The 1,116,626-nt window shown below is 45.5% G+C and overlaps 75 protein-coding genes, 2 long non-coding RNA genes and 1 other non-coding gene across 151 annotated transcripts in view; 38 read left to right on the top strand and 40 right to left on the bottom strand.

The window, feature by feature from the left end:
• Positions 1 to 36,990, top strand: part of plxna3 (plexin A3) — a 100,550-nt gene extending 63,560 nt beyond the window's left edge. Inside the window, exons 10-32 of the mRNA XM_028992803.1 lie at positions 3,166 to 3,366; positions 12,444 to 12,540; positions 15,050 to 15,240; positions 15,323 to 15,471; positions 16,289 to 16,409; positions 17,516 to 17,652; positions 17,735 to 17,905; positions 19,948 to 20,041; positions 20,289 to 20,528; positions 20,778 to 20,921; positions 24,105 to 24,339; positions 25,887 to 26,029; positions 26,338 to 26,594; positions 26,693 to 26,759; positions 28,340 to 28,486; positions 32,399 to 32,558; positions 32,876 to 32,979; positions 33,536 to 33,632; positions 33,949 to 34,139; positions 34,890 to 35,059; positions 35,385 to 35,597; positions 36,464 to 36,614; positions 36,866 to 36,990. Of these exons, the coding sequence (XP_028848636.1) occupies positions 3,166 to 3,366; positions 12,444 to 12,540; positions 15,050 to 15,240; positions 15,323 to 15,471; positions 16,289 to 16,409; positions 17,516 to 17,652; positions 17,735 to 17,905; positions 19,948 to 20,041; positions 20,289 to 20,528; positions 20,778 to 20,921; positions 24,105 to 24,339; positions 25,887 to 26,029; positions 26,338 to 26,594; positions 26,693 to 26,759; positions 28,340 to 28,486; positions 32,399 to 32,558; positions 32,876 to 32,979; positions 33,536 to 33,632; positions 33,949 to 34,139; positions 34,890 to 35,059; positions 35,385 to 35,597; positions 36,464 to 36,614; positions 36,866 to 36,961 (3,576 nt within the window). The 3' untranslated portion in view covers positions 36,962 to 36,990. The remainder of the gene's footprint in view (positions 1 to 3,165; positions 3,367 to 12,443; positions 12,541 to 15,049; positions 15,241 to 15,322; positions 15,472 to 16,288; positions 16,410 to 17,515; positions 17,653 to 17,734; positions 17,906 to 19,947; positions 20,042 to 20,288; positions 20,529 to 20,777; positions 20,922 to 24,104; positions 24,340 to 25,886; positions 26,030 to 26,337; positions 26,595 to 26,692; positions 26,760 to 28,339; positions 28,487 to 32,398; positions 32,559 to 32,875; positions 32,980 to 33,535; positions 33,633 to 33,948; positions 34,140 to 34,889; positions 35,060 to 35,384; positions 35,598 to 36,463; positions 36,615 to 36,865) is intronic.
• A 22,016-nt stretch (positions 36,991 to 59,006) lies between these two features.
• pnck (pregnancy up-regulated nonubiquitous CaM kinase) lies at positions 59,007 to 79,060 on the bottom strand. 5 transcript variants are annotated; one of them, XM_028993290.1, is made up of 12 exons: positions 78,635 to 79,060; positions 67,707 to 68,801; positions 65,258 to 65,389; positions 64,602 to 64,676; positions 64,327 to 64,465; positions 63,998 to 64,121; positions 63,503 to 63,578; positions 63,317 to 63,429; positions 62,984 to 63,062; positions 61,995 to 62,082; positions 61,043 to 61,133; positions 59,007 to 59,654 (listed from the first exon to the last, which is right to left on the bottom strand). In XM_028993290.1, the coding sequence occupies exons 2-12, from the start codon at positions 67,781 to 67,783 to the stop codon at positions 59,632 to 59,634; spliced, it is 1,017 nt and encodes a 338-aa protein (XP_028849123.1). In that variant the 5' UTR covers positions 67,784 to 68,801; positions 78,635 to 79,060; the 3' UTR covers positions 59,007 to 59,631. The 5 variants fall into 5 exon arrangements, 4 of the variants coding, with proteins under 4 accessions (XP_028849123.1, XP_028849124.1, XP_028849122.1 ...); XM_028993291.1 differs by lacking the exon at positions 78,635 to 79,060 and adding an exon at positions 73,162 to 73,975 and having other exon boundaries at positions 67,707 to 68,525; XM_028993289.1 differs by lacking the exon at positions 78,635 to 79,060 and having other exon boundaries at positions 67,707 to 67,796; positions 68,377 to 69,349.
• slc6a8 (solute carrier family 6 member 8) lies at positions 73,487 to 94,073 on the top strand. Its single transcript, XM_028993287.1, has 13 exons — positions 73,487 to 74,317; positions 79,536 to 79,667; positions 80,085 to 80,349; positions 80,969 to 81,101; positions 83,725 to 83,859; positions 83,948 to 84,051; positions 84,663 to 84,787; positions 89,724 to 89,836; positions 90,295 to 90,432; positions 90,517 to 90,619; positions 90,703 to 90,803; positions 90,961 to 91,131; positions 91,486 to 94,073. Exons 1-13 carry the CDS (start codon positions 74,029 to 74,031, stop codon positions 91,624 to 91,626), a joined length of 1,950 nt encoding a protein of 649 aa, XP_028849120.1. The 5' UTR covers positions 73,487 to 74,028; the 3' UTR covers positions 91,627 to 94,073.
• Positions 94,074 to 96,272: 2,199 nt separating this feature from the next.
• Positions 96,273 to 108,950, bottom strand: bcap31 (B cell receptor associated protein 31). Its single transcript, XM_028993293.1, has 8 exons — positions 108,837 to 108,950; positions 107,862 to 107,970; positions 107,648 to 107,748; positions 107,154 to 107,298; positions 103,739 to 103,874; positions 100,719 to 100,848; positions 100,532 to 100,632; positions 96,273 to 96,535 (listed from the first exon to the last, which is right to left on the bottom strand). Exons 2-8 carry the CDS (start codon positions 107,951 to 107,953, stop codon positions 96,500 to 96,502), a joined length of 741 nt encoding a protein of 246 aa, XP_028849126.1. The 5' UTR covers positions 107,954 to 107,970; positions 108,837 to 108,950; the 3' UTR covers positions 96,273 to 96,499.
• A 2,663-nt stretch (positions 108,951 to 111,613) lies between these two features.
• On the bottom strand, positions 111,614 to 117,927 carry slc35a2 (solute carrier family 35 member 2). Its single transcript, XM_028993965.1, has 5 exons — positions 117,668 to 117,927; positions 115,809 to 115,991; positions 115,559 to 115,710; positions 114,770 to 115,470; positions 111,614 to 111,807 (listed from the first exon to the last, which is right to left on the bottom strand). The coding sequence occupies exons 1-5, from the start codon at positions 117,738 to 117,740 to the stop codon at positions 111,780 to 111,782; spliced, it is 1,137 nt and encodes a 378-aa protein (XP_028849798.1). The 5' UTR covers positions 117,741 to 117,927; the 3' UTR covers positions 111,614 to 111,779.
• A 3,566-nt stretch (positions 117,928 to 121,493) lies between these two features.
• pim2 (Pim-2 proto-oncogene, serine/threonine kinase) lies at positions 121,494 to 124,794 on the bottom strand. The gene is made up of 7 exons (XM_028993964.1): positions 124,590 to 124,794; positions 124,332 to 124,432; positions 124,179 to 124,229; positions 123,403 to 123,623; positions 123,141 to 123,310; positions 122,874 to 123,050; positions 121,494 to 122,775 (listed from the first exon to the last, which is right to left on the bottom strand). Exons 1-7 carry the CDS (start codon positions 124,651 to 124,653, stop codon positions 122,630 to 122,632), a joined length of 930 nt encoding a protein of 309 aa, XP_028849797.1. The 5' UTR covers positions 124,654 to 124,794; the 3' UTR covers positions 121,494 to 122,629.
• Positions 124,795 to 125,512: 718 nt separating this feature from the next.
• Positions 125,513 to 143,186, bottom strand: otud5a (OTU deubiquitinase 5a). The gene is made up of 9 exons (XM_028994614.1): positions 142,441 to 143,186; positions 138,634 to 138,727; positions 129,877 to 129,941; positions 129,624 to 129,780; positions 129,109 to 129,257; positions 127,616 to 127,801; positions 126,629 to 126,836; positions 126,445 to 126,561; positions 125,513 to 126,005 (listed from the first exon to the last, which is right to left on the bottom strand). The coding sequence occupies exons 1-9, from the start codon at positions 143,002 to 143,004 to the stop codon at positions 125,884 to 125,886; spliced, it is 1,662 nt and encodes a 553-aa protein (XP_028850447.1). The 5' UTR covers positions 143,005 to 143,186; the 3' UTR covers positions 125,513 to 125,883.
• A 1,414-nt stretch (positions 143,187 to 144,600) lies between these two features.
• On the bottom strand, positions 144,601 to 154,265 carry LOC114798135 (leucine-rich repeat neuronal protein 1). Its single transcript, XM_028993567.1, has 2 exons — positions 154,147 to 154,265; positions 144,601 to 148,043 (listed from the first exon to the last, which is right to left on the bottom strand). Exon 2 carries the CDS (start codon positions 147,968 to 147,970, stop codon positions 145,742 to 145,744), a length of 2,229 nt encoding a protein of 742 aa, XP_028849400.1. The 5' UTR covers positions 147,971 to 148,043; positions 154,147 to 154,265; the 3' UTR covers positions 144,601 to 145,741.
• A 7,759-nt stretch (positions 154,266 to 162,024) lies between these two features.
• On the bottom strand, positions 162,025 to 173,559 carry elk1 (ETS transcription factor ELK1). Its single transcript, XM_028994119.1, has 9 exons — positions 172,565 to 173,559; positions 167,526 to 167,734; positions 166,860 to 167,231; positions 164,723 to 164,875; positions 164,398 to 164,634; positions 164,182 to 164,317; positions 163,536 to 163,753; positions 163,046 to 163,147; positions 162,025 to 162,371 (listed from the first exon to the last, which is right to left on the bottom strand). Exons 1-9 carry the CDS (start codon positions 172,587 to 172,589, stop codon positions 162,270 to 162,272), a joined length of 1,554 nt encoding a protein of 517 aa, XP_028849952.1. The 5' UTR covers positions 172,590 to 173,559; the 3' UTR covers positions 162,025 to 162,269.
• An 800-nt stretch (positions 173,560 to 174,359) lies between these two features.
• On the bottom strand, positions 174,360 to 176,553 carry uxt (ubiquitously-expressed, prefoldin-like chaperone). Of its 2 annotated transcripts, XM_028993515.1 has the most exons (7): positions 176,149 to 176,553; positions 175,788 to 175,929; positions 175,570 to 175,651; positions 175,054 to 175,121; positions 174,875 to 174,982; positions 174,655 to 174,718; positions 174,360 to 174,556 (listed from the first exon to the last, which is right to left on the bottom strand). In XM_028993515.1, the coding sequence occupies exons 2-7, from the start codon at positions 175,850 to 175,852 to the stop codon at positions 174,494 to 174,496; spliced, it is 450 nt and encodes a 149-aa protein (XP_028849348.1). In that variant the 5' UTR covers positions 175,853 to 175,929; positions 176,149 to 176,553; the 3' UTR covers positions 174,360 to 174,493. The 2 variants fall into 2 exon arrangements, with proteins under 2 accessions (XP_028849348.1, XP_028849347.1); XM_028993514.1 differs by lacking the exon at positions 176,149 to 176,553 and having other exon boundaries at positions 175,788 to 175,976.
• Positions 176,199 to 179,424, top strand: LOC114798097 (ER membrane protein complex subunit 3). Its single transcript, XM_028993513.1, has 8 exons — positions 176,199 to 176,509; positions 176,948 to 177,005; positions 177,087 to 177,180; positions 177,803 to 177,907; positions 177,998 to 178,079; positions 178,488 to 178,567; positions 178,692 to 178,774; positions 179,023 to 179,424. Exons 1-8 carry the CDS (start codon positions 176,355 to 176,357, stop codon positions 179,149 to 179,151), a joined length of 786 nt encoding a protein of 261 aa, XP_028849346.1. The 5' UTR covers positions 176,199 to 176,354; the 3' UTR covers positions 179,152 to 179,424.
• Positions 179,420 to 189,837, bottom strand: usp11 (ubiquitin specific peptidase 11). 4 transcript variants are annotated; one of them, XM_028993509.1, is made up of 21 exons: positions 189,622 to 189,837; positions 188,419 to 188,528; positions 188,186 to 188,316; positions 187,960 to 188,077; positions 187,732 to 187,877; positions 187,518 to 187,579; positions 187,122 to 187,221; positions 186,872 to 187,045; positions 186,167 to 186,325; positions 185,863 to 186,087; positions 185,694 to 185,777; positions 185,121 to 185,215; positions 184,665 to 184,874; positions 183,811 to 183,935; positions 183,222 to 183,695; positions 182,631 to 182,719; positions 182,378 to 182,490; positions 182,024 to 182,173; positions 181,810 to 181,925; positions 181,638 to 181,726; positions 179,420 to 181,550 (listed from the first exon to the last, which is right to left on the bottom strand). In XM_028993509.1, the coding sequence occupies exons 1-21, from the start codon at positions 189,735 to 189,737 to the stop codon at positions 181,377 to 181,379; spliced, it is 3,060 nt and encodes a 1,019-aa protein (XP_028849342.1). In that variant the 5' UTR covers positions 189,738 to 189,837; the 3' UTR covers positions 179,420 to 181,376. The 4 variants fall into 4 exon arrangements, with proteins under 4 accessions (XP_028849342.1, XP_028849343.1, XP_028849345.1 ...); XM_028993510.1 differs by having other exon boundaries at positions 183,222 to 183,692; XM_028993511.1 differs by having other exon boundaries at positions 181,410 to 181,726.
• Positions 189,838 to 190,700: 863 nt separating this feature from the next.
• On the bottom strand, positions 190,701 to 220,280 carry grm6a (glutamate receptor, metabotropic 6a). Its single transcript, XM_028993961.1, has 12 exons — positions 219,989 to 220,280; positions 215,692 to 216,280; positions 208,018 to 208,234; positions 207,020 to 207,155; positions 205,292 to 205,446; positions 204,128 to 204,268; positions 203,838 to 204,038; positions 200,222 to 200,361; positions 198,513 to 199,136; positions 196,372 to 196,683; positions 194,420 to 194,655; positions 190,701 to 191,890 (listed from the first exon to the last, which is right to left on the bottom strand). The coding sequence occupies exons 2-12, from the start codon at positions 216,229 to 216,231 to the stop codon at positions 191,869 to 191,871; spliced, it is 2,724 nt and encodes a 907-aa protein (XP_028849794.1). The 5' UTR covers positions 216,232 to 216,280; positions 219,989 to 220,280; the 3' UTR covers positions 190,701 to 191,868.
• A 4,514-nt stretch (positions 220,281 to 224,794) lies between these two features.
• On the top strand, positions 224,795 to 228,302 carry abt1 (activator of basal transcription 1). Its single transcript, XM_028992713.1, has 4 exons — positions 224,795 to 224,888; positions 225,255 to 225,591; positions 226,594 to 226,769; positions 227,597 to 228,302. Exons 2-4 carry the CDS (start codon positions 225,270 to 225,272, stop codon positions 227,975 to 227,977), a joined length of 879 nt encoding a protein of 292 aa, XP_028848546.1. The 5' UTR covers positions 224,795 to 224,888; positions 225,255 to 225,269; the 3' UTR covers positions 227,978 to 228,302.
• comta (catechol-O-methyltransferase a) lies at positions 228,293 to 232,240 on the bottom strand. The gene is made up of 6 exons (XM_028992714.1): positions 231,884 to 232,240; positions 230,501 to 230,672; positions 230,152 to 230,269; positions 229,773 to 229,966; positions 229,518 to 229,649; positions 228,293 to 229,433 (listed from the first exon to the last, which is right to left on the bottom strand). The coding sequence occupies exons 2-6, from the start codon at positions 230,669 to 230,671 to the stop codon at positions 229,254 to 229,256; spliced, it is 795 nt and encodes a 264-aa protein (XP_028848547.1). The 5' UTR covers position 230,672; positions 231,884 to 232,240; the 3' UTR covers positions 228,293 to 229,253.
• A 1,894-nt stretch (positions 232,241 to 234,134) lies between these two features.
• Positions 234,135 to 257,271, top strand: cdk16 (cyclin dependent kinase 16). Of its 3 annotated transcripts, none has more exons than XM_028992709.1 (17): positions 234,135 to 234,591; positions 245,208 to 245,383; positions 248,111 to 248,275; positions 248,576 to 248,709; positions 248,927 to 249,052; positions 249,713 to 249,769; positions 249,853 to 249,967; positions 250,092 to 250,186; positions 250,394 to 250,456; positions 250,567 to 250,690; positions 251,173 to 251,293; positions 252,058 to 252,155; positions 252,243 to 252,348; positions 252,442 to 252,484; positions 252,792 to 252,882; positions 253,055 to 253,132; positions 255,926 to 257,271. In XM_028992709.1, exons 2-17 carry the CDS (start codon positions 245,266 to 245,268, stop codon positions 255,961 to 255,963), a joined length of 1,572 nt encoding a protein of 523 aa, XP_028848542.1. In that variant the 5' UTR covers positions 234,135 to 234,591; positions 245,208 to 245,265; the 3' UTR covers positions 255,964 to 257,271. The 3 variants fall into 3 exon arrangements, with proteins under 3 accessions (XP_028848542.1, XP_028848544.1, XP_028848543.1); XM_028992710.1 differs by lacking the exon at positions 234,135 to 234,591 and adding an exon at positions 235,264 to 235,671; XM_028992711.1 differs by lacking the exon at positions 248,111 to 248,275.
• A 2,240-nt stretch (positions 257,272 to 259,511) lies between these two features.
• Positions 259,512 to 262,019, top strand: tsr2 (TSR2 ribosome maturation factor). The gene is made up of 5 exons (XM_028992715.1): positions 259,512 to 259,637; positions 260,021 to 260,111; positions 260,210 to 260,301; positions 260,412 to 260,579; positions 260,663 to 262,019. The coding sequence occupies exons 1-5, from the start codon at positions 259,557 to 259,559 to the stop codon at positions 260,786 to 260,788; spliced, it is 558 nt and encodes a 185-aa protein (XP_028848548.1). The 5' UTR covers positions 259,512 to 259,556; the 3' UTR covers positions 260,789 to 262,019.
• Positions 262,020 to 262,611: 592 nt separating this feature from the next.
• On the bottom strand, positions 262,612 to 274,906 carry srpk3 (SRSF protein kinase 3). Its single transcript, XM_028993365.1, has 17 exons — positions 274,899 to 274,906; positions 271,643 to 271,761; positions 270,946 to 271,054; positions 269,545 to 269,933; positions 269,335 to 269,443; positions 269,161 to 269,248; positions 268,985 to 269,072; positions 268,750 to 268,856; positions 268,399 to 268,564; positions 267,940 to 267,965; positions 265,957 to 266,140; positions 265,300 to 265,530; positions 265,079 to 265,176; positions 264,713 to 264,820; positions 264,557 to 264,626; positions 264,359 to 264,451; positions 262,612 to 263,765 (listed from the first exon to the last, which is right to left on the bottom strand). Exons 1-17 carry the CDS (start codon positions 274,904 to 274,906, stop codon positions 263,581 to 263,583), a joined length of 2,178 nt encoding a protein of 725 aa, XP_028849198.1. The 3' UTR covers positions 262,612 to 263,580.
• On the bottom strand, positions 272,807 to 317,059 carry plxnb3 (plexin B3). Of its 3 annotated transcripts, none has more exons than XM_028993765.1 (36): positions 316,840 to 317,059; positions 300,257 to 301,421; positions 296,106 to 296,285; positions 293,850 to 293,978; positions 293,153 to 293,253; positions 292,809 to 292,941; positions 291,069 to 291,228; positions 290,532 to 290,640; positions 289,566 to 289,674; positions 288,995 to 289,120; positions 288,695 to 288,808; positions 288,462 to 288,552; positions 287,663 to 287,829; positions 286,640 to 286,791; positions 286,287 to 286,392; positions 285,894 to 286,030; positions 285,239 to 285,415; positions 284,979 to 285,138; positions 284,077 to 284,313; positions 283,018 to 283,176; positions 282,705 to 282,853; positions 282,186 to 282,286; positions 281,794 to 282,011; positions 280,448 to 280,626; positions 279,550 to 279,616; positions 279,311 to 279,457; positions 278,832 to 278,991; positions 278,643 to 278,746; positions 278,380 to 278,467; positions 277,778 to 277,944; positions 277,268 to 277,428; positions 276,869 to 277,016; positions 276,706 to 276,770; positions 276,477 to 276,552; positions 275,556 to 275,630; positions 272,807 to 275,303 (listed from the first exon to the last, which is right to left on the bottom strand). In XM_028993765.1, the coding sequence occupies exons 2-36, from the start codon at positions 301,406 to 301,408 to the stop codon at positions 275,199 to 275,201; spliced, it is 5,709 nt and encodes a 1,902-aa protein (XP_028849598.1). In that variant the 5' UTR covers positions 301,409 to 301,421; positions 316,840 to 317,059; the 3' UTR covers positions 272,807 to 275,198. The 3 variants fall into 3 exon arrangements, with proteins under 3 accessions (XP_028849598.1, XP_028849600.1, XP_028849599.1); XM_028993767.1 differs by lacking the exon at positions 316,840 to 317,059 and adding an exon at positions 310,198 to 310,308; XM_028993766.1 differs by lacking the exon at positions 316,840 to 317,059 and adding an exon at positions 307,515 to 307,643.
• A 2,174-nt stretch (positions 317,060 to 319,233) lies between these two features.
• Positions 319,234 to 333,416, bottom strand: abcd1 (ATP-binding cassette, sub-family D (ALD), member 1). Of its 2 annotated transcripts, none has more exons than XM_028993640.1 (10): positions 332,018 to 333,416; positions 329,899 to 330,111; positions 328,834 to 328,929; positions 328,207 to 328,375; positions 327,495 to 327,589; positions 323,323 to 323,468; positions 321,932 to 322,077; positions 320,835 to 320,919; positions 320,623 to 320,748; positions 319,234 to 320,263 (listed from the first exon to the last, which is right to left on the bottom strand). In XM_028993640.1, the coding sequence occupies exons 1-10, from the start codon at positions 332,933 to 332,935 to the stop codon at positions 320,002 to 320,004; spliced, it is 2,256 nt and encodes a 751-aa protein (XP_028849473.1). In that variant the 5' UTR covers positions 332,936 to 333,416; the 3' UTR covers positions 319,234 to 320,001. The 2 variants fall into 2 exon arrangements, with proteins under 2 accessions (XP_028849473.1, XP_028849472.1); XM_028993639.1 differs by having other exon boundaries at positions 328,834 to 328,976; positions 329,931 to 330,111.
• A 3,293-nt stretch (positions 333,417 to 336,709) lies between these two features.
• ccdc120a (coiled-coil domain containing 120a) lies at positions 336,710 to 364,271 on the bottom strand. 2 transcript variants are annotated; one of them, XM_028993701.1, is made up of 11 exons: positions 364,150 to 364,271; positions 343,018 to 343,175; positions 342,782 to 342,872; positions 342,566 to 342,696; positions 342,215 to 342,331; positions 342,001 to 342,127; positions 340,846 to 340,902; positions 340,555 to 340,711; positions 339,666 to 339,767; positions 338,482 to 339,567; positions 336,710 to 338,324 (listed from the first exon to the last, which is right to left on the bottom strand). In XM_028993701.1, the coding sequence occupies exons 2-11, from the start codon at positions 343,063 to 343,065 to the stop codon at positions 338,219 to 338,221; spliced, it is 2,022 nt and encodes a 673-aa protein (XP_028849534.1). In that variant the 5' UTR covers positions 343,066 to 343,175; positions 364,150 to 364,271; the 3' UTR covers positions 336,710 to 338,218. The 2 variants fall into 2 exon arrangements, with proteins under 2 accessions (XP_028849534.1, XP_028849533.1); XM_028993700.1 differs by lacking the exon at positions 364,150 to 364,271 and adding an exon at positions 351,384 to 351,514.
• A 1,998-nt stretch (positions 364,272 to 366,269) lies between these two features.
• mbd1a (methyl-CpG binding domain protein 1a) lies at positions 366,270 to 378,666 on the bottom strand. Of its 8 annotated transcripts, none has more exons than XM_028994846.1 (18): positions 377,237 to 378,666; positions 375,845 to 375,912; positions 375,465 to 375,515; positions 374,772 to 375,296; positions 374,359 to 374,469; positions 373,943 to 374,060; positions 373,379 to 373,851; positions 373,066 to 373,139; positions 372,835 to 372,872; positions 370,406 to 370,465; positions 370,070 to 370,117; positions 369,672 to 369,737; positions 368,980 to 369,141; positions 368,587 to 368,895; positions 368,428 to 368,508; positions 368,267 to 368,347; positions 367,624 to 367,764; positions 366,270 to 367,521 (listed from the first exon to the last, which is right to left on the bottom strand). In XM_028994846.1, exons 4-18 carry the CDS (start codon positions 375,095 to 375,097, stop codon positions 367,048 to 367,050), a joined length of 2,562 nt encoding a protein of 853 aa, XP_028850679.1. In that variant the 5' UTR covers positions 375,098 to 375,296; positions 375,465 to 375,515; positions 375,845 to 375,912; positions 377,237 to 378,666; the 3' UTR covers positions 366,270 to 367,047. The 8 variants fall into 8 exon arrangements, with proteins under 8 accessions (XP_028850679.1, XP_028850678.1, XP_028850682.1 ...); XM_028994845.1 differs by having other exon boundaries at positions 378,527 to 378,666; XM_028994849.1 differs by having other exon boundaries at positions 375,252 to 375,296; positions 378,527 to 378,666.
• An 11,849-nt stretch (positions 378,667 to 390,515) lies between these two features.
• tfe3a (transcription factor binding to IGHM enhancer 3a) lies at positions 390,516 to 403,652 on the top strand. The gene is made up of 11 exons (XM_028992785.1): positions 390,516 to 390,704; positions 390,925 to 391,071; positions 394,700 to 394,813; positions 395,417 to 395,654; positions 395,738 to 395,965; positions 398,748 to 398,831; positions 400,070 to 400,187; positions 400,399 to 400,455; positions 400,563 to 400,638; positions 400,718 to 400,865; positions 401,231 to 403,652. Exons 2-11 carry the CDS (start codon positions 390,929 to 390,931, stop codon positions 401,639 to 401,641), a joined length of 1,617 nt encoding a protein of 538 aa, XP_028848618.1. The 5' UTR covers positions 390,516 to 390,704; positions 390,925 to 390,928; the 3' UTR covers positions 401,642 to 403,652.
• Positions 403,653 to 405,992: 2,340 nt separating this feature from the next.
• Positions 405,993 to 409,899, bottom strand: LOC114797746 (myoD family inhibitor). The gene is made up of 6 exons (XM_028992786.1): positions 409,852 to 409,899; positions 409,652 to 409,731; positions 409,461 to 409,540; positions 408,616 to 408,862; positions 408,095 to 408,289; positions 405,993 to 407,156 (listed from the first exon to the last, which is right to left on the bottom strand). Exons 4-6 carry the CDS (start codon positions 408,857 to 408,859, stop codon positions 406,912 to 406,914), a joined length of 684 nt encoding a protein of 227 aa, XP_028848619.1. The 5' UTR covers positions 408,860 to 408,862; positions 409,461 to 409,540; positions 409,652 to 409,731; positions 409,852 to 409,899; the 3' UTR covers positions 405,993 to 406,911.
• A 2,512-nt stretch (positions 409,900 to 412,411) lies between these two features.
• fgd1 (FYVE, RhoGEF and PH domain containing 1) lies at positions 412,412 to 440,603 on the bottom strand. 2 transcript variants are annotated; one of them, XM_028994654.1, is made up of 17 exons: positions 440,462 to 440,603; positions 425,681 to 425,899; positions 425,412 to 425,595; positions 424,529 to 425,222; positions 422,746 to 422,984; positions 422,413 to 422,569; positions 420,137 to 420,275; positions 419,775 to 419,833; positions 419,496 to 419,642; positions 418,846 to 418,938; positions 418,387 to 418,466; positions 418,144 to 418,174; positions 417,943 to 418,044; positions 417,694 to 417,822; positions 417,245 to 417,403; positions 416,414 to 416,560; positions 412,412 to 416,320 (listed from the first exon to the last, which is right to left on the bottom strand). In XM_028994654.1, the coding sequence occupies exons 1-17, from the start codon at positions 440,601 to 440,603 to the stop codon at positions 416,051 to 416,053; spliced, it is 2,991 nt and encodes a 996-aa protein (XP_028850487.1). In that variant the 3' UTR covers positions 412,412 to 416,050. The 2 variants fall into 2 exon arrangements, with proteins under 2 accessions (XP_028850487.1, XP_028850488.1); XM_028994655.1 differs by lacking the exon at positions 440,462 to 440,603 and adding an exon at positions 430,859 to 431,156 and having other exon boundaries at positions 416,051 to 416,320.
• A 1,934-nt stretch (positions 440,604 to 442,537) lies between these two features.
• Positions 442,538 to 446,564, bottom strand: LOC114797879 (uncharacterized). 2 transcript variants are annotated; one of them, XM_028993122.1, is made up of 10 exons: positions 446,404 to 446,564; positions 445,577 to 445,844; positions 445,327 to 445,500; positions 444,849 to 445,006; positions 444,529 to 444,727; positions 444,354 to 444,450; positions 443,429 to 443,600; positions 443,057 to 443,188; positions 442,828 to 442,970; positions 442,538 to 442,698 (listed from the first exon to the last, which is right to left on the bottom strand). In XM_028993122.1, the coding sequence occupies exons 2-10, from the start codon at positions 445,807 to 445,809 to the stop codon at positions 442,645 to 442,647; spliced, it is 1,362 nt and encodes a 453-aa protein (XP_028848955.1). In that variant the 5' UTR covers positions 445,810 to 445,844; positions 446,404 to 446,564; the 3' UTR covers positions 442,538 to 442,644. The 2 variants fall into 2 exon arrangements, 1 of the variants encoding a protein (XP_028848955.1); XR_003751008.1 differs by lacking the exons at positions 442,538 to 442,698; positions 442,828 to 442,970 and having other exon boundaries at positions 443,085 to 443,188; positions 443,311 to 443,600; positions 445,577 to 446,564.
• mecp2 (methyl CpG binding protein 2) lies at positions 446,209 to 455,211 on the top strand. The gene is made up of 4 exons (XM_028993124.1): positions 446,209 to 446,346; positions 448,581 to 448,934; positions 450,970 to 451,582; positions 451,635 to 455,211. The coding sequence occupies exons 1-4, from the start codon at positions 446,315 to 446,317 to the stop codon at positions 452,226 to 452,228; spliced, it is 1,593 nt and encodes a 530-aa protein (XP_028848957.1). The 5' UTR covers positions 446,209 to 446,314; the 3' UTR covers positions 452,229 to 455,211.
• On the bottom strand, positions 447,598 to 458,508 carry LOC114797881 (uncharacterized). The gene is made up of 2 exons (XR_003751009.1): positions 458,294 to 458,508; positions 447,598 to 448,926 (listed from the first exon to the last, which is right to left on the bottom strand). It is a non-coding gene; the product is annotated as an uncharacterized LOC114797881 (long non-coding RNA).
• On the top strand, positions 457,905 to 466,675 carry irak1 (interleukin-1 receptor-associated kinase 1). Its single transcript, XM_028993121.1, has 14 exons — positions 457,905 to 458,375; positions 459,332 to 459,499; positions 459,803 to 459,919; positions 460,001 to 460,080; positions 460,180 to 460,371; positions 460,437 to 460,501; positions 461,338 to 461,452; positions 461,561 to 461,673; positions 462,198 to 462,405; positions 462,731 to 462,799; positions 462,895 to 463,113; positions 465,299 to 465,743; positions 465,831 to 465,938; positions 466,169 to 466,675. The coding sequence occupies exons 1-14, from the start codon at positions 458,117 to 458,119 to the stop codon at positions 466,249 to 466,251; spliced, it is 2,241 nt and encodes a 746-aa protein (XP_028848954.1). The 5' UTR covers positions 457,905 to 458,116; the 3' UTR covers positions 466,252 to 466,675.
• Positions 466,676 to 466,803: 128 nt separating this feature from the next.
• hcfc1b (host cell factor C1b) lies at positions 466,804 to 478,756 on the top strand. 4 transcript variants are annotated; one of them, XM_028994541.1, is made up of 29 exons: positions 466,826 to 466,956; positions 468,025 to 468,094; positions 468,309 to 468,503; positions 469,305 to 469,453; positions 469,550 to 469,710; positions 469,821 to 470,029; positions 470,149 to 470,233; positions 470,331 to 470,437; positions 470,538 to 470,717; positions 470,809 to 471,129; positions 471,340 to 471,491; positions 471,571 to 471,762; positions 471,846 to 472,070; positions 472,156 to 472,260; positions 472,414 to 472,645; positions 472,760 to 472,902; positions 472,988 to 473,126; positions 473,245 to 473,450; positions 473,535 to 474,681; positions 474,952 to 475,100; positions 475,194 to 475,436; positions 475,541 to 475,790; positions 475,899 to 476,234; positions 476,401 to 476,519; positions 476,805 to 476,942; positions 477,034 to 477,219; positions 477,303 to 477,600; positions 477,694 to 477,757; positions 477,847 to 478,756. In XM_028994541.1, exons 2-29 carry the CDS (start codon positions 468,067 to 468,069, stop codon positions 477,884 to 477,886), a joined length of 5,799 nt encoding a protein of 1,932 aa, XP_028850374.1. In that variant the 5' UTR covers positions 466,826 to 466,956; positions 468,025 to 468,066; the 3' UTR covers positions 477,887 to 478,756. The 4 variants fall into 4 exon arrangements, with proteins under 4 accessions (XP_028850376.1, XP_028850374.1, XP_028850375.1 ...); XM_028994543.1 differs by lacking the exon at positions 468,025 to 468,094 and having other exon boundaries at positions 466,804 to 466,956; XM_028994542.1 differs by lacking the exon at positions 466,826 to 466,956 and having other exon boundaries at positions 466,986 to 468,094; positions 472,414 to 472,633.
• Positions 478,757 to 479,739: 983 nt separating this feature from the next.
• On the top strand, positions 479,740 to 484,514 carry cdk20 (cyclin dependent kinase 20). The gene is made up of 8 exons (XM_028993315.1): positions 479,740 to 479,974; positions 480,579 to 480,692; positions 480,784 to 480,972; positions 481,248 to 481,369; positions 481,449 to 481,511; positions 481,741 to 481,864; positions 481,960 to 482,115; positions 482,355 to 484,514. The coding sequence occupies exons 1-8, from the start codon at positions 479,900 to 479,902 to the stop codon at positions 482,550 to 482,552; spliced, it is 1,041 nt and encodes a 346-aa protein (XP_028849148.1). The 5' UTR covers positions 479,740 to 479,899; the 3' UTR covers positions 482,553 to 484,514.
• On the top strand, positions 482,570 to 487,989 carry gata1b (GATA binding protein 1b). Its single transcript, XM_028993314.1, has 7 exons — positions 482,570 to 482,682; positions 484,853 to 484,948; positions 485,387 to 485,622; positions 485,731 to 486,195; positions 486,550 to 486,695; positions 486,781 to 486,906; positions 487,173 to 487,989. Exons 2-7 carry the CDS (start codon positions 484,902 to 484,904, stop codon positions 487,476 to 487,478), a joined length of 1,326 nt encoding a protein of 441 aa, XP_028849147.1. The 5' UTR covers positions 482,570 to 482,682; positions 484,853 to 484,901; the 3' UTR covers positions 487,479 to 487,989.
• Positions 487,990 to 491,419: 3,430 nt separating this feature from the next.
• hdac6 (histone deacetylase 6) lies at positions 491,420 to 501,440 on the top strand. Of its 2 annotated transcripts, none has more exons than XM_028994857.1 (28): positions 491,420 to 491,544; positions 491,945 to 492,053; positions 493,610 to 493,723; positions 494,058 to 494,143; positions 494,417 to 494,501; positions 494,592 to 494,632; positions 494,713 to 494,809; positions 495,125 to 495,222; positions 495,303 to 495,407; positions 495,537 to 495,605; positions 495,937 to 496,063; positions 496,218 to 496,283; positions 496,438 to 496,497; positions 496,602 to 496,691; positions 497,103 to 497,209; positions 497,303 to 497,370; positions 497,444 to 497,552; positions 497,631 to 497,759; positions 497,843 to 498,011; positions 498,108 to 498,310; positions 498,499 to 498,691; positions 498,781 to 498,930; positions 499,232 to 499,403; positions 499,506 to 499,870; positions 499,960 to 500,088; positions 500,179 to 500,325; positions 500,446 to 500,574; positions 500,650 to 501,440. In XM_028994857.1, exons 2-28 carry the CDS (start codon positions 491,967 to 491,969, stop codon positions 500,716 to 500,718), a joined length of 3,264 nt encoding a protein of 1,087 aa, XP_028850690.1. In that variant the 5' UTR covers positions 491,420 to 491,544; positions 491,945 to 491,966; the 3' UTR covers positions 500,719 to 501,440. The 2 variants fall into 2 exon arrangements, with proteins under 2 accessions (XP_028850690.1, XP_028850691.1); XM_028994858.1 differs by lacking the exon at positions 491,420 to 491,544 and adding an exon at positions 493,036 to 493,254 and having other exon boundaries at positions 491,966 to 492,053.
• A 1,068-nt stretch (positions 501,441 to 502,508) lies between these two features.
• lhfpl4b (LHFPL tetraspan subfamily member 4b) lies at positions 502,509 to 504,699 on the top strand. The gene is made up of 5 exons (XM_028994814.1): positions 502,509 to 502,813; positions 502,936 to 503,365; positions 503,439 to 503,666; positions 503,956 to 504,011; positions 504,097 to 504,699. Exons 2-4 carry the CDS (start codon positions 502,948 to 502,950, stop codon positions 503,979 to 503,981), a joined length of 672 nt encoding a protein of 223 aa, XP_028850647.1. The 5' UTR covers positions 502,509 to 502,813; positions 502,936 to 502,947; the 3' UTR covers positions 503,982 to 504,011; positions 504,097 to 504,699.
• Positions 504,700 to 504,808: 109 nt separating this feature from the next.
• pcsk1nl (proprotein convertase subtilisin/kexin type 1 inhibitor, like) lies at positions 504,809 to 512,430 on the bottom strand. The gene is made up of 3 exons (XM_028994813.1): positions 512,273 to 512,430; positions 506,782 to 507,323; positions 504,809 to 506,512 (listed from the first exon to the last, which is right to left on the bottom strand). The coding sequence occupies exons 1-3, from the start codon at positions 512,348 to 512,350 to the stop codon at positions 506,137 to 506,139; spliced, it is 996 nt and encodes a 331-aa protein (XP_028850646.1). The 5' UTR covers positions 512,351 to 512,430; the 3' UTR covers positions 504,809 to 506,136.
• A 1,730-nt stretch (positions 512,431 to 514,160) lies between these two features.
• On the bottom strand, positions 514,161 to 516,045 carry LOC114798688 (proteolipid protein 2-like). Of its 2 annotated transcripts, none has more exons than XM_028994593.1 (4): positions 515,167 to 516,045; positions 514,939 to 515,091; positions 514,499 to 514,597; positions 514,161 to 514,421 (listed from the first exon to the last, which is right to left on the bottom strand). In XM_028994593.1, the coding sequence occupies exons 1-4, from the start codon at positions 515,233 to 515,235 to the stop codon at positions 514,302 to 514,304; spliced, it is 441 nt and encodes a 146-aa protein (XP_028850426.1). In that variant the 5' UTR covers positions 515,236 to 516,045; the 3' UTR covers positions 514,161 to 514,301. The 2 variants fall into 2 exon arrangements, with proteins under 2 accessions (XP_028850426.1, XP_028850427.1); XM_028994594.1 differs by having other exon boundaries at positions 514,943 to 515,091; positions 515,167 to 516,041.
• Positions 516,046 to 518,738: 2,693 nt separating this feature from the next.
• sypa (synaptophysin a) lies at positions 518,739 to 525,681 on the bottom strand. Its single transcript, XM_028994701.1, has 7 exons — positions 525,388 to 525,681; positions 524,491 to 524,556; positions 522,892 to 523,016; positions 522,610 to 522,808; positions 521,143 to 521,334; positions 520,731 to 521,048; positions 518,739 to 520,400 (listed from the first exon to the last, which is right to left on the bottom strand). Exons 1-6 carry the CDS (start codon positions 525,403 to 525,405, stop codon positions 520,746 to 520,748), a joined length of 903 nt encoding a protein of 300 aa, XP_028850534.1. The 5' UTR covers positions 525,406 to 525,681; the 3' UTR covers positions 518,739 to 520,400; positions 520,731 to 520,745.
• A 2,003-nt stretch (positions 525,682 to 527,684) lies between these two features.
• cacna1fb (calcium channel, voltage-dependent, L type, alpha 1F subunit) lies at positions 527,685 to 563,113 on the bottom strand. Of its 2 annotated transcripts, none has more exons than XM_028994003.1 (47): positions 562,873 to 563,113; positions 562,068 to 562,173; positions 554,716 to 554,855; positions 551,160 to 551,302; positions 548,736 to 548,888; positions 546,989 to 547,185; positions 546,656 to 546,759; positions 546,391 to 546,542; positions 546,227 to 546,301; positions 545,910 to 545,991; positions 545,726 to 545,752; positions 545,318 to 545,478; positions 543,144 to 543,369; positions 542,506 to 542,713; positions 542,295 to 542,415; positions 541,455 to 541,530; positions 541,082 to 541,121; positions 540,473 to 540,527; positions 540,271 to 540,376; positions 540,019 to 540,148; positions 539,575 to 539,634; positions 538,743 to 538,849; positions 537,500 to 537,587; positions 537,205 to 537,312; positions 537,063 to 537,115; positions 536,792 to 536,938; positions 536,157 to 536,358; positions 535,907 to 536,065; positions 535,546 to 535,656; positions 535,366 to 535,449; positions 535,150 to 535,278; positions 534,997 to 535,062; positions 534,710 to 534,801; positions 534,177 to 534,336; positions 533,827 to 533,954; positions 533,360 to 533,456; positions 532,880 to 532,982; positions 532,119 to 532,220; positions 531,778 to 531,905; positions 531,170 to 531,301; positions 530,839 to 531,083; positions 530,420 to 530,443; positions 530,200 to 530,328; positions 529,956 to 530,116; positions 529,706 to 529,818; positions 529,016 to 529,351; positions 527,685 to 528,621 (listed from the first exon to the last, which is right to left on the bottom strand). In XM_028994003.1, the coding sequence occupies exons 1-47, from the start codon at positions 563,052 to 563,054 to the stop codon at positions 528,349 to 528,351; spliced, it is 6,021 nt and encodes a 2,006-aa protein (XP_028849836.1). In that variant the 5' UTR covers positions 563,055 to 563,113; the 3' UTR covers positions 527,685 to 528,348. The 2 variants fall into 2 exon arrangements, with proteins under 2 accessions (XP_028849836.1, XP_028849837.1); XM_028994004.1 differs by having other exon boundaries at positions 531,170 to 531,292.
• A 5,577-nt stretch (positions 563,114 to 568,690) lies between these two features.
• On the top strand, positions 568,691 to 606,676 carry magixa (MAGI family member, X-linked a). 3 transcript variants are annotated; one of them, XM_028994420.1, is made up of 18 exons: positions 568,691 to 568,905; positions 572,213 to 572,502; positions 574,010 to 574,126; positions 575,638 to 575,757; positions 577,732 to 577,905; positions 580,381 to 580,549; positions 580,883 to 580,953; positions 581,712 to 581,879; positions 582,790 to 583,321; positions 583,976 to 584,486; positions 586,274 to 586,337; positions 586,553 to 586,969; positions 596,841 to 597,041; positions 598,062 to 598,138; positions 598,262 to 598,408; positions 599,082 to 599,220; positions 600,034 to 600,137; positions 600,874 to 601,045. In XM_028994420.1, the coding sequence occupies exons 2-18, from the start codon at positions 572,223 to 572,225 to the stop codon at positions 600,940 to 600,942; spliced, it is 3,360 nt and encodes a 1,119-aa protein (XP_028850253.1). In that variant the 5' UTR covers positions 568,691 to 568,905; positions 572,213 to 572,222; the 3' UTR covers positions 600,943 to 601,045. The 3 variants fall into 3 exon arrangements, with proteins under 3 accessions (XP_028850253.1, XP_028850254.1, XP_028850252.1); XM_028994421.1 differs by having other exon boundaries at positions 600,034 to 600,121; positions 600,874 to 601,008; XM_028994419.1 differs by lacking the exon at positions 600,034 to 600,137 and having other exon boundaries at positions 568,692 to 568,905; positions 600,874 to 606,676.
• A 2,897-nt stretch (positions 606,677 to 609,573) lies between these two features.
• Positions 609,574 to 663,760, top strand: LOC114798586 (IQ motif and SEC7 domain-containing protein 2-like). 9 transcript variants are annotated; one of them, XM_028994412.1, is made up of 16 exons: positions 609,574 to 609,821; positions 610,718 to 611,913; positions 614,217 to 614,243; positions 647,825 to 648,107; positions 649,252 to 649,593; positions 650,786 to 651,900; positions 651,988 to 652,149; positions 652,854 to 652,976; positions 653,059 to 653,225; positions 653,517 to 653,656; positions 655,610 to 655,735; positions 656,242 to 656,341; positions 656,663 to 656,824; positions 657,917 to 658,117; positions 658,853 to 658,902; positions 659,844 to 663,760. In XM_028994412.1, exons 2-16 carry the CDS (start codon positions 611,495 to 611,497, stop codon positions 661,326 to 661,328), a joined length of 4,902 nt encoding a protein of 1,633 aa, XP_028850245.1. In that variant the 5' UTR covers positions 609,574 to 609,821; positions 610,718 to 611,494; the 3' UTR covers positions 661,329 to 663,760. The 9 variants fall into 9 exon arrangements, with proteins under 9 accessions (XP_028850245.1, XP_028850243.1, XP_028850244.1 ...); XM_028994410.1 differs by having other exon boundaries at positions 609,574 to 609,999; XM_028994411.1 differs by having other exon boundaries at positions 609,574 to 610,574.
• Positions 663,761 to 664,493: 733 nt separating this feature from the next.
• On the bottom strand, positions 664,494 to 678,873 carry pdzd4 (PDZ domain containing 4). 2 transcript variants are annotated; one of them, XM_028994430.1, is made up of 9 exons: positions 678,814 to 678,873; positions 676,561 to 677,605; positions 673,412 to 673,450; positions 672,868 to 673,157; positions 672,622 to 672,709; positions 672,435 to 672,533; positions 671,740 to 671,802; positions 670,335 to 670,436; positions 664,494 to 668,081 (listed from the first exon to the last, which is right to left on the bottom strand). In XM_028994430.1, the coding sequence occupies exons 2-9, from the start codon at positions 676,618 to 676,620 to the stop codon at positions 666,201 to 666,203; spliced, it is 2,622 nt and encodes an 873-aa protein (XP_028850263.1). In that variant the 5' UTR covers positions 676,621 to 677,605; positions 678,814 to 678,873; the 3' UTR covers positions 664,494 to 666,200. The 2 variants fall into 2 exon arrangements, with proteins under 2 accessions (XP_028850263.1, XP_028850262.1); XM_028994429.1 differs by lacking the exon at positions 678,814 to 678,873 and having other exon boundaries at positions 676,561 to 677,970.
• On the top strand, positions 678,324 to 687,926 carry porcnl (porcupine O-acyltransferase like). 3 transcript variants are annotated; one of them, XM_028994446.1, is made up of 13 exons: positions 678,324 to 678,347; positions 683,133 to 683,285; positions 683,603 to 683,795; positions 683,875 to 683,918; positions 684,971 to 685,152; positions 685,249 to 685,379; positions 685,686 to 685,811; positions 685,893 to 685,993; positions 686,083 to 686,159; positions 686,516 to 686,579; positions 686,679 to 686,764; positions 687,387 to 687,497; positions 687,593 to 687,926. In XM_028994446.1, the coding sequence occupies exons 2-13, from the start codon at positions 683,150 to 683,152 to the stop codon at positions 687,689 to 687,691; spliced, it is 1,350 nt and encodes a 449-aa protein (XP_028850279.1). In that variant the 5' UTR covers positions 678,324 to 678,347; positions 683,133 to 683,149; the 3' UTR covers positions 687,692 to 687,926. The 3 variants fall into 3 exon arrangements, with proteins under 3 accessions (XP_028850279.1, XP_028850277.1, XP_028850278.1); XM_028994444.1 differs by lacking the exon at positions 678,324 to 678,347 and adding an exon at positions 682,575 to 682,745; XM_028994445.1 differs by lacking the exon at positions 678,324 to 678,347 and adding an exon at positions 682,745 to 682,826.
• A 133-nt stretch (positions 687,927 to 688,059) lies between these two features.
• Positions 688,060 to 690,499, top strand: LOC114798612 (organic solute transporter subunit alpha). Its single transcript, XM_028994458.1, has 7 exons — positions 688,060 to 688,440; positions 688,522 to 688,673; positions 688,751 to 688,824; positions 688,932 to 689,087; positions 689,321 to 689,432; positions 689,528 to 689,780; positions 689,867 to 690,499. The coding sequence occupies exons 1-7, from the start codon at positions 688,374 to 688,376 to the stop codon at positions 690,286 to 690,288; spliced, it is 1,236 nt and encodes a 411-aa protein (XP_028850291.1). The 5' UTR covers positions 688,060 to 688,373; the 3' UTR covers positions 690,289 to 690,499.
• Positions 690,500 to 691,692: 1,193 nt separating this feature from the next.
• suv39h1a (SUV39H1 histone lysine methyltransferase a) lies at positions 691,693 to 694,997 on the top strand. The gene is made up of 6 exons (XM_028994448.1): positions 691,693 to 691,780; positions 691,992 to 692,137; positions 693,111 to 693,770; positions 693,848 to 693,994; positions 694,238 to 694,367; positions 694,479 to 694,997. The coding sequence occupies exons 1-6, from the start codon at positions 691,744 to 691,746 to the stop codon at positions 694,616 to 694,618; spliced, it is 1,260 nt and encodes a 419-aa protein (XP_028850281.1). The 5' UTR covers positions 691,693 to 691,743; the 3' UTR covers positions 694,619 to 694,997.
• A 4,365-nt stretch (positions 694,998 to 699,362) lies between these two features.
• gpr173 (G protein-coupled receptor 173) lies at positions 699,363 to 707,223 on the bottom strand. The gene is made up of 2 exons (XM_028994450.1): positions 705,883 to 707,223; positions 699,363 to 702,500 (listed from the first exon to the last, which is right to left on the bottom strand). The coding sequence occupies exon 2, from the start codon at positions 702,240 to 702,242 to the stop codon at positions 701,079 to 701,081; it is 1,164 nt and encodes a 387-aa protein (XP_028850283.1). The 5' UTR covers positions 702,243 to 702,500; positions 705,883 to 707,223; the 3' UTR covers positions 699,363 to 701,078.
• Positions 707,224 to 710,530: 3,307 nt separating this feature from the next.
• Positions 710,531 to 717,507, top strand: foxp3b (forkhead box P3b). Its single transcript, XM_028994447.1, has 14 exons — positions 710,531 to 710,540; positions 710,848 to 711,001; positions 711,295 to 711,359; positions 713,259 to 713,410; positions 714,683 to 714,797; positions 714,897 to 715,032; positions 715,125 to 715,229; positions 715,335 to 715,422; positions 715,510 to 715,584; positions 716,330 to 716,477; positions 716,617 to 716,693; positions 716,777 to 716,878; positions 717,035 to 717,156; positions 717,250 to 717,507. Exons 2-14 carry the CDS (start codon positions 710,973 to 710,975, stop codon positions 717,308 to 717,310), a joined length of 1,275 nt encoding a protein of 424 aa, XP_028850280.1. The 5' UTR covers positions 710,531 to 710,540; positions 710,848 to 710,972; the 3' UTR covers positions 717,311 to 717,507.
• Positions 717,508 to 727,530: 10,023 nt separating this feature from the next.
• sema3gb (sema domain, immunoglobulin domain (Ig), short basic domain, secreted, (semaphorin) 3Gb) lies at positions 727,531 to 755,545 on the top strand. 4 transcript variants are annotated; one of them, XM_028994435.1, is made up of 18 exons: positions 727,531 to 727,642; positions 737,648 to 737,775; positions 747,243 to 747,403; positions 747,503 to 747,565; positions 748,102 to 748,221; positions 748,330 to 748,423; positions 748,545 to 748,664; positions 748,762 to 748,907; positions 749,324 to 749,438; positions 749,518 to 749,587; positions 749,915 to 750,059; positions 750,227 to 750,449; positions 750,536 to 750,624; positions 751,156 to 751,197; positions 751,341 to 751,498; positions 751,588 to 751,655; positions 751,789 to 751,913; positions 752,011 to 755,545. In XM_028994435.1, exons 2-18 carry the CDS (start codon positions 737,679 to 737,681, stop codon positions 752,428 to 752,430), a joined length of 2,256 nt encoding a protein of 751 aa, XP_028850268.1. In that variant the 5' UTR covers positions 727,531 to 727,642; positions 737,648 to 737,678; the 3' UTR covers positions 752,431 to 755,545. The 4 variants fall into 4 exon arrangements, with proteins under 4 accessions (XP_028850268.1, XP_028850267.1, XP_028850265.1 ...); XM_028994434.1 differs by having other exon boundaries at positions 751,786 to 751,913; XM_028994432.1 differs by having other exon boundaries at positions 748,102 to 748,423.
• A 979-nt stretch (positions 755,546 to 756,524) lies between these two features.
• Positions 756,525 to 761,750, bottom strand: wasb (WASP actin nucleation promoting factor b). Of its 2 annotated transcripts, none has more exons than XM_028994441.1 (12): positions 761,492 to 761,750; positions 760,538 to 760,678; positions 760,351 to 760,437; positions 759,754 to 759,850; positions 759,616 to 759,645; positions 759,488 to 759,529; positions 758,518 to 758,716; positions 758,351 to 758,393; positions 758,066 to 758,219; positions 757,275 to 757,672; positions 756,770 to 756,881; positions 756,525 to 756,690 (listed from the first exon to the last, which is right to left on the bottom strand). In XM_028994441.1, the coding sequence occupies exons 1-12, from the start codon at positions 761,594 to 761,596 to the stop codon at positions 756,638 to 756,640; spliced, it is 1,461 nt and encodes a 486-aa protein (XP_028850274.1). In that variant the 5' UTR covers positions 761,597 to 761,750; the 3' UTR covers positions 756,525 to 756,637. The 2 variants fall into 2 exon arrangements, with proteins under 2 accessions (XP_028850274.1, XP_028850275.1); XM_028994442.1 differs by having other exon boundaries at positions 757,275 to 757,651.
• A 751-nt stretch (positions 761,751 to 762,501) lies between these two features.
• slc38a5b (solute carrier family 38 member 5b) lies at positions 762,502 to 773,810 on the bottom strand. The gene is made up of 16 exons (XM_028994443.1): positions 773,612 to 773,810; positions 769,596 to 769,741; positions 769,047 to 769,116; positions 768,843 to 768,958; positions 767,716 to 767,789; positions 767,439 to 767,531; positions 766,870 to 766,951; positions 765,909 to 765,991; positions 765,763 to 765,821; positions 765,559 to 765,672; positions 765,179 to 765,258; positions 764,873 to 764,973; positions 764,624 to 764,748; positions 764,397 to 764,541; positions 764,209 to 764,312; positions 762,502 to 764,021 (listed from the first exon to the last, which is right to left on the bottom strand). The coding sequence occupies exons 2-16, from the start codon at positions 769,655 to 769,657 to the stop codon at positions 763,917 to 763,919; spliced, it is 1,413 nt and encodes a 470-aa protein (XP_028850276.1). The 5' UTR covers positions 769,658 to 769,741; positions 773,612 to 773,810; the 3' UTR covers positions 762,502 to 763,916.
• A 1,311-nt stretch (positions 773,811 to 775,121) lies between these two features.
• ccdc22 (CCC complex scaffolding subunit CCDC22) lies at positions 775,122 to 785,410 on the top strand. The gene is made up of 16 exons (XM_028994437.1): positions 775,122 to 775,592; positions 775,896 to 776,073; positions 777,081 to 777,213; positions 777,337 to 777,443; positions 777,584 to 777,668; positions 778,003 to 778,172; positions 779,800 to 780,012; positions 781,079 to 781,270; positions 781,390 to 781,509; positions 781,641 to 781,757; positions 782,248 to 782,349; positions 782,482 to 782,589; positions 782,683 to 782,778; positions 783,322 to 783,381; positions 783,523 to 783,597; positions 784,212 to 785,410. Exons 1-16 carry the CDS (start codon positions 775,543 to 775,545, stop codon positions 784,323 to 784,325), a joined length of 1,920 nt encoding a protein of 639 aa, XP_028850270.1. The 5' UTR covers positions 775,122 to 775,542; the 3' UTR covers positions 784,326 to 785,410.
• Positions 785,411 to 788,240: 2,830 nt separating this feature from the next.
• Positions 788,241 to 794,748, top strand: nt5dc2 (5'-nucleotidase domain containing 2). Its single transcript, XM_028994438.1, has 14 exons — positions 788,241 to 788,654; positions 789,020 to 789,204; positions 789,289 to 789,363; positions 789,453 to 789,508; positions 789,664 to 789,757; positions 790,081 to 790,209; positions 790,645 to 790,705; positions 791,133 to 791,235; positions 791,587 to 791,688; positions 791,781 to 791,862; positions 792,788 to 792,874; positions 793,072 to 793,212; positions 793,320 to 793,384; positions 793,467 to 794,748. The coding sequence occupies exons 1-14, from the start codon at positions 788,333 to 788,335 to the stop codon at positions 793,726 to 793,728; spliced, it is 1,764 nt and encodes a 587-aa protein (XP_028850271.1). The 5' UTR covers positions 788,241 to 788,332; the 3' UTR covers positions 793,729 to 794,748.
• Positions 794,749 to 795,761: 1,013 nt separating this feature from the next.
• trnah-gug (transfer RNA histidin (anticodon GUG)) lies at positions 795,762 to 795,833 on the top strand. Its single transcript has one exon. It is a non-coding gene; the product is annotated as a tRNA-His (tRNA).
• Positions 795,834 to 796,398: 565 nt separating this feature from the next.
• Positions 796,399 to 798,551, top strand: fitm2 (fat storage inducing transmembrane protein 2). Its single transcript, XM_028994454.1, has 2 exons — positions 796,399 to 796,696; positions 797,294 to 798,551. The coding sequence occupies exons 1-2, from the start codon at positions 796,524 to 796,526 to the stop codon at positions 797,892 to 797,894; spliced, it is 774 nt and encodes a 257-aa protein (XP_028850287.1). The 5' UTR covers positions 796,399 to 796,523; the 3' UTR covers positions 797,895 to 798,551.
• On the bottom strand, positions 798,552 to 808,248 carry gdap1l1 (ganglioside induced differentiation associated protein 1-like 1). Its single transcript, XM_028994451.1, has 6 exons — positions 807,942 to 808,248; positions 805,476 to 805,668; positions 803,129 to 803,302; positions 801,750 to 801,844; positions 801,530 to 801,644; positions 798,552 to 800,888 (listed from the first exon to the last, which is right to left on the bottom strand). Exons 1-6 carry the CDS (start codon positions 808,119 to 808,121, stop codon positions 800,545 to 800,547), a joined length of 1,101 nt encoding a protein of 366 aa, XP_028850284.1. The 5' UTR covers positions 808,122 to 808,248; the 3' UTR covers positions 798,552 to 800,544.
• Positions 808,249 to 813,447: 5,199 nt separating this feature from the next.
• jph2 (junctophilin 2) lies at positions 813,448 to 830,604 on the top strand. Its single transcript, XM_028994436.1, has 6 exons — positions 813,448 to 814,194; positions 816,361 to 817,177; positions 822,573 to 822,691; positions 825,937 to 826,841; positions 828,619 to 828,715; positions 828,881 to 830,604. The coding sequence occupies exons 1-5, from the start codon at positions 813,816 to 813,818 to the stop codon at positions 828,697 to 828,699; spliced, it is 2,301 nt and encodes a 766-aa protein (XP_028850269.1). The 5' UTR covers positions 813,448 to 813,815; the 3' UTR covers positions 828,700 to 828,715; positions 828,881 to 830,604.
• A 1,535-nt stretch (positions 830,605 to 832,139) lies between these two features.
• Positions 832,140 to 835,651, bottom strand: praf2 (PRA1 domain family, member 2). The gene is made up of 3 exons (XM_028994457.1): positions 835,432 to 835,651; positions 834,711 to 834,928; positions 832,140 to 833,150 (listed from the first exon to the last, which is right to left on the bottom strand). Exons 1-3 carry the CDS (start codon positions 835,605 to 835,607, stop codon positions 833,011 to 833,013), a joined length of 534 nt encoding a protein of 177 aa, XP_028850290.1. The 5' UTR covers positions 835,608 to 835,651; the 3' UTR covers positions 832,140 to 833,010.
• Positions 835,652 to 835,929: 278 nt separating this feature from the next.
• LOC114798610 (translocase of inner mitochondrial membrane 17 homolog B (yeast)) lies at positions 835,930 to 838,804 on the bottom strand. Its single transcript, XM_028994456.1, is given in 6 exon segments — positions 835,930 to 836,882; positions 836,973 to 837,083; positions 837,517 to 837,645; positions 837,720 to 837,863; positions 837,866 to 837,975; positions 838,749 to 838,804. Coding segments are annotated over 6 exon segments (576 nt in total). The 5' UTR covers positions 838,775 to 838,804; the 3' UTR covers positions 835,930 to 836,826.
• A 782-nt stretch (positions 838,805 to 839,586) lies between these two features.
• mkrn4 (makorin, ring finger protein, 4) lies at positions 839,587 to 842,349 on the bottom strand. The gene is made up of 8 exons (XM_028994449.1): positions 842,219 to 842,349; positions 841,662 to 841,781; positions 841,309 to 841,568; positions 841,141 to 841,232; positions 840,819 to 841,054; positions 840,627 to 840,734; positions 840,415 to 840,532; positions 839,587 to 840,331 (listed from the first exon to the last, which is right to left on the bottom strand). Exons 1-8 carry the CDS (start codon positions 842,287 to 842,289, stop codon positions 840,164 to 840,166), a joined length of 1,173 nt encoding a protein of 390 aa, XP_028850282.1. The 5' UTR covers positions 842,290 to 842,349; the 3' UTR covers positions 839,587 to 840,163.
• A 1,096-nt stretch (positions 842,350 to 843,445) lies between these two features.
• On the top strand, positions 843,446 to 846,095 carry pqbp1 (polyglutamine binding protein 1). The gene is made up of 7 exons (XM_028994455.1): positions 843,446 to 843,524; positions 844,472 to 844,569; positions 844,879 to 844,990; positions 845,079 to 845,179; positions 845,266 to 845,442; positions 845,517 to 845,580; positions 845,667 to 846,095. The coding sequence occupies exons 2-7, from the start codon at positions 844,503 to 844,505 to the stop codon at positions 845,818 to 845,820; spliced, it is 675 nt and encodes a 224-aa protein (XP_028850288.1). The 5' UTR covers positions 843,446 to 843,524; positions 844,472 to 844,502; the 3' UTR covers positions 845,821 to 846,095.
• A 163-nt stretch (positions 846,096 to 846,258) lies between these two features.
• On the bottom strand, positions 846,259 to 855,136 carry gpkow (G patch domain and KOW motifs). 2 transcript variants are annotated; one of them, XM_028994439.1, is made up of 13 exons: positions 855,022 to 855,136; positions 854,685 to 854,917; positions 853,715 to 853,922; positions 853,259 to 853,428; positions 853,034 to 853,173; positions 850,726 to 850,832; positions 849,943 to 850,147; positions 849,695 to 849,827; positions 847,955 to 848,138; positions 847,386 to 847,527; positions 847,067 to 847,136; positions 846,775 to 846,860; positions 846,259 to 846,520 (listed from the first exon to the last, which is right to left on the bottom strand). In XM_028994439.1, the coding sequence occupies exons 3-13, from the start codon at positions 853,903 to 853,905 to the stop codon at positions 846,401 to 846,403; spliced, it is 1,548 nt and encodes a 515-aa protein (XP_028850272.1). In that variant the 5' UTR covers positions 853,906 to 853,922; positions 854,685 to 854,917; positions 855,022 to 855,136; the 3' UTR covers positions 846,259 to 846,400. The 2 variants fall into 2 exon arrangements, with proteins under 2 accessions (XP_028850272.1, XP_028850273.1); XM_028994440.1 differs by having other exon boundaries at positions 847,386 to 847,509; positions 855,022 to 855,128.
• A 250-nt stretch (positions 855,137 to 855,386) lies between these two features.
• magixb (MAGI family member, X-linked b) lies at positions 855,387 to 907,371 on the top strand. 7 transcript variants are annotated; one of them, XM_028994427.1, is made up of 18 exons: positions 855,387 to 855,858; positions 871,156 to 871,445; positions 873,270 to 873,386; positions 880,303 to 880,422; positions 882,217 to 882,390; positions 883,870 to 884,047; positions 884,146 to 884,219; positions 884,832 to 884,993; positions 886,722 to 887,229; positions 887,357 to 887,981; positions 888,086 to 888,149; positions 888,256 to 888,648; positions 898,592 to 898,792; positions 899,405 to 899,472; positions 899,721 to 899,867; positions 900,770 to 900,908; positions 901,057 to 901,144; positions 903,671 to 907,371. In XM_028994427.1, exons 1-18 carry the CDS (start codon positions 855,776 to 855,778, stop codon positions 903,675 to 903,677), a joined length of 3,438 nt encoding a protein of 1,145 aa, XP_028850260.1. In that variant the 5' UTR covers positions 855,387 to 855,775; the 3' UTR covers positions 903,678 to 907,371. The 7 variants fall into 7 exon arrangements, with proteins under 7 accessions (XP_028850260.1, XP_028850259.1, XP_028850256.1 ...); XM_028994426.1 differs by having other exon boundaries at positions 901,057 to 901,160; XM_028994423.1 differs by lacking the exon at positions 903,671 to 907,371 and having other exon boundaries at positions 899,724 to 899,867; positions 901,057 to 903,335.
• Positions 907,372 to 908,046: 675 nt separating this feature from the next.
• iqsec2b (IQ motif and Sec7 domain ArfGEF 2b) lies at positions 908,047 to 956,729 on the top strand. 5 transcript variants are annotated; one of them, XM_028995015.1, is made up of 14 exons: positions 908,047 to 909,880; positions 941,185 to 941,428; positions 942,415 to 942,744; positions 944,206 to 945,266; positions 945,354 to 945,512; positions 945,875 to 945,997; positions 946,069 to 946,235; positions 946,430 to 946,569; positions 947,242 to 947,367; positions 947,539 to 947,638; positions 948,000 to 948,161; positions 951,787 to 951,990; positions 952,668 to 952,717; positions 953,113 to 956,729. In XM_028995015.1, exons 1-14 carry the CDS (start codon positions 909,456 to 909,458, stop codon positions 954,487 to 954,489), a joined length of 4,668 nt encoding a protein of 1,555 aa, XP_028850848.1. In that variant the 5' UTR covers positions 908,047 to 909,455; the 3' UTR covers positions 954,490 to 956,729. The 5 variants fall into 5 exon arrangements, with proteins under 5 accessions (XP_028850848.1, XP_028850849.1, XP_028850851.1 ...); XM_028995016.1 differs by having other exon boundaries at positions 953,099 to 954,475; XM_028995017.1 differs by lacking the exon at positions 908,047 to 909,880 and adding an exon at positions 934,898 to 935,163.
• A 1,199-nt stretch (positions 956,730 to 957,928) lies between these two features.
• wdr13 (WD repeat domain 13) lies at positions 957,929 to 963,371 on the top strand. The gene is made up of 10 exons (XM_028993857.1): positions 957,929 to 958,038; positions 958,601 to 958,695; positions 958,783 to 959,014; positions 959,864 to 959,973; positions 960,421 to 960,551; positions 960,782 to 961,089; positions 961,181 to 961,361; positions 961,759 to 961,900; positions 962,578 to 962,696; positions 962,783 to 963,371. The coding sequence occupies exons 2-10, from the start codon at positions 958,655 to 958,657 to the stop codon at positions 962,965 to 962,967; spliced, it is 1,449 nt and encodes a 482-aa protein (XP_028849690.1). The 5' UTR covers positions 957,929 to 958,038; positions 958,601 to 958,654; the 3' UTR covers positions 962,968 to 963,371.
• Positions 963,372 to 963,557: 186 nt separating this feature from the next.
• On the top strand, positions 963,558 to 968,099 carry suv39h1b (SUV39H1 histone lysine methyltransferase b). Of its 2 annotated transcripts, none has more exons than XM_028994137.1 (6): positions 963,558 to 963,648; positions 964,676 to 964,845; positions 964,931 to 965,584; positions 966,785 to 966,931; positions 967,498 to 967,627; positions 967,725 to 968,099. In XM_028994137.1, exons 1-6 carry the CDS (start codon positions 963,630 to 963,632, stop codon positions 967,856 to 967,858), a joined length of 1,254 nt encoding a protein of 417 aa, XP_028849970.1. In that variant the 5' UTR covers positions 963,558 to 963,629; the 3' UTR covers positions 967,859 to 968,099. The 2 variants fall into 2 exon arrangements, with proteins under 2 accessions (XP_028849970.1, XP_028849969.1); XM_028994136.1 differs by lacking the exon at positions 963,558 to 963,648 and adding an exon at positions 964,158 to 964,480.
• Positions 968,100 to 970,476: 2,377 nt separating this feature from the next.
• ppp1r3f (protein phosphatase 1, regulatory subunit 3F) lies at positions 970,477 to 982,789 on the bottom strand. Of its 3 annotated transcripts, XM_028994837.1 has the most exons (5): positions 981,883 to 982,789; positions 976,264 to 976,304; positions 976,079 to 976,167; positions 975,248 to 975,274; positions 972,712 to 972,847 (listed from the first exon to the last, which is right to left on the bottom strand). In XM_028994837.1, exons 1-4 carry the CDS (start codon positions 982,644 to 982,646, stop codon positions 975,248 to 975,250), a joined length of 921 nt encoding a protein of 306 aa, XP_028850670.1. In that variant the 5' UTR covers positions 982,647 to 982,789; the 3' UTR covers positions 972,712 to 972,847. The 3 variants fall into 3 exon arrangements, with proteins under 3 accessions (XP_028850667.1, XP_028850668.1, XP_028850670.1); XM_028994834.1 differs by lacking the exon at positions 975,248 to 975,274 and having other exon boundaries at positions 970,477 to 972,847; positions 981,883 to 982,756; XM_028994835.1 differs by lacking the exons at positions 976,079 to 976,167; positions 976,264 to 976,304; positions 981,883 to 982,789 and having other exon boundaries at positions 970,477 to 972,847; positions 975,248 to 976,069.
• A 1,872-nt stretch (positions 982,790 to 984,661) lies between these two features.
• Positions 984,662 to 992,724, top strand: foxp3a (forkhead box P3a). Of its 6 annotated transcripts, none has more exons than XM_028993934.1 (14): positions 984,662 to 984,815; positions 985,823 to 985,888; positions 988,701 to 988,810; positions 988,919 to 988,984; positions 989,109 to 989,202; positions 990,078 to 990,246; positions 990,348 to 990,446; positions 990,516 to 990,603; positions 990,690 to 990,764; positions 990,848 to 990,989; positions 991,667 to 991,743; positions 991,832 to 991,933; positions 992,023 to 992,144; positions 992,232 to 992,724. In XM_028993934.1, exons 2-14 carry the CDS (start codon positions 985,828 to 985,830, stop codon positions 992,320 to 992,322), a joined length of 1,296 nt encoding a protein of 431 aa, XP_028849767.1. In that variant the 5' UTR covers positions 984,662 to 984,815; positions 985,823 to 985,827; the 3' UTR covers positions 992,323 to 992,724. The 6 variants fall into 6 exon arrangements, with proteins under 6 accessions (XP_028849767.1, XP_028849770.1, XP_028849769.1 ...); XM_028993937.1 differs by having other exon boundaries at positions 984,663 to 984,815; positions 985,828 to 985,962; XM_028993936.1 differs by having other exon boundaries at positions 984,663 to 984,815; positions 985,823 to 985,962.
• Positions 992,725 to 992,957: 233 nt separating this feature from the next.
• On the top strand, positions 992,958 to 997,335 carry tspy (testis specific protein Y-linked). The gene is made up of 7 exons (XM_028993825.1): positions 992,958 to 993,979; positions 994,492 to 994,569; positions 994,653 to 994,764; positions 994,847 to 995,001; positions 995,174 to 995,250; positions 995,651 to 995,802; positions 995,880 to 997,335. The coding sequence occupies exons 1-7, from the start codon at positions 993,299 to 993,301 to the stop codon at positions 996,017 to 996,019; spliced, it is 1,395 nt and encodes a 464-aa protein (XP_028849658.1). The 5' UTR covers positions 992,958 to 993,298; the 3' UTR covers positions 996,020 to 997,335.
• Positions 997,336 to 1,005,088: 7,753 nt separating this feature from the next.
• LOC114797967 (semaphorin-3F-like) lies at positions 1,005,089 to 1,021,353 on the top strand. Its single transcript, XM_028993306.1, has 18 exons — positions 1,005,089 to 1,005,367; positions 1,009,332 to 1,009,467; positions 1,014,024 to 1,014,184; positions 1,014,280 to 1,014,342; positions 1,014,443 to 1,014,562; positions 1,014,832 to 1,014,925; positions 1,015,020 to 1,015,139; positions 1,015,231 to 1,015,376; positions 1,017,408 to 1,017,522; positions 1,017,602 to 1,017,671; positions 1,017,759 to 1,017,903; positions 1,017,991 to 1,018,213; positions 1,018,734 to 1,018,822; positions 1,018,915 to 1,018,956; positions 1,019,073 to 1,019,230; positions 1,019,325 to 1,019,392; positions 1,019,715 to 1,019,842; positions 1,020,054 to 1,021,353. The coding sequence occupies exons 2-18, from the start codon at positions 1,009,359 to 1,009,361 to the stop codon at positions 1,020,465 to 1,020,467; spliced, it is 2,265 nt and encodes a 754-aa protein (XP_028849139.1). The 5' UTR covers positions 1,005,089 to 1,005,367; positions 1,009,332 to 1,009,358; the 3' UTR covers positions 1,020,468 to 1,021,353.
• Positions 1,021,354 to 1,022,067: 714 nt separating this feature from the next.
• On the bottom strand, positions 1,022,068 to 1,027,793 carry LOC114798168 (wiskott-Aldrich syndrome protein-like). Of its 2 annotated transcripts, XM_028993632.1 has the most exons (11): positions 1,027,548 to 1,027,793; positions 1,026,324 to 1,026,464; positions 1,026,144 to 1,026,230; positions 1,025,922 to 1,026,018; positions 1,025,370 to 1,025,399; positions 1,025,248 to 1,025,280; positions 1,024,976 to 1,025,168; positions 1,024,202 to 1,024,380; positions 1,023,483 to 1,024,132; positions 1,023,286 to 1,023,394; positions 1,022,068 to 1,023,142 (listed from the first exon to the last, which is right to left on the bottom strand). In XM_028993632.1, exons 1-11 carry the CDS (start codon positions 1,027,656 to 1,027,658, stop codon positions 1,023,084 to 1,023,086), a joined length of 1,689 nt encoding a protein of 562 aa, XP_028849465.1. In that variant the 5' UTR covers positions 1,027,659 to 1,027,793; the 3' UTR covers positions 1,022,068 to 1,023,083. The 2 variants fall into 2 exon arrangements, with proteins under 2 accessions (XP_028849465.1, XP_028849466.1); XM_028993633.1 differs by lacking the exon at positions 1,025,370 to 1,025,399.
• Positions 1,027,794 to 1,028,714: 921 nt separating this feature from the next.
• Positions 1,028,715 to 1,039,985, bottom strand: LOC114798879 (sodium-coupled neutral amino acid transporter 3-like). 2 transcript variants are annotated; one of them, XM_028994938.1, is made up of 16 exons: positions 1,039,853 to 1,039,985; positions 1,034,622 to 1,034,734; positions 1,034,462 to 1,034,543; positions 1,033,946 to 1,034,061; positions 1,033,116 to 1,033,189; positions 1,032,609 to 1,032,701; positions 1,032,160 to 1,032,241; positions 1,031,986 to 1,032,068; positions 1,031,618 to 1,031,676; positions 1,031,325 to 1,031,546; positions 1,031,163 to 1,031,242; positions 1,030,979 to 1,031,079; positions 1,030,599 to 1,030,723; positions 1,030,347 to 1,030,491; positions 1,030,160 to 1,030,263; positions 1,028,715 to 1,030,069 (listed from the first exon to the last, which is right to left on the bottom strand). In XM_028994938.1, exons 2-16 carry the CDS (start codon positions 1,034,693 to 1,034,695, stop codon positions 1,029,965 to 1,029,967), a joined length of 1,545 nt encoding a protein of 514 aa, XP_028850771.1. In that variant the 5' UTR covers positions 1,034,696 to 1,034,734; positions 1,039,853 to 1,039,985; the 3' UTR covers positions 1,028,715 to 1,029,964. The 2 variants fall into 2 exon arrangements, with proteins under 2 accessions (XP_028850771.1, XP_028850770.1); XM_028994937.1 differs by lacking the exon at positions 1,039,853 to 1,039,985 and adding an exon at positions 1,038,094 to 1,038,508.
• A 288-nt stretch (positions 1,039,986 to 1,040,273) lies between these two features.
• Positions 1,040,274 to 1,044,027, bottom strand: apex2 (APEX nuclease (apurinic/apyrimidinic endonuclease) 2). Its single transcript, XM_028994936.1, has 6 exons — positions 1,043,513 to 1,044,027; positions 1,043,159 to 1,043,242; positions 1,042,505 to 1,042,685; positions 1,042,196 to 1,042,339; positions 1,042,042 to 1,042,111; positions 1,040,274 to 1,041,586 (listed from the first exon to the last, which is right to left on the bottom strand). The coding sequence occupies exons 1-6, from the start codon at positions 1,043,625 to 1,043,627 to the stop codon at positions 1,040,570 to 1,040,572; spliced, it is 1,611 nt and encodes a 536-aa protein (XP_028850769.1). The 5' UTR covers positions 1,043,628 to 1,044,027; the 3' UTR covers positions 1,040,274 to 1,040,569.
• A 387-nt stretch (positions 1,044,028 to 1,044,414) lies between these two features.
• On the top strand, positions 1,044,415 to 1,061,316 carry LOC114798877 (protein bicaudal D homolog 2). Its single transcript, XM_028994934.1, has 10 exons — positions 1,044,415 to 1,044,666; positions 1,046,565 to 1,046,879; positions 1,049,154 to 1,049,366; positions 1,049,764 to 1,049,916; positions 1,051,609 to 1,052,094; positions 1,053,723 to 1,054,580; positions 1,054,661 to 1,054,840; positions 1,056,438 to 1,056,589; positions 1,058,540 to 1,058,879; positions 1,060,187 to 1,061,316. Exons 2-10 carry the CDS (start codon positions 1,046,622 to 1,046,624, stop codon positions 1,060,190 to 1,060,192), a joined length of 2,646 nt encoding a protein of 881 aa, XP_028850767.1. The 5' UTR covers positions 1,044,415 to 1,044,666; positions 1,046,565 to 1,046,621; the 3' UTR covers positions 1,060,193 to 1,061,316.
• Positions 1,061,317 to 1,064,447: 3,131 nt separating this feature from the next.
• On the top strand, positions 1,064,448 to 1,067,065 carry LOC114798888 (actin-associated protein FAM107A). 2 transcript variants are annotated; one of them, XM_028994970.1, is made up of 5 exons: positions 1,064,448 to 1,064,516; positions 1,064,961 to 1,065,204; positions 1,065,281 to 1,065,401; positions 1,066,112 to 1,066,253; positions 1,066,593 to 1,067,065. In XM_028994970.1, exons 2-5 carry the CDS (start codon positions 1,064,970 to 1,064,972, stop codon positions 1,066,710 to 1,066,712), a joined length of 618 nt encoding a protein of 205 aa, XP_028850803.1. In that variant the 5' UTR covers positions 1,064,448 to 1,064,516; positions 1,064,961 to 1,064,969; the 3' UTR covers positions 1,066,713 to 1,067,065. The 2 variants fall into 2 exon arrangements, with proteins under 2 accessions (XP_028850803.1, XP_028850804.1); XM_028994971.1 differs by having other exon boundaries at positions 1,064,499 to 1,064,512.
• A 116-nt stretch (positions 1,067,066 to 1,067,181) lies between these two features.
• On the top strand, positions 1,067,182 to 1,071,735 carry renbp (renin binding protein). 2 transcript variants are annotated; one of them, XM_028993558.1, is made up of 11 exons: positions 1,067,182 to 1,067,505; positions 1,067,832 to 1,067,949; positions 1,068,080 to 1,068,155; positions 1,068,231 to 1,068,306; positions 1,068,661 to 1,068,839; positions 1,069,245 to 1,069,469; positions 1,069,567 to 1,069,648; positions 1,070,579 to 1,070,754; positions 1,070,836 to 1,070,967; positions 1,071,048 to 1,071,135; positions 1,071,228 to 1,071,735. In XM_028993558.1, the coding sequence occupies exons 2-11, from the start codon at positions 1,067,837 to 1,067,839 to the stop codon at positions 1,071,296 to 1,071,298; spliced, it is 1,218 nt and encodes a 405-aa protein (XP_028849391.1). In that variant the 5' UTR covers positions 1,067,182 to 1,067,505; positions 1,067,832 to 1,067,836; the 3' UTR covers positions 1,071,299 to 1,071,735. The 2 variants fall into 2 exon arrangements, with proteins under 2 accessions (XP_028849391.1, XP_028849392.1); XM_028993559.1 differs by lacking the exon at positions 1,067,182 to 1,067,505 and having other exon boundaries at positions 1,067,831 to 1,067,949; positions 1,068,033 to 1,068,155.
• Positions 1,071,736 to 1,072,289: 554 nt separating this feature from the next.
• On the bottom strand, positions 1,072,290 to 1,090,053 carry kdm5c (lysine demethylase 5C). 2 transcript variants are annotated; one of them, XM_028992486.1, is made up of 29 exons: positions 1,089,466 to 1,090,052; positions 1,087,905 to 1,088,052; positions 1,087,696 to 1,087,773; positions 1,087,460 to 1,087,582; positions 1,086,998 to 1,087,168; positions 1,086,752 to 1,086,886; positions 1,085,322 to 1,085,378; positions 1,084,339 to 1,084,459; positions 1,084,013 to 1,084,263; positions 1,083,475 to 1,083,633; positions 1,083,208 to 1,083,327; positions 1,082,943 to 1,083,101; positions 1,082,675 to 1,082,856; positions 1,082,366 to 1,082,528; positions 1,082,090 to 1,082,209; positions 1,081,801 to 1,081,995; positions 1,081,520 to 1,081,701; positions 1,079,925 to 1,080,049; positions 1,079,677 to 1,079,824; positions 1,079,482 to 1,079,566; positions 1,078,532 to 1,078,914; positions 1,077,122 to 1,077,260; positions 1,076,865 to 1,077,044; positions 1,076,487 to 1,076,597; positions 1,075,106 to 1,075,870; positions 1,074,948 to 1,074,999; positions 1,073,219 to 1,073,418; positions 1,072,827 to 1,072,991; positions 1,072,290 to 1,072,749 (listed from the first exon to the last, which is right to left on the bottom strand). In XM_028992486.1, coding segments are annotated over exons 1-29 (4,728 nt in total). In that variant the 5' UTR covers positions 1,089,468 to 1,090,052; the 3' UTR covers positions 1,072,290 to 1,072,740. The 2 variants fall into 2 exon arrangements, with proteins under 2 accessions (XP_028848319.1, XP_028848320.1); XM_028992487.1 differs by lacking the exon at positions 1,085,322 to 1,085,378 and having other exon boundaries at positions 1,089,466 to 1,090,053.
• Positions 1,090,054 to 1,091,486: 1,433 nt separating this feature from the next.
• LOC114797605 (uncharacterized) lies at positions 1,091,487 to 1,092,790 on the top strand. Its single transcript, XR_003750956.1, has 4 exons — positions 1,091,487 to 1,091,612; positions 1,091,833 to 1,091,864; positions 1,091,963 to 1,092,032; positions 1,092,401 to 1,092,790. It is a non-coding gene; the product is annotated as an uncharacterized LOC114797605 (long non-coding RNA).
• Positions 1,092,791 to 1,092,824: 34 nt separating this feature from the next.
• On the bottom strand, positions 1,092,825 to 1,099,398 carry LOC114797603 (protein-serine O-palmitoleoyltransferase porcupine-like). 3 transcript variants are annotated; one of them, XR_003750954.1, is made up of 15 exons: positions 1,099,191 to 1,099,398; positions 1,098,861 to 1,099,002; positions 1,097,905 to 1,098,097; positions 1,097,778 to 1,097,821; positions 1,096,454 to 1,096,635; positions 1,096,253 to 1,096,380; positions 1,096,143 to 1,096,160; positions 1,096,035 to 1,096,047; positions 1,095,654 to 1,095,957; positions 1,094,960 to 1,095,036; positions 1,094,735 to 1,094,798; positions 1,094,574 to 1,094,659; positions 1,094,373 to 1,094,483; positions 1,093,657 to 1,093,860; positions 1,092,825 to 1,093,620 (listed from the first exon to the last, which is right to left on the bottom strand). XR_003750954.1 is itself a non-coding variant. In XM_028992489.1 (15 exons), exons 2-15 carry the CDS (start codon positions 1,098,994 to 1,098,996, stop codon positions 1,093,759 to 1,093,761), a joined length of 1,383 nt encoding a protein of 460 aa, XP_028848322.1. In that variant the 5' UTR covers positions 1,098,997 to 1,099,002; positions 1,099,191 to 1,099,398; the 3' UTR covers positions 1,092,825 to 1,093,758. The 3 variants fall into 3 exon arrangements, 2 of the variants coding, with proteins under 2 accessions (XP_028848322.1, XP_028848321.1); XM_028992489.1 differs by having other exon boundaries at positions 1,092,825 to 1,093,860; positions 1,095,654 to 1,095,754; positions 1,095,832 to 1,095,957; positions 1,096,035 to 1,096,049; XM_028992488.1 differs by having other exon boundaries at positions 1,092,825 to 1,093,860.
• A 1,211-nt stretch (positions 1,099,399 to 1,100,609) lies between these two features.
• LOC114797604 (zinc finger protein 467-like) lies at positions 1,100,610 to 1,102,983 on the bottom strand. Of its 2 annotated transcripts, none has more exons than XM_028992490.1 (2): positions 1,102,828 to 1,102,983; positions 1,100,610 to 1,102,551 (listed from the first exon to the last, which is right to left on the bottom strand). In XM_028992490.1, exons 1-2 carry the CDS (start codon positions 1,102,832 to 1,102,834, stop codon positions 1,101,917 to 1,101,919), a joined length of 642 nt encoding a protein of 213 aa, XP_028848323.1. In that variant the 5' UTR covers positions 1,102,835 to 1,102,983; the 3' UTR covers positions 1,100,610 to 1,101,916. The 2 variants fall into 2 exon arrangements, with proteins under 2 accessions (XP_028848323.1, XP_028848324.1); XM_028992491.1 differs by having other exon boundaries at positions 1,100,610 to 1,102,548.
• Between the last annotated feature and the right edge of the window lie 13,643 nt (positions 1,102,984 to 1,116,626).

Raw genomic sequence — 1,116,626 nt, 5'->3', positions numbered from 1 at the left:
AACGAAACAACGTTTCTCCAGAACCTGGTGCTACATGCAACGTTTAAACAACGTTACAGGCCGACATAAACTACAAAAAAAACGTGAAAAGACCCTGAGTGTTCAGGTGTCTGGTGGCCTGTGGGATGAAGCTGTTGCCGAGTCTGGCAGTGACTCGGCAACAGTCTACCTTATCCCAGATGGTAGGAGGCTGAAGAGTGCGTGTGGAGTCCTTCACAAAGCTGGCAGCTTTCCCAATGCAGCGGGTTTGGTAAATGTCCGTTATCACCTAAGCTCGTATGGTTGTCGCACCTCGATTTGTACACTGATCAAATACCACATATAGTGTGCAGCCACAATGCTGAACATAAATGTGTATGTATGCTGAACGTGCATGTGGCGTGTCTGTAGATGAGGGCGTCTGTGCATGAGTGAGCTTGTAATTGTTTGCACGAGTGTGCATTTGTGTGTGAGGGCATACTTGCAGGCCCGAATAAAAGCGCGTGGTTCTCGGGACTCCCCACCGGCGCCCGCTTGTTAATGTTTCAACAGAGAGAAGTGCTCAGCTCTGTGATAACTGGGATCTGCACAATAAGGTTAATGGCAGCACTGTCAACAGGCTGTAAACTGCCAAAGCTTTCTTAATGGGCTGCTAATCAGCGTCAGAAGAAGGCCCTGCTGGGGGCCGCGCCCACAGCTGCCCTGGGGAATATTCGGTTACACTCTTCCCCTCCTTCCTTCACCGGGAAAAATGCGGGCCAAAAAATGGCGAGACGCCGCGGATCTGTTATCCGGAGCTCTCCGCCAATTAGGTTGGCTATGTAAACACGGACGACCCCTCATACCCAGCCTCTGTGCCCGGCCCCGCCCACCGGTGACCTTTACTCCTCGTCCACCACAGCGCTCACCTCGAACCCGTTTGATTCGTAATTAACTACTGATTAAAGCTCGTTAATGACGGCGGGCAGACGAAATTAAGTGAATCGTGGTGGGGGAGGCGTCTTGAGGGTGCCATTGTATTAAATTTTCTCAGGAATGCAGACGGCCGGAATTGATTGGAGTTTCAACCCTCTTCTTGTGCGGGGGGGGGGGGGTACTGGCGGCTTCCGGCTTTTTTCGGTGGCCCTGATGCATTGTGTAGCGCGAGACAATGGGAGCTGTCAGTTAAAGTGTGATGGCGGCTGTTCCGTTTCCCATGAACACTTGCCAGAGCCGGCGCGAGCGCTTTGCCTGTGCTGACCAGTCTGTGTTTCGCGTGCTACATAAATACACGCCACACATATGTGCACTTTCTGATCTGCAAAAAATTTCACTGCAAACAAACGCTGGCACGCGTCAATGCCGAAAATCTAATTTTATGAGTCAGTAAGTTTGCATGGCCAACGTTGTCCCTGAATAGTAGTGGAGCTCCCTGTTTCTTGACAAAATTGAAGTTGTGAATTTGTGAATGCTTATGTTTGAATGGGATAAAGAAAGAAAAAAAAATTGAATGAATTAGAAAATTAGAATTTCCTTTTTAGTCATTTGTGTTCATTCTGTTCAAAATGTATAGACTCTTATTGTATATGTCTTTTACGCACCTTCTGTGCTTCTAATTAGAAATCACTCTTGACCTGCAGTGTCAAATTATGGCACAAACAATTGTGACCATCAATTTGTATCAGCTTCCAGTAGAGAGGTGACTTGGGGGTCATTATGAACAAAGTCATTGATTCGAATGGGGCAAAAATAAATTACATCCTGCTCCATCACAGACATCCCCAAGTTCTGCTGCATTTGACAAGGTACCTGCTCAGTGTCCACCATCAGACGTTGTTCCATCTTCAGTACGACGGAGTAATCATCGTCTGGGGAGCCGTTACACGATGGCTTATTCAAACGCCGCTCGCATGACGCCGACTTTTCAGCTCCGTATTTCACACAGGCTGTCAGTTTAATGTGCTCTTTGTGGGGAAATGAGCAACCTGAGAAACAGCAGAGCTGCCTGGAGCGCCGACTGCGTCTCGGCGATGTAATGAGATCATCCGGCGGTACACACCCCGGGTCTTCTTCACTTTTAAAACAGCATTTACACTGACCTCCATTAAGACCCCAGCCGACGCACAAGTGTTTTGTTCAGAACTCTCAGCTTCCACCGGGGTCCCATTCATCAAAGGCCTGGATTATTAGCGACAGCACTCTGGCCCCGGCTGCTCGCTCCGGAGCCGTGGCTGTAGTTTAATGGTGCGGCCCGGGCTGAGTCGCGCTGGCCAGACCCTCCTCCGTAACCACCTGTGCCCCCGCCAGGAGTAAATCTGCCGCCCGGCTCCCCCAAATAAGAAAAATGAGATTTATCGACACGGCCGCTCTCAAACCTGCCCAGATCGGCCGCCGGCCAGGAGATTTATTTGCAGGAGTTGCATCATTGTTAAAAAACGTGGCACTCGGTGTCCGCTGACAGAAGGGTGCGCTGTCGCCGCTCTGATTTACAACCCCTGCACCGGCAAATTGCTTTTACGACCAGCTTGATTATTGTTCAATGCTTAAATAGATAACCGATCATACTAAATATCCCATAATGCACAGCTGGGGCCTAAAGAAGCAACAGCCCATGGCTCCCCTTCATCATGGCTGCCTTTGTCCTCTCCCGGTTGCTTTATTTCCCATGCTGTCGATAGAATTGCCAATGATAAATGAGTGGATCCGTTTCAGGATGGGGGAGATGCAATCACTGCACTAACATGCGCAGACGTGCAAGACTAAGGAAGATATTAATTTCCCGCTTCATCAATGTGATTTGCACCCGAACCCGTGGCTCGTGAAGATGGGAGATGGGTCCAGCAGCTGTGTAATGGGGATTTTTAACCTCCACTCGCATTTTTTTGGTTCCCGTCATTTTTTTTATTAATTTTTTTTTCGGTGGGGGGGTGCATTTCTCCTCTATTGCATCTGGCTGTCTAGGAACCCAATTGCACGCTGTTGCATGTTTATAAGGGTTGGTGGAGAAAACAACTTTTCTTTTTTTTTTAAATGGGCATTAGTCATGGCTTCAGTTCAAAAAACCGGAATCGATCGTCTTTAGTCACAGAGTGGAAAAAAACTGAAAAGAATTACGACGGCGGTTAAGCACTTTTGTCAACCAAAATAATTGATAATAAAGATAATGGATGTAATTTTTGCTTTTGTTCTTCCTCCAATTCTTATTAGGGCTGCCCACAGATCCTGCCCACGAGCAACATCCTGGTGCCGGCCGGCATCATCCAGCCAATCACACTGCGCGCCCGCAACCTTCCTCAGCCACAGTCAGGCCAGAAGAACTACGAATGTGTGTTCAGCATCCAGGGCAAGGTGCAGCGCATCCCGGCCGTCCGCTTCAACAGCTCCTGCATCCAGTGCCAGAACACCTCTGTAAGTAAACCAGCACTCTGGGTGATTATAGCCTCCATGGCGCCCCACTGCCAAACAGGACGTGTGGTGACCTCAAAAATCCATCACCATGCTCTCTACAGGCAATAGAGGGATATTTATCTGGAGGTGTTTATGAGGAGGCACTGCTTGCAGTCCAAATATTCAACATTTTCAAATATAGGTAGTGTTAGTGTGTAGCACATTCTAATAATAACTAGTAATAACTAACTTGTAATAACTAGAACCAACTTCATGATGGTCCATCAAGTCGGCTGCTGTTAGCATGTTTGGGATCGGGTGACATTTGTCACAAGTATTGTTGTCACGCTGACTGGACATGGCAAGGAATATGGGTTTAATCACCAAACAATGACCCGACGGCGAACGGACACAAACAGGGCAGCTTTATACAATCATACACAGGTGAACACGACCAGGAAACATTACACATGACCAAGTAGCCCCTGCCGGACCGGATCAGGACAATTGTAAATACAGAGTAACCATTTTATGTTCATTTTATCCACTTTTTAAAATGCTATTCCATTTGTAATGCCGCTTGTTCCCATTGTTTATATATTTCACTGAATGCACTTTAAAGATGGACCTCACTACTGGCTTCAGCTAATTGATTTTATATCTTGTATGTTAATTTTATGGCAGTGCTATGTTGTAGCTATTGGGATTCTGTAGCTATAAAAACCTTTCACAAACCGAAGGCCCTAGTTAGAGCAGGAAGTCGAGGTTAAAAAAAAATCAGCTAAGGGAGATTTTAGTTTTAGATTTCTTAAATAAATGAGTTATGCCGACAGGCATTTGTAAGTAGTGGGTGCAGGCGAGGGTATGTTAATGGTTCCCTCTCTATCTCAGTGACAAACCGTCATGCAGACAAATCAGGTTTAAATAAATACAGTACTTTAGAGGTTTTAGGACACGAGCCGAGCGGTTTCTAAATATGTAAATGTTTAAGTAATGATCTTATCCATGGGCGTTTTTCTTTTTTAAATACTTTGCCCTGGTCGTCTAGGCTATTTCTGGAGGGAAAAGGCATGCTTTCCCGCCTCAGTGAAAAATTCTGTGTTCAGAAGGAAATTTTTCCTTTTTTGGGAATGGGGAGCTGTGTGTGGAATATTGTTCTGAAGGGAAGAGAATGTCTGGAAGGACCGACAAGGTGACCATACACTCTATTTAAAAAAAAACAGGCCCTTCATCCAGGAAATCAGTGACGGCGGCATCACTTCGCAACGTTAAAAGTGTTGTTTTCACCGTCCGGGTGAAAAATGTGGCGCGTCAGGCAGCTGACGCCAGCCACCCCTCCCCGCCTCCCCCTCCGCGCACCCACAGAACGTCTCTCTCCTCACCTCCATGTCTCGCACTTTCTCCTTTCACCTCCCTCGCTCTGTCATGGTGGCATGACACAGACGGCCGCCTTCTGTGACCCATCTGGTTGTCACAGTAACCCCGGGGAGCCTTGTAAAATAATTAGCCGGGGCGCTGGATGCGGCACTTAATTTGGTCCGACAATGTGACCCCGTGAAAGGGAATGCGATCCGGCGGGAGGGGGGATGGTGTGTGTGCTCTCTGACCTCTTTGACTTTGCAAAGGTCAAAGGGCAGCTCGCCAGCCTATGTCGTGAGGATCACATCCCACCGCGGCCAGTGATCCACCCTCGGAATGGGATTGATTGTCGTCCTTTGCACAGATGACACCTCTGGCCATGCAGGTAGCGTCCGGAATGTTCCGGGGGAAGCACCTCATCACGGAGAGTCTCCACGCCCCACCCCGTCTGCGCTCGCTCACTTCCCTTCTCTCTCTCATCACTCTTCCTGTCCCTGACCCCCGCCCCCCGAGCCCAGCGTCTGCTCTGCTATGCATTTAAATCGAAATTCAAACGTGTGTTTTGCGGCGCCCATTAATTTTCATTCAGAAGAGGGGCTCTTGAACAGAGACTTCTTTTCTGTTTTTTTGTTTTTTTGGGGCATGAAGGCTGAATGTACGATGAAGATTCGTATCTGCACCACGTAGCCGTACAGGTATATTAACCTTCTGCAGCTGGATGGATCCCACGGCTAACAAATGTAAAACAAATCTGCGCGTGGATAAATATTTAGCTTTCGCTTGATCTCGCCAGGGCCGTGGGCAATGTTAAGAGCCCTCGGCTCGCTTGGAAATGATCAATCTTACGGCCAGCGGATTCCCAGCGTACGAATGCTCCCCCCCTCCCCCCCTTCCAATAGCTATCTCTCCGTCTCTTTATCTTTCGCTCCTCTGCGATTGGAGGGGGGGGGGCACTCAGATTAATTGATATACTGATTACCTGTGACACAGCGAGAGGGGGGGGCGGAGTCTCATCTCCCTGCAGGCAGCGAGTCTCTGCCGAATAGTAATCTGGCCTCGGCAGCCCCTGTGGGGGGGCGGGGTGTAAACACACACACCCACAGACACACACACACACACACACACACGCGCGCGCGCTTTCTCAGGCAAGGCAACCACCATCAATCAATACGGCCATCAGGACAAGCAGCTCGCCTTCATTCCCACGGAGCTGCAGCCAGGTGACTTTGAGGCCACAGGGTCCATGCTAATGAAATTGTGAGCGTCCCGAGATGGGCGAGGCCGAATCAATCAATTTCGCCCCGCGTTTGCTCAGGACTACACGAGAACTTTTATGAATCGCTCATCACCTCGACCCCGGAGCGAAGGAGCACATCAGGCATCCGAGCGGTTGTTTTTTTACGATGGGCTGTGTGGAAACGGCGTACCTCTTTACTACGGTAACAAAGTCGACATTACTTGACCTCCACTACATTCCAAAGTCAAATATCTACATCGACATAGTCGAAATCTGACAAAGCACAGTTCCTGACTTTCTGGGGTATACATGAGTGGAATATAGAAATATATGTAGGTCTCCCCATTACAGTGAATCTGAAATTTCAGGTCATTTCTATGCAGAAAACCGTACTTGTACAACATCGTAAATAAAAACTATTTTGTGAGCCAGTGTTCTACCAGATTATGCAGGAATCCTGTTCCGAAAATATTGGTAATCCAATAATAAATCGGACTGCTTGTTTGCTATTGGAAGTTTAAACATCGTCTTTGTTTGTCTTAACTCATCCACCACTTTTTATTACCCACGAACCCTTGTGGTTTCACCTCTTCCTTGACGTCACGACCTCGTGCGTGTGTGACCGTGAGGGGATCTTTAGCTCAAAGCGAATCTCTCAGGCCTGACTTATCGCATTACGGAAAAGTTAAACTGCTCTTATCCCGATGCAGATCTCCTCCTCCAGGGACGGCTCCCACCCCTCGCTTGGGACAAGGGGGCACCCAAATCGAATTATGCGCCTTAATATCTCAGCTGTTTCCAGCCCGAGCAGCTGGCTTTTCACCACTTCACAATGTCTGCATTGTGCTCCAGATTCCAGCTCCGGTATACCTACCCTTGAAGGAAGCCAAGAACGGGGAAGAATAAAAAAAAAAATAAGTCCCTTGGCTCTCAGATTTGGGGCATAGACAGCCAGGTTTAGTCATTAATGTGACCTAATGGTCATTGATAAGTCAGAGGCTATCAGTGTTTGGCCTTTTGGACAGACGAGAGTCTGAAAAATCCCCCCTCCAAACGATTTTATCGTGACGAAATGGATAAGATGCTAATGCTATCAGTCAGGGGCTTGAAACAGTGTCCGGAGATTAGACGACTACTTCTAGTCATCCATACGAAGGCACCCAGATCTATAAATCAAAGCTGGCACCGCAAAAAAAAAAAAAAAAAGTGATTTGTTTGCGTGTCAAGAGCAGCGGATGTGATTTAAAAAAAAAAAAAGAGGAACGCAGGCCCTTCCTGTTTCTTGCCTTTTTTTGTCTCTTTCCTCTTGATTTGCGCCGCAGGCATCAGCAATACGCCACCACGGTGGCATAAATCAGGCCGACACGTCTGTTGCCCCACACGCTCGTCCGTAGCCTCCTGGAGAAATGACAAATGCAGTGGCCACAGTTCAAACTCAATAATTACTTGCTTTTTTGTTCTATGTTGCTCGCTATACGCAGCAGATAACATTGAAACCACCTTCTTAATATTGTGTTGGACGTCCTCAGGTAACCACGGGGCAGTGGTGGCCTAGCGGTTAAGGAAGCGGCCCCGTAATCAGCAGGTTGCCGGTTCGAATCCCGGTCCGCCAAGGTGCCACTGAGGTGCCACTGAGCAAAGCACCGTCCCCACACACTGCTCCCCGGGTGCCTGTCATGGCTGCCCACTGCTCACTCAGGGTGATGGGTTAAATGCAGAGGACAAATTTCACTGTGTGCACCGTGTGCTGTGCTGCTGTGTATCACATGTGACAATCACTTAACTTAACATAGCACCTCTGACGGAGTCCCGTGGCACCTGGCACCAAGATGTTAGTACGAGATCCTTTAAAGGTGCTTTCACACCCACAGGCTTTAGTGCCTTTGAATCGAACTCAACTCTTGGTGCGGTTCGTTTAGTCCGGCGTGAACGCGGTAATCGTGCATCAAAGCGACCGTCCCGAGACCCACAAAAAGAGGTGGTCTCCACTCGAATCAGACCGCAAACTCTGCTGCAGTTCCAAAACAGGACCGTGATTTGAGAACAGCGAATTTTGGTGTCATGCCGGTGGCAGTAGCCTAGTGGGTAACACACTCGCCTATGAACCAGAAGACCCAGGTTCAAATCCCACTTACTACCATCGTGTCCCTGAGCAAGACCCTCAACCCTAAATTGCTCCAGGGGGGGACTGTCCCCGTAACTACTGATTGAGAGCGGGAACAAGGTGCAGAAATCAGAGATTTGTCGTCTACTTTTCGTTTGTTGATGCATCTGACCAATCAGCAGGGAGAAAGTTCTCGCGTGATTTGAAGCGCATCTCGATTCGCTCGGATTTCACCCAGTGTGAAAGAAAACCGAACCAAGAGGAAATCGATACGACACCCCCAACATGTTTTTGACGTTCCTCAAAACTCTCCGAACCGTTTTGGCAGCGTGATGTTTGCGAGTGTCCTGTCGGAAAGGCCACCTTCTGCCGTGGCCCAATGCGAATGCTCACGTGCCCCGTTGTAGAACACCTTTTCTTTCCTTTTTCCAACACAGCAGCTTCAACAGCTTGACTGCTCACATGCCGCCTTTTGCCGTGTTCCAAGGCGAGGAGATAATAGGCGGCGTTCACCTGTCGGCAGGTTTAACGTCGCCGATCGCTGTGTGCTGCTTTGTGGACCTGAAGGCCGAATGAAAATACAGATTTTTAGCCTTTTTAACTTTGCGTTCCTTTTTCCCTGTTAAAAACGTCCCCCGGAAAGAATCCGTGAGCAAATGCGTTGCTAAGTGCCTCTGACCCCTTGGTGGCAGGCGCCGGCGGTGTTACCCAGGAAACGGGCAACACGGCACAATGGCCAAGTTCTGAACTAGCCTCTCCACAGAAAGGGCCCTCACAAAGGACATCATTACAGCTCTCGCAGGGTAGCGGAGCCTTTTTGAATAAAAAAAAAAAAAACACTTAAACTTTATTTTCCGCGGCCCTTTTTTTTTTTTTTTTACGGACCAGCTTGCCCTCATTATTCTATTACTTTTTATCGAGCTGCTCGATCAGACGTTGAATTTGTCGGCCGCGGCAAAGTGCACCACGCCACACTGTGCAAACGAGCGGACGGCCCCGCGTGTGCCCGGCCCGGCCGCTTTCTTCATCAAAATCCTCCCGCTTTTCAGCCAGAGGCCAGAGAATTTGCTGCTCATCTCGATCGCTTCTTGCTCAAAAGCTCATATAGTTACACATTTTGTAACTATACGAGTTACGAATTTGAACCCTTTAGTCCCAGCAAGGAAAATCCTTTTTCAAAAGTTGCACAATTCTGTATTAAAAAGTAATAACCACGACCAGCAACCCTCGGCAGCGCATCCCATAGCGCTCCAGTCATGGCTGGCCACACCAGAGCAGCTGGGCGCTATTCAGATAAATTGATCGGCGAACAGGGCGATCGATCAGCCGTGCGACTTTCAGGCTGATTTGTTGCTTCTCATCGTATTCCGGCGTAATGGGAGCCTCAGCTGGGCCGGGCGCCCTTAATTAAGGCCTGAACCCCGTAAGTGATCTTCCAGAGATTTCCACGGCGTGAGATCAGCGCCCGCTCTCTCTCAAGGGGAAAGAATGCCGCGCCTCGCCTCGGACGGGTCCCTCTTACCTCATTTCTCCGACGACACACAAGTCCCGGTGCCCTGCACTGCCCTTTTCTGACAGTTCCCGAGCTCCGAATGTGCAGCGAGGACGTTCTGTTCTTCTGCATCTTTGCATTTTTCCACAAGGGCCACGTATTTATGCTGAGTCCAGTCTGGTCCTGCGGGTTAATTAAACGTACGGGAAAAAAAAACCTCGGTCATTACGTCCGATTGATTTCCAGTCGGTCTCCTGCAGGAGGCCAAATTCTGAGTGCACTCATTTTTTCCCCGTCCCCCTTTTAAAGGGCCCTTAATAAAAATGTGCGATTGTAAGTAACGCCGGACCCGAACATTCTCATCAGGTGAATAGGCGGTAGATCGATTAATTTCTCTTTCTCCCTCGGCTCCGCTCGAGTCCTTGGCTGCTAACCGCATTGGGTAAACAGCGGCGCTGTATCAAGTGTCGCCGTAAGAAGATTATGGCGGGAATCAATTATTAAGAGTATATTCATGAGCCCAACTTTTCTCTGATCTATTTCCGACGCGCCGCCTAAACCCGGGCCCGTGTTTCTTAAACACCGGGGGAAGAATTAAAGAGTGCCGCGGCAGCACCGACGCCATTGCGGCGGCTGGCGGTTCGAGTCCGTGGGGCGTAGTTAGAGGGTTTTTTAGATGGATTGGGATTCAGAAGGTGAGATTTACCTCACTTGTTGTTTTTTTTTTTATTTTATTTTATTTTATTTCGTGTCAATGCAAGCGATGCTGCTGACAGAACCAGGGCAGCCCGACTCGGATCCGGTGGAAACAGAGACCCGAGGAAAATCAATTCACGACCGGCGCAGATAAGCCGCATTGTACGGCCCCGGCACAAAAGCTCCCACCCATTTACACGCGGCCGCTAATCTCCCAGAAGCTGCCTGCCTGCCCGCCTTGAAAGGAGGCAATAGGCTAGAAAATACATTACATTACCTCCTCAAATACGCAGCGCGCCTCTCCGCCGCCTTTCATCTGCTCATGCAGAGGAGCATGGCAACAATCGGCCCGGCCTCTTTTACATTCTTCTCGCCAGATCATTTTTATTTAAAGAAATTTTTTTTTTTTTTAAATGGTGGGAATAATACGCCATTTGTACACACGTCCCAAAGCGTTGCATTTGCACCAAGTCCAGGAGCCATTAAGGAAGGCTTTTCTGTAAAGGATAGCGCGCTCACGTTTCCTGGCCACGTCCTTTCATGTGTAAACCGCGTTTTGCCCGGTCGTCTGCCGCCGGCTCGATGCGTTTTTGGAGGGGCGACTGTCAAGCGTAACCCGTAGTCAAGCATCTGATATCATTCTCCTTTCACAGGCCACTTAAGTCTTTTTTTCTCGTCCATTTAACTTGACTGAGGCGGCTTCGGCCCCTTTAACTCCCACCTGTAACCTGTCCTGTTCACTCGGCTGCCTCTACTGTGAATACGAGAGCGAATCTCAGGCCTCTGCTGGAATTGCTTGGTCTGGTCGTTCTTTTGCTGGAATAGATATTATTACTGTCAAAAGATATGTGTGTGTGTGTGTGTGTGTGTATGTGTGTGTATATATGTATATATATATACACACACACATACAATAAGAGACTGATTAATCGTGATTAATCAAAGGTAAATACTGTAGTATTTGCTTTGAAGACGAGGCGAACGGAGGACAGAATTGCACAATTCACCGGCGAGCGGAATCATTCTGCAGAGAGCAGTGAGGATGTAAACTGGTGTACTTGAGCAGACCGAATAAATCATATTCAGACGTCGTTTTTAAGTACAGTGTATTATTTCCAAGATTGCAGTTCATTTGAGAGAGTAAACGCCTCCTCTGTGTATAGTGATACTTCATATTGTGCACTCGTGGTGCCGCCATCATTACCTGCTGCGTCCCGGATGATAAACTGCTCCTGGCTGCACATTTAAACCAGAATAAGGAAGCTCCGGCACGTTTCTCTTGTGACCATGTTTAATTCAGGTTGGCACCTCGGGGCCCTTTAGCATAGTCTTTGCCACCCGTACGTAACCCCAATTACAGTCATCTAATTCGCCCGCTCGGCATCTATAAAGACACGAGGCCCGTTCGGGCCCACTGTGGTGCAGCAGCCGATCCTCCAATCAGGGACACTGGGCCGGAGGAGGAGGAGTCTGGGCATCTGAGCTACACCTATCATCCGGTATGGAGGGTGCTTTTTAATGACCAAGTCTGCTGCAAGGGCCCCACTCTTTTCTTCTTCTTTCCTTTCTCATGCTGGCGAGGGCTAGTCTCCTCTCGTCTCGCCGTCTCCCCCCGACATCTTCTGGACACACTTAAGCGCCTTGGCTGCCAATCGATGTGGCTGATCAGCGATATTCTCTCAGGATTGCGCGAGCTAAGTGCTCTGAGTGTTGCTGCTAATTAAAACGAGGGCGGCTCAATAAAAAAAAAGAGAGGAAGACCTATCGCCGCCTTTCAACAGACGTGTCACAATCCCCATATTTACTCGAAAGTGTGAACCGCCAGAGCCAGCTGCCCATCCTCAGGAGCACGTTGCTCACATGGGTTTTTGGTGGCTTTTGGGAGAACCTCATAAAAATGGCAAATGGTAAATGATAAAATGGCAAACAATTTCATATATATACACACACACGCACACACACACACACACACACACACACACACACACACACACCCCCCGTGCATGCTGATATTAGTTTGTGACGCATCGTGCTGACGGGCCATTTTGTTTTATGCAGATGCACTTAGTCACGATGATGAAGGGAGCGCTGATGCAGCGGAATCTGAACCGCTGTGATTAGTGGCGGTCTGCTGCGGCCATGTGCCACTTTGTTTATGTTGAGATCGGCTCTATGGAAACGGACACGTGTGTGTTGTGTTTCCCCCTCAGTACTGGTACGACGGCAACGAGATGGGGGAGCTGCCCGTCGACTTCGCCATCGTCTGGGACGGAGACTTTCCCATCGACAAACCAGCATCCATGAAAGGTAAATACAACCGAATGATCAATACCATGACTTATTTATTTGTTTGATTGGTTTATTATTTGGTGTAATTAATTATGTATTTTTTGGATTATTGTTTGCTGAATAATATAAAATTTCCTATTTATATTCTATATTATATAATATATAATCTTTTCGTTTCTCTCGTGTGTGTATGTATATATATAAATATATATACTTTCTTTTTAAAAATTGAATATTTAAATGTAATTTCCTTAACTGGTTCGATTTGCCATTAATTTGATTTATTTTTAACTTTTTCTTTAAACATTTTAAGTAATAATAATTTCTACCAGATTTTTTCCCATGATGCATAGATAAATCTCTTTTTAAGATTTAGTTTGTAGCCCTAAAGGTAGAGGTGAAGCCCTCTAGTGGCACCGGTGACCATCGCCAGGCAACAGGACCCAGCCGACACCCACAGTTAATCTCATGCATTGCGGGGACCCTGCTATGCAGATGTGGGCTGAATGGCGATGTAAAGACGCCATGTCTGAGGCGAGAATGTGTTAAAACCGGGTCGTGACAAGATGTTCCTTTATGCAGCTTTCCCGCATGCTGCTGTTTCCCCGGACCATTGCACCCACGTGGAGGTTTAATTGATGGGTGTTTTGTGTCGGGTTTGAAGTTGTGGGCAGGGAGCCCTTCCCTCCGTCAGACAACTTTCTTCCAGACTCTGGGAGGCTGCCTGCACCTTTTTGCCGCATTCCAGCAGCGAGCGAAAGTAGGACGACGGAGGAGGAGGAAGCGCGTTGTCAATATTTAGTGCAGAGGAGGACTTCATCTCTGTGTTTCTGCAGCAGCTTGCAGAGAGAGACAGAGAGAGAGAGAGAGAGAGAGCGAGAGCGTTGCGTCCCTCTCTTCTCGCGCCGCAGATGTAATCGCCCTTGTAAGTGATTGGCTTTGTGTGCAGATTAGCCAGGAGTGGTGCGGCCGGCGCGCTCCGCCCGAGCGGGTCAATACGCCGCCGCCCCGCCACCTGCGACATCAAAGCCGGCTTATCCGCACGCCCCGCAGCCCAGGGGTGAGGCTGCGCCGGAATGTGCGACCGGGAGCTCATCATTAATACAGAGTGGAGTCTGGCGCGCCCCCCTCCCTCCCACCGTATCCCAGCGGCGCAGGTGTAACTCTGCACCGATTTCCTGGCGGCCCGGAGACTGTCAACCTCTCCTGGCTGCTTCCTGTCCGCTTTACCTGCACCACGCCGCGATGATGAGTAACGAATAAAGCAGAGCTGGTCGAGGGTCGGTAACTGCAGTCAGTTTGATCCATTATACTGTATTGTATAGTGGGGCAGTGTTGGCCTAGCGGTTAAGGAAGCGGCCCCGTAATCAGAAGGTTGCCGGTTCGAATCCCGACCCGCCAAGGTGCCACTGAGCAAAGCACCGTCCCCACACACTGCTCCCCGGGCGCCTGTCATGGCCGCCCACTGCTTACTAAGGGAGAGGACACATTTTACTGTGTGCACCGTGTGCTGTGCTGCTGTGTATCACAATGACAGTCACTTCAGACTTGAGCGAAGCAATCCCGCATGAGTCCAGATTGTGCATGTGGCGCATGTTCTTGGCATAAAAAACCTAGACATTGATAAGAATGGCCATTTTATCAGCTGACCGTTGGTAGATCCGTATCTGTTTGTAGGATGAAGGAAGAGCTGCACGTCAGTCGGTGTTAAAGTGCAACGCTCTTCGATATGTAGAAATAAATCGGAATAAACCTACAGCTGGGACAGGAGGGACTGACTACTCAGCTTGCATTTCTCTTTTTTTCTTTAGGTACCATTTTACATTCTGGCTTTGAGAATGATTTCTTTTTTTTCTGTTGACCACGTTGATAAAGCCAGTGTGTCTGAAAATTAAGCAACAACACGCTCAAGGTCGTGTTGTGACGCTGCCACTGACGCCGCAGACAGATAAATTATAAAGCCATTTAATGATTTGATCTGGGTTATGATGAAAAGAGTTTTATCATTCCACCATCTGGTGATGGCCAATAAAGCGCCATTGTTGTCTAGTTTCAAGCGAGCAGTATTCCACGAGCACACCGCCCTGTAAGTTAGGAAGCTAAATCTATTATGATTTTCTCAATGGTTTGCACTGAATTAACAAATAGTAGTATTTTTAAATAATGGAGAAATAGTAGTATTCCTTGTACTCTAATAATTTGATTGTCAGATCAATGTTCTTTTTAATAAAATGTCCATGAAGCTCATCAAATGATTACCATCACCTCTGTTGTATGAAATGTTTTGTTAAACTCGCTTTCTTTAAATGGTAAGTCAATTTTGTGATTTAATGCATATGATAAAACATGTTTTTATTCTTATTAGATTGCAGGTTCATTTTTTTAAACATTCTATTTCAGTTTACATGCAATTTCACTACCCGTTTTTTTTATCATTTATACACACACACACACACACACGTAACGCCTGGTCTGAATGATCAGTGATGTATAAATAAACCTTTTCCCCCCTCCCTGCCCTCTCCAGCGCTCCTGTATAAGTGCGAGGCGCAGAGGGACAGCTGTGGCCTGTGTCTGAAGGCCGATAACAGTTTGAAGTGCGGTTGGTGTCTGGCCGAGAAGAAGTGCCTCCTGAAGCAGCACTGCCAGAGTCCCGAGCACGACTGGATGCACCAGGGCCGCCGCAACATCCGCTGCAGCCACCCGCGCATCACCAAGGTGCCGTACCAACACGCCTCACATGAAACCGCCTTTTATTACCGCTGGCGTCCAGCTCTCTCACCCCCGTGTGTGGTAACAGGTCCAGCCCCTGACTGGGCCCAAGGAAGGCGGCACCCGGGTCACCATCGAGGGGGAAAACCTGGGCCTGCAGGTGCGGGAGATCACCCAAGTCCACGTGGCAGGGGTCCGCTGCAACCCGGTGGCCGCGGAGTACGTCAGCGCGGAGAGGTGGGTTCTTATATCCGCTGGTGTGCACCGGTGCTCACTGGGATCCAACCGAGTCGAGAAAAACACGCACTTTCACAATATTTGTTTTGCTTTTTCAGACTACTGGTGCATTATGAACAAATATGAACAAATTATGAAAAGCGTGGAATCTATGATGTTTCCATGGACACAGTGAATAAAAAGAACTGTCAAAACAGACACAGTGAAAATGCAATTATTTGACTTTGGATTTTCAGCTCTTGTAAAACACTGGTAGGAAAAGATGATCAAATATTTATTATCCAATGTGTATTAGCCAGAATATGAAACTAAACCACTTCTGGAGGCTGATTAAAATGCTAGTTACAAAAGATCATTCCTAGACTGCATGGTCTGATTTTTGGCACAATACAGCATTACCATTGTATACATTAAAAACATTATAAACATGTGTAATATGCTACAGTGGATTATGGGAATTTGATTGTGGAAAAACATGAATTTAATCTTCGGTAATGAATTCCATAGTAGTTCCTGCATTAATATGTTGTAGTTAGTGAATAATAAAGAGGGCGTTGCGGCTCAAAGTGGGTAAGATCTGCGTTGGAGACGGCGTGCGGATCAAAGCGCAGTTGAGTCAGCTGTTTCACGAGTTTCTCTTCGGCTCCTCAAGAGGGAGTCGGAAAAAATCACAGAAGCTCACATGAGGTTTGACATCGTGAAGGAGCTTCTACAACCCCCCCCCTTCACACACACACACACACACACACACACACTCTTACACTCCTGTTAGTCAGCAGGATTTCTGGACATTGTGTATGTGTGTGTTATCTCTCAGGATTGTGTGTGACATGGAGAAGTCGCTGTTGCCCAACCCTCCTGGTGGTGCGGTGGAGTTGTGCATCGGGGAATGCAGCCCGGAGTACCGCGCCTTCTCTTTCCAGACCTACTCCTTTGTGGTGAGTCGACCGCCCCTCTCTCTTCCTGAAAGGGGGGAGGTGGTGGTGAAAATATGGTGAAAATTACACCAAAAATCCCTTTTAATCACATAGACCAAACACTAAACTCCGGAAAAGAAAGCATATTCTTGTTATTTCATATTATTTCACTGGCAGTCATTACATGTCCATTATTAGTTTATCATTATCCATGTGTAATTTTGATCAATTTCAGCAAATAAATTATCTAAGTTTAAAGGTTTATTTCCGTATAAAACACAGATATTGAGAAATAAGCATTTTATCCAAAGCTGAATGTCCTTATTTTATATGTGTAGATTATTAAATAAGTGTAAAACAGTGAAAAACAATGTAAACCACAGTGTTATAACCACAGTGCTGCGCCTTTTGAGTCTAGACTCATCCAGGAATATATAATTCTGTGTGTTTGTGGATGAAAACGCTCCTTGTGACCCCTTCATAAAACTGAGATCGGGCTGCTTTGTTGTTGGTCTGGGTTTCTGTGTGGCCAGACAGGCGGCTGTGGACCCCGGGCGTGTGGAGAACAGTTCCCTCGTGCCTATCGGGTTGAGTCCCGAGGGTCCGTCCGAAACTGAGCCGCACAGAGAAGGGGAAAAACGGGAGTGTTGCGTCAGTCCCTTATTCCTAGACCAGGAACACGGCGTGGAACACACACACACACACACACACACACATAGATAAATGGATGATCCTGACTACATCTCACGAGCGCATAATCAATAGCAGCCAGGCCGCCTCGTTCCAGGAGAGCCGCAACCGCCGCACGGAAAATGAATCCACGCGCTCAGGGCAATTAAGAAGGTACACAGCTAATTACAGCAAAAGGACAGTACCGCCAGTCTGACAAGCGCGCATTAAATTAAACAAGAGAAGGAGGGCGAGAGAGAGGGGGAAAAAAAATCACGGGTCCCTCCGGTAACAGCAGGAACAATTCAATACAGTCATACCACAGAGGGGAGTCCCACAATTAATATGACAATGGAGGGGGTGGGCGGGGCGGACGGGGCTAATGTAAAGGCCTTAATTAGCCTGCATCGAGGAGGAAGTGCCACCAGCCAGGATCATTCGTCTCTTTGTGTCCCCAGACCCCAACCTTTAACAAGGTCCAGCCGGAGAAAGGCCCCCTGTCAGGAGGCACCAAGCTAACCATCTACGGGAAGAACCTGGACGCCGGGAGCGCCGTGACTGTGTCCCTGGCCCAGGAGGACTGTCCGTTCGTCAAGTGAGTGGACGTCATGCGGTCACGTTTTATTACCTTTTTAAGTCACATGAGGTCAACATACACGACTGCTATGACGTTGCAGGAGAACCACACGAGAGATCGTGTGCGTGACACCACCTTCGGTGTCGGGCTCGGTGCCGTCAGCGATCAAGCTGTTCATCGACAAAGCAGAGATCGTCAGTCCCGACACACGCTACATTTACACTGAAGACCCGACCGTCTCCACCATCGAGCCCAACTGGAGTATTGTGAAGTGAGTGCCAAGGAGTTTCCTGGGTTTTTATTTTGCATTAAGTCATTATGACATCAGCAATAAAATTTCCCTCCTAACAGGCCATACCATATATCACCCTTTAAATATGCCTGTTAGTGATATAATAGTGATATATAATATAATATAGCTGCAAGGTCAGATGAGAACATGAAGGAATTGTCATATTAAAAACAATGGCATTACTTCGATAGTTCACAAAAACTAGCTATGTCCTTACTTTAAAGGTCCCTTATCATGACAATTTCACTTTAGCATTAATACAAGTTCCAATAGCCTGTCTATGGTCTTGCAGTAAGCTATACACACCAAAATGGCACGTCCTGGGAAACGTCCTGTGACTGGCTAAAAGTGGCTGTAATTTTGAAATTAAAAAAATTATAATTTATGTCAGGGGACCTGAAATTTTTTACCTTTTTGTGTATAATATTTGGATAACAAGACCAAATTAAATCAATTTATTTATATAGCACAATTCAAAGACTCTTGTTTGACTCAAATCAGAGTGGCCTATGAATGGCTTAATGCTAACAAGCAATCTTAGTTGGTAAACTGAACATATCTGATTATAGAGGAATGAATTTGACTCAAGGATAACCCCTGCTGGATTTTTAACATGGGACTTGCAGAAAAATAACCTCTGTCTTACTCTAATTGCGATTAAGGACATTTTTGGCCATCCACTGTTTGACTTTGGTGAAGCGTTTATTTCATTGGTATCAAAGGCTGCTGATAGGCCAAAACTCTGGTGTCAGCAGCTACCAGATTATCATTAAAAACCCCAATGTATGACACTTTCAGTGCTATAGAACGGAAAATTTCTTGACCACCATTCAGGCCATTAAATCTTAAAGGTGCATCAAAATAACCTTTTCAAGTATTTTGGACAAAAGGGGTAGTTGAGCAATTGGCCTAAAACCTGTCAAGTCGTCTTTATTGAGATTTTGTTTTTTGGGTTTTTAACTACTGCATGTTTAAAATAATCTGATGTATTGTCTGTGGTCAAAGATGCATTTGGCTTTTACTAGGCATGATGGAACAATATTAGAAGGGCAGAAAGTGGCCTTTAAACCATTAATAATTTCTACCAGAGGGCAAAGGGACACAGGATCAAAGTGGTCTAGCACTGCATTACCAACATCACATATTGGAAGACCTACTGTCACGACTGTGGATTAACGGGGGAAGGAAGCGCAGAAGCAGGACATGCTGGGAACGGGTTTTATTAATAAACAAACACTAAACACAAAAAACAAATTAACTTAATTAAAGAACATAAACTTGCCCGCAGGCGTGTGACGATTGCCAGAACTCAAAATACACGTGAACCATACACAAGTCAAGTTCGTGTAGAGAGTCCACGAAAATGTCGTCCCATTCGAAGGGGTGTCTTAATTTTAGTTTTAGTCTAGTCTTTGAGTCAAGATGTCATTTTAGTCTAGTCAAGTTTCACTCAAGCATTGCTGCAAGTCTGAGCATTTTAGACAGTTATCCACGACTAGTCAAAATTAAAACAAGGTTAACTTATTATTATGTTATTGTTACCTTTTAGACTCAAGAATACTCTGGTTTGTTCCATGTTTTTCGAATATGTTCTGTTTTCTTTTCTAGATCATTGTAAAGAAAGTATGCCCAAAGATCGCTTCATCATTTTCTGATAACCCATCAGAAGTATCATGAAATCAATTTAATGCTGCGATTGTGTATTGCGGAAGTGACGTCACCTGTGCGACCGGAATAGAAATACAAGAAACAGAAAATACAGCATTTTTTTGGTTCGTCAACAATATTACATGGTTATCGTCACATGAGCAGCATTTACTCTTCGTCTTGTCTTCATCACATCAAAAATGTTTACCGATGAAGACATTTCGTCATAAATTTAATTGACGAAAACAATACTACTGTACAGGTCATTTAGGGGAGGAGATTAGAGTCTGACAAAATTGGGGTGGGGATTAAAATATGCCCAAAAAGAACACCCTTCCCCCGACTCATCTTTGAACTTTCTGTGCTTGTTTCAGCGGCAGCACCATCCTCACCGTCACCGGCACCAACCTGCTCACCATCCAGGAGCCCAAAGTCCGAGCCAAATACGGAGGGGTGGAGATCATAAATGTGCGTACATCCTGCCTGCTGCATGTTTCTTTTTTAAACAAATATCAAACACCAGCACCTCGGTTCTCTAAAACTTTGTTCTAAAATACTCGTGTAGATCATCTCCGGTAATTTAATGTTGTAGATCTGGCCTTGCAGATGCGAGTAGTGAATGTGAGGAGGTCTGGAGGAGTTCCTCTCTGTAATCAGCACATTAATAATGAACCCTCCAAAGAATAACAGAGCAACGGGCGATTTTACACCACAGGTCTGCACCGTGGTGAACGACTCTACTATGACCTGTCTGGCACCTGGCATCATCTACACCAAGCGCCAGGCCCCGGCGTCTGGACTTCACCCAGACGAGTTCGGCTTCGTTCTGGATCACGTGACCTCTGTGCTCATTCTCAACGGGACTCCTTTCACGTACTACCCCAACCCCACCTTCGACCCACTCGGCAGCACCGGGATTCTGGAGGTCAAGCCGGGTTCCCCTATTATCCTGAAGGTGAGAACCGACTGCATTGAAAGTAGACAAATGTTTAGTAGGGTGGTAGTAGCCTAGTGGGTAACACACTCGCCTATGAACCAGAAGACCCAGGTTCAAATCCCACTTACTACCTAAATTGACACTTAACCCTAAGTTGCTCCAGAGAGGGACTGTCCCTGTAACTACTGATAAGGGCGTCATATTAATGCTGTCAATGTAAATGTTTAGAGTTTGACTAAGAGTTTGTTTCATCTTGTCTGCAAACAGGGAAAGAACCTCATCCCCACCGCTCCCGGTAACGCCCGTCTGAATTACAGCGTGATGATTGGAGACACGCCCTGCCTGCTAACGGTCTCAGAGTCCCAGCTGCTGTGTGATTCGCCGGAGTTGACCGGAGAGCAGCGGGTCATGGTAAGGTTTTTTAAATAAGAAAAAGATCAAGCATCACTCATACAAAGCTCTTAAAATCCCAGAAAGGGATTTTTTAATCATGTACACAAATTAAGAACCTCTGCTGGAGTGCACATAAAAGTTAGTTTGATCTAAGATCATTATCATTGATAATCATCATCATACAAGTCTACTTGAGAATCACACGTTTTACGTGCAGAAATCTGATTAGCGACAAGGTTTAATGTCTGCGCCTAACAATATTAACAAAATAGATTTTACACTGGGACTTGAATTTAAGGCAAACAGGGTTTATTTTCATTTCCATACAAGACTAAATACAGCCTGCTTTATAGATTAGATATTTGAAGGGACGTGTACATGGTATAGATATTAATAAAGTGTGTTACCATTATAACCATCATTATATAGTGGTTTGCCATATCTAGTCTAAGACATTTCAAATGAATATATATTAGATTTGGCTTAAAACATAACATTTAAATTGGATTCATTAATAAACTAATTGAAGATCGAAGATTATTTTGATGTTTAGTGTCACAGCGGCGAACTGACGGGGAAGGGAAGCGCAGAGACGGGACATTCTAGAATCAAGAAGTTATTATTAAACACAAACAAAACCAGTGCGGCGGCTGAAAACAGGGAAATAAAGGGGAGAACATAAACGAGCCCGCAGGCGTGTGGCGATTGCCAGAACTCAAAACGCACTTTAACAGGAACAGGTCAAGTTCACACACAGGGTCCACGAAAATGTCGCTGTAGCCATCACCTGAAGCCAATCCTGACATTTACGGTCATTCCAAAGTAAAAAAAATAACACTAAATTACCTGAATATGGTGGCACTTTTGCATGAGAGGTACACATGTGAAAAGCATACAAAAATGCATACAAAAAGCATTCCTAACATCGTATTCATTTCAGAATATTCCAGGTAATAGAATAGCTTTCCCATGATGCCAGGCTAGAATTGCACACAGGCCAAAATAATATATCTGAATGCATCTGACTCGGTCGCCTCCGCAGTAAAGCCGAGCTGCACGGCCGTTTCCTTACTTGAATGCTAATCCGCGACACGTAAAAGGTCAAACGAGAGCGCTTCATCATTCACTAAGTACTTATTACGATTACGGAGACCCGCTGATACGCATGCTTCTCGCCGTAATCTAACTATCTGTTGACTCTGCAGCCTGAACAATTATCATGAGCGGCAGGCAAGGCATCTCACACGGGGCCGTTTAGCACTAGGCGGCGAACGTTTTCCACTTCGGTGCCCTTAACATCATCCTGAGGGGTGCGGTGGTGGCTCTTTGCCGTGTAAAACGATGCCGCAGCACATTTTTGTCATTTAGAGTAGTGAAAATAATTATTTGCTATCCCTACTTTTTTTCCCACTGGAAACAAATCGAGGCTGGCTGAAGGTTAGTACCAGCCTCTTTTCCTGGGGAAAGTGGCGTCCTCGCGATCGGACCTCTGGCAGCTGGCGTGCCTGGACTCGGGCCTCTGCCAGGTTTGTTGACGCCGATGTTCAAACTGGATTTAATGCGATCAATATGGGCTGCTGCGGAGAAGGAAGCGGGGGGCAGGAATCAAAGTGGAGATTAGAGGGGAGTGAGGTGCAGGTGCGGGGCTATTTGTGAAGTGGAGTTATCTCCCGGGGCCCGGGGCCGGAGACACACTGGGAGTAGCGCTAATGACCTGACACCTATCGACAACACACCGGGAACGCTTTTTGTTCCTCTCAATCGCACCGCCTCAATAATTTATGCAGCTACGCGGGGGCAGAGCCATGTTGGAAAGGTGAATCTCGTTAGTAATGCCGGCGGGACGCCGCACTTAATTGCTCTGAAAATAGGTAAGAGTGGGAATATTTTAAATATTTATTTACATACAAATATGATATTTTTAAGACCCGGGGTGTGCTGTTCGTCACATCCTACTAACCAACCTGGATGAAATTTTCTTGTGTGGTTCCGAACTCCAAGCGTGGCAACGTTCCTGGATACCCTGGAGTATGGCCAGCGCTCATGTTTTTCCTCCAGCCTGGCCTTAATTAGGCTCAGGTGATTGTTAATAGGCTTAATAAAGGTTAGAGACGGAGAAAATATTATCGCTAATGATTCTCCAGCCGAGGCCGGAAAACTGGATGTGATTAGGTTGACCAATTCGATTTTTTTCCCTTGCCTGCATATATAACGGCAGAACACAGATAGGGTCTAATGACAACACCTTGTTCGAAAAGAATACCGAATGCATTTCCGTAGCTTTAATCAGTAATCTAATCACTATTGTACATAGTGATGTATTTAGAATATATATAATACACTGCTCAAAAAAACAACACAACATAACTGTGAAATCAAACTGTCCACTTAAAAAGCAATACTGATTGACAATCAGTTTTCACATGCTGTTGTGCAAATGGAATAGACAACAGGTGGAAATTATAGGCAATTAACAATAAAGGCGCGGTCCTGCAGGTGGTGCCCACAGACCACTTCTCACTTCCAGTGCTCTCTGGCTGATGTTTTGGTCACTTCTGAATGCTGGTGGAGCTTTCACTCTGGTGGTAGCATGAGACGGAGTCTACAACACTCACAAGTGGCTCAGGTAGTGCAGCTCATCCAGGATGGAACATCAATGAGAGCTGTGGCAAGGAGGTTTGCTGTCTCTGTCAGCGTAGTGTCCAGAGCATGGCGGCGCTACCAGGAGACAGTCCAGTACATCAGGAGACCACATGAACCACAGGTTGGCGTTGCGCTTACAGCCCAACACCGTGCAGCACATTTGCCAGAGGCCACCAAGATTGGCAAATACGCCACTGGCGCCCTGTGCTCTTCACAGATGAAAGCAGGTTTACCCTGAGCACATGTGACAGACGTGACAGTCTGCAGACGCCATGGAGAACGTTCAGCTGCCTGCAACATCCTCCAGAATGACCAGTTTGGCAGTGGGTCATCATGTCTCGCTCCATCCACCAATGCCATGTTGCACCACAAACTGTTCAGGACACTTTACTCCATCTTTGACTTCAAAACATGCTGTGTTTGACAATCAACAGTTCACTTAACAAAGATGAACTTTGTTTTAGGTTAATGATTCACAAGCAGTGAAATAGTACTATATATATATATATATATATATATGGATGTATTAAGTAAGTGTGTGTGTTTGTGTGCGCATAGATACTGGTTGGAGGTCTGGAATACTCCCCTGGCACACTCCACATCTACTCAGACAGCACCCTGACTCTCCCGGCGATCATTGGCATCGGGGCCGGCGGAGGGGTGCTACTCATCGCCATCATCGCCGTGCTGATCGCATACAAACGCAAGACCCGCGATGCCGACCGCACGCTCAAGCGCCTGCAGCTCCAGATGGACAACCTGGAGTCCAGGGTGGCACTGGAGTGTAAGGAAGGTAATACGCACCAGTCCATTCACCAAGTACCCGGGGATGGTCCCATTGTTTTTGATGGACTTCTTTCCAGGGTTTCCCAGTGCATGATTTGTAAAGACGTTTTTATATGGGAGGAGCCCATAGCGAATTGTCACATCTCACTATTGTGCTTCAGATAACTACCAAACATTCATACTACAAAAAAAAAAACTAAAGTGATTGTAACATGTGATACACAGCAGCACAGCACACGGTGCACACAGTGAAATTTGTCCTCTGCATTTATCCCATCACCCTGAGTGAACAGTGGGCCGCCATGACAAGAGCCCGGGGAGCAGTGTGTGGGGACGGTGCTTTGCTCAGTGGCACCTTGGCGGATCCCAACTGGCAACCTTATGATTACGGGGCCACTTCCTTAACCGCTAGGCCACCACTGCCCCAGCAACTAGCAAACATGCTTAATGCTTAATGCATAGCACTCCAGTTTGGAAATATTAAATCTGTGTGTGTGTGTGTGTATATATACATATATATGCACCTGTTGTTTGTTGCCTGAGCTATTTCTACATGCCTTGTGGTAGTAGCCTAGTGGGTAAAACACTCGCCTATGAACCAGAAGACCCGGGTTCGAATCCCACTTACTACCACTGTGTCCCTGAGCAAGACACTTAACCCTGAGTTGCTCCAGGGGGACTGTCCCTGTAAATACTGATTGTAAGTCGCTCTGGATAAGGGCGTCTGATAAATGCTGTAAATGTAAATGTAAATGTATGCCTTGTGCTCCTTTCTCCATGATGCTTGTGAATGTTTAACCAGTCACACTTGTTGGCTTAACACAAATGGCAAATGTTACTTGTGTTGTCCTTAAGATGTCTTGCTGATATATAAATACACCCGCCATCAGATGAGCTTATCTTATATCAGCTAATTTAGGGGTCTAATTGCCCTGCTGCACAAACAAAATCAATGCGAGCCTTGTATCCATTACATCAATTCCAGCGCTATTATTTACCCGGCAAGTGTTCATTAGCGTCTGTTAAATGCGACTAAATGCAGCAGTCGTGCTGAAACCACCGCCACCTGCACCGGCAGCGCTGCTCCTTTTTTCCGGCCCATTCTTCCCTTTCACCTCGGTGACATCCATTCTGCTCTCTGTCCCCTATCCGCCGCGCCATCTCCCGTGTGCGCCATTCAGCGGCACGTTAAGCGCTTTTTGTCGCCGAGCCGTGCCTCAGGACTGCGGAGGCGGCAGTTGAAGAAGGCCTTTGTTAACGTCTGAATTGGGTCATCTTCGCTTCAGGTGTTGTGTTCATGCGCTTTTGACGGCGCGCTCCCTCGCCCGCCATGAATACGCCGCCGCGTGCGCCGTCTGCAGGAAGCTGTTTAAAAATTGCCGGGATGCTAACAAAGATAGATGTTGCCATAATTGCCACACAGCTGCTCCATAGAGCCATTCTCTGCTTTTATTTTTACCTTAGCCATCAGTAAAATGCGTATTAATGGGTTTTTTTTCCGTATCTTTAACTGGTGTCGCTGTGAGTGTCTGATGAATATTTATCTCTTGAAAGCGTTCGCCGAGCTGCAGACGGACATCCAGGAGCTGACCAATGACATGGACGGGGTGAAGATCCCATTCCTAGAGTACCGCACCTACACCATGAGGGTCATGTTCCCGGGCATCGAGGACCACCCCGTTCTGAAGGAACTGGATGTAAGAGGGCATAGACCCATGCGAAGTGTTGTCTGGTGTTGCATGTCACACGCGTAATGAGCAGGGTGCCGTAATATGGGGCTCCTCAGGAGCTCTGCCGCTTCTGGGTGTGTGGTGAGCTTCTGAGCGGCCTTTCTTCTGTATACTCCACATTTTAATTAAAACCCGAGGCAGAAGGAAATCTGGAGCCCCACAAGGCCTCAGCGGACTAGTTATCTGGAGACACTCTGGGCCCCAAAAAAAATAGAAACGTTTTGGAAAATTGTCAGCCGGAATGGAGATGTTTACACCCCTGTTTGCGTCCGTAGTCTCCAGCCAACGTGGAGAAGGCTTTGCGTCTCTTCAGCCAGCTGCTGCACAACAAGATGTTCCTGCTGACCTTCATCCACACGCTCGAAGCCCAGAGGTCCTTCTCCATGCGCGACCGCGGCAACGTGGCCTCCCTCCTGATGGCGGCGCTGCAGGGCCGCATGGAGTACGCCACCGTGGTGCTGAAGCAGCTGCTGGCCGACCTGATCGAGAAGAACCTGGAGAACCGCAACCACCCCAAGCTGCTGCTCAGGAGGTAAGGAGACCCTCTGGTCTCAGATTCTGTCCTGATTTCCTCCAGGCGCCATGGTTTGATGATATAACTAACGGTGCGTCTCCTTTTCGTTTGAACAGGACAGAGTCTGTGGCGGAGAAGATGCTCACCAACTGGTTCACGTTCCTCCTCCATCGCTTCCTCAAGGTTTGTGGAAATTAATTTAACCTTTTCTGCAAATTAACTTAAATAGCAGAGAGATTATGAATTACTGTTTAAATTAGTTTGTCATCTTTTAAAAACCGGAGGCTGGTATTTGTAATCTGTCATCTGCTTATGAAAGGGGACTTAATTTCATTAATAGCGTTTATGAAATATCGGCAGCAACGACTCAGGAATTTATTGCGATGAAATAGCTAACTAACACAATGTGTAATTTTATGGCATTTAGAAAGGCAGGAATTTATTTTTTTTATTATTTCAATTTTTCAGGGCTGTTGATTCATTGCCCCTAGGCTGCAAACCATTCGTTCTCAGCCTACGCCAGACGCTGATAGCTGCTCAGGAACGTCACGGATTTTAATCCAGTCCCTGAAATTAACCTTCAGGGTTACTCATAGCATGCTGTCCAAAAAAATCCACATCCTAGCAGGTGCTTTAGTTAAAAAAAAGCACCTGCCCGTAAGCCTCAGTGCCGCGCTGGGTCGAGGGTGGAGACGGCCATTCAAATCAGGCCTATCGTGCATTGCAGACCCTTGGAATGTGACTCGGGACGGCAGCCAGACATGTTTTAAGTTGCCTCATGTGCAGATGTTGAAGTGTTTCCGGACGCGATCACCCATGAAAATGCTCCCCGCTCCTGGATAACCCTGCTGGATAAGGGCTTGTCTGGGCACGTTATATAATTTTGTCAATAGATTTTAACAATTAATTGCAATTTTTTGCAAGTAAGTAGTTGTCTTTAGTACCCAAAACAGTCACACCGTGTGCATTTAAATATTTTCATCTGGTCTCGCCTGATTTCCACCCTCTGCGCAGCCCGATGAAAGGCACTTCTAAATGCAGCCGTATTTTGGCCGTATCCCCGTCACTGTCCATCCAGGTAGGGGTGGTATCTGTGTTGCACATCACAGATCAGACTCCGCACAGGAACAAAAACGGAATGCAGGAATGATAATAGCAAAGATTCGATTATATTATTTCTTCTGAATACCGTGCATACGTTGTCATTGTCTGCACAAGGCTTACGCTTCTGAGCTGTCTGTCAAAGTGTAGCTCGTGGTGAAGGATGCATCTTTTGTGCTGTACTCTCCTTCTACTCCACCCCACTTCCCCCTCTGTAGGATTCTGTGTGTCTCGCTGTAATTAATAATGTCAAGTTGATTGTGCCTAAGAGCTAAATGATAGTGTTCCCCCCCAGTATCACTGTTTGGGCACCAAAAGCTTCGTAAGTGGGTAATTGGTGACTGCTCCGGTCCTCGCCGATGCCATTTTGAAAAGGAACGCGATTTGCCCGCCCGTCCCTGCGCTCGCCACCCCCTCCCGTCTTGCCCTCCCCCTGCCGCTCGTTCCCCCTCCTCCCCTCCCTCTTTGTCTTTCAGCAGTGTTTTCATGCTCTGAACCCTACAGCAGCGCGTGCTATTATGGTTGAGGTGGCCGCGTTATGTCGAAATATTTTACGTGAGATACGTGGCGTGCTTCATTGTTCATTGATGCCATGAATGAGGGATGGAGGAAAAAAAAATCTCCTGTTTTTCTTGCCCCCTTCTTTTCCTCCCATCTCTCAGGAGTGTGCTGGGGAGCCGCTGTTCATGCTGTATTGTGCCATAAAGCAGCAGATGGAGAAGGGTCCCATAGACGCCATCACTGGAGAGGCGCGGTACTCCCTGAGCGAGGACAAGCTCATCCGGCAGCAGATCGACTACAAACAGCTGGTGGGTCCTTCTCTGTCTCTCTCACACACACACACACACTCACACAGACACAAGATGTGACAGTCCTCATGAACTCAGTGGATAATATGGCGCAGTCACTGGTCGCTTCGTTAGGAACACGTACTCTTTGGTTCATCAGGACATGAAGGGCTCTAGACGGTGTCCCAGCGGTTACCATGCGTTTTCTAGCTCTTCAGCAATGGTCCATTTCTGACACTCATCTCGGCTGCTGTGATTAATAAACTCATACCAACACGCCCCAGAGCCACTTTTGGTTTATAAATGACTTTTAAAATGACAGTAGTTGACCAAAGTGCTGGTACAAGTCAATATTTAACACACAAAAATGTACAAAAATGACAGCGCTGCTGCAACACAATAATTAAACTGAATTACAGGCCTTCAAACCTTCTCCACCTTATCCCTTTTACAAAAATAGAAAAATCCTCAATTGAATTCTTATGTTTTTCCATCTTCAGGTCTCAAGGTTTTTTTTAACTGAGGGTTTTAACTGCAATTGGAATGTAGATAAATGTGAATGCTTTGTATCATCTGATCCCATGTGGCACTAATTCAACCCTAGTTTTGAGCCGTGGTCTCATACCTACAGTGGTCCTTTGTTTATGTGTTTTGTTCTGATCCTGTGTTGCATCACGGCCCCAGAGGAACGGTGTTTCATTTTTTTTTTTTTACTAAACTATATACATATGTTAGAAAGGACAATAAAAACCTACTATTTTTGGAGAATTAGTTGGCACCCGATAAACTGTGTGCAGCAGTTGTTCACCTTTAACATGTGTCTCTAATGTGGGTGCCTAATAAATTGGCTGTCATTTTCTGTATTTTACCGGATATTTATTACTCAACCAGTCCAGTGCTCATGTTCATAGAGCTTTAATCAATTTCATAGCTTCATGGAGCAACTTGAGATTAGGCCATACATGGGGCCATTTTTCACAAATTACAAAACAAGTGGGAACAGGCTCCCCTACTGGCTGTCGCCTAGCAACAGATTTGAAGGAGGCGGGGCATGGGCCAAGGTGGGAGGGGCTGCTGATTAGCACCAGAATTTGTAACTAGCCCACTCAGCAGTCCATCATAGACTGACCTGCTGTGGGCATGTAACGACTCTGACAAGTCGGGGGGATTTATCGCCTGATCATAAAACTCCACCCCCACACTTCAGCCCCACCGGAGCACCAGAGTGCCAGTGCCAGGAAACGCAGCTTTTAAACAATTCATGATTTACTTTCCCGGCTAACGGCACCCGCCTGCCGCGCAAAAGCGTCTGCCGACTTCCAAACCCCACAAGACCCCGACGCTTTGGCCGCACCCAAAAATGACCTCATGTGATATGTAAAATTAATAACCAGTGAGGGACCTGCACTATGGCACAGCAGGAAGCTGCAGTACCATTAACCCTACCCCCTCTCACCATCATGGAGTAGCATCATCTACCATGTATAGCCACATGAATGCACCATTCTGTGTGCTCCTGCCCCACTCAGTCAGGAAGGGTGAAGAAAGGGACTGATGTCATGTTGTCTGAAGCGTCCTGGAAAGACTTGGCCTTCGGGGGGTGTTTCTGGAGGCCAGCTTTACAGCAGGCTGGGAAGCCAGGGTCCACGGCTGTCTGTTCTTGTATGGTACTACACGCATGGGGTTTCCCTGTGGAGAGCGTTGCTGAGGTTCATGCTCCTGCATGCATGAAGAGTGTGAAGATGACCATGTGTGTGTGTTTGGCACAACCCTCTAAAACGTCCCACAGGCCTTCTGACATTATGACGTCACTCCTCAACCAATCAGTGCAACTCCTGTTGTGTAGATGGAGGCGTCATCAACAAATGATTCTGATCAAATATTTTCACCTGCTGCAACCAGATAATTTATTATAATTATTCTAGCAATAGATTCAAGAAAGGTTTATTGTCAATACAGCAAAATACACAGTATACATTGTCTTGAAATGCTTATCACACAGACCCACCAATGTACATTTATAAAAATATTAAAAGATTGCACAGTGATTGTCATTGTGAAACACTGCAGTACAGTCCTATGCATTTAACCCATCACCTTACTGAGCAGTGGGCAGCCATGAAAGGTCGCCCGGGGAGCAATGTGGGGGATCCGCTTCCTTACCCACTAGTAGTGCTGTGTGATTCATGACTCACCCAGATTAATCAACCGGATCCATGAAATAACTCAAGAGTCACGAATCTGAGGTCTCAATTAAACTGAATCCTTTATGTGTAAATCACATAAATACATCTTGTAATAATTAAAACATAAAAAAACATAAATGTTTCATAACTTACAGGTTCTTTGCACCATCTGAATCTGAATTGCTCACAGACAGGTTAGCGCTGAGTCAGTGGATCCGACGGTTCCTCTGGCCGGAAACGTGACAGAATCGGAATCACTCAGAGATCCGGCAGTTCCTCTGGCCGTAAATACTGACTCAAGTGACTCATGCACAAAGATCAGTTTACTGAGTGACTCCGTGGGAGCCGGATCCTATAAAGGATCTGACTATTACAGCTCTACCCACTAGGCCACCATTGTCCCAGTGGGCAATATGAATTAAGCTAGACTAATACCTATTAAAATCTAAAAAATCTCTTAACACTAAACATCGTGCAATGGTTTATGGAAATTGTATTCATATAGTGCTTTTTTTAAATATCTGGTTGACAGACATTTATTTCAAACATTTGTTATTTATTTATTTATTTATTTATTTATAGTTATTTACATGAGACAGACCCGAGGAGTAGATCTTTTTATTGTACTCACACCCTGGAGGTGTTCTCTACTCGTCCCAGAAAAGGGTGTTTAGAGTGGTGATTAAGAGCCTAATCCGCACCCCTAGGGAGTTCCACCAATCAGCAGCCTTGCTAGCGCCGGACACCCTAAATTTAAGCAATCCGCACTTGCCGGTGAATTCCGTAATTTGCTGTGTAATTGAGTTTTAATCACAAACCCTTCACTTGTTAAATATTTTCTGGGCCTGGCCGTGGGGCGGAAATTGGCTTTGCTAATGATCAGCGAGTGGCCAGCGTGCAGATGCCGTGGCGCTCTCCGGTGCCAGATGCGCATTGATTTAATCACCTGATTAACGCACCCCACACACTCACCAAAAAAACGGCCCCCGTGAATTTATACGCCTGGCCGGCATCGTGCAGAAACGATCAAAGGGCCCCGACGGTGTAAACCTCACCGACCACTTCACGGTATTCGTGGCTCGTCTTGGCAGGCAGTAGGTCAAGTTTCTGTAGAGTTACCGTCATCGTCTTCCCAGACCTCTGTCTTCAAGTGCCACTCGAGTGCTGCTTGAGACTCGAGCTTCATTAGCGCATCGTCTATGCATCTTATTCACCGGGAACTCTTGGCATGTGTTTCGTTTTGGATTTGGTTTTAAAAAGACGGTGTTTTGGTTTCGCACCCCGTGGAAAACCTGGTTTCCGGTGTCGCTGTTTTGTTTAAGGCAAAATAAATGCCTCGTTTTGTTGTCCAATCAATGGCCCCTGTCATCTTTGTATTGATCCCGCCTCGTTCCACGTTCTGACTGATGGGCATAGGGAGATGAAGTCTTCACCCCTGACAAACGCAGTTAGTGTTTACGTGGGGGGGCTGATCAATCAGCTGCTGCCTGAAATAGCGGGCGAGATTGATTGGCGCGAGACGGGCGGGCTCGAGTGAAAGGCGAAGGGAATCCGTCTCCGAGTCTGTCACGAACGCCTCGAGACTCCGACTCGCTTCGGTCTAGACTGGCGAGACGCTGGGTGAGATTCGACCTTCCATTCACTGCATTCTGCTCTCATGTATCGCGAAGATGCTGTGTTTACCAGCTATTGATTTGCTGTGTGTTTGTGTGTGTGTGTGTGTGTGTGTGTGTGTGTGTGTCCTCAGACCCTAATGTGCATCCCTCCTGAGGGCGAAGCTGGCACCGAGATTCCAGTGAAGGTGATTAACTGTGACACCATCACCCAGGTCAAGGACAAGCTCCTGGACGCCGTCTACAAGGGCATCCCCTATTCCCAGCGACCACAGGCTGAAGACATGGACCTGGGTAAGGGTGGGGGACTGGGGTGGGGACGCCTCAGCTAATGCTCTCGCTTACTTTCTGCTAATGACTCACTTTATGGCCCAGCGCTTTGATTCATATCTCGAAGTAAATAGTCTTTGTCTTAATGGCCGCCTCAGCGCTCAGCCTCTGTACTCCGACTAAGGCAGACTGACAGGTTTTCATTAGCTCTGCATTAAAGCACCACTTTGCATAATACACTGAGAACTATCATCATGGACCGTATGGCTGGTAAATACGCTTATTGCACAACAAAGCAGCGTTTTTGCCGAGATGAACCTGACCGGCTCACTGTGTCGCAGAGTGGAGGCAGGGGAGGCTCACCCGCATCATCCTGCAGGACGAGGACGTCACGACTAAGATAGAGAGTGACTGGAAGAGACTGAACACCCTGGCGCACTACCAGGTGAGCAGCCCACACACAACATTGTTTATATTATCAAACATATCGTAACAAAATGAATCACGATTGATCATGATTGCTTGATCGATTGTGTTTTCTATAATGAATATTTTAAACTATTTCAGAAAAGAGGGGGGAGGGGGGTGTTTAGATTGTCTCTGGCTCATCCTTGACATAAGTCAGACCCACACAGAAAGAAACAAAATGCAGATACACCAGTTGCATTCATTTGTTTTAATGAGTTAAAATATTTAGAAATGATTTGTAAATTTAAATTTGCAACGTGTACATTTTGACAGCCCTATTTGCAAAATTGTTTGTACTGCATGAACATGAATATCTATCCAACATGATAGCTGACACTGCCTAATTATTAATTATCACCCATATCCTTGTATACCATATTGAGGTCGGTGCCACCTGCCATGTTTTATTAGAAGAATTCAGGCGTCTTGTTGTAATTTCCAGGCCACACGGCTCGGCTGTAGGTTAAACGGAGGTCAGAAATGAAATTCTACCCCGTGTGTTTTATTTTCTGCTCTTCACGCCTCGCGACCAGGTGATGGACGGCTCCCTGGTGGCTCTGGTTCAGAAGCAGGTGTCTGCGTACAACATCGCCAACTCCTTCACCTTCACGCGCTCCCTCAGCCGCTACGGTGAGCCCTACGGACTTTACATCGCCCCCCACGAGAAAATGGATGTTCATTTTCTCCATTTGCATTCGCTTCATGAGCTTAACCGATGATTTGCTGCTCGTTTATCTCGCTGTTAATTACCAGTTTAGAGTAATCGTTGGTGAGCTGTTATTAATTGATGTTGAGATAGATGGCATGATAGGAGATCAAGGTTTATTGCTACTGCAAAGACGGTGGCATATTAATTATGGCAGCAATTAAATAGTAATAATATTGTTAATATTGATGGGCCAGAGCTGTTAATGGTAATAAAGTGTGCGTTCCTCTTCACATGCAGAGAGTCTCCTGAGGACCTCTAGCAGTCCAGACAGCCTGCGCTCCAGGGCGCCCATGATCACGCCCGACCAGGAGACGGGCACTAAGCTGTGGCACCTGGTAAAGAACCACGAGCACGCCGACCAACGCGAGGGCGACCGCGGCAGCAAGATGGTGTCGGAAATTTACCTCACACGTCTACTGGCCACTAAGGTTTGTGTGGCTTCTCACGTCCACTTGAAACTGTGCTGCAGCCATGGTGTCCCGGGGCAACATGCTCAACCCTGTGCGGGTCCAGGATAACTAATTTTTCATTGTGACACATGTCAAAGGCAAACAACGAAATGTCACCTTGCTGAAGGGCACCTCAGCAGTACCTTGCAGCATCTTCTATGGTGGTAGTAGCCTAGTAGAAGTATGAAACAGATGACCACAAAGTTACAGGTTCAAACCCCAGTTACTACCATTGTTACTTACCCTACATTGACACTTAACCCTGAGTGTTTCCAGGGGGACTGTCCCTGTAACTACTGACTGTAAGGTGCTCTGAAAGTGTAAATGTAAATCCGGGATCCGGGCCTGCGAATGCGTCCTTCTTCATCGTCAAGTCTTGCCCTCATCTCAGTTCACCTGCCTTGCCATGCCAAATGGCCGTGACACTTATTTGAAACACTTATTGCAAGCGGTTCAGATTCTTGTATATGGACCAATATGGCAAGATCTAACTAGCATCTGAATGGCAGCTCAGTTTTAGTCACTAGAATTCAGTGAAGGCACTGGAGGCAAGGTGAGGTAACACACGTGTATTTGAGCTTGGGCTGACTTGCATTCTGAATGCTGTGTAAATGTGGCCCAAAATTCTGCTAGTGGTGAAGAGCTTTTGAATAGTCACTGAATATGAAACTAAAATATGCAGATTGGTATAATGGTGTGTGTGTGTGTGTGTGTGTGACGTCATTGCAGGGTACGTTACAGAAGTTTGTGGATGACCTGTTCGAGACCGTCTTCAGCACTGCGCACCGGGGCAGCGCGCTCCCATTGGCCATAAAGTACATGTTCGATTTCCTGGATGAGCAGGCGGACCGGAGGCAAATTAGTGACCCAGATGTGCGACATACCTGGAAGAGTAACTGGTGAGTGTTTGTGTGTGTGTGTGTGTGTGTGTGTGTGTGTGCTTCCGTGATTACTTATCCCCAAATTTGGATGACGCAGAGCCGGTTTCTTTAATAATACAGCATAATGAACTGTCACTGCGTAAAGCACTCTGAGGCAACGCACAATAGGGCCGTATTAAAGGACCTTGAAGAGCTTAATCCACAATAATTGAAGAGTTTGTGGGAAAGCTTAGTAGCATCTTAAAGACCATTTTAAGTGCTGTTAAGAGAGTGGATTAAAGTGGTGGCTTCCCCTGCTCCATTGGTAATAAAACATTTTTCTCTCGTTGCCACTTTCTCACAGCCTGCCCCTCCGTTTCTGGGTGAACGTGATCAAGAACCCCCAGTTTGTCTTTGACATCCACAAGAACAGCATCACTGATGCCTGTCTGTCCGTGGTGGCCCAGACGTTCATGGACTCCTGTTCCACCTCAGAGCACCGGCTGGGAAAAGACTCACCCTCCAACAAGCTGCTCTATGCTAAAGACATCCCCAACTACAAGAGCTGGGTGGAGAGGTGGGTTGTTTTTTCCATCAGCAAGGAGCAGAGGTCCAATCTTGTTCACAATGTTCATAACCAGTCCTTTCCAGTTCCTACTCTACTGTCCAACCAAGTCAACTTCACAGAAAATGTGATAAATTGTTGTAGAGTTGACTGCTGCTTCTAATACAGATGAAAATTCAATGCCAGTGAAAATAATGCCTGTTTTCAATCTGGCATTGAGCACATAATCTTTTAGATTAAAGTCAAAGGTGTCCTCAAGATTTACATGAATAGATTAAACAAGAATGGTGTTTGTCGAGTTGTAAGTCTTGACCCGAGCCAGGTTGAGCTTGCTGACACTGAAGTGATTGTCACAGACTGCAGCACAGCACATGGTGACACAACGAAATGTGTCCTCTGCTTTTAACCATCACCCTTGGTGAGCAGTGGGCAGCCATGACAGGTGCCCGGGGAGTAGTGTGTGAGCAGTGTGTTGCTCAGTGGCACCTTGGCGGATCTGGATTCGAACCGGCAACCTTCTGATTATGGGGCCGCTTCCTTAACCGCCAGGCCACCATTTATGCTTGTGCGGTAAATGAGCAAACAGGAACTTCCGTTCTATAGTACCTTTTACTTTCCATATAATTCACTGCTTGTGTTTTTTTTTTTTTTTTTTTTTTCAGTGATTAAGTGTTTTGCATGTTTTGCATGTTGTGAATTTTTTTATGAAATGTTAATTTGATTTGTGTACGGAAGTGTTGCACCAAAACAGTAGTCATTTGGCTACAGGAGGTTTTTCGGTCAACATTAATGTCTGTTTTAGGCTCGGGTGCAGACTTCAGGTGTTTATAATGACATGCATGTTGAATCCAGTGTAAAATGTGCTAATTGTGTGATAGGTATTACCGAGACATAAGCAAGATGCCCAGCATCAGTGACCAAGACATGGACGCTTATCTGGTGGAGCAGTCCCGTCTCCACGGGAACGAGTTCAACACGCTCAGCGCCCTCAACGAACTCTATTTCTACATCAACAAGTACAAAGAGGAGGTAAGGCCGTCGATAAAACTGAGCGGCAATTTGATTACGCATGATCTGCTGCTTCCCAACCCTGACAGGACCACCTGGCACCAGGGGCAGGTTCATCCTGTCGATAACGGCATTCATACGTGGCTGGGCCGGGTCTGTCAGGCGCGTTGGGAAGAGCTCACTTTGGATGATTGAACGAATGCCTGCCCGTGTCCGGCCATCAGCTAATGGAGTCGCTCTCCCCTTCTCCCCTTCTCCCTTCCACTGGACAGATCTTGACGGCGCTGGACAGGGATGGTTACTGCCGCAAACACAAACTGCGACAAAAACTGGAACAAGCCATTAACCTGATGTCAGGCAGCAGCTGAGAGCAGCAGATGGACTTTGCGGTCGGGCGGTAGGGGAAGGTGGGGTCCTCTGGGACGGGTGGGGTCGCCATAGATCGGGGTGGGAGGGGGTGTATTGATCATTTGACCCGTGTTGGATACGTCCACAGCTTGTGCTAACATTGAGAAGGGAGGATCGGACACTGGACAATCAACACCAAGAACCACAGCACAGCACAACGCCCTTCGTATCTGGACCTGAACCTGTGCCCACAAAACAAACTAAACAATAACAACGAAAAATCCTCGAACCATTACACCCCCGCCTGCCAGTGAGACTTTCATTCTGTCCTTCTGTCTTTCTCATTCTGTCTGTCTGTCTGTCTTTCTTTCTTTCACACTGGCCTTTTCAACGAGACTCTTTGAAGCAACTGCCTAACCTGTACGGAATTGGGACTACTGTGGATACTATGTGATACATTCCATGAAAAAGGCATATGTGACGTTGCCTTGGAAACTGTGCTGAATTGCCAAGCTAGTGCCATGGAAAAGGATGACTTTTTTTTTTTTTTTTTTTTAAGAAAGGAAATAATGGCCGCGATGACAACAGATCTTAGTAACCTAGATTGGGGAGGGGGCCGGGGCTTCTGGACCGGGGTATTTATTGATGAGGAGTAATGGCGGTCTGGGATCGGTGAACGGGGATGAAAGAGAGGCCCTCGGGACCCAGGTAGAGAGTGACGGGCGAGTGACAGAAGGTCAGATCCCGGGGTCAGCGGCGGTCTGATGGACAGCACTGCACTGAAGGGACGTCGGGTCCGGATTGGAGAGGGAACACCAGCTGGCACCTCTCTGTCTCTCAAAATGCCATAGACCTAACAAAGCGCCTTTTTCATTTTCTTTTTTTTGTTGTTCTTGAATTTTGGGGCCAAATGTAACTGGGCTTTTTCAGGGTGGAAAGGCTCAGGGTCTTTCAAAGCTTGCCTTTAAAAAAAAAAAAAAAAACAAAACTGGCTGGACATAAACCCCTGTCCTGAATTGTGGATGCTCAACACCCTCTCAAAGGACCGTTTCACCCAAGTTGCATCCAAGTCTCTGAAGTTTCTCCACTGTGCATCTGCGACGGGGCCGGACTGCCTCTACTGTTGTGGGAAAGGATGCCATGTCGTTAATGTACTAGATCCACGAAGAGCAATAAGTCACTTCTACAGCAAGCCATGAGTGAAATGTCAACGCTTGTTTCCAAAAACTGTCACCGTTTTCCCATCTGGTAACATCCTGAGTTCTACATAAGAGCTTTTTATTAGCTCTGCAGTATATATTGCATCGTTCTAAGCCATATGTATGCATTTAGCAAATTCCTTGTTAATGGGAAGATGGTGTCCCCTCTACTGATGGTGGAGAGCTTTTGACACTCTGGCTGTCTTGTGTAGACCCTTGTGAAGACGTTTCCGTTCTCTTCTTCAGGGCCCTTCGACACGTGTTGACTATCATTGGTTCTTTATCAATCATAGGTCTTATTCTTACTTTTGTGGGGGGGCAGGAATTGCCACGTCAAGCACAATTGTGGAGCACTGCTCTGCGTCGTGGTTTTAAAATTGTGTTTCGAAGGAAAGTCTGTACTGAGCCATAATCAGCATCTGCGATATTATTCTATCGTCCCTTCCCCCACAATGGTCACCTCGACCCTCATCACATTTGATAATAAAAACTGTCAATAGGCGATTTTTTTATTTTTTTTTTTTCCTTTTAATTTGTGTCCCTGTGGGTCTATGCACACTGACCCCTGGCTGTGGTGAGGGTTCACCGCTCTTCTCCACGACAGTAGCGTCCACTCAGCCGCGAGTCCGAGGCACAGAGCTTTATCTTCAGCCGCTATTCTCTATTGTTTTCGTACCTGCCGGATGTAACATTGTAATAAGTAAATGGAGATATTTTTCTTTTTTTTTTATATATTTCACCTTTCATTGCTTTGTGGTTCTGAGTTCTGCCCTTTGTTTTTCCAATGAAGTATTTATTGTGTCTAATTTATTGTGTATTTATTTTCACGAAATGAGAATGTACACGCATTCATGTACAGTGTAGGTGACTGTGCATATCCTCTTCAAACACTGTTCTCTGGTTAAAGATAATCACTCAGCTATAATAATTTTTTTTTTTTAATTTACGATATATATTCAAAAAGGTTAAACCACCAAACCCCTGAGGTGGACCAAAGCAACGGTGAAGCTCACTGAGGATGCATACAGACCAAAGAAGATATGGATGGAACGATTTATGGGGGGAGTGTTAATCGAGGGATTTAGGCCTGAGCAGGTACCGTACCCGTCACTCAGGGCCCTCACCCGATGGCCCTGAATGAAAGGCATGAGACAGGCTGATCTTTTTCCTCTGGACTCTCATTATGGCCACAACACTGGTGAATATCAAGTACTGTAGAGCAGGTCTGTGAAAATGGCCTCAACGGCAACATTCGTTCCTTGGCGTTCCAGCTAGGTAACAAGACTTAAACCATCTCCGATGGGACCGATTCACCGCATGCCTGGTAGGAGCCGGTCACTTGGCACACGGGAACGGAACATTTTTCAGTCGTTTTCTTCACGACAGCATCACAAGGAAGAGGCCTGGATCAGTTTTCTGATGGGTTCTCCAGACAGCCGCGTCTGTTGAGACGCTTGGAAGGATTTGGAGCTCATTAACATTTTAAAAAGCTGCAGGACGGTAATTGGGGAGGAGAACCCTTCTCCAGCATTCTATTTGTTCTTTTCATTTGGAGTGGTGGGCTAGAACTGGGCCAGAGGACGGGGAATCTGGGTCTTGTGCGGATCACTTTCTGCCCGGTCAGCACTGTAGGTGGCTTGCAAATGTCAGAAACACTCTCGGCAGAGGTACTCTGTGGAATTAAAAGTAATCATAAATCTAGCTAATATCTGTGGGTTTGCGCTTGACTAAGCAGTTCACCGTTCAGACTGCTTCACGTGAGGCTCGTATGGGGTCTACATGAGTGATTTATTTGGATTCAGATAATCGTCCCACTCAAGAACGTCCAGCTTCAACGATTCTGGTTATGTGTAGCAGAACTCAGAGCCACCGCAGGCGCTATGATCTGTTATTGTATTGTGGTGAACCGCATAATAATAATAATAATAATAATAATACTCATAATTTAACAAAAAAATGCACCTGCAGAGTGTGAGGAGGATTATGAGTGAGTGCAGATTTGTGGTGTTTCACAGTAGATGCCGTAGAGGATAATGTCTGTTTTTAGATCCATTACTGCATTTCAGTCAGTGTTCTTGTAAAGCATTTTGTCTCTGATCAATTCTAAATAATTTCTAATTTATTTTTTTTATTTTATTTTTTGTGTCGAATTATCCAAAATGTTTTAATCAATTTAAACGTAACAAGACTTGTTTACAGTTTCAAAGATATATGGAGTTTATTAACTTTGTGTCTGGAAAGGAAGTAGCTTTGAGACTGAATGATTGACTGGTGGTTGGGTGACTGCTCTGCCTAGTCCTTAATTCTATATAAATATATAAATATATTTTGTATAATTATTGGTTTCAAATGTTTCTTTTTAAATTATTATTATTTTTTATTTGTAAGCCTCATATGTTCACTGAGTTTGAAGGAGTTGTTGGAGTGAGCTTTGAAACGCTGGCTGTGATGAAGTGTTTTGTACATATTTGCACTTTTTTCTTTTCTTTTTCTTTAATTTTTTACTTGGTCTGAAAGGATTTTTGAGAAAGCTTGGATTCTAAATTAATGTTAAAATGACAAGCATGGTGTTTTTATTTCCATTTTGTTTTGCTAAATAAAGATATGTGGACGATGCTGTACATTCCTGATGGTTTCCTTTGTATATTATCTCTGCAAGGCTTATTTTCGCTGAGGAGCTCGATGTTCACATTCAAATAAAAGTGAGTGTTTTAGCTAAATATACAGAAATATAGTCAAGGATTGCCCTGCAATGTTCATACTTGCAATTGGTGAATTAGTAGGGCGCTACCAATGGTGCTGGTGCTGGGGCTTATTGGTGTATAATTATTTGTCAAAAATGGAATGATGATTCTAAAATAGTGTCCTATATGTTGATATTTCTGATGATACAGTTAATGCATTTACAAAGTTAGGTTAGATAAGGACCATTGGACAATCTTCTGGATTAAATTATCTCTGAAAGGTTCTTTCTTGCTCTTGAACGCCCCTGGGTTCAGCGCTGCAGTTTTTCCAGCTAATTTTCCCAAACAGCGGCGCGTTGTTATCGCTGTGGATCTTCCCACAGTCTAAATCGCAGCAATCCCTTCCACAACAGCCTGGAGCAATTCATCCCACATCTGAGGATTGGATGGAGGACAGGCATTTGTTCTCCAAGAGCATTTAAGACCGATTCCTCGCAGCCTTGGTCAGGGCTGAGCACCCTGGGACTGAGACACTCGCTGTTTAAAATATGTTCATTTCTTTTGTCTTTGTTCCACATTCTGGTTTAGAAGGAAGATGGAAGGTGTTTGGGAGTTGGGACTGATGGTATATTTTTAGTCCATTAATTAGGACAGCTAGATCAAAGATGAGAAACCATCGGGGGGAACGAGTCAGGAGGACTAGACCTGAGAAAGCATCATTACAAAGGTGCAGGGAAATGTTCAGGAAAACACCAAACAGAATGAATGAATATGAATGTCAGGCCGCTGCTGCAGGTTTGAACAACTTTAATTTAAGACCATTATGAATGAAAAGTAAGACCAGTACCTCCACACTGGCAGAGTGGGAAGTGTTTAGCAATTCATTCCCAGCACTTCTACTTTGGTGTCGTTTTATTACATTTACATTTACAGCATTAATCAGACGCTCTTATCCAGAGCGACTTACAATCAGTAGTTACAGGAACAGTCCCCCCCTGGAGACACTTAGAGTTAAGTGGCTTGCTCAGGGACACAATGGTAGTAAGTGGGATTTAAACCTGGATCTTATGGTTCATAGGCCACCCTATTGAAGTTCCATTTATTACCACGTAAAAAAATAACTATAACACAGATAATATGTTGTCATGAGAACATTTTGTGCTGCCAAAACATCCCAAAAAAAGAAAAAAGAAGTGCAATTGAATAGTTTGAAACACACACTCTCTTTCAAATGTTTAGGGTCATTTAGACATTTGACGAAAAACAAGTAAAATCTAACTGATCAAAAATCCTGTCCATACAATGTTGTAATGACTCTGGCAGCTGGAAATGGCTGTCAATGAACAGGAATATCGGAATAAACGTAGAGACCCATTTTCAGCAACAATTAGCTTTTCACTCCAATGGAATGCAGTGTTCTCTAATACACGCCTGTCACTTTAAAAGCTTTATTGATTATTAGAGTCCTCAGGTGTGTAATGTTGGTGTGTAAATATTAATGTCACCCAGAACACAATCTGGCAACAAAAAAAAGGTTTTGAAGGTTGACAGCTCTCATGCAAAATACTTCCTCTTTCTGGTTGATGTGCAAACATTATTAAAGATCATGTTTCTTTCAGATTATCCTGAAGATGCCTTTGACCTGACATTAGCAAACAAGCTCCCCAAATGAAGCGCATAGCCAGTTTTGAGCATCAACCCAAAGCTCTCAACCCACTAGCACCTTTAAAGGCCTTTATTGGTGCACTTTTAAAAGTTGTGATTTTTAGATACTGAGTGTAACACAGAAAGTCAACTGGAATTCGGTTGGTTTGAAGCTTTCATCCTACTCACATCCCTTTGAGTCGCTTCCAATTCCTTCAGTAAGAAAATATCAAAGCATTGTTTTTCCCTTTCTCACAGGCCTGTGTGTGTGTGTGTGTGTGTGTGTGTGTGTGTGTGTGAGTAGGCTTTGAATCTTCATCTCTCGGGCCAAATTGGCACCCCGTTCTAAAGCAGAAGTCCTTCTTTATTTGTAGAGCCACTTCCGGCCATACTTCAAGACCGACTATCTGACCCCCTTCCTCAGTCCCGACTCTTCCCGCTCTTTTCTCACTTTACTTGCCATTCTGTTTTCCCTGAGCCGCCATAAATATTGATGCACGTAAGGTGGATAAACAGAGGGAGCGGAAGAGCTTCTCCCCCAGACAAAAGGAGCGGATTACAGAGGGGAAAAAGGAGGGAAACGGGCGGCAAAAGGCAGGCGGCCTCTGGGGGCGTGGTGTGCGCGAGCCTATAAATAAGTAATGCATGCTGGGGGGGGGGCTCATTAGCTGAGCACTCTCAATCCAGCGGGGAGCAGCGAGCGTGTGGCAGCGAAGTGTAAAATAACTGCACGCAAACACACACACTGGCGCTGACGGTACGAAGCCTTTTCACCTGAAGTGCACAGACAGACTTGGCATTGAAGTAAAGACAGATCTGGGCTTGGAGGAGAGAACCGGTGGGGGGAAAATGATGCTCTGAGCCACTCCATGTACCACGTGTTCGATTCGGCTGTCTGTTTGCAATCTGGCACGCAATTCTTCGGTTTATTATTACCACCGTTCACCTTTTCACCTTCGCGTCACAGTATCAGTGTCATATCAGCGTTGCACTGCACCAATATTGACTCAGACAATACAAATAACCAATATTTAGTATTAGGTTTTGGATCGTGGATGAGGCATTTCTGTACTGGGAATTTTGACACAATACGACATTATGCATGTCTACATCAAAAAGAGATAAGAGGCATTCCCCTTGGACAGTCCAATGTTCTGGATTAAATTATCTTGCTAACGGCCTGTTCCGGTCTGGCCCACTGCAAGTCGCAGCCACAATTTTAGTCACAATTTCGGCTAGTTTACATGCTTTTGGTGGGAGGAAACCAGAGAACACTGTGGAAACCCATACGGTCATGGGGAGAGTATACAAAGTCCATACACACACAGACTTGAACCACCCACCACGGAGGTCTGGTTTTATTCCTTCCAGGCTTTCGAAGGGTAAGTTGCTCCACTATTCACTACTGGTGCTGGATTTTGTGTTGTGATATCTGATGTCTGATGGACCAATGGCCACACTTCTTACTGATGTTCTCTAGAAATTTATTTCTTCACTTTTACAAACACTGTGAAAACTAAAATACAAAAACGATTTATAGTCCATTTCTCTTTTTCAAAGTGTCCAAATGTAGGCTGTTAACATTTTGTGCACCGATTGTGCAGCGATTATGCAAAGTCTCTAATTAACACTTCATTCATGTAAAGGACAACTTCAAGCTAGTAGCATTACATCTGACGAAATAAACATTATTACCATGTGCACCTTTGGACCACATGCAAAAAGATGCTTAATCGTCAACCAAACACTGAGCATGTGACCATTACACAGCATGCATCACAGTTCAATCGCTGTTCACACGTGTACTTTACAGCCTTATCAGTGTTCTCATCATGAAACTCTTTTAAAGTTCTCACATTTTTATTATTGAGCTCATTGAGCTGAAAATACACAAAGAAGAGTTACTGTCCCAAAAACAATTTTATTTCAAATTCAGCCATTGAAGTCTGGAAATACGCCCTTTTTTCAGAGTGCCTTACAACCAGTAGTTACAGGGACAGTCCCCCCCTGGAGCAACTTAAGGTTAAGTGTCTTGCTCAGGGACACAATGGTAGTAAGTGGGATTTTTTTAAATAAATACTAAAGAGAGTGTGGTCTTAAGTGGTCTTTCACTCCAAATATTGTCTAGGTGAATGCTTTCCTAGTACCTTGAGGGATGGTGGTACAAGTGGAGCGAGGTTCAGAGCGAGACGTGATGAGAGATCAGAGGTCGGAGGGTGCTGACCCTTCCTTGCCTTTGTAGGCTGGCATCAAGGTTTTGAATCTGACGCGGGCAGCTACAGGAAGCCAGTGTTCCGCAGGCCTGGACTGGTGTGAGAGAATTTGGAAATGTTGAAAACCAGTCATGCTGCGGCGTTCTGGATCAACTGCCGAGACTGAGTAGAGCTAAGAGGCAGACCAGCCAAGAGGGAGTTACGGTAGTCCAGAACGGTTGTAAGAACGGTTACAGCAAAAGTTAACCTGTCCCATAGTGCTAATCTGTCATTTACAGCACCAATCTTCTTACCCGCAAACCATATATACAACAGTCAAGCTTTTATTTTATAAAATGTTTCTATCAAATCGATTACAACTACTGTGTCAGGATTGCCTGCAGCTGGCCTCCACACCTGACTTTAATCCTGACGCCCCATAAATGCCGGAAGTTTCCGCCCGTTCGGGGTCGCTGGCATTTTCGTGAACTCTATGCACGAACTTGACCTTGTTTAGTGTTATGTGTTTTGAGTTCTGGCAATCGCCACACGCCTACGGGTTTGTTTATGTTCTTTATTTAAGTTTAAATCGTTTTCGGCCACCGCGCCAGTCTTTATTTGTATTTCTTTGTTTGTTAATAAAAACCCCTTCCCAGTATGTCAGACCTCTGCGCTTCCTTCCCCCGTAAGTCCGTAGTCGTGACATACTGACTGAGATGTGCAGCATCCAGATAAGTCATTGGGTTCCTTTTTTTTTTTTTTTTTTTTTTTTTTTTTTTTTTTATTAAATATGTTTATTAAATGAGCTAGTGGTTTGACTGAATTTAAACCACAGACAAACAATATAATGAACAGATGCAGCCATTAATTAACACTGCAAAATAATTAAAGTAACTGAGGCGACCTAAAAACAATCATAATTTGTCTTTTTTTTTTTTTTTTTCTTGAGCTGGAACCAGTCTCTTACTATAATAACCTTTTATGTTCCGTCATTTTTCAAGGGCGTGTTTGAAAAATGCCCTGTGTAGGTTCCGTCTGCTCCACTTAACCAGGGCCTGGGTCTCAGGCCATTCATGGCTGTCAGGATAAATGGCGTCCGGGCCTCTTCATGCATCTTCCTGTCGCTGCAGGTCTAATTTAATCCCAATCCGCAGGTGTCCGACGCCGCTTTGTAACCACTCTGGGAAATGAAACGTTCCCGTCGTATTGTTACCCACCCGCGTCCAGCAGCCCCCGGGTCACTGTCTGAATCAGCCATTTAAAATATTTTGCATTTCATTGATCTTGCAGCGTTTCACTTTCCCGCCCGCGCCGCCTGTATTCCTGCTCCATTGATTTTTTTTTTTTTGATTAATGAGGGGACTGGACCTTACCCACGGCATACTAAAGCCCAGAGAGGAGCCGCGTTCAATCGAAGTGGGGAAAAGACACGTTAACAGCTTTCCATGCTCATATTACAATTAGAGAAGAGGCTGCATCCAATTAGTTAATTACATTTTTTAAGGACAAATGTAATAGGGGCGAGATGAGAGAGGAAAATTCAATAGTGCATTTAAACCAGCCCCAAGGATGCTGTTGAAGTGGGCTCGCAGAATCTGGCCCATTGAAAACCGAAGACGACGGAATTAAACCTTAATGCGAGCTGCTCCGTCTCAGCTTTTCAACCGTCTTTTTTTTAACGGCGTCCTTCAAAATCAACAGAGCTTCATTACAGGAGGAACTGAATGGAGGCTGTTTGTGGGTTGTGGGGTTTTTTTTTTTTATTGTTGCTGGGCAGGGTTTTGGCAAAACCGCTCAAAAATATATTTCTAAAAGCGTTAAAAAAAACACACAGTTAATCAAAATACACAGCAATGCAAGTACAGTATTATTCTATGCTAAATGCTACATTTTCAAATTCATTTAGGCTCATTTATGATATTTATGATAAGTAACAAGTATTCACCTGTTTGAAATCTTAAACTGTTGGAATTTTGAATGGGGATTTAATATGTTTAGTATAAAAATACTGCAATTTTAAAAGTCAGTGGGTGATAAAATTTAGCGCTGAAATTAGTAGTATTATATGTCGCTCTGCAGTATGATGGTTTTCTTGAATTGGCACTACTCTATTTTGTGAGACTCTCACATAATGCTTAATCACTTTTTTCCAAATTAGCACAATTCTTTATCGGCATATGTGAATTAGTGAAAATCATCAGTAATTGGTGAAATCAGTTGGCTTTGTGCAACAGAATCTGGCTGTTGCGTTCCCTCTTTGGAACTTTCCACCTCGGGATGACGGCAATCGGCGTTAACAGATTACAGCCGAAAAGCCTGGTTCTGCGATGCAACCACATATTTCCAAAAAGAGTTCCACTTCCAAACTGCCTCGACCTCCAAATATTGGCAGGCAGGAGCATCTTTGGGGTGTGCTCTTTAATGCTGGATGAGGTTGAGAGAGCAGGCATTGTGCTCAGGGAGCTTTCGGGCCTCTTATCGGCCTGAAAGTTCTGCCGCGCTCCAGCCAGCCAAGCCTATCTGCAAAAGAATGGCATGAAAAATCTTTCCCCTCCCTTGGCTCAAGCCAAGTATCAATGGAAATACAGGTGTTGCTCAAGGTCTAAGACTTCCCGTGAAGATCAACTGGGCTTTAGAAGAGAGGAAATCACGTTCTCAGCAGCGGCACACAAACGTTTACGAGTGGGCCAGGTTATATGAAGCTAAATATAATATAATTTTACCTCCGGCAGAAACTTTAGAAGGCAGACGGAGAGGGGCGGAATGATATGACTGAACTGTTCTACAAGGCTGCATATAAAGGATGGGCTAGAGTTCTGCACAATGCTGTAAGGACACTCTTGCAATTATAATTCTAACTCTTCATTTCACTTCTTGTTGTCACATACACACTGGGCCCTATTTTCAGACTGCCGCTAAGTGCAGTGATTTCCGCTGATCATGCGGATTGTTTGCTATAGTTAAGCCAAAGACGTCTTCAGGATTAAAATGAATAAACAGATGAAACAAGAAAGAAACACAATCTTGAAAGATGTTTGTGCATGTGATGTTTTAATCAGTCGGAATGAGGAAGTAGCATGTGTTCATCGTTGGCCTAGTCCCATTTTAAACATTAGTGTTGGGTGACATAAATAATTACACACTGACAAAAAAAAAAGTAGTTCGTTTCTCTTCTTCAAGACACAAGATCCTATTTAGTTACATAAATCCTGAAAGCAACTAGCAAACAAGCCCCATGCTCAGCGCGTAGCACTGTGCCAGTTTGAGAGTAGTGGCCAATGTGTAAAATGATCGCTGAGCCACTCTCATTTCACGCATAGAGGATCAGGAGATCCTTGCAGGATTTCCTTCTCCTTTGTACAGAACGTTCAGCATGATAAACTGCATCAAAAACTGCCGGTTTCTCGGTGCACATTTATTTACACCATCTCCCCTCTCTTATTGACAGCGCTCACCAGTGCCGTGCAGAAGGGAATTCTGAGACGTGACAGACGGAAAAATATTCCGACCTGCAGCCCTTTTGTTACTGACAGATGACGTTCGCATGGGGCTTCTCTTATGTCATGCACTGTAAAAACGTCTGATTCATGTTTCATATATTACAGTTGTTTGAAACAATTGCACGCAACCACAAAATAATTATTTTTTCTGCCTAAACAGGCCCGCTTGCATGATCTTTGACCGTCTTTGTGTTGCGCAGACATTATTTTGTACAATTGGGTCTCAGTTATGAATTATTTTGTCATTTCGATATTTGAATGCTCTAATAAACTCAGCAGCAAAAAACATTCATTTGCTAAAGAGATTGTTGTCATTTATCAATGAATGTGTTTTTTGTGTGGCACAGAGAAAAAAATCATGAACTCATCACACCTGTTTAACGTCCCCTGCAGTAAATGTCCTTTCAGTCAAGTTAAGTTGTGAGCCTGTGAGTCCAAATACAAGAGACAGTGTTTTTCCCGTTTTTCTGAGATATTATCAAGCAACCCTATTTATTCAGTCTTATTTGGATATGATGTCTGTTGGATGCACACATTGTTGTTTTTTTGTGTAAATAGGTTGTTTAGACACAATTTCACCCACTCATTCACTCTCCAAAACCACTTAATACATATCAAGTTGGCGGTGCTGGATCCCCTCCCGGCCGGGTAACTGGGACCACCACACACCATTCACTCACAGGCAATTTAGTCAACAATCCACCTAGTGCACATGCATTTTGGTGGCAGGAGGAAAGTGGAGAACTTGGAGGAAACCCGGCAGGGGGAGAACATTTTAAACACCACACACACAAGGTCGGAGCCTGTATTCGAACCCGTGACCTCGGAGGTGTGAGGCAGCTAGCGTGTCTACATTATTTCTCATTATTTCACCGTGTACATAATGCCCTGGACTGATGCGCTGCATGAGACAGACGTCCTGGAACAAGCGTCGCCGCGGTGAAATGAAGGATGAGTTAATCTGCCACGGTGGATGTAACCGCCATCCCCGAAAACAGCCCTGCTGGACCCAGAGGCGAAGGTGCGTCAGTGGAGCTTCATTACCGACTCCTCCGGCAGCCAGAGTTGAAGGTAACTCTGTTAATTAACCCAGCAGGTTCAACCTCGGCAAGGCCAGGACCTGGATTTGAGTGCCAACAAGATGTTTGGAGTCACCTTTAAGATTAGCCCACGCCCGCCTCGGAGTCAGGAGTGAGTTAATCGGCCGCTCCCTTTGATGTCCCCTCCTTTTCGTTTGCAAACTCTTGGTAATAATTGAAACCATCAAAGGCTTCCCCCTCGTCTAATCCCTGGCTATGGCAAATCCCCTGTTCCTCCCTCTCCCTCGCTCGCTCTCTCTTATGAAACCTCCCAGAAAATAAATAAAAAAAAGTCAGAATTAGGGGTCTTAAATTAATGTGCTTAGCGTTTCCATCAAGACATGACAGATCTTTGCAAATTATCCCTTTGAATAGGTCACGGTTTCACAGTTCTTCCCAGCTGCAGCTCTTCCCTTGCTTATTTCTTCCCCCTTTTCACATGTGCTGGCTTTTCATTTGTCACTCGCACACTGATTTGGGCGCACAATTCTTTTTTTTTTTACCCTGCTCTCTCTCTCTCTGAAAGCATTAACACTCTCTCCATTTGTCTGAGTAAAGAGGTTTCAGAAACTCCTTTATTACCCTTCCCATTTTTGTATGATTTGTGCCGGATTGAAATGTGAAAGGGAAATATGAAAATGCCATCTCGGCTTTTCTCTTTACGGCGCAGGAACTCGCATCAAAGCGCCTTCACACTGGGAAAGAGCCTCGGCAATCACCCCAACCTGCTGGAGACTGCTCCCAAGCCTGATTATTATTATTATTAGTCCAATGACTATTGCTTGAAATGATTTCCGAGATCTGCTCGTCTGAAATGTGAGCAATTTAGATTAAGAGAATTTTCATTTTTCTGTTCTTTGCACACATGATACACAACGACACGTTTACTGAAGTCATTTCATGCAGTTATTGCAATATCATATACTATATTTATGTTTTTCTTCATTACATCAATTGCCATGGCTGCTTAGACCACTGAAAAATAAATGCAGCCAAAGTACAGCCTACACGCAGCCATTCAGTGATCCAAGAACTGCATACCTTAGCTATAAACCGCTTATATTAATTATGTAAATTATGTGGAATAAGAACTGATGTAATGTGTAGATTCTTTTTAGTACCCATCAGCAAGCACACTGCAAGCCATAATAATAGTGATTGTGATAGAGCAAGAGCGTTTCAGTAAAGGCAAGATGTAATAAAAGCATGTATGGCATTGGGAAAAAGTCTTAGATGATAAAAACATGACTTGACCACAGAGATAAATTGCTTTTCCATTTTAAAATCACCATCCATGATTACATCCAGCTTTGGTACCAAGGTCTTAATGTAGGATTCTAACGAATCAAGGTCCAATTTAGGGCAATTAGTAGTTTCATTAAACTTAATTAAAACCTTTGTTTTGCTTTTGTTGAAATGTAAAAAAGTTCAAAGTCGTTCAAATAATGGTTTTAAAAAGCTGGTGTGTGTTCATTTTAGAGGCAAGTGGATTTGTGTATCAACAGCACAAAAATTTAATGAAATGTAACATTTTCTTTAAATTGTTCCCAGTGGAAGGGTGTATAAAGAAAATGGCAAAGGGCCAAGTACAGCGCCCTGGGGGACCTCATAACAAACAGGTGCCCAGGAGGATGTACAGTCACCACTTCTGTCAGATAGGTAGGAATTAAACCACTCTAGCGCAGTGCCTATAATACGCACACAGTGCTTCAGTCGGGAAAATAAATATATTACTCTCAACTGTATCAAATACTGCTCTAAAATAATGAACTGAGCCCAAACCAGCCAGCCAAAACCACATTCAAAACCACCCAATCTGGGAACCCTGCTAAATGACAATATTTCACACAGGCAAGAATAGAGATAAGCTGTCACCACCCAAAAATTAGCCAAATATTTACCTCAGTGCATAATATGAGCCATGACACATATTACCATGCTGCTATGATATTATCCGCCTCCTTTTTCCCATCTTTTAGCAAAATATGCAGGTTCATTGCTGTAAATTGTTGTTAGTGGAGTCAGTGACACTCTGATATAATTCAAACAGACTGCTAGAAAATGAGCCTTTGCCGAAATGAAAAGGATATGTGAGCCTCTGGTTTAATGGCTCTCTGATTATTTTCCTTCCCACCCCCCTGATGTCATCGCGGCCCCCCCAACATCTATCTCCTCCCTGCAGACCTGAGTTGTGCTCAGGCACACACTCTCTGCGCTCTATGAAATTGCATTTTCTAATCCGTCATTCTGAAACCATTCCTACAAACCGCTACCAATTAGGATCAAATCTGAGGAATTTATCATCATTCCCAGCTTGAATGTTCGCGCCACTGAGTGACGATGCGCATTATTCATGAGCTGTAATCCCGTCCCTCAGTCAGAATGCATTTTATCACTGGTATCTATCTCAGACAGGGTGACGGTGCCACTGCGTAACCAGAGGTGTCATTACCAGTCTCGAAACACCTAGACTCACCAGGCGTTTTATTAAAAACACCTTCCCCCATAACAATAGCATGCTGACTTTTTATTAGGTACATTAACCTCATAACTATTCTTTTAAACGTGTGCAATTATAGACTGTAACTCATTTGCCGAGGAACAGTTATGTGTACCCAATTTTGTGGGGAAGCATGTAATATTCTCAACACAGTAGGGGCCCTAAAGTGGTTCCAGGACGTTAGCACTGTGCCTGTCACCTGTAATTCTTACTAATTTTAATATTTGTACTCTCCTTGTGTTTGAAGGACAACGAAATGTGTCCTCTGCATTTAACCCATCAGAACCCAGAGGAACCTTGCACCGACACAGGGGGAGAGCAGGCAAACAAGGTCAAACAAGGTCAGAGACGGGATTGAAACTCACAACCTTGGAGGTGTCAGGCCACATCACTAACCGCCGTGCTGGAGTCTGTCATGTGAGCACCGTGGAAACCAGGCAACGCGACTCCCATGAATTGGCAAGATGGCCACTGCTCAGTCATTGATTGCCCTGAACAGCAAACCGACCTTCATCACCCAACCATTGTCTACGATCAAAGTTAGACTGATCTGCATTTCAATCCAATCCTTCTCCCTCATCTCGTCCTGTCCCGCTTTCGATCCAGCCCTAAATGCGAACGTCAGCGTCCATGGGGTGCTGCAGCTAAAGCCGGCTCTCGTTCATATAATAAACCGGTGGAAACTTGCCTGCCTTCTTGCGTTCAGCCGCATCACATCTGATTAATTTGTTCTACGTTTTTGATAGGTTTTTGGCCCTACTTTTTTGTTCATGTGAAAGGGTCACCATCCGTGTCCTGATGCTTCACTTACTAGACATGATTCTTAAATGGGTGGGAGCACCTGGCAAAACCTCCTGCCAGACGTTACCCCCAATTGCAGTGGGCAGTGGTGGTCTAGCGGTTAAGGAAGCGGCCCCGTAATCAGAAGGTTGCCGGTTCGAATCCCGATCCGCCAAGGTGCCACTGAGGTGCCACTGAGCAAAGCACCGTCCCCACACACTGCTCCCCGGGCGCCTGTCATGGCTGCCCACTGCTCACTCAGGGTGATGGGTTAAATGCAGAGGACAAATTTCACTGTGTGCACCGTGTGCTGTGCTGCTGTGTATCACATGTGACAATCACTTCACATATATAATTGCTGTTCCCTCCACAAAAACACTGTAGACTGTCCACACAACAGAGACTCAGAAACTAATCATCACCGGAGAACAAGCGCGCCTCGACAACACAATACCCCCCCCCCCCACACCACCCCCATCCCCAATTCTCCATCTTCTGACTCAATGTCAACCCTCCACCCAAGTCCCAAAAAAACGATTTTTACACCACCCTAGGATTTCCATAATCGCTTTATCCTCGCGATGTGATCTGCCGCACACACAAAGAGGAAGACATTACCCCCAATTTGAACCTCCACAGATTTGCCAAACACAGGGGGCTGTGTGGCGCTGATAAGAACGGGGAGGTTTGGCAGAGCTGAAACTGTGGGGTACAGAGGAGCAACAAAATGGCAGGCGGAGCTACCCGGCTACCGATTAGCCTGCAGGTTTGTGAGAATCTACTGGATCAGGACAAAGGAAAGGGCAAAGTATCAATCATTTCCTTTGTGAGAGGGAGTGTGTGTCACTCACAGGCACATATTTTCATATTTGTATTATAGCAGGGCTCCTGCTAAAGCCTAACATCTACATTGTCCTTCTCAATGCACATGCAAAAATATGATAAAAAGCATGTCAGGACTACACAAAATAAATAATAATTATTGATATACTAAAGAATTGTGACTATGGAGGGGGGTGGTAGTAGCCTAGTGGGTAACACACTCGCCTATGAACCAAACCACAGAGTCCCAGGTTCAAAACCCACTTACTACCATTGTGTCCCTGAGCAAGACCCTTAACCCTGAGTGTCTCCAGGGGGGGACCATCCCTGCAACCACTGACTGTACATCGCTCTGGATACGGCCGTATGATAAATTCACTAATGTAAATTATATTACCCTCATGATTGTATCGAATGCTGTGGTTCGTTTTAGCAGTTTGGTTTAGCCGGTGCATGACACACATGCATAAGCAGGATTTCTGAGTGATTTTAGGGGTTTACGTTAACAAAGTTGTCAGTTCCGCTGTGCAAGGACCATTCTGCATTTTATTTTATTATAGATGATTCACTGTTTGTGTTTTTTTTGTAATATCTCAATCCACTGTACCTCAATTTTCCTCTGGTTTTATGGTTTGGTCAAAACCTAATGATGCATGATAATTACTTCTGAAACCAGGCCAAATGAGTACTTCAATAATTAAGGAATTTGAAAGGCAAATAAGGATACTTTTTCGTGAATATGGTGCTAATATATTATCCTGTATCATTACAGTGCTGGTAAACATGGGGATGGGATGGGGTCTGCCGGGGTGCACGCAGGGACGGACGGGGATGGTGCTTCTCTCTAATTGGTGATGAAAACAAGTGCACAAGACAAAGTTAGTCTGCTAATTAGCCCTTGCTGCAAGGATGGGGGGGTAACTACCCACTCAGCTCTTTCTTGTTCATTTGTGCTTATTAACAACAACGCCGAAGACACAGAGTGTGTGTTTGATGTGACATTCGCAAATGTGCCCCCCATCACGCTTTTTTTTTTTATCGCAAAACCTCCCACCCACTGTTAAATAAGGGCACTGCGTTCTTTGAAGGATGCTGCGTTAGATGGGTGCCATTAAAATGGGATTAGCGCGAGGAGCGTTCTCCAGAGCGGAAGAGGCGAACATGTCATCATTCAGCCTCGGCAACTGTTATTTGACGGCCCAAATCCATCTGTCGGATCAGATTGCAGGGTCATTATGATTTCCGCTCAAGAGATATTGGAACACTGTCTTCTAGCTTAAATCTGATTTTTCAATTTAAATCGAAGGTCACTTTCCGATGTGGAAAAGGCCCCATTCTCACATAATTTTACACAGACGAACCTCTGGCAGATTTAACAATTAATTGCGATTAATCATGAATGATCACGATTGATTCATTTGGTGCAAAATGTGCGATTAGTTGTCATTAGTTGCATCGATTGACAGGCCAAGTAAGAAAACACGGGAAGCTTGGGCTCTCTCCGAAATGGAGGGCGGATGGTATAATACATGCTCTGTGAACATGACCGGGTCGTGACCTGGTGTGTGGTGTGACGTCTACACGTCTCCTTGCTCTCTCACATGACTCGCCATAATGGTCCATTTAGTCAAAAGTCAGATCTGATCCTTCAGCTGAGTGAAGAAAGGGGCGCTCTCCACGTTCAGGGGGCAACCCCCCTCTCCCCTTTGATGAATAGCTGAGCAAGATCTCAAGATCCTCTGACGTGCCAGCAGGCGCATTCCGGGCTTCGTCTGCAAGACAACTCCAGGCAGACGGCAGGGTGAGCTTCCCCGCCGTTCCTGGCCTTTAATGGATTTCTCTCCGCTCCCGTTCTGTCATGTCCTGAACATCTGGCCGTGTTGGTGGTGGGCAGTGGAGCGATGGAGGTGCTCTCGCCCGCTGGAGGGCGGCGTGCCGTCTATTTTTTTTATATATCTTTTAAGGTATATAGAAGTTGCATCTTAATTAAAATGAGTTGCAGCAGATGGGAAGCAGATTGCGTGGTGGAAATGGGCCAGGTTTGCTGTAAACACAGCTCTGTTCGGGATGGATCGAGCGCTAACTGCCGTTCAGTCACGTGCCGCAGCCCATGCCAACACTTCGTTTTACAGGTTTTGCAGACTCCTCATTCTTGGTCAGGCTGTAGGAGCCTGTGGTCTTGTGTCTGGCAAGCCGCTTATTGCCAGTTTTTTTTTCCCCAAAAACAGTAGGAGGAACCGACAGTTCTTCTGGTCTGCCACCCATCTTTGCAGACAACTGGAAAAAAGCAGAGTGCAGACGTTTTAAAAATAGTCCTGCTTTCATGTGCAAGCAGCACTGATTTGGGTTTTGGTTGCAGCCCAGTTCCATCATGCGCCGTGATATTTTCTGCAGAATGCGGTTCCTCAGCTCAGAAGTGTATCTGTGTTTCATCCACGTCTACATCAGATTAAATGTGCTTTAAAAAAAGTGCTTCGAAAACACAAAAGCTACCCAAAAGTTTTATTAGTTGATGCAGTGGAACAGCACCTATGCTGGTCTGACGGGGGGTTGGCGGTAAATCCCAGTAAAATGTCACCCGGCCAGCATCTTGAATGCGACACCCAAAATGTAATTCGTGCAGATCAGGTCATACATCATTTTATCTGAGACCTGTCAGGCCACGTTTCCATCGTTCCCATGTCACACATAAAAAAAAAACTCACCATGAGAAATGGTGTCTCACATATGGAGACCCCTTTTTATTGGGCTGCTGAACAAGGGCTCAACCAATCAAGCGTTTGACTTACAAAGCTCTGCCGTGGAGGGTACCAACAACACGGTTAAGTGCCCTTTGCGTGACTTCTGAAATATTTTAATGTATAATTGCTTTAGGTGTTTCACCAAATTGCTTCTGCATGAATGCTTGACACTGAAGATTTCTGGTGGGGGATTCAGGAGCTCCTTCACCAGTGATTTCCATGACTGAGAAATTTAATTTTCCCTGAAAAAGATCACTGAGTTTAAAGAATCGTAATAGTTTTTTTTTGTAATATTGTATGTATTTTACTGTATTCTTTTTATGTTTATCTGTGTGTCCTTTTATACCTGTACAGCACTTTGGTGCAGTGGTACTGCTGGAAGTGCTCGAGAAATAAAGTTGACTTGATTTGACTATATGCTCAGCATGCAAATAATTCATTTTAAGGACATTGGTATAATATGCTGAGTTGAGTCCATAGTGAACACTGAAAGCAAATGAATGATTGGGTTATTGGAAAACAGTAGGGCATGGATAAAAGACAATTTTGAGATAATGGCTGTACCCCACAGCATGGCTAAGTCCAATTTGGAGGGGAAAAACGAGAATATTTGACACTTCTATTAATCTGCCCAGAAGGGATTGTCCTGCAATTGTCAGGAAAGTCACAAAGAGGCCTGTGGCAACTGGAGAGGAGTTACAGTCATCCATGTCTGAAATGCGTTAAGTCATAAATTTGGGATTTATAATACAGTCACAGGCTGTAGAAAACCTCTCAAGTGGAGGGGTAAAAAAAGAACAGAAAAAAGCTCTAGGCTAGAGAGGCGAGATCAGAGGTAGCAATCTCAGCCATAAAAGGCCAGTCTCTGAGTTATTTTTTTAAGGATGTCTGCTAATTAAAGCATTTAGACCTAAGTAACTGAACTGTATAATGTCTTCTGCATTTATTAGTAAAGTAATGTGGGACATTTATGCATGGGCCATTGGTGGACAATGACACCCCTGGCATTAATGTGCAATTAAAATGCATCTAGAACACACAAGGACAGGACAAGGGTCACAAGCCCATGGAAGAAAAGTGCTTGAAGCCTCTCAATAGACCCATGACTTCACATTTCTGCATGTTGCCGACCTGCAGTGGTCAAATCGATGACGGTTGGACCTGAAATGGCTGAGCTGAAAGAGTGATCTGACTGCGGTCAGGATCAAGAACAGGTTAAAAAAGAAAAAAAAAACTCCCTTTATCCAACATGGTATCCTTTGGCTCATCAAAAGTAGAACTGAGATTCCTTACTGGCCATTTCAAAGCAGTGAGAACAGAGGTTAATAATGACCATTTTCTGCTAATACATTTCACTTTGTGTAAGTGAAGGGCACTTTGAGAGTATCTCACTTGCTTTGAAGGACCTGCCACATTTCAGTACTTAACAATACATTTTAGTACAGTATTGTATCATGTAGTGATGTCTAAAACTGGATGTGCCAGCAGCAAGTAAAAATATATCGTTTGGTAAAGACGGTATAACACATAAATAATATTGTGTTTCATTGTAACCTATAACAAATACTTTTGAATTTGAGGAATGCCAATCAACCACCAACACTTTATTAACTGTTTGAGTAACGTAACAAGGGGCAGTGGTGGCCTAGCGGTTAAGGAAGCGGCCCCGTAATCAGAAGGTTGCCGGTTCGAATCCCGATCCGCCAAGGTGCCACTGAGGTGCCACTGAGCAAAGCACTGTCCCCACACACTGTCCCCACACACATGCTCAGCCTGTCATAGCTGCCCACTGCTCAGTCAGGGTGATGGGTTAAATGCAGAGGCAAATTTCACTGTGTGCACCGTGTGCTGTTCTGCTGTGTATCACATGTGACAATCACTTTACTTTACGTGATGAACACATTCATGGTGTCGGCCTCCAAATTCTGCTGAAGCATCTGTGGGATGTGCTGATCCATGAAGGCACCAGCTCGCAATTTACAGGACTTGATTGCAGATACCACAAGACACTTTTTGGTGCCTGGTCGAGTTCAAGCCCCACTATTGATGGAATAATTGTAACTACACGATAAAGGCAGGTGGTTGGACATTTATTCACTGTGACCAGTGCATGGTGCTACTTTTCATAATAGTAGTTCACATTATAATATATAAATGCAATTACTCTTTAACTTTTGTATTTTTTTTTATTCAATGTATTAAATGGACCCTGTTATGTTTCATTGTTCTCATAAAAGTAATCAAATTAAAGAGGAATTGAACTAGGCTGTCACTTAAATTAACAGCGCACGTCTTTGTAATTGTATGAAAGTCAACTTTCCCTTTTTGCTGTAGAGCAGAATTTTCTTTTCTTTTCTTTCCAGAGAATGGTGCCACCATGCTTGCACATTAACATCCCCGCATGCAGGCGAGGTGAATGGAGTCGGATGAACCTCCAAGTGAGGTGAACTGCTACTGGTCTCCAGGCAACCAAATGCAGAATTAATCACATGACCGCAGATGGAGTAACAGTCTCAGTCTCAGGTCCAGTCACAAATATGATTTGTGTTTGATCGTTATTTATTATGAATATTAGTATTAACTGGTGAATTGGGATGCTTTTAAATGTTTCTTTGTCATTCTAAACTCATGCATATTTGGAGAATGTGTGATCTATGCTTTTAGATAAAAAATGGTGGGCTCGGATGCAGCTACAGCTGATTCGCTGATTCAGTGATGCAGGCAAATCTTAAAAACTACAGCAATCAGCAGCTGAGGGAATGAACACCTTTTTCTGTGACTGCTCAAATTAAAAATTAAACCCATTCGACAAAATGTGAGTACAAAGTCACAGCTACAGAGGGTGTTAACTAAAACAGGGATCAGCTTACTAAGCAAAGCATAGCAAGCTTTGCATTCGTATGCTGAGGTGTGAGAATGGCTGTACAGTTTGAAAGTGTATTATTACGCCCCCTTCTGGCGGACGTAAGTCTTATAACAATGCGTTTGTGTTGATGCAACCAAGAATAGCAACAACAGAACCTTTTAGTAATTTTAGATGCTTAATTTATGACAGAAAAAAGGATCTTAGTTTGATGCTTGCAATCTTAAAGGCATGTGCATGCAACTCACAGTACATCCCATACAGGACTTGTTTTCAAATACATTATAATTTATGGGGGTTTTGAAATCAACAAACAAGCACAAAAAAATCTTTACCATTGCTTACAGTCAGATTAAATGTGTTTAAATAAGCCATAAAAACATATGCACAATGGAGTCAGTTAATAAAAGTGCTGATTTACACTAAACACAGCTGGCTGACGTTCCACTACAGAAGCCATGCATATTTTATTTAATTGCTCTTTAGAACAATATTTTCCTTTGCAAATAACCTAGTTAATAACATGCTCCTAAGACGACACCACGATGTGGTGCCATGTGAGAATACAGTTACACAACTGCAAGAAAGCAAAAACACACCGTCGACCTCCAGACTGGCAAACGCTGACTGGGAAACATGCATTAGTTGTACTGTGTGTCCTTGTTGGAGGTTCGGTGACCAGCTGTTCACTCAAGGGGTGATGGCTGAGCTGTGGATGAGGAGAGGTCACAGGGGTTAAAGTTGTGTCTAGTAGTGGTGGCCTACTGTAGATCTTCCATTTTTAATTTTATAATTAAAGCTCATCAGGTCACACAAATGATCGGACTGATCAAATATTACAGTGGGGCAAAAAAGTATTTAGTCAGCCACCAATTGTGCAAGTTCTACCACTTAAAAAGATGAGAGAGGCCTGTAATTTTCATCATAGGTATACCTCAACTATGAAAAAAAAATCCAGAAAATCACATCCTCTGATTTTTAAAGAATTTATTTGCAAATTATGGTGGAAAATTAGTATTTGGTCACTAACAAACAAGCAAGATTTCTGACTCTCACAGAACTATAACTTGTTCTGTAAAAGGCTCCTCTGTCCTGCACTCATTACCTGTAAAGGCACCTGTTTGAACTCATTATCAGTATAAAAGACACCCATCCACAACCTCACAGTCACACTCCAAATTCCACTATGGTCAAGACCGAAGAGCGGTGTAAGGACACCAGAAACTAAATTGTAGACCTGCACGAGTCTGGGAAGACTGAATCTGCAATAGGTAAGCAGCTTGGTGTGAAGAAATCAACCGTGGGAGCAATTATTAGAAAATGGAAGACATACAAGACCAGTGTTAATCTCCCTCGATCTGGGGCTCCACGCAAGATCTCACCCCGTGGGGTCAAAATAATTACAAGAACGGTGAATAAAAATCCCAGAACCACACGGGGGGACCTAGTGAATGACCTGCTGGGACCAAAGTAACAAAGGCCACCATCAGTAACACACTACGCCGCCAGGGACTCAAATCCTGCAGTGCCAGACGTGTTCCCCTGCTTAAGCCAGTACATGTCCGGGCCCATGTACATGTCCGGACCTCCGTCATTGCCAACAAAGGGTATATAACAAAGTATTGAGATGAACTTTTGTTAGTGACCAAATACTAATTTTCCACCATAAATTGCAAATAAATTCTTTAAAAATCAGATGTGATTTTATGGATTTTTTTTTTCATTCTGTCTCTCATAGTTGAGGTATGACTAAATACTTTTTTGCCCCACTGTACATCATAGCAATGTATTCAAAATATTACAGAATATTTTTTAATTTTTATTTTTAATGCAATTGTATAAGATCGTGCTGGAAACCAACCATGGATGGATGGATTGAATATGGAACCAGATTCCAGCAGCGCTGTTCTGCTGAATTCTAGGCAGAGCTACATGCAGCCAGAAGACCATAAACAGCATGGATGCGAACGCACACCTTACTCCTGTCAGTACGGGGTGTCTGCCCTGTCTCCAGATGGTAACTCGGCACTGGAGGCAACGCCGCCGGCTGTTCATGCATGTTTTTGTTTCTCCATGCGTGTGCTGCTGGCTACTCACCGCTCTCGGCTGCGCCGTCTTTCCTTTCTTCTTCCGTTTCATGGGCCTTCTTCCTGAGGTGACGCACAACTATTGTTGCATTGAACGCCCTCTGAAACACAACATCCATCCATTCTTTCGTACAGTGTGAAATACATTGAGCGAACAAAGCTGGTTCCATATTATTAAATAGAAAAGTGTTGCAATAAAGATACATGCAATATGCAACGTGTTCCAAACAGATCTACATGGTAAATTAGAGCTCTGGAATATATGGCTCGTATGATGGAATGCACGTGGCATGACCTAAAAGCCCTTGGGAGAGATAATATGAATCATCATTTATGAACGGTGTATATCATGCTCCTGTAAACGTAGCGGTGATGGTGTTTTAACAGGCCATTAGATGTATCATAAACTTGATGAGAAATAATGAGAGATTCAGGTTGCAACCAGTGGCGTCACTTGTGTTCCCTGGCATGAAAGGGCATCAGCTCAGGGGGGAGGACCAGCTCCTGAACCCCTGGATACATGATGCTACACGAAGCCCTCGGAATCAGTCAGAGGATGCACAGCACCCTTCTGTTACCCCGATGAGAAGCCCTTTAGTTAACGACTGTGGACGTTGCCCAAGCCATCTTTTTCCACCAATGGATCTCAGCCAATCGTGTTCGTTTCCTGGCCAGAGGAGCACAGATGGGGCCACTTGTCTGAGCAGGCTCTGGGTTCTTCAACCCAGTGTGATACCTGCCCGGTATCTTCTGTTTACCTGGTTTTCACAGATACAGGGCGGAGACCACGGTGTCACCCTCCCGTGGGGCCATTATTCCTGTTTTAAATACGAATTAGAAGGCAAGGCAGCGGGCCTGGCCATGGTGGCGAGGACGAGCGGCGGGGCTGCTGCCCGTGACAGATGCTTGGAAAAGGAGGCTCTTCACACATTTGGCTCAGCCTTTGTGAACAGCGATCTCACCTTCCAATGCCTCCTGGCAAAGTTCTTCTGAATCTGTTCGCTGACGGATTCATGAATGTTCTTCTCTAACGCGGCGCCTCCCGATATCCTAGTGCAACAGAGAGCTGCATATCAATGCGTCGCTGAAGGGAATGTTGCAGAATATTCAGATTCCGAACTCTCGCCAGCATGTCATGAAGTGCACGCTGTGGGCCATATTTTCCTGGCGCTACAAAGGGTGAGGGGAATGGTGGCTAATGTCGCAGCATTCACGCCCTCTGCATTTCTGGATTTATTTCTGACAGAAGATACATTTTACTGAGTCCATAGTGCTGACTGACAGCCTTCACGCATGCTGCTTCCTAATTCGATTCTCCTCTCCGAACCCTAATGCCCCTCAGGTCCAAGCCCAGTAGCAAACCAAACTGATTATCATCACTTTAATTCAAGCATTTGGACATTAGGATTTGACATTAGAAAACGTTTCCCACGATCTATGCTTTATATAGCACCAGGAAAATAGGGCCCTGCAGGTCTTCTGTGTTAGTGCATCTAACTAGGACATCTCATTAGGTGCAATTTCATTTCAAATATGCCCAATACAAACCAATCAATAAAATAAAATAAATAAGTTTGGCACTTCTTCAACCAATGAAAAACCTCAATGGAAGCACTTTGGAGTTTACTGGTCAGTCAGCCAGAGACATTCAGAAACCAGAAAGGCATGGTGCAGATGGAGGAGGCTGACATCTGAGGATAAGTCAAAGAAACAACTTCCTGTGTGAAATCACAGGCTGGAACCTTGCTGAATTCCTTCATATGTTGCCGCTTACCATTAATATAGCTTGAAAAGAACACATGCATTGCCTCCCGTTAGAAACAACGATGGCTAGTGTGTTTGCTGCAACAAAAGGTTCTCAGAATGAAAAAAACAATTCGTTGTGCTTCATTTTTTGATATAATTGTTGTCTGGCTCCACAACATTTTCCACGCGCAGTGTTTAAGCTTACCATGGATGCTGTAATGCCTGCTCACATGTGTACCTCTTCTCGGGGTCCTTCTGCAGTAAGTGTGCTATGAAGTCCTTGGCTGAAAATGAAGAGACATAGTGTAATGGGGTGGGCAAAGCACATCTCCCGACGTATGTATTTACAGAGCCGTGCTGATAATGAGACCTTCTGGGGTCCTATTTAGCATCCAGATGCCAATTTCCTCCGTGGGTAAGTGCTTTTAATAGGATTTGTTGTCAAAAATGATGTGCCCTTGTTGTTGCTCGTCTCCCAGGATACTTTTTGAAAGGAACATGCCATGCTCTTGTGTTGTAATGGATTTCCTGGAGGTACCTGAGTCAGATATTTCATCCCAGTAAGGTGAGTCGAACTCGTATTCGGCTTTTATGATTTGCTTGTAGAGCTGTGTGTCGTTCTCATCATAAAATGGCGGGTATCCACACAGCCTGGAGCAATCGCATGCAGAGAAAGATCAGCAGCGTTGCCTTTGCAGAACGGCCAGTAAAGAGCAGCACTTACAGTATAAAGGAGATGATGCCGAGGGCCCAGAGGTCCACCTCTTTGCCATATGTTTTCTGCTGCAAGAGCTCTGGCGCTGTAAGGAAATTCAATTTCTGCCATTATTCGTTTCTTTCTGGAACCCTCTACAGGGCCTGCATCACCTATAGAGACATGTATATTATCAGTGGCTCTTTTCTTTTACATTTAGTAGTACAATCATTTTTGTAAAATTAGTTGCACATTGTATTTATGTGAATTGTATAGTTTGCTGAACGATATCCGCACACCACCTGTCAATCAGCATACTTCTCACCTGAGAAACCTTATCTGAACAACTGTGGCCTTAATTGTGTAAGTTCTGTTTGACAAAAATGTCATTCTCCCTTCCTGCTGTAAAGAAGTATAGTGTTGAAATGAGTTTAGAGATTTTTATCTTTTTCCATACTCTGCATATAATACTAATTGACCATGTATGTGAATGATCATTTGCATACATTTCCAGACCTGGCTTACCCACGTAAGCAGGGGTCCCACAGGCGGTTGACAGCACTCCTTGGTCCTCCATCTTGGACAGGCCGAAGTCACTGATTACAATCTTGGAATCTTCTAATGGTGTGTCATAGAGCAGGTTCTCAGGCTAGTCACAGAATACAGTGTAAATGTCAGGGACTCAATGGTAGTAAGTGGGGTTTGGGTTCTTCTGGTTCATAGACGAGGATCTTACCCACTAGGCTACTTTCACCCTCCACAAAAGCAATGGTGTGGTGTTTAAACCGTAGACAACAGTGTGGCCAGAGATGATGATAATAACAGCCAGACAGGTCAAGACAGGTGTGTTATACCTTGAGATCCCTGTGGACAATGCCCAGCTGGTGCAGGTACTTCACAGCTTCCAGCACCTGACGGATGACTCGGCTGGCATCTCGCTCTGTGTAGCTCCCTCGCTCCAGGATCCTGTCTAGCAGCTCCCCGCCTGTTAACCTGGAAGCAGGCAGTGGTGCTCCTCAGCTTGTGGGACATTTATGGACTTTGCAGTGTAGAGAGGAGAAACTCTGGAAGATTGTGGCATTTGGCGAGGAATGAAAGCTTAAACCCAGAAAAAAACGAACATACTCACAGAGTCATCACCAGATACAGCTTCGATGGAGTCTCAAAAGTGTCCAATAGGGAAACTATATTCTCATGGTTAATTCTGAAAGGAGAAGAAAAAATAGTAATCTAAAAAATATATTACTATATATTACTATATTAATAGTAAGATTAATAGTTTTTTATTATTTTGCATACATTGCACACCAGCACCCTCAAAAATAGAAAAGCTAAACACTCATCTCTCTATCTTATTATATGTTCCTCAATCCACATACCACTTGGTCACATTCCTTACATTCCATTATTGTTTATTGCACATTATTTACATTGTGTTGTCTTGTATATAATATGTATATTGTATTATATTATATTGTTCATGTTATGCTGTATATTTTGCTGATTGAAAGACAGCAAATTGCTTGTGTGTATTAGCAGTGAACATTGTGTCCATTTTATTGTATTTATGTTTGTTTATGTCTGTTTTAATTTTAATATTCTGTGAGAATGCAGACATATTGCTCAGATGAAAAACTTTAAAGACACTGGAGAGTTCTACAGATTGAACAAACTGGATATTAAATGATTGCCGGGCATATGTGTTGTTTTTGTTAAATAAATGGGTGAAATGAAATATGAAATGTGAAACCTTGTTTGAAGTGGGGCGTGTATAAAGACCCTCACCTGCGCAGCACTGCGATCTCGTTCTCCAGCATGGACTCCTTGCCCTTTAGCGCCCTCTTTCGGATGCACTTGACCGCCACCAGCCTGCGGGAGCGAATGTGCTGCGCCACCCTGACCTCTGAGAAGGAGCCTCTGGGACAGGGGGGTGACACGCAGCTTCATGAGCGAGGACGCGACTTGTCCCCAATGCAAAATATATGTCCAACTTAGTAAAAGGTGGTTTCTAAATATTCTGGTAATAAGATGACAAATAAATGCAAAATTTGCATCTTTAGTTACTATAGAAATAAAGTAAAAAATATTATTATTATAGAACATTTAATGGTGTGTTTTATTACCATATTATTACAATACAATAATTGTGCAATTATCTTTGTATTATAGAATGATTTATGATAGTTATTGTTCTTGTGATTATGGAATGATGTGTTTTTTTTTTACTTTGTAATCGTAAGACTAAAATATCTGCAAGTGACTTTACCAGCTTGAGAACCCAGACTCTACACTGATACTTGGCGAGACAGCCCATCCACAGGAAATCCCTTAGTTTTGTTGATGCGAGTAAAACTTCCTAAATGTCTTTATTTAATGCCTGTGAAAAAGTCTCAGGCGCCACTTTAGAATTTTTTCTCTTCTTCACACCGGGTCTGGTGATCGTCAAACACACAGAGGAACACCATGAACCTCCTGCTGTCATCAAGACTGAAAGGTCGCATCGCTCGGGCTTTGCAGTTATTGGCATGAGCCGTGCGAGAGACAGATGAGCGAGTCCAGGCCAGGACTGCGCACCCACTGCACCCATGTGCTTCGGTGACGGAAAGCGCGGTTATTTCTGTGTGCTTATTGAGGAAGGAGGAAAAGATTACTCATCTGAACCTACAACTTCTTTCCATCCCCAAGTCTGTGCGCCATTAGGACGCTGTTCAGAGACCCGTAATAACGTTCCAGGCACAAGGCGTTTCCATGTTTCTGTGGAACAAACTGACTTGTGGCCCTTTTCAAGAAGGCATCCAATAAATGTCACAACTGACGTGTACAAAAGAACCATGCAAAAGTGTGTAAAAATGTTTTCTATCTTTCTTACAGCAAACCTGAAATGGTTCAGAAAGGGACTGTATATAAGTGCAGAAATTATTACATTTGAATCTGGTGGTACATATTTATGGCCTCCTGTAAGATAAACTCTGCAGGGAGCGCAGAGAACATCAGGAAGATAACAGAGCTGCTTTTTTATTTAAATTTTCATTTTAAAAGAAAAATAACAAGTAAAAAATACAATAAACTGAACGGCTTGCATCTTAGATTAACAGCTTCCACCACATCAGTCTATATTTATTGCACATTTCTTGTAATCTCAGAAAGACGGCTGTATTTATCTCTCTTATATACTCCTAGCATGGGCAACGGTCCTTGATAAAGACATAACACGGTCGGGTGTGAAGAGGCTGTGCTGTTTAAATGCCTCAGCACCTTGAATAGACTGCTGTTTGGTTGACTCCAAATATATAGCTCTGAGATTTTAAAAACCTTTGCTTTTCTTTGATTCTCTCAAAGTCTGCCACTCTGGGAACATACAAGTATGTTGTGCCACACGTTCGAAGTAAGCACCATGAACAGATTTCCCTGGACAACTGTCATTAGAAACAGTCCAAATAAACTTTTCTTATATTAGGAAGATAATTGGAAAAAAAGCACCAGATTCTGTACATTTCGAGTTCGGCATGTACTTTACCAGAAATCTGCCGTTTACCTGCCGAAGCAGTCTGCATGATGCACATGTACATCAGGTTTATTGAGTTGCTCAGGGGTCCTGGAATATTATTATTTTTATGTGACGTTTAAATCATCCAGAGTGAGGAAGTAACGTGTGACAGCTCCCAATCATGAGGCTCCTCCCTTTTTAAACTCTGTTTGTAATAACATCATGAAAGATGACAGAAATAATTACACATCAGCAGAAAAGGGTAGTCAGTTTCTCTTCCCCAATATACAGATGATTACCAAGTGGTTTATTCTTGTTTTTTACGTATTTAATAATCCTGAGGACGAGTGCCATGTTTGGCGCATAGTGCTGTGTTTAGGGCCAGTATGAAAATAGTGCCCTTAAGAGTTTTTTATTTAATCATTCAAGGATAATATATACGAAAAACAATTATAATAAGGCTTACTGAGCCAGTGCAGGGCTGAATTTCAAAAGTTTTAAAGTATTATAATCATGTACCAAAACCCGGCTGCTTTCAGAAGCAGTTGACATTGAGCAGATTTGAAAGATTCCACAGACTCTCTGAATAACTGCTGAATAGTTTCTATTCAGTCAGAAATATTCATCCACATGCCTCATGTTTTCTGACTCAGACGGTTGCTCTTGTGAAGCACAGTGACCTTGCAGGCAATCTACGTAAGGCAAGGCCTTCAAAACTGAAAAGAGAGGGTTAAATGTGACGCTTACTCTCCCAGCTTCTCCTTCAGCTCGTACGCGGCTGAGATGTCTTCTGCTTTCTTCCTTGGGTCCCTCATAAGAGGCATTTTTTCTGCTTGGCTGCAAAAAAGGAAAGAAATGGTGCAGACACAGCAGTCACGTCATAACAGAGTATCTGATGAATGAATCTGCAGCTTTTTTGCTTTACTAATAAAGGTTTATTAATAGTACAATTAGAAAATACATATTGCAACCTATTTAACTATTGTTTCCACTGAAGAACCATCATGCACATCCCATTAAACTCTTATAATTGTCTCATAAAACATGCAAATTGATCGTGCCGCAGAACATCACAATAGCCTTCACAAGAGCCCTGTTATTAATTAATTCTGAAAGAATACAGTTATGTATATTGCTTATGTTCATTCATATCAAGATATTACATCATTGATTTGATTTCTCTTAACAAAACACCACCCTAACCCTAACTTTACAAGGCTGAGAACCAGCTGTTATGGCACAGAACCAAGAAAGATCACGATCTAAATCGACTGTTTTGACTGTTCCTTCCGAGACGTTCTATAGCTGATCACTGAGATGAATCCCTAATAGTGCAAGAATCACACCGTGACATGGATGGGTGGATGAACCGCGGCTAAAAGCCGGAGCTGGCGTGCAGAAAGGAGACGGGTGTTACCTGTTGAGCGCAGCTGTAGAAGTGAATTCGCTGGCAGATGAATGTCTCTCTGCGGTCCACGTCACCTCTCCCTCCCCTGAGTCCGCTCTCTTTCACTGGAAATCACATTGAGAGGCGCGACCTTGCCCACCCACACACGTTCACCAAAGCTGACGGTAGAAGAGACGAGTGGTGACCGCGAGGCGTTATTGGTTGGGAGGAGGAAACAGAGGCGGCAGGCATGGGAACGCTTCCCATATCCACGCCTTTGGTCAGCGCTGGCGCTTTAGTACCGATGTGTTTGCATTAATATCTCTGGAGATGGTGGTGGGAGCACCAGAAGACCGGCAAGGTGTTTACACTAAGAAGCCCGTCTCCTGCAGAGCATCCGAGGTTCAGTCCTGGGAACCGCGCAAACTCCATGTAAGGGCAGAGGGCAGATCACCCTACCGACACAAAGAATTCGAACCCAGCACTTAAAGCTCAGTGTAATGTAGTTCATTACTTTAGTTTTAGTAGCCATCCTGCAACATATATAAATCTCAAATCAATGGGGAGACTCATACAGAGACTCATATTTGTTTAAAAGCATGCTAATTACATGCTTGGTTTAAGTACTTATTTGTCCGTTAGCACTAAGAATCTGTGTAAATTTGAATTATATGGAAAATTGTGGCTAGAATTATAGTGAGGACATGTAGAGATGGTGTTTGGAGTTTAGGAGAAGAGTTGCTCTTGAAAACATGAGTCTTCAAGAGATTCTTGACGACAGAAAGAAATGCAGCTGCCCATTGAAGAGTTACTGATGAGAACGTCTTGGACCAGAGTTGTCCATGGAGGACAGCCAGGGGTCATCACAGAGTATGAGCTTTTATAATTGAGTTCTGGTAGATGGATGCAGATGCAGAACTTCAGACGAGCATGAATGACTCTACATCTACAAGGGGTGGTAGTGGCCTAGTGGGTAACACACTCGCCTATGAACCAGGTTCAAATCCCACTTACTACTATTGTGTCCCTGAACAAGACACATAACCCTAAGTTGCTCCAGGGGGGGACTGTCCCTGTAACTACTGATGGTAAGTTGCTCTGGATAAGGGCGTCTGATAAATGCCGTAAATGTAAAATTTACAGCATTTATTGGACGCCCTTATCAGACATCATCGATTTGCTTTGTCTTAACAAAACACCACCCTGTGGTGGCCTAGTGTGGGGCCAGTGGTGCCGGTTCAAATCGCCAAGCTGCTACTGAGGTTCCACTGACTGCTCCCCGGCACACTGCTCCCCGGGCGCCTGTCATGGCTGCCCACTGCTCACCAAGGGTGATGGTTAAAAGCAGAGGACACATTTTGTTGTGTCACATCTTTCACAATTACTTCATTTACATTTACAGCATTAATCAGACGCCCTTATCCAGAGCGACTTACAATCAGTAGTTACAGGGACAGTCCCCCCCTGGAGCAACTTAGGGTTAAGTGTCTTGCTCAGGGACACAATGGTAGTAAGTGGGATTTGAACCTGGGTCTCCTGGTTCACAGGCGAGTGTCTTACCCACTAGGCTACTATCACTTTATCAAGAGCGGCTTAAAATCAGTAGTTACTGGGACAGTTTGGCTGATGTTAGAGATGAAGAGGCTTTTTATGTTGTTATTGTGATGAATATCATGATCGGAAGGGACGATCAAGACCTCAGTCAACAATCAGAGATACGTGCCAACATCATAAGACACGGCAGGCAGTCCAAGATTCCTTTGATTCCAAATCAATCAGGCAAAAATACGTTTTCAACCATTGCAACTGTTTTTGTCTTTTTTCTTTTCAATCAAATCAGGCACCAGAAAGCCAGCAAAATCCTGCAGGAACTGAGTGCATTAAAATGAAAAATGAATAACACCAAATGCAATAATAGTACAATAAGTGGGAACTACGATATAGTGATAATTATGATATTATACTACACAACACAACCGTCCTGTTGCGTGCTGAAACCGAAATTTCAATATTATTTCAACACACTGTATATTGTGCATACTGTTGTGCTAACAGTAAAACTCGCTTGAAAGCCTTTTGGTCACTAGAGAGCAGCATTGCATCACTTTCATCGACTTCATCGTGAAGCCACATGCCTCAGATTCCATTTTTCAGTTTAATCTGTCATTTTTACCATTTAAAGCTCTGAGTTCTCGTGTACTCTGCATCCCATGAACTTAAACAGCCTCCTGGAAGAGACGACAATGACACTGTAGGGCTTTTTTTCTTATCCCCTTCCTTCAATAACATGGGGCAATACATCATGCAGCAAATATTACTGAATGTATGAATTGTTCATTAAAATGTCTGAAGGGACATGTTTTTTTTTGTCGGCACAAGCCCCACATTGCAAATAATTCTCAGGAGCAATTCTCCCCGTTCGCTGAGAGCGGTCCAAGCAGAACTCCCAGCGATGCACCCCAAAGGTCTCCCTGCATCAGATTCCCACCAGGAAAATGGCACCTCCGAGGGCCACTTGTCATTTGAAGCCTGTCTACATCTGCCGAGGGTGAATCCCCGGAGCTGGGGCAGCTGTCAGCGCCATCACGGGCCCATTAGAGGTATGTACTATGGACGGGGGGCTTTGCCAAGAAGGGTCTTCAGTCCGGCAGGGTTGGAGTGATATACACGTCTGTTAACAAAGGCGGCTTCCGTTTCACCAACTTCTGACCGCCACGTCCAGCTCGAAATCGCACCTTAGAAACCACAGGAGACGCTCATGCCATGAATGGGTGCTGCTCGTACTACTCCGTGCCAGTCCGTATCCTTGACATACTAAACTTTGTGGCACAAGTAGGTGTTGGGAAGGGTTTTCAAAACCGGCACAGCACCCGGAGCCAAGGAAGCATGTACTCTATTCTGTAATTAGACCGTGATCAAATGACAGTGGTGGGCATATCATTGTCCCGTAAAAATAGACGGGGAGATTCATCATTATGGGCCGAGAAGTGGCTTCCTTGTTTATACGCTGGTTAACTAGTTGTTGTATCAGCACTGAGCCTTGATCAACACCCGAAAAGTATGCAACTTTCATGATAGGTCAGCGTACGAGAAATATTTAAGTTAATCTTGACAGGCGGGCACCACCAAAAAGTAGTAAAATGGTGTGTTTAGTTCCATCAAACAGGACTTATGTGCAGGACTTAAGGCCACAAATCAATGATCAGTTCACATGGGGTGAGTTTGGCCACATACAGGACATGCAATCACTCTGTCATCTGTCAACATTAATTGTCCAGAGGCTGCAGGGTGCTGTGACCCTATACAGCAGCTATTTCTAAAGTGCCGTTAAAAAGGCCGCAACCTTTCGGTGGCAGCTGCTCTTAAGTCACGGGGTCTATTCTAAACTAAACTTAGAGCAAAGGAAACGTGTAAGTGCAACCGTAGCAGGGAAGAGCTGCCAAGATACCCCACAATCCGAAAAAGACATCTACACTCCTCATGCATATCATTTTCAACACATGGGCCGCCTTTAACATTAAGCGGCAGATCATTTTTAAAAAGTGTATTAGAGAAGGTTCAAGAAAAAAAGGTGACATGTTTGGTGACACGGTGTACGCATGTGACAGGCATGGCCGATGTTGCATGAGCACATAGCCGCACTCCGGTGTTTTCCTGTGAGATTCATCCGAGTGTCGTTTTTCCCGTGACCGTCGAGTGCTGATATCGTTCTTCCATTCGCCAGTCCCTCCATTCCTTCAGTTTAACATAAGTTCATTCATAACCTCACAGTCAATTTCTTTTGACATTTCTTTAACAAGTTTCCCAAGGTTCCAACCAATGACAATAAAAATGTTAATTATATATCATATCATTATCATTATGTCATGGTACAGGGCACTGGCCAGGAGAAGCACAGTGATTGTTTCACTGAAACCTGTGACATGTGAAGAAGATCCTGTACCATGCAAGAATATTGTATTTATTTTTTTTAAAAATGCAAATGACGTTAAGATATGCCGGTAAATAATGTTGCTCATAACCCTGCTGCTAATGCGGTCTCTGTATTATAATCAGCCAACACTTATTCTGATGACTCAGCTGATGGATGGAATCCAATCATTCACAATATTCAGTCATTTTATTCACTCAATCATTCAAATGATTCATTTATCATTCTGATCACTTGGCATTTCCTTCCCTATGGCTGGTAAGAAAATCACTGCAATGTGAAGTTGTATTTCTACTTCATTCATCACGACCAAGCACATAAATCTAGAATACTGCTTGTCTGCATTCTTATGTGTTGAATCAGAGCTGGGCCACGATGCAAATAAAGGAAAAAGGAATGGCCTTCTGGACACAACAATGAGGCTGAGGTCCAATCCATAGATGCCACCTACACGACTTGACGCACAGGATCTGCTTCTGACAGTTTACAACAACAACAATTATTTCTTATATATCCCAAAATCACATACAGTATGCCTCAATGGGCTTTGACAGGCCCTACAGTTAAAGTGAAAGTGAAGGGATTGTCACATGTGATACACAGCAGCACAGCACACGGTGCACACAGTGAAATTTGTCCTCTGCATTTATCCCATCACACTTAGTGAGCAGTGGGCAGCCATGACAGGCGCCCGGGGAGCAGTGTGTGGGGACGGTGCTTTGCATTTACAGCATTTATCAGCTTTGCTTTGCTTGGCGGATCGGGATTCGAACCGGCAACCTTCTGATTACGGGGCCGCTTCATTAACCGCTAGGCCACCACTGTTGACACACACCCCCACCACCAAAAAAAACTCTAGGAGAGAAAAAAAGAAAGGAACAAACCTTGGGAAGGAGTGATACAGAGGAGGGACCCCCTTCCAGGGTAGAGTACCAGGGTTTAGTTCCAGATATCACAGAATGCCTTCAGTTTATAGACTTTTTAGTGTCAAAAGGGGGACCTGCTTTATATTAGGAATGTATTGTTAATGTCATGGGTGATCGTTCGATGTGAACGAACACCGAACGTACAAGAACAGAAGGCAGCGCGACGTTTTTGAAACGAGACTACAACGCCTCGCTTAAAACCGGCGGGCGTGGCAACCCGACGCAGGGGGGGCGGAGTCTCAGTGACGTAGGCGCGTCCCCTCCAGCAGCGTAAAAAAACGCGGCGCGGCGCAGAGGCGCGCAGAGAGCGGCAGCGGCATCAGCGTCAGCGTCGGTCGGTGCGCACCTTTCTGCGGGGACAGCGGAGCGCGGACGGACGGACGGTCGCGTCCGGAGATGTGACATCCTCGCCTCGGCTCTCGGCTCTCGCGTCTGGCGCTTTTTATTCCGCCCCCGTCCGCCTTTCTCGCCCCTCGTCTCGACTGCAGTCTTCTCTGTGAGAAATACGTTCCCATGCGATTCTTCAGACTCACATTTAAGTGCTTCGTCGATTGTTTTTGAGGGCGCTTTTTAAAATAGCTGGTGGTTTTTTTCTTTTTAAAAGCGTGGTTCTGAGGTTTTTTTGTTTTTTTCGTTGTTCGTTTCGAACCCGTTTATTTTCTACGTGATTTAAAAAAAATTCCAATAAATAAAAACAGCTGCCAATTTCGCAGACGAATTTGACGTTGCAAAGCAACCATCAGTCGCTGAAGGACCAGGCCTTGTTCTGTAAAAAAAAAAAAAAAAAGGAAGATTAAAAGGACATTTTGGTGTCACATCACTGGAATGGAGAAGTCCTCCCTCAACGCCGACTGCTGCGCGCTGAACGCGGTGCCCGTGGAGGAGAGGAAGGGCCACCTCATCCCCAACGGAAACGGCCACCAGGCCGGGAACGGGAGCCTGATGGTGGGCAGCGCCGGGGCCGGGGGCGCGCCCGGGGCCGCGGGCAAGGGGGGCTACCCGGAGAGGGAGACCTGGACCCGGCAGATGGACTTCATCATGTCCTGCGTGGGCTTCGCCGTGGGCCTGGGGAACGTCTGGCGGTTCCCGTACCTCTGCTACAAGAACGGCGGCGGTGAGTGTCGCCGGGCTCCATTCATCCGTCCGGCGAGGGGGCGGGGCCATGGCTGGTCACGATCGCGTATACAGACCGTATAATAACCAACACACCATGGAACAGACAAATAAAATTCAAAAATTACTTTATTCCTCCTCTGAAATCGTTCGGAGTACATTACCTGTTAATTAAATTATGAGACTTTATGACGACATTATTCGCCCAGAATGACCTTTGTCGTCACCGGGTGCCGCTTGTCTTTGATCAGGCTCCTGGGAAAACGGTGGCCGGTCACGGCGTGAACAAATGCCGTCTCCACAGTGGCATCCTAAATAATTAAAGCAGAACTGCCTAGGCTCTTTTGATCACAAAGAACCAGTCGCAGGTCCCGGAACAGCCGTCTCCTGCCTGCTATTGTAGTTACACAATAAGGGCTGCTCTCCTTTTCAAGCGCCGCCCGGCACTTTCTGATCACGTACAGGCTGGAAATAGGCCGGCACACACAGTAACGGAGAAGGCAATATTTACAGAGGGTGCATTCCTCAACAGGGCAAACGAATTTCCACGCGAATCCCCACCAGTCCCACCCGGCTGGGGATTCATGGCCTGTCCCGGCTGGGGATTCGTAGCTCAGTCCCATCCGGTTGGCCTGACCCGGTTTGGGATTCGTAGCTCAGTCCCATCCGGTTGGCCTGACCCGGTTTGGGATTCGTAGCTCAGTCCCATCCAGCCGGCCCGACCCGGCCCGGGCATTCGTGACCCAGTCCCATCCAGCCGGCCTGACCCGGCTGAGATTGGTGGCCCAGTCCCATCCGGCCGGCCCGGGCATTCGTGGCCCAGTCCCATCCAGCCGGCCCGACCCGGCCCGGGCATTCGTGACCCAGTCCCATCCAGCCGGCCTGACCCTGGCTGAGATTCATGGCCCAGTCCCATCCAATCAGCCTGACCCATTTGGGGATTCGTAGCTCAGTCCCATCCAGCCGGCCTGACCCGGCTGAGATTGGTGGCCCAGTCCCATCCGGCCGGCCTGGGGATTCGTGGCTCAGTGAGCGTGAATGAATGACTCGGTGAGTGATCGAGTCTTAGCCGGCCAGTTAGGCAACAGGAAAAGTCCATAAGTCACAGTCCTGCGGCCTGAAAGCAGCGGGACGGTCCCGGCGAGGCGGGATATCGAACGGGTTATGTTTTCCCGGAGGAGTATCCCATCAGGCACCTGTGTTTATTGAAGCCGATAAGTCCACGTTCCTCCCTGCAGCAGAAGCCCTCGCGCTGCGCCAGGTCAGTCGATGTTGTCATAGCGATGGGGATTCAGTTTCCATCTTCTGGATGGGAGCGCCGCTTTCCCATCCAAGTTTGCGTGGCTTCGCCCGGGGCGCTTGTGAAGGGTGATATGTATTTGGGGGAAAAGGACACGGGCACCAGCTGGTGGGAAAGGCGCCGCCCTGCCACGGGGAGAAAGGCGAGATGTTTGATGGGGTTGTTTCTCAGCGATTCGGGGCTCAGGGGGTGACGCGGAGACCTTCGCTCCTCGCCGCTCGCGCTGCCAGACGCAGTGTGTGTCCTATTCAGACTGTGTACATTCCATGGCCTGCACCGAGAGACGCTGCCAAGTCAAATCAAGCCGCCCGAGTCGAAAAGGTCTTCATCGTCCTGAATGGAGTCATGAGGTTGGGACGCGTCTTAGTCTGGAACCCTCGCCGGATTTGAATAACAAGCCTGGTTGGGCATGTGCCACGTCCTACAATGGTATGGGTGGTAGTAGCCACACTCGCCTATGAACCAGAAGACCCAGGTTCAAACCCCACTTACTACCATCGTGTCCCTGAGCAGGACACTTAACCCTGAGTGTCTCCAGGGGGGGACTGTCCCTGTAACTACTGATTGTAAGTCGCTCTGGATAAGGCCGTCTGATAAATGCAGTAAATGGAAAGTGGAGATGACGCAATTCCATTTTTTGGCGTTGTGATGGTTAATAATGAATGCTCGCTGCTGTCCCATAAATAATTTTTTGAGAACACTTCCCTGTTCGCGCTACACTTGGATGTCACGTTGGCCAGGTGAAGGCCCGAGTGGGGAGGGGGCGATGGAAGGATCGCATTTATTTTGCATCTATTGGACGCGGCGCAGTTTCATGTGTAGCCGGAGGTGTTTTTTTTTTTCCTCCCGCCACACTTGGACATTCGTTGTAGTTTTATGGCCGTCGGAGTTCTTATCTCTGCGCTTTACGGCCCGTGGCAGTAGTACACCGAGGGTTATCGACGTTATGGCCGTTAAAAAAAAAAAAAAAGAGGTATGTCACCGGAGCTTGATGGCTATGCAGTTCTCGGAACATGCCGGGTTTTAGGAGCAGAAAGTTAAACTATGTATGGCATGTGGCATTAATACTATTATTTCCATTATTTCGTGGGGTTCCAAAAGCCATAAAACGACCATCTGGCGGTGCGTGAACTGGTCATCGTTAATCCCGTTTGATCCGACGTGGCATCATCCCTCCCTGCAAGTTTCGGCGCCGGTCGCCAGGCCGCGGTCGCCGGCTGCCGCAGTGGCGTCGTCGTGGTCACGCGCCCGTGGATCGGCGGCCGGTAGCGCAGAGCGCCGCCAGCGGGCAGATTTACGAGCTCTGCAGTGAGCCCTCTGACTGTCCTTGCTCGAGCCGGCGCTGCCGCGTCCTCGCCGGAGTTAAAGAGCCATGTCATTCTCCCATAATGCCTTCTGGGATTAACGCCCAGAACCAGAGTCGAAAAAGCGAAAGCCGAGTACTTCCAACACGACCCGCTCCCGCGCCGCCATTTAGGGCCGTACTAAGGCCTTACAGCTGGTAACTGACTAATAACCAGTGGTTTATGGTGAGGTGTTGCATCATGGGTAGCCTCTTGCCCTTTGGCGGTTGGCGTTTCAGGCGACGGCGGCGTGGACGCGGCTCACGCCGGCCCTGAGCGACGTCATCTGGCCGGGCCCACGTGCGCAGCCGATTAAGCAGAGCGCCTGTTAATCTTTTAATCCCCCGCTTCGGACCGGGCGCCGGGCTGGGCGTGGTACTACGCGAGGCCAGAACGGCTGCAGCGTGTATTCTCCCTCGTACGCCGAGGTCAGGGCCCTTCCATCGGACTTCCTGTCGATTAACGGGAGGGGACGAATGACCCCGCAGACCTTGAGTCACCCCGGCCACGGCTCCCAGGAAGGCGCGGCGGTCCCGCCATTTGGCGGTGGCTCGGAAAAGTGTGTCAGCGGCCGAGTCGCTAATCTCATCGCAGGGACCAAACACACCAAGTTAACCAGGGAGCGGATAATTGGGTTGCGGTTATCCTGCCGTAAGTAGGTTGAAATTAGCGAATGTGCGTGGGGGCCGCTGCCGTTTTTAACCGGACGACAATAGTGGGCTGATGAATATTTCAGATTTTTCAGTGACGAAATCGACCCGTTTCCGTGCAGCCTTCACGGTAACGTGCCGACCAATCACAGAGGTCGGGAGATATTGGCAGGTGCTGATTAAGGGGCCATATACGCGTGTGTGTGTGTGTGTGTGTGTGTGTGTGTGTGTGTGTGTTGTGAGCGTGTGAGGGCGCATGGGGGATGAGAAGGGGGTGGGGGAAGGTATTTATAGCACTATCGCCTCTACAGAAATTCTCATTTCAGATGTCTCCTGGCTTATTTTCTTCTCTTGCGCGGTCCCTTTATAGCGAGGCTGATGCACCTGCCCTGTCCCGGCTCAGCTGTGCAGTGGAGAAAATGTCATTCATATTTTATCATGACATATATCATGCCATGACATATTCATACAGTCGTTTTGTGTGTGTGTTTTATATATATATATATATATATATATATATAATAGAGAGAGAGAGAAATATAATTAGTAATTTTTGCGCGTAATGTGTTGTGAACTGTCTGTGAATTATTGAGGTCTATAATTATTCATCATTATATCCATCACTGCCTACACCCCTGACCTGATTAGTGCAGATGGGATGAATGGGATGAATGGAATTTCACAGTATATATCGTGTGGGGTTTTTAAATGAAACTGTAGCACGTTAACATTGAATATGTAAATAAGGTAACAGGATATTTTATAGATTTTTGTCGTATCTCTTGCTTCGGGGGTATTTTCTTCACCTATTAGGCAAACAATTTGCCCTTGAAATTCTCTGCTGTGTATTTTTTTAATAACGTTACGATTAATACAGCTATTGTGTAAACGAGGAAATAAGCACAGAATATAATGGGTTAAATCTGCATCAGAGCCTCCTTAGCTGCTTTTCTCCATGTAATGGAGGTGTGTGTGTGTGTGTGTGTGTGTGTGTGTGTGTGTGTGTGTGTGTGTGTGTGACTCACCCGCGTGGCATCGCCACGTCCCATTTCCGCCTCGAGTCACCGAGCTGGCGGTCCCATTCTAGCGCATCATCCGTCTCCATAGTGCGCTCTTTGTGTGCAAATCAGCTTCCATTTCCTTCGCCCCCTCTCTCCGAACCCACGTCTGCATACCTCGACGCGGCCCAAGCGGCGGGACGAACGTGTTCGCGTCACACGCCTGCCGCAAAATGGTGACAGGGAGCCTCCGACTGTGGCTGGCATTGTACGCAGTTCATCAGAAGGCGTCTCGCTGTCAGACGTCACCCTCGTCACGTTCCTCTGGATGAACAGACTCGGGATCTCGTTTAACCCTCATTTTCATATCTGCATATATTCTGCATATTTCTGCAGAAGTGCATGACTGACCGGCCGGGACATTGCCTCTCGTCCAGGACCGGTCTGGGCAGCCTGCAGAGCCGGCATTACATAACGGGTGCCACTTCGCGTAACGTTTTACCCACTCGCTCTCCCGGTGGGGGTTGGGGGGGGGGTGACTGGCAGCATTGGTGATGGGGGGAGGGCTGTTGGTGCGGTGACATCATCTGGACCTTCACTGAGCGTGTTTCAATGGGAAATCTGCACGACGGCTGCTGCCTGCTCATCCCCCCTCCCCCGCCGCCGTATGCTGCTGACGCCGTCAGTCCGAAGCTCCGTGGCGCTCGTGCAGCGCGTGGGACGGCGTCACGCCGCTGTTGTCCGGGAGACATGGCGAACGAGGCCCTCGCTCCTCGTTCTGAAACGAGAATTCCTTCACCGCACGTGTTCTAAGCATCAGAACGGCACGGCGCTTTCCCTCACGCCGACCGCCTGCGGCTAGAACATGACATGACGGATCAGCCAAAAAGGTCTCACCGTGTGTCCCCCTCTCCCCTCTCTCCATTAGGAGTGTTCCTCATTCCTTACGTGCTGTTTATATTCCTGGGCGGTATTCCCATCTTCTTCCTGGAGATCGCGCTCGGGCAGTTCATGAAGGCAGGGAGCATCAACGTCTGGAATATCGCGCCACTTTTCAAAGGTAACGTTCTGCCTCTGTACAGATAACGACATTTAAAGAAAAGCCCCTCTCCGTTACCCTCGCGTAACTACGCCATGTGGGGTTCATGCTGAATTATTAACTGGGAATAAGGCGACAAACAAGGCCCTACTCACAGTGGGAGGCATTCCTTTAACCGTATATAATATGACCATATAAGGGCGGTAGTAGCCTAGTGGGTAACACACTCGCCTATGAACCAGAAGACCCAGGTTCAAATCCCACTTACTACCATTGTGTCCCTGAGCAAGACACTTGACACTTAGTGTCTCCAGGGGGGGACTGTCCCTGTAACTACTGATGGATAAGGGCGTCTGATGAATGGCATACATGACCATGTACAATGGCACACATATCAGCTTCATTAGTACAATGAAATAAATACGCTTTTATTTACAGGATTGGGATTTGCCTCAATGGTGATTGTGTTCTTCTGCAACACATACTACATCATGGTCCTGGCCTGGGGCTTCTACTACTTGATAAAGTCGTTCAACTCCACCCTGCCCTGGTCCAGCTGTGATAACCCGTGGAACACGGAGCACTGCATTGAGATCTTCCGCCACGACGAATGCCAGAACGGCACCATTGGCAACGCCACCTTTGGCAACCTGACGTGCGAAGAGTTAGCCGACGGCCGTTCTCCCATCATCGAATTTTGGGAGTGAGTGTTTTTTGGGGTTTTTTTTAAATACGAAATAAGCATCTTCCCACTTGATTTTCCTCGATCGGCCTGCATCCTCCGCTCTGTGCCACAGTTTTGCATTTGCTCACTTTGCCAGCTGGTTGTACCGAGGAATGCAACTCTCAGCATTATGAAGAGCAAAACATTTGTTCTCCGGCTCCCTTAGGACTAGTTTAGAGATAGACCGCGGTGTGAAGGTCACATATGCATCAGCAGTTGACTTGTAGCAGCCAAAATAGATAGCAGCGACATCTTCACAGATAAAAATGAATGCGCTATTTAAAAACACATTCAGCATAGCTATAGTAGCAAATTGTAAATCAGAGAATATTTAAACCTGTAAATAAACAAAGCCTTAGTAAAAACTCTGCTACAAAAGGCAGCATTGTTTTCTGTCAATTACTTTTAAATATTTTATTGTTCTGCCCTTATTATGTTGCCTTTGCGTAGGTTATTGTTCAAACAGAACGTTGGTGCTTTATATATGATTGAAAATGAAATGAATGGTTTTGGCTGCTACTCTCATATACATTATAAATGCACTGCGGTTATTATGCGATACATGTGAGGGTTTTGTCCCGTTTTTTGTTTTTTTCAGGAACAAGGTGTTGAACATCTCTGAGGGACTGGACCAACCGGGTGCCTTCAACTGGGAGCTGATGCTGTGCCTCCTGGCCGTGTGGGTGATGGTGTACTTCTGTGTGTGGAAGGGGGTCAAGTCGACAGGCAAGGTAATCCCCATCACCGGGGGAATTAGGCGAAGGAAAGCTGATGGCCACCCCCCACCCCACCCTCTTAGGTACGAGCACAGGTGAAAACCCGGGTCCAGCCAACTGGTCGCCAGCCAGGGCCTGAGACGCCACCACTGTGGCTCTGCCAGCCTTACGTAACATAATAATAAAGCTCGCACTCGGGATGAGCAATCGTGCCGTCTACATCTACATCTTCAGAGGTCAGACCAACAAGTGCAACGCTGGCGAAAAATAAAAGATTTCATAACACGTACTGCTTTATATAACTCGTGTCAGTATGACTCACGTTTTCACCAGCTTATAGGAATTGAAATAAAAAGGCTTAGAGACTGTGAAAAGGGAGATTGTCCAGAATCATTAGAACCCCCTGAGATTTAAAAAAGGACCGGACAGACTATCTTCGGCTATTTGAGATGACTGATGACTCTCCATCTTGTGACAGCCTGGACGTGTCACCCTGCATGTCTCTTTTTCTCCTTATTTGTCACTTGCGAGTGAATAAAGCACACAGTGTGGTTTTTTTTTTTTCCCTCCTCCCTCCCTCTAACCTTGATTCGCATATCTCCACCCCCCTCCCCCTGCTACAGTAGTGCAACGTTGAGGCAGAAGGTCGCCATGGCAACGTCATTCGTGTGGGGGGTGTGGGGGCGTGGTTGTAAAATATCATGGAGTGCCCTGTCAGAGTGCTCGGCTGTGATTGGCTCGCCGGCCCAGATAGTCTGCAGTGAGACGTGACCGGGCCCTCGTGCTGATGGCCGACAGCCATGTTGTGCGCTGTAGAGGCGGGATCACATGAGCCACGAGAAAATGAGTCCAGCTGCCTCTCGCCTGCTCATTCAGCTCCTCTGTCACCGGGGCTGTAAATGACGGCATTATTTTCCCAATGCTCTTATTCATACCAGCGTGGAATAAGCAGCCCAGCTGCCCTTAAGGACAGCCTTGTTCACCAAAGACAGTAGGGTTTTCTGCAAATGCAGCAAACTGGACTTCACAGCATGTCGTCTTTGCAAAAAAACCTAATCAAACATAATAAAAAAAAAAAATCACATGACTCCCACTTCCGACTAATACTGTTTATGCCAAAATACTGTATTCTTTGTTTTACTGATAATAGTGGTACTCAAAGTAATGCTCCTGCTCACCAGCCGTCAGATAACTGTCCCTGCGTACTTCACGTTAGACATTTTCACAGAAGGAACCGACTGCAACTGTAACGTGCTACCAAATGAGCCCCCTCCGCGAGGCCCAGCCTCATTCTATCCCTACATGTAGAATGTGGAGCTAAGACGGAGCTAATCTCATTTCCATTGATTCATTGTTCCGACTCCCCAGTGTCTGTCCGGCTCAGACAGTGTCTGTCCGCTCAGGGAATGTTCGGGCCGCCGCAGTGCTGCATTGCCTCCCCACGATAGGACAGAGGACAATTGCTTGCGTTCAGCGTCCTTTAAAGTAGCTGTGGTCTCTGGTGAACCCCCCGACCTTGACTGTAGGGGCAAGTGAAGTCCATGAATAGTAATGATATGGGACAGTTTTCCCACAAAAAGGGCTTGGCACAGGCTGTGTGTCCCACTTTGGACATGTATCAACATCACGTGGACAGCGATACTCTGGCAGGTCGCAGCGGAGGCCTGACTCCAGGCCAGAAGGAGTCTTCTGCAACATGCCCCGTAACTTTCTTACGGGCACTGTGCACGCAGCAAACGCTGTTTGAATTGTCCGAGAGATTAGATAAGGCCGCGCGTGACCTCATTACTGTCGGGGAGAGTCAAGCATACGGTGAAATATTCAACCTCACTCATATGGCCGCCATTCAGCGTGTGTAAGCAGGTGTGTTGCAGTGTGCGGTACAAACAGCGAGAAAAAAATGTCAGCGCACAAGCAAAAAATTGATTGTGCTTTATTGTCCCACAGGTTTGTCTCTGAGCTCCTATTAGCAACAAAAATAGCTTCAAATAGCATTAGCACTAGCTTTAGCTGTACCTAAGCAACGTTTGCGCAATTGAGACATAAGTCCACAACGACAAGAACATAAAATTAGTTTAAGGGTAGCTGGGTCATGCCTGTTGTTCTTGCTTTTTTGTGTTAGCCTATTTCATTAGCATGAAATAGGCTATTCTTAAGCTGGGATTGTAATTGTCCTGATACAATTGTCCTACAACATAATGTGTTATGTCCAAGTAAACTTTTGAAAAAAACAACTCGAGATGGTTAAAGTTGCTGGTCCATCTTAAACATCTACACTAGATTTAACTGGTCATTCTGCTAGTTGGTTTTAGCTAGTTTTAGCTGGCATGACCAACTCAACAGTGAAAACACAACTTAAGAAGGCCAGAAGCTGGTTTAACTAGCTCAACAACCAGCTTACCGGTATGACCAATAAACCACAAAAACACAATATACATTGATCAATATGGTCAAACTAGTTGGTCAAATTAGTCTACAGGGTGTTCAGCTGGTTAACATGGTTGCTTAAGTTGCTTTTCTAGGTTCTGTGGTTTGAATCTGGAAGTTAATTAAGTTCCGTTCTTGTGTGTTAAATGTTTTGTATTTGCAATTAAAGTTCCAGATAATCCAGATAAATATCACATTTTTCTTCTTTCAGATTGTCTATTTTACTGCCACGTTCCCGTATGTTGTCCTGATTATCCTGCTGGTGAGAGGCGTGACTCTACCTGGTGCCTACGACGGAATCTTGTACTACATTAAGCCTGATTGGTCGAAGCTCGCGGAACCTCAGGTAACAGTGCTACAGTACATCAGCCCCGTCGTTATTGTCTGGTGGAAACGATGAAAGTGTGTAATGCCCCCGCCTTTCGTGTTTCCAGGTGTGGATTGATGCAGGCACGCAGATTTTCTTCTCTTACGCAATTGGCCTGGGAGCCCTCACTGCACTGGGCAGCTACAACAGATTCAACAACGACTGCTATAAGTGAGTCCAGGAGGTCACCTTCATCACACCAATGGTCTTAAGTCATTTACATTTACAGCATTTATCAGACGCCCTTATCCAGAGCGACTTACAATCAGTAGTTACAGGGACAGTCCCCCCCTGGAGACACTTAGAGTTAAGTGTCTTGCTCAGGGACACAATGGTAGTAAGTGGGGTTTGAACCTGGGACTTCTGGTTCATAGGCGAGTGTGTTACCCACTAGGCTACTACCACCAAAGTCTGTTAGAAATAGTCAATGTCAAAGTGAACTTTATTTTCAACTCCGCTATATACATCTATACAGGGAGATGATACAAGATGACATGGCTCCAGTTTTACAGTTACAAAAAAGGCACAAAGAATATACATTTACAGACACCCTTATCCAATGTACAATCAGTAGTTACAGGGACATCCCCCTGGAGACACTCAGCGTTAAGTGTCTTGCTCAGGGACACAATGGTAGCGTCAATTGACAAGTGGGTTTTGAACCTGTGATTTGTCTACTACCACCTTTATTTACACCTATATAAATAAATCTACAACAATGCGCAATTTACTGTTCACCATGACCTCCATCTCATTGCTGGCATCTGCGTTGCTTTGCCCAGGGACGCATTTGTGCTGGCTCTTATCAACAGCGGCACCAGCTTCTTCGCCGGCTTTGTCGTGTTCTCCATCCTGGGCTTCATGGCCTCCGAGCAGGGAGTGGACATTTCCAAAGTGGCGGAATCAGGTAATGTGCGGCACGTCCGCTTGCAGCATTTACGCTGTCTGAAACTGCAGTGTCCTACAAACAGTGCAATTCTAAATGAATTGTGATCAGCTTTTGAGACACCAGAATGGGGTTTTTTTGTGTGTGTGTGCATTATGAATAATAATTACGTCTAAGCTTGTGTGTGTGAAATTATGGTAAATTACTGTACACGAATATGAGTATGAAAAAAGCACCAGGTCAGACGTTATGGTATAGAATGTATAGGTTTTGTTCTTGTGTGTGTGTGTGTGTGTGTGTGTGTGTGAGAGTAAATTGGGCATATTATTTAATTTAATTATGTGCATTAACTTAAAAAAAACAGGGTTTCTGTTATTTTGAATTGCCATAATTGGTTACATGACGTGTATGTGTGTATGTATATATGTATGTATGTGTGTGTGTGTGTGTGTGTGTGTGTGTGCGTGCACATGTCTGTCTTGTGTCAGTATAAATGTGTGTGTTTATGTGTGTGCTTGCTTGCTAGATTTTACGTAGATCTGTTCAGAGTGGACTGAGAAGGAGAAGGCAGATTGTTTTAGTGACACATCACAGCTAATTATTATAAAGCAGACTATAAAAATGAGGGTGTTGGGGTATGGCATGGAACTTAAAACTGCATGTATTCCATAGTGCCAACGCATGCTAGCACTGATTACGGCAAGCAAGTTCACACACAGCAATGTGACAGAGACGAGAATGAACATTTTGGAATCGACATTAGTAGCCTTTGTCTGTTTTCTTTACTTGATGACGAGGCCTTTATGTGTGATACAAATCCTTTTGCCATTTGTATGGGATTTTGTCTTTCACAAGTGATATGACCAAATGGGAAGGAAGAAAGGAAGCAATGTTTCACTGAAAAATGGCAGTTATACTGTAATTGATTTTCTCAAGTAATTAGAAAAGAGGTCGCAGTAAATTCTGGCCATGACTGATGGAATTGTCTTTAAAAATATTGAAAATATTGTCTGTTGGAGTAATTCTAGTTTTGCGTGGTGACACGAACCATTTGCAATTGGAAGATCACACATAACCACCATTTTTTGTACAGCCTCAGTTGACCGACGCGTAAATGGCATGTTTTCATATAATGTGCTTTGTAAAGTTTGGTTGTAATGAGTCTTCTTGCCAAGTGCCCATGTAGCCGCAGCCATGACGTCTCTACACCTTTAAAGTTTAATCCTGCACCAAACATCAACACTAAAAACTCTCCATCCCATTTTTGTGCTTGTAGGGCTGGGCAATATTTTGCAATGAGCACATTTCCAACATGTGTATGCATTTCCTAACATAAAATTAACAAGTAGATGCAACATTTAGGTTCATCAGAAAAATCTTGGTCATATCGCCCAGCCCTATTTTGTCATATTTGAAAGCATTATAGTGTGTGACTCAGGTGACATTAGCTGTATTTTGCCATCCTCCGCATGCCAAAGAGTTTCATTCCCATGTAATAATGTGGAACATTAATAAGGCCTTGGTGTCCAGTACGTAATGATCAGGGTATAAGTCCCGCAAGGTTCTACCAAGGACCTCAGTATATAGTTTTCACGTTGCTACGACTGAGTTTAAAGGAGCCCCCCAAAAGTTATGAGTTCTGCAGAACATAACAGACTCATCATAAGCCCAACTTTTGACGTCCTTGGCATGCCAAAGAGTTTAATTTCCATGTGTCCTATTGGAACAGTAATACGTTCTTGGTCTCACGTATATAAGGATAAGGTTCTACCAAGGACCTCAGTACTGACCTTAAAGGAACTCTCAAAAGTTCTGCAGAACGTAACAGACTCATCATAATCCCAACTGCATGAGACTGCATTTAACGGAAACTTCTGCCCTCCCCAGAGCGATTAAACCTTAATTTAGCGAAGGCTCAGGAACCGTATGAGGAACTCAGAGGTTTAATTGTAATTCAGCACCTTTTGAGGCTTGAGACATGATGGATGTGGCATCCTTGAGAAAATGACATTGATACGGCCTGAAAAAGTTCACCCGCGGTGGTCTCTGAAACCTAATCAGCTGATATGCATCTGAACTCAATGTGAAGGTGACCGTTGTGTCGAGATCACACCGTGAAATTTTGCCCATTTGCACTTCAGAGATCATTGGTGTCTTTTGGTCGCTGACATTTTCCGTTTCTGCACACAAAGTCTACTGCTGGTCACCTCGGTGGTATAGTTTCGCCTTACAGCAGCAGACTAAATCTAAACCACCGGGCTTGTTGATGCAAAGCGAAGCACAGCATGTACTGAAAACAGAGATTGGCAAGAGCGTGACCTTTGGGGACGCTGAGTTTTCCTCAGGCACGTCTCAAAGCGTGTTACTGTAACAACTGACATCTGATTGACATCAGAACGCTGTACGCAGACCTCAGTAGGCAGAGAGGCGAAGTGTGCATGTCCCTCAATCATCTCAGGTCATCTCAGTCCTCACATACACAGATGTCATTAAAATGTTGTGAATGGTGCACTGTAGGGATGAAGTAGTGATTTTGTTTTATGTTGTGTGTACGCGTGTATGTGTGTGTGTGTGTGTTTGTGTGTGTGTGTGTATTAGACAGAGAGAGAGAGCAGTCGTGGTAGTTTGATTGTGTTGTCTGTGTTTGTGCAGTAAATGTGAGTTTGAGCACTCTGCGTTCACGTGATGATAGATATTAGGAGCGAGTTATGCTGTCACGCATTATCCAGGATATTTGTGTTATGACATGCATTTTTTTAGTTAAAGTTTGTCTAATTATTTTTTACTTTTAAAATCCCGTTTTAATGAGGCTTTTGCAAAACCCTCAAAGACCCCCTTGATCAATATGACCTTTTTTTGACAGACTTTTCTATATCTGTGATTCAAAGCTATCTTCATAATATATCTATATTTTTTAATTTATTTAAATATTAATTTAAGGATTATTTAACCAGGAATTTTGCCTCTTGAGATGTGCACATCTCGATTTCAAGAGGGGTCCTGGAGCTGACTGCTGCCGCAGGTAAACTTCTGATATCTAATGAAAGCATTTACACCCAGATACAGCCAGTGCAGGAGTCAAGTTACAGCATTTTCCCATCCCGCAGAACAGGGCAGAGCAGGAAATCACCCAACCAAAAATGAGCCGTCACAGGTCCTGACGTCCCAAATCTAACCATACTAAACCCCCACACAGATTTCGAAAGAGTTAGTCATTCTGTTGCTGGGAAGACCAAAAAAACTGCGTTAATTTCTTTCATTCTTTTTGTATGATTTCTGTATGAGCCTACACTGGGTAATATAAGCATTTACGTTTTATCACTTGCCATATATGGTGTCATCAAGTAAAGAGAATCGTATTTTACACAATTAAAAATGGATTTATATCTTGTGGCTATAAATGACACTCATGCACACATAAAATATGTTGCAATATTAACAACTGTAGGAGGTACGCCCCTCGACCCACTTTCATCAGCGCCTGCCGTAGAACTAACATTAACGTGAATTGAGTGTGGGAGTGCTGAGCCGTGTGGGGAACATGCACGTGCCAGCGACTAAGTGGCTTTTGCTAAAAAGAACAATGTCGTTCTGCAGACATACACATCACTCAGCAACTCAAATAACATAGCAATTATATGCAGTAGATAAAAAAAAAATTGAACATTTAATAATGAAACCTGTTTAAAAAAAGATATATTAAAATGATTAACATTTTTAAAATGCCCTACAAATGAAAACTTTTAAAATTAAATAAATAATTAATGACAAAATATATGTACAGTCTTCAAAAATTCAGTTGGGTAGGACAAACACAAAAAAGCCAAAACCCTTTATGTTTGGTGAGATTATAAGAGAGTGGCTCTTTTACTGGGTGTGGGTACATCGTATTCAGTCCAGCATCTGCTGTAAAATCCAAAATGTTATCTGCTTTGCAAATTAAGTGTAGCTGTGGATGACAGTGAAAATCATATTCATGTTGATGCTAATATGTCCCCTATTTCAGTCTAAAACTGCGGTCACTTTTAATTAGTTGTTAAACTCACATGCACTAATATGTCAATAACAAATCGTGTTAAAAAAAAAATTTATCTATATTCGGGCTGATTCATTTACAGCTGTATTGCCTAAGAAAAATGATAATATAATGATAACATGTAACGATACAGCCGTGATAAAGCTGTTTTACACATACATTTCTAAAAGTAATATGAACACATTGCTTAATGTACTGGATAAGAATGCATTACTGAATACAATTTAGCAATATATTCAGTATTCAATTATCACTATTATATTATTTCTGAAGCATTTTACCCAACCCTGTACATTTACTATTAGGAACTGGTGCGTTGTTATGGTTACATTATTTATAATGCCATGTTCTATTTAACGGAAAGTTTATGGCTGAAGACTATATATATAAGGCTAAGCCAGAAATAAATCTGTGCTTTTGGTGTTGTCTAGGCTGCTGATGAGTAAATTCAGCTTTTAACCAAATCGTCTGGTAGGAAACGTACCTCTAACCAGGCGCTCCCACCCCAGTTTATTAAAGCCACAGACCTCAAGATGCAATTCAACAGTGAAGTGCCAAAGACTCTAACAACTAACCTGCTTGGCCCTTGTGTGGATGAGAGCACCCCCTTTCACCAAATCTGTCCAAAAGCAAATGTTAAAACACTGAACCGACCTCACCACACACACAATCCCCTCACAATCCACCTCTCTCAGGTGCCTCTTTCCTTTCTTCCTTCCTTCCTACTTTCCTTCCTTTACTCATTCTTTCCTTCTTTCTTTCTTTCTTTCTTTCTTTCTTTCTTTCTTTCTTTCATTCCTTCTCACACTGTGCAGTCTCTGAGTGTGTGTGTGTGTGTGGGTGTGTGTGCGGCAGTCAGTGTATGGAGGTCTAACATCAACCTGTAGCGTTGAGTCTCTTACCCCTCCCTTTGCCCCGCAGGCCCTGGCTTGGCGTTCATCGCGTACCCGAAGGCGGTATCTCTAATGCCCGTGGCTCCGGTGTGGGCAGCGCTCTTCTTCTTCATGCTGCTGCTGCTGGGACTTGACAGTCAGGTCAGTTCCCTCTGGACATTTAAAACCGTGTGCTCATGCTTTTTTATTCTTTTCATTTTAACATATGTTTATCAGCGAAAAAGCCAGACAACATTTCAACCTTGAACTTTGGATGTGCCGTAGCAAGCAATGAAAAAACTATCCATAAAATTGGACTAGAATTGTTAGATATAAGAAACACACTAAGACAATTATACATTGAACTATCTGTATCTGTCCATTTCTCACATTATATAATCTTACCTCTGGACATTGCCAAAATTCCCTGATTCCCACAACTTTCTCAGTATCCTATAATTCTTTCCCCCTTAGTGGCTAAATATGAGTGACAGCAGCAGCTATACGATTCCTCCACTGAGACCTGAAAACGTCAATCGTGTCATTTTTTTTAGTTGTGTTTCAGTTCATAGCAGGTCAGGCTAATATCAGCCGACTGTGTTTCTCCTTTTTTACTGCAGTTTGTTGGAGTTGAAGGTTTCGTGACAGGGATCCTCGATCTCTTCCCTGGAAAGTATTACATGCGCTACCAGCGTGAAATCGCCGTAGCGATCAGCTGTTTACTGTGTTTCATAATAGATCTGTCCATGGTTACGCAGGTTAGTCCTAAATCAGAAAATTGGCCCGTATGGATGAATGTTTGGCTGTTCAGACTGTTTACTTTTCCCTCCATGTGTTTGCAGGGAGGAATGTACGTCTTCCAACTTTTTGACTATTACTCAGCCAGTGGAATGACCCTGTTGTGGCAGGCATTCTGGGAATGCGTAGTTGTCGCCTGGGTCTATGGTAAGTTTTCGTTCAACTCCCACCACTACTCACGATTTCTGAGATTGCACAAGTACCCAACACATGATGAACCTGTGTTGTAGGTGCTGACAGGTTTATGGATGACATTGCTCGTATGATCGGTTACCGGCCTTTCCCTTGGATGAAGTGGTGCTGGTCGTTTATTACTCCATGTGTTTGCATGGTAAGCGAATTTGCTATTCTTCAGGACCCCCCTAAACACGTTCGGCTGAATATTTATCGATTTTTAACAAACAAATATATACATTCACACTTCTAATTACAGAGGGAGTTCCCTCTGTAAAAAGAAATGGTCATTTTTGTTTCTTTCTTCCCCTCAGGGTATCTTCCTGTTTCATCTTTTGAACTACAAGCCTCTTACCTACAACAATGTGTACGTGTACCCGTGGTGGGGTGAAGTGATTGGCTGGTGTCTGGCTCTTTCCTCGATGCTCTGCATCCCCATCAGCCTGGTGTACAGGCTCTCTGGAGCAAAAGGAACATTCAAAGAGGTTTGTACCGACAAGTCTGTTTTTTACATTTTTGAAACAAAAAATTAGTCAGTGAGCATTGATCAGACGCCCTTATCCAGAGCGACTTACAATCAGTAGTTACAGGGACAGTCCCCCCCCTGGAGCAATTTAGGGTTATGTGTCTTGCTCAAGGACACAATGGTAGTAAGTGGAATTTGAACCTGGGTCTTCTGGTTCATAGGCAAGTGTCTTACCCACTAGGCTACTACCACCCAATACAATATAATGTATTGTAGAAAGTTGTTGTTCTTGGGTGTGCTTTACACACCCAATGTCAACCAGAATCTAATCTTTGATTAGCTAAACACGTATCTTTTTATGTGTGTTTTTCAGCGTTGGAAAAATCTGACCAAACCAGTATGGGGTTCCCATCACCTTGAGTACATGGCTCCCGATGCTGAATTCAAAAGCCTGGCCTCACTTTCTCCAGGCTCTGAGGAGAACAAGGTCATCATCTTTGAGAGTGTGATGTAGGCAAATGTAGCGTGGTCTCCGAAAACAAGGTGGTAGAAATCTAGGTCTCGCCGCAGAGATGTTCATTTCGGCTGCAGTTATCATTGTAGTAGGGTCTCAGTAAGTACCACACTGCCTTGTTTTCGGAGGCCGGAAATAAAATGGGTGGAGCACTCCATCACCCGCGGCCGGGCAGAATTCCCATAGATCATCCCTCACCATCTGATGTGGGCATCCTTACAATGAAACACTGTTCCGAGACATATCTTGTGTGAAGGGGTATGCAGAATCATGCAAACAATGTACATCGATAGCAGACATTATTATTATTATTTATTTTGGGGGCTTTTTTAACCTCAACGATTCAAGGGGAAAATCAGTTTCCCCCACAGCATTGTCACACAGCCAGAAAGTATCACTTTACAATTTGACGCTCATCATTCATTCGTTTGGCCATGTCAAGCGTAATAAATCATTCCCGTTTTACAAGCGTCAGCAGTTCATGAGGTATGATCTCAAATTCTCAAACCAAAAAAAAGATAAACATACCGCGCATGTTTGACTTAACCTGAAAAACCTGAGAATCTACCAAGTGGGGCATTTTTGGGGGACGTAACATTGGTATCCCTGACCACAATGAAATGGTTGCCAAACCTGTCAAAAGTGGAAAGACTGAAGACCTCAATGTTCAGTTGGAGACATGTCAAGTGCCAAATAGCCGTAAGTTTTCCTTCTTGCTCTGTCTGAGCAGGGCACACTTTTAGTTGCCATGAAAATATACACAGCCCTTTAATATTTTCCAACTAGAAAATGTCCAGAGAGCTTCTAATCCACCTCAACTTTCGAGTTCTAAGGCAGCATCAGGCCGTTTACAAAAAGGGGTTGACATTTAGTTGCCAAACTTTGCCTTTTTTTTTTTATTACTTGTCTTAAATCAGAGCCCATTGTGAAGGTGGATATTTTAATAAAAAGGCCAGATCTTTGAACGCACTGGTCATGAGATTATCTGTGGGAATTCTGCCGTACACTCTTAACATCATATGAACAAAAAAAACAACAACAACATTGTAACATAATAAATATAATTAGAATGTAAAATAGACTAAATACCGAATGGCTGCAAACTACATTTGCACATTGTTGTAATGTAATCTGGCTAGCACTTTTTAATCGTGTTAGAACGACAACTTCTTTTTACATCTTGTGAAATAAATCAGAGATTTATTTTGTGATGGCTTTTATTTTGCTTATACGTATAAAGAAATACATACAAGATATCTTTGTGTGCTATATGTTAAGAGTTCGATGCAGTATGTAATTTTGATAAAGGAGAATTGTACTACTGAAGTGCTGCAATGCAGCATCGGAAGGGAGCTGACAAGGGATAGCACATTGAATGGATTTTAATTTCATTATCAAGTGCTACCATGTTCATTCGGTGTGTTTTCACCTTATGCTTATTTCCCTGACCACCCAGAGCCTCATTACATTTTCATAAGGGGTTCCTATTTACTCATAATTATGGGGTCCTGGAACAGATATGTTATTTATATTTTTTTATTCACGCTCAAAAAGGGAATTCCAAGTTATAAGCTCCAGAAAAAGGACGCTCACCTTACATAAGTACCAAAGGGCAGAGGGCAAAAGATCTCTGCAGCTGAAGGAGCCTTTAGTGAAGCTGCTAATGTGATTGTGAAAGAAAAAGTGAAGCCAAAAGGATCCCAAATGGGCGTCCGAAGCAGAACTTATGTATTTTATCTGGATACACAGTCCACTTGGCCTGGGTGGTTCAGTGAGTAAAAATGTAAAAAAAAAAAAAAAAAAAATGAAATCTTGCAAAAAAAAAAAAAAAAACTTCATGTATTGTGTCATTTTTGTGCTCTGCCAAAAGTTTTTTTTTTCTTGACTGTATCTTCTCTTCAAAGGAAATAACTACAGTGATTAAATTAACACATTTTGAATGAATCTGAACGGTGCATGATTCCAGAAATGTTTTTCAGGATGTCACATTAATTAGGATGTAAACTGTATATTGGTCAGCTGGTTGCATAATATGGAAAATTTTATGAGTTCAAAGAATACTGTAATATTTTTTATTTATTGTGTATGAGCTGTAGGTAGGCATTTCTCGCCCTTTCTTATTCAGCTTTGGAGAGGGATACTTCACACTAGCACTGTTGGTACTTCATTTTTAAACTTTTCCTCGATGTGCTTTGCATCACACTGTGAGATGTTATCTATAGTCTTCCGTCCACCTGATGTAGTAGTTCAGCAGTCAGTGTTCTGTAAATATAAGTGTTCTGAGTTCCATCAGTCTTGCAGTGTCCCTCACAATGGATGAAGGGCTTCAAGCTCGATGCCACTGTGATTCTGTGCTAAAAAGAATATACAAATAAAAAAAAAAAATCCACTTGCCTGAATCAAAGTAACAAAAATGGCAATAAAAGTGACCCTGGAAAAAAAAAGAAGGATGAACTGTGTGGCCGTGTCGTTTCTCCCGCTGCCATATTAAGGCCGAGCTGCGGCATGCCAGGTTCGCTATGTTTAGCCAATGCCCCGGGAGCGTCTATTTCTGTCGGCAGTCTAGATCGGCCCGGATCCTATACAGTATATCTTGACAGCAGCTGACCCGTGCGCCCTCCTCGACTCGCCTCGGACTGGAGCCGAGCGCGGGCAACCCAAGAACACGGGCCTGACTGACAGGAGGGCCTGCTGCGCATAAACCATATTGTCAGCGGGGCGGGGTAGGCTTTCGGCCCATTTCAGTTCCTCTGTGAAGTAACGAGCTCCGAGTACGCACTGCTCTCAACGCGAAACCATCATCGGGTCTTCTTCGTCAGCGTACGTGGGATTGGTTTCAAACGAACAGCGGTTCTCCGGCTATGCCTCGTCATTACGTGACACGCTGAAGATTAAAGTACGACCAAGGCAAACATTCGCCATGCTACGGCGAATAATGCCAATAGGCAATATTAAAGTTCCCCGTTACTTGGGTCGCTGAGTAACAGGCCCAAGGGACGGTGGACGTAGGGCGCTGGACACACACACGCCGCTCATTCACAGCTAGGGCCAACTCAGTCACCACTTCACCTTGTGTGCATGGCTTTGGGCGGCGGGAGGAGACTGGAGAGCCTGGAGGAAACCCACGCCATCATAGGGAGAACGTGCAAACCGGAGCAGTCTGTGCATGAAGACATGTTTTATTGCGAGTGTCAAAATGTCACTTGCGCTGTAACGTTTCCCACCCCTGGTGGCAGCCAGTTGGGGGGGGTGTATTAAACACTTCAGTGGCCAGCGTGCTCCACGGTGACTTTTTACATTTGTCCCTTCTGGGCTACTGTAGAAACCTGGTGAACCCCCCCCCCCCCCCCCCCCCCCCGGCCACCGCTAGAAATAAACGAAACACGAACACACTTCGCTTCGCGCGTAACATGCTGCTTTCAAGACGGCCGCCGGCAGAAAAATGAAGACGTCTGGAGCGTTTGTGATTTGCACCTTCTTTTTTTATTTTATTTTATTTTATTTTAACGTTCATGAAACTGTGCGCTTCCAGCATGAGCGGCACAACCGCATGCAGGAAAGAACGCACCGGCTATATCGACAGAAACAACAAGCCGACAAAAATCATTTAGTCTAGAGAGGCAATTACATTGACGCTTCCCCCCCCCATTAAACAAACGGTACCAACCATCAAATTAGAGACACGGTTTATTACATTTCTCGTTTTTATTGGTCTTTGTGAGAAGAAGTGCTAGTGTAAATATTTCCTCCTCCACCCCCCCCGTAATCTCTCACATAATCTGCATGAGGTTACCCCGGGACAGACGCCAGCTGCGGGGCTCGTGGTGACGGTGTCGCGGCCGCCTCGCCTCACCTGTCCGCGGGCAGCGTGACAGGTGACGGGCCCGGCGGCTCGCTGGCTGGCGATCAAACGCGCCGAGCGTCAGAAAACGCCTGTGGCAAGCAACCACACAAGCTCTAATTAAAAAATAATAATTAAAAAAAAATAAACTGATGAACGGCGTGTGGGTTCTTCGGAAAAAGGAAGGAGAAAAAAAAAAAAAAAAAAAAAAAAAAAGCTGATTTCACGGTGCCGGGATCCAAGGGCATTTAGCGCCACAACGTCTCGGCCTGGCTGGCTGGTTCGAAACGTGACCTTTGCCTGCTATTTCTGGAGCGTGCCGAGCGGCCGACTACAGCGCGGTGATCCGCGGTGCCGCCGCCGCCACCGTCGTGAGGTCCTGCGGCGTTACCGCACGACGGGGGTCCGAAGCGGCACAGTCCGCGGGTTTCAATAAGGCATCATAACAAGCAAATCTCTTCGGCGGAAAAAAAAAAAAAAAAAAAGAACAAACATAATTATGGATAAACTTTTCAACCCAACCATGTACCTTGGTCTCTACAGACACACCCCAGGACGAATATATTAAAAAGTACAATGTTCCCATGCATCTTAAAATTAACACTTTTGTAATTTGTAGTTAAACACAACAGAAAAAGCCTCACAGCACTGTGTGTGTGTATGTATGTATGTGTGTGTGTGATAAGCTCAGCGCTGCAGTACTTTTTTGGGAGTCTCAGCCCAGAACTGTATTTTATCCCCACCATGTGTTTATTAAGAGAACATACCATTCCAAAAAAAAAAAAAAAAAAAAAAAAAAAAAAAAAAAAAAACACAACAAACACGCGACGTCTTCCAGAATCCTGCGTGGAGTAAACATCCGTTTCTTTTACTGCCGTCGAGAAAGAAGAAGAAGAGAAAGCAGGCAGCAGGACAGAAGCGGCTGACAGAAATGACAGACAGGTGACAGAGTCCGGCAGGTAAAGCGGTCGTCTGCGGCAGCATCCCAAAACCTCCCGTTAACACCGGTGTCGAGCAGCGTGGGAGGCCGGATCAGTTTGACTTTTTGTCTTGGGAGTCACTCTTCGCCTTTAAAAGAAAAATACATCAAAATAAAGGTTAGATTTAACAGATGAAACTATTCACTTCGAACGGGGTGATGTCGTGCACTGCACTGTGGGTGTGTTGCTTGTTGCCAAGCGACAGACCCACAAATCCAAAAGCGTGAAGGAAGTGCCAGCCAATCAAACCCTCTAATGAATTTTTTGGTCAATTAGTCGGGTTAATAGGTTATGTTGTTGTGAGCATGAATATTAAATATTGAAAATGTCTCGCAGCACTTAATGCCTTCGTTTTGACAGCCATGATGAATTATGTCCAGCGGGGGGGTTTTGTGGGCTGTTTAAGACCTCGTGAGGAGCTTTTTTCAGACGGGACCCAGGAAAGCGGGACACCTTTACAGGCATTTCGCCCGGGCGCACCGCTGATTTATATACGCTGGGGATATGAGAACGGCTTGTCTGACACATGTACAGTATGTGCACATGCTCATGCTCACAGAATCATAAAACGTCTCAAGGCGGAACTCGTATATCAGGTGCATTGGGTTCAAGGAAAAGTGAGGGGGACGAATTCATACACACACACACACACACACACACACACACACACACACACCTAACGCCACACATGACCCCGACAATCAAATAAAATCCAGCTGGAATACATGAAATGTAATGTTGTGATGGGCAAGGACTTCATATTTTTATTCATAATTTGCCATGTGTGCCCACCCACTGCCCATGCCATTGTATTTATAGCCGCGATTCAGAATGAACTGATGGTATAAGAGCTCTTGGAAAGATTTCAGACGGTAAGTTCATCTGAAGGAACTCACACTGCGGAGGTGAATTTCCAGATGTCAGGAGGCGGGGTGAGGCATTTTTGCAGATAATAATATATATAATATATAGAATTAAGAACGCGTCGCATATAGTAATCATCATAATATTCCTCATATACCATTTATGACTGGGTTGACGTTTTAGAAGTTCATCTCGGAGTTCTAGAACACCATTTACAATCGGTTATAAATATGCTGCTAGTGCTACGTGTGGAAAAGCACATCAACCTCTTGACTTTTGGAAGTGTTCAGAGTTCTGATTAAATTAACGTCAGCTCTTCAGAAGATGGGTGTAACGGTGAATGATTAATTCCTTACTCACTGACTATTGTTAGGAAACGCTATGTGCTGGAACCCACACCTCTATAGACGCCGGCAGGAGAACATGACCCACATACTCATGTCACGGTATCCACCCTTTCCAGCGTAACACTCCAAACCAACAGGACACGCAGAAACGCTGTACTGGTCTTGATCTCGGAACAGTAACATGTGACTGAGATGTGATTTAGTGCCTTATCAGGCTTTGCTATTTGTTGTTTGGGAACGATGTACGCCCCGAGTTCGACGCATTGTTCCAGATCAGAGGCTTGACTTGGTCTCAGTGCAAAGTCTCAGTTTGGAACAAGGTTTCATTTGAGGTTTCGAAATGTTCATAAATTGGTACATTAATGAATGAAGAATTATCCTTAAATATTCATCCCTATCTAAAAAAATCCCTTTGTGAGATTATTTAACATTAATACGAGTTCCACTATCCCATCTATGGTCCTGCTGTTACCATTATCTGCACCAAACATTGTGGTTGGTGAATGTTGTTGATGACATTTCCACGAATGGCCACTCTATAGGCCACTCTCCTCCTCGTCCCGCCTCTCTCCTACTCATTAGCATTTAAAGCTACAGACACCGCAATGGCACGTTCTGGTTAAATCTCTTTGTGGGACTGGATCAAAGTGGCTGTTTGCACCAAATTCAAGGCTGAATTTCAGAAATAGACGTCAGTGGTCATAAAAAAAAAAAAAAAAAAAAAAAAAAAAGGGATGTCATGTCAGGGGACCTTTAAAGCAGAAGTGTAGCAGACGAACTTGCTCGATCAAGTTAAGTCGATCTGTTAATTTTATGGTAATCATCAAGGTAATAATCTCATTAATGTTGAATAGAAAAAAATCATCCAACCCAAAAGACCAACAACTAATCTGATTCTACTGGTTTTGCTAGACCAAGTTACACCAAACATCAAATAGAGAAAATAAACATTGATGGCAAATCATAAACCAAGTTAGATTGAAGCCATTGTACAATGCAGAGTTCATGCGTCCATTCAGCTCGTATGGTGTCTGAGGGGCAACATAGTCAAACGGTGACATTAAGCACTGCGGGGAAAACACCGCTGTGCAATTTTGCAAAATTCATATTTAGATCACTTACGCCTTATTATGCAAATTTTAAAGGCATTTGCTGGTCTACAGCTTCACCATTAGAGATCCGCCGCGAACAACAACCCGCATGGGGATTTATCCACCAAACGCAAGCCTGTGTGTGATGTACCTCAAATCATATGAAACGCAGGCGGGTGCACATCACACGCTAAGCTGTGGTCTTCGCTCAAAACGCAGCCAGACTCTACCGTTGAGGGGATTAAGCTTCTAAATCTGAATGTGTTTCTGCGCATTTTGTCATGTTGCCATATCCATTCGAGGCATGTGACACCAGCAGGTTTTCCCAGAATGCAATGCATGAACACGCCTTCTTCCATTTTTTTTTTTTATATTGTGTCTCCATTCTTTCAAACCACACTTGACCTTTTTCAAAGCCAGAGCCCCCAACCTCCAGGTCCTACCAGTAGCCCTGTATGCTGAAAACCAGAGAAACTGCAGCTATATTGACTGATGCCCACTTTATAAAGGGGTACTGATGGAAGAGAAAACAAAGCCATGACAAATTGCCCTAAAGAGAATCTTAAACAAAAAGCTAATCTAAAAGCTACCAGACAGCTCAGACAATGAAGAAGGCATTTGCATTTTCAGAAATCCATTAAAGAGGAGGTGTGGATGGGGGCGTGGTTGCATTGGATGCGCGTACGGAGTACACGCACCGCAGGGCTTCAGCCTACCTGAGGCAGAGATTGCCCTTCCAAACAGCGAAATGCGTCTTAGGTCAGACAAGACTTCCACATTCATAGCAAGACAGACTCTGTCACGACCTCTGCATTATGACAATTGTTGCTCACCATTTTAAGTCACAGAAAAACACATTGCAGACATACCTTGATGTGATGGAGCGAAGGCCTGTGCAGTGACTGGCTCGGTAAAAACTATGCAACATTATCCTTGATTAAAATAAATGTATTCAGCGTGCACACAACAGTCTGGACCGAATGGAATCTTTCACATTGGGGGGGAACAATGTAGGCGTTTATTCAGTTGGAATACCCAGATGGGCTCTCCATTTGTTGGTTTCCACACGGATTACATTTACAGCATTTATCAGACGCCCTTATCCAGAGCGACTTACAATCAGTAGTTACAGGGACAGTCCCCCCCTGGAGCAACTTAGGGTTAAGTGTCTTGCTCAGGGACACAATGGTAGTAAGTGGGATTCGAACCCGGGTCTTCTGGTTCATAGCAGAGTGTGTTACCCACTAGGCTACTACCAGCCTACACGGATGAAACGGGTGATGATTTGTGCAGACTTGTGTAGCCAAATATCCCAGAAAGCATATTAAGACACAAAACTTTATTATCTTAATAATCACGTTGTGTCCCTCAAAAAGGTGGTGGCGTCCCCTAGCTGTGGTAGAAACTGTGAGAGGATGGGAAACTGGTACAGATTAATCATGTCAGCTTTTTTGGTGCGGGGGCTGCTGTTGTCGCCGCTTGTACAATTTATTACACTTTACCTTAGAGCACACAATTGTTTGGTACTTTACTGTTCAGATAAGATAACGGTAAAACTGCGAGGAAGGTTCTTGAGACGGGCTGTGACGTCAACAAGACCACAACTGTCACCAAGGGAGATGTGGGTCCTCCATCCTCTGGAGTCTGGACTTCAAACCTGAACTTTGCCGATTCAAACTCCTTAGACCTGGAGTCTATCCTTTTTGCACTTTTTGAACAGGTGAGGAGCGGGTAAGGAAAATATGATGGGCGTGTGTTTCAAGCATGAGTTACGGAACTGACCTGCAGCTGAGCGTGCTCCTCCAGCAGCCGGTCGTACTCCATGGTCAGGTTCTCAGCCTGCTTCTTCATGGCCTTCACGTCACTCTCTGACTTATGCAGAACTGCACGCGCACACACACACACAGTGTCAAATTTAGGGTAAGGTTTATCCCCTCATTCACCAACATTCTGGGGTCTTCAATGGTACCTTTTTTGGTTGCTTCAAGCTCATCCTTCCACTTTTTGACTTCCTCTTTAAGTGCTTTGTTCTCCTCTTGCAGCCCTTTGGTTGGTTTGCTCCCCACTTCTGGGATTTCGATGCCGGCATCCCTCAATTTCTGGCAAAAACAGTGTCAAAGTGCGTTTTGAATCCCATCACCATTCACATTTATACAACAACGCTTGCTGACAAACTAATATCGAAATTGTGGAGTTGCACCTGAAGGTATGGAGGTACGTGACCCCATATTGTACCTGGTGAATGGCCCAAAGTGTGCACTGGTGACTAAGCGACAGCAGATTTCCACAGCTTAAATGCTTGGGTAAGCAGGCCGCCATCTGTGTTTCAACGCAGGCTTTAGGTAAGCCACCACTGTGGCCTATGACCTAAACCTAAACCAGATAAAACCGGAACCTGTCTAGATCAAGCCAGTCACCCCTTTCCCCAGGAGAGAGGACAAAGTCTTATCCTTGGATCGCAGTGTCGACTCCTCCACAAAGATCAGGACTGCACATTCAGGACCAGGGCTGTTAATGCTGCCGTTTTAAACTCCCACTCAAGCGCTCTCAGGAAATTCCGGAATTGGCAGAAGCTACGTCAAGTGTCCAGCCATGCAAGGCTGGGCGACCACTTCTGGCTTATACTCAACATACCCTGAATTATTCTTTTCATAAAGCATGCAGTCCATCGCAAAGTTTTAGTCACAACTCGTCTCGCTCCAATTATTCGGAAATTCTGATTTACTTTAACTTTACTTTAAGTTTTTTAACACTTAAAAAGCTTACAATATGGATTCATAGGATTCTGAGTAGTTTGGGTGGTTCGTGTGTGTTAAAAGATGAGGTTTTCTTTTCCCATCAGACGACATGGAGAGGGCCCTGTCGCCAGAACAGTTTAAATAGGTGGGGGGGGTTCGTACTTCTGTGAAAAATTAACATTTAAAAAAAACAGTAATTGACTGGAGCCCATTTCCGATTGCTTCAGGATGATGTGACCTCAGATCAGAGTCTTAAAGAGTTCGGAGGGGCAACTCTGTGCAATGAATCAATCAACTTCAGATGAGATAAACAGACTCATTCACAGTATGCTATTTTGTCCTTTCTCTATTTAGCCTCAGATGTAGCAATTAAAAAAAGCCAAATATTGGATTCATACAATGAATTATGAACATATATACAAGTTGAGTCATAATAAATGAAAATAATTAAATGGAAGGAAATGTTTGTTTGAAATGTTTGTGAAACAAATATTAAAAATCTTGAAACTAAACCATATGGACCAACTCTGACCTAAGAATTAACTAGAAAAAATGAAGCAATAAAATGGCTCATTCTGCTATGGAGTAATAATCTGAACTACAATCATTTATGGGTAATTATAACCACAGGCAACACAGAGAAAACAGGGATAGAATTTACACCCATTACTCCTAAAATGTCATATAGAGTACGAGAAGGCATTCAATGCAACACTGGAGGTAAACAGCAGTGGGCATTCTTCACTGGTCAAGATCCATGTAATATGAAGTGTCAATATTTGAATTTAGTTCATTAGTAAATTAACAGACCAGGATTGGTACGTAATAACGAGGGTGCATCTGTTCCACCCCTACGCATTCACCGGATATGGATTTCCTCACACATCCGAGCTTCGGTGGTCGATTGCCAAGATGGATGATTCATCATTCTGACAATATCTGTTGGGGCAAGCCTGCATCCCAGACAGCGCTGAGGATCAATAGTCACATGACCGGCCTGTTCAGGCAATAAACACTGGTTCATAGGAGTGTCTTACCCACTATGCCACTACCACGCCCAGGAACAGTCATATGTTCTTGCTGAAAGCTTATTAACTACAAGTTACAAAAGAGGAAATCAGCAGCATGTGAGTTCCACTGACTTGTGGGAAATTCCTGTACCCTGACATTCGCCGCCCTGGTCCTGAGAGCGGAATTATGACCAGAACAGATATACATCTCTCAGCCGCTCGTCCAACTCAAACACCCACGTCTGGCAGCCGGCTGCAACAAACTATGGGCTAAACATTGCTATATTGTTAATGCTACACTGAAAGAATGTAAGATATTCCTCTTTTGTAACCAGTACTGCTCGCCTGGTCCCTCCATCTCTGAAGGTAAAAGGAAAACATTAATCCCCTCGGTGGTGGAATGAACTTCCCCTCGAGGTCAGAACAGCTCAGTCACTGAGCACCTTCAAACGACAGCTCAAGACCTTCCTCTTTAAAGAATATTTAGATTAAATTGTAATTTTCTTGTTGTCGAACTTTGTGTACAGAATCTACAACAGAGTGAATTAAATAGATGTATTCATAGTTGGGGTCCTAGTGAACCGGAATTGATCTCTTCATCGATGGTAACTTGAAAGCACGTTGAACCTCGTACCCATAGAACATGGAGTACATTTAAAAAAAATAAATAAATAAAATTAAATAAGGACATCAGGACACATGCTGCCAGATCACCAACCAACATGGCCTTTATGTTCATGTCAAGTTAGCACATGCTCGTTCAAAGAAATCACAGCTATCTCCATTACATGGGTTAAAATTATGGCACATGAATGACCTTTCACTTCCCCACACAGGGTATTTTTAACCAAACATGGACTGCAGGGTAACACAAGGCATCTTTAGGGGTCGAATTAAAATTCTAAGCTCGGGGCGCGTACGTTTTATATATGTCAAAGACAATAACATCAGTGTCATGAAAGGGTACAATGAACAAATGCGGAATATCACTTCGCCCCCTAGTGGCAGGACAGAGGCCCACCAGTCTAAAGTGAATGACTCAAATCAACCAAGCCTTGCTTAGTCAACACAAGCATCAGCTCTGAAGCGTGTGAGCCCATTTCAGGGCATGTGCTGCAGACAAATTTATTTTTAACCAAATTGGGTAAACGTTTCCATCGAAGCACCAGACAAGCCCTCAATTCAGGACTTGTTTTCCTCAGAGTATTCACATTCTGTGACCTGTCCCCGCCTTCGCTCACCTCCTGCAGCTTCTCGTTCTCTTCCATATACTTCTTGGCCGCGTCGTTGGCTCCCTCCGCTTGCTTTTTGAAGGCCTCGTTGGACGCCATGAGTGTGGCCTGCTGTGACAGCAGAGTGGCCAGACGTCGCAGCAATCTGTATGGCGGATAGGAGTCAATACAGTAAAAACAGAGGCAAGGATATCACACACACACAACCAGATAAGGGGCGGGGCAATAATAATAATAATAAAAGAACTTTTCTTTAAGGAGGCTTACTTTTGAAAACATCATCACATTTTCAAGCACAAGACAGCGATATGTGCCTTAATTATGATTGAAGATCAGAATACGAGGCTTGATTCAGATAATAGAAGATGAGAGATAAGACTATCCTTTATTAGTCTCAAAAGTGGGCAATTTCCAGTGGCAGCATTACAAAATAAGAGAAGCATAAATTAAACAGCATAAAGACTAAAGTATAATATAAAAAAATTCAGTATACCAATAAATAATCTGGAAAAACCTGTGATGAGTGTTTTCAAAAACAAATCTATATATGTAAAATATGTATGTGGATAACACAGTGGAGATATATATACACACACACACAGTACAGGCTAAAAGTTTGGACACACCTTCTCATTCAATGTGTTTTCTTTATTTTCATGACCATTTACGTTGGTAGATTCTCACTGAAGGCATCAAAACTATGAATGAACACATGTGGAGCTACGTCACCGGACCTGAAAAAGTCACCGGACCTGAACCCAGTCGAGATGGTTTGGGGTGAGCTGGACCGCAGAGTGAAGGCAAAGGGGCCAACAAGTGCTAAACACCTCTGGGAACTCCTTCAAGACTGTTGGAGAACCATTTCAGGTGACGACCTCTTGAAGCTCATCGAGAGAATGCCAAGAGTGTGCAAAGCAGTAATCAGAGCAAAGGGCGGCTATTTTGAAGAAGCAAGAATATAAAACATTTTTTCAGTTATTTCAACTTTTTTGTTAAGTACATAACTCCACATGTGTTCATTCATAGTTTTGATGCCTTCGGTGAGAATCTGAGAATCTAGTCATTAAAATAAAGAAAACACATTGAATGAGGTGTGTCCAAACTTTTGGCCTGTACTGAATGTGTGTGTGTGTGTGTGTGTGTGTGTATATATATATATATATATATATATATCACACACACACACACACACACACACATACATACACACACACACACTAATATTGCACATAAGAAAACACTATGGTGTATTGGATGTGTGTGTTTGTTAGTCTATGTATGTCTGGTCAGCTGCAGGCACTTAGTTGTAGAGTTTGACAATAGTTGGAAGGAAAGACAAAGTAAGTCAGCAACAAAAATTCCTCTAGTGAAAAGAATACGAATGCATGTTAGCGTGTTACAGCCAGTTCATCTCTGTAGAAGGCTGTACATATTATTTATATTCGGCAGATGATATAAAGGCAGCGGCCAGTCCGGTCCACTGCCACTTTGGGATTTCATTACAGGAACAACATTCCGACTTCATCTTACTTCTAGGAAGCAAAAACTATGACCTTTGCGCTCGCAACTGGAGCATGGCAAAAAAAATAAGCACAGCGGTTCCGCCGCAAGGCCCCCTCAGCTAAAACACACATTTCATTGTTCTTTTTTTCAAAGCGGCTGCCAACTTAGCCTAGAATTAGACATGGGGATTAATCAGTCTCAAAATAACCAATAATGCTGGTATTTGCCAGTTCCAGTGGGGTTTAAATAATAATTTAATACAGCACTTGCTTACTTGTATTTTTTCCAGTCTGAGATATTTTGGGTATGTTTATGCTTCATCGTTAAAAAAACCTCTCCGGCGGTTACACGGCAAAGACTGTGATGGGCACGATAATATTTAGGTCACAACTGTACTGTAGAACCTTCCCTGAAGAATTTGTACACAGCTTTGCGTATCAGAGCAACCCTTGTGCCGGTGTTTCAGAGACTGAAATAGTTTTTAGGTTGTGTACAGAAGGCAGGAGGGTGCAGTCCAGCGCGCTTTTGCTTTACTACGCGGACGCAGGGGAGGCCACATGACGAATTGTCACTCTCACGTTGCAGCGTGGGTAACCAGACATTCCCATATATTCTCACAAACCAGGCTCTCCGACCACCGGTGTCGAGTGGCGCACCATTCGTCACCAAAACCCGTGACCGCTTGGGTCACCTCTGCGGCATCCGAACGCATGGGAGAGCACTGCTGGTGGCAAGGGCAGTTCGGTAACGTACATGCGACGGCATGACATCTACCGGGGCTAAATATAATTTCTGTCACCAGCTGCTGCGGTCACATGCTCTCTGCTGCAGCTGTCCAAATGATAACCAGCCAAAGCTAGGAAGTAGTAGTGCAAACAGATGTAGTAGCCCTTCCCTGGCGCTATAAATAGGTCGCCATTCAGGGGAATACGAGCGGGTCCCTGTATGGAAGAGATATGCAGACAGGACGCAAAGTCAAGGAGACGGGGAAATATGCCGCGGGACGCGGCCTGACCGGACACAGCGTGCAGACTTTGCTCCTCAGGTGAGATTTGTGAATGGAAAAATGACTCGTATTCAAATGAGCGTTCTTTCCATGGCCGCTACCGCCATCGTGCCACAAACCATGGAGGAAACGATGCAAATTAAAACTGGCCGATATGGTATTGTCCTCCGCATTACTGTGGTCTGCATTTTTAACTCCTGTATAGGAAATAGGGTTGTGCAGATAATATATTAATTATATTATTAATATATTAATTATAGTATATTAAAGACAAGGTTCTACACATTTTTATAAAACAATTTCTATGATTGTTCAGTTACGCTAAGGCAAATTTTCATAATCATACGTTCTCTGAAATTTCCGTGCAAATTTGGGGAAGAAAGTAAACACAAACTAAGTTTATGACAACCCTAAACTGCTTAACTTAATCAGTGTTTCTTCCTCAAAGTTTGTGCAGCCAATCAGATTGCAATGATTTTTCCATAACTTTACATGTTTCTTTCATATTCCACAACTTTTCTGAACTGGAAAATTCTCTTTTTCAAATTCCATGAATTTTCTAGGTAAAACTGAGTGACATGAATGATGTGATTCAGCACAGTTATAATCCATTTTTAAATTTGCCCTGCTGACTGAGTGTCTTGTGACCTCACAACCCTGCATGGCACATTCTCTAATATTAAGCAACGCCAAGTGGGGTGAGAAGATGTCAGTGTGACTAGCTGTGGGTCAGGGTGTGGATTGGGTGCAACAGCCGCAACTGTTTTGGCAAGTAGAAAGTTCGCACTGTGCTCTCTAGAGTGATCCCTGCCTCTGGTGGCTCACTCCTGAAAACACCCGGTATCAAGGTTCGACATGAACACCGATCCAGGTGCCCATGGGTGGAGTTGTGGTGAGGGCTGAGCATGAACTCACAGACACAGGAGCAGAGCGAAGCCTGCAATGTACTCATTCCTCTGGGCCCTAAAGAGTTTCATGTGGATGTGCTCGATGGCAACTGGGTTGTTTGACAGGTCCACCTTGTCTGTCACACTGTACTTCCGTGCTTCTCTGAGGGCATCTGTAGAGATCACACACAAAAAATAAAATAAATAAATAATCAAGAATTATTTTATTAAAACAAATTAGGATTTTATGATGAGAGTCCTGGTAAGCACCATGTAAAACATGTCCAGAAGAACAGAAAGGAATTCATTTAAACTACACAGAGTTGGTGGTTAAAGTCACTTGCAATGCAAACCTGAGGGTCTGCGGCTTAGTGATTTCACCCAGTAATGACTGATAACCCCTTCCTCTGATTTCCAAATAAATGCGGGCTATGCCTCAGCACAGACAGGATTAGCAAATTTCACAGATTTCAAAAGAACATTTCTGGCTACATGAAGAAAAGTGGCATCAATACCACTCACCAATTAGCAGAAACACTAAAATACCGATGACGACCATGAAAAAGGTGTTTCCATACGTCGCAATGGCCTGGACAAGGCGAGATTTGAAGAAATTGCTCCATCTGTGAAAAGCAAACATTTAAATGCCCTGGTGAATATTAAAACTTAAACATATACTTATGCATATGAGAGCAAATTAGTGTACACAGACACTGCTGCAATTTTTCAGGCTCACCGTTTTGGGGATATGAAAGGCACACAGAGCAGAAGCACGGCAAACACTTCCGCATACAGGAAAGTAGCCACGGCCGTCCACTGCAGACTCATGGCCACCAGGGACGATCCTGTAATAAAAAAAAACGTTGTTTCAAACCCAGCGCCGCCTCACTCACTTGAAGTCTTTTCTTATCAGTGCCGTTCAGTGGGAGGGGATGTGCCGAAGTGCAACAGCACCATCTCACGTCATCACAGAGCAAATGTCCTTGCATTGCGACATCAAACCAGGGAGACCAGAGTTCATTTAAAGCTCTTAATCAATATATACGATCATGGTGAAACGCTGAATGTAGCCTGCGGAGAAGTCGTGTAGGCAAGCCACAAATACCATGAAAACCTCACACTGATTTCAAAGGCCTATATTTGTTTAAAAAAAAAAAAAGATTCATTACTTTAAGCACGATAAATGAACGTGTGAAAGTGTTGCAAGTGCATCCCAACTTTAGAAGTAATGCGCATGCGCAGTCTGACCCTTCCAAGCGGGGCTTGTTAAGTTATTTATCAACGCTTGAAGGCGTTAAGCTAACACTAGGCTAGGATTTACAACTTGATGTGTCGTTTTTAAGAGTTTTGAAGGAATGTAGGCAGGTTGGTCGGCGGTCAAGGCAACAGGCCAGATAGGTGGCCCAAATTTTAGGTACCACATTTGCCAAAAACAGTTGACATAATCGGCGTTTTGACGAATCTTCTGCCGGAATTTAAAGATATTTCGACTCGCCCCGATTTCATCCCAACAAAAAACAAAAAAGGCAATCGCCTGTCAGCGACCGTCTGCTTGACTAGAAGCGGCTAAGCTAGCTGGCTAGGCTAATGACATGAACACGCCTACCCCGTCAGCTCGTCCGCTTTGGTTACCTAAGCAGTTGAAAAGCTTGAAACGACCCGTTTTGGGCGAAAAAAAAATGCTAATATATATACACATATATATACTCACCGCGTTCCTAGAAAAGGAGAGAGTAGTGGTAAACTGGCGGGTCGGAGGACCTCCTGTTGGATGCGATTCTGTGGGCGAACTGGACCACTTCCGGTTTGCGAGCGGAGCGCCAACTCATCCGGCAGAAGAAGAACCCAGCGCCGGCAAAGTTTTTAAAGAGAAACGCGCGTCGAGAATAACGCCGTGGAAAGAAGGGGAATTTACTTGAGCCCTTCACAAAATGATTTTTGAAAAAACAATTTTCAGGATTTCAACCCCTTAAGTGCTAGTTTAAACATTTGTATTATTGATTATCTATTTTTAAATGATCCTATTTAAAAACGAGTTATTTCCATATAATGAGTAGTAAGGGGATTATGCAGTGGTGGAAATTAGAGACTTGGACGTGTCAAAGATGTACAATTTTGATTGCATGGGTGTATTTTGTGCAGTCAAGTAATGCCAAAATATGCCATAAAATAATATTTTTTTCATGAACCACTTAGTGAACTTGAGCCCTTTTGATGATCAAATATTCATTACTTTTCAGGATTTTTTTTAATGTTACCTCTCTTGTCCCAGGTCAATAAACCAAATTTGAACGCCTCAGACATAGTTATAAAAGATCTTTTGTGTGTAAAAGGTTAGCTGTTTAAATGTAGATCACTAAAAGAGATATGGGTAACTCAAAGAAATGTATCATGTTACGTGTGTAACCCAGTTCTAATACATACATATAATACAATAATAAATAAAATATATATACAGTACAGGCCAAAAGTTTGGACACACCTTCTCATTTAATGTGTTTTCTTTATTTTCATTACCAATTACGTTGGTAGATTCTCACTGAAGGCATCAGAACTATGAATGAACACGTGTGGAGTTATGTACTTAACAAAAATTGGTGAAATAAGTGAAAACGTGTTTTATATTCTAGTTTCTTCAAAATAGCCGCCCTTTACTCTGATTACTGGTTTGCACACTCTTGCCATTCTCTCGATGAGCTTCAAGAGGTTGTAAGAATGGACATCACGGGAGCCTGCTTTTGCCTTGCATAACAGATGTCTGCAGGGGGAGGTGTGACATTCCTGTGTCGACGGTTGTGGGTGAAGATTCGACACCCCGGTTTTTACATGCCTTTTGTCCAACGTCAACGTGTGAAGTATCAGCCGTCAGGACCGCCCACCCTCTTTGTCTTCCCCAAATGGGAGGCACCGGGGGCGTGACATCAGAAACAACAGGTTCTGATTGGTCAGTGACAACTTCCTGTAGGCCAGTGACAACTTCCTGTAGGCCAGGGGTATAAAAGTCTGCTCACATGTGGAAAAAGGACCTCTGAGCTTCTTGCTCAGGGGGGTTTCCCTTGGAAGCCGGAAGGCTTCTGAGACTTTATCTCCCCCTCTCTTTCTCTTCTCCCTCTTTACTCTTTCTTCTCATTTTTATTTTCTCTGTAACCTTGGTACCTTTTTACATTCAATATTCACATGTAACTACAATAATTATGTACCGGTGTTAATAAATTAGAAACTGTTCATTTTTAACCTCTATTGTGCCATGCCTCTTTCTGCCAGGTAACATCAAATTGGAGTGGTTGAATACAGTGCTTTGTGTGGAGGGAGAAAGAGTTTTTTCTACACACTCTATTCTCTTCTCAAACACCACATGGTCTTCATTGTTTTTACAAGGTCATCATCTGAAACGGTTTCCCAACAGTCTTGAAGGAGTTCCCAGCACTTATTGGCCCCTTTGCCTTCACTCTGCGGTCCAGCTCACCCCAAACCATCTGGATTGGGTTCAGGTCCAGTGACTGTGGAGGCCATAACTCCACATATGTTCATTCATAATTTTGATGCCTTCAGTGAGAATCTACCAATGTAAATGGCCATGAAAATAAAGAAAACACATTGAATGAGAAGATGTGTCCAAACTTTTGGCCTGTACTGTATAAAGGTGGAAATAACAGCTAAATTATTCAATGTCCTGAAAAAAAGGGCCATTTGGATTTAAATGCATTTAACTTAAATAAACAAGAGCCTGACTGCATAACCTCCACATTTAACTCATCGCCTTGGTGAGCCCAGGGAGCAGTGTGGGATTCAAACTGGCAACCTTCCGTCCGTTTCCTTACCCGTTAGGCCAACCAAATGTGTGTAATGATTAACGCATGTTATGTATGTTTGGCTGTTAATGTTACTTGTTTTAAGCTGAGTTTAGCATTTTGTAGGTTCTACAGAGTTCAGACCATCAGAGAAAAAGTATTGATGACGGAGAGGCTACAGGAACCTGAAAGCAAAACCTGATCCACCAACATCGCAGGTGGTTCTAGATTTTTCTGATTCAGATCCATTAACTGCAACTACAAGAACACTTTCTTGTGGAGCTCTGAAGATGAAGCTACACTTATGCCACTTTTCAGCACAGGGCCTATACCACATACCCCTACGCGTCGTCCACAGTTAAAACGCGCCTGAAGAAGTTTCCAGAAGACTATCCAGAGAGGGGGACACGCCATGTTAAACACTAGTTGGGAACAGCGTCGCTCTCCTCATTCATCTGCCTCCTGACTGAGATGACTGAGAAAACTGAGATTACCATTACCAGGGCCTGTAGCGCCCCCTGGACACTGAATGCAGGAACTGCATGCTGTTTCAGGTCAATTTTTATAGAAAATGTGAAACACGAGAAGTGAGGGCATTTCAGGTTTAATAAAGAAATTACACATTTATACAGACAGACGAAAACAGACATATTGAAGGCTTGTTACAACTGAAAATTACTGAAATGCTCTATAAAAACATTACTGAGGTCGATTGAAATGATGCACATTTATTTGCAAAAAAAAAAATGTAAACATCATATCACATATGAAACGTTCAGCACACACAAGCAAGACTTACAACGAACAGAACACTTCATCCACATCTTGGGTCAGAGGCACATTTTTGTCATGTTGGGATAACTTTAGCTTCCTTTTTCTTTTCCGGGAGCCCTATAAAATCAGGAGAATAGAGGGGGGAAAAAATGGCAAACATATCATTCAGTGTTATTGTTCATTTATCCTTGTTCTGTTAAAGATGGTTGTTTTTCTGGTTTTCTTCTCTTATGAAAATAACAATAACTATACTGCAAAATGAAAGTCAATATTCCCAGCCTTAAATTGTATTAATATATAAATATTATTAATATTATTAATAGTATAAATAGTATTGCCAATTTGCACCTGCACATATTCACTCTAGTTCTATACTCGCGTGTCATTCTAGAGGGCAGCATTTTCTACTTAGCTTTTAATCATTAGATGACTTCACACTTCAATATTAAGTTTACAAGAGCTTAAATAATATTAAATCCAGTTTTAAATGCAGTATCCTGAATAAAATAGTAATAAGCTTCATTCAAACCTCAGCAAAACAATCACTGGTTTTCCCACCAAATGCCAGACAAAATCAGATAATTTGCATTGTATGTCAAATGTATTTTATTAACTTATCTTCCCATTGATATTTTTTACATCTGATTTCATTGCGTAAAACATGAAAAGAATGGAATAAAGTGGTTTGCAATATCATAACATAACGAATGACAGCTGTCTTATGCCATTTTACGGCTGACAGGATGCCAGGTTCAGCAAATAAACCTCAAAGCTGAGGGGTCGTACAATCCGGCTGCAAAAGGACATATACGTAAAAAATAAGCTTTGAAATGGCCTTCGAACCAGAAAAAAATAAGACATTTGTGATATCATGACACATGGCACATTACAAATATTATGTTCTTGAACTGTCTTGGCATCAAGATAGCGTGAGTTATTTAGCCCTGAGCCGCTTGACAGATTTGTTTTAGTGTTAAAATAAAACAGCTCATAACGTTTGACCTACGAAGATAATTCCATGGCTTAAAAACCCTACAGCACAATTCATAAAAACGATTTCACCCAATGGCTACAATGTATACTTATATATTTCTAGATATTTTGCTTACTCTGTACAAAACAATATATTTGTCTTCACTGAAATCATGAAACATTCACTCTTGGCGAGAGTTCCTTTGAAACCAAACCAAAAATGAGAAAAAAAAACCCAAATCTTAATTCCCACAAACACGTAAACAAACGCTGAAGCAGAATTTCTTAGAAATAATCTTTTGATTCTTATGTACAATCATCAGAAAGGTCTGTACAGTTGTCCAACGGAGAAGAGAAAAGGCACAGATTATGCGGTTTATGCAGTCGAGGGCCTTGCGGAAGCGGATCCGAACCCCCCTCTGTCTGCCGTAAGGTTATTGTGTCTGTCGGACCTCTACCACAGTGCAGTTATCACTGTATTATGGCCTTTAAATCAAGGTGAAACCCAAGGTTTTTAGGAGGGATTACAGTATCACAAGGATTTCTTGTATTAACCTATAACACTGACCAGGATACAAACATGTTCATGAAATATAACATTATATAATTCATAGTCTTCTGATTCTGATACTGTGACAATGTATGTTTCTGTGCATTCATTTGACACATTGTTATATAGTTTTTATAGATATTTAAAGCAACTATGTGCTCATTTTACTTCAACGCAATGAGATATACATATGATAAACCCTTAAAAAGTCAAATATATATTTATTATTAGAAGTAATTGCATTACTTCTACTGCATGCTGCTCAATGGTGTGGGACATAACAGTGAGCAGAAAATTAAAAGCACATTACCACATTAAAAACTACCATTTATATTAGGGGTTGCTTTAGCTTAAGGGAACTTGACATGGGTTCCCAACCCTCTATAAAATCTGCTGAAGAGTGTCTGATCTGGTACATAAATCTCAAATGTAGACCGATTCAAAACCAGCCAGGGTTTCCCCACCCTTACAAGTTCTGAAATAAATCAGTGGAGCGATTTCTGAGCATGTATGGTAATATTAACAATACGTAACTGACAGACAGACTATTTTGGGGCTTCCGCACTCCTACAGCTACATGCCACTGCTTTTATTATCCAGCAGACATATTTACATACATATGATAATTACTCCTTCATATATGTAGATATTTTCTCAGTGGGATATGTACAGTGGGCGTATAAATGCTTATATACACACACTTCTCCATATATATATATATGTATACATATATGTATGTGTGTGTGTGTGTGTGTATATATATATATATAAAAATATGTGGCCAAATCAAATAATTTTACATGAGTTAACACAAATAATTAAAAAATTTATGTCAGATGACATTCACTTTCATTTTGTGATATACATAGAAAAAAAAAAAAGATAATTCTATGATTTAAATATGTTCAAGCTACTGTAAACGGATGCATATGTAAGTAAATATACTCCAAAACTCCTCCTGTACCCATGAGTGCCAGGCAGAGCCTAAAAGGGCCACACGTCCCCAGCGCCCACTCATGATAAGGCAGTCCTCCGATCTGAAATTAATTACGTTTTAAGGCAAACGGGCAGGTTTGTGGAGGAGACAGAGCCAACGCTGAAGAGACAAATTGCATCTTGTGACATTTCGCGGGTCGCCCTGTCCACTGGGTCATGCAGAAAGGCTTTATTCAATTTCGCCCCGATGAAGAGAATGCAATTCTAGTAACGTGATGTTTGAAGAAGGGGGGTAAATATATATTTTGTGCTTTTCTAAAAACATAAAGCCACATACATTGTAAAGCCACTGAAATGTCTGACCAGCAGGCCTTTATGTGGCCTGAGTGAGTTGGGGGGTAGGGGCTTCCATAAGAGCATTCCAGACATAACCATAAATATATTAATGATAATTTAATAATTAAAAGAAAGAAAAAAAAATATTGTGCATGTGACCTTTCTTCATTAGGATCAAAGTTATCAAAGTTTGAAAAAGAGAAAAGGGAAAGGCGGGTAGAGTTATTAGAGGGGGAAGGGACAGAGAGAAGAAGACCGCAGGTGGCTCATTTCACCATGACTGACTTGGGAAGGAACGCCTCCATCTCGGAGTCTCCTCCGTGGCTCCTACTGTGGCTGTCGGAGGAGAGAGGAGCAGCGGGAGCCGAGGCCGGTTTGGGCAGGCTGTACATATAGACGGCTCCAATGACCATACCAGCACCCACAGTGAAGACGAGGTCCACATGGAAACCGAAGAGGTAGACAGAGGTGACAGTGGAGACAATGATGGAAAAGGAGGTGGCGAAACCCTTCAGAATGTTGTCTGCGTACTTCACCACGACCGCCACCAGCAAGCCCCCAAAGGCCTGGTTGAAAATCACACCCCACACCATGGGCGTGTACCCAAACAGGAAGCCCTTCTCGCTGATGGCAGGACCATCGTTCCACCACAAGCCCAAAAGGCCCAGCAATGTTCCAAATATTCCGAGCTGGACGTTTCTCATCCACACGGAGGCGGAGCTGCCTTTCAGGATCTTCTCAAAGTAGACCCCGGCAAAGCCAGAGGACAGACAGGACACCACCACGGCCACCAGTCCTTTGGCATAGTTCTGGTTGGAGTCGGTGGCCGTGGCCTCCTTCTGCCTGCCGCCTTCCTGCTGCACCTGGACGATGGCGACGCCCGCGAACAGCAGGAGCAGAGACACCCACTGGACCCTCGACAGGCTCTTGCGCAGCATGAGCACAGAGAACAGGGCCGTGGTCAGGATTTTAAGCTGATAGGTCACCTGCAGGGTGGAAAGGTGAGGAGCAGCTGAGACGAATTCAGCAGGAGGTCCGGCCGGAATAATATTTAGTCAGTTTCACTGGACTCACCTGGAAAGTGGCTGCTGGCAGATTTGAGATGGCCACGTACTGAAGGTTGTTCTGCAAGGTGTAGATCAGGGATGGGACGGCGAGCTTCAGCGTGTCCGAATGCTGAACAACTATGGAGTTGTAAAGCAAAGTCAGAAAATCCCTGAGGTTCCCTAAAAGAGGGGGGAAATGACAAAAAGAGTATTGATACAACCTCAGCCAAGCAAGCATGTCAAATATGAAGGTGTTTGTCAGAAATTCGGGGGGACACCTCTTTTTTGGACAAATATGATGATCAGACAGGTAAGGACTTTGAGAACCTCGGCCATGACCACCGCAGACGTGGTGAAGAAGCGATCGCCAGGCAGCGTGCGCACGTAGCGGATGCTCAGGATAAGCGAGGCATTCTGGATCACCAGGATAGCCAGGCTTGTGTATTTCAGCTTCATGTTTACTACAAAAATATAGAGATCGCAGAATTAGTGGTTTTACACAAGTCCTGCTTCAGTACGGACACGTCTACAGTGATATGATGCCCAAAATCACAGACATATGTACAATGCAATCATGATGTATTTTTTTTCCTCAGAAATTTTAAATAAAATCATTAAAAAATTAAACAGCAGAATTTCATCATGAATTCTGCATAGAAATCACAAGTACATACAGTACAGACCAAAGGTTTGGACACACTTTCTCATTTAATGTGTTTTCTTTATTTTCATGACCATTTACACATGGCCTCCACAGTCACCGGACCTGAACCCAATCCAGATGGTTTGGGGTGAGCTGGACCAACAAGTGCTAAACACCTCTGGGAACTCCTTCAAGACTGTTGGAGAACCATTTCAGGTGACGACCTCTTGAAGCTTATCGAGAGAATGCCAAGAGTGTGCAAAGCAGTAATCAGAGCAAAGAAACTAGAATATAAAACATGTTTTCAGTTATTTCACCTTTTTTTTGTTAAGTACATAACTCCACACGTGTTCATTCATAGTTTTGATGCCTTTTTGTCCCACCCCACGGTGTTTAGACAAGCACTTTCATGAATACGATTTCCAGGTTACTCAATGCTTCTACAAACAGTGGGCAAGCAGAGTACACACCCAACACAAACACCATGCTGCTTTATAAAGACCCGCATTCATACCCGTGACGTCAGCAGGTCCGCTCGAGGGACCATCTGGGACCCGGATTTCATTTATACACAAATCTTTACTGACGCCATGACAGAAAACAAATGACTATGGTGATCCAGCCACACCTTCACAAAGGTGACTTTTATACTTCCTGCACTTCACCAGTTGACGTCTGAGCGTGTCGAGTTGGCATATGTGGCCACACTGGGTGAACCGGAAACCTCCCCAATAAAACCTGCAGCACAGGTTCAAATGCCTCAGCTAGACTAAAAACTGCATTAATTACAACACATTCATTACATCGATGTCACCTGCTTGTCCTTATGTACACTTGCTGATCATTTCTAATACAGTCTAGTACTCACCGACGTTTCGTATAGTATGGCCTCACTTGACCACTGGTCCAATTCTGATTGTCAGACTTGTTCGCGCCTTTTTAATCTGGAACCAGCCTGTCCTCACATGCAACCGTGGCAAAAATACGCCGCTGTTCAAAAGTTTAGGGTCGTTCGGAAATATCCTCCGTCAACATCGAATTGATCAAACTCCTGGTCAGGCATTGTTCATGTTGTACACGACTCGCCAAGCTGCAAACGGCTGCGAAACATCTACATCAGGCCAATTATCTGCAACACTCAGGCTTGACTTCCAATAGAATTGTGCTGTTTCCACTAACATGACGTCTGATTATTAGAAAAACCTTTTTTTCCCCTTAATACAGCAACACAACTGGCCCAATTCAGACGAGTTGGGTTTCAGGTGCAAACAGCAAAAAGTGGGTTCAAACGTTACTCCGTCGTCGGTGACTGTGCCTTTATAACACACCAATCATTCCTCTCCAAAATTAAACTTTTGAAAGGCGGTGTGTGCGCGATTGCAGAACCAAAGGCAGCTCGGGAAGACGCTGGAGAAGATACGGTATTAATATCCAATACTGCCCCGGTCCGGAATCGAGAGGAAGCTCGGACAGGCGCCAGGCGCCACGTCTTACCTTCGCGTTGTCTACAGCGAGCCTCCTGCTCGTCGGGAACTCCGGAGCCGGACCCGTGGTCGCTCCCTGCCATGTTGGCACTCGACGGTGCCGCCGGCAGAACAGTGAACAGGCGGCGGAGGCGGCAGGCTCCCGTCCCGGGCTTATCTACCTGTCGCCAGCGGAGAGCCCCGACGCATTTAACCGCAGCTAAAGCATCGAAGCGGCAGCGGCTCGTCTCGGCTCGGCTCGGCTCGGCGCACTCTCGCCCAGCGAAACAAAACTACTCAGCCATTTCCTCATGGACCGTCCAGCCACCACTCACTCCCCTACGTGTACCGTTCTTCCGCCTCGTCTTCTTCTGCTGCCACGCTGTCGGCGGGTCGGACGCACAGCGGCGCGGCAGCGCCCCTACTGGCCAGTAGGACAATCGCAATGTCTTAAAATAAGAACTAAATCCTCGCTTTACCCGTAAGTGCTCTATTATATTACATACTTAAGACTTGATGGTCAGACAGATGGTAGATTTTCAAAGGTAGAATACAAATTCCATTGTATCGTTTAAATAATGTAATAGTTTTTAATAATTGATGCATATTTTATAATGTTTTGTAATCATGCTTAGTCAACACATCAATACTAGTTTTAGAATAAGGCGCCAAAACATTTCAAAGCTGTTTAATCCCTTTTAACAATTTAAGCGATATCTGATCCCAGTTTGAATATTGTTGTGTTTTCTTCTTTTTTTTAATACAGTAGTCTATAGTAGGTTACTGTATAGGTACAATAGAGGTACAGGTAGGTGCAATACAGTAGGTACAATACAGTATACCTACAGCTCCTATTGACGCAATGTGACAAATTAATTACCCTCAATTTCGAAAACATTACTGCATTACGACTGCTCATTGCATAAGCTAGCTCATTAATATTGCATTTAACAAAATAATTCAGTGTAAGCCGATACAAGAAAAGTACAATTACACGTCTGAAACGCGTATTTAATTACACCGCTTCAGGACGGCGATTCCACTGAAATCTCGACGCCACGAATATAACACATTCTACGTTTTTTCAGCCATTTGTCTCGGCGCTTGTGCAGCCACGAGAGGGCGCGCGTGCGCAACAGTGGATTAATATTATAATATAATTATAATATTATAAAGGCAATAACTCTTTATATGTACCTCCACAAGACTTTTGTCCTCACCAACTTTTTTTTTTAATCTCATTTATGTTAAACTGTATGTGGACAGCAAATAATTTTTTATTATTAATTTATTGTTTTCCGTACACATGGCATTTAAGTAATTAAGTAAGCTTTGTCAAGTTTATTTAAAATTTTCATTACACTGACAGCAATTAGTAAATATGAATAAGTTTTGGTGGATATATGGTTTCACAGGTACAAGCCCGTCTCAGCAGAAGGAAAGTCCTTGCTGATTTGTGAGGCAAATCAGTTTCAGTGATGTTTTTTGTCCAGTTGTCCAGTAGATAACTCTCAATAGCAGCGGTGACATACATACATATCATGCATTTGTATACATATGTACATATTATATACGTGTACATTTATATGTAACCCCCCCCTATCAAACATTGATCAAATGTTAATTTACATAAAACATTTATTGCAGAATTCCCTTGTGTAGAGAAAGAGATTCTGTCATCCTGTTGTTCTCTGAGCAGAAATTCAATATCGTTCTCCATCTGTAGACTTTTGCTTGTAGGAGATCAGTCGTTGGTTTACGGTTGGGAGTACATCTCTACATAAAGTACAGACCAAAAGTTTCATTCAATGTGTTTTCTTTTTTTTCATGACCATTTACATTGGTAGATTCTCACTGAAGGCATTAAAAACTAGAATATAAAACATGTTTTCAGTAATTTCAACTTTTGTGTTAAGTACATAACTCCACATGTGTTCATTCGTAGTTTTGATGCCTTCAGTGAGAATCTACCAACGTAAATGGTCATGAAAATAAAGAAAACACATTGAATGAGAAGTTGTGTCCAAACTTTTGGCCTGTACTGTATCTTCATGAACATTTTTGCCACATTTTTGCCATAAAAATTTTTAACACTGTACTACTGAGTAAAACGTTTGCACAGTAATGGTACATACTTTCTTGGCAGGGCGCATTATCCTGTTAAAAGAGGGCGCTGCCCTCAGTGGTAACATCCACAAGAATCCCAGCAGAATGTTGTCCACGTCATCATCATCATGTGACGCAGACACTGACCAGTCCACCTACTGCCGTTGCTCTGTGGTCCATTTGTGATGCCTTTTGGCAGGGTCACCATGGGCACCCTGACTGTTCTGATACTTTTCCATCTGAACCAGCATTGACTTTTTTTTTTAACAGTTTGAGCTAAAGAAGCTCTTTTTTGGATCAGCCTGCACTGCCCACCCTTATCACCAGGCAACTGGCCCACTGCAGACCAGGAACATCTCACAATTGTCCAGCTGTCCTGTGATCAACAACATTTATTTCTAATATTGGCCAAACTCCACTACAAAATTCTGGGAGAGAGAAAGAGAAGAAAGGGAGAAACCTTGTGATGTAGTGAGACAAATCCCACTTCTGACATGCTATGTTTTACAGGGCAGTGGTGGCCTAGCGGTTAAGGAAGCGGCCCCGTAATCAGAAGGTTGCCGGTTCGAATCCCGATCCGCCAAGGTGCCACTGAGGTGCCACTGAGCAAAGCGCCGTCCCCACACACTGCTCCCCGGCTGCCTGTCATGGCTGCCCACTGCTCATCAAGGGTGATGGGTTAAATGCAGAGGACAAATATCACTGTGTGCACTGTGTGCTGTGTATCACATGTGACAATTGCTTCACTTTCACTTTTTAAAGGGAGGACACCCTTCCAAAGTCCAAAGTGCAGTTTAGAGCATCTGTCCATGTTTGGAGGTAGGACAGAGTAGGTTTTAGTCCAGCGGCATGGTGCTGATGCTACTGGTCCACTTGAAGATCCCTGAGGCTGTAGCCGTTACGCCGTTGGCGGCTGTGGTGACCATCTGGTACATTTTATGCTGGGGTCGTCTCGCCAGAGGCTCGTTGCCAGGAACCAGGATCCAGAGCAACTCAGGGAGGAACAGATTAAACTTGGGTGACTGGGACTGAGTGTGCAACAATGGACTATCTAGGACAGCCTGGGTGAGATGAGATGAGTATTTGTGAGTTTTAACCGTTATGGAACGCTTGGCTAAAAAGATGAGTCTGTAGCCTGGACGTGACGGTGTATCTGGGCTGCGAACATTAGCAGGAAGGCCGTTCCAAGGCAGGAAAGCTGAGATTTTGTTCATGCTCAGTACCAGTAGGAGCCGGAGTCTCGTGTAGGGCAGCACTCTGTTTAACAAGTCACTCAGGTAATCAGGGACCAGTCTATGTTGAGCTTTATATGTTGAGTTTATATGTTTATAGTCTAGCCAATGCAGTGAGGACAGAATCCATGTGACGTGTTCTCTCGCCGCAACATTTTGGACTCGCTGGGAGTTTACTGAGAGATGATGCCGGGCTTCCGATAGTCGACATTGCAAATGCATATAGCAGTTTTTCTGCACTGAGCCTGGTGAGGGTTCATAATTCAGCATTTATCAATATCACTCTGACTCTTACTCTACATCCACAAACTTCCAAAGCAGAATACCCGCCCAGTGGCAGGAGGCAAGATGACGAAGGACAATCAACAGTCCCTGGAACTGGGCGGTGCTTTATACGGTTTCAAAAAAAATGCATTCCTGGCTTAAATGTCTTACCTGGGATGGAACTTTGTGTGACTGGTGTGAACAATTTTATTTTGCCGAAGGCTTGGTGCCTCCAAAAACGAAACCAAAAGGTTGTTTTTGTGGTTTACAAAAATGGTTTATTTGAAAGTGTGCTTTATGTCCAGTGTATAGTTTCACATGAAGACAATCCATCCATGCGCTCAAAAAGTAAAATGATAAAGTAATGTGAGGTTTCACAGGTTAAGCAATACACAAGTATTTACAACAAAACAGTACAAACCCTCGCCAAAAGGCGAAGATTTAAATAAAATGTAACAACTGGAAAGTAGTAAAGTTGTACCCTGTATTCGTGTGAAAGCACTGAGTGTGAGAAAAAAAAAAACTTTTAAAATGCAAATATTAATGAAGGCTTGTGCTTCGAAGAATACCAATAGGACCCAAGATGTAGGATTTTCATATTGCCCCAACAAGGTACATTTGGTCCAACTTTCAATAAAAAAAAAAAAAAAACTTCAATCTTGAGGCAAATATGAGGTTTTTAAAAAAAAAAAGAAAAATACACAAAGCATATTCTGCAAAGGCCGCCACCGAAACTATGTGCAAAACAGTAACGTTGACTGGCAGCAGCCCAACACGTCCTGGTTATTGCGGCATTGCCACACCCAAACTGAAAACGATTTGGGATATGTCGAGTCGCTCCATAGTGCTTTGGTTGTATTGTAATCAGGGGGGAGAAACAGGATCCCTGTTCTTTGTTCCTCTAAAAATGAGGTAAGCGTTGAAATGAAAAAGGTTTAAGGAAAAGGAAAACCCTGTAAAACCAGGTCTCAACGTGGCAACACTTGTGATTGGAGTAACAACCACATGCCACAGTCTCTCTCTGAATGTCATAAAAACAAAACTGGAGATTCCCCCAAAACTTCAACATGCCTTGTACACTCAATAAATACCTACATTTAGCTGAGGAAAAATAAATAAAATATGGCAATAAATAGATGCTGTCGACCCCTAAAGTGATCAGTCAGCAGATCATGCAGATTTTTCAGCGTCTTAACAGATTGTAGTATTACCGACTGCAGTGTGTAGAAACGGAAAACTAGACTCCACTGAATAAACCAGGGCTCAAAAATTGATCAACAACCGGAACCCTGTGATTCCTTACAAACTGCATACATAAAAATATATATATAATTTTTAAAAAGTGTACACTAGGCATGTTAAATTGTGTTGCACCCCAATCGGACGAGAATTTAAAGGCTAGGGGTGATATTGGGATTCTCCTGCAAGTCTCCAATATCATCGGTGCCTTCCATCCACGGATGAGAGAGAATGTCCTCCAAACTCGGACGGTCCTCTGGTCTATAGGCAAGGCACCACAGGATCAGTGACTGGCATTCTATAAGGCAGAGAGGAAAACTTTGTTAATAATTGTGACACCGGTATGGACGCAATGACCACCAATCGGTACAAATTCACAGAAGACTGGGAACGGACCTTTGGAGATGCGTTTGGTGAACGCAGGCTTGGCCCGAATAATCTGCTCATCCGTTTCGAAGGGAATGTCACCGCAGACCATGTCAAACAGCAGCACTCCAAGGGACCACACGGTCAGCGGGAGGGCGTGGTAGGTCTTGTGAAGAATCCACTCTGGAGGGCTGTACACTCGAGTACCTGCAAAGGTTACGGCGAGCGAACAGACATCAGCACAAAACCCCTCGTGACCCTGTTTAGTCCACATGTCTGCTGAAACATCCGACCCACCTTCAAAATCTGTGTAGGAGCAGTCTTTCAGCAGAGCACCCGACCCAAAGTCAATGATCTTGATGTCTCCGGTGCTGGTATCCACGAGGATGTTTTCGTCTTTGACATCCCTGTGCACAATATTATGCGCGTTGCAGAACTGCAGGGCCTCGACAACTTGTTTTAGGAACCTGGGGAAAGATTTTGGACCTCGTTTAGCACAAAGGCTCGAAAGGCCCTCAAACATAAGCGACATGAACAGAGAGCCAGAATCGATCCATACCTCCGTGCGATCGGCTCGTCCAGCGCCCCTCGCTCTGTTATGAAGTCGAAGAGGTCTTGACAGGCCAGTGGCCTCTCGAATACAATGATGAAGCCCTGGCCTGGCGCTTCGAACCAGTCCAGCATCCGCACGACCCTGCTGTGACCCCTCGCCAAACTCTGGTCACCTCCCAGACGAAGCAGCAGGGCTATCTCCATGGGAACGAGATTGGGTTCTCCAGGCTGTGGGGGACAAACAGCGAGGTCTCGGTCACAATCTGACACCACGTGCGCCACATCTTCACGGGCAAAAACAAAAGCCACCGTCCAAACGGAAGCCAATTTGCCCAGATTCATAATTTCCATCGGCCAGATAAGGAGGGGGGGATCCCAGCAAGCGTGGGAAAGTTCCAGGCTCGCCGCGGTGCGACGTCACACGCGTGGCGGTTTGTTTTGCTCGATGCCGCTTCCCACCGCCAGGGGGCGCGCGAGTGTCGCGTTAAAACAAACAAAACAAAACAAAAAAAAACACGCAGCAACGTCCCATTGTTGTCAACAACACGCACAAACTACACAATTAGCACACAGACGCAGCTCGTCCTGCGTGACTACGACGCTCTTGCGCCACGGTTCGTGTGAACGTTCCACAGCCGGCTTTACAACACGGGCGCGGTGAATTTAACGCGGCCGCCCGAAACGTCCTCGTGGTCGCCGTTCCCCACGGAGCCGCGCCGGCTCGCGAACTTTCATTTTAGACCGATTAGGACAAAAAATACAAATAAAAAAAAATCTCCTTACCAGTCGCGCCCACTGCAAAACTCGGTCGCGCGTTATCTGCTTAATCGCCACCTAAAAAAAAGAAGAAAAGGAACAGGACCGCGCCGTTAGCCGCCGGAGTCTTTTGTTACGCGCGGCCGGTCGGAGGAGGGCTTCCAGCCCGCGGCGCCTCACCTGCGTCCCGTCCGAGACGCGCTGGCCGGCGAACACGGAGCCGAAGCCGCCGCTGCCCAGCAGGTCGCCGCAGCGGTAGAGTCTCTCAAACGCCTCTGGACCTTCGAACAAAAAAAATAATAATAATTTAAAAATCACTTCAGTGCAAGCGAACAGGATAAAGGCGGAGGCGGGGAAATGGGAGCCGGGTCCCCTCGCCACGTGTGGCCGGCCGACCGGCGAGCACGCAGCGGGGGGGGGAGACCGTTCAACTCTTACCGTTCTTAATCTTCATGTCGTCCGTTTGCTCAATTTTTATTTCACCAAAGCGTTTGTCCAACATTTTCGGAAACAAACTTTTGAATTGGCTCGAAGCGGTGCTACGGCAGGTCCTAACAACTCTTCACCGAGTCCATGCCAGGCCCGCCACGTTCCGCTTATCGTTTTATTTCCTTCACGCAATGAATAATCCAGAAGAACACCGGCGTGCTGATCTGGCGCTGGGCGCGAGTTTGCCGTCTATAAGTTGACGTCCGCGACTGCCCGCCCACCGCGGCCCGGCCGACCAATCGCGGCGCGGGACGCCGCAATGTTTTGAACCGCGGCGGCCAATCGGAGCGCGGCGCGATTTGAAGGCCGCTGCATATTCATGAGCACGGCGTTCGGTGGTTTTTCCGCGAATTTGAGCGCGCTGGCTGCCTTCCGGTAAAGTTTGGCGCGCTTGATCGTAAAGGGGCGGGGCCCTGGATTTCCAACGTCACGCCCACCTGCCGTTTTTTTTTTAAACGAAAAATGGAATGAAAACATTCATTACGTAAAGCATCTGTAACCGTAGTTTGTGAATTACGGTTAATAACTTTAACAAAGAACTATGGAAGCAAAAGAGTGCCATTTATACTCGTTTGTGTTCTTTTCAATTTACACCCGTAAAAAGAAAATTTGTATTCGCAAAATACCCCTTTCAAAGCGCGAACCTCTACCTTGTTTCTTAGAACCCACGCAGATGCCCAGATTAGAATTTTAGCTTTACTCTTTTTTTTTTTCTCTCCTCATTGCTGGCACCCCAGAATCATTGTAATAGAATAATCTTTCCCATTCTACGCTCCTTTTCTGAGTAATCAACAAGAACTGCAATATAGCTCCTTACATGTGTAAAGACACTACAATCGTGTTAACACATAGACAAAAACAGAACATTTTTGTTCAGAAAGTTCTTTTATTCCAAAAAAACATTTTTTTTTTCATCCCAAACAATAAAATAAAACAAGCTTATATTAATTAAGAGGATAATGTATTTCATTATGGCATTTTTTTAATAATTACTTTTTTTATCATGTTTAATTTAAACATGCACCTAAAGTCCAATGAGGGTGGTAATGATACCAGATAGGAAGAGATTGGCGAAGTCTGACAATTAATGGTCTTTATTATCGGTGGAGAAGGAGTGATAATGGAGGGAATGGGAAGGAGAAAGGAGAAGGCTGGATTCCTGACGGTGAAGAGAACGTGTTTCGGACCACCCTCCCATCCTGGTCTCTCTCAGGGAATGCGGCATGTGCTTCAAAATCCCTCATCAACTGCTGTCCGGAGAGGGCTCTCTATGCATCACGTTTTTCTTCATGCTGTCGAGGTACTCTTGTTGTGAAACGGCCAGGACGGAGGCCAAGATCTCGTCATCCTCCCAGTCTGTCAGGCCTGCAGGGAGGAGGCAGGGAAATCTTAGCTTGCAGTCGTTTCGAAACTTTAAGTCTCTAGGATCAGCATTTTTTGGGCACGCAATTCTCTGTTACATTTTATTTGTGACTGGCTAAAATTGGGCCACATAAGGGAAGCAGACCCCCAAAACCCACCTCTCTGCTGATTTTATCAAAAAGCAACCTTATCATAAAAACCACGACTTCCTTCATTAATACAGTGCATATTTTCTCACTCATTTCCTAATCTCTAAACTTCCTTTACCATCTAACAGTACTTGCATTACAATATATATATGTGTAAATAAATAATAAGAGTTTCAGGTCCCCTGGAGCTGTGACGCCGTGTCAGCTGGTTGACAGCTGAGTTTGACCACCACCACCCCAAAACAATGGCTTAAACACTCACACTTTACAGAGCAATTAGACAGACATCTTACCAAAGGCAGTAGGTGACATTTCTTGCATGATGGCGCGATATCCCAGTGCAGGGTAAAGAGACACCAAAGACGAGGAGGTGGGCCTGTCCGGGCCGGCACAGCCCTGGTTGCTGGGACCTACGGTGCAAGAGCACACGTCTGAGAACCATGAAACCAAGCACCTCGTCTCAGCTCTGTAACACACCTGGGGCGCAAGGCGAGGGGGGCTTGGACATGGTGAGGGCAGCTCCCGCCGGGGAGGGGGGCTTGGCAGCGGTGTCCGGATGTGGAGGGTCCGCGTTCTCCGGGGACGGGGCGGAGCTGCGCTGTCGGGGGGAGCGAGCGCTCCACTCCTCCAGGCCACTGGAGGCGGCGGCGGTGGCCGAGCTGCAGGTCGCGCTGGCCTTTCGCGGCTGTGGGACACGGAGAGGAGACAGGAATGAGGACATCCACAATCCCATCTGATTATAGATTCGAATCTCAGACTAAACCGCACTCCTCCATTAATTTCACTCCTGAAAGGATCGTCTGGTGAAAAATCGAATAGGGTGGTAGTAGCCTAGTGGGTAAAACAAAAAGTTCAAACCCCCACTTACTACCATTGTGTCCCTGTCTACCATTTTGACTGTCCCCGTAACTACTGATTGTAAGTCGCTCTGGAAAAGGGTGTAAATGATGAATGTCATAAATGTAAAGTGGTGAGATCATTGTTCTGATCAACGTCTCAGGGATATCAGATCATGCTAAAAATAGACCAGAGGAGAAGATGTTTCAATGAAAGGGTTGGGAAAAAAACATTATGAAGCTTTCTCTATTTAGCAGTGCGATTAAGTGAAAAATTGGAGACGCGGAGCTTAAATTTCACTCTGTTGGGCATCTGGGCTTGTTACTCCATGGCCTTGCTACAAATGGCTTTTTCAGATTTACACCCATACGCTGATGTGAAGGGTGTTTCAAACATGCAAATATTTTAGTCTTTGCAATGCTGAAATTAGAGCAAGGTACGGCATTTTCTGATGTTTCTTGCACATGTTAAATGCACCAATGTACAACTGTGCAACAACAACAAAAAAAAAGGTTTTATTAAATTGTATATAACAGTTCCATAAACTACTGAGTTGGCTGAGTGACCAAATGCGAACCACAGACTGGTAGACTACACGTTTATTTGGTTCCCATGAGAAGAAATCACCTGCCGCGCCCGTTTCTCCTGGTCCCGGAGCCACTGCAGGTACGACTCCCGGGCCACCTGCTCCTCGATGGCTTCGTTGGTGGCTTCCCAGTCGGTTGCTCTCTTCTTGTCCTCCAACATCTGCTGCTCGATCCACGACTCTTCTGATGTTTTGATGGCGTTCTTCATAAGCGACTGGTCTGCATACTAGATTTTGACACATACGAAAGCAGACGTCACACGGGTCATGACAATTTTAATACAGTTTCACTCCTGTCAGATTAGTGCGCTGTCCAACACACTCTACTCACATGCTGCTTTAGACATTAAATAAACGTACACCCCCCCCCCCTTCCCATCCCTGTATTCTGGTGGAAAATTGCATATGGACACCATCCTCTGAACAGCGTGTTCTCTCAGTGGCTTATACATGCCTGAATAGAACGGCCGGTGCGTGCCGAACTGTCCCCACTTCAGAAGCACGCAGCAGTTCGGACTTGTGACAGTCCTCCCCTGCTCAGGCTGATAAAGAGTCACGGCACGTTCCTTCCAAACCTCAACCGCGCGTTATCACTGGAGACCGCTTAAGGACATGTTCTTTCCTTACTGGCCGCTCCTGGAAACACAGCCTGATAAGATGTTCACCATTTCTATTTCACACGACACGATGGGATCTTGGCAGAAAGAGTTCAGAGGACATTGTGGATGTTGTCCCACGTGCTGACCGATCATTAGGCATCTGCCACATAAACAAGACAGTGTGCTGCTAATAGGCTCCTCTGTGGAGGCAGGGACGTGTGGAATGTTTCTCCTCTCTGATTGGTGCCTGCTGACCCTTTGATGTGTGTGTGTGTGTGTGTGTGTGTGTGTGTGTGTGTTCTGAAAGTGGCCCACACTTTTTTTTTTTTATTGGAGGAGGGACTGAGGGCACTGTCACCCTGTTCCTACTTTTCCACTCGACAAACAACGGCCCGTCTGACCCAGCCAGGTCTGCAGCACTCAGATTGAGAGTCCGGCACGTCTCCACTCAGAACGATACTGAGGCGCAGAGATTTCTGCAAATGCAGCGGCGTGGCTTGCTGGTTGGGTGGGAACATTCAAGTTCAATGAAAGTATTTTGCTCATATACTATTTACGCAATGATCTGACCCAAGCACAGAACTGGCAGCATGCACATGGATGACCCCTTAATTTCAGATTTAATGATGCACTAATTAAAAATCTGGTCTGAGAAGCATGATCATTGTTGTTTTTATTTCTCTTATCTGCAAGATCTAAGTCCACCGCTTTGCTCTGGGTCACTAGCCAGCTGACAAAGGGGAACGTCCAAAAGTACAAACAGGCATCAGTTACTGCCGTGTGCTTTAGATCAATCCCATTGACGCGGTCAGCTGGGTCAACAGTGGAAATTTGTTTACATTTACTGAAACTCTAAGCATTTACTTCATTATCCAGACAATCGATAACAATAATTAAACGCAGCATGGAGATATTTGACGGGCCTGGGTACCCACCCCTGGTTTGAAGGCGGGAAGTCCGAGCCCGACTCCTATAGTGGCTTTGTTTGGGTTCACAACGGAGTTGTAGTGAATGTTCCGATGGTAGCTAACTCTGATTGGCTCGTCGTTGTTCTGATGAATGCCGTGAAATGTGTTGATTGGTTCTGGAGGGGGAGAAAACAGACAAGCGGAGGAAATTGCATTGCATTTCTTTTTATATCTTGATTAAGATGAACTTTGTTTGAAAAACTATTTTCTATTTAATGGTGTCAAAATATGCCCATTTCCAGCAAATAATGGCTACGTCAAATCATACGGGATTCTGTTCATACAGATTTGGCAAAACATTAAAAAAAAAAAAAAAAAAAGGCATTCATTTCAGTCAATGGTCATTTCAGCCAAGCCATGCTTTTTCGTATAAACCATTATAGATGAAGCCCTACAGCGTCCACAGTTTCAGGAAAATCTGATGTGGTCCAAGCAAGTACTGGAATGGGAAAGTGGGTCATATTGAACACTGAATCCCACACCTGTGCCATACTGGTAAACTTCCACCGGCCGATTGTACATCTCGGCCATTGCCTGCATCTCAATGTGGTTCCCGTGGCAGTTGTTTTTCCGCTTCCTATTAATGTATGTGGTGAAGTCTTCGGTCACATAATTCGAGAAGTAGTCTGCGTTTTTCATCTGAAATGAGGCCACAGCATTTTTATTGAAGGTTTTTTTGCTGATGGGTGGGTGTTCAAGTTTGTTATATTTGGCCTGAAATGGCGGGCCACTTACCAAGTAATCCATGCAGTGCTTACGGACAACTTCATGCATGTCTTGGTCTCCATATACCTGGTCAGCTGTTAAAAGCAAGAACAGCAGACATTTACAAATGGCAAATAATTGCAAAATAGTCCTTCGGCTGAATTTTTGTCAACTTTGCATTGGTAAAGTTGACAAAATGGTAAAGAAATGCACTCTATTGTTTGTTTGTTTATTTATTTTTAATTAAACATGAGATCTCTGTTTGCACGTGCGTCAATAATTGAGGATGACAGTGCATTGTACGAAATATTACTTTGGCGCCAATTACACTAATTGCACTCTGCGCGAGCAGCCCCCACTGGCACCGAACCCATTTTTGGCGGGCTGCGTCGGCGCATGCAAACCACTGGTGTGCCACAAATGAGTCAGGCGACATCAAAGCGGCAGATGTAAACAAAGCTTACTACCCGACCCCTGCAAGCCGGAGGATGCAAATGAGCCACGTCGCAGGCCGATTCCAACAAGTCACATGACCCCTGCCCGCTACGATTCTGAGAATCTTAGTCAATTTCCTCTTTCGCAGTATCAACCTGACAGGAAGGAGGAAGCGCTGCAAGACCCATTTACCAACAGCGTTACATAAATAGTATGATTGGCTGCTGCTTTTTAAAATAAAGGTTAAATGCACAAATTCGTGTGTAAGAAGGACACCTGTTGTTGAATTATTTGCACCTTCGCAAGGCTTCATGGCTGATGCGCCCCCCCCCCCCCCCCCCCCCCCCCCTCCGAAACTTCCATTAAAATTAAATGACAAGATCGCTGATCTCCGCCAACACAAACCCAGCCAGAGTTCCCGTGCAGTGACCGTCCTGTTCTCGCCGTTAATTTGGGTCACATTTTCTGGCTTGGGCTGGGCTGCCACTCCAAATCAGCCACATGCTTGGACACAGCTTTTATGAGCCCGAGTGAAACGGGGTGCGTGGCGCGCACCCCAACCGACGCTGGAACATCTGGAGGGGGCAGGGACCCGCGGGGCTCTCCCCGTATTGAAAGCCGTGGCGAGCGAGAGGCCACCGAGCTGGAACTTTTGACTAGTTTCATGTCACCATATGCGTGTGGAGCGGTGTAATTTCCGCCCCCCTTTCCTTGTTTTCATGCAGCGATGTGGAGGTGAACCTGAGATCGTCTCGTCACGGCACCGATTAGGTGTGTGGCAGTCACGGGGGCTCCCCCTCACACTAATCTGTGCTAAAAGTGACTCATCTGCAGTAAAATCCCACTCGTCACCTTGGTCCCATCTAGGGCACACACCAAGGCCTTAACCGGGAATAAAGACCACTCCAACTGGAGAAAGGAACCATGTGGGCTTCAGTGCAGCTGTTGGAAGATACGTCCGTCGGGCATCTGGACCCAGCCTCACAGGGCCATTTCTGTACGTATGGCTGCACCGCGTATTGCAAATAGCGGTTTCACGATCACTTTAGAGGTGGAACCCCGCGACCTTTCAGCCATGGAGGTCTGTGATGTGAAACGGCCCTCCTGGACTGAGAAAGAGGAAGTGAGAGATGGGCTACTCAGAAAAGGCCACTGTGGTGATAGGCTTCATGAGAAATGCGAAGCAGCGCGCCGAGATGAAACCGCGAGCGCGGCATCGGTGTGGGACCGAGATAGCGCGGCGCTCATACGCAGAGAAGACTCTCTTCTGAGAAAACATCCACATGGTTTTTATGCATAGCCGTGCAACCAAAAAAAAAAAAGGAGGAGGTGTTTAGTGGAGACTGGTCCTGTGCTTCTGGCCGAAGCTGATAAAGCAGAAGAAAGGCCTGCTCTCATGTCATGGGTCGGGGAGGGGGTCCGCCATCACGCAGCAGGTTTGGGGAAGGGTGGGGGTTTCTGCTCGTAAAGACCCGGGCAATTTCATTCACATTTTCTAAATTGGCAGGTAATAAAATAATATATATACACAAACATTTTCTATTTATATATGTTTTTAGCGTGTGGTTTCTGATTCACTGCCACCTTGGAACTCCTAATCAGTCACAACATACTTACGACTTAATCAACAGATCGTCTTCACGTATCATTTCCAAAGAATGCACAGTCAGCTGACAACTTCTCCTCCCTGCATGACCCGCAAAACACGGATCGACTCTCCAACATTAACTTGAACACCTAAATGGACACGCTCAGTTCACTGCAGATCATTTTTATTTTTCAATTTTATTAATTAAATGTATTAATTTGGTGTATGGGATGTAGGTGATAATTGTTGGAAATATCAAAATATATATCAACGTGCTAGAGGACCTTCCTGTGACGTACAGTACCATTTGACCGGATGCCACTACATTTATCTTCCAAACACACAAACAATAATAAAAAAAAAAAAACGAAATCAATGCCCTTCTTCCACCAACAAGCCCTTCATACCACTCATATCAAAATCCAATCCATGTTCAATAGCACATACCGTGCTTAACCCCTGCTTACATACACAGTGTATGGAAAAAAAGCAAAACATTTTCATATTTTAGGCTCTTCAAAGCAAAAAAAAATTTCACCTTAAATTGAGGGGACAGAGTTCTGTGTTGAGAAGCTGTCATGAAGGTAAAGAGAATCTTGTTATTGCGGCTTGTTCATAGTGACTTCACGCTTTTGAAAGCAACTTGAATTTTGTAATCAAATTCTCTATCAATGAGTCTGCTGAAGGGAGCATGGATGCAAGTCGCACATTCATTCTTTACTTTACTTGGCAGATGCTTTTATCCATAGTGAAAATGCTAGGGAATTGTTAGTGCTAGATGAATATGAAAAAAAAAATATATATATATTTGTCTCACACACACATTTTATACGTGAAACATGCCAAATAAAGAGGAGATTTTCTGTAGCAGCGCTTGTGTGATGCAACGCATCAGCCTCTGCCATTTAGAGGGGAAAGGTACAGGCCGATCGGTTTCCAGAGCCCTCTCTCATAAAAAAAAAAAAAAAAAAAGTGAAGTGATTGTCACATGTGATACACAGCAGCACAGCACACAGTGCACACAGTGAAATGTGTCCTCTGCATTTAACCCATCACCCTGAGTGAGCAGTGGGCAGCCATGGGGACGGTGCTTTGCTCAGTGGCCCCTCAGTGGCACCTTGGCGGCTCGGGATTACGCCTCCTTAACCGCTAGGCCACCCACTGCCCCAAAAAGGAATGAAAGAAAATAAACCCCGAAGTCACATCACCGTCAGCAGCTATGGAAGGTTCGGAAACAAACACTATTGTGCAAGGCTAGGTTCACAGAACAGGTCAGGAGGGTCATGTCACGTCTCTGACGCGCTGAAGCACATTTCTTCCGTCTTCACGTCTGTCTTGCAAATTCCGTGTTTTTGTTCAAGACCTGAAAATGTTTGCGGATCCTGTGACGAAAGAAGAAGCCCCTTGCGAGGTTCCAGCTTTGATACGTCCCAAACCCACCAGCACAGGAAGTGGTTAGGGCTCCGAAACTCTGGACAGACTGAAAAAATTTCACGTCTGGACAGGACAGTAACCTCAGAATGTTTTGGGTAAAAGGTCTTCACGTGGACTCTCCGCGCTGGTGCAACGCGGCGCAGACGCCGTTTCTCAACTACGGCAGTCGCCGGACGGAGCCCGGTCTGCTCCCGTATCTGGACCAAAGGCCGCCGCCGATCACGCCGGGACCACTCTACCCCCGTCATGTGACGATTTCAAAAGCCAGTGGGGTAAAAAATGACAGCATCATCAGGCCTTTGTCCCACTGATACAGTAATTTAGCATCGGACACGGTCACATATAATTCGTCACAAAGGTATTTGGGCCAGAAGGCAGAGGCACGTCCTGTCCGGATCTGGGACTTGTCACTTGCCGTAGCCGCACGGCAACGCTGATCAATACGATGACCGGTGTTTCTGGAATGCGCGTTCCAGATTCCAGCATGGCCTCAAACTCCGTTCCCTCCAAGGAGAAAAGGCACCTGATTGTCGATTCTATCGGGACGGACCGATGCGCAACTGATGCTGAACCCGGTGTGTGTCGAGAGCGACGGAAGGATTTAGAAGAATGTAGCCCGATCGTGACGTGGCGATAACGTGTGCATTATCAGGATATCTTCCAAACAAACAGAGCCTCGTATCGCCTCAGCTTCCATTCCTGAAGAGGGCTTCCTGTAACCGATGGTGAACTGACAATGGGAATAAGTCACAAGGGAAAATGTGTGTATTTGAAACGTGTTTTCTTCAAGGCACAAAGGCCTCGTCATCCCCACCGTCGGCCATTTCTACGCAGTAGCCGGTCTTATTTTGTCTTCTGGCTCCTACAGAGGCCACATCTTAACGCGAGCCACGTTGGCGAGCCGTTTCTGCCATTCGCGATTTATCCCGTAAGGGTCACACCGGGCCCACAAAACTCGGAAAGGTGATCACTCGGGCTGACGGGCAATGAAAACTACGCCAATCAAGATTCCAGAATGAACTTTCAGCATTCCAGGCATTCGAGAGAACAGGTACCCACACTACCGGGGCGCGTGTGTGTGTGTGTGTGTGTTCTCACACAGGTCGGACTGGCTTCTAAGTTTTGTTGCTCAGAGCAAAGAATCCGGCCCTCAATGGGACTGTAATTGAAATATCATACCTGCGTGGCACAACAAGTCACCCGGAAATTTGTCCAGAATTTTATTTTATTTTTTATCTGATTAATTTTAACAAATTTGGAGGGCACAAGTATCAAAGTTGCAGTTTTGTCTTCATTTTGTGTGTGTGTGTGTGTGTGTGTTCATAAAGGGACATCAAACAACAGCCGTTATAACGAATTTATGACACTCAGAAATATTCCCAAACCCCTGCCCCCCCCCAAAAAAAGAACACAAACAGGAAGTGCCTGGCGTCCCCTCACACTTGAAAGACGGGCCAAACCAGCCGGTAGGGCCGACGTACCTGACTTTCCACGCCAGGACGGTTTCTAGACTGGTGCTGAGGGTATTTCCTCGTGAAAACACCAGCTGTTTATTCGCGCTCATTTATTTATATTCGGGAAGTTCTGGTGCGTCAGTCATCGGCGGAAAATGGATACGAGTAACCGAGTGAACTGCATTTAGGCACAAAATATGTTCACAACCCCTCAGATCCTAAAGGATGTTACTCGGACAGCAGCGGGCCTCATGAAGCTGCAAACACAGACGATATTTAGATGAATGCATAAGAAATGCGTAATAAGCGGCATTATTAGGAGACTGTTTGGAATTAACTGTTGTGCATTTAATCAACGTTAGCCAACATGACATAAGTTAAAATGACAGAGCAATAAAATATATAAAAGCCCCTGAGTGTCTCTAGGGGAACCGTCCCTGTAACTACTGATTGTAAAACTAATCTATCATCCTCAACCAGAGCAGAATGCCAACCTATACAGATGTATATATTTTAAGCAGCTTTTAAAAACCTTCATCTCACTTGGAAATGGTGGCTGGTTCAGAGATGTGGTGCTGCCACCGAGAAAGCCCTGTTGCCATACTTCTTCAGCCTGGACCTTGGAACATGGCTGGATGACCTGAAGTTTTTTAGAATATCTAAAATATCAGCCCAATATGGTGGTGCATCTCCTTTAAAAATGTATAAAGCATCAATAAAAGCTTAAAATCAATTGTAAAACTGACAGGAAGCCAGAATTGGATTAATATGGTCGTGCCTCTTAGTTAGAAGGTGAGCAGCTGGATTTTGGACAACTTGATAGCGATTGATGTAGACGGGAGCTTGCAAGGAGTTGCTGTAGGAGATAAAGGCGTGGGCATCACGCTTTCAGTCCAGCGGTGGTATGTGGGCCTTCACCACGGGAAAAATAGCCTCAGTTGAAAGAAGCTCGTCTTAAAGGTGAAAAGACTGGTCTGGGAAAATGTGCCAGAATAAATATCTCTCATCATCATTTTGTTCCGAGAACATCTCATATTCCTTTCACCATATCGAATTCTCGGCCACGAATAGCAGGCAAATTGCATGACCTTGTTTTTTTTTTTAATAACTCTTTAAAAGCTGAATAGAGTTGGTCTTGCAAAAAAATCCAAAAATATTCTAATTTGGAGAATGCATTTCGACCCCACCCACCCACCCCCCTTGCCATTAGTGCAAATACTTTTCACAGGTCACCGTCTACAGCTGACTCTAGGTGACTTGACCTGGAATGTCAGGTCACCCCAATCCAGGCAGCATGTATGTGTATGTGTGTGTGTGTGTCCACTGGACTTTATGCCCCACTGCTGAGAAATCCAGATCGGGGGGGTTAGAAGCGCTCGCAGCTAGGGCAGGGCTTCAACACTTGACTCCTCTAACCGCATGTCGAACACAGGTGATGTTCAAATTCCTCCGGTGACCCACAAACACACCCCACAGAGGCCGGTGAACGCGCACACACACACGCACACACACACACACACACAACCACGTCCAAACAAAAATACCAGGCCAAAGGGACCCAGGTATTGCCGGCTCCGGTTCCGCCTGGATCCAGGTTTCCGGGTCATTTTACGCTGAATGCAGGTATCGCCCATCCGAGTCTCATGAGGATCTCATGTGAAAGCAGGAGAACCAGGCCAATTACATAACTGGAGAATAATCGTGCAAACGCATTTCTGTCCCCTCCTCACACGCCATACAAACCACATGGGCCCCGAAGCCCCAGAAACTCCAGATCAAGTCATATCTGTACGAACAGGGAAAAAAATAAGTCCTTTTTACTGCTCTGCAGGTGTGAGGCTGAGAGTGAGTGTGTGCGTGTGCGTGTGTAAGTGTTTAACTGTTTAAAGTGAGACTTTCAGTATTATGGGGACCCCAGAGAAGACCACAATGTGTCAGAGAACCGTGAACGCGCTGACTGACAGCGGTCGCCAGGTTCATGGCACGCGGCCAGCAGTTTCTCTCCAAAACGAGAGCACAGAATAAATCTTTGTCTGCATTTCGCTTAACCTTTGGGGATTGTTCCATGCACGAAATGTATTGAGATTTAAGAGAACAGGTGAAAATGTGGGGAAGTTACAGACACGTTCATGTGCTTTGCACACATGGCACGTGCGTCTGAGCATGTTGATGACTTATGAAGCTTTATGGGTCAAATGCACCGGGTACGAGAGAGGAGGAGTCAGTCACAGCAGGTGAACGGGGCGTGATGGGAACGGCTGCGTGGTCGACACACACATTCAGAATCAGAATGTCCCTGTCTGCAGACGCTCCGGAGGGAATTTGCCATTCTGGACCACGGCTCAGTCAGGAGTGCCACCTTTAAAATGTTTAAAAGTGCTGCTGGTGCACGGACAGCATGTGCTGGAGTTCATCCTAGAAATAATGTTGTTAAAAAGAAATTCTTGGTTCACGTTGTATAATCTTTAAGGTCCATGCTTATCATTTAACTGTCACTTGTCAAAAAAAACACCACTTGTCAAAACCCCCTTTAACAGGAAGAGGGCGCCTCCTAGCCGCCGCATGGGGTTACTACAACTAAACCAATAACACATTTACATAGACTTACACACAACATGCAAAATAATAATAACACATATAAATAATAATAACACACATTCACCAGCCACTTTATTAGGCACCCCTGTCCAACTGTTCGTTGATGCAAATTACTGATCAGCCAATCATGTGGTGGCAACTCGATGCATTTAGCATGTTGACATGGTCAAGACGAACTGCTGCAGTTCAAACCGAGCTTCTGAATGGGGAAGAAAGGTGATTTAACGTGGCATGGCTGTTGGTGCCAGACGGGCTGGTCTGAGTATTTCAGAAGCTGCTGATCTTCTGGGATTGTCATGCACAACCACCTCTAGGGTTTACAGAGAGTGGTCCGAAAAAGGCAAAACGTGCAGTGAACATGCAGTTCTGTGGACAAAAATGGCCAGAGTGGTTCGAGCTGATAGAAAGGCAACAGTAACTCAAATAACCACTCGTTACAACCAAGGTATGCAGAAGAGCATCTCTGAATGCACAACACGTCAAACCTTGAGGTAGATGGGCTACAGCAGCAGAAGACCAGACCGGGTGCCATTCCAATATGAGTATTGTTGTTGACCATGTCCATCCCTTTATGACCACAGTGCACCCAACTTCTGATGGCTACTTCCAGCAGGATAATGCACCACGTCATAAAGCTTGAATCATCTAAAGACTGGTTTCTTGAACATGACAATGAGTTCACTGTACTCAAATGGCCTCCACAGCCACCAGATCTCAATCTAATAGAGCACCTTTGGGATGTGGTGGAACGGGAGATTCGCATCATGGATGTGCAGCCGACAAATCGGCAGCAACTGCGTGACGCTGTCATGACAATATGGATCAATATCTCGGAGGAATGTTTCCAGTACCTTGTTGAATCTATGCCACGAAGGATTAAGGCAGTTCTGAAGGCAAAAGGGGGTCCAACCCGGTACTAGCAAGGTGTGCCTAATAAAGTGGCCGGTGTGTGTGTGTGAGTATATATTTATATATAAACATTGTAAGATAAAAGCAGAGTTACAGTTAGTACAGTCTTATTAGACAATAATTCAAACAGGACGTAAAGGTGTAATTCTCTATAATCCATAAAAATGCTATTTCAGAAATTTTTAAACAGAGATGTTTCATGAATACACACCTTTTAGGTACCGTGGAGTGGATTATTAGTGCAAAGTATAATAATTATTATTGAAACCTACATCTTTTGCATTGAAAATGTAAACACAAGCACACTACATGGGAGAGAAAAAAAAAAAAAAAACGCTACGATTTATCCGAAAAAGAGAGTGCACATACCCACGGCTCTGAAGAGGCACGCACCGTCTTCCTTCATCTTTTTGATGACAAATCCTTTCTTTTCTGTAAGTGCTTTTTCAAACCATTGCTCTTGCTGTGAAGGAAAGTGCAAATGTTTACCATCTCATTTTGGTATTGGGACCGTTATTGAATATTAGAAAGAGGCTGGCCATTTTCACTGCCACTCCCTTCCAACCACTGAATCATAATCGCCGTCGTTTTAAAGTGTGTATGGCTGCAATGGTTAGAAACATCAGGATGAAAGAACAAAAGAACCAAAATGCCATGTTTATATAAATGCATGTAAAAGGTCCCATGACATTTAAATTTTTTTTTGCTTTTAATAGTTGTCCCCTAATACTGTCTCTTTTTTCAAAATTCAGCCTTGGTGCAGTGGTAACACACTCACCTATGAACCAGAAGACTCAGGTTCAAATCCCACCTACTACCATCGTGTCCCTGAGCAAGACACTTAACCCTGAGCGTCTCCAAGGGGGGACTGTCCCTGTAACTACTGATTGTAAGTCACTCTGGAAAAGGGCGTCTGGTAAACGCGGTAAATGTAAATTACAGCCACTTTGATCCAGTCCCACAATGAGAGTTCCCCAGGATGCAGCGGTTTCGGTGTCTGTAGATTTAAATGCTAAGGAGGAGGAGAGAGGTGGGACAAGGAGGAGAGTGGCCTATGGAAGTAAGCAGGCATTCCCGAAAATGACGTCATCAATAACATTCACCAACCACAATGTTTTTCCAGAAAAAATTAAATTAACCCATGGAACAAAAAAAATATACAGGGAGTGCAGAATTATTAGGCAAATGAGTATTTTATCCACATCATCCTCTTCATGCATGTTGTCTTACTCCAAGCTGTATAGGCTCGAAAGCCTACTACCAATTAAGCATATTAGGTGATGTGCATCTCAGTAATAAGAAGGGAGAAGGGGTGTGGTCTAATGATGGTAGTAGTGGTGGTCTAGTGGTCTAGTGGTGGTAGTAGCCTAGTGGGTAAAACACTGGCCTATGAACCAGAAGACCCGGGTTCGAATCCCACTTACTACCATTGTGTCCCTGAGCAAGACACTTAACCCTAAGTTGCTCCAGGGAGACTGTCCCTGTAACTACTGATTGTAAGTCGCTCTGGATAAGGGCGTCTGATAAATGCTGTAAATGTAAATGTAATGACATCAACACCCTATATCAGGTGTGCATAATTATTAGGCAACTTCCTTTCCTTTGGCAAAATGGGTCAAAGCTTGACAGGCTCAGAAAAGTCAAAAATAGTGAGATATCTTGCAGAGGGATGCAGCACTCTTAAAATCGCAAAGCTTCTGAAGCGTGATCATCGAACAATCAAGCGTTTCATTCAAAATTGTCAACAGGGTCGCAAGAAGCATGTGGAAAAACCAAGGCGCAAAATAACTGCCCATGAACTGAGAAAAGTCAAGCGTGCAGCTGCCAAGATGCCAGTTGCCACCAGTTTGGCCATATTTCAGAGCTGCAACATCACTGGAGTGCCCAAAAGCACAAGGTGTTCAATACTCAGAGACATGGCCAAGGTAAGAAAGGCTGAAAGACGACCACCACTGAACAAGACACACAAGCTGAAACGTCAAGACTGGGCCAAGAAATATCTCAAGACTGATTTTTCTAAGGTTTTATGGACTGTTGAAATGAGAGTGAGTCTTGATGGGCCAGATGGATGGGCCCGTGGCTGGATTGGTAAAGGGCAGAGAGCTCCAGTCCGACTCAGACGCCAGCAAGGTGGAGGTGGGCTGGTATCATCAAAGATGAGCTTGTGGGGCCTTTTCGGGTTGAGGATGGAGTCAAGCTCAACTCCCAGTCCTACTGCCAGTTTCTGGAAGACACCTTCTTCAAGCAGTGGTACAGGAAGAAGTCTGCATCCTTCAAGAAAAACATGATTTTCATGCAGGACAATGCTCCATCACACGCGTCCAAGTACTCCACAGCGTGGCTGGCAAGAAAGGGTATAAAAGAAGAAAAACTAATGACATGGCCTCCTTGTTCACCTGATCTGAACCCCATTGAGAACCTGTGGTCCATCATCAATGTGAGATTTACAAGGAGGGAAAACAGTACACCTCTCTGAACAGTGTCTGGGAGGCTGTGGTTGCTGCTGCACGCAATGTTGATGGTGAACAGATCAAAACACTGACAGAATCCATGGATGGCAGGCTTTTGAGTGTCCTTGCAAAGAAAGGTGGCTATATTGGTCGCTGATCAAAAATACAACTTAATAATTCTGCACTCCCTGTACATACATTTCTGCTCGTTTTTTACATCCATTGACTGAGCAACTGCAATGCTTCGCACGTTTGGAAGCCATGACGGTTGGTGGAGATAATGTTTTAGGGGAGGGGTGGGGAAAAAGCATGAGAAACGGGAGGTAACCTTTTCCCTAATGATGACATGAGGGGACAAATTCAATATCCGACCATCTGACCTGCCGTTCTCTGAACGGTGAAGCAGAATGACCAAAGCACTCTTTACAGCCATCACCATTTCCAGCCACTGCAGGACCATAGACAGGCCAGGGGAACCCGTATTAATGTTAAATAATCTCACAAAGAGACATTTTCATGTCATGGGACCTTTAATGGAACTTGTGGAATGCTGCGAGATGTCGGAGGACGTTGCATTAACGGCACAGGCTGGACCAGTTACTGATTATTCTGAAGATTATTCAGGCCACACAGAATACCGGTTAAGGAAGCGGCCCCGTAATCAGAAGGTTGCCGGTTCGAATCCTGATCCGCCAAGGTGCCACTGAGTAAAGCACCGTCCCCACACACTGCTCCCCGGGCGCCTGTCATGGCTGCCCACTTCTCTCTCAGGGTGATGGTTAAATGCAGAGGACAAATTTCACTGTGTGCACCGTGTGCTGTGTATCACAAGTGACAATCACTTGACTTTAACTTTTACAGCACAGTAACGTGTGAAATGAAGGCAGCATATGCAGTTGTACTGTACTGGGTCAAAATAAAAGACCCACTCGCCTAGGAAGCCGGATGTAGGCTCCGCCTCCACCTGGTCAAACCGAAATGCCTAAGAAAGCTGTCATTAGGAACCAGGCATCTGCAGACACATGAAAAAAACTAATTCTTCCCATCTCTGGGAGCAGTCGTTCGCACTCGTTTTAATGGCCGGTAATTCGCATACTGCAATAAACAGCGGTCTTGTTCCGTCCAAATGAATATTCAGCCGCGGCTCTACAGTTTCCAGCGTTTACACAAACCCAGAGGACATTTTAATGCTCAAATCCAGAGCCTGGACGCTGTGCAGCCCGCACTGGATCCGCAGAGATTCTCTCTCGGTGCGAAGCTAGGGCCGCTGGGAACGCCGCCTTCCAACTAGAGCGCCATCGGCGCGTCGTTCACGGCCCGAGCGCATTTACCGGAATCAGACGAGTTAGAAACAGGGGTGGTAGTAACACCTGTGAACCAGAAGACCCAGGTTCAAATCCCGCTTACTACCATTGTGTCCCTGAGCAAGACACTTAACCCTGAGTGTCTCCAGGGGGGACTGTCCCTGTAACTACTGGTTGTTCTGGATAAGGGCGTCTGGTAAATGCTGCAAATGTAGAAACCGGCACTTCGGCGGGCGATGAGGACCACGCCGGGCCTTGTGTCTCCAGATGACACAAGGCAAAAGGATTCAGCGGTAAACGTGAGGGGTCGTCAGAAGTGCCGCAGAAATCTGGCTATTTAGTGGAATCTAAGAACTGGGTGAGTTGGGGGGTGACCCCGGCGGGTGACCCCGGCGGGTGAAATGACAGGTATGGCACCGCACCTGCTCCACTGTCGCGGGGTCCACGGACTGCAGCCTGGCCGCGTTTTCGTATTCGTCCTCGCTGTTGTAGCCGGCGCCTTCCTCGGGGTCGGGGCTGGGTCCCCCGCCGCCTCCGCCGGACCCCGCCGTGGCGCAGCCGCCAGCCACCCCGCCGCCGGAGCAGGTCGCCTGCCGGCGCCTCTTGCTGTGGCCGGGCCCCGAGCAGCAGCCCCCGAGGCCCCCGCCGCAGCCCACGCCGGCCGGCAGCTCGCCGCGACCCCCGCCGACCCCGCAGGCCATCCCGCCGACCCCGCTGCCGTCCGCCGGACTGCCGGGAGAGCCGGCGCCCACGGGAGGCGTGGAGGCCTGCTGCGGCCGGGAGATGGATTCATTCCGCCGGTCTTCCCTGGACGGAGGTGGGGCCGCCTGGTAGGACCAGGGTGGAGGGGAAGCCCTGGGCCTCGGGCCGGACCGACCTCCGTGCGAGTGCTGATGCGCGTCCGCGCCGGCCCGGCGGTCGGCCTCGTCGGGGTGGTCCGCGATCCCGACAGCCGAGCTCGGCTTCTTCTTCGGGAGGATCGTCATGGTTGTATTCCGGGCGGGTTACGGAACGCGCGTCTCGGGGGCTTCGGCGGGGCGAGTTGAAAGCGCCGCCGCGGTCCGGGCTGCGGGTTCCGGCGCAGGGGGAACAAAAACAAACCGCCCCGCTCGTTCCGCCCTCCGAGCTTCCCCGTTTCCACAGAACATCAACACGGGGCGCTGACGGCGCGCTGGCGGCGCGCTGACGTCACTTCCGCCCCGGGCCCCGCCCAGCGACCCCCTCCGCGGCGCTGATTATTTATCAAATGAATGAAAATTCGGCCACGCACATTTAAACAGAAACTGGCGCTTCGGGAGCTTCACTCCGTGGACCGCAGAACACAAGCCGAGCAGATAAATCAAGATCAGCGAAAAATGTACAACGGTACCGCGCAGAAGTCTGACACAGTCGCGGTAAAAAAAGTTCCGGCTTTCGCAGAGTTTGCCGCGTCAGTGCTTTAAGATCTTTTTGCCAGTTGTTTCCGTGGCGTACTGAAGTATAATTACGAGCATTTTCAAAGGCTTTTATTGAAAATTACATCACGTTTAGAGTCAACATTTGCAGTGTTGGCCATTTTTTTCCGGGCCTGACCACAAGTTCTCAGTTGGATGAAGGACCGGGGAGTTTCCTGGCCATGGACCCAAAATTTCTATGTTTTTTTAGTTCTCACTTTGGCCTCATGGCGCGGCGCTCCATCATGCTGGAAAAGGCATTGTTCTTCACCAAACTGTTCTTGGACGTTGCTGTCGGAGAAGGTTTTGGCTCCAATCTTTATTCACGGCTGGGTTTTGGGTTTTTGATGGTGGCACTCACCTTTTCTTCTCCAGACAATCATTTTTTCCAGATGCACCAAACAATCGGAAAGGCGCTTCATCAGAGAAAAAGACTTCACCCCGGTCCTCAGCAGTCCGATCCCTGTACTTTTTGCAGAATATCAGTCTGTCCTTGATGGTTTTTCTTGGAGAGAAGTGGCTTCTTTGCTGCCCTTCTTGACACCAGGCCGTCCTCCAAAATGTCTTCACCTCACGGTGGGTGCAAATGCCCTCACACCTACGTTCTGGCATTCCTGAGCGAGCTCTGCACCGGTGGCACCCCGATCCCGCAGCTGAATCATCTTTAGGAGACGGTCCTGGCGCTTGCTGGACTTTCTTAGGCAACCTGAAGCCTTCTTCACAACACTTGAACGTCTCTCCTTGAAGTTTTTGATTATACGATAAATGGTTGATTGGTGTCTTCCTCTTGTAAGTCTTTTTCTTTGATATATATGATTCTATGATAGTGGGGCAGTGGTGGTCTAGCGGTTAAAGGAAGCTGTGTGCACCATGTGCTGTGCTGCTGTGTATCACAAGTGACAATCATTTCACTTCACTATATGTAATATAGAACATTTTTGTCTATGCGTGATTGTTCATTAGGACATCCCTACTAAAATGTAATGTTCTGGACTAAAGAAATGTGTAGTTTCTTGCCTGTGTTTAAGTATTTCAGGTGATATGCAATGAAAATATCTCTTTCTGTATCCTTTACTTTTAATTAGCTTTTTTCATTTATCATCTCCATGTGACATTTATTGGCTTTGAATGGGAAAAAAATACAGCAGAAATGTTTAACATGTTTATTTAGATCTAAAAGCATGGCTTACACCATTAGCCATGAACTATTTGACACACACCAGAAAAGTGTATAGATTATATTTCAGTTGAGTAAAATATTACAATACGTTTCTTAAGAAAAATACCCTGCTATTCTTCACAGTCACCACTAGAGGGCACAGATGCACCACCCTGTGTCCAGTACACCGAAAATACAAAAATAACCTAAAGTGTCGTAAATAATGAAGCAATGACTACCAACAACAAAGAAACAGAACATGTAAAGCAATGCAATTCATGTCAAATTCCAATTGTTAAATCAGTTCATCCACAATAAACCATTTTAAGCCTAAATGGCGTTTTGAGCCATTTTAAAATGAAAAATTCCAGTTATTTTCCCAATGTTTTTACTGCATGTTTTTGGTGCTGTTTATTGACAGGGATATAAATAATCTCATCCACTTAATGTTGTAAATAATAAGAACAAATAATAAATAACATAAATAATCATAACTCAGTAAAAAATAAATACACTTACATTCAGGTGCGGCTTTATAAATATAAAATAACATTATTGAACTGGCAGAATATGAAATGAATAAAGTGATTGGCTGATCAGGACTTTTCCACTCGTTAGTTTTGCTTAACTTCATTTTACACTGTGTCAATGGTGTGAAATGTATGGACATTAAGTACCCAGGAGTGAATGAGTATAAAATATTGCTTGCAAGCTCACAGCTATATCTAGTAAAAGTTTGGAGAGATAACAGAAATCATGCAGAAACAATGATAGAAAGAAAATCATGCACATTATTGATTTGGAACCGTCATTAAACCGTTAAGTGTAGTGACATGGCTGTATATTTAAGAATACTGTAAAATACACTCATTTTTTTAAATGAATATTATAATTATATGTAATTAATTCATAATATATGTTTGATGTTACAGTGTTGGTCAAAAATACAAATTTCTGTACTGTACAAGTGTGTGTGGTTTGGCTGAAATCCTTCCCCGGGGATGAAATGTCACGTGTGCTTGATATTCGCAGTCTAAAAATACATCAGTATTTTTTACTATGACATCTTGGAAATTATTATACTGTATAGTTCAATACAATACAACACGCACAATGTCTTTTCCCAGACCCCTACCACATGTAGGTTTTGGAAGTGTCTATCTGAGAGTTGTGGGGGTCGAGGGAGCCCTCTTTTTCTTTCTCGTTCTCATGTTCCCAGAGGTTGATGAGGGGCGGGTAGAGCTCATTCAGCGGAATAGAGGTGCCGTGCTGCATGTACTTCTTCAGCGAGTGGTGGCACGATTTCTGCTTCATGCGCCGGCCCATGTAGAAGACAAGCAAGGCCATGATGCATATAGCAAACATGGAGCCCATCACTGCTGCCAAGGCCACGTTGGTGGGCTGGGCAACCATCTCCACAGCGACGCTGGCCTCTTTGGTGGTAACGTTGAGGCAGGAGGGCTGCGTCTGCAGCTCGGTGGCCACCATGGTCAGACACACTCGGTACTCGGTGGAGGGCAGCAGATGTGTGAGGTTGTACTCCTGGACGTCAGCAGAAACTTTAGTCGTGTAGCTAATCTGCGGATTGTCGATCTTCATGGTTGCGCTGAGCCACTTTGGCTGAGCCACCTCCTGGCTGTGGTGGGACAGCGATGGGTAGAGCTTCCATTCAAGAACAACACTCTGGGAATGGATGATTTTCGCCAGGACAACCAGCACCGCTGTGGCATTCACCGAATCGTGATAATTCCCCTGCCTGTCCTCACGTTCACCGCTGTGCACGAACACCGAGACACTTTGAGTGTCTGCACCTTCTGTGTTCCAGGCTACGCACGTGTAGAGTCCAGCGTCTTCCGGCTGGACGTGAAGGATCTCCAGAGCCCCCTGGTCCTGCAGCTTGTGCTTCTTGCTGCTATTGCCATCCGTCATGCCTGCCAAAGTCACCTCAGAGGTCACCTTGTCTCCAATGGGTGTCACCCAGTAGAACTGAGGTGCGGGGTCAGCCATGGCCCAGCACTCCAAGGTCAGGGGTTGTCCAGCTGTGACGTTAAGCTGTGGAGGGAAGGTATGGTGAGATATGTGGGGCAGGCAGGTGTTGCTATAAACGTTCCAACTGGTCCAGACAACTTCCTGAAGTGAACGTCCAATGAGGTGGGGCGGAGAGGCACAGAGGGTGATTTGGGACTCAAGCAGCTTGAGGGTGGACTGGTTGCCCAGGACTGGTCCCCAGTTGGAGAGGCAGTCGCATCTGAGGGGGTTGCTGTGGAGGCTGACTTCGTCCAGACTTGGGAAGGAGGATAAAATCTCACGTGGCAGGAGGCTAATGTCGTTGTTATGGATCAATAAAGTGCGAAGCCCGCCCACGTCTAGGAAAGCGGCACGGTCAATGTAGGACAAACGGGGGTTGTTGTAAAGTTCTAGCCTGGCCATTTGGGGAAGATTTGAAAAGGCTCCCCTCTCCACAGCAATTAGGTCTTCCATGTTGTTCAGGCTCAGCTCAGCCAAGTGTGGGAAGTCGTGGAAATCGCCCTCCTGCACACGCGCGATGGGATTCTTGTTGAGATCTAGGAATTTGAGATTGGGGAGAACGCGTAGTGCGTCTTTTGGCACGGCGGTCAGCTTGTTGTCAAAGAAGGACAGGCTCTCAAGGTACTCTAATCCCTGAAACGCTCCTGGGGGAACTTCCCCAAGGCCCATCCCAGCAAGCACCAGGCTGTGGAGTTTAGAAAGAGGGTGGAAGTTCATATCCTGCAAACCCAGAATTGGGTTCTCTCCGATCATCAGGATCTCCAAATTAGGTAGCGATTCAAACCAGTGCTTGTCAATGGCCACCAGTTTGTTGGAATTGAGGTGAAGCCGCAACAGATTGCCTAAGCCTGAGAAAGCTTTGGGCCCAATAGAAGATATCTGGTTGTGATTAACGTAAAGCTCCTCCAAGCTGACTAGGTCCTTCATGCTAAAATCTGGAAGCTCCTTCAAAAGGTTCTCCTCAAGGTAGAGTGTGACGAGCTGAGTCAAGTTGTTGAGCCCAATATCTTGGATCTGCATGAAGTGATTTTGGGAGAGGTCAAGCTCCGTCAGATTGACCAGGTTCTGGAGCTCCAGCGTGACCGACGAGATGTTGTTGCTCTGCAGGAGCAGGACCTGGGTGTCGCCGGAAATGTTCCATGGGACGCCGCTCAGATGCAGCTCGTTGCAGTCCACGGTCTTGGCCTGGTGGTACACGGACTGCGGCGTGTACCACGGCCGGGTCTCGCACACGCACTGCGCCGGGCAGAAGGCGCTCACGAGGGAGCGGTGACACACCGCCAGCAAGAGCGAGGCTGAGAGCAGCGCGGCAGAGACTCCTGCTCCCTCCATGGCGTCCTTCACACGCAGTGCCTTCTAGCAAGGACTCGAGCAAGGTGACCTCAGCCAAGGAGATGAGATGATGCTGCAAAACAGGAGAACACATTCACACCCTTAGAAAGAAAACGCACATTTAATATGAATAAAATAAAGTCATAAAAGGACCCTGGTTGTATATATTGCTCTCTACTGCATTCTGCTGCCATGTGCTGTGCGGCTTGAGAGACGCCGACAGCCTTGTACCCAGAATCCCTTGCACGTGTGATCCAGATAGCCGCTTAGACCCAGAATTTTCTAGCAAATATCGCTTTACATTTAACCTTTAGTTTCCCAAACCCTTCACACCCTTGAATCTATTTTGCATTGTGTCCTCTCAAATGCAAATGCCCCTGTCAACGGGAACATGAAAGGAAGAAGACATGAAAGGGGACGGGCGCGAAGCTGCCTGTCTCGATACACCCCTGAATTTTAAGTAAACCTGTAGGACCCGTGTTCGCTTCTGCTGTTCTGAAGCGTTGCGGTTCTCCAGAGGGCCGTGACTACAAAGCCGGGAAAAGCGCGGTGACAGCTCATGCAGTGGAAGCGATGCCGTGCCATAAATCAATGTGGGCCAAGCAGACTGAGTACTTCCCACAGTTCGCCAATACAGGGGACGGGCGGAACCGCGCCTGTTTCAGACAGACGTACAGTACATTTGTTTTAATGTGAGGCCTCCTGTAACCGTGGGATCAAAAATCCTATCATTACCAGAAACACGGTAGCATTTCCGTGCAAGTAATGGAAGCAAATAAAGCAAATAAAGCCCATTGATGCTTTCCTGCAAAAAATAAAAAAATTAAAAAATGTATATTTCTTCCGAAGCTGTGCCATTCTGGCCCACAGCTATTGCAATTCTGGGCTAATGAGTAGAACGTGACGACTACGATGTGAAGTGAGAGTGGGAGGACAGTGGGAGGCTGGATGCGGTTGAAAACTGCGGTGAATCTAGTCGCGCTTCAAAGAGCCCGGCGCTCTTTAAGGGAAACCTTGCGTTGCATTTGGTTTTGGCCTTAAAGGATTCATGAGTTTGACTAACTGCATATGGAAACAGGCAGATTAAAACATGACACAGATTTAATTTTATCATCAAATTGTATTTGAAATGCTCTAGTCCCTCATGCTATTCAGTTTTGTCCTTCACAGTCGTTGAACGAAAGGTTTCCCTGAAAGAGCGCCGGGCTTTCAAACGGTACCGTAAACCTGCCGAAGCCTGAGCGCTGGGTTTTTAAGCGCGGCTAGATTCACCGCAGTCAGCTACAAGGCGCTGCTGGTGTCTAACCTCTAAACAGCAAAAAAAAAAAAAAAAAAAAGAAATAAAATAAAATGTGGTGGTCAAATAAGCCCAGTCCAGCATTACATGGACTATGAATATGTTTCGGGCTCAATCTCAATTTTACTGTAAAATTCTCTCACATTCTTAGGAGACGTTACGATGAAGTGATTGTCACATGTGATACACAGCAGCACAGCACACGGTGCACACAGTGAAATTTGTCCTCTGCATTTAACCCATCACCCTGAGTGAGCAGTGGGCAGCCATGACAGGCGCCCGGGGAGCAGTGTGTGGGGACGGTGCTTTGCTCAGTGGCACCTCAGTGGCACCTTGGCGGATCGGGATTCGAACCGGCAACCTTCCGATTACGGGGCCGCTTCCTTAACCGCTAGGCCACCACTGCCCCACTGATGACCATGTAGAAGCTCCTGGAGTGTAAGCAACAAATCCCTCTTCATCTTACAGATAACTTGAGCGAAGCTCGTATGATGCAACAGCGTGCAAAAGGTTTTTTTTTTTTTTTTTTTTAAAACCCCACTTCCGAGAGCAGGACGCCGGAAAAGGGCGTCCAGGTACGGCGTGTATACGATGCATGACTGGCGAGCGCCCATTAATGCATATCTGCTCGTTAAGAAAAAGGTCCCTGGCGAGGGTGGCGGGGGGATTGCGGTCGCTTCCACCCCCGAAGGCTTTTAATCTGTGCGGCTTGTGGGGAGGCGCGCACGACCCCCTCGTGTGCGATGCTGGTTAAACGGCGACGGCGACGCGGACCGAGGCGGGAATAATCCGTGCAGGCGGGGGGAGAGGAGCCAGAGCCCCACGCCCCCGTCCGCCCTGGATGTGTGACAGCTCCCATCACGCCTGTCTGGTCGCATTAGAGCGCCGGGCCGCACTCGGGACGTGACCCCCGCGGACCCTCCTTGCGCGGCAGGAAACGGGGCCACCTTGCCCGGTGCCATGGCAACGTGACAGGAAGTCGCTGCCCTGCAGGCAGCTCTTGCTGATGCGAGTGTGTTCTGGGACTGTGAGCATCACTCACTTAGCAAGAGGTCCACCCATTGAAAAAAAAAAAAAATATTACACATTTATTGTGCGATATGACCACCAAATTACGGTTACGCTGATATAAATGTACTGTAAATGTATTTTATAGCACATTTTAATCGCCATTCGTGACAATGAGCCGATCCTTAACATTTTAATGTCGTCATTGCCAATTGGCAGCATCCACAGTATCTCTAACGAAAAACAAATGAGCAAGTTGGGTTCCGAGGGCCCATCGCAGCCCATTCTTCCTGACCAGCCATCATTTTATGACAAATAATATATTCCTAATATGAACAAATAAAACCGCAAGGCAGCATGTTAGGGGGGGGGTTTCGAAATTCTAATTCAAACTCGTTACAAAAAAAGTCGTCGTTTCAGGTCTAGACCACGAATGTAAGACATTTTCTCTCGTGTACCTGTGCCAAAAAGGTAATATAACTATAAAAAAAATTGCATTGACAGTTCAATATTCTCAGACAGAGACCCCCCCGTGCTTCTTCTCTCAAAAAAGAAAAAGAAGCCGCTTGTCCCAGTAAACCAGGCAAAGTGCTTTGCTGAGCTCACATTTTAATTTTAGGGAGATTATCCAGCCAGATGTTCACACAGGCGAGGCGAAGCTCCGTCCACTCGCTCTATACCTTTAAGCTGTTAGGGACCGTGGGTGCAAGAAGGCTGTGTAAAGAAGTGCATGTCCACATTTGACCTCGGCGTGATGGACACGCTTACTGCAATTAAGCCATTTTGCCCTCTGAACCCCCCCCCTAGTCGGGGGGATTTTTTTATGACGAGACCTCCTCGCCTGATCCCCCTTTTCCCGAAACATGTTCTCTTCCCACCGTCTCTGCTTCACTACAATTTTCACTCTTCACATTTGCAAATGTATTGGAGACGATGAAAAATTCATGGCTGACTTATTAATTATTGAGAGAGCTGCAGGCAGGTCTTTAATTTTCATCCCTGCCTCTTTTTTTTTTTTTTGTTGTTCCCCGTATCGAGCACAGGCAGCTGTTAATTGGTGCGAACGAGAGGAGCTTTATTTGGGGGGGGGGGGCGGTTGGGGGTCATCAACGCCTTTTGACCTTCCGCCGACATCATAATTTGCGCAGCGTTTACGCCTCTGCTGCCGCCAAAATGAGTACGGCGCACATTCGACGCGGCGAATCCAGATCTGAGGTCACGGGGGCCGCTGCCACGCGACCACTCAGCTGCTTTTAGGGGCGCAGGGCTCAGAAGCCTCTTAACAGGAAAAAGGCCGGCGTAGGCATTTTTTTCCGCAAAAACACTTAAAATTCAGCCCCGCACTCCTTTCACTCCGCACCGTAAATGCAAAGCGAATCGCCCTGAGCCATTTACCGGCTCTCCAGACTTTAAAGGTAAAAAAAAAAAAAGAACGCGAGAATTCACCAAAAACGAATGCGTAGGTTTTACCAAAACGACGAACGCTCAGATTAAAGATCTGAAAATGTTCCCCTCAAAAATGCATCCATCGACATAACATGTCCAAAGGCAGGACATATCTGACTCCAAGCCGCAGGAGTCCTTCCACTCCGTCTTTTAGATGCCACGTTGCACGGTATTCTGTCACGAAGTGACATTGCGAATCATGTGGTGCCTGTTCCCACTTTGCCTGCCCGCCGAGACTCGTGAAAGCCGACGTCCACGCCGGGCCCGCCGGAGGAGACACATATAAAAATATACGGCCCCTTCACCCCCCGGCTTGACCTCAATTATCTCTCCTCCAAATGTACCAATACTTTCTGCTGCGGCCGTGTAATATCGCATTACACCATGTAAGGGCTTGTGGAGCATCGAGAAAAGAAACTAAAGGTCATACGGGGAGCGGGGTGTAAGGTGGTTATTACAACATTAGCCGTGTAAGTGACATCATAATACAGCATAATAATCTCCAGAATGTACACTCATAAAAAATTTAATAGATTTAGGGGTATATTGGTTTGTATGATTTAAGGTAGTTATTTGTACCTTTAGTGTGTGTATGTATGTATCTATGTATCTATCTAGCTATTTCTATCTATATATATATTATATATATAATACTATTATATTATATATACATTATATTATTATATATAAATCTGTTACAGTTACTGTTTTACAGCCAAAAAATTCAGAATCACAGACTCTCAAATGGACTCACACTACAGAAATGTCCAATTTTTGATGTCCAAGTACCTTCATTTGTACAGTCAGCACCTCTGAGTATCTTAAGTATCTTTATGCATACCAGGAGTTTTGCAATGATTTCGGACGCACTAGTTTGTGGCTTTTGGCCCCGAAACGGACGAGCCGCCCTCTCAATCGCTGTGTGTCGTGCAGTGGGGAAAAAGGGAGATCACTTTGGAGGAAGTTTGGACTGTGAAGGGTACATCGACGCGCCGGCGATGAGATGGACAGTGGACAGAAATTAAAGGCCCCGCTCAAGGACAACCTTCACAGCTCTTTCATGTTCACTTGTTCAGGGCGATAAAAGCCCCAGCACTCCCTCCCACAACCTTTGTTCAACCTTTTTTTTTTTTTTTTTTAAAAGAAATGAATGCAAAAAAGGCCGCGACCCAGGCCAACTTTTCAGTGTCATTGTGCAAAGCACCGGCCCTCCCACCCGACAAATATGTACACTTGTGGCAGCGCAGGTCATCTGGCTAGTGAACGTGCGTCCCATCGGCAAGCGTCACTAACGTCAGCCCCTTGGACAAAATCACGCCGACGGGCGTCGCGGTGATCCGCTCTGCCCCGTCACGAAGAGACATTCGCTGGATTTTTTTTTTTTTTTATATAATAATTCTCGGCCTGGAGTGCTCTTGGGCAGCATTAGCTGCATGACGATGGGTCATGACGTCCACCCACTTCAGAAGCCTAAACTCCCTCTTTTCAGTCACGACCAAGACCGACAAAAAGTGTGTGTGTGTATAATTCTAAAATTCTCTGACATTGGACGTTGTTTAGGGTGCTAGTAGCCTAGAGGGTAACACACTCGCCTATGAACCAGAACACCCAGGTTCAAATCCCACTACCATTGTGTCCCTGAGCAAGACACTTAACCCTAAGTTGCTCCAGGGGGGGACTGTCCCTGTAACTACTGACTGTAAGTCGCTCTGGATAAGTGCGTAAACGTAAATGTTTGTAGAACATGAGCAGCGGTGGATGTACATTTTTGAGGCTTTGATAGACGTTCTAGGCCAGGGTGGGGACGGAGGTGGCGGTTTGCTCTTTGATGACAGCCTCCGCGGAGTTTGGTGACGGTACCTGGCCATGTTCCTGCTGCTGTGGGTAAAAGGTGCAGATTCCACGATAATCCAGTATTATAACACCCAGGGTGGGTGGGTTAAAGAGGTTTTTTTTTTAAATATATATAAATAAGTTTGAGTCAGCTGTGAATATAACCTATCAGAGGAGCCATCCTTTTCATCCTGGAGGATTTAGATATGTCTCCATCCAGGGGGGGGGGGTCCCACTGATCCTTCGCCCTCAGGTCAGTGCCATGTCCACCACGTCGCGTGGATTAATCCTGAGGTCAACAGCAACACAACGCAAGGAAGAACTCCCCACAAACCACAGCAGAAATCGCTTTAAACGGACATCACTTAACCGCGATCAGTGATCGCCTTTGTCTCGAGAAAGCATGATCGGGCCGTTTTATTATTGTCCATAAAAACGCGACCAAATGGCGAGAACCGGCGGAGTGCACCGGCGTGGGAGCGGAGGAAAACGCGCGGCGTGTATTTTCATCCGAGGTAATGGTAAAGTGGCGACGGCTCCAGCGCCGGCGTGGGTTTCACGGTAATCGAGCGGGTAAAAGTGACGCCCTTACCTCGAGTCTACAGATCGCGTGTCGCCAGCCCTGTCATCTCCTCCGTGGCATGTGCACCCGCGGCGCGCAGATGTGCCCGGGCCGCGGTGGACGGATGCCCGCTGCCGTGCGTTTCCGTCCGTCCGTATTTGAAGCGGACCTGCGCGCCCCCCCCCTCCGCCGCTCCTCGGGCCAATCGGGTGGCCGGGTTTCGACCCCCGACCAATCGGATGCCACGGTGGGCGGGGCCACCGATGCGATGATGTAATGCTCCAGTTTCGCGGCTGGAACGCTCGCCGCCCCTGCTGCAGTGTGGGAATTAAGTTCGGTGTCATCAGCGGGGTCATTACTGCTTCCAGTAAGATGATGATGATGCCTGGACACTCGACGCTCATAGAAATGTAAATAAAGCACGCATAGGCTCACGTTTCATTACAACAGTAAGCGTGTGACAAAAGTCGATACTGCAATTTACTTCCCTTGGTGATGGATGGTGACACACTAGTATCCAGTATCAATTTATCAAATTTTAAAAAGACCCTTTAAGCCTGTGGTTAAGTTTTTAATGCAGTGATTTGCGATACAAGACTTATTTTCTTCTTCAGTTCTACACATATCACAATCACAACATTAATAACTGTCATCCAACATATCAGGCATCACATTATCAACAGGTCCAGATGATCATTGACTGTGATTTCCACACTCTAATAATAACATTTTCTATAAAAAAACAGTCTCGCTGTTCTCCTCAGTTATTCAGTGACCATCGCATTAAGCAAGATCAGATCATAAATGTCTGAGAATCACGATAATTATTGCTTCAGTTTTCACTTAACACAAATATTGGAGGGTGCAGAATTAAAAACCATCTAATGCAGAATTTAAAAACACATCATACTTAGGCATATTTACTTACATAATTAGTTGGACATATAGGAATAAAATATACCACATCTAACATGCAAAAAGTGATCGTGTGAATCAAGAATCAATACTATAATGGATTTATGGCTATTGACTGTTTAAAAACACAATAATTCTGAGGATTGTTATTAACTGTGTGACTATCGGTTTTGTAGCAGTTGTTGTGTGACACCAGTGGGCCCATTTCTCCACCCTGCCACACTGGAGGAAAAAAACAATCACATCCCTTGAAATCCGGGATTAGGACGGATTAGTCAAGCAAATATTAATTCCCCCCAGATGGGTACATGGTACTTTATTGTGGCCGCTGGTTCTCTGGTCACCCCCCCCCCCCCTTCCCTTTGGGACAGTCACATTGCAAAGTGACACTGAAACGCTGGTGTGATTTCTCTCCATTATCCAAGATTTCTCCGCTCAAGTGACAGTAGATATAGAGTCAGGAGCGGTAAATGGTACAAACACTGAACAGATGGACAGATGAAAACCCGACACGACTATAGAAGCTGTAATAAGGCATCAGTGGTATAGTTGTGCTGTACGTGCTGCCTGCCTCGTTGCGGAATCCATTGATTGTTGCATTAGGGCTTCTTGCTGAGTCATTGGGGGGAAGCATAGCGCTGATGTGTCCTCCCCTTTTACTGTCAGACAGATGAGCCTCTTCCCTTACGGCACATCAAACAATAAATAAAAGAACAGTACCCTTTAGATTTCCATTCACTGCATTAATCAGATGCCTTTATACAGAGTGAATTACAGTCAGTAGTACTAAGTGGGGTTTGAACCTGAGACTTTGTGGTCTTCTGCTTCATAGGTGAGTGTCTTACTCACTAGGCTACTACCACCCTGATGATGATGGTGTAAATATAGGGTGGGTAGTAAATGTAGGGTGGTAGTAGCCTAGTGGGTAACACACTCGCCTATGAACCAGAAGACCCGGGTTCGAATCCCACTTACTACCATTGTGTCCCTGAGCAAGACACTTAACCCTAAAATTGCTCCAGGGGGGACTGTCCCTGTAACTACTGATTGTAAGTCGCTCTGGATAAGGGCGTCTGATAAATAATGTAAATGTAAATGTAAATGTAAATATGCAATATTTTTTAACAAAACCACATACAGAGAGTCCAAATGGCAGAGGAGACGGTGGGGCTGGGCATGCCTTGCTTAGTAAAACATGACTGTTCATTATAATTCTGCAGGCCCACTTGCTGATGGCATTAGGATTGCAGAATAACTCCATACAGGCAGGGCAGGCCATTACTGTATACAGTGTGTGGACCTATTCAAGTCAAAGTCAACTTTACTGTCATCTCACCACATACAAGCACAGAGAGAGACAAGATTGTGAAGCTTCTGGGATTCACAGTGTGCTAAAGACAATGTGCCAATGGAAATAACACTCAACACAAAAACATGACAAGGACATTGTGCACCAACTCATAATACAGTGCAGGTCAAAACTAGACAAACCAGGCAAACAAGTAGCAGCAATAAGATAATATCAGTTTTTGTCTGAAAGTTGAGTCACAGCAACTGGACTTTCTTTCTTGAAGGTAGAGATGTTTCATTCTGCATCCACAGAACTTTGTCAATCTCTGAGGATGAAGAATCTTCTGTGGATGCAGAATGAAACGTCCCAAGAAAGAAAGTCCAGTTGCCATGACTCAACTTTCAGACAAATTCACCTGGATGACTGAGAATCTTAACAGAGATATCAGTGTATGAATATATATGTATTTAGTATATACAGTATATCATATGTATTTAGTATATACAGTATATCATATAGCATATGATATACTGTGATAATAATTATAGTAGTAAAGACATTATATTATCATCATACTATCAAAACAATAATTAAATATGCCTGTGTTAGACACAGCTTTGTGTTTATGGTATATTATGGGATTAACAAATTGTGGGAATATCCATGGATAGTGTAACCGCTAGGCCACCACTGAAGGGAGTTGCAGCTTTGTTGTCATTCCTGCCAAAAACAAAAATAAATACAAAAGAAACCCCACTTTGATTGAAGCATAACGGGTTAAACACCACAACAACAACATTTATTTCTTATTTAGCCCAAAATCACATACAGTATGACTCAATGGGCTTTGACAGGCCCTACAGTTGACACCCCCCACACTTGACCCTTCTGCACACAAGGAAAAACTCCACACAAAAAAACTCTAGGAGAAAAAAAGAAAGGAAGAAACCTTGGGAAGGAGTGATACAGAGAGGGACCCCCTTCCAGGGTAGAGTGAGCCTGCAAATGGTGTCAGTGCAGGGTTGGATATGATATAATGATAAGTCCTACGGTTGTAGGGTTGGAGAAGTCCAGGATGTATTCAGTGTCATGGTCTAGATTACGTGTCCATAATGATGTTACTGGTCCATTTGAAGATCCCTGAAGCTGTAGTTGTAACGGTGGTGGTGGCTGTGGTGACCCTCTGGTTTGTTTCATGTTTTGTCCTTGTAAAGCAGTTGTCAGGAACCAGGATTTATTTGCTGGTCTGATCACTGGGGTCTGCCAGTAGTCTGGGCGCTTGATTCCGTGTCTCGGAGAAAAACAAACAGAAGCAGCGGCAGACGGTTGCACTGTACGACCGATACTGAAATATGTGGTTATGGGAATATCACCACCCTGTTGTAAATTCTTGCTAAGAGTTGTCAGATGATGACCAGAAAAAGAAAAGTCAAACGGCCTCTTCACCCAACAGCACATTACCAGCATTGAAGAAGACAAAAAAAAAAAATCAAACATCAGGCCGTGCGGAGCGTAAGATTTCGGCTGATCTAATGCCACTCACGTCACTGCTTAAGTTACGACTCTCTGGCTGACATCATCCTGAGCTCCACGCCCTGGGGTCTTCGGGAGATCTGGCGGCCGGTCCCTGTCATGGAGCGCTTTAATTAACAGCACGCACCCTGGGGTGCACACCTCCCCGGAACATTGACGCCGGTGGGCGTTTTTTGGGGGGGGGTTTCGGTATGCATTTGATTCTCTGCTGTTGCCTCCACACGACCGTCGGTGCAGCGGGAGCGGCACCCACCCACACGTATTTTGCCACCACTGATGTAAAGGGTGTGTATATTTACCAGTTGGAGGTCGTAGCTTCGGGCTGTAATTGTGCACAATGCGCCCCGTGTGGGATTTCGAGGAATTCGCGCATATTTTGTGCAAATTGGACCAATGTTTCCCCCGTGGGCTTCACCAAACGAAAGATGTTACTACGCATGCGCGGATGCACACAACTGGGGATAAAGGGAGTTGTAGTTTCCTTGTAATTTCCGCCAAAAACAAATACAAAAACCACCCCCAACTTTGATTGAATTGTCCTAGCGCATAACGGGTTAAAAACCACGCAAACGACTCGTAAATTATTAAATATATCATACAGTTGTTTGATACTGACCGTGTACCATGTTTTTGCACTTCGTGTAGCCCGAGTTGTCGATGTCGCACACGTGCACTTTATGCGAGTATTTAACTCTGTTTAAATGTTACATGTAGCACCAGGTTCCGTCGAAACGTCGTTTCGTTTCACTGTGTGTGACGTCTAACGTGTATGTAGCGGAAACGACAATAAAGCTCAACTTGAACGGGTTAGTGTATATTGCGCACACAACAGAAACTATATCAGACTTTTAAGGCCCAGCAATCTCCCATAATTCCAGGAGGGATTGATTATAGAGACGCATAATGAACATTCACACACAAATCCACCTGAAAAAGAAAACGTGAAAATTCATGATTTTTAAATTACATTTTTATATTAGTTCCACATTTTTTTAGAAAACAAGATTAATATCTATTCCACATACACAAAGTAGAATGTGTAGATTAAAAATAGTTTTTTCTCTCTTTCCAGTAAATATAACATTTTTGGACAGTTGAAACAACAAGAACAATAAAGTTAAAGCGTGACTCCTCCCCCTCTCTAAATAAAAGCCCGGTCACACTGTGGATGCGGGCATGGGGGGGGGAGAGACGCTACTCAAAAAAGATACCTGTACCCACCCCAGGCCAAGAAATATCAGACAGTGTCACATAATAAAACACATAACAACACATTGTCCCCAACACACTGCAGAACACCAGGCCATGACATGAAAATTCCCACAATATGTAATTACAGTGGAAAAACAAAAACAAGAAATTCAGTTGCATTAAGAACTATCAGATCAAAGTTTCAACAGTTTCCGAGCCACTAAACTTTCACAACTTGTTTACAAGAATAAACATTTTAGCCTAATAAAGCAACTCGGATGGCTATAAAATTGTTTTCTATAATGATCTGAACTGAACGATGTTGCTGTTTTTAGGGCTAAAACTCTTAAATGGCTTTTTTTAATGTCTCAACTCAGCCCTCATTTGCATATAAATATGTACACTGTAAAGCAGGAAAATCCTGGTTAGCTTTAAAAACATTTCAGGTATAAAAAGCGTGCAGACCACTGCAATGACGTAGCTTATTATTTTTGACCATCTAGTTTCACAGCGAGGACACAAATCCAAATATAGTCTGTATATAATAATTTTTTTTTTTATTAGAAATACAGACCGATTCAATGCTTCAACATGTGAATTTTAAGGCTTTGTCGTCTCCCCCCACCCCCAGTTTATATATGTATATCTATATTTTTGTAACAGTCTTTGCAATAGAATTATTGTTTCTGGTTGGGTGGAGGGGATGGCATTAGTCTGCTGATGTACAACATGACTGCTTCAGAGGGGTTTTCACTACTGCACACAAAGCAAAAGCGATGCAGACCTCAACACCCAATTTCACATCACACTGTCTGGAAAGCACACACAAAGAGCTTCTAATGAACATCCGTCCCGACATGCCTAACTAATGATTTACCAAATGCTTCAATACAATAGGGGCTTTATTTGAAATCAGATTATGGCAGAAATTCTAAAATTTGAATGATCAGGCATAGCACTGTTTGAATATTTTCCCCCAGTTGTGATTGTTATGTGGTTTGGATAGTCAAACACTACAATCCACGTTATACACAGGCACAAGGTGTGGCAACAGCAACGCGCCAGAGTTCATAACCTAAACGAATTAAGTAAAAAGTGAGCATGCAGCTCCTCAATTTAACTCTTTAAACTGAAATGTCCAAAATCTTCAGCAATCCTTAAATATTCTCCAGCTACTATGAAAATACCAATCAATAATAAATTAGGATTTAGAAAAAAAAAAAAAAAGTTTAACCTTTTGCATATAAAATGCTGCAGCATTCCACAGTTCAATTAGTTATGCACTTAAAATGTAATTAATCATTTATATGCAAATAAAGTGCTTTTATATGCAAAAAGGTTCAGTTGTCGCATACAGTCAGGGAAATTTGGCATTAGGTGACTATCTTATAATGATGCATCTGGACAACAGTCAGCAAGCTGGATGAGAAGGAACTCTGGAGAGATTAATGATTCGTCTGATTCGCTGCTCACGGGGACAGCAACTGCAGCTGGTGAGCACTTCCCGGCCGCCTTTGATACCAAAGCTGCCTGGAGGCTTACCAAGACAAATGCAACACAAGAAAGACCTGGTCCACTATAAAGCTATGTCTCTCTCTCTCTCGCTTAAATCACAAGAAAAAAAAAAAAAAAAAAAAAAAAAAAAAAAAAAAAAAAAGTCAGAATAGTCTGTGTGTGTATTTTATATGTATTACACACAATATTCAGAACACATGGTTATCATATATATCTTGTGATGAAAGAGAGAGAGAGAGAGAGAGATCGGCCTGTATGTGTTTCAGTAAAGTAATCCATGTAATTTACAATTACTCAGATATTATTTATCAGCCCATCACGTCATTAGAATTAAATGAAAACGCTCAAGCTCTCAAAGTCCTACGTTCTTGAGAGTGCTCAAAAAGCAACTGAAAAAAATCCTCACAGCACGCCTCCACCATATTCAGAAAGACTGTTTGGTGCGATGCTGGATTCCCACATTTTCAGAAAAAAAAAAAAAAAAAAAAAAAAAAAAAAAAAAGACAAAACAGAGATAAACAGTTCAGAAATACAACATTTAGCATTTCACTGTTACACCGTGAAGATGACGGTTCATCACATTTTAAAATACTCCCAATGAATTGTAGAAAGCCAAGATGCTTCATGCTAACAGCTGCTCGAGAGGCTGACACTGAAACAAGCTTGATCAAAAAAAAAAAAAAAAAAAAGTCACACAAAACGTTAACATTCAGTAACTGTCAGCCTCGTCCCGAGCTCAGATCCACTGTCCGCTGGAGAACCGCGAATCCTTACGTTGGTGGATGATTAAGAGTCTTGTAGCCCTTCCGTGAACAAAAGCGAACACTGCAGCGCTGAAAGTTGTATACAAAAGCAGCTTTGTCTTTGGTCTCCTTTGACACTTCTCATATAAAAATCATACAATTCGAAAGGGTTTACATGACACTGCATGACACCCGCTTCTGTCCTAGAGGCTGCCATTTGAAAAACGTTTCATGACATCAGACGAACGCAGGCAAGCAGACGTTCGAAAACCCGGAATGGCTAAAGGTGGGGAAAAAGAACATTTAAAAAGAGCCATTAAATGAAGGAATGTGTCCACATTAGCTCTCCCGTTAAAACACATACAGGATTAAAATGAACGTTAAGCGCAATATCAAACTGTGGAATCCAGAAGGAAACAAAAATGGCCTCGTAATTCCATTGGAAAAATAGATGCTTCTCTCGGTGGAAAAAAATATAGCAACGACTCTTCTCCCGCCTCCCCCACCCAAATTTAACTAAGTGCGTTTCCAACAAAACTTGGCGACCACCACCAAGTTAAAAAGTGTTTCAACTCAACAAGCCTGAAAGCTCCACAGTGACAGTGCATTGTGTTCCGTAAATTGTATTAAATTTTTTTCTGTCATTTTTCAATCTGAAGAGAAAAGGAATAGCAAAAAAAAAAAAAAAAAAACATAAAATAAATAAAGTAAAAAGTGACGAAGTGTTCTAAAGTGGAACTGAAAGCCATTTCTCGGCTCTGGACCAGAGACCATGCTGGAGCTGAACCTGCATCCAGAGGTGTGCCGTCACAGGACTGGGGCCCAGGTCACCACCAGCACATGGCTGGGTATGGAGTGTGCCGTCCGTCCGTCCGTCCGTCCGTCCGTCCGTCCGTCCATCAGTTCATCCGGCCACACTGGGCCAGACCCGTGGAGCCTCTACAGGCAGAGGAAGGGATGTCTTCTCAGGGTTTCTGCGGGCCGGGTGACAAAACGACGGGAGTGGAGAGGCCATCCACGCTCAAGGAGGCGGGGATGTGGATCTGACTGCTTCCGTTCGCGGGAAACTGAAACAGCACAATAAAAATTCATTAGTGGAGAAGAAAGTAACTGATGCACGGCTCTTTCAAAACGGTTTAAACTCTTTGAATTGGTTGAAGCCTACTATGGCTTGGAATGATTGTATATCTGATCTCTTGAATGATTTTTAAAAGACAAGAATTTGCTGTATGAGACTTTTTGTGATTTTCTAAAAATCCACACAGAGCCAGAATTATATAAAGGCTCAAATACACAAATTAGCCTTAACTCTTATTTTGGATGAAAGCACCATGCACAAGTTTCTGGTATTATACAAGGTTGACTGTTCCCCCCACGCCAATCGCAGGGTCACTTAAACCACCCCCCAACCCTGCTGAGGTGTCCTCTTTTTCACAAGCTCAGTCTATAGTACCTACCCTTTCCGTTTTGAGTCGCTTGCAAATTAGTTTTCTGAAATTTGTTTTGCACTTGTCGGCCACCATAGAAAATCACGTCTGATCTGGCGCGCGCTTCACTCTACTGCGGTTCCATTTCAGACCAGCAGAGGGAGACCCGCGACTGCTACAGCAGCGCTCTACCGCTGCCAGCGAGCGCCGCAGTTACAGGCACTCCGGCAGTAGCATCGAGTGTCGGGGAAGGCGTGAGCGGGGACAGATGGTGCAGTGCAGGGTGCCGAGGCTGCAGTCGGGACAGGAAGTACCTGGAAGGAGAGCTTGGCCGGGCTCCGAGGAGCGATGGGACTGAGCGTACTCCAGAAGTGGATGGTGGATGGGAGTGGACTGGGAGTCAGTAACACTGGAGTCTGAAATACAGAGCATCACAGGACAAAGACTTTCAAACTGCACCTGCAAATCATATTTTAAATATTATAACCCAATGAAATAATTTTCTTTTTTAGCTGGTTGCATAATTAAATCAACAGATCAACAAATATAGTGAAATGATTTTCTCCTTTGTCTTGATGTGATCAATTCAAATAAATTAACCATATAACTAAAACATTCTTCTAACCAAATTCCCCATTAACACTTTATTTAAACATTTACTAACAAATCTGACCGACACTTAATTATGCTGCATAAGAGTCTAGGGGCACTTCAGATACACACTCTTCCCACGACCATGTCCCCACGGGGCCAAACGGATGAGTTTTTTTCTGTGGCAGTGCTCACAGAGAGCATGTCGCTCACCAGTGCATGGGAGGTGATGACTGTAGGTGTCAGCGTGTTGGTGGCACTTCCAGGGGCCAGCAGACTATTGACGGCCGCGTTGACCTTATCCAGGGAAAGACCGGGGGGTAACGTGGTAGGGGATGTGGGCAGTTCCAGTCCTCTGGGTTTCTTGGCTTTGGAAGGTTGCACCTCCTGGCCAGCTGTTACTGGCACAGCAGCGGAGGGCACCGCATTCTCTGTTGAAGGACCAAAAAAAAAAAAAACAACATAATAAATGAGAGACTCACGTTATATCTACATTTGCGGCATTTATCAGACGTCCTTATCAAGAGCAACTTTAAAGTCAGTAGAGACAGGGACAGTCCCCCCCTTGTTCATAGGAGAGTGTTACCCACTAGGCTACTATCACCACATTATCCAGTCCCTGCTCTGTTTTGTCTAAAGATGCAACAAATTTGCTAATTCTATTAAAATAAATAAATAAATAAATTTCTGCTGATAAATGACATTTGTGTATTCAATTTGATGACATCTTGAAGGCATTGTTAGACAAATGAATACATACATAAATTACACTATATTAAAGATAATAGTGAATTCTGCATTTTCAATGAAATATTAAATGGCATGTTAATATGTAAAACCAGACATCTTTGCGACTGACCCAGTAGCACCGGCTTATCTTTCGCCGCTCCCTCTGCTTCCCTCCCAGGCTGCTCTGCAGACTCGATCCCTGTTAGCGGAGCATCTATTGGAGTCAGGGCCTCAGTCACCCCTGGCACAGGCATGGACTCCACAGGCTGTGAGAGGATGCAAGAACAATTCAAACGAGGACAAGGCAGTTCGACGAAGCGCCGCTAGATTTTTATCTAGTTCTTACCTCCTCCTGTGCCCTTTCAAGGCTAACAATTTCCAGAATGTTCTCCTCAGAAGGCAGAACTGGATCTTTACTAGACCCTGTGGCTGGAGGCTTGATGACCAAAAAGACAGAGTGGCCGGGAGGCTGGGTCACCATACATTCAGCAGAGCCACCAGAGGACACCGGAATGACCGGGTCTCTGGTCAGGAAAATCTGAGGGGGCTCAGCTAAACTCTGGGATTTAAGAGCTTGAGGGTCCTGCGAGGGAGAACACAAGCAGTTCAGTGGCAACGCGTACATTTCATAGCTGCTACGATCGCCAGGGAGTGTAAACTGGAGAACTCACGGCGGGTCCAGGCGCTGCAGCTGATGGCGTCTGGGGACTGAGGGCAGGCGTGGCACAGGGAGAGGGCTGTGTGACAATCACCTGCAGGCTGCTCTCCAGGCTGGTCTGAGCAGGCACCGAGCTCTGCTGAGCCTCTGGGGCGCACAGGCGTAGCTGCAACAACACACACACATGAAAGTGAAATGATTGTCATTGTGATACACAGCAGCCCAGCACACGGTGCGCACAGTGACATTTGTCCGCTGCGTTTTACCATCACCCTGAGTGAGCAGTGGGCAGCCATGACAGGTGCCCAGGGAGCAGCGTATGGGGACGGTGTTTTGCTCAGTGGCAGATCGGGATTCGAACCAGCAAACTTCTGATTACTGGGCCGCTTCCTTAACCGCTAGGCCACCACCGCCCCAACACATGAAATGCGCCTGCCCTGGGTTTACAGTCAACTTTATTAAAATGTTTTAGAGTGAAGTCTTAATTTGCCCCAATTTAAATAACCTTGTGCTAAATGTAGCTAAATATGAGCAATTTTGTAATTATGCAATTTTGTGATCATTTTAATAGTCAAAGACTTGTTGACTATCAAAATAGTTGTTAGTTAAAGCCCTAATATAAATTAGTACTTGGTGGTGGTTTATTGTGGTTTATTTTTGTACTGTCAAAATTACCTGGTTAATAACTATGGCTAATTTAAATATTAGACGTGTAAAGAATAAACGTAGTTAACAAAACTATGCTTTGTTTGCGGTGTGCTCATACAATTGTGTCAACTCTCGAATACCGCGCTGAGAGCGAACAATTGCAGTTTCTTTCTTAAAGGACAATAAATCTGACTGACTGGCCAACATGTTTGGAAGAATAAATGGGTTTGAGCGGGTGCATTTATCTGCCGCAAGCAGAAACTCAAAAGAAAGGAGACACAATTCAGTTCAGTGGTGCTTGACATCATCGGCAGCGGTGGCCTAACGGACCCGTTATCAGAAGAGTTGCCGGTTTGAATCCCAAACTGCCAAGGGTGCCACTGAGCAAGGTACCGTCCCCACAAACTACTCCCCGGGGCGCCGGTCATGAGTGATGGTCAAAAGCAGAGGACACCTTATGATACGTCACCTTGTGCTGTGCTGCAGTGTTAAACAATGACAATCACTTCACTTTTACTTCACCCCATTTAGGATGTACATTAATTCAGTTAATTCTTTGAGTTTTTCAATCCAATTATAGCCCTAATTTGAACCTTTAACAGACAAGAAATCCTTAGTTTAGGAGATAACCCTTGTACAGAGCTTCTGGAAAGTTTTCACTTGTTCCGCATTTAGGGCCCTAGGACTTCCACAATGCAGAAAACACGGACGGAATCCAACAAATAAAGTGGGATCCACTATAAAAAGGCGGGATTTTCAAACAAATCAGCCGATTCAAAACGTGATCTTATTATCATGGTTCCATTTCATTTTTCTTTGTATTCCAGGTCTCCCCAATGTTCATTTATTTGCAGCATTTTTATGTTGAGGTCAAACGTGAAGCACTTTTATTTTAAACAAGAATGTGTAATAATGTGAATTGCACATATCATTTACATGTACATGTCAACCCCCCCCCACTGCACACACTCCACGTTTTGAAATGACAGTTTGGTGAATAAATATAACAGAAAACATGGAATTCAGAAGAATTAAAATGGAAAAAATACAAGGGATTTTTGTGTTGTGTTGTAGCCCTATTCCAAAAAGGATACATATATATTTTTTTGCAGAATTCTACACAGAGTGGAGGTTGAGGTTTTAGCAAATTTATATATAAAAAAAAAAACAAACATAAGCATTCACAGCCACAAAGCACAAAATTCAGATCAGGTGCATCCAGTTTGCTCTGATAGTCCTTGAGATGTTTCCACAAAATGTGGAAAAAGTGATGCACTGTGAATACTTTATGAATGCACTGTACGCGCCAAATGCACAGTTCAAGGAATAGTTCTACCAATCGTCCATGTCTGTTAGCAGGAGGTTATGTTGTCGTGCATGAAGAAGTCAGCTTTTCCCTCTTGAAAAGGAACACAGACCTTTCTGCTTGCCGCTGGCTCACCAAATGAAAGCCTGATGGCTACTGTGATCGTCACGAGACCAGAAATGTGCAGTCTGCTTACCTCACACAGGGGTCTGTCTGCACTGGGTCCTTTGGAGATGCAGTCGAGGGACAGCGAGAGCTCGGACTTGATGGGCTTGTTGCTGGTGGCCTTGGAGGGCGTCTGCAGTGACTGGATGGTGAAGGTGGAGTAGAGGCCCGATTTCATGTAGTCGTTGCGCGAGCTCCGCTGCACTGAGCTGGGGGAGGAGCGCTGCACCTGCAGGGTTTTGGACAGACTGGCCGTGCTGGGAGCTTTCGACTGCAGGGAGGTGTCGGCGCCTTCCTTCCCCCGTGGCGCCTCCTCCGTTCCACGGACCCCGTCGGTTGGGTTGTCAGGGTACGTAACAAACTTGTAGACAAACTTCTGTCCACTCACCTTCTTGATAATGTTCTGTGGAAGTAATAAAGCAATAGGACAATTATAATATACTGACTTTTGTATCATTCCTCCGTAGATTCATTATCCATATGCTGTATACGGTATCAAAGTAATCGACTGATGTAAAAGTTGAACCTGTGTGTTAATGGCAAACCAAGGGAGGGAAAGTGCACCGATGCATTATTATGGGATGTTACATGAGCATATTGGAACATATTGAGAACTGCATAACTAATATCAATATTATAATGGAAACAGTGTTGTTTCATTGTTCCCACCCCTGGTCTAATTGAGGAGGAGTCTCACCTTGTCATAGTAGTAGCGCAGGGCTCTGCTCAGCTTGTCGTAGTTCATGTTTGTCTTGTTTTTGCGAAGACCCCACAGTCTGGCCACCTCCTCTGCGTCCAACAGCTTGAATTCACCGTCGTTGGAAGTCCAGGAGATTAAGTGCCTGTGGCTGTGATCGTCCAGGAGGTGAAGCAGGAACTGCCACAGGGTGATGGACGGGTCCATGGCTGCGAGAAGGGCACACATCACATTTACCGATGGCACGTTATTCGCAGGGGCCAATCACGGTGATGAATTACGACGAGAGGCAGCTCAATTTGGAGCTAATCACAAGCAGTCTTCTGCACGACATGAACAATGAAGCATTCATACAAGGTTTATAGATCCACACAATCACAACATGAGCAGGTTATGCAAACTGAGACTCTTATTAACAGACAAATGAGGTCACTAAAACACAACTGAAGACGGCAGAGCGATATACAGTACAGGACACACCTTCTCATTCTATTTGTTTTCTTTGTTTTCATGACCATTTACGTTGGTAGATTCTCACTGAAGGCATCAAAACTATGAATGAACACATGTGGAGTTATGTACTTAACAAAAAAAAAGGTGAAATAACTGAAAACATGTTTTATATTCTAGTTTCTTTGCTCTGATTATAGGGTGGTTGTAGCCTAGTGGGTAACACACTCGCCTATGAACCAGAAGACCCGGGTTCGAATCCCACTTACTACCATTGTGTCCCTGAGCAAGACACTTAACTCTAAGTTGCTCCAGGGGGACTGTCCCTGTAAATACTGATTGTAAGTCGCTCTGGATAAGGGCGTCTGATAAATGCTGTAAATGTAAATGTAAATGTAAATGATTACTGCTTTGCACACTTTTGGCATTCTCTCGATGAGCTTCAAGAGGTCGTCACCTGAAATGCTTCTCAAACAGTCTTGAAAGGAGTTCCCAGAGGTGTTTAGCACTTGTTGGCCCCTTTACCTTCATTCTGCGGTCCAGCTCACCCCAAACCATCTGGATTGGGTTCAGGTCCGGTGACTGTGGAGACCAGGTCTCCACTTTTTGTTAAGTACATAACTCCACATGTGTTCATTCAAAGTTTTGATGCCTTCAGTGAGAATCTACCAACGTAAATGGTCATGAAAATAAAGAAAACACATTGAATGAGAAGGTGTGTCCAAAAGCTGGTTTTCATAAATGTCTTGACTTGTCAGTTTTTTGTCACATTTCAACTTACCAGGAACCTTCCCGCCAACCTCAGTCAGACCTTTGCATATGCCAACAACTACACAAGAACAGGCTAGCCTAAACTGTAGGTGCCGTCCTTCACACCTTGGCCTGCTAAATTTAGATTCCCACTACCCCCCGCCTCTGTTTGCCCACCACATATTGACTTTCTGTAGCAAAAATTTGCATACGCTGTTCTGACAGTTAAACAATGTTAAGGGTTCTACTCCCCCCACATTAATGTTAATATTGTAGTTTCGATTCCAAAAGTACATACATTAACAATTCAATTTTATTAGCCATTCATCTGACATTCTTTTCAAGTGACCAGATTAACGAAAATGTACAAATGAATAGTCCATGTTTGTAATTAAACAGCAACTTTTTGGTTTGTTTCATTTGACAGGAGGCCCTGACAAGCCATGACTAATGAGGTGGAGTGCAATTAATTGTTTTGCTGCCACTTTCCTCTTTCATTAACACAATCGATGGGCTTAAGAATTGCCATAACATACCGTAAATTCGTAATTTTTTTTTTTTTTTAACAAAAATGCAGCTAATTTCTGGACTAGCTTCCTGCCGCCAACACATTTAACCTTGTCATATCAGACCAATAAAATTACCAAACAGATCACAGTGGACCGATGAAACTGTTTTGGCAAACTCGCTTACACTTAATTCTTCAGACCAGCCATTTTGTGCTCCATGCACAGAGATGGAAAAAACAGAAAGAAATGCATATAAAAGCAATCATTTTGGCTCTTGAAGGAAATAGAGAGGACAATGGTGATAGTGATCAATGAATTTTGCTTTTTACCTTCATACTGTTCAATTCTGATACCGAAGAAGACAACTTACTGTTATGGTGAAAAGTACTTTTCTTAAAAAAGCGTTTGCAGTATGTGTGTAGTTGTGGATATTACCAGCATGTATTTAAAAGTTTTTTTTACAAATCTTTCTCCTAACAATTTATGTACAATTTCTTAAAAAAAAAAAAAAAAAAAAAAAAAAAAAAAGTAGGCACGGCCTATATACAGGTTTGCTCTATAGTCCGGAATTTAGGGTAGATGGATTAAAAACCTAAATGGACCAACATGTGCATGAATGCTTATTGCTGGATAACTGAACAACGGCTAATCGCTGCTTTCTAGCTACACCGCGAGTTGCAATTTAGGTGCATCCTAAAAAAAAAAAAAAAGTCTGCAACTTTCAAAGTCTGTAATTTAGTTCTCTTTATACACTCCCTCCCCACTTTTCAATATCAGAGTATGTTTCTTCAGCAGCCCCCCCCCCCAAATCCTTTTGTACTCAACAGGCAATTATCATATCCAAATTGTAAGCTTGCGTTCTTAAATATATCCCAGATCCACGGCTGGTTATGGGTGTGTGTTTCATCCTGGTGATCGGCACATGGATTTTTCAGATCCAAAAGACTTTTCCTTGCCTTCAAGAGCCTGTACACCTTGACAAAGTTAGTTAAAAGTGCAATGAGTATAATCTAGAGATGATTTTGTCAACTGCAGAATTCAATCGTCATGATGTCGTGGACTGCATTTCTGCAGAAAACTGAGGTGTTCACGTCTGTTATCAGAATCCCACACATCATAAACAGGTTTGGATCATGCAGTAACATGCAACATGAATAAAATAATGTCTCAGCACAGACACTACCTAAATGCATCCACTGCAACCTACTGATAATACAACTAGGGATGCACCTATCCAAGAAGAGCATGGATGTCAAATAATCAGACTCCAATGACTGGTGTGTCGCAACACCGCGCCAATATATGCAACCGATTTATTCAGTTCAATTGCACGAGTTTTTGTAAATACACGTAACACAGCATGGAGGGCTCGATCAATGTAGTCAGTATGGATGCATTTCAGCCCTGTTACACCAACCATGCTTCACAGCTACTTGCAATATCTGTAGGATGTTTGGAGGGGCAGCAGTGGAAAGTAAAACACGGCCAACTTAATAAAGTGGACAGTTCCGAGAATTGTATGAATATATATGAGGGTAATTGGGGTTTACGTCCAGTAAACACTAATATTCATATATAAGACATTTATCAAACGCCCTTATCGGGGCGACTTACAATCAGTAGTTACAGGGACAGTCCCCCCCTGGAGACATTCAGGGCTCAGCGCCTTGCTCAAGTAAGTGGGATTTGAACCTGTGTCATGTTACCGAGTGTCTTACCCACTGGGCCACTACCGCCCTTACATCGGATCGGTACTTAGCTGTGTAGCCAGCTAGCCACTGTGGTTTCCATGAAACATTTGCCACAGAAAAAGTGCTCATTCCAGCGAATTCCTCATGATTTTCCAAGCAAGCCCTCACTATAGCTCACCATCACCTCCTGAGGCACACAACGGTACTACACGGCTGATGCTGGTCGGCTAGTACACTGTTAACGTCTTTGCCAATATCAAAATGGTTATTTATTCTAAAATCGCTTGATAAAATAGGACATTTACAGTCTTGACCAAATGAGACAAAATAAAGGCTCTTCTTGTTGGCTTTAAAGAATACCCAGTGTTCAGTACTCGCTACCAGAGAGGGAGAGTGAGGCAGCCTGGCGGACAATTTCACTGCAGGAGACAAAGCGAAACGAACGTGCTTTACAAGTTAAAGGATGGACGCGTTGAGAATGCAAATGAACCCAATTACCTCACCTCTAATTTTTTTTTAATTACATAACTAATAAAAAATAGCTAGGAAAAAAACCTTAACGCAGCAGCTACAAGGAGTGGAGTGGAAAAAAAATGAAAAACAAACTTTCAATTATCATCTGGACAGAATACAAAAATTTAACAATACTCACGCTGTTCTTGACACATAGCACACATTCGGACAAAACGAATGGGACTGTTTACTGCACAATCCACCCAAAACTTTATTTTCTCTTAAGATTTTAATGGGAAAGTAAACTAACTGCATAAAAACGCACAAGACCACAGAACATAGATATAATTCTGTGTACTGTATTGATAGTGCATTAGTACAGATTTATTTCCCAAACGCATGTGTAGATGAGCCCATCTGCTTTCAGGTGGAGTTGGGGTGGAAAACAAAAAAAAACAAAAAAAGACCACAAAGTTGACGAATGGCCGTGTCTGCACCAACGCATTGTTTGGCCTGGAAGACAGTTTTGCCATAAATCGTAACAGCCAGTGGAACACAAGCGAAGATGTGAGGCTGATGGATGGTGTGAATCTGCCCGACGTGGCCGGACCTTTACAGCCTGAGAGAAAGAAAGGGTGAAAGGGACCCTGATCCTCAATAGCCAATTATCTCCGATGACATGGGACCGAGATGATTTATTACACCAACAAAAAAAGGTTGCACAGGGATGGTTTTCATTTGCATAGCGCGTAGCTATTTATAAGAACTTTCCTTTCTGGCAAACTGCGAGTAAAATCCACTACACTAACCTTGTGATACACTACCAGGCCAAATTCCCAAACATGGCTAAACTGAAAAGGAGCCTGGTGAATTCCTGCAGCAGGCTTCCAACAGGTAGTTATGGAGACAGGAGCCCCGCAAGCAATAAAACATGGTGCTGGCAGTCGGGACACCTTGACATGTCCCAGTCACCTTTCTCCCACGGGCTCGCGGGAACTTGCATCCATGCAATAATAATAATAATGATAATTAATAATATCCATTAAAATACCCGTTCGCTGGTTCAACTAGCAGGGGGCCAATGGCGAAAATTAAAAAAAAAAAAAAAATTAAAAAGCCGATCAGAGAGATCGCTGCACTTGTGGCAAAATCGAGACGAAAAATTAATAAATAAAACACAACTTACCACTTATAAGAGGGTTCGAGTCCATGCTTGTGTTCTCGTATCAAACTGCGTCCATCGATCTTGCGGTCGCGGGTGTCAAAAGTGGCCAAAGGGCGGCGGGCGAAAGCGGGAGATGCGTCTCTGTCGTACAATTATGTAACAGCGCTGCGAAAACACACGCATCTCCTCCTCCATGTTAGACGCTAGCTCCGCCGTCGGCCGCCAGCAGCTAGCGCGTCCGCCGCCGAGGCGTTCAAAGTGCGCGGTCCGTCGGGCCGAGCGGCGCGCCGGCTCCGCCGGAGACTTTCCCAGCGACGCCCGGGGCTCTGCGCCGCGCCCCGACAGCCGGACGGGCCGCGTGTGCCCGGCGAAGCAGTTAGTTCGCTCGCCGTATCAAGTTGGCAGGGGCTGGAAATGCGCTCTGCTAGCTAAGCCCGTCGCAACATGGCAACGTTGCCAGGTGTCGCCACGATTACCCGTCTTCGCGGGGTGGGGAAAAAAAAAAGAAACGTTCGAGGCTGCGTTCAAGGTACAAGGTCGCGGCGACCACTAAAAAACGTAATAGGTCCACGTATGGTGCGAACGAGCACGTTTCAGTCAGTTAAATACATCGGGCCCGCTTCACGCCTCATACTACTCCCAAGCTCCTGACGTTATTTGCTATATATTTTTAATCTGATTCGTTTTAATCTAACTTCAGTCACAAATAGCTACCGTTCATATCTGCCCGCAATAATGTCTGTTAAAAATCCCTATTTGCCGCGAAAGCCGCCAACCTGGCAACCCTGCACCACGGCGCTCAGACGAAAGTCTCGAGTTGAGTGAAACTCCTCGTTCTCTTCTCGTTTTCCTCCATCGTCCTCCGTTCACAAGTTCCGCGGGGTCGGGCGCGTACGCGCCCGACACGAAAGCTCCCGTCGGGATCCTCGCACCGTCTCGTTTTCCCCGCTCGCCTCCAGCGCGCTTCCTGCTCGCAGACTCGACTTTTCTGCGCCAGGCGGCCAGCGCGGCGCGAATCTCGTGGAAACGTCATTCTGCTAATGACGTACATGATTCCGGGAAAACAACACACGTTTATGTCTCTTTCACACTATAGCCACCTTCCACGACATTCGTGTGAAAATAGGTAAATTAATATATAGCCAATATATATATATATATATATATATATATATTTCTCCATGTGCCCTCTTAACATTTAATGATCTGCGCATTGTTATTGTTCATAGTCATAATTCTTGAAGGAAAGTTTGTGGGCGTTCTCCAGGGGAACAATGATAATATGTTAATTGTGGGCTTTTTTTTTCTTCTTCTGTTTTTACGAGCGTCGTTTGTTAATTGTGAATCTGGCATGTTGGCTAATAAGCCCTGGTGCAGCTAAATTAGTTTTGCATGCACCGTGAAGAGAAATGTTTCTATTTCAGAAACGATCCTTCCGCCGCAATTCAACATCCAGTTTCCATGGCGACCGCTACATCAGTCAGAAGCGCTGTTGAAGGGGGGGGGGGTAACAATATTTTTGTGCTTCAGGTCCATTCTAAGGGGGCAGAATTGAAACGTAATGGCATGAAACGGACGTGTACGTGATCATTGCTTTAAACTAGAATACAAAAGAAAATCTCGTTTTTTGATTCATGCACTTGCGTGAGTGTATGTGTGTGTGTGTGTAACCCATGATTCATTTGGCTCTGCATTATGAGTTATTACACTCACAGGTGGTGATGAAATATGTGCATGACTGTGGTGATGCACACAGAGCGAATATTTTGCCACTTTGAAAGGCATTGCCTTTATTTTAAAAGTGTCTCTTCATGTGTCCATTTTCAATATAAGATTTTATTTCATTCTACTGCAGCAAACAGTAAAACCTGTTTACAAGAAAAAAAAAATCAATCAATACAGTTACACAAAAGGTTACAAACAAGGCGTGGAGAGAAGAAGTGAGACGATCTATAGCGCATCTCTTCTCCTCGATTCAGGGAGATCGTCGAGGCCTTGCAGTTCTCGCAGGCCCTGGAAATAATTTGCACTTCCATAAGATCCCTTTCCTACAATGATTTACACAAAAGAGACAAAAACACATACACACACACACACACACACACACTAACCTCCAGCACCATGCGAATGTTGGCCTTGATTTTTGCAGAATCTTTGGTGAGAGTTTCTGTATAACTGTCAGGAAAAGAAGCAACAACACCCAGGCAATCATTTTCGGGAATGCAAGTCAGCATTAGGTGCAAGATGATAAGATGTTACACTAATTAAGAAAATATGTTATGATTTTTTTTTTTTTTTAATGAAAATATGAAAGGGCCGTGCGTTACTTACGCCGTCAGCTGGTGAGTCTTCTTCTCGATAAATCTCAGGGCTTCTGAATGCGTGAACTCAACAAAAAATCCGTACCCCACAGCCACACATATTCGGGACGCATCAGGCCTGAAAACGCGAAGGCGAGGTTTGACGTTTCCACAACAGCACGGAATAGCCATTTCGGGCACATGACTTACACGTGGGCCTGGACATAAAAGTTGCAGCCGAGGTCGACCTCCGTCTTAAGCTCCTGGCTGCTGGATTCCTGCAACAGCGAATTCCTCCACCATCACCAAAAGGCCGTTAAAAACAATACACCTTCTGACGTAGCACTCCAAATTGGCACTTTATTGCACACGTTGGACTGACTTCCTTTCTTTTTTCCCCTAGAGTTTGTTTTTGTGGAGTTTTTCCTTGTGTGCAGATGGGTCAAGTGTAGGGCCTGTCAAAGCTCATTGAGACATACTGTATGTGACTTTGGGATAAATAAGAAATAATTGTTGTTGTTTAAAACGTCCCACATGCTTGTGCTTTGGTTTATTTTCAGTGTGTATAGTATAATATTTATTGGGTTCGCATTATGGGGGGGGGGGGGGGGGGGGGGGGGTGTATCTGTGTGGAAAAACAGTATTTCAAGACACTGTGGACTGTGTATACTGTTGTACTGGCAACGAATCCCTGGACAGGAGATTAAAATGCGAGAGAAGACCCACCTGAAGACTCTGGATCACGTTCTTTAGCTGGAGATACTGGGCGATCTTCTCATAAACAGCATCTCTCTGCTCCAGCACCCTCCTGTAAAACGTGAAAGGGGGAGAGAACAAACACACACACACACACACACACACACACACACACACACACACACACGAAAAGTAACGTAGCAGAACAATATCCCCGCTGGCTGCGTCGCGAAGTCGCGCCGACTTACCGCAGGTCGCGTTTCAGCACGTCGTCGACGAACGTCTCGTACTGCAGGACCTTGTCGGCACTCATCTCCCGAGGACGGCGACAGCGACTGCGACGGCGACAAGGTTCCGCCACGGCGGTCTCTCCCGACAGAGGCAGGACGCCTTTTGGCGACAATAACACACACACACACACACACACACACGCACATGGACACATATGCGCGGAAGCGGAAGTATCGTCAGTATTTCAAAGTACGGCAGAACTGTACTGATTCGTGGTTCTACATAAGGTGAACGCAAACATAAAAAAAAAACATAAAACAAGAAAACAATTACAACTATATCGGTTAATTTAAAACAACAATAATAATTCCTTCCTACAGCAGAGTGTATTCCGGTCCAGCAGATGGCGCTATTGCACCGGACGCAGAGCAAGAAGTCGGCAAAGTTCGGGTCTGTAGTAGTAGTTGCGGGTGTAGTTCTGTAGCGGGCTTGAACGGGTGCTCATGCGACAACCCCGCACTTGCGTCCGGAGTTAAAGGCGCCCCGTTTCGTCGCAGCGGACGCCGCTCTTGGCCCCGCGCAAAATGGCCGGACCGGAGCTGCTCTTGGACTCCAGCATTCGAGTGTGGGTCGTCCTGCCGATCGTCTTCGTCACGTTCTTCGTCGGCGTCGTTCGCCATTATGTCACGCAGCTCATGCACAACGACAAGAAGGTGGATCTCCAGCAGGTGTCGGACAGGTGAGGCTAACGTTAGTAGGATCGTTTCGTCCTGCTGATCGAAACGTCCTACCAAAAGCAACTGCGCATGCGCACGCCATAAAAAAACCCATGCTTCTATCGCACGTTTTTAGTTGGAGTAGTTAAAGGAAAAGACGGCGAGTGCAGCACCAAATACGTGTGTTTCTGCGCTATCAGAACATACCTGTGTTTTTTTGGACAATAAAGTGTCATAATCATTATTCAAACTGTTTCTGAGCTACCACAACATACTACTTGTGGTTTATGGACAGTATATTAGTATAATTATTGTGTAAACAAGTTGCACATCGCATTTGTACAGCTAGCAGGAACAGTCGCTATAAAAAAATATGCTGCGGTAGGAAATTCTGACAAGGCAGGACAATCCGACAGAACACCTGTTCTGTGGGAGTTCTAAACATGTCTCCCCCGTTTCAGCCAAGCGTTAATGCGGAGCCGAGTGCTGAGAGAGAATGGGAAGTACTTACCCAAACAGGTGAGCTGTTCTCAACTGTTCTGTCCCGGATGGTTTATTAACGATGCTTTACTGTTAAAGCCCAACGCCGTTCTCTTCCAGTCCTTCGCCATGAGGAAGCACTACTTCAACAATGCAGAAACTGGGTTCTTCAAGAAAGTCAAGAGAAAGGTGGTGCCTAAAAACCCCATGACCGGTGAGTTTACGAATCTGTCCAGTGTGCCCGGCGACAATCCCCACAAGAATGTCAAATTTGAGACCTTCAGGCACTGACAGATGGTGCACAAACCTGCCCTTCCACGTTATCTAACAGTTCCTGCATCCCAGCATAAGCAGCTGCACAGACTCTTACAGCTGATTTCCGGGCGTGGCATGTTATAAAGTGAAGTGATGCACAGCACACGGTGAGCACAGTGAAATGTGTCCTCTGCATTTAACCCATCACCCTTGGTGAGCAATGGGCAGCCATGACAGGCAACCGGGGAGCAGTGTGTGGGGACGGTGCTTTGCTCAGTGGCACCTTGGCAAATTGGGATTCGAACTGGCAACCTTCTGATTATTAGGCCGCTTCCTTAAGGCCACCACTGCCCCCACTGTTAGCGTTTTTATGGAAGGATTTCCACAGGTGATGTTTGGATGCGACGCCTCTGAATGATTCCAAGGTCTGCGAATAAATGTAACAGAAAAAAAAAATTGTCTAAATATGCCAATTTGTTTCTTTTCTTTTGGCCATGAAATGCATTTGCGACTGTTGCTTTGTTTATTGATTTACTATGAGAACCTCACATCCACACTTTTTTTTTTTTTTTTTTTAAAAGACCCCAGCATGTTGATGGATATGATGAAAGGAAATCTGACCAATGTGCTCCCCATGATTGTGATTGGTGGATGGATAAACTGGGCGTTTTCTGGCTTCGTCATTAGTAAGTGAGAACCTGCCGTCCAGGGGAGTTGGGTTGCTTCTGATCACGTGCATTCATTTTCTTTGTGTGTCTGTATTTTCTCTCGGACAGCCAAGGTTCCCTTCCCACTGACACTGAGGTTTAAGCCCATGCTCCAGAGAGGAATTGAGCTGGTCTCCCTCGATGCATCTTGGTAGAGTCCTCGCATTTTTGTAGCCGCGCTACAATACCAGCGCCACTTGGGCTTTGAATACATTTATATTTGTATCTGTGTTGGCATTTAGTTATCAAGGAAAATAACCTCTTGCTTTGGCCCAAAGCTATTTCTGTGCTCTCTAATCAGCCTCTGGTGTGGGGTGGCAGTTTGCTAATTAAGGGAACTGACTCATGAGACTTCCTGTCTGGGGTTTTGGAAGCTTTAATTAGTGGCTGACATGAAGGTATCCAGGGAAAAAAAAAAAAGAAACCGCAAAGGTCATTTTTGGAAGAGAATGGCCTCTGTTTGTTAGTCAGATGTAACTTACACCACATAACAAATATAATTTTTTTTTTTTAATATGCAGTGATGGTCAGGGACGTCTTGTCTTGTTTGTGCATGCAGGGTGAGCTCAGCTTCGTGGTATTTTCTAAATGTGTTTGGCCTACGCAGCATGTACAGTCTCATACTTGGACAGGACAATGGTGAGTTGATGTTGTTAAATTAACTACATATATAATATAAATTGGTTGCCAAGGCACACAAGGCCTATTGCTGTATGGATTAGTTTAAGGAGGTGAATGTTTGGTTCATTTGTTCTTGTTAAAGCTGCTGATCAGTCAAGAATCATGCAGGACCAGATGACAGGAGCCGCCATGGCTATGCCCCCGGATCCCAATAAAGCTTTTAAGGTATGAAATAATAGAGATTTTATTCCTGACCAGGGGTTCCCTGTATTTTCATTCTAACCTGCAACATGTATTATTAGGTTGTTTCTAATACAGCTCGAGATTAGAGCTGTCCTCACTACAACAAACACAATGGTCGTGTCAGCGTCTTAAGATCAAAAGTTTAGAACTTGAAGTTCTATATCATTTTACTTTTGGTGTAAATATTAACTTGTGGAAATGTATTTATTATTTTATTATTTTTTTTAAAGAGTGAATGGGAAGCCTTGGAGGTGGTCGAGCATAAGTGGGCTCTAGAGAACGTCGAGGAGGACTTGATGTCACGAGACCTGAACTTCAGAGGCATTTTCAGCCGAGAGCTGAAACGCACCATGTTCTGATGTGGATCCGTGCTGTTTTGTTTTTTCCTACTGTGATGTCCTGCTGCAGCAGGAAAACACTGGATGCCTTATAAGGATTTCTTGTGCCAAGGTCTTGCTAAATTATTTTTTTCTAAATTCTGTGCCAAAAAAAAAAAATTCACTCTTCTTGGTAATTTTATTGATTTTTTTTTTTTTTTTTAAACAAGATGCCTGTAAAAAGTCTGTAGACATTCAACACACATGTGTTTTCTCAGGAAGAATCTTACAAATAAATAAGATGCTGGAGTAGCATTTGGAATAGTATTTTATTTATTTACAGATATTTGTACAGCACAAGGAATAAAGGCGTCCCTTGTCAGAATAAAGAAAAACGTATTAATGCGCATGAGATGGTCCGTGTCCTGTGTTCGCGGTGTGAACCGAAAGTGCATGAAAGATAATCACACCCGTATTAAACAGAAGTGGTTGTGTCCATCAGTGCCATCACTGAAACTGGAGAGAAAATAAAGACCAACTCTGCTTCTAAACACCCTCCTACACATCAGGAGAAATTCAAATAATAAATTAGCTGAAAATTTTATTCAAAATAAAGACCTTCTGAAACATTTACACCTGAGTCATATTTTATAGATAATCCCTAATACCCTAATACCTTTTAAAACATTTGAATAGATTTGTCAGTAGCTACTGCAGAAGAACATACTGGCAAAATAAAAATATGAGATGGTATGTGGATAAATTATAATTCCAGCATAAAAGTGAATCAGTCAGACGCTAGTCTGGTCCCTGTCTATACTGATGGAAGACAAACCAGACAAGACAAGAAGAATCTGTTTGGGGGGGGGGGGGGGGGGGGGGGGGGGGGGGTGTGTGTGTGAACTAAATATGCATTATAAAATAGACATGTTGCATCTTCAGTGGTATAAAACTCCTGAACTGTAGGAGTGTGAAGTCAGTTCACACCCCACCTTTCATATGAAAACCACACCTCGAATGAAATCAGTTTCTCTCAGTGTTAAAAGTACGGCTCTATCAGCTCATTGATTATTTCAGTTTGTAAATAACCCCCTAGTCTTTTTATTGAATGATTGGGTATTTTTAACCAGAATCGTGCACTGAAGCAAAGCCTCAAACCAAACCAATTTCTTTACTACAGAAAGCAAGGGGGAAAAATATAGTAAATAAATCCCAAATTACTTAAATGTTAAAATGTTTCAGGGTCAAAATATAAAATCCTGCAATTTTATTTATCAAAAAAGTCTTTACATCAATATATGTCTTCTATTAAGAAATAAAATGAAAAAAAAAGAAAAATCACCCTTCCCCTGCATTTGATCCAGATGATCAAAGATAATACATTTATTACAATACAAAAATACTGTACAGATGCACTTTAAAATCAATAAGAGCTCTATTCAGAAAGCACTTGGCTGAAATATTTTCATTGCTCAGTATTATATATAAATTGCACAATATTTAAGAAAAAAAGAATGTGTATGTTTAAATTATGCTGTGTATGACTCCCCTTAAAAGAGTTAAAAATACAAATTTTGTTCCAAAATATTGATCTGTGTCCTGCAAAAGAGATTCTATGAAACTGTACAGCGCAACGAAACAATGGAAGATCTCTGAAAACCTCCTTAAGGACGATAGAGACATGCTTATGAATTCTGAACTTGGACCTGCCAGCCCTGTAAATCAGCTAAAACAAAACAAAAGAAAAACAAACTACATTTAAACTGCCTACCACTGGTCCAACTGTACACGTACAAACCTATCAAAACTAGCCAATGAGATTGCATATTTTCAGCAGGAAATGGGCCTTCTGTAGAAGAACAGTTCAACTCTTAAAGCTGCATGAATCTTGTCATCAATATAATTATATTTCACATATTAAATGGATTTGGCTGGAATTCACTGTTAAGTATGAACCATTGATATGAAGGTGTGAATAGAGGAACTCTGAAACTCTGCATTGTTACAAAAAAAAAAAAAAAAAAGATCATTTTAAGCTGAACTTTAACCCCAGACTGTCCAAACATTTACCACAGACAAAGCTGCACCCTGTTACCCTGCATAAGGCATCTTTTTCCTTCTCCTCTGGATACAATCAACACCTGCCTGAGGTTCTAGCCTTCTGCCTCAAATTTAATGCATAAAAAAAGAGGTAGGGAGTTAAAGTTAGAAAAAAAAACAAAAAAACTCCTGAAAGCAACCTAACGGTGAGCCTGGTGGCGGCAGCTTCAGTCGGTTTCCATGCTGACGCATGAGGCCGCGCCCGCCAAGCCCTCATGGTTGGAGGAAATGACGTCGTCAGCAGGCTGGCCAGAAGTCAAGCAGCTGTTTGTGGGGTTTGGGAGGGTGGGATGGCGAATTTTGTCTTGGCGGTGGTAGAAGAGGAGGTAGGCAGCATTGGTCTGGCAGCAGACAAATAGCCACAATGGGCACAAAACGGGAAAGCAGCACTAGTGTAACATCAAATGTGTCCGGAATTCTGAACTTACCACTATTTGTTCCTCTTTTGCATCGGTCACCTTGCTGTCATCAAAGTAATACCACTGGCCATTGTCTTTGTTCCGGGCATAACTTGTATCTGCAGGAGACAGGCCACAAATGAATGAACAAATCCATCTATTACTGAAGAAAGATTAGAAACCAATCATTATAAAATCTTACAGTGTCCATCTCTCAGACCCCCGTAGTGGTTGGACACAGCGATCAGGTCATATCGACTCGGTGGCTCGCCATTCACACCAGTCTTCTTCAGGAGGTAGTCGGAGAAGTCCAGGTTCCTGCGACACCAAAAATAATAATAAAACAAAGCGAAAAGTAAGCCCCTGTCCACGTGTGTTCATTTTATGAAGCAGAAGAGGAAAGGGCAGCAGCACACCGTAGAGGAAAGTCCACAATAGTGTCCAACTTCTCTCTAGAGTATTTGGTGTAGGAAAAGCGCTTGAGGTGGATAATGAGAACCTCCGGCAGGGACCACAGGTCCAGCTTCTTGGTGGCAAGCTGATGCTTCTTACACACAGGGCAGTACCTGTCAAAGGCAGGATTAAATAAATACAATTTACAGTTTCCCATGAATCTACATTGAGTCGATTACAATTATTGAGAAGAGTATTCTACAATATTGAAAATGGGATGCAAAATGCACACTCAGCACAGCCTGTCTCAGTCCTAATGTTTGCATTATAGGTTGAATCAGAGACAGAACGTTAATGCTTTAGTTGAAGTTCATTACCACGGGTTCTCTTCCTCCAATGTCTCCACGGTAGTGAAGAGCTCAATGCACTCCTGTAACTGCACTGTGGTTTGCTGATAGACGACCTCCATGCTGTGGTCTTTCACATATTTCTGTGAAACATGAAATATCAAACACATGAAATCCTAGACAGAAGGACTAAAGAATCAGAATCACTGGAACGTACATAATAAAATGTACAAGATCATAGGTTTGTACAACGATGCGCACAAACGTCTGTGTGTGTGTTTACCTCAGCTTCATTCTCATTATAATATTTCTTCTTCATGTCAGGATCCCAGTCGATGGCCACGTAGGACTGAGCTGGTTGACTGGAACTGACTGGAATCAGAAAAGATCACGTCATGTCAGATGTCTTCATTTTTTTGGAAATGCTATTGCTATAATCTCCACTATTGCAGTGATCAGGCACATTTCCCATTTGGGAATTAATTTAGATTAAACATGCATGTGTGGAATAAACTTAGCCACTGGGGATGCAGGTGACTGCATTTCTTGGTGCCGGTCCCCAGCCCGGGGCACACGGGGGAGTGTGAGTAACACACTCGCCTATGAACCTGAAGACCCAGGTTCAAATCCCACTTACTACCATTGTGTCCCTGAGCAAGACACTAAACCCTAAGTTGCTCCAGGGGGGGACTGTCCCTGTAAATACCAATTGTAAGTCGCTCTGGATAAGGGCGTCTGATAAATGGCGTAAATGTAAATGTAACAGCAGAAGAGGGACGAAGATGCGACATGTATGGAATCCCATTGCAGTACACATGTCTACAACAGGGGGCAGCAGTTCACTGATAGCAATCATGAAACCTCGGAAACTCACAGCAGAAAGATAAGGCGTTCCCATCCTCCCCCATCCCTCGCTCCGTGGTGCCGTTGGCGTTCACTGCCTGGATGGTGAAGAGAGTTTTCCGTCGCTTCAGCGGGCAACACTTCCTCGCTGCCGGGCGCTTGCATGGCTTTGCACGGACGGGCATCTCAAGCTGCTCATCGTCCTCCTCTTGCTGCGTGCTCTGATCTCCTTCCTCCTTCGTCTCGGAGGCCCGCTGGCCGTCTGCCGTCTCTTCGTCGGCAGGATCCTGTGTGTTTGCGTCGCCGCTGCTGCAGACCGACTGGCCCTCCTCCGAGCTGCTGCACCTCTCGGGGTCGGGGTCGCTGCCAGCCTCCTCCTCGGCCCTCTCCTCCGCATCGCTGGCGTCTTGCTGCCCGTTGTTCTGTACCTGGTCACATCTGCTGCCTTCATGCCTGCTGTTCTCATCGCTCTTGGAGGGCCCGGACGTTTCACACTCCTCCTCTGCTTAAAGGGACAAAGTGCCATGCATTTTATCAGCTACTCGTCCAGAACTGAAAACTCCCCCTCCACTCTTTAATTTACACCATTTTTTAATCTCTGCTTCCACACAAATAGTTACCTTCGCTCACACCATTTGTTTGTGTCCTATACAGCTCTTCCTCTTCCTCCTCATCCTCCCCACCTTCAGCTACTTCGTCCTCCTCCTCCATTTCATCTGAAGGGTCTAGCGGTCGGACGTAACGCCTGCAGAGAGAACAGAGCACTTCAATAAGCTTTTTCCACTCCTGCTGCTCCACGTGTAAGAAGAAGCAACAAATCTGTGAGATGAAATCACACACACACACACACACACACACACTTGCTAATGTAGGAGTCATAAAGCTCTCTTATATGCCACTGATTGTTTTATTTCTGTGGCATGGGGGTCCAGCAGAAAAAACTACTTTGGGAAGCACCACATTGGTCAAGTTGCTCACATGTAGGTGAGTGAGCAGGTATCTGTTTAAATTTGTTCACAATCAGGAGAGAGTGGATAAAGCAGCCCCAAAAGTGGGGTCAATGGAGTTTGTATCCTTTTCATATTGTAACGGTGATAGTGGCCTAGTGGGTAACACACTCGCCCATGAACCAGAAGATCCAGGTTCAAACCCCACTTACTACCATTGTGTCCATGAGAAGGACACTTAACCCTGAGTGTCTCCAGGGGGGGGGCTGTCCCTGTAACTACTGATTGTAAGGCACTCTGTATAAGGGCGTCTGGTAAATGCTGTAAATGTATGTACGAGGACGGAGGGATAAGAGGCAAAAGTAATGCGGTGATACTCTACTCTAATTTGCATTTTCCCTTTACTCTCCTGCACATCAGATGTTTGCATGGTGCCAGATTATTAAATCTAACTACTTGGGAATACTGTGTAAAGCATAGGGGCAGGGCCATAACTATCAAAGCAAGAAAAGAAAATCCACACTCACGCCAGCCGCTGCAGGAAGAGGTCGTAGAGACCGTCACGGGTGCACTGCTCGCGCCGCACAGACATGAGCAGCGGGTGCCCGAACAGCGAGGTGCCGTAGCTGCTTGTGCTACTCGGGCCGTAGTCCCTGTAGTGGCCGTGCTCTCGCATGTAGACCGCCAGCACCACCTCCTCTCCATCCTCCTCCACCGAGACACAACTCAGCTCATAGCTGGAAGGCAACACAATGAGTAATGCACCATTACACATAATTACACACAACTGAAAAAAAGATTAACTTTTGCACATAGGGGTCACTGAAGGCTGTGCTGATTTACAGAACATGCAAATAATTAATCTACCCATAGTTTGACATCATTTTCTTGCCACTGAGTGCTAAAAGTTAAGAAGAGATTACAGAAAGGTTGGAACGAAGGGATTAACAGTGTTTGGTCAACTGACCAAACGGGAACCTTACACAAATATATCATCCCGGTCCAGAATGCTGCTCAGGAACTCATCTGTGTGGTAAATTTTGTAGAAGCGATGATTGAACACATCTGCCACCATCATCTAAAAGGTGAAAAAATATATACATTTATGGGTGGTAGTAGCATAACGGGTAAGACACTCACCTGTGGACCAGAAGACCCAGGTTCAAAACCCCTGGGCAACACTCTTAACCCCGAGTGTCTCCAGGGGGACTCTCCCTGTCACTACTGATTGTAAATCATTTTAAACTTAGCAGCGGGAAGGCTATAATAAGTGTGAAACGCTGCCATCTAGTGGATGTATTGCTCAACAACAACGCCTTTGTAAAAATAGAAAATTCGGAAATGAAAAGTATCATTGAAATGTACTTCCCTATTTTCAAAAATAAAGGGAGCACAAACCAGAAAAGAACTTAGAGGATCAGCTACTAAGCCCCCCGGTCAACTGTTTTGGGGGCTAAAAGTTGGACCTACTCAATTTTATACAAACAGTCCCAATGTTATGGCTGATGGTTGTATACCAGTAATGTTTAGTAAATCTGGTCAGGGCTACAGCTCACCTGATCAGCAGATACACCTGTAGCAAGTGAGAGTGCGACGCACAAGTCAAAAACCCGTCCAGCTTTGGGGACCACCAGCCGATGCTAGAAGAAAGAAGAAACACATACATTAACACTGACGGATAAAAAATTTGCAGTTTCAGAAACAGACTGTACCTGCTGATTATACCTGGATTGGTTTGGCCACAGGGTCCAAAGAGACAAAGAAGACCTCCATCACTCTCTCCTTACTGACCGGCAAGGGCACACTCAGGTAGCAAAAGGGGTCAAAGGTCACAGAAACCTTACGGCACTCAGGGCAAACCAGGGTAGACTTGAACAACCCATGGAAGGTATCAACTATCACCGAGTCATTCCGCCGTCGATGGTTACGCCACGCCTCCTCCGCTACTTCCTAGGAAACAACGGCTCATCAAGCATTCTTAAACTAGAGCAGAATTATGGTCAAAGTTCAGGAGGACCGGCCCGGGTACCTGGTCTGGCCTGCCTTCAGCATCCCTCAGCTCGATGTATTCTTTGTTCTTCACCCGGTTGAGGTCCTCATGAAGGCCATCCAGCAGGAATGAGAGGAGCTCCTGAGAGTCGTGCTGCTGGTACCCCAGGAACTGGGAGGCGAAGTGGCCTACCTTAGTCTGTTCAACAATAGTAAAACAACTAATCAGCTTGTTTTAGATCTCATATATTATATATATGTGTATGTGTGTGTGTGAGAGAGAGAGATCACACACAAACACAGTGCAGGCCAAAAGTTTGGACTCACCATCTCATTCAATGTGTTTTCATTTTCATGACCATTTATGTTGGTAGATTCTCACTGAAGGCATCAAAACTATGAATGAACACATGTGGAGTTATGTACTTAACAAAAAGTGGAGACCTGACCTCCACAGTCACCGGACCTGAACCCAATCCAGATGACAATAAGTGCTAAACACCTCTGGGAACTCCTTCAAGAGTGTGCAAAGCAGTAATCAGAGCAAAGTAAGTAGAATATAAAACATGTTTCAGTTTTAACTCAGCACATAACTCCACATTTTCATTCATAATTTTGATTCATTCAGTGAGAATCTACCAAATTAAAGAAAATAAAGAAAATAAAGAACACACACATTGAATGAGAAAGTGTGTCCAAACTTTTGGCGTGTACTGTAAATAGCTCAAAACGTGCAAAGATGTACCTTGAAGACCCGGGGAACCACAGAGAAATGCCTTCCTGACCACATCTGTTTTATAACATCAGCGTAGGCCTCAGCTATCTCCCCCTTCATGCCCAATGGGTTGGAGAAGTTGAGCTCCTCCAGGTAGGCATTTTGAAGAAAGTACTCGGTCAGGGGAGGCGTGTTACTAAGACACTGTTGACAAGACGAGCAAACATGGAACCGTTTTCGATGTGGCAGCACACAAAGTTAATAAAACGAAGCCACCAACCTGCAGCGCCGAGTTCATGAAGCACGTGTTGCCAAGGTTGGTGAGGCCACACACTCCCGGCTGACCTCTGTAGGACTCCTGCTCTTCCATGGAGTTCCTCCTGAATGCACAAGTCAAGATTGAGAAACGAAGACAGTACAGACAAAACCGAAACCACGCGTTCTTTAAATTCATCAGTATCTGGACTGCGCTGGTAGAGAGAGGTGTGACGTCTTGCTACCGATAACAACTTGGTGAGAGGGCGCCAAGATGGATGCAATTTTCAGTGCTGTGAAAGTCAACCCTGCAGCCAGTAAATTTTAACGATGAAAACCTAGTTTTGCTGGATATGTAATGAAAACCTTTTAATGTTTGCCTCTTCTTTGCGTTCAACCAAATCAATGAAGTCCAACTTACATGATCTGGGGTCTGGAACTGGGCCAAGTACCATCCGCATTCCTCATCTCCATGATCACCGTCTGCAATTCCAGCAGAGCAGAGCATGTTACAGCTCATCCATTCTGCATCACACGCAACGACAGGACAAAGCGCCGCAGACAGGTGTGTCTGGGCTACAATGGGGTTTGGGTGCGGGCGAGCGGGTGAGCTCGCAGCAGCGGCGGCGGCTCACCATGCCGGAGCTGAGGCAGGAGTCCAGGACGGACGCATGGACGTTCCGCAACCGCTCGCAGCTGGTGTCTGAGCTCTTCATCCACAGCCTCGTCTCCGCGTTGTCGGGCACCTCAAACTCCGCCCTCATCCTTTTCTGGATGGTCTCTGCGTTGCCAGGTATTACAGGGATGTTTGCAACTCTTTTAGAAAAACATCAATTATCTTGCATTTGATGAAACATGCTTACGTATTGTGTCAACGCGGCTGAACTGCACCGTTACAGCATTGTCCATGTTGCTATGAAGACAGAGGAAAACTTCCACAGGGTAGACCTCCACTTTCAGTGTGCTTGGAAGATCTACAACCTGTTCAACCCATTCAATTAGACACCACATTTCTGAAAATATGAATCAAGCAATCTGGCAATGAAAGCTGAGACGTTGGGATGACTCAGATGTGATAAGGATCGCTACCTTTCGTTCCAGTGCAGGCTGATCGCCCACCTGTCCGTACCAGGACAGCAGCTTGTGCCACGCCTCTGCAGGGATCAACGTAAAGTCCTCATTCTCCACGAGACAGTCCTTCAGGTGACAGGACTCCAGCTCTGTGGAAATTGTTCAGGCGTTAACATCAGTCACTGAAACCCTGCGTCTGAGAAGCTCATTGCAAACTACTTAAATGTTCGGAATCTACGTCAAATCCTCACCGTCGAAGAGCTCAGAGTTGTCAATAGGACCAGGGAATAAGGAGGAGTTCTGATCTCCACTTTTAACATACTCGCTCCACTGCTCAAACCACCGCTGTTCCAGCAAATACCTACACAGAATATACAAATATATATAAAATATACACACACACACACACAAATATACAAGTTTCATATATATATACATACTGGAATTAAAACCAATACGTGATTTTTTAAAGAGATCCTTTTTTGTAATGTCCTACTCTGAATTGTTAAAGATTATAATTGACTCGAGTGTCACCAACCCATCTAGCGTCTTCGGACAGCGGGAGGAGAGCACGGGGATCAGTAGTTATCAGGGACAGTCCCCCTGGAGCAACTTAGGGTTAAGTGTCTTGCTCAGGGACACAATGGTATTAAGTGGGGTTTGAACCTGTGACTCTGTAGTCTTCTGGTTCATAGGCAAGTGTGTTACCCACTAGGCTACTACCATCCCGCCACCGTGCGGCCCAGTTAACGCGGCGACACGAAGCAAAAAAACACGTCTAAACCTCGATTATTTATTTAAGACCGTAGCACTTAACATGATGACGTCACCTGACTGACATAAGCTAAATCTAATGAACATAAGTTCTTGCAAGTCCGCATTCTCTGCTTTCTGGTGCACGAAACGAAAGTTAACCCCTTTGGGAAAGTGAAAGTCTGAAGCTGTCCCGGGCGGGCTTCAACTAGACACGCAAAGGAATCGGAAAAAAAAAAAAAAAAAGTCATTTAAACTCGAAAAAAATAAGCGCCCGGATACTCTCCGAGCCCACTACCTTTCCCAGCGCCATGCATCGTGGTGTCGGGACGGAGTTAGCTTTAGCTAGCTCAACCAGTCATGCTAGCCAATGACAGCCGTGAAAAATGCCAGAGACCCGACGCTTTTATTCAGTCGTGAAATGCCGGACAAAGGCGCTGGACATAAAAACGCAGCCAGGAAAGGGCGACGTTCGCCGGACAGTAAATTTGAAGCCACTCAACGTCAACAGCCCCTTCCAGTTAGCCGCCGGCTAGCGGCAGCCCGGGACCGTCCCGGCCGAAGACGGGACCCGACGGCCGGTCGTTTCCTGCCGCCTCGCAACGCCAGCGGCGGCTCACACCCCGACGGCGGACGCGGCTCGGCGGCGCTCCTCACGCCGCCCCGTGTGGGTGTCAGTCGGGGGGACGGCGAGCACCTACCAGCTCTCGCCGGCCCGGAGCTCGTAGTTCTGCAGAAGGGCCTCGATCTGTCGCCGCTGGGTCTCCAGCCCCGGGGGTTCTGCGGCCTGAGGTGTCGCGATAGCAGCCATTATCATTCATAAAGGTGAATAAAAGCGCACAGACGCCTGCGACCGCATAGGACCACCGGAGTACTCAGTGTGTCTCGGAAGTAGGAAGTGGCCGCACGGTGATGACTTCCCGTTGTCGGGAAGTGGGCGTGTCTGTTTGTTTCCGCACGTGGGTGTGCCCTCAGGTGACACCGACCCGATCGTCACGTGATCCCGACGTACGCTTTTTGAAGTAAGACCCCAGCAACCCATGCATATTATTTATGCATTCGAAAGGTTTGCCAGCAAGCCTTGTGCGCAAAAATGCGCAATTTCAAATTCTTTCAAATGCTGAATCTCCCTTTCTAACCGGGAGGTGGCGACATTTAGTCAAACACGATGAAGTGTGGCGCATATTTACCTTTTTTTTACGTACCGCGTTGAACGTAGGACTTCATAATAAATTTAAAAAATGTGATAAATGTGATTGGCTAAGTAAATGCCACCTTTTATAGGCTTTATTGAATTTTACTGTGAGTAAACTAATTGCTGTTAATTTTTCTTAACTATCTAAAACGACATGATATATGTGATATATGTTATTTGTGAATAAAATGTGACATTTGACAGTGTATGGCGAGTAGTGTTTAATGGCCTCATGCAATGCACCAATGCTATTAATTAATTTACAAGAGGAAAATAAAAAAGGGGGTAAAATACAATAACATTAATGCCTCTATGGCCAAATGATTATGAGAAGGGGATTAAATGTCCTTGTAGTTTATTTCACATGCGAACCATGCCAGTATCCCATCATAATCATATAATTTTAATATGTATGCTGTGTGTATAATTCAAGGAAAAGGACAAGTTTTTGCTCACCTTCACTTTACTAAATAAAAGCCTAATTTTCTAAATGGGATACTATTGTTTGGCTTTATCTGGACATAGTATCTGAAATATTTTTAGGCAGCAAAAACTGCTTGTGCAAAACTTTTCTTCCCCCAGTCATTTTCTTGATAAACTAGTATTTTACCAGCAGTAACACTGTCAATACGTTTTGCCCATTAAGGGAGGACTGTCTGCAGAAACTTTGCTGTTCACTCAGCATTCTTTCCTATGGACGATTCTCTGGAAATTGTCCGAAATGGTTTATGTGACCGTGCGTGGTCATTTACTTTTAGATTTCAGGATGTTGTGCAAGAACATTGTTTTGAGCAGATCAGTGATGCTGTAAGGTTCTTTACTTCATGGTACGGTAACCATGGAGATACACATGTGCCTTATAAAATATTTACACCAGAATTTAAATGATAATATAGTGCAATAATCTTCATGCATTATTCCTCATGTAGAGGTCAGGGTCTTGGTCACACACACACATACACACACACACACACACACACACACACAAACACACACACTCAGCCAACCCAGTCTCATTCTTTACACGGTATAATCAATATTTACAGTTGTATGAGAACCAAAATTTTTCTTCCATGTATATTATCCGACATGACAATAATATGGACATGCACAGTTAACCCTTCCTTTAGAAGTGCCGAAGTTTCAGATAATTTCATCAAAAAGCAAACTTTGAAAATAAGCTATTGCATGGTGGTCATCAATAAATCTCACAATATTGCCTACATTTACTATCATCTATCCATAAATAACTGAATATAACACTTTTCTGTGAACTGCCCATGGCCATACCATGGCCTAGAAAATAGTAATAAAATTCTTTTATAAAAATGTCCATAGAAAGCAAACTCCAACAACAGCAGAACAATATTTCACAAATAACTTAATGTCCAACAGAATTCATGCATCAATATTTCCTCTGTGGTTCCGGTTCAGAAATTCCACCAAATGGCTTACATGACAGTTAAAAGACATACAAAACAGCACATGCTGACTTCAGTGTATCTTGCACATATGAATCAAATAAATAAAGGATTTTCTTCTGATCCAGTCTTCAAAATTACAGTAGTTTTCAGTCTTCAGATACAAGATGATGCTCTACATAAAGGGACATTCAATCCAGACAGATAATTGTGTCATGTGATAATCCAATCAACTTTTAGAGAAGTTTTAAAAAGTTTCAGTCAGGTAGACGCTGTTGTGCTGAATCTGTTTCGGTATCGTAGCATTTCATCCAGTTGAGGCTTCATGGTCCTCAGACTTCAGGACTGACCTTTCTGCAATGAAGCAGACAAAGCTCATCATCAAAACGTCATATGCACACTCAATCATAAACCAACAATGTAAAAGAGTCCAGATTACTGTGGTAAAAAGTCTCAACATCTCATGTTTTAGATGTGGTTAATGGAAATTATTAGGGCTGGCAATCGATTAAAATGCTGAAATAATTTTTGCAGAAAATTAACTGTGATTAGTTTTTTTTTTTAGAGACTTGCTGTATTTAAAATTAAAGAGGTTCAGGCCATGGCAGTACTTTCCATTCACTTTGTGCCACCAAACAGAATTGTGGGTTTGCTGCTTTGAGTTGCTTGTTGCGTTGCTTCAATTAACAAGCATTAAACAAGCTCCATCCAACAAAATACATTTATGCAATTTTCCTGAACACGAGCAAGAAAACAAGGACTGGTTGCCACTTGTGTGCTTTGTGCATGGGAGATATGCCCACCCTCCAACGTTGATGCATAAGCATTAAGTAACATAGCTGTGTTAATGGCGTAAAAAAGCATTAAATATTTAAAAATATTTAACATTTTTGACAGCCCTAAAATCGATACATATAGTTATTACTTTTGAAATAATATTGTTCTAAGACAGCTAACATTTCTTTAAAAGCATAATGGGACTACGACTCTGCAGAATAGGTAGTACTGCAGAATTTTATTTTTGAACAAGGTTCCCAGTTTCTGCTGAAGAAACGCTTCTCAACATCATATTTATGCCACACACTTCACTGGAGGGATGCTGCCTCTTGAGCCATCGCCAGAGTTTGTGCCACACATAGCACTTTTTAACCATAACCGTCTTATAATAAATCATTTTCTTGTTCAAAGAGCACTTTTTGAGCTCATACAAAAAAAATCATAAGCCACATCCGCCATGATTCAAATACTGAACAGCAATATATATGAAGCGAAGTGAAAGTGAAGTGATTGTCATTGTGAAACGCTGCAGCACAGCACACGTTGATAGGGCGGTAGTAGCCTAGTGGGTAACACACTCGCCCTAGAACCAGAATACCCAGGATTAAATCCCACTTACTACCATTGTGTCCCTGAGCAAGACACTTAACCCTGAGTGTCTCCAGGGAGACTGTCCCTGTAACTACTGATTGTAAGTCGCTCTGGATAAGGGGGTCTGGTAAATGCTGTAAATGTAAATGTAATGTTACACAATGAAATGTGTCCTCTGTATTTAACCCATCACCCTTGGTGAGCATTGGGCACCCTTGGTGAGCACCTTGGCGAAGTTGTAACCTTCTGATAACAGGGTGGCCATATGGTTGAAAAAAAGTCTTTCAGAAACAATGTGCAGCAGAATCTACACCCATTTCTGAAAAGTGAGCTTAACCCCCACATTTCTGGCTTTGTGGCAGTTTTTGTGTGATTTCCATCCAACAGGAAACTGTGTGATTAGTAAAAGATGACATTGGGTGGGCGACATTGCCTTTATAAGAGCTCAAGTGGATTAAGCATCACATTGCAGTACAGTTAATGTACACATGGCCACTGGCTGAAATATAAAAAAGGCAAATTTGAAGTTGGCTGCACGTAATAGCCAGTTTTCAATATCCGGTCGAATCGTGGATTAGATCCATAATCTCAACAGGACATTTATAGTCAGTTATTACTGAGTTCTGAAGAAACTGCGACATTCTTAGCCAAAGACAATGGCAAGTATTTTAATTTCCTCGCAATAAACAGAGCCATTCATGACTCATATCATGATGGAGGCACTAAATTACTGCTTTCTTCAGAGAAGCAGATGGAAAGTGAGAAGTGCAAGATCATTTAGGCATAATTGTCAAATCATGTGATGAATGGCCACGAACCTAAAATGTATAATAAACGAAGTCTTTATTATTAGTATGTGTGCAAATAGTGGACCACAAATTACACGGGAGCCAGAATGGGCCTTGATTACATTGCCTGAGGGGTGCAACGGACCCGTTCAAAAATGAATGGTTAAAAAAAAGAAAAATGATACATTTTCTCATATTGAAACCAAAAAAGTGCCCACAGTAGGGGGAACAATGTTAATTTTTAAACAGTTATCAATCTGAAGGTTTCATATAACATTTTTTTGAAGTTTGGCATCATTTTGCTGCTGAATCACTGTTTTCCAGCTTCACCTCCAGGTAAATTCCATTGCGTTTTATTGCTCATTCATTTTTTTATTGAACTAGTGTACACACCGAAACATTTCTCACAAGCCTAGCAATATTTTGCCGCAAAGGCTCAATAATGGCATGTTAATGAGATGCGGAGGGAAGAAAACAGGGCTTTATAGATTGAGAGCAATAGGCATATACTCTCTGCAGTCATGTCTTAAGTAAACAATATTTTTAAATTTTTAATTTTTATTTAATGTGACTATAGTTTGCACCTTAAAGGTGCAATGATCTTTGCAGCAAAGACAATTCAAGCTCTATCCAGTAGGGGGCAGAATTTCAGCTCATATATTGGTAGATACATTACATACATATAAATTCAACATTTCTGTCTACTAGAAGCCTCAAAAGTACGCACTGTGGTCTCTCCGGCTCGATTTTGGTCTCTCCGTTCTGCTTGTCGTTGGATTTCTGGGAAAGCCTTGTAGACATGGTGGCAGCCTGCGCCACGGCTTTGAAGCTGCGCTTGCGCTTCTGCACATTCTGCTCCGGGTGGAAGATGATGACGTACACTTTGGGAATGTAGAGCATCCCCAGCGACACATAGGCACTCAGGCTCATGGACACAGTCAGGGTGGTCGTCTGGATGTACATCTGAGGAGCAGAGGGGGACAGATTTGAAGAGTACACTGTGGTGCATACATCGAAATGTGTCCTCAGCTTTTAGGACACATTGCTCAAGGGGACCTCGGGATTTGAACCTGCAACCTTCCGATTACGGATACGCTTCCTTACCCGCTGTATTAATTATCACTGGGCCCCCAGCTATACACACTGCCTCAGACTTTCTCTGTTCTTCTTGGTCTCTGCCTGGGATTAAAGACTTAGTCCCTCTGCACAACTAAAATCAATATTCTGGAAAACTCTGCTGTCCAGTCATCTTTGATCCTCTGCTCCATGACTGTTGAGAAACTCTTGCCACCGGAGCACCGAAGAACCGTCTCTGTCCCCTAAATGTGAGTTTTAATAGACGTTCCCCTGATTCCCAGGAGCAGGTAGATCGGGGTGGTTAATGAGTGCTGGCGCTCGGTGAGGCCACCTGGGTGACAGCCACTAATGCCCTAATTCCCATCTCCCACCGCGGCAGCACTCAGCTTTATTAACATGGTGACGGCCCGCTCCTACAATTAAAACCCCGAGACCACACAGTTTTGTCTCTGTGTCACGGTGTGTCTTCGGCCGATAAAGGGGAGAATGAAGCAGTTATTGTGTCTCATCCCCGTCTATGTCCCTCTCATTGCCATATCAAAGGCGGCCTCAAAAGAAGGGGAGAAAAAACTGTTTGTCATGAAACTTCAGCTTGTTATCAGCAGCTTGGCAGGTTGTTTCTTACCTCAGCGCTTGGATTAACAACGTTCATTTTACATTAATTTCTACTTAAGTGCACAGCTATTTATGAAACTACGGCATTTTGCTTCACCTATAAAAGGAATTTAATCCTTTGGAAAAATGTTTTTGAAAGCTGCAATTGTCATTTTCTGCATTTTTAGATGATGGCACTTATGGCAGTGTGTGTATGTGCAATATGCAATTTTGGAAACACTAGTAATGGTCTGAAGTTGAATAATATCATTTGCTCCAGTCTCCTTGCCTTTGCCAGTGTGAGTACATTTACATTTACATTATGCCTTTTTTCATCACCTGACCACAAGCAGCCAGTGTAATAAAAATGCCTGAAAGTAAATCTTCCACTCGACTGCGGCTGCCGGAGCTCATCACAGGACAATGGCCGAGTTCTAGGTTGGGCCAAGACTTCTGGCCCATGAGATTAGCATATTACACACACACACACACACACACAAACACATATTAATGATGGATTACTGGATTTCTCGATATTACATACATCATATGAAACAATTTGAATAGCAAGTGCTGTTTTCATAACATACTATTTTATTATACAGTAACAGCTGAACTGGTTAAAATCAATGGTTAAAAATGTGACGCATCCCTAAATGACTAATATTACCCATTATATTCATATGCTGTATTAATTACCATCAAAGAACATTTTAATTTACATGCTGGCCATTGCTATGGATAATAAAAGTATACACAGATCTCATCATCTATCTGTGCAAATGAACGTGAAGTGATTGTCATTTTGATACACTGCAAGCACAGCACGTGGTGACACAATGAAATGTGTCGTCTGAATTTAACACCACTCACTGGACGTGTCCCCACACAGCGATGCTGTGCTGTCACCTCAGTGGCACCTTGGCGACCACTGGCAACCTTCCACTATGGCCACTGCTGCCCCTAAATCCACCTTCTGAGAAAATTTCACAGTGAATATATTTGTACCTTCTCTGTAGACTGCGCCGTGCCAAAGAAGATTGGCACAAACGCCAGCCAGATGATGCACGTGGTGTACATGGTGAAGCCAATAGGCTTGGCCTCGTTGAAGGTCTCGGGGACGCCGCGGCTCTTGACGGCGTACACCGTGCAGGTGACCATTAGCACGATGCTGTAGCTCAGGCAGCAGATGAGGGACAGGTCGGACATGTCGCACTTCAGGATGCCTCGCGCCAGCTCGGGGTTGGGCGGCCGCAGCTCCTCGTAGTCGATGATGGTGTGCGGCGGCACCACGCCGAACCAGACAAAAACGCCCACCACCTGCGAGAGAAGACAGAGAGAAATGCAGACAAAGGCGCGTCTGGTGCGGCAGACTTCGCAGCCGGAATCTGTCGCAGTGATCGCTTTCGTCCGGATAAAGCCATCAAATGCCGAGGCAAAGCGTGCGAACGGATACACAATACCTCACTTTATCTTGCCGAAAGACAAGACAGTTGCAATTAACGTATCGCCTAACGGCTCAGCGGTGCTCGTTAGTTAATGTCAAAAGTTTGCGGCAAGTTGCAGGGGCTTCAGGGTGTAGACGGGAGGAGAAAAGAGGTGTGCCAAGGAGCAGACAGATGTTGCTGTCAGGCCGCTCGGCGGGCGTCTCTAGCTGCTCGCCGAGGCTCTTTGACACATCTGTGATCGCGGGCTGGAGGAAAAAAAAAAAACGTCAATCCCCGCGCCTGCTAATCTCCCCTCCCACTCGGCTCTCTATTTTCAGTGACTCATCTACATTATGCTGCAGCTAAGCTGAAACTGGGAACGCTTTAATAACATTGTCTTCTCGCGGGAAACGGAACAAACCGCCGACCTGTAACACATCTAATGCAGGAAATAGTCCCCCGAACGCCGAACTGACAGATTTCTCATTCAAAACCAAAAGTTCTACACCTGCGGCTGCACAAAAGAAGAGGGTTCTGGGAACTGGGGCAGCTGGACGTGACCAGCACTCACCTTGATGAGGTCAATGCCGATCGTTGGCATATGTTATACATTCATAACCCAGATGGTGGAGCTGTATGTATGCTGTTTGAGGTATCTCAGATTTATTTGTGAAAAAAAACGAAAAAAAAATGAAATTATTGCCTTTGAACAGGTCCACAATGAGCAGATATGTAGGAAAGTTTGCAGAGGATGTGATATTTCCATAAATCCTTCAGTTTATTATGTTCATTAATCCGTTTTTATATTGCAGCCAGTGGCCATGTGTACGTTAACTGTAATATGGTGTAATATTCTTAACACAGGAACATATTTCACACTGTAAAAATATAAGCATGTTCTGACCATTTGGACAGTCTACCAGTGTCAATACATTATTTATCTTAAGAGTGACCCATTGAGAAAAGTATTTATTTCTTCCTTTGCTTATTTTACAGTCTAGTATATATTACGTAGCTGCTCTTACATTGACTAATTACAGTGGTCATTAGAGCTACTCAGGGGTACGGATCTTGCTCAGTGACACGGCGCAGAAACGGGACGTCTGGGCAAATGGGATTTATCACATACAAAAAAGGAAAAACGGCACGAGGGCCAAAACTGGGGAAACAACCATGGATCAAACAGGCGTGTGGCAATTGCCAGGAGCTGAAAACAGACATAAAGTAAGTTTCAGGCTCCACTTCAATGTCGTAGCCATGGACTGCCGGCTGCATTCCGGCCGAATTTTATGGGAGTCCCAATCCATTAAGCCCAATTGCTGCCAGGTGCAATGGTTCGGGACTCCCTAATCAAACTCAGGAATAAAAAAGTACCAAGCTTTGAGATTGAATCTGTGACTTTGCAGGTTTCTAAATAGCTTATGATACCTCTAATGGTAAAACTAGCTTAATTTAAACTGATTAGTGATAACTATTGAGTTAACATTATTGACTGTTGGGCAATAGGCTCATTTCTAAAGCAGATGCCCCTTTACATGTATATGTACGTATGTATATTTGTGCTGTTTCAGTATGTACGCTAATTCGACAATTATAAGGGGACAGGAGGGGGTATGTCTGTAAAAATTTGTCAAAATAAAGTTCATGGTACCTGAAAGGCAAAATGAGAGGCACTTTATGTTCTGTAATTCATCTGTCTTTGGAAGGTGAACATCCCCATACCTGTACGGAGATGAGTGTGAAGGTGATGGCCAGCTGCGAGGTGGGGCTGATGAACCGGGGCGGCGTGACGGATTTCTTGCCCTGTTCGAAGATGCGGTAGATGCGGTTGGTCTTGGTGAGCATTGCGGAGTAGGTGATGGACATGCCCAGGCCCAGCAGCAGCCGGCGGAAGGCGCACACCACCGCGCCAGGCTCCGCAATCATCAGGAAGGTGATGAGGTAGATGAGGAAGATGCCGGTCAGAAGCACGTAGCTGAGCTCTCTGCCAGAAGCGCGAACGATGGGCGTGTCGTTGAAGCGGACAAAGGTGAGGACCACCGAGGAGGTTGCCAAGATGCCCAGGATGGCCAGAAAGACAGGGATGATGGCCCACGGTGAGTGCCACTCCAGCTTGATGATGGGCGTGGGCCGGCAGCCGGTGCGGTTGGGTGTGGGCCGCATGTTGAAGGGGCAGAGCTCGCAGTTGAACTCGTCCAGCTGGTAGTGGTAGCCGTCGCAGAGTTCACAGTGCCAGCAGCACGGCACGCCCTTCACCATCTTCTTCCTCTCGCCCGGGTTGCAGGGGAAACTGCAGACGGAGTCCGGGACCTGCTTATTCCCGCCGGACCACTGCATTTCCTCCAGCTGACACACACATACACACGGAGAATGGGGGCAAGATGAAGTTATGAACACAGAAGCACAAACATGGGAAACCCGGGAGACCCCTCTGAGTATATTCTACTCCGTCGGCTGTGAAATATTCATCTTGACCTGTAATTGCACTCACAAAATTTACTGGGTCTTTCAGATTCTCAAAACTTTGGTAAACTTGAGTAGTAAATTTAAAAAGCATTTAATCTAGACAGTACATGGACTGAAGCAGTGAAAATATGTCTACTGCATTTGATTAACCACAGGTAACTAGAAGTCTAAGCTTTCAGTACATTTTCTATATTTATTACACACAGAAACACATACACACACATACATAAATATTTATAATGAATAAGGAGAGAACGTCCATTAAAGGTTCTTTTGCTGTCGGTGGTAAACAACAGCCTTTTTTCAGGCACAAAGCACCGTTTCTATATTTGGAGCTGCCACCATCAAAGCAGACTGTTCTAAATCCAATATCATTTGGTCATTTGACATGCTGGAAATGAATCCAAATTAGGAGGCTGTCAACTGTAAACTGCTCAGCATTTTGCAACCGTGCACATGTAAGAGTGAGTGAGGTGATTTATTGGGACGGTATTTTATTCTATGTTTTCCTAAACGCATTGTAGTTTTTAGTGGATGAACTCTCTAAATGGGGATGCAGGGCTGGTGAACAGGGGCGCATTATAATACTCTCAAACTGTCTGTTTTTTATCAAGATGTTCAAACAAAGTGAGTGGTGAACTGTTAACTTGTGATAGAATGGTCATCATTAAGAATCCTTGATGTATTGCACTGCAATCTGGAACCCCACTGGATGTTTTCCAGTGCACTCCAAATAAAATTTTATTGTGCCTTCACTACTGAAGGCCCTTCAGTAATAATTTGTCCAGCATATGACAATAAAGCATGAAACAGCATCCACTCTACACCTTCATTAGTCAGGCAGCTCTACTCTATTATAGAGTAGCTTCACGTGTGGTGCCGAAACACTGCGGTGCATAAATGGAAAAAAGACCTGCGACAAGCAGGCAACACTGGCCATTCATAATCATGAGAATCATATTTACATTGAGTCGCAGGTTGTTGGTCCACTGGCCAATGACTTTGTATCCTGGATTGGTGATGTTTGTCACCTGGTACTGGAAGATGTCATAGCGCCCTGGGGCATCTCCGTTCTCATTGAACAGAACTCCGGTACCGGCACTGCCTGTTCCAACAAGAGACAAATCTCATTTTTAAAACAAGATAAGACACTATGACAACTGTGTAATATAAAAGTTCAATGAACAAAAATAAAAATAATTATAAAAATAATTGATAATTTTATAAAAAAATCAAACAGTGAGTTGTAAAAATGTACAGATGTGTACAGAGTGGGTAGATATAGACATATTGCAGAAGAAGTGTGTTTGTTGTAGGGCCTGACAGCGGTTGGCAGGAAAGACCTTCTCAATCTCTCCGTCCCACATCGTGGGTGACGCAGCCTGCCACTGAAAGAGATGCTCAGTGCTGTCAGGGTCTCCTGCATGGGGTGGGAGATGTTGTCCAGCAGGGATGATAGCTTAGCCACCATTCTCCTGTCACTCACCACCTTCACTGGGTCCAGAGGGCATCCTAGAACAGAGCTGGCCCTCCGGCTCAAGAGTGGACCCTTCACCCCAAAAGACCTGAGCCTCCACAGCAGGAACCGCCTGCTCTGCCCTTTCCTATAAAGGGCATCAGAGTTGTGAACACCAAGGTACCTGTAACTCTCCACAGCCTCAGTGTCCATACCCTGGATGTTTAGTTGTTGTAGTGGAGGATGTTTGTGAAGTCTGCAACCAGCTCCTGACTCCAACTCCTTGTCATCCCCATTTATGATGAGGCCAACTATTGCCTCATCAGAGAACTTCTGCAGGAAGCAGTTGGTGAAGTTGTAGGTGAAGTCTGCAGTGTAGATGGTGAAGAGGAACGGCTCCAGAGCCGTTCCCTGTGGGGGACGGTTTAATGCTTCAGATGTGGTTGAAATGATGTGGACAATCCTGGGGGCAACATTTTGAGGAGCCGGACAGTCTGTGGGTAAAAGCTGTTCCTGAACCTGGCAGATCTGGCTCTGATGCTGCAGTATTGTCTTCTGGTGTGAAGACAAGTTCATGTGAGGGGTCCTGCACAATGCTGCAGGCCTTGCGGATGCTGCGCTTGTGAAAGGACGGCTTTTATTTCTGGGGGAGTCCAGGGTTTGTTGTTGGAGAAGCAATGCGTAGTCCTGGTGGGTACGGTTTTATCCACACAGAAATTAATGTAGTCCGTAGTGCAAGTGACAAGGCTGCCACACAGTAGGCTCAAAACTGACCATCTCTGTACTTTGCGGGTGACTGGTGGCTCCCTGCGCACTAAGGGCTAATACACAGGGACACGGTGCACCAGGTTGTGATCTGAAGGAGGGGTGAAAGGAGGGGGAAGGAGGGGTGATGAACAGTATGCCTCTCTTGCGTTGGCATACAGTGAGTCCAATGCTGCCCACTGATCACCAAGGGTGATGGTTAAATGTACATTTCGTTGAAATATATCAGAAATATATACCAACTTGGCTTAAATCAGGAGTCTCAAACTCGCGGCCCATGGGATGATATTTCGTGGCCCGCAGAACGATATAAAAGTTTAATGTTAATGCGGCCTGTGATTTTTATATGATTTAAAAAAATGTTTTATTCAGTGAATGCTAAGAATGTCTTTTGAGTTGCCGATTGTAACATAAATTTTCCTGGAAATAACCAGTATTGGATTCTGCATCATACTGTTTCCATCAGTTGAATGGATTTATTTGTTTGAAAGTTGATCGGCACTATCCATGCAGATGATTTGTTTTCATGATGAATCTGCAAATTAACAATCAGATTAATAACCAAGACCGATGTTCTGTTGACAATGTCACAGAGAGGAGTGGACCTCTGATAGGGCCGCTTAGCTATTCCTCCAACCTGAAGCCTACCCACCATGGTTATACAGTCAACAGAATAACAGTGTTGGCTAGGACATACTACTGAATTGAAAAAAAAAATCCGCTAAATAACAGCTACATAACTGTAACCCATAATTTATACATAATTGTGTCTCACTGTCCCAGCAGATAACGAACAGTACATTAGCAGACGCCTTTTGTTGCAGTTGCAATACCCGTACTTTCTACCATAAGTGAATAAAAGACATACTGTAAATATCAAGTTAAAAAACTAGTAATGACATTTGAGAAGTTTAGATTTAGATTTTTTGGATAATTTTTTTGGTGGAATTCGGCCCGACCTCACCCATACTCTGTCTCCTGCGGCCCCCAGCTAATTTGAGTTTGAGAGCCCTTGCCACAATACAATTGTCTTTACACCCATCTCTTCACTAAACAATGTCATTCAAGGATAATTAAAATTCCAACCAATGGAGCCTTGCCGAGCCCTAGAGACCTGGAGACCCATCTCCACACACAGTTATCCCATTTTATTCCGTCATGCTCGTTGTCTATGTGCATTAACTCTTCAATTCCACCAGCTGTTTCGTATGAATGAACCGGCCATGCGTGCCTTAAAAACGTTAATATTACATACGCCGCCATCTATTTTTAGCATCTATCCAAGCATGCCAGCAAGAGGAAACCTAACACCCAAAGCTTATTTATTTACAGGTGCTCAGCTGACGCTTGGGACTTGACGATGACTGGCAGAGTACGAATATTTCATTCGATTTCGAAAGATTTGTGTAAATCTTTTTTTGCCCCTGCTGTAATGTGCATTGCTTGTTCAGCTGGTCTCTTCAAGCGCTGCCATCACACTGATGTTCTGTCAGACAGACATGCTGGCACAGAGGGGAAGCCTTAATGGGAATTCTGTCCGTAGAAAGCTTCTTAACCACTAAGGAATCTTGGAAGAATACATAATGTAATTTCTTAAATGAGAAACCTCAGTAAGATCCCCAGCAAATGGGATGGAGCCGGAGAGAGTGATAAAGAAGTGGGGAGGGAAAGCTTCTCTGGAAATTAGAATGGATTACGGAGATCGTTTCTGAGTGCCAGGACTCGGCACATTAACGGAGGGCTTTTTCACACTCCAACCCCGAACGTCAGCACTCACAACGGGGCATGGCCCCCCTAAGAAAGAGCTCATCTTATCACTCAGATTCGTCTAAAACTCATCTGGGGGGGGCTGTGGCTACGCACGATCATTTACAGACTCGTCAGCTTTTATTACCACAGCAGTTCCACATCATCCATGACTTATGATGGTGTCATTTGCACCCATTTGAAAGGCGCAACTTTTGTAGTTAGTTTACTCTAGATACTTTTAAGAAAAGACATCCTGTCATGCCTGAGCCAGGTGGGTGTAGCAGTCAGGTGGATGCGGTGCCTGGCCACGCCCTTATGCGCTGGCACTCGCGGCCTGTGACAGCCTCTTTTTCCGCATGTGCCTCAAATAGACAGTCTTTTTTCTACCATTGCAAGTAATTGCATCCATGTCTTCAGGCCACACACATATGGGCCAATGTAGTATTTGCAATTCTCCTAATCTGCATGTCTTTGCAATGGAAGCCAGAACAGTGAAGAAGAGCAGGACATGCAGATTCCATACAGAGAGCACTCAGGTCTGCTAATTAAAACACACAAAAATGCTAAATGCTATTCCCGAACATTCTTTCTAAGAAGTAAAAAAAACTTGCCATTGAAGTTAACAGAACGTATGTAGCTCAGCAGCAAGCGTCCTTCCACGGGGTCCATCTTGTCACAGACGCCCGTGGACCCTGGGCAGAGGTCCTGGTGCATGTTGTGCAGCGCATGAGCCATGGCGTAGACAGCGTCGATCACAAACTGCACCTTCCCCTCTTGCTCATAGGTGGAGTCCCGGCTTACCCTCTCATTACCTGCGACAGATGAAGAAAAAAATGGCTAAATAACCACTGGAAAAATTTATAAAAAAACACAAAATACCACTTCATACCAAGTTCCTCACCTGTGCACTTTTTCTTCTCGCTGTCAATTTTGATACCCGGACGGGTCAATTTGCACCGGAAATCATCCTCCCAGAATTCTGCAAACCATATGTTCCTGCGGTTGTTCTCTAGAGATCTAGAGGTGAAGTACTGGTCAAACCCTGGACCACAGGAACAAAGTATTACTTTCGTGACACATTTAACAATAATAAAACAAATAGAATTGATATATCCAGGTCAACCGAGTTCACATACTGGAATCCCATACAATCAAATGACATTAATGCATGTCTTTCCCAAAGCTACTTATGTACTGAGATGGGCATGGAGGATGGAACGTTCCCCACCCCACACCTTCCCCCCATTTACAGAACATTTACATTTACTTTTACGTTCATTAAATTTTTCAGCACTCCCATCCACTAATTACAGATTCTGTTCCCAGGAGCGATAGTCAGCCGAGTGTGCAGTTCAGAAACACAATGGCAGAAGCAGGATGTGGGAGAGTGGTTGTTCATTGTTGCGAATGTTGTGGGTGTGCACCTCCCTAGTACACTTCAAGCAGACAGCAGTGCAATGACCTTCTTTCTTTTTTCCATGTGGTCTAATCAATCTGCATACCGTTTCGTGGCCACCATCTAAAATCTGTTCAGAAACCTCTCACCTCAAGCAGAGCAGCAATAAAGTGGAAATTACGTTGGACTAAAGACAAATTGGCATAATTTACATTCGTACTGTGTACATTGTTGAAATTTGCGCCAGTACTTCATTACTCCCAGGGTAACCTTTATCTGGACGTCAGGATGCGGCATTGCTCTGTGCTCACAATTGGGGACGGCAAATTGACAACATTAGTTTTTTTTTTTTTACATAAGTCAATGGATCAGTGGATTGTATGAATGAAAAAAAATTTAATTACAATGGGGATTATCTTTTTACCCCAAATTGCTATCCTGGATTTTTAAAGGCTAGCAGACAGCCCAGTGAACTATTTTCACCGTAATTGTGGCTTACATCAACTAGGTATGGTTCACTGACCCTTTGGCCTATGCTAACAGGGCCACGGTTTCACAAAGCCAGCCGATTCACAAATACTTGTGATTTCAAATTATTTAGAGGGCATTAATCCCTATTCCATGAATACATTTCCCTCAATGGCTGAGAGAATCTGAACCGTTTGGCACCTTCAATGGAGGCTCTCTTCGGGAGGATGGTGACAGCCCCCTCTGCCATGTCTTCTTGGTCTAGGATAGGTGTGATCTTGGCTCCCCAGCTGTCAGAGCCCACAAACAAGAACTGTCCTGTTAGGTTGGCCCTCTTTGCCGCCTCCAGGACGCGCCTGTGCACGACAGACAAAAATTATGGAATTATGTGTGGAGCAGCACAAGATGATAAGAGAAAAACGCAAATTGATAAAGCTATTACAACATTATTTGAATCTGTATTGTGCAACACAGGAATGGAATCATGTTCCTCAGAGCATGTAAGGTAGTGAGACCATGTTTGCTACCACCAGCTAATTATGGGGTTCACTCTATACCATCAATAGTATTTAAATATTTATGGACAGCCTGTGAACCAATCATTGAGCTCAACACCAAACAAATCAGAGGCTGTGAAAATTTCACATCGATTTATTTTCAGCCAGTAGCAGAATTTTTGATGTGGACGTCATACAACACGTTTTAGATACTTGTGCCCCAGAAAGGCAATGGGTCATATTTGTGTCAGTGGAGCATTGCTAATTTTATTTATCTAAAGATATCCGTTGAGTTGTTTTGTGTGCGTGGGAGGCAGTGCTCTGTGAAAAGCATTAAATCCATATCTCACGAAAGCACTAAATTCAATCAAACCGCCTTCAGAAAAAAAACCTCCAGTGATCTTTAATTCCCATTTCTTGTGAAACTGCCAGGTTTAATGTGAGCCCTGTAAACCTAAAAGTTAGCAGCAGGCACAGAAAAGAATAAATACAGCAGAATAATAAATATTCTGCAGCACAAAGTCAACATGGGAATCCCTAGACACATATAAAACTGTGCACCCCACAAAGCCTGGGTCCTTTAGAAACTTCACTCTACATAAAATTAGTGTCACAGGTGGTGACTGTGTCACCATAAACAAAAAAAGCACCTTGACATGTCCCCTTGATTCTGTTTGAGAAACGGAACCCAAACTGTTTAGAAAGTGCTGCTGATCTTTTACGAGGATCCCTTGCTTTAGATGCAATAACTATGTTACACGATACAGAAATCCATACTGTTCCATTTGTATAGCCACGAATGGAATTCATTTTCACTCAGTCATAATAGGCCAGTTACCATGGAAAATTATCAGAAAATACGGTAGAAATTGCTGGGGTCTGGACCGTCTTATCCTTGAAAAAGGCGACAAGTCAGTTATATGCAGATTCTGCCCCTACAGTAAATTTCCTGTCATTGCCAATAGCCAGTCAACCACCGCTAAATGTCAAATTAATGCATCAAAATGTCACGTTAAATTCATCAGCTTCACGCTCAAAGATGAAATGCATGTGGAACGAAGTGTCCCACACGTGTGTTCCATATGAGTGAAAGTGATGTCACTGTCATTGTGAAACACTGCAGCACAGCACACGTTGACACAACGAAATGTGTCCTCTGCTCTTAACCATCACCCTTGGTGAGCAGTGGGCAGCCATGACAGGTGCCCGGGGAGCAGTGTGTGGGGACGGTGCTTTCCTGAGTGGCACCTCAGTGGCACATTGGTGGCTCGGGATTCGAACCGGCAGCCTTCCGATCAAGGGTCCAATTCCTTGCCACCACTGCCCCTATGCAGGCGTTCACCACCAGAAGTGCAGATTCACCAAGGCATGAATGAATGAACTACAGACGTCTGGAATGTCATACAGACAGACTGCGAGGCAGTTCACTTACTTGATGTCATCTTCACTTGCGAAGATAATAACCCCTCGGGCGTTGGAGGTCTCCATTAATCTCTTAATGATCTTGTCAAACTCCCCTGGTTTGGGGTCCCTGGGGATCTTCAGGGACTGGGCGACGCACAAACCCCCTTTGGGGAGAAAAAAACAAATACTGAAGCTGAAGTATGACTTAGCCTTCAGCAATTCATTGACCTTTGAAGGAAACCTGTAACACTGTTGCATGGTTATTTAGAGGTATTTGCTGCTGACACAGTCAACCTCTTGAAATATTTACGCAGAACACACTTTGGACTCCCAAATGTGTTCTGAAAAGTGAGTTATTAAATACAGTCAACACACATTCAAATATTAATCACAAGATTTGCAGCGAAAATGGCAGCGGTAAACAGCTGCAGAGAGAAGTATTAATCTCAACACAAGATCTACAAATATGGACTTAGAAGGCTCAGATGGAGCCGAAAGTGGGTTGAGTGTATATAGCCAAAAACAAATTTCTAACTGTGAAGAGGTAGAAGGCCACTTAATATTACAAGGAAAGTAAAATTACCGCCTTGCAGATGATGCCACTGTTTCAGGGAACCATCTCCCTACACAGTAGATAATCATCAAACCAGGTTCCAGCGAGTCAATTCTGTCATATTTGAGGAATTTCCCTTGAGTATAATACTTACATTTTACGGCATTTATCAGACGGCCATCCAGTCCCACTTACAGTCAGTAGTTACAGGGACAGTGTCCCTGGAGGCACTCAGGGTTAAGTGTCTTGCTCAGGGACTCAATGGTAGTAAGTGGGATTTGAACCTGTGAGTCCTCGGGTTCATAGGTGAGCATGTTACTAGGCTACTATCACCCATATATAGCAAATGTAGCAAAAGATTTCTCAAAAAAACATAATGCCACCAGTAACATAATGTCACCATCCTGAAGGCATTAAAAATGGATGAAATGAAGACACCATAATCAGTTGCAGGAAGGACATGTTGACTGTACCTGCCTCTCGAGAGATCTGGATGAAGGCGTCCACTCCGCTCTCCCCATAGTTCCCCTCAGACGCCAGTGTGGACACGTAGTTCCAACCCATGGCCTTAACAATGTCCACCATGGCCTGCGCCTGGTAGGAGTCTGGTGGAACCACACGGGAGAAGAAGTCGTAGCGGTTGTTGTCGCTCAACTCTGGAGAAGTGGATGCATAGCTGATCTGAGGGATCTGAACAGGAGATAAGTGGAAACATGTATTATTGTGTGTTATGTGGTCCATGGTTCTTCTAATTTTTCCTTCTCCATTTAACCATGGAGCTCCAACACTGGCCTAAAGTCACCATTAGTCCAATCCCTGACTAGATAGGTCTGGGACCAACCACTGATCTTTTGAATTGTTATTGTATTTTGTAACATACTCATTGAAATATTCTCGTTTTAATTAAACACTGTACATGTGGGTTTATTTGATTATCATTTATGAATCACAAGACTGTGCACAAGACTGTCTCCAAGGTTGGCATTTGTGAAAAAAGGGAATTATTTTAGAAAAAAAGATTTCGTTATAAAAATAGATTTTTTTTAAGAACCTGGCCACCTGTTCAAGTTCAGTGAGAATGAAATGGGATGCGCTGCTTTAATTATTTTGACCAGTGATGGTACCCTGGCTGTAGCTCCATGGCGCCCTGCCTTCTCATCTCAGCTTTACACGTAACTCACAAAGTCCGGGTGCCAGCCTGTGGCTAGAAAAAATGCAAATGAAGGAAAAGCCAGAAATGAGGAAGAAAGGAGTTAATCTGGAGTGGATAAGAGGGGTTTTGGACAAATTAAGTTAAGCACAGGGGGAGCCCGACAGAGATCTGGTCCCGTGGAGATTTCTCACTTCTTTTGCTGACACTGTGGTACATTAACACTGCCAAGTTTAACATATGTAGACAAGGGTTCACAATGCAAACACTGGGTTCCTACAGCCTATGTTACCATTTCAGTGGTGCTTTAAACAATGCATTCATGATTAAATACAGGAGTGAAAGGAGGAAAAGTGAAAGTGATGTGATTGTCATACACAGCACCGGGTGCACACAACGAAATGTGTTCTCTGCTTGTTGTCACCAACACCCTTGGTGAGCAGTGGGCGGCCATGAAAGGCGCCCAGGGAGCACCTTGGCGGATTGGGATTCGAACTGGCAACCTTCTGACTACAGGGCTGCTTCATTAACCTCTAGGCCACCACTGCCCCTTTACATAGAGTAGTGTACAGAGTTTTTAGGCAGTTTTTTAATCTTCCCAGAAGTAGAAGAACTGGGGGTTGGTCTCTCCCAACTCTATACACTAATAAATTATCTCCTACAAGCAAATGTTCAATTTAAAGCCCTGTTTTAGTATTGTGATAAGCTGTATTGTGTGAGACATTTTTATTCAAAGTGTTATTCATCTTATTAACTAGAAATACCGGGCACATTATTTTGACCCCCCCAAACAAAATGCATGTACATTTACAGCATTTATCAGCATTAGAGTGACGTACATCAGTGTGTTGTTGTCCATATCTAACATGCATATCTAGACTTCAATCAACAATAAACTGTTCAACATAAACTGTCCTTTAAGTTACACACCAATGTAATCGCGGCGTACACTGTGTGGTGAACTAGCAGCCAGTATTCTGTCCCACTATTGACACACATTAAGCACATATTAGTAATGCCTTGCACTACTAGGTCATTTGGTCTGTGGTACAGAAAGCTGATCCAAATCCAACCTTTAATCACTGTAATGGTCCGTGCCCGGTCTAACCTAGATGATTTGCAGCCTGATCTTGTGCCCGTCTACCTGTCTGCCTCCATTACGATATGCCCGTCTACAGACTGGATCTGGGGATTGGTGACATTGAGTTTTATCAATATATAACATTTTATCTGTATGTCTACTCAATTATTCATATACATGTTATATTGAGCATAGACAGAGCTTTTCATTACATTATTTTCTTAAACCAAAGGTGAAGATGAGTTTAAAAAGAAGCGTAGTTCAAAGCGTCAACGAAAACCCAGCATTTGTTCCCTGAAGCTTATATTATGAAAATTAACTAGACTTAGGAACAAATTAGAGACTCTAAATACATTTTGAAGTATTCCCTTGATTAAAGCCAGGGAATTTCCCCTAGAGCTCTATCAATATCTGCAGAGTTGGTGCAGAAAAAAAGTTATTTAATCATCAGATTGTGTGTTGGGACAGACCAGCCATTTCAATGTTCACTACCTTAATAATTTTCTTTTTTGTTCATCACAAAATTATTGAATTTCTGGTCTAAAAATAGGGCATACCTGAGGTGAGCTGGTGGATTGATTTTTCTCTTTGTTCTTTTTTAAAAGAGAAAACTATGAAACCGAACATGTCACTTTTACTGCATTTTAAATTGTGAACCCATCCAGTTCCAAAATTAGCGATGGAGTTGAAAGGCTCTAAGTAAGACATCATCACATCCAGTCCGTCGTCCTGGTTCCTGAGAATGAAACATGAAAAGGCTTCTTGCCAGTAAGCTGTAGCTGGGAGTAGAGACGCAAATATTTCATTCATTTCCGATAAGCTACATCAGGGAGGACAGTCTGTGCTATGACAGGATCTGTGAACTACCATTTTGATGTTAAAGTTGTTGCTGTGTGCTGATTAGTCCTGCATGTCACAGATGCTAATGTGACATCTTTCTTTCAATCAAGAAAAACAAAGCAGTCCAAGCACAATCATACTAAATGAAATAGTGACCCCTTTATGTCTTCTGGCTGTTTTCTTTACCTACTTCTAATGATAATGAGGCTGGATGTGTCACCTTAAATTAGGTTTTTCAATTGATGCAAGATGGAATCAGAAGGAGAAGAAATAATCTTGCCTCATTTTATTTAACTTACCAGAGGCAGAGCAGAACAATTTAGTGGAGTGCTGAAAGTGCTGAAAACCCTGACAAACACTCAACATAACGGTGGGTAGCAAAACACCAACTGAACACCTGAAAGTGAAAGTGAAGTGATTGTCATTGTAAAACACTGCAGCACAGCACATGGTGACACAATGAAATGAGTCCTCTGCTTTTAACCATCACCCTTGGTGAGCAGTGGGGAGCCATGACAGGCTCCTGGGTAGCAGTGTGTGGGGACGGTGCTTTGCTCAGTGGCACCTCAGTGGCGCCTTGGCGGATCGTGATTCGAACCGGCAACCTTCTGATTACAGGGCCGCTTCCTTCGGTCCCACACACTGGCCCACGCACCTGCACCCAGCTCAACAACAAAATCACAGCAACAAAACTTAGTGTTACTCAACTCTACATGCGTCAACCATCCACAACAACATCATAAAAAATACTTTGCCATGTGTTCTAGGTATGCTGGCCCGACACAAGATTATTATATTTTATTATTGATTATTATATTTTTATGTTTTAAAAAGCAAATACACATACTTGAAAAATACAGTCATCATCTGCTTATCACATCACATGTTACATGATGTTGTCCTTGTTTAGTGTACAGAAAGTTTTATAATATTCTTTTATAGACTCTATAGGTATTTAAGTTTTACTTTCACAAGTGCAATGTGAAATGTACAATATTTAAATATATACAGGGTGGGCCATTTATATGGATACATCTTAATAAAATGGGAATGGTTGTGACATTGAACACATTTTATAAGTGGTCAGAAACTTGTAAATAACTCATGAAAGAATAAAGTTACGTTAAAACCAATTGCACACCATTGTTTTTCTTGTGAAATTACCAATTATTTGATTTTCACATGACCCTCTTCCTATTGAAAAAACAAACGTTGGATCCAAGATGACCGACTACAAAATGGCCACTATGGTCACCACCCATCTTGAAAAGTTTGCCCCCTCACATATACTAATGTTAATATCACCAACCATTCCCATTTTATTAAGGTGTATCCATATAAATGGCCCACCCTGTATAATATATTTTAATTATTAACAAAGTACTTTATTGGTTAGCAATAAAGTACTAACTTCTAACATGCTAACTTATTTTAATAACTCTGTATCACAATACATATACTCAATTTCATCACATTGTCTTTTCTAAAGTAATTTTGTTCAGAATTTAATCCTACCCAGGTATTTGCCAAAAACCAATTTCTCCCATACACAGCATCATGCTTTTTGCTAACGTTTTTGTTAAAAAATTCATGGTATATTTTAACGCTTAGCTCTGGAGTGGAAATTGAAATAAACAGTTCCCTCTAATTCATGCATGTTCTCAATCGGGGGAGGCAATTGAAGGATTTATATACGCTTGAGCCCCTGACAGCCATGAAATTTTAATTATTCAACCAAATGCACTAAAAACGAGAGTGGTTCTAAGTCACCGGTGTTACATTTCATGCACTGAAGGCCTTTAAATGACAAGTTCATTGTGCTTATGCTCTTTTTGTTAAGTGCACAACCACATTATCATGTATTCCATCATGCATATCAGCCATTCTGCCCATAAATTGTAAATTGTAAATGAATGCTCCTTAATACTTGTTCTTCCAGATGTTCTTTTAAAACCAGGGCCAGACATGTGTCTAGAGAAGGGTGTCCACTCGTCTGAATTTCTCGGTCTCTCCCTCCGCCTTCTTTTTGTCACACTAAATTTAGCCGGCGGTCTGAGCTGCTGCCACGGGCTTATTGTCCCGGAAGGCTTCCCTAATTCTCCCACTAACAGCTGCCTGATGTGTTATCTGGCTCCTCAGTTCGTGTTAAATGGCTTATTGTGAAGAAAGTGTCATTAAGCCGTGCGGTGTGTGACAGCCAGACGGCCCCCTTCACCCTATCTCCACCACGTGAAGAAAACACACACACACACACACACACACACACACACACGCACTACCAGGAAGTAATTCATTACAGTGTGTCAATAATTCACCTCAGAGAAGTCAGATTGTTGTTATCTGTCTCAGTCCCGTTCTGCCCAGTGTGGCGAATGGATTTGCCCTGATGTTTTGAGGGCGTTACCGAAAACAGCCAGGTTTATGCATGCATCGGAACAGTTCAAATGCATGGACGCAACTGGCCAAATCAGACCAGACCGACGCTGGCGTGGTCCAGGGTGGAGCCAGATGACAGAATGCAGAATGAAAAACAGCTCCCTTGAACTGCTGCGTCTGTTCATTAAAAAAACATGCAACGTGCTCCAGAGCCCATCTCCAGTCCTCCAGAAAGGGCTCAGATGTGGTCCTCTGCAATTATGCAACTGCCAGGACGCCCGGGTGCCGTCTTCTGCTGCGAGAGGGTGGAAATGTCAGGAGCTGCTAGAGGTTTTTAGCAGCCGGTAAACCCACTGTAATCAAAATAAGTGCGAGTGACAGTGGCAGCGCGTGCGCAGCACCACTGCCCGTCTTTACCCTGCTCTCTGATAGATTACACAGCGAAAGTGCACCCGGGGTCCCGTACGTGTCCCGCGCCCTGCTGCAGTCGCATCAAACAACTCTGCAAATTAAGGGAAGACTAACTGGTGTCTTACGAGGACAGAGAACCTCCCCTCACGTCAGGGATAATGCAGGGTTATTACCTGATGATATGCAAAGCCCAAGCTATTTTGCAGCCCTAGTCACACTCAGCACACCCTATCCTCTCATTGAAAAAAACCCAAAAACAATGAATACATTTGCAATTTCCACAGACAATAGCTTCTAGGCAGTTATCTTAACACTTTTCTTTACTTAATTTATACAAACCCAATGAGCACAGAACATGAGACATGAAGAAAAGCCTTCTGTAATGTCATTTTAGGCCATATTATTAGTTAAGGATGAATAACGAACTTCTTGTATAAATAATGATATTTGTTCTGGTTTAAAAGACTGGAAGAACCATTTCAATTTAAAAAAATGTCATGTAAAAAGAAAAAAAAAACATCAAATGACAGTGAACACAATGCCCAGGTTGGAATCATCTCCTGCGTGTACGTGTGCTTCAATACCTTTTTTTTTTATCACACAAATGCAAAAAGGCTCTTCTAATGAAGATGCAGGGCTCTTTCCCCCCTGCTTTTATCCATTGTCTGCTTTATACAGTGTTAGCTGAATTTAATTAGAGCCTTGTCTTCCGACAGCTGTCCTCAAGCGTAGTGCTCTTTGTTTCAAATCTATTTTCACGTGTGGCTCCTCGAAAGGGCAAGTTCATCCTTTAAACAAAGGCGATTTGACACATTTCCATGAATAAATTTGGCCTTCATATTACATAGAGAAATACACGGAGTGGGACAGTTCACAAGGATTTCTTGTACTTTCTACGGTTATGTGTTATTTTGTGGAAATGTTACAGGTTTTACTCCGCTGCCTCATCATTGAGGAAGCAGAACCCCTCTATTAATTTCAGCCGAGTCAAACTGTCATCTGATTCAAATGGCGCACCTTGACGCTCAATGCGAACAACTCTTGTAATTTGAATGTACGCCTGTTTGCTCACTCTGTCTGCAAAAATAAGAAGTGAGTCGTATGGGGTGTTCCTATTAGAAATCATGGTTAATCATTCAGTCAAGTCTCCAAAAATCAATTTTCCTCTCTTTGCCTACAAAGAACTGAAAAAAAAAATGAAACAGGCATGCTTAGCATTGCTGCTCCCTTTTGCAATTTTTGTTCCGGACATAAGACCCATGTAGGATGAGATTTTGTTCCCGCGGAAGTCCAAGAAAATGCGGCAAAAGCTCAGTAAGCTTACAGCAGAGTGGCAAATCTGCCAATTGGTCATGGAGATTTCTAAATTTCCTCTTCAGAGTGTCCAATAAACGTCAGGCTCCGCTCATCGGGCAGCTTGCACCACACTGCCACTCACATTTTGGAGAGCCAAGTGAGGCCGTAAGGGAACGAGTGAGAGTGAAGTAACCAAATGAACACAGCCGCCCTCAGCAATGCAACATGGGCTGTAATTAAAAAAAAAATGAAATCTTCATTGTGCATAACCTGCTTGTACGCCAACAAAAAAAAAAAACAATCAAACTGGGGCCTTGTCATCTAGCAGACATTTTTTTTTTGTTTTCCTGAGGCTTCGCATGCATGATTGCGAGCTTTATTCTCGGTTCCAATTCATCCAAATCCAATAAGAACATCAGAACTCGCCAAGCAATTTGAATCACATACCCCTCATGCATATTTATATTTTATCTTTTATCAAATATGTGAGCGCGTTGTTAAAATGCATGGACTAAATCACATTTTAAGAGCGGTTCAGAAGCTCTCATTAACACCTGCTAGCATTGTACACACATGAATGGGAGTGCAACATGGCCAGCGAAACAACAGCCCTCCAACTGCTGAACAAACAAGCCTCACACTGATAAACGATACATTTACAACACAACTGCCTATTTCAATCACGGATTTTCGGAGCAAAGTTAAATAAATCTCATCATGGGGTGGCTCATCCAATATTGCAAAGCTGCTTTATTGGCAAAACCAGCTAAAGACAAATGTAGAACCAATGACATGGGCCCTATGGACACTCGAAGTAAAGCAGCGGTTCAAAACGAGATTAGTCATACCCACTAAATCCTCGTGGTCAATTAAATCCAGCCGTTGCCCAAAGGAGTCCTAACACAAGTTGCAATAATGGTGATCATTTTAAAGGAGAGTGTAAGGGCAAACACTGGTATGGTCAGCACGACCCTCGGCCAGAGGCAAACTCACCTCAAAGAGACGCAGGACGTTGGCCACCATGATGGACACGGAGCTGCCCGACGCCCCGATCACACCAACCACGCGTTCAGGCTTCCTAATGATGGGCGGCTCGCCGTTGGAACAGCGTATGTCTGAGGTGTCCTTCTGTATGAGGGCCTGGACGAAGGTGAGGGACTGTTCCAGAGCGTAGGTGTCCCTCGAGCATGTGTCGAGGATGCGGGCCCCCAGTGTGATGTTAGGCAGCAGATCTGGGTCGCTGTTAATCTGGTCAAGGGCATACAGCATGGCCTCCAAACGGTGGATGCCCTTCTCCTTCTTGATCTCACCGCACGGCACCCCAGCCGGGCCCTTGGCGTGGACAGGAAAGAGCCCCCCGAGTGTGATGTCACCTTCAATCTTGATGGAGCGCGGGTGCATGCCCTGATGGGACCACGCTGTAGGGCTCACGCCCACCAGGAACACCAACAGAAGGTGCAGCCACCTCCTCCCAAGTGCCCAGACCACATCATACTGACGATGCAGTAAAGACGGGGGCAGCTGTGGTGTCATGATGCTAGGAACTGAGGATCAGGAAGTGCTCACCCTCTACCCGAGGTACCTGTCACCAACATCAAGATTATAATAAGTAAATTAGATTTCACAGCAATTTGTAGCATTTTCCTTATACAATGCAATTTCTTTCATAAAGGTACAGAAGAGCTGGGAGATAATCATTTATGGCATCCTTAGCCAAGTAAATCCATCCCTGAAAGGAGCACATGAATCAGTAAGCTTGTATTTAATACATTTTTTAGACTGTGTGACAGTGTTACTGTACTTTTTCCTGAGTGAGATCATAGTCCTTGTCGCATGAGGCCAATTTGTAACAATCAAATGCAACGGAATCCATTCATTTATTTCTCACTGCATAATACAGTAGACCAGTGTCTTTAACACTGAGCTGCTAGGCAGCGACATAACATCCACTGTGGGTCTTGTTCTTATAAAAAGAGAGAGAGTGAGAGAGAGAGAGAGAGAGAGAGAGAGAGAGTTTCAGCCTCAATGCACCAGAGCAAGTGGACTAAAGCAATTTTCTGTGATGGCAATGGTGCAACCAGCTGTGGGCTTAATGTTTTATGTAGTGCAGAGTAGATCTATGGGTAAGCTTTCGAATGGGAATAGACATTTATTATGAGCCAGAGCTGAAGTGTGTGCAGTTGTTTGTAATATGAATTTGAAGAACAGTCAGGGAAATAATGATTTAACCCCTGCTGATTTTGTAAGGTTGTCCACTAACAAATAAATGATCAGTCTATCATTTCAATGGTAGAATTATTTGAATAAATTGAAAATCCAAAATAAAATTTTATCTCTGGGTAAATTCCACAAATTATGTATGACAAAGTGAAGTGATTGTCATTGTGATACACAGCAGCACAGCATACGGTGCACACAGTGAAATGTGTCCTCTGCATTTAACCCATCACCCTTAACGAGCAGTGGGCAGCCATGACAGGCGCCCGGGGAGCAGTGTGCGGGGACGGCGCCTTGCTCAGTGGCACCTTGGCGGATCGGGATTCGAAACGGCAACCTTCTGATTACGGGGCCACTTCCTTAACATTTTATTAGAAATTATACATCATACATCATTGCTGCACAAAGGGAAGGGCACCCAACCATCCATCTGCTGTTCACTGCTTACACTGTGGTACTGGTATAAACTTTGTGTACATCCAGATCATCATAATACCAAAACCAAACTTTGTTAAACTCCGTTACAGTGTGAAAATCTTCACATTCACGTTTTTACCCAGGCTGCTGAATCTTACTGACTCTCATAAATATTATGTATCCTAAAACTGTACCAAATGTTCCAGGCTAATTGCTTCAAAACCACAACCATGCCTCCACATCTTAGATGAATGTCGAACATGCATAACAACAGCGGTGACATGGTTGTAGATGTTAAACCAAGGAGACACCAACTCCCTGGTGAACACTCATACAACATGGCTTAAATCAGATAACATAATGGATCTTACTTAATAATGAATAGAGGCACTTTGTTGTTTCTCCAACCACAGCTTGTGAATGGAATGCATACTGCAATAGATCCATTTATTTTTATTAACGAGTAGTAGAACTATATTTTTTTTGCCATTTACTTCCCAGTTCATAGTTTGGACCAAACAGGTGTGGTGTAGCCTGTTTAAAACAGTGCCTTTACAAATAAGATTGGAGACCCCAACAGTGTCTGTTGCATCTGACCTGATGGTATTTGGAGTATTTTGATTTTAGGTCTGTTGTGTGAAGGGAATAAAATTGGAATGGTGGATATATTATGCAGCAAGTGAGCTCTTGCAGACGATGTGGAGACAAGAGATGTAAAAGGCCCAAGACCAAGACAACTAGGGTGAGGATTCTCCAAAAAAAGCATTTACAGGTGGCTCAGGAAGGGTTTGACCAACATGATGAAAAGTTCAAGGTGTTGAGTTGGTCTCCAAATTCCCCAGATCTCAATCTGGGAATTTTTCGTGCAGCAGCTCTCCATGTTCAACCTTTATCCATTTCCTCCTTCTGCCTTCCTCGGTTGAGCTTCTGAATCTCTGTCTTCATTTTATCCCGTCTCTCCAGCTTATTCCTCCATTCTCCAAATCTCCAGAGATTCAGTTCTTTCAGTTTTTTTTGTCTGCTTTGAGTGTCCATGCTTCAGGTCATCACGTTGCTTTATTTCAGGTACACACCAGGCATTCATGGTGCAGCCTGTCTCCTACCTTTCCCATCCACGCCAGTGCACAGTTAATAAAGCATATGTTCAGCTCTGTCATGTTCCTTTGTGCCTTCTGAATTCCTTGCCTGAAAATATCCTGATTTTAACATCGTGGCCTGTCCTTGTAACTGTCCGTATCACTTCTGCAGTCTCTGCATCTTGTTTAGGTCCTACCTCAGCGTGGTAAATCATTCGCTCTTTGTAATTCTGTTTGGATAATTGCGCCTGACAACTGAATACATTTTAGAAATCGGTTTTAGAAACATGGCATCTATTGAGACGCACGAGGACATAACGGCGCTCCCGTACCTGGGAAGCCGTGCTTGTGACCCTGATACAAATATAGATAAATGCATATGGGCAGGTGATGTGTTTGCCCAGATGCACCATGTCGCATAAACACACATATTTATTGCATGAATGCAGAAAATGCAGAAGCCCTCAAAATGTGCCAGGAAGTATTATTTTATTACATGGTCTTATCTTCAAAGTAAATAGCTGAATTTCATAGATATAGCTAAAGCTTCTTAAAAGTCACGTTTAATGGACAAAAGAAAATTTCTTGGCACCATTCTGCATGCCTCATTCGTGGTTTGGTCTGGCATATCGGGGAACAAGCAGAATAGTGCTTATGCTGGTCGGTTACGCAAAAAATCTGAAGACGTGTGGGACAACTTGGACAAGGAGAAAAATGAGCAAGAAAAGCAGCCAATGCAGCCACTTTTTATTTTAATAGAAGAACAAGTCGCTATTCCGCCGAGGCTTAAAAGAGCAAAACTGCTTCTGTTTTCTCATGTTTATTCAAATCATGTTAATAACTTGGTTACACGCCAAGAAAGAATTATCTTAACAACAGCTGAGACACAGTAGAACAGACAGACAGGTCGAAATATGTCAAATGAATGAGAACAGTAGCTGTGCCATAAGACCGTGTGAGAAACGACCCCAATAATGCCGACCCGTCGGGAGCGGGCATTATTATACTGGACAGGGTGAGAAAGAAGGGTGACCCCGAAGTGCCCCACACAGCCTCACCCCAAGTGCTACGTCCTAATGAAAAAAAGGGGCAGGTTAATGCCAGGGGTCAGTGCTCCTTTATCTCCAGACCTGATGGAAGTGATTACTTCACAAGGGCACCTGACCCCCTGCAGCAGGTCGCCCAGAAAGAACCTCCATCAGTCAAGGCGCAATAAAAAAAAGGGCAATCTGGAGGCGCGCCTGATGTATTAAATCTTTGTTAATGTACAGGCATTGAGAGGAATTCTCCAGGCGGGTCTCCAGACCGTCTGCATGACATTTTAAAACTCTATTTCCACACCGCAAATCATATTTCACTCAGTGAGGAGTATCTGGAGATGAGCAATAAGCACCATGGGGGAAAAATGATGTCCCATCACGGGGAAGGTAAGAAAAGTAAAACAGAACTGAATGTTAACCTCTTCATTCCTTATTATTTAACGCCTACGTTGATTTCCTGTGAAATAGTAAGCACCTTTATTTGGGATTTATTTTATATCTCGTGCCAGTCGCTGAATAAGTTCGAGATCGTTTTCTTACCTGAAATGTCCATTTTCTTGTAGAACTTGGTTTGTTGCGATCAGTCAAAACATCCAGAAAACTAACCAAACACCCGTCAAAGCTGCGATTACAGTCAAATTTAAAGTGACCACTGAAAAAAATTGAATAAAAACAGCTGTTCCCGAACTAGAGCCTCATTGTGAAACATGTTGAATTTGTATCAGCCGCAGCCGGTTGAGAGACATTTCTGACGAGTTTGCCGCCATCTCCCACCGGCTCTAATGTAACATGTTGCGCGAAATTCGGACGTTCGAAGCTTCAAATCGCTATAAAGCGCCCCCCCCCCTCTCTCTCTCTCTCTCTCTCTCACACACTCTCTCTCGCTCTGCTCCTCTCTCTCTCTCTCTCTCACTCTCTCGCTCTGCTCCTCTCTCTCTCTCTGCTCCTCTCTCTCTCTCTCTCTCTCTCTCTCTCACACTCTCTCTCGCTCTGCTCCTCTCTCTCTCTCTCTCTCTCTCACTCTCTCGCTCTGCTCCTCTCGCTCACTCTCTCTCGCTCTGCTCCTCTCTCTCTCGCTCTGCTCCTCTCGCTCACTCTCTCTCGCTCTGCTCCTCTCTCTCACTCTCTCGCTCTGCTCCTCTCTCTCTCTCTCTCTCTCACTGTCGCTCTGCTCCTCTCGCTCATTCTTTCTCTCACTCTCTCGCTCTCTTTCTCTCTCTCTCTCACTCGCTCTCTCTCACTCTGGTCCTCTCCTCTCTCTAACTCTCTTACTCTCTTACTCTGCTCCTCTCTCGATCTCTCTCTCTCTCACTCTGTTCCTCCCCTCTCTCTCTCACTCTCTCTCTCTTGCTCTGCTCTTCTCCTCCCTCTCTCGATATCTCTCTCTCTTGCTCTGCTCTTCTCCTCCCTCTCTCGAGCTCTCTTGCTCTCTCTCACTCTGCCCCCCCCCCCCTCTCTGTCTAATCTCCATCATTTGAGGAAAGCTCGTGCACGAACGCGCGCGTTACAGACAGACAAACAGGTTAAAAACAACAGCGCTTTATTCATTTATCGTTTATCCCACATTCCCTGCGTGGAAACCTGCGCCGCTGAGTGCAGCAGAAAGCTGTGCATTTTAAGACCTTTTAAACTTAGAACACAGAATAGAACTCAGGCTTTTTTTTAAGCGAATTGGGCCAGAGGATCTCCGTCTTTAATGGTCGTGGTCCAGCAGAAGGAGGTCTTGGTCCTATGAAGCACGGCGCTGTGGTTATTTATGCATGAAACAGCCGAGGCCATCGTGTGCGCAGCCGCTTGGCATGGAGTCTTGAACGTTCACCACACTCTTCCTGCTCCAGAAGAATTATCGAGAGATTCGATTTGAACAAAAAAAAAAACACATTCCTGCAAAGTGAAATTTACCGTGCGCCAGAGATGACCTGGATTACTTCTAGGTTTGGATTTGACCTACGACCCGCACCTCCGTGACTTCACTTCATAGCTTTTGCTCCCACAGACGTGTGCTGCAGATTGCAGGTGGAGGGATGTAAATCGTTGTTTCACGGCCGAGAAAGAAAAAAAAAACACAGTGGAGTTGGAGTGGCTCACGTGAAAGTGATTGTCATTTGTGATGCTCGGCGGCACAGCACACTGTGCACACACTGAAATGTGTCCTCTGCATTTAACCCATCACCCTGAGGGAGCAGTGGGCGGCCATGACAGGCGCCCGGGGAGCAGTGTGTTCTCAGTGGCACCTCAGTGGCACCTTGGCGGATCAGGATTCGAACCGGCAACCTTCTGATTACGGGGCCGCTTCCTTAACCGCTAGGCCGGTCAAGTGGTTAAGGAAGCAGCCCCGTAATCAGAAGGTTGATTTCCAGGCTGTTACTGTGCAGCGATTTAAAAGCCTTAATGAACGCCGTCAGCGCATGAACTCATCACTGTCGGTACGAGTTTGATATCCGTCAGCTCAGGGCCGAACCGCGTAAACTTAAACTGGCGACCTTGAAACACAACACGCCGCCGTATAGATTTCCTTTCAAGAACGAACCCCTTTTACGCTGGAAACGCTGTTTTGACCTGTATTGCCGTTTAACTTAACACACACCATTTTAGGTAATATGATTCGGCTCCCAGGCGGCTCCTTTTCCTGCCGAAAGTGATATTTGGACATAGGGTGGGACATAGTGGTATAGGGTGGTAGTAGCCTAGTGGGTAACACACTCACCTATGAACCAGAAGACCCGGGTTCAAATCCCATTGTGTCCCTGAGCAAGACAATTAACCCTGAGTGTCTCCAGGGGGGGACTGTCCCTGTTACTACTGATTGTAAGTCGCTCTGGATAAGGGCGTCTGATAAATGCTGTAAATGTAAATGGACAGATCGAATGGACCATAAATGGGAAGGTACCCCCACCCCCCCCCCCCCCCCCCCGCGTTTGAAACACTTCTCCTCGTTTTGGCGGCTCTGACCGAAACCGAGCCGGAGCGGGGAGCGAAGCCGTCCCTGTGGCTGCAGGCTGCACGTAATCTCCGGAAGCGGGGCCCTCATTTCACGCCCCTCTTGCTTCTTTTTGATGTTTGGTGGCGTTTTTTTCCCCTCCCTCCCGGGGCAAAAATCACCCGCAGCCAACGCGGGCCGGATTCAGGCAGCCTCCGGGATCCCGACAAAACGAGGGTAATCGTGCTGCGCCACGTCCCGCCAGAGCCCCGCTCGGGCCCCGATCACGGGCCTCCCAACAACGCGCCTTCGTCTCCCGCCGCTCATTTGCACATCAAGCCCATCAATATTTCAGAGGTGTAAATAAATCATTAGCGCCAGCGGCCCCCCCGGGCACCTTCGCGCTCCTTCCTCGGAGACGGGAGCGAGAGAAGGAGACGCTCTTCCCCGTCCCACCTCGTCTCCGCCTGGTGGAGGGCAGCTGGGGCGTGCCGGTGACTCTAACCAGCGTTGTCACTCCGGTCTAGACAGATGGCTCGGCGCGCTCCCCACCCTCCTCTGTTAGAGGAGCGCTTTGATGTTTGCAGAAGCGTGGTCAGAGGTTTTCTGCCCCCGAAGAGCCCGGCCCTGCGGGACCTGCCCACGCGTCCGCTTGTCCAGGTCCCGTCTCGGCCACAGTCTGTCCCACGGCACCAGTTACATGTCACCCCAGCAAATTTACATACCGATGTCAAAAAAGCCAGTCCAACAACCTGGCACGGACATTTTCTGGGAAGGGCGCCGCAGAAATGCTCCTCGGCCCCTTTCGCCCTTCCCTTCCGGGGGCTTTCGCCACTTTTGCCGCTTGTCGCACTTGATTCCGCAACGGGGGGGGGTCCCAAAGCTGCTGCATATGCGTGGAGATTTTGTGGACAGTGCCCTGTCAGACGCATGTCTCGGGCTGTCACTCACCGGGCGAATCAAGCGGACGTTCACAAAATCGCTCTGCGAGGCATTTTCGGATGTGTCACACAGTCCTTCCACACTCATTTCACTCGCCGGGACCGATGCGAACCCCGAAGATGACTCGCCACACAGACATTAATCTTTGTCACCGGCCTTTTCTGAGGCATCAAACCCTGGTTTGCCTGTTGAAACACTGCAAAGCGGAACACGTAGCGTATCGTTGCACGTTTATATTTGCTGGGATATTATTCTGAGAGATTGCAAAAGTTACGCAGTGAAAATATTAACCTCACACTCCAGTGTTCAGTCTCTTCCAATGCAAATTTCCGGCACCCACGGAGCGTGCGACTGTGGCGTTTGGGGTTATATTTAAACAGATAGGCCGGGCTGCAGAGAGCACTTAGTAAGCCAGAGTCATCGCTGTTCAATAATGCACCAACACACATGTGACGGGCACACTGCCATGCATATTAAAACAGCAACGCAGCCCCTACAGGGAAGAGCTGTACCCCCGAGGAGGGTAGCGGGATGGAGGGGGATGCTCGGTCTTCCTCACCAAGTACGTTTTTTTTTTTTTTATACATCCTCGCCCTCTGGTGTTGCTGTGGTTTACAAATGTCTTTTCCGCACTGAAGGACACAGTCAGTGGAGGGTTTGGGACGTGGGGTGATCTTCCTGTTGTGAGTTAAGCGCTGTGGATTTATTGACAGTTCATGTATAAGTTTGTCTTGGCGCGCCCCCCAAAGGTCCTCATCAGGCCCAACACTAGCTGAGTCAAGTGGTCTGTGCGGCTGTATGCTTGAACAGGGTCTGAAATCTTCTGCCCAAAATTATTGTTATTCTCCACTTCGTGCACTTTCTGTACCTTCATTCACTACCTTCAACTTATTTCACAATTTATGTGGCACCAGATGCAAGAAAAGAAAAATCCTGGCGATTTTAATTATTTTACCTCTAAATGTAATTTTTAAGGCAGAAATATCACAAGGTAAATAAAAAGCCGCATTAAGCAGGGTTGGACAATCGCGAGTGTGTAAATTCATTCTCTAGGGTTTTGTCGCCCCTCCGCGTTAAACTGGGATAACAACAAAAGTGAATTCTACATTATTTTAAGTGTTTTATTGCGAGAAATGCAATTTGTGCGCGTACAAAAATGGAAAAAATAAATATTTGTTGAATACACACATCGTGGGTCATTGTTCAGTGTGTATTTCCTGCAAAAATAGTTACTGTACGTTTAACAGTTTCTGCATCGGCGCAGTGTTTTGGCCGTGTTCGAGATATTTTGTAACACATTTTTTTATTATGTTTTAATGTATAGGTCAACTGACCATTTACACTGGTAAAGGTGCTGAGTTAAACGAGTAAGTTGGTCTACAGAGACGTAGTTACATTTTACAACATGTAATACCAAGAACTGCGAATTATTTTTACGCAGCAACGTATGCACCCGAACACGCCCCGGTTTGTTCCGCGCATGCGCAGTGTATCGGAAAAGAGACACGTGTAGAGGGAACTGTTCCAGAAATATTGTTAGGATGTATGCGTAGTTCATGTGTAAGGGTACGTTTAAAGGTGAGTAGAATTTCCTTTTGGGTTCTTAAAAGTGTAAAGTCGCTTAGTGGAATGCGGCAACAAAAAAGACCATTATAAAAAAGTCTTACGGTCTTACGCGTAGCAAAATTAGCATCAGTAGCTAAGGAGTTTGAATTTTAAATACTTGGCTGCAATATTTTTCATTACGTTAGCCCCAAGCCAAAAGATCGCCTGGATGATCTCACGATGCTTATTATTTGACTTCGCATTCAGTAGCAATGCTTTTGTTTTTACCTGTTACTTTAGCTATTCTTGAAAGTGTGCGTGAAATAGAAATAGTAAGAGGCGTATCATGATATATGGAATAGTAATAATATCAAGATATTTATGTTCCCTTTCGGCCAGTGAGCACCGTCGACAATGGCGAGCGTGGCGGAAGGTGAGCTAGACACCACGGTGGATACAAGCAGAGAGGATCTCTGCATGGAGACGGAAGACGATGAAGATGATGACGGTGAGGCTGCAGCAGACTGTGGTGAGGGGAATCACGACGAAGATGGTGGCACTGCTGCCTCTGCTGGAAGCGGTGAAGACGATGACCAAGACAAGATGAAGAAAAGTAAAAAGGCCGTGCCTGGAATAGTGTATTTGGGACACATTCCTCCCAGACTGCGGCCTAAACACGTCAGGAACATGTTGAGCGTATATGGAGAAATTGGAAGAGTCTTCCTGCAGCCTGAAAGTAAGAAATGGATAACAATCCTAAACTGCAAATATGCCGACAGACATGCATTATATTACACTGATTGGGGCTGGGCGATATGGCTGTATCACGATATCAATGTTTCATATCAGTCAATATCGATAATTATTGATATATTTATGACCTTTTTTAAGTAAGGACCAGGAGAAAAATCTATTACTTTTTAACATTTCTATTTCAAACTTAACCTTCCCCTGATCATAATCCCCACAGATAAGACAGAAATGCCAACAACCATGGAAAACTCCAATAATTAAAATGTAAGCAAAGAATCCCGATCCACCAAGGTGCCACTGAGATGCCACTGAGCAAAGTACCTGCCATGGCTGCCCACTGCTCATTAAGGGTTATGGGTTAAAAGCAGAGGACACATTTTGTTGTGTCACTGTGTGCTGCAGTGCTTCAGTCTGGGGAAGTGAAGCTTTGGTAGCCTGAGTGGGTAAAGCTACAGGAGCTGGAGCCACTTTGAGAAGCCCTAAGTAGCTCTCCGCTGCCACTTGGAGAAGCTCCGGTGGATTAGCTCTCTGTAGGCTCGTTCTCTTGCTCAGCACTGTCCATCAAACCACACAAGGAGGTTAAGCAAGTCTTTAAGCACACATACGAACACGTACACGAGCATAGCAGAGTGCAAACAAGCAGTCACTTAACTGGAATAAGATACGCATGGACTTGCTATCGGTAGCCTAGCAGCCCAGCTAATTAGCTAGATGCTACCAGCCGGGCTGCTCTGCTACCGATAGCCGCTCTCACCACATCACATGGCGTCATCACTGCGTGTCCGGGGCTGCACGTGGTTAAAACTTGGGCAACAGGCTCGATAGGGGGCGTGACTGAGGCAGACCAGACCTGACACCGACGAAAAACGTTTTACTGAACAGATTTTCTATTGATATCGATCACGCGTCTATCGCGATACATATCGTTATCGTTTTATCGCCCAGCCTTATACTGATCAGGAATTTGCTTCTCTGTTTAACCCAGACCGGTCAGTCCGGAGGAAGAAGAAGAAAGCAGGCAGCAACGCCAACAACTTCACCGAAGGCTGGGTGGAGTTCAGAGACAAGAGCATGGCGAAGAGGGTCGCAGCCAGTCTGCACAACACACCTATGGCCACTCACAAGAGGAGCCGCTTCAGTAGTGACCTCTGGTCTATTAAGGTAGCAAATTAAGTATCCGACCTCTACAACTAATACAAAATGCAGCAACACGACTGATCTCCCAAATTCTCCCACACCGCCCCTCTGCTACGTTCCCTCCACTGGCTCCCAGTAGCTGCACGCATCAGATTCAAAATACTGATGCTGGCCTACAAAGCCAAACATGGAGTAAATTTACAGCATTTATCAGACGCCCTTATCCAGAGCGACTTACAATTAGTAGTTATAGGGACAGTCCCCCTGGAGCAACTTAGGGTTAAGTGTCTTGCTCAGGGACACAATGGTAGTAAGGGGGATTTGAACCTGGGTCTTCTGGTTCATAGGCGAGTGTGTTATCCATTAGGCTACTACCACCACACCATCCTACCTCACAGCCCTTATTACACCTCGCACTGCACCTCATATACTCCGAGCCTCCAGTACTGCTCTCCTGGTCCCACCATCGCAGAAGGTATGAGGAAAACACTCATTTAGACTCTTTGTCTTGGCCCCTCGGTGGTGGAATGAACTTCCCCTCAGCTCAGTCACTGAGCATTTTCAAACGGCAGCTCAAGACCTTCCTCTTTAGAGAATATTTAGATTTACTTGTTACATTCTTATTGTCTTACTTATGTATAGAAAGTACAACAGAGTGAATAAAAAGATTGTATTCATAGTTGGGGGTCCTAGTGAACCAGAATTGATCACTTCGTTGATGGTAGCATGGAAGAACGTTGTACGTCGCTCTGAAGAAGGGCGTCTGCCAAATGCCTTAAATGTAAATGTAAGTAGGGCTTGTATGAAAGCGCATCAAAACACTAACAGTCTTTTTATTACCCCATTCCCAGTATCTGCACAGGTTCCAGTGGTGCCACCTCAGCGAGCGCCTGGCATATGAACAGACAGTCTACCACCAGCGTCTCAGGACTGAGATCTCCCAGGCCAAGAGGGAGACCAACTTTTACCTGGCCAGCGTGGAGAAGAGCCAAAACCTGGAGAAACTCCGCAAGAAGAAGGAGAAAAGAGGAGAGGCAGTGGAGGAGAAGACGTGGGACTTCAAGCAGCGTCGCAGCGAGGAGGAGATTCAACTCAGCCGTCTTGCCAAAAAGTCAATGTCCAAGAAGACCCTCCAGAAAGCCCAAGAAAAGGCCAAAACAATCCAGGAGAAGGCTCAGTCCAACGTGTCCCTGCTGGCTAAGATCTTCAACAGTAGAAACTCACAGGACTGATGGACTAAGAAAGACATCAGGATTCCTTCTTGAACTCAGAATACTGTTGTGGGTCTGTTGTTTGTATATGTTCACATTTGTGGGCTGTTTTGCATACTTTTTGCAACTAAATGAGTGCATATTGTGGTTCTAGTTTAAATTAAATCTGTCTGAACAGGAATTTTACTGGGGCTGTGCTAATGTTTTGGACAAATAAAAAGAATATGACATAGGAAGAGATATTTTAAGAACCATCCTACATCCTCTTTCGTCTCATATTTTTTTTTAGTAGGTCGTAGGAACTGCGCTTTGTGATGCAATAAACATCCTGTGAAGTGATCATTAATTTTGCTTATGCAGTGCTTTTCAGGAAAATCAGACACACGTACAGAAATAAATGGAGGTACAGACAACAATACATAAACTGAACAATACAATAAGCAGGTAGCAAGTGAAAGAATAATGAATTATTGGTGGGAAAACCAGATCTGCTTCTGGAGAAGTGACAGTGTTTGGAGTGAGGGATGAGGACTTGGCCAGCGGGTGGGTAGTAAGCAAGTGCTTATATCTTGTCTTGAAGTGTCAGCTGAGGTGGTGGTGGAAGTAGAGAGGCTGATGAACTGCTGTTCCTACATTTTGGAGTAGACTGTCGAGTGCTGTGCTTTGGTCCAGAGGTATCAGGAAGGTGAGGGTCCCCGAGTTGCAACAAGTCGATCATTTCGGGCCCTGACCATGCAGTTTGTGTTCTGATACAGTACTGTACTGAGGACTGATTTGTTGCAGGCGGGGACAATACTGGGTGTAGAACATGGATTTTAGGTTATTTGATAGGATAGAAAGTGGGGAAATATGGCAGATTTTACTCGGATTAGTGATACAGTGATTAGTACACACTGTTAAATCCAATACTACAGTACTGCATCTTAAATCGTTTGGTTTCTGCAACTCAAATAAACCTTATAGCTACAACCAACTATTGAAGTACTGTGGTCTTTTGCATATATTTTTTACTGTTGATGGTTTTCCTTTTTCATAATAGATTTGGCACATTCTTATAACATTTACAGAAGTGTACACCATGGTTACTTGAAAATCAAGAAACATTTTTTTTATGCTCACAAAAAAAAGTCCTAATTCAGCAGCACTGGGCTCAGTTGAGTTCTGCTGTTTCATTAGCAAATACCCTAGAGGTCTAATGGGATTAGGCACATAACACCGAGTGGCCAAGGCGAGCTGTATCTTTTACAGATTCACTTTCCCATCTTAATTCAGAAAGCATCTTTTTCCCGGTGACCTTTCAGCCCATGAAGACTGATTTCTCCAGGCCGTCCTCCACCTTTGTGTACTCAAGGTGAGATTTGTAGTACGTGCTCTTGTAGCGGGGGTTATTTCGAACGTATGCCAGGTACTCTGGGGTCCCGGGGCAGATGACATTGTCTGCCAGGAGCACAGAACCTTTCCTTAGCAGTCCACAATCCTGAAATGTCAATTGGAAGAACTTGTTAAAGGTGAAAATGCATGTAAGTTTCTTGGAATAATTTCAATTTAAAGCCTGGAGTACCTCAAGAAGCTTTGTGTCAAGAACGTATCTGTCTTTCCAGTGGTCCAAGAAAACAAAATCAAAAGTTACATTGCCAAAAAGCTCTTTCATTTTTGGGATGAGGTCTCCTGAAGCTCCCTCGATCAGTTTAACCTGTTTCGGGACATAGAGTTCCTCTCAGTTTATGCCAAATTCCGTTCTGCATGCTTTATTATGAATTGGAAGGCAAGGATCGCTTTATTTTGTCTGGCTCAGTCTCCAGCCTTAATACGTTACCTTATCCTGGAGTCCAGCAAATTCTATCACCTGCCGAGCCACCTTGGCATACTTGGGGTTGAACTCTACAGTCACGAAGGTGGCACCAGGGGGCAGTAGACGGGCGATGCGGACTGTGGAGTACCCACAGTATGTGCCCAGCTCCAGGGCACAGCTTGGGCTGACCTCACTCAGCACAGAGTCCAAAATGGAGCCTGCACAGACACGTCTGTTGTGGGTAGAGCTCTCAAGCAGACCTTTCATCCACAATGGCTAATTACCATTTCAAAAGCCCATTAGGGCATTTCAGCTCTCCTTCATTAGCGCTAATAGTAGGCAATTGTGTGATAGTTGTGTGTTAAAACCGAGCAAAACTGAGTCGGAAAACCAGTTTATTCACCTTTCTCATCTCCTACATTCATGGCCCATTCACTGTGTCTGCAGTAGTGATCAATGGCGGAGATGACGCTCTGAGGGTCTCCTCTCCTGGCGTTCTTCTGCACTGCCTTCAGCAGACGCTGTGTCAGAGACGGGCATAAAAACAGTGCCTTCATCAAATGCTTTGAAAATGAACTTATGTTGTTTTTAAAAACTGAGATGAACGTGGAAAACGCACACGAAATGCATGTTTTTTTTAATCACTCAAGCTACAAAGTGCAAAACTGAACCTGATGATCAATGATCTCTAAGCATGATGGAGAATGTTACAAAAATGCCGTTGGGAGAGGCATACACCGTGTTGTACTGACCTCTGCTCGTGTGGATCCAGTGAGATGGTCTCGAACCCGTTCGGTGATCCTATCATGCCAGAGCAGCGCCCACCAGGCATTATTTTGCACAGCTCTAGGGATGATCCATGAGAAAACCACATAGAGAGCGACAGCTCCCACCAAGCATGCTGTCAGGAAGCAGAACTCCATGCTGGTGGAAAAGACCAAAAACAATGGCAATGTTCTCCTACAAAATCATTTAAAACTGAACAGTCGTTCGGGATCCAGTGGTTCAGTCCATGAACTCTACCACAGTTTATAAATGCCCCCCCGGAAAAAGTCAATATCAGCGAGTTAACAGCTTTTGGACTTTTGCCGGGGCATGGGCTTAGTATGTATTCATGTCTTGCATGGCTCAGTATAGGTAACTTTTTATGGCCAGTGAGTTTTACTGTGTTTTACTGTGTTCACCAATTCATGCTGTGTAGAATATTCCATGAGAAAAGTAGGCTAAAGGATACAAAATAGGAACGTTCCTTCAGGTGTGAACAGGTTTAGACAGTAGGTGAACAAATAGTCAGTGAACTGGCTAAACTTTCAAAACTTTTACTATCACCTATATATATTTTAGCATCGATGTAATGTGAATAAACCAGGTTAAAGCAGGTCTGCTTGATTTATTTACATTACGTCAATGCTAAAATATATAGGTGTGACAGATTAGTACATTTTTTTAAAGTTTAGCCAGTGTTCGCTTTTTACAGTGTGGGTAGAGTAGGACCTCAGTATCCAATGGTTTGAGGAAGGACCTCACGTGAACTGGATCGCTGCTTCCTCAGCAAGAAGTGGCCACATGTCTTATTGCCCCAGACCACAGAGCTGCGAAAAACATCTAATTATGGGCTAATTTGCTCTTATCTGCAAATGATAGCGCTTGGCAAGCCCCCTGACCGGATGCTGCCACTCGCCACCCGTAGCTGTATCAGCACTATCAGCACAGAGCGGCAGAACAAGATGACGGGACAGGTTCGGTTAAGATGCCATCAAGTGATCACGCCAGCGAGCGAGAGAGACGTGTCCCAAAGAGTGAATCAAGTAGGCCCATCGTTCTCCCTGTCTGCCTGGGACCGTGAGGGAGACGGTGATGCAAGCCCTGAAGAATCTGGGCGTGGTACAAGTTTCAAAATGAGGCCATTAAATATCCTCAAAGTGAACAACCAACAAGAGTGCCAACAAGAAATATTTCTGATGTAGGTTGAACATGAGAGCTCCATTTCGAATTTGGATTGCATTAGGTGTGCGGTCCAGCAAGCACGGAGCGGTTACACAAAAACGCAAACAAGTGAGTAGCACAAAAAAGACAGGAATCCTGCAAGACAAAGAGCTGCCACCCCAAACACAACATTGAGAAAGGTGCCTTACTTCCTGCTGAGGCTGTCTCTCTCCACGCTCACAGGCGAGTGTCTCTCTGTCCCCGTGTTCCTTTGTTCCTGTCTCAGCACACAAGAGCATGTTCCCGTCACCTCGCCTCCCTCGCGCTGCGTCTATCTCTGCGTGTCTCCCAGTAAGTAACGTGGGCTTCACTTACAGGTCAACCCGGAGTGACAGGCTCATCTACACACCCACACACACATGCGCACACATGCGGTGTGAATTAGTGGCTCGGACACAGAAGCAGGAGCCTGCACATGAATATACACACACACACACACACACACTCAGAAAAGGAGAAGGCCAACCAGGCTGGGTTTTAATCCCCCTTTAGCCAATCATGAAGTAATCCCTGTCGTTCTTCTCTCTCTCTCTCTTTCCTCTCACTCCATCTCTGCCCCTCCCCCTTCCCCTCGGCCTGCCACATAGACGTATAAAGGCAACAAAAGGAACGCTGCGCATTCAGAGGCTCTTATGGTGCTCCAGGTCATCATCTGCATTTTAAAAATAAAAACAAAAGAACATTTTGAAGATATATATAAATTCTTTCATGCTTTTTTTTATGCCACTTGTCAATGACAAAATGACAAGTCACAGCAGTATTTGCATTATTTTACTTTTACTGTGCACATTTATTATTCATTTCACTTCTTTAGCGCTGTCTGTCTCATTGTTGTTACATGTTATTCTTGCACTGCCTGTGCTCCTTTGCACGTTATGTAGCCCAGTTTGTCTGTTAAACTTTGTTTAAATGTTACCTGTATCACCGTTGTTTCGTTTCGCTATGTACCGTCTAACACGTATATAGCTGAAATGCCAATAAAGCTTAACTTCAACTCCAAGCTTTTCATGTAGCTCCATATTTTGTAATAGATCATGAATTTACATTTACGGCATTTACCCTTATCCAGAGCGACTTACAACCAGTAGTTACAGGGACAGTCCCCCCCTGGAGACACTCTGGGTCAAGTGTCTTGCTCAGGGACACAATGATAGTAAGTGGGGTTTGAACTGGTGACTTTGTGCTCTTCTGGTTCATAAGCATCAGGTTCATCACATCAGATTATTACCACCCTGTTAGACTAGGCTATCCACTGTAGGGGTGTGTATTTTACAGAGAAAGCCAAAGGCTGCGAGATGTGCAACCTCTAAAGACCTCCAACCAGAACCAGAAGACCACAAAGTCACAGGTTCAGACCTCACTTACTGCCATTGTGTCCCTGGAAAAGGGTGTCTGCTAAATGCCATAAATGTGAATGTGCCATTGCTCTTTACAGCCTGCCAACAGTGATCTGCGTCACACATTCACATGAAGATTTCATAATACAACACAAAGAAGACACAAGTCAGCAATTATATTCAAATACAAATTACAAATAGCCACAGGAACATAAACAGATATGCAGATTTTTCATGTATTATATTCATAAATTATACTTTCTGCTGCTTTCTGTTTTAAGCTGGGAGGGATCTTTTGTCCTGAGTCCATAACAAATAATTAAGTGTCAGTGCATGATGATTTTGTGTAACAAGTTCACCATGTTTTGTTCACCCAGACTTTTCTATTACATAATGTTATGTTAATAGATTACACACATTTGTATTAATCAAATGATTAAACACGCCATAAAGGATGTAAATAATCATTTGCAATCACATTCACAATTTTCCAAGTGGAATTATGCTATATTAACTGTCAGGCAGAAGAAATCCAAATGGAAATTGAAAACTAAGCGTGACACTAACTGTTGCTGTGGGGATACTCATACACTCTTGGGGCCTGTATTCTAGGAGTTTACTGCTGGGGATTCGCAGGCATGCCACAGCCATGACTCATTCTGGGTCTCCACTGCCCTGCCAGTGATGCACGGCCTGGGGTTCTCCAGGTCATGTGTGTGCCATGAGAGGACAATCCACAGCTACTTCTGTGTGATGTCAGAAATGCACAGTGAACACTTGTGGAAAGCTCAAAGAGTGCTTGAAGGCCTTCTTTTGTACAAACTGCTTTTACAACTCTCTAATTACTATACGACTTACTCCCTAATTACTACAAAGATTAAAATGTAACTTATACATGAAATATGTTTGAGGTTAAGTACACAGGCATGGGCACGTTTAGGTTAAATAAATCAACAAATCAAACGCTTCGGGATACCTGCTCAAAATCACTCCCCCCCGCACGCTGGGCTCATTGGTACGGTCTGAGCTGGCTGAATGGAATTTGGGTCAGTCCACTGCTCGACTGTTTTCGTTTAGGAGGGGGGGTCGTGCGCTCTTTAAATCCGTTTAAATTCACAGCTACTGCGATCGACCAGCACTCACGAATGCGTTTGGGTGGAACAACCTTCTCAGGGTTTCGTCGTTGCTCTGAAACGGCCGTTTCAGAGGGGCTTTAGTAAATGCGTGGCGGACCGATCTCCACCTCTCCGATCAGCCCAAGTGGAGCGACTCCTGAGTCTATTCGCAGCTGCTCGGCTGACCCCCTCCGCTCCGGATTTGGCAGAGAAAAGAACAGCTGCTGTAACGTTTTAACAATTTCGGGAGAAGGCGACCGGGACATGGTGTCAGGCGGAGGGGAATCGGTGCATTATCGCAGCCAGTAGGAACATGGCCGAGGACTACTGGGAGAACACGACGGCGGCTTTGGCATAATATTAGTAAAGGTTACAAGGACACGCGGGATCCCCTCGTCCAGTCGGGTAAGCGAGTGCCCGCACAATACCACTGTCCAGTGGGTTACATCTATTTTGATTCCTGCATGTGCTTTTCCCGTCCACGGAGCATTCAGGCGCGGTTTAAACTGATGAGAGGACACCCATCCGAACGCGGCATTGTTTGTAGTTGTCGGTAGATCTGGTTAGTTCGCTGGGTCCATTGATGCAGGGTTGCCAGTTTCGTGGTATTCGCGCCGAATTAGGCTGTTTTAGAAAACGAGATTGCAGGCGAGGGACAAACACGACCGTGTGGGAATTAAATTTATATTTCTATAATATCCATTGAAATTATATGTGGTTATCTGTCGCACAAACACATACAGCACCGAAAGAGTATCTAAGAGTGTCATTACTGTTGTTATATTATATATTTTCCACTAATGTGTAATTACGTGGTAGTAATTAAAAGCTTTTAGTAATCGAGTACCCTTTACATGTTCACAGTCCACACTTTAAAAGCTTCGAACATTTTTTTTATTATTTACTTTAACTGTCTTTACTGTGTCGTCTTGTGGCTTACACGGCCAGTAGATTTTTGGGATGTTTTCCACGTTTTGTGGGACGCTATTTATTTAATTAGGAAGTGCGTTTAGTTTTTTTGCAAGACCTGGCATCCCCGCACGGACGTCGGCAGGATGCAGCCTGCAGCCGAAGTGAACCCGCTCGGCGCAGGAATCTCCACAGACCCCTCCGACCTCTGCTGTCAGGAGATAAGCGCCCGGGTTCGGGCCCGGGAGGAGGAATGTTCTGCCCCGAGCTGCCCTCCTCCTCTGCGGGGATTAGGAGAGGGATTCCCCGCGCCGCATTCCGGTGCACAAGAACAATTAGCCCGCAGCTAGCCGGGCGGCTAAACTCGGCCGTAAAACCCTGTAAACCAGCTAACCAGTTAGCCTGATTAACTTTTAATTTAGCATCATGGAACTTGACAAGAATTTCTAGAAATCGTCTAAGTATTTAAATAGCTTAAACATATTTTATTTTTATTATCATTTTTACAGGATTATAAGCAAAAAAGGGTTATATCCAAACAAATACAACAGCATTAACACAGGACTTGGTAGGCAGGTGAGTAGTAACACAGTAATGAAAGTTAATATGAGATTTTGGTAAATTCATAATCTTGTTTATTGAGCTTTTAAACTGGTGTAATTTAAAATTAATGATATCTTGGCTATCAGAGTCCGAATCAGAAATGTCCAGTGAAAAAGACAGATAAGATAAATGCAATTTAAGGTGCAGTCAACTCTGTGTTGGGTATTTTGTTAAGACGGGAAATAAGAAAGACATAAATAACAAACAAATAAAATAGTAGTAAACATAATATGTAGGAATTTCCCCGGAAAAACATGAAGTATAAAAAAATCTGGATTGAACTGGATTTTTACAGTCTATTGCACATTACTTCACATAGTGAGGTGGTATTGCACATTTTATGGCGATATAGCACATATATGATAACAGTCTGTTCGCTGAAACAGTTCCTCTGGATCTCTTTGCCTTGTAGGCAAACTGAAACTGGTCCAGGTCTGCTGGCAGGCAGACGATGATATGACTCCACACCAGTTTCTCAAAGCCCTTCATGATGACAGGTGTGAGTGCCACTGGGCGTAGTCATTCAGACTGTCCATGCTGGATTGTTTTGGCAGTGGACCAATGGTGGCAGACTTGAGACAGGATGGGACAGTGGCCGGTGATAGGGACTGGATGAAAATCCTGGTGAAAATTCCTTTCAGCACTTGTCCAGCCACACCATCGGGTCCTGCAGCCTTCCTCAGCTGCCACCCAACCCCACACTCCTCCATCGTGATAGTGTGGCTGTTGTGGATGGGCGGTTGTGGTGTAGCTGCTGTTGGTGTCGCCTCAAAGCGGCCAAAGAATATATTCCGCCGCCTGTCAGATGCTCTGGCTCCCCAGAGCAGTATTCCTGGCTTTCAGCAGGCTCTGGACCTCCCTCGTCATCCAGGGCTTCCTGTTGGGATAAGTCCTAAATGCTTGGGAGCGTTGGTTTGTGCGCCGCCTCGGCTCCCCCTCCTCTGTTTCCCAGGCTGACTCGACGCAGAGCTCTTGAATGTCAGGAAAGAGTGGGCAATTTGCGGAAGGCCCAGGTGAAGTGGATAAGTGGGCAGCGAGCATTCCACCGTCTCCTCTAGATAAAGATTTAGTGCGGCTTGTTAGTTGCTTTGGAGTCGATTGCTCAATAAAAATCACCGGGTTTCACTAGGTTTGTTAGTCCACGGCCTGTTGCTTGAAGAGTGCTTCACTGAATGGGGTTTTCCCAAATCTTACAAGGTTCCAAAAGCCAGATTGATGACCCCCCCCAACACAGTCACATCTTTCATTTATGATCGATTTATGAGCCACTCTGAATTGCAAATGTCCTCAGTGTGCTGAGAGACAATCGTTCGTCTGACAATCGTTCGCACTGATTCCATCTAGTGCACTGCCTTTTGTATAATCGTGAATTACGGCCATGGGTGGCTTAAATGGGCTGCGCGGCTCTAGAAAATTAACCTCGTGCTCATGAGATGATGAATTTGGGGGTTGGAGCATGAGCAGATGGATTTTTTTTTTTTATTTAATGTCTCACTGGGCCAGCATATTCATAAATTGGCAGAGATGGATTTTTGTTAAACTTTCAGCTTGTTTGCAGACAATAGAGGTCACTAAACTGAAGAATTTTTAAAAGAATTTAAGAAAGGGCCGGGATGCCACCATCAACTATAATCACTAATAACAGTGGTGGCCTAGCAGGTAAGGGATCAGATCCAAAAGGGTTGCAGGTAGGGCTGCAACTAATGATTATTTTATTAATCGATTAATTGGTCCATTATTTTTTGGATTAATCGTAGAATTGGATAAAAAAAAACAAGAAAAGCATTCATTTCCAACCCTTTATTCAAAAACAGAACCAAAATCTTTAGAAAGTGCACAAACATGTTGCTCCTTGAGCTGTTATTATAATAATAAAATAAAATAAAAATTGACTAACACAAAAAACATACACATGTATGCTTTACATCTGCCAAATATAGACTTTTATTTTTTTAAATAAAGTGCCAAGCTGCCAGAACGATAAATAATTTATAAAAAAAAAAGAACAATACAAATCAGAAAATTTAACAGGATTTGTTTGAATGTCAGAACTTGTTCTCTACACTACACTGCAGATGCACACACTCACAAACTCTCACACTGACACACACACACACACACACACTGCAAAAAATGCTTTTCTAACTTAGTAGTTTTGTCCTGATTTCAGTCCAAATCTCTAAAAAATCTTAAATCAAGATACATTTACTAGACACATGAAATAGCATAAGAAATTGTCTTGGTTTCTTAAAAAAACATCTCAAAATTAAGTGATTGTTTGTTTAAAACAAGCAAAATTATCTGCCAATGGGGTAAGAAAACTAATCTTAATGAGAGATAATCTCAAACAGAAGTTTTAAGCATCACTTAATTTTCTCATGCCATTTTTCTTATCTAGTAATCTTGATTTAAGATTTTTTAGATATTTGGACTGGAAACGAGACAATTACTAGGTAAGAAAAGCTTTTTTTGCAGTGTAGCTATACATGACAACAGATTGAAAAATGAATGGTCCAAAAAAGGCTAGTGAATAAAAACACGTCTTTAGTCTTTTAATGCAAAGTAACTATAGCACCCCTGCTTTACTACTGTTATTAACGCGCTAACGCTAACTTGTCATGCTTGTCAAGCTGGATGACGGGTAAACATTTACATTTACAGCATTTATCAGACGCCCTTATCCAGTGCGACTTACAATCAGTAGTTACAGGGACAGTCCCCCTGGAGCAACTTAGGGTTAAGTGTCTTGCTCAGGGACACAATAGGCGAGTCGTCCACGCGGAGACGCAGAGAACAGTCCGAACGCTATTTCATCCCCCCTCCACACCTGTAGGTGGCGCTGTAAGTCCCCGTCTAGTTCTCCTCCGTGGCGAGTTAAACACCAGCACCAGGGACATTAAGTTCCTCACTTTAAAATGGAACAAAAGTAGGATTCTGTAGCGACTTACCCTGCTGCTGAACCCCCTTTGTCACGACTACGGACTTACGGGGGAAGGAAGCGCAGAGGTCTGACATACTGGGAAGGGGGTTTTATTAGAACAAACAATAAAGAAATACAAATAAACAGCGGCGCGGTGGCCGAAAACAATTTAACTACAATCAAAAAACACAAACTAACCCGTAGGCGTGTGGCGATTGCCAGAACTCAAAACACATGAAACAAAACTAGGTCAAGTTCGTGCAGCGAGTTCACGAAAATGCCAGCGACCCCGAACGGGCGGAAACTTCCGGCATTTATGGGGCGTCAGGATTGGGTTCCGGTGTGGAGCCCAGCTGCAGGCAATCCTGACAGAGCCCCCCCTCCAAGGGCTACGTCCTCGGAGCCCCAACAGTACCATCAGTGGAGGCGGCGGGGCGGACGGCGGCAACCACAGGGCTCCTGCCCTGCTGTATCCTCCCCTTGGAGGACCCGGTCCCTCGGGCTGGCTCCCCGGCGTGGTCAGGCGTGGCGGCCCCGGTCCCTCGGGCTGGCTCCCCGGCGGGGTCAGGCGTGGCGGCCCCGGTCCCTCGGGCTGGCTCCCCGGCGGGGTCCGGCGTGGCGGCCCCGGTCCCTCGGGCTGGCTCCCCGGCGGGGTCAGGCGTGGCGGCCCCGGTCCCTCGGGCTGGCTCCCCGGCGGGGTCAGGCGTGGCGGCCCCGGTCCCTCGGGCTGGCTCCCCGGCGGGGTCAGGCGTGGCGGCCCCGGTGCCTCGGGCTGGCTCCCCGGCGTGGTCAGGCGTGGCGGCCCCGGACCCTCGGCCTGGCTCCCCGGCGTGGTCCCGCTTGGCGGCCCCGGACCCTCGGCCTGGCTCCCCGGCGTGGTCCCGCTTGGCGGCCCCGGACCCTCGGCCTGGCTCCCCGGCGTGGTCCCGCTTGGCGGCCCCGGACCCTCGGCCTGGCTCCCCGGCGTGGTCCCGCATGGCGGCCCCGGAACCTCGGCCTGGCTCCCCGGCGTGGTCCCGCATGGCGGCCCCGGACCCTCGGCCTGGCTCCCCGGCGTGGTCCCGCATGGCGGCCCCGGACTCCCGTACCTGCACACAATAATCAGGGCCGATCCATCTGGGTACATGTGGGCCCTGTCTCCACACGTCCCCTCTGACACTTCTTGTGTCACCCCCTGCACCGCGCAGGGAGATTGTCCCAGAGCCTCCGGCGACACCCCAGGCTGGTGCCTTCTGGGACTATGCAGCCCCTCTCGCTGCACGGCCCTGGTGCCAAGGGGGGGGCATTGCCAGACCATCCGGCTAGCCCCTTCTGCGTCCGTTGGGACAAGCAGGCCCTCTTCCTGCCTGTCCCAGCTGGGTCCTCATGCCTACCCGGGGGCTCTATGGCGCTCCACCCCTCTGGAGGCAGACGCAGGCCCATGCCTGGCCCGCCCTCCTCACTGGCTACCGGAGGACCCAGCTCCATCGCTTCCCCACCTCCCCTCCCCTCAGGAGGAGTCCCCAACCCGAACTGCACCCCCCCAAAAAATTCTTTGGGGGAGCACCCCCCCCCGGCTGGACTTAGGGGTACCTTGGGGCTTGTCCACCTCGCCTTGGACCAGCACATTCGGGTCAGGAACCTCCTCCCTGGGGTTCGGCTCCGCGGCTGGGTCGCCATCTGGTGGACACAAAGAGGGGAAGTGGGGGCGACATACGGACACATATGTCACACAGACACACACAGACAGAGACAGACAGAAGAGAGGGTCGTCTGGCTCCCTCTCTGGGCTCTCCAGGACCTCCTCAGGGGGCACAGCCAGGATCTCGGGAGGTGCGACCTTCTCGTCGCCCGCCAGTGCTTGGTCTTCTTGCCCCGGATCCTGACTGGCGCTGGACGTGGTGGAGGGGCAGAGTTCGATCCCTGGCTCAGGCTCTGGCCGATCAAACTCCGCCCTCAGTCTCTGCTGGAAGTCCCGAAAACTGCTGTCTGTCTCTCCCTGTTGCCAGAGGGCTGCGCTCCAGCCCCATGCTGACCCAAGCAGACACGAGAGGATGGTGGTGGTCTTATCAGTGTCTGCTGCCCCACTGAAGGGTCCCGGGACAATTGGGCTGTCCCACATGGGGCTGGGCACGTTGCTGGAGATGGTGGTAGGTGTGTGGTGTGGAGGGGGGTGGACGTCTTCTCCAGCAGGTGTGGACGCTGGTGCTGCGCTGCCTTTTCGCTGGGGAACGTCCGGGCAGAGGGAAGGCGGGTCGGCGACTGGAGCAGGAATGGAGGATTCCCTGCGAGGCAGTCCCGGCAGCGCAGTTGCTGGCTGGCGACATCCCGTCGCCCTCTTCCACCAGCTTTCCTCACACTGCTGGGAGGGACGTGGGTCTCCACGGACCTCGTGACGATCCTGGTCGTCGTCCGTGTCAACCTCGTACCCCCGGAAGTCACATGGGTCATCACGGACGCCGCGATGATCTCGGACGCGCACGCTGGGCGGAGCCATCCCGGCACCGACCGCCCACCGAAAATCCACGTCATCATCGCTTTCGTCATCCGTGTCCTCCCACCGGTGACTCCGAGGGTCGTCCACCCTGCGGACATCCTGGACCCATGGCGCGATAAGCTCCCATGGGCAGTACTCTGGCCATTCGGGCTGGAGGCTGCCCACCTCCTCGCTGGAGGAACGCCGTCGTTGTTGTTGCCGCTTCTCACCCCCCTGGAAGTGACGTGGGTCCCCACGGACCTTGCGACGATCGCAGACTGGCGCGATGGGCGGAGCCCAACTCTCGTCTCCCGTGCTCTCGTCGTCATCCGCGTCGTCCCAGTCCACGGGGAGCCTTGCCAGCAGAGCGCAGAGTTCTTGGCTCGACATGCCGAAGATCGTGGGGGTCGCATCTTCTGCGCTCGCTGCCCACGTCACTTCCTCGCTGCTGCCGACGCCAACGTCCTCGCTCCGCCTCCTCACCCGCCGACGTTGTCGCTTCCGGGTTTCGCGGAGTTTCCCGGGGGTGACGTCATCACGCGGCGCCGCGTACCACGGCTTCTCGGGGAGAAAACGCTCCACCAGAACGGGCGGCGCGTCTCTCCCCTGCCGTCCGCGTTCGCCGCGCCGCGCTGCGTCCTTCGCGGCGTTTCTTCTCCTCCGCTTTCCACCTCTGCGCTTTTGGGTGGGTCGCTGGCATTCTGTCACGACTACGGACTTACGAGGGAAGGAAGCGCAGAGGTCTGACATACTGGGAAGGGGGTTTTATTATACAACAAATAAACAAACTCAAAGAAATACAAAGAAACAATGGCGCGATGGCCAAAAACAGTTTAACATAAATCAAGAACTGAAACAAACCCGTAGGCGTGTGGCGATTGCCAGAACTCAAAACACATAAAACTAAACAAGGTCAAGTTCGTGCATAGAGTTCACGAAAATGCCAGCGACCCCGAACGGGCGGAAACTTCCGGCATTTATGGGGCGTCAGGATTGGGTTCCGGTGTGGAGCCCAGCTGCAGGCAATCCTGACACCCTTCTTCCTCCTCAAACACTCCAACATGCGTTTCAGGTGCTGGATCATTGCCGTGGTGCTCCCGTGCCGTGCCATGACGCTTTTGCATATTTTCGCGCAGATTTCTCTTCCTCCGCCATGTATCTGTCCTCTACCTCCGCTCGTTTTTTTTTTTTTTTGCTCCGCGCTGTCTATGAGGCGCCAAACTCTGCTAGCATCTGTGCGTGAGAAAGACCGAGTGTGTTCACTCCGCGCTCAAATAAAGTTTTTTTTTTTTTAATAATCAAACGTCTCCGCGTCGCGCGACATAACGAATGGATTAGGAAATTCGTTGCCAACTCTTTTCGTATTCGATTTTTATCGATTCAATCGATTCGTTGTTGCAGCCCTAGTTGCAGGTTTGACTCCCAAACCGCCAAGGTGCCACTGAGCAAAGCACCGTCCCCACACGCTGCTCCCCCGGCGCCTGTCATGGCTGCCCACTGCTCACCAAGGGTGATGGTTAAATGCAGAGGACACGTTTCGTTGTGTCACCGTGTGCTGTGCTGCAGTGTTTCACAATGACAATCACTTCACTTTCATTAAAACGGGTAATGGTGAATGCATGCTAAGTCCCCTTTGGCCTTCTGTTCATTCAGGGCATTTATTTTTACCACAGGAAACTGGCCTGTCAGTGTGTGTGTGCTGGTGTTTAAAGCTGTCTGATCTTAAAAGTCAGAAGCATGCCAACTGCACAAACTAAACCAAGATTCATAAAGCGAGCGCGAGCAGCGCTTTTCTAAAAAGCCAAGCAGATTAATCGTGTCTGCCCCCTCCGAGACGGGATTAAACTTTTTTCTTCTTCTTCTTCATGCTGTGTTCGCTCACTTGCTGCGTCTTAATAAATTCAGCATCGCTTTGATGATAAAACTTCCTTAATCGGGGAATTCTTCAGCAGGCATTATTGTGTGCCTCGCAGAGCGGTGGAGTATCATGTGACTCAGTAGGCCACGCTCGGTTCGTGGTGTTTTCGCGAGATTATGCAACTTGTCCCTTTTTGTTTTAACATGGCGCTGGTAAGAAGGTCATTTCTGTGCTTCTCTGCGCGTTCCCCGTCTAGCTGTGTACTGCGAGTCCATTCAGAATGCGGTGGCACCTCGGGTGTAGGGTTCCCCGCTCGCTGGCTTCGGGGTGGGGGTTGTGGAGGCGACATGCCACTCACTATCATTTGTGAGGCCTGTGTGTGGACTGTTCACATTAGCAGCAACTTGAAATGCTTCCCTTCTTAATCATTTTATAAACATATATAAATATTAGTCAGCTCCATGGTATATGGCACTAGATTAAAATGAACATTAAGTTAAAAAAAAAAAATCTCTTATATACAAAGGAATACATATAAGCATAAACATATATTATTTTATAAAACCAATAAAACATTACAGATTTTTGCCATTTCTGTCAAATGATCATCCAAACAAATGCACAGTTTGCAAGCATTTGCTTTTGTCAACTCCTGTGTCAATGTAGTGAACAATCCGGCTTTGGTGTCCATAGTGCTAACATTCAACATTTGTTATAATGTAGGTAACATCTGTATGTCTCTTCATATAAAAATAGTAATATTAATATATGCAGCCAATGAATGGGTGATGGGTGGTAGTGGCCTATTGGGTAACATGCTCGCCTATGAACCAGAAGACCCAGGTTCAAATCCCACTTACTACCATTGTGTCCCTGAGCAAGACACTTAACCCTAAGTTGCTCCAGGGGGGGACTGTCCCTGTAATTACTGATTGTAAGTCGCTCTGGATAAGGGAGTCTGATAAATGCTGTAAATGTAAATGAATACAATACATATAGTGTCCATTGAGGCAAAGTAAGCAGCTGGCAGGAGCTGTTTACCTGTACGCTGCTGTCAGAACATCTGCTCACGTCACAGATCTCATCAGCCACGAAAAAATAGGACCAAAAGTCCAGCGCCTGAGAGCGTAGATTCGGACCCGAAGGTTGTTGCTCATCTTTCTGCCAAACGCGAGTGATTTAGATGCAAGTTTTAAAAAAATAAGAGCCTTCTGGCAGTTTGGCACATTTTTTTAGCTGCTCCAATATTTCTAGCAGATGCTCTAGATGAGTTTCTCTCTCTTTTTTTTTTTACCTCCTTTTTATTGGATTATTATCTCTTCGTTCTAGAAAAAGCAGCCCATGCTTAAAAGCTACATGCATCATGATGCATAGCTCAGATATTCCCATGATTTCACAGCAGTCTGAAGGAAGGGAAACTACATGGTGGTTGATGAGCAATATTTATCTTTACTTATTAGTAAAACAATGACCATCTGATTGGCCTGTCTGTCACTACATTGTTCATTTCAGTCCGGTGTTTGAGGACACATTGAATATATACGTTTCTTTATACTGGAGTATAGCACTGTAAATGCAATTTAAATCCATTTGTGCAATTTATTTATTTAAGCTTGCTGTATCATACACTCTCCAGAGCAACATTCCACGCTTCTGCTCACTAATCATGTAAAACGGTTGAATATTGTGACATCTGAGTGAATGTGAAATGAGATTACATGCTGTTCGGAGATTGCTCCGGGGAGCATCAGCTTCGCCGTGGACTTCAGGGTTATTTGGTTTCACGAGCGGAAAGAGCATCTCCGTTTACTTGGTTATAAATGAACCTGGATTCAGCTAACGAAGGGGAGCATTTGGGTCAGCCATTTGGCCCATAATGCAACCTATATTCATGCAGTTTAATAGCTATAAGTTACAATAATACAACTTACATTAATGCAACAAATGGGTGACCCATATCAGTTTATAATGTTATTTTAAATTGTAGTTTTGTTTATTGCACTTTGAGAGGTGTTTCCCCAGCAGATTACAGATAGCACTTTATTTATTCAGAACACCATGGTTTTAAACCAACATGGCATCCTGTGAGCGGCTGGAAAGTGGAATCCCCCTTGGCGCGGTGGTGTGTTTTTACTGTGAAAGCCATCGCACACGCTGCTCGGACGGCCATGCCAGCATGGATGTTGAAGCGCATTATATAGGCTATACTGTGTATGTGACATCATTTTAGGCTGTGAATGATGGGTAATGGTGAATTGTGTGCGTGTCCCCGACAGAGATTGTACAGTGGCTGCCCTTCCACCCTCCACATCTCGGCCCCCCCTGCCCCCACTGATGGACCGCGTGAGGAAGATCAAGCGGCAGCTGTCGCTGACGCTGCGGGGGGGAAACGGCGGTGACAAGACCCTGAGCGAGACCATCAGCTCTCAGGAGACGGCGCACAGCGACTCCGGTACGAAACCAAACCCGCTAACGACCGCTCCTGTTTACCGGGCATCTGGTAACTTCCACCCGCCCAAATCTAACCCGGGGACAGTTGACTCTCGGCCAGCGAACTAACCAGGCGGTGGTGGCTGTGGTTCCATTAACTAACAAAAGCTCGGCCATTTGCCCTGCAGGCGGATGGCATCTCATGTTCGCTGAGCATCTTTCCGTCTCTGGCCTGAATAGAAAATGACATCGATTTTACTAATGCTTTCCCCCACCCCAAGGGTTATTCTGCCTTGTGCAACAGTTTTTGTGGTGCATGGGGACAGTTCGAACAGGTCTGCTTGATTTCCAGAAATTGGTTGGGACATTCACAAGTATCGGGCCATGAATATCTGCACCAGGTCACCGGTGTCATGCACAGCAGCCGGGTTGGTCACTGCATTAGGTCAGGCTGTTATGATTTCCTGTTTGTTTGTGTGTTTTAGTGTAATACACACACACGCCCTTATCCAGAGTGACTTACAATCAGTAGTTACAGGGACAGTCCCCCCCTGGAGACACTCAGGGTTAAGTGTCTTGCTGAGGAACACAATGGTAGTAAGTGGCACTGGGCTACTACCACCCATATACAACCATATATTACACAAAAGGCTCTTTGCCTCGGTTGCACACTGTATATTATAACTGCATAATAACAATTGTCAATTATTATAATTATTATTAGTTGATGGGCTCTGCTTTGTGTATTTAGCACACAGTGTTGGAGAGCAGGTCAGTCTCCTGTTATGTAGATGTGAGATTGAGTAACAATAAAAAAATACGGTGTTGCCTGCAAGCTGACAGGTTCTGATTGGCGCAGCCTCGAGTGGCGGAACGAAGCGGCAGCGAAGATGAAACGCTGCGGAGGCCCATAATTTCTCAGCAGAAGCTTTAATTATGCATATCCCTCTGTCAGATGACTGTTATTTCTCCTTTTAAACAGTTTGGCTGGAACGCCTTGTCGGCTCTTTGAGTATTCGGTTGCTGCTGAGGGTGTGTAATATATGTGATAAAAAATAATCTCTTTAGCTTCATCATCCTTTGCCTCATTAAGCTTTTCTTCACCCCTGAATGATTTTGGGAGGATTCTGGATTTTTGTGTTGTGGAGGTTACTCGTTCTGGTGTAGACCCTTTCTCATGGATTTTGCTGGGTGCCGCATACCCCTATTACCACACACACACACACACACACACACACACACACACAAACATTTTGGAGGGCTCCGGCAGAGGGACTGCTGGAGAGAGTGTTCTTGGGCGGCTGCTCTGACCAGCTTGCTGTCTTTCTTTTGCATGGCTCCTCCAGCATGGCCCCGTCCTCCCTCTCTAATACTACCTGCCTGCTTTCTTGCATCACTTTGTCATCCTTTATCTCCCGTCAACAGCTCCTAATGGAGCGGCTGGATTCTATTTAGCACGATCTACTCGCAGCAAAAGTGCCGAAACCTTTATCATTCTCTGTACTTCAACTGGGGTCACCTTGGGTTTATGTTTATTCCAAATAAAATTTGATGATAATTAAGGGACACATCTAAAAGGATTGAACTTCATTAAACTTACACCCTGCTTGCACTTGGTTTTCCACCTTGGTCGATCAGTGGTATATACACAGATATGGAATATCCTCACTGCATTTATGTCAGTTATGGGGTACAGCAGTGCTGTGAGCACATCGCTATTTAACTGAAGGTAAATTTCCAAGTGATTTTATTTTCACTAATATGCATGATTAGTGCTCCACTTAATAAACTAGAATGGAATGCAATAGATATAGAAGTAGTGATATAATTTATCACATACAGTGGAGGCCAACATTTTGGACACACCTTCTCATTCAATGAGTTTTCTTTATTTTCATGACCATTTACGTCGGTAGATTCTCACTGAAGGCATCAAAACTATGAATGAACACATGTGGAGTTCAAACTTTTGGCCTGTACTGTATATACAAGCAATAGTGCAAATGAACACATCTACACAATATTTGTGTCCTCTGCATTTAACCATCACCCTTAGTGAGCAGTGGGCAGCCATGACAGGTGTGTGGGGACGGTACTTTGCTCGAGGGGACCTCAGTGGCACCTTGGCAGGTCGGGATTTCAACCCTGTAACCGTTCAGTTACGACCCTGCTTGCTTACCCGCTAGGTTAACGCTGCCCCAAAAAATAATTTAACCAGGTGTAAACAGGGTGTAAATATTACATTTCAACACAAACTAAAAGCATAGGCGCCTGCATGTAATCTATTTATCGATTCCGAGCAAGAAATGTGATTGCTTGGCAGTTGTGACGCGATGAATCAACTGCTGTAGATGTGGTCTAATTGCATAGGTGACTTACTGACCATAATAATGAGAGACGAGCGATGATATTGATCCATTTCACAACAACTCGGTCCCTCAGCTGCTCTCATTGAGATGTGGATTACTGACATGGAAGATGTTGCCCATAAATTAACTCCCTTTCTGTTCCAGACAATTAACATTTGAAATGCATGACTAGTTCTGCCTTTCCCAGTTGTTTTCCTTCCTGTTTCTTTACCTGTCTTCTAATTTCTCTTGTTAATTTGAGCACTGGAACCCTTTATGATCATCCTAACCTAAATCCACTTGTTCCTTCTCTCCTCTTGCCCCCGTTGTACTTTTTTTTTTTTTTTTTTCCTCCTCTTCTCTTGCCCTCCGTGTGTCTCCCCATTCCATCTCTCTCGCAGAGGCCATGCCGGGGCGGGGCAGTGGTGGTCTGCGGGGCTCGGTGAGGGCGTCGGGAGGCTCCTTCAGCATGCACTCCCTGCTGCAGTCGTACAGCTCCGCGCTGCGACGGCCGCGCAGCCTGGGCCGCAGCCTCAGCTCCTATCTCAACCACACCACACGCCTGGGTACAGCAATGCCGCAGAGAACGGGGCACCGTATCTGTGTGTGTGTGTGTGTGTGTCGGAAGTGTGCATGTTAAGGGTGCTTGGACCAAATGTTATTTTTGGGTGGATGCTCTTGAGACCCTCCTCCATTATTGTGAAGGATTGGAGTTGAGGGGTCAACGTGGGCCACTTACAGACCTTAACACTTTTATACCTGGAGGGCCAGAGACATTGTGGCACCACGAAGCACTTTCCTTTTGTCATCTGCCTGGTAACTAACTGTGTGTGCGTGTGTGTGTGTGTGTGTGTGTGCGTGTGCAGAGATAGTTCATGAAGATGTGAAAATGGGCTCGGATGGAGAGAGCGACCAGGCCTCCGCAACGTCTTCAGATGAAGTGCACAGTCCTGTTAGGGTCCGGCTGAGGAACAACCCTGGCCGAAAAATCTCCACTGAGGTGAAGCCTGCTTTTTTATGGGGTTGTTATAAATGCTGAAATCATTACTGTATAAATCTTGTTTAATGTGTCAGCTTTTTTTTTTTTTTTTTATAGTTTTATCTGCGCTGGTCTGAATAGGATTAAGCCGATTTCGAAAATGAAAGTGAAAAGTAATGTCTGATGTTATTGAGTGGTGATGAGGCTGATGGAGGTTCTGCCTGTGATGTAATGACAGGACATTAACAAGCGCCTGTCCCTGCCGGCCGATATCCGGCTACCAGACGGCTACCTGGAGAAGTTCAGCCTCAACAGCCCGCTGTTCGACAAGCCCCTGAGCCGCCGGCTGAGACGAGTGTCCCTGGTAACGTTGTGCCCTCCCCCGTGTTGTGCGCCCCACTCGTGACCGTACCCAACGTGCTCAACTTGAACAGCAAAAAATGCCCATCCCGACTCTTTCTGCACCCTGCCCCCCCTTCACTGTACCCACTGTCTGTCTGTGTCCCGCTTCCTGTCTTATGCTCCACCCCCTGACCGTGCCTGCGTCTGTCTGTCTGTCCCCCCTGCACCCAGTCAGCCTGTGCTCGCTGTCACATTTTTCACTGGTCCTCGCCTTGCTTCTCCATCATCCCACTTATATGCGTCGCTGAAGGTTGTCCATTCCCCTGTCCCTGTCACCAGCTTAGAGCTTTGCAGGGAAGATGAGACGTGCTTTCAGTATCACCTTTTTTGTTTTTTTTTAGCAGAAAGGCGTTTTTACTGCATCAGTCACATGAATATCTTGGGTACAACTCTGCTGAATTCATAGCTGAGAAAACTGTGCCTCTTTCCAAATTCAGACGGGATATTTTAGACCTTTCCTCCTGCGCATATTACATAACCATCTGTGTTGTGAAGAGCAGAAGATGCTACTTTCAAATATGTAAAGCTGCAAAACCAGTCCCCTGGGTTCTGGGTAAAATGTTTGTATCAGTGCACCCTGGTTGTGATGTATTTCTGTTTGCTCTCGTGTTTTATTTTTCAGTCTGAAATTGGCTTTGGGAAGCTGGAAACTTACGTGAAGCTCGACAAGCTTGGAGAGGTGAGGACTTACTCTCAGCCCTCCATGGGTTTTGGGTTTATGAGTACATGAGTGCCAAAATGTGTGTTCATGCTCCACCCCAGGGCACCTACGCCACTGTGTACAAGGGCCGCAGCAAGCTGACCGACAACCTGGTGGCCCTGAAGGAGATTCGGCTGGAGCACGAGGAAGGCGCACCCTGCACCGCCATCAGAGAGGGTGAGCGTCCCGGGCGACCCGCTGCGGCAAAAATACACACGTCTCTGCCTCCCGCCGACAGCCACGGGTCACCGGCGTTCTCAGAGTACCGCGACTTAATTTTTCCTTTTCCCCCCGCACACAGTGTCTTTGCTGAAGGACCTCAAGCACGCCAACATTGTGACCCTCCACGACATTATCCACACGCAGAAATCCCTGACGCTGGTGTTCGAGTACCTGGTGAGTCAGCCGTGCACCTGGCGCTGACGCTCGCCGTTTCCTTCGCACACGCACGATCTCTCCCGCTCCGGCTGTTAGCGCCCTGTTCGGCCATCGGGTTTCATAAGAAGCATATGTCTAATCCTAGCTGGCATTTTCGCTGCGAGCCGCAGGTGTCCCCTGTCCGCGCCTTGCGAACTTTTACATCTCCCCCGCCTGCTTTTACAGGACAAAGATTTGAAGCAGTACCTGGATGACTGTGGGAACTGCATCCACATGCACAACGTCAAGGTGATTTACTCCTGCACGTGCATTACAGCCCACTCCTGTCACCAGTGCTTTAACCCCTTTTGGGATGCTTGACCCAGTGCTGTGTGTGTGTGTGTGTGTGTGTTTTTCAGCTCTTCCTGTTTCAGTTGCTACGTGGGCTCTGCTACTGCCACAGGCGTAAAGTTCTTCACCGAGACCTCAAACCGCAGAACCTGCTCATCAACGATCGCGGGGAGCTGAAGCTGGCAGACTTCGGTCAGTGCTTCTTGCATCGTCTTTCTCTAGAATGTGTATGAGAAGGAGAGAGTGGAAGAAGTCAGAAAGATTTTTGGCTCAATCCATTTTTGGATGTAATTGGCTAAATATAGGTTGTATGGAGATCTGTATCATTTTTTTGAGAGTCTCCTTTTATTTATATATACACACACACACACACACACACACACACACACACATTGACTTTGACTCATTTGCACACCTTCACCCTACCTGTTACACATATTTTATGTTTTTTGTTAAAGACATAAAAGTGTAATATTTGGGTATGTTTGCAATATTTGCATATTGGTTCATTGTATACTTGCAACATTTGCAATACTGTGGTCTGTAGCAGTCGCTAAAAGCATTTCACTGCATATCATACCGTGTATGACTATGTATGTGACAAATAAAATTTGAATTTTAATTTGATTTGATGTGACTGTTATCATCTTCATTTTTTCCCCCCTCTGCTCCAGGCCTGGCTCGGGCCAAGTCCATTCCCACCAAGACCTACTCCAACGAAGTAGTGACTCTGTGGTACCGCCCCCCAGACATCCTTCTTGGGAGCACAGACTACTCAACCCAGATAGACATGTGGTGAGACACCACAGCTCTGATTGGTCCTCTGTAGACGCTGCATTGTAGTTCAACAGAATAAATTGATATGTGCTCTATCTTGCATATTTTTAAGTTTCCTGTGTCTAGTCACTCATTACTTAACATTTCTCTAACATCTATCTCCAATATTTAATACAATTCTCAAATAAGTTTGTACAGGGTGATATGTCCACATTTCACTGTGTGCATTGAGTGCTGTGATATGTTGTGACAATTAATCATTTTCACTTGCATATGTCAAAGTAAACTTTGTCATCTTGGCTATATACAGTCGAGTATATAGAAAGAGGAGCCGACAGCGGTCCAGTTACAGTAGAAACAAGTAAACAAATTGGACTGAGTTGGCACATTTACTTTGGATAGGCATATATAATAATAATACATATCAATATATCTGTACTTTAAACTATAAGTGGGATAAATATATGTAAACCTATAACTTTAACATGGACAGAATTCCTGAGCATGAGGTTGTCGTCCATAAAGCACCATGTTCATCACCGAGACAGTGATGTGTAAAGTGCAGGGTGCAATAACAGTCCGTACTTGTGTGCCTGTGACATGGGAACTCATGGTGCACACCGGATAATGGGGCTCCCTCAAAGCCACCATGTAATTTGAACCCCTCCATCAAACATCCAAATATTGTGTAGTCTGATCCTGGATTCAGACTCTCAGACAGTAAGCACCTTTTGTGTGGTGGTTGCAATGAATGTGTTCTGACGGCTTTGTTTGCTGCTCAGGGGGGTGGGCTGCATTTTCTACGAGATGTCCACGGGCCGGCCCTTGTTCCCAGGCTCCACGGTGGAGGAGGAGCTGCACTTTATCTTCAAACTGCTGGGTATGGCACCTTCTTCTTCCTTCAGATCCCCACTGTCCCTGGTGGAGTCATGGTTCTAAGTGAGGTCTTTTTTTCTCACTTTAAAAGGTACACCCACAGAGGAGTCCTGGCCTGGAATCACCTCCAACGAGGAGTTCATATCCTATAATTACCCAAGATACCGCGCTGACTGTCTGCACAACCACACTCCCAGGTACCGCGTAACCTCCTCAACATACTCAGCTGTGTTTTGGCGGGGTTTTAGCTTCCCGTCCAACTGAGGTTTTGTATGTGTGTGTTTCTAAAGGCTGGATAATGAAGGTGTGGAACTTCTGGCCAAGCTGCTGCAGGTACAGCTGCCCTTCTGTGTTATTATTGCAGCACTAAATTATATTGCCGTTTGCGCCCTGTGATACCAGACCAGTCGTGTACTTTGCTTTGTGTGCTGATGGTATGATATTGTTATATAATATCTAGTGTGCTGTCCAGTTACAGTGGGAGCGATTCCAAATCACGTCCACATTTTCCACAGCATTTTGGAACCATAAAACATTTTGCAACCAAAGAAAAAACATTGTTTGGTTGCACATTTTATAATGAACAGTTCATCAGCTAGCCTGCCACGGGACTGACTCAGGATTTTAATCTTGTTTTCAGTTTGAGGGGAAAAAACGTATTGCTGCAGAAGAGGCCATGAGACACCCGTACTTCCACAGCCTGGGAGAGAGAGTGCTCACACTGCCTGACAGTGGGTGTCCACACACACACACACACACAATTCACTCACTCATGACATGAATAGTTTTTTATGGTTTCTAGTTTACAGTGTGTCACGTTGTTCTTATAAGGGCTGTCAGAACAGTTTTCAAATGAGCCAAACATTTGATGTTTTTTTTTTTTTTTATATTCCTTTCGATCAGCTACATCAATATTTGCACTTCAAGACATTCAGCTGGAGAAAGAACCAGGAATGCGAACAAACTCCCTCTCAGACTCAGGTGAGGCTCTTTAATCGTCTGTAATTTTCATTTATCTGCACCAGGGGTCTGGGTTTTGAATCAGAGCTGAAGGTTCCAGAACCAGAAAGTAAAAAGCCAGCCCACTCAACTCACTTCTGCACTGGTTGGATAAAGCCAAATCCTGGTGTGGCGTATAACTTTCTGATTCTGAAACAATAAATCACAGATTATTATACAAAAAAAAATAAATAATTGTTTTTAATAATCATCTATATAAATATATATTTCTGCACATGTTCTTTTGAACTGGATTCATTAAGACCAGCAACAAACTGCAGGTTCCTTCAGTCCTGTCTCTGTCCATAGGGGTGTACGGTGTCATGACTTCATGAATTATCTTCCTTCACCGCCTGCAGCCCAGCACTGCTATATTATGTTTCCCTCCTCCTCCTCCTCCTCTTCGTTTACTCTGCTCAGTTTCATTTTAGTTACTGGTGTAATCATATATTATACCAATGCTGGAGTATCACAGTATTGTCATTTTTATAGTAGTATGGCGCAGTGTGACATTGCGACCATGGAGAGGCTGCATGTGCTGTTGAGATTCCACCGTACTCTGCTGTGGCGGTGACTATAGATGATAAACATCTACAGGAGAAACGGCAGATTGTGGGAATGCTTTGCGCTAGTAAACATGCCACTTCATGCCACACTGACGGCACCAACCAGATATTGAGTGTGTAAGTCTATGAACCAGAAGAATCCCACTTACTTCCATTGTGTCCCTGAGCAAGACAATGAAACCTGGGTGTCTCCAGAGGGACTGTCCCTGACGCTATTGTAAGTCGCTCTGGATAAGGGTGTCTGATAAATGGCGTAAATGTAGACGGTAGCCGAGAGGGGAGTTTGCGTGTACATGTCATCAGCCGTGAGGCATTGGGTCTGTCAGGTGCTGTTTCCCCCACAGCGTTAAACTATTACGCTGTTTCAGGGGGTCAAGCAAGGTGGCGAATTGGCTTCTGCTCCCATAATCCTCTTGAGGAGGAGGTGTCAGCCACGGACTCCGCGAGGCCGGCGTGCCCGGGCCTGCTTTCCGCTGTGCTCCCGCGATGTGCCGTTGCTAAGATGTGAAATAATCCACCCACCACAGGGTTAATCTGGCCCACAAACACAATCGATAAAGCAGCCGTGGCGGCGCCGCTCATTAGCGACGGATTACTTCACACGGCTCACGGAGTCACAGTTTTCTTCTTTTTTTTTTTTTTTTTTAAAACTTTGCTTAATAATTTATTTGGCAAATGTGTGGTGTGTTTACCTGGAAGAGGGAGCAGAGATTGTGTGTGTGTGTGTGTGTGTGTGTGTGTGTGTCCTGCGTGGGCTGAGAGTGACGGGCCGTGAGTCACAGTGTAACGAAATGCCCATCAGATCCAGCTCACCCGCTCGGCAGGGCGCCTCTCCGCTTCCCACTGGTGGTGGACAGTCACTTGGTCCGAGCCGCTTCACCTCATACATGCATGCATGAATAAACTTCTTATAATGGCCTGGTCTCTAATGGTAGCCAAACCAGGACGAGTGGGCTTCAGGGGACACGAGTGACAGACCCTTCTCTAGTGACGTTTCGTGGCAGAGTAATGGATGTAGCACATCTGGAGTGTAATGAAACATATATGTTCTGAATTTACCCAACAAACAAGAAGTGTGTGCTTGCTAGTTATCTGCATATTGAAAAGTGGGAACTAACTACTCAACCAGTGTGTAATTAATTCTGACACTCAGGAGATTAATTTTAATGTTTTTATCTCACGACTGGATTACTGTAACTCCCTTCTAGCTGGTCTACCTGTACAACTCATACAAAATGCAGCAGCACGACTGATCTTCAACCTTCCCAAGTTCTCCCACACCGCCCCTCTGCTACGTTCCCTCCACTGGCTCCCAGTAGCTGCACGCATCAGGTTCAAAATACTGATGCTGGCCTACAAAGCCAAACATGGAGTAGCACCATCCTACCTCACAGCCCTTATTACACCTCACACTGCACCTCGTATACTCCGAGCCTCCAGTACTGCTCGCCTGGTCCCTCCATCTCTGAAAGTAAAAGGAAGACGCTCATCTAGACTCTTCTCCATCTTGGCCCCTCGGTGGTGGAATGAACTTCCCCTCGAGGTCAGAACAGCTCAGTCACTGAGCACCTTCAAACAGCAGCTCAAGAGCTTCTTCTTTAGAGAATATTTAGATTAACTTGTAACCTTCATATTCTCCGACTTACGTATATGTACTCTACGCTCCTAATTGCCCCGGTATGTTTGAGTACATCTCTGGACCACGCCCACTACCACACCAGGGATTTGATTGGCCAACGGGTGACTAGGATATGCCGTTCGCATTTACATTATATTTGCAAATGACTGGACATGTCTTTCCTGATATTCACAACCGTGTGGGAACACTGACATTCAAGCTCACCTCTTCCTTCCGAGCAGGAAGTCATGAGAGGGGGGTGCCGGTGACCAGTGTGCTAATGTCACCGCGCAGAATAATGCATGAGTGAGTCACCTGAACCTCACACTGCGCCGCGCGCTAGCAGATTATCATGGGTGGCGTGTTCCTGCTAGTAATGAATGCTAATGTGACCTTTGGCCAGAGGGAGTCTGAGGAGCAGCCATTTTTTCACCGTTTTTCTTGAGGCAGAAGAGTGTGTGTGTGTGTGTGTGTGTGTGTGCCATCTGTACTGACCACTCTCTTCCTTGTGCTGCTGCAGATGAGGATGGTGATGATGATGAAGATGGTAACTGCTCGTTTCTTTCTCTCTCTCTCTCTCTCTCTCTCCAGTGAACAGTATATCTCGGCGGCAGAGCCTGCTCTTCTGAGCGAGGAGGGGGACAGAAGGGACAGGAGGATGGGCCGATGAAGGGATACTAATCTGTCCTCGTACCTTTCTAATGTTTTTAATTTTGCTCAATGTGTTCTTGGTCCTGTGGCATTTGATTATGGGGGCGGGGTCACTAGCTGTTTACATTTTTTTTTTTTTTTTTACGGTTATTATTCCCCCCCCCCTTCAGAGGTTTAAAATTTGTATGCACTTCACGTCCAGACTGAGGTTTATCGCTGCGCCAGAGCTGCACTGCTCTCCAGGAAACCTTTCTTATCTGGCACATGTTGCAATGGAAAAAAGCCGAACAAACATTTTTAATGACTTGAATTATTTTGTAATTTCTTGTATGTACATTTTTTTTATTTGAACTGGTTTCATGAAGGAAGGCAAAAGCTTGTGGATTTGTTAAGTCTTTCCATTTTAAGGTGAAAAGGTGAGGGGGCCTGACCGTTTTTAAGTCTTCCACGGTCCTCTCACCAGCCCAGTTCCTCCACCCATGGTCCCTCATTTCTTATTTCACTACAACTTTTACAGTTCAGGTCGGTTTCTGGCTTCATCGATCTGTCCTTACGTCTCACATTTTAAACAGTTTACAGTGAGGCTTGTGGCACCACCACTGCAGTATTTGTGGGTGAAGATCCCGAACAGTGCGCATCATGGCCAGGGCTGCAGTAGGCCAAGAATCTTCCCTGAAAAGTCTCAAATGCATTGGGGATTCCGTTCTAAATAGCCATGTTATAACACTGAGGAGGCCGGGTCCACCACCAGCTCCCACATAAACTGCCGTTCACCATGCGCCAGTGTATAGTGGACGCTGTTCTGCTGAATCACTTCTTCCTTTAGGTGAGCGAGGGCTCGTTTCTTGTGCATTCTAGTTGTCCTTTCCCCCCATCCTTATTAGTTAGGTGATTTGTGACCCCCTTCGTCCGGTCATCGTACATGTGAATTTAGAATTTTTTTTGTTGTATGTGTGAGAGAGAGAGAGGATGGAGGGAAATGCAGAGCCGCATGGAGCTGCTGTGTTGTGGGTGCCTGTGGTACTTTTTAAAATTTTGCGCAGAACAAAACAGAGGACAGTGCAATGAGAAGAACCTCATATCACATGTAATTTTTAAAATATTAAGATCTTTTTTTTTTTTTTTTGGTTGTTCTATCATTGATATTGTGTTCATATTTTTTTAAGGAAGAAAAAAAACTTTGAGTCTTAGAAATCCAAATGGGTGTAGATATTTGGTTTTTGCCGGTCTGATTCATCAATGGTGAAAGTTGCTCTCAAGGATTATTTTTTTTTTTTTTTTTTTTTTTTTTTTTACATGAAAGAAAACAAATTTAATTTAGAGCCATCAGCTCTGATGCAATAAGTTTTGCTACGCAATAACGAGTCAGTTGCTAATAATTATTACCAGGGCTGCCTAATACGGCGCTTTGCAACCCTTCAATTCAATAATCATTATGCAGACAAGAAACGTTGCTAGCAACACAAAGACTTAAGTCTACATGACTTTAAAAAAAAAAAAAATCCCTGGTCTCCCCTGTGAATTTTTTTTTTTACATTACTTGGAAATGGTGCAATGTGAATTTGGTGAAATATGCCCCCTAATGGCTGAATTGTGTCGCGAGTGTGGAAATAATTCCATTCATTCTATTCCGCCTGTCCAGCGAGGTGATGTCCTCCACCTCAAGCAGGGTCACTTTTGGTGTCCTGTTGCTTTTTGAACAGAATGGTCACTTCACTTTTTTTTTTTTTTCTTTTTTTTTTGGACAGTAGCCTCTCCCACCGTATTGATTTGGAAATGGTGCATTTGAGGCCCTAATTCTGAAAGATCACCATTGCTAAGCAACTGCGAGGAGATAAAATATCCTTTCCGAATTTAGAAATTCCCTACTGTGATCATGTGACCATTTTTATTGGGTAGAATTATTTTTAAGGAAATAATTTTTTAAAGTTTTTAACTGTAATTTTTTTTAATATAGAAACAATAGGAACATAATCCCACAATTTTTAGTACAGACAAAATTTTGGTTTTGTATAACAAAGCACTGTATTTCAAGTGGCAGCGTGTGGTTTGTACCAAACACAGTCAGTATTTGCAGGTTCTCAGTTTACATATCTAATCTAAAAGAATCTGGACGTGTGATGTAATGGTCATTTTGTCGCACATAATTTTATTTAGATTTTTTTGGTGTCTAGCTGCAGTAGCATGGCTCTCTGTGAGGAAACGTGGCGTGCATGAACTGGTGTGTACATATGTACAGTGCAAAAATACTACACCCATACAGCAAGCAATACCTGCCGAAAATGCACATTTTGCTCCAGGAAATAGAACGGACGCCCCTCAAGTTCATGCCACCGGTTGTCTCTTCTTTGCAGCTTGGTGTCATGGTGCCCATGTCATGACCACTTTTATAATTGGTTATGAACAACAATAGCGCTTTTATGGATCTCATTTTTTTTCAGAAATGCTTCTGCATTTTGTTCAGTAATAATTGGAAGCTAGTGTTTTCTATTTGCAATAAATCATTTTCACCAAAGCAAGCTGGTGAGGGGTGTTTGCAGAAGTAATAACACACAACGTGGCCGACTTTTTTTTTTTTTTTTTTCTTTCACCGTCATGCAAAAAGCCACCATGCAGATGCACATGCTGTACAAAATACTGACATTAATGAAGCTGCAATGTTTTATTTTGTGGTTGGCATGGATCAGAAGAAAATGTGAAATTGAATTTCAGGCAATACAATCATTGTCCAAAATCTCCAGGTTGTTGTGTCTTCTTTTATGTCCTTGTCATGAGTGAGCAGAGATAAATCTTTCAGTAATGTACCATGTTCTCTATTTCTATACTTCTCACTGGTAATTTTACTGATTTCACACTACCACACTACATTAATAGTTTAACTAAATTTCAACAGTGGTGGGCTAGCGCGTAAGGAAGCGGCCCCATAATCAGATGGTTGTGGGTTCAAATCCCCAAAAACACCAAGGTACCACTGAGGTGCCACTGAGCAAAGCACCGTCCCCACACACTACTCCCCGGCCGCCTGTCATGGCTGCCCACTGCTCACCAAGTGTGATGGTTAAAAGCAGAAGACACATTTCACTGTGTCACCATGTGCTGTGCTGCAGTGTTTCACAAAGACAATCACTTCACTTTTAACTGAAGAGTGAACAATGTGATTTACTGTCTATTTAATAAAATCTATTTCAAGATTCTAAATAAACAATTTAATTCATGAATTTACACTAAGTTCATATAAAGAAAGTGTGGATTTTTTTTTTTTTTTTTTTTACATTCTGGTTAAAATATTAATGTCAGGTTATCACTATTAAAAACGTATCCAAATCTGTGTGTAATATATATATATATATATGGATTGAGGGGACATGATTAATTTATTTAGTAAGATACCCCAATTCGAAGTGTACTTCATATAGCATGGCATTAACAATATATATGCAGAGTGCATTAATGTGTATTTGTAAAATTCAATTAAACGTGAATATGTATTCGTTCAGCGAAAACGCCACAATCTTCCCGTTTTCCTGGTGCAGTAACAGCGCTCGATTAGTCACGTCTGTTCCCTTCCAAAATGGCGGCGCTCAGTGCAGCAGCACGTGAGGTCTTTACCGAGGGAGTAAAGGCAGTTCTGGAGGCTTGGCCGGTATTACAGGCACGTATATGAATAAATATATGTTGTACGCAGCTCACGCGATTCAATTGCACAGATTGTGTCGTTTATTGCTTATTTGCAAAGCATTTCCAGGAATATGTTAGTTAGCAGCGTTGGCTACATGCTAACAGTCGATCCAATTTGCATAATATATCAGACGCCTTTATCCAGAGCAACTTACAATCAGTAGTTACAGGGACAGTCCCCCCCTGGAGCAACTTAGGGTTAAGTGTCTTGCTCAGGAACACAATGGTAGTAAGTGGGACTTGAACCTGGGTCTTCTGGTTCATAGGCGAGTGTGTTACCCACTAGGCTACTACCACCGATCCCCTGTGTGAAAAACAAACTGCAGCTGACTGAATTTAGGCCGCGTACCTGTTTAGATCGCGGTGGATAATGGCTTCGGCGGAGTGTACAGCCAGCAGAAAGCGGACTGGATGGTGGATGCGGTTCAGCAGTATTTCAGCGACAACGGTGGGTTGTGACGAATCTGCGGCTGACATTTCACGACACAGCCCGCGTTGGCGCCGCTTTTATAAACCCGGTTTTATCGCGAATTCTCCTCTTTTCAGATCACCTGCAGCAATATGAAGTGGAGGACTTTGTCTCAGAGTTGATGAATAATGAGTTTGATACGGTGGTGGATGATGGTAGTTTGCCCGAGGTGGGTTTTTTGGTGCTTTTTAAAAAAAAATAAATTCTGTCTTAATTCTGACGTTGCAGCGCTATCATATATATAATATTTGTATATTGTGACACACTTTTTCTGTACAGGTGGCACAACAGGTTTGTCAGATATTCAAAAAATGCCAAGAAGGGCTACTGGAGGAGGTCAAAGGTCAGGTGAGCCATCTGCAGAAGAAAAGGGGCTCAGTGAGGGCGAAGGCCACACCTGCACCGAGCCCAGCAGTGGAAGCGGACAGTGAAGAGGAAGGTGCTGAGGTACGGCGCGCCGGGTTTTATGCATCGCTCAGACCTGGCCCGTTTTTTTATCACTGCGTCTTTATTTACTGAACTCTTCTCAGTCCATGGAATGTGATGGAGCAGCAGAAGGACCCTTTACGAGCCAAGCACCAAGGGAGCAGAACCCCCACACTGCTCCTTCAGAGGAGGCCGAGGACGGCTGGACAGTGGTGCGCCGGAGGAAGTGATGAATGGTGACTGCGTAGCCCTGCTCCCGGGGGTCATCATGTCTGTTTTGCTGTGTGTGTGTGTGTGTGTGTGTGTGTGTGTGTGTGTGTTAGGCTGTGCTCAAGAGAACATCGCTGATCTGCGGATCCTCCGGAAGAATCCCATTGGTCCGTGTCTTCAACAGACTGTTTACGTATTTATCATACTTTCCCCTGTGGAGAAAGTATTATATTTTTAAACATAAAAAATAATGTTCGATAAAGGAATTCTGTATGGAACGTGTGCTACCATTTATTGGTTCATAAAGCGAATCTCAATACTGTTATATCCTGGCAACAGTGTAAGTCTCTGGAAAATGTAATGTATTCACTTTTATTTGTTTTCTAATATTTAAGATGGGTATTCTGATAATATGGGACGTCATTTAATTTCAATGTTTTTGCAGACATTTGAAACACAGTTACTCTTGTGATGTAAATTTGAAATTCAAGGCAAATTATTCTAATAACCCAGACATTCAAAGTTTGTTTTATAAATGTGATGTTGAATAGTGCATCAGGCTTAATTAAACTATTCATACAATGCGCCACATTTTAATTCTTAGTACTTGCTATCATACGTTAAACTTTCACAGTTTTGACACCCATTATGCATTGAAATATTTGGTGCAATAGTTTTGTCTGAATGCCTGTAGAGTTCCAGAATTTCATTGTGGAACTTGCATCACATGGCAAGTTTTCAAACTGCTTGTATAGATTTCGTAAAAACTTTATATTGAACTACGCAGTAGTAAGGCACGCGTCACACGTAGTTCTGACCACTAGTTACGGGAATAAAATTACTGATCCTTTCATTCAGGTCGGTTAATAACTATCCTTTCCATATGATTCGCTGCTTGCAAATTTGTTTAGTCAATTGTTTAAAGATTTTTGCGTGTTGTAAATAAATGTATTAAATGTTAGTTTGCGAGGTGATTGTGAACCCATATACAATATATTATAAACGTCTGGGGTTAACTCGTTCCATGGCAGGCGGTGAAGCGAAGTGTTTTTTTATTGCATGGGGCCAGTTCACGTCCACACCAACCCCGTACAACAGCGCAGCTCTCATTACAAACATTACAAATTTGTGTTGGCACCTGAAACATCCCATTTATATCCAGCAGTTACTGTTTTCTACTATATGTAGTACATCTTTCTTAGAATGTACCCGTTTTTAACTTATTATTAAATAATTACCTCCTGCTCACCATCACCCAGTTTTTCACCATCACTCAGATCTGTGAAAAGTACATGTATAACTGTATAATATTTACTATTGAGTTATTATTACTATTAAAATAATTGTGTCTTGTGTGTTGAGAAGCTCTAAAATAGATTACATTAAATTAATGCCTAGAGCGAAAGAAACTAATTATCTGATGTGTGATACTGCATGTTTTTTTCCATGTGGTGGCCAATGAATTCAACTCTATTTAACCTGCTGGCCCAGGTTTCAAACAAATTCATCTCATAACTAATTATGTAACAGTGTTGCTTTCTAAATAATTCCTCAGAAGAAGAGGGGCAATGGTGGCATTTACATTTATGTACAACATGCAACATTGACGAAACAAATTTACAAGCAGCGAATCATAAGGAAAGGATGGTGGCGTAGCCGTTTCGAATCCTGAGGCGCCAAGGTTCCACTGAGGTGCCACTGAGCAAAGCGCCGTCCCCACACCCTGCTCCCCGGGCACCTGTCATGGCTGCCCACTGCTCACTCAGGGTGATGGTTAAAAGCAGAGGACACATTTTGTCGCATCACCGTGTGCTGTGCTGCAGTGTTTCACAATTACAATCACTTCACTTTAAATGTTTATTCTCTGTTCTTCAGTCATTTTTCATACATAATCATTTATGTTCACAAAACAAGCATTCTACACACAGTTGGGGAACAGATTTTTTTTTTTTTTTAAATATGGCAATTCAAGGCACTATTTCAACATATAAATTTGACCAGCAGACATACAGTATTCAGACAAACAGACTAGACACATTTTATTCCAAACATTTACAGAAACCAAAGCTCCATAACATTAACAATAATACTTTAAAAAGGGGACTGAGGTCTTAGCCGTGGCTAACAATGTGCTCAGGAAAAGAGGCTACAGTCCTCACAGCAACAGATGTTCTGACAGATGTTCACCCGCAAGCATAAAAGCCAGAGGATCAATTGCAACAAACGTCCAGAGCTGATGCACGTCAGCTAAAGATGAAGGCCTCCACCTCCAGCACCCCCTTGTGACAGTTGTTGACCAGGTCACAGGAGAGGTCAACGTTAGGTTAATGCTTGTTACTAGCTGATCCTTGCCATGCACTGAATGGTAACAGTAAACTATGCCACAAAGTTGGAAATCCACTGCGGTCGGCATGGTACGGTTATTGTGGTCTAATGGTCCGTACCTTAAAGAGTATTTTATCAAACAATACTAGAAAAATGTATTCCAAATGACTTCATTAGTCAGCAAACGGTCACTAATGTAATCTGTCAGTAATAATCAGAAGAAACGTGTTCACAGATCATCTCTGATCGTATTTAAATCCCAGTAATACTTGGCAGAAATTTAAATGTCAACCTCTAGGTGGCAGTATCTGCTTCTTTTTCTCTGATTGTTGGTTATATTGCTTTCGCACAGAACGTTCCTGCTCTTTGTTGCAATTGACCCTGACTGGCCAGTCAGTGATCCGGTGACCGGGCGTACGCCAGGGAGGCGGTGTGATTAAGGGTCAGTGCGGTGAAGGCGGGGTGCCTCCCGAGGGTGCATGTCGCTTTACGAGTTCAGCCAGGGGTGCTGAAGACACTGGGCGGCCGTGGCCCTCTTCTCCGGCACGAGCTCCAGCATGGTGATGAGGAAGTCACTGAACTGGGCCGCCTGCTCCAGGGGCCACTCGTACTTCTCCAGCAAGACCTCGAACAGGCCCCAGGGCTTCAGGCTGCCGATGTGCCGTAGCTCCCCTGCAGAACAGCAGCCACAGCCAGGTAATTATGACCCGTACCTGAAGTAGACATCCACACACGGCTCCCGCTGGCGGCTCCTTACAGAAAGATAGCTGGGGAGGAAACCAGCCCCCTCAAAACTACTAAATATTCGATACGTTTTAGCTGAAAACAAACTCTGGACAATATGAGCGACTTTCCCCATGAACTGCGCAGTGTCTGGTGTTTAAAAGAGAACGTTTTATTTCCTCTCCTTCCGGTGACTGTGAGGTTCAACTGATTAAAATGATGGGACTAGCCCAGGACTGCCCAGGGCTTTGCCAGGCATCATTCGATACAGAAGCAGGTGACCCGGGCCAGACCGGACTTGCTCTCAGCAGCTTTTGAAACCGGAGATCGCGCGTCTCGCAGCTCTGGACGGTTTGGTAACGTTGTGGATTCAGGCTCTCAGAAGAAACCGAATAATGCCTTCTGAAGCTATTTTTGTCCCATCTTGTAAGGTCTTATTGGGACAACAAGCAGGGTCTGACTGACAGGAGATTAGATTTATGCGCCACACTATGTAAACAGGCTCAATTTCATTAGGCTTCAAAGTTCATTTTGTGTCTTACCTCTGCGATTGAAATATTCACGCGAGTATCTCCCAGAAAGGGCAAAATGTGGTGGAATGGGTCCCAGCAGTTCAATTATGTGAGCTATATGATCTGCCAGAAGAAAGATGGAGGCAATATTCAGACAAAGACAAAATAAAAACCCTAAATACCCAGAATTTTTCTGGCCCTGAGGCAACAAACAGAGACGGATCCCACCTTCATCTCGACTGTAGTCCTCTCCCGAATGCGGCTCGAACAGGTAGTCCCCGGTGGCCAACTCGAACGCCTGTCGAGAAACCGGCAGGGCCGCACGGCACACGTCAACAACAAGCGCGTGGTGCACTGTGGGGCGTGAAGCGTTAATGTCCTCACCATGCACGCCGTGCTCCAGATGTCAGCGGGGGGCCCGTACCCGGCCCCTATCAGGACCTCCAGGGACCGGTACTGACGCGTCTGAATGTCCTCGGTGAAGTGCTTGTGCTGAAAGATGAATGAAGAGGAGGGGCTCCTTTCTTAACAAGGCATCCACAAGGAGTTCATTAAAGTTATTATTTTTTTATGCTGGCAATAAACACACTAATATGGTCTGTCTGATTGTACAGTTCACCCATTTATTCATTAATGACACTTTACCAGCACAAACAGGTACAATATTTTTCTTACACTTATATTGGGGGAAGTTATGCATTTCTCAGGTGACTGTGAAGTACATTGATTATTTCATATACAGACACTCACCACCCAGCATGCATTTCCCAAGTCTGCGATCTTGATGCGGATTTTATCTGCATTCTGTGGTTCTAGAGGGTTCACCAGGAAGTCTACGGCACCGTACACTGATAAACAAAAAATATACAGTATTTTACAGAAGTAAAAAAAAAAACTAATAACCTATTTGGAGCTTCTGCAGAATGTGTTTTATATTGTACAATAAAAAAAGAAAGGTCAACGATACTAACCGCTACCGGGGGAGAAGAGAGAGCGCTGGCTGTCTCTGCCAGTGGAGCATCCGGACAGGGTGGAGAGCGCCGATTCGGAGGTAGCCGACAAGACGGAGCCGGACAGGCCCGACAGGCCGGATCCAGGGCTGGAGAAGCGCACGGGGCCTTGGCCATTACTGCCCTCCTCCGTCCACAGGGGACCCATCTCTGGGATGTCCTTAAAGGGGTGGCAGTTTCCGTCCCCATTTACTAAAAAAAAAAAAACACGATGGTCTAGAAGAAATAAAAACTGCACATACAAACATACAACTTCACATACAAACTTGTCACAAAGTGTAACTTTCAGAATGATGCCCAATTACCCGTCCATTGGTCCTGGATCAGCAGACACGATAACGGACAGTCACAGACACTGACTGGGGTCACCGTTACAAAATTGACATGGATGAGCTGTACACTAAAATATTAAATTATTGTGGAGACTTAAATGGTGTACAGAGATGATGCAAAGGCCAAAAGCATCCGTGCAACACGCGTACCGGAGCAAACAATTAAAGAAGAAGAGTCACAGAGCACAAGCGCATCCCATAATCGCTGTCAAACTGCACCAGGTTCCCGCTGCAGGCGACGCTCGTGACAGACAGCTAATAAGCGGCGGCCTAATTACGTTCTCACCGTGTGGGAGCTTCTCCCCTCCGTCGTCCCCCTGCAGCCTCCAGAGGGCCCTGGGGTCCTGAGGGGAGAGGCCGTCCAGCTCCTCCATGTGCTGGAGGTCCTGCAGCCGCTCCTCCAGCAGCCGCTGCTGCCGCTTGGCTTTCCTCTTCAGCTTCTTCCTCTTGTTTTTGGAGACCTTTCCTGCCTGAAGCAGCAAAAAAAAAAAATTAAATAAAAAAATATTCATTCACTCTGGTAACCAACCATAACCATTACTGACGGGTTAATGTGGGTTACCTTAGAAAAGCAAGCCTAAAACTGTTAATATGTTTTCATATGATTAATCAATAATAATTACACGAATGATACAGAGAGAAATAATGTCTCACTGGTATAAATCATAATGCAGTCTGATGTCGCAAAAAGCGATAAACACAGAGCTAAAATGTCATAAAAGAGTAGACTCAGCGTTAAGCGACGCCCCCAGGAGCTCAGCACGTTGACCTTCAGAAGGACAACGCTGACTAACGGAGTACGTCGGAAAAGCGCAGCTTTGCTAATAAAGGTCGGCGCACGAGACCGGTACGCGGAGCAAAGTATGAAGAAGGTTGCATGGTGACGAGCGGACACGACGTGGTCACTGGCATGCTGACGCGGCCGACATGTAACACCGGCTCTCCATTCAATTCGGCGTGGCTATTTCTGGAGAGGTGGGGGCGCGGCTGGGGCTCTGCCGGCTGACCTCGTACGAAGGAGTCGGCCTGATGGCGCTGGCCCCCTGAACTCACGTGGGGGAGTGAAAACGTGCATACGCCGGCCCGGCAGCAGGGTAATGGGCGTGGCAGGTTCATGTTTCCAGATGAGCCCGTGAACACTGCTGGTATCTGAATGCTCTGTGGTGCCTGTCTAACAGCAGAGAGGAATTCTGGGCGGAAACACCCCAGAAAGGAGAATTCAGTTTCCTGTTCGGGGATTAAGCATCGTTTTAGATGTTCACTGAACATCATTAATTAACTCAATATGACAGGAATTATTAAATCTGGAAATAAAAACATTATTAATTAAATAAATGTGTTTATTTGGTCATATTTGGCGCATCGTAAATAACTTATATACCGGTCAGTCTGATCAATCAAAGTAAGTATTAGCCTATGTGGCCCACGAAAAACCTCCAACTTCACCACATATACATTCTATATTGAGAGAGCGAAGGACAACCTTCCAGGAAGCCCATACCCAGCAGAACAGAGATCTCAGTAGATAACCGCTCCTGTTTGGGACAGTAAAAGGAAACACGGACTGGGCTGAGCAGGTATGGGTGAGGTCGTAGTTGGTTGTGCTCCAGAATCAGAACATGCGATGAAAAAAAGACTGCGACGCAAGCATGATGTGCAAAAAACACAAGCTGCATGCACCAACCACCCCACCGCAGCAAATGCTGCAGCTACAAGTGCCGTGAATATATCACCGCCTCCACCGATTCAGGAAAACGACGCCAAAGTGGCTTCATATCTTCACACAAGACTTCCTTTGGGCTCTGGATTTCACTGAAGAGCAAGTTAATCTGTAAACCGGCGTTACTCACATTGGATCATCAACTCTGATCCAATCGCCGGATGATTAACCAGGCGAATAGGGAAAATGCACACACACACACACACACACACACACACACACACACACACACACACACACACACACACACACACACACACACACACACACACACACACAGAGAAATAGAAAAGAAAAGAAAACCACAGTGACAGAATTTAAAGTTGAATAACCCTGCAATCGCTCCTCTGGAGAACACGACAGGAATTGTGACAAAAGCACCAGTAAGAGAGAGACAGAGTGCGATGCCGATCTATACAATAACAGTGCTTGTGGTGCATGTAGCCAAATGTACTTCATGCGTCATGCAGACTATTACGGGACGGGGGGGGGGGGCGGGCAGCTTCACCCTTGACCCCACCGGTCTCCACAGCACAGCTCTCAACGTACCTGTTTCTCCTGTGGGGCGGTGCTTACTGCCATCAGAACAGAAGGGAAAGAGACGGAGGGAGGGGGAGGAGGCGACGGAAAACCACAAATGGTCACAAAAAAGAAACAAGAAAACAAGAGAACAGGACAAAAGTTAGGGACGGAGAGAATGAGGATGGCAAGAAATTACATCAGAGAGACAGGCACAGAGCATGCAGATCAATCTCCGGGCACGACGGGCAGAGCAGTGCCGCTCCCTCGGTGATGGGACCAGACAGCTTGAGCCAAAAAGAAAAGCATTTCACTGATCAGAGCAGAACGAGAACTAGCCGCCCAGCTCTTTTGTCTTTGGCACATTATGAAATAGAAGACAAAAAAAAAAGAAGTGCTGTATGTGCAACCCTGGCATCTTATAGGTCAAGATATGAATTGGAAGAGATGCTGCTTCTCTACGTGCGGCGCAACTGCAGCGAGACTTGCCAGAGGAGCCGGAGGGGGGCGGAGCCCCTGCCTGCTGCCACAGAGTGGCCTCTGCCGCCAGGCGCCGTACGTACAGCTCGTCCACGTCCAGCAGGATGTTCTCCGGTTTTATGTCCGTGTGGATGACCTTGCACTTTGCGTGCAGGTAATCCAGGCCCTGGAGAACCTGGCAGAACGATGAGAGAAGGTGGAGTTAGGGAGCTAGAGACCACGTACAGATTTAAAACATTCGCCACGTGGCATTCTGCTGTTAACAGGCTCTCTCACTTTATAAACCACACAGAGGGGTCATCTATATTATATAATACATGGCTGACTAGGTGATGATCTGGCACGGACTGGCGTACGGACCTGTCGCAAAATGCTCTTTACGCAGACTAGAGGCAGGCCCATGTAGTTGGATTTAATAATCCACTTCAGTAGCTGATGGCCAAGGACCTCCAGCACCATGCAAACATCTGATGTGCAGCAGTCAAGGAAAGAACTCCAAAAAAATAAAAATAAAAAAATAAATAATTGGAGCATATAAATGAAGTGTAAATAATAGGATCACAATACAATGTTCTCTCATTAAGGACAAGGATACGAACTCCATTGACACCAGAGATCTTGAAGTCGTCGATGAGCTGTACTACTCTCTGCCTCTTTGGGTCTGTTGGGTCACTGTCTCGCACCTAGGGTAAATGGACCTTTCATATATACATATATACATATATTCATATATACATAAGTTATATCGTAAACCATAATTGCTGTACTGACGCATTTTAGTAGTTTTATCTCATCTAGGGCTGTCTCTGTGTAGTGCTGGGCGCTCTTCACCACCTTTAGAGCAACAAAGCGCTTCCTCCTGAATGAACAACAGGAGAAATTCAGGCCGGCGGTCCTGACTGAGAGCCGGAAGGAAGCTTTTCACAAAATTAGAAAAGAACCCACTGAAGGTCCCAGCAGAGCCACACTGTGGAGAAGTGACCCCATCCGAGCTTCCTCACAACATGGTATCGACCATTGAACAAGTCTCCGATTTTCACCGGGTAGTATCCGCCTAAGACACGAAAAAAACACTTTTATAGCCAAAGACTCAGCATGCTTCAATCCAACAATCTAACCGTCCATTAGCAGATCGCTCGCGACGATTCAGATCACCTCGACAGTAGTCAGATGGGTTCTCCTGCTCTTCATCATCAGACCCCAGCAGTTCAGCGGGTGGGGGGGTGAAGTCCGGAGGCGGAGGGCTGAGAGCCTGTGGTGGGGATGTCTGGGCAGGCAGGGCCGGTGGAGTGTGGGGCGTGGCAGAGAAAACCGATGGTAAACCCACAGAGGGGGCTATGGGGGTGGAGGGTGTTGGCGGGGACGAGGCAGGGTCCGTTACGGGGACGGGGATGGCCGTGGAGTGGGGGAGTGGGCCCGGGCGCTGGAGATCCGGTGGGCTCTGGGACAGGGTGAGCGGTGGAGATGGGGACGTCCTTGGGGGGGTGACAGGTCTCTGAATCGTCAGGATGTGACACACCTCATCTGATTTGGCAATCTGAGGCCTAAAAACAATTGCAATGTTTGAGAAATTGAGTCAAGTGGAAAAAAGGCATAATAACAGCAATATGAAAGTGAAAGCGATTGTCATTGTGAATCACGGCACATGGTGACACAACAAAACGTGTCCTCTGCATTTAACCATCACCTTGGTGAGCAGTGTGTGGGGTACTCAGTTGCACTGGATTTGAACTCAAAACCCCTTGATTATCTTCCTTACCTGTTAGGCCACCACTGCCCCCCTTTTTTATAGAGATGATTTTAACAGTCCTAGTGAACCAAATGAGTGATTTCAATGATTGAATTGATACTTTAAAGCACTTATGTAAGTCGCTCTGGATAAGAGCGTCTGCCGAATGCTGCAAATGAAAAAAATCTGCAGAATACTGACAAATACACAAACCTAGACTTACTTGAATAAAGCCTGGCATGGACTGTTTTCTGCACTATGGATAACATTGCACCGCTCCTTTACAACCTAACTTTATTGTAAATGCCAAACATTGGATCCTTTTGTGTGTGTGTGTGTGTGTGTGTGGATGCCTAACGGACAAATAAATATCCCTCGGGATAATAATCTATCTACCTATACTTCACACTGGTTAATGACCGGTTCCGTCGAGCCTCGAACAAGTGACACAGAGTTTGGTGTGACGATCGATGATCGGGGGCCACCAGCAAGATTCGTGAGCGCAGGAATCATTTTACACAATTGGATCAATTCAGCCCATGAATCGTGATTGCATGGACCGTGCAAGATCAAGGTTCACATCGTGCCCGGGTCAAGCATCTACAGGGATTTTAGGGCACCATGTGCATTGTTAGGCGTGTGCCGGGGTTATATTAAAATAGGCACAGAGGGGGTGGGGGGGTGGCAGGGCCATGAGTCAATGTGCTTATCCGGAGAAGTGAGTCCCCTCGGCCACCCCGAGTATTTTTAGCACCGAATCACAGACAGCAAGCGGGCAACAAAATGTGGACCGGGCTCTGGCCGCGGGGAAACGGGGAACAACTCACCCAATGTCCAGGCTGGGGACGTCCTCGCCGGAGCCCTTGCGGTTTTTCTTGTTCTTCCTCTTGTGCTTCTTGCCCGGCGTGCTGTGCGGATTTCTGTCACCGCTTGAGACTGTCATGGTTCCAACGACAAGTGACAAAACGTTAGCGATGCTAGCGGAAGGCAACGCACGTAACTGTCCGTAGCTTTTCGTCCTCGTCAGTGATTCGGCTCTTTCGGCTCGGTTCACGAGAAAAGATCGGTATTCCTATCCAAACCATCCAAGCTAGTCTTGTTGCAACTCACGTTGTATTCCAATCAGCTTGCCACGTCGGGCCGCAGCAGCAACACGCAATTCAAAAACGACAAAATCACGCAAGCGACACGTCGGCCGAAAAGAATCGGTTCCGATCCGTTCGTTCGTGATATAAACTACAACACACGAGCGAGCGCAGCCGCCGAAAACAGCCGCGTCCGAAATACGTCGGAACCAACGACGGAAAAAAAACCCAACCTTTCACGTTAAAGCAAAGATGGAAAGTGTCCAGCTGCCCTGACCAAAGTGCCTAGCGAACAAGCAGTTCTGTTCATATACAAACACGCACGCACACAGCTATATATACAAAAACAGAACGTAACACGTTCCCGCCAGACCGGACGTTCGCGTCGCAACCACGTTTAAAAAAAACAAAACAAAAGTGCGCGTTTAAAAACTCTCACCGTTCGTCGATATCATCGGTGCAGCTGTCACCGCGCACGGCGCTGCGCTACTGGCCGCGCATGCGCGCTGAGGACGTGCCCGTCCGGCCGCGGCCGGCCGGTTTTCACTCCGGTCCGCGCTTCGAATGCGTCGTAGCGTCCGGGCGACGTGTTATGACATGCTGGGGTCATCATGGCGCTCTGAACCCATAAAACTCTAATTTGCCATTGGGTGGGTGGTAGTAGCCTAGTGGGTAACACAGTCGCCTATGAACCAGAAGACCCAGGTTCAAACCCCACTTACTACCATTGTGTCCCTGAGCAAGACACCTAACCCTGAGTGTCTCCAGGGGGGGACTGTCCCTGTAACTACTGATTGTAAGTCGCTCTGGATAAGGGCGTCTGGCAAATGTAAATGACATTAAAGTCTTTTTTTTGTTTGGAAAATTCAAACAGTTTTTAATTAACATGCCTGATATGCGTGTGAAGGTTAGTAACCCAAAGCAAAGTGTGGCACCTATTGCACATTCCTTGTATTCAGTACTCATAATGATTGTGATTTTGGGCTAAATAAGAAATTAATGTTGGTGAACAGCTAGGTCGCAGGTTCTTTCTTATCATGGATTTTTTTGCCAGTATAGAAATTGTGACTGGTGTGACTGGTAATTAAGCCAGTTACATGGTTTCCCTGTCTTTTTTTTCCCAAGCACATTCCACACAAGTAATCTCTGAAGGGCAGCATGGCCATTAGCGACGTGGCCTCACAGCTCCCCAGGGTTGTGAATTTGAATCCAGGCTTGGATCTTATGTGTGTGAAGTTTGCCTGCTCTCCCCATGGGGTGGTAGTGGCCTAGTGGGTAACACACTTGCCGATGAACCAGAAGACCTGGGTTCAAATCCCACTTAGTACCATTGTGTCCCTGCGCAAGACAGTAGTTACAGGGGACTGTCCCCTGTAACTACTGATTGTAAGTTGCTCTGGATAAGGGCGTCTGATAAATGCTGTAAATGTAAATGGAGCGGGTTTCATCTCTCCATCCAAAATCATGTACACCAGGTGGATTGGTGACTCTGAATTGATCGTAGGTGTGTGGGCTGGCACCCCAACCCTATGTGACTCCCCACCCTGGGACCCTGAGTAGGATTGTCTCCACGTAGCGACACAAGGGATTAAACAAGGCAGAACACAGTTAAAATTATAACTTTATTCCCCCCCATACAAATTTTCCATTTCATTAAATTGCAACATTATGGCTCCCATGATCTCTTCTATGGAGAAAGTAGTTCTAGCAGTTTTGGAAAAGAAAAAAAAAATCAACATTCTCTCTTGACAATATTTACAGGCACATATACACACTTGTTAGCAAACTATACACAATGCAAATACAAAAGATTAAACCATGAAAATGGTCTAGACCTGCCCATGTTACACTCTATAAAAACCACCACATATTTCACTCATCTCCATTGTAAACAAATTTGTGTAAAATTAGGGAAACTGTTGCCTTATTTCCCCTTTTGACACAGTGATTCTTAACTTTCCTGTGGTTGACTCTCCCATTGCAAAGTTACAAGCCTGGTGACCCGCCGCGTCAAGAGCACAGTCGGCTGATGCCGAACACACGGACCCCTGCGGAAACCATATTCTCTCCATGCATGACGCCCCCCTGCACACATCCATAACAGAAGCAGTGTATGACAGCGTAGCGTATCATGCACCCAGTCGCTGAAGCTTAACAAAGAAGCATGCATTGTCTAGACTACGCTCAAAATTTAACACTGAATACAAAATCAAAACAAAAAAAAAAAAATTATATTATATATATATATATATATATAAACCTGTCAAAGCAATGTAAGCACATACGAGCAGTTCATGTATGTGCTGCAGCTTGTATTGTTCATGGGCACAGATATAGAGCAACTGTGCGAAAACACGCAGAAGAGACCACATACACGTTAGACAGAAGTTAACATTACAACCCCCCCCCCAAAAAAAAGGCAGTATTAAATGTGCCGCCTGTAGACTTTGTGTTAAAATGAAGTCAACAACATGTCAACAACATGTTATACGTTTCCATTGGCTTACAGCTTTACACGCATGGGCCAGTCACCTGCCGGATCACTCAAGCCAGTATTTCAACAAGTATATTTTACGCACATACACACACACACACACACACACACACATATATATATATATATTTATTATATATATAAATGATGGGATTGCCAAAATGTAAACACAAAGTGCTACAGATCTTTACAAAAGAAAAGTAATGGAATCAACAAAACTACACTTTTTACAATCAGGTTATAAGTACTAGACCACCCTAAAGCACTAGTAGCATCTTCTTCTAGAACGCCTAGAGCTCTGTTCTGAGGCAAGTGCCTGTATGACCGCTGAAGAAGCTGATGAGCATCAGCGCTCATCAGGCCTCCTCTTCAAACCCCACCCCTCCCCTCTATTTGGCAAATGTCAAGTCTGAATATTAATTTTTTCGAATCGGTAGCTGTTTAAAAAGGTTATTAAAAGGCACGTTGTGGTTACGTATAAATAGGATCTATTTACAGTAAATACGTTCACATCAATTCAGTGTCTGTCCACCTTGCTGGGCCCCTGACCACCCCTGACCCTCAGTCTGAACTTCCTATGCTGTGACATGTATTGCTTGGCATTTGTGCTTCGCCGTTCTACAAGAGAAACTGATGTCCTGATTGAAATTTACACTGCGATTCATCTTAATGTCAATGATTGTAAAAAGGCTCAGAAAGAGCAAGTATCTTCCTTCGGTTACGCTCTTCAGCAAAGCAAAAACATTGTGCTTTTCAGTAATGAAATGAGACATCTACACATTCATACACACTTTCACGGCGTGTGGTCTACACACAACACTAGCATTTTGGCACTTATGCTCAATAGCCATAAATGGTTGATTTAGAGACAGATTTCATATAACAGATTGAAAAATGATTATCTCCAAGGTGGAAGACCATTTTTTTTGTTAAACCCATTCAAAAGCTAAACTTCCAGTAGTAGGTAATTACCATAAAAATGCAAATGTGATCTCTGCTCTAAATGTAAAAAAATCCAAATACTTTATGGTGTGTAAATTTAAGTACTTTTGTAATAATTTGAAATGAGTCTGGCACAATGGTATTACACAATCTGGAGAAAAAAAAATCTTCCAGCATTTAATTACAAATAAATATCCTCATACCACTGCTACCGATTTAGCAAATATCTTACTTAACTCACGATAGCAAAAACACTGACCCAAGCATGCCTAAACACACACACACACACACACACACACACACACACACCACCACAAGTATTTATACTTTTTTTTCTACACCAAATTCCCTTGCCATGTTGTGAATGTTTCCCCGGAATATGTCCCGTTCCCTTTTTCCTTGGGTCTCCAGTTTGCTGCGTCTGGGCAGGCAGTGACTACTATCCGGGGTTTGGTTTGACTGCCAGTTTGCACCTGTTGATTGAAGTTTGCAGGTTGGAGCAGTTCATAGGTCAGATCCCGTTGAGGATCTGACAGTTCTGTGAAACCAGTGACTGGGGTCACAGATCGGTGACCTTGTTCTCCACCAGGGCGGCGACCTGCTGGAGGCGATAAGCTAGCTGCATCTTCTGGCCCGTGGGGTCTTCTTCCAATGACATGATGACCTGGGTAAAATGATCAATAATTCATAAAATCACATCCCCTCTATAAAGACAATTTAGGACAAGAAAGAGAACAAAACAAATGAGATACTTCAATTGTAAAGTCCTAAACTGGCGCTGTGTAAACAAGGTTGTCCATCCCTGGTGTCATGTATGACTGGCTGTGTGTCCTACAGACACGCTTTTTTTTTGACACGCTCTATTTATGAGGACATCACATGGGAGCTGAGCATGCGAGCAAAGTGGTTCACTGACCTGGTCGTAGTACTTGTTTATGTATTTATACAGTTCATGCAGGGCCACCAGGCTGTTCATCTCTGAAGCAAAACTCTGAAAGCAGGCAACAAGAAGGCAACAGCTCAGAACAGTTCCCACAGCCCCATACACTCTTGACAATACTGTACAACAGCACTAAAAAAAAATCCCCAAAAAAAAAAAAAACCTCAGGAACAGGAATACGGTCATCTGTGGTTATATTTTTCAAATAGCTACACATGAAATACATTGCAACACTTGTAAAGCAAATTGTGTCAATTTTGCAATAATTTAGAGTTACACTATATTTTAAAAGGTCTCTGTTACAATGTATGAACACTGTGCAACACATCGTGCCCAAAATGCCTACCTTGTGTATTAAAAGTTAGGGTTATTAGGGCTGTTAATTCATTCTTAAGGGTCCCCTATTAAGAAGCCACTGAGCGAAGTACCGTCCCTACACACTGCTCCCTGGACGCCTGTCATGGCTGCCCGCTGCTCACCAAGGGTGATGGTTAAATACAGAGGACACATTTTGTTGTGTCACCGTGTGCTGTGCTGCAGTGTTTCACTTTCACTCCTATAATTAACCTCTTCTCCATCTTAATTTGAGCGCCTTTCTCTCGCCTTGTTTCTATTACATTACAGTATTGGTTGCGTGTTGATGCGTAACAATGTAGAGAGGTCAAAGTTCAACCTTTCAAACAGAGTCTGCAGAGGCTGGCCAGATCTGCTGGGGGCTGTGCAAGACACTCTTCAGACACACATCCCATAGAAAACAATGCTCGGTCTGTGAAGGTCTTAAGTGCATTCAGTTGACAGAAATCCATTGTAGCAATGGAAAGCTTTAATCAGTGCGGACCTTCTATGAACTATTCATCATCAGGAATTGTAAAAATTGCTTGATCTTTTGACACTTACTCCTGAGAGCTCAGTGAGAGTAGAGTTCATCTCCTGGTAGCAGCCGGACACGGCATTGTGAATGTCACTGTAATACCTGCAGGGACACACCAATTCTAGCATGCATCATTTATGGTCCAAACACATCAAATGCAATGCAATTTGATTAAGTACTCAATATGACAATGGAGAAACTAAACGAAAACTCCCGCTTGTAAAAAAGCAACTCAAGGGAGTTCTCTCCACTCACCGTTCCACCAGCTCCTTGTAGCGAGGAATTTCCCTGGCATAAAGCAGCTTATTCACAGGCGAGTCCTTCGGAAAAAGGGGATGCAAACACTCTCTTCACTTTACGTTTTCCCTTTGGATGTAGGGCATCAGCAAAAACAGAGAAGGTCCGCCGGACTGCCTACCCGTCCCACTTTGTGCTCGGAGGTGGTGCAGGAGTCTATGAAGGTCTGAGCGATGACTGAGAGGACGGCGTCCACGCTGTCGGTCACCTGTATGTCGAACACAAACTGTGGGTTCTTCAGGATGTTCACCCAGAACCTCAGCGGGAGACTGTGGAGGAGGACAAAGTAGCATAATTACAGCTTTAAATAAAACCAGAGCAATTATTCAGGCCCACAACCTGCTACTTAGCACTGAAACCTGCCTGACTTTTTACAGCCCGAATCAACTCAAAAACAACCAAACTGAGCCTAATCACAAGAATGGACCAACTCTGAATTTGTATTTGTTAATAAAAAAATATTCATACATTCTAATATCATCATTACCGGTGTTGTAATTACAGGGCAATCACCACCAACCTGTTCGTCTTCCAGATATGTACAGTCTCTGGGTCGTCGATGCCATGTTTCTCTGCCATGTCATCCAGGAAGTCAAAGAAGAACCTGACAGCGATGGGTGGAGGGCGCTTAGTGCTCAGGATGGCCACAAACACGTCGTCCACAAATTTTTGCAGGGTGCCCTGTGGGAAGACTTTGGTTCAGCTGACTGACTGGGTCCAGTTTGATATCAATCATTTGACATTACAGTGATTACATTGTTTAAATAATGCAAATATTATATTGCGAATCATTGGTAGGATTAAAACCCCATTTTTTAATGCTTGTCTTGTTTAAAGCGATAATTTTAAACAACATTGTTAAGCAGATTTTTATTTGAACTTTTATTTTAATGGAGGTCGTAGTGAACTCGACGATGAACCTGTGGGGTTTCCTAAAAACAGCATTGTAATGGTTGTTATATACATAATGGTTGTAATATATATAAATTGATCATTCACGTAACGAGAAAGTATTTATAGGGTCTCATGCCTTCATGGAGAGCAGACGGGTTAGGTAGATCTCAGGGATGGCCTTGGCCCTCTCCCGTTCCCTCATGCTGCTCTTCCTGTGTTTGGGGATCTCCGGATCCTCGCTGGACTTCACCAGGTGCCAAAGCCGCAGGCCTTCCTCCTCCTCAACTTCCAACATGGGCGTCTCTACACAACAGACACAAAAAGAGTCGAATCGGCAGTCCTGGAACCTTTTGCATGTAACAATCCTACGAACACACAAGAACTGCAAGAGCATCGAAATTACCTTCCCTTATCCCAAGGTGCATCATACTAGAAGTGCCAAGACCTCCCAAAAAAATGCATTAACAAGTTCTAAGTGCTACTTTTTAGCATGTCTACATTCTCAGTGATTACTGCTGAAAAGCATCATAGCTTCATTAACATAAAGCTGACTGGACTTCAACTCTGTTTTGCACTGCGGTTGACCATTCAGAGAAAAAATAAACGACTCTCGGCCATTTTTTTTTTTATGCTCTCGCGGCTTTTGAGGAGAATGTAAGATAAGCAGCTGCAGCGCGTCTTTGTTGAAATTTAAGCTCCTGTCATATTTATTATTATTCCATAGAAGCGACAGCTTACTTTCTCCAGTCTGGAAGACCTGATTAACCCCACTGACAACAGACCCCTGACAGCGAGGGATAAGTGCCACCGTGGCTCCGTCTGGAACCTGCAGATGAAGGAAGGAGAAAACACTTTTTCCACTCAAAGTTTTGGTTGGTACCAAAGTACGAAAAGCCTCTATAATTAGATTACAAACCCACAAATCACCACAAGAGTTTATGCAAATGAGTTCAGGATTTCAGGAAAACGTTCTCGAGTCATTAGTCCCTACTGTGGGCTACCTTATAGTGCTGCAAAGTGTTGATCTTCTTCCAGCGGCCCTGAACAACGGCTGTGACGTCATCGTCAGACAGGGTCAGGTGACCGGCTTGGCCTGATCTCCATTCTGTGAAATGATGAAGCATTACCCAGTTCATTATGCCACAATTTCACGTTTAGTGATGGATATTCCTGCGGGCGCCGAGCAGTACCCAGGTCCAGTGAGTTCGCCGAGGGTCTCTGAGAGAATGGGGCTCCTTTGTAGATCTGGTCCAGGATCTTGTCCTTGACCTGGGTGATGGTGTCAGTGTCCAGGACCTTCACCGGGAAGGGCTGCACCTCCACGCCGCTCTTCACCAGCACGTTCAGCGTCTGATGGCAGACAAAGGGAATTATTTCACCGATCCTGAGAGCTGATACATGAAATGCCACCACTGTTTTCTTGCTGGATTAAATGTACGTGACTGGTGGAGTTATTTCTGTGCTTAAGAGCCCCTGTGGCTTATCGCTTCTTTCTCCACACATACGTTAATTAAAAATTCATATCTTAGAGCAAGTTTTGTAGCGAGGCAGGATTTAACCTCTCCTACAGCAAAAACACTATTCAATGACTTTCCTTCCCTCCCTTGTTGCAGAAATCCAATGACATTTAAGTATGTGAGCGTGGAAAGCGGAGGGCATGCGCCTGCACCATGGAGCAGTAGTCGATGTCCTCCCTCAGCAGGTGGCTGTCATTCAACGTGCGCTTGGCCTTCCCCGTCACTGCGTCCACCGGCCCCTTGTCCACTTGGTATTTAATGGCCCTGTACAGCATGTAGAGAGGCTCACCTGCCACCTCCTGAACACACAAAGAAACACATTTATCATACTAACCTGTTATTCTTCCATCCCAAATGGCAGTTTCTCGAGGTGCAAAAGTCATACACAGACCTTGAGGAAGGAATAGAGGCAGATGGACATCCAGTTGGTCAGCATCTTCTCCACGACCGTCTCAGTCCTTAATCAAACACAGTGAAAAGAGTCATGCGTTGCAAGAGCACAGTGGTTGGCAAAACTTGGACGTCAAGAGTCTTGAAACTACACATCTAATAGTTAAGTAGCTCAGTGACAAAGTCGGCTTGGTGCAGTGGTAGCCTAGCGGTTAAAGAAGCGTAATCAGAAGGTTGCCGGTTCGAATCCCGGTCTGCCAAGGGTGATGGTTAAATGCAGAGAAGCAATTTCCTTAGAGATTAATAAAGTATATGATAAATAAATAAAATAATAAATGATATGATGATCTTTCTCACGAGAACACATTAGAAGTGCTTAAAAGAAGCGACTGGCTGCTGAATTGTGATATAACACACTGCATTTATCACAGTGGCACAGATTCATCCTTTCCAGCTATTTTTTGTGTGTGGATATAACTGGTGTCCAATCCCTCTTGGATATGTCTTGTTCAAAACTAATCGTTTAAGCCTTTGTGGCTAAATATTGTGTGGCTACAGGCAATAAAATCTACATTTACATTTACAGCATTTACCAGACGCCCTTATCCAGAGCGACTTACAATCAGTAGTTACAGGGACAGTCCCCCCCTGGAGCAACTTAGGGTTAAGTATCTTGCTCAGGGACACAATGGTAGTAAGTGGGATTTGAACCTGAGTCTTCTGGTTCACAGGCGAGTGTGTTACCCACTAGGTTACTACCACCCTACCACCATAGTACTGGACAACATTTGAGGCAATACTGCGATGCTACCAACGTGGAAATGACTGATACTAAATATCCATGATGCATCAATGCACGCTGTACACATTTCTCAAAAACAACATGACACAGGTCTCACCTGCGCAGCATAAGTTTGGGGTTTTTGGCAACGTACTGCTGCACCAGATCCCCCAGCAGGGTCTTCATGACATCTGTGAAGTACTCCAGTTTGTCGTGCAGGGCCATGGTGAGCAGAGATGCCACGTAGCCACGGTCCCGCTGGGAGAAGCTCTGCTGGGCCTCCAGGGTGTGGATGAACTACAGCGGGGAGGAACATGACAGTCATGTGCGTCGCCACGGTAATTACTAAGCTCTGATTTCCCACTGAGCAATCTTAACGGGGTTACAGAAGTGACAAAACGCACACCAACAGAGAGCAAATGAGACAAAGACATGTCCCTATGTGTATTTTGTAGTTCCGACTGCTGGAGCCATGAGGGAAATACAGAGATCAGCCACAACATTATGACCATTGAGAGGTGAAGCAGATAACACTAACACTGCAAATGAAGGCAGCAAATGAACATGTTGTACTTGAAGAATGAGATTTGACAAGGACCAAATTATGATGGCTAGACAGCTGGGTGATGGCGTAGCCAAAACTACTGTTTATTTGGGGTGTTCCAGGTCTGCAGTGGTTAAAAATAAAAAATAAAAACCATTCAATCAGAGACGAGTCGCCATGTAACTTATCCAACACAAGTTCAAATTACTGAAAGGTTTACGCTGGTTCGGACAGAAAGGTGTCACAACACAAGAGTTTAACAAAATTTTCCTATTGGGGTGTGTAGCTGGAGACCATTCAATGATCCGTGTCCAAAATGTCCCTGCAATGAGCATCAGAAGAAGTGGTTTTCATCCATCCAATTTAGAAACCATGGAAACCAGGACATGAACATAAGACCTGCAAGACCACAGGAAGAGCTTGCAACGTTTCCTTTTAGAAATCCCATACTGGTACTCGAACCCTGGTCTCCTTGCTATGAACCAACTAAAAATAAAAAAAAAGAAGAAAAAAAAGCTGTTCCTTAAAAGAAGCAAAACCCCCCCTAGAAGTTTCTGAATAATTTCGGGATAAATATTTAATGGATATAAAATATTTAAGCTGCAGCCTCTCTCTTATTCTGTTTCGTCATCAGCTACGTTCATATGGGTGATGAAATCGAACAGAGTTTTCCTTAATACCACAGACCCCATCCAAACCTTCTGTGCGGCTGCATTGATAATACAGCCAGCATCCGCCTTTGATTTGTATATCTCGCTGTCCTTTCAGACCAGTCCTCGAAAGGAAAATATGTCTTGGCAAGAAACAGGACATATTAAGGCGTGAAGTTCCTCTCAATAATGCAGCTCGGAGAGCTCATTAAGCCGCAGGGTAGCGGCGGGATGGCGCGCACGCAAACCCCCGGTGATTCGCCGGCTCACCCGAATGAGGAACAGGCGGTTATTGAGCAGGTTGTTGAGCTGGCCCAGGCCTTGCACCACCGTCTGTCGCCGTGAATCAGGCAGGTCCAGGTTCTGGCTCAACGGCGCCCCCCTCTGGCCGGGGAAGAAGATTCGCTCTGCGTACGTGCGGTAGTCCAGAAGCGGGATGCCGGGCCCGCCCACGTCACTGCTAAGGTCCATCATCTCAGTCATCAGGTCTGGGGAACAGGGACAAGGAAGATGGAAAAAATTAATTAACCATCATTTGTCTTCATGGTGTCTTCTTGCCAAATTCTGGTCTATTCTAATGAAACTGCTGCAGGAAAAAGAATCCGCCGTTTTGATGGCAAACTTGTCCTTTGTGTCCCATGAGACATCTTTTTTGCCCATACCTGTGAACTCCTTCCTGCACTGATCTCCAACGTTGATCTCCAGGGTCTCCAGCTGGACCAGAACCTTCTTGTAGTCGCGTAGGGCCTGTTTGCTCTTCCTCCTGCAGATGACACACTTCTGATTCGTATGTGCGGTGACAGCAACGATCATTAGGATCATTTCCAGCGTTAGTGTTTTTTCATTACACTTTGCTTCTGTGAGGCGCTGGTTCACTGTTCTATAAAAGCATCAATTTCCATCCCCAAGGTATTTTTGGTTTCATACCTCACCGGAAAGCATTGCTTTAAATGAGATTTAGCATATTAGTATATTAGGTGTGTTAACACCGGATTTCTGCGTAAAAACCTGCCTGTGTCAGCTTGAGTATAAATATAATGGCGCTAATTAAGAAAAAAAAAAATCGAATGAGACTAATGAGACCCAAAGATCTCCGGGCACGCATGTGCATATCAGTGTAATAACAGCTCGTGCCCCAGAGGCCACCAGAAAGCAAATCCTAAAACCCAAACGGCCCTTACCTGTACATGAGGATGATGACCAGCACCACCAGCACCACCACCGCTGCTCCAGCGGCCAGTCCCACCTGAGCGGCCAGCGGCACTGAGGACAGGATGTCGCTGTCATACTGCACTGGGCCAAGGTCAAACTCCAGCTTTCCCATCATCACCTGGCACAATGCAAGAAAAACGCCCCAAAAAAACAGTCACAAATGCCTTCCCTGTGTTTTACGTTTGTTTAATGTTTGCTGGGATGCCATTTCAACTAATTGCTGCTATGTGAGTGCAATACTGAGCATGCGTGGGCAGTACGGGTGGCGGTCGCCGGGCTCACCAGAAGGCTGGGCATCTCCAGCTCGTCCGTACTGAGCGGCTGCTCCTCTGGAGGCTCGCAGTAGAGGTGCGTGCTGTCCAGGGTCTTCACCTCGCACTTTTTATTGCCCAGCCGCGCCACCACTTCCTCTCGGGTCATGGCCAACGTCAGCCCCTTCCCCTTAACACACGATCCAGTCCACCCTCAGTTCATCTTTGCAACGCAGATAGACCTCTAACTGGCCAAACTTGTCCGGTTTGTTTCTTTATATTATTTAATAGATTTTTAACGAACAAAAGCATACATTCACACATAGACAATTATAACTGCAGAACTATATACATACAGCGAGTGATCTGTTCTGCTACCTAAAAAAAAAAAAAAAAAAAAAAGTGGCCTAATGGGCCTCAAATATTCAACCCATTTTCTCCAGAACAATGTAAACCTTTCTACCATCAGATTAACATGTGCTGTAACCTTCTCCATTTTATACGTCTATTACAGTATCGATCCATGTACTTAAAGAGGAGCTCTCCTCCTTCTTTGTAAATGTTTTTTTTTTTTAACCAGCTACCAATAAAATATTCATTAAGTGAAAGTGAAGTGATTGTCATTGTGAAACAATGCAACACAGCACACGGTGACACAATGAAATGTGTCCTCTGCTTTTAGCCATCACCCTTGGTCAGCAGTGGGCAGCCATGACAGGCGCCTGGGGAGCAGCGGGTCGGGACGGTGCTTTGCTCAGTGCCACCTCAGTGGCCCCTTGGCGGACCGGGATTCGAACCAGCAACCTTCTGATTACGGGGCAGCTTCCTTAACTGCTAGGCCACCACTGCCCCATTAGTTAGATACTTATCTTGTTTCAACCATTCCTGATCAATATTTCCAAAAAATATTATCTTATTATCTAATGCAAAAATGTTTTGTAACACATTGTGAACTTCTTCCAAATAATCTTCGACAGCAGGACAATCCCAGAAAAAATATGGTAATGGTTTGCATTTTGGTTTCCACAATTTCTCCAACAAACGGTTGGGCTGTTAATGAAGGTTTTCCAGTCACCGGGTTGTTTCTTACCTCCACAGCGATCACCCCTCCGGGTTTGAAGCGGTATGGCTGGTCCGGAGAGTCACTGTTCAACTTGTACAGCTGGGGGTCCGGGTGGTAGGTGAACGACTTTCCCTTAATGCTCTCAAAGTCTACCCGCACGTTGTCCAGCTCGAACCACACATCTAGGACCTTGGAGTCGGGTGGCACTTGTGGCGTCAGGCAGGTCATCTTATCATATGTGATGTTGGTGCAGAGCTCCTGTCTCTGAAGCCGGGGAAATAAATGTAAAAAGATCTTTTAAAATCAGTTTTTAAGAATAATTTGCCACGTTGACTTAAATTTTAAATGAATGAATTGACACATTTCACATGACCTGCATTAGTAATCAAAAGTATTTTTCCATGTTTTTCAGTTCTTAAATGTTTTAATGTTTAGTGATATGGACCATATCACACCGTTACATTAATCTATGATAAACTGTGATTTTCCAAGACCTGCTGTCTCAATCTAAATACCCTGGGTCTGAGGTAAGTGAAAGTGATTGTTCTTGTCCTCTGAGCAGTGAGCAGCCACAAAAGGCGCCTGGGGAGCAGCGTGTGGGGACGGTACCTCACTCAAGGGGACCTAACTGGCACCGTGGCCATTCAGGATTCAGTTAGGCCACCACTACCCACCGCTGGTTATATTTCTAGGTACCGCTTCCTAACGGAGTGTTTGCACTTCGGGAATCTATTAACACCACTTTAATATAGCGTCGTCTGAGCAAACACATGAAGATGAGGAGTTTAGGTGGGTGTACATAAATCTAGTAATTCAAGTGCAACTGAACACACAAGATCTTGAAGGAGGGCATTTCAGGAAATGTCTGAGTGACCTACTGGTCTATTACACAGGATTACTGAGCGGAATGGCCAAAATCTTCTACACACCTTAGTTACGCTTTGATTGAAGATAACGTGAGGATTTTTGACCAGCTGGTGACGCTTCCGCCTGACAAGGTAGTTGCCCACCGGCTCCACCCACATTGACATCATTGGCCGCTGTACCACGTCTAGATTCTTCCCACTTACAGAGATCGCGCGGCCACCTCTGCAAAGTTGAAAAAATAAAAGTTCTTCTGGGTCTAATTGAACATACATTCAGTGACAGATTAATTGGGGCTTCAACTGGCCACTTCAACAACTCTCACCCATAGAAGCTCTCAGCAGGGGTGGCATCAGTAATGACAGGGTCCTCTAAATAGCGGAAGGCCACGCTACCCACAGTCCTCTCTGCCTTCCCAAACAGCACTTTGACAGTCAGTTCAGCGGTCTGGTTAATTGGACTGGTGCGGCAGACTAGCTGTGTATCGTTCGCTTCATCAACTCTGCAGAGAATCAGAGAAAAGATGATAATGCCGCATTCATGCAGTTTTCCATGGGGATTAAAACCTTTAAGATCTACCTATTAAACTGCAGCATTCACTCCACCAAATCACACAAGTCTGGGAATTTTAATCTCCAGAAAAGAAAAGGTCAACTGTGTAAGACTTAGTCATATAGAGGAGTTTTATTAAACTGTCATATGAAAAAAAAACATATAATAAGACTCAAGGGGAAAGGCTTTGTTTTTTGCTAAAGACTAAATACGATTAAAATACAGTCATTAGTCTAATAGGAGGTCAAATTTCCCCCTTAAAGGGGCAGTCTTGTCAAAATTGAAATCCATCACCCATGGCTTGTTTTGTAACGTAGCTTTGCCGCCCCGTTAAAATCTCCAGGTCTTCTCAGATTTCATTTTCTTTCCATCCTCTAAAAAAGGATGAATTGTTTTTATTGTATGTGCCGGCGGTAGACCATTCTCACATGTAGCAGGGCTGGAGCCCCACGTAGGCCTTCAGGTCACGTTTCAGTCCGGTCAGCAGCTGGGAACCCTGCACCGTGAGCAGTGTTCCTCCTGAAACCGGCCCTTTATCGGGCACAATGCCGATGAGCTGCGGGTCCTGTGGAGACACACACAGGCACAATTCTGATTAAACTTTTATGCGTGGTAACAACATGCTTTCCAGATGTCACGGGGCTTCCGGCGCATGCCGTATTCAGTTATGCGGTAATCACTGCGTATGGAAAAACAGATGACATGGGAATACTGTGAAGCGAAAGGAAAAAATAGTGGCACACGGTGCTGGAGGAGGTGATATTAATGAGCCGGCATCTTTTCATGTCTGGTTTTAGTAAATGGAAATGAGGGGCTCTTACTTGATAGGTGAATGAGTGGAGGGACTGGCCTCGTTCGGCGTCTAGGACGGTGACGCTTACAGGCCCTTGGTTTGGATGCTCGCTGGGCTGAAGCTCACACACAATCCTGCAGGACACCCAAACACACACGAGAACTACTTGAGTACTAAATAACTCAAGAGTTAAGAGTAAGAACTAAATAAGGAATCGCATCGTTTCATATGAGTAAAAAGTGGCATAAAAATTGGTAACAGTGATGCTAAAGCTTTCTACTACTGTTAATATTGACATGTTCTAAAAAATAATGCAGCACAGCAGCTGTACGGTGTGGACATGATTTGCATGATGCACCAAGCGAGTGAGCGTGTTTTAACCTGGTGGAGATGATGTACTCCTCTGGCAGCGGGAGGCAGCTGACCCCTGCCACGCTCACTCCAGTTCTGACGTCCTCAAAGCGCTGGCCCAGGTTGGAGCCCCACACTGTGACCCTGATGCCCCCCTCCAGTGGGCCACTGTCCGGGTCAATCTGTACAAGGAGCAGAAGAACCTCAGACACGAATGGAGCCAGCTTTGTGAAGGACTCCACACACCCCTCACACACCCCTCCTACCATCCCGAAAAAAGGTACAGAAGCATTCAGGCCCTCACTGCCAGACTGTACAACAGCTTCATCCCACAGGCCATCAGACACCTGAACACTCAGGGTCTTACACTCTGAACTGAAAAAAAAAACTCTACCTCTTATGTTCAGAACACATCTCTATGAAATTTCTATTACAGCAGTATTTGCACATTTCTTACTCAGCACCTTCATTACTCATTTGACTGGTTTTAAGCGCTGTTTGTCTTCTTTGTTGTCTACATGTTTTGATTGACTTAAATACTATTCTTGCACTGCCTGAGTCCCATGTTTTTGCAACTTGAGTCCTAAGACCATCAGTACGTAACGTTGTTTAAATGTTACGCGTAGCACCAGGTTCTAAGGAAACGTTTGTTTCACTATGTACTGTCTATCATGCATGTGGCTGAAATGAAAATAAAGCTCAACTTGAACTTGAGTAATAAGACCGTCAGTACGTAACGTTGTTTAAAATATTACATGTCGCACCAGGTTCTAAGGGAACGTTGATTCGTTTCACTATGTACTGTCTATCATGTATAATGAAGCTAAACTTGAACTTGAGGACAAGACCATCAGTAGGTAACGTTGTTTAAATGTTGTATGTAGCACCAGGTTCTAAGGAAACGTTGTTTTGTTTCACTATAAACTGTCTAACATGTACATAGCAGAAATGACAATAAAGCTCAACTTGAACTTGAGTACTAAGACCTCTAGAGTTGTTCAGTGTTCAGTCTTCCCCCAGCCTTACTCAGGAGCCTGTTGAGGCAGACGTTACCTTGGTGATGAGAGGAGGAGGACATCTTTCTTCCTGTCCAGCCGCACAGGCGTCACTGTAGACACAGCTGGGTCTTTCTCCACCACACCACACACACCGGTACTCCTCGGACACGGCACGACACTGGCTACAGTCAGACTGGCCCACAGAGCAGTCGTAGAGTTTTACTGTGAACACAGGGACATGTGAACGTTCAAACATGGTGCTCTTGCACAATTCACGACAATTCACAAAACATGACAATTCATGCTAATGAATGAACCCCATGAATACCTAAATCCGGCGCTGACAGACATATATTTATATACAACAGATATAGCACACGATGGTCAATATCCCAGTACAGTATTCAGGGTTCTTACAAATTTTTTACAAAAGAAGACTTATCAGTTACTCTAAGGCAAATTTTCATGACCATATGTTCTCTGCAAATCTGAAATAGAAAATATAGCAATATATTGTTAAACTAAATTTATGACTACCCTGAAAATCATTTAAAAGGATGCATAGGTGCTGGATTATGGAAGCAACGCTCACAGCACCACGTGATGTGGTTCACTACACGGATTCTGTAGACCTGTGCTAGATGTAAACGTGGAAAAACACTTCTCGCGCAGTCTTACAGGAACGATGTACTTCATTATACATTCAAATGTCATAACTTCATATGCTTATTTTGTATTCCAAAACTTTTAAAGACCTGGAAAATTCTCTTTTCAAACTCCATGAATTTTTTTGGGTTCTTAATGACAGTAGGAACCCTGAGTACTGTACAGAAATGGCAAGCGATCGTTCTTACAGTGGAGGTGTGGTGCCGAGTCGATTCGCTGTTGACCTCTGAGCAGAAACACAGGGGCGGAGTATTCAAGCTTCTTCGCCGAGTACTGGAACTAAACACACACAGACAGACCATTGTCCACAGCTACTAAGGAGCTGGATCTTTCAGAGGACCAACGTTTTCTGCCACTCGGCACCTAAATGGCATCACACAAAATCTGTAGTTTTGTTTTTATATATTATTAAAATGATTACCTGCTGGGCGGAGCATTTAAAGGTGTGCGTCTTCAGCTCCGACTTAACCAGAGTGGCCGGCAGCATCAGGCTCTTCCCCTCAATATACACCACACAGGTGTAATCCTCTTCATCCTGCAAGAGACGTCATGGCTCTTTTATAACGCAAATGAACCGCTGAAGGCGAGCGGCGGCTCTCTAATGTCCTCTATAAATGCGCGCCCATGAAGTTTGTAATATGCAGACGCGTGGAGATTGAAGTGATCGGATGCAAAGGAGTTGGCCGCTCATGGGGTCGGGGGTCCGTTTCGCATCTGTTACCTCAAACATGTCCAGGTTTCGCCCCTCCAGGAACAGCTCCTTGTCAAAGCCCACAGGGACCAGAGGACTGCCCTGCAGGCCCCACACACAAGGACACGAGTCCACGCCGTGTGGAGTCATTGCATCCTACGCACACGGAAACAGAGGCAGAGGTTTTATACACGCTTTGGCCTTTGAAACGAAACGGTTTAATGCCCCCACCTTTTAACTGGTGCATGAGGTAGGATTAAGCATTAACCCCTTAGACTAAACGGTGGGGCTGTCCAAGTGGAGATCTCTCCTTTCAACGTGCAATTTAGTAGCAGAGTGAGCTTAATCCGTCACTGTGAAATCACTCTGGAATATCTGCCCCCCCACCTTTTTTTTTAAATTTTTTTTATAAGAAACATGCGTTTGACCCAGATCCTGTAGCTTTAAAGCTCCTGTGAAGTGCTAGCACACAGACGTTTCAGAAGAGACCCTCCGAAAAGACTGACAGGCCAATAAAGCTTTGTGAGGGATAGTGGCGCGGAAAGAGGCAGGAGATAAACGGTTTGGTGACGGAGGGAGTGTGGGAGGGAAGGAGGCTTACCCCTGCGTTGTATATGATGGGCTGGCGGGGACAGTGCTTGCTGTGAGTGCACAGCTCGTCCAGAGCGCACCAGTGGCACGGCCACCTGCTGCCAACGCAGGCCATGCACCTACACAAACACGCCGCACAGGACACGTACGCATATTACACATAAAATATAGAGATAAAAAAGTAATCAACGATCTCCTACAAGCAAAAGTCTACAGCTGGAGAACAATATTGTATTGCCGCTCAGAGAACAATAGGAGAACCGAGTCTGTTTCTCTACATTATGATTGGCATAGTGGGGTGTTAATAAAAAGAACAAAATTGCTTGCGGCTTAGATAAACAGTGGTTTTGTTTCCACTGGTTTGTATTGGTGTAAATCTAAAAAAAATATATTATTCATTTAATAAATTAAAATAATAATGTAAATATAGAAAATAATAATAATTTCTGAAAAGTGAAACCACACGGGTCAAGAGCTGCTTATCCCCATGCGTGTCAACATCACATATCGTAACTTCCTCTACAATAGATTCCCTATTATTACTTCCCTATTATTGTTCTACTATATAGGAGACATGACTGCAGTTAATGTTATAGAATTTACTGAAGACACTGTACTTGGCTCTGAATGTGACAAAAAATAAGTAAAAGTGAAACCACTACAGGTCTTGCAGTAGAATTTTTTAGCACCGTCCACCTTCAGGTGCTTCAGTTTCTGTCACCTGCATTTTAATTCAGTTTACAAATTTGCAAAGTTATCATGAGATTGTGTGTTTCCACTTCAGCATGAATTTACAGGCTGGGCTGGAAGTGAAAATCGGCCTTGGTTCTAAATTTGCCTACACAGTGGAGCGATTTTGGCTTCATCGCCATAGAACACATTTTTACAGCCAGTGACACAACGTTTTAACCTGATGTTCAGTATGAATCCCCATTCTCCCTCTGTTCATGCGAAGTTACACATGGTGCAGACTTACGGTGAGGTGCGGTTGAGGAGGCCCACCGCTCTGCAGTCATAAAAAGTCATGTTGGTGTGGGAGATCGTCACCGACCCGAACATCAGCGACACGCGGAGGGACATGTGATCTGCGGGGAGGAGACGATCACTGATGAACTGCGTCTGAATTGACATTTTACCGTCCCGTCCCATTCTGTCTCCATTTCCTTTCTGGGTGTTGCATTTGGGTGACATTTTTCCTTCGTTATGTTTAATCTTTAACTGTTTCAACATACAAATGCTATCGGACGTTACACTGACAGCAGATGCTCTGACATTTCTCCATTGTGAGCGTGACCAGATAAGATCCTTGCAGGATAACAAGTCTTTAAATACTATTAAACCATTTACAAATGCCAACAAAGTACCAGCTACACATCTGAACCTTCAATCTTTCTCACTTTTTCTATTCATTTTAACATCTTTCAAGTTGCTGTGAACATTTATATAATATAATATATATTTTTTGTGCCTTGAATCCGCTCTGGTAATGCGGCCCAGCGGGAGCAGCACTCACCGCTGCCCTCCGGGTTCGAGGGGAGGAGCTCCGGCGCGGGAGACTGGCAGCTGATCCTGCTCGCCGTGACAACCGCAGGCCGCGGGGGCAGCTCCCCGAACGAGCAGGAGAGCGACTCGTTTCCCGACAGGGCAGGCAGCTGGGCGACTGTGAACGACACCTAGGGAGGCCGAGGAGGGAGGTTAGACGAATAAAAATGCCGAACAAGCTGTTATAGCACAGCCAGCTAGGGCCAGCTCCAGAGAGCATCCCATACGTGCATCAAATAGCCATAAAAATCGACCCGGGTGGATGTAGCAGCCTGTTGGGTAACACACTGCCCTATGAACCAGAAGACCCAGGTTCAAATCCCACTTACTACCATCGTGTCCCTGAGCAGGACACCTAACCCTGAGTTGCTCCAGGGGGGGGGGACTGTCCCTGTAACTACTGATTGTAGTCGCTCTGGATAAGGGCGTCTGGTAAATGCTGTAAATGTAAATGTGTAGTGTGGTCAGGGTCGGCCCTGCTTGAATTGGCTACTAAAAAACTGAGAAAAAAAAAAAAAGAGGCAAAGAAGACCTCTGCAGAGAGCCTTGTGTTTGGGAGGAGAGAGTAGTGCTCTGAGAGTCAGAAGCGCTCTTCATTTTGACATCATAATGAGCGGATTTGTCAGCAGCGGCGCTGGATGAGAGGGGAGATAGGCACGGCGGGTCGTTTTTAAGGTCCGCGGGACTTGTGCCATGTAACGCCGGGCAGCGCCGAGCTCGGGTGGTGTTGGTTTGCCGTGGGTGACGGGGACAGGGCCTATCCAGACACGAGCGCCGCATCTCATCATAAACCCAACGTCAAAGAGCCACAGTGGGGAAAAAGTTAAAGAGCAAGAGAGCTAGAAGATAATAAAGGAGAGACAGAGGGAGGGAAAAGTGATAAAGGGAGAGAGAAAGAAAAAGAAATTGTTTACAAATACGATGCAGTCATTTATTCATAAGGCGACGACCTTCCTTCATGAAAGGGGGTAATTTAGTCCAAATGAGACTCCGTGTTCCGACAGTGGTGAGGCGGTTCCGCACGGCGGCAGCTTTTCCATAAAAACATCAGAAGACTCCGGCGCCCATTTGCATATGATTGAGGGGCAATTTAACAGAAGCCCTGCGCGCTCAAGATGGATCGCTCGCGACGGGAAGACAAAACGATTACTGCCGACATATTTATTCCTGCGATCATTATGAAAATGGCTGAGCCTCCGAGCGTTCACTCGCTCACATCACACCGTGGGGCTGCTGGGTAAACGCTTGGGGGGGCAGTCGGGGTACCATCTGAGCATAATGGGCAATGCATCATGTAAAATATTGTTATTGAAACACTCTGCTTTCCTCGTCTGCGGCCGTTGGTGCATCATGAATATTGTGATCAAGTATAAACGCTTAATTCAATTCTCAGGCCATTAGCGCTACGCTCGGTCCAGGTCTGCAACTCTACTAATGAGCTGTCAGTTAATGAGTAATTAATACTAATTTATCCTTTATTTTTCCTACGGCAGTTTTTTTATTGGCCCATAAAGAGAACAATGCCTTTAATAAGACTGATTTCACGGTTTAATCTAGATGCTGATTACTGTTGGACATATGGAGATAAATGATTAATAAACCATACGTGACTCCGATATGGCAACCCTGTAAAGCGGCTATGAAGCGGCTAGGATTTTGCTGGTGCTGCTGGCCCGATGGCACGCGATGTGTCGACGTGTGACGCGCTCACCTCGGTCTGGTTATCCCGGCTCTGGCTGGCCGGCACCAGGCTCTGGACGGAGACGCACCGCTGCCCGCGGTCGTAGCTCCACAGCCAGTGGTGGGGCTGCCTGTGACGCGAACACTCCATCTTCCGCGTGCATCTGGCCGAAGGGCAGAGGGCGGGAACGTGCCGTTAGACCGGAGGTGGAAAAAGAACGCCGGAAGGAGAGCGAGAACGTCGAGGACACTGTCTAGAATTGAAGCGGCAGGAGGGTAACCGGGTTCCTGCGGCTTCTAAACGACTGCTGCGGTGCGGCTTGACCCCGCTGAGTGAACGAATGGGGGGTTAATAAGTGAAGTAATCGGCGTTACCTGCCCTCCAGCACACACCAGCCGCAGTAGGGGTCGTGGACTTGCAGGCAGGAGTGGCAGTCGGCGCGTCTCTCGCACTCGGCCACCGGCAGCCTGGAGACCTGCAAGGGCAGCAGGAGGCTCACAACGCCGCGACAAAACCACGATGGCGCGAGGGCACCGTATATTTTAAAAAATGTAAATGTGTACGATTGGCCTGTTGTACTGAACAAGGGCCGCGTTCTCCAAAGTGATGTCACATGGGGAGCGTTCAAACTACCGTCAGAAATATCACGTGGCGTTTATCCCTGCACGGACGCAGACATCTCCTGGCCACGCCCACTGCCAGGACAAACATGCCGATTATCAGCAATTTAGTTCTAGCCATGTGGTGTGACTGGTGAAGTAATGAACACGGCTGTCAGGAACGTGGACGCAGAGGAAGAAGGACGCTGAACGCAAGACTCACAAAGACGGGGACTTCATAATAAATAAACGCACGTGAAACTGGCTAAAAGGCGGACGACCGAACAAGGACGGGACAGCGCTAGGACACATTTAAAGACGTGACAACAGGCGCACACCATCAGGAACACAAGACAATGCACACATGAAATCCTGGTCCGGAGTACCAGGAAATTTCCGGATTGTGACAACGACAGTTGCTGTTATTGTGTGTGTGTGAGTGTGTGTGTGTGTGTGCGCATGTAGGAATTACTTTTCTCTCTGTCAGGACATAGAGACTCTGGCCTGTTGGGTCCAGCAGCAGGTCAGTGCTGACGGGGCTCTTCTCATCCACCAGCACAGAGTCATACAGGGCGCCGGAGCCGTCCGTCTGGACGAACACCTGCATGCAGACATTAAACCCACAGCCGTGGAACAAAATGACATTAGAAATACTACAGCATCAGTGTACCTCTCATTTCTATCTGTATCCGAAACTGGAATGATCGGGAGATGAAGGTAAGAAATTAGTAATCTAATTTCCAAACTGTAACTACACCAGCCCTCTAAACTCATTTACATTTTAACACAAAAAAAGGATAAATTTCATCTATTTCCTTGCTGGAAGCAGTAAAATGGCATCTCTTTCACTGAAGTTTCATGTGTTCCTATCTAGGCGAGAACATTTGATGAACACGCGTGCCCACACACCCACACCCAAGCGAGATCTCGCAGGATCGGTGTGCCTTCAGCATTCTGGGTAAAAGCGGCTCGCTTTACCACCTCCCGTAATAAGACTTGCCCTGGGAGGTTGTTGTAAACAAGACGCCCATCCCGAAGCCCCCCGTCTAAATATTTCATGCCATGCGCAGGGAGGGGCTGGGATGGAAGCCATCCATGCCAGCCGACCCACAATGCACTGCGTCGGACTGCCCCTATGGGACTGATAATCCGAGCGGTGTGCGGAATTTGTCCCTCTGCATCCCCACCAGCTCCCACCACATGTGATAATGGCCCGAGGGCGAGATTAACCAAATTCAAGGCAGGAAGGAGAAGAAGGAAGAAAAAAAAAAAAAAAAACACAGAGCCAACAACAGCCACCGGCGAGTGTGTGCGGTCGAAACAACATTTTTCTGCATTAACAGCAATCGCCGAGGCCATGTAGCGTACGCCTATCGCCACTGGAGCAAATTTTTATTTATCGGCTGTTATGAGCGTGCCAGCAGCGAGCCGGCCCTCGGTGGGTGTCGCGAAATGTGCCGTGCAAAAGCATGGGGCCTTATCGTGGTTTTTTTTCCCCCCACTTCAAAGCACCGATAGAATGCTAAAAACCCCCCTTTTTACCTTTTCTCCCCGCCCCTTCAGCTCTGGCAAGCAGCTTAAGGCACACACGCTCTTGTCCACTCCAGCATTCCTTAAAAAGGAGCTTCTAACCTCGCCTGCCGGGGATCGGCACGAGATTCTTCAGGGGACAAGTAGGAGAGTCGAATTAATTGAACTCACTTCGCGTGACTTCGCGCAGAGGGCTCACCCGGGCGTACGCGCAGTCCGCGTTCTCCCCGCCCCGCCCCGCCCATGATAAATAGGCTTCTGTGAGCATCTGACACAGTGTCGGATTCAACAGAAAACAATGTGTCGAGTGCTGGCAAGTGACAAGGTCGTCCCGGCGTGGAACAGAACATCTTTATTAAGATAAGCGGCAGAGGCAGAAAGAGACGCCTACGCAGACCCTACAGTTTCAATAAATGAGCAAGAGCATTTCTTGGACAAACCGTAACAAACCCTGCACCGACACCAAATTGCAGGCTCACTCTACCCTGAAGTGAAGTGAAGTGATTGTCACATGTGATACACAGCAGCACAGCACACGGTGCACACAGTGAAATTTGTCCTCTGCATTTAACCCATCACCCCGAGTGAGCAGTGGGCAGCCATGACAGGCGCCCGGGGAGCAGTGTGCGGGGACGGTGCTCAGTGGCACCTCAGTGGCACCTTGGCGGAACGGGATTCGAACCGGCAACCTTCTGATTACGGGGCCGCTTCCTTAACCGCTAGGCCACCACTGCCCCAGCAGTGGTCGGCCGTCCCTCTCTGTATCACTCCTTTTCTCTCTGTCTGAAGGTATTACTGCACACATTTATTCCAGTATAATGGTATATAAGCGTGAAAGCATTACTGCATCGTAACGGTAAAGAATAAAACCTCAAGGGTTTTATAGCAACTCGATCACAACTTAACAGACATTAGTCATTACTGACTGACGCAAAATAAGGAACTCAAGAAACCTTAGATTTAGGTCCGGAACCGCTGATGGTGCTGTTGCTAAGCAACATCAGCAGTCAGGTGTGCAGCAGATGCTTTCATTTAACACCGTGGGTAAAAACACATGAAATAAAGCGATATCAGCACTACTCAGCCTATTTTAACGGCAAGTTGGGTGTAACTATGGTGTAAATTGTGTTTTCTTTTTTTTTTTGTGGCAGTGTCAAACGTCCTTTGGAATGACATTAAACTTGACTGAAAGTGGCACCTTGTGCAGCTGTCCAGTCTTGTCCCCGAGCAGCGCGATGGTGTGTCCGGCCTCGGTGGTGGCGGCAACCGCTGACAGCAGGGTGGCCCTGGTGAGGACCGGTGTCGCCTCCAGGGGGACGGCGCTGGCAATGGGGCTGGGGGTGTGTTCCCCTCCGCAGGGGTAGTCCGTCACAGACGTCTGCACAGAGGAGGGGAGGGGGGGGTGAAAATGAGACCACAAGAGGCTGCGATTTACATCCAGTTCAGCCAGTCGGTGTCTGGCCTTTATTCCAAAAATAAATAATAAAATCAACACTTTCACATTCAGGGCGCCTCGGGCCGCGGGCGGGACGGCGGGCAGTAACCCGCGGCAGTCAGCAGGGGGAGATGGATGGGCCCAGAGCCTCTGATCCAGCTGTGGTGCTGCACACAGCGGCGAAGCTCCGCAACACAGAGGAATAGCACTCATTTACAGCTGCACAGACGTGCACGCGGGGCGCCTCGGTGCATTATGGGTCTGTTGATGTTGTTGACACAGGTGCCTATTCGTGGCAAAGTCTCACTCTGAATTAAGCCGGGTAACATGTGGTTGCGCATGTAGCATTAGTCGTGAATATTCAGACACAAAACTGGATGGGCGCATTGGTCTCATTGGCCGATACACTTTTACTTTTTATTTTCTCCAACGCCGCCGGCCACCCCGAGCATGGAGCGCAGCAGACAATAAAACCTGAACGATGAGAGAGGAGCGCGAAGGAATCCCAGGCTGACCGATTCGGCGCTATTCTGGGCCGTCACCTGTCACCAGAAGTGGACACACACACACAGCCCTACTGACAGCAACAGGCTGGCGTGGGAGTGTGTGCTGGAGCCTGGCAGCGAAGGGGAGGATTTATGAAGGAAGCTCCAGGATGATGACTGGCGCATAGACCTGATCGGATAAATCGTCTTTGGCCTAAACTGCGATTACTCAACAACTCAGAAATCAAACAATTTAGAACATTATAACACACAATAACGAGTCATTGCTCCTCATCTTCTAATATGAGGAACAACCTCTCTCCAAATCTTCTAAAGTCTCCCATAGGGTTTTTGGTGGTCCAGCAAGACCTTCTAGCCCAGCTTCAGTTTTGGCTCAGAAGTCCCCTCATGGCCTAATAACGGATGTAGAAGGGTTGTGAGCCGTGTCAAAGGTCTGCGACCTGGACCACACCCAACAGGCCTGAGCAAAGTCTAGGATTTCAAGTTCTTTTCAGGTCACAGTTGTTGGACTTTGGCTTCGTTTTCGGGTGTGATATTTTTGATATAGCCCTTCACTTGTTTTCATTTTCCGGACCCGTACCGCTTCGCCAACCTCCTACTCCTTTCTATGTCATCTGTAGCAAGTGTTGGAAAAACTAAAAACTCGAATGTTGAAGTCGTAATTCCAAATAATGTCATCTAAAAATGAATAACGTGCGTTAACTTTAAAATTGTTATTTCAGTGATTTCGACCACAAAGTAGGTTTAAAATCAGTGTCAGGTGAGGGTCAAACTTTAATTTCCTTTTAGTTTGGGATTTGGATTAGGATTTCGGAGTAGCGTGGGGGATAGACTGGGTTCGTTTTCACTTCTTTGGCTTTAGTTTCTGGACCATATAAGACAGCACTCCCGTGTGGATAAAAATGTTTCATCACAGGATAAAGGCCGTCATCTGTTTGATTCGCAGTGACCCTTCACTCTAAAACCTCCAAGCCGGCCTTAATTAGGCTCAGGCGGCCCTCCTAATGATGAACGTAGCAGGTTGGTTGGAGTAAAATCTTCCTGGCTGGGGTCCTGCTGCTCCGAGCATGCCAACAAAATGCCTTCATTTGTCACACGTCTGTGCATCAGCCCCTCTGGGCCTGAACCAGCACGCCGCCGCCGCCGCCGCCGCCACCGCCACCGCTTGAGCAACCCTGTTTTTTAAGTGCAGGGGTCTGGCGCAATGGCCGGTGGGTCAGTGTGTTCACCGGGTGGGGGGGGGATGTGGGTCAGCGGCGCAGCTTCGCCAGATGCCGCAGTGCTAAGCTGGATTTGCTCACCCTGTACTGACTACGCCACGCGACCCAAGAGAAGCAATCAGCGACAAATATTGCCCGGCCCCTCCCCTCCCTTTTCACTTTTTTCCCCCCATTCTTTTATTTATGATTCGCTCTCGCATGAGCAGTCTGACACACAACATGCTCACAAAATTAAACGAAAACGGTTTCGTTTCCATTTTTTTCTTTTCGGATGCCCCACCGGGACCATTACCCAGAAATGCAGAGGTCCCGGGATGACATAAGGGCCTGCAGTGAGAGTTGGGCCCCCTTTCAAAGGCCCGGCTAACCTCCCCTTCCCCACCCTGCGGCAGATTAGAGTCAACGCGGGCAGCTGGAAGTTAATCTGTGTCAGCACCGAGGCAGCTGCCACTCAGGGACTTACACGCCGTGACACGGGACCTTTCAGCAGGCGACCCCCCGGCCCCCGATCCGACGCGTTCCCACATGGCTCGCATTCAGAGCCACTCGGCAGGGTTCTCCTCTTGTGTTACTGTATACATTGTCCATTTAGCCAGAATTAAAGGGGCGGCTGGTGGACGGGCATGTTCATCCGGCGGGTGGGGCGGCTTTATCCCATCTGGCAACCGGGAGTACAAATACATTCTGCAATCCTCGGCACCGCGGCTCTGGCTCTGGCTCTGCTGTCACCAGAGGAGCCAGAGGAAGAGTGCGAGTTGGATTGAAGGAGTGATAGACTGAGGCACCGGCACGTTTGAGACTTATGAGGATGCAGGGGGCCTGTCTGGCTGGCTGGCTGAACGGAAGAAGCCTTTCACAATGCTTTACTGCCCATTACATCCAACCTTATCTCGTCCAGGAGTTTATGAGACCCATTAAAGGAAATGAAAAAAGAGAAAACATCCCAATAGTGTCGGTCAATATATTGATAAAGTGTAATATTGCAACGGCAACAATTCCAATGTTCCAGTAAAATGTCACATTCAGTTCCTTGCATTTACCATTAGTTTGGGTGTTTGAATAATTGATCATTCAACGGATCCTTTGCTCCATAAAAATGATTCAAATGATGCTGTTTGTCATGTTCAGAGCCATCTGGCACCCTTTTTTGCACAGAAGTCTTTCAGTATCATGCATGTTGTGAAAAAGAGATGAAGGTGGTAAAATGCTGAGTAGAGAAATGCTCAGTATATTAACCAGAATCATGCTGATTACTTCTCGCTCTTTGAAATTGCCGCGTGGAGCGATTGGTCTGGAGTGGGATGAAATTTTAGTGGACTGCGGAGCGGAACGGCCTACTGCGAATCTGATGGGAACAGTGGGCGGGGCCAACAGCCTCGTGAGCATGAAGAGAGAAATTCTCTCCACTCGTCCCAACATCACCCAAATCTAAACACATCTGCTTGTCTACATGACGATTGTCACGTCCGTGAGCTGACGTGGGAAGGAAGCGCAGAGGCGGGACATACTGGGAATGGGATTTTATTAATAATAGCACAACAAAGGAAAACTGCGCGAGGGCCAAAAACAGGGAGGACAAAAGGGAAGAACATAAACCGACCCGTGTGGCGATAGCCAGAACTGAAAACAACACTTCTCATACTTTGCACGGTCCGCATAAAATGGGCTGCTCAACAGCGCCTTATAACCGCCCTGCAGATTGGTGCCAATGGTGACAATGCACCCAATGGTGACAGTGCTAGATAAAGGGTTACAGAAGGCCGCACTCACGGCCCACGTTTCATTGACAATGTTCCTTTATATGTAGAAATTCTACGTCGAAGCTAAAACACGTTTTACGCGGCGCTACCATCACGGTTACACAGCGTCACAATGATTTCTTGTCCAAAATTCGGTCCGTTTCCATCTGGTCACCCTGCATGTGGCTGTACCTGGTCCTATTTTCAGCATGGTTTCCTTCGAAGATTCAAGCCAAGCTACTGTTCTCCCACTACGCTATGATGTTTCTTTTACGCGTTTTTTTAATACTATAATATATTGAGTGATTATAAAGCCACTTGGTTCCAAACGTCGAAACCGCACTCTTAAAATCTGTATAAAAATCCCAGGTCTGGTGGATTTTTTTATGAATAATATACAGGTACGTGCACATTCATTTGAGAGTAAAGAGCCGGGAGGCGGTAATTACCGGAGGCAGGCGCAGGCACTTGGAGGACACCTCGTACTCGATGTAGGCCTCCTCCTGGCTGGTGGCGCCGCGGCCCTCCTGGGTGTAGCAGAGCAGCTGCGCCCGCTGCAGGGCCTCGTCCAACTGGCCCATGCCGTACACGCACAGCGCCGAGTCTGCTGTGGGCGTCGACGCGGACGTCTGGCCCGCCGCCATGGCGATGAAGAGGGCGGGCGCGCCGCGGTGGCTGCCCAGCGTGGCGGCCTGCGCCAGGTTGTAGCTCTGGCCACAAGTCAGGGGCACCTCCACGTAGGAGTAGAAGCTGGGGTCCCCCTCCACGCAGAGCCGAGAGACGTAGGTACGGTACTCCTTCTTGCCCCAGACGTCGCGGCGGTAGAACAGGAAGTACACGTGCCGTTTGTGGTGCAGCGCCGTGATGAAGTGGTTGTTGTACTCGGAGTAGCTGCCCACTACCAGCTTGCCCAGCTCCTCGTGGGAGAAGGCCGGGGCGGAGTGGTGCGGACTGGGAGCCAGGCGGCGGGTGGTGATGGGCGGGATGCCCCCGGGCCCTTTGCTGGTGTAGCCACGGCCCACCAGCATCAGCCTGGTGCCCTTCTGCTCCACCAGCACCCCGACTGTGGAAACGCGGGGGTCGTTAGCCGCCACGTACTGAGTGTCCACGGGGTTGCTGGTCTGGTAGAGAACCTCCGACACATTTCCCAGACTCCTCTTCTCGCAGATGCCCTGCAGGACGGTGCCACACACGATCAGGCTGCGCTGCTGGCCAGCGCCCTCCTCCAGCAGGAGGATCTTGTTGGTGTTGTCGGTCTCGCGGGCCAGGGTGCAGTCCTTTGGGTCGATGGGCGGCAGACAGTCGGGGTTGTCCAGCTTGGGTCCCGTCCTGCCCTGGGACAGAAGCTGGAGGTCCGGGGACAGGTGGTACAACACGTTCACCGCGCCCACATACAGCTGACCAGAACGGGCGTCCAGGAGGAGGTGGTTGAGCGGGGTTCCATCCAGAGAGATGGAGGCGGGGCCTGCTGGGACCACAGGGCCGGCACGTGGGACAGCGAGGGCAGAGGACTGGGTGGCTGCCGTGGACAACAGCGGGAGAATCGTGAGCGGCCACCAGGAGATGGCGAGGAGGATCAGCAGGGGAGCAAAAGCTGGCATGGCACCCCCTTACCTGCGAGAAATAGAGAGTTTTGGAGGACAGAGAGAGCGAGAAAACGAAACAAGGAAAAAAAAAATAAAGTTAGGAGGAGAACACAAACACATCAGAGCCAATGCCCACTGCAGCACTCACAAAAGCCTGCCTCTTCTTCAAACACAAGCCTTTGTTCATCAAAGCCCAGCCACCACCACAAAGCCAGAGGAGAGGCTCGACCAGCAGGTTCGGCCCGCCTGAAGGGGAGGCACGTGTTCAAAAAAAAAAAAAAAAAAAAGAGAGGAAGCTCTAAAGAGAAAGAAGCCCAGAAGGCTCCTCCTAAAAAAACCACACACACACACACACACACACACACACACACACACACACACACAAGAACTGATAACAGCTGTAACGATCTGATCTGCGGCATCAACAGGCCTCCGTCCAATCACCTGTCTGCCTGGTTGACAGGAAGTCTGAGTCACGGTAGCGACTTATTACTCGAGACCCCTTCGTCCGGAAAAGCCCTGCCGGCGGCGGAGTTAATAATAAAGTGAAGTGATTGTCACTTGTGATACACAGCAGCACACCACGCGGTGCACACGGTGAAATGTTTGCTCAGTGGCACCTTGGCACCTTGTGTTCTGAGGCCAATGGCTGCTCCACAATATTCCTTTACATTTACAGCATTTACCAGACTCTCTTATCCAGAGCGACTTACAATCAGTAGTTACAGGGACAGTCCCCCCCTGGAGATACTTAAAGAGTTAAGTGTCTTGCTCAGGGACACGATGGGATTTGTAAGTGGGATTTGAACCTGGGTCTTCTGGTTGATATGCGAGTGTGTTACTCACTAGGCTACTAACACACTATCCACTTCCAAAACCGCTAGGCCAGGTAAAGGACGCGTTGTACTGTACCGGGCTAAATTATTGACTAGGCCCTCGCGACGACCACTGTATACCAACGTATGAGGAGATGAAGGGAAGTGAAAGTGTCATTGTGATACACAGCAGCACAGCACACGGTGCACACAGTGAAATGTGTCCTCTGCATTTAACCATCACCCTGAGTGAGCAGTGGGCGGCCATGACAGGCACCCGGGGAGCAGTGTGTGGGGACGGTGCTTTGCTCAGTGGCACGGGACAGCTTCCTTTAACCACTAGGCCACCACTGGCCCTAAAGGGAGTGAAAATGAGGGGTACACCTGTTACCGCGGCGTGCATCTCACGTTTTTTTTTTTTTTTTTTAACCAAATCCACTCAGCATCGTTTGGTCTTCAACCAGAAAGGGATATCAGAAGACACGGCAGAGAAGGGAGCTTCATCTTTAATTTATACCACACCAGTGGAGATGTCTTTGGGGCCTCGCTGTACGAGGCGCGGGGCGAAGCGAACGCGAACTGCGCCGCGTGATCAGTATGCATAACATTTTGCCGCGTCTCCCGAGACCGGCATCACCAGCCTTCAAAGGGGTTACGCCGCAGAGGACAGTTTGACACGCCGGTCGAGGCGGAATTTATTTTATTTTTTTCCTTCCTCCCCCTCTCCCTCCCCCCCCACTTCTTTCCAATTAGGGCTCCGCTGTCAAGAGGGTTCACACGTCGCCGGCCTTACCGGGAGTGAAGGGCGGCGCCGGCTCCCCTTCACGTGACATTCATCTCCCGGAGTCCGGTGGCCGAGTGATGGGAGTTCAAAGACGCGCTCGTGGCTACAAAGGAGCGGCGGAGAGCGGCACGGCCGGCCAATTCGGCAAGATGTACGTTACGTGTGACAACAAACGGGGGTGCCGGCCGCTCGAGGTTTGGGGTTTAATTGGGGTTTATTCTGATCAGGCCGACCGGTCTCAGGTGCCTGTTCGGTCCCGCTCCACTTAACAAGTCAGAAGAGTGCGGCTACGCCATTCTGCCAAATCATCGCACCATGTACATATCTACCCAACGCCGGGACCTCTTAAAGACGTAGGACTTTGCACAATATGTTGATATGAGGATTAATCATTAAAGTGAAAGTAACTGTCATTGTGAGACACTGCAGCACGGCGCACGGTGACACCACGAAACGTGTCCTCTGCTTTTAGGCCTCACCCTTGGTGAGCAGTGGGCAGCCATGACAGGCGCCCGGGGAGCAGTGTGTGGGGACGCTAGACCTTCACTGCCCTGGGATAAATGTTAATAATTGTTTGATTAGGTTGCTGCAACCGTAAGTGGCACCCTTGTACACTGACTTGTACCACGTAACCGATTGTTTATCTCAATATTTGAATAAGTATTTGACTTATTCTGTATGTTTTTTGCATCCTGACCCCAGTACAGTAATATGCACCATCCGGGGCAGTGGTGGTAGCCTAGCGGTTAAGGAAGCGGCCCCGTAATCAGAAGGTTGCCGGTTTGAATCCCGTTTTGCCAAGATGCCACTGAGGTGCCACTGAGCAAAGCACCGTCCCCACACACTGCTCCCCGGGCGCCTGTCATGGCTGCCCACTGCTCACCAAGGGTGATGGGTTAAATGCAGAGGACACGTTTTGTTGTGTCACCGTGTGCTGCGCTGCTGTGTATCACAATGACAAAATCACTTTACTGAGTACTCATAGCAACATTTGACAATTTTGCAGCATTACTCGTCACACACTCTCCATTACTGCTTCTCACCAGTTGGGACTCACCTCACGAGGTGGTTGGCAGCCACCTTGCGGCACACATACCAGTCACTCACACACTCACACCCATGCCCAACATAGTTGCCAATCCACCAAGTGCATTTGTGTGGTGGGAGGAAACCGGGGAAGCCTGCAGATCCCTGCCCGACACAGGGAGAGCACGCAAATCTGTTCTGATCTCTGTTGCAGCCCCAATTTCTGCCTCAGCAGAGTAATGTACCACGTAGTGAAGCAGAATTAGTGTGTAAATCAGCGGTGAAATACATTTTGTGGAAATGCCAACGGTTCTTCTTTCACTGGCGAAGCGCCTGCGCTCCGTGGCGCCGGATTTCTCCTTCTTTTCTCATCGTCTCCACGCCTCCCCGCCGCTCCCCGGCCAAAACTGCACGCAGCGATGCAGGATCTCGCCGACTCGCGGCTCGGCTCCACGGCGCTGTCAAAATTCCTGCCATTACCCCCCCCCCCCGAAACAGCCGCCGTGGCAATTACCGTGTGTGCACACACCCGAACTTCAATTTACACACACACACTCCATGCTGAGCAATGCAGCGGAGCGCTCTTATACCCCCCCCCACACACACACACACACCTGCGCACGCACTCACGCTTACCAGACAAGAACACACTTCAACCCGCATTAACGCGCCGTCTCGCTCTCTCTCTGTATCTGTCTGTCTGAACACACACACACACACACACACACACACACACAGTCTCTCTCAAACCCATCAGAAAAAAGGGGCTGAAGGCCGTCACACAAAGAACGAGACGTGACACCAGCCGGTGGAGGGAGACGCGGGACCGCACCCATCCCGCCCGTGCCGCTGTCAGGACTCGCCGTTCGTCTGGACCGCGCCGGGCGCGTACGAGAGCGCCAAGCCCTCCTTCCTGTATAGAAAAAAAGCCCGGCTCCCCCCCGCCCGCCGCGGCAGGCCTCTGCCTGGGCGTGGGCCTGGCGAAGGGGCCGAGGGCCGGGCGCGGCGGCCGCTTCGCCCATGGGTGCATTAGCGCCGGGCCCCCACAAAGCAGCGGGTATGAAGCCGAGGGCAGAGCCGTTCCGGGGACAAAGACAGAGCGAGAGACTGGTACAGTACGAGAGCGAGCGAGCGACCGGCTGGGATTTACGAGTCTCTTTGAAGCCGAGTGTGAGGGTGTCAGCATGCGCGCGCGTGTGTGTGTGTGTGTGTGTGTGTGTGTGTGTGTGTGCGCGCGCCTGGGGTTTGCAGTGGTTTAATCACCACCTCTACGTGCTTGGGGTGGATGGGGGACTAATTTCCATACGCAACACTGAGCGGAGGGTGGGGGTGGGGGTGGGGGTGGGGGGGGGGGGGGGTGGGGGGGGGGGGGCAGGTGGATCCGCTGGCGAACGTGGAGACGGGAGGAGAGGGGGAACGGAGGGGAGGGGGGTTTTTACTTCTTCTTCTTCTTCTTCTTCTTCTTCTTTCTTTTTCTCCAAATCAAAAAACAAGAGGGGCGTGCGAGTGTTTGAAGAACTAAGCAGAGGAAGAGGGTGCAATAAAAAATGCGCAGATTAGCAAAGTAACGTCTTGAATATTTTAACAGTTCATTGTACCAGCGGTTCGATTCCCAACGCTGCCGGGCTCGTATTCATATGCTTCTTTTTTTTCCACATTTCAATTTTTCCGGCTAATAGTTAAAAAAAAAAAGAGTTGGGTGGGACGCCGCAGGGAAGGGAAGGGGGGTGCCTGTCTTAATTTTTTATTATTCTTTTAACCCCCCCCCCCCCACTCCCTCCATGCCCAAAACCCCTCTTTACGCCCCCGACGCGGACCGGATATCTGATATCGTCAGAGGAGGGTGACAAGCAAGTCTTGCAATGAGTGAGGAGTAAATCCCCCCCCCCCCCATGATGAAATATTCATTTCTTGCAAGTGTTCAGTTAAGCCACGCAACCAATTACGAGCTCTCACTCCAATTATCTCAGCGCGGCACAAACAAATATGATGACATCTTGTTTTGATGATAATGAACCGTAATAGCCTCGGAGGGATTCGTGGAGGCGTCCAAATGGCACCTTCCACACAAGGCCGGGCCGTGGGGGGGGTCCAGGGACAGGGCGGGGGTTTTAAGTACAGTTAAACCGACCCATCGCGATTAACAACTTCACACTCCTGCACGCGTCCTTCTGCAGCTTGGACCAGATATGAAGAAGGACGGCGTATAATTACCGTGACAACGCGGCGACGACAGCCGAGGGCCCAGAAACCAGCCAGCCGCTGGAAATAGAAACGGGTTTGATTTATTGGCGCGTTATAGGGAGTCGCTCTTGTTTTCCGCTCTTTAAAGAAGACCGGTGGCGGACTTGTCTTCGTCCGCGCTGTTTTACAGGCGAAGTGAGACACGGAACAGCTGGATTTCGGTCTGCCGTGTCTCGAAGTTGTTAATGAGCTCGAACGGCGCGTTTTGCAACGCGAGCGGGGAGAGGGGGTGAGGAGCAGGAGTGAAGGCACGCCTGGCGTGGGGCGGCCCACCGGGCCGCAAACAATGAGGAAGGAGGAAGAAAAGGAGCCTCGACGCGGGCGGCAAATTACACCTCCATGCGCCGAGCGCAAGGTGAACATAACCAGCACCCCGGGGAGGGGCTGGTGGAGGCGGGGCGGGCGGTGGCGGGGGTCTGCGTGGGGGGAGGAAGACAATGGAGCGCGGACGAACGGAAGGAGGGGGGGGGGGGGGGGGGGAGAAAACAAACGGCGAGGAACGGAGAGGATGTTCAAATTCCACTCCGGCAGTTCAGTGCTGCTCTCCGGCACAGAGAGGAAGAGAGAGAGAGAGAGAGAGAGAGAGAGAGGCACGCTGTCACGTCGCCAGAGCAACGGAGACGAGCCGGGACAATTAACAGGAAAGATGATTATCAGAGGGACGTGGAACAACAACAGGCGCGCAGACTTGGGCCCAGCGCTTGGGCTTCGTTGGCTACGAACTTTCAAGCGTAATTTAAAAAAAAAAAACAATAAAAAAAGACAGTTCTACATAAATAACATGATTGTGCCAAGGCAGTCAGAGAATTTTCCGGTCTAACCCTGTCAGCAAGAATGCCAGGAGAACACACACACACACACACACACACACATATATATAATGTTATTGATCTAACAGTAAACCTAATCTTGTAAAGAATGAGAGCTTTCAAAAAAAAAAAGTGTCCAGAACTCGTCCATTGTCTTCTCCGAAATTCTGTCACTTATTTGTGAGTCTCTCTAAATACCGAAACTCTGATCATTCCGCTTTCACGCTCTCTTATTCATTCTACGGTTATTGTCATTATTATAATGGACCCAAGGGGGGGTGAAATAAAATGCATGAAATCTTGAGGAGCTGCCGGCACCCGGCAGCAAGTGTCACGGTACGGAACAACAACAACAAAAAAAAGAACTTGAACGTGTCATACATAATCCGTTACGCCGTAATAACAGCCGCTCGGTGTTTAGAACGAGGCCGGGGTCGACTTACTTGACTCATTCCCCGGGAGTCCGGTCCCAACGCGCGGAAACCGGCGAGCTTCAGCAGCAGCACCGGAGCGGCTCCGCCATCCCGCAACGCCACATTGTTTCGCAGCTGCTGGCGGAAGGCGGAGCTCTCTGACTCTCTCTCCCTCTCTCTCCCTCTCTCTCCCCCTCCCGCTCTCTTTCTCTCTCTTTTTTTTTCTACGTCGGGTTTGAATGAAGTGGCGTTTTAAAGGGCGTGGTCCGGCTTGCTTAATATGTAATCGGGGTGCGTTCGGGAGGTTCTAGACTCGCCACAGCTGGGGGAGCAGATGGGGATCGGGGGGGGGGCGCCCATGGATATTGTTCAAGTTGAACAATACTCTTACGTTGAATAAATCTTTTTTTTTTTTTTTTTTTTTTTTTTTACAAATTCCAGCCTCCGTTCTAGAGTGGGTGGCAGAGGCTTCTCGACAGGCCACTGAAATGATTACGGGGCTCCATTGTGCTCTGAGGCCGGGAGGGAGGGACCCCCGAAAAACAGGCATAGTGATGAACGGGCTCGCCGAGGAGACCGGGGAGCTCAGCTGGGACTGTTTGCCGACGCGGTGAACAGCCCTCATCAAGGCCCTCATAAAATATGAATCCATCACACAAAGGGGCCGACATGGGGGGAGAGGGGTCAGACTGACCAGGAGAGGAGAGACACCGAGGGGAAGGGGCCGCGACTCTGGCAGGCACTGAAAGTAATGAACGGGGGGGATGGGACGGGTGAAGGGTGACAAACAGTAATTGGGGGAAATCTGTGTGACGGTGGGAGGAAACCATTATTGGCAGGTGAAGAAGAAAAATGGAGGGCGCCCCCCCCGACCCCCCGCCCCTCTGAAATAATTAAATGGACGGAGACAAAAGCTAAAACGCCAACAGAGGCGGCATTGTTGGATGCAACAACTTCCACGACGTTCTGTCCGACCAGCTCTATATTTACGGCGAGGGGAGAAGAACAGCGAAAGTCCCTTCGAGAAGCTGCCATTCGGGGCTCCGGACGAATAAGCCGAGGACTGTGCCCTGACAAGAACAATGAACGCTTGTTGTAAAGATGCGGCCAGACCCCGCCCCTTTCCAATACGCCGCTGTACAGCGAGGACACGCGCTCCGGTAGCTAACACACACACACACACACACACACACACATCTCGAATGGATTCATGATGCAGGCCATGCACATCTACAGAAATAACCCCATCTGTTGCATCCTTGCGATCATTTTAGAGTGAACATGATAACAGTGATAGTGCTGAATTTATATTTATATATATATATATATACATATACACTAATGCATGCATAAAAAGCTGGGTACGCAGTTAGCATGTGCATAAATATGCACAAATATGTTTCTGATTAGACGGCAAAAACGTTTCAGGTTTTATTGAAACGCTTGTTATTGTTCTGGCCGCTTGCCGTGTTGTAATGTGGATATAGGAACATAATTCCATAACTTAGTTCGAAGAGACTCTCGCAAAACAGGTTTAAAAATAGGCATCTGGCAAAAACAAAGTTGCCTGGGACTTGACGATTCTTGAAAGAGGACATGAAAAGGAAATAAAGAAATGGGCCGGCGCATCCACATGGTTCGTCCCTGCCCCTGTAAAATACGAAATTGCGGTTCGGCTGATTAATTCTCACGGCGTCATTAGAAGCACTAACCACAGCACGGTCCATGTCATCCCATTCGCGATGGCATGAGCTCATTCGTGCCCCTCCGGAGTGCGTGTTGGCGTGTCGGGGTACGTGCTCGCGTAATTGCGTGCGAGTGCGCGCGCCACCCGTGAGGTCGGGCCAAACTGAGGGATCGATTGTTGCCCGCCGCGTTTCCAGGCCTGCCGGTGGCCGCCCTCCCCGCTCTCGTGACTGGCAGCGGCCGGAGAAAAAAAAACTCCCGGCGCATTCTTCGGGGGCCGTCGCGCCGCTCGTCTCCGTCCGCGGCCGTCCCCCTCGGACACAGTGCGTCCCAGTCATGCGGGCCGGTTAAAATGCGCAGGCCGCATGCCTATTAAAATATCAAAGCTGCGCTCAATGAAGATGGCCCTGTGTGTGTTAACGGAAGCGGCGTGACCTCCCCTGTGTTCTGGACGGCTCACATGGCGCGCTGAATGGTGCCACTGTGGCCGGAGGTGACCTCTGACCCCTCGGCGTAGCGGAGTTTCCTTTTTACACGACGAGCCAAATATGCGGCCGCCGCTGAATACCAACTCGCCGGGCGATCCGGCGGGGGCCGCCTCTATTTACTGACCCCGCCCGGTCACGGGACGGAAAACACAAGACTGCGAAGAGCCACAAGACAGCTCGCCCCGCCCTGCTCGCGGAGACCCCACACACACACACACACACACACACACACACACAGTGTATTCACTCCAGCCATCAGGTGATCATTAACAACCGAATACGGTTCCTTTCTCTATACCGTCGAATACGTTTCCCCAAATAAGCAAACGATCTTTTTTATAGCTTCGCAAGCAACGGCGTACTCAGTTCTGGCTTTCATATACGGTATAAAAACGAAATAACAGCAAGGAAACTGCCGAGTTAACGATGCGCGAAGCCCGTGTACCATGAAAGGCCCGTTTTACCTTAACCCCCTCACGCAAAAGTGCATATTTCCTCTGGGTAATAGTGGTCAATTACCTCTGACTTAAATTACCTACCTGGGTCACCCATAAACACCCCGTAAAAAGGCTGAGCGGCGCAGTTTCACCACGACGACCGTTACCGCAGTCCACGCCGGAGGGCCGGAGAGCGAGTAGCCCCGTGACACCATTTCCACCGAACGCGTCGCGGGGGCGCGCGAAAGCGATCCCGGGCGCCCTGAGGCCGGGGGGGGGGTTGTTCTCATGACAATGGGCCGGTGCGGGTGTCCAGTGTCACACTGCCGGAACAGGTTATACCGCCGCGACAACGACGCACGGGAAAAAGCGAGAGGAGGGGGAAATAACTCCGCAGAACACCGGCAGGCAACAAAGAGCCTCAATCAATCAGCAGAAATGGAGTTTTCTGGAAGAGGGGTTTGGTAGCAGCCTAGCGGGTAACACACTCGCATATGAACCAGAAGACCCAGGTTCAAACCCCACTTACTACCATCATGTCCCTGAGCAGGACACTTAACCCTGAGTGTCTCCAGGGGAGGGACTGTCCCCGTAACTACTGACTGTAAGTCGCTCTGGATACGGCCGTCTGGTAAATGGTGTAAATGAACGCGTAGCCGCGGTGACTCGGTTGCCGTTGACGTCCCAGATGTGGCTGCATCACCATTTCGACTAGTCCCCATAATCTATGCTTTCCGCGTAATCTGCCGAAGACTCGCCCGCGTCTCGGCCCCCAGCCTGGCCTCGGATTTCACCGCCGGGAGTCCGAGATTATTCCGGCAGTCATTAGGCCCTTCTTTAAAAAACAAAGGGCGCCGCGGCGGGTTAAATATATAAGAGCGGGCCTCGAACCGCGGAGAGTGAAACAGATGCCGCCGCTCCTCAGACAGCTGCGCGGCGAGGCCACCAATTAAACTGCCACCCCTGCCGCCGACACACGTTATTACGCGCTCTATAATCTGCGCCGCGCGCCGGCCGGGAGGGCGGGAGAGGAGAGGAAGTCGGCAGGAAGGACAGAGAGAAAGGGAGGAAGGAGAAAGAGAGAAAGAGGGCAGGGGGCAAACAGAGGCAGAGGAAACACTGAGAGCAAAGAGAGTGACGGTGGACGTGCAATAATAGACCGGCGAGAGAGAGAGAGAGAGAGAGAGAGAGAGAGAGGGGGGGGGGACGAGGGACGGAGTGAGAGGCAGGAAAGAAATGCATAGAATCATGGAGAAGAGTAGGGAAGAGAAGGACGGAAAACGAGGGACATTTTGGGCCATGTTTTACCGGTGCGATAAAAGGCACAGCACATGGGGCACGTTCACTAACGTCACATCAAGTACCACGCTTGCCGGATTATAAGACAAAGGCCGTTTATTTCAAGACTAATTACGACAGTCACTACAAAATGTCACATTTCACACCGTCTGACGGGAAATTGCGTTTGTGGTGGCCTAGCGGGACTCCTCCCTCCTCCATGTCCCTCTGGTCTTTCAACTCCTGTAGACGATCAACTTCCCACATGCCATGTCTTATTTATTATACAGTGCCAGGAACTTATGGCAAAAAATTCCGACTGGTAAATGAACAAAGCGGCATAATAAACCCCCGCCTCCCGCGGTAGCCATTTTGCTCCATCATCAGGCCCTCACGCATGGCCACCGGGTCCACTGCGCCCTGACCCCACAGGTCCAAACTCTTTAGCACAACACAATTAACCATGAAGCCGACAGATGGGTTTTTTTTATTATCATTATTTTAAATATAGAACTCTTAATGGTTGACGGGCATTTATAGTGCACCTTTTATTGCAGATCATTCTAGCCAAAGTAACACTTTTCTTCTTGTTTTTTGCCATTGTATGTTTTGCCATATTCTGTATCTTTTAATTTGGCTTTTTGATCAGTCTGCTCTTCCGACGAAAGGAAGGAGGAGGGGGTAAAAGCCGGGAAGAGAGAGGAGAGAGGGTGGCCGAAAAGAAACCGACCGAATGAGAGGGCGAAGAGAGAGAGAGAAGCAATTCTGAGCGGGGGGTGGGGGGGTGGGGGGTGGGGGGTGGTGGGGGGGTGCCAGGGAGCCGCCGCCAGCGAGCGTGGGCCGCGGCGCTCTCCCGCAGCGGAGCCGGCTCACATAAACACCCTCCGCTGGGCCGCAGAGACACGCCCCCTTATTAGCCATGAGAAGTAAATCGGCGGATCAGACCGTTGTTTGCGTTCTCCTGGGGGGCGGAGGGGGCCACCGACGCGCGAGTAGAGGGGGACGTGCCACGAAGGGGAAGGGAGCAGAGGAACTAAACGCTACGAATTACACGTTCGAAAAATTCAAGCGCACCGACGGACAACTGTTTCTGGGGGGAGAGGGAGGGCAGAGACACGGCGAAACGTCGCGACCGTCACAGGCCCAGGAATAGAACGGAATGACTTTTCCAGCCATTTCCTCTCCGAGAAACGCCCGCCCGCCCGGCCGAGAGGGAACGCTAAGTTCCGCGCTTTCATCCGCCTTATAAACAGCGGCCGAGGACGCGAGGCGGGGAGACAGACTGGTGAGGGCCGAGATAAGGGGGCCGCTCTTCAGAACAGGGGGGATGAAGGGGTCAGTGTTGCGCGGAGGCCGGGCTTTGTTCAACAGCCTGATGCGGCGGACGGAGGGACACGCCAAATAACCCAGACGAAACTAGCAACTAACAACTAGCCTTTTCTCACAAATTTACATTTACGGCATTTACCAGACGCCCGTATCCAGAGCGACTTACAATCAGTAGTTACGGGGACAGTCCCCCCCCCTGGAGACACTCGGGGTTAAGTGTCCTGCTCAGGGACGCGATGGTAGTAAGTGGGATTTGAACCCGGGTCTTCTGGTTCACAGGCGAGTGTGTTACCGCACCAGGCCGCTACCGCCCCTTGCAAGAACTGTGCAGGTTTCCGGGCTTCAATCCAAAACACTGGCGAGAAGATATTGCTTTTTGGGCCAATTTATCTTTTACCGATTTGCCTCCTTCTTAGTTCAGCCGTAATTCTCCATAATGAGGGAAAGTGGGCTACACCTCAGCAAATCGGGTTACGCCGCCGACAATATTGAGAAAAACGAGCGCCGCGGCGCGTCTATTACGGGCGCCGGCGACGGGGACATTAATATCCTGTCCCCGACTCTACCTGGTCCCGGCGGAGAGCGAGCGCTCCACGGGGGATTAAAGGGCAGGAGGAGGTGCCGGGAAGGCCGAAGACCACCTGATCTAGACGCTGCAACATACACAACACGTATATGGTTTGTTGTTCGGGGCGTGTGTATTTATTTCAGCGGGCGGGGGGCATGCATCTGGGCGCGCCGGGGGGCTAAGCACCTCGTTTTCCCCTAAATGCGCTCTAGATGATTCAAGGGTAAATCCTTAAACTGTGTGGTATCTCTGATCCACAGATGGGAAAGGGATTTTCGGGTGGGGGTTCCACTGGTCACTCAAGATGGATTCTTATCACACTGGGCGGAGTTGGGAAAGAAAGGGATCTCACCGAATGTTTATTAATGTCTTTTTTTTTTTTTTTTTTTTTTTATTATGGTGCATGGACGGCCCGTGTCCCTTTGTAGGAGAGTTCATTAATTCTAGCTGGTATGTAGATTCGGCGGTTGTTTGGAGAAGATGCAGCACGCAGTGGAACTCCACGGGGAGAACGTATGATCTATCAGAAATATGACATGCATTTTTAATGACACCTTGAGCGCATTCAAGAAGTTCCTCTTTTGCGCGGTGCGCAATCTGACAAGCAGCAGGGGGGGGGGGGGGGGGCGATGGTTGGCTTGATCAAGGGCTCTTCACGCGCACGCACACATAAAAACACACACACACACACACACACACACACACACACTCACCACACTTGACAGAATACGTGTCTGAGCCAGGAGCTCCTAATCTGTCTGTGCATGGCCAGGATCCCCGTCCTAATCCCCTGGGATCCGCCTTGGGGTAGGCGGCCGGACGCCCCCACCCCCTCTCTCCGCACGGAGACACCCCCCCCCCCCCCCGCTCCCGGGAGGAGCCAGGCCACACCCACACCTTCATGCGCGCTGCACGCGGAGAACTGACAATGGCACCGGGGACTGGCAGGCTGCGCTTTGATCAGCCGTATAAACACACTCCACTTGATCCACTCAAACGCCACCAAAGAGCTCGTTTTGACAATTTATATGCAAAACTGCAAAAAAAACTAAACTGCGGAGTCTGTGGAGGGAAAAAAAAAAATTCGACGTGTTTTCATGCACTGGTCACAGTTCATAAAAATTTAAAACACTTTTTTTTTTTTTCTTCTTTATCAAGCAACTTGTTCGGACAGAAAGTGACCAAACGTGTGACAAGGACAGATTCCAGCCGAACGATGAGAAATCAAACAGATGGTGAGGCAGATTGTGTTGTGTGCAAGCAACACATTTAATCGCTTACTGTACTTGATGCACCAGATAATAATAATAATTCCAAAGCCCCTTAAATGCTCAACGTGTAGCTTTCGGAACGGGGACGGGGGTCCATGGGTATGCAGACATCGCACTCGCATGGCGCTTTTCAAAGTTCGCTTGGACACTGCGAGCCAGAAGATCACCATAAAAAAAAAAAAAAAAAAAAAAAAAGTACAAAAGACAAAGGACGAAACGTAAAACGGCAACCCCCCCCACCCCATTCCGGATTAATCCGGCTTCGGAGCAGGTGTAGGCGCACAAGCTTTCCAAGGCCCAGCCCCAACCCCCCCCACCGGCGCAGCGCGTCTCTCGGCGTCCCCTTCCCCCACCGTAGCGTGCGCACACAGGCGTCAACCGGACAGACCTGTGCGGCCGCCCCGCACTTCCTCCGGCCATTCGCGTTCTCCAATGGCAGAGGAGGAATTATTTGCCTGAGCGTTGCGATGGTGCAGCGGCCACGAGGGACATGAGTGCATGTGCCGTCACGCGAGGTCACCAGAGGCGTGTTGCAAAAGCCGCTAATTACTTTAAAACTTTAAAGCGCAGATGGAGGCCTGGCGAGAGAGCGAACCAAGGCGGGTCAAAGGGGAGTCCATTCCATTCATCAGACTATTTGTCGGTCACAGTGGTTTACATTACATTTACATTTACGGCATTTACCAGAGGCCCTTATCCAGACTTACAATCAGTAGTTACAGGGACAGTCCCCCCATGGAGACACTCGGGGTTAAGCGCCTTGCGCGGGGTTTGAACCTGGGTCTTCTGGTTCATAGTGTGTTACCCACCAGGCTACTACCACCACTAGTGGTCCGTAACGTAACGGCTGTGGTTGAAAACGAACCTGCAGACGCCTCTTTTCATGCGTGCAAATGACTGCTGCTCCAGGCCGCAATTTTGTCATCCTCAACCACCACGATCCCGCTTTAATCCAGACTGAGCTGTGGGCGCAGTCTGTCCGCACAATTTTTAAACAGCGCTTTTTCTTATTTTCATTATGTGTGTGCCGGAGTGAAAGTAAATGTGACGCGACTCCCGCCGTGGGCCACCACAAGCCAATTGTAAATTACTAAAATAAAACACATTCGCAATTGAAAATTTGTCCTCAAATGAGCCATGAGTTTGTCACAAAACACCACATAAATCACTGAAGTGGTAAATGTTTTCCATTCTTGTGTGATTTTCAGACATATAAAAATACTGGCTCAAAGTATAAGCAACTGAGTCATAAAGAAACATTAATTAACATAAACTTTCCATTTGGTCCATGTCATTGGTCTATGACATGGCACTAGACTTTTTAAATGCTTTGCGAGGCTAATGAACACTTTTGCAACATCCACCAACAATCAGTTAGTTTCGGTGCATGATATACTGGGGTGGCACAACTGCCATGGGAATGGGCGTACTGAAAGAAAAGTTATTTCCATCAACCGGAGCAAAGTCTGCCACGATCCGGACGTTTTCCGGCACTCCGGACCAGGATTTCATGTTGTGTCTCTGATTGCCCCGATTGCTGTCAAGATTTCACTGTCAGTATAAATGTGCCCTGGTTGTGTCCTCCTGCCGCCATTATCTTTCACGCCTAGTTTCCATGTTTTTGTATTCAACTCCCATTGGAAATGTGTTTTTACGTAGAATTATTGCACATTTAAAAAGCAACTGGCTACTGAAAATGTGCATCGTTGTTATCTCAATATACAAGATAAATGGTGGTGGGCGTGGCTTTACCCAATGCCTGTACAGCAAAAACAGACGTCATTTTCCACAATTTTGTATAGTGATTTATGATTCAATTACACAATTAGCACGACTGATATGACAATCGTACTGGTGGCAGCTGCGATATATCGTATCGTATCGTCACTCACACAGACAAGTAGCCTGACCCCAGTGTGACCCCTGAAACGGTCTGTCCAGGTCTGTTATTGGCCTCCTCCACCCCCCCGGACCAGTGCGCTCCGCTCGGCTCCTCGCCTCCAGACTCCCCGCCCCGGCCCGTCTTTGAAGCCGCCTAATTATTTCCACCAGAACTACGGCGGGGCGGTGAATGGGCGAATTAGCGGCCGTAAAAACACGCGGCGCGGCGGGGAATGCGGGGCATTTCGTCCCGAAGAGGGAGCGAAATCACCGGCGTAACTTCCCACGGAGCGGGGTTTTTTTTTTTAAATAAAATTAAAAAAAAAAAAAGTTTTTCTCCCTCCGGTCGTCGCACGAACGGCGAGCGTTCCGGTTCGAACGCGGGAGAAGCGGCGGTGATGCTGGGGGGGGACCCACCTCCGCAGCGACGGTCCCCGGTGAGCTGCTCGCACCGCGGCGCTGGCATGAGACCCGAGCTCCAGGCGACGCAACACGTGGGCCGAGGCGTTCCGTCGCGCCGTCCGCGGCTCGGAACACTCCGCACGGGACTCTCTCACGCGAGGCGCCGGGAGGGAGCGGCTTTTATGCGGGGAGCCCTGCAGCGGCACCAGTCGGTCGGATCCGAGGGTTCCGGCGGTCTCGGGGGTCCACCTACTGGGAGGGTTTTCCAGTTGTCCGTAAGCCACGCCCCCTGTACCAAATAGTCAAAGCGCAACGGGGGCCGTGGTACCCGCGGGTTTTCGGGGCTCTTCACTTATATACAGAGTTGGATCGTAACATGGATGAATATTAAAAAAAAATTCACTCTTATTTGTCCATAGGTGACTGTATGTGCGCCCCACCCTGCGTGTGTCCCTGGGACGGTCTCCGCCAGCCGCCACCCTGAGTAACATAATAGAAAGTGAGTGAAAAATAGGACTTATTATTGGTTATCATTCACTGTCAGCACTGCAGCCAATCAGTAAGGATTATTAAATAATATCTTAATAAAGAATGTTAAAAAATCACAACAATTACATTTGCGGCATTTAAAAAAATTACGTGATAATTGTGATACACAGCAGCACAGCCCACGGTGACATGTGTCCTCTGCTTTTAACCATCACCCTTGGTGAGTAGTGGGCAGCCATGACAGGCGCCCGGGGAGCAGTGTGTGGGGACGGTGCTTTTCTCAGTGGCACCTCGGGATTCGAACCGGCAACCTTCTGATTACTGGGCCGCTTCCTTACCCACCAACATTTATCAGACAACCTCATCCAGAGTGACTTCAGTAGTTACAGGGAGAGTCCCTCTGGAGACACTCAGGGTTAAGTGTCCTGCTTAGGGACACAATGGTGGTAGGTGGGGTTTTGAACCTGGGTCTTCTGTTTCATAGGAGTGTGTTATTCACCTGGCTACTACCACACTGCCACTATCACAATGAGGATATAAAGAATAATAACTACAGCAGCTGTGAATTTTTGCAGTGATCTCTGAGACTCCTGGCACCCCACCTGAGGAGGTTCCACCTTCAGACCGAGAGCCCAGGTAATAGTGCATGGTTTGCAATGCTGCAATAGGAGCATTTTTTGGCAGGAGTTCCCCCAGTGCCTGGATTAGGGAACATTGCGGTGCTTCATTTAAAACAGAAATACTGATTGTAGGTTGCTCTGGGTAAGGGCGTCTGGTAAAAGATGTAAATGTAAATGTACCAGGTGTCTTGCGGAGACGTGGCGAGCTGAACAAAAAAAAAAAAAAAGGTGTTTGTGGCATTGCACCAATTTCCAAGAAGTCAACAAGACAAACCACAAAAAAAAAACAACACCGGAAAACATTTAACTTTTCTTTTTTTATTTTGGTTACATTGTTGAATATGAAAAGGACCGTACTGACGAAAATTGTACAGAATGATTTGCTTTAAGCACTTGATTATGAAAATATATATGTTTTAATATATATAATTGCGCACACATCTATACCACATGATCTACACCGCAACAAGCCATATATAGTTGTGCAAATTCCTTTTCCCTCCCATCAATATATTTGATACATCTGCATGATCAAACGGCATACTTTCCATATAACTAATGATGCTTATACAAAATTACTGTGCAAAGAAGGGTTCACATTCTGAAACGTTTCAGAAGAATTTCCATGGATTTCCAGAAGGCTTGCACTGGCCAGAAATGTCTGCTTTCACCAGAATTACATTTTTATGCCATTTCAGGTGACTCCAGCTACCACACGGGCTTCACGTCGATCCTGACAGCAAATCAAGTGTCGGTTTTGCCCCTTGAATAACGGAAAAAAAGGTGGAAATTCGTCCAAATTAGTCATGCACATCCTGAGAGGCGCTATAATCATCTGGATTAAATACTGCATATCACCGACAGATTCAATATCGTCCGATTAATTATTGCTAACGGTTATTAACAGTTACTTGCAATGTTGTTCTTCACTTCCTCTTTAATGTTTTGCTCTCCTGGAGATTGAATTTGACTTCATGAAATATAAAATCCGGGCGTGTTGTCCAGCTCTGAGCTGAGGCAACAAAAACCCCCAAAAACATTCACACTCAGCGTCTCGCAAGTAAACTTCCGATTATCCGAGACGACAGGATGTGGCGTCGTCGTTGGCACTGTTTACATGTGAGTTATTACACAGAACTGCACGGCACGGCACACTAAACAAAAAAAAAAACAAAAAAAAGGGGCAGCGGTGGCCTAGCGGTTAAGGAAGTGGCCCCGTAATCAGAAGGTTGCCGGTTCGAATCCCGATCCGCCAAGGTGCCACTGAGCAAAGCCCCGTCCCCACACACTGCTCCCCGGGCACCTGTCATGGCTGCCCACTGCTCACTCAGGGTGATGGGTTAAATGCAGAGGACAAATTTCACTGTGCTGTGCTGCTGTGTATCAAAAGTGACAATCATTCCACATTCGCTTCACTTCACCAACAGTGACGTGGCCGTCGGACGGTGGACCGTTTCCTCCAGAATTAAAGACGTGAGCGCTCTGTTCGGCACTGTGGCGAAGGGGGCGGGGAGGGAGGGAGGGAGGAGGGAGGGATGTGCTCTCAGTGACGGATCAGGAAACGTCGGCGCGGATCCACGCGTCCAGGAAACGCTTCTTTGGCAGCCTGACGGTGTAATCAGCAGCGCGAGGGGGCGCGGGGTACAGTACGAGAGTCGATAATCTACGCAGCTTCCCTCCCTCGAGGCCGCTGCCGCCGCCGCGTTTGTACCAGAGATTTCGGGGGGTTCGGCGGAGGATTGGGATAACAGGCAGGAGACGGCTTTCGCGGGGGCTTTCATCATCCACGGCACCTGGCGGAGCTGGCAGCTGTCACGGCGCCCGCCTCTCCCTCTCGCCCCCACCCGCCACCTTCCACGCGGGCTGGGGAATAAACTCTCAGTGACATTCGCATGGAGGCAACACCCGTCTGCCCCGTTCTTTAACACGTTAACCCCCAACAAGACTCATTTTCACTGTTTTCTCTCTCTCTCTCTCTCACACACACACACACACACACACACACACACACACCTGGCCTGACATGCAAGTCTGTCACGTCCCATTCATTTTAAAAGGCACCTCGCTCTCACGCCACCGGCTCGCCCCTCTGCGCCGCCCCGCCCTCCCTCTCCAGCTCCTGAGACCCCTCCCCCGTCCTGGACGGGCTGCTGTCCTCCCCCAGGATGCGGCAGAGCTCGGCCAGGCGCTGCTGCATCTTGGGGATCCCGGAGAGCTGCGTCTCCAGCCGCAGCTTCTCGTCCTGCAGGGAGAGGCGGGTGGAGGCGTCGAGCTTCTCGAAGCGCCAGCCGCCCTCGCCGTCGAACTGTAGCAGATGAGAGTGGTACTTCCTGGATGGGGGAGAACAGTGGAGTTGGAGATCAGATGCGCGTACAGTGCCCCCATATGGCTGTTCACAGTCCTCATTTTAGGGGCTAAAAGCCATATGGCTGGAAGTGACATTTTGCCAATCAAAAATTGTAATTTTATTTATTCTGTGTATTGATTTTGTATAAATAGTGAACAATATTTTATATTTTTCTTCTGTTAATTTTTTAATAACACTAAAATTTCTGTAATAGTTTATTCATATCCTGTTGCCAGTAAAAGGAGCCAGTCCAGAGCTGTCATTCAATATCTCTAACTCAATTCGGTCCAAAATGTCACTTGGTTCAAAATTTGAATGAACAAAATGAAATGAAATGCTCACCAGAGGGATGGTCGATGGGTGATGGAGAGCAGGGCAATCCCAGAATCCTTTGCAGCTTCAAATATTTTGCCCTCCACGTCAATACTGACTGCACTGGTGCACTCATCGAGCAGAGCATACTTAGGCCTGCACACATCCAGGGACCAAAGTGTCATGACAACACCGCAGCTAAACAGAAACTATCCCTGTAGGCGTCTGCAAATACCACATACTTCTGGTAAAACATCCTGGCCATGCCCATGCGCTGCTTCTCGCCACCTGACAACACGTCCTTCCAGTCGCTTTCGGCCTCCCAGCCTGCACAAGTACAAACACAAACTAAACCGAGTGGAAACACTTCCATAAAAATGTAATGGTCATTTATTAAATCATTTTAATGTAAAACATCCTCTTTTTGGGGACATTCGTCGTGTCATCCTACACGCCTATTCGCACTAGTGCAGGGGTTTCAAACTCTCTGGATATTCCGCAAGATCACTTTATATAGATCTATTACACAGTGCTGCAGTTGCCTTGCCAAACATAGTCTTTACGCTGCAGCTGAAGCTGTTCGGCTTGAAGCAGCTTGAAAGTCACGTGAACTCAGGGCGTAGGGCGCTCAACTTGTCAAGAAAGACACAAAGCATTATGGGACCTGTAGGTTCAGTGTTATCAGAGCATCATGGTAGTGGGTAACACACTTGCCCCTGAAGTAAAAGACCCAGGTTCAAATCCCACCTACTACCATTGAGTCCCTGAGCAAGACACTTAACCCTGAGTGTCTCCAGGGGGGGACTGTCCCTGTCACTACTGATTGTAAGTCGCTCTGGATAAGGGCGTCTGATAAATGCTGTAAATGTAATGCATCATATCGCTGGGCCATAATAATAGATATATATAAATACCCGCGGGTCACGAGCTTGACACATGCGCGCTAGTGCATTGGTTTCCCACCTGCTTGTGTTACAGGAAGTACCGCTAGCACCTTGGGCAATTTAGCAACCACCCACACGCTGCTGTGATCTCTTTATCATAAGCTCGAGTCTGGTCACCCTAGGTGGGGAGGCCTGGCTTGTCTTGGACACAAGGCAAAAACCTTGGGAACCACTGCTCTATAACACATGGGTCACGCCCAGTAATGTCATTTTACAAATATAAAACATACAAACAACAAAAGGAGGAAGTAACTACTAGGGGTGTGTGAAAAGAAGGTTTCAAATCTTATTCTAATTTATCTCAAATTCTAAGAAGCACACATGTGTGCAACTGATTTTCATAAATGCCCGGTCAGAGAAACCGATCCGGACCATGGCTTCATGCTCCCTCTCACCTCCCTCTCTCTCCAGGATGTAGCGCAGGCTGACGATCCTGAGGATGTCCTCCAGCTGGTGATCGGTGAAGCCCTTCTCCCTCATTTCCTGGACAGTGTCAGGATAGATGACCTGGTCTCGCAGCGACCCAACAGACATGTAAGGCCTGACAAGAGAGCAGGAGAGCAGGGCATCAAAAGGTGATTTAATTAATAAAATAAGTATAAAAAAATGTTTTTTTTATGTATGGCACATGTATGGTTTTATTAGGAGCCCTGTATAAGTAGTGGATTTTATTTATATTAAACACCGAAGGACAAGATGTAATTAAACACCACAACCATATATAAAATCATCAATTTAAAATCACTGCACAATGAGCCTGATTGTACAAAATGTTTGTACTACAGTTAATACACTGGCAAGGAGGAAAGATGAGAAAAAAATGGTGTCAATGTGAATTTATTGTCAATTGTATGGTTTGCACAAGACAAAAAAAACCTCACTTCCTGACTATTTTAAATGTGCACAGAAGTGGGTGTAAAAAAAACATTTATCTCTGTGTTTTTCTATAGCATCTACAGTACAGGCCAAAAGTTTGGACACACCTTGTGTTTTCTTTATTTTCATGACCATTTACGTTGGTAGATTCTCACTGAAGGCATCAAAACTATGAATGAACACATGTGGAGTTATGTACTTAACAAAAAGGGGAGACCTGGCCTCCACAGTCACCGGACCTGAACCCAGTCCAGATGGTTTGGGGTGAGCTGGACCAACAAGTGCTAAACACCTCTGGGAACTCCTTCAAGACTGTTAAGAAAACCACTTCAGGTGACGACCTCTTGAAGCTCATCGAGAGAATGCCAAGAGTGTGCAAAGCAGTAAACAGAGCAAAGAAACTAGAATAAAAAACATGTTTTCAGTTATTTCACCTTTTTTTTTGTTAAGTACATAACTCCACATGTGGTCATTCATAGTTTTGATGCCTTCAGTGAGAATCTACCAACGTAAATGGTCATGAAAATAAAGAAAACACATTGAATGAGAAGGTGTGTCCAAACATTTGGCCTGTACTGTATGTCAGCTCATGGCATCAGTAACACCATCCTTTAAAGAGTATTAAATACAGACATGCTAATTACTACCCGCAGCTACTTTCAGGCTTTTGTAGGCACTTGGGTAGATTGCATATCCACTCACATTTAAAGCATGCAGTCCTTGGCAACATTAGTTGATCAGTTTGAACATTTGTATTCATGGTGATACCACTTGGTTTTTGCTTTGATCCTCCAGCAACATGGGTGACTTATTACTTACACCCCTGTGGACATGAACCGCAAAGCAGCCCTGTCACGCCACGGCCTCTGTACTGAATAAAATGAATCCAGGCTCTGTTCCGAAGCCCTACCTCTGGGGGATGTAGAACATGTGCTGTGGGGACGGTTTGTACAGGACGCCGCTGTAGACGGGCCACAGGCCGCTGAGGATACGGAACAGAGAGCTCTTGCCACAGCCGTTGGGCCCGGTGATCAGCAGATGCATTCCCTCGTCCACCTACCAGAGAGAGCCGAGAACAAACAGTGGGTTTAGCCTGTCAACACGAAGCCGGATGTTACAAACGAAGCACAGGTGGGAAAAGTGGAGTAACAGGCTTTGCCGTTTTACATCTGACCAGGTACAGCTTGAAAGTGTATTCTGAACTTTCACCCTTTGAGCACATGAATCCATTATGAAAAGTGAAAGTGAAGTGACTGTCATTGTGATGCACCGAAATGTGTCCTCTGCTTTTAACCCATTTAACCCTGGTGAGCAGTCGGCAGCCATGACAGGCGGTGCTTTGCTCAGCGGCACCTCAGTGACCTCAGGATTCGAACCGGCAACCTTCTGATTACGGGCCGCTTCCTGAACTGCTAGGCAAACTGCCTCTTACCTCTTCCCCTAAAAGCAACATCTCTTCTTAACACATTAAAGGAATGTTACTTTATTAGTCCTACAAGTGTGAAATTTACAAGATAAGAACAGCAAAAAACAACAGCACAGACACTATGTCGACTGTATAAAATAAAAGATCACTGTACAAATAAGCAAGTTATAATATAAGAAAATAATATAATTATTAGTGGTGGGTCGTTATCAGCGTTAACGTGCTGCGTTAACGTGAGACTCTTATCGGGCCATAAAAAATATCGACGTTAATCTATTCACAAAGTTGGGTTGGGAGCTGGGTCTATACTACTCAAGCTATTGTGCTGGAGTTCAATGGTTACACTAGATTTATAAGTATATTTCTTCTTTCTTGTGTCTTATTTTCTTATTTTCTAAAGACTTTTATTTTGTTTTTGAGACCCGGTTCAGGTCTCTTGGACACATGGCGTGAGTTGTAAGAGGTGCGTGGGGTTTGTGTGCAAAAAGTTATTTCTTTCATTTTAATTTATGTACATATTACGAATATTTTGCATGTGTGTTATTTTGTGAATATTTTTTTATGTTCTCTATTGTAGAGAGAGGTGCAGAAAGACGCGATGTGTGACGTGATGTTCTGACACGACCTTGCTTTCTGTACAGGAATGCATTATTGTAAATTGTGAATGCTTTATGTTAATGTTCAGTTCTCTTGGACACATGGCGTGAGTTGTGAGAGTAGAGAGAGGTGCAGAAAGATGCGATGTGTGACGCGATGTTCTGACGCGACCTTGCTTTTTGTACAGAATACACTTTGCACAGAAAATCTCTTGGGTGTCAGCTCATCATTTGTGGTTCAAGAAACGAAAACAAAAAGTTACACAACGCAGTAGAAGAACCGCTACACTATGATGACTTTCACCTTGATATTTTAGCGCGGATGTATACCTAGCCGAATTGCACTGTAGAGGGCAAGAACGAGTCTTCGAACTGTGAAATTACCACATCAAACGTGACGTGGTAACATGGATGCAGCTATTTAACTGAATAAACAGTTGGTAAACACAAGTACATCTTATTGAACATAATTTTGGAAACAGGAGATGAGCCCCTGGTCTAATGCGCCACCTGGCTTGAGAAACCCGTTCTCAAAGACTTACTTTTAGTCATTATTTGGGTAGCACACATATTCTGAATGCCTTCGGCAGAATTCAAATGAGCCATTTTAATCTAGATTAATTTTGCTTACTCTAGATTAATTTTTCTTACTCTAGATTAATTCCAAGATTACAGTGAGATTAATCTAGATTAAGAAAATTAATCTATGCCCACCTCTACTAATAATATATAATATATTATATACATTAATATACAGCGGGGCAGTGGTTGGCCTAGCAGGTAAGGAAACTGACCCGCTCCCCACTGCTCACCAAGGGTGATGGTTAAAAGAAGAGGACACATTTTTTTGTGTGCACCGTGAGCTGTGCTGCACTGTATCACTTCACTTTCACTTAATATATTAGGATTTCCGAACAAGACAAGAGCAATTTTACACTTAAAACAGGACTTTTCTAAGATACAGACCCTCATCGTGTAACAGAAGGAACCTTTACATTTGGACCATTTGGAAAAGTTCCAAAAGCTTCAGTGGCTGATTTGTGTGCTTGTCGGATACTGCCCCTCATTTTCTCAAGACATCAACAAACACAACATAGTGTGGAGAATCTCAGCCAAGAGAAAATCTTGAAACATGTACAGACAACCCCCAAAATCCCTGGACATGGATAGGCTGCCAATAGGATTCATGCAGCGATGGGCAAAGCAGGCCCATTTTTGGCCCGTGGCTCTGGCTGGGGAGCTGGTTGGGGAGGCGAGCTGCCAGGTCCCTTTCCTTTTTTTTCCCCCTCGTTTACTTTTCGTCAGGGTTACGAGGCTGCTCAGTGACACGCTATGGGAGCAGAGCTAAAACAGCATTGTGTCATCGCCCCGTCACATGACACCGCAGAGGGTCTGGGGACTGGAATTAGAGCGCTGATCTGCTTAGCGCCTGCATCGGCTCTACAGACCAGCACGCCACCACCAGGCCCCCTTGACCACAGGGTCCAGTGGGTAAAGGCCCACAAATAATCACCACATTGTTTCTGTTCTGCCAGGGGGTCATGCCACAGCACCCATGACCCACTTCTCAGAATCTACTGAGAGGCATGAATTCATCACGATGGGATCCAGAACAGAGGAGACTTCCAGAGAGAAAAATATCTCCAAGGCACATGAAAGGAAACCAACTTTGCAAAATGATTCTAACTTGATCTGGTTCTAACATATGCAATAACATAAAAGTACTACTGATTCAATTCTGTTTATGCTCTTTATCTGTGGGAACAGATATTATTAATTAATTAATGTATATTAACAGAAGAGACTCACACAATGGGCACTTAAACAAAATTCTCGGGATTATAAACCAAAATGTAGTTACCATAGTGTGTGCACTGAAAAAAAAAACCCCAGTTCCACAGGATTCATTTGATTTAGGCTAATTCCTTTGCATTATTTCAAGCCATACATATTAAGTTAATTCAGCATAATTCAACAGGAACTGACTCCGAAGGGGGCATTCCGGTTCCGCAATTTGGACCGGAATTTAGTATTGTCTGTGTTCCAAATTATCCTGATCATGTGCAGCTGTTTCGCGTGTATACATGTTTTTTACCACGTCCGTGTCGGGTCCTTAACGTGTATGTCCTGTATTAGTGCTTGTTCCATGTATTAAATGTATTATAAACCCTGTTTAAGTCGAACGAATGAGCCTCCATCCACCATGCCACCACAACATTCTAACATGATCAAATCATTTGTTACTTTAAAAAAAAATCAAGCAGAATTTATTTCATAGGTATGGTTTGAAATAGCACAAACGAATTAGGACAGCCTAAATCAAACGAATCATGTGGAACTGAATTTTTTTTTTTACAGTGTGCATTTGAGTGCCAAAACTCCTTAGAATCAGTTACAGGTGCATTAAATCCCCTTTCTTCACACACGAATCACTTCTAAAGCAAATGGCAATAAAATCTAGGCCAACTCATGAATACCGTACGCTTTTATTAGCACCCAGACGCCCACACTAATTTTACTGTGCGCACTTATGGCTGGTACAGTTACTTACATTACTTGAATATGGTTCATGCACAATCATGCATGTATTTTGTGCATTTCAAATTTCAAAATAATAATTACAATTTTGCAAATCTCACACTTGTGTGATTAAAAAATGATTATTTTGTCTCAATTAGGATTCATAAATATTTAGCAATGACCTTGTGTTTTTTTCCTTGTTCTGCAATATCTTAACTACAGTCATCCATCTGAGTATAATTTCAGACTGGCTGGGCATTTTGGCTTGTTATTTTCAAATAATTTTTCAGTTCTGTTCAATTTAAGTTTAGTGTCATATCTACACGGTACCAAGCACAATGAAATTCCTACTTGAGTACCATCTCTACAGACAAGACATATAAGACCTCAAACAGGACACAGAGGACACAATACCGCAACAACAGCAAAATAAACTTTCAACAGCCTATAAAACATGCAGTGGTGGGATGATAATGGATTCATGAAATTACAAAACTAACAAGAATATTATTATCTACTATCAAGACAGTGCAACTTTACCTTCATGTTGAGACAGGACACCACCACATCCCCAGTGGGAGTGATGATCGGCAGGTTCTCGCACCTGATGCCCTGATCGACGTCAATCACTTCACCTGCACACACAGTAGGACAGAACACATGTCAATCAAATGCTTTTTTTTTTCCAAAAGAAAAGCACGCCTAAGCTGGTGTGTAGTAGCCATGGTAAATTAAGTAATTGTCCTGTACAGTTTGTTTGGGCATTTCTGACCACAGAGCTGGCCAACTGGACATTTATGGGCCATAGAATTTAATAGAAACACACCACGAACATGCCAGTAAGTCAGCAGTATCACATCTGTGTTTGGTCTGGTCAGCATGTCGTCAGAACATTACCATATGAAACTGGTAATTATGCACTATTACACTGTATGGAATACATTAATACATCTAATATATATATATATATATATATAAAAAAAAAAAAAAAAAAGAAGTGTTAGGATGTTATATTTACGGCATTTATACACACATGCCCTTATAAAGAGCGACTTACAATCAGTAGTTAAAGGGACAGTCCCCCTTGAGCAACTCAAGGTTGAGTGTATTGCTCAGGGACATCATAGGTGAGTGTGTTAACTACAGGGCTACAACCACCCTAATAAAGTTTCTAATAAAGTGGCAGGTAAGTTTACAAATGCAAAACTATGCAGTTAAACAGACCCCACGGCTAAATACGTGACCACTCTACCTCTGATTTCCAACGGCCCCTCCACCCTCATGCCATGCTGCACCATCTGCATGTCCCCAGGTTCTCCCATCTGTGCAATTGCAGAGCGGCGATACACCCCGGCCTGCACGTCCTCAAACACAATGAACATCTCGTACACACGGGCCGTGTAGCCTGCAAGCTCCGTCACCTGCAAAGGGACCGTAGCATGAGCTCTACAAATCTGCTGCAGAAAACCAAGATGATAGCTGAAATTCTACATTGCTTGATGCATGTCCTATATCATGGAAATGTAAATTCATAAAGAAAGTTAGCTAATATGTACCAGGTTACAATGTTCCAACCACGTAAACCCATGATAATTGAAGGTAAAATTCTGGGCCATTTATATCTTGCAAACAGAGAACATTATTTGTCAACATCTGCCATAATGCTTAGATCACACCTAAAATATATGCAAATTAGGTGGCATCTATTTAGTTTTAAAAGCACTAACTGGTGCTTTTATTCATCTCTCTAACAAATGCAAATGATGAATTTGTTGCATAACATGCAACAAAAAAGGTCTGTAGCCCACATTTATGAATGGGACACGCTTCATAACCATGTTGGTTGTATTATATAACACAACACATCAATGGCGCTTGCCTCTTTGTAGGAGCTCATAATCCGTTCCACAGCGTCGGCCGCAGCATTCAGAAGGTTCCGGGCCGTGGTGAAGGCCTGGGTGCGCTCGCTCACCAGCTCCTCCTCTTTCATCACCATGGCAGCCTGTTTGACATCCTCAGAATCTACCAAAAAGCACATCCGAAATTTAACGCTCAGCTACGGCCGCGCTGGTAGGACAACAACAAAAAAAAAAAAAAGGAAAGAAAATGGGTTTAGCCTACATTCTGCATAGCTGCAGGGACTATCGGAGCTGTGGGGAACGCATGTTGAGAATTTGGCACCCGACAAATGCAGAACGGGCAGAGCTGCCAAGCGCCAGTCTGAAAACTGGTCTCCACACAGAAAGCCGGGCACGGCACCCATATTAATGGAGGGCGCAGCATCTCGCTGATCATTTGCATACCGTTTTCTCCACTCAAACAAACATTTCAACGGCTAGTGTATGTGATCAGCATGGCAAACGATGGGACTTTGGTCAAAATTCTAAAGGTTCAAAGGACACAAAACCTAATAAGCCAATCAGGATTGTGCTTTGGTAAACTTGACCTAAAATCACGAAGTGCACTAGGCCTGGGTGACGGATAAACGCACCCAACAGAACCTGAGTGCACTGCATTACGTATCATTTAGAATAATTCATTACAATAGTTTTTTAAAGAAGTCCCGTCAACTCTCAACTTTCAAATGGATGAAATTGGTAATTACGTTATTACTATGTGCCGAAGTGGATAATAATGTGATATACAAGATAAACATTCACATGCAGGGTGGTCTGGGCTTTTTTAGCCACCTTATCGGCCATGAGCAAGGTTCACCCCCAGGTGGCTGTGACCTGCTGTGAAGGCAGAGTTTACCTCCTGCTGCGCACAGACAGACCTTAGACTTACTACAGCGGCATGATAAGTGATAAGTACCATGTGTGAAATCGCGTTTATTACACGGCCATTATCGCTGGTCTTGATATGTGAGGAGATCTGTCGGACCGTGCGGGACTTTGACATGACGTTATCCATCAGGTCAGGGACGTGAGCAAGGAGGAGAGACGAGAAAGAGGGGAGGCGGGAGGGAGGCGGTACCGCGCTCTGAGTATCCCGTGGCAGTTATGATTGGCACGGCCACCATGACCAGGCCCGAGGCGCTCCACAGGTACTTCATGAGGAACTGCTCCAGCATGACGTACCACAGCCGCTTAAACAGGATGAGGTTGATCTGGGAGGCGAGAGACTGGTAGCTGCGCTGCAGCTGGGACATCTCCACCTGCGGCAGAACAGAACTGGAGTTCAAATGGTTCGAAATACGCCAGGACCGCTGTTTCCTAAGGAACGTTCCCCGAAGTCAAGACACAAGCGTGCAATTATTTTGAGCACTAAAATAAACCCGGGAACAGTTTGCACTTCAGAGTGACATTTTTTTTGGTTTTAATTGTAATTAATTCTGCCCTCTGTGTCACTCTTATTTTCGTGCATGTAGAAGAACCCAGGCCGCCGCTGCCTCAGATGTTTTTGCATCTCTTTCGCGGTCCCCTGAGGCCTGAAGGTGAGAATGAGCACGTCGGCTGAGGTGCACCTCCAGCAGCTCGGCCAACAGCGGGACAGAGAGGGGGCATTCGCAAATAAAGACATCCGAGCTGTTCTGGCTGTTCAGGCGCCATTTTCTCTGAACCGCAATGACCCGACCCCCCCGTGGCATGCTGGTGTGGTGTAAGTCACATGCAAAGCTGTTCCCACTAAAAATATTACTTCACTGATGCAGCCGTTTCATAAAGAGCAAGTGTCAAGAGCAAGAGCAAGGGTGGTAGTAGCCTAGTGGGTAACACACTCGCCTATGAACCAGAAGACCCGGGTTCAAATCCCACTTACTACCATCGTGTCCCTGAGCAAGACACTTAACCCTAAGTTGCTCCAGGGGGGGACTGTCCCTGTAACTACTGATTGTAAGTCGCTCTGGATAAGGGCGTCTAATAAATGCTGTAAATGTAAATGTGTCACGCCAGTCACTGTAACGCGCTCAGGCACAATCAACAATGAATTCGTTTGATTACTACAGTTACAGTCGGGGGTTCAAAGGTGCAACCTGAAATCAAATCGCTTGCACACGGTCAAGAGAAGTAATCTCGGAATTCCGCGTCCTTTGTTCCACGGCGCGCCAAAGGATAACCGAGTTTCTCGGGATATCTCCCCCCCCACCGCCCGACTGGCCATTCAACACACACTCACGGCCCTTTGTACTACTCACGTGTGCCGCAATACTTTTCAGATTTTCTCTCAGTTTTAGTTTCGGTGGTATTCAAGTTACTTCCTTATTTGATGACTGCCAGAAAAAAACCTCTAAAACCTCTAAATGAGCTGAAATGAATCCTTAGTCTATGGGGAAAAAAATTACACCAATAAAGTCACCTTTGTTCCCACACATAAAACATTATAAAGTAAGTCAGCTCTAAAAAATCTTTATTCATATCTTATTAGAAGGGGAGGTGTGGAATGTTGCTTTTGTGTTTCATTTTTGTTAGGAACTTTTCCATGGTATTTTTAATTTTTTTTAATGATCCAATCTAGTTGTAGTAGTTAATTCAGTATATACAGTACAGGCCAAAAGTTTGGACACACCTTCTCATTCAATGTGCTTTCTATATTTTCATGACCATTTACATTGGTAGATTCTCACTGAAGGCATCAAAACTATGAATGAACATTTGTGGAGTTATGTACTGGCCTCCACAGTCACCGGACCTGAATCCAGTCGAGATGGTTTGGGGTGAGCTGGAGCGAATAGTGAAGGCAACGGGGCCAACAAGTGCTAAACACCTCTGGGAACTCCTTCAAGACTGTTGGAGAACCATTTCAGGTGACGACCTCTTGAAGCTCATCGAGAGAATGCCAAGAGTGTACAAAGCAGTAATCAGAGCAAAGAAACTAGAATATAAAACATGTTTTCACTTATTTCACCTTTTTTTGTTAAGTACATAACTCCACATGTGTTCATTCATAGTTTTGATGCCTTCAGTGAGAATCTACCAACGTATATGGTCATGAAAATAAAGAAAACACATTGAATGAGAAGGCGTGTCCAAACTTTTGGCATGTACTGTATATATATATATATAATAAGAATGAACTACAATTGTATATTAAATCTGTAAGATTGAGTCACAACACCCGTTTACCTTGTGCCCCCCATAGAAGGCAATCTCCTCAGAGTTGGCGATGATGCGGGAGTGCATATACCGCAGGTCCCCCTTCCTCCGGGCCTCCTCTGCCACCAGCTTGCCAAAGCGAGGCGAGAAGGCCCGCAAGATCTTGGCCGTCAGCGCCACCACGATGCCAGCGATGGCCGAGGGCCAGGTAGTGTTGGCCCCTTTGGACTCGGCGGTTTTGATGAGAGTGTAACAGGTCATCACGACGTCCAGGATGGGCTTGGTGAGGTTGGAGTAGAGATGGGAGACCGAGGCCGCGAACATCACCACGTCCTCGGTCAGGGACTGGTCTGGGTTGGCCAGCCGGCCGTCCATGTTGCTGACCCGGTAGTACGTCTGGTTACTGAAGTACAGCTGGTAGGCGTGGCTGACTAGCCTGGTGCGGAAGGCGAGGGTCAGCTTGCCCTCCAGGTAGCGGATGGCGCTGTTTACAAAGGTGGCCGGGATGGCGATCAGGAGCCACTTGGTCAGCTCCCACACGAATGCCTGCGGGTCTTTCTTCACGATCGTCTTCACGATCTGCCCATCCAGCTTGGCCACGTAGATGGAGAGGAAGGTACGAGAGACGAGGGCCACGGAGTGGAACCCCAGCAGGCCCAGCTCCCTGCACAGGAGCCTGGGGAAGAGGATGCGCAGGAGGTGCAGCAGCCGCTCGAGGAACTCGCGGTTCACGGCGGGGGAGCTGCTCTTCTTCCTCGCTTTCTCCAGCAGCTGCGCCCCGTCCGGGTCTGGGGAGGCGGGCGAGCCCCCGGGCCTTCTCCCGCCGCGGGCAAACCGGGGGATAACATACGGGCAGAGCTTTCTCACTCCGTAGGCAGCGACAACGAGGAGGGCCACTTTTCGCGCGGCCGAGGGCTTCTTCAGTTGGGAACAAAGTTTGGAATACATGACTTGTAGATGTCACCAGAAACTAAAAAAAATTAAAACTACCTGCCGCGTAAACGCAGGATAACAAGCATCCTGTTCTACAAGAAAAAAATGCTGTCCACTCCTCAAAAAGTGAATGGAAATAATAATAATAATTAAAAAAAAGTTTAAGTTTAACTAGTTAGTGAGTCTTGACTAGTCTAGTTAGTTAACCTGCAGAAAGTAACTTGAACTTGGAACAGGTAACCTGTCACCTACTGTCGCGTTTGTTGACGCACTTGTAACTGTACCAAAAAAAAAAGAAAGAGAGGCCGACCGAGACCGCATGACCCCCGCGACGCGACCCGGAGACGGGAGTCGCTTGTCGCTCCCGCGTCCGCCCAGGTGACCGGCCCGGCCCTCCGGCGGCCCGCGGTGCCGCAAGTAACCGACCTCGGTTACTTTGTCGCGCCGCTGCTTCTCTCCCAGGACGCGGCTCGCTTCTGCCCGGCGAGGGAAGCCCCTGACGGGGAAGGGGAAAAAAAAGTTCCTGCTGCCCCGCGATTGGCTGCGAGTGTGAGCTTTTTGATTGGACCAAACGGACGGGGCGCTGTGATTGGACGAAGACGGGGCCAATACCGTTCCAGGACGTAACCAACATATTGCCAGTAAATAAAGTTTATTTACGTCTTAATAAGGGAGTTCAAAAGGACACGAGCTCAGGAAAATTCTTCTGAATTAACATCTTCTGATACCTTGAAGGAATATTCACATGCTTTTAGACCGATTTCTGCACCTGTTTGAGCACACAAGGGAAAGCCGTTTAGAGGATTTTTTAAGACCCAGAAACCGCCCCCCCCAGTCGCGAAGTCGGGGTGTGTTGCGCGCAGAAGCCGACGTTAAAGCTCCAGGCTCCGCTTCGGTCCGATCCTCCGTACAGGCAGGGAGTTGATCACATGGTCCAACGGCGAATAGACCGAAGGTAACAGCACGACTGTGATATTTCAATTTACTTACATTTATCAGGCGCCCTTATCCAGAGCGACTTACAATCAGTAGTTACAGGGACAGTCCCCCCCGGAGACACTCAGGGTTAAGTGTCTTGCTCAGGGACACGATGGTAGTAAGTGGGGTTTGAACCTGGGTCTTCTGGGTCATAGGTGAGTGTGTTACCCACTAGTGCGTTACTACTAGGCTACTACCACCCTACCACCACACTACCAACCTATTTGTTTGATTTATTTATAGAACTGCGAGTTTCAGAGAGTTAAATGGGGCGCATGGCAGGAAGTTGGGGAGGATCAGGGGCAGACTGGAGATTTTTGGTGGTTTTAATGGTCATAACAGCAACAAAAAAACAGCCTTATATTATGGGATTCATAATCCTCTGCAGGTAAGGACAGCAGTGTGGGTGCCGCACGTTCAAATCCCGCTTACTACCATTGTGTCCCTGAACCGTGGGTTGCTTCAGAAGGACTGTCCCTGTAACTACTGACTGGGGGGATGTACACTACCAGTTAAAAGTTTGCACAGAATGTTTGGACTACTCTGTGGCAGTTATGGAGACATAAGATGGGGGGTCATTTTGAAGAATCTAATGCAAGAAACATGTAGAAAGTGAAGTGAAAGTGTCTGTCATTGTGATACACTGCAGCACAGCGCACGGTGACACTGTGAAATGTGTTATCTGTTTTTAACCATCATCCTTGGTGAGAAGTGGGTGGCCATGATGGGGACCTCAGTGGCACATCTGGACTTTTCCGAGCAACATCTCGGCTTACTAGTCCCCTTTCTTACCTGCTGTGCTGTTCTCTATTGTCATCATCAAAAGCCACTTGATGAGATGCATGCTCATGCTCATCAAACCGTCCCCGATGTCCAACTTAAGGTGGTGGAGAGAAGACACGAGTGTTTAATGCTGCCATCACAGCAAAAGCTCCCTGATTTGGAGAGACACAACATTTTGGCAATTTTTTGTTTATTACATAAGCTCGGGTGTGTTATTTCATTGTCCGATGTCTTCGGTTTTGTTCTACAAAGTTACTATAATGTTCTATAATTAAAACATTTAGACTAAAAAAGTAGCCAGCATTCTTATCACGGACCTGAGCAGAAGGTCAGCTCTTCTGCTTGACACACAGTACAGGCCAAAAGTTTGGACACACCTTCTCATTCAATGTGTTTTCTTTATTTTCATGACCATTTACGTTGGTAGATTCTCACCGAAGGCATCAAAACTATGAATGAACACATGTGGAGTTATGTACTTAACAAAAAAAAGGTGAAATAAGTGAAAACATGTTTTATATTCTAGTTTCTTTGCTCTGATTACTGCTTTGCACACTCTTGGCATTCTCTCGATGAGCTTCAAGAGGTCGTCTTGAAGGAGTTCCCAGAGGTGTTTAGCACTTGTTGGCCTCTTTGCCTTCACTCTGCGGTCCAGCTCACCCCAAACCATCTGGATTGGGTTCAGGTCCGGTGACTGTGTAGGTCAGGTCTCCACTTTTTGTTAAGTACATAACTCCACATGTGTTCATTCATAGTTTTGATGCCTTCAGTGAGAATCTACCAATGTAAATACTGTACATAGATAACATCCATGATGGACCTCCATTGATGAAGATTACTGCACTTAAGAAAACTTCTTTGCACATATTTTACTTGTTTACTATAACAAATCATGCTTTTTAATAACATTTAAAAATATTTTAAGATAAAATTACTAACTCATAAGTCATATATAGTTTTTCCTTTTGCCGCAGGAACACATATTGGTATATTGTGCATTTCTATCCACTTTTTAATTTACTTCAATTCCTTTCCTTTATTTCCCCTTTAAAATACCACAGAGACATAGAGTTTGACCAGACACTTTAATAAAAATGGGATTTACTACTCATAAAATGTTGATTTCCACGTTGTGTAAAATGCAGACAAAAAGCCAACAGTATTTGTACCTTTTGCACGGGGAGCAATAAAAAGAAAAAAGTTTTCTGTCTTAGAAACGGGCGGGGAAGCCACGCCCGCTGCTGGGGGGGCGAGCATCAGCTACATACTTTGGCAAATTGTGGAGATTTTAAATCCCTGATGTCACAGTCTGTAATTGTACATTAATGAGCAAAATCTGGTACCAATCAGCACACACAACAAATCATGTCATCTTTTTGAGTTTTATATCAATCAACATTTGCAATGAAAACCAGAGTGGCACAGAAACTGAACATGGCAACACAAAAGAACATTCCAAGCGAAGCAGGGTAAAACGGGGTAAATAATTCGCTTCCTTTTGTTGAAGCCCCTAAGAGGCGATCAGTGCAATTCAAAACGGGAAGAACGAAGCAAATCCGCCTGCGAACCTTCCCATGCACACAAGCGTTTGTTTCCGAAATGGCGAAAAAGCACAACCCAAGCAGCTTGAGAGTTAGTCCTGAGACAAGCGCGGCAGCATTTGGTGACGGGGGGTCACAGCTCTTGACCCCACGAAACACAGGCGACCTCTCGGCCGACCTTTTGATTGAGTGAACCTCCGACTACATGGACTGTCTCCACTACAGACGTGGCTGCGCTAGAGGGCTGACAGGGTCCTGGTGACACAAAAATGGCACCAGGCGATGACACAACAGGCCTACCTGTATGTTACGTACAACAGTAGAAAGAAAACGACACACGTCAGATCATATTTACAGTGGATTTGCCAGCAATCCATACATACATGTTTTTTTTTTTTGTTTTTTTGCTACCTTTCAGATTTACCCAGAAAAGGAAATAAAATCCAGTCCCTCCCCAACAGATGATTAAAAACGTACAGTACAGATGTTTTTTTTTTTTTTTTTTAGGTTTGTACAATCTGGATATTCCTCCTTTTGTAACATCTGAACTCCACAACATGATAAAGCTGGTAGGCACAAGCTGACGGTCGGCATCACGGCTTTTAGTACAATGTTCACATTTTAAATAAAAACACTGAGTTGCGTGGCATACAAAAAAATTGTCATGATAATAATGTACAGGTAATTACACAATAAGGCCGTTGCCATGAACAGAACACAGAAACAAAAAGCACTGCTTTCCACTCAAAAGCAGCCAAACCGCGCCCTGACACCATGTCTTTCGCTCAACATCTCCCTCCCTCTCTTCCATTCTCTCTCTCATCTGTCCACTGCATGGCCAGGGACAACGACGCCCCCTGCTGACGGCTAACAGCAAGGGCCATCTTAATAAACCATGATTCTTCTGATTAGATGTTCTCGGGGTTTGCTGGCCACACAAAAAAAAATAATACTTATGTAAATTATTTCCTGCAATATCTAGCACTAAAATCCGATCGTTTATCTACAGAGAGTACAGAGATGTGATTGGAAGAACACTTGCTCGTGTAATGCTGAATGACTCTGCTTTGGAAATATGAACCTCTGAGTCTGAGCCCTGATTCGATAGTGACTTTTTTCAGTTAGAAAAATTATAATATAGAATTATAATTATAATATAGAAATAAATGTTTAACTGGTGCAAGTTCAAATACCAGTGCCCTGACTGAAAAAGCTCAGAATGGTTGGACTGGGCCGTAGCCCTGAACTATTGCATATTTACATAAACAAGGGAGAATTGCTCAGATTATGAAGCATCCGAAGCAAGCCTATTGGTGCAAATGCACCACAATGATGCAAAATCTCATTTTTGAAGATGATATTTCCTCACACTACAGTTGTTACAGCTTAATAGTAATTTGTATAAATATGTGTTATTTATTTCATTTTTGGTAGGTCATATAAATTCAAATATTTCAATAAAAGAATAATACTGTAAACTTCATTTTTAATACATGTAGGCTATCTTATAGTCAGTTAGAAAACGATTTAAGATTAAATTTGTAATAAAATAGGCATAGTATCACTGGCCTGAATAAAACCAGGTGTAATTAGCAGGGTTTTTTTCACGTTTTGCATATCAATAACACTTTTGCACTGGAAATCTGGGAAGAGTGTGAAAGTTTGCAGACATGTCACAGCAGTTTGCTACATTTTACAGCAAAGTCACTGCAGCAGTGTGGTTTTGTAAAACAACCGCCATCCTACAGACAACCCAAAGCAATGCTGAGCTCTCTGGCGTGTAAGAATGTTTTAAAAACGAAACCCGCCTTTCTGAACTGAAACGTGTCGATACGCGATTTCAGTATTTGTGCATTTTGACATTGTGGAGCATCTGCGTTTCCGGTCCATTCGGGTCCAGCCAATAAACAAGCAGGTGGAGCACCAGGGCAGGTTTCAGTTGTCTCTTCAGTTGGGTCTGTAGGTCAGTGGTGGTCAGTTATGCTGGTGGGGGGCATCAGACCAGAGTGCCTGGCGTGGGACGGTCAGTGTTGGACTCCTTGAGTGTGAGCTCCTGCATTTTTGAAGAAAACGATTCTTGGTAGAGAGACAACTCCACCGACCTGGAAGAACAAAAACAAAAGGCGTTAAAATGGTCATGAGTCTGGCATTGTCATCACAGAAGTGACATCTGGCCTGGTGGTGAGATGCCGGTTTAGGTACGGCTGGTGACCAGTGAGGGGGCTTCTGGTTAACAGAACAGAAGTGGAGGACCCTCACCTGCCATGAAGGGGGTGGCCATGGAAGGTGGCAGACTGGGGCAGGTTAGAGCTCTGGCATTGGGAAAAGGGTGCCTCGCCCTGATAGGACTGAGGCTGGTGGGTGAGGGGCAGGTGGGACTGAGAGCTGCGGAGTGACGCCGTGGTGCGACGGCGCTGGGGCGCCCCCTCATGGCCATTTCCGTTGGCGGCTGCGTGACCCAGCGTGTTCCGCAGGTACCAGTCCCTGAGGCCCTCCAGCGCCAGGGCCTTGTGCAAACTGCGAGTAGCATCCTCTGGGGTGGATGCAGAGGAGTCTGGGGGGAACTGCTGACCCCTAGGAGCTGTCTGCAGACCCTGAGGCTCTGATTGGTTAGGGTACAGCGCAGTTGTAGAGGAGCCGGCAGAGTTGGGGGTCTCAGAGTAAGCTTTCAGGAGAATGGACTCTTGCTGGTGCTGCTGTAGGGGGACGAAAGGTCCACAGGATTTAGTTCGGGTGACTTTAACCCGCCGGGGATCCCCTGGTTTGCCCCTCAGCATCAGGGGACTGTAGGCTGGTGGCTCCATGCTGAAGTGCAAAGACTTGCCAGGAGGCAGAGGAGGAGCAAAGCCATTGTAGTGTGGAGGAGGTCCAGCCAATAGGTCTGGCCACACCCTAGCTTTCCCATTACCATGGGTCTGCTGTCTCTGCTGCTGCTGGAGCTGCATCTTCTGCTGTTTTCCCCACACGTAGTCCAACAAGATGTCGTTGTACCCGCTGCCACGGCACCCTCCTCTGGCCCTGCTGTGGTCAGAGGGGTCGCTGAGCTGTCGGTCGGGGCTGCCCTGCTGCACCTGCCTCAGCCGGCCATCCGTCAGCGCCTCAGAGCTCTTGTAAGGCCCGCCCCTCACCGGCATGCCGTTTCTCTGAGACCCGTCGTCTGTGGAGGCGGTCCGGTCGAGGAGCGCCTCTGAGCTGTTGCTACGGCGTGTCTGCGAGCCGTACGAGCAGCTGCCCTGCTCATAGGACACCGGGGACAAGCCCTCCTGAGACTGTAGAGGCACCACCTGCGGTGCTTCTAGATTGTCAGACCAATGCTTGGTCGTTGCTCCACTTGAAACATCTGACCTAAATGGGCATAAAAAAAGCACAGATGGAAACCAAACACATTTAAGGAACAACTCCGTGCAAACTAGTTCTAGCACCAGCACTTCACAATCAATCACCTGATGTGGCCATTTGCTTGGGCGGTGCGGGACAGCAGTGGGGTTGCAGGAACACTCCTGCCCTCCAGGTTTGACACACTTCTTGGGAGAGAGCGATTTGGACTGCGACACAGAAAAAGCGCAATGCATCTGCATTATTCACAGATTTGGGTCGATAATTACCATCATATGCTGTTTATGAGAATACTATACATGTTCAAACCCCCCTGGAGCAACTCAGGGTTGTTCAAAGGTTGATCATCTGGTTTATCTAGCAAGCATATGAGCTACTAACACCAAAAGACTGCATAAAATATGGTCTGTTATGATGGGGCACGTTGGATGTCTTATGTGGCCAATGTCCAATCAATTCCATGTAATGTAACGTGTAATAATGTTAATGCAATTAAATGTTAATGTAGTGTGTAATAATGTTAATGCAGTTATAAGGATCCCTTGATAAGTTATTTGCAGGGCCACAATCAGCAGCTCCACCTACTGGTCCCCTCTAATGTGACCATGAAATGTGACCGTACTGGTCCCCTCTAACAAAATTATTGTCTACCTAGTTAACATACATTTTGTTGAGAATCTCAGTGCAAAATGACACCGAAAGTATTGAGTGTATAAATGAAAATGCTTTTCAGTAGTGGAAAGTTTCTTTATTGTGAATCCTTTTTATGATCAAGTGTAGGTAATAAGGGGCCAAGTGGATAATAAGATGTTGGATTTCTGGCTATCAATCATAACCCTGAACATAAAATGAACAATGATTCACTTAATGTGTAATGAATATAGCAAATATGAAGGTTTAGCTTCTTATAGCTACAAAATAAAATGACCTCATTTTCTAGACAGACTATATATATAAATATACTGTATGTAGGTGTATGTTTAATTGTCCATTTACCTTGCAGAACTGGCCACAGAGTTGCGACGGGTCCTCATCTCATAGTAAATCTCAACTGGGGACAGTTTTCGACAGAACCTGCTGTCAGGGCTGCCCGGGGCCAGCCGGGGCCGAGACGGGGACAAACAGTCAGGGGACACACCAGAGAAGACCTCATCTGTGAGAGAAAGATGGTAAAAATCAGAGCGGAACACAAAATCAGACTCCGTATGCATGCGATGGAGGTGCATTCGTACTCATTGGTGCGAGTGTAACGGGGCATGCTGGGTACCCTCTGTCGCTGTGACTCACCGTTGTCCTGGCCCGTAGAATCGGATGTGGAGCTGCTCTCTGACTTCACTGCGTTATCTGCCCAGACACAGACAACAGCAAACAATTAAGCGATACATTCAAAGGGACATTCATTCATGTGGGCAGTAGTGGCCTGGCGGTTAAGGAAGCGGCCCCGTAATCAGAAGATTGCCGGTTTGAATCCCGATCTGCCAAGGTGCCACTGAGCAAAGCACCGTCCCCACACACTGCTCCCCAGTCGCCTGTCATGGCTGCCCACTGCTCACCAAGGGTGATGGGTTAAATGCAGAGGACAAATTTCACTGTGTGCACCGTGTGCTGTGCTGCTGTGTATCACAATGACAATCCTTTCACTTTATCATCCAAACAAAAGAATAATACTGGGAACAAGGAGATGAACTTTACACTGTTGTATGACAGACATTTAACGTAATGATGCACTGGAAAATATTACTGAACAACCAACAACTTTGCTTTATTGTTACTCTGCTGTTTAACGTTGAATAAAAACCTACAGCTCAATATCTGCCTTTGTGAAATGTAAACATGATTACCCGGCTAAAAGCATACATCCTGTGGCATTGAGTCTAACCTTGGGCCAGAATTAGCCTGGTGCATACGATTACACTGGCTTTACATTTGATTTTTGGGATTTGGTTTGATTCATTCATAAAATTGGCAAACTTTCAGGTGGCAATTCATCAAAATTAAGGACAAAAATGCAACTGACTAGGGTGCATGAGTCCGAAAGAATACATATATCGCTAAAAGTGTTGTGCTAGCTCTGTGGTGCTTTGTACTCTTCACTGCACTGACCCATGACACTTCCTTTCTAATGTTCACACAATGTTCCCGCTTATCCAAGGTGAACCGTTTCCAGGGTGTGTAAAGGAAATGGTGTTTCCGAAGCGGACATATAAAAGTCTTCGATCCAACCACAGGTTCCCACGACCGAGTCTATCAGCCCACAATACAACCCTGTGCATTATTTATTTAAGCCTTTGGCTTGTCACCTAATTCATGTATGTGATAACACGTGATAACACTGGTAATACGCCAGTCCAATCCCTGCCAACCAATCAGAAGGCCAGGAATATTCCAGCTACACTCCGTTGGAGCTGCTAGAGCTGAAGGACCGATTTCAGGCTCTGGTACCTGTGTGGCATCCGCGGTGAACGGTCCTCTTGCCGTGTGACGACGGCTGCTGCTCTGAGTCCGTATGTCTGCGCAGGGCTCCACTGAAGAGGGTCTTCTTGGACTTCCGCTGTGTCACCTCCTCATCCTGTCACACAGACACATGGCCGCTGGGTCACAATGCAGATCCAATGGGAGAACACTGTAAATACGACGGTGGCAAGAAATGACCCACCTCTCCTTTCACGGTCTGTTTGGAACCATTTCGGGTGGCGGCAACACGGCGGCGCACATAGGGCGGCCTCTCTCCTGTCTCGAGAGGGAACTGTGAGGGAATTTCTCCTGTCAGTTCCTGTGAAGGAAGTAGAAAGGGACATATGACAATACGTCAGACTCGTGATAACGATCATTCCAAACGTTAAATCAGCGCGGGCTGCGGATCTCTGGCAGCGTCCGGCAGCTGCATTAGACAGTAGCAGCAGGACCGGTGGTGGTGTCTGAGGGAGGTTCTTTGTGTGTGTGTGTTTCTGCGAGGTCAAGACCTGGATTGTGTGAGTGTGTGTGTGTGTGTGTGCGCAGTACTGACCGCTTCCTGCAGACAGACGCGCCGCAGCTCAGCCAGACGAGTATTCAGCAGGGCCTGAAGGCTCCGCCTCCTCTCCTGCAGCTCTGACATCCGCTCTGCGCGCTGCTTATTGTCCTGGCATCCCTGCAGGTCTGTAAACGCACAAACACAGACGTGCAGGATCGGTAACACGCACAGAAATACACAAGTTCAGAAACATTCAGAAAATGTTCTCACCAGGTCCAGTGATCAGGTGACCTTTGACCTCCATGTCATGTGTTGCCTGTGTGGCCTTGCTGCTCTTACTGTCTCCTGACTGGGTTTTCAGCTTGTCCAAAAAAAAAAAAAGAAAGAAGTGCAATAATGGTTAGTACTCTCCATAATTTTGTTATGTCCTTATAAAAAAATGGCCTGGTTTCTGAAGAGGTTGTTAGAACGTCCGGGGCAGATCTAAAGTTAGACGTGACTCTCACCTTCTGCCTGTAATCATAAGTGCCGCAGTGGTTTGGGCTCGTGGCCATTCAGCGCGGTTCTCTGACCAAGGCCCTGCATGCAGCGGCGCACCGACTCCACGCACCTGAGGGGGGCGCCGCTGTGCTTATGCTCAGCAATGGGCTTGTGAGTCAGTGGCCTAGAAAACAAACACAAATTTTTTAATTAATTAAGTACACTGAAACAAGTAATTCAACCTCAGAATGTACTGCGGCATGGTTGCCATGGCAACAACAGGCATTTTGCTCTAGGCACTTATCCTACATGTTTTAAAATAAACGACTATTGAGAATCGATTACGGCTAAAATGTGCATGAGATATCTGCGTGTATCTTTCGGACAGCACGTCTGTGACCTTTGTGTGTTAGAAGTAGTTTTGACTCTGGCTGTTTGACCTGGGACAGGGCTACTTTTAACTCCCCCTGACTCTCCCTGCACTCGGGTACAAGTTCACAGAGAGCATGGAACAGGAAAGCCAGAGAGGGAGGAAATGGGATGTGGACAGGGAAGTGAGAGAGGTAAAAGGGTTCCAGGCATGATACAGAGAGAGAAAATCAGCACTAAAACTTGCCAGGGCAGGGCATGTTTGGGTTGATAACATATGTACAGTATATACAGTAACGGTAAAAGGGCCACTAGAAATGCTAGGGCCACTAGAACCAGTCTTTGGTGAACAAATTAGAGGTTGTGGATCTTGTGGACTGCAGAAGCAACATTGTCAGACTAGACCTATGCATTATAATAGACATATAAGATGCATAATGTGTGTTTATGTGTGTTAAAATTAATATTCACTTTGCTGCATGAAAATATACCGGGATTTAATTCCAAAAATAGCTGTAAAGGATACAGAGTATCTGTGCATCTGAAATAATGGAATGTAATCATATTGCACTTACAGTGCATGTTCTTACGTTATTCTTCAAAAAGCTGTCAGTCAGATTTGTTTTAAGCATTTCAAATGTGTAATACAATTGTAATTACATTTTGAAAGTTTGTTCTTTGTCTGAGAGTTGATCTATATTGTATATTCATTTACAATGATGGATACTACTAAAGGAGTCAAAAGAAGGACATGTTATCTACATGCCTCGCTGCCCTTTGCACTTCATGTAGCCCGGTTTGTCTGTGTCGAACTTTGTGTCGGTCTGTAACGTCGTTTAAATGTTGCATGTAGCACCAGGTTGCGGTGAAACGTTGTTTCGTTTCACAATGTACTGTCTATCATGCATGTAGCTGAAACGACAATAACGCTCAACTTGAACTTGAGCTACTTCCTGAAAAACATCTACAGCTGAGACGTTCGCAAATAACACATGTTATTCCAGCCTTGTCACGCAACGACTCCCCTCCTCCAGTCCCCCATTTTTCACAGAGAAGCCGACGCTGACAAATCCCTCATAACCACTTCCGCTCCACCCCCACCCCCCAAACAAACAAACAGAGCAACATAATAATATGCATCTCTGGGAATGCAGCGACGCAGCAAACTGCCGCGGCGCAAACACACCCGGCATCATCTGGAATATTACACGATGATGCGGAGCGAGAGGGGGGATCAACGGCTCAGAGGTCAAGAGGGGACAAACGAAGTGCAGGAGACCCGACAGGCGCAACACAGACATGCCGGCAGAGCAAACGATGTCAGTGGGCCGCGGCTCACAACGACAGGCCTCTCGCTTATCAACTGACGTGGCTCGCGTTACAGTAAAAAAAAAAAAAGTCCAGTTCGGGCTCAGCCGCGTCACCCTGCTCCGCCCCGCTGATAATAGGAATAAATAAACGGCCCCGGGTCCCCCACGTGTCGGCCGAGCTGTTGGGAGAAGTGGAGCAAATGGCCGGACAAATGGCCCCCTGTCCCCGGGAGACTTGCAGGCATTCCGGCACCTTCCCTCCGTCATGTTGGAGCCTGCATCACACGTCTCTCACACACCCCCACCCCCAACAACTGCTCCTGTACAGCTAACGGGCCTTTAATGCCAGCGCCGCGGTTCAGACGCAACAAACAGGAGATTAAGCATCGTCCCTGTGCTGACAGTAACAGTACACCAACAACACTAATATTCATGATGGTAATAGTGGTAGTGATAACAGTATTCACTGTAGTAACCGTAGAAATAGTAGTAAAATAGCGGAAACAGCTGGACAAATCAAACAAACGGTTTTGTCTGGAGTTAAGACAAATGTTTAGTACGAGTAGCAAGAGAAAAAGCATTCACAAAAATATTAATGGTAATAGGGGTGTTAGTAGCCTAGTGGGTAACACCCCAGAAGACCCAGGTTCAAATCCCACTTACTACCATTGTGTCCTTGAGCAAGACACTTAAACCTGAGTGTCTCCAGGGGGGGACTGTCCCTGTAACTACTGATTGTAACTCGCTCTGGATAAGGGCGTCTGATAAATGCTGTGAATGTAAAACTATTAATAGTAATAATACAAATTAATACATAAACTATTAGCAGTAGTAATAGAAATAGTAAATCAACATTAGTAGTGGTAATATAGTAATTGTTGTATTAGTACTATTAGTAATAGTAATTGCATATATAATTAATAGTAACAGTACTTATGGTTTTAATGGTTAATGGTATAAGTAATAGTATGGTAATGGTAGCTATACATAGAATAGTAATAATAGAATGGGTAGTAACATTAAGTAGTAGTAATAGTAGTCGTTTTTCTCGCCTTTGTTCTTATCATATCTGAATAGTTCCTGTTTGCAGAAACAATAATCCTCCGGCTCCTTGATCACAGCCTGCCCGATCCCACAGGATCTGACAGACACGTATTCCGTACCGCTGTAATTAATTCTCCAGTAAGGAGGAAGTGTGGACACAGCTGCCGCCCTGCACGGCTCCGCCAATCAGAAACAAGAGGTTCCATGTGTTGCCGCGTGACACCGCGCCAAAGGGAAGGTCAGGCTTTTACTCACCGGTCCCGACGCTGGCGGCAAAAATGGATGAAAATATAAATGTATTGAATACATATTGAATGTCAGGCCTCCCCGGAAACTAAACAAGCACAAAGCGACCTGTCAAGACCAGCCTCGTACCGACTTTCGGTCAGCACGGTAAACCCAGCTGGCTGACAAAGGTTATAGGTCAAAGCCAATTAGCACAGATTACGTTGGTAAAACATCACGGTCATTTTGGGATCTGTGTTGATATGGTTTTGCAGAGTGACGGAACGTTTAAGAGACACAGAGGGAACGCCGTAATTAATAATTGAAAGTTCTTCCGAGTTCCCCTGAGTGACTCCAGGAAAATGTCACTTCTCTTGTCTTAACTTGAAGAGCGCTGAACAAGAGGCAGCGTCAGAAAGAAAGGGGAGCCGTGCACAATTCACCAAACGAAGGTCAGCGGTCACCAAATGTCTCTTCCGGCGCCAGATTCCGACCGATTTCTGGCACCTTCGCGCGAGCCCCCTTTCAACCTGACGCCGGCATTATATTTCATTCGACAGAATTCATTAACACGACTGGATTTGTTGGTTACAGCGTATCATGCAAAAGCTAAGATCCAGAAGGCCCTCAAAAAAAGGACACAATAACAGTGAAAAGATAAGAGAAGAAAGGCCTTGGGGTTCACAGACGTTCACTTCTCACCGTCCCGATGGTGCAGATGGTGCACCGCATAACACTTCACAAAATTCTACATAAACCCGTCAGTCTCGGCTGACCTCAAAAAGGCACAGTGGTTTTGTTCTTCTATTTACCCATGATAGGGCAGCTAGGTCCGTTGTGATATTTTAAATGACAATAAATAATTGCAGTAAGGGATTTAAAAGTCTTTTTTTTTTTTTTATCAGACTTCAGGGAGGCGATATCAATACGCAGACGACTCTTGGAACTCCTGGAAGAGACGGGATCGATTTCTCGGTTGGATCTGTGGCTGCGGTTCTGCATAAGGGGTTGGGTGTCGGATCCGCAGGTGGCTTTGTTGAATCAGCACTACACTGGCAAATATTATGTAACTGTTACGAAAATGATTATAACTTTTCTTTTAATAGAGACAAACAGAAATGACTAACAATCATGCACAAAATAATCAGGCGATAACGAAACAAGTCGTGTCTAGATGACCAGAATATCTGGGATCATGGGTCACTGAAGGTGAAAGCTACCTTGGTAGGAGCCCAACAGAATCTGCCCTTTTGCCCTCTCGGCATCCTCCCTCGCTGGGCTGGGCGGAGGGCACACTTCCCCTGACTGGCAGGGACAACAGCTCCAGCTGAGAGGGGCTCGGGAAGCAGGCAGACAGCAGATGGCCTGAACATATGCAACACCTCCTTTCCTCACTACTATTACCGCAGTTACTGTAAAACGCTGGGCCACGTTCGAGAAGAACTATTTCATCCAACCAGGACAGATTCTCTTCTGAAAATGAAATGGACTTCAGGCTTTTTAGGCTGTTCCATGAGCGCCATGTTTTAAATCCACATGAAGTCATGACTGTGGAGGTGCTGTTGTCAGGTTCTGATACAAGAACCAAGGCGAGGAAGGAGATCGTGCTGAAAGTTGCAAAACCAGATTTTCTAAATCATTTCACCCATTTCATCCGTTTTGGTTGCCATTCATCAGATTATTGTCATCACTGATAATTTGCACTGGCATCTGGCCTGAAAAAAGGAAGAACGTGCTGTGGCCTCAGCACGGAGGGAGAAGCTAACCGCACCACCAGCACTGCACAAGCACATGAGCACGCATGGCAAGTACACAAGTACGGGTGACAGGAGAGGCCGCCTGCTGGCCCCTCGCAGACTGACAGCCAAGACTCTGCAGAGCACCTCCGCCCAGAAGTACATAAAGGTCCTCTTACGTGGATTTTAAAAAATGTTTATATCGGTCTTACTGGACCGCTAATACGCGCTTCTCCCCGAGCGGCAACGTCCCACGTGTGTCCAGGTGAGAGTCTGATCCTTGCACTTCCACGCAATTTCCACGGTGTCATAGTGGTTATGGAATCGGCCCCGTAATCAGAATGTTGCCGTTTCGAATCCCGACCCGCCAAGGTGCCACTGAGGTCCCCTTCATCGAGGTACCGTCCCCACACGCTGCTCCCCGGGCGCCTGTCTTGGTGCCCACTGCTCACCAAGGGTGAGGGTTAAATGCAGAGGACACATTTTGTTGTGTCACCGGGTGCTGTGCTTCAGTGTTTCACGATGACAATCACTTCACTTTCACTTATATCTTTACCAAATTCAGTTTTGGTGCAGAATGACAGCAACTTGGATCCAGTCCCACAATGAGATTTCCCCAGCGACGTAGGTGTCGGTGACTGTAGCTTTAAATGCTAATGAGGAGGAGAGCGGCCAATAGAAGCTGAGCGGGCATTCGTCAAAATGACGTCATCAACACCATCCACCAACCACAGACAGGAAGTCTTGTCAGCGACTATCCCGAAAAAAATAAAATGAACCGCTGGTTCTTTGGAGTCTGGTGTGACAGAACCAAAAAAATACAGTTGTGCTCATTTTTACATCCAATCGCCGAGCAACTGCAATGCTTCACACGTTCCAGATCCGACCGTCTTAATGTTAAATAATCTCACAAAGTGACGTTTTCATCATAGGGGACCTCTACAGCAAATGTCAGTGATTGTTTTTTGAACTGTAACGTAAATGTAATTTCATCATTTCTTGCAAGTTTTGAAAAGGCAACGTTCATATCCATATTTTTTTTTAACTAGAGGAGGGTCCCGAACGTCTGGCCTGAAGATTTTTATCTTTGTGAAAACACGCACAACCTGCAGAAGCAGTCATGCGTCAGGTGCTGATCGGGGATGGAAAACTTCAGCGACTACCTGCACATCTGGTGGGCACATGCGCCCACAAAGCGAGCTAGACACACACACACACACACACACACACTGAACCTCCATGGCTAACAAACGGGCAAAAAGCCTCTGAAGTCCATTTTTAAGCCTTACAGGCCTAGACGACATGCATGAGAAGGACTGAGACGAGAACAAGATGTCTGTTCAGGCACCGTTGGTTGCATTGAGATGTGGGTTGATGAACTTTTTTTGTCACAACTGAAGGTCCTGAGTACCGAAGATGATCATACAGCAGGAAATGAAGATGGCATGGTGCAGGAAATGAAATGAAACCACAGGAAATATGGATGTAGAGAGAATGGACTCATCAGAGAGATGAGTAAGTGCCAGACAGAAGTTCGTTTAAACGTGAGCGCAGCGGCCGAGCATCTGAACCACATGGATGCAAATTCCGGGCGGTTTGAAGGATTCGGGTGGGTAGGAGGGGAAGCCACAGAAATCTGCTCCTCTGATCACCGGCATGTATGCAAACACCGGAATCAAGAGGACAATGAGACGCGGCGGCCGCCGCTCGAACGCGACGCCCACGTGCGGTCCCTTCCATATGCAGCTCGTGCGCGTCAGCCCGGTTCCGAACGCCCCGGAGTCGCGGAGAAGTCTTCCTCCACCGGCGGAGGGGAGCGTCCTCCACCGTCACGCCCAGCCGAGACCCGCAGCCTCAAATTACGGAGGCGGCGCGCGTGCTGGGGCCTTGAAAATAATATATAATACTGACCTGAATGTTTTCACCACTCCCTACTTATTCGCAAGTTCTCTACTATGTAGGGTGGAGGGTAACACACTCACCCATGAACCAGAAGACCACAAAGCCACAGGTTCAAACCCCACTTACTACCATTGTGTCCCTGAGCAAGGCACAGTCTCCAGGAGGACTCTCCACGTATCTATTGTAAGTCACTCTGGATAATTCCCGGCCAATGCAGCTCCACTGTTGGGGCAGTGGGGGCCTAGCGGTTAAGGAAGCGGCCCCGTAATCAGAAGGTTGCCGGTTCGAATCCCGATCCGCCAAGGAGCCACTGAGGTGCCACTGAGCAAAGCACCGTCCCCACACACTGCTCCCCGGGCGCCTGTCATGGCCGCCCACTGCTCACCAAGGGTGATGGTTAAAAGCAGAGGACACATTTCACTGTGTGCACCGTGCGCTGTGCTGCTGTGTATCACAATGACAGTCCCTTCACTCACATAAAGGCGTCTGATAAATTCCATTAATGCAAACGTAAATGTACACTGCCTTATCGGGGACAATCTGCGAGACCACGCACAAAGCCATGATCGGTTCGTTCATTGTGCAGCCAGCCATGTTTGGAGCTTTACATTCGAGAATGAAACTTGCCCACAGGTACACTAAACCGAAACAGAGCGCGGTGGCCAGCGCCAGGGTCACTGGTTCAAACGGATTCTGATGTGATTTCCACACGGCCGACACATCTGTCTGTTCGTACGAAAACGCTCCCCCGCCGCCCCATGCTGTCGCTGCACCCCAGGTGGTCCCAGGCATCCATGCAGAGGTGGCATTACGCAACCTTTGAGTGCCGTTCATTACTCCGTTGTTACCGGTGCGTACGGGTTGCGGGTTTTTGGCAGCGTCTGGCGCGGCCGGCTGACTGGAAGGAGCGTCCTGCTCGAATTTCTCCCGGTGCGGAAAGCCATTATCGGGCCTCGCCCGGCGATGTTGTGTCCATTAACGCCCCCGGTCCCTCCCGGAGCGAGAACAGCGCTGCTCAGTGTGATACTCAGGTGGTTCCTAAGTAGCACTCCCAACACTTTAGTAATCCTGCCAGGCCCCCCCGCCCACCCCAATCCCAACCACCCCAGCAACCGGACAATCGACTCTGCCAACAGCACAGCCTGTACAGATCACGCATAGAGCCGTAAACAGCGAATTAAGTCAAAAGGAAGCATGCAGACCTACGGGACGTCCATCTATCCAAACTTACGCTGAGCAACTTAATGACCCCGCCATTGGAACGTGGGCTCCACCAGGCCTCTGAAGGTGGCATCTGGGGCCAAGCCGTCGGTAAGAGATCCTGTAAGGTCTCCCAGATGCTCGACCGGACTTGGAGGCCGTAAATACCGTTTCCGTGAGCGCTGACATCGCTACTTGGCCATCAACGGCGGCCAGGAAGGAGAAACATCAGGTTCCTGCAACATGTCCTGGTTCCATGTCTGTCACTGCCACTTAAACCCACAAATGAACTGAGCTTTATAACACGGGGCCACGCAGGTCTGACGAAGCCCTCGGGGTACATTAGAAGCCCAGAGAGCTGGAATGGAGGAGGTCATGGAGAGGAACCTGACGCAGATGTCACCATCGGCACGTCACCCCGTGATTCTGAGCTTTAAAAAATAAAAACATTGTTCGCGTTGTAAATACGCGAGTCACGTGACACGAACCCCGACATCCTTTAAGGTTCCGCGGCAGATTAGAAATCCCCGTAAAATGGCGAGTCGGTTAAAAAGCGACGAGAACTACGAGAGTAAGTTGTCGGTAATTTGAGGAGGTTTCCCGTACCTCGGCGCAACATCTCCCGGTTAAAACGCGTTCTTCCTCCCATCGCGGCCGGAGAGCAGGAGAGCAGGAGAACCGGGTCCAGGTGGGCTGAAGACCGGCGGTTGGAGGAACTCGGCGCACCGAGAGGGACGAGACCAAGTCACGGAGAACAGGGGTGGAGGACGAGAGAGAGAGAGAGAGAGAGAGCGCAGGGGTGGAGGAAGAGAGAGAGAGAGAGAGAGACGGGGTGAGAGAGAGATTGAGAGAGAGAGCAGGGGTGAAGGAAGAGAGAGAGAGAGCAGGGGTGGAGGAAGAGAGAGAGAGAGAGAGAGAGCAGGGGTAAAGGAAGAGAGAGAGCAGGGGTGGAGGGAGAGAGAGAGAGAGAGAGAGAGAGAGAGAGAGAGAGCGTGCAGGGTGGAGGAAGAGAGAGAGAGAGAGAGATGGGGTGAGAGAGAGATTGAGAGAGAGAGGGGTGGAGGAAGAGAGAGAGAGCAGGGGTGAAGGAAGAGAGAGAGAGAGAGAGAGAGCAGGGGTAAAGGAAGAGAGAGAGCAGGGGTTGGAGTGAAAGAGAAATAGAGCATGGGGTTGAAGGAAGAGAGAGAGAGGGAGAGCAGAGGTAAAGGAAGAGAGAGAGAGAGCAGGGGTGGAGGAAGAGAGAGAGCAGGGGTGAAGGAAGAGAGAGAGCAGGGGTGAAGGAAGAGAGAGAGAGAGAAAGAGAGAGAGAGCAGGGGTGGAAGAAGAGAGAGAGCAGGGGTGGACGAAGAGAAAGAGAGCAGGGGTGAAGGAAGTGTTAGAGAGAGAGAAAAGGGGTGGAGGAAGAGAGAGAGAGAGAGTAGGGGTGGAAGAAGAGGAAGAGAGACCCTCCCATCCTCTCCTCTCCATCAGAATAAAACTCACACTGCATTTAGTTTTAAGAGGGTTGTTGTTATCTCGAGTATGGGAACTTTTAGATGTACAGTGCTGTGTTTTAGGCAGTGAAACTAATTTAAAAACATATCATCTTCCTGACAGAAATTAGCGACTGCCTGAACGCGCAAAACACACAGTGATTAAAAAGTGAAAGTGGCCATTATTTCATGCTGATAAGTAGAGAGGTTGAGTAGCCTGCAGATGGAGAAGAATGTTGAGTTGCCGCTCAGAGAGTAGCAGGAGAACAGAGTCTCTTGCTCTGCACACGTCGTGTCATTGGTTCATGGCAATTCGGAAATTCTGCAGTAAATGCTTTAGCAAATCAATGTTTGGCATGGGGGGAGGGGTCGCTGTGTTAACAGAATTGCTTGCATCTTAGATAAACGGGGGTTTTGTTTTAACCGGTTTGTATTCTACACTGTTGATGCAACTTATTAACTTAATCCTAAAATGGCAATAAGATGAGTACCAAGTTAGAACAACTCAAAGCAAACATTTTACGTTTTTTCGACAGATTTGTTGGGCTTATATGCAACGATAGAACGGGGCTAATTGATGGATCATTTAAAAGGGTTCCTTTTATCCACAACATTTGATTTAAATAAGTCTTTCTTTCAATTCTGAGACCAGTCTACTATTCCTCGCCAGTACCAGCGCTTCATTTGCAAGCCAATGCCTGGTGCTTTGCTTTAAGTTGTAAAAGTTCCATTCAGATGTATAGAGCAGCACCCAGAGGTTTAAACATTCCAGAGGTTCCTGGTATCTCCAGTTCGACCGTATGCAAACAATGCGGCAAAAAGACGCGGGGTCAAATATAGACGGAGCGCGTTCAAAAGTACCTTTTACGTTCACACACTGCAATCTTCCAAAGATAAACCGTACCTCAATAAAACAATAATCAGTGTTTCAATGCCAGGAAAAGATGACAAAGCAAATAAAAAAAAGGAGCTGCTGTTGGTCCCGCTGCGATCGTTTGGCAAGGGTCCGTGATAAAGGCTCTGCAATTAGCACACTAAAGGATTACTGCCGCCTGTGTGTGTTGGTGTGTGTGTGTGTCTCTGTCCTGCAACACAATCCTCTCTGTGAACAGGGTGGTGTGGCCTAATCCTGCTAGAATATTACATTTTAGAGCGCGTCACTGTATAACACAAAAGTTCATAATAAGAATTATAATGTACGCACCATTTCAATGCAATTGGACTATTCGTATTATATGAGCAGTTGTTGGTTTGTATTACTGTTATATTGTGATTGCATCATGTCCTCGTATGAATGGAGTTAAACAGACGTAACGTGTTATTCTGAGCGTGTGTATGTGATGGATCATGACTGTGAATGCTGAGTCGAGCACTGAGTGGAAACAGGCAGCAACAGAAGTACAAACGCAGCGGGCCCGGCGGAACGATACCAGCGGCTGTAACACGGTCATCTGGCATCTGCATCAGACCAGAGCAGCATGGACACTGAATGGGGGGGGTGTCAAACACTTACGTGGCCATCAGCTCAGATATTAACACAGTCAGATATGTTGTCACATGATACGTCGTCCTCTGCATGGGTCTGAACAGGTCAGCAGCATATTAATGATGTCATCAGTTAGCTTTCGGAGATTGTTGAATATGTAATTTAGGTAGTAAAATCATACTGACACCAACACACAGCATTCAAATGAAGTGTTGGGTGGTAGTAGCGTAGTGGGTTTCAAACCTCACTTACTACCATTGTGTCCCTGAGCAAGACACTTAACCCTGAGTGTCTCCAGGGGGGGGGACTGTCCCTGTAACTACTGATTGTAAGTCTGGATAAGGGCGTCTGAAAAATGCTGTAAATGAAGTGCATTCATTTTGATACTTCCCATGTGTGCGAGAGTATAGAAATCACAATATGAAACTGTACTGAATTATCATTTTCAGCCAATTAAAAAAAAGAGAAGAAGTCTTATCCAGCTGTTGAGTAGCAGTGTCACGAACACACTGTACAATGCACTTTATTTTCACTTGTATATAAGATTTAGGGTTTTTTTTTTTTGCCTATTTATTCATAAAAAGTAGATATAGTTATTTATAAATCACAAACAAATCCACAACTTGTACAATAACACCACATCCTTGCACATCTTGGAATATTATTATTTGAGAATCGGGTTCGAATTTCCGTTAAAACAACAACACGCATTAGATAGACAGGAAAAACCCTGAGAAAGCAGACGCGACTGCGGGAGCAAATGGAGCTGTTTGCGACGCTCCCATCTGTGCAACAGATCCGTCTCCTCCTGCCACAGGTGTTTACGATTAGCTGTGGTCTGTAATGCTGCTTTATGGGAGTGAAATTCTCCCAACGCTTGTCCCTCAGACCACAACAGAGAGACGTTCGGCTGTCCTGGGGTGTTAGACGGCTGCTTCTCAAATCATAGGGGAGGGTCCCATCACGACCCTGTTGTTGTGTTGCACAAAAATCAATCTGTCCATTATCATCGGTTAACATGCGCATTAAAATCCATTTGCTGTCCTCTATTTATTTCTCTTCATTTATGTAATGTGCTGAATTAGTTTGGACCTGTTTGTGTGTTAATATGCCGGGCCCTGGAACAGAGAAGAACTCTGAGGGAGCTGTGAGAAGGGAGGAAATCAAAGAGGTTTAGATGTGTGGTTCAAAGAACACGAAACAAGAAAAGAAAGTTTTGGACAAACTAAAAAGTGGTTGCATAGTTGCACGGGTTAAACTAATGATTGATAACATGTTCCATTTTGCTCATTGCGAGTGTTAACGGATGCCAGATTCACTAGTTCACCAATCGTAGCGCTGGAATTAAAAATGAGAAATATTTTTATGAATATAATTTGGTCTGTAGAGAATGGAGGGCAGAGTGTCGTATAGACAGGAAGGGGGTTTAAACAGAACAAGGCTGTGTTAGATCTGTCAATCAGGCCTACAGACTCCTCCCCCTTTTAAACGCTCAGAAATTGCTGTCAGAAATACGGCAATTGAACACCAGCAGAGGACTAGATGCTGAGAACCAGGCCTTTTATCTTTAATCCCAGGATGCAAGTTCATCCAAAAGGTATCCATCTCCTGAAATAATTGTTGTCTCAGAACTGGGAGCTAAGGGGTGCACGAACCACATTTATTACAAGCAAAATTAAAATTGAAGTGATTACGTGCTGCCTTTCCAAAGTGGCCAGAATCCTTCAGTGTCCTTCCCCCAAACACCTTTTGCATTTATGCACAGGGAAGCCCTTCTTTTTATGCGAGCTTGCAGAAGGATCCCCTTGAGGGCCTCCTTGAGTCTTCTTACGGACGGAGAAACACACGCCTCCCTTCAGGGCTCTGCAGATTTTCCCAACTCAAAGACAATAGCAGCCGAGGAGCCAAGAAGAAGAAAACTTCTGAACGCCGGGGTGGGGCTGAGGGTGATCTCTGAGCAGCAGCTGATCTTGACGTTTTTTTGACGCTGCTGCTTTTGTTCGGTGCCAGTTGGCCTGGTCCCGCTCAGATTCGGCACCGCTCCTGCCCCTGACGGTAATCTACAGCTTGCTCAAACTCGCCGCCAGCGAGCTGGCCACCCTTCGCTAACCTACGTTACTCCTTCGTCTTCAGGTTCCCTCTGTCTCTCCTGTCTCTGGGGTTTTAACTCCATCCAACACCAAGATCACAAACGTTCATAAATATTTAGACAACAATGAAGGAACCTGATGCAAGAGCTGGCAACGTTATTTGTGGACTGACCACTTACGGGAAGCCAAGACCTTGCACCTCCTTTTCACGCCCTCACAGTGCAGACCAGGAACACCGACTGAGTCAGCCGTCCGACCTCAATTTCCTCCGTCAAACAAAAAAAAAACAGGAGCGGGGGCTCTCACGGGGGACGACCAAGAGACACATCCCTGAAACCGACTTCCTCGGAAGTTCAGAGAGCAAAGTTCAAAGAACAGAGAACTGAAGCGTTCTGCACTGCTCCATCAGCCTTCGATCGAGCAGTACAGCGTTGTAGTTACGTGTAATTACGGCCCAGTACGACGCAACGCCATGACGTATCTTCAGCTGCGTCCGTTCAGTGGCATTTACAAATATCATGGGACGCTTCCGTTAATTATGGCAACCCTGGCCGTATTGTAATCTCAAATGGCAACCACACAGTCGCACAGAATCGCTCTTAATTTAGACGCTGCGCGAAAGGCATTGTGTTGCTTTCCTACCGCAGGAAAACGTGTTCCAGTACAAAACATGCTAGATGTTCCTTACATCTCACAATAGGGCTTTAAGGAAACAGGAGGGGGGGGGTGTTGCACAATATGGCTCTCCGGTAACAATGGTGTCGCCCAGGCCAACTGCGGTTCCTCTGGTGTTCTTGGGACAGAAGACATTTCACAGAGGCATGCAACCTTGGACACAAACAGGAATGGTGTCTTTGAATGGACGTCTACTTCTCAGAGCTTCAGAATTCCTTAATAAGACTGAATTGGGAAGGTAGAGGAGGAATTAAAAATCCCCAAGAATGCCTAAGACTGGCGAGGCCTCACCGTCCACTGCTGATAGACATACAGTCGCGTGCTAGTTAGCTGTGGATAGGAGGGAATCGACGTTTACGTGCATCCATTTCTTACAATGCAGGAAATGACGTAGTGTGAAATCCACAGAATTTAATAGAAAATCAAATTCGTCCAACAAAATAATCTAAGGGGGATGTAATTATTAATTAATTAATTAATTAATTAAGCATAGGTGTCAGGATTGCTTCTTTTTTTCACAGTGTCAGTGTGAAGAAATGAATATGCATCAGCACTTTGCAAAGACAAATAAATAGCTTTAAAATAAACATATAACTCCCAATGATGTAGTTATTAAGGCTTATCGGTGTTCTGTGTCATATAAGGAAGTGTGGTGATCAAGATAACTTACTATAACAAATAACTCAAAATTTCAACAAATTTAATATCGCTTTTCATCTCCGAAGCTGTTATCCAAGACTACATATACCTGAAATGGAAAGGCCAACAAATACATTTTAATTAAAAGTTGCTTAATTTTAATATATCAAATGACTCAAATAATAAAAGAAAAAGAATAATACAAATTACGATGGCTTGCTGAATTCGACACGTTCAGCGCACGAGAGAAGAAACGGAGACTGAATACATTACTATGCAATCTCCAGGCTGCATATTCAGATGATTTTTTAATGTGCCGCCCCCTCGGAAGGCTTCGCGCTCCGGCTGTCTGCTGTTTTAACCGATCCGGGCCTGCTGGGAGTCTGCGCCGGCCTGTGAGCGGAAACTTCAAACAGTTTCGCCTCGTCCGCCAGCAGTCGCTTTGATATCCAGCGCGAGGAGCTGGTGTTGCTGAGCAGAAAACCCAAACCCAGGCCATACTACTGCAACAGCAGCTCTGCCAGTCCTGCTCGCCGCCCAGTCTCCAGGAGTAAAAAAAAAAAATCCCATTTAATATTCGGTTTCATCATCAGAGGGCACAGCGGCATAAATCTGGGGCTTTCAAAACTGTAGCTATCTAACCAGTTCCTTTGGCCCTTTAATCTTTCCACACATTCGTATTAATAACCAATTCTGTACGGGTTTACACTGTATTACAGTCACAACTTTAAATGATGATAATCGGGGTTTGATGAACTGGGATGTGACTCTTGTTACGCTACTGACGCCCTGTGCCGGGATTGTCGAGCTTTGATGGAGAGCGCAGTGGCCAGGCCGAGTCAGGCTTTAATCATGGGGTGTGTGTGCGCGAGTGTGTTACTGCAGCGAGGATGAACAGCTGCAGACGGAGGGATGGGGGTTGTGTGACTGCCCTCACTAACTAACCAAAACACTGGATCTCTGGATCCCAGGCCTGTCAGGACCTGCTTCTCTCACAGCCCCGCTCGAGCGGCGGCGGCCAGGCTCCGGGAAAACGGCCCCCAAGATCGTCAGCGGTGATTGGGGGGAGGGGGGGGGGGGATCAGAGGCAAAGGGGCTGGGTGCGGGTGGGGTCGGTCCAGGCGAGGAGGAGCTCGCAGGACACAGCTGGCTATGTTCCTGAGTGAGGCGAGGGAGCACCTGGCTTCTGAAGGTCTCACGTGCCTGTCTGGCCCAGCTCGCTATGTGCTTCTGCCTATTAGCGCACACATTCCCGGCATAGCACCCTCCGCACTCTAACAAGCCCCGTGGTATCAGCTGGCGCTGCTTTTTCGGTCCTACAAGGTCCCCATAAGCATTTGGATAAAATAAATGTGTCCCTGTCCTTTTTTTTGGAAGAGTGATTTTCAACCAGGAACTGTTTTACTGACACTACAGTATGAAAGTATATAAAGTATGAACTGCAGCCCTTTCACCAATTTGTATTTAACTTCATTTTAAAACGTAGAATGTCAGTATTAGATTTTAATTAGCATATTGTCAAACCTGGTGGACTCAACGACACAGTGCTAAGTGCCATGCACTGTACTGCCTGCATTGCACATGACCTTGATACAGTAGCATGCCCTTCATTGTGAACTTTCTGACACTATGTACACTTTACTCAATATTCATATAATAATACAATAATCATTATTTAGCGGTGCATTACATAATTTTGCAGTAAAATGTAGAAACACTATGCTGCAATATTTTCCCATTTTAAACTGCACTTTGCTCATAAATAATGTTGCTGTTCTCCGCTTTTACTCAAGAGGCTAACCGCATTCTGTTGGCCGACCACACGATGACTATGAAATTTTAATCTAATCTAAACCACATCCTAATCCTAATCTAAATCCCCCGGTCCTTCTCAATGTGTAAGGGGACTAATGATAACAAAACTGGGAAGGTAAAAAAAGACAAGAGCGCCCTCACTGGCAGTGGCCCTGAACTGGCAGTGCAGAAAATATTCGATGTTATATCAAATATGAATTACCTTTCGGACAAATACTAATTAAATTAGTTTAATCTACTGTAATGTGTTTAAGGTAAAGAGTGACATAAAAGTAGTTCAAAGAAAAGATTCTGGTGTTTGAGAGGAAAAAAAACCCTCTCGTGTTTAAAAAAAAAGACCTTTAATAAGTCGCGGCGCTATAATGAAGCTGTCAGTTTTGGTGAGGCATTACGCCACATCCAAATATAGGACCGAGGTGTTAATTTCACATGTGCGTTTTCTGGGCGGATGGTGTAAATTGTTAGATTTTTTTTTTATCATTTGCCATGCCACTCCCGCACATTATACTAATTTCTGAACATCAAAAGCCGTAAAAAAAAATAAAAGTGTTTATTCCAGTGAAAGTTCAAATCCAGGTCAGTTCTTCAAGGTCTCAGCCTCACCCCCCCACTCAAGCAAATGGATGGACAGATGAAAGGAACCTCGTGGGGCACACAAAGGGGATGCTATAAAAACGTCTCAAAAACCCCAGCACCATCCACGAAGATTTAAAAAAATCTTCGGCAGAAACGTGTGTTATCTCTCTCTCTCTGTGTGTCTCCATGTGCTCTCACTCGCTATCTGCCAAGCAGCTCGTCCTTGATACTGCACCAAAGCGTTCTTACGGTACCCCAGTCACGCCCGCTGTCTCACACCGACCACTTCCACTGGCCCCCCCATCAACGCGCCAGTTGAAGAACAAGAACCGAATGACCGCCCCCACCTCACCAAGGTGTGGCTTGTGATTACATTTTCTTTAAGGCCCTATGGTCTCTCGCTCACCCTCTCTCTCTCTCTCTCTGGAGATGTTTTCTTCACAACTTGACCTACATTTTTCTGCCTGAGCGAAGCACGCTGATCTGTCACAGTTTCGATTCTCCACGGCGCCACGACACTCAATGAGCTAAACTGTACTAGAGGAGGGGGGGGGGGGATTATATAAATAACCAAAGAAGACAGTCGACGGCGGAGGCAACCACTGCATGGCAACAATGTGGAAAATCCCCTACTAAAAATAGTGGCATATCGCAGGCTGGCAGCTCTGACAGTGCAGCCAATAACCTTTCACCCCCGGGGCGCTGTCGGGTGGGGGGTGGAGGGGTTTGGCAGGGTGGGGTTGGACCGTCGGTGTGCATTTGGGTGAGTGACTCGGGTCCAGATGATCGCTACAGTGATGGACATAGCATGCACTGCGGATGCTGTGAGCTGCGAGCCGCCATGCGTCGTGGGGAGGAGCGCTGCGGCAACTTCGTGATCTCCGACGGGGGGGAAAGAAAAGGAGAAAAAAAAGTCCGTCCTCGGACGGGGAGGGGTCTAAGACTTTCTCTGTGCAGAAACACCTTCTACCATTGGTCACACGTCAGACTCGGTTGTGTCACCCTGATCTCGCCGATTTGCTTCGCCAGCTTGACTTCTTTTCAAGTTCGTCGGCTGCTTCATTCACAGCCCTGTACAGCGCGGGGAGCGGTTATTCAGATGGACCTGAACAGCCTTAAATAATGAACTTTGTGTGTGTGTGTGTGTGTGTGTGTGTATATATGATTTATATCATTTCAACTCATCATTCATGTGTGCTGAAATATTTAAATATCACCAATACAAACACGTTTAACAGAAGCGGTTTACTAAAAGCCACAGGCCTTTAGAAGTAATTACATTCAAGCACATCAATGCATTTAATAGCATTATGGAATTTATAACGATTATGCACTCTCTTAGCCACAACTCCATGGTAGAACTCCATGACGAATGAGAAATAAAAACATAATTTTTTGGTCTGAATTCGGGTCAAGCAATTAAAGCATGACCAGTGTGTAACCCCTGACCTTTTCCTTCCACAGGGGAACATCTATGCAGGCATTCATGCTCTCTAGCATGTGGGAAAAGCCACTGTAAGACATTAATCTGCTTAAATATGCCCTATCCCCTTTAAATCAGCGCATATTGTAACCACTGCTGACAAATCAACCAAAGAGAATAATGTAGCGGGACCTTCAGAAAGAAATAATTATTTCACACGCTGCCATTTAATTACATTATAGGATGAGCTTATTAAAATGTATAGACAATACAATTCCATGATCGCACCAATCTGTTACACTGACATTCTCTGTTAAACCGGTTTCAGTTCTTCTACAGCAAATGTGTATTTATTGGTCTTTTGAAGGCATGGCAAGTATTTGAACTATCCCTTTTCATATCCTTCATGTGGTTTTGCTTGGATCTCTCTTCTCAGTCCGAGCTTTGATATTTCAAAGTCACATTATTGGAGCTCTACCATAGGTTACAAATAGGTGCAAACTGTACCCACAATGGCAATTTCAGGACTGGGACTTTTTAAAAATTGGTTAGTTTATTTGCACAGAAGGAGCTGATATGTGTGTCTGGGTCTACAGTCAGCTCGTTGTCGCTCCCTTTCACTGACTGATGACCCAGCCCTGTCACACACAGCCCTGTCTCACACCCAAAGCGTCGTCCTCGCCACCCCGCCCTTCCCGCTCCTCCTCCCCTTTCAGCCCAGCAACAGCAGAAGTGCCTCAGCATCACTATCAGCATGCGCCCTCGCCGCTCAACTCTCTAGGGTCCCGTGCCGCTCTGCATAAGCTCCCCCGGCCCGCGAGGCTCCAGCGGGCAACGGCAGCGGCCGCGTTGTGAGCGCAGCAACCCACATTCTCTCCGGCGCTTCCTGTCCCACTTGGTGAAAGAGACGGAGACACAGAGGGCGAACGATGGGCGAAGGGACAGAAGACGTTCACCAAGCCTCCAGTGGATACAGTGTGCACTGCCCTGAATGTCTAATTAGAAGCCAGGAGTAAAGGCTGCCCTAAATATGCTCAGAGCAGCGTGCCGCGCCGCTTTCCACACCCGCCTCCCATTAGTTCCATTCTCATGTCAAAGCGCCTAATAGATCAAAACACCTCTTCTGGCTTTGTCCCTCCCGCTCCGTCGTCTTACATTCACCTCACATCAGGACCGGGCAAGAAGTTAAATACGGTTACACCGATACGTCCATTAGTCATCCAGTGGAATACTGGGATCGTGCTGATAGATGTACAATATATGTGCCACATCCGCTGCATGCTTCACATACAGTGTTATTACGTAATTTGTTGCAAATGCTTTATTAATATTATCATACTAGGAGAAAAGGCAGTTCTCCTACCAGAGGTGATGCCTTTTTTGATTTTTTCCTATACACGGAGGTAAATACTTTCTATGGAACCACAGCCAAAATGGTGCAAAGTCTTGTATCTCTATGAATGAATTTCAATCAAAATGGCCATTACAATTTATGCCATCAAATTAACATAATACACAATTTCATATATTGCCTTCTTGTGGCCTATTCATTACCGGGGAAGCCGAATGAAGTGAATCCACAGACACATTTGATGTCTTATTTCATTTTAATCCAGCGATGGCTAAAATAAGCATGGGTTCGTACTTGTTCATGAAACTGCAGGTCCAATCTGCCTGGAGCCATGTCGGCTTCAGTGAGCCTGGCTGTGCCATTATGGGTTGACCGATTGCGTGGTGATCCAGACTTTCTGGTGACCAAGTTTGTATCTGAATCATAAGATAGTCTGCAGATACCATAATAGTGAGTGAAAAAAAAATTACAACGTCAGCTCTACCAGAACATCTGTAAGTAGAGGCTGGTGGGTAGAGAAGACCCCGCCTACATTTTTAAGATGCTCTTTTTTTAGTGCTTTACCCAACCCTACATGGCCGTATGCTCTGGCCACCACGAGGAGTGAGAAAGAAGCAGGCCGTGGGGCGGATTAGTGGAGAGGTCTCCTCTGTAATGTAGGTTAGGCGATTTGCTTCTGGAGAACCTTTTCACTCCGGAATAGGCTGACCCAATTCACGCACGGAGCTCTGAAGGAACCGCTCGCCGTAATCCCGTGATTACAACGCGCGTTATGATCTATGGAGAGGATAATGGTATGGTTTTTTTCTTCTTAATCCAAGCTCTCCCCAGAGTCGGTATGAGCCTTAATGTATTAGTCTTTCTGTTGATATGATTGCCTTAGAGTGAGATAATAGTTATTGGATAGAAGCATCAGGGAGTCGTGGGAGAGATGAGTAGGGGTCAGGTCAAACTGAAGGACAAAAACAAAATATATAAAATCAAGGTTCCAGGATAAATGCAATATGTTTGAGCACAATGAATCACATCGATATAGCAGTTTTTCACTCTGTAGATAATTAAACTCTATATATAATATAGTCTTACGCTTATTACAAAATATCATAAATAATTAGCTCTGGAGACTACTGTTAAAGGACAATGCGTGATTTTGAAACAATATCATCTTAATTTAGCATTTTGTAGACAGAATTTACATTCCACGCAAACTTATATAACACTAATCTCCAACATCACATTTAGTTTAATTGATGGCCATAATTGCACAGCCCCGGGCGTTGTATATTCTGAATGGTCTTTTTTTTGTCATTACCAGCAACTGCAACACCCGTAGCACACATGTCAGCCCCGCGATGTAAGCGCAGGCCCATCAGTAGCGGAATTAAACGAAGCGTTTCAGTCGACCGCCAGCCCCTTCATTACGCATGCGCAGTGCGTTCCTGCAGAATAAAAACAGGGCTCCGCACGCCCCGTTCCTGGGTCGTGGCCCACGTGGCCTCGTCACATCGCGTACAAACACACACACACACACACACACACACACACACATTAAACTCCCCTAGTTTCACCTGGATTCGAGCTTTATAGTCGTCATAAATAACGTGTTCACATTCATGGCGCGCAGCCGACTCGCCGAACCAGAAGTTGTGTGTTGACGTTAGAATGAAGAAATAACGAGAGAAGAACCGCTCGTTTTCCCGGGATCCACCTCGACAGGAGGAACCCCGCACGACCCCCAGCGAGCAGCCGCCTTGTTTTCCGCCGGTCGTACAAAAGGCGGGTCCCCGCTGCGTAACGCGTCGGCGACCGAGGAGGAACGGGAGGGAGAAGAAGGGGCTACCGTACCGCCGTCCGGATCTCCTGGTCACGGTCCCCGCACCAAATCCACGCGAGGACCCTCCTCAGCATCCTTCTCCCCTCCGCCGCCGGAGACCTGTCACACGCACACACACACACTCACACACTCGGCTCACACTGAAACACACGCTCCCGCTCATCCCCGCCCCGAACCGCACGTCGCCGCCGCGCGTAAACCAATCCGGCGCTCCACGTCGTGCGTGGATTCTAATTCAACCGACTCAATAAACACGCAGTTAAATACGTGATTAAAAACGCAAAATGCCAACAACGCGTGGCGATTTGCGCGTTGTGCGTCCATGCGAGCAGAGGCTGGGGCGCATCGCCGCACAGTTGTTGCCGACGTGGGAGAGGGTTTCGGGGTTCAGATGCTGGGGTGGAGCGCGAAACCCGCAACACTTTGATGCTTTTTCGGGCTCCTCTGGATCTCGCATCCAGCTGGAAGCAGATACTTCATCACACCCTGCATCACACATCTGCAATTATGCCCATCTTCAGTAGCAATTATATATATACATATATAATATACACACACACATACAGTACATGCCAAACGTTTGGACACACCTTCTCATTCAATGTCTAGTTTCTTTGCTCTGATTACTGCTTTGCACACTCTTGGCATTCTCTCGATGAGCTTCGTCACCTGAAATGCTTTTCTAACAGTCTTGAAGGAGTTCCCAGAGGTGTTTAGCACTTGTTGGTCCAGCTCACCCCAAACCATCTGGATTGGGTTCATGTACGGTGACTGTGGAGGCCAGGTCTCCACTTTTTGTTAAGTACATAACTCCACATGTGTTCATTCATAGTTTTGATGCCTCAGTGAGAATCTACCAACGTAAATGGTCATGAAAATAAAGAAAACACATTGAATGAGGTGTGTCCAAACGTTTGGCCTGTACTGTGTGTATATGTGTGTGTGTGTGTGTGTGTGTGTGTGTGTGTGTGTGTGTGTGTGTGTGTGTGTGTGTGTGTGTATATATATATATATATATATATATATATATATATTCATATACACATTTACATTTTACAGCATTTATCAGACGCCCTTATCCAGAGCAACTTACAATCAGTAGTTACAGGGACAGTCTCCCTGGGTCTCCTCCTTAGGGTTAAGTGTCTTGCTCAGGGACACAATGGTAGTAAGTGGGATTCGAACCCGGGTCTTCTGGTTCATAGGCGAGTGTGTTACCCACTAGGCTACTACCACCCTAACACAACTAACACACACACAAACACACACTTACAAATGTCTAAAGTTCATTGCATGTTGCAGTTTGGGAGGCATAGTGCGTATTCCAGGGCCTCCAGCATGCGTGGGATGATATAAAGGTGCTGCTTAAAACCCCCCATCCAGTCCAGTTCCTCCTCGTAATTAAGGAAACAAAGCGGCCCTTTCAAGGCCAGGCCTGCCTCGCTCCCTCTCCAGCCTGCATCTTCTGCATCTGTGCACTGAATGGGTTGAAATGCACTGCAGGTGTCCCTGGGAAGTGGCGGTCGAAACTGACCACTTTCTTCCATTGCACGCCCTGTGCTGCGCACGAAAGCTATAGTAAGTCCATAGAACCACCTCAACAAATATTACATTTATCATAAAGCATTATAGTCTTCAGAATAGAGCATTGTGAACAACGTGAAAACATTTTCCATGTTGCCTTGGTTTTCTTCAACTTTCTTTATAGTTGAGGTGAAAAAATTATATAGACGGTAAATAAAAGGACTATTTTCATTATGTGAAATGATAGATCATGTGGATGGTGAGAGTGTGCAGGATGAGCTAATAGTCTGGTGAAGAGCTTCTCTGGCACGGGTGGCGCATGTGCAGGTTGTCGTTAGTGACTAAAATCAGCAAATCTGTCTTTTAATTAGTCATCTAATTAAGGGTTTGAAAAAGCCACACAGCTCTTTTTCAGAAACTTGCCTTGGCCCCCGACTTGCTGTGCGTAGTGCCCTCTCCTGGATGAAACAGGAAATACAGCCATAGCTGCTGAGTAAGACACACACACACACAAATAAATAAATAAATATTCCATAAGATACAGGAAAAAGGAGGTGTATTTATGTGAACAAAAATAATTCCATTATCCATTTACAAATATTTCTTTATATTAAAAAAAAAAAAAAAACCTCTACCCATGACAAAATATAACCGTCAACTTGGTCCCCCCCAAAAAAACAGTTGAAGAATTTAATTCATGACCCAGTTCTTTCAGATAAAATTTTTACCAACATGTTTAAATTCTAGACTACAATGGCATAAATAAAACATGGCACCAGTGGTTCCACACCAGGGAATTCTAAATCCAGTGTTGTAGTTATACATTTCATATCCCATGTCAACAGGTATTTAGAAATAATACAATCAAATGAAACCTTTTCACGAAAATCGTAAGGTCTGAGTAAAAGATCCTTGCGACCTTTGAATGGAGTATGATGCAACTGTGCAAATACTTGTCAATGTTCAATTGTAAGATCAACTCCCAGCTAAACAGTCTCAGCGACTGTGGTCAAGCAGGCCGACAATTTAACAAACCGCTTATGATGCGATTAAAAGAAAAAACAACATTAATGTGCATCTTGGCAAAATCCTATGAATCTGACAGTTGGTCATATTAGAACCAAAAATAATATATATCTAAAAAAAAAAACATCACTGGTCTGGATACCACGGAGAGGTAGTTGGACTGCCAGAGTGAATCTGCAAAGCAGGTCACACCGGAGCCGTAGATGGAGCACCTGCCGGGGGGACGGGACATGGAACGTGGGATTCCAGAACTCACTGGATCCAGTCGAGCACCGTAAAAAAAACGAACGCTAAATCCAGTTTCCAGCCGCAGACACAGACGGGGGTCCCGGAGACCCGCGCTCGCTCGGCGTCCACCATCACGCGTCCGGTAAGGAATCGCGGCACTTGTCGCAGCGCTCCTGTGACGCGGGCACCAGCAGCTGACAGGCGGCGGCGCGGACGCACAGCACCGGCTCTCGGTCGGGCCGCGGCGCGAGGCCCGGGTGTCCCTGGCACACGGCCAGACGCTCCAAGTCCAGGAGCAGCGCCACCACCTGGCTGACGGAGGAGAGGCGCGAGGGGCGCCCTTCGTACAGTGGGTGGGTGAGCAGCAGCGGCTGGTTCTGCACACTGATCTGGTAGAGGAAGCCCAGCTCGATCTGCAGCGTGGTGTCGGCCATGGTGGAGCGTTTGGAGCACTGCAGGAGCTGCAGCATGGGGCCGCGGGACATCACGCCCACCCAGTGGACCGGCAGCACCGTCCGCCGCAGAGACTCCAGCAGCTGCAGCAGATCTGCCTCCGAACCCTGTATGTCCTGAGTGCCCTCGGCCAGGCTGAAGATCTGGGTGATCTGATTCCAGAGACGGAAAGAGAGTTCCGGCCGTTTATTTATTTATTTGGTGAGAGACGGATGAACAGAACGATAGAAAGACAGGAGGTTGGAGATACTCACAACAGGCGTCACTTCATCTACTTCTGTAACGTCATCCTCGGCAGGCGCGCCCACATCCACCCTCACCACCACCACATCATCACTGAGCTGAGGAATCCCATTGCTGGACAACTCACCCGTGCCATCCACAGCAAGAGGCTCCTGAAAATAGACACAGACGTTTCCCCATGAGACACAAGTGAAACACGGCTGCCCACTGATCACCAAGGGTGATGGTTAAAAGCAGAGGACACATTTCGTTGTGCTGTGCTGCAGTGTTTCAGTAAGTAAGCGGGCATGTCCGTGAAGTCAATAAGAGCACAAAGTTTCTGAAATTAGACCATATTTTTGTTCAAAAGGCCTTGTTCTAAGACATTAAGCCATAAGCAAAACAGACATAAAGACATCAATAGTGGGTGGTAGTAGCCTAGTGTGTAACACACTCGCCTATGAACCAGAAGACCCGGGTTCGAATCCCGCTTACTACCATTGTGTCCCTGAGCAAGACATTTAACCCTGAGTTGCTCCAGGGGGAGACTGTCCCTGTAAATACTGATTGTAAGGCGCTCTGGATAAGGGCGTCTGATAAATGCCATAGATGTACATGCAAAATGTCCTTCAGTATTTAGTCCTGCACACTGGCGAAGAGAGAAAGGAGACTCACTCCTGTCTGGTCCCGCGAGTTGAGACTGGACTGGAAACTGGCCACCATCTCCACGTCTCCATTTGGTGCTGTGAAGCAGCCCTACAGGAAAAAGAAGATATGCCAGAAACTGAAGGCAGATCAAGGATGATTCCTCTTTTCAGGTGAAACATTCTCATTACCTGAATGGAGAGTTCGTAAGGTTCTACGTTCTCAAAGACGAATGTGTCGTCACCATTGTCTTGGTCACTGAAGTCAGAAGTCTGATGGGGAAAAAAAGCCCACAATGTATATAGAAGTAGAACTGAATAATTCTTAATTGTGTGACTATCTTAACCTACCAGCGCTGCCTCAAAAGCCCCTTCCAAGTCATCACCATCCTCATCTTTCTTCAAGCTGTAATTCCGCGTTTTCCCATGATTGTAACCGTAGCTCTTTTTTACATTCAAATCTTCCTCCTTCACTTTGTCACCATCGTCACCACCCTCTTCGTCCGTGAAGTCGCCCTCCCAGATGGGTCTCCTGCGTTTCCTCTTGGACCGGGGCCTTGAGGGCTTGAGCCGGCTGGCCTTCCTCCGCCTGCCGGGACCGACCCAGCCGGTTGAGGGCATGCCTTTCCGACGGCCCTTCTGATGAGGAAGCAAGTGCCACTGGGAAAAAAGCGCACGCCAATCAGAAACCAACGTATGTTTCCCGGTCAGATGGTTTAAGTTAGTGCCGGTAGGTTCCCTCACCATAGCCTGATTCTGACACTGGCGCATTCGGCACTTCTGCCTTTTCTTGTTAGAGCCTCCAAATTTGGGCTTGTCCATGCAAAAGTCACATTTTCCACAGTCTTTCCGTAGGCAGGCAGCACACCTCAGACAAGCGCGGCGGTGCCGGCGGTTCCTGCTTTGCTGGTGCACAGGAGAAACACAAAAATATACATGGTATTAAAATGAACTGCACCTCCAGGCATCATACATTAAAATAATAGAAGATAAAAGTATTGCATTTTAAAGTAAGTTTATACAGAACACTGAATGTTCAACACCGTTAACAGCTTTAACAGAGGCAGTGGTGGCCTAGCGGGTAAGGAAACGGATCCGTAAAAAACGGGCTGAACTCCCGAACTGCCAAGGTGCCACTGAGGTCCCCTTGATCAAGGTACCGTCCCCACACACTGGTCCCCGGGCGCCTGTCATGGCTGCCACACACTCGGGGTTAAGTGTGTTGCACAGGACCACACAATGGTGGTAAGTGAGGTTTGAACCTGTGACTTTGTGGTCTGCTGCTTCATAGGCCGTGTGATACCCAATGTTACCAAATGTCCTAAAAACGTGTATGAAAAAGCGATGGCAACAAATCTTGTCCTGTGAAATATTCCGTTCCATAGTTGCAGCAAACTTTCGCTTATCTATTGACAGACAGGATGCATTGAACTTACTTCATCATCATCAATATCATCTTCATCTTTAAAACAATCGCCGGTGTCACTGTCGTGAGCATCTTGCTGTTAAAGAATAAGCATGAAAACGTGAATCATGAGGAGATCGGGACTCATGAAGAATCATGAAGACAGCGAATGTGCAGCGAAGGTGCTCTTGTTTCAAGTACAAGTACAAGCCCAAGCTTCTGCCAATATACAGCAGACAATTCCGTGAACAATATATTATCGTTTAATACTGTGGTAGTACTGGCAAGATTTTAAATTCACATTCACCGCCCTGTCCTTTGCCCTTTTCTACATCCGTCGCATATTTATTCAAACAAGATGAAACAAATTGCACTGGCTGGGAGCCAATGCAATGATCTTTATTATATTTAGAAAAAAATTATAAATACCAAGGAGGGCCGCTTCTTTTGCATCGTCCAGTATTTTCTTTTCCTTCTCTGGGGGACAAATACAACAACAAAGATGTAGTACTGTTAACTTTGAGACTTATAATATTAACATTGAGACTTATAATAATATTATAATATACCACCATAATATTGACAATATGAAACAATTAGTAGTAAAACACATCAAGTCTTAGAGTCTTAGAGATCCAGACCCAAGTCACGAAAAGCTTGATAAATGTCAGATGAATTCAGTGACAGATGAATCGGGACAGAGGGTACGCAGGACTGGAGACACATGGTATAATTCCGAGAATGTTGTGTCCACGTTCGACTTACCTGCTGGGTCATACCATCTACTTCTGACGTCCGCCCAAGGACCCATCGACCCTGGCCCACCTGGGTTAACCAGCGTTGGACAAATATTACACAGTTAGCTCAGGCAGGAAGAGCAACTTACAGCACAGGTCAGGGCAGTTAGTGGGATGTGAAGAAAACATTCTTCAGAGTGCTCAGCATGCACGCAGACGTCAATTCCATGCTCGTCAGAAGAAACAAAGATTTGAAAATCCATGGACAAGCCATTTTAAAGGCACCTAGGACCAGTTTCATCAGCAGGTACCTGGCGAACCAGGCAGGGGCACTTCCCCCGATCTGAAGAGGGGTTCAGGAGGCCCTGCTGGCAGCCATCACAGGAGCCACAGTCCTCCGTGAGCCTGCAGGCATTCCACTGCCCACATGGCAGCCACTAGAGGTGCGCAGAAGCCAGTCAGCAACCATCTCATCCCCTTCTGGCCTTCTGGTTCAATCAAATGGATGGCCAGTGGCCTTCACCTCATCTCACATAGCTCAGTCGCCCAATCAGTGCAGGCAGCTCAGCAACAGAAACTCAAAGTAAAACGTATCTCCCGAACAGAGATGTATTGAACCAGCAACTTCTGTCATAAAAATAAATATTATTGGCCATTTCGAAATCTTCAGAGATTCATTGAAAAAAAAAAAAACAAAGTGAATTGCGGTAACATTTTTAATGGGAATAAATGCACTAACAGAACGCAACTAGGGCTGCAACAACGAATCGATAAAAATCGATTACTAAAAGAGTTGGCAACAAATTTCCTAATCGATTTGTTGTGTCGCGCAATATGCAAAAGCGACATGGCACGGCACGGGAGCACCACGGCAATGATCCAGCACCTGAAACGCGTGTTTGATAAGGAGGAAGGGAGTTCAGCAGCAGGGGAAGTCACTACAGAATCCTACTTTAGTTCCGTTTTGAAGTGAGGAACGTAATGTCCCTGGTGCTGGTGTTTACTCGTCATCCAGCTTGACAAGCATGACAAGTTAGCGTTAGCGTGTTAATAACAGTAGTAAAGCAGGGGTGCAATAGTTACTTTGCATTAAAAGACTAAAGACATGTTTTTATTCACTAGTCTTTTTTGGACCATTCATTTTTCAATCTGTTGTCATGTATAGCTACACTGCAAAAAAGCTTTTCTTACCTAGAGATTTTGTCTCGTTTCCAGTCCAAATATCTAAAAAATCTTAAATCAAGGTTACTAGACAAGACAAATTCCATGAGAAAATTAAGTGATGCTTAAAACTTCTGTTTGAGATTATATCTCATTAAGATTAGTTTTCTTACCCCATTGGCAGATAATTTTGCTTGTTTTAAGCAATCACTTAATTTTTAGATGTTTTTTCAGAAAACAAGACAATTTCTTCTGCTATTTCATGTGTCTAGTGAATGTATCTTGATTTAAGAATTTTTAGATATTTGGACTGAAAACAGGAAAAGTTTAGAAAAGCATTTTTTGCAGTGTATAGTCTGTGCTTTGTCCCATATAGGTTATTATTGACAAATATATTAGTGTGTGTTGTACTTTTTAATTTAATTTTAAAGTTATTTTATAGCACTTGGTCATCTTAAGATGTGTTTAAATGTGGTGTATAAATGAACCTTGCACTTACTACATTGATGGTAATAATTTAATGAATAAGCTTCAAGTGAGCTTGAGAGAGAGAGATAGAGTGTGTGTGTGTGTGTGTGTGTGTGTGTGTATGTGTGAGAGTTTGTGAGTGTGTGCGTCTGCGAGTGTGTGCACCTGCAGTGTAGTGTAGAGAACAAGTTCTGACATTCAAACAAATCCTGTTAAATTTTCTGATTTGTATTGTTCTTTTTTTTTATAAATGATTTATTGTTCTGGCAGCTCAGGTGGCACTTTATTTAAAAAAAAAAAAAGTCTATATTTGGCAGATGTAAAGCATACATGTGTATGTTTTTTGTGTTAGTCAATTTTTATTTTATTTTATTATTATTATAACAGCTCAAGGAGCAACATGTTTGTTCTGTTCTTGAATAAATGGTTGGAAATGAATGCTTTTCTGTTTTTTTTTTTTTTTAATCCGATTCTATGATTAATCAAAAAAGAATCGACCGATTAATCGATTATTAAAATAATCGTTAGCTGCAGCCCTAAACGCAACGCATTAAATATTGGCAAAAAAATAATAAAATACAGCTAGAAAATTACATCTAAATTTATGAAACAGCGCCCATTTTACCATTTTTACAGAGGTAATTTAGAAATCACATAGTGTGCAGGGACAAATACGTTATTACGTGTAAATTAGTTCCGGCAGGCCTCTGGAAGCAATAAAAGTGGCAGCATGCAGAATGTGGACATCAGTGGACAGTCGAGAAAAGCATGCAGAGGAACAGAGAGGGGAAAGCGCATCAGGCTCTCACACGTCACCGGTGGCCTTACCTTCCTGAACACTATTCGTTGCTTTGGCTTCTTATCAGCTGAAAATGATCAAATTAATCATATTAGAAAATGATCTATTCCTAGACTGACACACAAATGTGATTTTGAAACCCAGAAAGGTGCACATTATTAACATTTTTTAATCATGAGATTCAACACAAATGAGTCTGAAATATTGCATTTTAAAAGCTGGCTCATTTTCTGAAAACATTAAGGATTATGATGACATACGTCTGCATGAGGGACATAGGGTCTCCTCTCCAGCTTCAATGCCAGGAATATCGGACCCACATTTAGCACATCCACTTTGAAAAACAAGGAAAAAAAACATGATTTAATTAAACTCTTGAAGAAAACAGCTCTACTAAACCACGGGCTACTTCTGAATTCACATTCTACAATCTTTTAACCATTAAAATAATCTCCAAAAGAATATAAAGCTGCAGTGGACAGAGAAGTCAGCTATAACAAGATATCCATGAATCAGAAACCTTAAACATCTCCTTTGGAAGGTTCATGTTCTGTCTGTTTACCCAGAACTTACCCAACATGGCGGCGCGGTTGACAGTCCGTACTACGAGCCATGCTACACTCGATGCGGCCCTGATGCAAGAGGAGGTTTTTCACAGCCACGGAGCCATTGGGAAGCGAGGATCCATTTCTCATGGTGATGTCAGGACGACGTGTCGGCGCGAGCAGCTGGATGGATGTGAAGGTGGGACTGGGCGTTTGTGGTGGGACACGTCCCAGGAGGTTGGGGAGGGGACCATCAGCACTCTGCCGTGCAGGGCTCAGGCCGAGAGGAGACGCCTTGGTGGGATGAAGGGGGTTCCTGAACGTCTGGGATGGCCGAGGGGGGCTAGAACCCCGTCTTTGGGGGGTTTGGGTGCTACTGTGGGGGGTTTCACAGAAATCACCGGGGGCAGAGTTCCAGGATGGCATAGAGGTTACAGAACCAATCCTTTCTGATGGGTCACTTGGGTCTACAAGAGCGCCACCATCTGGACACTCAATATCCTTACACCAACATGGACAGAAAAATCATAAAAATGTGAAGACCTTGACCTTTACCTTGACGTTCAAATAGAAAACAGAGAAATTCTCTTACCTTCATTGCATCGCTTTCATCCAAGAAAAGCCCAGATGCATAGTGGAACTTCCTGAGGTCCGTGTGCTTATTGGATTTTACAAGCTTAAGCTTACTTCTGAAAACATGTCCTCTTGGACTAGGGAAATACAGAAGGGAGCCTACATCAAATTTGCTTTACAATTATGAAGTTAAAACTACAAAGACATCATTTTCTAGGTCATTTTCTCATCATTCGTATAAATTGTTGTAAGGCAATTTATACAACTAGCTAGCTAGAAACTACAACTTGTTAGAAACACATCTTCTATATTTCCAATCTCCTGCTTGGAAACATATTATGATATGTGATGGTCAAATGTTCCATAATGGGTGAACTATCTATAAATCCGAACTGCATCAGACAACGCTGCAATACACAGACTTTCGGCTGTTACCTCATATAGTGGACATCGTGAACACCGCTCCACCTGATCACCTCTTTTCTTTTCCAGCCAGCTCCCAGTACAGGCCAGTCCAACCAAGCATGTCTACGTCGACTAATGTTCCTAAACACGTTCAAGAAGAGAGTTACGTACTCTATACACACACATGTGCAATGTGACGTAAAAAGCAGTTGGAACGCGACAATAACTCAAACATAAGAGCAACTAAAAATAAGTAAGATCAACGATTACAGATCAACCTCCTAATCAGGGATTTTTGGAACTCACTTAAAAAATAAATAGAAAAGAAAGGCTGAAAATTCAGCGCAGCTCCCAGTGCAAACTTCCTTTCTGTAGTCCCACTTAAAATATATATATTTTTGTAAATTGCAACATTACCAAAAGGTAATGAAAGAACCACATACAAGCCATAATCTCCCTCCTCTTCATCCAGGGGCTCCAGCCAGTCTGCAGGGAGCGGATTCAGGGGACCCCCAGGGGCCAGATTAAGCGGGGACCCTTTCTCCATGCTGCCATTTTCTGAGGGGGGCTCAATCTTCAGTACTGCCACTGACTTCTTTGTGTACTTCCGTTTGGGCTGCACTTGTGGTTCAATCAGCCCTTCCGATTTATCTCCTGCAGCTATAGCCGCTTTATCCTCTTTACGTTCCCTAAGGATGTACCGTCCGTTCGGTTCTCCTTTTCCTGGCCTACTCTCTGAAACGCTGTCCCCTGCCGACTGCTCGGCCATTTAAAAAACTACCTACAGTTCAGCTGTAGTGTAGACTAGAAATGTTACTGAGTACTGTGTATCTTCATTAATTATAAAATAAAAACTCATGACATTTAACTAAAGCATTATTAGTCCCTGTCAAGACAATGCTTGTTATGGTGAAATGACACACCGTGACATGTCCATTTCTTCAGAGTTGAAACAGTACATGTAAGAGCTGTTGAGGAAAAGCACAAATTAAACAGTATGTAAGGCAGAGGAGAGGATGCAAAAGAAATAAAGAAAGTGTATATACTTCATTTAAGTTAAATCTATACAAGTATGTGTTCTGATACCGATATAAGCATTACATATTACTTTGACTTAATAGAGTTTAACATCTTACTCATTGCCCAAGCAGATCTTTTCAGTGACAAGGCATCACCTGGAACACTCTCTGTAATAAAAAGAACAGAACTATTTCCTCTATTACACATTTATTACATCCCAACACAAATCTGTACACTCAGGTTTCATTTAAAATACACAAGACTGAATAACTACTGCACAGGCCCGAACAAAAAGACTAATTAAAGGGCACCTAAACATTGGACACATACAATTTACAATCAGATCCTTTTGTACAAAATTTAGCAAATTGTACAGAATCACTTGATATTTAATTCAACAAAATGACTAATATGATAAATATCAAATATATAATATTTCAATTCAACCAGTTATTGTAATTCAATAATTCACATATGGAAGTGATCAAATATTCACTTTTTGTCAGTCATGTGGTTCTGTTTTGAGACGATGTTTTGGACATATTTTACCAGCAGAAAAGTAAACTGTAAAAGAGAGAACAAAGGTTAATTAAACTTACACTTAGCTTAGAAGCCTTCACTTGCATAAATTTATTTCGATTACATTTCAAATTTAATTATGATGATAACAATTTAAGTCAAAACATGTCAGCGCCTTATTATGACTGTTTGGTTTATTAGTAGAAATCATCTAATCCTACCAATTTTATGAAAAACATCATTATTAGGGGTGTGTACTGGCAAGGATTTCACGATACGATACGTATCACAATACATGGTTCACTATACGATTATATGAGAATATATTATGATACTGTACAGAATTGTACAATCTGGGTGGATCACATTACATGAATAATTCAGCCAAAACAACATAACTCAGAACTGAATTTAAACTGTATTGTCTTTGCATTTCAACACACTGAAATAGCGGACACCAAAAACATTAGGTTAAAATGGACAAGAAGATATTTAAATGCCCAGTCAGTTATCTAAGGCTGGTGTGGTGCTTGTAAAAGCCAGCACCATATTTTTGTGCACAAAAATATCGGCATTTGATGTCCCTGTATCACCACGCAAAATATTGCGATATATTGCTGCATTGATATCGTCCAACACGATCCAGCAAGGTTAGCCATTTCAGCATCTGTTCATTTCACTTAATGCCGAGTTAAAGACAAAGTGATGAACTATCAGCACAGCACCCAGTGAAATGTGTGCTCCTAGGCCGCCACGAAAGGCGCTTCGTGATCTGAACCCGCAATCTTTTTGATCATGAGTCCGCTTCCTGGTTAGTCAGGTTAAAAGTATTAACTACCTCATATTGAGAACGGGGTGTAATTTTTTTATGGAGACAAACCGGTCAAACAAATAAAATGCTGATGCGGGACCGGCTGCTGAGCTAGCTGACAAGTTAGCGCTAAACTAGTCTGCACTAACTAGTTACGTCTAATGTTTCTATTAAGATTCGACCAAAATGTGTGGTTAAAAAAAAGCATGCCAATTATATATTAGTTATATGATACAAATGATAATAATTACAATATATACTGTATGTCCGTATCTTATAAACCCATTATTGGACTTTGTTGAAACACCAACCATGACTGGGAGAGTGTGACAGGTCAAAGGTCAATCTTCTTCCAACCAAATCGAATCTAACTGGTCAGACAACGACACATTTAAACATTTTCTTTTAAATAACTCTACGTGACTGTGCTGGATAAATCCGATTCTTGTCCACGCGTTCAAACTTCGTGTACTTCGAATGAAATGCTAGCCGCGCGATATCGGAGTCGAAACGTCTTTCTGCTACGTCACGCGAACGCAATAAATTGTTAAGACGTACTCCCCAGTGCAGCGACATAAACTCCGGTTTCTGGAGGAGAAACGTGCCCGCTCCCCCGGGGAAGGTGGCGTCGCCGCGCAATGACGCGCTACGGCCGAGAAACGAACGAGGGGAGGGTCGACCGCCGACCGCCGTCCTCCATTTTGGCTCTTCGGTTCCTGAGAGCCGACGGCGGACCTGCGGCACCGCGACCCTAAACGGCGGGCCACTCGGTTCACTGATCCTATTGAAAAAAGCTCCTTTATCCCCCCAATCCTCCCAACAGCAACAATTAAATAGGGTGACATTTTTATATCTAGAGATGTGCTGGAAGAACTGGGGCTTGGTTTCTACCAACTCTGTAATCCAACAAATCAGGATCACAAAACTTTATTAATCCCGAAGGAACTGGTCTCAATTATAAAATACGTCAATCACTTGGCATATAAAATGTGCAGAACGCAAAAAAAAATCTATATTGTATGGATGATGCAGAAAGCAGAAAAAAAACTTCGAAATAACATGGTACTGTTTCACCGTAATAACGTGTAATAACGCGGTTTCACAGAAACATTTGCTACGTGTTATACTTAGCCAGTTAATAATCGCCGTGACGTCATCGTGGCCACTCCCACCAACACTCGGTAGCCATGCTGGCCTATCACGTTCAGCGTTCGTTACCGGTAGCTAATTTGTCCTTTATTAGTTGTAATCTATCCCAAATGACATGTCTGTCTTAAATTAGTGTGCATTACTGCAATGTGATGCAGATATTAAAACCACGCGCAAGACCACGTTGCTTTCTAAATATTGCAATGTTTATTACACTTTGCTTGTGCAATAAATGTGCTTTTAAATTTTGAGCAAACCGTGCAACAGTGCAATAATAGTAATTACTGTCTTTACTTCTTGTTCCGTGTAGTAACTGCATGAAACTATACTGACTAAAGTAGGTGGCAGTAAAGTGGTCAAATGTGGCGCCTGCGGTGCCCGCGTCATGGTGTCCTGCAGAGCCCGCAGCTCCAAAGCCGCCGCACGTCGGCGCGTCACGCCACACGCGTGGATTAAAAATAATAATAATAAAAAAAACGCGTAAACACGCGTCCGTCCGAACGATCCTCCGCCGCAGCCCCTGCTCGCCCGACGTGGCCGGCGTAGCGACGCGAGGGAGGGCAGGAAAGGGAGGACGACGTTCGGGTGGCGCGACGCGGGCCCCCGCCGCCGCTCTCCGCCCGACTTCCGCCGGTGGCGATCGGCGAACCGCGTTCCGTCCGCGACGCGTTTCCGTCCCGCGAGGGGCGAGTAACTCACCGCAGGAAGCCGCGGTCCTCTCCCGCGCCTCCCGCCGCGGCGCCCTCTCCATCCCCGGCCGCGCATGTGCTGCGCTGTCGCGCCGTGGGAAGTCGGAGCGGAACAGTCGCCGCCGACCTCGACGTAGCTACGGAGCGAATTTCGGCCTGGGCGGAGCTTCCGTGGGTTTCGCTTTACGGCGCAAGTCCGCTTTACATACAATGAAACAACAGAGCAAGGATCCGAATCGTGTTTATTGGCCACGTTCAGGGAATGTAGGGTGTCTGGTGTGGTCAAGCACAACAGTATAAAACAACAACAATATACTAAATATTAATAGATAGAGTTAAAAGTTAGAGGAAAAGTCATATGCGGGAAAAAAAAGAACTATAATTAGTTATAGAAGAAGTTATACTGCTGATACCCAAAGTACAGAAGGTCACAGCTGGGAGCAGATCCTTCTCCTATAGAGCTCCGTAGCTGTGGAACATTTACATAAAGTAAAGTGATAAAGTGAAGTGATTGCAGCACAGCACACGGTGCACACAGTGAAATCAGTCCTCTGCATTTAACCGTCACCCTTGGTGAGCAGTGGGCAGCCATGACAGGCGCCCGGGGAGCGGTGTGTGGGGACGGTGCTTTGCTCATTGGATTGGGATTCGAACCGGCAACCTTCTGATTACGGGCCCGCTTCCTTAACCGCTAGGCCACCACTGACGAGACAATCAGTAGTGACAGGGACAGTCCCCCTCTGGAGCAACTCAGGGACACTTAATGGTGGTAAGTGGGGTTCGAACCTGGGTCTTCTGGTTCATAGGCGAGTGTGTTACCCACTAGGCTACGACCACACCTACCAGAGGAACCTCTCAAACCTGAAAACACATCTGTTCACTATGGTCTTCTGTTAAAATCCCAGACACAGTGTCAATTATTATGTCCACTTTAATACACAGTCACCTAGGCAAGCACAGACAGTGTTCAGTTCAGGCTGGTTTGTTAGGCGGTCCTAGTTAGGGTACCGGGCCACTATAACACAAAAACACCACTATAACCACGTTTCGGCACCAGTTGCACAATGCCCCGTCTGCCGCTGCTTGTTTGTTCTCTCTGAGTCACTGAATCAAGCGCCCAGACCACCTCCAGAGTCCAATGAAGAGACCACCAGAGAGATCCTGGTTCCTGGCAATGAGCTTCTGACAAGACAACCCACAGCCACCACCACCGTAACGGCTAAAGAATCAGGGATCTTCAAATGGACCATTGTTATAGCCTTATAATGGACATGCACGACAGACAATGACACTGGACTAAAACCTACTCTGCACTGTCCAGTACCTCCAAACATGGACAGATGCACTGGGACACTGGGGTCCTAGCGGTTAAGGAAGCGGCCCCGTAATCAGAACGTTGCCTGTTCGAATCCCGGTCCACCAATGTGTCACTGAGGTGCCACTGAGCAAAGCGCCGTCCCCACACACTGATCCCTGGGCAACTGTCATGGCTGTCCACTGTTCACCAAGGGTGATGGTTAAAAGCAGAGGACACATTTCGTTGTGTCACAGTGTGCTGTGCTGCAGTGTATCGCAATGACAATCAGTTCACTTTCAGATGCTCTATACTGCACTTTGTAATTTTCCACCATTGCTCAGGGACACAATGGTAATAAGTGGGGTTTGAACCTGTGGTCTTCTGGTTCAGAGGCAATCGCTTGACTACTGCATCCCTAGTACACAAGATAAATATCAAACAGAACTGGCCCAATGAATCATATAGAGATTCTGCCAGCATCCGACTGACAGAGACACTGGCCCTGTGGTGGCTTCCATTGATGCCAGTCTCACACACACACACACACACACACACACACACACACTAACTCAGCTACCTTTGACCAGCAGTGTCTCCAGCAGCATCTAGCAAATCAATGTTTTTTCTTTGAATTTCACCACAGCCATGTGGTTGCACAGTGAAAACAACTTCAAGGACATTTTAAGAACTTGCTTCAATTTAACTTACAATTTCAGAAATAAAACTTTATTTTTTGGATTTGGCATAAATTTAGTCATTTCATTTTATGACATTTAGCAGAAAGTTACTACTAGTCATAAAAGTCATCAAATTACATTTACATTCACATTTACAGCATTTATCAGACGCCCTTATCCAGAGCGACTTACAATCAGTAGTTACAGGGACAGTCCCCCCCTGGAGCAACTTAGGGTTAAGTGTCTTGCTCAGGGACACAATGGTAGTAAGCGGGACTTGAACCTGGGTCTTTTGGTTCATAGGCGAGTGTGTTACTAGTGCTTTCTGAAGGTTTCAGGTGCTTTTTAAAAATATGACTTTGTGAGATTATTTAACATTAATACAAGTTCCCCTAGCCTGCCTATGGTCCTGCAGTGGCAATGGCGAAAGGTGTAAAGTGTGCTTTGGTCATTCCATGCTGCAGATATCCACCACGGAATGATAACCTGTAGCTGCTGCTGATGCGTCCAAGTGGTACCATGGATAGATTAAAAAGAAGGGGGCCCAAAACTGATCCCTGAGGGAACCCACAGGTGACAGGTTGAATCTGTGATTAAACATTGAGACGAACTCAGATCTGTCCATAAGGTGTAACCAATACAGTGCAGTGCCATCTTAAATTTTATTGGCATGCAGGCGTCCTTGAAGATGATCTGAAACCAATGTTTCTAGACTCTTTGCAACGAAGTGAGGATTGGAAATGGGCCTGTAGTTTGCCAGGTTTTGGGAGTCCAGGTTTAGGGTTAGGGTTAAGGAGGGTTAAGGAGGGCACATGACCAAACTGGAGGAACTGATTAATGATGACAGCAATAAGAGGACAGAGGAAGGTCATATTTGCCTTGACCAGGGCTGTTGGGAACGGGTCAAGAGGACACATAGAGGGTTTCATGGCCCTAACAACAGCCTGAACCTCCTTCACACAGACCTGAAGGGAGGGGTTTCCTAACAGACCATTGGCACCAGTGGTCAGTATAGTAAGGGCAATAAGGGGAGTAGTAAGTGATGATTGATTGTTTGGATCTTATTTTGAAAGAAAGAGATTAATTTATGGCAGAGATCATAGCTGGAGAAAAAAAGTGTTTTGGAGTTACACAGGTTATTGGAGATTGCATAATGTTTGTGGGTTCCCCTGGTAGGCAAGCTTGTGCACTAGTAGACCCTAGGATAAAAGGCGTCTCTTCTCTGCTGTGATCAGGGAAGTGCTCTCGCTCCCGGAAGTCCAGCACAGAGAGAATGAGGAGGAGCTTCTTCCCACAGGCTATCCAAGCTCTCAACAACAACACTACATAGAACTCCAATACACTCCAGCACTTTCACTTTCAATCACTCTGGGCTCTTTGCACAAAATCACTTTGCATAAAACCTCTGCTCTTTTTACTCTTTGCACAAAATCTCTGCTCTTTTTTTTTTTCTTTATAAAGACTTTCACTCATTTGCACATTATAAAAATAATGTATAAAAATGTAATGTATAAAATTGTGTTTGCAATATTTGCATATTGGTTTTTATTGAATACTTGCAACATTTGCAATAGCGTGGTCTGTAGCAGTCGCTAAAAGCATTTCACTGCATATCATAGCGTGCAGTACTATGTGCGTGACAAATTACATTTGAATTTGAATTTGAATTCAGCGCCCAACCAGCTGTCTTTAGTTTCCTTAGCTCTGGTGTATACCATGGAGGTGAGCTTTGACAGGAGTGCACTGCATTGTTGCTGATTGGAATGGAGACAGGAATGTGGTCCTGAAAGATGTTGTGGGTTAATGGTGTTTAAATTAAAAAAATAAAAAATTGCCTCTTTGGCTTCACGAGACTGCTTTGGAAGGGAAACGGCATAAAAATGGTTTTGTGTTCTGACACACCCAGGTCATACACAGAGACATTGTACGGATAGAGAGTTTGCTGATTGGTGGAAACATCAACGTGAATTTTGAAATCCCCCAGTATGAGTAGATTAGATCAGGTGGTACAAAATGGGAAAAGGAGGGAAAGGAGGGACCCTATTTAGGGGGCCTGTAAATAAAAAGTACTGTCATTAAGTGTAGCGATTTGGAGGAAAAAGCCAAACACTCACAGGAGAGACTCAGAGGACAAATCATCCTTAAAAATGACGGCTAGGCCACCGCCATGACCTGAGCTCTGTGCTTGCTGTAGATATCTATAACCAGGCGGACAGGCCTTGTTAAGGGCAGAGAAACTAATTGGCGGATGCCCAAGGGAACTGATATCCAAATCCTTGTCCTGGACACGTTCCTGAATAAAAGGTGCTTTATTATATACTATATTATAAAGTCAGACTTATAATTATATGCTGCCATATGACGCTTACCCCGATGGCCAAGGGGTTATGTCCGGTGTGTGACACCTCGCACAATTTTAAAGGTGTGGTAGTAGCCTAACATACTCTCCTAGGAACCAGGAGACCCAGGTTCAAATCCCACTTACTACCATTGTGTCCCTGAGCAAGACACTTAACCCTGAGTGTCTCCAGGGGGGGACTGTCCCTGTAACGCCGCATTGTAAGTCGCTCTGGATAAGGGCATCTGACAAATGCAGTAAATGTAAAATGTAAATGCTGAAAAGGCCTGAGAAGAGCAAAATCCACTCCACATTCTACTTCCTGCATCTGAGGAGCCACTGTAGTGCTATCAGGACTACAAATCCCAAAAGCCAGTGTTCTGATGATGTAATTGCCTCGCATCGGGGCAACCAGACGACCAGATGACCAGCACGGAGAACCGTGTCCGATGGAGGATGAACTTTCTCCCGGAGCTTCTGTGGACATACATAAATCTAAATCTAAATTATTAACCACCCACACACATACACACAAATACATGCATATTGCTCTGATTACTCAGGGCAACAATGTGCAAAAACATGGTTTTCTGTCATATAATGTAATAAGATAGAATAAGATGCAAATACGCAATAACATTTTTATTGCAAAAATCATCAACTCACCAAAATCACATACATTACAATCTTATTCTGGTGTCCACTCTTCTTCACTATCAGGCTCGTCAAGCTCACCTTCCTCAGTTAAATGCTTTTAATTTAATTGGAGGGTTATTAGTGTAAAATCCTAACCATCCTCCTCTTCTTCTTCTACACTTACACCAGGCTTCTTTTTGCAGTACGTATTGAGCTTTTCGCGTGGCTACTAGACCGCCCTGTTAACTTGCATGCATGGGTCGGCCAGACTGCCGGTCTCTATCTCCTGGACATATGTAACAAGTGTGCATTGTTGTAATGAAGGCTCTAGGTGTTGGTGGCATTTCCTTAATTAACTGAGCATGGAATTCCGTCTAGGTTTTGTTGAGTAGCTGTGTGTGGCATCACTTTCAGTCAACTGCAGAATTCTGTACACTTCCTATACAGACTTCATTGTCTCTAATTTCTGACCAGATTTAACCAATGTCCTTATATCCATTATAATAACATTATTACAATGTTGGTATTTACAGAGAGGAGTGTGTTTTTGGTGAGTAAACCCTGGATTAACGTCTCATCTTGGGACTTTCCAGGCACTGGGCAGAATTGAGATCAGTGTAAGCCTCTGTCTGGGCTTTACGGGAGTGGGTGGGTGTTCTACAGACCTGGTATTAAACAATGCATTTTTATCACTGCTGCATTTGCCGGTTTGAGCCTCCTGGGTTTGATTTCCAGCCCACTTTTGTTTGATGGAAGTGTTCTGATTTAAAATACACTGGTTACCTTTCATTTGAAAGAAGCGAAAGCGCATAAAAAACATTTGAACTTTTTGCTGGTTGCCTGATAACATAGCTGTCACTCAGGGACACTCAGGGACACAACAGAGGAGAGACTGTAAGAGACATAGTAAATTAATAAACTTACGGGACATATTTTATTTTTATTTAGTTAAGTGATTGTTATTGTGATACACTGCAGCACAGCACACGGTGATACAACGAAACATGTCCTCTATATTTAACAATCACCCTTGGTGAGCAGTGGGCAGCCATGACAGGCGCCCGGGGAGCAGTGTGTGGGGACGGTGCTTTCCTCAGTGGCACCTTGGCAGCTCGGGAATTGAACCGGCAACGTTCTGATTACGGGGCCGCTTCCTTACCTGCGAGATTTGGCACTGTTTCAACTTTTTTTCCCTGGTCAGTAGACAGCAGCTGTCTACTGTAAAAAGAATTTTGGAGGTATCAACTCTGCTCCGATCGAATGGAAATTCAAATTTTATTTGTCACGTACAGAGGACAGCTCTGCAAGGTATATTAAGCATGTGACTAAGAAGAAGAACACCAGCTCTTCACTGAAAACAAGTGAGACGGTCAAGGTTATATTCACTACCCTGCCCACTACCACTACCAGCAGAAATTAACCCTCCCACCAGGAGTACCCCAGAGCCAGGATCATCTCTGACAAAAGACGATGTAGAAAGGATGGTGTTCCAGACCTATGCAGCCGAGGGTCTCACTGATCCCAGGATGAGCTTCCAAGACATTTGGACTTCCAGGACTTCCATGACCTTTGCTACTACTCCTTTCTTCCAACAGGAACTAGAAAGTTCAAAAGTATCCCACTGGACGTCTATGTAGATTCTGCCACTTACCACTGAAGCAGCCCTAACAGCCTCCATATACATACTGGTTTTGCTGGATTTGCAGGAAAAGTGCATTTACTGTCCTGCAAAAATCTACTCTTTGTACCATGTAGATGCAGAGATGACCTAGGAGCAGTTTCAAAAGTTTCCCTTTTATGAGAAAGAAGAAAGAAAAAAGTTGCACATTACCTGCTTCTTCAGCTAGAGTGTTATTCGTGTAATTCCATGTAACAATGTAAGTTTAAATGTAAGTGTAACTCATCATAATTTCAGACCTCATCATGACATATTTAAAAAAAAAAACGTTCATGCTGATTTAGTCATTTGAGTAACCCATGGAAATAAATAGATGTATACATATACACTTGGTTTGGTTCCTACCTTGATGAGCGGTGCTAGGTCCTCTCCTTTTCTCCCTCTACACGAGATCACTTGGTGAGGTCAATTCCTCACATGGATTATCCTACCACTGCTATGCTGATGACACACAACTCCTCTTCTCCTTTCCTCCCTCTGATCTACATGCTGCTTCCAAAATCTCTGCATGTCTAACCGACATCTCGTCTTGGATGGCAGCCCATCACCTCCAACTCAATCCCACCAAAACTGAATTCATTCCGGCAAATTCTTCACCACATCAGGATCTTGCTATTTACCTAGACAACTCACATCTCTCTCCTTCTACAACAGCAGGCAACCTTGGAGTAACAATAGACAACCAACTCTCCTTCTCGACCCACATCAGCAATCTTTCCTGTAGATTCCTTCTGTACAATATCAGACGAATCCGCCCTTATCTGTCAACACAGACCACCCAACTACTGGTTCAGTCCTTAGTAATCTCAAGACTGGACTACTGCAACTCCCTCCTAGCTGGTCTACCTCTATATACCATCCGACCTCTACAACTCATACAAAATGCAGCAGCACGACTGATCTTCAACCTTCCCAAGTTCTCCCACACCGCCCCTCTGCTACATTCCCTCCACTGGCTCCCAGTAGCTGCACGCATCAGGTTCAAAATACTGATGCTGGCCTACAAAGCCAAACATGTAGTAGCACCATCCTACCTCACAGCCCTTATTACACCTCGCACTGCACCTCGTATTCTCCGAGCCTCCAGTACTGCTCGCCTGGTCCCTCCATCTCTGAAGGTAAAAGGAAGAGACTAATCTAGACTCTTCTCCGTCTTGGCCCCTCGGTGGTGGAATGAACTTCCCCTCGAGGTCAGAACAGCTCAGTCACTGAGCACTTTCAAATGACAGCTCAAGACCTTCCTCTTTAGAGAACATTTAGATTAACTTGTAACTTTCTTATTGTCGAACTTGTGTACAGAATCTATAACAGAGTGAATAAAAAGATTGTATTCATAGTTGGGGGTCCTAGTGAACCGGAATTGATCTCTTCATCGATGGTAACTTGAATGCACGTTATAAGTCGCTCTGGATAAGGGCGTCTGCCAAATGCTGTAAATGTAAATGTAATGAATTGGTGCTTATTGTTTTAAATATATCTATGTCCCTGTAACTACTGATTGTAAGTCGCTCTGGATAAGGGCATCTGAAAAATGCTGTAAATGTAAATAAAGTTTTCTATTAAACGTTGCTTTTATACTTAATATTTCATTATGCAGTTTAAAATGAGTTTAAACAGGTGTGTCATAAGACTGTAATATGTCGGTTCTGTGAATTTGAAATGTAACAATTGTTCTGGGAAATAATAATTAAACACACTTTGACAAACAATTGAAAAAAAAAATAGAATAACTAATTATAATAACCAAATAATTACTTATGATTGATTATTAATTTGGAGTAGGTTTTTACATTAAATACAACTGATTCAAAGCTAATGTTAAATTTACAATATTTGCAAATAATTGTAAAACCCTACAATTTAAGATATTACTGTTATAGCACACATTTGATAGTCATATTGGGAATGAGACCCTTGCCCTCTGAGAAACTGCTAGAGCAAAAAGCTCAAATCCTATTGGCTGCCTTTTGTCTTTTGCATCCTATTGGCTGGTTGTCTATGACTATCCGCGACCGACCCCCGTGGCCACCACTCAAATAGGCCACCATAAAAATGTAATCTAAGTATTTGGAAATCAGGAACACATGGGCAAGTAATTAGGTCTAAGACAAGAAAACAGACAAGGATATGACTCCACCTCGGACCTGGAAATTTGGAATCTGTCTGTCTGCACTTGTTGTTTGTTGCTTTCTTGTAACGTTCTGTCCCACCAGGTGGCGCCATCTATCTGCTGTGGCTCTGCTTTTATAATCATCCCCATGTGCTACTAAGTATTCAAATTTACTGCTAAATGAACTCTCCTAATTTAGTACTTTGCTTCTTCCATTCTTGTGTACATGACCATACATCCGCTGTTTCCATATAGTTTGGCCCTCATTAGAATGTGGTTCCACACACAGGCACACACACAGAAACATAAAACATTAAGAATTATAGACTGACATATTTTATTGTAAAAACTGTTGCCGGAACCATAATGAACTTAACCAGATAAACATATATTGGGCGTTTGACATTTTTTATCTATCTTCCATCTGTGTTAATTTTGCACTCCAGTATCAACCATCCTCCAGCCCGGGGATCACCACAATGTAAACTAATAGAAACTTTAGTGCTTAGATTTTATTTGTAAATTAATTGTGACATAATGAACTTGGATTGACAATATTATGAATGAAATTAGTTTTTTTTAGGAAGCAGCCCACCTCCCTCCCCTTTTGACATAGACATAGGGCCTTCGGGGATGGACTCAGTCCAATGCTGTTCACTCTGCTGACCCACAACTGTGCAGCGATGCACAGCTCCAACCAAATCATGAAGTTCAATGACAATGACTCCAACCACTTAACTAAATAAAAAATTAAAAATGTCCCAACTGTCACACTGCAAATCACCTTCAACATTGCACACTGCGCTTTATGTACACTCTGTATATAGGATTTAGTTTTTTGCCTATTTATTTATAGACCTATGTACATTCTCACGTATTTATTTATACTCAGTAGATATAGTTATTTATAAACAGTACAAACAAATTCCACAACTTGCACAATAACACTTACACACATCCTTGCACATTGTTGTTGTTTTTTGTTGTTGGTGTTTTTTTTTCTACTGGAATCAAATTCCTTGTATGTGCTTGCACTTACTTGGCCAATAAATACGATTCTGATTCTGATGACCGTGCTGGGTCTCATCAGCAAGAACGATGGGTCAGCGTACAGAGAGGAGGTGCAACGACTGATGGACTGGTGTAAGGTCAACAATCTATTTAAACCAAAATGGCCAAAACGATACAAATGATTGTTAACTTCAGGAGCCAATGGAGGGACCACTCTCCATTGACCATCAACGGATCTTGTGTGTCAAAAACACAAAGCTCCTCTGTGTTTATCTAGAACCTCTCCTGGAAGAAAGCCCAGCAGAGTCTCTACTTCCTGCAGAGGCTGAGAAAAGCCCATCTCCACCCATCCTCACCATCTTCTAGAGAAGGACCATTGAAAGAATTCTGACCAGCTGCATCACTGTCTAGTTTGAGAGTTACAGCGGATAGTGAGGACTGCTGAGAAGATCAGTGGAGTCCCTCTTCCCTCCATAACGGACATGTACCAAACACGCTGCATCTGGAAAGCCACCAGCATTGAGAAGGACTCTACACACCCCTCACATGCACTCTTCACCCTCCTACCATCCGGAAAAAGTTAGTGAAGCATTCGGGCCCTCAGCTTCATCCCACAACAGGCCATCAGACACCTGAACACTCAGGGACTTTCCACTCTGGACTAACACCCTCACACACACACACATATTGAGTAATATTATCTGTCTGTAATATTATCTATTAATGCAACGTTCCATTTCGCACAGCAGCATTTGCATTATTTTACTTTGCACATTTATTATTCATTTCACTAGTTTACTGCTGTCTGTTTCATTGTTGTCTACTTGTTTTTTGTTAAATGTGTCCCATGTTTGCACTTCATGTATCCCAGCTTGTCTGTGCCACACACATTATTTCAGTGTGTAACTTTGTTTAAACCATGTTGCACCAGGTTCCGGAGAAACGTTGTTTCGTTTCACTATGTACTGTCTAGCATGTACGTAGCTAAAATGACAATAAAGCTCAACTTGAACTTCACCTGAACTACACCCCGTACCACCCCGTTTACTTTGTGAGCTGGTTATTAGATGCCGGTCCAGCCAGTCAGAGGATCTCCTGCTGCCCCCCTCCCTCTGCGGCCCTTTACTCCCTGCTTCCTGCTGCTTCCTGTGGTGCAACAGAGATGAAAAACTGCTCCATGGTGGTCTTGGGCCAAGACCGGGTAAATGGGAAGGGCTGAGCCAGGAAGGCCACCAGTCTTGGTGCGGACAACCATACCAATGTGGCGACCCCTAACAGGAAAAGCCGAGAGGAGACAACAGCTACTTAACTGCATTTGAATTGAATGAAAACCTTTTTTTTTGTATCGTACTTTTCTTAGTAGAAATTTAAAAGGAGATGATGGCTGATGGAGTTGATGAAGGTACCACGCTGAATAATTACTATAGGGGAATAAAGAAAATTATCCATACAGAACTTTATATTACGATTCAAGATTCAAGATTCAAGATTGGTTTATTGTCAGTACAGCAATATACATAGTACACCATGTATTGAAATAAAGTTTCACACAGACCCCCCCATAGTGCAATTCATAAAAGAATATAAATACATATGTGTGTGTGTGTGTGTGTGTGTACAGTACAGGCCAAAAGTTTGGACACACCTTCTCATTCAATGTGTTTTCTTTATTTTCATGACCATTTACGTTGGTAGATTCTCACTGAAGGCATCAAAACTATGAATGAACACATGTGGAGTTATGTACTTAACAAAAAGTGGAGACGTAAATGGTCTTGAAAATAAAGAAAACACATTGAATGAGAAGGTGTGTCCAAACATTTGGCCTGTAATGTATGTACACACTAAACTAAACTACACTAACTAAAAAACTAAAGCTTAAATACTGCAATACCTTAACACAAGAAATAAAATGTAACGCAAATAGCATTACACATATATATATACACACACACACACACACACATACACACACACATACATACATACATACAATAAGCAATAAAGAGCATATTTTCATGTGTGCCAACAGGGAATATGTTTACGTACAACCCTGCCTACAACACTATCTTCTGTTATGTAGAAATCATACTGGACGATTGTATGAACGGTGTTTGACAGAGACTGATGTCACGCCGGTTTTTCGCGCGACGCTGACGAAACGTCGGGCAACGAGCGGCGGCACCTGATTGGTCGAGGGGGAGCCGGTCTGATTGGCCCCGCGCCTGTCTGTCCGATCTCGGCTGATCCGGGGCCCGCGGGTTTCCCCCTCTCCCTTCCCTTTTAACCGCGGTGGGGCCGCCCGGGCCGCCGCGGCTCTCGGTCCGCTCCCACTCGCCCGACGGATTCGTGCGGAGCGGACGCCAGCGTCCGGCGGCGGCCTTCCTGAGGAGAACCCGGCTCGGCCGCACGTTGCCCGCCTAGCAAAGCGCGTCAAGGAGGTTCTCCGCCTTCCCGTTACCAACTCGTTAGCCTGTTAGCTTAGCTTAACTGATTGGATTAACTTTTTTTTTTTTTTTTTTAAAGAAGGTAGCGAACTGTCAGACAGCCACGCAGCCGTCAGGTTTTATTAATCCCGGCCGCGTAGCAATTTAGGCGCGAACGGCCGCTCCCTTTTACCTTCTTTTTTTTTTTTTTTTTTTTGGGGTGTGGGGGGTGTAGAGACATGTCCGCCCTCCCTGTCGCCGAGGTGAAGCGCGGGGGAGCAGCAGAGGGGAAAGCGGAGCCCGTCGCCTCGCCTGGACGCGACGCGCCGCAGACCGTCTACTTGATCCTCGAACCCGCGTCCGACACGGTCAGCCTGATCAGGTAAAAAAAAAAAAAAAAAAAAAACTCGCGCGTTGGCAGTAAAGTGCGTCGCGACGTGGGAGTAAAATCCCGCTGGCTGATCCGCCGCGGCTGGACGAGTTCGTGCGTGTTCGTAAATTGCACGTTGCTGTGTGTTTACATGCACGCCGGGACTGCTGGACTACATTTCACATTTGCTATCGTCAAGCTGAATGCCAGAAACAGTGTTAATTAGTGTTAATTAATGCCAAAAGTAGTGTTAATTAAGAATCATCCTACAAAATGTTTATGTCTGCCATGTTACTATGTTATTACATATGGATATTGATCATAAAATTGCCTTTACTGGTAGATGTGAACCATGACATTTTATGAAAGCGGTTCGAGGGCCAAGTGTAGAACAGGTTGTGAAAAAAACAAGGAGTTGACAACAACAGGGACCCGGCCCTCGGACCCGCTGTGTAGGTCACCCCTCCGAAGCTTGTCCCCGTCTGCGTTTACGGTGCGCAATGCACAGGCCTGGTGACACGACGGAGAAATAAAGGTACACACAGGGTACAATATTAAACCTCCAGGGACAAAACTGTTCCTTTCAGTTTGTGACACCATGTTGTACATGATTTGGGAGAGTACATATTTGTACCCGTGAACCTGCACCACATGGAAATGATCCCAATTAGTCCAACGTCCCAACAAAAATGCTTGTAAATTGCAAGATTTCGGATGCACAATAGTGACAGAATGGCAAGTGGATCTGACCAATTTTTCAAAAAGAGGCTGATGTTCATGTTTGTAAAAGTAACTTTTTTCACAGCAACACAACAAAGGACAAAAGTAATGTACAGGGTGGGCCATTTATATGGATACACCTTAATAAAATGGGAATGGTTGGTGACATTGAACACATTTTATAAGTGGTCGGAAACTTATAAATAACTCATGAACCAATAAAGTTACGTTAAAACCAATTGTTTTTCTTGTGAAATTACCAATAAATTTGTCACATGACCCTCTTCCTATTGAAAAAACAAAAGTTTTATCCAAGATGGCCGACTTCAAAATGGCCACTATGGTCACCACCCATCTTGAAAGGTTTGCCCCCTCACATATACTAATGTGCCACAAACAGGACGTTAAAATCGCCAATCATTCCCATTTTATTAAGGTGTATCAGACATAGCAGCGTGTAGCTCAGTGGACTCTGTGCCTGTGAGTTGAAGGTTGCCGGTTCGAGCCCAGCCTCCCCACGTCTGTGGCTCCTTACCACTGCATCATAGTTAAATGTAAATATAACTTTAAATTACACTCATGACAGGTACACAAATGGTACAGATGACTATGATAAAAAAAAGTACCTGTGAGGACAGGTCCATTATTCTTCAGAAGGGTACTGAACCAGCGACAAGCATCTGGGTACCCATATAGGTACACAGTGGTACTTAAATTTCTCTGTGTGTAGTAGTTTAAAAAAAATATTACTTTACTCTTATAAACTAAGCTGTCTAATTTATTTAAATTTTACTAAAATACCAGGTGTGATAGACTTTTTAATTGGTCCTGTGTTGTTTTGCCGCAGTCTTGCATGCTACATAAGGCGTTGCGTAGCGAACTGCGGGCTGGAATGTCATTACCAAAGCAGATTTAGCACATGCAGTGTTTTTAAGGCTGTAAAAAGCCGTCTTTTTACTGCTCCCGTCCCTGGACCTTGTTGTTTGGGAGGACGTGACTCAGCAAATCCTTCGCCAGCGGGCTTTTCCCCCCTTCCCGCCCACGTCTGACTTCTCACCACACCAGCTATTTGGCCAATTATTCTGCTATGCACTGTGTGCGCCGGTTGTTGTTTGTGCTGTTCAAGCAGAACAAAGTGAATCACATTTGGATTATACAATATATTTACATTTGCTGGTGCTTTGAAATGAAAAAAAATAAAAAGATTCATGGTTTTAATTGTGAACCCCCTCCTCAGCGTAGCTTGTTTTTGTGGTTCTTTGGATGGTTTTTGGCCTAATTTCAGATGCTGCACACAAAGGTGATGTTCGGGTCGCCACAAGCCCGCATTCAGAATGCGTCGTGCGGTATTTCATAACCTGTGTGGAGTTTCCGCGCATGTTGATGTCGGTCGTTGCTACGCTGTGGGGCAGAATAGGAGACACCCGTCTCCCGTACCAGGCGTGTCCACTCAAAAAAGGCTGCCGCTAAAAACTACAACAACTCGAGTAAAGTGGAACTGTAGATATGCCAACATTCTAGAATGGCCAGAAGTTTATTATTTGCAATATATTCGTTTAGATTTGAAGGAAAATTATTATTATTGTTAATTTCCAGGTTTTAAATTATTTAATTGTATAGAAAATCTGTCTGACAGTTGTGCGAGGGACGTAGGTCAGAGTGCAACACTCTTTGGCCGTGGCGACACGGAATCTCAGCAGACCCACAGATCTGAGGAAATTGTTTTTATTTATTTATTTTCCGTAAATGGTTGAAATTTTATGAAGACGTCTCGTGTCCATTAGTCCATTGCGCAAGGACCGGTCCAAGATTCGGGACATGCAATAAAATTTTATTTCCCCCTAAACAAGTTCAAGTTCAAGTGAGCTTTGTTGTCACTTCAGCTGCGTACAGGTTAGACGGGTTAACGTTACAAATTTTGCTTTTGGGGGGTAATACAATCTGGGTCTTAGTTATTGCTTGTAAGTTTATTTTGACCCCTGACCTTTATGAGGCTGTAATTACACACTATGAGCAACATGAAGGTGTGACGAGGGCGGCGCTCTGTCGCCCTCTTGCGTTCGCCGCCACGCTGCTGCTCAGTTTATTTCTGCTTCTCAGGATGGGACCCACTTTCTGTGGGACTCGGACCTGCCCTGTCATGCCTTTTCTGATTATTTTTCCCGGCAGCCGGCCAAGAAAGCTCTGTGTTGGTTAAAAAAAAAGGCAAAACATGACGATCCCCAGTAAAAAATTAAAATGTAGTGCTAATAACGAACTAATACAATATGGTTTTAATTTCATTTTAAAAATCCTTGCGGTACAGAATGCAAAACCTCGCCCTCCTCCCCCTGTACACTTGCTGTCAGGTCCTTAGCACCCTGCTTCTTTTCGGGGTACGTATTTATCAGACGCCCTTATCCAGAGCGACTTACAACCAGTAGTTACAGGGACAGTCCCCCCCTGGAGACACTCTGGGTTAAGTGTCTTGCTCGGGGACACAATGGTAGTAAGTGGGGTTTGAACCTGGGTCTTCAGGTTCATAGGCGAGTGTGTTACCCACTAGGCTCCTACCACCAGGTATTGTGGTCCTGGGTCGCGGCCCCTGCGTCTCCCGGGCACGCATAACAAGTGTACGTTGTCGTAACGACGGCTCCGGGTGTTGGTGAACCGGGCTTGGAATTCCGTTTCGGCTTTCGGAAGCTTGTGGGAAGAAGTCTGTGGAACGCACCGTTAGGCCGAGCGGACCACACAGCAGCACCGTGTTTTGTCATCTGTGCTGTGGGTTTACTATATTTATATTGTTTAAATAATAAGTGTGTGTGTGTGTGTGTGTGTGTGTGTGTGTGTGTGTGTGTGTGTGTGTGTGTGCATGTGCACCACAGTGCCCGGCTGCCTGAAAGCGCTCAGTGTTTGTGTTCTGCTATTGCCGTGTCCCCAGAGTGGAGCCCGTCCTGCCGGAGTCCGGCATCGTCGCCGACATCGAAGTGGAGGGCGTCCTCGCGTCCTCGCCCGACGTCTTCTACCAGCTGAAGAGCCAGCCCATCGCGGTCAGGTAGGTCCGTTCCTGACCACGCCGCTGCACCGTCCCCTAAATCCCCACCAGCCACACAAACAAGCAGCATGTTGGGTAGCTGTGTGTGGCACCACGTTCAGGCAACCTCGTAATTCCGTACGCAAATTTCACCTTTATAGCCATTACAATAACATCATCATAATGCTGGTATTCACAGAGAGGAGTGTGTTTTTTTTGGCGAGTAAACCATGTAAACCCTGGATGAACGTCTCATCTCGGGGACTTTCCAGGCACTGGCCAGAGTTGAGATTCAGTGCGGGCCTCCGTCTGGGCAGACCTGGTATTAAACGATGGCGTTTTCATCGGGTTCGACTTCCTGTTCTGTTTACGTTCTGTCACACTGTGGGACTTTCCGGTGACTCAGCAGAAGCGGCGTCCGCAAAGAGGAAACGGCTCTCTGTTGTTTGATGGAAGTGTTCTGATTTAAAACGCATCGTTTTTTAAAAAAAAAAAAAAACATGTTAATAAAATTTTTTTTATTAATAATAATGAATGCATTAATTAATTCGAACTTTTTGCAGGTTGTCTGTTAACGTAGCGGCTTTTGTTTGTTGACTCTTCCCCCCCCCCCCCCCCCCACAGCTCCTCACAGGCCTCCGCAGACCCCACTCCGCCGCTCAGCGCGGTCATGACGTCGCGGGTGCTGATGAGGCAGGAGCTGATGCGGCAGCAGGCCCACGACCAGGAGCGCCGCGAGACCCAGCAGCAGGCCTCCGCCGCACAGCTCCGCCCCGCCGACCCCTCGCTCGCCATCTCGGTCTCCCCGGCCTTCGCCGCGCCCAGGTCCACCCCGGCGCAGGTGCCAGTGGAAGTGCTGAAGGTACCTTTTAAAGAGGTCTGGTCACATTGGCAGCATTTGAAGGCATTTCCATTTATTCCCTCTTTGTACGATTAACGTTACAGGTGCAGACCCACCTTGAAAATCCCACAAAGTACCACATCCAGGAGGCCCAGAAGAAGCAGGTGAAACAGTACCTTTCACACACCCGGGGCAACAATGCAGCCAGTCAGATGCTCGGGACCTCCCCCTCACCCCACCGCTCCGGCTCAGCCCCGGAGATGAGCAACGCCACCGGCAGCACCCCCAGCAGCCCACTGGCAGACCTCAGCCTTAGCCCCAAGAAAGAGGAGGTGAAGATCCTGTTCTTTATGTTGACACTGCGCACACACACACACACACACACACACACACACACACACACACACACACACACAGTAAACTTCAGCCATTAGCAAAGGTCATGCCGTGTTCCAACATTTTTACTGCATGCTAAGGTCCTCCAAACACAGCATTTTAGATCTACATTGATACTGTTAAAAAATATTCAATTAAAACATATAATAATTATGATCTCATTAAAATAGGTTGTTTAAGACAAATTACCAGTCTGTTGTGTTGTCATAAATAAATAGAACTACACATATATAAAAGTAAAGTGAAGTGATTGTCACTTGTGAAACACAGCAGCACAGCACACAGTGCACACAGTGAAATGTGTCCTCTGCATTTAACCCATCGCCCTGAGTGAGCAGTGGGCAGCCATGACAGGCGCCTCAGTAGCACTTTGGCGGATCGGGATTCGAAGCAGCAACCCTCTGATTACGGGGCCACTTCCTTAACCGCTAGGCCCCCACTGCCCCATTACTTCTCTCATTTATTTCTTATATAAAAATCACATACAGTATGTCTCAATGGGCTCAATTTACCTCATTTAGTGCTCATAAAGCACTGACTGAGTAAAATATGAGATTTTATGTTGTTAATTCTGTGCAAAACCTAGGGTTATGGTTTAGATCAGCAGGATCTATTTCAAGGATCGCCACTGGTCAGGATCTATTACATCAAACAGTTCCTGCTTTACCTACAAGCCTTAAAAAGGCACTATACTTACACTGCTCTTCCTGTTAATAATCAATGTGATTAGAACATTTTGTTTACATAAAGGGAACTATTTGGCTTATTCTGCACTAAATTATGGTCTGTCTAAAAAAAGAAAAATGCAGTGATATTTATTTTCTCTGGGTTCAGTGTGTCTTGCTCAGGGACACAGTGTCAGTAAGTGGGGTTTGAACCTGCGACTTTGTGGCCATGTGTGAGCCACCGGGTGGCTGCTATCTCTCCCAGCTCTCCCAGCTCAGCTTTATCTTCATAAGCTGACCATCTGACGATAAGCGGAACGTTTGGATGAGCGATTTTTGCAGGGTGGCCTCGCTGCTTTTTGCTGAGTAATATGGCGCTGCTGGTGTCATCTGAATGCAATTTTCTTCTGGTTAGAATGCATCCGGAACTGACCTATCCGCGAAGTTCAAGTATTTCTCGATTCAGCAGATGCACATTCCTGCACTAATGAAGTGTCGTTACTGAATAATGGGGAGGAGCTGTCTGTGGTGCTGATCCGTGAAGGTTTCGTGGGGTTAAAGGGATCTTAGCAGTTTTGTGCCCTTGCATGACTGGAACAGTGGGCGCAGCGTTGGGAACTTCTGCTTTTTACTCCCATGGTTTTGGCTTTTTTCTCTACTTCAGGAAACAAATGAATAAAATAATTGGCATCGTTTGCATTCGTTTGCTTTTGGCATCTGTCCACGGAAGACCAGGGGAAAAATGCGGCCCGTGCAGTTCATTAGTTTGAAAATCCCCTGCGGTACCTCGCAAAAAAAAAAAAAAAGTCACTTTTGAAGCGATTAGTTTGGGCAAAGCGCGAGCGGTGCCTTTTGAAGCGGAGTTGGCTCCCGCTCCGGCCACGGCAGCACACTTTTGTTGCGTCGGTGTGAAAGTTCGCGTTCGTGCAGCCGTGCGTCTGGTGCCACACTGTGCGAGCAAATACCACACCGGCCGCCCAATTACCTCCGCACGCTTCGCGCCCTCCGGCTCCTCATCGCCGGCGAGGCCGTGCGGCTCCGCCCCTCTGGAAACCGAGCGGGAGGAGTAATACGTACGGGCTGTCCAGTGGCTCTTTTCCGTTAAGACGGGCAGGGGCGAGGCTGCCGGCGGTGACGGTGACGCTGAAAACTGCTTGACTGCGCCGATACAAAATGCGAAGAATGCAGAGGGTCCCAAAATCTCCAGAATCTGTCGGACTTGTGCTTCAAATCGCATGCTCGTGTCTCCGTAGGACGCAGGGCTGACATTTCTGACGTCCGCGTGTAGACATCGGGGACATGTAGGATCCCTGGGCTTTCGCCGGCGGAAGACCAGTCACATAAAATGCATCATTTTTGGCCAAAAAGAAAAGACGGGTCAAAAAGTCGGCTGTGAACGAGTCACGAGAAATAAATGATTCTATTTGGAGAGCGAAAATGGTTCGTCTAAAGCTGCAAGCAATATTGCTAAGTTAACAAGAAAAAAAAAAAACGTGGTCAAATATTGACAAAAATGTTCTCGCTTGTAGGAGGTACTGAATTCGTTTCTTTCACAGTAAATACACGGTAACTGGGTCTTTTTCACGGATGTTTTTACAGACATGGTGCCGTAAAGGAGAACTTATTTTGTGCTCCTCTGTTTAATTCGGGTTTTTTTTTTTTTTAAACGAATCGCATCTTAAAAGCAGAAACGTTGGCTGTTCGCACGTCAGCCGCCTGGTTCCTGGTGTTCCTGTGCAGTTTACGTTCTTCAGCTGTAGGCATCAGCAGTGTTTCTGTTCAAATCGAATTCAATCACTGTTAATATCACTTTTTAATAATAATCATTTGAGCGTTCTGCAGTCTTCCTCAGTCTGTTAGGAAGATATGAAAAAAAAAAAATACCCTCGCAGCAGCCCAACACTGTACCGACACTTTCATTACAAATGCCACTCCGGTCTGTAGGACTGCTGTAGGTTGTCTGCTTCTCACATTCATCTCATGGCGTCCTACGGTGGTGGCACTTTGCCGAGAGGTTTAAACCTTTTTCGCGCTTTTTAACCCCCGGATTCAGATGGAGGACGTGATGGAGGACCTCATCAGCCTGGAGTCCAGCTTGAACGACGACTTCATGGCCTCGCTGCAGCAGCCCAGCACGGTACGTTGCCGTGCCGCTTCACCTCAGATTCCAGCTCCAGATCTTTGGTTTCTGTAGAATTTGTCGAGCTCTTTTGGCCGGGTTGTGCAAGGCCTTATCTCTCTTTTTTCCCTTTTCTTTTGTTAATACAAAAGCCGTTCCCCGTCGTTCCTACCAAAACCGCACTCGTGGCTGATAATAACCGGCCACGCCACCGGCGGCCCTGGCCGCCTGCGAGCGACTGGCGTAAAAAAATCTGCCGCGCGTGCCCGGGCGGCGGCGGGTCGGCTGCCGGGCTACCGGAATCCGGCAGGCTCCAGTGGGAGTAAACATCCACTTCTGACACATGGCTCACAAGTGGACGCGCCTGGGCGGAGTCGGCGCGGCAGAGGAGCGTGGGCGGGGCCAGGCCGAGCAATGCAGCCGATAGCCAACTGTGGAGGGATTTTTTTTCTCTTTTTTTTTTTTTTTTTTTCTTTCTTTCCTCCTCCTCTTTCCCAAAAGACATTTCCCCATTTGTCAACTGCCTCTTTTAAAGCGCCACGCCGAGAGAAAGAGGAAGCGCGCCGCAGTGTGCGTCGGGAGAAGATGATTTTGCTTTTACTGCAAGAGGAGAAAAAGAAACAAAGTGACAGTGAGGTAAGGGACGGCGCGTCCTGGACGTCTCGAGTGCCCTCTCGGCGGAGGAGTCCGGGGACCTGATCTGTGTGCAGTGGGGTTGTTTTTTTAATTTTTAGTATTTTTTTTTTGCACGCTCGGCGTAAAACCTCCTCTTGAATCGCCGCTTTCGAGCTCGTTCAGAGGAAGCGCGCTCCCGAACGCCGCTGCTCGGCACTTTTTGACAGTTTCCTGCTGAACCAGAACCGGCGTTCCTGGATGCGAGGTGACTAATCGTTGGCTGGGTGTTACTCAACGGCTCTGCTGACTGAAGTAGATTTCCAACCGCACACGACCATTCCTTTCGCAGTTTTCCGGCGAGCCTTAGCTGCGGCGATAAGTGTTTTTTTTTTTTTTTTTTTCACGTATCAGTTTCATTTCACTTTTTTCATATCTGCCGTTCTTCTGGTTTTAGATGTTTTATTGTGTTATATGCAGATTAAATACATTCAACTTTAGCCATTTTTCCCCCAAATGAAGCCGGTCAGAGTGTCTACGTTCAACAGCACGTTGCCTGGAAGGACTCTTATCTTAAGGCAGTTTTGCTGGTAAAACGTGTGGGAGGAGCCTCCTTCTGAAAGCTCTTGATTGGTTGCCCTCAGCTGCCGGTCTCAGGAAACCTCCTCGATGTGTACAGCAGCCCAGGCATGGCAGCGCCGGCCGTCACAGTCAGCAATTCCTGCCCTGCTGACCTGCACGACGTCAAGAGGGAGCTGACCGGTGAGAGCCGCTCATCATTCGGCGCTTTCTCTTCTCCTTTCTGCACTCCTCTGTCCTCTACCTCTCCAGCCCTGCACCTCTCATTTCCACAAAAACGCGTTCAACTTCCCATTTCTAACTTCGACTAGTAACCGCGTCGCTGCTTCTGTAAAGTCAGACCTGGCGGAGGTGTGGCACAAATAAAAAAAAGTGGAAATTCTGTTTTTTGCAGACGTCGAGGCCAAAGCCTGGATGAAGGAGCGACAGAAGAAGGACAACCATAACCTCAGTCAGTCTTTTTCTGTTTTTTTTTTTGTTTTTTCAGTGCTTATTTGTGAGCAGCACTTCCTTGCCTAGTAAAGTACGACAGAATGCCATGTCCTCTTTATTCTGCAGTTGAGCGAAGGAGAAGGTTTAACATCAACGACCGCATCAAGGAGCTGGGCGCGCTCGTCCCGAAGTCCAGTGACCCGTGAGTGTTCTGACAATGAGCTGGAAGCCGAGACTCGGGAGTATTTCCCTTCACTGCATGGGGTTTTGCTTTAAACCAGTGAGATGCGCTGGAACAAGGGCACCATCCTGAAGGCCTCGGTGGACTACATCCGCAAGCTGCAGAGGGAGCAGCTGCGGGCCAGGGAGATGGAGACGCGGCAGAAGAAGCTGGAGCACACCAACCGCAGCCTGCAGCTACGCATCCAGGTCAAGTCTAAAATCCGCCGTCTGTGTATCTTGTATCACAGCTTCAAAATTTAAGGCAAGCGGCTACGAAGCATTTTTATGGTCTCTCAATGTAAGTCTGACAGCATTTACTTATCCAGAGCAACTTACAATCAGTAGTTACAGGGACAGTCCCTCCTGGAGACACTCAGGGTTAAGTGTCTTGCTCAGGGACACGATGGTAGTAAGCGGGATTTGAACCCGGGTCTTCTGGTTCATAGGCTACTACCACCCTAGTCTTCACAAGTACATGGGTCAAGAACATAAAAATGCTTTGCAATCGGTTGCCTTTTGGGGAAATTCTGGAGGTTTGACCGCCCTGACCTTGTTCTTGGCTCCATCTGTAGGAGTTGGAGATGCAGGCCCATCTCCATGGCATCACCCCTTCAGCGGTGCCTGCTGTCCCAGGCGCTGATCTTCTCCTAAGCCAGCAGCAGGAGCCCAGCGCAGGAGAGCCGCTCTCCAAAAGCCTCCTAACCCTCGAGGGGCCAGGACTGGGGCAGACCACCTTCCTGACCCAGCCGACCCCCGCGCCCACCAACGGCACCATCTCCAACCCGCTGGACCACCTGGACTCTTTGACCTTCACTGAGCTGGACAACCCTTTCAGCCCGGTCCTCATGCCAGATATGGACATGGACCTGGGGGACATGCTCTCCCCCGTGGGCGCCGCCGACCCCCTGCTCTCCTCCGTCTCCCCTGGTGCCTCAAAGACCAGCAGCCGGAGGAGCAGCTTCAGCATGGAGGAGGACTCGTGACGCCGTGATGCCAGGGGAGGGGCCTCAGCCTCCGACGCTGCCTGATAGAGCGGTGCGATATTTTACAAGTCGGGTCGCGTGTTCCGCCCCTCTCTGTATTACCGCTGTAGCCAATCAGATCCGTTCCGCAAACCACTCCATGTACACATTCACTCACGCATAGAGCTACAGCACTGGATAGCATTCACACACACACACACACACACACACACACACACACACATATATATATATTACATAGACACATATGTAGAAAACAGAAAATTATTATAACCATTTTTTGTTTTTAATGCTCAGAACTGTAGTACTCTTGCTTTCCGCAGATTTGCTTTCCTGGCGCCTTCTTCCGTGTTTTGCACGATGCCTCCCGTCGCTAATGCAAGACACACATTTTTATTGACACAATGACGCAGACCCGCGTTGCCCCGCGCGTGCCCTCAGGAAGTCGCCCCGATCGGGAGCGACGAGTGCGCCTTGGCCTCCTCCTCCTCATCTGCTGGGAATTCGAGGTTTCCTTCCTGTGGATGTGTGTGGGGTCGATGGCGTGAACGCCAGAGCGGCGAAGCCAGTTTACAGGGATCATGTGACCATCAAACAGCTGCTACTCGTGTTATGTTATGGACCGCGGTGACCCCGGTTACTGAGTTGATGTTAACGATGAAATCGTAAATCTCATTTGTTCTCTTCCGATGCCTCTCTGAAACACAGCGTGATTTAAGAAGCAGGTTTTATTTTTTTTGGGGTTTTTTTTAGTGAGAATTTCACCTGACATTCCGGACGGGATGGCCGCGCTGCTCCTCCTGTCGTGTGAGAGATGTTTTGTTTTTTTTTTTAATACGAAATAACATCACAATGATAAGCAGACAAACATTTGGAGTGAGGATGAAGGGAAACATACAACTTGCTGTTACCTGATTTTTTTTATGGCACTTGTTTTTACATCATTCCGCACATATATGCAATGCCTGTTGGTGGTGTTACGTGCGTCCGTCGTCGTGTACGTATTACAAACCGTTGTCTACTGAAATATACATGTTGTACAAATACTTTTGTAGTGTGAGCTGTACACTTCACTACATAATACAGTCAAACGTAATTAGTCTAGGGCTCACATTTATATTATGTGACCACTAACTTTGTGTAAAAGGGGTTATGGGAGGAGTCATTTAAAAGTATTTCGATTATAGAATAAAAGTATAAATGCAGGCCATTTCACCTGAATCCATAATAGTATCATAACGTGGAAGTTCTGCAAAGATTAATTTATGATTGGGTCACATATTGGACGTTGCTCATTTGTGATTGCCTTTATGTTAAGGCGCGCTTTTGCGTACGAAAGCGGCACGAGTTCCTTGAACGATCTTCAACCAACAGAACAAAAAACGCGGCTCTGCAATTATTTATGATTTGGGGTGATGTGTGGTCCCAGGTGCCAGATCCCTGGAGATCTGAACGAGTGTTGTCCTTACATTAAAGACACCATTAAAAAGAATACATATCTATATATTTTATTGAGAACTGTGAACATTGATGCAACATTGTTTCCACCTTTTGTAAAGTGTAACTGCATTTGTCCTTTGTAGTCATTTCAGATTAATGATCCTTTTATTTTTCAAATACTTGTATGCATTGTGCAATTGTGTATATCACACAGAAAAGACAGTTTTACACAAGCTCACGACAACTTTAACAGAACGGGGAAATCTTTGTTAACGTTTCTTTTCGATGATTTGCATTTGATATGAATTTTGTAATCAGACACAGTACATGTCGACTCTATGAGAGGAAAGGGAATTTATCACATCTCTGTTTTTTTTCACATAGGGCTCTTAAGTGGTTGCTGTTATGTTCTATTAGCACCACAGACAACAGATATTTTTAATTCCTGTTTCATTTGTTTCTTTTTTTATTTCTTTTAATGTAAAGAAATTATTTTTTATGATTCAAAATCAGTGTCCTTGAATTTATACTAATGCTAAAATAATAAAATCTATTCAGGGGTGAACTTTAATTGATTTAAATAAGAGATTATATTTGACATTTTCACATAGAAGTACATGAAATGCGGGCTTTCCGCCACCAGGGGGCGACTGTACCCTGCCAGATATAGCCTGCCCTGTATTCGTGCGTTAAATATCTGAATAAAACGCAATGCATACTACGAAAAATACATTTATTCCAATAGCATTCAGGATTTCAAGGTCAAATTCACTGGTTTATTTGGACATAAAAACAGACGAAGACGTGAACAGGTTTTTGCGTCTCGCCGTATAAAAGCTCATGTTTTAAACGTGCCTGCCATGATATTGGATTGCTGGGAGTGGCATTAAAATTCAGAGGGATCATTGGTTTTTGATGAACCCCTTTCACCTTCCTAAGCCGCTGTTAGATTTGGGCGTGGCTCGGTGTTAGTTTAACCCTCCGCTCGGTGGGCCTCTGAATGGGTGTGTGCTGTTTGGACAGACCTGGATTCGTGATTGGCTCGTGATTAATGCGTGTTTTTTAATTGTGATTGTAAGATACCATATAATATATATTGCTATCAAACTAGTTAATTTCCCAAATTTCCCGTGTGCCCGGCGCCGCGGCCGACTTCGTGAGGTGTTATTTATAAGAAGTGCTGTGCCGGAGCGCGGTCTGGCCCTGGCCCGGTGGCCGATGTCAGGAATGTGCACACCGGTCAGGGGCTTTTTTTTTTGGTCGAGGGTTCAGGGCTGGGAGTCCAGCCTCTGGAACCATGTGGCGATGGGGAATGGCCACGCTGAGCATGGAACGGTCCCAACGCTGTAAAAGCTGCTTCCTGCCTTTTCGGGACGGGGGGTTTGGGCCGGCGCTTTGATGTGCGGCGGGCAGAGGTCCTGGGCCGGCGCGGGGCTGGACGCGCAGAGGCTGGCCTGTCAGCCAGCACTGTCATTTCAGTCACTTCCTTCACTTCCTGTTGACGCCACTTGGCACGCCGCTTCAATAAACAATTCCTTCCTGGCCACGTTGTACCCGACCCACAGCGTGGAAGAAAACCCACAGCCTCCTATACAGGGGTCACTACGAAATTACAGCTGAAGGCTGATCTTCCTTCAAAAATCCAATTCCAGCCCGATCCACCGAAGTTCAGCACCAAAGAACATCAGTAGTCCTGACGGCTTCGGACCAGAGCAGCGTGTGGGTGGACGCTTGTCACACCACTTCCTGGAAGTTCACTTGTATCAGGCCTTATGGAGCAGCTCAGGTCTCTGCTCTCTTTACACGGCCCGCTTTGGACCTGGGGGACGGAGGGATACGTCACTGGCAGCTCCGTTATCTTCAAGCTCGGCGTGTGAAGCGGGCGTCCAAGTCCAGTCCATCCCCACGGTGAATAACCAGGGCAATATGTTGTCCAGACGACGCAACGTGGGCTGTTTTCTGATACTGCTGGGTACATAACTCCACATGTTCATTCATAGTTTTGATGCCTTCAGTGAGAATCAACCAACTTAAATGGTCATGAAAATAAAAAAAACACATTGAATGAGAAGGTGTCCAAACTTTTGGCCTGTGCTGTATAGCAACAGTGGGACACAGTGTGTGGCTGTAGACTAGTGGGTGACACAAATTCCCAGGTTCGAACCCCACTTACTACCATCATGTCCCTCAGCAAGACACTTAACCCTGAGTGTCTCCGGGGGGGGGGGGACTGTCCCTGTAACTACTGATTGTAAGTCGCTCTGGATAAGGGCGTCTGGTAAATGCTGTAAATGTGCAATTCTGCGAAGTCCAATGACCCAGGGCAGAGTGGCCAGATACCCAATAACCCGATAACAAATGCCCCAATTCACCAAAGAAAAGACCCAAAATATGATATTTACCTTTTTAACATTAATTACCACGTCTAGACCACTGCAGCATGTGTCACGGGGGGACCGGGGGGGCATTTACAGACATGACGGCAGGAAAGGAGTCCCAGCAGGAGCAGACATGCAGGGCCTAATGCAGCATGAGTGCTGAGAGGCAGAGCAGCGGCAGGGAGGGGGGACAGCGCGTGGCGTGTTAAAGGGGGCAGAATAGAACACATTTTCCCCCTTATGTCGTCACGGGGGGGATTTTTTTTAATTCTGGAAAAACGCCGACACGACTTCCTCTCTGCACCAAACATTGTGGATGGTGTCGATGACGTCATTTCCGCGAATTACTTCTATAGGCCGCTCCCCTTATCGTCCCGCCTCTCTCCGCCTCATTAGCATTTAAAGCTCCAGACCCCGAATCGGCGCGTCCTGGGAAATTGTGGGACTGGATCATTGTGGCCTTAATTCTGCACCAAGGCTGAATTTTGGAAAGAGACTTCAGATAAAGTATGAGGAGACCAATAAGAACGATATAAAAGCCAAAAACAGTAATAATGCAGTAAATGCGGGGACCACCAACCCAAAGCCGCTCAACGACATCATATTTACAGAGAAGATGCGCTTCTTTCTACAGAAATGGGCCACATAAACTGTCCCAAGTGACAAAGTGGCTCCTTCCGGCATCACATCTACACTGAAAAACGCTGTCGCTTGTTTAATGTGTAGTTACGAAAATATTCATTCGTTCTTTTAAACTACGATGTCTAATTTATGCTTAAATAGTAAATAGTATTTTCATTTGACTATAATCTACTGGCAGCAAGTTTGGTTTATTGCAGCAATGCCAAAAAAATTGGATGTGACAGATTACGTAGTTTTTTTTTTTTAAATTTTGCCAGTGATTTCTTTTTTCAGTGTAATTCATCTGACCTCTGCCTTCCCCCAGTTCCCACAGTTTGACCTTCATTCGTGGTGTCTTGGTTTACTGGTGTCGTCTGACAGAAACGACTTTCTGTTTAAAAAAAAAAAATCCCAGATTTAAAACATCTTTACGTTCTCTGCGCCTTTGAATCCGTATCCTTGGGATTAGTTTGAAATTAGCTGAATACATGCTGAACTGATCTCAGACCAGCGCTCAGACCCAAACTATTTCAAAACGGCTCCATTTGGGAGGGAAATAGACTAATTTGGCAACACTGAATGATTCACTTGCCCATACCAGTATAATGATAGCAGTAATAGTTTAAAAAAAAAAACAATGATTGAATGCTATTGTTTGAAATTAATACCTGGAATTGATTTTGAAAACATAATATTTTTGTGTACAATAAATATGAAACAACCGCGTGAACACATTCTCAATACAATACGCATTACGAATCTTATCTTTTACCACACAATACCGTACAAAAGCACATAAATGGCGCTCCTGTCTTGCACTTTCACACTTTTTCAGGCAGTGAAGCATATGGAGCAACACTCCAAGCAGATCTCCAGACAGTCGGAAGACTGACAGCAGTCCTCCATTATCCCACAATCCACCAGGGCGTCGCAGGCCTCCTCGCCGCAGGCCACGCCCTCCCCGCAGCAGCACAGCGCCTCGCAGGCCGGCCCACAGGCCAGACACTGGGCGAGCACGGAGCACAGCGACAGAACCTCGCAGAACAGGCAGGCCAGCACGCAGTGGACACAGCAGTCTGGAACGCGAAGCACAATAAGAACCATGAGGCTTCTGGGAAACGCCGGGCCCAGTCACTGCACGGAACTACCGTGACAATTATTACCAGGGCAGATTCCAAATTACTGGTCCCTTGTAGGTAATAACGGCCATTAATTCATCGTAGCATTCATATTCCAGAGGTTCTGCTTTCGTACGGTAGCTCATTGGCACCGGGCGGCTTTTCTCCAACTGTGACGAGCGCGCCCTGGACGCGAGGCGTGAGATAAAATGTGTGCGGAATGTCAGATAACGCCTGGAGCCCCCTGCAGCACCGAGATATTACAATATGTGGTAGTGGCCGAGTGGGTAACACAGGAGACTACCATCGTGTCCCTGAGCAAGACACTTAACCCTGAGTGTCTCCGGGGGGGGACTGTCCCTGTAATTACTAATTGTAAGGCACTCTGGATAAGTGCGTCTGATAAATGCTGTAAATGTAAATGCAATATATACAGTTCGTGAACCACGGTCATCAATATTGACAGGTTCAGTTATTGATGGTTATTAATAGACATTACTGATTGATAAAGTGATTCCTTTTCTTAATTGAAATGTGACCTCTGCATTTAGCCCACCTCCATTTTGTGAGCAGCGGGCAGCCATGACTGCGCTGCCTGGGCAGCAGTGTGTGGGGGGGGGGCGGCAGCACCTCAGCGGCCCCTTCCGATTACGGGTCCGCCTCATTACCCGCTGCCCCGATACACAGTAATTATTACAATTATTACAAGTCCTGGCCTGGACACTGAGTGTGCAGAGTTTAAGTGCTCTCCTGGTGTTGCCGCGGGTTTCCGCCGGGTTCTCCGATTTCCTCCCGCTGTCCGAAATTATTTGCGCGAGGTGGATTGGCAACTCTGGATTGTCCGTAGGCGAGTGAGTGTGTGAGTGAGTGAAGGGTGTGTGTGGGGCCACCCTCACCGTCACCGGCCACCTTCTGTATCTGGTCGGCGTTGGCTTGGAAGCTCTGCTGGTTCTTGCCGGCGGAGGGCGGGCGCTTCTTGTCCTGGTGTCCGCGCCCCTTGCACGGTGATGCCCGACCCCCAGAAGCAGCTGGAGGGGTGCAGATGGGTGGGGCGACCTGCTGCTTCGCCGCAGGGTTTTCCGGAGGATTCTCTGAAAAGAGCAATTAAACAGTTAATTACTTAATTCACTGGACGGGTCCCGCACCTCACTGTCCATTAGTGAGCATGAGACAAAATGACTGAATGTCGGTTCCGAAGCATTATCCTTATTAATATTATTCTGGTATTAAAACATCAGTTTTGGAGAAATTATTGTACCCCCTTATTTCATCCCACGAAGGTCGGCAGTTCAAAAAGTTCCCATAAGCTGGTCCTGAGCAGTACAGGTTGGAAGCAGGACGGAGGACGTGTGTCCTCCCCAGATTCCCGCTTCATGCACCCTTCATCACAAACAGTCCTGAGAAAATGTGAGGTTACCTCTCTCCAGCTTCTGACAAAGTGTTGGAACGTGGTCGGGCAGCAGGAGGGTGTCTTCGTTGGAGCATGTCTCGTCCGTGATGGACTCGCTGCTGCTCCCGTGATCCGCTTCTGCTGGACCAGGGGATGGACTGGACTTGGACGCCTGCTTCAGGTTGTTCTGATGCACGTCTGGACCCTCCGCTGGGTCCTGCCCAGCATCACGTCCGTCCATCGTGGCTTCTGTCTCCTCTTGAGACACCATGCACTGACAGAACAATGCGGGGAAACAGAAATCAGACCTTGGACTGGCGGGGAAATAAATTCTGTATTATTTAGGGTGGCAGTAGCCAAGTGGGTAACACACTGGCCTATGAACCAGAAGACCCAGGTTCAAATCCCACTTACTACCATTGTGTCCCTGAGCAAGACACTTAACCCTGAGTGTCTCCACGGGGGGACTGTCCCTGTAACTCCTTGGTCGCTGTGGATAAGGGCATCTAATAAATGCTGTAAATGTACATATTTAATAAGGCTTAATCTCACAATTAAAGAAGTGCTTTGTAAAACATAGTAATTTTTCATTTGTAAGCTGCCCCCTGTATTCCTTTTCACATCTTTATTCTTTCATTTTGGTCTTTTAGGACACCCATGACAACTTCTTTTTTACAGACACAGACACACCCCGCCGGCATCAGCAACACTTACAGGCTTCTATTAATAAAACGGCGCCTTCCATTCCTGGGGAAATGATAGCGAGAAATCTAACCAGCACGCAGGCATTTTTTTTACGTTTGTTAAGTGGACTTTTCCCACGTCCACTTTTCTGTCGTGTTGCCAGATCAGAACCGTTTCTCCCCGCTTACCTGGACGGAGTTCTGGTCCAGTCCGCGGCCGCGGAGGAGTAAAGTAATGCGGGGAGAGTGAGTAGCTCCGCCGAGTCCAGCTGCGGTGGTGGAGGGAGAGAGAGAGAGAGAGAGAGAGACCGACGCACTCTCCCTTACTGTAAAATTGTAAAATTCGTGTTGCCAGATCAGACCTTTTTCTCCCCGCTTACCTGGACGGAGTTCTGGTCCAGTCCGCGGCCGCGGAGGAGTAAAGTAATGCGGGGAGAGTGAGTAGCTCCGCCGAGTCCAGCTGCGGTGGTGGAGAGAGAGCGAGAGGGGGGAGAGAGAGAGCGAGAGACCGACGCACTCTCCCTTACTGTAAAATTGTAAAATTCGTGTTGCCAGATCAGACCTTTTTCTCCCCGCTTACCTGGACGGAGTTCTGGTCCAGTCCGCGGCCGCGGAGGAGTAAAGTAATGCGGGGAGAGTGAGTAGCTCCGCCGAGTCCAGCTGCGGTGGTGGAGAGAGGGGGGGGGGGGGGGACCGACGCTCTCTCCCTGCTGTCTCGTACCGGACATGATTATTACTGTGGTATTTACACCTTATTATCACCGTCCCGCTGTTGTTATTTTAGCACCTAACGTTCGCGTTGGTAGAAATTTGCGGGGAAAGCCTATTTGTGATTTTGTGGATACGCGAAGGAACCTTCTGCGTTGAGTAAAGAAACATTTTGTCTGTGTATTTTTTCCTCTACGTTTGTTGCCTCAGGGCGACATTGTGCAGTTAGACCACTTTTGTTTGGCCTGTAACATGCTCATGGATGGAAATGTGCTGGGATGCATAATTATCATAATAATATTTTATCATAATAGCATTTTCCCAGGAAATGGATGGAAGAACATCCAGCTCGTTCCTTCCTTTTGTGAGGAAAGTCAGCTTGATGAGCCTGGTGGTGAAGAAGAATGGTCGTAATAAATGTGTTTGTTGTGGTACACTTTTTTGCAATAAAACCTTTTCTGATGATTTTTTCTAATAACTGCGTATTTGAACTGTACATTTTAAAAATTATTCGGCTTGCATGACTGCAGTGGCGCTTCTACGCCTGTAGGGGACATTTTTTAACAAGGGTCGCATTTACAAAATTACTTTTTTTTACATGGACCGTTTCAGAAAGACTCAATTTTGGACATAAAAACTGTTTATGTGAGAGCTTTTTTGAAAGCCTTCGACATTAAATTAACCTTATTTACACTTTATAAATCGAGATTGGTGTCATATGTCTAAAAAAAAACTAGCTTCACCGTTACACCTTTATACAAAAACATTAAATAATGCAGCATCTACGAATCCATCATCCAAACTTTATAAACACTGTATGAAATTATAGTGTAATGGTATAGTGCTTTTCACAGGTGTAATTGTGTGTACAGGGGAACTGTATGGGGTGTTCGAGGGATTTGGGGGTCGGTCCTACAGCAATATTACCCCAGAAAGAGAGGCAAGCAGGGCAGTGTCCCAGATATATATACTACAAACCCAACCCCCCTAAAACAACATTAATTTTGACCTTAATTTCCCCACAATAAAATTAAAGTCAACACAAACTAAGGGGAAACTAAAAATTTCCCCTCAATTCTATAAATTTAATCCTCAAAAAAAATCCTTACATTGTGCCTTAATTCTGACAGTTTAAGAGCATTTTTTAAGCAAGGAACCCTAACCCTAATTATTTTTTCATTTAAGATTTATTTATAAAGTTTAAAAAAAAAAAAAAGATTTGCATTAACAAAGTTAATAATACAGAAGAGCCCCCATTCCCAATCCCACCCACAAACAAGTCAAAAGAGGGAAACGTCAATATGAAGAAATATACCAAAGTGGAAAATAGCAGGACAGGAGGGAGGAGAAAAAATGAAGTAAAAAAGGGGGATGTGTGCTGCTAAAGTGAAGAAAATAAAAATGCTGTGCTAACACAGGGCATAGGTTGCTCAGAGGTTCAACATGGACTAAGGAACTAATTTCCCAAATTCTGGAAAAAAGTAACAGTCTCACAAACAGAATGTGCAATGCTTTATAAAAGATAAGATAAGATGATCCTTTATTAGTCCCACAAGTGGGAAATTTACAATTTAGTAAATTTTGTAAAAAAAAAAAAAAAAGCTCCCATTCAGAGTGAAAAAGGGAACACAAACAACACACTGTCGCTCCAAGTCAATCATGCGTCTGTGACATCAATCACTTTGGAAGCAATATCAGGACTGACAGCAATATCACTGACTGACAATCAGTTTCACATGCTGTTGTGCAAATGGGACAGACAAAAGGGGGGAATTATAGGCAATTAGCAAGACGTCCCCAATAAAGGCGTGGTCCTGCAGGTGGTGCCCACAGACCACTTCTCACTTCCTGTGCTTTCTGGCTGATGTTTTGGTCACTTCTGAATGCTGGCGGTGCTTTCACTCTATTGGTAGCATGAGACGGAGTCTACAACACTCACAAGTGGCTCAGGTAGTGCAGCTCATCCAGGATGGAACATAAATGCGAGCTGTGGCAAGGAGGTTTGCTGTGTCTGTCAGCGTAGTGTCCAGAGCATGGAGTATTTTTGCATCTTATTCATGTGGACATTTTTTATGTTTAACCCTTGATTTACATTTACAGCATTAATCAGACGCCCTAATCTAGAGCGACTTCCAATCAGAAGTTACCTCTGACTTTGGAATTCTGGTTCATAGGCCAGAGTGTTACCCACTAGGCTCCAACCTCCCATATTTATGATTTTTATGATTTGCTGCATATCAGGAAGAGCAGATTGTGAGTAGTGTATTGGAGTAAAATGTAATTGTGGTGTAGTAGCGTTAAAAATCCTCCCAAAATGGAAATACAGAGACTGCTTGTGAACAGATACTGAAGCATGTTGCAGCGTTGTATGCCTGTGTTACGCGCATCGATGATACGAATTCACCGTCGGTCCAAACACATCTTGACACCAATGTTCTTTTATTATTTTTTTAATTCATAAACATTTTCATGATCTTGCACAGATTTTTCATTGGGAGTTCAACATACAATGGTACCCAGTGGCCTGCCACTAATATAATTAATAGTAATAACAATAATAATACTAATAATAATAACAATTTCCATAACAGTAATATTCATTACAATAAAACTATACAAAAACAAAAGAAAACTTGTGCCATTTAGTGTTTGGTAACTCAAGACTTCAGGGTCAAGATTCAAGATTTTCTTAATTTACCCAAACTGCAAATCTTCACTTTGCATTTTCTTTTTTTTTGCCAAATTGCATTTCACGTAGCAGAAAATGTTTCACAGTCGTGCTTTACCCCCACTTGCGGTGTCTGGCAAGATGGAAGCGGGAGTCGGTCGTGCCCCATCACTCATGTTGACAGCGTATGAATGACTACGATGATCATGTCAGCACTAGGTCAGAGGCACTTGCTCCTTTTCCGGAGCCTAGCGTGCGGTGGGAGGGAAGGTGAAGGCACAAATCGACTGAGGTCTCACCGGCAGACGTAGGATAGCGCTCGAGTCTGGTCATGTTTGCACGATCTCACAAAGTCATATGGTTTCATATGGTTCTATCTGCTATGCGCGTGCCACGTACACGGGATCCAGGCCGTTGTGGCTGAACATGTGTTGACCACTCAGGGATTTCTCGACGTGATGCAAGCTGCTGAGATGGGTTCATGAGGTCCCAGACTAAGGCCTGCCGTTGTCCACCGGTGATGTTCGACTACAGGTAAGCAACATGTGCATATTTGGATAAACACCAGCCACATTAAGGGGAGAATACTTCACACCTTCGATCCTGCCAGACCTCCCCGAGGACAGGAAATACTAAGACACCATAACTCATGTTGGCCAGTCCTGTCACAGAGCTGAAAATGTAAACAATTAACAATTTGTTCCTTTTACAGTTGAAAATGTACATCGTGAAGTTGCCTGTAAATGCTAAATGTCTTGCAGGTTAAATCATGTATTGTGTCTTCACAGCAAGCAATTCAAAATTGAATTAACAGATGAAAAACATTTTATGTGGGGAAAATGTCACGATCAGTATCAAAGTGGATACTTCCTCAAACGCTACTTGTCTGTTCAGACGCCCCTGGCCTAGACCATTAAAAAAATGTAAAAAAAGTACCTCAAAAGAACCTACAACACCGCAGACAGAGTTCACAGGGGTTTAGAAATAAGGTCTCGAAACCTCTTTCATTCGTGTAGCAGGAACTAAATAAGAGCTTAATAAAACATGGATCTTTCCCCCCACATAACGGTGCCATGCTTGCTTAAAAAGACATACACTTCTTCCCCCTGGCCGTCCAAAAACCCTAAATAAACGCAGTAAATTAGAATTCCGGGTTTTAATCCATGGCCAAATTATCATTTGAAATAAAAAAATAACAATAAATACAAGGTTTAAAAAAAAACGTAAAAAATACACAGAGGATAACAAAAATTGATGAAGAAAAGGACCGAACGAACGACTCAATCATACAATGTGCCCGCAGAATACTTTGGCAAAAGCGGAGGCGAAGTAAAACGCTGATAACTGTAAGCATGTTAACGTACTGTAAGGCGTGATACAACAATGGCAATGCAGATTTAAAAAAAAAAAAAAAAAAAAAAAGATTTAGGGCAGATAAATACGGCTGAGCGGTTACTGACATGGGTGCAAACGCTCTGGTAGTAGACTGGTTGGAGTATTTATGTTCCTTCTCGGCACATAAAATTAAAAAAAAACTTGAATTTTGAGTCCCTTTCTCTTTTCGATCTGTAATACAAATGGACTGTTGACAATAAAGACGGAGCAATCGGTACAAAAACGAAACAAAAGTTTGAGTCGGTGTGCCGTTATTTGTGTCTTTCAAACGGCAAAATAAGAATAGAAATGGATTCAGACGTGAAATAGGCCACTGAACACCGACCTTGCACGGTGGATTAAACAAAGGAACTAAAGCTATTCCCGTCAGAAGTTCCACCAAATTCAACTGCACACAACAGATAACACCAAGCTCGTCAACAGCACTCGACCCACACAACTGGGCTTTGAAGAGCATAAATAATATGTACAAATAAAACGGCCCCTTTCCCTCTTTTAAAATTTCATCCAAACGCTTCCTGTGTGAATTTCCCCATATATACTCTCTATGTTTATCAAAACACTTAATAAGGCATTACCATTGATGTTATCATGATAAAAAATTTGCCCGATTTCAGACACATCTTAAAATCACCTCCCTTGCTACAAATTCTCAGCCAATATCTACAATTCTTTTTTTTTATTAAACCGTTACAAAAAAAAAATTGTCTTCTCATCGCTGGCCACCTGTCATGCAGATATTCACAAAGTGACACCGGAATGCGTGTCACCCAAGCACCGCCTCGTCTGTATTCCGGACACCTTGCGTCTCCTTGCCAACGGACAACAGAGGACCTATCGGTTGCGTTAGGAGGGTGCATTACAGTCCCTCTCCACAAGAGGGCAGAGGGGCTGCTGGGAAAACAATAAAAAAAATCCTGTCCCTCTACAGTACTGTTGAGCTTTAGCACCAGCGAGCTCGAGTCGAAAGCGACTCTTGACAGGCACTACAGATTTACGCTAATAAGATCACTTGAAGTGGTTCAAATCGCCTGATTGGTCATTAAGCTCTTTTTACAGCACGAAGGGGAGCCATTCTGACCCGAGCTCCGAGTAAGTGAACCCCTTTAGATCCTCTTTAAATGTGCCAGCATAAGAAACCCCTCAAACCTGCAATTTATCAAAGAGCATGGCTCAGACGGACAATATATATCGTATTTGCGTTTATAGAGGACATACTCGTGTCGAAAATCCTTCCACATCAGCCCGTCACCGTGGTCTCACTAACTGCAGTTAGTTACGCATCTGTATCTGTCGCATCTCCAAACTGTACGCATGCCAGGACTTTCACACGCTAGAATCTGGCACCTTACCGCAAAAAGACCACCGTGGGCCTTCTGCGAGCAAATCACAAGTGACAGCACCCCCCCGCGTCAGCCAGAGGCCGCTGATTTATCAACAGTGGGAACGGGCGTGGCCGTCTCCCGAACGACTGCCAGATGTGTGTGCACGCGCAAGTTAAGTGCCATTTGAAGAAGAGCGTGGTAAACGGCCTCTGCGCCACTACTTCATGGGTTACTTTTATGTTTCTATATTTATAAATGATTCATGAACCTTAATGAACCGGCTATTTGAACCGCGAAATTAGTTCAAATTCCTAATTAACACGACAACACAGGTTGACTGGAGGAGTGGGTGCCACGCAACTCAATAGCCTAATAATTGTTAGCCAGAGAACGGGGTCGTTACTCAGGAAGACGTACGATATACGGCGTCTTGCAACATCTTCTCGTGGGTGAGCACACTTTGGCAGGTTCTTGCAAAAACACACTGATCACTTACAGGATGAGCAATAGACGGAGCGATGTACCTGTAGATATTGCATGCAACTGACAACCAACACTTAGTACAGGTGTGTGTATGTTGTGTGTGTGCGTGTGTGTTTGTGTCTGTGTACTACCGACTGTTCATGTAAAGCTCGCATTTCTACAATTTGTGTGTAAAAAAAAAAACAAAAAAAAAAAACGAATCATGTGCTTTCTGCCAACGGGGCCAGCTCCTCCCCCTCTTCCTCTAGGGCCTCAGATATAGGGCCGTGGACCTGCAGCTCCTCCCCCCTCCCGGCTCGTGATAGGACCTCCATCCAGCGGCGCTGGAGCTCCTCCCCGTCGGCGCTGAAGAAAACGGTCAGATGACTCTGGCTTATTTTGAAGGCGTTCCGGCGCTCCAGGCGATCACATGGTTCAGGGAGCGAGACTTCGAACCCGATGAGGGGGATGCTGCGCTGGGCTTTCACGTCCTGTTCGCACAAACGAGGAGGAAGACGAATGAGCCGCCATCATATAACGCGTGGATGTGGAGCTGCTGTGAGTGCTCAGGGGGGATGTCACACCTGTGGGGCTCCGTAAATGTAGAGAACCAGGGGTTCGTTCTCGGGAATAACGAACCAGGCCTTCTGCCACCCACGGCCTCCACCCTTCTCCATGTGGTGCAGGAAGCTGCACAGGACGCTGTTCTCTGCTGCAACTGAGGCCTGTTTCTGTGGAAGGCATCACAACCGGCCTCCAAAATTAGTTGTACATTTACATTTACTACATTTACCAGATGCCCTTATCCAGAGCAACTTACAATTAGTATTTACAGGGACAGTCCCCCCCTGGAGCAATTTAGGGTTAAGTGTCTTGCTCAGGGACACAATGGTAGTAAGTGGGATTTGAACCTGGGTCTTCTGGTTCATAGCGAGTGTGTTACCCACTAGACAACCACCCAATAGACGGATGCTAAGAAGAAGGTGTGTTGAAATTAATCTCATAATCGACGCAGTGCGGAACATAATCAATTTTATCATAAGTATGTTGCTTGATGGTTTTCTAGTCCAAACATAAAGCTGGTAGTAACTGCAGCTGCTTTCTGCTGCGTTCGATTGGCATTTCACTGCCAATCGCTTGTTGCTCATCGCTTTGATTTGCGCCAAAGGGCAGAAAAATGGTCTGTCTTTAGTCCATGGTCAGCTGACGCCAGAAAAGCGCCTGGTTCAGACTTCTGTGCTCATCTCACTGACGTATTTGAAAACACACCGTAAATACACATGATAAAGTAACGTAGAAAAATGAATGGGACGCATCGTGATGGAATCAGTGGCATGATAAACGTAATCCAACCATTGGCCAGTGAAGGTTCACACCTCTACTAAGAAGGATGTACTCTCTGGTTGACAACTCACCTCCAGGATGGAGCGTCGCCTCTGAGTGCTGCTGCTCAAACTTGCGGGGGACGGCGGGACGCCAACTAATGTCGTGTAGCAGTCTATACACACGCGGTTGGCTCGGTTGTTGTCGTACAACAGACGGGCTCGGAACTCGGAACACTTTCCACATACAACCTGAAATGTGTGTGTCTGTATTACAAGTTGACCAAAAAAGTGGCTTCGCATTGCATAAAGTTAAGTTCAAAAGTTTACAAGACCAAAATAGATGCGCATATTTAAAAAAAAAAAAAAAAAACAAACAAAAAAAAACAAATATATATATATATATATATATAAAATTTATTTATTTCCCCCCCCCCCCCCACAGGAAATCCGCTGAACTGGCAACGCTGGGCAGACTAGGCGAACAGTGGCGGGATTCAGGGGAACGAGCTCAGACAAGGATCACAAAAGCTCAGACATACATGCCCACAGGCTTTGCAGTGGTGGCGTCTCTTGGTGATGGAGTTGAAGGGCTCCTGACACTTCATGCACAGAGTGACCTCCTTTTCCCGGATGGGGGTCGGGGCGCGCTTCCCGAGCTCTGTGCAGTTCTGAGCAGAGAGAGAGAGAGAGAGAGAGAGAGAGAGAGAGAGAGAGAGACGGCCCTTTCACTTTGACAAACGGAGGATGGCGGCTTTTAATGGTTCGGTGGGGATTTGTGCCAGTCTTACTGGAGAGTTAGGGGGAGTGTAGTCCTCGTCGCGGCACGACCAGTTCACCATCCGGAACGTCTCCAAAGTTTGCTCATGCCTCTGGATGGTGGCCTGAATCGCCTGGGCAAGATGGAGGTAGATGTGAAAATGTGAAATGAGGCCTGAAACCAACTTAAGAGCGTCTGAGAAGCGGAATGTAATGCAGCGAGGAAATAGTACCTGAATCCAGTCTTTCTTTTCTTCCTCAGTCCTAGACAAAGAGACAAAAGGCCCTGGGGTCTTAATCCACTCAGACACTGTTTGTCCATCTTATATACACAGTGGGCCAGAGACCCATGAATGGCCTATTGTCTACTGTAACATGGAGCCCATTCTATATTTCTAACAATCGCGCTGAGTCCGTTACACAAACGCTCCTATTGACTTACGGCTCGTCCCGCAGAGACAGTGTTTTATTGTTACCTGGCCTGCAGCTCCAGCGAACGCTGCTTTCCTGACACCAGGAACGTCCGTGGCATGTTCATACTGCTGGTCTCCTTCAGCTGTGAAAAGCCATTGACAAGACACTTTCAGAAAGATATGAGGCGTCAGAAGCTGCTCCGATTTGGCCCGGCTGAATTCATTTCGAATGAACATATTCTGAGTAAAAGTTATGTGCAGCCGCAACTCAGTTTATCTACGTCCAATTGAGATTTCTATCATGACTTTGTTTAAATAATCTGATTGGGTTTGAGATTGTATATTTGGACATAGGTTATAAATGGTTAATAGTAGTTCATTACTGCTGTATTAACATACACTCTAGTTCCCGAATTCTTCAACACAACATGACTATTTGCTATTTCAAGCATAGAGAAAGACGGTCAACTGATTAGGGAGATAAACTGTAATTGCTCCGAATTGTTATCATGGGACACTAACCTCCATGCCGTCTACATCTATTCGGGCTCTCACTCCAAACTTCTGTCCAATCAGGCGCAGTTTTGGGACGCAATAGAGTAACCTGTCATTGAACTAAAGAAAAAAAAACATAGATGCATGTCATGGTAAAATATGAATGTGATATTATGGGTATAAATAAAAAACAAGACCGTCTACTAGTGCATCTAATTTGAATGTAATGGGAATTAATTTTTTTTGTAATTTAGATCAAAAAGTATTCCTTTATTCCTTCAGTCCCAACCAGCTAGGTAGCTAATATGCTAGGTAGTATAATGCTGGTGGGGTGGTGGTAGCTTAAGGAAGGGGCTCCGGTTCAAATCCCGGTCCCCACACACTGCTCCCCGGGCGCCTGTCATGGCTTCCCACTGCTCACCAAGGGTGATGGTTAAAAGCAGAGAAAAACATTTCATTGTGTCACCGTGTGCTGTGCTGCAGTGTTTCACAATGACAATCGCTTTACTTTTATTTTTAATACCTATTATTAGCTTATTAGCTAATACTATAATTTGACCAAACCCTTCCCCCCCCCCACAATATTCTCATTTTTGAGATTCACTAGTATACATCGGGCATGTAAAACGGCCATCTTTATTGTAGGTACAAGAAAACAGCCACATCTGTATACGCACAAGTATGAGGTATCGGTCCTGTGAAGTTCCATTTTTGGCGGACAGTTTGAGGATGTGTCCCTCCTTAATGAGCTCATTAGTCGGGTTAACGATATCCTCTTCGCCCCCAAGCAACTCGTACACTTTCAGCAGCTTTCGCATCCGTTCCTGCCAAACACACACAGAACACAGACACCCTGCCGGCTTACGCTCCGGTCTCACAGTCAACTGGACTTTAATATTCTAAATAGCAGCGTCCTCGCCCCGCCGGGGTGTCGGAGCGTGGTCCGAGAGACTCACCATCTTCCTGATCGCGGCGTTGGAGTGCTCGGCGGCAGTGGCGATCAGCTCCAGCGACTCTGCGGAGAGACACACCCGGTCAACATCCGACACACGGCGGCCGGCCATTAATTCTCATTAATCCCGACCTTGCGGGTTGAGACGAGGTTAAAAAGAGCACGTGTGCTTGCAGTGAGTTTAAAAACACACACAAATCGGCGCCGGCGACCGGCGTGATAACTTCCCCCCGCCAAATACTGACCACAGCGTGAGTGGTAGTCGCCTGCTGGTCAGCGAACTGGGCAGTCGACCAAAAAAACCCCGCTACTGCTACCACTGTGAGAAAGATATCCCCTTTAGCCGCTCGTGTTCGGAACCCTTACTCTGAGCGTCTTTGAAGTCGTCGGCGTCCTCGGGGAGCCGATGCAGATAGTCCTTGAGCAGCAGCTCGTAGCGAGGGATCCGCTGCACCGGCTCCAGCATGTGGTGCTGCAGGGTGAGGTTCCCGCACCGCTCCTCTCTCTGGAAACACAGCGACACGGTCAGAGACCCACGCCCCTGAACACACGGACCCCCACAGCTGGACGATATTCGCCCAGCAGTCACTGGCTGATCCGCTCCCAGACTGATGATGGATGACAAGTGCACAAGCAAAAATCAAGAGTGCCACCATATAGTACTGTGCGGTATAAACAGCATGCCAACAGGAGGGATTTTGATGTTTGACCGGCCTAGTGCAGAAATATTCCCCATCACATGCGCAAAACCAGGCCTAGTCGCAGCACGACGCCTTGTTTTTCAAAAATAAATAAATAAATAAATAAATAGATAATACAGCCGCTTTTTTTCCCGTTTAAAGGCACTCAATGAGTTTTTGACGGTATGCAATGTTTCAAAATAAAAGCTCCAAATGGAAAGACAGGGAATGATTTAAAATACATTAATATAGTGCCTTTCAGCTTGGGGTCCAACTGCACGTGCAAATCCATGTACATTGTGCACTTTCACACTTGTGAAAGCCATAAACAATAGGGTTAGGCTTTTTGGGGTTTGGCTTTTATTTTGAAACGTTGTGCGTTTAATGAGTAATGGAAAATCCAGCGAGGTTCTATGAACGTCCATCAAATAAAGAAGTCACTGCTTTACTGAGGTCAAGACATTTATGTTAAATGCTATCATATTTTTTCTAGAATTGCAGATTTGCACAATAAATATTGTGCACGGCTAGTTTGAAATGTATAAAAAGTGTATTATACAACTTGCCGCTGCAGTGCCTTTGCTATGGACACATGTTACCCTTTCAAAAACAGTTCCATTTAAATTCACAGATCAAATTATATACCGCGAGGTTCCATTTATAACACAATATGAATTTTGTGCCATATATAGCTCAGCCCCACCAGCACATATAGCCTTCACATAAACATCTGCGAAAGGAGAGGAGGTAAGAATCTCCTGGACTCCTGCATGAGGCGAACGCAGAGCAATGTCAACTGTTTATACGAGACCCCCACCTCGAAACGCCTGCTTCTGCATTATCACAGACCACAGGTCCCACTGCTCCCCAGCCTTATAAGGGGAAGCCCCAGCGAGGCTGGTCTCTGTGGGCGCACGGCACTCCAGGCTCTCCGAAGCGGAGCCCTGTGATCTCGGCCATACAAGCGCCAGCCATGTTACTATTCTGCTCACCAAGGTGAGTTGGGACGTTTGAAGTGGCGCGGCCGCCCGGGCTGCATTGGTATTCCCAGAACGCGGCGCTCATCCAACTGCTCCTCAGCACACATCAGATCTGACGAGTGCTCTCATGATTCTCCCACAAAGTGTTTGTATTGCTACGAAATGCTGCTCTCCAGTGACGCTGACGGGGATCCATCGCTAATTTCTACGCTTGTTTGCATTCCAAATAGTAAAGATTCCTAAATCAACAGCAACATCCGGTAAACGGAGCGGAGTTCATGGAAGATGCCTCACATTACATTTGGGGGTTTTTTTATGGCTAATGTCAAATAATTGAAAAAACAAACTGATATTTCAAGCGTAACAAAGATAATTCTGTTGCAAGATTATTTAAATGATTTTTTTTATTTTTCTTCATCTTTCATCGGTCATCTTCGCAGACAATACTGTTGTGTGAAAGGGCTTGTGGGACGTACCTTTGATCATTTAACTTTGCCTTATATGATCATTTATTTACACCCGTTGGTTTCAACCCACTATAATAATAAAAAATAAAAAAGGAATTCTGCTAGAACTCATTTCTGACTGGCATGGAAAGAAAAATAGACATACAGGTCATCTTACAGTAAGAGTTAATAAAATGTTTAAGATATGACGCCTGTCTGGTAGGAACTACATTTCTTTTGAGAATTCTCTGGTGGGTGGGGGGTGTATAACTGATCCGGTGGGTGGTTGTTTTGGGCGGATGTGCGCGAGGTTCCTTCTAAAAAAGAAACACTAAATAAACCAAATCCCAAGCAAAGCTGTGAAAATGCTGAATGGAATGTGGGGTGGGAGTGTTATTGAAACGAACCGCTGCTACGCCAAATATTAAAAAAAAAAAAAAAAAAAAAGCCCAATTCTTCTCTTTCATTTTCTTTGGTGGGAAGGAGAACGCTGACGAACTCAAAGCTCACGGGCCGCGTTCACACAATCGCCTCACCTGGATGTCATGGATGATTGCTTTAAACTGCGAGGAGCGCTCCATCCACGTATTCACCAGCTCCATGGCCCGGTCAAAATTTTTGACGTACTCGCCATACATCTTGAGGAAGGGAGCTAGTTTCTGCAGGATGTCCCCAATGCGTGGATTCAGTTCCCTGAAGGAAACAAAGCAAAGGTCAAGGTCTTAAAAACATTCTGGGAATTCTTCCCACAGGCACCGAACGGCCCTTGATCATCAACATCATTTTTACAGATTTGTTGCTCGCATGTCAACCAAACTGCCAATCCAACGTTTCCGGTTAGGCTGTACCGTGATCAAAATTCCCCTCACCACTCCTCCATGCGTTTCTCCAGGGCGGGGAGCAAGAACTGCTGGTGGAAGCAGTATATGGAGCAGATGTTGGAGAAGATGCCCATGACCACGTCACAAGGGAAAGAGCTCCGTGCTCGGGCTTCCTCCATCAGCTGAGCGCAGAACACCTGGTCCAGGAGGTGCAGTCGGGCCACGTACGCCTTCTCCGTGTGCAGCAGCTCGTTGGCGATGTTGAACACCCGCTGCTGGACCGAGAGCTGCAAACACGGGATCAATTCAGAATACCCACATGAAATCATGAGCCCAATAAGGCTGTGGATGATCATGATTATGCCAGCATGTAACTGTTGTAGCACAGGGTTCCGGAGAAAACTCGTATTTGTCTCACAATGTACCGTCTAACATGTATGAAAACTCTCACATTTGCTTATTAAAAATGGTGGAATTTGCTTGCATTTCTAGATGATAAAACAAAAACACAGGGCAGTCACGATCTGGACATTTCCCGGTACTCTGGGCCAGGATTTCACGTTTGCCTTGTCTTGTGTTCCTGAGTTCCTGATTGTGTGCACCTGTTGTTGCCTTGCTGTGTCCCGTCCTTGTTCTGTCATTCATCTTTTATGCTTGTTTCATGTCACTTGTGTCACTTCATGTCACATTCCCTGCCGTATTTATTAAATTCTGTGTTTGTGAGTCATGTATTTGTGTCCGTTTCTTCCAGCCACGTCCCGCTGACAGGAAGTTAAAAGTAGTTTTGATAAGTACTGAAATAGAACAGGAAAAATTGAGCACTTAACACAACATCCACGATGAACTGCAGTTGTCAGTAATAATAAAGTAACAACGTAAATCTGCACGTGGGCAGTGGTTGACTTCGCGGGTAATGAAACGGACCCATAATCAGAAGGTTGCCGATTCGAGTCCCGAACCGCCAAGGTGCCACTGAGGCGCCTGTCATGGCTGCTCACTGCTCACCAAGGGTGATGGTTAAAAGCAGAGGACACATTTTGTTGTGTCACCGTTTGCTGTGCTGCAGTGTTTCACAATGATAATTACTTCACTTTCATCCATCATATAAACAATCCCATTTTCTCCTTCTCCCTCATAGACAAGATGTGGCAAAAAAAATTCTGTTTAAAAGTTTTATCTGCAAGCTTTTTAAAAGTAAATTCACTATTTCCTCAGCATCTCAGTAATGCCATTAAAGGGAGAGAATTTGCAACATGATGATAATCTTTACATAAAAAACACTCAACCTTGTTTTTCATAAGCTAAGCATTACCGTGGTGTGAATCCTTTTTGAGAGGTAAGAGTCTAAAGATTTGAGTCATCGATCAACATAAAAACACCTTGATCTTACCTCACAAACATATGGAAACAGCCGGGCAACCAGGATTTCTATGGATACACCTTAATAAAATGGGAATGGTTGGTGATATTAAAGTCCTGTTTGTGGCACATTAGTATATGTGAGGGGGGAAACGTTTCAAGATGGGTGGTGACCATGGTGGCCATTTTTAAGCGATCTTGGATCTAACTTTTGTTTTTTCAATAGGAAGAGGGTCATGTGACATCAAATTTATTGGTAATTTCACAAGAAAAACAATGGTGTGCTTTATTCTTTCATGAGTTATTTACAAGTTTCTGACAACTTATAAAATGTGTTCAATGTCACCAACCATTCCCATTTTATTAAGGTGTATCCATATAAATGGCCCACCCTGTATATATATGATGTCTTCTGTTTGGTGCTTTAACTTATCAAGTGGTACTTTTTGGAAGAATAGAAAAAAATGCAAACCTCAGCAGAGTCTTGTCTTTCGGTTTTAGGGAGGGCAAGAACCATGGGGTTAAGCTCACTCTCGTCTCCACTTCCCTCCTCCAGGTCACTGTCCCCCTCAGAATCCCGCGCCCCGCCTCCCGAGGCTCCGCCCTCTCCTCCCGTGCCCTCGGCGTAGCCGCAGGAGGACGATGAGGAGAGGCGAGGTAGAGTCTGGGCGGGGCTACAAGGGCAGATCTCCCTCTCGTGTCCAACCCTGTCCTCATCTCCAGCGAAGCACAGCTCCTCACTGTGAGAGGGGGAGCTGATGCTGTCAATGCCGCTGTCCCTATTGGCCAATTTGCCATCCGTCTGCGGATGGGGGAGGGACAGACGGTCCGAAGGAATATCCGACTGGCCGGCCGTCAGGTCCCTCATCTCCATGGCTTCCAGGAGTCTGTCTGAAGCGCTGTACCCTGACTCCATGGAGAGACGCTTCTCAGAACAGGGAGCTCCCATGTCACTTTCCTCCTCCGCTTCTTCCGCATCCTCCTCTTTGTTCTCTCGCTCTACCGACGGTTCTGGCACCTCTGGGGGCTCCTCCACCGCTGGGCTGCAAGGCTCCTCGGGCTCTGAGGGTGGAGGTGTGGTCACCCCGCTAGCCGACTGTGGTTCAGGGGTCCTTGGGGTACACAAAGCCCCACCCGTGATATCTGGTACCACAATGATCTGCTCCCTGTGGACAAAAAAACCCCCAAAATACTCTTTATTTCTATAATCTGATGTCAGCCGTATTTACCACAATAATAAAGAGTAATAAACAGATGGCAGTTATGAACTGTGCATGGCGCTGTTTGAAGTTTTTTTATAATGGTATTGATTTTTGATCGTGGAAACAGATGGGAGACGCTGGTCAGATCCTCACCTTTCAAACTTCTCAATGAGCGAGAGAACACATGTTGGAGACGAGCTTCCCTCGGCGCGGGGGACGGCGGGACGCGGCGACCGCGGGTCAGCTGGCAGGGGCCGGGAGGGCGGTGGAGGGAGGGGCTTGTCTGGAGGACGAGGTCGCCTTGCGCTCTGTTGTAAATGAGGGGGCTTCGGGGGCACTTAAAAAAAAAACAAACAAAAAAAATGCCATTTCAATATAATTACGTAACATACATGTACCAAAGGACAGGACACTGTACCCACCTTGGGGCTTTGGACCGGGCAAGGGCGGACGAGTTTTAGGTGGAAGAGGGGGCGTGTCTTGCGGTCCGGTCGCGCTGGTGCCATTGCAGTGCTGGGACCCGATAGGACCCGGGTCCGAACACAGGCGCTGGGGAGTCTCATGGGCCCCAAGGCAAGGACCGCAGCCAGGCTCCAGGGACAGACTCTTGGTGAGGAGCCGAGGACTGGAGGAGGAGGGGCCTGCGAATCAGAGAAAAATCAGAGCTGAGCTCGCTTCAGGGACAAGGGACAGCGGTGGGACGAGTGTTGAAAGAAACGTGAACCACAACTCCTGAAGTGATGCCCCCATCTCTTTAAAAGGGCACAGACGGGTCAGCTAGTGGACAGACCAGGCACGTCAATGTAGCGCCATCTTTCTAAAAAAAAAAAAAAGAAAAAGAAAAGGCATGTCTGTCCCCTGCACCGCCCTAATTGGTTCCATATGATGACACTCGTACCCACTTGTGAAGGCAGGGGGATGAAATGACTTCCACATGTTCAGCTGAAATTGCTTTAAGGGAGGCCAAATCTAGCAACGAGTTATCCTGGTCCCTGCCTCACCTTTGCCACGTCTCAATGTTTCTTGACTTGATGAGTGGAATTTGTCAGTGTCTGACAGCCAGACATGACTCCTGGTACTGAAAGTGGAAAGGCCTTGGATGACTTTTGCCCGTCCCGTCCCCCACCGCAGCTCATGCACATTTTTGTGAAACCTGGAAAAATATGTTGCTCCATAATGCACATAGCTGTATATATTTTATATACTGTACACGTGGTAGACTACTTAATTACAAAGCCACACTGTGATTGGGCGAGAGCCATCCAGCAAGGCTTGACATCCAAAAGGGTGGAAAATATATACGTTCCACTACATACAACGCGATTCACTCTATATGTTGAGAACAGGAATCTGCAACCAGACTGTTGACAGAATGATGTTGCTTAGCAACAATACCAACGCCTGGAGCATAAGACAATAAAATAAAATGTCACACTGGGAAATAAGAAGGTTAATAATAAGCAAGGCACTCTCCGTTGTGTATTTATTTATTTATGCTTACGCACAGCGAATAGGGGAAAAAAAAAAAAAGTCAGGTCTAAAGATCCTATTAGGACTCGGTTCAATCAACTAATTGTGCCAGAATGAATTATGCCCCCTGGTCCTAGATTAGATAAAATTACATTTACACGACGCACTTAATCCTAAACCGCTGTGCCTCAGGTTTGTTTCAGACACTCCAATAAGATAAAAAAACACACATGCACAAAAAGCTTTACTTTTTTTTTGTACATATATATTTTTTTGCTGCCATTTACCTCTGTTTTTGCTGCTATTACTTCTGTTTCTACGCACTGTCTGCCATAACAAATGCAATTTCCCACTTGTGGAACTAATAAAGGTTGATCTTATTTTATCTTATCTGACTCTTACAAAGGTAATTCCCTTGACACATAAATAATAAACCCATAAATATTGTTGTTTAATGTGTAATATGCGCAGCCCAACAACATGCATAGAAATTTACTACATATTCTGCATTATGAAAGCGTTCCTGCATTTTCGGTCGGGGGGTCGTTTTATGACCGTCGGTAGATTTATAGACAGACGGTATTTTAATGGCAGAAATGCTCGTCCAGCGCCTGGGATGTTCCGTCTGGGCTGCAATTACACACTCCACGATACTCTCCTCTCGTTTCTGTGAACGTCGCTCATGACTGAAGGACATTTTCATGCTCCACTTCCCATCGATGCTGCGGACAGAGTCCTTCTTTCCCACACGACATATATAGCGCTCGCCACTGGAAGACACGGCGGACAAAGCCACTACTGTCCTCCTCATGCTGACCATCTCTGTGCAGCTTCATAACCTGCGCAGCCGTTATTGCCGTTTTGCACGTTTCTTTCATGCTGAAATGCTGCACAGGGCAGAAAACCACGTGCATGGAGGGAAATAACAGCAAGTTCGAATGGTGACTCCACGATGCGTGCATGTGCTGGTACGGAGGCTGTGCAGCGGTGCAGATTTACCGGGCCGGCCTTCAGCATCGCATTCGACGAGATTCTACCATACAGGTCCTACAAAAAAAAAACCCCACACACGCAGCGGTGCGTACTCAAAGTTGCACGAATGTCAGATTCGGACGCCCTACCTGCAGCCTCGGCACTGAGAATATGGCCGTATAAGCAGCCGGCGGGAACCCCATCTGCCGGGATAAGCTCCGCTTTGCTTACACTGTGAGGCAACGTAAACTGCGGCAGCGCCAGAGCCAAATTCCGGGACGGTGCTTCCGCTGGATTTATTAGAATGTGCTGGAACCGACCTGCGAAATCCCATCACAGCGGCATATACCTTCACCGCCGCTGGCGGCGGGGCAGTGGTGGCCTAGCGGTTAAGGAAGCGGCCCCGTAATCAGAAGGTTGCCACTGAGCAAAGCACCGTCCCCACACACTGCTCCCCGGGCGCCTGTCATGGCCGCCCACTGCTCACCAAGGGTGATGGGTTAAATGCAGAGGACAAATTTCACCGTGTGCACCGTGTGCTGTGCTGCTGTGTAACACATGTGACAATCACTTCACTTCACTTGTAGGGGTATCCCTCGCGGGCACGGAACCAGAGTTAAATTTCTCAGGGTTAGGACCACTCCACTCATGGCCGAGTGCAGAACAGAATGTTTCAGGACCTGGCTGCAGTGGGCTATGACGTAAGGTTAAAGGTCAATCCCACTTCGCCCAACCTATAATAAATCGATGCAATCTCAGCCGCCGTAACTTCGTTAAGTTCGTTGCCTAAAGAGTCGTGTTAACCCGGAACTCCGTTACACCAAATGCAATTAACAAAGGAGCCGAGGCCAAATAAAGACAGGATTCTACGCCGGAATACGAGGAACCAGAAGGTTCCTCGAACGTCTATGCTGCCTGTCCACGGGTTTTTATGCATGAGCTACTGCAGGTTGCTAAGTAGCCAAGCCAGACGGCGTTGGAACGGAAACGGTGCAGGACGGAGCGTGACGGGTCCTCTTCGGTAAAAAATAAAATAAAGTGAAGTGATTGTCACATGTGATACACAGCAGCACAGCACACGGTGCACACAGTGAAATTTGTCCTCTGCATTTATCCCATCACCCTTGGTGAGCAGTGGGCAGCCATGACCGGCGCCCGGGGAGCAGTGTGTGGGGACGGTCCTTTTGCTCAGTGGCACCTCAGTGGCACCTTTGTGGATCGGGATTCGAACCGGCAACCTTCTGATTACGGGGCCGCTTCCTTAACCGCTAGGCCACCACTGCCCCACGGTGGCAGCATGGCAGTGCCTAGAATGATTTCCGCCGACCCGACGGCACTCAGAAAAGGACGAGGACTCCGGGGGGGGGGGGGGGGGGGGGGGGGGGGGGCACGGCCCGGGAGATGTCGACGTGTCGGCGAAACTCGGCAAGCCGCGCGGCTCACGTGGCCAAACAATCTTGAGCTGCCAATCTCGGCCGGATCAATACGCCATTAAAACAAAAAAACTAACAAAAAAAAAAAAACACAACTTCACTCGCTGTCCATTACAAACCAGAAGGCATTAAAAATGCATGCCGTCTCGAGTCGATAAACCACAAGGACAGGCCCGGGCATCGAGGCCGAGTTCTCGCTTCGCCCAGACTAACCTGGCAACGTGCGTCCGGTGTGTCAAAGTGAAGTGATTGTCACATGCGATACACAGAAGCACAGCACACGGTGCACACAGTGAAATTTGTCCTCTGCATTTAACCCATCACCCTTGGTGAGCAGTGGGCGGCCATGATAGGCGCCCGGGGGGCAGTGTGTGGGGACGGTGCTTTGCTCAGTGGCACCTTGGCGGATCGGGAGTGTGGTGTATGTGTGTGTGTGTGTGTGTGTATGTGTGTGTGTGTGTGTGTGTGCGTCGTAACTCGCCACGGAAAAGCACCGCAGCACGTCCTATTTTTACCCCCGTCACCGGCTTGTACTGACGGGCCGGCATGCCAACCTGTGACAGATATTTTGTGATCAGCTCGCCACAAAGCAGTTTCCGAGACGTGGTGCTTTTTAGAGACTATTATAGATTTAAAGAAGTAAAGTGAAGCGATTGTCACTTGTGATACACAGCGGCACAGCACACGGTGCACACTGTGAAATGTGTCCTCTGCATTTAACCCATCACCCTTGGTGAGCAGAGGGCAGCCATGACAGGCGCCCGGTGCCTTGCTCAGTGGCGCCTTGGCGGATGGGGATTCGAACCGGCAACCTTCTGACTACGTGGCCGCTTCCTTAACCCGCTAGGCCACCGCTGCCCCTGCATCGGTCAGGCCGGTATGATCCACAGCGCAACAACTTTACGAAGGTCGAACACGGCCATTCGACTACAGCACGTCCTTCAGAGCCAAACGTCAAATACTCCACACTCACAGAAAGAAGCCGTAGGCACGGCACGGTGCAAAAGTTCCCGCCAAGCGCGATTATTTAGTGCCCCCCCCCCTCCCAATTCACTCGATCTCCACCAAACGAATCGACGCCGCGGGCCGGCAACTGCGATTAAACCAACAAGGCAGACACGGCAAATGGGAGGTCATGATTACAAGCGACGGCTTTTAACGCACCAGGGAGCTGGTGCCGCTCGCTCACACACACACAGGAGAGCGAGCGAGGGGGGGGGGCACAGAGACACAGAATTTTTTTTTTTTTTTTTTTACACGAATTGCAACGTTTTACGGTGCCGCAGGAGCCACGGGCCGCGACGACGCCAGCACCGCCGTCCCCTGGACTGGCTGCGTGCATGGCCTGTGTGGCGGCCTGGTCGCATGCGACGCTGCTGCATCCCGGCACAGGAGGATGAGGGGTGACAGGCCGGCGCCCATCGTCATGGTGAGGTGCTCCATTCAGCATCACACACACACACACACACACCGCTGCCATCGAGGACAAATGCCGGAATGCTTCTTCCAGCCTTTTGACAGATTGGCCTATTTGATGCACAAACCTGCAGAGTCAGTGGGGGGGTGGAGGTGGGGTTCCAAATCACATTCTCATAACGCACCGCGGTACATATTTCTCAATGAGACGCAGATGCGAGGGACGTCGTTTTCACCCGCCGAATGCGATGCAACGGCGGCTCCGAGTCACACGGACACCATTTTAACGGAGAAGAGGGCGCATCTTACCCCGCAGCACGCTGCTTTTATCCATGTACATCGCGCAGCAAAACACGAAGCCGGTCATTAAAAAGACGGGACGGGAGGCGCGGTCCCCCCCCACCCCGGTCTCTCCAGCGACGAAACGGGAGAAGAAGCGCGGAGCGGCGGCGGCGGCGGCTGCTGCTGCTGCTGCCGGGGGAGCCGGTGCGAGGGGCGTCAGAAATGTGGGTCGGACGAGCAAGCCGTGAGCATCCTCGCTGGGTCGCGAAATTACGACGTACGACCCGTTCTCCCACGCAAAAACACGCGGGATCGACAAAGACGGTCCATGGCGGAAAAATGTCAAAAAAAAAAAAAAAAAAATCCTCCCCCAGCAGCGCGGTCTGGAGACGCAGACGCTCGGCAGCCCGGTCTGCGCTGGACGGGTGGTGGTGGGGAAGGGGGCGGGGCGACGTACGACGTGACCCCGCCCCTCCCCCTTTTCCCCTCCGCGCGCATCCCGTCTCCGTTTCAGTTGCCCTGACAACGACGGGAGCAGCGGGTCCGATTCCGCTTTCAGCATAAGTACACGAATATGATGCCAGAATACTTAGAATAATTTAGTTTTAAATGCATTCAGCTCATGTAACAATTTAACAAATTATTATTATATATTTTTTTACTTTTAAAGAAAATAAGGAGTCACCAGCTTCTTTATTATTAAAAAAAAAATGTCAACCAGGTCGTCCCATATTTTGGGCCTGATTTCTTCTTCCCACACAGCTGCTCCCCAAGCGCCTGTCATGGCTGCCCACTGCTCACCAAGGGTGATGGTTAAATGCAGAGGACAAATTTTCCTGTGTGCACCGTGTGCTGTGCTGCTGTGTATCACAAGGGACAATCACTTCACTTTAATCACTTTAAACATCCATCGTCTTGTATTCTGACTGTGACTCTGCTATCAGGTTTAATTAGCCATTAATCAGAAAGTGATGTGACCTCTAACAAGGGTGCGTTCTGCACTACACGTGCAAAAGTATATATTAATGACAGTCATTATAATAATATCAATGTTGATATTTTATTCATGATTATGCCGAAATTAAAAATAAATTATTATCTGTCATAAGAAAAATGATCACATTTTTTTGCACATGTTTCACATATGCAATTCTAACATGCAATTTTATATATACAGTAAAAGTATTCTGAAGTATCCTGAATTCAGACATTGCAACTTCTGGCCAAGTATTTTTCCCAGCCCTGCTAATGGACATAATAATAATGTCATTTCACTCAAGCTTATATTAGATCTTATTTTACGCATATTATTATTATAATCCATGTTATAACTGACTGCATAATGTATAGACATCTGACCAGATGGTTCTTCAAATGCACATTAACTGCAGTCTGCTACAGCATTAATGCTTTGCACAAGTGTCACTTAATATACAAAAAAAAAAAAACTAAATATCCTCCTGGGTGTAAAATTTCTCTTTCTGTATAGCGTCAAGTCGGCTTTGTAATCTCCTAGTGAGAGTAAATGTGGATTATGGAGTGCTGACGCTCGTGTTTTGCCCTTGCTCGCCTCTCACCAGATCCCTCTGGTTTCGTCACCCCTGCTGGGGGTGTGGAGCCACTCCTCTCCCTGGGCCTGGCGCAGGTTGTCTGCTTTAAATGGAGAGATTTACCCCCCTGATTTCCCCAGAGAGAGGGCCATCTGCCCACTGTCACCAGTCCCATTATTACGGCTGACACCCTGGCACGCATGCTCAGTGAAAGGAGCAGCGTCATGGAGACACAAGCACACATTTAGTCTACTGAGTACAGCTGAAAACCAATCGTTTCATTACGGGTAAATACGTGCACTTGAAACGTGTAGTAATAAATTATTTAGATCATTGATGCCTTGATGTGTTACATTATAATAATGCAGCATGAAGGTTAACTTAATTTAACCAATACATCACAAATCTAGCAAATCCATCAGTCATTATGGGTTCATTCTTGAGAATAAGGCTTGGTGAAGGCACCAACGAATAAGATTCTCAATCACTGAATGAAAATTTTTTTTTTTTTTTGCTTTTAAGTCAGTCTTAGTATCCCCTAATACTGTATCTGAAGTGTCTTTCCAATATTAAGCCTCTGTGCAAAATTATAGCCACTTTCAGCAATTCACACAAGGAGATTTCCCCAGGATGCGCCGTTTCGGTGTCTGTAGGTTTGAATGCACATGAGAAAGAGAGAGGCGGGATCAGGAGAAGAGCGGCCAATAAAATTGAGCAAGCATTCATGGAAATGACGTCAACACCACTCACCATAAACAACGTTTAGTGCAGACAACTCGTGCCGGCATGTTTCCAGAAAAAAAAAAATTTAATTAATCCACTGGTTGTGAAAGTGAAGTGCACAGCACCCAGTGGACACACCGCAATGTGTCCTCTGTATTTAACCATCACCCTTGGTGAGCAGTGGGCAGCCATGACAGGCGCCTGGGGAGCAGTGTGTGGGGACGGTGCTTTGCTCAGTGCCACCTTGGCGGTTCAAGATTCAAACAGTCAACCTTTGGTCCATTTCCTTACCCACTAGGTCACCACTTGGACCATAGAGAGTCTGGGGGAACTCGTGTTAATGTTAAATAATCTCATGAGGTGAAATTTTTATATTAGGGGACCTTTAAAAATTTACTTGGGGAAAATAAAATCGATTTAGGCACATTTACAAATTGTTCAGTGGCTATGTTGTAATGAGTGACGAACAATTATCGGCAGATATACCCACCCCACTTGTGAGAGTACAGTAAAGAAAACACAGCTACATTAACATGTTAAATATTTAACAGGAATTTGACAGGCCTAGTAAATTCCTATATGCATGGAAGTGGACCGTTTTCATACAGAGCTTGGACCATTGAAACGGTGCAACATTACGGTGCTCACGGTACGGTGCATTTAACTCTGAAAACACAGTAAACAGTTGTGTATTACATTAGCTACTAAAACTATATTATAACTAGGGCTGCACAGTAGACACATCACATGAGGCACAATGTCAAGTAATGCAAATTAATCCCTTTTGTCACCCTGCTATTTTAGGTCAAGCATCACGCTTTACTAATATTATGATCTGATAGATCGTTAACATTAGTCAGGACCCACGTACTAATCCCCTTTAAACTAATTGCTTTTTGTTAAAAGCTTAAGGGTAAAAGTACTTTTTTATACTTATATATGATATCTGGAAAATTACCAACTCAATTAAAAATGAGGAATTATCTTCAGATGCATCTTTTCCTGTATTTTCTATATTGCAGTATTATGCAGCCCTAATTGTAACATCTGCCATTTAAAGCTGAGTTTAAGTAACCATGCAAACGTGAGAGCGGAAACTGGTAATAATTTGGGCGAAAGCACAGCCATTGAAGTCAAGTGGTGAAGGCAGAGCTGTTTACACAGAGCGTGATGATAAGCATCAAAGGCCCGATGCCGTGGTCACAATGGAGGGGGGCTTAATGTGAGCTTCCTGAGCTTTTACCGCCACAGATAGCTGAGCCTAATCTGAATGGCCGGCTTGCTTTTCCGCCGCACAAAAACACAAGAACTTTCAGACTAATCCACGGAGGAGAAGTCGGGGCAAAGAGGATTGAGGAAAGACGCTGAACACTGTGAAATGGATAGTGCGCTCTGAATACGGTCATGTAAAAATACGTGTTTATTGCGATTTTGAAGCTGCGTTGTGTCACGATGACCGGTCAGACTCGGCTGTCAGGGTTCTGAATATGAACGTGGCCGCGGTAACCGGAAAGGAAGTCCGCGAGCGGAGAACGCCGCTGCTCTATTTCGGCGCTGTGGCCTGCGTGCGCTCTGGAATGCCGAAGCTTTGTTCGCCGGTTCAGGCCTGGAATGCCAGATCGCTGATCTTTGACTTGGAATTCTTCGGAGACCATATGCACCCCAGACCGTGAAGGTTACAGGAGGTACGCTGACGAAACGCCGCCAGAACCCCCCCCCACTTGTGCACGAAAACAAACAAACAAATAAACACGACACAACACTTTCAGTCTTATTGTGCAACAATGACAACAGTTATAAGATGTGGAAATGAGCACAATGTCCATTTTATACTCATATTTTGTTTCCAGGTCATTGCAATGACGATAACAGTAATGTATTGTTCACAAAATAAAAATAGCCCATATAAATTTCAACAAATGCAATCTGTCCTTTCAGTCACACATTCATCTTCATGTGATCTTATTCAGATCACGTCTATTTAAAGCACGCTCACATAAGGTTGTACCTGCTTACGGCGTCTGTGGGGCCGAGCGAGACGCAGTGCAAATCTTTGCGAGAATAATGTTGAAGACGCCAGCAACGTCTGCATCATGGAGCAAACGTGCTCTCTATGCAACGAGCTGATATTTATGGTGCAGACACCATAGTGGGTTCGCTTTTTGTTTTTAGACTCAGTCAAGTCGTCTTCAAATTGTTAATGGGACGCCCACAGCGGTGAGTTCTGAGTAATAATACGAACGCTACAAATTGAAGCGCCGTTTAAGAAATCACATGCTGTCTTTTTCCTGCCGGCTCTTATTGCATTTTCTCCAGTGGAAACGCAGGGCCTGCGGAGGTCACTGTGGGGTTTTTTTTTTTCCACCCATGGTCTGCCTCTCATTTCATTAACCAACTCTCAAAAACATCTCATACGATTAAAATAAAAAGAAAGTCAGATCCCTGGAGCGGGTCGTCCTCCACAACCCTTCCAGTAATGAAGGCCCGGTTGGATCGTCTCTCCTGAAGCTTGCTCTCCTGTGTCCCGTCAAGTGATTAAGGCTTCTGCTCGCTCGCTCGCTCCCTCTCTCTCTCTCTCCCTCTCTCTCTCTCCTGCCACGTTGTCTGTGGTTCCCAATGGCATGGCATTCCCGCACGCTGACACAGTGACACACTCTTCTCCGTGCAGCTGCTGCAGTTCTTCTGCTCGTACTGTAGCTTGGATTACTTTGACCCACAATGCCTGCCAACATGATTACACACACACACACACACACACACACAAAACACAACACACAAAGCAAGATAGGAGGACAAACGGAGGCTGGCCCGGCTCCAGAGCTGTGCTAGACACAGGGCCGCTTTTCGCACAGCTTCTTCTCGCGGTGGAGGGGCGCTGACTGTGACCGAATTAGCTGTTGCGTTTTAATGCGCGGCGTGTGAAGCAGAGAGCGTGCCGCCTTCTCCGTTCTCTCGGCACCGTCACATTACTGCGCCGGCAAGTGCAGCCGTTAATAAATTCACAGGAAGACGTCTGACGCGCACCGCGTTGCTACAGTCCATAACGTTAGGACCATCTGCCTGGCACTGAGCAGGTCCTGCCATTGCTGCTGTTGAGCCATGGATTCCACCTAACGCTAACGCTGCTATCTGGCGCCAGCGGTCGAACCTTTAAGTCTAATAAGTTCCCATGCTCGCTTGGATCGACATCATTGTTGGATTGAAATTGCATTATTATGGGAATTAGGTCTGCCTGAAGGTAGGGGGTACCAATCAAACTAACACCAGAACACCAGAAAAGCAAGAGGGCCAGGCGGAATTTCCGGATGCTCCATGGTCCTCTTTTGGTGGTGGACCCGTGTCACCATGGGCACCTTGACTGGTCTGAAGCCCTGTACCCAACAAACTGTGATGCATCTGAACCAGCATGAGGTTTTTCAACGCCACAGTGTGGCCACCCAAGATCCTGTTGCCAGATCTCCCGTTTTCCTTCACTGGACCACCCTTGGTACCACTGCACACCAGAAACTTCCCACAAGAGGTGCAGTTCTGTGGAGGGTATTTGGTCCTCAATCATTCCTTCCTGCTTCCAGCACCAACTTCAAGGATATTTCCCACCCACATAATGTTCTGCCTGATTTGTGCATAGATGGGTCCTGGGGAGTGGGGAGAGGTCGAGCTGTTTGTCCCCTGACAAACGGGCCCGTTGGGCAGCTATTTTTACCGGCATGTGGAGTGACTCGAGCTGTTGTCACCCCCACCTCTCTGATAACGGCATTCCCCTCACAATTTCTTTACTTGAGCACGCTCTGTTGTGAATTTGGCAGCACACTGCACTGAAAAAATATGTATATTTACAGTAGAGGCCAAAAGTTTGGACACACCTTCCCATTCAATGTGTTTTCTTTATTTTCATGACCATTTACGTTGGTAGATTCTCACTGAAGGCATCAAAACTATGAATGAACACATGTGGAGTTATGTACTTAACAAAAAAAGGTGAAATAACTGAAAACATGTTTTATATTCTAGTTTCTTTGCTCTGATTACTGCTTTGCACACTCTTGGCATTCTCTCGATGGGCTTCAATAGGTCGTCACCTGAAATGGTTCTCCAACAGTCTTGAAGGAGTTCCTAGAGGTGTTTAGCACTTGTTGGTCCCTTTGCCTTCACTCTGCGGTCCAGCTCACCCCAAACCATCTCGACTGGGTTCAGGTCCGGTGACTTTTGTTAAGTACGTAGCTCCACACGTGTTCATTCATAGTTTTGATGCCTTCAGTGAGAATCTACCAACGTAATGAGACACGTTGAATGACAAGGCGTGTCCAAACTTTTGGCCTGTACTGTGTGTGTGTGTATATATATATATTTCTCAAGGATTTGACACCAAAAAGTCAAATATTGTGCATATAATGCCCAGTAAGTTAAACACATATTTTAATCAATATGACTAGCACCTCAGCTAACGATTAGATTCCAAGATGTTGTCCTAGTCTGCAGTGACGAACAGCATTAGCACCATCACACACACACACACACACACACACACACACACACACACACACAATATGATGTGCGAAAGCAGATATGCACACACACCAACAGAGTGGAAACAACTGCTTCTGTGAAATCGAATCTATCCTCCAGATGTTTTATGGGAGTGCGGGGGCGTTAAAAAGCGGTTTAAAGGGTACGTCCTCCGAATTCAAGGCAGAGGTCTGGCTCCATTGTTCAGCTTGCATCTTACCAAAGTTGGGACTTGAAGGCATTTTTTTTTTTTTTTTTTTTAAATGACAGCGAAAATTACAGATAGCCAAGTGGATAAACAACAATGGCGCCGCAGTCTGTTTACTAGCGTGGTCCTATCGAGCCGGGGCCGTCATTACCGGCGCGAGAGGACCTGACTCAGCCGGCCAGCTGCCGCATCTGTTACTCAGCAGAGCTCAGGCCGCCGGGGCCGGCGTGGAGACCTCGGCCCCGGCTTGCGGCGGCCCGAGCGGCGCCGCGCGTGGGGGGGGGGTGTAAATCAGGTGGTTTCCCTCTGAGCACATCCGTCATGGCGTATTTACACGAGGGGTGTAAAGGTCGCCGGGTATACTTCCAAGGCGGCGCGGCGCGTCTGCTCGCATCCAAACAGTTGTTGCTTCTCGTGTATACAAACACCGCCAGACACCGTCTCTGTCGTTCCTGACCTGAATATAAACAGCCAGCGGTGCATTGTGGGTACTACCCTCTACCGGGTTCTGTCTGATGCTCTGGCATGGGACCTGCGCGCTTTTAAAATAACTGGAATCATTGTGAAGGCCTTCCATTATGATTATTGTCATTAATGATTATTATTAACTAGATTATTAACTTCAGCTTGTCGAGTGAGACAGAGAGAGAGACATGATGATTACATTTACATTTTTTACATTTACAGCATTTATCAGACTCCCTTATCCAGATCAACTTACAGTCAGTAGTTACAGGGACAGTCCCCCCCTGGAGACACTCAGGGTTAAGTGTCTTGCTCAGGGACACAATGGCAGTAAGTGGGATTCGAACCCGGGTCTTCTGGTTCATAGGCGAGTGTGTTACCCACTAGGCTACTACCACCCTAGTGATTAATTTCCCCAAGACGATACGTGGTTGTAGCCTAGTGGGTAAAACACTCGCCTATGAACCAGAAGACCCGGGTTCTGACCCCACTTACTACCATCGTGTCCCTGAGCAAGACACTTAACCCTGAGTGTCTCCAGGGGGGGGGGGACTGTCCCTGTAACTACTGATTGTAAATCACTCTGGATTAAGGCGTCTGGTAAATGCTGTAAATGTAAAAACGATACGATAAACACGCGCTCCTCAAACCAAACCGGACTTGTATTGCCGCTGCGGATCCCGGCAACGCGCGCTTGCGTACAGCCGCTGTTTGAAATCTGCTGAAAGTGGCACAAGTCCCGCTTCCAGAAACAAACGCGTTGAGTGACCCCATAACGGCTGTTGGGGGGTTAAGCGGGCCTGGACATTAGCTATAAGCTGCGAGACATAAAGAACGCAGCCGATCCATTACCATAAACCCGCCGGTATTTATTTAGGGCAGGCCGCAATTCTCACAACTTTGACAGAGATGATGGGGGGGACATCAGCACCCATCTGTCATCTAAGAGCCTCTGGGTCTTCAGCAAATCAGGATTAAAACCAAAAATTTTTGTATGTAAAATGTTACAATACAGGATTAAATCGCCCGATTTACTGGTAGCTTTAAGGACCGATCCAAAAGAAAAAGATGAACCCTTCCCATCACGGCAACTGGGGGGAGACGTAATCCTCTTGTCTGTAATGGTCGCACAGACGGTCAACGTGACAGCCATTTACCAAACTCGCGTCACGCAGCGACTTATCAAGTGGACACAGGAGGCGCTTGGTGCAAACCACTGCCTTCCAGGCCTCAGAATCCATTCGCCACGGAGACCCCAGGGGCGGGAGACGGTGAGACGTCCGGTATCAGGATTGATCAGCTTGCCAAGACACGCTGTGACGTGAAAGGCGGTCCGTATTGCACGCCCTCTGTTGCGGCGTTTGGTGGACCCTCTCCGCGCCGCGTGTCTCGGTGCGAGTGGGAAGAGGGGACGGTGCCGCAGTTGCGCCGCAAATGCAAATTCCTAATTGGATTTCACAGCAGGGTGCTTGGGCAAATAGAGGAGAAACTGACAGACACACACGAGGGAATACACATGGCGGCACACACTCGGGGAGCCGGAGCCGGCCGGAACAATGGCGCAGGCTTATCACCCAGCGTCCAGACCCACCACAATCCCGGAGGTTCTATAGATCAGGCCATCCTGGTCGAGGCGTGGCTCCTGGACAGCTGGAGGGACGTTAAAGCACACGTCTGACCTTCACACGTTAATTACCAAATCAAGTTAACGGGGTCAGCGGTGGCCTAGCGGTTAAGGAAGTGGCCACGTAATCAGAAGGTGCCACTGAGCAAAGCACAGTCCCCACAGACCGTGCCCCCCGGGCGCCTGTCATTTACATTTACAGCATTTATCAGACGCCCTTATCCAGAGCGACTTATAACCAGTAGTTACAGGGACAGTCCCCCCCTGGAGTAGTAAGTGGGATTTGAACCCGGGTCTTCTGGTTCATCGGCGAGTGTGTTACCCCACTAGGCTACTACTGTCATGGCCGCCCACTGCTCACCAAGGGTGATGGGCTGAATACAGAGGACAAATGTCACTGTGTGCACCGTGTGCTGTGCATCACAATGACAATCACTTCACTTTCTCACATTGAGCGCTGTTGACATCCCGCCAGGATCACGTCCTGCTGGTCCCACTCGACGCCGGAAACGAGCGCGTCACGGGACTCGGTCAGAAGAGAGAAGCGCACTCACCCGTTCTCCGCAGGACGGGCTGGGGGCTCGGCAGGCCCCGGCTCATGTGGTAGGAGAAGCGCATGGCTTTGAACTGGCTGGAGAAGGACGCCGGCGTCTCGGCGAAGCTGATCAGCGCGCTCTTCGGTCGGTTCAGCTGCATGCTGGACCGCGGGCGTCCGCCGCGGGTTAGACCCCCGCGCTCGGTCCGCCGCCCGGTGCTCGGCCAAGATGTCCGTCCCGGCAGCAGCAGCCCACGCCGGCGGGAAGGCGAGCCAAGTCCCTCCGCGCGGCAGGACGCGCCATCAAAGACGGATGGGGGTCGGCGTGTCAACCGTCGAGAACGAACCCGCGTCCCCACTCAGCGTCGCGGCGCGTTTTCGTCACAAAGTAGCCGACTTGCCGCTTTGAAGCGCCGACTGGCCGAATCCATTCATCTAAAACATGACCGATCGGGCGATATGTTTATATACATAAAGTTAGAAAATTCTCAAGTGAAAAAAAAAAAAAAACTTTTTTCCCGGCTGTTTTAACACATCTTCAAACGTCCCTTCCTCCCCTCCCAAAATCTGCCCACTCAGCTCCTTTTATCCCGGACTCGGTGCGGCCCTGGAAAACACTTCCACTCTTCAATGAACAACGTTTCTTTCTCCCCCGATATAATCCGGCGCGGTGTCGTCTCTGAAGCGGATTAAAAAAAAATCCACGATCGTGGGTGGATGGGCGGTCGACCGCGGTCCCGTAATCCAGCCGGCCGCGGCTCCGCTCTTTGTGTGCAACTTTTCCCGACGACGCCGTCCGGTCCCGAAGTCTTTTCGACTCAGCCCCCGTCTCCTCCTCCTACTTCTTCATCATCATCATCACCTCCTCCTCCTCTTCTCGCGTCTTTTCTCCTCGCGCTCCCGTGTACGTTATTCGGTCGGACCCCCCTCCTCCTCCGCCTCTTCCTCCTCCTCTTCCTCCCTCTTCTTCCCAAAGTCTGGTTCTCATTTTGTTTTTCGCCCCCCTCCCCTCTCCTTTCCCCCAACGGCCCGGGCTTGAAATACGATGCTGGAAAACGCCGAACGGATTCCGATTTCCTTTCCCGAAGAAGAAAAGAAAAAAAAAAAAAAAACGAAAAACAGCTCCTTATTCGAAAGGAGAATATTGGACTGAGATGGGGGGGGCGCAGATATAAGATTTTATATTTTAAAAATCTGAGGAAGCAGCAATGAGGAATTCGCGTGGGTTGCGAAGGTCAGACGCTCGTCCCTTTTGACCCAGATTTCTGCTCCACCAGCCCGAATAAGAAACAACTGAGAATTCAATCTAAATCATATTTATAGGAGGCTACTGCTGAGAACGCCATTCAAATAAATCCATAAAATGCTATTCATTTTAATGAGCCCATATATGGGAATAGCCTTGGGGCAGGAACAGATTCATGTCGCATTGTCTGCGTGGGGACGTGTTCCTGTGCATGTTTGTGCTGAAGGCGGCACAGCACAGCACACAGTGAAATTTGTCCTCTGCATTTAACCATCACCCTTAGCGGCCCATGACAGGCGCCCGGGGAGCAGTGTGTGGGGACGGTGCTTTGCTCAGTGGCACCTCGGCGGATCGGGATTCGAACCCGCAACCTTCTGATTACGGGGCCGCTAGGCCGCTCACTGCCCCTATCAGGTTGAGTCACTGGGTCCGACGCAGCTGCGGGTTCTGCGACGGTCACGACGGGGAGCAGCCTGGATGTCGCAGTCACCAGGGCCAAAATAAAATGGACATGGCAGACAAGTGAAGAAAGTGATGACGGATATACCTGTTGACCGCAGTAATTCTGCGGTGCGGCCAAATGGTGGCAGCACTGGCAAAGAAATCTGAAAATGTACAGCATTTGCCAGACGCCCTTATCTAGAGCGACGTACAATCAGCAGTTACAGGGACAGTCCCCCCTGGAGGCAGTTAGGGTTAAGTGTGTTGCTCAGGGACACAATGGTAATAAGTGGGATTTGAACCTGGGTCTTCTGGTTCATAGGCGAGTGTTTTACCACTAGGCCACTACCACTCTGCCAGCCAGGCTTGGCTCTCAACGCAAATGATGACTGCCATTTACTGGCTTCCTTAAAATAGTGGATTTATTTAAATTCCTCTCACACATAAAAGATAAAAACCACACAAATGCAGACACAATTAAAATATAAAAAACTGTTCTCTTCCGGTCATCTTTGTTATCCATCAACGCAAGTAGACGTGGACTTCCGGCTACGCAGGCTATATCTGGGCTGTTGAATGCAATGAACAACCAGTTACCATTTCAGACAATCAGTAAGATAATTGTACAATTATATTTAATAAAATGCCACAAAATAGGAACAAGGCTATGTGGAATTATCTGGTTACTACTTCTCTACCTGGTTGTCTTCCACTAGTATGCTGTAGACCAGGGCTGAGGAAGGCTTGAGGCGAGAACTTGAGGAACGACACGGTCTTCTCTTTGCACTCTCTGAAAAGATGTTAGGTTCTTGGGGCTGAAAAATGCTCTCATGGAGCAAAACTAAAACGGCAAAAAAAAATAAAATAAATAAGAATAAATGCCAGAAATAAGAAAAGGGGGGGGGGGAAAGCACAGTGACATCATACCCTCGTTTGAGTCAAGAGGAGGTGGCTTCACCAACAGCGCTGAAGTTGTGCCTTCAAGACAAGCGTGTGTCCGATTTCTCATGCCTCTTGGTCCAGTATTCCTCAAGACATCTACTGCTCCAGACAGGTACTCTGAATGAAAATGAAATTGGAAAACCAGTGGTGTTCCCTTAGTCAGAGGGTTTCCGGTTTGAATCCCGCGCCGCAACGGTGCCACCGTCCCCACACGCCCGTCATGGCTGCCCACTGCTCACCAAGGGTGACGGTTAAAAGCAGAGGGCACGTTTCGTCGTGTCACCATGTGCTGTGCTGCAGTGTTTCACAAAGACAAAATCACTTCACTTTCACTATTGGCCCTATTGGCCGACACACCTGCTTTCTGCAAGGCCTGCTGAAGGTTTGAGTGGGTCTCCTTCAGCTGGTTCAAGATCTCCAGGCTTTCCAGGTTCACATTCCGGTAACGCATGGCAAAGAAGACCAGAACAAGCACCCCAACCAGCAGCATCGCTTTCCTTAGGATGCCAACCAACCGGGAGATTCGCTCCTGTCCAGAAACAACTCGCAACACTAAAAAGGAACTAAAACGCCTTGGTTGAGAGCTATGCATTATATGGCGTGACCTTTCTATCTTCCTTCCGTTTTATTTATTCCTGCGCTTAACATATATTTTTTTTCTTCTGATATTCCATTATGTGCAAATCTGTAAAGGGAGTCCATCTTGGTCGGGTCTTAGAATACGGTTTCTAATTAAAAATATGACTTAAAATGTATTGCACGTATTAAATCCATAAATAGATCACCATATATTGCCTAAATAAATACATTTGGTTATATCTGGGGAAATGATAAACATCACGCAAGTTACAAGCGATTTTAAAGTAAGCGCTGACATAGTATTAAAAGATCATGTAGAGGTCACTAGCCGTGTTCTGTATTAGCTGCATGAATTTAAAGGCGAAACCAAATTTTGACGTTACGTTAGAACAGGGGTCACCAACCCCGGTCCTGGAAGGCGCTTGTCCTAAACACACTCGATCCAACCACTGAGTGGTCGAGTTGAACGAGGTGTGGTGGAACATGGAAAGCCTTCATCTGTGCAGGACTGGTGGCCTCCAGGACCAGGGTTGGCGACCCCTGCTTTAAAATGTGACCTGTAAATTCAGTTTTGTGAAATATACAGTCTATTTATTTTAAAAAACGCCTGACAATTTCATTGTGATTCCATTAGTCATATTTTCCATTTTTTCCCCCCCAAATTGTTTCACACCCCCAGAAGTCTGCATTCTCTGGCGCTCACCATCTCTCGATATCCAGGGTTGTCATTTTCCAGCATCGCCCTGCAAATCATCCTCTCCAAGTAAACGTTCAGAGCCACCAGTCCGAAGAGGAAAAATCTGCAGGATCAACACCGCATCAAAAGAAAGGAGGAGCTTGCGAGGACACGTACCAAGTGGATCGGGACGGTGAATCACCTGGCCCTCGAGGTGCGTCGTGCAGATGTGAGAAAGAACGCTGCGCAAAAGGCCAGGCTGTTGTACAACGCGCAAGTCAGCGTATGAGACTCGGACATGATGAAGCTCTGCAGGAAAGCCACCCGGTTAAATATTTCAGCAAACGCAATCTGCTGCTCCTTTACAGAGTGGCTCATCTCAGCAAAAACATCCCTCATTCCTGGGAAAAAAAAAAAAAAAAAAAAAAAAAAAAAAAAAAACAGCACAGAATGGAAACGGTCGGATAAAGGAAAGAAAAAAAATTATATATGCGAAACTGAAAATGCGGGGAAATACTTTACCTTGAGTGGAGGTCAGCAGTGTATGCTTGAGCTCCTCTCCGTTCTGAAGAATGGCCTCCTGGGACTTCAGGGTGGCACTCTGGGCCTCAGCGAGGTCCTCCGCCATGCGCTGGGTGGAGGCCAACTGCTCGGCCACCCCGGCAGAGCTTTCGGTCAGCCTAATGCAGACAACAGTACAGCCCCCCCATGCCACCTCTTAACGGCGACTCATTCGAGAAAAACCAAGGTGGCGATCAGCCTGGACGATTACTTAAAACGCTCAGCTCTGTGATGTCACCCAGACCTTGGTCGAGCATTTACATTTACTGGACGCCCTTATCCAAAGCGACTTACAAATCAGTAGTTACAGGGACAGTCCCCCCCCTGGAGACACTCGGGGTTAAGTGTCTTGCTCAAGGACACAATGGTAGTAAGTGGGGTTTGAACCTGGGTCTTCTGGTTCATAGGCGAGTGTGTTACCCACTAGGCCAAGGGGTACCTGTGCATGGCGCTCTCCGCACGGTGCTGCCAGCGCTCGCCCTGCAGGTAGTGGCAGATGCTGTGGGCGTGGGTGAAGAACTCGGTGTAGGCGTTGAAGGCCACCGGGTCCATGGTCCGGGTGCAGGCTCGGACCTCGGCGCCTTCCGGACAGCGCGGGTAAGGGCGGTCGGACCTAGGGGAAGCGCAACGTGGCGCGTTAAGCGCGCACAATCCACGCGGGGCGTGGGCGCGGCGGCGGCGGGGAATACCTTTCGAGGTGGCAGTGGGTGAAGGCCAGGGCGATCTGGCCCTGCGTCTCCTCGGTGAGCTCCTGGCACCTCGCCTGCGTCTGCTCCAGGGCCCGCGACCAGCAGGCGCCGTAGCGCGGCTGGGCGGCGAGGTCCCGGACCCGCTGCAGCTGGCGCAGCCCTCTCTCCTCCAGACCCGGGTCCGACTCCAGGGAGCCGCTGAGCAGAAGGAGGCAGACGCAGCTTCTCCACATCGCTGCCGGAAGACGGCTGAAGAAACTGGCGTCCGCTGCGTGCGCGATGGCAGTTTTTAAAGGTGCCCACTCATTAGCATAAGCATTCCTGCATTTGCCGCGAATTAAGGCCAGACAGGCATCATGCAACTAAGCATTGACTGAGAAATTACAATAATTAACTAACGAAAATATAAAGGTCAATATTTAATACATTTTGAATCATTTTATCACAGTAATGTATGAAACAAATCGACTTGTCACATAATGCGCAAGGGGGTGGGTTTCCACTCTTGACACATGGCCTCAGAATAAACTTTACCGACACCACCGCGCCTCTCGCGCAGCCCGACCTGCGCCGAAACGAGGCCGGTCCGCGCATGCGCAGACGCGCGCCCGTCGAACTCCCGCGTCTCGCGAGACCGGCCGCTCCGCGGCGATGGTTGTGCGGAGGGAGCGGGAGCGAGCGAGGGCTGCCCACAAAGATGTTGCGTGATCCTTCGGAGGATTATTTATTTAAATAAAAATGGCCGCCGCGGAGAGCGGAGAGGAGAGACTGTAAGTGTGGATTCGCGCGCGCGCGCGCATATGTGTTTGGTGTAAACATGTACGTACCCGCCGTTTCGGCGGCCGCCGTGCGATTAAAGGGGACGCGCGGTTTTGAATTCGTAGCTGCGCACTCGCCGCTCCGACGCTGTGGGGCTGTCGCGTTTTAGCCAGTTAGCACGTTAGCGCGACGTTAGCTAGCGAAGGCGTTGGGAGTACGTCACGTTGTATTCCCCCCCCCCGCTCTCCCGGCTCACGCACGGCCGCGGCGGCGCTCCGCGCTGCAGTTACCCCCTTAGCCTGCCTGCTAGTGGGAGGAGGAGGCGTGTTTGGTTGTCATGTTTTTTTTTTTTCCTGACGTTTCGCGAAACTCTCCTCGCCCAGCACCACTTCGCTGCCTGGCGTCCTGTCACGCCGCTCGGGACGAGCGAACGCGTGGATTGTTTTTTTTTTTTTTTTTTTTTTTTAATTCTTTGCGTTACCGCGCCGGCGCCTTTTGCAGCCGACCGTTCCTTGCGAGACGTCGCAGCGTTTTTCTTTTTGCGGCCAACTTTGTGCTTTAAAGCGACGTGCACAAGTTGCTAGCCGGCGCGCTAGCTGCGGCGGACGCATTAGCCAGCCGAAACCGCTCGTCATTTGCCTCCGGACGAGACGATCCGGCTAATTTAGCAGCTAAACGCGTGGTAGGGCCAGCAGGTGCACATTTCAACTTAAACGCGGTCGCCCGGTGCGTTAAAATCAGTTTTGGCACGACGGGAAGTTTGCGGAAAGGATCGTGTGGGTTTTTTTTTGTTTGTTTGGTTTTTTTTGCCGCCTGGACCAGTGACCTGGTGCATGTTGGCTAAATGACTGATGTGTAACTGGCTAATGGCTGTTTCATATTCCAAAGCTATATTTAATAAGAACGGGCCAGCTCCAGCTTAGCTAACTTGCCCTCTGGCAAGTCCGTATTGCCTCCTTGATCTAATTTAATTGCCTTATGCGTTTAGGTGGATTGGGATAGCCTCCTCTTTAGCAGAGTAGGTTTAATTGCCACTGATAATTGGCAATTGTGACTAGTTGAGTGACGTTAATGACATGCGTGTTTTTCCTGAATTAAAACTGCATGTGACCATTTAATATTTCAATGTTTTAAATAAAACTGAATGTGAGAAACTGTCCTGTTCATGCATAGTGTTTGTTAAAAAAAAATTATGGCTATATTTGAAACAGAAAATCTTCATAAGCTTTGATTGCTAAGTACTAATGCATTAAATTAATTAGTCACCTGACGTATGCATTTAATATACATTTGATTACACACATACATTCACATATCTATGCTACACAACAGTGTAAATTGGTCCGTGCATTTGGTTGGTGATATTTCTGTTTTTTTTTTCATTTACAAAATAAATTGCAACGTGTGGCCAACATGTCATGTGTATTAAAGCTTCATGTAACTTTTTTTGCAACATGCATACAGAAATGAAATACGATTCCCTTAAAGGATCAATGTGTGCATCGATGCAGCATTTTATCGATATGTGGGATATAGCAAACGCATGACTACTTTCAAAACACGATGTAGTATAGATATGCAACTTCTAGCAAGGAAGGGGAGAAAATGGGGTTTAGCTGCTTCCGCTAGGCGGAAGTATTACTAAGAAGAAGGTTAGACAGGAAGTGCCCTGTCACTAGAAACATGCTGCATTATAGAATAAACTGATACCGATTTGTTCCATGAACTCATCAGCGTTTTGTGGTGTTAAATTAGCCAGAATTATGATGAAACCGCAGACCTAAAATGGGGTTACGTTGAGGGCGAATTTCTATATTCTATCCGTGGATTTAATATTCCTCTTGTAACACACACCAGTTCATCAAAGTACTACCCAGTACAGAAGTTTCACAAATGTTTGAGTTATTAACAAGGGCCTTAAGGCGGCCTTAGGGCCTTAATATACTTGCTGTTACTCCGCAAAGCCATGAGTAAATCTGCTGCTGCACGTGGCCGTTGTTCATGGATATTTGCATGTATGTGCTTTGTTTACCTGGAGGGCTAACAGTTCTACACGGTGGATGACCTGTTCTGGGCCGACACGTTCCAACCTGGTAGGTCGTAGTTGGGTTTTTATCAGTATTTCATCGTGTGGACGCGTGCTACCAAAACCCAGAGAATGCGAGCTGTCCATGTTTTCGCTTCCTTGGTTGTCCACCGGCACGTGGGAAGGTTTCTGACTGCCTGTTCTTGGTTTGTCTCTCAGTGAGGAGAAGAGTGAGGACCAGGAGGGATCAAAGGAGAAGACACAGAAGCAGAAGAAAGGCCGAAGGGAACGTCAGGATGTGGAGAAGGCAGAATCCACTACGTCCGGACCCCCTCTCTCTCCGCTGCAAGGGGAAACATCGGCAGGTCCAGCCAAACCCGAGCCCTCGGACCCCACATCTAGGGAGAGTCCAGAGGAGGCGGAGTCTTCTGTTTCAGCCAAACAGCGGCGCTCTATCATCCGGGACCGTGGCCCACTGTACGATGACCCCTCACTGCCGCCAGGCTGGACACGCAAGCTGAAGCAGCGGAAATCTGGGCGCTCCGCTGGAAAGTTTGATGTCTACCTTATCAAGTGAGTAGAAAAAAAATATGTAAAAATTACACTGAATATGAATCATGCAACACAGAGCATTTCATTAAAATCTGCATTTTTATTTATTTATTTAAAATTAAATTAAAATTGGGCATTTTACAGTAAAATAAAAAAAATTAAATAAAGACCATTTAAAGTTTCATTTTGATCCCAGTTTAACTTAATATAATAAATTGACGATCCAAATAGTCCTCAAGGATTGCAAGCAGCCATTTTGTTGTTATTATGAAGTCGTCACTTGCTTGCTGTCATGCAGAGATTGGTGTTCGCAGAAAATCTTAATCATTGCACCAATCATTGTAAATGTGTTCTGTGTTCAGTTTTTTGACTACGGACCGTATAGACCATGCCCTGGGTCTGTGAATTAAACCAATTTAATTCAGCTATAGCGATAGACATTTCTAAATATACATTCTCTCACTCGATATATATATAACTGCTCCACAGAATTCCCACCGAAACCCTGGTTAGGTATTAATTTATGTATGTGTTGTATTCGACAACATTTCTTTGAATTTCTCTGAGTATTTTTTTAAGAATAGGACCATGCTTGCAATTTTGACTATAGAGATTCTAGTGATTCATATGTTTCTAACTGTAAAACCATATCGTTTGAGGAGATGCAATCTGTTTCTTTCATAAAACCGTATGGCCACAGATGAACTGTAACCCTCAAGCTGCTTTTGAGACCTCAGTGTTCTTGCTGATGTTACAGCTCGGCTCAAGTCTCTTCCCAGGGTTTTTTTTTTTTTTTTTCTTTATCTACACTGTAATTGATAAACATTATAAAAGTACATTTTCAAGGTGAAGTATCTCCTGGTCTGTTGTACACATTTAATCTGTATGAATTTCCCCTCAGGCTTTATTTTATCCAATTCCTCACATAGAAACACAAGATGTTCCAACCATAACTACAGACTCCTACAATTAATTATCACCATTGGGCCATAGGAATAATGGTCATGCATTTGTCTGTTATCTGATTTCTGGTTCTTTTGTGTTAATCTTTTTTTTTTTTTTAGAATCCCCCTTGAAATTTGCATTGGCGGATTGTCATGAAAGACGTTCTGTTGGTTGCTCTAAGACTTTTAAATATGTCATCAGGGAAATATTTACACTTGTTACATTACATTTACAGACGCCCTTGTTCAGAGTGACTTACAATCAGTAGTTACAGGGACAGCCCCCCCCCCCCCCCCCCCCCGGAGCAACATAGGGTTAAGTGTCTTGCTCAGGGACACAATGGTAGTAAGTTTTGAACTTGGGTCTCCTGGTTCAGAGGCGAGTGTGCTACCCACTAGGCTACTACCACCCAGTTTGAGTCTGCAGTGACGTTCTGAAACTGAAATATTGGTTCAGAATTCGGCAGTGGCATTGTGGCTACAAGCCTCACTCAGGCCAGAAAGGTTTTGGTCCAACCCACACAATGCTTGCAGCAGATGATCTTCATTATTAGGCCAAAAAGCTAAAGGCTAATTAAGGTGCAAAGTGAAAGCTTCCTAGCAGGTGGCTTGAGAAACCCTGCTGTAAAGAGTAGAATTGAATGTAAAATTTTCACCATTCTTTAAACTTGTCCCTATGACAGACTTTTGATGACTCAAACAGGGCGTCGTCTACTTACACAACCGCTTCTAGCAAAATCAAAATCGAATCTATCGCACGATCTTGCACGCGGCATGTGTGTCTGTCCTGACAGGATGTGTGTGTGTGTGTGTGTGTGTGTGTGTTTTAGTTGCATCAGTGATCAACATCTCCACAGCAACCTGAAACTGTTCTCTACCCGGTTTAGAAATCCACGTGCGTGTTTTTCCATTCTGCCCCCAGTACTGGTTTCTTAAACAAGGACTAATTTCATGTGGTGTGATTCTGCTAATTCTCTAGTCCTGCGTGATGTGTGTGTGTTTTTTTTTTTTTTTTTTTTTAAATAGCTCATTCATTAATGTGCACCGTAAGCAAAGCTGAGCACGCAGAGTAATGCAGGAACCTTCGTGACTTTGTCCTCTTTCTTTTCCAGCCCGGAGGGGAAGGCCTTTCGCTCCAAAGTGGAATTAATGGCGTACTTCCAAAAGGTTGGTGATACAACCACAGACCCCAATGACTTTGACTTCACAGTTACGGGCCGGGGGAGCCCGTCCCGGCGCGAGAAGAGGCCCCCAAAGAAGCCCAAGGTGGCGAAACCGTCTGGAAGAGGACGGGGCCGCCCCAAAGGAAGCGGCAAGGTGCGACAGACCACAGAGGGCGTGGCAGTCAAACGTGTAGTAGAAAAGAGCCCTGGGAAACTTTTAGTGAAGATGCCCTATGGAGCCCCAAAATCTGAGGTGGGGGCTCCGTCAGGGCTTGTCCCGGTTGTCAAAGCTCGTCCAGGACGGAAAAGAAAGTCGGAGGTGGAGCCACAGAGCGCTCCGAAAAAACGGGGCCGGAAGCCGGCAATGGCGTCTTCAAGCGGGACGAGCTCGGGCGTGTCGTACGCAGCTGCTGCCATTCTCTCTGCGGAGGCCAAGAAGAAAGCTCTGAAGGAGTCTTCCACAAAGCCCGTGCAGGAGAGGGCCCTGCCCATCAAAAAACGCAAGACACGAGAGACCATCGAGGGGACCGAGAGCCCCGTCGGCACATCGGCGGACACGGGAGCGGCAACGGGAACTGGTTCTGGCTCTGGCTCCAGTTCGGGGGTGGGCTCAGCAAAAAAAAACTAGCACTTCAGCGAGCGGGACGTCCGGAGAGGAGATGGAGCATGGACAGCAGCGGTCATCGAAGGGCCAGGGCCGGAAGCACAAGGAAAGCAGCAGCCACGATCCCGGAACCGGTAGCAGCGGGAGCGGCGGCGGCCACAGCACGGGCCACAGCACGGGCCACAGCACGGGCCACAAAATGAAGGAGCGAGGCCAGCCGCCCAAACACCTCCATCACCACCACCACCACCACCAACATCACCTGCACTCGACAGAGATGGAGCCTGGCTCGTTCTCGCCCCAGGCTCACCAACTGTCGCTCGGCCACTCCGTGCAAGGGGCACCTCCAGCTTTACCAGAGAACGAGCCTCAGGACCTGAGCACCGCCCGGCCCAGACAGGAAGTGGTAGCGTGTCGAGAGGATACCAGAACCGACAGCTGCCCCGGTAGGGATGTGGCACCTACCAAGACTCAAGTGACGGCAGCCGACCTCCGAGGGGAGGGTAAGGAGCTCAAAGACATTGTGCCGCCTTCAGCAGTGCCCAGACCGAGCCGGGAGGAAACGGTCGAATCCAGGACACCCGTGAGTGAGAGAGTGAGCTGACTGACTGAGCAGCCCTATGTCTGGAAGGAATGGATGGCTGACGAATGAAGGGACTTCTCCTTTTTCCAAAAACCCCCCTCCCCCCCGAAAAACAAAAAAAAATACATACACACACACACTCACTCAAATGTATACATACTTAAAGAAAAAAGGCAGCTGTTGCGTCATGTTCTCTCTGTGGGTCGGGCAGTTTAACATGTAACGAACCCATATTGCTTCCTGATGTGAGATTCCAACTTTTTTTTTTTTTTTAATTTAAATATTTTATTATGTTTTCTATATACAGTACCACCATCCAGCACTTTTACCTGCTAAACTGTCTTCAAAGCTTCAAGGTAATGGAAAGTCTTTAACTCTGTGGGTATTGAGGCAAGCCATGTTTTTACTTTTTTTTTTTTTTTTTTTTAACCTCCCCTTCTCTCCTTTCGAGAAGACGGACTCTTAGCTAGTACTTGTGCTTTCTTCAAGTACAGAATAATAGGAAATCAGCGGCCACGCGTTTTTGCTTGTATTCCTCCACGTATGGATATAAGACTTTGTCGTTCCCGCACCTTCAAGCTTTGAATTAAAAGACGTGGTTCAGCGGCAGACAGATAAGAACTTCCTGCCAAGGTGGTTTTTAGTTGGATATCAATGTGTATTTGGGATGGTGTGTTGATGAACTCTTGAGCATCACGTGCAAACCTTATTTTCCTTTCCCAATGACGGATTGGTTTTTAAATTACACTTGGCCTGAACCCGCATGACAGCTGGCAGGAATAGTAACTAAATTGGCCAGATTCAATTTCTGTGAACGCCATTCAACCTTTTTTCTTGCGGTGTGAGATTCAGGTTGAGATTTAACATTTCTGATTAAAAATAAAAATACACATGTAAGTGTTTACTATTTCAAGACAGGAAAAGACCAGGGTACTTACTATTTCACGTCACATGTAGAAAGCACAAATACGCAAGGATAGGAACGTTTTCAAGCACAGTCGGAGGACCCAGGCTGTGGATCTCATTCACGCCTGACTGAATAGGCAAAGACCTTCAAAAATTATATATATATGCATGATCCCAACCCTTACCCTCTGTGCACTAGCTAACTGTCCAATAACTTTGTTTTCTTTTGTGCTTAATTACAATATAAAAAAAAAAAAGAAAAAGGTACAAATCAATAAGTGGCATTATCACATAATGCCGCTGTAAAAAAAAAAAAAAAAAAAATTAGATGACAAAACACATCTATACAAAGCATTTTAGCTGTATTTAGTTGTTAGCTTGTGTGCACTGGCACTAGTTACAGTACCCTGAGAAGAAGAGGAAGAGGAGGAGAAGCAGATGTTTGAATGCGTGTGGTCTCCAGTCTCTCCAGTACGACACCACGTCCATATTAACAGTGACATTGTGGACTAGAGTAGAAAATAGGGGTTTTTCTTAGTTTTTTCCCTGATCGTTAACCTTTTACCTAACATGACGGCTGTTTGTTTTTAGCTTTCGACTAATATAGAACATTAGTGCCCTTTTAAAAAGATTTTTGCTAACCTGAAATCAGCATCTATGTCAGGGCTAAATTAAAGATGTTTTTGCTGATTTCACTTATACGTTCAACATTTACATGGTTTGCTTTCTTCCATTGGAGAAGAAAGAAAAACGTTAAAGGAAGTTCTTCTTTGTCATGGGTGTTTGTACTGTATTTAAAAACATGGGAACCCAAACGACTGTGCACTTAAGTATGCTATGATTTTGTTTTTCCAATGAAAGCACCTTATTTTAAGAATGTCTGATTAATATTATGTAATGGAGTTGCGTACAAAATTATATATATATATATATATATCAAAAAAATACTGAGGCCCTCTCCCGTTAAAAGCAGACAAAATCTGTGGGTTTGTCTGTTATGGCGTTGTTGAAATTTCTGTTTCATGTCCGGAGGTTCGTAACTTTCGTATAAATGTAAGTCGTGTTTGCATGGTCATTCTCCGCATTTCACCGTTCAACTGCAGTAGCCAGAGGCTGAGACCAGTTTAGTGTGTGATCTATTATTTTTACCTTTAGCCTGAAACCACTGGTAGCATATATTGTATGGTGCACCAGAAGAAAATGCATGTACGAGGTTAATACACCATACTGGATCCCGCCATCTGCTCTTGTGTCATAGTCAGCAGCCTTTTCATTTTGGGACTGTTTTCGTTTGTTTTAAGCACACTCGGACACTTTTAAATGAAAGATTTTTTTGTATTCGGTACTCTTTATGTTGAGGTCAGCTTTAAAATTGCTGTTCTGAACAGCAAAAGACCCAAACTGTTGCAATGAAGAAACACGAAGTGTGAAGTTTAGCAGATGTGGGTTCACTTTGGCCAAATCCTAACAAAAAAAATATACAATAAAAATGACCTAATTTTTTAAGTATACAATAAATGAGCAGAACACTGGATCTTTGGGGCTTTAATTTTGATTGTGATGTTTTCAGCAGTTGGAGGGTTCCACTGCAGAGGTCTGCTTATTCATAATTTTTCAAACCTGTTGCTAAGGATTCAGAATAGACACGTGTTTTTTTTTCTCCTCTCTTCTCCCCACTGGAAGCCAAGAATCGTTGGAAATGAACAGTGTTTGTGGCTGTTTTTCTCCCCTAGTTCCTCCTCCTGTTCCTCGACTCTGACAGCTGGGCCGGGGATTGTAGAAAATTGAGCAATCATGCTCAGAAAAGGGCTATGCAACTTTTTCAAAATTAATAGCGTCAAGGTGGAGGTAACCAATCGCCACTGAAAATCGGGGAGGAAAAAAAAAAAGTCTCATCAGAACAGATACATATACACGCCGGGAGGACTTCAACGTCTCTTCGGGTTCAGACTGAATCGGGAGGTGGAGACCGGGGGGAGTAGCTGTAAAAACAGTACATCCTGAAAGACCAGCGTAATTACATTCTGTGCACCATGGGCGAAGTAGCGGGATTTTAAAAGGCCATCCAGACATAACTGCAGGGATTTTGCCTGTTTGGGGGGGGGGGGGGGGGGGGGTCTTCATCAAGCACTGTTGACTTTAGTTAGCTGGTGAAGCTGCGTCCGTTTTAAGTTCATGGGCAGCCTGGCTGTAAAAGGTTTTAGAGATCGACTTAGGTGTTAGTGGCCTTTGCTTAAAATATATTATTCATCCCAATAAACGAACACAAAGTCTACAGTGGACTGATGGATCATTTTTTAAAAAACGGGATCTTGCATTGCCAACAAATCAAATAATTATTATTATTATTTGTCGTTAACAAGTTGTGTGAATCTCTGTGAAATAATATGCTTTTTCATGTGGAACGTCTCTACAACCGAGGCCCTTCCTCCTAAAATGGGGTCCTAGACGAGAACCGCACTTACGAAACTGTGCCTCTGACCATAGAATATACTATGGAATGTTGTTTTCCCCTTCAGCCAAAATACATGCTATATACTGTATGTGCACATGTATCAATACGCATGAGTGCCATTAGAGGATAGGACATTGCTTGCCCTATAACGTTCTACTTCATTCAATAAAAAATACACACACACAAGCCCCCTGTTCAAAACCTGCGATACCTTGTGTCACCATCACTGACTGGATCTTAGCCTGTTAGATGTAGGAATTTCAATTCTTCTGTTTCAGAGTAAATGTGAGCATGTGTGCTGGGTTGTGTGTACACGATGAAAGCCTCAAAAACTCAACTGTCACAGTAAATGTTAAACAGGCCATTTGTGTTATTTCCACCAGATTTGTTGATATGTAATTTATTTTATCCAGCTTGTTTCGTTTCAGTTGAACAGTGTCTTGACACAGATCGGACTTTCACTATTCAGCTGAATACATTGGTGTGTATGTAATCATCTAAACACATCACTTGCATTTTCAATGGCCTGAATTCAGTCAATTTTTCCACATCAAAATGTAAGGAATTGCCAGTCCAGGGTGAAATTGAACTTATCTGAAGCCACTGGTTCCAGACCTACATTGTTGGGAAGTAAATGGTGGATTTAACATTGTCTTGTGCCTTGAAGTTGAAGTAATAGAATTTATCTTTATACTGTAGTTGTATTTTTATTCTCAGTCATGTGTTTGCCTCTTGTTGGTATTCAGTGCTTTGGGTGTATTAGGGATTTTTTAGGAACCGACCATATGTTTACCTATTATTATTTTCATGATAACATTATTGAGAAGAAATGTGTTTGGAAAATAACTGTCACAAAAAGGATTTTGACCTTTACTTGTTAATCCCATATAGGTTGTACATTATATCTATGTGTGGGTATGGTGAGACATATTCTCCTTTTCTGTAGAATGACAGATAATTTGTAAGACGCTTGCCTCACATAGTATCTTCCAATTATAACCATAAATTGCAATTTATGAAATAAATAAATATTCCAGCCATGGCCATTTTGACAATGAGTTTCAGATCTGCACTTTATAAAGTATGTTGCCTGGCAGGACACCCATTACCCTTTTGTATGTGTTTTTTACCTTTGTCCAAAGTTGTTGTTTTATTTTCTTATTTTTAATTTAGTGTTGAATAAAAGGGATGAGAAGTATTATATATAAAATATCTATCTATCTATATCATATATATATATAAATATATCAACAAAATTATTTTAACTAAACAATCCTGCAGTCTAGGTGTCAGTGGTTATTTACCATTTGCCAAGATAAGTCCTTGCCTTCCTCAAAGTGAAAAAAAGGAGAAAAAAAGTATAGTTTGTGTCTACTTTTATAGATCTGTGTTACTGTATTATTTGTTTGACGTATGTAACGGAAACGAAAATAGTAAACAACATTTACCTGCTTCTTGTCTAAACTTGCATTTCATTCTCCTGGATAAAAGGAGGATTTAGCTTTGCGTCTGCGAACATGTTTGGGTTGCTGTGATATTAATGTGCGCCCCTGTCCCCGTCCTGAGTCTTATAGACTCTTAATAGTTTTGAAAATAACCCCAAAACTGAAGTGCCATATAAGACACTGCTTACTAGAAGTCCTTCATTCATAGAAATAATTAAATAATTAATTCTCATTTCTAATGGTCATTAGCAAGTCATAGTCTTGAATATGTTATGAAATGAAATACGTTAAATTCTTAATGGAATTGTCTGTATTACTGGTGTGTGTGTGTGTGTATGTGTGTGTGTGTGTGTATATATATATATATATATACACACACACACACACATTATTTATGTTTACTGTTGGTATTGGTTTTTTTTTATCTTTTTATTGTTAACAAAAAAAAAGAGATGAAAAAAACATGAACCATGGTTGCATATGATTTGACAAACATAAATTTGTCCATTTAAGTATGTAATAGTTACTGTTTGTGGAATATTTTTCCCTTTGCGCTTAATTGTGTAGTTTCGGGTCTCGTAGACTATTGCCTGTAGTTAGTAATTCATTATTAAGAAATGCATAATAGTACTGAACGTCATACAAAAATCCTCGTGCTTTATGACGTCATATTTTACAGGGTGGCTTCGTTCAAACGCGACGGTGAGCCTGAAAGTCCTTTTCTGGAGGCAGGCATGCGGGCACCACAGGGTTAAAGCGCGGCTCTCGACGTTTCGGGGTCAGCAGGTTAACAAGAGTTCATGTTTCGGTCCAGCAGGGTGCAGTGTGCGCTAAGCAGATCCTTCGCCCCGCGAACCGCGCTGATCCGAGTGTATCGGATCACTTGCCTTCAAACTGCTCACCAAAATGGCTCTTTGTTAAAGGGACAATCGCGCATTTTATTTCAATAGCTTAAATGTTATTATAACACATTTTTTTTAAATTATACATATTATACCCCTCAGTCTTTTTCATCGGTACCAGTTTTTAATGGATCTCGGCGATTGAACCGAGAAACTAAAACTCCGCCTTTAGTAAATAAACGAGTGAGTCGTTCGCTTGAAATGAGCCGGTACGCGCGCGTTCGTTCGCCGACAACGTGTGCGGACACTTCGCAAGCCGACACGGGCCAGTCGGGCGCTGGTGACGGGGCCGCGGTACCCGCCTCGGTCCGGTCCGGTACGGCCGAGTATGCCAACTGGGAGGCCCGCTGCCGCTGGAAAATGTCGAGCGCGGGCTACCTGTACGACCTGCCCCCGGTCGTGGTGAGCGACTTCTGCCGAGTTATGGACACGCTGTCGCACTCCGACTGGACGAGATTCGGTAAGGACGTCGTCGGCGCGGTCGCTTGAACGGCGCCCGTGTCTTCGGGGGTTTAGCTGGCCCGCTTCGGCTAGCGAAGAAACTAGCCGCAGCTTCGGGGCTAGAAGGGTGCTTCTGGTTCGCTGCTTGCCGAATAAAGTCAAGGGTGACGCAACTAGGGAATAAATAGGGAAGTATGTGTTTTTTTTTTTTTTTTTTTTTAAGAAAAGTGACCTTTAGAAGAAGTAGTGAAGTGATTGTCACATGTGATACACAGCAGCACAGCACACGGTGCACACAGTGAAATTTGTCCTCTGCATTTATCCCATCACCCTGAGTGAGTAGTGGGCGGCCATGACAGGCGCCCGGGGAGCAGTGTGTGGGGACGATGCTTTGCTCAGTGGCACCTTGGCTGATCGGGATTCGAACCGGCAACCTTCTGATTACGGGGCCGCTTCCTTAACCGCTAGGCCACCACCGTCCCAACCTTTTCCTTGTGCCGTTTGTGGTTCCACGGCGCTTCTCGCATAGCGAACTTGCGGGATTTAAAACCTCGACATGCCGTCGGTTTTAAGGAGACAAATCGCATCTGTGCGCCTCCCGGCCGCCCTCGGAGCTGGTCCGCTGAAGAAAATGTCGTTTTCAGCCCCCGCAGGGGGGGAATTTACCAGACTGGGGAGCCCGTTTTCAGATCGGACTGTATTTGCAAGTCACATTCAGCGCGCACAGTTTCCCCTTTTTTCCCCTCCAACCTGCCCGCAACCACATCAGCCTGCTAGTTCAGTAAAGATTTTCCAGACTGTGACAATGCAAAAAATAATATTATTATTTATGTATTTATTTCTGTTTTTATATGGGGGGGCAGTAATGAATGCCAACCGAAGTCATTAATCAGTAAACCAATTTTTAAAAAGGCATATTGATCGAATTAGTTTTGCAATGGAATGTGACTGACCGGCGTTGTCCCACTTTTCCAGCCTCGCGCGTGGCGCTGGATCAGACGGAGCTCCGGCAGATCCAGAACTGCGAGGGCAGGACGGACCGGCTCATGAACAGCTGGGGCAACCGCAACGGCACAGTGTCCGAGCTCCTGCGCGTCCTGGAAGAGCTGAGCTTGTTTCGGGCTCGGGACATCGTTCTGAATTGTGAGCAGTGCCTGGGATGTCCCCAGAACCCATGTTCAGATGTTCACACTTTAAAATGGAAAGTCCAGCTGTTTCCTCTTAACATTGTGACACATGCGGGGTTGTTGCGTACTGAAATGGACTGATCAGTATGCAGAAAGTGGTGATGAGTTTTTGTTTCTGCTGAAAGTCGCGGGTCTTCCGGTCCTCTTACTCATAACCTTGTCGCTTCCTTCCAAGGATTCATCATTCAAGTTTTACTGGAACAGTTAATCGTCGTCTTGTTGCTCACCTCACGTCGTTTTTTTTTTTTCCTGCTTTCAGGGAAACCTAATGCACAGCCCGACCGTAACCCAAAGCCGTCTTCATTAATGCCAACATGCCTTTCCTCACTGTTCACTGATCCCACCAAAGAAGTCACAAAGCCTCCCACAGTTCCAGGTCAGACTGACTTAACAGTGTGACTTGAGGTGCCAAAAAATGCTCCAGGGTGTGTTGTGATCAAACCTTTACTTCTTGTAGAAACCAAGCCCCTGCCTGAACCTGAACCTCCACCTTTGGGTATGGAGTCCAAAGAAAGAGTCATGTCTACAGTGGAGGAGGTACAGTGCTCAATGTAGCAGATCCTGCAACACATACCTTCTGGAACAATGAGCTTTGTTCATTTGGTTACTAATTTATACCCGTTCCCATATTTGTAGTGTCTATCACAGCCACAGAGCTTGTTATCTATGGATTCTCCTTCAATCCGTGCCATGTGCTGGTCATTTGAGGAAATCCAGAGGGGGACGGAGAACTTCTCAGAGGCTCGCCGGATTGGAGAGGGAGGATTTGGCCTTGTGTACCGAGCCACTATGAGGAACACTGACTTTGCTGTAAAGAAGTTAAAAGAGGTGAGTGAGAGAGAAGCTGTGTTAAGAACAATTCCGATGCACGTTTAATTGTCCTCTTGTTCTAGGATTCACAACTTGATTGGACAATTCTGAAGCAAAGTTTTAAGACTGAGGTGGAAAATCTCTCAATGTAAGATGGCCTTTCTAATTTAATTCTAGCTCATGTCTGATCCAGTATTGCTTTGCTTTGTTTTTTTTCCCACTCTTTAAAGCATCTAGTCATTTTACACAATCTCTCTTATATTCATAAAAAAATAAGTTTGCTTGGTCCTCTGTTACATCTGGCTTCTTTTTTATTTTTGTGTATGCTGGGGAATTTGCTGCTTTCCTTTTTCCTTCTCCCATCCCCTCTTCTTTTGGAACATTCAAGTGTTTCAGTTACATGAATCATGTCGCACACTCTCACTCTCCTTGTGACTAGGCCACATATCAGGCCACAAAAAGATACGACCACGATAAGAGCTGGTCTTACAAAAAAATAAATAAAGTGTTGTCTGGATAATATTGTGGATCTTCATCTCATCACATGGCGAACATATTATTTAAAAAAAAAAAAAGAATTTGAAAGTAATTCAGATGATTTTTTGGAACATTGATTTGCTTTCACTCTTGCTCACCTTTGCAACATACTGAAAACCGTACCTGGGTGACCTTTTAGACGGCCCCGCAGCCTTAATTTTATATACCTCTTTGCCAATACAGAGCCCTTTTGTGGAAATCCCTTGTGCATGATGTTGCACACCACATCAATATCCTGACCTAGAAATTCGAGTTGGTTACGGACCTCCCCTGTACTTTCAGCAGTTCTCTTATGTGGTCAGTGTTTTCTATCTTCTGCTGCTCTTTTTCTTTCGTTGGGGTCCTTAAAAATGGTTTTCCAACTCTTGCTGCACCACGTTTAAAGATAACATGTTCGCAGTGTTCTTGTTTAAGCTCATCTTACTTTCTATTCACTCGTGTGTTTAGATACAGGCATCCCAACATTATGGACTTTGTAGGCTACAGCATTGGAGGGGGCACACACTGCCTGCTGTACGTTCTTATGCCCAACGGCTCCCTGGAGGACCGACTTCACTGTCCGGTACAGATTCTTTTGATTTTTAATGATGGAATTATTAAATTACCAATGGTGCTTAATAAGAAGTAGCCAATAATTGACCTTCAACTGGCTTTATTTCACTCTTCTTAGGCCAGGACTGCCCTCTCCTGGCAGCAGCGCATCAGTATTCTGAAGGGATCTGCTAAAGGCATCCAATTTCTGCACTCCTGTTCTCCTAAGGTCATCCATGGTGATGTTAAAAGGTGGGTCTTTACCAGGCCACCAGATTGGGTTTTTGCTGTATTTTTTTCAGCTCCCGTCCTATGTGTACCACATGGCAGAAGTCTTTACTTATCTAAATTGTTCCTGATGTTTATTGAAAGGCTATTGAAAGCATTCCGGTGGTCCACATAGAGCTGAATTGAGAACCATTTATTTAAAAAGCATTTTACATTTACAGCATTTATCAGACGCGCTTATCCAGAGCACTTTACAATAAGTAGTTACAGGGACAGTCCCCCCCGGACACGATGGTAGTAAGTGGGGTTTGAACTGTGTCTTCTGGTTCATAGGCGAGTGTGTTACCCACTAGGCTACTAGCACCGTAGAAGCTAACCTGAAAACAAGTTAGCCCATGTAAGATGGGTTTGTCATATTTATCTACATTTTTGGACTTTTTGTGTTTTTTTTTCTGTATAATCAGTAAGAGGAAGTGATCTGGTTCAAAAACAGTGCCTACAAATAAACATATGGATAAGTGAATCTAACTTTCATATCCTTCTCGCAGCTCAAACATCCTTCTCGGAGAGCACCTGGAGCCTAAACTCAGTGACTTTGGGTTGGCACGATTATGCCAGACTCCAAGCAGAGCCACTGGAAAGACCACCACTGTGGCTCAAACGATGACAGTTCGGGGGACTCTGGCGTACCTACCTGATGAGTATTTGAAGGATGGCCAACTAGGGGTAGTGACTGATGTCTTCAGCTTTGGAGTGGTGAGTTCCCACTGAAGCTTCGGCACGTTGGCAGATGCAAATAATTTAAAAGGTCATTTGTTTTTTTTTTTTTTGTTTTTTTTTTTTATTTAACCCTTCAGCTCAAACAAGTATTGACTGTGTTCATTTAATTATGTGGGTAATAAATTTAATGATTTGAGTATTTCATTTACATTACATCGTAGCATATGTGAAGATTTACCTTTGAAAATTATATTACAATATTTTGTTCAAATGTTTTACATGAAGTCCTGAGACTTTTCGTAGTAGTAATTTGTGCTTTCATGTGATAGTGCTTAAAATTATTTACTTGCTTTCTTTTTAGGTCATGTTGGAAGTGCTGACCGGACGTAAAGCTTTAGAAATGTCTAGCGCTTCTAAAGCAGTATACCTGGTGAGTGATGAGTATGCCGCTAAACACAGTGTCAATGTATTTCGTTATGTCCAGAGGCAACATGGTCGTGTTGGTGATTAATCTATTCTTCACAGAAAGATCTCGTATCGGAGATTGGGGATGAACAAACTGAGAGTAATGCAAAAGAGACTCGTGAGCAGACACTGGACAAGGCAGCAAAACACATTTGCAAGAAGCACCTGGACCCTAAACTGGGTTTGAGTGTCCCTGTTCCGGTTGGACCTGTGGAAATCTCCAAATTAGCTTGCATGTGCTTAGATCGCCGGAGAAAGCGGAGGCCACAGATGACTGAGGTAGGATTTATAATGTATATACTTCCTTTAGATCATATGATCTTTTTCTGGTTGTTTTGAAATGGATGTACAGTGAGTACAGATAATTATTAAATTATTCACTGTTATATTACAGCCATTTTGAGTTCATTTTATTTCCTCATTAATGTACACACAGCGCCCCATATTGATAGAAAAACATAGAATTGTTGAATTTTTTGCAGATTTATCAGATGGTCCTAAGTATTCAGACCCTTTGCCGTGACACTCGTATATTTAACTCAGGTGCTGTCCATTTTTGAGATGGTTCTACACCTTCATTTGAGTCCAGCTGTGTTTGGACTTGACACCTGGACACCTGTCTATATAAGACCTTACATCTCACAATGCATGTCACAGCAAATGAGGATCATGAAGTCAAAGAAACTGCCTGAAGAGCTCAGAGACAGAATTGTGGCAAGGCACAGATCTGGCCAAGGTTGCAAAAAGATTTTTGCTGTGCTTATGGTTCCTAAGAGCACAGTGGACTCCATAATCCTTAGAACCTTAGGCCCTTTAACCATCCCTGCAGCCCTCCACCAGTCAGGGTTTATGGCAGTGTGGCCCGATGGAAGCCTCACCTCAGTGCAAGACACATAAAAGCCTGCATTGAGTTTGCTAAGAAACGGCCAAAGGACTCCAACATGGTGATAAATAAGATTCCCAGGTCTTTTGGCCTTAATTCTAAGCGGAATGTGTGGAGAAAACCAGGCACCACCGAAGCCAGAATTAAGGAAGACTGGCATCTGAAGACGGCCCTTAAAACCTGTGGATATCCCAAGTGGGCCTTTAACAAGGCAGGATCTTCCTTCAAGAAAAGGACCAACCTGAATCCCAGGGCCAACGGAAGAACCTGGTCCTTCGATATTCAAACCTGCCAACACTCTTGAGACAGAGACTCGTCCATCCCAAAGACCGGACACCAAAACAGAAGAAGAGCAATGTAGTGTATGCTGTCCAGTGCGGTGAAGAGTGCGCCGAGCTGTACATCGGGGAAACCAAACAGCTACTACACAGGAGGATGGCCCAGCACAGAAGGAGCAACACCTCAGGGCCAGAATCAGCTGTGTACCTTCACCTCAAGGACAAAGGACACTCATTTTTGGATGAGAATGTTCAGATATTGGACAGAGAAGATAGGTGGTTTGAGAGAGGAGCGAAGGAAGCTTTGCATGTGCAAATCAACAAACCCTCACTCAACCTATCTCCAACCTATTTCGCTGCCCTTCCTTCCATTCCCAGAAAAATCAGGCCCAATTCACACCAGGCTTTTTTTGCAGCTGCAGGGATTGGACGACTGGTTGCAATCAAGGGAAAGATGAATGCGGCTAAGTACAGGGACTTCCTGGATAAAAACCTTCTCCAGAGTGCTCAGGACCTTAGACTGGGCCGAAAGGTTTACCTTCCAACAAGACAAGGACCCTACGCATTTACATTTACAGCATTTATCAGACGCCCTTATCCAGAGCCACTTACAATCAGTATTTACATGGACAGGGTTAAGTGTCTTGCTAGGGGACACAATGGTAGTAGGTGGGGTTTGAACCTGGGTCTTCTGGTTCATAGTGTGTTACCCAGTAGGCTACTACCACCCTAAGCACACAACTAAAATAATGGAGTGGCTTCACAAGAAGCCACTGTGACTGTTGGCCCAGCCAGAGCCCCGAGGAAAACCCAATAGAGCATCTCTGGAGAGACCTAAATATTGATGGACAGACATTTTACCATCCAACCTGCCAGATCTGGAGAGGATCTGCAAGGAATGGCAGAGGAGCCCCAAAGCCAGGTGTGGAAAAACTCGTTGCATCTTTCCCAAAAAGACTCATGGCTGTATTAGATCAAACGGGTGCTTCTACTAAATACTGAGCAAAGGGTCTGTATACTTATGACCATAGGATATTTCAGTTTTTCTTTGTTGATAAATCTGCGAAAATGTCAACAATTTTGTGTCTGTCAATATGGGGTTCTGTGTATACATTAATTAATGAGGGAAAGAAAAATAATTTTAGCAAACGATTGCAATATCAGTCAATTTAAGCGGGTCTGAATAATTTTCTGTACATTTAGGAGAGTATTTCTAATTTCCTACTAAGAAATGATTTGAATACGTTTAGCATCTCAAAAACACTGTTCTTGTACATTTAATTTAATCATTTTCAATTATCAGGTGTTTAAACAACTTGAAGAAGTTTCTTCAAGTCAGAAGACATCATGCTGTATTCATGCTACAGTCAATGTGTCTTCAGACCTGCCTGATCCTTCACCCCCCAAAACTCTTTTCTCTTCGGATGAAATGGGGTCTCTTGGACGTGAATTCTCCAAACTGGGTCCTCAGGAGGACACATACTATTGCCTTCAGATTCCACAAATCTCCTCTTTAAGGTCATCAGCATCACAGTCTTCAGAGCTCCCAAAGTCAGAGAAGATCGTTGGAACTTGGGACACCCCTGTGTCTTCTCGCATCCCCTGTGAATCGGACGAGAGTCAGGGCTACTCTCAGTATAGCTTTCACAGCGGTTCTGGGGGTAATTCTGAGACGCAGTGGAGTAGAAATGAGAATGCGGGTTCCTATGGCTCCACGGCTGCTGCTTCATTGCAGCCCACTTCAGCAGGTACGGGGGGGGGGGGCAACATTTATTTTTTACTACATTTATGTTTCCCAGTTGCTGATCCTATTTTTTTTGTTTTTATATGATCAGGTATACCCAGTCAGAAAGTTGTGGTCAATCCAGTCAAGCAGCGCCTTGTTCAGAAAATCAAACTTTATGAAGCAGGCTTCATTGCTAGTTCGGACCTGCTTTCATCAGGTATAGTGACTTTTTTTTTTTATATTGTTCTGTTCCTACAGCACACTTTCAGAGGTACCAGGGTCATTTTAGCTTGGTGAACTCCACTCCAGCTCTTTAATTCTAGTTTAATGTAAAGGGGGCTGGCCGAAGCGTTACTCTAATTCATTCGAAAGTATTGCTGTTGACTCAACATACCGTTTGAATTTTTAATACCATAATTTTGTCAGATAAATGTTTTGATGTTGCAGGTGGGAGCATGAGTAATCCGAGCCAGGAGCCAGTGGAAAGTGATGAGCTTGCCGGTTCACCCCTTCAAACCAAAAGCACCTAAAGCAGGACAAAAGCGGAGTGGATTTGTGGAATTGTTTACAGTGTGTAAAATCTGAAAACAGCATTTTATCATTAATATGTATAATTATTATTATCTTTTTTTTTCTTCCAGGAAACCGATTGACTCTTAATTTATGTTTTTTTTTCCTCTGTCTAGTATCTACTCATCTTTTTTTTGACTAAATGTATTAAACACTTAGTTATCATTGTCGTGACTTTGTTTTTTTTAAAGCAGGTCATTGGTGCACTGAACTGTTAATAATTGACTGTGTAGCTTTGCCTTTATATAATTATTACAACAAGATCGAATCAATACACGAAACCTGAAATATATAATTTATTGTTATAAAATTGACAATTGTGTATTTTTTTAAATGCGATTCAGAAAATAAAATGTATATATGCTGTTTAAGAGAACGTGAAAAGATTGTTAATAGTTTGGTTTTTTTTTTAAGGGGGGGGGGGCTCCGCGTTTTGTACTCGAGTGGAAATTGTCACCGACCGCGCCATCCCTACCGGGGACTTGGAGGAAGGAGCCGTGGCATTTAATTACCAAGGGGGGTTTGTCAAGAAGATGGCGGCTTCCTGGGCGGCATGAAAAGATGTAGCGCTAGCGGCGTCTGCAGTTACAGGAATATTCAGGGTTGCGTTGTGCAATTGTGTCCCATCCGAGAGACTATTTTAATATTGTAACAGGCCGAAACGAGTAAGTATGCCTCGCAGTGGAGGACAGGGGTCTACAGATTTTGGTAGATGCACGGCTAACAGCGAATCCGCCATTTTTAGGCAAGCTAAGCTAGCAAGCAAGTTCTTTATGGGTTTGTGCAAAGGTAGTCTTGTGTCTTTTCACATAAAGCAATTAATAAACACATAATCCACATGAATGAATTTCTTTATTATCATTTTGCAATTCAACATTTTAGCCTCTCGTTTGCTAACAAGTTAGCATTTCCTCTTGAAACAGCCAGCAGACGCTGTCCGGTCGGCTAAGTGAATTTCTTTTTTTAAAGCCGCGCCGTTCTCAGTCGTCCCGAATGACGCCCGGTCCGACTTTGAATGGAAGCTGGCAGCGCGAATGCATGTGCATTTGTTTATGTGTTGACGACTATTAACTAGCGGCCCGGTTTACGTTACGTAGCTGGGCGGTTTTTTCGTGGGAAGGTGGGGGCGAGAGGGGTGGGTGGATCGGCTCGGTTTTTGTTCGTCAAGATGGCGACACCCAGACAAGAGAGGCATGAAAATCCACCCAAGTAACAACAGAAAGTCCGTGGACTTTCGTTAAATATAAACAGTGCTTTTCTTTTTGTCCATGGTACTCTATACTATATGTAATATTTGTAATATACACATTGCGCCCCCCCCCCAAAAAAAAATGGTTTTATTTTGATTTAAAAGGACTACTGCCGCCCATTTGTGCAGCTTCAGTTCACTTAGCTTAGCCTAGCCTGCTAGCCGCGCCGCCCGTAGCTTCGCGCTGTCGCCTCCGGCCGGTTTGTTGTTAGCAAAGCTACAAGATGGCGGCACCCATGCACCCGCGCCGCTCCGCTCCGGCGAGCATCTAACCGAACGGCCGCGCCGCCCCGCGTCTTTCGCCTCGAAATGCGCCGAAGCCCCGCGGCCTTGTAGGCGGACACGTCGCCCTCCTCGTTCATTTCGCTCCCCTGCCGAATTTCGGCTCGCCGGCGTTCGAGTTTGTTGCAAAGCGTCCGTGGTGCTAAAATGGCGGCTTCCGTGGGTTTCTTGCTAGCTTAGCTGATGCGCCTTCTTTCGCTAGCCTGCAGTGAGTAAAGGACAGATCTGCGTTATTTACGCCTGGATGTCCAGGGATTCCGTTAATCACATAAGTAAGTAGCTGGCTCGGCTCGTTTACACGTTTTTATAGTGACGCGCACCCTAAATTTGTGTGCGTTTTAGCTGCGCGCCTGCAGCTAACTGACATGCTCTGGCTAGCGGCTTAGCCTTTAGCAAGTGTGCTGTGGTAACGTTTGGCGTTCGTTTTGAGTTGCAACTTCTCACAGTTCTCTCGGCCGGACCTTTTCTTCCTTCTCGCCGATAAAGAAATGTCTTCTGGTACCTTGGCACCCGGGGCCACCGGGCCCTTTCTGCAGCCCAGATGGAAGCGGGTTTTGGGCTGGTCCGGCCCGGTCCCCCGGCCCCGACACGGTCACCGAGCCGTGGCAATAAAGGAATTAATGGTGGTCTTTGGCGGTGGAAACGAAGGGATCGTCGACGAACTGCACGTCTACAATACAGGTAAGACATGGCAACATAACCGTTCTGAACCGTTCGTAAGGAATGTCATATAAGTTTGCTGAGCTAGTTCCATTGCAACCCCGTTAGCCTGCTAATTGCAGCTAATGTTTTAGGTACCAGCTAGGTTGATGTTTTGCTAGCCACCTCACGTTTGCCTCTTAAATTTTAAGTGCTTAACTTTTGTGCAGGGCATGTGCGCTCATTTCATGCGAGTCTCTCGAATTTGTGAAAATGAACCGCTAATCCTAGGAAGCCGCATTGGCTTAAATCGTCGGGAATCGAACAGGGTTTTGATGGTAATTCCATTCAAACCATTAGGTAGCCACCATGACTCTACGCGGGGCATAATTCATTCATTCGTGAGTTTAATGTTGTAACGCTGCGCTTGGCAGCCCAATCTTGGCATTGGTCTGATCATTGGCGCGTTCTCGACTTCGATTGCGCCCGTAGTGTTATCCTGACCGGTGCCGTGAACGTTTAAAGTTACTCGCCACCAGGACTCGCCTAACTGCCTGCCGAGTGGAGGGAAAAATACTAAGAGAAATGGCGGGTTAATAGAAGGGCGCTGACGTCACCTCAGCAACTAAAAGCCACGCCCCTGACCCGTCCCACGCCGGGCTTTGTTGTGCTTTGCGACATGCAGTCCTGAAGTAGTGCAAGCAATAACGTTTTGTGCTTCTGAGTTGTGCAAATCCTCTAGGTTTAGTAATGTTATTCAGAATTGTGTTAATTTAAATCATTTGATCTACACGTTTGCTTCGTTTCATAGTTACTTATGTTTAATGATCTGTTTTGGTCTAGCCACAAACCAGTGGTTCATCCCGGCTGTGCGTGGAGATATCCCCCCCGGTTGTGCAGCCTATGGCTTCGTGTGTGAAGGCACTCGACTACTAGTCTTTGGTGGAATGGTGGAATATGGGAAATACAGCAATGATCTTTATGAGCTTCAGGTAAGTTTGAAAAACTGTGGCTCCGGTTTAATTTGTTAATGGAATCTAAATTCACTTATTGTGTTTGTCAATTTTTTCCCTTTTTGGCTACCTCAGGCCAGCAGGTGGGAGTGGAAGCGGCTTAAGCCTAAAGCTCCTAAAAATGGTCCTCCTCCTTGTCCCAGACTTGGCCACAGTTTTTCTCTGGTCGGAAATAAGTGTTATTTGTTTGGAGGGCTTGCAAATGACAGCGAGGACCCAAAAAATAACATTCCCAGGTACAGAAATACATGCATATATTCATCCTCATTTTGTACTGCCTTACTTTGGCCTAGGCAGATGTGATTCAATGTTTATTTTCTTCTCCCCTCTCCCATTCTTTTCCTAGATATCTAAATGACCTGTACACGCTTGAGCTGCGCACTGGCTCAAGTGTTGTTGGCTGGGACATACCCATTACCTATGGGGTGCTGCCGCCTCCCCGCGAAAGCCACACTGCTGTCGTTTACACAGAGAAGACCACAAAAAAATCTCGCCTTGTAATCTATGGTGGCATGAGTGGCTGCCGGTTAGGGGATCTGTGGACTTTAGATATTGGTTTGTGCCTTTTTTTTTTTTTTTTTTTTTTTTTGTATTGTGTACATGTTAGACTCCTTTTTGTTTGCACATTGAAATCTGTGACTGAAGGTTGCTTAGTTCATGCTTTTCCTACTCAGACACACTAACATGGAACAAGCCTGCTGTCAGCGGCACTGCCCCCCTTCCCCGCAGTCTACACTCAGCTACCACCATTAGTAACAAGTGAGCGAAGCTTTGCATTTATTTGCTCGAGAAGTATTTAGATTTGATCACTGTGCAGTGAGATCACTGAAGACCTCCCCCCCCATCTCCTCAATAGGATGTATGTGTTTGGTGGATGGGTGCCCCTGGTAATGGACGACGTGAAAGTGGCAACACACGAGAAGGAATGGAAGTGCACAAACACATTGGCCTGCTTAAATCTAGGTATTAATTTTTGTCTGAACTTCCCCTGCTTAGAAATTCTTTGAGTCAGTAAATTCTACTTGGAAGTCTGTGTATGTTAAATGTTTTGTGCTTTTATCAGATTCTTTGGCATGGGAATCCATTCTGATGGACACATTGGAGGACAACATCCCAAGGGCCAGGGCTGGACATTGTTCTGTTTCTATCAATTCAAGGCTCTATGTATGGAGCGGCAGAGATGGTTATCGCAAAGCATGGAACAACCAGGTCTGCTGCAAAGACCTCTGGTACCTGGAGACCGGTGAGTTTCCAAATGGCAGCTCTAGTGCTGTTGGCAACACGTGGTTTTATTTTTGGCGCACGTAAGCTAAAACTGTTTGTTTGTTAAACAGAGAGACCTGCGGCTCCATCCCGAGTTCAGCTCGTTCGTGCCAACACCAACTCCCTGGAAGTGAGCTGGGGTGTCGTTACCACGGCAGACACTTACCTGCTGCAGCTGCAGAAGTATGACATACCGGCAGCTACTGCTGCCACGTCCCCAGCCCCCACACCGTCGCTGCCTGCAAGCTCACCCAAGAGCCCAGTGGCAGCCACTGCTGCCCCCACTTCTACGAGTATGCCCTTATCTGGCATCACGCTGAGTCAGCAGATACCCTCACCCACCACATCCATGCCCACTAGCCCACTGGCTGCCGCCTCTCCCCGTGGACCAGGTATGGATGCTTTTGCATGCATTTTAACCAGTGCCACTAAACTGGATGTGTAAAACTTTCCTTATAATAACTTTTTTAATATGCAAAATCCATCATTCCTTTCTTATTAAGTTCTTACAATGTCTGATTTTATCAAACGTGTAATTAATTGTGTTGGCTTTTTAAAAAATTATTATTATTTAATTTTTGAGAAATTAATTTATTTTTCAGCTATTGTGAAAGTTGCTGCACCACACTCAACCACTGGAACTTCCATTGTCACTGTGCGTCAAGCCAGCCCTGGGGGAAAGTCCCCAGTCACTGTTGCATCACTTCCTGCTGGGGTCCGTATGGTAGTTCCTGCGCAGAGCACCCAAGGGACTGTAAGTTAACGTGTTTTGTAACGTCCAATTTCCCTTTTGAAACAAATAATTGGTCCTAACTCTGCCTTTCTATTTAAAGGCAATTGGCGGCAGCACACAGATGAGCGGCATGGCCGCTCTGGCTGCAGCTGCGGCCGCAACTCAGAAGATCCCACCCTCTGCGACTACTCTGCTTAATGTACCAGCAGGAGCTACCATGGTCAAGACCATGGCTGTCACTTCAGGATCCACCAGCCTGCCTGCAACTGTTAAAGTTGCATCACCAGTCATGGTCAGTGATTAAGGCACCGAACCGAAACCTTGTTTCTCAGCCTGGAATTTTGGAAATAATCCCCACTTGTTCACGTCTGTCAGGTGAGCAATCCAGCTACCCGCATGCTGAAGACTGCTGCTGCACAGGTTGGCACCTCTGCCATTTCTTCTCCCAACACACCTACACGGCCCATCATTACTGTGCACAAGTCTGGGACGGTGACTGTGGCGCAACAGGCTCAGGTTGTCACCACAGTGGTGGGTGGAGTCACCAAGACAATCACTCTGGTGAAAAGCCCGCTTACGATGGGAGGCAGTGGCACTCTGGTAGGATGTGTGGCACATTTTTTAATCTGCTTTCATTTCTGTTTATGATAAGTGATCATAATAAAAATTCCCCCCAATGATTTAGCTCTCCAGTCTTGGGAAGGTTATGTCTGTTGTTCAGACAAAGCCAGTACAAGCTTCTGCTGCAACAGGCCAAGCCAGTTCCAGTCCAGTCACACAGATTATTCAGGTCAGCCATACTCTTTTATATTATGGCAATTTCTGGAAATGTGCGATTGCTATATGCAACAAACTGTCTTGTTTGAGCATGCTTTTTAATTTTTTTTTTTTTTTTTTTGAAGATTAAGGTGATTTTAAGCACTTTGTATTTCCTACATTGTAGACAAAAGGCCCTCTCCCTGCTGGTACCATCCTTAAACTTGTGACATCTGCGGATGGCAAGCCCACAACAATTATCACAACTACGCAGGCTGGAGGCGCAGGCAACAAGCCCACAATTCTAAACATTAGCAGCGTGTCTCCCACCACGCCGACCAAGCCTGGCACCACAATCATAAAAACAATCCCCATGTCGGCCATCATCACTCAACCTGGAACAACAGGTCAGCATGGAGGTGGATTATTTTTCATTATTTGTTTTTAAATCTGATGCACAATGGACAGTCTGCATTGACCCATAATATCATTTTAGATTGTAAAGTTATGTTATTATATTGTAAAATTAATAGGTGTTACCAGCACAACTGGAATGAAGTCTCCAATTACCATAATCACCACCAAGATGGTGACCCCTGGTACTGGAACACCTGGCAAAATAATCACTGCAGTGCCCAAACTATCTGCTGGAGCCGGACAGCAGGGTGTAACCCAGGTGCTGGACTGTTCTGTTTTTAGATCATGTCTGATCATTTTCCATTATTTTTTGCAGTTAATTTTGTAAAATTTTGTTCATATAGGTGGTTCTGAAAGGAGCACCTGGACAGCCAGGTACCATTTTGCGAACGCTGCCCATGGGTGGTGTTCGCCTTGTTAGTCCAGGCACTGTGTCAGCAGTTAACCCAACCGTTACTACACTGGTTGTCAAAGGAACCACAGGTGTGTGTGTGTGTGTGTGTGTGTTTTTTTTCTTAATTAATTTATTAGATTTTTCATTTACGAAAAACACTACATATAAGCAACGCATCGACCAGATATTGTAATTTTGTCTCATTAGGTGTAACAACTTTGGGAACTGTGACTGGCACCGTGTCGACGAGCCTTGCGGGAGGAAGTGTACCCACTGCTAATGCCACCCTGGCAACGCCCATCACTACTCTGGGCACCATTGCAACTCTGTCCAGTCAAGTGATCAGTCCATCCTCTATAACTGTGTCCGCAGCACAGCCTAACTTGACCACAGCCTCCACTATGTCTTTGCAGGTATGAGTGACTATAATTTTTTTTTTTTTTAATTTAAAGCGTTTTATACCTGTTAAAATTAAATATTCAAACATTATTTTGTAGCCCACTCAGGTGACTCTAATCACCACACCCAGTGGGGTGGAGGCCCAGCCTGTGCAGGACCTGCCTGTTTCCATTCTGGCTTCACCCACTTCAGAACAACCTGCGGGGTCTGATGGAGGCGATTCCTCAGCTAATATTACTCTGGTTTGCTCCAACCCGCCCTGTGAGACTCATGATACTGGCACCACAAACACCACCACCACAGCATCAGCAAATATGGGAATGGAGCGTGTGTGTTCCAACCCACCCTGTGAGACACACGAGACCGGCACGACCAACACCACAACCACTTCATCCTCAAATATTGGTGTGCAGCGTGTCTGCTCTAATCCCCCCTGCGAGACTCATGAGACTGGCACGACCAACACCACCACAACTGCGTCAGCCAACATAGGCCAGGTACAGCAAGTATGCACCAACCCGCCCTCAGAGACGCACGAAACTGGCACAACCAACACTGCCACGACTGCCAGTTGCAACATGGGCTCCACGCAGATGGGCACAGTCCCCAGCAACTCAGAATCTCAGACGCCGGCGGCTTCCTCGCCTTCCTCCTCCGACCCGGTCTCTCCCTCTGCTGATGCTGGCGGCAGTACCAGCCCAGGAGTCCTACGACCCGAGAACCTGCGCACGGGTACAACATACACCTCCACCACTGCCAGATCCAACATGGGCTCGGACCAGACAGGCACTGTTCAAAGCTGCGACAAGAGCAAGTTGTCCAGCGGCGTCTCATCCACTGTGATTCCGATTTGCTCCAACCCTCCCTGCGAAACCCATGAGACGGGCACCACCAACACACCAACTCAGGCCACGTCAAGCATGGGCGTAACACAATCTGGGGCGGTGCAGCCAGTCTGCTCGAACCCCCCATGTGAGACCCATGAAACTGGAACCACCAATACTTCTACTCAGGCCTCCTCCAGCATGGGCACATCGCAGACGGGGGCAGTGCAGCAAGTGTGCTCGAACCCCCCGTGTGAGACGCACGAAACTGGAACCACCAACACACCTTCCACGGTTACCTCCAACCTCACAGGAGCTGTGCAAAGGGTGTGCTCCAACCCGCCCTGTGAGACCCATGAAACGGGAACCACCAACACAGCGACCACAGCCACCAGCAGCTTAGACACCGGAGACGGCGCAGGTAAGTTTGGGCACTGGATCAGAACCATGGCCCTAGTGGATTTTGTAATTCATTGCATGTAAAGTGATCATTACAAACAATTCTAAAAACAAATTATGATTAGTGTATTCACAATACAGAAACAGCCAACTTCTGAGAAGCTTCATTGTTTATATAGTCAGTTCAGAGTTGAGGCTGCGTTACATTTTTGGGGAATTAAATAATAAAAATGATATGCTCTAGTAGTCGTCTTCTCTCTTAAAAGAATGACGGATTCTTTTACGATCGCAGTTCAGCAGAGTGGAGATGCAACGCAGGGTGATGTTGGTTCCGCTGAGGTCGCTTCCTCCTCCGCTGTCGACTCCACCACCATCACTACACAGAGCAGGGCCATCACCATGGTGACCCAGGCAACACCCACACCAGGACCAGCAGTACCTGTAAGTCAAGTGAATATTGAACATCGGTGTGTGTTTTCACTGCTGATTTTATTATTCATGTTGCGATCAATCTCTTCTCAATCATCCTTGCAGGAAATTTCCTCCATTGCGGCTCCATCCTCTCAGGAGGCTGAGATGAGCCAAGAGCCAGAGGCCATGGACCAGTCCACGTCTGAGGCCGTGGCATCCTCAGAGGAGCCTATGCAGACAGAACTCAGCGAGGCGACCGCAGTGAGGGTGGTATCCCTGGATGAGAGCGCTGCTGCCGAAGCTAGCACCTTGCTAGAGGTTCATGTCGCGGTTGAGCCGCAGCCCGGACAAGGAGAGCAATCTGAGGTACTGACTTGTGGCGACGTAGCACCTTTTGGTAATAATACGATAATGGAGGTTCGTGTTCTTATAAAAATATCTGAGCCTTAAGGTTTACTCTGGTTTTGCAGATGGATCAAGGAGCAGAAGAGCCGGAAGCTGTCGGCATCGCTCCCCAGGGCACCGAGGCCCTTGCATTACCTCAGGAGCTGATGTCAGAGAGTCAGCCCACCACCACATTGATGGTTACCGGGCTAACCCCAGAAGAGCTGGCAGTGACCGCAGCAGCAGAAGCGGCCGCTCAGGCCGCCGCCACGGAGGAAGCCCAAGCATTGGCCATTCAGGCAGTGTTGCAGGCTGCCGCCCAGCAAGCTGTTCTCAGTGAGTATTTAAATTGGCAATTTGTATATTTAAGATGGTTTTCCTTTTTCTGTTCAATCTGGCAAACTCTTAATAAAAACTATATTTAAAATGCGTGTTTTTCCACAGGTGAAGGAGACTCTGCTCGTGACTGCCATCAGCCCACCACCATACCCATAGTCCTGACTCAGCAGGAGTTGGCAGCCCTGGTTCAACAGCAGCAGCAACTCCAGGAGGCTCAGGCTCAGGCCCAGGCGAATGCAGCAGCAGCAGCAGCCGCCGCGGCCGTCGCCGAAGCGGCAGCAGCCTTGCAGCTGAGTGCCGCACGGCCATCCGCTTTGCCCACCGAGGGCCTGGCTCCTGCTGACAGCCTGAATGATCCGGCTTCTGAGAGCAATGGTCATGAAATGGCAGCAGCGGTCACCGCGTCTGTGGCCAGACTCCTCCCTTGTACTTCTGCAGAGAGTAAGTAGCTTGTGGAAAAGTAGTCTATTAAGCTTGCATTTACCTTGCACCCTAATTATTATTATTATTATTATTATTTTTATTTTATTTATTTTATTTGTTTGTTTGTTTGTTTATTTTTGAATGATTTGACTATAATCAGTCATTTTAAAAATTGCTTTTGCAGCCCTCGCCCCTTCAAGTACTCTGGCGCCATCACTGCCTATGGTTGTCACCAGCCCTGCCAAAATGCAGGCTGCTACCACTCTGACTGAAGTGGCCAACGGGATAGAATCTTCTGCTGGGGTTAGTAAGACTCAGGCATATATTGCTTGTTTATTCTCTGCTGGTTCTTTTACGTTTACATTTACAGCATTTATCAGATGCCCTTATCCAGATCGACTTAAAATCTGTAGTTACAAGGACAGTCCCCCCTGGAGACAGTTAGGGTTAAGTGTGTTGCTCAGGGACACAATGGAAGTATGTGGCATTTGAACTTGGGTCTTCTGGTTCATAGGGGAGTGTGTTACCCACTAGGCTGCTACCACCACAGTTCTGGTTCTGATGTATGCTGTTGTTTTTTTGCCACAGAAACAGGGAACTCCACCCCCAGTCGTTAAAGCCCCAGTGAAAAAGGAAAACCAGTGGTTTGATGTTGGCATCGTGAAGGTGACTAACATGGTCGTTACACATTACTATGTGCCAGCAGATGATTCAGCAGTTACTGACGTAAGTGTGAAAAGGCTCTTGTTTTATGTATGACATATGTATGTCTCCTGTGGGGTCAGCTGAAATTCACACGAGCTTGTTGTGTGCTCAGGATGACTCTGGGAACACTCCAGACTACAGCCAAATGAAGAAGATGGAACTGCAGCCTGGCACAGCTTACAAGTTCCGTGTGGCTGGCATCAATGCCTGTGGCCGTGGCACATTCTCTGAGGTCTCTGCCTTTAAGACCTGCCTCCCAGGCTTCCCTGGAGCTCCATGTGCTATTAAGATCAGCAAGGTGAAATAAAACAAAGTCTCTTTTGCCTTTGACCCATTTGTGTTTGCTGTGGTCTAATTATTATTTGTGTGTCTGCCTGTCAGAGCCCTGATGGTGCACATCTGACATGGGAACCTCCCTCGGTGACCTCTGGGAAGATCATTGAGTATTCCGTGTACCTGGCTATTCAAAGTTCCCAGACCACCGAGGCCAAAGCATCTACACCAGCCCAGCTGGCCTTCATGCGTGTTTACTGTGGGCCCAACCCCTCCTGTCTGGTGCAGTCCTCCAGCCTTTCCAACGCCCATATTGACTACACGACCAAGCCAGCCATCATTTTCCGCATTGCTGCACGTAACGAGAAGGGCTACGGCCCAGCCACACAGGTCCGGTGGCTCCAAGGTATGGACACGGCGAACTGATTTCATAATAATTCAAGCTTTTCTTCATGTGTTATTCATACTAAGTTCTAAATTGCATTTTACCTCTCTTCAGAAACCAGCAAAGATGGCTCTGCAGCTAAACCTGTACTGAAGCGACCAGTTGCCTCACCTGATATGTAAGTGGAATTATTACCCCTCCCACTGTCTGACGGGTGCACATTGTCCAGTTATGTAAACATCCTATTGTTTTTGTGTTGTATTGTAGGAAAGGCACTGGTTCAAAGAAGGCCAGATCAGACCAGTGAGATCTACAACTCTCCACCACCAGGATCGGAGCTGAACTCCTCCCCCTCTTACTGAACCACACACTGGCCTCAAAACAAACCAGCCCCCATCCACCACAACATTTAACCACAGCAGAATAACTCAATAACAGGGAGCACCTTTTGGAAACTGGCCCCGTCCTGAGACGTTGTGGTGCCATGGACGCCTTATCCTAAACTATATTTTTAAAGTCATGTTGTTAATGTTACTTAAGTACAGCAGTTAAAAGCACATACTTTTGCTTATTTTCCTGACAGTTTGTGATGAATTTCAAACAGTGTTCTGTAGTAGTTAAAATGTATAACTAGTATGTCGTTTTCTCTTTCCATATTCTTTATTTTTTAGCTTACTTCAATACAAGCAATAGAGAAAATATCTCTTTGTCTTTTTTTTTTTTTTTTCCCTGCCTATGTATGTAAATTTCTTTGGGGTGCTAGGTGGTGATGGATCAGTAATGGTGGAGAGAGCACAGATCAGAGCTTCAGCTGGGAAACTCATCATAACGGAAAACAAACAGCACTTGCGGATGTTACCAATTCAGAGGGAAAAGACTCGTTTCATTTTAAAATTTGTAATTATACATTAAACCAGAGTCCTGTAGCCCTGTTATTTCATCACTGTGTGCCCATGCATTGCTGAACGGACTCATTAAGGACTGAACAAGGTCATACTACAGACAGAAGGACTTCAATCCGTGTAGATGGGGGAGATTCCAGACTTTTGCATCACATCAAAAATCTTGTAAAAGGAAAAACCAAAATTCCAAAACACTTAGCAAGTGATGGTGTGAAAGTTCTGTGTGGTTTATTTTTGTATTATTTTTTTCTCCTTTTTAAAAAAAAAAAAAAAAAGACTTTCCTTACTGTGTATGTGTGTTTTTCAGAGCTCAGTTTTTAAAAACTCAATCTTCTTTTGTTCTTGTTACCAATTCATTCCCATAGTTTCCGTGTTGTCAGAGAGCCACAGTATTTTTACGTCCCTATTGCAGAGAGGATTTCAAAGTTTTTGGGATGGAAGTTCAAAGGACCTTTTGTACATGTACTGAAAATATAATACAACAGATGATTCATTGAAAGGAATGGCATTTGCTTATGTTTTTGTTTTATTTTTGGACATTAAAGGTGTCTGTTGCAGCAAAATGTTAATTTCTCATCATGTTAATATTTTATGTTCTCTCATTCACATTTGCAAGTCTGGAAGTTCAATGTTTGTTCTGATTTCCCCAAGGCTTGTTTTAAGTTGCTAGAATTCGTTTTTTTCCTGAATGAGAATCCATTCTCCTACACTCAAATGTTTTGTGGTGTGACCAAGGAAGGTTAAGTTCTTTTTTTCTTTAATGTATCTGAGGAACAATTTTGTTTCTTATGGCATTTGGAAAAGTGATGGTAGGATGGAATAGCAAGACTTGGAGCTCAGTTGTAAATTAGTTCTTTCACGTAGCAAGAAGTTTAAAAAAAAAAAAAGAGGGGAAACAAAGGAAAACTTTGCCTTTTTATATAATTAACTGTAACAAAAATGTTTTTACATGTTGGTCATTATTGATTGCTTTTTGTGTCTTGACAGATAAAAAAATATTGTAATCTGTGTTGTGTCTGATTTCTCTCATCAGTAATTTTCACATTCATGTTAATTCATATTAATTTAAAACTACAGAAACCCCAAGACTGCTGTGCACCAGGTATCAGAAAGGACCCAGCGGCGACGTGATCAATGTGTCGGGGCCTCCAGAAATCCTGGGATGTGATTGGACGCACTAAATTGAATGACAGTCGCGACGTCCAATCGCCTCCGAGCTTCCGTCACGGCTCAGCCGCGGTTTAAAAGCTCCCCTTCCGCCATCAGCCTGGTGTCCATGGAAACATCCAGGGCTTTTCTACTTCCCGTTGATACTGCTGTACTGTGGTCGGTTTTATTTATGCTTAATAAAACCCCTTTAGTGTTAGCAGATGATATGCCATAGGTTGTTAGCATTAATTTAATTTGACCGCTAATCCATGGACCAGTACAGCCTTCTGGGTCGGATAGGAGAAGGCGCTCATGGAATTGTTTTCAAGGCTAAACACATCGAGGTAAATTGAGGATTTTAAAATAAGATGAGTAGATTTGCGCAGCCATCCGTTTGCATAATCTGTACTGTCTTGGCATGCATAGCTCACAAATACTTACAGAACGTACAAGTAAAACAGATAGTACATCCAGAAAGTGAAAATGGGTTATTTGGGAATGCAGGTGTTCTATCATTTTATCCTACTTATCGAAACGTCCTACCAAAGGCAACTGCGCATGCGTACGCCCATAAACGCATGCTGCCATTGCACGGCTTTCAAAGGTTAGTTGGAATAAGTACAGCACCAAATACTTGTGTTTCTGAGCTATTTTGGACAATAAAGTGTCATAATTAATATTCAAACAGGTAAAATGCTTGTGGTAGGATAACCTGATGGGTGTTTCTGAGCTATCACAATATACTACTTGTGGTTTATGGACAGTATAGTAGTATAATTATTATATAAACGAGTTGCACATCGCATACAGCTGGTACAGCTAGCAGGAACAGTCGCTATAAAATATGCTGTGTTAGGGAAATTCTGACAAGGTAGGACAATCCGACAGAACACCTGTTTCAGAACGCTGTGTCATTTTGAACTCTGTGCCTGTTATTAACTCTGTAAGACTGGAGAAACTGTGGCACTGAAAAAGGTCGCCCTGCGAAAGCTGGAGGATGGCATTCCCAACCAAGCTTTGAGAGAAATTAAGGCTCTTCAAGAAATTGAGGACAACCAGTATGTGAGTCCCCGAGTCATTGGACAAGGATCCAGATTCCTGGAATGGTTGAGTGTGCCCTGAATGTTTGTCTCTTGTTCCCACCCTTCTTCAGGTGGTGAAGCTGAAAGATGTCTTCCCTCATGGCACAGGCTTCGTCCTCGTCTTTGAATACATGCTGTCCGATTTGTCTGAGGTTATTCGTAATTCCCAGAGGCCCCTTACTGAAGCTCAGGTCAAAGGTTACATGATGATGTTGCTGAAAGGGGTTGCCTTTTGCCATGAAAACTCCATCATGCACCGGGTGAGAGGATCTTATTGCAATGTAAACGTGTGTGGTGGTAAATTTAGGAAGTAGGCTATGTGAGAGCAGCGGCCCTTTCAATCATAATTCGATTTCTTGTTCTGGGTATCCAAAATACTTACACATCATCACAAAGCAAAGGGTGGGTAGCTTGATGTGTCAACAATGTGTCACTGCCCCATCCATTATATCAAATAGGCCAGTGGCATTTTTTATCGTGGTGTAATAATGTAATGCTTTTTTTTCATGTCCAAAATGCACATTTGACATTTTAGGATCTGAAACCAGCCAATCTGTTGATCAGTTCCAGTGGCCATCTGAAGATTGCTGACTTTGGCTTGGCCAGGCTTTTTTCAAATGAAGGAGAACGGCTGTACAGTCACCAAGTGGCCACACGGTAGGCAAACTTCAAGATTCTTCAGGAAATTAACCATCGCATGCTACTGACTCTTCGCACAATCATCCTCTACTTGCAGGTGGTACCGGGCACCAGAGCTACTTTATGGGGCGAGAAAATATGATGAGGGTGTGGATCTCTGGTATGATTTCCATTATTTGAAAATGGGTGGCATAACAGTAATGGTGGTCTGTTGGCATTTAATATATATTATAAAAATTATACACATGAGTATAATTTTTAATTGTTCCCATCCCTCTGATACCTGGAATTGTAGTCTCTGTGGAGATGTTCATTTTTAAGACCTGTGCTGCAGGTGGCAGCAATGTACACCTTAAAGGTGAATGTTGAAGTGGTTACACCTATTTCAGGGCGGTTGGCTGCATTTTCGGGGAACTCCTGAACAATTCTCCACTGTTCCCTGGGGAGAATGACATAGAGCAGCTCTGCTGTGTGCTCCGGGTTCTTGGGACACCCAATGAACGAATATGGCCCGTGAGTTCATTACACCCATAACAATGAGAAAAACAAAGCAAGTGGTTGTTGAAGCATGAAAAAAAAATCATGGTATTTAATTTTAATATGTGCAGGAGATAGCCGAGCTGCCTGATTACAACAAAATTACTTTTAAAGACAATCCCCCAATCCCACTGGAGGAGATTGTTCCAGACACCTCAGCTCAGGCAGTGGACCTGCTCAAGAGGTTCTTGGTCTATCCTTCAAAACACAGAATCAGTGCAAGACAGGTGACTGTGGAGATTTTATTTGTTCACCGTAGGATGTTTTCATTTGAAAATAAGGCAATTGTGATCACTTTATGTTCTTTGTAAGATTTACAAATTAATAATATAATTTATACACACATATAAAATGAAATACATTTTATTGGCTACGACATTTGTTAGTAGGTTGAAAAGGTTAAACTAACTGAAAATGTTTTTGTGCATATCATTTCATTGCTTAATCTATTACGTTTCATCTCCAGGCTTTGCTTCATCCATACTTCTTCACCGATCCCCTGCCTGCCCACCACTCAGAACTGCCCATTCCACATCGTAGCGGAAAGCATTGTCGTCAGCGGCTCCAGCCTCCGTGCGAATTCTCAGTAGACAAACCACTACAGGAGAGCTTAGTGGACCCTGCACTCATCCAACCTCATGCTTGGGGATGTGAATTGAAATAAAATCTAAGTTTCATCCTGAATTCATTTTTCTTTCAGCTCAGATCTGCACCTAATAATCAGAAAATACGATGCTCAGTCATACACATAAACATGCGCAGTGAAACTCTAAAGACTGCAATGTGAAAGTGAGGTGATTGTCAATGTGAAACACTGCAGCACAGCACACGGTGACACAATAAAATGTGTCCTCTGCTTTTAACCATCACCCTCGGTGAGCAGTGGGCAGCCATGACAGGCGCCCGGGGCCACCACTGCCAATATAAAAATGTACCGCATATCTGAATATAACATGACATACAGTATTGACAGTACAATATGACATTCATAAACTCTCTCTCCCTATAAATATATATATATATATATACACACACACATAAACACACACACAAAACCACATGCACACACACACATGCACACACGCACACGCATAATTAAAACCATAAATCAAAACGGTCAAACTCCTTAAATCCCTGCTTTATTTTTCCTTGTTCCGCTGCTGAATATTCAGCTCGAGACAGACATGTCAACTAGTTGTTCCCTGAACAGATACCAGGACTGGATTTCTGCCAAAGCCTGACACGCACAAAGAAGTTTGCAAGGGAGGAAAAGAAGTCAGTGATGAAGAGGGAAGCTTTTTTTTTTAGGGAGGCTCTGAACAGATAAGGTTCTTCAAAAAAGGGCCTCTTCTGTCCAACTGCCACACTACATTATGCTAGACACTGAGCAAGACACAAAAATATTTTTTTACATGCTATTTCATTGTATAACAGGTGAAAAAAAGTATATTTTATTTATAATAGTGTTGGTAAATTACAATTACCCCTATTCATTTATGGGTCATTCTTTTTGACTAATTTTACCTTGTAGAACAAAACTGAAGACTCAGAACCATTAAATAACACATGTGAGGTTATGTGGTACGATGAAAAAAATATATAATCAAAGAAAAATCTTTCATGTTTTAGGGCTCTTTAAAGTGAGGAAGTGTTGTGAAGACAGCATTCCACACACCTGGCTTCACCTGTTACCAGTAAAGTATTTCCAAATTCCAGAAAGAGTTACATGCCTATAGTGTGTAATGTGCATATCATTCATAAGGATCTGAAAAAATGCCTACTTCACTGATACTACTTTGTGAACACGTCAAGGTAATCCCTGTTGAAACTGCTTCTGCCTCGGGACCGCCATGATAAGACATTATCAGGGCTGAGCAGCTACTTCCCAACCGAACGCTGGCTCCTTTGCTCAGTTTCGCACACCTTCACCCAGCAGTTCCAGCAGAAGCCTTCGTATCCTGCACGACTGCATTCACATTTACGCCGTCTTTCACTTCCTCCATTTGGAGCGCCTGTTACCCAACCATTACTGCTCTGTTCAAAAGCTATAAAGGAAACACGCAACTGTTATCTGTTTATATGCAAAAAGCTGCCAGATTTGGCTCGCCTGGATACTATTAATACTCCTAAATTGTTCTGCCATCATCAGATAAGGTCTACCTACCCATTTATAAACTCATACTATCTAGCACTGAGCCTGAAAAGTGCACATTGATGGACAACATGGGTCTGTAATGACACAATACTCGACCAATCGTAACAGGACCAATAATCTTACCCATTTACCTGGGAATGTGGCATTTGCTTCACTCTCATGTCCCCCAAAATATGTAGGCACTTAGCCGCATTTTAAAATAAAAGTGAGTGAATGTCCAGCCACTCCCACTTCTTCTTAATTTCCCTATAAAAATGAATGAACAAAGGGAGAGAAGGAACGGTGCGCTTTGCCTAACAAATCTCTCCCACGGTCTGCTGCCAGTGTTCTCCCATGGTTAGGCCATATCTCTGGGCGTGAGTGCGACGCTTGCCACCATTTGCATCAGAACTGTCCATTTAAACCGTTGGGCTGAGCTGCGTTGCATCGAAAGCTCTCCTTTGCATCTTTCATTGGCTTTGTTCCACCTGCACCCACTTCACACTACTGTACAAGGTTGCTTGGGTTCATGGGAGGGTTAATGTCCTCAGTATCCTTCCAGTCTGAGCAATTTAGAAAACCAAATTATTGATGGCGCGCATATCACTGCTAACGTTTGAGCTGTGGTTTTGTCCCAGAGAACACAGTTAGGTGAAAGATTACGATCAGCCCCCCCCGGGGTAGATGCGTTGCAGGCCGTGGAATAGTAGTTGTGGAGATGCGGTTTACTTCCTGGCACACAACAACTGGTACAGGGGGCGTGTCTGTGAGAGTTGCCTACTGAAGTTCACCCTGTGCCCTCCTTCTCTTCCCCTCTTTTCTAAACTCAGCCAGTGCTGACCGCACATATGAGCTCCTCGTCGGGCCGCAAGGATTCACATGCATCCTACGAAAGTGCTTCAGAGACGGCAGGATTGCACTCCAAGGTAAGGGATGGAATTGGCTCATTTTTACTTCTATAGCAACACTGAATCTGAATGCTCCTCAATAATCATATGCATCTTAAATAACCACATGCACAGTTATCATTGTTGTTGCTATGTTATCCATTACATGCACATTTCATGCAAAAGGGAACCCTGTCCATTATTCTGGAACTTACTTGTGTCTTACATGCAAATGGCAAGCCCTGTAGTTTTTTTTTATAGTTTTCCTCTCCGATCAGCTTACATACCCGACAGGAGCTGGATTGTTGCCGGTTCAGTATGCAAATATCAGTACAACAGTAAATCTCAGACCGTGAAAAAGAACATTGTTGGGTCTCACAATATTTGGGAATTTTGTGACGAGCGCAACCTTACACCACTCGCTGAGTCTGGATTGATCGGTTAGCCGTCACCATTTCTATTCCGCCCCTTTTACAGTGAACGTTTTCTTACCACCGCAATGGAAGCCTCCCCTGAACAGTCACGTTGGGTGTCAACGGCGTCCATTATATCACCCGAAGCCATGCCAGCCTTCTCCTCCGAGTCCGGCTTTCTGTCCCAGGCTGAAGGGGACTCATCGTTCCCGAGTTCTGAGGCCGAATTTACATCGCTGCCATCTCTGTTCTGCAGCTCTGGTAACGGTCGAACCGTACCATCATACAGACAGAGTCCAGGTGAGTGAAATCATGGACCAAAAGCTCAGTGGGCAGAAAACCTGCATTAAAGTGCAGTTAAAAAGGGGGGTAAATGTGTGTCATAAACACGGGTGTCACGTTCCCCAGTGCGTCAAGTGTATACCACGTCTCCATTTCTGAACAACGTCTCCTGGCTGGACAGTCCTGGAGGACTCCCGCCGACCTCTGCGTACCCTTCATGCTCCTCCTCCTGGCAATGCAGTGCTTTCTCCAAAACCCCTCTTCACCTTCACACCCCGCCGTCCTTCTCGCACACCCCTCCACTGCCACCCCTCAAGTCTCCGAGAGGCGAGCCCCTCACCCCAGTCCAAGACTTCAAGGAGAACCTGAGGGTCCCGGAGGGTGTGAAGAGTGCGCAGGGGAGGGCCGCCAGCCTCGTCAGCCTGAGCTCCCCTGTGGCGGAGGTGTGTGCTCATTCTCCTCAATCCCATGCCCATTCGCTGGCTCAGTACAGCTCCTTCATCGGGTGCCCGCAGGAGTTCAGCGGCATGGAGTATTACCCCGCCACCTCCTTCTCACCCAAAGTCCACAAGATCCCAGTGACTCCACCAGGTAAGCTGGGCATAAAAATGACTAGAACTGGACCTATATCTGTGTGTGTATGGTATGGTTCCATTGCGCTTACACTACCAGTCAAAAGTCTGGATGCACCTACTCATTTATGGGTCTTGGATTATTTACATTATGGAAGAAATATGGTGACACAGGAGGTTATGTAATTGTAATAAACATCTGAGTCTCTTCCAGCCCTATAACCGCCAAAGAGTAGGTGCATCCAAACTAGCTGCTACTGTATTTCATGCTTAAACTCATTTACTCATATGTCTCTATATAACCATGGGCAATTACAGTTACTTCACTCTTCAGTGGGGACCTGTGATTCAAACTGAATGTGTGTTGTCACAGATACGCGTGAGTGTGTGAACTGCGGGGCCACCGCCACTCCGCTCTGGCGCCGAGATGGGACTGGACACTACCTCTGCAATGCCTGTGGGCTCTACCACAAAATGAACGGGCACAACCGACCCCTCATCCGGCCCAAGAAAAGGCTGGTAAAGGCACCAGTGATGACTGTGGAATGAGCAAACTCATGGTCACTATGCGAATGTTTGAAACGTCAGATCTTTATGTTGTAAGGTCATCAGCAAGAGGGCCGGCACTCAGTGTGCCAACTGCAGCACCAGCACCACTACGCTCTGGAGACGCAACGCCCATGGGGAGCCAGTGTGCAATGCATGTGGGCTTTACTTCAAACTGCACAACGTAAGGGCGCATACCTAATACAAGGTGTAATCAGAAGGTTGCCGGTTCGAATCCCGAGCCACCGAGGTGCCACTGAGCAAAGCACCGTCCCCACACGCTGCTCCCCGGGCGCCTGTCATGGCTGCCCACTGCTCACCAAGGGTGACGGTTAAAAGCAGAGGACACATTTCATTGTGTCACCGTGTGCTGTGTTGTGCATCACAATGACAATCACTTCCCTTTCACTTGCATGAACCCCTAATCACGTTTCCTTTCCCACTCTCCAGGTCAACAGACCTCTCACCATGAAGAAGGAAGGGATCCAGACGCGCAACCGAAAAGTGTCTGGCAAGAGCAGGAAAGGCAAGCGAAGCTCCCTGCCCGAGCCAGAGCTGTTCTCCAGCATCTCCAGGGGGTGCTTTTCCTCTGAACTGCACCCAGACTCTCAGCCGCCAGGGCCCGGAGCCCTGCTCTCTTACAATGCCCACATCATCCCCTCTCCTCCATCCCTTCATCCGCCTGCGGCCTTGCCCTTCTCCTATCACTCAAATTCCGCCATGTTGCCCTCAATAGTGGGAGAATCCAGACTGTGACGCGGTCAAATTTCATTTATTACACTGTGAATGTATGGAATGTTTTTTTATAACAGATAATAAATAACTGCTCTCTACTTAGCATTTTTATGGAAAACTTGTATCCTTCCTTTACTCTAATTTGATTCATAGTTCACTAGATTTTCTGTAAAAATATATATTTTTATCTACATATTGTATGTAGATATGTTGATTGGTGTGTTATGTATTTTTCTTTGGCGGCTTATCTTAATTTTAGTTTTAGTCTAGTCTTTGATTCAAGATGTTATTTTAGTTTTTATAAGTCTTAGTCACATCCAGACTCATTTTAGTCTAGTCAAGTTTCACTCGACTAAAAATCTGAGCTGTTCAGTCTAACATTTTGGTCAGAATTATCCATGAATAATTAAGTCAACAAAATTTCTTTAATGAAAATTGTGTTTTAGTCTGTTTTTTGCAATGCAATTCTATTTAACCCAGTCAATATAGTACTTAGTAGAACAGACAAAAATATTTTTTTAGTCAAACCATTTACAGCATTTCATTTCATTTATCAGACGCCCTTATCCAGAGCGACTTACAATCAGTAGTTACAGGGACAGTCCCCCTGGAGCAATTTAGGGTTAAGTGTCTTACTCAGGGACACAATGGTAGTAAGTGGGATTCGAACCCGGGTCTTCTGGTTCATAGGCGAGTGTGTTACCCACTAGGCTACTACCACCCTACCAACCCATTTCATAATTAAAACAAAGTTATCTTATTATCATATTATTGTTACCATAAAGATGCAAGAATACACTACATCCATTCCAGACATGGAAGACCCTCAGATCTGTTCCATGTTTTTTCACATTCTTTTCTACCTCATTGTAAAGAAAGTGAGTCCAAGTGTTGCCTCATCATTTTCTCCCAGCCATCTGCTCACCCACCACAAGTATCCTAAAATCTAAAATGCGACCAGATGGGAGACATGGGAAATATTACATTAAAAATAATAACACGATTAAAGATGGAAGAGGAAAATATGGAAATAACGCCTCATCTCATTTTTGTCAATGTATAGTTTTTATTTTGTAAACCACATTTATTGGTTTATTCATTTTATGGTTTATTCAGATTTTATTAACCAACAATATTACATGATATATTTCGTTATAGGTATCGTCACATGACCAACATTTACGTTGCATCTTGTGTTGTCATAAAGGTTAATTGACGAAGATATTTAGTTGACAAAAGCAACACTACTGTGTTATCTGTGTTTGTCTTTTTTTTTTTATCTCGTTATGAATATACCACTCAATAAATACATTTTTAAAGAACTGGACTTCTGCCATATATATTGCTCATCCACAAATAATAAACCAGAAGGCTTATCAGTGTTGAGTGATGTGGTGCCTACTGTGTTAGTGGTGGGTGAGTAGTGAACAACACACAGCTCTAGTGTCTCTTGAATGGCAGGTATGCAAATCCAGGGCTTCTCCTTTGTGTAGCTGAATGAGAGGCGTCATTCATGTAGAATTTTACACAACTTATCAGGGCAGTTTTGGTTAAGGGAGTAGTTAAAGAAATAAAGCTCAGTATGGCTAAAACACAAGTGCAAAGTCTTCAGTTGCAAATGAGAACGTTTGTAATGGTAAATTATTTGATTTCCAGTCTTGACTGTCTTAGAACTACATAAATATATTTTAAAAATAAATCAGTATTCCGCTCATGCTGAATAGAATCCAATACTGAATGTCAGCTGAATGCAAAGGTGAGCACAAGGACCAAAACATATATTGTTTGATTCATAGTTCACTGTATTGTGCCTCTGCATTAGTTGCCATTTATGAGTGAAAAAATTACTGACTACCACCAAGGTGTAATTATTAATGTGACACAATAAGTGCCATTATTCAGGAGTAAGCATGACCTATAAGGATTGTAAACTTTTTACAATGGGTGCCCTTCCCATAAAAAATGGTCCTACATAGGCGATACACATGGCTAAAGGACCCAGCAAATGTCCTTTAAGTGGGATGCACTGACATGTTTGGTATTTTTATGGTGAGGAAAACAAGTACGTGCCGGTCCTAAGGATCATTTGTGATCCAGTGCTGTATGGGTTACCCTGCATGCTCTGTGAATGAGCCAAAGTGTCCAACTGGGAGTTTTGGTTAATTGTCTGTTCCCTAGACAATGACAGAGGCCTTTTCTGATCAGGACAGTGGCCCAAAAAAGGGTCCCAGACCCAAATAATTTAAAGGACCATGCCATGTTGCAGTATAAACATTTGAATCCAGAGGAACCAAGAACTATTCACTCTAGGTTCGAATGAGTAGCTTTGGCTGAACAAAGAGTTTCATTAAACCTTATTAAAATGAATTCAGATATTATCTAGAAGAATGCACCTTTTATGATGGTTCAGGGATAAGTAATCCTACACACTGACTGATCGTCTGGGCTGGGCTGCTGCTGAATGGGGGTTGCATGATTGAAGAAATATCTTCATAATTCCAACAGTGTTTCTCTCTCTACCCCCTCCCCCTGCCTCCATCTGTTTCAGTCTTTCACTGTTGACCACATAGCTCTACTCCACACGCCTTAGCTGGAGCCCCATTGTGCAACGCAGGAGGCTTATGGTTTTCCGGACTTTCAGAAAAAAAGTGCAAAAGGAAAGGGGAGATGCACAGAAGGAGGTTGGTGGTGATGTTCTGACCCTGCGTGTTCGCATCTGAGAGTGGCACGTTGGTCATGTTCATATTTTTTTTCACTTCCTTCATTCTGAGTATGCCCAGTTTATCTAATGGAGTGGGCCGCCCTGTGCGGGGGAAATGGCGAAGAATGACATGGGGAGATTAGCAACCACAGGACAGGTCCAGCTAACACAGGCCCATCCGTTAGTGTTCATGACCTCTGTTTCTCCATGCAAAGCGCACACACACACCCACACACACACACAAACACCAAAAATACACACACATTTTTCTGTCACAGTCTGACTGCTACCTCTTTCCAACTGTGGGCACACAGTTACTTGTCAAGTGCTGAAATTAATGTACACTACACTCTTTCAGGAAATTCATCCACAAACACGCAAGAGGCATCTTCTGGGTGGCTTCATGACACCATGCAACTTAATGACTCCTGTGTCCAATACCTACCTAGTGTCTGAGCTGAAACAAACAGTAGTCTGCAATTTTTGTCTTAAGGGATGGACTAAAGACTAAAGTGCTATCTGCCTCTATTATAAAAACCCTAGTAACTGTTTAAATTTTACACGCAGCACCAGATTCTGGAGAAACGTTGCTTAATTTCACTGTGTACTGTCTAACATGCATGTAGACGAAATGACAATGAAGTTAAAACTTGAGCTTGTACTTGAACCTTAACACATGATTAATTAACATGATTAACCTCTTCTACTATTCACCTCATCTTGTGTTACGTCCTGCATATGCATCTGCATTAGAGTAGTTGCTTTTTAGAGGAGTTGCTTTTATTCTTTTTAATATTATCCAAAGCTTACGGACTACAGGAATATCATAAGAGCCAATCATGAAGGGGAAGCAAGGAGGATGTATGTAGTGCTGGCAGTTTCTCATGAGAGGAGTCTTCTGCGAATTGCCGTTCGTTCCACCAGCAGGGATTATGCATAATAAACGTAGTGTTTGTCAAACGTAAGCAGGAGCATAAAGAAACGGAAGGAAACCAGTTTATATAATTAAAAGCGTTTGAAAAATCCGGAACATTAACGAGTGTCAATCAAAGTTGCATCACTCTTGCGTTGCAAGCACATGGCCAGAAAACGTAAAACAACAATAATTAGAAAGGTATCCAATGTAAAACAATACTGGGCCGTGACAGGGAACAGGGAACGACCATTCTGAATAAAATATATAAAAATGTAAAAGCGCGCGTTCCTTGCACTGTCGCGCCACTGCATGGCCGAACGCAGCCGTGACGTCATCACGGCGCGCCGGCGATTACGCGCCAGATCAACAATCGGCCGCTGCTGAAGTTCGCGCACGATCCTCACCGATTCTCGTGTTTGTCTCTTGCGTGTGTGGTCAAAACGATATTTTGTCCCAGTCAGGTTTTTGAGGTAACTACGACGGTTCTAACATTTTGTCGTTGATGCGGCGTGTTATGTTGTGACCATATTACATATTATCGAATCGAAATCAGGCCTAGAAACATGTAAATAATATCATTAGAATTAAAAAGTTCAGAGATGAAAATGTCTATGTTGCCGAAATCGACAATTATAAAACAGCTTAGTTTAGCTATAAGAATAATAGAAAGATGAAGCCTTTTGCCTGTATTCAGAATAGGTGCACCATTGAAATGACGTCATTGTGTCTTGCAAATACTGAGCATTCGATTACAGAAACAAATGCCCTGCAGTTCAAACTCTGTTTTCACGTTATTCTGTTGCTTCTGTTGGAATTTTCTCCTCTGAAGTGACCCAAAGTGTTCAAATCTGAGGTTTGGTTTGACTGCAGGCATCGTAGGGTGGGTGTGGTCATGGATCCTGTTGCAGCAGATCTTTCAGGGCCCACGGTGTCCAGAGGCTCTGCTTCTACACCAGTTTCTCCTGAGGATGCAGCTAAAGTAAGCAGTCTCTTTTGTGCAAAATAAAATACGTCAGTTAAAGATTGGCATGATTAAAGGCTTTCTTTCTGCATTCCATGGAGGTTTTGGTTCAATAAAATACATTGGGAGACACCAGACTGTATGTAATTTTTTTTTTTTTTCATGATAAGACTATTAGGTGTATTTGAATGGCCAAAGGAGTGACGTGAAAGTGATTATTTGTCATATGTGACCACACATGTGACACAGCACCCAGTGCACACAGTGAAACGCACAGTGTCCTCTGCGCTTAACCATCATCTGAGGGAGGAGTGTGTGGGGACCTTGGCGGCTTGGAATATGAACCTCTTCCTTGGAATATGAGTCCTCTTCCTTACCCACTAGTCCACCACTGACCCAAACATACAGGTTGTTGCAAAATAAGAGTCAGAGTTGTATTCATAGTAGTCATTAAAATCGTCACCGTCACAAAATGGTCCATACACAGAAGAAAACATGCATTTAGAGACAGAAGAAGAACACAAAGTCACAGGTTCAAACCCCACTTACTACCATTCTCTGAGCAAGACACATAACCCTGAGTGACTCCAGGGGGGACTGTCCCTGTCAGTACTGGTTGTAAGGTGGATAAGTGCCGTAAATGATCATTTAAAGCGTTCACTGATTGTGTTCATGAACTAGTCTCAAGGATTGTGAGTAGTTCCATTTTATGCACTGGGCAGAATTTCCATATAAGCTGAGTCATTTGCGTCTTCTACACTGAAAAACAGTCAAATGTCCTATATGTGTAAAATCCTAACACAACTGACAATTCTGTAATCAATGAGAGGAAATATGACGTCTTAAAGCTAAATAAGTAACTGTTGAAGCTACCACTACTGCCTAGTTGTAGGAGGAGTAGTAGGAATCACAAGTATGACATGATGATCACGAAGGATTAATTTTCCGCAGAATTTTTTTGTTTCTTTTTTGTTTTTTTTTTTATGTGCTGTGCTCTCAGGAAAAGAATTCGGGAGGGTGTTGCTTCAGTCACATGTTGTTTTTAGGGCCAGTCTTTTCAAATGAAAGAGGCTGACTTGTCAGCACAAACCAAACAATCGGGGACGGTTCGAGTCATCGTCAGTGGTCAAGAAGGTGACTGGTTGACACGTTGGATTTCAGATTACTCTCTATAATCTTGCTCTGCTTTAGTGTTTAGCGTATCGCTGACAACAATCAGGTATGTTGATTACAGAGTTCTGGAATCATTAATCTTGTTAGACATTTATTTAATGTTTTGAAATGACATTTCTGATTGAAAACCATATTTAAATACATCAAAATGTATTTAAATATGGTTTTCAATCAGAAATGGCCTAAACTGTTAATGTACTGTTGATCATACATAAGGTAATCATTGCCTTGTTTACTGGAATTTGCCCACTGGCCTTGTTCTGTGTTCTGCAACATGGTTCAGCCTTTCATTAAAGATTATAGGTGCGAACATGATAACCGTCCAATTACTGTTTAACAATGTGTCTGTTTTATAGCCTTTCTGTGTCACATTCTGGCTTGATTCTTGCATTTTTTTGTAGAAGGAAAGCAAAAAGAGGAACCAAAAAAGGTCTAGCCTTCAAGAGGCTCGCAGAAAAGGGAGAATGGACAGAAGTAGAGGTGAAGAAGACCTGGCCAGGCAGATGAAGAGCATGGTAAGTGCTTGCCTTCTAGCTGCTGTTATTACAGTTATGACATTAATTATGACAAAATGTAACACAAGCAATTGGGAGGTAGTAGCCTAGTGGGTAAAATACTCGCCTATGAACCTGAAGACCCAGGTTTTGTGCAAGACACTTAACCCTAAGTTGCTCCAGGGGGGGACTGTCCCTGTAACTACTGATTGTAAGTCACTCTGGATAAGGGAGTCTGATAAATGCTGTAAATGTAAATTGACAACACTGTGAATTCATTGGACATATTCTTGTGTTATTTAATAGAAAAAAGTTGTTTTTATTATTTAGATGAATGTATGTGCCTTGTCTGCAGGAATTAGAATGTAGGCCCCAGGCTGGTCCAACAGGACTTGTCTTCTCTGACATTTTCACTAAATATCACTGCCTCTGGGATTCAAGGTAAAGATCGGATATGCTCTTTCAAACCACATGACCTCTGGTCCCTGTGCACTTTATCTAACCTCCATAACCATCATGGTATTTGAAACTCTTCATCTACCCTGAACACCATGTCTCCATGAAGTTAGCATCATGTCGTATAAGCCTGATGACCGAACATGAGGTCTTTAGATTTAAGATCATACAATGCAGATTTAATGCAGTCAGTCATCTCAGCACTTTTAATGGTCCCTGTTGCCAGCAGCCACTGACCTCTGCCCTGCATCATTTCAGGCACCCAGAATGCCCTGAGAGAGTCTCCACAGTTATGAACATGGCCGAGAAGCAAGGACTGTTGGCTCGTTGTGTGAGTGTTGAGGTAAGAAACATGTTCTGCTGCTTCACATAAATATTCTCTGCCTCTCTTTATCTGAGCACAGACCGATGTGTGTCCTGCTGTCATTTTCAGCCAAGAGTTGCCTCAGAGGAAGAGCTGCTGCTTGTGCACACGTGAGTTGTAGAAGATTTACAGCTCACACTCAGTTGATGAGTTTTTGTTGGCATAAGTCACCTATTTGTTCATCTTCCAGGAAGGAATATGTTGATCTAATGACGTCCTCACAAAAAATGACAGAGGAAGAGTTGAAATCTCTCTCTGAGTCATACGACTCCATCTACATACATCCAGTGAGCAGAACATCTTTAAAATGGAATGCTGTTAAAATGTTTGTTCAAATTAATTTGTTCATTACATTTTCTATTGTTATTGGAATATTTCCTGAAACGAATGAAAAATGAATTCAGAATACAGAAATACAATTAGCAAAAACATGATGACAAACAGAGCATTAATAATTACTTATTACTCATAAGTAATAACAATGATGATAAGATGAGTAACAATAACAGTAATGACCATAGTAATTAAACATAGGATTTTTTTTTTTACTTTCTCAAGTAAAGCCCTGCATGCAGTGTGAATTGTAATGTAATTGTCCACAGGATTCTTTTCCCAGCGCCTGTATGGCGGTTGGCTCTGTCCTGCAGCTAGTTGATAAAATCATGGCTTCGGAGTTGCAAAATGGATTCTGCGTTTCCAGGTGAGTCTCACGGTTCGGTCAGTGTTGCGCCTGCATCTCAGCCATAGCTGGCTCCATATTTTGCATTTTACCCCATGCAGACCTCCTGGCCACCACGCACACGTGGATAAAATGAACGGCTACTGCATGTTCAACAACTTGGCTATTGCGGCGCGCTATGCGCAGAAACGTCATATCGTGGAGCGGTAGGGCCCACCTCGTTTTCTCTCGTTTATCTAGTTTTCCAATAATGTGTGTTTATTGATGTGAAAAATGTTCATTTTGAAAGAATAATATTTTGCAAATGCTTTTATTCCTTCTACTGTGGGCTGTAGGGTTCTGATCGTGGACTGGGATGTGCATCATGGTCAGGGAATCCAGAAAATATTTTTTGAGGATCCCAGGTATAGAAATGCAGAATGTGACCCTAAAACATTAGTATTGAGAGTTACCTATAAACGGTCATGTGGTCATTGGTTTTTCTGCCCTCTGTAACTATAAATGCATTATGGCGTTTAGTGTACTGTTCTGTATTCTAGTATTTTAAAGGATGTAGTTATTTGCATCCACTATTGTGAATTCATTAGAGGTTTTCTGAATGTTAAATGTAGGTAGTAGCTCTGTTATATATTACATACTTTCCTGTTCTTTAAATAGGTTGTTATTGAACAATGGGGTATTGTTTTTTTGGGGGGGGGGGCTACATTCTCATTGTCTCCATTCCTCTGCTTCTAGCGTGCTGTACTTTTCAGTGCACAGATATCAGGGTGGCACGTTCTGGCCTCACCTGAAAGAGTCTGACAGCAGTGCAGTCGGTACAGGACCTGGAGCGGGGTACAACATCAACCTGCCGTGGAACCAGGTGCTGCTTCTCTCTTGCTGCGTCTCACTTCTACTATTGGTTTAGACATGGTTCACCGTGAACTGAGTCTGACTGTTCTTTTATGGTTTCTAGCAAGTCTCCTAGCAAGGCTTTTTCATGTTCCTGCATTAAAGGATTTCCCTTTTCTTTGTAGACTGGGATGAAAGATGGAGACTATCTGGCTGCCTTCCAGCAGCTGCTTATACCCGTGGCCTATGAGGTACGTTGCCTCCCGCTTCCTTTTTTGGGACGGGTGTCAGTCCGAGTGAGCGGAGCTCTGGTGATAAGATGCCGCTCTTATCACGGATGAGACTGTTTGACACCACCACTGAACTGCCTGAAGATGCTCAGGGGCTCCTGTTGTGTTTCTCTAGTTCCAGCCTCAGCTGGTGTTAGTGGCTGCTGGATTTGACTCAGTGATTGGCGACCCCAAGGTGAGGGCCATCATCTATTCCATGAAATAAGCAACTCGTGTCTAGTGCAGTCACATTGTGGTCACTTATTCAGCAGTTGTAAAAGCTGTGTGTGTTGATTTCAGGGAGAGATGTCTGCTAGCCCTCAGTGTTTCGCTGTGCTGACTCACATGCTGAAGGGTCTTGCTCAAGGAAGACTTGTGATGGCTCTTGAGGTATTAAAACATTTTTGCCTATTAAACTGTTCAAAAGAATTATCATTACTTATTACATTGTACTAGAACTAATTATTGGCATGATGGGGCAGTGGTGGTCTAGTGGGTAAGGAAACGGACCTGTGGTCAGAAGGTTGTGGGTTCGAATCCCAAACCGCTAAGGTGCCACTGAGCAAAGCACCGACCCCACACACTGCTCCCCGGGCGCCTGTCATGGTTGCCCACTGCTCACCAAGGGTCATGGGTTAAATACAGAGGACTCGTTTCGTTGTGTCACCATGTGCTGTGCTGCAGTGTTTTACAATGACAATCACTTCACTTTCACTTTGGTTATTATTTAGCAAGATATTCAGAACTTTTTTTCATACTCACCTTTGTATGATCATTACACATGTTTTATTTGTGCGATAGGGGGGGTATAACTTGGACTCGACCGCAAAGGGAGCGTGTGCCTGCTTGAAGTCGCTGCTCGGGGATTCTTGTCCACCTCTACATTTTGATGTGGCTCCATGTGAAAGGTGAGGCATCTGATTTAGAAAGTAAGATTATAATATAATAATATTAAAGTAAATATTAATAATTTACACCAATTCGATAAACGTTTATTGCAGTGCCCTGCAGTCCATCTCAGATGCCATCTCTGCGCTTTACCCTTACTGGAGTTGCCTGCACACTTTGGGTCAGTGCTATACTGCCGTGTCAATTTTCTGTTCAGAGTGCAGACTTCTCTTAGCGGTGTGTTGTGTGTGCAGAAGGAGGCCGTCTCTCCACGGCAGAGGAGCTCAGTGAGGGTGTTGGCAGTGAGAGAACAGGCCTGGTATATGACCAGAGGATGATGGCTCACCACAACATGTGGAACAGGTAGGACCCTACAGCAGATATCAGTAATTAATGGGTCTTGTCGGTGTCTGCGTCAGCAACCGTGTATTATCATCACAGTCATCATCCAGAACAACCACAAAGGATCTTTCGGATCTTTTCTCGACACGAAGATCTAGGACTGGTGGCCCGCTGTCACCGGATTCCGTCGCGCCTGGCCACCGAGGAGGAGCTGACTCTGTGTCATGGGTATGGCCGGATCGGTTTGCTCCAAATTGCAGGCGCATTTTTCAACATTAGAAAGTGGAAAACCTTGTTTTACACGCGCACAGCTCAGAGCATGTTGCCAAAATGAAGACGACGGAAACCATGAAGCCCAGAGACCTTCACAGGCTGGGAGACGAGTACAACTCCGTTTACGTGAGCAACGAGAGCTACCACTGCGCACTGCTCGCTGCCGGCTCCTGCTTCAACGCCGCTCAGGCTGTACTCAGCGGAGAGGTAGGACGCGCACATCCACGCACTTTCCTCATTAGACTGCAGCAGTAGCCAGAATGATTTCGGTTGTGTGTGCGTCTCTCACGTCATGCTGGGCAGGTGAGAAACGCAGTCGCCATCGTTCGGCCCCCGGGTCACCACGCGGAAAAGGACATTGCCTGCGGCTTCTGCTTGTTCAACACAGTGGCTCTGACAGCCAGGTACGCCCAGAAACTCTCCCACGGGCCTCTCCGGGTGCTCATCCTGGACTGGGACGTCCACCACGGCAATGGCACGCAACACATATTTGAAGAAGATGACAGGTAGCCGTGCTGTTTTATAGATAGATAGGGCCACTTAAAATGTTGGCAAAAGCAAGAAATTCTTCTAAATCATTAATACATGGCTCTGTTTTTTAACTACAATTTTCATGTTGTCCCTGCTTTAGCAAAGGGAGAGACTGCATATAATAGAGACTGAAATGAAATTTGTCCGTGTCCCCATTTATCAGTGTCCTGTACATCTCCCTTCATCGCCACGAAAACGGCACATTCTTCCCCTTTTCTGAGGATGGCAACTTTGATAAAGTCGGGGAGGGGAAGGGCAGAGGCTTCAATGTCAATATCGCATGGAACGGAGAAAAGATGGGCGATTCAGAGTACCTGGCAGCCTTTCATCATGTGGTGATGCCTATTGCAAGAGAGGTACTGATTGATTGATTGGTTGGATGTGTTGCTTTGTTGTTAATCCACTTGTGTAGGTAGGCAGGTGACTATTTTTCCCAATTCCTCAGTTTGCTCCACAATTGGTGCTGGTGTCTGCTGGGTTTGATGCTGCACGTGGAGATCCTCTGGGAGGATATCAGGTGACCCCTGAAGGCTACGCCCACCTCACACATCATCTCATGACTTTGGCTGGTGGCAGGATGCTGATTATACTGGAGGTCAGTGCTGTAATGTCATCACAATAAATTAAATAAACTTAAATAAAATTGTACATTTATTTACGGCAAAATTGGGGTTCGTATGGTCAGTAATGTCTTAAATAAATAGTATTATATTGATATGTTTTTGAAGCATTGATGAATTGAAATGAGCCATAAAACATGTGTTTTAGAATTTTCATAATTTATAAAATGTGAAGAACATGTATATATTTAGGCCCTTTATTTTTGTCTTGTTTTTGCCATTTTCATAGCTCCCAAGTATTAATTTCTCCCTGTTGCTTCCCTCCTCTCTCCACAGGGTGGCTATAACCTGACCTCCATCTCAGAGTCCATGTCCATGTGCACCAGCATGCTCCTGGGAGACCCCCCTCCATTACTGTCTCTGAAGCCACAGCACCCCAACGCTGCTGTCTCAATCAACAATGTCCTGCGTGCACACGCCCCCTACTGGAGATCCCTGAGAATACAGAGTCAGTTCCCCTCTCGGAGTACTGCTGTGTAACTTGTACAGTGAGCTGTACACTTAAATTAATCATTATATAATCTATTGTTTCCATGTTGTCTTTCAATAGTTCCCGAGTCCCTCCGACGGTCTTTACCTTCCCCCAAAGGGAAAGACAAGAGGATGTCCGTCGGCAAAAGCAATAAATCCCCAAGGAAAGCAGCTCCACCTCAGAGTTCTGGGCATGCAGCAAATGCCACTGCTGCTCCTCCTTCTGAATCACCCACAAGTGGTCATGAGACCCCAGGGATTGATGACCTCACAATGGACCTCAGCTCACTGGACCTGGACACGTCATCCTCCACCAACAGCACAACATCGTCTGTTCCTGTGGCAGGAGCCCGGCGCAAGGTGAAGTCCAGCCCTCTGAGGAGCGCCACAGGTGAGGCCTCAGAACAGGGAGGAGAAAAGCCCCAAGACAGAAGTGAAACTCAGGTCAGCAGCATGCAACCAAATTAGCTCCAATGCTTCTGAAATCTGAAGTTTCATTCAGGAAATGTACGTTTGCCTTCTTGTCTTTAAAGTCAGCTGCTGAAACTGGCCCAGGGGGCTCTGCTGGGGGTGGACAGGAGAGGTCTGAACCGGAGGGTGCATCTGGTGGATCTGACAAGACAGTTTACCAACTCATCTGTGAAGTCCAGGACATGGAAGGGGTATGGAAATCTGAAATACCCTTCCAGACATAACTGTCATTTAAGATACTATAATGATGTTTTATTCTCTACAACTCTCTATGTTTTTAGGGCTCAATGCACATTGTTGACCCATTGTCCTGGTGCCCTCACCTGGAGACGGTAAAGCCCATTCCCTCTGGTGGCATAGACGTCTTCCAGCCTTGTGAGGACTGTGGCTCCGATGCAGAGAACTGGATCTGCCTCGGCTGTTATAAGGTATTGGTGGATTTTTTTTTTTCCTCTTCGGGGGAGCTTGTTGGGACACGATGACTAATTGCTTTCTCCACTCCGCTTCCATTTCCACTTCTGCTTCATTGGCCGATGGCGGGACACCAGGTGTTCTGTGGTCGCTATGTCAACCAGCACATGGTGACCCATGGTTCGGTGTCAGGTCACCCCATGGTACTGAGTTTCGCTGACCTGTCTGTCTGGTGCTACCGCTGTGAGGCGTACGTCCACAACCAGGTAGGCTGAGGGGTGCTATATATTCTACTCTGGGTATTACTGAGGAAAACACAAGAATCTCCTTCGTTTGTTCAGGTGCTGTATGAAGCGAAGAATGCTGCACACCTTTCTAAGTTCGGGGAGGAGGTCCCCACTTCCAAATAAGTGAGCGAGAGGTCGTATGAACAAGGGAGCGATTGAGCAAATGGCTGAACGGCTGCATGAGAAGCTGACTGAATGTGTGATTGTGCATTTGGCCAAATAAATGACTTATCGTGTGGTGAAGGAGTGGGGTGTAGGAGAGGGACAGAAGATGCTGAAGATGACTAAAGGACCCACACACAGCTGGAAAAGGGGAAAAGGCACAAACCAAAATCAACATCAAGTCATGCCTTTCGTTGTCTTACTACGCTGGTTGGTCTTATAAAGGTTAGGGGGCTCATCTGAAGTATGCTGTAATCTGAAATGCTTAATATTATTTTAAAAATAATTTTACTCTGTCATTTTATTTTAAAGACCTAATGATGCACTATGTGATGCCAGTGTGTTCCACAGTTGCCTGCCCAGCATGGTGCTGCAGGGATCACCAGTGAGACATTTACTGCATGCAGTTAAATTGTTAAAAGATGCTCATTACTGGTATTATTGTCAAAAGTTATTTCAGGACTAGCATAAAGGCAGACGGTAGACTGTATTTACCCACAAATAAGCAATGCATAGTGCAATACTCTTTTGTTTTCAGAATGATTCCCCTAAATACTTTTTATATTTTGTATAATTTAACAATATTCCTTCATGTTGGACCTTTTGCACAAATTCAGTGCCAATTTGTACCTCTTTTAACTTATATGTTAATTGTTAAAAATAAAAAACTATTTGGTTTTGAATTGTGCTTTTGTATTGACTCTGGGTGTTAGGAAATACAAGACATTTGCATACATCACTTATATAGTACATACACTTATCAGTCATAACATTATAACCAGTCACACTGAGGATGTCCCGTCCTCTCCTTTGTCACCAAAGCAGCACTGACCTGAAGCACAGACTGCATTCCATCATGCTTGGTGGGCATGGGTCAGCATTGGCAATGTGACGCACTGATGCCTGTCCATCAGCATTAACTCAGCCAACGTGGGCTGGTCTGTGCTCCCCACATGCATGAATGAGCCTTCGCCAACCATGATTCCAAAATCTTTCCATGACCTGCTTCCGGTGCAGAAACATCCCACAATGGCTGCATTTGTGAAGATGATGTGACCCAGCCATCTAGTCAAAGGCACTCAGATCCTTGCCATTTACTTTCTTCCAACACGTCCACTTCCAGGACAAAATATTCACTCAGTGGCTAATAAATGCCACCCACATGCAAGTGCCACTGCAATGACGAGTGGTAGTATCCTAGTGGGTAACACACTTGCCTACCAACCAGAAGACCCAGGTTCAAATCCCACTTACTACCATTGTGTCCCTGAGCAAGACACTTAACCCTGAGTGTCTCCAGGGGGGACTGTCCCTGTAACTACTGATTGTAAGTCGCTCTGGATAAGGGCAATAAACGTCGTAAATGTAAATGAATGTCGCCTGTAGTCACTATGTTATGACTAATCATCGTAAGACGTACATGGAGTCGGGTGTGTTGTAATCAACATGATTAGAATATACACAGTAATTCGATTTGCCATCGAAACAGATGCATTATTTATTTATTTGGTTAATTTTTTTATTTTTTTTTTTCACAATGTTGAGGGGCAGCTTCCTGTTCCATCATCCATCCACCATTTCTGCTTTCTCAGTGGCAGGCAGCATCGTCCCCTCATACTGAATTTAAGGAGCCCTCCCCTCTCCTGTCCTCTCCTCTCTGGACAGAATTTTCCTGGCCGTTCTGCGTCACTCTGCGCCACTGCAGCAGTGTGTGTGGCTTTGAGAGTGTGTGTGTGTGTGTGTGTGTGTGTGTGTGTGAACAGAAACCCTCCCCCTTGCTTGGCAGGCACTCCACCTCCCTCCCTCCTTCCCTCCCCACCTCCATTCTCCCCCGTCTCCTGCGCTCCTTCCTTACGTGACGGTGGAGGATTGTTCCGGCGTGGATGGTGTGGGCCTGCGGGTTGATTCGGAGCTCCCTGCCGCCGCGCTTCTTCCCTCCCTCAGCCGGCCAGACGCCTATTTCTGCACCGATCATGCAGCACCGGAGGCCCGGGGTCTGATGTGATTTTTTTGCCCCTGCTGGAGGAGATACAGCAGTGCAGCTCCAGGAAGAGAGGTGACCAGATCCCGCTGTGATCTGCCATTTGTTGTCTTTTGGGGACAGTTTTTTTTTTTTGCAGTGTGTGTGCGCGTGTGTGTTTCTTGTTTAGTGACCTCTAACCTCTGCCTGCTCTGCAGCGTCCCGCCGCCATGCATGTTCACACCTCTGACGTGGCCCGCCTCTACCAGACAGAGTTCATCCGCAGCGCCCGCGCGGTGGGCGTGCTGTGGGCCATCTGCACCCTCTGCTTCGGCATCATCGAGGTGGTCATCCTCATCCAGCCGTCCTGGGTGGGCACGCGGGAGCTGCACTACCAGGCGGGCACCCCGCCCCCGCAGGCCGGCACGCTGGGCCTGTTCGAGGTGTGCGTGGAGACCGACTGGCCAGTGCCCGAGTGCCGGGGCTCGCTGGACACCCTCACCCCCCTGCCGGCCTTCCAGTCCCCGGCCGTGCTGGTGTGCCTGTCCCTCACCGCCGTCTGGGCCAGCGTGGGATGCCTCTGCCTCTTCCGCTTCTGCAACGCCGCCACCGTCTACAAGATCTGTGCCTGGCTGCAGCTGACCGCTGGTGAGGGCCTTTCCTTCTCCTGATTATGCATCTGAAGGCCTTGTTAATCTCAGACCCTCTGGCATCTCTGTAGGCTTCTGCCTGGCCCTGGCCTGCCTGCTGTTCCCCGACTCGTGGGACTGTGCGGAGATGCGCGCCCTGTGCGGGGACAGAGTTGGCAGCTTCTCGCCAGGAAACTGCTCTGTTCACTGGGCCTTCGTGCTGGCCATGCTGGGCGTGCTGGACGCGGCCATCTTGGCCACGTTAGCGTTTGTGCTGGGGAATCGCCAGGATGCCCTGCTGCCTGATGATGCCAAGGATGGTGAGATTCCAGCCTTGTGAAGAGAAAGTGAACGTGATTGTTTTGTCGTTGTTAATACACAGCAAGCATAGCACACAATGAAATGGTTTCTGCATTTAACCATCACCCCGTAGTGGGCAGCTAAGAAAGGCGCCCGGGGAGCAGTGTGTGGGAGCAGAGGAACTGGTTACGGCCACCACTGCCCTTTAATGGAAGTCGTCACTCTTGGGAAATGCAGAAAGTTCTTATTTAGCTGCTGGAAATGACAACCCACCATTTAAATGTAATAATTCTTTTTTTTCCCCTTCAGTGACGGGGTTGTTGCTGTCACCTTAGTCGTGAATTGTTCTGTAACTGATCTGAGAGGTGAGGCTGTCACAGCTATTCACTTATGGTGATTATTGGCATCATTGTGGTTATTTTTCCGTTTGTCCTGCCTTCCCTCTCTCAGATGGTGGAGCCCTGATTTCATTAACAGGAAAAGACAACACCGTGAAGAGGAACGTCCACACTCCTCCCCCCCAGCCGTTACATCACCTCCCAGCCAGCAGAGCTTACATAATTTCTCTTCCTAGAAACGGTCACCTGGCTACGGTGTCCCGGCCTTTTCTCCCTGTGATGGAGGAAAATGTGTGCAACGGGAAACACCAGATTACTTTATCACCTACCGTTTTCTTAACAATGTGCATTTCTTATCTGTAATTCCATTCCCGAATGCCTCATATGTTACGATCTTTCATTGTCCTCTCGTATTCTGAATGATCGTTTGAATGTAGTGTTCATTTTTAAAAAAATTTCATGTTTTAGTTAGAATTGTGGGGTCAAAACTAGATTATATGTGACTATATGACTTTAACATTCCTAGATATTCCTACAACCCCTAAAATACAAGAGTGTGAAATATATTTTTGCAGAAGGTCAGTGTTGACATTGAATTTATTGTGACTCCTGTTTGAAATGTGTTTTTTTTTTTTGTACAAGAATTAAAATAGAAAAATTTTAAAAGCAACAACATGGATTAATTCACAAGAAAAATTAAATGACCAAAATGGCATAATGTGAACGTCCCGTATTATGTTTATATATACCACAAATCAGTATATATACCACACACAGAGCTTCAGAAAATTGCCACGCATCGGGTGAAGACTTCTGCGGGGTTATAAGGTGTTATAAAGCTTATTTTTATTAATTCTGCATTTTTTGTTACAACCAATTAATTATTTTTAAACCTGAATATATTTGTTAGAAGACTGTTTATTTAACAAATAGAAGTTGCTCAGAAATGGATCCACATGGAAAGACCAGTGGACCTGGAAGGCCAACCGGGGAGTCTCGACTCCAGCGGATGATGAGCTGGAAAGAAGGGGCATGGACAGCCTGGATCGTTCATGGTATGCACATTTGCAATCCGTTGTAAGGGTTTATCATTCATGGTCTACGCACCCACTCGCCTTGGTATTAATATGGGATCATTTTGGTATGGAAAGTAGAAGTAGCAGGTCAGGGCGGAAGCTACATCCATGGCGGAATGGTGTGCAAGGCAGGAGCAGGAGAACTCAGCAGCCAGACAAGAGAATGGGTCAAGAGGGCTTTCACTGCCACGGTAGAAACGTCTGAGAATAGCTTTCTGACATTAAAGATTTATTTGCCATGGCCATTTTCAATCGATGGAGTCCGGTCTGCTGTAATCCCTGTGCCTATGTGCAACTCTCCTACTGCACAATTTTAAATACGTTTCTGATCTTGTCCTGTTATTACACTTGAAAGGTGCCATTTTTCTTTTTTTTTTGTAATGTCTGTACTGTGAATAATAAATAGTTTGACGGCCTGATGTCTCTGGTTGGGTATATACTGTATATATGTAAGGCTTTTCATTCACTGTGTCTCCGTGAGGAAATGGGAAATGGATGACTGGTCTGGAACCAGGCCTGCTGTCGCAATTGATGGGTGCCCTGAGGCCCTGGCGGCTGGGCGGGGGTGGCTGTGTTCTGTTCTGATGGAAGTGTTGCTTGCGGTGGAGGAGTGTGTCCCATGAAAAAAACGCTCATATGCATAATTCACATATACGTTTAGAATGAAGAAAAATACTGAACATCAGACCATCTGAAGCGATCATACATTTTGGAAATGGTACATTTTATGTTCACAAAGGGATCGAGCACAGAGTTATTAGTTAGAAAGTGAACAAAAGGACAAACATAATTCTGTCCAAACAGCAACCAGAGACCATGACCAGAAACACTGACAGCAACCAATTGTAGATCTCTTTGAAGCTGTTCCCTCGCTCCACCATCAACTGTGCATTCAAACAGATAAACCATCTTTTATACATTGTATATTAGTGTAGATGTGTAGTACATAATATAATCATATTAGTGTTGCACTTTCCTTGTGGAAACTTCAACGGCTATGGATAAATGCTGACAAAATATATAAGCATGATGGCTGGCATATATATATAATCTCTCTTTTATCGAAAGTGTGTCTTCTACTCAGGCAGGTACTGTAGGATGTGCTGGGCGAGCAGGCTGGGGTCGTACGGAAGGGCCCTCCTCTTGCGCTGCTTCGCGGCCTGCACCTCGGTGTCGATGCGCTTCATCCTCTGGAGCCCGGCGTGGCCCGCGGGCCTGTGGCTCTGAGTGGCCCCGTCTTCGTCGTCGCCCAGTCTCTTCACCCGCAGCAAGGAGGCCTCGAAGTTGGAGTTGGGGGCCGGGGCCGAGTCCAGGGATCGGCGGGACCGTCTCAGCGGCACGCCACCACGGGCCCCGTTTGCCGCCTCCGACACGTCCCTCTTTGCCCTTCGGCCTGGGGGGCCTGCAGGGTTGCTGGTGGTCAGACCAGACAGGACCTTCTCCACAAGGTATCTGAGTAGACATATACAACACAAGCCTCTGTTATTGAATCTGTTGTGCAGGTTTTTATCCTGAATGCTGAAGAAGAGCGACTTTTAAATACAGCCCTGAAGGCTCATTGGTATTCAGTGAAAGTTCTGGTGTCAAATGTAATAAAATTCAAATGCCAGATAATTTGGTTACACTGATGCCTCAAAAACATTTCATCAAACATCATCATCAAACACAATATAATTGTCTAATGACTGGCTTTATTAATGGGTTGTCTTGTGTCCTCCCACCTGAGGACCTCCTGGTCTTTGTCCTGCTCCCTCTCAGGGACCCGGTTGGCTGCTGCTTGCAGGAGTCTTTCTTGCTTGTAGCGGTTCAGCAGCGCCTGGGTCAGCTGTGGGTCCAGAGCTCCCTGCCATTGGACCTGAGGCTTGGCCACGCTCACGGCTGGCTCTGTCTCATCGTAGTCTGGTGGGTAGGGTCCCTGGAAGTCTTGGGCCTCCTCGTCCTCTTCCACGTCCTCCTGTGTTCTTCCCTGGCCTTTGGCTTCCGCCTCGCTGATGAGTCTCAGTATGTTTGCCAAGTAGGACGCCTGCTGGTCGCGCCTCTGATCGTTCTCCATCAGCTGCTGCAGAGCTTGACCCAGACCCTGGCCTCTCCAGGCCTCCGGTTGGTAGTACAGGTCATTGGCGCGACCTTTTATTTCAGCAGCTGGTGAGTAGGACATCATCTGGGCCTCGTAAGGGAGCGAATCGCGAAGCTCCCTTTGTAGGCGGACAACTCCTCCTGTGGCATCCAGGTTCCGTAAACCACCACGACTAGCAGACAGAGGCTGAGAGGTAAGGACAGAGAAAAACAAGAATATATATACTGGTATCAGCTCACAACATGGCATCAAAAGAGATATTTCTTTCAAATTCAAATGATGAAATGGTGAAGAGAACGTTCCCCTCACCTACCAGAAGGAATTTGGGATCCATGAAAAAGACCCCCCCCCCCTTGTTATGAACTGAGTTGTTAATTTTACATCATATTGGATGATAGGGACACCATCAACCTGAAACCAATTTCCTTGTGTTTGTTAAAATTCCACATAAACATCAGTAAATAGATGCCTTTTAATACGGTAAAATGCAAACCCGTCTTCTCCATGCAGCAGCATGATCTATGAACATGAAATGTTGTGAATCACATAGGAACCATCGAGAGCATCCTGTCCAGCTGCATCACTGTGTGGTTTGGAGCCTGCAATGCGTCCTGTCAAAAAACTCTCCAACGCACAGTAAGAGCAGCTGAGAGAATCATCGGTGTCCCTCTCCCCTCCCTCCAAGACATCTACAGCACACGCCTCACCAAGAAAGCCCTCGGCATAGCAGCTGATCCCACCCACCCAATGCAAACCTTCTTCAGCCTGCTGCCATCAGGGAGGAGACTGCGGAGTCTCCAGGCCAGGACCAGCAGACTGAAGGACAGCTTCACCCATCAGGCGGTCAGGAAACTCAACTCCCTCCCGGCTCTGCCCCCACTCCCCTCACTCCCCTCTTCAGCTCCACAAACTTTCTGAACTCTAACTCACACAAAACTGACCATGCACCAGTCACTCTGTGCAGCTCTGGTCTGCCATCTACCTCACTTTCACTTCGTCACTTTAAACTAAAAACTCTGTTGCACTATTGGTTTTTGCACTCTCCTGATGTTGCACTCTCCACCATGTGCCCTTATTTGTACATGGTGTTTTTAAAATTGTATATTGTGCCTTTCTTTTTAAATTGTATTTATACTCTGTATTCGTTACTGTTACTGTTTTTGTATTTAATGTTATTCTTATGGGTCAGAGAGTAACGTAATTTCAATTCTCTGCATGTCCTGTACATGTGGCAGAATTGACAATAAAGTTGACTTGACTTGACTTGATCAGTCATTTTGGCCTTTAGCAAATATCCAGATTGAATTGCTTGTTTATAGTGGGTCTAACGTGACAAATTTCACCGTGAGCCTGGATGCCAATTTTCCACCCACATACCATCTGGTTTCCCCACAGGAGAAAACCTCACTCATCCCCCCCCCCACCCCGCTGCGCATTTAAAGAATAAGGCGGTCAGCAAGCTGCATGTGCGCCTCCTCTCGAGGTGAAAAATTGCTTATTGCAGAGCTCCTGTATGGACGGGGCTGTGTGACTGATGAAATGTCAGATCGGCGCTAATGACGCCGGCGCCGCGGTAGGAGAGGAGCTGTGGGCTTCATCTCCGCCAATCCCCTCAGGGGGGGAGAGGCAGGGCACTAATCTTCATCATCTACGTTTTAGTTCAGCTCCTTGTCATTTTAATCAAGGCCTGGTTTAATAATCATATTTTTTTGCAGCTGCTTTCCTCTTTCCTCTCTCCATTTTCTCTACTTCCTTGATGAGTCATATGTGTGTGTGTGTGTGTGTGTGTGTGTATGTGTGTGTGTGTGGAGCAAGACTGTTATTATTCACACTCACACACATACACACACATCTCTGGCTGCCCACGACTCTCATGCTCTGGAGCCCTGGAGAGCCACAGGCTATTGGATCCCAAGAAATGCGCAATTAACACCAGGCCTGCAACACCTCGGTGGGGACATGACGTCTTTATCGCCGCCGCTCTGAGTCAGCGCACCATGCATCTCCCAACCACAAAAACCAGGTTGCAGATAATGGAGGAATTAAGCTACGTGTGAAGTGTGAGAGATTAAATGGATTGACCTTGGTAGGAATATTTCAGAAATGCAAATGATGACACATTAAAGGACAAACCTGAACAAACGAGTAAAGAAACTGAAAAACATAAATAGAAATGAGAATATCTCAAGAAATTAGAATATCATGAGTTTTTGTAAAATTAACCTTATTGCAACTGCAGCTGAAAGCTTGCAGGTTTACCTTTTTAAATAAAATTATAAAACACTGCATAAAAACAAACTTTCTCTTCATTCAAAAGCTCTAGCTCTGGAGCCTGATTGAGCCCAGTGTTTTAACAACTCATTTAGTCATTTTAGCCATTTCAGTCATTTTAATAATGCAATTCTGTTTAACCCAGTCAATATAGTACAAGTACCGACAAAAAAAAATATTTTAGTCAAACCCATTTCATAATTGAAACAAGGTGTTCTTATTATTATATTGTTTTTACCTTATAGACTCAAGAAGACACTTGTTTGAGGACTCATTCTGTTTTCTTTTCCACTTCACTGTGAGGGAAGTGCATCCAAAGATGTCTTCGTCATTTGCTCACCCAGTAGTAGTATCGAATTAATGCCGCGATTGCGTGTTGCTAAAGTGATGTCATCGGTGTTCGTATGGTAGATAAAGGAACCGGAAACCATGATATAACAACATGATAAAACGAGAAGAAATAATGTCCCATCCTGCTATTGTCAATGAAAATAATTTTAATCTTGAAAACCCCATTTTCATTTGTCAACAAAATTACAGAACACCATTAACATCTCATCTCATCACGTCAAAAAGGTTAGTTGACAAAACCCCTCGGAATGAGAGTTCAGAGCCAAGATGGCCGCCTGAGGTGTGAGGTCTGAGGAGAAGGTTGAATGCTGTGCCCTGCTCATTAGAAAGTGACTCGGGGTGACAGTGACAGACTGTGGCGCTTTTACAGCCCATCATAAAACCACTTTAACCGGTCTGCATTGTGCTCGATGCTCCGCAACCTTTATTTATCCGGGGTCTTTAATGGCTGCCGTTCAAATGCGAGGCATGATTTTGATGTTCAGCCAAAATGTCTTTTTGCAGTGAAATTAGTTTGGGTCGCCTGCAACATTGGGTCCCAATGATAGATTCTGACTGAAATAAGTTTATTTTAAAATAGTCGATATTTCAAATATTTCACACAGGCTTCCAGGTATCAGCTCTCTGCTTTGTTAATAATGAATCAAGTCGTGACGTCCTTAGCGAAGCACAATTTTGGGGACGCGTGAGTCAGAAGGCTGGTGAGTCACCATGGTGCATTATGACGTCCGGGCCGCTCCATATTGTGTCAGTGTGTGTTGGTGTGTGGGTTTCAAACTATCACCATTGGTGGGTGTCACATGGGACGAGGTAGACTTGTCCCTCTGAAATCCATCTGTCCATGAAGCTGTCACAGCAGAACTGTGTTCTCCATGGTTTCTTGGTGTATCAAATGTGAAAAAAAAACCATCGTACAGGCCTTACTGTGCATCCCATTTAATTGAATGGATAACATGAAACAGTAATATGTCCATTTTGTATTGTTGAGCTACGTCGTATAAATGCATTTGTTGAAAAAATACAGTGGAATAAAAGAAATCAAATGAAAATGGATTGTAAAATGGATGCACATAAAATGCTCAGTACAAAAATTTGAAAGGTAGTTGAAAAATTAAAAATGTCAAATATCTACCTAAACTTTTAATAAGGTCAGGGTGTGTATTGATTGTAAAATCCGGACAATTTGTGTATTGTGAATCTTTTTAGAATATTTATACTTTGTGTACCATGACTATAAACTATTTTTAGCATATATTATGTGGCATATATGAAGGTTTACCTTTTAAATTAAATCACAGAGAAAAACGTTTGTTGTGCTTGGTATGTTGACTTAATGTGCAGAAGAAGGTGTGTGTGTGTGTGTGTGTGTGTATGCATGGGTTTACTGAGTGGAAAGCGATTGCATCTGCACCCACTGAAGCCTGTTGCCATGACAGCGCACCTCTTCTACTTCAAGCAGTGTGTTCTCTGGCTAATTAGATTGCACAGACTCCTCTATTGATTCCATTTAACCTTCCATTTCTGTGCCTTCCTGTTTCACAAACTCATCTGTGGCTTCAATGTCACTGGACACACTGTCCATGGTGCTGAACCCACAAGCCTTGGCATAACCAACAAGTCTGTCATTGCTTTAAACATTTTGCACATTTTTAAAAGTAAAACGTGCAATCCGTTGGTTTCTTTATATGATGTGCATTGCGCATTGAGCTTTTATGTGTGCCTGGTACACACTGTGCACTGGTGCACACCAGATCTGGCGGCAGGATTTGCCGTCATTAAAACCGAATTCATTAAACAGAGGACAGCGGGCAGCCTGGAGCACGACTGAGAGGCAATAAAGGAACATAAACAGAGAGATTGATTGTGGGCATCGGCGTACGATGGCCACGGTGCCCCGTTCAACGAAGAACATCTCAAAAACCGTGAACGTGAGCAAGACAAACAGCAAACAATTTGCATCTTTGATTGTTTTCTAGGTTGGTCCTTTCCAGCTTTGGACGGTTTTCAGACCCCTTTTGAATAAAGCAACCAGGCAGTTGTTCACCCACATCCTCAGCGTTCGCCATTTCAGACCACTGACATGTGAGTTTCGGCGCCGAGTTTCCTCCAGAAATGGCTTACTGAATTGAATTAGAGCCCAGCCCTGGCTTCTCGCATCCTCGGCTGTTGCCTGGCAATGGCACCGAATGTCCGCGACTGTTTATCTATCTGTCCTTTCCCTGCCCTGCTCTCTCGCTCCCTCCCTTCAATTTCCGAACGGGGACATTCGGTGTCACAGCTTCTGGGCGTGTGTGTAATTCTTACAGGTTGCTGACTGTACTGATGCTGATCCTATGTCTGCTCTATCTGCCATTTTAGGGTGATCCATTATACTTGAAAAACCATAACTAAGAAAATGCTGTAGAATTGATAGGCACTGGTGCCCTTGCTCGCCCACAAGGACCATTGCACGCCGCCCCAGTCCCCTGCAGAAGAACAGCGGGCGTTGAGTGCGAGTGTGCGAGAGCCCCTACCTTGGCGTGCAGCGCCTGGGACTGCAGAAGCACCAGCGGGAGCACGAGGAGGAAGGTGCTGGTTAGAGGGCCCGACATCCTGGAGGAGAGAATGAGGCTGCCCCTTCGCAGAGAGAAACGCTGCCACTGAGCGGAGGCTGGCTGACGGAGGCACGCTCGGCAGGGCGGGGACCGGAGGAGGGAGGAGTCTCGCTCGCCCGCTCGAGGGGGGGAGGGATAGGAGCTTTCACTAAAACGACAGGCCGCACAAGGGAGGAGGAGGAGAGGCCAGAAGTGATTTCATCCTTTGGAAGCAGCACTGTGCCAAGCCGCCTGCTAATGGTGCACGGGAATATGATGCATGTGCATCTGCTGGAATAATCTGATGATTATGATGAATTTAACATCTGGATCAGCATGAATACTGCCAGCATTAATTCATTAATATCATCTGTATGTCTCTGTATATAATCAGACCTAAAGCGACACTTTCAGATCCACGGTGAACCATTCTCACTACGTCATAAGGTCGCTGCTGCATTTCACCAGCAGAGGGCGCAGCTTCTGCAGCGCTGAGCAAGTTCCTCCCTGATGATGCTCATTAATTCCAAATTTCCATAATTCTGCATTTCAGATGATTGAGAGCTGAAGGGAATAAAAAAGGAATACTACGGTCGCATTCGAATCAAAAAAGGAATTCTTGTAAGATGAAATTGAATGAACAATAAAATCCTGACATGACATTTTCAAGGGAGGTTGCACATATTTACATTTACAGCATTTACCGGACACCCCTTATCCAGAGCGACTTACAATCAGTGGTGACAGGGACAGTCCCCCCCTGGAGACACTCAGGGTTAAGTGTCTTGCTCAGGGACACAATGGTAGTAAGTGGGGTTTGAACCTGGGTCTTCATTGTTCACAGGCTACTACCACCCAACATGCAAGCATTTGTGGCACTCTGCCTCCAGTCCATGTTTGATGTGCCAGGCCATATTTTCCTGCCGCTAGTACATGTTCAGTAAAGTCCAACTAGTCTCACTTCTTCACCCCTCAGATCCCTAGAAAGCGTTGATACACGTTGGTGTTGATAGCATGGCGATGCTTCCATGGTGCAAAGAGCTAAAATAACGGATAGAGGAGTACATGTACTTTGGTAATGCCAGATCACAGAGAGAGATAGGGAACAGGAAGCTCAAATTGTGGTTAAAATTCGTGGAAGTCCACGACAAATGCACACCGGAAACGTCTGTGGTGAAGAAAATAATCAGAAGGGGAACAATGTTACATTCATGCACAGTACGTGCATGAATGTTATCTAAAATATCACGTCACGTGTTTCCACGCAGACCAGGCCTTCATTAGAGAGATAAGAAGTTTGATAAGGAGTTTTTTTGTTAAAACTTGACACACCAAAAATGCAGATCTGCTACAGTAGAAGCCTGTTGGGTAGGACCACAGAGTCACAGGTTTTTGGGACAGTGGTGGCCTAGCTGGTAAAGAAGTGGTCCCGTAATCAGAAGGTTGCCGGTTCGAATCCCGAAACTGAGGTGCCACTGAGCAAAGCACTGTCCCCACACACTGCTCCCCGGGCGCCTGTCATGGCTGCCCACTGCTCACTGAGGGTGATGGGTTAAATGCAGAGGACACATTTTGTTGTGTCACCATGTGCTGTGCTGCAGTGTTTCACATTGACAATCACCTCACTTTCACTTCAAACCCCACTTACTACCATCGTGTCCTTGAGCAAGACACTTAACCCCGAGTGTCTCCAGGGGGGACTGTCCCTGTAACTACTGACTGTAAGTCGCTCTGGATAAGGGCGTCTGGTAAATGCCGTAAACGTAAATGGTCAATCTGGATACACAACAGCTGCATGTGGGATCAACAGAGATGGAGACATGTAATGTCCAATGACAATAAACCAAAATTTTAATATTAAATCAAAATGTATAATACACAATTAAAACAGGTAAAGCTGACTTTTGTTAACACTGCTGTTATAAAACATATTATCATACAGTTTGCATTACAAGATTCTTTTTGTATATTAAAATATGATCACTTGTCCAAAATTTGCCTGTGGCTGCTCCTGTTTTTTGTCCCCTATGAGTGTGAACGCCAGGACGGCATCACAACCGAGCAGAACTCCGGACACGACGCCCAAGATCTGCAATAAAGCAGGACAGGGCGCACTGAGACTACCGTCCACGCCAACCAAACCTACTTAAAACGGCAGACACTCACCCCTCCTGCGACGAACTCAGAACGCGTTCTGGCGTACGAGAGGCAGATGCTCGATGTGATGAGGAAAAGTGGGCAGCCAATGGCGGCTCTGAAGAAGTCCTGGCAGAAAGAGAGACACAAGCCCTGAGCACGCTGCACTTTCCGTCGCGTTCCGGCGTGCTCCCACTGAGCTTGGCCCGTAACGCCGCCTCCACTGGTTCCCCCGTCCGAAGGTTCGAATGGAAGTGCTGATGATGTCTGCAGGTCGGCGTGGGTGGGGGCTCTTAACCAACCTGCAAACTCACTACTTTACATTCTATCTCTGTTCATTTCCAGAAATCTAGAATGTACTTTTGCAGACGTGCCAAGCTTCGTGCCGGACGATTACGGATCACAGTTTCAACTATTAAATGACCGCTATTTTAGGACAGATTGATGGATGGACGGGCTGTCTGACTTACACACCAGTACCAGTTTACTGTCCCATACGTGGCATACAGTTCCTTCACGAAGACAACGAACATGATGATGAGCAGCACCAGCTCAGCAATGGGGACGGTGATGTAGCATCCTCCTGACACGGCTTGGCACACGACTGCGATGAAGATGGTCAGCTGCGAGCAGGAGAGAGAAAATCGTTTAATTTTTTAACGAAAATGTGACATAAAAATGCCCCACGATCGATTTACCATTTCCGCCACCATCACCAGCCCTTTGCGTGTGAGCAGGAACGCGGGGAACCCTTCACAACCCGGCATGGTCCACGCCGACTATGCACCAAAAACCAAACGCCTCTGATGGTGTTGCAGTAATAACTCGGCTTCCTCCTTCTCATCTTCCTCCTGATTCGTCCACTTGCTTCCGCGAATAAACACTTTTCATGATGAGACATGATGAGACATTGAGACATTTTTGACGTCCTTCTAATTGGGGCTAAAACGAGTAGTCGAGCATTCGAGAAAAAAAATATTCGAGGTAAAATCCTTTGCCTCGAGGCTTTGTTTGGTTAGTCCCCAAAGTGCATCGATTCTGTAGACTGCGGCGCAGCGACGGTTTCATTCTTTTACACCGACTGAAGCTTTAAAAAGTGGAGGTGTCGGTGGAACGAAAGCTTCCTTGCATGAACCGCACTTCTCCAAGCGGACTCGGAGCTTCTACGAGGAATCGATTTTTTTTAAAACTTTTTTTTTAAACTTTTTTCACGACCGATAAAATGGCAAAACGTGCGTGTCTTCACGTTGCATTAAAACGGAGACACGCGGCTGCCAGAAATATTACGTCTCCTGGATTCTACCACATATTGATGCCCGCAAATTGCAAAAAATATCCCGAAAACTAGAGCAGCCAAACAAGCGCACACACGACAGAATAAGAGAGAGCGAGAGAGAGAGAGATCCCGACTCCCCAGACAAGCGGCATTCTGATTGGCTCATTTTGCGAAGCGAACCAATCAGATTTCAGTGTGGGCGGGCTTTGAGTGTCTGACAACTGCTGTTATCAGTACAGGGGAGCATAATGGGCCTGAGCCTGAATTTCACAAGTCGAAATTGAGCAAGCTGAACAATATTAGTTAAACGTTTATTGCTTATTGGCATTGGAAATTATACTCTGAAATTATTTACAGCATTTACATTATTTTACATATGGTAGTAGCCTAGAGGGTAACACACTCAGCTATGAACCAGAAGACCCAGGTTCAAATCCCACTTACTACCATTGGGTCCCTGAGCAAGACACTCAACCCTAAATTGCTCGAGGGGGGGACTGTCCCTGTAAATACTGATTGTAAGTCGCTCTGGATAAGGCCGTCTGATAAATGCTCTAAATGTAAATGTATTTTTTATGTACGTTATTTTTTGTAGAGGCAAAATATTCAGAAATATTGTTTTTCTTTTGGTATTGAAGCAGTGTTTGGAATTGAAAGTCTGATGAAATGTCAAAATCTGTTGAAGTTGGATTATTCGTAATAATTGAATAGTTTATTTATAGTTTCTTTTTACTATTTTGTACCTTTGTACTCATATGGGTTTAGCAGGGGGTATTGAACTTTTTCTTTTTTCATTAAAATTAAACTAAGTACAAAAAGGCCAACCTATGTGTGTGAAGTTGTCTTTTTTCCCCCTAAACCTTCATGTATATCATAAATGTTTCACAGAAAGGTTGGTTAAATGGGCTTAGTTCTGGAGCCGATAAGACAAAGGTTTTAATCCTTGATCTAATGAAAGTGTTGAGTTTGAATAAAACATTTTTTTGAGGAACAACAGCAAATTGCTGGCTCATTTAAGACGCCTTTTAGGTTGCATAACACACTGTTGATATAGTTGTTAAGCCACCAGCTTTCTGAAGGACTCTACACACCCCTCACATGCACTCTTCGCCCTCCTGCCATCCAGAAAAAGGTACAGAAGCATTCGGACCCTCGCTGCCAGGCTCGGCAACAGCTTCATCCCACAACAGGCCATCAGACACCTGAACACTCAGTTCGAAGTGAAAAGCACGCTCTACCTCTTCAGAACATTTCTCTACTACATTTCTATTACAGCAGTATTTGCTTATTGATAGTCTGCACCTTCACAATGTGTTTCACTGCTTTCTAGTGCTGCCTGTCTGGTCATTCTGCTATTCTTGCTTTACCATTACATTACATACATTTACATTTGCAGCATTTATCAGACTCCCTTATCCAGATCAACTTACAGTCAGTAGTTACAGGGACAGTCCACCCCTGGAGACACTCAGGGTTAAGTGTCTTGCTCAGGGACACGATGGTAGTAAGAGGGATTTGAACCTGGGTCTTCTGGTTCATAGGCGAGTGTTTTACCCTCTAGGCCACTACCACTCTGCTTGTCTCGCGCCGCCTGTGTCCTGTTTGCACTTTATGCAGCCTGGCCTGTCTGTCGCACATGTGCGTTTATGTAACGTTGTTTAAAGGTTACAAGTAGCACCAGACTCCGGAGAAACGATGTTCTGTGTCTAACACGTATGCGCCTGAAATGACAATAAAGTTGAACTTGTACTTGTTTAAAAACACAAATGTGTGATTTATGTGAGTACTTGAGTACTCGATGAAAAAAAATCGACAGAGTTCTACAAAATATTTGGTAATTGCAGCCCAACTTCTAACCACATTTCTTTGCTTTGTTTTATTCTGATATTGATCTGATTATCCAACTTGCTGGTAAACTTCAGCAGAGCTTCAGCTGTGGACAGCAGCTCACCATGTTCATTCAGGATCCATTTCTCATCATTGATCTCAGGGGGTTCTCAATGGAGGTCACACAGTACTTTAAATGCATAAATACTGGGTCTGCAGATGGAGATGTGGCCCTGAAAGAACACGTTGTAAGAACTGACCCTTCCACTTTCTGCTTCCAAATGGTCCATGAAACAACTTTGCCAGGTCAGAGCACAGTAACCCTATACATCTCGACCATGTTTGGCTCCACATCAAGCTGTGAGGCAGCTTTCTCCGCAATGAACATAAAGAAAACTAACCTCCACCTGTGGCCCTGACTCCACTTGAGCCCAGGTTTAAAATCCTGGCAGGACATGCTGGGCAGAACTATGTAAGGGGACAATAAGCATTGTCAAACTCTTCTTGGTGTGTACCGACAGTCAGATAACATGCAATGTTGATACAAGTAATAGGCAACTTAAAAAAGTTTGAGGCCAAAATTTAGATTTACATTTGAGGTTATACATCTGTATAATATGAAATGAAAAAAATACATATATTTAATTTCTTCATGAAAATTACCATAAAAGCATTTGTTATTTTGGAGACAAATACTCTACAAAGACAAGTTTATTTGTGATATTTTATTGAAGTTGAAACAAGAAAGGACAAAAATCCAAAATGAACATCCCCCTGGCAATTAATAGTCCATAGTGCGCCATTTCTGAGCCACAACTGACACCGAAACCGGTTCCACGGTTTCCAAGCATGGACATTCACTTTGAGCACCCGCCACAGAGGTCTGGGTTCTGTGTGGGCCACTCCAGGATCTTGGTTTCGGTATCCTTGAGGAACTGCAGAACTAATTTGACTTTCAAGTGTGCCGCTCTTTGAGTAAAGGGGTTCTTCTGGGACGATGGCCCTGAAGGCCACCACAATGAAGAGCCCTCACAACTGTGTTCCTTGAAACGGTGACTCCAGAAGAGCCCAGGCCAGCAACATCTTAGCAGATGTTACTTATTACTTATTACTGCGATGACCCTGAATTAATTCCAGACATCATCAAATAAATGAAGCCAACACGGCTGATGTTTAAACAGGATCATTTATACTTTATTGAATTTCCTTTGTGGATTCCACACAGCAAGAATACAACGGAACTCTGGATAGTTCTCGGTGAGTCTGTTTTTCTGTACAGCCGTCACGACCATGGTCAACATCACCTTTTAACGCTAAGAATATATCATACACAAGAAATACAGCACAACCCAAAGGCATGTAGAGTACCACAAGACATACCAAACACCACTAACAACAGAGTAGTTGAATAGCATATTTATAAGGGATATGAGTGGGAAGGAGCTTGGAGCGAGAGAGACAGCGGGAGAGAGAGAAGAAAGGAAGACGTAGCTAAATTCAAAGGAATTTAATCGGCCTGTTTATTAAATCATGCTGTTTGTGGGCGTCGCTGACGACCGCCTGATCTGATAGCTGCATGTAGGTCCACAGCTTGAGCTCATGGGACATTAGCAGAAATGCTGAGAGATGAATTTACTCCCATGATTGTCTGAAGGCTACTTTGGTAACCTGCGTTTTGGATTTTAACTTGGTTTCAGTCATTGTGCAACATCAGTTGTTGCGCAATGCTCACAAAATGCATCTAAAAGAATGCAATAGGCAGTAAGAAGGTCTGAACCGAGCAATGCCTCCCATCATCTCAACACCATCTCCACGCAGAGGAGGAACGGAGCTCCGCTCACAGTACACACGACATCAGGAACACTCACACCACACCAACGTCGGGATCGGAACACGCGTGAAAGCAACATCCACCGTACGCAACAATACTAACAAGCCGAAGATGAGTTCCCCCTCCTGATCAGGTGCTTCTCGACCCAACATGATTCAGTCAGCAAGGTACAGACCATGCTGAAGGGGGGGTTCTGGGTAAATGGGGAGGACAGGAGGGGCTCAGGGAGCTCTCTGGCTGTGGGTGGATGTCCAGCATGTCCCCTCCCTGTCAGACAAGGATTTTTGGGGACTGAATGGAGAAACACTGCATCTTTACACGTTTCCCTCTTTCTCTCATCCCATACTCTTTGATTTTGGCGCTCCATCCCACCATAGTGAAATCAAATACAGAACAAAGCCAAAACTAGAAAAAAAACAGCAAAAAACAAGAAAAGAAAATGAAATGAACAGAAAAGAAAAAGCACAAAATTTGATAGAACTTCAGAAATTCTTCTATAAACTCTGGCGGGCGTAAAATTCTTGAACTCGTTCTGTTGGGCTGAATGACACTGACGCTGTCAACTAAGCTACAGAGGAATCATCCTATACACACCGTTAAGAAATCTGTATATACTATTTGTTCATAATGCTATTTATACAACACAGACAAGTACATTCTCTCGAGATGTAGTATTACTTTTGTCAACATTATCAATTTAAAATTTATATATAGTAATGTGAACATTTTTTTTATTAATATTTTTGTTATTCAAGTTTGTAGTCGTTTATTCCATTCTAAATCTCTTTTTTTTTGTATACACCACGATAATGAACAGCACATTTAATCCCCATTTCTCATCCCCCCAGCCCACAGTCTAAGATTATTTACCCCTTCCCACCCCTTCCCCCCTCTTGTTGTCCACAGACAGATGCACAAACAGACAAACAGGGTAGAGTGTGGCATTGTGGGTAGGGTTCAGGCACCACACTCCCGTAATCACATGATCACTCCTCTTTCTGCAGAAGCACGGAAATAAAAACAAAATATTAATAATGCATTAATGCAATTTTCTTTCAGCTCAGCGGTGGCTGTAGGTTTCATGTAGAACTGAGACGCATCTTCACTTTGGAAATGTCAAAAGGACACATGCTAAATACGGCAATGAAAAAATGATCAAAGCGTTGCATTTTTAAATGATATAGATTGTAAAAAAAGGGTATGTCAACACAGAAAAACTGGATGAAAATTGTCTCAATGCATACATTCTTTTTTTTTACATTTTCTTTAAATGAATATTTTTTAAATTGGTGACTGAAGAAAAAAAACGTTCTTTTGTTGTGACTCACCATCCCCCTCGTTGCTCACATCTGGTTGGAGAAGGAGGTGGGCGCCCCCTGCTGGTTGTAGCCTCCCTGTCCGTACTCTCCACCCTGGTTGTATCCCCCCTGCTGACTGTAGTCGGGCTGGTAGCCGCCCTGGCCGCCGGCGTACGGGTCCTGCTGGCCGTAGCTCTGCTGACCGTAGCCCTGCTGGCCGAAGGTGTCGGGAGCCGGCTGCTTCTCCTGGGGTGGTGGGGCGCGCATGAACGGGGCGACGATGCCCGTCTCCTTGAACACAAACCACAGGTTTCCGCCCCAAAGGATCAGGTTGAGGAATCCAAAAACCTGGATGAGACAGCAAGAGGGCAACAAGAGTCAGTCCATTTTGTTCCGTCCCCACCCAGAATCCTCTGCTACGTACAGATCAAGTTCCACTCACAACGGACGTGTTGAGGCCGGACATTTTGGGGTCATGAACTTCGTTGCAGCGGCTGCCCTCCACATCACAGGCTGGGATCTCTTGCACCACCTTGTCGGGGTCTGTGGCCAGCTTGACATCAGACAGGCCCTTGGCCCAGGCCGCCGAGCTCACCAGCCACATGAAGGTGAACACACACGTCACGCCAAAGTCCTGCCAGTCACAGCAGTCACCAGCCATTACTGACAATCAGTGATCACTGATACCCTCTGTAGGCATCGCTGAACATTTCAATAATCCACCATCAAAAGCATAATGTAAATAGCACAAATGCAGGATATTGTACATTTCAAATCTGACTAAAAATTTCAGACTAAAATTCCTGTTAAAAGGAGCAGATGACCGGTGGAAACACCAGCGCTCTCTCCCCGCGGTCACTTTCAACCGGCTGCTGGTGCTGAGTTGGGTCCGGGCTGAATCGATTTTGATCAATCGGTGGCTGTTTCAGAGGGGACGGCAGCCACCGCCTGCTCTCAGCAGGCCCAGAGCCCCGCCCTCATGTTAATCAGAGGAGAGAGTAATAGGAACTTTATATGACGTGACGGAAACGCAACGTAACTGCAGGTCACGTGATGATAACTGTAACGAAATATATCACTTAATATTGTTGATAAATAAAAATGAGAGTAAAAATAAAACTATACTAAATGTCGTTGGTGAAAATGAGACGAGATGCAATTCCACTTTAATCACTGCTAAATATCACAGCACGTGAGGCGTGTCTGCCAACGCAGAGTCATTGGAGAGTCCGTATGTTTTTTAACGTAAATACACTGAAGAATTGCTTGTGTAATTATTTGTTGCGCATGATTATTTCCTAGTTCGGAACATATTTTCTCAGTGCGTCACAGTGCGCCGCAAACTAGCGCATGCAGTGTTGCCAGACGACTGACTGTTTGCTTAGTCAAAAACCCACTCAATAAGTATTACTGCCACTACATAAACTCCAAACTACCCAATCTGGCAACATGGGTCAAAAACCCACTCAATAAGTATTACTGCCACTACATAAACTCCAAACTACCCAATCTGGCAACATGGGTCAAAAACCCACTCAATAAGTATTACTGCCACTACATAAACTCCAAACTACCCAATCTGGCAACATGGGTCAAAAACCCACTCAATAAGTATTACTGCCACTACATAAACTCCAAACTACCCAATCTGGCAACATGGGTCAAAAACCCACTCAATAAGTATTACTGCCACTACATAAACTCCAAACTACCCAATCTGGCAACATGGGTCAAAAAAACACTCCAATTAAACGTTTAATTAAATTTAATTTAATTTAATTAAAACGTCCCATTACTTTTAGTCCCATGTTTTAGTCCCATGTTTTAGTTGATGTAAACGCGTTACAGTATTTGTTGTATTAAATTTGTATTTATTTCCAAAAACATCCGTGTCTGGACGTCAACTCACAATCAGTGGGCCTTTGTGGTTCTCTCTGTACTTCTCAAGGGCAAAGACGTAAACGCTGAGCGCTGCCATGGAGTAAAGGAATGCAAAGACGCCGATGGTGACGAAGAACTCGGCTGAGGAGGAGTAGTCGCCCACGAGGAAGAGGCGCTCCGTCTTCTCCCCTTTGCAGGTGGGGGCATCGTAGTACACCTGATGGAGCCTGGTGGGGACAAAGACAGGAAGGCGTGATGTGTTACATGCACCTCGGGCCGAATTATCGAGCGGCGTGGCGCAGCGACTGACCTGAAGGGGTATTCGAAATCCACGTCTATTTTCAGGTCACTCTGGGAGCGGTTTTTGCACTCTACACTCATCCTGAATGAGCCGGAGTATGAGCCACATGTCGAAAACGCAAAAATGGCAAACACCTAAAATGAGAAAGCGCACACACACACACACACACACAAATTTTTTCAGAAAGCACATCATCTAACTTTGACAAGGTAAGCAGATAAAAGTCTGGAAATGATTTATGTGCGAGTCCGGCAATAGTGCATAACACTCCAAAAAGATAAACCTCTTCTCGCGGGGAACATAAACGCAAATTTTTGACCAGCGAGATTGAGTCACTCATGGAGATTATTCCCCGTCCACGGCCTAGAAAGGATTGGACGGAGAAGCCAGCTATTAAATTTCACAGAGATGGTCGGCCATCTGTCGCCCTGTTCAGTTGGAGTTGGGTCAGAAATGGCCTTGCATGACACGAAAACCGGCGATTTCCCACACGGAGAGCCAGAGCTTCGTTAATTTGAAGGGTGTTATTTAAAAAAAAATGTATTATTAAAATAAAAAAAGACGAATCTGTGCGTGGGCAAGTTTATGTGTCTGCACAGAGACTTATAATAAACAGGTTCCCTGAGGAATGAAGAAGAACAGTGTAATGAATTCTATCTATTACTCAGCCATTCATTTCACGTCGCGTTGCCTTGTGCAGCAAAACTATAATTCCCAAGGTCTTCGTTCGAGCGCCATTTCTGAAATAAAACCGAATTCTTGTTGGCCCAGCAGGAGGAATGCGCCCCGCTGCCGTCCCCGCCAGGCGCTCTGTGCGCGACTCCGGCCGTCGCCACCAGGGGGCGCCCTTTCCCGACAGAATGTACCCACATCGCCGCTGCACCGTGGCGCTGGGGGTCCGAAAAACCATTCATTTGTAAAGCCTGACTTGCTGAGCGCCAGCTTACCAAACCCTCGCGTGTCACAAAACTGGACAATTCTGGGTGACATTAATAGCAATATGGCCGCTTCATTGATTGTGAGAAGTCGCGATAATGAATAATGCGGATAGTCTGCCAGTCACCACAAACAAAATGTGTTTTACTGTGTTATTATGTAATACAGAGGGTCTTAAAAATCACATTTCAATCTGAATCGTCTTTAATTGGCAACTGTTAATTATTGTCTATCTATTCTGTTAATCACAGGTTTAATGGTTTAGACTGAGATTCGTTCATTCATAGATAGATAGATAGACAGACAGACAGACAGAAAGACAGAGAGATAGATAGATAGACAGACAGATAGACTCATAGATAGATAGATATATAGATAGATAGATAGACAGATAGACAGACAGAAAGACAGAGATATAGATATAGATAGATAGATAGATAGATAGATATAGATAGATAGACAGACAGACAGAAAGACAGAGATAGATAGATAGATAGATAGATAGATAGACAGACAGACAGATATACTGATAGATAGATAGATAGATAGATAGATAGATAGATAGATAGATAGATAGATAGATAGATAGATAGATTCGTTATTGATCCCGAGGGAAATCTGCACACTGGCTTTGATGATGAATGATGTTTGCACAGCAGAAATTCTACTCACCCATTCTAGGACTTTAATAAAGCCCAGGGGCACTTTGAGGACCCTGAACTGCCCAGTGGCCACCAACTGTCAAGACATAAATCAGAAAAAGAAAAGAAAAGGATCAATACACCGGGCGGTACAACATGAAGCACTGTAAACGAATGAAGGCCACGTTCTGCGTAAAATGCAGATAAAATTCAGAAGTGCAGTGGAGCGACAGTGACGGTGACATAAATCACACACACACGCCTGTAAATGCACACGAGTCACGTGTTCTGCAGACCTGGGTTTTCATTCGTAGTAAAACTGGTTGTGAAAATGGAATTTTTAATTGTGCCGCCCGTCAGAATATGGAGGTCGTGACGTAGCAAGGTGCGGTTTAACGCGACACAGTGTCCCAGAAGGGTCCGAGTCTCATCACAAATATGACGAGGACAAAGCGACAGGAGACCCGAGCAACGACGTTTAATTTTTATTCCATAAATCCGAAATGTAAAAAAAAAAAAACACCAAAAAACCGAGAAACGCACGGAAAAAAAACCCCACATCGAATCCACAGACTTGAAGGTCCTCACCTTCATTCGTGCATTTATGTCATGTCGGGGGTTTAAGTGACATTTTCTGTGTCGCCGCTGCCATTTTACGGCGGCGGCATCGTCGTCCCCGTCCGAGAATTCTTATGAAAACGAGTAAAAACGGATAAAAACGAGCCAGTCCGTCGTCGCTCTCGCACCCAGCTCGTCGGAATATTTATTGTGAATATTTCGCGTTTTGCGACGCGCGCCGCGGCTTTTCGCGTTGCGCGTCGGCGCCGCGGGAGCGCGCATCCCGGACCAGCATCCTCGTCCTGGACCAGCATCTCCAGCGGACCTTCTCCGCCCGCTCCGCCGCGTTTCATGCGACATTTCCCCGTACCTGGTTCGCAATATCCATCCTGGCCGCCTGGTCGTGGGGATGAGGAGTCGGAGTCCGGGGGGAGAGGGAAGAGCCTGCGGATGGTGGTGGTGGGGGGGGAGGCCGCGTCACCGGAACAGCCTCCTGCGTCACGATCTGGTGCGCGAAGGGCCGTCAGCATCACCACCATCATCCACCATCCACCAACACGCAGCCCAGGGCCCGACGGAAGACAACCATGGTGGAGCTACAGCGCGTCTTAACGCCGGACCATTTTCACACCCTGTAACACATCTAATAACGTGCTTTGGAACGGACTGTTCTGAACACGTCTCAAAACGTCGGGGGGGTATTTTGTTGGCGCTGTGCGAGACCTGCGCAAATATCACGGAGCTGAGCGGCAGGGCCTCGTTTTCGAGGTTGCCAGATCGGCTATGTTTCAATATTGATTTCATGGGAAAGATGTCCAGATTAGGAAGCCAATTCGTATTGAAGCATGTTAAGTGGTCTCGGCGGTGAAATGCCCCTCAGCTCGCTTTGGCAGTTTTGTGTTTGCGTTTGTGCACTTTTCGACTATTGCGGAGTAAAAAATGCCGCACACCTGGCAACACCGCTGTGCAACGTTTCATGTGTGGCACGTCAACTCCAGCAGCTTTAAGAAGGAGATTACACACCACCACACCACCAGTTCGTATTGGAACTCTGCTTCAGCCGATGCCCGAAGTCCTTTCCACCTAGAACCCAGCCACCTGTGGGTGAAGCGCTCCGTCTGTCGATACGCTCATTAACGGTCTCCCCCTCCACTGTACAGAATATACACACACCATGACAACACACCCTCACACCGTTCACATCTTCAGACATGTGTGGGTGTAAAAAAAGATCTCATTACTTCTGCACCTTCGAGCTATACGATGAAGTGGAGGCCTTCTTCAAGAATTTAGGACATCTGGGAGAGGCAGGAGACACCTGGCCAGGCCGCTGAGATGCTGTATAAGAGCATGACTCTAAAGGGCAGGTTACCGCTTAAGGTGCTCGAATATCCTTGGCTGAGCACGGCGATCAAACGCTGAAATGGGAACGTAAACACAAAGGAACCGTACAAAGGCAAGTCCAAACTAAATATAGTCAGTGGAGGAAATACTGTTGACATAAAATGATGCAGGGAATAAAGAACAATTTTCATGGTGATTGTATCTTAATGTTCACTTTAGGGCCACTGTTCCGGTAACTGGGACACAGCATAAGAATTCAGAAATTTTCAGGTCAGTTCCTTGCCAGAAAATGAATCTCTTGTCCCAGACGTTTAGCACCGCGCTGCCACCCTGCCCCCCACGTGAGATGGGCTTCTCCACGGCGCTCGCCCAGCTCCGGTGATCCCGATCCCCACTTCGATTTGCTATTCTACTTTTGTGGAAGTGAACCAGCGCCTCACACACAAACACACAGCGACCCCCTCGACCTTTCGCGAGAATGTGAGGTCACCTTGACCTTGACCACCACCAAAAAGTGTAATCTTCGGTGCAATAAAATGCAATGTGCTTTAATATTTAATAAATGTAAGAAACGGCAACACACAGGAAGCAGAAGATGGAATGTTCGATATTTGTGTTTTAATTTACAAACATAGCAAATAAGTAAAACTTTTAAACCAGCGCCTCTCACCGTCTCTCTCTTATCAACAGTGCATTTTTAAAATATGCTGTACACAGGGGTGTATAAAGTTACCGTCTCGTTGAAAAATGTGCTACAAAAATGACTGGCCTGGTTCTGCGCAGCGGGCGCTGAGCCCGCTGTACCCTGCGTACGAACAGCGTACAGGAGTAGCCATCAACCACGGACAATACACACACGATGCTTACACTGAAAACAGGACCTGGGGCTCAGCATCGCATTTCTCATCAACGATACAACGCTGTGCGTTATATGATGTTCATGTATAGCGGGGTGTATTATTCACCGAGAGTCAAAAGGTTCGGACGCACCCACTCATTAATGGGTCTCGCATTTTTTACATTATAGAACAAAACTGAAGACACTGGACACGTGAGGTTAACTCCAGGTTAACGTGTAATTAACTCCAAAAATAAGCGAACAAGGTAAAACATTAGACTCCCGAAATCAGGGACGGCAGCATTTCACACCCGGGTCTTCTTTCCACCACCTTGAGTTGGACAACGGGGACGGTTTCCAACTGTCCTGAAGGTTTTATGCTGAACACTTTCTTATCATTCACTCGTGTTAATGAGCATCTCATCAAGCAACTTTTGAGAATGATGATAGTGAACAAAGCCGGCATGAAGGTAAAAAGACTACAGAAAAAATAAAAAATAATAGTAATACTAATGTATCTTGCACTGGATTCTTCAAAATGGCTCCATCCTTGTCTCCATAACCGCCACAGATTAGATGCGTCCAAACCTTTGACTGGTAGTGCACACTGATATAAATCCTCTGTTTGGAAGGAGGGGGTCTGAGGACAGAAAATATAAATACTGAACATGATTCACGTACAACATGGCGCTTGTTTGCCAGCTCTCCACATTTTACTGCAAATGTGCTTGAGGAAAATATACAGATATATGGACGCAGTGGCCATGCATTGGGAACGCGGCGCTTCCCGTCCCGCGCCGGGCTTCTGCCTCGCTGCAGTCCACTTCTCTTCTCATCTGGCTCACGTGTCACTTGTGATTTACATCACTCTCGTCCGTAGCACTGGAATAGCGTGCTGCTGGGCTCCAGCTACTTAGCTGACCTGAATTTAAACATGTATTTTTACACAAAAATCTCAGACGATGCAAAATCCTATTTCTGACAGGTCTGGATTCGATCTTCAATCATTTTAATTCCTGTGCACTTCTTCGCATTCCTTCCCTTGCTGTGACCTTCTTGCTTCCAAACAAGGAGAGCCTGTGGCCTTCTGATTGGCCAGCACGTCTCCTGCGCACCCTCCCTCATCTACTGATTGGTCCTGTCTGCTGCTCAGAATGAAGTCACACAGGTCATCTCATCAGCCAGCTCCTCCTCGTCCCGGCTCCTGATTGGCTCCTCGTCGCTGTAGAAGGGTCCCATGTCGGCATGGTTGAGGTAGCCACCCGAGCCACCACTGCCCCCGCTGCCTCGGTTCAAGAGGTCACTGGCGGCGCTCTCCATCTCGTCAATGGTCATGTGACAGGCGTCAGCAATTTCCCGCTTGGCGAAGGCCACAAATTTGGGGTCCTTGGCGTAGAGACCCAAACCTTCAGAGATCAGGACCTGAGGAAGAAAAGTAAAACCACTCCGATGAACCAGAAGAAACCGCGATTTATTTAATCAGTGGTGTATGGTATTAAGAACTATGAATGTGATTCTGTTCCAGAAAACATACGGAAATAGAGGGAAAAGTATCACCTCAGTGGTGAGCATAGCAAAAGGAGGATTATAAATCAATAAAAAAAGCAGCTGATTAGAAATTAATTTAGAAACTGAACTAAATTAAAATAATTTTAATTTGGCATGTTACATACTCGTGCCACATTTTTACAGACATAAAAAAAAATGAACTTGTCATTTGAATGTTTTCTGCACATGAATTTTAGAATATTGTGATAAAAAAATACCGTAAGATGTTTATTCGTTTTGGCCAAAAATGCCAGGATCTCCCTCTTACCGCCTCCACCAGGCTGTCCGCGCTGCCCCTCTTCTCGCTGTAATGGGGGCTGAGCTGGGTGGGCACTCGCAGTGTGGTGTACGCCCGGTACGGCTGCGGGGCTCCGCCCCCCGAGGGGCCGGCGTACCACCCGGCGGGTCGACCAGGCTCGGCCGCGTTGCCAGCTGTGGCCTTCTTGTCTCCCCAGACGCCCCCGACGCCCGCGCCTTCCTCCTCCACGAGGATGAGGGGAGCGTACAGCAGCCGGCCGCGGCGAGGGCCAGAGTTGGCCCACGATGCTGACGAGCCCGTCGAGGAACGACTGCTGCTGCGCCGGGAGTCATAACTACCATAGACCTGCAGATGGAGACACGTTCCTAGTACCCGACACCCTGTATCTACAATCCATCATCAGCTAATGACATAGTTTTCCATTTACATTTACAGCATTTATTAGACGCCCTTATCCAGAGCGACTTACAATCAGTAGTTACAGGGACAGTCCCCCCCTGGAGCAACTTAGGGTTAAGTGTCTTGCTCAGGGACACAGTGGTAGTAAGTGGGATTTGAACCTGGGTCTTCTGGTTCATAGGCGAGTGTGTTACCCACTAGGCTACTAACACACTATCATTAGGCTACTAATGATGGTATAATTATGGCAATAATTAGACCATCACAAATTACATAAGACACTTGGCTTAAAGGCATTACTTGTGAGCGGGCTCGGCAGGGCGGGGAGTTCTGGTGGTATGTGCCAGGAATGGGGAGGTCATCACTGCTGCCCTGTCGTCTCAGACACTGGATGTTAAAGGACGGTTTGCGTCCTGAGAAATTAGAGAAGAATCAGTGAAATGTGAATCACCCGACATTGTCCTATATTATATTGCATGACTTTTACGCAAACTGTCATAATAACTTTTAATAATGAATGGACAGATTAATATTAGGCCGCTTTTCATACCAGTGGGCGTGGCAGGGAGAAGCCGTCTCCTGGCGGTCCTTCGCCCGTCTCCGTAACCATTGCTAAAATTGTTACCGTAAACAGGGTGGCCAGGACTGTGAGGGTCGTATGCATGCTGCCGATGCCCGGGGTACCGGGGGGTGTCCTCTGTATACCCACGCCTGGCAGGGAACAGTCACTCTGTCACCTCTGGTCACATTAGCTTCCTCGTTTTTACCGCGTAAAGTGCCCTTCGCCTTGATACCTGTGGGAAACCATGCTCTGGCTGTCCTCGTCCCTACTGTAGTATTCTTGCTCGTCTGGGTATCCCTCCTCTCCTCCATCCATCATTCTGTCCTGCCGCCGGGAGGCGTATCCGTCTCTGGAGTTCCTTCTGAATGGATGAGGGTGAATAATAGATACGGGTAAACGCGTGGTGTAAATATACAAGAGCGCGCAGTAAATCTAATGTGCCAGCTACTCACCTTGAATGTCTGTAATATGAAGCCCTGGTTGAAAAAAGAAGAAAAAATGGGATTTTATGTGTGTTTGTGTGTGTGTGTGTGTGTGTGTGTGTGTATACGTACACAAACACTAATGGAGCCGGGGGTTGGTATTATAACCAATTATGGATGATAATTCGGGCGCCTGGCCCACACTATGAACGTCTGAACCTCATCTTGTCATAACTGATTATCTGATTGTGTTTTCCTCTGTTTGTAAGCCGGTCTTGTGTCTTTCGACATTATGTGGTCATTTGTCTACCACTGTCTCCACAAGGACTGTGATAAAATACAATTTAAGGGCAATTGCTCCTTCCGCCTCTGACTCACAGTGCCATGACACATTTTCAAGAAGATCTGCATTTCCATTCTGTAGCGTGACACGGTTGTAAAAAACTAACCTCTTGGAGGCGTGGTCTATCACCCCATTTTTCTGGTGGTAATGCTGAGGCCTCGCGTCATTGCTCCTCAGCTCCTCCTGTTCCGTCATTCCACTGCCATTGGGGGTTTTGGCCAGGGCACTTCTGTGGGAGAGCCCCCCGTTTGAAATGGCCTCTCCCGGGAGGGACACAGTGGGGGTCTGAGTCACCGAGGCCCTCCGGTCCATGGCAGAGGACTCTGTGTGCCCTGCGTAGCCATTCTCATTCTGAGATGCAGACACACACACTGGGTCAACACATTCAAGGTTCATGTGGCACATACAAGTGTTCTACAGGCAAACAAGACAGAGACCTTATAGCGGGCGTCATCCTCTTCGGCCTCTTCCTCTATCCCTTCCTCGTCTTTGTCCTCCAGGTCGGCATTCAAGGCCAGTCTCATCTCTGGCCCCAGGTCCTGCAGGGTTCGCAGCCCCGCCTGACACAGATGCGCACGGAGAAGAACAGGGGGGCCACAGTATATATGCTGTCCAGCACGAAGCTTTCCACACATCACCAACGGGAATTTTCAACACTGATTCCTTACTAAGCCGTTACATCGACAACTCGACCCATCCTGATTTTTGCAGTAGGGGGCAGACTTGAGTCTTTCAGGAGGTCAAATTATATCACGTGATCTGTTAGGCTGCAGGACCAGTTTCCAAAAAACAGATATTAAGTAAATAATTGAAAGGAAGAGAGCTAAAGAGGTGCTCTACACTTCAGAAGAGCATCATATTTCAGATGAGACACCATGTCACCAGCAGGCACCAAAGTGAACATATAAATCAACCATGTGACTACACAGGGCGTGGATGTACATCTCTTACTGAGCTGACAATAAGCCCTCTGGTACATGGGTACTGGCCAAGCTGGACACATTCCACAGTGTCAGCACAGAGACGGCAGGTCTTAGACATGTACCTGTAGAGCAGAGGGGTTTTGGGGGTCCGGATCTCCCAGACCCCCCTTCTCTTTCCTCTTGCGGAATTTTCTGAAGTAATCTTGGATGAGGAACGTGGCGTAGAATTTCCCCACCGTCACCTCCTCCTCTGACAGACATCGAAAGCACAAAAAAAAAATATCACTCAACATGTCTAAGTGTATCTTGAATAAATATTTTGTCCTCAGTAGTAAAGTGGATTAAACTAGTATATGATGCTGAAGTAAAGAGCCACCTGATAAAAAGCAATGTGTGTTGGATTATCTGATATCTTTTAGCGCCCACAGTAAGTAGAGGAAGAGGGAAGTTCCCCTGCCCTCACCTGCAGGAGGTGGGATGACCTCATCCAGGATTTTGGGCTTCATGCGTTTCCAGATCTTCTTAATGATGATCCTAAGGTCCTCATTCTCCTGGTCTGGGTTCCCTGGGTGAAAAGAATCACGTACAGTTACAGAACGTACAGAAGAACTGAGCCAAAGAACATGAGTAAATAAATGATGCACAAACCCTACAAACTATGATTATAGCGCCACTAATCCAACACATAAATAATTATGACAAGAATTTAAGTCCAAATATGAAAATCCCTCAAAACATTTCTTTAAATATCTGCAGTTGAGAAGCTTTATTTCCATCCAAAAAAACATGCTATGTATAGGAATGTAAGGTGTATTTACTTAATATCTGTTTTTTGGAAACTAAGCGATATACATTTTTCTCTTAAAACCCTAACCCTAAATAACACAAGGAAAATCAAGCTCGACAGGAAAGATAGGGCGAATATTTTGGAATGTAACAATCTTGAAATAGATGTTTGGAAAGGTTAATAAATTAAAAAAAAGATTTTCTGTTCTTCTCTTTTTTGCTTGTGCCTTTAAATAAAGAAGCTTTATGCATTTATTACATTTCACCTGTTGTAAATAAGAACAAAAAAGGGAACATGGGGATAAAAAGGATCATTCTTGCTCAGCATTTATTTGTATGCAAAAATTTGCATGGCGAGAGCTACGTTCTCAGACAGCAGGAATGAGGTGCATTAGAATGTATGATGCATACGCAACCCTGGGCTGTGTGTGAACTGACCGTCCGTTTTGATCTTCAGGGCTGTTCTGACCAGGGCAAAGAGGGTGGCATTGAAGGTCACTGTGCCATCACTGTTCAGCGGCATGTTCATGGCAACCAGACGCTGTGGGAGATGACCAGGTGAACAAAGACATCATAATACGAAATCAATGTGTATATTTGTGAATGCAACTGCATGGGAAGTTCATCCACCTTTCTCAGCAAATATGTTTTTTTTTACATTAACCATTAGTCTACTAGGAAGGCATAAAAAATAAACATATGTGTGTGCATGTGGGACCTAGATTAGGGGTCTACAGAGTGTTTTTTAATTCTTCTTCTTCCTGCATATAATTCTAATAATGAGGGACACATACAGGCCAGATGACAGCACATGCTTTTTTTCACTTTTAGTTTGACAGGTGAGGTCCCGGGGCGCAGGAACACATGAAGCATGTGGAATGCGTCGAAGGCGCTGGGCCATATTTGACAGGACTGTACCTTACACGCCACGCGGTGAGGACAAAGCTTGCCGAAGCCGAGCGGAGGCTGTATCCTGCGTAGCAGAGCCACCACGTCCAAATGCTTAATGCGGCCCCTGAAAAACAGAGAGGGCAAATAAATAAATAAATAAATAAATAAATAAATAAATAAATAAATAAATGCACCACACGGTCACATGGTCAGAATGTCACTGATACATTGATCTCTTCTCTACACAAAACGAGGCAGAAGTTAGGTCTATTTTGGTTTTGGTTAGCATAAATATACGAACTGAATATGTTTCTACAGCTGTTTGATGGATAAGCAAAGAAAAAGGTTTTCATTTGTATTATTTTTTGATCCATTGCTTAAAACCTAGCACTCAGAAAAGTCCCATGAACACAACAATTGATGGATAAGGAAATCCTTTTTCTATATGTCTTACAAGGTGAATTGAAGAGAACCTGAGAAAAGCAGAAACATACTTGGCCTCAGGATCATACTCTGACCAGATTCTCTTAAACTCATCGAGATGATGTGGGCCAAGGATGGACCAATCACGGGTCAGGTAATCAAAATTGTCCATGATGACAGCCACAAACAGATTGATAATCTGGAAGAAAGAAAGTGCAAACTGTGAAATTGATGAAGTACATAAAACCAGAACGCTACAGTCTCATTTGCCTTTCCTGTGTATATAAAGGGATCGGCTCCCAGATTCATTCATCAGGAAAATGAGCTGTCTTGGCACTAAGAGCTTAACATTAATGGTGCAAAATTTATCTTGTAAAAAAAAAAAAACAGTAGCAGTGTAATAAAGAATCTTGGTTCTCACCAGGAAGGCACAGAGCATGAAGAAGCTGATGAAATAAATGATGGCGAAGTTGCTGCCACAGGTGAATTCCTCTCCGGGCTCATAGTCTGATTCCGGGTCACAACGCTTCCCTGGAAGACTGGACAGCATGATCTCCTGCCAGGCCTCTCCTGTGGCACATCTGCAGGAACAAAAACACATGCGCTGTTAAACCTCCTCACCCCAATCACTAATCACCCAACCAACCAACCAACCAACCATTCATGTACCCAACCAAAGAATCTAACCATCTACAATCCACCAAAGATCCATCCACACATTAATCAGTCTAAGCAAGCAAGCAACCAGCCATTCATCCACCTAAACAAACTATATACACCTGCAACCAACCCAGCATCCAACCAAGCAAACCAACTGCTCATCCACCCAACCAAACTATCCAACCAACAGGCAACCATCCGTACATTCATCCACCCAACCGCCCTGTCATCCATCATACAACAATCAATCCATTCATAAGACCTTTCATCCTGGTATTTCTTTCCTTTTCCCACCTAAACAGAAGAAGTACTGCCTGTGGAAAAGTCTGGAAGTTGTTGTTCCGGTTGATCTGTGTGTGGTCCTGCATGGCGATTTTCCCAAAGGTCTAAAGAATCCATCGAAACAAGGTATCAGAAACAAAACAAAAAACCTGCCTAAAAAACAAGACATTTACCCCCACATATTCATCAAAAAGTGTATTTTAGTACAGTTACAGTAATATACGTCAAATGGAACAGAAAACTGGATGAACTCAAATAATTTTACATCTAATTTCCCGTCACGGTAGCAGGCACCATACCTGCATCCCAATGACCGCGTAAATGAAGAAAATCATGGCGATGAGGAGGGCTACGTACGGCAGGGCCTGAGGGACAAACAGAGGCAGCGGTGATTCATTCTGAGACCTGATTGTGTTTAAACAAACCGTCCAAGAGCACAATGTTCAAATGACCTGAAGTGACTTGATGAAAGTCCAGAGCAGGGTGCGGATGCCCTCCCCCTTGCTGAGGAGTTTGACTAGTCGCATGACGCGGAACAAACGGAAGAAAGTGATGGAGACGCGGGAGCTGTCTTCAGAGCTCTGAGGTAAAACATTACAGAAGGTACATTAGATCGAGACAAATAAAAAAAAAGAGATGATGTCCAAATTAAGAAGAGCAAGACTCACACTGAACTCGGTGACAACAATGTCCACCACACTGCCAACCACAATCAGAGCATCAAACGAGTTCCAGGCATCGACAAAGTAGTTCTGCAGTCAAAGAGAGACGCCAGCATCACACCATCATCCACAGAAGAGACAACAACGAAGCTGGAATTATTAAGAAAATCCAGCAGTCTGAGTTACCCGGAGTCTGAGAGCCATCAGCTTCAGCATCATCTCCACAGTGAAGAGCCCAGTGAAGACCATGTTGAGGATGTCCATGATGTAGCTGAATGTCTTAGACTGTTCATAGTGCTGAAAATCATGGTTCAAGTATTGATCATATGTCTAATTCTGGGTTTTTTTTTTTTTTAATCCATCCGGATTCATCTGGAGTTATATTAAGGTATATAAGGTTTACCTATATTTTCTAGACTTTATTAACATAATATTAAAAGTTATTTTTGTGGCATGTGATTATATTAAAAACATGTTAAATAAAACTGATAATACAGTCAGATTAAATATGTAGGATCTACACTGCAGATTTTCCAGCAAGGGTTACCTGCACTGCCAGAGTGACGGTGTTCAGCAGGATCAGCACAAACATGATATACTCGAACGCGGTGGAGTTGATGATGGCCCAGAACTTGTACTGCACCGGGTTCTTTGGGATGTAGAGCTTGAGTGGCTGGGCCTTCAGCGCATACTCCACACACTGCCTCTGTTCAGAGAAAAGAAAGGAGAGCGAAAGATAGGAGATGATATTAACATCAGACGTATTTATCAAGCGGCGACGAGAAGTCATTCCCAACCTGGTTCTTGTCCAGCTCGCAGTTCTTATATTCCTGTTCTCCCTGCTCACGGAAGGTGATGATGACAAAACCCACAAAGATGTTCATCATGAAGAAAGCGATGATGATGATGTAGACGATGAAGAAGATGGAGATCTCCACACGGTAGTTGTAGACTGGCCCATGGTTTTCTGAATTGGCATCAATGGCTTTGTAAAGAAGCCTGAATGACATAAAGGGTGGTCACGGTTTAGGGTCAATGCACGCAAAGGTCCCAAAATGCTTTGAAAACATAAAATGTGTACAAATGTTGGTCGTGTAGTCTGAAAAATATGAACCAAAAAAAATTAAACCAATGTCTTTATGACATAATTGTCCCAATTGGCCTAAAAAAATCATATTTCCAGCTTTGAATTCAAATTTTCAAGTCGAGTTGATAATTGTCCAAAAGTGGACCAAACATGATTGGTTCCTTGTTGTAACTTAGCATTGTGACTCCAGGGTTGGAAAAAAGGCTAATGGAAGTGTGATGAAATTATGTCTTTCACCCAGCATGCATTTGAAATCAGTCTAAAGAAGGTTATAGTTATAGATCTTGGTGTAAGATGTCTACAGACATGGCGGCACGTGCATGATGCGTGTGAGGAAGAACTCACGCTGGCCACCCCTCAAACGTGGACACGGTGAACAGAGCCATCATGCCCATGAGCACGTTATCGAAATTGAAGTCGCTGTTGATCCAGATTCTCTCCCTCACCATGGGGTGACTCACGTCTCCATCTTTATAGATGACAAACGTCCCCCTGTGTTCAATAAAAGCAGCAAGTAGGAGATACTCAGGACATCCACACACTTTGCAACAGGTTTGGATGAAATACCCCAGCCTCAAAATGACATGAAAAATGTCAGAAAGCCTCTGGCACCTACTTGCACTGCTCCGGCGTATGTTTAGCCTCATCTGTGCAGCGGTAAAATTTTCCCTGTGAGTGGAAAAAAAAAAAGAAGAGTTGTGCCTCGTGCAGTTTCGCGTGCAGATGGGCGTGAGGTGAAGCGGGCTGCAGGAGCTTACTTTAAAAAGCTGCACGCCAATGCAGGCGAACATGAACTGCAACAGCGTGGTGACGATCATGATGTTCCCGATGGTCCTGATGGCCACGAACACACACTGCACCACGTGCTGTGAACAGGAACAGATGCATCGTCAGGAGGAACTGCAGTGTTTCAATGTTTTTTTTTTGTTTTTTTTTTACAGAATCCCACCGCAATGTGTGTTAAAACCACCTCTGTTAAACTCTGTAGAATTCACAGAAATTTTACAGAATTCCATGGACATCTGCTCATGAATAAGACACACGCAGACAGACCTTAAGTCCCTTGGCTCTGTTGATGGCTCGGAGAGGCCTCAGCACTCGCAGAACGCGAAGAATCTTCACCACAGAGATTGTGCTTGAGCTGCGAGAGACAATCGAATGCTTTAAATTAAAAGGACGCACTTAATGTCAGCATATTGCTCGTGCGTGTACGTGCGTTTCAGAACTATCCATCAGAGTGTGTGCTCTACAAAGACAAAGGAGAAGAAGAAATGTAATGCGCATCTGCACAGGGCTATTAAAGTAAATCTTGATTAAATGAACAGATGAGTGTATATTTATCCTGCCAATGGCAGCAGCTCACAAACCATTAATGTATCAACTGTCGTTTGGAATAGATTAATTTAGTTTATTTTCTTAAGAATTTATAGGTATTAAACTTATTAAACAAAAAACTTAAATGGCAAAACAATAACAAGCATTTGGTACCAAAAATACTTGTGACTTTTTAAAATAATAATAATAAAAAAAAAAACTGAAAGAAATGTGTTTTTTTATTTTATTTTAATCAACTAAGTCAGATGACAGGTCACCTTTTGCTTTTGCTCTCCTGTAGTTGGCCAAAATGTCACTTACACCCATATCCTTTGATTGGGAAGAACGTCGGACAGACTGCAGTACAAAAGTTTGTCCTTTAGATGTCACTAAATATGCCTGACTGTTTTTCTCAGAGCCAGTCCAGCTTTCTCTCTCTCAGCTTGCTGGAATCATTCCCGCTTCTAAATATATATTCATTTTAATTGATTGACTTGCTGTATGTCAGTATTCTTTGCAGTGTATGTTCAAATAAAATTGCCCTGATTATAAACCAGAATATTTCTTTATCTTGCTATTCAACACTGTATATTCTGTGTATTTCTGTAAGAGTGACAGACTGCTTTCTAATTTGTAAGCACTATTCTTGCGAAATTCCCACAATTCCCACATTCGTCCTTTAAAGGTATCTGCTCGATTTGGCATCACTTTTGCTGCAAAGAAACATGCACAACTTGTCCTGGCTCAGATTCATTTCACATGGCTAGGACCAGTGCCTGAATCACACACACTGTTCGCTCAGACACACCCATGAACACATGCAGCCCTGTGGGCTGCTGTAACCTCTAGTCTTCTTTTTGGACAATGCACGTCACAGACAATTAATATGTGATGTGTTACAGGTAACTAATCCATGGCATTCAGTATTATATGCAATAGAAAGCATGCAGATATGTTGTATGTGGCAGTTTGAACGACTCACTGAAGGAAGAAGGACACCAGAGACACACTGACAACCAACAAATCCAGGAGGTTTGATATGTTCCTGCAGAAGGACCCCTTGTGCAGGAATGCCCCGTGAACGGTCATCTACAAGGAGAAGAGGGAATCTGATTCCACTGCTATGCAAAGCACAAGGTGTCTGATGAACACTATTTCTATTGCCTGCAAGAACAAAACTGAAGGCCTATCTATGAGACACCATGCATGAGGTTATAAAGTAAACAACACACTGTAATTAAGAAACTTTTAGATTTTAGGCTCTTCAAAGCAGTAAAAACAGCAAACAGTCCCACTGAGGCCTAGTGTCTGGCAGTGTCTGCCACTGTCCTTTGGGGAAAAAAGTTTCTTGGTGTTCAGAAATGACAACTGCTTCTCAATGTTCTTGGGGAATTAACCAAGAATCTAATGAAGGTTAAATAAAAACATGCATTTAAAATCATTTTGACTGCAAGGAAGTGGCTCCATAATGTCACACCCTTTTTTTAAGTCTAATTTACAAAATGTTCATAATGGAGAAAATATTTACATTTTGTATAAATTTGTAAAATTTGTATTTTATTTGTATTTTTAGCGTTTACTGCTCATGGCTAACTTTTTAGGAGATTGTGATTTGTAGATCAGAGAGAAAACTGACATTCAAAGTGTTTAAATTAGAGATCATGCACATTGATTACAAGTGCTGTATTTTTGAACACAGTTACATATTGGCTGCATTAGCATGACATCTGTCAACCCCACAGTTCCACATCCTACCTTGCACCAGGTGATCGATGGATATAAGCTTCAGCATTTTGTTTAAATCAGTGTGGTACCTTGAGGAGGATCTCCACGGTGAATATTGACGTGAAGGCATAGTCAGCGTAGCCCAGGAGCTGCCGAGGGAGAGAGAGAGAGGAGTTTACTTCCCTAATAATCACCCACCGCTGCCTGAGACATGCAGCCAGCTGTCCGATTGCATGCTTCCCATCAGCAGTTCCTCAGCTGCCATTAACTGGCATATCCAGCAAGACAAATGTGCAATCAGGACTGTTAATGCTCTGGGCCGACCAGCGTTAGACCGCCGATTACACTAAATACCGCCCAGAGGGGCCTAGAAAGAGTCCTGGGGAGTGGTCTGTAACTCATGGTCCTATTACACTTACTTTAATTAAGGACATCGGTCCATTCCCTAGCCCTTAAATAGTCAAGAAGCCTATCATTTCCACACTGTTATTCATCCACATCTGTGAAAGAATATAGAGAGGAATGAGTAATACGTTGTTTCTGAAGGAGTGTGCCCTGATGGGGTCCTCCGCGGCCAAGGAGACACTGCTGAAGATGATGAAGACCAGGATGAGGTTAGTGAAGATGTGATGGTGGATTAGGGTGTGGCAGGCAACTCTGATCCTGCAGAATGGACAGCAAGAGAACGAAAAAAAGTGCAGTTCAGCACCAATGACAATTTATTATTTCTTTAAGCAAGTGGGCTTCATCTCACATTAATCTAACAATTCAGGTTTTGAACTCACGGGTTGGTGTTGCTCAGGCAAAAGAAGGCGCTGCCTTCAGGGATGGGAACCACCTTCTCCTTGGGTGGAGTAAAGTCTGTAACCTTCAGCTGTGTGCCCCCTTCGTCTAAAATGTGGAAGGTGGTGGTTTAAAATGAGCTGAAAAACTCACAAATTCATCAATCCATCCTGTGTATGCCCTACGATTTGGGTCTAATTTTACCTATTTCATCCCCTTCTGGCTCCTCCTCGTCCTCATACTCATCCTCCACCTCCACCTAAACACATGACATGATCATTTTTTGCACATCCTGTACATTAATCTTTATCTTGCTGTATAATGTGTAATTGGCCTAAACCTTTGTTTTTCGTTTATTAAATTCACACATTTTTCCACACATTTTCACAAGCTTTCATTCATTCTGGCAACATTCAACATCTAGGCATTTGTAGGCTTTGATAGATATGTTTTTATGGGTCATTTTAAAACTCCATTTGTGCCTTTGTTATTCCTTTGAAATTTGAACATATGTGCATGTTACATAAGTTTATACACACACGCTTTACTCCTATCAACATTTATAGCCACTGCAGGACCATAGACCGGCTAGGGGAACTTGTATTAAGTCTTGTATAAACTTATGTAACACTTGTATAAATTTTCATGTCAGGGGATCTTTAAAGATGGGAAAAGTTTTGAGAGTGCTATCTTATTTTGTATTCCAAAAACCTACCTTTTAAATAGGGGTGTGTAGACTTTTTTTTTCCACAGTACATTTTTTAAATGTATAATTTTTTTTTAATTATCTTAATATTAAACAGATGGAATTACCTTCACTTCTTCACTCACATCTCCTTCACCCTCCTTCTTCCTGTGTGGAAGTGAGAAATGAACACAAATTTTGGATTCATTTGTGGATTCAACTTTTACTCTCTTCTGAATGAGAAGAAGCTAAAAAGACATTATGGCACCACACAACAACACACAGAATTCCAATAAACTGTTGGGTGTTTTGGTCTGTACTTGCATATGTGCTACTGAGTATCTGCATGAAGGAAAACAGAAATGCAGAAGAAACACCCTGCAGACTCTCTCCAGACAGTCGCCTGGTCATCCAGAGAGAGGAAACCAGGAATATGACGTACTTCAATCATGGCTGGTGTTAAACAATATCTGATTCATTACTGCATAATAGACCACTTACTCCGCCTTTTTATCATCCCCGTCCCCTCCAGCTAAGTTGTCCACTGCGATAGCCAGGAAGACATTGAGAAGGATGTCTTTCATATTGGGTTAAGACCAACACAACTACTACTAGTGACCCAAAAACATATTGCATCTATACTGTTAAAAGAATGAATGAGAGACTTCCTGACCAGCTGCATCACTTTCTGGTTTGGGATCTGCACCGTGTCGAACTGCAAGACCCTAAAGCAGATAGTGAGGACAGCTGAGAAGATCATTAGAGTCTCTCTTCCACCATAACAGACATACAACACGCACTGCATCAGGAAAGCGACCAGCATTGTGAAGGACTCTACTACCCTTCACATGCACTCTTCACCCTCTTACTATCCGGAAAAAGGTACTGAAGTATTCTGGCCCTCACTGCCAGACTGTGCAAAAGCTTCATCCTACAGGTCAACAGACACCTGAACATTCTGGACTGACACACACACTACCTCTGACACACACACTATATTGAGTAATATTATCTGTCTGTAACATTATCTATTCCATTTTGCACAGCAGTATTTGCAATATTTTACTTTATTGGCACATTTATTATTCATTTTAGTAGTTTAGCACTGTCTGTCTCATTGTTGTCTACATGTTTTTGTTAGATATTACTCTATTCTCTTTATTTCAGTGTGTAACTTTGTTTAATTGTTCCAATGTTACATGTAGCACCAGATTTCAGAGAAATGTTGTTTCGTTTCACTATGTACTGTCTATCATGCATGTAGCTGAAATGACAGTAAAGCTGAAGTCTGGAGAGGGTTGAGGACCAACGTTCAAAGAACATAAAAAAAGTGAAGGATACAGTTACCGCAGATGAAGAGGATCACAAAATATAAACAGACAATCATCCCGGGAAAGACAGGTCCTCCATAGGCCATGATGCCATCGTACATCACTACGTTCCAGTCCTCACCGGTTAGAATCTGTGCAGAGAGAATGCAAGGAACTGTGAAAAACAAGCGCAAGAAGTTCAATTCATTAGGTTTAAAAAAAAAAAAAGCCCGCTGCACCACCTGAAAGCACGTGAGCAGGGCCTGCGGGAAGGCATCAAAGGTGCTCCGCTTGGTCTGTGCCTCGTCGAAGTTGAACTTCCCGCCGAACAGCTGCATGCCCAGCAGGGCAAAGATGATGAGGAATAGGAAGAGCAGGAGAAGCAGCGAAGCAATAGACTTCATGGAGTTGAGCAGCGAGGCCACCAGGTTGGACAGGGCGGTCCAGTGCCTGGAGACATATGGACGGCAGAATGGGGGCTAATTAATGATGGGTCTAATTATGCAACTAGGCTTTACCTTTGTGGTATAATGACTTTGCATGATGGAGTTTAACTGCGCAAAAAAAATAAATGTTGAGCTTAACCAATTTAAAATGTACTTAAATTATGTCAATAAAATCACAAAAAACAGACACACAAACTTTTTTCCAGAAAAATTTACATTGAACAGTTCCAGTGGGTAAATTAGATTTAATTACAAGATTAAGTGGTCCCAGCATTAGTGTTGTGCAAATTGAATTTTCCCAGTAATCTTGGTTCTATAGGTCACAATATATCGTAAAAAGATACAGTGGAGTATTCACAATAATTGACAATAAACATTGCAATTCATCAAAATAAGAAAGAAGAAAAATATTGCGACTAAGTGTTCAGATGTACCGGGTTACTTTGAAGATTCTGAGCAGGCGGACACAGCGCAGAACGGAGATGCCCAGCGGAGGCATGATCTCCATCTCCACCAGGATGGTCTCCACGATGCCGCCGCACACCACAAAGCAGTCGAAGCGGTTGAAGAACGCCACGAAGTAGGCCTGCAGACCCAGGCTGTACATCTTCAGCAGCATCTCCACGGTGAAAAGGGACAGGAGAACCTTGTTGGCGATGTCTGAGGGTAATGAGGGAGGCAGACAGACGGAGGAAATCGAGTGAGGGAGGAAATAGACAAGCAGAGAGTTCAGCTCAGGCTGCCAGTTGCACTGAAACGGCCGGACCAGAACCAATTACGCAGAACCAGCTGACACTTGACTGGTGTAATTGGCATATATTTAGAGCAATGCTCCTCGGTCCAGCTTCTGGAGAACATAGAGTTTGCCACTTCAATTCATCAGTTATGAAAATCCATCTTATTTAATATGGAAAACATGCAGGATAATCACCTATGTCTGCAGATGCACCACAAAAAAGTGATCAACAGAGAAGATTGGCCATTGGCCTGTCTACATTCTCTCAGCAGACAGGAAAAACTGATTATAGTGATCTTAAATGCACGGCTGTAATGATCTAAAAATTGCTTGTGCCATGAGTTCTCAATTTTGGATGCAGATGAATTTATAACCATATTTTGCCACAGTTCTTGCATTTATGAGATTCATTGCTAAATTGAATCACGTGTGGTGAAGCAGCTTTTAGTGATATGAGAAAATGAGAACTGCATCCAGAAGCGTACATGTGTAGGGGCCGTGATTTGCCCTAAGCATCATTACAGATCTCCGTTCTAGAGTCAGGGGCAGATGGTTTACAGAAGTGGCACCCCTGTATGGTAAAAGTAGAAATGTAAAGAATGTTTATAACATACTAGTAATTCAAGCAGAATATGTAGATTTTTTTTATTTACTAAAAAATGAACCTTCAACTTCAGATTTGACTGAATTAATAAAGATACTTTCAGTGTTTTGTGAATCATTATTTCATTGATTGTAGATATTATTTTCGAATCACTTGAGGTACTGGGCTTTCGTGAGATATAAGTTATAATCAACCTTATTTCTCCAGTTTTAATGGGAATTGTTGTGGCCTAAATAGCCTGATTTTCAAATCTTTTAAAAAAATGTGCAATGCATTTTGAATTCCTGTTTTTCTGTGAAAAATGCAGGAGAACATGAAAATAGTCATTTTCATGATAGAAAATCATTTTAATAATAAAATGGCCAAATTTGTGTGTTTTTATGTTACTTCTGCGAGACTTGGGAACCTTTCCGAGAACCTTTATGTTACTTTAAATTTCTGGGAACCTCACACATATTGATAGTGGCTCCCTGATGCCCGCAAATTGCATAAAATATCTAAGAAAATATTGCATCATGCGCTCACACAAGGGAATGAGAGGGAGAGCAAGTGAACGTGTGAATTTGCTTACATTTTCATTGGAAAATTGTAGAGGCAAAATATTCAGAATCATAGATTTTTTGGTATTGAAACAGTGTTTGAAATTCAAAATCAAACGAAACGGTGGGTCGGGGGAGTGCAATTATGTTTCTATCTAGATAGAGTCCCTGAATAGAAAGTTTGGCATACAGCTGGAAAATGGAGCCATGGAAGGCAGTAAAAATCCTGGATTCATACGTTAATAACCTGTTTATTATCTCTGGCGTCTTCGGTTTCAGTCTGGCAAAGTGACTGCCGCAGCCCCACTCCGTGCAGTACTGGAGGTCAAATTTTGACCAGAAATGGTGGTAGTGAATGCAGCCGTTGTCTGCTATGATAAGTTTAACTCGTGGGAGAGTTAAGCTAAGAGTATTTATTACATTGTGAAAGGTAGTGGTGATTAAACCTAAATTAACTGTTTAGGTTGAAGGGTTGGAATTAGAATGTTTTTCATTATTTGGATGATTATATTCTAGATCATTCTACATTTACAGCATTTATCAGACACCCTTATCCAGAGCGACTTACAATCAGTATTACAGGGACAGTCTCCCTGGAGCAATTTAGGGTTAAGTGTCTTGCTCAGGGACACAATGGTAGTAAGTGGGATTCGAACCCGGGTCTTCTGGTTCATAGGCGAGTGTGTTACCCACTAGGCTACTACCACCCTAGGACATTCTAGGACTCACCCTGGACTTGTGTGAGCCAGTCAGGCTGGTTGTAATGCTCCGATGCGCTCAGCGTTGTGTTCAGGAAGACCAGGAGCAGAACCAACCAGTAAAAAGTTACAGACTTCACAGCAGTCCGACAGTTCCTCCGACAGGCACGGTTCCAGCGCCGGAGAACCCGACTGAACACACACACACACACAAACACACACACACACACACACACACACACACACACACACACAAGCAGTCATAGACCTGTGACCTGACCACACACAGCAAGTAAGAGCAGAGCGGGTAGGATGCTATAAACTTTGTGCATTAATTAATGTGAACCTCAGGACACGGTCACAGACGCATTTCATCACATTACACGTTTCGGCGCAGGCAGCGCAAGCCTCCCTGTGGGGAACCACGGGCGAAACTCACCAGAGTTTGATTTTCATCACACGTGCACTGGCGGGTGGCAGCGGCAGCAGAGGCGAAAAGAAAGAGGGAAGACAAAGCAGACAGCGGCGGCAAGATCAGCCAGACAACGCGACACATTGAAGCAACAGAAACCGGCGGTGCGGGACAGGAGCATGGGGGAGTGCAACATGGGGCAGTGCATTACCAGCAGGCAGCACAGCAGTCTGTGTGCTCGTCTTCTATGTTCTCTGTGTTTTCCGACGCTGTTTCGCTGGCAGGAAGGCTCGCTGAGGACGAGAGGAAGGAAGGGAGGGAACATTTGAGACGTGCGCTGGCACAGTTTTGCGAGAAGCAATCGGTTTGAAACAGGGTCAGGCCATCATCAGTCAGACTGAGAGAGAGGCCCAGATGTGATGTTACAAATTAGACAAAAACCATGACGACCGCAGGGAGGAGGCTATATTTGGCACCATGACTGTTTTTTTATAAAGGGGGGAGGGGGTGGAGTCATTGGCATGCTACCATGCGTTTCGTTGGAGTGGCTGAACCAGCCAAACTTGCCCCTCTTCTTGTCGGAGAGGTCACGCAGGGTCGGGCCTGCAAGGAGGGGAAGCACAGAGGCGGTCAGGGTCCCCAACGAAGTTCACATCACGGAAAACGTGATAATGGGTGGAGCTTGTGCTCACGTCTGTTGCCGTCCTCATCCTCCTCGTCGATGTCCTCGGCCTGCGTGATCCAGTCCATGTAGCCGCACAGGTCCTCCTCCATCTGCTGCTTCTCGCGCAGCTTCTGGAAGTCTCCACGAGCCTTGGCCTTCTCTCGCTCTTTGGAGAATTCTCTGCACAGGCGCCCATCACGCGCCGTTAGCCAGCCAGTCAAGCGCATGTGCTCACGCATCCACACACGCTCGCGCACGCCTCATGTTCTCAAGTGAAACGGTACGCTACTTACCCGCTCAACACACCCAACACGAGGTTGAGCACAAAGAACGATCCGAAGATGACGAGGCTCACAAAGTACACCCACGGCAACTCGAATCCTATGGCATCGTTCATCTGCTCAGAAAGACCAATGCATGTACAGATCTTTCATTTCATTACCCCCCCTCATTGCAAACTAAAGGCCACAGTACTACATCAGATGTGGCTAATGTTACATCAAGCCTGTGAAATAATTACAATATGGCCCATTGAGAGAGCAACACTGTAATCATGAAGGAAGATGATCAATAAATGTGACTAGATTCACGACGATCACCACGTAGGAGCCTTCAGCACAGTTTACCCAGTATAACACATCAGTCCAGCCCTCCATGGTGATGCACTGGAACACGGTTAACATGGCGAAGAAGAAGTTGTCAAAGTTTGTGATTCCTCCGTTGGGGCCCTCCCACCTGCCCCTGCATTCCGACCCATTCACGAGGCACTGGCGGCCATGACCTGCAAACGCGCACGGCAGGGGGTCGTCATCCGCATACATTTCTAGAGACAGTCAGGGAAGGAAGGGGGAACAAAAGAGCATAAATTATTCTCTTATTCACTGGACTTGTTGACTTCTTGTGTACCTTCATGGTGCCATGGAGTATTTGGTAATGTGTCTGTATGTGTCGATTTTGATGAGTATTATAGTATTATCTGACCTCTAAGTTAGAAAGAGCGGAATGTATATATTCGCTGAGCACTTGTTTGTTCTTCAAATAAAACTTATGACAAAAAATCTTCGTCAACAAAACTTTGTGACGTGATGTAGACGAGACGTCAATGCTGGAAATATATAATGTAATATTGTTGATTAATAAAAACAAGACTAAATATGATTTACGTGATAAAAATGATATTAAAATGTCTCTTAATTTTTTATTGACAAAACGAGACGTTATTTCCTCTTGTTTAATTGTGTTATTATATCGCGGTTTCTGGTTCCTGTATCTCCCATCTGGTAGATGACGTCCATTCAGCAATACACAATCACAGCATTAATTAGATTTCAGGATACTTCTGATAGGTGAGCAGATGGCTGGGAGAAAAATTACAATTTTTGGACTCACTTTCTTTACAATGAAGTGGAAAAGAAAATGTAGCTTTTGTTTTTGTATTATATTGACTGGGCTACATAGAATTACATTACTAAAAAAAGAGACTAAAATACAAATTTCTTTGACTAAAATTATACTGAAATACCATCAGTTCTAGTTGACTAAAACTAGGCCAAAATATTTGTGGATAAGTTTGACTAAAATAGGACTTTTAGTTGACTGACGTTTGACTAGACTAAAATGAGTCTGGATGTGACTAAGACTAATAAAGACTATGACAGCTTGACTCAAAGACTAGACAAATTTGACGTTGCAATTTACTTTTTGGTCATCAGTCACACCTTAAAAATATTTGTGTCTCCACCGACCGTCATGGCTTCCAAACATGCAAAGCATTGCAGTTGCTTGGTGATTGGATTTAAAAATGAGAACAAATGTATTTCCACGGACACGATTTCTGGAAAAACACAGACTTCCAGTCTGCATCAAACATTGTGTTTGGTGAATGGTGTTGATGATGTAATTTCCGAAGTCGTCCCGTCTCTCTACTTCTCATTAGCATTTAAAGCTACAGACAATGAAATGGCACACCCAGGGCAAATGTCACTGTGGGACTGGATCAAAGTGGATGTAATTCTGCACCAAGGCTGAATTTCGGAAAGAGACTTCAGATACAGTATTAGGGGACGCTAAGACATATATAAAAGCTAAACATTTTTTTGGGGGGACCTTTAAATACACAGCAGCATAATTAAAAATGGTTTGTCTGCATATGTTCAGGCTGAGCCAGATGAGAAGACCTATATTAAAGGATAAAATTATGTCAGGGGATCTTTAAGAAGGGATATAAGGTCTATGCTGGGTCGAGCAGTGTGTGCCTGACTGCTTAATCTCAATTAAAGAAGTTTGCAGCACTTTTTACTTCTTCAAGTTTCTGACTTAGACTAAATTTGCAGTCTTAATTCTCCACAACAACAGGAAAATGTGGACAGACACCTGATGTGATAAAGAAGCAGGTCTTGTGCATCCTGCCGATGAAGAGCTCCAGGCCAATGATGGCATAGATGATTATGACAAACAAGACCAGCAGCGAGATGTGCAGGAGGGGGACCATGGCCTTCATGATGGAGTTCAGCACAATCTGCAAACCTGGAAATAAACATTGGGAAATGTTAGAAATTCTCCTGTCCCATAGATTTTTTGAGCATGGCTTCCCCATTTTTCTTCATCCCATATAAAAGTGGGCACTTGGGGAAATTGGCATGGCAACACATACAGTACAAAACAGATACTGTACGGGGAAAATTATATTATCCCTCCCCCTTCATTCTGGGACAGCCACACCAACATTTTTATTTAGTGTAACAAGATGCAACCCCCAGGGCCCAGTGATGTGTCAGGCACAAAATATTTCCTAAGGCCTTATTTATGACTCAAACTGAGTCACGTCAAACCCCCCCCCCCCCCCCCCCCCCAAAGTCAACCAATGGTCCATGAGGACACAAGCTGTCATACTTAAAGATACATACCACATGCACACCACCTCGGGCCGATGACCCCAGTTAAGGTCATCCTGTAATATTTGAACAAATCAAACTTCACCCAAGCACCCATTTCACTGTTCTATTACTGCCGACACCACTCTACTTTATGCGCATTACATTCAACAAGTGATGGATTTGAGACCAAGTCTGATATGGGGTGGTGGTTGCCTAGCGGGTAAGGAAGCGGATCCGTAAACAGAAGGTTGCCGTTTCAAATCTCGGTGTCGCCAGGGTGCCACTGAGGTGCCACTGAGCAAAGCACTGTCCCCACACCCTGCTCCCCGGGTGCCTGTCGTGGCTGCCCACTGCTCACTCAGGGTGATGGTTAAAAGCAGAGGACACATTTTGTTGTGTCACTGTGTGCTGTGCTGCAGTGTTTCACAATGACAATCATTTTCACTTTCATATAATTTTGAGTGCATCTTGTTACCATTTCCTGAATTGTGGTATAAACCTGGCTTTCCCTTATTATTATTATTTCCCAATATTATTAGAATGTGGCCACCGTTGGAGGGATGGAACATGATCCAGAAGACCAGGTTCAAATCCCTAATCCCTGTGTTCCTAAGCAAGACACTTAACCCTGAGTTGCTTTGGGGGAGCTGTCCCTGAAACAACAGATTGTAAGTCGCTCTGATAAATGCAAATAATAAAACATCAAACAAACAAACAAACAAACCCATGCCTCCACCCTTCTTACACCTCCACATTCTCCTGGTTTCTCTGGTGGCGTTTCAAGTTATACAAATCACTGAAGGGCAGTGCTAGAGATAACAGTGCAAATATAAGACCAATAATCACAGGACATTGGGGATAAACAAATAACAGTTAATGGACAATGGAGACCAGAAAAATAAATAAAATTATACAAAACAACGTTAAGAGAAAGTGAAGTGATTGTGAAACACTGCAGCACAGCACACGGTGACACAACGAAATGTGTCCTCTGCTTTTAACCATCACCCTGAGTGAGCAGTGGGCAGCCATGACAGGCGCCCAGGGAGCAGTGTGTGGGGACGGTGCTTTGCTCAGTGGCACCTTGGCGGTTCGGGATTCAAACCCTCAACCTTCTGATAACGGCTCCGCTTCCTTACCCGCTAGTCCACCACTGCCCCACATTAGGCACATTAGTTATATGCATACATCACAAGACAGGGGTTCATTAGATGAAGCACACGACAGGGCAGCTTCATAGAGGTGAAAACAACCAGGAAACATAATAACACTAGACAAACAGTCCAAATCCCATATCCAGAGTAGCCCCTTCTGGACCAGATCCTGACAGTGGACTAAATTGTGCTTTTGGTACACAGACTATGCAACTGAACAACGTATAGCATATGAATACACAGTGTATGAAAGTAATAATTGTAATATAAATATGAAGGTACTACCAAGGTGGTAGTAGCCTAGTGGGTAACACACTCGCCGATGAACCAGAAGACCCAGGTTCAAATCCCACTTACTACCATCGTGTCCCTGAGCAAGACACTTAACCCTAAGTTGCTCCAGGGGGGACTGTCCCTGTAACTACTGATTGTAAGTCACTCTGGATAAGGGCGTCTGGTAATTGCTGTAAATGTATACTCTAGTAAATGAATAGCGACAAACAATTGTGTGAAGTCAAATAGGATATTTCAAAACTACCCACAAAATTTCTATAGCTCTCTATAGATGCTGATTATTAACATAGATTAATTAGCTACATGCCACTAATTTAGCTAGCAGCAAACATACCTTTTCAGACCCTCGCTTTAAAGGTTTTTTCAGCTTAAATGGGATAAAGCAATGAACGATTACAAAATTACACAAACACATGCATGTTTGCCCAGAAGCACACAAACACATGTCCAGACAGCAGGCCGCGGGCACTCACTTGGCACTCCTGAGACCAGCCGCAGGGGCCGGAGGACCCTGAAGGCCCGCAGCGCTTTCACGTCCAGGCCTCCTGGTTTGCCTGGCATATGGTGAGCCTCTCCAGGCTTATGGGTCGCTGTCTCCAGAACCACACTGAACAACCTGCGGGGGCATAAACAGAGCAGGTCCTGACGAGGTGCACCTCCAAACAAATGGTCCCAATGATCATCACATATATACCCTTTTTAGAACATTCCTTTAAAAATCCATGATTAATTATTAGGGCTGACAATCAATAAAAATTTTTTTAACTAATGCCATTGTGATTAATCATGATTACTTTTTAAAGCTAAGTCTTGTTATAATGCATATTATGGGAAAGAGGGTGAAATTGGTAGTGACGGGGGAAATGAACAGGCGTTCTACAACAGACAGTAAATAAAAGGGAAATAAAATTTCATGCTATGCAATGAGTCCAGTTGGAAAACAAATTCAGCTCAATCTCGGTGATCAGTTTTGGGTATTTTTTCATGATAGATAAAATGGCAGAAATTAGAATATTTTGTGTGTGTCTTTATATTACTTTACATTACATTATGAAGACACGTGGTTGCCAGATATCCCAAGGGTCCCAGAGGTTCTGTGAATCTCACACATTTTGAATTTGAGCAAATTTTTGAGCTTAAATTTTTTACTTACAAAATCTGACGGAAACGGTGGATTGGGGAAGTGCAATAATGTTCCATTTTTCCTATCTAGTAAAGGGGGGCCTGCAGAAAACGTTTGGGAACCACTTTTTACAAAATGGCTGAAAATGTTAGGTTTAGGTTTCAGTCTGGCAATATTAAGAAAAAAACGTTCAATATGGGAAAGTAGTTTTTTATAATGCACAGCCCTAGTTTATTTAAATTTTGCCCCCCCCCCCCCACAAAAAAAAATGGTACAGTCTCTGCACATCTGTCATCGCAATTCCACATTTGATCAGCTAGAATGGTCACATTGGTGGAGAGTCTTGGAAGAATTCGGATTCGGAGAACTGTTTCTATCTTGGATAAAACATTATATGCTTATCCTTCCTCTGCAGTTCTGACATATTCTCACATTATTATAATCTCTCTCTCCCAATAGGCTAAATAATTTGATTGATATAAAAAATAACAACAATAATAGAATTATTAATGAAGCACCCCACATTGGTGGTGGTGGGGTTTAGTGAAATGTCACTCTTACCTGTCTTAAAAACTTGAGAGCCCCCCCCCGTTAATTATCCTTTACCTGCTAAATGGTGGTAATTTTTTGTTGTGTTTTTTTGTATTTCTTTTAATCCTTTTAAATTTACAATTGGTTTATTTAAATAAAAGTATTTAAATACTCAGTTTTTGTGAGTATATCTAAATTAGCAGTGGAATTTACTGCAATGCAAGGGGGCGTCACCAAAAATCTTGCCTAAAGCTCCAAATTTTTGAATAATATAATAGCCTTGTTTTAATTATGAAATGGGTTTGACTAAAAGAAAAAGCTGCTTTTGTCTGTTCTTCTAGGTGTTTGTACTAAATTGAATTATCCATGACAGTTTTAGTCTAGTTTTAGTCAACGAAAACTGATGACATTTTAGACTAAAATGTTTAGTCATGGATCATTCTGACTAAAGTAATACTAAAACGCTCAGATGTTGCTTGACATAAACAAAAACGTAGACTAAACAAAACTAAAGTGAGTATGGACGTGACTTAGACTAATAATAACCAAAATGACAGCTTGACACAAAGACTAGACTAAAACTAAAATTAAACAGGCAGCCAAAAACAACTATAGCTGTATGATTTCTGGAATCGAACACCTGCAGAGTAAGAAAGCTATGCTGGCATTCGTCTTCCCTGGAACCTTGCCTGTGATATACCAGTTGTATTTTTTACGAGTGCGTTTGTGACCTTAAAGTCTATGTACCTTCATGTGAATCACTGTAATTTGTCTGCAACTCATGTAAATGTATTTTAAGTTTATTGGCAAGTTAAACTGTATTTCTTTTTCATTGTATTCGGCAATCTTGTCTGGGACTTGGGTCTAACCGCATACACCATTCCATTCACCACAACCTGTGAGCCAGCCAAGGGCTCTTTGTAGTTTTCTACAGGATGCATTGTATATTTTATTGCCCTTCTGTGTAAGCACATAAGTGTGTGGGTGTGTTTACATATGTATATATGCATAATCTATATGCGTGTAAAATCATATACACATGATGTATCTTTTTTTTGTGTGTGTTTATCTTTGTCTCTTATCTGTCCCTTCTTTAATTTAATTCAGGCAATAATAATGAATCAGGTTTCAGGTTCAGAGGCACAGGTACGGATGCGGTGAGAGCAGAGTTCGTGGAGAGAATAGCAGGACAGCGCTGGCTTTTGGAGGGCTCTGGGTATGTAGCAGCTGTAGGAGAGCGGGGCAGGGGCATCCAAGAGAAGGAAACAGTTTGTGAGCTCTGTTGGACGCAGGAGAGGTGCGTAAAGAAGCAGCGCTGGGCACTTCGTTTACCGTGGAGCAGGCATAGGAGAAAATGGCAGGCTGGAGAATTGTCGGGTCAAAAACGGTCTGTACCAGAAGACATTTACTACAATCATTAGTGACAGGGACATTACCCCTGGGACTGCTCAGGGACACAAGGGTAGTACGTGGGATTTGAACCTAGGTTTTCTGGTTCATAGGCGAGTGTGTTACCCACTAGGCTACTACCACCCCTACAGTCATAAAGACAGTCATGAAATAAATGCTTTCAACAAAGAGACAAGGCTACAATGAGTTCACAGCGTCCAAGACGGCCACCGTGTTTTAATGTCTTGGTTTGACCTGGGTCCCGTCTCTTTCCGGATTTGTTGCGTGGGGTGTGCATGTGCGCCTCCTGTGGGCCTGCAGCTGGGGTGGCATCGGTGACATAATGTGATGCATGTTTATCTCAGAAATCCCTAATACAAATATTGTTATACAATTAGGGTCATTTATTTTAACATGTTAGATATTCATTATCTAATTGGGATTATTAATGCATTGACCTTGACAACCGTAATAATAACTGATTATTCAGTTTCTGGTCTGAAGTGAAGATACCTACAACAGGGTCAAACACATCCAATCAAAGCCTGCAGTGTGTCAGGGCGACCCACAGCTGGAGTGGGGTATTAATGAAGTCGCTTTGTACCGTCCGCACACTGTGTTGGATTATAAAGCCTCTTGCTAATACATACACTGCACAGATTCCACACTTATCAGCCTCCACAGAGCTGCGGTATAAGCCAGAGAGAGCCTTGTGCGTAAAATTGTGAGAAGGGAGCCAAGTCTCTCTAGGTCAGATTAAGGGACAAACAGGGACAGAGCATGCAGAGAGAGAGAGAGAGAGATCAGTCCAGATAATCCAGGAGAAAGCGTGCAAGGGGGAGAGATTGAGGATGGGAGGAGAGCATGATGAGGAGGGATGAGCTGCGATGGAGGGATGACGGAGCGAATCCAGTTTGACAGGAATGAGGACCGGGGATTACTCAATTATCAGATAAGGAAAGGAAAGGAAAGGCGAGAGAACGCACCCCACAATGACGATGACAAAATCCAGCAGGTTCCAGCCATTGCGGATGTAGGAGCTGGGGTGCATGACAAGTCCGTATGCCAGAATCTTCAGGAAGGTCTCGATGGTGAAAATAATAAGAAAAACATATTCCACTTGTTCCTGTGAATATAAACAGGAAGATTTTTACTATACATCAGGCACACAATGTAGCGGCTTGTGTAACCAGCCTCTATATTTTCCAAATTTCAATACGTTTTGTGTAAAATTCCACATTCTAAAAATGTGTGATGTGTTTCATAATTATTTCAGTATGATTAACAATGCATATCACTTATGCAACAATATTAAATTCATATATCCATGTCAGTTTAAACAGTTACTGCCATTTGTGCAATTTTGAAAAATACCATCATTATTAACATTATTAAATTGGTTATTAAGATTACTACTAATAATCTGTATTGATTAATTGGTATATCAGGAATACACTCATGGTGGAAACTTTTTCAGACCATTGTGATGTGTAAGGTGGGCATTCCAAACAAGTTATCATTCCTTATAACATGGTGAATCGAAAGATTATTGCCTTATGAATTCTCCCTTACGTCCATTAATAACAAGATACTAGAGGATCTTACTGTAAGGTACGGACCGACACGAACACTGAAAATCCATCATTGCGTAACTAACAGCTCTAATTTACACACCCAGGCATGTAAACACGCTCCATCGCTGTGCACGACACACCGTTTACTGTAGATGCTGCAGTCTTGAGCCAACTCTGATTCTAAAATGGGTAAGGGGAATTTGTGAGCATTTCAAAGGATTACCAATCTGTCATCATCCCTCAGTCCATAGCCCTGTCTGGCCAGATTGGCACACAAGAAAGTCAAACACACACACACACACACACACACTGAGGTAAACAGCACAATGTGACCACTGGCCTGAAGAGACCATCTGCATTTCACGAAGACAGAATTGTGGTGATGGGGGTGGAGGCACACAAAGCATGTGGCTGGAGAAAAACCCAGAATATCCACCCACAGCAGATCAGTGTAACATGCAAATGTATTTTTCCCAACAGTAATGTAAAAGAATTGGAAAACTGTAAAACACAAAAATATTAATGATTAAGAAGTGAAAGTGACAATAAACGTAGAAATGTGCTGGAATTACTGTAAACTAATGAAGGATCTCCAAGAAGCAGAGGTCTACAGAGGTCCAACAAATACAATGGAATCTGCGGTGAAACCCCGGCACACTAGGTCACCCTGGCCCGTTTACTAGTAACCACGCCCCACCTGTCCACTTTCACGCCACACATGCGCCACTAGGCAGCGCCTGTCATTCACAGCAGCATTTACCAGATGCCCTTATCCAGAGCGACTTACAATCAGTAGTTACAGGGACACTCCCCCCCCTGGAGACACTCAGGGTTAAGTGTCTTGCTCAGGGACACGATGGTAGTAAGTGGGGTTTGAACCTGGGTCTTCTGGTTCATAGGCGAGTGTGTTACCCACTAGGCTACTGTTACGTCCTGGTATTTTGGGGGCGTTTCTGTTCTGTGTTTGTGTTGTGTTTGCAGGTGCCTGGTGATTACAAATTGAGCCCGTAATTCGTTTCGTATGTATTTCTTCTTTATTTATATGTTTATTTGTTAATAAAATACTTAAAATTCTCTGTTTCGTCTTAGTAGGTTTATGTTTTTGTCCTTTCTTTTGTTCTGGGCCGGAGCCCCTATGCCGGCTCGTAACACTACTACCACCCTTAAAGGGCCCTTCGCCTCTGTGCTTGTTGTGTTTAAAAATTCGCGTTTGGCCGCTGCAGCCCACTACACGTGTTTCCGGTTGAGGCGGGACTTTCGCACACACCGACGCAACCTTAACACGCAGTCAACTATGCCGAGGATGCTCGCTGGAACACCGATGTCCAGAAAAACAAGAGTCCGACACAAGTTTAGGGCTGAACGATACACAAAATTTTTTTTTTTATGAATCGGAAGAACAACTTACTTTTGTGAGAACATATGCAACACATGTAAATTTGTGACAACCACTTAGAGTCAAAAACATTATTGGGAGCCAACATTACGGCTCCAGTTCATTATGCAAGTGGGCACTTTTTTTTTGTACTCCAGGTCAAAGGTACTTCCCAACGTTTATTTGATACGTTTTTCTATGTTGAGGTCAAATGTAAAGCACTTTAATTTTACAAATGGAAGAATGTGTAATATTGTAAAATAGTTATTTGCATTAAATGTGCACTGATCAGTCTCAAAATGAAAAACATTTTACAAAAAAGCGCTGATCAGTCTCAAAATGAAAAACATTTGACATTCAAGGCATTTATCAGATGCCCTTAGCCTTACAATCAGTAGTTGCAGGGACAGTCCCCCTGGAGACACTCGGTGGTAATTGCCTGGCTCAGGGATGGTTGTAGGTGGAGTTATGAACCTGGGTCTTCTGGTTGATGGGCACAGATGCGGATTTGGGGGTTTTATTCACTTCCGGTATTTCAACCTTCAACCTGACCGGTTGAATGACTCTTTATGTTCAGACGTGGAACGATATAGAGGTCACACTTTCCTTACTGTTCTGTTCAAGAGTGGAAGTAAAACATAAATCATGACAAGCCGCCCAGTCCCAGTGTGGCGTATAACTGAACTACAGTAAATTACACGAAAGCAGGCTGATAGCTCCGCCCCACATAACACCTTGTTTTAAAGGTGTATTTCACATCTGTTACAAACCGCAGCAAAATGACCCCAAAGAGAACAGAGCTTCCATGACACTTCAGATAAACACACCAAAATAACATGTGCAATGTTCTTTTTATACATGTAACATGTACCAAAAACTGGCACAAAAAAAAAAATAAAACAAGGTACCATCATACCCCTAATGAACAATCTGGTCATCCACATGATCTAAAATAGAATATTTACATTTACATTTAGAGCATTTATCAGACGCCCTTATCCAGAGCGACTTACAGTCAGTAGTGACAGGGACAGTCCCCTTGGAGCAATTTAGGGTTAAGTGTCTTGCTCAAGGACACAATGGTAGTAAGTGGCATTTGAACCTGGGTCTTCTGGTTCATAGGCAAGTGTGTTACCCACTAGGCCACTACCACCCTGAATATTCATGGTCCATGATCCAGTTGCGATGTTCTCACGGCGGGTACTTGGTGGACAGACGTCAGCTTGTTCACTCTCACTGCTCAAGGTGAGGGTTCTGAGGTTGGGATCAGGCCAGATGGGCTAGCGTCTCCCTTACATGCATCATGGGTCCATTAACCCCATCACTGGCTCGACAGTTGTGCCTCCTCGGACCACTTTTGGTAGGCATCAGCTACGGCATGCTGGGAACATATCTCAGGACCTTCTGTTTTATGACCCTGTCACCTAGTATCACAATCACGTCCAATTACATTCACTATTCATAACCACCAAACCCAGAGAGTGGTGGGCTGGAGCCCATCCCGGGATGAGGCATGGTGTGTGGACTTACCCAGGGTGGGGTACCAGACACACACACACACACACACACACCATTCACTCACAACAATTAAGAGTCAACTCTAAATTTAGAGTCTAGTGTGCATTGCTATATTAAATTCTTCTGTTCGATCAAATTTTAAATAAATAACTAAAATGGAAATGATCTCATATCAGTGTGTGAATCAGGAACGTATGCACCCCAACATCATAATAACCTACAATGCAGTCTGTGATGAGGGGAGACGAGACGAGACGGACTGATAGACGCCTCCATCGCAGGCAAATGCTCCACGTACAGAGGGGCAGGGAAAAGAGAGATGTGAGTCGGACGGATAGAGAGAAAGACAGGGAAGGGGGAGGGATGGAAAAGCTGCTTAACCGGACCCAGAGCATTTAAAACGGTCAAACAGGCCAAGCCGTGCAATCGCTCTCCGTTGCCTCTCCCTTTCTCTATTTTTAACACCTCTTGTTCGATCCGTCCCACACCGTGCCACCCCCCCCCCTCTGCCCGCAGCGACCGTGGCGATCAGCGTGCTCCGCACGGCCGTTTAACCTGCTGACCAGATCTCGGGAGGAGATCGGGCCCGGCGTGGCGGCACTGATGGCAGCGCACGTTTCTGGTTATTTCTGGCTGCGATGCTCAGATATATTAACCGTACATCAGCATCGGCCGACTTCTGCTTTGTTGACTCGCGTCAGCCTATAGGCAAATAAGAGGGCATTCACAGATGGCGGCAGCTGATGTTCATCTTTCGGTTTCGCAGGCTGAATCTTGTTAATAGACTTAATCAGTTGGTCTTTTTTGGGATAAACGTCCATCCAAAGCAGAATTGTGAAAACGATCGCTCAAACAAAAACCATTTGATTACTGAAACAAAGAATCAACGATCCTAATAATTCAGAATCACTTATTTGCATGATTGCTCTGTTTTAAGCAACCTGGGGTGGTTTTTGGAGGGGTACGTACACCGAAACATTATTTTAAAATCTTGTAATTAGATTTCTTGTTGATGTAAAAGTCTAGCAACAAGTCTAGCAATAAAATGTGATATTGGTTATTAGATTGGGCGTCAGAAACATTAACACTTGCAGATGAAATAATATATGTATAAGCAAAGTAGACATTCATTCTTAAAATGCAGTTTATACTTTTGCTATTCAGTATATTCACTATACTAATCAGTAATGCATCTGATGGCAATGCAACTGATGGCGCCATAAATAAAATTTGGACTATCGGTTAATAACTAATTTGGTGGTGGATTATACCGCCTCAAACAGAAAAATAAAACAAATTCTGTTGGTTCCTGAGGCTTCACATGAGGAACAGTGCTGGTTAAAATAGCACGATCAGACCAATCACCGCTTCCTCCAAATAATTAGCCCTGACCACCGCCACAAGGGGTTACCCTGGGGCCAAACAGACATTTAACTTGATGCACTGTGGCTAATCCCGGGATGATCTTTGACCCGGCCAGAGGATTCAGCCCCACCACCCAGAGTGGACCCAAAACCAGGAATCAGGATCAGGGCCTTTCTATCCTCTGCAATTCCTGACTTTCACAGTGTCCAGTGACTGAAGGTTAGCCCCTGGCACAGTAAAACACTGAATCCGGGGAACAGAACAAAGTATTGTTTCGCAAATACGAGCACATCATAATTACATTTTACATTTACGGCATTTATCAGGGCACGTACAATCAGTAGTGACAGGGACAGGTCACAATGGTAGTACTACCACCTAGTAGTAAATCCTAAACACTTGTCTTCTTGTGTAATTGACAGTTTAAAAGAGCTATTTTCAAACTCCAAGTTCAATATTCAAATTCCAATGCGCTGTGGCCGTAAACTATTATTTAGTCAACCTCAAATCCGGCTGTTTTATTACAATATATTTACATCATTTGAAATTCGGACTCTTTTAGGACATACAACACTGCTGAACACATGAGGCAGTGGGGAATTCGCTGCTCGACCCTTCTGCTCTGCTCAAACGTGCCATTTAATTCCCAGAGAGTCACGTGACGGGACTTAGGCAGCCCTACTGTATACAGCCAGTGGTTTAAGCTCCTCCCCCTCGCGTGTGTGCAAGCGGGAGTAAAATATTACAGCGAGCGTATGACTGGGTATTTTAAAGAGAATCCTTGGGCATAATTTATACCTTCCACACTGAAGGGAGCACGACAGTATAGACCGTTTATGACAGGTGGGTTTTGGAGGCTGTTTGGAAAAAAAGGTGCCCAATTAGGAAGAAAGATGATTTGCTATGAAAATTATATTTAATTTAATTTAATTCTTGAATTTTGTTATATTGTCTGTTATCAAATATCATGGTCATATAAAATCCCTAAAAGTAAATAAACAAATACAATTTAACAGATAAAATTATTATTTATTTATTTCTGATAGTAAAACTAATTTGAAAAATCCTCTTTGAGGCAAAAGAACAGCTTTCATGCTGCATCAGTGGTGGTCTGTTTGTGGGAGAAGTAAATTAGCAGTGCAGCTACTACTGAACAAAGTGCCACGCCCGACGATCCCGGTAATCACCGTCGGAATGGAAGCAGCCAGACGGAGACCCCAACCAGTGCACTGTGGCAGTCAGTCCCAGGACGAGGTCACAGTCAATGAAAAATTTCAGTCTCTGAGTACATAAATCATATCAAAATCAAATGCAATGCATTGGTGGTTCGGTGGCAGAATTCTCGCCCGGGTTCCATTCTCAGCCAACGCAAGCAAAACATTTTTGGGGCAGTGGTGGCCTAGCGGGTAAGGGAAGAGGCTTCGTAATTAGAAGGTTGCCGGTACAAAGGTGCCACTGAGTAAAGCACCGTCCCCACACACTGCTCCCCGGGCGCCTGGCATGGCTGCCCACTGCTCACCATGGGTGACGGTTAAAAGCAGAGGACACATTTCCTTGTGTCCACCGTGTGCTGTGCTGTGTATCACAATGACATATATAATGAAAAACACAGATTTATTGAATATCTAAGCAAAAAGACTAAATGCTGGTGTGTCCATGTGCTGTGACTTTAAAAAAAACCTAAACGCGGTTATTGTGGTTGTACAGAAAGGAACATTAGAAGCCTGACGGCCGCGGCTTTTTTGTTCCGCCGACAGGCTCTGTGGCACCTGAGACCCCCTCGCCGGTCGCTCGGCTAGCGCTGCGGCACGTTCGCGGTTACGAAACAACTCAGCCACGCCGGGGCAGGGAGCTCCCTCTCCAGCGAGGCACGGATGCGGCCGCAGCTGGTAAAAAAAGACAGCGGATGGAGGGAAGCGAAAGTTCAGTCAGCACCACAGACAGGTCCGGGTCGTGTCCATATGGAATTGTTGTGCTGCAACGTGCATCGATGCGTCGCGATGCCGACATCACTACGTCACAAAACAACTGCACCCGTTACAGGATGATTATTGTCCTGATTATTATTTTTTTTTATTTTACAGCAATTTCTTCTCTGTGCCGTCCTGTCCCGGGGCAGCTGTGGCCTAGCGGTTAAGGAAGCGGCCCCGTAATCAGAAGGTTGCCGGTTCGAATCCCGATCCGCCAAGGTGCCACTGAGGGACCACTGAGCAAAGCATCGTCCCCACACACTGCTCCCCGGGCGCCTGTCATGGCCGCCCACTGCTCACTCAGGGTGATGGTTAAAAGCAGATAATAATAATATAAATGCCTAAAACTTTGAAAGGCTTCAACAGTCAAAACAGGACGAAATCTGATGCCAACACGGTCTTTCTCTCCCTTCTTGTAAACCAGCAGGTTCAACAGGTGAAATTTCAGAGGCCTTCCAAATGCATTATGGGATTGCAACCTTCAAATACAACTACAACAATGTGTTTTATCATCACACACGAAAACATCTACTCACCAGGTCGTGGTTGGTGGCGTTTGAATCGTCTTCAGGAAAGGGCTTGGAAACACCCAGTGCCACACAGTTTGCAAAAATGGCCAAAAGAATAAATATATCAAACGGCCTGAATGAGGAGGGTCAAGGAGTGACACGCATTACCTGAGTGACAAGTCACAACACTAAGATACGATTACTTAGAGTGAATGACAAAATTACATTATATATATTTACAGTACAGGCAATATATATATACAAAAGTTTGGACACACCTTCTCATTCAATGTGTTTTCTTTATTTTCATGACCATTTACGTTGGTAGATTCTCACTGAAGGCATCAAAACTATGAATGAACACATGTGGAGTTATGTACTTAACAAAAAGTGGAGACCTGACCTCCACAGTCACCGGACCTGAACCCAATCGAGATGACAACAAGTGCTAAACACCTCTGGGAACTCCTTCAAGACTGTTGGAAAACCATTTCAGGTGACGACCTCTTGAAGCTCATTGAGAGAATGCTTTGATGCCTTCAGTGAGAATCTACCATGTAAATGGTCATGAAAATAAAGAAAACACGTTGAATGAGAAGGTGTGTCCAAACTTTTGGCCTGTACTGTATATCCTCTCACTATCAATAATATTTCATCATTATTTTTTTTTAAATAATTGAGATATCCGTGCTGTATTTTTATTCAATTTCAATATTTTGAGCAGCCGAACTGTCCCTGTAACTACTGATTGTAACACTAGTCAACAGAATTGCCACCAGGTGAGGTATTAATATGGGAACGTGCTGGGTGTCTCTCGCTGGAGAAAGGATACTTCCACTCCACGATGGAGAGGGCGGCCCTGCGGATGGGGTTGTTGAGCTTGAGGCAGTAAAGCGCCCGCGGCGCCCGCTGCACCTGGTTGCTGCCCTGCACCTGCTTCTTGGCGTGCTGGCTCTTCTTCCTCTGCGTGCCCGTGGAGCTGGTGGTGGAGTTGAGGGTGTCGGTGCGGGCCATCCTCCTCCTGCCGCGCACCTCGTCGTCCCCGCCCTGCCACTCGTCCTCGCCCTCCTCCGCCTCTCCCCCTCCCTCCTCCTCCTCCTCCTCTTCCTCCCCTCCTCCGCCCTCTTCAGCCTCGTTGGAGTACCCATCGCGACCGTTGCCTAATCAGGGGAAACATGGCGAGAGTTTGTGAATAAAACCATTACATACATTTTATTATAGGCAGTTATGGCCACCGCATACACGGCAATGTAGAAGAGTAAAGCGGCGCCGCCCGAGACGGGTCGAAGGTGCGAGGACCCGGGCCGTTTTGGTACAGTAGGTGAAAAGGGCCATATTGTGGAGGACAGCTGTGACCTACTTCTCCCTGCCAGCGGTGAGATTCTAGGCCAGGGCTTTATGTGCTAGTACCTGTGGACCCACGCCGAGCGTGGCAGGCTGGCGGAGCGAGGTGGGTGGACGTGCGTATGGGTCGAGGCGCCAAACGCTTATTTTAGCCGTTTAATTATCGAATCGGCTCAGCCGCACTGGGGAAACTCTACCAGGCGCAGATAACGCTGTTCCGTGAAGAAGCCTTCTACTTCCAGAGGCATTAAACCGAGCAGCAGGAGGAAGTTCGGAGGGTTTCTTATCGGGTCGTTTTAAATGGAAATTAACGACTAATCTTGCGTGTTAAGAAAGATATTTGCAGAGGGGAAGATGATTGGATGGGCGATATAATCCACCGGGTTGAATGAAAAGACCGCTTGAAGAGAATCCTGAACGTCGCCCAGTCTGGCCTGACGTCATGGCACGTTATTACAAAACTTATTAAGGCTTATTAAGGTGTGTTGTCATGTTATAACTGGTCCTAGGCAAAACAACGCAATGACCTCGCACATTCTACGAATCTCCCACATTTTGGTAAAAATGTCCTTTTTTAAAAATTATTTGAAAATAAATGTGTTAATTTCAACTTGTTCTCAGAAGTGAAACACAGATATTAAAAGCACGAGGATTTGTGGTCTCATCATACGAAACAGTTGCCGTGGTGACCCACTGTGGTTATTAAAATTATTATTAATGCCTGATGTATCGCCGCGCAACGTCACAGCCACCAGGACCAAGTTTTACTTGTGCCAACTTGTGAAGAAAACGATGTCATTTCTATTCCATTTAATAACGTAATAATAACGAGCAGGGCCGCTTTAATTAGTGCCGAGTCCGAATGGAGAGTTTAAAATTGAGCTTTTATAACAAGCGTCTTACTTTTTCGACTCTCCTCATACATGTTGTCGCCTTCACCTCATCGTCGCGCTGCACATCCCCGCGTTTAATCCCCCCGGGTCGCTTTCTAATTGTCTTTCATCGGAACCCAAAAAAAAAAAAAAACCCCAAAGAATAAAAAACAAAAACAAAAAAAAACGGCGATGAATTAAAAAATAAATAAATAAATAAAAAGTTCCATTCGCTCGGCGGTAAAGTCGCGCCGCGTCGCTCCGCTCCCCGTCGCTCCCGCATTTAAACCCGTCGGTCCGGGATTAAAGGGGCAAAAAAACCCGAGTCGTTTAAAGGCGAGGGCGGCCGCAGGAAAAATTTATTAAAGGGGAGGGACGGGCACGACGTCGGCGGAGACGCGGGCCGCGGATTGGCTGCGGGGCGCACGGCGACATCTGGCCCCGGGCTTCACGTTTTTACAAATGGCGCGCAGCGGCGGGAGCGGGGGACAGGGGGACAGACGTGCATCCTCTCCTGGATGCACGGATGCAAAAAAAAAATACTACTACTAATAATAAAAAAAATGAAATGTATATATTTTGCAATATTTGGAAATGGTCATATTAAAGTGCACGAGTGCTGTCCCCCTGCCATGCAAGGGACGGGGAGTAAGACTGCATATTAAATCGGTGTAATCCCCGCAGGATTTTCTGCTCTGGCCGCTTTCAAGTCGATGCGGTCTAAATGTGTTTCTGCTTTTTTTTTTATTTCCCCCTTTCTCTAATGTAAATTCAAAACACGACGTGGCGATTAATATTCACCTCCAGTATCGTTTATGTGAAAATTCAATACGAGCTCATCAGATGAACTTGTAGCCCGTAAGCCACTTGATCGTAATGGCATTTGGAGACAAAATTGATTGCAGCGAGTCCACTTGCGAGCTATTACCACGATTTAAATGTATTTTTAAAAAGAGTCTGTCGCCCCCTGCTGGTAATTGCTGGTGGCGCGGCGATCATATGAGATTACCTCATGTTTACTGCCGTCTTTGTTTCGCTGCATCGATTTTCGGCGCACACATGATCATTAAAGTCCCCCTTTCTTACACTTATCTTCACAGCAATTCCGTGCATTTTAATACAGTTAATTAATCCAGTTGTCTGCAATGTCGAGTCTTTCTGTTTTTGTCCATCGATCTTCACATTAAGCACTGGTGGGACATCCCTGCCTGGTTGACCATGCTACTGTTGTGTTCTGATGCACATGTGGACATGTGGACATTCTGTAATGTCTTGTCCGTGTCAGCTTGTTAATATTTTTTAAACCCCCCCCATCATCTCATCTTCGATTTCTCCACCGGCTGCATTGTGGGAACCACACAGAGGAGGAGGCACAGTTGCTGCAAAGGTAAAGACGGATTATTACTCTGGCGCTGGTATTAAATTGCTGTCTGATTGTCTGTTTTTAATCTCTGCATGTTTTAGATGTGCACTTTTAATCTCTTATGTCCCCTTTAGTCGTTTGCACAATTGGGAACTTGCAGTTACATCATTTGGGAGCCATTAAACAAAAGTCTAATTTGTACCTCAGTCACTCGTTGTAATGTGTGCATTATTATTTTTATTTCTGTTATGCATTTTTTTTAGCTGGGAGCATGGCAGTTGAAGATGCGGCTTCACACCTCCAAGGTTGTGAATCCTGAGCGGAGTTTGCATGCTCTCCCAGTGTCGTGCGGGTTCCCTCCGGGTTCTCCGGTTTCCTCCTGCCTTCTAAAGGCGTGTACACTAGTTGATTATGTGAGTGTGTGGGTGAAAGGTGTGTGTCTGGCCTGCAGTATGCTGGTGCCTCGACCCTGGGTGAGATCCCGTCCTGCACCCAGTGTCCCATGTCCCTGAGTAACAGGACTAAGTGGTTATTTAAGGATATTGTGTGTGCATATGTGTGTGTGAGTGAGACTTATTGAATTATGTGTGTTTAACTAAACACTGGGGACGCATCCAAGCCCGAGTAAATGGGGAGGGTTGTGTCAGGAAGCGCATCCTTTGCCAAATCCATTGTGTGGACAACCATCCGCTCTTGAACCTCCAATTAAGGTTTAAGTGACCAAATACAGAGTCAATTTTAATGGTAAATTTTAAACGGGGCAGTGGTGGCCTAGTGGTTAAGGAAGCGGCCCCGTAATCAGAAGGTTGCTGGTTCGAATCCCGATCAGCCAAGGTACCACTGAGGTGCCACTGAGCAAAGCACCGTCCCCACACACTGCTCCCTGGGCGCCTGTCATGGCTCATTCTGGGTGATGGGTTAAATGCAGAGGACAAATTTCACTGTGTGCTGTGCTGCTGTGTATCACGTGTGACAATCACTTCACTTTTTTTTTAGAGTACTGTCTCCTGAGGGCAGGGACCTCCAGTGGAATACTGAAAAGTGCTTCATTGTGGCGTTGTTGTCCTCTGATTGGTTGATACAGTAAAGCCTGCACTCTAGTCACTTTCCAGGGAGCTGAAAGAAAAGTGAAGTGATCGTCATTGTGCTACACAGCAAGCACAGCACACGGTGACACAACAAGATGTGTCCTCTGTATTTAACCATCGCCCTGAGCAGTGGGCAGCCATGACCGGCGCCCCGGGGAGCAGTGTGCGGGGATGGTGCTTTGGTCAGTGGCACATCAGTGGCACCTTGGTGGATCGGGATAAGAAACCGGCAACCTGCCGATTACGGGTTCGTTTCCTGACCTGCTAGGCCACCACTGCCCCTGCATTAGTGATTCCAGATCACATGTCATCCCAATTAAAGTCTTATCCAAGCAGATTAACACATAGCCTTTCAGTCATCCCCTAGTTAGTTAACTAAATCTCAGGTGTAAAGCTGCACCTTTACGGCACGGTAATTAGTAAAACAATTGCAATTACAACTACCTGGGCCGCTGTCTGTAGCTGTATGGGGTACAATTTGTCTTTTGTTAATATCTGCCCTACCAAGTCAGCAAATCTGCAAGCACTAAAGTTTCTAATTTTTGTAACAAACTGAACCAAGCTTCTTACAGGAAGAGCTCTGACCCGAGATCAGCTTAGCCTGTTTAATATTTTAAAGTACTGATCCTAGATCAGTGCATACACTTTGCATTTTATGGGGAATAAATATACAGTTCAGGCCAAAAGTTTGGACACACCTTCTCATTCAATGTGTTTTCTTTCTTTCCATGACAATTGGCATTGGTAGATGTGGAGGGAAATAACTGAAAACATGTTTCAGCCGCCCTTTGCTCTGTTTACTGCTTTGCACACTCTTGGCATTCTCCCGATGAGCTTCAAGAGGTCGTCACCTGAAATGGTTTTCCAACAGAAGTTTTTAGCACTTGTTGGCCCTTTTGCCTTCACTCTGCGGTCCAACTCACACAAACCATCTGGATTGGGGTTCAGGTCCGGTGACTGTGGAGGCCAGGTCTCCACTTTTTAAGTACATAACTCCACATGTGTTCATTTATAGTTCTGATGCCTTCAGTGAGAATCTACCAACGTAAATGGTCATGAAAATAAAGAAAACACACTGAATGAGAAGGTGTGTCCGAACTTTTGGCCTGTACTGTATTTATATTTGGACCATCCAAAACACATAATATAATTAAAATGTGAAAGTGGCAGTAAATATCTAGAAATGTGCTTCAAGAACTGTGGGTTGGTCTCTCCCAACTGTGTAAACTAGTTTATATTGGTGCCTAAGACTTCTGCACAGTATACGAGAGAGAGAGTGAAGCCCCCACTGATGATGTAACCACTGGCTGCATACGGTTCGTCATTCACATTTAACCAGAAACACGAATCCAGAGGTAAACTTGCAGTCGCGCTTCTTAACCCCGCCCCGCATCCCGTATCCAGGATACCGCTCCCCTGTTTCCTTGACGACGTGACTGCAGTACGGCGGAGGGACGCTAGTCGTCGTCCCCCCACGGCCGCGAGGGGGGAGTTGCGCGTCTTCACATCACAGATGGTCTTGGCGCACGCGTCACGGGGAATCGTAAACAGTGTGTGTGTGTGTGTGTGTGTGTGTGTGTGTGCTGAGGTCAGCTAAACGGAGAGCATCCGAGCCTCGGAGTGTTGGTGCAGTGGACACGCGCGCTCCCGGTGAAACATGCAGCGCACAATCACAGTGAAAATTAATAATAACATCGGCAACTACTGTATTTTATGTTTTTTTTTTATTTGATAAAAAAAAAAAAAAAAAAACGATCACGACGCGCGCGTCCGCGGCGCATAACTCACAGCTTACGACCCTGCCGCGCGTCCCCGTGACGCGTCGGGACGCGACTTTTTCCGCGTAACTCGTTAATAATTCACCGCGCGTCGCCCCCTCCGCCCCGGACGGAGGCGTGGAGGTAAAAAAAAAAAAAAAAAAAAAAAAGTCACCCAACGTTCACGCCGCTCCCCGGGCCGCGTCGCAGGAGCCAATCCTCCGCCTCTCCGCCTTTTCCACTACGCGCCCTCCCCTCCCCGGGCACCCCCCGCCCTCCGTCCTGCTCTCGGCACCGCGATGCGAATCCGAGCAGCCCGGAGGCATGGCCACCGCGCCGGACCGCGTTGCGCGCAGTGAGAGCCCCACGGCAGAGACCCCGAGCGTCCCCGCAGTCGCCCGTCGCCAGCCGACACCGACGGGGGTGTCGCGAATGATGAAGGTAGGCTGGCTGCTGGTCACCTCTCCTCCATTGTGGTCCCGGATCGTGCGAGCCGCGGTAGTGGGGCGACGTAATGCTCTGTTGACGGATGCCATTGTGTCACGGTGCGTTTGCGCCGCACGCCAACGAGCCAGCGTCACTAGCGTTGTTATTAACGTTATTATGAGCGCTGTGCTCCGTTATTAACACTACTACTATTTAAAAAAAAAATAAAATGCTGTCGTGCACACTCCGATCTTCCGATCCGCTGTCAGTTCACATCAGGTTACACTGCATCTGAACGAGAACCTTCATATTCCATATAAAACCTCGTATATCGTCCGTATTCTACATATCACGCATGGCACAACAATAAAGACAGGTAAAGATAACGAAATCGAGGAATTGATTAATAATAAAATGTATATATATATTTTTTTTTACATTAAAAGCGGTGAACATATTCACCCCCCCCCCCTTCTTAACGTTGTAATGAAGCTTCCCATCAGCACAAGAGTGGCTGGAAAAGATTTGTATTTCCCTTGGTACAGGCACATGCAAGTCAGTGTGTGTTTGTGTGTGTGTGTGTGTGTGTGTGTGTGTGTGTGGTTTCGATCGGAGGACACGGAGAGGAGGGATGGGGGGGGGGGCTTCCAGCCACTCGTTTGGCATAAGTTGTACATAACGTTTAAGCTGCAAGCGACGTTTGGGCTTACAGGAGCAACATGTGCGCCATATAAATAATTACTACTGCAGTAATTATCCCCCCCCCACGTAGCAGCATGGTCCTGAGAGTGCTGTCATTTCACTAAGTCTTTAATCCAATTTTCCACGTTTTTTTTTTTTTTAAAGGCTCTCCTCCTCCCAGGGCTGTGCACGTTTAGCAGTTTGGCTGCGGCACTGGCGCAGGAACCCAAACCGTGCGGCCCTGGCAGCGCGAAAAACTGGGTGACACGCATCCTTTCATCCTTCGCCGCGGCTCTTTATGGCGCTTAATGAGGGGGGCTGTCAGGGAGGGGCCGGGGTCGTCCACAGTCAGCGTCACCCGACCGATGCGGCCGGTCGCGGCCCGGTTACTGCACAAGGAACCCGGAGTCTCGCCGTGCTGCATTCCCCCCCACCCCACCCCCGCGCCCCATCTCCCTCTCCGCTGTCTCTCTCTCTGATCCTCTCCGCTGCTCCAGATCCCGTCTGAAGTCCTGCGCCAGTGTGTTACAGACCCAGATCTGCCACGCCGACGGGCCGATGAGGGCGCGTGGCCCGACAAAGACACAGTACGGAATACGCTGCTGAGCGTCTGCGATGGGTTACGTTCCACTGACCGGGAGGGGTGATTCATGGGGCTCTGAGCCCAAAACTTCCACGTAAACGCAGCATTGCCGTCACAGTGGTGGCGGTGGCCTAGCCGGTAAGGAAGCGGCCCCCGTAATCAGCCGAGGTGCCACTGACCAAAAAGTACTGTCCCCACACACTGCTCACCAAGGGTGATGGGTAAATGCAGAGGACACATTTCGTTGTGTCACTGCGTGCTGCGCTGCAGTGTCTCGCAATGCCAATCACTTCCCTCTCACTTTTCACTAATAACCCGATAACTGGCTGTTATACGTTTATTCCTAAGAAGGAACCCCAGCTCATGTGGTCTCAGGGGGGGGGGGGACTCCTCCGTCCCAGATTCAAGCAGGTTTAACCTTCACTGTGGGGACCAGAAGACGCAGGGAGACAAACTTCCCCACCTGGCTCCTGCGTTCGGCCCGCCTCCGAAGAGCCGGAATATTCCGCATGTTCGGCGTGAGAAATTGCACGTGGCGAAGCGGTTGATCTTCCGCTTGGCCCCTATCGAGCACCTGCAGAACGCAGTAAATCATCTTCTTTCTTTTCTTTTCTTTTTTTTTGGCTGGTCAACATTCAGCTTTAAGTGGAGTTTAGTGGGCAGGAGCGTAGCTGTTGCAGAGACGAGACGCTTGTGGCGAGAAAACCGTGGCTCGTATATCCACGTTTCGCGTTAATTGCGTAGATTCTCGGATGCGCTGTTCGTGGCTCTTTATCGGCCCCTGGTCAGACGTCACATTGTGTTAAAGTCCCCCGGAGGTGAAAACAAATCTACTCCCGGAGAATTCCCATGATGCCCCATCAAAACCAGAGGCGCACCATCAATCATCGGAGTCATCTGTCGTTTAATAGACGCCATCGGAGCGATTTGTGTTTCCCTTCCACGATCCTCCCTCCACTTCCGGCGCGAACGCCGCCCCTGTTGACCGCGGCCGCTTATCTCGCTGACTTCGCCCAGGGTCGACCTTTGAACCCTTTACTTTCTCCAGCAAGCGGGAGGGGACCGCGGCTCACGTCGCCGCTCAAACACCTCCATCCATTTTTAATGAGAACCTCTCACTCCTGCTGTGTTGAGACCTGCTGGTTTTCTCATGCGCTTTAAACGAGTTGCGAGTACATTTTTTGTAAAACGTGGCTTTTCGTCGCCCTTCGGGGGATTAAAGGAGCGCAACACTCTTGAGACAAGGCGAAAACGAAGACAATGTTTTTTCATCGCTCAAAATGGAATCCCCAAGAGGCCGCAGAGCAGTACATGTGAACGCCAATTAACTTCGGGTTAAATAAAACCACAATATGTTGCCATCTTGTATCACAATTATAACATTTTCCTCTGAGAAACTAATCCTAAATCTAATAACGCGATCTCAAGTTTCACTTGCATCCGTTAAATGTACATTTAGAGCCCTTATTTTAAAAGATCTATTGATCAGATGTACGGTTTCAGGATTTACCGAAGTGAACAGATGCCAAGAAGAAACTACTGTGTGCTGGTCATCCATATTTCGGAGTGGAGAAGCTAAATTCCCTCGTGGGTTTTTCGTTGTAGTTATTTCCCAAACACGAATAATGGTTATTAAATCCGCTCTTGTCACACGCCCGTAGCTCAAGGTGTGTTGCCAGACATGTGACTGTTTTTAGCCCGTAACTGACACAAAACTACCTGAGAGAGGTATTCCTCTGCCGTGAGGACTTAACGTCAGAATTGGGTTCCTCAGTAGCCATTCTGGACTAGGTATTTTGTCCTGAAATATTCTGCCTCCATTTCCCTTTATTTTCTCCAGTCGTAATCTTGTTCACAGAGCCACAAATCTATTGATGACTTCTGACTTATCAGAGACATTTGGAAATGATCAAAAAATGTACGAAAAATTGTAAATGATCACATCATCCATAATGTTTAATTATTCACATTTATTAGCTATCTTTTATTAGCTATGGAGTAGTCCTAACTGAGTTTGTTAGCTGTTATGTGTCTCTAATGGAACCCTTCCTTTCCCAGCGCTGTCACGATGTCTAAAGCCACAGTGAAGAAGCTGCACTGGCGCTCCAAAGTGCAGGAGAGCTTTGTCCCCCTGGGCGGAGCCTCGGGGGAGCTGGGCATCGCCATTGGAGGCGGCGCCGACTATGGAGAGTTCCCGTTTGTCACGGCGGCCCCTGGGGGCGGAGCCACAGTGGGCGACATCATCCTCGAGATCGGCGGCACCCCTGTGCTGGGGATGACCCTGGGGGACGTGCGAGGGGTGCTCAACTCGTGCCCTCATCCCATTCGCATCAAAACCGTCTTGCCAGGTACCTTTGCCGGGCCGTAGTCGGAGTAAAACACGGCCCCTCACACAGATAGTGGCCATTAGAGGACAGTGAGTGACTATGACGTAGAGGGCCACAGTAGGCTATTAAGCACCATTAATGAAACTGCCGCACGCTTGTGTTAGCGAGATAATGGACTTCTACCTGCCGGCTAAGCGCCGAGCCCCCTGAGCATTACAGCCATTGTCTGGCCAGATCGTGGTTGAAAGGTGGACCCTGTTCCAGAGGCCGCGCCTCGGCCCGTGCCGGAGTGGGCGCGAAGGGCCACACTCTATCACTTTGGCCCTGAGCAGGAAATCTCTGTCAGGTTCCGGCCTGATCTGAAGGTGACATGCAGGGATATATCCACGCAGCCGCCCCCAGCGCCCTGAACCGGCTTGTCCCTCGCTCATCGTGCATTTATAAAGCAGGAATGGGAGGACGCTTGCATTTTGAGTCTCTAACCTCCTGGGTTTCGTCCTTTTCTCTCTGAAGGTAAACAGTGTCACTATGACGGAAGGAACAGCCAAGCCTTTAAAGGGACGATCAATACTATGAATCGCACGATTGACAGACACTTCCTGCTACAGTCTTATTGCTGACTGACCGTGGAGAGGGGCTTTGCTGTTGCAGCTCGAGCCTTGGTGCTCCTGTGTCAGTGCTCCTGCAGCGGCACAGCAAATGTCCATAATGTCTGGCCTCCCCCTGCAGATGTTACTGCTGATATGTCAGACACACGGGTTGCACTTTATGATGGCGTCTAAAATTGTAACTGGATGAATGTGTTTGGCTTGATACACTTTTGGAGACCATGCATCTCTCTATCAATATTTAATATTAAGACAGAAAATAGAAGCCTGGTCTGAAGGCTTTTATGGCTTTTTGTGATGGCTGTGACCAAGATGCCATTAAAGCGATGTCACAAGAGGCGGTGGGTAACAAAGGTGTTTTCACGGCAAAGAATATATATTAGGTACAGCAATGTACTGGTCTTTTCTAAAATATATATGCCATAGTTCAAAATGATACGTTACTTTATATATCTGTACATCACACATACATGTGCACTTTATATGGAAAATTCTGTTCCATTATCATGTTACGTTAGTTGTGCATCTAAAAACAGAAAAAAAGTGCCAACCAAGTATTGATCAGGGATGCCAACTAAGTCGTGACAAAGTTGCTAAGTTAGCAACATTGGTATTGATTTGTCATAGGAAGGTACTTTCCATAACATGGAGATTTCTTGTATTGCAAAGGCTTTTTAGCCTTGATTATAGGCAATATTCTAATAATTTGAAATTTCTGCTACCAGACAAAATCACAAACCAATACGTGACCAATATAGCCAACAAACCACAGAAGAAAAATTTATATTTTTAAAAATAAATGAATATATTGTAACATCATGTACAACCATTTAACTTGTGCCCCCCAAAGTAGCTTTTGAGACGGTTGCACTATTATTTTCTTTTAATGAAACACGTGTTCTGGCTTGATTTTGTCACAGGCTCCACCCTCTGCAAGGACCTGAGGTTGTACCTCAGCAAGTGCTTCACCCCAGGCTCCACAGACAGCCAGCTGCAGCAGGTCATCCGCGAGAACCTCTACCTGCGCGCCGTCCCATGTAAGTGTGGACGCGGCGCCGTCTCGCCTCGAACGTGCACGCTCGCACACTCGCGGATACTTGCACGGTTGCATTCGAAAGCAAGTCTTCCTCCAAAAGTACAAGTGAATGGCACTTGAAGTGTTGCCACGGCAACTGTAATCAAACGTCATACAGGCTTATTCAGAGCGGCGGGCTGCTGGTTTTTATTTGCCGGTGCAACAAACCACAACTGTACTCAGCTGTGCAGCGAATACACATCTACAGCCCACATCACAAGGACAACGGTCACATCTCTCTCTTTAATAAATGAAAAATCCTTGACAGATCTCAGTACGTTGTGTGTACTTCAATGCCCTTTTAATATATTTTTTCTCATTTTTTTTCTTTTGTTTTCATTTCCTTCCTATGAATGTTTCATTTGAAATTTCAAACCCTGGATGTTGTTGCTCCTTCCTCAGCCTGTGAGTTCTCAGTCGTGTCTCTCAGCTTGGCTCTGGCTCCATAGACCTGCTCCCATTCTCTCCCCACGCTGCTTCTGCACCAGTCACTGCCCACATCTCGCTCAGCGCAGGGGTTACAGTGGGAATGTGGAAGTGGTGGAGCGCTCTTATGCAAACAAAATGTTCAAATGTGTGTTTCCCTCTTTAAAAATGAGGAAAAACAATCTTTTATAATATTACAGTAGAATGGAGTTACAGCATGAAGAACAAATCTTGATGGGATGGGATAAAAACAGCATTGTGAGACCTGCTCATGAAGAACAAGGCTTATTGTGTTGCCAGATGGCATTAAAATGGTCATATGGCAATAATGCATTTCCCAGTCCATCACAACTGGTGGAACTGCAGTATTTTCCACTCGATTCCTTCCCAGTCTAACCCCTGTTGAAGCCTTTTTATTATGATTACTTTTCATTTCTAAAGTCCAGCGCTTTGCTAGATGCCTCTGTGAATGCATATATCTAGATTTATTGTCCTTTTATAGTCTGTATGGTTGCAACAAAAGCAACACGATAATGAATCTTTGATTTATTTTAGCCATTGTTTTGTGGGAATCTCTTACTAAAATCCATTTTTTTAAAGTTCTACATCAACTAGCGAGGGATTCTAAAATGTTATAATGTACAACCCCCTGTGTCTGTAAGTGTGTTTTCAGTGGTGTGGGAAGCTTGATTTCATTTGAACCATGGGGTGAATGGGGTTTCCTGAGGTCCCGCAGACTCTCATTGTCCCCATTTCTAAAGTTCTTATGAAACATAGCGGATTTGTAATTGTGCCCCCTCTGCAGTGAATAGGCCGTGGAGACGAGTACCTGGCCACTCACACTCATATCTTTTTATTAGCTGTTAAACACGTGCTGATTCCAGACTCAACAAGCTCATGTACATGATTCATATGAAATGTAAAAAGTGTATACTGAAATAATTAATTTTAATTTATTTTTTTTAATATCAAGGCATAATCATTTGAAAAATCTTGATGTGTGTTCAGAGGTAGCCCTTTTAATTGGGGGACATTCTGTTTGTCCAGGTACTACTAGGCAGCCGCGGGATGGTGAGATCTCAGGGGTGGACTACAACTTTGTCTCCATTGAGGAGTTCTTCTCTTTGGAGGAGTCAGGAGCCCTGCTGGAGAGCGGCAAGTTTAAGGGTGAGAACTTGTGCACTCTGACACTGATATGCACGAGCATTTATAGGTCTCTCTATTTTTATATTAACTGGATCCACGCTTCAGGTTATGTAGTAAAACCGAAAATTCCTCAAATAAGCAAAATGTGTAGTTTTTTTAGCCTCTTCAGCAGAGCGACCTGCTGTGATGGCAGCATTTCACAGTCTTGGCACCTCTTAGGAATGATTTTCTAGCCATTCTGGGAGTGTTCTTGCTTGTTGCTGCTTCTCGTTTACTCATGTTAATGAGCGTCTCATGAAGCTGCTTATCATGACATGATGACGGTAATATGCAAAGCAGTCATGAAGGTGAAGAGGGGGCGACCCTTCAGAATCCGATTCTTCAAACACTGTTTTGTAAAACTTAAAATGTTTCCTTAATAAGATTCTTTAAAAATGCCTGCATCATAGCACATTTTTTGGGACCCTGATGCAAAGTGAAAAGCTCAAATGACATTATGGGTGTGGCCAAGACCATGTTTTTACTCTAACTTGAAAGGCTAAAGCTCAAAATTGCTGTAATAAGGTCGTACCTCATAAACCCCATTTGTTCTTTTGGCCAAGGAAACTGACCAAATCGTCTATGATGTGGAAATGGGAGAGCCACCTAAACATATACAGGATGCGTGTAATGTGAACACTGCAACTACATTTGGAGGACATACAGTGTATAAACACAATTTAGATCATTTAGATCACATGGTCTCCACAGCCTCCATTGAGATGTTGTGTCTAAACTTGTATTCTGACAGTCAGTTTTGAAATCTGGGAGCTGAGTAAATAAGACCCATACACAGCCAGACCACAAAGACGTAGTCCAGCACCAATACAGATTACATTTACGTTTAGATTTAAGGCATTTGGCAGACGCCCTTATCCAGAGCGACAACGTGCTTTCAAGTTACCATCGATGAAGTGATCAGTTCCGGTTCACTAGGACCCCCAGCTATGAATACAATCTTATTATTCACTCTGTTGTAGATTCTGTACACAAGTTAGACAATAAGAAAGTTACAAGTGGCCATGACGGAGAAGAGTCTAGTAGAATGTCTTCCTTTTACCTTCAGCGATAGGGGGACCAGTCGAGCAGATGTATTCAGATGCATGTATCGTCCCTTGTAAGTTGTACTTGAGCCACTTGCTACACTGGACCTGTCAGGCAACTCGTGTGACCTCACCCAGGGTGGTAGTAGCCTAGTGGGTAACACACTCGCCTATGAACCAGAAGACCCGGGTTCGAATCCCACTTACTACCATTGTGTCCCTGAGCAAGACACCTAACCCTGAGTTGCTCTGGGGAGACTGTCCCTGTAACTACTGATTGTAAGTCGCTCTGGATAAGGGCGTCTGATAAATGCTGTAAATGTAAATGTAAATGTCCCCAAAACACGAGAGGTGGCTTGGCTCACAGCCAGCCTGCACAAACACAGTCCACGACCCAGTCAAAGCAAAAGGCGTCCGGCCAGCTCCAGTCACCAAAATGAACCCTCAAATGGAAAATATAGATACAACCGTCCTCGCTGTTCCCTCACTCGTGTGGTTTTTAAAGGTGGAGAACTTCTGTGGACCTGCAGAGAGACACTTTATTTATCACCAGAAAGTGATTTGTTATCATGGTGGTACCTACTTATTCACACTGTACTGAATTACACTCAGCCATTACTAATGCCTCCAGTCATTCTAATGCGGCTGCTCCACTTTGGTGCTTACTTTTAGCAGCATTTTTTATAAAAAAAAACAACAGTGAGCTGAGAACCGGCACAAGTGTAATAAACTGGATCAGCTCGTTCGGTGGTGGGGTAATCCCACTTACTACCATTGTGTCCCTGAGCAAGACACTCCAGTGTCTCCAGTGTCTCCAGGAGGACTGTCCCTGTAACTACTGATTGTACGTTGCTCTGAATAACAGTGCCTGATAAATGGCAGACATGGTAATGTGATTGTTCATGCCCTCCAGGAAACTACTATGGAACACCCAGACCCGTGCACATAGGTCCCGACAGCCCCCCCATCACGTACCAAGAGCACCGCAACCTGCTGAGAAACTTCCGGACTCGCAGCAAGTCTCTGAGCAACCTGGAGAAGGCCGTGGAAGAAGGGGAGAACAGCGAAGAGGATTCTGGCCTGTCAGGTACTGTCCTCTTTGTAACACGATGGGCCTAGTGTTCAAGACAAAGGTGACGAATCCTGGAGAGCGAGCAAGTCAGCACTGGCCGTTGCCGTGTCAGGACGCAGAGTTGGATCCGGGGTATTGGCCAGTCCAGCTTTGTGTCACGCTGCAGAGAGCGTAGTGCAGCTATTGATTTTTTTTTTTTTTGCCTGGCTTTGGATTCACATAGGAAGGAGTAGCTTGGTCCGTTGTGGTCAAATCCACTGGGTGATCAGCAGAGTTCCGAGCTTGCGAGGTGTCAGCAGATGTTTAAATCCAGCGAAGGGAGAACTGCACACTGCCGCATGTTACAGTAGGTAAGAAATAAAGAGCTGGATAATTAGTTAGCTGCGATTAATGCTAACAGGCAAGCCAGTCCATCGTGTGTAATAATTGACAGAAGCCGAGAAAGCAGGGTTAAGACTGTACATTTAGCTGAATTACTTTCAGGCCCCAAATTTAGAAGTGCAATATAAGACGTAGCTTCCTCATTCTGGACATCTTCAATCTGTTCCCATCAATACGTCAGAAGAGCTCATGTGGAGCTCATACAATTTCGCCCGATACCTTCTCCAAAAATGTGCACAAGATTCAGAAATTATTTTCTAAGTATTTAACTGGCTACTTAAGAACCTGGTTCCTTGATACACAATAAAAGTTCCTCTCAAAATGTCAAATTAAGCGTCACCTCTTCGTCCAGTCCGCTCGGTGTCTTGTGTCATGCATGAAGGTCTTTGTCAACTCTGTTATAGTCATCTTGGGACAGTGTCTGCTAACAAATTCTATTATTCTGATTGGTGAACTAGTCAATGGGACGTTATATGTTGCATCATACCCAACCACTAAACCTGTGGCCCCTGTCTCTCATAAGAAACTGGCAAATGTTTGCCAAAGGTACAAATATTCACCTGGAAATTTAGAGCATGTGTTTTTGTGCTTCCTGTGGACTCCTGAAGCACCACGGTGAGAAGTGCCTTACATAAATCCGGTTCCGGAGCCAAAGCAGCCTGTGCTCCCTCTTGTGGTGGAATGAGGGCATTGTGACCTATGGGCGGCGCGGAAGACTTGCAATTCATCAAGCGTCTCACATTATGCTGTCATGTTGAAATTCTGTCAGCAAAGTGACAGAAGCTGCCAGGGGCTTGTCAGAAGTGACGGCGCAGCATTGACAACAGGCGTTTTTGTGCCAGCGTCGGTTCGGTGAACATCTAATAAGCTTCGGCTCTGTGCTGTGTGGTCCTGTCTACCTGGGAGGAGAGGCGTTATTGAGAGCACCCTGAAAACATAGAGTATGTTCTAATTCGTATGACGTGATGTCTCTGATTAATTCACAAACAATGGCAGTGGTGGCCTAGCGGTTAAGGAAGCGTACCCGTAATCAGAAGGTTGCCGGTTAAAATCCCGAACTGCCAAGGTGCCGCTGAGCAAAGCACCGTCCCCACACACTGCCCCCCGGGGCGCCTGTCACGGCTGCCCACTGCTCACCAAGGGTGATGGGTTAAATGATGATAGTCACTGTGCATGAGGTGGCAGACTGTAGTGAGGGCTGTCCAAGGAGTAAATAAAATCCTTTTCCAGACTAATTAAAAAACATCTGAATTTAGATGGATCACGTTCCTAGTGAGGATCCAGATAAGACCTATATCTTCTCATCCAGGCCTTTAACCTGCAATTTTGCAAGTGACTGAATGGGCAAACCCATTTGCTATAACAATATGTCCGGCATTATTATTCTTTCACTGAGGGCTTGTTCGTATAATTTATGTTCCATGTTCCAGACGTTGGTGGTGTGCCACGTACTTTCTGTGTCATTACTATGTTAGTGTGTAAGTCTGGAACGATGCCTGTACATGGTTCATTTCCCAGGTTCACAGCGGAAGTGCATTTCAGCTGCAGAAGTTCAGCGGTTGGGTCTGCATCGCCATTCATGTGCCACATATGCATGCATGACCTTCGTCTGTATGACATTTAGTTTTAAGTCGTTCAGAAACCTGCCATTTTCTTTGTCCTTTGCCTTTAGACCTAAGTGGTAGGAAGAAGCTAATTTCAGTGGTCAGCAGGTCTTTAAAGGCCTACTACCGTGTTTCGCCAGCTACCACCCACAGCCATGTTTGAAATGGGCATGTATTTCATCTGGTCTGCGAATAATTACATTTATTTTCAAGCACATTCAAGTGCTAGACTTTTTTACTGAAATTAGTTGTCAGTATAAATTAGTATTATAATGAATTTTAATGGGCAGCGAATTATAATGAATTATAATGAATTTCAGTAGGCGGTTAACAGGCCAGCTGTGTGCTGTGGGATTATTTTCTTATAGTGTGCAGAAAAAAGGGTGCAGAAACATCGCATTATGTTAATTTTTTAACTGAGCTAGTATGCATAGCCGCAGAGTGGCTTGAACATGCTTATAAAAACTTGTTTATTTATAGCGCTGCATTAATTCCCCGCTTCTAGCCGGTTCCGCGGGGGCCAGCAGCGCCCCGACCACCGTCCTCTCCCCCAGCCAGTCCTGGGACCTGATCGGCAGGGATGGAGGTGCTCCTGAGAATGGGGTCAGAGGGGGAGCACTGCCCGAAAACTGGGAGATGGCCTTCAGCGACTCAGGAGAACCATACTACATAGAGTAGGACATCTGCGCCTTTGCACCTTCACATAAACATGGGGCTGATCTCCAGTATCAAAATACCTCTGGTTGTGGTTGTTGCATGTACCATTATATCTTAAATAACCTTAATAACATGGAAATACACATGTGCCCTCCAAGGTTTTTAGGGTTTGTAATTGGTTACCAACTGGAGAAGAAGCATATCCTGAGTTTTCAGAACATTCAGAACCCATTTTGGATTTTCGTTGGCTACCCCTTGTTCTCGATTGATGTCATGTTATTGCTTTATGGTAGGGGGAGATGACTGTGCATTCTTTTAAGTGTACTTACTGTGTACCTTACTGCTTACAGTCATAACTCAAAGACAACCAGCTGGCTGGACCCCCGATCTCAGAGCAAGGAGGCCGTCAGCAAAGCAGAGTGTAGGTTTGGCCTCTCTCCATCTCTCCCTGGCCTGTTTGTGCCGTTTGAGTGTGTGTCCCTGCGTAAGCTCTCCACTTATCTCTCCCCTCTCCAGATATCAGCCTCTCCTCCCATCTTCCTGAAGGATTAATGAAAACCTCTCTCTGCCAATTTTGTTCTCTCCCCCTCGTCCCCATCCTGTCCTCATCCCTGCATCTTCCTCTGTCTCTCTCTCGTACTTGTGTTATTTTATGCCTCTCAGACTTCAATCACAGGAAAGTCTTCAGCAAACTCACATTTTTGAATGGGTGTGAATATGAAAATAAAATATTGGCAATGAAAATCCAGCTGTTGGTGTTGTTGCTAAGCAACATCCTACTGTCAGCAATGCTAGTTGCTTAATTGCGAGGCCACTCAGCCAATTACAATGCACTCCTTTAAAATACCATATAATGTGGTCACCAATGTGTCACTTTATATTTTAGGTTGTTTTATAATTGGCCCAATGGGATTTTAGTGGTTATTATTCTCTCTCTCTTTCTTGTCCTGGTTTCTTATCCAGTCATTCACAAATTAAGGCTTTGATCGAAGTCATTCAGTAGCATCGCATTCACAGCAGAGGGCGCTGTAGAGTAGACAGCAGTTGCATGAGTGTCACATGGGCTTGGGAGGGCACTCCATGCGACCCGCTCCGTGATGGAAATGCAAATGGACAGTGCTGACCGGCTTCCACCCTGGAGACATTTAAAAAGATTTGTTCTTGTCCCCTGTGTGCTAGTGCCTGCGTTCACGGACCAGCCATCTGAACTCAAGGGCTTTTCCATCCACACCCGTCTGTCCAAGGGCCCTCGGGGCTTCGGCTTCAACATCGTGGGGGGCAGCCGACCTCGGGAGTTCCTGCAGGTGTACAGCGTCACCCCCGGAGGACCCCCAGCTCTTATCACAGGTAAGACGGGTAATTTGTTTTTATTCCTTTACCTTTAAAAGAGCAATTCATGCCTAAAACGAATGAACCCCCTACCGCTTTCCCAATCTGCACAGGAGCTTTTAATTAATAATAGTACATCCTCTGAGGCTTGTCTGGTTGTGGCAGCAGTGCTGAGATCAGGGCTTCCAAACCTGCTGGAAGCATGAAAAATGCATGGCGCTTTATAAAAAAGGTGTATATTAAGCGATATACTGATGTGAGACTGCTAATTAGACCAACACTACGGCAGCACAAAAATTTGGTGATCTGATCGAAATAGGAGGTTGACACGGGACGAGAAGTGGATTCGACCAGGAGGGCTCACTTTCGCCTCTGGCCCCCATATCCTCTTATCTCTCCCTTCATCCCTCTGTCTCTCCCTCTTTTACTGTGGGATTATGGCTGGGCGATTGGGAGGTTTCTCATGGTCTGAAGCTCCTGATCTGCTGCTAATCCTGATGAGGCTGTACGCTTTAATCCCGCCAACCCTGACTCACTGTGGTCCGGCCTCACGTGTGGCGGCGGCGCACGCATGTAAAAACACAGCACGTCCGCTATGTGCAACCTGAACAAACATTTGCTCAAACGTTGTAAATCGGAATAAAAAAAAAATATTGAAACAATTTTTTTTTTCGAGTGTACGGCCCAAAAATGTCAAAAAAACGAAATGTCCCATAAACAGTTTTGCAGAGTGAGGGCCACCCGGACAGCTCATTTCACTAATGCACTCACACATGTAGACACATGCCAATATGTACCGGCATATTGTACATAAATTACTGGCAGGACAAAGCCGCTGTCAGGGCCACTAAATCATTAGATGACGCTGGCGCCGCGTCTGCCGCAGATGTTGAGGTGACTCATCGCTTTTCTCGCGCCCCTGTCGCAGCGGACATCCTGGTCTACATCAACGACGCCTGCGTCCTGGGCCGCTCGCACAAGGAAGTGGTGGAGATGCTCAAGTCCGTGCCCATGGGCCACAGCGTGGACGTGGTGGTGCGCAGGGGGTATCCCATGCTGTACAACCCTGACGGCTGCCCCAAGCAGCCCCATCAGATTACCGCGCCCCCGGACTCCGGCGGCGCCCACGTCCCCGGAGCCGCGCAGCCCCAGACGTCCGCCGAGCATCAGCAGCAGCAAATGGGCCTTTCCAACCTAAACAGAAGTGTGTCCCAACACAACGGAATCTATACAAGAATGCAGAGCAGCTCCTCAGCTCTGGACGCCAATGGCAACGCCGCCGGCTTCGCCTCAAACCCACCCTCGTATCCGATCGCCAACGGGAACCCTCTCGGGGGACCCTCGGGGTCGGTGTGCCCACCGCCCCCTCAGCGTGCAGGGGCCGCCGCGCCCTCACGTCCACACCGCATGTCCTCCAGTCACAGCGACACTGAGGTGGCCTCGTCTGATGGAGCCAAAAGGTATACAGATCGTGTTTAATGCTCCTTCAGTTCAAGACCTCTTGACCTTTCCTTCAGCTCATCTTGAAACTCCCACTGGGTTCAGTGTACTAAAATTCATAGCTTTTTTTCAAAAGCAATACCTAATTAAAATATTAAAATATTTTGAATTATTAGACCTCTATAATGTTCTATTTCAGAGCTAGAACTGCTCTCTAGAGCAATTTAAAACCAGTACTTACCGGGACAGTCCCCCTGGAGCAACTTAGGGACACAGATGTGTCAGGGACACAACGAACCTGTGACTTTTTGGTCTTCTGGTTTATAGTCGTATGTGTTACCTACTAGGCTACTACCACACCAGAGTAGGTAAAACCTGTGACCTTTGACCTTTTTTGCCCAATCCAAGTGTCCAAGTGGAAGTGTGCACCAAATTTAAATATTATATTGTGTTCACAAGAATGAGTGAACAAAGAACGCAGTGACTTTGGTCTTTGACCACCAAAAATCTGTTGGTTTCATCTTGAAAATTTGATTAAATTGACTCAAGGTGACAACAAAAAAACGTAAAGTTTGGACTTTTTTATCATTTTTTTCTTGTGTTCCCACTCTCCCTGCTGTAACACATGAACTAGCTGTTACAGGTTCAGTGGATGTAACGTCCTCTTGTTCCAGGGTTTCTCTGGTCCGCAACTACAACAACAACTCCCTGCCGGCCCCCAGGCTGCTGCACCAGAGCTCCAAGTCTTCGGAGAGTGACCTGTCCTCCGCCACGCTGCCCATCTGCAAGCTCCCCCTACCGCAGCCAGAGGTTGGTGCCGCTGCCACCCCGGGTGCGCCCAGCTCCCACCGGCCGCTGATGCCCCAGACCTCCCTCATGGTGACCCCACCAACAGAGGTACCACCCTGCGGCTTCAACGGCTGCCCGGCAAACAACCACCCTCGCACCAGCCCTGGCAGCCTGGCATCTCCTGGGGCGCCGGGAGGAGGTGGGGAGCTGGTGCCAGTGGCCCTGGGTCAGAGTGAGACGGGGGCTGTGGGGTTCAGCGTGACTGCTGGAGGGCAGGGGGGGCAGCTGGCAGTGGTAAAAAGAGTGTGCGACCACCGGCAGTGCCCATCTCTGCAGCCAGGGGACGCCATTATCAAGGTCAACGGTGCAGATGTCCAGAGTTTGAGCTTTGCACAGGTACACATTTACATTTACATTTATGGCATTTACCAGGCGCCCTTATCCAGAGTGACTTACAATCAGTAGTGACAGGGACAGTCCCCCCCTGGAGCAATTTAGGGTTACGTGTCTTGCTCAGGGACACAATGGTAGTAAGTGGGATTTGAACCTGGGTCTTCCGGTTCATAGGCGAGTGTGGTACTACCACCCATACAGACTCACCACACACAGACTCACCCACACACACACATATAAACACTGCAACTGCTTCACAATAATATATTTATATAACAATTATTTATATAACAATTAGATAGACAGAGTGGATGTAGCCAAGGATTACAGCTTTAATCAGGCCTTAGAAGTTTGACCCGAGTCCGACAAGTACAGCTTTTTAAAAGCCCGAACCCGACATAATTGTGGAGGAGGATGCCGGCCAACATGACTGTACCAACATGCTTTGCGTGCGTTACAGGGCGTTTGGTCAAAGTTTGTTCCACACCTCAGAGTTTGCTTTCAAAAATGTCATCAGCTAGCCTCTGTTTTACCGCCTCAGCATCCATAATTGCACTAATCGAACTACATCACCTGACTGCTCATTACCCGCACAAGCCTGAGTAAAATGTTTAAACCCTGAAAAAGTACAATACAGCTATAAAACACATTACATGCAGCAGTAAATGTACTGGCCTTTCAGCAACAGCAAAGAACCTATGTTAACCAGATTGTTATTTAATCATTTACAAGTCAATATTGACGATATGGACCTTTGTGCTGGTGCACCTAAGAAAGCAACAGGTGCACCAGTGCAAAAAGTTAGTCTAGAGCCCTGATAAAGACACGGATTTCTACAAAATCACAGAAATCAGAAGATGTATCCTAGTTGGTAACTCACTCGCCTATAAACCAGGTGACCAAAAATGCCCAGTTTCAAACCCTACTCACCAGCATTGTGTCCCTGATCAAGACACTTAACCCTGAGTGTCTCCAGGGGGGACTGTCCCTGAAACCACTGATAGTAAGTCACTCTGGATAAGGGCGTCTGATAAATGCTGTGAATGTAAAATGTGGAATAAACGACCAGGCATTTGAATTGAAACTTTCACGTCCGACACATTTCTTGGAAGACAGCTGTTGCCTGAATGATATTATCAGATATTAACATCCATAAATAAATATGAGATATTGGCACTCAAAACTTTACTTCATGCACAGCCTTACACTACACCTCTCATGCATTATAGCGCAACCAATGAAAACCGTATATGCCAGCAGTTGGTGAATAAATGAAAGACCCAACACATTATTATTAGAGCCAGTACATTTCATTTAATTCTAATGGCAATTATTATTTTACTTTCATACTAGTGCTTCTAATAATAAAGTGTGCGTTCCATGTGTCCATGGAAGTAGAGTCAGCTTCCATCAAACATCTGTATTTCAGTTTTAACACAGATGCGCACCCAGAGAACACCAAGACGAGTGCAGGCAAGCAAATAACAACCTGGCCACTCACAGTAGACACAGGTCCTAAACAAACAGTGCAGTGGGAACACGCTGAACTTCGGACAGTGAAAGACTGTTTCTTACGACTGAATTACAACTGAACACTTGTTATTTTAACAACCAACTGATGTTCGGTTCATCATTTGATTATAAAGTCTGGCAAATCCCTACATTTCAAATGCAACTGAATTTATGTAAATAAGTTTATGTAAGTGGGTAAATATATTTGAAAAGTAAATCAACATCCACTGTTAATAGTAAGGAGGATGTCATTTTCATTTTTGTTCATTTTCACACAGGTTCAGAGGGTCCTGCAGGAGCATATTGTTCAAGGAGAGGTGGTTCTACTGGTTTACAGAGGAGGCAAGTAGATCTATGATTTCACTCCAGTTCTTTGGTTGAGCAGTATTCACGTCGAAATGTGATATCAGAATTGCTGGTGTCTTCCTCTTGTAAGTCGCTTTGGATAAAAGCGTCTGCTAAGTAAAGTAAAGTAAAGATATCACAATACAATATTGGTGCAACTAAAGCCATATTGTATTTTGAACCACACTTCGTACCACTGTCTCTGTTTTTAGGGCCGTTGGTTTCCCCAAACTTCTACAAGAGGATGCCCATTCCCCCCAACAACTCCCTCTCCCCCCCTTCAGAAATGCCCTTGCCCTCTTCAGACACCACAGTGCCCATCCAAAATGCCCTGACACCCCCCTCGGCCTCCGCAGAGGGCCACTCCCTGGTGCAGAGCACCAGCTTTCTGGACTCTATCCCCATCACCCTCACCCTGGAGCCAAGGGACTGGCTGGGGGTGGAGGATGGCACTGGCGGAGCGGCAGCAAAGCCTTCGGACTCGTCCTCTACCCTGGGAGCGGTGGCCAAAGGGCAGCCACAGGCAAGGGGAGCCCCTCAATCCAAGCCTCTGGAGGTGGAGCTCCGGAGGAGGCCTGGTGAAGGCTTTGGTTTTGTCATTTCTTCTCAGGACGTGGCGAATGGCGGGGGTGAGTACATCACCAAATGTTAGAATTATCTCCATATTGGAACTCTAAACCAAGCAAGGCCATATAGAATTATCATTGTAGAGGGTTGTGTTATGGCCCATTTCACGTCTCGTGTAGTCAAACCCTCGTGACCAAATCGCAAATAAGAAAATCATGGATCTACACACCGGTCTGCGCTCTTTGAAGGTCTTGTGGTCTGAATGTAGCCTTAGTTATGTAAAGTCTTCACTGGAATGGCCTGTATTTGCAACTATTGTCAGCTGTTTCATTTGAAGTACTTGCCAAATATTTTATTTCTTAGAATTTCTTAAATGTGAGACTTTTACCAGTGGCCTTTTTTGTGCGAACTTATTGCTTCCAATACAACAAAAACAATCCGACCTGCTTCCTTTAGATTCCTTTAAATATATTTGAAGAATGTTATCAAGGATTGCCACTTACCGCTCACTGAATATTTAACTTTCTCTAGCTTTAAAATGAGCCATCTATTGGCAGTGGCCTAGTACGTCAGTCGCTTATGAACCAGAAGTCCACAATGCCACAGGTTCAAACCCCACTTACCAAAATAAAAATGCCATAAATACAAACGCAAGGTGGTGTCCCATCTGTAAAGAATGCTTTGGGGTATGCTGAATATAATATTTTATTCTACTACAAATGCACTAGAGTAGTTCTTCCAAAGACTGGCTATTAATGGACAGAAGAAAAACATATAGGTTAAATTACAGGGAGAGGCATTATCACAACCGTCTGGCATGGCGAGGCAGGTGTACGCAAATGACGAGATGAGATGACAAGGAAGAAGGACGCATTCGCACGACGTCACCAATCGGGGTTTAATTGGTGAAGAACAGGACAGGGGAGACATCCGATAACCTGGTGAACGACGGGGAACAGAAACTAACAGGACAGCTTTATACATTAGACACAGGTGAGAACGAGTAGGAAACAGGACTAACGGGAAACTCCGGTCCGGATCCCAGACCAGAGCAACCCCTTCCGGACCGGATCATGACAGACATGACCTTTGTCGAAGCTCTCTGAAATGTTTGGGTAAATTTGTGATAATCGTGATTTAAAGTAATGAACCCTAACTAGTACCCTACACTGTAAAAGTGTGAATCATTATGAAGTATGTTAAGAGCAGCATCCCACCAGTCATAATCTAAACCTAGTCCCAGTTCCGACTCTAAAGCCGTCTTGGAGTTGGAAATTGTGGAATGATCAAAGTATCAAACGACCAATTCTACCAGTTTAGGGAACAAAGCGCTAAGCATTGTAAAATATTTCTATATGTTTACCCAGGGTGGTAGTAGCCTAGTGGGTAACACCCAGGTTCCCAGGTTCAAACCCCACTTACTACCATTGTGTCCCCGAGCAAGACACTTAATCCTGATGGTCTCCAGGGGGACTGTCCCTGTAACTACTGGTTCTAAGTCGCTCTGGATAAGGGCGTCTGATAAATGCCTTAAAAGTTAAAATTTCCACACATGAAGTTCACCACACATTTAACGTGGTTATTCAATAACATGGTAAATACCATTATCATGAAAATCTGAAAGAACATTATGATATTTCTTTCAGTTGTATCGCCCAGCATTGCTGAACTTCCAGAAAAATACTGGTACACACCCTTATGCCTTTTATCACACACACAGGCAATTTAGCAGATATCCGTGTTTGCTGTGAGTCCGGAAAACTTGCGCTGGGGTGTAAAATGCGTACACGGGCTCATGCTCGGTGCTGGGTTATAAACGTGTAAATATGCACGGTGCTTACTGATCTGAGAAATTTGCCCTAGGTGGGAACTTTTGCTTCATAGTTCTGCAAATGGTGCATGTACCTGTGTGTGTGTGTGTGAGTGTGCAAGTTACCTCTGCCCCGGTTAAAGGTTAAAATGGACGTTTCTGTCATGTTGTGCCCCGTCCAAACTGTCTCACCTCATCTGTCACCTTGCATTTAATTACGAGAAACTTCTCTCTCCGCTCCCGACCACCACCCAGCAGCTATATTAGAACATAATTTAATAATATATATGCACATGAAAATTTTAAATGAAAGGAGCCAGGCATGTCCAAATGTATTCTACGATTTTTGTATTAAGAAGCAAACATTTTGACAAAAATGCTCCGTACAGTACAATGTATACAATGTTGCATGATCACTTTAGTGCTAAGACAGTGTCATGCATTTGCCGTTTTTATTATTCTGTAAAATGAGCATTAATGATAACCATATTTTTATCATATTTTTACTATTACTAGTTATACCTTTTATTACTATTGCTAGTTTTACCGTGTATAAAATTCAATCAGAAATGCATAAAAATGCATGGTGGAACATTTGTTTTTGTTATCGTCAATAATTGAAAACAACGTAAAACTGCCAGGTCAGCCATATAATCAGGCACAGAAGGGTTGAAATATTATTTTGCTGGAGTGAGGGTGCAGCATTTAATAGTGCAGTTTGGGACATAATGACATAAAACTCAAGTATCAAGAATTGAGAAATAAAAACATATGGCAGCCAAACTGGTTCAAAAATGTTTACTTATCATTTTAACTATAATACATATATATGATTTTATGTCTACTTCATTGCACTACTATTAGAACCAAGCAACAATTGAATCCATGTGGTAATTTGTTCAGTTGTTGTTGTTTTTTTGTTTTTATATATATATATTTTTGATAATTTATACATGAATAAAAAAATGACAATGAGCCAAATTCACTTAGTGCTCTGGCAGTCAAATGTACCTGCTGTGTGCAAAATGGATATTCAGCCTGGAGATCCAATACAGGATTATTGTAGAGCAGTTTTGTTCTTTTTTGTCAATTATCCGGGTGGAACAACAGGCGTGTTAGTGGGCAGGAAGTGTGTGAATGACGTCTCTCGCCGCGGATTCGGCGTGGGATTAAAACGCTCTTTCATATTCTGTCACTCACGTTGTGAGAATTTTTTTTCTCCCCCCGACTGCACCTCCCTCCCTCCCTTTCTCTCTCTCTCTCTCTCTCTCTCTCTCTCTCTCTGCCCTCCTTACTTGCAACTCTTCAGCGACCAAGTCGCCACGGCTCTGGCAGTTGGGGGGGAAACGTTTTTATTTTTAGTGTGGAGCTCTTTGGCGTCCAGGTTGAGGGGATTAAGAGTCAGATTTGTATTAGGATTGGGATTTTCAGAGCTCAGTCCCACTTTTTCCGAGAAAATGCTGGAGCGGCTACAATCTGCGCTGAAAACGGTGAAGGACTCCAAACGTAATTACCTGAATCTTTTTACATTCATTCTGTCCTCGTCCTCGTCCGGGGACTCCGGAGTCGATGTCTCGTGTGTTCTGTGTACTTGCCCCCCAGTTTTCCCTGCACGCTTGCACGCGGAGCTGTGTCAGTCCCTGCGTGGTACGGTGGTGTGTGTTTGCAGCACGTCCCCTGGCCTTCTGGACCTGGTAGGGAGAGGCGCTGGTGATAGTTAGCGCGGGGCCAGGCTTGGGCTGCAGTGATGAATGCCCCAATTCTTTTCCCCCTGGTTTGGCAGCAGATGCACTGTTCGTATCAGAAGCCCCTGTTGACTGATCGCCCGGCCTTTATGAAAAAAGAAAACCCCCGCAAGTCCCACAGAGTCGGCTAGTTCTGGTATTTTCAGAAAAAAGTGCTGCATTTAACTGTAAAGTGCGGTGTGTTCGGTTAAATTCTGTCCGTGTGATGTTGTGCAGTCACCTGAAAAACATGCGATGGAATGCAATAATGCATAAACGGCATGTCAAGTACGTCTCCCCCCAGTTCTGCAAATGAACATGAGTCCATTGCGTGGACCAGCAGTGTATTAGACGTATTTTTTTCTACAAAGCACTGTGGTGGATGAGACTTTGACTTTGTCTGCATTTCGTGGTCACTCTCTACCGTCCAGTCGGCAGGTTTTTTTTTTTTTTTGGGTTTGTTTTTTCGTCCGGTGATTTTGGTCTCCCTGCGCAGCCCGTGTTGCGTCTGTTTTTTGTCCCCTCGGTGCCTCTGATTGGTCTGGCTTGGAGTGCCCGCGCAGGCAGGCAGGAAGATCTCATGTGGCAGCCGTCTGCAGCACTGGAGCGTGTGTGTGTGTGTGTGTGTGTGTCTGTGTCACGCGCCGCATGCACCTCTTTTTGTCTTTGTGACACGGTGACAGTGTGTGGAAGTCCCGCCATCAGCATTCTGCGCTTTGCTGTCCTGTCCAACTGCAGAGCCGTCGCTCAGAACTTCAACACTTCACAAAAATGCAAACCAATTTTAGATGCAAGTTCTCAAGAGGAATAAAATGCCAAACGAGGGAATGTGTAGCAAGCAGAGTTCTGGTGGCTGTTGGGTCCCGGCACCTTGCTGCTAGATTTATTGTAGTACTGTATTTAAGTAGAAATCATCCCCGGTTTTGTCATGGTCGGTGTGAGAAAATGATTGAGTTTAACACGTAGTACGTATTTGTACGTGTATGTTTGCTTATATTTTCTGTTGAAATCATTCTTTCTGGTTCTGATTGTAGACAAGTGCCTTGGGCTGCGGTATATTGAGTATATTTGTGGATTGCTGAATCACTTTTATCTCGATTGGTGGAATACCTCATCTGTATGTTCTTTGGAGCATGCAAAAGCAGCATCCACGTGTGCGCTGGCAAATAAATTAACAGAAAAATTTGTTCTCGCCAGAAATTGCAAACGCAAAATGTCTCCTTAACCCGCTTGTTACCAGGGAAAACTGAGAAACTCCCAATTAATGTTTAACTGGAATCCATTGTCTGAGTTGGATTGGGATTTGGGCGTGTTCAGAAGCAAACCCTTCGGGGCAAACATGACCAGAAGAAAAGGACATTAGAGCGGTATGGAAATGCCTTCATCTGATGTTGACAGGATTGTTCAAGTACCGCTGAGTAAGAGCTAATGAATAATTTGTGGTCTTCGTTTCGTCCGCTCAGAACGCGCTACGTTTTCTCTTAGACCGAGGTGTAACAGGAACTGACGGGCACCTCAAATCCCTTTAGAACTGTTTCAGAGGCTTAAACATTACATAAGCGCATGTATGGGCACATTTGAACGCTGGGATATATTTCCCGCTAATACAGAATGTTATGGTCTGCATGCGACATTTTTTTCTAATGATCTACGTTAATCTGAGAAGCAAATCTGCAGAAACAACTGTGTGAGTCAGTACTGTCATGTTTCATTTTTATGTTTGCACGTGATATCATTCTGCAATAACAACTTCTTATTTTGGATTCATTGAAATTTAAAAGTGATCATTTTATTTTCCTGCTGTCTTGAGCTGTGGAATAATCTCTCCCTTCATGTACACTCTGCCCCCACTATTCAGTGTTATACGTCTAGGCTGAAACAAGTTTATTTATTTGTTATATTATATAATATTTACCTATTATATAAACATAATAAAGTTATTGTTTTGATCTTTTTATTTTATATCCTCTTATTGTTATGCATATATAGATTTTTAATGACCCTCAGGTATATAGAAATAACGGTGCACACTACACAGCATCGTTCGGACTGTTGCATCATTATGCATCATACAGCTTCACCAGCAAACAGCTGGCTTGACTTTAACTTATGCTCACAAGCTCCCCTTTTGCAGTATTTATTTGTGGTTGTTGGCATAACTCATGGATTCACTCTGTACTTGGTGACTGTTCTCTCTCTGCTCCAGTTACGTGTTTCCAACAGGGCATTGGGCCATAAAATGCAAAAAAAAAAAAAAAAACACCACAACGATGGCCTTGAAAGACTAAAATGTTGATCTAATAACGTTAAGTCCATTTTTATAAATGGGTGCCTGCTTCTGACACGCTTAGCACAGACTAAGCAATATATAGAACTTTTAGCACTAATATAATAGCAGCGTGTTCGTATTCCAAGTTGGCTGGCACACGCTGTTCTGCTGTAGGACAGTGGGCAGCTATCAGTATCAGTGTATATTCGCCTCACTTCACTTCTTTCCTCTTCTCTTTCTCTCTGCCCCGCTCCCTTGGCGGAACAGCTGTGGCTCCTCACCCAGCCCTGTTAGGGTTTTATCTCCTGCCTCGCCGTGGCGAGGGAACGTGACCGAGTTCATCCTCACAACCCCCGGCTCGGTTTACGCGCCCTGCCACTATATAAACAGCCGTCCACGAAATTCATAACGGATGCCTTCTTTCTTTATATGAAACGTTTCACATTTTGTGTATCCTGATAATTGGCAGAACTTGACAGTGTCCGCAGCCCACAGAGACCCTGCCATGCTGTTTGCACGGCACAGCGAACACACACTCACCTGCGCTCTGCTCTGCTCTACTCTACTCTACTCTACTCTACTCTACTCTACTCTCTGTAAACACACACACATGTACAGAGCCTGATGCAATACCCACTAATAAAAATGCATAAATGCATGAGTCTGAGCTCTCTTGTGGTCTGCGTTTACACACGAGTACAACACACATTAGATTATAATATAACCTTATCCACCAAATGTTATAGTCTCATCATCTCAAAAAACAGGACAGTTGATTTTTTTCAATCGTCCAGCGGCAGAAGAATTTTTATTGTATCGATTCTTTATTTTTCTAATGCTTTAATATTTTGGAGAAAATTAGTGTGTGAATGGTTTTAAAGGGAGATTCCAATGATGATGTCAGACCAGCAGTGATGTCGGATGTGAGCTGTAGGCCAGGTTTCTGTGAAAAACAATCAGGCATTTTCCCCCCAAAATAGTCCTGGCTCAATTACATGTTATTCATAATTTTGGTGTTTTGTGGCATATATGATCAATAATGAAAATGAACCTTATGCTGTACACTCACACACAGACACACACACACACACACACAGAGACTGCAAGGGAAAAAAACGCTGTTCAGGTGTCTGGTGCTGGAATTCAGGTGGGCTGTGCACCTGCACTTCGAGTCTAAGTGCAACTGTCTCCAAAAAAAAAACAGGTGAAAATTCCTCTTAACGTATAGGGAGACAACGCTATCAATGTTTTGAACGTGTGTGTGTGTGTGTGTGTGTCTGGTAGACTGAACGCTAATGGAAGTGAGGATATTGACTGAACTCGCTGCATTACACTGAGAGCAACAGTCCCTTTATTGGACCAGAGTGGAAACAGAAACAGGAGTGAAATGCGTGCACAATAGCAGCCATTGTTTAAACAGCTACTGTGTGGCAAACGCGGTCACCCGCCTCTGCACTGACCGCCTGGTGCTATCTGAGGTTTTCTCCAGTGGCCCTCAAGAAAGCCAAAGCTCCTGATGTGGAGCCACCAGATCCACAATTTTGTCTGCGCTGAGGTTGTGAGGTTGACAAAATGATATATGTTAACATCAATTTTATAAAATCCCAATAGGATCATCAAAACAAAACATATTTTTGGTTCACATTTAAATTCGTTAAGCATAATTTAGTAAAGTAAAGTGATTGTGAAACACTGCAGCACAGCACACGGTGACACAATGAAATGTGTCCTCTGCTTTTAACCATCACCTTGAGTGAGCAGTGAGCAGCCATGACTGGTGCAAAGGGAGCAGTGTGTGGGGACGGTGGCTTTGCTCAGTGGCACCTTGGCAGACTGGGATTCAAACCGGCAACCTTCTGATTACGGGGCCGCTTCCTTAACCGTTAGGCCACAACTTTTGCTGAAGCACCCTTCGGGTCAGCTAGCGTTCAAGGCTAGGCAAGGCTAGACCTGGATAAATCATCCCCGAATGTTTTCTTGCTGCCACTTAACGAATAAAACACAATGTCTGAGAAACGTAAAAGTACATATAGCCTACAGTGGCCTGTCAATGTGGCCTACAGTGTAAAATGAGGAGAGTAAGAGCAAAAGCCTATAACTGCTGCTCATTCTTTGCAAATAAAAGTTTGAAATCAGCCACTTTATTCTTTTAATTAGTGTATGCAGGTGGGAGTTGGGGTTTGGGGGGCCTTTCTTGGACACAGGCAGGGGTGAGCCACTGTTCTGGAGGGACACTGTTCTTCTGAAAGATGAGGTTAAGGTTAAACCATTAAGTTTTTACCAGTTGGTTTTAGAAAATAAAAATCTAAAAATTTATGATTTCTGTGGAATAAAAAAAAGTGTCCAGAGAAGATGCCTTGCATGGATGTCATTTAGGCTAATTTTTAGATGTTATATATAAAGACCATTTTATTCTCACCACTCCCAGTGTGCCCGTAATTCCAGTCTCGTCACTTGCGTCCCACAAATCTCACTCTGTCTCCAGGGCCCCGAAATGTATCGCGTAGCGGCGTTTACGGGGACCCCCTCATGAAAATGTTGCCGCCTTTTGTTCACTTATTTCATCTGGCTCTCTGAGTTCATTTGAGCGTCGCTGGAGCAGAAAATCTCTCGGTGATGTGGATATTTTCCCTCTCTTGCTCTCTGTTAACATTGTCGTGGCTGGGAAATCCGAGGATCAGGTGGAGCGGTCGGGTAGATTTGCACGTGCTGATATGTGGCACCGTGCTGAGAGGAAAATCTAATCCACTTAGGGTGGAAATGCATTCATATTTGGCAGGAGATTTGGGGAAAATCACACACACACACAACCAGAGCAAAAACACTTGATTCTTGAGTGATTTGATGTTGAGGAACGCAAATTCCCTGTGCGGCAACAATCTGGCTCTGCTGGTCGTTTAAGTTGTTGTTCCGTAACCGTAAGACGCTCCGCGCTTAAATCCTGCCCTTCGGACGTTCAGCAGATGCCACGTTTCAGGCGATAACGCCAACAAGGAGCCGAAAATCCCCTTTATTCCAACCCAGGGCTTCGGAGGAGCATGCCGCATCCGAGCGTGACTGCTTAATTTCTGCTGTCAGACGTTCGCCCTCGTGCTGAATTATTTAGTCGCCCATCAATAATTACTGAGACTTGTCGTTGTCTGTATCTGGAATTAGAGTGAAGTGGCCATGTTGGACCCACGTGCAGTGAAACTGTGAAGAAATGAAAAAGTGCCAGGCAGGAGATGTCTGCGTTTCAAGAACTTCAGGGCAGTGAGTGGCCTAGCGGTTAAGGAATCAGAAAAGGTGATAAAGTGAAGTGATTGTCACATGTGATACACAGCAGCACAGCACACGGTGCACACAGTGAAATTTGTCCTCTGCATTTAACCCATCACCCTGAGTGAGCAGCGGGCAGCCATGACAGGCGCCCGGGGAGCAGTGTGTGGGGACAGTGTTTTGCTCAGTTACACCTCAGTGGCACCTTGGCGGCTCGGGATTTGAACCGGCAACCTTCTGATTACAGGGCCGCTTCCTTAACTGCTAGGCCACCACTGCCCCACAGGTTGCCGGTTCGAATCCTGTTCCGCCGAGGTGCCACTGACCAAAAAGCACCGTCCCCACACACTGATCCCCCGGGCGCCCGTCATGGCTGTTCACTGCTCACCAAGGGTGATGGTTAAAAACAGAGGACACATTTCATTGTGTTACCGTGTGCTGTGCTGCGCTGCAGTATCTCACATTGACAATCACTTTTTTCACCCTCCCGAAATGAAATGTAGACGATAGATACACTACTGGTAAGTTATCTGTATTTTGGAGAGGACGAACTGACTACTCATTCAGCCCTTTTATTTGGTGCGTGACTACTTCTGACACCCAGAAGAGGATGTTTTTATAAAGAAGGTTTAAAAATGTGGGGGGACCCCCCTCCTGTCATTATGTCACATGCCTAGGTGTAGCGCAGCGTCCATCTCCTCCCTTTCTCTGTATCCTTTGTTTCCTTGCTGTGAAGCTGCTAATACCCCTTGTACACAGGGTACGAACATGACCACGCCCACTACCATGCACCACCACCACCACCATGCAGACTATCTACATTTTTACGTGCCCTAACGTGCTACTATGTCTGACTGTGTCTCGTCCTGCAGCCTCGACCCTGCTGTCTCACCGCTTCGTGACGGTGCGGAGGGGCAGCCCGGCGGCCCGCAGTGGCCAGATTCAACCGGGGGATGAGCTGGAGGCGGTGGAGGGGCGCTCAGTTGTTCACCTGCCCCACCGTGACCTGGCCCAGATCCTGCGCCGAGCCGGCAACACCCTGCGCCTAACCATCGTCCCCCGTGCCAACAACCGTGAGTTCGCACACATGTTCACACCAACGCGCCAGCTCACTACCTGCTCGCTGCAATTTGCACAACTTAAAGTGTGGCAGTAGCCTTGTGGGTGACAGACAAAGCAGAAGTTTCAGGTTCAAACACTTCATGCTCCCAGTACAACTACTGATTTGAGATCACTTTAATAATCTAAATGCAACATCAAAGAGATGTTTTCACACTCCACCTGTATTTGCCGTTATGGATGACTGGAGTCATGATGGAGTCTGACCACCAGAGGGCAGTCCAGGCCAGAACGCATAAGAACTTTTACGGTTTTCACATGTACTGTTCTAATCAGGACAAGGAAGTATGACCTGAAAACATCTGGTATTTCACCTTCCTAAATTCTCTCATGGCTATGCCCCCTCCGCTGGCTCCCAGTGGCAAAATACTGATGTTGGCCTACAAAGCCACCATCTTATCTTACAGCCCTTATTACACCTTGCACTCTCCGAGCCTCCAATACTGCTCGCCTGGTCCCGCCAACGCTGAAGGTACGAGGAAGATGCTCGTCTAGACTCTTCTCTGTCTCTGCCCCTCGGTGGTGGAATGAACTTCCCCTCGAGGTCATTTTCAAGCGGCAGCTTAACACCTTCCTCTTTAGACAATACTTAGACTAACTCATAAACTCTTTCTTGTCATCTGACTTACGTAAGAAAAAAGTGGGGACTGTATTCATAGTTGTGGTCCTAGTGAACCAGAACTGATTTCTTCACTGATGGTAAGCTGAAGGCACGTTGATGCAAATGATGCAAATATCATGTAATGCTTTTTAAAAATCATAAATGATAAATGATAAATCATAATTTGTATAATATGCATTTATGCTGAAAGCCAGAGACATTTCGGAGAACTGAGAAATATTACGACAGGTGATTTCTGCAATACAGTATTAAACAAGATTACGATGGACAGCCTAATCATTTTTCATCTATGGAATTTTGTGATAGAAGCTCTGTCTCAAATGTAGGTTCATCTCTGCAATTTGCTTCCCAGACGCATCCAACGTTTCCGAGTATGCAGAGTTTGACTCTGAACACAGGTCAAGAAAGGGTCACAGAGCTAGGCCAAAGGTAATCCATCCCAAACATGTCTTTGTGTGTCCTGTCCTGTTCCTGCATGCATGTTCTTGCACGTTGGCATCCCTTGGCACGCTCTTTATTCTTTCACCGCCTCTTCCTCTCTCCATCTCATAGCAAGACTCCAGGTTCTACAGTGTGGATCTGGAGCGGGGTCCCACAGGCTTTGGCTTCAGCCTGCGTGGGGGCAGTGAGTACAACATGGGCCTCTATGTGCTGGGGCTGATGGAGGGCGGTCCGGCCTCCCGCAGCCAGAAGATACAGGTCAGTGTCCAGACACACTCACATGTAACAGTTCCAGACAATGCGGATGTGACTCAATGGGCTCACTTTCGTTCCGGGGTTCAGGGAGTTCACAGCAAAACAAAACCAACCTGTAGATTAAAGAATCATGAATGCTGTAACCATAGTAACCAATGCTTTCACTGAAGGGAGAGATTAAACGAATTTCAAGCTCTTAGTGGCTTGTCTGTACATTTGGCCAAATGCAAAGCACAAGTAATAAATGAAGCTTGTTAACTTTAATCATTTTCAAGTTTAAAACATAAAAAGGGAACTTAAGTCAAAGTGAATTGAAGTCTATGAAAGGAAAGTTCTGTCTCACAATCAGGCTATGAAGTTTTATTAACAGACAATACAAAACATAAATAAATAATTACATGTTAAAGAAATATGTATTTAGTCTGTATGAAATCCAGAAATTAAACAGGTATCAAATCTTGAGAGGGACCTATACACATTGAATGAACTTTCGGTGCCGATACAACACTTTAAATCTGTTTGCATTTGTCCCTTAGGGCAGACTGCTATAGTACAACAATTGACAGCCACTTGTAAGGCACAGCAACTGTGCCCATCAGCTCTCTGTGTTTCAGAATTGTTCTGTGCAGTATGTGTAGTTTGTGGGAGTCACTGACACACATACCTGGGTTAGCAGGTGAGTGACCAGCTGGTTGAAATCAATGGAGACACCACTGCAGGAATGACCCATAGCCAGGCAGTGGAGCAGATCCGGAAGGGGGGCAGTCGAATCCATCTGGTCCTCAAGAAAGGCAATGGCTATGTCCCAGACTATGGTGAGCATGAAAAAAGAGATGTCAAGAGAGAGATGTGGGGGGAATGGGTTTTTCCTCTCAAGCTCTTGCCAACTTTCATCCACCAGATGTCATGGAGTTATTATGGGAAAACAATAAACGCTTATATAAGCTCTTATCCAAATGAATGAGTGGAGAGTCAGAATATATATAATTCCATGTACTAAAACACCAGCCAACTGTAATAAATAAAACGGGTTTAAAGGCCCTTTATAAAGGTTATACCTCTTCTATGCATGCACAACTTGTACTTGCACAATTGGTTTAATACACTAATTGTCAAACTCTTCAAAATGAGTACCAGCTCAGAAATGTGTTGGCTCTACAACTATTGTTACAACTATCATTAAAATACACAGGAGGCCATTTTATTGCCAATATATTTATAGCTATTATTTTTTATTGACTGTCATCCACCATCAATAATGGAGTCAAACGCACAGCAGGTGAGGATTTTGAGAATAATATCTACACTAGAGTATCACTAGAGGGAGCCAGAGTATCACCAGTCTACAATAGTTCGAGAACCAAGGGTTTTAATATGTTCCCGGCTGAGATAAAACATATAAACACAAAAAGATTTCTGTTCAGCTTCTGATTCTGCTCTCTTATAATTTCTGGTGTTACATGATTTGGGTTTTTTGCTTTTATTCTGGTTGACTACCACTTTCTCTTTCTCTGTTTCCTCCTTTTTATCTATCATTTTCTTGCTATTTTTTGTTCGCTTTTCTATCTTGCACTTTCTGCATTGTCCTTTTTTCTTTTTCCCTTCTTCTCTCTTTCCTGCTCTCTCAGTGGAGCTGTCCAGCTTATCTCTCTGTATGACCAACTCCAAGCTAGGCGAGCCTTGCTTCTACGTCATTGGCCGGACAGAGAACTCGCGGTTGGTAGCCATTCCTGTTAGTTTTTCCATTTTCTTTATTTTCTTTATTTGCTTTTTTTGTCTCTTCACTACTCCTTGCACCCCCCGTCGCCTTTAATGGTGAATTGTCTGTGATTCATAAAGTCCCTGTGGGGGTGGGTGCCATTTTGCAGGGCCTCCGGGCCCCATGGAGTTCAAGGACTACAGTGAGTCAGATGCTAGAATACTCTAATGGGAGAGGATGAAAGGGAGGGATGGAAATGCATTAATAGAAGGTATAGAGAAGCGTGGTGACTTTTAAAAGTAAGGGTTACCATCTCTTTTCATTTTTAATGGATATTTCAAAGTAGTGAAGCGGTAGTTCATAACGCATTGTGACCTCACACATTAATGTAAATATTCTATTTGCTTTTTGTTAAGTGAAGTGAAGTGATTGTCACTTGTGATACACAGCAGCACAGCACACGGTGCACACAGTGAAATTTGTCCTCTGCATTTAACCCATCACCCTGAGTGAGCAGTGGGCAGCCATGACAGGCGCCCGGGGAGCAGTGTGTGGGGACGGTGCTTTGCTCAGTGGCACCTCAGTGGCACCTTGGCGGATCGGGATTCGAACCGGCAACCTTCTGATTATGGGGCCGTTTCCTTAACCGCTAGGCCCCCACTGCCCCTTTCATCTATTAAATTAAGAGCACTAAACATCTTTTAAACATATATAATTAATATGATTTTAAAAGGAATTCACCCTCCCCTCTTTCTCTCTCTTTTTGTAGACCATGAGGTTGGAGCAGCCTCCCCCTCCTCCGCACCACTTGCTGAGGAGCCGGGTGTGGCTGCAGTAGAACACTGGCGCTCTCTGCCAAGGCTGAGTGGAAAGGTGGATAAAGGAGGTGGGGCCAGGAAGGGCAGGGGGAGTAAGGGAGACAGTCTGGGGGCAAGGAGGAGCAGGACAGGAGGTGGTGGAGCTCCTGGTGCCGTGCTGAGCTGGAGTGAGGAGACCCGCAGTGGAACCGCAAGGAGGGGGTCGGTGATGCAAAGCTCACCCAGACGAGAACGGAAGAGTCCGCTGGAACACCGGAGAGAGGTGGACAGGAAGAGAGAAAAGGATAGGGCGGGGAGGAGGGAAAGGAGCTGGAGTCAGGGGGAGAGAACCGGGAAAGAACGGCGGGACGGACGAAGGAGAGATGGGTTTCTTACAGATGAGGAGACGATGAAGCCGGAGGAGAGGGAGGAGCTGCAGGCAGAGTGGGAGGACCAGGGTAAGAGCAAGAAAAGAAACAACGTCCCACATGTAGCAGCCCGAGACTCGACCCCTTTCTCCTTCCTCATGCCACTGGAGGCCAACGGATCAGACTCTGAGTCTCTGGCCAGCTTTTCCGAGATCAGTGTTTCGGCCGCCAGCATTTCGGGGATCTCCTCATCTGAGGCTCCATCTGGGGCTGAATGGGGCCACCATGGACGTGGGAGGCGGCACCAGGGTTCCCCCACACCCGGATTCTGGCTCAAACCCAGTCAACAGAAGCTCTCTCAGGTCCTGGGTGGGACTTGAGGGACTTGTTCATTAGCTAAATTCACTCCTTCCATGTGTCTCCACTTTCTTCTCTCACCTGTCACATACTCAACTTTTGACATCCATAGTCCCCCCTTCCTCTATTGCACAAATATGGAGGACCCTGCCAAAACTCCACAGGTACAATGAACACTTTCCACAAATGTCCCATGATTTTCAAATAATATGAATGGCATCACAAATTAAACCTGATTTGGAAACATGGAGACCATGCTCTACAAATACCAAATGTAACTTTTACACAAATGAAATGCATTTTGCAAAGACAAAACCCATTTTGCAAATACAAAGCCTGTTAGTTCCACACTAACAGGCTGTGCTCCAAGACAGCGGGTGGCGCCAGAGGCAATCAGCATTCTGTTCAGCCATCGAATTTTCTGTGGAAGCTCAAGTGCACAAGGAGATGAGCTGGCCACAGGAAAAATATTTTTTTTATCTTTATAGGTGTGGACTTGACTTTAAAATTAACTTGAGCATAAATACTTACTTGTGGAGTGGTATAGTTGAACAGTGAACTTTAATTGTGAAAGTGAAGTGATTGTCATTGTGAAGCACAGTAAGCACAGCACACGGTGGCTGCTTTTAACCATCACCCTTGGTGAGCAGTGGGCAGCCATGAAAGGGGACAGGAACCTTCATCGATGGGACCTCAGTGGCACCTCGGCGGCTCGGGATTCGAACCTGCAACCTTCTGAATACGAGTCCGTTCCCTGACCTGCTAGGCCACCACCACCGTTTATTGTAACTGATAAGGTGCAGTCCCAGAGAAGGAGAGGTATCTATAAATATACAGAAAATTAAGTGATTGTCATTGTAAAACACTGCAGCACAGCACACGGTGACACAACAAAATGAGTCCTCTGCTTTTAACCATCACCCTTGGTGAGCACTGGGCAGCCATGACAGGCGCCCGTGGAGCAGTGTGTGGGGATGGTGTCCGATTACGAGTTCACTTCCTTACCCTCTAGGCGCAATATTGAAGTGTAACATGAAAGCAATATTTAAGCATATTCTGAATAATAATTAGGTGAACCATGTAAACTGCACAAGGTGATTTTTTAAAATCCAGCATGTGAATTTTTAATGTTAGAGAGCTAAGTGAAAACAATATGTAATATGAAAATGTGTTTTTACATTATAGATAGAAATGGTTGCTAGCTAATGAGTGCACTAAAATATTATGTAGTACAACTGACTCTGTTTAACATTCGTGGGATTTCAGCAGACACTGTCCGCAAGAAAACGTTGCATGCAGCGTTTATTTGACGCCGTTCGAAAGCTGGTGCTGAACGCCTGTGTGGTCAGTGATCAGTCCAGGCTCACCTGACACCATGAATGCCAGAAAAAAGCCCAGTTCAGAATGCTGACTCCCTCTGGAGCTCAGCCTAATTGTGTGGAACTCTGTACATTTGTGCACGAATCAAAGACGGAATGTGTTGTATAATATTGCAAAATAGTGGTCTTTTGTATTTGCAAAACTCATTGCATTTGTGTAAAAGCTACATTTTGTATTTATGCAGCATTGTCTTCATATTTCCGAATCAAGTTTCATTTGTGGATTCCACTCATTTTATTTGCAAAACATGGGACATTTGTGGAAGGCGCTCGTTGTATTTGTGGCGTTTCGGCAGGGTCCTAGCACCACACAAAACCACACCTTCCAGTGCTGCCCAAATTCCCTTCCCCTCCTCAGCCAATCACCATTCCCATCGTATACACCCTACTTCATTTCCAGTAGCCTCCACATCCGTAGTTGAGGCATCCTCAGTACAAAAGGATCAGATTGATATTATGCAAAATCAAAACGGTGGCACAGAACTCTGCAAACATCCAAAGTGTCCGGAATGTAGTGTTAGTGCCCTCTAGAGGACGATGAAGTGTGAAGATGGATTTATCCCTCTCTTTGTTTTGGTTCTGAATTAATTCCTTTGTAGACTAGCAACTAGGTGAATGAGTTTGTATCTATTTGTTCATAGCATGAATCAGGTATTTACTGCTTACCTAATGGCTTTAATTTCTTATTTGGTTCATTTCTTCTTTCTTATGATGAGTTAAACAGAGAGGAAGTATTTGAGAAGGAGTAGCTGCTTGCCTTGCTTTGGATTGTAACCTTCCCCCCACCCATGTGATCTGTGGTCTTGGTGTGGAAACTGGACAGCTGAAGGTGAAAGTACTGTTAAATAAGCTAGCGAGCAGACTCTAACCTCTCCTGGTGCCTTTTGCTTCTTTAGCGGTGTTTACCAAAAAAAAAAAAACGAAATAAAAAAAAAAACAACACATTAAAAAAAGCGAGAGTTGCAACACAAGATACTTCTGCCATTTAAACCTACAAGGCTATCCGCAAGACTCATAGTTTGAGCAGCTTCCACCACCGCAAATTCAACATCGTCATGAAATTGAATGAAACGTCATTACAAGTGCCTCATGCGATATTCCTTTACACAAGACAGCACACGCGCATACAAACACACATCACCAAATCAATGTTTTTTCCCCCACACCACGCCCATGCATGCCATTTGCAGTCATACACATTTTAGCAGAAACCCCGTTGCCAGTGTAATGCTATCAAGTGCTCCATTCTCCAACCGAACCTCTGTCTTTTGGCTGTCAGTAGAACTCTTCAGTATTTAAGTGGAAGAAAACAAATTCAGGGGACTACAAGGGCATTTTGATACTGGTATTCTATGCATTTTGTAGGACTCACTGGTTAAATTTGCGGTAGTGTTTTTGTACCAAGGCATAGCTTGGTATTGTCGTGTACAGCTGAAAACACGGGCAGACAGAATCAGAGTTTTGTAAAATGCTTAAAAAAAAATCAAAAAGATGAGACAAGTGAAAGACTTGAGGTCTGTGGATATCAGACGTACTGTACCTGCTTATGCATTAAAATGTTTACCTCGTCCCTCTGAGCAATAAGAAGCCATTTTCTCTCCTGTTTTGGACAGTATGCACCATGTAGCTTCATAGAAGCAGTCGACAGTATTGAGGCTAATACAAAATCTCACGGTACAGTAAAAAAAAAAATGCATAAGAATTTGGAATTTTTATGTTCACTTTGTAGATGGAGTCTTTAAGAAGCTTGTGAATAAATGTCAAATTTGTATCTGAGAACAATGAACAACATACTTGTGATGTTGAACAGCATGTTGGTTGAGTGATGTGAATGTCTGGGAGAGGTTTTCAAAGTTCTCTATTATAAAGCCAAGCATCTATTGTAGCATTTTGCCCTTGAATATATATTATGGCTGTTAAAATTTTTATTGTACATAGCGAGAAATCCCAGAGAATTTAGGCTTTACACCAGCACTACATAATAGAGAAATAACCAAACTACAAATATATATATATAAAAGATATAAATATCTATATATACATACATATATGTAGCACAACAATAACAAAAATAAATAAATATATCTAAATGTTTATCCTGATCAATATGTGTCAGGCTCAAATCAGACACTGTAATAAAATTCTGAGGCCATACATAAAAAAATTGAGGGGAATCATTAAATGCTACCACAGCAGCTGAAAGTGCTAAAGGCTACAAGAATGTTTGGGGGTAAAATGGGATGAAAAGCCCAAATCAGTGGCATCAATTTATGTCCATGAATTGTGTTCATCCACATACTAATGCCATTCTCTTGACTTAGCAAAACCCCTTAGATATTAGCTAATTGATCTAGCTAGCGTTAACAACCTCACTTCAGTTCCATCTTTCAGTTAAACTTCCAGTAGTTACGCATTAAAATACGTTCTTGTAACTGTAAAATGTCATTATCACATGTGCATGTTAACATGCCTCTTTACACATTAAAATGTGATGACCTTCCATAGTCCACATATCCAGAAATGTCTTTTTTTGTAGCCTTTTAGCGTCACTTTTAGCTGCTAAAAAGTAGTTAAACAAGACTTTTCCCCTCGGAAGCTCTGGCCTCAGTCGTCACTGTAAATGTTCTCCTTAAATCCAGCTCTCGACGATTACGCCCTTCGCACCTTTCACCGGATAATGAGTTTTTTTTTTTTTTTACCCGGGGAGGCTCCCCTTGTGTGTGGTACAGTAGGTCACAGCTTAGCCTTCCACATTTCGCCCCCCCCCCCCCAATCATTCCCTGCCGTGCTGACGGTCTTCTGTCTTACCACTTGGCACAGCGAAGCGACAGCTTGTACTTCAGGGTGTCGACCCTCGCCACCCCATTGCTGTTGGCCTAAAGAGGGGTCCCGTGAGTTCTGTAGTCAATCTTGCGAGAAGCATGCTCGCCGAAACGCTCCCGAACAAGTGATTGCCAATCAAGCCTTTCTTTTGTATCATTCGATCGGCCCTTTATCATTGTTCTCACAGATCCCTGTCTGTGACGTTGTCTTGTGAATGGAGCCATATCGAGCCGACCATTGTAATGAAATGCAATGTTTTTTGATACTATTTCATCAGAGGTCGTTTCGCTGTGCTGCGCTGCAGCCCAATGATGTCACTGATGTACAGTCTACAGCCGAATTCGCGCCGCAGGCATGTGGCCGTGAATAGCCATCCTTGTTATTTGGCCTTGTAAGGAGTCAGCCATTGTACAGAACAGTAACTGATGTATTTCTTAAATATGAAAACAGTGGTGCCAAGACATGTGAAAGCAGCGCTTTCCTACAGACTAGAGGGGGGTGGCAGAAGAGAGCTCTTTTTGGGAAGAGGAGGCAGAGGACGCATGATCTTTTCTTTTCGGTTTTGTTTCTTTTATCTTTTCTTTCTTTTCTTTTTTTTTTAGCTGGCAGGTCTGGGATCCTGTCCATTGGACTTTAAAACCCAGGAAGGTCGCCATGGTTCTCAGCCGCGGTCGTTGTAGATTGCAGACTGTGGCCGACTGTGGCCCTCATGATACAGATGTACAGGTTTTTATCATTGCTCTTGTTATGTATATTGTTCCGTTTTTGAATGCATCAACAGGGAGTTTTGAACAATGAATTATAAATAATGACATGCAGTTACTGAAATAAAAGATGAAGTGATTGAACGTCCTGCTTAAATGTTTCATTCGTTTATCTCTCGAGTGTCTGTATTCTAAAGCAATCGCCAGAAAGTTCAAATGGATTCTTTATCATCTATTAGTGATCTTAAACCTGCAGCACTGTTGGGAGATCATTCTCTCACCCTTGCTGAAGAGGAGAAGGAGAGTTTTTAATGCCGTTGAACGCGTCTCTCATCTCCGCAGGTTCTTCGTTTTAAGCGCAACACACATACTGGTATGTTACACCTACACAAGCTGTATAAAGTTTCCCTCCCACACGCACACACAGCGCTGCAGCGCACAAACACACACTCGCCCTGCTCACGCTGTTCTCCGAGCACCGAGATGCATGCAGCAAAACTGGGCAAATAGGCGTGATCCTACCACAGACCTTTACACACGAACCTACCCGCACAATACGGCAACTCTCACACCAGGGATTTTACAACTACCTTACAGCAACCTAGTCCGGCGTAAAAAAAGATTCAGTAGATTCAATATTGCCTTTATTGCACCCTGTCGCCCCGGAACACACTCACCGCTCACACGGAGCTATTATCATACACCCAAACACATTTGTTCCAATGTCAATCATACTTGTGGAGCACTTTGTGAGGCCTGTGTCGGTGGGCTCCTCTGCGGAGCGCCAGAGACGTCTCCCTCAACGTCCTGCTGCTAACTGGTCGGGCTAATTACACTTCATCTGACGCGTGGGTAATAGTGGAAAGGGGTGTGACGCGGGTGGACGTGCTGGGATCACAGCGAGTGACTTGCCCATTTTACACCCCGTGGGTGACTGCAGTCACTGTTCCACCTGCGTAAATGGTGGTATTTAAGAAAATGTATTCAGAAAGATAATGTGTCACAATAATAATTACATTACTCTATCATTAGTCATTATACACCACAAGCCTTCTGTTCAGTTATCTTATTCTAAGCATCTCAAATCACTACATACATTTTTTTATTTTTCAGCAAGTGAAAATATTCAGGCCACCAGAAAAATAACTGAAAAATAACCTCAGCTCTTCACCATGTGACTGGATAGGAAAGTCTTTCGAGTTTTTATAGTTCCATTTTATACCATGACATGTAATTGCTTTTTTTCAATCTATAATGCACTGCTTGAGCATTTGTAGGCAGGCGCACTGACAAAATGACCTTCTTTGACCGTGGTTATAGGCCAGATGAAGAACCAACCCAAGTCTGTCTGGCATCTGCCATCATCAGCCTTGCAGAGGGAATGTGTCATTGTAAGTGTGTGTCATTATGCCCTCCAAATGATGGCCTCAGTGGCAGTCTGACCCATCACCTTGTGCACAAAACGATGTCACGCAATCAAATGCCCCGATTCCTCTCATGATTCCGTGCTCCAGCCTAGCGGGTAACGCACTCACCTGTGAACCTGAAGTCACAGGTTCCAACCCCACTTACTACCATTGTGTCCCTGAGCAAGACACCTGTGAGTGTCACTGTAGTCGTCACTGATTGTAAGGCTCTCTGGATAAGGCCGTCTGATAAATGCTGATCTTACATTCTGATCTTATTTACCCCTTAAAAGGTGGATGGGCATCTGCATGGGCATTGTTGAAGAAGCATGCTAACCTCAGTGATTATACAAGCCTTTCTCTAAAAATTTGGCCTTTAGGGTGGTGCAGTGGCCACTCATACTTTTAGCCACTGAACATTTTCTAAAACCTTTTAGTGCAATTTTAAGCTTCTTCCTACCTTGGACCGCAAATTGTCATGTAACAACAATGTAATACATGTATCCAAAAGTATTACAGATGCATTATGTAGCATCTAGACGTGAAGCATTGAAGAGTCTCGGGAGAAAACATAAACGTGGGAATGTGTGAGCGCTTCACACAGGAGCAGTGCAGTGAGCAACAACTCTTGTTATGTAACTGCACTACCTTCCATGCATGGCCTGGGGGAACCGAACAATGCACACGCAGTGTGATTATAGCCTGGAACACTTAACCCCTGAAACGATGACTTTCAAGGCACAGCCCGCGTGCACGGCCCCTCGTTATTTCACGATGAACATCTACTTCTCCTGCAGCTTGCTCTGTCCTCAGGCCCGACTGTGACTGAGAGACAGCTGTGGAACGGCGTCTGTGTGTGATCGAGTGGGCAGAGTAGAAATTGTGTAGGAGGAACACAGGAAGATGAGATGGGAGTGGATCAAAAAGTCTTGATGAAATAAATAAATAAATGACAAGAGTAGCAACACAATGGGCAGCGGCGTATTCGCATTTTGCACATCATTTAGCTTTTCTTTCACTTTGCTTCCCATCTTCAACTCAAAAACGTGTCATACGTACAAAATGTTGTACAGAGCTGTACTTGATGAGACTGTGGTGTTCCATATCAATATGTTACATAACACACATCACAACAAGATATATGCAAGACCACTGCCAGTGTAAAACATAAGCATCATAGGTCATATGTAGGAAGGCCTAATATGCTCTAGAAATGGTGGGTAGTTTCAACCCATTATTATTCTACAAAACGATACGTAGAATAATACTAACTTGCACACGTAAATTTGCTGACAATACGAAGGTATGTATGAAGGAATGTAATGTAAGCAATTGGATGAACCCAACTATCAAGCCATGGTTGGAATCTAACCTGGAAAATAGCTTTCTGTGTGTCCAAAGGGTTAAAGCAAGCCGGTTAAAATCCTTAATTAAAGCTCTGCGTACCTCATTGGGGAAGTAAACCAATGTATTTTGTATCATTATCTACAGAATCATTTTTATTATGATGGCAAACGTGACAAATTCCCACTGCCTACGCTGGCATGGCACCTCAGCATCTCTTCAGCTGACAGCAGAATCCCCCTCTTTGCTGTCTGCACAATCAATGAAACGCGCATTTTTCCTCCACCCGCCTAGAGAGAGTCGGTGGGGGGGAGACTGCGTTCATTACGGCTCTGCGCTTGGAGCTTCTCTCCCGGTGCGACGCACGTAAACTGGTTCCAAAATGGCCGCCGCAGGAGCCGCAGTTTCACCCGCGCTCGCCGCTCCGGGCTCTCTCCGGCGTCAGAGGTCCGTGCGCGTACCCCGACTCACGCGGCCAAACTGAGCCGCAACGCTGCCCTTCCTCCCGACGGAGGAGCGCCGCGACGCCCGGGGCAGAGGTAGGGGGGTCCGGAGCGCGGCTGGCCGGCCTGCGGTGCGCCGGAATGGCGGAGCGGGGCGGCAGGTGCGGCGGAGCCGCGGCGACACCGTGGGGAGGGAGCCAAACTCGGCACCACTGATCTAGAGACCTCTCGCCGCGAGTGCATCCTCAGCAAACCTCGTTCACAAGAAAAAGGGGTAAATATGGACAAATTTACGATTTATTGATTCCATGCGCTTTGGTGTAATAGCCCCAAAACAATTACGCACTGGATTTGAACAAAAAATAAAATAAAATAAGAGCAAGTAACTGACAATAAAGCAAAAAAAAAAAAACACAACGTGGAGCTGCGGGAAGTGTTTTTTCATTGATCGATGGCCATTTGTCTCATCGTGCGTAAGGTGCGCCTGGACCGAGGCTCCGCTGGCCGCTGCATCGTGCGCGTTTCCCCGCAAGCAGGACCGCGCTGAGCTGGATCAACGTCCGCCGAGAACGGGGAATAAACGCGACCCCGCGCCAACTGTTGATGCGTGGCGTCGTGTGGGGAGCCGCGTCTCGAATATGATAATAAGGCTACGGCCACGCGATCGATACGAGTTTCCTCGGGTCCTCGCTCTTTCCCGTCCCCGCAGCAAAAGCGAGCGTCGCGAACGCAGCCTTTTTTCCCTCTTTACGCACGGAACGCGCGCTGCTACGTCCGCCCCGACCCCCGCTCCGCGCCGTCTGTAGGTGAGGCAGAAGAGAAGCGGAACCTTCACGGAGCCGAGGAACCGTGAGCGCATCTGGAATTCGGGGGGATAGGTGCGATTTCACCGCGGGGGGGGGGTTGAGGAGGCATGCAGAGGATCAGTGAGAAAATTCGGGAAATCAGACCGCCGCTCAGTCCCGTTCGTTGCGTTTTTTTTTTTTTTGTAGGTAAGGGGTCATGTGGCGATCGGGATGAAGGAAGCTGGAACGGAAAGCCCCGGAGAGATGGGTAGTTGGGTAACGGAGACCCTCGGACATGCGCACACTACCCGAGCGGCGCGTCTGCTGTTGCGGAGGATCTCATTATTTCACCTCTGCCTGCTGGTAGTCGCCGTTTGAGGAATGGCGCACTGGCCGCTGGAGCGCGTCCCGAAGCCCCTTTTCCGAGAAGTGACCCGCGAGCACCCGATAGCCAGAAGAACACTCCTGCTCTGGGGACATTTGACATTTATGTCCACGTGGAGAAGCGCTTCGCAAGCAGATGCGGCAGAAGATGGACGTGCTCCTCTGTGACTTGTTTGGCTGGCTTTTTTCTTTTTAAATGCGTGATGTGTTTTTGCGACCATGCACTTTCTGGAATAACACACTTCCTTGCATGCCGCTTTTGGTCTTAAAGGGAAAAAAATGTTGCATTTCAAGGTCATCATCTTCTCATCAGAGCTACCACTCGTTTGGGATCTCATGCATATGAACCTGAAATGATCGATATTTGAGCAAACTTTCAGCCTGTGTGACAGAGGGCCTTGTTTTTTGAGTGGGAACTATTGTCAGGTGTCATCAGAACGTCTGGATTTTAGTGAAGAACGTCATTACCTTCTCTTTCCAAACCCCAACTTCTCCTAACCTCTCCCCCCCACTAGAAGCACGTGGGGGGGAGGGCTCCTAACTCGGGTGACTGTGTAGTTCTTTCTGAAAAAAAAAAGAGCAGGAACCAGGTACTCCATCATGGATGCAGGCCAAGGAAGTCCAGAGAGCCCCAACCGGGCTGTTGAGTACCTTCTTGAACTGAACAACATCATCGAGAGCCAGCAGAAGCTCCTGGAGACACAGAGACGTCGCATCGAGGAGCTGGAGGTCCAGCTGGACCGCCTGAGCAAGGAGAACAAAGACCTCCGGCTCGACAGGCAGCCTGAAGGCCCCGGTCCGACCCACGCTTGCCCGCCTCCCCCTCTACCCGTCCAGACCCACAACAGCAGCACCAGCCCAGTGCCACCACCACCCCCACCGCCGGTGCCACCGCGGGATCGCCGGACCCACACCAGGCTCAGTCGAGGCCTTTCCACTGGGTCCAACCCTGTGGACAAGGAGAAGCTGGAGAGGACAGACAGCTCCGGCACCAACCCAACAACCATTCTGAAAAGACAGTGAGTACGCCTCTGGGCTCTGAACTTCTTATTAGATGTTCTGTGGTGGACATCTGGATGATTTGGTCTGAGTGGATTGTTCTTAAAAAAAACCGACTTTCGTTAGACCTATGAATGTGTTTTTTAATATTCGAGAGGGAGGATGCATCTGGGCCTGGAATGTGAAGTCTTGGTGTTCACTGTAGCTGTAGGACCTTCAGAACGGCACCCACGTGGCCTTCCCTCCACAAGGTGGTATTGTGTAATATCTCCAACCTCCATTACGCAACATCTGTTAGCTCCTGAATTTATTTATCCCAGGAGAATTTTCGGCGTACTCTAAATCCGTGTGTAGGGCATGAAGATGTATGGTCCTGATGCAACTCCAGGCAAGCGGGCTGTAATTGCGCGCGGGAGGCACTCGCAGAGACACACGGGAGCACTCGAAGCGGCGTAGATCGCGACATCGGACTCCCTCGCCCTGGACGCGCGTCGCCTACGTGGCCTATCGACCTGGACGAGGAGAACATGGGAGGAAGGTCTCTCTTCAGGCGAGCGTCGGGGCCATTTTGTGCAGGAGATTTAGCGAGATTCGCACGTAGGATGGCGTTCGCATTGTGTAGGAGCGGGAGCTGTGATTAATATGCAGCGGGGAGCAAGATTGTGCTCTGATGTGTGTGGGAGAGTGACATGGAGATGAGGCAGAGATAAAGACCCCGCTAGTTAAACGCCCTACCGGCGCACTCCTCGCTCCCTCTCGTCGGGAACCAGCTCAAATTGCCCCTTGTTTGCACAGATAAATGAAGCGCTTTCTCCTCCGTCTCGTGGGAGACGTGTCTTTCTGTGGCGCTAGCGCGCCGCGTCCGAGCTGCTTCTCCACCGCTTGACTCACGTGCTTTTCCCACGTCCCACCAGCCGATTGGCCTTTTCTTTTTCTTTTGCCGGGTTTCTGGACACTATGGGACAGGGTGTCACAGTCTATGTCACAGTTAGCCGTCTCAGCAGCAGGACCTCGTTCCCGGTTTTGAGCATCTGCCGTGCAGCCGACCGAGGTCCATCAACTCTGGGTCCATCAGCATAAGAGGGACGTAGCCTCCGTCCCTTCCGTGGCGTCTTTCTTTCTTCCTTCCACTCGTTCCAGCGCGTGTCATACCCCCACTCTCTTCTCCTCCCACCCTCTGCGCTACACAGATGGCACACCACTATGCGTTCCTTGTTTTTTTTTTGAGTCACGGGGGTCATTTACACCCCCTCTTTGCGCTCTCGCTCCGCAGCTCACCGTCCTCCTCCTCCCACGTCCTTTGATGACTATTATTCTTAGAAGTCCTCCGCGTTTTTTGGAACGCAGATACCTCAAAAACCATCCTCCAGCATGCCAGTCCTCCTCTCGACACGCATGCCATGCAGAGCGCGCTTCACATGCTTCATTATGGCGCTGCGTGTAAATACAGCGTCAGGACCAGCGCCTCATCATCTCACCACTTTGCCTTGAGGCGGAAAGACAGATTATTCCACAGAATAATAATTAGCGTGACCTGGGTTTAATTACACTCGTCCTCTGTAGGTGGCAATTACTGCCCCTGGAATGTGATCCAGTGAGCAGCACACTCACTCTGTCAAACGTGACCGATGGAGTTATGGTTTAATAGTTTAATTGAGCATAAATCAAGGGACACAGACATATCCCTTCATTCTGGAGCCAGTTGTAATACCAAGCTGTATCACTTCTACTTATTTAACTACAATTGACCCTATTTCTCAAAGAATTTTTTTTTTTTAAATGAATTAAAAAAAAAGTTAAACCTGCAACTCTTCAGCCCCAAACAAGTACTGACTGTATGTTTTTTGGGGAGAATATTCTAGCAATGTGTAATTATGAATATCATCAGCGTAAAGGAATAATGTTTCACTTTACATGCAATGAATAGCGGACATGAAGTTATAACTTTTACATTTGAGTTTTTTTTTTTTTTAACTATGTTCTAGTTTCTTAATCTGCACCAGTTTGGACGAACGAAAGATTGCTATTAATTAGAGTGCATAATTTCATAATAAACCCTCATCTTTAGCTGAGAGTCATACGCTCGTCTTCATCAAATCAAGTTGTTCACTTTGATTTAATGGTCCTTTAGTCTTCTTGGCACAAAACAAATTTGGTGGTGATGAACCATTCCCTGCTTTATGTATGTATGTACTTTATATGTGTAGGAATTCATTGTTCACGGTTATAACCGCTTTCTCTGTCTCTCTCTTTCTCTCTCCCTGTTTCTCTCTTTCTCTCTCTGTCCGGTCTTCTGTAAATGTCCTTCCTGTTCAATCCATAGGCCAGATGGAGTCTCCAACAAAGACAGGTCTGTACTCTCTCTTGTTTCCTGCTTTAAAAACCCTGTTACCCACCCCCAACCCCCAGTTCACGCAGTGGCGGACTTCTTCATTCGATCATGATTTAGAGGGAACTCTAGTGGTCTGAGCAATCAGTGGAGTTATTCATGGTGACTGGAAAGGGATGGGGTCAAAATGTGGGTCAAGAAAGACGCATCGTGTCCCTCATGATTGATTAAGGACAATCGATCGTGCCTTCGGTGAAATATGAAAGGAGAGCAGAGTGGCGTGGGCTCCTAATTTGTTCATGTTGTCATATTGCTAATTATGCATTGAGGAGTCTTAAGGAGATGGTTGTGATTCTGATCGGGGTAGGTGGGTGTTTAAAGAACATAATTAAAAGCATTAGTCAGGCGCGTCTAATCTGGCGGAAGTGGAATGTGGAATTTGGGGTATCTGTTTGCCTTCCTGGCTCCTTATTATTTGTAAAACGTTCCTCAGAAAAGGCCTGTCATGTTTTTTTTTTGTCTTGTGTCTTTTTGTTGGTTCCTGATAAAAATGAATGAAGGGAACAATAAATGATGTGTTGTCATGGTAACAGCTTAAATGGAGTGTATTTGGGAAAAAAAAGGCTTATGTAACAGGTTGGTGCTGCACATTGTCTTTGGCACTTCATACATACATCTATGCAGCTGTCATTGTGGCTCTGATAGATTGTTTTGTTGATCCCATGGCACAGCGAGGGGGATGAAGGACAAGGCCACTGGAGTAGTTAAGGACAAGGACGTAACATTTGTCTTTAAAAAGGCAACCAATGGTTTTATACCACTGGACAACTTTGGACGTTACCTTTCTTCTATTGGTGCATCGCTGTATTTTATCATGAAATTCAACTGTCCACTTGCATTATCATGTGATATGGATCATTATTTCGGCTTGCAGTTGGAATGTAAAGAAATGGACATAACATTCATACCTTCCTCTATCGTTCCAACAGCAAGTCGATCCAGACTCAGCCAACACATCATATTAAGAATCCATTGATGATCCTGTGTTTCAATATATTTTTGCTACAGTAGGAGTTTGATAATTTTGTAAAATATTATATCCTGGCATGCTATTATGATGTACCCAAAGCAAGGGGGTGGTATAAGGGTGGTAGTAGCCTAGTGGGTAACACGCTCACCTATGAACCAGAAAAACCAGGTTCAAACCCAACTTACCCTGGGCAAGACACTTAACCCTGAGTGTCTCCAGGGGGACTGTCCCTTGTAACTACTGATTGTAAGTCGCTCTGGATAAGGGCGTCTGATAAATGCCATAAATGTAAATGTAAATATAATGTAAATGTAATGTAATGTAGCCTTCTGCTAAGGCTAACTGTGACAAATCAGCATCATTATAAGAGAAGCATTGGCGCAGGAGGTGTTGTGTTCCGTCGCCAAGGCATCATTGAAATGTGCAAAGAAATGAAAGGTAGACTTAGAAAACTCAAAGACGAGTGGACAGAGATACAAATACTATTTTCTTCAAGACCTTTGACTTTATCTAGAAATTAGATTTGAAGTTTGGGATCCATGCAGGCAACAGCCCATTGGCCATTATTTCACTGATACGTTGAAGCACACATGGGACCAGTTGTGGTGCGGCACGGAAAATCTCTCCTCTCCATCCCTGCCATAGTGTCTTTCTTTCCTGCTGGGAGCAGTTTGCCGAGAGGCTGTGCAGTCCAAGCTAAAACAGCTACACACGACCAGCGTTGCTTCAATCCCCAGCTACGTGTGAATGAATGAAGATTCATATGGAGCCTTAGGTGACAATTCCAGCTGTGCAATCACATCACGGTTGTAACGATATAATACCAAGAGCTGGTGAATTTGGCTTAAATAAATGTTCAGTTTCATCTTCAGCCATGTGATGCCGCTGCTTGTGAATTTGGAGTGTCGCTGTTAACAAGCTGTCCATGCGCCCGTCTCACGTCTGGCTCCGTGCACCGGCTCTCTGCGGCTGTACTAAATTAGGAATCGCAGTGATAGGATGAGTACTGTGATAAATGACTTCCCCAGAGTTGACTTGGCCGCCATAAGGACCCTGGGGCATTCAGAATGTGTGTGTGTGTGTGGTGTGTGTATGCATGTGTTTGTGTATGAGAGAAACGTACAAATAGAAAGAAAAACACGCCCGGTAGAACTTTCCTGTGTATGGCTCTCCTTTTTTTTTTTTTTTTTTTTTTCTGAAACACCATGCTCTAACATGAAATGTTACGAGTTGCCAAAGCATCTGCACCCTCCACTTTCTGCCGTTGCCCTTAACAACCGAGTCAGTGTCTCCTTATTCCTGCAGTTGCGTGCAACAAACCTTTCTACGCTGTTTTAAAGCTGATTGTTTTGCCTTGAAAGTTCATTTAGTCCAATTGGGGTCAGATTACACTACATATGCTGAGCAATTTATGAAATGAACATATTATGACAGTGTGAAGCAGAAGAGCCCAGGCTGCTTTAATGTGATACGGGTGAGTCTGTGTTGGTGTTAAATAATCGTAGGTGAAATTGGCAGCATGGCAGAAAGATTGTGACATTTTTTCCCCCTCGGCATCATTTGACATCTCGTCTCACCAAACAAAGCCCGTCGGGACCTTTAATGTAATCACATTGACAAGGCTCGGTTGTGCTGCGCGGCCGCGGCCTGGGCGCGATGTCACATCGGCTGGATTATACCCGACCCTGGCCGTGCCACCCAAGCGCTTGGCTGTGTCAGATTCGGTTCATCAGACCAACTTGGTTGACGGGCTTGAAGTATTAGGAGCTGTGACTGGCTGAAGAGGGCCGATGGCTGGAGACAGCAAAACGTGCTTCTACCGAGTCAGTGATGGGGGAGCGGGGTTTACTCAGTTTGGTTATTGCACCGCTGATGTTGAAGGTGGTGGTGGTGGGGGGGTGTATTGATTGTAGAATAATTAAGCGCCTGGTGCAACAAAGTGCCCATTTCTTGCCTATAACCCGAGGTGCGGACAGAAATAGGCCCGAACACTCACGCTATAACCCTCTTGTGTGCTTCACCACAAGAATGGTTGCTGTGGGAACGCGGTGAGTTATCACAAGTGCTTACGCATGTGAAGAACACTGTGGGCGAGAGAGAGACAGAGAGAGAGAGAGAGAGAGTGCTGAGGCAAAAATGAGAGGAAGACAGGAGAGGAGGAAATGGAGAAAGAGCGAGGGGGTCAGATGGGGGTGATTAAAATGGATGATTAGATGGAGAAGCGTGGTGTTGGGGGAAATGGGGAAGAGTGGCGCGAGTGGAAGTGATGTGTGAAATGTGGTGCAGCTGCCAGGCTGCAGAGCATTCTGGGTAAGAAGCGGCATTACAGGCAATTTAATTGACTGCGCTGATGATCTCATCCTAGAGTCTTGGGATGAGTTTCCAGACCTCTCCCTGTGTTCATCCTCTTCTGTGGCAACCCTTTGAGGATTGGCAGTTCATAAAACACAAGAAATGAGTACCACGGTCTTGTCCGGATTCAGGTAATGTGGTATGGGGCCCTGGTCACATGGTCACAGCCAGATGATCAATGTGACTTACTATAGTGGCATGTCATGGGACGCAACTATGGTTTCAGGGGGAGGAAGGAGCCTCTTTACTCACCTGCACCTCTCCATTTCTGTAAATAGGTCACGTATCCTTGAGGAGAGTGGCCTTCACTGCTACACAGGTGAAAGGCAGTGCATTTGCCCCTATCATCATAAACTATATAGGTTACAGGCCAGACTTTTGGGCCCAGACTCAGATTTTAATAACAAAAATAAAACATTATAAATACTTAAAACACATCTAACTGACTCGTTCTCATATAGTGTTTTATTTTTTGGGTGATGAGAAAAAAAATATTTGTGATTTTATATTGAAAGCGTAAGCTGATGAGGTGTGGTTGGATTAATAGCCCTCATTAATCACAGTATTAGATGCATAACTGGGACATATGAAAAAACATTTTCAAAATAGTTCCACTGCTATGACGTGAAAATATAATACCAACACTGAAATATGTCAGCTATCAGAAAAGGATGTAATTTTGATCCTAAAAATGCCAAAAACCTTTGGTATAACCGAACCAGTAGCTTCCAGAAGTTTTGTTTACCCATTTATATCAGGTTTGGGACTCTTTACAAATATCATACCGACAAACGCAAAAACACAACACTTCTTCTCATATCTCTCCTCTTTTATTATTGCATTTTCCCATTACTGTTCATTTTTACTGTGTCTCCATATGTATTCTGTCTGTCTCTGGTCATGTTATTCACTCCTCTTGCTCTCTTTCTGTTTGCCTGCATTCGTCGCCCTTTTATCGTGTTTCTTTTTCAGCCATTCTAGGTTATCACCACCCATGTTTCTCATTGTTTCACCCTAACTTTCTATCTTTACCTATAATCTCTCTCTCTCTTTGCTCTCTTGTCCTCTCCCCTTAACAGAGCGTCTGTGTGTCTTTGTCGTGGCTTGTTCAGTAACATGCAATAGCTGAAGTGGCTGTTTTGGTGACAAGGAGAAACTGCTTCCAGTTTCACGGGCTATGGTTTGTGTCCTTGTTTAAAAAATGTACTTCAAAATTAGGAACATTAGCATTTAGGTTGTATGTTCTATAAAATCATGTGATCTCTTTCCTCAATTAATCCTTAATTTTGTAACAATTGAAACTTAAAAATTTACATGAACCCCAACTCAATTGTAGAGGTCACTATTGCATGGTGCATTCAAATGTGACTGAGGAATCTGAAATATCCAGCGGCTGGCAGGAGGAGGATACAGTCTTGTTTTTCTGAAGTATTGTGGAGGATGAATTAACACACATACAAATTTTAATGTCATGTTGGTATATAAAAATTGTTTTCAATGGATGGTGGAAGTATAGAAAGATATGCAGTATAAAATGCAGTATAATTAACAGCTAATAACAGTATACATGTTATATTAAAGGACAAAAACATTTACAATCTGTTTTGAATCCCATTAAATAATTTTCTTCTTATACAGGCAAGGGCAATTATGTAAGGGGATAGTATTATTACCTTCAGGTATATCAGCAAAAAAAAAAGTGTGAATGCAAGTCAGATATAAAATGCACAGTAATGAAAAATATATTTGTAGAGCTGATTAACTGAATCTCCTAACTTTAAAGCCACCTGCATAAACCAACCACCCGAACCACAAAAAGTATGCAAAGAGGAAACATATTTGATACAGCCTTATTTAATTTGTGAATAATTGACCAAATGACCAATTTAATTCAATTATTCATCCTCCATAGAAGGTAATTCACAGACCAGGTGCCGTTGATTTTTTGGGGTAAACTACCTAATTGGGTAATAAATACATTGTCCCTCTCAATCGCATTTCCATTTGTATCTCATTTTAGGATTAATGAGATACAAAAAATATATTACACTTTACTGCCGATGTCGGTTTGAAAAAATTACTTTTAAGCGCTTAACCATGAAATTCGTTGAATGAGGGGGGAAAAAATACTAAAATTATAAATGAATAAGGACTGCTATTGACGAAACCTAATTAAAATTACTTCCATCTGTGTTCCAGCAATAACGTTCACTTATCTAACTTTGTGTCCAACCTGCATAAAGTTAGAGAAGTGACCGACTTGTTTAGAGCTTGTCATTATGACCATTATAGCATCTTTTTAGCAACTCTGGTACCATCAAAAAAAAAGGACTTTCCCACAAGTACAGATGAAGGCAGCAAACATCCCAGTGAATGAAATTCACTACATCGGCATTTTTTTTACCTGTAGGCTAATGCTAATTTGTGTAGCCTCGGCGAGTTAAGGCGTGTGCGGTACCTGATGGAGCGATGTGGGGTGGTTGGCGGGGTCTGCTTGCTGCTGGGCTTTGGAGGAGCTGTCAGTGTTGTTGGCATTTTCGCTCCTGCATCTTCTCGCTCTCTCTCTCGCTCTCTCCCGCTCTCTGGCCTGCTCTGCGCCTTGCCTGCGTTAACACAACTGCTAATGCTAACGCTAACGTGTTTGTACTGTACGTGTGGCTGTCTTTGTTGTCTGTTTCTTTTTGTTTTTCTTGACTTTATTTTTTCTCTTTCTCTCTCACTCTCTTTGTGTCTATTCCTATCTCTCTCTCCCCCTTTCTCTCTTTTTCTCTCTGTCAGGTTACCACCTAATTCAACCTGTACTACTACTACTCGTTCCAATCCTACTACCACCACAACTACTTCTACTGCTACTACTTCTGCTACTTCTAGTACCTCTCTCCACACCAGTATGACCGCTAACAGCCACTCGACTCACCATCAGTACTGCTGCCCAACGCGGCTCCTCCTGCCCAAGCCGCCATGCGCCCTCCCCCCCGCCAGGCCCTCGGAGCAGGCAAGGTAAGGGCCTGAGTCCAGACCCCCACCCCCCCCGCATCCTTCCCTTTCCCTGAAACTGTCACTCTCACCCACCCCTCCTTCCACCATGAGAATTCTCCAGCTGGACACAAAATCCCCAGAGCCCCTGTTCATGCTTGTTACCCAGAGTGCAGCGGGAGCAGCACCATTCCTCTTCCATGCCATGTTGATCCACCTGCCTTATCACCTGCAGAGTTGCTGGAGGATGTGCTGTTTGCAAACAGCCCGGCCAAGGCAGCAATTAGCTGCCGTTTGTGATTGGCAAGTGGATCAGAACGTCGCTCTCATGCCGTGCATGGTTAATGTCACTCTGCAGTGGTGCATGTGAACACAGGCTGCATTTAGGATAATTACAACGTTGCCATCAAGTAAGCTACAACCTTAGCCTACCCCAGTTCAAAAGGTTAACAAGATATGATCGTATGCAGCTATTCAGGTGTGTGTTTAGGAATATTGCCTTTTATTTTGCATGCTTGATATAATTTAGATATAATTTATTTCCAAAATACTCTCAGGATTTACATGAATAAATTGATAAAATGTGAAAGCAACACAGTCTTGATGTTTGTGCATATGATGTATTGACAGGCATGATTCAGAATGAGGAAGTAGTGTGACTGAGAGCTTTCAATCATCAGGCTCCTCCCACAAATGTAGAATTGTCTCTATAAATGGCCTGCTTATTTTTGCAAGATCTAATCTGTTTTAATTTTGCAATCTTTTAATCTTTTGCTAATCAAATTAACAAAACACCACTAATTTGTAATCTTAAAGTAAACCTAAAGATTTCATTTCAGAAATGAAGGTTGTTTAATACAACATTCTGCATGCAGTCTAGCTAATGCGAAGTGTAGCTGTTTAAGGCTTTTATAGAAAATGACTGGTTTCAAGCCCAGATGGAGCTTCTTTAACACCTGCCATCTTCTAGAAATGTGCTGCACTCTGTGCTCTACAAAGCATAATCATGGACTTTATTTCCCCCTTGCCTTTCTACCTTTAAGGCTTTGGTGTGCAGAAAGGCAGAGGTTGAGCCCATAACCCAAGGGTGCTACATTACTTCTGCCTCTTGAATCCCAAGAGTACAAATTATGCCTAGCGCATCTAAATAACACTCCCCAAGTTGTCTGTGCCAGTGACACATCCTCACGCCCATTCCCATGCAGCTCTTCACACTCCCTCAGCATAGATCTTCTCCTCTCTCGCGCCCTCACACATACGTACACATCCCACGTTGCGAGTGAGTAATACCTACTGTGTCTCGCTCCGCAGTCCTAACTCTGATCGCGCCCTGTCCGTGCATGAGCTGCATGTTCTGCATTCGATCCAAAGCTCTCCTGTTTTCTCCTGTCCCTCCATCTATCACTTTTTGTGTGCTTTTTATTTATATGTTGCCCTCAGGGCAAAAACACATCTTTAGTCCTCTGAAAACCGAGTTTACAGACTTTTAAAGAAGGTCATTGCTATTAGATTCTGAAATTCTTGACACTGGGAGGTTACTTTTTCCTCTGTAGCCTCTGTATCCTGTCGAACATTAATCGTCAAGCTAAACCTTAACCTAAATCTAGATTGTGCTGACACCTAGTGGTCAAATTGCGAAATCATAATATTATAATGTTTCCATCTATTTATGCATTGCCTGTAGTATAAGGCCGTGAATCGACCACAGGTCACAGTTAACTAGTAAACCTACTTTATTAATGAAGTGACAATGTCAAGTCATGAGGTGAGCTCCGCTGATCCATGTCTGTCATCCATGACAAAAAAAAAAAAAAAAGACAACCCACCTCTGTCTCTCTCTACCCATTCCCTATATTTCTCATAGAGAAGAGGAAGACGACGACATCGTCCATCAGTTCTGTTGTCCTGCCTCTGAATGCAGTAGCCCATCTTCTAGGTAACCAGATCAGTTGGTCCTTCTCCCCTCCCGACAACCATGACATCCATCTGCCCACTGTCCTCTACCGAACTGTCACGTGTCTGTGGAACAGATGCTAATGGAGGAGGCCCAGTAACAACCTGTTGGCTGCGGGGCGCTAAAATGTAGACCTGCTAGACTCCGAGCTCCACGAGGCGTCCGCTCTGTGCGCCCTCCATACTGGCCTGGATTTTTGCTAGCATGCCACCTGCAACTGCGTCCCGCCCTGCGATAAAGGATCATCCACGCCAACCTGTGTAGTGACCAGGGGGGGTTAAAAAAAGAAAATATACCCTGGAATCAAAGACTGTGTTTCGTTGGGGAAAGGAGAAGAAGAAAGGGGAAAAAAAAAAAGGCCCCTAATGCCCGCCTCCTTTCACCCTCGGCCTGCTTTTTGTTACTCTTCAGCTCTTTGGTTCTCCTCTGTCTGTATTCGCGTCTGCTCCTCCCCTGTGAATACGTGCCGCTGCGTTTCACATTTCTCTTGCGTTCAGTGTTAAAGTAGGAACGTGGTTTGGGCTTCGCCAGTTCCTCTTTTTCCCCACAGAAAGGAAAGCACAGAATGTCATCGCAGGGGAGAACCAGGCCGTATATTTCCCTCCACTCACGTGCAGAATGTTACAGTTTTGGATATTGAAGGTATTGCTGAATGAAAGAATAAAATTATCGAGAAAGGCGTAAAAAAAAGAAAAGAAGGGAAATTACTAAACGTCACACTTTATGCAATATTCCTGAAAAACAATGGCGAACCGTGTCATTGACGTGAGGTGAGGTGGAGATAAGATTTGGGAATTTGCTGGGTTGATGCTGCTTAAAGTGTCGTTCACGTGGGTCTGTGTTAGGGCCGAACATCTCTCTGGTTCTCTCTAAAGCCATACTTTAAAACCAGCATCCTCCTGCGCTACCTCTTTACTCTTTGTCTGTCTTGTCTCTCTCCTCTTGTCCTCTGTATAGCGAAGGACATTGTAAATGAAAAAAAAAAAAAGGTCACCACTAGAAAAACCCACTTGAACCATTTGAAAATGCAGTCTTTCTAAACGTGTCATTATATTATGAGATGAGGCAGATTAGACTGAGCCCTGTCTTTGAAACAACGCATTTTAACAAACAGGAACCTCAGAGAAGCACATGAGTAGTCAGGTCACATGTTAAGAGTAACTATAGAGACATCACAATTATGTCACATCAACATCCCACTAGTGAGAGTACGTTTGAAATTACGTACATGAGTTTATCATAATATTTTGTGAATATTTCCTTTGACCTCATGAGTTTTGAAATTTGAAATGTTCATGCCTTCAATCTGACTGATTCATGCTGGTAATCTCATACAGATCTAAAAGATCTGCATTGACTCAGGTCTTATCTGTCCAGTACATTACAACGTTATCATATTCTCTTGTTGTTTTCTTGCCAAAAAAAACAATACCATAGCATTGATTATGTCATTTGCCTGTGGAACACAGCTCAGAGCAGTGTTGCCAGATTGGGCAGGTTTATGCACAATTGGCCAATTCGACTTTGAAAATAAGAATGTTTTGTCTAGGCTAATAAGAATTGGGTCTTAAATCAGTTCACAGTTTAGATTTTTTTTTTTTACATATTCACCTAATTTGGCAAACCACATACAGTTTGTTCATTATAAACCACCAGAAGGTTTGGGGACATGTATGGCAACATGATGTTTCACTACAGCCACCTGAAATTGAAAAAACATTTTGAAGTGCTGATGAATTTGAAATTTACACTCAAAAGAAGGATTTTTATGTGTGATGTGACAAATTATGATGCCATAAACTACACCAATCTAAACTCACTGTTATTAATGTATTTGTTTATTTATTTAGTTCTGTAGTTATTTGAGTAGAGCGGGATCCTTTGCAGGCCAACTGTCTTGTCAGATTGCATTAGAAACATTCAAGCCTGACACATCGCATGACAGGTCACAGTGTGAAGACAACGCCTACAGCGCATGGGGCTGTATACACACTGCACTGCTGACGCACAAGGGGCAAAATTGGGTTTTCTTGGCAGTTGCATGTCAATTTGATGTCAGTTTTAAGGCTTTTTTGGCGGCCCAAAGGTCCTGATATGCAGATTTTCAGCGCAATGTTTGCAACTTACAAACATTGGACAAGAGTTCTTACTGAAATCTCAGGCTTGAATAATAATAAGAATTGTTGTATTTGTGGACTGAATGGATGAACGTCTTTTTTTTTTTTTGTTAATGTCAAAATGGCTCTCGTCAGAATAAGCTTTGCAGACAGATTGGCCGTATGGTTTTGTCACGACTGTCATTACCATATCAGCGTGAGGTGCCGCAGTGTTTAATGTCCCGTGGAGGCCAGAGGGAGAGGCCATTTAGAGAATGACCCCACACACACACCCTCAATGGCAGGTCAATTTTTTTTATACTGCATATAGTAATTGCTGTAAGACATGGGTGTTCATAACTGGACAAATAACTTAGTTATGAATAAAAATATACGATACATGAATGCATGGGGCCTTGGATGGGGCCACGGTGGTAAGCAGCTATTGCAATTTTTAAAAGATGCAACATTAGGGTGAATTTAAGAATAATGATGTCTGCTGCACATCGCAGCTTGTGTAAATTTTACACTGTTGCATGACTCTGTGCTCATTGTTATTTTGAATATTCTGCAGAAGTGACTGGTCACTTTGCGTTTGTTCCGTTCTGCTCTCCCATTCTGTTGGATGTCATGGAAATAAAGCAAAACAGTTCTTTACATAACATCCGCCTCCCCACCACTGGTTAGAATCGCTTCGAAAAGATGAAGGCACACAGGCTCCGCCCAGAGCCAGCCAGCCAGCCAGCCAGCCAGCCTGGCATCTGCTCAGTGATATTTGTCCCAGACTTCCAGATGCGCACTTGTCTCTGTGACGAGTGGGAATGGGGCTGCCTGGCTGTCTCCCTGGAAACCTGCTCCAAATCCTGTACGATCCGGACAGGAATACTGTCATAAGGAAGAAAAAAAAATGAAAAGCTGGCACCAAACACTTGAGTCAGATTGGAGAGCCTGGCGGATGCAGCGGATTGGTCGGGCCTGACATATGTAAATTCTCCAGTGCATCAGAGACTGCAGGGGGTTGGGTTGGGGGGAGCATACATGTGATGAGTCACTAAAAGGGAAGGGGTAAAAATATGTAATTGATAAAAAAATAATAAACACCGCTCTATACTATTTTTGCTTTCCCTCCCCTCCCTCAGCCGTCCTGTAAATATTCCGCCATTCATCATCCTGCTAATTTTGCTTTGGTGGTGGGTTGTCTGCTACATAGAAATCAATGATCCTGGATATAATATAAAATATATAATATAATAAAAATAATTTTATATATAATATAAGAATTTACTGTAATATTCAAAAATGTTGATGGTGATGATGATGATGATGATGATTGAATAAAAGCTATGATTCAGATAAAAATGACTTTTTCTTGTTGGTAATAGTGTGTTTTGACTTGATTTGTGTGTGTGTGTGTGTGTGAGACAGCGGGCTGGTGCTCAAAGGCTGGTGGCTTCTCTGAAAGACAAGGTCAAGGAAGAGATAATTTGATTAAAGTCTTAGTGAAAGAGAGTGAGCGAGGATGGGGAGGAGGCGGGGGGACTGGGATCAGAGGCGTATGGAGCGATGGAACATGGAGCCGCGAGCGAGAAGCCCCCGTCCTGCACTGCCAGGCCTACGGTAGACTCACCTTTACCTCATCCATCACATGGAGTTTCCTTTGACCTTTACGACACAACAATAATGTATCATAAATACACTTTTTAGTAGATTTACTACAATCTGTTCATCAGGACATATTTAATAACTAAAGAAGAATCCAAAACGGATCTTCTTCTGACATACCAGCAATATTCTAGGATAATTATTTTTCAGTTCATCACATTTTTATTTGTAGGCATTATTGGCATTAGCACTGATTTTAATGTGCAATCGTTGCTGACCCCTCTCGGCACAGGGACATGGGTCTATCCTGGTGAAGGCTTATGTACGGTTTCTCTGCATGCATGTGCCGAATCAGCACTGCTGAACGGGGACAGCCTCTGCATTACTGTTGTACAGTGCAAGTGGCAAATGTTTTGTGTGTGGACTACATTTGTGGGGCAGGAAGCTGAGCCGGAATCAGAAGGTTGCCGGTTCGAATCCCGAACCGCCAAGGTGCCACTGAGCAAAGTACCGTCCCCACGCACTGCTCCCCGGGCGCCTTTGTGGCTGCCTACTGCTCACCAAGGGTCACAATGACAGTCACTTCACTTTCATTCTACACGGCTACAAGTCTTTTAAGGGAAGCAGAATTTTGGAGTCCCCCCACACTAGACTGACATCAGCAGCTATGACTGTACTACAGTGCATGTGTCCGGATTTGTGGTCCCTCTTTTGCTTTTGCTCTGCTGGGATGTGCTCTGCCTTGCTCTAATTTCCATTAGATCCAAAGTAGGATAACATTTATTTGGTGCAACAGATGAAAAAACAATATTGCCTTTATGTCACCCTGGAAAATTCAGGCTTAAGTGTCTTGCACAGTGGTAGTAAGGCACACAGGGTGGTAGCCTAGTGGGTAACACACTTGCCTATGAACCAGAAGACCCACTGTCCCTGTAACTACTGTTTGTACGTGGCTCTGGATAAGGGTGTCTGCAGGGGCAGTGGTGGCCTAGCGGATAAGGAAGCGGCCCCGTAATCAGAAGGTTGCCGGTTCGAATCCCGATCCGCCAAGGTGCCACTGAGCAAAGCACCGTCCCCACACACTGCTCCCCGGGCGCCTGTCTTGGCTGCCCACTGTTCACTTAGGGTGATGGGTTAAATGCAGAGGACAAATTTCACTGTGTGCACCGTGTGCTGTGCAGCTGTGTATCACGTGTGACAATCACTTCACTTTTTTTTTTTTTTGTAAATGTAAATGTAGTAAGAGCGGTTCAAACCTGTGACTTTATGATTATCTGGTTAATTTCTGTTTGCTGATTCACTCCGCATATGTTGGCAAATTCAAGACAATCAATATGAATCCACATGTTCACACAGAAACAAACAACCAGGCTGATTTAAGAAGTGAGCAAGGAAACTTATTTTACAAGACCTATGGATTTTACACTGCCCCCTTGTGGTCTCCAAAACCTATTGGTCCAGATGAAAAAGAAATGAATGTGTTCATAATGAGCCGAAATTAGTTACTATATTGATTATTTAATTTATTAAGCATGATCTATGTAGTTCATGTAGTTCAAATCGAAAATGTTTTAAAATATTGTAAGTGGAATACTGTAAATGGAAATTTCTAGATTTTTTTATTTGTAAAGTAAATAGCAAATCTAAATAACATCCAGCCCTAATAATTGTGCCACCAAAAAATGGGGATCATGGTCTGAGATTTGGTTTAATAGAAACGGGAGGACAGACGGAGTTGGGGTGGGGTCGAGTCAGGGGGGTTATTGTGATTTTACAGCCAAAGCCAAAATCTTCCTCTTCTACCAACAATCCAATCTTAACCACATTTGACTGGTATTTTAGTGATGCTGCTTCATTCTCTTGTGTTAGTGGCATGGTGCTGCCTTCCTGGCTGTTAATGACTGTTAATGACTTCAGACAGGAAGTACAACATTCTTTGACGAGGCCTGTACAGTGTTTTCCCACATTAGTGTTGCAAAATGGTGCAGTGGGCATATGTGCATCTTCAGAATTAAGTCTGAATTAGGGGCGCCTGTCATGGCTACCCACTGCTCACCAAGGGTGACGGTTAAAAGCAGAGGACACATTTCGTTGTGTCACTGTGCGCTGTGCTGCAGTGTCTCACAATCACTTCACTTTTCACTCAGTGTGACAGTCTGTTGAGGGAGACTTGAGGGCCGCTGTTTAAAGCCCCGGCAAAGGACATGTGAGGCATCTGCCTTTTTTTAACTCATTATGTGCCGCCACGAGCGACGGCCCAGTCGCCAGGGGCATCTTCCCAGTTGCCGGTGTGTCCCTCTGAATCACTGGGAGACGGATGGAGCGGTGGGCAAGCGATGCATGAAACGGACCGTCAGGAAGTGCACACTAAACCATGTTTAAAATCCATAAACACAGATTTCAAGCACAGACGGGAGTTTATGGTCACAAGGAAGCAGGATACTGGAGTGCAGTGGCTTTTTCTTAGTAGGATCTTCATTTGCGACGCATGGGCTTAACGCAACAAGAGCTTAACGGCCTTTACTCCGGCTGCTAATAGAGCAGGACTGGCTTTTGCTCAGAATGCCGGGGAGTGGGAAGGTAACCACGTGGAGGATGGAAATGAAAACGGCCGTCAAGAATGCAACCATGTGGCTCGGGGAAGGGATGGGGGGGGGGGGTCGGAGAAAGAGAGAGTGCGAGAGAGTGAGCGAGCGAGCGCGAAAGGGAGTCAGCGAGGGATCATTCGCTATCTCGCCCCTTCAGCCTGAATGGGACTCCTCTCCGGCGGCGCCACGGTAAGGATTTTTTTTTTTTTGGGCCCGTTCCCTCGGCTGCCTCGCGCCGTGCGTTACTGTACTGCGTGCACAGTGCACCTCACAGCCGCGGGTGTGTGATTGTCTGATTCTGCCTTCCTCCTCCTTCTCACCCGTGCCCACTGAGTTCCGATGTGAAGTCGTGTGTCTCCTGCTCATGCATTTAGAACGCTCGTGCAGAATAATGCTTCGGCCGCTGTTCTGAGGGGCTATTTTTGAACGGGACAGGTGCTGGTGTTACAACCACAGATGTTCTGCTTCGTGTTGCTAGGTATTTGTTCCCCTACAGTGATTTAAGCATAAATCCATAGACCCGCTGCGCTGGCTTATTTACTTCATTTTCACAGTGGCACTGCTTAAATTAGAATTTAATGTTTATTCCAAATATACCTTACATTTTTTTACTCTGGTTTGCTCCTGTTTGCAATTGCAAATACCTTTTGTACTCCTGTCTGTGTGTAAAAATATCCAAAATCCATGGAGGGCCAGGGGGAAACGAAGTGTAAAACACCGGAGTGAAATCACTCTCAATAATTTACCAGTTTGGACGGGCGTTACAGGCTGCATCTGGCTGCTAATTTGATTGGCCGGGCATAGAAAAGGAGAATGTATGAGAAGGAAAGGAGTACTTCCCTGTCAGGTCAGAGGTCACACATGCTTGTCTTAATAGTATAACGTATTTAAAATGCAGTGTCCAGGGGTGAATCCTCATGAAGGGCCTTTTTATTTTTTTATTTTTGTATATTAAACTTTGCTAAATTAATGCATGACATAAAATGAAACAGCTCAACAATATACTCCAGCTTAATAATAAGTGTGACTAGAATGTGAAGAAGAGGTCTTGGTTGGTATAAAGGCCACTGATGGAGTGACACGTGCAACTGGCCAGTGACAAACTGCTGAAGACCATCCGCATCCAAGAGCATAAGTGAAGCACTGGCATTCATCTTTCATCTCAGAGAGGGAGGTAGGGGGGTATTTTAAGAGGGGGGGGGGGTGTTAGTGAGGGAGAACGATAGAGAGGTCAACCTTTTAAATTCTTAATAAAGAGAAAAGTCGCTCTGCACACTTGGAATTCCTCCGCCGTGCACAATGTTTTTGTGCGTGCACACACACACACACAGTGTTCAAGTGAACAGAGGAGTGCCTTCAAAATGCTACAACAATTTTGTAGCAAAAAAAAAAAAGTAAGCAGGACGTAACTAGAAGAAGATGTGCAGTTTTCTGTTGATTTCTTTAAACCCCGGGTCTTCAGTTTTTGCCCTTTGGCTGTGTGGCTACGAATTAATGCATTCGATTATATTTCAAAGGCGTCACAATTACAATCATATTTTTAGCATGCTTTTGAGAATGAGAATAGCATGAGTGTGAGAATAGCAGAACCCATAACACATTCTATATCTGTTACATTTGCATATTTTTGAAGGTAAAAAGAATAAACCAGCGGGTGAGGACAGAACTAACATCCCACCACAACAAGGAGGTTCTCCAGAATGTGGAGATGGGAGACCTCCTAGGGAAGGGCTCCTTAATTCTGGATTGGCCACAGGGGCTTCACACGTCACTCAGCGGTAGAAGAAGCGGTGGGGGTGGGGGGGGCACTCACCCCATCATCTAGGTCGGGTATGTGAATCCCAATTCCCCAGTAGAGTAACTGGGGATGCTGTGCCGTAAAAAAGGTGTGATCTGGATGAGACAGGGCTCCCTGGTGCCGGCGTATGGCCCTTTCACCTCTGGCCTCCTGATAACCCCCTTTTCAAGAGATCTCACTCATGTTGAGAGTGTACTGGTGTAAAAATGCCTGCCTTCACGCTATCCCGGTGGGTGCTGCTCATCCATGGTATAGATATAGATTGAATGAATTGTAGCTCGCAGTGGCCCGTCCGGACCCAAAATGGTGCTTTTCTTTCAGCACGCCAAAAAGACACATGGACATCAAACAAAACTCCTCCAGCTTCGTCATCCTACTAAACCATCTGGAACAAACCTACAGGATGACATACGGAAAACACTTATCGCTCTTGGCACAACATCCTCATCATCATAAGCAGCTTCATGAGGTGGTCATTAAGAGTAAAGGAGAAGAAGATGCGCCGTTTTCTGCAGATTTCTTTTTTTTCGCTCAGATATTTTTATTGACTTTAAGCAAGAGAGAGAGACAACTACAAAAAAGAAAGAAAAAAATACAATGCAGACAGTATAAAAAGATTTCACTAAGTAAATCAGTTCTGTAAGAGTTACATACAAATATCGGGTTACATTGCAGTAGAGTATTATAGTTAAAATGACAATTTAGTCATATTCCAAGAACAATAATGATAATAACGTGTGCAATTCTAAACCCAACAACCTTTCCACATAGTAATAACCCCATCCTCGTGCCAGATTGATTAATTAAAAAGAACAAGACAACAATATTGTTTCTGGAACTTGACTTGGTAATATTAATAGTCGGATTCTGAGGCTGAAGGCTCCAGGAACGGCCCCCTGACCTTGTGAAATTAATTTTTTTGGTATAACTAATTGAGTAGCGTATCTTTTCAAGGCCTAGACAGGACATAAGGTCCCTCATCCATTGAGCAGGGGTGGGAAGAGCAGCACCCTTCCATCTGAGCAGAACTGCATGTCTGGCTAAAAGGGAAGCAAAAGATAGTGTCCGGCATTTTACCGGGGTCAGACATGCATCGTCACTGATGCCAAAAAGTGCAATCAAAGGATTAGGTTGTATACGCTGTTTGAGGACAGGGTGGCAGTAGCCTAGTGGGTAAGACACTCGCCTATGAACCAGAAGACCCAGGTTCAAACCCCACTTACTACCATTGTGTCCCTGAGAAAGACACTTAACCCTAAATTGCTCCAGGGGGCGTAAATGTAAGAAAGGGTTTGAAATATCTTCCTCCAATATTTTGCAAGACTAGGACACGACCAATACATATGGATAAGCGAAGCATCATCGCTTCCACATTTATCACAGCAGGGATCCACATTTGGGTAAATACGCAATAGTTTCTTTAAATCCCTGTTTTCACTTATTTTGTTCTTTCGGCTGTGTAGCTACAAATAAATGCGTTTGAAAGGACACCTAATTTCAATTTCAAAGGTGTCACAATTACATGTTGTGACGCCCCCAGGCCCCGGTGATGCCTGATGCTGACGACCGAGGCTGGGCTAAGTCTTAATCCTAGCAGACCAGCGCTCCTGTCCATCGTAGTCTGGACACTTCTCAGCGACAGAATTCCAGACGGCGCTATTCAGCTTGACGGGCTTACCGCGTGTCGCGCCGCCAGGAATGCAACACTGTCCGTCAAGGCGCGTGGGGACGGGTCATGTGTTAACATCAACGGTGCCAGAACTCTGTGCTAGTTTCTAGCTGCTGCTCATTGGTGGTGGAGTGAGTTTGGGACTATGAGATGCAGACCTTTTTATTTGCCCCGGGAATTCACCTCAGTTTTTTATTATCATCAGAGAGTGCATGCCACCCACGCTAATGCGAAGGAAGCGCTCTGCATGGTGTACGGAGCCATTAGCCATCTGCAAAATGTAGACGCTGACGGACGAGATTTCACGTCAGTTCTCCCGAAATTGACTGGACATCGCTGGACATTGACTGGATGCGCAGACAATAAGACCATAATTCCAGCATACAGACCGCTCATTACACACGCAAAGCCAGTTCTGCAGCAAGGTGAGAACCTGGCCACCAGGAGCCGTTTCTGCTCTTCAAGGTTTGAGTGCGCTGACTGTCAATGTTTCCGGGGGGCTGCAACCAACGGCAAAAATGCCGTAAACTTGGAGGAGTACACGACATCAGTGAACAGCTACATCAGCAAACGCACTGTCTTCAAGTCCATCACCACAAGGCCCAACAAGAAGCTGTGGAGGACTGCAGAAGTATGTGAACTGCTCAAAGCTTGAGACTCCGCTTTACGAAAGGTGACACTTTCCAGGACAGCGGAGACACAGGGCTCATGTGGCCTGTGACAGTGACCGTTCAGATGCACTGAACTGTAGTTAGTGGTATGAAGCAGAAGACTCACTTACTTCAATCCCACTTACTACCATTGTGTCCCTGAGCGTCTCCGGGGGGGACTGTCCCTGTAACTAATGATTGTAAGTCGCTCTGGATAAGGGCGCCTGATAAATGCTGTAAATTTAAATGTAAATGACTTCTATTCATGATTCGACACATGGAACAACATCCAGTTGGATCGAGGCCAGCACAATTGTGCCCGTGCGAAAGTCTTCCTTCCGTATCGGAAACAGCATCTCCAGCACCATCACACTCAGGGACGTACTCAGCCCAATGTCACTCACCCTACTGACCCACGACTGTCTAGCGATGCACAGCTCCCACCACATCCTAAGTTCAACGATGACATGGGGTGGTAGTAGCCTAGTGGGTAACACACTCGCCTATGAACCAGAAGACCCGGGTTCAAATCCCGCTTACTACCATTGTGTCCCTGAACAAGACACTTAACCCTAAGTTGCTCCAGGGAGACTGTCCCTGTAACTACTGATTGTAAGTCGCTCTGGATAAGGGCGTCTGATAAATGCTGTAAATGTAAATGTAAATGTAAATGACATGACCATGGTGGGTCTCATCAGCAAGAACAATGAGTCAGTGTACAGAGAGGAGGTGCATTAATTAATGATTGTTAACTTCAGAAGAGAACGGAGGGACACCTCCCCACTGAACATCGATGGATCTTATGTGGAGATTGTCTACCTTTTCCCACCTCCTATCCTCACCACTTTCTATAGAAGGACCATTGAAAGCATTCTGACCAGTTACATCACAGTCTAGTTTGGGAACCGCATTGGACTGTAAGACCCTACAGCGGATAGTGAGGACTGCTGAGAGGATCATTCGAGTCTCTCTTCCCTCCATTACGAACATTTACAACACATGCTGCATCAGGAAAGCCACCAGCATAGTGAAGGACTCTACACACCCTTTGCATGCACTCTTCACCCTCCTACCATCTGGAAGAAGGTACTGAAGCATTCGGACCCTCGCTGCCAGACTCTGCAATAGCTTTATTCCTCAGGCCACCCTGGGACTTTCCACTCTGAGCTGAAAAACTCACTCTACCTCATATATTCAGAACATATCTCTTTTGCATTTCTATTACAGCAGTATTTTCACCTTGTTTCTGCACCTTAATTACGCATTTAACTGCTTAGCACTCTTTGTTGTGTACATGTTTTATTTGATGCTACTCTTGTTATGCTGGTCACCTGGAGCAGATTTTCACTCATCACAGAAAAGCGGCTGCTGCTGAAGTGAAAGTGAGAAAGTTCAAGGTGTATCAGCAGGCTGGGAGGAACATTTCAAACTGCAGCAGCCGATCATCGATCATCACTGCACTTGTTACAGAAATCGCACATCTTTAGTTTTGCAGTGTTCTCATTTAGAAGATGCTTCTATCCAAAGCAACGTACAGACAATCAGTAGTTACAGGTTTAGATTCTCTGGTCCAGGGATAAGTTTGCTTAGGTAGTTACACACAAATCAAATTGCTTATTCATAACATGACACCAATACACACATACACTGCATATGAGTGAAATTCTTGTGTGCAAGTTCAAAGGTCTGATGGTAGCAGTTTGAACAGTTTGTGGCTGGGGTGCTCTCCTGGCGTAGGTGTCCTGTAGGGAGGGAAGGTCACTGGTTCACTACTTGCTGCAAAGCTTGGCTGTTTCCATTAGCGAATGTCTTTTGTCAGGACGCACACAGCACACTGTGCACACTTAGTGAACAGCGGGGTGACATTAAAAGCCCCCGGGGAGCAGTGTGTGGGGAGGGTTGTTTGCCCGGTGGCACCTCAGTGGCACCTTGGCAACATTCCGGGTCCGTTTCCTTGCTCACTAAGCCACCACTGCCCATACCAGGCGGGGATGCATCCACTGATAGCAAATGGGAATTCAACGTTTGTGGTCATTTGGTTCAGTTTAATTCGGCACGTGTGAGCTGTGAGGTCACAATTAGTGAAATGTATCCATGATACATTTACTGTTTTCAATATCATGATATTATCCTCACACCACAGTGTATATAGCATGTGTGTGCTGTGGAGAGGCTCATATTGCTCCTTCCTGTGTAGAAAAGTAAAAAGGAAGTATCCAGTTATTCCCTGTCCCTGCTTTTCCTTACCATTTTTGCTGACTCAGCTTTGTTGTGAGTAATAGTGTCCCCAGGAAGGACAAATATGTTTCTCCTCTGTCAGAATCAGAATCTCGCCATGAATAATTATATGGACGTTTGGATTGGTAATTATTTCTACCATGTATTTATGGAGTAATACATTAGAAAAAATGTTACACAATTTTAAATGTTTTGGGCTGTGTAAACAAATAAAGGAATAAAGGAACACTGCTGCTGTGAGAGCCCTTGAGCATAATTATTTCACTCACATGTACTCAGTTGGAGCAATAAAAAGGGCATTTATTTCATTTAAAGTAGAAATATTTTGATACTGTTTATTGCTTGTAAAGCCTCTCAGGCAATTACTCTGTAAAATATAAAATCTATGACCTGGTGAGGTGATATTTCAGAAAATAGTGAACACTGGCTAAACTTTAAGAATTAATTTGTGTCACCCCCAATATTTTAGGATTGGCATAATGTAAATAAACAGGTTATTGCAGGTTTGATTGGTTTACGTCAATGCTAAAATATTAGGTGTGACAGGTTACTTAAATTTTACTTAAGTTTCTCTGTAATTAATGATCACCTACAAAAGTCTACAGAAGGAGAACAATATTGAAATTGTACAATAATTGTACTGTAAAGAGAACATTTTGATTTGGTGCCTAAGACTGTTGCACAGTATTGTTTATTGTGATGTGATATATATATATATATATATATATGATTGTGTGTGTGTGTGTGTGTATTGTGACACTATGAACCAGATGACCACAAAGACCCAGGTTCAAACCCCACTTACTACCACTACACACGTAACCATGAGTGTTTCCAGGGGGACTGTCCCTGTAAGTCACATGTAATGTTAATGTTTTGTGAAGTAGAAAATGAAAATAGTTCTCTGACCACATGACCAGTAAATGTGGGGATGCTGTTTGCTGATTTGGTAAAGCTCTGCCCACCTTATCCACCATTCATGTTTGAAGGAATAGATGAGCATTTGTCTCATGCATGCATGAGGAAAGGCTTGTGCAGAAATAAAGCACTCTAATGGGTTTTCTGTAATTGTAGGTATTAAAAATAAATGCCTTCTGGAACAGAAAGAAAAGAAAAAGAGATTTGATGGTAAAATTAAACTCACTGGCTGTGTCATTTTTCTGTCATGCCGACTGTGTCACTGTGAGAGACGAGTAAAGCTGTCAGTGGGGAACACTGCAGGCGAGGACATGACGAACTGCCAAGTAACCCTAGGGGGTCCATACAGTCTGGCAATTTTGCTACCAAATAAGATGGCCTAAAAACTGCATCACAATATTGTCCGCGTTTTCTCCCTTTGCAATAATGACGAGTAAAGTCGAATGTTTTTACTTGACTCCCCCCGTGGTACAAGCTTGGTTTTGGAGGTCATTTGATGCCATGTACAGGATGCAAATACAAAATTCTTCACAGCAAGTCACTTTTTAGGTTGGGAAGCTGCACCTGTGGGCACTGAACAGTTCAGGCGCTCGCTCCACGGCGGGAAGGAGGACAAGTTGAAGACAGAGAAATAGCAGGATCTGCTGTGGCATAGTGGTATAGGAAAGCAGCAGGCTGAAGAATAGAAATGGCCAGTGCCAGAAATATCACAGGCAGAGGCAGTCGGGTCGTCAGGGGGGGCAGCAGGGCGTTGAGCTTGAGACACGTGCCAATTCAACAAGTTCTCGCGCCTAGAAATTATTGACATTTTCAGCACAGAAATTCCTACAGCTTGTTTTGCAGACGAGTCTAAGCTTTCAGCTTCAAGCACGTGCAGCGTGCACGAATGCATAGCGGAGGGACTCTGAGGGCATGCACAGATCTCTCACAGTCTCCCCGGCGTCCAGCAACTTGAGAGCCCTGGATAGCTGGCAGGGGAAATGCAAGAATCAAGGTCGGGGGGGCAGTGAGGGTTGGAGTGAGGTTTGTCAAAACCAGGAACGGCTTGCAGCAACGTGAATAAATCCGGCGATGAGTTCACGGCATCCAACATGGCCACCGCGCCTTTATACACGATGCCGACCTCGGCCCTGTCCCCCCCGTGGGCAGCCGCTCTGTGGACACGGCCATGGGACAGCAGCCATGACAAAAATGGGATGCGCCGTGAATACTTTCTTTCGCGATGAAAGAGCGAATGCCGGGGGAGACGTGGAATCGCAAATTGTTGGGTGAATCTCCACCGTTCACTCGGCGAGCGCGTTCAGCGCGCACTGCAAACCTAACGGAGGTTGACTCTCGCATAACAAACACAACAAACAGGGAGGCAGGGTTGAGGAAAGCAGGAGAAAAGATCGGACGAACAATGACTGAGCACCGTCCGGCAATCAGATCGCTGATTAAATGGAATCATGTGACCCGTTTCCGCGTCCATGCTGCCACGCCGCCGAAGTCACGTGACACTTTCCAGATGCACTGTAATTGTGCCAAATTACACCACTGGGAAGCGGCCCCTTAATCACAATGTTGCCGGTTTGAATCCTGATCCGCCCTTCACGGCTGCCCACTGCTCTCCAAGGGTGATGGTTAAATACAGAGGACACATTTCGTTGTGTCATCGTGTGCTGTGCTGCGGTGTTTCACAATGACAATTACTTTCACTTTCAAATGTTAGGAATATTTTTGTATGATTCAAACGATAAATTTCAATTTTTAAAGGATCAATTAAATGCACGTCAGATTGCTAAACTCAGACACTCCACATATCCAAATAGATAAAACATAAATCTGGTTTATTTTTAAACAATTATATATATATTTACTATATGAAATTAATACAGTTTTGATGGACAACATGTAAACAGTAAACAATCAGAGTCCGATTACAAATAGTCACAGGTCAGCTAATTGCTGTTTACCTATGGGAAATGAACGTATTGTTATGATTATGATTGTCATTATTATCTTGGAGCTTTGCCTGGCTTGTAATGGTAGAATAATGAACCTCTGGTTGTAATTGGCTAATCTGAGGTGATGTTGCCACGCTGTCTGATGTGTGACAGCGTGACTCCGCTACATCAGCCACTCTGGGCCCTCCCATCTTGCACCAAATCCAGTAAGACAGTGTGAAACCCTGGTCACCAAGGCAACGCCACCCTTGACTCCGACTAGCTGCACCCCTCCCACTTCAGTTGCATGGCAACGGTCTCTAAGCAACAGCCCTCCTCCCTCGTCACTCTCCCCCTCCTGTCCCTGCCTCCATATGTGTCCAGCTCATCCTCCAGTGAAAGTTCATCATTGGAGCGACTGTAGAGTAAACAGGAAGACAGAGAGAGAGAGTGAGTGAGGGAGTGAGAGAGAGAGAGAGAAAAGATTATACAGCGTAAAAGTACTAATACCAAAAAGGTAAATCATTAAAAAAGGTAAAACGTTCATTAATGCTCATTCATTATCCACACGAGGTGAATTACTTTACTGTTTATGTTAGATGATAATGGCTGATTATGGCTCAGGAAAACAAGACATTAGAACATTACCTATCAATCAATCAATCAATCAAAAAAGGTTCACAACACAGAAATGTCCAACTTCTGAAAAGTATCTGTGTTTACACCCTCTACAGGGTTGGGCCGGATCATTTCAGGCTTTTACTTTAGGGATTGAACTGTGAAAACATAGATATTGATACCCATGGATTTACTATGGGTGGAGTAAAGAGGAAGGAAGGAGTTAATGGACAGGTGAATGAGTCATGAAGTGAAATGAATTACCGCTCTGGGCAGTTGAGTTTGAATAAAAAAACAAACGTGGGGGTTGCTTGAGAATAAATAATACATTCCTAAGAAATGGTGGGATAAACAGGGTAGTTGGGGGATGAGAACGCCTCCCTCCATTATTCATGGCCTTCATTGCCTTTCCCCTCCTCACGCCTCCTCCTAGCCTTCACCCCACCTGGGTACGAGTCACTGTGACCAGCGGCATCTTCATCCTCACCTCCAGCCTCACTCTTTTACGGCCCAGATAACGAAATCAGACGCAGGGGAAAATGACGCTTCGGCATTGGACTTTCAAACTTGAGTCACAACCTTTCAGCATCGATTCCTTTTCAAAGTATGAGAGATCAGAGAGATTTTTTTTCTTTTACAAATAAAATTAAACGAAAGGTATGAATATAGCTTAATGCCTATATATATATATATATATCTGTTTTATTATAGTGTTTCCGAAGCCTTGTCGGGGACACTGGAGAGGCCAGGCGTCACCAGAACAGCCATCTGGCCCCCCCACCGCAATATGTTGTTGTTGTCGTCGTTGTTTTGTGAACGATATTAACATCGGCAGCCGATCCGGCGTGGACGGGGACGCGATCCGAGGGGCCGTGCGGGGAGGATGAATTATGGAGGTCTGTCCCGGAGGCGCACCTTGAGGGGCGGGATCGCGGACCGCGCCTTCTGTCGCTCGGTGGCGGGGAAGGATGCTCGGCGCGCAGGGTACGGCCGCGGACTGATCCGAGACGAGATCTTTCTCTCTTTTCTCTCTTTTCTTTTATTTTTGGACGACGGGGAACTTTGAAGTTTCACGCAACGCGTGACGTCGCTCGCCGTTTTTTTTTTTTTTTTTTTTGCCGCTCCGGAGATTCAAAGCGATGCGAGCAGGAGGAAGAGGAGGAGGAGGAGGAGGAGCGGGAGGAGGTTACAGGGAAGCGGCCGCGCAGGAACCCGAGATGACGCGCGTCGACGCGGACCCGTCGAGCGCACACGCACCGGGCGTCTGGCGGCGCTCCTGCCCGGAGTAGCGGGACCCGGGCCGGCGACGATGTGGTGCATCAACTGCGCCTCGGACAAGACCCCGGCCGTCCTGCACAACAAGCTGGTGTACTGGTAAGAAGCGACGGGGCACGACTAATTACGGCGACGTTCGGGTGCCGCATTTCTCACGCTGGCGTGATTTTTTTAATTTTTATTATCTGCACCGTGCTTTACCGGAGGGAAATGACAACATTGATTATTCGTGCAAAATACCGTGTGCTGTGGTGCTGGAGGGCGCCGGGCATCTTTTTAAGAGCAGCCCGTGTTGTGGGGGGGGGGGGGGGGGGGGGGGGAGCTGAAAAGATGGAGTCACCGCGTCCTATCACCTGCCGGAGATCACAACGACCCACTCGACCCACTCGCTCTGAGCAGAGGTCCGTCCGGTTCCCAGATGCTCAGGTCTCTGGCGGGCTGACCTTTCACCTCTGAGGCATTCTAGAACGTGGTCTAGAACACACAGGAGGACAGTGGAGCTCTGTGCACACTTGTGAGCTCGCCTCGGCCCCCAGGACGCCGCGAACGGGACGCTGAAGCCATGTGACATTTCACGTCTGCCTGTGCAGCGGTGATGATGCGTCCCGCGTCAGCTGAGGATGCGTAAGCCCCTTTCAGCTTCGAATGTCTCAAGCAGGTCTGAAATATCGCCTGCATATTTCATTTTACGGCCCTTTTTGTACTTCCTCTGGCGGGTGGTCGGAGGAGGTCCCTCTCCCTCGTTGTGGTGTATTAAGTTCTGGGAGTGCATGACAGTGGTGCTCTAAGTGTGATATGAATTATAAAGCAGCGGCACACCTTCCTTTTCTTTAATGGACCCTCTTGCTTTGATGAACCGACAGCGCAGCGCCAGCTTTGTTGTTTCTACGTATTTCGGCTGAACGGACGGTTGGAGGCCGGACGGCGAACTGAACAAGATGAGAACAGTGGTGGATTGTAACGAAGCAAATGTTATTTGTTACTTACATTTGTGAAGACTTTTTACTTTTACTCTGGTACTTTTTGCTCCACTTGTTTTTCAAAATGCCGTCGTTTCTTTTTTATGTTTAAAAATGTCATCTTTGAGCTGTTAGATCAGAACATCCGGACTGCGAGGTCATTTAATATATAGATCTATTGTTATTTGAAGCGCTGATAACAAACAAACTACAAATCCCACAATGCAGTGCTTGAGCAAAAGTAAAAGGTCTCCAGAAATGTAAATACTTAAATAAAGTACAGATACAACAAAAAACTACTTAAGTGCGGTAACAAATTGCATTTACTTTTGTTACGATCCACCACAGCTCAAAAGTACGATTAAAATAGTTTGACTTTGTTTTTTGTGTTAAAACTGCATCTTATCATATCTAATCACTTTCACTTCATCTTACACACAGGTTTAACTTAAACTGATACCAGTCTATCAGTAATATTCACAATATATTGGCATATCGATGAAACCAGCGTAGCGGTAATACCAGTGATATAACAGTCTATCAGTAATATTCACAATATATTGGCATATCGATGATACCAGCGAAGCGGTAACACCAGTGATATAACAGTCTATCAGTAATATTCACAATATATTGGCATATCGATGATACCAGCGAAGCGGTAACACCAGTGATATAACAGTCTATCAGTAATATTCACAATATATTGGCATATCGATGATACCAGCGTTATACCATCCCTCAGCCCATTAGCAATTCAGGGGCAGTGGGGGCCTAGCGGTTAAGGAAGCGGCCCCATAATCAGAAGGTTTCCCGATCCGCCAAGGTGCCACTGGGGTGCCACTGACCAAAAAGCACCGTCCCCACACACTGCTCCCCATGGCTGCCCACTGCTCACCAAGGGGTGATGGGTCAAGAGCAGAGGACACATTTCACTGTGTGCACCGGGTGCTGTGGATCACAATGACAATCACTTCACTTCACTTTAGCTCCAAAAGCTCCTGCCCAGTATGATTTAGATATTATTATCAGTGTTAAATCCAAGATTGGCCCAACCCTGGGTCACATGTGCTACGGTAACGATGCTGTCTTGGGACGGGTCTAGTCCTCAGAACCCGGATACGGCAGAGAAGGAGAAGGATCCTCTGAGGGCACTTGGCTCTTCGGTGGTTCGTGCTCTGGTGTGGGCAGCAGGGCTTTGAATGCCAAGGCTGCTTGCTGAGTGGGTTTGAAAAGAAATTCCTGAGTGTTTCGCTGTCATTTCTATCAGCTCGCTTTACAGGCCAGACAATGGGGCCGATTGAGAAAAGGCCGCGACAAAGGCTTCGGCGTTTTTCCAATTTCCTGCCTGCGTCTGTAGCCTCCGGGATTGAAAACATATCTCTCTCTCTCTCTCTCTCTCTCTCTCTCTTCATGCAACCACGTATCATGAGTTACCCGGTTTTATTGGTCTGTGGTGTCAGTAATAGTTGTTTCCAGAGACCCTTCATCTTAAAAGCTCTGTCCCTGGCATTCACCTGCGCTCCTCTCCTCACCAACATCTCCTCCCTCCGCACCGCGCCGCGCCGCATGCAGCCACCCTTCATCCAGCCTCGGCCACCTGTCTGACCGTCCCTTCACTTGACCGGGACGGTCTGGTCTCTATGCGGTAAAATTGAACCTCTGGGGGGATTTTTTTGGCAGCTATGACGCTTCCAAAACGGGGCATGAGAAAACGTAGGTGATGCTGAAGCCTATTTTCTGCCAGCAGTTGCACGTGTGAGACATTAAAATAGATCATCTGACTGGTATGAGGAGTTTGTACCTTTTTTTGGGGTTTTGAAATATCCTAGTGAGAGTCCTTCGCACGTACCGTCTGACGCCTTTGCGATGTTGAAACCATACTGTCGGCACAGGCTGTGGCTCTCACACTTTCTCAAACATCCGAGACAAGCAGTAATTAAAAAGTGAGATGGTTCTTCAGAAAGTTCTGACCTTCTGAAGGTCCCTGTGTTTCATGATGTCATCCTCTTGTGAGAATTCATGTGAGAATTCTACCCTGCTGTAGCTGGTCATATCAGGGTGGTAGTAGCCTAGTGGGTAACACACTTGCCTCTGAACCAGAAGACCCAGGTTCAAATCCCACTTACTACCATTGTGTCCCTGAGCAAGACACTTAACCCTGAGTTGCTCCAGGGAGACTGTCCCTGTAATTACTGATTGTAAGTCGCTCTGGATAAAGGCATCTGATAAATGCTGTAAATGTAAATGTAAATCATATGGGGTATAAGAAGGTCATGTCCTTGCCCTTACTGGTCTTTGATGGCTTAGCTGGGTTGGCAACCAGCTGGAGGTGTTGGTATGGCCAGCAGGAATCGTGTGATTTCAGGTAATCAGCGGTGTGCACCATAATGAAAATCACCTCACTTTCTAGTGGGTGTAGCGTTCGTTTTTTATTATACAAAAGAAATAAATGAAGACAGCTGGGCCCACAGATGTGGGATCAGGTGCAGCACAAAATCCGATGAAAACAAAACAACAAAAGAAAGACGAATGATGCACAACTGGCACCTTCATCAGGGCCTAATCGTATGATGGAGGTTGTGGAGGCTGAAACGTTGAATCATTAACGATGATTTTTTTTTTTGTAACTAGCACAATTTGGAGCTAATAATGTTCCAAATTGTGACGGAACTGCATATGCGGGTAATCTGTAACAGATTATTTGGAAGTGATGGACAGGACCGGGCTGGCAGCCGCTCTCGGCCTCTCCATTGATGAAGAAACAGCCCCTCGGGGCGTCCATTTGGTCCGACTCCTCGAAGCCAGCAGCAGCAGCAGCAGCAGCAGCGGTGGTATTTGTAGTAGGGCCTGTAAGGGCTTCACCATCACATAGCTGCCACCCGCCGCGTGTTTGCTAAGCTCAGCGGGGACTTGTGGTCTCTGGGAGAAAAGGCCCGGCGTTGCATTGTGCCGGAGTAAAAAGATATTACATCGCGTCCCCCACCCCCACCGGGCGGACGCGTGGGACTCGGTTCGATCAGCGCGTGCCCACTGGTGTTAATACATCGCAGTGATTGGCCAAAGCTGTTGCCTCTTTTCAGCCTAGGGATTTGTGTGAAGAATTGATCCTCCAGTGGATGAGCAGCATACAGTTTAAGATTTTCTGGGATTTAAAAAAGGATTTCACAATATTCTAGTTAACATGAAACTAGCAAATATTTTAAATAAAGGTTAATAATAAATTAAGTTACAATTCCCTTTTATTTCACGTGTTTCATGCCCAATTTCACATCTGAATGCAAACGCTTAAGGCATATAACCAAACTTCCTATCAAAGACACAAATAAATAAATCTGATTATTCTTTAATTAGTTAAAGGATTTGAGTCACAGTTTAGTCTAAAATGACTGTGTCTACTGTATTTAGTCCAAATTTAAAACATAGATTTTCTGTGGTAGTAGAGGTTTCTGGCTGTGCCGTAAACACGCTTGAGCAATATTAAATATCCGTTTTGAAAAAGCACAATAATCCAGTTTGAATGCCCGAAGCCAAGCGTACCGTGTTGATCTTTTCCCACCGCGGTGCGGTGTGTATAGCTGATAGTTCGGTTGTGTGTGTGCGTGTGTAATAGTGAGAGATGTCTCGCTTGTGCATTAACTGGTTTATAGATTCACCCTGTGCCGCCACAGCGAAATCAATGACTTTCTTTTTTTGCTTTCTCCCTCTGATGCCCTCGCACCAGGCAACAAGATGGACATCAAGACAATTTTTGACATTTTTCATCGCGGTCACTGTTTTCGCTTCTGGTTCCGACATTTTTTTTTTTTCATGCCTGGGTAATGTATACATACCCAGATGTGATATCATGACATGATAACAAAACCAACATCAATACTGCTACTATTTAACGTGTGTAATATCTGACATGTTAATGGGCTACAAATGGCACATGGTTACATTCAACATTCTAAGAAACACGAAAGTCTTTTTTTGCACAATACATCTGCATCTGCTGCCTACCTGACTGCTAGATGAATGAATGAATCGTTCATCAAACAAAAACGAGACGGGAGAATTTCGACATGCAAGCTAAACACACTTTAACGTCTGTATTGTTTGAACAGGCCTTGGTTACTAGTACTAGCTACATAGTTAGCTAGTAGTGTGGGGGGGGGGGGGGGGGGGGTGGGGTTATGTAGAATTGGCAATATACAGTGTTGATACTGAATGTTGTTGCTGATATTCTGATATGTTATGGATATATGGCCGTGGACTTTTGTGTGTAGCATTATCAGCAGGACTGTTATGTAATCAGGTGTGTGTGAACGATGGTTAATGAGCCAGTATATTACATTTCACATTTACGGCATTTATCATTACGCCCTTATTCTTACAATCAGTAGTTACAGGGACAGTCCCCCCTGGAGACACTCATGGTTAAGTGTCTTGGGACCCAGTGGTAGTAAGTGGGATTTGAACCTGGGTCTTCTTGTTCATAGGCGAGTGTGTTACCCACAAGGCCACTACCACCCCAGTAACGAGTTAACCCGTTCTGCTGCTCCTAACAGACGGTGTTGACAGCCCAAGACTCAGACCGAGCCCGAGACACACTTTTAATTAACAGCCGTCCAATTAATCACATTGAATTATTAATTACATCAGGCGCTGACCCCACGTCCTTGTAGACGGGTCTGGACCCTTGCTGCTGTGTTTGCCGACTTCTGACCTGCTTTTCAAAAGCGGAGAAAGAGATGCACATTAATCTCTGCTCGGCCCTAATAATGAGTTTTTATTAATAAGCTATTGTTCATTAATCTGTTTAAGATGGGAACAGGAAGAAACGGCGCGAAATAAACTAGGTGCAGCGATTAGAAGTGTGTTACAGGATCATGCTGAATTGTGTGAAGTTGTCAAGGTTATTGTGCTATTTTCTTCTGCCCCATGGGTGCCATTACCGTTCATCCTTTGAGAAAGGAAAGGAGCGAATGTGTTTCAGAAGTATACGCGTCTCATTGTTTGTGAACAGGGCTTGCAAAATGTTTCTCGGTGTGGGTTTTTATTAGCCAGTTCCACTTAATCTAATGTAACGTAGGATCAGCCTTCTGCTGTTCTGAGCAGTATTATGATGTGAGCTGCAGGAAAAGAAAATTTTGATATAGATCATTTTTTATAAACTGCATTTATTAAACGTGATCAGATAGGTTGCCGCTATGAGGTCCTTTCCACCACGCTGTATCTGTTATCTGCATATTTCATCATAACATCTCACAACATAGCTGAAGCGCCGTGGTGGAGAATGACATTGTTTTCCCCCCTTGAGGGAATTATTTATAATAGCTTTTCATAAATAACATCAAAATATCAATATTGCAACAACATGAACATTATGAGTAGGATATTAGTCATGATACAAATTCTCTTCTGCAGACAACTATTTGAAATATAACATTTTTTTTTGTTACTGAGTCACTTATTCCATAGTTGCTCTTAAAACATGTGACACTATGAGATGTACACTTTCGTCCACCTACACCCATTTCAAAGTGGTGCCATCTTTATTCCTGCTCAGCGCCTTAACAATATTTCAGATGAACGAAACGCTGTTATTGCAACAGCATCATCCACAGGGCCTGTGGGAGTGTTGCCATTGTGCATCGACCGGCACATCCATCCGCGCTGCCGTGCTCTCAGCGGGTGGAGACCGTGTCACCGGACCAGTTCGCCGCTCACTGCGGGATTACGCAGCCTCACCCCGCCTGTTTGTTTATTTTTTCCAGGAAGAAGGTCCGTGGAGTTCAGTTCCCGTTTGAGCGTGTGTGATGCAGGCATCAGACGTGTCAAGCTGTGACCAGGGAACGTTTGGTAGGAGCTCAGATGGCTCCTCCACGCTGCTTTGCGGCAGCAGATTACGAGGCCCCGTTTCTGTTTTCATGTCAAGCCTCACTGGTTGCCCGGTGCCACTGTGTTGGTAGCTACCAGCCCCACGTCGTGATGGGACTTAAACGAGAAATAGCAGCGCTCAGACAGCGGCACTGTTCTCGAGCGGGAGGACCACCCGCCTGGCAGCGCCGTAGTGCGATTTCACATCGCTAATAGACAGAAAGCCGATACGCGGTGATGAAGAGGACTCGGCGGCGCGCGGAGACGTTGCTGAAAATGGGATTTTTTTTAAATAGAGGATGGTTCAGGGACACAACTGATTTGTGTGCTCAGCGATAGCCAGCCAGCGAGAAGCTGTTAGTGTGGGTGTGATTTCTGCAGTGGGTCCAGAACCCTGAGTGTGTGTGTGTGTGTGTGTGTGTGTGTGTGTGTGTGTGTGTGTGTGTGAGTGTGCGAGTATATCCGTCCCTGTGCCTTCCTGTGGCCGGACCTCTACCCCGATGTGGTTCCACAGGAAGAGGAAGTGGCCTCCCAGGGCTCAGGCGTACATGTGAGTGGCCGGACGGCTGGAGCGCTGGGCACTGTGGAGGAGGAGGAGCAGACGAGGAGCGTTTCAAGGTTCTGCCTTCAGAACTCATGGGCCCCGGCCCAGTTGTTCAGCGCAGGTTCTCGTGGGCTTTTTGTGTTTGAGTCCCTGGCAGAGGCCTGCGGGGTTGGTTGAGTGGGTGGGTGGGCGTTGTGAGGAGGTCGGCTGCTCTCCTGCGCGGTTGCTGCGCTCAGCTCCGAGGTGACTCATCCCCATGTGACTCAGAGCAGGAAAGCTGTCACTGCCCCTGGTGTCTGCCTCCGATCATGTGACCGAGTGCAACACATGGCCCTGTTTTTTCCTCCACAGCTCCCAGCAGCCCCGGCTCTTCTTCAGCATTCCCTCTGCAGTCGCCCAGATGGTGGGCTGGGGTTGGGGCGATGGGTGGATGGCTTGGCTGCGTTAGAATACTTAATTCTGCATTTGCCCTTGGCGCAACTTTTTAATACATCTGGCAACACAAACAAAAAAGGCAACCGCGTTTCTCTCTCTTTTTTCCACCCCAGTGTGGAGAGCGAGGCCCAGTGTGGAGGCACGGCCACCTTCTCTGACACCAGCAGCCAAGCTCCCTACGGAAGAAACTTGGACCGCTACGGGAAGAGTGGAATCTCCCCGGGCCCCCAGGGGCCTCCTGTGGTCCCACCAAGCCCGGCCAGCCTGGCCTGGGCCCAGCGCACTCGCCACCAGCCTGCCAGCCTGGCCCTGCGGAAGCAGGAGGAGGAGGAGAGCAAGCGGTGCAAAGCCCTGTCCGAGAGCTATGAGCTCTCTACAGACCTACAGGACAAGAAGGTGGGAATGCGTGTGCGTTTGCGTGTAAATAAGCCAAAGCCTCATCTCTAGGCTTAGAGGTAATACATAACCCATTAATAATTCATATGTTGCATAATTGTTGCATAAAACAAAACGAATTATTTATGACATTTAAGTGGTTTTCAGGGTGGATAAAATCACTTGCGTCTGCCAACACTGAGCACAAGCTCTGGGCAGCGCCATTTGAAGCACGTTTCTGTCGTGCTACAAAAGCCAATTCTCTGTTCTGCAATCAGTCAGAAATGCTAGTTTGGGATTCTGAAATTTGCACACATTTCTTTGTGCATCTACAGCCCTAGTGTTATCTGTCCACTCTGTCCTTCATCAGTCTCAGGCATCGATGAAATGAGATTGGAAGCTTGATGGACAAAAGTTGCAAGTCTGCAATTCAGAATTCAAGGTGGGGTGGTTACAATCACAGCATAATGAAATCCCGGAGGTGCCGTTTAGTTCCAACTCTTTTTTTTTAATGGCTGTGTGTTCTGAAGAATGGGACAGTACGACTCACCCACATTAACGTGACATCTTTACTACATTTTGAAATGTAATGTTTGTCGGGATCTGTCTAGTATATGTTTATGTGACAATGTGGTATTCCTGGTTAGTATAGTTGAACTGCAGCACAGGTGATGATCAGAATTGTAATTGTGTATCGCTGCATTTGTGTATGCACGCTGCATGCATATTTGTGTTTTTGTCTGTGTATGCCTGTGTGCAGTATACTAAAAAGTGGCAGTGCACAGTCCTGTTCTTTGACTCCTCCAATCAGCTAAAACCAGCTTTGTGTGTCCAGGCCGTCTGTCTGGAGCTGCTGGAAGAGGGCAGAGAGAGTGAGAGAGAGAGAGAGAGAGAGAGAGAGAGCGCACCAAGACAAACGAGCTGCCATTAGCTAATTACACACTGCATGCCAGCATACAGAGAGCAGAGGGCCTTTAGCCATAAGCCTGTCGACTTCAGTTAGCTTCTTATGAGAGTCTTTCATTAGCGCTTTTTCCCCTCTCTCTCTCTCTCTCTCTCTCTCTCTTCCAGTGTTCCTCTCCTCCATCTCTTATTCATTTCGTAATGTTGCTGAAGGATTTGATCCGGAGCTCAGTTCCGTCTGCCTTCCTTGTCCGTATCACAGGTGGAGATGCTGGAGAGGAAGTACGGCGGCTACTTCCTGAGCAGGCGCGCCGCGCGCACCATCCAGACGGCGTTCCGGCAGTACCGCATGAACAAGAACTTCGAGCGCCTGCGCAGCTCGGCGTCCGAGAGCCGCATGACCCGCCGCATCATCCTCTCCAACATGCAGGTGCAGTGCTCCTTCGACGAGCGGCCGCCCCAGGCCCCGACGCAGGCGGCGCAGGACCGGTACCCGCACCTGGCGTTGCAGGCGGGCGCCGCCGAGCAGGAGAGCAGGTCCCTGTCCGAGAGCCAGGGAGACCAGGAGGAGTACACCAGCATGGAGGACTCCTTCTCCAAACAGGTGAATGCGGTGGGGTCACAGCGCGCGCACCCCCACAGCCTGAACATGGGCACTCACTCCAGTGTAGAAGTGCTTTCATAAGTATGACTTTTCAGGTAAAAGGGGAGATTTTTTTCAGCGGGGACCAAACTCATCAGTATTTTCAACTCAAAGTAATATAAAATAGTAAACAACTGCTACCGTTTAGCTCAGCTGGTTAGAGCGTGGTGCTGACAACACCAAGGTCTCCCTGGGGCAGTGGTGGCCTAGGTCTCCAAGGTCACCAAGGTCTCTCTGGGGCAGTGGTGGCCTAGGTCTCCAAGGTCACCAAGGTCTCTCTGGGGCAGTGGTGGCCTAGCGGTTAAGGAAGCGGCCCCGTAATCAGAAGATTGCCGGTTCGAATCACGATCCGCCAAGGAGCCACTGAGGTGCCACTGAGCAAAGCACCGTCCCCACACACTGCTCCCCGGGCACCTGTCATGGCCGCCCACTGCTCACTCAGGGTGATGGGTTAAATGCAGAGGGCAAATGCAGAGGGCAAACTGTGACAATCACTTCACTTTAAGGTCGCGGGTTCGACCCCACGTACTGGCCACAATCTGCCACTGAGTGCCTGTCATGGCTGTCCACTGCTCACCAAGGGTGATGGGTAAAATGCAGAGGACAAATTTCACTGTGTGCACCAAGTGACAATCACTATTTATTTATTTAGTATCATGCTGTGCTGATTGGTTGCTGACTGGTTACAATGGAACCAGAATTTCACAACAAGCAGAATTTAATAAATAGTTATAAGAATTTTTCATTTGCAACTAAGAGATGTGGGTTTACTCTGTCACCTGTCACAATCGTCTTTTTATGCATTTTATTTATTTCCATCATTTTGTGTCAGGACCGAGTTCAGGTTGTTTTTTTTTTTGCAAGTACTATTCAGGCTGGGTTCCAGGTCTTGGGCAAAGCCCGGACTCTGGCTTTTAGCCACTACAAGATTTTATCCAGGAGCCTGGATGGTAATACCAGGATCAATAATTGTGACTTAATTTAATTAAAGATCATACCACACTTGTCCTCCCACATCTGCACCACCACTCAACCCCTAAATCATCTTGCAAATCACTTAAACTGCTGCCTGCTGGCTGTAGACCTGTGATGATTAAAAGTTGTGGCTGAATAAACTCCGACCCGAGGACTCACCCGATCTCATTTGCCGCAGGTGAAGTCCCTGGCGGACTCCATGGATGACACGCTGACGTGCCAGTCGGTCCGAGGTGACTCCCAGGAGGGCAGCGGGGACGGGGTGGGCGCAGGCGATGGGGACGATTTTGGCGAGTGTGTGTGGAGCAACAGCAGCAGCCACCCTTCGTCATCCTCGCGCCGGGGCCTGGTGGAGCGGGAGCGCGGCGGCACCGGAGGTGGCCTTAGCATGCATGAAGACAGCACCGCCACCTCCTACAGCGACGTCACGCTCTACATGGACGATGGCATGCCCTCCTCTCCCCTGTCACTGGAACGCGCCCCCAGCAGCATTGACACGGAGTACTGGGGCATGGGCAGTGCGGTGGGGGGTCGCGAGGACAGCCGAGACACAGAGGGAGGGGGCAGCAACAACAGCCGGCGCAGCACACCATGCACAGAGTGCCGAGACTACCGGCTACGGGGGCCGCACCTGCCCGTGCTGACCATCGAGCCCCCCAGCGACAGCTCGGTGGACATGAGCGACCGCTCCGACCGCGGCTCCCTGAGCAGGCATCTGGTCTACGAACAGGACGCCTCTGTGGGTGGAGCTGGGGGTGGAGGAGGGTCACCGCAGGGGACGGTGAAACACAACCCAAGCGTTCGCGCCCCTTCCAACTGCACCGCCCAGGGCCAGACCCGAAACCCGGGGCGACCCCTCCCCTCGCCTATCCCCACGCACCTCCCTCTCCACACCATCCTGCACCATCACCACCACCACCCCCATCCAATTCACCATCCGCTCCACCTGCACCACCACCACCCGTACCCGGACACCCCCGCCTCACCCACCCCGCAGCAGCCGCCCCTCACACCGCTGTCCTCCACCGCCGTCCCAGCCATGGTCCCCGGCAGCCTGGAGCAGCCCTGCTGCTCGGACGGCGACAACGACTCGCTCAACTCCACCACCAACTCCAACGAGACCATCAACTGCAGCTCGGGCTCCTCGTCGCGCGACAGCCTCCGCGAGCCACTCCCCCCGCTGGGCAAGCAGACCTACCAGAGAGAGAGCCGCCACAGCTGGGACTCGCCGGCCTTCAACAACGACGTGGTGCAGAGGAGGCAGTACCGCATCGGCCTCAACCTCTTCAACAAGTACGAGGGACGGGGGAGCACGGGGGAGCGCGCTTTCTTCTTTTCCTGACATGCCCGTTGATGTCTGTCCCTCTCGTCTCTCACCAGGAAGCCGGAAAAGGGGATCCAGTACCTGATCGAGAGGGGCTTCGTTTCCGATACCCCCGTGGGCATCGCCCGCTTCATCCTGGAGAGGAAGGGCCTGAGCCGGCAGATGATCGGGGAGTTCCTGGGCAACAGGCAGAAACAGTTCAACAAAGACGTCCTGGAGTGAGTGCATACTGATCAGTTCCCCGGGAGCAACCCAGGCTCAAGAGTGCTTCCTAGGGCTACGGTGACAGGGACAAAATCTGTAGGGGTGGGGTTCACACTTGACTTTTAGCACACGTCTGTTGCAATGTAAAAGATAAAACCAGCTTTTAAGCAAAAATTATATTCATATTTATATTTTATCCACGTTGAGGCTGATATCCCAGTTACCAGCAGTAGCGCATTAGCCGGAATTTAGGGCTTAAACTGTGGAGAATTTTGACCGCGACCTTACCTCTGAAATTAAATAGTAATAAAACCCACATGGTGATGTGATGCGAGTTTCTGCTTCACACACTCAATTGTCGCTGATAAATAATAAAAATGCTGCAATTTTACTCATGTTTAAGCAAATATGCTTATAGAAAAGGGGTTCAGACTCCATGCAATTATTTTATTGTTGCATAACACTTTAAAAAATGTTCTGGTTACTTATTGCTGTCAAGATTATCACTTGCATGTCATGTAAGGTAAATATGCTTTGTGGTGCTACACATGTACAACATTTGTAGTGAAAGCTTTAATATAATGTAATTACTAAGTTTTAAAGTGGATTTGTCTTGGTGCCGAGATTTTATGTCTTGAGCTGTCCAGCTCTGGTGTATTCCCAGGTTCCAGTTCTCGATGTTTATCCCAGTTTTCTGGTTCACTTCCCTGCTCCCTAGCTGTGTGCTGGACGAGATGGACTTCTCAGGGATGGACCTGGACGACGCTCTGAGGAAGTTTCAGGCTCAGATCAAAGTGCAGGGGGAAGCCCAGAAGGTTGAGAGGCTGATTGAGGCCTTCAGGTAAAACAAGGGCGTGGGTTGTTTTTCATATTTCTTCTTCATACTGGTCTGGTTTCATCACACTTGTATTTCTCTGTCTCAGCCAGCGATACTGTGTCTGCAACCCAGCCCTGATACGCCAGTTCCAAAACCCAGACACCATCTTTATCCTGGCTTTTGCCATCATCCTCCTCAACACAGACATGTACAGCCCTAATGTTAAACCTGAGAGGAAGATGAAGCTGGACGACTTCATCAAGAACCTTCGAGGTGCTGTGAGCTCCTTCTGTTATATTTCTTTCTTTATGTTCTTTTATGGGCATTGCTTTGGTCTTCAAATCAGATTGCATTTCATGTGAAGCTTTCAGTCAATCAAAAAGATGGGGCCCGTCAAAGAATTCAGAGATGAATAACCCTCCATCTGCATGGACAGTGATCTCTATCCCCACTCTCTTTCAGCTCCTCATGAAAAGGCCTCTATATATATATCGTGAGACATCTCTGCGTCATTTCAGGGCTGTCACCTCTTATCCTCTTTTGTCATATGTCATCTTCTCCCAGGAGTGGACAATGGTCAGGATATCCCGCGGGACATGCTAGTGGGGATCTACCAGCGCATTCAGAAATGGGAACTGCGTACCAACGACGATCACGTGTCTCAAGTGCAGGCAGTGGAGAGAGTCGTCGTCGGCAAAAAGCCCGTAAGTTATGATGGAGGGAGCCTTTATCCGTAACGGCCCATAAATTTGACAAAGCGTGGTGTAATTTGAGAATAAATTGCATTTGCAGTCTGAGTAATGGTATGCTAAAGTATCTGCACTGCCAGATGTTGCACCAGATGCACCTGCACGATTGATGGGAGCGTTTGAACTTTCAAACCCTCCACCCTCTTATGTTTTTCCATAGCCAAGGGCGTTGTGAGTGTGAGTGTGGGCTGAGTCATTTATTTACCCCGTGTCAACATGTTCAAATGAGCGAGTTGACCTTAAATTTGGCAGCATGTGGGTGATTCAGCAAGAGGAGCATCTCAGCATCTTCGCTCATCTTGGTAAAAGAGCTACGGTCAGGCCCATAAACATTGGGACTGTCACGTCCATGCGGGCATGACGCGGCGGGTGCACGGAGAGGAGGACGAAGAGTGACGAGGAATGAAGGACGCTTTCACCTGACATCACGAAACTGGGGTTTAATGGTGGAACACAACACAGGGGAGACATCCGAGACGTTGACATTAGTGAACACGGAACATAACGTTAAAGACCTGACGGCGAACAGAAACGAACAGGGCAGCTTTATACAATTAACACAGGTGAAAACGATTAGGGAACATTACACAGGACAACAATTAAACTCCGGTCCGGATCCTGGATCGTGACAGAATCCCCCCTCTTATGGCACGACCCCTGGCGGGCCAGACGAAGCAGTCCATAAAGGAGGGAGGTATACAGTCCATATACAGAGTCTGAATGGTTCGAGTGGACAGGAGGAATCGAACGGAATCGATTCGAAAAACAGAAAAGATTAGATGAACAGCTGTGAGGAATGATAAATGAATGAATGACTGGTCCAGTATTCACGATGGACGAGCGGCAGATGTCCAGCGCAGACGGATCCTGGACCGGAGTAACCCCTTTTTGGACCAGATTGTGACAGGGACATTAACACAATTCTGATCTTTTTGTCTACATACTCCACCACAATTTATTTGAAATAAAACAAACAAGATGTGCTATAACTCTAGACTTTAATTTAAGGTTATTTTCATCCAAATCAGGTGAAAGGTGTAGGAATTATAACAGTGCCACTTTTTAAGGGACAAAAAGTAATGGGGCAAATGTACAATAATAAATCAAACTTTCAATCAAACCCTTTGCAGTCTGGAACGACATCACCAGCCACTGGGTTACATCCCTGGTGATGCTCTGCCAGGGCTCTACTGCAACTGTCTTCGGTTCCTGCTGGTTCTTGGGGCATTTGTCTTCAGCAAGTGAAATGCATGCTCAATCGGATTCAGGTCAGGGGGTTGACTTGGCCACTGAATAACATTCCACTTCTTTGCCCTTAAAAACGCTTTGGTTGTATTTCCAGTATGCTCATTCGGCTCATGGTCCATCTACACTGTGAAGCGCCATCCAATGAGTTCTGAAGCATTTGGCTGCAAATTTAAGATAGAAGTCTGCAGATAAAACACATATTGTTCATTTAATTTCAAAACAAATTTGACGCCCAAAAGATAAGAATTGTGTCGATACCCCAATATTTCTGGACCCGACTCGACTCTATTTAAAGGCATCTGCAAACTATGATTTCTTTTTTGGTTGGATTTAATGTCAGGTGTGAAAAGTTTCATGGTGTGGGAAGTTTTTATTGTTGGAACAGCAACAGTAAGAGGGATAATAACTGGTAAACTGTGGAGTAACCGCAGTCATATATGTGCAGTGGTATTATAATGGAGGACTTTGGTACTGACTGTGTATATAAATCTGTTTTTTAGTATGTTATTTTCTGAATGCTTTAAAGGACATTTGGAATCTTTTATCATTATCGCTTCTGGGTTCCTTACATTTTTTAATTATAATTTGGTGGATGTTCCTTGTTTTTGTTTTGTGATGCTGTATTAGTTTGTGATGCATACCGGTTGCGATGTGTTGCAGGTACTTTCCCTGCCTCACCGCAGGCTGGTGTGCTGCTGTCAGCTCTATGAGGTGCCCGACCCCAACCGACCTCAGAGGAGCGGCGTTCATCAGAGGGAGGTCTTCCTTTTCAATGATCTGCTGGTGGTAAGTAATCCCAGCTCCACTGACCCAGTCAGGGATTCAGAAATTCACAATGATTTTATTTATGTTTTTAAAGATTCAATTTCTAACATCATAAATATCCTTGAGATGAGTATTTTCATACATCAGTAATCAATAATATATTCTGTCATATACATAGCTGTCAAAATGTGAAATTCCAAGCAAGTTTTCAGGTAGAGAAAATGAGTCACCAACAGTGTTGTGTGTGATGATGTTATATATGGTTGGGAGGTAATCGTCTATTCTGAATCATCATTCAGACCAGGGTTAATCTGCTTTACGGACCTGTGTAACTGGTCTAAATTTATAGTTATAACATCAGTCAGCCCTGGTCCTACTCTGGTATTTGGTGTAAAATTGTATCAGAATGGGAAGCATCATTAGACATAAAGAATCACGGTGCTGTTATTCAGGCGGCCTGGGTTCACCATGGCTCCCCCACGTGAATCCATGCAAATTGGATTGACGCTTGTGCCTTCCCCAACCAGGTAACCAAGATATTTCAGAAGAAGAAGACCTTGGTGACGTACAGCTTCAGACAGTCCTTTTCGCTGGTGGAGATGCAGGTTCACATGTTCCAGAACTCCTGTAAGTATTCGTCTCTCCATCTGCCTCTCCATCTGTCTCTCGTGCTTTATTTATACCCGCGCGCCCCATTCTAGATTGCAGCTCCCGTCCCCTCTTCATTTATGTGGTCATCTGAGGTGCACAGAGCGTAATGAAAATGACATGCCGCTCATTTCTGTGCCGCTTATTCACCACATGAAAGAGATGGCTGGGGAAGCGCATCTTGTGAACGCTAACGCTCACTATTCGTCACTACTGAATAAACTAACCAGCCAAGGATGAGGTTTTGTTAAAGATGCCACTTGCCATCAGGGTTCACCTCTCCGTTTGTTTGCCCCCCAGACTACCCTCATGGCGTCCGCCTGACGTCAGCCATCCCCGGGGGCGAGAGGAAGGTTCTGATCGTCTTCACAGCCCCCAGCCAGCAGGACAGGGCGCGTTTCGTCAGTGACCTGCGGGAGAGCATCGCCGAGGTGCAAGAGATGGAGAAGTACCGTGTCGAGTGTGAGTAGTAATCATAATAATAATCTTAATTTCTTGCATACTATTAAATTATGAGACTATTGCATATCTAATAAAAAAATGATTCATAATACAAAAATATCCATCTTCAGACTATAGAATACATAGTAGAGGTTTTACCCTTTTAAAATTAAATGATGCAAACATACAGTACAGGCCAAAAGTTTGGACACACCTTCTCATTCAATGTGTCTTGGTTTTCATGACCATTTACGTTGGTAGATTCTCACTGAAGGCATCAGAACTATGAATGAACACATGTGGAGTTATGTACTTAACAGAAAAAGGTGAAATAAGTGAAAACATGTTTAATATTCTAGTTTCTTTGCTCTGATTACTGCTTTGCACACTCTTGGCATTCTCTCGATGAGCTTCAAGAGGTCGTCACCTGAAATGCTTCTCCAACAGTCTAGAAGGAGTTCCCAGAGGTGTTTAGCACTTGTTGGTCCAGCTCACCCCAAACCATCTGGATTGGGTTCAGGTCCGGTGACTGTGGAGGTCAGGTCTCCACTTTTTGTTAAGTACATAACTCCACATGTGTTCATTCATAGTTTTGATGCCTTCAGTGAGAATCTACCAACGTAAATGGTCACGAAAATAAAGAAAATGAGAAGCAGTCCAATGAGAAGGTGTCCAAACTTTAGGCCTGTACTGTATGTTTGGTAAATAATGGTGGTGTGTAGTCTAGAAAAATTACTAAATGAACATAGCTAAAATGAAACCAATAAAATCAGAACAAAATTTTGAGCTGTTTTTGAATGTTTATGGTGTGTTTATGGCTGCGGGGTTTCAGTCTGACAGAGAGCAGTGCAGCCGTACCCACATACACCGCTGCACAAAACTCATATTTCATCCCCCCTCCGCTAACACCTACATTCTGAATCCCACCATTCTCTCCTATCTCTCTCTCTCTCTGGCAAAGCCACTCACTATCACTCATTCGCTCTCTTTATTTCTCTTTACTTTTCACTTATATATTTACACACAGACACAAATGCATTTACTCATCCCTTACTCTACATCTCTCTTTCTGTTTTTTGTTCCATCTTTCTATTTTCCTCTTGCCCTATACAGCGGAGCTCGAGAAGCAGAAGGGATTGATGAGGCCCGGCCTGCTGAGTGGAGACTCAGGAGGGGGAGGGGGAGTAGGTGGGATGAAGAGCGAGGCGGTGAACGGCACCCTGGGAAGGCCAAGCCTGGATGACACGTACGCCAGCACAGAGGGGCTCAAACGCACGGCACTTAGCTCCTCGCTCAGGGACCTCTCGGACGCAGGTACTGCCACAGTCACATCTCACTCAGCCCAAGGGTTTTGGAAAAGTGACCTGATAACTAACAGCCACTAGACAAGGACACACACACATTTGGCACACACACAAAAAGCGTAACCTGAACTAAATCTCTATATTTATATATTATTCAATTTTTCCTTGCTAAGATACACAAACATAAGATCAGATTACATCAACTGTGAAATAATCTTTCAAAATTACCCTTATATACTGCTGTATAAAACAAAGTAAATCGTGCTGTTTTAGCTTTACATTATATTGCACAAATAAATACTTCAATAACACAGAAGCATATCAGAGAGCCCCCTACTGGTAAATGTAATTTCAGCTGCGCCTTGGTGTGGAGCGTGGGGTTTTTTTTTTTTTTTTTGACACAACCACGCAAAAAGTACAAAGTTGTTAAATGCTAGGTAAACGATACCAAAACTTCTATTGAAATGCTGCCCTTGTTCCAACCAGATGCAACACAGCTTGATGTGTGCTTTTAAGTTGACATGTGAGGAAATCAAAATTTGATTTGACTGCGATTTTTAAATGCAATCAAACATGCTAGCAAATCACCAATACCTAGTGGAAACTCAGCCTAGCACCATTGGACAAATGCATCGGTGGGTACAGCACTACCTTATCCTGCTTTCCGGTCCTGGTCGGTATGTACTGTAAGGGTGTGTTGTAGCATTTCCTCCCTCCTGACCATGCTCTGCTTGGTTGGGCACAGGGAAACGAGGCCGCAGGAACAGCGTCGGCTCCTTGGATAGTACCATCGAAGTAAGTTCTTAGGGGTGGATACCTGGAGACGTGTTTGCGCTGTCCTGTAACACACGCCCCTGCATGTGGATTGTTCCCGTGCATGTCGACCTTCACCACGCCTGTGTTGGAATGCATGTCTGTGCTGTGAAGTGGTGGTCGCAATGTGGCTTCTACTAACTGGGTTTCACGCCAATGCTGTTGCTCATTAACAGTGTATTACATGCAAATGTATTACATGCAAATTCTGCACATTTCTTTTTACTTATGCTAATGAGCTTATAGTCCTTTTTTTGGCTTGAAACATTTTTTTAAAGTGATAAATCTAAGTCTAGGCTTGGTGGATTTGATCCAATTTAAAGATGCTCCGTGCTTAAATCATGTATGTGAACGCTTATCAGCTGTAGCCTAAACCAATGGACAAAAGATGTTTTACTGAAAAGAGAATAGATTTGCAGACCAGATACAATGAAGTGGATTGCAAACAAGCAAATGAAAGGAGCCTTTTCCTGGTTTTAGAAGTTATCAGAACAAATTTATCTAATTATCCAATTATCATTATACAAATCATTTGAGGGAATGGTACTCCAAAATGCTTATTATTATAATGAAATTTCCTTTTTTTTTTTAAATAAGGAAATAAATTAGAGTTAGCTTATATTTTATTGCATGTCTGTGCTGTTCATCTGTATTTGTCTGTGACTCCCCATTTCAATATATAATCGTACATGTGAAAAATGATTGAAAAAAGTAACATCATTAAAAAAACCTAAACGTAGGTAATTCTACACTAATTTGACTGGGTGACTGATTTCTATGTGCTATTGACCATAATAATCAACATAAGAAATCTATTATGTTTAATGATTTTTTTTTACAGTAAATACTGAAAACGCTTGGCTATATTCACATTTTCTATGATTATTGTAACAATTGTGATCTCTCCCTGTGTTTGTGATCAGGGATCCATCATTAGCAGTCCACGGCCACACCAGCGCCTCCCCATGTCTGGTGGAATGCCCAGCTGCTACGGGCTGGAAGACTACCGGCCTCACCGCCCCATCCTGAGCCCCGGTGTGGGGGTGGGGGGTGGGCCGGGGCAACAGCACAACGCAGTGGGGACTGGAGGTGGGGCGGCGGGACCCATCGGAGGCGGAGTCTCCAACAGCGGCGAGAGAGGTGGGGGAGGAGTGGGCAGCTGCTCTGGAGGGAGCAGCTCTGGCTCGTTCCTCGGGAACCTGTTTGGCAGCAAACGCGCCAAGACCCCTGGCCCCCTCATCCCACCCGGTCCGCACTACCCAGCGCCCGTCCCGCCACCAACCACCGGAGGTCCACCCCCGCTGTCCCCGTCTTCTTTCAGCCAGTCCGACCCCGGAGGACCTTCCAAACTACAGGCGCTGCACGCCCAGTATTGCCACAACAGCATCGGTCAGCCACCGCCCTACCACCACCACCACCGCTATCACGTCCAGACCGTTCCTCTTCCCAGCCAACCCTTATCTACCATGGCCTCCCACCACACCTTACAGCGCGGTTCTCTTCCCCGCCGCCCGCCAGGCCCCGCCCCCGTTCCCTCTCACGCACAGCTAACGCAGCAGCTGTCCCACCAGCCGATTGGCCAACAAGGCTGCTACATGGGCTGCACCCCACCCCTTTCCCCACTCTCCCCACATTCGCCGGTCAACCCCTTCCCACTGTATCACGTGCACCCCCCTGCCCACATGGTCCGGGTGCCCGGCCCCGGCGGCAAGCTGCCCCTCACACTGTCACATTCGCAGCCACATCCACACGCCCACTCCCACGTCCATTATCATGGCCACCTGGGCCACGTGCACAGCCCGCTGCTGCCTCACGGCGGCCACCCGACCCACTTCATCTTCGCCGCTCCCCCACAAGCCCCGCCCTCGGCTATCACCGCCCGCCATGTGCCCCAACCCCCCGTCGGCACCTATCTGCCCCAATATCCCCCGCTCTCCGCCATTCCCCCTCCCCCCCCACATTCCCCTTTACCCCCCCCCTTCGTCTCCCCATACCCCACTCACACCCCTCTCCCCACACCTTCCCCAGCACCCGGGCCAACCAATGGTGTCCAGCGAGCCCGGAGGCGGAGCCCTTATGGGTGGGGGCGGAGTCGGGGGTGGGGGCCCAGGCAGCAGTGGCACGATGGGCAGCTCCAAGTCCAAGCCTATCAACCGCATCAGCACGGTGGTGTGAGGCCGGTGCGAGGCAGGGGCCGCCACGGGGCCCGCGGGCCGATCGCGAGAGCCACTGGCGACAGCGACGGGTTTATGAGCAGAGAACGAGCCCTGCAGCCCCGCAGCGGCAGCTCTGGCAGCGCTGACAGGAAGAAGCCGACCAGGACGAAGAAGAGGAGGAGGAAGAGGAGGAAGGTGAAACATAGCTTGCTCAGGCTCTGCTACTTTCACATTCGCTTCCCACACGTGTAGCGCATCCAACGGACCTCCTGACTGCAAACTCGACCTCGCCAACCTGCACGCGCGCCAGCATGAGTCCAGCCTGTTTTATTTTAGCGCTTGGGTTCCGCGAATCTGCTCAGCACCGTCACCCAAGCTGAGAAGCATGGCTCATGTGCAAATGGAAAACAAAAAAACACCACCCTGCAACGCACCATAGCTGTTTTTGTCATTGTTCTTGTTGTGTTAGTGCCACAGACAAGCAGACAAACCGTAGTGCTGCCAAAGGAGGGGGCGGTGACTGGGGGGGCGTGGCCATACTTTACGAATCAGGGATCTTGACAGCGATAAAGAGCCAAGACCTCAAATCAAACCATTCGTTGCAGAACTATGCAGACTTCACTCAGACTCATGGCAGAAATAGCAATGCACTCTACATCCGAGCAAAAAGGAGAACGTCCTGAATGTGGCCAGCGGGCTGATCTGCAGGGGGAGTGACCTTTGTTTGTTTTGTTTGTTTTGTAATATTTGACCATTTTTTTGACCCATTAAAAAGAAATTTCGAGGACTAGTGAATTTCACATGACAATCGTTTTACCACAGGACTTGCATGAACGCCGGAAACAGCTCTGCATCCAGCAAAAACTTGTAATTAGCGGTTAGTTGCATTAGTTGTGCTTCGGGTGGTAAATATCTGAGCCAGTATTATCTCCCATGTGAATTTGTGACATCGGACTCTCTGATTTACTCACACATTCCAGCAGAAGGAAAAACTGCCACTTGAAACGGACTCCAGATATATGTGTGACTACCATTTGTGATTTTCAGTTTACTTATTTATTGTGCATATTACACTCCTCTGTCCAGTATTAGCTGAATTAACTGCAATAACCAAGCCATATTAGAACGTAAAGCTCACTTCAGGCCCCAGTGAAAATGTATTTCAATACACAAAAACAACACTTATGCATTTGATTGGACCTTTTGTGCTTGAAGTGACTACCAAGACGCCTACATAGCCTCAAGACACACAGTATTTGCTTAAACAAAATATACTGTACATACTTTTCCAAACCCCTCCACGCATCTTCTGTAAACATTCAGATGAGTGCGTCATTGTACCTAGCCTTAGTGCCTAAATGGCGACTTCTAGCCTTCATTAGGACATGTGACTTTGTACAATGCTACTGAAAAAGTGACAGACAGACTTGGGGATGCATCTGAAGGAAATGCTTTGGCCATAGTTATTATGTTGATGTACAAATACTAGCATTTTTAAAAAATCTATATTATTATTATGAAAATGAAGAAGGGATATATATATATATATATATAATAGGATTACATATATTCACATGCTTAACAGACACTGTAATTAAGAGTACTGCACTGTGTTATCAATGTGTTTTTTTTTTTTTAAACTATTACTATCCTGAAGTGTATAGCAAATAATGGCATTGATATTCTTGATGTAATTGCTATCACTAATATGGGCAATTATTAATTCAGCAAGACCACTGTACCTTTTGAACAATTACTGTTTTTTTCTAATCTTTTTTTTTTTTATTATTTATTGAAGCATAATGTGCTTTTTGTGTGGGGAAGAAGCTAAAACTGCTGTGCCGCTGCGGTGAACTGAAACCTGTTTTAGTTATTTAGTTTATGTTTTTGCAGTGGTGCACTCTTTTTATACTGTGTGCCTACGATGGGGATTAATCACATGGCTGATTATAGGGTGTCGTAAAAAGGCTCGTGGCACTCTTCAGCCTGCAGTATTAACGCACTGTTTTCACAGGGCCCTCGGTGAGCGCATTAATTGGACAGTAGGGTCACTGTCCTGAAGCCCTTTTCACCGTAGGTGCTAAGCCTGCACTCTTGGCAAAGCTTGAAATGCTAACCACACACTCAGTAACTCCTCACGCTTGTTGTATTCTAGATATATTTGAACCCCTTTAAGCCCCGCCTCCTGAACTTGTGCCGGCATTTAGTGTAATACAGCGAGCGATGGGCAAGAGGGAGCAGCAGGATGCGGTGTTAAGGAATCGAGACCTAGCAGCTTTGAAGTGTGTGTGTGTTCAGCGTCTTGCTCCTTGTGATTCCCTGTTGCATGTGTGTGTCAGCACTTACTGAATGACGCTGAATGTATATAAAACTATCTGATATAAATATTCAGCATATACTCTGGAATGGACTGTATTTCAGTATGTCTCTGTGACCTCACCAGGGTTGGGCTGATGTAATACTGTTCATAGTTAGAGGCCGGGGGGACTTGGGAGATGGAGTCGTAATTGTAAACTTGTACCAGTACTTGTGTGTCATCAGAGGAGTTATTATTTTGAAAATGACAAATATGTATTGAATTTAATATGTATATATGTATGAGGTTCCAATGAAGATTATTCTGATGAAATTAAATGTAATTATTTATTGCTCTTATAAAATATGTTCTTGCTGTTGGAAAGACATTTTTGGGGGGTTTGGTTTCTTAATTGATGTTTAAATTAACCACAGACTGATTTCTTGTTTGAAATTGTCTGCCACACAATCCTCCTGTTTAAAAAGGATTCATTACCAGTGGGGTGAGAGTAGGTACTTACTTTATGGCACTGGCAGACCTTGTGATCAGGCCCAGAGGTAGTTGGTGGTGATATAAAAGCTGAACTGTCATTTTTGGCAGCGATTTTTTTTCGGTGTCTTGGAAAAGGTAAATATATTTTTTCTCTGTTGCTGTATCATTTGTCTAATTCATATATTATCAGTCATCTCTGGCTTTATAAGCTTGCTTTACACTTACAACATGCAATGCTTTACATGCTTTACAGTTCCAGAGTGTCTGTGCACATACACCTGACTGCATTAGATGGCTCGAGGATTTATAGAACATGCAACCTTAGCTTAGATTTTACTGGCCCTTTCAAATGAAAGTGAAAGTTAAGTGATTGTCATTGTGAAACACTGCAGCACGGCGGACGCTGACACAATGAAATGTGTCCTCTGCTTTTAACCATCACTCTTGGTGAGCAGTGGGCAGCCATGACAGGCGCCGGGGAGCAGTGTGTGGGGACGGTGCTTTGCTCAGTGACACCGATTACAGGTCCATTTCCATACAAGCTAGGCCAACCACTGCCCTTCCTCATAATTATAGACCTAAAATTATGAATGACATAAAGCAAGGATACTGAATGGCACTCTTACAATAAACATACAAAATGAATTTATTATTTGCTAAACGCTTTTGGATCAAAACAGTAATAGACATCACAATGAAATAACTATTCAAAGGGATTCCCAATCGTGGCCCACTGAGGGACAACATCCTAGAGACATTTGTTTTAATTGTGCTCACACAGACATGGGTAAATTTATTACCTGAAAGCTTGACTTAAGGCAAGTGACTACGAATCTGAAGGTTTGTTAAAGTAGCACCACTGAAAACGATATTGTAGGATCTTTAGGACACCCTCTGAAGAATCCGATTGGGTACCCCTGACCTAATGTTGCTCTATTCATATAATTTAACCGTAAAGACACAAGTAAGATAAGCACAACAGGACGCACCACAGCAATAAAAACTGCCAATGACTGAGTTGGTCTCCAAGGCCCCACAAGACATGTGTTAAGGCCTACTTAATAAAACTGGGAACAGTTTTGTCTCATTTATAGTCTTTCTCTTAAATGTCTGTACAAATTTTTAACATAAATCCATGCAACAAAGTATAAAACCCGTCTTGCTCTTCCTCCCTAGGTACAATATTGAAATATCTACCATAAATCATTGGGTGCTGAAGTTCTTGTGAAATGTTTGTGCTCTGTTGACCTTTACATTGCAGCATCTCACTGGAACAACTGAAATACAACATTTAACATATTTCCTGCCACGGACGAATTTGTGCTTACAAAGCAGTACATTTACAAAAACATTGTTCTTTCCCCCCTCGTAAAGTCCTCCAGTGCTACAGATCACCCGTAATTCCTCACATCTAAATAATTTCTCTTAACAACCCCCCTATATTGTGTGAATATAAATTGGACCTCAATCTACAAACTGTGTCTGCTTATCATCTGGAAAAATCCACGATTGCTTTAGCACAACAATGCATGAACATCCCAACCTGCAAAGACTAATTTCCGCACTGAAATCTGTTTGGTTTCGTTAACAAATGAAATAATCATAAAACTCCTATCAAATGACCAGCACACAACAAATTAATTTGAGAAAGTAGGACCCCAGTGTGAGTGATGCAGGTCAGAATACAAACTTTTTGTGTTCTCAATGAACAGATTTTGTTTGGTTAACCAACTTTTTGTGCATGTAAATATCCCTCTCATGAGTGTTCATTTGAACCTGGAGTACAGAATTTTTCACGTTATTATCATAATGATTTTGAATTGCAGAATTGTCACATGGAAAAAAGGACAAAAGAAGGACAAAAGCACGATATTAAACATGCAATTCTGTGCTTTCAAGTTTTAAATATATGCGCATGAAAGGGATACTTGTCCACATACTATGTGACATTAATGTGACACCATCATTACTGGCTAATAATACAGGAGAACTCTACCAGTGAATGGGTAAGATAAAATAAACATTTTAAGGATACTGAAATTGTTTGTAATGTGCTCTGTTACAATTTTAGAACATTTAAGGATTTCATGATGCAAAAGTTACTATTATCTGTCTCATTACACGTACAACGTAGATACAGACACCTTTCGTAAAGGCCGCATCCTCTGAAGAACCCGGCCGAGTAACTGAGAATACCCTGGTCTGAAGCAGATCATCACTCACCATTTCTATTTCTCGGATGTCTTTGTTGGTGGTTTGCTATGTTAGCATATCGTTTCTGGAATGGTCCACCCCCTGCTAAACAGATTCTGTGCCGGCTTTATACTTCACACCGATCAGACGGTGGTGACCGAGAGCAGGGGGTTGTACACCTTTTTCCCGTCAGGAGAGCGACTCCCGTGGGCCAGCAGCTCCTGGATGGTGATCCAGTTGTCCAGGATTCTCCGGTTGCGCTTCTTCATGCTCTTCTTCTGGCTGAGCTCCAGGATGGAGTGATGACCTGGTGAGTCCTGCTGTGCCCCGGCGGCCTGCTCCGTTTCCCTGTCCTTGTCACGGAGGTACTCCAGCCTGCTCTGCATCATGAACTCCCTCCTGCGGCGGTACTCGCGGGCCCTCAGCAGGTGTTGCTTGCGCTCCTCCTTGCTCCAGTAGCGGCCCATCTTCATCTCGCTGACCGCGTCGTCGTCGGTGGTCGTGCCGCTGCGCTCCTCGCGGATCTTCATGGCCCTGGCCTTCAGCAGCCGGTCCCGCACCGGCCGCTTGGCCACGTAGCGCGAGCCGTCGCTGCGGATCTTCACCTTCCACTCCATGCGGGGAGAGGTCGGTGGCAGGGGCAGGGCGAGGTCCAGGCCGAGTCTGGCAGGGCTGGAGTGCGCGTCCGATGCTGCGGTGGTGCTGCTAAGGCTCATGGGACTTCCTTGGTCACTGCTGCCATCAGCTGCCTCACTGTGCCCGTCCCCAGTCCTCTCCAGTGGCCCTGCACCCTCAGAGCCGAGCTGCAGGCAGCTTTGGTAGCGCTCCAGGGGCTTGCTGCCGTGCCGACGACGAGTAAAATACGGACTGGACTCTGCGCTGTGCCCTCCCGTCCTGTCATGCACTGTTGTACTATGCGTGAGGCCCTCAGTTCCTCGCCTGGTTCCTGCATCGCGGCACAGCGATCTGAACTTCTGGCTTGAGGGCCCACCGGCCACCTGCAGCTTCCTGTAGCTGTTGGGCGAGTAGGAGCAGTTGAGGTTGGCCCGACCTCGGTCGCACCACCCTTGCCTCTCCTTGTGCCTGCTGGACAGGGGGCTTTTGGGCTGTTCTCCCTGGGCCGAGAGGGGTGGTGGGTGTTCGCAGACAAGCGGGGTGCTCCTGCTGCTGTCACCTCCGGTGTTGTAGGCACTGGTGCTGTCCTTGTCCGAACGCTCCCTCTCGGGCAGCTCGTTGATGTCGGAGAGCTCCGCGTCCACCAGTCCCCGTCCCGCCGCCTCCTCTTCCAGGAGCCAGGCCTTCAGACACTGCTCCCTGAGGTGCTGCATCTTTTGCGCGCGCAGAATGTTCCGACACTTAAACTCAAGGTGCCGCAGCTCCTCGTCCACTATCACCATCTCGTGTTGCGTCAGGCTCTCGTTGCAGTTCACGTCCAGAGGTGCGGTGCTTCCCTCCTCACCATCGCCACGCCGGTCCCCATTGCCAGCCGGGCCCGCGTTGTTATTCCTCTCATACTGACATTTGATTTCGAGGAGATGCCGGTACCTCTCGCACTCTTCCTCTGTCAGGCCTGGCATCATCATCATCACAGGGTCAAGGAGGTAGCCGCACGCTCCACTGCTCTCCAGCCCCGGCAGTGAGTCTGAGCTGAGGTGGAGGTCCCGGACGTGGAGCAGAGGGGAGCCGAACTTCCGCAGGCTGCCCGGCGTGTTTGTTGCATTGGTGTTGGTGGCGCTGGTCAGATCGTCTCCCAGCAGGTCGTGTTCAGAGGACTCTTCGTTCTTGGTGCTCTCGTCGGTGCGTCCCACCCCGCTGTCCAAGTCCTGACTGTTGCTCAGAGCAGCTGGGCTTAGCACAGGGGTCCGTCTCCCCACCTCCACATTCACAACCGGGGTTAAGCTGGGACTCATGGATCTCTGTCTCAGTCTGTAGAGGCTGGGCAGATGGGACGTGTTCCTGCTGTCCATGCACATGCCCACTGGCAGCACCAGCTCCAACTCCTCAGGCTCCAAATGATTATCAGTCTGGTGGAAAAAATGAAAAAATACAGATTTTAAATACAGATAAGATCCGAATAGTTTTCAGAATTTCTTTTAACATTTAATCAAACATTGTCTCGTTTTAAACACTAGGTGGTGTAATTGTAACAATAAATCAGAACATGCCATAGCGGAAATTCCATCATGTACTGAGTAATTTCTCACAAATTTTCCACAAATTACATGTCTGATGAAAATAGTAATGATACTTATTTTAGTTGACATGCATCTGAATAAAGACACAATTCTAGTTTGATGCACAGCCAGTGTTCCGCCATTTTTTTGTCTAATCAATTGTGATTTAATTTGACTTGTTCTCAAAAAACCATGCATAACAAAATGCATTGAACCTCTTTCTCTGCTTCAAAATCAGAAAACCCTTTTGATGTTTGGATGATCTGGAATGATTATTTCTACGCTGGACTGTAAATAAATGTACAAATCTGCTATTTCAAATACAGTGAGTATGCTGAGACTAATTCATCTTTATTCATATAATTGATCTTTCATCTTTATTTAAAAAAACAATATTACAGTTTTTTACAATCACTTTTGCACTAATAACAGAACCTTCATTTTATTTTTCAAAACTTTAGACACATAAATCACAACCAATGATCAAAATGCACATTTTCAAAACACTTAACTCTTTTCAAATGCTTGGATACAATACATATAAGCCAAAGATCATTTGTTCATTGAACTAAAATCACTGGTTCAAAATGACACAACTTAACATCAAAGTATTACTATTTCAAAATGCAAATTACACATCATATCTGAGTTTGGTGTCTATTCATTTCATTATAAAGATCCAACTATCAATTGATACAACTGCTTAAAATGATAAGTAACTGTTGCATTACTCTTGAAGCATAGCTTTTTTGAAAAATGATTAATAATAGTGTATGTTTAGATTATGACAGTTTCAGGAACTATCATTTGATACCAATTAGCACAGAATATGACCCCAGGTGGACTTTCTTTCTTTACAAGATATAGTGTCTATGGTCACATGTACCACTTTTACAGAACACATTTTCATATTCAACATTACTGTATGCAAGATTTTTACACTTTTTTACATGATTAAATGGTTTACATGGTTCGGGTCAGAAATGATATTTGCCTTAGAGAAATCCAGCAGCACATCTTGGACAATGATGACTTATTCAGCAATGTGAATGCCATAAGTTTGCCCACTTTACAGTATACAGTATTGTTTTCTGTTCTTTTTGTTTTTTTAAGTAATCTACAAATCTTATGTTGTGATTTGATTTGATCAGTAAATTCCACATTGCAGGATTTCAATAATTCTCTCTAGTCTTCAATAAAATAATGAAACCTGAATCAGATATTTTGTACACCTATATTTAATGATTGTACTAACAAATACACAATGAAGTTATGGGTATCTTGTGTATGGGTGATCTAAAGTAATGTCCCTATGGTATTTCATAGAAAGTTTGATTTTTAGAAACAATGCTTCTGCAAAAACAAGGCTTCTCTAAAGATATGAATGCAATATGCCAAGTTTTGAACACTGGACAGCCTGTGTTAAGAATAATGACTGTTTTGAGTTTTGTGTCTAGAATTTTGAAAAATTACATGAAGGTTCTGTTATTAGTGCAAAAGTGATTGTAAAAAACTGTAAAACAATAATTGTACTGTATTTAGATTTACAAATAAGCTTCCAAGATTTATATCCATCCCCTTTTATGATTTCTATTTTTGGATTAGTAGTGTTCTCCTCTGCACTGGGTGAGATGCCCCAAATTGAATACAAATGGCTGACACTGGAAAATGTTTTGTCCTCTTTTTTTTTTTTCATATATCTTCAGACCTTTGCTTCTCATCCCATCACCTGTCTCTGTCATTTCGCCACCCTTTCTCTCCAATTTTGGGTGCTAGTTAATGCTATGCATTCTCAGCTCTGTGTTTTCCACCTGGAATAGTGCTAATGGAAGTGCCACAAATCCCTGGCAGCTGTCAGCAAGGGTGAGAACGTCGGGTTTTTTTTGCCATGACTTATGCGCATGCTGCATTTCTCTTCATTCAGCAAGGCACGTCAGTCATTTGTACCAAATTTTGACAGTAGAAAAGCATTAATATGCAAATTGAGCCTCAATCGCCGTGTTTAGTGCAGCGTCTCTGTCGTCATTTCGTGGGGGTATGTGACTTTTAATTGAGTTGTTCTGCCATTCTGTCCTTTGCAGTAATGAGCAGCGAGGTGTTTACCTGAATTTCCGGCCGAGCCAGGAGCAGTGAGATGTTGGTGCTTTCCTCCTGAGTCAAAATGGCCACTGCCTCCTCCCTGTTCTGAACATCCACTCCATTAATCTATGAACAAAGACAGTGAATCAATATGACGGAATGTTAAGCACACATCTGGCTGCTGAGGTGACTTTGTTGCTAATTCACTAAGTGACAAAACAGCGGAACCAATCAGATTACAGTGCCAAGCAAATTCAGTTTTCTTGTGCATGAACAGAATGTTGTCTGGATTGTATGTCACAATAGCTGAACCATGATTGATTTTGTAGTCTGTGGACATGAATGCAATGAATGAATGTTTATTGTGTTACATCTCTAAAAACATATCACATTCCCGCCTATCCAAATGAAATGTGGAAACTGTGACCTTGCCTAAAGGCTCCCAACTGTACCAGAGACAATGTGCATGAGAGTGTTGATATGTTGCTGCATTCTGATAAGGAAAAATCATGGAAGAACAGCATTACGTGTCAGGTACTACATTGTTAACCCAGGAGCTACGCAGGTGAGAAGCCAATAAGAAAGCTTTACATTGTTAAGACAAGTATAACATTCCATTCCATTCATTTGTCAGAAACATTTTTTCCAAAATGACACCCATTCAACTTTCAGCAGATAAAGAGCATGAACAATATTACATATTTTCAATGATGATTCTTGAAGATGAAGAGATATGGAGCTGCTCCAGTGGTGACTGGTGGCTCTGGAATCCCTAGATGAGAACAGCCCGAACTGGGATTGCATTGTGTGTTTGGTTGGCAATGGTCTGGATTTAGTACAGAACTTTATCACTGTGTTCTAGTAGAGGGGTGCATGCTAGGTGAGCATCAGTGACTTGTATTCGGAAGGCCATAGGTAGTCAGTTGTGGTCTATGAACAGTGTGGTGATTGAGAACCAGCTGCAAGGGTTAAGATGCTATGTGGAGGCTCAGATAAGATGCATGTATGAAATGAAGATCAACAGATTTGTTCTTGATCTTAGATATTCAGAATCTTTGTTTATCAAAGGACCAAAGCATAAGGAATAAACGCGGCAATGTTGTGGCTGATGGGATCCAGAGGGATTAGCACAAACACGAACAGACACAACATGACATGACGTGACCCAGCAGGGATTAAATATCAAGCCATTTAAATTTGCAAAACACATTATAAGGAGCTTTAGCCTGCTGCTTTGGCATATTGCATCTGTCGATTTTTGGGTAACCATAGTTACATGAACTTGTTCCTCGACAGCAGCAAGATGCTGCTTATCTATTTTTAAACCACTCGACTTGTGTTGCTGGGTTGGGTCAAGGTTGCAAAGTATGAAGGCATAAATGAGAACCCCAGCTCAGCTGAAACAGACTGAATGAGGACATGAACACACCTGTAATATTCTGTCACCCTGTCGGATTCGTCCATCTTTAGCTGCTATGCTGTTTGGATTGACCTGTTGAGGATGAGGAAAAACAGATCAGGGCATAACGTTATGTCACAATCCTTACCTTCGTTTCACATTGTCACTTTTAACAAATACTTACAAATAAACAATGCAATAAAAAAATTCATTAGCAGAAATACTTACATTTACATTTACATTATTTATCAGACGCCCTTATCCAGAGTGACTTACTATCAGTAGTTACAGGGACAGTCCCCCCCTGGAGCAATTTAGGGTTAAGTGTTGCTAAGGGACTCAATGGTAGTAAGTGGGGTTTGAACCTGGGTCTTCTGGTTCATAGGCGAGTGTGTTACCCAGTAGGCTACTACCTTTCTACCACCCTACTGAAACAAGACATAACGTGTGTGTTTAGTACACTGGGATTGTTATTATTTCTAAAAATTGCTGTATTTCTTGTTTTTCTTGTCATAATTTTTTTTCATTCTCATGGTAGTCCCAAACATGTGGTCTGTAGTGTGTACCAATTTATTTAATTTTTGACAATAATAATATTACTGAATATTTTTTTCAGTGATATTTAGAAATAAAAAAGCTTAAGCAGTAAGAATACATCGTTTTTAAAATGAATTAAATGTATTATTATATATTAAATATATGCATAAGGTGGAAAAAATTCTCACCTCGCCAACATAAATTCCCTGGTCCTCCTCATCATCAGTGCGGTAGCACACAGTCAGGCCCAGTTTATCCTGCTGGCTGGATTTGTACAGCTCTACCTCCTGAAAGCATAGGACACAAAAGTCCATTGTCCATTTCATGCAGCTTTTTGCAAATTTTCTTGTCCACAATCCGAGTTCACCGTCAGACCTCATACTCAAGCTCCTCTTGTCTGTCCACCTCACAACGAACTTCTTCATAGTAGTCATGTGTGTCGCTGAAGCTGTGCTCCAGTGAACTGTATGAGAAGGGGAAAGGGGGAAATTTTACAACTACTTGACCAAAGAACCTGAGTACATCACAGCCTCCTTTTTGTGTTCAAATAATTTTTAAAAAAACTTAAATGGTGCCCTGATGTCGAGGTTACAAGACAGACCGTTTTAGACAGAAACTCACAGCTCACTTAGCACAAACGGCTCCCCGTGTGCAGGCCGAGGAGGAGGCGGCGGAGGCAGCGGAGAGCCGTCTCCCACGCCGGAGCCGCGGCCCAGGGTCAGCATGTTCTGGAAGCTGATGTCGGTCTGGGTGCCGTGGTCCACGCTGTCCGTGATGGCCAGCACTCGGGCGGGCGTCCCCGTGGTGCCGGCTCTTCTTCTGTGCCCTTTGTGGACCACCTGCAGGAGCACGGGGTCGTGGGAGTTGCCCTCCTGGTCCTGGGAGCGATGAGACTCCCTCTTCCCTTTGATCTGTGTTGAATCGGGAGAAAAATGTAAGAAAGCACAGAGGCAGAATATAAACAAAGAACGATGAATGAATAAATCATGAAGGGCCATGGGTAGAGTAGAGAGAGATGATTTATGGGAAAAAAAAAAACGGGCGCACATCCAGTCACAGGGAGCGGCCAAGCAGAGATGTGAACACGAGAGAGTGATGTTGAGATAGAAGTTACACGTGCATCATGCTAAGTGGACATGCACCACCTTAAAACAAAGACCTTCACCTTAATTTCTCCTTCGATCGGACGCAGTATGTTCCCCTTCTGTCAAAAGAGAACATGATGAACGCCCATTTTGTCATTTCCTGCGGGTGATGTACACGCACGGGGTCACCTTGTGTGACCCATCCACCAGTTAAACATCCACAGCTAGGACAGCCACACGGGCAAGGGTCCTCTGGGGATGGCGAGATGGAGACCAGATTATGCTGCTGCCGTGCCATCCGGAATCAATGGAGGTTAATCCTGCTGACAGGTTCCAATGACCTCCGCCCTCATCCCTGAGCTGTTTTTCATCCGTTCCCAAAACTGTTTGAACAGCGCTAACCCCATGTCAGCTTTGATTTCTGCCCAGGAGAAGCCCCCTGCCATTACTGTTAATCTGCTATGAATCCCTTTATAGCTCATTATTAGTCCAGGTACATCCGACTGGCCTGTGGAAGGTGACAGTTCCTTCGCACTGCTCCCTGAAGACCATTCTTTTAATTAGACGCATTTCATGGCTCTCTGGAGTGCATGAATATGTATTAAATTATGTTTGTAAAATGCCACCGTGCCACAGTTACGTCCGGGTGCGTTATGGATACTGAATAGCAATGTTTCCCTAATCGTACGATTCGGGGAGGCGTGTAGTCGTGCCAGGAGGCGGCAGCTTCACACCTGTCCATATCTACACCTACATTAACCTTGAGCCTGAAATGTGACCCCGTCATCAAACTGGTTTTAATTAGAGTCACTTCCCTGGGCAGCTTTCCAGCCACCGGGTCCTCCCGGTTCAAGGGTCCATTGCATGATTCATTTGGCAGACTAAAAATAATATAGATTTACGCACCGGCGGATAATTATCACATCTTTTTGAATAAATCTTCTGAAAAGCTTGTCAAAGCTGTAATTACTTTTTTTGTTTTTCTGATGCAGACACCAAATGCCAGATATCTTATCTTTTACACCGCTGATGGGATGGAGAGGACAGGAAGTCAATTTAAATCAGCCCCCTTCTCCTGTGCACTCCTCTCATTTCTGTCGTCCAACTCGAATTGAAACCGGACCACCATTCATCCTCAAGCCACTTTGAGGGCAGAGCACACGCAGGAGTGACAGCACGAGATCAGAGATTTAAAAAAAAAAAAAAGAATTCATGTCTGCACGTCACAGATTTTGGTTGCACTCAATATTTAGGCTTACGGGGGAAAATACGGCGTGTGCGTACTCACAGAAAAGAAAAACCCATCTGAATGATTAATGATTATTTAACCACAAATGCTTGTGCGAAAATAAATGTATGTGTTTGTGTGTGTGTGTGTGTGTGTGTGTGTTCATTAATGGGTATCCGTGTGTCCCCCCACTCCCTCTTTCTGCGTTAGTGTGAGAAAGCATGTAAGTCTTGCTTAATGACCCCTGTTGCCATAGCAACGGCATCCCATAGAGACAGATTTGACAGCCTGTGTGCAGAGAGGGAAGAGAACGAGCAAGACCACCAGGCACAGAGGGTGGGTGTGCAGAAGGATTAGTGAAGGGGGTCTTTTTTTGGGGGGGGGGTTCACATGCAACCGTTGTTTATGTTCATCACCATCTGACGTCAGGTCGAAAACGTCCATCCTTATTAGTTTGGACCGAGCTAGCAGGAGATGTAATGCGGTGTGCGCGGCTTTCTCCACGTCAGCGGCCGTCTCTGCAGCCACTGGAGCCTGACAGCAGCCCGAGCTCACCGTTATCTCCACGTCCAACCAGGGACAGGAGCAGGGGAGGGGCGGGGACGAGAGCCACTCAGCAGAAAATTGAGAGGTGGCACTGGACAAACGAGTGTGTCCAGACACGTTGAGTTTAAAGAGGGACCAAAGCGCTCTTTAAGTCCTTGTTGCTTTCCAGCACGTTCCAACATCAGAGGATCAGAGCTTTTCGTGTTTCATACCCCCGCATTGTACCCCTGCTTCGAAACACTGGTTAAAAGAAAGTGTCTGTCGAATTGCTTCAGGGAGCTGAGGCAAGATAAAAGTAATCTCAGGAATAAAAACCTGAAATTGGGAAGGTCAAGAGTGAGATTGTTTTTTCCCGTGGTGAGCGCACCCTGCAATAACAGGGGTTTCTCGGGGGGTAGAGGAGGGGTGGCAACAAATTGTACAGAGGAAATAATGGCTGCAACTCGGGTTGAAATTCTGGCTACTACAGCCAGCATATGTAGGGCAGTGTGTGAAATCGCAAACACATTTGCAGGAACTATTTATATCATTTTTCATAAATGTTGAAGTTTCAAAAAATACATTATATGACTCTTACTTAAACAATGGTTTATGTATGTTCTTTGTCTGTAAATTGAAAATGAATTGTAATTTGTTTTATTTTACGCTACATGGATCTCAGACCTACTGGAAACCCACCAGAACAGCAGATTTGCTAAATAAGAGTTAATATATGTGTTGCTTTGGTTGTTTATTTACATGCGCGCTTTTATCCCCCCGTATAATGAATCTTTATTATGGGAAACACAAACAAAATTCAAAAGCCATTTTGCCAGCACAAAAAACTCCAGAGAGTTCATTATGGGGATTTTTTCCTGTGAGTCTGCATAATTGAAAAGTGTTATTAAGCAGTCAATATCAATCATGCAACCTGATGGCCGTCTGTTGAGAGGGAACCCGGCTCCTCTGGGTCCTCGTACCTCGCCGGTGCTACTGATGAATACAGATTCCGGAGTGTGTTTTACAACCGCTGCCAGGTTTTATCACCTGCGTCTAGTCCTGAATACTAAACCTTTAGCGTTTATGGGCTCCTGGTGCAAATATTCATTTGTTAATTTGTTCGTTTGTAGCATTTGTAGTCGTCTGAACCTGCAGATCAGGCTTAGCCTCTTAGACTCAGCAAACAGCATCCGTTCAATGACAGTCTGCTGGCAATATTTAAATACAGCAAAAACTGACGAGGAAATCCACAGTGTGGAGCTACAGTAATCAGATATTAATGAATAATAAAGGTCCTCTCAGATTACTGATTCATTAGATGAGGATCAGTGGAATTAAGAACGTAATGCTGAATACTGCCGTGTTAAAATGTCACCCTAACGAAACGGTAAATATTTGCCATGGTTGTCACTTCCTCCTGCAGTTTCCATGTAGGTCACAAACGTCGGGTAGGAATTTGGAAGGCGCCGCGCTCACCTGGAACATGATCCGGTACTGCTCCTCCGGCCTCTTCACCACGCACATGCTGCACCCCATCCCGGCGGGCGAGGCTTGGTTCTGACGTATCCCCCCTCTCTGCCAGCCCAGATATCCCGCCGCTGAGCGCCTCCAATTAAACCGCCGCCCAATTACAGGAACCGTTCAGCTGAGATCAGAGACGCTCTTTGAAGTTGAAAGTCTCAGCTGGCTGGTTGGGGAGTCGCTCCGCAAACAGCATTGAACTCGCACGGGGTGAGAGTCGGCCGTTGTTGGCTTAGTTCCGGTTGTGGGTTTTGGGCCTTTGTGGTGTTCGCCACTGATGCAAAACTTTCAAGAGCAACTTGATGTTCCAGTTATTAAGAAATACCTTCTGCAAGCTCCGGGATGGTGGAGTGGACTTTTTTGAGGGCAGCCTATTTTGAGTCCTAACACGAATATGAAAATCTGTCACGTCAATCGAGGTCACGAGATGTCTCTCAATTACATTCTACAGTCACTACGGTAACTTGACATTACATTACAAATGTGCTTAATGTCATAATTGTACGCTATCCAAGCACTTGGTTTTAAAAAGTTCTAAAGTAATTGGACACATTTGGAGTGGAATCTTTGAAATGATTTACAAAATAGCCACTTAATGCAAGTTAAAATGTAGAATTTTGTAAAAATTTCTATGCAATTGTGTACATAGTTTTCCTTTAAACTGAATGGCAACGCATTCTTCAGAAACTGGATGTACGATCTCTTGTCACGACGCTCGGGGCCGTCCGCAGACGTGTAAACGTCGCTCATTCATCACGTCCAGGATGTTTCCCTGACGCCGCGCAGAAGCCGCTTCGCTGTGATCCTCCGTCTGTTAATGAGAACGTGGCTCCACCTGTCAGAGGAACCCAGTCGAGCATCACCCATTCATCCTCATGCTGCAGCCGCCTCGGACCCCCGACAGGTCTGGAGTCAGCGCTTCGGCAGATTTCCTCGGCGGGAGGAAGTGGGTGAGATGTGTCGAGATGGAAGGGCTGGTGGAGACGGGGAAGCCAGTCTCCTGTAATGAAAATATTGAATCCAGCAGGATAAACGGAAAGACTTGCCTATGAGGAGTTCATCTCACTGACGTGGCACGGTCTTCTCCCATGGCTTACTTAAGGCTCCTTTAATGAATCAGCTGCCGTAGACGGAAAATAAACGTGTCATTCATTAAATTGGGGATCACATCCCCAACATCCATGGAAAAACATCCTCGGGCTAAGCTGGAGACGAGCACCGTGCGGCTGCACACAAAGGCCAAGATGCCCGGCCATGGAGAAGCGTGGAGACCATCCCTGGTTCTTCAGACGCCGCAGAAGCCCCCGACCGCCGGCCACATTTAATTTTCTCTCCAGCGGGCTACAGGCTTCCCCTCCCTGTTCGATCTCTCCTCCCACTTCTTCTGCCCTCTCCTTATTTGCTGCTCACCTTCCCTCCCTCTCTCCTCTCTCTCTCTCTCTCTCTCTCGCTCTCTCCGTTACCTGAGCAACAGCTCTGCATCCCGTCTTTTGTCACCGAATAACGTGCAGTGAGTTTTTTCACAGTGTTGATATTTGCCATGAGAAACGTGTATAAATGTCTCATGTTTTCATCGTATATTATTAGATCCATGCTGCATAAAACCCATATGTTACAGCACGGTCGTTCTAGACACAGCTTGTGGGTGATTATACTTCCAGTGATGCTGTGATGACGAGGGGAGTCACCAATCACCCATGTCCTGATAAGAAGACCCAATCTCAGTGAGATGATCTCATGTGGTAAGTTACGGTTACATGTAATCATCAGCCTGGGTCAATTCCTTTATCACGCATCATGGCTGATCACGGGAGTAAAAAAGTGAGGCCACTGTAGCCGCTATATTGGTCCTTGGCAACAAAGACACTACATTGCCCTTCCAGCACTTTATCAGTTTCTCATTTTATTATCTTTTTCGTGTTATGTGAAGCATCATAATCATAATTTTGCATTTGCCCTATCTTTATACTAACGCCTGCATTTCCCTTCTTGCTCATTGCGTGTCCGAAGTGTGTGTACGTATGTGTGTGTATTCTCAGTCAATAACAGGAGGAGCAATTACTGTGACTTGGTGTCAGAGAAATGTCCCTGAATGTCACCCTTCTGTTACGCTTCTCTCACACTTGGTATCTCTCTCATACACACACACACACATCCATAAACCATCTTACACCTACACATTCAGAGTGAAATACGTCAAAATGTCACCTCCACATGTGCTGAGGGTCACGTCTCTTCTGGCTGCATGTGCAGGACACAATCTGGGCTGTGTAAAAACATGTGGACAAGGGGGGAGAAATATATATATATATATACAGATTCCCTGCATGGCTACAGCTTTCTTGTATCCTTCACTGCATTGCGTTTCGCAGACACAATTTCACTGATTAAACTTGAACCTGGATCTGTGGAGGTCTGCGTGCACAACACATTGCATCCCCTTAATCAACAGAAAAGATTATAGTTTAGGTTTTAGTATTATTGTTCTGACAATAACTCCATAATTTGTCCTGTGACATTGTGTGCCCACCTTGCACTGCGTATTCAGCTACTTTCCATTTGCTATTTCAGCTGTTTCCGCCACAATGGCATTAGCATGCATTATGGCGGAGCGAACGAGAGACGTGCAGCTGAGCTGGAATGTTAACAATGAGTTCATTACTAATTTACAGACTGGGCACAGAGCTGAGTTGCCCGTAAATAAAGCGAATCTGATGGGAAATCAGCACCTGTTCAGCATGAAACAATAAATATTCTCGCTGAGGGCGTGTGCATTATTGATTACAGTTCAGAGTTGGGCTTGCAAATCAGGCTTCGTACAGAAAGTGTTCGCCCTGCACAGGTCCTCATTCCCGCCTGGTGCCCGGTTCTGAGCGCTTCCTGGCACTCATCAGAGTTCAAGAGAAGAATACATGTTTGTACAGGTGTTGTAGGACGCCCCCCCCCCCCCCCCCCCCCCCCCCCCACAAAGGTCGTTCATGCAAAGGTCACTTGATGCGAATGTGCTGGGTGACCTGTGGGGTTTGGCGAGCCTTCAGGTTTGATCATGGTGAGGGATTTGACAAGCAATTGCGCAGGGCCTGTTATTTAGCCTGCAGGGTGTGGATGGAGACTGAGAGAAGAACCATGTGATGAGTCCGAGGATGAGAAGAATTGTTCTTTACCCGCTACGTAGCATCTCAGCGTGTTTTCTGCAGGGCTGTCAAGATAAGAAATTGTCTTAGAATCTGAGAAATTTTGTAAATTGACAGTGAATATGGGCCGTGGAACAAGTGAACAAGTTCGTCCATTAAGAAACCAAAAATAATTTCCTCCTGGGTTTATTTTTAACTCAAGATGGATTTTTTTTATACTAATATTCATACATTTGTTTAAGAGCAATACATGCCGGACTGGGAATATATTCCAGACCTAAATTAATTGCTGTATTTTCAATTTATTTATGGTGCGGGAAAAAATTGCAATACCAGATGGAACAAATTGGCATGTAAAATTAAAATAACTAGAAAACAGGCCAAAAATGTTATGCTATGTTACCAGTTCTGTTACCAGAAAGTGAAAAGGAGAGGATCTTTTCTTCATTTGCAAACATTGGTTTGCAATTGAAATGGAAAGAAATAGGAATCTGTAATCACACATTGGTTTTCATAAAGAAAACATGAATGAAGAAATGCAATACACATTAATAATGGTTAACTGTACTTTCACCATCTGACGAAACTGGACATTAGTGGAATGCAAATGAGCCGAAAGGACAATAAAGAGGCAAAATTTGACATGCTAAATGGTTCTAACTGGAGCTCATCTAGATGAGAGAACGGTAATTTCTCTTCAGTGGACAGGGGTCAGATTGAGAAGAAGATCAGGATACAGATTCGGCAGATTATAAAGAGATTTCCTCTGATGTCCAAGACGAACCATGGCCTCTGTCTTGTAGGGATTAATGAATAGGGAGGAAATATTTCAGAGACAAGAGGGATAATTATGTAATTCGCGGGATGAGCAATAGCTAGTATTCAACTAATGACGTTTAAATACATTTTAAAACATTGTAGTCCCCATATGTCAGGAACAGCCATGGTGAAACCCTCTGGGGGATGGGGACTGGCGAGAACCAGAAAGAAAAGGTTGAGTCGGAATTGGAATGAAATGCCGGGGGAGAGGATTCTGGGGGGGGAGGGGCGGAGGCAGTAAAATGAATGCGCGAGCGACGCGGCGCGCCCTCAAACCCTCAGCCGCCTATTGACCGACAATAAGAGCGCGGCGAAGAAGCCCTTCGATCCTCGGAGGGCCCTTCCTGTGTCTAAGTGCTCGGGCAAATGAAACGCATTGATTAAACGGGACTAACTTGAGACGCTCCGGAGCGGCGGCGTTTTAATTGAGTTTGAAGAATGTCGGATGCTTTCCCAACTGGGAATCAATTTATCACTCGCCGACTGTCACTGCGGGCCAGCGGCAGTGATGCATGTGGCCGTGGTGTTACATTGAAAAGGGAATCTTGTTTCTGCACAATTGTTCCAATATCTCCCTTTGCGTATTACAGTCGTATTACGGGCGTCCGTAAATGGAGCAATAAGTTCCAGGCGGCGCGCCATCTTCTCGGCCGGGTTCCCTGCAGGCCATTGTCTTCTCGGCCTATCGCACATGCAGCAGTTTCCCCGTGTGCCGCCCAAATTTGCCTCGTGCAAATTTAGGCTCGCGCAACGCTCGGGTCTGCACCGGCACCCGCGACTGGGCGGCTGCGGGCGCCACGCCGGCCCTCCGCAGCACAGACGGGCCGCATTTCAAGGCCCAATTCATCAAGTCCCTCGGCTGTTCCATGTGGGTCAGCAGAAGCAGGCAGGAGTTGTGGGGGAGGGAAGCCCGCGCTGTTCCCGCCGAGAACGCGCCGCAGGTCGAAGCCCCGGGTGTATAAAACAGGCCGCGGCGTGCAGTGTAATGAATTTAAGCCGGGCAACGACTTGACACCGAAGCACTCGGCCACGCGGTCGACAGCGACATCACGCCAGCAGCTTCGATCACTGCAGCCCCTGACAGACAGAAGGCCGGCAAACGGAATCTAGTATTCTTCCCCTCTCAGCCAGGCACGGGAATTACTGCTGGAAGGTGGAGACGACTTGTGGACAAATTATGCACCTTTAAAGTAGTGAGAGAATCCTGCAAGAATTGCCTCAGTCTTCCTTTTTCGGGCTCCTGCAGGAACATGGTACGCACATTTTCTTTCCTGTTTCCAAAATGTTGAGGTTTGTGGACTGAAGGATTGCCTGGACATTGAAATTTAAAAACCATCTTAATGCATGGTATTACCCGCTACGTAGCATCTCAGCAGGGCTGACAATATAAGAAATTGTCTTAGAATTTGAGAAAATTGACAGTGAATATGGGCCATGGAACAAGTGAACAAGTTTGTAAATTTAAAAACCAAAATAATTTCCTCCTGGGTTTATTTTTTATACTAATATTCATACATGTGTTTAAGAGCAATACATGCCAGACTGGGAATATATTCCAGATTACTAAATTAATTGCTGTAAATTAATTTGGAGTTTGAGCACTATATTGTTAGTCTCTGTGGACACATGTGTGTCCCAAGCCCGGGGAAATGGGAAGGGTTCAGTCAAGAAGTGCATCTGGAGTAAAACTTTTGACAAATTAACTGTGCGGCGACGACAAGGATAATATTTATAATATGTTATTGTCAGCTGCCCTTACACTGTAACGTACCCCTCAATCATTTCCGTCCAGAAACACTTATTAATGCACTGGAAACGCATGACCATAAAACCTAAAGGCTGTTTATTAGCACTCCTGTTAATATGGCCGGAAATGTCCGCGTGTCTAGGACGCGGGCGGAGACGGATCGGGATTTCAGATCGTCAAACTCCAAACCAGGATTTGGCTTCGACCGACCAGTCGGGAAGGAGGGGGCGAAGCCAAATCCCGGCGCGGAGCGCGGCTCGCTGGAACGCCCCTGACTTTGAGGAATGCCGCAGCGTTCGGAGCTGGGAGCACGGAACGGGCGTGGTCACGTGTTTTATTGTCCCCGGACTCTCCTGCGCCTGCGCACTCGTCCAGCTGCGGGCGCCAGGCGCGCAACATCTGGGGCACGTCGTGCGCGCCGGAACTACTTCCGGAGCCAGGTGAGCCGCGGCGCTGCTTGGTATCGGCGTCCTCCGGGACGCGCGGACCTGCAACTTTCGAGAACTTTTGGGGTTTTTTTTGTAAGGGTCTACTGGCCTTCTTGTTTGCGTTTCTGTGTTAAACTTGTGTCGGTTTTTGCCTGGGTCCGTTTCGTGGGCGACGCGACGCGGTGCGGTGTATGAAACGTGATGAGCGTGTTTTTGTCCTCATTGCAGTGCAGCTTTCCGCCATTATGCCCCGCAGTGTCCTGGGATGTTTAGGACTTGGGGGGTCTTGTGAGCTGCACGGCTTCATTTTCCCACCAATAAAAACTTTTAATGCATTGCTGTGTGTGTGTGTGTGTGTGTGTGTGTGTGTGTGTGTGTGTGTGTGTGTGTGTTTTGCAGCATCGTGAGGGCATGCCATGGCGACCTTCACCAGGTGGGAGTTCCTGCAGGAACTGCTGCTGGGCTGCGCACTGCCCACCGCCCAGCAGGGCCTGGAGCAGGTCTGGCAGCTGCTGCTGGTCTGTCTGCTTTGTCGACTGGCCTGCAGGGCAGGTAGGCAGCCCACTCTTGTTGTTTTACTCAAACGTATCAATCAGCAGCAAATCAGAGACACATTTACATTTGCTCAGGGACACAATGGTAGTAAGTGGGGTTTGAACCTGGGTCTTCTGGTTCATAGGCAAGTGTATTATCCACTAGGCTACTACCACCTACACAATGGTAGTAAGTGGGGTTTGAACCTGTAACTTGATGGTATTCTGGTTCATTGATGAGTGTGTTACCAACTGGGCCGTGACCACCCCAATTCAGTATTGCTGCTGTTTCACATAAACCTGAGATTTAATCATGTTGTGTACTGTTGCTCCCAGGCGTGCCCGTCTACATGAAGCACCTGTTCACTTCAGCCGGTGGGCTGTATGTGCTCTACCAGTTCTTTGAGTTTCACATGATGTGGGTGGTGCTGCTGGGTCTCCTCTGCTACGTTGTCCTCTTCTTGTGCGGCCACTCCAGCAGCAGGGGAACCTTCCTCTCCCTCGTCATCCTCATTTACATGCTCCTGGGGTACAACTTTGTTAACACTCTTGGTTTGGTTAGGGCTCCTGATCTGATCTTTTGGTCTGAACTTTCTCTTTGTCCACAGCGAGTTGCATATGATAGATGCTGAAACATGGCGAAAAATGAGAGGCAAGTTATTGCGCTTGGTTTTGGGAATACTGTAGCAACCCTGATTCTAGCATGCATGTTTGTATGGCTTCAAGTCGAGCTTTATTGTCAGTTTGGCTAGACAGTACACGGTGAAATGAAACAACGTGTGGTGCTACATGTAACATTTAAAGTTACATACTGACAAAAAGTGCAACTGGCTACCTAAAGTGCGAACAGGGGACACACACAGAGCAAGAGGAACATTCAAGGCAAACAAATCATATTTGACTGACGGGGATAAACCAGTGAAACGAGTAATGTAAGGTGCCAAGTAAAAATAGTTAAAACAGTGCAATAAAAAATAATGTATAGAAGAGGTTGTGTGTGTGTCTGCGCCCTGGGCCAATATGAAAAATAATTTTAGAATTTATTTAACAGTTGTAGCATGTGAAAAAAAAATTGTAGAAGGTCTTTGGCCTAATAAAAAAAAAAAGCATTTTTATTTAGTTTGAAGCATGTTCCTGGCTTAAATTCTAAATGTGTGTCCATACTCAATTTTAAACAGTATTCTGATGGGCGGTCTAATACCAAATATTTGATGATGTGCCACAATTATGCAAGTGCTTAGGGTTGGTTTGGTGTTGTTTTGTGGACTCTGTCAGTGGCACATAAAATGCACAACTGGGGCAAAAAAAAAAAAATTACAGTACAGGCCAAAAGTTTGGACACACCTTCTCATTCAACGTGTTTTCTTTATTTTCATGACCATTTACAAGAGTGTGCAAAGCAGTAATCAGAGCAAGGGGTGGTTATTTTGAAGAAACTAGAATATAAAACACATTTTCAGTTATTTCACCTTTTTTTGTTAAGTACATAACTCCACATGTGTTCGTTCATAGTTTTGATGCCTTCAGTGAGAATCTACCAACGTAAATGGTCATGAAAATAAAGAAAAGACATTGAATGAGAAGGTGTGTCCAAACTTTTGGCCTCTCTCTCTTTATTATTATTATTTTTTTTAATAATATATAAATATATATTTAATATATATATATAAAAAAAAAAACTGTAATTCTTATGACGTTATTCAGGTTCGCAGATGGTGGTGGCCATGAAGACCATCTCCCTGGCGTTTGATTTGGACCGAGGTGTTATTCCTACACTCCCCTCACCTCTGGAGTTCATGGCGTACATTTGCTTTGCTGGAAATGTAATATTTGGTCCGTGGATTAGCTTCACGAGCCAGAGGGCAGCGATGGAGGGCCGTAAAATGGTACATACCGTCACTTTCACGATGTAAGTTGGTTATTTTACATGTTGTCCCACATTGTCCTCATATATTCACATTGTCCAATGTATTATGTTGCAGAGTTTTCCCTGGCTGTTTAAGATTGCTGGAAGCTGGGTCAAGTGTCAGCTCTGCTTGGTCGTGTCCACTTGTGTTGCCCCTTACCTCTTCCCCTACTTCATACCACTCTACGGTGAAGAGCTTATGCTCAGGTCAGTAAATTATGTACCGGGCTTTCAACTCCAGCAAAATCGCTGCGGTAATGGAAGAAAATTGCTATTAAAGTAATTGATGTAATTTCAGATGGACATCATAAGAATAGCCAAGCAGCAAATGGGCTGGGTAGGGTGCATTGTAATATTCTGTGTAGTGTCAGCATGGGGGCAGAATTTTGGTAATTATTGATAGTAAATTAGAAATAATGATCGAAATAAAAGATCCATCCTATTTCTTCAGTGATATTCATCTTTCTGCCCACCTAACAAAACACGTGACCTTTTTCTGTGTTTTTCTTGCAGATGGCTCCATGCCTATGAGAACGCAGTGTCCTTCCACTACAGCAACTACTTTGTGAGCTACCTCAGTGAGTCCACCGCCACCCTGGCAGGAGCAGGCTTTACTGATCTCAAGGACAATGTCAAGTGGTGAGGCTGTGTTGGCAGTTTCTTTTAGACTGTCTGGAGGAGTATAGACTGTTCTCAGACATGTCTGTTTTTGCTTTAAAGGGACATGGCGGTCTCTCGGCCCCTCAACGTGGAATTGCCCAGGTCAATGGTGGAGGTTGTGACATCCTGGAATTTGCCCATGTCTCGCTGGTTAAATACATGTAAGCGCCTGCCCAATGTTTGTGATTCATAACTGTGTGTGTGTGTGTGTTTATGAATAATGTTTGCAGCGCTGTGAATTTCTGTTTAGATGTGTTCAAAAGTGCCGTCAGGCTGGGAACATTTCCTGCCATTTTAGTAACCTACACAGCCAGCGCATTGTTGCACGTGAGTCCGCGCTGATCTTTTAATTTCTATATCTTGTCAAATATACCGCTCACAAATTCAATTTTTACTTATTTATCAATGGATGGAGGGTTAATGCCACGGGAGTGATCCTAAGACCATTTCTGGTAAAAATTTACATTTACGGCATTTATCAGACGCCCTTATCCAGAATGACTTACAATCAGTAGTTACAGGGACAGTCCCCCCCCCTGGAGATACTCAGGGTTAAGTGTCTTGCTCAGGGACACAATGGTAGTAAGTGGGATTTGAACCTGGGTCTTTTGGTTCATAGGCGAGTGTGTTACCCACTAGGCTATATTAAATATTTTGCTATATTAAAACTGTCTGTTTATCAGGGTCTAAGCTTCCATCTTGGGGCTGTGCTACTGTCTCTGGGCTTCATCACCTACGTAGAGCACGGTACGAATGGATCCACTCTTTGCAGTCAAAGCAGGTTGTGATAAAAATGAGTGAATAGCATATTTCTCTTGCTGTTATTATGACACCCTCTCCTTCCAGTGCTGAGAAAAAGACTAGCTGCTATATTCAGTGCCTGCATCCTGTCCAAAAGCTGTCGACCTGACTGCACTCATGAGAACAAGAAGGTATTTTTTGGGGCATGCATTACCCCTCTCAAAAGAAACAAACATAAACAAATGTATGCTAATCAAATATTCATGCAATAGGAGTCATTCATATTTAATTCGGTCTTAAAAGGGGGGTATAAAAGGGGGTATTAATTACAGCATTCAGGTTCATTGGGTTCACACACGTTAAAATGGTGTGAACCCAATGAACCTGAATGCTGTAATTAAATCTGAAGGTGGTTCAATAAAGCATTAATCTCTCTCTTTTTTTTTTTTTTTTTTTTAAAACAAGTGCATACTTATGCAACCTGGTTTCTGTAAGGTTTTTCGAATCCCGTTTCGGTTTTTCGCTTCAAATCCCGATGCGCCAAGGTGCCACTGAGGTGCCACTGAGCAAAGCATCGTCCCCACACACTGCTCCCCGGGCGCCTGTCATGGCTGCCCACTGTTCACTCAGGGTGATGGGTTAAATGCAGAGGACAAATTTCACTGTGTGCATCATGTGTGGTACTACTGTGTATCACATGTGACAATCACTTCACTTAAAAAAGGGTTTGTAGTCTCACAGACGTTAACATCAGTGTTAAGTTTCTGCACTTTTATTTCCACCTTTCCACATTTACATGCTTCTGTTTGCCAGTGTTGGTGGGTGTATGGTATAAATGTGACCTTCAGTGCTCTGGCCATATTCCACCTGACATACCTGGGGTCGCTGTTTGATACTGACATGGACAACATGAGTGCAGAACAGGTACGTTGTGTATGTGTGGATAATTGAAAATTTGATTAAGTAAATATATACATACACTCTTTAAAAAACATTTTAAACATTTTTAATGTCTCCAGGGATATATGGCCAGTCACACCATTCAGAAGTGGGCCGAGTTAAACTGGGCGAGTCACTGGGTCATGTTCGGCTGCTGGGCGTTCTACTGGCTCATATAAATAATCGTTGGTTGCTGAATTTCTACCCTGAAGTCAGAGGACATTGCCAGGACTCCAAAATGCCTGTTCCAGTATGACTGAGCCAACCGACTTTGAATCTGTTTTTGTACTAGTTGTAGATGGACATACATCACCTGCATTATGTTGTGGCCTTGTATCAAAAACCGTATGTCTCTTCACCAGTGGTGAAGGGGTGCTATTTATTTTTCTATTAAACTTTACATTTGTTTTTGTCTTTCTTTGTGTTATGAATTATTTTACACTACTGTCTTTTGAGTTTCTATATGAATTTGTACATATTTATGAATTTCATTGCATTTTTAATCTATATAAAACCATCTAAATACATGTAAGCATGCAGCCATTGACGCGGAGGGAATATGAGCAGACAGTGGACTTGGTTCCGCACCCTGAGAGCCTACCTGCATGCAGTCAATCATTAATCTCCAATCAGGAAGGCGTCGTTCGCAGACAACTGCTCCTGCATTCACCGATTCTCAGTCCTCCCTTTTCCTGCTGAATTATAAAGTTACTGCCATGAAATAAGGACTTGTGTGATACACTTTCAAAGTTGTTCCTCCTGTGTAGAGCCTTCATATGTCAAATTCAACTTCGAGAAGATCTCTATAGTGTTTTTTTCTTTATAGAAATACTTGCTAATATAACCTTAAGCCCAGCGGGGATGGAAAGAAGAAGCAACTGTACCTGGATTGGCGCTGAGATCCCCCTGTCCTCAGAGTTCTTCAAAGGTACGTAATGTGTTGTCATCACGGTTCAAATGGTGAGAAGGGCATTTTGGCAGGTGCTCGTCTCATGAAGGTGTTCTCCAGTCATTCAGAATGAGCTCTGGCTGTTCCTCATCCCTGCTGGACTGGCATTAGTGCTGCTGGCCCTGTTCCTAGAGGAGCTTGGCTTCTTCCTCCGGAATCTTCCCTCCACCAGACGCAGGCGCCTGTGCTTGTGGATACTGGGAATGTACCCTGTAAAGTAGATTTTCACTGGTTCCCATCATGCCCTGCGCTATACTCCTGGATCTCATGGTGTCTTTCTGTTTATCAGGTCTTTGGGTTGACTTCCATTACCGCTCTGTATATTCCACGCTCCTCTTCGTTTTGTAATTTCATTGCGGCTTTGTGAGAGAAACCTCAATTACTTTTATAAACATTGAAATACTCCTTAATAAAATGATTTAACATACATATTCAGCATTTGGCGAGGACACATGGCATTCTCATTGTAGATATCATTCCATCACGTTATTGAAGTTCATGGGGCTCATAACAGACTTCTTCGGTGGAAAGGGCCGAATGCTGGACGTGTTGGCCGGAGAGCAGGTTTCTCCCAACCCGTTTCCCTGTTGCTGCTGCTGCTGCTTCCCCATGATCTCCATCAGCAGGTATCTCTCATGTGATGGATTATCTGTGCTTCAGCCAATTCTCAGAATCAGTAAATACAGTAAATCGGTTGCTTTAATCTGTCAGTGAACTGGCCAACATTACCAATCCGTTTGCCTTATCAGCGGTAATATTTTGCACGTGCTTATTGGTCTCAGAATCCTCAGAAAGATCTGGGTTCATGAGAAGAAAAGCTGTCATAATGTGAACATTGTAATCAGTCATCCAATATCAGGTCAAGTTTAGGCTGGATGATGGCGGCGGTTCTCCAGCTCTCAGTTGTGAGAACCATCCTGTTCTTTCTCACCCTCGTCCTGTGGACAGACAAACAGTATGACTACGGCCATGTGAGTAATGCTAATGCTCTGATCACATGAGTTCCTTAGCTGTCTTCCACACATCAATTTGCACCTCCAACCGCCTTTTTTTTTATCTTTCGCAGGTAGATTCACTTAACCCAAACATGTATGTGAACGCTATTATAGGAGTCTCCACCTTCTTCTCTTTCTATGGATACCTGCTGTTTTACAAAGCTACTAAAAGTGCCTTGCATGGATATGGTCTGAGGGCCAAGTTCATCTGCATTATTGTGGTCTTGGTCCTCTGTGGACTTCAGAGTGGCATTCTTGAGACCATGGGTGCTCTGAACGTTGTTCCCTGTTCACCACCTTTCTCAGCGCTCATGAGGTCTCAGTGTAAGTAATTGCTAACATCAGACCAGGCTTTGTCTTAATTGTCTACATATAAAGTGCTAATTTCTTTACATCTCCTTGTTTTCCAGTAATCTACCACTACTGTGTTATTGTGGAGATGTTCTGTATCAGTCTCTTTGCTCGAAACATATTCCGCAAGGTAGAGCCGACCACAGATGAAGGGTTTGGAGTTGAGGGCCTACAGCTGGAGAAGTCTGTTCAAACCGAGGAGGTTTTGCCCCTTGCGGTGCAGCTCAGCACATCATCTGAAGACCAGTGGATTGGTTGGACTGCAGGTAGTGCATCCAACCCAGGCTACAACAGTGACAGTGAGGAAAGCCTTTGTCGAATTGAACATGCACCACTGGACCGGTTCCCTTTTCCATTGACATCTAGACACACAGAGGAGACGAACGAGGGAAAGGCCTCCACAGAGGACTTGGAGCTGTCCACGGTAACCGTTACGGCTCAGATCAATTATGATAAGGGTAGCAATGCCACTGTGGTGTAGCAAGAGGACACTGAAATTTTTTTTAAGATAACGTAGTCATCAGTTCTTATATATTAATCTGATGTATCGGAGATCTGTATATTATTGTACAAACCATCACCAACCCTGCACTGACACCATTTGCAGGCTCACTCTACCCTGGAAGGGCGTCCCTCTCTGTATCCCTCCTTCCCGAGGTTTCTGCCTTTCTTTTCTTCTCTCAAGGAGTTTTTCCTTGTGTGCAGAAGGGTCAAGTGTGGGGGGTGTCAACTGTAGGGCCTGTCAAAGCCCATTGAGACGTACTGTATGTGATTTTGGGCTAAATAAGAAATAACTGTTGTTGTTCTTGTTATATTAAACTACGATGACTATGATGCCTAATAAAGTTGCACCCTGTTGGACTGTAGCTGCTCAAAAGAGAATGTGGCAAGCTAAAGAAGCAAAAAAAAAAGAGCTCTGTTTCTCATTGTGCCACAGTTGCTTGGTCTACCTCTATGATCTCCAACCATCCCAAATTCTCTCACACCGCCCCTCTGCTACGTTCCCTCCACCGGCTCCCAGTAGCTGCACACATCAGGTTCAAAATACTGATGCTGGCCTACAAAGCCAAACATGGAGTAGCACCATCCTACCTCACAGCCCTTATTACACCTCGTACTGCACCTCGTATACTCCGAGCCTCCAGTACTGCTCGCCTGGTCCCCCCATCTCTGAAGGTAAAAGGAAGACATTCATCTAGACTCTTCTCTGTGTTGGCCCCTCGGTGGTGGAATGAACCTCCCCTCGAGGTCAGAACCTTCAGACAACAGCTCAAGACCTTCCTCTTTAGAGAATATTTAGATCAACTTATAACCTTCATATTGTCTGACTTACGTATAGATAAGGTAAGATCAACCTTTATTAGTCCCACAAGTGGGAAATTGCATTTGTCACGACGGAAAGTGGATAGAAACAGAGGTAATAGCAGCAAAACAGAGAAACTACAACATAGTGAATAAAAAGATTGTATTCATAGTTACGGGTCCTAGTGAACCAGAATTGATCACTTAATCGATGGTAACATGGAAGCATGCTGTAAGTCGCTCTGGATAAGGGCGTCTGCCAAATGCCTTAAATGTTAATGTAAACGTAACCATATAATTTCACAATTTCTCCCCGATAGCTTTTAAATTGTTAAATGAGCAAGACACTTAACCCCAAGATTCTCAAGTGTCTCCAGGGGGACTGTGGCTCTGGATAAAGGCGCCTGATAAATACCGTAAGCGTAAACGTAATGTAAATGTAAATTGCAACTCGCAGTGCCGCGTTGTGAACTACTCTTCCCAACCTGCAGGCGGCGCCAGCCCTTCCTCCAGTCTCAGCGGTCCGCCGCCTCCGGCCACCAATCAGCATCTCGCACTCCGAGGCCCGGAAACAGTCCGGCCAATCAGCGTCGCGCAATCGGTCACGCCTTCCCCGCGTCGGGCGTAGCGCACCATGGCGCTGCGGGCAAAGATGGCGCAACATTTGAACGGTACGTGCAACGTCGCGAACGTGTCGATTGTCGCGACCTCCCGTGCCGGTTGCGTGCAGCGTGACGGAGGCACGAGCTCGGGGGACACCGGCGGCGGTTTTGATTCGCTAGCTGTGGGCCGCTCGTCGGGCGCGTTAACGCGCGGCTCCGCCACGCCGGAGCGCCGCTGGAGCGGTGCGCTCATGCGATTTGTTGCTTTCGGTGTTTGCAGGCTGCTCCGTCGCCTGCAAAGTGTCGTGGGGCGACCTGCAGGCGCTCTGCCGCCGGGCGAAGGTGGTCTGCAAGGAGCTGGAAGTCACCAAGAACAACTTCAACGACTACGAGGTGGAGTACATCACCAATTACAGGAAGAAGAACGTGAGTCGTTCCTCGCGAAACCACCCCATAAACGTAGTTTGTGGTCGGGTGGCATTCCTTGTACTTTTGAATGTCCTGGAACCCTCATCTCTCCCTGATCTCCTCACACATGTCCACGTTCCACGCACATTTACCAGACGTCCTCATCCAGTCAGTAGTGACGGGGGGACAGTCCCCCTGGAGACACTCAGGGCTCAGCAGTAAGTGGGGATTGAACCTGGGGCTTCGTGGTTGTCTGGTTCACTGCTACCAACCCTGCATACCTCAGAGAGACGAGATGGCGAAGCTTCTGGGATTCACAGTGTGCACCGACCCATAATATAGTGCAGGTTAAAACTAGACAAACCATGTGGACAAGTAGCAGCGATATGATAATATATCAGGGTATAAATACATTTACGATATATAGTATATGATTATAATAGTAGTAGTAGTGATACGATTTGTATGATTTATAATAATGACACGGCACAGTGTGAGGTATTAAAAGGTGAAAGTGAAGTGTTTGTCATTGTGAAACACTGCAGCACAGCACAAGGTGGCACAACGAAACGTGTCCCCATCACCCTGAGTGAGCAGTGGGCAGCCATGACAGGCGCCTGGGGAGCAGTGTGTGGGGACGGTGCTTTGCTCAGCGCAGTGCACTAAAGTGCAGGCTGCAATGCTTCAGTTAAAACTTGCAGAGTGCACAAAGTTGTTCACTTTGTGCAATTTCTAAAATAAGTGAGTCGCAGTGGAACATCCTGGGCAAGTGTCAGTGTTACCAGATCTGGCACCCAATCCAAAATATGCGAACGGAAAGATAAATAGCAACTTTTTAATTTTTGATCTTCTACAATCCACAACACTATAACTTGACATCTAAAGTAACTACATACTGACACAGTGTTAAAAAAGCTAGCTTGTGTTAGGCGTGCATGGGTGCGTCTGGGCCTGGACCGCATCTCCTCACATCTTCTCGTTGTCTTTGCAGGGAAAGGAGTTGTTCCTGGTCAAGTGGAAGGGGTATCACGACTCGGAGAACACGTGGGAGCCGCGGAAGAACCTGAAGTGCCCGAAGCTGTTGAAGCAGTTCTGGCGAGATGTGGACACGGCGCTGCAGAAGCAGAAGAAGCCACGCCACCCCGCAGAGCTGGACCACAAGACCGCCGCCTACGTCGTCCAGAAAGCCAGGCACCGTCAGAGGCTGTCGTGCTGGGAGGCCCATCTGAACAAAACGTGCCGCCAAGAGGGACGCATCTTTGTCCAGAACGAGGTGGACATGGACGGACCTCCCAGAGACTTCACCTACATCAACGATTACCGAGTCGGGGAGGGGGTGGAGCTCGGCACCACGGCCGCGGGCTGTCGGTGCGAGGACTGCTTCGCCCATCCCGTCAAAGGCTGCTGCCCGGGCTCCTCCGGCCACCGGCCGGCGTACAACGACCGGTCGCAGGTGCGAGTGCGCCCGGGCCTGCCCATCTACGAGTGCAACGCCCGCTGCGGCTGCGGGCCCGACTGCCCCAACCGGGTGGTGCAGCGGGGCATCCGGTACGACCTCTGCATCTTCAAGACCGACAATGGGCGGGGCTGGGGCGTGCGCACCCTGGAGCGCATCTGCAAGAACGCGTTCGTCATGGAGTACGTCGGAGAGGTACGTGCACTGGGGCTGTGCACTTGGGGCTCCGTAAGCCGGGTTTGGGTGCTTAACCGTCTGGTTCTGAACCCCAGATCATCACCACAGAGGAGGCTGAGAAGCGAGGCGAGGCTTACGACCGGCAGGGAGCCACGTACCTGTTTGACCTTGACTACGTGGACGATGTCTTCACGGTGGATGCCGCCCACTACGGCAACATCTCCCATTTTGTCAACCACAGCGTAAGTGAACGTGGCCCATTCGTGCGGTTTCTGTACGGCAAGGAAGGCTCTTTAACAAGATTCTCGCCTGGACACTGGCCGCTTAAATGCGGGAGCCTCCAAATTCTATGTTGTCCTCCATGTTTGCAAAACTCTAAATTATACAAAGGCAATTTGTTATGCAGCTGAATATTCCCTTTTTATTCCCTTATTTGTGTTTAAATAACGCGTGTGTGTTTATTTATGTATTTATTGGCTCTTTAGTGTAATCCAAACCTGCAAGTATATAATGTTTTCATTGACAATCTGGATGAGCGACTCCCACGGATCGCTTTCTTTGCAACTCGGAGCATCAGGGCAGGGGAGGAGCTGACCTTTGACTACAAAATGCAGAGTAAGTCTTTCCGCACCGATAAATTGCCGTAAAAACCGCATACGTTCGTTTGCTGTGTTTTCTACTCACCGGCGCCTACGATTCATCGAGATTGTTCTGAATTGTGCACAGCTGATCCGGTCGACGCAGAAAGCACAAAAATGGACATGAGCTTGGCAGCGCTGGAGACGCCTTCGAAAAAACGGATCCGCGTGGAGTGCAAATGTGGCTACGAGTCCTGTCGCAAATACCTGTTCTCCTGTGGACAGTGAGGAGGATGCCTCGGAATGATTTTTAATCTACTTTTCATCAGGATAAAGGGTTTTTGGTGTAAAAGCTATATCTGTATATAAGTATCACGACTTCCTTTTTATTGCGTTTATTTTTTTTATTTGTTTAATTAATCAGGCCGCCTACATTTTTATGTAATATTTGTGTTCCTGTTGAATGTACCTGTTGTAATGCGAGTGTATTTAGGTTATCATGTTGGATGAAGTGGATGCTGTTTGTGCTTTTTTACTTATCAAGTTTACTTTCTGACATTCGGTGTAGTAAATTTTTTTTCAAGCACTTATTTTAAGCTTTTTTTTGTAAAACTGTCAAATCTCAAAATGCTTGTAAATAAAAGTATTATATGAATTTTATATATTTTCTAGGTTGCAGCATGTCAGTTTGTTCTCCACAGTGACCCGATTCTCTCTTCCACTAGATGGCGCTGTGGTATCGGTTCATTTTATTTAGCCTCTGGCGTTAATTAATTGTTGATCCTCTCGTGTTGCAATCTGTACCCGTGTCCAGCGACACGTCGGTTTCGGCTCCACCTGACCCAGAGGGTCCCTGGGGACGGGCAAAGTGGCCGACACCCACCCCATGCACCCGCCCTGCTTCCATCCTTCTGTCCCTCAACGTCCCACAGTTCCCAGCTCTCACCCCACAGAGTCAGAGCTGCTCGCCGGCATTGGATTTATCATCTAGCGAGAGCCTCGGCCCTCGTGCCAGGTTCTTACCCATAGTCCCGGTAAAGGAGATCCACATGCATGGCCGCCAGTCCAGTTCTCGGTAGCTCTCAGCTCCACGTGCACGCTCTCCGAAGTGTCAGATGGGGTTTCTGCCCTAAATCCCGGAATTGGCTCAGACGGGAGGCGTCGTGGTCGGGCGTTCTCCAGAAGGCCAGCGCCCTGGCCGGCCCTTCCCCCCCAGCCACCGTGGGCCCGTAGCCGCGGGCTGCTCGCGTCTTGTGGCGCGTTTATTGGATTGAGTGGATTTGTAGTGGCTCAGACGTCCTGAGCTCAGGAGAGGAGAACCGGTTGAGGGAATGGAGCACCAACCCCTCGACAGGTGGCTTCCTGCTGGGTGTGACTGAGCCACCTGGAGTTCCGGTGATAAGGACGGGTTGGAATTCATATCATCATATCATCATCAATTACAAGTTATTAAAAACTCCAGTTAGATGTGAGTCTGTTGCTGGTCTGATTTATCTTTATCTTAACTGTAACAATGTCATCCTAAGAACAAAAGCTGAAACCACCACCCGCCATGGTTTAGTGTTTTATACATGTGAATTCTAGAGGATTGTGATGAATACATATTCTGTCCAGATGTGGCAGCTCTTAACCCCTCGTTTTGCTCGTGAAAGGTCAGCTTGCAGCGCTGCAGATGCCTTCACGCTCACAGCGGGCCTCCCCTAATGGCGAAGCGTCTGAGGCAGATTAAGGACAGCAGTTGGCTTAATCTTTCTAGGGCTCTGGGTGTCTGTCTCCACAAGGCAGCATGGGTGGCTGTGGGAAGGGACGGGGACGCAGGTGTGGCAGGTGGTGAGAAGGACACATGCTTAGATCCAGATTTAAATATTTGGGATAGAAAAAAAAACGTAAAGACGTTCCTTTAACATCTCAGCAAGGCATGTAAGAAGAAGCTGTACCAGTGCACACAACTTCAAGAAAGGAAAAAATTCAATATATTTTTTGTATTGCTGTCAAATGTTTGTGGGCTACCCGTGAAACAATTGAGATTGTAACGTGTTACTGTAATTTGTTACAGTCAACTAAGAAATGATTGTATAAATAGTCAAATAGACATTTATGTATTATGTTTTTTTTCTTTTAGTGAAGTAATTGTCATTGTCAACCATCACCATTGGTGTGTGGGGACGGTGCTTTTGCTCGGTGGCACCTCGGTGCTCCACCTCTGTTCGGGGATTCAAACCGGCAACCTTCTTAGTACGGGTCTGTTCCTTTACCCGCTAGGCCACCACTGAGTTATAGTCATATAGTTATTCTAATAAGAAGATACTGGATCTCTGATGCCATTAGATGAAGTGCGTTGGGAGTGTTCACTAAACAGAATGCTTGAATTAATCTGCATATTTGTAGTTGGCATGGCCTACGGCATTTACATGAAGACATTTGTCAGACGCCCTTATCCAGAGCGACTTAAAATCAGTAGTTACAGGGACAGTCCCCCTGGAGACTAGGGGTGCTAAGTGTCTTGTTCATGGACATAATGAAAGTGAAAAGTGAAAGTGAAGGGATTGTCATCGAGAAACACTGCAGCACAGCACACGGTGACACAACGAAATGCGTCCTCTCCTTTTAACCATCACCCTCGGTGAACCTTCTGATTACGGGGCCGCTTCCTTAACCGCTAGGCCACCACTTTCCACGGTAGAGGTAGTAATTAATTAATTAATTTCAATAAATCAAAACAATACAGTAATAATAGTGCAATTAAATTCAGTCAATAATTCTGACATGCTTCACATTTTGTGGCATTAGCGAACACACCCCACACACTACATCTGATACAGTGCCATGACGACAAGGTCCTTGGATGCTTAAAAATGAACAGCATATTAACAGTCAGAAAACGCAACAAAAGTAAAGTTTTATTGTCATGTTTGGGAGGGGAAAAAGCCCCCATTTAAATGTACAGATCAAGATCTTAAAGCCGACTCATTTTCCACACTCTGATGTTCTGGTGTCTGCCTCCCATCGAGCATATATGAAAAATGTGACTCCTGCGCGGTCTCTCCTCTCATATTTTTTTTTTGTCTGTCCGCCTGCCCTTATCTTCTGCTCTGAGGTGAAGCAAAGCAGGAAATCTGCCATGTGAGTTGTATCTCAGTCAGCCTTTGGAATTAAGTAGGTTGTTTATCGCTAATAATAGAAGCCCAATTAATGGGATGCATTTGAATTGTGCACAGTTTCCACAATAATGAGCAATTTCAACGCGTTTGTCCTTTAAGCCATATCTTGTTTTCATTGAAAGTTTCAAATGCAGGTTTCAGAAACATTATGAATTTAGGTTAGGGCACAAGTCTTCAGGCCCGACCTCAAAGTGAAGGTACAGTATACAAAGGTTTCATAAATACGGCATGACGAAATGAGGTTAGGCTTCTGTCTCCGAGCCCCACCTCAAGTCTGCGTGATTCACCCAGGACGCCTGAATCACACGCTCCCTCCTCCTCCCCCTCGCCAGCATGTAAGAACTGTGGGCGAAGTCATGAGTCTTTATAGGCACGAGGCCCAAAATATGATCCGCTTTGCAGACCTGGCAGATGCCTCAAACAAGGAGGGTCGGGAGATAACAGCGTTTCGCCATGCCCTACTGTATTATGTTTGACATACATGTAAGCCCGTGCATCTTTAAAGTTCTAGAAAGGGTGTGTGAGGTAAGTAGGACAGCTCACTTCTCAGAACTGTTGTCTGTGGCCGCATCTCCGATAGCCATGCAACTTGCATTATGTCAGATATGGGAGAATGTTTGTATGTGTTATTGCACGCGTTGCCCTCCACCCTCATATCCTAAAGGATTCTGTGGCCATCTATGACTTTAGCAAATCAGGTTGTTTGAATTAAACTAAAACGTAGCATTTCAAGAGATTAGCGCTGTATAAGCTGTCCTTTAACGGTGCATTTTTTTCCTCCATTTAGGATCCAGGATCCGTTGCAATGGGGCAAATGAACAATGTTAACCTGGTTACCTTGCACAGTCCTACAATTGTGATATATTCTTAAAAAAAAATGGAAATCAATTAAGTTGCGTATTCCACATTCGAAGTTGAAGGGGACAAAAAAAAATGCTCCGTTTTAGAGTTCCAGCCGCGACAGGAGTGACATTTTTCACACCGCTGAGTTTTGGGTTTTCCCACGGGCATTCGGTGCTTTGCCAGTTCAACCCTCCTTTGTACATACACACATTCATACTAACATAAACACACACATGCGTGGTAAAAATATGCTGATCGGCCGTCCCCTCCCGCCCGCCCTCCCCGCTTCGAAGTTAGTCCATTGTTCATATAATACACATTAAATAGTACAGAGGTCACAGTTAATTTACAAAAGATAATATGCCTGAAGTAACTAAAAAAAAGTCCTACCAGGCATTTCTGCTCGTTACAAAACTCCCTCCCTCCCCCCGATCCGCCCTCCCAAACACCGACCCGAGGCTTCTGTTTCTTTTTTCCAGGCCTTGATTTGTAGATGAAGACACAATACCCAGCCGTCGCTCCTCGCTTGCCCCGTGATAAGAGAAAAAGGAAAAGACAAAAAGAAAAGTCAAAAGTAATCAATCCACAAGCATCCAGGAAATCCTCAGTTCGTTCCACTGGATTTCAGTTTCAGATTCAAGTCTTCTCTCCGTTTATTTTTTTTTTTTTTTCTCTTTTGCAAAACTGAACACATGCTTGCGTCAGAATTTCGGGAAACGTATTTTAAGTTGCGTTAGATCCGTTCGGACCCTCCTCACTCGATAGATCTATTTTTTGAAACTTCAGTTCTTTAGGTTCTGTGGGGGTGACAGGTGTCCTCCATTAGGCAACAGGTACACAGTGTCGTGTTTCCCCAGTTGAGTGTGTGTGTGTGTGTGTGTGTGTGTGTGTGTGTGTGTTTTTGAGTCATTTCTGGTTGTCACACATTGAAGCATACAGTTGTCTGATCTTTCTTTCTTGCTGATGGAGTAAGGCCATAAATACAGAATACAGAGAAATATGGAAAAAAAAAAACCTGTTGCGTGCTATTTTTTTTTTGTGGGTTTGTCATAGTTATTGATCTTTTTTCATGTGTGTGGTGATGGGCGCTGAATAGAGTGGAGCGTCAAGAACATTTCTTTTCTTTTTTTTTCGAACCATAATCTGGTATACCTTACGAAGAGATATCATGTTCCACCTCCAGCTCTCCACATTCACTTAAAGATTACAATCGCTGTGTCCCAGCCTACGCGTGGAAAGCTTTGTGGTTCAAGTCAACATACTTCGCCGATCAGCAACTCGAGCTGTGTGCAAAAATATCAGCAGGCATTTTTCTACCCTCTTCCCCTCGGCTCTTCACTTCATCTAATTGAGAGATGAGAGACGAATAACCTCAGTCCGAACACCAGAAACATTCCGCAGGAGCTCAGTGGATCGTGTTTTACGTTACTCATTCAGACCTGTTCTGGGACTGGTTTTTGTTTCTCATGACCAACACACTTGTAAGGCCTCCTTATCAGGCTGGTCAGTTGTCATACCGTGAAAAAAAAAATCTAAAAATCTAACCTTCACTGCTACCTGCTCAGCATTTGCCCACGATATATATGGCTTCTGCAGAAGCTTCCACACTCAAGAGATCCTTTTACTTGAAAAGCGCGATTTGATCTGATATGCAGTCAGAAGGCCTCCATTGTCTCCCTCAGTGAAATGCACAACCGAGAGGAGCAGAAATGGATGTGTCGGCTCTAACACCAAGACAATGCTGTGCACATTCCGGTCCTGTCAATGTAATGGCCTCAAAAATGTTTGGCCCATTTTAGCGGATCTATCAGACCAGGCACAGAAACTCTGTCGTCATCATCATTATCATAATCTACTTGCAGAATAAATATCTTAAAATGTTCATTTTCTTGCAACGAGGGCTTCAAGAGGCTTTGTGCAACAGATTTCTTCATACTGTGAAGCTACTGGACATCAAACCATCACAACTAAATGAAATAATGTCAGAGAACCACGTCATTTCTCTTACTAATGCCTTTGATTCAAGCAGATGAAATCATTAGTAATGAACTCGTGTACATTAGTCCTAGAGAACCCATCTGAGACCACATAAAGGAACGAGTGACTTCAGTGGGGCCATTTTCCGAATATACATAAATTAGTCAAATCCAAATGATCTTATTGACCCTTTTGTACCAGCTAAAGCCTTTTCATCAATCTCCCTTTTTTCTTTACTTTGCAAGACTGCACACATGCAGCAAGAATGATCAATGGGGTCAGAACTGCATAAATTATGTGGAGACGTTCATCCAAAAAATGTCTGATTTTTTTTTTTATCAGGAAAAAGGGTAATTTTTTTTAAGCGTTTTTTTTTTTTTTTAACCATTAGTTGGTCACGTCTTTTTTTGTTATTCTGAATAGTCCTCTGTTCATACATTCAGCAGAGGTCTCATTGTGTGCTTCCAGAAAGACAGCACTCTCATGCTTCAAATGAAAATGCTGCTCTGCATTTGCATGAGCTTGAACCTCAAGCCGTCGTTGGTTGATCCAAAACTCCTACAAACGGCCTAGTGGTGAATGCAGGAAAAAACATTTCTCAGATCTTTTTAAAAAACGAAATTAAAAGCATCTTGCGCTGAATCAAAGGCCACAACTCAGACATTTCCTCATGCTTCAGTCTTCCGTCTCCCAAATCCTTCCCACTCTCCCACCCCTTTCCCACCCAAAAATAAATGAAGGGGGGGACAATGAACATTAATGTTCTTTTACATGACGCAATAAGGCTCGCGGGGCAATTGAGGTTTAGTCCTACAACAAGGAGGCAGGTGAGCCATCAGACCCTTCTTCAGGTCCTTGTTGAGGAGGAAGCAGATAATGGGGTTTACTCCAGCCTGGGCAAAGCTCATCCACACTGTGGTGGAAAGGTATCGGTGGGGTATAGTGCACGCCTTCACAAAGACCCGCCAGTAGCAGGCCACAATGTATGGTGACCAAAGCACCAGGAAAAACAGGGTGATCACATAGAACATCCTGCCAAGCTGTTTCTCCGCTTTGAACTCTTCCATGCCCAGCAAGCGGCGGTTCTGGTTGTGCAAGTTCTGCCGGATGCCCAGCAGGGTGGGCGGCATGGGACCACGGCCAAATCCTGCAATCCAGTTGGCTGCTGCCTGACCGGTGGCTCCGGGCCCATGGAAGGTCCAGTTCTGGCTAATGGCAGGCACCATCTGGACAGGCTTCATCTTGCGGTGCTTGTACTCAAAGAGCAGGAGCTTCATGTATACTATGTGCGTTGCCAGAATCAACACAGCCAGCATCAACATGAAGCCCAGTGTATCGTTGGCCTTGAAGTAGCGGTGCTCGAAGATGCATTGGTCCTCTTCGCGGATGAACTTGTAAGTGCCCACATCAAAGACGGGCGGGAACGCCATGGCAACCGACAGTGTCCAGACCATGCAAACCACCGCAACACAGGTCCAGAATGTCATTCGCTTGGAGTAAAAGCGGTGGTGTGCTATGGCCATGTACCGAGTGACGCTAATGCAGAACAGCATGAATGCAGCGTGGAAGCAGAAGAGAACAGCCATGAAGGCAACCACCTTGCAGCTCAGCACGCTGTAGGTCCAGGCAGAACCGTTCTTGATGGACACCAAGACGAACGGGAAGCAGACGGCTGAGCGGATGGTATCAGCCAGGCAGAGGTCCAGCAGGAAGTAATAGGGGGCCTTGTGCAAGGCCCTGTCCCGTAAGACCAGCAAGGAGACCACCAGGTTGCCGACTAGGCTAATGCAGATAATCAGCCCAAGAAGGACCAACTTGATGTAGGTAGGCACAGCAGATGACGAGCCTCCGTCCACCATGCCCTCGGTCGTGGCCACCACGGCAGCCAGGGGGTTGCCAGGCCCTTCGCTGCTCTCGTTGCCATTAGCCATACCTTCCTCTCCACTGTTACGCCCACTTCCTCTCTGGAACCGACCCCTGTTATTTCGTCTCCTCCTCCACCTTCCCGTCCGCCGCCACCTCCTCCTCCGCCTCCTCCTCCAGCTGACCTTTCGTTCGTCCTCGTGGTTGCCTCTCTTTGGATTCTCACATGGACCCAGGCAGCTTCATTCTGCATTGCCCCATTTTGCACAGAACCCCACTTATTTGGTTGCAGCTTCACTTTCTCCTCACTTTCCCAGCCACTGCACCTACAAATAAAGGAAATAATGAGCATTACTGCTTTGACAGGACTCTGGAATTGCAAGGGTAGGGCAGAATCTATAGAATGCATCTGCCAAATACCTGAGGCAAGCGAGATTCTAGACAGTGGATTATTATGGCGCGTAACTTGCAATTTTTGGGAATGTTTGATAGGCAGCTTTATTTAATACATTCTGAATGCAAATATAGAAAATCTAGAGGGACACAAAATGTTTTCAGTCGCAAACATAATCTGATATTTATCTCGGCTCTGTTTTTTTTTTTTTGACTGATTAATTTTGGACAGAAGTGTGTTATAACACATTGATTTAACTTACATAACTTGCATGTGCAATGCATTTCTCTACAATATGCATGACATGGAATAACAGTGATGCTTCTGATGCAATCTGTCAATTGTGATACACAGCAGCACAGCACACGGCGCACACAGTGAAATTTGTCCTCTGCATCATCCTTGGTGGGCAGCCATGACAGGTGCCCGGGGAGCAGGGTGTGGCATCTTCAGTGGCATCTTGGCGGATCGGGATTCGAACCGGCAACCTTCTGATTACGGGGCCGCTTCCTTAACTGCTAGGCCACCACTAAAGCATGATCATCTCTGGGATTTCATGATATTTGTGCTAAAATGATTTTAATTTAGTCTGCTGTGCTGTGCATCAGGCAACTGAAATGAACAGTACGCCCTCGATGTAGAACTGATGCACTGGGTGGGTTTATCAGTTCATCATGCCCCGTTTAACACCTTTTTGGAGGTTGAGTAAAGAACAATTTACAAAACCAATATGATGTTTACAAAAATTGTGACGCATAACATGTGAAACATTTAAACGTTCCTGAAGAAACCTGCATCCTATAGAATAACAGTTCTACCTTTTGTTACTACGTTTATTACACCATCTTACATAAATGGCCCTTACGTCTCATTCACAGACACTGAGAGTAATATAGCACACGAATTTGATTCGATACATCACCCACAAATGAAATCAATCAGTTGTCTCCTGAATGGAGGACACACGACTCCCATAAGCATCTGCTGTAGCATGCTGTGGAACATCTTCTCCGTCCCCCTCAGCACCAATCAGATCAGCTGTTTTCTCCACATGCTACATGGCATGCCAGCAACTAGTCTGTCACGGTAATTACCTCGCTTGTTGCTAGGCTACAACACCTAACATCCTTTCTGGGGGTACGACTGTGGGTATCTGTTTGCAGGAAACGGCAACGGGGGTGGGGGAGGGGGTGAAGTTTAAACGCCGTTGGTCCACTCGCTATTAAGCTCGCTGGCGTATGGCACGGCGGAGCGTGGGCCCGGCCTTGAGGTTCTGGCTACTCAGGGACGGTGGTCATCCCGTCGTCCAAGTCGTGTCCTCTTAGCCGCTACTGGCGATGTCTCGGGATTATCTAGTGATGATTAGTGCGCTTCAGAGTGCAACAGACATGAAAACGGCGAAGACCTATTGTTTCGGAGCAAGCATACTAATGTATTTCTGTCACAGTAATTACAGCAGCTTGTTGCTAAGCTACAAGACCCTGTGCTTTGTGCAATCTAGGTGTGTATTTGAAAGACTGAATGCACTAAAATTCATCAAGCATGGGGAAAATGCAATAAACTGCCGCATGTATTTATGCTTCTTTATATCCCCTGTTATTGTGAGCATTATTTCTCCACCCGGTAATGGCTATACACACCAACCTCGGGATTTACAACTAAATCATGCTTTCGTACTAGCAAAATCCTTGGTCCCCATAAATTCTTCATTTTGCACTGCTGTGGAATATTGCACTATGAATTTTTGATTGCAATAAACTGAACAAGAAGAGCAATAAATGTCGACGTGAACAACTTGTCTCGTTCGATAGTCTTTTTGTTACTGTTAAATAAAAACATCCAATAATTTCCTGAGCAGGACGTATCCCTAATTCAGTCTTGATTAATTCTTCTGAACTGATAAGATTCACGACAGGTCAAAAACTGCCTTTATTGGTGATAAAAATGCCTGCCTCCTTATTATTAATAAGCTTTCTGAACATTTGGCTTTGGTATTCAAATCAAATAAATAGATTATATGCCAAAATTATTCATGAAATACTCATTATTAGGCTACAGTCTAATAATACAGATTTTTCATATATGCAAATTATGTGATGCCACATAATTTGTTATATTATTTTTTGCTCATAATGAACTTGTTACTGTTTTTGTTTCATGTTATATATTGTATACAACACATCGTATGACTTGCATATCTTAATAAGTAAAACCTCCTCCAATATAATAACTGGGCTACCGTCAGTAGCTATTCAGTGTTATAGGATTAGTCAGTATCATTTTATATTCCTCCCCAACATGTAAACTGGTCAGGTGTGCAGAAGGTCACGAAGGTGACAGCTATTGTAATTAAAACGCCCTCCCTCCTGATTATTAATAACCTAATGAAATAATGGCCTACAGGCCAGCTGGTGCCTGTAACAGGTTTAGGGATCGGTGGTGTCATTGAAATAACAGTATTCACTTCTCTTTATAATGAAAATCAAGATGAAAATCCACATTCAGTAGCTACAGCGCTGCTTATTATTACCATTATTCTATATTCACCCCTGCACGTATGAACTGACCGGGTCAAGAATGATAAAGAATTCCATGGCCTTCCTAATTATTGATCACCTTGGTATTTCCCGGTAAATAATGGAAGAAAAGTTGATTATTGGTGGTATTCGGCATGAGCGCCTCTGACAGCGGTGTTATATTATTTATATTGATAAGCGGCCCCGGCCGGTGCTTCGGTCCTCGGGAATAATGAAGGGCGGAGCCTGGGAAACGGGAGTCTGGTTAGCAACAGCGGCGGGTCCCGCTGCTGCGGTCGCGGAATTCGCCCCTCGCGTCCGCTTATAAACAAAGACCCCGGACGCGACGCACCCACCTTCGTCTGTAAACGGACGCGTTATGGTAAAAAAAAAATGATAATAAATCATTTATCGCCGAGCGACGGTGACGCGCCGGTCCACCGCAGCCAATCACCGCGCATCTCGAGCGCAAAAGTGCAAATGACCCGTATCAACAGTGTCACTGGCGCGAGGGTTTCCTGAGGCGCACACACACACACACACACACACATTGCCCTCCCTACACACACCGTTACCCCTGCTCCCGCGGGCGCGCGCATCCCTATAATAAAAAGCCCACAATAAAGCCCGTTAGCTGGAGTTTACTGGCGTTCGCGAGGTGACGACGGCTTTCAGACGGACATCGACGCGTCGTCCTTATCGTGTCACATAACGACCCGAGGCCTAGCGGTGCACTGAAGAGGAAGAGGAGGAGGAGGAGGAAGAGGAGGATGGAGCGCTCAGAGATGATCATCATACCTGGATTCTTCTCCGTTTCTTCTCCTCCTCCTCCAGACAATGGCTCGGGCTCGGGATGCAGGCCCGACTGGGAGCTTGTTGCAGTTCAGATAAAACAAATATCATGTACATAAATACAAAAAAAACCCGGGTAAAATAGATAAAAATCCGTTTTGGCCTACGGTCGGTTAAATGACGGACAGATCATCAACAGATAATCCCAGCCGTCCTTTTATACATGAGACGGAAAGGAAAAATGCACATGAGAAAGAAAGAAAGAAAGAAAGAAAGAAAGACAGACAGAAAGAAAGATTACGGGAATTGGTCACGTCTGATGAGGAGAAGGTCCTGGTCCCAGTACATTCTGGATGGAAATATTAAAATAAAATAAAATAAAAAAAAAAAACAGCGCAAAAAAAAAAAGATCAGAATAATCCAGCAGGCGTCCAGAGATCACGCCCGTTGCGGATGTCGGGTTTTATAAAGTAAAAAGGCTCGTTTCCTCTTCTTGCGTGTGCATGTCATGTCTCCGGGTTTTCCATAAAGCCCGGCCAATGTTCAGCAGTACGTTCCCATCACGGTGTGACAGAATCAAATCAGATAAAAAAAAAAACAATAATATATATATATATATGTATATATATCGTTCTCAAAAAAAAAATTCAACAGCAAGTGTTTAAAAGCATCGGACGCCTCCGGATGTCGCTTCCAGTGGCAAGATGGAAAACGCTGCGCCGGGCTTTCTTCTCTGCGCCCGTGGGTGCGAAATCGCGCGTCCGCCGCCGCTACGGCGCGGCTGCCATGTTCGGCCACAGCGCGTCGACGCGTCGTCGGGATCGTCGCCCGCAGGGCGCATCCTCCGGGCGCACCGACGTCCAGTCCGCGGTCCGCCCCGTTCAGACCCGCGCGTCTAATCCTCCGCCGCGCCGAGGAGCGTCCGTCGGCGCGTCCAGCCGCGTCCTATCCGAAGACGCGTGCACGGTGCGTGTGTGGCGCCCTATATATTTAAAATGCATCCGCTCGCTTTGATGTCAAATAAAGCAAGGAGAGAGAGGGAGGGAGGGAGGGAGGGGGGGAGGAAGAGATGGGGAGAAAAATCAAGAGCAGGAATCTTTCACGACGGTACGTCCCGATTCGCGGTCCGCGAAGGCGCCGCGCCTCCCGGCATCCTTTTGGCGGCGGCCGGAGCGCGTCTTCTTGCGAAAGCGGAGGGGGGAAGGAGCGGTGCGAAATGGCCGTGGACTGGACGCGGCGGCTCTCGTCTCCGCGCCGAGCTCCAGTCATTCTTCGGCCAGCTTCGGAGAGCTCCGGCTGTTTCCGGCGCGGCGTGGCGGCGCGGGGCCCGCAAGCCCGACACCAGCAGCGCGAACACTGACGGGGGATAAAAATGCCGGCAACTAACCAAATCCAACCAGTAAATGTACATACATGCATATGGTGACGTTACTATTATCGTGTGGATTATTACTACGATCAGTTTTATTGATGAACATAGAATTGTGTCTGTTAAGCGACACAATGCAACATGTGATGTGATGTATTATAGAATAATACAGTAACAGCACGGTATACAAAGGCTGTGATGTTTTTTTTTCTTCAGTACAGGACAAAAGTTTGGACACACCTTCTCATTCAACGTGTTTTCTTTATTCTCATGACCATTTACATTTGTAGTGAATAAAAAGATTGTATTCATAGTTGGGGGTCCTAGTGAACCGGAACTGATCACTTCATCGATGGTAACTTCACCGAAAGCACGTTGTAAGTCGCTCTGGATAAGGGCGTCTGCCCAATGCCTGTAAATGGTAGATTCTCACTGAAGGCATCAAAACTATGAATGAACACATGTGGAGTTATGTACTTAACAAAAAAAAAAACAGGTAAAATAACTGAAAACGTGTTTTATATTCTAGTTTCTTTGCTCTGATTACTGTTTGCACACTATTGGCATTCTCTCGATGAGCTTCAAGAGGTCGTCACCTGAAATGGTTTTCCAACAGTCTTGAAGGAGTTCCCAGAGGTGTTTAGCACTTGTTGGCCCCTTTGCCTTCACTCTGCGGTCCAGCTCACCCCAAACCATCTGGACTGGGTTCAGGTCCGGTGACTGTGGAGGTCAGGTCTCCACTTTTTGTTAAGTACATAACTCCACATGTGTTCATTCATGATGCCTTCAGTGAGAATCTACCAACGTAAATGGTCATGAAAATAAAGAAAACACATTGAATGAGAAGGTGTGTCCAAACTTTTGGCCTGTACTGTACATAAAGTGTGCATGTAAAAACATAAAATGTAACTGTATAGATTGGCATTTCTTTGAAACCTTTTTTTCGTGGGGTAGAACTTGGTGTAGGATTTTGAATTTATTTCGATTTTCTAAAATCCGCCCAGGGCCAACAAAATTACGAAAACAGGTTAAAAATATATACACTACCAGTTTGGACGCACCAACTCATTTATGGTTATTGCATTATTTACATTATAGAACAATACTGAAGATACAGGACAGTGAAATAACACACGTGAGGTTATTTAATAAGAAAAAAGCTGAAGATTTGCATGTGTCCAAATCAGGGAGCTTTCACCTTAAGTCGGACAACGGGGACGGTTTCCAACAGCCCTGAAGGTTTTATGCTGTTAATGAGCATCTCATCTCATCAATGCATCTCATCAAACTTTTGGCCTGTGCCGTATATCTAATCGTGTTATTACTGGTCGTAGTGTCAGTAGCATGCTGCTTACATGCTTATGTCTTAGAGAAGGCATGTATGTGCGTATTTCTTTTTGCATGCCCGCTCGCCCGGGAGGCCCTTGGTGCATGAACATTTAGTGTACCTGTAAAGATGTGGTTAAAAGGTGTTTTGTCTCTGCATGACACAGCGCTCGGCTGCCTGCCCTCATGCCGGCGGTAACAGCTGTCCGAACCCCTGGAAGCCACGGGAACAGATGGTTTCACCTGACAAAAGGAAGCAGCCACAGATCGGAGGACACAGACAGACTGTTGTTCAGCGACGGTGATATGTTACGCACATTTGCGGGGCGTGTTGAAAAATAAACTATTTACGTACGTGGTAAAATCACATAAAAAAAAAAAGAAAGACTGTAATATCTATATATTCGTATAAAAATCCCAACATCAAGCTCTTCCCCACGCCATTGACTTCCATTAAAGTATCTGTGAGACATAGCAGTATTTTCAAAATTACACATCGACTGTATTTCAAGTCTGAATGCTGATACTACCTTTCGAATGAATTAATTCTGAAAATAGACGTGTTTTCACAACCGTCCCCTTCATCTGCATACGTTTCAGCAGAAAGATCTTAAATGTCAAATTATGCTCTTTCAGAAATTAAAATTTCAAAGTAATTGGTCACATCAAAGAGGTGTGACATGGTGTTGTCAGGGGAAGCACCTGAATGTTATAATAAACAAGATTTTTTAGCAGAAGGCTTTGGTCGCCCACTCTAAAATACAAATGGGCGCAGTTTCCATCCCCTTATCGCCCCGAAGAAATCTATACGAGAAGGAAAAGAACGAGCCTCAGCAATATGTGGTGGCTGCGTTTCTCAGTCCCAGGCCCTTTTACAGGAACGCTCCACGTTTTTCAGGCCTCCGAGGTGTTGCCCCCTAGTGGTGGGCGAGAGAATCACAGCGTGTTGAAAGTCTCTCCTGCAGCCCCTGGACAGGGTACTATCCACACACACACACACACACACACACACACACACACACACAAAAACAAATAGTATCTAGGTTCCGTTTAGCATCACCACTTCACCTGACGAACACAAAGTCGGGAGTGGATGGGGCCATTTTGCATGGAGGTGGGACCTTTGCCAATTTCAGAGGCCTGAGCACTGAGAAGAACGGATTGAAATTGAGCTAAGGCCGATTGCGTTTTACAGTGAGCCTGTTCTAGGATGTTGCCATACACGTCAGCAGCTGTACGTGATCGGCAATCTTTCTGTCTTGATTTCTTTCGGTTCACATTTGATAGTGAATTTTCCACTGCAGCATTACGCTTAATACCTTTCGTGACCAATTGTATGGTTTTCTGCAAGCGTTTGCGCTCACATGGCGATATGCGTAGCTTGTCACTGGAATGACTTACTCAGAACAAATAATACAATTCAGCTGCTGGAACACAGAAATGCTGACTCACTCTTAATTTGAATGCTTTATGAATCATGGGCAGAGTCTAAATGTGGAGGCATCACAGAACCGTTGCACATTTAGGGCAAATATTTAACAATGAAATTATTCCCTTTTTTTAATTTCAAAGAGGTGTCAGTGGCCCAGTACACCATTTGTAATGTTGTAAAGGATTATTACACACCCTAAATTTAAACAGATCCATCCAACCTATAAATGAAAAATAACCATTTTAATTTTAAACATTAATACTGTATCTTTATATACAATTATATAGTTCTCATTAAAAGGCTCTTCTGGAAATGAACATTTGTGACATAATTCATTACTGAGTTATTATTGATTCATTATGAGACCTGATTGCATGTCAGTAATGTTTATAATTTGCTCTCGATCTTTGCGGTGTCATGGAATGTTTCTGTGTCCGTGAGTGCGGTGCTGCACATTTACATAACGTGAAACCTATATATGCATATGTCATGCAGATGAGCGGCGAGTACCATCCTGAGCTGGAGGAGCAGCTTCTGGTGAGTAAAGCATCTTTTGTTTTTTTTTATGTCTGTAGTCAATAAATGCACCAGATTGTGCCATCAAATTTAACCTTCAATTATTTTCGCTCATAATAAACTTTTTTTTAGGCTTACCTACGTAACCTTACTTAATCTGGAAAATATGTGCATGTTATTCATATTTTAAGGCCTATTTTGAAATATATCTGCATGACATTTTACATTAAATAATGATATTCATCATCTGTACAATTATATGTATTAAAGGAACGTACTAAAGTCTAAGCAGACAATAAATATAATTGATTATTGGTGTCCGCTGTAGGGTTCAGTGCAGAAGCTTCACCAGCAAATCCGTCTCCACCTGACTACTCCACCTGTCCCCTTAATCTGCAGCACACGTCCAATATACATAACCAGTGTCAACACACCGACTTTGTCTCTGCAGAAATGAAAAACGAGGAGGAGGATGTCTCCAAGTAAATTTTTATTATGATTCATTTTGAGCTGGTGTGTTGAGGAGTCAAATCAACTGACATTACTAATGAGTCAATACTAATCCCTTAATCACCTTAACTAGCAAGTCAAGTAATCTGTGATTAATAACCTTTTTTATTCTTTTTTCTGCTAAATTTCGCATCACCTCCCCCTGCCGGCTTTCATCCCACGTCAGTTGGTCTTTAAAAAAAAAAAACTAATGCGCTCCATGCAGAGTTGAGAAGTTCTAAACACCCTCATCTCTCGCCTTATTTTCCTGTTTTTCTTCATGAAGTTTAAAGTCTTGCGACTGGCACACTTCAACAACCGCTCAGGAGGAAAAAGGAAAGAAGAACAAAGGTATGCGTGTGTGTATGTGTGTTTGTGTGATGTGAACTTAAAAAAAAGGCCAAATAGTGTTTAGAAATACTATCTAGCGCTTATGGGACATTACGGGACAGAAACCATCTGATTGTGTTTCGTTTTTGGAGTCATTGTTGTAATTTTTACAATTACACTTCATGCACCACTGAATTAGGTAGGTGTTGCACCTTTGTACTGATATTTGGTCATTAATGGTTATTAATGAAAGGACTGCACCAATGATTTGGATGCTGTGAGGAATGTTTAGTCAATTTTTGGTGAAAGGTGGTCAATTTAAAACATTTATCATAAAGTTACTGTTATTTGTTCGTAATTTTAATGTTGAAACGTGGCTTATTCCTGAACTAATACAAAAAAAAAATGCTCAAACATGTACTTGGTAGGTGCATTTAAGAAACACTGTCATGCAGCAGTTTTCATATTTTACCACAACACAGAGTCACATACAGCAAAGAACATCTCCATTATGAAAAACACTTTCAAAAAATGTCTTTTTTTTCTGGTTTCAATTGGTTAGGCAGAAAGTCAATATTGAACACATTTCTTTTGTCTGCCAAGACGTTGTGGGCTCACGGTTATCGCCGTATGCAGGCCAGGACTCAAGACAAGACATCGAGACAAATGATAATTCAAAGCCGCACTTGAGTAAAAATGAAAATTTAACGAAGAATTCCACTTTCTCTTCACATTCTTCTCTCTGACTCACACTTTCCTTTGGATCTTATGACCAACAAGTAGATCCAGGTCTTCTTTTTCTGCCCACACGCTGTGATTAATATCCAGAGTAGCTTACACAAAAAAAGAAATATGATGCGGCCGAATACAAGGTGTGGCGGTAAAAAATACAAAATGATGTTTAATGGAGAAAACCTCAGAGTGAAATCATCTCTGCTGCAGGAGTCATCAGATCACTGCAAGGTGACACCCGTGAGAACGGCAAATAATCTTTTCTACTTAAAAATGGATTTGTTCACACAGTGCGAAGTGATAAGCATCAACCGCAGAGTTTTTCCTCCACTTTCTCTTCTGAACAAATCCCATTTCCTCTTCCTGTTTTGTTTATTTGTTTTCTTCACTTTTCTTTCATTGTTCTGACTCCCGTTTAATCCGCCGATCTCCAGTAATCACACTCCGCTTGCCACGTAAATGTTGAAATATTGATGAGGCGTGAGCCCTTTTCTGTGCACTTCAGCAGCAAGAGCAGCAGCAGCTCTTCAGCGACATGTCGGTGATGGTTTCTCTGCTGCACCCCCGCAACCACATGCTGCACCTGTGCATGAAGACATACGTTCGACAGCTTTCTAGCACTTTCTTGCACGTTCGCATGTCAAAAAAAACAAAAACCACCACCAACAACAATGGTCTGGCCTGCTGATAATAACACCCTTTTTGCATCTAAATTAGTATGCAGGATTTGAAGTGTTTTTAATCGGTGGCTATATTTTCTTAAAAAGCTACTGAATAGAAAGAAAGAGTAGTTATCAGACATTGTGTAAGTAGAAACCTTTTCTAACTATATGCAATATATTTTTCTTTTTTGTGCAACCTATTTCTATTTTCTACCACTTGAGTACACATAAAATATTTTGTCCTACAGAGCCATTAATTAATTAATTAATTAATTAAAATACAAAATTCTATCCATTTCTTTCTTAATATCTGCCATTCACACTTGACAACGACAACGTTAAGTTATACCAAGCATTGAAATAAAACATTTTTAGTTGAATTTACATTTATATGAGAGTGCTCTAAGTTTTTCTCTCTGTACTTGTTCATCATAATGTATTGCTCTTGTCTATGTGTGATTGTGCAGGTGTAATGTGAACGATTCCCTCTGAGATTAATAAAGTCTTTTGATTTTTGCACGGCCAGGGATGCCCCGACCTGAGGGTAAGAGATTAAAACGAGGACCCCTGACCTTGGATCACCACCTGATTACCGTAGAAGATGAACTCAGAGATGGAGATCCTGAGAGGGAAGAAAGAGCCCCGCCTGACCCAGCAGGGCAGCTCTCATCCATGCAGGTAATAAAAAAAAAAACACACACATTTGGCATATGCCCTTATCCAGATCGACTTACAACGTGCTTTCATGTTACCATAAACAAAGTAATCGGTTCTGGTTCTCTAGGGCTCAAAAAAAAAAAAATACAATCCTTTTATTCACTCTGTTGTACTTTTTATTGCATAAGTCAGACTATGAGAAAGTTCCAAGTTAGTTCTTAAGTTGCCATTTGAAAATATTCAGCGACTGTGCTGTTCTGACCTCAAGGGGAAGTTCATTCCACCACAGAGAAAGAGAAGAGTGTAGATGAGTGTCTTCCTCATACCTTCAGCGGTGAAGGGACCAGGCAAGCAGTACTGGAGGGTCGGATAGTTTGAGGTGCAGTGTGACGTATAATAAGGGCTGAACAAGTATCTGGGTGGCCTGTGTTGATAGATAAGGCTGGTATTGTAGAGAAGGAATCTACATGAGCGGGAACGATTGGTGGTGTGAGTTGAGAAGGAAAGTTGGTTGTCTATAGTTACTCCAAGGTTGCATGCAGTTTCAGAAGGAGAGATCCGAGAGTTGTTCAAGTAGAGAGCAAGATCAGGATGTGGTGAAAAATCTGATGGAATGAATTAGTTCTTTTTTTGGTAGGATTGAGTTATAGATGCCAAGATGAAATGTCAGTTAGATTCTTTGGAAGTGGCATATAGGGAGGGAGAGAGAAGAAGTGAAGAAGAGTTGTGTATTGTTGGCATAGCAGTGGTAGGATAACCCATGTAAGGATATGACCTCACCAAGGGAGAAAAGAAGAGGACCGAGTACTGAGCCCTGAGGGACACCCGTGAATATTCTGTGTGAAGCAGATGTGGATCCTCCACAATATGATGAACAAAATGATATTGATACAAAAATGGTACTTTTAACACTGTTTAAACTGCACCATTACTCTAGAACATTAGCACCAGTGTTTTCATTTATTTTTACATTATCATGAATTTTCACACCTCATTAATATACATTTTTATTATCCAATTCAAAGTAAATTAATTAATGGTTGGTTACTTTACTTCAGCTACAGATTTGAATATAAAAACTGAATAATGTAAAATAAAAATATATTTCTTATCTACTTCTAAGTTTCTAAGTACAGTGTGAACAGTACATTTACATTTTTAATAATAATAATTTTAATTAAAGTTTCAGAATTAGTCCATAATAGTCTTTACAAAAGACAGATTTTTTTAGAAGACAGACACGATCTTGGAAGTTTATTCTGTTGTTGACCTCCTTTTGTGATTTGTTATTAGCAGTGTGCCAGTAAGAAGGCTGGGCAGTCGTCTGTGATAACCATCACCCTGATGCCGCAGCTTATTCAGACTAGACCTTCAGTCCTCTGTCGAACCTCTCAGGTGCCACCACAGGGTGAGAGCTTGCAAAACTGAAATGATCAGATGTCTGACAAGAGCGTGTTCTCACCAGCCATCATATTTTCATGCCTGTCTCACCTCTGCACCCATGCAGATCATCCCCAGAGGTCTGATGGCATCCTGGCCTGCGACCTTCAGCCAGTCAATCTGAGCCGAGTGAACAGTGTAGGTTCTGCGGCCCTGTCAACTGGCCAAGCAAGGAACTCTCTCAATCCCAGATACCATGGCATGTAGGTTGCTCTGCTAGGGTAATATCTATAGGTCATCAGTATCTAGAACCGTCATGCACCTTCACTGCGCAACTGTTTTCCTTTGTCTACAGGCCTCTCTGGCCGGTTGCAGACCCATCAAGTCCCCTCTATTTGAACGGACTTTGTCTCTGGCCAGGCTGTGACGAAACCTTTGCTGATTACTCCCATTTCCTGCAGTATGTGCCTTACTATAATATGCTGGGGTGGGCGGAACCACAACATTACCATTGCCCCGGTTTTACCTCCCACACAACTTTAGCAGAACCTCTTAAATTCCTTAGGCACCTTGACAATGACCACAATTACGGAGACAAAGCTTTCGCACAGTGGAAGGTGCAGCAAGACATGGTGCAGCACTTGGAGAACCAGGTATACATTTACACTTTTTTTTGGTGGGGTTTGGTGTGCATATTGGCAATTTTGCACTCATAATTTTTTATTTCAATGTATTCTCAGCTAATTCTAGAAAAAGAGAAACTCCATGCAATGCAACTTCACCTGAACCTAGCAAGCCTCATAACAACATCCAAAGTAAGTCATATAGAACATATACATAAAAACATATAAATGTTCAATTGACAAATAAGATTTCACTTGTGACGTTTTTGTTCTTTTAAGCCAAACAACTGGGACTTAAAATTACATTACAAAATGAAAATGGCAAATGTTTGCTGAAATGGCTTGAGAAGCCCTTTTTAGGTCACTGGGTGACCGTTACATCAGATTGTATTATTGGCAGTAACAATTAGTCTTGAGTTCCAATAGAATGATGCTGTGTTTTACTATTGCAAGTCTGGCACTTTAAAGGTTAATTGACTATTAGAAAACCTTTTTTCAGTGTATTTAGTTCAGCTGAAAACAGTTGCACTGGTGAAGGAAACGTCACAAAATTAACACTAGTTGCAAATGTGGATTCGACTACATCACAATTTCTAACTTCATCAATGAGTATTTCCTAATAATCTTGTAAAATGTTCTATTCACGTTCTTCATGTAAAATTAGATAATTGTTGTGTGATTGTGTTATTATAAAAAAAATCTATATATAGAGACCAGGTTCAAACATCACTTACTACCATTATGTCCTTGAGTAAGACACTTAATCCTGAGCGTCTCCATGGGGCCTGTCCCTGTAAGGGCTGTACAGAGTTTTGTGCCACGCCCCTGACCGTGAGTTCTAATTACACTTTAGTCCAACAGCTTTGTGTTAAAAATTGCAAGCAGCACAGTGAGTGATGATGGTTTTAAGGTTTGCCTCTGATGGGATTCTTGTTAGGTGGCCGGTTCTGACCTGATCGGCAGCTTGGCAGTGAGTGCAGGCCGGGCGGAGGGGACATATGGAGACCCTCTGAATGCTAGCGAGGAACCAGGAGTGCCGGTGCAGCAGAAATTATGGAACATTCCTCATGCTCATCTACTTCCAGGTACCACCCACAGCTCTGCTTAGCTTGTGTTTTGCTTTGGTCCAGAATACAGTAGAGTGTCTATGCATGGGTGTTCGACCCTGGTTCATTTTTAGTGCTTCGGTGCTGTAAATGTTTTTACTTTGATTTCTTTCCTTAGATATCATGAGTGATATTGAGCTTTATAAGCACACTGACATCAGACCTCCATATACCTACGCCAGCCTGATAAGATGGGTCAGTGTTCTTTCTGATATGGCATATAATATGTTAGTAAAGCTTACGATAATGATATTTATATTATGAGTCTCTATTTCCAGTCAATATTGGAGGCACCAGACAAACAGCAGACCCTGAACGAAATCTACAACTGGTTTACCAGAATGTTCTACTACTTCAGGCACAACAACGCGGCATGGAAGGTATGTGAAAAAAAATCCAGACCAGGACTGGGTGTTGAGTCCAACCGTGGGCCCGTTGATCTGGTTGGATGAAACAAAATCCCGGACTGGATTTTTAATTTCTGCATCCTGAAAGTTCATCTCACGCTGAATGCGAAATGTGGGGTCATCCGACAGAACGCCGTTCGCCACAATCTCAGCCTCCACAAGTGTTTCGTCCGTGTCGAGGGAGCGAAGGGCGCCGTGTGGACTGTGGATGAGGTGGAATTCCAGAGGAGGAAGAAGCAGAAGTTCAACAGGTGACGTGCCACTTTTGTTCTTTTGCGGTTGTAATGCATCAAGCTCTACTGGAGACAGATCCCTTATCTTTTTGTTGTCTTCCTCTTCTCCAGGGATTACACAGTGAGATGGCTGACACCGTACTCCAGACTTCCACACGGGCCCTGCCTCTAGGCCGCTCAGGTTCTGCCCCAGAACACACATGATGTAGCACGCTGTTTATATCTCATTTCTGATGCCATTGTTTCACGTAAGAATTCCTATGCTTTTTTTTTTTAAATAATGGGAAGGGATATGTACACTTTTGCAAAATATAAATTGTATTAAACACAGGCTGTGCAAAAAAAACAAAAAAAATCAGTGCACGCAAAGCAGACAGTTATTAGTATTAGTTTATTGTAGAATGCAGTTTAACTAAATGCAATGTGTTATATTAAAATGCACTGTATAATATACAAATATATTAGATAAAGACCTTCTGTGAACCTTTGTTTTGTGTTTTGTTCTGAAATGTCGTGGAGGCGTCCGTCCAGCAGAGGGCCACACAACATCGTGCAGAACAGCACCATGGGTGTGGTGGCCTTCATTTCTGAGAAACAATAGAGGCGATGATGATTTGGTTAAATCACTTTCAGCATGTTAATATTGTATCATTGATCATATAAGCCATAATGACATAATAAATATAAAATGTACAAATATATAAATTTTATATTTAATAAAGATTAGATTAGATTCAACTTTATTGTCATTACACATGTACAAGTACAGGGCAACGAAATGTAGTACAAAGCATTATATTTTGCAAATATGGAACCCTATGTATACAGTATACAAGCGTATTTTAAAAATCACTTTTTATCAACTCTAAGAAGATGATCATTTACATTTACGGCATTTATCAGACGCCCTTATCCAGAGCAACTTACAGTCAGTAGTTACAGGGACAGTCCCCCCTGGAGCAACTTAGGGTTAAGTGTCTTGCTCAGGGACACAGTGGTAGTAAGTGGGGTTTGAACCTGGGTCTTCTGGTTCACAGGCAAGTGTGCTACTACGTAGCCTAGCCATATAATGTAGTATGGTTCTAAAGTAAAGAAAACATAGAATTGCTCCTTCCATTATCTATGATTCTGCAGTGCCGACATTCACTTTCATTTTTAGTTTCTTTTTCTCGTTCCCCTCCATGGAAATGTTGGACTGCGTGTTAGACAATTGCCAGGGCATCACCCTGGTGCTGTTCTGTGAGAAGATAATTACAATTACTCATGCGTCACGGCTTCTTAATCCAGGCTTTTGATGGCCAGCTTTCTTTTTGCAGACTTATCTGCAGAGGCACTAAAAGGTAGAGAAAGCTTACTCTACTGGGCAGCTCGCCCGGCGCTCTCTTATTTCCATCGTCCTGCCACGGCAACCAGCACACGTTCCTCTGGATTTGTGTCTGCCCTGCGTTCCATCAGCACTTAATGTTTGCCAACACTGGAGCCACCGATATGTTCCCGGCCGACTGCGTTACCGACCTGCGTAATGCACACAACCGGTATCCGATCCACTGATGATGTAATAATGCTGTTGTCCGCTCTAAATTAAGCTGGTGACAGAATTAAATGAATTCATGGCATCATTCACGCAACAAATAAAATGCTTCCAAATAATGGAGCTATGCAGGGCTCTGTTTTTCAGCAGCAGCCTGAAGATTATTCCCACTTCCCGACTTCCCCTCAGACGCTTGCAGGTGATTATTACCTGCCGACGCCCACACCCAAACAGGTGTCTCTGCAGCATGTCCTGTGTGTTTTACGTGCAAAGAGTTTTCCTTGCGCTAATGCGCTGTCAAGATTTGGTGTCAGCCATTTTCCTCCGAGGCCTTCTGCCTAAACGCAGAACATTGCTGTGTTAAAAGTTAAAGAATTTAGTGTGAGAATGTGATCCTTGCAAAAATATGGTGTCAGCGTGAGGACACCATATTTACGTGGCTTTTTACTTTAAATAAAATTGTCCGGGGATATAAATTTGGCAGGGAGTCTGAGAAAATTCTGGAGACATTATTGAATTTTCTACACAGTGCACTATGTATATGAGGTATGTTTGTATGGCTGTCAATCAATATATTTTTTTTTTATTAGCGTAATGCCACACCGAGAGGTGAGACGCTTGACGGCATGAAGCAAACGGATACATGGCCGGAAATAAATATCTTTTGGTGAAGATAGTGGTGTTCACATGCAGGTTCACTTTTATGGAGTCCCACAGGGGCCACCTATTAGGCAACCAACACACAATGTGAAGTTGGTACCAGATGCTGAGCCCAGTGGCACTTAGGCATCGCAATCAGTCACACATTTTATAACTCATTTTTTCATTTTAAGACATTTAATAGTAAAATAAAGAAAAAACAACCATTGACGGGGACATGATCTGTTCTTGTTATTTAAAAAAAAAAAGGAAATTTAATTTTACACTCTTTACGAAGGGTTTTTTGAAGAGTTCAGTAGGGCAAGTTTTTATGGTTTAAATTTCTGCCTAAGGCTAGGATGTCTTTCATAGGTCAAACCCACACAGTAAGCAAACAAAGCGTTTAGTGAACGGTGTTAATGAATGTTAACATGCTGCATTTTCATCAGTAATCGCTGTAACTAAGGCATTTATAAAAAAAAAAAGAAAACACAATATACAATAAATAAACATTATGCAATAAATATTCTGATTTCGGAAATTGGAAAAGGACATACCCTCGCCAGCCCTTTCGTAAATTATGACCAAGAGTGTAAATCACACTTAAGCACTTTATGTCTTTATGCCTTGCTGAAATTGCTTTAAAGGCTCCTAAAGGCTGACTTGATGGATTTTGAGGAGGGGCAGGAGCTCTGCATGTCGACTAGCCTCCAGACCTCGCTTTAAGTCTGAAAAATGTCTTCTTGTCATTTGATACTGACACTCAGCAAGACATGCAAGCTCTCAAAACATAGCTGGAGGCTCTTGTGGTTCTGACAGGTCTAGGCAGAGAGCGGGGGGGGGGGGGGGGGGGGGGGGGATGCGGAGAGGAAAGTTAAAACTCTGCAAAGTGTGATTCAACATCACAGGGAAGTATCATAAATCTTCTACAGAAAGGAGCCCATAAATACTGCACTGACAAGACAGCCCAAACTGGGAGAAAGAGTCTCAGCATGCACTAAAGCCTCCCCCTGACAGTTAAAAATGTCTTCTAGGTGAACCTTTTTGAAACCTTTCCTGCTGTGGTTAAAGTTGTGGGGTTGGGAGAGGAGCACAATATTCAAAACTGGTCGATTATTGACAGGCTTTCCTGCGAAACGTTTCTGGAGACCCACTCAGCATGCATTCACTTATTCTCTGGCCCGTCCCGGGTTGTACTTCCGACAAAGTCTGAATCTGAACGCATCCCTCAGTGTTTTTGAAAAGGATTATCTGCCTTAAAGACAGGCTTAGATCACGGAGGGTCTTCACAACAGTCTGATTGCACCCACTATGGCTTCTCTATTGCACCCACTATGGCCATATAAGCCCCTTTCTTTGAACAAAGAAAACAAAACCTCGATTGATCCTTCACTTCTTTTAAACGAGGGAATCTGAGTCGCGTAGATCTGGTGCAAAAGAAAGTCTGACTGAGAGAGACCCGATTGACTCAAAATACACGAGAAACTCCCCAAAGTGCTTTTTTAATTTGTGACCAATTTTTTCTTCCTGCTGTAGATTAATTTGTTCCCTTGTGTCCGCTGACATTATGCAGAGGTTATTCCTAATTGCTGCTTTTCTCCGCTCACTTTTGCAACCAGATGAATAACTTGAGCAGAAACGCATTTGCATAAAACACAAACCCCCCTGGAGGCAAAAGCAAAAATGTGCTTTTTAGGAAACATTTGCCCGAATTTTTGCTGCAGTCCAAATACTGCATGTAAACAATGGCTCTACTTACACAAGAATCAAATGTCATGCTGAGAATTTGCTTTTGAATTCTTGATGATCTACGGACATGATTTTTATCACTAGAGGGGAACATTATTTTCCCTGGTCACAAGGAGCTTTGAGAATTAGTTTTAATTAGAATTATTATACATTTTTCCTGTCTTAGAAGTGGCACGTCCGCATTGCCATGCAGAGACCGTCCACTCATGTGCCACGCATTGTCAGGGAGCGCCTTTGAAAGAATGAAAGTGTAGCTCCCATCACGTGCACTTAAAAGGAAGCTGGTTTCCATTTCAACCTGGGGAGAGGCTCTAACCGGAGGGCATGCTGGTTCTTGATGCCGCCTGGCAGCTCTGGACTTTCCAGCAACTTTCATGTCATGCTACTTGAGAGGAATAGCTGGAGGACAGGCGGATGATGAAGGGAGCGGGTCTGCCGGCTTCTGCTTAATTGGTGCAGATATTATTCCCTTTAAATGTGACGGATATTAGACGACTTTACCTAAAAGCCACCATGCTTCCCCAAGTTAATGTTTTCTTTCATATACACACATTTGGAATTACAAACAGTGTTTGTCCATTGGTTTTGTATGTTGTCATTACGGGCACAGGCATTTTAGCCTTTTATTCTGGTCCAGGGGATTCCAATGGAGCTTAAATGAAGCGGAATGGCACTGGTGTTCATGGTGGCTCAAATGAGACGACGGTGGCAGGGAGATCATGATACCAGCAGCCTTCAATACACCATTCCACATGCATGAAAACACACATTTACATCGCAGCATAAACAACTCACACACACACACACACACACACATGCCATCAGCACACACTTAGAGATGGAAGGGAAGCAGAGGGGAGGATAAAGAGGAGAAAGACGAATCGTCGGATAATTAGCCTCATCTCCCAGGATCTGACAAAAATATGCAGGGGTGATGGATGAGCCTTATAGAAAAGACAGCGTGGGGCGACCCACCCCCCCATTCCCCATCCACCTCCCATCCCCCAGCCTCTCCCCATCCCATCATTCAGCTCAGGAGGGGCCCACTGATTTGGTTAAAAAATGCGCGCCGATGCCAAAGCCGGTGCCTCATAATGAGAAATCCCCAGTTATCAAACCGCGTGCTGGTGGCGGGTTGTGGCGTGCCGAATATTAAACAGACCCGCCCCCCCCCTCCAAAAAAAAGAAAAGAGAACGATTAAATGATTATGATGATTAACAGTAAACAACATGCCGGGTGCAATGTCCTCATTAGGATTCATATGCATCTCCACATGATTACCTGACGTCCCTCGGGCACGACGTATGGACGTGTCTGTTGACAGAAACATCCCTAAATCACTGAGACGAATCTTCAATTAGTGATCAGGCTGATCTCCGCTGAACCGACCTGTCGTTGGTGGTTGGGTGGCAAGGTGTCAAAATGAGCTGTCTGGCCACGTGAAGATAAGTGCGCTCTGGGGAATACGTGCCATTTTCCATACGGCCTGTGAGCAGGGTCGGCACACGCACCTGTGCTTCGTGGAGCTGTTGCCTAAAATGCTAAAGATTGGTAACCCATAACCGTAACCCATGAGCCTTTCTTTACATTTTACAAAGTGATTATTAATCTGGATTTCAATCAGTTGGATGATAGTGTGGCCTTTTTTGGTTACACTTATGCCCTAAAATATTTTTCATTACTACACAAATACACATCCCCGTGCCCAGTGTAACCCTAAAGGTGCAATAATATACTTTATTTTGTGACAGTGTAGAATCCTGGAAAGAAAAACGTCACAAGTGACTGTTAAGAATGCCACATCATCGAACCCCACCAAAACACAGTTCCAACGAATCCTTCAAATCCTAGTACCACATAACAAACACCATGTCCTTTATTCAGAGGATTTTGCAAGGACGCAGGTGTGTAATCTCTGCAAAGCACCAACAGCTCTGCATCCACACCTCGCACAGGACTGTTCCGTTTTGCTTGTTCTCTGAAGTCCTCTGAAACACCTGAATCTGAAGGAACTGTCCTCGGAAGGATCCTTGATGTTGGGAATATTTGTTCAGGTTGTGGGTTGATACAGAGACAGACGGATAAAGGACAAAATAAGCCTCCTATAAATGATTAAATACATGACCTACGCTTAAACTCTTATGTCAACAGCAGCAAATGAGCCGGCTTGTCCATGTTGACATAAGCTCTTGTGCATGTATACGTAATGCATTTAAAATAAAGCTGTAAAAAAATTAATTGCGTATGCATTTTATTGTCCTCAGCGCCAAACAGGGCACAAGCAAAGAATTTCCCATAAAGCCGCGGTCGAGTTAAAGCGCACATTTAAAAGTGTCAGGATGCTGCCAGACCTCCTAAAATGACTGATTTATTACGGGACAGATGTCCCTTCAATCCAGGCACCCCCTGTCATTACTTTCCCTACGCACGTCCGGGAGGAGTTTCACCTGAATTCCTGCCCGATCTTCCAGATGCCTGTTTCTCCCCCCTTTTAAACCCTGTGAGCATAAAATGAGGTATTTTGTTTTGCTTTCTTTCTGATGCAAGGCGCGGCTCCCGTCGTGAGACATTTATGAAAACAATATGTTCCTGCGCAGTCACGGCCCACGGATAATTTATACGGGACAATGGGGCATTGACCGTTGCTTCAGACTTGTCTCAAACAATTACGCCGTTTAACCGCTTCTCCCCCAGAATCAGGCGATGTCCCGGCCGTTGGAGGGGAAGGTGGTAGAAAGTGGCTGAACTCCACAGGCCTGAACCCTCCAAGCGATGACAATCCCCGGCAGAAGCAGGATTTAAAAAAAAATAAAATTCCGTGGGAATGTGGAAGAGATACAGGTGGGACTGGTCGAGTGTCGTCACCCCTTTCCTGTTTCTCATTCCGAGATGGGAAACTGTTCATTTCCCCGAGAGGAAACCGATCCCCTCACAACGGCCTGATACCGCGGTCACGTCAAGCTGCTCGGCGTTATTGCGATTCTGATCACGGTCGTTTTAACCACTGGGTGCGACAAGGTGCATAATGCAGAACACCAACCATCGGTTATTAAATATCAAGTTCTCCGGACTGTGCTCTTCGGCACAGTATGTTTGTGATGGTTTCTCACTTTTATTATTCCTTTTTTTTTGTGTGTGCGTGATGACTGTGGGTTTTCTAACGTTGTTTTCCCACAGGACACTTCCCAGTATGCTCTTCAAAACTTATGAAAACAAGAACTTTTTTTTTTTTAGGATTTTTAGTATTTTTGAGATGCACTATATTTTACATATCTATATATATAAGTTTCATTGTTGATGAAATTTCCGGTCTCCTGTATGCCTCATACTGTAACCGTTGACATGGTGGCGTTTTTATCACAGACCGAGCACCATTAGGAATGAGGCTGAAATGGTTAATAAATTTCCTTGAATCCCGGTTACTGCTGAACTTTGTGGGATTGGTCACTTCCTTTCAGAGGAAAGGTGGGAGTTTTGGGTTCGTAACGTACACAAAAAGACAGGACCAGTGACTCATATCAGTGTTCAAAGAGGAAATCCTACTCCCGCCGTGCCCTGGGTGGACTCAAACATGACACACTCTGCCAAGCAGATAATACTTCCTGCACCCAGTTCCACATTACAGCACTGCTAAAATTTACATTTAATCAGACACTGCCCATGAAAGTTGGGTCCACGAGATTCTGCCACAGTTCCACTGTAAGTATGGAAAAATAAGGGAAGTGATTATTGGACATTAGGTCAAAGGGGAGATTCACAGAAAGGTAAAACCTGAATATTTCAGTGCAGAAACTCATGCTTTTGGTCAAGCTGTCCCCTGAAGGTTCACCGTTAATCAGCACAAAGGGACGTATTTTGACAGGCGGGGGGTTTAAACTGTCTAGACGTTGGAATTGGCCTTTGTGAGAGATGTCAATCATGTCTGTTTTGCACCTTATCTATAGAACGATGAAATTACACACTAATAAAAAGGGTGGGGTGGGTGGTCAGTCCCTCCTCGCCAAGATACAGCAAGCAACCCTTCCTTGCTCTTACTCTCCCCATGCACTTATTCATTTTCAGCGATTGCTTTTATGTTTATGCTTTTACAGAGAGAAAGCACAAAAAAAATATTGAAAAATGACAATGAAAGATTTCTCTGACAATGTCATAAATGCGCTGTACCTAATAATTTTAATTTAAGGTCCAATGTGCATCATGGCAGAAATATTCCCTGGAAACTGAATCCGAGAGGAATAACTAGGTCCGTGGTTATGGATAAATTCCAGATCCAAGCTAAAGGAATTTTTTTGTCTCCAAATGCCAGGAGGATCATTTTTTTTTATTCTGCAGGATGAGGGCAACACTGGTTGGTGAGCCAGAAGACCCAGGTTCAAATCCTGCTTACTACCATCGTGTCCCTGAGCAAGACACTTAACCCTGAGTGTCTCCAGGGGGGGACTGTCCCTGTAACTACTGATTGTAAGTCGCTCTGGATAAGGGCGTCTGATAAATACCATAAATGTAAATGTAAATGTAAATGTTGATGGGGATCAAAATAATGTAAATAATATGATAAGAATAAGAACTTTTATTGGTCAACAGATATAAACCCAAACCAACAACTGTAGGAACTTTTGGAGTTAAACCATAATCCAAATCTCCACCAACGTCATCTCGACACCTAACAAGGAAAAAGTCTCGAGACGCTGAGGCCTACAGAGACACAAACTTTGATGAAATGTAGAGAAGCTGAATGACTTTTTGTACTGTACGTTGGCGAACATACGGGCCAAACAGTGCAGCTCCGTGCCAGAGGGAGGTGACCTCAGGACAAAGGCCTGAGCCGAAGGCTGGCTTGTTTTGGGAACACACTGGAGGGAGGAACGAGTTTGCCCGGAGGTGAATGCACCCTCTCTAATCCCCACCCCGGGTTGCCCTGTGTCCCCTGTTGTATTCCGCGGAGACTGGACTTTGAGGAATCCCAGGAATTCTCAGCGGCTACTTTTCCATTCCGCTGCGACGCTACGGAGCACAATGACAGCAGCACCTTCCTTAAAAGCTCACGCCGTGATCTCTGAGGCCACTGTGCCCCTTTCTTTGTCCGGTTTTCAATCAAAGAGCATGTGGTTGCGTTACAATCGGCCCCAATCCCTCTCTTAAATGAACTCATGAAAATGCTAAACCCACCTGCATGAAAACCACCATGCTCCATTATGACTTCATCAGCCGACGTCCAGCGTCTCGCTGGCTTCATTAAGTGACACTCGCGCTCGGAGCATCACACGTGTACAGGAAGCTCGCGGGAACGTCTATCCCTTTGTTAGATTTTATGGTCCTGCCTCCGTATTCGGCACAACTGTGAGACCGCTCAGCCATCTCAGTCACACAGGCATGGCATAATAGAGAGGTCGTGACCTGAAGGCTACTTTTACCATTTCAGATCCCTAAAAAAAAAAACTCTCCCCTTGAACCACAGCTTGTGGTCTCTTGTGTCCTACAGATGAGCTAGAGATCATACCTTCATTTACACCATGTTATAATATTTAGCAAGAAAGTAGCAAATGAAAAGAAAGTAGCATAGAAATACAATATTCTTATAAAAAAATGATATACAGATGTTTGCTTTTTATTGTTAGTAACACTAATAGACTATTGGTTGTTGAATACAGTACAGGCCAAAAGTTTGGACACACCTTCTCATTCACTTCTTGTTTTCTTTATTTTCATGACCATTTACGTCAGTAGATTCTCACTGAAGGCATCAAAACTATGAATGAACACATGTGGAGTTATGTACTTAACAAAAAAAGGTGAAATAACTGAGAACATGTTTTATATTCTAGTTTCTTTGCTCTGATTACTGCTTTGCACACTTTTGGCATTCTCTCGATGAGCTTCAAGAGGTCGTCACCTGAAATGGTTCTCCAACAGTCTTGAAGGAGTTCCCAGAGGTGTTTAGCACTTGTTGGCCCCTTTACCTTCATTCTGCGGTCAAGCTCACCCCAAACCATCTGGATTGGGTTGTGGAGGCCAGGTCTCCACTTTTTGTTAAGTACATAACTCCACATGTGTTCATTCATGTATGTAAATGGTCATGAAAATAAAGAAAACACATTGAATGAGAAGGTGTGTCCAAACTTTCAGGTGTGTGTTTGGTTCTCTGACATTCACTTTGCATGCTTGAAATGGTGCTGGGAGGGTCAAGAACATTTTAATTAACCTCTTACATGAACTTTCTTATAAACTATGCAGACCAGACAGTGCATGTGGTTGCATTGCACTTCTTCTCGCGTAATAAAACTGTCACAAGCCTCAGGTATCGTCCACACGGTATTTCTGGAAATATCTCAGTGCGACGACGTTTAAAAAAACGCTGAAATCCGACGCGCTCCGGCGCGGCGCTGGTTAACCGGCGGGCGGAGGAGGGAGAAGCGGGGGACCGGGGAGGCGCGGCTCGGAACCGGGGGGGGGGGACACCTGCCAGCAGCGGCTCGCCGGCGCGGACATGTGACGTTTCGCGGGAAAGAAGAGGGACTTTCGGACAAGACAGAGAGAGGCAGGCGGCGGAATACCAGCGCCGGGAATAACGCGCTAAATCACACGTGAGTCGCGCCTTTTTAAATCTTCATTTCACGTAAATATTCATATTCTCACGTTTATTACGTTTGTGTGGGTTTTTTTTTGCGCTTGCAAGGTGCCTTTATTTACCTGTCGGCGCATCGTCTCCATCTTCTCAATTAACCCGTCGGACCAACTTTAATTATCACCCCCGTCCGACCACCCCCTCCAATTCTCGTCCCTAATGTCTTTTTTTTTTTTTTTTTTGAGTCCCCCCACCCCGCCCCGGGTTTTAAGTTAAAAACACACGGCGCATTACGGCTTTTACTTTTAGCGGCGCGATGTTTTATTCATGCGCGACTTTTCCGTGTCTGGAGTGGGTTATACATTATGCATTTTAAAGCAGTCCGGCGACCTGGACTCTGTCTCTCATTGTCACACAGCCGTGTCCCTATCGATCAGAAATCGATTAATCGCTTCGGAATCAAATAGGGCACCCTGGCAGTTTTCTTGGGCTGTCGGTGGTATTTGTGAAATTATTAAAACCTTTTATGAATTTTTTTTGTGACTTCAGACGAGTCGTGGGTGGGGTGGCGGAGCCCGAACAAGAAAAAGCTCTTAGCGGCTCCCGGTCCCGATCTCGCCACGTCCTCCTCAGCGGGTTAAATATTAAAGGGGAATTTCATTAGAGCATCTTTCACACTTTACTTTTTTTTCTTAGCCTAAGGGGGAAAAAAGAAGCTTTCGTGACTCCTACAAACCGAAAATCAAGTTCTAGCAAAGTTCTAGCAATTAAAACAGCTTTTTATTCCACTACCCAGCCACCATCTCTGATGAGCAGAGCACTTAAATCGTCCTCTCTTTAGAAGAGCTTTAAATGAATTAAGATTACTGGAGACAGCATAACAGAGTAATAACAATAATAATAATTACAGTATTTCGGCAGTGAGAACTGGAACCCTAATCTGAAATGAAGAGCCCTGAAGGGATGTTGGCGTCTCCATGCAGGAGTATTAAATCACAGTCTGTATTATTCGGTAATAATACAGGCATTAAACATCTTTTTGGATGCCTGAACAAGAACAACACAAAAAAAAACGTGATTTTATTCTTTTGTTGGCATTTTAAATGGTTGTGCTGGGAATATTAATATTCTAAATTAGAATGCATACTTTGTGCATTCTTGAAAAATGTACAAACCCTCAAGCCCAGGGTGAGAAGCTCCATCAATCGCTTGACAGTGAGTCTTTAGCTGGGGTACAGCCACATTTTCCACCACACATCTATCCTTCTCCCCTCACTGTAATTATTGCTGCACATTTTTGATGCTTCCTTTGGCCATAAAACTTTTTTTTTGTACGACCCTTTTCTCATTTTAATGCTCAGTAGGTTATTTGATATAATTTCCTATATATAAAAAAACTTCAACTCAAATCTTAATCATTTTCAGCCACTTGGAATGGAGTCAATTCTGAAGTGTGTGTGTGTGTGTGTGTTTTTAGATATTCATTTAGATACTGATCTGGCTTCTGCTCATCAGCACATCCAAAACACTCTCTGCCTTACATTTGTCATCGAGGATTTGGTGTGTTCAGCCAGTTGCCAGGCTCCGCCCCTCCACAGATACAACAGGCCTCTTGAGACGGTTGTCATGACAGTCTCAGCAAGGTACCGGAGGTCAAATGGGGGCCAGTCTGGGCCCAAGGGGTCAAGAGGAGGGGGAAGTGGGCAGGAAAGTGATAATTTAGTGATACTGGTGACTATGGCAGAGTGCCACCGTTGAAACAAGTGTTCCGCTCATGCTGTGCCAGTTGCATATAAAAAGTCTTCGCATTATTATTAGTTTTTTCATTCAATTTCAGTTTTTCTAATACTGACGCAAGTCTTAGCGTTCATTACTGCATCCGGAGGCGAAAGACATTGTCACCCTGGTTAAATGGCATTAATACCTTACAAATATTGAGGATTGTAAGCCCCCTAGAATGTGTGTGCATGTCACCTAGGCTTGAAACATGAAAGCACCTGACTTAACTTTGTAATGCCCACCACCCCCCTGCTACTCTCTCTCCTAATTCTGCTGCGGCTTTTACAGGGAAAGGCACAATACAGGGGCGTCAATGACAGCGGGCAAGGGTAGCTAATCCATGCAGCTGTCAGCCCGGGGGGGGTATTAAGCCTCCATTCTGAAAATGCTTGGGCTGCTGCCAGTGGGAGACCTGGTCATATGCAGGAGGGACCGAAGGGAGACAATGAAACAGTCAAGGGGGCAGCATCTTGAAAATGAAGACATTAGAAGAAGGTGTCCCAAAATGGCACAGCTGAAATGCACACAGAGGCTGGGAAAGAAGGCCAGTTAAATGTCTGCGTCCGTAATTATTCCAACAATAATGGAAATTTGCCTTTTAAATACCGCTTAGGCCCAAGTGCAATGTATAGTGCATCTAAAAAAGAATATGAATATGGTGAATTTGGGGACTTAAAAACATTACACCAACAATGTAAGGGGTGAAAGCCCATATAGGTTTTGGGGGAAATTGAGAAATACCATATCAAATCTTAATAACAATAAATGTGCATCTGGTGCACACCCATTGATGAATTGATGCACTTTTCAGATTATTAATCCTTTTTCATGATGATAAAACATTGACATTCACTATATTACAATAGTATGTGGCATTATGTGCAATATAAAAACGTATTGCGTGCAGCATCTTCGCAACTGCCACTTGGTCACTTGTCGTTGATGTCATAACCACGTAAAACGCCGCGCCACCGTAAAGCATCCTGATGCTTGAAAACAGCTGTGGGGTATAAATAGTGCGACTCCAGCCTCTGGTAAGCGCGAAAGGAGACGGGTCTTCATTGTGTCAACGAGAAGAGCAGGTCCCCTCTGGAACAGGTGCTGGAATGCGCCGAGCCGGAGGGTGTAGAGCTCAGAGCTCCCCGTCCCCCGCCCTCCTGTGGAATGGGTTCTTAATGTGCCATCCTGCACTGTAGGCCATTATGGCGGCGGGCCTCAGCTTTGAAGGATGAAGCGCCGAGGGGTGGGGCAGGATTTCATCCAGAGCTATGGGTCCATGGGGGGGAGGGGTGTCGAACTGCATAAATGCCAAATGACGTGAGACTTCCACTTTTGTGGTGTCACTTGGGGCCAACCTGCTCTTGTTCCCTCTGCCTCTAAAACCGGGCCCTTGGATCTTGGATCCACAGCATCTTGGAACACCCCTTCATATGTCATGTTCTTTGGTATCTTTAATGTTGTGTTTCGGCACCTTTCAGATCCTGAACGTTGATCGAGGGTTTGAGGTGCCCCGCTTTTTACTGTGAATATTGACATACTATGGGCTGGCAACATTATATTCAAGAGCGCGGAAAACTGTTGTCTTCCGTTGTCCCGGCGACACAACACTGCTGTCGTCTGGAGTAGTGTCACCCGCCGTGAGGACTTCAAAGTCAAGCAGATAAGACACCGCGGCTTAACAGCCTTTGAAGGGAGCTGCTGAATCCGGTATTTAGGAGTGACGAAGCTCAACGGACAATTCCAGGGTTCTCCACATGGCTCGGATTATATATTGGTATCCCAAACCCGCCGATACCAAGGGGGAAGCCATGATTCTTCTTCTGACCACAGATAAGAAGAGCTTGTGAAGGTTCGGTGTCAGTGCGCGGTTGCGGAAATGCAACGCAGGGTACAACAAGTCCAGTTTTTTCTAGAGCGAGCTCAGTGTCAACAGGTCTCGCTCAGCTTCGATTTATCACCAATGCTGGTCTGGAGAACCTGGCTAGAGGCCGGTGACATGTCTATCCCCAAAAATGACACTGGAGAGTCGCGGCATATTCATGGAGCCGAGTAACATAAAGCAGAATAGAACTTGCGATTTACAGGCTCAAGAATCTATAGGGCTGAAGCCAGCGTGTTGGAATCGTTTTATAGGCTAGTAACGACTTGATTGAAGATTGAACGGGACCAGTGAAGGCAGATGAAAAGGTCTGCGTTTCCTTTTTACATTTTACCTTTGGGTTTCCTGTATCTCGGGCCTCGTTCCCCTTCACCCTGACCTGGTTCGAGGGTTGATTGCTGCACTAATTTGGGATGAAGACATTTATTCCTGCTTTTTTCCGAGCTGCAGTAGCCCACTTCCCATATTTGGATGCGAAAATGTCACAGTCTCCCCGTCTTTTGACAGGCAAAATGTGTCTCCGTCTGCGGTGTGAGACACAGCGTCCTCTTTCGCAGAATAAAGCGGTGTTGAGGCATGTAAGTGGTGAAGCGGGGTGGGCCAGGTGGGAGCAAGACGTGGGATTTATGGGCTAGCGTGGACTCGCGTGGGGGCTTTATTAGGGATTTGAGTGTAAATGGATTTGTCTTGTTTTGTGAATCCTCCAGCATTCGTTTGGCTGCGGTACTTTGCTCAGTGGCACCCCAGTGGCACCTTGGCAGATCGGGATTTGAACCGGCAACCTTCTGATTACGGGGCTGTACTCGGATTAGGCAGACACAGTCAGTACCAGCACTACTCTTTGACTAAAAAAACACCAGAAAATCACCAAGCAATGTCATTATGATGTTATCAACTATATTCTGCACTACATCTGCATCGCGATGCATCGATTATGAGATTAATTTCAACACCCTACCAGGAGATTAAAAACAGGGCGTGGCCCGGCTTCCCTGCTGTAGGCGGGACAAGCCTACCATAGTGTGACATAGTGTGACTAGGAGAAGTAGTGGCCTAGCGGGGGGCGGTGGTGACCTAGCGGTTAAGGAAGCGGCCCAGTAATCAGAAGGTTGCCGTTTCGAATCCCGGAACTCCCGGGGCACTGTCCCCACACACTACTCCCCGGGCGCCTGTCATGGCTGCCCACTGCTCACGAAGGGTGATGGGTTAAATGCAGAGGACAAATTTCACTGTGTGCACCGTGTGCTGTGCTGTGTATCACTTCACTTTCACTTAAAATTTTTTTTCTCCCCAGTCACTGTGACCTGGGCAAATGGATCATAAAATGGATGTATGGAGGGATTGTGGACTGAGGAGATGGTGCCGAATGGCAGGGGAGGATGCGCCTTTGCTTAAACGTTTTGTTGAGCGCTGTATAGGGAGAGGCGACCTCCGCCGACCTCCCGCCTCGCGGCCTCCTTTTGTTTCCGCTCCCCCCTGGCAGCTTCCTCTCAGAAGGTCCGTGCTAATGAGCTCTCACGTTGACAGCCCCGTCTGCAGCGGTGCCCGGGTCGGCGGGTGTGGAAAGTCCAGGGCTGACTGCTGGGCATTGTGTCCCACCTCGGGGTCTCGTCTCAGTTCAGGAACTCGCAGGGGTGCCCTTCTCTCTTCGCCTTGAGAGTGTAACATTTATTGCTAATTGAAATGCGTTCGCCAAACCTCCAGTGCAGACGTTCTGCCTGGGAGGCATGTACAAAAATGACAAAAGTTGGGAAATGCCAAATATGCATGTTTTGACTGTATTAGGCAGGGCTCTGCAGCTATTTAGCCCAATGTTTGTGTTTGGGTGTGCGTGTGTATTTTTTATTTTGTGGGATGACCATGCATTTTTGTTAGTGAATGGTCAGTTACTATCACAAGGTCACTTGGCTCCAGAACAGTCCCAGCAGGTCATGGGAGACATTCCGCTTCTGAATATAAAAAATGACTGTAAAAGGGCAACCTTGGTCCAGTCTTGGCTCTGCCTCAGATGTTGGCCATGAGAGTGTGTTCACGTAAGGTGATGAGAATGACATGATGTCATAGGACGTCTATGTAGCTCCGTTATCTCCAGCGCCAGTCTGAGATGATGGAATACAGTGTTTATGCTGATAATGATGAACACCCATTAAATGGCCCCTTGTGGTCAATTCCTTCCTGGTCCTCAGAGACCAAGTGGCCTAAGCATATGCAGTCTGTCCGACAAAACAGTGTACAATCCTTTAAATCTCAGAAACAATGAACAAAGCACATAATCGATATAGTGGTATGTACTTTTAATAAGGATTCATAATAGAGATTTGTAACTATGTCTGATAAATAAGACAGTAGAACATGATAGATTTGTATCCAGTGGGCCCTTCATGTATTTAATACATAATGCTGTAAAGCATAGTGCAATTCACCTTTGATAATGTTTAAAAAAATCCTTATACTAATATTCTAAAGTCTAGTTCAAAAACATATTTTGGAGGTCCCTCAAGATTTGTTATAATGGTCAGTTGTAATAAACCCATTAGAAAAACCCAAGAAAAAGTGAAATGTTCATGGCTCTGACCTGTAGCATTCATTATATATTAGCTCTGCACCAATCATCAGAAATTCCAGAGGAAAATCTGGGTCGTCTTACATCACATTACATCCCTCACATACCGGTTGTGTGCTGACAATTTTGCCGTGGAGCAGGTCTCCATGAGCCTTTATAAGCAATATAAACCTTGTGATCTCAAATTGCAGCTCTCTGAGCTCGGATATTACTGTGATTTGACATAAATCACCACTCTGAAGGTCAGCTGGCCAGGGAGCTGGCCTCGCTTGCGCTGTCTTTATACTCGGCGCAGCTCATATTGGGATCTAAATCACTCGGCTCATTGTTCCTGACCGCTCGAGGTCCCGTCCTGCTTGGCCGTCAAAGCTGAATGAGAACAAACAAGCTTCGGAGCTCTAAGCCAAGTCTGGGTCATTTAAACATGTGGAACACGATCCAGAATTTATCTCAATCAGCGTTATTCCTGGAATTCCTTCCCCCATGAATCAGAATAGGCCAGATTTACTCTGGCAGACCTGACGCCCTTGAAGGTGTGGTTAGATGCTAATGTTTGAAGGGAATTTAGTACAGTGTTAGAACCCTAAACCATTTCTCTAAACCCTTGTATCGTTCTCCACAGATCTTCTGTAGCTTAAGCTTTTTTTTTCTGCCTGATTTTTACGATGTCATAGGTCGCTGGTTAGTTTGATGCAGCTTCAAAATGTCAGTGAAAAGACAGCATCACCCTGAAATCGAAAAGCGTATGCTGACCGGGGGTGAAAATCCCATTCAGTTCCTCTGTGAATTGCTCCATGACATTCAGTTTCCATGTGTCGGCACCGCTCATCTGCTGCTTCCACTACGGGCACCGGGTTCACGGAAACTCATTTCCAAATGTGGAGGATTTTCAAAAGACTCAATACGGTCCAGTACAGGCACGGCGGACTGTGCCGCCTCGGCGTTTCATGCCTTGCTTTTGGCAGAAGAAACGAAAGGTGGAGAAGGTGATTTTTTTTTCTCTTTGTCCAAATTTAGAATGCATAGGCCTTATGAAAGTTTCGTTTTGAAACTAATATTTTCATTCTAACCGTTAGATCCTTTCTCAGATTCAACCCTACATGCTGTAGATTCTTCTTCCATGCAAGTTTCACACACTGAGCACAATAGCAAGTGCAAAGCCATCAAAATCATTATATTAATCATGAAAGAATAATGCACTGAACACTGATAAAAGTTCAAACCTCAGTGATGCAAACAAAAGATGTGTCATAATGATCACTTTTAAAGTTTAAAGAGGGGGTTCGGCAAATGAATTGCAATTAATTTAAATAAATTGCTATCTGCATTTTTGTCGTTATCACGCAGGCTTACAAAACATCTTCATCTTTGCCAAAATGTCCCAATGTCCCAAAAGATGAATGTAAACAGAGCAACCTGTACACGCAAAAGGCTTTCTCCGTTTGGCCTGTTGCGCTGACTCCTGTTTCCGCATTTCAGCAGTGCGGAGACTCCAGCTATTCTGAGGCCTGATCTGTTTTCATTGCTTGGACTCATTATGCTGTCCTCGGAGTGCAGGTGTGGCCTCTCTTCTTGAAATGCAAGCCGGCCATGGGACTGATAATCACAAAACCCACAGTCACTTGTGGCTCATAATTACAGGCTCGACATGTGCAGACTTCTAAACATAAGTATTCCCTACTGTACGCATCTCACACACACACCACACACACATAGAAAAGTATGTGGTGAGGGGTGTGAACTGTTTCTTGGTCTACTTTCAACACCCAGTAGGACAGCACTGGTCTATATTAAATTTGGGATTCAATACAGCAGAAAAACAGCTCATGAATCCTCAAGACATATGATTATAGTCTTTTTAAGTTGTGCTACATTGAACCCTGTTTAAACTTATAACATATTCAAGTATTATTATCAATTATTACAGTTATTACAATATAATTCTATATTACACATGCTGCATAATATGCAAACAATAGACTTTTTTTTTGATGCACCAAAAAAGTCATTGGCAATCCAGACTCCTGGGTGGTAGATGGTAGAAGGTCAGTTGGTCAGACCCATATCTGAAAATTACAAGGTGTGGTCATGCTACTCTTCACAAATGTAGTGTTCAGATTTAGCCATGATATCACTGGCCTTGCTTGAAATGCAGCTGCGTTTCAGAGACTGGGGTGGCCGCTCCATTCAGTGGCTCTTGCCGCCGTTGACTAAGGCTCTCAGATTTTAAAGCAAGACAGTGTGACAGGGATTTGCCAGGATTTGGCGGCCGCACTTAAGAACTCTTGGTTTTGGAGCACATGCTTCTCTAATCTCTTTTGGAGCATGTCACTTCTGTAGAACAAGACCAAATCTGGCCTGCCCCCACCGTCTAGCACTCTGTCACCGGTTGGGTGGGCATGAGCGCCAGCTCAGTTTAATGATCTCCAAAAGACGGAACACCAAGATATATGGAAGTGTTGTTTATTTTAATAAAATATTCACCAACACTGAACCTCGTGGTTTTAACCTGTTCACATTGGTCGTAGTCCTGTGACGGCCCCATGGCACCAGGATGTCACAGTACGCCCCCTCAAGGGCGGAGGAGGGCGGGGCTCCGGCACTGCTGTTGCTGGTGGCCCTCCCTGGTGTCGTCCGGCACAGCGGTGGCATCCACCCCTCCAGCAACCGTCACTGCACGGCCCTGCCTCCAGCAGAGCAAGAGACATGCCGGCCCGCTCCCTGCCCGTCTCTGTTGGAGACACGGGAGCTTTGTGGGACCTTCCGGCTCCGACCCTTCTGCATTCGTTGGCATGAGCAGACCCTCTTCCGGCCCGGCTGAACCCTCATGCCACTCTGTGGGCTCTGTGGCTCTCAGCTCCCCTGGAGTCGGGCCCAGGTCCCCACCTGGCACGCCCTCCTTACCGGCTACCCCTCCATATCCCCGGGGCATCACAAGCATTCTGTTATAATACCTAAATATTGCTTTGTATATTTTCAATCGTACATGATGAAAGGCACAAATATAATTAATAAAATGTACTTTGGGTCTGTGTATGGACTGACATTACTTTATACAGTACAGGCCAAAAGTTTGGACACAACTTCTCATGTGTTTTCTTTATTTTCATGACCATTTACTTTGGTAGATTCTCACTGAAGGCATCAAAACTATGAATGAACACATGTGGAGTTATGTACTTAACAAAAAGTGGAGACCTGACCTCCACAGTCACCGGACCTGAACCCAATCCAGATGGTTTGGGGTGAGCTGGACCAACAAGTGCTAAACACCTCTGGGAACTCCTTCAAGACTGTTGGGAAACCATTTCAGGTGACGACCTCTTGAAGCTCATCGAGAGAATGCCAAGAGTGTGCAAAGCAGTAATCAGAGCAAAGGGTGGCTATTTTGAAGAAACTAGACGTACATAACTCCACATGTGTTCATTCATAGTTTTGATGCCTTCAGTGAGAATCTACCAACGTAAATGGTCAAGAAAACACATTGAATGAGAAGGTGTGTCCAAACCTTTGGCCTGTACTGTACATTATAAATAAATAAATGTATACATTAATTTTCAGACATTATTTCTTTTCAAATAATGTACAAATTCATTATGTTCCAAGTGCATTGGGATGACTTTACAGCTCACTGGATGCCGTGTACTGTCTGCTTACTGGTGGTTAATATTTTTAGTTTTTAATATTTTTAAAATTTTTATTTCAATATTTCAAATACACTCTGGTGTATTTGGTGTGAGTGTATAATGGCATCAGAGAAAGAGAGAGACTTTGTTCTCAACTTATCTTCACCTCTTTTGTAGGTCTTGGAAGCTTAACTCATCCGTCATTGCCATGGAGACGACACAAGCCATCCTCCTCTTTAGTTTATGTGTCTACAGTTGTCACAGCAACCCCCCCTCAACCCCAAGAGTGCATTTGTCTTTCAAAGGTGAGGTTTCAAAGATTATTTTATTCTCCACAAGTTTGCATTGTGCTGTTGACGTACAGGAACAGAATTCTGTCGGAGCCAGAGACTTCTCTTCATGTCTAATCACTCATTTTATTAAAAGGCCACTATAAAATAAAGAAGATCCTGGAGATCCACTGTTACTCTGTATGGTTTGAGAAATATAGAATTGCAGGATTTACAGTTAATGAATTTCAACAAATGCCACCATCCCACCAGGATATCGAGCCAAAATGGCAGCGGGATGAAACACAGACAATTCTTGTGCTGGAGTTCACATGTTGGCGGTTTGGCCGGTGAGGAAAACAAGCGGTGCAGCAGAGCAGAACAGGCTGTGTGCCGCGCACGAGACAGTCGGCGTGCCACAACGCGTCCTGCTTTGTCCTCGTAAAAGGTTCCACGCAGGCCGTCTTGAGTCAACACGATTGTCTGTAAACTGGCAGTGCGGCTCTTCGCCGCGTGCCACCATTACGGCTCATTGCCTGATTTGCACCCCTGAGAGCTGACTCCACGGCAACAGCAATAAAGCATCAAGGCTGCAGCCAGCATACCTGAATGATTTAGAGCTGAGTATGTTACAGTTGTACGGTTTGTACTGTAAAGTGTCCTCAGTAGACTGAAAGGATAAATACATTTATAACTGGTTTTAACGTGTTGCATTTGAATATAAATCACACATACAAACTCGCTGCTGGCCCTCGGAGGTCTCTGAGTCCCGTCTGTGGTCCATGTGACAAAGGGAGTCCAGAGTAAAGGCCTGCAGGCGCTTTCACCTGACGGGGGGGTCAAAAGATCATTGACTGTCCCTGTATCTACTGATTGTAAGGCGCTCTGCATAAGGATGCCTGATAAATGATGTAAATATAGATGATTCGGACAAACCTGCTCTATTAAACCTATGGAGACTAGTATGGAGGCCATTATGTCGAATATTTTGGACTGCTTCTTATGAATGCTGTCATCACCACAATCAGCTTCATAACATGTTTATTAACATGAGTGAAAATAAAACAGCAACAGTAATTTTTCAGGTCTGTTGGTAAACCATCACTACTGATAAAGCTCACATTTCACTTGTGTTGGTTTTAGGAAATTTTTGGTTAGTGTATGCTCACACATACACAACCATTAATGCTTGACATTAGGCATCCCTGCCATGCAGGGAGCACAAGAGTGGCAACCAATTGTTGGTTCTTGCTTGAAAAAATTATGAAGCTGGGCGAAGAAGGGCATCAGACAATTGCGTTGGTTGGGGATTATAAAATTATTAAATGTGATCACAATCACAAGTCAGTGGGGCAGTGGTGGCCTAGAGGTTAAGTACAGGGAACCGCCAAGGTTCCACTGAGGTGCCACTGAGCAAAGCACCGTCCCCACACACTGCTCCCCGGGCTCCCAGGGCGCCTGTCATGGCTGCCCACTGCTCACTTAGGGTGATGGTTAAAAGCAGAGGACACATTTCACTGTGTGCACTGTGCGCTGTGCTGCTGTGTATCACAATGACAATCACTTCACTTTCACTTTAGCAATAACCATTTATTCTTTTCCAAATGTGTTGACTGTCTTAGTTATGTTCTAGATTGTAAAAGTTGGCAGAACAAGAAAGACCTATGATCAGGTGTGTCAAAAGATTTGACGTGTTGCAGTTCTTTTATATTAATGTAAAGACCAGGACCATGACGAGGACGAAGATCAGTTTTATGTATTATTGTCAGATTTATAACCACCAAATGTGGTGTAAGGTGGGTGGTAGTAGCCTAGTGGGTAACACACTCGCCTATGAACCAGAAGACCCAGGTTCAAATCCCACTTACTACCATTGTGTCCCTGAGCAAGACACTTAACCCTAAATTGCTCCAGGGGGACTGTCCTCTGTAACTACTGATTGTAAGTCGCTATGGATAAGGGCGTCTGATAAATGGCGTAAATGTAAATGTAAATGTGTAAAGGTGTAAACAGTAAGATGTCAGGGGCTGAATCTGTTATTTGTGAATGAGAGCATGGACTTGTCCAGGACAATGTGCATTCAGCACAGAGGAGAATGAGGACAGAGAAACAGTGGCACTGGACAGGGTAAGGCGAGGGTGACAGGGGTGACAGGAGACGTGTGGGCTGTCGGGGTTATTGTGTGCGTAGGTGACAGCGAAACAGATTCCTCTTCTGAGAAACTGGATAGGGCAGCGGTGCTGCCAGGGTATAAACAGCCCGCATGCTTGCTGTGTTTACCTCAGAACAGGGAAGCCCCCAAAGAACGCAAGGGCTTGGCTCCAACAACCTGCCCCAATATGCCGCGCAGACATGTGTGTTATGTGGCATGGGGCTTGTGTCACTGAGCTTTTAACTGCCTAGCTTGTAGAGGAGGCGATGGGGAAGAAAATCCCGACCTCAGTTTTTGGGAGCTTGAATTCAGAATGATTCATGTTGATACTTCAATTCAGGCTAATGCTGATATTCACCATCTGGGAGTACAAATCACAATACAAATTACAAATACATCATTACAAAAAAAACAAATGACATCACAGCTGTTGTACACATGTACTTTAAAATGTATTTTATACATATTCTAAATTTACTCTGAATACATTACTATTTAATGTACTTCAACACAATACTTTACTGAAAACATTTCAAATTCAAATGTTATTTGTCACATACACTGTCATACACAGCATGATATGCAGTGAAATGCTTTAGCGACTGCTATAGACCACAATATTGCAAATATTGCAAGTATACAGTGAGGTATAGTATACAGAGGAGGCCGTTTTATCGCCCATTTAGGACAATGGCATCATGGCATCAGTCACCAGATCTCAACCCAACCCCTGTAGGTAGGGTGACTTTTTTTACTACATAATAATCAGTACACAGGTTTTTCTGATTCTCTTCAGGTAATTAAATATTCTATCATGCAGGGCCGGGCTGAGCATGGAGAAGAAACATTTAGACGCCGCTCATGTGCTTGTCTCATCCTGAGCCACAGCAAAGACAGTCCTCAGCTGGGCGCTTTCCCTGTGATCAGTCACTCCTTGAGGCCAAGCGGACTATTTGCACTCACTGGAAATGGGCGCTTTTCCCAGGCTCTCTTGCTGCAGAAACGACAATGACGCTCCTCTGCAAATGTGGGAATAGAACTGTGCAGATCAATCACTATAGATTTGAAAAGAAATGTATGGGAAGTGGTTTCAGTTTCCTAAGATTCGGCAGCTTAGCATCTCATTCAGCGAGGTTAGGTGTAATTTTTCATTTGACGCTAATCTTAAGAGCAAGAGGAGTTTTATAGCTCATCAGTCAAGTTCGTCTCTCTGAGCAGTCATTTTTCTGTTCTGCGGTTGAGGGGTTAAAAAAAGATATTAAATTAATAGCGGGACTGTAACCCCAGTTGATCCGGGGGCTACAATATTCTACACATTCTGTCCATTCTGTTCAATATTCTCAGATTCTGTCCACACACGGCATTTGGAACTGGATGAAATACTGGATGAAAACCCGTTTCAGCTGGAAGAGGAGGCATTGATAATGCATTGATAATCTTTGATAATCTTTGTAAGGCTGAACAGAAGACATTGACCCTTGAGGCGTCATCCGCCCCTGTCCCAGAGACCTGGCCTATATCCAGGGCCCTTGGCTGGAAGCCAATGTTTGAGTTTGGTTATTATGACGTTGTGCAAACGTCATGTGATGTCCTGAGCACCCTTCTCTGCCTTTGAATAAGGAGCTCAGCCTGGGGCAGCCTGGTGGTGCGCCTGTACTCTTTCAGATGGTTTACAGAGCTGAAGTGACTTCCATGTGACAGACACCTGAAATATGACTGTTTGCACAGAGACCAGTACAGTTTGCATCGGAGCACTGCACCAATATCCGGAGGCGTGCTTGCCTTGCAATGTGAAGTGTGTGTTTACGCAGTCGGTGGGTCGCTGAATGCCAAGTTTCCACTGAAACGTGATTGAATGCCCCCCTGGCTTGTGTCAGTGGCTCATTACCTTACATAATGTAATTTATGTGTGGCATGGCCCTTTAAATAGGGCTGCTCAGACTCCTCGCAGCTTTGTGTCTGACCTGGAACAGCACAGCCTCAACCAACATCTGCATCACAGGAGGCGCTAATGAGCCATAATGAGCTCCTGGAGTTGGAGGAAGTCTGAAAAAGCTATTTAAAATGGGAAACGGGCCGATTAAATTCCCTGTATGAATGTCACTAACTGGTGGGGTTTACGTTTCACGTTAGCTGCATGATTTGCAAGGTTATGCATCTTTAGAAATCAGCCTCTGCAGAGCAGACGTATTGTTGGGGACTCACATGAAGTACACATATAGATCATTGTTTGAAATGTTCCTTTGTCAGTATGTTCTTTAGGCATTGTTATTTCTAAAGCTATTTTGGAATTCGATGCTTCTTATGTTTTTTTCCACTTTATTCAGTTGACTTAGCAGAATTTGCAGATAGCTTTTTTATAATATTATAACTGAATTTCAATTTTACATTTACAGCTTTATCCAGAGCGTCTTACAATCAGTAGTTACAGGGACAGTCCCCCCCTTGAGACACTTAGGGTTCAGTGTCTTGCTCAGGGACACAATGGTAGTAAGTGGGATTTGAACCTGGGTCTTGAATCCACTAAGCTACTACTACCTACCCTTTTTATTAATTTTATAAATTTTATTTTTATAAAATCTAAAGATCCTAAATTTCCACAACTTATTTCCTAATATGACATTTAATACCATGATTCCTTCTCAACCTTTGTTGGCTTCAAATTCAGAAATATCTGAATTATGTGTTCAGAGTACATGAATGATGGTATTTATAACAGCATGGGCTAGCTAGCTTCCTCATTCCTGAATGCGTAGAAAAACTGTGATTGTCGGACTGCGTTGGACAGTCTTGTCCCATGACGAAGGGCATGTATTTATGCTGCTCCTGACATGTCAGTTCTGGGTTTGTGAGTCTTAAGGGCCAGAAGGGACACAGTCTACAGCTGCATATGGTTTCCCAGTTGTGTTTTGGTTTCATTCTGAAGCTTCTCTCCAGTGCTCTTTCCAGTATAAAACTTTGTTTTCTCTATTGTACGGAACACTCACTTCAGCCAGTGCTGTTGCAAGTGGAAAATGTGACCGGTTTTGTTCTTCTAAAAGGAAAATAGGCAGAAAAGAGAAACAGAGTCATCTTACAGCAGCCCTCTGGCAGTCATTTTGGCCCTGGCACACGGTGGCACGCACTCAAACGCATACATAGTCACTGCAGTCATGGCCAGTTGGCACCCGGTCCTAGATTCCACTCTGGTAAAGGGACTCCCCGAAGCCCAGCTAACGCACCTTTCCCTGGGGCTACATCTCAGGGGAGGGGAGAAAGGGAACTTTTTCAACATTTACCTAGGACCCTGTAGGATATCTTCCAAGATACCCGCAGTCCTGGGTACATTTACAGAAACATATGCACTGCAGTTTGCTGAAAAAAGGTTTTAATGTTAACATGATTGCTGAAAGGCCCTGGGCACCCATAGGATTTCTTTTTCTGAACACCTTTTCTAATGAAACACCTTTTTTTTTTAATTAAGTGGACCATACGCATACCTGAAGTTGCTACCCAGAGGTAAATCTGTTAGAAACCGTGGCGGGCATGTGGCAACATGATTTATAATTGCTTGATAAAATGACAATCACACTTTTGTTTCTGGCAAAGAAATGTATTTTACTATTTTGGTCCAGTCCTCATGTTCCTACTGTCTCTATGTGGATTCACAGATATCAGCTCTTCTTCCAATCGAAAAAATTAACTCATGATCATAATTACAAATCAGACAGATTTATGCTGAGCCTCATAAAGCTGAGCAAATGAATAAAATTCTATTAAAATAAACAGAACATTTAAGAATAGTACAAGAGCTTAAATTCAATACAATTTTCACATTCACTGTTAAAGAAAATGTATATGCTTAATCCATCTGCAGAATCCCACTGCACTGGTGGTGACCTGAGGTGACACTTTTGGCCTACTTTTGACACTTCACCCCTTACAGATTACGTTCTTGTTCAATAAAGCCATGATCATCAGCTAAGAGGAACAAAACTTTCTTTCTGAAATACAAAATAGAGGCATTTTCTAAGAATGCAGTTGGAGGGATACTTTGAAGATGGAAAAAGACCAGCGAGTTATAATCAGTGAAGAATAATGTATGTATGTGTTACAGCAGGCCCCTGTATGTGGTCTGACCTTTCCAGGCAGCAGGTGTGTCCCCTCCAAAAAAGCCAAACCTCTGCTCCCCTCCCCTTGCTCAAAGATGGTGGATTTTCTGGATAAAGCCACTTGGAATGGGATGAGAGGACGCCTGAGAATAGCCTGGCGGCCGGCGGCCCCACGATAGGCCAGGAATCCCATGCGCCCTGCGGGGCAGCGACGGGCGGGATTGTGCGGATGGTTGGAGGATCACCCACAGCTGTCAGAGAGACAGTCAGACGGCCACACTTCGCCACCTAGTTAGAGTCACAGAAGAAAGCAAGGGGACACACACAACACTTCATGGTCCCTATCACATATTTCCAGTGTGTGGCTTCTTCCACAGAACACTCACGATACGGACACTTTTCCTCCACAGGAATCAACAGGAATTAGAACCAATTGGAACCAATGGTTATTTCATTCTAGATTTGGTTCATTTCATAGTGAGAACAGAAAATAAAGTCCCATTTCTTGTCTTAACATTAATTAAATGTAGTTGCTGAATACTATAGAGTCAACTATGGTGCTGATTTCTGAGGTTTGGGGGTCATTGTTGCCATCGTATAAAAAAAAATCGAATATAAATGCCATGTTCTGGGTCCTGTCCTTGACCTAGATGAGTCTTGCAATGTCCTCCAATTATCATCTGACAGGGATGATGAAAAAAATCAGCAAAAAAAAACTGTTGCATCTTCAGATCTGGTCCACACTGAGGCACAACAGGTGCAGTAAGTGAAACCTCAGGTTCTGGAGAACAACAGAGGGTTCCAGCTGCAGAATGCAACATACCGAGAACCATGTGGGAAAAAGTGATATTTTAGATAATTTTAGAGTTACTGAACAAACATCTAACGACTTAACATTGACTACATGGAAGCAGTTGGTGCCTTGTGTATTTTGGAAATTTTAAAAATGTGGTAAAAATGTTTCTGTATCAAATTAAATATTCAGTATGGTTCACCGTGTATGCTGTTATCCAGATGTTTATAGAAATGTGTTTTAAAAGTAAGATATTTATGCTCTCCTCATGGCCAAATGGTGGCATTGGCTGCACAATATGGCCTAAAAATATATATATTTCGATATCTTGAAATTTCCTCTAAATCACGGTATAAATGCTAAATGTGGCCCTTAATTGCTTTATGTCGTAAATTTAAATCAAAGAATAATATAGATAAGGTTTACAGGTACTGCTGCACCACGGATTTGCAGTTGTGGGGAAGTGGCTCACATTTGTTAACTTGTACAACTCCAGTAATATTTTTGCATGTCTTTATGAGATTTTTTTCAATCTGGACCTTTCCATTATACTAATTGGGATATTTTTGTGATATCCCAAGCACTGCCAGATTTCAGAACCAGGGTGACCAGATTTGGGCTTGTCGTGAGCGATGGAGTGTTGGACTGTCGCGACCAAACCCGGACAATTCTAAAAACCTGGCCTGACAATTTCTAGTTCTCAAAAATAGACATATCCATGACAAAGAGCACACATGATATATGAGAGACTGAGATAGTGAGACAAACGTAAGTCTCCCGAAAGCTAAGACAAGGAAATATGAAGAAGAGTGGCTTCATTGTGACTACAGTAGGAGGAAGAAAAAAAAGCGTTTCTCAAAACTAGTTGGTGTCTTAATATGAAAAGAACAAGTTCACATGAATTTACCTGCGTTACAAAGTCTATTAAGTAGTAATAGCAATAATAATAAAGGTACGTATCCCCACGTAATAATTGAGAAAAATCACGTTGGCTTTGACTTACCGCCGCATCATGACACACACGCACCATGACAGTTATCTAGATGTGTTGGGGAGCGGAGCTGTCGGCTTTGACGGGGAAGAGAAGTGAACCTCGAAAGTGAGGTACATGCTGTCAGTTTAACAATAACGTTAGGAGTTACACCCAACGTCCCTGATATTTACTACATCGCACATGGAACAAATCACGATACGTCGAGTATTAATCGCCCACCCTTCAATATATTATCAACAGTGGTGGCCTAGTGGTTAAGGAAGCGGCCCCGTAATCAGAAGGTTGCCGGTTTGAATCCCGATACGCCAAGGTGCCACTGAGGTGCCAGTGAGCAAAGCACCGTCCCCACACACTGCTCCCCGGGCGCCTGTCATGGCTGCCCACTGCTCACTCAGGGCGATGGGTTAAAAGCAGAGGACAAATTTCACTGTGTGCACTGGGCTGCTGTGTATCACATGTGACAATCACTTCACTTTCACTTCAACATTGTTTTTCACTTCATTTGTAGACTGAGAATCTTCCTCTGCTCGACTCTTGTAGGGAAGTGTTTGGAAGGTGTGGACATTAGCGCCACAGTTAAGATGTTCCTGAATGAGTGCAGCACAGTAACCGTGTTACCGGCGTGTGTCTCCGAGCGTAACCCTGAAGATGGGTCATTCTGCTTAGCGTTCCTCAGATCATAAGGCTAAATCAACACAGCCAGCGAAGCATTGTCTAAAAACGGTTCCAGGAACTGTACCGTGCGCGACCGTGACCTTTTCACCACTGGCACCACGGCTATTTATATGTAGGTGAGATTCTGGGGGCCACCCAGGACAGGTTAGCGTTTGGAAGGGTGCTCCACGCAATGCCTCTGAGATCAAAGTGGAGCTGCTGGTATGAGGTTAATGCGAGTAATTTATGGTTTTGCTCGAGGCTCATGCGCCACACACACGCGCTACGCTTGTGCAGTCGGAGGGCAATGATGTCCACACGTCCTCACGACGACAGATTTATGCCTAAAGTCAACCAGCGTTCCCCCTGTCCCGTACTCTTCCTTTCATGTGCTCTCTTTCGTTCCTTCATTCATGTACTCTTTAAATGTTCAAAAGCGTTTTCCAACTTGTTCATATCCAAAAACATGGTGTTTCAGGCTGAAGCGTGTTTAGTTGATGGCGCGGTGCGGATGAAAAAAAGCGACGCAGAGACAATGGGAGTGGTTTTAATTGAGCTTCGCACCCATCGGCGAGCTCTGATGAGACAGCTGAACTCATCTTTCATCTCAGCACCTGCTCTGGTCGCAGGAGACGGGTGGATGAGAGGTGGGGCTCGCGGAGGGGCGCGGAGCATGCAGGGAGGTTTAGTGCCATCTGCTGCCGGAAAGTCTTGCCCTGTCTTGCCATGTTGTGTGTCCGTTAATTCACTTTACTTCCACTTCGATTGCTTAATGCAGACGTTTTCTTGGTTCTGAAGAATTCCCTCTGTTCTACTCAGAGCTACTGGAGACCAAAACCATCCGACCGTTTGGCTTCTCTTTCAACACCAGTGACTACCGCATCCTCCACATGGACCAGGACCAGGGCCGCCTCTACCTGGGCAGCCGGGAGTATGTGGTGGCCCTCGACATGCAAAATATCAACAAGGAGCCGCTGATTGTGAGGAATTTTTGTCCCGTAATGCTGTTTCAGCACGATTTAATAACAGGAATAACAAAATGTTGTAAGGCTGAACTGAAATGAACTGTTTCACCTCAGATCCACTGGCCTGCCTCGACTCAGAGGAAAGCAGAGTGCAGAATGACAGGCAAAGGTGGTCAGGTGAGAGACACTGAGGCTTCCTTACTCATGATTGTTAATGATCTATAATATAAGAAAAATAGGACCGATTAGATATCTTGTTACTTGAAAGAGATGATTGCTGATGTGGATTTGTTATCTACAGCAGCATTGTTCAGGTTGAAATTATGAGGAAGTCATATAAAGAAGTACCACTAGATGGATTTTATACATGCAAAAAGTTAACGTAGCACACAATAACTGCAGATTTATATCACCCTCCCTGCCTGGTCTCCGAAAGCTATCTGAAATATGCTCATCTTATATATTACGTAAATTACGTAAGCTCTTCCAAAATATGTCATACCTATGGTTTAGCGTTGGACTGATGTTTCAGGAGCCATCAAAGCCTCCAGTGAAGTGGGATACAGTGGATATAAACATGTACACATTGCTGTTTAAAATTACCTGGCGTGATCCGATCTATTCCAGAATTGATGCATATTATGTACACATATTCATGCAGATATACAGTACTTTGCCATTCTGTCGTGTTTTACTAATGACCATTTTTTTAGGGAGAGTGTGCCAACTTTGTGCGGCTCATTGAACCCTGGAACCGCACCCACCTGTACACCTGTGGCACAGGGGCGTACAAGCCCATCTGCACCTTCATCAACAGGGGCTGGAGGGCTGAGGTAACACACACAGGCACACACCCTGACGCCCGCCACTCACATCCTCACATCAGCCATTTCTTTCTGCCGTTAACACCACGCCCGGCCCCTATCTTCGCCTGTCTGCAGGAGTACCTGTTCAGACTGGTCCCTGGCTACACCGACTCGGGCAAGGGGAAGTGTTCCTATGACCCACGTCAGGAGAACGCTGCCGCGCTCATTAGTAAGTCCTCCCGTTGGTCCCTCAATGTTTCGAATAGCAAATTAGCTGTTGGCAAAGCATCAGAGCTCATCCATCATGTTGTGTTCTCCTTACTCCATGCTTCCTACACTGCCGCCGTCAGATGGGAACCTGTATTCGGGGGTTCACGTTGACTTCATGGGCACAGACCCAGCCATTTTTCGCACCTTGGGAGACAGGCCAGCTGTCAGGACTGAGCAATATGACTCCAGGTGGCTTAATGGTACGTATGACGTATGGAGAGACTGGAACATTAAACTTGTTCCATCTCCTTACGGACTGACTTTTTTCACCCTCCCCACTTTTTCCACTGTGTGCAGAGCCAGTGTTTGTTCACATCCAGCCCATCCCGGATAGTGCCGAGAAGAACGATGACAAGCTTTACTTCTTCTTCAGAGAGAAAAGTCTGGATGCAGCAGGGGGTGGCAGCCCCAGTGTTCTGGCCAGGGTGGGCCGTGTTTGCCTGGTGAGGATCCTTGGTGATTTATGAAAATGTATTTATATTATTTTAGGTTCACAATGTGTCCCCATGTGACATTGTTTCTGACACTTGAAGAAATGCTACAGACATTTTCTATACATTTTCTATAATATAACACAATTTGGTGTTACAGAAAAATATCACCAGGTCTGGATTCCCAATAATTTGAGTAGTATGATTACAGGATAAAGAAATAATAATAATTAAGAAAAACAGCACAAACGAAGAGGACCTGTATATATTAAGTCTGCTATGGCTGGTGTCGCCCTCTAGTGGAAGGGTGCTGTTGTTCTCTGATGGTCAACATCTTAGTACCGAAAGGGTATTACTTCTGAAAAACTACTAAATATTAAGTCAACAATTGCTATTATTAATTCCCAAGCATTGCGCTTCGCCTACAGAATGACGATGGAGGGCAGAGGTCACTGGTGAACAAGTGGACCACCTTCCTGAAGGCTCGGCTGGTGTGCTCTGTGATTGGTGCCGATGGGGTTGAAACGTACTTTGACGAACTACGTAAGTCATCAACTTCTGGTCATATTCCTCCACCCCTTTCAACATCACCATAACACAACCAAATACCTCTCGTTTTTAGGTGATGTCTTTATCCAGCCAACTCAAGATGAACGCAGCCCAATAGTTTATGCAGTTTTCTCTACTGCTGGGTATGTCTTTCCATGTTTTGCTTCCAATTTACCTAAATACAAGCGTATAATCTAGAAATTCATCTTACAGCATTTGGCTTGTACGGAGGGTTTATAATATAGACTGCAGTATAAAACAAGGAGGATAAGAAAAAAACAGTTTTATTCTTATTTATTCTTTTATTGTGGAATTGATGTGGGAGTGTGGTCTTGGACACAGGTACAAAAGGTTGGGAACCACTGCCATAGATCACCAAAATAGGGCCCTGAGTGTAATGAGTGAATTTATTAAGTCCACTTTAATTTTAGTCTTTAGCTCGCTGAACTCATTGTCCCTCTGATCAACAGCTCAGTGTTTAAAGGCTCAGCCGTCTGTGTCTACTCCATGTCCGATATCCGAAACGTCTTCAACGGGCCCTTTTCTCACAAACATGGCCACAACTACCAGTGGACCCCATATACTGGCAAGATCCCCTACCCACGTCCTGGAACGGTGTGTTTCTTTCTTTAATGCTCCTGAAGGTCCACATCTATGTGTTTTGACAGTTATTTGTCTAAAATGCACCATTTGATGGGGCAGGTTCAAAATAATTTGGCTTGATTTCGATGTGCAGTTTTATAATTCTTATAACTTTTTTAAATCTCCACTCTCTTCCACAGTGCCCTGGAGGAACATTTACTCCTGGCCTTCGTTCCACCAAGGAGTTTTCTGATGAGGCTGTGAACTTTGTCCGTGCCCACCCTCTCATGTACCATCCAATATACCCGCTCCACAAGCGCCCCCTGGTGGTGCGTACAGGAGTGGACTACCGCTTTACCTCCATCGCTGTGGACCTGGTGGACGCCGTGGATGGGAGATATGAGGTGCTCTTCCTGGGCACAGGTGAGGTCATTCTTAACATTTCCTAAAATAAAAAGGTATTCTGCTGTGATTGAGCATTTAACTGCCATGTCCTTCACTTCCTTTAGATCGTGGGACAGTACAGAAAGTCATAGTCCTTCCTAAAGACCCCAGTAGAACAGAAGAACTCGTTCTAGAAGAGGTGGAGGTGTTCAGGGTAATGATCATCACGTAACACTGTTTGCTTCAATTCTAAAATCCAAATCAGATTCAGTAGGCTACATTAATGATAACTGCACACCTCAACACATGCATCCTGCTTGTAGTGGAGGCCTCAAAATATGTGACTCTCGGCCCCGTAATCAGAAGGTTGTCGGTTCGAATCCCGATCTGCCAAAGGTCTTACTGAGGTGCTACTGAGTAAAGTACCGTCCCCACGCACTGCTCCCCAGGCGCCTGTCATGGCTGCCCACTGCTCACTAAGGGTGATGGTTAAATGAAGAGGACATGTTTCGTTGTGTCACCGTGTGCTGTGCTGCAGTGTTTCACAATGAGAATCACTTCACTTTCACTTCACATAAAAAGGTATAAACAAAATATTGCCATTGTGCATTACATTGTTACTTTCAGGATGTAAGATCTCTGTAATGCACTACATCTACGTCATGGTTTATTGGTTTAACTGAATACTCACTGGAGTGCATTATTTGCAATGTCTAATCACATTTATTCATGTTTTTTTTACCAGACACCAGCTCCAGTGAAAACAATGAAAATATCCTCAAAAAGAGTCAGTACAAAACGATTTGAGCTACACACATACGTTATTGTACTTTTTATGTATATCACTTTTAACTTTTCCACATACAACCGGCACTGTGTCGTTTCTGAAATGTGACTGGCTGCTCTCTTATCTGCTGCCTGAATTAACAGCAACAGCTGTACGTGTCGTCTGAGAGGGGCTTGACTCAGGTGTCCCTGCACAGATGTCCAGTCTATGGGAAGGCCTGCTCAGATTGCTGCCTAGCGCGAGACCCCTACTGTGCCTGGGATGGGGAGAACTGTTCAGCTTTCACCCCAGCCACTAAGAGGTCTGTACCATGACCACAAATGTCTTTCACAGCCTTCAGATGTAAAATGACTTCAGTTAGGGTTATAACATTGGTCTTCCATGTCTTAGGAGGAGCAGAAGACAGGACATTAAACATGGAGACCCTTTAAGACAGTGTCGTGGATTTAATGCCAAAGGTTTGTGTTTATTTGAATGCATTTGTTATTCAAACCAATTCCATTGGTCCCATTGCTCATTCTTTCATTGTTTTTAGACTCTTTTTACAGTTTGTAATGTTATAATATACAAAAGAATTTGCTTCCTCAGTAGAGAAGCGACTGAAAGAGATAGTACAGTTTGGTGTCGAAGGGAGCAGCACATTCTTAGAATGTCAGCCAAGATCTCCTCAAGCCACGGTCAAATGGCTCTACCAGAAGGACGGCAGGCGAAAGGCGGTAAGAAACTTTCCGCATTTCCACCTCACTTGACCATCTGCTACTCACAGCACAACAACAATGTTTTAATTACGTTGCTGCATTGCTTGTCTGTTAGCTAAATCGAGACAAGGAGGTGCTCAAAACCGGCCAGGGGATCCTGCTGAAGTTGCTGTCGCAGTCCGATGCCGGGGTGTACCATTGCTTGGCCACAGAGAACAACTTCAAGCACACAGTGGCCCGGGTGGTCCTTCGGATCCTGGACCGTGAGATAGTGGAGGCTCTGACTGCCCCCGACAGCCCACCAGAGCAGAGCAAAGAGCAGCATCATCACGGCAACCGGCATCACCATCACAGCCACCTTCCACCTCCACCGCCGCCTCCCCAGACACGGCCGCCCAAACTGCCCCCGCAGCCTGAGGTGCGTCTCATCAACCAGTACTGCCAGTCCTACTGGCAGCAGATCGACACAGACAACCCACAGAAGAGCAAGCGCACCAGCCGGCGGCACACGGAAGAGTCACCTGATGAGCAATAACACCTCCACCCCAGCATCTCCACCCAGCTCACACCCACACGAAATGTCAGCGAGGTGTTCCTGAACATTCATTCGGTTTATTAATAAAGAGTCCAGGAGATGTATTGTGGTCAAGCTTCTGGTGCCCCAAGCACAAGAGATGGCATCACTGTAATGCCCAGGCATCACAAAAGCAATACAGCAGACTATACCAGTACTAAGATGTGAAGACTCCTTGGATGGTCAAGCACCTTTTTTGAAGTGTTAAGCATCAACGACAGTCTTTGTTTATGTCTGGGAGCAGTGTTCAGTACTCAAAAATACAGGTGAACTGGGTGAAATCTTTCCACAATTTGATTTGAGACAAGATAACATTGCATAAAGCAAAAACAAAGAGTGTGTTCAATTTATACGTAGACGTCTAAAGATTTAGACAGATGGATAACTCTCACCAACCTTGACCTCAAAATCCAAGATGGCTGCCCCCATACAGCGAGGCTACTTTTAGCATACATAGTAGTGAAAGGTGTAGAAATGTAGTGTTTATTAGCACTTCTGTCTTATCTGTTCTCGTTCAGTCCATTGTCCACACAGTGCAGTTCAAATTGTGGACATGTTTCTATAACGTTTGGATGTCCAAACCACCGCATATTGCACTGTTTAAACTGGTTTGTTAACAATCTTGTTTTTTTGCGACTTCTTCTATTCAAATGCATTCAAATGGCATGAGGTCATTCCTAGGTCAGAATAATGACTTCCAAAGCAAATGGAACCCGGCCTAAGTATTGAGGGTCATGTACACTGAAAAGGAATGAAAGAGCCCCCATTTCCAGTTTTATATTTTTTCCACTCCTTGCATTTTGAGAATTCCATTTCAAAGAGAAAGATTAATTAATTTGTGTCTTTTTACCCTGTTTTTCATCCTTTCTGGTAAAAGTGAACTCCATACTGGAGTATTTGTGATTTGTGGCCCTGTTATTCTTGAGGCCGACTGGATCCCTGGATAAGATTCAAAACGTCTTCAGACCAAACCAGTCTAGCAGAATGGATATGAATCAGTCATTCCATCCATGTTTGGTCTTTGTGACTTAATACATATTTTAACTAATTGTGACATTAATTAAAGGCTTTGATACAAAAATCAGCTCTTAAAAGTTTCACCCTTAATTACTAGTGTTTTCAGTTTCCCATGCCTGTAGATTATATATTAGCAATTGGGCCTGTTAAATCATTTTCATTTGTTGAAATGATATTTAATCGCATCAACCACATTCATCTGTAAATTGTGGACCAAAAGCTCTTTCTCATGCCATAACATATATATATAAAAAGAACATGTAAATATTATTAAGTATCACTTAATCTCTTTTTGAAACTTCTGTGTCACTGGAGACGGTGCAAAACCACATTTGATCAAAACAGTGTTTAGTGGTTTGATACATTGTTGCAATTTTATATGAACTCTGGGTTTATTTCTGCCAATCATAAAAAAATAATAAACGTAGTGGTGGAAATAACGTAAAATAATCACCAAACCGCTGCATAAGCCACATGCATAATTAGTTCTTGCATGGTGTATCCATTAATGGCAATGACATTCATTATAACATCATGTACAGGGAGTTTGTTTAAGTAAAATATTATTAATTGGTTTTACACGTGAAGTCCCCTTAACTTAAGGTCACATGAAAGTGTCCTCTTCAACCTACATTGATCTTTATTATTCACTGTGATCATGAGAACGATTGAACACTGACACTTGGCCACTTTAAAGGTAGATGTATTTATAGTAACATGTGGTGGTCTCTGGCTTATGTTTATGTACATGTAGTCTCTATGCCCCAGATGCTGTACATGTAAATAGAAGCAGTGCATGGGGCGGTTGGGGGGGTATTCCACAAATATGTTTTTTGGGGGATTTTATATGGTGTCCAGGTTTGTGGAATACTGTCCTAAAAACAGCTCTGTCTGCACAAAATCCCTCACTGTTTTCTTCCACCGCTGTCACAACAGATATTTATTTTGAGAATGTAAATATTCCTGTAAGTTGTGCACTTTGGTGGTGGGGCATGTAATAATGTGTGTTTGTGTGTGTGTGTGTTTTTAATAGCAGGACCAGAAATCATGGAGAAATGTGCTCTGTTAACAGAGGTAGACTTTCTGGATTCAGTGAATGGGTTGTTATCATGTTGATGTGAGAGGGACCTGGTTTAAGGGACATGGGTTACATTGATCTAGAGATGTCCACCTCATCCGGTTCTCGATCTGTGGAGTATTGCATTTACCAAAACCACTCGAGCAAAATAAAAAAGGGATTACAACCATCTTTGGCCTTCTTTGGTTCCTGGCTGAGCCTCAGGCAGGAGAACAGCAGTGATGAATGATGCTGTGGGGCATGTGGGCAGGTCTGGGGCTGGTGAGAAATGTGATATGCTCATGAGAAGAAAAAAAAAACTCTGCCTCCCTTTCACCCCAGTCGAGGTCCAGCCCCGCTGCTGTAAATGTTCTCAGCCGCACTCAGCTGGATTATGCAGTAAACAGCTCCTGTTGGTCTCCCTGTGTTTCTTTTTTGGGGGGGGTGGGTGTTTATTTAGTCGTTGTACTAAACTGACTAAATCTTCATTTGTTCTTTGTATTTACAGATGTGTTGTTTGCTAGTACATTTATGTGGTTGTCATAAATATTTTATTATTATTATTATTTGGTTTGGGAATTTCAATAGATATTGTTTTATAAACTTGAAGCAAGGAACAAATTTGGTATGGTTGTTTTTTTTTGTCATACTACATATTAATATGAAGAAAATATGAATTTGTCAACAGGTTTCATTTAAACAACAACTCAGCTCCTGCCTGCTGCTTTTCCCATTTGAAAAATGTAATTTATCATGTGGACGTGTTGCCACATGTTCACTTTTCCACCATTGTGGTGGAAATGTATGCTCCTGCAGGGGGAGCACTATGAAAATAAATAAATAAATAGTCACAGGACACAGAGTTCCAGTGTTCTTCTGCAATATTCAGGAGCGCTAATACATGTTGGCTCATTTTTAACAAAGTTGTGCAACAATCGCAAGAGTTTCTAGTATCTGTTCATTTACAGCATTTACCAGCCCCCGTATCCAGAGCGACTTACAATCAGTAGTTACAGGGACAGTCCCCCTGGAGCAATGGTAGTAAGTAGGATTTGAACCTGGGTCCTCTGGATTATAGGCTAGCGTGTAACCCACTTGGCTACTACCACCCATGTTCAGGACCGGCTAAATATATGTATTGTATTGTAAGTGTCATTTATAGGGGGGGTCATCAGACATTTATCAGACTCTCTTATCCAGAGCAACTTACAATCAGTATTTATAGGGACAGTCCCCCTGGAGACACTCAGGGTTAAGTGTCTTGCTCAATGGCAGTAAGTGGGGTTTGAACCTGTGACTTTGAGATTGTCCAGTTCATAGGCTACTACCACCCCAGACAAATGACACTGCACTTAAATAAATAAATAAATGTCAGGACAAAATCAACTGGGTTGCATTGTTCTGAATCATAATGTCATATTCAAGTACAATGTCAAAATGATAATAATATTAGGGTGGTAGTAGCCTAGTGGGTAACACACTTGCCTATGAACCAGAAGACCCGGGTTCAAATCCCACTTACTACCATTGTGTCCCTGAGCAAGACACTTAACCCTAAATTGCTCCAGGGGGGACTGTCCCTGTAACTACTGATTGTAAGTCGCTCTGGATAAGGGCGTCTGATAAATGCTGTAAATGTAAAACAATAAATAATTAATCGCCGAATGACTACATCCATGGTAAAGCAATGAACTGTAATCAGTGTAATCATGGATACATCATAGTCTAGCTGCAATACAGAGGTGTTGTTTAGTCTTGCTTTATTATCAGACTTTGTGTGTGTTTTGTTATTGATCAGGAAATGACTGAACTTCTGCGGTGTCTAGCAGTGCTACTCTGTGTACATTCATTGTAATGTTTCTATTACATGTCCATGTATGCGGTGTACAGGACCGATAAAATTGGCATTTGGAACAGTGAATGTGTTGATGTTCAATGGTTTTGAGAGAGCCCCAGAGAAATAACAGCAAAAAAATTCAAATTGAATTCCACTCTACTAAAAGATCTATATTTTATTGTAACTCTATCCCTTTAAGAGGGTACCGAAAATGTTTGGTGTTTTAGAATGAGCTGCAAAGTATTTGTTAAAAATCATTAGTCCCACTCATCCTCTTCTTCTTCATCATCAGAATTAGGGCTTTCAACATCTGTGAATACAAAAGTGTTGAAATGTACAATGTTTTTCATTAGCAAGACTATTCATCACAAGGAGGGAAAATCCCTGACCTGAATATTGGATGTCTTCTCTCCGTTTCTGCATCACCATCATGAGCGCTCCCACAATCCCTTCTGTTGACTGGGCTGGGCTGGGAGGGGCTAGATCTGGCTTATCTGTGACCTGCAACAATGGTACAGAGGATCAATAACAGTATCAACAAAACTGAAAAACTTTTGATCAACCTTATGTTTGCATTAATTTAGTTTGCACTAGAAAGTGAAGTGATTGTGAAACCCTGCAGCACAGCACACGATGCACACAATGAAATGTGTCCTCTTCATTTAACCATCACCCTTGGTGAGCAGTGGGCAACATTAAAAGGCGCCCGGGGAGCAACTTCCGCAGTAATTTTGCCCTTTCATGTTTCAGTGGCATGTCCAGATTGCAGCAGGACGCCATTGTACCCATAAGAAACCCAGAAGATGAATCTCCACTGAGAATCTCCACCTCTCAGCTCTCATTCATAAACTGACTCTGGGGCCCTGAGCCAAACGAAAAAAAATATGAACTCACAGACTTCAGCTTCGTTCCAAAACGGATCTGGTCTAGTAAGGCGTCTCGGCTTCCCCCTGATGGAGTAGAAGGTGCTGAAGTTGCTGGACTAGAGGGACTAGAGATGGGGCCGGGAGGCGGAGGGGGAGGAGGCGGAGGTGGAGGGACGCCATCCACAGACATGGGGGGTGGAGGTGGTGGGGCTGAGTGGCTTGGAGGTAGTGGTGGAGGAGGAGGTCCAGCTCTTCCATTTGGCGTAGGAGGTAGGTGTCCTCGGTTAGAAGATCCCTGAGTGCGAGGGGGTGGGGGTCTCGGAGGGAGGTCTTTGGAGGGAGGTAAACTCCCACGAGGTGGAGGGGGTGCTGGTGGAGTTCCACCCAGCACTTTAGGCGGATGACCTGGATGGCTTCTGGGTACTTCTACATGTGAAGAAACAACAACGCATGTCGAAAATGGAAAGATAATGGTCATTGGTCTTCATAATTTCATAATAATATCATAAACAGTAGAGTCATATATCTTGTTAAGCATTTTCATTATTTTGTGGAGTTTTAAAGTGTCACCCAGCACACAATATTTTATGACGTTTTTAAAATAATTACACATTTTTTAAACACATCCTGTAGTACAGATAACTACCAAACTATTCTTTTATGTTTTATCTTTTTACGTCTTACCTTACACTAGTGAACATGCTTAGTGTGTAGTGCTGCTACTTGGTGTCAGTTTGAAAACAGTGCCCAATGGCTGATAGACCAGGAATTTTGGGAATCCATGAAATTCAAATGCATTAGTTGTAAAACACGGCCGACCTTCTTTCTGCATTTCCATCTTAATTGCATCCAGACCGCCAGACTGCTCTATAAAATCATAAATGACTTTGGACGTCTCAGCGTCCTTGAGCTGCGCGTCACTGATCCCAGCCGAGGAGAAGAGCTTCTTCAGGTCTGGATCCAGGTTGTTGGTCTGGTTTTCAGGGGTGAGGAGACACTCGTGATTAAAAGGATCACGACAGGCATGACCTCTGATTCAGGGTCATTTTTTCCATAGGATTATGTGCAGTGCACTTAAATAAAAAGAAATCTTTAATATCCTACATCAAAGCCTTTGTTTGGATCCCATCCAACATGTGTCACATGCCTGTAAATGGAAAAAAAGGAAAGATGACTTTTTAAACGACAATGTAAAAGGAACAATATCACATATGCACAAAATAATTTTGGACTGATGCAGAGGTCTTTTCTTTTTGGGCAAATAAGCTTACATAAATCCACTGGGGGCACCAATATCAGCCTTCGTAAGTCGGGGGCCTTTCTTCTTGTTTTTCTTGCCCTTCATTTTCTGTATAATGCTGCTGGGACCAGACGGACTGACTGAAGGCAGATAGCGCGAGGCCTGTAAGTCGGGGCTGCGGACGTCGACTGCCGCCATCGGCAGACCTGGACTCATGGTTGGTCCTGGTCCTGGTGGCAGCGAGAAAACAAGAAATCCAAGAGCACTGATCAATTTATTTATGGCTCTATGTTAAACAAATTGATTGCAAATTTTATGTGCCTAATTTAAATGTTCTTACACTAAATCATAACACAATGGCATTGAAAATGATTTTCGAATTGATTTGGCGCCTCTGCTCCCTGCAGAGATACAATGGGCACTTTGTACCACTCATCACATGAGTCCGGTGAATTATGGACAGATACATGTGCTTGTCTTGTGAGTTTTCCATTTTGTAAAAGCTGGATTTGGAGGTGTTTGGAGTGCTGGTGCAGAATGCCCACTGGACTCCATTTCATGCAATGGAGTTGCAAAGCGCCAAACCACTGCAGTTATAGAGCCAACTATTTCACTTGACTGAAAATGGCGTTTTAAACAAAGAGCAAAAACCTGCACATTTTTCATCATACTGAAGTCCTGTACGTATATTATGTATAATGTCTAAAGGTCATTTGATTATGAAGTGGCAACCTTCAGCTCCAGTCCTACATAAAGAAATGTATTTATCATGAATCCTATTCTGATTGATGATAGGTAACATTTGAATTTAATTATGAAAATAATTTTCTTTAGAATGGACCTTTTTCGTGATACTCTAGACACACACCAGTGTGCTTATGCATTGCATAGTGATCTGGTATGATGAACAGCTCCCATGCTCCATGTTTTTCCACTCTGTTTTCTTAGTCAAGACAGGAAGAAATTAGCGCGTTAAACACACACGGTGGAAAGTGACTCACCGTTGGTTGGAGGCCCAGGAGGCGGTGGCGTAAGTGTCTTATCTGTAAAAGAGATGCGGTGTTCCTAAATGCAGCTCAGCCTCGTAAGTTTACTACACTAAAGCATAAAATGAATTTGCTCAGAATACCATCGCTTGTTGGAGGATGATGTATCTTTTCTAGAAAGAGGGAAATTAAAATAAATACATACATTAAAAATAAACACAGGACTGTGTTAGATGAATTGGGGTTTATGCAACGCATCCTACAGCTGCTGGGTTACTGACCTTGCCGCTGGGCCCTCTGGACGATCTTCTCACCGACTGTGCTCCAGAACGTTTCAGACTCCTGCTCACTGGCAAAATTCAGCCCCACCTGACAGTCCTAAATACAAAAATGAAAATTGAGAGCAGTTACCATAACACAAAGATGTTAAGGAGTCTCTGAAAAATGTAAATACTGCTCTGCATATTATTATATAACCAGCTTCATGAGATCATTAACATGAATGAAAAACAAGTTCTCAACTGTCTAAGATGAAACACACCAAGAGTGTATTGAAATTATGTAATCACAGAAATTATGTAATTATGTAATCACAGCAGTAAATTAGAACAAAGTTCTGTAGAATTTCATAGTTGTGAGTTTTCAGATCAGTTCAATGTATAATGTAAAATAGTCAGAAAAAGAAAGATCTGCCAATACGTAGATGGTGTGGAAACATTCGCCTGCTAGTGCACGTGTCTCTTCCCACTCATTATGACAAATAATGACCAAAATGGCAGATGGGTGTCAAATCATGCCTATTAGGACCATAGTTTGACTGTAAATAAATGGTAAGGTGGTAATGGTAAGATATAAAAATGAGGACAGGAGGTACTGACATCTGCAGGGAAAGTGTGGAAGTATGACAGTGGGGTGGCATATGTCATCTGGTCATACAGCTCCTGCTCCCATATCAGCTTCCCCTCCTGAACAAAGCACAGTGTACAGTTTACACAGAGCAGATCGTTTACGTCACTTTCAGCCCATGATGCATTTGCCATAAAGATCCAGCAAAAGCACAGAGACCTTAATGTCAAAGAGACGGATGAAGTAGGAGCGCTGAGGGTTGTCCTTCACAAAACACACCACTGCAGTGTGCTGCAGACTCCATTCAGAGGGACTGTGGGGGACTGCCATGTACAGCTGGACTACTGCAGTCGCCAGGGCCTTCAAACACATGCACACATGCACACGCACACACACACACACACACACACACACACACACACACACACATCTGTTATACACTACAAATCTCACACAGTTACATAGTGGGTGTCAAAACCAGCATGTGTGGAGCCTACACGTGGGCTTTTTTGGTTTTGGTTTGGCCTTATAAGCACTTTATTACACATATGTGACATATTTCAAATTTCAAATCTTAGCATTTAAATATTCATATATTACATGAATCTGAGTGTGCATTAGGCCCTTTATTTACTGCCTTGAGCTGCACACATGATACTTTCTCTTCCTTTCTGTTAGTTTTGCGAGCAATTGGATCATCAAGGCTGCTAAAAGAAAAACTCCATTCCCTGTCCAGTCTCTATTCCTTAATTAAGACATCTGAAATGCTGAAACAGGTCAGGAAGTGACCTCATACACTCTGCTTCCTGTCCCCTGCTTCTGCACCACATCAAATACTGCTGCTACACAACTCAACCATCTCACTGTAATGAAGCTTTGAATTTACCGTACTTTGTGTCTATAGGACATGAAGGAGACCAGGCTTAAGGAAGACCACGCATCATGCATGCGAGTAATGTGTCACCTGCTCTCATCATCTAAATTCCGCACATGGCTTCAAATTAAAGTGCAGTTTGCATCACTGAGCTGTCCATGTGACTACCTCTGCAGATATCAGAGCTCTGACCTGCGCTCGACATCTACATCACAAGCCACCGTCAGTTTCCCGGTTTGTACCCTGGCGTCTTCATACACGTCCAGATACATGCCACTTTACTTCTATGTGATACATACCACACATCGGCGCCCAAGAAGGTCCACCACTCTCTCATTTTCCTGAATGCTAAGGAGGACGCTCAGGTTGTTCTCCTGGGCTCTGGGCTTGGTTCCTCGACTCATTTCTTCTCCTGGTGAGAATGGGGGCCGTCCGGCGCCAGTTGTCGGGCCCCGAACCGTGTCCGCGGTGCCCTTGCTCGAGGACTTAAAACTCAAGTGGTGATACGTAATGCCAGCTTCCTTATTCTCTGCTGTGTGATGTGACTGCTTTGCAGTAAAAAAAAAAAAAAAAAAAAAGAACAGGAAGTTAGCAGCCACAGTTGCAGGAACTTAACCCAAGGTTTCATGTGAATTGTTTTTAAGGTGGCGTGGTACTGACAGATATTTAAGGCTGAAAAAAAGCCATTTTGTTCCCTTCTGAGCTTTTTGGCAATATAAATGAATCTTTGGTATTTTTACGAAAGAAGCGTGAACCCCAGCACAAATGTTGCCTCTAGAATTGTGTCACACTTAGGCCAATGCTCCTCCAGGGTGAGAGGACCTGTAACTAGATTACGAGCGATCCAGCAGCACAGCATGTGGCTTTGATTTGCGTTCGAGCCCTGGCCTCGCTGATCCGTGTGTTTGCATGGGTTTCCTCCCGTTGCTCCAGTTTCCGCTCTACATACGTGCAGGTCAGGTGACCTGATAATGCTGAACTGCTGCTGCTGTGTGTACACGTTCACCCTGCCACTAACTGGCCGACCCTCAATGTCTCTGCTTTGAGCCTAAAGGTAGATGGAATAGCCTCCATGTTCCCCAACACCCTGACCTGGACAGAAGAGGGCTTATAGCAGATACAAACTGCCCACAAGGTAAGTGAGGCAATATCCGCCAGGAATGTGTATGGTATTTATATATAAAAAATATAATGCACACATGTACTCACATACATAGACTGTATTTGCACCAGTATGTGAAATTGTTGGTTTAAAATATGCATTCATAATAATCATTTCAGAAACATTCTGTACAGAAGCGAAGACACGTTTTTGCAATTTGGCAATCACCTTTATTGAAAGAACATATTGTATAAAGTAACACAATATCAAAGACCAACGGCTGCCTGACTCCGCACACACAGAACAGTCGTCGATACAGAATTTGGTGTCAAAACCAAATTCAGTAGGGAATTTATTGACTAAATGGCATTCAGGGCATTTAGCAGAACCCCCTTTCCAGGCTGAATCCAGCCTCCATTACTCCTCCAAACTCCACAACCCTCTACTTAAAACTGAGTGCTTCCCTTAGCTTGCCAGTCAAAGTTATTGTATGACAAAATGTTTCCCACCATTTTTCACTGTTTGAAATCCCTGTATTTGATGATCATGTCGTGTCCTTGATTTTGCAACAACCTCATATTTCATCATATGCAATGGACCAAGTAGCCCCCCCCACCCCTTCATAAAGCTTTTTGATAAAAAAATATAATATTTAATTGTTGATATTTAATTACCTACTATACACTACCAGAGGTATCATAATAATAATATGAATAATTCAATGGGGTCATGAACATTGGCAACATATGCAAATTAATCTTTTTTTTAAAAATCAAGAGCTTCGTCATCCCAACCCATGTCCCAAGTATTTTTCACATGAAAGCATTTTAAAACATTATTTCTCCTCAGTTTTGCTTGGATATAAATAAATTAGAACTATTTCAGCGTTGGATGGATTTGAATGTCCTCTCTCAGCACTTGTTCACAGTAGAATGGCCAGTTCATATGACATCATGAAATCTGGTCTTGCGAAAGCAAACACAAACAATCAAATCTAAAGGGATTAACTGTAACTGGGGGAAAAAAAGATGACGACTACGTGAGATGTTTGCCTTTCCACAATGTGCTGAGTCCTAGGTCAATGGGAAGAACGAAACACACACACACACGCACACACACACAAAGTAAAAAAAAAATATGGTTTTGGCAGCGGAGTGGCTGGAGAGAACAACGTTTAATATTCCAAGTCCAACTCAAGGGATAAAATGGACTTTTCCAGTTTTTTTTTATTATTTCTTTCTTTTTTTTTTGCCTTTTACCATTTCGCTTTGGCTTTTCCAAGGCACACTGTGGAGACTTTGTTCCTTTGGCAATGCAACAGTCATCTTCTCTGAAAAACACATCTAAACAAACAGCTGTGACACCTGTCTTGAACGGTTGCCACAGGAATGTGGCATCGCTGAATTCCGCAAAGGCTTGCCACCACGGAGGTTCATCACTAACATACTTTTGGCTTAACAACGGCAGGAACACTGTTTTACCACAGCTCAGGAAGGTAACGCACGTTATCAGAAGGGCCCGGCCTGTCACTTGCGATTTTTCTCGAGCTCCAGCCTGCGTTGGGGCAGCTGCAGGACGTTCCACTCCACAGGCACTGGGACCCCCGGTGTGATAAGAGGGGGTTAGTGCGCCCCGCCACTTCGCTTCTCTCCAGTTATCCAGTCAAGGACGATGAAAGTCAAACTCATTGTCATGAAAATGAAGCCCAGGGCGGTAAAACAGGCAGCCTGTAAAATGAGAATTAGGTTTTAGCATCCATGTTAGTCAATTGGAGGGACAAGTCCAAAGATCCTGTTTTTGATTGGTCTAAATTACAGTGTTTGTGATCATTTGAAATAAAAAAATCTATTTCAAAAATAATCTTGCAAATAATCTGGGGTTTCTTGCAACCCCCGACCCAGTTTTAAGGCCTACCTGGATCTTTGTTTTGGACCTCAGTGGTTCTTGTTCAGTTGGAACAATGCGAATGTAAAACAGCCCAGGAAGAATGAAGATTAAACTCGGGGCCGAAGTTGCTCCTGGAGCAGTCAAGAAGCACATATCAAAATATAATCTGCATATGGTGGTCTGGTTGTGAAAAGTACCAAAACATCCATGCTTACCAATGATGCCAAAGATGTCTCGGATGTTGGGGACGAAGATAACCAGCAGGTTGACCACGAAGAGGAGACACAGGGCAATAGAAATGTGACGGACCCAGTGGAAAGGTTTGTCAGGGAACAGCAGCTGCAGCAGAGCCCTGCGGATCTATTCAACGCAAGATCTATATCAGTCAAACCATGAAGCCTGTCTACAGCCACCAACCAAAACACTTTGCAGATCCCATTACCGGGAAGAGCACCACAGGAACTGTAAGTGTGACGGCCATCAACACTGCCACTCGTACACATAGGATCAGTTTGTCCAGCGGATCCACTTTGCTGTAGGTGTGAAGAAGCTCAGCTTCCACATTACCTATGAAAGCAAACCAAACATTTTGTGTCACAAACTTGTTTTGCAAAATGGCAAGCAGCTGAAATAAATGTGACAAAGCACCACATTTTACATGAAAAGTTCAGCGTTTAATGGTTAATCTTACCATAGAAGGTGAGGTAGCCAAAGATCGCAGTGAGGAGGTACATGACAAACATGCCCAAAATGGAAACATTCGCAATAGACTGCATGCGTCTTTTGGTGGGACTGAAAATAGCCATTGAAAATGCAAAAGACACAACAAATTAGCAGGATGAATGATCTCAATCTGTCTCATGGGAAACATTTGAGTATTTCCAACAAACACCTTCCCACCAATAAGAGCAGTCATTGTTTACTTTTGAGGAAAATAGTGTGACTGACATGCAATGGAATACATACTGCACACTTGATCTGATTGGTAAAGACGTACTTGCGCAACTCTGTGTAAATTGGCAGCACCTCTGGATGACAGACAAAGGCAAAGGCCAGGATGGGAACGGTGTAGGCAGTCTAAAAAACAAACAGAGACCATGTGCAATGAGGTCAACAGCAGTGGTTAGCCATTCTCTCAGGCAGACTCACTGTACTACAGTTTTACACAAGCGACGATGCAGTAATACCATCTGAACGGACAGGACTATTAGTATATTAAATTACCTTCCACAATCATATAAATAGTCCCAATCCTTATGAGGTAGGGGGTCTATAAACAGCTCCGATCCAAGGATGGCTCTTTGAATCGGGACTTAAAATATCACATGCGAGGCTTCAGGTTTGCCGTAACGAACACCAGGAAGAGGTGGTTCTGACCTGTTGGTTGACGGTGAATGTCTTCCACTCACATTCATCGTGACTGGTGGTGTTGATGGAGGAGTTGCTGAATGTCTCAAAGGGGCAAGGGATGTTGAATTTTTTATATATTACCTAATAATGAACAGCAACGAACAAAGTTGGAGCATTAAGTTCACTCATGTAAACTGTGCAGATTGTGAACGTTTGTGATCGTAAACTCACCGAACACAAGAAGAAGACCATACAAGTAAGGGAGAAGCCACTCGTGTAACCAAGATAGCCTGAAATGTTTAAGCAGCAAGAACAGTCAGACAGACAACTTACCGTATGAAAACTGTCAAAATCCGTAGGCTGGTTTTTATACATACCAAGCTGTCTCATGAGCGCAAGTGGCAAGATGACGCAAATGCTGACGATGATAATTAGGTAGTTGCCATTGAGGAACCATTCACTGAAAGTGTAAATACATCTTACAACATGATAACAGGATAGATACATAACATATATTGATCATCCAGCATTCGTTTAATCTCAATGGGAAAGATAACAAATGTAGTTTTAATGACGACAGACAAATTAAGATTTGAAACATGTTCACTCATGTTTTTGAGGATTTTTGCATTAACAAGAACATGCTGGCTTGCTACTTAGCATTTAGCTAGTGTACACTGTCACAGCATTTTAATGTTTGCTTGCTTAGCTTTATTATAAAGCACTAAGTCTCATTTGGCCAAATATAGTTTTTATTGCCTATGCTAAATGCTAATAATGTGAATAAGAAACTAGATATTCAGTATTTATTTGAAAGGCTAAAGCCAGAGGCAAAAAAAAATACCCACATTTACCCAAGCTTTGAGCATGCACTGTGCTGAGGACTTATATTTGCCTTCCCTTCCTCTTCTCAGCTAGTTCATGAAGGGTGGCAATTGTCATGCATGGTCACAAAATGCTCCAGGACATGTTTTACACCCTTTCAAGGTGCAACGAGAGATCTACATTTGGATCAGGACTGCAGTAATTTTTTTTTACATTTGGAATGCATTTGGTTTTAATGAGCCAAATTCAAATTCACAAACTTTTCCCCCCTCATAGATATTTGACAGCATGTTAAAGCACCTTTCTGAAAAAACATTATAATACAGGATTTTGTTGATATGACCAGCCAAACTAGACAAAATCACAACGTAAGCTGGTCTTAACAGGTTCAATCAACAGTAACTTAGTTAACGTCTATGGCAGCATACACACCTCCTAGAATGACACGTGCTTCATATTGTGAAATCAGAGTCGGGCGGGAAATCACGGGGTGACGCCCCATCAGTAACTTACCCACTGATGGAATGCTTGCCAAGAAAAGCTTGAATGACCAGAGGCAACTCATACTTCACAATGAACAGGTAACTGGACATGGCTGGAAAAAGGCACAGACACGCTTATTATTTGCATTGCTTTGCTCGAAAGAAAGCTTTGAAACTGCTTTTTCCCAAGTGCATTGCAAATGAGCACCGGACTACAAATCATTTGTTTTATAGGCTGTGAGTTGCAAAACACCAGAAGCATGCTAATTATTCATGCGATTGGTACAGAAAGACAGCATGGTATTTCACTGGAATTAGTACAATTACAAAAAAGACCTCTCATTCATGAGCTTCAATGCAAAGCAGTTGGAAATTAAACAAATGCCTAATTGTGCTTTTCTCCATTACTCGGTAAAGGCACTCGGGGGTTCAGAGTCATGCTCAGGGACATGCTCGGTGGTATCGTTTAATTTTTTTTTACTTGGTGTGCAAATTGTTTGACAATTGATTTTTTTGCCCACGTAGCTGCCACACCTTGTTTGCAATATTAATACAACTATCATTCATAAATCACTCTTCAACATTTCCGCAAATAACTACCTCCTATATTGTGCATGGTTATGACAACAGCTGCCAAAAGTTTTCCTGGGTTGCCAAATGCCCTCTTGCCAAGTTGTTCATATGCACGAATACCTGAAAAAGATTGGCATCAAGGTGAGGTTATTTTTACATTGGATATTCTGGACCTCCCCGGTGTCCGATTTCTACCCACCACCCAAAATCCCACTACAGAGATCGGTGACTGAGGCTCCAGCATGGGCGACCCAGCTCTGGATTAAGCAGTTATGGATAGTGAGTGAGTGTTTAACATTCTTACCAACAACTCCGGCACTTTTGAGGAGGAGGTGAACAGAGTATGATGAGAGAACCGCAATGGAAGTCAACAAGATTCTGTAAAAGAGAAGAATTTTTCATGATATGGAGAAGGCAAACAAGATAACTGAAGTCATATGATTTCACTGCAAAGTCATGTGGGCCGACCACCACTTTTGCACTGAAGCCGACTTTTATTTGCACAGAGCCATTATAATAGTGTGGGCAATTTGTATTTTCACTCTGCAGGGGCAAAGAAATCTAGAATTTCAAGTATAAACCTTTCCCATTTGTACAGGGAAACTGTTATAACAACAAACATTAATCTTCCTGTCACTTTTCCCCCGCCAGCTCAGAGCCGGGCCTGTTTTAAGCAACTCTGTGTACGTGAGTTTGGGTTCCTCCCCTTCGGCTTCCCAACCAGACCGCCTTCCTCAAACAACCAAGGCCACGCTTCATTTATCAGCTCACAGGCGGGGCTGGTGGGTAATGAGAGGATGGCACCCCTTTTTTGACTGGACATCTGCTTGGCAGCTTATCGGATGAGACCATTTACTCCCTTGTAATTTTCTGCAAGTGGACTGAGAGGTCATGGCTGGCCCTTTTTATCAAAATTAGCCGGCTATATTTATAGCCTCTGTGCGCTGATGTGACATGAAAAGATCAAATTTAGGCAACACTGCAGCATTGATTAAGACCAGCTCAACGTGGATTGAAATAATAAAACATATGCAATCTACATACGAATACAAAAATATATGATATACAATAAATATTAGTATGTAATAAAAGTAAAATTAAAGGAATTCTGTCAGATGTTTGGTATTATATTATTATAGATATTTGTCATCATTTAATGTACATTAGAATATAGGTTCTCAGTCCCATTCCTGAAGGCTGCTCAATCCGATTTTATAGGATCAGGAACAGTAGACTGGAAGCATAGATGGATGGAATGACAAAATTCCTGGAAGGGGGATTCCTCGAGGGAAATGGGGCTGCTGGTATTTAACCCCTGTCCTGAAATAGCACTCTGCCACCAAAGTGCTACAACGCAGTGCCACGGGGGATGCATACGTGTAAGTAAATGCATAGGACTCAGAGCACACGTCTGGAAGCAGACGTACTCACAGAAAGAGGATGATGCCAGTGTTGGACATAGCGTATGACAGTCCCAGAATCCCGCTGCCCATGATGGCATTGCTGAGGTTGAAGACGGACATCCCGAAAGACGTCTTCCCTTCAAACTGAGAAGCATGAAAAACATACAGCATGATCGGAGTAACAATGAATGCTGTAAACTCAAAGGTTTTATGCAAACCAGGGGCAACTCACATCTGTAAACTGTGTTTTCTTTTTCCCATCGCTCTTGTGTGGCAAGAACTCCTCCTGTTCGGCCATAAATCTTTCAATGGGACAAAAACAGGAATCTTTTTAATAGCATGTTTAGGTTCCTGTGCAACTGTTCATAATACCATATATTTTTGCAAAAAGCCAAGAATAGTAAACACGTAGCCAAAAATGATCAAGTAAAATAAACTGGAATGTAAAGGTTCCTACAGCACCGTTATTAAACTTTCAGGAGACCGCTGCTTTCCTGCCTCCTGACACAGAAACAAATATGTGGGTTGCTATGCAATAGTGCACTGAAGTGAAATGTATAATCCGCCGACTTGATGCATTCCAGGCTGCGAACTGTACACTCAACTCACAGGGGAGCACAAATCTCTGCTTTTCGCATACACCGTAGTGTCTAAAGTTACACCTCGCCAGGCTGAGGTACAACATGCGGCAATATAATGGCAAACCATATGTTGCATGCCTAAATGTTTCACTAAAGCGACGACCCCAACTTGCAGCTTGTTGAGAAGTGAAAGAACCTACCCGTCTTCCAAAGGTGCAAATTCCCCATTGTGGCTGCCATTGGATAGCTTTTGCAGTTCCATGTTGCTCTATGCGGAGGAAGAGGGTCTCTTATTCCGAATGGTTCTTACGAAAAAAGTGGGCATTAAAGGGTTGTGAAGCGCTCTCTGTAAAAAAAGAGAATATGAGGTGGGGATTACTCAGCAGCCATCCCTTTCTCATTTATTAAATAAGCATGTGAAACTGTCCTCGTTCTCAAAAAATCAGCCCCCAACAGGTTCAGATTGGTTTTATCAGTAGAGCTCCAGTGAGAACCGTCAACATGTCAAGTCCTTTCAGGACCATATGGGAGCTTCTCACAGCCTGCAAGAGGGAATCCGCAGATTCTGCAGCAACTAAATCACTTGAGGTTTTGCACCAAAATACCGAATGAATTCAGGGCAAAGGTGTACTGGCCTTTACAGATTTATAGATTATGTTACAGCTATTTAGACACACGATTAGGATGAAGCATGGAAGCAACCACCTACTGTACCTCTTTCTGTTCCCATATTTCGATCTGGAACTCCTATACAAACAAATACTTAGCGTCTACTTGGGAGCTGGGCAGAACGCGGATATAAATATGATCGCAGGAGCCCCGCTAAAGATTCCCTTTCCATCTTACAGCTTGCTGGCTAAATTTGCAGACAAGAATTCAGGCCATGGGACACTCGTTGCTTGTTGTCTTGTTTCAAAAGGTCTCTTGTCAAAGTGAAGCTGATGCAATTGCATGAGATGCCTCTAATTAAATCTCGGTTCTCTAGAGTCATGGTGTTAAGAATAGGCCAATTACACTCTGTGACAAAGTAGAATTTGACCAGTTACCTTCACTGTACATTAAATGTATATATTTGTGTGTGTGTATGTATGCGTACATATATAATTGGCATTATATACATAATGTCAGTATGATACATATTAAAAATGTATTAAATAAGGTAATAACAGCTGTTTTTACAGTGAATTTTGCACTGTAAAAGTCCCTGTCCAGGCACTTCAGACACTTGGCGACTTTTGAATATTAGAATCCAAGCGTCTCGTGCAGGTCCAGTATTTTTCCACTGCTGTATTTTTACTCGGGCTGAATACGTGGCTCACAAGAGTTTGGAGCGGATCCAGACATTACCAGCTGCAACTGCACACCAGTTGCTGTACATCCCAGCCCCGCAGCTTTATGTGTCACACAGGGGTGGGGCTGGTGGGGGACGGGGGTATGGGGGCTGATAAGACTACTGATATATCCATTTAAAAAAAAAAGTGAAGAATTGATCTGTTGCAGATTTTCTTCCTCCAAACTCACTTGTCCTATATTGATGGCTTCAGAATGAAATAGAAATTTTGGAGACAATGCTGTGATCTCAGAACACGGACATTTTCGGTTGGAAAACCTCGTGTGAAATGACACACCCGCTCTCCAGAAGACCAGTCTTTCCCTTTTTAAAACATTGCACTCAGCACAGACGTGAAGGAGAGGTCCCATATGCCCCATTCACAACCACTGGGCCCCTGAATAACACCTCCTCTCCTCCCAGACCCATCAGCCTGGTTGCCACACCGATTTCGCCTCAGGCCTACACTTTCCCTACACACACACACACACACACACACACACACACACACACACAAAAAAAAACATGCTAAGCGCTGTCCCGTCCTGCCAGAGCTGTGCGTCGGATTCATATATCGCAAAGAGAGATCTTTTTCAGCCGCGTGTGAGCGAGAGCAGCCTGCCAATGAGATATTTGTTTAACCCTCCTAGCACTTAGTTATAACATTTAGTAAAGAGACGAGGGTAGGTGGGCGGACTGTGGCGGGAGTGGCGTGGCAGTGCTGATTTTTAACCTTTCCTCTAAATCCTATAAAAAAAAAAAACTTCAGTTTGAATTTGCCAACGGAGGTCGAAGTCAGCAGAATGTGGTAAAAAAACGGGGTAATATGAAGAGAACGAGACGCCGTTAGCTCCAGCCCCAGTGTACACTGTTCCATTTAGCCACTGGTTGATAAAATGTGCGTTGACTCGCAGTCTGGTGCCTGTTCCCACTTTTCCCACCCATGTTACAACATTCCTTTCCTCCTTCTCCGCTTTCCTCCACCACACTCCCCCCTCCACCCCAACCAATTTCTCCTCAAACTGGGCATGGATTTTCACTGTTTTCGTCGCTCCTGTATGAAACACCAACACAAATACACCAACAAAAGCATGTCCGCACTCGTGCTAAAGCCTTTCCCAAGAAACCAAGGACATTTTTTTTGGTTTGCGAGCTAATAAAGAACATAAAAAGGGGTGGACAGTACGTGTGCAAGGCCGCGTACAAATCGAATTATGACAGAACATCATCACGGCTATGAAACGCAAACAATTACACAGCAGGCCATCTGTCAACACATCCCCTGGTTCAGCAGGGACAGGCGCAATGGCAGACACAACACAAAAAGACCCCAATAAGGCCAGGATATCCGTTCTGGGTACAGGAGGAAACCCCAGGGTGCAAATCAATTGTGTGGATAATAATCCCGGCCGTGCGTTGGGCAGACCGTTATGTTCTATGGTTTTACTGTAGCGCGAGAGCTGAGAAATTAAAGTTTTCAGCACCTACAAGGAGGCAATCATGTTATGATGGACCCGTTGAACTGGACTGGATCAACATGTGACGTCCTCCACAGCCCCTTGAGGGGAGACTTGGCCTTTTAAAAACATTTTTCCCACTTATCCCCAAGCGACAGTAACAGTGAAACGTATGACCATTGGAGCAGTGGAATGAAAATTTATAAAGAGCCTCAGCTTGTTTTGTCTGTCTGTGATACTGTACTGGATCTGTGTGAATTGGCCGCACGCACACACACACACACACGGTGCAGCACTGTCCAAGTCTGCGACCGTCTGGAACGACTCTGCCATGTCCACACCAAAAAAGGAAAGCGTGCAATATAACACATCCTGACCGACTTTTTCACCCCCGATGAGTTAAAGCTCCGACGTTACATAAGTCATCTGCATTGTTTTGTTCGGGGGGACCCACAACTTAATGTATTTTCACAGCAATTTAACAAAATGTCACCAATACACTCCCACATGTGCATTGTGAGCTTGTTATTACCAACCGATATGGCAAGTCATGCTGCGACATTTTATTTCAAATTGCTTTTTTTCACAGCACTGACCCAGCGTGATTTCCGATCCAGGTTCCAGTTTGCGTGGAACATGTCAATAATGGCATATACACACTTTATTCAGCCAACCTCAAGCTATCCTTTCTGATAAATAGGCCAAAACCCATCCCGAACCAGTTTACGGTGCTGGGACACTCTCACCCCCCGTGACGTGCAGCAAAATAGAACTAATAGGATTCCATTGTTTATAGTTATTTCATTATAATATTGTTGAAAGGAACAGCACCATGCACAATCCAATTTAAGTTTCAAGATATATTTTAGCTCAGCCTTTTCTTAAGTATCATAAGTATCTCTAGAGTCTGTTTGAAACATGGATTAAAGCATATCTAATGCACAAGTAAAGTTTAGTTGTACCCATGGATCTCAGGCAAGCAATTAACCAACAAAGGAATTCATTAAACCACAGCTTTCCATGTTCATTTTGCACCAGATTACCAGTCACCCTATGTTTGTCCGAATGAAGACCATTGCTTCGGTGGCAGTCACTAATTGCATGTGGGGGTAAAAAGGACTCTTAAGACAGCAGCAGAGTGATTAATTAAAGTAAATCAATTTTTTTTTTTTGCTTTAAATGTTGAATGTAGCTTTATCTACATTTGGGTGGGTTGATGTTAGATGCCGCAATGAACACACCCACATTAAAAATCAAGCACAAACTACAAGTAATTCGTAAAAATAAAACAGCAAAACTTCACACGCGGTCATTCTGAACAGAAGGCTTCCAAACCCCAGAAAGCCTTCCTGTCAGGAGCCACAGTTTCTTTATCCTGACCCATGTGGAGAGCCAGCAGGCTGAAAGCCTGTGCCGTCGGTAGTCTCACCTTTTATTTTTTTTTAAATGCTGCACATCCAGCTTTCTCCAGGCTTGGTCTCAGTTGGCTCAGCGTGCGGCTTGAAGTGTGGATCTTTCTCTGCGTTGCCGGGATTAGAGAAGCGCCAAAGAGTGAGGGAGAGCGAGGGACAGAGGAGAGAGTAGTGGTCTGCTGAGGGAAAGAGAGAAGGGTGAGGAGGGAGAACATGTGGAGGAAGGCAGTAAAATGGAGGGCTGTCTCAAATTTCTTGTGATGTCATAACAAGCCAGGCACTCCCAGTGCCAGTAAAAACCAGGATGGAGTGTTTCTCCTGCTGCACTCATGAATGGGTGGTTTGGAGGTTTGGAATTCACTGAAGATTGCACAACATACGAGAGCCATTGTTGTTAACCCTGCCAATGAATTTCCCCCATCATTGTCCAGTCTTCCTGGAACAGACCGCTATCCACTGTGATCACCGACGTTTTCAAATGTATGGTCCATAAATCTATATCCCAATTTTTTCAAGTAATTTGTAATCCATCTTTTAATGGCATACATATCATGAGTAGTCCCATAGATCCTAATCTGTGCTTCAACACAACTTCAACTTCATTTCAGTTTGCATGATCCCCCACTCTTCACCACTGCTGAAGAAGGAGGGGCCGCCCTTTTTACAACCCCACCGATACTTGTTGTTTGGCTTTTGTTATGATAGTGTAGCTATTCGGTGTTCCTGAACTCTCTATAGCATCTATTTGCATAAAGCTCCAAAAATGTTTTGTTGTTTTGTTGCTTTGGTTTATAAATTATAATGACACATCTCAGTAAGAACACCAGTTTAGAAAATTTTACTCACAATTAAGTTCATTAAAATTTAACAAGACAACGTTTACAGTTTAAGAAATTGTGCAGAAAAAGCAACATTATATGTGTGTGTGTATATATTTGAAACTGACTGTGTTTTTTACCACCTCATGTACAATAAAAATTATCTTAATGTTTATTTTTGATATGGTACGACAATACAACGTTTTAACGTTTGTTCAGAATTCCATTTAATTGTATCTTTTTTATTATCAATTGTAAATACAGCCCAAACTACACTCAATTTTTTTAATTAAAAAAAACGTTCAGTCATTTGTGAATTGCTATCCGTTCGTACGAGGTTTCTTTTCTTTAACGAATTTATTCGGTATCCTGCGTTCTGACTCAGTTTATAATGAAGCGTACGTATGTGGACGCGGACAGTGGAATCTATTCAAAACAGCTCTCCAGTGCACATGTTCATACGTCATGGCAAGTCACGCGACCCGTTCGCGAAAGGGTGTTTGGGAAACGTAGTCGGATTCCAGTGCATTGCGTCTCTTCCGCGCCAGTGTTTTCAAACGCGGCTCTTCGTTCAGCGCTTGTAAAAACATTTTATTATATCCGCTCGAACTCGGTGAGGATCGCGCGGTCAATTATCCAGAGGGAGGAAAGTTAAACGCTTTGAGAGCCAAAACGCTCCGTTCTCTTCTGCGTGACAACGTGAACTTCAAGTCCCATAAGCCATTGCGAAAGGCTACTCCTTGCATATGATTTCCTGCCTGCTTTCAGATGCTGAATGTTTTAGATTTCGCTCGGTTGTCAAATGTCTCCGTTAAAAGGGTAGCAGTGGTTGGAAGTGCCGAACATTTCATGGGGGAAAAGGATCAAAACCGGAGCTGGGCCTTTCACATGCGCAATTTAATTTGCTCGGTTGCTCTGGCTTGTAAAAAGCGTCCTGGGTCTGCTAGCTCCGTCGCTAGCCACCCTGCACCAGCTAGCTGGCTCGAAGCTGCAATGAGCTGTTTGTTATAGTTGTTAGACATTAAAACAGCTGCATCTGAAGAGCCTTATGCTTTCTGTCAGCCGGGCTGTACGGTGGTACCCGTAGTTTGCAGAGCAATTAACAAAGGGACTGTCAGTTGCAGGCGGTGATGGAGGAAGTTGACAGAATTTTGATTCATTCGCTCAGACAAGCTGGCACGTAAGTACTTGAACTTGTTAACTCGATCAGGTGGTGTCGAAATGTTTCTTGAACCCCCGACTGCCTTGCAACTCTAGCTCAGCTGATGTGCACGCATCTGGCGGCTGTGGAATGCATTTAATGCCCATGATAATGCAGCAACCATGAAATACAAGTCTTGTGGCTTTTAATCATTCTAACCCTTCATTGCCTGCAGAATTCGTACTGAAACTGCTTGTCCAGATAAAGCAGTGTCAGCCTGATGATAACTATGACATTTTTCTCAACAGTCAATTTCACATATTCTTCATGTCTGCTTCACAGGGACGTGGGTGACGAAGTCGAGAGCATAAAGCAGTTCTCCAGCGAGCTCATAGTGGAGGCTGTGGTGCGATGTCTGCGCGCGATCGACCCAGCGCTGGGCAACGGCCTGTCCCCGTCCTTGCCCCCCGGCATGTCCGCCCGCTTCCGTCTGGGCATGAGCCTGGCACAGGCTTGTCAGGTGAGGCAGCGCATGGGCAGAGCTGAATTACCCTTTTACCATGTTAGCAGCAGTTATAGTACTGCGGCCTCCTGAACTCATGACTCTGTTAATGATTTTTCTGGCACTTGGTAAGATGTAGTGCACTAGGAGTCTTTGCAAATGTCACATCAAATATGTCATGATTATTTACTGAAGTAAACCAATTAAAAGGAAGGTGACACTTAACCCTGCGTGTCTCCAGGGTGAGATTGTAAGTCACCCTTGTTAAGGGCATCTGATAAATGCTAAACAAGTGACCTGTTGCTAGATATCTATTTTTGCTGCAAAGAAAATTAAGTATTATTATTATATAAACAAAATTGAAAATGTGAGGAATCTGTTGTGATGCTTGTTAGCTCTACGTATTCTGGATAATTTAAACTAATAAGACCATTAATAAAGCTTGAATTGTTCATCTTCAAAGTAGGATGTTTTTTTTGTTGTTGTTTTTTTTTATCTTGCTAGCTTTATGCAGTGATGCATGTACTGCATGCATTACTTCCGTATTCCATCAGCCCAGACATCCCAACCTGCCAATCCTGTAGTAAGGTGACATGCATTTTATATATTTTGGGGCATGCCATTAGGATGCTTTCAACCGTATCACAACGGGACGTTAAACAAAAGCCTCCCTGTGTCTCGCATATGTGCCCTTGTTTGCTTGCTGTAGTTTCCAGGATATTTTTTCTATTTGCGGCCATCAGGGACCCACTATCAATAAAGTGGGAGACTCCTGGAACATCCGGCAGACTTGAGATGTCTGGCAGTCGCATGTCTCCATTTGTAAATATGCAAATTTCCGACATTTTTATTGTGAAAAATACCCAAAAAGCTGATCACCGAGATCAAGCTGAATTTTATCGCTTCAAGATCGCTTAAACGCCCAGCCCTACTTCAATGCATAGCATGTTGTGATTGAGTGTTTTATTTTTACTTCAAAACTATGTAAGTTGCTGCATAAAATCCCGTCACTTTGTGTGATGCAGGATCTGGGCTATAAAGGCGAGATTGGTTACCAGACCTTCCTGTACAGCAATGAACCTGAAATCCGATCCTTGCTTATGTTCTTGGTGGAAAAACTGCCGAGGGAAAGCTCTGAGGCTTCAGATCAACCTGCAGGTATTAATTACAAAAACCTGTCCTGGCTTACACCATATTACCATTGACAAGCTGTCTGTCTTTATGTGTGTGTAATATATATTAATAAACACACTCACACTGACTATTGGATTGTGATTTCAGGGAAATCAGTGCTCCTTCAGAAAGCTATTGCGGCCCAGATCAAAGCGCAGTTGGCGCTGCCATGGCTGCCACCAAACTGTCGCCTTCCTCTCCATAGCAAGCAACAGGTAAGATGATGATGGACTGACACACACACACACTCTCTCTCTCTCTCTCTCTCTCTCTCTCTCTCTCTCTCTCTTTTACTTTCTTTCAAAAAACATGACTGTCTCCTTGTGTCTTTCTCTTGTTTTTTTTGCGATCACAGAGCCCGGGCCCTTGTCACAATTTCTACTCTCAGCCGCTGTGTGTACCTTATTCTGCCAGAGTAGCACAGAAGAAACAGTCCAAAGGTATCTACTTGGACATAACCCTTTCATGAAGGACTTGAGATTCTTTGAATTCATGAAGGACTTGACTCTAGGGAGCGTGTTCATTCTTGCCTTCAGGTTTTGACGTGTGTAATTGATGTTTAGAGTATTACTCATATGACTCCTTTTTTTGGAGATGCATCAAAATTCTCATACAGGAAATTTTTATTCCTGTAGGATCAGGTGTATTTGTCTTATTAACTGTTAACATGGGACAAAAGTCATTGGACCCCCGTTTAAACTGTAAGCAATTTCCTTTGGGATTTATGAAGTTTTCTGACGGATTTAAATGTGTGTGCTCTTGTGTCTGTATTAGAGGTGATTGAGTACTACAGGGACTTCCTGGCTCCGGTCACCACCCAGCCTTCCCAACCAATGTCAGTGCCTGCCTCCCTGCTGGAGCACCACGCCTCCGAGCTCAGTGCCACTCAGGAGTGGGAGAGTGAGTGGAATAGCCAGGGCCTTCTGTCCCGACTCACCCCCGAGGTACGTTCAGGGCCCCGCCGTCCACGTCGAGCGTCTGTACCCCTCATAGGTGTTCATTTGAATCTGTCTGCACTTGCAGATATGGTATCTTACAAAAGTGAGTACACCCCTCACATGGTTGTAAATATTTTATTATATCCTTCTTTGGGACAATACTGAAGATATGAAACTTTGATAAAATGTAAAGCAGTGTACTTCACAAGTTTATCAGCAGTTTTGCTGTCTTTTGGTTTTAGAAACCAGTTCTATGTCTTTTGAGTGAAAATGTATGTAAAACTATGGCTAATATTTCAAAGCGTACAACAGAGAGTATTTGATTAAAGGTCCCTTGACATGAAAAATGTTTTTGCTGGAGTCCAAAATTCAGCCACTTTGATCCAGTCCCACAATGAGATTTCCCCAGGACACATTGTTTTGGTGTCTGTAGCTTTAAATGCTAATGAGCAGGAAAGAGGCGGGAGATCGGCCTATGGAAGTTGAGCGGGCATTCATGGAAATTACTTTATTTATTTAGCAGATGCTTTTATCCAAAGCGACTTACAAGAGGAAGACACCAGCAAGTACATTATCAACACCATTCAGAATCAGAAAATTTTATTAATCCTGCAGGAAATTGCTTCACAACCACAAAGTTTGGCGCAGACAGTTTGTTTGTGTCTGTGTTTTTTCCAGAGAAAATCAAATGAACCCACTGGATCTTCAGGGTCTTGCATGACGGAACTAAAAAAAATATATATATATATATTTGTGCTCATTTTTACATCCAGACACAGAGCAGCTGCAATGCTTTGCACGTTTGGAAGCCATGACGGTCGGTGGAGCTACTTTTTTAGGGGAGGGGTTGGAAATTATTAGGGTGGTAGTAGCCTAGTGGGTAACACACTGTGAACCAGAAGACCCAGGTTCAAATCCCACTTACTACCATTGTGTCCCTGAGCAAGACACTTAACCCAGAGTGTCTCCAGGGTTGCTCTGGATAATGCTGTAAATGTAAAAGTAAAATGATCTGGATGTAACCTATCTCCTTATGACAACATAAGGGGACAAATTACAGGTCTGAGCTGCCGCTCTCTGAACAGCGAAGCAGAATGACCAAAGCACTCTTTACACCTTTCGCCATTTCTAGCCACTGCAGGACCATAGACAGGATAGGGGAACTCTTATTAATGTTAAATAATCTCAAAAAGTGATTTTTTTTTTTTTTTATTTCATGGGACCTTTAATGAAACATTTACTATATTTTATTTGTGTCATCTTTCAAGTATAACAACTCTGAAGGTCTACAGCACTTGAAGTAGAGATTCATAGTTCAGTCGCAGGGGTGTATTATCTACATGCATTTCTCTGCCCTTGAACCTAGACCGAGCTCATGGTGATGCAGATTCTTTATTGGAGCTCTTTTGTATTTGCTCTGCTACCCAATGTAGCTGTGAGCGCTTGCAGGAATTAACACAAGTTAATGGTAAATAGATTTCCCATCGGCGTCTACAGGTTATTTGTGTGAGTTCAGCTCTGCATCTAATGATAGCATCAGCTGATGCTCCTTGATCAACAGTCATGCAGGAGTATGTGTCTTCCATGCAGATAACCCCCTTATTTCGTCAAAAGCTTTGTTTTTCACCAACAGGAATACCGCTCCAGGAAACGGGCCCGTCTGCAGAAGCGAATTGTAGAGCAGCTCAGGGCCGCAGCCCAGAATCGGCCCGACTCCCAGGCCACCCAAAGGTCCTCCTCTGACCTTGCTGAGCTGCTGCAGTCTTTCAGTGGAGCCATGGCTGGGGGTGAAGTGCTCAGCAAAGGGACCCGCTTTACCCATACTGAGAAATTCACCTTCACCCAGGTGTGGTGTCACCTTTTCACCATTAAAAGAGTATACAACTGTGGTGGTTAAAAACAAAGTTACTACATGTCAGTTGAAATGTCTCGAAAAGGAAATCTTTAAACCAACATTAAATAGACAAATAATTAAATGTCAATTTTATTTAAAAAACTAACATTTAAAAGAAAAACACAAATGTAAAATTTTTATATTTCACTTTATTTACTTTGGGCACATCATGAATGACTTCTATCTGTTAGTCTGACCCATCAAAAGAAGTGGGCAGGAATAACCCTGATCTATCCTGATACATGTTCATGCGTGTAAACAGACTGGGAGGGATTTCACTCACTCAGTATCCATCCCCGCATGTTTCAGAGCAGGGGTGCGGCGGGCCACAGCCCATCCCGAGATATTGGCCACAGGTCGGGGCTCACCCAGGGCGGGCCACCAGCCCGCAGCTATAGGCACGGATACACACACCATTTTAGGCTACAACAATTCTGGGGGGATTTTTTTTTTTCCACAAAATCCTGGAAGAAATAATAAATTGTAATTGTAGTTAAAACCAAAGTAGTAGTGGTGGTAGGACTGGTAGTAGCCTTGTGAGCCAGAAAAAAAAAAAAAAAACGTCTTCTAACCCCACTTACTACCATTGTGTCCCTGAACATGACACCCTTAGTTGCTTTAGGAGGGCTGTCCGTGTAACTGCTGATTGTAATTCACTCTGGATTTAGGGGGTCTGATCATTGCCAGAAATGTTCTATGTAAAAAAAAAAAAAAAAACATGATTGTACCTAATCCAAAATGACTACATTCAGCTAGTGTACACAAAGCAATGTTCTTTTTGAGTCAAAGGAAAGTGGGGAAACTTCTCGAAAGGGATTATCAGATCAGAAGCTTAAAATTCAAAGAGAAAGATTGAGTTGCAAATACGACGACCAGTGGACCTTTCAGCCAGGCTATACATTAGACCGGGGGCAGAAAACGGCAATTTGACTATTAATGGTGCTGGCTGTCACTGTAAAGTCACTGTTTTGTCTTGTCTGTTTTTTTTTTGTTTTTTTTTCCTCACGTGTTGCTGCAGGAGCCAGAGAAAGCTGCCCAGCAGATGGCAGCAGCGGCGAGCTCGCTGCCCACCTCGCGTCAGTCAGAGGAAGAGCTCCAGGCCCAGCAGCAGGCGGAGCTGTCTGACGTCCAGCAGCAGCTGCAGCAGCTGTCCATCCAGATGGAAGAAGTGGGTGGAGAAATGAGGCGGCTTACAGTCTCCATTAGTCAGGTGACCATGCTTTGTTTTTATTTTGTTTTCCCCTGAAAGCCCTGAGACGTTTAGGGCGTGATGCAAAAATTGCTCTGCGGCACGTCCCAAGCAAGAACTTTAACAACTCTGTTCTGCAGATGTCAGATGAGCTGAAGCAGCGGGAGCTGAGTAATGCTGAGAAGGAGGACACTGTGAGGATAAAGAAACAGACCATCGATCTGCTGCCTGACGCTGAGAACAATCTAGTCAAGTTGCAGGTATCTGCTGTGTATGAGGAGTCTGGAGGTCTCCTGCCATCTATACGGTTTACCACCGAGCTCATATCAACTGCATGACTGTACTGTTAGTCTGTGTCCTGAATGTGTCCTGTGTGTGTGTGTTTGGACAGAACCTTGTGGAGGCCAGTGCTAAGCGGGTGGTCCACTTGGCCTCGCAGTGGGAGAAACACCGGGCTCCTTTAATCGAGGAGCATCGCAGACTGAAGGAGCTCTGCAGTAACAGAGAGGTACTTTAAACTATTCAGCCACCACCACAGCGCTAATGTATAACATAATGTGCTTTTCATTTTTTTTTAAATTAAGGTACACCCATGTCAGGGCCCTGCTGGCCCCTCAAAATCTTTCTTGTTCAGATTCTGACCCAATAGACTAACCAGTTCTGATTTAGTTGGGGGTTTAGTTGTGTGACACTTACTGGGTGGTGGGATGCTGGTGATGGAAAGCTGGAAAGTCAGGAGTTCTAGGACCATGACAACAGTGATTTAAAGAGACTCGTCCAAAAATATACAGCTGACATCTGTCCTACTGTCATGAACTGATCACTGGTGAACCGCTTGAACATACCAAATGCATAACTGACTACACAAAGGCATGTCTTGTTTTTTTTTTTTTTTTTTTATCATTTAAAACATATGGAATATACATGAATTAATGTAAAAAAATAAATGAAGGAAAACAGAGAAAAAACAAGCAGAAATAATCTGTACTTTTCTTCAGATAGAGTCTTCTAGAATGCTATCTGAAATCAAGAATCTACATGACAAAATCAGACAGTCTGCGGATGAGGCCAAAAAGAAGGAGGAGCTCTACAAACAACTAGTGAGTTTTCTTTCTTGTTATAATTATATATTGTTAATTATTTACTTATATTTGCTTATGATGCTTGTGTAATATAAAATATATATTCCCCCAATAATAAATGCTTCAGTATTTTTCTTCCCTCCAATTCAGACAACAGAATATGAACATATGCCAAAAGACGTCTCCCGGTCTGCCTACACGCTGAGAATCCTTGAGATTGTGGGCAATATTAAAAAACAGAAGGAGGAAATCACAAAGGTTTCTGCATGAACCGTCTATGCATTTTCTCTAGCAATACTGTCAACTGTTTACTTTTATTGTGCTGTTAAACCGGTCTTTGCTATTTTATAGATTTTATCAGACACTAAGGAGTTGCAGAAAGAGATTAATGGGCTTACAGGAAAACTGGACCGCACATTTGCTGTGACTGATGAGTTGGTTTTCAAGGTAACACCGCTTTATAATATGATTTGTCAGGGCCCAACATCATTACACATCAACTGAACTTTAAGTTTTCATCAGTTATATTGAACAAAGAGAAATTTTTCACCTCCCCTGCCTTATGGGCATTTAAGTGTAAATTGGTTAAATTGGTCAGTGTAAGTGTGCTACTAACTGGCAACAAAAGATCTTATTGCTTCAAGGACCGGTTTAGAAGACATCAAGTATGCATCATACACCAAAGGTTTTTTAAGAAGTTACAACACATGATTACAATGATCAAGATCCCTCCTAACTAACAAAGATTAAGCTCAGGAAGGTTACGGAGGGGCCAGTTGCAACTTTTAAATGAGCTGCCGGAATTTATGGCAGCAGCCGGCCACTCCCTGCATTTGAAAGCTTTTGGCATTTTCCCTGTGATCTGGAAGGGGAGGTGATAAAACCTCAATGGCAGGAGTTTATCAATTCAAATGGAAAATGGGAAAAATGTGCAAATATGATTCACTTACACATCAATCGTGTTCAACCAAAATTTTTGATTTTTTGCAGGACGCCAAGAAAGAGGAGTCGGTCCGTAAATCCTACAAGTATTTGGCAGCCTTGCATGAGGTAGGAGTCTATTATTCCTGACTAAAGCCCTCCTTTGTTGGGAAACAATGCATGAACTCCCATTTAAACTGAAGCCAGCAGGACCCTTGGTTTTTTCAGCCTCCCTGGGTGACTTGCTGCTGTTTGTTTTTTTTTTGGCAGAACTGCACTCAGCTCATTCAGACGATTGAGGACACAGGGACCATCATGAGGGAGGTCAGAGATCTGGAGGAGCAGGTAGGGAGGAACCTCATAAAGTTGCACCATTGGTAGGCAAGTGGGGAACTACTCAAACAATTACACAATCTGCCTTTTCTGGCACAATTGTGGCAGAAAAGTTGACCAAGTCTTTAACAAAAGAGGGAAAACTTTCTTAGACATTTTGTGATTTCTTGGTCATTATCCATCCTCCCTCTCAATTAAACAATTCTCCCAAATAGACAAAACAGGCCTGGAAAAGGGTCTCTTGGGGTTGTTTTCTGCCGTCTTGATGGAGCCATCAAACGAGGAACAATGGAAAACTCAGATTTTATTAGAAAACACATAATAAAGCAAACAAAATATGTAAATATAGGTTGATTAGCACCTTACGTGTTTTTGAACAGTAGGAAAGGCTGTAGACTCGAGGTAAACGGGTCAATGGAGGGCTTTCTTCTTTTGTTGTTCATACAAAGGGTCCCTCAGCACTTGAGTTCATTGCAATGACCTCTCCAAATTCCTATCCTGGCATGGGGGGAATCTAGGCAATTTAATCTTCTCCGTCACTGGTCACAGGAGACATCGCGCTCTCGTTTTTTTTTTCTAGCAGTGCTCTGTTCATTCTGTTCAATATGTCTACTCTTTCTTTGCAGATTGAATCAGAGAACAGCAAAAAGACAGTGACCAATCTTGAGAAGATCCTTGAAGATTACAAGGCCATCAGACAGGAAAACATGGTGCTTGCTGCCAAAATGAAGGAAGCCTGAACCGCTCAGAGCCCACCATAGTGTCTTCAGAGGTGGCGGGCCACTGGCGACGTGCTGCTCAGATGGCAACTGTGGGGGAAGGAGAGGAGAGCTCACACTATCTGCACTTCCCAGCCACTCTTCCACAGCCTCTTCACTTAGCCTCTCTGGACGAGTTGGGCCAGCAGAGGTCATGTGGGAACAACTCTCCATTTTCATGCCCAAACACGAGACAGTATTAATTCTGTATGAGGTATAAGGATGGACTATAAGTGTGGGATGCCAGGTTATAGTGAGCTTGTGTATTACACCATGATCAATATTGTTAACCAGATGCATTAAGAGCATTGATTTCTCAAATTTATTAGTTATGATCATTAAACAAATAAAATAAAGCAGAGATGGATTTTAATAAAATCCTATTTATTGTGATCAACACAGTAGTCTTAAAATTTCAATCAGGGTATGAATTTATGGGTAGCTGGAGAACTTTTAAGTTCTCGACTAACTCTGTTTTGGTTCTATGTTCATTGATTGCCTTTTATTTGGTTGGCAGTTCCTTATGCCTTACATATGAAATATACAGGATAAAGATACATTTTGACCTGATGTTATCTCTGTTCTCTATCTGATTTGTTTATGACGTTTAAAGAAATATGAATGAGAAAAAAGCGACAAGTCCCTAGGTTATTCCTCTTTTGGTCCATCCCTTACATCAGATGCTTTTCCAGCAGTGGACAATGTGCTGATCGTTAAATGAACAAAATGTCAATGCAATACCTGTATCTCACTGTTCACACAAACATTGTTGACTTTTGGAGCGGTCATGGGTTTCTGTAAATTTGCATCTCAGAAGAAAAGTGAACTTTTAATTCTGACAAAGTTTCTTTTTTTAAGTGCACTAAGCTCTAAGGCCTGTTGCCTTCCATTCCTGCCCTACGATACATTTTAAGGACATCTCCTCTATTCTTAAGTATTGACAAAAAGCACATTTGCCTTTTTACTTATGTATGCCTTTAAAAATGTTTTTTTTTTATATATCTCATTTTAAGATTAACTTCATGATTAATCTCCACTGTATGTAAAATACACATCAGAAACCTATTCATTGATTTATTAGTTTTTTTATCAATTTTCTCTCTTTGAATTGTTGTATATTTATACAGAGAAAATTCAGCAGTCGAGCAACAATGTCCTGAAAAGAGCCCAAAAAGGAGTGGGGAAATGAGGATCTATTTCATGCTCAGAAAGCTACCAAGAAAGTTCATGTTTATCGTCTCATATGAAATAATTGGTGTTGTTACAGTATTAGGAGTAATCGTCATTTTTAATGCACCAGTGTCCATGGTGACAATAGGTATCTCCTCAGGCAACTCTTCCTGTTGGCGGATGCTGGATGGCGGACCCAGGAATGCTCTGATCGTTCTGGCCATAACGAGTCAGGTGACAAAACTGAGGAAAAGTTCTACCGTACAACGTTAAAATTATCAGTATACCAAGAAAGACAGCCAGAGGCACTCGCCTCTCAGATCTTTACTTTTACAACATAAGTAATTTAGCTGGAACGATGCAGTAAAGCCCACTTACTATCAAGACAATTAAACCTGAATGTCTCCAGGGGGACTGTCCCTGTAACTACTGATTGTAAGGGTGTCTGATAAATACTGTAAGTGTGTGTGTGTGTGTATATATATATATTAGTTTGTTCACCATTCAGAGCTTTAGACGCTTATACATTTGTCTGATGCTTGTGTTTTATTATTTAATGAAAAAGGAAGAGTGTAGGTGCATCGCCTGATTTCAGTTTACCCACTGCTTGCACTCTGCCCTGTACAACAAGGCTGTCTTTAAATCCATTTGGCATCATTCAGGTCAAAGAAATTATAGGTTGAGCAGTGAGGTGATAGTTGAGGAACAGCTCAAGTTTAAAGACTTGCAACAGTGTGCAACAAGATTGAGGTTTTTTCAACTTAAAATTGCAATAAACCTTTCAATAATTAATCCACAAAATAAAACATACACAAATGTTTCTAGAATTGTCCTGTGGCGTATCTCTACTTAAAATGACATGGAACCCGGTAAGAAACATGTAGGTCTGCGCTGTGTGGAAAAGGGCGTGACGACATCATGACGAGGTGCAAAGTTGCATTTCTCCACAGTGTGTGTAGGCCTGTCCACTCTCATGCAAGCCTCCAGGATGTTGGTAGGATGATAGTGGACAGGAGTTTGGCCATCTCATGATAAGATTGTCAGACTGCTAATGATTCAATAGTTTAAAGAGTTTTTTAATCCATAATTGCTCATTGACTCATCTGCTTATCAGGTCACAGCAGGCAAACGGAAGGTTCAGTATTATTTCAAGTCTAATTTGGGGAATTAATGGCAGTTTTAAAGTTCTGTATCTATTACATTCACAGCATCTTCTCCTGAATGACTTGCAGGGACAGTCCCTGGAGACACTGAGGGTTAAGTGTCTTGCTCAGGGACACAATGGTAGTAGGTGGGGTTTGAATCTGTGGCTTTGTGGTCTGTTTGCATCCTACAACTGCCGTTGTCTTGTTTGTCCTGTTTGTTGTACAGAAAAGTTTTATAACGTTTTCTTTTATAGAGATCTGTACAGTATTTAAGTTCTGGTCTTAGTTAGTATAGTTTAGTTTATAGATTAGTTTGTATATACATGTTTAACACACTAGGCTTCTACCAAATAATTCCCCGTTTAATTGAATTCTTGTTTTGTAAAATATACAACGAATTGTTCGTTTTCAAACGGGATATACCGTGGATCTTTAATTTGGCACATCAGCTCTGCTCTTCGGGACTCTTGAGAAGGACGTGAGCTCTGGCTGGCGTCCCCCACCTCATGCCCACGGGCCGAGGACCACGTGGCGTCCATATGCTTGCGCTTAGGTCCGCGAGAAGCCACATAAATGTGACACGTGATGCAACTGTGGAGCATTCTTGTTTTTTTTTTTCTTGTGCGATATGAAGAGCTACGGCATTTGGTTGTTTTACAGGACCATCAACTGTTTAGTGGTTGCGTGCATAATGCAACCGTTCGTGAAGTATTTACTCCTGCATCCTAAACCCTTTAACTACGTATCTCAAAAGCAAAAAATATTTTAATTTGCATGTATATATGCACACTTTCTTCTTCGACATCCAGGACGATTTAAACTTGTAAAGTAGTGAGGTTTCCTTTTCGGGGTGCAGCATTCGTGTTTTGACGCACATTAGGAAATGTGATCCTCCCGTGTCCGGATTCCAGGCCAGTCCTGCGGGTCTGTCAGGTCTGAGGGAGGATCGGGGTCAATAGGCCGAAGCCCACGGCGGTCCCGCGTCTCGCAAATACTAATTATCATTTAAAAAAAAGTTTAAATAAACAAAAAAAAGTCATGTGCAAGTTTCCGAGGCTTTGCACCATGACGAGCGCAACGTGATGAAAAATTTTGAGACACAAGAAAAAATGTGCAACGCGTCAGACATCAGAAAGGAACAAGAAAAAACATCGCAAACTTAAACACGCTGAAGCTTAATTAAGCGGAAGAAGAGCAAGGCATACACTGTGTAAACACGGCTATGGTCAGATTAGACGGGGAACTCGGATCGTTTCAACGCGCCACAGCGAAATATCGGTCGAGCGCGAAACAAAGCCAAACGTGTCTCTTTTTTCCGTCTGGATGTTGACGGAATCGACCCGTCTCATCGCCGCGGGCGGACAACGTCGGTCACGTAGCTCATGCGTGCAGCTTCACGCCGTCGAATGCACGGCCAATCAGCTCGCGTCGATTTTCCGCGGTCGGCTCTGATTGGACAGGCCGGCACGTAAACACGTATCTCATTGGGTGCCCGAGACCTTTTTTCCCACCCCCCGGCCATTGGTTGGGGTCCGCGTCTTCCGATTGGCTAATGCGGCGTTGTCCCGCCCCGTCGGGTTATTTTTGTTTTTGGGTACGCGGACGAGCGCCAGAAGAAGAGCGCATGTAGGGAGACAAAGGGCCAGTTCTCCGTCTTCAGCTCTGAGTACCGACATGGCTCGCCAGAAAGTTGGGTCGATTGGCCGCGCTCTGCTGAGGCACCGCGGCGCGACGTCCACAGTCCCCGCCCTGGCATGTGGCGGCCTGGCGTCGAACGGCCCGAGTCCCGCAGCAGCGCAGAAATGCTGCAGAGGCGGCGAGACGTGCGGCTCGGAGGCCCCCAAAGCGCCCCCGCACAGGCACCACGTCGTGGGGAAGAAGAGAAGCGAGGAGTCGCTCACCGTGTCCGGCAGGGCGTACTCCTCCACCGCGCCCAAGATCAACCACAAAACTTACTTGTGGGCGAGATACAACGAGATGAAACGCCTCGTGCACGGTATTCATTATTATAATATTATGACTACCGCCATACGATACGTAAAATGCCAAGTTAAAGTTGCCAGAATTCATGAACCATGTGTAACAGTAGGTATAGATTCATTTAGATTTTTTTTTTTTACTAATCTACGAACAAATTATATGGAGCCAAATGAAGGAAATTGTAATATTGTAGTAGAGCATCCTGTTCTCAAGATTTGTAGTTGTTGAAAAATTATTATTTTATTTATTTACTTACTTTTCTCTGAATATTTAATAAATATCGTAATTAATATCATACTGTGTTCATATTTAATGTTTTTACAGGAATTTGGCTTTTTAATTTTTTTTTCATTTATTGTATCATTGACTTTCCGTCTGCAGATTTGATTCCTCCCGGCGTCTGCAATCTCCTCAATCCCTCCAACATTTATGCCAACAATGAAGTAAACCTGGCCGAGGTTGACATCTACGGCTTTGATTACGACTACACGCTGGCTCTGTACTCCAACGCTCTTGATGCAATGATCTACGACACGGCTCGCGACTTCCTCGTCAAACATTACAAGGCTCGTCAAGTTACAGTTTGGTCAACGAGACAAAGAAAAAAAGTGCAATTTGCTCTGTATTAATGTTCCTTTGGTTCTAATTAGTACCCGGAGGGAATCAGCAAGTATGAGTACATACCCAACTTCACTGCACGTGGGCTGCACTATGACATTCAAAAGGTAAAGAGAATTTTTACAAAAAAATCTTAAATGCCTTCTGCTTCTTACAGGAGAAATTAGGTGTGTGATTGTGTGAACTTGCTTTACAGGGACTTCTAATGAAAATTGACGCTTTCCATTACATTCAGCTGGGGACCGTGTACAGGTGAGATTTGAAAGGGCCTCACCGTTCCACCGTCTGCGGTTTCCATTGGACTTTTGGTGTTAATGACCTACCGACACACATAGAGAGAGTCCATTCGTCACAAATAAAACACGTAATGTCTTTTACTGCTAAATGAGCCATGTCTGACCTCATAGGGGCCTGAAGCCTGTCCCAGATGAAGAAGTCATGGAGCTTTATGGGGGAACCAATCACGTCCCACTTCACCAAGTCAGCGGTTTCTATGGGAAGGTCTGTGCTAAATGTCAGTCAGCCCGTTCAGTTTGTTTTTACAGGGGTGTAGGCTGCGTTTTACTGGGTCGCCCTGTACCCAGCGCTCAGAGTTCCCTCTGTCAGCATTCTTTTCTTTCATCACATCCTCTTCCCTGGAGATGAAATCAAGCTCCTCGTGTAATAACTTCCTTTTTCCTCCTGCACTACTGTTGTGAGAGATTAACATTCGTATCCGACAATATTTTGTGTTAATGTTGTAGATTTCGGTTTTATAAAAGGCACTTTCCGTCAGAGAAATGAAACCATTTTACATGCCCATTCGCTTTTCTGCGCCCTTGCAGGGTCCCAAAATGAAGCAGTACATGGATGTTTTTTCCATCCCGGAGATGACTCTCCTGGCAGCTGCCAACGACTACTTCATCACCAATGACATAGAGTACGACCCCGTACACCTCTACAAAGATGTGTCGGTGAGTGCAGCGCGGGCGGCTTCTCGGGACTGTCCTTCACACAAGCTAGCTTCTTCCTCGAGGTTTATGTTATTAATAAAAGCTACATTTTAATTTTTTTTTGTGCCTGAGGTTCGCTTCTGTTTTGTGTGGTTATTTTCTCCTTCTGTCACTCGAGTGCACCAGGAATAGAATGTCTCTTGTTTTTTTCTTCACTTCTGGGGACCCCATGAAGGACCAAAGTTCTTTCATCTGCCAAAGGCTTTTTTCTGTCTGTTCTCCTTTCTGCTGACGTCTTGACAAATTGTGGCAATAAAGCGGTTGGGGTCCTTCTTTCATGTTTCTGCCTGGCAGCTGAGAAGGGGAAGAGGACGCTTTTAAAATAAGTCAACTGGAAAAAAAGAAAAGTTATTAAAAAAATGTGAAATGTTGCAATATGAATGTTTGTTTTTCCAGGAGGCTATTGGAATGGTGCACATTAAGGGATACATGTACAAGTGGATAATGCAAGACCTAGGTGAGTAAAACCAGGTTACCATGGTCATTTTATAAACTTTTTATAAATTTTCACTTTTAATACCTGTACTAATGTATGCTTGCTTTCATTGGACATGATAATCGTGCTAATAAAATGGGGAACAAGCCGTTTTAATTCTGTGTTTTTTGTATTGTGAAATTCTTGTGAACGTGTGTGTGTGTGTGTGTGTATATATAATTTATTTATTTATTTTTTCTTATGCAATGTCACATTGCCAGAGAATGTTTTTCCTCTCGCTGATTATGGTTTACATAAAATGTAAACGGTTTTGTCCCTCAGACTGTAATTTTGTGACTCTGGTCCCGAGGGACACTTCAGCTTCTGGAGTTACAGCGCTGAACAAAAAAAATAAAATCAAGTGCGGTTTGTTCTTGAGTGGCTGTATCTCTGAATCAATTTCCTCCAGAGAAGTACATCCTGCGTGGTGATGAGACCTACGCGGTTCTGGACCGTCTGGCGAGCCACGGCAAGAAGCTCTTCCTGATAACCAACAGCCCCTTCAGCTTTGTGTGAGTGTCCCCTCTGCAAGTTCATGCTCCCCCACAACAAATCGGCCAAGTATTACATTTACATTTACAGCATTTACCAGGCGCCCTTATCCAGAGTGACTTACAATCAGGGTTAAGTGTCTTGCTCAGGGACACGATGGTAGTAAGTGGGATTTGAACCTGGGTCTTCTGTTTCATAGGCGAGTGTGTTACCCACTAGGCTACTACCATGAAGAGATTTGTTGTGCCAAGAAAAGTATTTTCTGCCACGTGACCATTTTTAAACCCTCAGTACTGCGTTTTCATATTGTTTCTGAGTTAGATACGATGTGCAAGAAAAATAAGCAATTTTTTTGTTTTCCTCCCCACCAGGGACAAGGGCATGAAGTACATGGTCGGGAAGGACTGGCGGGAATTCTTTGACGTTGTCATCGTTCAAGCAGATAAACCGCACTTCTTTAATGACTGTGTCAAGTGAGAGCTTTCTCTTTTACATCGCTACAATAATTTATTCATGTCACAGTTGAAACGTATTTTAATTTTACTTCTCGTGTTGTCTTTTGTAGGCCTTTTAGACGATTAGACAGTAACGGGGATCTTCAGTGGGACAAAATCAAGAGTTTAGACAAGGGACAAATCTACAAACAGGTAAAAAAAAAAAAATATTTTCGGTTTTATACTTTGTTTACTGCAACGGTGTAATTATGTGAATAATATGAACCTAAGTGAGAAGATATATAAATATAAGGCATCTTCCCCCTTTCTGCTGGGACAGTGTCACGGCTTGCCTACTAAACACTTGCCCTCCGATGATTTGAATGAAAATGGTCTGTTGGCCCCGGTTAAAGGAGACTGAGACGTAGGAGTCGCTTTCCACGTAATAAGCGGACGGTCCAGTGCGTATTGGCAGTAGCGGGGTGTAAGCCATTGATGTCGGGCTGTGTGGAGCGAATGGGGAGAGAGAGAGGGGGGCTCTTTGTCCCGGCTTTGCCCTTCGCTGCTTCGTTTAAAACTAAATGTTTTAAGTTGCGTGGTCCCAAGGTGGTCCCTGTTGGTAGGAGATAATTCCGATAAACCCCATCATCGGCTTTTTCAAACTCCAGAACTTGGCCCCCGCTGCCGCCACTTCCCCCTTCCCCCCTGCTGCGCTTCTATTGGTCAATTTGTCCAGGCAGTAGCCAGTGGAAACCTGTTGCTATGCTGCCGCTTCCGAAGTGTGTGGAGCGAGCAGCGTTGCCAGGTTTGCTCTTTAAAGTCACATCCCAGCCCACAAAAGTGGTGTCTTTTTTTTTTTTTTTCTTTTTTTTTTTTTTTTACTTATTTCTCTCAACCATGAAGTTGTTTTTCCCACACGGCTTTTGGCAAAGCTGCCGAGCAGATCAGCGCACGGTGGGTGGATGATTGCTCGCTTCGAGTTCCAAGAGCCCTGCTCTGGGCTTTTCTTTTTTCACTTTATAAAATGCGAATTAGCAATTTGTTCCTTTTCGGAGTTGTTTGTTTTATTTACCGCAATATTTTTATTGCATTTAAATATTAAAATGCTAATGACTGAGTTCCCTGTCTTTTTCTTCAGGGAAACCTGTTTGACTTTCTGAGGCTGACTGGATGGAGGGGATCCAAAGTGCTGTATTTCGGAGACCACCTTTACAGCGACTTGGCTGTAAGTCACGTCCTCAGTTTCCCAGCATGAGCGAGTTCCTCACATTGCTCACAGTCTTAGCATTTGTTCCATGTGTCTGCTTCAGTCAGCAGCAGTGGGATTTTTGCGTGTTCGATCCCGGTCTTTCCGTTTTAAAACTGCGACAGACTTTAACCTGTGCCCAGTGTGACTAATGTAGCTCCAAAATGGCCTTGCAGGATCTCATGCTTCGCCATGGCTGGAGGACTGGGGCCATTGTGCCCGAGCTGGAGGTGGAGACCAGGGTGGTGAACACCGAGCAGTACGCCCAGAGCCTCACCTGGCTCCAGGCCCTCACCGGCCTGCTGGAACGCATGCAGGTAAACCACACGTGTCGTGCCAGCATACGTTGGTGGACGGACTGTAGTCCAGGACGGGAAGTCTCATTTGACCGTTTTCTTAAAGCTTTTTCCACCTGCTCTTGCAGATGCATAAAGATCCAGAGTCCAAGAAGGTTCTGGAGGACTGGTTAAAAGAAAGGGAGGAGCTTCGGTGAGTTGTGCAACTTCACTCAAATCTTACGAGTTGCACGTGCATTGTTAAAAAAAACATTTGTCTTTGGATTCTTGCACAGGGCGGTGACAAAGAACCTGTTCAACCCCCAGTTTGGCAGCATCTTCCGTACGTGCCACAACCCTACGTACTTCTCCAGGCGCCTGTGCCGCTTCTCCGACCTTTACATGGCGTCCATCAGCTGCCTCCTCAACTACGACCTGTCGTACACCTTCTACCCCCGGCGCACGCCTCTGCAGCACGAGGCCCCGCTGTGGATGGATCAGCTCTGCACGGGCTGCATGAAGACCCCCTTCCTCGAGGAGATGGCGCACATTCGCTGATGTGGCGCAAGGTCGCTTTTTTTATTTTAACGCACAAGTACTAACTAATGGTGTTCATGAGGGTCCCCCCCCCCCCCTCTTCCTGCGGACAACTGAGGAAATCAGGACTACCCCCGTCCGTCCTTATGCTGCCACCTGCTGGAAGAACCAAGACATTACATTTCCTAGAGAACTATGGTACCCTCCCTCAGGCTAACTCTTGAAAATCTTGAAAGTTCCCTCTTATTCCTGTACGTTTTCCGTTGTGTCTGTTTTATTTTTTTTTTTGTTTTTTTTTAATATCCCTACCTCCTTTTACATTGGCGCCTTTCCCTGTGGTCCCGACACTGCCAGGTCACGCAACGAAATTGCTGCAGGTCTGCTCAGGTCAAGGGGCAGCATTTCTGCCTAATCCAGAGTCCAAGGCTTCCCGGGCTTGACCTTTCGGGTTGAATTGCCCTGATCGAGAAGAAAGCAAAAACTTTGTCCTGGTGCGGTTTCTGTCTGGCCTGTAGCACGGTGGCCGTTACGACGCCAAGCTTTTTATCAAATCAACAGAAGAAGGTGGGCGAATGAATAACGCTAACTAGATTTAACACGGCCGCAGAGACTTCGCCAGTGTACTATTTACTGTTTTTCTGTATTCAGTCTGAGAGCATTTTATTGTGTCGGTTCTCATGATAGCACTTGAAGAGCTTTAAAAATTCAATGTAAACACGTTTTTTTTTTTCTGTACGTTTGGTCACCGTGACCTTCAATTTCCATCCACTTGCGTGAAATGGTAATCTCTCTGCCTCAGCAATCATCTCATAGACATTTATGATTTAAATAAAAAAATAGATGGTCGATAATTTGTGCATTTAAAGTGTTTTTTAACTTGATCGGGAACAAACTCGAGGACAAGGGGACATCCGTGTGGGCTGGTTGGCTGCTATTTTTGCTACACTACACTTTTTCTTTTCCTTGTGTGTCCCTCTGCCTGACCGTTGTGCATTTGTTTACTGATGCTGTTACCGTGTACAATAAAACATTTAGACGTCAGCAGACGCTCTCCGTCCATTTCTTCCAACCCAAGTCTGTTTACTGCAGCCTAGTTCTTTTATCGCCATAAAAGTTTACGTTGCACAGTCGCCCATATGCTGGCCGTAACATGGCCTCCACAGTTATTGCTTGATGTATTGATTCTGTATATTCTTACTATGTTTCGATTCACTTTGTACTGTTTAACATGTACAGTACAGGTCATAAGTTTGGACACACCTTCTCATTCAATGTGTTTTCTTTATTTTCATGACCATTTACGTTGGTAGATTCTCACTGAAGGCATCAAAACTATGAATGAACACGTGGAGTTATGTACTTAACAAAAAGTGGAGACCTGGCCTCCACAGTCACCGGACCTGAACCCAATCCAGATGGTTTGGGGTGAGCTGGACCAACAAGAGCTAAACACCTCTGGGAACTCCTTCAAGACTGTTGGAGAAGCATTTCAAGTGACGACCTCTTGAAGCTCATCGAGAGAATGCCAAGAGTGTGCAAAGCAGTAATCAGAGCAAAGAAACTAGAATATAAAACATGTTTTTTGTTAAGTACATAACTCCACACATGTTCATTCATAGTTTTGATGCCTTCAGTGAGAATCTACCAACGTAAATGGTCCTGAAAATAAAGAAAACACATTGAAGGAGGAGGTGTGTCCAAACTTTTGGCCTGTACTGTATGTAGCTGAAATTGGGGGGAAACAGACATGTCCTAACTAAGCCGGTTTCATAAACTATAAATGGTTAGATTTTCTTAAAAGAAAATGAGTTGTTGGAGGAGTCGTCAATTTAAAGGCAACACAAATCCACGAAAGCATGTGAGTGAATCACGGAGCAGGAAGGCCCGAATAGACGTGCCTTCTAAAAAAAAAAAAAAAAAAATGTCTAATATCGATCAGATTCGATACTTCTCGTCTTCTCTCCCCCGCGAGTTCACGCCTGCGTTGCTGGTTCGCCAGTCTGCGTTTAGAAGCACCAGGGCCGGCCGCTGGAGGCGTGCTGCTCGCCTGGCTCGCCGTGATCGTATAGTGGTTAGTACTCTGCGTTGTGGCCGCAGCAACCCCGGTTCGAATCCGGGTCACGGCAGGATCCAGCAGCGTTGAGCTTTTTACTTTCTCACACATTTACATTTACAGCATTTATCAGTAGTTACAGGGACACTCCACCCCCGGAGCAACTTAGTGTCTTGCTGAGGGACAATGGTAGTAATTGGGATTTGAACCTGGTCTTCTGGTTTCGTAGATTAAACGCGGCGGCACGGTGTTTTTTTTCTTCTCTTTGTACGATTCCAGACCATTGTATTACTTTATTATAGTGGGCTATTCACATTGAACCTTTTATTTATCACATAGTTATAGCAGTACAACACGCAGTGAAATTCGCCCTGACTGTGCATAGTTACAGTAGTAGTTATAGATCTAAAAAATAAAATGAAACAGAAAGAATGGGGCTAGTAAAAAAGCAAGCAAGCTAAAACACAAGCAAAAAATATTTATGTTCAATGAGCACGTAAGACGCCGTTCCACCGGACCCACGCAGGAACTGGGTGGGGACGAGCACAGATGTTGCGTCTAGTGTGTTAGATTCCCCCTCCAGGGAAAACCAATAAGCAGATCCCCTGGTGAGTAGCGCATCGACCTCGGTGCCGCCCCCTGCAGGCGGACCAGCGGCACTGCAGGCGGCCGAGCGCCGTTTAAGGTGGAACGGAAAGGCTCGAATGACGAGTTCAGGCCGGCGTCGGTGGCGACTGAGGAGCCGCTTCTCCTCCTGATCGTCATGGCTGCGGCGGACGCCGTCGTCGGCGTCCTGGGCGCGTTTTGGAGGAGGCCCGACGCCCGTCGGCTCTTCCCTCTGCTCTTCCCCGCGATCTGCGTCGTCGGGTCGCTGCTGAAGGAGCTGGACCTCGTCCCGCAGTCGTACTTTTCCAGCAGCGGAAATGTGCTCAACGTGTAAGTGTCCGGTGCCGGGCGTCCGTAAACCATTTTTATATTATTATTTATTATTATTATTATTATTATATATATTTTTTAGCGAATATCTCCCTTACACCAAGAGAACGCGACCGTTTCCGGGGTTCGGCGGCTAGGACGCCGGGGACAGTTAGCCAACTTAGCCGGCAGGATTCCGAAGGTTACGCGGAAATGTGCGGAGTTGCGCGGCGGCCGACGAGCAACGCCGAGATTTATTTTAACCAACGCCGACTTTTCGCAGGAGACTTAACACTTTTTTTTCTCTCGCGTATTTTCCATTCAGGCGAAAGTTAACACCCCGGCTAATCGTGTACAGTGCGTCTTTATAGCCTTAATAGTTTTTAAAGAGGCCTAAATTGTTTTTTATGATTTATGATACTTAAGCCTCTTCTTACCCCTGATTATGTTTTTTAAACCAGTTTGTTCCAACATCTGTGGGTAAAGACCTGTTATAACCTCATCTGTTCCCATTTAAGTGTTCTTTAGTTTCTACTGATTACAATATTTCTCGTAGAAAGTCCCAGAAACTATGTTTTTAATTAAAAAAGAGACTATTTTGAATCTGTTCTGTTTCAGATTCTTTGTTAAGGTGTCCTGGGGCTGGACCATTTTCCTCTTGGCCCCATTCGTTGCTCTCTCGAACTCCATCAGCAGACCGTGGGCGTTCGTCCTACGTCGTCTCAGTTCGCTGCTGGTGGCCACGGGCATCTGGTATGTCTGCACCGAGACCTTCTTCTTCATCGAGGACCTCACCGGATGCTGCTATGAGACGGGGAACGTGCAGGTCGTCCTCGGAGAGTTTCAGACCAAGGCAGCTTGCAAGAAGGCGGGTTTCTACTGGGAGGGCTTTGACATTTCAGGACACTCGTTCATCTTGTCTTACTCTGCCCTTGTGATCGTTGAGGAGATGGCTGGAATGGTGGACCCAAGAAGCGGTCAACCAAAAGGCCTCAGAAAAGACGTTCTTTCTGTCCTGTACGTGTCATTGAACTGCATAGTGGCTCTGTGGGTGTTGATGTTTGCCAGCACATCTGTCTATTTTCATACCCCCGTTCACAAAATCCTGGGCACTGGAACTGGCTTATTCACCTGGCTTGTCACGTACCACTACTGGTACCTCATGGAAATGTCGCCCGGACTTCCCCCGAAGCCGAAGGTGTACAAACAGCGCGCTTGAGACACGCACGACCTCCGAACCCCTGAATAAGCTGCACATGCATTTATAGGTGGACCATCTTCCGTGTTGTGGAAGAAAATTTTCGACCACCGTTTCGCCCTGGGCCAAGTTGTCTACATGCTTCATGCCGAAAGCTCCTCGTGAACAGATGGGCGGTCTTAAAACGACCTGCTGTAACACAAGATCCTGTCCACACGTCGGTTCTATTGTTAACCTGTTATGTTGTTGCCTTTTAAAATAGCACTGACAGGACGCAGTTGTACATGAAGTACTGTACTCAGAATCTCTTTTCCTTTTATCGCAATTATCTCCGCCTGTTGGACCATCGATGCACGTAATTCCGTCTGATTTCGCAAGCTCTTACAACGCTAAGATTTTATGAATGTGGAGGACAACCGAGTCTAAAAATGACCCTGTGTTGCATTAGAACTGACTCACGTGATCCTTTTATTTATTGCCATATTCAGTGACTGACCAGTGTCCCATTACATATCCTTGTTTTCAGCCAAGGGCTGGGAGGAACGCTTTGTGTGAATTAAGATTTAAAACTGAAATCGGTTTTTGTCCCATAATCAGTTCGAGCCTCGTGCCAGCTTTGTATCGTCACCCTCACCCTGTTGAAAGCACGACACCAAATAAATCAAATGGAAACACTCATCTGCTGCTGTATTTTATTGTCATTGATGGCAACTGAACAAATTAAGGCTCATGAAGAAACATCTTAAAAAGCACCATAAATAAATGCATATTTATACATAGAAAAATAAAAGTTACAAAGTAAAAAATAATATATCGTGAGCTGTACTATGGCCATTAAATAAAATATATTTTGATCGTCGCTTCTTCTTCCTTTATGAGCCATTAATTTCAAACCTCGGTTCAAGCGGAAACACGTGTTCATGTTTTTCGGACACGGCTGTAAAATTCTCCCACATCTCCAGTTACAGGCCTGGTTCTTCTCAGGTTCTGCGCCTTTCCTTTCACATCTTTCTGGGAATATCCCAGGATTTACCACTGCCTTTACTCAAAGGTAAAGGTGAGCAGGAACATGAGGGGAATGGTGGGCTGCGGCGATGGCCAGGGTTGTCTGGTTTAACTACTGAGACGGATCGATTCCAGTCACGAGCAAGACGAGCGTATCGATGTGTGTGTGAGAGGAATGGCTTGAGCACAGTGAGAGATCTGTAGTATTTTATTTGAACCGATAAAGTTTTCTTTGGTTGATCACTAGTCACTAACAGCCAGGTGAAATCCAGATACGTCCTCGTGAGATTCACCGCATTAGTCTAGACCAATCGAAATTGGATTAAAAAACTTCTAGAGACTGAATTTCTGATGAGATATAAAGCTTGAGTGCTGGATTCTAATGTTAGCTTTAGCTTAATGAATCGCACTATACTCCCGATAGCATTAATGTGCAACATATGAAGCTCGGCAGTCAACACTAGAAGGTCCAGGCTGGGAAAGGCCTGGGTGAAGATGGAGAAACAGGGGTGCAAAAACATCCGAAAAATTGCAAAAACCATGCGTGACCACCGTGCCGAGGACAAAGAGAACTAAAGGGATCGAGTGAGGAGAAAGGTGCACTCTAAAGGGACCCCTCCGGTCTCCAGGAGGTAAAGCCGGGCTGCACCAGCACTCCTGCATTTTACAAGTAAGTGGCATCAAGCAATTCCTCCTCTACCAACTACGGCTTAAGTAGCAACGCCAGACTTCTTCTTATTCATATGCACCTGTGACACACAACCCCTGCACAAAGTCTTATTTGCTCTGGCCATAGCATTGCTAAAACGCAGGCCTAATGATGGCGCTACGCCGGTCACGACTAGGTTTTTGAGGAGTCATGCTAAGGGTGGAGACCTACATTCTAGCGGTGAGTGAAGATTGGAATTTGAGAACAAGTGCTGCCAACTGGGGCAGTACTCCTAGCAGATTCCATTTGTGCCCTTTGCAGGTGTTGATGTGGATTGCATGTACTTCGTCATTTTGTTTGGCAGTATTTTGGCAACAGGATAAATATACAGAGTGCCACGCTAATGATCAGCAATACAAAAAACATAAATAAACAAACAAACAAATAAATAAATAAATGCCCATCGTAAGTAAAGGAAGGCCTGGATGATCTGAACAGTGAACAGGGATTCCAGATTAAAATCTGTGGATTCAACAACATTCCTATTTCTGGTACACAAAATATTGGAAATACCACCTATATTCTCCCACAGAATAAAACTTTTTTTTATTGGGAAATCCCATTGATTTTCACTATAGGCTTACATAATGACAACATGACTTGGGCTTTATATAAAAAGTAATTAGCAGGTGAAATGTTGTTCTGATTGTTTGCTTCTTTGCTTAAGTTAATATAGCTAGGCCTCAAACATTCCTCCAGAACAAATGAGCAGCGAAATAAATACAATTAGAATTAACAAAAGGAAACTGAACAGATGAAGGCATAAATTAGAAAAACGATGTGCTGCTGTAAGAAGAATTCCCTGTCATGGAATGTTCTTAATATTTTAGTTTACCCAGATAATATTTTTATTCATATACTTCCTCATATTTTCCTGCTGTCGTAAAACAGTTACAGAAAAATGTTAAACGTCACACAAACTACAGACACTGAACACGTGGAGATGAAGGGCATTCACTACATGTATTTCTTTTTTAAAAACCAGTAGGCAAAATAACCCATTCCTCCCAGTGAACCCATTAAGAAGGAGGCCCCGAAGAAGGACGGCGGCTTCTTTTTTACCATTCGGAAAGCGTTGGGTAGAACTGCTGATAAGAGCGTGGTGTGAATGTCGCCCAGAACCTTCCGGAAAGCGTAGCGCTTCTGCACGCGCTCAAAAAACGTCTGGAGGTTGGGTCGACTGCCGTCCTCCCAGTACTTGCTGGAGAGTCCTAAGAACTTGAGCCGGTGCAATGTGGCTCCCAGACAAATGTCAGCCAGCGTGAAGTCAGGTCCACAGAGCCACAGCTCGCACTTCTGACCTGTCGCCAGACAAAACGCAGTCCTGTAAGATTCACTAGGAAAAACCCAGGTAATGAGAAGATTCTAACAACATTAGATTCTTAAATAAATGTGACAGAATATGTATAAAAGCATCCATTATTCACTGTACAGGTTAGAGGCAACCAAATTACAACAATATATAGACTTACAATCAGTAGTTACAGGGACAGTCCCCCCCTGGAGACACTCAGGGTTAAGTGTCTTGCTCAGGGACACAATGGCAGTAAGTGGGATTTGAACCCGGGTCTTCTGGTCCACAGGCGAGTGTGTTACCCACTAGGCTACTAGCACCCCTATTTCATTAACTTCTTCCCAGATGACATTTTCTCCCGCAGATTATCTCAAAACATTCTGGGTCGTGCACTTTCTCCCCAGGGGGAATGAAGCTTGCGCCGTTTTAGAGTTGGAACTGAATTAGCAGCTTGTTCAGGATTTACATTTACATTTACAGCATTTACCAGACGCCCTTATCCAGAGCGACTTACAATCAGTAGTTACAGGGACAGTCCCCCAAAAGTTGTTCATATCTACTTCATAACATTCTTTTTGTTTAAAAAAAGTTCTTCTGAGCCTGATGGTGAGTGAGCAAATGTGACTACACTCAGACAGAAACAAAAACCTTGATATTCCAGTTTCCTCTTCTCAAGTTCGGCCTCCACCTGGTCCAGCACCATGGCCAGCTCGTCAAGGATCTTCTTCAGGTACGTCACATTATCATGGTCCAAGATCTTTGCCTGAAGACACACAAGCAATCTGAGAATTGTAATTCTAATTACTGTAACGCAATTTCAACATGCTTTTCAGGTCAGGTTTAAGGCCAGGTTTTAAACAGCTCTCACCATGAGCTTCTTCTGCTTGGAAAGGTATGGCTCTGTCAGCTGTGGCTCCTCGTGGTCCAGCTTCATCAGCTCTGATGCTGCATTGGCCAAGTGTCCTATACGTGTAAGCGTTTGAATACGCACAGAGAAAAAGCAGTGCTACTTATTTACCGACCTTAAACACCTCGAATCATTAATATAACCACCAAATCACTGTTTTTATCCGCTGCAATATCTCACACCTTCAACGTTGTGGAGGTGTGTGTGTGAGGAGTTACATGCTCTTCCATCCAAAGGCATGCACGCTTGGTGAATTGGCGACCCAGAATTGTGTGTGTGTGTGTGTGTGTGTATCCACCCTGCAGTGGGCTGGCGCCCCTCCCTGGTTGAGTCCCCACCCTGTGGGCTTATAGTAGGATTATGTGGTTATGGAAAGTCAGTGAGTGTATTGGACACAACAGAGTGCCGTATTACACCATCAATCATCCATTAAATGTCGTTTCTAATGAATACCCGATATAATCTTTATTGCTTTTTTCTCTCCTCAGATGTTGCCCACAGTGACCAGTTAATTCCTTTTGTACACGAGTCACACATTAGACAAATGATAAAATCAATCATTGAGTGGCCGTGAATTAAAAGTCCCTGCGAGCAGCGTGCGCTCTCCAGCACATGACGCATCGCAGGGCTTTGCAGGAGCGGAGCGGGACTTTCCTCACCTTGTCCGACCTGCTCTGAAATACGGGCTGCAGTAACAGTGGAGGCGGTCGAGAAAAACAGGAAACAGTCAAGATGGGTTCTATTGGAGTCTACGGAGACTACGACAGTCGTTATTTTGAAGAATCTAATACAAGAAATACAAACGTGGTTCTTTTAGCACCATAGACAGCTCTGCGGTGTACATTTGCAGTCTTTTGCCAAGGCCACCTGAGGTCGCTACTCAGTGCTACTGTGCTATGGAGGGTACGTAAAATGTACATGTAGGGTCTTGTAGACCAAACCTTGTTTTTATACTAATAATCTTTCTATTTGAAGATAGCAGTGAAAGTCATTTAACTGAAATCAAGAAATCAATTAAGGGCACACACACACACACACCACTCACTCATAGATTCACACCGGAAAATTCAGAGCCGCCAATCGCCAATTCACCAAGCGTACATGCTTTTGGATGGTGGGAGTGAACTGCAGAACCTGGAGGAAACCTGTGCCGACACGGGGAGAGCATGCAAACTCCATGCTCCAAATCACATGAATTCATTTGAATTCCAAATCACAACCTTGGTCACATATCATCACGTATCATGCTACGGAATGTTCTATTTGTTCCCGTTTATTGCCTGGATCCTAAAAAGAGGATCCGAGGGGAAGTCACACGAGAAGAAGTCGGCGCCACTCACTGCGAATCTCTGCGGTGGCATACTTCGGGATCATGGAGTCTGTGGTGAGCTCCGGATGCAGAATGCAGCCATGTGTGTACACGTCCATGGGCAGACCGTCCAGCAGCTCGCGGTACTGCTGCACGCGTGCATGCAGGGGGCTGCCTTTGTCCGGAATCAGCTGTGCAATGTTGTCTAGCGAAACACAAAGAAGAAGGTAACATGGCCGTGCCCCCCCGAAACCTGGAAGGTTCGACGCCAAACGAGTTAAAAACACAACGCTTTCACTGCCAGAGCCTCCTGCAGCGGGCTGATGGCCAGGATGCTGACTCAGGCACCATGGAAGCATGCTGAACAGGCCGGTGTGATGGTCTTATTTCGGCCGCCTCGGCTGTCAAGCTACAGCTACTAGTAAGAGGTGCATTTAAAAGCATTGCACTTTGCTTTAAAGCCCGATGAACTTTTGTGCATTAACAGCTAAGCGTTTGTGTTACACAGAGACAAATATTTTTCTGTTTTTTGGGTGTTTTTTTTGTAATAAGGTGCCAATACCAAGATTTACACCACAGCGCAAAGCGTTTATAGTGCACCTCACCAGTTACACTAATAATACTGTCACAACTTGGGGTCCAAGGGGAAGAAGGCACAGAAGCAGGACATTAAGAGATTTATTAAGGGCCAAAAGGAAATGGAAAGAAAGAAAAAAAAACAGAAGGCATAAAGCCTTAATCCATAAAGGAACTGAAACAAACACAGGTTGGGTTCATGGTCCACGTCAATGTGGTTCTTATGGAGTCCTGGGATGGACCAGGAGCTCCTGCTGTGATCACCCCATGGCCCCTGGGAGCCATTCAGATTCCTTTACCCTGGTGGTCTTAGGTTCTGCTCTTTTGCACATCGACAGTAGCAGCATGTGCATATTAACTCAACTCCTAGGGGTAAGAAAAAGTGTGAGGCATATTTATGATCAGTGGTCAGGGGCAATACATGTTAATTTTTAACTTTTGAGTACTAGAGAGAGGAGAGTGGTTCAAAAACCATCCGATATGATATTTAATTCCACTGTATTGCCTCCCGCTCTGGTATGTGACGTTTTTAATCTAATACGCACTTTTAAAAAATCGAATCACACGTGTGTCTGGACAGGAGAAGAGGGTGAGAGGGGGGGGGGGAGAGAGAGAGAGAGAGAGAGAGAGAGAGAGAGAGCTGTCCAGAGACACAAACAGGTAGCAAGTTTCTGAGAGGGAATGTTATTAGTAGGGATACACTGGTTGGCAAGCTATCATTTTCACCTTAGGTCACCACAAAGTCCTAAAAACATGTGTGTGTGTGTATGTCAAGCTTCTAACCCCTTCAATGCTCACTGCTCATTACTTACACGAGTGGCTCTATGGACTGGCAAGTACAGGGGAAAGACCCATCTTATTTTCTGGCTGATTTCAAGTCAATGGCTGTTAGAAACATGCCATATATCATAATAAAAATAACAATAATAATAATTATTACTAGTGATGCTGTTATTGAACCTGTTACAGGCCATCACTGCTCATATTGCACGTACAGTTACGTACTATTAACAATCAACTCCACAAATATTCACTGCTGAATATTTTCAACACTACAGATTTCATGACTAATGAGAGGCATAAGGAGTTTCCAGATCAGTGACACTATTACAGTAAGTAATCTAAACACATTGTACACTGGGCCAGAGAGGCGTACTATTTGAAAATTGGAAGTATTGCCATTATTCTGAGTTTGTCTCAGTTATATTTAATATGGATTAATAATAAAAGATATGTAGTTGCGGTAGCTGTCTTAGTGAAGGTGAAAAGTATTTACTTGTATTAGAAATGGATTATTAATTTTTAAAATCAGTACAAAGCTACTTTCTGAGTGACTTGTACATCACTGCTGTTTATATAGAATGAGTTGATGGCCGAGTTGATGAGGCTTGCAGCAAAGCCTCAGGACACAGTGTTCCACCTCATGGGGTTTCCTTGTCCTTGTTCCACCTATAATTAGATCCTATGTTGTAATGGCCTATATCACCACAATAATATATATACCATATATATGCGCCATGGTTCCGACTGCGGGGGGGCTTGGCCAGGTGTCCATGGAGTCCATGAGTTCGTTGGGTGTTTGTCCACGTTTTCCACGGCCCTGTACTGTGTGTCTTTGTTATAAGCAAATCCCCCTTCTTGTCAAGTATGCATCCCTCCTTCCTGCCTGCACCGAACCATCATACGTCTCTGGGATTTCTGAGTGCTTCACAGCTTTGTTAGTAAAATATGAAGTCTGTCTAATCATTCGCAAAATGAGAGCATGTGCACATCTGAAATGAAATGTTAAAAATGAGCAATACCTCCTGCAAAGTTGGTTTCAATGTAATCAATGATCTGGTTGTAGTCGCTGACAATGGTGTTGCCGTGGATGAAGACAGGGACTTCCTCGCCCAGATTAAGCCTCATGAACCATGGCTCCTTGTGTTCGGTCAGAGGCAGGCTCACGTCACGCTCTTCACACAGCAAACCCTTCTCATTGATCACCAGTCGCACCTAGAAAAAACAATACAAGCAGTTATGAGTATCGCTATGGTTACAGATAGATTTCTACGGCCCTATGGACCACGTGGAGAGAAGAGAGGGACAAGGACAATGACAGCTGAGTCTACCCTCATCCAAACGCAGAATGCAGGTTATATGAGGTCAAAGCAGCATAGAGAACAAACTCTATAAGATTAACTTTATTATTATCGTGCATCAATTCTGCATGTCCTTCATCTTCAGGCAGCCTCCACGTTGTATTGCACGCCTTCAAACCCATCAACCCTGCCTCTCCTGTTACAGATCGTAACGGCCAGTTGGCTTCATTTTTAATCTTTAGCTCATCCGTCATTTGTTCCTTTGTCCTTGTTCCGACTGCTCTGGTCATATCCATCCTCAGCCAATGGAAAATATTGCGCCGATCTTCAGTCAAAGTTATTGCTTGAAAGAGGTAAAAATCTACATCACTACGTCATTGTGTATGACGGGTCAGCGCTCCAGGATTGATTCTAATCTACGCGCCAGCTGAGATGCGTTTCACATTGGTTTTCCATTAGGCAGTGCCTCGCGTCAGAATGCATGACACTTGTGTGCTGACATGTGTGACACTAACTGAGCAAGCGTGGTCACTTGCCAATAAAATGAGCTACACTTTAAGATGACAGCATGGGTCAAGGGTCTCCACCTATCTATACACGTTCAAGGGAACGTTCAGAAACCTTCAAAGGTGCCACCACATTAGAGTGCATATAACATCCACACCATAAACTGTTCATTCAGGTACACTCATCATAGGCATGAATGTCATGGTCGCTTTTGAACTTCGGTCATTTATTTTCAACAATCTAGCTGTTGATTCGATCGTAGACGCTGCTCGAGTGCAGACAGTGACACTGGGCTTCCTGCAGTTTCAAGTTCAAGGAGGGCTTGGGCTGTGGGCTTGAAGAGCATGTACACTAACAGTCAACAGACCATTTTCTGAAGAACCAGATGCAAGACACATAGTTGGTATTTGTTGCATTAAAAGAACTATGTTTAATGAATCTGTTTTTTCAGAGTTGCCTCTTTTTACCTCCATGCATGCTTACATGCCCAAAAGTTTGGACACACCTTCTCATTCAATGTGTTTTCTTTATTTTCATGACCATTTACGTTGGTAGATTCTCACTGAAGGCATCAAAACTATGAATGAACACATGTGGAGTTCTGTACTTAACAAAAAGTGGAGCCCTGGCCTCCACAGTCACCGGACCTGAACCCAATCCAGATGGTTTGGGGTGAGCTGGACCAACAGCTTATGGCCTGTACTGTACATATTTCTTGTTTTTGAAGTGGCTGTCATTGTGAAGCCGTGCAGCACAGCACACGGTGACACGGCGGAACGTGGCAGCCATGACCGCAGTGTGTGGGTACGGTACCTTGCTCGAACCCACGACCCTCTGATAACGGGTCTGTTTCCTTGCCCGCTAGGTCCACCACTGCCCCACATGCTCTTGCTAAGCGACAACTTAACATAATGCTAACACGGCCGCTCAGTTAATTCAGTAAATGCTGCCATGGGGTCGGTGCTCAGGTATACAGGTACATCGGATTCTTACCAGCTGAGACGGTTCCACCAGCTTCCGAAACCTAGACGAGCGCACGGCATCCAGGTTTCGGTGCCCACTGAAGATGCCAGCTCGTAAAACATCTCACTTCTCTGGCCGCAATTAAGTCGTGGCGAGTCAATCGGACCCAGATTGAGGGCCCGTGGAAGATAATGCTGTTCCGGAGACATCTAATCAGGCCGAGGAGTGAATAAATGGAGGTGATAAGTGTCTCGCCAGCGGATCACTGCCAGCGGGGAGGGGCCCTGCACGTGGACGCCGGCGCCGTGGGGGTCCGGCCGGGAACGCACGCCCTGCAGACCTTGCTGCTGGACACACGGGGCTCGGGTTCCGGCGCCGGGCCCCGGATTACATCACAGCCACAGACCCCAAGCGTGCAGGGGAAACGCCGGAGCCCTGGCTAAACGTCAAAACGCCACTTCATCCTCCATTCATTATTTAAGAGCAGAATAAAACGAATTAAATGTTTGATTCTGCATATCCATCTCAGTCTGGATCTATATATTTTATATATACATATACATACACATGGCAATCTATTTATTTCTTTTAGCTGCTGCAGCCCGTTCGCAACATGCCACGTGTTTTTATTAAGATACTCGACAGATATTAACGCGCACGACGTCCTCGGAATGAATAACATGCCACAAGCCCTCCATTTTCACGGTGTGTTGTTACCTTCTGGGAGCTGAAGGACTGCGTCCAGTGATATAAAACCAGCCTGTCGTGAGAGAAGGACCGGGGCTCTATCGTCGCCTCCTGGCTCTCGTCTCCGTCCGGGACTTTGCCGTCCTCGTCCACGGCAGAAATGGGCCACCAGCTACAGTTGGTGGGGGTAACATTGTTGGAAGACGCCATGACAGAAGGGCTTCGTGCGTGAGAGAGGGGAGCAGGGAGGGAGAGATGGAGAGAGAGAGAGAGGTGTGGAGAGAGAGGGAGGAAGGGAGAGAGACAGAGAGAGAGAGGGATAGGGAGGGAGAGAGAGAGTGGGAGAGCGAGGTATGGAGACGGAGAGACAGAGAGAGGTGGGGAGAGAGAGGGAGGAAGGGAGAGAGACAGAGAGAGAGAGGGATAGGGAGGGAGAGAGAGAGGGAGAGAGAGAGTGGGAGAGAGAGGGATGGAGACGGAGAGACAGAGAGAGGTGGGGAGAGAGAGAGGGAGGAAGGGAGAGAGACAGAGAGAGAGAGGGATAGGGAGGGAGAGAGAGTGGGAGAGAGAGGTATGGAGACGGAGAGACAGAGAGAGGTGGGGAGAGAGAGGGAGGAAGGGAGAGAGACAGAGGGATAGGGAGGGAGAGAGAGAGGGAGAGAGAGAGTGGGAGAGAGAGGTATGGAGACGGAGAGACAGAGAGAGGGGGAAGAGAGAGGGAGGAAGGGAGAGGGAGAGATTTCAGCAACGCGAGAACAGCATCATCGATTTTAACGTCGACGCATCAGCTGCAGTCCCGTTTTCAAAACATCCGTCCGCGGTTGAAACCCGCTTAAAGACATCCGAACATGCGCCGTGGAGCCTTGGTCCGGCGCTGCTGGGGTGAACTGGCGAAGGTCAACACAAAAAAATCAAAAACACGTATACTAGTGTAAGTAATAAACAAAAATACCAAACAAAATATTATTATAGATATACTCCAAATCAATTATTACAGGGAAAAACATCCATCACTTAAATATTTGCAAAAATGCAATTTTATAGCAAGTTAAAAGGTTGTCCTCAGCTATAAAGGTGAATTTTTGTAATACTTTAGACTTGCCACAAGAGGGCAGGACGTTGCTACTGAACAAAATATAAAACAATATACAGGGTGGGTCATTTATATGGATACACCTTAATAAAATGGGAATGGTTGGTGACCTTGAACACATTTTATAAGTGGTCAGAAACTTGTAAATAACTAATGAAAGAATAAAGTTAAACCAAGCTGACCATTGTTTGTCTTGTGAAATTGCCAATAAATCTGATGTGTCACATGACCCTCTTCCTATTGAAAAAACAAATGTTGGATCCAAAATGACCGACTTCAAAATGGCCACTATGGTCACCACCCATCTTGAAAAGTTTCCCCCCTCACATATACTAATGTGCCACAAACAGGACGTTAATATCACCAACCATTCCCATTTTATTAAGGTGTATCCATAGAAATGGCCCACCCTGTATGATAAAGTAAATAAAAATCGAATAAAAGATTGTTATTACCAGACAAAATACAGGCATTATTTAAATACATATTTTAAAAATCCCTAATTTACATATTTGCAAATTAACAATTCAGCACATTTATTTAAAAGGATGTCCTCAGCTATAAAGGTGAATTTTTGTAATACTTCAAACTCGCCACAAGAGGGCGGGCCGTCACCACTACACGAAATATAAAAATATATATAATAAATTAAATTAAAATCTAATAAATTATTGTTAATACCAGACCAAATATAGGCATTATTTAAATACATTTACATAAAAATAATCCCTCATTTACATATTTGCAAATAAACAATTCAGAACCTTTATTTAAAAGGTTGTCCTCAGCTATAAAGGTGATTTTCGTAATACTTCAGACTTGCCACAAGAGGGCTGGACGTTGCTACTACACAAAATATAAAACAAAATATAATAAAGTAAATAAAAATCTAATAAAAGATTGTTATTACCAGACCAACTATAGTCATTTTATAGTCATTATAGTCATATAGTCATTAGTAGGGCAGTGGTTGCCTAGCAGTTAAGAAAGCGGCCCCATAATCAGAAAGTTGCCGGTTCGCATCCTGAGCCGCCAAGGTGCCACTGAACAAAGCACCGTCCCCACACACTGCTCTCGGGCACCTGTCATGGCTGCCTACTGCTCACCAGGGGTGATGGTTAAAATCAGAGGACACAGTTCGTTGTGTGCACTGTGTGCTGTGCAGTGCATGACAATCACTTCACTTTCATTATTTAAATACATTTTTAAATGAAAAAAATCCTCATTTACATATTTGCAAATAAACAATTCAGCACCTTTATTTAAAAGGTTGTCCTCAGCTATAAAGGTGAAATAAGGACCTTCTGGGACTGCGACATTTCATGTGGACCATGCGACTTATGTGTTGTTTTCAGTTCTGGCAGGTTTGTTTATGTTCTCCCCCTTTGTTTCCCCTGTTTTTGGCCCTTTTTGGACGATTTGGTTTGTGTTGTTTAATAAATCAGTATGTTTACATTTACATTTACATTTACAGCATTTATCAGACGCCCTTATCCAGAGCGACTTACAATCAGTATTTACAGGGACAGTCTCCCTGGAGCAATTTAGGGTTAAGTGTCTTGCTCAGGGACACAATGGTAGTAAGTGGGATTTGAACCCGGGTCTTCTGGTTCATAGGCGAGTGTGTTACCCACTAGGCTACTACCACCCTATGTATGTCCCGCCCCGCAAAGCCCCCACTCTGCCACCAGGGACATGCCTCGATAGGGGCTGCACGTGCCCAGAAGGCACTACACTGGGGTGCAGTTAACAGTCACCGCAGGGTCAGGGACTGCCTCCCTGCATGGGGCAGGAAGTGACACTGGAAGTGCCAGCAGTAAACGGTCACCAGAGGGTGCGGGACCGTCTCCCTGCGCGATGCAGGGAGGGGAGCTGGTCACACTGCCAGCAGGGACATGCAGCAAGAGAGGCTGCACGTGCCTAGAAGGCACCACCTAGGGCTGCAGTAAGCGGTCGCCACAAGGTCTAGGACCTGCCTCCCTGCGTGGGGCAGGGAGCGACACTATGGGGCAGTGGTGGCCTAGCGGTTAAGGAAGCGTCCCCGTAATCAGAAGGTTGCCGGTTCGAATCCCGATCCGCCAAGGTGCCACTGAGGTGCCACTGAGCAAAGCACCGTCCCCACACACTGCTCCCCGGGCGCCGGTCATGGCTGCCCACTGCTCACTCAGGGTGATGGGTTAAATGCAGAGGACAAATTTCACTGTGTGCACTGTGTGCTGTGCTGCTGTGTATCACATGTGACAATCACTTCACTTTAAGACACTGGAAGTGCCAGTAGGGACGTGCAGCGGTAGGGGCTGCACGTGCCCAAAAGTCACCACCCAGAAGTGCAGTAAGCGGTCACCGCAGGGTCTGGGACCACTTCACTGCATGGGGCAGGGAGCGACGCAGGGAGCATCAGCAGGAACATGCAGCGCTAGGGGCAGCACATGCCCAGAAGGCAACACCCAGGGGTGCAGTAAACGCTCGCCGCAGGGTCCAGGACTGCCTCCCAACATGGTGCAGGGAGGGTAGCTGGTCACACTGCCAGAAGGGACGTGCAGCGATAGGGTCTGCATATGCCCAAAATACACAACCCAGGGGTGCGGTAAACGGTCGGCATAGAATCCGGGACAATGCTGCGACATTTCATGTGGACCATACGACTTGTGTTAGTTGTTTGCAGTTCTGGCAATTGCGACATTCCTGCAGGTTTGTTTTTGTTCTGCCCTTTTCCCCTGTTTTTGGCCCTCATGTCATTTTGATTTGTGTTTAAAAAATCATGTTTCCAAGTATGTCCCGCCTCTGTGCTTCTTTCCCCCGTCAGAATTTTTGTAATACTTCAGACTTGCCGCAAGAGGGTGGGACGTCGCCACTACACAAAATAAAAAGCAATATATAATCAAGTAAACTAAATCTAATTAAAAAATTGTGATCACCACATCAACTATAGCCATATTTATACATATATTTTAAATGAAAAAATCGCAAATTTTTATTTTTACAAAAAAAAAAAAGCAGGTTGTCCTCGGCTATAAAGATGAATTTTTGTAATACTTCAGACCTGCCACAAGAGGAGGGGACGTCACCACTACACGAAATAATAAAGTAAATAAAAATCTAATACAATATTGTTAATACCAGACCAGGGGAATTCTTGTAATACTCAGACTTGCCACAAGAGGGCGGGACGTCGCCTTGAGTGTCGGGGATCCCCACTTTACAGTATCTGTCGTTAAAAGTAAAAAAGCAAACACGTATTCCAGGAAGCTTTTTTGAATATTGCTTTCACAGCTACGCGAAAAAAGTGATCTCAATAATAATAGTCTAATTAATAAATTGTAAAAGGACTCCTCAATTTCGACAAAAGTCTAATATAATATTGTCATTACCACAAAAATTACAGACATACTTTAAACCAATTACCTAAAAAAAATTATAATTAACCATCACGAGTTTAAAAAAAAAACCAACAACAAGAACAACTAATTTTAAAATAGAGATAACATCTCAGCTATAAAAGTAATAGTGCGTAAAAAAAAACGAATAGTCTGGTTATTACAGACCAACTATCGGCAATTCAATCCAATTTCAATTCAATCCAATTTAAAAAGTGAAAACTGTCCACCACTTGCATATTTGCAAGTAAACAATTTAACACGTTTATTGAAAATGTCCTTATATTGATCTCGGCTAAAAAGGCAATTGCTTGTAATACTCCCCACTTGCCACAAGAGGGCGGCCGTCGCATTGAATGTAGACGATCCCCAGATTACTGTAAAAAAGTTCCGCACTCTTATGTAAAGTTTTTTGATTTTATCCTACGGGTGCTTTATGTTTTAATCGGCACATCTGATACATACTAATCAAATCCATTAGTTGACCAGCTGAAAAATGCGCTGGACAGTTAGACCGGACCTGGGAAGACTTCAAAAAAATAAGAAAAAAAGATGCTTTTTGAGGCCATAGAGGCCATTTTTTGTCCCCAGCACTCTGCAATCCTTGTCAGTGTGAATGAATATTAAAATAACCTCCATGTTCGGAAATGAGCTCGACATTAAAAAAAAACCCTCGGAACTCCTGGTTTAATTGTATTTTTAATTTCCCACGCTTTGCTGAAATTGAACCCAAACCAGGGCCACGGAGGAGGTTCGTCCGAATCCAGAACGCTCGGCGAGCTGAGACGAAATCAATAAAAGCGGGGCACGAATGAAGAATTGGTCGAATTTTTTTTAATGACACCGCTGTACCCCAGTAATAAAAGTAACGGTAATAAAGACGGGGTGGGGGGGGGGGGCAGGCCCGGTATGGGCGGCGTCCACGCCCGCGCCAGGGGAGGATTGGGGTGTATTTTTGGTCTGCGCGCCTTGTTAGGTCTGTTCGGACCGCCGGCGTCTCCAGCGGTGCCGGCCGCGCAGGGAGGCAGGGAGCCACCCCGACAGCCATGAAGGACCGCCGGCTCTCGGACGAATAACGAAACAAAACCCAAGAACCAAAAAACAAAAAAAAAAAAAAAAAAAAAGAATAGAATAGAATAAAGGAAAGGAAGTGGCGGGGAAGCCATGCAAGGCGCAGCGCGGAGCGACCTCTCCTCTCCGAAGCGCGCAGAACGCGGTCAGCGCCGCGGAACAGGAGCGAGCCGCCGAGACGCCGGGTCCCTTTTAAAGGAGAATTAAAGTCCGAATCGACGCGTCCGTCCTGCGACGACACGCGCAACAGGTCCCGGAGACTTTTCTCCTCCGCACGGCGACTCCTCCCGATGAGCGGCGGGCGGCCGCCGAGCGCCGCCGAAACCGATTCTGAGCGCCTGTGTGCCGGGGGAGGTCGGCGGGATGAGCGGCGGCCGCTTCGAGTTCGACGACGGCGGCGCGTACTGCGGGGGCTGGGAGGGCGGCAAGGCGCACGGACACGGCATCTGCACCGGCCCCAAGGGGCAGGGCGAGTACTCGGGCTCCTGGAACTACGGCTTCGAGGTGGTGGGGGTCTACACCTGGCCGAGCGGCAACACCTACGAGGGCTACTGGTCGCAGGGCAAGCGCCACGGCCTGGGCGTCGAGACCAAAGGACACTGGGTGTACAAGGGCGAGTGGACCCACGGGTTTAAGGGGCGGTACGGGACCCGCATCAGCCAGTCCAGCGGGGCGAAGTACGAAGGCACGTGGAATAACGGTTTACAGGACGGGTACGGCACGGAGACCTACGCCGATGGAGGTAACGGCGCCCTTATTTATAGGCATCTATATTTGTGCAACACATATTGCAGAGTAACTGATGGTCTGCATTGAAAGGCCGGAAGAGATCTCTTTAGACCTCCCATTGTAGGCTTATGAATAAATGCGATCAATAATCAATTTTTTGGGGTATATAGCCAAGCAGCCCAGTTATGGAATAGCTCAACGCTGATATATTTTAAGCATTAGGGTGGTGGTAGCCTAGTGGGTAACACTCTCGCCTGTGAACCAGAAGACCCAGGTTCGACCCCCACTTACTACCATTGTGTCCCTGAGCAAGACACTTAACCCTAAGTGGCTCCAGAGGGGGACTGTCCCTGTAACTACTGATTTCAAGTCGCTCTGTATAAGGGCATCTGGTAAATGCCGTAAATGTAAAATGTAAGCCTACTTTTTTGCATGTCCTGTCACCTACTTCATGCTCCACTGTCTGTTTGGCATTTGGATTCCTTGAATGAGAGAAGATGGTTTCGGTGCATGGCTGAGAAACCCGAGGGTGGGTGCAGATGGCCCTCTGCGTCGGTGCCCACTGCTGAGGGAAGTGTGCCAGAGCAAAGAACTAGAGGGACCACCGCGGTCTGTGCGGTGCTCTCATCACATTACGGGGCCTCAACTTTGCAAGGTGTGCACCTGCATGCAGAATCTTGCGTCCTGGATGGAGATCAGAGCATTCTGCTGAAGGTGGGGCAGGAAAAGCATCCATCAGATACCTGATACCCCTTTTATCTGATATCCTTTTGCTTAGTTGAAGTGGAAGTCTCAAGGTTTTTTTTTTCAGCCCATTGTTAAGATTTATGACTATTCCATCCGCAGATCTTCATTTACATTTACGGCATCTACCAGACGCCCAGAGCGACATACAATGAGTCGTTAATGGGACAGTCCCCCTGGAGACACTCGGGGTTAAGAGTCCTGCTCTGGGACACGATGGTAGTACGTGGGGTTCATAGGCGCTAGGCTGCTACCACCCTGATACTGATCATGTGCATTCATACTGGCATTGGGAATGGAGCAACGTGCACCCACGAAATATATTCAGTACTCCGAAGAAATAAACAGCCTGGGGGAGAAAGTTAACGCTGTGCTAATTCTAAGTCATGCTCCACTCTGTGGTGTTCAGGTGACAAACAGGACAATAGAACCGCTGTGCTATTGTATGCGCTGTGTGTGTGTGTGTGTGTGTGTGTGTGTGAGGAAGAGAGAGAGCGTTGACTCTTTGTTGGTGGTCTCCTCTCAGCTGCACTGAGACTGGAAGTGTGTTGAGATGAGTGTGTGTGACGGAGAGAGAGAGGGGGGGGGAGAGGCATCGCAGGGGCTGCAGGCATCTGTGATCTCTGATGCAAAGTCTTGGAGGGATTTAGAGCCACCTTCTCAGAAGACACAGCCAGTCCACTGGCACACAGGTCCAGAGATGTAAGACTGTCACTTGTGAGGACAGCAGAGGAGCTGTCCTCCCTGACATGGACTACCTTCAAGATTTTTTTTTTTTGTGTGTGAAGTGATGGTCCCATGTGATACACAGCAGCACAGCACCTGGTGCACACAGTGAAATTTGTCCTCTGCATTTAACCCATCACCCTGGTTAGCAGTGGGCAGCCATGACAGGCGCCCACATGACAGCAGTGTGTGGGGACGGTGCTTTGCGGATCGGGATTCGAACCTTCTGATTACGGGTCGCTTCCTTAACCGCTAGGCCACTCACTGCCCTGTAAAACCTGGTCATCTGAGGGAGAGAACTTAGTAAAGACTGTGATTCCATGATTCCTGGGGAAATGGCAATCTAAAGTAAAGTGAAGTGATTGTCATTGTGATACACAGCACGGCACATGGTGACACAACGAACTGTGTCCTCTGTTTTTTAACCATCACTCTGAGTGAGCAGTGGGCACCATGACAGGCGCCCGGGGAGCAGTGTGTGGGGACGGTGCTTTGCTCAGTGGCACCTTGGCGGATCGGGATTCGAACCGGCAACCTTCTGATTACGGGGCCGCTTCCTTAACCGCTAGGCCCCTAGTGCCCCAATCTGGCCATGGTTCATGTTTAAAGCAGTGTCCTGTTGAAGGGACGGTCCATCCCTGCATCCCTGCATTCCTCGTCAGCCTCCGCAGAATTAAGGGAATGACGCCAGTCTGTCTGTTTCTCTCAGGTACGTTTCAGGGCCAGTTCACCGGTGGCATGCGGCATGGATACGGCATTCGGCAGAGTGTGCCGTACGGAATGGCAGCAGTGGTTCGTTCTCCCCTCCGCACATCCCTCACGTCTCTGCGTAGCGAGCACAGCAACGGCACCCTGCTCCAGCAGGACCTCCCGGTCATCACCACCACCAATGCCATCGGCCAGGAGACCGTCCTGACACCCGGCGCGCCGGGCCCATGCCGCGGCGGCTTCGCTCTCTCACTTCACGTGGACCCCGAGGCCGCCAAGTCCAAAAAGAAGGGTCTGTTCCGGCGCGGCTCGCTTCTGGGCAAGCTGAAGAAGTCCGATTCGCGCACCTCGCTGTCCAGCAACAAGAGCAAGATCAGCTTCCTGCGCAGCGAGTCGGCGCTCAGCTCTGCCGCCAGCGACGCCAACTCCACCGTCAGCCTGGGTGACAGCGAGAGCGAGGTCGAGGGCCACGAGTTCCCGCCCGTGGAGCAGGACATCGACGCCACCACCACCGAGGTCTACATGGGCGAGTGGAAGAACGACAAGCGCTCCGGCTACGGCATCAGCGAACGCTCCAGCGGCCTAAAGTACGAGGGGGAGTGGCTGGACAACCAGCGGCACGGATACGGCTGCACCACCTTCCCCGAGGGCGGGAAGGAAGAAGGGAAGTACGTGAACAACATGCTGGTGAAGGCCGTGAAGAAGCGCATGATCCAGCTTAAAGGCACCAAGATCAAGCAGAAGGTGGAGCGCGGCGTGGAGGGGGCTCAGAGGGCTGCCGCCATCGCCAAGCAGAAGACCGAGATCGCGGCCTCCAGGTACCACCGTTCACGCTTTACAATGTCTGCGTACCACGAACAATGCTGCAAATCACAGCAGTTATAGCAATTCGTGCAAATTCACCCTGCTCGCCTCCTGGCTTCAGGTTGTGAAGATGTGTTACGAAGGATAGGACACCTCAAGGCAGTTCTGTTCTATTCTATTCACTCCTACTAACAAAATGCTGAGCAAAAAGCTGATTGTGTGTGTGTGCTTTAATGATAGCTTATAAAATTACCTAAAATGTTTCAATTGCACATACATTTTTTTTTTTCCATTTTCACCCACAATATCACTAAAAATATTTCCCAATAACGAATGAGCTCTGGAGGGAGTGAGAAGTGTGTATAGCATGCAGTATGTAAAACATCTATTTGCAGAAAAGTTTATAAAATTTATATGATACGATGTTAATATTGCGCCAAAAACGGTTTGCTCAGGCTGATCAAAAGAAAAACCCAGCCAATAAATTGGTTGCCTGCATCTCATAGTATGTCAGCAGTGGCCACCTCATTTTTATGGTGTATATAATGCCAGAACCGTCCGGTTTAATCGGTCAGGTTAAAGCATGCCGGCGGAGTGCATAATCTGGCCGTTCACAGGCCGAGTGGGAGTATTGCATAAGCACAGAGAGGCATGATGTTCGGGGCAGTCCGAAGTGCCCGGACAACAGAGGCTCTGTCGGACCCTGGCGGTATAAAGGAAGCTTTGAGACGCGTGCTTATTTAGCCGAGGCGGGGGCTTTGGAGAATGAGAACACAGGAAGGGCCTTATGTGGTCGGCCACGTTTTTATTTGGGACCAACGTTCACTGGTGTGAATTCGGGGGTTTGTCATCGCTGTCTGTAACTGGTAGGTGTCCGTCTGTCCTCCCTTTGATGCCTTTTGAGTGTCCCTGAGCTCAGCCAGGCCTCCTGTGGTTGGACATAGTCTTTGAGCTGGTGCGGAGACAGGGAGGCTCCTGTGGAACATTTTGAATTTACTGTCAAGTTTATTGTAGAAAGCAATGCCAAGGTGTCAGTTTACGCTCAAGCTGTTTTAACAATTGATAGCAGGCCTCCACACAAAAGGACAGGCGCCTTTTCAAAGAAATTAGTATATAATGTTTACTGAATAAACATCACATTAATCTGTCTTCCTCATCCTTTATTCACATGCACTGCAAAGTGCGATCATGTAGTGATGTTGCACATTTGGCACTCTACCGGACTCTCCATAAAACAGGAAAACTCCACTCTGCTCCACTCCAAGGACGCATCCTTCGCGTGTTGCGTTGCCATACAAGGATGGAAGTTTATATCCGTGCGGCAGCACCTGACATTGGCCTTGTGTTTACAGCAGGGAAAGCTGCGGTGACGAAGCGCAGGTCCTAGTTGACGGCAGATAGAAATCTAAATATTTTACCTTCGAGACGAGGCCGTGGCTCCCGGCTCTGCCGGCTGCGGACGCCATGAATAGGCATTCGGGCCATGCGGAGGGCTGCCAGACTATAGCCATTGCTTAGGTGGTCTCTGCCTTTTCTCGCTCGTGCACAACAAACACTAATGACTCAGCGGCACAGGCACGAAAGCACCAACTTTGGTGCGGATTTCCGGCAAGCCTCGTAAATTATTGGTTCAAATTTCCGGAATTTTCCTCTTCGAGTCACTTCTCATTCCCTCAGTTGCCACAAATTCGAAGGAACGGAGGGGTCATTTGGTGTATTTGCTGTCTTGTGACCCTTTGGTGGGGAAAAAAAGAGCCGATGGCCGGTTGCGTTTAGCATGTATTGTAGGATGCTCCCAGCGCAGGGACTTAAAATAGTCAGGGGTGATTGGCTGGTCGCCACTGGGTAAAAAAAGGGGGAACATCTGTGGTGGTGTCAGATAGCTTCTACGTACGGATCTATCACGGGCTTAAAAGGAGTGGGCTCGCGGGGCAGTGTATTCATGCATAACACTTAGCCTGCGCTCCAGAGTTTGTCATAACCACGCCGCTGCCGTGCTCAAGCTGTCATTCTCCATATTTATATGCATACCTACTCTGCTATTCATAGTCACAAGGGTCACAGGTCTTGAGTACCCAGTAAAGCTTTTATTTGCACTCCTTGTGTTCTCTACTGCGGTTTTAGTTCATCTCTTCCTGGGCACAGTAGAAGAGAGGTAATTGAAGCAGAATCGGATTTAATATTGTTAATAAGGCCATTGGAGTCTCTCAAGAAACAATCTAGGGTCAGTTATTTTATTGTTCAAAACAATATTGGTAATTTTTTTAGATTCATGACATTACATGAGGCGCAAAGTTGTGATGGTGAAGACAAACATGGCTAGAAGCAGTACTGCTAAAGAATTAATTGGCAAAAAAAGCATCTAATTCAGTGTAGGTGTCTGCGATATATAGAATATACGTTGGATGATCACGGCTTGACCCGCTTTGGCCCGGATATGTCTTCTTTTTGACCCCTGGAAATTGCTTCCGGACTGGTTTTTAGAATTGTCTGGGTTTTTGAGCTATAAAAAAAATCCTTCACGCCTTTCCACAAGCTAGTTGCACTAGTGCAACATGGAAAAAGATCATGGCCACAGTAGTGCCAAAGTTATGGTCCCAATTAGTATAGTGTAACAGCCCAGATTAAAAAATCTGGTAGGGTAGTATGGTATCTTTAAAAAAAAAAAGTCATGTATGTAAAGTGCAGTGAGATAGTGACAACATCATTAATGTGCATGACAATGAGGATGTGAAGACCATCAGTGCTGTCAGATATTTATGAGGGTGATGGCATGAAGAAAGGAACTTGGCCTAGCCGGTAAGGAAACGGACCCGTAATCGGAAGCTTGCCGGTTCGGATCCTGAACAGTCACTGAGTGGTCCCCACACACTGCTCCCTGGGCGCCTTTCATGGCTGCCTACTGCTCATGTAAGGGTGATCGTTAAATGCAGAGGACACATTTCGTTGTGTCACAGTGTGTCACCATGACAGTCACTTCACTTTTACTTTCTGGTTCTTTGTAGTGTTCTGGATGTCCCGGGGAACGAAGGTGGATGAAGTAATTCAGAACTTTCACATGGACCTTAAGTTGATTCCCTCTCAGCAAACACCTCTCACAGAGAGCAGATAAACCCTGAGCTGTGTTCTTTGGCTCGCAATCTCTTTTCAGGAGAGGCTGGTACAAAGCAGAACTGATTAAAATGAACCAAAAGACACTCATATGGCACAGACAGAAGGCGTTTAGTAAGCAATTGCATACATAAGTAATTGCATATTCACATGCAATTATTATGCAAGTGTCAATGCAATGTACTGTGTGTACTGAATGGAATACGCATCTTGTGACATTAATTATTTGATTCTTTCCATTGAAGCTATTGAAAAAAAAAAACAGTATAGCCTCTCAGGGTGAGTTCAACGTCATGGTGGCACCGGGTTATTGAAATCTCAGCTGCCATTTGAGCGATCTGTTTGAAGCGATTGGATCAAAAACAAAGTTGCCGCAGAGGGGAGTTGGGGGCTGTGCTGGCGGGCACCGACCCCGCGGGCTGCGGCAGGTAGTCGACAGTAAATGCCATCTGCCACAGGCCCGTCCTGCTGCTGCCCGGCAGCCTGGCAGCCCAGCCATCCACTTTCAGAAACCCTGCACAGGATGTCAGGTTTTTAGCGCTCCACTGAGCAGCCCAGTGCCCATCTCAGCATGCGGAGATTAATATTAAGTGTAATAGACTGTGTATTCACAAATGTGTGCTCTGATGAATGGAATACCTAGTCTGCTTTTTCTACCCTCTTGACTTTACTTTTAAAGTCATATGAATATGATGTAAAGTCAGAATTTGAGTATATATTTTTTTATTGACATTCATGTTCAGATACGCATTTGCAGTAAAATATGTTTCATATTATGTTTGTCAAATGTCAAATAGCTGAAAAGGAACATAATTGATTAACAAATGATCCATTGTAACATCCAACCACATTTTCAAAATTTCCTTTCGATAACATCTCTAATGGTCTTTTCAACAGCCACCATACTTGAAATATTTCTCTTGTTTCAACTGCTCTTGGTTAATAAATATGTTATGATATTTACATTTACAGCACTTGTCCAGAGCACCTTACAATCAGTAGTGACCGGGACAGTCCCCCTGGAGACTCCTCAAGTGGGGTCAACTGCAACTTTTGTGGTCTTCTGGTTACCCGCTAAGTTACTACCACCCTGTTTAAAATATATATAAAATGTAAAATTTGATGACACTGATTGAATTTTTTTAATTTGTGAAAATTGCATGTTAATTGTGGACATTTCAGAATTGTTACAGATAAATTTGGAAAAACCGATTCACGTTCCCTTTGACGTAAGTGTAACAGGTGTGTCTGCTGTGTAGGTTTTCATGTGCCTTTCAGCTGTTCAGCATAGACCCTGTAGCCTTTGCTAGCCGCTCCTTAGAGCCCAATCACAATATTAGTCCTCTGCCCGCTTTTAGTGGGGCTCGGTGGAGGGCCCCGGAAAGATTGGGTGTTGACTCGGTGTGGACAGGTGCTGGTTTAGTGTGTACACCGGGGAGTCTGACGAGTCCCTAATTGTTCCATTGAGGAGTGTCTTTCCCTACCGAGTCTTCGAGTGGAGGCAGCTATTTGCAGCTCGAGGGTAGTGTTACAGTATGTCAACTATTTACAGAGTAATCATAATCAGTCCCGGCCTTGGGGTAGATTCTCTACACACGTTCGTGATACAGAATGAGAAATGCTGAGACTCACTTATTCCGACTGTGATATCTGTATAATTTTACACTTTACTGTCGTTATTCGGCGGCGGGGTAATGTCTTGAGGTGACCGTGTGCACAGTACATTACCATTATTCATTTATCTGCGGTAGAAACAGTCTTAAATATCCTGATGGATGCGTGCTGTGTTTTCTCAAGCTAATCTGAAGCCATGCTATCCAAGCTTGTGTTTATCTGTGAGTTTATATTTAGTGCATTTCTATTTATACTGTACTTGCTGAATGCTTGTATGATGTTAGTGAGAGAGAATTAGGGCAGTAGACTGCCAGTGGGTTCCTGACGTATACTTTAATCAGATGAATTATCGATCAATTACCAGCACTTTAAACCAGAGATGTCATTAGAGAAAGCAAGTAGTTATATCATATCTCATGCTCCTGTTTATAGAATAATTATTCATTTATGTAATTGATGTTATCAGAATTTAAAGAAATAAACAGATACAAATAAGAATTAATGTTGAAATGCCCATAGAAATGATTGACAGCTCTCACACACTCTACATTCTCATTCTGATTGTGAACTAGAGATCCCAGTGATTAGTGAACACTACTAATGTGCTTTGTGTTGTATAAGACCAACCAAAAAAGTTTTGTTTACAATGAACTTTACAATGATGCTGTGTTTGACCATCTGTAGGACCACCCATGCCAGGGCAAAGGCTGATGCTGCCGAGCAGTCCTCAGTGGCCGCCAACCAGGAGTCCAGTATTGCGAGGGTGGTGGCCAAAGAGCTCTCGCCCTCTTTCTACCAACCAGGTGACGTCACAAATGCTGGTTTTGTTTATGAACAACATAAAGCTAAAATACCTGAAACATTGCGTGTCCTTAAATAGTTTTTGTTATCTACAAGACTTGTGATTTTTATTTCCATGGCACATGTAAAGTTAATGTTGTGTGTGAGAGTTCTGAAGTGGCTTTGAAATTTGTGAATGTGCGAAGACCTTCCCAAGCGGTGCTGTATATATCTGCTGCTGACTCAGACAGCGCTGTAATGTAGAGCACCCCAAGGGTAGGCACCTTTAGAAAGGCTAAAAAAGGTGCCTCCGTTGAGCAAAGTATCACATCGTCACCTAGTAAATGGTGAGACATCGTTTATTATGGTCAGTTGCGCAGCTGTTGCTCACTCATGTTAAAGCTGAGTTTATCTCAGATAAATTAATATTATGCAAATATAAACGAATGCCATGCATTTCATGTCAAAGAGGACGAGTTTTCCTATTTCTTCCACATGGTGGCGCAATGGGTATCAATGGGTATGGTGGAGGTAAGACATTGTATGATTGTATTAAACATATTATATTCTATTATTATACATTACATTATATTCTACTATTATATTCAAATGATACAAACTTATTTGAAAACCTACACAATAAACGAGACGAAACGCAATGAACAATAATGTGCAAGTATGGACTGTATGAAACAGGATGCAATAATTCAGAACAAGTGTATCTCACAAATAACGGGGAAGAAATGCTGAAGGATTTGTGTCAGGTCTGTTTTCAGCAATCGATAAGTAAAAATTGACTTTTTTGAATGATTAAAAATTCAAGCGTATTAAAAATAGTCTACACTTTTATCATCAAGAATAGTTCTCACTGGATGAAGTCCCCCATTGCGTGTGGCACAAAGCCTCAGAGACACCATGTGTAAAGTGTACATAGACCACACTGATCCCCCTCCGGTCCAACACTGTCTGCAATTTCTAATTATTCCTAAATTATCACAGTCAGCATTAACAATGAGCCAAAAACATCTTCCTAAAAGGGGGTAAGATATTACAGTGCTCAGCTTCATATTAACTTTCATAATTTTTTATTTAATAATCACTTATGGCTTCAAGATAATATGACTGGAAGTCATATTACTGCACAGCTATTTTTAAGTGTTTATTACTGTTGATTAGTAATTATAGTATAAATTCTAAATAATGCAGTGAAGACGGCTGATGCCAACAGACTGTACAAGCTTATCAAAAAAGCTGGTTCTGTCCTGGGTGTCAGACAGGAGAGCTTGGCGGGGGTGTCTGAGAGGAGAATGCTAAAAACGCTTATCAGTATCATGGAGAACCCCTCTCACCCCACGCACGCCTCCCTGACGGACCATCAGAGCACACGATGCCAAAGTCTCATCACCTCTAAATGTAGAACTGAGCACCACAGGATGCCTTTCTTACCCGTGACAATAAGACTGTACAACTCTTCCCCGTTCTGTAGGCGATCTCCTCAGGACCGGTATTAATGTCCGTTTTTTTCATGGGACTGTGCATTTACACCTGTCAGTATGCTACTGAATGTTCAATCTCAACAAGCTGCTACCTACACTGTCACTTTTCAAATCACTTGATCTAATTAATGGCACTTTACGAGACCTGTCACAGTTGCTAGTTTTTTTTGCACTATCACTACAGTTCTGTTATTATTTTCTCCTGTTGCTTTGGGCATGCTTTTAGGACAAAAAAAAAATTCTTATCTTATCTTGAAAGCGAAGTGATTGTCATTGTGAAACACTGCACAGCACATGGTGACATTTTTAAAATATAAATCTGTGAATCAGATAAAAAAACCCTAACCCTAACCCAACCCTTTATTCATAATCAGAACCAAAATCTTTAGAAAATGCACGAACATGTTGCTCCTTGAGCTGTTATAATAATAATAAAATTAAAATGGACTAACACAAAAAACATGCTATGCTATACATCTGCCAGATATATAGACCTGAGCTGTCCGAACAATAAATTATTTATTAAAAAAGAACAATACAAATTAGAAAATTTAACAGGATTTGTTTGCTACACTATACTGCAGCCACACACTCTTTTGCAGATGAACACACTCACAAACTCTCACACTGACACACACACACACACACACACACACACACTTACTCTCTCTCACTCCCTTAGTTCAGACACTTTTCATTGCAATGCAAAAATGTGAGCATGCCCACATGCTCCTGGCTCAGACTCGCTCTTTTCTTCGAGGCCATGTTGCCTGCTGCGGAAAACAGCCGCTCAGACGGTGTTGATGTGGCAGGGATGACGGGGGGAAGAAGTGAAGTGAAACACTGCAGCATTGTGAAACACTGCAGCACACGCCGACACAACGGAATGTGTCCTCTGCTTTGAACCATCACCCCTGGTGAAACACAGTGTGAAAGGGGAGCTCTGACCAGGTGCCATGCTTGGTCTGTTTTAGGGCCTGTAAAAAATAGCCAACGTAACGCGTGTTGTGTTGATCATATGCACAGACCAGGTGTCCGGCAACCAGCGTTATAAACGCCATTCAAAGTGGCACTTTTTTCATAAAAACGCGTGGTTTTAGCGAAAAAATGCATTTGGCCCATATGGCCTTGCATCTTTCTTCCACCTCCACTCATTTTTTTCATTTTTCTCATTTTTTGCTCCGCCCTGTCTATGAGGCACCGAACTGTGCAGGCATCAGTGTGCGAGAGAGACCCGCACTAAACAAAGTTTTTTTTAAATAATCAATTTACTGCGTAGCGCGACACAACAAATCGATTATGAAATTCGTTTCCGACTCTTTTAGTAATCGATTTATATCGATTTAATCGATGCGTTGTTGCAGCCGTAGTGGAGACGGTTACATTTACATTTACAGCATTTATCAGACGCCCTTATCCAGAGCGACTTACAATCAGTAGTTACAGGGAACAGTCCCCCCTGGAGCAACTTAGGGTTAAGTGTCTTGCTCAGGGACACAATGGTAATAAGTGGGATTTGAACCTGGGTCTTCTGGTTCATAGGCAAGTGTGTTACCCACTAGGCTACTACCACCCTGTTCCTTACTCGCTAGGCCACCACTGCCTCATCTGATCTATGTTACTAGATAAATAATGTTATAGTATAAATAATAAGTGTGTTTATTAGCATGAACGAAAATCAGTCAGATGAAGAAGTGGAGAAATAGCAACATAGCAATTTAGTAGTAGTGATGTGGTAAATTTGTCTTAATATTGTGATCTGTGTGCCACAGGCCCTGAGTATTTTAAGAAGCGGGCACTCCAAAACGTTGCTGAGAGCAATGAGAATGCAGATACGGTAATGCATGAGCCCATGCTGTCCGACGAACAGTCGCCCACACCATCTGAAAGCCCCCTGCCCCACGAAATGGACAGCCTGCGGCCCAGCTCTGCCCCGGCTCGCACCCGCACGCCTTCCCCAACACCCATCGAAATACCTGGCATGCGAGAGGACCCCAAGCTGCTGAGTCCTGGAAGCTGGAATGAAGATAAGACCAGGGCCGGCTCCGGGAGCCGTGGAAGCAGCAAACAGGGCAGCCGCGCAAACAGCCGGCCCACCACACCTGCTACAGCTGCCCCACCCGAAGACCGGCCTGCCAGCCGCGGACCCTCAAGAACCCCCAGCCGGCAGAGCAACAAGGCTGAACAGGGATCTGACCTGGAGATCAAGCCATTACAGAAGATGGGCTCAGAGTCCAAAGTCACTGAGGCGACTCCCGCTCCTAGTTTGGAAATCGTTGTAAAGAGCCCAACGGTCACTACTGACGAAGAAGAACCTCCTCCTCCTCCTCGCCCCGCCCGTGTAACCGCAACTGAGGCCAGACCACGGCCGGAATCTGTCCACAAGCGTGTGCCCTCTGCCTCCGAGAACAAGCCTGAGCCGAGGTCCTCTGTCGACAGGGAGGAGCGGAAGCCGTCCATTAAAGAAGAACCGAGACTTTCACCGAAACGAGAGCCAAGTCCGGCGCCCAAACCTGCGCCAAAGCCTGAGCCTAAGCCAGAGCCTAGGATCGAGCCCAAAGCCATCGCCAAACCTGCAGCCAAAGCGCCTGTCAAGGTGGAGCCCAAAGCAGAGGTGAGGCAGAGGGCTGTAGTCAAAGCCCCTAGTGGAACAGCAGCAGTCCCGGACATGGAGGAGGTAAGAGATTGTATGATTGTATTAAACATAGTATATACACCGCAAAACTGAAACGGATTAAAATAATAATAATATGCTGACTTTTTCACAATTTTATGAGAAGAGAAAAATAGATAAATAAATATCAAAAGTGTCAGGGGTGTCAAAGGTTGTTGAACATGCCACACAACATGTGTGTGTTTAGTGTACTGACATGTACACTCACTTTGCTGCTTGAAGAATGACAAATTGTGTTTTGGAGTTATACACAAAGCAATAAACTGTGTTTCAATTTTACAGTCCAAAAGGCCAAGCCACACAAGAATTGAATAGAAAATCGATGGCAACAGTTATTTAGGTTCAAATTGAGAGGAGGTCAGGTTAGAGGAACAACAAATCTATAGCCACCTATAAACCTTGGTAGAGGCATGAGTACCGATTCCGAGAGCTCGTTGGAACTATACAAACTTTTTTTATACTGTTTTTATATTAATATTATATCAAAATCTATTATCCAATTTTCCAAAATGGATAATAAATGTAAGGAAATGGCTCAATACTTTTTTTCATTGCTTTCCATGGCCTGTATAATACCTTATGTGTCCATCTGACAAGTGTGAGGGGGGCCTTGATTAAATTCAGTTTATAAAGACCACCTTTACTCTACATCTGTTTCCTCCCTTTGTCTGTGGGAATTCCTGACTTGCAGACGATGCATTAAGCCGCAGTGAAGACAGTGTAAAATTGCCTGCTGTACAGAGAACACCATTGTTCTGTAGCATCACCAGCACTGTGTTGGGTGTCACATTATCCCACTGCGGTATTTCAAAGCACTCCTGTGAGAAATAAAGTGATTTTCCCCTAAACCCTCACTGTATTTTACCAGGTAGTGTCAGCCTTTGTGCATAGCATGAAAAAAGTGATTTAATTTGTTTGTGATTTAATTAAAATTACTTAGTTGTCACCATAAAAAAGATAATTCTGTTTATGTGTAATGAATATTACAAATTAATGATTTTTTTTTATTTAAACTTTATAAGATGTACTAGTATAAACAAAATGTCCTGTCAAGCACTTTGGCAGATTTTTGTATTGTCACAACAGCAACATTTATTTCTTATATTAACCAAAGTCACATACAGTATGTCTCAATGGGCTTTGACAGACCCTACAGTTGACACTTCCACGCTTGACCCATCTTGAAAAAACTCGGTTAACAAGTCACTCGGGTAATCAGGGACCGGTTGCGCTTTGTATGATAATAAAAGAATTTTATAGTATATGTGAAATTTTACCACTTACCAATGCAGTGTGGACAGACGCGTTCAAAATTCTATTCGAAATTCTTTCGCTCGCCATTGTGGTGTGTTTCACTTTAGACTGGGTCTTTATAGTCCCGACCTCTTCACCCCACACAGTGTTTGTGTTGTTATAGGATGGGCAGTATGATTGTAGCATAGTTAAAACTGACCACAGGCGAGTCAATTGTACATGTGTTTATCATGGAACGGCTCTTTTTCATGGCACATGGCCTGTCACAGCTGACGCAGACAGATTGTGCTCCATGAAATCCGGCCTTGGCGTTAATGCCAGCGATTTTATTTATTTCCATCAGTGATGCCAAAGAAGAGGGCTTCTACCCAAAATGATGGATGCACCTCCTCACTAGGTGTTTCCTTGTGGACATGGCACGTGCATTACATGTTTTTTGCCCCATGCACAGCTATTGTTTGCAGATGAGATGACTTGAATCTCAAACTACTCCAAATTTACATTATTCTTGTTTTTTTCCTCAAAGGGGCCAAATACAATCATGATATGTATGGTCATCTTGTTGAACATTGGATTGGCCATTGTGTTTGTCCATGTCCTGTCCTGAAGACCAGAAGGCCTGGGTAAGAGAAAAGGAGCACCATATGCTATGCTAGTGCTTTCAATTATGCATGTTCGTCTATTTTAACGTTAAATATTTCAGATAAATGCACATATATTAAGAGAAAGCAATGTAGTGTTTTCCAAAAAGAAAATGATGAATGCTCTCCTATCAAACCTTTTCCCAGGACACTTCACTCCCAGAAGTGGTGGAGCATCGTGGCCTTAATAGCCACACTGAACCATGACTCTGCACAGAAGATGAGCCAGGACAGCACAGCAGAGAGGCAGCGGTAGAAAGTACCGTCTGATAAAGTCAAGGCCGAAGCTGGTTTGCCAGCGACAGAGAGAACTTCAGTTTGCCACAGTGGAACGGTTTTACCGTTTTTTTTCCTGCAAAGGAAAATGGTTTAACTCCTTTGTAAAGAACCTAAAGGGTTCATTCTTGAAATGTTGCTTCTGACTTTTCATAGACACCGCAAGGCCACTAAGATCACAGTGCAAAAACACGAGTGTCTTAGTCAATAAATGAATTCATACAGAATATTTGTGTTAGGTAGTCTAGATTAATTGCTTTATTGAAAAATTACAACAATTTTTTTTTCAGTATTTAAATAACACTGATGTGCTAATGAATCTGTTCTATTTAATGCTGATTGTGCAAATGTTGTAACATCCAGTCTTCTTTATCGCTCTGTAACAGTGCACACGCAACGAGCAAGATGTCTTAAAGTCTTTGTGATGGGGTCTGACTGAGAATACGTAAACGCTGACTTGGTTGAGCTCCTGATACAGTGTGATGAATTGCTGTGATAACTGATAACTGATTTTTATTTCACCCCCCAGTGTGCCAAAGGACTGTTCCATATTTCCTTTCAACGTTTGACTGCAAATATGAAACTTTGGTGGCCATGCTGGAATTCAGTGGCATTTATGTTTTGTTTTATCTTGCACTGTAATGATGAGACATGCATTTTCCTCGTTTTGTAGTGCATAGAAAGCATCGAAAAAGAACGTAGGGTTACTGAGATCATGGAATGTGTGTTCGCTTGGCTGGTATTTTATGGCTATTTTCTATAATTGTTTTGCTGTTTGGTTGGAAAGAAAAACTGAGCGGTCAGATTGTACTACAGGTTGTTTTACTGAATGCTTACTGTGTTTCGAGGTGAAAACATCTGTATCGGAAGAACACACAAAGAAAGGCATTTTGATCTTTATGACTATGCAAAAACATATGAAAATATATTTTTCCTGCTTTCACTGGGTTACAAGAGATGTGAAAAAAGTGACAGAAATTCAGTATCCTTTTTCCCACATTGTATGCATGTAGGCACTTTGAAACCCATTTCTCCTTTCAGTAACATGCATGCACAGAGGCATATTAGTTTTGACAGTTTGTAACTTTTTGTTTCGATTGGTAGCATTGATTAGCTGAGGTGTGCAGACAAAGGAAAGTGTATTTTGAGGAGACTGAACTCCAGGTCTTATAATGCAGTTTAGGAATTAGAAGATGCAATTGGCAACGGCAATTTTTCTTACAATAAGAGCCATTCTCACGTTTGCATGTTCATTACTTTCTGCATCCCTACCACTCGGTCTAGGCTGGTATTCATGCTGTTCAGTAACGACACGGGTCAGCCTGCATCTAAACCTGCAGAATTCATTAATATAATGGTTGATTTTGAGCCACATGTTGCAATACATTTAGCAGGTGTATTGTTGCATCATGAATGTATGCTTTTCATGTGTTCCATATCCAGAGTCGATACTTATACAATATAATCACTTCTCGGCATGCTGCAGTCCTCTACCCACATCAAAATAGACCCACAATGCAATGTTTTGGCCTGATCACTCATGTTCATGGCACTTCTGTTGCTCTTAATTAGAAATAAACTATTTTTCAAATTTGCTTGAGTGGTGTTAAATACACGTTAAACTACAAAAAGAAATTATTGCAAGATTGTGTTTTTGAATGCATGAGACACAGGAAACAAAGGCTATATCTATTTATATATAAAAAGCCACCTGTCTGCTACTCGATCAACCTGGACAAGGCAGGAATACCAGGCCTTATTTTAGCCTCAAGTGGAGAGCAGACGGTCCCTGCTGCTGGAAAGCTGATGACTCAATTAAACAGGAATTAACAGTCAATTTCAGGACAAGAGCACTTCAACTTTGCTGCAGATCTGAGGAACGTGCAAGCAAAGTCCGGTCAGGACGATGCACCTACTGGGCCGAAGGACAACCCGATGGTTCAGCCGCTCTAAACTGCCCTCTAGCTGTTGAGAATTAAAAGGACGTACTTTTACTTTATTCTGGAGCACACTTTTATTTTACTAAAACATAAAATTCTGCATCCTTCAAACCAGGAAAAGAGAGACAACTACTTTTTTCTTACTTTTTTACTTCCCCTAGGGGCAGTGGTGGCCTAGCGGTGAAGGAAGCACCTCCATAATCAGAAGGTTGCTAAATTGAATCCCAACAACTGAGGTGCCACTGAGCAAAGCACCGTCCCCACACACTGCTCCCTGGGCACCTGTCATGGTTGCCCACTGCTCACCAAGGGTGATGTTGAAAGCAGAGGACACATTTCATTGTGTCACCATGTGCTGTGCTCCAGTGTATCACTTCACTTTCACTTTTAATTGTATGGAAGCATATATTAAGTAAACTAATATTGGCAACAACAAAAAACACATGGAATATTACAAGAAATCTCTTAATGGCTGCCTCCCCAGACATCGTAGATAACCACCGCACAGCACCCGAACAAGCCTATAAGACGCACCTGCTCTCCTCAAAAATGTGTCGCAAGTGTGACTCCCAACTGCTGCTCTCAAACCTACCTTTTCCCTTTTCTCTTTCATTTTAAGATTATACTTTATCATTATAAATTCCTAATAAAATCCTTATAAAGTCCTGACACAAGTTTAACTTGACACCTCCCACTCGATCTACTCTAATGAGTAGATTGACAGCTCTCTTGGTTCTTCCTATCCAGCCATCCTTAAGCCAAACTAAGGTATCTGGGATGTTCTTCAACAGCAGGATTTGAACGTTTTTACTAGGCAATTTCATTACTAATTTTACTGGTTTTGTCTTTGTCCACAAGTTTTTTGTTAAATGTTACTCCAGTGTCCCATGCTTTTGCACTTTATGCAGCCGGTTTGTCTCTGAAATGACAAAGTTGGACTTTGAGTGCACCCCTCACATTTTTGTAAATAATATTATTGTATCTTTCATCGTGTGATGAATTGGTACAATGTAAGGTAGCCATTGTACAGCTTGAATATATTTGTTGACCCCTAAAATAAAAAACTAAACACACAGCAATTAATGTCTAAACTGCTGGTTTCCAAAGTGAGTACACCCCTAAGTAAAAATGTCCAAATTGCATATATGAAAACAAGGTGTAAAATGGAATAGAACACCAACATAGTACAATTTGAATCATGGCAACATTTTAATTTGTTAAAACAAGTAGGCTAACAACAACCATATAACAATGCAAAAAAGACAAAATAATTTCTCTATAAATTAAAAGGCAGACATTAGTGTCCTTGGCACCCGATAAAAAAGTTTGGACAGGCAGTCATTGCATTGGCTGAAAAATCATAATCCTTCATGAATTCAATGCTACGGGCGTGTGCTCACACTCACACTGAACATCTGTGTAGGACTCTGGTGAGGTTGCACAGAGCACTGGACACACACACAGTACAAAACATATAGATTCAGAAACCTTTTTTTTACTTTACTTTTACCCTGCTGGGCAAAAAAAAAACATCTGCAAACCAGCACAGATGACTTCAGATGGTATGACCAGCAATATCATGCAAAAAACATACCTTAATCTATGTATTAATCTAGTTCAAATATACCTTAAATAAAAATAAAAAAGCGGCATATAACAAAGTCTACCTGCAAATCCCAAAACACTGTTCATAATGATGATAATATAGGCAGAGTTGTTTCTGTATATGGCATGCAATTGACAGAATGTGCACTTTGTACAAAATAGAAAAAGAAACAGTCATCTATGTCTATCCCACATATTTAGCTTCATAACTCTTTACCAGGGTTGGATCAATATTGTATTTCTCAGTATCAGTTACTTCATCATTAACTTGACCCATGATGGGCAGCTTAATGCATTAAGAAAACAGGGCGTGGTCCAATGAAAATCCAATTGGATGGTGTTAGCCAGAACAAAATAAGCATTCCATTTTATCAATATTGTAAAAAAACTGATAAACCTGACCATCTGCCCAACTCCAGTCCTCTCATCTCTGCCTTAATGTGACCACAGCCTTTCCTATGACCCTGCTTCCTGTTCCAGTCCTAAGGCCTCCAGCAGCAGGCCCATAGGTGTCCTCTTGAGTCCAATACTTTCTAGTTTGTTCTCCAGCTTGTTCTTCAGGCTTCGCAGTCGCATGGAGGCATGAAGCAGGATCACTGAAAACCAATGTGGAGACCACAGTCGTTAAAAATTAAACATCCGTGACAGGAGATGGTCACCAGGTGGAGTAGAGAAGAAGACGTCTTAAAGGCCCCTTATCCCCTATAAAATTAGCTTTGGCCATTCTGCTTCATTGTTCAGAGCGCAGCAGCTCAGACGGTCGGATCTGGAATTTGTCCCCTTATGATGTCATAAGGGGAAAGGTTACCTCCCCTTATTCTTGCTTTTTCCACCAAGATAATTTCCCACCCCTTCCCTAAAAAAGGGACTCCACTGAACGTCATGGCTTCCGAAGATGTGAAAAATTGCATTTGCTCAGTGATTGGATGTAAAAATTAAGTGTATTTTTTGTTCCATTATGTGAGACTGGGTTAATTTTTTCTGGACTGAAACTTCCTTTCAGTGCCAAACATTGTGGTTAGTGAATGGTGTTTCTGTGAATGCCCCCCAACTACTACAGGCCTCTCTCCTCCTCATTAACATTTAAAGTTACAGACACAGAAATGCAGCATCCTGGGAAATCTTATTGTGGGACTGGATCAAAGTGGCTGTAAAGAGACTTTGGAAAGAGACTTCAGATACAGTATTAGGGGACACTAAGACTGATATAAAAGCAATAAAAAAATTTATTTTGGCTTTGGTTGCTATGAATAAAATGTCTATCTATTGCCCGATTAAGTTGCTATTGTACCCTCTAATTCTTGTATTAATATTGTTCCGTGTTATTGAATTGTTTTGTGAGGGTTTGCATGTCTTCACTTTTTGTTCTGAAAAAATATATTATAAAGAAATTCATTCTAAATCGTGAATCAGAATCAATCAAAATGGTCTCAACAGTATGGTATAAATGTATACAGTGTAAGACAATTGAGCATTTGTGTGATTTTAATACTTAAATTAAATTAGAAATGGTCTCAGAAATCTGCTCCTCTACTCCACCCAATGACCTACATATAAACAAAAGACAACGATGTGCTGGAGATGAAATAGCCACAAAAAATTTTTTTTGTTCCAGGAAGCAATGGTAGGATTCTATCTCATAAACAACAGTGACCACAGGATCATACATATGCAAACTTTTCACCTGCATAGAAAACCCAAATAACTACAAAAAGTATGACCTTGTAGGTGCTTATTGTGAAAAAAAAAAAGTTGTCACATGACACACAGCACCCAGTGCACACAGTGAAACGTGTCCTTTGCTTTTAACCCATCACCCTTCCCTTGTGGGCAGCCATGAAAGGCGCCCAGGGAACAATATGTGGGGACGGTACCATGATCAAGTCGCACCTTGACAGTTCGCAACCCGTTACGAGTCCGCTTCCTTACAAGCTAGACCACCGCTGCCCCAGGGCTGAAATCAGATGACGGTCCCATTTCTTACAATATTTTCACCCTGACAGGCTGGGGAAAATTGGTTTATATATTTTTTGTAAGCCTGCAAGTGTACTTCCGTCCTGTTGTAAACTGTTGCAACGTAAGTACTCCAGCACAACCAGCATATAGACCAATATAGGCCACTTTATTTTGCAAGCATGCAGGGACAGGCCACCGACCTAAAATGGGAAAGGCTATGCCAAACAGAAAGACGGCCACATCTCCGAGCACCGAGAGCAGGAGGTAGCTGGAGCCCAGGATCACAACCAGAGACAGGGACGGGTGGTTCCGCCGGAAGCGTCTGACGGTGGCCTTGTTCTCAGCTGCCCAGACGAATCCCAGGAAGAATAGTGTGACCACTGAGAACCCCAGGAAGAGCTGGAAAGGCTGCAGATAGCTGGGGAAAAAAAAACAGAGGGTTTTGATTATTGGATTGTTTTACACACTATGAACATTGCGGGAATGTTTTTTACTCATATTAATGTGTGTGTGAAAGACTACCTGAACTTAAAAGATGATTCATTGTTGTTTTATTGAACATTAATGTTACATTTTAAAGTCAAAGTGAACGTGAGACTTCCAAAGCTGTTTTACTTTACCAATTCATCAATAATTTTTTTCATGATAAGAACAACTTCATGTTGCAACTGACGCATGAGTCGAATTTTTCACCAGACCCTTGTATCCATGTATCTTGATTTAGAAAGAATCCAGCGTGCAAGCTCCAAAATAACAACTGAGCAGATTACAGTGTGCAGGCTACAGGAACTGGGTACATGGATGCCAAATTCCGATAATAAAAAAAACCTTAAGGAATCCGTTCTGTCATCACCCATGTAACACGTCAATTAGCATAAGCAGCTACATAGTTTTGCTGAAAATGCATCACGACTGGCTTACCCGACTAAAGCCAGGAGGGCCAAAAATGAAACGAAATAGTTAGACTGGTAGTAAAGCAGGTTGTTGATAATTCTGTTGTTCCATCGCTCTAAATTGCGAACGTCGGGAAAGGAGAAGCGAGCTGAGCTCAAAATAAAATCATCCAGGGTTCGTAAAGGCGGCGGCTGAACGTCCATTTTCGACGACAACCAGAAAAACTTCAACGGCCAGTGTGCACTGCGCCAGCAACGCGGAAAACTTCTACTTCCGCATTGAGTCACGTGATGCAATTGGGCCAACCGATTGGTTGAAACAACTCAGAACGATATTCTATCAGTGTATGCGCAGACAGACGTTATATTTAAACTTTTATTATCTGTGTAGTCATGAAAATTAGATCGTATAGTTTGAAAATATTTTATAGTTATTTTAAATTTTAGTAAAATAATGCTTATTTCAAACTCCATACAAAACAATGATAAGTGGCCCAGACTTATTGGACAAAGAAAATAACTAATATGCAACCATAAAATATTTTATTGATTCATTATAAACATATAACGTTTTCCATTAGAAATGAATACATAAAAACTACTAAATGGGTCAAAAATAGCTCCAAGTTGTTCCAGGCAGTGGTGACCTAGCGGGTAAGGAAATGAACCCGTAATCAGAAGGTCGCGGGTCTGCCAATGTGCCACTGAGAACCGTCCCCACACACTGCTCCCCGGGTGACTTTCATTGCGTGACTCCTCACCAAGGGTAATGGGTTAAAAGCAGAGGACACCTTTCGTTGTGTTCAATGTGTGCTGTGCTGCAGCATTTCACAATGACAATCACTTCACTTTCACCTTCCAGATTCTTCAATATGAGCAACAATGAAAAGGACAGATTTTGAATGCATGTGATCAAATACTGTAAATCGAACAGCATGTAGCATTTCAGATATGGGTTGAACTGACTTTGTATACTGATTTCAATCAGTTGACTGTATTGCCACTCATAAACCCAACATAGTCTGAACGTTTATATACCCCTATACCTTGCAACAACAACAGTGAAACATAAAGGTTCAGCATAATTTAAGTGCTTATGAGACATTTAACCTGAGATTTTGACTCAGGCTTTGTCTGTAAAATGAGGAATGAGTGTTCAGCAGTGTTCTTCACATTGTTCTTACAACAAAACTATGATATATTTAATGCTGATGTTGCCCAGATATTGCCCTAGCTTTCATTAAAAACACTGAATTGATGTCAAAAGACCCTGAGCAACAACAACGCCTACTTTCAGACTGAGGACAAGCTTCAGATCAACCAAGGTAAGGTAAATTTACCTGTAAGGAAGATCTACAAGTCTACACATTTCCTGCCTTTCTCTCAGCCTGCTGGCATCTCAGTAAACAGAAGTTATTTCTTCCTACTGTCCGCCATCTTTCACAGGAAGTTGGCTTGGATCGCCCACGAAAGGGCTGGCTGGAGTGGGAGAGAAGAGAGTGGATGTGAAAATGCAGTGGCATCATCAATTTTCTTCTTTTCCATTTGCCGTTTGGCAGTTTTACTCACGGTTCTGGAACTGCTGTGCTGTGTATCTGGTAAGCAGGATGCCGAAGCCTTCAATCAGGGCCAGCAGAATGCCGCCCATCATTGCTGAGCCCACCATGGCCAGAGGTCCACCTGGAGGAGTCATGAAGTGCATATAGCTGATAATGAAGAGGAGATTTAGGCCGAGCTCTAAAAACACGAAATCCAGATTCAAGACGCCACCCCATTGATCAGATGCCCTTATCCAGAGTGATTTACGATCAGTACCTAAAGAGACAAGCAGTGGTTGCCTATAAGGTAAGAAAGCAAACCCTTAATCATGTCAGGTTAGCCGGTTTGAATCCCGAGCCGCCAAGGTGCACCGTCCCCACACACTGCTCCACGGCCGCCTTTCATGGCTGCCCACTGCTCAACTAAGGGTGACTGTTAAAAGGGTGACTTATCACTTCACTTTCACTTCAAGTGGTTACTTGTGACTTTGTGGTCTTCTGGTTCAGAAGCGAATGTGTTACCCACTAGGCTACTACCACCCACAAGGAGAAGAAAAGGCCACCAGTGTACTCACTGCGTGCAGCCAGCACTGCTCCAGTCATTGCGCCGCTGGTGATGGAGTTCCAGGGGTCCTCCTTCCCTCGCAATCGCACTAGACCACAGTCTATTGTGGAGAAGAGCCCACCCCACACTGCAAAACTACCTGAAAGTATATCCCAGTGCCACAGTTAATACTGCCCACAAGGGTAAAAAAGGAAGAAAAAGAATCTAATTTACCTCCGATCTGTGGTGCTCTTATTCTAATGGCATTGGCGCTGCCTTTCAGCCTGTAGCGAAGACCCTGCAAGCATTCAGCAATGTGAAAGCAGAATTTACAAATCAGCTTAGGTGAAGAAAGTCTCCTTTTCTTCATTTCATGCCAACACAACTCACCACTGGGGCATTTCGAAACCCTTTGATTGACTGGAAGACCCCCCCACCAATGGCACCCATGGTGAATGCACCTCCACAGTCATCTATTATTCGCCAAGGGCTGCAAACACAGACATGCAGTAATTCATACTGGATACATGTATGTCTGAGTATCTACATATTGATTTATATAACATGCAATATATTGTACGTATTGAAAACAAAAATGTATATATAAATATTAATACACTGTAAAAGTATAACAAATGGGAGTTCAAAGGGAGGACGAAAGCTAGAGGGCTAGCTTTTTTTCTTTTTTTTAGAAAAACATCATATTTCTCATTGCACAACTTTGCTTGAGGGGTCAAACAAATGAAATAAGATTATAAGCCGCTCGTCCCTTATTGAATTTTGAGCCAATCAGAATGCGTTGCGTCATGACATAGTGGACTCGACAGGACTATAATAATATTTACAACATTAACGAATTTAGACTATTTGCAAAAGCAATTTGCACAAATTTACACATTTAGACTATTTACAAAAAATGTAAATGAACATTGGCAGTTGGCTTTCTCTTGCCCCTGCCCTAAATAGACATTATTCGCTTAATAGAAGAAATGCGACTAAATAAGTCCGTATAATTGACGTCACGATTTCTGCAAATAAGATATATATATAAGATATATTTTTAACATGAAAATAAACATTTGGATCACTGAAGATCAACGTTAGCAGTTGTATAAGGTAAAGCCTTATCGCGTAAATGTATTGTCACTCTCTCTGCGGACCCCCAAACAAGCTAAAGAAGAAAGTCGATAGTACATGGGGGGGGGGGACACGACTCCATACGCAAACCGGCACAAGAGACGCCTTCGCCGGGTATTACTTTACCAGGGTTCACGGGCATATTCTTCCATGATGCTTCGCTGCCGTCAAGCCTGTGACGCAGCCAGAGAGCGTCGAGAAGTGAGAACGACGACTTTCGAACGCGCCACTTCCGCATTGAATCACGTGACGGAACAGGGACTTGGACTGCAGGACTCTTCACACGGAATTGTGAAGAAGGAGAAGGTACTATGTTGCCCCCGGGATCATCCACATCACCTCACCTGAAGCCTTAAACCATCTCCATTAGTTTATTTGCAAACTGAACAGTATTGCACTTTTGACTGAAGTATTACAGCCTGCACCTTAACACACTGTGCTGTGTTATTACTACAATCATAGTCATATTTTTTTTAATCATATACTATATACTAAATATATCCATACACTGACATATATCGCTGCTACTTGTTCAGTGTAGTTTGATCTTGACATGCACTATATTAGAGAGCAGAATACGAGATTTATGAACATTTACAATGAAGGATCAAGCTTATAGATCCTAATCAGTTGCTGTCCACTTTAGAATAACTAGACCAGAGGCGTTGATAGCTTTTATCTTCAATAGCATTAAAGTAAACTTAAATGGGAACTCAATAATATCTGCATTAACTAACTAAAAGGTTGGATAAAAATCTATACATACACCCCAAACATTATTATAATTTTTTTTTTTCATAAATCAGATGGTAAATAAACATTAATGGGTCATTTAATCTGCATTGACAACGGTAGAAATGGATTTTAAATATTGTAGAAACCGTAAATAACTTTTGCAAGATATTTTATTTATGCATTCATTTTGCAACATTGAGTTTTATTAAAAAAAAAAAAACAACTTTAGTACATTACAAAAACACATTTTATTTTCATTGAATAACACAGTAAAAGAAATAAAAACACTAGGTCTCTTTTTATGCCAATTAACACTGCTACAAAGACAAGGTTGCCATAAGCCTGTCAATCTCCATGAGCTCCTTAAGTATGTCCATTATGCCTAAAAAGTGTAGGATTGTAGACATACATAAAAATATCAACCGCTGACCCATAAAAATTCAAATACAGCATCAGTTTGAGGGGCGCAAAAACAGAAGAACTATAAAACAGAGAGGAACCTGAGAGGGGGCAGGGGTGGAAATCCTGGCAGGTTACGGTCAAGTATAGAACTTTTTTTTTTTTTTTTTAAATATATAAATCCTTTCAGCCCTGGAGTGGCCTAGATTAAATCTTACAAATATTGAAAATCTAAATCTAACCAAAACACCCTCGTTCTCAATTGATATGGATCGCATAAGGATTCCTGCAAAGAGGGTGAACGAACAATCCGTGGCTGTAGCATAGAAACTTCGAGAAAGTTCAACTTGACGCACAGCTGCCAACTGAACTGACAAAAGACAGGTGCCGTGCATGAAAGCGCATCTTCAGAAAAGGTCGTGATGTTCCAAGTGCTGGGAAAACAGGTCGTCGTCAAAGTCATCATCGTCGTCCAGAAAGTCGTCGTCAGAATCACCCAGCAAAGTCAAGGCAATGACATAGTCTAGAATTTGAAATCCATCGTTCTCAAAATCCTCCATAGTCAGCGAGTGGTGCTATGGGTGGGAGGAGACGATACAGCTTTTCTAAAAACATTAAAAAAAAACATGGATTTGATAAAAAAAATCGAACAACTGACTGTAAAGGCCGGGCGCCTACGATGGGGCACGAAGCCAGGCGGCAGCTCATGACGATAGATGCACTCCGATTTGAAGGGGCAGCACCCATCTCTCATGAAGAAGGTGCAGTTTATTTTACTGAAGGGAAAAAAAATATATATAAAAAATGCAAACTCATTACAGACAAATTGCTGCAAGTCATACGGGCATAAATGCAAGTCGAACGTCGGACCTGCTCCTCTCTTTGAAGGAAGTGATGAGCAGCTCCTTCTGCTTGCCTTCCACCCAGTATCCATTAGGAACGTAGAAGGGCGACTTCACTCGGCACTGGGGACAAGATCTACAGAAAAGACGAGACGCGGGACCGATGACGATTCATCGGTCAAGGTCAGAGAGGGAGAGAGTAAATAAGTAAAATCCTTACTTAACAACATCCTCCTGGAAGTCTTTGGTTTTACGCCAGGCAACGATGCATTCCAGGCAAAAAGCATGGATACAGTTGGGCAAGATCCCAAAGCGGCGTTTATGGGGGCTGCTCTTCTCGTACACCTTGTCCATGCAGATGCCACACGACACGTCTTTGCTTTGCTCGTACGCTGTGGTGTTGCCTGCGCTGGCCGAGGCGGCGGCACCGCTATCGGTCTCTGGCGACCGAGCCCCCTGCGTGCAAAAACAGACATTATATTAAAAATGATCCCTTCCAGCAGACTTGAGGTAAACCAGACCCAATGGGCTTCAACACGCACCCCTTTACCCACGTCGGCTGCTCCTTGGTCTGTTGGGCTGCTGGAGCCGGAGGTCGAATCTGGCACCTGAACAGACGGGCCTTCTGCTACAACTGGCACATGCGATAAAACCACGCAGGTCAGGGGTCACGGTCAGAGTGACTGACATTTTTACATATACTCCAATACCTGGCTGTTGAGGGTGGGTCACTCCGTCTGTAACGCCGCCTTCCTCGTCCTCAGCGATGTTTGGTGCAATGCGCTCAGAGACTCGGTCAGTGTTGGTCACGTTGGTGACCACGGGCTCAGAGCCTCGCCGACCCTGCCTGCGAAACCCCAGCGTGTTGAGGGACGGCTCGGAGCCGCGCCGGCCTGGGAGAGATCCTGCCGGCGCAGAGCCGCGTCTGCCCCCTGGAGTCCCCCCGTTGGCTTGCGGGACATGGATGTACCTGGCAAAACAAAACTGCCCCGGTTCCACTACACTGAAGAATGAGAAGTACAAAAAAAAAAAAAAAAAAAAAAAAAAAAAAAACAGCACATACCTGCAGCTATCACCATACCAGCACAGGCCTTTCTGGAAATACCGGCATATCTGGGATTCGGGCCACTCGTGCAGGTAGTAACAGTTCGGACCGAAACGACAGGAACCACTTATGAAATGACTGAGGGAAGAGAGGACAACACATACACATATATATATATACATACATACACATACATACATATCATATACATAAAGAAACGCGTTATATGAATGATGCACAGTACACTGACAGCGAAATATCCCAATTAACCATCACCCCTGGTGAGCAGCCATGAAAGGCGCCTGGCACCTTCACAGTTTGGGATTTGAACCCGCGACCCTTCGATTAAGAGTCCGCTTCCCTAGCCGCTGGGCTCTGGTACATACTCCTCTTAATTGGAAAGGACTGGGGCGACCCGGGGGGGAGCGACCCGCACAGAAGAGCCCGATGGGGGGGGGCGATCCTTTTTGTGCTACGACCGGATGTAAACATTGCGGAGCACAGAGCGGAGGCAGCATAGGCAGATAAAAGGTGAAAACGCCGAAAAAGACAAGTTAAGAAGCACAGCGCGGTACCGGCACACTCGTCGGTCGGCGGCCGAACTCCGCTTATTCGGTCGCCAGGGCGGGAGTCGATGTCGGCTCATGTTCGTCCAGCGCCAACTTCCAAACGGCGGAAAAAAACTTGGCGGGTGACGTCAGACACGCGGACCAATCAGGGCGGAGCACGAGGCGCGCGTCCGCGGACGGCCACTCGGGGACTTGGGGGAAGTTTTCGCGGGACGCACGGTCGTTAACGGTTGGCAATAAAAACAAACGCGTCTTTTAAAGGCGGCTTACAGACACGCACAACACAGGGGACACGCGCTAGCAACGTACTATTGTTCACCCGTGTTTATTTTCCGTACCGACATATGACTCCACTGTGCGCGGCGACGCTTAACGAGCTGCCACTCATCCCCTTGGACTCCATTTCGTTCTTTCTTTCTTTCTTTCTTTCTTAATTTTTTTTTATTTTATTTTATTTTATTTTTTGCAACCCTCCTTCTCACTGGCGACGTGCGGGCGTCCAACACTCACCTTTATAGTATTTTAAATTGCTCGTTAAGGGGACGGACCAATCACGGCAGAGAATCGGATGCACGTGACTCAATCATGGGGAACACGCACAGGCACGTAACAGAAAGAAGCGTTTTCTGCGTTTGTTCGCAAAAAAAGCTCTTGAATTGTACACGTCACAGGTGAAAACAACTGAAAACATGTTTTATATCCCAGTTTATAGGCGCCCTTTGCTCTGATTACGGCTTTTCACATTCTCTCGATGAGCTTCAAGAGGTCGTCACCTGAAATGGTTTTCCAGCAGTCTTGAAGGAGTTCCTAGAGATGTTTAGCACTTGTTGGCCCCTTTGCGGTCCAGCTCACCCTAAACCATCTCGACTGGGTTCAGGTCCAGTGACTGTGGAGGCCGGGTCTCCACTTTTTGTTAAGTACATAATGCCACATGTGTTCATTCATTGTTTTGATGCCTTCAGTGATAATCTACCAATGTAAATGGTCATGAAAATAAAGAAAACACACCTAATGAGAAGGTGTGTCAAACTTTTGGCCTGTACTGTATATATATATATATTTTTCTTTTATGCAAGTTTTTTTACGTTAATAAACGCGATTCAAATGTAATGAAAATTGCATTTTTTTCTAGATACCAAACACCATTACTACCATCAATTTTACGCCGATCCATGCACGGTTCGATGGTGAACAGCAGAGGGCGCTGCTGACGTCATCACCGTGCGCCCGAAGGTGGCGTGTGCGCCGCAAGCGAGCAGTCGAATGTGGTCGAGCTGCGGTGTGTTCATTATAATTACTTAAACACCATAAGGTACGTCAATAGCCGACCTTCGTAAATTTGTCTTTGTGAAAACGTTAAAAACAGTAAACAAACACATTTAAATGTACGGTTGCTACTTGTGTGCAAACGTACTATTTCGTAACGCTGGCTTGTTTTCTCCGTTTGGCTAAGCTAACGTGAACCTGAGAATCATTTCTCCCCCAAATCGCTTATCGCGTTGATACAACAATGTTCTCCATCTTTAGAAGCGAATTACTTTTGTTGCCGCAAAGGACCAGATCTTCGTGCGTCTTTGGGAAATATATTTTTCCTATACTCCGCTGCTTTGCGCGAAATTGGTTGTTCCTTTTACCGGCCTTTTACGAACCATGTTGTCTTTGAATGGAAATAGAGGATTAAAATACAGATGTGTGCACACGTGCAGTTGTAACTGGCGTGTGTCTTTCTGCTGAGATTATAACATAAGAAAAAAGCTCTTTGTCCTAAAATAAAATGAAGTAAAAACTGAACAGTAGTAATAGTGCAATGTAGTCTTAAAAAGACCCCAGCAACGTAATAAAAACGAAATGACTTTGAGTAAAGTGACATTAGATGAAGTGAGAAAGTGACTGCTTTTAAATAGAGAGAGAGGTGGCAGCATGTTGTGAGGGATGAAAACCAACATTCAGTAGCACACAGACGGGTGTGGTCACACAGCCACCATTAAATCTGATCTGACCAGTTTATATGATTAAAGTGAAGTGATTTGTCATTGTGACACCACAGCACATGGTTCACACAGTGAAACGTGTCCTCTGCTTTTAACCATCACCCTTAGTGAGCAGTGGGCAGCCATGACAGGTGTGTGGGGACGGAGTTTTGTTCAGTGGCACCGTGCAGATTCAGGATTCGAACCGGCAACCTTCTGATAACCTTGTAGGCCACTGCTACGAGACGTATACCCTATACTGTGTGTCTGTGTTTTTTTTTTTTTGCAGCTTCATTTTGTCTCTTTTTCTAAACTCCACGATGCCCCTCCCTCCGGCTCTGCTGGCACGCCTGGCCAAGAGAGGGATCCTGAAACATGCTGAGCACGGTAAAACTGATTTATGTTTTTATGACTGGTGGCATCTCTGCGGGCCACAGAAAGAGGCTGAACAGGCTGATCGGGATGGTCAGCTCTGTTCTAGGATGCCCTCTGGACCCAGTGGAGGCGTTGAGCACTGAGCAGCTCCTTCGGTGGCTCAGTCAGATTGTTTGCGTAGATGTTTTTTGTTTCATTTATTTTTTCCCACTTGTCTGACCAATAAAGGATTGTCTTATCTTATTGACCTGCTTGTGTGGATGTGCATGTCACTTACTGAATTAAAAGAGTCGCAGGGTTGACTGGACTCATCTTTATTAGAAGCTGAAGAGGAGATCATTGCTGAGGACTACGATGACAACAACGTGGATTACGAGGCCACCAGAACTGAAAGCTTACCCGCCAACTGGTACAAAGTGTTTGACTCGGCTTGGTAAGATGGTGGTGTTGAATTTGTGTGATTCCCTCCCCCCCCCATACGATTACTAAGTAAATAAGTGCTCGTATGCGTATGCCTTCAGCGGCCTGCCGTACTACTGGAACGTAGAAACAGACTTGGTTTCGTGGCTCTCCCCAAATGACCCCAGCGCTGTTATAACCAAGGCGGCCAAGAAACAAAGAGGTATGGATCGTGGAGTGACCCGGAGGTGTCCTCACTTGGTCCTCGGCTGGGCCTCCCTTGATGACGTGGTTTTTGTTCCTTTACAGGGGATCCCGGCGAAGACCGAAACGACAGGCACGCTGAGAAGGCGGATAGGGAACGAGACAGGGACAGAGAGCGGGAGCGCGAGAGGGAACGGGAGCGAGAGGATGGCAGAGATAGAGAGAGGGACAGACGGATGCAACGGAGAGAAGACACTGGTCCTTACAACAAGGCAAAAAGAGGTGAAGTAGCCATGTACATCTAAATGTATTTACCATGCTTTACTTATGCATTTACATTTTTCTCCTTCCTTTAGGGAGAGACCGTAAGGCAGAGGAGATGGATCCCATGGATCCCAGTGCTTATTCAGATGCCCCACGGTAACTCTCTTATTGATTTTTTTTAAATACTGTAGCCTTTTGGATTATTTTCTGTTTTGGGTGAAGTGGCGTTTTATTTATCTCAGGGGAACATGGTCCACTGGCCTGCCCAAGCGCAACGAGGCCAAGACTGGAGCAGATACCACGGCAGCAGGACCCCTGTTCCAACAGCGACCCTACCCCAGCCCGGGCGCCGTGCTCAGGGCCAATGCCGAGCTCACGAAGCAGGACTCGGACTGAACGTGCGCCATCTATTCAATTCCTGGGTTCTCTTTGCATCGCACCTGGTTCGGAAGTGTCTTTTTCGCTGTGCATGGTAGCAGTGAATCACATCCACAGTTTTTCATTGACACCTTATTATCCTGTAATGCTTAGAAGATGCATTTGTGATTCCAGCAAAAAAAAAGTTTCATCAGCAACAGGTTTTTTTTTTTTGGCAGAACCATGTGGTTTACATCTGTAGTTTTTGGATTTGTAAATATGTTTTTACTTGTGATTAAAATGTTTTTAAAGTAGCGACTTAAGAAGTGAGATCAATACATGACCTTAATACAATTATTGCACAGTCCCCACAGACTGCTCCCTGGGCGCCTGTCATGGCTACCCACTGCTCACCAAGGGTGATGGTTCACTTCCATATCATTCAGAAAAGAACTGGACTGAACCTGACACAGTAACTGAGTTTTTAAAAAAGCTTTTATTACAAAAAATCTGATAACATCAATATATATCACAATATCTTGAACATAATGTTGGTGGTTGCACCACTGGGCAGTGGGCGCGGTGAGGGATGGGGCAGTAACCGGCTGTCTTAGTGCTCTTATCCGCCAACATAGTGGCAAATGGAGTCGTAGTCCAGTGCGAAAACCTGCTCCTCGTATCGGTCCAGTTGCACCATGGCCCGGCATCGCTCTTTATCCCGCTTTAATATCCTCCCCACCTGCAATGCGAAAACCCAGGATTAATGCAGACTGACCGGGAGAACAGGTTCTGCTATAGAAACACAACTACTTAGAAAAAAAAAAAAAAATCATTAGTTCTGGACCAAACAACAATGAAAAAAGGTGCTAAATCTGGACATGATAAAAAGACCACACCCAATCATTTTTTTTTTTGACTGCAAGTTCCAGTTACATATAAATATCAAAATATCTTGTTCCGGTCTTTAAATATTGCTTGGTTGCGCCTACATACCTGTCCTCTGTGCTGTCCCAGCACCACCATGATGTTGTCAGAATCCCCCTTTGGCACGATTGTTTCTAGCATGGTCTGTTTCACATCTGAAGAGGACAAGTAAGAGACATGAATATTTTTAATGGTGGTGTCAATAGAGACAGAAAAAGTCGCACATTATGTAAATATATAATATCTAAAACTATTACAAAAACAAATGATGGACTGTAACTCTCGGATGTACACGCTGGAGCAGTCGAATGGTCAGACGAATAAATGCAGCAGTAGATTGAGAACTCTGCAGTGTTTTTACCATCTAATAGCAGACCCTCTTCGGTGCGACACACGCAGGTATGTGGGGTCAGAACGTCCTCCACCCTCATCTGAAATAAATAAATAAATAAATTACATACATGCGTATATGTATGGCTGCAAATATTCAAATTGCACAGCTTAATGGCATGTATTACAGGCCACAAATAATCAAACTTGAAATTGTGCAGAGGGCTGACTCATACACTGATCATGCAGGAAAAAAATTTAACACAGACCCCATACTGAACTTAATAGAGGTGCAGGCGAAGGAGAAGAATGCAAAAAAAAATTTTAAATGCTGGACAGTTTTTCCAAACCTTTGAGTTGTAATATCGTCCTCCTTTGAAAACCTTGTCTATAAAGCGCACTCTGAGGTCCCTCTGTAGCCAGGAGGGGGTCAGAGGCGCAGGTCGAGATTCTTTTACTGCTGGGGGCTTCTCTCTGAATGGTGGGTAAAAACTATGTCATAAAAGACAGTGTTCACCTGAATACAACCCCATTTACAAAAAATATTATACATCAAATTATTTTAATATTGTATGTTAACATACTAAAATCAATGTTACTTTAACTTATGCAAATAAATGTGCATATGAACTGTGTTATTTCTACTGATGATGCAAGAAATGCTGGCAACTTTATAACACTCATTAAATAAAATATCTGGAGAAATCATCCAGTATTCACTTTAATGTCCATTCAAGGCAATGTGTGACTATAGAAATAAAAATATGTTTTTTTAATGGAATAAACCTCAGAACCGCTGCAGTAACTACTGAAGCTGTTCTGATATCTTTTTAATATCTAACATTTACCATATCTTGGAACAATGCTGGACAGACTGAACGAACGATGGAATGTCTGGAACACATCCTGTCTGACTCACCTTTCGGAACTGGATTCGCAATGTTTCCGCTTGCGATCGTCTCTGTCCCGGTCACGCTGCCTGTCTCTGTCCTTCCCCTTGTCATCTCGGCCGTTCTGCAGCCTCTCCTTCTCTTCTTTCCTATCCTGCTCCCGTGCTCGCTCCCGCTCTTTCTCCTTCTCCTTGTGGGCCTTGCTGAGCCGACCTGGGTAACATTAAAATCAATAAGCATTAATAAAACAATAAGAAGAAAAACATCCTTTAAAACAGTCATTTAGTTTCCTCTTTAAGACCAATCACATCTTCTAATAAGATAGTTGTGTATGTGCCATGACTCGTTTTTGTGATTACAACAAATAAAGCGGAAGAGGCCAGGGAGAGATCGGATTCTCCCGGCAGCTCCAATGTCAGTCAGAGTAAAAGAGCAGTTTGTGGTAAAAAAAAAAAAAAAAAAGAATTTGTGACCTTGGGTGGACCTGCTGTCCCTCGTAGGCAGATATGAAGTGTTCGAATATAAAAACACGATGGCCATAAAGTCTATTTGGTCTCTTTATTAACCGTTGGTGCTTGAACTTCCCCCCGAGGAGCACACCCACCACCGCGCTGCTGCATGGGGAATGCATTAAAAAAACAGTGAACGCAAAACCAATAGCCGATAATTCATTATTAACGAGAAGAGAATCTCATCTGTGGGAAACTCTGCGGTCGCGGTTTCACATCACTTGTCCACTTTTTACGTGAGGGGTCAGTGCGGATCAATAGTCTGTGATTGAGAGTGATCAGCTACATGTTATGCTGAATCATATCTATCCCGATGGGAGTCCTGCCCTCAAGGATGATCCACGCGACAGGAATGCCGCTGATTGGTTGACGTGGTAAATTGGGATTTGACTAGCACTCAATTTATGAAACTATGAAATTACTCTGATCATTAATAAGACCCCCCCCCCCTGCGCCATCTACACGTCCACCCGGCGTATCGCCCGGGACAACAACAAGCTGGGCAGCCTCCCAGAATGGAGAAGTTTCCAGGCTATCTGCGCCCCATTTTCAGCCGCGCCGCTTGTGTTCTGTCCGAATGCTGTGCGGAACATGAGGTCCATGATGGGATAAAATAAGTGTAATGGTTGGTTTAATCACTCACCTATTCATTATTGATAAAAACACCTGCATAATCCTATCTCCATAACTGTGTCAAATGTCCTTTCCACATATTGCAGCGGTGCAACCTATGATTAATAACAAAGTGGGCGAGGACCACGGAACAACAAAGTTTTCTTTTTCCACCGAATTACGTAAATGTGCAGTATTGATGTGTAATGATGATTAATGGGAAAATCAATCATATATGTGAATGCAAATACATTTATTAGAGGGGTACCCACAAGCAGAGCACTTTAAGTGAGCTTAAAAGTTACGGCGCCACTTACAGGTGGTGGGGTTAAAAAAAAAAGAGTTTGGGCCGTTCTCTGCATCTCCATGTGGATGACATAATTTCAGATAACAATCCGAAACCGAAAAAACCCAGAGAAAAGCGTTCTCGTGTGGACAAGGCCTTAGTTTAATAAGGCCTGCTGAAACAGATATAACATACTTTTTTGTTTTTGTTTGACCATTTCAAGATCAATCTGGAAAAACTGCTCTCAATAGTAATTAAAATAGTGTGGTGTAGTCTAATGAGCAGGAGAACATCTGAGTGGGGGAAAAACCTTCATTACATGGTAGCCACAGCTTTATAACTGCTCAGCTCCGGAGACTTACTGAGGTCTTTCCCATATTTGTCGTACTCCTTGCGAGGGACCAGACGTAGCGAGTGCTGGCTGATGGTCACTGTATTGCTGCCCAGAGCCAGCTTCACCACAACGCGGGCGTTGTCCGGGTCCACCCCCTCTATCTGACAGAGGCAGACGGTTGGAGAAAATGTTGGAATTGGCGAATGACTGGTTTATACGTGCAGAAAACATGCTTGACTCCAGACTGCCTGTAGTGGCAGCGTTTCAGAGCAGTACCTTCCCATAAAGGTCCTTATGGGCGCCAGCCTGCACCAGCACGCAGCCGCCCGGCCCCAGAACCAGCTGCTCCTCTTCCTTCCTCTCCTCCCCTGGTTTTGGAGGCCTTTTGGGGCCACTGGGCTCCAGATCCTTAATGGCAGAGCGGTCAGCACCCAGGCCGAGGCCTTTAGGCCTCAACTGGTGTTCAATGGGCTTTACGTCTCTGATAGAGAAAAAGAAACAAACGCAGGCTTTTCATATGCAATACTATATCTGTCAGACCTTTGGGCATTTTATTAGGCATGGATCTATATGCTACTCAATTCACCAAGGGGCACTTGTAAATAGATCTGATTTAAGTCTTACTGAAACGTACGAAATGTACAAACATGGGACTGAGCAACAGAGAGTGATTTAATAAAGTAAATTTACTAGAGAGGGCCACAAAACAGATGGGCCTTAAGCACGCAAGATAAAAAAAAAAAAAAAAAAAACACACCACTCTTACTATTATTTGATCCATCACTGTTCCTGAGACAAAAATACTCACATAATCTCATGTAAATACGTGACTGAGTGTGATATAATCCTAAAGAACAGAACGATGGCATATGTTGAATAAGAGACAAAAAAATAATAATCTTCAAAGTCATTAAATACATTCTGATCTGATGAGATGAACTGGTTGCAATCTAAACATGTCACAGCACACCGGACCCCGTAAAAAAAAAACACCCACATTCACACAGGTACTGAATCTGCTCCGAAACAAGCCAGGATCAGCGTTATCGTGGTGCTTACTGTTTAAAGGTGCGTCCGATGCCTTCGCCCGCCTTCCAGCCCATCCCCTTCAGCATGGCCATCCCGTATGCCTCCACAGGAACCTGCTCGTAGTCCGCCTCTGTGGACTGACGAGGCAGATCTCATCAGATGCGACATTAATTATATTGATACGCAGTGAGCAGTGCAACAAGGTAACTAGCGCTGCATAAATCACATTACTGATAAATCACGTAACGTGACCAGCTCAGTATTTTCTCATTTGTTACTGACCTACAGTAAAATACAAAAAGGTGGCAAACAGGATTTGTATCATCTAGATCTAGGCCTAGGGTGCAGTCATTTCAATTCTCTGCAGGCTAATTTCATTACAATTTCAATACATTTTATACAAACACACACAAATACATATGTGTGTCCACTTAATTAGTCAGCAACCATTCAAAATTTTATAACTAAGGATTCACCAATCCATCTTTCTGAATTCCGATACTGATATTGGCAGATCCAGAATTAATAATGTTTTCTTTTTCATGTAAAAGAGTCATTTTAACAATTACACAAATATATGTATGCAATGATTGGAAATGTCCGCTGGTTTTTGTTTCGCTGTCTGGCATGGCACTTCTGGACGTGCTTTATTACGTTAATCAGGTTTTACCCCCGAAAAATGTATTACATTTAAATTATTATTAAACTTTCCTGGAACATAAATTTTTGCTTGCTTACATTTAACTAGCCGTATTCCCTTTATATTCAATTTTTTTTTAGTATTTTTATAACTTTATTTCTTTAACTGTGTACAGCCCAAACAGAGTGGCTCAGGATGAATTGTACTGCAATAACTATAATGCTAGAACTCACATGTGACAAATAAAATCTTAAATCTTGACATATGACAACATGTCCCTATATTGCAACACTGTTTAATTAATGCACAATTACTACATAAATGCACCTATCACACAGAAAACACAACTATACAAGATGTTAATTAACAACGGGTGTATCATTATTTGAGGTACATTAGAGTTTTAAACATTTAATGGCCAAACGAGTCACGTACAAAGCAAAATTTCAACCAATGACCTTTCTGACTTCTGGAAAAATTTCTGCGCTGTTATAAAAGGTTGCAGTGTTGCCTTAGCAACTCGGTGCCAGGCGGTAATGGGACACGGAGACGGAAAAGGGCACGTCTCACCGCGACAGGCCGGCCAGGACAGAGCGAGGTGGGACTGCTGAACAGCCGCCTCCAGAGACCCAGGCGGAGAAGGGCGGGGCTGGCGATGTATGCTGATGCTGCACTTTTTAAGGCATCGGGGATGCTTCACCACTCTAACTTCATTAAAGACACACACCCACTGTCAGCAGAGGGGTGTCTCCGTATGCACACACGCAAACAGCATGACGGTATGCCCAGAATCTATTTTAAGACCGTGCTGCTGGTGCGTCTTCGAATGATCTTGAACTGTCCTGCTGACACAGAGTTATGCAGATTGAGGGACCACAAACGCCACATCAGTTAGCAGATCCTCACCATCATATCCCTGGTGCAAAGGGCACCTGACATAGGAACATCTGCAAGAAAACCGTACAGACTGGTAACAGAACCATCGTCTGGGCTACCCTTCCCTCGTTATTATTACTGTCCGGGCACCTTCAGAATAAAAGCATCAGTCTTTCCCCGTTCCCTGCATCTATGATCTGAAATCTCCGAAATCATTCACAGTCGAGTCATGCACATAACAGTCCTACAGATCGAGGGAAACAGTCACACGCACCAAGCAACGTTCCGTACCAGTTATGCAACGCTCATCTTGCACTACAGCTATCAATTACAGACGTTCACTAGGCCGACCACAAAGATGGCGGTGGATTCTGAACTATTGCCTCGTGCAATGTGCATTTCAGAAAAGTCTCGTTAATTCAAATCATCAGTATTTCAGAAGAATACAGCCTGAAAATGAGCTGCGGCCGGCCATATCTGCCCAAATGATCTGATGAGCATTAAATTGCTGCAACTACAGTTTCACTTAGTTAGTTGATACCAAGTCAATTATGTATCTTGCTGGGAACAAAATTTATTTTACTGAAGATGAGTACACATGTAATAAAACAGTCAGCGTATAAAGTCCAAAACCCAGGCATCAAGACAAAAACTGGGATGCCACCACCTCCCCAGGAAGACAGCGGAGCGTATGCCTCGGCAAAGAGAGTCAATGACTTGAATTTGATTAAATCGGCCATGGGCGGCCAGCGGAGTAACATGAATAGTGGCGAACTGCAGTGCTCGCGACCTTAAGTTTCCACACAAGGGCTGCAGACTTACAGATTCAGGCCGGAGGTCAACTCTGACGTGATCTCCATCCTCGTAGCCCTCGGGGACCTGGTTCTGCATCAGCAGGGGAATGGACAGGTCCAGGTCTGTTTGCGGCCCATTGTTCCACCTCTCCTGGTGTCTCTGTGATTCTACAATGGACAATGGGCCATGTTTAATTTTTTTTGGTTTAGGACAAATCATTTTTGTTTTATTGACACAAACACAGCAACGAACCTTCAATTAACTCCTGGACTGCCTGAGACTCCATGGAATCTTGCTCTTGAGCGGGCCATTCCGACCTGTCCTTCTGTTTTTCGTCTGGTTTTGAGTCATCGTTCTTGTACCACCGATTCTTATGTATTAGAGGAATGATCAGCTCCTTGGGTTTCTCCACCGGCTTGGTGCTGTAAGCGGATAAGACGGGTGAAAAAAACTAAACTACACTAAGACAAAGGCACGTTTTAAACTCCCGCCTTCATACGATTGGAATCGTTTTTCCAGAAAACAACAGCAGGAGCGGAAAGCGAAGTCGTCGCTGTGGTGCAAGGGCAGACAATACCTATTTTAGATCTCTTAATTAAGAAATAAATCAACAAATGACCATTACAAACTCATTTGTTACTTTGAGGTAATTCAAACGAGGTAATTTAGTGATTAACGTAAACGACGTGACGCATGATGGCTGTTTACCTTTTCAGTTCCCTCCCCTCGACCCCGGTTAAATAGTCCCGAGCCTCTTCCCTTTCTGTTTTGGCCCGACTCAGCGTTTTGCTGAAGCCGAACGAAACGAGTCCAGTTTTCTTCTCCGCCCTTGGCGAGCAAATCGCGTTACTCTGCTGGCCGCTGTCATCGCGCTCCAGCCCGGGATGCGACGACGCCATGTTCCCGAAACGGCTTCCTGTACAAAGAGGGGCAAAGGACTGTGGGTAATGAAGTCTAGTGAAGGAAAAACTCTACGTGAAACGGCGTAAGCGATACTACATTACCCACAATGCCTTGCGTTGGACATTTCGTGACGTAACCCGATAAGCTTGGCTAAATGTCTTAAGAAAAAGCGGTATAGGATTGGGACTTCACGCCCTGTGCCTGATTACTTTGGACAAACTCCATATATTACTTGGATACTTTGTGAAAGATTTTAACATGTTAAAAATGTGAAAGACTCTTAGATACTACACACTAAACACACAAGAACATTTCTAATAATAGAACATTTACCAAAATTACTATTTAAGCGACTTTTGTAATAAAAAAGAAAGAAAATTATATAAAAAGAGAAAATAAGACGAACCCGATTTATATTGGGGGCAACATTTTTATTTAAGGAGAAGTCCGTGAAGTTATGTGCATCTAGCCTTATGAATTGTGAAGTATTATGAATAAAATAAGTACATTAATAAAATGAATAAAATCGGCTAAAATTCCCGAAGGATATTTCTGGCTCGATGGACTTATTTTAAGCTATTTTCTTCGGGATTAATAAAGTTTTCTTATTCATCAATAATAAACGACCCACTAGAAATATTCCCGAAGTTCCATATTAAACATGTCCGTCCCCAGAGAATGAAAGTAACTTCCATCTATGATTAAAGGCTGCGTTTTTACTAAATTGGCGAGGCGTTTACACTAGGGGCGGTTCTGCTCCCTTCCTCCAGCCCACCTCCTCCTCTCCTCCTCCTCCTTGTTGCTCCTTGTCGCCGCCGCCGCCGCCGCCGCCGCTTCTCGGCTCCTCGCGGTGGCCGGGCTGCGCGCCGCGGGCGCGGAACTGAGCTTGAATCGCGTCCCGGGCGGCCCGGTGCGGACGACTCGCGGTCCCTTCAGCACCGACACGCCTTCCTTCCCCCGGCCCGGATCGATATCGCCGCCGTGCCCGGCTTCCGACGACAAGGGACACTGCGCAAAAGACACAATGACAAAAATCAAAGGTAAAACATGAAGGTAAGATTATTTATTGTGTGTGTGGTTTTTTTTTGCATTCCGCGGCCGTTTAAAGTCACCTCTATAATAATAATGCGTGCGACGTGTCGGGACGGAATAAAAGTTCTCCTTCTCACCGTCGGTCCGGCGTCTCTCTTGCTTGCTTTTTCTTTTTTTTGATTATGCATGTCACTGTCACTCTCTCCCTCCCTCTCTCTCTCTCTCTCTCCCTCACTCTCTCCATCTCTATCTCTCCCCCTCTCTCTATACTCTCTCTCTCTCCACCTCTCTCCATCTCTATCTCTATCTCTCCCCCTCTCTCTATACTCTCTCTCTCTCTCTCTCTCCACCTCTCTTTCCATCTCTCTCTCGCTGTTCTCTCTCCTTCTCTCTCTCTCTCTCCACCTCTCTTTCCATCTCTCTCTCGGTGTTCTCTCTCCTCTCTCTCTCTCTGTCTCTCTCTCCACCTCTCTCCATCTCTCTCTCTCGTCACACGTCGCGCGCGACCCTCTCGTGCGACACAGTGTCCAAACAAACCGCGCGGCGCGCGCATCTCGTACGGACTTCGCGCGAATTATCCACGCAGCGGGCGCTCGCTTAAAAGAAAAAGGAAAGAAAGAAAGAAAGAAAGAAAGAAAGAAAGAAAGAAAGAAAGAAAGAAAGAAAGAAAAAAAAAAAGAGAGAAACTGACAGAACAAAAGAAAGAGAAAGAAAGTCCTCGTCTGGTGCACATGCGGCTCCGCGCGCGTGTGTCCGGTGCGAAGACCACGTCCACGCTTCCGTCCTCGCTGTGGGTTCTGGGACCGCTGGGGTCCGGTTCTCGGCCGGGGCCAAATGTACATAGACGCGTTCAAACGGGTCCTGTCTGAGCGGCTTAACTGCTTGAAGAGAATGTGTGTGTGCCAGCGCCAATGCAGGTCAGTATTTGGCCCAAAATATTTGTGCGTGCGTGTGTGTGTGTGTGTGTGTGTGCGTGCGTGTGACTATTGGGTGGGAGATGGTGGAGGAGATAACGGGTTCACCAGTTCACTGACTTTTCCGTTCCCTTCCACTGCATGTCTTTTAAAGCAGAGTAAGTCATTATTATTCTGGAGATCTGTCGCCACGTACCGTTCGAAATATTCGAAAGTCGTGTGTACTGCGTGTTATGTGCTTTGTGAGCCCGAAACGCTTTTTGATGTTTGTTTACAGCTGGTTTGTGTGTCAGTAGATCTGAGTGTGAGGTTGTGTGTGTGTGTGTGTGTGTGTGGGCTGTTGGCAGGTGTGTTTGTGTACGGCCGCACGTGCAGGGCGTGTCCCGGGGTGTTTTTTGGACGAGGCGGATGCCCCGACGCTGTGACCCCTCCCTCCGAGCCCGGTTGGTGCTGTAGGCTCTGGGTGCAGCCAAGGTTATTGTGCCGTTATGAATCATTAATTAAGTCTGAGTGGAGGCGGGGGGGTCGGGGATGCTGCTCACCAGAACCCCCGATCTGGACGCCCCGGCCCTCTGTAACCTCGGCCACCTCCATCCTCTCGCCGGCTGCCGAGAGAGGGGTCCTCGTCTCCGGAGGAGTTCGCTAATTGTCTGGACGTATGCACCGCCCCACGCCCCTCGCCTTCATCCATATTCAGAGTGATTAGGGTGTGGCTGCTGGTGCTGTGGGGGCTGGTTTGCCCTTGACGGGGCAGGGTGAAGCAGACAGTCCTCCATCTGTGGCGTCCCCGCAGTGTCGTTGGGATATTATATTGCTTGGTGTATTTATAAGCCGAGCTCTGGCAGACCGGAGTGCATCGAACTTAACAACGTTCCGGCAGCGAGTTTACAACGAGGCCCATCATGTGGCATCACAGCGGCGCTCCGTAGCGCAGTCGGCGCGTTGCAGTTTGTTTTAGGGGGCCGAAGTATTGTCACCTGTCGTCAAATATTTAACACCCTGCCGATAGCAGCTCCACTCCGCAATCCCTCCTCATCATTCATCCCAAATGGACCTTGGCTCTCCGTCTGCCCAGAATAACGGTGAATATAAATCAATAAGGGCAGGGATAAATCAGACCCGTATCCACGGCGATGCACGCAAAATAACAAGAGTGCGCGTGCGATTGCAGCCTTGACCGGGGCTTCGGATGTCGAGAGTCGGGAAAAAAAAACAGAGGGATCAATATCAGGTGGGGAGGAGGGGAAGGAGGAGTAAGAGGTGGTGGAGTAGGGAGGGTCACCTTCATCCGTGCCCATCCCCACTGAATCAGCACTCCCACTCGGGTTACGTCTCTGTGACCGACCTCGGCATACGGGGAGCCGGAGCCAGCCGCCTTCCAGGCCAAGATTTATCACCCTCCTTTCCCCTCCATCCCTCTTTTCTCCCCTCCTCCCCTCTCACCTCCGTCTGTTCTTTTCCTCCCAGTTCTTTTCCTCGTTTTATCTGCCCATGTCTGATTCTCCGTCCTTCTCCTCAAACTGCTGTCATCTGAGCCTTCAGTGGCCCCCTTTAATTAAACTCTTTATCTTTTTTTTTTTTTTCTTAGGAAGAGCTTAACATTGATTTCATATTTCCCCTGGGGGGGAACTTATCACTCCTATCGAGGTGAATCACCATCTATCTATCTATCTATCTATCTATCTATCTATCTATCTATCTATCTATCTATCTATCTATCTATCTATCTATCTATCTATCTACACCATGTTTACAGTGGGATGTGTCGCTTTATCGAAAGTGCACATCGTGCAGCGTTTTCCCCGCGAGCGTGAAGACCTGTAGATGATTCTTTTACTGGCTGTGTGTGTGTGTGTGTGTGTGTATGTGCGTGTGTGTAGTTTTTGTGTGCACATTTTTATCCCGCAAGCATTTAATCTTTTATTTTTAAATCTGCCACGGCTGTCTGTTGTGCGTTCAGCACTCCAGTGCCCTACTTTTGAATGAAAATGAGCATCAGGGAATTTTTTCCCCCTCTTTGTGCCGTTTGTCTTTTGGCTTCTAAAAAACATTTTCACCACGCAAATTGTCTCTGATCAGGCGGCCGTACGAGGGTTATGTTCCCGCTTGTGTGTGTGCATGGCGGGACACATTTTAGGTCAGTGTTGACTTAAGAAGATGGGTTTGGCCGTCCTCCAGAACGACCCACTGCAAGCGGGGGGGTACAAGATTAGGGGCAGAATCGTCAAATGCAGGTTTTACGCCACCAAGTACTGCTGTATTGTACTCTAATTCACAGTCAGGGGGGTAATAAACACAGCATGGCGCCACGAACCTTCACACTGGTCACACTGGTCATGTGTACTGGTGTGATGTGGCCTGCCTGCGGAGTACAGAGAGCCTGGATGATCTGGGCTACTCACGGAAGAGGTTTAATCAAAGGTATGGATTTAGTTTTCCGTCTGTCCAATTAAAGAGGTTTACTCCTGCGGATCCCACCGGAGCAGATAACTTAGAGACCTACATTCGGCGAAGTGAGCTGGATCGCGATTTATATGCAGACATGTAAACATCGAAGCCAGTCGTTCCGGTCCTTCAGAGCGGACAAGTGTCCCTGAGAGCAGTTTTTAATGAACACACAACGAATGCACAATGCACGCGGTGCAATGAAGTACAAACGAGATATATAGACAAATTGTACAGTGAATTGATATGTGTACTCATGTTTTGTTGAGAGAGAATCACCAGGCGCAACTGCATGACAAAGGCCAGGGACTAAATGACACAAATGAGGCTCGGGACCTTCACTTCCTGTAAAAAGAAACAGGGCAAAGACAAGTCATTCAATGCAGTCGTACATGCCTTGAAAAATGGTGGACAGTCAGCTAATCAGGCGAGATTAGATGAGGGACTGGTGATCCCACGGGTTCAAAGGTTCATGAGGCGTGACCAGACACCCACCTGGGCGTGGGCGTGGCAAGGCATACAGAATTAAAAATAAACGTATGAACGTAGTGAGAATACAGATATTGCACAGACAGATAATTGTACTTGCCGGCACGAGGGGCGGTAGATAAATAAGGAACTGTCCCAGTGGCTGGAATTAATACTGGAGCAGCATGGTGCGTGTGTGTGTGTGCACGCAGGTGTGCCGAGACCAGTTTAGTTCTGAGGTCAGTGGTTAGTGATGATATTACATTCATGTTTTATGAGATCATAACATTATTATTATTACATTGTCTTATCTTGGATATCGAAACAGAGCGGATGCACTGGTTTCCTGCATGCATACGTTGAGAAGAACAATGACTTGAGCCAGCAGAAGCAGACAGGGTCATCTGCCGTGTGTGTAAGGTAGGCTCCAGGGGTCAGATCATAGCTGCTCTAGAACGCTACTCATGTCCAGATTGACTTTCTGGGAGTGAATCTAGGGCAGCAGTAAAGGTTCTGTCCCTGAGCCACAACGAATGAGTCACTGGACATAGAGGACATACAATACCAGTATACCACTAATTCAGCATGTCTGTATAAATAGGGCCGGGAATGTGCATTATGATAATGAAAACATACCACGTTGCAGCAATAATTTTATCCCACCAGTTGTTTCAGTGTCATTTTTCATTCTATCTGTTATGTTGTAGTATTATGTCGACTTATGGCAACATTTAATTTGGTCTTAAAATTAAACAGTTAAAAATATATTTTAGGTTGTTTTGTGATATCACAATTAGGGACAGTATTTTAATGCATCATCCAGCCCTTCTCATCACGTACATTAATACTTTTCTAGAGCACTTACACTTACACTTACACTTACACGCTCTGGTTTTGTGACTTCATTAGTCTGGTGTTCACGCTAATTATGCTCCTCTTGCGGCAATTAAACAATCCCACTTATCATATTCATAAATAACATGTCGTGCTCTCGCGTTGCAATATGTCGTGCTCTCGAGTGTGTTTTGCTCATTAGCTCTGCCGTGTGTGATTTTTCCGATGATAGATGTTGTCACTGGGTCTTTAGACAATGTCACAATGAAATTTGTGTATCGTGCGGTTCTCGTCCTTGTTTGTGTTTCTTGACGCATGCCTTTCTGTCTTAATACGCGGCTCCTGTCGAGTCGCTCGGCAGCAGAGAATGTAATTAATTGAGCTGCTGCGCTTCCCTCGCCTGCTTCAAGTCTTTGGTGATCCGCAGGCTGTCCGTGTTGAGAGTCGGCCTGTGGCTTTGTCCTTTCTCATAACCTGACTCATCACGGCTCCTTTGAATGTATAAATGAAGCCGTCGTCTCCTTTTGTAGAGTCATTTGTCGGCCTTTCGACGTTATATCATTGTTGTACTACAAGGCAGTTTCTGCCAGACCCCTGAAAAGAGACGAAAAAGACGCTTAGGCCCCAGTTCCAATGAGATGGTTTGGCTTTCTTACAGCATATGCCAGGGTCCAGTCTGGATTCTCAGAAGTCAGGGCCTGTCAGAAGTGACAGCACCCTGGCGTTGCCACTCAGCTAAGGGTCAGATTCCCTCGTCACTGGCTGTCATAACCAATCCGTAACTACACAACTTTCGGCAAAAGCTGGGGAGCAAAAAAAGCGGCGAGACTGTCAAGTGTCCCCCACGGCCCTGACTGAGCCAGACCCCCATGTGCCGCTGGATCATCGAGGGCTGACATGTTCACGCCACTCCCACGTCTCACGCCACTCCGCAATCCCCGTTAGCAGTTTTCACAAGGAGTCTTCCAAGAAACTCCAATGTCGATAAAACACGTCCAAATCTGCATAATACTGTTGACCAAGTTTGATATTTGGTTCTGAATTCAATTTAGAATTAGAAAACTTAACAGTGGTCGATATATCTGTGCATACTTTATGTGTGCAATATGGGTCAAAAGACACAAGTTAATATTTGTGTTTAGGTGTCATATTTTACACACCGGTGAAGGACACAAATGTGCCAAAAACAAACAAACAAACATTTATTTACAAAAACAAGAACAGGAAGACAGGATTCCAGATATAGAGTGCAGTTAGTCTAATGCAGGTGTAAACAAAGCATGAAAACCAGAACATAACCCCACATGATCTGCTCTAGTGCAGTGTTACAGGAGGTACCCGGACTAAACGTAAATATGAGCAAAGATTTGTTGTTAAACTGCTGTACACATTGATTAAAGCAGATTTTAGAATCATTTGGCCCATCATTTTTAATTATTAGGGCTGTCTATTAATTAAATATGGTGGTGGTAGCCTAGTGGGTAACACACTCGCCTACGAACCAGAAGACCCGGGTTCGAATCCCACTTACTACCATTGTGTCCTTGAGCAAGACACTTAACCCTAAAATTGCTCCAGGGAGACTGTCCCTGTAACTACTGATTGTAAGTCGCTCTGGATAAGGGCGTCTGATAAATGCTGTAAATGTAAATGTAAATGTAAATAATAAATCAGATAAATAAAAAAATTATAATCACACATTTTGCCATTAATTAATTGTAATTAATGCTATAATACATATTTAAAGCCATGACAGAGACAGATGTGGGAGAGAGTCTCACATGGGGAGTGAGGAGGAGATGATCTGGTCATTTTTTTAATAAGCACCCTGACAGAAAACAAAAATTAAATTAGATTAGTGCACAAATAGTTATGCAAATCGTTATTTTCCAATTCTTACATTTCCAATTAATGGCTGGTTATGTGGAAAAGAACACTGTGAACCTCTTCACTTGCCTCCTAATTTATGTGAATTTGATGTGTTTGCAGGTGAAATACAAATTCATTCAAATTAATTTTAGCTGGGATTAAATATTGATACCAATGTGCAACGTGACAGTTTCATTCACAAAATACACCAGGGCCACCATATCATCCCGAAAAAGCTCAGTAGCTCGTAGTCTGAAAGCTTGGACATCTTGTTCTGAAAAGGGAGTCTGGTCTCTCTGCCTGGGTGAAATATTGATTGAAATCTATAGCATCACTGCTACCTATAGATGTGCAGCTTTTAGCTCCTGGCATTATCTACAATGTTTATATTTATAGCAAAGCGGTCCTGTATATATTCCAGTAATAAGAAGATTGATCATGAAGAAAATACACATTTACTCTCAGACAGCTGTGAAAAATTTGGTCTGGCTGCCTTTCTCTCATTCCGTATGGAATTTCACTGGATAGGAGGAAGCAGGTGAAAGTTGATCTGGTCAGCCACGGTCAGCTCTTTTCTGACCTGAGGGTCAGCAGTTTTGAAGCAGCTTCGCGTACGCCAGATCCTCTTCAGTACATCTTAAATCCGTTGATCTTACCTGATAGCCAGCCTTTTGTTTTATGAGACGTGTACCCTGAAAGAGACAAGCGTCTCTGTCCCTGTGTCATTTCATGTCTTTATTTCGTGTCACCATGTCAATGTGTCTCTAATCACACTATGCCGCTAGCCTGATAATATCATATTGGGAGGTCACTAGTGATTCTCAGCTTCCTCATTCCAGTCAATTTCTCGGTTAATAAGTTGTAATTACCAGATCTTACGACAAGCATTTACTAAATAATAACTCCTAATTTCAGTCCATGCCTCAATAGTATATTAATGCACTTTAGTGCTGTCAATTGATTAAAATGTTAATGTAAATGTAACTTATTCATCTCAAATTTTTCCATGTGAGTGGTTCCACAATGACAATCACTTCACTGTTGTCTCCCTTTGGTGGCTGATGTTAGGGGTCGCCACAGTGGATCAACCAGTCTGGTTCTATGCCATATGCCCTTCCTGATGCCACCCACCCGATTCACTCCCTTTACGCATACGCACAATGTCACGAGACAGGGGATTTATATACATGGAGCACACGACAGGGGAAACATCACAAAACAACGACCCGATGGTGAACAGAAACAAACAGGGCAGCTTTATACAGGCAGACAGAGGTGAAAACAATCAGGAATCATAATAACACAGGACCAACATGAAACTCCGGTCCGAACCCAGGAAATGCACGGTCACATGTGTCCCCTGTGACTGGGATGCAAAGATTTCATTGAGATGAATTGCAATTCATTTTGTGAATTATGCCAGCAAATCAAATCCATTTATGCAGTTTTGCTGAACGTGATCAAGTTAACCAATCAGTTGGGGGTTAAGCAAGCAAGCAACAATCAAAGATTCTTTGCTGCTCAATTATTTTACATTTACCTTAATGGCATTTATCAGACACCCTTATCCAGAGCACCTTACAATCCGTAGTGACAGGGACATTGCCCCTGGAGACACTCAGGGTCTTAACCCTGACACAAAGGTAGTAAGCGGTGTTTGAACCTACCACTTTTCAGTCTTCTGGTTATCGCCTATTCAATCAGTTCGACCAGCTACTTTGCTCCTTGCACGGCAAACATAAATAAACATACAAAATGTAGCTGGATAAGTGGCAATAAATTGTTTTAATGCATTAAAATAATGCATCATTTAAAATGAAGCACACATTAATTTTGAGAGCCCTAGTAATGCTATGAACCTCTGATAATTAAAATAGCCCCGTGATTTATATGCATTATCAATAAAAGTGCACCATTATTTCAAGTAAACTTCAGTCAGGTGGTTGATAAAAGAAATTAATCTTAAGATTTTCTGGCTTTGTAAATATAAGACAGTCACTGAGAATAAGCCAGACTGACAGATCACTAACATGTCCCCAGACTACAGCTGAAGACAAAGAACACGGCTCCAGACGCATCTGACAGCCGGAGACAGCCGTCTCACACGAGCACCCCTTCAGCTATTTGGGTTTCTAATGAGGAATCGGACAGGATCTGAGGCGCTGCGTTGCTGTTGAGTTCAGAATCGCTCCGCGTTGATTGAATATCGCACGCAGGGACAGGCAACACAGCAATGCAGCATGGGAACCCTGCTAATCCAACCAATCAGACAGAAATCATTAGTGAAATAAGACTTGTTTGTTTTGTGCACTGGCTTCTTTTTCTCATTAAAAAAGGGCATAAATGGCGGTGCAAGCTCCTGAGTGCATCTGCATGCGTGCCCACAGTTTGGGTACAGTGGGGATGAGTGGACTGCAGACGGCTTAACAGCAGGACAGAGAGAAACAGAGAAGGAGGGGGGACGAAGAGCAGGCAGCAGATTCCGGACTTTTCTCCAACTGCATGTGAAAAGGTACAGAATCGACCAGCAATGTGCGACGCCCTTATTTATTATTGTTATTATCGTGTGTATGTGTGTGTAAGGGAGCATGTGGACATGACCGTTGGCACCTGAGCCCCGCCTCCAAGGTCAACCCGGCAGCTGGTGACCGAGCACAGGGCTGCGTGCTGCTTGGCTCAGCAGGGTCGGGGGAAAGGCTCCTCCCACCTCTCGGCCTGCCAGAGGGACGGAGGCGGGGGATAAGCGACAGATCAGCCAATCACCCGAGTGGAAACAATTAGCCGCGTCTCTCGCGTGGCCCGCGCGCTGTTTAATTAGCCTCGTTAGGCCTGGGGGGGGCGGCCTGTCCTGAGGGACCCAGGCGGCTTGCTTATGGCCCACAGGCTGGGCGTCGGCTTCTCTAACAGCCCGCCTCTGCCTCACTCCACGTCTGCAATAATGATTCCAAGTCAAAATGTCGCCGCTGTTAAATAACCAGTTAAACCAGGACTTCATTTTACGCCGCGAGTCAGAAGGACCACAGCTGGACGTCCCCGTCCCTGCAGAAAATCCTGCCCTTGTTACTGCCACTGGCAGCAGATGTAAATGCTATGACTGTGAGACGGGGTGGACGAGGTGACTGGCATACAGATCTGCACCCCACAGATCAACCGGGAGCTGCACATATGGTTCGGAATTTTGGCGGGTGAATGACAGCTACATTACGAAACTGCACTTGTCTTGTTATGTTACAATATTAGAGGTGAGAATCACACAATAACCCACAATGTGACTCTGTCTTAATGTGCTGCCTACAGGGAACAGTGATATCACCACCATTACTGGTGCTTCTGTAATCAGGATATATGTAATCAACAATATATGTATTGGAAACAATGTAAAAGTATGTACTGTATGTGTTTCACTGCCCAAATTGCCACCAGTTCCTCCCTTTAACATCGTATTAAGCATTTAAACAAAAAACAAAAAAATCAATACTGAATGCCAGTGTATTGCCAAAAATCAATACTGAATGCCAGTGTATTGACAAAAATCAATACTGAATGCCAGTGTATTGACAAAAATCAATACTGAATGCCAGTGTATTGACAAAAATCAATACTGAACGCCAGTGTATTGACAATATATGACTAATGGAAATATGACAGTATATTGCACGATCGATTTTTTTCTAATGCACATTGAAATACAATTTGTAATTTCTTTAAAAGTCTGAATAGTTCTCACGTCACCCATAAATAAACAAAAATTGTTTATCATAATACAGTTCTCACATGAATTTATGCCAGTATGCTTCACTCAATTTAAAGGTGAACAGTTGCATAGTCATGTGCAGGACAGCTTGTCAGTAACAAATTGTCAAATAATGCAGCGGAGATTCGTAAAAAACCAAAGTGACTCATAGGCTAAAATCGTATATGACCAGCAGATCCCTTTTTTAGAAAAAAATTAAATCAATACACTTTTCATATATACAGTGCATGTTGGCAATTGACTTTAATGTGAGTTGTAGATTTTTGTAATGTGAATTGAAAGTTTATTCTGGTGCTGAGCAGGACACTTAACTCAGAGTGTCTCCAGGGGGGGGGGGGGCGGCGGGGGGGGGGGGGGGGGCGGTGGTGTCCCTATAACTACTGATTGTAAGTCGCTCTGGATAAGGGCGTCTGATAAATGCCGTAAATGTAAAGGTACAGGCACCAGAATTAAGGTTAAGTGTATTGGTGGTAATGAATCGAAGATCTTGAGTTTGAGTCCCGTAACACCGCAGGGCTCCATGGGACAAATGACCCTGCACTCTGACCCCAGCCTCCTCTGGGATATGTGATGAATTGAAAATCAATGTGACACCGGTGTGACAGGCAGAAATGCAGATGAAGCCGTCCCTGTGTTTCCTTGAGGTGTGTCCTTTATCTTGTCTTCTCTCTGTCCCTTCTTTTCTTCTCAAATTGCCACGAGATCCTGACTGTTTTCTAACCCCGCTGTCTATTTTTATCACCGCTTTGCTGGCTGCTCTCCTCCGTGTCTCCTCCGTTCTCTTGCTGTTGGTGCTGTTCTGTCTCTCCTTTTGCGGTGAAGACACTTGTTGTCCGGTGGCCTGATATCCATCCCTCCTCCTCCGTCCTCCCTCCCTCCACCAGCTCTCTCTCGGTCTCTCTGCCCTCCCTCGCCATCTGTCCCCTCTTCCTTCTCGCTCCCTCTGTTTGTTCACACTCATTCGCACTCTGTCCCTTTCCCCCCATCGTCCCTCCCCGTCTCCGAGCGAGAGAGGGCCAGGCTCGAGGGCCTTGGCGGTTTTGACAGCGCTGCTCCAGTCCTGTCACCAACGGTCGCCTCTCCCTCTCAGGACCCGGCGAGGCACCTGTCCTGAGCATCAGCTGTCACTTCTTCTGGACTTCTCCCTCCCTCGCTCCTCCAGACCTCCACTTGGACTCCCAAACTTCCTTGGAGAGGCGCTCTTGAAAGTTGTCCTTACAAGTGCCACTAACACATCACTGTGTGTGTGTGTGTGTGTGTGTGTGTGAGGAATTTCGCTGAGTCACTCTGAACATTCATTAGTAACGGCCGAAGGAAGTCAGCCATTTCGATGCGTTAGCCGCTGTTCATCTTTTACCTGGGACTATTAATAGCGCCATGCCGGAGTGTTTCACGGAAGCATCGGGTCTTCAAAGTGTTGAGGCTTAATTACAAACACCGTTCAGTGCCTGTTCGTTGCATAGTCCTGTCTACTCCTGTCTGAATGTCCCCACTTTCACTGGGCTTCATACCACTCGTGCACACGTGAATTGTGTGAGTCTCTTAGTTGAGGGTGGAGAGTCAGCAAGAAACAAAGCCTCATTTATAAATAGGAAGTTATGGATTACTTGAAAATATACAGCACAGGTGAAAAGTTTGGACACCTTCTCATTCTATGTGTTTTCTTTATTTCCATGACATTTCCATGACATTTACATTTATGGCATTTGGCAGACGCCCTTATCCAGAGCGACTTACAATGTGCTTTCAAGTTACCATCGATGAAGAGATCAATTCCGGTTCACTAGGACCCCAACTATGAATACATCTATTTAATTCACTCTGTTGTAGATTCTGTACACAAAAGTTCGACAACAAGAAAATTACAATTTAATCTAAATATTCTTTAAAGAGGAAGGTCTTGAGCTGTCGTTTGAAGGTGCTCAGTGACTGAGCTGTTCTGACCTCGAGGGGAAGTTCATTCCACCACCGAGGGGCCAAGACGGAGAAGAGTCTAGATGAATGTTTTCCTTTTACCTTCAGAGATGGAGGGATCAGGCGAGCAATACTGGAGGCTCGGAGTATACGAGGTGCAGTGCGAGGTGTAATAAGGGCTGTGAGGTAGGATGGTGCTACTCCATGTTTGGCTTTGTAGGCCAGCATCAGTATTTTGAACCTGATGCGTGCAGCTACTGGGAGCCAGTGGAGGGAACGTAGCAGAGGGGTGGTATGGGAGAATTTGGGAAGGTTGAAGATCAGTCGTGCTGCTGCATTTTGTATGAGTTGTAGAGGTCGGATGGTACATAGTGGTAGACCAGCTAGAAGGGAGTTGCAGTAGTCCAGTCGTGAGATTACTAAGGACTGAACCAGTAGTTGGGTGGCCTGGGTTGACAGATAAGGGCGGATTCGTTGGTAGATTCTCACTGAAGGCATCAAAACTATGAATGAACACATGTGGAGTTATGTACTTAACAAAAAGTGGAGATCTGGCCTCCACAGTCACCAGACCTGAAACCAATCCAGATGGTTTGGGGTGAGCTGGGCCAACAAGTGCTAAACACCTCTGGGAACTCCTTTAAGACTGTTGGAAAAGCATTTCAGGTAAATGGTCAAGAAAATAAAGAAAACACATTGAATGAGAAGGTGTGTCTAAACTTTTGGCCTGTGCTGTATATCTTGCATTTTTGTTTAATTAAGTGTTATGCACCTTTGGATGGTTTGGATTAGTGCTGCACGATTAATCTAATCGCAATCGTAATCGCGATGTCAGTCTGTGCGATTACATGAACGCAAAAAGCTGCGATTTAAATGATTAGTACATGGATTGGATCGGCAACATATCTGATCCATTCTCTTAAAGTTTGCGCGCTGACTGAAGTCTCACTTCAGTCGGATGTGACGTATTTGTTCACATGACTTTCGATTCGGAGACGCCAATATGGTTAGACGCCGCATGACGCGCTGCATCGTACGTCAACGTCGCCGCCATATTGCGATAGGCTCTGCTGTGGCGTGAAGCACATACATGTCTATGGAGAGAAGTGCATAAAAATGCCTCACTCTTGTGCTGCTTGGGGCTGTATAAACCGCTGTACGCTCCAAAGCAGATCCCGGGGGATTACATTTCATAGGTAAGGCTGGACAATTGTTTTGAATATATTTGGCCATTATAAAATCCTGTTTTATAAATCTTAACCTTAGCTAAGCTAGGCTAAGCTAGCGAAGCTATGCATTCCTGTGTTCAAGTCAGCCTCCAAACAACGTTTTGGCTAAACGTAGGCATTAACTATTTAGACTGTTCTTAGCTGTTTAGTTAACTTTTCTCAAACTTTGAAGGTTTCCTAAAGAAATTCACCTCACTTTACAAATCTTAACCTTAGCTAAGCTAGCAAAGCTATGCATCCCTGAGTTCAAGTCAGCCTCCAAACAACGTTTTGGTTAAACGTAAGAACTATAATACGGGATTTTATAATGGCCAAATATAATCAAAACAGTTTTTTAGCCTTACCAGGGTTTGTCGTTCGACAGTAATGTAAAATAGTTTTTTGTGATTTATTGTATTTTGAAAGCACTGGGCATTTCAGGTTGTTATAATCCTTGATGCTTGCCTACAGGGCTGTAAATGGAACTGCGCCCTCCTACATCAACACACTACTACCTAGCTACACTCCTGCACGCTCTCTCAGATCGGCAAACGAAAGGAGACAAAAAATTCCTTCTTCACGGGGTCTCCGATTCCAATCATGTCTGTTCTCCGTTGTTGTCCCTGGCTGGTGGAACAACCTGCCCTCCTCCACACGACTAGCCGAGACTATCACCACTTTTAAGAAGAAGGTGAAAACCCTCTTATTCCAAAAATATTACAGACAAATCTAACACTTACACACGCACATGCGTACACATTGCACAAACAAATACAAAATGTATAAATACATTATAATTTATCTTAGTCTAGCACCCAACAATCTCCGAGCATGCTCTTCACTGACAAGTTTGAGCCTTATCAGGGCTCTTAGTTTGTAAACTCGATATTCTATAGAAATCGAACGAGAATTGCTGGTGTCTTCCTATTGTAAGTCGCTTTGGATAAAGTAAAGTAAAGTAAAGTAAAGTAAAGTTATAAGTAGTTTGTATATTTCACTTTGAAATTAAACATTTCACTATTCATTGATTTTCAAGCAAGTGTCCTTTATCATATCGCAATCGCATATCGCAATATTGATCTCAATAATCGCAATATGTCTTTTTCCCCAAATCGTGCAGCCCAAGTTTGGATGTAATGCGACTGTCATTGCTAATTTCATTACCAATGAAAGTTTTTAATTCAGTTTATTTTCTTGTCTATTTTTAATGAAGTAGTTTTAAATATCAAGTATGGATGATAATATTTCATTGAGAGCACAGTTTTAAGCTCTGACTTACCACCAGTGGTGTAACATACCACCACTTGGCACATAGTAGTATGGCACTAGTCTTTTACTTTTCTACACGAAACGGCAACCCTATAAGGGTTGTCAAGGGATCTTAATTAGGATATTGCGCCAGTTTGTAACACCCTCCCTGTCAAATGTGTCCAGTATACACCTAGATATTTGACATCTACTGTTAATGAGGAGAAAGGAATGTGTTTTGTAGATGTGTTTTGTGTTTGTATTGTGGGCTGGACAGGCGTATGTGTTTTGTGCAAACATGCATCATGCTGGAAATGGGCAGTAGCCGGATTGGCGGTTGGAGGTAAAGGAACAACCGGATGGAAAATATGCTGACCTCAACGTTGTGGTTTCACGTGCAAGAAGCCGAAACTCATCCAGTTTCGGGCAGCAAAATGGCCGCTGACCCAAGCAGAGCTTAATAATTATAGTAGAGTACAGCAAGATAAAAACACACCACAATGCATTATGCCATTGAAAAGAGGTAGTCTTATTCTCATGCTTAAGCAGCTTTCAAACATCAAGTTCATATAGTGTTCTCTTGCCCCCGCTGGGCCGGCATCTGCTGGGTCATCCGTCACTGAATCCATTACATGTCAGGTGGGTGATTCTCACACTTACAGCTCACAAAAGTCCCGTTGTCATAACCCATACCACTGATCAGCGCATCCATAATTCATCAATATAAAGAAGATGTAAACGGTATTATCATTTGTTCGTCAATCATTTGAAGGATTTCCATTAAATCATTCAAATGTCATTTTTAAACAAAGATTCTTAATCTAACTGAATTAAATGTTCATGGAAATAATTCATAATTCAAAATAATCTACAAATATATCAAAGCTATTGTCATCCATTCAAATAATGAAAAAAAATTAATCATTATATAATAACTGTTGTGCTGCTGTCAGGGGAACATCCTGCTATCTGCAACACTTGCTGAGCTGTGTGAGGAACCGAAGGGACAGAATGCAAGCAGGATGCAATATTTTATGTATTTATGACAATTTGTCAGCTTCAAGTTTAGATTATTATATACCTTGGCTATTTTGTCAATATTAACACAAGTGTAGAGGTGTTTCATTACAGTGCAGTCTGTTTATGTGTCAAAACATATTTAGGAGTATCTGTTTAAGCACTTTTGAAAGCAACATGATTTTATATGTGTTGATCTAAATATAAAAGTCATCATGACCTCTAATGGTATTGTTCTCAGCGGCATGGGTTTTTAGTATGACTGTAACTACTATAAGCCAGGTTTGTTCCTGTGCAGATTTTTTGCCAAGGGCTTCCACTGCATGACCTGCATGACTAAAACAAAATTGTTCATTCAGTTTTCCTGCCTGTGGGCTTCATTTCTGCACAGGGTGGGGTGTCGGTGATGGTAAATAAATAAGGAAGCGGTTTGAAATGGGAGGTATGTTTATTGCATCCGAATGCAACATATTGTGTGGGAAACATGTTATTTGTTTTCCCTCCCAAGTCATTTTTCTCTCTCTCTCTGCATGTCTCTTGCAGTGCCCTTGCAATGTCTAAGGCCGCAGTGAAGAAGCTGCATTGGCGTTCCAAGGTGCAGGATAGCTTCATCCCCTTGGTTGGGGCTTCTGGGGATTTGGGTGTGGCCATAGGGGGCGGGGCCGACTATGGGGAGTTCCCGTTCATCACGGCTACTCCTGGTGGAGGAACGACGGTTGGTGACATCATCCTGGAGATTGGTGGCACCCCAGTGCTGGGTATGACGCTGGGGGACGTTCGAGGTGTTCTCAACTCCTGCCCTCACCCCATCCGAATCAAGACAGTTTCTCCAGGTGAGCAGTAATAATACTACTAACGTTTACAATAACAATAATGTTATCATTTGTTATTATTATTCATGTATTTGTAATGCTACAAAGCAAAAAATATAATAATAATAAATAATAAATACTATAGAGCATTTACACCTAAGAATCTTAAACTTATTCATAAATGAGTATATAAAGGTGAAGGCCTAAATATAAACATGAAATATGTATAGTAGATGAAGCTCATGAAACACAAATGAAAGGTTTTACTTATTTAAATGTTGAACTGACAACTGACATTTTTCATAGTGGAATTGTTTTTTTTTTCGCTGATGAAATTTTATCTGAAAAGGAATCTTAAAAATCAGAAATCTCTGCAATCTCGACGTAAAAATCAACAAGACTGACAGACGGGCCAAGTATGTGGTTTTTATCTGTCGTTGAGTGACGTTATTTATAGTGACGGGGTGGTGCTGGGGGCGGCGGGGGTTATCGGGGCGGGCCGCAGGATGGATGTGGTTCCGCCGAGCGATATGTCACTGCAGCCGGCCATCCTGTGGGCCCCTCTGGGCTCAGATTGATGGCTGGCCGAGGCCCACTGAGCTGTATACAGGCGACTTGAAATCCTGCTGGTGGGTAATCTATTATCCCCACCCCCCCTCAGCCCCCATGCCTTACAGGTCTTACAGCGGAGCCGATAGAGATGGATCTGGACCATGGCGCGCTTTGCTGCAGGGTGTCACAACGATCCGTTGGTGTGTGTACGCTTTCGGTCGCTCAGGCGCAGCCACGTCCGATCAGATCCTTCACGGCTAAGTGGGGTTAATTGAGCTCGGCTAATTGAATGCGCGCCTTGTTTTTTCTACGTAGAGGCTTTGTTTTATGTGTGCAGGGCGGTGTGGTCCTGCCATTACTGTGTAGCTATTCCCACCAGTGTAATGGGATTGGGCTGAAACGTAGACTCTTAATGGGATTCAAGTGGATGACTGCTTTTTCAGCCATCGGAGTAGCTGAGTGTGTGTGTGTGTGTGTGTGTGTGTGTGTGTGTGAGTGTATGGACTCTCTGTGGGGTTTAACTGAGGGTGTGTGTGTCTGGTTGACGGGCATCCCGCCTGTGACGGCCAAGCGTTCTGTCATCACAACATCAAAGGGGAATGACAGGAAGGAATGGGGTCTCGACACCAAGTGCCCAGCAGTGGCAGGTTAAATTTTTAAAAATTGCTGACGTGTCACACAAAATCTCAAGCCCTTACAAGCTTTGTTTAGTTTTAAGTTTAGAGACGAATCAGCTTGTCTGCTAATTTACAGGAATTAGCATGTATTAGCCTGTAAAAAACTGCGCCCTTCTAGGTTGTGGAAATAAATACACAGGGACGAAAACGGTGTGGGTGGGTATTTAGTACATTTTCTCCAAGAAACAGAAAACTCACAAGCAGTCACTGTCATAAATATATTTAATAATTTTTTTTTTATTATTTGACATTTTTGAATTATGGTTTTGAAGAAAAAAACAGGTTGTGAGTGCCTTATTTTCAAGAATGAAAAGTGTTATCTGCAGAGCATTGATAAAAATCTGTTTTATCATGTTTTACTTTGGCTTGTTCAATATTACCAATGATCAAAATATCTTCTGTGGAAATGACAGATAATGTAAATTGCATTATTGGCCAAAGCCTGAATCAAATGATTCTCATTACCATGTAAGCAAAGAATGACTGGAATCTATTAAAATCTATGTGTTTGTGTATTAGAGTGAATATTGACGATTATATATTTTGGTATAAATCCTCTTTGATTTGAATAATTTTGTGGAAATGTGCTTCTGAAGCCTTTCTCCCTCCTTCCCAGGCTCTACACTATGTAAGGACCTGAGGCTTTATCTCAGTAAGTGCTTCACCCCGGGTTCTATGGACTGTCAGCTGCAGCAGGTCATCAGGGAGAACCTCTACCTGCGTGCCGTGCCCTGTGAGTTCCTTTCTTATTTATCTACTTTGTTTTCCGGTCTTTGCTCAATTTAAGGTCTTTGTTTCACTTTAGTCTAGTCTATTGGTGTTTCCACAGCATTTGTGTTAACAACCTGATTTTGCTTTCCTGTTATGAACTGTCTGATCATTAATGACTGTTCTAGCCACTACTCTGCACTACTCTGCAGTGGGGGCCTAGCGGTTCCGGAAGCGGCCCTATAATCAGAAGGTTGCCGGTTCGAATCCCGATCCGCCAAGGTGCCACTGGCTGCCCACTGCTCACCAAGGGCCATGGTTAAAAGCAGAGGACACATTTCGTTGTGTGCTGTGCTGCAGTGAATCACAATGATGATCACTTCAATTCACTTTCACTTCACATTTCACTTTCAACTCACTGAGTAGTTGCTGTGCAGCTGTCTGTGGTGCTTATTGCTTGGCAGATCATGAGCCATATTGGTATAAGAAGGCTTTCTATAACATTCATAGACAGACAAATTTGACTTAAAAATCTGAGCTGTGTTTATTTGTCCTGGGAATGGGCAGATTATGTTAAAGGATACAGAGATCATAATAAGACATGTTCATCAAATGACGCTTAGAACTGAAGTCTTTGATATTTTGTGAACTTTTGAAAGAATCTACTATTAATATATTATTTACATTTACAGCATTTATCAGATGCCCTTATCCGGAGTGACTTACAATCAGTATTTGCAAGGACAGTCCCCCCCCCCCGGAGCAACTTAGGGTTAAGTGTCTTGCTCACAGACACAATGGTAGTAAGTGGGATTTGAACCTGGGTCTTCTGGTTCATAGAGTGTGTTACTACTACCACCCTTACACCCTTATTATCATGAATATCAGGGGTGTTATAAATTGAATATTATGAGCACAGGTGTACTGGATTAGATCTCAGTTAAGTTGATTATCAATAATTTAGACATTGCACAATTCCATTATTGGCCCATTACTAATGATCAGAGAAACATAATTATCTGTTACAAGGAGTTACCAATAGCTGGTTATGTGAGGTTGTAAAATTAGATATTATGATATTATTCCCAGGATTTCAGCCAATGAGAAGGCCCAGTCACATCTAACTGTGTTATAAAGTACAACTCTGCCACTCCCTCAGGAAGGTGTGTGCAGAGTGTGTGTTGTGATACATATGCATAACTCCTGTACTTTCGGCTTCAACTGGAGGTGCCACCCCAGCGCTGGTGTTAATTGGCTTGTGATCAGTTCTCCAGAAAGCTGTTGCTGCCACCACGGCTCTATACTGTGTTTTCAGCGTTCCTCACCTTAAAGTGTGCAGAACAGTCTTCGCCAGCACCAGAGTACCTAAGGCAAATTCGGTGTCTGGGCGGGGAAGAGGGCTGGCAGAAGTGCTCTCAAGACATCTCCATGGTAACTGTCTTTAATGTCATTATTATGCTTATTCCAAGTGGCAGCTTCTGTCTCCGTAGTGCTTATTTTTTGCCCCTTTTCTTTTGTCTTCTTTTTCAGCAGACACCCACTGCTGTTTATTCCCCAAGACCCTTTCTTTCCCATAAATATTAGCAGCTTCATCACAAAATACATTGAACTGTTCTCCTGTAATGTCAGACTGAACAAAAAAAAGCCTGTTTGATAAAGGATGCTTTTAGCTACAGTGAATTAGCCATTAATTTCTTTTATTAGAGTCTATAAAAGTTTTATTGCTGCATGTCCACAGAATTCACAGAGAAGATCCAGTCAGACATTAATGCAATGAAAACAAATACAGATGACTCCCTGCACGTCCCGGCTGGTTCCACCTGCCAGCCTAGGGGACTCGTTGGCTTCCTATCCTCGTGGAGGCTGACCCAAGCCCCCGTCTGGCCAGACTTCCTTTCTGGCTACCTGGGGGACCAGCCCAGTCACATCCTTGCCTGCCCACCTCTCAGGGGCCCCTAATCCGCATTACACCCCCAAAAACTAGGGGGAGCACACCCTTGCACCATTCCCCCACCACTCCTCATCGTCATGTACGTCTGTGTCATCCCCCTCGACCTGGGCGCAGCTGAGGATGGTGCAGAGTCCCCCCCCCCCCCCCCCCCCCCCCCCCCCCCTTAAGGGGCAGTGGTAGTTTAAGGGGCAGTGGTGGCCTAGCGTTTAAAGAAGCAGCCCTGTACTCAGAAGATTGCCGGTTTGAGGTGACACTGAGCAAAGCACCGTCCCCACACACTGCGCCCCGGGCGCCTGTCATGGCTGCTCACTTCTTACTAAGGGTGATGGTTAAAAGCAGAGGACACACTTCTTTGTGTCACCGTGTACTGTGCTGCAGTGTTTCACAATGACAGTTACTTTTCATGCCTTAAATGGGGGGATGCAAACTTTGCACCATCCTCCCATGGCTCTTCGCTGCTGACTTCGGCTTCGTCCCGCTCCTCTTCTTGTCACAACCATGGGACGAATGTGGAAATGAGTGCAGCGGATTTATTACAACAAACACAAATCAACTAGCACGTGGGCCAAAAGGAGAACACAAAAGGGGAAAAGAACTTAAACAAACCCAGAGCGACAGGAACTGAAACAAACACAAGTAAGTCTCGAGAACCACATTAATGCTGCAGCAACGACTCATGGCTCCACCCTGTTTTTAACAGGTCCTGATGGCTCCTGCTCTACAGGAATCAGCTGAGAGGCATCAGGACCTGCTGATCAGACGCATGAGTGCCTGCTGTGAGCGTTCAGCCTCTAGGCATCACAATTGTAGAACCATCAGAATGTATAACTCCCTCATAATAATAGAACAAAAACAAGACAATAGACAGCAAAGACAGCGAGTGACTACGTGATTTTGTGAACTTCAGTTGAATTTAAGTAAGTTCCCTTAAGATCTCGTGAAATGAAGGCTATGCTAAATAAATCGATTTATTGCAGGAATGCAGGATGTCATGGTATGATTTTACATCTACACTCCCCACAGTTTAGACTTTGTGCATGAAGCGGTTAATGTTAGTCAACATTGAAAAAGCCCAATTAATTTAATTTGTGATTGCATGTCGGTCCATGTCCAAAGACAATACACAGTCTGTGTGTTAATGAAGTCCCGTAAAAATCATTCCATTAAAAATAATGAGTGCGAAATGCCGTTTTCTGGAGCATTTTAATTATCAGAGGGAATGGTAATGGGATGGAGCATTCAACCAGCATGGGCAATGGAACTCAAACTGGAATAGGGTTGCCAGTTGTTTGTATTTCCGACTCCGCCTATTAAACCTGCAAGCACCCCGCCCAGGCCCACTGTTGTTGGGGTGGGGGCTTGGAGTCTGCTAATCTCTCATTTATTCCATGAAGTAGGTCATGTGGAGCTGGATTCTGCCTGCTCCCTTCACATTTGCAGAACGAGCCGTCTTTTTAGACATCTTCTTCAAAGAGCTCATGCCAACATGCAGCGGAACACTCAAAAGCAAAGAAGTGAAAAACCACGCTTGTTAGTGCAGCGTTATACACATGCCACGTTGACGCGGATGGTGGATAGAGGCTTTTTTATGGTTGTTTTTGGTGCTCTATAGAGATATATGGTCTTGTGCAGTTTGGGCGCTTAAATGCTCAACAATTGAAGATGAGTCGGTCTCTGGCCTGCGCCGGGCTCCGGCAGTGGTCTGCCGGAGTTTGGCTGGTTGGGAGCGTCACTTGGGGGCTGCAGCGTAGTTTCCACTAAGCCGAGCAGACAAGGAGACGTGTCGGCCGGAGGCACTTCCCTCTGATCTGATCTGCATGGGGAGGAGCGGCACCGGCTCCGTGATGCATGGAGAGAGAGGGACGGGCACACACAGACACACCGCTGATTCTACATGTGCAAATATGAATGTTTTATGTATATAATGCATATCCCTAACAATATAATACATATTTACTACCTGTAGGATAAATATTTAAATCTGTAGGAGTCCTGCTTCTCAGAATAAAATGCAAGAAGTAGAAGAAGAAGTAGATTTTCCAGTAACCTCTTTCATTATTGACCCAGATCAGGATGAATTTGTCTTTGCCATGTGATTTAACGTTTTTATTAATATTATTAATGTATTGGTTTGTTGCTAATACTAAAAGTGATAGAACATGTTGAAATATTCTTTTCACATTCTATCACATTGTAGCATTCTGTTGGGGGCTGCAAAGGTCTTTTCTTCAATCTGGATGGAGATTTGGACTCTGCACACATGAAATAAATATATATTCTTTGTGACGATAAAAACTATGAAGCTATGAAAACTAAATACAAGAAAAAAAAGAACATATGCCTAACCATTACCAACAAAAGTTCATCAATCCATGTCCTCCTTGTCAGTGTGCTTCACGATGTATTGCTTGTAAACAGTTGCCTTCCACTCAGCTTAGCAGCGTCTGCATTAGTCTGTTGGGGGATAAAGGGTCATGGCCGGTGTCACACGGCCACCCCATCTAATCCCTGAAAACACTACGTAATTAACTTTTCATGGCCGCCGCATTTGCATAATTATTCGTAAAGCGTCCACTCCCTGCAGCAGCTTGAATATGTATTGACAGGTTAAGTCTTTTGGGGGGAATGAAGGTTTGCAAAGAACCATCAGCATCCAACATTCAGTGTCACTCTGGATCTAATGGGTGGTACATGGGTGTGGAGAGCTGCTTGTAACAACATCCATTACCCATAAGCCTTAGCACTGGCTTTAGGGCTACAGCCCCGCTGGTTTAATTGGTGTCTTAAACAGATAGCGTCCTTGAAAGCCATCCAAAAGTACAAAAGGGACCAGTTTCTTTTTTCCACAGTTCCATCTTTCAGGGTTTGAGCATTGTTATTATTTGATAGAAATAAATGTGTATTTTTGTGTGTAAATTTTGAGATAGATTTATACCATATTCAAAAATTTTAAGATGAGCCAGTATATAACGCTGCACTGCGTCATATTTTACAAAATAGAAGGTTCTTATTAATGTAACATAATTGGAAGTAAAAACTGATAATGATGTAAGAGAAAAGTTAATAAGGGTCAGTTTGTTTATTAAGGCTTTATTCGAATAATTTGTGGCTGGCTTGATTTCACAAAACCAGAGTCATATTGTTATTTAGCACCACGTCAGATATTTGTGTTTATTTCAGACACACACATCTGCCACATGCTGCAGGATGGCCTGACCGTGTTCGTCTGACTCCAGAAACCATAAATCTTCCACGAGTCCTTCAGTGCCATCATGTGGTTTGAGCGCCGGGCTGCGACTGTTTTATCATCTCCTGGAACCTCCTTGCAGCCCCCTCTCTCCCCTGATGATCACGTATCTCTCGCTGACCTGACTCCCTAACAAAAAAAAAAAAGAAAAGAACCCAGCATTAACAATTCAAACCGCTTAATAAAATGAAGTGCGAGCATGGCGTTTATCAATATTTCATCAAATAGACAGAAATTAATTGTCTCTTCAAGAGGGTACAAAGAAGCACTTCTGCCTGAAGCTTCTCTCAGATCTTCCTGCTCTCACAACCTTTTTAAAAAGCAGCAGCCTTTAATAACGAAGAATATAATGTATTTTAGTTAATGGAACCTCCAAAACATTATAAATAAATGACTCACGAAAATGTTTAAGAGGTTTAGTGCCCAGGTGTGTTTCTAGGCAGGTTGGAGTAGAATTGATAGTTCCTGGTCTCCCATCGGCCTGGTGAAAAATTTGCAGGTTTGTTATTTAAAAATGCATGTTTTTAATAATGTGGAAATATGGATTAGAGATCCACTCCAAAGGTCAGCTTAAGGCTTAGGTCAATAGGCTGTCACAGCATAAAAAAAAACTGGTCTGCCATTAATCATCTGTAAATCACTGCTGATTTGTCACCCATCCCAGAATATCTGCATCTCAATATTCTCCCTGCCATCTGTGGCAGAAAAATTGAGTTAAGGTGGTCACGTGACCCCACCAGTTTCATAGGAAATTTCATGTGTGGAACTAAACACTTTGCTTTGGGCAAATAGGCATGGCTCCTTTTCTTTAAGTTTTAAATGGAAGAGAGGATTCTCATAACATTAAAATTTTTTATACTTGTTTAATTATGGTAATTATACAGGCAATTGTGAATAAAATGAACTTAATGGTGTAATTATCTTTCAACAGACCCTCCCATTATGTTAAAAATCTCACCGGACGTTCTGATTGGTTTGGTGTTTCTGTCTTTCTGTTTGGACCCTGATGAGCCAATTACAGCAGAGTGACATGTAATGAACCTCATAATATATTGATGGAACTCATTTATTATCATTCATTCTTGACGAGCTTGTAATTTCACCCAATCAGACTGGGAAGGAAGTCTGCGGCGCTCCGTCTCCCAGTGATTGACGTTTATAACTGAAATACCCACGTCGTTAAAAATGATCATTAATCCCAGATATGTCCGCGCTGCACATGACCGTTCGGATGACGCGGGTGTCCTTCAGTGTCACATGTGAATCAGTCGATATCCTATCATTCTTAGGCTCCTCCTCAGGGCTGGAATTGTGGTTCTCCAGCATCCAGGGAGGGTGCAGAGAGCCGTGCGGAAGCCGTGTCTCTCCACACAGACACACACACGTGCCTTAAACTCCCGATCCCCTGTAAGCAGTGACGTCCCACTGGAATGCTTGACGTGCGACGTGCTTTAATTACTCACCCTGCCACTGGCAATGAGCTACACTTCAGCCTATCAATAATCCCACCCTGCCCACGCGATCCTAATGGCAGCCTCAGTTGGCCCACGTCTCCACCGAATCCTGCGCATCCCTCCTGAGGGTAGGGGGAAGATCGGCGCCCATGTCAGGCCACATCAGACGACTCAGTATGAGGAAGAATGTCCCTCGGTAGACACGAACGACCTTAAAACTACCGCAGGATCATGTCATCATGGCCAAAATAAATAAACTCGTTCCCTGGTTTCCCATCAATCCTTACAGGTACCACCAGACGGCCACGAGACGGGGAGATTGCAGGGGTCGACTACAACTTTGTGTCCATCGAGGAGTTCTTCTCACTAGAGGAGTCTGGGGCTCTGCTGGAGAGTGGCAAGTTCAAAGGTCAGGAGGAACCTGTTATTATTGCACTTGAACAGAGAAATACTGACCCGTCAGTCACGTCAGCCCTGAGCGTAACCACAGCAAGCACATTTCTGAGAAAAATATCAGCACTTTTGAATTAGGCACTGTGGATTGACAGACAGTTTAGATGAGAAAAGAAGCACGTAAAGTAATTTGTTTTGCAGGGGTGGACCTTAAATTGGGCTTATAACCCTGTCAGAAGTCAGTTTTTCTCTAAGGACACAACAAACAAAAAAAAGATTAAACAAAAAAAGTTTCACGTTGAGTTTCACGTTAGATCATGCAATAAAAGTACCATGGCAATGTTTCAAGCTAAGAAAATTCGGACATTCTTGCCTCACTGTACACCACACATCAAAGCTTGTTCACCGTTGAAAATGTTCATATTCTGGCCCGATGATGAATGGTTTGACTAAATCATGCCATGGTCAGACTCAGTCTGAAATCTCAACTCAAGCAATATGATCTCAAGCAATATGATGCACATAGTTGCTTATATTGAAGTTGAAGTTGAGCTTTATTGTAATTTCAGCTATATACGTGTGACACAGTACATAGTGAAACGTTGTGCTAAACCGAAATAAGGATTCTTAACATAATCCTTTAGCCGTGCCTTTGGACCGCAACACGGCTAATAACCTGACCTTTTGCTTTAGATAGAGCAAAAAGACATCTGGACATTTAAGTCCAGTCCTGTGGCCATAATATATGGACCATACTCTATACTGAGAATTATGCTTTTTCCTCACAACAAGGTGTATTCTGAGAGATTGATATTCTCATAGTGGGTTGGGAACCCATATTCCTTCCCTGCTGTCAATACAAATGTTCTGTATGGTAATGTTTCCTAGTTGGTATTTCCTGTTACATGCAGTTTATGTAAAACTGTGTGTATTAAGTCAGCAGGGACTGGAATGGAGAACATTGCGGCGCAGGGGCAAATGTGAATTTATGTGAAAAAAGATTAAGCCCATGAAGGTTAGACAGGCTCCAGTGACAGCAGCGTTATGATGCTGAATAGCTGATATTCAAAGGCACTGTCCTCCACAGCAGTTCTGTTTAATATGCATTAGCTGGAACATCAGGTGTTTAATAGAGGACCCTGGTTATGTGGCCGAGGTCTGTGTCCCAGCAGTGGGCTTTAGCTATTACTTAGATGAAATAGAGCCTTGTGGGCAAATGTAAAAAATGCGCCGCTGCAGCACGGGAGCCGTAAACGTCTTCACCTTGCCTGGCTGGTGTATTTAATTTACTCGGTGTTGCCTGAGCAATTTGTGCAATCAATAACGGTCCTGCGGAAGGATGGAGGCCGCCTTAAAAATACACGCACGCCATAATCTGTCAGCGCTGTCAGAGCTAAACAACATAGTACAAAACTGTGTGCTTTCATTCAACCGTATATTTAGAATATACTGGGTTTAGTCTCAGAGCACTACACCCTGGAGATCCTCAGTGCCGTTCTTTCACATGCTTGCGCATTACTTTGCTGAACTGTACATTTAAAAACAATTATTTAAAAATGTTTTCGGCTTATACGTTTTTTTGTAAAATACTTTTTTAGTTCGGCAAACATGCATCTTCAATTCAAAATGCATCTTCAGCCATCAGAACCCAAGGAAATCCATTGAAAAACAGAGGAAGACTCAATGATGAAGTGATTCATAAACCTATGGTTGCTGTAGGATCTCTGGTACAGAAGAACCCATGTGAAGAAGAACCGTCTTTTGGTGTCATTTCGTAGCCAGCATTTCTCATGCTCTTTACTCTCGGTAGGCAATTACTACGGCACCCCACGTCCAGTGCACATCAGTCCCGACAGCCCTCCCATCACCTATCAGGAGCACCGCAACCTGCTGAGGAACTTCCGCACTCGCAGCAAGAGCCTGAGCAACCTGGAGAAGGCGGTGGAGGATGGAGAGAACAGTGAGGAGGACTCCGGCCTACCAGGTGAGGCTTCCCGTGGGTTGGTTGGTTGGTCTGCCACAGAGACGGCAGCGGTTGGAGTGAAGCTCAAGGACAGAGGGATGGTGCTACTGTATGATGCTTCTACTACCTTTATATCCTTTGCCCAGCGTTGCTCCAGGAGAAAAGGTCTGTATAAGAGCATCACATGGATCAATCCATGGAAATGTAACTTATAGCGCTTAGATTCATGTGAAAGGATCCTCTCGGCTCTGGAGCTGTGATCACAACTGGCTGATTAATTAGGATGATTGTGTCGGCCTGCGGTAATTGCCTGTGGTATCTCCGCTGCCGTGCCTCCTCATCTCCGCCTTCGTCTGATTAAGCATATCAGCTGTAATTGGAAGTCTGTTCTACTTTTGAATTTTGATTGTCACGACTATTCGATATTATTCCAATAGTCAGTAAAAAAAAAAACAGCAACTTTTCTGTGCTTTTGACGCTAAATGGTCTGAGTACTTTAAAACCAAACTAATATGCAGTTTCATGTTGAGATGCACCCATGGTGACTAGAATTGAACTAATTGAATAGTCAAAAAGTTTTTTTTAATGTTAATGTCCAAACTACGCAGTTCAAAAAAATCTCCTGATCCACAAATTAGAACATTCTTTATGTAAATCATATTTCATTATTTTCTGTACACAATACATAAATACAGCAAAAATAAAAAAGTGATGAGATAAAGGCTTTCTTAATTGTTCTCATTAGAGACTGAATTGACTAAAACATTCTAGTTTAAAAAAAAAGTTTTCATTCGTGATTAGAATTTAGCTTGATTCATTCTGCTTTTCTGGCTGATATACTATAAAAAAAAAGAAAAAGAAAAAGCTAAATAAATTAACTACAGTGCAGTGGTTCTTGTTGACAAGCTTTTCCAAAACTAGATTATTTTATTAGTCCATTTAGTCAAAAAGACCTTGTTTCATAAGCTTGAATTCTTTTGCAGTGTGGATGGGCGCAGAAAGTGACATGACCACGTTATTGTCCCAGGGCCTCTTGCTTCTTGTTATCAGCAGTGTCACAACCTGCATTGATTAAACTGTGGCCCTTCGGCTGATCAGCAAAAATGCCTTACATACTGATTCACCCTAATAGATTAGGGCCGGTATCCGCACTCCTGACACGGGGGAGCGAGGAATGCTGAACTGGCCTCCATTTACATAATGATACTGTACTGATTTCCACTGGGCGTCTCTAAAGGTCGTGAAAACTTTCTTCAGGCCTGTGCAACTCTAAAAATTTGTCTGCGCATGTGGTGGCCCCGTAATCGGAAGGTCGCCGAATCCCGTACCACCAAGGTACCACTGAGGTGCCACTGAGCACCAAGGCTGCCCACTGCTCACCAAGGGTGATGGTTAAAAATCAGAGGACACATTTCGTTGTGTCACCGTGAGCTGTGCTTGCAATCACTTCACTTTCAGAATGTTCATTTTGGTTCTTTTATTTGTTTCCATGTGTCTCAGCGGGAATAAGCCGAGTGCCCATGCCCACCCACTCCCCCGGTCGGTCTCAGGGCTCTATCAGGGGGAGTGCCGCTGGTGGTTTGGATAACGGGGTTGTTCGGAGCAGCCCGAGGAGAGCGGCTTCTTCAGAGGCCTGGGAGATGGTCTACGACGACTCAGGGGACACGTATTACACAGAGTGAGTATTTCTAATGTATAGTAACAGACCATAGCGGTTCTGCTCCATACTGTAGCAAAGTGACTGGAAATATTGATCATTTATTTATTTTGACTCAGTCGCGACTCCAAGACAAGCAGCTGGCTTGAGCCTCGGCCTCATAGCAGAGCAAGTGCAATCATGGAAGGAGACTGTGAGTTCTGTATTTTATAGATTTTTCCCACACTTCGCTCACTGTAAGGTTACACATTTGTCTATGTATGTGTGTGTGTTTCTATGTGTGTAATCCTTTACATGGCTTTGCCCCTATCTTGTTAAGTGCTGCTGTTCACTTCTGGCCATCTCTGAATATCCCAGACATCTGTGTCAGGAAGCGTGGAGGAAAACAATGGCTGCTAATGGGATTAGTGGTGTTTTGTTGGTGATTATTGCACTAGATTATTGTATTTGGAGGCCCATCTGCTGCAGCTTTTTATGGGTAATTGGCGAGACACATTGCAGCATTTGAAACACAAGGGGGCGCTGTTGGGGAATTTTGGTGATCCCTCGATGTGGACGTTTTCCAGGAAGGATGCACTCTGGGTCCAGATAACATTGCATCCTTGTCATACTTTCTTTTCTGGTATTCCATTTCCACTTTTCCACTTGGAGGTGGCAGTAGCCTAGTGGGTCAGACACTCACCTATGAACCAGAAGACCACAGAGTCACATGCTCCTGGGTAGTGGTGGGTAGAGGGGGAGGGGCGATAAGCGTAAATGTTCCATAAACGTTCTGTTCAAGATTCCCCTCCGTTTATCTATTCAGTGTTCACCAAGAAGCCTGGTGAGTTGAGGGGGTACTCTGTCCACTCCCGCCTGTCCAAGGGTCCCAGGGGCTTCGGCTTCAACATCGTGGGGGGTAGCAGGCCCCGGGAGTTCCTGCAGGTGTACAGCATAACGCCCGGCGGACCATCCGCTCTTAAAACAGGTGAGGACTCTGGGCTCTCAGGCTGGAACGCAACGTGCACCCACCTCGCGCGCTGTCCATTTCCAGACTCTGGTAATGATTACAATATTGAACTTTGCGTGTGAATAATTTAATGAAAAAGATTATTGCATGTGGACGAAACACATTTGTCTTTGAGTTTGATGCTAACGAAGCAGAAATGATCCACGTGGGCCGTGCATGCGGGCCCCAGAGGACCCTGGAAATCAAGTTATCCAGAGTGCATAGATTACCTTTCTGACACATGATGGCAGCGCGTGCTGCCGAGCCCTACGTCACCCGCGGCTGACTAATGGACTGGAGTGGAAATTGAAAGCAACGATGCGTCACGGAGCATTTGCATACCGTCTCTGTGCGTTAATCTGATGCACTCGGCTGCCACTGAAAGCCGTCGTTCTTTCGCACGGCCCCTGCTACGTTTTTCTTAATCTCTCCCGCCCCTCCCTGTGTCGCTCGCCCACACTGGATTAGTGTGGTTTCTGGCGAGGGGAATATCCTTCCCTAATCCTAATGGCCTGCATACTATAATCCAGCTATTACGGAGCTATTACACACACACATACACAATAAGGGCGTGTCTTTAATAGATTTTTTAGCTAGTTTGATATTGCACACAGTACCCAATTAAAACTGAAGCAATTAGTTGATGTTAGATGTAAATCTACTTCTGGGAAACAGTGTGATGGTAAAGTAAACATTATTAAGTGTCATTTTATGAACGATAAGCATGAAGATCCACCCTAAATACGAATTTTCATACACCATAATTACCAATTAACTCAATGGGCTGTATTTTCCCAGTATAACGGTGCATGGAGCATGCTTGCTCATTTCAGACCACTTATGTCTTCTGGAAGTAAACAGAAAAAAATTACTTGCTTGCTACCCACTCAACCCTTTGTGTTCATGTCCAATTATTTTTGACACAAAAACGAAGGCTTTTAATGAATGGCGAGTGAATTGTGTGTGTGCGCACCGTTCGGTGTCCTGACACTCCCCCATAAGTGGGTCCCCAGTGTGTCCTCGTCCTGCAGGAACCTTAATATCATAGATAACACATTAGAATTCCCATCAGTCATCTTAGGGGAGATTCTCAAGACATATTGCGTTCTTTTCAAATTCAAAATGCATTGCCGTTCACCTTTACTGCTGGAGGGCACTGATTTGGTGTAATCCTGTAGAAAGTCCATTTCATGGTGCTTAAGAAATCCCCTGTTTCACCTATTGCGGTATGGGTACATTCCCTGTTCGTGGGGCAGTGGTGGCCTAGCAGGTAAGGAAGTGGATCTGTGATCGAAAGGTTGTGGGCTCAAGATGCCCACATGGCTGCCCACTGCTGGTTAAATGGTGACTGGTTAAATGCAGAGGACACATTTCACTGTCTGCACTGAGTGCTGTGTTGTGGTGAAGGTTAAAAAAGTGAAAGGGAAGTGATTGCACAACACACAATGAAATGTGTCCTCTGCCTTTAACCCATCACATGGTGGCAGTCGGCAGCCATGACAGGCGCCCGGGGAGCAGTGTGTGGGGACGGTGCTTTGCTCAGTGGCACCTCAGTGGCACCTTGGCGTATCAGGATTTGAACCGGCAACCTTCTGATTATGGGTCCGCTTCCTTAACCGCTAGGCCACCACTGCCATGTTATATTAATAATGTTTTTAATTATAATAATAATTAATAATAATACATTTTCGCTCCCTCGACTCACAGCGGATATCCTGGTCTACATCAACGACTTGTGCGTGTTGGGCGTGTCCCACCGAGAAGTGGTAGAGATGCTGAAGGCGGTGCCGGTGGGCCACAGTGTGGACGTTGTAGTACGGCGGGGCTACCCAATGCTCTACAATCAAGATGGCGTCCTAAAGCAGCCCCAGCCGGATCTGCCGATGGCCCCTCCCCCTCTACCCACCACTACCCAGCCCCAGTCTCTCCTGCCCCAACCACAGTCGCACCTCAGCCTGAACGGGATTGCGGCACACAGCGAGGAGCCCTACTTCGCAATGCAAGGTCGACGGGCGGGCCGATTGAGCCTAGACGCCAGTGGTGATGCACCCCAAGTGTTTATGCACCACGTCCCGCCCTCGCACCCTTCCTACGCCAACGGGGGAGGCATGGGCCGTCCACGCTCCTCCAGACGCCTCTTTCATCTCCAGGGGGTCCAGGATAATCTGGCCAGTCAGAGTGACAGTGAGGTGGTCTCTGCCATAGGGTCCCATAGGTAAAACTCTCTCTCTCTGTCTCTCTCTCTCACACACACAAACACACTGTTAAAATAAAATCTTTATTATTAATCAGCATTTGACAACACACCATATTAACTGGCCTGCCTCTGTCTCCTCCCTCAGAGCCTCTCTTATCCGCAACCATAACAACAACTCCCTCTCTGCACCTCCACCTCTGCGCCACAGCTCAGCTAAGTCGTCTGAGAGCGACCTCTCCTCCTACGCCCCCACCCTGCCCGTCTCACGCCTGCACCTCCCTCAGCCCGAGATTGGCCTGCAAACGCCACCCGCTCCCCCGTCGTCCTCCTCCATCACCTCCTCACCCGGCCGGCGGTACAGCAGCAGCAGTGGCAGCTACCATCAGGTGAGGCCTCAGCCCTCCTTGTTGACTCCGCCCCTGCCCGCCCACGGGCAGGACCCGTCCCCCTGCCGCTTCAGCTTCAACGGCAGGACGACCAGCATGAGCAGCGGGGGCGGCAGCCCGGTCGCCAGCAGCCCGTCCCCGGGCGCCCTCAGCGGGGGCAGCGGTGGGGGTCTCAGGGGCAGAGGGGAGCTCGTGCCAGTCGCCCTGCCCCAGCAGCTTGAGGCCGGAGGTGGGCTGGGCTTCAGCGTGACGGCCGGGGGACAGGGGGGCAGGAGGACGCTCGTGAAGAGGGTGTGGGACCGCCGCCAGTGCCCAGGCCTGCAGCCCGGCGACGCCATTGTTAAGATCAACGGGGCTGACGTGCAGACCCTCAGCCTCGTCCAGGTTTGTGTGTGTGTGTGTGTGTGTGTGTGTGTATGTATGAGTGTTTATGCTTGACTCCATCTTTATGTAAGAAATAACAGATAAATTCTGAGTCTGTGTTGCAGGTGCAGAGGATCTTGCAGGAACATACTCAGAGAGGTGAAGTGATCCTGCTGGTTTACAGAGGGGGTGAGCATCGCTGGTTTTATATAAAAATTACATATTCATGGGCCTGGTGTCACCGTTCCTTCTGGTTTTGTAACAAAGCGTCTCTGATTCATTCTTTTATTCTCAGCCTCCCCTCATGCCCCAATTTCACCTGCCTCAATACACCGACTCCGCCCTCCGTCGTCCCCCCAACTCATACGTGAAGACCTCACCCCACCCCCAGACGCCGTGGTTCCTCGCACCTCCATGACCCCGCCCCCTCCATCACTTGTGCGTACTTCACTGGTCCAGAGCACCAGCTTCTTGGACTCGGTGCCCGTTACTCTCACCATGGAGCCACGGGACTGGCAGAGTGCCGATGAGGCCAGACCCTCCACCCTCAGCCCACGGGTCAGGGATGTGAAGGAGAGAGAGAGGCAGAGGCAGTCACCGCTACGGGGCTTCCAGGTGGAGCTAAAGAGGAAATCTGGAGAGGGGTTCGGCTTCGTCATTGCCTCGCAGGATGTGGAGAACGGCCATGGTGAGTCTGGAACAGGATCTCGTTTCATCGTTCCTCTAGAGACCACAGTGATGATTACATTCGGTCCCACACACTGACCTCTATTTCGCTTTGCGATGACAGCAACTGTGGATATTTATAAGGGCAGCAGAGATGGCAGAAAGAACAGATTCTGGCTTTCAAATGTTTGTCATTCAGTAGGCAGAGTCTGTACTTCAGGCTTCTGTTTGGTCTGTTTGTTTCTTTTAACATTTAATTCATTTACTGGTACGGAAGAGAATGTGGTGAATATTTACAAGGCAAAGGGTGAGGGATGGAACTCTAAACACTAAAGTACCCAATCCAAAGTCCCACCCAAGTTTTGCCCCCTGGTGGCCATGTACAGCTAGGACCAGGACTTCACAATTATTCAGTAACAATACCAGCAACGATTTCATGGACATTGATTCGCTTATAAATAGTCTTGAACCCCTGCTGGTTGGCTATAGTAAAGTTTGTGTTTCAAAAGACAAAATATCTTATTTTCAATGTTGTTTTTCTTATCTGAACTGACTTTACTTTACACTAGTATTTGCACATTTTCGTTTTACACTAAATCTTTGACTATTGAAATGGGATTAAAGTTGATTGACATCCTTATCAGCCTGGCATGCATTCTTTATGTGCATGTTTTCATGGTTTTAACTGGTCCAGTGCGACTGTGAGGCTCAGCCAGAGTCGTGTTTAGGTGAAAGGCTGAATCTCCTGCAGCGCAGTAGATGCACTTGACAGCTCTGCTGGTTTGAACCATTTAACATTTTCTCTGAGAATGAGGCTGACGTGGCATTTAGCTCTGGAAAGGGGGGCATTCAAATGACAGGGCTCGTCCGTCAGACTTATTTTATTTCTGAAGTTACCATGTTCAGTATATGGCCAGTTATTATTGCATGACATGACATGGTGTTAAACTAATATAGCCAGACTCTAAGAATATAGCATAATTCTGGTGCAATAATCCATAATCTAGTCAGGCTACTACAAAATCAACATATCCTTTTGTTAGGCATGTCGGCTGTACTGGCTCGCTTAGACTTGATTGGCTGTAAATATGCATGACTTCATAGGCTCTGCTGAGTCACCGTGAGTCAGCAGCTTTTGCTGACCTCTCCTGCCTGCTCTCCTCTACCTAGGTTGCTCAGGGTCTGATTATTTTTGTACCCTTTGTTTCTGTTAATGCTATTTTTTTAACGAAGCTTGCACGTCATCAAGAGTTCTGCAAGAAACAAACAAAAGCAAAGTGCAATGTGCCACAATGTGCCTCCGATGGTTTTTCAGTGAAGTGCCTTTAGTGGCAGCATTAACGTCAGGAACTGTTGGTGTGTGTGTGTGTGTTTGCATGCCTGCCTGGAGCACATGACCCAGACAGTGACCCATCACAGTGTTTGCCTGAGTAACATATATGATCTCAGTCTGAGTAACAGGCTGCATGAACAATGGTGACATATCAAGCATTAGATGATGCCGGGACGAATGCAGGGGATGCAGTTTGCACGCAATCTTCATCGTGTTCCTGGATTGTGCTCTGCTGTGCTGTAATTAGATACGTGACAGAAAGACAAATGTTCCATACTGAGGCTTTACAGATTACATTATACTATACTTTACTGTACTACATAAGGGCTTTCATTAAATTAAAATTGTGACAGTTTAATCACACATTTTTTAAAGAATTAATCACAATTTAACATCCTGGCACTCCAGATGATAGCCATATCTTTTTTGTCATAGGCATAGCCTTAATCATTTCCTTATTTTTCTAATTAAGCCTTCCATGTATACCCTTATCCTTATTTACTCCTTTATTTAAGCCTCTGATTTCCTTCCTTTATTGTTGCATGTCTTGTGTACAAATGCACATCTTTGCTATTTTTGGTTTTGTGCGATGGCGATTATGGGCATTTTTCCATGCACTTGCCCTTCGTGTTTCATCCCTGGCTTGACAGAACAAGCAACCAAAAAAAGAGGCAGAACCGATAAGTATTCCAAGGGGTGATGGATACGTCCTCCCTGCCATCTTGGTGAGACAACGTGGGGAGAGAGGATGACTTGTTGGACCTCTCTGCTGTCCCAGTGACACTCTACATTGCATTTGTGGTATTTTCCTCCAGGTATAGCATGGTTGCTAGGGCCAACACAGTTTTCTCTACACAACACCTGGACCTGCATCTTTCCAACAGTAGCCCAAGCAGTAGCCCCAGCATCACCCCCAGTGATAGCAACACGTGGCCTGGATCCATCTTCTTCTGTTCTGTTGCCAGATGCAGCGCTGGATTCTTCTCCATGATGAGTTTAAGCATTACGAATGGGGTTTTAATTGGTTAACATTCCAATACATGTTAAACTCAAAGTTACAAAATAAAATTCCACTAGGAGTGAAATAAGTGCAAAATAATGTCAGAGGTAGCATTCAATAAAAAATAATAAGGTCGCCTAGAACACCTTCTCGGAGCTGTTGAAGAATACAAAATGAAAACTAAGGCTCTTGAATACAGAAAGAGTTTTATTTCTTGTATTACAGTAAACAGCAGAAATTGAAGCTGGCAGAACACCATGGTGTCCTTCCTGGACCAACAGAATTTAACAAACATGTTGAAAACATTTTCAGGAAACACAAAAACACTTAAAAGTGTTACCATTGCTTAAGTCAAAGGCATGTGATTTCATTTATCATTTGATCTGATCAACTGAGTGTGCAGGCAATTTTACCGCATCATGAAATGTCAATTTAGCCAATATTTTTTTGTGAATATTTAAGGAATAAAAAGCCATATATTATACAGAGAACCAGTCGGGTTTTTACAGTTGCTGTGGTTGAGTTGCTTAAACATTTATGAATTTATTGGCATCCGCCCACTCGCGATACAGAAATACAGCGGTAAGGTATCCTCTTATAACTTAATCCAAAATTGAGTATAAAGTACAAATTCCGGAATAACTTTATTACATTGAAGTACGCCCACATCTTTGATGAACAAGTGTTTTTCATTCACTTTCACGAGTCAGTCGTTGATGCTACTCACCAATACCACCATCTTTTTTTTGGTTTCAGCCATTGGTGCACATATTGTGCAACATATGTTTTTTTGCGTCAACTCATCACCCCAGCCCTAGTTACAACGTCTTTCTGTTTCTTGCCAGCTGTTTATTACATGCACATGTAATTGAAAACAATAATGTTTACATTTACATTTACATTTACAGCATTTATCAGACGCCCTTATCCAGAGCGACTTACAGTCAGTATTTTACAGGGACAGTCTCCCTGGAGCAACTTAAGGTTAAGTGTCTTGCTCAGGGACACAATGGTAGTAAGCGGGATTTGAACCCGGGTCTTCTGGTTCACAGGCGAGTGTCTTACCCACTAGGCTACTACCACCATGTTTAACATCTAATAATATGATAATTACAATTTAAACTGTAACAAAATATGATGAAAATGGAAGAGACATATTTAAATATACATTTCTACTTATATTTAGTAAAGAAATATGTCTGTGATATGTGTGTGCATGGTCACACCAGATGACTGCAGGCAGTGGGAAAAAATGATCAGTAAGTGAAAATGAGGGAACGACGTGGTCAGTAGAGCGATTATGTTGGCTGAAGCTCGGTGACAGGGCGATTTAAGGAGCTGTCGTGGGGTTTAATGTGTCAGTGCCTCTGTTAAAGGATTGTGTCGACTGAGTCTGACACTCGCTGAACCTCTGCTTTATAGCATGATGCGGGCTGGTGTAGATGTGAAGAGACGTACAGCTGCATGTTAATGAACCGAATCACTTGCGTTCGTGTACATTTACTTTTTGACACAGTTTTTTTGTGCAACTAGTTCTATTTCCTGCTGAAAGAGGAAATACCGTCTACTGCCAAGGTCACTACGTCCGTCTCCTCTTAATATCATACATCTTGATATATAAGACATAGCATGTGGAGCGTATTCAGTAAGATGTCTAAAACACGTTTGTGACTTCCACTGACATCCCCTGTGTACAAGGGGTGTAGAGAATGGATGAGAAAGGGAGGAGATGGGCACTGTGCTACACCTGGACTTATTGACAGGAGGGGGTTTAAATGAATAGAGGAAGTAGGCTGTGTGAGAGCGGTCAATCATGCCTACAGACTCCCCTCATTAAATTCTGGGTGTCAGAAACATTTACTGGGTGGGGTAGTTAGTTCCTCCTCTCCAGCATACCGATAACCAGCAGGTTTCTTGTTCCTGGCTGTTAATTTCTGTAAATTCTGTAAGTCCTTATATGGCCCAAGTGGCTACCAGGACACCCCCCAGCCAATCAAATCTGACTGTTGTAAAATATTATATTGCTATTATTTGTACTACATTAACATTTACAGCATTTATCAGACGCCCTTATCCAGAGCGACTTACAATCAGTAGTTACAGGGACAGTCTCCCTGGAGCAACTTAAGGTTAAGTGTCTTGCTCAGGGACACAATGGTAGTAAGTGGGACTTGAACCTGGGTCTTCTGGTTAACAGGCGAGTGTGTTACTACTAGGCTACTACCACCTTTTCTATCCTATTAAAGCTTACACTATTTCTACTTCAGGGGTCTTCTAAACCTCCAGTCTGCTCTCCATGTTCTCCTGTTGCCATCATTTCTCTACCACCTGTCCTGTGCCCTCTCTCATGTGCTCAGCAGAGCCCGCCCCCCCTCCCAGTTGTCTCTCAGTGCTTTCCCTGTTTTACTGCAGTGGCTGAAAGATTAAAACACTCACCCCCCCCCCCCCCCTCTCTCTCTCCCTCGCTCCTCCTCTCTCTGTCGGTGGGATGTTCGCCACACACCTCCTTCCTCCAGCCGGGCATCAGCAGCGTGCCTCTGTTGTCGCTTATGTTCTGGCGCTGGTCGCTCCGTCACGTTCCTGTTGAGTAGGCACCCGCGCGTCTGGATGTAAGCGTCCACCGGTCGGCCACTCGCCCGGATTCCAGACTCTCCGCAGAGCCATGCTGGAGAGGCTGCAGTCGGCTCTGAAAACTGTCAAGGACTCCAGACGTAATTATCGGCATTATTTCTGCCTTTTTTCTTTTTCTTTTTTTACAGCTCCTGCTTTTCTGGCTTCGGGTGTTTTTTTTGTACCACTTTACATCCATGTTTGCATGTGTGAGCGTGTGTGTACTTGCAATGTGTTGATTTGCAATGATCTCTTAAGAGCCTGTGATTAAGTTGATGATGATGCATGCTCGGCATCGTGGGTTTTATACTCTAATAATCTTCATCAGCACGCCCATGCGTGCTGATTCGATGCTTGAGTGTAAAACTGGAGGCAGGAGTGGCGAGCGTGGTGCGCCGCTGTACGTCCCTCTCCTCCTGGGGCCTGTTACCAGGGTTCCCCCGCCCGGGCAGGATCCGGCGTATGTCAGCATTTTCCCCTCCGCACAACCAATACGCTGGATGCGGGGGAATTTGCCCGCCCGTCCGCATCCATTCAGCCAAACGCTGACCAATAGCGCGCGAGCGTTTACCCCTCCATCCGCTAAAAATAAAGATTAAAGTTGTGGCGGCGTTAGTGGGTCAGGCCTGGGTGGGCCGGGCCGCCGTGGAGCGTCTTCGTTCACTGGATTTGCCAAAACGACGGCAGCTGGTTCTGTCAAGGTCCGACTGGAGCAACAGTTGGAGTGACGTTACCCGGGCGGCCGTGCTGCCTCCCCCCATTCTGCAGTTCCTACTCGACTGTTTAAATATGCGGCTCCTGTCTGGAGCTTTCCGGCAAATTTTGTGAATTGTGTTCATGTTTATTCATAATTCTTATGAAGCTGCAATATGTGTGATGCAGTGTGTGTGTTTGTGCATTTTTTTGTGAGAATTAATTGATGGTGACTCATTTGCACTATATTTCACTGCAGATCAGATACTTATCTGTATACTTATACAGAACTTTTGTATCTAAACAAGTACTTCGCTAGGGGTCAAGAACAGTGGTTTCCAACCTGTGCACGGCAGAGAATTGCTGAGGTTATCAAAATTGTACAGGGAGTGCCGAATTATTAGGCAAGTTGTATTTTTGAGGAATAATTTTATTATTGAACAACAACCATGTTCTCAATGAACCCAAAAAACGCATTAATATCAAAGCTGAATGTTTTTGGAAGTAGTTTTTAGTTTGTTTTTATTTTTAGCTATTTTAGGGGGATATCTGTGTGTGCAGGTGACTATTACTGTGCATAATTATTAGGCAACTTGACAAAAAACAAATATATACCCATTTCAATTATTTATTTTTACCAGTGAAACCAATATAACATCTCCACATTCACAAATATACATTTCTGACATTCAAAAACAAACCAGCGACCAATATAGCCACCTTTCTTTGCAAGGACACTCAAAAGCCTGCCATCCATGGATTCTGTCAGTGTTTTGATCTTTTCACCATCAACAATGCGTGCAGCAGCAACCACAGCCTCCCAGACACTGTTCAGAGAGGTGTACTGTTTTCCCTCCTTGTAAATCTCACATTTGATGATGGACCACAGGTTCTCAATGGGGTTCAGATCAGGTGAACAAGGAGGCCATGTCATTAGTTTTTCTTCTTTTATACCCTTTCTTGCCAGCCACGCTGTGGAGTACTTGGACGTGTGTGATGGAGCATTGTCCTGCATGAAAATCATGTTTTTCTTGAAGGATGCAGACTTCTTCCTGTACCACTGCTTGAAGAAGGTGTCTTCCAGAAACTGGCACTAGGACTGGGAGTTGAGCTTGACTCAATCCTCAACCCGAAAAGGCCCAAACCAGTACTCCACCTCCACCTTGCTGGCGTCTAAGTCGGACTGGAGCTCTCTGCCCTTTACCAATCCAGCCACGGGCCCATCCATCTGGCCCATCAAGACTCACTCTCATTTCATCAGTCCATAAAACCTTAGAAAAATCAGTCTTGAGATATTGGCCCAGTCTTGATGTTTCAGCTTGTGTGTCTTGTTCAGTGGTGGTCGCCTTTCAGCCTTTCTTACCTTGGCCATGTCTCTGAGTATTGCACACCTTGTGCTTTTGGGCACTCCAGTGATGTTGCAGCTCTGAAATATGCAAAACTGGTGGCAAGTGGCATCTTGGCAGCTGCACGCTTGACTTTTCTCAGTTCATGGGCAGTTATTTTGCGCCTTGGTTTTTCCACACGCTTCTTGCGACCCTGTTGACTATTTTGAATGAAACGCTTTATTGGTCTTACTCTGCTTTAAGTTTACTCTACTGTTACATTTTTACAAGCATGACAGTCATTACAGCATGACATGTGCCGCTGGACAGTGCCACGGTACAGTACCTGGAGGTACAAGAAAGTCATAATAGCTTGAAATGTGCAGCAGGACAGTGGCTCTGCATGTCATTGAGTATATTTTGAGTATTTCACATTTACTATAAATTGTAGCAGAAGATCCTTTAGTAAAGTTTAAAGTGAAGTGATTGTCACAGCAGCACAGCACACGGTGCACACAGTGAAATTTGTCCTCTATATTTAACCCAACACCCTGAGTGAGCAGTGGGCAGCCATGACAGGCGCCCGGGTGCTTTGCTCAGTGGCACCTCAGTGGCACCTTGCCAGATCGGGATCGGGATTCGAACCGGCAACCTTCTGATTACGGGGCTGCTTCCTTAACTGCTAGGCCACGCTAGGCCACCATGACTGCCGCTTCAGGGGAAAATGGTTGGGAACCACTGGTCTAGACCATTTTTCTGCTGGGCACAGCCCAAGTGTGTTCTATGGGAATAAAGAATATGTGTGTATGTTACCAGTTGTTTGTATCTATGTGTATGTTGTGTGAAATGCAGGTCTTTGTGATTCAATCTCTTTGTGCATCTGCGTGTACACGTGTGTGCGTATGAATACGCTTCCTGTACGTTTGTGTGCGTACCCTCACATTTCTGAGTGTGTTTGTGTGGGACGTTACAAGCTGACAGGTGTTATGTAGTTCGCATGCTGCAGATGAAATCCTCTCTCATAATGTCACATTGTGTAACTCTGCTCGAAAATGAGTCAGCGTCTGACCAAAGCGGCACAATTGTGGGCTTTATCTCGCTCTTGTTCTGGCACACACTCACTCACACACACACACACACACACACACACACACACACACACACACACTCACAGTGTTAAATGTTTGAGGCATGAGAGCTAAACTCAGACTTGATACTTTCTCTGTGGAGCAGCAGATGGTGGTGTACAGTGAAAATGTTCACAGTACCGCAACTCTTCGTTCTGTTATATAAATTCAGTACAGTAAAAACTGAGAGAAGAAAAAGATGATGATGATGATGAAAGGGCACGGGGGGGGGTGAACAGATGTGGGGGCAAAATGTCAGAGGAGAAGAAGTTGTTACTGATTGAGTTCCGCCAGAGGCATTAATGGGTGGGAAATGTCTTTTTACATATACACAGGCTGAGTCTTTGTTTTCGAATCTCCATGTGTCTCGAGTTAAACACACACACACACACACACACACACTCAAATACATCATCACATGGTACACTATGAACTATGTATCATGTAGTGTTCACTACAAGAAAAAATATTTTTTTTAGTTCAGGGATTCCGCTCTGCAACTGAAAATGTGAAAAATGATTTAGTGGGTTTCTTAGACAGAAAGAAAGAGAGTTTGCGTGTGTGTGTGTGTGTGTGTGTGTGTGTGTGAAACTAGGTCAGTATAGGACATGTTCTGAGCTGATGGCACAGACTAATGGAAGCACTAATATTACTTTAGTTTTGGGACTTGTGTCTGACCACAAGGACAAGGTCACTGGAGGATAAAATGCAGAATATCCATCTTTTTTTTTATCCAAATGTGATAGAAAAACGAATATGAATACAAAAATACCAAGCAGTGCAATGAAATTTTCTGAACAACACTGAAAACCACACTCACTTCACATTGTGGTAATAAATGCGCCTTATCCAAAAGCACCTTACAACCAGTACTTACAGGGACACTTCGGGTTAAGGGTCTTTCTCAGGGACACAATGTTAGTAAGTGGGGTTTGAACCTGGGACTTCATAGGCGGGTGTGTTACCCACTTGGCTGCTACCCCACATTACATTTGAACTACATACAGCATAACACTGTAACTTTAAAAATATTTGATTAAATAAAAGACTAATGACTAAACAAGGACATAATGACGCAGCAGGCATACTTATACAAACAAGCACAGATGCAAACAATCAGGTTTGGTGTTTTTTAGCTAGGTTCCATCATCTTGTTCCCATCTCACTTTCCGTTATCATCTTATTTATCTTTCAGACCATTCGAATTTATGGCCATGGATGTTAGATTAAAACAGAATGATCACAAATGCATATTGTTTTTGGTAAACTGTTAAAATGTAGTGCAACTGTCCCCACACACTGCTCCCCGGGCGCCCACTGGCTGCCCACTGCTCACTCAGGGCAATGGGTTAAATGCAGAGGACACATTTCACTTTGTGCACTGTGTGCTGTGCAGCTGTGTATCACATTGACAATGACTTCACTTTACAGAAATCATCAGCACGTGTGGCAGGAATGACTCCAGAAAGTATGAACTGGGGCTGACGTGATTTTTAACTTTCATTATTCAATATGAACATTGTGTGGATTACAATGCACAACTTGTTTTATTGCATAATTTACTAGTGCACTAGATTTGTCCAAATTTGGCCAGTTGTTTAACAAGGGAGGCTGCCTGATTGATAGCTCTCACACACCCTACTTACTCATTCTGGACGAATTAAACCCTTTCCTGTCAAATTGTCACACACCCAGCGTCCATCTCCTCCCTTTCTCCTCCATGGACATTACAAATGTGACCACACCCACCAACAACACTAACATGCAGTGTTCTGATGTGAAATATTCTAATTGTGACACTAGTGATCATGTGACAAGCACAGAACCCATTTCCACTGAGATCAGTTTGTGTTTTCTCTGTTCCTCTTGCTGTGTAGCCACCTCTCTGCTGCCTCATCGGTTCGTGACGGTGCGCAGGGGCAGCCCGGCTGCACGGAGTGGCCAGATCCGGCCGGGCGACCGCCTCGAGGCGGTGGACGGGCGCTCCGTGGTTCGCCTGCCCCATGGAGAGCTCGCCCAGATCCTGCGGCGGGCCGGCAACACGCTGCGCCTCACCATCGTGCCACGCTCCAGCGCACGTGAGTCAGCAAGTCAGCCCCGTGTCACCCCACTCCGACTCGTCACGGTCACGGCACGTTCAGGCGGCGCCATGCCCTTTTACTGGACTTTCAGCTTTCACGAGAAACGTGGAAAGGACACGGCCCCTATTTTCTCCGCATCAATACATTAATTACAGCGCCACCAGATGGAAAATTTAAAAACAAAATGCAGCATTCAGTTCGCAGTGCTGTGGTGGCACAAGACCATATGTAATATAGGGGCATACTGGAGGGCCTGAATTTAATTCCTACAGAACAGTGCCTGCGGCAGTCCTGGCCTAGCGGGTAAGGAAGCGGTTGAGGGGTTCAAATCCCAAACCGTCAAGGTGCCACTAAGGTCCCCTTGATCAAGCTACCATCCCCACACACTGCTCCCCGGGCGTCTTTCATGGCTGCCCTCTGCTCACCAAGGGTGATGGTTAAATGCATAAGACACGTTTGGTTGTGTATCACCATGTGCTGTGCTGCAGTGTTTCACAATGACAATCACTTTCAGTGAATTCGCCCCAACACACCCCCACCCACACTGAACATGATGCATGATGCATGCTGAGCACACACCCTCATCCTCATCCTCCTCCTCTTTCTCAGACGCTTCAGAGACCACTGACTATGAGCCCAATCACAGAACCAGGAAAGGTCACAGGTCACGACCCAAGGTGAGGCTAGCGACTCTTCTGCACAGGACTACTGCACCACAGACAAAGCCAGTGTGTCCTTGTGGGAGAGTCTAGAAGTTCTTATTGATTGTTACATCCATTAAGCGAGGCCTTTTGGAACCTCTGTGGGTTGTTAACCTCAAAAAAAAAAAAAGAAAAGAAAATGAGCTTCTCGATTCCCCCTGCAGGAGCACATCTCACAGATGAACCTCTCGTCCAGATGAAGGAGATTTTTCTCTCTCTCTCAGCAGGACTCCCGGTACTACAGCGTGGATCTGGAACGAGGCTCCACTGGCTTCGGCTTCAGCCTGCGGGGGGGCAGCGAGTACAACATGGGTCTGTATGTGCTGGGCCTGATGGAGGGGGGGCCAGCATCCCGGAGTCACAAGATTCAGGTGCGTTCTGTTGTGCATTTATCGCTAAGACAGTTGCAGTGATATTACACGTACAGTAAAAAAGGTGCCTCTAGTTTAGGGGTCAGCAACCTGTGGCTCTTTCATCCTTGCACTGTGGCTCCGTGTGGCTTTGGAAAAAATAAAAAATTTAAGTGTATCCATTTTTTTTATTGTAGTTCAAATTTTGAAGATTGTTGTGATGATTGGGCTCATAGTTGTAACTTAAACTTTTTTTTGTGCTTAAAATAATCCTCACAAATGCTGTATATGTGTATATGCATATGTGAGTTATGGTGACCAGATCTCCACTCGTCCTGCCGGGTTTTTAGACTTATCTGAAGTCTGAACTCCATTGGTCTCAGGAGTCGATTAGATTACAATTATTAAAGCGGCGATTTCATTTACATCAGTGAAATGAGAGTTAAGGCCTCGTCCCCGTGGGCTTACAGCACAAGTGTTTGGTCGGCTGGGTGTTCAAATGGCTTGAAATAAACGCTGCAGGCAACATTTTCTTGGCATCAATTTGTACCAAAATCCCAAAGAGCGTCAAGCGAATGCTGTATGGTGTTCAGAGGGCGTTAATTTGGAACGTCCATGCGGACGATGCTGAACTCCTACCCGGAGCGGCGCTGTACTCAGATCAGGCCACCATTGTCACTTCCGGCACTACTTTTTAACTAGAATTTTTATATTGCCGCCAAAAAATCACCAAGCAATGTCATTATAATGTGATCAGTTCTGCACTGCATCCATGCAGAATCATATGAGATTAATTCCAAAACCCCCACAGTCTGCGGGATTAAACAGTTGTCATTCTACACGCATATTTGTGCAAGCAATAAAACATTAATGTGCCATCTCTCATGTGTGTGTGTGTGTGTGTGTGTGTGTGTGTCTTACAGGTGAGTGACCAGCTGGTGGAGATCAATGGTAACAGCACTGCAGGAATGACCCACAGTCAGGCGGTGGAGCAGATCCGTGCAGCTGGTCACACCATCCACCTAGTCCTCAAGAAGGGCAATGGCTACGTTCCGGACTATGGTGAGAGTTCACAGCAAACTAACCCTAACACTACTTTTCCCCCTTTTTCTGTTGTTCCTGCTTTTAATACTTAATTAATACAATTTCCATTAACACACTGTTACCTTTCTTCCTCTTCCTGCCTCCTTCTCTTTCTATTCTCTCCCAGTGGAGCTGTCCAGCTTATCTCTCTGTATGACCAACTCCAAGCTAGGCGAGCCTTGCTTCTATGTCATCGGTCGGACCGAGAATACGCGGTTGGTAGTTGTTCCTGTTAGTTCTCCATTTTTTTGTTTCTCTACATCTCTCTCCTTGCTAACTTTAAAATGTCCAGCTGTTTGTTGCCACCTGGATCCTGTCCCCCCACACTTCAGTGTCATTGTCCAGCTATCCTCCCTTCGAAGTCCTTGTCCTGCATGTCTGTTGTCTGGGATTAAGCAACCCAACCAAAAGTCTAGACCAGGGGTCGGCAGCCTTTAACACTCAAAGAGCCATTTGGACCCGGTTTCCACAAAGGAAAGCGTCAGGAGCTTCATATTCTTTTTGACATGTAAAATGATAACATTGCATATATTATTTTTTAAGCCGATGAGGTGACAAATGTTTAATCACGCAGACAAGAGGACACCCGGTCACACATAACGGCGCTATGCTAACTCTGCACAACTTATTTTTCATCTTAAAGTCAACATATGCAAATCATTAAAGCACTAAATATTGCAAACAACTCTTTACTCAAATGAAGAGGCATCTGATTCTGAAACGCTAACTGATTTAACAGCTCTGGTAGGGGGTGGCAGGCATTTATGCTTATACGACATTTCTGATGCATATTTTGAGCAACAAAAAATAAAACATATTACATTTTAATGTTACAAGATCACAATAATCCTCAAATTTCTAACTACAATTACAAAAGCCACAGTGTAAGAAGGAAAGAGCTGCAAGTTGCCGATCCCTGGTCTAGGGATAATCGAGGTGACACCGACACCTGTAGGGTTCTTCTGATTCAACTTTGTTTTCTTTAAACTTTGTTTATTGAATTGAAATTTTTATTTTATTTATTTAAATATGATCCATGTAACTGTCCCTGTAACTACTGATTGTAAGTCGCTCTGGATAAAGGCGTCTGATAAATGCTGTAAATGTACTTTTCTACGTTGCCATTACGACAGTATCAAACATGTAAAGTCATTTAGTCTTGGCCAATGCAAATAGTAATGTGTCCAAGGTATGAGCTCTACACAACAACAGGAAGTTCTTGACTGTAAACGGGAAACAGGAGAGAAGTAAACAAAGTGTGGCAGAAGTAAATAAGGAAATGTCCATGCTTGGCTCATTAGATAATATATTAAAATAATTTATTAATTATAATTATTAATTATAATTATAACTAATCCAATGATATTCCAGGTGTGACCCTGCAATAACCTTTCCTGGTGGGAATATCTGGCACACAGCAACATTAAATATGTTTCCTGCATGGGACATCTGAGTGGGGATGAAAAATTGCCTCATAGTCATTAGATTTTCTGCAATTAAAAACATTTCAAATTTTTTCAAATTAGCTCTTAAAATAAAACAATTAACCAGTTAACATAGACAGCTCTATTTATTATGGAATCTGAAATTAATTTTCCTGCTGGAATTATTCTCACAAAGCCTGCAGAACAATACATAATATATTCAAACATTATTGTAATGCTGTAGCAGCACATTTTTTTTGCAAATACGAGGAAAGTGAGCCCATAAGTGAGAATTAATTTGCGCTATGATATGGAGGTGGTGCTATATTTGTACAATGCAGCTTTATTTTAAACATTTGCCCAAATTCTCAGCAAAAGCAATTTATTTGGTTGCTGCGACATAATGCCGTTGGAATGGGGCCAGCATCATTTGCATCTCAAACATTGAGGTTTAGCGTTTCAAAGCTATTCATAGCCTTTTATGCATGAGTCAGACTGACATTTAGGACAAATGATAAAGTTTAGTGTGTGACATGAAAATAAAGTATTAAAACGGTATATTTACATAATTTAGTTAATTTTCCAGGCACCATATTAAATGTTGCATGTGGGGCTTGTTCGTTTAAATCACATCCAGAACGTTGCTGTTGGTAGTGGGCCTGCTCCCAAAATGTCTACAGCAGAATTCACGTTGGTGTGACGCCCACTGACACACCCTGTTTACAGGAGGAGAGTGTGAGCTGGTGTGTGAGAGCTGTCAATCATTCCTACACTCCCATCATTAAAGTTAGTCTTCAGGGTGTCAGAAATAATGAACACACCGCCAAAAATGAAGACCCTTTCTTTTTTTGTCTGTGAACCTAGACACATAAACAATTTGACGTTAGCGAACGCTCCCCATGTGCTTCGTTCAAACGACAGCTCAAGACCTTCCTCTTTAAAGAATATTTAGATTAAATTGTAATTTTCTTGTCAAACTTTGTGTACAGAATCTACAACAGAGTGAATTAAATAGATGTATTCATAGTTGGGGTCCTAGTGAACCGGAATTGATCTCTTCATCGATGGTAACTTGAAAGCACGTTGTAAGTCGCTCTGGATAAGGGCGTCTGCCAAATGCCGTAAATGTAAATGTATGTAAATGTTGTTTATTGTGGTGTGAAAAAAATCCTGATAATGACTAGATATTGTGTTGCAGAGTAATCAGTGCAGAATCACATTTTAAAGTAATTTTAGTTTGTGCTGCTGTGATTCTTTGTCTCTCACCATTCTTTTCTTTCTGGTTGCTTTCCCGCCATCCTCTCTGTGTCTGTTTAGGCCGTAATCTCAGAGCAGCCTCCCCCTCTTCCTCGCCCAACTCCTCGGAGTCGCGTGTGGCTTCAGTAGACCACGCCCACAGGATGGGAGGTGGTCGGAGGGCAGTGCACCGGGGAAAGAGGTGGCAGGAGGACACCAGATCCAACTCTCTGGAGAAAGGAAGAAGAGGAGCAGGAAGGAGGACGAGCAGCACTGACTCTCAGTCGGAGTCGGACAAAGAGGGGGGTGGGCGGGGCAGGCTGCATGAAAGACCACGGTCGCATTCCGTCCAACCGGACGGGGAGAGGGGGAGGAGCCACAGCGACCACAGCCTACCCAGGAACACAGTCAGGAAACACATCCCTGACAAGGTCACATTTCAGGATGGACAGAGGGGAAAGAGCACAGTGAGACAGGGGAGGAGTAAAAGCAAAGACAAGGGGCGGAGACACAACAGCCAGGGCAAAGAACTGGGGGTTGACCATAAAGACGAAGATGACAATGATTTTTTCATGTCCAATCAGAAACTGCCCACTCCCAAACAGAACTGGGAGGAAGAGGAGGAGGAAGAGGAGGACTGGACGAGAAATAACTACTGGCAGTGGGAAAAGCAGGAGCTGGAGAGGAATTGGGTTTATGGGGGAAAAGAGTGGGAGAGGAAGACTGAAAAAGACTTATCAGGGCATCCTGTTCTTCCGATTGTGGCCAATCTTGCGTTGTTTGAGCCTGTTTTCCCTCCTCTGATGAACACCTCATTTTTACAGGGGTCCACAAGGACCCCAGAGCCCAAACCAAACCCTATCTCTTTCCTCCAAACTCCTCCAGAGTCCTAATCAGCAGTGTCTCAGGCCACATCACACTTTTGAGGCGGTCCTCCACCGTGGGGCCCCAGTCCTCCACTACAGGGCATTAGTTCTCCACCACAAGCCCCCAGCCCCATTCCTCCACTGCAGAGCCCCAGTCCTCCACCACAGTTCACCAGTTCTCCACTGCAGGGCCCTAGTCCTCCGCCGTGGGGCACCAGTTCTCGCCGTGGGGCACCAGTTCTCCACCACACCCCCCAGCCCCATTCCTCCACTGTAGGGCCCCAGTCCTCCACTGCAGGTCACCAGTCCTCCACCACAGGTCACCAGTTCTCCACCGCAGTTCACCAGTCCACCTCCACAGGGCCCTAGTCCGCCACCGCGGGGCCCCAGTCCTCCACCACAGGGCACTAGTTCTCCACCTTAAGCCCCCAGCCCCATTCCTCCACTGCAGGGCCCCAGTCCTCCACCACAGGTCACCAGTCCTCCACCACAGATCACCAGTTCTCCACTGCAGGGCACCAGTCCTCCTCCACAAGGCCCCAGTCCTCCACCACAGGGCACCAGCTCTCCACCGCATGGCCCCAGTCCTCCACCGCAGGGCCCCAGCCCCAGTCCTCCACCACAGGGCACCAGTTCTCCACCACAGGGCCCTAGTCCTCCACTTGTCAAAGTGAAGTCTGTCAAAATGAAACAAAATATGAGCCATTTATACATTAAATATAATTATCAACTGTGAAACAGAAGGAAGATTCACTATCAACAAATCGTGTTTGTGTGGTGCATTAAGGGATGTCTTGTTGTGTACTTTTTATAGCCCTGTGAAGAAGGATTATAGCAATGAGAAACATTAGGGCAGACAGTCATTTTTGTACTTTCCTGGTTTCATGGTTATTATAAAATGGTAGTGAGAGGATCCAGCATCAGTCCAACCCTACACAGGGCTTCGTTTGTCTCAGCTTCAAGGGTAAAGAATACAGTTCATCTCAGGCCCATTTGCAACATGACTTTTGCCTGAATTCTAGAGCCACGGTCTTCCTGTCTGATGCACATGAGATAGGATTGCTTTAGCATCATTCATCTTGGCTTGTGATTAATTTTAATGTAAATGTAGTAAACAACCTGGTTAGACATCAACTGCATGGTGTGGTATTTGGAGGGAGGAGAGGAATGTCCCAAAGTCTGTATACTCAGAGTATTCAGGTGTCAATAGCGAACGAAGTGGGGGAATTTGGCTCTTTCGTGGTGTTTCGTTACTGCTGGGTCCGTGGTACCGGCCACATCCCCAGTACGTGGTCTTGTGTTTTTTGAAGGGTTTCGCTGCCCACGTGTCCTCCTGTTTACGTGTGAAGATACTATACCTCTTTGAAATGAGCAATAACTGGCAAGCCATCCCTGGGGCGGAGAGGAACTGATGGAGAACGCACAGCTCACTTTTACTTTTCTATCACCATTTCCTTCTGCCTTATATGTGTCCCTTTTCTGTTGCCTGGGAAACTAAAGCTACTTCCTGTCCTTAACCTCCAGTCTGTTACTTCTTCACCCTTAACTTCATCCAGTCTTCTGGACATTTCCGCTGTCAGAGCTGGGATTGTTCTGTCTTGTTCGTCACCAGGACCCTCTGGCCTGTGACGACCAGTCGTGACTCATGCACAGAACCTAAAGGCCAACAGTGGGAGGGGCTATGGAGGCCACCGCCATAAAAGCTGCTTTTATCCAAAGGCTTTCATTATGCAATATTTTGGAATGCCCACCTAACATCTATGTTATATTATGTTCAGTAAAGCAATAATTCATTGTGGAGTACAATAGGTCAGCATATCAGGATCTGTTCTGTGGCCATAAACGATTTACGAAAGAAGAACAAGATTTAAAATGTGAGATGTAGTATCTCCCACAATTCCTCTCAGCCAATCCAAGTACCAGGTCGGCTCTAACTGTCATATAACTGTGTTATTATATTACACTGTATTATTACAATGAAAACAAAATTGTTACCACAAATGTAGATTTATACTATTTATACCAAACTAAAAAAGGCAATATATCAACAGCAGCAGAACATAGTGACTGCTGTGATATGAAGTTGCATATATGGATGTTATCTATTCTTAGCTTGTGTGTCTAAAGGACAGCGGTATTGGGCCGTTCAGAGCAATGCTTTTTCCCCATAAAGCTATTTTATTCAAATTATTATGACTATTCTTTTGCAGACAGGTTTATATTTTCAAGAAGAACCTAATGTGTGTTTTATATTCCTTGCATAAATGGTTTTAATATCAAACAGAACCTGCTGGTTTTATAAATGTAATTCATTAAAAACATGTGGTTTTTAAGTTCTGGAAATGAGTTTCTTAAATACATTTATTTTCGTACTTCATTGTTTTCCAACAAGTTGTCCTTCACAAAATGGTGTTCATCCAAAATAATAATCATTTTCTGAAGAACCTGCCAAAAACATGGGTGTCAGTCACTAGAGGTATGCCCATTATATAGACTAACGTAGAATAGTTAATATATTCCAGTGCAACGCAAGATTATATTATATATTATGTGAAGCAGAACTATTTAATGGCCCTTTGGAAGCAGTCCCAGCTGGACTGGGTTCGCACGGCTCTCTTATTTAATTCAATATTTAATATTTGAAAATGTTAAAGGAACGTATATTAAATGTTAGAGCACACGGCCGAGTTGACTTGGGGTCCCCTGTCCAGTCTGTCTGTGCTCCTACTGTAGTCCCCAATCATTATCATTACATGTTCTTGTCCATGGTTGTGTGTGTACATATATAAATATATCTATATGACATACAAATTACAGAACGTGTACAGTTTATTATGATATTAACACAAATATTGTTATGTTTATTTATTGTTATGTTTCAAATGATATAAGGTGACAATAAAGAGTAAACCTGCATCTTTTGGTTTCTGTTTTTTATTAAATAACATAATTTTTACTGGACTGTTAAATTGGTATTAAAACAGGTTGATAGATTTACTCTCGCCGAATTGCCGTTCATTTGGTTATAATGTAGAACCAGGCTGAAATGTTTGCATGTAATTATCATAATTCTTTATAATGGGTGTCCTGTGCTCGGAGAGGGAGGCTTTGTGAAGCAGACTTCCCTCGGACCTCCTTCCTTTTTTTTTAAGTCATGCATCTCTCCTTCCACGCGGTGGCAGCAGCGGGCCGAGCCCCTTTTTATTCTCTTTAACTCGGGGAGACGGGCGGGACAGTTCCACGCGAAGTTGAGTGGAGCATTGCAGCGATCTAGTGGGGTCCCAAACTAGGGAGTCACTCACAATGATTTCTTACATTTACATTTACAGCATTTACTAGACGCCCTAATCCAGAGCGATTTACAATCAGTAGTGACAGGGACAGTCCCCCCCTGGAGACACTCAGGGTTAAGTGTCTTGCTCAGGGACACAATGGTTGGATTTGAACCTGGGTCTTCTGGTCCATAGGCGAGTGTGTCACCCGCGCGGCACTTTCTGCACTTTAATTGAAATTTAGATTCGAGGCGGAGTGAGGAGGGAGGGAGGGAGGAGGAGGAGGAGGAGAGGCGGGTAGAACCCGGCGTGATGATCGCTGCGGGAAACCGATCACTCGGCGCCAAAATGGCAGCGCGGCAGCGATCGGCCGCGGCCCCGCGCTTCTGGTGACGGGACGTGGGTGTCCCCCTCCCGTCCGGGAGCGTCGTGGATTTTACAACCGGAGCAGCGCGTTCCGGTCCCGCGGGGGAAACGGGCGCCACTCGCCGTGCGCTTTGCGTCGTGGCGCACGGACCGTTTACGCACCGGGACCGCGAGTGAACGGCGTGTGACGGCGCGACCGCGGTCGGGTTCGTCGGCCGCACTCCGCTTCGTTTAGTGGGCGGCGCCGGCGCGGTTTTATCGGGGCTTTTATCGTATCGTATCGTTTTTTTTGGGGTTTTTTATTTACGCAGCGGGCATCTCCGGTGCGCAACGGGGCACCGAGAGAAGTGGCGCGAGTTTGTCGAATTGTCGGTTGTTTAAACGATTTATGAAACTGCCGTATTGCAGATTTTGGGGAGGGAACGAGATGGAGGGACGTCCGGCCGAACTCGGATCCGCAGGGGACCCCCGAGGTTCGTCAGATCGCGCTCGGCGGGCATCGCCGCAAGGCCCCTCGGAGAGCAGAACCGGAGCCCCGCTCCGCGCGTAATAAAACCCCCCAGTCTGCGATACTAACAGGAACCGCGCGGTGTACCCCCAAAAAAGGAGCTTCTGATGGCGACCAGCGCTGCTCCTCCATAACGCGCCGCCGAAGGAGCCCTGAAGTTCACCATGGGGTGAGGAGAGATTTAGGGGTGAGGTAGGTGAGTGAGTTGTTACCCCATGGACCGAAGTTCATTCTCAACTTGGAGCACTTTAACATCTTCACCTTCCACCGGAAGGAACGCAGGTTTGGGATATAATTCAGATTACCGTCACCAAAAGGCAGAAATAAAGTCCCGTCCTTCATTTCTGTTTTTTTGCTGAAGACTGACTGACTTTTCCACACCAAGCCATCTTGTCTCGATCGGACTGTAAAATGGAGGAAGAAGCCGAGTTCCATTTAGGACAGATGTTGCATGTCCAGTATATTTTTTGCAACGCGAAGTTAATGGTTGATGAAGTTCAGGAAGTGGTCCACCTTGTTCTGCTGTAAGCTGGCAACACGTGGTTTCTGTGGGTTATGTCTTTATGTCCTCATGTCTCATCTTTATTCTGTAAATTGAGAATGAAGGTCAGTCGCCCCTAGTTCTCTGGGACAGATGTTGTGATGCATCTTCATTTTGCCGCAGTTCTAATCTGAACACAGACCTGTGGCATCTGAACGTTCTACAGAATTGACACTTGAAAGAAGAACCGATCTTTAAAGACCACTATAGAGGTAAAAGGTCTCCTCCTTTTTATCCAGCTGTCCTTCTCTCCTCTCCCCCCCACTGGTCTGGTCAGGTGGGGGGGGGGTGCTGACAACCTGGAGCTAGGACCATGGAGGCCAGTCAGGATAATCCGAACCGGGCGGTGGAGTACCTCCTGGAGCTCAACAACATCATCGAGAGCCAGGCCAAGCTCCTGGAGACCCAGCGGCGCCGCATCGAGGAGCTCGAGACGCAGCTGGACCGGGTCAACAAGGAGAACCAGGACCTCCGCCTGGACCGCAGCCCCTGTTCGGAGGCGCCGGGCCCCGTGCAGAACCACAACCACGAGCAGGGCACAAAGCAGCCCTCGTCGCTGCCCCACAACAACGGCGGCACTCCCGTCTCCGCGGCCCCGCCCACAGCGGCGACCAGGCGACCCCACGCCCGCTTGACCCGCGTCCTGTCCTGTGGCTCCGCCCCGATCGAGAGGGAGAGAGGCAAGCTTGACCGCGTTGACAGTACTGGCACCAACACCACCCCGGCGCCACGGAGACAGTAAGACCCCCGTCTTATCCGACTTCCCCTCACCGTCACCTTCCCCCCATGATGGTGGTGATGCTGATTTGGGTTTTTTTTTCGGGGTGATGTTGGCTGTTACCTATGAGAGACGCCATGTTTCCCCACTGTAATGAGAGATATGTGTGCTACAGGGCATGTAGAGGTTGGGTGGGGTGATCATCTCAGAGGGAACATCAACTTCGCACTATTTTTAACCTTTTTAACCAACAGGAAGGGGGTTTAAATTGTAGTGTGTGTGTGAGACAGCTGTCAGTCATGCCTACAGGCTCCTCCCCTTTTTAAACTTTGCTCATAAAAACGTTGTTAAAGTTCATCTTCTGGGTGGGCAGGATGTTAAGTTAGTTCCTCCTGTCCCAACATATCTGCATGATGGTTTTGGTAGTGGGCGTGGTCCCAAGATGGCTACCCGGTGTACAAAATTGTACAGTGGGGCAAAAAAGTATTTAGTCAGCCACCAATTGTGCAAGATCTACCACTTAAAAAGATGAGAGAGGCCTGTAATCGTAGGTATACCTCAACTATGAGAGACAAAATGAGAAAAAAAAAACAGAAAATCACATCCTCTGATTTTTAAAGAATTCATTTGCAAATTATTGTAGAAAATTACTATTTGGTCACTAACAAAAGTTCATCTCAATACTTTGTTATATACCCTTTGTTGGCAATGATACACCGGTAAGTCTTCACAAGATTTTCACACACTGTTGCTGGTATTTTGGCCCATTCTTCCATGCAGATCTCCTCTAGAGCAGTGATGTAAAAGAGACTTTCAACTCCCTCCAAAGATTTTCTATGGGGTTGAGATCTGGAGGCCACTGGCTAGGCCACTCCAGAACCTTGAAATGCTTCTTACGAAGCCACTCCTTCGTTGCCCGGGCGGTGTGTTTGGGATCATTGTCATGCTGAAAGAACCAGCCACGTTTCATCTTCTCACGATACATGGCCCCATTCAGATGGATCAGTCGTCCGGGTCCCTTTGCAGAAAAAGACCCCCAAAGCATGATGTTTCCACCCCCATACTTCACAGTAGGTATGGATGCAACTCAGCATTGTTTCTCCTCCAAACACGACAAGTAGAGTTTTTACCAAGAAGTTCTATTTTGGTTTCATCGGACCATATTACATTCTCCCAATCCTCTTCTGGATCATCCAGATGCTCTCTAGCAAACTTCAGACGGGCCCGGACATGTACTGGCTTAAGCAGGGGAACACGTCTAGTACTGCAGAATTTGAGTCCCTGGCGGGGTAGTGTGTTAGTGATGGTAGCCTTTGTTACTTTGGTCCCAGCTCTCTGCAGGTCATTCACTAGGTCCCCCCATGTGGTTCTGGGATTTTTGATCACCGTTATTGTAATCATTTTGACCCCACAGGGTGAGATCTTGCGTGGAGCCTCAGATCGAGGGAGATTAACACTGGTCTTGTATGTCTTCCATTTTCTAATAATTGCTCCCACGGTTGATTTCTTCACACCAAGCTGCTTACCTATTGCAGATTCAGTCTTCCCAGCCTTGTGCAGGTCTACAGTTTTGTTTCTGGTGTCCTTACACAGCTCTTTGGTCTTGGCCATAGTGGAGTTTGGAGTTTGACTGTTTGAGGTTGTGGACGGATGTCTTTTATACTGAGTTCAGACAGGTGTATTTAATACAGGTAATGAGTGCAGGACAGAGGAGCCTTTTACAGAACAAGTTATAGTTCTGTGAGAGTCAGAAATCTTGCTTGTTTGTTAGTGACCAAATACTAATTTTCCGCCATAATTTCCAAATAAATTCTTTAAAAATCAGAGGATGTGATTTTTTTCTCATTTTGTCTCTCATAGGGTATACCTATGCTGAAAATGACAGGCCTCTCTCATCTTTTTAAGTGGTAGAACTTGCACAATTGGTGGCTGACTGAACACTTTTTTGCCCCACTGTATTAGGCAGTGTAGAGAATGGGGGGAATTGGCATGCAGCGTATTGGTTTATATTGTAGTGTGTGCGTGAGACAGCCGTCAGTCATGCCTACAGGCTCCTCCCCTTTTTAAACTTTGATCATAAAAACGTTGTTAAAGTTCATCTTCTGGGTGGGCGGGATGTTACGTTAGTTCCTCCTGTCCCAACATAGAGGTAACCTTCAATCTAGAAGCTTTTCTCTCTGGTTATTTCTGTAAAGGCTGAAGGCAGGCTTTAGTCTGTGACATTAGTTGCCCCATCTGTTCTAGCGCTATATAAATTGTGCTCTTCGTGAATGTGCGGCCCTGAACTCAGGGAGGATTGACGGCCTTTTTTTTTTTTTTTTTTTGTCTCAATGGCTGCTGCTTTAATGATGTCTGTACCTGCTGAATGCTCAGTGCTTAGAACTGAAGGTCGTTCATTCAGGTTCTAGACAAAACAACGATGGCGACCATTCGCATTAGAACCTACCGAAGTGCGTCTGGTGGAATGAATCGTGTAGGTGTGTGTGGCTTCATTTTCAGATCGCATGTATATTTCATCCGGCAATCTTACACAATCAGCCTCAACCTTGCGAAGAGTTGTGCAAGTGCGCTGCTGTGTTGTAGGCAGTGATCGTGTGGGAAGCGTCTCCTGGGAATGAATGTCTTTCCGTGACCCTGGATGTGTGTTTTATGGCGTCCCTATTTCAAATAAGATGGATAAAGACTGAGTGCTGCCCTCCCCTCTTCCTATGCGCGTGTGGGTGTTCCACAGAATGAGATTCATTTGATTTAGTTCAAGTGTGTGTGTGTGTGTGTGTGTGTGTGTGTGTGTGTGTGTGTGTGTGTGTGTGTGATAAAATAATAACAACCCAGCAAGCAGAATGTATCCCGTCCCTCCTGTCCTCCAGGTAATTGAGGCAGAAGTAGATTTGCTGTTTGCACGGATAAATGAAGAGTACGTCTCACTCTCAGCTTATCCTCCTCTTCTGGGTTATGTAATTAATGTGTGTTTGCTGCCTTTCTGAAAGCAGCCGTTGCTAAAACCCCCCGAGAAGCTCCCAGCCTCCCCTGTGAGACGCCACATTTGGATGCTTTCACTTGTGTGTGATGACATGATGAAAAAAAAAAACTTCCAGATTTCATTATCAAGCAGTTGTTTCAGTTGCAAATTTTGTATTTCATCATATTATAAATGCTGTGTACCCCAGGGTTCCAATGTCGGACCTTTTTCATTTTCTTCCTGGTATGATAAAATGATTGGGTACTTAAACATTTTATTGTTTATTTATATAACTGTCGTGAATGTTTTACATAACTGCTTATCTGAGATGGATAAAAATATTACAGTTTGCACAGTTAATCAAATATGTTTGCATACTATATCCATCACAAATATGTTACAGTTAAATTACACACTGAAGATCCATCCTTGTTGTTCTCAACAAGCAGACTCTTTATCAATACAAAAATGTAACACTGCAAAGAGCTCATCTTCATAACAAGACGCAAAGACAGTATTTATGCACAGACGCAGAGGTTAGAATGTAATTAGGACGACGGGGTGGGGGGGCGGGACGGGACAATTGACGATGGATGCGCAGAAGATCCGACTCAGTGCTTCAGGGATCTGGAGCACCGGCAGCCTGAGAGGGAAGTGACAAATTTTTCCTGAAAACCGAAGTGACATGTCAGCATTAGGTGAAGTCTGCAATGACTCCACAACACCGAGCAATCTTGGTTATATTTAAGAAAGGCTGATATAATACGGTTTATGCAATCAGCTCCAGCAACATTTGAATCTAAATGGCTGCCCTGGCTCTATGAAATATGGATAATGTGTGGTTACTATATTCCACATGGCCCTTTAGCCTGATTGGCATGCCGGGCACAATAGCTGCATGTTTCATCTCAAAAACATGCAGCTATTGTGTTTTCGAACACGCCTTCCTTTTGAAGACGCGTTCTGTGCTTCACTGCTGTGCCATGAATGCTTCTTCCCACATGTTCGCTTCTCACTCGCTCGTTTTTTTTTTTGCCCCCAATCCCTGAATCCTCTTATGTTCTGATTCAGTTCCCCCACCAATTTCTTTTTAACCACCTTCAAACCCCCCCCCCCCCCCCCTTTATTTACCTGCTTTACACCCCCCCCCCTCTCCGTCTCCACCACCAGCACTGATAACAGATGGCGGAACAGTGTGTGTTCCACCGTTCCACCTTTATAGAGCGGCGTGTCTCTTTACAACTACTGCCAAAGCGTCCCCTGTCCCCTCCCCTACCCCTCCAAAACCTTCCCCAGAACGTTGATGGTAACTGAGGTGGCAATAGTTGGATCTGTAGCGTGCGCCTCACCCGAATGGTCCAGCCAGAACCGCGGTGGTTGCGCTCGGCTGGGTTCCTTCTGGAAATCCGCATTCTGCACGTTCGCCTCATTTCGCCTTATATGTTTTGTTGTCATTATCTGGCCGGATGAACAAACATTTCATCTTAACTGGGTCATTCGGCAAGCCGCTTCACCGCCAGTGGTGATGCTCTTACATAATCTGGCATATACTTTCACTTCTGGTGTAAATTTACTGCATGCCAAGGTGCCAGTGAGGCCGCCTCGATCAAGGCACGGTCCCCACCCACTGCTCCCTGGGCGCCTTTCATGGCTGCCCACTGCTCTCTAAAGTGATGGGTTAAATGCGGAAGGAATTTAGTTTCGTCACCATGTGCTGTGCTGCAGTGTATCTCCGTATAGGCTTTTTTTTTTACGCCGTACAAAATGTAAAACATGCGTCTGTGTCAGGGTCAAAGCAAACAATTAATTGGTGTGAACTTTTTTTTTTTTTGGTGGCGCTATTTATAGACCAAGATACCATAATAATATTTCTAGCTGTTCTGTTGCCACTCTGAAAATTAGACATGAGAAAGGTCACTTGTTTTTCTTTAAGCAAGAGGGTGCATGAAATTGCTAATGTTTGTCCACCCCAAAATACAAATCTGATTTTATATACAGTTTTTTATAAAAATGTATTTATTTTTATTTATGTATTTTTTTTAATTCAACAGAACTTTTAATAAGACATAAAATAATAATGTAATAAATATTGTGACATAGACTACCAGACATAGTTTGGAATCACCTACTCGTTTATGGGTCTCACATTTTTTACATTATAGATCAAAACTGAAGACACTGGACTATGAAATAACACACGCAAGGTTATGTAATAAATAAACAAAAACTAGGTAAAGAATTAAAGATTTGCGTCTCTCCAAATCAGGGAGCTTTTGCTGTGATGGCAGCATTTCACACTCTTGTCTTCTCTCCTCCACCTTAAATTGGACAACTTGGACGGTTTACAACAGTCCTGAAGGTTTTATACTGAACACTTTCACACTTTTATCATTCACTCATGTTAATGAGCATCTCATGATGATAATAGTGAACAAAGCAGTCATGAAGTTAAAAAGGGGAAAAAAATGATTCTTCAAACGTGCTTCACTTACTCCTCATGCAACAATTCTTATCATTTTTCCCCCCAAAATGGCTCCATCTTAGTCTCCGGAAATGTCACAGAGTAGGGGCGTCCCCAACTTTTGACTGGCAGTGCAGTCAAATGAATTCTTATATAACATTTTGCAGAAGGTAATGGGGGAAATGACCTGACATTTGCGCGAAACACTTTATTTAGGTGGCAGAATACATTTTCAAAGTTCAAAAGTAGGAACGTCAAAATTTGTGCATTCACCACTGACATTACTTTGTAAATGTTTTCACACATTAAAATAATTTGGCACAATTAACGCAGCTGCGTGTGCCAGCAGCAATTCCCAGGTAAAGAGTAGACAGAAGCATTAGGGCCGATTCAGATGGCACATCTTTCTTTTCTAATGCAGACACTGGCTGCTGAGGCGCTCTGACGTGCACCTACGTCAGGACACCCTGATTTTCTCAGCACGCCCAGATTTGACATCAAACATTTAAACGCCCACGGTGCACACACGTGAGGCGGCTCACAGCATTTTTGGATGCATCGTCTGAATCGGCCAAATAAGTTATAATTATTAAAAATTTTAATAAAAAGTAAAAAGCAAAATAAAACCACCAGTCTATTACACACAATCAGTGAAACATATTTTCATCTATACAGACAATACAAGCCGAAGGGTTGAAGGTTTCCATTTTTTAAATGAAGTAACATGGGAAAATTGACCTGCGAGGTGAGTAGAATTCTGCAGAAGGTCTGGGGATGTAGTAGGGAATCAGAGTAATGAGTTGACAGTGCTTTCCTCCCCTGGCCAGAGGATCTTCTCTCTTCGTCTCTTCTGCCTCGTGTCCTGTTCCTACCTCACTGGGCTTCGTGGGGCTCTCACGTAACCGCCTCAGGAACGTCTTTCTACCAAATGGAAAAGGGCTTTATTTCATTTCCGTGCTCGATGGGGTAAAATCCCCCCACTCTCCTTTCACCTCCGTTTTATTTTTTCTCCTCGTCTCTCTCTGTCTGGCTCTCCGCCGTGTCCCTGTGCTGCAGATATGACTCAGAGGAGCTGAAATTACTTTTGTGTCCCTCTCGCCTTCACCCCCTCACTCTTTCCACGTCTCCACTGTCACGTTCTCGCTGTGTTTGCCATCAGCGTCCCTGTGCTGCCTGCGTTCATTTAAAAGCGGTAAATCTTCGAAATTAACAACATTAGTGAAGGTGATTGCCATTGCGAAACACACGACGAAACGTGTCCTCTGATTCTAACCCATGACAGGCGCCCGGGAGCGGTGTGTGGGGACGGTACCACCTTGGCGGTTCGGGAATCGTTTACGGGTCCACTTCATTACCCGCTAGGCCACCACTGCCCATAAGAAACTTCCAAAAAACCACAACCGTTACACTCGGCACAGTAAATAATGTAATAACATTTAACATTTGTGGTGAATTGCAGCAAGACTCAAATTTATTCACTAGCAGTTTGAAAGAAGAATTTTTTTAGCCTTGGAAAACCAACATGGACGCCTCCGGGAATGCCACAAGGAATGTAATGCATTTAAATGGATATTATTTGCATTTGAACAAAAAAAAATCTTCTTAACTCCTGATGAATGATACGAAACGTTGGAAAAAAATGATTGCAATGTTTCCATGTTGACGATCAAACTTTTGCTCTTTAGTTGAAACCAACGTTGATTTGCCTCGGTAGAATCTGTATTGTGCAGGAAAATATGGCCATACTACACGGTACTCGTGATGTCACGTCAGCTCTTTTCTGGATGTTTTAGGAAACGCCATTCTGAGCTTTATCTTGCGAACATTTGTAATGTGTAAGACATTAGCCTCACGCTAAAGGCTTCTGTTTTTGCACACTGGCGCATCAAAAGCCGGTAGCAATACTTCTTATAATGGAACTGAATTCATTAGTTGAGAAAAGTTCATAAAGCACTCATAAAGTTCATACATTGTGGATGCAAATCAATTGCTAGCATGATTGCTAGCTGTCAGCTGGTGAGGTCGCCGAAAGCCCCCCAACTTGCACGTCATTAAAGGGCAGGATTTGGCAATGTTGCGCTCATGGCTGTTAAATTCAGTATTATGAGATGAAAGAAGAACCTCTTCTTTCACCAAGATGCCGTGGGCAGGTTATGGAGATCTCAGAGTGCCACTCGCTTTCTCCAGTCGAGTGTGACATGTCTTTGTTGCGAGACAAACCGATCTAATAAAGAAGTCTGTAGCGCACTTGTGAGGAAATGCAGCGCAGCTCCGTCCACTGGTTCCGCCGCGGAGAACAGCAGGGCCTGGAGCGGAGGAGACGCTGCTTGTCTGAGCGCATTAACTACTGTGGGATGATGCATCGGGGGTGAATAGGGTTACTGTCAAGAGGAACTTGACAGTACTGCTAATGAAGACATTAGATTGGGAAGATGATGATGAAGGTGTATTAAAATGCGAGGCTATAGAAGAGGTCTAGAGCCCTGATTTCACCGTGCTATCGTGGACGTAGCTTGTTCACCAGTATAAGGTCAAGTACAGTGCAGGCCAAAAGTTTGGACACACCTTCTCATACAATGTGTTTTCTTTATTTTCATGACCTTTTACGTTGGTAGATTCTCACTGAAGGCATCAAAACTATGAATGAACACATGTGGAGTTCTGTACTTAACAAAAAGTGGAGACCTGGCCTCCACAGTCACCGGACCTGAATCCAGTCGAGATGGCAACAAGTGCTAAACACCTCTGGGAACTCCTTCAAGACTGTTGGAGAAGCATTTCAGGTGACGACCTCTTGAAGCTCATCGAGAGAATGCCAAGAGTGTGCAAAGCAGATATCAGAGCAAAGAAACTAGAATATAAAACACGTTTTCACTTATTTCACCTTTTTTTTGTTAAGTACATAACTCCACATGTGTTCATTCATAGTTTTGAAGCCTTCAGTGAGAATCTACCAACGTAAATGGTCATGAAAATAAAGAAAACACATGAGAAGGTGTGTCCAACTTTTGGCCTGTACTGTACATCTTCAGGATACCTCATTTTTTTCAGCCCCAATCTTCCAAAGCTAATGAGATTTCAGTTCCTCGATACCTATTCAAGACGTTAAACTTTTAAACTGGACCTTCTGACTTCCTGGCAATCTCTGGATGGAGCTCACACTGCATTACGTCTGTGGCCTGACATGAACATCCCAGGGTACTTAAGTGCTGACCCGAGGAGGATGGGTTCCCCTTTTCTGAGCTTTGGTTCCTCTCAGGGTTTTTTCCTTTTTCAAGGAGTTGATAGATTCTCAGAATGTGAGGCGCTGATGTACCTTGTGAAAAGCACTGTGCAAAAAATTGAAATGAAACTACCCAATCTGGCAACACTGAGTACAGGATCGTGACTCCTCCCTCCTACTCTGGTTATCCTCGGTTTCTTTAATCAAAACAAAATTGTTCACCGCACCAATAGTGAACACCACAGACAGGATCTTTATTAAAACCATATCAGCACTATGTCCACTCCCAGACTTAATAGTGCTTTTATTAAAGCATTGTTAACATTTTAACATTTACAATTACAGCATTTACCAGACACCCTTATCCCGAGCCACGTACAAACAGTAGTTACAGGGACAGTCCCCCCTGGAGACACTCAGGGTCTTGCTCAGGGACACAGTAGTAGTAAGTGGGGTTTGAACCTGGGTCTTCTGTTACCCACTAGGCCACTACCATCCTGTCAGAATGATTGTAATTTGACACTCCTGAACACATCCAGTGCACTACAGCTACAGGCAGGAACGGACCTCCGCACGGAGGCTTGCTCGCATACAGTTAGTTATATAACCTGTGCATTTTTTTTCTTTACTTTGCAATGTGCACACACAGACACACACACACATAGAAACAGTTACGATATACACTCAGTGCCCGGGTGGGAGCTCTCTGCACTGGTCCCCAGCTGAGGTTCTTTTTCTCATTACAGTTTTGGCCGCGAGTGTGTCAGCTTGTGTTCGCTAAACTGCGGGTAGAAATACGAGCATCTGGGAGGGCTGCACGGCTCATATTTTTGGAACAGCGGGAGAAATGTGAAGGCCCTCTTCGTCTATGGAGAAGGATGAATAATTGATTTGCTACAAGCCTGTCGGCCTTTCGCCATCTCTGCTTGTGGCGTCGCGGTGTCGTCTGGAACTCTGTACGTGGCGACGCCATGCTCTCTTTCTGAAGCGCTGACTCTCGGTTGTCGGCTTCTGCTGCCCCTGAAGTCATTCCAGAAGGTGGTCAAATGGTCACCGTTGTTCACTATCGAAAATCAATAATGCCTCATTCACTCCTGATTAAATAAAATAGGGATAATTACACATACTTCGGGCAAAATGTAGGTTTGTTTTCTGAAATTGCCATGATTGACCTTGAATTTTGATATTTTTTTATTTTTACTGTTATTGCTATTAAATAATTATTAATTAATAATTAAATAAGAATCATTTTCGGAAATACTTTGCATCCTTTATACACTGTATACACTGATAATTATTGTTATGAGGGAACTTATGAGGGAGACATTCCATGTGGAATATTACGGGATGCGGACTTCTCCAGTGAGCCACATCCTAGAGTGAATATTAGTGACCGGTGACCACAGCCTGTCCAGAATTATGTGCAAACATGTATGTAGCCATTTGGATTATCCGGATTCAAGAAACATGGCACACACCGGTTGCCACGGAAACTGCAAAGCTTTCCCTCTGGCTGTTCCATCAGAATGAGGCACCCTTCCACCCCCTGCTGCCACCCACATTCACTTAGAGGTGGGCCAACTGAGCGTGTGTGCGCCGCATCCACCACCCCCAACACCTCGATACCAGCTGGAAGCTGCATGGGGACGATTAGTCACTTTGTCCCTTTCCACACGTCGTTGTGTAACAAGGCCGCCAACCAACGTTCAGCAGAAATGATCCAGCAATTTAGCGAGATGCCAAGCAGCAGAAAAGGGTGTCGGTTTCCTCGAGTGGATCGATACTCTGGCCTTTCGTCCATAACCCAGAGCTGTGAATGTTTTACTCAGCCACAACGGTTGATGGCACCAGGTCTATGGTGATCAATGAGAATCATCACCAGGTTGCGCCTTCAGAAGATCTTCATATATTTACAGTAGCACACACACACAGGCAGGGTTTCAGTTTGTTCAACTTTCATTACAGTAATGCATTCATGCGTTTGTGCAGCCTGTCCTTCGCTCGGCGTGGGCAGTCTGATGAAGGTTTTGAATCCGTTCCCAGGCGCGAACATCTTGACTCCGCGCCACCGGTGCGTTCCACGCTCATCGCCGCAAACACAAAGTGAACTCCTAACCTGCCAGGCAAAGACTGGCGTCTATTTTGCGACCAGAAATTTCCCTCTGTTTCTGTGGCAACTGCAGTCGCCGTTTGTTGCGGTTCCCCGTAGCAACAAATGGTGTTATTGTCATTGTGCCGTTCAGCCCACTTAATTTCTTCTTTTTCGCTCTCGTGGCCGTGCCAACTGCTGTGGGTTGCGTCCGTCCTCCCGAGAGTCGCTTTATGTTGTGTCTCCTATGATGCAATTTCAGTTGCTTCTTAAGTTGGATTTGACCAGTGCCGGAATTTCACCCGCCGGGGATGACCGCTAGCACACGGAGCCGAGGGGACGGAAGTCCGTACCTCGCCCTAAACGTTGGCTGCAGTAGGGGAGCATGGGTGCCGGCGGGTGCAGATGTTGTGCCATAAGGCAAGCGAACGGGGAATAACAGTCATCAAGACAGGAACTGGCCTGCATGGTATATTGTGTCTGTTTTCAATTATCTCAAGAATTGGGAATATTGTGAATTTTTTTATTTTATTTCCTACATGTTACATTTCATGCAACTTGTCTAGTATCTCAAATTCTTAGAATTTTACCACAAAAAGGATTTGCAAGGCAGAATTGTCCAAAATAATCTTCTTTTATAAAGGCTATACTAGATTGGGGCCTAAGGGGCAGTGGTGGCCTAGCGGTTAAAGGAAGGGGCCCCCGTAATTATTAGGTCGCCGGTTCGAATCCCGATCCGCCAAGGTGCCACCGAGGTGCCACTGAGCAAAGCACCGTCCCCACACACTGCTCCCTGGGACCCTGTCATGGCTGCCCAATGCCATGGTGTGCACCCTGTGCTGTGCTGCTGTGTATCACAAGTGACAATCACTTCACTTTCACTTTTCAACAATTTATAAAATACTGCAAGTAGCCAGAAAGTCTTGAAAAGAGACAAAATGTCTATTTTTTTTGTTATTTAAAAAAAAATTCAGACTTGAGTAGATTCAGATTTCAGTTTTAGAATATGTTCTCACTCTATTAGTACCACTGCATGTATTTATTTATCTATCTAATTATTTATTTTACAATCAAGAAATCAAGTAAAACAGGCAAGAGGGTTCTGTTCTCGACCGCGAATGGAGCGGTATCAAAAACGGAAAGAATGTTTAGTTTGTGCTATAGATTTATAATTAGACGAGGGGAGAAGCCCTCAAAAAGATGGTCAGTGGGGCGGTATGATGCGCTCGGGGGGGGTGGGCGTGGTCAGCTCCTCGTCGGGCTCATCTCAGCGGCGTCGACCCACTGGGGGTTTCTTTTCAGCGGAATCTCATTACCGCGTGCTCCCTGTCAGCACCAGTTCTGCTTGAAGCCCGACCTCCTGAAATGGAATAAAGTTCTAATTAACCGGAGCCCCTACCTGCACCGGATGAGGGTTTTTGTTTGAAATCGCTGCGTTTCTCCTGTGTCTGCTGCTTTGGTTCCCTGTGCCATTGGGTGTCGGGTCCATTTGCACATTGCGCTTTCTGCATGCCCGTCCTGCCAGGCCAAGTGCTCATTATAGGAGAGTCTAGGCGGGGGTTAGTGGCATTGTGTGGCACCGAGACAGTGAGAAGAGAGGAGAGGAAGACAGAAGCTTCATTACAGAGAAAGAAATTCAACACTGAGGGCGTTATTAAACAAAAAGATCCATGTAGGAGGAAATAGCTGACACCATGTGGCACAGATGATGCTCAAAAGCTTTCTGAGTGTGTGTGTGTGTGTGTGTGTGTGTGTGTGTGTGTGTGTGTGAAGGAACGTCATGAGATCCAGCCAGAAAAGGAGAAGCACGAGGGAAATAAACTCAGAAATATTCACTGTTTTCTCTGACTGCCAGTGTCTGTCCAGCATATTTTGTAGTCGGGTGCAGATGCTCTGACTGACTGACTGTAACGTCCGGGTGGGACGTCGGGGACGCCTGTCAAGTTCCTGCTCGTGTCCGTTCAGAATCACAGGCGAGAGGAGTGGTGGGCTACAGAGTGGGAGGTCCGTGCAGTTAAACAACAGACGAAAATAAACCGTTTATTGCGTACGTGAGTGAGTGTGTGTACGTGCTCGGGCAGCGATGACGTGGCAGGCGGTATTGTTGTTAAGGGATTTAATATTATCTTTTACTCTTACGAACTGCGGTGCGTTTTATTAAATGAACAATTTGAATTAAAGTCGACTCTGTGCAGTGTTTTTTACGAGTTGGCCATCTGGTGTATTTATATTTCCGGTCAGTATATCACCAGAAAACCGGCGTGATTAAAATCTCAGGTTGATCGACGTATATCAGGAGGCGTGCCTCACGCTTATAGATTCTTGATATCGCAGCGTACACTGATTTTATTTCATCAGGCAAAATAAATGACTGCAGTAATGCAGTGTATCACGCCATCAGGTCTGACGTGAAATTGCATTACATTCGGAGGTGACTTGCTGCACGCTCGCGGAGAGAAGGCTGGAGAAGGACTGGAGAAGGAGGGGCGGATACGGCAGGTACGGATGAGGAGATGGCGAACAGTGACAGGAACGGGGCGGTTCGGGGGGGGGGCTCCACACCGGGAGACGGGGCACTGGACGTGGGAAGGAAAGCTTGCAGCAGAACGTGGCAGGCGTGGGACGAGACTGTGCGAATCAACTGTAGGAATCAACAAAGAGCGGGCAGCGTCCAAGATGGCCACTCATGTTTTATACTGGCCGTCGACCCCTGGCACGACCTCTAGGGCGTCCATGCAGGCCCGTCTGAGGCCCGGCGGTCATGACACTTACAGAAAGATGATAAAGATGATAAAGTAGTGCTAGTGGTTTATAGTTCATGAGGGGAGGTGCTCTCTGAATAGTGCATAATTTTTTTAATTGTAATTGTCATCCATCTGTTTAAAGAAATGTGTTTGTGCAAAACATTAATATAATTTATTTATGTATTTATTTGTGATTCACGCCTCCATATCGTGTGAGTTTAGGACAACTCCCATGGCTGCAGACAGGGGGCGCCAGGAGGGAGACGTCTTCTAAGCTATCGGCTCTTTGGCAGCATCTTGGCGGGTACTGTAGTAACGTTCCAGCTGAATGTGCCCGGCTGCGGGTAAAACGGTCCATTGGTATTCAGCCGGGCGCCCACACGAGCGCTGGAATATTGCGATGTTCAATAAGCCATAAGTGGCTCGCTCGCTCGCTCTCTCCGGATATGCAGATAAACACACTCCAGCTCGCCTTCGCTGCAGCCCAGCAGCGTTTCTGCAGAAAGCGGGAAGGCTCGGAGGAACACTGTGGGCGAGGGAGAGACAGAGGAGGGGTGGGAGAAGGAGGTAGGAGTGAGGATGAGAGACAGAGGAAGGAAAACAGGAGGTGTAGCTCTCCAACCAATCACATATGCTTTTAGGGGGAAAAAATAATGATCTGAAATTAATCCTGATCTTCCTATCAAATCTTTCTATGTTTCATTTCACTGAGTGCTAACTTGATTATGATTATTAGTATTTATTTATTCGTGCATAACACAGTGTCACTCTGTGTACTGTTGTCCATTTACGTTTTTATCATTTGACCCATTAACTAGGGACCATTAGCCACCTTTTTTTTAAATATACATAAGAGGCCTTTTGAAGGAAAATATTTCCTAAAAAGGAAGGTTTTTAACTTGTGTTTGAAGATCTTAACTTGTGTTTGAAGTGGAAGTTCAGCCAAGACAGAGAAGAGTCTAGATGAATGTTTTCCTGGTACCAGTGGAGCAGTGCTGGAGCATCGGAGCGATCGAGGTGCAGAACAAGGAGTGATGAGAGATCTGAGGTAGGAGGGTGCTGACCCTTCCTCGGCTTTGTAGGCAAACATCAGCATTTTGAATCTGACGTGGGCAGCCACAGGAAGCCAGTGGAGGGGACGTAGACATGGAGTGGTGTGGGAGAATTTGGGAAGATTGAAAACAAGTCATGCTGCAGCGTTCTGGATTATTTATTCATCCATTTGGGATTTCTGAAAATAAGCAAATCAGCAAAAACAGGAGCGTAGGAGGAAGTACCTGCCTGAGGAGCTCAAGCTTGATGAGATGTGGGCCTGTTCCACATCTCATCCATCAAAGTTTCCATTAAAGTGTCCATCAAAGTGTCCATTAATACTTAATCTATTCAGACTATTTTTGCACGAATGAAATAATTGTTTACCGCAGTCCAAAAAAATGCCGTCGAAATGTTTTTATACCATCAAAAATACTGCATTTATCTGCATTTTTATTTAATGCACAGAAAATAAACGTACTTGGTTGCAGACCATTTAAAAATGGAGTCGTGGCCTAGTGATTAACACATGAACCAGAAGACCACTTACCCAACTTACTACCATTCAGTCCCTGAGAAAGACAGTGAACTCTGAGTGTCTCCAGGGGGACTGTCCCTGCCACTACCGACTGTAAGTCGTTCTGGATACAGGCTGATCAATGGCAGAAATGTAAAAGCCAAGCAAATTATATCGGCAAACTGGAATATGAAAATATGGATGTGTCACGGGCGAGAGACGAAGGAACCAGATGCGGGTTCAGATAACACAACATAACACAACACAACATAAACGCCGATTTGTTCACACGCAAAGCGGCAACGCAGACGGGATCGAGGTCCCAAAATACAGTTTACACAGAAGCCTCCCAGGCCTAATCCAGACCACTCAGCTTCTGCATGGAACGTCACCTGGGACATGGAATGTCACCTGGGAATGCTAGCAGATGGTGAAATGAGCGCCCAACTGCCATCAGAGCAGCTCCATTACACTCTTATCTTCAAACATGCGTTCACAACCCCTACTATTCTACACTTTTTTGCATCTTCTAAACTCCTTTGTTTGAATGAACACAAACAAAATGCGTTCTTTATGAATTGCCACAAATGTGCACTCGAAGATGAACTGATTACAATTTGGTGGCCTCACTTTTCAGGCATGGCAGATCACACGCGGACTGGTCTAGACCCGGTCGTCTGAATATGGGTTGGGGGGATTCGGAGTTGGAGAATGGGGTGTATGGTTCAAACATTGGGGCAGTGGGGCGTAATCAGAAGGTTGCCGGTTCAAATCCCGATCCACCAAGGTGCCACTGAGCAAAGCACCGTCCCCACACACTGCTCCCCGGGCACCTGTCATGGCTGCCCACTGCTCACCAAGGGTGATGGTTAAATGCAGAGGAGACATTTCACTGTGTGCACCGTGTGCTGTGCTGCTGTGTATCACTCTTCATCCGTCCCTCCTCCTGTCTCCTTGCACTCAAGCTGCAGCTCTTGTTTTTTCCGACTCGCTTCCCCGTCGCCCACACGTGCAGCCTGCCCTGTTGCCAAGCAGCGGGGGCTCCACTTTCAGCCCCGCGGCCGTGCCGCCGCGTAGCTTCCCGTTTGCGATCTTTTCACAGCAGGGGTCAGAGTTCTTCTGCTCCGGCAAAAGGGCGAAAAAGTCTCGTTTGTCTTCCCCTTCACCATTCGTCCCTCCGGGAATCCGCAGAGGCGCCCACGCGCACATCGGGCCCGCCGGGAGATTACAGCTTCTCATGGAAATGTGCCTCTTTCAGGTCAGCGCCGCGCGAGGCTGAGCGACAAGGTCACGCACGTGGGAGTGTCCCATGAATCTTTTTTATTCAGACGACCTACACTTTGCACCATCCCTCATTACAGTAAATCGTCCTTTTGCATAATTTTATATATATATATATTTACAGCATTTACCAGGCGCCCTTATCCAATCAGTAGTTACAGGGACCGTCCCCCTGGAGACACTCAGGGTTAAGTGTCTTGCTCAGGGACACGATGGTAGTAAGTGGGGTTTCAATCTGGGTCTTCTGGTTCATAGGCGAGTGTGTTACCCACTAGGCCACTACCACCCTGATCAAGTTATATTTCCCCACTTGTTTTTTTTTATTCTGTGTCAGTCCGTCAATGAACCGAACATTCTGAAGTCTTTCAACACGGCTTTTCATTTTGATCAAGATCCTTGACAGAGCTGTGGGAGCGCGGTCTGAGAAATCTTTCTGATTGGCCGCAGGCTTTGTCTGGCGCATCGATATGCCGAATCATGTTTGAAAGATCTTTATTGAAAATGTTTATTAATGTGATCTGCAATTTTGTTGTAACTTTGTCCTCGATTAAACCAACGAGGTAGACGCTTCAATTAGCAGGGCTCCTAATTGCAGCGTCCCGTTTCGTTCCGTTTCGTTCTTACTGGTACGTTTTCTCGGCCCGCTTGTGTTTTGTTGTTGAGCAGATTCGCCCACACACTGACACAGCTCACCTCACCTTCCTCCTCTCTCCCCCCAAACACACCTTCCCCCTGCCCACACACTTCCTGTCCTCCGACCTTGGCCACCCCCACGGTGCCTTTTTAGCCCCGCCCACTCTTGCCGGCTGCAGCTCCTCGCCGCCTCCCCTTCGAACGGCTCGAGCAGGTTTTCTACTCCGTTCCCAGTCCGAATATTTAAAGCGGATTTCTGTGTGGGTGGGCTCTTCTGCTTCACTCCCTTCGCTCCCCCACATCGGTGTCTCTCTATTTTAGTCTTCTTGCTTCCATCGTTATTAGGCCCTCAGACCCGGAATGTGTAGGAACGCGAGCGGGATGAGGGTCGGGAGTGTGTGAGGCGAGGTGAGGAGGAGAGAGTGCTCCTTTAATTACTGCTGACTGAGACAAGGATGAGACGGGTGACAAGATGGACTGCGTGTGTGTAGGGCAGGAGAAAAACTCGATGTGTGTGACTCCCCATCTTTTTTGCACTTTAAGGAAGATGCATCTGCGAGTCGCTCGGAAATAAAATGTGCAGAGTCCTTCAATCCCGGTCAGACTCGGTTGCTGTTATGTAACCAGCTCAGCAGTTCCTCAAAAATCTTCCCTGTAGCCCAGAGCATTCGGCCATCACGGCACGGTACAGTACATCATCCCGAAGGTATACATTTATCTGGTTAAATTTGCACAGTTAATTACATATTTAAGGAAATCACTGTTATTTCTTGTTATAGATAGTAAAGATATGTAATAGACAGATAGTTGTTTCCTGATATGAGAAATTATTCTGGCGTCCACTGGGATGCCCAAAAATTGGGTAACACTAATAAAGGAATATATAAATTAGTTAAATGTATTCATTTACATTTATTATTTCATAATAATAAATGTAAAGTTATGAAATAATAAAGTTATTAAATACATTTTATTAAAAAATTCTTAGTTTTCTCTTAGTTTTCTATTTTTCACAGAAGACATTATATAAACATTTTTTATACTGAACATTAAAATGAACGTTATATTTATTGTTAACTGTTGGAGCAGTTTATTAAAAATAAAAAAAACACTTTACTCCTTTCCATTTAATCTTTATGACAGAATTAAAAGGGAATGGCTCCACTGCTGGCAGGTTATTCTAATTTAATTGGAAGCTTTATTAATCCCAGTACGGAAACAAGCACTGCTGCAGTGTAATGATAAAGTGTAAAGGCCCAATTTCAGCCCATTAACATGCCCAATTGAGAAAATGCTGTGTGGAAATGAAGCCCCCTCACTGCCAAGGCGTATTAGTAATGCGGCTCACCAGGTACTAACATCTAGTAGTGGGGTGCCTGAGTTCTTTTTCACTCCATTCAGAACCAGCATTGTGCTAGAGTGACCAGAATTGTGTCCAGACACAGTATTGTGACCAGATCCCAAAAGGTGTCTTATTTTTGGGGTATTTGTGATCAAAGCTGGCCATCCTGGAGACCCATGTAAGGGATTTGTCCAACCAGATGTGACATCGGTGACCTGGTAAGGATGTCGAATGTGTCCTTCATCTGATTTATCCTTCATGGTCCAAATTATGGCATAATTCTTTTTTCTTTTTTTTTTCTGTTGTCAGACTTGAAAACTTAGCCAAGCAAAACACTTTTTAAAATATTTTTACCCTCCTGATAAAAAAGGTAATAAAAAAGTACAATGCTCCATTGAAATGATAATGTGCTCTGGCAGAATTTTATGAATTTTAAGTTAAGTTATCCATGCCCTAGAACATCTCATTTACATCTCAACAGTGGGAGGCTGCAGCATGGTCCAAACACAGCCTCAGCATGAAATAGGTGGAGTTACCCCATCACTGATGCTAGCGTTCTGACATTGTCCCTTCTACCTTGCATGTTCTCCATGACCTCTGAAGCGCTGGCTTACCTGCTTTGGACTGTCTGCTTTAGCCACCAGACTCCCGCTGATCTCATCCAAGTCCTCTAACTTGCATATTAGAGCATCTGCATTACACCCCGATTTGTCTTCATCTACCCCAGTAATTAGGATCTGAGAGCAATGAACCTGACAGTCCTCTGAGGACAGCCATATGGCTCGACAGGCAGGACATTCCCCACCCGAGACGAAACGCAGAAAGGCCAGCTCTGCTCCATGCGTTTTTTTTTATTTGGCAGCAATGCCACATTACTGCATTTTTTCATGAATACAAACATTCTCCCAAAGAACGAAGGGATGGTGGGGGATTGTGAGGGACTTACATGTTAGACTTGATTATTATAAACTTGAGCGTGTACCATAATTTTACCCCCTGTATGATGTACGTTCAATAATTCCAAAAATCCCATAATGTATGATAATTTCTTCCCTTCATTTATTTCTGTACCACGACAAGGTAAAATCCGGGAAAACAAGGTTTTCATCTGGCTGTGCCGACATGCTTGACTGGTTTATGCGTTCTGTAGGTAAAAGTTGCATTACAATATAATATCAGTCTGTGATCATATTTTTTGAGCAATGTCAGAAAGGAAACTGCATGTGTACAAAAACTTTTCCCAAAATATGATAATTTAAGGCTGCTGGTATGATACTTTAACATTTAGGATCTGGCAACGTTGAACTGGGGACACCTGGCCTCTCCAGCTCGCCTGTTTTCTCAAGTTTCGGCTGTTTTCCGATTCACAGCCAGTGGCCGGTGCCGGGCGCATGATGCCTCTCATCTGCTTGGCTGGATCTCCTGGCTGCCGGCTCTTCTCGGCCCCACACAGCAGGCCTCTCTGCTGAAATTAGCTGCTCTGGATGTCCTTCTTCTGACAGCTGCTGGCCCTGCCGACGTGGCTGGTATTTAGATGCTAATCCGTCTCTGAGTCCGGATGCAGATGGACTGACTCAGAGGTCCCCCTCTGTACGATGCAAAGAAAAGGTCAAGCAAAGGTTGTGCAACCTTTCATCTTATGCATATCGCCACGGGCGCATTGTTATTGGGGAGAATTAAGCGTATGAAGCCACAAGCCGTGAGGTCGAGATAATCTTGCAGGGTTTCTTGGTGGTTTAACAGCAGTTCTCATGATGCAGCAGCTGGCCGGCACAATCTGGAGAACCTACAGATGTTCCAAGAACAGGAACATCTTAACAAACATGCTGTGAAAACAGCCAAAGGCGGAATCATTTTTATACAATATGCAGACTTCGCTATGGACTTACATAAACCAGCGGGGTGGTGGGAGATTTCCATTTTAATCCCATCAGAAGGGGCTCATGTTCAATTTCACAGAGGAGGGTAGCACCACGGGAATAACTGATCATTTTCACTTCATCATTTACCGTTTGGACATTTGGCATGTATGCAAAAAAAAAAAACAGACAGTTTTTTATTCTAGCTATCTGTCTCTCTCTATATGTATATATATTAGTATATGCATATAACTGCACCATTCATTTAATGCATTGTATTCAGTCTTGTGCAATCCATTCAAATTTCAAATCCAGTTTGAATTAAGACTGGGCAAAAATCTATATTGTTATACAAACTTTTTCTCACAAACGGGTTTAATACAAATGACTAGTTCACACAGCAATACAGGACTGATATTGCGAGAAGCCATTAAAGGACAAAGCACAAAAGGGGAACATTTATACATGTCATAACAGCTACACACTATCAGGAAAATTAGGAACACAAACACAGCGAAACTCTGGCCCGGATCATGGAGCCGGAGTACCCATTTCCAGATTTGTTTCAATCTTATCTGACGTTGTATGCTTGGCCCATGCGTACAGTCAGTGTGGGACTTCAGTTGACTCTTCATATAGGTTTCACTGTGCCTCCTGCCATATATCTCTCGCTGTTCTCACCCCGTTTACTCTTTTGCTTTTATTTCATCCTCATTGCCGCTTCTGCCTGTTTCCTCTGCTACTTTTGTGGCTCCTGTCTGCCTGTTGCTGCTGTCGTGACTTTCTCCTTCTCCTCTCTGTCCATCCCTGTCCCTGTTTCTTTCTCTGCCTTGTTCTCTCTTTCTCTCTCTCTGTCTTTCAGTGTCAAGCTGCACTCTTACTCAAGCTGTTCCGCACTCACCAATTCTTCTGCCACCCTCTTCTACAGTCACAGTCTGACAGTTGTTAGCCATTCCAGCCACCATCAGTTTTGCTGCCCCTCCAGGCTGCGAAAGCCCAAGCCGCCTAGCACACTGGCCACAGCCACGTCTCCGGAGAAGGCCAGGTAAGGGCCACCAGTGGCTGTCCTTCACCAGCCCCCAACCTCTGACCCCTCTCTGGCACGTCCAGGACCCCTAATCCCATCATGAGAAGTCCACATGAGCCTCTATAACCCCAAAAAGACCCTTGGGGACACTCTGTAATGGTATAGAGTGTCCAGAGCCCCCATCTCCTGACCTTCCACATGGTCCACATGTGTCTCCCCTGACCTCAGACAGGGGATGTTTTCCTGATTCCCTCCCTGTCACCCCCTCACTTCCTCTCACCATCTCTGTGTCTCTCGCCCTCTCACCCATCACCATCCCTTCCTCTTGCTGAGAACTGTGTCTGGCTGGAGGGGCTGTGGAGACGTTTTTTTTAAATGGTTCTGGTCAGAGACATGCTCGCTGCTCAGCGTGACAGAGTTGTTAAAGTGAACGAGAAGAGGACAGCAGAAATAGAGATCTTACATGGAGGAGTGGCCAATTGTCTATGAACTGGTCTCCCACTCTCTCTTCTTATTCTCCTCCTGTTGCTTTCTCTCCGTCTCTCTCTCTCTCTCTCTCGTCAGCCCGAAAGTTAAAAAGTTCCCTTCAGCCTGAGCGTGGCAGAGCCTGAAACTTTCCAGCACAAAAGGAGAGATATTTGGGACATTTAATGGTACACGCTGGAGGCACCGGCCTTGGCCGCCTTTATTTCTCACGTCATTCAGAAGCTTTTTACCCAGAGTGCACCTTGATTACGCATTCAGTATGATTGGCGGCACTTGTTCATCTGGATAATGTGACCTCTCCACATGCCTCTCATCTGTGTCTCATTCACCCGCTTACCTCCCTCAGCCAGCGGCCTGCATGCCTCCCACCCGCTGGCCTGAAAAGGCTCAAGATCCTGTGTATTTTCTCCTATTTTCCTGTGTGTGGTTTTCTCTGCTGGTTTTCGTATTGCGATGTACCCCTGACACGTTTCATCACCATGCTGGAAATGTTCTAAAACGCGTCTTTTAGGTGACTGCAGACTGCAGTTCATCTGAAATTGATGCGGTGAACTTTTAAAATTGTATCGGCCTGCCACCTGGTGGACGGACTTGGAGTTCAGACACGTGACAAATTAAAGGCAGAATTTTGAAAAAATGTCAAAATGTGCAAAAGGGCTTGAGGAGGGGGGTGTCCAGAGATTCTAAATTAGAAGGACTTTTTTTTTAATTAAAGCTTTTTTTCCACATGATATGGATTTAACAAATGGGCAAGTGCACAACAGCATCAGCCGTGGATGAGTTTGCAGTAACTTTAATTATCAGTGAACCTTTCAAACTGACAGATTAGCATTAAATGGCACATCATTCCACTGTAACTCAGGACAAATTGTTGCTGATTTTGGGCCTTCCAACATTATAATTATAAAAAATTATGCAAAAAAAACAAAGCAAGTAGGAACAATAGATAATCCAATAGCAATAATTTGTATTGCGTCAGTAAATTATTAAAATATAAGTAAAAATGTTAAAAAAAAAAAAAAAAAAGTAAAAATTATATAACATGAAGAATCTGTGAAACACCTGACTAACACATTTTATGTTAAAAATATATTAGGGCTGCCAAATGATTAAATAAAGAATAAATTAACATTAATTCATTAATTAGAATTAGAATTGCCCCAATTGCCTGCCTCAATTAGGAATGGTTTCGAAATTTAATAGCTATTGCTAAGGTGGCCCTGAAGGTCAAAACGTTTCAGAAAATAGTGACATTTAAAAAAAATACACCAAAATTTCAGATTAGGGAGAGGTTTGCGATGGGTCAGTGGTGGCCTGGTGGATAAGGAATCCGAGGTGCCACTGCCGAGGTGCCACTGAGGTCCCGTTGACCAAGGTATCGTGCACACACTCTGTTAAATACAGAGGACACATTTTGTTGTCATTGTGTGATGTGCTGAATCTTCTTCCCAATGACAATCACTTTGTTTTCACTACTGTCACTCACAACAATAATTCCTGTTAGTCCTTTGACTTCCTTGCACGGATGTTACGTGAGATATTCAGGATTTAATTAGGATAATTTATTGTGCATTTTGTGGGATTCTGTGACGAGTGTGAGAAAGCATTGACGTTGGAGAGGCTAAATGTGCACGAATGTACAATAAAATACTTATTAATTAGAGAGGTGAAATGTGGATTTGAATATTCAGAATATCATTATGGATATCGGAAATGTAATTTTCATTTTGTATATCTAAAATTAATGCTGTGAATAGTAAGTACTGAATTGTAGATATGTGCATTTCTCCTTGTAAGAATGTTACTGCAGATATGTAGAATACTGGATCATTCTGGATATCTGAAATGGGAAGCCCAATAGACGTGAATGGAAAACATGGTGTCATTTCCCCTAGGAAGTATGATGTAGCAGATATCTGTAAGAGGAATAATGTGGATATCTTAGTGGATACCTGAAATTACATTACGGATATCATCAATATATTTCTATTATAACTAATAAAAGCGTGCCATAGGCACCTCTTATTCACTTTGAATGGGGTGATGTCATCCGTCGCCAAACTGAATTGTGGGTCTGTTGCTTTACACTGCTTGCAGCAGAAACCAATTAGCCAGAACTAGCTAATCAAATCCATTAATGCAATTTTCCCAAACACGAATGCATTGGTCAGTCACTTGGGTGAGGATGGAATGCCACTCCTGTGCTCCCTGCATGGCAGGCACGCCCACCCTCAAAGGCTGACGCTACACGTGCGTGTGAGCAAACAGTAAAAAGGTTAGAACTTTACCAATGCTGTTAATTTATTTTTCACTTTAATTTGTCACACGTGTCTGTACGTCTCTGTATTGCTGCTAGACAGTGGAAATGTGACAGGTCCACGGATAAACATGTGACATTTAGTAATATACCTGCTGCCTAACTTTGCCATCGTCTGTCCTGTGTGCAGTAATCTTGCCTGCATTGTTGCTTTTTTCAGTATTTGTGTTCTGTCTGTCTCTTCATCTGTCGATGTCTGTCTTCACCTCTGGTGTGTTAGAGAAGAGGAGGACATTGACTCGGGTCACCAGTTCTGCTGCGCTCCCTCAAATTGCAGCAGCCCCTCTTCTAGGTAACTCCAGAACCAGTGGACACCGGAGGAGCCCGAGCAAATCCTTTTCTCTAGTACTTTACCGAAGCCGCTCTTCAGCGTTAGACCTTCTCTCCGCGTTCATCAACATGAGGTGAAGAAGATGGGGACCTAGTGCCATCATTCTTCTCTCTGGGTTTATCTTGGTTAATGCATGCCTGTTCCAGCCCCTCCGTCAATGTTCACACAGTAATTTGCATCGTATAAGCGATGATGTTACAGGTTTGTTAACGTCACCCAGGATGCTGAGAAGGCTTAGCTTTTATCTGTACCATTGTATTAGACGAGGTAAGAAACGTATAAATGTAATAAATTGCATACGTCTGTTAGTAAGTAGACAGTTAAGTAGACCACGTCTCCTGTTTTTGTTTGTTTTTTAAGGTGATCTACACGTCTCAGTGTGATGTGACGTATAATAAAAAATATACATTTCCAGGATATGTTGTTATTTTATTCGTTGTTCGGACACTGAGCGAATCTGAACAGATTGACACTGGAAACATGTAGAAACAACCGTTTCTTAGATCAAACGAACAATAAAACGTTCCTTTTTCAAAGAAACAAAGGTGCCTGGTTGTTAAATATTCTTGGTGAACGTCTGTTTGTAATTTCATTTTTTATTTTACTGTAAAAGACTTACTGAGCTCTTTAAATCACATAATGTAGCTATGCGTGGTAACCATATTATTCGTAAAAAGTGACTTTTCAAAAAGGTCCCAATATACTCAAACTTATTATTGTTTTATATAATGTGTATATAACTATAAGTAGGGTCGTTATTACTAATTGTAGTTACCTTTAAATTGCAGCCTCCGCCCACTTGAAAGTGTCGTTCTCGGTATTTTGCGCGTCGGGTGGTTGTACTGTCTGGAGGAGGAAGACTGCGAGGAATGCTGACCGACGGCTCGGCAGGTCATGTGCGCGTGTGTGTGATGTGATGCCTTCTCGTGTGCATACTTATCAGAGGGTGTGTCTCGCTGTGCTCAACCAGTCCGTGCGGGACTTCCATCCGTCATTACCACGGTAAGTTTTTGCATTATAGTTAGTTTTTTTTGTTGCCGTTTGGGAAGACTTCTTTATGTCTTCCAGAACCGCGAGTACATGTCAGATTTCTAATACTTCTTTCATCTCTGGACTCTAAAGTAATGGAGTAATGTAGACAAATTAAGCTGCTATAGATAGTTCACCGAATTGTAGGGTTGTAGGAGATCAGAAAATCAGTCTATTACACATAAGAATGTATAGATGAATTTTTATATAAATTTCCTTTTGATATTTTGCATGATGTGTTATAATAATATATATTGTTGTGCTATTGAATTCCAACTGTGAATGGAATCAGTACTATAACTGTACAAAAACAGACAGTTCAAGCAGGACTATTGCTCATATAATAAATCCATTGATTGATTACTGGTTTCAATATTTACATTTACAGCATTTATCAGACGTCCTTATCCAGAGCGACTTAGTAGTTACAGGGACAGTCCCCCGCTGGAGACACTCAGGGTTAAGTGTCTTGCTCGGGGACACAAAGGTAGTAAATGGGATTTGAACCTGGGTCTTCTGGTTCATAGGCGAGTGTGTTATCCACTAGGCTACTACCGCCCAACATGAAATAATTTGCACTATATGCACTATAAATGGATGCTATTTAAACACATTTCTAGACATCAGGGTGTTTGTTTACTTTAATTTTGACTTCCTTTAAGTACGTAGAATGTGATATAGAATTACCACTCAAACTTTTCCTAAACAAGTTTATCTAGTAGAGCATTAAAGTGTTTTAGTTCTGTATTCCCTATCTGTCAACCTGTCTGCATATGCATTTGATGCATGTACAGTGGGTACGGGAGGTATTCAGACCCCCTTAAATACAGCTAATACAGCCGTGAGTCTTTTTGGGATAGATGCAACAAGTTTTTCACACCTGGATTTGGGGATCCTCTGCCATTTCTCCTTGCAGGTCCTCTCCAGTTCTGGCAGGTTGGATGGTAAGGGTTAGTGGTCTCTCCAGAGATAATCAATTGGGTCAGAGCTCTGGCTGGGCCATTCGAGAACAACCATGAAGTCACTCATTCCTTATTTTAGCTGTGTGCTTAGGGTCATTGTCTTGTTGGAAGGTAAACCTTCAGCCCAGTCTGAATTCCTGAGCACTCTGGAGAAGGTTTTCGTGCAGGATATCCCTGTACTATGGTCATCCTGTCCCTGCAGCTGCAAAACATCCCCACAGCATGATGCTGCCACCACCATGCTTCACTGTCGGGACTGTATTGTACAGGTGATGAGCAGTGCTTGGTTCTCTCTACACATAGCGCTTAAAATTAAGGCCAAAATAAGGCCAGAGAAATTAATCTCGTTTATCACCATGTTGGAGTCCTTCAGTTGTTTCTTAGCAAACTCAATGCAGACTTTCATGTGTCTTGCACTAAAAAGGCTTCTGTCGGGCCACTCTGCCATAAAGCCCCGACTGGTAAAGGACTGCAGTGATGGTCGACGTGCTACAACTTAATCCCATCTCCCGACTGCATCTCTGTAACTTCTTCTTTACCTCTCTCACCAAGGCTCTTCTCCCTCAATAGCTCAGTTAGGCCAGATGGCCAGCTCTAGGAAAGGTTCTGGTCGTGCCAAACATCTTTCATTTAAGGATTATGGAGGCCACTGTACGCTGTGCCACAATTCTGTCTCTGAGCTCTTCAGGCAGTTTCTTTGACTTGCTCTGACCTGCATTGTGAGCTGTACGGTCTTATATAGACAGGTGTCCTGGTGTCAAGTCCAAACACAGCTGGACTCAAATGAAGGTGTAGAACTGTCTCAGAAGAAATGGATAGCAGCTGAGTTAAATATATGAGTGTCGTAGCAAAGGGTCTGAATACTTGGGACCATGTGATATTTCAGTTTTTCTTTGTTAATAAATCTGCTAAAATGTCAATTTTGCAAATGGCTGCAATACAACAAAATGTATTAACAAAATTTACTTTCTGTACCTACTGCAAATATCTGGATTGTCAATGCTGCTCCTCTCAGGACATGAATGACAGTAGGAGTCGCTTGTGAACATTTTTCCTCATGCAGAACAAACCTGTTCTGGCCCAGAGTCCATTTCAGCTGTGCGGTTGTGCAGTCAGTCAAACACCATTTAACATTTGAACATTCTATTCTGCATTCCAAGAATAGAATACATGTATTCATGGAATTCAGTTATTTATTTCCTCCTTTTATTTAAATGGAGCTGACGAAATGTGGTCAAGATGCCCGGATTTTATACTCGGAAATACAGTACATTGCTTAATAACAATTTTTTTTTTTTCATGTTTGCATCAATTTGACTGCTGCAGGAATGCAGTGGTGCAGGTGACAGTGTGTAGGTTGCAGGTAAAGAAAGTCAAGTTATTGTCATTGTGATACACTGCATACGGTGACTCAAAAAAATTATTCGTTGGTTTAACTTAATTCAAATAGGACCCTTCTATTTGCCTGGCTTAGTTCCAAGTAGCATCATTCAAATGTGTGGAAATAGGTGTCATAATTGAATTAAGTGAATCCAACAAATCCTCTTTCCTCTGCATTTAACCATCACCCGGGGGAGCAGTGTGTGGGGACAGTACCTTGACCACGGTGACCTCAGTGGCACCTTTGCGGTTCAGGATTTGAATCCACAACCTTCCGCTTCTGTCCTGTAGATTATCATTATCTTCCTCACCGTAAAACCTTTCTACACCCACAAAAGCAGATGAATCTTTAGGCTCCATAGTAACCAGACTTCCTTTACACTGTTTTCATGGTAACGGTCACTAAGCAACCCCACCTCCCTTCCTCTACCTTTATCTACTGATGTGGGTGTCTACAGATGAAGTGAAGTGAGAGGAGGAAGCAAGTATGGCATTAAAGGATAAATGTGTGACGATGACCTTTTTCATGGATAAATAATGCATTTGTTGACTTGACATAAAATCTTAAATATTATGTAAAATATGTATAATTTATGGACTCATGCATTATGCATTGCAATAACACATGCATAAATGTAACATATGTTTCTAGTAATAATATGTTTATATTTGGACTGAAATGTGATTTTGTTTCTTTGTACTGTCCTGTCCACTACTCCACAAAAAGTTATAGGCATTAGTGAAACTGTCAAAAATGAAATAAGGAAATGCTGCAATAAACAGTGTAGGTAAATCAATATTTGCCCACGAATGTTAAATGTTTATTAGTAGTAAATGTGGATTAGTAGTGCTTTATACTGTATGATCTTACAGTAAAATGACACCTGAAGTCTGACCTTCTGGTTATTATAATATCCTGATTTATTATATTATATTATATTATATTATATTGATCAGTTATAATAATATTAATTAATGTATTGAAAGGAGGTACTTAGTCAAAGTACTGCTATATGAGGTAAACAATGCCAGATTAAACATTTTCAAAATTGATAAAAGTTAAGAATATTCATTCATAATTAACAAAAATAATCAAATGAAATTAGTTACATTACTTTTATATGGTAATTTGTTTTACATTTTAAAAACTTGTAATTGTAACAAGTTGTAATTGACATTTCCAAGGTAATCTTCGCAACACTGGTTGCTGTTTGTATTGGTGCCTAGACTTAAATAGAATTTTCCTCCTGCGTGTAGAACAAGCCAACGGATCATTTCTAGCAGACTGAAAATCTGACCACAAGGCTTTCTTTAAACAGCCAGAGTATAAGTCATACGCATGGAGAATATGATTCATTCAGAGGAGGCACAATGTTGTGTTGCCAAAATAGCTGCCCTGCCGGCCCGAATAACATGTCAACATGGTGGGCAGTCTTCTGGAAGTTGAGTCACGGCAACTGGACTTTCTTTCTTTAATGTAGAGACCTTTCATTCTGCATCCACAGAACTTTGTCAATCTGAGGCAAGTTGGCTTGTGATCCCGAATGTGTCCTCTAGGTTGGTTTCACGTCACTCCTGCCTTGAATGGGCTTGTTAGGAAAAGCAAAGGCAGGGAAGGGGGTGGATGGATGTGACCGCCCTGCCCTGACAGCACCTCCTGCCCCCATTAAGCGGGTCGTCGAATGTGGCCAACCTGGTGCACGTGTGAATTGGGCCTGGTTTTTGGGGGGATGGAGCATTATAGAAGATAACTGAAGATAAGTTATGTCTTCCCTCAGAGTGACAAAGTTCTGTGGATGCAGAATGAAACGTCTCTACATTAAAGAAAGAAAGTCCAGTTGCCACGACTCAACTTTCAGACAAATTGACCTGGATGTTTGAGAGTCTTCACAGACATGGTGGGCAGTTGTGTTCTAGAGTTTGTGTATGAGTGTGTATATGCATAAAAAAATGCATCAATGTTCATCGAACAATTTAATGTTGATGTAACATTTTGTGATGATGAAGGGCATAGGGTGGCAGTATCCTAGTGGGTAATACACTCGCCTATGAACCAGAAGAGCCAGGTTCAAATCCCACTTACTACCATCGTGTCCCTGAGCAAGACACTTAACCCTGAGTTGCTCCAGGGGGACTGTCCCTGTAACTACTGATTGTAAGTCGCTCTGAATAAGGGTGTCTCATAAAAGCCATAAATGTAAATGTAAATGGTATATTCTACTCAGCATGTCGGCAAATAGTTCTCCTATAAAAGTGTGAAGCACGGGCACTATGAGGCTGGAGAATTTCACGTTTCTTCCTTCCACGTGTTTTCACGGTTCCCCTTTTCTTCCTTTGTTCTCATCTAATCATTAATCTCGATCTGCTTTGATGGAAAGTGCCGTGACGGGATGGGCAGGGCCGTTCTTTCGCACGGTGAACCTGCTCCGTGGCCGTTACCAGCAGTGGCGATAAAACGTGTCCTGGTCTTCAACTGGTCTCACCCACTGTCGTAAACAAGAGCAAATACGTCTGTTCCGGAAAGAGCGTCAGCCCTCCTCTGGCTCTCACACACACCTCTGCCCGGCCGTGTGAGGTTCTGGACTTCTGGTCACTATACTCAGGCCTTGCAGGGTCAGGAGCTCCGTGACCCCTTGGCAGCAGATCGTGACGCAGGTAAAGTCAGCTGAGAGTGAAACGGGAAACCCCAGTTTTGACCGTAAACAGCGGCCGAGCTCGTCGTGAAGCGCCTCCGTTTACTCGGAGCTCGGTCCAGTTTTCCTGCCTCCCTGATAAACACAGGAAGCTGGCGAGATCTCGCTGCAATTACGTCCTTTTTGTGAACAAGGCCATGCGTTTCCTGTCTGTCTGGATTGAGAGGAGTCCACGCAGAAGCATGTGACCCTGCTGAGGTCACCACCTGAGCCCCCGTCCTCCTGTCCAGAGTGCTGCAGTCTGCCAGGATTACAGGGGGACATCTACGGACTTCTGTTCTCAGCGACTGGGTTCAGTGTGTGTGTGTGTGTGTGTTTTCTTCGTTCCTGGTAGCGCTGAGGTTTGTGCATGTCAGAGCAGAAATGTGAGTGTTCAGCAACGTGGGATTTTATAGGGTGTATGGGGAGTTGAAATGTGAGGTTAAAGATTAAAAAGCGGTTGCTTTTACTTCTGGATCTGGAAAGAATGGATGAGCGTTGAACAACTCGAAAGGGGCAGGAAGCTTGCATGGGTCATGTGACCCTCTGCGGTTCCAGGATGGGAAGGTTTAGCATTGCAGTCATACTTCTGAGGTTTCTTTGTGTGTATGTAAGGATTGGCGGATGCTTTCGCTTCGACCTCCCCGGCGCCTCGTGAATATTTGCCGCGCTCTACCTCGGGCTCTGTGGCGTTGAACACGACGGACATGCTGGACTTGAAGACTCCGGACCGCAAGTGAGTGTAAACAGGATGGAGGGGTTGGGGATGGGTGGCAAGTGAACCCCCGCGGCTTATCCGCAGCGTTCCTGTCATCAGCGATCTAAAGTGCGAACTTCTCAGGGACAGCTCGTTCTGTTTTATCACCTTGATCTGCATCACGCCACCTTCGTGGGGTAATGTGTGCACGCCATGTCTGCAGAAGTGGTATTTTACTGCTTTCTCTGTTTCCTCTTCCCCTCCTCGTCTTACTTGTATCCAGCGCTGAAGGGGAGCTCCCGAACGCAGAGTCGGGCGCGTTCCTGCCCGGCCCTGATCGCTACGGCGACGGCAGCGGCGGCCCCGCAGGCCCCCGGGGCCCAAGCCCGGCCAGCCTTGCCTGGGCCCAGCACACCCGCCACCAGCCGGCGAGCCTGGCCCTGCGGAAGCAGGAGGAAGAGGAGAACAAGAGATGTAAAGCGCTTTCGGACAGCTACGAGCTGTCCACCGACCTGCAGGACAAGAAGGTACGGCACCACGGGGGTAGGGGTCCGAGCCCACCCAGATACCGTCGGGTACGCCAGTGCATGTTCGTATCGTGAGCTCTATGCCCCGCGGATATCTCTCAGTTCAGGGCTTGGATCTACCAGGGTGTGGCCTTCATGAAGAGCCTCTGGGCGTTGTTAGATTTGATGGTCTACCGTACAGATAATTACCGCCACTTGTTGATCTCATTCTGGAGGAACCTCCTATTTAGAAGTGTGTCCCTTGGCAAGTGTGAGATCCAAGCGATGAATGTTCCTCAACCTGTGAAAAGAAGGACTCGTTTGAGTAACATCACGTCAAATTTGACGAAACCATCAATTTACCACGTATTTTTGTGAAGCCACGGATTTTAAATCCTATTGCGTAGTTTTTCCAAAATCCTTTTTTTAAGGTGAAGTGATTGTCATTGTGATACACAGCAGCACAGCACACGGTGCACACAGTAAAACAAGTCCTCTGCATTTAACCATCACCGTCAGTGAGCAGTGGGCAGCCATGAGAGGCGCCCCGGTGAGCAGTGACAACCTTCCTGGATCGGCAATCGAACCGGCAACCTTCTGATTTCGGGGTCACTTCCTTTACCACTATGCCACCGCTGCCCACTTGTCTGGGTTTTTTTAGCTGACTAATCATTCGTCACATCATGGGCACCTCTCATAAAGTAGGTATTATCATGCACACCTCTTCACTTTATGAAGGGCAAAAATATTGCAAAATTTATTGTGAATTTTGGAAAAAACACGCCCAAAATACTAATAAAAATAATTGGTGAATAAAATGGGACATTCAGAAGACCTGGCCTGCACAAAGACCTAGAATGGACACTTCTGATCGAATATGACCTCACAAGTGCTTACTACACTTTCAGGGGTCTGGAATGGGAAATTGTCCATATATGGTCACAATTAGCAAATGTGTTCAATTTTCACTGTTCCTGTACGTTGAAGCAACTCTTTGTAAACAACAGGTGGAGATGCTGGAGAGGAAGTACGGCGGCTACTTCCTGAGCAGGCGCGCCGCGCGCACCATCCAGACGGCGTTCCGGCAGTACCGCATGAACAAGAACTTCGAGCGCCTGCGCAGCTCGGCGTCCGAGAGCCGACTGAGCCGCCGCATCATCCTCTCCAACATGAGGATGCAGTACTCGTTCGACGAGCGGCCGCCACAGACGCAAACACCCACGCAGACCCCCACCCACTACGGCCCAGGCACGCCCCACTCCACGTGCATCCCAGACATGGAGCCCGGAACCCGGCCGGTGGACTTCACTCACCTGGAGGACTCCTTCTCCAAACAGGTCAGTGTGGTCTGGACTTCAGTTTTCATGTGTCTTCTCAGGCAGCTTCTCATGGAGCTGCTTTTAAACCTCGTGGTACTAGCCCGGTGGGTAAGACTCACCTGTGAACCAGAAGACCTTGGTTCAAATCCCACTTACTGCCATTGTGTCCCTGAGCAAGACTCCAGCAACCCTGAGTGTCTCCAGGAGGGGGGACTGTCCCTGTAACTACTGGTCGTAAGTCGCTCTGGATAAGGGCCGTAAATGTAGCTTGTACATCCTTGGCTCTCCTTGGTAGCGTTTGGCTCCCTCTAGTGGTCGCTGAGATTATTGATAGTTTTCCCAGCTGCTGTTTGTCTTTATGTTTAAAACGCTGAAGGCAGTACGGTGTGCTTGACTGCAGTGTTGCCAGGGGCAATAATAAATCTTTTTCAAATTACGAATAAAGCTGCCTTGTACATAAACTGGTTTAATTGGCCTATGTTTCTGCATTATAATGTCGGTCGTAGTTTGGTTTGAGGACCACTGGTCTACGTGTATCAGTTCAAGATTGCACGAACGCTGTATGAAAGGTGGATCCTACCTCAAATTACCTCACAACCAGCATGTGTAAATGCAGCAAATGCAGTAAAAGTGTCTAAGCAAAAGACTCAACAAAGACTTTTTTTTCAGCCGTCCAACAAATAAGTTTAAAATATGAGCAGACAAGTAGACTTAATCTAACATAGTCTTTGCATTTTGTAAAAGTTGTGTTAATGTGACTGGTAAATTACGATTGCGATTATGGTTATACTACGGTACTAACAAAAAATACAGTGCTTGCATGCTGTTTTCTTAATCATGTTTAATGACGTAATGACAAGCAGCCAAAGGAACAAGGACACAAATTATTACCCAGACGTGGTAACTGTGACAACCATTATAACCCAACTGGCCAGTACCACCCCCCAAAATGCACACAGGGTACACATACACAAAACAGGGTTTCACATGCAAAAATCCCTGAACTGCGACACCTTCCCCCTTTCGGCCATCTTCATGGGTTCGCCCAATATCCGCATTTCTCCCTGCGTTCGCCCCCATCAGCTGTGCAGCATGAGCTTCGGCAACTCCATTAACAAACCAGTAAGACCTAGCGGTGGCCTAGCGGTTAAGGAAGCGCCCCCGTAATCAGAAGGTTGCCGGTTCAAATCCCGATCCGCCAAGGTGCCACTGAGGTACCACTGAGCAAAGCACCGTCCCCACACACTGCTCCCCGGGTGCCTATCATGGCTGCCCACTGCTCACCGAGGGTGATGGGTTAAATGCAGAGAACAAATTTCACTGTGTGCACTGTGTGCTGTGCTGCTGTGTATCACAAGTGACAATCACTTCACACTCACTTATACCTAGTTTTGCTCTGGTCTTCACAGTTAATTACCTTAGTTCTGAGTATTGCGTGTTTTATGGTTACTGTGGTTGACGCTGGTGTCACGTCTGCAGGTCAAGTCTCTTGCCGACTCGATCGACGACGCCCTGACGTGTCGGCCGGGCCGCGATGACTCCCAGGACGGCAGCGCAGACGTCGGGGGCAGCATGGCAGACGACTACGGAGAGTGCTTATGGAGCAACAGCAGCCACCCATCCTCCTCGTTGCGGCGGGGCATCGGGGACCGGGATCGGGGCAGCAGTGGGGGAGGGGGGCTGAGCATGCATGAGGACAGCACGGGCACGTCCTACAGTGACGTCACGCTCTACATGGACGACGGGATGCCCTCCTCCCCCCTTTCCTTGGACAGAGCCCCCAGCAGCACGGACACTGAGTTCTGGGGCCCGACGAGCAGCGGGGTGGGGGGCCGGGAGGACAGCCGGGACACAGAGGGAGGGGGCAGCAGCAACAGTCGGCGCAGCACCCCCTGCACAGAGTGCCGGGACTACCGCCTACGGGGATCCCACCTGCCCGTGCTGACCATCGAGCCCCCCAGCGACAGCTCGGTGGACATGAGCGACCGCTCCGACCGCGGCTCCCTCACCAGGCAGCTGGTCTACGAGCAGGACTCCCCCGGAGGCGGCAGCTCCCCCCAGGGAACGCTGAAGCACAACCCCAACGCCCGGACCATGGCGGCCTCCTGCGCCGCGGCCCAGGGCCAGACGAGGCCTGCCAGTCGGCCACTACCCACCCACATACCCCACCACGTGGCCCACCATCACCACCACCACCATCACCACCCCTACCCCGACACCCCCTCGTCGTCCTCCTCGCCCCAGCAGCCCCCAACCACCCCGCTGTCCTCCTCGTCCTCCGCCGCCCTGCCCTCCGGCGCACTGGAGCAGCCCTGCTGCTCGGACGGCGACAACGACTCGCTCAACTCCACCACCAACTCCAACGAGACCCTCAACTGCAGCTCGGGCTCCTCGTCGCGCGACAGCCTCCGCGAGCCACTCCCCCCGCTGGGCAAGCAGACCTACCAGAGAGAGAGCCGCCACAGCTGGGACTCGCCGGCCTTCAACAACGACGTGGTGCAGAGGAGGCAGTACCGCATCGGCCTCAACCTCTTCAACAAGTACGAGGGACGGGGGAGCACGGGGGAGCGCGCTTTCTTCTTTTCCTGACATGCCCGTTGATGTCTGTCCCTCTCGTCTCTCACCAGGAAGCCGGAAAAGGGGATCCAGTACCTGATCGAGAGGGGCTTCGTGTCGGACACGCCGGTGGGCACTGCCCGCTTCATCCTGGAGAGGAAGGGCCTGAGTCGGCAGATGATCGGAGAGTTCCTGGGTGGCCGTCAGCAATTCAACAAAGACGTTCTCGAGTGAGTCGCTTGAAGACTGTAGACGTTATAAAGTTTAATTGCCATTTATTCAGAATCGGCATTTCCTGGAACTTACATTTACATTTACAGAGTTTATTAGATGCTCTTATCCAGAGCGACTTACAATAAGTAGTTACAGGGACAGTCCCCCCCTGGAGACACTCAGGGTTAAATGTCTTGCTCAGGGACACGATGGTAGTAAGTGGGGTTTGAACCCGGGTCTTCTGGTTCACAGGCGAGTGTGTTACCCGCTAGGCTACTACCACCTTTAGTCTAGGACTAGGCTTGAATGGGAAACTAAACCAAGGATTCTCATCCATAAAAGTCACGTCCCCTAATTTCTCCCTTTGTCTGGGTGGCAGCTGTGTAGTTGATGAGATGGACTTCTCCGGCATGGACCTGGACGACGCCCTGCGGAAGTTCCAGGCCCAGATCAGAGTGCAAGGTGAAGCTCAGAAGGTGGAGAGGCTGATCGAGGCCTTCAGGTGCGTGTCTCTGCTTTTTTTTTGTGGATGCAGCGCAAAAGCAACACGTCATTTTTATCCCTTTCTATCAGTCAGCGCTACTGCGTCTGCAACCCAGCACTCATACGGCAGTTCCAGAACCCGGACACCATCTTCATCCTGGCCTTTGCCATCATCCTCCTGAACACGGACATGTATAGCCCCAGCGTCAAGCCCGAGAGGAAGATGAAGCTGGACGACTTCATCAAGAACCTGAGAGGTGCACACACCGAACAAAGCACACAAAACAACTGCCAATATGGAGTGTTTCATAAATTGCACTTTACGAAGGAACCTGGACTGAGCACTCAGATTCTAGTACTACAAAAGTTACTTTTTTTTAGTGGATTTAATTTGTAAGAGGAGATTATTGCCGGTCTGTGTTGGTCATTTCTCATCATTTTATGGTGCCAGGGGTGGACAACGGCCAAGACATTCCCAGAGACCTCCTGGTTGGGATCTTTCAGCGCATTCAGAAGTGGGAGCTGAGGACCAACGACGACCATGTCTCCCAAGTACAGGCGGTGGAGAGAGTGATCGTTGGCAAGAAGCCTGTGAGTCCAGCGGACAGAGAAGTAACCCTATTTTCTGACCTTTTGGGGCCATGCTGTGTGGAGTCAGACAGTGAAGGGTGGACATCACAGATCATGTTGACAATATTAATCTGACTCCATGAATTGTTAGCAATGTATTTGAACTCTTCTGATGTTACCTGGGCATAAAGAGGCATGGCACAATAAACATTATACGAAGTAATAGTTTCTAATTTATTAAGGTAGATTAGTTACATGGAAATTTGTATGTAAAATGGTACCAATGAGAAGCAGGAACCAGGCACAGTAGAATAAATAATTATCTGATTCCCTGGTCATTTTGTAAGTTTGCCAGTTTAGAAAGACATCATTTGTCTATCATCTCAATAGTAGGTTTATTTTAACAGTGAGAGATAAGCATTTGATCCCCTATTAGTCAGCAAGATTTCTGGCTCCCAGTTGTATTTCATACAGATGTCACTGGGTACCTCTGTAAAAGACACCTGCCCATAGAATCAGTTTATCCAGATTCCAAACTCCATGACCCAGATAAAGGATGTCTGGGACAAGAATGTGGACCTACACAAGACTGGAATGGGCTACAATGCCATACAATATAAAGCTTGCGTTCCAAATGAGCACGGGACTAGTCATGGACGTGATGTGAGCTTTTCTCGTTGCTTTCGTCTACAGGTTCTGTCTCTGCCCCACCGCAGGCTGGTGTGTTGTTGTCAGTTGTATGAAGTGCCGGACCCCAACCGGCCCCAGAGAACCGGAGTCCACCAGCGGGAGGTCTTCCTCTTCAATGACCTGCTGGTGGTACGGCTGTCTGTCACATCCAGCTCATTTCCATTTTGACAAAAAAAAACAGAAAAAGTAAAAAACTTGCAAAATGAAAGATACTGGACCAGCAGCTGCTCGAACATCCAATGAATTTAATGCATTTTTTTTGTCTAATCATGACTTGTTTTCGCCACTTTGCCACTGCAGGTCACAAAAATCTTCCAGAAAAAGAAAACCTCGGTGACATACAGTTTTAGACAGTCCTTTCCTCTGGTGGAGATGCAGGTTCACATGTTTCAGAACTCGTGTAAGTTCTCCTCTCGAGTTGCCTTTATAATGACGTTTAATGGTGCATGTGGTAGTGTAGACGGTTTGAAATTGGCCTGCTGTGATTATTACATAATTTTGGTTATGTAATTCCAGATGGGCTTTTTTTTTGTGCTACTAGTTATAATAGCATCAAAAACATTATATTACAAATCTACAGTAACTACAGTACAGTAGAGAAATTCAGAAATTGTACAATGAAAGTACCTGCAAGAGAGAGCAGCACGTTTTTGAGGAAAAAAAAGGGTCATCTTCAAGGTGTGTGTGTGCTTTCGAAGCATCATTGGAATACAGAACACAGTTCATTTCAAGTTGAGCATGCCTGCCCATGTCTCCCTCAGACTACCCACATGGTGTCAGGCTGACCTCGGCCATCCCAGGAGGTGAGAGGAAGGTTCTGATCGTCTTCACCGCTCCCAGCCAGCAGGACCGCACCCGCTTCGTCAGCGACCTGCGGGAGAGCATCGCCGAGGTGCAGGAGATGGAGAAGTACCGAGTGGAGTGTGAGTAGCTCTCCTTACAAATGTTCTCGCGTTACGTTCCCAGTCCACAGGGGGTGAGAAGGTAACAATGATGGAGAACACACACACTGGAAAACACAGAAACGGTTTCCAGAGTGAACCTCTCTTTTCTGCGTTTTTGTGTGAAAACGCTGACGTATTAGCTCAACCTCCAACCTGACCTACAACCCCCAACGTGTCATACTTACAACAATGGTGGATATCACGTCTGTGGTTGTTGTTGCTACCCGATTTGGACCAGTAACTTGATGTGGGCAGTGCATGCATGCTCTGAAAGCCTCTGTGGTACTATCTTAAATTAACCGTACTGCTAAACCGTACTCCTTAACCTAACCCTAACCAAACACATGAGCACACGGTTCAAATTGGGTTTCCAGTCCAAACCGGGTAGCAACACGGCCTAAACTCCTAACCCTAACACACGCACACGGTTCAAACTGGTTTCCAGTCCAAATCGGGTAGCAACACGGCCTAAACTCCTAAACCTAACCCTAACCTAACACACGAGCACACGTTCAAATCGGGTTTCCAGTCCAAATCGGGTAGCAACACGGCCTAAATTCCTAAACCTAACTCTAACCTAACACACGAGCACACGGTTCAAATTGGGTTTCCAGTCCAAATCAGGTAGCAACATGGCCTAAACTCCTAACCCTAACCTAACACACGAGCAGACGGTTCAAATCGGGTTTCCAGTCCAAATCGGGTAGCAACACGGCCTCAACTCCTAAACCTAACTCTAACCTAACACACGAGCACACGGTTCAAATCGGGTAGCCACAGTTGTGCTGCAGCAACTACAAGAAATCCTCTCTACGGGTGTCACGTTCCTAAGTGAAGGGGTTAGGCACCTATAAGTGGAGGTGACCAATGGTAGGTGGAGTTGGAAGGCTTCAACTCCTCCCATGAAGTCAACCTAAAAGAGACAGGACGCAAAAACTCAGCCAGACACACAGAACACGTGGGAGCATACGTCCAGGGACGTAACACCCCCACCACCAAATATCAACCCTTCGGTTGATCCAAGAGAGCACAAGATAAAGCATTGCCCCTCAAATACAATATCTGCACTATTCAATGAATCTCACAATTTTTTCGAAGGTCCAAAAACAAGCAGTGGACAACAAATTTGTATACTCAAAACCAAAAATGGTGGTGGTTGTAAAATAGGGCAAAACTTAAGAAAACTATGGTCCAATGAAATATTTCCCCCACTTCCACAGAAATACAAAAATGTCAGTGATGGGGAAAAATAATAGGGCGAACTGGGCACTCCACACTGCTCTTGGGGGCTAATAACCTAAGAGACAGTAGGCCCACAAACAGACGCACCCCATACAACAGCAGTCCTAGACTTAACCCGAACGGGAGCTTTACACAAAAGCACACTCAGTGCTTATTCTGGTACTTAGTCACGTTCCATTCCAACCTGCTGCTCCAACTTTCTGAGCTCAAGCTCATGCTGACACTCCAGTTGGCAAAAAGCTGAAGCTCCTGCACCATCTCACGCTTCTCCAATGAGCACTCACGGATTTTTACATCCGCATCAGAGTCACTCGCCGGATCGGCAGAAATGCTTGACAAGAGCACATCAGCAGGCAGGGCTGGGAAAAACGTTCCTATTGACCAACACGCTCCACAACCGAAACAGTATATCCTTCCGCCGAAGAACCTCACTACTGAGAGTGAGCGAACACCACACAGCAATTCAAACAGCGTCTCTTTCAAACACTGTGCCGAACGAATGCAGAAGGAGCACTAACGAATGTCCACAAATGATACAATCACAGCCACCACACACAAAATGCATCTTGTGCTAACTTTAGACCCACACCTGTGTACACAAACAGATCAACTGCCCCACACAAACTTGTACGCCAAAAAACAAAAAGCTGAATACTAACAACCACCCAAGCCTACCCAAACTCCTCTCCACCGAACGTATACCTGAGGCCACAAACACAACAGCAAAATTGCAAATCCGGTCCTAAACATGCCTAACACAAGCTACCTTAACCTATCTGCTCTTCGGAGGGTACCGATTGGAGGCAACTTGGAACGCCGAACGTCACCCCGGTCAGACTCAAGCTGAGGCTGTCCATGTGACGGCGTACCCCCACCCGGATTAGCTCCAAAAAAAAAAAAAGGAAAAATAACAAAGCGAAATAACAAAAGTGGTGCTCTGCAGGGAGGGCATTGCCACAGCAAAGACCCCAAGAGACACCCTAACTTACCGGATATATGATTCTGCTCACAAACACCAAACCAAAGGGAAAAAAAATCCCGGACGAGCCCCCATTTGTCACGTTCCTAAGTCTAGGGGTCTCAGAAATGCAACAAGGGTGTAGAGAGGAGGAGGTCCACTTTTTCACATGCAACCAAACAAACGATACAAACAGTGCTTTTATTTACAGTGTGCTAACAGGTTCAATAAGACAGAGGACTCAGGACAGCTAACCAACATCAAAACAGCCTAAAGGAAGGGATGGGATAACAGCAGGGATAACTAAAACACGCACAAGTTACCAAAAACGGCACATGACAGGCTAACAGCTAACAGGCTAAAATAAAGGGTCTATCACACAAAGCAACAAGAAACACGAATGAGATCCCCAACGGAGCTCCATGCAGATCTCCGTGGACCCTGGGGACCTCCCAAAAGCATAAGGACCTAGCAGACCCTGGGGACCTCCCGAACACCATCTGAAGTCTCTTTATATAAGTGTAGGTGACCAATGGCAGATGGTAGGTGGAGCTGGAAGGCTTCAACTCCTCCCATGAAGTCAACCTAAAAGAGACAGGACGCAAAAACACAGCCAGACACACAGAACACGTGGGAGCATACGTCCAGGAATGTAACGGGGCACATTTCTAATGAAAAGACAAGGCTGGAGAACAACAACGTATTTAGCTCACCGTGGAGGAGAACTAGACTCCAAACAAGGAGAGCAGGGAGTTACAGCACCATTTACAGATGTGGAGGGGGGTTAAAATGCCGTTTGCATGATAACAGAAACCGAAAACACGTTTTAGCGAAAAGTGTTCTTGTGTTGATGGGACCTGAGTGCTTTAAATTTACATTGACTGAACAGACAAATACAATGAATGTTGCGGTGGTCGGGTCCCGTCCTAAAGCCAGGCAAATGACAGGTGACAACAAAACACACAGGCGCACAGTCCAACACACGACGAGCAGCAAATTTCAACCGCAAAATGCAAGATCGCGAGCAGACCTCCCAAACTCAGCATCCTTAAATCCTTCTCTAGCGTCCAATCACCACACAGAAGGCGGAGCCAGTAGTTCTACAGCTCCTCCCCTCAGGGAAGCCTGAAAGAGACACATCCACACACGCTTGAAAAGTTCAGCAGGAATTTTGTTTGGTAATGAGTATGAGTGTAATTAATTAGTTAATTACATATTAGTTACAATGAATGCAGCATTATTCTCTCAATTTGCTATATAAATATACCACATCATTCTGGTAAAGTAAATTTATGTCATCTTGTCACTTTCTGTTGATCTAGCAGGGTAATTACACGACATAAAGTAATACATACATTTTAATAATCTTTATCATTGAAATTCTCTGGTCTCTTTCATCCAAAGCGGAGTTGGAGAAGCAGAAGGGGGTGATGCGGCCCAGTCTGCTGGCCGGCGGCATCATGGGCGGCTCCGGCATCGCCGGGGGCATAAAGAGCGAAGTGGTGAACGGCACCATGGGAAGACCCAGTCTGGATGACAACTACTCTGCCGGCGAGGGCCTGAAACGAACGGCACTGAGCTCCTCCCTCAGGGACCTGTCTGAGACAGGTAACGCACACTGCTAATTATGAAAATTTGGTATTGATAAGAGATCTATCATAAATGTAAATGTTGCTTTTGCCACTGAAGAATCTTAATCATTCATCATTCCCTCTAATATTTTATGATTGCAACAATTAACGCAAATTCAGCCGACCCCCCATGAATTCTGTACAACCTTGCAAATCCAACCTTTCCACAAGTTTGGCCCTAGAAGTGTCTGTCGTCACTTCTGCTACTTCTGTATGTGGAATGAAGGGACATCTTTTATGGAAAATGTTATTCTGCTATTCAGTTCAGCACCATGTCATTCTAATGTATTTTGAGGCATTTATCACACACTTCCATAAATTGAACAACGCACACATCTACATACTATTACATGTATGGCATTTATCGGACTCCCTTATCCAGAGCGACTTACGATCAGTAGTCAGAGGGACAGTCCCCCTGGAGACACTCGGGGTTAAATGTCTTTCTCAGGTCACTAACACCCTGATTGCACACACATGCATATACATACACATGAACACACATATCAGGCAGCTGCACGTGTGACACGAATCAGGCCTTTTTACCTGCCGTGAACCCTGTTAAAATGCAGACGGTGCCGTTATTCACTTAGTAATTACTGCTCTGAGGTCAGTCTGGCGGCCATAAACTTGAAGTCTTTTGGTTGGGTGCAGGGAAGCGAGGTCGCAGGAACAGTGTGGGTTCCCTGGACAGTACAATGGAAGTAAGTCTGAGTGAGCGTGAGTCTCCGCAGGTGTGTTGCTGGCATTAAAATGACCCCGACGCATGCGGCCACCCCGTGCATGCGGTCCTGTGTGTGCCCGTGTGTCCCGAGGAGATGCCACCGTTTGTGTTTGTTGTGTTTTTTTTCCAGTTCTATCAGGTTCCTTTGTTGCACATTCGTCGTGTTTTTTTGTGTTTTATCCTTGTTTTTTTATGGCTGCAGAGTGAGGTCACATGACGACCACTCTAATGAGTTCACCCCCCCCTTCCCGCCCTGTACCTTTCCCCAACCCCCCCGTATACCCCCTGCCCATCTCTCTCTCTCTCTTGCACTGTCTACACACCTTCCCCCCACCCCACTCCCCCTCTCTGTTCCTCTTAGGGTTCCATCATTAGCAGCCCGAGGCCTCACCAGCGTTATCCAGTAGCCACTGTTCTACCGAGCTGCTATGGCATCGAAGACTACCGGCCTCACCGCCCCATCCTGAGCCCCGGAGTGGGGGTGGGGGGTGGGCCGGGGCAACAGCACACAGCTGCGGGGACTGGAGGTGGGCCAGCCTCCAACAGCAGCGGAGAGAGAGGGACGATGGGGAGTGGCTCTGGGGGTTCCAGCAGCAGCTCCTTCCTGGGTTCCCTGTTTGGGGGCAAGCGAGCCAAGCCGCCGCCGCCCCTTATCCCCCCGGGGCCACCTTACCCGGCCCCTGTGGCCCCGCCCACCACAGGCGGCCCGCTGCCACTCTCCCCTACGTCCCTGTGCCTGTCAGAGGGCCCTTCCAAGATCCAGGCCCTGCACGCCCAGTTCTACAGCAATACGGTTGGCCAGCCCCCTCCCCCGTACTACCACCACCACCGCTTCCACGTGCAGACCACGCCCCCAGCTGGGCAACCGCACCACACCCTGCAGCGCGTCACCCTGCCCCGCCGCCCCGCGCCCACCCTTTCCTCCCACGTTCCGTACCCGCCCCTTTCCCAGCATATTATTCAGCAGGGTCGCTACGTCAACAGTATGGCGGTGAGCTGCCCCCCTCCCCCCCTTTCTCCTCTCTCCCCACAATCCCCGCACCCCCCGTTTGCACTCTTCCACACACCGCCCACACACTCGGCCAGAGGGGGCGCTGGCGTGGGACAAGGCTGCAAGCCCCCCCTGACGCTGTCATACTCGCACCCGCACCCGCACGCACTCTCCCACACCCACGTGCAAACGCCGCACCCCGCCACGCACCCCGCGCACCAACAACACTTCGTCTTCGGCACGCCGCCGCCGCCCCCGTCGTCCGCCCCGCCCCCGGCACCCTTGGCCTTCCCCCCGTTGCCCTCCGCTTCCGCCACTGCCCACCACGCGCCCCCGGCCGGCCCGTATCTGCCCCAGTACCCTCCGCTGTCCTCCATCCCCCCTCCCCCCCTCCACTCCCCTTTACCCCCCCCTTCCTCCCCCCTTACCCCTCTTACGCCTCTCTCCCCACTCCCCCCCCAGCACCCCAGCCAGCCGCCGTCCGCGGCGCCGCCTCCGCCCCCCCAGCAGGTGGCGCCGCCGGCCCCGACTGGCCCCGGGTCGACCGGCACGACCGGCAGCTCCAAATCCAAGCCTACCAACCGAATCAGCACGGTGGTGTGAGCCGCCCCCGCCACGGCTGGGGTCTCAGGGGCGGGCGGGGCTCCTTCCGGCTCGAGGAGCACGACGGCAGAGGCAGGGCCGACGGCGGCGGCGGCAACAAGAAGAAGCACCGCCTCCTCCGACTCTGCTACTTCCATCTGCGCTTCCCGCAGGTGTAGTGGGAGGGGCCGCCTGCTGAGGTTAAAGGTCAAATTCTGTCCTCAAGCGTTCTCATTGCCCGATACACACCTGTACACTACAGTGTTATAAATTATATCTAAATTATGCTTCAAAATGAACCGAACCTGTCCTGTCTCAAAAATGAGATGCAACATATGCAACAAAAAAAAAAAAAAAAAAACACATCACAGGATACAAAGGCCAGAGGTGAATGTGTGCAGGATACACATTCTGGACATCTACACACACACACACACACTCCTAAACTGCTAATAGCCATATATCTGCTACCGAGGGTTAACATGAGGGAAAAAGGAACGTCTGCATGGAACTTTGGACATTCTGGGACCACGCCGGACCATGCAGGACTCTCCTGGACGAATAAACGGCCTACGTCCCGGTGCGGCGGAGTGTAGGAAAGCGCGTGTAAGCTGCGGGTTGCAAAATATCCATTTACTTTGCAATAATGCCCTTGGCGGTAGGTCTTTTATTTTTGGCACGGAAATCCATCTTTTTGTGGTTTAGAACTTTTTTTTGTAAGAGACAATATTATCATTGCTTTAATTACTTTTCATTGAATTACTTTTCATTTAAAAAGGAGAGAAATTGTCAGAAAAAAGGAAACATCTCGGGTGAAAAATAATACTTTGGTGCTATGGAATATTTATATTTTAAGGCCTTTGATGAGAATTTGGTGTGACACTGCCATGAAATGAAGCACGACAAGCACATTTTTAATGTTCATATTAGATCGAATGTGTTATCTATGTCTCATCTTCCATAGCCTTTCTGTTTTACCCGCTGCGTCTGCATTGACGATGCCAATTAGAATTTTCCTTTTCAGATATATTTTGTTGGTATATAAGTGTTTGTTATGACGACTTTAATGAAATCGAATTCTTAAGCGAAATATATATATATATTTAGTGTTACAAATGACGGTATTATAAAAAGGAATGTACATAGCGATATTTCTCAACCCTCTCGCTCTTTGAGGAGAAAGGAGAGCGCAGTGAGTGTGTGAAGTGTGTCGAGTTTTTACTGGTGATCGCTGTTGACAATAACAGTTGCTTCTAAAGAAATGTTACTATGAACTTAATGTTACTTATTGCTGTTTATTTACCGGTTTGTTTTCTATTGGTTGTATTTCTTCCAGGATATTGTAACCAGTTTTTGCCCAGGTTTTGATAACCTCCTTTTTTAACTAAACCAACCCTGTGTGTGAAACATCCAATTGTTCACTAGATGTAGAGAATAAGGCATCTTTGGCTTGGATTTTGTCCGATTCCCTATAAAACGCATGATATAGCGAAGGGGCAGATGTTCTGTACACAGTGCAACTCCCGGTTTCTCGTCCAGGACGTCAGCAGGACAATCAGACAGGGTGGAGAATAGCAGCATGTGCTGGAAATCTCAGTAAATGGACCTGTAGGGTCACTGGAGGTCTTCCACTGACACTGCGTTGGACATGAGGATGGTCTGAATTTAAACTGAAACTCTGAACCTGATTTATTCTGGACTTTAAACTTCCTCAAAGACATTTTTTTAGAATGAATGCAATTCATGTTGCTCTTGCACATGCGTGGGCCTCCTCCATCCGTATACACCCAGGATATGGGCGACTGCTCTTACTGTTAGATGGACCTATAGAATTTCAGCGTACAGAACAGTTACATCCTGAGATTATGCACTGGAAAAAAATTTACCAATAACTAAATGTTCCACTCTTAAGTGGCAGGATATTCCGATAATGAAAGGATTGAGGTTAGTTGCACAGGAGGTTGGTTAATTGCAAATTTACCCCATTCGAATGACGTCTCTGTTCTCTTTTACAGACCCTACTGCATGAACACACCTGCACTTATTGAATGAAGCGTGCTGTAAACTTAATGTACATACAATAGAACTTATATTATTTAATATTGACAATGGAATGGATGTTTTTCACCATCAGTGTGTTAGTACCTACATCAGAGGATGAGAGATTTTTGTCCTGATGGATGATGGGTTCACCTTGGACAAAGTGGCAAAGTCTGCTGTGTTAGTAAAGCTGTACATGTGTGTGTGTGTGTGTGTGTGTGTGTGTGTGTGTGTGTGTGTGTGTGCATCAGAGCAGTTTTATTTATTTTACTTTTAAGAGAAATGACTTACTGTATATATGTTTCATCGAATGAATAGAGAAACATGAGAATATTTATTGCTTCTGAGATTATAAAGTGTCCTTGCTGTGGGAAAAGTCCTTTTGAGTGTTGAGTCAAGTTCCTTCCATAATCTCACAAGATGGATATGATTTAAGTTTTTTGGTGGTATTTAGTGGCCCAAAGCGTTAAAAACCTTTGTTCTACTGCTGGGAAATGTTCACATTTCAGGTAAGTGTAACTGTGGAGAATACATCTGGTCATTTCCGTGTTATATACAGTTTTTTTTCCGTTCTGTTAAGTATGGGCAGATTAGGCGCATCTCCTTTGTGAAGGGGAACTGCGTCCCCTGCAGGCGCAACAACGTCGTTGCAGCCGAGTGTGCAGCAGATAAGGTAGAACGGAAGAATCGCGGCACTTAAGGTGGAACGGGAAACGACATGGGGGGGGGGGGGTCATTTTGCATTTTATTTGCGTTAATGCTGGAACGCAAACATGCAATTCTCAAAATATCCACCTAGATGTATTGCAACATTCTGAATTAGCAAAACACATTGCAACGTGCCGTGGAAGAAGTGATTTCTCATCATTTCCACCTAATGGACAGGTCACCTTATATGGTCAATACGACTCTGACCAGCCTTCTCTTCGCATGACCCAATGCCACATTAAGATTGCAATTAAATGTCATCATTTGCACCATTCATTTTAACTGAAGCTAGACTTTTTAAGTTGGAAACCCTACACCGAATATATCCAATGTGTTCTGAATACATAACTTTTTATGTACTGTAACGAAATGCATTACTGAATACATTTATAGCAATTTACAGAGTATTCAGACATTAATACTAATAACAAAATACATTTTGCCCTGCTAAATACATACAGCATGCACAAGCAGTCACTATTTTACTCTACAGCTGGTAACACGGATTAATATCCCTGTATATTAATATATCTGTAGTTGCATTCGGTGATGTGCGAAGCTTCTCATCAGAACTGAATTAAAGGTTAAATCAGACATTACACTGATTGAAAAGTGAAAGCGGCATTACTGTTCATGTAGGTATGTAGAGATGAGCTAGAAAAAAAAAAAAAAAAAAAGGTACTGCCTTTAATTCGTATTCATTTATATTCGTTCATATTTTTGGTTGGATATTTCAAAATTACAGTTGCTGCACTGCACACTATTAAACAGCGTTTTAAACGCTGTTCTCTCTCTATATATATATATATACACGTACACACACACATACAGGCATGCTATGAAACTAGTACATTAATGGTTCGTCTGAGTGATGGTGAGATATTGTGAGCATTTCGAAGGCGGGGTTCGTGACGTCAGCACTACAGCAGTCACGTGGTTCACTGCCAGCTGGAGAATGCGTCGACGAAAGGCGTCGGAAGGTAAGCGGGGTGCACCGGAGCTTCGGGCCGCGCCGTGGCGTGTTGAAAACGACCCTGTCAGCCGTGACAGGTTTGGGGTCTCGGGACCGTGGCCGCTGTAAAGCCGGCCGCGTCGCCGGCCAGCGGGCTAGTCGCTTCCTTAGCACTGACGCTAACGCTGTCGGACAAGTAGGGTAATGCAAAAAAACCAACAGTAAATAATATGAATAAAAATCATAATAAGGACAATAATGGTCTTGTGATCATCACAGTGATGCAGCCGTGTTTTCGGTCTGCCTTCCAGCTACAGGGCAAGCCTTCTGGGTCGCTGTCGGGGTGTGGTGGGGTGTTCTTGGCCGTCTGTAAAACAGGAATATCTTACCAAATGTCCAGTTAATAGCAATGTATGCATAGAGAGTGTTCGTGTTGTTTAATTGCATCGCATTGCATTACACTGATCTGTATTCTTATTCCAGATCCATGTCGGACCAATAAACTACCTATGAGCTGTCATGTCCGTCTGAATAATTTGCAGCAGAAATGCATAATATATGATGCAATGTTCTGTCTGCTTCTGCATGAGGTTCCTGATGCCAGCCCTGCATTCTGCTTCCCCGCTACCTTGAGCCTGTCTGGAATGGCTGCAGTTTGGCAGCAGGTCTTGGCAGTGGATGCAAGGTGAGGCATCGTGATAATCCTGGCATTAAAATGCAGCGAAATGTCCACCTCGTGACGGCTCTGTGCCTTTTGTCTCTGTGTCCTCAGGTACAATGCTTACCGCACGCCCACGTTCCCCCAGTTCCGCACGCAGTACATCCGCCGGCGCAGCCAGCTGCTCCGCGAGAATGCTAAGTGTGGCTTTGAGCCGGGACTGCGCAGGCAGTACCTGAGGCTGCGCAGCCAGCTGCTGGCTCTGCGTTACGGGCCCCTGTCTGAGCAGAGCAGCTTCAGGGCCAGCAGCGTGCGCAGCTCCCGCACCACGCTGGACCGCATGGAGGTTAGACTCCCACGGAGAGACACAGGGATAGAAAAATTACATATGCAGTACTGGGCAAAAGTCTGGGCACCAATGCAAACTAGTGAAAATCCAAAACACTGTTGATCTAAGCTGCAAGCAATTTTGTTTACTTATTTAAAATTATATAGGTTTATTTCCTTGTTTTCATGAAACAATGACATGTTGTGTGTGTATAGAGACAATTGTTCTCCATCTGTAGACTTTTGCTTGTTGGAGATTGTTCTTTTATTTAATTCTACTTATATTTTTATGTACCTAGTTTAAACCCTAGTTTAAATGTGCATCTGCTGGTTTGCTCCAAACGTTATGTTGCTGTACATTTATAGCGTGTCTGTCTATCCGTCTGTGCGTCTGTTTGTCTGTCTGTATCAGTATGAACTGTCAGTATTACTGACACTTTTTAATCAGAATTACTGTTCTGGTAATTCACTTTTGGGAAGAAGAAAGCTTCACTACCAATTAAGACCTTTGCATGGTGCTGTATATACACCATCACAGATTCAACACTGTAACAATGGCTGGAGAGAAAATTGTGCACAAAAGGGAAATAGAGAGAGAGGGAGACGCAGTTACTTTACAGCTATTCACTTCTGTGCATGTAAAATGAAGCTGAGAGATTGTATTATGATGTTTTTATAAGTTGCATTGCATGGCCTGTGGTTGTGAAAGACTGTCTGTCATTGTGTATCATGTGTTGTGCATCACTGTGCGTGTGTATGTGTGTGTGTGTGTGTGTGTGTGTGTGTGTGTGTGTGGATTGGCTGGATGTAGTGCAGTGTTCTGCAGTTACCTTCTCTCACCCTCCGAGGCTTTGTGCCCCTATAACAGGACTTTGAGGAGGACCCTAGAGCTCAGGGAGCCCGGGGCCATCGAAGATCAGTGAGCAGAGGTTCCTACCAGCTCCAGGCGCAAATGAACAGAGCTGTTTATGAGGAGAGGTGAGCTTCCTCTGTTCTGTACTACAGTCGGCTCCAGTGCTTTTATTCATTTATAACCACTGTACTGTAGATGGTGTGATTAATCACATTTTCTTTTGCATCATGTGTGACACGCATGTGATGCTTTGGGCACCTAACACTGTTGCTGTCGAAGTACTTTCATGGGGTCCATGCCTCGATGGGGCCGTCATATGGCTGATCGGTGTACATATTATACATACTTCATATTACACCTGTTCCTTTTATATGTTAAAATCATTCATTGTGTAATTTGGTGTCTTCTATTATGCGCAATTAAGTATTTCAGTGCACATTGTACTGATTTTGATTCTGCTATTCTTGCATTGTACCAACAGCACTTGAACGTGAAAGAATGTCACATATATGAATGTAATATATGAATATACATGTCAAATAAAGCCTGTTTTGTTGCGTGCTTTGCTCTAGGCCTCCCGGCAGCCTGGTGCCCACTTCTGTGGCGGAGGCTAGCCGTGCCATGGCGGGGGATACGACTCTGAGTGAAAACTATGCCTTTGCAGGCATGCACCACATTTTCGACCAGCATGTGGTTTCTGCTGGTGAGTGAGTGGCTGGTTGGTTCCGTTCATCCATTCATTTGGCCTTCAGTTGAATGTTGCTTGGAATCATGGCATTCAGAGTCCACCAGGGGGCGATGTGCACTTTGTCTTGCACCTTCTGTGTAATCATTAATATCAGATATGTTTATACGTGCACGTGGAAGTATTACAATTCTACGTTATCGTCTGGTGATTGTTGTCTTTTCTGCCTGCCACTTTTATGCATCCAGTCCCACGACTACAGTTTGCCAACGACGACAAGCACCTCCTTGCCTGCTGCTCACTGGATGGAACCCTGACCATCATGACACTGTCCCCGGCCCCTCCGAGCGTGAAAGTGACTCTTCGCGGACACGCCGGTCCGGTCACTGACTTCGCCTGGTCCCTCAGCAACGACGTCATTGTGTCCACGTCGCAGGATGGCACTCTGCGCATCTGGAACACAGAAGATGGCCGCTGCATCCGTGAGGTGGTGGACCCCGAGGCGAGCGAGTTGCTGTGCTGCACCTTCCAGCCCATGAACAACAACCTCACTGTGGTGAGTGTGGTACAGACGGGCTGGTAAAAGCCTGGTTGGATTTATTTATTTATTTATTTAAAATAAACCCCACCCCTCCACTCTCCTACAGGTTGGGAACAGTAAGCACATCCTGCAGGTTGTGAACATCTCCACGGGGAAGAAGGTGAAGGGCGGTTCCAGTAAGCTGACCGGCCGGGTGCTGTCCCTGTCTTTCGATGCCCCGGGCCGGATCTTGTGGGCTGGTGATGACCGCGGGAGCATATTCTCCTTCCTCTTCGACATGGCCACAGGTGCACGAGTCATTCCACTCCAGTCCAGTTCATCAATGCCTGCTTCAGGCCCTCTAATTAATAAAGTGAAGGGATTGTCACTTGTGACACACAGCAGCACAGCACATGGTGCACACAGTGAAATTTGTCCTCTGCATTTAACGCATCACCCTTGGTGAGCAGTGGGCAGCCATGACAGGCGCCCGGGGAGCAGTGTGTGGGGACGGTGCTTTGCTCAGTGGCACCTTGGCGGATCGGGATTCGATCCGGCAACCTTCTGATTACGGGGCCGCCTCCTTAACCGCTAGGCCACCACAATTGAATTTGTCTGCATATGCACCACTAGTTTGATAGGGAATTTTAATTATTTAAGTGACATCTTGGTGAAAGTTTGACCTGTCTCTTTCTGTCCTTTTAGGCAAGCTAACGAAGGCTAAGAGATTAGTAGTGAGTGAAGGCAGCCCTATTTCCAGCATATCGGCCCGCTCCTGGATCAGTCGAGAGGCCCGTGATCCGTCCCTTCTGGTCAATGCCTGTGTCAACAAGCTGCTTCTGTACAGGTAAGATGTGTCTCTAATGATGGTGTTTGTTTTGGGGGGGTGGGCTGTGACTGGGTGCAGCGGTGCCTTAGTGGGTAAGGCAGCGGAACCGTAATCAGACCAGGGCCGTTTCTAGACAGACATATATGAGGGGGCAGACAGAAATGTGAAGGGGGCACATGGTGGCAATGGGATGCTCTGGATAACTGTTTTTGTCATGTAACTGGATGACAAAAAGCTCATTTACATACAAACAGCGATTGGATGTTTAGCTGGGGGGGAGGGTGAGTGGGGCTCCCCCTCAGAGCTACTATAGTAAATATTGCCAATATTCAGTTTGTGGGTAATCTATTATTTTCTTTCTCAACTTCTAAAAGTTTGATTTAAGGGGGCAAGACGTTTGTTTGACGTTTGGTCGATTCCGAACCACCAATGTCCCACTAGGGACCCCTTGATCAAAGCACAGTCCCCACACACTGCTCCCTGGGTGCCTTTCATGGCTGCCCAATGCCACTAGTGAAAGTGAAGTGATTATCATTGTGATAGTGGCACCTTGGCGGATTTGAACCGGCAACCTTCAGATTATGGGGGCGCTTCCTTAACCGCTAGGCCACCACTGGCCCACTTTGCTGCAGTGCATCACAATCACTTCACTTTCATTGGGAAAAATAATTTATTTTTGTTTTTCTTGGTGGCAGGGTGGTGGACAATGAGGGCACTCTGCATCTGAAGAGGAGCTTCCCCATCCAGCAAAGCTCACAGGCTCTCCACAGCATCTTCTGTCCCCTCATGTCATTCAGACAGGGGGCGTGTGTCGGTAAGATGACTATGTGCACTTTGGAGTGATACGGTAAGAGCCGCTTTATTAATGAAACAACCGCCTGCTGTGCTTTCGTTGTCCAGTCACTGGCAGCGAGGACGCATGTGTCTACTTCTTCGACGTGGAACGCAACACTAAGGCTATCGTCAACACACTACAGGGTCACAGCGGGCCGGTGCTGGACGTCAGCTTCAACTGCGACGAGAGCTTGCTAGCCTCCGCTGATGCTACCGGCATGGTGATTGTCTGGAGAAGAGAGCAGAAATAACCACAAACACTACGCTTCCATGTCCAGCTGTAGCTTGTGTACTGGCCAGCTCCATCCTGTACAATTAGAACACAACCTGACCAGTGGAATTGCCTTGGTTTAACTTGATGGGTCCATTTTGTGTTTCAGCGTGAGACACTTTTACAGTGAGACTGAATTTTGTTCCATTATGGCGCCAGTGAATATTCTTAGTAATGTTAAGAGGTTTGCACGATGCCACCTGTTGAAATTAAAACACTGCAATTAAGTGTAATAATATGTGTAAAGCAGACATATCGAAATGGCAGGAGCTTTTCTTTTTTCTGTGTGTGTTCTGTAGAATGTTAACCTGGCTTGAAATGACAAACCTGCTGTAAGTTGTTCATGATGTGCATTGTTACAACGTAATAAATGACATGACATAAAAAAAACACACTATTATTTACATTTAAAAATGTATTAACCCAGAGGGAAATTCCTTTGCCATTTGCCACATGCCCAGTGCAACAGGGATAAAAGCAGAGCAGATAAGAAGATAAACAGTACGGTTAAGAGAATAGTTTGTGGACGCATGACGTCATCATCAACACGAACTCCTATTGGCTGATCTTAGATTCTCCCGGACGCCTTGTGCCCAATGACAGGGTTCCTTTTCACTGGCGAATTTTGGCGGTAGGAGGAAGATGGAGGAAAAGTTGAAGGGTAGGGGCGAGTTTAATCGCGTAAAATGTCCCGGCGGCGCGTAAATGAATGCGATTCGTAGTTTCGGCGTTCCAGGCGACGCGGCGGAGCTCGTCCGTTTCAGCAGCTGCTCGCGTCCGCCGCGTTTTCTTGGCCGATTCGTCCGCGTTAAGCCGGAGTATAAAATAAAGCGCGATTTATTATTATATTTGTACTGCTGCAGAAGTGTTATGGTTCGATCGTGCGGGCGATGAGACTGAAATAGTGACAATCGCACCTAAAACCACCCGCGTGTGAGGTTAAAGGCGGCTTCCTTTGCAGATTTTGCGGGACGTTGGCAATTATCTGCTAACGTTAGCTTATCTGGCATGCAGGGGCTATTGTATGTCTAATCTTTGCTAACATGCATGCGCCGTTCGCTGAACGGGCAGAGGTAGATCTGCGTGGCTCGTGGAGTTAAAAGTCTTCGGCTGATTCGAAGCTAGCTGAGATGCTGTTTTTGGTGCTTCTTCCTACAGTTTGGAGAGTTTGTGGATTCACGATGTTTGTGTATTGATGATCAGTTGGGTTGTAGTGATTGTCATATCGTGGGGCACACGAAAACATAGTTTAAGGAAGGGTTGCCAATCGCACATTCAGGTCCACGAGAAGAAGTTCACGGATCCGCTCTTCGTAACAACGATTAATTAACGCGAAGCGGCAGATCGGCTCGTTTGATTTGTTCGTTGAAGTAATTTTGCTTTCTCTTCTCGAGGAGTTTAGGAGTCCACATTGGCGTAGAATAAGCGAACATGGCAACACTGCGTCTGTAGGGTGACGAAAGTGCCGATGGCGAAATGCACAGACTCCTGGAGTACGAAAAGCATGAAAACTCATTTCCTTTAAATAAAACCTCAGATTCCCTGCATGGTTTTTATGTATAACAGTTATTTGTGCTGTAAAAAAATAGGGGCTTTATTTGTAACAGCCATCGTAAGACCTATGTCTAATGAAGTTTAATGTAGTTAACAAACCCCTCTGGATTTGGCTCCTGTTTGTCACCTCGCAGAATGCAGAGTGCCCTGCAAGGCCTCCTTCGGCCAACTGGAGACTCTCTGTCGTGCCGAGCAGGTGACGTGCCAGCCCCTGGGCATCACCAAGGATAATCTGTTGGAGTACGAAGTGGAGTACCTGTGCGACTACAAGAGGAAAGTGAATAAAAACCGAGACACACAGCAGGCAAGGAAAGCCGTTCATGATGCCTCTGTTCATAATGGCCCTCGTTGGATTTTTTTTAATGACTGAAATCTGTTTTATGATGCAGGAATATTTCCTGGTTAAATGGAAAGGTTTTCCGGAGTCCATGAATTCCTGGGAGCCGCGGAAGAACCTGAAATGCGTGAAGCTGCTTTGCCAGTTCTGGGAGGACCTGCTGAAGGAGATGCAGAAGCAGAGGCGGCGAATGGTGCCCAAGCAGCTGGACGCCGCCACCGCCTCCTACCTGGTGCAGCGCGCCAAGCAGCGGCAGACTCTGGAGCGCTGGGAGCGGCACCTCAACTCGCTGGGCTCGCACCACGCCCGCATCTGCGTGCACAACCACGTGGACCTGGAGGGCCCGCCCAAGAACTTCACCTACATCACCGACTACAAGGTGGGCGACGGCATCACGCTGACGCAGGTGGCGCTGGGCTGCGAGTGCGCCGACTGCCTGGAGAGCCCGGTGGGCGGCTGCTGCGCCGGCGCCTCGCAGCACCGCTTCGCCTACAACAACGCGGGCCAGGTGCGCGTCCGGCCCGGGCTGCCCATCTACGAGTGCAACAAGCGCTGCCGCTGCGGGCCGGACTGTCCCAACAGGGTCGTGCAGAGGGGCGTCCGCTACTCCCTGGGCATCTTCCGGACGGACGACGGGAGGGGCTGGGGCGTGCGCACCATGGAGCGCATCCGCAAGAACACTTTCGTCATGGAGTACGTGGGAGAGGTGAGGTGGGACCGGCGCGAGGGCGCGGAGGTCGGTTTTCAGCACCTGTTCCCAGCATGTTCTAGACCAGGCCGCCTTTAGCACTCACAAAAGGGAAAAATGCACCAGGAGCCGCAAATTCTTTTTGGCACGTGAAATGAAGATAACTCTGCATACGTTGTTTTTACTTTTATGCTACGTATAAAAAGAAACTTAGTTAATTTATGCCAAGAAACTATTTTGAACATTTAAAACTATAAATCTGATTTGAAGGGCTCTTTCAAATGAAACAAAAAGCCGAACTTAAATTGGCTATTGATAGTGAAGTTTGTAGTTGGGGGGTGTGGGGCTCGTGTGCGGATTGGCTGGGAGGGGTAATGCGAGTAGAAACCGATGACGTGACGAATGTTTGATCACCCAGACATGTTCGTGGAGAAGCGATCTGGTCACCCTAACTTTATGGTGCTATGCTAACTCAACCCGACTTATCAATTTAGTCTACATATGCGAACCATAAAGGTCCCCTGTTATGAAAATGTGACTGTGAGATGATTTAACATTAATACGAGGTCCCCCAGCCTGTCTATGGTCCTGCAGTGGCTAGAAATGGTGATAGGTATGAAGAGAGCTTTGGTCATTCTGCTTCGCCGTTCAGAGAGCGGCAGCTCAGACAGTCGGATCTGGAATTTGTCCCCTTATGACGTCATAAGGGGAAAGGTGGAGGTTTTTCCACCCCTCTCCTAAAACATTATCTCCACCGACCATCATGGCTTCCAAACGTGCGAAGCATTGCAGTTGCTCAGTGATTGGCTGTCAAAACAAGCACAATTTATTTTTATTTTATTTTACTCTCACATGAGACTCTGAAGAGCCAGAAGAGCCAATTTTTTTCTGGAAAACCAACCAAAGTGGCTGTAATTTCAGAAAGATATACTATTAGGAGACCGCTATAAGACCTGTACAAAAGAAGAGAAAATTCATGTGAGGGACCTTTAAACAATAAATTCGCAAACAACCCCTAGAGGAGTCAGATTTTGGAACGGCGCTCTAATTGAACAAACTGAGTGGCGGCCATATTCGGCATCTGTGGTGCACATTTTGAGCTCATTGATAAATAAATTTAAATAATTTCTTTTCCAACGCCGCAGGGAGCCACAGTGTAAGGAAACCTTTGCAATTGTGCAGCATAACAAATGCGTGACCCGCTGTGGTTTGTTCCAGATAATCACGACAGAAGAAGCAGAGAGGCGGGGTCACATCTACGACAAAGAGGGCGCAACTTACCTGTTCGACCTGGATTATGTGGATGACGAGTACACCGTAGACGCCGCTCACTACGGGAACATCTCCCACTTTGTCAATCACAGTGTGAGCGTCTTTCCAACACAGAATACCGATCTAGTAACCCACTAACTCAACCAGCATGACAGAATGATCTCAAGCCTTGTGCTCCTCAACACTCTCACTTGTGTTGATGAGAGAATCACTGGAATGATCTCAGCAGGGCTGAAATGCAGTGGAATTTTTTTTTTTTTGAGGGGGGATTAAGTTCATTTTCATAGCTAAGCGGGACATTGAAATTCATCTGATCGATCTTCATAACATTCTGGAGTATATGCAAATTGCCATAATAAAAATGGAAGCAGCGAACTTTGTGAAAACCAGTATTTGTGTCGGAATTCTCAAAACCTGGCCACGACTACTCATTTATGGGTCTTGCATTTTTTTCATATTATATAGCAAAACTGAAGTCACAGGACCATGAAATAACATGTGAGGTTATGTAATAAAGAAAAAGTTGGAAGATTTGAGTCTCTGAATCAGGTGAAAAATAAATAAGGTGTGAACTGTTAAAACGTGATGCAGCCTTGAGTTACTAGGATTTGTGTAAAATTACCCCTGTTCACTCAGTAACGTGTCTTCCCGTCTCTCAGTGTGATCCCAATCTGCAAGTGTACAACGTGTTCATTGAAAACCTGGACGAGAGGCTGCCGCGAATAGCATTCTTCGCCACCCGCAGCATCAAAGCAGGCGAAGAACTTACCTTCGACTACAAAATGCACAGTAAGTTATGTCTTGATGTTTTCACCAGCGAGAGGGAATGCTTTATGAATCATTTTCAATTTACACTTAATTCTGCTTGATTTCCCCCCAATCCCAGTTGACCCAGTTGATGCAGAGAGCACAAAGATGGACTCAAATTTTGGCTTGACTGGACTACCCGGTTCCCCAAAAAAGCGGCAACGCGTGGAATGCAAGTGTGGCATGGAGTCCTGCAGGAAATACCTCTTTTAGCCGTTTGCAGCTGAAGCTCCAGACTGAAGAAGGGATGCTCTTCTTGTTGCAGGGGGGATATATATATATATATATATATATATATATATATATAACCTGCTTCAAAAAGTGTCCCACAGGTGCAATGCCAGAACTTTACCATTTTACACGTTTAGATTTGAAAAGAAATATGTGAAAATATCCAGACAAATATTTTTTTTTTATTTTTTATAAATGGCAGTTTTATAAACTTGCACTTTCCCCCCCCAACTATTTGGCATTGCTTTAGGCACCTGCAGATTTTTAGTTTTTTTTACTAGATAAAGATCATGTTTGATAATCTTCTTGTTAATTTTTTTTTTTTTTTTTTTTTTTTTTTTTTTTTTTATCTCTTCCCCCCATGTATTTTTCATTGTAAAATGTTGTGTGTGAGGTGAGTGAATGAGCGAATATGCAAGCAGTGGCAGATTTTATTAAATGTGAAAAAGATGCAGTGATGCCCGCAGTTCACTTCTGTGCTCAGTGTTATGTACAGCAGGTCTTTGCCAAAAGCTAGAAGAACAAATCACACTTGATCTTCCTCGGAATAAGAAATCCACTTCTCCCAAAGAGTTGTAACTCTTGGGCTTCTCTTCCTGTATAATATTCGCCGCTGTGTTGTCTTGTTTTGAAATGTACATGAATCTTGGAAATGTAAAATGTCCTGGTGAGCCTGTAAAACTGACTGGTCCATCAACTTCCAACACTGCCGGTGTAAAGCATCTGTTTGGGTGAAGAATTAAATTATTTTATCTTGTATAATGGGTGTTATGGGTTATGGTATGGGTATTTGGGTATAGATATGGGTTTGCTGTAAGAGTGTTAAATCGGCCCGTTTAACCAGACTTTTATTGGTTATAAGGACTAAGTGCAAGTGTATTTAAACTAGGTAGGATGCCTCTACTCTGTGGCAGTTATGGAGACTAATATGGAGCCATTTTGAAGAATCCAATGCAAAAAAAAAAAACAGATTTAGTATTGTTGTATCAGGAGAAAGTGAATCAGGAAAGTTTTTTCCTTTTTTTTTTTTTTTTTTTTTTTTTTTCCTTCATGGCAGCTTTGTTCACTCGTTGTCATCAAAAGCTGCTTGATGAGATGCTCATTAACATGAGTGGATGATAAGAAAGTGTTCAGCATAATATGTGTATATTATGTAATCAATTATGCATCAATTGTCCCACATTTTGTTATGTTTCAGTCTTATTTCATAATTGATTAAATTAAAAATTTCCTCATAATTATACACACAAAACCCCCATTATGATAACATAAAAAAAACCTGTATGTTAGAGTGGCCTGATGGAAGCCTCTCCTTAGTAAAAAGAACAGGGCAGCCAGCCTGGAATTTACCAAAAGGCACCTGATGGATTCTCAGGCCATGAGAACCAAAAATCTCTGGTCTGATAAGACAAAAATTGGAACACTTTGGTGTAAATGGCAGTCGTCACATTTGGAGGAAACCAGGCACCGCTCATCACCAGGCCAATACCATACTAAGCGGTGAGGCTCAGGGCCCAGCCTTGAAGACCTTTTATGACTCTGCCATCTTTTATGGTGTGGTCTACTGGGGAGGTAGCATCTTTGCTGGGGACAGAAACGAGGCTGGACAGGCTGAGGGTCAACTCTGTTCTAGAACGCCCTCTGGACCCAGTGGAGGTGGCGAGTGACGGGAGAATGATGGCTAAGCTACCGTCTTAATTTTCTTATGTGTAAATATATCCACTCTGTTCATATGTACACTTCCACAAATATATTTTTTATGTATTTTACTAATACGTTTTTCTAGTACTAATTATTTGTATTTTGCGAATAGGTATGGAATATTTTTACGGGAAAAAAAAAAAAGTAGTTTGCCATTTAATTTCCTCTCCTTCATTTGCCACCACAGCGTAAATATTAAATGTTGCCGTGGCTGCACAGACGTCTAGCCTGTATATTATTTCTAGTTGAAGAGTCCAGCCACACGGTCCAAGCCACCTGGGAGCAGAACAATCATCTCAGAATAGGTCTCTTTATCTGGCCATCGGATTATGCCAAGGGTCACGGCATCCAGGCTGGCATCCCAGCGGAGAGCTGAACATCAGCCCACAGATTACTACACGGCTACTTTGCTAAATGTGTCTGCATTGAAACTTAACAAGATGGATCAGCATTATTGCCAATAATTAATTTTGAAGGGAGTGCAGCGCCGAACGTGGTTCTATTTATTTTGCATGCAATCTTTTCTGTCGTGAAAATCCCTTTAGAAACGAATGGCCGGTTCCATGATCTCAATTTACACTAGTGACTTACTACTATGTAACATGAAGCTGCGCCCTGGCTGCAATGTTTGACCTTTACAGCCGTTCAGAGCCGCTTTACAGAGTCATTCGGGCAATTTGTGCCTGAAAACCTCCCCTGAGCATGTGAGCCTCATGTGAGTACATCTTAGCTTGCAGGCTGTGAAGTAAATACATATTTATATACATATTTACATATTTATTTGTCGCCATGCTTGCTAGATAAGCCTGTTTTTTAATAATGAAAAAAAAAAAACATATCAGTAAGGTTCATTACGGCAGCCATGAAGGGAGATCAAAAAAGTAAAAAGAGCTCCAGCAGCGTGTTAAAACTGTATTTATATCCAGCAAAAATGCCTTTATATACAGAGAAGATCTACAGAAACTCAGTTTTAATTTGTGACATTTTAAGTTCCAAATCTCACAAACTCACACAACACATACTGACAACATGTCCACAGTGAATTGTAGTACAGTTCTGTTCATTAGTCAAGAATGGATTCAATTGCATTTTACAACATGGCAAACTGTATAATTCGTTTATTACAACTTTCTAATTCTTGGAAAATGTATTCGTTTAAAAAAAATTACCCCATCCTCTTTGATGCAGCGGGATCAGTTCATATCACAGATCAACTAAACAAATCCAGCAAATTGTTTCAGATTCCTTCAAACCGTGCAGGAGCGGTACGTCATGGTTCAAACTTTGGATTCATCCTTCCCAACATACCTTTCCTTCTCAAAACCATTCAGAATAATTTGTAAAACTATTCATAAACATGCAAAAAAAATGAACCATTTAGACCTTTTCTTTACTTTTCATTTTGTGAAAAATCACATTAAATCTCGGTTTGATTAAAATGAGTACACGTGGTAACTAGCTTTGGTTAAATTAGAATGTAATTCATTAGTGTAACATACAAAAATAAATAGTGCTCTCTATGTTTCTCTCTCTCTCTCTGTCTAGTCATTTTTGAAGCAGCAACTTGCATATACACGAAATAAGCAACTGTCCTGTGGAATTCTGAAGGCACTCGGGAGATGAAAACTAGTCAAAGCAGACCGTCTTTCATCAGAAATATAGTGAGAATAAGAACAGTCCTATGAGAAGCAAGGCGTTTGGCTCTTGAAATCCAACCACCAAACACACAGTGATCAATGTAAAAGCAAAAGTTGGAATTAAAGGCCTGCGCTCTATTGCCTCTGATTGGCTCCCAGGAATCTCCGGGCCTCGGCTCAGGTTACAGGGCGTTTGCTCTTTGGAGCCTTCTGAATTTGCAGGGAGTTCATATCCAAGTTTGGAAACCTCGTGGCAAGAGCCCTGCTCTACATCGAAATCCTCGTCAACATCATTGTTTTCACTTAAAGCTTTTATGAGGCTGGTGACATTCTGCATGTCACCAGAAAGTAGATCTTGACTAAAATGGGTCTGAAGCACTGGGGTTTCAAAGGAGGGACCAAGGACGGTCAGATTCTGGGTCATTCTGGCTTCTGTTGTTGATCCCACAGAGATGGTGACCAGCGTGGGCACCAAACGGATGGTTTGGCCATCTGTTTGATTCTCAGAGTCGATTTCCTGTCCTGCTGTAAGACAGGGGTCTTTGACTCCACTTACATCTAATTTCTGTGTTTCATCCAGAACATCTGACAAACTTGATCCCACATTGAAACCCAAGAAGGTGTTATCATACCTCACTGTGGTTGTATTTTCTGTTTCTTGTGTCATCTCTTGAGGTTCATTAGGATCCATCCATTGTTCTCTGGTCTTGTCTTCTGAAAATGAACTCTCAGCCCTGTCAACATCTGGGCAATTGGAGGAGGCGGAAGCACCCTCGGGTAAATGTTCATTTAGTTTATGTGATTCAGAAACCAAATTTGGATTAAAACATCTCTGCAGCACTGGGATTTCAAAGGTGGGACCAAGGATGGGTAGATTCTGGGCTGTTCTGGATTCTACTGCAGATCCCAAAGGGATGGTGTCTTGGATGGGCATTAACCATGGCACATGGATCTTCTCAGTGGTAAGCAGTACCTCTGTTTTATCCTCAGAGTTGGTTTCCAGTCCTGCTTTAAGACTGTGGTCTTCGACTCCTCTTACATCATATTTTTCTTTTGCATCTAGAACGTCTGACATACTTGTTTCTGCACCAAAACCCAACAATTGGTTATCACTTCTCACTGCTAATGTGCTTTTTGTGACCTGCATTTGGGACTCATCCGTCATCTTTTGAGTTTCTTTAGGATCCATCCCTTGCTCTTTGCGTACATCTTCTAAAAATGTTTTCTCCTCCCTGGCAACATCTAAAGTTGAAGGTGGAAAACTGCTACTGGTCAGGGTTGGCTGGGAAGGCACTTCAGTTGCAACCACTGGGTCAGGGTCACATGTAGCTCTCTCATGAGATAGGATTGGTTCGAAGATAGTATCCAAGGCCGTTTTGGCATCAACGTTGCCCGAGGTACTTGAGGCTACGCACACACTGCTATCTTTGACTTCTTGAATTAATAGAATGCACCCCAGTTCGGATGGCAGTAGAGTTTGGCTGGCTTGCACTAACCGCTGGCTATCTTGGGGCATGATGGCAATTGGCTTGTGGAGTGGCAGTTCAGCAGCAGCTCTAGAAGACAGGCATTCTGGCTCTGGAGCTGCATGTGCCCTTGACATGGGCGGGGAACTCGGCCTTTCGACTTCACTCTGTAAAACACACATATAAAGTGACACCAAAGAAGGGTATCCTTCCCCCAAATCTCAACCAGTACCCTCATAAGGATCGGCAGGTGTATGCATGCTCCAAAGAAGTGATGTACGACCAACTTAATGACACCGATTAATTGATCTTTTATAGTCGCATACACCCCCATTTGTTGATTCATCTGGCAAGTACTTCTACCCTGGAGGGCCACAGCCCCAAGTACCGAGGATGATGAGCTGTGTGTATAGCCCTTTTTGACAGCCTGTCTTAATTTTACACCAACAGGCTTGGGTGTGAATCGAACTACAGTTGTACCCTTGGTGGGGTTCGTTCCGTCAGATGTGAACACAGTAATCGGCTCACTCAGGTGAGCATCAAATCAACTGCACGGAGACCCCAAAAAAGAGGTGGTCTCGATTCAAATCAAATTGTGACCTCTGGCGTGGTTCGCCAGGTGACAACGCTAACCGAACAAATACAGGACCAAGTGCTGTCACCCAACTTGAGAACAGTGAATTATGGGTAAATTTCAATATCGTCTGCTTGTTGTTGTTTTTATTATTATTATATTCATAATTATTTTATTCATAATGATCAATAACTATTTGTAATCTAGTTTTAGTCAGCAAAAATCTGATCACATTTTAGTGTAATTTTAGCCAATAAAATTGAATTTTTGTCTTTTTTTAGTACTCTACATCCATTCCAGACACAGAAGATGCTCTGAAATATAAATAATGCCACGTATTGAGGAAGTCACAGGGTGGTAGTAGTGTCCCTGAGCAAGACACTTAACCCTGAGTGTCTCCAGGGGGGGACTGTCCCTGTACCTACTGATTGTAAGTCCCTCTGGATAAGGGTGTCTGGTAAATGCTGTAAATGTAAATGTAAAGTGACATCCACCCGGGGGACACAGGAAATAGAAAATAATGCATGATAATAATAACATGAGGACATTAATCTCTTGTTTTCATCAACAAAAATTAAGAGACATTTTTTAGTTTGTAAACTAAATTTTTATTTAGACAATAATATCACGTGATATATTTCATTTCTATTATCGTTACATGACCAGAATTAACTTACTGTATCTCATTTTTTTTAAACGGCACTTATCAGACGCCCTTATCAGACGCCCTTATCCAGAGTGACTTACACCCAGTAGTTACAGGGACAGTCCCCCCCTGGAGACACTTAGGGTTAAGGGACACAATAGTAATAAGTGAGATTTGAACCTGGGACTTCTGGTCCATAGGTGAGTGTGTTACCCACTAGGCTACTTTGTTTCATTTTGTTTCCCTTACGTCATTAAGGTTCGTTGACAAAGACATTTCATCCAAAAATTTGTGTTGTTATATTTGTGTATTTTGACTATTAATTTGTGTATTTGTGTTATATAGTTGTGTTTTGTCGATTGTGCACCGTAGCTCTTGGTAATTTTGTGGCTTCTCATAACCCAAATTCATGAAGACATCTCAAACGTCACCAAGGGACTTCAGCCTATTTGGTCTTGGGTTGGATTCTTCTTCTTCTAATTTGTTCAAGACTCAATATTCACCCTGAGAGGGCAATTTCATCACCTCTGAGGCAACCTAAGGAAATAACGTATGTACATTCGCAAAAAAGCACTTCAGCTGCTCCAAATATTATGTGGGCAAATAGTAAAATATGCTCCGGTCGAGCAGGTTGAGTAGGAGTGCATGTTTCATAGTCACTTAAAACCAATGTTTCAGCTCGGTAGCGCTCCTGCTCTACCGGAATGACTCTACTTCACAGATCCTCCATCAATTGGTGGAACATTTTGTCAATTTATGAATTTCAGTGGAAACCACACTCTTGCCAGACATGAGTCATGCTTTCTGCAGGATTCCATGCGATAGTTTGTGTCCTTTTTTAACCGCAAGCTGCATAGACACTGCAGTAGCTTCTCAAAACCGAGCACTGGACTTTAAGCATGGAAAAAAAAAAAAAAAAAACGGTGCCAAACCTTTGAAGCAAGGCTTTCGGTTCCTAGAGGTCGTTCCACGGAGCGGTCGAGATATCAGATGATCTGCGCTGAATTCGCCTTTGTTTCCAGTAACCGGTGACTGAATACAACGCATCATTTTATCCTTACCAAGTTCGCGAGCGCACCTTTCACAGTTTTCTTGCAAATGAAGCATGGACTGCCATTAACTGGTCCAGCGAGAGCAGTAGGGGATTTGGCACCGCTAGTCTTGATAATGAAGATGATGAAATGTCCTAATTCATACGTGTAGGCATGCTCGTTATCGTCTGTTGAGGTGGTTTAAGGAAATTGTGCTGTTGTAATGACTACTGGTGTTACGTGAAATGGAATGACGGGGTGGTGGGGACGCGGGGCATCGGCAGCGCATGCAGGAAACAAGCAGTGTGCACATTACCTAAGTTCTTGCTGAAGCCTCAATGAGCTGGTGACCAACAGGCAGACAGAAAAGCAAGAAGATCATTTCATTTGGGAAGTGAAACATGGAAGAGGTTATTCTGAACACAGCTCATCTGGCTGTAAATAGATGTGCAACAAACGTTATACAAAAGTTATACAAAAAATCCTCATGCATCGCTTGTGCTTGATTAATAAAATGCCATCTGATTAAGAACCCATTTTGCCACCAGACATATTACACTTTTATTAAACGAATGATCCAAATGCGACGTGTGACTCGGCTGCAGCTGTCGGGAAATTGTGGGTTTGGTGACGGACAAATTTGGCCAGTTCTGCTCCAGAAACGTTACTTGGACAAATTTTTTTTTTTTTTTTAATCGTATAATATCACATAGAAATATGTGGCCTTTCAGTTTGGAGTAAAAAGGCTTTTGGTTAAAGTATTTTTTTGCAGCGGAAGGCTTGTACAGCGGCGAATCTCTGCAGTGCAGACGCCTCTCGGCGAACGAGTTGAAAGTGAAACAGCAGTGGGCGGGAGACAAGAAATACAGGGGACCGCGGCCAGGGAACCTCCATCGGTCTACCGAGACGCTGGCGCTCGGAAGAAAAAACGGCGTCACTTCATGCAGCGATACGTACATACGTGCGTAATTATTGGATTTCTTCGTTAGGAACATGAACCTGCAGCCATGACCTGGTCATGGTTTTAGTTGATCAAATGGAAGCAAAATGGACAATAAAATTCTCTTCCCAAGCAAGTAATAAATCATGGAAGCAACAGGGTTATATTGCCTTCGTAAAGTGACACTTCTGTACGCGTATTGCTCACCTCAATGTCGATCTCGGGGTGGACGATAAGCGGCTGCACCAGACGCGGCGTCTCTGCGGGGACCACGGGCTCACCGGCGGCCACATCCCCTGGAAAGGTCAATGCAGCCATCGGCAACTTGCCGGGACTCTTCGCAGCAATAAATTAAAAAAAATTAATTTAAACGGTTTTAATCCTTCCGGTACCTTTGTCGTCAGCGTGATTATCGTCGTAGTCTTCCTCTGTCCTGAAAATAATAAGTAAAAAAAAATCAGTATTGTCACTGCCCTAAAACCACCCGGCAGGCGGCAGGTTAACCGTCACCTTTTTGACCGGTGACGAGCAAAGATCTGACCGCGTCGTGGGATGTTCCTGCTTTGCCGTGGTGAGAACGTACCAGAAGTAGGTGGTAGTAGCCTAGTAGCCACAAAGTGACAGGTTTACATTTACATTCTGGCAGATGCCCTTATCCAGAGCTACTTACAATCAGTAGTTACAGGGACAGTCCCCCCCTGGAGACACTCAGGGTTAAGTGTCTTGCTCAGGGACACCATGGTTTGAAGTGGGGTTTGAACCTGTGACTCTGGTCTTCTGGTTCATAGGCAAGTGTGTTAGCCACTAGGCCACTACCACCCCAGTGCTTCCAAGTGATCGATTCTGGTTCACTAGGACCCCGAATGATGAATACAATCTTTTTATTCATTCTTGTTGTAGGTTCTGAACATAAGTCAGAGAAAATGAAGGTTCATCTAAATATTCTCTAAAGAGGAAGTCTTGGGCCAAGACAGAGAAGAGTCTAAATGAGAGTCTTCCTCGTCCCTTCAGAGATGGAGGTTCAAATCCCACTTACTACCATTGTGTCCCTGAGCAAGACACCTAACCCTGAGTGTCTCCAGGGGGGGACTGTCCCTGTAACTACTGATTGTATGGCGCTCTGGAGAAGGCCGTCTGATGAATGACCGAGGAGGGCCCATCAGTTATTCGTGATGTTCTGCTCAGTGTTCTGCTGGGAAACCTTCATGTGTGTCGTTCCTCTGTTGCAGTCCAGCTACGCCCTTTCTTGGGTGCAGCAGCAGCTGTAACCCCGTAACCTTCAGAAGCTTCGCCAGATCGAAACTGGGGGCTGTGACTGATCTGGCTGCACCCTATAGTATATAAATGGACAGTCTATGGACAGCGACATCAGTCTGGACCTCGTAAGTGCGAGGTCCACTATGACTATGACCCCGTTACTAATATCCAGAGCGCTAATACTCAATATACTGCTGCTTCGCACAAAATGAGATGTCACTGAAAAAGTTAACCTTTACATAACCTTTACACTAAGGTCGTATAAAAGTCTCCTCGTTTTCCACAAAAAAGAAACGTGAAATGAGTTCAAATAGAAAGTGTTCCAAAACGTGTAAGAAATCAATATTTCACAGCGGTAATCTTTCTCGCGCGGATCTCTGTAGAGGTGAGTAAATAAACTTTGACTCTGTCTTGGGTAGCTTGTTTTTAAGAAGTGCTTGTGTTTTTGTTGACGTGACTAGGCGAGCTAAGTTAATGTATTAGCTTTCGCTGTCGTTTTTGTTGTCAATCGGCGTCAGTTTCACCCGAACTAGGTACACGCCCACTCTTGCGTAGTCGTGAAACGGGTTATAGTCAACTCCACTACCTGTGGGCCGCACCTGTAGCCACTCACAGTTTGACCTGTACTTGTGGTACTACTCTCGCGCTACCGCGTCAGCGGTAGCGTCAGCCCTTGTGTGAAGACCCACTTGGGTAAAGACCTGCGACTCGTCCTGCGCGACTCTACCGAGCAGTAAAACCAAAATACAGGTAAATTCACCCATGCTCTCCTCCTACTTCTTTTTGCTAATCATGTCCGTCCAGAACATTCCGCTCATTCATTCCAGGCGCCCTCCTCGATTCAATATACACAGAACATGCAACACACATAACCCGCACACACTCGCCCAGGCCACGTCTTGCCACCCTGAGTACTTGTTCGGACTGCTTTTGCTACAGAACGAAACCTCCAAGTACTCGCACTGACTGAGACCTGGATCCGCCCCCATGACTCCGCTACACCTGCAGCCCTTTCCACAGACTTCTACTTCTCTCATGCCCCCCGCCCCACTGGCAGGGGAGGGGGCACAGGCTTGCTCATTTCCAAGGACCGGAAATTCACTCCCGTTTCTGCTATTCAAACAACCAGTTTTGAGTTCCATGCAGTAACTATTACACACCCAGTAAAAATGTCCATAGTTGCTGTATATCATCCTCCAGGTCCGCTGGGGAACTTTGTAGAGGAACTAGACACAACTCTCTCCTCAATTATAGATGAGGAACTGCCCCTTGTGCTACTAGGAGACTTCCAACACTTCATCTCTGCTTCCAACTTCACACTTCTCTGCACGCCCGCAACGCACAGAGCTGGAAAACAACTAGATCTCGTACTCACACGCAAATGCTCCACAGCCAACACTTCTGTCATTTCTCTACATCTATCCGATCACTCTTTTATTCACTTCACACCTTCTTCAGTCCATACAGCCCACCATATTATCTGCTCTGACACATGTCTTAAACTCCTCACTCACAACAGGAACATTCCTCACTGCTTTCAAACAGGCTGTCATTGCTCCCCTGCTCAAAAAACCCACATTAAACCCATCTCTACTGGATAGCTACCGCACAGTCTCCAACCTTCCTTTTCTTTCAAAAATTCTTGAAAGAGCAGTCCTGGCTCAACTTTCCTCATTTCTCCACAAGCATGATCTTCTCGACCCTTTTCAGTCTGGTTTCAGGAAAGGGCACTCTACTGAAACCTCCCTCCTGGCAATGATGGATGACCTTCGTGCTGCAAGAGCTGCCCGCAGATCATCTGTCCTTGTCCTACTTGATCTATCTGTTGCCTTCGACACAGTTAACCACGAAATTCTTCTCACCACACTCTCTGATTTAGGAGTCACAGGAACCGTACTAGATTGGTTCACCTCTTATCTTTACGACAGGTCCTTCAAGGTATCATGGGGAGGTGAGACATCTGTCCTCTCTAGGGTAACCACATGGGTTCCACAAGGCCCTGTCCTTGGCCCCCTTCTATTCTCAATATACACTCGCTCACTTGGTCACATCATCCAATCACATGGCTTCTCCTATCACTCTTATGCTGATGACACCAAGCTCTATCTGTCATTCCCACCAGAAGATGCTACTATAGCAACAAAAATTTCGGCCTGCCTCTCAGACATATCGGCATGGATGTCTGAGCGACACCGCCAACTCAACCTATCCAAAACCGAGATTCTGATCTTTCCGGGCAACAATTCACCTCAGCAAAACCTTTCAATTCAAATTGGATCACTACTGTTAACACCCACGGCATCTGCAAAAAGCCTTGGAGTTTGGATAGATGACAAACTGAGTTTGAACCATCATGTTGCTGCGATCTCCAGATCCTGCAGGTTCACTCTCTACAACATTCGCAAGATTCGGCCTTTTCTCTCACAACAGGCTACGCAGCTCCTCGTCCAGGCAACGGTCATCTCCAAACTCGACTACTGTAACTCTCTCCTGGCTGGAGCCTCTGCAGTCACCATAAAACCACTCCAGATGATCCAAAATATGGCAGCCCGTCTCATCTTCAATCAGCCAAAATACACCCATGTTACACCTCTTCTTACCTCCCTCCACTGGCTCCCGGTAGCTGCTCGCATTGAGTTCAAATCCTTGATGCTGCCTACAGGGCTGTAAATGGAACTGCGCCCTCCTACATCAACACACTACTACCTAGCTACACTCCTGCACGCTCTCTCAGATCTGCAAACGAAAGGAGACTAAAAATTCCTTCTTCACGGGGTCTCCGATTCCAATCATCTCTGTTCTCCGTTGTTGTCCCTGGCTGGTGGAACAACCTGCCCTCCTCCACACGACTAGCCGAGACTATCACCACTTTTAAGAAGAAGGTGAAAACCCTCTTATTCAAAAAATATTACAGACAAATCTAACACTTACACACGCACATGCGTACACATTGCACAAACAATACAAAATGTATAAATACATTATAATTTATCTTAGTCTAGCACCCAACAATCTCCGAGCATGCTCTTCACTGACAAGTCTAAGCCTTATCAGGGCTCTTAGTTTGTAAACTCAATATTCTATAGAAATCGAATGAGAATTGCTGGTGTCTTCCTCTTGTAAGTCGCTTTGGATAAAAGCGTCTGCTAAATAAAGTAAAGTAAAGTAAAGTAAGTATTTCCCTGGAATATATTCCGTTCATGAACAGCCATTTCCAGCCAGCAGATTAGCAACTATCTAAATGACTAAAGATGGGATTTTTAATTAAAAATAAAAGGCCTCTTCATTTAAACACTTTACACGCTCGGCCGGAGCTAAAGGACCAAGGCTTTCGTGTTTGAATTAAATTATGACCCTTTTCACCAGATTCAATTTTCTGGAGACGCACTCGATGAGGGAACAGTCATCCGACGGTTCGGGGAAAAAAATAATCTCGGCGCATTGAAACGATATCTCCAGGCACCCCGACTCTCCACCTACTGCCTAGATGTTCTGGAGGAGTGGGCGGCGCGTTGGCCTTTGATCACTTTCCAGGGATCACAGAGATCTCGAAACCTGACCTTTTTTCACCAGACGTTGAACAGAAGGGCAGAGAGAACTTTATTTTTAGAAAAGGGGACAGAAAGCAGCCCGGAGTGCTCTAGGCCGGAGAAAACCGCGAGAAGAAGAGGCCACGCGTCCCGGCGTCTGCTTGGGTTACGCCCCCCTGCCCGCCCTCCCCGCCGCCACCTTCCTGCAGAAAGGTCAAGGGTAAGTCGGGGCTGCAAGTGACACCAAAACAAGACACCCTTGTCCTATTTTCATCCATCTCGCACCCCTGGACAGCTGCCATTCTGTGGGCTTTGGTCGGAAAAAAGTCGCTGTGACAGTGACATTTGTGCAGCGACAGACTGAACTTTAATTCTCAGATTTGTGGTGCGGGCGACTTAGGTGAAGAAAGGGGCTGGAAATTCTTCAACGTTTTCTCCAAGAATCTCGGCAGAATTGTGTTTAACTGGAATATGCAAATGAGCTCGTTTTGGGGGTGAGCTGAGTGGAAAAAAACTGGGCCGGTCCCTCCACTCATATTTATTGACAGTATATAATCCCCAGAATTCAATTTTCCCAAACTGGTGTCTGACTGCGGCGTTTTACTGAAAGTTTGGTGGAAATAATCCACCGCACCTAATATTTAAGATTACCAGGGCAGTAGTGGCCTAGCGGGTAACACACTCACCTCTGAACCAGAAGACCCAGGTTCAAATCCCACTTACTACCATTGTGTCCCCGAGCATGACACTTAACCCTGAGTGTCTCCAGGGGACACAAATTGTTTTTTTTTTTACTCTTCACTTTATACTTTGACTTCACTCATTTGCACACCTTCACCCTACCTGTAACACATATTTTATGTTTCATGTTAAAGACATAAAAGTGTAATATTTGGGTATGTTTGCAATATTTGCATATTGGTTCATTGTATACTTGCAATATTTGCAGTACTGTGGTCTGTAGCAGAAGCATTTCACTGCATATCATACCGAGTATGACTGTGTATGTGACAAATAACATTTGAATTTGATTCGAATTGGGACTGTCCCTGTAAGTCGCTCTGGATAAGGATGGTAGTCGCCTGGCAGGTAACACACTCGCCTATGAACCAGAAGACCCAGGTTCAAACCCCACTTACTACCATGGTGTCCCTGAGCAGGACACTTAACCTACGTGTCCACTTTTTACGGTTTATGAGGCGCAGCGATCAGGTTTTTACGCACCTGGACCTGGGCGGCTTCAGGATGCTCCGGAGCTCCGGCTCCGGCTCCGCCGCTCGGCCGCTCCTGCCCGCGGGCTCCAGGCGCAGCGTGACGGCGTAGTTCTTGCCGTCGTTGTTGGCCCAGCGGTCGCCGGCGGGGGTCTCGTATCGCACCACGAAGTCGATCCTGGCGCCGTCGAACAGGTACGGCGGCGCGAACGACAGGCGGAAGGAGAAGCGGTCGGTGTCGCCGTCGTGGGAGCCGGCCACGTACTCGGCCGGGTGGTCGAAGTGGGAGCCCCAGCCGTCCATGGTGGCGCGCACGTACACCGCCTTGTCGTAGGACACGTCGAGGACGCGGATCAGGCCGCCGAACGCCAGCGGCTCGTCCGGCACCGGGGACACGCGTTCCACGGCCACGCCGCCGGCGCGCACGACCCGGAGCAGCTCGGCGCCGGACGGCGCCTCGAACTCGGGACACAGCCGGTACGCGGGCGGGCGGTCCGCGTCGTGGCGCCCGGCGCACTCTTCCTCGTCCGAGTCGAACTGGACGAACTCCCGGACCGCCACCAGGTCCTCGCCCGCCGAGTCCGCGAAGGACACCCTCCTGCGGGGCAGCGACAGGCGGATGCGCAGGTACTCGGCCGTCTCGTCGGCGATCGAGCGGCCGCGTTTTCTGGGCACCGGCGAGGACCTGGGCAGGAGCCGCGCGTCCCCCTCCGCGTCCTCGTCCTCGTCGTCATTCCGCTGCTCCGGGATGGTCAGGAAATTGTGGCTTTGTGACATGGTGCCACGGTTCGGTGCCACCTGCCCCGGAGCCGGAGCCCAAGTGCCCAAGAGCCTTCAGACGGGGTTGCCAGGTCTCGCGAGAAAAACGTGCCCAAAATAAACGACCCCTTACGTGTGCCCGTTTTTTTTGGTTTTTTTTGAAGGGGGGGGGGTCCGTTCATGTGTTTTGACTTATTTATATGATATTCAATATATATATATATACACACACACACACTTCCGTTTTATATATATTTATATACATCTCATGTTCTCCCATAAAAAAAATAAAACATTTATTTAAAAAAATAAATAAAGGAAACACGAGTCCAGTTGGGTTGGAATCGGGCCGAATTGGCAACTTGCGCAGAAAAAAAAAAAACAAAAAAAAAACGCGGAGGTCTGAGATCAAGAGGCTGAAGATCCGGATATCGATCCCGGCGGATCACCGGCGACTAATTATAGCTCGCCAGAGTCGCCCCGCCCACCGACCCCCCCACCGCCCGTTCCCAGGGAGCACAGCGACCACCGCCTTTTAAATCAGAAATACAGCTGCACAGCCCAAAAGCAATAATCACTTGTTATTACTATGTAATTATGTTTTTTTTTTATGAATTTATTTTCTCTTTTGAACTTGCACAATTTTACGCCACACATACTAAATAATGCACACTGAATCAGTTACTGAATCAGTCCTGTATTTTACCGAACAGATTAACAGACCCAGATCAGCGATGACATTATGACACAGTGACATAATTACAGATTTACAGGAATAAATTGTAGATGATTAATAGCCCGTGGACACGTCTGGTTTCAGTGACGGGGTCACGCGTCTGACCTTTCGTCTGAATGGGTGTAAAATGGCTGTGACCGAAAGAGTTGCAGAGGCAGAGGTGTCCTGCAAACCCACCACGGAGCCGTAGAAATAAACCGCGGTGTGAGATGTAAATTTCGACATCTTTCAACCTGTTCACTGGCATTTCCTTTTTCTTTCAGTGTTTTTTTTTTTTTGGCTTATGGATCCCTGCAGTCATCATTCCCAAATTCTCTTATATCGTGTTGCATGATCACATGACATGGACACGACTTGTTTTTCTTAATAAAATTTCATGCCACCGTGTGTGTTGGTCATGATGTAGGACACTGAATGCCATCGACCCACAAAGTGGTAGAAAAATAAGCAATAAAATACGAACGACATTTAGACGTTCTCACGGAAAACAAAGCCACAGACAAAAACCCGAGCATTATTGACTGAAAAGGAAATCGAGTTTACGTGCTGGTGAGGCTCTTGTAGCTAAAGGAGCTTTCTGCAAACAGTTTGTACCAAACACAGCAAAGTGACCTTTCCCAACCACAGCAGGAGCCTGTTTTTTCCTGCGTAAAAAGCCGCCGATTCTGCGGTGCCCGAGGGCCCAGCGTCACGTCACGTACCCCGCATGTGGACTTTCCAAGACGTAAAATACATATAATACACGCTGTCCTTTCTCTAGAACTTTCCTGCCCTTATTTGGCGGTGGGTGGGGCAACAGCTGCTCCAAAAACTTTAAAAGAACTTAAAATGTGTAAGAATTTGACAATTTTGCTGTTTTAGTAAATGAATCTGTCATTTCTGTGGTCGGCCCTGCACCGCGACCTCTGTGTTTGTTGTCCTCGTGTCATCGACGATATTCTCCAGTTCAAAACGCAGAGTTAGGAGCCACAGATGAATCAGCTCATTCGCACGTTCACATCGAACGCTGCAGACTTCAGTTAGTCATCTTGATCAGTCGGTTTCACCGAATATTCGCAATATTCCTGCACAGAAATCAACCAGCTTCAAGAGGGGAAAAAAAAAAACCCAAAAACTCAACACACACTCCTGCCGTCCTGGCGATACGAAGGAAAAACACACACCTGCACCTTCACGTGTCACCAAATGAACGGCAGCTTCATCACAGTTTATTACAGTTACATGGCTGCGGCGTGCATGGCGGCGACCTGCGCATGCGCGCACACACACACGCACACACATGGGCTCACATACAGTGGGAAATCCTCTAAATTGGTCTTTCCGTTTAAATTCTTCTTCATGAAACAAAAAAAAAGAAAAGAAAAAAGGACGAGCTAATCATTTTCCGGCCCCAGACAAGGCCATATAAAGGCCCCGTAACTACGACTTCTCATGCAGCTCCAGCGATTCAGGTGAGTTCAGGGTGTTGTGTTCAGTCTGGATTTCACTAAATGTTATAGAAGATTTGCACGAGTCGTTTAAACCATTTTTTTTTTCATAATCAGGTATTTTTTTTAATAGCTAATTTAAAGACAAAATTCGTTTCAAGCGACACACAAAAATTGTGCTAACCAGGAAAACAAAAACTGACTATTATTTTTTCTAATTTTTTTACAAATTGTTTAACGAACTAATTACCATGCAGATCGACCCGCAATGCATCAATATAACTTAAAAAAATTGCTGAATAATTGATCGACTACTCAGGGATCTTTGGGGCTCTTTGGCCGACAGAAGGCCTACTCATCGAGGCCTGGAAATGAGCGTCTCATCGCACGTGGACGTAACGTGAAATGTACATTTAGGACGTGTGAGGGCAGCTACAAATGGCCAGTTTGACCGTCCGCTCGTCGCTGACGGGGATTCCGATCGGGCGCCCCGTCCTGCTCCTCTGCCGAGCCGCCAGCACGAGCTGCTCGGGCTCATTGCCAGTGTTTCCTCTCGCTCTCTGTGTCTCAGCCTGCTGCTGCGCCTCGTTCATGCTTAAAAGGCGAAGGAAGGTTGAGAAAAGGGTCACGTACTGCGGCGCACGATGGCGAGGGAATCTCGACAGCACACGGCTGAATATGTTACAAAATTCATTCTTCTGCAATGACATCTACAATTCAGCGTCTCCTATGATAGCAACACACACAAATTAGAAGTAGACAAGAAACCCATAAGTAGTTATAGTCACTACAATAATCATATTAACAGTAATTATTTTCATATAGAAAGTAGCACAAAACTAAAAACGTATTTAAAATGTTTTTTTTGTCTCTTGCTCATGGAGGCCGTGCTTGCAAACGTCGCTTGGTTCGTGTTGCCTTTAACGTGGAACCACAGCTTGTTCTCCTTGCTGAACAGAGGAACTGAGTGGGTGAGGACTTTCTGACATCGTTCTTTAAGACCTCGATGTTTTTATTTTCCTCCATGGCAGAGTAGATGCAGACCGGCCGATGCACAGAATATACACACCGCAGCGCCGGAGGTGCACACCGCCCTGGTAAGATCTGGACGCTTAATAAATATTAGCTGATCGACAGAAAGCAGTGGGCGAGAGAGAGTTGGAATATATCTGTAAGTAATATTGTTTCAGAATGACTAATACGCTGGGTTTATGCCGCTCTGGGTTTAATGCGTATTTGTGTTATGGATTTTTTTTTTTTTTTGTGGGGTATTTAATAATATTTCATTTTAAAAAATTGCATTGAAAGGTCTCTTTCTTCAGTGTGCAGGCCTGTAGCGTTCTGTTGCAGTCTTTGGCGATAAAAAAAAAATGGATTCGTATATGATTTTTTCGTAAATTGTAAAATAATTCATTTAGAATTATCATTGATTTAATCTGACAATGTAAAGCACAAGTTAAACACTTTCACTTGCAACTGAATAGCACCATAGGTTATAATACAAAAACTGTTCTAATGAAATATTATTCTCTAAGTGCAAGAACTAACACAGTAACAAATAGTGACAAGATCATATTTTACGTGAAGAATTAAAAAACATGTAAAATATGAAATTGTAAATGGTAACATGAGCCAGTGGCGGCGTACAATCCTGCCGTGTGACACCGTGTGAATTTCTGAGGCACTTTCTACAGATCTGAGTTCGAATGAAGAGTTTGATCGCGCTGGTGAGTACGGTACCTCGGCCGCTGCACGTTCTTAAGCTTCCTCCAGCAATCGCAGGCCCACACAAACAGGAAATAAATAGAGATGGAAATGGAAACAAAATTTAACCCCAATGAGGCATGAGGTGATAGCCGGCGAGTCGCTGCGCCACATGGAAGTAGTGAGTCAGATCGATCCTCTTTCACCTCGGTGCGTGCAGGGCTGTGGGACGCAGTGAACACCTCATTCTTTCTGCCCCACGTTCGCTTCCATGCCACTGACAGGCAATATTGCCTCCAGGATGCTCAGTTCAAAAGTGGTGAAAAGGAGCAACAAAAAAATAAACTCAACAAACTATGCAAAGATGGCCTGAAGCTGAGCGGGAAGATGTGCTGAAACCTTTTACTCTGGAATTATTCAGAAAAGGGAATTCTGCAAGAAAAAAAGCGGTAAATATCTGCTTATGCCAGTCTGAATTAAACGTGAGTGTGTCCGTTTCCGGATTAAGAGACAGTTTACATAATACAAAAGAAGCTGTTAAAAAAATCAAGCGGCGTGATGAAGGTTGACTGTCGGGGTTTTTTTTCCCTCATCCCTCATGCACCGCAGGACCATGAGCAAGGAACAAGATCCAGTTCTCGCGACTATGCTCCGGACTGGCCAGACACAGACAGTTTCCCACAAATTGCATCTTTTTCTGACATGCCAGAGAGCCCATATGATATGAGCGAGCGGCGAGCTGCACGTCGGCACCTGGGTAATTCCTGCCTGCTGGCATTAGCATAATAATGTTTACCCTCGCTGAACTTGACGGCCACAAAAACCAAAAAGCAAGCCGTGTTTTCTGGAAGCTTCCTGTGCCAGGCTTTTCACTTTTGGAGAAAAACCCCGGGTGGATGTGGTTTCTAAATGTCAAGCTGCAAAATAAATGATGACTCTCTTGCACCTAATAGATGAAGCTGACAATGGGGTCACATGTGAAATACACGCACAGGCTGTCAAAACACACACCACAGAATGTTCTCATCTTATGATCTCTACGTACGGATGTATATTCACGTGCACGAAATTTGTTGAACACAAATGGAAATAAGGTTGCAAGCTGTGGTGCATCGATAAGCAGAAAATGAACCCAGCGATTGCTGACGTTGATACATGAGGGTCATATGACTGACAGATTTGACACAAAGAATCGTCGCACCGACGCGATGCCACCATTTGACGTGCATTTGCATATTTGCCTGTATTTGTTATTCGATTTTGAGAGTCTGGACACAGAGGCGACATGATCTAACCTGTAAATTTATCTGTGGAAGGAGGGGGTAGTAAGGTGGGTAACCCCACTTACTACTATTATGTCCCCAAGTAAGATTTTTAACCCTGAAGGGGCTTTCAGTCCCCAACGTGCCGTGCTTGCCGCTTAATAATACGTAATAAGCCATCAAAAATAATGGAATGCCTTTGGTCTGAAAGCGCCTTGAGTGTCTTTGGGGGGACTGTCCCCTACTGATTGTAAGTCACTCCGCATAAGGGTATCCGCTAAATGCTGCAAATAGAAATGTCAATTTATACAAATACATTTTCACAATTAAAATGTCAAGACATTTTCCACTCGACATTGAAAGTTTCCACTGCAGAACGTTCCTCTGCCTGCAGAACCTGTTCAGTCCCCCAGTCTCTGGGGTTCAACTCCCACCTGTGAGCTCATCCCGGCGTGGCACACTACACTAACCACAGCTTCGAACTGCACCTGCACCCCAGCCCACAAGCAGAGGACCCACATCAGTGTTGTATAGTGCACAGTCTAGGAACATTTGGTTTTGCTTTGAAGGTCCTCCTCATGTTCCTCACGTAAAATACCTTTTAAATTGCATGCATGCTCTTTTAACATCTCCTCGTTTCTTGTAACATCTCCAGTGTTCAAATCAGGTTACCAGGTTAAAACCAAGGTGCCACTGGGGTGCCACTGAGCAGAGCACCGTCCCCACACACTGCTCCCCGGGTGCCTGTCATGGCTGCCCATGCTCACTAAGGGTGATGGTAAAATACAGAGGACACATTTCGTGGTGTCACCGTGTTCTGTGCTGCAGTGTTTCACAATGACAATCACTTCACTTTCACTTTTATCGAACCCGTTATAATGCATACATGAACCTTCTCAGGTAGTTTCCAGAACTTGTCCTTAACTTGTCCTTTGTACCTCAGGAATGCCACAAGTGGATGGGAAACCTGGCAGAGGCCATGATGGCGAGCAGAAGCCCCAACACCAGATAACTCAGGGAAGCAAGCTTTCCAGAGTTCACTCAGAGGACCAGGTGAGATGCTCCACCTCTCAAATATATCACTTGGCATCTAAGAGTCCTCATTTCTCGCTATGTTCCACATCATGCATCTTGTCAGTGACCTCTCTTGACTTGCCACAGGGGCACTCTTCATTTGACGATGGATCAAGAGGCTCCACTATGGCGCCAGCATCTTTTCTTCCCCAGGTTTGTGCCATGACACTAATGTGCTTCATTAGAAACATGCCCCTATTGGTCCACTTCCCATGTGACTGTAACTGTAACATGGGAAGTGAACTGAAAATTGTGTTTCATTGCTTGTCCATGTTAGGGCACCAGCCCCAGAGTGGCGGATAAACTGCCCCTGCACATGAAACAACACAGACCGTCAGTCCTGCGCAAGGGACACAAGTCTTTTCCACACGGTACTTCCCTGTTATCCAATACTGCCGCTTTCACTTGTTATCCAATCCACTTGGTTCGGAGAATAACTCTGGGAAAAACGTCACAGTTGAGCTGAACATGTACAACAATTGCAACAATTCAGAAAACCAAGACATATTGTTAGTAATTATGGATATAACGGTGCATCATGAATCAACTAAAAAAATCCATATAAATATATGATACTTAAACAATTCTCTGCCTTCCATATTTTATATGTTTATATATATATTCAGTTTATATATATAAACTACATATATATATAGTACAAAATTCCACATTGTATTGTCAACAGTCAATTTCATCAATTGCAAGTTGAGAGCATTATTATATCCCCATTAGTATTTCATAACGATATTCTGCGCATATATATATATATATATATGTGTGTGTGTGTGTGTGTATATATATATATATTCTGTAGCAAAGTGTGTTGCAAAGTACTTTTATGTGGAGAACACCAAAATTGGCAAGAATATAACCAAACAAGTGTGGATAACTGTATTTAAAAGCACCCTTCCTCAACTCAAGAAATAGAACAAGAAAAGGCATAATAGTAAAGGACCAATCAAGCTCATTTTATGGCTGTTGTCTTGTCCTGCATAATGTCAGAAGATGCATCAAACAATGGCCTTGTCTTTTTCACGTGTTTATATGTGTTTCAAATCTCCGTCCAGTCAGGTTGAAATTCTGGATGAACTAGGCAAACTGTATAATAATGTAAATTGCAATTTAAATTGACATCGAAAGGAGTAGAAAGTATTGATTATTTTGCAGTAAAAAAAAAAAGTAAAAACTTCCCATCTCAGCTTGTTCTTTCAACGTAAATCCAAAACCATCTCCTTTTTTTGCTCAGTATTGTCCAGTCAGGGAGGGCCCTCCTCCAGTGTTTTCAAGACTGAGCCAAGGAGGGCGTCGTCCCCCGAGTCAGAGACCACCTCGCTCCGGAGTGACATCCTTTCCTCCAGGCCAGCTGTACATTCGCCACACAACAGCGTTGACCCTGAACAAAGTCCCAGAATCAGGTGACGAAGCACGATATAATGCAGATCAAGCGTGCACAAAACAAGCCGTATCTAGATCCGCGGCATGCATGCACACTACACAAGCTTTACTTTCCGCACAGTCCTCTTCAGTCGACCTCGGAGAACTCGCTGTTCATCAAGGGGCTTTGCAGGTGGCCTGGTTGCAGCCAGGCATTCAAAGACTTTCAGCTTTTCTACAAGTAAGACCAGCCTTCTTCAATCCTCCATGTAAATGTTCTGGAAGATCACGCATTTGTCTCCGTGCACAGACACCTCTGCGCCAACCACAGCCCTGGAGAGAAAAGCCTGGCCCAGCTGAGAGTGCAAGGCGACGCCGTGCAGCACATGGAGAAGCAGGTCGGTCGCATTTACCACGCAGTGCTTCGGGCGGCTTCTTCTGCAGTTTGTCAGTAAACTTGTGTGAATCACTGTGGCCTTTGTAGCTCGCGCTGGAGAGGCAGCGGCTGCTCGACATGCAGCTCCACCTGCACCAGTTTGACCTCGGCCCGTCTGCAGAGGTACGGAATCCCCAGTAGCTCGAATCGCCCGAGAATTCTGCCTCGTTCCGCCGCGATCCTCGGCCCTGTTGACTTCCTTTCAGGACCCGCAGCGGTCTGTCAGCGGCTCGGCGACTTTGCTTCAGAACAGGAGCGCGAACGGCGGCCTCCAGGGCGCCATCGAAGGGGCTACGGACGCGATGGCCCAAGGCTACTGGCAAATCCCTACCTCACCTTTCATACCAGGTGAGGTCTCACATGGGGGCTCATTTCACAGCAGTCTTTAAAATGTATGTTTCTTATAGCGTGCTGGGAAAATGAGACCAATGTAAAATGTAAAGTCATTTATTGCAACCTGTGCAATAATACGTGTAAATACAGTAGTTGCAGGGACAGAGTTTCTGTTACGTGCTCTCAGTTCAACAGTTGGCATTGCATGGTGGACCTGAATCCACATAGACCCCGACCATCAGTCCATCTGGGGGCAGTGGTGGCCTAGCGGTTAAGGAAGCGGCCCCGTAATCAGAAGGTTGTCGGTTCGAATCCCGTGCCACTGAGCAAAGCGCCGTCCCCACACACTGCTCCCCGGGCGCCTGTCATGGCTGCCCACTGCTCACTCAGGGTGATGGGTTAAATGCAGAGGACAAATTTCACTGTGTGCACTGTGCGCTGTGTATCACATGTGACAATCACTTCACTTTAAATCCCCATGAATACAGAGCATTACTCCATAAGAACTGGTTCCACTGATTTTTTGTGTCCAGTTCTTCTACAACTTTCACCCGGTTTCTGTTCCTCGAAAAGGTAAAAGAAAATAATAAAATGAAGAAGTGAATGGGTGACTTTGGCACAGCGTCCTGTTTCTTTTTAAAATTTGAACGTCATTTTCACTGATCTTTTTCTCTCTCTCTCTCTCTCTCTAGGAATCATGCCCAGCATTGAATATTACAAGTACACAAACATCAGACCACCGTACACCTATGCGGCCATGATAAGACGGGTGTGTACGGGTGTGCATCGCTGCTTTTCTTTTTTTTTTTGTATAATTCCGCCAACCTCCTTCGGTAAACATCTCTTGCGTTCATAAGGCGATACTGGAGTCCTCGGAGAAACAGCTTACCCTGAACGAAATCTACCAGTGGTTCACCAGGATGTTCTTTTTCTTCCGACACAACACCGCCACCTGGAAGGTATGATTCATTTTGCCCCCGCGGGGTACACGTAGTTAAACACCGAAAACCGTGTCCCATTGTTTCAAAACGAAAACCTTCCTTTGCAGAACGCTGTGCGGCACAACCTTAGCCTCCATAAGTGTTTTGTGCGCGTGGAGGGAGGGAAAGGCTCCGTGTGGACCGTGGACGAGGCCGAGTTCCTAAGGCGAAAGGGCCAGAAGTTTCACAGGTACGACGGAACCTGCACGGCGGCCCTCTACAGGACAGGAAACCCTAACTCATGGCGGAAAACACTAACCACACCTTTATATTCCAGGGACCACGACGCCAACTGGTTTTCACCGTACGCCTTTGCCCTCATTTGCCCTCAGAGAAGCAGTGCTGAGGGACAGACCCATTATGCATGAGAGCTGCAGGCGCACAACACACGTTGGCAGGGCTCAATGACCCACCGACACAAGTACATAACTCCACATGTGTTCATTCATAGTTCTGATGCCTTCAGTGAGAATCCACCAACGTAAATGGTCCTGAAAATAAAGAAAACACGTTGAATAAGAAGGTGTCCAAACTTTTGGCCTGTACTGTATGTTAAAACTAGTTTAATTCAGCAACGATCAGATATTGGTCTGGTGCAGATGAGCCAGGATGTAGTCAAGTACGCGTGTTATAAAGTAATGTGTTTTTCAGCAAAGTACGTTATTGTCATTATTCTTTTACTCTGTTTGCACACTGTGTACTGTAAGGACATTGTGGAAAGTATTTTTTTACATTTAAACTACAAAACTACACCCTATTCGATTAAACGATCATGCACGGTTCAATAATTAAACATTTAATCGTTTGAAAACTGAATATTGTGGGTTTTTTGAGTGCGCGAACACGCTCGGAATCTCGTCCTGCGCACAGAAGGCGCGCTGCTGACGCGCAAAGCTCCCGCGAACACGCCGCCCTCGCTCTGATTGGCCGAGAGGTTTCCGCGCCGCGGGTCACAGCCAATCGGCGCGTTGTTTTTCTCCTTCGCAGCAAAAAAAAACAGAAAAATACAAGAAGCCTCGGAAATGGCGCACGGAAGGACGGGTTCGAGGCGGCCGTGATCCCGTCGGCGTCTCCGGCCGCGTAGGAACTTTCTGGCCGAAACGCGTTTATGGTTGTTTTTTTTTTTATTATTTTATTTTGACGGGCTCGGGTGTTTTTGGGGTGATTCACAATCGTCGCGTCGCGGCGCGAGTTTGACCCCGGACAGGGCCGCGGGAAAAAAAAACACACACACAACAAAAACCGCGCGATTGACCCCGAGCGCGATGCGAACCGATTCGTGAAAAAAAAAACCGCGCGATTTATTACGATCGGAATCGGTCGTCTTTGTGTGTGTTAATAAGCATGCAGTCGGACAGCAGCGCCGGGCGCCCCGGCTCCAACAAGCGGAGCTTAAGCCCGGACGGCGAGTGCGCCTCGCCGCGCTCGAAGCTCCCCAAGCCGGGCGACGAGTCGCGGGACTCCGGGGGTCCCGACGCCCCCGCCCAGGGCCGCTCGGACTCGGCCGCGATCGCCGCCGCGGAGGCGCTGGCCAGCCTGACCCGGGGGGACGGGGACGCGGGTAAGGAGGCGCCGTGCTCCTCCCGGCAAGCCGCCCGGGCGCGGCGCGTCGACCGCGGTGCCGAGAGGACCACGTGTTCCGCGGACGGGGCCAAGCCCGCCCCGCAGACCGAGGCGGTCGCCGCCGACAGCTCGTCGTCGCTGCTGCCCGCGGCGGGAGGGGGCGACCTGTTCGAGGAGGAGGACTCCCTGCCCGGCTCCTCCTCGACGCCCAACTCGTCCTTCGCCTCCGACAACGACGACAACGAGGAGGGCGAGTGCGCCATCGTGTCGGTGAACATGGCCCCGGAGATCCGGCAGTCGGTGGCCCTCCTCGCCCAGGTGCAGCTGAGGCTGGACGCGCTGGAGAAGAAGGGCGCCCGCCTCCACCAGCGCCTGGAGCTCCGGCTGAGCCGCCAGCGGCGTCCCCACATGGACCAGCGCGGCGCCATCACCCAGTCCATCCCGGGCTTCTGGGTCACAGCGGTATCCTTCCCCTGCCAGATGGGACGAGGCGGTGACTTCTGACGTTACTGCGTGTCGGAAGGCGCCGGTTCTGTTCCTGTCTCAAGATGATCAGGAGATGGAGGGATAGTGGATACTAGAACATGTAAAAGGGGGTGGTGGGTCCATCGGGGTGATCATCATGTTCACCGTTCCTGCTGGAGCAGCCTGGGGATGAAGGGTTATTATCTGGGATCTGATTGGTTGGTCGGGTCTGGTTAAATTGAACTGCTGGTTCTCGGTGCGAGCCTGTTTTAGAGAGAAACATAGATTCCCGTTCACCTCCTCAGTCAGGTTCTGTTAAGTTTGAAATGCACTCCAGGATAAAAACACTGAACAAGCTTGTCTTGGAAGACCATGGTCCTGGTCAGCAAGCAGGTTTTTATTAAAGACCATGGTCCTGGTCAGCAAGCTCTTCAGTCCTTTAAGGTGGGCTGGAACACCTTCTAGTAGGTTGTTTTGAGGATAATGAATCCTTGACTAAGTGCTCCCAGTTGTTGAACCACCCTCATCTCTCTGCTCACATCGATGAGAACGATGAAGACGCTCTGAGCTACATGACCAACTTGGAGGTGAGCATACAAGACATGACCGACGACCCCTGAATCGTTGGACTGTTTAGTGCAACTAACACGTCTTTCTGTTCTTGGTGCAGATTGAGACGTTCAAGAACAATAAACTCGGCTACCGGATCGCCTTTCATTTCAAGCGCAACCCGTACTTTCAGAACAACGCGATCGTGAAGGAGCTCCATCTCCGAATGGGCGGTGAGTTGGTGGCAAAGTCGCGCGAGAAGCTCGTTTCCAGAAAAATGAAACGCTGGACGAGCCGACTTTCCTGTCTCACCAGGCTCGCCGGTGTCTTTCTCGAACCCGATTCTGTGGCACCGGGGCCAGAGTCTGGTGGGGGGTGGAGAGCCCGGGCAGAGAGAACACGGCGTGTACAAGAGCTTCTTCAGCTGGTTTGGTGACCACAGGAACCCCAGCCGGGATGACATCGCTCAGGTGGGCGCACACGTCTGCAAAGTCAAGACCTTTTTTTCTAAACTAACCAATTTTTGGTCATTTTAGTAATGTTTGCTAAATTTAAACTGCCATAATACGTGTCTGAATAAATGAATATTATTGGATTATTTTTTTACCTCTTTTCTTACCTTCATCTCTGCTCTTAATACAGATTTTGAAGGATGATTTATACAGAAACCCGCTCCGATACTACCTGACTCCTTTATGGGAGCCTAGAGAAAATGGCAGGTATATCTATCTATCTATCTCTCTCTCTCTCTCTCACACATAATAATAAATATATATATATATTTTTTTTTTTATCAAATCAACTGAAGTTCATGTCACAATTTAACTGATAATTTTTTTTTATTAAAATTGTTGCATCTGTATTGAGTACATGATTGGGTGTGGCAATGGGTAAATTTTTTTTTTAACCAACACGATATCAAATGTTCACTTTGTTTTAAAATAAATAACTGAAATCTGAAAGATTAAAACTCGTTGTTTGTTACAATTTGACTGTAGTTATAGATCATGCGATCCGGTTTAATGGGTAAAAATTCATCTGAACCTGGTTAATTATCTAATCATATTTCTCTCTCGGCATGGTCTCACATTCTGGACATCGACTCCGTCTGTAACCCAGTGCACCCAAGGTCTCTGGCAACGGAGACGAATGCGTGGTGATCTCTGATTCGGACGATGATCTGGACGACGCTGATCAGAGAGAAGAAAGGCCGGCGGGCGAGGACGAGGACAATGAGGAGTTGGGGGACAACAAGGACGTGCACGTGGCGGGTAAATTCCACACGGCCTTGATCGAGCTGGCGAGTCGTGCTTGGACATCTTCGTTCAGACGCTGTGTTGGTCCTCAGGCTCCGAAGACAGCGGCCCAGAGGCTGGAGAGTCTTCCTGCGAGGAGAAGGAGGAGGACGAGCTGGACGTGGAGGAAACGGAGGAGAAGAAGGATGAAGAGAACGTCGACGTGGATGAGGAGAGGGATGAAGAGAGCTAGGCGGTGTTGCTATGCATCAGAAACCTACCCAGGTCTCGTCTGTTGTTAACGTTTCTGTTTCAGGGGACAGTCAGAAGATTTGCTTCTGATCTGTAAAGTAGATTGGAATGGAATTATGTTTATAAAAAAAATGCTCCTGAATTGTAAAAGTCATATTTTTAGTGTGAAATATATATATATTTAATTCAATTTGAAGTAAATAATGTAAAATTCAGTTTAGGATAATTTCTAGTCCTCTCAGAAATTGAGAATTCATTTTCTTTAAAAATCAAATGATGCTAAAACCATCCTTTAAATTAAATTTGAGTTTTTGTGAATACGTTGAAATTAGTATTACTCTCATAGCACCAAATTTATCATCGTTACTATCCATCCAGGTAATGGCCAGAGCGCTTACGTCCTGGTCACGTATGTTCAACATGTAATTAGAATATGATGAAATATGGAATCAGTTCCTTTTTCTTCCTCGGTTGACCACTGTTATGACACAAACAGATGGAAAATGGCAGCTTGTGTGATTATCGGGGAAAGGAAAACGCGATTGGCAGCTGGTTGCTGGAGAGTACCGTACTCCGTTCATCCCCCCCCTCTATCAGCATTGCAGCTGTTTTTGTTTTGTTTTGTTTTGTTTTTTTTGTGTGTTTGTGTGTGTGTGATCCCCTCCAAAAAAAATTATATATTTTCCAAATGCACTCAGTTCTATTGAATTACTGGACTTCTCAGGGATATGGCAAATATATATATAGAAGTATATAAACAGAGGTAACTGTCCCACCCCATCTGATGCGCGAATCTTCACACCTCATAAACGGTATAAGCGTAGGTTATGGCAAGGCCGCCGGATTTTTACGTGCTTATTGTGTTAAAAGCATTAAACCTGTAGACGTGTTTTTGTATCTCCTGATCTAATGGATGTTTGAGCCAAGGCGCCATTACGGGAGGATGTCATATCCGTCTGGGTCCGTTCAAAGTGACACTATATTCGCTCTCAACGTATTTAAACAAGAGTGTAGTGGCTTTTGTAACAGTGTGTTCTGAATCTGTCAGTTCTTTTTTCAGTCATGTACATTCATAATAGGAAATATTTCACTAATACCAGGATTACGGTGCATTTTTAATATTTTCCATCTGGGCCAATGGCCTGTAAATTTTTTCTTTTAACCTTGTATTAAGGGTTACATCTTTTTAACTTTAAATCTAGACATAGGACGGGAAGATAAGTAAGAGAGCTTTATTTTGTGTGGAATTTTTTTTTTATAGTACTTGTAAGTTTGGGTTAAAAAAAAAATGCAATAAAAGTTCATGTTCTCCTCTGAGATTGGATCTTTTAACAAAAAGAATGCTGGCATTTGCACATGAATTTTTATAATGGCACCTTGCATAAGTTGTTGTGCACTGAAAACACCAGAAGTGTTACGGACAACCCTGCAGGTGGCACCAGACGTGAAGATTTCATCATGGTCTTCCAAGAGAGGCACCAAATCATAGGCATGCATTACATAACACAGATCAGTAGTTGTTTCCCCCACTTTGGGTCTGTTTAGTCTAGACCCCTATGCATCATGAACCCACAGATGTGGAAAAGCTCTGTGTGTGGTGGTGGTGGTGGTGGTGCAAGTGTGACCAATTCTCCACCAGTGGGCTGGTAAAGCTGAGTGAAATAATAGATCTGCTACTTTCTTTTCTTTTTTTTTAACTTCCTGTGTAGTAAAACTGCTAAAAGTTGTGCTAATGGGATCTCGACTTCAACACAATCTCTAAGCATGCTGAAACACGAAACCCCGCCTCTGCTCCGGCTCATTTGCATGTGGTTAATAGCGGGCATATTGCATACAACCCAAGAACTGCAATAACCACTTGCAGTAAAATTGTGTTGTTGATAAATTATTTACTTATTGATTTTTCATGCATAAAAAATTATTAAAATAATATGCATAAATAATTTACTACTAATTTACATTTGCTTTCTTAGCCAAAGACAACCCCTACACAAATAACGAGATGGACAGTGAATTTTGTGTTAAATTATTTTTCCATTTTATATACTGTCAGTATTTTTTTCTTAAATGACCAGATCACCTTCCCATCAATTATGAGCCTCTTTCTGACATTATGTTATGATATTATCATAAGCCTGATTATTAGTGATTAATTACAGGGACTTTCAAATTGTATATTTAATACGACTCTTTGAATTGAATCATATTAAAACGTGGTGCCGTACTGTAACCATGACGTTGGTGAAAAGGTCATGGTTTGATCTCACCCACACACATGTACCCGGCAGCTCAGTCAAACAGCCTGCGGCGGGGCATTTTTGGACAGGCCCCGACAAAAGGGCTGTGGTGCAGCGGCAGGGAGCTTAAAACCCCGGATTCCGTGCTTAATGCACGGCTATAAATATTCCACCAGCAAAGACCTGTCCTGCTTTTAAATATGGCACAGAGAGGCAGGCATGCGGCTATTAATATGAACAATAGATGCATCACGGCTTTACAAACAAAACTTCATCTCAGATACCTCTGCAGAACGCAAACTTGAGTGATGCGTGATATGGAAAACGAACCATATTGCAATATTGAAATTTGGACCTATATCAATGTGTTTGTACAATTTATATGCAGCGATATCATCAATAATTGTGTAGCACATGAGTTATGTTCTGTTAAATATGATCCAGAAAAAGTAGGTATTTACATTGTCCGAATACGACAAAGGCGCACAAACAATATGACTTCAAGACTCTTGTCCGGCATTCATGGTCAGGACATATTTGTGCACCCTGGAAACTTATTATGAGCATGAATTATGAAATATTGCATAAACCTTCCACAAAGTTAAGATCCAGAATACACGGAACACATTTAAACAAAGTTACATACTGACATAAAGTGACCGTGTGCGATACAGACAAACCCGGCTACAGAAAGTGCAAAGACAAGTCAAGCAGTGCCGGAGTAACAAGAGTGGCCTAGTGGGTAAGACACTCACCAGACGAGCCAGGTTCCACCCCCACTTACTACCATCGTGTCCCTGAGCAGGACACTTAACCCTGAGTGTCTCCAGGGGGGGACTGTCCCTGTAACTACTGGTTGTAAGGCGCCCTGGAGAAGGGCGTCAACTAAATGCCGTAAATGTAAATGTTAATGTAGACAACAGACGGCGCTAAAAACCAGTGAAATTAGTAATGAAGGTGCAGAGTAACAAATGTGCAAATACTGCAGTAATAGCAGTAAAATGACACCACCTCTCATGTATCACTGCGATCACACAACAGTTGAACCCCTGAGCCAGACGTGACATTGTGACTGTAATCAGTTGGAACAAGGCGCAGTGACATTTAAAGAGCCAATCAGAACGGCCGCTTACCACGGACTGTCTTGTAATGAGATGCAGGTAAGAGGTCGGGGAGGAGAACAAAGGGAGTTACAGGAATCCCCACTGTTCCAAGGATCCCTGCGTCTGCCAAGTTTCTTCTCACCTCAAAGGTCGTCTTTTCTTGCACATCTGTGTGAATCATTCCACCACAAACATCTCAGGCCTTTCATCTCATGATCTAAGTCACCGATAAAATGTTGGAAAAGTTTCACAGAAAAAAAATGAAGCCTCAGCTGTACTCATTCAAGATGTTCACTAAATGTCTGTGACTTTATAAAAAAATAAAACCAAAACTTTTATGTGGAGTACGGTGCTGAGGAGGCTCTATAATGAAACTTTATAAAATATGAGCGTTAGAAGGGCACCCCACTCTGAGGAATGTGTTGTAGAGATGCTGATCTTTCACCCTCAGCTGCGTTGCCACGGAGACCTGATGCCTGCATGCCACCAAAGTCACTAACAGGCGCTGTGTACCTGTGGGTGCCTGGGTGTGCATGTTTTTGTGTAAATATGTCTCTATGTTCGGTATAGAATTTTAAATATAGACAGAAGGTTGTGTTTAAAATGCAAACACACCATTTTTACTGTGCTTTCATGTTCCTGAAATGAACTAATTTCTTAAAGTAATCAGGTGGTTAATTAATAGAATCAACAGTAGTACGCCTGGCACATATCTGATAACCACAGGCATACGTTACAGCGTTTTACCAAATGTTTCGTTTATTAGGCAGTAATACCAATGAAATAACTAGTTCCAAAACTTACAGCTTCAAAGAAAAAAATGCATCACACATTTTGCCAGGAATAATCACAAGCAATTGTGTTTAATTCTTGCTATGATGCATGGGCCGCCGAACTGAATTGTGGGTCTGTTGCTTTGTGGTGCCTGTGGCAGTAGCCAAGCAATATCATTTATGCAAATTTCGCAAACCAGAACTTCAGTCAATCCGTCGGGTTTATTGCAGGTTAAGCACCTAGTTTCTCACCTAATTTCTTAATTTAAGAAAAAAAGAGCCTCAGTTAAAGACCTCAAGATTGTATGATCGCTCAGCCCTACATTCAGTCCTAACCAGATATCTGATAACTTAATACTGACCTGTCAGCCATCATTAAAAGACTAATATTTCACTTTTCCGTGTAATAAACAAAGCACATTCTTTTGCTTTATATATATATATATATATATACACACACACACACACACACACACACATATAATTTTCATTCTATGTACTCCCTCTATTACAGAAATCACTTTATCTACATCTAGGCGTCCCTGGATTCTATATATTCTATTCAACAGACTACATTTCACAACAGGGCTGTTTTAGCAGACCTGGTAACCCCTACCACAAGTCGTCTTTCATTGTGCCTAAACCACAAGTGGTTAGGAAAGTTAACTCCTTTCTACACCTGCATGCCCGACCATGTCATTTAACACTCTTATTACTGTAACACTGCTCAATGACATGCAGACACAACCTCAAGTTCAAAAAGTCACGTAGTGGAGGCTATTTTTGTACCAGCGAGACCCCTGGTCAGCCCACCATATGGCTCGACACACACACATACATCCATGATCTCACCTGTGCTGCATGTTCGCAGAATGTCCACTTCTATTTAAGGCTGGTACAATTGGCTTCATGCAATTTATTTCAGTGCAAAGCAGAGGTGTCGACAAAAACGAGCGGCGAAACGGAGGGTGCGGTGACAGAGACGGATAAATAGTTGGGGTTAATTAGCTGAGCCCCGTGGTTCTGACAGCTACGGTGAGCAGATGGATCACGACCAGAGAGACGCGCCCACCTCGGCCCCTGCTCCCCGCCGTTGGCCTGGCATGAAGGGAGCTCTGGAGAAAATGCCGGCACCGGTCGCCGGGGGGCAGATGATGAAGCGGCGGCCTGGGATAATGAGATGGGGCCGGGCGGTGGCACGCTGCACCTTCTGCTGGAAGACGGCTAAAAGCAGAGCCCGGTTCACCGGGTTATTTTCATCCCGGAGGAAAGGGAAAGTTTGTTAGCGGCCTTGAACTGTATGTAATTTGCAGAGAAACAGAGAGCTTTTTACAGAAAATTATGGGCTTTTGTTCGTTTAAAACGTTTCCCTCCCCACCAAGTAAAAGCAGTGTTTAGTGAAGAGTGTGTGTGTGTGTGTGTGTGTGTGTCGGGGGGTTATGCATCTGAATGGAGAACGTCCCTCCCTGGGACTCCTGGATGGTTGCAGAGTGTTAAGTGCATCAGAGAGGAGAAAGAAAACCAAAAAAAAAAAAAAAAAAAAACAGAAACGGAATCAGGCCGTTATCTTCTCAAAATGTCACGTGATGCAGCATGCATCCATCTTTAATGAGCCAGGGCATTAACACACACATCTATTCTGGGGCTAGAGTGTTGACAGATTTATCACGTTGTACGCACCCTCGAGCGTTTCCACACACACACACACACACACACACACACACACACACCGTCTTCCTTTTGATTTCTGCTGTTAATCTCCCCTTTTATGAAATGGGCCGAGACCGAGGTTTCGAAAAACACATATCAGACATGTGGACGCTTTGTGGGTCCATTGACGGGGGTCGTGAGGGAAGATGGAGGTGTGGGCGGGGCCGGCCCTTCCCAAAGTCGTACAAGCGTGAACTGGAATGTGCGCCGCGTCGCATGCGGCGTGATTAATAGTCCATCGCAGCACCTGTTCCTGGGCCCGTAAACTCAAATCACATATTTCATGTTTCCACCATGTTTTGGAAAAGTAGGTCAGCAGATTTTGTGGACGGGTCATTCTGGAGTTGTGAGGCGATGTGTCGTTTTATACCAATTAAAGATCAAAAATGTGTACATACATACAAACTCAAGCAAATTTACATTTATCAGACGCCCTTATCCAGAGCGACTTACAATCAGTAGTTACAGGGACAGTCCCCCCCCTGGAGACACTCAGGGTTAAGTGTCTTGCTCAGGGACACAATGGTAGTAAGTGGGGTTTGGACCTGGGTCTTCTGGTTCACAGGCGGGTGTGTTACCCGCTAGGCAACTACATAGGCTACTATGTATTAACTTTACTGCCTCTACTCGTGTACTAGATTTAGTTCATTAAAGTATTAAGATTAGTGAACGAGCAATAAACTACATTTACACTTACAGCATTTATCAGACTGCCGTATCCAGAGCACCTTACAGTCGGTAGTGACAGGAGACTCCCTGGAGACACTCAGGGTTAAGTGTCTTGCTCAGGGACACGATGGTAGTAAGTGAGATTTGAACCCGGGTCTTCTGGTTCATAGGCGAATGTGTTACCCACTAGGCTACTACTACCAGTCTTCGCTCCAGCCCGAAACACCTCTGGGAACTCCTTCAAGACTGTTGGAGAAGCATTTCAGGTGACGACCTCTTGAAGCTCATTGAGAGAATGCCAAGAGTGTGCAAAGCAGTAACCAGAGCAAAGAAACTAGAATATAAAACATGTTTTCACTTATTTCACCTTTTTTGTCCACACGTGTTCATTCATAGTTCTGATGCCTTCAGTGAGAATCTACCAATATAAATGGTCATGAAAACACATTGAATGAGAAGGTGTGTCCAAACTTTTGGCCTGTACTGTACATAAACAGTAAACTGAGGGCATGATCTTTTGCAAGGGAGAACTACACCACGTCTTTCGTTTTGTGGTTGGGTGATAACTGTGCTCCGTGTCAGCATTGTGCTCAACTCTGCTCGATTTTTCCTGACATCCTCAACAGAAATAGGAAGCTGTCAGCCCGCCCACTCAGTCCCGGAGGAGGAAACGTGCGGCGGTGGGGTTGGGCCGTCATTACTGGGCACGGCGTGTGCAAATGTCACAAGACTGTGCCGTGATCCTGAGGAGCGGTGCACCTGGACGGCTGAGACGCAGCGGGGTGGGACCGAGGCCTTCTCCTTGGGTGGCGCCGCACGATGCGTGGTCACGCAGGCGGCCGCAAAAGACTCACGGCCGGTCTCCTTTGTCCCCGCTGACGTGAGCCGCGGCCGTAAAGTGTGGAACGGGGGTCACTGTGGTGCGCAGCCTTTTGTACATGAAGATCTTGAGAAGGTGCAGAGACACCGCGAGAACTTTTAAATAAAGGGTTTTATTCACTTATGCTGTGCTGGGGCCGGACTCGGGGCTCGTCTCCGGGAAAAGTGAAAGGGCTCAGTAGTGGCTCCACCAGGGAGGACACCGCTGGGTTCGAACAATTGGACCCCGGACACGTACCCTCGCCGAGGACCCTTCCCCCAGTTGGCCTTTTTGTCCTGGTTGTCGCGAGCCTACAGCCGCACGGCTAGGAATCTGGGGAATTTTGGAAGCCTTTTCCCGCGGCCCCCGGCGATAGAGCGTATTCCGCGGGGCCGGCACAATCCTGGGTCCCTTTCCGACAGCTGTATTAATGCCACCGAGCGCTCGGCCTGGCGCTGCACGCTGTGGTCAGCTGCTGAATTTCTCCATAGTGTGAATTTACACTCTTCAATCGGACCCCAAAATCAATAAAACACATGGCTACAATTTAGACTTTAATAACTGTTATTCATTAAAAAAATGCTCCTTTAGATGGTCAGATACAGACAGACAGATACTGACATAAATTAACAACAATTTTAGATAGATAGATAAATAGATGAAAGTGAAAGTGGCGTGATTGTCATTGTGAAACACTGCAGCACAGCACATGGTACACACAACGAAACGTGTCCTCTGCTTTTAACATTCACCCGTGGTGAGCAGTGGACACCATGCTCACCACTGCTTAACAAGGACATACCATGAAACAAACCAGAGGGTCACCACAGCCACCACCACCATTACAACTACAGCTATAGGGATCTTCAAATGGACCAGTAACATCATTATGGACACGTAATCTAGACCACGACACTGACTACATCCTGGACTTCTCCAACCCTACAACTGTAGGACATATTATTATATCATCCCCAACCCTGCACTGACACCATTTGCAGGCTCACTCTACCCTGGAAGGGGGTCCCTCTCTGTATCACTCCTTCCCAACGTTTCCTCCTTTCTTTTTTTCTCTCTCCTAGAGTTTTTTTGTGTGGAGTTTTTTCTTGTGTGCAGAAGGGTCAAGTGTGGGGGAGTCAACTGTAGGGCCTGTCAAAGCCCATTGAGACATACTGTATGTGATTTTGGGCTAAATATGAAATAAATGTTGTTGTTGTTGTTGAAAGGTGATTTGTAGATTGTCATATTCTAACATTATGTAACATTGGAACACAAATATAAATAAAGATAGTAAAAAGGACAAAGTATGGTGGTAGTAGCCTAGTGTGTAACACACTCACCCAGAAGACCCAGGTTCAAACTTACTACCATTGTGTCCCTGAGCAAGACACTTTACACAAGTGAGTGTCTCCAGGGGGGGGACTGTCCCTGTAACTACTGACTGTAAGTTCGCTCTGGATAAGGGCGTCTGGTAAATGCTGTAAATGTAATGGTTAGTTAGCTTTCTTTACATTATAATATGTGGAAAATCAAATGAAATAAAATATCTAAGGCATTTGTTACGCTCTTTCAGTGTGTTGTTTATTAGCATTAATAAATGTTTACACATGAGAAATGAACCTTTTGAATAGACATAGAGATCATACAGAGCGTTAAAGTACAGAGCGTTCGTTCATTAGCGCTGGTGCCCGAGCGAGGCGCGTCGCCGCGCGTCCCCAGCGCACCTGTGCGCGTCCCCGCGTCGGTCCGGCGCTTGTGGAGTTAAAGCCCGGACTCCTGGCGTCGGGCTGGGCGTCTGACAGCTTGGACGGCGGCGGGAGGGAGGAGAGAGGAGAGAGGAGAGCGTCTCGCAACTTCAGCTCCGGCCACCGCCACATGCGCCAGACGCGGACGGGGACGGAGACGCGGACGGAGACGCGGAGCGGGATGCGGGGCGCAGGCTGAAGCGGAATGTGACGAGGAACGTCTCGCCGTCGCGGATCCGTCTGGGAGAAGGAGGTCGGTTTTTAAAGCCTTTTGCGACGAGAGAGTCGCAAACTCGTTCGGGACTCGAACCTGGGATTTCTCAGCCAACGAACGACTCCGTGCGTCTCAGTGCGGGATAGTTTGAATTTTGAAACCGACGGCAGAATAAATAAATCTTCGTTCTCATTTAACACCGAAACGAATTCCAGATCGATTCCAGGCGGTTTTTATTACGCATTTCTGATAAACGCTTTAAAAAGAACGCAGCTTTTAACATTCATAATTCATACCGTTCCGACAGAGTGCTGCGCCATGCATAATGCATGGCGACATGAAAGAATAACGCGGTTCGTACCTGCCAACGCGTCACCAACTTCATCCGGGTCTCGGACCCGCTTTCGCGGGGGCGCGCCAGATTCCTCGAGCGGGCCTGCGCGCGGTTGTCTGTTTGTCGCGATGTCCCCCTGCGTCGGGCACTTGGCGGCTGCATCGGTTCAGATGCCACATCACCTGATCGTGCGTCATAATAAAACCATATTGGGGTGTCACCATCATGGGGTGGCAGTAGCCTAGTGGGTAACACACTGGCCTATGAACCAGAAGACCCAGGTTCAAACCCCACTCACTACCATCGTGTCCCTGAGCAGGACACTTAAGATAAAGTAGTGAAGTGATTGACACAGCAACACAGCGCAGGGTGCACACAGTGAATTTTGTCCTCTGTATTTAACCATCATCCCGATCCGCCAAGGTGCCACTGAGGTGCCACTGAGCAAAGCACCGTCCCCACGCACTGCTCCCCGGGCGCCTGTCATGGCTGCCCACTGCTCACTCAGGGTGATGGGTTAAATGCAGAGGACACATTTCACTGTGTGCACCGTGTGCTGTGCTGCTGTTTATCACATGTGACAATCACTTCACTTTGTTCTTTTGAGTGAGCAGTGGGCAGCCATGACAGGCACCCGGGGAGCAGTGTGTGGGGACGGTGCTTTGCTCAGTGGCACCTCAGTGGCACCTTGGCGGATCGGGATTCGAACCGGCAACCTTCTGATTACCGCCTCATTAACCGCTAGGCCACCACCGTCCCCTAAGTTGCTCCAGGGGGGGACTGTCCCTGTCACTTCTGATTGTAAATCGCTCTGGTTAAGGGCATCTGATAAATGCCGTAAATGTAAAATGCAAATCATGGGCCAGCTGTGGCCTAGCTGTGTTGGGTGGTAGTAGCCCAGTGGGTAACACACTCGACTATGAACCATTAGACCCGGGTTTGAATCCCACTTACTACCATTGTGTCCCTGGGCAAGACACTTAACCATAAGTTGCTCCAGGGAGACTGTCCCTGTAACTATTGATTGTAAGTCGCTCTGGATAATGGCGTCTGGTAAATGCTGTAAATGTAAATGAATGTAAATGTAATCAAGAAGGCCCCGTAATCAGAAGGTTGCCGGTTCGAATCCCAGTCCAAACACCGTGTGACACATCGTGTGCTGTGTGTCACAATCCCTTCACTTTCACTTCACTTTCATCAGTAGTGGATCGGTGACCAATGTGACGCTTGACACATGACGTGTGTTTAAATGAAGAAGAACACAGGATTCAATCGTTCTTTTTCCCTCTTTTGTTCTGGTGAACCCGGTGTTAGAGGAGGGACGGAACTCCTCATAAATCCCGCTCGTAAAAAGCGTCTTTGGCCCTTTTGTCCCTGCAACGGATCCTTTGAAAGGTGAGCTTGGTGACGAACAGCCACAACTTGTTGGGAAGTCACCATATAATGGAACGCCTCCAGTGGTCTTTTGTAACGCAAGGGAAGGAATGAAGAGAATTGAAAACAAACTCTCTTTGGAACCCCTGGAAGAAGAACAATTTGGCCATCTGGAGACGTCGGGGTTTATTTGCAGAACGTGGGACCACAGGACGCCTGGTTGGAGTCGTGTTTTGACAATCCGCGCAGGCAAATAAGGGGGGCGTGGCCTGAACAGGTGGAAACATGACCCTCGCTGACCTCTTTCTTTTCCATGCCGGGGGCCGCGTTTGCCATGGCGACCTGTTGAAACGTATCGTGGATTTCGCGTTTGACAGGCCGTTTCCCTGAGTGGTGCTGGGTGTGTGTGTGTGTGTGTGTGTGTGTGTGTGTGATTTCGGAGAGGTCCCGTCATGCACGGGACATGGAATAGGATCTTTTACGGATAGCGGTTGCTGCTCTCGGCGGAAATGCAGAGGGTGAAGTGGGAACGTTGGGATCGGTTGGAAAAGTGACAGTTTCAGGGCGGCTGACCCCTGCCCTCCCCTACTCGTCTTCATCTTCTTCACTCGCGTCACCCCGCTCCTCGCAGCCCACGCTCTCCTGCCGACGCCCCCGTCCGGTCCCCCGGTTCTCCGCGCGTTGTCCCTCCTCTTCCTCGCTTATCTGCATCTTCTGGCAGTTCGGACTTGTTGTGCATTCCTCAAAGCGAGGACGCTGGCAGCGTTCGGCGCTGGAGGCCGGGGAGGGTGTTGTGAGTCACGGTGCCGCCTCAATCCACAGAAATGCACGATCGCCACAGCCTCTCTAGTCTTCATTTCTCTTTCTTTTTTGACAGGTGCTTAAGGTCCTGGTCCTGCTTCAACCCTACCAAGTACCTTATGGCTCGGGTGTCTCATGATGCATGTGGCTGGACAGAAGCTCTCTTGGCTGGTGGTTGTCCAGGACCAGAATTCCAAAAAGCATAAATGATCTGCTCTTTCAAAATTTAATTACAACAAAAACATAAAAAATACAGTACAGACCAAAAGTTTCTCATTCAACGTGTTTTCTTTATTTTCATGACCATTTACGTTGGTAGATTCTCACTGAAGGCATCAAAACTATGAATGAACACATGTGGAGTTATGTACTTAACAAAAAGTGGAGACCTGGCCTCCACAGTCACCGGACCTGAACCCAATCCAGATGGTTTGGGGTGAGCTGGACCAACAAGTGCTAAACACCTCTGGGAACTCCTTCAAGACTGTTGGAGAACCATTTCAGGTGACGACCTCTTGAAGCTCATCGAGAGAATGCCAAGAGTGTTCAAAGCAGGAATCAGAGCAAAGAAACTAGAATATAAAACATGTTTTCAGTTATTTCACCTTTTTTTGTTAAGTACATAACTCCACATGTGTTCATTCATAGTTTTGATGCCTTCAGTGAGAATCTACCAACGTAAATGGTCATGAAAACACATAGAATGAGAAGTTGTCCAAACTTGTAAATGTACTGCAAATCAAAGTTCAAGATTCCTCATCCCTGGATTGTGTCTTTTCTGATCTGAGAATGAAGCTCATCATACACAGAACTGAAAAGTTTATTATTTTCTCTAATTCTGAATAAAGAATAAAGGCCATTGTCCGGCGGAGCGAGTCACAACGCCTGTTTGGTTTTAGAAAGTGCCGGATTGAGGCGTGTGACTTGGCAGGCCCTCCGCTGAGCGGGCGCATTCAATTCCGCCGTAAATCTCCTCTACTCCGCTGCCCCACATCCAGTCGCCTGCCCCCCGACCCGCCAGGCCTGTGACCGCCATATCCGTACCGCTTTTAGCCGCACGACAGCCCTGTCACTGCTTTAGTCGCCTCTCTGTCCCCGCTTCCCTTCTATCTTTCCGTCCGTGGAGATTTTCCAGATTCCCAAGATTCAGTGTGCCCCTGGCTCGACCTTTTCTTTTGTTTACATGTCATTTCTCTCTCTCTCTCTCTCTCTCTCTCTCTCTCTCTCTCTCTCTCTCTGTGCATTTTCCAGCTCCCTTTATCTCGTTTCCAAGCCTCATTATCCACCCGCCTTGCCCTTTCATTCCCCAATGTCTGTCTGTACCTCTTTCCTGCTTCCGAGCCCTCGTTGTCCACCTGTCTGCCCCTTTTCTTTCTTTGTGCACCTGCCTTTTCCTCGTACCGTCCCGGAGTCCCAACCCCCAACGCAAGGTGCGTGCTCAGACTTATCCGATGTCTCTGACCGCACTCCCCACCCCCCTCTCCCTTTGTGCAGGTCCCGCTGCAGGTTACCCGAGTGGACATGACCATGGCCGCCCCGGAGACCCTGCTTCTCCTGTTGTTGGCCCTTCGCGTCGGGGCCGTGGCCCCCAGCCACCGCTCGGCACCAAGGGTGCGCTTATCGTTCAAAGGTGAGCTTCAAACGCAATGCTTTCTGGGTTCCCACCCCTCGTCTCTGGTTTTTTTCTTTCCCCACTCAGGATGTTGCCGCTGTGCACACACGAACACAATCACGCATTTCTTTAACCCCCCCCCCCATAAAGCCACACCCTCTTTATGCACTTCCTGCCTTGTGCGAAACCACTCATGGCCGAAAAACAAAAGGTGGATGGCGGCTCCCGCCCGCCGAGAGGCCCCGTACCAGCGTCCGCGCGCGTGCACACGCCCATTCACGGCCATTTCCAGATCTCCAGCCTGCGGGCCTGCGTTAATATTTGCTTGCGGAGTTTACGCTCATTCGCGGGCGAGACGTGCGGTGCGGCCGGAGTTCGGGGCTGAAACTTTATATCGCGGCCGGTGGAAGTGTGAACACAGACGGGCCCATTGTGTCGAATAAGCGGGCGCCTCCCCCTTCATCACTGGTAATTGTAGAGTAGACTCCGAAAAGCGCAGATAAGGCTTTAATCAAAGTGACGCTGAAAGATCACCGTGATTATGCTGCACCTCAGCACACACACACACACACACACACACATGCGAACGCACACGCAACATGCGTGCCCACAAACGGATGATGCACGCGTGTGAAATGGTACACCTCCGCACAGAGTTACACACGCGCACGACCCTCTAATTTAACGTAAGAGCCCGTTTCGCGCCGAAAGGCGACTCATGTGAACACATACCTGGATAAACACACATTCGAAACCATGAATCAAGATGGAGGAATCCAGCGCGCCTCTGTTCTGACAGGCCGCGCCGGAGTGACGGTGCGCGAATGAGACGGGAAAAGACCAGAATAGTGCTGCCCGTCTCGCAAATGATCGTACAGGAGCATTTCATTCATAAATACATCCTCTTTTTTGATAGAAATTGACTATAAATAAGGGGGAAAAAAGGCTATGTAGCAAATAAAATATTGGCGAGAAAAAATCCGTTCACATGAGCGAAACACATTGTTACTGTTACAGTGTTTCTGTGATACAGTTTGATACATTTTCATAAAAATTGTGGAGGTGGAGATGGGTCTTAAATTCATATGGACACATTTTTTTTACATGTTTTGTCATAACTAAAATTCCATATTTTAATTATGTATTGCTGTAGAGCTGTTTTTATTTTAGTAATTTTAATCACAAGTTTCTAGATTAAATTAAAACGTGTAACCCAACTTGTTGGGTCAAAATAACCCAGCGTTGGGTTGGTCCCTTTTTACCCAGCGCTGGGTTACCAAAATTGACCCAAATTGGGTTGTTTTTAACCCAGCACTTTTTACAGTGCATTTAGAAACTAATTTACATTTTGAGAAAAAATTACAATGAAAACCGAAAATACATATTTTAAACCTGTCTATGGACCTTTAAAGGGGCCATAAAAACATTGAACATATGCATATTGAGCATTTGTCTACAGGTTAAAAAAAAAAAAAAAAACATTTTTTAAAAAACATAATTATTAGAATGTACATGGTTTTGTCCCCAGACAGGTAATTGCTGGATGAGATTATCCTCAAACCTTGGATAAGCCACCACAAGCTTTCTCTTTAGCAATAAACTTTGCACCTAATTTCCCAAACACGTTCGCCTGCACTCAGAAGAATGTGTTGAATAAGCTGGGGCCGTTTGGCAGCCGCTTTCCTGCGCGCAGTATGTAAATGGCAGCACCGTGCGTTACAGTTGGCGGCTGAGGTCCAGGCCTGCTCTTGATAACATCTCGTGGGCAGGTTAAGCGCTTTGCTACCGGTGGGCTCATTTCCACCATGGAGTCGCTCAGCTGGTCAGATAAAGAGCCCGACAAATGCTGGGAATGTTGATGCTTGTCTTGAATTGAATTGAACTCTTTATTTCAAGGTTGCAAACCTTGGCCTCTTATTTCCCAATGCATTACCTGCAGTGCAAGATGTTTGGTCTGATATGCATCCAGAGCATTTCTTTACGAAGTTGCGACAGTATCAGCGAATCGATTTCTTGGTGCATGGTCTTGCATGCAACTGGCCCTTAAGGCCTATTTATTGGAGCCGTTCTCTTATCGCAGCGACTTGGGTGTAATTCATCTGAATCTCAGTCTGAACGATTGGGTCCTGTTTTCCACCCGGTCCCATTTTCCTCCGAAAGTCTATTTACCTCCCGACAAAGATCGCTCAGATATCAGTGGTCTGCTCACCCCCTTCCCCCCCCCCCCCCCCCCCTATTCCAAGAATAGCTGGGCGGGAAAGAAAAAAAAAAAAGTCGGTCTCACTCGGCCGCGTCTCTTGTTCTCCAGCGTTCCAGTGATGGATTGTTCATTGTTTGTGGCTTTTGTTTCGTCACAGGCTTCTGTGAAGAAGCACTGTGGTGTGACTCGTGCGAACGCGCTTGACTCGCTGGAGGTCTGGAGAGCAGTGGATGGAAATAACTAATCTGGCGGATTAGTCAGGAAATGCGAGGATAATTAGGAGGGGAACGGCACTGGCGGAGTGACATTCTGTACACCTACTTGCACTGACCACGACTTTGTAATGTAATAACGTCTGGGCAACGTACTGGGAAAAAAATATATTTTGTGACCATACAAATATGTTGGGTATTGTGATGCAATCTAAATATGATTTTTCTTTGCATAAGTAAACTATTACTGCAATATTATAGAGACACAAATGGTCATATTTTTATCCTGTTCTGTCAAAAATCAAGAAATTGTATCGGTGAACTAGGGAACGTGACATCATTGAACATTATGTATGTTGCCATGTTTTATGATAATTTGCATGATAAATTTATGATAATTCATCATGTCTAGGGACATGATGAATGCTAAATTTGAACGTTAAATGTTTGCTAATGCTCCCCATGAATTACCATTAGTGTGACTATTAGGGTGTTAGTAGCCTCGCCTATGAACCCTGAGCAAGACGCTCAACACTGAGTGTCTTCAAGAGGACTGTCCTCGCGACTACTGTCCTTGTAACTACGTCACTCTGGATAAGGGCATCTGCTAAATGCTGTAAATGTAAACCATACACGAATAGTGTTGCGGTATCATGTACAGCATTATCGACCAACTCTACTCATGTCTCAAAGTCTGACCAATCAAATGCATCCGTTGACTGTGCACCTTCCTCTTCCTCCTGACTTAGCCTGACAGGAACCGACAGGAACGCGAGGCTTTGAAAGCGACGTTCCTGGCCCCCTACTGAACTTCTAGTGGCTTCCACTTCATTCCAGTGGAAGTCTGGCAGCGGCACGCACCCCTGTGTTTACAGCACAGGAAGAGAGCGTAACCTTTGTCCGTGCTCAGGAACCTCCTCGGTGGCGTCTTGAGCCACACCCTCTCCGTTCTTCCTCGCTGCATCCTGCCGCTTGCCACGTCCCAGAGACAAGTTGTCGGCATCCTGTAAACATGTGCGCCTTCTGTGAGGGCACCAACGTTCTCATCAAACCGGGAAGCCGCTTCCTGGTGCCAAACAACTCTTATGGGGTATGCTATGTTATGGGGTAAACCGTGGTGATGGTCCCAAGAGGCAGAAATAGTGCGACTTGGCGCCAGGGGTCCACAAGTGTTCCCTTCCTCCTCTCTACAATTCCACTTAGTGGATGTTGTAGGTTCTAAAAAGCCTGGGTCAATATGACAGCGATTGCAAAGTCATTTAATAAAAAAGATATGAAATTCTATCTTGCATGCTTGGTGAAATGTCTGACAAATATTTGCTAACGTTAAGACCCGGGGTGTTGAAACGAATCTTATAATCGATGCATTGCGATGCAGACATGGACGATTCTGCATCGATGCAGAATCGATTACATCATGATGAAGTTGCTTGGTGAGTTTCTGGTGGCAGTTAAATGTAACACTCATTTGTCGGGATATTAACCGAAATTGACAGCAAGAGAACATTGCATGCAGCGTTTATTTGATGCCATCCGAACGTGTGGACTTTGATTTGCTCCACTGAGCTCACCTGACGGCAGAAAAACGTCTGGTTCAGACGTCCGTGTGAATGAGGCCTTAACTCTCAACTCACTGGCGTGTGTGGAAACACAATGTGAAGTAAAGTAGAAAAATCACAATCGATTTGTGAGACCAGTGAAGGTTCACACCTCTAGTTAAGACCCATCATTTCCTTCTTTATCACCTTTCTTGGATGCATTCTGGTCAAACGGGTCCAAACATGCTTACAAATTTACCTCCTTCCCCCCTAGTTATATAAGGGAGGGTACTGTATTGGGATTCCTAAGAAGCTTCCTTTCATTCCCATAATGAGGCTCCTATCATCAGCTGTCCGTAAAGATGAGATAATGAAGGTATGCTAATTGCACGAGCCAATCACTAGGGGTTATTTCAAGGTACCTCAGCTTTTGGACCAATCGGTGTTTGTTTTAGATTTGTACATTATGGTTTTGCATCCGTTCTGATTTATTGCTCTTTATTGCTGATTGTCGAAGGATGTGGCTGCTGGACTGTGCATGTCGAGTTCATGAGCGCCCCCTGCTGTATATCTTTGGTAAACAGAACATTGACCTTCTGCTCATGTTCCGTCCGTGTCCCCTAGAGCTTCTTGACACCAGGGCAGCACGTCCCTTCAGCTTTTCCTTCAACACCAGCGATTACCGCATCCTGCTGATGGACCAGGACCAGGGCCGGCTGTACCTGGGCAGTCGGGAGTATCTGGTGTCGCTTGACATGCAAAACGTGAACAAGGAGCCGCTTATCGTAAGAGGGCAACTTACTATAATCTGCGGTCTTGCCGTCTAGCCGTGGCTTCGTTTCATTTATTTCAGCTTGTCCTTGTGTTTCTCGTTCCCCAGATCCATTGGCCTGCCTCTGCCCAGAGGAAGGGAGAGTGTCAACTGACTGGGAAAGGGAGGCAGGTGAGATGAGATGGACAACGCCGCATATGAATTCCTCATTTCTTGGTCATTATGCATTATGGAGTGCCCTAAAATACTTTTTGCGTTGGATGCTCGCAAGGGCGAATGTGCCAACTTTGTGCGTATGATTGAGCCGTGGAACAGGACTCATCTGTACGCCTGTGGGACTGGGGCCTACAAGCCCATCTGCACCTTCATCAACAGAGGCTGGAGAGCTGAGGTACGGCCGCCCGCCTCATCCTCAGCAAGGGGCAGCAGGCAAACAGCGTGGCAGAGGAAGGATACTATAAACCATGAATATATAGAACAATAAATAAAAAATTATAAAAATAAAATTATATATATACACACACACAGCCTGTTAGAAAACTCTACATTTTACCTCGTGCACCTTATTCTAGCTAGTTTTGTTGTACTATGTGAAATCTATCTAGCATGTTCTTTTTTATTATTATTTTGAACATATGTGGATGATCTTGCCTTCTGCAGGACTACCTCTTTCGACTGGTTCCTGGCCATGTAGACTCAGGGAAGGGAAAATGCTCTTACGACCCCAATCATGAAAGCAAAGCCGCCCTCATCAGTAAGGCTAATTTCACTCTCTGCTTTAAAAATGTTCAGCCTTGGAATTCTGTGTGGTCCTAATCTTCGGCTGGGGTTCTCGTTTCTTCACGTAGACGGGAACCTATATGCAGGCGTGCACGTGGACTTCATGGGCATGGATGCAGCCATCTTCAGGACCATGGGAAGCAGGCCTGCGGTTCGGACAGAGCAGTTTGACTCCAGGTGGCTCAATGGTAAATTCTTCACTCACACTGTGGACCGGTCTGTGTGCTGCCGGCGTAAAATTGCGGCGAGAAAATAATAACCTCCTCCCCCGTGTCCCAGAGCCCATGTTTATTCAAATCCACAAGATTCCGGACAGTGCAGAGGCGAACGATGATAAACTTTACTTCTTCTTCCGGGAGAAGAGTCTGGATGACGGGGGAGGCACCAGCCCTGGTGTCCTGGCCAGAGTTGGACGCATTTGTTTAGTGAGTCTCAAAGGTTTTCCATGCATGTTTAATAATTATGCATTGTGCCGAGCATGATGTTTGTCAATTTAAATATAGCTATGTGTCACGTCCATGCGGGCATGACGCGGCGGGTGAACGGAGAGGATGACGAGGAACGAAGAATGAAGGACGCTTTCACCTGACATCACGAAACCGGGGTTTAATTGGTGAAGCACAAGACAGGGGAGACATCCGAGACGTAGACACTGGTGAACATGGAACATAACGTTAAAGACCTGACAGCGGACAGAAACGAAGAGGGCAGCTTTATACAATTAACACAGGTGAAAACGATTAGGGAACATTACACAGGACAACAATTAAACTCCGGTCCGGAACCCCCATTTCGGACTGGATCGTGACAGAATCCCCCCTCCTATGGCACGACGCCTGGCGGGCCAGACAAAGCAGTCCATGAAGGAGGGAGGAAAGTCCAAACACAGAGTCTGAATGGTTCGAGTGGACAGGAGGAATCGAACGGGATCGACTCGAGGAGAGAAAAGATGATGAACAGGGAGGAATGATAAATAACTGAATGAATGAATGAATGGTCCGGTATTCACGATGGACGAGCGGCGGTTCTCCAGCGCAGACGGCTTCAGGCCAGTTTGGTACCGGCACCTCGTTCGCCGTCCGCATGCGTCCGCCGCTCCCTGTCAGTCTCCGGCTCGCCCCGCTGAATGGCCGCTCCTCACCTTCAACGCCGCCAGACACGGGACTGAGAGGCAGGGGTCGGGACCCTGCTGAACATGAAGCCATGGAAGGCCAGGGACAAGGAAGCTGGCGGCGTCCTCCCGGCGAGTCGCGGCTCCTCCGATCTCAGCGGGGCTGCGTCAGGTGGCGTCCAAATGTGGGTCAGGTCTTTCTGTCACGTCCATGCGGGCATGACGCGGCGGGTGAACGTAGAGGAGGACGAGGAGTGACGAGGAACGAAGAATGAAGGACGCTTTCACCTGACATCACGAAACCGGGGTTTAATGGGTGAAGCACAAGACAGGGGAGACATCTGAGACGTAGACACTGGTGAACACGGAACATAACGTTAAAGACCTGACAGCGGACAGAAACAAACAGGGCAGCTTTATACAATTAACACAGGTGAAAACGATTAGGGAACATTACACATGACAACAATGAAACTCCGGTCCGGATCCCGGACCGGAGTAACCCCCATTTCGGACCGGATCGTGACACTATGATGTTTATGGCTATCTTATTAATAGGCTTAATTAATATGGTAAATAATGCTAATAATGCAGACTTGCTTTAATAGTACCACCCACCATGAACTATAACTATGGTGAATTCTATTCTTTAGAGTGTCCATGTTGAAATTGATTAACATCAATGACCACTTAACCCTTAAAGTAATGTGTTGAATTCTGAACTGATCACCGGCAATTTAAATAGTGATTGCCGTTCACATTTTAATTAATCTCAACCAACATGTTGATAGCCTATGCCAGAGTGCCAAACCTGCGGCCCGCAGGCCACATCCCACGGGATCACTTTATAAAGATTATTATCATGTCCCGGCGAAATGAAGTGCTAATAACACTCAAACTACTGATAATGCAGCGCTTCAGTTGCCTTGTTGAACGGGATCTTTACACTGAATCTGTACTGGAGCAGTTTCCACGTTGCCGGCAAATGGGTTGTGAAGCAGCTCGAAGTTCTTTTTTCGTGCTTTAAAGTCACCAAGGGCTTATGGTGATGATGATGGCTTGATGATTTTCTTTGTCGTTGGAATTTATTTAATTAAGAGGATTATTTGGTCAACTCAACCACAGCATTTTTTAATGCTTGTATTTGAAATTCACAAAACATATAATACATAACATATTACATATTACTTACAACACCCTCTTGCGTGTTATCATCGCTTGATATCACTGTGCCACAATAATAGATCTATATGAAGTGAAGTTTGACACATGTGGCCCATGCATGTTAATAATGTGAACCAAATTGTTACTGAAATTAATCATGCTTAAAATATGATTCCAACAGAATGATGAAGGTGGCCAGAAATTACTTGTGAACAAGTGGACAACCTTCCTGAAAGCCAGACTCGTGTGCTCTGTGATCGGCGATGACGGGGTGGAGACCTTCTTTGACGAACTGAGTATGAGTCCGGTCCAGTTCACATTTTTGTTATGCAGTTATTAAATGTCTAGCTGTAAATGTCCAAAACCCTTTTACAGGGGACGTTTTCATTCAGCCCACTCAAGATGAACGCAACCCCGTCGTCTATGCGGTTTTCACCACTGCAGGGTAAGAAGAACGATAGAGAAACATATTCATAATGTCGTATACAGACAGTACGGTACAGGGCCGTGACACCCTGTTTCTGTCTCTCAGCTCTGTGTTTAAGGGTTCTGCCGTCTGTGTGTACTCGCTGTCAGACATTCGGAACGTCTTCAACGGGCCCTTCGCCCACAAGCATGGCCACAACTACCAGTGGACTGCCTACACGGGCAAGATCCCCTATCCTCGCCCTGGGACTGTGGGTCTAAGCCTCTATAATTTAGTCCAGTCTCGAATGGACACTGTTCGTTTCTCCAACACAACTTTTTTTTTTTTGTGTCACCAGTGTCCTGGTGGAACGTTCACCCCTGGCTTGAGCTCCACTAAGGAGTTCTCAGACGAAGCCGTTAACTTCATCCGGACGCACCCGCTCATGTACCACCCCGTGTACCCCATGCTGAAGCGGCCCCTGGTTGTGCGCACTGGCGTGGACTACCGATTCACCACCATCGCCGTGGACCAGGCGGATGCTGTGGATGGCCGATACGAGGTCCTCTTCCTGGGCACAGGTCAGCATGTGCGACCCGTGGCGACCCACAGCCACCTGTTTTGTGGAAGATTTTTCCATATTTACATTTATAGTGTAGAATTTAACTTTATGGCTGCACAGTATGTAAAGTATTCTGTAATATAACACTGTAATATGTCCAAAATACACACTTTTGGTATGTTTACCATTTTAACGATGCATAATTGCATAAGCATTATTCACCATAGTTTTTATTTAAACAAGCATATTTCTACATTGGATTGTTGGAGTCATTCAGTTTTATAATAGGAACATTTACAACATTTATCAGAAGCCCTTATCCAGAGCGACTTACAGTCAGTATTTACAGGGACAGTCCCCCTGTTAAGTGTCTTGCTCAGGGACACAATGGTAGTAAGTGGGATTTGAACCTGGGTCTTCTGGTTCATAGGCGAGTGTGTTACCCCTAGGCTCGCACCTATAAGCATGAAAGCGCTGAACATTGCGGCCGCTTCTCCATTTTGAAGCATGAGTAAGGGGTTTCATTTCCCTCCTTGCAGACCAGGGTTCAGTGCAGAAAGTCATAGTTCTGCCCAAAGACCCGAGTACCTTGGAGGATCTGACGCTGGAGGAGGTGGAGGTCTTCAAGGTAGGCCTAACCTCTTCATCACCCGGCATTCTGTAGTTATTAAAATGGCACTGTCAGAGTGTTTTTGAGAAAGATATCACACACTTTTACAGACACCAGCTGCTGTCAAGACAATGAAAATATCTGCCAAAAGGGTAAGCCTACATTTTGGTAGTTTTTTTTATTTGTCACTCATCAAATAATATTGAGTTATTAATTGTAATAATAATAGTTTTAATGCTTTTTTCCCTGTTCCTTCTGCACTCTGCAGCAACAGCTATATGTGTCATCAAACGCCGGACTTACCCAGGTGTCCCTGCACCGATGCGGGGTCTACGGGAAAGCCTGCTCCGACTGCTGTCTGGCTCGTGACCCCTACTGTGCCTGGGACGGAGAGAGCTGTGCCCCTTTCACCCAGGCCACCAAAAGGTCAGGCTGAGGTCAAGTGCCATGCTTCTCACAAAGTATTACGTCCTCTCGAGCCTAATGAAACAGTGGGCTCAAATGCCATTATGTGTTTTAGGAGAAGCAGAAGGCAAGACATCAGGCATGGAGACCCGCTGCGTCAGTGTAGAGGCTTTAATGCTAAAGGTAGGCCTGAAATGAAAATATTCACATTTTATTGCCCCTTTGATTCCGTATCTTTATATATATAAAGCGGTTAAGGAAGCGGCCCCATAATCAGAAGGTTGCCGGTTCAAATCCCGATCCGCCAAGGTGCCACTGAGGTGCCACTGAGCAAAAGCACCGTCCCCACACACTGCTCCCCGGGCGCCTGGTGCCCACTGCTCACTCAGGGTGATGGGTTAAATGCAGAGGACAAATTTCACTGTGTGCACTGTGTGCTGTGCTGCTGTGTATCACATGTGACAATCACAACATTTTCATATTTGTTTTCGTCTTTGTCCTCCAGTGGAGAAGCGGCTCAAGGAGACGGTTCAGTTTGGAGTGGAGGGAAGCAGCACCTTCCTAGAGTGCCTGCCCCGATCTCCTCAAGCCACCGTCAAATGGCTGTTTCAGATTGACGGGAGGAGGAAAGTGGTATGTTTAGCATGTCTAATAACTGAAAATCAGCCAAAGTGATTTTTTTACATTTATGATTCAATGCCATGCAAGGAAAATGTTTTTGCTCAAGTATTGCAATGCAGTAGACGGCAACACCATTTAATAGCGAAGGTCAATGTATTGAAAGCAGTAGCGTGCAACTAGCGTTAGATTGTGAAGCTGAAGACCTCCTCTGACGTTCATGCAGCTGAGCCGAGACAGGGACGTGTTGACAACACCTCAGGGCATCCTGCTGAAGACCCTGAGCAAGGCGGACGCCGGGCTGTACCACTGCTTGGCCATGGAGAACAACTTCAAACACACCGTGGCGCGGGTCTCTCTGCGCGTCCTTGACCGCAAGATCGCAGTGGCCCTCACCACGCCTGACGACCAGGAGGTGGACGAGGAGGACCCCGTCTGGCACCGCGAACCCCCTCACGCACACCACCGTGGCCACCTGCCTCCGGCTAACCTTCCACCATTCGGCAACCCGGAGGTGCAGCTCATTCATCAGTACTGCCAGTCCTACTGGGATCAGATCACCGCCCAGCAGCAGCAGCAGCAGCAGACCAAACTGAAGAACCGCAGACATGCCGAGAGCCGGGTGCCCAGCGGGGGATGAACACAGCTCCTCTGCAGCACCCTCCATTTATTCATTCATTTCACTCCTCTTTCCATGGATTTACCCATTCTTCAGAATCACCACAAGTGGGTACATGTATTGATGTGACTGTCCTGACAGACGTGACTGAGGTCACTGATTCACACACACACACACACACACACATCGAACGTGTGACTCTGCACTTTGTACAATTGAAAGCAGTGAACAATCTCACTTGTAACACTTCAAATGTCTAATTATCACGCTTAAATAAAAAAAAAGAACAGTATCACTGCAGAACACATGTTCTCAAAGCACATGTTCTCTGCCAAGCCAAGTAAATTAGCACATTATGCAAAAGCACATTATTCATGCAGTCGGAAATGATTTACGTTTTTCTACCCATTGCTGTCTGACACTCTTTGTAGTGTGTATTTATTACAAAGTTGTACATATTCTTGTGAGATAGATTTGTCTGTAAAGGTTATCTGGGGGTGAAGGGCATATGCATGAAAGAAATATTTATTGCAGTGCAATTCCAGTGGTAGACTCTACAGTCTGCCATATGTTTAGCTGTTACAGTAGAGCCTGATATCACCGTTCTCCAATTAATTTAATGAATCCATAATGGCATTACAGCAAAAAGAAAGAAAAATGAACGGTAAATGCCTGTCAAAAAATGTATATGTTGTTAGAATAGTAAAATACCATACAAAGCATTGGTTCACTAAAGGTTATGTGTACTACTGCAAATGTTATCACAATTGCACATAATATGGTCGACCATTTTAATATTTTTTTACATATTTGGATCCAGCTGTTCTCATGCCATATATGTTATAAATGATTCAGAAATAATATTATATTGTAACTTTAAATATAATAAAAATATTATGACTGGAAAGAGTATCTATTGGGATCTATTTTTAATAGTTAAAAATAGACATGGATATTTAAATCTTACATATGTGTTCATTAGCATTTTTACATGATAACAAAAATTGTACAAGTATGCATAGCTGTAGTGTCACGACTACGGACTTACGGGGGAAGGAAGCGCAGAGGTCTGACATACTGGGAAGGGTTTTTATTATAACAAACAATAAACACAAAGAAAGAATGGCGCGGTGGCCAAAAACGGGAAATAAAGGGGAACAACACAAACAAACCCGCAGGCGTGTGGCGATTGCCAGAACTGAAAAAACGAACACCTACACGGTTACAATGTCAAGTTCACGAAAATGCCGGAGATCTAGAAGGGGCGGAAACATCCGGCATTTAAGCGCTGTCAGGATTGGCCACCGGTGTTGAGCACAGCTGCAGTCAATCCTGACATGTACACAGATCTGTACACACAAAATTCATTTAGCTGATACTTCATTTAGCTGATACTTCATTTAGCTGATTCATTTAGCAGATACTACTATATTCATTTACTAAATACAGAGAACATCTCCTGGGAGCAACAGAAGACAAGCATTTTGTGCAGGGAGTTTTTATTCCTAGAGTTAAATGGCAAATGAAATTATGAACAAAGACTGGGAATTCTGAAAAATAAAGACCATAAAGGGAAGTGCGTGAAGAGCAGACTAAAGGGCATAAATATATCAGACATGAACACTTTCCAAATATTTAATGCAGCTGCCAAAAAGTTTCATACTTTTCAATATCGATGGAATTTGTTAATCATTCATTATATTCGTTAATCACATTAAACTCACATCTTCACACGTTGATTCAAGTAACCCATTTACCTAAACTAGTAACTAGTGTGCCATAAAACCATTTCAATAAAGTAGCACTTGACAAACCGCACTGTAATATTGATAGCATTATTAATACATGAACGGTGATTCAACCTGCTATATCATTACATTCTTTCATAATTATTCCTGAACAATAATTTTTCATAGCACATCTCAACCTCAAACAACTATTCTTATAAGACTATTGTAATAAATTCAGTTGTAAGGCAACTTTTTTTATAACATTGTGTGTTTCTCATTAAAACTGGATATATTGAGTTGTTTGATTAAAAGCTCCTGGTAGCTCAGGTATAACCCAACACAATACTCATTATTGACGGTATTATCAATTTCAACTGAAATGTAATTACATTCATGAATTTTAGGTGCAATGTGTAAGATTTAAAGACATGTAAACATATTTGCTGAAGTCAGAATGCCAACCAGCATCTCCTTCTACCTCCCTCAAGAGTTGATAGTGAGTTACTGCAGTGTCACATCTGGAGAAGTGACACTGGCCTGATATCCTCCTCTGCGTCCTGTGGCCTGGTTGGCGTCACAGTTACCCTAAGAAAAATGCCTGCCAATTATTGCGTGAAGGCAATTCAGCGAGTAGCTGCCGGATTTACCAGTTATTTATCCTGGTGAAATGCTGCCCCTAATTTGGTGGCAGAACGTTACACATTCCACCCATTTATATACCCCCGAATTCTTCGGGGTTGCATAACAGACATCGCATAAGGTCTGATTAAATAAAAATCTGCCATGCAACACACAAAACATCGAGACATGGTGGTTTTTGAATTACAGGCGAATAAGAGTAGCATGTTTTATTTTGGAAGTATAGCAGACTAGCAGGATCAAGGGAGTGGGACATGGATTGAGTTCATCAGTCATCCCACTCATCGTCATCCTCATCTTCGTCCCCATCATTATCGCTTTCTTCCCCTGTAAGGAGGGAACAGACACCAGTTTTTTGAGGTGAAGGTAGGTGTTCTCTAGTGTTACGACACCACGTCCATGGTCCTGCCACGTTCTATTGCACGTTCACCTCTGGAAAGACCACTGTAGACCTTCAGAATGATGCTTACCGGAGGAGTGGATGGCTTTACTCCTCTTCTGCATGACCATCATCAGGGCTCCTACTATGCCCTCTCCTGAGTCCGCCGGCGTGGGTGGTGTCTCAGAACAACTGGCCACCTGAACAACAACAACAGCAAATTCAGATCAGTTCCATTTCGAGAGCTGTGAGCTGTGTGATCAGCCGAGACCGGATTTAGGATCTTACCCTCCGGAGCTGCGTCCCTGTGCGGATCTGATCCAGAAGTGCTCCTCTCCCACCTCCATCACCTCCACCGCCGCTTGCGGCTTTTGGCTTGTTTCCTGCTGGTGGGGGTGGTGGTGGACCACCGCCAGATGGAAGTGGAGGAGGAGCTGCAGGAGCTGGCGGAGGTGGTGGTGGTGGAGGAGGAGGTGCTGGGCCCCCCATGCTTGGCTGGCGAGGGACTGGAGGGGGAGGTGCAACGAATTCAGGGGGTGGCAGAAGAAAATCTGCCATGGAGGGGGCTGGAGGAAAATCTGCCATGGAGGGTGGTGGAGGCAGATGTGAGGGTGGTGGAGGAGGACGTGAGTGAGACATGGATGGCGGTGGCAGTGGACGGGAGGAGGAAGGGGGAGGAGCCGGGCAGGGAGCTGAGGTAAGGTGAACAGGTGGAGGAGGGACGGAGCCGCTACGCCCCCCTGAGGGCAAGGGAGGAAGAGATCCCCGTGATGGTGGAGGTGTGGGACCGTGAGTGGGTGGGCCTCGCTGTGGGGCACCAGGGATTGGGGGAAGTGGCCCAGAACGGCGTCGAGAAGAAGGGGCAGCAGGAGAGCCGGCGCCAGGTATCGGAGGGAGTGGAGCCTGCCGGTTTGGAGGTGGGGGTGGAGGACCAGACTCTGTTTGCAAAGAGAGGAAGTAATTAAATCCGCCACGTCAACGACGAACGCGGAGAAACACACACTCACCCTGCTGGTTCACAGCCTGCTTGACGGCATCCATGCCCCCGGCTTTCTCGATAACGTCATAGATGAGTTGAGACGTCTCAGCGTCGTTCAGGTCGGACTCGGAGATCCCGGCGCAGGACAACAGCTTCTTCAGGTCTGGGTCCAGGTTGCTGGGGTCCATACCCAAGTGACTGACATGCCTAAAACCAGCGGCGGCGTTTTTATACCAACACAAAACGTCGTGCCATCAAGTTCGTCTGGGTTCTACTCTTGGTCCATAGATTTTTCTCTGGTTTCCTGCTTGCTTTGTGAATATTTCATCTGTACCGTCACAGCCATACATGACGTTTAAATGAGGTGATTTTAATATTTTGTAACTTTGATTAAAAGAATCCTTTGCTGTTTTCTTTGTGGAGAGCTGCTCTGTTCCTTATTTTAAATAAAAGAGAGTGACATGCCTAAAGCCGACGTCGGCGTAATACTTTTATACAATCCATTACAAAAGTTTTAAAATATCCTGCAGGACTCTGATTTTGGTTGACTGGGTTTTTTTCAATCAACAAATCTGGGTTCTAATATTGGTTTGTTAATTTTTTTTAGGTTCCTGTTAGCTTTGTAACTCTTCAAGCAACTTTGCTAAAGAAGAAATAATCCTTCAGGTTGCAAACACAGTTATCTACGCTGCTGGGGTCCATCCTCCAAGGGACCCACATGCCTGGCATTTTGTACTCATTTCCATGAGAACTGTACTGTACATTTCCAGCACGGACCATTTCCGTTTGTCGTTTAACTCACGTGAAGCCGCTCGGCGCTCCGATATCTGCTTTGGACAACTTGGAGCTTTTCTTCTTGCCTTTCTTGTCTTTCTTATCTTTCCCCTTTGACACGTTAACGTTTGAGGGGGCTGGAAGGGAACGATAGCGGGAGGCTTGGATGTCTGGGTTCTGAATGTCAATGGTGGCCATGGCTGGAAGGGCGGGTAGCATCGCTGCGCGCAAGAGAGTGCGGGATGATTATCGTTGAAGGACGCATACATCTTTAGCTGCAAATATTGTGTTTTTTTTTACCGTATTGGTTGGGTATGGCCGGCAGCGAGCGATCTGCAAAAACAGCAAAAATGTCAGTTTGACACAGATATGGCCTGGCGTGTGAGGCGAGGTGAGGTAAAGGCTTCGACGCTCTGCCCTACCTGCGAGTGTAGATTTCAACTGGGTCTTCTCTGATGGAACACCATGCAAGGGAGCAAGCAGACAGCGCGACCATTACTGAGATTGGGGTTTTTTTTTCTGCCTGGCTAGCATGATAAATTGTGCAATTTCTGTTGGATTTTGTGAGAAATCCCGGGGACTTTTGAAAGCATTGTGCAAGTACATCAATATGATACTGATATGATAAACGTGTGAGTTCATGGTAAGGGTGAGGAAATTCTTGTTCCCTGTTCTTCAGGGTTTTTTCTTCTTTTGTTGTATGAGGAATGAGATCATGGTGATGTCTGTTGTCTTAGTCGATAAACATTTACATTTTACATTTGCAGCATTTACCAGACGTCCTTATCCAGAGCGACTTACAATCAGTTACAGGGACAGTCCCCCCCTGGAGACACTCAGGGTTAAGTGTCTTGCTCAAGGACACGATGGTAGCAAGTGGGATTTGAACCTGGGACTTCTGGTTCACAGGCGAGTGTGTTACTCACTAGGCTACTACCACCACTTGATAAATTAAAGTCGTATTGTGGTCTTACCTTGCCGTTCATTTCTCTGGATGATCTTCTCCTCTATGTTGTAAAAGAAGCTTTCCGCCTCCTGCTCGCTGACGAAATTCAGTCCTACCTGGCATTCCTGATTACAAAGGAACACCTACAGTCATCCAACAGGCGGCATATATTTACATATCTGCAAATGAGAAGGCCAGTGTCCAGAACAGGATGTCCTAAATTGTGGTTTTGGAACATTGAGGGACTTACGTCTCCCGCGAAGGTGTGGAAGAAGGGCCGGGCACGTTTATAGACCAGCTGGTTGAATAGCTCCTGCTCCCACAACAGCTTCCCTGCCTTGCACACCAACACAAAGTGAGCACCGAGCCGGGCCATGCGTGAAATTCCGCACTTTTACGAGCGAAAAACTGAGCAATTAACGGCCGATACCTGGACGTCAAACAGACGGATAAAGTAGGAGCGCTGATGGTTGTCCTTCACAAAGCACAACACTCCGGTGTTCTGCAGGCACCAGCAGTTTGGATTGTGCGGCAAGGCCATGTAAAGCTGCACCACGGTTGTCACCAAAGACTGAGAAAGAGGAAGAAGATAAATTCAGCCGTAGTGTATCAAGTAACATTCTGAAAACGGTCGTGGCCATTGTGCCCAAGATAACAGGGTTGCTTCTCTGAAAAAAAAAAAAAAAAAAAAACTGAGCAAAGATCAAAACCTCAAACTCAACAACTCGTCGTGCCCCTGATTCTTCAGCAACTCGTGCAATGCAGCGGACAATTAGATCTGTGTGTTCACGTAGCACCTCAAGTGTCTCAGTCACAGATAAGAATGAAGAGCCAAGCCAAGCTGATGCATGAAACAACGATGATGTTGAGGAGTGAAAAACATTGTTCGGCCGAGTAAAAATCACACTAATTTTAGTGTCACAGGATGTGGCCGTCCCTGTTGCACACTCGTCTCTGGCCTCACCAGGCCCGTAAAAACTGTAGTGAACCTGACACTTGCGTATGACAGAATTAGAATGGAGATATGTACTGAAAATTAAAAATGTCTTACGAACCAAACAAATTTTTGCAAAAGATTAAAGACTCTGCCGCTAGATACATTTTTGGCAGTCATTTTAACGTCTGTCTGTCAATTAAGGCTGAACCGTGTTATATAAAGATACACCGTCTGTTTCGGAATTGTTGGCATTTTGCACATTTGACACCACAGATCATTTCGAATATGCAGGGTTCTGACATTGTTTGAATATGTGAATGAAATGCACCCATGTAACAGTTTTGTTTAGGTAGCTGCTATGTTTGCTACCGTACGTAGCAGGTTATGCCATTGACTTGTAAAGTTACCTTGTCTCTTTGATGCGTTTTGTATATCTGTCTTTTCAAGGCAAGAATAAAATATTCAGCCACCAGTGCTTACAGTTTTGTGCATGCTAACAGCTGTAACTGGCTCAGGAAATGGAGAACCACGACGGTCAATACGTTTGAATTGAATTACTTGCATTTGTGGCTCATGTTTCAAGAAAGGGAACATGGCAAGCTAGCTCAGCACCAGAAGAACACACCGTGTTAGTCGCATTTAAGCAGATTTCGACAGACCGCCGTCACCGATCGTCGCACATGCGCTAGGCGTGTGGAGTTCCACGGAGAAACTCACCACGCATCTCCTGCCCAGCAGGTCCAGAAGCTTGTCGTGCTCCTGAGGACTCAGCAGAGCGCTGGGGGCCGTTTCCAGGGCCTGCTTCTTGGTCTTAGACCCGCAACTCATCGTGTCCCCTTTTCAGCAGCGCAGGAAAAGAGGGGCCTTGCTCCGCTGCGCTCGTTCTCGCTGTGCAAGACCCGTTGGTGTCGCAGACCCTGAACGGTTTCTCTTCCTAATTCTTCGGCGTAATATCAGTACACAAAGGCCAACAACAGGAAGTAGACAACCACACTCTTTCTTCTTTTTTTTTCCCCTCTGTTCACAGCTGAGATGTTGCTTCAACTTTTCCACCACTGAAAGCTTTGACCAGCGTTTTGCTTAGTCCATAGTCTATAGGTCTTGGTGAAACAGGTTTGAGATTTCAACAAAGTGCATCTTCTAAGCATATTATCATAACTTGCAGATTTTTTATGCATGATTGTACCATGCTTTTGGAAGCTTTATTCCTGGTGACAGATTACTGTATCTCATAAGAGGAGACAATCAGTGTCATTTGTGCTATGTGTTCAATTCATTAAATATAAAGCAAAATATTTCAGGACTTTAGGATTATAGCAAATTGCGGGTTCTAATCCCGGACCGGCAAGGTGCCACTGAGCAAAGCACTGTCCCCACACACTGCTCCCCGGGCGACTGTCATGGCTGCCCACTGCTCACCAAGGGTGACGGTTAAAAGCAGAGGACACATTTGGTATTGTGCTCCATGTGCTGTGCTGCAGTGTTTCACAATGACAAACACTTTCACTTTCTTTTCTTTTCCTGCACTCATTCTCTGCAATGAGTTGTGATAATTGCATAATCGTTAATTTGGCATTTTGTGCAGTTATGCCATTGACTTGTATATTTCCTTCAGTAATTTTGTATACTTGATAGATTTGGGGAAATGGTAGCAAAAAGAAAACTGGCCATTGCTGTCTGGTTCCTCCAGCCAGGGTTTTATTTTCATCTTTGTCTCTGTTTGAGTCTAAAGAACGTGTACTAGATTTTGGCATCTGAAGGTGTTAAATCTGACCTCAGTGTTTCTAATTTCTCATCTTTCTTACCAATTCAAGGCAAGTTCAAAATTTGACATTTTATTAGACCAAAAAAAAAAAAAACATAAAAAAAACACATCTGAGATGTACTTGTAACTCCTTCAAGGCTGATTTCAAAGTATTAAAATACATACATTTTAAAGAGGAACTGACCCACAGCAACATTCTATACTCTACACCATCGTGCTGAGATAAATATACAATCTAGGCATCCTATGTATAATCTGAAATGCCATTGATATATAATATTTCAATAAAACCCTTTCAAATGCAATTTACCATAAACAATATTTACATAGGAATTTCTAACTATTACCCAATTTAAAATGCAGCCTACAGATTGATTTCATTAACAATCATTTAAAAAAATCTTGCATCTTGTACATTCATTGTGTGGAATGTGACATTACAAAACATTATTAAATATTTACTATGGCATAGAAGTGAACATAAAGAAATGCGCCTCCTGTTGGTATGAAATGTTATGGCAACGACTGTATCTATTATGCACAATATTTTCCTTTTTTTCTCAATCTGATTTGTACAACTGCAATAGGCTTTATCAAAACACCTTAAAATACGTGTAGCACAAACTATTTTAATATATTTTCTATTCTGATGAAAATGTTTTCCAAATGCCAACAGCATAAACACAGCTGTTCATTCCCATGATTAGTACACCAACATGAATAAAAGCATTCATATGCAACATATACACGTGTTCATTTCCTTTGGTCATGGGTTTTAATTATTCTAAAATATTTCCTATATTTTAAAGAGGTTAGGGGACAATTTAAGGGAGTGGCTGGAACTGTACCATGAACTATATTATAAATCTTTTGGCAATTTAGCAGACTATATATATATATATATATATTACTGAGTATTTGTTTTTATATGCATTTGTAGGTGGACAGCAAAGAAAGAATGTCCTTGTACAGAGAAATGTCATTTCTTCCATACACATGACAATAAATGCTTTGAATCCTTGAATCCAGTACAATTCCTTTTTGAAATCCATTTTGCTGACAAACTGCTTTCAGAAGCTAAAGACACATTTCATGAGCTTCATGGGCCTCCCACTCTTGTCATTGGTGAAAATCACTCTTTTGTTGTGCGGTGTCTGCCACCAGTGAGCAAACCACAACATGGGCTGCGTGACCTGCAGTGACCTGCCGTGTCGGTGACCGTGACGTCTGTCACACCCCTTGGTGAGCTGCTGGAATGCATGGAGCTGTTGTCGTATGAGGGGAAGCTGGGATGTCTTTTGGCTAATCCAGGTTAGCGCCAGGCGCTGTGGCCTGGACCAATGGCGAGTGGGCAGGTCATGTGAGGGGGCTAATGTCCACCCCCACTTCGACTCTCTCCTGTTATCCAGTCTGCTATGATGAACGACAGGCTCATCACCATAAAGACAAATCCCAGAGCAGCAAATGCCGCCGCCTAAAACGCAACAGACCATGATCAGGTGGAACTTTACCAGAATAAGAATCCAAAATGACTTGAAATACAGCAATAGGCTGATGGGCTCACCTGGATCTTGTTTCTGGATTTCATTGGCTCTTGCTCCTCCGGAACAATCCGGATATAGAATATCCCAGGGAGTATGAAGATCAAGCTGGGTGCAGAGGTCGCGCCTACAAACACGTACATCATTTTTAAATAAAGGTAGTGATGGTTCAAATAAAGGTAGTGATGGTTACATGGAACGACGGCTCACCAATTAGACCGAAGATGTCCCGGATGTTGGGCACAAATATGACCAGCAGATTGACGATGAAGAGAAGGCAGACTGCTATGCCGCAGTGGCGGGCCCAGTGGAAGGGCTTGTCGGGGAACAGCAGCTGGACAACAGCCCTACGGATCTTTGGAGAAAAGGACAGTTTTGACGTCGCTTCAACTTTGCACATGTGGGCTACAGCTGGACTGAAACGATTTTGGAACTGCAGGAAATGGGACCGAGGTTCCATACCGGGAACAGGACCACCGGGACCGTTAGGGTGACGGCCACTAAAACGGCCAAGCGCACACACAGGATCAAAGTGTCCAAAGGATCCACTCTGCTGTAGGTGTGGAGAAGCTCGGACTCCACTCTACCTACAAACAGAGAGGAGTCACGTTGCATCATTGTACGAGTTTCCTCCTCCTTTCCTCATCCATTTATCCTTGAAACAGAGGACATTTATTTTCAACCAAAATAAAATATGTTTGACGCATTTTCACCCATATTACAAACCAGCATCATACGGTTTAAAAAGATAGACTTTAAATGCACAAATTGTGCATATGACCCCAATAGCATAAAATTGAAATACTAAGTAAAACAGCAGAGGCATCAGCACATGTACTGACTGTAAAATGTGAGGTATCCGAAGACCGCCGTCAGCAGGTACATGATGTACATGGCCCCGATGGAGATGTTGGCGATGGTCTGCATGCGCTTCTTGGTTGGCCTGAGGTTCGAGCAGAGAGACATTTGCTTCAGGTCCTTGACATTGACTGCTGTTGATCCCTGACTTTGCATCTGTGAACTTACTTGCGAAGTTCTGTGTAAATGGGAAGCACCTCTGGATGACAAACGAATGCGAAGGCCAGGATGGGTATGGTGTAGGCCGTCTGTGAAACACCACGTGATTCAGACAACGGTTTGTTGCCCCCTGACCTTCCCACAATTCAACTTTTATGGTCCTCAGCTCACCTGTGGGTTGATAGTGACGAGCTTTGGCTCGCAGGTGTCATTACTGGCGTCCACCAGGTGACCGCCGTGGTGGCCCACGCTTGCATTCATCAAGTCCAGCATCGCGCCCAATGGACCTCCTGTCGTGTTCTCGATGCCGGCCGTGATGTCGCTGTGCGCCATGGCAGATGCAGCGGTGACGTCCTCAAATGGGCAAGGGATGACAAACTTCTTGTAGATCACCTGGGGAAGTTATCGAAAGTAAATATGTGCATTCGTTGGTATGTGTGTCTGCTCAGGTATTGCGGACTTACAGAGATGAGAAAAAACACCATGCAGGAGAGGGAAAAGCCACTCGTGTAGCCCAGGTAACCTGAAATAAAACCAACAAATGGTTAAACTCCAGAGTTATTGTCCATCTTTTGCCAGCCTAAAGGCGATAATGACCAACGCAAAGGGTGGTAGTAGCCTAGTGGGTAACACACTCGCCTATGAACCAGAAGACCCAGGTTCAAATCCCACTTACTACCATCGTGTCCCTGAGCAAGACACTTAACCCTGAGTTGCTCCAGAGGGGGACTGTCCCCGTAATTACTGATTGTAAGTCGCTCTGGATAAGGGCGTCTTATAAATGCTGTAAATGTAAACAGGAAATGGGATGGCAGGTGAGTGGGGGACGTACCAAGCTGTCGCATGAGTGCGAGGGGGAGGATGACGGAGACACTGACAACCATGATGAGGTAGTTCCCGTTCAGGTACCACTCGCTGCCAGCATGAATGAACATGGAATAACGATGAGCGTGTGGAAAACAGACCCTTCACAGACATTCGTGTTTTTAGCACCTTTTCAACTTACCCGGTGTTCCTTGTCAATCCCAGGAATGCCTGAATGACCAGTGGCAGCTCATACTTCACAATGAACAGGTAGCTGGACATCGCTGTGGGTTTGAAGAAGTTTGGTTAATGCCACGTTTTAAGCACTTTTTTTTTTTTTTTTTTACATAAAATGAATGTAGGCTGTGGGTAGGGTGATTATACAAGGGACTTCAGGATCCCCCCAGGATCCTTACACAATTTTTTTACTTTTCACTTTCACTTTACTCATTTGCACACCTTCACCCAACCTGTTACACATATTTTATGTTAAAACCATAAAAGTGAAATATTTGCATTCATTGTATACTTGCCATATTTGCAGTACTGTGGTCTGTAGCAGTCGCCAAAGCATTTCGTTACATATCATACTGTGTATGACTGTGTATGTGACAAATAACATTTAAATTTGATTTATAGGTGTCGTCTCACCTCCAATGTTGTGCATGGCTATGATGCACGCAGCTACAACCTTCCCCGGTGACCCAAAGGCACGGAACCCCAGCTGCTCATAAGCGCGGATGCCTGCCAATAAAGGAACAAACAGCGAAGATATGAGCACTCCGTATCAAAAGAACAGCATATCACACTGAACACTCGCTAAAAAAGGTCTTTTAATCGCTTATGTGTAGTCGGGGAGATTGCAATTAGATAATTATTTGGGTTCAGGCCATGAAATGTATCACATCTAGCATTCTAAAATGACTTTGTCACAGAGTTCTCGGGACAGTGGCGGTTCAAATCCCGAACCGCCAAGGTTCCACTGAGGCCCCATCAATGTGATCAAGGTACTGTCCCCACACACTGCTAACCAGGGGAAGGGTCAAATGCAGAGGACTCATTTTGTTTAGTCACCGTGTGCTGTGCTTGCTGTGCTTCACAGTGACAAAGAATCCCGTTCACTTACAGCCACAGGAAAATACAACGTCTGCAGCTTACCCACCACTCCCGCGCTTTTCAGAAGAAGGTGGATGGAGTAACCTGACAGAATAGCGATGAAGGTCAAGAGGATGCTGGAAGACAAGCAGAACGAACATGGCTGTCAGTACCAGTGTTTGCAACGCGTAAAAAGTGTGATTTCTGAGCACAAGTGAACATTTAAAAGCAGAGGCAGGGATGACCGTGCAGCTGCGATGCTGTCTGCAGTGCGGATTTAAATGGCGTCCCATTAATCCACTGAGGTTTATGTGCTCAAGGTAACACTTACCATTAATGCCCCACATCACCCCCCCCCCCCCCCCCCCCCCCCCCCCCCCCCCCCCCCCCCTGGTATGTCAATAATGTCAAATCAAATATTTGATAGGAGATTTGAAGATCATTGGCTGCAATTGCAATTTCTGTCTACATGACAATGGGATCCATGTCACCAGTGACACCAAGTCCTATTACTGGATATCTATACTGTCCCTGGTCCTGTGACCCTCATTCTTTATATCTGTCAGTACTTTATACCACACAATACCCCTGCAGTGAACACAAAGTCTCGACCTGAAACTGGAGACTTTCAAGTTTTCAGAGATAAAACTTGTAGGAATAGAAAGTCCGCAGGCTCCGCCCACTTCTAACATTAAATCAACTCTTTGTCCATGCTGGAAATAATGTCTTGAAAAACCCTGAATCCTTTAAATGTAATAGTTGTCAACTTCTGGTGCTGAAAACGGCTGGAAAAGAGCGAAGCATCTTCATCAGTCCACTGTGAAAAATTCAAACTACTTTTACTGTACCACCAAGCAAACTTTTGACTGTTTTTTTGTTTTTTTTTCACTCACACAAAGAGGATGATTCCTGTGTTCGACATGCCATAGGCCAGTCCCAGAATTCCACTTCCCATGATGGCATTGCTGAGGTTGAACACTGACATTCCGAATGTAGTCTTTCCTTCAAACTGTAAAAAGCAGGAACAACGCGTTTCAACCGGTCTTACCGGTTAGGATGGAAAATTTAAGCAAATTTCACACACACGTTCAGGCACAAACAAACCGTACAGGCCTTCAGAAGTGGTTGAGCAGTAACAGCCTTTATGTGTGGGTGGTAGGGTGGTGGTAGTGGTAGGGGTGGTAGTAGCCTAGGGGTAACACACTCGCCTATGAACCAGAAGATCCAGGTTCAAGTCCCGCTTACTACCATTGTGTCCCTGAGCAAGACACTTAACCCTAAGTTGCTCCGGGGGGGGACTGTCCCTGTAACTACTGATTGTAAGTCGCTCTGCATAAAGGCGTCTGGTAAATGCTGTAAATGTAAAATGTAAATGTGTATGTGGTTTCCCGGAAATGTGTCTTACTCACATCTGTAAACTGCTGCACCTTTTTCCCATCTGCCTTATGGGGAAGGAATTCCTCACGTTCGGCACTTTCCACTGAATCAGAACTGGCAAGGAGAATAAAAGAGAAAACGGGCTCACGCCGGGTCTTTTTGGCCACAATCTGCATGTGAAGATGAACACACCCGTCCTCCAGAATGATCTTCTCAGGGCTCAGGTCCGTGTAGTGGTGACCGTTAGGTATTTTCTGCAGCTCCATTCTGTTTGTCCTGAAAGTTCTTGATCTCTTACAGCTTTTCTGCAAACGTGAGTAAAGAACAATTTTACAACAATTAGTGACTAATTCATCACATTTGTATTACAAAGCCGTGCTTAGAAGAATGGCAATAAAGTTGAGCACTTTAAAGACACAGAGCCCTTTAGGACCTCATAAATCTCATATTAGAGACAGAGACATTTTAATACATTCTGGGGTCCCCACAATAAACCATGGCCATGGCTTACTACGTAAAACAATATATTTGCGTATATAATATTTGTGCTGACACCACCTGATTACATGCTAAAAGTGTTGGTTCTTCATTGTGGGTGAGATGCCTTACGAAGAGACTGAGCTCAACAGAAGTGACTGACAGCTTGCTTTACGGTTACATAGAATAGTACAATTATTAAATTAAAGCACGTATAACCTACCAAAAAGCATTATAACACCATTTTATGATGCAATGTTCAGTAGTAGCTTCACATTTTTCAGTGATTAAATCGTTAACAGTCATTTAATCTTGGTTTTATCAGGCAAAATTGGAATTTATGAAATACATACTTCAAGCAATAGATGTATATATGTAACTGTGAGCCTCAAACTGGTTTATTTTTCTAAACTCCAGGGTTAAATGATGTGAAATCGACGTCATTACAACTGAGGTAATATTACTATTGCATTGAAAGATCTATTGCACTGACTTCACATGATGTTGTATCTCAACAAGCACCAGATTTTATTTAAGTCGGTCTCTTTGGTTGTTTAGCCTGCAATGTCACATCAATTGAACACAAATGTAATTCATCCTGGATGTGCAAAGTCTTATGACCGCTGTGTACAATTACACCCGAGGGACTTTTGCGTGAAATATAATGACATAATATAAATGTAAAAAAATCTGGGTAGCCATAGGCACGTCTGTTATAGCTCAATCTCACAGTTAGATAAATCGACAAATTAATCATATATAACCCATAACAAACATCACCTGAAATCATGGCTATGATGTTAAAACTAGCTATGATGTCGTTTATTCTCTGTCACAGCTTGATTTCCTCTGCTGGAACTCTGTCAAGAAGTGTGTGAGTGATTTGAGGGCAGGAGTAGACTTCTGTGGTTTGTACACTCACTTCGAAATTTGAAAAATCACCAAATGGGTGTAGAAATGTTCGTACATACGGTTTTCTGCCGTACACATGTTCGATAAGAGAGGCCCTATGTGAAACATTTAAATATGATGGCCCACTTAGTCACATTGTATTATGGTAGCATAGTAAATCTGGAAAAAAAAATTGAAAACTAAAAAACTATCCTTGCAAAGCCACACACACACACACACACACACATACACACATATTGTATGCACAAAAGTAGCCTACAATACATGACATGAGGCCCTTGGGTGCCCGGGCATTATTGTGTTAAGCCGGATTGGCGGCCGGCGGCCGTAGTGCACAGTCATGTCTGCTCTTCCAACTCTAATACATTCGTGTCCTGTCTGTAGAGCGGCGTCTTTGGACTTCGTGTCCTCGTGAGAGGACCTCTGTCTCTGACCCTGTCTGTAGGCAAAGGGCGACACCGTCGACACTCAGAACCAAGGCGTGGGCTGACAACAGATCACTGATGTTGACTTGAATTCTATGTATACAGACATTCACAAATAGATTATTAAATCTCACATACGAGTTTTTTTTTTTTTTTTTTTTACATATTGAACTTTTTATATTATACAGTCAGCATATTGTCTATGCTATTCTTTATTGGACTTTCCATTTTAGGCCTATGACAAAGTAAATTTCCCACTTGTGGGACCAATAAAGGAACATCTTATCTTATTACAATCAAATTATCTTATTGGCAGACGGGGGTAACTGATCTTTCTAAAATAATTATTCAAACACAAAGCTTCATGTTCTAGATAATAACTGTGCCATTACAACAATGTTTCTAATAGTACAAAAAGAATTCTGATGGTATTAATAACATAACATGACAGTTTTGTGGCATACAATGACACCCTCGGCTGATGAATGACCTATTTGTGTTCTTTTGGCAGCCCTGGTGACACTTTACTTCGTCGTGGCTTTGTGTTCAAACAGGGGCTCCAGAAACAGAAACATTAACGGTCATGTTATCTGCATCTATTATAACGTGCTTACAGGTTATTAATTAACCAGACGAGCTGGAAAGTGTGACCATAATTTGTCCCAGCGAAGTTTCAATGTGGGTCTAATGGGAAACCCTAATATTTACCAGATGTTTTTTTAAGGGGAGTTTTAAAAAAATCCCTTTTGGCTGCATGAAGTCATGGAAAATAATAAAAATAGTTGCCCATGCGAAGGGTCCGATGATTGGCTGGTAGGAGTGTAATTGCACTTTTTGAAATAGATTGAAAGATGCCTATTCTTAATAGGCATCTAGCAGCCCGCAGGTAAAAACCAGAATAGGCCTGTGGAAGACAGTGAGGCTGTTGTTGTAGGATGCTGTGCATTTGACAAAACGGGTGTTTTGTTACTTGCTGCATCGAACTAATGACGTGCATAAAGTCATCACGACCTTTTCTGATGAAAACCCGAAACCGGGGCAGGTGTCTCTTGTTTGAAAAAGTAATGGAATATGGAAATGGAGACTAGAGGCAATTCTGAAAGGACATCTGCAAAGATTAATTTGCTGGTCATGGGTGTTGCTGAATAAAGAAATGATCCACTTTAGAACCACCAGTTGCCTGGAAGGATGGAAATGACAGTGTGTGTGTGTGTGTGTGTGTGTGTGTGTTGCCAGAATGTACACAGAGGCGCTATTTTGAGATACCGGATCAGGAAATACTTACGGCATTGTGCTAATCTGCCTTAGGAAACACAAAATGGAGCCAAACGCAAAATTCGGTTGTGACCTAGTGATTCAAGAACTGGGCTCATTTATTCTGTTCCTCTCAGATTCCAAATAATCGAGATTACCTGTTTAATTATGGTATTATGGTACAAATTTTATGATAAAATTCACAGCATCTTAATTATTAGATTCGATTAGATTAGATTCAACTTTATTGTCATTACACATGTCCAGGGCAACGAAATACAGTTTAAGTCTAACCAGAAGTGCAATAAGCAGCAAGTGCAGGATAAAGGTAAGATACGTTATGGATAAAGGTAAGATAAGTTATGGGTTATATTGTAGGTTATATTGTAAGAATGAAAACTCCTGGTGGGTAAATATCAAACAAAACCTGTGCGTAATTTTCCTGTCTTTGGAAATTGCATTTGAGCCATAATCCGCGCTGTAATCTGGCACCACATGGCTCGTCTGATGCAAGACTTCCTCTGCATTGACAGTCACCCGTCCCGGCTCCCTCCCGAGGCGGAGCTGAATGAGGAAGGGCTCCCAGAGCTACTCACCGGTGAGGGCCCTGCGTCGCTGGGCTGGGGGACCTGGGACTCCCCGGAGAACCACCTCGCAGTCTTTCGCCGCTAGTTTGGTGTTATGGTTCTGCGAGAGCGTGAGGACACGGTTTCCTTGCCTACTTAAGTAGACACAGGCTTAGTTCAGGGAGGGAGGCGGGGAGGGGGAGGAAAGGGAGGGATAATAACTCCCACTCTTTAACCCTTGAGCTTCCCAGACTGTCACATGCGGCTGCTGCCGTAGCTACTTTGTATTTGTGTGCCTGGCAGCAGGGGAAGGCCCTTCGGCACGTCACTGCAGACAGTGCCACGCTTTGGGGACCCTCGGCTGAGCTGGGCCCGGACGGAAACGGGGACATCGGGCACTGTCATGCCAAGTGGGAGTCAGGAAGAGAGGATGGTCGCTGTTCACCCTTCAGTAATTAGCTTAGGAGATCAGAGCTTCTTTTTAAAAGGGGACCTGCGCGGAAAAACAGGCAAGCCCTCCGGCCAGCTGGAAGCTGGAAACAAGAGGTCGCCGTCATGAGGATTTAACTACGTGACGGAGATCCTGCCCATGTGAGATGACACTAGAGACGGCTAGAGTCAGAATGAGGAAGAAATGGATTAATAACCTCGGCAAACACCACTGATGTGAAATTGAACCAACCAGACCTGTTCACACCAATGAAACTTAATAACAATTTGTTCAATTTAAAAATCCAGAGACACAATATGAACTGATATATTTGTAAATGATAAGACAGTTAGATATTAAATATATATAATATTAAATATAACATGGTAATTTTTTATTTTATGAATTTAAATATTATAAATAGCATTCCATCGTTTAGGGTCGTGGCATCACGTGATCAACTTGGGCACTCTTTTTGCTGGTTTTTCAGTCATTGTTTTCCTCAAAATCCCCCAAAACACGTTAACGATGAAATCGGTGTACACCTGTACTTTAGGGAAATTTGTCTGCAGATCGTAAACAAGTGAACGCAAACGTCCACTTCCTCGTCGGGGTTCTTTCTCATTCATACGAGCTACGGCGGGGTCAGTTGGTTCAGGCGGCTCCTGATAAGAAAGATATCCCACTTTCCCCACCTCGCTGAGACAAAGATAAAAAGTAAAAAAAAGAAACGGCCGTTATCCGTTTCCCGCCACATGGCGCCAATCAGAGGCGAGCTCTTCTTTTCTTTACTACTGAGTGATTCGCGGCGGAAGTGACGTAGGCTCGCTGGCCGAAAACGTGGGAAACGCCATGCTAAAGCATAAAGAATCTTCTTGAAAACAATTATTAATCTAAAACGAATCACGATCGAATAACTGTTACAGTAAATATCAATTACTCAATAATGTTGAAATAATGACACCAGAAGTGGCGTGGAAGTCAATAGGAACTTATATGCACACATCATAAAGCTGACACTGAACGTAAAATGTGAGTTAAATTTGAAACAGGGTTAGCTCCCCAATCGTCTAGACAATGGAAGACCATCTCAAAATGTCTCCATTCCATTTCAACAGGCTGACAGAGTCTCTGGACTTTCATTGACGGCGTGATCTCAGCCAGACAAGATTCTATACCAGTTATCCCATATCAGCAGCATCCCATTGTAACTAAATTAACATGTTTAAATCAATTGTCAGAAGAACTCAATGAATGAAGGAATCTTTAAATGCATGGATGAATGAAATTACAGTAAACTGAAGAAAAGAGGACATTGTGACGCAAAACACAACCAAGGCCACGTGGTGATCTCCTTACCTTCCATGAACTTACTGCCGGGGTCACAGGACCCAGTCAACACTCCATGTGGCACAGAGCAGAGGCCGCACTCGCCGTTTGACATACAGAGGAGATACGCTCGGTGGAGATACGTGCTGCAGACGAATGAAAGGGGCCGAGGACGGGCGAAGGGATCCTGCACACTTCCTCTTGCGACCGAGAGTCACTCCCTCCCGTGCTGCCTGGTACGTGTGAGCCATCTACTCTGCTTAATCTCCGTCCTCCAGATGACAGCGGGCAAACACTACCACTGATCTCCATTATTTCCCATCTTAAAACACTATGAATATGATTTAAAGGTCCAACCAGGATAAGAACAAGACGATTAGTAATTAATACAATTGAAATTCACGCAACATTTATGCAGGAGACGAAAAAGGACTCATCACACCGGAAGGCATCCAATAAAAAAAGTATTTATTCATTCAGAGAGGAAATGTGCTGATCCATAGACACATTAAAAAAAACTTTATTTTATTTTTTGGGGGGGTAACTCATCTGACTTGTCAGGACTGAGAAGTAGTCTACAGGTTTCTTGATATTTATCTTTTCTGGACTAGTAGGAAATGCAGACCCTAAAATTTTATTAACGATCAAACAATACATATAATTTGCTTTGTGTTTGACTCTCTACAAAATAGAACTTTGTGATAGTCAGGACTATTCAACTGTTCACATATTTTATTGAATTGCAAATTATTTCCCCTTGTCCACCCACGCAAAGAAATTACACCTGGCCTCGGGATTGGAGGCGTGGCCCTGGGGCCGGGCGCAGACGAAGAACTGTTTCCCCATGTTGGGCCCGGCCTTTTTCACCGTGCGGAGCACACAGGGGTCTCCGTGGGCCTTACACAACGGCGGCTGGGGCGGCCCGTGTAAGACCGCCTTCCAGAAGTCGGGGCACGCCCCCTTCCTGGATTTGCCGGCCCCCTCGAGAGGCGCGGCCTCGTCCCGCTCTTCGTTCGGACCAACCGGATCTTCTGCGCCATGAACACCGTGCTGATTCCCAGCATTCCCGCCAGCCTCCGACGGCCCCTGATCCTGTTTCGGTCCGACCACCGGGTCGGATTTAGCCTTGAAGAAGGCCAGGAGGTTACCCCGAGGCGTCGGCTGAACCTTTTTACCTCTCGGCGCAGAGGACGCCGGTAGCCCATCCCGGCCCCTTTTCCTCCCACCGCCGGCTCCAGACGCGAAAGGATTCAGGTTCTCCCGGATCTCCTCATCCTCCTGAGAGCCAGGGAGGACCCCTTTGGCGCCGTCAACCCGCCGGTCCGGCACCTTCACGAGGAAGCGCGAGAGCTTCTGCTGCTTGCCAGCGAACTCGGGCATGTGGCGGGTGCAGAGTGACGGGCACCGGGAGCCGGGGAGGAGCTCGCAGTCCAGGCGCCCCCACACGGGGCAGTGGTCCGAGCCCTCCACCTCGGGCATGATATCCGCGCCCAGGAAATGGGTCTCTGCGAGGACGCGGCTGGCGAAAATGTAGTCAATCCGCGTGCCGTAGTTGGTCTGCCGCGCCCCCGTGAGGGTGCTCCAGCACGTGAAGGCCTGGGTTCGAGTCGGGTGGAACAAGCGGAAGGCGTCCACAAACTTCCCACCCGCACTGGATTTCTGAGGGGGCCCTGTCTCACCGTCACTTCCGTCATTGTGATCGTCTTCTGCACCAAACAAGAACTCATTCAGCCATTTCCTGCCAGGGTTGTCTTCAAAGTTGTCCTTCATAAAGGGAATATAAAAAGTGTCAAATTCATTCACATCTGAATGAAAAGTAAAAGATGTTCTGTTACGTGTTTTAAAGAGGCAATTTGTAAAGATTATGATCGTTTCAAACTTCACCAATAGGGGGCAGTATTTCACCAGAAAGCAGGTCACTTGCACTGTTGGTCCAAATGGACCATTCCATTTGTTAATGACTGGAGGGGGTAAATAGCAACAGTTATGCATTTGACCTCACACCACTGCTTTTATTTCATTTATTCTTCTCATGAATAAGTTTGCAAGTGTTTTTCCCCACTATAGTTCTCAAATATCAAACAGTTGAATGCTATTTTTTTATGTGAAGATTAAAGAATTTTGGATGATATGAGGAAACCTCATAGGCAGCATTGTGGTGGTCATGCAGCATGCTGCTTTATCATCAAAAATTGCCTGTTTACACGTGAGAAACTCACAATGTCATCTGGGTCACAGTGGTCTATTGGTCTGTGGGAAGTGTTGATGTCCCCCAAGACGATCACATGGCTGGAAAGCGGCAAAAGGCACAATTAGCTTATGGTCTGGACTTATGGTCTGGACAGGCCACTATTACAGCACAAATGTTCCCACCTCCCGGACTCCAGTAGAGCTTCAGCTCGTCGCTGCAGCAACTGGTAGAATTTCAGCTTGAAGAGCTTGCGCTCTGGCTTCTCGGGGTCGGCCCGGGGACAGTACACGTTGAGGACCGATAGTCGTTCTGGTCCATCAAGCCCACTGAATCGACAATCAGAATTAAAGTGAATTCATTAATAATACAGAGCAAGGAAGCGAGCTGTTATACTGGCTCTGTAGAGCACAACATAAATCCACAGCCAGACGACCACAGTCGGATTAATATGAAAATGTCAACATTACGGAGCGTAAAAGCTCGATGCTTACTTTATGCGATGCTGCGTGATTACGGCCCTTCCCTCGTTGTCCAGTAGCTGCAGCTCCTCGGAGGAAATGTCCTTCTGGTCGCCATAGCAGCCCACAACGTCCCCGTGGTTGGTCAACAGGCCGGTCAGCCCCTCCTCCGCAGCCACCGGCGTGGCGCTCTCTCTGCAGAAGGTCGCAACTCCTGTATGAAGGTGACAACAGTGGAGTCTGGCCCGGTATATGCAAGAACTAACCGACAGATACATTCGTGCATGCGAACATATGTAGTCTGTTTATTACAGGACTGTCTTATTATAGAGTTTTACACTTGGATGGCAGACTGCCTGGGAATACCAGGCGCTTTAAGCTTTTTGGGGGCAGTGGTGGCCTAGAGGTTAAGGAAGTGGCACTCGAAGATTGCCGGTTCGAATCCCAATCTGCCCACACACTGCTCCCTGGGCGCCTGTCATGGCTGCCCACTGCTGACCAAGGGTGATGGGTTAAATGCAGAGGACAAAGTTGGGAGAGCTTATTGCCACTTTATCCTTTTAAACCAGTGTCATTTGTGTTTTACACTCCCTTTCAAGACTATGTAAGAGTACGTGTGGAGAAGAAGTTCTGCACAATGCCGAATGTTCTATAAATCTAAACGGTATATACTCTGGACACACTGACCTGAGTAGCCACTGCGGCCCCGGCTGAAGCTGAAGTAAGAACTGTACCCTTCTACAATGGCGGTCCTTTCGTCCAGCAGGTCCCCTGTCAAGAAGCGCTAAATCAATGGTAGTAGCCTAGTGGGTAACACACTCGCCTATGAACCAGAAGTCCCGGGTTGGAATCCCACTTGCTACCATCGTGTCCCTGTGCAAGACACTTAACCCTGAGTGTCTCCAGGGGGGGACTGTCCCTGTAACTACTGATTGTAAGTCGCTCTGGATAAGGCGTCTGATAAAAAATGCTGTAAAAAAATGTCGCGAGTATTATTATTATTATTAACCCTCCCAGGCGCCACGAATGGGGGCTTCTTACGCGTAACTTTCGTCTCTTGCAGACAAACGACGTCGGCGTCGAGCGCATCCAGCGTCTTCCTGATGCCGTCTTTAAAGCCGCGGATGCCGTTCACGTTCCAAGTCACAATCTTCATGTTTTGCCGCGACGGAAGGCCGGCGACGCGCCAGCAGCGCGACTTGGGCCGGGGTTTCGCGTCACAGCGCGCATGCGCGCCGCGGGCAGCGGGATTCGTGGATCTACACGAGGCGTGGACCGACGCGCCGTCGGCTAAACGAGGGCCGCGTCCATGTTCTTGAGATCTGCGCTGCGCTTACGCGTTCTGACATCGGGGTATTGGCGCCACATTTTTTTTTTCGGGGGGGGGGCGTTCGCTTTCCCCGACGCCTTTCCTTCGCGCAAACATACACTCAAGCGCTGTATTAAAGCAATTGCCTACGTTGGCTGCGATCCCAGTTTTTGCCTGGATTGATGCAGTATACAAAGTCAATTCAAGTGTATGCGTGTTAATTAAATAAACAAACAGCAAAACGACCATGCTGTACGTTTACATTTACAGTATTCACCAAACGCTCTTATCCAGAGCGACTTACAAGCAGTAGTTACAGGGACAGTCCCCCCCCTGGAGACACTCAGGGTTAAGTGTCTTGCTCAGGGACACGATGGTAGTAAGTGGGGTTTGAACCTGGGTCTTCTGGTTCATAAGCGAGTGTGTTACCCACTAGGCTACTACCACACTATTCTGTGTTTTATAAGTCTAGATTCAATTCTGCATTTTTGCATTCTGTTTAGATTTCCATTCATTATTTTATACAGTATGAAACGAGAATTTAATCGTAAAAGGACAACAAATAAAGACGTAATCCTCTCTTACCAACGAGAATGTTCAGAAGGGCGTGGCTCCTGTCTTTCCGACCACGCCCCAGGGTCGTTAGGGGCGGGGCCTCAGCTGTTCGCTCCCGGGCCGCGTTTCGGCGCGCAAGGACTTTCAAACGGCGGCGGCGGCGGCGGCGGCTCTGCGCCCGGCACTCGTCTGGCCTTTCTCCCCCCCCCCTACAGCCGGCTGCCGGGTGGTGCGTTGAAACGGGACGTCCCGGGCGTTTTACCGACCCACCCGCCAAGCGCCTGGCCGCCAAATTCCTGTCAGGAAGCAGCATGTTTTAATCGACGAGGAGGTGAGGCTGAGTGCGCAGGCGGAACCGCTTGCTTCCTGCGGGCCGGACGGGCGGCTCGGTGTGCCCCGTCGCCGGAACTTTATAGCCCCGCCGGGCAGCGTCGTTATCGCGGTTCTATCGCGACAACCCGGGCCCCGAGCCCGGACCGTTCGGCGTTAGCCGGGGTGGAAGTTCGTTAGCCGCCGACGCCGCTGCACGCTAACTCGGTCCGGGGCTTCACCTCGTAATTCGACAGCTTTTTAAATCCCGATTCTGGCCAGAGAGCCACGAACTAGCCGCCTCCTGACGCCGGTACCGGTTTGGTTATGATGATTAGCATGTCCTGTTCCTCGCCACGTTGGCTAGTTCAACTTTTTATTTCACTAGTCCTCCTGTCATTTTGGGTAAATAATTAAAATTCTACAAGTTTACGTGACTAATTGAATAACGGCGTGTCGCTTCGATAACTAGTCACTAACCAGTTGGTGCTTTCTACGGCACGTCGAGTAATGATGGTTGACGAGACACTGACGTTAATTTACGATGACGGCATTTACCCCAGACGCCCTACAACCAGCAGTGACGGGGACAGTCCCCCCTCTGGAGACGCTCGGGGACACGATGGTAGTAAGTGGGGTTCGAACCCGGGTCTTCTGGTCCACAACTAGTTGCGCTGTTCTTCTCTTCATTTGTCAGCCGTAAACGTGAAATATAACTAAAATAGCGAGTGTTTAACTACGCCATTTTAAAATAGCGTAGTTAAATATTCAGTTTACTAATATTTACATTTAACCGTCTGGGCGCTGTTTTTGACCTGGCCCAAAGTGCAGCTATAAATGGATTAAACCGGGTCAGCGGTGGCCTAGCGGTTAAGGAAGCGGCCCGGCAATCAGAAGGTTGCCGGTGTCGCCAAGGTGCCACTGAGCAAAGCACCGTCCCCACACACTGCCCCCCGGGCGTCTGTCATGGCCGCCCACTGCTCGCCAAGGGCGATGGGTTAAATGCAGAGGACACGTTTCACTGTGTGCGCTGTGCTGCCGTGTATCACGAGTGACAGTCACCTCACTTTCGGGGACGACCTGCGTGGTAGTCGTCTTGCTGCCGGAACGTGGTCTTTTTTAATGATTGTTTTATAAGATGAGTTGTGCGTATTGCGTGCACAAATAGTGACGAAGGTCATATTTTGGTCTCGATAATTTATTTATGTAAATCTTGTGGACGCCTCAACTTACACTGGTGCCGTGCGTGGGGCGTGGTCACCGGCTGGAAAGTAGAGGTGAAGACGCCCACGTAAGATTTTGTTGGAAATTTTGTCGTGTGAACTATAAAATGCTCCGCGCTCGGAAGTGACCTCTGTCGTTCGGAGCCTGAAAAGCGGCGCAGCGGTGATGTAACAGGCCGTCCCAGCAAGGCCGCGGCAGCTGAAAGACGATCGGCGCTAATCCTCACCACGGTGTGCTCAGAACGTGAGCGTCCTCCCCAGAGGCGGTGGCGGGGAAAAGTGAACCGCCAGAACGCCGTCTAAAGCCCGTAATCGTATGTGGCATTAGTCGGGTTTCGTCCGCGTACTGTAAATTTGTGTTGCGGTGTTGGATGTCGAAAGTGAAGTGATTTTTTGCCATCGTGATGCACAGCAGCGCAGCACACGGTGCACGCGGTGAAACGTGTCCTCTGCATTTAACCCATCACCCATGGCGAGCAGTGTGCGGGGACGGTGCTTCGCTCAGCAGGGGTCGGTGATATTCAGTATATACCGTGCAGAACAAGTCGATGTTCGTGTTGATATGTTAGAGATGTGATTTGTGACTTCTGAGCAGGTCTGTGAATGGGGATTTAAGAGGATTAGGAACACACACGGCCTCACGCGTTCAGGCTGATGGATCATTCAGCCGCCTTTAAAAACCCTGTAATTGCAACAGCACGTCTCCTCGACGCACGACTCGGCCTCTCCGTCCTCGCAGGAGGCGTGAGAGCGGATGGAGGAGGAGGAGGAGGAGGAGGAGGGCAGGATGCCGGAGGCTGAGGAGGATGAAGGCGAGGGCGAAGGCGGCCGCGGCCTCCGGGCCGAGGTGGAGAGGCTGACGCTGGAGCTCCAGGAGGCCACGGAGGAGAAGCTGCAGGCGGCCCGCTACGGCCTGGCCGTCCTGGAGGAGAGCGCGGCGCTGAAGAGCCGCAACGGCCAGCTGGAGGAGGAGCAGGAGGGACTCCGGCAGGAGCTGCAGCAGCTCAGAGAGGTACGCGCCTCGTGTCGACTTCCTTATAAGGTAACGGCTGCGTCTCCGTCTATTCACCCAAGGGCCAAAAAATGTGACACCGGTGTGAAAAACAGTGACAACGTAGTTTATTGGACTGTAAATGTATGGGGGGGGGCTTTGTGCTTGGCTTTTGTCCTTTTTTGTCATCGTTGTCATTTTGTGCAAATTTAATATTGTACATCGTACTGGTTTCAACGTGCTCCTGTGGTTTCTTTTTTTTTTTATTTGGTAAATTCTCTGACGCCCTTATCCAGAGCGACTTACAATCAGTAGTTACAGGGACAGTCCCCCCCCTGGAGACACTCAGGGTTGATGGTAGTAAGTGGGATTTGAACCTGGATCCTCTGGTTCACAGGCGAGTGTGTTACCCGCTAGGCTGCTTTGTATCTGATGGTAACATATTGCAAATAAAACGATTTATTACTACTTGCATCTTGTCCTCGGCATCAGAGTTGAAACGAAGACAAGACCAGTCGGAGTGGCAAAAAAAAAAACCCTGACTCCAGGTGCCTAAAGTAATCCGGCGTATTACGATGGCGTTGTTGTGCGCGCCGCGTGTGTTTCGTAAAATACTTTATTCTTGGACGGCCGATTTCCAGCCGCAGAAATAATGATCATGATCATATGGCGGCGCAAAGACCTTCCGGCATTCCTCAAATCTGCCCTGGTATGTAAGGCTCGTGGGGCTCACGGACATGCACGCCAGCGACCCTACGACGTTCTGGTCCAGTCGCTGCATTATTTCCTTCGTAATAATTAGTCTTCAGCGTAAAGCCACCTTCGGAAATAATCTGTACTTTACTTGAGCAATGTTCCCTTTCGTGCCCGCTATATGTCCTGAAAGAACGTCTGCTGAGATGGAATAGAACATCCTGTAAGGGATTTTAAAGACTTTTAAAGACACATGAAAGTAAAAGCGAAGCGGTGAGTAATGTTGTAATCGGATTCTGTTCGCATATCCCTGAAATGTACACACATCAAGCTGCACAAACGCTGAAACATTTAACAAGTCATTTATGCCTTAAACTTGTATTTGTGTACAACCTTGATGGCATTTGATATTAAATTAGAATAGCGAGGTAATAACATTTCTTTTCTTTTAAGTCGATTGAAATCCAGTATCTCAAATTATTAAAATGTTTCCAACAGTATAAAAATAATTCATAACATCTTCACTTGTACGGCGGACTGAAGGTTAAAAAAAATAAATAATAAATTCTGGGTCTAAATCAGAATTGTCTAATCTCAGGTTTTATGGGGAGAAAGTGTCCCAAATTTGCAAACTTTCTTCCTCTAGTTCCACTGACATTAGAGATTATGTTGAAGCTAAAATGGATGGATTCAATCCATGCATTCGTGTATGCCAAAATCATTACTAGTTCGTTGTGGCATTTCGGCCACGTCTGATCCAGCGTTTCCGGTTTTTGAGAGTAGGAGAGACCTGAAGAGTGGGTTTCGTGGGGGTTCACAGTCTGATTTCCGCTCTTTACGTGTAGAACGAGGATACTTGGTTCCTTCAGTTGCACGTTTTGTGCCTTGCCCCAGTGCTACTAGTCCTGCAGGACACTTGACCGGTGCCCAGCGACACCGGTTTAGGGCTGTGGGAACCCAGAGAGGCTCATTAACATTTGTTCATGTTGAAGAGTCCGTTTTGTCGTCTCTTTATGCGCAGGACCTGCCAGAATGTGATGTCAACACAAAGGGGGGGTGGGTGATGTACGCACAGGAGGACCCCAATGCTGCTCAGTCACCCAGAATCCTTTTCTCTTTGAGTGTCAGAGTTTATAATGTTTGGGTGAGAGAGGTGCTTGTGGTGTTGCCAGGTTTTGGTGTTTGTAAGTATTTTGTAGTACAGTGAGAATTTGCCCTTTCCTTCCAGTTGGTTCCCGTGACTTCATTACATAATTGAGGGAAGTCTATATCTGAGTCAAGTTGGGGTTTTAAAATGGGTGTTTATAGAAATGTTGCCCTGCATTCCTACCCTTATTGAGACAAATAGGATCATTGTCAAAAAAAGCCCACATTCTTGACCTGTGAGTAGATCCGATTTAGGGTGGTAGTAGCCTAGCGGGTTATTCACTTGCCTATGAACCAGAAGACCACAAAGTCCCATGTTTAAACCCCACTTACTACCATTGTCGCCCTGTTAACCCTGAGTGTCTCCAGGGGGGACTGTCCCTGTAACTACTGATTGTAAATCGCTCTGGATAAGGGTGTAAGTAGTTCATGCAATAAGTGTGTGTGTGTGTGTAGGCCTTAGCAGACTCGGTGAGCAGTCATAAACGCGCAGCGGCGGATGGAGAGAGCCGCGAGGAGAGTCTGCTGGAGGAGACGGCCAGTAAGGAGGCTGCCATGGTGACGCGAATGGAGGAGCTGCAGACAGAGTTGAGACAGACGCGCGTCTCCTGGACCAACGCCGTGGCAGAGAACGAGAGGCTGGGAGGGCTCTCAGCTCAGCTCAAAAAGGTATTCCTGGGTAGTACGTCAGCCCTGTGTTGCCAGATTGCCTCAGATCACTTTTTTTTAAATTATTTTTTTATCTTATTATTTATCTTCTACACCTGAATGGCGTAGCTAAATGCCCTCAGGATCACTGAATACAACATAGAATAAAAAGGAAGTCACACCTCACACTCTGCCTGTACTGTACTCTGTAAATAGAGTTCTTGGTTTTAAAGGACTCTGTATATCATGTCCATGCGCAGTCACACAGACGCTATTTCACAAGAGTACTCTGCGTTTACCATAGAGACGCCATAGAGCTGTAAATTAAGAATGACCAGTAACCAACATGTAGCGTTTTAGCAAACATGTCTCACAGAAGGTGTGTGTGTGTGTGTGTGTGTGTGTGCGCGCGCATCAGGAGTGCGAGTGTCTGGAGGCGGAGAAGGGCCACCTGCGGGACGAGGTGAAGGAGTACAAGATGCGTGAGCTGCAGCAGCTGCAGGACAACAGTGAGCTGGAGGAGGAGAACATCTCCCTGCAGAAACAGGTGTCCCTTCTCAAGGAGAACCAGGTCAGGACCATCATCCTCATGTTCTAGTTCACTTCTCGCATGAAACTACTATACATTTAGTAACGCCCTTTCTAGGAATGTAAACTGGCATTGGCTGGTACCAATATTTCTACCACTTACTACCATTGTGTCCCTGCGCATGACTGCTAACCCTGAGTGTCTCCAGGGGGACTGTCCCTGTAACTGTTGATTAATGTAATTTACATGCAGTGAAATGCTTTAGCGACTGTACAGACCAGAGTATTGCAAATATTGCAAGTATACAGTGAACCAATATGCAAATATTGCAAACATAGCCAAATATATAAATATTTTTTTATTTCTTTAACATGCACATATTTTGTGTTTTATCAGGCAGGGTGAAGGTGTGCAAATGAGTGAGGTCAAAGTATAAAGTAAAAAAAAAAAAAAAAAGTTTATGCAAGGACTCTGGGGGGGGATTGAGTCCAGAAGTGATTGAAAAGTTAGATCAGATAGAAAAGTGAAGGTAATAAATGTCCTTCCTTTAATTTGGCCGCTGCGTCTGTGCGATTCTGCCGATCTCACTGAATAATGCTCGTCTTTGTGGGCTGAATTTGAGCTGCGGTCTTGTGACCGTCCCCCCACCGCTGCCCCTCTCAGCTCTAAATGCCCTCAGAGGCGCAGCCACACAATAGCTGCCCTGAATGGACAGCTGGACACAGGCGCCCGAACTGATTTCTCCAGATGCCGTCCTGTTGAGAACGGCGTGTGCGTAATGGAGCAGTAGATGGACCTGTTGTCCTGTAGCAAGTAGAAGACATCATCAGGCTGTGAATTTTTTGCCTTTGTTAAGCATTTGATGTTGGTGAAAAAGTGAAAGTGAAGTGATTGTCATTGTGAAACACTGCAGCACAGCACACGGTGACATGGTGAAACGTGTCCTCTGCTTTTAACCATCACCCTTGGTGAGCAGTGGGCAGCCATGACAGGCACCCGGGGAGCAGTGTGTGGGGACGGTGCTTTGCTCAGTGGCACCTTGGTTCGGGATTCGAACCGGCAACCTTCTGATTACGGGGCCACTTCCTTACCCGCTAGGGTAAGGCTCATTCATGCTTATTATAGAAACAATAACCGAGGTTGTGAGAAGACCAGTTTTTTATGGATTCCATAACTTCTGCTAGTATATAGAGACTCAGCGAGTTGTAATGCGCAACCAATAGGAACAGAGCATCGAAGCGGCACTCAAGCCCAGATGGAGGAGGGGTTGATTTGATTGTAGCGGTTTATTGCAACTCTCATCGTACCGCAAGAATGCACGTGTGTCCTGACCATGAGCGTTCCTTGTTGTTGCCAGTGTAGAAATAACACATGATATCTATAGACCTACTGTTCTGTTGAACTGAAATAACGAGTTATAGTTCTAAAACGCATTATGTGGTGCGGTTTGTGCTCCATAATGGAATTAACCATGAGCCTGTGACGCGGAGCTTAATAGTGTCGATTTACATTTACAGCATTTACCAGACGGCCTTATCCAGAGCGACTTACAATCAGTAGTTACAGGGACAGTCCCCCCCTGGAGACACTCAGGGTTAAGTGTCTTGCTCAGGGACACGATGGTCGTAAGTGGGATTTGAACCTGGGTCTTCTGGTCCATAGGCGAGTGTGTTACCCACTAGGCAACCTGAAGCTAAGGTCTGCAGCAGATGTTCTCCCTGTGGTTCTGTACAGGTGGAGTTCGAGGCCCTGAAACTAGAACTGACCCATAAAGAGGAGGAACAGGAGCTTCTCCGGGCACAGTTGGAGGAGGCGGGCCGCCTGAGGGAAATTGCGGAGCGGCAGCTGGACGAGGCGCTGGAGGCTCTGAAAGAGGAGCGCGAGCAGAAGAACAGCCTGAGGAGGGAGCTCTCAGCCATGGCTCTCAACCCTTTCGACTCGGTCAGTCACCTAGAGCTCCACCTGGATCAGGCGGACGACAGCCAGGATGGAGGGGACCGTCTGTGCGAGGACCAGGACAGTGGCTACAACAATGGTCCCAGCCCTGGGTTTCCACCTCCATCCAAGGTTTCCACCGGCAGCGGCAACGCCGTGCAGCGTTGCTCCACGCCGAGAAACAGCAACGTCTTCCTCCGCCCGCCTGCTCCGGGCCTGGTGTCTGACCTGCTGAGCGAACTGCATCTCTCAGACAGCCAGAAACTGAAACAGCAGCTGCTTCAGGTAGACCTCACACACACACACACACACCCACTGATGCCTACTACGTCTCTGCTTTATTAGTAACATGATGCTTTTTTCAGGCTGAAGCCGTAGACCTGCAGCTGCCACTTCCTGTTAGGCCCCCCCACATCCTGTACCAGGAAGTTGCCCTCTAGAGTGATGTTCTGTCACAAAAATGCCGTCTTGCGGGTTTGCGTTACATCTATTGCCGCAATGCTTTCAGACCAAGGGGAAACTATATTGATACATTGCCCGTATTTATTATAATATCACAATCCTGTTGAGTTCTACAACACCTAGAACACTGCACGGCAGTTGTCTACGAATCATAAACGTTCAAGCTCACGCAAGTCATCTAATAGGTGTGAGTTTTAAAGGTCCCATGACACATCTTTTTTATTTATTTATATATATATATATATATATTAGAGGTGGGCATAGATTAATTTTCTTAATCTAGATTAATCTCACTGTAGACTTGGAATTAATCTAGAGTAAGCAAAATTATTCTATATTAATCTAGATTAAAATGGCTCATTTGAATTCTGCCGAAGGCATTCAGAATATGTGTGCTACCCAAATAATGACTAAGTGTTTGAGAACGGGTTTCTCAAGCCAGGTGGCGCATTAGACCAGGGGCTCATCTCCTGTTCCCAAAATGCATCACAAACTGCATGAGAAAGCTACTATGATAATTGGTGATGAAAATAAATTATGTCCAATAAGATGTACTTGTGTTTACCAACTGTTTATTTAGATAAATAGCAGCATCCATGTTACCACGTCACGTTTGATGTGGTAATTTCACAGTTCGAAGACTCGTTCTCGCCCCCTACAGTGCAATTCGGCTAGGTATACATCCGCGCTAAAATATCAAGGTGAAAGTCATCATAGTGTAGCGGTTCTTCTACTGCGTTGTGTAACTTTTTGATTTCGTTTCTTGAACCACAAATGATGAGCTGACACCCAAGAGATTTTCTGTGCAACGTTGCTTCAGAACATCGCATCACACATCGCGTCTTTCTGCACCTCTCTCTACAATATAGAACATAAAAAAATATTCACAAAATAACACACATGCAAAATATTCCTAATATGTACATACATTAAAATGAAAGAAATAACGTTTTGCACACAAACCCCACGCACCTCTTACAACTCACGCCATGTGTCCAAGAGACCCGAACCAGGTCTCAAAAACAAAATAAGTCTTTAGGAAATAAGAAACTAAAAGACACAAGAAAGAAGAAATATACTTATAAATGTAGTGTAACCACTTAACTCCGGCACAATAGCTTGCGTAGTATAGACCCAGCTCCCAACCCAACTTTGTGAATAGATTAACGGCGATATTTTTTTATATCGGTCTTTCTGGTCCCTTAATAATGTATCTGAAGTACTGTATCTTGGTGCAGAATTACAGCCACCAGTCACGCAACAGGCTATGGAAACTCGTATTAATGTTAAATAACCCCACAAAGCGATATTTTTATGGGACTGTTAATTGTGATCCCGGTACCGGAATGCAAATTTTCATTGTTTCACTGACATGATGATCGCATCTTAGGAATTCTTTATTAAAAAATGTGGAATTTTCTTGTTTGTTTGTGTCTTCACGCCCTTTTCAGGCCGAGTGTGAAAAGGCGGGGCTTACCAGCACCGTCCAGGACCTCCAGAAGCAGCTGACCCTGACCAGGGAAGCCCTCACCGAGCAGCAGGCCAAGGCGGAGCAGCTGCTACAGAGACTGCAGGCCGCGGAGGCCAGCCAGCCAATCACAGCGCAGCGCCAGGTCGGCGACCGCGTGGAAAACGGCTTCAGGGTGGTCCACGCCGACGGCGAATATTATGAGGTGGACACCTCGAGTTCCGAGGTGCTGCAGTGCCGCATGCGCGCCGCCAACGAGGAGCTGGCGCGGCTGAGGCTGGAGGTGAGAGGGGCGGGCGCCCGCTCGGCCGCCCTGGAGGAGCGCTGTCGGCAGGAGAAGGAGCGCTGGCGCGCCGAGGCCCAGGAGCTGGCCGAGAAGATCCGCCAGTGCATCAGCGCCAGCCGGCAGGACCAGGAGCGCATCGGCCAGCTGGAGCGGGAGATCGGCGCCACGCGCCGCGTCGCCACCGACTCCGAGGGCAACCTCAGCGTCGCCCAGGAGGAGCTGCTGGCGTTTTCCGAGGAGCTGGCCAACCTCTACCACCACGTCTGCGTCTGCAGCAACCTGACGCCCAGCCGCGTCATGCTGGACTTCTACCGCGCCGGGCGGCCGCACGTCCAGCACGTCCAGCACGGGCCGCTCCGCCGCCGCCGTTCCGGAGACCTCGTCGGCAGGGCCGGCCCGAGCGGCGAGGTGGACGGTGCGGGGAGCGGGGGAGGCAGCGGGGAGTCCTCGCCCGGCGGCGGGAGCTGCCCCGGCTCCCCCACCCTGGACTTCAGAGACCCCACCAACGTCAAGAACCTGGTGGCCGTCATCCGCTGCCAGATGAAGCAGCTGCAGGTGCTGTAGTCACGTTACACCAATATCTGCGCTTTCCTAGTTTGAATCTATTGGTTTGTTTGTTTGTTTGTCGTGTCCAGGTGGCAGTAGACTTGTGCAGGAAGAAGGGCACCCTGCCCTCCGCGCCAGGCACCGCGAACGCTGAGGCGGACCGAGACGCGGCGGCGCTGCTGGAGGAGGTGCTGAAGCTCAGGTCTTTGCTGAGCACCAAGAGGGAGCAGATAGCCACGCTCAGGACCGTCCTGAAGGCCAACAAACAGGTCTGTGTCTCCTGTGTTGCTGCGCTAGTCAAAAGTGAAGTGTTGGTCACAGCAGCACAGCACGCGGTGAAATTTGTAATCTGTATTTGACCCATCACCCTTGGTGAGCAGTGGGCAGCCATGACAGGCGCCCGGGGAGCAGTGTGTGGGGACGGTGCTTTGCTCAGTGGCACCTTGGCGGATCGGGATTCGAACCGGCAACCTTCTGATTACGGGGCCGCTTCCTTAACCGCTAGGCCACCACTGCCACCATAAATCAAACACTGCCCTGTCTGAGGATCGAACTCACAACCTTCAGATTATGAGACTGACTCGTTACCTACTGCACCAACAAGGCCCAGTCTATGATTTACATTTATTTGTGTTGTTGTTTTTTATTTAAACGTATTTCCTCCCCACACTACTGTAATTGTTGCATAATGAAATAATGTAGTGCACTGCCATCACTGTAGTAGAAATTGTAAGTTAGTATGTACAATTCATTATAATATTAGTGTAAATACTAACTTAGGGGACCGGATAATTAGGAGAGATGTTTATTTATGCAAAATAAATGCTTAATTTATATTCCTGTGGGCAGTGGAGGCCTAGAGGGTGGTAGTGGCCTAGTGGGTAACACACTCGCCTATGGACCAGAAGACCCAGGTTCAAATCCCACTTACTACCATCGTGTCCCTGAGCAAGACACTTAACCCTGAGTGTCTCCAGGGGGGGACTGTCCCTGTAACTACTGATTGTAAGTCGCTCTGGATAAGGGTGTCTGGTAAATGCTGTAAATGTTAATGCAGAGGGTAAGGAAACAGACCCGTAATCTGAAGGTTGCTGGTTCAAATCCCGAAGACTAATTTTTTAAAGAACATTTTGTATATTTGTATAATCTAGATTTTTTTTTTTTTTTTTTTTTTCTGTCTATTGGTTTGTGTCCAAGTGGGGGAATAATACAGACAAGGTATATTATTGCTCAGGTCCAAATCTTGCCCTTTGAGAGATAACAGTTTATCCATTTTAACTCGCTTAGGAGGTCAATAAGCTTTTTTTATTGAACAATAAACCTCTGCCTATAAGATGTGGCTTTTTTTCAGTAGTAGCGCGTAACCCATGAAAGAACTTCTCTCCCCTGCCGACTGCCCCTTAAACTGGTGCCATGTCCGGTCAGCCTGAAAACCTGCCGCCGGCCCGAGGCGCACGGGTGACCCGTTTCTGCCAGAGCGGAGGCTGGCGACTCGTCACACGCGGCCTCCGAAAGCGCCAGCCTGGGTTCGCTGTGGGCCACATCCTCTAAATTAACGCCGCTTTTACAGGGCCACGGGGTTTCTTGCAAACGGCTCCGTTCCCTCTTATAAACTACACTCTTTATTGTTGGGGGTTACGATACCCAGTTACTAGTCGGACGTTTGTAACGTCACTTGTTTTAAATAGTAAAATTTTGTCATATGACCCCAGCTAGTACTGATGGCATCGTTATTGTGTATCAGCAAAAGATCAATCACAATTTCTGCTGTTTTGATCCCACTTGCTCTTTAAAAGTATAGTAACCCTGTATATTTATAAGTCCTGAACATCCCTCCCTGCTTCTGCGACCCTGCTTTCCCGGCAGACGGCAGAGTTGGCGCTGACCAACTTGAAAACTAAATACGAGGCCGAGAAGAGCATGGTGTCTGAGACCATGGTGAAGCTCCGCAACGAACTGAAGGCCCTGAAGGAGGACGCCGCCACCTTCTCTTCTCTTCGCGTCATGTTCGCCAGCAGGTACTGTTCAGCGCCCAGAAACTCAGCAGCGCGTAAATCTTCAGAAGATGTGGTCCATAATTCATATCAATTATCATGACTGCCATACAATAAATCAGTTTTTCACCATATTTAATAGATGAGAACAAAATATTTTCTAGTTAGTCTGAACCAATTTTGGTTAATAGATTTAGATTGTGTGACCCAGAATAATACAGGGTCAATTGGTTTAAAAATACTCTGCCTTAAAAATTAAGGTCTTAAATATCATGAAAAATGACTAGTTACTTCAGAGTTGCTGCTCAGCGGCTGCCAGTCCCTGTCCTCGCACCGTCGTAATCAGCAGACGCCCTTCCTCCAACGAAAATGGGCAACAGAAAAGGGGGTAATTCCGCCCTCGGCAATGGCCCATGTCGCCCATATGAAAAAAAACCACCACTGGAAATAACTTGCAAATAGTACAATATGAAAATAAAATATTTCCCCTAGTGGTTTGCAGAAGTACAGGTAAAATGTTAACATTGTCAAAGACTAGAAAAATACCAAAAAGAATGTGGAAGGAAAATTAATATCAAATAATAATATTTACTACTTAAGCTAAAATACAATTAATATTGTATTTTTAGTAGAGCACCTGGCCCTCAGAATGTCCAGGGCCTTGGACCATGATGAAGGCTTTTAAATGTGATGAAAGTGGCCTTTAAAAGCCTGGACTGTCTCCTGAAATTCTGCCAAATGAGCTCAGCACCGGCGCGTTGGGATAATCAGATTTCCCAGCAATCCCGCCTCACGTGCAGATCAGCCCCGCGCCCGCGGTCGCCGCGACCCTCAGAGCCGCCGGCTTTCGCCTGTTCGCGTTCCCTCCAGTTATGTAACACGTGAAGATCGTGCGCGGCCTCTCGGGCGGGGTCCAGTCCGGCTCTGCCTGTCATTCAGGGCCACGTTAGTAATCGTCCTCGCTTGAGCAGCTTGCACAAGTAGGTCGCTCCAGGCTCTAATTCATGTTATTTTGATGCTGTCCAGACATCAGAGGTTATCCCAGTCTTCCGCCACCCTAAACGCACGCAGAATATGACCAGAGAAGCGTAACTATATCCGGTAACGGGAGGAGGGAGACGAAGGAGCCCTTGGGAACAGACTTTTGCTGCTCTTTGTGAAAGCGCTCGCAGAGCTGGGATCTGTCGCGACCGCAGTATGTTCCAGAAGACCCTGCGTCATGACGTCCACCCACCCGGTCAGACCAGTTACTGATACAGGTTCCCGATCCAATTTCCTGAATTGGGTTAAAAAAAAATAAAAACAGTAATCTTATTAAAAAATGAAAATTGTTACAATTTAATTTAAATATTAATTTCTATGTGCTCTATAAGTTTCACATGATTGTTTGATATTTTATGAAAATCAGAAAGCAATTATATTTTTAAATTATTAAAATGATAACATTCTCACTACAAAAATTCTACATTTACATGTTTTTTTTTTTGTTTTTTTTTGTTTTTTAACCAAAAAAAAACTTTTTTCACAATGTGCAGACTTTTTTTTTATTTTTACAGCATTTATCAGACGCCCTTATCCAGAGCGACTTACAGTCAGTAGTTACAGGGACAGTCCCCCCCTGGAGACACTCAGGGTTAAGTGTCTTGCTCAGGGACACAATGGTAGTAAGTGGGATTTGAACCTAGGTCTTCTGGTTCATATGCGAGTGTGTTACACACTAGGCTACTACCACCATTGTGAAATGTGAAACTTTTTTAATATGCACAAGTATCATAGTCATACAAAAATGAAGATTTGGAAATATTTCATGAATAATAATCATTGATTCTGTTAGAATCATATTGAATTACTGTAATATTCTTTGGCAGAAAGTGCAAAAGAAAAGGCGACGTGAAAACACCGAAATGTGTGTGTAGCACCACCATGTGGACGTTTTCGGCCTTTTCTCGGTATAACCCTCCCTCCGTTTTTCAGGTGTGACCAGTACGTCACCCAGCTGGACGAGATGCAGCGGCAGCTCGCGGCCGCCGAGGACGAGAAGAAGACCCTGAACTCCCTCCTGCGCATGGCCATCCAGCAGAAGCTGGCGCTCACGCAGCGCCTGGAGGACCTGGAGGCGCCCGTCTCCCCCCACGGCAACGGCGGCAGCCCCCGCCGGGCCCGCGCCAAGCAGCTGGGCACCAAGTCGGGCCGCGCCCCGCGGAGCCCTCTGAGGAGCAGTCCGCGGTCCAGCCCGGTGCTGATGGCCCCCGGCAGCCCTCAGGGCGTGGCCAGCCACCTGCGCGCCCTGTCCCGCAGCCTGCACGGCAGCCCCGTAAGAAGCTCCGCCTCCGCTTCCTCGTCCCCTCAGAGCCCCGCCTCCGCCCCTCTGTCCCGAGACGCCACGTTCATCCGCAGCCGCGGCTCGTCGTCGTCCTCGAGTGGCTTGGGCCCGTTTGAGATCCGACCAGCCGCGCCCGCCGGGAAGAACGAGAAGGAGCGGAGAACACGCCCCCCGTCCCGCGGGGACACTTTTATTAAAACGTCCCTGCCGGGGACCAAATTCACGGCCTCTCCACGTTCTTTAGCGAACGCGGCCATCTGCAGCGACGGTTCCGCCAGCGATCAACCGGCACAGATGAACAACTCGAGACCTCAGTCTCGAGGTAACGGGGCGCACGCGCCTCTCAAAAAGCAGCCCAACGTTTCTAAATCCAGGCGCTCCGCCCACGCCACGCCTCCGCCAGTCCAACCGTGCCTTAGGGCGGGCCCTCCCAGCCAGTCCGGTAACGAGCACAAACCCACGGGTTCCGCCGGGACCGCGCCCCGCTCCCGCGGGTGCTCTCAGGAAGCGGCGAGCCTTCCCAGACCCGCCTACTCACTTCGCCGCTGAGGTCCGTCACGTTCTGCTTTCCGACGGTCCGTTACTCCCAATCGTGCGTATATGGTGCTGTGATGGGCGTGGACGACCCAGTCGTTCTACCCCCGGTGCTGCATGTTTCACTGCACGTTTCAAAGCACAACTGCGCCGCTTCTCGCCGCGATGTACGTTCGTTCTCTCAAATAGGGCTGCTCGATGTGGCACATGGACGTGTAGCATAACCGTATACCAGATAAAACAATATTTGGCCACGGAAAAATAATCCAGTGAAATACCAGGTATTTGTACGATGCGAGTGGTTTATATCAAATTTTAGGATCTTCTCTGAAACCCCGCTATGCCCGTTTATATTCAGTCTCTCCAGGATTCCGAGATTTTATTGGGTTTTATTGGGTCTCTGTATTTTCCAGACCTTTAAAGTCTAGTTTTAAGGGTTACTAGTTGTTTGTAATGATATTTAAGGCCTTGGTTTTTTTTTTTGAGGATTTGGGGAAACCCTGCGGTGCGCTCTCGTGTAATCAAAATGTCTCCCGTTTGCCAAATACTCTCAAATAATTCCCACAGTATTGTGGTGTTAATGCGGCATTGATTTATGTGCCTTGTCTCTTATTTCATCCTGGAAACGTGGGAAACGGTTCTAATCAAAGAGTAACAGGCCAGCGACGACTTCTACTGTAGCCGGCCTCTCGGCCAATCAGAACTGACTGTGATCGGTTTTCAGCGCGTGCCGTTGGTTTGACCGGTTCTTCTCTCCCCTGCAGCGGTGAGGCCTCCGGCTGACGTCGCGTGGCGTTCACCTCATCTCATCTCAGCCTCATCAGACCCTCCTCCATCTGACCCGAGCCGAGACATCCTGTTCACCACCGCTCGCCCGACCCCCCGATTTATTTCTGCTCCTGTCCTTCCTTTATGTTCATGTTCTGTCTCCTCCGTTGTGTGCTTAACGCCAGGATTTGTTTTCTCCCCACCATATCTTGCCTCGAATCATACCATTTTATTACATTATTGCATGTTGTCTTGAGACCAAATGTGACCCTTTAAACAAAGGACCTTCCCATACAGTATTACGAACCTTCTTTTAGGCTTTATATACAAGCAAAGAAATTGACCCATCCGCTGTGATCATCTCACATCATGGTCTGACCACAGATAACCTCATTTCACTTTTTCATCGTCTGATCTGTGATTTAATTATGTCACAGTGCGCTGAAGGCCTTTTAAATTATTATTTTTTTTAATCTGGGACCAGTCATTCCCAGAGACTTGATTCTAGCACGAGTCCTCAGGTCGTGGCGACGCCGAGCTCAGGACCTCCAGCTATGCAGATCGCTCTCGACAGCCGAGGCACAACCGAAAACGCCCGGCCTGCAGACCCCCCTCGGCTGCAGACCCACGCGGCTCGTCCCGAGCAGGGGCCGCGTGAGCTGGGCGCCCGGCCCTCACTGCCAGCTCAACTGGGCATCAGATGTAGTTTATGATTAGTGCCTTAACGTCCCCACCCCGTTTCACTCGCGTCCTGGGGTCCGCCTGCTTGCGCGTGAAGACTAATTTGTGGGCGCGTTCGTGAGAACGACTTCACCTTGTGTGTAATGAGTGTGTAACCGTGGTGTAAATATTCCTCAAGAAAGGACTACTAGCAGCTAAATCTGCGTCTCGTCTTGGTTCTGGGATCTTGCTGCTTGTTTTTAACAGTTAGCGAGTTGTTTATAATAATTTTTTTTTAATTCATATTTCGGTTTGTGTGTGTGTTTTATTTAAAAGTGAAAACTGAGATCATGCTCTTGTAAAACGTTTTAGCCCTCTGGCCACTTGTCATGGAACTCGTCATTCATGTTTTGTCTGTATGGAGAGAAAAAAAAAAAGTTTAAAATAAAAATTTATTATTTACTGATGTTTGTGTGCAGCAGTCATATTTAGTACCTTAGTGTGTGTGTGTAATTTAATTTAAAAAAATGTTTTTATTTAATTATGTATGACAGATTTAATCGGCCTGAGTGACCATTCTTATCAAATGTACATTTACGTTCGGCGTGGTTTTAAACCCAGGCTCCGTTAATAAGTGCAGACGTTAAAAAATGCCGTGTTGGTCATGGCTGCCCACTGCTCACTCAGGGTGATGGTTAAAAGCAGAGGACACATTTCATTGTGTCACCGTGTGCTGTGCTGCTGCGTATCACATGTGACAATCACTTCAAATTTAATATGACATGTAACCTCTCCTGCCTCTCAGACATATCGGCATGGATGTCTGAGCGACACCTCCAACTCAACCTATCCAAAACCGAGATTCTGATCTTTCCGGGCAACAATTCCCCTCAGCAAAACCTTTCAATTCAAATTGGCTCGCTACTGTTAACACCCACGGCATCTGCAAAAAGCCTTGGAGTTTGGATAGATGACAAACTGAGTTTGAACCATCACGTTGCTGCGATCTCCAGATCCTGCAGGTTCACTCTCTACAACATTCGCAAGATTCGGCCTTTTCTCTCACAACAGGCTACGCAGCTCCTCGTCCAGGCAACGGTCATCTCCAAACTCGACTACTGTAACTCTCTCCTGGCTGGAGCCTCTGCAGTCACCATAAAACCACTCCAGATGGTCCAAAATATGGCAACCCGTCTCATTTTCAATCAGCCAAAATACACCCATGTTACACCTCTTCTTACCTCCCTCCACTGGCTCCCGGTAGCTGCTCGCATTGAGTTCAAATCCTTGATGCTCCCCTACAGGGCTGTAAATGGAACTGCGCCCTCCTACATCAACACACTACTACCTAGCTACACTCCTACACGCTCTCTCAGATCTGCAAACGAAAGGAGACTAAAAATTCCTTCTTCACGGGGTCTCCGATTCCAATCATCTCTGTTCTCCGTTGTTGTCCCTGGCTGGTGGAACAACCTGCCCTCCTCCACACGACTAGCCGAGACTATCACCACTTTTAAGAAGCAGGTGAAATCCCGCTTATTCCAAAAATATTACAGACAAATCTAACACTTACACACGCACATGCGTACACATTGCACAAACAATACAAAAATGTATAAATACATTATAATTTTTCTTAGTCTAGCACCTAACAATCTCCGAGCATGCTCTTCACTGACAAGTTCGGCCTTATCAGGGCTCTTAGTTTGTAAACTCAATATTCTATAGAAACCGAACGAGAATTGCTGGTGTCTTCCTATTGTAAGTCGCTTTGGATAAAAGCGTCTGCTAAATAAAGTAAAGTAAAGTAAAGTAACCTGTACAATTCTAAACAAATCTATAACAGGCAAAAAGGGACAAAAAAATGGTTGCATAAGAGTGGACGTTTCAATGGTTAACAAAACAGACATGAAACAAATTATTACAAATTTTTAGTTTAAGACTATGAAACGCACGCCGCTTCCTCCCTGTGACCAGACGGCTTTTGACGGCCGCGTTGCGTCATCGCCCCGATACCAGCTGGTGCGGAAAGTTTCCGCGCCGCTGTCTGGTGACGTCACGTCTGATGTCCTGCTGCCTGGCCCCGCCCACCCCGTCCGCGTTTCACCGGCGCCAGGTACGTGACGTCACGACAGAAGAAACGTGGGTCTGAGCTAAAGATGAAACTGGCACTGGCGCTTATGGGGATTTAAACTCCTGGTAACTGAGGTTGTTCAGTTATGGAAGAGTATAAAACAATAATAACTAGTATAATTATTACGAAAGGCAGTCATTACGCACAATTTTACAAAAGCTGCAGATGGAGAACAATAGTCTCTCATGTTATTTTTAATTTAAAACAACAAAATTTAGCAATTAATGCTTTAGGTAATGTGGTAGTAGCCTAGTGGTTAACACACTTGCCTATGAACCAGAAGACCCAGGTTCAAATCCCACTTACTACCATTGTGTCCCTGAGCAAGACACTTAACCCTGAGTGTCTCCAGGGGGGGACTGTCCCTGTAACTACTGATTGTAAGTTGCTCTGGATAAGGGCGTCTGGTAAATGCTGCAAATGTAATTCAATTTTTGATCAGTGTTAAGACGTTGTTTGCATCTTAGATAAACGGCGGTTTTGTTTTCAAGGGACGGCTGCACCGGACTGCACATGCAAGAAAATGCATTTCAGTTGCGCTAAATCGATGGTGAGAGCATGGGAGAGTCTGGCTAAAGTAGAAACGAGGCGTCTCATTGGTTGTTTGAGTGTCCTCTGAGGTACTTTATGTAGTGCAGATATAGTGACCGTCCTGGGGAAAATGTCGCTGAAGTGCCCTTCATGCCAACCCTACGTGATAAAGGCCGTTTAGTTGGGACCCAACACAACAGATTCTTCTGTGTCTGTTTTGTGATGTTTTCTGTTTTGACCTCCAAGACCTCAAATTTAAAATGTCGATTAAATTTGAATGACCTTTGACACATATAAGTGTTGGCTTTTCGGTACATCTTGGCACTACTCTGATGGGTGTGGTCGTAGCCTAGAGGGTTAGACACTGGCCTATGAAAACCACAAAGCCACACTTACTGTCCTCTGTATTTAAGCATCACCCAGCACAGCACCCTGTGCACACGGTGAAATGTGTCCTCTGTATTTAACCGTCACCTTTTTGAGCAGTGGGCAGCCATGACAGGCGCCCGGGGAGCAGTGTGTGGGGACGGTGCTTTGCTCAGTGGCACCTTGGCGGATGGGGAAACGAACCCGCGACTTTCGGGGCAGTGGTGGCCTAGCGGTTAAGGAAGCGGCCCCGTAATCAGAAGGTTGCCGGTTTGAATCCGCCAAGGTGCCACTGTCATGGCTGCCCACTACTCACTAAGGGTGATGGTTAAACGCAGAAGACAAATTTCACTGTGTGCACCGTGTGCTGTGCTGCTGTGTATCGCATGTGACAATCACTTCACTCACTTTCTTACTTTCTGATTACGGGGCCGCTTTCTTACCCGCTAGGCCAACTACACTCTTCATACTACACATTTCTACACATCTCTATTCATCACAGTACCACGTATCACCGGCCGGGCGCCGCTAAACGTCACCTGTGTCAGGTGACGTCACCCGCGCCCGGTAACGGTGATACAGCGGGCGATCCCGGGCAGTAGGCGGATGGAACCAGCGGGAGGGACACGGTGTGCGTAAGTCCTCCTCTCGCCTGCCTCTGTCTGTTCTTTCTCGTTCCGATGATCAAGTTTCAAAAGGGGACCTGATGGCTGATTTATGGACATTTGATATGATCGGATCGTAAAAAGATACGACGTGCGTGTCGCTTATTCATGGAAAGTACGGAGTTGGTTTCATGCACTGTATGTGCCGCGGGTTTGTCATGTTATATCTTTCATGTATAACTGAAACATCATTGACCTCTGCTGGTTCCAGTGTACATGATGGACATTTTGTCCTCATCTTATCGTGTCTCTTTGACATGTCTCGTTCCAACAAAACGAAAAGAGAAAACAGAACCGATCGGGACAAGCCAGGCGTTTGACCAGCAGGATGAATTATAGATTTCCACTTAACCGAAACCCAACCTCTCCTCTGCTCGCACCCCCACCCGTCCACCCCTGTCCCCCCCCCCACAGTCTCCCAGCATGCAGCAGGAGCTGTGGCTGCAGGCCAGGACTCAGGTGCTCTTCCCCCTCAAGCTGGCCTGCGCCATGAGAGCAGCGGGCGCCCATCCCGCCCGGAGCCCCGAGTTCGGAGCGGCCAACGGGCCGATGGCGAGCGGCGGGGACCCGCCCGCCTCTCCCAGGCAGCCCCGTCCGAGGTCCAGGACGTCCAGCAGCACCGTAAACAACAGTCACACGTACAGTCACCTTCTCAGAGGTCAGTAATGAACCGCGTCCAGAACAGGACGCTTTAAGCCGGCACGATTGGAACTGAGAGAGCGCGGTTTCGCCAGAAAGCCCAGGCAGACCCGAGGCCAGCAGCGACGGCGCGGCAGAGGGCCCGCGCTTCAGCCCGGCGAAGGCCTCCAGGAGCCACCAGGAGCTGCACAAGGAGCTGCTGCTGGCCCATAAAAAGTAAGAGCAGCGCAGGTGACCCGCGGCGTGGACCTCTCGCTTCCTTCTAATCAACCGACAGCTAATGAGGCCGAATGAACAGAGACGGGTCACGATGGAACCAGTTATAACTCTGCTATAAAAGTTATACAGGGTGGGCCATTTATATGGATACACCTTAATAAAATGGGAATGGTTGGTGACATTGAACACCATTGTTTTCCTTGTGAAATTGCCAATAAATTTGATGTGTCACGTGACCCTCTTCCTATTGAAAAAACAAAAGTTGGATCCAAGATGGCCGACTTCAAAATGGCCACTATGGTCACCACCCATCTTGAAAAGTTTGCCCCCTCACATATACTAATGTGCCACAAACAGGACGTTAGTATCACCAACCATTCCCATTTTATTAAGGTGTATCCATAGAAATGGCCCACCCTGCATTATGGACCCGGAGAGTCGGAGCGTTCGAATATTAATGAGGGCGTCTCTCCTTCCCCTCCTCTTTTGTGTCGGGGACGGCCAGCAACTCGACACCCCCCCACGTTAACGTTGGCCTACTTTCAGGCAGCGAACCTAAACCAGTGCAGATTGGCGGTCAGAGGGGATCAGATTTACTCAGATGAGGATGAAGTGGGGTTGAATGCGGTTGAAGGTGGTTTTACTCGGCGCCCATCAGGCCTCGCCGCCTGACCGCGCGCTGCTCTTACCGTCCTCTGGCCGGGCAGGGGACTGGTGCCGTGCAGCAGGCCGGAGCTGCAGCAGGTCCTGGAGAGGCGCAGGAAGGAGCGGACGCAGAAGGAGGAGGGCGAGCAGGCCAGGAGTCCGCTGGAGCAGGTCCTACTCCAGCGGCAGCAGAGGCAAGAGGAGGTACGGGCGGCACAGCGCACACGTGTCGGTAGTTTATCCCGTCGCGCCACATATACGCTGCCCACTGTCGGCATATTATACCTTTTAATCACGAGTTAAATACTGCCAATAACGCCGAACAAATGAAGTAAAATGAGCAGGAGTTCGTTTGAATGTCCGGCCACCAGGTGGCAGCAGTAGGCTGTCTGACCGGTGCTGATGCAGCATTTGTGGGTCATCCTCATTGCTGGAGGAATTCACTCCAATAACAAATCCTCACCAGACCCACTCGTGCAAAATTGTGTCTGAAAGCAGGGACACAGAGACGGACGGTGTGACATAACTTTACTCCCGGGGCAGAAGGCGAGGGAGCAGGAGGAGAAGCTGCGAGGCGAGGCCCAGCTGCTGGAGTTCGTGAGGGTCCGTCAGAACCTGAGGAAGATCCACTCTGCGCTGCACAAGCCCGCGGCCTCCTCCTGAGTCCCGTCTCTCTCCAGGCCGGCAGGAGGGCGAGGATCAGGGACAGGCCGTGCGGTCGCTCCCCTCACAGCACCAGGGCCGCATCGTGGGTCAGGGGGGCGGACGTGTGGCGTCCCTGCAGCAAACTTTATAAAGATTTGGGGATAGTTTTGTCACCAAATGAAGGTGATGGCTGAATTCTTCATGTTCTGTACCTTCAGTGATGTTTTCTCCTACACCATGTTACCAGAATCTGTGTTAGGAGGGTTATCTATTTGTCCATGCATGCCACATATTGCATCAAGTCTGTGTGAATATTGTACGTCTATCATGCAAACACAGACGGTTAAAATAAAAAAAAGTTCCAACTTAAATTCGGCTCTGTGCATGTATTTAAAGGTGCATGTGACGTCACAGTCTGCGTACAGACTGCTAGCCTGAATGCAAATCGAATTGTTTCGGTGATTAATACAAGTGTTTCGCATCGTTGACCTGTGGGAGCCTTGAGAAGATGCACAAAACGCATCAGAATTAGTTTCTGCAACTTGTGTTCGTTTAAATCGATGCAAAACACGTAATTCACGTATTATTAAACGCCTTACATTCCGCATGCTGTTGCTGTTCGGCGCACGTACGAGTGATTAGATTCATATTTAAACCATTCCCCCTCATCACAACACGCACGGAACAAGAACCGCGGAAGCGCCGCCTGATCACGTGACGGGCGGCGCAGGAAACACGTGACCGTCGGTCACATGACGCGGCGCCGGAACGGTCCTCCGGTCCTCTCCGTCGCCCAGGCTCCATCTGCACGGTAAAACCGCTTCTCGGTGCCGTTTTTTTCTGCCGATTGTGATCCCGCCGCTTCAACAGTTACATAAAAACGTGGTGACGTCATAATGATGGAGGAATTGTGGCAGCAGAGCAGACAGCATTTACATTTACAGCTTTTACCAGACGACCTAATCCAGAGCGACTTACAACCAGTAGTTACAGGGACAGTCCCCCCCTGGGGACACTCAGGGTTAAGTGTCTTGCTCAGGGACACGATGGTAGTAAGTGGGACTTGAACCTGGGACCTCTGGTTCACAGGCGAGTGTGTTACACACTAGGCTAATGATGCCTTTCTGTGATTTTAAGTGTGAATGAGTGTGCAGTTGACAGCAGCCATGCTGGAGGAGTATCGCCAGAGGATCCGGGCCGAGCTGGACCGGGCGGTGGGGTTCTGGCTGGAAAACTCCCACGACGGTCAGCACGGGTGAGAAGGTCCAGGCCTGATGTTACGGAGTATCAGTGTGTCTGCTCCCACACAACTCCCACAACAATTTTTTCATTTTCCAGTAAGAATAATTCTCCTGAAAGCAGAAAACTGGTCTCCTTCTCCACAGCGGATTTTTCAACTGCGTCGGGAAGGACGGGAGCGTGTACGACGAGCTGAAATACGTCTGGCTTCAGGGCCGACAGGTGAGCGCCCCAACACGCGGCTTTGTGGGGATTTAACGCTGCCTGGCCACTAATGTCCTGGAGATCCGCTCTCAGGTGTGGATGTACTGCCGCCTGTACCGCACCGTGGAGCGCTTTCGCCGGCCGGAGATCCTCGAAGCGGCTAAAGCAGGTGGGTGCAGACTTGTCAGCAAAGTCGATCACAGCTCCGGTTAAATGCAGAGGACAAATTTCACTGTGTGCACCGTGTGACAATCACTTGTGACACACACACAAAAAAAAAAAAAAAAACGTCACCAAACCAGCTTTTCTATTAATGCCCAAATATGGCTGTAAAAACTACACTACCCGTCAAAATTTGATGCAACTACTTTATGGAGGCTGTTATGAAGAATACAAGAAGAAGTGAGGACAAGTTGTCACAATAGGAACGTTCAGGACTGCCGGACAACAGTCGAGGTCTCCTCATGTCTGCATGGACTTTCAACTGAACGAGAGCTTGAAAAACGAGATTTATGTCCTCCAGGTGGGACGTTTTTACGGCGCCACGCCCGCGTCCCGTCGTCCGGCGGTCCGGAGAAGTGTGCGTTCTGCCTGACCAGGGACGGCAGGGCGGTGAAGGTGCAGAGGACCATCTTCAGCGAGTGCTTCTACGTCATGGCCATGGATGAGCTGGCCAGGGTTACTGGAGATGAGGAGAGGCAGGTAAAAAGGGACGCCGGGACACGGAGACGCTTTCAATAAGGGCCCCGGAAGGGCCGTCAAGGATGCTACGTGATTTGAAGGGTGTCTGAGATGTTGCTCAATCAAGGGTTCGACTGGTCTACACAAGCCAGGTCCTTCAGAGGCAAGTAAGACCACTAATATCCACAACAAGAAACATGTAAAGGATTATGGATGTGGGACTTGAAGTTTGCATCCTTGAAATCCATCTTTTCAAAGATCCCTCTGGGTCTGTTTCTCTAGACTAAAGGAGAACCTCAACGAAGTTCTCAATTCGAGAACTTTTACTTAATCCGTGATCATGTGCTTACTTTCTGGGTTCTTACACCAAATGCGTAGCGTCTCCTCAAGTCTTTTACGAAATGTAATTCTACTCGTTCCCCCCAGACAGAAGCTGAGAAGATGATGGACCAGCTGGTACACTGGGCGAGGGTGGATCCCTCTGGCCTCGGCCGCCCGGCGATGCCTGGGGACCCTCCGGTCAACAGCATGGCAGTTCCCATGATGCTCCTGTGCCTGGTGGGTCAGCTGAGCGAGGGCCGGACCTCGCTGGCGCGGAAGTACGGCGAGGTGGCCGGCTGGTGCGTGCAGCAGATTCTGCAGCACGTCCAGGTAGTTGGACGCTCTCGGGCTGCCCGGCCAGCTTCGCTCCGTTTAACGGGTCCTCCTGTGGCTCACCCGCAGTTCCTCGGTTTGATTTATTGCACAGAGGGATGGAACAGCCATTCTGGAAAACGTCTCAGCGGAGGGAAAAGAGCTTCCTGGTTGCCAGGGACGACTTCAAAACCCAGGTAGTTTAATGAGAACACAAATGTTGTAAATTGTCCCACACCGCCCCTCTGCTACGTTCCCTCCACCGGCTCCCAGTAGCTGCACGCATCAGGTTCAAAATACTGATGCTGGCCTACAAAGCCAAACATGTAGTAGCACCATCCTACCTCACAGCCCTTATTACACCTCGTACTGCACCTCGTATACTCCGAGCCTCCAGTACTGCTCGCCTGGTCCCCCCATCTCTGAAGGTAAAAGGAAGACATTCATCTAGACTCTTCTCCGTCTTGACCCCTCGGTGGTGGAATGAACTTCCCCTCGAGGTCAGAACAGCTCAGTCACTGAGAACTTTCACATGGCAGCTCAAGACCTTCCTCTTTAGAGAATATTTAGATTAACTTGTAACTTTCTTATTGTTTGACTTCTGTATAGAAACTAGAACAGAGTGAATAAAAAGATTGTATTCATAGTTGGGGGTCCTAGTGAACCAGAATTGATCACCTCATCGATGGTAACATGGAAGCACGTTGTAAGTCGCTCTGGATAAGGACGTCAGACAAACGCCTTAAATGTAAATGAGGCTTTCTGGTTCCTGGCCTTCACCTTAAAACAAGAGCTTTTCCTGCAGTTTACCAACAGACAGCTGGAGTAAGATGGGTAGGGTTGGATCCATGTTGCTGGAATCTTCTATTCTTCCGGTCCAAGGCTGGTGTAACGTCCACTATGAGTGTTTGGGGTGAGGTGATGGTTCCTTTGCAAAATGACTTACCTTGAGCTCATTGGAGGCATGTTTAAATTGGTGAGTTGAATGAAGGATGCCAGACAGAGAATAAGGAGACTTCAGGCTGGGACTGGAGCTGTACAGTTGAAGGATGAATCTTGTCCCAGTGTCCCTGATTCAGCCCCGATCTTCTGTTCTGTTTTAAATGTTAATCTGAATTTGAACGCAGGCCATGCTCTGGAGGCAGGCTGGTTCCTGCTTCAGTACGCCCAGGAGCGAGGTGACGTGGCCCTGCAGAAGACCTCGATAGAGAAATTCATGGAGGTGCCCTTCAAAACAGGCTGGGACAAAGAGCACGGAGGCTTGTTCTACTTCCTTGATGTTGACGGACATTGTCCAACACAGGTAATCAATTTGCAAAAAAAAAAAATAATAATAATAATAATAATTGATATCTGGTTAATCAGCATGGACCTTATGTTGTAGTTGGAGTGGAGCATGAAGCTGTGGTGGCCTCACTGCGAGGCACTTATTGCATTCCTGATGGCCTACAGACACACCAGAGACCCGGCTATGCTGGAGCGATTCGGCAAGATTTACGACTATACGTTCTCACATGTGAGTCGACGCGGCCCACCTTAAACCAACAAATTCGCCGGAGAGATCCGGTTAATGAGGTTTTTTTGCCCCACGCGCAGTTCTCCGACTCCGTCCACGGCGAGTGGTTCGGATACCTGACTCAACAGGGTCAGGTGGCTCTGGACTTCAAAGGCGGCCCGTTTAAAGGCAAGACGACTCTTCTCACAATCGTCCGCTGATGGTCTCGTGTTTTTCTCTGTATTTCGTTGTGTATGATGATAAGTTCGGTCCACTCCCAGGATGCTTCCATGTCCCTCGGTGCCTTCTGATGTGTGAGCAACTCCTGGACAGCTTACTGGACGAGAAGTGACGAGTGACGGGCGGGACCGCTATGCACCATCCAGCACCCCAAATTTTGATTGGATTAGGCGTGGTGGAACACGGAAAGATCTAAGCGACTCCTGGTCTTAGGAGTAAAAAGGAATTTGTCTCTCTCTTTGCTAACTTTTCTTTAATAAGCACAGATCTTGTACAACTAGTAGCACGTGTGACATGGCAGTGCAAAGTCATCTTGGAACACCGTGGGCATGTCCCGTGCAACTGAATATGAAATTTCACTGCATTACAAATGCAAATGTGTATTTTTATGCCGACTTAAATCCAAAGGCAGTGCATGTCGTACTAAATTAGGCGACAATATATCATCTATATGAGATTCTGTCTTTACACTCCACCATACGAGGAAATGCTGTACTGTGATTTCAGATCTCTCTTCTTCTGCCAATAAAGCACGCTTTTTACCCCGGACCGCGTGTTCTCATGTCCGCGGCGTCACCCCCACCCCTGCAAACACGACAGGAACTACAGTTTCCTAAAACAGTTTCCTAAATTTTTATTTTTCTAACAATAGTGAAAAGAAACAAGAAGAGAAGGAGGAGAAAAAAAAAAGGCAACGACCAAATAAAAATGTTTATACACAACCTCACGACAACCGCGTGTCTGGAATATCAATACCAATAATTATGATCATTATTAGAACCAAGGAACAAAACAAAAAATGCTGTTAGAGTGAATTTATACAGTGGGTCTTGAAAGGAGAAGAAAAACCGAAATATGCGGCAACCCCGCGAGTTCATGAGAGCAGAAAGGAAGGGGGGGGGGGGGAGTTGAAGTGGGAAAAACAGAGGGCCGATTTTGGGAAAGTAGCACCAAAAACGAACTCCAAGACAACTTTCCACACTTCCCAAAATATTCCAACGCTTTTATTCAAGGTACAAGTCTTCTGTTACCGTCTCAACAAAACACGAGACTGAAGAAGAAGAAGAAAAAAAAAAACCTGTAAAAAAAAAAAAACCTGTAAAAAAAAAAAAAAAAAAAACCCAAAAAGGTACACTGGGCTGGCGTGGGCGCCACACTACAGGCGCCCATCCTGTAACATTGAAAAAGCCGAGCGCCGTCGGACCGCCGGGGGACGGGAACACAGCGCGGAACACGTACGGCACATGGCAAAGTCACGCCGACCTCGCGGACAATCCCCGGTGACCGGGGTGGGGCGTCCTTCTGGCCACGGGAGCTCGTCCCACTGACGACCGGGACGGGCGGGATGAGAAGAGGAGTGCGCGTGGCGGAGTGTGTAATGGAACGCGTGTGTATATGTTTGGATGCGTTTGGAGAGGAGCGCCCGGCGCGGTTTTTTCCCACGTTTTTCGTCCTTGGCTGGCTGAAGGCCTCGGGCCCAGGTCCTCTCCTCCAGACCGCTGAAGTCTTTAGTGGCCCTCCACAACCCCCCCTCCAGATTACAAACGCCACTCATCACAATACCTGAGAGAGGGAACATGGAACGGAAGGTGGGTGATTCTCTCCGTTTAAAAATACCTCTTCGGCATTCGGACACCCACCTCTGCCTGTGCCTGGATGGCGGTGTGGTTGAGGGGTCTCGTTTTCTTGGACTCGGACGCCTCCTGGGACTTCAGGCCGTTGTCGGCCTTCTGGCTCTTCCTTTTCCTCTTGGAGTCTTTGGCCTTGCCGCCTCGGCTGGAACTCCGCTGCTCCTGCAGCTCGATCTGGACACGGAGGAGATCCACCAAACCCGGGATTAGAGCCGTGAAATCTGTTCCTGTCGGTTCTGCGGTACCGATCCTTACCACAAGATCCGCGTTTCACATCATGTACACTCGTTTTATTTAAGAGTTTTCATTTGAATTGAGAAGTCCGGGCTTTTAAAAAGCCGTACGAGGACATGCAAGCGGGGACCCGTTCTCACACAGGAGCTTCCCGAAAGGTCTCTTACCATCACGAGCGTGTGCAGTTCGTGGCAAGGCGGCGTCGCGGCGGCCTGAAGCACCCGGTGGATGGTTTGCGTCTGGTCCAGCGTGACCTCCAGCAGATCCCCCTCCAGCTGCAGGTCCTCCAGGTGGGCCCGCGTGGCGGCGGACAGCTCGATCGCCGGCCCCTTCAGAGCGGGCAGCAGCGGCAGGAGCGACTCCACGTCTGGAGCGCGAGTTGGAAAATCAACACGCACGAACGCTGCACGACGGTCAAGCCTCGCCGAAATACACGTAGGAACGTTCACTAATTACCGATTCTGCCCGCACCAGCTTCGCCGTTTTGTGCGTTTTGCCGTGTGTGAAACCTTCGCTGGTCTCACGACTCGTGAAGCCTCAACTATCTCGGCAATTTTTCTACGTGACGTCACAATGTTTTCAAATACGTCAGTGGGACGGGAGTAGAGGCCTCGTTCGCACGGACGTCTGAACCAGCCGCTTTTCTGGAGTTCGTGGCGTCAGTTCAACCTGGACCGCTTTTACAAAGTGTCCACATGGGTGTTCAGCGCCAGCGTTTGGTCCACTGTGTGTTTTTCTTTGCCACAATTTCTGCCAAAATTCCAACTAACGTTCAATAAAGACAATGGAACGCAGCTACAAAGTACAATAAAAATGTATACGGCATTCTGAACGCTCGTGTGGACGAGGCCGAAGCGGCGCTGTCCTCAGATCAGGCCACCACAGTCACTACCTTTTTAACAACAATAATACCACCGGCACAAAATCATTAAAGTGAAGTGATCGTCATTGTGATACACAGCAGCACAGCACGCAGTACACACAGTGCATCACCCTGAGTGAGCAGTGGGCAGCCATGACAGGCGCCCGGGGAGCAGTGTGTGGGGACGGTGCTTTGCTCAGTGGCACCTCAGTGGCACCTTGGCAGATCGAGATTTCGAACCGGAAACCTTCTGATTACGGGGCCGCTTCCTTAACCGCTAGGCCATCACTGCTCCAGTGGTGCAGAATAGTCCACGTCCACTTTGTGACGTGTAAATTATGAGATTAATTTCAACACCCCTAGCTGTGATTTTTGAGCAGATTTTTAATTAATGCGATAATTGCATTAATTAAATGCGACCAAATTGCAGTTCAATTGTGCATCGTCCTGTGTACATGGCGTATGAGTGATCTTTTTGGTATTTTCTGTGCACAAAATTGTACAGCTGTCCAAAGCAGCGTGTCTTGCTTTGTTCAGATGAGAGTTCTACTTCCTCTTCTGCTTCCCACGTGTTAGTATTGATCATTTAGTGCGAGCAGTCAGGTAGACCATACTTTTTAAAATATTCATTTCTAATTTATATTTAGTTTTGGTCCCTTTCCCTGAACAAAAAGCATCTTTTATTTTATCAATTCATTTAAGCCAGTGCATAAATTCTTAATTTTTCAAGCAAAATATCCTGAAATATTCACTTGCCGGGCATTTTTGGTAAGTTGGCAAGTGTAGGGACACACGTGGACACAGACTGTAGAAGGTTGTACATTTGGGATCAATAAATAAATAAATAAGAAACACTCACCGGGAACAAAGATCCGGTTTTGGCTACTGCAATACACGCGATTAACAAAAATTCCCACGATAATTCCCTGACCTGGCACCCAAATGATAAAATCCCCCAAATTCCCCAAAGTCCCCGCCCCGTGGGAACCCTGTAAAGGTTACCGGAAAACCTTGTTGGGTTGGGAAGAACTCACCGGTGACTTTTTGAAGACTTCTCTTCTTCTTGATTCCATTTTCACAAGCAGCCTGGAAATACATAATTAAATAAACCACCTTGTATATAAATATATAGACTTGGATGAAGAAAGAAAGGAAGGAAGGAAGGAAAAAGATCCCATCTTTCCTTACTCACCTGCGTTCTTCCAGCTTCCGTCTTGGCGTTCTTCTTTGGCGAATCCTCAGTCAGGTCGATCACGCCGTCGTCCCCCTCGCCGCCCTCCGAGTCCGACAGCACGATCACCGCGTTCCCTTTCTTGTCCTCCTCCTCGTCCTCCTCCTCGTCCTCGTCGTCCCCCTCCTCGCTGCTGTGCTGGCCCTCGTCCCTCAGTTCCTGCAGCCTCCGCAGCGCCCCCTGCAGGTCGGGGCTCTCCAGCGCTTGCTTGGCACGCCCCTGCCAGGTGATGGCCCTCTCGGTCAGGCACTGCAGGGCTTCGCCCTCGGGCAGGCGGACGGGGAGCCGCTGCAGCGCCACCAGCAGCGCCAGGATGGTCTCCAGGCGCGGGCGCCGCGACCGCTGGCAGCGGGGACACAGGAAGCGCGTGTCCCAGTCCCACCAGCAGCGGGGACTGCAGGACGTGCCGCCGAGTAACGAGGGGAAGGCCACGCAGCCTCCGTGGAACCAGTCCCTGCACAAGTGGCAGCGGTGCGGCAGGAGGCCGGGCAGGCCGCCGCAGACGCACACCGACTGGCCGAGGGACGGCTCGGCGCCGCCTCCGTTCCCATTCTCTCGCGCCGCGGGCGGGTGGTCCAGAGACGGGGGCGCGTCGTGCTCCATGGCGTCGCTCCAGCCTTGCCGCTGCTCCTCCTCTTTCGTGGGGCCGGGCTTTGCCAGGTTGAGCCGCTGTAGCCGCAGCAACGCCTCCTTCTCCTGACGCTCGCCCTCCTTAAACGCCATCACCTGGGGAACAAGGGAGACACACGGGGTTGATGAAGCTGCGTCCAGGAGGAGCTGAAGAGGAGAAATGGTGTTTAAAAAAACGGCGCCCACACAGGAGCGTTCATTCACACGAAACAAGCGGTTTTACCGTTTACATTTACAGCATTTACCAGACGCCCGTATCCAGAGCGACTTACAAACAGTACTTACAGGGACAGTCCCCCCCTGGAGACACTCAGGGTTAAGTGTCTTGCTCAGGGACACGATGGTAGTAAGTGGGGTTTGAACCCGGGTCTTCTGGTTCATAGGCGAGTGTGTTAACCACTAGGCCACTACCACCCCTACTAACAGCACCGTAACTTTCTTGCACGTGTAACCCGCCACTGCTGTTGGACGCATTTGGGGTAATAGGTCAGGTCGGAGGTCGGGCTAATGCGCCCACACAGGTGCACGGAAGAGAAACATTCTCTCGAACCCGTTTTAGACCACCACCGCAGACGCCATCTCTGTGTGGACGCAAGGCCGGTTCGGACAGACGTTCTCCTCTTTAGAGAAGAACGTTGCTGTGCGGACGGGGCGTTAGCACGAAGAACCTAAACCTCTAAACAAAGCATGATGCGCCAGCAGCACGGCTCACAATGGCCCCGGGGTCTCTGAGGTCCTGAGCAGTGAGGCCGAGAACGTCGACGTCCGCGTCCAGAGCATCTCCTCCCCTCTGCTTCCTCTTCTCCACACACGGACACAAGACCTGCGGATTCACAACCAAACACTGAACCACCGAGTAGTAACAACGCATTACGTTTACGGCATTTACCAGACGCCCTTATAGAGAGCGACTTACAAGCAGTAGTTACAGGGACAGTCCCTCCCTGGAGACACTCAGGGTTGAGTGTCTTGCTCAGGGACACAATGGTAGTAAGTGGGGTTTGAACCTGGGTCTTCTGGTTCATAGGCGAGTGTGTTACCCGCTAGGCTACTACCTCCACATTATTTTAACACGCCGCGTCCCCCGTACCTCCAACAGGCTGTGCTGGCTGCCCTTCTTCAGGAAGGTCTTGCTGGCCTTGTCCCTCCAGGAGTGGGCGCTGGTCACCTGCAGCTCCAGCTGCCGCAGCTCCTCCATCTGCACGGGCAGGTCCCGGCCAATCGCCACCAGCCCTTCCAGGTCATCCAGGCAGGGGTAGTGCTCCCCGTTCTGCAGGGAGACAGGAGCGTCCCGTGTTTCCTGTGTCCACAGTATCAGTGTTGTGTGAGGCGAGGTGCTGCTCTTGCCTGGATCTCCTCCAGGTCGGTAACCCAGGCTTTGGCTCGACTCAGGCAGCCCTGCAGGGACAGGATGTTGGGCAGCTGTACTGGGATCAGCTGGGCCTCGTTCACGATGGCCTCCAGGGTGGAGAGAGGGTGTTTCTGTCTACAGAGAGAGAGAGAAGATGAACGGCAAATGAACTGTGAGAAAACAAATATTTGGAAAAGTATGTGTGCAAAGTGTGAGGTTGCCAGCGCGCAGACGATAAACCAACAAAATAACGGACTAAAAAGAAATGAGAATATCTCTACATTACTTCACATGATCTTTTCAGGTACGACAGTGAGATGAGAGTTGAGGCCTCGTCCACACGGACGTCTGAACCAAGCGCGAACTGAACGGCGACTGTTTTCCTATTCGTTGGAACAAATTAACGTGTCCGTACGGGTGTTCAGCACCAGCGTTTGGTCGCTACATGCAATAAAATTCCCGACGAATGCGGCTGCCAGTGAAACGCCGCTGTACTCAGAACAGGCCGCCACGGTAGCATTGTTAAAGCATTGTTAAAGAGGCTTTTTTCCCTTTTTGGATAGCTTGGGAGAGGTTGGGGGACCCATTCCCATCCCTTCATAAAACTGCAATAGGTGACCCTAATATAAAACAAAGGTTTCACATTTCTGATGTAGTCTATTAACAGTGTATTGAACCAGAAAATGAAAATATTTTAGAATACAAATGTAATTTCTTGTATTGCTTTGTGAAACAAACAAAGAAAAAGGCCATTTCTACTTGTTCTTGCATTTTGCTTGCATTAACTGAACCTGAAATTACATTGTTACATGGATGAATAAAAAGTGCCCAAAAAAAAAACTGTTAGATGAACAAAAATGAAGATAACTACTTCTCTTAAAATGCAATTAAAAACAGGCGTGCTCTTCCCACCCATGCTCAATGGATGAGGGACCTTATGTCCTGTCAAGCCTCGAAAATTTGTGACACCAAAAAAAGAATTTCACAAGGTGTGGGGGCCGTTCCTGGAGTATTTTACAAGCCTTCAGCCTCAGAATCTGACTATCAGTATCACCCAGTAAAGTTCCAGAAATGATATTGTCGTCTTGTTCTTTTTAATTAACCAATCTGGCACGAGGACGGGGTTATTACTATGTGGAAAGGTTGTTGGGTTTAGAACTGCACACGTTATTATCATTATTGTTCTTCTTGCCATTTTTCCTGTAATACTCTACTGCAATGTTACCTGATCTTTGTATGTAACTCTTGATTTAATTGATTTACTTAGTGACATCGTTTTTTATATTGTGTGCATTGTAATTTTATCTTATTTTTTGTTGTCTTTCTCTTGCTTAAAGTCAATAAAAAAATTTAAAAAAATAAAAAAAAAACCCAGTGCACGAAGGGGTTAAACGAGTGCGGGTTACCTGTGCTCCAGGCAGATCTGGGCCTTCTCCTCCCAGCGCTCGGCGATGGTCAGCAGCTCCTGCAGCTCCGCCATGGCCGTCTCCACCTGCGCGCTCTGAGGCACGTTGCAGCCAGCCTCCATCAGCGTGCGCAGCACGCCCAGCGTCACCTCGCCGCCCTGCGGCCCCAGCGTCCGCCGCACGTCGCCCAGCCAGCGGCCCTGGTCCTGTAAGCCCCTCAGCAGCAGGCACGCCGGGGCGTCCGCCGCCAGGCCCGCCCCCTCCTCCAGCAGCGCCTGCAGCTCCTCGGCGGCCGGAGGCGGGTCCTTGCTCCACTCCACGCCACCGGCGCCCACCAGCGTCTGGGCTCGTGCCTGGAACTCTTCCACCTTCAACAGAACCTCCTGGAGAAGAGAGAGAGTGTGCGTTACACCTAGTTATAACCCGACCCGATAGGCACAAAAATCCCGCGCCACAACCGCTAGACTAAGAGGGAAACCAAATAGAACCGCAAGAGGCTAGCCTCCTGGGGCAGTGGTGGCCTAGCGGTTAAGGAAGCGGCCCCGTAATCAGAAGGTTGCCGGTTCGAATCCCGATCCGCCAAGGTGCCACTGAGCAAAGCATCGTCCCCACACACTGCTCCCCGGGCGCCGGTCATGGCTGCCCACTGCTCACTCAGGGTGATGGGTTAAATGCAGAGGACAAATTTCACTGTGTGTGCTGTGCTGCTGTGTATCACATGTGACAATCACTTCACTTTATTTTTATTTCATCCATCTTCCCTCGCGATAATTAAAACGCATTATCTCATGCCAAGATGTTGCAAGTGATTTTAACATTTCGCTACAAAATTTACATTTAAATCAAACAAATTTACAACATACAAAACCCTTTTTACCAAATCACCGAAACAAGTTCCTAGGCGGGGATTTGCATCTCTGGTGTGTGTGAGATGTGAGCTTCGAACTCACCTGCACTTCCTCTAACCGGGTCACCGCACAGGGCAGATTTTGCATCTTCTCCACCAAAGACCTTAGCTCCTCCAGTGTCATCCTCCTGGCCCCCCACACACAGACACACACACACACACACACACACCAGGATTATCAGCGCGTAGGCCGTGAGAGGGCACGAAACCTTCCCACGTGACTGCGTGTGTTCGTCACCTGCTCAGCGTCTTGCTGAGGAGTTCCGCGCTGGTGTTTTGGCAGCGCTGAATGTCGCTGAGGACCGTGTTGAGGCGCTGGAGGAGCTCGTTGTCTGGAAACTTCCTCTCCGAAGCTTCCGCTTTCAGCGTCTCCAGATCCTGGATGGCTGTGGCATCCAGATGGACGGGGCAATTAATATGCTGATGTCCAACCAATGCAGCAAGCACGATGCATAATATGATGTACAATAGGGGACAGGGTCCTACCGATCTTACTGCCTTCGTCCTGCTCCAGGGCCTCCTTTACCCGATTGGCCCAGGAATCGAAAGACTCCACCCGCACTTTGAGCCGGTGCAGCATGGCCAAGAGCTCATCAAGGGTGTATCTGTACCTGCACAGAGCATGTGGTGAGGTGAGGTGCAAAGTCATAGGGGCAGTGGGGGGCCTAGCGGGCGAGGAAGCAGACCCGTAATCAGAAGGTTGCCGGTTCGAATCCCGAGCCGCCAGGGTGCCACTGAGCAAAGCGCTGTCCCCAGACACTGCTCCCCGGGCGCCTGTCATGGCTGCCCACTGCTCACTCAGGGTGATGGTTAAATACAGAGGACACATTTTGTTGTGTGAACTGTGCACTGTGTTTGATAATGACAATCGCTTCACTATCACTCATTTGATGAAGATAAAATGACCTTGAAAATCCCTGTCCATTAGGGATGGGAGATATGGCAAAAAAAAAATTGTCATAATATACTTTCCCTATAATCAAACTATTTGATTTTTATCACGATTTGTTCTGGTATTGCCCAACTGAAACCAAAGACGGCAGAGATAACAGTTTATCAATATATAACACCGTGACTACCACTGCCCTCGTCTGCTCCGTATACTTGGCTCTCTGCTAGCGTAACACAGTGATCCACGTCACGTGGTACTGAGTGCGTTGCACCACATGATAAGTGTCCATACCCCCCCTGATCTCAGATCAGTGAAAAAGTACATGGTGATCATGATGGACCTGAAGTGTCGCTGCACTTCAGAACGAATCACTTTCTGCTCTTCAGTTCGATCACTGAGTGTTCAATATGTTCTCTGTACCTATTAGTCGATCACTTCACTGACTCCCGGCATAATCAGAGTTGCAAAGCAATACATTTACATTTAAGGCATTTGGCAGATGATACATTTTCCTCTGTAATATTCTTGAAACAATAATTCGACCGTATGACTTAATTATGTGTCTTCCGTTGTTATCTGCAGCAGCATTCCTCCCTTTAACGTACAAAAAACTAAAGTTCATCATGTTGACTAAGCCTCTCATGATATTTAATCCACTTTGTCTGTTGGGGTGTTGCCTTGTATATACAGTAAAGGCCAAAAGTGGTGGTAAAAGGTGGTAGTAGCCTAGTGGGTAACACACTCGCCTATGAACCAGAAGACCCAGGTTCAAATCCCACTTACTACCATTGTGTCCCTGAGCAAGACACCTAACCCTAAGTTGCTCCAGGGGGGACTGTCCCTGTAACTACTTATTGTAAGGTGCTCTGGATAAGGGCGTCTGATAAATGCTGTAAATATGTGCAGTCTTCAGTGAGAATCTACCAACGTAAATGGTCATGAAAATAAAGATAAAACATCGAATGAGAAGGTGTGTCCAAACTTTTGGCCTGTTCTATATCATGCATAGGGGCTTGCATGCAATATTAGGGTTCACACAATATTTTCATTAAATGACCATATTGCAACCACAAAGGGACAACTAGTTAGAATTATTTCTACTGAACAAAATCACTGACTCAAAGAAACAAATCATTTTGGTGAACTGAAAATAATGAAACAAAGATCCCTACAATAACCCCTATTTTACCTGAGGTAGAGTTTCTCAGTGGGGCAGCTGCACAGGTCCTCTGCGTGGTAGAGGCAGACCAGGCGCTCGGGACAGCTGGAGCACGCCAGTGCCGACAGGAAGCAGGTGGTCTTGCACTTATCACACTGCCTCTCGTCATCGGGCAGCAGCTCGAACGCCTCGCGCTCCGCCTCGGTGATGCCCTGACCACACACACACACACACACACACACACACACAGATTTTTATTCGGGATCCTGCATTTTAAGAGTACGCGAGTCACCTTCTTCCTTTTAATTCACCCTCTCCAGCAGGTGCTTGCGCAGCTTCCTCTCTTCCTGAACGATGAAGAACATCTCCAGGTGAGTGGCTGCCGCTAGGTTGAGGTCCAGTTTCTCGGGACAGGCAGCCATCTTGCAGGTGAGCTCCTCGTGGGAGAAGACGCAGTAGCGGCGCAGCCGGCGGTAATGTTCGATACAGGATCGCCCGGCCGGCAGCTGTTTAAAAATAAATAAATAAATAAATAAAAAAAACGTGCCGCACTTTTCACCATAACTTTGTAACGCGGATTCGCCATGAAGACACACCCACCCAGTCAGCAGTGCAGAAGTTGACCGCTTCGGCGAAGTTGTATCCCTGATTGAAGCCACTGTGATAGGCTCGGGGGAAAGTGATGACAAACTCCCCAGCGCACTGATTGGTGCGGACAACCTGTCAAAGACAAGATATTATTAGCAATTGATGGGGGGGGGGGGGACCTCAAATCACACTTTCAGCGTCAATCACATGCGTCCCCATTATCATTTGATGTTTTCACCAACATATGCTGATGCTCACTAGACTAGACCAAAAGAGTAAGTAGAATACCGGAACTCCATGGGCCATGAGGATGTTGGGGTTCATGATGGTGACAAGCTGGTGCAGGAGGTCGGGCTGGAACTCGAAGAGCTCAGGGGTCAGCTTCTTCATCACTTCCTCCAGCTTCTCCGCTGCCACCGAGGGGACCCCGTACCATGTCTTAGGCTCGCCCCTGATGAAGACACAGACACTGTCGGAGCTGAGCTCAGGTGCCCCATGACCCACGCATTAAAAAACAAAGCAGTCCAATGAGGTGACTATTTCGATGAAAAAACGACCCAAAAAAAAAAAAAAAAAAACGCAGCAGGACTTCCATACCAGTGCAGGTAATTGATGGAGTAGCTCCAGTGGTCCTCAATGTGCCAGCAGAAGGCTGAGAAGACCATGCCCACATACAGCCAGGGCACTTTCATGCCCGAGATGTCAGCGTTGATATGGCACAAGACCGACTGCTCCAGGATGGGCATCACGTTTAGGTTCCATCCACTACGGGCGTACTCCTGGTCAAGCAGAGCGCACAGCGAATACGCGGATCAGCCAGACGCAAGGAGAACAGGAGATGAAAAAGGGACCAATGGAGACGTACCACTTCTTCTGGTGTGAGGTCCCGGTCGCTACTGATGACTGGGAATCCACTGCCGAACTCTTTGGAGTGGATGTCGGCGCCGTACTCCACAGTCACGTCCTCCTCGATGCTGCTCACCAGGCGCCAGAACTCTTTCTCCACCAGTTCAGTGGGCACCATCTACAAACCGGGCAGAGCAGCACCGCAACCACGAGTCAGGCCGGCTGTTAAAAAGTCTACAACCTCTTATCGCCGCGTGTAGCGCGTTGACGCGGCACGTCCTCACGTGAACGGGCATGTTGAAGTAGTCCGCCTTGAAGGTGTCCGCCATCTCGCCGAAGCTCTGCAGGGTGTACTCGCGCGTGGCCTGCTCAAACCCGAACGCTTCCGTCGGCTTCTTGCACTCCTGTAGACGGCAGCGGGCGAGTCGCGGTTGTGGTCAAATATCGGGGTACGTTACAAAATATCCCACAACTCTCCACTGCATGTGAGCACACGAAGGGACTACATAACCAGCACGGCGTCCACAGCAAGCAGCCGTGGGCAGACTCACCTCTGCCACACATTTGGGGCAGCGCCAGTTGCCCTTGGGAGGGTCTGTGAGGGGTGGCAGGAGGCAGAAGGTGTGGTAATTGTCGTCACACCCATCGCACAGCAGCAGCTTCTCGTCGTCGTCGCCACGGGCGCACATCCGGCACACGAACGAGTCCACCTATACGGGGGGGGCACAAACCCTGATCCTTAGAAGACCACCCCAAAAACGTTACACATAATTTATGTTTAAACCACAAAAGTGCAATATTTGCATATTGGTTCATTGTATACTTGCAATATTTGCAATACTGTGGCCAAAGCATTTCGCTGCATACCATACCGTGTATGACTGTGTATGTGACAAATAACATTTAAATTTGATTTATAGGTGTCGTTTCACCTCCAATGTTGTGCATGGCTATGATGCACGCAGCTACAACCTTCCCCGGTGACCCAAAGGCACGGAACCCTATTCTCTAATTCCCTAAAATCATTCCTGAACCTTAACAGAGAGCGATTTGGAACACTTGTATCCTACTACAAACGATGGGACTCACAAACTGAGGGTTGTTGAGGTTCCGCCTCAGCCTCATGGTCATTTTGGTGCAGGGCTCGTCGGCGCTGGGGTCGTCGGGGTCACGCTTGAAGCCTCTGACCTCTTCCTCCTTCACCTCGTCTTTGACGATGAGGCTGGGGGGGGGCGCGGGCACGTTGGGGTCCAGGTCTGAAACCCTCACCTCCCCTTGCTCCTCCTTCAAGGCGGCGGGCAAACTCGTGTCTCGCACGATCACCGTCTGCGGCAGCTCGTCTGATTGACGGGATCACAGAGGATCAGAAAGCAGGAAAGATTGACACCAAGCACTGCGGGATGCTGCAACGACACCTTTTTTCCTGGCCTTGTCTCTGGCCACCAGGCCGAGCCCCATCATCTTGGGTCCAGCTCCGTAGATCTGCAGCTTCTTCAGTTCCGGGTTCTTCTCAATGTCCTCTTCCGTGGGCTCAGGCTGGAAGCACAGACAGCAAAAATAAAAATGGCCGATGAACTACCTTAACATGACACCTAGAGTTCAACATCACACTCTACATAACCTCCTTTGGTCAAACTTTAATCAAAGGGGTTAGTTACAATCTGGAAAATGTCTTTGAAATATGAAAACTAAAACAAACTAGCCACAAAGCTTGAATTGCACAAGAATTTATGGAATAACAAGAGCTATTGTATGTAATAAAGCACATAAAGATTTTTTTTCAGTCCTCAAGATGCAATACATAATGGGTCACCCTACACAAGGGTTTGTGCACATGCAACCCCATCATCATAGCTTACTGCGAAAGACAGAAAGATTCAGATTAGTTCTGTTATCGGCTTGAAACAGAACTAACTCCATGCATTCTAACAGGGTATTATAACAACCAGTTAAGGGAAGTGGGGGGGGGGGGGGGGGGGGGGGGGGGGGGAGAGAATAAAGAGAATAAAAAAAAAAAAAACCCAACAGACCTCATTAGCAACAAATTACTCACGAGAGCAAAAACAAAGCGGGTCAAAAGAAAAGCAGCGAGCACAGAGGGCGTCCCGAAGGGAGGGAAGAGCGTTAGTATCTGAGCTAGCAACACCGAGAGCGGGGTCCCACGCCAACTTGCCAGCTGTCAGCAATGCATGAATTTAATGACATAAGTGATGAGACAAAAGAAATTTTAAATAAAAAGTGAGTTGTGTGAGGACGACACACAAGAACAAGCACACAGAACGATGAGCCCACAGCCAGAAGCTGACGGATGTTAGACAGAAGACTGGGCAGAGGAAGGAAGGATGGAGAGGAGAGACGGAAGGGCGGGGACAACGAGGGTGAGAGGCAGAGGCAGTACCGAGGAGATGTGTTGAGAGCCTGTGGTGAGAGGGTGGGGGTTCTGATCCTCTGTACCCTGCATGGGGAGACAACAGCAACAATGGACTGAGAGAGAGAGAGAGACATGGTGGGAGGTTCCGGAAAGAACAGCCACCAATAGTAATGCGACGGGAGACGAGGAAGAACTTCACTTCATGAGGACAGTGTGTGTATGTAAGTGGAAAGAGGACAGAACATTTGTACAATCCTTCATCATCCCCACACTGAAGAATTTAACAGCTGTGATTTGGGTTCTAGTCCCATTAACAGGGGACTAGAACCCGTGACAAGTACTAGGCCTGCACTATTATGACCAAAAAAGGAACTATTTGAGACTATATTGTATTTAAGTAATAATTTACCACTCAAACATAAAACTTGGGTTTGTGCAAAGTAAAATAACTTTACTTTAACGGTAAAATATATATTTTAGAGTCCTGTTTTACTTTCACTGGGATATCAGGAAACAAAAGCAACAGGGTTACTCTTCCAAAACACACATAAGTAAATGGAACAGTATAGTTATATATATTAAAAAAAAAAAAAAAAAAAAAAAACCCACACTATTATATCATTTAATGCAATTAAACAGATCTCATCATGTACAAAACAGCAGTTATACAATAAAGGGGAAACATTTACACATACATCAACATAACGTGGAAGCAAATGAAAATTAAAGTGCTTGTTCTGTTATGAAGCGGAGGGGAATTTCGGATTGCTGATTTGATGTGAACAGGAGGTGATGATGGGAGTCAACAGTGTAAAATTAGAAAAGATTATATATAAAAAAAAAAAATTATAATGAAAGAGGGAAAGTATGTGAATGAGTGAGCGATACAGAGTACTGTACCTAGCAAGGACAGCAGCGTAGTAAAGAACAAAAAACAAAAAGAGAAGGAGGGACGTGGAGCGAGAGCATTGCACCGCGCAAAGCGCAGCATGCTGGGATGCGTGCCGAGCGCGTTGTCAGAAAGTGCTCATGGACCGCAGGGCTGGCAGAGGAGCAGGATGCATGGACCCAGCGGATGTTCATTCCACTGGGTCACGTTAACCAAACTCTATTAGGGTTCATAGCACAGGGCCCAAGCACTGTTTTTCATTTGTCCAAAAAAAGTCATGCAAAAAGTTTATTAACCAAACCAAGGTCCGTGTGATCGGTTACATTTAAGCTTTTAAATGAACTGCTGCCTCTTAGATAGGACAGCAATCAATCAATCCGAGAAGTGAACTGAGGTTGTGCTGCAATAAAAACAGCTTTAAAATATTATATATATATATATATATATATATATATATATATAAAAAACACATCGGCGTCTCATTACTTTTAGCAGTGTTAGAAAAACAGCTGGATTTGTTCGTCGCGGGAACGAAGTCTTGCGAACAAAACGTGGGGGCGGGGCTCACCTCGGGCTGCAGACGATTGGCTCTCCGTCCGTAGCTGCTCATCTTCGACGGCTGCACAGACTGGCGCAGAGGGATGGAGTGCGGCTTGTATTCTTTATCCACGTCCTCGCTTTCGTACGGCCTCTGCTTGCACGTCTGCGAAAGGCAGAGGCGGAGCCTTCTCACCGTGCGTGCTTCAACTAATTTGTGTGTGTGTGTGTGTGTGTGTGCACGCTGACGCATTCCGCAAATGAAGAGAAACGCTACCGAAAGGCTGGCGCCAGACTGGAACATCTCGAAGGGTTGCACGATCCGCTCGTAGTGCGACCTGAGCAGGGAGCCGATGTTCTTCCCGGGCGGGTAGCCGAGCTTCGTAGCCACGCGTGCCCAGCGCCTCTCCTTGCTGACCGTCTCGAAGCCGCCTTCTTCCGTCACGATCTGGGAGGTGGGCAAAAAAAACAAAAAAAAAAACAAACGTTCAGCACACGACGGGCCTCCCGGCTGGGCGTTTAGGGATCGGCCCTAAATAATACAGGTCAAGTGCTGCGAATCAAGCGTATTCACGCTCGCCCTCCATGTCTCGTAGTCGTTTTTGGGCTTTTTTCTTTTTTTAAATATCCTGGTAATGCCAGCAAGTCTGAACCGGCAAATTTTGGACAATCGTGCATCATATTCAACAACAATACGCTAATTCAGAACAATAAAAAAAAAAAAAAAAAAAAAAACGACCTTGGACAGGCTGAAGAGGTCCAGGATGCGCCTCTCTATATTAGGAATCTTGAGAGAGGATCCCTGGATTTCCCAGAACTTGGCGATCCGGTCCAGGTAGTTCAGCTTCACGCGAGTTTCCGCCTGCAGACAGGACACCGCGAAACATACGGACTGAGATACAGGGTTGTGTTGCGATTAAGAAGCCAAACGCAATACAGGAGAGAGAGAGAGAGTCAGCTGTGTTGTGTACATACCTCCAGCTCATTCAGTCTCTGTATTCGAGGGGTGAAGCGGAAGTTGTCAACCTCAACAGCGAAGGGCGGCTGCCAGTCCTGACACGGAGAGGGGAAGAAAAAATAACCCACAAAGATCTCACCCACACCGCCGTCGGCCATGAAACAAAAGCGGAACCGCAACAAACGCGCGTTGGGGTCGAGCGACGAAATGCGCGGCGTCAGCTCACAGGTGGCGGGCGGATTTTGCAGATCCCAGACTTCTCCGCGATGGGACGAATCTTGGCGATGTATCCCAGCGGATCGGCAAACTCTTCCCACGACGGCTCGAACACTGGACATTCCGGCGGCGGAACGAAGTCCTCCCCGTCCATCGCCCTGGCAACCGGCAAAAAAATAAATGTTAAAAAAAAAACAAGTACGGTGCATCAGCAAAGCCGGAAACCTGAGACCTCATCACACTACAGGCACAGCAGTTCGGACCAAAGACAAGAAGGCAGATAACAAAAAAATAATAAATATATATCCTTACGGGCAAAAAAAAATAAAGATTAGGAAGACAGTAATGTTGAAATCAAACACGAAACACACGATAGCGACACGATTCCGGTCCAAATCCAGGAAGACGGGACGTCAATTTGATTTATTTATTCATTTAAAAAAGCTTTGTTTCTGCAGGCCCGTGTGACCTAATAAGGGCCCATTTATTTAAGACGGCATCGTCCATCCGTCTTCCCAACAACTCCGTAGTATAAACCAAGGACAGAGCGCGACAGAACCTGACCAGCTCGCTGTGTGGCTTATTTTGGGGGTAAAACCCGACATTCCTCAACAAGGATGAACATGGCCAGTTTATTAACGGCAGCCATTAGTGAGAAATATGAGCTATTAGTGAGAAGGAAAGTTGCAAAATGATAAGTTGTAAATAACGAATAAACGCCACGACTGCCACTACGTTGGCATGATCATGGGGGGGCGAACTCAGCTCATTACGGTCCATGATTTCTGCAAAAAAACAAAGCATGGTGTGCAATTTCATTAAAATGAGCTGTAAAAAAAATATACAGGGCATCAGAACACAGGAGGCCCAAAGCGTATTAACCACAATCAGGGTAAAATTACATGAAAAGCCCTGTTTAATGGCCGAAGGTGGTGATCCGCTGTAAACCGCTCGATGTCGATATCGATGGCCGATGTATCGATCGTGGAGACGTGTTTACAGGGACGCCGAGGTAACTGTCGGGCCTGCCCGACTAAGCCGACGCGCTTCGCCGCTGAAACGAGAGTAAAATTCAGGCCGGAGCGGATACGCGACGGCCCGGATCGGGACCGAAGTCGCGGCCTCGCTCGGTTTTTTTTTTTGGGGGGGGGGGTAAATCTCGTCGTTTATTGTTCGTGGCGAAAAGAGGAAGTTCCGTTTATCCAGTTCCAGGTCCCCCCACTAAAACCCTCACGGCGAAACCAGTTTACGGGGCGACTGTTTGCACCCACGTCCGCGTCTTATTTTCATTCGTCTACGTTACTGTGGTGTTCAAGAACGTCAAAAAAACAAAACATAAAACGCGCCACGCCGAATAAATATCGTCGCAAAAACACGATTAAAAGACCCGAGAGAGAGAGAGAGAGAGCCTCTCCGCACATTTTGACCCGACGCCAGCGGCTATTGTTAGTACGCGGCTCCGCGGCCGGCCTCAGGTGCAGGCAGGCCCCGGCCGGCCGGCCGCTCGACGCCAGGCGCGGTTTCGCGGAGGTAGAAAAGTGGCCGGCCGCCGCGGCGCGGCGTCTCCTTACATGGCGTGGCCTGCCCGGCGTCTCCTCGAAGCCTCGGCGTCGGGGTCGGGCCCGGTTGTGTGTAAAAAGGACGGGGCCCACGGGGCCTATTGTTCAGCACTGGGTCACTCGCTCGGGGCGGCTGCAGTTTTTGCGGCCTCCCTTTCTCAGCCCATCCCAGCGGCCGCAGGCTCTGTGCTTGTGGGATTTCGTGCGCATGAATTCGGCGACAAGTTCCTGGCTTTTTCGGGCTCCGCTCCGGTCGTAAGCGTCGCGGAGACTGCTCGGGCGTTGTCGCGGCGGTCCCCGCAGGCGGCAAAAGTTGACACCGTGGCGGGTGGTTGTTTTAATCCCCTATCTCGTTATGTCGCGAACTAGCCCCCGTTCGTCTCGTCTAGGCTGAACGCCATCTTAGTTTCATCACTGCCAAAGCACAACCCCGCGCGCGCCCGTCCATAGTTTGGGATAACTGGACAGTCATCCTTCCGCCTCCGTAGTTACCCAAACTAGTCCCCCCGCTCCTTCCAGCCTCACACGAGAACGTTTCGCGTGAGCACTGCCGACACACTCGCTAGCAGTTTTAAAGTACGCGCGCGTAAATTACGCGAACACCCTGCAACGTACAAGAGCGACGGGCGCAAGTTTTGGTGCGTGAAGGATGCAGGTACATGGTGGGACGTGACGCGGAGGGATATTAGCACTGGCTTTGACCAGCCCTCTTATAATAGTAGTTCCGCCGGTCAGCGGGATTTGTGGAGGTTTCGGTGGAAGGTGTGGGGGTTCGGTGGAAGGTCTAGACTAGGGCCGTGTTCCTTTAGGGGACAGTTAAATCCTACACGCCCGCTCTGATGTATTTGACACCATCGAAGAAACTGTCCGCTACATTTTGCGTCATCACGAATGTAATAATTAATAATGAAAAAAATATATATGCATTTTATTTTGAGTGTTATTTGCCTATTTGTAGTTTCTGCACTGTATTTGGAAGATGCACAACTTTTTAAGGGTCGGCGAAACAGTCAAATCAATAAACAGTGTTTTATTTTAATATTGTGTTGGAATTAGATTTTCATTTTTAATATCTTCTCCACAAATGAATAAACATGGACAACACACTTATAAGTTGTTTTAGAGTAATGCGCCGCTCAGTCGACTGCAATGGCAATATTAAACCATTAAGTGGAGCCCTTTAGCAACACACATTAATAATATACATTATTATCAACAAAAACATTTCATACCTATATGGTGAGGTTCAGTGTATCCTCTCTCGATTTACCCATCCTCATCAAATGCATCCTTCACTATTAAATCAATATAAAATCTGAGCTCGTATGCATTTTTGGTCGCGCTGTGTGAGGATTTCCAGGCAGGAGGTCAAGGTTAAGGTCAATGGTTTGGCCCACAAAAAAAAAAAAACACGTTTTAGTTTAATCCTTAAAACGATTCTAACGTTTTACTCGTCTAGCCAAATGTATTTTTCACTGTTAAATCCACACGAACGCATGGCTCACGTACACACTGGAGGACATCATGTGGCGGTCAAACGAGGCCCCCTGCAGGCGGAGTCGCGACATTGCAGCCGGCTGAGAGGCACTTAAGGTGGAACGCGAGAGTTGCGAGGACTGACCAGCTGACAACTGAAAACCATAGCAACCATGCGCATCTTCATTTAAGGTTGAAACATAAAATAAATGATTTTATTAGGGACATTTTTTTCAGCTGTGCATGTAGTGAACTGAACAGAGATACTTAATTTCTGTATCGTGTATGCGCCTCGACAATACACGTGTTTCATCCCGACCCTGTCAATCAACACCAACATGTACTGGAAACATGCACAACATGTATGTTCCAAAACCAGCAGCCGTGTGCATTTTCACACGATTTCGGAATCGTCCATCCTGGAGCAACAATGCAGGGATTACGTGGGCACCGCAGACGCCCGCTGTTTCACCTGAGCTCAGCAAAGGCCCGGTGGACGACCGTGCTGCGCCCAGCTGACGGGGCTCTTTGCTTGTTCCAGGCGCTCTTTCCCGAAGGGGCCCCGGTGACAGTCGCATTCACTCCCCAGGGCCATAAATGAGAGAGGCGCACAAAATTAGGCATCGCATTTTCAAAGAGCAAGCAAAGAGTTTGGACTACAGCCAGGATGCCAGGAACAAAAGGTAAGCATCATATAATAATTTGAATATTCTTACTGATTTTCCTATTGCACTCATACATTTGTAAGGTGTTTATTACTAGTGAAGCAACCAGATTGCAGCGTCTTTATGTGAATATACTGTCTATAATGTAAATTACAGTCATCAGGGATTACAGCGTCTTAATCCTATTGGTTTACAATTTTAGAACATAATTTAATGGAACTATTTAATTTCTTATTAGGTAATAAGTCGGACAAGAAATCCGCCACCAAGGTAAGACAATTATTATGAACAATATGATTGTACATTCACTTAATGGCGGGTTGTGTGTAGCAACAGTCGGATTATATCATGTCCGTGTCACCACACAGCAGCCTCAGAGTCCTAAGGATCAACCGAAGAAAGTTGATCAGAAAGGAGATGACAATAAGAAGCAAGGAGGTAAGCATTGAACATAATTTATCCTTTTAACCTTTGACCCAGGGGTGTTGAAATGACCTAGATTCTCGTTTTATGTAAAAGAGATTAAGTGCAATATCTGGTATGCTCCAGAGTTTCTTTAATACCCAATGCAACACCAAGCATTCATCTCAAGCTGACATATTAGGAAATGAAATTTTATTCTATTAATTCCATTATAGTACCAGCTTGAAAAATGATGACAAGATCCCTGATTAGTGTTTGATTTTGCAACCAGACATTGCTCCAGAATTCTATAATTGTAGCTCTGGATCCAGTGGAATTGCTGCGTCTGCTTGCACTGTTGTGTTTCCAGTCAAGGTATCTGTAAGTGTCTCTTCCCATCGCAGGACAGCCGAAGGGAGAGAAGCAATAACTTTCAGGCCTTTGTGAAGATGGCTCTGGAGACACTTCTGGGCTCCTGTCGTCGGAAGCATGGAGGCCCTCGGGGCAGGCAGGGCTGAGGTCGCCCCTTTCACCCCTCATTCTCACCCCATCATCAGAACTGATCATGCTGCCACCTCCATGCAGAAACTGACCAACGGCTCCATCCAGCAGCGAAACCCATCTCTACCTGGCCTTACTCTATCCCAGATAGGGCGCACAGGTTTCAAATACTATGCTGCTTGTTGGCCCTCGTGAGGAGCCAACGCCCTGAGATTCCCCACTTCCCCCCAAAAATGGACTCCGCCCCTCATCGTAAACAATCTTGTAAATAAATACTTAAGAACATTATTAAACTTTTTTGACTTTGTGAGTGAGTAGAATAACGCATTCATAACAACACTGATCCATTTTTAATACATGCTATTCAACATAGTGAACATTAAATTTCAAATTTTAATAAAAACATCACATCTTCACTTGGATTCACACAAAATATTGCCATGTATTCATGTATTTGAAAACGGGCCATTGGTCAGTTAATGTAAGGAGCAGCAAAAATAGTTAAAAAGTTGGAAATATAATTTTTCTACAGAAACGGTTTTCTTATTACAAGTAAACAGTAAAGAAATGAAATAAAACAATCAAATAATCGTTCTTCCTCCCAAGAAAAAAAAGAGACATGCACCAAATAACTACCGAGGTTCTAGATCTATAGCAGAGGTTGTCAACGTCAGCTCTCACTCACAGATATTAAATTATTATATTAATTTAACTTATAGCGAGACAACAGACAAATAATATGCACAGTGGTAGTTGGAAATGAATCAAAGACACGCTGAAGGTCAGAGGTCATTCTGAGAGAAAAGACGCTTGATTGGTCGTCAGCATGTTGAAAAGTTCTGATTGTTAGTTGCACAGTGATGTGTTTTATGGATCGGAATTAAAAAAAAAAAACGTATTCGAACGCTGTAAACCCATCTTAACCGACCGATGCTTTGCTAATACACAGTGTAAGAGTATAAGAGTTTTCTTCCTAAGCCTGATGAGTGCAGGTTTACATGGTGTCTTTGATGACGATCACGACGAGACGATGTCCTGCCGCCACGGTGGTTCACGTCACTAAAACTGGGAGTCAGAGAGGAGTTCAGCGTTCCAGGTCCAGAGGGATGACGTGTGGCTTCTGTATCTGTAGTGTGGTTGCAGTGGCGGTTCACAGGCGGTCTCAGCACAGCCGTCTCCAGGAAGGCCTCAGTGCCACAGCGGAGTTTATTGCCTTGTCCTCGTTTCCATCGTCCTGACCGTTGCCGTCGGCCTCGGAGACCTAAAGGATTCTTCGGTAGAACACCCAGCAGCCGAAGGTCAGCCAGTGGCTCGCCCAGCTCAGCTCGGTCCACTTCTGGACAGTGTGACTGACTATGCTCTCCTACAGACAAACAGAAAGAATATACACATGAATATACATGATTGTATTTACATGATAAGGGTGGTGGTGGCCTAGCGGGTAACCCACTCCCCTGTGAACCAGAAGACCCAGGTTCAAATCCCACGTTCTACCAGTGTGGCCCTGAGCAGGACACTTAACCCTAAATTGCTCCGGGGGGGGACTGTCCCTGTAACTACTGATTGTAAGTTGCTCTGGATAAGGGCGTCTGATAAATGCTGTAAATGTAAATAAATAATTAATTCACGCTACTAACAAACATACTTGGGTCCCTAAATGCTTATTCTCGACAAGCAATGCATCTTCAAATCCAGAAGCCCCCAATCCCATCCCATCCCCTCCTCCTAATAACTCATACCACAAATCTCTGTTAGCATCATCTTGGGACCACGTCTGCTACCAAACTAAATAACCAGACAAGAATTTCCATCCAAAAAATCCCACAACTTGTTTAGTCTAATCCCAACGTAAAAGTGTGATTTGCGAAGTTCTACCTCATCGCCGTCCACATCTTCACTGCTGGAATCGAACACAGAACCCAGGTACGTCAGGTGGAAGATGGCCAGCGCCCCAAAGGCCACGTTAATGAAGTAAACCCACGGGGCCTGGAAGAGCAGCCAGACGTTAGTTCCCCTCATTAGCAGGGGCCGACAAGGGGCCGCTTCGCGGCGAGGACGTTTTACGTGAATCGCTACCTTCTTGTTCTGGTGAGCGCAGTCGGCCTGACACCGTCTCGACAAAACGCACGCGTTTAAGATGGTCGCCAGTCTTCTCCGCAACACTGGGAATAAAGCGGCAGTTTAGGAGACGGTCCGCCAAGCAAGTGAGCTGCTCGAGGTCAGGAAGCGGTTCTTACCGTGCTCCACGTAGGTCATGAAAGCCAGGGACAGAAGCACCGCTCCAAGATGAAAGCTAAGACCCTACCAGAGACAGGGGGACAGATGTACCAAATCTACGAAATCTCACGTGCCGAAGAGGACAGTGTGAAACGTGAAATAAGACGTCAATAAGACTTATTCCTGTTACATATTTGTAAGGCCCCGGACATTTAAATAATAAAAATAATAAAGTGAACACTCACGTGCAAGAGCGCGCTGGTCATGTAGGTCATGAGGACAGCGGGGAACGTGCCGAACTTCAGAGCACCCTTGAAGAAATCTGCCCGAAGGGGAACGAGGTTTAACAGAGAGTCGTTTATAAGAATTCACAACGAGGGCTCATCACGCCTTCTCCAAACTCAACAAAGGCGAGGGGCACTTTGGCCCCAAAAAGCACCGGGTGCAACGGAGGCACTATGGATCGGCCCATTTGAGGGTCCCCGTCTCTCGATTTCCACCCTTTAGCACAGACCTTCCCTTCGCAACTATTACTCCAAGGAATTACATTCGCGTTTAGTTTTTACATTTAAGAATTGGCTGTGTTGCTGCCTGCTTGCTAAAAAAGTGGCAGGTTTACTCAGGTTTTACTTAGTCAGTTACCGTCCATAACTGCTGACACACACACACACACCATTCACACACATCTAGGGACAGTTTAGAGTCCACGCTTTTAAACAGTGGGAGGAGACCCACACCGACCCCACGAGCCGGGATTTGGACTCATAACCACCATGTCATCGTGTGGCCCTACTGAGGTTTCAGGGTTTTTAAAGGGGATCTAATGGCAAGATTGGCTTGAATTAATATCCCAAACCCCTCATCTGAACCCGGGGAGAAATTTGCCGCTGTGATGTTTAGATGGCGATGCCGGGCCGAGTCTGCCGACGCGAGACCTACAGGCGTTCAGCCACCGGGACATGGGCAGGTTCCACGACGTCACCGCCTCCACCGTGGACCTGGGGAACTCGACGTGGAGAGGCCTGGCCACCGTCAGATCCCTGGTGGCCGAGGGCAAAGGTGGTGTCACTTTAAAAAAAAAAAACCCACAACCCACAAACACGCGGTCACCACCGACCACTTCAGGTTGTCCTTCTCCTCGGTGAAGCCGGCTCCCGCCAGCGTGCTGGTGGCCTCGCTGAGGTGGCTCACGAAGAAGTTGCTGAAGTGGAAGGAGAGAACGTTCTCGTACGCCAGCAGCCACCTGTCCGGGACGAAGCGGACGTGTTAAGCGGGCGGGGCGGGGCGGGGCAGGGCGGGGCACGCCGACGAAGCGCTTACCTCACAACGGCGCCTCTGGGAAAAACGGCCGGCGCAAAGACAGAGATCATTAACAGTAAAGCGAGGAACGCGAGTTTGCCCCTCCCACTGCGAACGTGTCTTTATTACCTGCTCTTCCGTCTTTTCCTGCCGGTGGGAAAAAAAAGGGGGGAAAGGGGGATCAGTTAAAGCCCACGAGCCGCGGGGGGGGCCGTGCCGGGAGAGCGCCGCGAGCCTACCGCAGCAGCGTCTCGCCGTAGACGGGCACGAAGTACGGGAAGAGGTACGGCGCCACGCAGTTGGACGCCACCAGGCACAGCTGACTCTTCGTCCAGCTGCTCAGAGCCTTGAGGAACCAGGGCCGACTCTGCGGGGGAGAACAAGAGCCGCTTGGCGCGGGAACCGGGCGAGCGGGAGGGTGTCAGTCATTGCACACGCACCAGCTGCCGGCTCGCCGCGGCCTCCATGTAGCTCCCGAAGCTGATCCACGGCCCGAAGATCACCGTACCCACAAAGTAGATGTACCCCATGAACTCCACCGGGGACGGCACGCTGGCCACCAGGCCTCTGTCCAGGTCAAAGGCCAAGGAGATGGCCTTCATGGCCACAACCATCTGGGACCCTGTCACGACAAAACGACACTAATAACTGCGGCCATTTGCACATTTTTATGGCGTTGTAATAACCGGGGATACTGCCGATTGGCCGCAATCGTCAAAACAGCTCTTCAGAACAGAAGCATTGCAGGTTTTCGGGTGAGTGGCGTTTTTTTTACGCCCAGCTATCCTGAAGAAGCGGCTATCCTCAACCATCCTGGCGAACTTCTACCGCTCTACGACAGAGGGCGTCCTAACCAGCTGTCTCACAGTGTGGTACGGGAGCTGCGCCGCTGCGGGCGTGAGAAAACTGCCCGGCGCACTTCCATCCACCGAGGACATGCAGAGGAGGCGCCGTCTGCGTCGAGACTCCTCCCACCCTGCCCATGGACCCCCATACACTCCTGATAACCACCGTACAATTTAATCTTGCACATTTTTGCACATAATCATTGGATATGTACATTGTACATATCCAACTGTAAATATAAATAGATCTATCCATTACATATACACATTTGCAGAATTCTGATTATACCGGGTGGGCCATTTCTATGGATACACCTTAATAAAGTGGGAATGGTTGGTGACATTAACGTCCTGTTTGTGGCACATTAGTATATGTGAGGGGGCAAACTTTTCAAGATGGGTGGTGACCATAGTGGCCATTTTGAAGTCGGCCATTGGATCCAACTTTTGTTTTATCAATAGGAAGAGGGTCATGTGACACATCAAATTTATCGGTAATTTCACAAGAAAAACAATGGTGTGCTTGGTTTTAATGTATTCAATGTCACCAACCATTCCCATTTTGTTAAGGTGTATCCATATAAATGGTCCACCCTGTATAATTTTATACATATGTTCATATTTGTAGTTAATACTAACTGTATATTATTACATACTACTGTACATCCATCTGTAAATATTATCCAGTCTCTTCCTGAACATATCACTTTATGTATACTCCATAACTAATTTTACCTGTATCCAGCACTTGCTGCTTGCACTTCTGGTTAGACCTAAACTGCATTTGGTTGCCCCGTACTTGTACATGTGGAATGACAATAAAGTTGAATCTAATCTATTCTAAAGTTACTGGGGGCCGCAACGAAATATTACGTACGATCATAATTCATGTGGAAAAAAAAAGCTGATGCACGCTGACCTCTCATTTTATGCCAGGTGTTGGTGTCCATCATATGCAGCTCCCTGCAGCAAGAGAGAACAAAAGCAGGATTGAGAAATGGCAGCGCGCCGACCGGAGCCCGGAATCGCGTTCGGCGGCGGGTCACCCCAGCAGCAGGTAGATGAGGACGGTGACGGACAGGAAGGGACCCCGGCTGCTCGAGCGTCGGCACAGGAAGAGGATGAGGTAGCACAGGAGGCTGAGCAGGACCACCCACACCATGTGCAGCTCGAAGAAGAGGTAGAGCGCGTAGAAGCCCCCGGCCACGGTGCTCAGGTGCTTCATGTAGGACGGCAAGTCTGTCCAACCAGCATCGTTCGCATTAAAACACATTCCAGCATAGATTAAAAAATATTCTATATATGTTAAAGGGTGGTAGTAGCCTAGTGGGTAACACACTCGCCTGTGAACCAGAAGACCCAGGTTCAAACCCCACTTACTACCATTGTGTCCCTGAGCAAGACACTTAACCCTGAGTGTCTCCAGGGGGGGACTGTCCCTGTAAGTACTGACTGTAAGTCGCTCTGGATAAGTTTGTCTGGTAAATGCTGTAAATGTTATTCTATGTGTTAAACCAACACAATGTATTATGCATAATGATGTGGACCCCCCCCCCCAGTCAAACCCTGTTTTTTAAATGTTACATTCAGGTAAAGACAAGTTTGGTCCAGGGGAACATTATATCATCTCTGTGTAAATGGCTGCGAGGACAGTAAAGCTCTACTTGACTTGACTTCCAAAATGTCCAAAAATATCCAGCCAGCAGCAATGAAGAAAGAATCGGAAGAATCCCAACACTCGCCATTCATAACACCAAAATTTTACATTTACAGCCCTTATCCAGAGCGACTTACAATCAGTAGTTACAGGGACAGTCCCCCCCTGGAGACACTCAGGGTTAAGTGTCTTGCTCAGGGACATGATGGTATTTAGTGGGATTTGAACCTGGGTCTTCTGGTTCACAGGCCAGTGGGTTACCCACTAGGGGTAAAAATACACACACACAGATTACACGGTACTGGGTGGGTCGAATGGGGTCCTAACGGCGAGGTGAGATCTTACCCAGTCTCCAGAGCAGCCGGCAGACCAGGCAGATGACCAGCAGCTGCCAGACCTGCTCCAGGCCCTGCTGCGCGGTGGGGAGCAGGCATCCGCCGAGAAGCTCCTGGAAGAACTGCTGTCGGCTGGGCCGTGCCATGGCGGCCTTCCCGACAGGAGATCAGGGAGAAAACCAGCATGGTGAAAACCCAGTGGTGGGGACTTCACAGAGAAACACCATGCACCAAACGTCCCCGCCATTCAAGCTCCCCTGGATCTCATCATCATGCACATGACCACGTGACACGGTTACGGTCGCCAGATGCGACGCGACCCCCATCTCCGAGTACCTACCCCTCAAATCCAGCTGTCGAGACGATGAGAGGTAAAAGCCAGAAACACGGTTCCCCCGGTTCTTCAGCAGGCATCAGAAGGACCTCCGCTGGAACATGGCGGACGTGTACGCGGACTCGGAGATCCCGCGACTAGACGACGCGCTGGACGCGTCCGCGCATCGTTGTCGCCATCAGCACCGGCGACAAATGCCACGAGCGGCCGGGCGGCCCGGCGTCCAATCAGAATGCGAGTCCGGGGGTGGCTCGGCCAATCAAAATCCAGCAGCGCAAAACGTGGCATGAAGCGGCATCACATTTACGTTTACATTTAAGGCATTTATCAGACTCCCTTATCCAGAGCGACTTAAAATCAGTAGTTACAGGGACAGTCCCCCCCTGGAGACACTCAGGGTTAAGTGTCTTGCTCAGGGACACGATGGTAGTAAGTGGTGTTTGAACCTGGGTCTTCTGGTTCATAGGCGAGTGTGTTACCCACTAGGCTACTACCTCCCTATATTTTATATTTCATTTTATATTTTATATATACACACACACACACACACACACACACACATACACAATATATACAGTGTGTCTTTAATTTCAGAATTTCCCCCACACTAGCGATATTTGAAAAATATTAGATGTTGTATGTGTCATATTTGCTGAAGTTAATCACTTGCTGGTTGGTTGTGCTCTGTGACACTGAAAGAACATTTCTTTCTTCAAAGGTAAGATGGCATAAAGATTTATAGAGAATTGTAGTAGCCTTGAAATAAAAATAAAAAGTCAAATAAAATGACCAAATCACACACTGAAATACACATTATTATATTTCATTTTGTAGGATAATAAGGACTTATCCATCTTATATGGTGAGATTGAGTTTGTAAAAAGGAAGTATAAAACTCTACTCAAAGCACTATTATAACACTCCAATCTGATGCTACCTGGCAGAAAGAGGCATGGCAAAATTGAGGTTAAAAGAATGAACAGTTTCTAATTTAGTAACACCAGTAAATTACTATTGCAGTTACATGTAGATATTGTATGTAAAAAAATAAAAAAATGTACCAATGTTACAGAAAAACCCAAAATCAAAGAAAGGAGAAAGGGATAGAGAAAGATAGAGAACAGCCTTGAACGAAGCTTCAGAGAGGTCTCCTTGTCCAGGAGAAAAACAGGTAGAGTGAAAAACCCAGAAACTGGAGGGAAAACCCCCCAGTTCCCGATGGAAAGGAAAAAGAAGATCCCAGAGACCACAAGAGAAAATTCTTTTATACATTTGTCTAGCAGTGTATGGCCAACACTGTGGTGGCCTAGTGGTTCAGGAAGCGGCCCTGTAATCAGAAGGTTTCCGGTTCGAAATCTCGATCTGCCAAGGTGCCACTGAGCAAAGCACCGTCCCCACACACTGCTCCCCGGGCGCCTGTCATGGCTGCCCACTGCTCACTCAGGGTGATGGGTTAAATGCAGAGGACAAATTTCACTGTGTTTATTGTGTGCTGTGCATCACATGTGACAATCACTTCACTTACCATCTTACAAGTTCATGTTTCCCAAGGCAGGCTGCATTTCTCCCCTTGGAGGATCCTTGCTAAAGAAGCAACCGTTTTCAATCAGATTTAAATTCATACAGCACTTTTTTACAAAGTACATTGTCCCTAGTGAGCAGCCAAAGGCGACAGTGGCAAGGAAAACTCCCAGAAAAAAGGAAGTTCCTTTGAAAGGATCCAAGGCTCAGAAAGGGGAACTCATCCTCCTCTAACCAGCACTGGATGGTCCTGGGTTGTTCACTGACATTTATCCAGGAAATTATGGCATATAGAGGTTATTGCGGTCCAGTTGTGCATTACGATGCCGTATTAAGGGAGTTTATTAGAGTTCCTTATGCTCCGTACACTACCTTACAACTGAGAAGTGGTCTGTGGTCTCCACCTGCAGAACCGCGCCTTTATTGGGGACGTCTGGCTAGTTGCCTATTATTTCCACCTTCTGGCTGCTCCATTTGCACAACAGCGTGTGGAATTGGTAGTCAGTCAGTGTTGCTTCCTAAGTTGACAGTTTGACTTCACAGACGCGTGACGGACTTGGAGTTACGTTGTGCTGGTTAAGTGCTCCCTTCATTTTTTTTTGAGCTGTGTACATCGTCAACGTTTTACTGCAGGCACATTGTTCCGTGCAGGCAAAATGAATCTCGAATACCACCAGAAAAAATAAAAGTTGAAAGAAAAAATGGTCAGTAACCCTAAACAGGGAAAACAGCAAAGCTCAAAGACTTGCACCTCGTCGACATGGTATTAAAAGCATCAATACCTAACTTTGTGAAACGTAAAATTTTTATTATTGTGAATCTGAATGCTGAATCTGACCAGCGTTGGTCAGTGGGGCCGTTCACGCGTTACTAACAAAGCAATCATAATTTGCACCAGATGCAAGTCCCAGGACATATGAATTAAATTGAGGAAGACTTAAGTACACACTGCAAAGCTGGAATAGAGATTGTCAAATCGCGAGGGGACAGAATACGCTCATCCAGTGGCAGCGGGAGATGACCAAAGGAACGGTTCAGATGGGCAGGAAAGAAAAGGAGAAAGATTGCTCTCAGACTGATGAAACCAACGAGAAAATAAAACGTTCCGTCCCACGTAAGCACGGAATAAAACATAAAATAAACAACGACAACAACAGAACAGTGGAATGAAATAAGTATATGAAAGGAATATGCAAATTGTAACTGAACCACTACAGCACAACTTCAATGTCGTAAGCAATCCTAAGCAGACCCGTCTTCGTCGCCGAGGCGACCTTGTTGGTCGTCGTGCCCCCGAACCCCTGCCACTCCTGGAACGCGGCGGGCGGGCGTGCGGAAGTAGGCGGGGTCTCTGCAAAGCGTTTCTTCTTGGTTTTCTTCTTGAGGCGTCCGTCTGGAGAGGTGCGACCAGCGCCGGTCTCCTCGTCCCCGTGTAGGAGCAGGCCCGGCTCCCGCTTCACGCGAGGCCTGGTGCCGAGCTCAGCCGTCTCCTCCTCCTTGTGCAGGCGCTCGTGCCGCCTGAGGTTGAACGGCGTGCTGAAGGCGCGGCCGCAGCGGCCGCAGGAGAACGGCCTCTCGCCCAGGTGGGTGCGCTGGTGCTGCAGCTGGTGACTGCGGTACAGGAAGCGCTTGCCACACTGGGCGCAGGGGAAGGGTTTGTCAAAGCCGTGGAGCTGACGGTGACTCTCCAGCTCTACGGCGCTGGCATAGGGGACCTGGCACATGTCGCCCGGGGCTCCGGGACATTCTGATGTGGCTCCAGTATTAAGGTCTGGAGCATCTTCAACCTCGGTCTTTAGCCTTTTCTGGCCAATCATCAGGCCGGCTTCTTGCATCTCCTGGTCTGCTACAGATGTTCAACAGAAGGAGTCAATACGGTCATAAAAAAGGGCCTAAAATATCAGACTAGACCTGACATTCTCCAGACTGAGGTTTTCAAACCTTTTCTTTCAATTTTCGAAATGGGGAGAAAATAAAACGACCCACGACAAAAATGTGTAAAGTGGTGAGAATTAAGGTAAGAAATGTTCATAAAATGTACATGCAAAACAAAACACGTTCTTTATGAATGATTTTGTGTTCGGGTAGAAACTTCGTGGTGCATCTTGTTAATCATACGTACTCGACATCCACGCAGAACGAACGGTCTGTATTCCGCGTTAAAAACACGCTTCTTTTTAAACGTTTTGTTAATAAATAATAATAATAATAATAAAAAAAACACAAAAACATTGACAAACGCACTTTACAAAGAAACGTGGGACAGCGGCGAGCTGAGACCGTGTGTCCCATTAAAAAGTCCACCGGCTGCACAAACTCCCCGTGGAAAACCGTTCCGACCGAGACGGCGTCACCTGCCCATCACGCCTCTGTGGTCGATTTAAATATAAAAAAGAATTGTGAAATCATTGTGATTATTGAATGCAAAATTTGCTTAACATTTTTAATCCACTGACAGCCCTAATCTCTGAGTTCTTTATTATTATTAATAAATAAACTAGTCAATTACGTTCAGATGCATTGTTCATGCAATAATCCCAATATTCTCAAGAAGGAAAAGTTCATGCTGAATCTTTAACATTAATGTATAAAACGTTTCTTTTTTATATTGGTAACTGATAGGAACAGTTTTAGGGGTCTGGTTTATAAGGGGTCTGCAAGTACAGTACAGGCCAAAAGTTTGGACACACCTTCTCATTCAATGTGTTTTCATGACCATTTGCGTTGGTAGATTCTCACTGAAGGCATCAAAACTATGAATGAACACATGTGGAGTTATGTACTTAACAAAAGTGGAGACAGTCACCGGACCTGAACCCAATCCAGATGGTTTGGGGTGAGCTGGACCAACAAGTGCTAAACACCTCTGGGAACTCCTTCAAGACTGTTGGAAAAGCATTTCAGGTGACGACCTCTTGAAGCTCATCGAGAGAATGCCAAGAGTGTACAAAGCAATAATCAGAGCAAAGGGCGGCTATTTTGAAGAAACTAGAACATAAAACAAGTTTTTCAGTTATTTCACATTTTTTTGTTCATTCATAGTTTTGATGCCTTCAGTGAGAAGGCATCAAAATGGTCATGTAAATGGTCATGAAAATAAAGAAAACACAAGGTGTGTCCAAACATTTGGCCTGTACTGTATGTTCACAGGATATTGTTGTAAATCATTTCACTGAAACATTCCCCGTACAGATCAGCAGAGTCACAATAAGGAAAATGTTCTGCACATGTGACAACTGGCCTTATTTTGCACTTCCAGTGTATGAGGCTCAGAGCTCAGATTCTGGAGCCCATGGTCAATGGGCTTCCCACGTGGATAACAATGTGCTATAAAAACGTACTATTATGTGTCTTGATTAATAGTAATTGATTCATATTTTTTACATGATACCTTATCTATATATATTTAAACTGCCAACAATGTCAGAGATCTTCGGCACGGTTCTTGGTGAGTTTGCTCCAGGGGGACTGTCCCTGTAACTACTGATTGTAAGGCGCTCTGGATAAGGGCGTCTGATAAATGCTGTAAATGTAAAATGTAAATGGATTAGTTTTGATGGCAAAATGACTGGCTATTATTGATTATTTATGGATTTTCTGAGAAATAATGCCAGGTGACATGTCTATTCGTTCAGACAGTACATGTGACAATCCACTGGATGTCCCTCTTGCTCTTTGTGGATTTTGTGGCGTTCCTAGAAAGCCTTCTCGTCAGCATGTTTCAGGGTCTGTGTGCATCCTGCTGTTAGGAATTGCAATCCACCTTTATCTTTCCATCTAGCTGAATTATGTCAATTGTGCAAAACCTTCCACATTTCATAGGCCACCGTGAATGAGCATGGCACCCTGAAGTGACATTGGCAAATCTGTTTTGATCCCAGATGACATAAAACTGGGTCTTTTATTTTAATGCTGGAGTGTGAAATTGCTTTACGAGGGAATGTTGTTGGGAGAGATGCCGCCCAGCACCCACCGAAAGATTATAGTTGTCTCACCACACAACCCAGGCCAACAGTGAAGCGGCGCTGACAAAGCCTGGTCCCTCCAGAGGGAGGGATTATCCTCTGTCCTGTTCTCAGATGTATTACACGGTCAGAGCTGCTAAAACGGGGTGTGAAATCTGCCGATAGCACAGCCTCGAAATCACAGGACACACACACACACACACACACACACCAGTATGTATCCATGGTCAGGATCCGGTCCCGAAGGGGCTACTCCAATTCCGGGGTTCGGACCAGTGTTTTGTGTTGGTCCTGTGTTAATATGATACGTACACGTCCTCCTTCTTCGGCATGTTCGGACATCGTGGCAATCCATGTATGCATGGGTACAACTTATTATGAGCGGCTTGCTGGTTATTTAGAATTAAACGGTGCAAAGGCTGTGCAGATTCTCTTAAACTGCTACCCTCTGCCACCCCATCGTCAGCTGATAAACAGCCACTGGCACGAAAATCAATCGGCCACGCTGCTCAGCACGATCCAAATCGAAGCCTCTTCCTTCCCACCTTGTTCCGGCGGCCTGAGTCACTTCGTTAACAAGCCACGGAGTAGATTATTTCATTGTATGTGTAAGTGGTCCATTTAAAATGGACCTGCTGTACAGAAAATAAACATTTACATTTACAGTATTTACCAGACGCCCTTATCCAGAGCAACTTACAATCAGTAGTTACAGGGACAGTCCCCCCCTGGAGACTCTCAGGGTTAAGTGTCTTGCTCAGGGACACAATGGCAGTAAGTGGGATTTGAACCTGGGTCTTCTGGTTCAAAGGCGCGTGTGTGACCCCTATGTTACTACCACCCCAAAACACAATTTTAAGTCACGGTGCTCTCAGTCTCAATAGCCAAATTATATTGTTCATAGAGGAAAAAAAATGCTTTGGGAAAATAAAATAAAAAGGGGCTAAAAACTGCCCATTCATGTCCATTATAACACCAACAGCAGCTCCGTAATCAGAAGGTTGCCGGTTCGAATCCCGAACCATCAAGGTGCCACTGAGCAAAGCGCCGTCCCCACACACTGCTCCCCGGGCGCCTGTCATGGCTGCCCACTGCTCACCAAGGGTGATGGGTTAAAAGCAGAGGACACATTTTGTTGTGTCACCGTGTGCTGTGCTGCTGTGTATCACAATGACTTTCACTTTACTTTTTGACAAATCAATGCATGACAATTGGAATTTTGATTCAAATGCAGAATGTGAGGAATATGAAATAAAATATATATCTTTTTTCAGAACTGTATGCAACAGAGTCTGTGTGAGTGTGTGTTTCCATATTCGACTGAGCTCGTGTTCTTGGAAGGCTCTGTGCTTTCCTCGGTTTAAGGTCCCGGGAGAAACCGGTTGGCGCGGTTGCTCATGCCCTCCGTTCCCTTCAAGGTGACACACTTCCATCTGCCCCCTTTTTCCTCACATTTTCCCAGTCCTGCATTTGCCAGTTTCCTGGTGAAACGTGTCCAGACAGACTTGTTTTTCCCTGGGCGGGGGGGTGTTCACAAAGAAGCGAGCTGGTTTATGGGTGAGACACTCCCACTACCCCAATTTATGCGTGCTACAGAATGCCGGCATCAGCATTTATTCCGTTTCAGTGTGTGGTTCCTCTCGCATGGCCCCAAGCCCAGCAGCAGGACCCCAAAAAATGTGTTTTGTTAAATGAGACCCATTCCCAGACACTTTTCCCTTTCCGGTGTTTTACCTCATTGTTGCTCCTCTCCCGCACCCTCATCTTTCAGCACAGAGCATCCCGCTTTTTATTACCACCATCCTCACTCCTCCACCTCCATGTAAAGAGACTGAGGCTGGTAGGCGAACCAGAAAATGACATTTAAAAACAAAGGGATGCGTTGTGATTTGGCTTCTTCATTATTATGCATGAATGGATTCTCGGTGCTTTGTTCTGCATGTATTTTCAGGGTGGCTTTGCCCACTACCTGAATTTAGCCCTTTAGGGAGGTTGCAGTGAACGTCATGCTTGATGCATTTTGAAATCCTGACATTCTCGGCCGGAATTTCAGCGCACTACAATAAACCATAAAGAGAGGATTTCATGTAATTGACTGCTTGCTAGTTATCTATGTGTAACTACCCAAAAAGTCCTTTTTGTTGGTCTGTAATTTTTTCAGACACCCAGAAGATTAACTTTAATGACTTTAAAATGATGGCTGGCATTTCTTGTGTACCCTAAGTTTTATTTTTTATTTTATCCCCTCTCACGTGCCCAGCCTTTCAAAATGCAATAACACACACACACACACACACACACACACACACTCTCCGCCATTGACCTCTGGTTTATATCTGGACACATGACCGCCAAGGCACCTAAACACACAAGCAGCACACTTATGTTATGGCGACATGCGTCTGCTGCGTCCATTTATTTACCGTCAGAGTCTGCAGGGCATTTTATAAAAAAAAAAAAAGAAAAGACAAGATCGTCTCCCCAACACTCCCCATCTAAGCCTCCTAATTCCAAGACTTGTCAGAGTTTTAAATATGTACTGTAGCAATATATGTATTTGTCTTCAGAATTGGCTCTACAGAGTGCTGCAGTATGTTCAATTGACTTTTTAAAGGGACTGGCCAATGCTCCGAGGTCAATAAATAAATAATGACCTCCGCAAGTGAATAATGACCTGCTGTCAATGGTAAATGGGTTTCGCACCTCAGATTCAGATAGTCCGGACATGTATCGTTTATGGCGACACCTAGTGGTCCACCCATTTGGTTGGTTTTCCTATTAATTTGACTATTTTTGAGTCTTTTGAGTCATGGCGGCAGGCCCACTTTACTTATTACTTTACTTTAATAAGCAGAATAATGCATTGTTCGCTGGTCAGTTCGGTAAAATACTCCCGGACGGTGTGAACAGGATCCCTTACTTAATTAATTGCAAACAGCCCTAATTATAGCCATTGGCGTACTCTCATCACTGAAATGTGCATCAGCCTTTACTGCCGTATTTGCTCGGCGAACTCTGAGACGTAGAGGCGGGGCACCCTGCACCATCCATCAGCTAGTCGCTGAGAGGCTGAGCCACTACAACGCAATTACACATTAATTTCGCTGGATCTCCCCTCCCCTCACTTTCCTCCGCCTCCCTCCATTGCACACACACACACACACACACACATACTCTCTCTCTCCATATCTCCTGTTGTCCTGTATATTTCATCATCCCCTCTCCTCGCCCATTTCTTTTGCCCCTTTGCTCTCTCCATCTCCTCCACGGTTTGAAGCGCACAAAGACTGGAGTACCAGAAGAGAGCGGAGAGGAGCGGCACCTGGAGAAGGCAGAAAGGGAATTGACTGATGTGTTTGTACTCTGCTAAAGACGCGTTTTAGAAAGGGGCGGGGTTCGCGGCGGGCCCGATGGTGCTGAGATCGGCAGGGTACCTGGAGAGGCGGAGAGAGGCTGGCTAATGATCTATTGATCCGACGCGGCCTCGGGGCTGCACGTCCGTACACAACAAGGAGCCGTTGTGTGTCTGTGTGTCCAAATTGTGTGTATATGCTAAGTGCGTGTGGGCAAATGCCGCAAGGCTGCACAAGTGTGTTTATGGTGCACATTAGCATATCTGTCCACGCCGGAATGTGTATATTTGCGTGTGTGTGATGCAGAGGGACCCTGGCCAATGCATCTCATTAGCGAGTGTAATACACTGCCTGCCCCCCCGACACCATCACTTTCCCACAATTTGAAACCCCCTCGGGTGGCTGGCGACCGGCTTGAATGAAAACCTAATTATTCCGGCTGGTTGTGTGCACCGAGGCGGCTGGTTTACATTCATCCGCAGTCAACCCCTCATCTACAGTTACTGTACATCTGAAGCCAACATAACCGCTCAACCAACAAGAAATCCCACCGATTGGCTAATGCATTTGGGGAATTTGCTCATATGGGTCTGATTGGCTGGAGGATGAGTTGAAAATTTTCAACAAAGGAATGTACCCATGATTCAGTTCGCACAGCACAAAGCAAAATAATGATATTGTAATGTAAAATGTGCAAAGAATTTGTTTTTAATCAGTTGACAGCCATGTGACTTCTGTAATCCAGTCAAAATGCCATGTCAGAATTACTGTGACATTTGATTTTAATTACTTCTGATCTCCTAGATTTCCTATTTGGGTTAGAAAACTCCTTTAAATGTTAATGTAATAGCGGTCCAGTTTACCAGTCTACAACATATATTTTACAGACAAGGACATCAACATACAGAACACACACTATTTTTATTCTTTATATTTTTCATTCCATATAATGAGATTAAATCTGCGCAACCCCGCACTTCGTATCCGTCCACATCCACACACGTTGGTGCTGGTGGACCGCTTCACACCACAGGGCCACCAGGGACCTCGAGGCGTTAAGCAGAAACGATTGTGGCGTAGCCCGGCAGCTCACACATCGATTTGGCATAAATCGCTACGAGCGCCCGCTTCACCGCAGACCACCGCGGGAGGCCTGGCCGCATCCCCGGTCGTTCGGTTATTCCCGTCCTCTCCTCTGCCCTCCACATGCTCCGCAGCCGCTCATCTGTCCAACGGCCCCCTCAGCAGGGTGTGCCGCGGCACCGGATTGAGCTGCAGTGGGAATGATCCTGGTAATAGGCAGCAGGGATGACTTGGGAAAAGGGAACGCCGCCCGTTTGTGTTGTTTCCAAAGCAACTGGCTTTTAAGTGTTGCCAAAAAAAAAAAAAAACACTTGCCACATCACGCCGCCAGCGACGAACCCCCACCCTTCCTCTTCAAGCATTCCCTTTAGTTACGTCACTGTGTCCAACCTCGTCCCCGCTCCCTGGGACATACAAATACCCTTGTTCCGTCGCCGTAAATACAAACACAGAACCTCCTGCTCTGCCTGCGAGCGGAGCCGGGAACGACATTGGGGGGGCGACCGTCCACAGTCCTGCCGACCATCAATCAAGCGGTGTCAGGCAACACAACATCTCGACTCTGCAGTGAAGCCGGTGGTGCATTGAGAGATTTATATACATTTTTATTTGCACTGATACTAATGTCCTGTTCTTATTTTCTCTTGTGCTTTGAGCATGCATTTAGGACAAAATAATTTCCCTAGGGATGAATAAAGTTTTTTCTTATCTTATCGTTGATCCTTTCGGTTTCTTCCATTAGGGGCTGCCACTGTGGACCTTTCCACGTCTGGTTGTCAGCAAAGAATCACGCCGGATGCCATTCCAGATGCAATCTGGGCTTGGCAGTGGCACCAAGAAATACAAAGTCCTCCCCAGGGGTCATAAAACACTTTTTGCTTTTTTTGTATTTGGTAACACACTCGCCTATGAACCAGAAGTCCCAGGTTCAAACCCCACTTACATTCTGTCCTTGATCCAGACCCTTAACCCTGAGTGTCTCCAGGGGTGGACTGTCCCTGTAACTACTGAACACAAGGCGCTCTGGATAGGGACGCCGTAAATGTAAATGTACTGCACATGCAATACTGGAAAGAGGCTGATTCCTCTGGACCCATACTGATGGGACAGGGGTCCCTGCACTCATCGGTTCGGCATTTAATAGCACCGGCACAGGAACCCTGAATCGCCTCTGCCCAGGTGGTTAATGTTAACGCGAGCTGCAGCTCACACAGTGAGTTGCTGTCTTGCTGGCCACGGTACGGCCAGCTTTCATCTTGCCTTTTCGGCGTCCAATCAATAGCAGAGCCCAGTTCCCAGAACACCCACGGTTCTCTGTGACATGGCCGCTCCTGGAATTGATTGGGGAGCTTTCCCCATGCTTTGATACCAAAGTCCTCCATTTCAGAGGCAATTAACCTCAACCCTCTCGCTGACCCTGCCTCATGGGTTTCATGGGTATCTACTTGGAAGGAACCGGGTTCCATGTGATCCACACTCATTAAAAGTGAAGTGATTGCCATTGCAATACACTGCAGCACAGCACACAGCGCAATCAACAAAATGAGTGCTCTCTTTTTAACCATCACCCTTGGTGAGCAGTGGGCGGCCATGACAGGCGCCCAGGGAGCAGTGTGTGGGGACGGCGCTTTGCTCAGTGGCACCTCAGTGACACCTTGGCGGTTCTGGATATGAACCGGTAACCTTCCCCACTACGCCACCATTGCACCACTCCCCATCCTTCCAACAGTCTTTATTCCTGATCATCTCAGCCCCCCTGCAGTACTGTTGTTTGTGAAAGTCACGTCAAGTGTGCTATGACTGCAAATCATGAGGAAACTGCAAATTTTGAGGAACGTGGTTGGCCAGCCTCTGGTCATTTCTTCCTGTCATTTTAATGCGTCTTTTTAATCAGAATTATTATTTCTCTCATCCATCCCCAGAGTCATGCTAGTTTAACTGTTCAGAAAGAGGTTTAGAAAGATCATAATCACAGACCCAGTCCTACGGTCAAAGTCACAGGTATGGCGCACGATGATGCATTTACTGATGGGTCCAGAGGAATCAGCTTTGGGACAGGGTCCCTGCACTCATCGGTTTGGCGTTTAATAGCACCGGCACAGGAACCCTTAGTGCAGGGCACTCAAGGTGTGTGGCCTGCACTTTGTGTTCCATGACCTCCAGGGATCCGCCGTGACACGGGCCCTGTCAGAAAATACATAAACTGCAGGGGGACGTTCCTGAGATCTCGGGTTCAGGACACATCATGAGTGGACAAATTGACAGTTGTAACAAGGATGTATTACAAAAACATAGTATGTGTGGAGGCTCCTGTAGATTTACTGTCGTACTGGAGTGTTGTTTTGTCTACTCTGCTTACTTCAATTGATCCATGTTTGATTGTGTAGGACATAACCTGTATTAGATTGTATCTGTGGCGTTCCTGTAACTGGAGGTCCACACGCTGCTGGAACATATCTAGCTCCAGTCTGACCTTAATACATTACATTTACATTTTGTTACGTCCCGTGATCATGTGATGTGTGGTTTGTATGTTCTGTCTTGTTGGTGTTTTTCCTTTTTGTAGGAGGAGCCTGTAATTTACGGAACTCCTCCTAGACCTGACGCTGATTCGCTCTCCCATCGGAGTGATGCCGTTAAAGACGGCGTGCTGCGACGTGGAGGAGACAGAAAAGAAGGAGAGAGGGAGACGAGAAGGAGAGAGGGAAAATACGCAGGACAGATGCCCTGTTACATTTAGTCTACCCGGTGCTTTTCGTTGCCTGACTGTGTGTCAAGGCGTGACTTGTATTGTTTTGTTTTATTAAAAATCACTTAGTTCCAACGGTTGTGACGTTTCCCTACCTCTTTCTAATTGTTCACGTTCCTGACCTAGACCAGGACGTTCGGGGTTACGCGAGGTCACCGCAGGTCGTGGTTGTTACCCAGCATGCAGTTCGTTTAATTTTTTTGTATTATTGTGTTACCAGACGCCCTTATCCAGAGCGACTTACAACTTACGGAGCAACTTAGGGTTAAGTGTCTTGCTCAGGGACACAATGGTAGTAAATGGGACTTGAACCTGGGTCTTCTGGTTCATAGGTCAGTGTGTTGCCCACTAGGCTACTACCACCCCTAATAAGTTAATTAATGGCCTGATAATGAATGAATTCTTGCACAATTTTTTTACTTTCACTCATTTGCACACCTTCACCCTACCTGTTACACATATTCAATGTTAAAGACATAAAAGTGTAATATTTGGTTATGTTTGCAATATTTGAATATTGGTTCACTGTATACATGCAACATTCACAATACTGTGGTCGCCAAATTTCGCTGCATATCTTCTCACCAATTCTATAACCGCTTATTCCTGGCGTAGGACATGGATGTAGGGTGGGGACTCACCAGGAGCAGCACACACACACACACACTCACACACATGTATTTATGGACAACTTCAAGTCAACAACTTGCATTTGGAGAACCGGGAGGAAACCCACAGGGAGAGCGTGTAAATTCTGCACACACAAAGCCAGAGCCGGCATTCAAACACACGACCTTGGAGGTATGAGGCTGTGTAGCAAGCAGAAAAAAAAATACAGAGTAAAAAATATATATTTTATTTTATTTTGCTATGTGATTTAATTTGTTTCTAATCCCTGATTTTTAATGCACCATCAGACACCCGGACCCCAAACAACGAGATGGGACCACGGCCCCCCGTCCTAATCCTCCTGCAGACCATCACTGGTCCTTTTGCCATCTGCAACCCTCCTTCATCTCTCCTCTCAGTAAGATCACTCATCGCCACGTCGGTAGCCCTTCATCTTCCTCCCCCAACTCCCCACTCGCCTGCAGAATTTCAACCCGCCGTCAAGGCAACTTCAGAGAGGCGGCACCGTCGCCGTCTGTCTCTCTCTCCCCCCTCCAGGCTCACGGCAACAGTCTTCTCACGTCCCGCGGCCAACCTGTTGTCGGGGCAAAATGCAGATTCTCCTGCACAACGTCCCTCGAGGCCCAGCACACACTAACCTTCATCTGAGGGTTAATTATCGATGCTCGTGACCTCACGCTAAGTGGCCCATGAGGCATTTTTGCAACCACGCTTGTTATGTGAAACCTCATTAATTGTCGGTCTTTAAAAAAAAAAGAATGAAACGTCACAGCCTTTCACATCCTCTCTCCTTTGTCTCTGTCCCCCCGTCCCAACCCTAAGTGTTTGTCTGGGTTCGAGATGCAGCAGTGCTGGTGACGACCCCCCCCGAGAGGAATCCGGTTTATTGCTACAGTGAGCCTGGTCTCATCATGCCACGGGAGTCAACAGATATCTCACACACACACACACACACACACACACACACACACTGGACTGCCCTGCACCTGCAGCCAGAAAGGACCGTCGGTGACAATGGGATGGTAGTAGCCCAGTGGGTAACACACTTGCCTATGAACCAGAAGACTACGGAGTCACAGGTTCAAATCCCACTTCCTACCATCGTGTCCCTGAGCAAGACACTTAACCCTGAGTGTCTCCAGGAGGGGACTGTCCCTGTAACTACTGATTGTAAGTCGCTCTGGATAAGGACGTCTAATAAATGCCGTAAATGTAAAAGTATAACAACACACAAGCGTGCAATTCTTGTCTCACGCCGAGACGACTGAGAAGCATGAAAAGTACGGAATCCGCCTTCGCCGCTCCTCAGGCCTCGCCCCTCCGCCTGCAGCGGTAAATAAATCATGAGGACGTTGTTAAAATTCTGCTGCTCCTCCGCCACCTCCGCTGACCTCACCGGCACCGGAGCATCAAAACGGCACTCGCAACCAATCGCTTAACAATCGCACAACCAACCGAAATCCAGCGGATAAGAGATGTGTGGGTTTTTTTGGACATGGAACATGTTACGTTCTCTGCACTGGCTGTGATGGATTTGTGCCACGCCCTGTTCTCCCTTCTCTTCCTTCGCCTGCCGCCCCTTGAATCCCTGCAGGGACCATCGACACCCCCCAACTTCTTATTTCATGCATATGTAATTTTTTCAATTAATACTTCTTAAGACAAGATCTGACCCTCGTTCTACCGTCCTTCCACACTTTGACGCCCACCGGGGAAGGCGGCGCCCGCGTCTCGTCCCCCGCCTGAGTTGTGATTTGCAGTAGAAAGGGAAGAGTGTGGCATGTGTGTGTGTGGAGGGGGGGATTACAGTTGCCTCTCTCGCCCTCCCTCCCTCTCTCTCTCTCTCGTAGCAGCTTTAATTGGGAGTCGGCGTCTGCTGGAAACCTGGCCCGTGCAGACATTAAGCGTCACCCCCCCCCACGCGACTGTCTCTTTATATGAAAATGTTGATCTGCAAACGCGTTTTACCGTCTTGTGGTGACAGTAACACAGTGGGGTTCTGCAACGCAGTTCCCCCCCAGTTCGTGCCATTGCCTTCTTCAAGATGCATCTAGATGCTTCCGACAGTAAAAGGAGGTGCTCTCTGTATATCACTCTGTATAATTCCGACTTCCATTAAGCTCAGTGATTGACAGGTTGTGACCGTCCAGTGCTCTAATGGCTGCTGAAATATTTGGGCGACATGAATAATGGATGCAGCAGATGGACATCTGGAAAACAATTACAGTGCCCCTAAATATGATGTAAAGCCCTGTGAACGTTCACTAATGTCACACCATGACAGTCATGCATGTTGGTAGTGGGCGTGGTCCCATTTGTGTATCGGGTGTGTAGAGAACAAAGGGAGGAAACGGACGCTGCGTTATACCTGAGGAGGGGTTAATGTGTCCAGAATGCACCCCAAACTCGATCACGCGATCAGACGGCAACCGGGTCCCAGATACATGGTCAGAGGGGATAGTTAAGTGTGATTAATGGTGATGACATAGCAACATTAACCTTCATCCCCTGCCCATGTAGTAAATGGCCGGGGGTCACAGCATCTTCGGGTGGCTCCTACGTACTGGTGCCCTAAAAGACTAGAACATTTCTACCTGCAGCGCACTAAACCAAAAGGAAAGAACCTTGTTCTGCAGGTACAGGTTCATTACCGCCGGCGTCTGGTGAACATTGCGCATGCAGTACCTCAGAAAATCATGCTTGCTTTCGTCTGTCTAGGGTGGTATTAGCCTAGTGGGTAACACACTCGCCTATGAATCAGAATACCCAGGTTCAAATCCCACTTACTACCATCGTGTCCCTGAGCAAGTGTGAAGGGTACAAAATCCATGGGCCTGGACTTTCCCCATGTGGTTTGACCATCACCTTTAGCCATGGAACAGTCAGAAGACAGCTGACGCGCTGACGCATAAGGCTAAAATGGTTTCCAAACATAATGTGTTATGCTGCGCACAAGCTGGTAACAAGAAATATTCTGAGGCTGCTTTCCTATCCTGCGTCACCTAGAGTGGTATAAATATGCCTGTGAACTTACTAATGGGTGAGAGTTCATCTTGCCCAGGTCAACCCAGTTGACCTTCTACTCTATGCAAGTCCTCAAATGCTTTGCTGCTGGAAATGATTTCCACAACACAAGACACTTAACCCTGAGTGTTTCCAGGGGGGGCTGTCCCTGTAACTACTGATTGTAAGTCGTGATGATGGCCGCCATCATCAGCTCGTGATGATGGCGGCCTGGCGAGACCAGCTGTTTTAACCACTGCTGTTTCAAGTCCAAATATTTTTAAAACGTCTTCAGTAGGACAGCGTCACTAATAACGAAAGCCTGTTTTTCAGCAAATATTCTACAGTTGTAGCGTTGTACCGTTTCTGTATGTGCACTTCAATCAATATTCTTCTTAATGGTTACAAACCCGAGATAATCACTGTTTAATAAAGAAAACTAAGAAACTGGACGTTGCGTCCCACCCTTACTGCATGGCCACAGTATGAACGATGAGGCTACGTTTGGAAGTAACGCATGTTCTGGTTCCATAACATGTATGCAGCGTGCTATTTGATCGAAGTTAACCATGCACCACGTCTCATTCTTGTTCTCTTGGACTGAAAACAAACGTAAAAGCAAAGCTACGCTGTCAGCTAAACATCCTGCTTTAAGGTCCCAATGCTGAAGTCAAACATCAGGGAAGGAATCCAGGTCTGCTCGCCTTTGCTGGGGAAAGACGAAACGTCCTTGAAATCTTTCATCTCCCCGTGTCTCCGTTTCACTTTGGTTCCGGCCGCAGTGAGTTTTGGAGCCGATTTCGGTTTCCGTGCTTTATTCCGTATTTTTATTCCACCACGCCTGATTTTACTCCCTGTGCAGTCTCACTTTCACCCTGTGCAGGCGCAGATTTACACAGCCGTGGAATAAAGACGGTCCTTAAACTGGCCGAGCAGACACTTTGGACTTAATCGATTGACAATCGTGCAAATGATCTCAGGTGAGCACATTTATTCAAACGAAAGCGGTGTGAAACTGTGTGATTCACCACATTTCTGGCACAGCAAGCTGAAGTAAAGAGAAGTGAGCGCTGCAGGTTTCATTTTATTCAGCGACATGCAACAATTGGCTGTCTTTAAGAAACGGGCTTTGTTGCCA

Source organism: Denticeps clupeoides, chromosome 10, assembly GCF_900700375.1.
Source record: "Denticeps clupeoides chromosome 10, fDenClu1.1, whole genome shotgun sequence".
Lineage (NCBI taxonomy): Eukaryota > Metazoa > Chordata > Actinopteri > Clupeiformes > Denticipitidae > Denticeps > Denticeps clupeoides.
The sequence above is the reverse complement of the archived record's forward strand: the minus strand, read 5'-3'. Positions and strand labels throughout refer to the sequence as shown.

Excerpts from the sequence above, each read along its gene's own strand:
- pnck (XM_028993290.1), bottom strand. The coding sequence starts at position 67,783 with ATGCCTCTTATGAGGGACCCAAGGAAGAAAGCAGAAGACATCTCAGCC. Across the intron at positions 64,122-64,326 it reads TTGTCCACAGGGATCTCAAG|CCTGAGAACCTGCTCTATGA; the intron begins GTATAACACACC and ends TTCTGTGACTAG. Across the intron at positions 61,134-61,994 it reads TTGCCAGGAGGCATTGGAAG|AGGGCGTTCAATGCAACAAT; the intron begins GTGAGATCGCTG and ends GTTGTGTTTCAG.
- slc6a8 (XM_028993287.1), top strand. The coding sequence starts at position 74,029 with ATGGAGAAGTCCTCCCTCAACGCCGACTGCTGCGCGCTGAACGCGGTG. Across the intron at positions 81,102-83,724 it reads GGGTCAAGTCGACAGGCAAG|ATTGTCTATTTTACTGCCAC; the intron begins GTAATCCCCATC and ends TTCTTCTTTCAG. Across the intron at positions 90,433-90,516 it reads ATCTGTCCATGGTTACGCAG|GGAGGAATGTACGTCTTCCA; the intron begins GTTAGTCCTAAA and ends ATGTGTTTGCAG.
- bcap31 (XM_028993293.1), bottom strand. The coding sequence starts at position 107,953 with ATGAGTCTGCAGTGGACGGCCGTGGCTACTTTCCTGTATGCGGAAGTG. Across the intron at positions 107,299-107,647 it reads TTTAGTGTTTCTGCTAATTG|ATGCCCTCAGAGAAGCACGG; the intron begins GTGAGTGGTATT and ends TGATCTCTACAG. Across the intron at positions 100,633-100,718 it reads GCTTGAAGCAACCAAAAAAG|TTCTGCATAAGTCAGAGAGT; the intron begins GTACCATTGAAG and ends GTGCGCGTGCAG.
- slc35a2 (XM_028993965.1), bottom strand. The coding sequence starts at position 117,740 with ATGGCAGGGAGCGACCACGGGTCCGGCTCCGGAGTTCCCGACGAGCAG. Across the intron at positions 115,711-115,808 it reads CATATTTGTCCAAAAAAGAG|GGAACCTCAGGGATTTTCTG; the intron begins GTGTCCCCCCGA and ends CCCCTCTTTTAG. Across the intron at positions 111,808-114,769 it reads ATGGAGGCGTTCCTTCCCAA|GGCTCCCGGAAAAGAAAAAG; the intron begins GTCAGTCATGGT and ends CTGATTTTATAG.
- pim2 (XM_028993964.1), bottom strand. The coding sequence starts at position 124,653 with ATGTTGGACAAACGCTTTGGTGAAATAAAAATTGAGCAAACGGACGAC. Across the intron at positions 124,433-124,589 it reads CGACATGAAGATTAAGAACG|GTCCAGAGGCGTTTGAGAGA; the intron begins GTAAGAGTTGAA and ends TTTTGTTCGAAG. Across the intron at positions 123,051-123,140 it reads CTCCTACACAGATTTTGAAG|GTACTCGAGTGTACAGCCCT; the intron begins GTGGGTCGGATG and ends TAACCTTTGCAG.
- otud5a (XM_028994614.1), bottom strand. The coding sequence starts at position 143,004 with ATGACGATCCTCCCGAAGAAGAAGCCGAGCTCGGCTGTCGGGATCGCG. Across the intron at positions 138,728-142,440 it reads ACCCCGCGACAGTGGAGCAG|CAAGAGCAATGGTTTGAAAA; the intron begins GTGCGGTGCCAT and ends TTTCCTTCACAG. Across the intron at positions 129,942-138,633 it reads GTGCCTCTTCAGAGCCGTGG|CTGACCAGGTATATGGAGAC; the intron begins GTATGTGCACTC and ends TGCTTTTAACAG.
- LOC114798135 (XM_028993567.1), bottom strand. The coding sequence starts at position 147,970 with ATGGAGGGAGCAGGAGTCTCTGCCGCGCTGCTCTCAGCCTCGCTCTTG.
- elk1 (XM_028994119.1), bottom strand. The coding sequence starts at position 172,589 with ATGGACTCGAACCCTCTTATAAGTG. Across the intron at positions 164,318-164,397 it reads TTGAAAGGGCACAGGAGGAG|CCTGTGGAGTCCATGCCTGT; the intron begins GTAAGAACTAGA and ends ATCCTCTCACAG. Across the intron at positions 163,148-163,535 it reads TCATCACCTCCCATGCACTG|ACTCCAGTGTTACTGACTCC; the intron begins GTGAGCGACATG and ends TCTGTATTTCAG.
- uxt (XM_028993515.1), bottom strand. The coding sequence starts at position 175,852 with ATGAGTGCCGACAAGGTCCTGCAGTACGAGACGTTCGTCGACGACGTG. Across the intron at positions 175,122-175,569 it reads ACGTGATCCAGAGTCTTCAG|GAATCCAGCAGCCAGGAGCT; the intron begins GTGGGTCTTCTC and ends TCGCTGTTGCAG. Across the intron at positions 174,557-174,654 it reads ACATTCGCATGGTGCTGGAG|GGCCTGCGAGAACTGCAAGG; the intron begins GTTAGTGTGTGT and ends AATTATTTCCAG.
- LOC114798097 (XM_028993513.1), top strand. The coding sequence starts at position 176,355 with ATGGCCGGACCGGAGCTGCTCTTGGACTCCAGCATTCGAGTGTGGGTC. Across the intron at positions 177,908-177,997 it reads GTTTTCTGGCTTCGTCATTA|CCAAGGTTCCCTTCCCACTG; the intron begins GTAAGTGAGAAC and ends TCTCTCGGACAG. Across the intron at positions 178,568-178,691 it reads CATACTTGGACAGGACAATG|CTGCTGATCAGTCAAGAATC; the intron begins GTGAGTTGATGT and ends TTCTTGTTAAAG.
- usp11 (XM_028993509.1), bottom strand. The coding sequence starts at position 189,737 with ATGATAATGGCTGCTATCGCGACACCTCAGGCCGCAGAACCCCCGGGG. Across the intron at positions 188,317-188,418 it reads CAACTCTGAGCTCTTCGACG|AGCTGGAGTCCTGTCACCTG; the intron begins GTGAGGATTTGA and ends CAATTTCCACAG. Across the intron at positions 183,696-183,810 it reads AACAAATGGTGTGAGCGAAG|CAGAGGAGGAGTGTGAAACG; the intron begins GTAACTATTTGT and ends TGTCCCTTTAAG.
- grm6a (XM_028993961.1), bottom strand. The coding sequence starts at position 216,231 with ATGACACCACAGCTGCCCCCGTCTTTACTGCATCGTCAGTATGATGTG. Across the intron at positions 205,447-207,019 it reads GCAAGTGAAGATGACATCAA|GCGCGTCCTGGAGGCGGCAA; the intron begins GTAAGTGAACTG and ends TGTCGTGCACAG. Across the intron at positions 204,039-204,127 it reads CGAGAAGAAAAAGTGCACAG|GTAATGAGAGGGTAAGCCGG; the intron begins GTGAGGAACTTG and ends CATCTGTCGCAG.
- abt1 (XM_028992713.1), top strand. The coding sequence starts at position 225,270 with ATGGCGAGCGTGGCGGAAGGTGAGCTAGACACCACGGTGGATACAAGC. Across the intron at positions 225,592-226,593 it reads AGTCTTCCTGCAGCCTGAAA|ACCGGTCAGTCCGGAGGAAG; the intron begins GTAAGAAATGGA and ends TGTTTAACCCAG. Across the intron at positions 226,770-227,596 it reads GTGACCTCTGGTCTATTAAG|TATCTGCACAGGTTCCAGTG; the intron begins GTAGCAAATTAA and ends CCCCATTCCCAG.
- comta (XM_028992714.1), bottom strand. The coding sequence starts at position 230,671 with ATGGAGTTCTGCTTCCTGACAGCATGCTTGGTGGGAGCTGTCGCTCTC. Across the intron at positions 229,967-230,151 it reads GAATGTAGGAGATGAGAAAG|GCTCCATTTTGGACTCTGTG; the intron begins GTGAATAAACTG and ends GTGTCTGTGCAG. Across the intron at positions 229,434-229,517 it reads TTGACACAAAGCTTCTTGAG|GATTGTGGACTGCTAAGGAA; the intron begins GTACTCCAGGCT and ends TTGACATTTCAG.
- cdk16 (XM_028992709.1), top strand. The coding sequence starts at position 245,266 with ATGGACCGCGTGAGGAAGATCAAGCGGCAGCTGTCGCTGACGCTGCGG. Across the intron at positions 249,968-250,091 it reads CTGCACCGCCATCAGAGAGG|TGTCTTTGCTGAAGGACCTC; the intron begins GTGAGCGTCCCG and ends CCCCGCACACAG. Across the intron at positions 252,349-252,441 it reads CTGCACAACCACACTCCCAG|GCTGGATAATGAAGGTGTGG; the intron begins GTACCGCGTAAC and ends GTGTTTCTAAAG.
- tsr2 (XM_028992715.1), top strand. The coding sequence starts at position 259,557 with ATGGCGGCGCTCAGTGCAGCAGCACGTGAGGTCTTTACCGAGGGAGTA. Across the intron at positions 259,638-260,020 it reads AGGCTTGGCCGGTATTACAG|ATCGCGGTGGATAATGGCTT; the intron begins GCACGTATATGA and ends GTACCTGTTTAG. Across the intron at positions 260,112-260,209 it reads GCAGTATTTCAGCGACAACG|ATCACCTGCAGCAATATGAA; the intron begins GTGGGTTGTGAC and ends TCCTCTTTTCAG.
- srpk3 (XM_028993365.1), bottom strand. Across the intron at positions 269,249-269,334 it reads TGGCTCTGCTGGGACCTTCA|GAGGAAGCGCTTTGTTGCTC; the intron begins GTGGGTTCTTTT and ends TTGTTCATTCAG. Across the intron at positions 264,627-264,712 it reads TCTGGAGCACGGCGTGCATG|GCGTTCGAGTTGGCCACCGG; the intron begins GTGAGGACATTA and ends GTTTCTCGACAG.
- plxnb3 (XM_028993765.1), bottom strand. The coding sequence starts at position 301,408 with ATGCCAGCTTTTGCTCCCCTGCTGATCCTCCTCGCCATCTCCTGGTGG. Across the intron at positions 288,809-288,994 it reads GAAACCTGGACATGTTTGAG|GATGAAGAGGATTACACCTG; the intron begins GTAACAGATGCG and ends CGTCTCTTGCAG. Across the intron at positions 288,553-288,694 it reads TTAAATGCTCCGCCCAGCAG|TTCCAGTACTCGGCGAAGAA; the intron begins GTAATCATTTTA and ends GTGTGTGTTTAG.
- abcd1 (XM_028993639.1), bottom strand. The coding sequence starts at position 332,935 with ATGTATTCCAAACTTTGTTCCCAACTGAAGAAGCCCTCGGCCGCGCGA. Across the intron at positions 328,977-329,930 it reads CACGGGATACTCAGAGCGCG|ATTCTGAGGATGTCAAACAG; the intron begins GTACCGCCTCCC and ends GCTTTTTGGTAG. Across the intron at positions 328,376-328,833 it reads TTATGAGCTCCTACAAAGAG|GTGACGGAGCTTGCAGGCTA; the intron begins GCAAGCGCCATT and ends GTCCCTTTGCAG.
- ccdc120a (XM_028993701.1), bottom strand. The coding sequence starts at position 343,065 with ATGGCCACGAGCCCAAACCACTGCGGCACTTATGATTACAGGCAGAAG. Across the intron at positions 342,332-342,565 it reads GCGTCTGTCTGCAGGAAGCG|GAACTGACAGGAGAAATTCC; the intron begins GTCAGTACTGCG and ends CTTCCTTCACAG. Across the intron at positions 339,768-340,554 it reads TCTGTGGCCAGTTCTGCAAG|TCCAAATCGCTCTCTCCCAA; the intron begins GTAAATGGACAA and ends TCTGTGTCGCAG.
- mbd1a (XM_028994846.1), bottom strand. The coding sequence starts at position 375,097 with ATGGCCGAGCAGTCGGCAGGGGACAGCGTTTCAGAGAGTAGGCCAGGA. Across the intron at positions 372,873-373,065 it reads CCTATGTCCCTCATGCAGAC|CTGATAAGAAGCCAAAGCAA; the intron begins GTATGTCATCAT and ends GATCATTTTCAG. Across the intron at positions 370,118-370,405 it reads TAGATGGTATGACCCAGCAG|AGAAGGAAAAGAAAATACTG; the intron begins GTAAGTCGAACG and ends TTTGTCCCCCAG.
- tfe3a (XM_028992785.1), top strand. The coding sequence starts at position 390,929 with ATGTCCGCCCTCCCTGTCGCCGAGGTGAAGCGCGGGGGAGCAGCAGAG. Across the intron at positions 394,814-395,416 it reads AGCCAGCCCATCGCGGTCAG|CTCCTCACAGGCCTCCGCAG; the intron begins GTAGGTCCGTTC and ends CCCCCCCCACAG. Across the intron at positions 395,966-398,747 it reads TTAGCCCCAAGAAAGAGGAG|ATGGAGGACGTGATGGAGGA; the intron begins GTGAAGATCCTG and ends CCCCGGATTCAG.
- LOC114797746 (XM_028992786.1), bottom strand. The coding sequence starts at position 408,859 with ATGGTGTCTCAAGAGGAGACAGAAGCCACGATGGACGGACGTGATGCT. Across the intron at positions 408,290-408,615 it reads TTGTCAGAAGCTGGAGAGAG|AGAATCCTCCGGAAAACCCT; the intron begins GTAACCTCACAT and ends TGCTCTTTTCAG. Across the intron at positions 407,157-408,094 it reads ACAGAAGGTGGCCGGTGACG|ACTGCTGTGTCCACTGCGTG; the intron begins GTGAGGGTGGCC and ends TTCGCGTTCCAG.
- fgd1 (XM_028994654.1), bottom strand. The coding sequence starts at position 440,603 with ATGCAGCTGAACCGACCGAAGAGCGCGCTGATCAGCTTCGCCGAGACG. Across the intron at positions 420,276-422,412 it reads CAATCATCCATGACATCCAG|AGAGAGGAGCGGTGCGGGAA; the intron begins GTGAGGCGATTG and ends CTGTGTTTCCAG. Across the intron at positions 416,321-416,413 it reads ACATTTACGGAGCCCCACAG|GACGTGAAAGCCCAGCGCAG; the intron begins GTGTGACATCCC and ends TTGTGCGAACAG.
- LOC114797879 (XM_028993122.1), bottom strand. The coding sequence starts at position 445,809 with ATGTGGAGAAGCTGCGTCTGCCTCCTTCTGCTCAGCGGCTCCCTGGAG. Across the intron at positions 445,007-445,326 it reads GCGGAGAGCGCCATGCACAG|GCTGACCGAAAGCTCTGCCG; the intron begins GTACCCCTTGGC and ends TGTCTGCATTAG. Across the intron at positions 443,601-444,353 it reads ACCCTGGATATCGAGAGATG|GAGCGAATCTCCCGGTTGGT; the intron begins GTGAGCGCCAGA and ends GTTTCTGGACAG.
- mecp2 (XM_028993124.1), top strand. The coding sequence starts at position 446,315 with ATGGCCGCCGCGGAGAGCGGAGAGGAGAGACT. Across the intron at positions 446,347-448,580 it reads GAGAGCGGAGAGGAGAGACT|TGAGGAGAAGAGTGAGGACC; the intron begins GTAAGTGTGGAT and ends TTTGTCTCTCAG. Across the intron at positions 451,583-451,634 it reads GCACATCGGCGGACACGGGA|CAAAAAAAAACTAGCACTTC; the intron begins GCGGCAACGGGA and ends GGGTGGGCTCAG.
- irak1 (XM_028993121.1), top strand. The coding sequence starts at position 458,117 with ATGAGCCGGTACGCGCGCGTTCGTTCGCCGACAACGTGTGCGGACACT. Across the intron at positions 458,376-459,331 it reads CTCCGACTGGACGAGATTCG|CCTCGCGCGTGGCGCTGGAT; the intron begins GTAAGGACGTCG and ends CCACTTTTCCAG. Across the intron at positions 463,114-465,298 it reads GGAGGCCACAGATGACTGAG|GTGTTTAAACAACTTGAAGA; the intron begins GTAGGATTTATA and ends TTCAATTATCAG.
- hcfc1b (XM_028994541.1), top strand. The coding sequence starts at position 468,067 with ATGTCCAGGGATTCCGTTAATCACATAA. Across the intron at positions 472,071-472,155 it reads TGGGAGGCAGTGGCACTCTG|CTCTCCAGTCTTGGGAAGGT; the intron begins GTAGGATGTGTG and ends CCAATGATTTAG. Across the intron at positions 472,646-472,759 it reads AACAACAGGTCAGCATGGAG|GTGTTACCAGCACAACTGGA; the intron begins GTGGATTATTTT and ends TAAAATTAATAG.
- cdk20 (XM_028993315.1), top strand. The coding sequence starts at position 479,900 with ATGGACCAGTACAGCCTTCTGGGTCGGATAGGAGAAGGCGCTCATGGA. Across the intron at positions 479,975-480,578 it reads TCAAGGCTAAACACATCGAG|ACTGGAGAAACTGTGGCACT; the intron begins GTAAATTGAGGA and ends TAACTCTGTAAG. Across the intron at positions 481,370-481,448 it reads AGTCACCAAGTGGCCACACG|GTGGTACCGGGCACCAGAGC; the intron begins GTAGGCAAACTT and ends CTCTACTTGCAG.
- gata1b (XM_028993314.1), top strand. The coding sequence starts at position 484,902 with ATGCATCCTACGAAAGTGCTTCAGAGACGGCAGGATTGCACTCCAAG. Across the intron at positions 484,949-485,386 it reads CGGCAGGATTGCACTCCAAG|TGAACGTTTTCTTACCACCG; the intron begins GTAAGGGATGGA and ends CCCCTTTTACAG. Across the intron at positions 486,907-487,172 it reads TTTACTTCAAACTGCACAAC|GTCAACAGACCTCTCACCAT; the intron begins GTAAGGGCGCAT and ends CCCACTCTCCAG.
- hdac6 (XM_028994857.1), top strand. The coding sequence starts at position 491,967 with ATGGATCCTGTTGCAGCAGATCTTTCAGGGCCCACGGTGTCCAGAGGC. Across the intron at positions 498,692-498,780 it reads TGATGCCTATTGCAAGAGAG|TTTGCTCCACAATTGGTGCT; the intron begins GTACTGATTGAT and ends CCAATTCCTCAG. Across the intron at positions 499,871-499,959 it reads AAGACAGAAGTGAAACTCAG|TCAGCTGCTGAAACTGGCCC; the intron begins GTCAGCAGCATG and ends TTGTCTTTAAAG.
- lhfpl4b (XM_028994814.1), top strand. The coding sequence starts at position 502,948 with ATGCATGTTCACACCTCTGACGTGGCCCGCCTCTACCAGACAGAGTTC. Across the intron at positions 503,366-503,438 it reads CTGGCTGCAGCTGACCGCTG|GCTTCTGCCTGGCCCTGGCC; the intron begins GTGAGGGCCTTT and ends GCATCTCTGTAG. Across the intron at positions 503,667-503,955 it reads GCCTGATGATGCCAAGGATG|TGACGGGGTTGTTGCTGTCA; the intron begins GTGAGATTCCAG and ends TTTCCCCTTCAG.
- pcsk1nl (XM_028994813.1), bottom strand. The coding sequence starts at position 512,350 with ATGTCGGGCCCTCTAACCAGCACCTTCCTCCTCGTGCTCCCGCTGGTG. Across the intron at positions 507,324-512,272 it reads CCCAGGCGCTGCACGCCAAG|CCTCTGTCTGCTAGTCGTGG; the intron begins GTAGGGGCTCTC and ends CTTACCTCTCAG. Across the intron at positions 506,513-506,781 it reads AAAGACCAGGAGGTCCTCAG|ATACCTTGTGGAGAAGGTCC; the intron begins GTGGGAGGACAC and ends ATGTCTACTCAG.
- LOC114798688 (XM_028994593.1), bottom strand. The coding sequence starts at position 515,235 with ATGCCGGGTTGTGAAGGGTTCCCCGCGTTCCTGCTCACACGCAAAGGG. Across the intron at positions 515,092-515,166 it reads TGGTGATGGTGGCGGAAATG|CTGACCATCTTCATCGCAGT; the intron begins GTAAATCGATCG and ends TCCTGCTCGCAG. Across the intron at positions 514,422-514,498 it reads CTGAGTTCGTCGCAGGAGGG|ATCTTGGGCGTCGTGTCCGG; the intron begins GTGAGTGTCTGC and ends GCTTTATTGCAG.
- sypa (XM_028994701.1), bottom strand. Across the intron at positions 522,809-522,891 it reads GATTTCGAATACCCCTTCAG|GCTCCATCAGGTGTACTACG; the intron begins GTCAGTCGCTGC and ends TGTCCCCACCAG. Across the intron at positions 521,049-521,142 it reads CCGGCCTCAACACGTCCGTT|GTTTTTGGATTCCTCAACCT; the intron begins GTGAGTGGAACT and ends TGTCTCATCCAG.
- cacna1fb (XM_028994003.1), bottom strand. The coding sequence starts at position 563,054 with ATGGCCCGCACCGACACCCTCAACTCCACCACCAGCTCCACGGGCACG. Across the intron at positions 537,588-538,742 it reads CTGGTGTCCTTCTTCCTTCA|CTCAAGCACAATCTCTGTGG; the intron begins GTGAGTCGTTCA and ends TGTCTCTCGCAG. Across the intron at positions 536,066-536,156 it reads GCGAGCTGGACAAGAACCAG|AGGCAGTGTGTGGAGTATGC; the intron begins GTTGGGAATGAC and ends TTCTCTGAACAG.
- magixa (XM_028994419.1), top strand. The coding sequence starts at position 572,223 with ATGTCTAAAGCCACAGTGAAGAAGCTGCACTGGCGCTCCAAAGTGCAG. Across the intron at positions 583,322-583,975 it reads TCGTCTGATGGAGCCAAAAG|GGTTTCTCTGGTCCGCAACT; the intron begins GTATACAGATCG and ends CTCTTGTTCCAG. Across the intron at positions 584,487-586,273 it reads AGAGTTTGAGCTTTGCACAG|GTTCAGAGGGTCCTGCAGGA; the intron begins GTACACATTTAC and ends ATTTTCACACAG.
- LOC114798586 (XM_028994412.1), top strand. The coding sequence starts at position 611,495 with ATGGATGCAGGCCAAGGAAGTCCAGAGAGCCCCAACCGGGCTGTTGAG. Across the intron at positions 611,914-614,216 it reads ACAACCATTCTGAAAAGACA|GCCAGATGGAGTCTCCAACA; the intron begins GTGAGTACGCCT and ends TTCAATCCATAG. Across the intron at positions 658,118-658,852 it reads CAGGGACCTCTCGGACGCAG|GGAAACGAGGCCGCAGGAAC; the intron begins GTACTGCCACAG and ends GGTTGGGCACAG.
- pdzd4 (XM_028994430.1), bottom strand. The coding sequence starts at position 676,620 with ATGGGGTGCAGCATGTGCGTGGTGAAGAGGCCGGAGGAGCAGTACCGG. Across the intron at positions 672,534-672,621 it reads AAGAGGAGCTTGAGTATGAG|GAGGTAGAGCTGTACAAATC; the intron begins GTCTGACGGTGA and ends CTATGCTTTCAG. Across the intron at positions 671,803-672,434 it reads AGGGAATTTATGTTGGCGAG|GTCAATCCAAACAGCATAGC; the intron begins GTGAGAATTTTT and ends CATCCTCAACAG.
- porcnl (XM_028994446.1), top strand. The coding sequence starts at position 683,150 with ATGGCGACCTTCACCAGGTGGGAGTTCCTGCAGGAACTGCTGCTGGGC. Across the intron at positions 683,286-683,602 it reads TCGACTGGCCTGCAGGGCAG|GCGTGCCCGTCTACATGAAG; the intron begins GTAGGCAGCCCA and ends TGTTGCTCCCAG. Across the intron at positions 683,919-684,970 it reads AACATGGCGAAAAATGAGAG|GTTCGCAGATGGTGGTGGCC; the intron begins GCAAGTTATTGC and ends GACGTTATTCAG.
- LOC114798612 (XM_028994458.1), top strand. The coding sequence starts at position 688,374 with ATGGAAAGAAGAAGCAACTGTACCTGGATTGGCGCTGAGATCCCCCTG. Across the intron at positions 688,674-688,750 it reads GGATACTGGGAATGTACCCT|GTCTTTGGGTTGACTTCCAT; the intron begins GTAAAGTAGATT and ends TCTGTTTATCAG. Across the intron at positions 688,825-688,931 it reads TGTAATTTCATTGCGGCTTT|ATATCATTCCATCACGTTAT; the intron begins GTGAGAGAAACC and ends TTCTCATTGTAG.
- suv39h1a (XM_028994448.1), top strand. The coding sequence starts at position 691,744 with ATGGCGCTGCGGGCAAAGATGGCGCAACATTTGAACG. Across the intron at positions 692,138-693,110 it reads CCAATTACAGGAAGAAGAAC|GGAAAGGAGTTGTTCCTGGT; the intron begins GTGAGTCGTTCC and ends TTGTCTTTGCAG. Across the intron at positions 693,995-694,237 it reads CCCATTTTGTCAACCACAGC|TGTAATCCAAACCTGCAAGT; the intron begins GTAAGTGAACGT and ends TTGGCTCTTTAG.
- gpr173 (XM_028994450.1), bottom strand. The coding sequence starts at position 702,242 with ATGGCTAATGGCAACGAGAGCAGCGAAGGGCCTGGCAACCCCCTGGCT.
- foxp3b (XM_028994447.1), top strand. The coding sequence starts at position 710,973 with ATGAAAAACGAGGAGGAGGATGTCTCCAA. Across the intron at positions 713,411-714,682 it reads GGCAGCTCTCATCCATGCAG|CAGTGTGCCAGTAAGAAGGC; the intron begins GTAATAAAAAAA and ends ATTTGTTATTAG. Across the intron at positions 715,423-715,509 it reads TGCAGCACTTGGAGAACCAG|CTAATTCTAGAAAAAGAGAA; the intron begins GTATACATTTAC and ends ATGTATTCTCAG.
- sema3gb (XM_028994431.1), top strand. The coding sequence starts at position 737,679 with ATGGAGACGACACAAGCCATCCTCCTCTTTAGTTTATGTGTCTACAGT. Across the intron at positions 748,665-748,761 it reads TGACTCCAGGTGGCTTAATG|AGCCAGTGTTTGTTCACATC; the intron begins GTACGTATGACG and ends CACTGTGTGCAG. Across the intron at positions 749,439-749,517 it reads AACGTACTTTGACGAACTAC|GTGATGTCTTTATCCAGCCA; the intron begins GTAAGTCATCAA and ends TCTCGTTTTTAG.
- wasb (XM_028994441.1), bottom strand. The coding sequence starts at position 761,596 with ATGAGTCGAGGAACCAAGCCCAGAGCCCAGGAGAACAACCTGAGCGTC. Across the intron at positions 759,646-759,753 it reads CCAGAGGGCCCAGCGGCAAG|AAAAGATACATCATCCTCCA; the intron begins GTCAGTAACCCA and ends CCCTCTTTCTAG. Across the intron at positions 759,530-759,615 it reads TCATCCTCCAACAAGCGATG|ATAAGACACTTACGCCACCG; the intron begins GTATTCTGAGCA and ends TCTCTTTTACAG.
- slc38a5b (XM_028994443.1), bottom strand. The coding sequence starts at position 769,657 with ATGGAACTGCAAAAGCTATCCAATGGCAGCCACAATGGGGAATTTGCA. Across the intron at positions 766,952-767,438 it reads AACCATGCACAATATAGGAG|CCATGTCCAGTTACCTGTTC; the intron begins GTAGTTATTTGC and ends GCCTTTTTCCAG. Across the intron at positions 764,749-764,872 it reads TGGCTACCTCACCTTCTATG|GTAATGTGGAAGCTGAGCTT; the intron begins GTAAGATTAACC and ends TTGCTTTCATAG.
- ccdc22 (XM_028994437.1), top strand. The coding sequence starts at position 775,543 with ATGGAGGAAGTTGACAGAATTTTGATTCATTCGCTCAGACAAGCTGGC. Across the intron at positions 777,444-777,583 it reads CTCTCCATAGCAAGCAACAG|AGCCCGGGCCCTTGTCACAA; the intron begins GTAAGATGATGA and ends TTGCGATCACAG. Across the intron at positions 778,173-779,799 it reads TGTCCCGACTCACCCCCGAG|GAATACCGCTCCAGGAAACG; the intron begins GTACGTTCAGGG and ends TTTCACCAACAG.
- nt5dc2 (XM_028994438.1), top strand. The coding sequence starts at position 788,333 with ATGGCTCGCCAGAAAGTTGGGTCGATTGGCCGCGCTCTGCTGAGGCAC. Across the intron at positions 789,758-790,080 it reads TCAGCGGTTTCTATGGGAAG|GGTCCCAAAATGAAGCAGTA; the intron begins GTCTGTGCTAAA and ends GCGCCCTTGCAG. Across the intron at positions 793,213-793,319 it reads GCCTGCTGGAACGCATGCAG|ATGCATAAAGATCCAGAGTC; the intron begins GTAAACCACACG and ends CTGCTCTTGCAG.
- fitm2 (XM_028994454.1), top strand. The coding sequence starts at position 796,524 with ATGGCTGCGGCGGACGCCGTCGTCGGCGTCCTGGGCGCGTTTTGGAGG. Across the intron at positions 796,697-797,293 it reads AGCGGAAATGTGCTCAACGT|ATTCTTTGTTAAGGTGTCCT; the intron begins GTAAGTGTCCGG and ends GTTCTGTTTCAG.
- gdap1l1 (XM_028994451.1), bottom strand. The coding sequence starts at position 808,121 with ATGGCGTCTTCCAACAATGTTACCCCCACCAACTGTAGCTGGTGGCCC. Across the intron at positions 805,669-807,941 it reads AGTCCTTCAGCTCCCAGAAG|GTGCGACTGGTGATCAATGA; the intron begins GTAACAACACAC and ends TGTTTTTTCTAG. Across the intron at positions 801,645-801,749 it reads CCAAGCAGAAGAAGCTCATG|GCAAAGATCTTGGACCATGA; the intron begins GTGAGAGCTGTT and ends GTGTGTCTTCAG.
- jph2 (XM_028994436.1), top strand. The coding sequence starts at position 813,816 with ATGAGCGGCGGCCGCTTCGAGTTCGACGACGGCGGCGCGTACTGCGGG. Across the intron at positions 817,178-822,572 it reads ACCGAGATCGCGGCCTCCAG|GACCACCCATGCCAGGGCAA; the intron begins GTACCACCGTTC and ends GACCATCTGTAG. Across the intron at positions 826,842-828,618 it reads CAGTCCCGGACATGGAGGAG|GGGCCAAATACAATCATGAT; the intron begins GTAAGAGATTGT and ends TTTTCCTCAAAG.
- praf2 (XM_028994457.1), bottom strand. The coding sequence starts at position 835,607 with ATGGACGTTCAGCCGCCGCCTTTACGAACCCTGGATGATTTTATTTTG. Across the intron at positions 834,929-835,431 it reads GCCCTCCTGGCTTTAGTCGG|CTATCTGCAGCCTTTCCAGC; the intron begins GTAAGCCAGTCG and ends TTTTTTCCCCAG. Across the intron at positions 833,151-834,710 it reads CATAGCCTTTCCCATTTTAG|TGATCCTGCTTCATGCCTCC; the intron begins GTCGGTGGCCTG and ends ATTGGTTTTCAG.
- mkrn4 (XM_028994449.1), bottom strand. The coding sequence starts at position 842,289 with ATGAGCCGACATCGACTCCCGCCCTGGCGACCGAATAAGCGGAGTTCG. Across the intron at positions 841,569-841,661 it reads TGGTATGGTGATAGCTGCAG|GTACATCCATGTCCCGCAAG; the intron begins GTATGTGCTGTT and ends TTGTTTTGCCAG. Across the intron at positions 840,735-840,818 it reads TTCCAGGAGGATGTTGTTAA|ATCTTGTCCCCAGTGCCGAG; the intron begins GTAAGGATTTTA and ends TCTTTTCTGTAG.
- pqbp1 (XM_028994455.1), top strand. The coding sequence starts at position 844,503 with ATGCCCCTCCCTCCGGCTCTGCTGGCACGCCTGGCCAAGAGAGGGATC. Across the intron at positions 844,570-844,878 it reads CCTGAAACATGCTGAGCACG|AAGCTGAAGAGGAGATCATT; the intron begins GTAAAACTGATT and ends CATCTTTATTAG. Across the intron at positions 844,991-845,078 it reads AAAGTGTTTGACTCGGCTTG|CGGCCTGCCGTACTACTGGA; the intron begins GTAAGATGGTGG and ends GTATGCCTTCAG.
- gpkow (XM_028994439.1), bottom strand. The coding sequence starts at position 853,905 with ATGGCGTCGTCGCATCCCGGGCTGGAGCGCGATGACAGCGGCCAGCAG. Across the intron at positions 850,833-853,033 it reads TTGACCTCCGGCCTGAATCT|TCCACAGAGGCGGACTACGA; the intron begins GTAAGTCTGCAG and ends CTGCCTCGTCAG. Across the intron at positions 849,828-849,942 it reads ATAAGGACCTTTATGGGAAG|ATAGAGGGGGTGGACCCGGA; the intron begins GTACTGCTCTGA and ends TGCCTCTGTCAG.
- magixb (XM_028994422.1), top strand. The coding sequence starts at position 855,776 with ATGTACATAGACGCGTTCAAACGGGTCCTGTCTGAGCGGCTTAACTGC. Across the intron at positions 855,859-871,155 it reads GTGTGCCAGCGCCAATGCAG|TGCCCTTGCAATGTCTAAGG; the intron begins GTCAGTATTTGG and ends TGTCTCTTGCAG. Across the intron at positions 899,868-900,769 it reads CCCGGAGTCACAAGATTCAG|GTGAGTGACCAGCTGGTGGA; the intron begins GTGCGTTCTGTT and ends TGTGTCTTACAG.
- iqsec2b (XM_028995015.1), top strand. The coding sequence starts at position 909,456 with ATGGAGGCCAGTCAGGATAATCCGAACCGGGCGGTGGAGTACCTCCTG. Across the intron at positions 947,639-947,999 it reads TCACATGTTTCAGAACTCGT|ACTACCCACATGGTGTCAGG; the intron begins GTAAGTTCTCCT and ends TGTCTCCCTCAG. Across the intron at positions 948,162-951,786 it reads GGAGAAGTACCGAGTGGAGT|CGGAGTTGGAGAAGCAGAAG; the intron begins GTGAGTAGCTCT and ends TTTCATCCAAAG.
- wdr13 (XM_028993857.1), top strand. The coding sequence starts at position 958,655 with ATGGCTGCAGTTTGGCAGCAGGTCTTGGCAGTGGATGCAAG. Across the intron at positions 961,362-961,758 it reads CCTCTTCGACATGGCCACAG|GCAAGCTAACGAAGGCTAAG; the intron begins GTGCACGAGTCA and ends CTGTCCTTTTAG. Across the intron at positions 962,697-962,782 it reads CAGACAGGGGGCGTGTGTCG|TCACTGGCAGCGAGGACGCA; the intron begins GTAAGATGACTA and ends TTCGTTGTCCAG.
- suv39h1b (XM_028994136.1), top strand. The coding sequence starts at position 964,456 with ATGGCGAAATGCACAGACTCCTGGA. Across the intron at positions 964,481-964,675 it reads GAAATGCACAGACTCCTGGA|AATGCAGAGTGCCCTGCAAG; the intron begins GTACGAAAAGCA and ends GTCACCTCGCAG. Across the intron at positions 965,585-966,784 it reads TCATGGAGTACGTGGGAGAG|ATAATCACGACAGAAGAAGC; the intron begins GTGAGGTGGGAC and ends GGTTTGTTCCAG.
- ppp1r3f (XM_028994834.1), bottom strand. The coding sequence starts at position 982,646 with ATGTCACAAAGCCACAATTTCCTGACCATCCCGGAGCAGCGGAATGAC. Across the intron at positions 976,168-976,263 it reads TAATCACGCTGACGACAAAG|GGGATGTGGCCGCCGGTGAG; the intron begins GTACCGGAAGGA and ends TGACCTTTCCAG. Across the intron at positions 972,848-976,078 it reads ACCCCGAGATCGACATTGAG|AGTGAAGTCGAAAGGCCGAG; the intron begins GTGAGCAATACG and ends TGTGTTTTACAG.
- foxp3a (XM_028993933.1), top strand. The coding sequence starts at position 987,054 with ATGAAGGTTGACTGTCGGGGTTTTTTTTCCCTCATCCCTCATGCACCG. Across the intron at positions 987,253-988,700 it reads AGCTGCACGTCGGCACCTGG|GAATGCCACAAGTGGATGGG; the intron begins GTAATTCCTGCC and ends TTTGTACCTCAG. Across the intron at positions 990,765-990,847 it reads ACCTCGGCCCGTCTGCAGAG|GACCCGCAGCGGTCTGTCAG; the intron begins GTACGGAATCCC and ends ACTTCCTTTCAG.
- tspy (XM_028993825.1), top strand. The coding sequence starts at position 993,299 with ATGCAGTCGGACAGCAGCGCCGGGCGCCCCGGCTCCAACAAGCGGAGC. Across the intron at positions 994,765-994,846 it reads GCTCCATCTCCGAATGGGCG|GCTCGCCGGTGTCTTTCTCG; the intron begins GTGAGTTGGTGG and ends CTGTCTCACCAG. Across the intron at positions 995,251-995,650 it reads GAGCCTAGAGAAAATGGCAG|TGCACCCAAGGTCTCTGGCA; the intron begins GTATATCTATCT and ends TCTGTAACCCAG.
- LOC114797967 (XM_028993306.1), top strand. The coding sequence starts at position 1,009,359 with ATGACCATGGCCGCCCCGGAGACCCTGCTTCTCCTGTTGTTGGCCCTT. Across the intron at positions 1,015,140-1,015,230 it reads TGACTCCAGGTGGCTCAATG|AGCCCATGTTTATTCAAATC; the intron begins GTAAATTCTTCA and ends CCCGTGTCCCAG. Across the intron at positions 1,015,377-1,017,407 it reads GAGTTGGACGCATTTGTTTA|AATGATGAAGGTGGCCAGAA; the intron begins GTGAGTCTCAAA and ends TGATTCCAACAG.
- LOC114798168 (XM_028993632.1), bottom strand. The coding sequence starts at position 1,027,658 with ATGAGTTGCGGGTCTAAGACCAAGAAGCAGGCCCTGGAAACGGCCCCC. Across the intron at positions 1,025,400-1,025,921 it reads CCAGAGAAATGAACGGCAAG|AGAAGACCCAGTTGAAATCT; the intron begins GTAAGACCACAA and ends GTGTTCCATCAG. Across the intron at positions 1,025,281-1,025,369 it reads GTTGAAATCTACACTCGCAG|ATCGCTCGCTGCCGGCCATA; the intron begins GTAGGGCAGAGC and ends CTGTTTTTGCAG.
- LOC114798879 (XM_028994938.1), bottom strand. The coding sequence starts at position 1,034,695 with ATGGAGCTGCAGAAAATACCTAACGGTCACCACTACACGGACCTGAGC. Across the intron at positions 1,031,243-1,031,324 it reads TCGTCACTATCAACCCACAG|ACGGCCTACACCATACCCAT; the intron begins GTGAGCTGAGGA and ends GGTGTTTCACAG. Across the intron at positions 1,030,070-1,030,159 it reads AATCCAGAAACAAGATCCAG|GCGGCGGCATTTGCTGCTCT; the intron begins GTGAGCCCATCA and ends GTTGCGTTTTAG.
- apex2 (XM_028994936.1), bottom strand. The coding sequence starts at position 1,043,627 with ATGAAGATTGTGACTTGGAACGTGAACGGCATCCGCGGCTTTAAAGAC. Across the intron at positions 1,043,243-1,043,512 it reads GCAAGAGACGAAAGTTACGC|GGGACCTGCTGGACGAAAGG; the intron begins GTAAGAAGCCCC and ends GCTTCTTGACAG. Across the intron at positions 1,042,340-1,042,504 it reads ATCACGCAGCATCGCATAAA|TGGGCTTGATGGACCAGAAC; the intron begins GTAAGCATCGAG and ends TTGTCGATTCAG.
- LOC114798877 (XM_028994934.1), top strand. The coding sequence starts at position 1,046,622 with ATGGAGGAGGAGGAGGAGGAGGAGGAGGGCAGGATGCCGGAGGCTGAG. Across the intron at positions 1,049,917-1,051,608 it reads CCCTTCTCAAGGAGAACCAG|GTGGAGTTCGAGGCCCTGAA; the intron begins GTCAGGACCATC and ends GGTTCTGTACAG. Across the intron at positions 1,054,841-1,056,437 it reads TCCTGAAGGCCAACAAACAG|ACGGCAGAGTTGGCGCTGAC; the intron begins GTCTGTGTCTCC and ends CTTTCCCGGCAG.
- LOC114798888 (XM_028994970.1), top strand. The coding sequence starts at position 1,064,970 with ATGCAGCAGGAGCTGTGGCTGCAGGCCAGGACTCAGGTGCTCTTCCCC. Across the intron at positions 1,065,205-1,065,280 it reads GTACAGTCACCTTCTCAGAG|AAAGCCCAGGCAGACCCGAG; the intron begins GTCAGTAATGAA and ends CGGTTTCGCCAG. Across the intron at positions 1,066,254-1,066,592 it reads GGCAGCAGAGGCAAGAGGAG|AAGGCGAGGGAGCAGGAGGA; the intron begins GTACGGGCGGCA and ends CTCCCGGGGCAG.
- renbp (XM_028993558.1), top strand. The coding sequence starts at position 1,067,837 with ATGAGTGTGCAGTTGACAGCAGCCATGCTGGAGGAGTATCGCCAGAGG. Across the intron at positions 1,068,307-1,068,660 it reads CCTCGAAGCGGCTAAAGCAG|GTGGGACGTTTTTACGGCGC; the intron begins GTGGGTGCAGAC and ends TATGTCCTCCAG. Across the intron at positions 1,070,755-1,070,835 it reads ACGGACATTGTCCAACACAG|TTGGAGTGGAGCATGAAGCT; the intron begins GTAATCAATTTG and ends CTTATGTTGTAG.
- kdm5c (XM_028992486.1), bottom strand. Across the intron at positions 1,082,210-1,082,365 it reads TCATGGCCCATGGAGTTCCG|GTTGTCCGCACCAATCAGTG; the intron begins GTATTCTACTTA and ends TGTCTTTGACAG. Across the intron at positions 1,081,702-1,081,800 it reads GCAAGCACCTGCTGGAGAGG|GGCATCACCGAGGCGGAGCG; the intron begins GTGAATTAAAAG and ends GTGTGTGGTCAG.
- LOC114797603 (XM_028992488.1), bottom strand. The coding sequence starts at position 1,098,996 with ATGGCACGGCCCAGCCGACAGCAGTTCTTCCAGGAGCTTCTCGGCGGA. Across the intron at positions 1,095,037-1,095,653 it reads GTCCCGGTGGCTGAACGCCT|ATTTCTTCAAGGGTGCTCTG; the intron begins GTAGGTCTCGCG and ends CCCTTCGGGCAG. Across the intron at positions 1,094,799-1,094,959 it reads TGACCAGCGCGCTCTTGCAC|GGTCTTAGCTTTCATCTTGG; the intron begins GTGAGTGTTCAC and ends TGTCTCTGGTAG.